We start from the raw sequence: 941,827 nt of genomic DNA on the forward strand, positions 1-941,827 counted from the left end.
AATTTGGGCAGTCTCAATTTAATTCCTTATGTGCATCTGTCCACAGCACAACTGCCCAATTTAGCATGAAATTGACTTCATTCAAAAATGCTATGGAAAATGTACGAGGTCATGGCAGGGTCCTCTTCAGAGCTTGGCTGTGCCTCATTGTTTGAGTAGGATAGAGTGAAGCTTTAGTCAGAATCTAGCTGAGCACCTCGAGTCTCATCGCCGAGAGCATGCAGAAAGCAAGCGCAGGCAGTGGAAGGAGCGTGTGGCAAACCAGACTCTCCACCCACCCTTTCCTTCAACGACTGTCTGCCCCACCTGTGACAGAGACTGTAATTCCCATATTGGACTTTCAGTCACCTAAGAACTCACTTTTGGAGTGGAAAGCAAGTCTTCCTTGATTTCAAGGGACTGCCTATGATGATGATGATGCTGCTGCTGAACCATACCTAGAACTGGAAGTGCTTGATTCATAAAAGAACAGCTGAAAAGAAAATTGCACGCTGGCAATGCCACTGAAGGAAAATGCTGCCATTTCATCAATCATACTACTACTATTAACTGAGTAAGCGGCTTACATTTCTCCAGGAGATATTGGCAGGAAGCAATACATACTGTACATGTCAGTTTCATCCAGGATCTCTGATTTTATAATTTCTTCAATTATATCTTCCAGTGTGATGATACCCAGAACTTCATAAAAAGGATCACCGTCTCCATCATTGTTGACTCTCTGTACTATTGCCAGGTGAGATTTACCTGAGGAGAAACAAACACAGAAAACTGGCTCCATCATATCATTTTACTATAGTAAACTAGCAATAAACATGGTGCCAAAGAAAGCTCATTCCCATAGTTCTAATAACATTCAGCTATGGGATTTATTGCATCTGCCTGTAATTCATTGGACAGCAGTGTTGTCACTGCTCCACATTAGTTATGGAGCAAGAATGCATCATCATCATTGACTAGCTTTTATCTGACCGCGTGCTTCCTTTGTGGGAGTTGAAATTCCTTTCAATAAAAAAAAACCTAATCACAACAGAAGCACTGCACCCGTTGAATAGTGCATTACATTCATACCCCCCTCCCTTTTCTCCTGAAGATATTGACCCTTGTTGGAGATATTGGCAGTTCTCCAATACCTCACCCACATGGCCATTCTTTATGCAACAGCCGAGGCAGCAAGTGCCCATAGACTGTGAAGGACATCACAGCTAAGGCCAATACTGTGCTCACCCGATGGTTACTAGTTACCAATCCAATCAGTGAAGGGAATCCTGCCCGATTTCGCCTCCTCGTCTAGCCCAGGCCAATTGTAGCACCCAAGTGCTGCCTCAGGTGAGAGATGCAAACTCAGGCAGATTGGGGATTCTTTCATTGCTAGGAAATTGGGTGAAATTCAGCCTTTACCAAAAGTTTCTCTAATTGTTGAGCGATATTGCTTCTATTTAAAAGTATGTTTGTCTACAAAGTGCTGTTTTTATAGCAACATCATCAGGCTAGTTTTTCCATGCATTGTCAATGGGCAGAAAATGTAGCCCATCATATATATAATATATATATCTGTAACTCTGGCTGTTAGAACGTCCACAGTTCTTAGTTCCTCCTGTAAAATTGTAAGGACTCCTGTTGTTGCTCCAGAGGAGCCACTATAACCTCCCTCAGCCTGTACTAACAAACAAAGTTAAACAATGTTTTCTTATAAGCAACAAGATGTAAGCAATGACAAAGTAGATTCACTGGTATGTTAATAGAGCTTTGCAAATATGACATAGTTGATGTTCAGGATTTTGTACAGTCATGAATGAGAATTGGTATATTCTGGATTAGCTGATTTTTGTGAAGTGTGGAGGCAGGGAAGCAGTTAGGAAAGCATTGGAAAACTAAAATCCTCAAGGCATAGATCAGGGTTTCAGCTGTAGTGGCAGGGAAGGGGTTGGATGATTAAGCAGACCATGTTCTGGAGTGGGAAGAATACATTCTTATCAAGAGGCTGGTTGTGGGGTTAAAATGTTTAGCTCAGAGTCAAACAGCCTGCTATGGTTTACATCAACAGATTTAGCCTGAAAAAACAGTTGGATAGGTTGATGGGAGTCGAAGCCAGAGGTACTAGTGGCTGGTGGAAGCTGAAAAGGATGACTTTAGTTTTGATTTCAACTCCTTCAGTACTTGGTGTCAGACAGGCAGTCGCAAAGTACATTAACAGTCTTCGAGCCAATGGAAGCAGAGAGATAGAAATGGTGTGGTTGGCATGCGTGTGCAAACTAACCCCATGTTTGTAGCGGATGCTGTCAGAGTTTGCATGTCACTAATAAACAGAAGAGCATAGTGGATATAGCCCTGGGGTACACCAGAAGTGACACGAGTGTGCAGGAGTTGTCCATTTAGGCAGCTGCTCCCTAACAAACACAGTGAAATAAAACCATGGGTCAAAACTTCCTCTTATGCTCTCTGGCACAAAGCAGGAAATTGTACACACGCAGAACACAACCTTTCACCCATTCATTTTATTGGATAGAAAGCCATAGGCCATGGGGCTCTTTACTGGGGGGAAAGCAAGGGGAAAATTTATCCTCATTTATTTTGGTTGCTTTGACAAAAAAGTAATTATGCTAGCTCCTGACCTGTCATTAATTTAGCCAGAACTATTGCTTATGTTCTGAGTTCACTGTGAAAGAACAAAAAAGACTTGCACCTTTCACGACCACCAGACGTCCTAAAGCGCTTTATAGCTAATTGGAAGTACTTAAAAAAAAACTATAGTCAGTGTCATAATGTAGGAAACAGCAATGTGATAATGACCAGATAATCTATTTTTTTGTGATTTTAATTGAGTGACAAATATTGACTGGGATACCGGGGAAGAACTCCCCCGTTCTTCCTTGAAATAGGGTCATGGGATTTTTTATGTCCACCTGAGCAGGCAGACTTAGTTTAACATCTCATCCAAAAGACGGCACCTCCGACAGTGCAGCACTCCTTCAGTACTGCACTGAAGTGTCTAACCTAGATTTTTGTGCTCAAGTCTCTGGAGTGGGACTTGAACCCACAACCTTTTAACTCAGAGGTGAGGGTGCTCCCAACTGAGCCACAGCTGACACCGAGGGCAGAGCTGCCGAGAATTGTATTAACATTTTGGGCCTCTAAGCCCCAGTGTGGATAAATTTCAGAAATTGTAAATTTAACTATATTTTATGCTTGCATTTATCTGGCATCTTATCAATTTGAAAAATATCAGTGCTTCAGACAAGGAATCTCAGTGCAGTGAATTTGGTTATGTAGAAAAAGCAGTTTAAAAAAAAAAGAGATATTATGTAGAAGGAATGGTGTTAAAATGTACCTAAAATGTAACAATTTCACAGGAGAAAAGTCACAGCAAACTATACTGATTAGTTATGCTGCATTGTCAGTGGCCTACACCAAGGGCAGCAGGTGCATGGGAACACAATCACCTCCAAGTCTTCCCTCCAAATCAAACAAGATGGTTACGGTGGCATACATGATACTTTCCTTTATTAGCTGAGGCATAGAATACAAGAGCAGGGAGGTTATGCTTGAACTGTATGAAACCGTAGTAAGGCCACTGCTACAGTACTGCATACAGTTCTGGTCACCATATTACAGAAAAGATGTAATTGCACTGGAGAGGGTACAGAGGAGATTTACGAGGATGTTGCTAGAGCTGGAGAATTTTAGCTATGAGGAAAGATTTGATAGGCTGGAGTTGTTTTCAACAGGGTAAGCTGAGGGAGACTCAAGTGAAGTGTATAAAATTATGAGGGACCTATATTGAGTGGATAAGACCTATTTCCCTTAGCAGAGGGGTTAATAACCAGGGGCATAGATTTAAAGTAACTGGTAGAAGGATTAGAGGGGAGTTGAGGAGAACTTTTTTCACCCAGAGGGTGGTGGGGGTCTGGAACTCATTGCCTGAAAGGGTGGTAGAGGCAGAAACCCTTATTGCATTTAAAAAGTACTTGGATATGCACTTGAAGTGCCGTAACCTACAGGCTACGGACCAAGAGCCATAAATTTTTATGATTTTACCATCCCGACTTGGAACTCCCTACCGAACTTCACTATGCGAGCACCTTCATCACATGGACTGCAATGGTTCAAGAAGGATCACCACCACCTTCTCAAGGGAGCAGCTGCCTAAATGGACAACTCCTGCACACTCGTGTCACTTCTGGTGTACCCCAGGGCTATATCCGCTATGCTCTCCTGTTTATTAGTGACATGCAAACTCTGACAGCATCCGCTACAAACATGGGGTTAGTTTGCACACGCATGCCAACCACACCATTTCTATCTCTCTGCTTCCATTGGCTCGAAGACTGTTAATGTACTTTGCGACTGCCTGTCTGACACCAAGTACTGAAGGAGTTGAAATCAAAACTAAAGTCATCCTTTTCAGCTTCCACCAGCCACTAGTACCTCTGGCTTCGACTCCCATCAACCTATCCAACTGTTTTTTCAGGCTAAATCTGTTGATGTAAACCATAGCAGGCTGAGCAATAAAATGCCGGCCCTGCCAGCAACGTCCATATTCTGAGACTGAGTTTAAAAAAAGTATAAAAATTTATATTACAACACTGCCTGGTGGAAGCAGCCCAAATTCGACAAGCTGCTCTATCACATAAACAAAACGGCTCAGTACTTCCAGTGGCATCGAGTGCCAACTCCAAGGATATGTTTCTACAGCACCACTAGTGACAAAAAAACCCGGAGACAGACGTTGCATTTTTTAATTTTGTTCTAATTGTCAATAGGGCAAACTCTCAGCCCACCCTTGTGCATACCGGGTTCTCAATGATGCCTACAATTTTTGCATTACAGGCCTTTACGGATCTTCTTGTAACATCGGGCAAAGTTTGCAGCCAGAAACTTCAAATCGTAATCATACCTTTTGGGTGTGCCTGTCCAGAAATTGCTGCACAAGAGCAGCTATTCCGCCTTTGCTGTCAATGTGCAGTGTATATCTTGCAAATCAAAAAACTACGACAATAATTACACCTGGGCTGAAACACTGATAAAGCAGTCATGAAAAAATTCTAGAGAGCATCTACCCACGTAAGCTACTCAGCACAGTATCACGAACATAATAAAATCAGCTCAAAAGTGTGGGAAAAACAGCCATCTCCTAATCCGACAATGAATTGTGCACTCAGCTCAGTAATGGATGCAAAGCATCTCCTCGAATCTATTGACATTATAAAGGAAACTAAAAATTGAGAGAAATTAAAGTAAGTCCAATTATTTTCTGCTGATATCAATATAGCTTCAGTGGGTGTATGTAAGATTAGTAAAGACAAACGTAAAAAGATTAGTAAAAACAAATGTAGGTCCCTTGCAGTCGGATTCAGGTGAATTTATAATGGGGATCAAAAGAAATGGCAGACCAATTGAACCAATACTTCGGTTCTGTCTTCACAAAGGAAGATATAAATAACCTTCCGAATGTACTAGGGGACAGTGGGTCTAGTGAGAATGAAGAACTGAAAGATATCCTTATTAGGCGGGAAATTGATGGGATTAAAGGCCGATAAATCCCCGGGTCCTGATAGTCTGCATCCCAGAGTACTTAAGGAAGTGGCCCTAGAAATAGTGGATACATTGGTGATCATTTTCCAACAATCTATCGACTCTGGATCAGTTCCTATGGACTGGAGGGTAACTAATATAATGGCACCTTAAAAAAGGAGGGAGAGAAAAAGCGGGTAATTATAGACCGGTTCGCCTGACATCAGTAGTGGGGAAAATGTTGGAATCAATCATTAAGGATGAAATAGCAGCCCATTTGGAAAGCAGTGACAGGATCGGACCGAGTCAGCATGGATTTATGAAAGGGAAATCATGCTTGACAAATCTTCTGGAATTTTTTGAGGATGTAACTAGTAGAGTGGACAAGGGAGAACCAGTGGATGTGGTGTATTTGGACTTTCAAAAGGCTTTTGACAAGGTCCCGCACAAGAGATTGGTGTACAAAATCAAAGCGCATGGTATTGGGGGTAATGTACTGACGTGGACAGAGAACTGGTTGGCAGGCAGGAAGCAGAGAGTCGGGATAAACGGTTTCTTTTCAGAATGGCAGGCAGTGACTAGTGGGGTGCCGCAAGGCTCAGTGCTGGGACCCCAGCTCTTTATAATATACATTAACGATTTGGATGAAGGAATAGAGTGTAATATCTCCAAGTTTGCGGATGACATTAAACTGGTGGCAGTGTGAGCTGTGAGGAGGAAGTTAGGAGGCTGCAGGGTGACTTGGACAGATTAGGTGAGTGGGCAAATGCATGGCAGATGCAGTATAATGTGGATAAATGTGACGTTATCCATTTTGGGGGCAAAAAGACGAAGGCAGAATATTATCTGAATGGCGGCAGACTAGAAAAAGGGGAGGTGCAACGAGACCTGGGTGTCATGGTTCATCAGTCACTGAAAGTGGGCACACAGATACAGCAGGCGGTAAAGGCGGCAAATGGTATGTTGGCCTTCATAGCTAGGGGATTTGTATATAGGAGCAGGGAGGTCTAACTGCAGATGTACAGGGCCTTAGTGAGGCCTCACCTGGAATATTGTGTTCAGTTTTGGTCTCCTAGTCTGAGGAAGGACATTCTTGCTATTGAGGGAGTGCAGCGAAGGTTCACCAGACTGATTCCAGGGATGGCTGGTGTCGAAATCTCGACTTCCGAAAAGAATGACTCCGACACTTTCAGCTCCAGCAGAAGTTTCTTTAATTTACTTGCTAGCAAGGGGCAGGTCACACTCAGTCAAGGGCTAAGTGAATACCTCCGAAATGGTACAGTTTCACAAGATATTTATACAGTAAAACCCAAGATATGGCCTCTCCCTGTGTATTGGCTCTGTCTCGCAGTCAGTGAATACAGATAAAGAGTTAATTACTACATCCTTGTCTTGACATGGTTTCCAGATATTTCCTTTTGTCAGGGTTATTAGTTGGCCAGCCGGCCATTACTCCATGAGAATGTGGTAATGAGCTATTATCTGTCTTGCATTGTGTCAGGATTGTTCAGTTTTCAAGTCAGTTATCTGTTTGCATCAAATGGATGAGGTCTCTACAAGAGATAATGGCTGGTGGTTTGAGTACTTCGAAAAGGGTGGGGTGGCATGGAACTTGTGTCGTAAAGACAATAGGAGAGCACCGGGGGGGGGGGGGGGGGGGGGTACTTGTCTCAGCATGACTTGTCTCCTAGCTGTCTGATGGCCATCAGCCATCTCAAACCAGGTTTAGCTGTTTATGCAAGCTGACTGCTTTTATGCAGAAAGTTCTGGAAGGACCAGGACTCCATTTTGTTATATATATATATATATATATATATATTGCAAAGGGCACACAAATACCGTATGGTATCAGCTTAGATAAAAATACATTTCCACATTCCCCCATTTTGTCCTTCACAAGGACAACTTAATCCAATTCTGATCTTGTACAGTCTCTCCATTTCCATACAAGAGCCTTCAGCAGTTGTTGCTACCATAACTCTAATCGTGGTCTCGGTAGGTAACATAGTTTCTCCCACCCTGGCACAGCAACACTTGACGACGACAAATAATAGATACAGTGTGAAGACTATCAGCAGGAATATGATCAAACCCTGTACCACAGATTTCCCTAGGGATCCCAACCATCCCGATGCCCAACCCCACAAGGTGATACCGTCCTGGCCAACTGTCTGTTTATACTCTATTACCTTTTTCCTGATGTATTCAGCTAGACTGCCGATTTCTTCTGATTTATCTGGGATATACGTACAGCATTCTCCACCTATTAATGCGCATGTCCCTCCTTCCTTGGCTAGGAGATAATCTAAGGCCATACGATTTTGGAGAGCCACTGTTCGAATAGCTACCATTTTATCATTTACCCCTTCAAAGGCTTGGGAAGTTGCGTTGGCTACTGATTCGACTAAGTTAGCCAGTTCCCGTAACTGCCATTCGGTTGATGCTATTCCATAGGGTGGCACCATTACCTTGAATATTCCGTTTAGCCATGTCAAATCCGGTTTAAATCTATGACTTCCATAGGCATCCCTTAGAGTCTTTATTGATCTGATAAAGGGTACCACATATCCTAAGTCCAGTTGGCTGGTAACCATGGGTAGGCTTTATGGCCACAAATAAAGTAGGTGCAATTATAGGACGTCAGCTCCTGGTCCTTTCGCGCCATCCATACTCGAGTGGTCTCACCTTTCCACCCTAATCAGTGGGATTAGTTGTGGCTTGCCATTTAGTCATTTGGGAACACTTGCTGCGTCCCATTTCTGGTCCTTTAGTCTCATTACTCACTAGGCATATTATACCTTCAGGATTTCCTATTCTGGGAGTAATGCTTAGGAAGGGAGGCTGACGGTTATTATCATAATTGGACTGGTACCATCCCTGGAAGGCTGTAAATTTATACCCTGCTGACCTCCATTCTGTTTGCTCTTTCGTGTCTGACACCTTGGTTAGGTTTGTCCTATTTTGCACTATCAACCATTCTACCATTTCTGATTCGTTAAAGGGGACAGACCTCAGGGGAATACCTCCTTCGGTGTGGACAGGTACATGGGAACATATCCAACAACTCGACAAGTTTCTTTCTTAAGCATACTTATGACTCAGTGCCATAAATACGTTTACTTGCAGTTCCCTTCGGTGGCGGGTCTGTACCCCCGGTGTAATCAATAATGCAAAGTAAAACCCTGTCAAGCCCAGCACCATCAGTCCCCATAGTCCATAAAGTTCCTTATTCAGTCTTCCTTTTTCTGTTCCTCTGGTTCCTTCTTCCCTTCCTCCTGGTCGGGTGCCCGTTTGCAATGGGATGCGTGGATCCATGTTGGTCTTTCCTTTACCTTGATTGCAGTATTGGTCGCCAGCAAGACCTGGTATGGTCCTTCGAATCTTGGCTGTAGACTGCTTTTTCTTTTAAAAATCTTGATGTAAACTAATTCCCCTGGCTCCAGGTTATGACACTTCCCTTCCGCTGGCTTGACTTGAGCTTCCTTTACCTGTGAATGAAAGCTGGAAATACATTTGGTTAGTGCAATACAATAATTCAACATATTTTCCTCCATTTTGTGGATGTCCATTTGTTTTGCAGTAAATGGTGCTTTAAAAGGTAGTCGTTGGGGACGTCCCATAACTATCTCATGCGGTGACAGGCCTGTTGTTCTGTTGGTTGCAGATCGCATTACCATCAAAGTTAAGGGCAGCAGTTCTGTCCATTTCAGTCCAGTGTCATTACATAATTTTGCCAGCTTATTTTTTAAGCATTCCATTATATCTTTCAACAAGTCCAGCTGATTGTGGATGATAACTGCAATGAAAACGTTGATTAATCTGCAAAGCTTTACACATTTCTCTTATAACAGTTCCCGTGAAATGTGACCCGTTATCACTAGAAAGCTTAGCAGGGATTCCGAAGCGCGGTACGATTTCCTTTAACAAACATTTAGCAACAGTAGTGGCATCGGCCTTTTTACATGGAAAGGCTTCAATCCATCTAGAGAACACATCTACAATAACTAATACATACTTGAATCCCATACACATAGGTAATTCAATAAAATCCATTTGTAAATGTACAAAAGGCCCCACTGGATTTGGGTGGGAGGCAGATTCTACTTTTTCCGTCTTACCCGGATTCATTGTCTGACAGGTAACACAATTTTCACAGATTTGTTTTGCAATTGCCGAAATACCTGGTGCATACTTAATTGCCAAAATATAATCTGCCAATCCCCCTTTGCCTGCATGTGTGAATGTATGAACACATCGGGCAATCCATGGAAGTAAGGATTTGGGTGCCACACGCAGCCGTCGTGGTGAACCCATATTCCTTCTGGATTTTTATAACATTGATCCTTCGTCCAGGTCACCACCTCCTCCGTACTGGCCTGTGTCTGAAAGGTCAGCATGTCATTAATAGTGGGTGGCGGGTCTGAGCAATTATAAGGTTCGGATTTGATAACAGTTCAACTTCATATTTAGTGGTTCTTGCGGAGGTTAGGTGTTGGGTGGCACATTTAGTAAGTAAAATCTCGACAGAGTGTGGGATGTACAAAATGGTCTGATGATTTAGAGTTATTGTCTGAGCCTGTCGCATAGCATAATAAGCTGCTGCCAGCGAAGGAAGACATCCTGGTAGTCCGCGTGCCACTGGGTCTAGTTGGGTACTGAAATACGCTACCGGTCGCTGCCTGTCCCCATGTAACTGAGTCAAAACAGATTGTGCAAAACCCGATTTTGTGATGCACAAATAAGTTGAATAGCTTAGTGTAATCTGGTAATCTGGTAATCCCAAGGCGGGTGCTGAAGTGAGGGACTGTTTAAGATTCTGGAAAGCATTCCGGGATACTTCATTCCAAATCCTTCATTAAGCATTGTGAGAATATGGTAGATTCATTCACAGCTCGTAGGTCTTGGACAAACTTCCATTTGTCACTATTGGGCTTCTGAACCGGAAGAATCGGTGTTACACGGACTTCTCATTTATGCTTATAGTGATTCACAGATCACAGAATGTAAAGTACTTGTTTTATAATTTTATTAAAAGGCTTCCAAACCCAAGATTTTTCCAATACACCCAAAATGTTGATCAAGGAGATCACCTGAAATATCTCAAAATCCCAATTCAACTATTGTACTGCCACTCTATCAAAAAAAACAAATCCTCTTACTGAGCTAGAAGCTTTCGCGTCAAGATTTTACACCAAGGACAATGAGAGTGTACTCCCCCAGCCTGCACCTCGAGAGACCCACAAAGGCTTTTTAAAAAAAAAGGCACTACAACTTCCCAAGGCATTACAACTTTTAACCACTGGGACCATGTCTCAACAAACCTATCCTTTGTGCATTTCCTAGCTCCGTAACTTCTCATCCGAATAAATCCACACCTGCGCTTCTAACTTAAAATGTCTTAAACTTCCCAAATACAGGACAACACTATGAAGGGTTAAAAAAACTTCACTTTGTTTGAAAAAGTGGGTGGAGCTAAAACAAACAGGCAGCTCCACAACCTTTCCAAACAGGTTTCCAGACACAAGAAAAAAACACAGAAGCACCCTCATTCAAAGACAAGACATTCACACACACTCATTCAAAGACAAGACATTCACAAAAGTCTCTCTCCATTCAGTAAAGCTTCTCTTTTTTTTTTGAATCCATAAGTCACTATCAGGTTCTCTTATGGCATTTAACGAAACGACAGGTAGCTATTTGTTCGCAGCACTCGGGTCTGGGATTGGGTGTCATTGATCATTATACGGGCAATTTGGTTGTTGGCCGAATTGCTTTTGATTCTGTGATCCAAATGGATCTTGAACAGAGAAATTAGTCTGAGGTCTAGCATGTACCTGGACTTGGGTCGCATACGGGTTGGGTCCTGGAGGGGGAGGGGGTGCTCTATTACCTGCCTGTTGAGTCCAATCATAATTTGGTTGTTGCTGTTTTGCCCGGCAATTTCTAGCCCAGTGTCCAATCTGACCACAATTGTAACAGGCATCATATTGTTCCCGCCCTGCATCTTCTCTCCCTCTTCCCCTGAAATTTCCTCCTCTGCCTCGCCCTCTTCCTCTACCCTGGGGGGGGCCGTAGGACGGTGTCACCGGGGTGGGTGTTGTTGGAGCTGCTTGTTCCACAAACACGGTGACCTTGCTTTTAGATTCTTTATTTCGCTCTTGTATGTCCTTTAACATAGATACAACCTTGGATAGCGATTCCTGTCGCCATCCGAGACAAACTAGTTTAAAGGGATCTCTGAGTTCGGGTTGTAGCCCGTTTACCACGGCGCAGATCATAGGAGCTTCTACCTCCTCTATTTTCATGCCTGAACATTGGTTCATGATCTCTCGCACTCTTTCTACATAATCCTCAACATCCTCCTCCTTTCTTTGTGTAGTTTCCATAATTTTGGACCAATTCGTTTTCCTTGGGAACACCGAATGTAAGGCTTCCCAACATCTTTCCCAGAACCCCTCTCCTGGCTTTGTGCTGAGATCTGCATCTGGAGCCTCTCGATGGGTTTTAAAATTTTTGAATTTTATCTCAAGTTCGGCAAATTTTGTGTCCTTTAACCATGCTTTCAGTAAGATTTGACCATCTAATATACTGGGTTCGTGGCACAAGATGATCACTTTTAACTGGTCTGTGGCCTTTTCAATATTGGTTTTAGGGTCTGCCAATCCTTCCACAATTATTCTTAACTCACTTGGTGACCATGGTCGATAAATAGGGACCGGAGCCCCCCCAGAGAGTGGACTGGGAAAAAGTCTTACTGGGTATGCAGATGATGATGGCTCCAGGGCACTGGGCCCTTGTCCACGGGTAAGACTTCGTGTGCCACCTGCAGGGCCGTCATGGTATTGATTCCCTTGTGACTGATTTATTTTTCCTGCAGCCGCACCTGCATTGTTGGGAGCGGGTGTTACCCCATTTCCCTGTGCTCTGGCCCGAGGATCGTCTCCTCCTTGTTGGCCTGGAGCACCCCCCGGGGGTGGAACATACGGCGGTGGTCGATGGCTGTAGGGAGTCCAATCATCGTCCCATTCCTCATCCTCATCTTTTTCCCAACCCTTAGGGGCACTTGGTGAGTGTGCCTTTGTCTCTTTAGCAACCATAACAGATGGATGTTTGCTATGTCGAGGGCGATTCACCTGCTTTACCCGTTCATCCCCCTTTCTCCCTCGAGTACACTGCTTGCTAACTCTTAGGCTCTTCTCGTGTCGTTCCTCAGCTTCCCTTTTCCAATCTCCAAACGCCGACCAATTCACTTTTTTCCCCCCTCTTCTACCTGGGTCTCTGTCTATAAGGCATTCTTCTAGACAGATTATTCTCTCTAAATTAAATGAACCATCGGGTGGAAATGGCCTGTTTTCACCCTTAGTCCATTTTACCCATTCTCTTCGGTGGTCAATTGAAGACTGACTACAATTCTGGAGCATAAAATGGGCTGGGGTCCCTTTTGGTGGTGGTTTACTTGCTCCAGTCCCCATTCTGGATGATTAAGATTTTCCACAGTTTCTGATCTCACAATCCTTTCGGCCAGCCGAATTCTCTACGCCCACTTCTCCTGGCCGTTACGTGGCCTGAAAAGGCTCTTAATTCGGGCTCAGTCTGGGTGTGTGAGATATGTTGGCATGAACCAACCGTAGTTGATCAATCAGTTACTGTTTCTTTTCTTAATCAATCCTTGTTTTTTTTTCCCGAATCACAATTTTCCCTAGTGACTCTTCCCGTTTCTCTAATGGCAATGTCGCACAAAGGTATTGCACACAACAGTATAACAAGGACAACTAGGACAAACAATATTCACGCGAGTACCCAAATCATAACCTTACACTCTATCTGAACAAATAATCAATTCTCAGTCTGCGTTATACGCCACTACAGACCGAGTCCTTAACTTATCCTAATAAAACTTATAAAACTGATAAAACTTATGGTTCCATACCCTAACTCTTATCACATAAGAACCTTCGATCGATTAGCGCTTTTTTTTCCTAATCTTATCACATAAGAACCTTCAGGAACCTTTTTCGATCGACTAGCGCTGTTTCTACCTTACCTACTGAAACCTTCCCCGGGCTGTTTCGAGATTTTTTTCAAAACCCGTTCTCTTCTGCTTGCGAGCTGAGAAAGAAGTGGTTATAAAAAATAACTTTAGCTTTTAAATGTCGAGTCTTGTAGATTGCAGTACCTCCCCTGTGGACAATAGATTACATATGCGATTCAACAGTGAAGAAACCTCTTGTGAGCAAAAGGTTCACCTTGTTTTGGCCACTGAAGCCTTTCACTGGAGTGGCACTATGCCTGTATCCGTTTTACTCACAGGACAGAGAGTATGCTTCTCGGTGGAACCTCCAAGAAGTAACTGTCAAAATCTCGACCTCAGAAAAGAATGACTCCGACACTTTCAGCTCCAGCAGAAGTTTTTTTAATTTACTTGCTAGCAAGGGGCAGGTCACACTCAGTCAATGGCTAAGTGAACACCTCCGAAATGGTACAGTTTCACAAGATATTTATACAGTAAAACCCAAGTTATGGCCTCTCCCTGTGTATTGGCTCTGTCTCGCAGTCAGTGAATACAAATAAAGAGTTAATTACTACATCCTTGTCCTGACATGGTTTCCAGATATTTCCTTTTGTCAGGGTTATTAGTTGGCCAGCCGGCCATTACTCCATGAGAGTGTGGTAATGAGCTATTACCTGTCTTGCATTGTGTCAGGATTGTTCAGTTTCCGAGTCAGTTATCTGTTTGCATCAAATGGATGAGGTCTCTACAAGAGATAATGGCTGGTGGTTTGAGTACTTCAAAAAGGGTGAGGTGGCATGGAACTTGTGTCGTATAGACAATAGGAGAGCACCATGGGGGGGGGGGGGTACTTGTCTCAGCATGACTTGTCTCCTAGCTGTCTGATGGCCATCAGCCATCTCAAACCAGGTTTAGCTGTTTATGCAAGCTGACTGCTTTTATGCAGAAAGTTCTGGAAGGACCAGGACTCCATTTTGTTATATATATATATTGCAAAGGGCACACAAATACCGTATGGTATCAGCTTAGATAAAAATACATTTCCACACTGGGCTGTCATATGAGGAGATACTGGATCAACTGGGCCTTTATTCACTGGAGTTTAGAAGGACGAGAGGGGATCTCATAGAAACATATAAGATTCTGATGGGACTGGACAGGTTAGATGTGGGAAGAATGTTCTCGATGTTGGGGGAAGTCCAGAACCAGGGGACATAATCTTAGGATAAGGGGTAGGCCATTTAGGACTGAAATGAGGAGAAACTTCTTCACTCAGAGTTGTTGACCTGTGGAATTCCCTGCCGCAGATAGTTGTCGATGCCAGTTCATTGGATATATTCAAGAGGGAAGTTAGATATGGCCCTTACGGTTAAGGGGATCAAGGGGTATGGAGAGAAAGCAGGAAGGAATGATCAGCCATGATCTTATTGAATGGCGGTGCAGGCTCAAAGGGTTGAATGGCCTACTCCTGCACCTATTTTCGTTGTTTCTATGTAAACAGACTGAAAGTCAGTGAAGTTTCCAGCCACCTCTGTAAATTGTTGCGATTTTTCTCATGCTTAGCTAATGTAAGTGTGTAGTTCTCTGTTCTTCGAATTATATTTTAGTAACATCACCAATTTGTCTCAATGCAGCTTCTGGGACTTGTGCACAAATCAACTAACTGTTTTGTTGGCCTCGAGAAGAGTCAATGTGCTTCAAAGTAATTAATTGCATTTCTGAGAGATGTGATAAGATGACATAAATGAAAGCCTCTCTTAGTAATCCACAGGTTGATATTTTGCTAAATTAAAGATTAATTTGCTGATATCCTTGTTGCATTTGTCTTGTCCACAATGGTCATCGGTTTCCTCTGAAGTTCTCCACATGCAAGTCCAGTATAGGTATCACTATTTTTGCTTTGGTGCAAACCAATAGCTGCAGTTTTTAGGTATAGCTCTCTCTAGCCCATTAAAAATATATAAATTTGTTATAAAAAAAGACTGTGGATACGAGTAAAGAATAAAAAGTAAACTACAGCATAAATGTTTAAAATCTTCAAAAAAGGACAGTGTGGTAGAACTTTTTCTTGAACACATCTAACTACAGGAAGACACTTTTTGGCCACATCACTTGCCTTCTGAAAAAGAACATCGAACAGTATTCCCCGGTTATTTGAAAAAATGGGGTTGTATCTACAGTTTGTTCAACTGGACATTAAAATAATTCTTTCAACTCACAGGCAAAGTGTATGGGTCAATGTATCTCATTTGCCAGCACTTTGACCCTTGATTGCAAAGTTATGGGTTCAAGAACCACACACCAATTGTTGAAGCTCATAATTTTAGACTGACACTCCAGTGCAATATTTAGGCAGTGATGCATCTTTGGAGGTGTCTTCCTTCAAAGGTTGTTTAACCAAGGCCCCAGCTGCTTGTGTGTCAGCTTTGGCTCAATGGCAGCAATTATAAGAATATAAGAAACATAAGAATTAGGAGGAGTATGCCACACGGTCCCTTGAGCCTGCTCTGCCATACAATAAGATCATGGCTGATACTCGACTTCAACTCCACTTTCCCACGCCTCTAATCAGGGATTCAAACCCCAGTGAAGAGAGCTGAACACAATCTAAACTAACAGCACTGATGGAGTGTTGCATTGTCAAAGGTGCCATCTCTTAAATGAGAGCTTAAATCAAGACTCTGTCTGCCCTCTCGGGTGGACAGCAGGGCAGTTCTCTCGGTGTCCTGGCGAACATGTATTCCTTCATCTACATGGCAAAAAACAGATCATTTATTTCATTGCTGCTTGTTGAACTTAGATGAGCGCAAACTGGCTGTTGCGTTTCCAAAAATGATAATGACTTCATTTCAAAAGTACTTCCTTGGTTATAAGTACTTCAGGTGAATGTTAAATAATCTTGGCACTATTCAAAGAGGAGTAGAGTTCTCCATTTCCAGTCTAGATCAACATTCCTGTCCCAATCTTGCAGATTGCCTACAGATTTTCTAACCCTGCAGTAAGATTTGAATTTTCAGCAAGTAATTATTCCATTAACTGAGCAGGCTCACATATATTCAAGTGCCATCCTATGCGGGTTACTTTGGATTCCGATAGGAACACCATCGACTTTTCGGTAAGGTAGGACTACGGGCAACATATTTACCCAAACTTAAAAATATTAGATTGTAAATATTTTGATGTTCTCTAGAAACGAAATTTTTGAATAGTTAGTATTCATTGACAAAGAAAAATGTGCACCAGATGTTATGTTATTATTCAGCCAATTACAAAGCTTATCAGAGCTTAGTTGAAATTATGGCATAACCAGGCCTTTTGAGTTTTATATTTTCCTGAACCTAGTTCAAAAATAAAATCTGGGCAAATCAGACAAGAAAAAAAAATTCCTTTTTGGTCAAAATGAAACAGCATTTTTATAGTCAGAAAACTTCAGAAGTTTAAATCTAATCAGTAAAATGTCTCCGGAAAGTAGAAAAGATTTTACAGTGTTAATATTTAGAACTGTCTTCACAAAGTATCATGCTCAAAGCACCTGACGTGCTGTACCATCACCCCTGAGCCTTCCTCCCCCACCCTTCCATGCCGGAGACTTCGGTCAGTAGTCTGTATGTGACACAGGTGATTGAAAGGGAGCTCGGTATCAATTCTGCCTGTTGGTATGGAGAGAAAATTAAGTGCTTCCCGCACAAGAGAGAAAACAGTTGTGGGCATCACACCAGAACACTAGATGGCAATGTTGACATTTCCAGGTTTTTATTATGTTTAACCTTCATTTTTGAATTCCGGGGTTAATTATCAGATTTAATTCTAAAATCACAACTGGTTATTTTTCTGCCCTCCTCTTCCGAAGTCATCAATTCATGCTACTGTATATTTACTGGTTGCCACCAACCCTCCAGACCTTGCACACAAGTGGCCAATCTTCAAACGTGAACCTCGGTCTTGTATGTTGACAAGCTATTCAGTTTATGGACAGCATCACAGATGAACCATATGCCATCATTTCACATTCTCCATCATCATCATAGGCAGTCCCTCGAAATCGAGGAAGACTTGCTTCCACTCAAAGTGAGTTCTTTGGTGACTGAACAGTCCAATACAGGAATTACTGTCTCTGTCACAGGTGGGATAGACAGTTGTTGAAGGAAAGGGTGGGTGGTGAGTCTGGTTTGCCGCACGCTCTTTCCGCTGCCTGCGCTTGTTTTGTGCATGCTCTTGGCGGCGAGACTCGAGGTGCTCAGCGCCCTCCCGGATGCTCTTCCTCTACTTGGGGCGGCTTTGGCCAGGGACTCCCAGGTGTCGGTGGGGATGTTGCATTTCAATAAGGAGGCTTTGAGGGTGTCCTTGAAAAGTTTCCTCTGCCCACTTGGGGCTCACTTGACCAAACAGATCAAGTCACTCGATAATGATCAGGAGCAGGAATCCTGGCTGATTTTCTCCTCTACACCTAACTGTAGCCCCCTTCCTAGCTGAGACAAGCTAACTCGGCACAGGGCTTTGCAGTGCCAAACTGGGCACTATACCATTGTGGGGGCCGAGGGCTCGCCATAACAGATCAGCCATGATCTTAATGAATGGCGGAGCAGGCTCGAGGGGCCTTATAACCTACTCCTGCTCCTATTTATGTTCTTATGACAATCGTAAAAGAATATTTACAACACATCACCAATACCTCAGTGTTTAATTTTAGACACAGCAGTACAGCACTGTATCTGCAGTAATTTACTCTGTGGTCATGTCGAATGTCAGGCCATCTGATAAATAGGATAAGTGATGCTTTGATTATTTTCAACACAGTTGGACTTCAATCTGCCGAACACAAAGGATCAAGAATGGGCATGTGCTGTCTAATATAAATCACTACATTGCTGGAGGCATTTGAGAACAACTGTCCTTGTTAGCTTTCAAGTGCATGCAGATGACAAGGTCTTATTTACGCCACTTCCTCCAGTTTTAAACATTGTTCTGACTATCATCAATTTAAAGGTGGGATGTGAAGAGTAGTCCTGAATACCAGGAGCAATAAACAGAATTAGTGAGATTCAGCTTTATATGTGCCACCTAAACCAAACCCTGCAATAAATGCCAATAGAAGCAGAATCCCAGCATGAATCCTATTTAGCAGCATAAATGTTCACAACCTCATGTAATCTTCTATGATGAAAACATCGGCATAAACATTGATCCTGAGGTCAACAATCCCAAATGGAAAAAGAGCACTTCACTCTACAGCAGTTCAGAAGAGACACTTGGCAAAAAGTTCCTGAGGAAACTAAGTTAGTGCAACTGTTAATGTTATTAAAAAACAACCTGGCTCTTGTGAAATGCAATACATGTATTATGGCTATAGTACATGGAGATTCTGTAGTGGATTGGGGACAGAGAAAACAAGCATTTTTAGGAACAGCCCATTATGCTCAAAAAGCCTGTCCCTTTTTGACATAACAACTCCATCATACTCCTTATGCCCTTCTCTTACCTAAAGCACTGCTAATTGTTTCTTAAGCCCATTTATACTGACTACTTCAACTATCTTCCCTGGCAACTTAGTACATCATGTACAGCACATCAACAGGCCATTCACAACTCTCTTATCCTTTTGGATTTAAAAATATTCCATGAATTTGCTTTTGCAGCTAATTAGGGATATTTCTCTTTTCCCCAACCAGCTACACATGCAGGAGTCAAGTCTGACCTACCCTTCAAGCTTTTGCTCATCGAGGCTGTGACCCAGGTTGGCTCCATGCTCCCAGAACTAATGCCAGCTTTATCCCCAAACCATCCCTCAGCTGCCCACAATTTCAGCTCTGGTCACCTCCACATCCTGCTTGGACCTGGGCGGCCAGGTTTGATATGTTTACCGTCGCCTCAGTTAGGTTGTGTTTGTTACGAAACTTGACAAGTATGCCAAGTAGAGAACAGCATTAAGTTTGGTCTTCTCTGAAACCCCTTTGGTCTAAAGGCAGACTCAAAGGCTGTCACACGCTGTCAAAATGGTACCCTTAGAGCAGCAGTGATATCATCAAGCTGTCAAAGCAGCCAATCACATTGAAGAATTCTCACAGACAGCAAACCAGGAAATAAAAAGCACTGATTCAATTCACTTTCAAAAAAGTTAGAGACCGAAATAAAGATTGGGACATACACCTTGGATTAAGGTAGAAGTTGAAATTTCATAAATAGACTTAAAAATTTTTTAAAGAATCTAGTCGTTTTCTATCATGGAGAAGTTTGACATTCCACAAACATAAAATTCATTTTTCAGGGCCAGAACGGGTGTTCAGCAGTCAATAAGATGTTAAAATCCCAGTTACACCTATTCCAACAAAGCTTAACAGCAATATTAGATCGGAAAAGCTTGTGTTTTCAGCAATTCAACTGATTTAATTGATTTTCAGCTCTGGAGGGGTTCCACAGCGCAGCTTGTGTTGGAGCAGTGAATGCCTAACCGCAACTTTAGGATTTCTGCGTTTAGCTGCACATGCGCTCAATCCTGAAGTTACGGTCAGTTTCAGAGGGATAATGACGGTGAACGTTGACAGTTCGCGTCATTACTACAGGTACTGCAAAATCCGGGTCAAAGAATACAGAATCTGAATTTTGAATCCTCAACCCTAGATTAAATATTACCATTTGTTCATGATGATTACTACAGGTTTGATTCTGTTTTTTAATCTTCATGAAAATTTTCAAACTCGCAGAGCTTTCTCACTGTCATCCATAAATGAAGACAAATAGTAACTTTTTTTTCAGACTTGTGTTTTACTAAATTAATTTCCAAAATATGCAATTTGATACAGTGTTGACAATGGGTAATCTAAAGCCAAAGATTGGCTCACTTTGCCCTATCCTGTCACTGAAATTAATTACAACCTTGCCAATGCTGGTTATTGGCTGCTTTTCTGTACTTGTCCCATGGGATAAATTAAGTTTGCACGGTAAGATCACCTGTTAAGCTGATGTTAACTGTTTGCACTCATTTCCAATCGACCTGAGCTCCCAGCTCAGGCTGGATTTCTGAATGTGTGCGCAATGCTTACCTTCCAACCATAAGGTAAAGGTGATTCAGTAGATCCTTTTGCACCAGTCTGATTGGCGTCCTAGTGGTGTTGTCAGCCAGGTTTCTGGAGATGATGGTTTAAAAAAAAAAAATTCTGTTTAAACTGCTTCCCCTCCTTACTATTTAATCTATTTTCTCTTTTCCATCTCCTCAACTTTCCCCTCCCGAGTTCTCCTTTGGGTTTATTTGCTGGTTGGTGTGGTAGGAAAATGTGGAGTTGCTGGTCTGCCGTTAACTCGGCATTATCCACAAATTACCATTACCATCCATTGCTAATTACTTTTTGGAGTTTGGAAGCGGCAAGGAGTGGAGGGAGGGACCGGCGAGGAGCGGAGGGAGGGGCCGGCGAGGTCAGGAGATTGGAATGGGCAAGGTCCGGAAGCGGAGAGAAGAGGACGGACGAGGCAGAGAGGAGCGGATAGGATGGAGCCCAGAGGTGGAGCAGCGTGGACAACACCAAGGGAAGGCGCAGCACGGGCCAATAGCGAGGTTGTGAGGCTCACACTGTGTACTTTGAATTCCACGTAGAGAGGTGTCCTGTGGGAAGGAGGAAGGAAGGACAGTAGGAGTATGTTTGAGTTTGTGTCTATGTATTAGCACAAGGTGGTCTCCAGTTGTCTTAGATCCCCTAGCCATTGGACCAAGAACTTGCTCCGTCAAGCACGTGTGGAACCTGGTGTGCGATGGCCACCCCATGTTAAAAGAATTCATGCACAGGCATCTTCCACCGTTTAAAATGAGTTCATCTGTCACCCGAGTACTCATTTTTAGTATGGAAGCAAGTCATCCTCGGCCCCGAGGGACTGTCTATAATGATGAAGAATCTTCTGCATCAGTGTACCAAAGGGGCAATGAAGTCAAGTGGCACAGGAAGGTTAATTGGTTTATTCTTCAGCTTTTTTCAGACAGAGACCAAATAAACTCCTTCAAAATTTGCATCTGAACTATTGTGGATGCTTGAACCACCAGTGTTAGTATGTATAGAGATTTAAAAAAAAAGAATTCCAAAAATGTTGGAAATCTGAAATAAAAAGTTGCTATAAAGCCACAGCAGGTCAGTAAGCATTTGAAAGAGAACACAAAATTACTGTCTGGGAAGTGAAGGAAGAGTGTAATCTGAAATATTAGCATGTCCATCTCTTTCCTACACTGACTGACTTGCTGTATATTTTCTGTTTACTAGTCAATCTCCCGTGGGGTTAAGAGCAGATGCAGCCTTCAGGTGAAGGAGGGATAATTGGACCAGGTCATGCAGACATAATACAAACCCCATCTTAAAGTCAATATACTCGCATCTTATTTTTGTAATTACATTATAAATTCCTGTCTACATATATAATGAAAAATGACTATGTAAACAGGTCATTCTGTAATTACACTGTCTGGTCAGTGGTGGCAAGCCATGCTGTAATGGAAATAGTTGACAAGAAGTGCATGCAAATGTACTATTTTTAATATATCGCTGGGTCACAGTGCACCAACACCTTAATTTAAAAATTCTGATCCTCATGTTCAAATCCCTACGTCTCTGCAACCTCCTTCAGTTCTTCAACCCTCCTCCAACTCTGGCCTCTTGTGCAACCCCCACTTCCTTCGCTGCATCGTTGGCGACCATGCTTTATGTCATCTCAGCCCCAAGATCTGGAATTCCTTCCCTAAACCTCTCCACCTCTCCTCCTTTAAGACGCTCCTTAAAATCTACCTCTTTGACTAAGCTTTTGATCACCTGTCCTAATGTGTTCTTCTTTGGCTCATTGTCAATTTTTGTCTGATTACACTCGTGAGGCGCCTTGTGACATTTAACTAAAAGACTTGGATTTATAAAGCGCCTGACCACCGGACCTCTCAAAGCGCTTTACAGCCAATGTCCTTTTGGTGTGTTGTCACTGTTGTAATGTGGGGAAAAGGTGCTATATAAATGCAAGTTGTTATATTACAGATACTTTACAGTTAGTATGAACTATTCTCCTAAATTTTATGAAAACAATTAACGGAGCATTGCAGCCCAACTTTAGAATTAACCGTCCGTTAAAAGGACTGCTTTGCTGACCCTACTTAATGGCACGGTATTGCTAATAACATTTAGTTCTGAATTTTGCTCATGTGACATTTGTTTATAAAATTCTAATGCTTATGATAAAACGAAAGTTAAGAAAATGTGCAGAACAAAATCTGTACTTTTGTTGAGTTCACATTTGTATGAGAAAATTAAGTTTGTACTCCTAATGGATTATGAAGACTCAAATTTTATAATTAATCCTCAAGCCCCTACAGCGCGTGCACTTTCTAACAGCTGTTGTATTGCTCAGCTGGATGCTTAGCAGCAGGTTGTTATTCAGAAAGTACAGATTTAAATAAAGAACTTCATACTGCAGTTAGAAAGGCTCTTAGCACCAATCATCTTAAACAACAACAACAACAACTTGTATTTATTACAGCCCCTTTAACTTAGTGAAATGTCCCAAGGCGTTCACAGGAGTATTATGAGATAAAAAAATTTACACTGAGCTGCATAAGTGGAAATTAGCGCAGGTGACCAAAAAGCTCGGTCAAAGAGATAGGTTTTAAGGAGCATCTTGAAAAAGGAAAGAGAGAGGCGGAGAGGTTTAGGCAGCAAGTTCCAGAGCTTGGGGTCTAGGCAACAGAAGGCACGGTCACCAATGGTTGAGCAATTATAATCAGGGATTCTCAAAAGGACAGAATTAGAGGAGCGCAGATATCTCGTGGGGTTGAGAGGCTGAAAGAGATTACAGAGATAGAGAGGGGCGAGGCCATGGAGGGATTTGTAAACAAGGATGAGAATTTTGAAATTGAGGCATTGCTTAACCAGGAGCCAATGTAGGTCAGCGAGCACAAGGGTGATGGGTGAGCGGGACTTTGTGCAAGTTAGGACACGGGCAGCTGAGTTAAAGTGAAGTGCACTTCCATCCTCCCTCCTTCCCCGCCGCCCTCCCGCCACCCTGATTGCAAAAAAGACATTATTAGAACATTCGGACTTTATGTGCAAGGGAATGCTGAAGGTATTTCATTAAATTTGGGTAAGTATAAACCCTCACTTCAGGATATCCATTTTGTCTGTTAGGATCATTTAGTTCATAAGTTTGCAAACATTCGCAATGGAAAACTTGCAAATTCATATTGCAGGAAATTTTTGCTATTAACATAGATTCAGCCATTAGAAAGTTAAACTAGTGATCCAGACCAATTTAGAGTCAAAAGAAAAACAGTGTCTGCTTACTGAATTAAAAACGAACCAAGGCAAAATTCTAAATTTTGAATAGCCCGGCTGCTTTGTCTCTAGTAACATGTTTGGTAAATGGAGGTTGAGTTTCTGCTTGTTTCCACTAGTAATATCAGTGGAATGCGGATGGAATCATCCGAACCAGCGCAAAAGATCAGGAATTTTAAAAGGTATGTGAGTTGCGCCTAAAACTACTTGCGCTCGTGTTTTCTGTAATCTTTTAGCTCGTTCAAGATTCAATTCATCCATAAAATTGGCCTCATCCCAAGGTCAAAATAGTGAGATTCCACCATTTGCCCTAGTTTGGGACGGCTCTTCAAATTGCACTCATTTTCTTAGATGCACAGGCACAGTTGAAAGGATTTTTCATTAAAAAATATTTAATTTACGGCTGAGTGAACATCAATGGTTCAGGATAGTTATTGTAAGTCATTTTCAGTGATTTTAAATCAGGTTGTTCACAGGTGGCGGACTGGACACCCTTATTAAAAATGCTTATTTCTTGTGATAAACCCATTTTTAGCTGTATTAATAAAACGGCACCAGGTTACAAATAGGAATAAAAAGGTCATTTTCAGGTTGGCAGACTAACTAGAGGTGTACCACAAGGATCAGTGCTTGGGCCTCAGCTATTCACAATCTATGTCAATGATTTGGATGAGGGGACCGTGGATGCTCAGTCATTGAGTATATTCAAGACAGAGATCGATAGATTTTGGGATATTAAGGGAATCAAGGGATACAGGGATAGTGCAGGAAAGTGGAGTTGAGGTAGAAGATCAGTCATGATCTTATTGAATGGCGGAGCAGGCTCGAGGGGCCAAATGGCCTGCTCCTATTTCTTATGGTCTTATTTTACCACTCTTAAATATATCAAGGAATACTTTTTAATGGAAAGGGTAAAAAAAACAATTACATTCTATCACGTTACCCAATTGAGCGGGTTCATGAAAGATTTTACATTTGTGATTATGCAAATTAATTTTAGTGGAAACTTGAAGCGTAACCTAAACAGCGCAATTTGGGTGCAATTTCCCAAAGCAGAACTCTACCCCATTATTCCAAACCTCTATCACTGAGTGAAGCATGGGGGATAATCAGAGTCCACCCAATCCATTTCTTCCCTACCTATCTGAAGCAAATCAAGTAAAACTTAAAGGCCTTAAATGAAATGAGTTCAATTAAATTCCTTTGGATGAGCCCGCAGCACAAGGTGTCCCATAATTTGTAGTGAATTTGACATTGTGACTCAGACACAGGGGTGACAGGTGTGAGATATGGCAATGCCACACAGCTGCTGAGGAGATAAAAAAAAAATCATCTCCAAAAAGTTCCGTTGTAAAAAGTACACTGAAATAGATAATGCTTGCACAGTTGATGAAAATCTGTTTATACAAGTTGTTATAATTTGGGCTTTTTCCCAATACATCTCTTATGAATTAAAAACTTGCAACCTCAAGCATGACCTGAATGGGATAGCATATACAAGACTAACAATTAATATTTTACTATGGTATGTGTACCAAAGGTTACATGGGCTGTCACACCACATTCTCTTGTACACTGTGATAAGGACTGTAAATGCAAGCTAAACTAATAAGCAAGTTTACTTATAAGGAAAATACTTACATGGATGCAAAATTCCAGCAAGAAATTAGCAGTACAGTACTTACTCAATTCATAAACCATTTCAAAACAGTCAAATATCTTGCAACTAGCAGTCTATTCCTGAATCTTTTAATTCTGTCTCTTATGAACAATTATGTGATGAAGCTCCATGTAGCCCCTCTTGCTTCCTCCACTCTAATAGCAATTACATTCCTGAGGGAAACCATTAGCTCTTAAACAAGATCTGCAATTTCCAGAGATTATGGTTCAACTTCCAAGAGCAAAGATGTTCTTGTTTAAAAGTAAGGCAATCAGAATATTAATCATTACCACTCAAGGTGTGACAGCAATCCCATGGCTATCTTTTGAATCATTCCTAACTTAACACACGGCCATACTAGCAACTATTCTTACTGTATGATCCACTTTTGAAATGTTAATGCATGATTCATAAAAGACTAGTCACAGGAACGTTGCCTGATTAGTTTCTGAATAAGCAGCGATACCAAACCAACGGCTGGCCACATCCATATCTCTGGATCGTTTTCTGCAGTGTTTTATTCCACTGACAATACGACAACATGGCCCAGACTTTGCAGTCAGCAGCGAAGGAACGCCGCTCGCCGTTCACTCCGCTTACAACTATCTACAGAGCTTTTGCGGGCTTTTGAGCGGCAACATGCTGTCATCAGTTATCTGACCCAGCGTGGTGCCCTCTATAGGGGAACTGTGGCATGTGAGAGCAGGGGAGGCAACAGCGTGTCTCCTCAACCACATTATAGAATCCTCACTGGGACACGCAGAGTCTAAACCAGGAAGAATAAATTAAAATATTTAATTCATTGTAACCATTCTAATGATCTATGAAATTGTGTACAGAAAGCGAAAGAAAGACAGGGAGGGAAAGAAAAAAAAATATTTAAATTTTTATAAAATCTCCAACAATAATTAAATTCTGAAGGAATGAGACTCCACGCTTGTAAAATTAAATTTTCAGGGTCGGAGATGTTGTTCGGCAGTAATTACAACTTATCACGCCATTAAGAATTCACTTACATCTGAATGCATCAGTCCGTACTTTTTCTGGTATGTTTAGTGGGTAACTAGTGAACAAGTACAGCAACTTCACATCCTTACATGGATTTCAATGATAAGTCTCTCTGCAAAGTACCGGTGGAGCGAAGCTTGTGGAGCAGCATGTCTGGAGCGCTGATAGCCTCACCATTATTCTTAACGCATAATCCGGGCCAATATATCTCAACTATAGCTAACTGGAGTAAATTTTAAAACAGATTGTTCTATGTAAAGTCATCCTATTAAAAAATTGCAGAGACAATTTTCCTTTCTCAGGCATAAAGCTCTCCGTCCATCACACAAGTAAATTGAATTTAATATTTTTGAACAAGAAAGTTCTTCTTTCAGGCCAGTTGGTTAAGATGGTGAGTAGCTGAGTTATACAGACCAGAAAGATCCCAACTGCAAATCCCCCTTCTGTGCTGAGTTAGTTGATCTCAGCCAGGTTGGTGGTCGGGGTGCTCCAATTGGCCTCAGTACTCCTCAGTTAGGAATTAGCAATTGCTGTCCAGTGACCCCCCCTGCTGGGAAGATTTGTAGATGTTGGGTGATAACAAGCTCATTCTGAGCTGTGAAACTCTCTGTAGGCCAATAGCCTGCCAACACACATTGCCCTGGTCTATATATAATGAACAACCAACTGGGTGAACTACTAAAGGAATCTGTTACGGACCCAGCAAGGAGTCAATTTCTTCAACAGAAAAGAAAGCAAGGGAAGGAAATTTGGGGAAAATGGAGAACAAAGATTATTCCTAAACTAGTTTCTAAATCCATGTATGGAGTACATTGAACTTCTAACAGTGCAATTACAAGTATAGATATTTCATCTCATTAACTTTCAGAAAATAAGTGCACTTGTGTTCTTTGAAGAAATACTATACGCCTCCCAAGTGGTTTATTTCATCTTCAGTTCTGAATGTACTGCACTTATCTCAAAATGCTTTCCCTCCTCTCCTATTTAACCATCACTAAATTAATTCCGAAGTATGTACAGAATTGTGATAATTAATCATGTTTTCCTGCACTGGCTGCAAGCCAAAATACTTAAAGGCCAACCATCATAGTATCTTACCCTGCTTTGCTGTAGGCATTCCATTTGATGATAAACATTTTCCTTTCCCAATCCTAAGGGAGTATTTGACCAGTTTTACAGTAATCTGGAAAACCATTTTGTTGCTTGGTACCACACCTTTAAACTATAAAGATACAATTTAAAATTATGATTAAGACACAGAGAGGCCCACACAGAAAAATGCAGTATGAGCATCTTTTGGAGAGCCTTAGGAAGATTTCATTTGTGCATTAAGTTGACCTGCAAATAGACAAAATGCAGCCTCCACACATAGCAAGGAAGCATTTTTTCTTTACTTCCTTACAGTCTATTTATTTGTTCAATCTTGACAGCATTCTCCAAATGAAGTGTAATCCAGGAAATGATACACAAGTTATCTAATGCAGTAGTGGGGAGAATGCTCACAGGTGTTTTATTGGCCTTTGTCAATGTACAAATCCAAAAAGAATACTCAACAGATGATACTTCATCCACAAGATTCATTTTGAGGAGGTAACTAAATTGATTGTCGAGGGCAATCCTGTGAATATAATTTAAATTTTTATTTTAAGAAGAGATTTGATAAACATCCACATATCCGAGGCTTAGAAGGATTAAGGGTTGCATAAATAATGGCTAATTGGATTGATAATTCACATAATAATTGAAAACATAAGATGCTCATAAATGGAAGAGCTCTCTTGGGGCCAAATGGAGTTCCATGGGATCTGTTCTGATATGTTTTTAACCGTGTTTACAAATGATGGATGAGCAAGTGCTCTATCCATCTTACAAAACCTGCTCATACCGCCTAGCTATCTCAGATAATGTGCGAGAAGCGGAGATGGCGTCCAGAGATCTAAACCAATGAAGTGAACAGGCTAAAGAATGGTGGATAGAATTTTAGATCAATATAATGTAAGGATCATGCTGGAACATAAGAAATAGCAAGAGAAGGCCATACAGCCCCTTGAGCCTGCTCTGCCATTTAATACGATCATGGCTGATCCGATCATGGACTCAGGTTCACTTCCCTGCCCGCTCTCCATAACCCCTTATTCCCTTATCATTTAAGAAATTGAATACATTTAAGACAGAAATAGACAATGTCCCAGCTTCCACAGCTCTGAGGCAGCGAATTCCACAGATGCACATCCTCAGAAGAAATTTTCCCTCATCTCAGTTTTAAATGGGCGACCCCTTATTCTAAGATCATGCCCTCTAGTTCTAGTCTCCCCTATCAGTGGAAACATCCTCTCTGCATCCACCTTGTCAAGCCCCCTCATAATCTTATACGTTTCGATAAGATCACCTCTCATTCTTCTGAATTCCAATGAGTAGAGGTCCAACCTACTCAACCTTTCCTCATAAGTCAACCCCATCATCTCTGGAATCAACCTTGTGAACCTTCTCTAAACTGCCTCCAAAGCAAGTATATCCTTTCGTAAATATGGAAACCAAAACTGCAAGCAGTATTCCAGGTGTGGCCTCACCAATACCCTGTACAACTGTAGCAAGACTTTCCTGCTTTTATACTCCAACCCCTTTGCAATAAAGACGAAGATTCCATTGGCCTTCCTGATCACTTGCTGTACCTGCATATTAACCTTTTGTGTTTCATGCACAAGTATCCCCAGGTCCCGCTGTACAGCAGCACTTTGCAATCTTTCTCCATTTAAATAATAACTTGCACTTTGATTTTTTTCTGCCAAAGTGCATGACCGCACACTTTCCAGCATTATACTCCATCTGCCAAATTTTTGCCCACTCACTTAGCCTGTCTCCTTTTGCAGATTTTGTGTGTCCTCCTCACACATTGCTTTTCCTCCCATCTTTGTATCTCGGCAAACTTGGCTATGTTACACTCCCTTCCTCCAAGTCATTAATATAGATTGTAAATAGTTGGGGTCCCAGCAGTGATCCCTGCGGCACCCCACTGGTTACTGATTGCCAACCTGAGAATGAACCATTTATCCCTACTCTCTGTTTTCTGTTAGTTAGCCAATCCTCTATCCATGGTAATATATTACTCCCAACCCTATGATCTTTTATCATGTGCAGTAACCTTTTATGTGGCACCTTGTCAAATGCCTTCTGTAAGTCCAAAACACTACATCCACTGGTCCCTCTTTATCCACCCTGTTCGTTACATCCTCAAAGAATTCTAGCAAATTTGTCAAACATGACTTCCCCTTCATAAATCCATGCTGACTCTGCCTGACCGAATTTTGCTTTTCCAAATGTCCTGCTACTGCTTCTTTAATAATGGACTCCAACATCTTCCCAACCACAGATGTTAGGCTAACTGGTCTATAGTTTCCTGCTTTTTGTCTGCCTCCTTTTTTTAAATAGGGGCATTACATTTGCAGTTTTCCAATCTGCTGGGACCTCCCCAGAATCTAGGGAATTTTGATAAATTACAACCAATGCATCCACTATGGACCAATGAAAGGATTTTTTTTTAGCAATGAGGGCAAAGGAAAAGAATTGGGAGAAATTACTGGCCTTTGATTAGACATACCTACTCAATGTGCAGCAGGTATCAACAACAGACATTCAAGCTTTGGGGGCAGTGTAGAGAAGAGCTATATAGCTGATTCCTAGTATCAGAGATTTGAGGAGAGATTGGAGAAACGTGGGCGCAGATTTGAAAGGAGATTTCCAGAGGTTATCTTATAGCAATGCATAATATAGTGAATAGTGTTAAAAAGTAAACCTGTAAAATTACTTTAAAGTAAGTTGCACAGGTAGAATAAGGGGGCACAAGGTTCAAATTAGAAAAGGCATTTTAGGAAAGAGTGGCCATTGCATGGAATGAATTTCCAGATTGGGTAGTGGACGTAAAAACCATGGAATCTTTACACAACTAATTGGATGCCGCAATAGGATATTCTAGGATAGTTTTGGATGGATGAACAAGATGGGCAAATTTGACATCCCTCATCCATAACTGTGATTTTGTGAAGTGTAACCAAGTACTGCACTGCATCTCGAGTATTCTGACATTAGGTTTTAGCACATTACTCTCACTTCACATAAATCGTTGGCGAGGCCACATTTGGATCAGTACATACAGTTTTGGGCACCCTACTTTCAAAAGACTATTAGAGAAGATTGAAAAGTGAGTGACAATGAAGATTCAGGTACTTAGCACTCTAAACTTCAGAGAAAGAAAGAGTTAAACATGCTTTCATTAAAGAGAAAACTGAGAGGATACATGATTCCGTTTTTTTAAATGATGGCAGGATTGGATAAAGCAAATTGATGTCGGTTAATAAGTTGGATGATGAATATAGAACTAAATGGTGTGCATAAAGTTAACATGGCTCAAGCAAGATAACATCAGAAGGAAATCTTCACCGCCCTGTTTCAGAATAGTAGATAAATACAAAAGTAAAAACAGTAAAAAGTTGTGCTAACTAATGGATTTATAAAAAAGCTGAAATATCTTGTTACATAAAGTTGCTGTATGGAAACGCAAATCAGTCCTACACCCCACCTCGAGACATGGAAATAGCATGCCAAAAATAACAATTTTTGCATATCCCCTCTTCTCTTGAAAGTGTTATCCCTGATAGCTATTATTAATATATAAGTTTTGACAAGTGAGCCTAATGTTGCCCTCACCCGATATTCACACACATGCATTTCCATCAGGAACCTTGTCTGACTTTCCTTTTCTTAACCAAAAAGGTACTGAAGCCCTGATATCACCCTTGTTGATAATAAAGTTCAACAGGGATCAAATCTGGGACTTTTAGAGTCTGTTTGGCTCAGTTACTCACTGGATAAACTGAGTCATTTACTTTAGCAATCTGATCCTGTGCATCAGAAACACTGTTACAACTGTATTTGTATTAATACAGACAGAGGCTGCAGTCCTATTTTGATGTGCCGAGGACAAGTTCAGAGTCAAACACTTGAACATTTGCCAAGGGTTAAAATAAACACATTCACACCCAACACCACGATTAAGAGATGTTTTGCTGTAGAAGCACTGTGAAGTCGGTTGAGCTCAACCTTATCTCCTCTCTCTCCTAACTTACATTATTTCACCATTTTTATACCTTTCTAACAATATTAATTTACATCATCTTGATGCACTTTACACTAGTTCTCTAGTCTTTATCAAGATCTTCTAAACATCGATCACCCAAGGCTAGCAGGCATTTAGGTTCTAGCAAAGCATAGAATGCACTACATTTCAGCTTTGCTACAGATAAACTAGTCTTGAGGCATACAGAAACAGTGATAGAGTTAAGCCTAAAAGTAAACCTTTGTAGCCTGACCTGGAAAGCAGGCTGCTTCTGACCTCTGTGCAGAGACTGCAAAGTTCTTGGAACATAGGAACAGGAGGAGGCCATTTAGCCCCTTGAGCCTGTTCCGCCATTCAATGAGATCATGGCTGATTTGTGAACTAATTCCATAGCTTTTGCCCCATATCTCCAAATACCTTTGGCTAACAAAAATCGATCAATCTCAGATTTAAAGTTAACTGATCTAGCATCAATTGCCGTTTGCAGAAGAGTTTTTCAAACTTTTATCACCCTTTGTGTGTAGAAGTGTTTCCTAGCTTCACTCCTGAAAGGCCTGGCTCTAATTTTTTAAGACTATGCCCCCTAGTCCTAGACTCCCCAACCAACGGAAATAGTTTCCCAGAGACCCTTAATATCTTGAAAACTTCAATCAAATAACCCCTTAACTGTCTAAATTCCAGGGAATATAACTCTAGTTTGTGTAATCTATCCTCATAACTTAACCCTTGGAGTCCATTCTGGCAAATCTATGCTGCACTCCCTCCAAGGCCAATATATCCTTCCTAAGGTGTGGTGCCCAGAACTGCTCACAGTACTCCAGGTGTGGACTAACCAGGGCTTTGTATAGCTGTCGCATAACTTCGACTTCCTTGAATTCTAGTCCTCTAGATATAAAGGCCAGCATTCCATTAGCCTTTTTAATTATTTTCTGTACCTGTCCATAACATTTTAATGATCTATGTACATGGACCCCCCCCCAAATCTCTTTGGACCTCCACTGTTTCTAGCATTTCACTATTTAGAAAGTACATTTTAGGGCCAAAGCGGATGATCTTGCGTCTACCTACATTGAAATCCTTTTGCCACAGTTTTGCCCATTCTCTTAATCTATCAATATTTCTTTGCCATTTTATGTTTCCATCTATACTGCTTACAACACCACATATTTTTATGTCATCAGGAAACTTTGATATGTGGTTTTCTTTCCCATCATCTAAGTCGTTAATAAATACGGTGAATAGTTGAGACCCCAACACAGATCCTTGTGGGACACCACTAGTCACATCCTGCCAATTAGCGTACCTGCCCATTATCCCTACTCTCTGCCTCCTGCTGCTCAGCCAATTTCCTAACCAGATCAATAATTTGCCTTCAATTCCACGAGCTTCAACTTTAGCTAACTGTCTCTCATGAGGGACTTTATCAAATGCCTTCCCAAAGTCCATATAAATAATATCCATAGACAGTCCCCTGTCCACTACTTTAGTCACCGCTTCAAAAAATGTAATCAGGTTCGTCAGGAATGACCTACCTTTCACAAATCCACGCTGGCTCTCTCTGCTCAGCTGATTATTCTCAGTGTTCTGTCACTCTCTGTATAGACTCTAGTAATTTCCCAACAACAGATGTTGGGCTAACCTTTACAGGCTTTTAAATTTTTTAGCTGTTTAACGATAGAGCTTAATACAAAATGGATTTCTTTACTGGTCCTGGATCTTGATTTCAAACAACACCACGAAACATAGAATGAACTACATTGTGCAGTTAATGTTATGTAACCTTGTGCACAGCAAGGTCTCACAAACAACAATGAGATGAATGACTAATTAATCTGTTTTTGGTGGTGTTGGTCAAGGGAAACATGTTGACATTGCTCTTCTTCAAAGAATGCCATGGGATCTCCAACGTCTATCTGTACAGGCAAATAAGGCCTCAATTTAACATCTCAGCTGAAGGAAGGACGATGTATAATGTAGGACTGGATAGGCATCCTGCACTTATGTTTGAGTTACCTTGGGCGGGGGTGCGGGGAGAGGCAGGCAGAAACTTTGTGGGACATTCCCCAAGAAATTAAATTGTTAGTATTCAGGATCTGATTTTATAAAGTATTCATACAATGATTAGGATCTTTTAGTGAATGCTAGGTCAATTGAAATGTTGAAGATGGGAGATTGCTAGATTTTTGTTGGGTAAGGGTATCAAGGGATATGGAACAAAGGCCGCTAAACAGAGTTGACGTATGGATCAGCCAAGATCTAATAGAATAGCAGAACAGACTCCAGGGGCTGAATGTCCTACACTTGTTCCTATATTCTTGTGTGCAATCTGTGTTCAGTGCCTCCCTAATTAGCAAAGTTCAGATCAGGAACAGAATGGAAGAATCAAACCCACAGTCTCCTGTCAGGTGACAGATAGTGCCAATATTCAGTTGCAGTCTGCTTTAATTTTGTCGATTTCTGCTGGCAGAAGACAGTATTTGCAATTTCACCACAAATTACGTAATACACAAAATTAAAGAAGAAAAATATTCTTGCTATTATTTCCATACTTCTTGCAAATTTAAAAAAAAATTTTGTTTGAATAGTACGAGTGTAGAACAATAGCACAATCAGGCAAAATCTGAGTCAATCACAGCAATTTCTGTTCCACATGATGAGTAAAAGAACTGTTATGCAACATAATTTATAGATGATTATACATAAAAGTCATTTAATTTATTTTAATAGAAGTGCATAAATAAAATAAATGCGTAACATCTGTTCCTTGGCCCCGGATTTGCATTAAAACAGTATAACAGCACCCACGATGGCAAATGCACAACTCAGTGTGGAACTAAGCCAAACAGACCAAAAAATTTCGAAAGCCAAAAACTCCGTTCCCTAACCATCAATTTCATCCTGGCCACTGTCTCAGGCTAAAGCAGACTGTTCCCAACCGCAGCATCCGATTTCATAGAATCAAAGTTTTACAACACAGAAGAGGGCCATTCTGCCCATTGTGTCTGTGCTGGGTTTGACCCTGCACTTCTAAACTTATATCCTCTTCATCACCAAGACCTCCTACTTTCAACTCCATAATAATCACTCATCTCCACCTCTGCCGCAGCTCATTTGCTGCTGAAACCCTCGCCCATGCTTTTGTTATCTCCAGACTCGATTATTACAATTCTCACCTGGCCGGGCTCCCAACTTCCACCCTCCATAAATTTAAGCTCGTTCAAAACTCTGCTGCCTGTATCTTAACTCGCACTAAGTCCATCACCCCTGTGCTCGCTGACCTACCTTGGCTTCCGGTCACCGGACACCTTGATGTTCAAATCCCTCCATGGCCTTGCCCATCCCTATGTCCATTACCTCCTCTAGCCCTACAGCAGGGAAAAATAGTAAAAAAAAAAAATTAAAAGCTCTTTACCTGAATGCACGTGGCATTCGTAACAAAATAGATGAGTTGATGGCACAAATAGATATAAATGGGTATGATCTGATAGCCATTACAGAGGTGTGGTTGCAAGGTGACCAGGGCTGGGAATTAATATTCAGGGGTACTTGACAATTTGGAAGGATAGACAGAAAGGAAAAGGAGGTGGGATAGCTCTGTTAATAAAGGATGAGATCAGTGCAGTATTGAGAAATGATACTGATTCAGAAGATCAAGATGTAGAATCAGTTTGGGTGGAGATAAGGAATAATAAGGGGAAGAAGTCACTGGTGGGCATAGTCTATCAGCCCCCTAACAGTAACACTGTTGTACGGAGTATAAATTAATAATGGAGACTTGTTAAAAAAAGGAACGGTAATAATCATGGCCGATTTTAATCTTCATATTGATTGGACAAACCAAATTGGCCAAGGTAGCCTTGAGGAAGAGTTCGAGTGTATCCGGGATAGTTTCCTTGAACAGTGTGTTGCGGAATAAACCAGGGAGCAGGCTATCAGATCTGATACTAATGAGACAGGATTAATAAATGAACTCCTAGTAAAGGATCCTCTAGGAAAAAGTGATCATAACATGGTTGAATTTCAAATTCAATTGGAGGGTGAGAAAGTTGGATCTCAAACCAGTGTCCTAAGCTTAAATAAAGGAGACTACAAGGTATCAAGGCAGAGTTGGCTAAAGTGGACAGGGAAAATAGATTAAAGTGTAAGAAGATTAATGAGCAGTGACAGACATTTAACGAGATATTTCATAACTCTCACCAAAAATATATTCCAATGAGAAGGAAAAACCATCCATGGCTAACTAAGGAAATAAAGGATGGTATCAAATTGAAAACAATGGCATACAAAGTGGCCACGATTAGTGAGAAGCCAGAGGTTTAGGAAACTTTTAAAAACCAGCAAAGAAAGACTAAAAAAATAATAGAGGGAAGATAGATTATGAAAGTAAACTAGCAAGAAATATGAAAACAGATAGTAAGAGTTTCTACAAGTATATAAAAAGGAAGAGTGACTAAAGTAAATATTGGTCCCTGAGAGGATGAGACTGGGGAATTAATAAGGGGAACAGGGAAATGGCAGAGACTTTGAACAAATATTTTGTATTGGTCTTCATGGTAGAAGTTACTAAAAACACCCCAATAATGGATAATCAAGGAGCTATAGGGAGGAAGGAACTTTAAAACAATCACGGTCACTAAAGAAGTAGTACTCCGTAAAATAATGGGATTAAAGGTGGACAAGTCCCCTGGACCTGATGGCTTGCATCCTAGGGTCTTAAAAGAAGTAGCTGCAGAGATAGTGGATGCATTGGTTGTAATCTATGAAAATTCCTTCGATTCTGGGGAGGTCCCAGCGGATTTGAAAACCACAAATCTAACACCTCTATTTAAAAAAGGAGGCAGACAAAAAGCAGGATACTATAGACCAGTTAGCCTAACATCGGTCGTTGGGAAAATGCTGGAGTCCATTATTAAGGATGCAGTGGCAGGACATTTGGAAAAGCATAATTTAGTCAAGCACAGTCAACATGGTTTTATGAAAGGGAAATCATGTTTGACAAACTTGCTGGAGTTCTGTGAGGATGTAACGAGTAGGGTGGATAAGGGGGAACCAGTGGATGTGGTGTATTTGGATTTCCAGAAGGCATTCGATAAGGTGCTACATAAAAGGTTACTGCATAAGATGAAAGTTCACGGGGTCGGGGGTAATATATTAGCATGGATAGAGGATTGGCTAACTAACAGAAAACAAAGAGTCGGGATAAATGGGTCATTTTCCGGTTGGCAAACAGTAAATAGTGGGGTGCCACAGGGATCTGTGCTGGGGCCTCAACTATTTACAATCTATATTAATGATTTGGATGAAGGGACCGAGTGTAATGTAACGAAGTTTGCTGATGATACAAAGATGGGTGGGAAAGCAAGTTGTGAGGACGCAAAAAATCTGCAAAGGTATATAGATAGGCTAAATGAGTGGGCAAAAAATTGGCAGATGGGATATAATGTGGGAAAGTGTGAGGTTATCCATGTGGCAGAAAAAATAAAAAAGTAAATTATTTAAATGGAAAAAAAATTCAAAATGCTGCAGTAGAGGGATCTGGGGGTCCTTGTGCATGAAACGCAAAAAGTTAGTATGCAGGTACAAGTAGTAATCAGGAAGGCAAATGAAATGTTGGCCTTTATTGCAAGGGGGATGGAGTATAAAAGCAGAGGGAGGTCCTGCTACAACTGTACAGGGTATTGGTGAGGCCACACCTAGAGTACTGCGTACAGTTTTGGTTTCATTTAAGGAGGGATATACTTGCATTGGAGGCAGTTCAGAGAAGGTTCACGGGGTTGATTCTTGAGATGAAGGGGTTGTCTTATGAAGAAGGGTTGAGCAGGTTGGGCCTGTACTCATTGGAGCTCAGAAGAATGAGAGGTGATCTTATTGAGACATACAAGATAATGAGGGGCTCGACAAGGTAGATGCAGAGAGGATGTTTCTACATGTCCTAATGGGTCCTTCTTTGGCGGAGTGTCAATTTTTGCCTGATTATAGTCCTGTGAAGCGCTTCACTACGCTAAATAAATGGCAGCTGTTGTTGTTCAATCTCTACCCTGTGCTATTAATTGAAGCAGTAGTGAGGGTATTATAGTTCATCTCTGCCCTAAAGAACCTCAATCGTCTTCTTCCCGTGGCCGAGGAGCTCCTCCCGGAGTCACAGTGCGGATTTCATCCCCTTCGGGGCACAACGGACATGATCTTTGCAGCGCGACAGCTACAGGAAAAATGCAGGGAACAGCGCCAGCCCTTATACATGGCCTTCTTCGACCTTACAAAGGCCTTTGACACTGTCATCCGTTTCGGATGCCCCCAAAAGTTCGTCACCATCCTCCGCCTGCTCCACGACGACATACAGGCCGTGATCCTTATCAACGGATCCATCACAGACCCAATCCATGTCCGGACCGGGGTCAAACAGGGCTGCGTCATCGCTCCAAACCTCTTCTCAATCTTTCTTGCCGCCATGCTCCACCTCACAGTCAACAAGCTCCCCACTGGAGTGGAACTAAACTACAGAACCAGTGGGAACCTGTTCAACCTGCGCCGTCTCCAGGCCAGATCCAAGACCACTCCAACCTCTGTCGTCGAGCTACAGTACTCGGACGACGCCTGCGTCTGCGCACATACAAAGGCTGCACTCCAGGACATATTCGATGTATTTACTGAGGCATACGAAAGCATGGGCCTTGTGCTAAACATCCGTAAGACAAAGGTTCTCCACCAGCCTGTCCTCGACCCCCAGTCATCAAGATCCACAGCACGGCCCTGGACACCGTGGACCACGTCCCATATCTCAGGAGCCTCCTATCAACAAGAGCAGGCATCGACGGAGAGATCAAACACTGCCTCCAGTGCACAAATGCAGCCTTCGGCAGCCTGAGGAAAAGAATGTTTGAAGACCAGGCCCTCAAAACTGCCACCAAGCTCATAGTCTACAGGGCTGCAGTAATATCTGCCCTCCTGTATGGCTCCGAGACATGGACCATGTACAGTAGACACCTCAAGTTGCTGAATAAATATCACCAATGATGTCTCCGCAATATCCTACAAATCCCCTGGGAGGACAGGCGCACCAACATCAGCGTCCTTATTTAGGCTAACATCTCCAGCATTGAAGCACTGACCACACGTGATCAGCTCCGCTGGGCAGTCCGCATGCCAGACACGAGACTCCCAAAGCAAATGCTCTACTCGGAGCTCCTTCATGGCAAACGATCAAAGGTGGGCAGCAGAATCGCTACAAGGACACCCTCAATGCCTCCCTGATAAAGTGCAACATCCCCACTGACACCTGGGAGTCCCCGGCCCAAGACCGCCCGAAGTGAAGGAAGTGCATCAGAGAGGGCGCTGAGCACCTCGAGTCGCAATGCCGAGAGCATGCAAAAATCAAGCACAGACAGCGGAAAGAGTCTGCGGCAAACCAGTCCCACCCACCCCTTCCCTTCCCTCAACGACTATCTGTCCCACCTGTGACAGAGTCTGTAGCTCTCGTATTGGACTGTTCAGCCACCAAAGAACTTATTTCAGGAGTGGAAGCAAGTCTTCCTCGATTCCGAGGGACTGCCTATGATGATGATGAAGAAGAAAAATAAAAATCAGCCAGAGTTCCCACTCGCAATCACTATTGGGATTGTTAAAAATGTCCATTTGTGGATATTGGGTGAGAATAGGATTCAGTTTGGCTCGGTTAGCCATTCCACACTGTCGAATAGCCTTCCCCACAAGCAAATGCATTCATACACACACAAACACATACACACACAGTCCTTATTGAAGGAGGGATATACTTGCACTGGAGGCAGTCCAGAGAAGGTTCACTAGGTTGATTCCCGAGATGTAGGGATTCACTTATTAAGAAAGGTTGAGCCTACAATCATTGCTTTAGAGGTGATCTTATGATACTGAGGGGGCTCAACAAGGTAGATGCAGAGAGGATGTTTCCCCTCGTGGGGAATCTAGAACTAGGGGGCATAGTTTCAGAATATGGGGTTGCCCATTTAGAACGGAGATGAGGAGGAAATTCTTCTGAGGGTGGTGAATCTTTGGAATTCGCTGCCCCAGAGAGATGTGGAGGCTTGGTCATTGAATGTATTTAAGGTGGAGATAGACAGTTTTTTGAGCAATAAGGAGTGAAGGGTTATGGGAAGCGGGCAGGGAAGTGGAGCTGAGCCCAAGATCAGATCAGCCATGAACTTATTAAATGGCGGAGCAGGCTCGAGGTGCCAAATGGCCTACTCCTGCTCCTATTTCTTATGTTCTTACACACACACACACACACACACAGTCTAGGGCCATACATGAGGAATGGCCATGTTCTGGAGGGCTTCTCATACTTGTGGAACCATATCTCAGCATAAGTGCCCTCAGAAGAGGAATGGAAAATAATTAAAAGCAAAAAGAGCTGAAAATGACTCAGAATTTAGAGACACACTTGATGCTAAGTTAATGAAAACAAAGACTGATCAACATCTCACTTTTAACTGAGAACAAAGTTAATTTTTCATTCTCCACGTGACTAAATCCACTAGTTGCAATATCTTAATACTACCTCTGCAAATTCTTCATTTATTAAGTTATGTGGTACACTGATACTGTGCAACAGGATTGTGACATATACACTTTGAGGGATGTGACTTTATTTATCTTTCAAAAGTACAGAACAAGCTTAGAACAACATAGAAAAGTCCTTGTTTTTGAAAATCGATGTGGCACTTTAATGGGACTGACTTAAATTTTTCATCTGTTTTTCAGTGAGAGGACATGAATAATGTATAGCCTTTAGTGCAGGCACTGGAATCACTCAAAGAATCAGCAGGCAGGCTGGATGAAACCAGGCTGTCTACTGTGCCCAGCTTCCTAGAAGCAATCACATCTGGACAATAACAACACTAAAGGTGGGTCAGTAGCGGGTGGACTCCCTGCCGGAGGAGCTCAGGCCTTTTGCCTGGAGCACGACCCATCTCCTCTATCTTGGAGTCGACCTTAGCCCAGACGAGGAAGCCTGGTCGGCGAACTGGCAGGAGCAGGAGGCTAAAGTCGCCGCTCGCCTAAGGCGCTGGACAGGACTGCTCCGCTCCGAGTGCTGTCTTACAGGGGTCGAGCGCTAGTCATAAACCAGCTGGTGGCTGCTATGCTGTGGTATCGGCTGGTCACTTTGACCCCTCCCCCTGCGTTTGTCGCCAAGATACAGAAGTTGTTGGTGGACTTCTTCTGGAACAACAGGAAGCACTGGGTCTCTGCTGCGATTTTGAGTCTCCCGCTTAGGGAGGGCGGTCAGGCGTTGGTGTGCGTCAGCACCCAGCTTGTGACTTTCCATCTTCAGACCCTGCAGAGATACTTCTACGTCGAGCCCCTCCTAGGTAGCATGCGCTGGCGACGTATTTCTTCCGCCAGCAGTACACCTCAATTATGACACGCAGCTCCTGTTTGAGAGCCTGGGGGGCATCAGGACCACTATGCAGCAGGGGCTGCCTGTCTTTTACCAGGAACTCATCAGGGTCTGGAACAGAGTCGTCACCAAGCACAGCTCTCCCCCGTCTGGAGTGGCGGCTGTCCTGCAGGAGCCGCTGCTCAGGAATCCGTAACTCCACAACCGCGGTTTTAGGTGGCAGACGGACCAGGGGGCTGTGGCTGGCGAGGTGACCAGGATCAGGAACCTGCTCGATGGTGGAGGAACGGGCTGGATGGCGCCAGACATGCTGGCATGGCGCCTAAACTGGGCCGGCATACGGCAAATGCCATTGAGTCGCTAAAAACAGCACTGGGCCCTGACTCAAGCACATGGGGAAATCCCGTCCGAACTGACCCCCGTCCGGACGGAATTCCTCATCGGCGCCAAGCCCCGAAACCTCCCTCAGGAGCCGCCGCCTCACAACTTGAGCCTCCTCGGGGAAATCCCCTCCGTGTCTTTCAGTTCTGCGCGGAGGGGTTACCTGTATGGGCTGCTCCTGCACACTCTCCACCTTGCTATCCTCGTCTGCTGTCAGGACACGCCATGGCGCACCATCTTACCATCCGGAGGAGGCAGGGGTCCCCAATGGAGTGCACTCTATGCAGGAGTCCTCCCTCTATTTATTGGGGACTTGGCCTGGAGGGTGTGGCACGGAGCAGTCCCGTGCAATAAGTTTTTAAGTCAGTTCACGGGCTCCCAGGCCGCCTGCAATTTCTGTGGTCTGGAAGAGTCCGTGTTCCATGTTTTTATCGAATGTGCATGGCTGCAGCCCCTGTTCCATTATTTGAAGGGGCTGCTCAAATTCTGGTTGCACTTCAGTCCCACACTCCTGATCTTTGGACACACTGTGCGGAGGAGAGCGGGCAGGTCAGAAGGCCTCCTCGTAGGACTGCTCCTGGGGATGCACAAGGAGGCTAGCAGCCGTTCCAGACAATGGGTGGTCGTTCAGCCCGATTGCCTCTCTTCCACGGTTACATCCGAGCCAGGGTGTCCCTGGAGATGAAGCACGCGGTGTCCACCGGTACGCTCGCAGCCTTCCACGAGAGGTGGGCGCCAGAGGGACTGGAGTGCATCATCACCCCTGGCAACCAAATTTTAATTTGATGATTTAAGTTTAAAGTTTAATTTGCCAGTTTGTGTTTTTCCCAGGAGGCACTTGTATAAATTTCTGTTTTTAGTGCCCTAAAAAAAAAACCCAAAAGGGGGCACTGGAAAAAAAATTATTTTGGAGTGTGACCCCACCTTGCAGGGGGCATTTGTTTAAAGTGCACAACTAAAATAGTTGAAGGTAAAGTATCCTGATGAGCCAATTTTGTGCATCTGTCATGTATGTCAAGTCAAGTATCTAGGTCATGACTCTCAGGCCTGCTTTCTGTTGAACCAATCGCCTTTCTTCTTCCTCATTGGTTAAATGTTTAACTTGCTATGTTTTTTCTGATTTCTAATTGGTTATATTCTGCCTTTGTTATCATTGCATAAAACCTTTCTCCCAGTCACATTCCACCAAAAATTATTCCATCCAATCATATTAGCAAAAAGAATTATCCTCGGTGCAGCTGCCGTGACAGGTCCCCACCCAACACCACATGTTCCTACAGCACCCCATAGGCCCTTTGAACACCCTGGATCATTTCCACCCATACTTCTTGACTGCCATCCAGGCAGCTGACTCCCCTATGCAAGTACCCTGATGAAGAATGAAAAACAAAATGCACATGCGGAAAGAGACCCACACAAGACTATTAGTGTAACTGCCACATTAGAAGTTAATCATTCAGGTCTGGGAGAAGAAACCTCGGTGGAAAGAGAGATCTGAACATGTGGGTAGTTCACATACTTCATCCATTTCCTTTGGAGCTGATGGAATCAATCCAGAACTCAGTCGTGTCGCTCACTAAAATTTCCAACTGTCCCATGCCCAAGTTGACGCCAACAGTAAATGTGGCAGACTTTAGGGAGAGTGGGAACTGGCTCTCGGCACTCTCTCCTCAGAAAGTAAAGAGGCGGCAGCAACAAGCAATAAATAATGAGAGAGCTGACAAAGAAAGATATAGTGAACGCAAGAGGGCACAAGGGAGAAATACTGAGGGGAAGAGAAGCTGAGGTCCATTTTAAATGTCAAATATTTTCCCATCTAAAATTTCATACAAAAAAGATGTAGTAAAGCTCTTATGGTTTGAAGGAAGATGCAGCTATTTTTTCCCCCCCTCAGGCATGGGCAACACCAACAAGACAGCAGTTAATTGCCCCTCAATAGTTATCTTGAATGCATCAAGAGTAAACCACATTGTATGGACAGGAGTCACGTGTGCCCAGACCAAGTAGGTAATAACATATTTATATAGCACATTTCATATAATAAAATGTCCCAAAGCGTTTCACAGGAATGTTATCAAAAATAAACAAAATTTGACACCCACCCATATAAGGAGAAATGAGGGCAGATGACCGAAAGCTTGGTTGAGGAGGTAGGTTTTAAAGAGCGTCTTAAAGGAGGAAAGAGAAGTGGAGAGGCGGAGAGATTTAGGGAGGGAGTTCCAGAGCTTGGGGCCTAGGCAGCTGAAGGCATGCCACCAATGGTGGAGCATCTAAGACCGGGGGTGTTCAAAAGGCTAGAATAGGCGGAAGTCTAGGGGGGGTTGTGGGGCTGGAAGAGATTACAGAGATAGGGAGAGGTGAGGCTATGGAGAAATTTGAAAACAAGGATGAGAATTTTAAAATCGAGACATTACTTAACTGGGAGCCAATGTAGGTCAGCGAGCACAGGGGAGATGGGCGAGTGGGACATGGTGCGAGTTAGCACACAGGCGGCAGAGTTTTGGATGACCTCAAGTTTATGGAGGGTAGAACCAGGGAGGCCAGCCAGGAGTGCTTTGGAATAGTCAAGTCAGTGAATGGAAGGACAGCAGCGAACTGGTCAGGTATTTTATGGCAGTCCAACAGCTTTCATGGTCATTTATTTTTGGTGCTAGGCTACAAATTTATTGAATTCAGTTTTATAACTTTCCATGATGGGATTTGAACGCTACCTCTGGGTTTCTAGTCTAGTTCACAGGACCCCCAAAAAATCATTATACCTTGCATTGAAACCACAAGGCAATAGACCCAGCTGAGACATCAGCCAAATTGCATTGCATAGTGCTATCTTTTCACCAGCCAGAGCAATTCTAATGAAATACACCTTTCAGGGGTGCATGTCCTGTGCACTGCGGAAAGTCCATGGTCCCAGCAGCTGGCACAATTGCTTCTGCTGGACTGGGCTGGGGAGGGAAATATATAAAAGCAAAATACTGTGGATGCTGGAATCTGAAATAATATATAGTCAGGGTTCTGGCTCCAGACTGCTATCCAGTGACACCTTAATGGAAAATCGGCTTGTGGAGTAAAGAGAGGACAGAATCAGACTCAGCTATGACATGGACATCCCACTGTCACTCATTTGCTACGCTCATCATCATCATAGGCAGTCTCTCGGAATCGAGGAAGATTTGCTTCCACTCTTAACTTGAGTTCTTAGGTGGCTGTACAGTCCAATACGAGAACCACAGTCTCTGTCACAGGTGCGGCAGATAGTCGTTGAGGGAAGGGGTGTGTGGGACAGGTTTGCCACACACTATGCTTGATTTCTGCATGCTCTCGATGACGAGACTCGAGGTGCTCAGAGAGCTCCCGGGTGCACTTCCTCCACTTAGGGAGGTCTTTGGCCAGGGACTCCCAGGTGTCGGTGGGGATGTTGCACGCTCAAATTTTTCGTAGCCAATCTTTCCAATTCTTTGCCAGATCACAAACGCCAGAGGTCACCTTGCACACATCAAGGATCACCCTGCGCTAATGCTCTTAGCCAAAAGGCCTAGAGCCCAAGCACCGTTCCTGGAAGTACTGCAATACCAGGTTCGTGCCATGGAGGTGGATGAATCAGCAACCCCACACACCTCCGTGGAGGTGGATGGGTCAAGCCACCCCATCCACCTCCTATTTCCAAAAAGCATAGGAGAACCACCTTCCTGATCCAGGGAGAACCACGTTGGGGTCATGGTTACTCCCCTGTCAGGTCAGTTACGCATGATCTTAGCCAAAAGGCCGAGACGCTCGTACCTGAAGAATGGTCACACAGGTGAGGCATCAGGGATTGGCCAGCATCTGCGGGACCTCACCCCAGAATGAATCAGCGATCTCAGTAGAGCAGGAGAAGCTGGTACATATTATTACTTTATTTAAATAAATTTGACAACAAAACTATGTATTAAAATAACACTACAATGATTTTGTAAACATTTTGAAAAATGGGGCTTTTAAAGCATTGCTCCATCAGAAGTAGGAACGTCACATTCTAATGAATGTTAATTCTACCATCTGTGCTGAGAAATTACATCTATTTATTTTGTGGCTCACTGATGATTCATTACAGATTAATGGAATGCGAAGTTAAATAGATGCAATATCAGCATAGCAAACAACTTTAGTTAACCATCTCTTCTGCTATAGTCAAATAACTCAAAAGCAGGAGGTGGTTTAGAAGTTTCTACAAAAACAGCACAATTTATCCAATGGATTAGTGCCAAAGCATAGCGTGTCTAGCACAGACACGATGGGCACAATGGCCTCCTTCTGTGCCATAAGATTCTATAGCTGGAAGACTTGCATTTATATTGCGCCTTTCGTGACCACCAGACGTCCTACGGTGCTTTACAGCCAATGAAGTACTTTTGGAGTGTAGTCACTGCTGTAATGTGGGAAACGCGACAGCCAATTTGCACACAGCTAGCTCCCACAAACAGCAATGTGATGATGACCAGATAATCTGTTTTTGTTATGTTGATTGAGGGATAAATATTCGCCAGGACACCGGGGATAACTCCTCTTCATAATAGTGCAACAGGATCTTTTACATCCACCTGAACGTGCAGACTTGATTTGACGTCTCATCTGAAAGACGGCACCGCTGACAGTGCAGCACTCCCTCAGCACTGCACTGGGAGTGTCAGCCTGGATTTGTGTGCTCAAATCCTTGGAGTGGGACTTAAAACCACAACCTTCTGACTCAGACAAGTGCGGTATCCACTGAACCACAGCTGACACTGTGATTCTAAGCAGTTTCAACCTTTTTTAAGATCAACCCAACATCTTTGTCTTTACTTTGTTGAATTTTAAGTAGAGAATATTGATGAGAATGCTCTATGGCATGAGGGAGCTGAATGAATGCACACTGTTAAACTGGCACAACTGTTACAGCATCAATTTGCCCAAGTTTCGGGCTGCGCCATTTTTGGACGCCCGTTTTTCGCACCACAAAGTGCGCCTAAAAAAAACTCACCTATTCTCCGGCTCCCTGCAGGTCCTCTGGAGCTGGGCGCGGCGCAGCACGAGCTGTGGGGGGGGCGGAGCCAGGTCCCTGCGCTGAAAACAGTGCCGGAACCTCTGCACATGCGCGCTACAGTGGGTGCGCATGTGCAGCAGCTCCAGGCGCCCAAAACTGCGGGAGGGGCCCGAAGCACGCAACCCCTAGCCCTGGCCGAATGGCCTCACTGGGGCTGCGTGGACAAGGCTCAACTTCCACCCGACCCGACTTGACTCCCGTTCCACGGACCCAACCCGACCCCCGCTCTCCCCACCCCGGCGACCCGACCTCCGCTCCCCCAACTCCGCCACCCCCCACCAGCGACCCGACCTCCGCGACTCTCTCACCCCCCCCCTCCACCGACCTCCGCGCTACTCTCTCCCCCCACCCACCGACCTCCATGTCTCTCTTCCCCACCCCGCGACTCTCTCCCCCCGCCCCCGATTCTCTCTCCCCTACTCCCCCACCCCGCGGCTCTCTCTCCCCTCCTCTCCCGCCCCCCCGGCTCTCTCTCCCCCTCCCGCGACTCTCTCTCCGCTCCTCCCCCACCCCGCGGCTCTCTCTCCCCTCCGCGACTCTCTCTCCCCTCCTCTCCCCCCCGCGACTCTCTCTCTCCTCCTCTCCCCCCCCCCGCGACTCTCTCTCCCCTCCTCCCCCCCCCTCCTCTCCCCCCGCGATTCTCTCTCCCCTCCTCCCCCCGCCGCGACTCTCTCTCCCCTCCGCCACCCTCCTCCACCCTCCCCCCTCCCACCCTCCTCACCCACCCCCACACCCCCCCCCCATCCCTCTCCACTCCCCTCGACCCCCTCCCCTCCCACCCCCTCCACTCCCGACCCTGCCCCCCTCCCCGACCCACTCCCCTCCGCTCCCCCCCGATCCTCTCCCCTCCCCTCACCTGACCCTCTACCATCCCCGCTCCCCCCCGACCACCTCCCCTCCCCACCCCTCACGTGACTCTCTCTCCCCTCCTTCCCCCCCCAGCGACTCTCTCTCCCCTCCTCGCGACTCTCTCTCCCCCCTCCTCCCCCCCCCCCCCCGTGATTCCCTCTCCCCTCCTCCTCCCCCACGACTCTCTCTCCCCTCCTCCCCCCCGCGACTCTCTCCCCCACTCCCCCCCCCGCGACTCTCTCTCCCCCCCCATGACCCTCCCCGCCCGACCCTCTCCCCTCCCCCCGACCCTCTCCCCAACCCCCTCCCCTCCCCTCCCCGCTCTCCCCCCCCGACCCTCTGCCCTCCCCGCTCCCCCCCGATCCTCTGCCCTCCCTGCTCCCCCCCCGATCCTCTGCCCTCCCTGCTCCCCCCCCGATCCTCTGCCCTCCCTGCTCCCCCCCCGATCCTCTGCCCTCCCTGCTCCCCCCCCGATCCTCTGCCCTCCCTGCTCCCCCCCCCGATCCTCTGCCCTCCCTGCTCTCCCCCCACCGATCCTCTGCCCTCCCTGCTCTCCCCCCCGATCCTCTGCCCTCCCTGCTCCCCCCCCGATCCTCTGCCCTCCCTGCTCCCCCCCCCGATCCTCTGCCCTCCCTGCTCCCCCCCCGATCCTCTGCCCTCCCTGCTCCCCCCCCGATCCTCTGCCCTCCCTGCTCCCCCCCCGATCCTCTGCCCTCCCTGCTCCCCCCCCCGATCCTCTGCCCTCCCTGCTCTCCCCCCACCGATCCTCTGCCCTCCCTGCTCTCCCCCCACCGATCCTCTGCCCTCCCTGCTCTCCCCCCACCGATCCTCTGCCCTCCCTGCTCTTCCCCCCCCGATCCTCTGCCCTCCCTGCTCTCCCCCCCCGATCCTCTGCCCTCCCTGCTCTCCCCCCCCCCCCCCCACCCGATCCTCTGCCCTCCCTGCTCTCCCCCCCCCGCCGATCCTCTGCCCTCCCCGCTCTCTCACCCCCCCTCTGATCCTCTGCCCTCCCCGCTCTCCCCCCCCCCCCCGCACCGATCCTCTGCCCTCCCTGCTCTCCACCCCCCGATCCTCTGCCCTCCCTCCCGCCGATCCTCTGCCCTCCCCGCTCTCCCCCCCCCCCGATCCTCTGCCCTCCACACTCCCCCCCCCCCCCCCCCCACCGATCCTCTGCCCTCCCTGCTCTCCACCCCCCGCTCCCCCCCCCCCCCGATCCTCTGCCCTCCCCGCTCCCTCCCCCCGATCCTCTGCCCTCCCCGCTCCCCCCCCCCCCCCCCGGATCCTCTGCCTTCCCCGCTCTCCCCCGCTGACCCTCTTCCCACCCCCCGCTCCTCTCCCTCTCCCCTCCCCCGACCCTCTCCCCTCCCTGTTCTCCCCACGACCCTCCCCTCCGACCCTCTTCCCCCCCCCTCTCTCTCTCCCCTCCCCTCTCTCCCCCCCGGACACTCTCCCCTCGCCCCCCCCTCCCCTCCGACCCTCTCCCTTCCCCAACCCTCTCTCCCCCCCCCCCCCCCCTCCCCGGACCCTCTCCCCTCCCGGACCCTCTCCCCTCCCCCACCTGGACCCTCTCTTTCCCCCCCCCGACCCGACTCTCTCCCCTCCGACCCTTCGCCTTTCCCCCTTCCCCTCCTCCCCTCCCCCCGACCCTTCGCCCTTCCCTTCTCCTCCCCCTCCTTCTCCTCCCCTTCCCACCTTCCTTCCCCCCTCCTCTTTCCCCTCCTCCTCCCCCCCCTCCACCCCACCCCCTCCCCCCTTTCCCTCCTCCTTCCCCCCCCCACCCCTCCCCCTCTTCCCTCCTCCTTCCCCCCCCCCACCCCTCCCCCCTTTCCCTCCTCCTTCCCCCCCCCCACCCGTCCCCCCTTTCCCTCCTCCCTTGTTGGTCTCCAAATCCTCCCTGCACTATAACACACGCTGCCAGCAATGTTCCCTGTAATTATTTTGGGGCCCACCCAGTCCCTTTAATGGGCTGCATGGCCCATTCAAAATACCATGCATGTATGGTTTTTCTATTTAAAAGCCAGCTGCACGGGACCTTCAGACAGCTGCGCCGCTTAAAGGGAACATTGGCTACCAGATCATATTGTGGAACCACTCCCACAGGAAACGATTCGGTGATACTATGTTCAGTTACTCCTCCCAGCCAAATTTCTCAATGAGGTTGACACTCAGCAGATAACTAAAATTTATTCCAGACACAAATGGTAAAATAAAGGCCCCAGGTTTCCACATGATTTGCTCCTGATTTTTAGGAGCAACTGGTGTAGAACGGAGTATCTTAGAAATCGGAATTCTCCACATTTAGTTTTCTGCAGTTCTAGTCAGGTAGAACAGTTTCACTTTGGAACAGAATTTTTTTTTCAAAAAGGGGCGTGTCCGGCCACTGACGCCTGATTTGAAAGTTTCCGCAGTGAAAACGTACTCCAAACTAACTTAGAATGGAGTAAGTGAAGATTTTTGTACGCTTGAAAAAACCTTGTCTACACTTTAAAAAAATCAGACGCAGGTTACAAATTAGGCGTCGGGAACGAGGTGGTGGGGGTGGGGGGGGAAAGGGAAGTCATTAAATTCTACAATCAATCCTTAGTTATACTTATACAAATATTATACAAATAAATCCAACCTGAATAAAAATTTATAAGCAAAGAAAAGATTAAATAAACTATGTTCCTACCTGTGTGAAAGTGCTTCAGGCAGGCCTTTCAGGCAGTGGTGTGGCGTCAGTGTCTCGACAGCAGGCAGCAAGCAGCCTTCAAGCTGAGCTGCGGTGCTTGAGGCAGGCCTTCATTCCCCGCGAAGATGCAGCACCCGGACGGACTTGAGGCCATTCGGCCATGGGATTGCAGCGGCGTCAGTGGCTGGCCGGGAGCCGAAGAATGAACACAGGACACACGCAGCTGCAGATTTAAAATTCTTTAGGCCGTTCGGCCACACTTATGGGGCGGCGTCAGTGGCTCGAAGGCAGCCGAAGAATCAGGAGCGGACGTGAGGCCATTCGGCCATGGGATTGCAGCGGCGTCAGTGGCTGGTCGGGAGCCGAAGAAAGAACAGCAGCAGCCTTTGAGCTGTGAGGGGGACTGACTGAGGCCATTTGGACAGGGAGAGGCAGCCACATCGACATCTTTATATTTAAATTTGCAGACTGGGTGCACCACATATTATGCAATGGTTTGCTTCCTCATGCAAGAAATTCTTTGTTCTTGGTGGAAGTTGATCCATTGCAAAGTTGAATTGGCACTTTTATTTCTCCAAACACACAGTCCTTAATTTGCAGGCACCGGTTCTGCAAGTTTAGCAGTGAAAAGATGAACTCACTGATTTCAGCAGGTGATTTATTCAGCAGTGCTGCTAAAAGCACTCCCTCATGCACACAGATATCAAGAAAATTAAAATACAAGCCGTTGCAGGGGTCCAAGAAACAAATCTTCACTTTTTCTGCAGCACTTTTAAAAATGGCTGAGTGCCAATGTTTACTTCAGACTGCGCGTGCGCGAATGCTCCAACGCGCACGCGCAGGGTTGCCGGCACCAAGAAGCCTCATTTCAATTGTACCTGCCCCCTCCTACTTACAAAATCGGCGCAAGTGGTAGGCTCCGCCCCCTGTGCGCCGCGCCAAGCAGACATCGAGCTCCTAGAATACCGCAGTTTTTTTCCGGCGCCGTTTTCGGCGCGAAAAACAGTCGCCCAGCTCTGAGGTGCGCCTTTTTCGCCGCGTGTGGAAACTTGGGGCCATAGATTCCAGTCCGCAAATCTCCACATAGTGAGCTCTGAACCACAGATACACAGCCAGCAAGATCAACCACTTCCTCACAGGGAAGGGAATGTAGTAATCAGACAGACTTTTCACATTTATCCCAACAGCAGGAGGCTCCTGTGGCCACTAGGATCGCAGTAACGCCAAATGGTGGACATATGAACATTTCGTAATACAGTACGGTCACTTCAACTGTGAGAAATAACTAAGGATTTATACATTGGCCATTAAAACTTGTGTTGTGTCTGCAGATAGCATTTTGAGATGTATAACTGCACAGTGAAGTACTGGAGGTTACATATACGTCCCCGGTGATGATAGTATAGAATCGGCCACCTGAGGAAGAGAGTGTTTGAAGACCAGGCCCTCAAAACTGTCACTAAGCTCATGGTCTACAGGGCCGTAGTAATACCCGCCCTCCTGTATGGCTCAGAGATGTGGACCATGTACAATAGACATCTCAAGTCGCTGGAGAAATACTACCAACGATGTGTCCTACAAATCCCCTAGGAGGACAGACGCATCAACATTAGCGTCCTCATTCAGGCCAACATCCCCAGCATTGAAGCACTGACCACACTTGATCAGCTCCGCTGGGCAGGCCACATAGTTCGCATGCTAGACACAAGACTCCCAAAGCAAGCGCTCTACTCGGAACTCGTCCACGGCAAACGAGTCAAAGGTGGGCAGCGGAAACGTTACAAGGACACCCTCAAAGTCTCCCTGATAAAGTGCGACATGCCCACTGACACCTGGGAGTCCCTGGCCAAAGACTGCCCTAAGTGGAGGAAGTGCATCCGGGAGGGCGCTGAGCTCCTCGAGTATTGTCGCCGAGAGCATGCAGAAATCAAGCGCAGGCAGCGAAAGGAGCGTGCAGCAAACCAGGCTCCCCGCCCACCCTTCCTTTCAACCACTGTCTGTCCCACCTGTGACAGAGACTGTAGTTCTCGTATTGGACTGTACAGCCATAAAGAACTCATGCTAAGAGTGGAAGCAAGTCTTCTTCGATTCCGAGGGACTGCCTTTGATGATGATGAGAATAATACAGCACAGAAGGAAGCCATTTGGGGCAGCGAGTCTGTGCCAGCTCTTACGAAGAGCAATTCAGTTAATCTCACTCCCCGCTCTTTCCTCATATCCCTGCAATTGTTTTCTCCTTCGTTATCTAATTCCCTTTTGAAGGCTACTATTGAATCTGTTTTCGCTACCCTATCAGGCAGTGCATTCCAAATCCTAACCACTCGTTGTACAGAAAGGTTTTTCCTCATGTCATCTCTGGTTCTTAGATCTGTGCCCTCTGGTTATCAACTCTTCAGCCATTGGAAACAGTTTCTCTGAATCCTTGAAGACTCCCAAGTCACCAGTGTGGCAACTTATCAGAAAATCTCAGGTGCTGCATTGCCCCTGATGTTCTGTCCACTGCAATTAATGGAGTGATTTTTCAGTAAGCTGCCAGATACATTTGAGATCCGTGTACAGTATTAGGAATTTCTGCCCTGTATATCTAGTTTAGACATATGTACTGTGTCAGGGCTGGCAGGAACAGAGCTTCTTCCTGCGAGCCTTGAAGTGTAGCAGTTGCTTACTCGGGTCAGTATGCTTTAATATTGTGCATTGTGCAATATTGTGCGATTATTATCGCTCAACCATTGGTGGCCATGCCTTCCGTTGCCACGGCCTCAAGCTCTGGAACTCCCTGCCTAAATCTCTCCGCCTCTCTACCTCTCTTTCCTCCTTCAAGACACTCCTTAAAACCTACCACTTTCATCTGCCCTTTCTCATGTGGCCCGGTGTCAATTTTTAAAATCTTATTAATATTTCTGTGAAGCACCTTGGGACGTTTCACTACGTAAAGGCACTATATAAATACAAGTTTTTGTTTGTTGTTCAGTTCCATTCGCAACTCCTCAGAAAATGAAGCAATCCATGTCCATTGATGGCACTCAGGCTTGGGCTGATAAATGCTAAGTAACATTCGCGCCACCCAAATGCCAGGCAATGACCATCTCCAACAAGCAAGAGTCTAACCACCTCCCCTTGATGTTCAATGGCATTACCATTACCGAATCCCCCACCATCAACATCCTGAGGGTCACCATTGACCAGAAACTTAACTGGACAAGCTACAAATACTGTGGCAACAAGAGCAGGTCAAAGGCTGGGTATTCTGCGGCGAGTGTCTCACCTCCTGATTCCCCAAAGCCTTTCCACCATCTACAAGGCATAAGTCAGGATTGTGATGGAATATTCTCCACTTGCCTGGATGAGTGCAGCTCCAACAACACTCAAGAAGCAAGACACCACCCAGGACAAAGCAGCCTGATTGGCACCCGATCTACCACCTTCAACATTCACTCCCTCCATCACCGGCACACCATGGCTGTAGTGCATACCATCTATAAGATGCACTGTAACTTGTCACAGCTTCTTCAGCAGCACCTCCCAAACCTGCTACCTCTACCACCTAGAACAAGGACAGCAGGCACATGGGAGCACCATCACCTGCAAGTTCCCCTCCAAATTACACACCATCCTGACTTGGAAATATATCACCGTTCCTTCATCGTTGTTGGGTCAAAATCCTGGAACTCCATTCTTAACAGCACTGTGGGAGCACCTTCACCACAAGGACTGCAGCGGTTCAAGGAGACAGCTCACCACCTTCTCGAGGGCAATTAGGGATGGACAATAAATGCTGGCCTTGCCAGTGACACCCACATCCCAGAATGAATTTTAAAACATGCGCATCTTGCATGAACTCTTATTTCATCATTTTAAATTAGTTCCAGAATTCCCACATTTGCTCAGTTTTGAATGAAGATGAAATGAGCCTTGACAATGCATCACAATTCGCAACCTAGGTGTCATATTTGACCATGAAAAGAGTTTCCAATCACATATCCACGACATAACTAAAACCGCCTTTTTCCATCTCTAACATTTCCTGCTTCCGCCCCTGCCTCAGCTCTTCTGCTGCTGAAACCCTCATTCATGCCTTTGTTACCTCTAGACTTGACTACTCCAACTCACTCCTGGCCGGCCTTCCACACTACGTAAACTTGAAGTCATCCAAAACTCAGCAGCCTGTGTACTAACCCGCACCAAGTCAAGATCACCCATCACCCCTGTACTTTCTGACCTACACTGGCTCCCAGTTAAACAATGCCTCGATTTCAAAATTCTCATCCTTGTTTACAAATCACTCCATAGACTTGTCCCTCCCTATCGCTGTAATCTTTTTCAGCCTCACAATTCCACAAGATGTCTGCGCTCCTCAAATTCTGGCTTCTTGAACATCCCTCTATGGGCACAAGTTTTGGCTAGAGTTGCTCCTATTTTTTTGGAGCAACTAGTTTAGTATGGAGTAACTTAGAAATTGCAATTCTCGGTATTTAGTTTGCTCCAATTCTAGTGAATTAGAATAGTTTCATTTTGGAAGTTTTTTCCAAAAGGGGGCATTACCAGCCACTTACGCCTGTTTTGCAAGTTTAGGCAGCGAATACTTACTCCAAACTAACTTAGAATGGAGTAAGTGTAGATTTTTGTATGCTCAGAAAAACCAAGCTTGCATTTTAGGAATTAGGCACAGGGAGCGAGAGATTGAGAGGGGCGGGGGGGGGGGGAGAGAAGGGAAGTTAGGGGATTTTACAAGCATTAAACACTTCACTTTTACCAATAAAGAGCCATCATCAATAATAATTAATAAATCAATAAAATCAAAAAATAAATAAATAAAAATCAATCAATAAATAAAAAATTTAAATTTCTACTGCAGCACCGGGAGCCCTCCAACAGCCTGCTGAAGAGCTGCTCGGGCGGGCCCCGCCGCCAACGAGGACTTCGAACGGGGCTCGCCGCCGCCGAGTTCGGGCGGGGCTCGCCTCCAGGAGATGCCGGGCGGGCCTGCCGCGGAAGAGGTAAGGGCAGTCAGGCCACTCGGCCCAGGATAGGGGCGACGTCCCTTCGGCCAGGGATAGGGTCGTCGCCCGGAGACAGGACGCGCTGGGAGGGCCCGGAGCTACTGCGCATGCGGGCAGCTGCCGGCACTCTTTTTGGCGCAGGGCTGTAGCTCCGCCTCCAGCAGCTCCTGCCGCGCCGCGCCGAGCTGGAAACGGGCCGACATATATCCGACAATCGCGAGCTAAGTATTTGCCGCAATTTCTGTTCCACAAATTAGGCGGGCCTCTCCGATGTGCACCGTTCTAGCAGGGTTCCGAAACTTGAGCCCATTATAACTGCTCAACCATTGGTGGATGTGCCTTCAACTGCCTGGGCCCTAAACTCGAACTCCCTCCTTAAACCTCTACGCCTCTCTACCTCTTTTTCCTCCTTCAAGAAGCTCGCTAAAACCTACCTCTTTAAACAAGTTTTTGATCATCTCTGCCTTAATTTCTTCTGTGGCTCAGTGTCAAATTTATCTGTTTGTCCGCAACATTGTTGTGAAGCACCTTGGGACGTTTTACTACGTTAAAGGCGCTGTATAAATAAGTTATTATTAATAACGGTAGCCTACATGTGTCATGTCATATTGTCTCACCTTTTATTTTTCCAGAATTCCAAAACATTAGATTCTATACACCCAAGCATAATAGTAGAAAACTCCAAATACACAATTCTAGCTCTGTAGCCATGTCTCTATATTTGAAAATTTAAGTTTCTGTATGAATCTGCATTATACTCAAGTCTCTTTGAAACGGTGGCCCAGCCTCAAGTTGCTCCAGGGAACTAGTATTTTATGATTATTGAAATGACTGCAGGAGGGAATACATCATTTCATTACCAAGACAGGTAAAAATAATGCAGTAATGGCATCACTGACATGTTAATGTCATTATGTCACTGCTACAAATTTGAATCTTTGAAGTAAAAACTAACAATGGTGCAATGTGTTGCCGATTTAGTGTCCTGTATTATACAACAATAGATAGATCCTTAATCGCAATGCTGCTATCATGAAAAAGCAACATGCGGAGACCACATATGTTCCATCGGGAAAAGGGAAGAACAAGAAGATGCCACTGAAATTGAACTAAATGCAAAAGCTAGAGCTGTAGCAGATACACTATTTGCTGAAAGAATAAGTTATCCTGAAAGCATTTAGCTGACTCTTTAAAAATAGGCCATTTCTACCTATTCCAGTAGTGTGGCCTTCCCCAAACTCACCAATATAGCAACAAAACGTCTTAAGGGAATAATAGGATACATTGGGGCCAAGTTTCGGCCTGAATTGCTCCTTTTTTTTGGAGCAACTGGTTTAGAATGGAGTATCTCAGAAATTGCAATTCTCAGCATTTAGTTTGCTCCAGTTCTAGTCAGTTAGAACAGTTTCAGTTTGGAACAGATTTTTTTTCCCCAAAAGGGGGCGTGTCCAGCCACTTACGCCCGTTTTGAAAGTTTAGGCAGTGAAAACAGTGTCCATTCTAAGTTAGTTTGGAGTAAGTGTAGATTTTTGTACGCTCAGAAAAACCTTGTCTACACTTGGAAAATCAGGCGTAGGGAATGGGGGCGGGGGGGGGGTTTAAAAGGGAAGTTTACAAACATCAAGCACTTCAATTTTACAAATAAAGAGCCATCATCAATAATAAATGATAAATACATCAATAAATCAACCAATAAAATAAAAAACAATTAATAAAAAATAAATTTAAAAAAAAATCAAATAAAAAACATTTTCTACTTACCGACTGCAGCACCGGGAGTCCTCCAACAGCGTGCTGAGACACCCCCGTGTGTCTCTGTCAGTGTCTCTATCTCTGTCTGTCAGTGTCTGTGTTTCTGACAGCGAGAGGAGGGGGAGGAGGGGGTGAAGAGGAGGAGAGAGGAGGAGGGGGGGTGAAGTATAATGTGGATAAATGTGAGGTTATCCACTTTGGTGATAAAAACAGAGAGACAGACTATTATCTGAATGGTGACAGATTAGGAAAAGGGGAGGTGCAAAGAGACCTGGGTGTCATGGTACATCAGTCATTGAAGGTTGGCATACAGGTGCAGCAGGCGGTTAAGAAAGCAAATGGCATGTTGGCCTTCATAGCAAGGGGATTTGAGTACAGGGGCAGGGAGGTGTTGCTACAGTTGTACAAGGCCTTGGTGAGGCCACACCTGGAGTATTGTGTACAGTTTTGGTCTCCTAACCTGAGGAAGGACATTCTTGCTATTGAGGGAGTGCAGCGAAGGTTCACCAGACTGATTCCCGGGATGGCGGGACTGACCTATCAAGAAAGACTGGATCAACTGGGCTTGTATTCACTGGAGTTCAGAAGAATGAGAGGGGACCTCATAGAAACATTTAAAATTCTGACGGGGTTAGACAGGTTAGATGCAGGAAGAATGTTCCCAATGTTGGGGAAGTCCAGAACCAGAGGTCACAGTCTAAGGATAAGGGGTAAGCCATTTAGGACCGAGATGCGGAGGAACTTCTTCACCCAGAGAGTAGTGAACCTGTGGAATTCTCTACCACAGAAAGTTGTTGAGGCCAATTCACTAAATATATTCAAAAAGAAGTTAGATGAGGTCCTTACTACTAGGGGGATCAAGGGGTATGGCGAGAAAGCAGGAATGGGGTACTGAAGTTGAATGTTCAGCCATGAACTCATTGAATGGCGGTGCAGGCTCGAAGGGCCGAATGGCCTACTCCTGCAACTATTTTCTATGTTTCTATGAGGAGGAGAGAGGAGGAGGGGGGGGGGGTGAAGAGGAGGAGAGAGGAGGAGGGGGGGGGGGTGAGGGAGTGGAGAACGGGGGGGGTGAGGGAGAGGTGGACGGGAGCGAGAAGTGAGGTGGACGGGAGCGAGAAGTGAGGTGGACGGGAGCGAGAAGTGAGGTGGACGGGAGCGAGAAGTGAGGTGGACGGGAGCGAGAAGTGAGGTGGACGGGAGCGAGAAGTGAGGTGGACGGGAGCGAGAAGTGAGGTGGACGGGAGCGAGAAGTGAGGTGGACGGGAGCGAGAAGTGAGGTGGACGGGAGCGAGAAGTGAGGTGGACGGGAGCGAGAAGTGAGGTGGACGGGAGCGAGAAGTGAGGTGGACGGGAGCGAGAAGTGAGGTGGACGGGAGCGAGAAGTGAGGTGGACGGGAGCGAGAAGTGAGGTGGACGGGAGCGAGAAGTGAGGTGGACGGGAGCGAGAAGTGAGGTGGACGGGAGCGAGAAGTGAGGTGGACGGGAGCGAGAAGTGAGGTGGACGGGAGCGAGAAGTGAGGTGGACGGGAGCGAGAAGTGAGGTGGACGGGAGCGAGAAGTGAGGTGGACGGGAGCGAGAAGTGAGGTGGGGGGGAGCGAGAAGTGAGGTGGGGGGGAGCGAGAAGTGAGGTGGACGGGAGCGAGAAGTGAGGTGGACGGGAGCGAGAAGTGAGGTGGACGGGGAGCGAGAAGTGAGGTGGGGGGGAGCGAGAAGTGAGGTGGGGGGGAGCGAGAAGTGAGGTGGGGGGGAGCGAGAAGTGAGGTGGGGGGGAGCGAGAAGTGAGGTGGGGGGGAGCGAGAAGTGAGGTGGGGGGGAGCGAGAAGTGAGGTGGGGGGGAGCGAGAAGTGAGGTGGGGGGGAGCGAGAAGTGAGGTGGGGGGGAGCGAGAAGTGAGGTGGGGGGGAGCGAGAAGTGAGGTGGGGGGGAGCGAGAAGTGAGGTGGGGGGAGCGAGAAGTGAGGTGGGGGGGAGCGAGAAGTGAGGTGGGGGGGAGCGAGAAGTGAGGTGGGGGGGAGCGAGAAGTGAGGTGGGGGGGAGCGAGAAGTGAGGTGGGGGGGAGCGAGAAGTGAGGTGGGGGGGAGCGAGAAGTGAGGTGGGGGGGAGCGAGAAGTGAGGTGGGGGGGAGCGAGAAGTGAGGTGGGGGGGAGCGAGAAGTGAGGTGGGGGGGAGCGAGAAGTGAGGTGGGGGGGAGCGAGAAGTGAGGTGGGGGGGAGCGAGAAGTGAGGTGGGGGGGAGCGAGAAGTGAGGTGGGGGGGAGCGAGAAGTGAGGTGGGGGGGAGCGAGAAGTGAGGTGGGGGGGAGCGAGAAGTGAGGTGGGGGGGAGCGAGAAGTGAGGTGGGGGGGAGCGAGAAGTGAGGTGGGGGGGAGCGAGAAGTGAGGTGGGGGGGAGCGAGAAGTGAGGTGGGGGGGAGCGAGAAGTGAGGTGGGGGGGAGCGAGAAGTGAGGTGGGGGGGAGCGAGAAGTGAGGTGGGGGGGAGCGAGAAGTGAGGTGGGGGGGAGCGAGAAGTGAGGTGGGGGGGAGCGAGAAGTGAGGTGGGGGGGAGCGAGAAGTGAGGTGGGGGGGAGCGAGAAGTGAGGTGGGGGGGAGCGAGAAGTGAGGTGGGGGGGAGCGAGAAGTGAGGTGGGGGGGAGCGAGAAGTGAGGTGGGGGGGAGCGAGAAGTGAGGTGGGGGGGAGCGAGAAGTGAGGTGGGGGGGAGCGAGAAGTGAGGTGGGGGGGAGCGAGAAGTGAGGTGGGGGGGAGCGAGAAGTGAGGTGGGGGGGAGCGAGAAGTGAGGTGGGGGGGAGCGAGAAGTGAGGTGGGGGGGAGCGAGAAGTGAGGTGGGGGGGAGCGAGAAGTGAGGTGGGGGGGAGCGAGAAGTGAGGTGGGGGGGAGCGAGAAGTGAGGTGGGGGGGAGCGAGAAGTGAGGTGGGGGGGAGCGAGAAGTGAGGTGGGGGGGAGCGAGAAGTGAGGTGGGGGGGAGCGAGAAGTGAGGTGGGGGGGAGCGAGAAGTGAGGTGGGGGGGAGCGAGAAGTGAGGTGGGGGGGAGCGAGAAGTGAGGTGGGGGGGAGCGAGAAGTGAGGTGGGGGGAGCGAGAAGTGAGGTGGGGGGAGCGAGAAGTGAGGTGGGGGGGAGCGAGAAGTGAGGTGGGGGGGAGCGAGAAGTGAGGTGGGGGGGAGCGAGAAGTGAGGTGGGGGGGAGCGAGAAGTGAGGTGGGGGGGAGCGAGAAGTGAGGTGGGGGGAGCGAGAAGTGAGGTGGGGGGGAGCGAGAAGTGAGGTGGGGGGGAGCGAGAAGTGAGGTGGGGGGGAGCGAGAAGTGAGGTGGGGGGGAGCGAGAAGTGAGGTGGGGGGAGCGAGAAGTGAGGTGGGGGGGGAGCGAGAAGTGAGGTGGGGGGAGCGAGAAGTGAGGTGGGGGGGAGCGAGAAGTGAGGTGGGGGGGAGCGAGAAGTGAGGTGGGGGGGAGCGAGAAGTGAGGTGGGGGGGAGCGAGAAGTGAGGTGGGGGGGGAGCGAGAAGTGAGGTGGGGGGGAGCGAGAAGTGAGGTGGGGGGGAGCGAGAAGTGAGGTGGGGGGGAGCGAGAAGTGAGGTGGGGGGAGCGAGAAGTGAGGTGGGGGGAGCGAGAAGTGAGGTGGGGGGGAGCGAGAAGTGAGGTGGGGGGAGCGAGAAGTGAGGTGGGGGGGAGCGAGAAGTGAGGTGGGGGGAGCGAGAAGTGAGGTGGGGGGGAGCGAGAAGTGAGGTGGGGGGGAGCGAGAAGTGAGGTGGGGGGGAGCGAGAAGTGAGGTGGGGGGGAGCGAGAAGTGAGGTGGGGGGGAGCGAGAAGTGAGGTGGGGGGAGCGAGAAGTGAGGTGGGGGGGAGCGAGAAGTGAGGTGGGGGGGAGCGAGAAGTGAGGTGGGGGGGAGCGAGAAGTGAGGTGGGGGGGAGCGAGAAGTGAGGTGGGGGGGAGCGAGAAGTGAGGTGGGGGGGAGCGAGAAGTGAGGTGGGGGGGAGCGAGAAGTGAGGTGGGGGGGAGCGAGAAGTGAGGTGGGGGGGAGCGAGAAGTGAGGTGGGGGGGAGCGAGAAGTGAGGTGGGGGGGAGCGAGAAGTGAGGTGGGGGGGAGCGAGAAGTGAGGTGGGGGGGAGCGAGAAGTGAGGTGGGGGGGAGCGAGAAGTGAGGTGGGGGGGAGCGAGAAGTGAGGTGGGGGGGAGCGAGAAGTGAGGTGGGGGGGAGCGAGAAGTGAGGTGGGGGGGAGCGAGAAGTGAGGTGGGGGGGAGCGAGAAGTGAGGTGGGGGGGAGCGAGAAGTGAGGTGGGGGGGAGCGAGAAGTGAGGTGGGGGGGAGCGAGAAGTGAGGTGGGGGGGAGCGAGAAGTGAGGTGGGGGGGAGCGAGAAGTGAGGTGGGGGGGAGCGAGAAGTGAGGTGGGGGGGAGCGAGAAGTGAGGTGGGGGGGAGCGAGAAGTGAGGTGGGGGGGAGCGAGAAGTGAGGTGGGGGGGAGCGAGAAGTGAGGTGGGGGGGAGCGAGAAGTGAGGTGGGGGGGAGCGAGAAGTGAGGTGGGGGGAGGAGCGAGAAGTGAGGTGGGGGGGGAGCGAGAAGTGAGGTGGGGGGGGGAGCGAGAAGTGAGGGGGGGGGAGCGAGAAGTGAGGGGGGGGGAGCGAGAAGTGAGGGGGGGGGGAGCGAGAAGTGAGGGGGGGAGCGAGAAGTGAGGGGGGGGAGCGAGAAGTGAGGGGGGGGAGCGAGAAGTGAGGGGGGGGAGCGAGAAATGAGGGGGGGGGGAAGAGAGAAGGGGGGGGGGGAAGAGAGAGAAGGGAGGGGGGGAGAGAGAAAGTTGGGGGGGGGAGAGAGAAGGGAGGGGGGGGGAGAGAGAGAAGGGAGGGGGGGGGAGAGAGAAGGGAGGGGGGGGGAGAGAGAAGGGAGGGGGGGGAAGAGAGAAGGGAGGGGGGGGGAAGAGAGAAGGGAGGGGGGGGGAAGAGAGAAGGGAGGGGGAAGAGGAGAGAGAGAAGGGGGGTTGAAGAGAGAGAGAGTGAGAGTGAGAGAGAGACAGAAGGGAGGGGGGGAAAGAGAGAGAGAGAGAGAGAGAGAGAGAGAGAGTGTGAGTGGGGGGGGGGAAGAGAGAGAGAGAGAGAGAGAGAGAGAGAGAGAGAGAGAGAGAAAGAAAGAAAGAAAGAAAGGAGAGGGAGGCTGAACGGGCCGGACCCAAGACTTCGGGCTTGGATTTACCGGATTGAAAGGTAGGTGGCGGTGGGTCCGGGTGGTCGGGAGCGCGAGGAGTGGGGGGGGGGGGCGGGGATCATGTCCGGGGGGGGGGGGGGAATCAAGTCGGGTCGGGTCGGGAGGATGCAGGAGCTGGGTGTGGGAGGCAGCCTTATCGACGCAGCCCCAGTGAGGCCATTCGGCTAGGGCTAGGGGCTGCGTGCTTCGGGCCCCTCCCACACAGTTTTGGGCACCTGGAGCTACTGCACATGCGCACCCACTGTAGCGCGCCTGTGCAGAGGTCCCGGAATTGTTTTCAGCGCAGGGACCTGGCTCCACCCGCCCCCCCCCCCCCCCCCCCACCCACCCCAGCTCGTGCTGCGCTGCGCCCAGCTCCAGAGGACCTGCAGGGAGCCGGAGAATAGGTACGTTTTTTTTAGGCACACTTTGTGGCGCTAAAAACGGGCGTCCAGGTTGGGGCTGCGCTGTTCTAAGCGCGACCTGAAACTTGGGTGCATTAGATCATCATTGAAATAACATGCCTCGCTGGTTAGATATGAATAGAGAATGCATGAATATGCTCTCGAAGAAACTAATCCTTTGGAATTTGCATTAAATTTCACATCTGGCATGCGCATTAACCAATCAAGATTAAGACTATATTGTAGCATTTGCTTGATTCTTACATCCGTTGCCTTCTATATAAAGATTTAAACAAGTCAATTCAATATAGTGTGCAATGTCTACAATAGCAGGTTAGATATGCTGATAAAAGGTTTAAATTTTAATCAATTTTAAATATGCATACAAAAATATACCGAGATAATAATGTAGAGCAGGATGTGATCTCACAACTAATCTAAAAGGAGGATTCAGGAGAAGCCATAAACCAGCAGAGTCAAGGTTTGAAATTACTGCTTTCTTTTTAGGTTCATTTATTTCCATATTCTGCCAAATCATAGAACAGCACAGAAGGAGGCCATTCGACCCATCAAGTCTGCACCAGCTCTTTCGAAGAGCACTCCAGTTAATCCCACTCCCCCCACTCTTTCCTTATATCCCTGCAATTTTTTCTCCTTCAAGCATTCATCCAATTCCCTTTTAAAGGCTACAATTGAATCTGTATCCATCACACCATCAGGAAGTGCATTCCAAATCCTAACCACTCGTTCCATTAAAAAGTTTTTCCTCATGTCGCCTCTGGTTCTTTTGCCAATCATCTTAAATCTGTGCCCTCTCGTTATCGACCCTTCAGCCAACGGAAACAGTTTCTCTTTATTTATTCCATCTAAGCCCTTCACGATTTTAAGCACCTCTATCAAATCTCCTCTTAGCCTTCTCTGCTCCAAGGAGAACAAAACGCCACTTCTCCAGTCTCTCCATGTAACTGTAATCCCTCATCCCTAGAACTATTCTAGCAAATCTCTTCTGTACCCTCTCCAAAGTCTTCACGTCCTGCCTAAAGTGCGGTGCCCAGAATTGAACACAACACTCCAGCTAGGGCCGAACTAGTGCTTCATATAGGTTTCGCATAACTTCCTGGCTTTTGTACTCTGCCTCTATTTATAAAGCCCAAATGTTATTTCAAAACTCATATACCCCATATACTTAAATTCTTGGTCTTTTACCCAAAAATGGTGAGGTAAGAAAGCTATTCAAACCTTTTAAGAATCGAAGTAAATTAGAGTATGGGGGATGAAAATTTCTTTCTCCACTTACAGCAACGGAATGATGGATAGAGTGTTTTCTGGGGGGTCAGAATGAGATTTTATTATTTATTTCCTTTTAAATATATTCTTGGGTCATCTAATGACATTACCAAAATAAAACAAAACCAATGTTTTTTTTTGATTTAGAGAACACAAAAATAATCTGCATATAAAAAAGTGACCTTATATGTTTTTAATTCAGTCGTGTGTTAGAAGACCTATTGTCTGTAGTTCCACACTAAATTCACATTCTCATTGCAGTGTGACTCCAACTCATACCAGAGACCTTGAAACTGTGGAATCCTTAGTCCGCCTCAGTCTTCCCTTCATCCTACAAATAACACTATTTTAAAATCCAAGGTCAGCCACCCATAACCACTACTTCACGATTTGCCTGGTCTTTTTCCTACTCTTTTCAAAGTTGGTAATGTCCTGCCTTATAGGCCCCGGCTTTTTACCCAGGATTCTCAGTAGAGGTGCAAGATGTTGAAGGTGGTGATGCCACGGTTAGTGGTTTTCAGTTAGTTCCAGAGAAAATGTATATATAGTGCACATCTTTTATGGAAAATAACAACCTTTATATTTGAATCATGGGACATTAATTCATCGGTGTGGTCCTCACCACAAATCCTGTTCCCTAGCTACCAACTCTATCCCTCTCCCTAGCATCTATCTGAGGCTGAACCAGACTGTACGCAACCTTGGTGCCATATTAGAACCTGAAATGAACTACCGACCACATATCCATGCCATAATCAAGGCCACCTATTTCCACCTCCATATCATCCAACTCCGTCCCTGCGTCAGCTCATCTGCTGCTGAAAACCTCATCCATGGCTTTGTTACCTCTCGACTTGACTATTCCAATGCACTACTGGCTGGCCTTCCACATTCTACCCTACATAAACTTGAGGTCATCTAAAACTCTGCTGCCTGTGTCCTAACTCGCACTAAGTTCCGTTCACCCATCACCCAGTGCTCGTTGACCTACATTAGCTCTCGGTTAAGCAACGCCTCGATTTTAAAATTCTCATCTTTATTTTCAAATCCCTCCATGACCTCGCCCCTTCTTACCTCTAATCTCCTCCAGCTCCACAACCCCCCCCCCCCCCCAACCCACAAGATATCTACGCTTCTCTAATTCTGGCCTTGAGCATCCCTGATTATAATCGTTCCATCACTAGTGGCTGTGCAGTCAGCAGCAAAGACCCTAAACCCTAAATCGCTTTGCTTCTCTACCTCTCTTTCCTCCTTTAATTAGTTCCTTAAAACCTACCTCTTTGTCTGCTCTAATTTCTCCTTATCTCGATGTCAAATTTTATTTGATAATGCTCCCGTGAAGCTCCTTGGGACATTTTATTACTTTAAAAGGCGCTACAAAAATACAAGTTGTTACTGTTGCAAAGCAGCAGTACATTCAATCAGAGCTTGCAGATACTGTTGAACTGAAACAATTTACATGAGAATACATCAATTCACCTTGACAATGATTTATAAGTGCGTGTTTTATTGTTTCCTTGCCTTGGTGTTCAGTATTACGGTTTCTCAGTTCTGTTTGAAATTGATAACCGATCCATTTTATGCTGTTGCATTTTCCAAGGAATATACTTTAGTGCAAGGCAATTTATAATAGTAAATCATAAAGAAAGACTTAACATTTATATAGCACCTTTCATGACCACCAAACGTCTTAAAACACTTTACAGCCAATTAAGTACTTTTTGAAGTGTTATTACGGTTGTAATGTGGGAAACGCGGCAACCAATTTGTGCACAAGCAAGCTCCCACAAACAGCAATGTGATAATGACCAGATAATCTGTTATTTGTTATGTTGATTGAATATTATGCTATATATATAGTAGCAGGAATAATGAATACCTGGGAATGTTTTCAAAATTGTAATTTAATATCGGAATTCACAAGTGATAAGCCTCGAGTTTTCTTCATGTCATTTTTGATACTGTCTAAACTCCTTCAATACACTGCAGCTTTGAAATCACGATGATGTTTTTTCATTACATATAGCATATATTTCACACGGTGCTTTATTCAATTTGTCGATGCTGACTTCCAGTATGCATCACTGAAGCTCAATGACATTCACACTGAAGGATTAATAACAGTTATCATTACTGCAAATTGCTGACAAATTCTATAACCAGTATGCATCATAATCGAGGATCTGGACATGTACATCTTGCTACATAGTGAGTAGACACTATAAAAGCACTATTTTAATTCCACTTTTTGCCATTTTCTACCAATTATGTCCCTCACATCCTCCTCCTCTCCCAAAGGCCTCTATTCCTTATTGGGATACAGACCATGCTGACCATGTCAGTCACCCTCAATCAAGTGGCCAGATGTGAACGTAAGCAGCATGGGTCAGCTATTGAGTTTTTCCTTCCCAATACAAGGATGTTGAAGCCAATAGTACAGTCCTTACAGCTGCTGCAGCAGAGATTAACTGATTCATCAGACAAGAACATGAACCCGGTCTTTGTTTGGTTTACCTACTGACTGTCTTAACTAGCTGAGCCATCAGGAGAGCTTACTGTGCAGATTTAACACCACAATTCATTTCCAGAAAATCTGCCTGAGCCTGTGGATAAAGTGTTATCAGTGGCAAACACAAGCAAGAAGCAAAGCATGATGATCCAAGTTGGTTTTTTAGACAGACAGACAGACTTGCATTTATATAGCGCCTTTCACGACCACTGGACATCTCAAAGCGCTTTACAGCCAATGAAGTATTTTTGGAGTGTAGTCACTGTTGTAATGTGGGAAACGTGGCCGCCAACTTGCGCACAGCAAACTCCAACAAACAGCAATGTGATAATAACCTGACAATTTGTTTTTGTTATGTTGATTGAGGGATAAATATTGGCCAGAACACTGGGGATAACTCCCCTTGCTCTCCTTCGAAATAGTAACACAGGATATTTTACATCCACCTGAGAGCGCAGACGGGGCCTGAGTTTAACATCTCATCCGAAAGACAGTACCTCCGACAGTGCAGCACTCCCTCAGCATTGCCCTGGGAGTGTCAGCCTAGATTTATGTGCTCGAGTCCCTGGAGTGGGACTTGAACCCACAACCTTCTGACTCAGAGGCGAGGGTGCTACACATTAGGCTAAAATGTCAGCTGTGGCTCAATGTGCACAAAGCTGATGCCAGGCTATCTAATGCAACACTTTCTTACTAACAAAATTTTCCAGTTCCACATTCATTGTTGGTCTTAATGATGACATTTTCCCAATGAATCATTCAAGTCAACACTAATTACCGCACTCACGCAAGGATCGCAATGCAAATTTCCAGTCACAAAGTCAACAACCTGAAAAATATGTTCAATGCCACCAAAGAGCATGTTCAGCACATGCACATAGACCCTGAAATGCCTCTAAAATAAAAGAAAAAGCTAAAGCCAAAGCAAAGCTCCTCAACTGACTTTTTTTCCATGTGCCAAGTTCATGCTTCTTCACCAAACTCCAAATTAGCACGCCATACAACAATGTAACCCCGCTGCCTACTGATTATACAGTCCTTTGCAGTACTCAAAGCTCTGAAGTTTTGAACTAATATTCAAAGACATGAGGAAAGAAAAGTTGCAGAATTTACTGTTAATTGATCAGGTTAGAATCCTCGCGCAAAACTCAGAAAATAAGACAAATTAAACATCAATGCGCGTACATATATACTGCACCCGTGAAATGAAGACGGTCCCATCAATGAGCCTTCAATCATAGAGGAAGCTCAATTTCCCTGTGCACTACACATATTGGTACATCATTGCTCCATGGGACCCAGCATAATGAACTAAGTTGCTTAAATGAAAATTTTTGAAGCAATAAACTTCTTCAAGATACAGGTACTCGTAAAGTTTTTCTATGTTAAGAATGGAGCAGGTTGGATTGCATGCTAAGAACAGTGCAATGTAAAAAAACACCCACTGTGTCAAGACTGCCCAGTCAAGTCTAAAGATTTAACAAGTATATGTATCGTACAATTCAAAATTTTTTTTCCTTTTAATTCACTCACAGTAAATGAAAGAAAGCTATTTTACAGCATCACTTTACAATATCCAGAACTGTGCATAATAATTTTAATAAACACAATACCTCACTGAAGGAATACAAGAAATTTATGGGATAGAATAAAGACCACATGGCCGAACAACCCACTCATTATTAGTTGATATCAACCTCAACTTCCTGCCTCCTCAACACTGGATGGAAAATTGGTGTTTTAAAAAAATGACATAAAAGAGAGTTTGGGAAATAAGAAGTTTTACTTGGAGAGGGTTCCTGCTGTTGTCCCAAGTTGAAACAAACAAGATTCTGAGGGGGCTGGACAGGGTAGAAGCAGAGAGGATGTTTCCCCTCGTGGGGGAATCTAGAACTAGGGGGCATCGTTTCAGAATAAGGGGTCGCCTATTTAAAACGGAAATGAGGAGGAGTTTCTTCTCTCAGAGGGTCGTGAATCTTTGGAATTCTCTACCCCAGAGAGCTGTGGAGGCTGGGTCATTGAATATATTTAAAGATGGAGATAAGACACATTTTTGAACAATAAGGGAGTCAAGGGTTATGGAGAGCAGGCAGGGAAGTGGAGTTGAGGCCTAGATCAGATAACCCAAATGGCCTACTCCTGCTCCTATATCTTATGTTCTTATTATGTCCTAAGTTTACTTTTTTTTTTGAATGGGATAGGTGGGGGGCAGAAGAACAATAGCAGGTTGTATCCATGAATTCTATAGATGTTTCAATGTTTGCATTTGTGCAAACTTCATTTTTGATCTACATAATGATTCTATGTTTGAACTGCTGTAATCAGCATTCATCATCATTGACGTAGTAAAGATTTGTACAGTGAAAGATATCAAACAGCTTGTACCATAAGTTATACTTGTGTTACACAGAAGCATTGAAACAGGAATAGGTCGTTCAACCCCTCGAGCCCGTTCTATCATTTAATTAGATCATGGCAAATGTATACTTCAACTTATTTACCAGTCTTTGTTCCATATCCCTTGATAATCTTGCCTGACAAAAAAAATATCAATCTCAGTCTTGAAAATTTCAATTCACCCAGATGTCCACTACCCTTTGTATGAAAATGTGCTTTCTGATTTCACTGGTAAATGGCCTAGCTCTTCAGAATGTGTCCTCTTGTTCTGGAGTCCCTCAGCAGAGGAAATAATTTGTTATCTGCCCGTAGTCATTTTAAATACCTCGGTTAGATAACCCCTCCATCTTCTAAACTCATGGGAATACCTGTACACTCTTTCCCACATTGAACTCCATCTGCCATAGTTTTGACCACTTAGTCTGTCTATGTCCCTTTGCAACCTCCTCCTTGCATCCACGTGGCTTGAGGAGTGGTGCAAGAGGGAGGGATTCAAATTCCTGGGACATTGGAACCGGTTCTGGGGGAGGTGGGACCAGTACAAACCGGATGGTCTGCACCTGGGCAGGACTGGAACCAATGTCCTAGGGGGAGTGTTTGCTAGTACTGTTGGGGAAGGGTTAAACTAATACGGCAGGGGGATGGGAACCAATGCAGGGAGACAGAGGGAAATAAAATGGGGGCAGAAGCAAAAGATAGAAAGGAGAATATAAAAGTGGAAGGCAGAGAAACCCAAGGCAAAAATCAAAAAGGGCCACATTACAGCAAAATTCTAAAGAGACAAAGAGTTTTAAAAAGACAAGCCTGAAGGCTCTGTGCCTCAATGCGAGGAGTATTCATAATGGGCCCAAGTTTCCACATGATAAAAAACGAGTGCCCCTCCGAGCTGGGTGCCCGTTTTTCGCACCTAAAACGGCGCCGGAAAAAAACCGAGCGATTATGGAGCGCTTTGCAGCTCCTTGTCTGCTTGGCGCGGCGCCCAGGGGGGCGGAGCCTACACTCGCGCCGATTTTGTAAGTGGGAGGGGGCGGGCACTATTTAAATTAGTTTTTTCCTGCTGGCAACGCTGCGCGTGCGCGTTGAGCGTTCGCGCATGCTCAGTGTGAAAAAAACATTGGCACTCGGCCATTTTTGTAGTTCTTTGTAGCTGTTTAGTTTTTGAACATTTTTTAATAAAAGTACATTGCCATCAGCACAGAGGCTTCTTGTAGCAGTGAGAAGGGTGCAGGAAGTCTCAGAAAGTTGAGGCAGCCGCTTCCCGACGACCTCCCCCTTTTGCCGTCAGGAAATGGCTCCTCAATTTCTGAGGCTTCCTGCAGCCTTCTCTCTTTCCCGCCAGCCGTCTGGAACGGCTCCATTCCCTTTCCCTCCCCCCCGCGTTCAGTCAGCTCCCTCCCTCCCGCCCATGTTCAGTTGGCTCCCTCCCTCCCCTCCCCTCCCCCCGCGATCGGTCAGCTCCCTCCTTCCCGCCCGCTTTCAGTCGGCTCCCTTCCCTCCACCCCCCCCCCCCCACCCCCCAAACGTTCGGTAGGCTCCCTCCCTCCCGCCCGCGTTCGGTCGGCTCCCTTCCCTTCCCTCCCCCCCTCCTCCCCCCCCCCCCCCGCGTTCGTCGGCTCCCTTCCCTCCCCCCTGCCCCCCCCAACGTTCGTCGGCTTCCTTCCCTTCCCTCCCCCCCCCCCCGCGTTCGTCGGCTCCCTTCCCTTCCCTCCCCCCCCCCGCGTTCGTTGGCTCCCTCCTCCCCCCCCTCGCCCGCGTTCGGTCGGCTCCCTCCTCCCCCGCCCGCCCGCGTTCGGTCGGCTCCCTCCCCCCCGGCCCGCGTTCGGTCGGCTCCCTCCTCCCCCCGCCCACGTTCGGTCGGCTCCCTCCTCCCCCCGCCCACGTTCGGTCGGCTCCCTCGTTTTGTGAGGCTTGCTGCACCATTCTTCCTGGCTGAAGCACTTTCACAGAGGTAGGAAGATGGTTTATTTAATCTTTTCTTTGCTTATAAATGTTTATTCAGGTTGGATTTATTTGTATAATATTTGTATAAGTATAAATAAGGATTGATTGTAGAATTTAATGAGTTCCCTTCCCCCCCCTCCCCCCACCTCGTTCTGGACACCTGATTTGTAATCTGCGCCTGATTTTTTAATGTGTAGAACAGGTTTTTTCAGTTCTACAAAAATCTTCACTTGCTCCATTCTACTTTAGTTTGGAGTACATTTTCACTGTGGAAACTTTCAAATCAGGTGTCAGTGGCCGGACACGCCCCCTTTTGAAGAAAAAATTCTGTTTCAAAGTAGAACTGTTCTACCTGACTAGAACTGCAGAAAAAAAAATGTGGAGAATTGCGAATTCTAAGATAGTCCGTTCTCCACCAGTTGCTCCTAAAAATCAGGCGCAAATCATGTGGAAACTTGGGCCCAATAAGGTGGATGAATTAACTGCGCAGGCAGCTATTAACGATTATGATATAATTGGGATTACGGAGACATGGCTCCAGGGTGACCAAGGCTGGGAACTCAACATCCAGGGGTATTCAACATTCAGGAAGGATAGACAGAAAGAAAAAGGAGGTGGGGTATCGGTGCTGGTTAAAGAGGAAATTAACGCAATAGTCAGAAAGGACATTAGCTTGGATGATGTGGAATTTGTATGGGTAGAGCTGCGGAATACCAAAGGGCAGAAAACACTAGTGGGAGTTGTGTACAGACCACCAAACAGTGGTAGTGAGGTTGGGGATGGCATCAAACAAGAAATTAGGGATGCGTGCAATAAAGGTACAGCAGTTATCATGGGCGACTTTAATCTACATATAGATTGGGTTAACCAAGTTGGCAGCAATGCTGTGGAGGAGGATTTCCTGCAGTGTATTAGGGATGGCTTTCTAGACCAATATGTCGAGGAACCAACTAGAGAGCTGGGTGCTGTGTAATGAGAGGGGACTAATTAGCAATCTTGTTGTGCGAGGCCCCTTGGGGAAGAGTGACCATAATATGGTAGAATTCTTTATTAAGATGGAGAGTGACAGTGTTAATTCAGAGACTAGGGTCCTGGAACTTAAGGAAAGGTATCTTCGATGGTATGAGACGTGAATTGGCTAGAATAGACTGGCGAATTATACTTAAAGGGTTGACGGTGGATAGGCAATGGCAAACATTTAAAGATCACATGGATGAACTTCAACAATTGTACACATCCCTGTCTGGAGTAAAAATAAAAAGGGGAAGGTGGCTCAACTGTGGCTAACAAGGGAAATTAGGGAGTGTTAAATCCAAGGAAGAGGCATATAAATTGGCGAGAAAAAGCAGCAAACTTGAGAACTGGGAGAAATTTAGAATTCAGCAGAGGAGGACAAGGGGTCTAATTAGGAGGGGCAAAATAAAGTATGAGACGAAGCTTGCATAAAAACTGACTGCAAAAACTTCTATAGATATGTGAAGAGAAAAAGATTAGTGAAGACCAACATAGGGTCCTTTGCAGACAGAATCAGGTGAATTTATAATGGGGAACAAAGATATAGCAGATCAATTGATCAAATACTTTGGATCTGTCTTCACTAAGGAAGACACAAATAACCTTCTGGAAATACTCGGGATTAGAGGGTCTTGCGAAAAGAAGGAACTGAAGAAAATCCTTTAGTCAGGAAATTGTGTTAGCAAAATTGATGGGATTGAAGGCCAATAAATCCCCGGGGCTTGATAGTCTGCATCCCAGAGTACTTAAGGAAGTGGCCCTAGAAATAGTAAATGTATTGGTGGTCATCTTCCGACATTCCATGGATTCTGGTTCAGTTCCTATAGATTGGAAAGTAGCTAATGTAACCCCACTTTTTAAAAAAGGAGGGAGAGAAAACAGGGAATTATAGACCGGTTAGCCTGAAATCGGTGGTGGGGAAAATGCTGGAATCAATTATTAAAGATGTAATAGCAGTGCATTTGGAAAGCAGAGACAGGATCGGCCCAAGTCAGCATGGATTTATGAAGGGGAAATCATGCTTGACAAATCTTAGAGTTTTTTGAGGATGTAACTAGTAGAGTGGATAAGGGAGAATCAATGGATGTGGTGTATTTGGACTTTCAAAAGGCTTTTGACAAGGTCACACACAAGAGATTAGCATGCAAAATTAAGGCACATAGTATTAGGGGTAATGTATTGAAGTGAATAGAGAACTGGCAGACAGGAAGCAAACAGTGGGAATAAACGGGTCCTTTTCAGAATGGCAGGCAGTGACTAGTGGGGTGCCGCAGGGTTCAGTGCTGGGACCCCAGCTTTTTACAATATACATTAATGATTTAGACGAAAGAATTGAATGTAATATCTCCAAGTTTGCAGATGACACTAAGCTGGGTGGCAGTGCGAGCTGTGAGGAGGATGCTAAGAGGTTGCAGGGGGGACTTGGACAGGTTAGGTGAATGGGCAAATGTATGGCAGATGCAGTATAATGTGGATAAATGTGAGATTATCCACTTTGGTTGCAAAAACAGAAAAGCAGATTATCTGAATGGTGACAGATTTGTAAAAGGGGAGGAGGTGCAACGAGACCTGGATGTCATGGTACATCAGTCATTGAAGGTAGACATGCAGGTGCAGCAGGCAGTAAAGAAAGCAAATGGCATGCTGGCCTTCATAGCTAGGGGATTTGAGTATAGGAGCAGGGAGGTCTTATTGCAGTTGTACAGGGCCTTGGTGAGACCCCACCTTGAGTATTGTATGCAGTTTTGGTCTCCTAATCTGAGGAAAGACGTGCTTGCTATTCAGGGATTGCAGCGAAGGTTCACCAGACTGATTCCTGGGATGGCAGGACTGACATATGAGGAAAGACTGGATCGGCTAGGCTTATTTAGAAAAAAAAGAGAGGGGATCTCATAGAAACTTATAAAATTCTGACGGGGCTGGACAGGTTAGATGCAGGAAGAATGTTCCCAATGTTGGGGAAGTCCAGAACCAGGGGTCACAGTTTAAAGATAAGGGGTAAGCCATATAGGACCGAAATGAGGAGAAACTTTTTCACCCAGAGAGTTGTAAACCTGTGGAATTCTCTGCCATAGAAGTTGTTGAGACCAGTTTCGTTGGACATATTCAAAAGGGATGTGGCCCTTACGGCTAAAGGGATATGGAGAGAAGGCAGGGGTGGGGTACTGAAGTTGCATGATCAGCCATGATCATATTAAATGGTGGTGTAGGCTCGAAGGGCCGAATGGCCTGCTCCTGCACCTATTTTCTATGTTTCTATATGGTTCTCTATTGTGTTATTTAGTCATTAATACAGGGAATAGTTGAGGCCCCAGCACAGATCCTCTTGGGACACCAATGGTCACTGGGAAAGGTCATCGACCTGAAACATTAACTCTGTTTCTCTCTCCACAGATGCTGCCTGACCTGCTGGAAGTGTTTTCTGTTTTTGTTATCACTGGTCACTTGCTTTCAATTCAAGTACATACCTGTTATGCCTACTCTCTGTCTTCTACTGTCTAACCAATCTCCTAACCAGGTCAATAATTTGCCTTCAATTCCATGAGCTTTCATTTTATCCTCTTATGTGGAACCTTAGGAATGCGTTCTGGAAGTCCATATAAAGTGCATCCATAGACATTGCCTTGCCTACTACATTAGGGGCAGCACGGGCCAGCCCACACTGTGCGCGCTTGGGCTCCAGTCGTCCTGGTTAACCCTTGACACTACATAAAAGCCTAGCTCTGTCGAGCATGTGCGGTGGCTAGTGTGCAACGGTCACCACACGTTAAAAAAAATTCACGCACAGGCATCTTCCACCCCCTCAATTGAAGTTCAGAACTGGAACATCGGGTCCTTCATCGAAACACCTGTGAACTCGTGGAAGCAAGTCATCCTCGTTCGAGGGACGGCCTATGATGATGATTAGTAACTTCCTCAAAAAAATTAATAGTTCACATGATCTACTCTTTACAAATCCATGTTGGCTCTCTCTAATCAGCTTAAATTTCCCCAAGTGCTCAGTCACTATGTCCTTAATTTATAGAATCCAATCACTTCCCCACAACAGATGGTAGACCAACAGGATTGCCCGATTTCTCTCTCACCTTTCTTAAATAATGGAGTTACATTTGTAATTTTACAATCTAAAAAAGGGACAATTCCTGAATCAAGAGTGCTTTGGAAGATTATGGTTAAACCATATGGAACTTCCTTACCTACTTACTTATCTTCTAGAGTTTATCCCTTTAGTTTTTACTCCAGCTCATCCAGCTTTTCGAATGACCATCTTTGATTCTGCTACCTTACATGTAGAAACATCCAAGTGGATGATCCATATCAGCCTCCTCCTAAGGTCCCCACCATCATGGAAGCCAGTCTTCAGCCAATTCGATTCAGTCCACTTGATATTGAGAAACGGCTGAGCACACTGGATACATGGGCCCAGACAACATCCTGGCTGTCATGCTGAAGACTTGTGCTCCAGAACTAGCTGCGCCTCTAGCCAAGTTGTTCTAGGGCAGTTACAACATGGATGTCTACCCGACAATGTGGAAAATTGCCCAGGTATATCCTATCTACAAAAAGCAAGATAAATCCAACCCGGCCAATTACCACCCCATCAATTATCAGCAAAGTGATGGATGGCGTCGTCAACAGTGTTATCAGGTGGCACTCACTCACCAATAACCTGCTCACCGATGCTCAGTTTAGGATCCACCAGGACCACTCAGCTCCAGACCACATTACAGCCTTGGTCCAAACATGCACAAAAGAGCTGAATTCCAGAGGTGAAGTGAGAATGACAGCCCTTGACATCAAGGCAGAATTTAACAGAGTGTGGCATCAAGGAGCCCGAGTAAAACTGAAGTCAATGGAAATCAGGGGGCAAACTCTCCACTTGCTGGAGTCATACCTAGCACAAAAGAAGATGGTTGTGGTGGTTAGAGGTCAATCATCACAGCCCCAGGACATCGCTGCAGGAGTTCCTCAGGGCAGTGACCTAGGCCCAACCACCTTCAGCTGCTTCATAGAAAGAAATATAGAAATTTACAGCGCAGGAGGCCGCCATTTCGGCCCATCGTGTCCACGCCGGCCGACAAAGAGCCGCACAGCCCTTGGTCATCAGCCCTAAAGGTTACATATAAACCTATGAACAATGACAGAAAGACAAAGAGCATCAAGCCCAACCAGTCTACCTCACACAACTGCGACATCCCTTATACTGAAACATTTTACACTCCACCCCAACCGGAGCTATGTGATCTCCTGGGAGAGGCAAAAACCAGATAAAAACCCAGGCCATTTTAGGGAGAAAAAAATCTGGGAAAATTCCTCTCCATCCCATCCAGGTGATCGAAACTAGTCCAGGAGATCACCCTGGCCGTATTCAATTCCCTGCAGCACTTACCATTATAGCTTGTGCAGAGCACGGAGTGCAGCAGCATAGAGTGGCATTTGTGAGTTTGGTAAGTGGGTGAGTTTTAAGGGTTATTCTCTTTAAACCAATTGGAGGCTGAAGTAAATTGTTAGTAGCAATTGCCAGTAGCTTCTCAGTAAGTAGCAGTTTAACTTAAAGGGGAAAAATTAAATAGTTGGGATTCTTTCAGGTTTAGGCAGAGAAAAACAAGGTAACTCTCCAGTAGAAGGCAATTAGCAGCTAGTTAAAACCAGTTCTATAAACGACTGACCAGTAGTGAGTCATCTGACCTAGATACAGTTTAAAAAGAGTAGCTCGTGCAGAGCACAGAGTTTGGGCAAGCGGAGGTGGCAGGTGCTGTTTTGTCATGTTTTTCCCACCAGTGCTGACACTAGAGCAGCTGATAAGGAGAGCAAGAGTAGGAGACAGAGGCCCAGAGACCAGCTGTAAACAAAGATAGAGGGGTGAGAAATCGAGAGGTGACATCAGAGTGCGGGGAGGAGCAGCATCAGCGGCAGTCCAGGATCAGCGCCTACAAAGTCCAGCGGCAGTCGGTGAGCGAGCAGTGCGGGGAGGAGGGACAAGAAATCAAAAAGTGACGTCACAGCCAAGCTGGTAAGTGGTTGGCTGATCGGCTGGTGAGTATAGCTCTTTGATTTTGTGTTCTAATAGATAAGAGGATAAATTACTAAATAGCTGTTTAGTGTGTGTAGTGGGAGTCAGTGTTTTTGCTGGGTAATTTAAGGGTAACTAGTGGGATGGCAGGGCAGCTCGTTCAAACGGAATGCAACATCTGTGCCATGTGGGAATTCCTGGATGCTTCCTGCAATGGGGATGACCACGTGCAGAAAGTGTCTCCAGCTCCTCCAACTCGAGCGCTGAGTCTTGGAGCTTGAGCGAGGACCGGAGGCACTGAGGAGCATCCGAGAGAACGAGAGGTACGTGGATAGCTCATTTCAGGCGTTGGTCACCCCACAGATTAAAAGGGTACAGGAGGATAGGGAATGGGTGACCGTCGCACACAAGAGTATGGCGAGGCAGGTAGTGCAGGAGTCCCCTGAGGCTATCCCGCTCTCCAACCGGTACTCTATTCTGACTACTGGTGAGGGTGGTGATGCCTCTGGGGAGTGCAGCCAGGGCCAAGTCCACAGCACTGTGGGTGGCTCAGCTGCACAGGGGGGAGGAAGAAGACAGGCAGGGCTATAATGATAGGAAATTCAATAGTTAGGGGAGCAGATAGGTGCTTCTGTGGCAGCAAATGTGACATCAGGATGGTGTGTTTCCTCCCTGGTGCAAGGGTCAATGATGTGACTGTAGGGTATTCTGGGGAGGGAAGGGGAACAGCCAGTGGTTGTGGTCCACATTGGTACCAATGACATAGATAGAAAGAGGGGTGAGGTCCTGAAAGCTGAGTTTAGGGAGCGAGGAGTAAGATTGAAAGCCAGAACCTCAAAGGTGGTAATCTTGGGATTACTGCAAGTGCCACGTACTAGTGAGGGTAGAAATAGGAAGGCTAGTCAGATAAATACGTGGCTGGGGCATTGGTGTAGGAGGGAGGGCTTTAGTTTCCTGAACAATTGGGACTGCTTCAGGGGTAGGTGAGATCTGTACAAGTCGGACAGGTTACACCTCAGAGACGGGACCAATGTTCTCGCAGGTGGTTTTGATAGTGCGGTTGGGAGGGCTTTAAACTAGCTTGGCAGGGAGATGGGAACCCAGGAGAGGGCTCTGAGCTAGTTAGAGTGGGTGAGAGCTCAGATGAACAGAACCCCAAGAAAGGATGCAAAAGGAAGGAGACAACAGAGCAGAGTAGCACTGGGGTAAGTGTAAACCACAAGGTGATAGGAAGGGACAATATGTATGAATATAAAGGGGCTGCAGGAGGGGTCAAAACTAAAAATCATGGTTTAAAAACTAGTATTAAAATACTTTACCTAAACGCACACAGCATTCGAAACAAAGTAAATGAGTTGACGGCACAAATCATTACAAATGGGTATGATTTGGTGGCCATTGCTGAAACGTGGTTGCAGGGTGGCCAAGACTGGGAATTAAACATACAAGGGTATCTGACAATTCGGAAAGACAGACAAGAAGGGAAAGGAGGTGGGGTAGCTCTGTTAATAAAGGATGATATCAGGGCAGTTGTGAGAGACGATATTGGCTCGAATGAACAAAATGTTGAATCATTGTGGGTGGAGATTAGAGATAGGAAGGGGAAAGTCATTGGTGGGCATAGTTTATAGGCCCCCAAATAATAACTTCACGGTGAAGCAGACAATAATCAAGGGAATAATGGAAGCATGTGACAAAGGAACGGCAGTAATCATGGGGGATTTTAACCTACATATCGATTGGTCAAATCAAATCGCACGGGGTAGCCTGGAGGAGGAATTCATAGAATGCATACAGGATTGTTTCTTAGAACAGTATGTTACAGAACCTACAAGGGAGCTAGCTATCTTAGATCTGGTCCTGTGTAATGAGACAGGAATAGTAAACTATCTCCTAGTAAAAGATCCTCTCGGAATGAGTGATCGCAGTATGGTTGAATTTGTAATACAGATTGAGGGTGAGGAAGTAGTGTCTCAAACGAGCATACTATTAAACAAAGGGGACTACAGTGGGATGAGGGCAGAGTTGGCTAAAGTAGACTGGGAACACAGACTAAACGGTGGCACAATTGAGGAACAGTGGAGGACTTTTAAGGAGCTTTTTCATAGTGCTCAACAAAAATATATTCCAGTGAAAAAGAAGGGCGGTAAGAGAAGGGATAACCAGCTGTGGATAACCAAGGAAATAAAGGAGAGTATCGAATTAAAAACCAATGCATATAAGGTGGCCAAGGTTAGTGGGAAACTAGAAGATTGGGAAAATTTTAAACTACAGCAAAGAATGACTAAGAAAGCAATAAAGAAAGGAAAGATAAGATTACGAAAATAAACTTGTGCAAAACATAAAAACAGAAAGTAAAAGTTTTTACCGATATAAAACGGAAAAGAGTGACTCAAGTAAATGTTGGTCCCTTAGATGATGAGAAGGGGGATTTAATAATGGGAAATGTGGAAATGGCTGAGACCTTAAACAATTATTTTGCTTCGGTCTTCACAGTGGAAGACACAAAAACCATGCCAAAAATTGCTGGTCACAGGAATGTGGGAAGGGAGAACCTTGAGATAATCACTATCAATAGGGGGGTAGTGCTGGACAGGCTAATGGATCTCAAGGTAGACAAGTCCCCTGGTCCTGATGAAATGCATCCCAGGCTATTAAAAGAGATGGCGGAAGTTATAGCAGATGCATTTGTTATAATCTACCAAAATTCTCTGGACTCTGGGGATTGGAAAGCAGCTAATGTAATGCCTCTGTTTAAAAAAAGGGGGCAGACAAAAGGCAGGTAACTATAGGCTGGTTAGTTTAACATCTGTCGTGGGGAAAATGCTTGAAGCTATCATTAAGGAAGAAATAGCGGGACATCTAGATAGGAATAGTGCAATCAAGCAGACGCAACATGGATTCATGAAGGGGAAATCATGTTTAACTATTTTACTGGAATTCTTTGAGGATATAAATGAGCATGGTGGATAGAGGTGTACCGATGGATGTGGTGTATTTAGATTTCCAAAGGGCATTCGATAAGGTGCCACACAAAAGGTTACTGCAGAAGATAAAGGTACGCGGAGTCAGAGGAAATGTATTAGCATGGATAGCGAATTGGCTAGCTAACAGAAAGCAGAGAGTCGGGATAATTGGGTCCTTTTTGGGTTGGAAATCGGTGGTTACTGGTGTGCCACAGGGATCGGTGCTGGGACCACAACTGTTTACAATATACATAGATGACCTGGAAGAGGGGACAGAGTGTAGTGTAACAAAATTTGCAGATGACACAAAGATTAGTGGGAAAGCAGGTTGTGTAGAGGACAGAGGCTGCAAAGAGATTTAGATAGGTTAAGCGAATGGGCTAAGGTTTGGAAAATGGAATACAATGTCGGAAAATGTGAGGTCATCCACCTTGGGAAAAAAAAAAACAGTAAAAGGGAATATTATTTGAATGGGGAGAAATTACAACATGCTGCGGTGCAGAGGGACCTGGGAGTCCTTGTGCATGAATCCCAAAAAGTTAGTTTGCAGGTACAGCAGGTAATCAGGAAGGCGAATGGAATGTTGGCCTTCATTGCGAGAGGGATGGAGTACAAAAGCAGGGAGGTCCTGCTGCAACTGTATAGAATATTGGTGAGGCCGCACCTGGAGTATTGCGTGCAGTTTTGGTCACCTTACTCAAGGAAGGATATACTAGCTTTGGAGGGGGTAGCGAGACGATTCACTAGGCTGATTCCGGAGATGAGGGGGTTACCTTATGATAGATTGAGTAGACTGGGTCTTTACTCATTGGAGTTCAGAAGGATGAGGGGTGATCTTATAGAAACATTTAAAATAATGAAAGGGATAGACAAGATAGAGGCAGAGAGGTTGTTTCCACTGGTCGGGAGGCTAGAACTAGGGGGCACAGCCTCAAAATACGGGGGAGCCAATTTAAAACCGAGTTGAGAAGGAATTTCTTCTCTGAGGGTTGTGAATCTGTGAAATTCTCTGCACAGGGGAGCAGTTGAGGCTAGCTCATTGAATGTATTTAAATCACAGATAGATAGATTTTTAACCAATAAGGGAATTAAGGGTTATGGGGAGCAGGCGGGTAAGTGGAGCTGAGTCCACGGCCAGATCAGCCATGATCTTGTTGAATGGCGGAGCAGGCTCGAGGGGCTAGATGGCCTACTCCTGTTCCTAATTCTTATGTTCTTATCTGCGCCGTCCAACAAAACGTTATCCAGTCTAATCCCAATTACCAGCTCTAGGTTCATAACCCTGCAGGTTACGGCACTTTAAGTGCCCACCAAACCATCTCTTAAGTGGCGAGGGTTTCTGCATCTCCCAATCATCCAGGCAGCGAGTTCCAGATCCCCACAACCCTCTGCGTAAAGAAGCCCCCGCCCCCCCCCTCAAATCCCCTCTTAACTTTCCACCAACCACCTTAACGCTATGCCCCCTCATAATAGACCCCTCCACCAATGGAAATAGGCCCTTACTATTCACTATGTCCAGGCCCCTCTATTTTGTACACCTCAATGAGGTCTCCTCTCAACCACCTCTGTTCTACTGAGAACAAACTCAGCCTATCCAATCTGTCCTCATAACTAAGATTCTCCATTCCAGGAAGCATCCTAGTAAATCTCCTCTGCAATCACATCCTTCCTATAATACAGCGACCAGAACTGCACACAGTACTCCAGCTGTGGCCTAACCAAAGTATTATACAATTTAAGCATAACCTCCCTGCTCTTATATTCTATGCCTCGGCCAATAAAGGAAAACATTTTGTATGCCTTCTTAACCACCTGACCACCTACTTTCAGGGATTTGTGGACAAGCACTCCAAGGTCCCTTTGTTCATCTACACTATTAAGTGGCCTACTGCTTAATGTGTATACCCTTTCCTTATTAGCCCTCCCAAAGTGCATCACCTCACACTTCTGAATTAAATTCCATTTGACACTGCTCTGCCCACCTGCCCAGTAGATTGATATCCTCCTGCAGCCTATGCCTTTCCTCTTCATTATCAACCACACAGCCAATTGTAGTGTCGCCTACAAACTTCTTAATCACACTCCCTGTGTTCAAATCTAAATCGTTGATATATACCACAAAAGGCAAGGGACCCAGTACTGAGCCCTGTGCAACCTCACTGGAAACATCCTTCCAGCCACAAAAATATTACCCTTTGCTTCCTACCTCCAAGCCAATTTTGGATCCAACTTGCCATTTTGCCCTGGATCCCATGGGCTTTAATCTTCTTGACCAGTCTACCACGTCATCATCATCATAGGCAGTCCCTCAGAATCGAGGGAGACTTGCTTTCACTCCTGAAGTGAGTTCTTTGGTGACTGAACAGTCCAATACGAGAGCCACAGACTCTGTCACAAGTAAGACAGATAGTCGTTGAGGAAAGGGGTGGGTGGGACTGGTTTGACGCATGCTCTTTCCGCTGCCTGCGCTCGACGTCGAGACTCGAGGTGCTCAGCGCCCTCTCGAATGCACGTCTTCCATTTAGGGTGGTCTTGGGCCAGGGACTCCCAGGTGTCAGAGTGCGACATCCCCACTATCAGGGAGGCTTTGAGGGTGTCCCTGTAGCGTTTCCACTGCCCACCTTTGGCTCGTTTGCCATGAAGGAGCACAAAGTAGAGCACTTGCTTTGGGAGTCTCGTGTCTGGCATGCGAACTATGTGGCCTGCCCAGCGGAGCTGATCGAGTGTGGTCAGTGCTTCAATGCTGTGGATGTTAGCCTGGATGAGGTTGCTGATGTTGGTGCGCCTGTCCTCCCAGGGGATTTGTAGGATCTTGCGGAGACATCATTGGTGATATTTTTTCAGCAACTTGGTGTCTGCTGTACATGGTCCATGTCTCTGAGCCATCCCGCGTGGGTGTATGGAGAGTCCTTCTCCGTTTCGGATGCCCCCAAAAGTTCGTCACCATCCTTCGCCTGCTCCACGACGACATGCAGGCCGTGATCCTTATCAACGGATCCATCACAGACTCAATCCACGTCCGGACCGGGGTCAAACAGGGCTGAGTCATCGCCCCAACCCTCTTAATCTTTCTTGCCGCCATGCTCCACCTCACAGTCAACAAGCTCCCCGCTTGAGTGGAACTGAACTAAACTACAGAACTAGTGGGAACCTGGTCAACCTGCACTGTCTCCAGGCCAGATCCAAGACCACCCCAACCTCTGTCGTCAAGCTACAGTATGCGGACAACACCTGCATCTGCGCACAGAGGCTGAACTCCAGAACATAGTCGACGTATTTACTGAGGCGTATGAAAGCATGGGCCTTACGCTAAACATCTGTAATACAAAGGTCCTCCACCAGCCTGTCCTCACCGCACAGCACTGTCCCCCAGTCATCAAGATCCACGGCGCAGCCCTGGACACAGTGGACCACTTCCCATATCTCAGGAGCCTCTTAACAATAGCAGGCATAGACGAGATCCAACACCACCTCCAGTGTGCCAGTGCAGCCTTCGGCCATCTGAGGAAAAGTGTGTTTGAAGCCCAGGCCCTCAAAACTGCCACCAAGCTCAAGATCTACAGGGCTGTAGTAATACCTGCCCTCCTGTGGGACCTTACTACCATGTGGGACCTTATCAAAAGCCTTGCTAAAGTCCATATATACTATATCGTACACACTGCTCTCACCAACCCTCTTAGTTACCTCCTCAAAAAATTCAATCAGGTTAGTCAAACACGATCGTCCCTTAGCAAATCCGTGCTGACTGTCCCTAATTAATCCTTGCCTTGCCAAATGTAGATTTATCTGGTCATTCAGGAATTTTTTCAATAATTTTCCCACCACTGAGGTTAGGCTGACAGGCCTGTAATTACTCGGCCTATTCCTTTCTCCCTTCTTAAACAAGTATACTACATTAGTAGTCCTCTAATCCTCCGACTTCCTCTTTTACTTCGCTCAACCTGGGATGTCTTTCATCTGGGCCTGGGGACTTATCTACTTTCAAAGCTGCTAAACTCCTTAATACTTCCCCTCTCACTATATTTATTTCATCCAGAATATCACACTTCTCCACGATAGCAGTATCTGCATTGCCCCTTTCCTTTGTGAAAAGATGCAAAGTATTCATTAAGACCCGCACCAACATCTTCCACTTCCACACAAAGATTACCCTCATGGTCTCTAATAGGCCCTACCCTTTCTTTAGTTACCCTCTTACTCTTAAGATGTTCTATAAATATGTTAAGAGTTTTCCTTAATTTTAATGGCCAAGAATTTCTCGTGCTCTCTCTTAGCATTCCTAATATCCTTTTAATTTTGCCTCTTAACTTTCTATATTCCACTAAAGATTCTATAGTATTTAGCCGTTGGTATACGACATAAGCATCCCTTTTTTTCTTAATCCTCCCCTATAAGTCCCTAGACATCCAGGGGGCTCGAATTATTTTTCCCAGCCTTTTTCTTTATGGGCACATGTATGGCCTGAGCTTTCCGGATCTCCTTCTTGAATGCCTCCCACTGTTCCGACACTAATTTACCCACAAGTAGCTGTTTCCAGTCCACTATGGTCAAATCACTCCTTAACTTAGTACAATGAGCTTTTCCCCAATTCGGAACTTTTATCAATCATAAGGTCAGAAGTGGGGATGTTCGCTGATGACTCTAGTGTTCAGTGCCATTCGAAACTCCTCAGATAATGGAGCACGCCATGCCCGCATGTGGCAAGATCTGGACGACATTCAGACTTGGGCTGATAAGTGGCAAGTAACATTTGCGCCACACAGGTGCCAGGCAATGACTATCTCCAACAAGCGAGATTCTAACCACTGCCCCTTGACATTCAATGGCATTAAAATCACCAAATCCCCCATCAACATCCTGGGGGGGGGGGGGGGGGGTCACCATTGACCAGAAACTTAGCTAGACCAGCCACAAACACTGACAACAAGAGGTCAGAGTGTCTCACCTCCTGACTTCCCAAAGCCTTTCCACCATCTACTAGGCACCCCTTAAACATACATTCACTCCATCACCGGCATACCATGGCTGCAGTGTGTACCAACTATAAGATGCACTGCAGCAACTAGTCAAGGCTTCTTCGGCAGCACCTCCCAAACTCACGACCACTACCACCTAGAAGGACAAGGGCAGCAAGTGCATGGGAACACCACCACCTTAACGTTACCCTCCAAGTCACACACCATCCTGACTTGGAAGTATATAACCATTCCTTCATCGTGTGGCTCAATGTGAGAGTACCTTCACCACACAGACTGCACACGAAAAAAAAAGTCAAGTCCGGAGGTTACAAAGGCACGGACAAGGGTTTCAGCAGATGAGCTGAGACGGGGCGGAGTCGGGTGATGTTACCGAGGTGGAAATCGGGGGTTTTGGTGATGGAGCAAATACGTGGTCAGAATCTCATCTCGGGGTCAAACATGACACCAAGGTTGTGAAATGCCTACTTCAGCCTCAGACAGTTGCTAGTACAATTTCAAATATCGAGCATGAGCACACTTGTTGGAACCCCGCGTGACAACATGTCCCATCCTCAGTCAAACTCTTCTCTGGGCACCAGCTGACTTGGAAACTCAGCTGTCAGTCATGTTACTGCAATAACATCTGAGGAATGTAGGCAAGTCAAACAAAGCCATTATTTCACACAGCAATGTAAAATTGACCCTGGACAGCAAACGCTGTATCTTTTAATTTCTAGTGGGTTTCTACAGTGGTGAACAAGCAAGTTTTTGCTGAATGTCCACAAAATCGACTTGGAATCTTATAGCACCAAAGGAGGCTTTTTGAAAGAGCAATCCAATTAGTCCCGCTCTTTCCCTGTAGCCCTGCAAATTGTTCCTTTTCAAGTATATATCCAATTCCAAAATAATAATCCAACAGGCTAAAACAACTGCCACGTTCAATAATCGTTTTGAAAGTGAAGCTACTCAAATTCTAAACTACTTCTAGATGTACAGCCTCACCTTTTTTAAATTCTTCCAGCACCGCATCCAGTTTTGCGTCATTGAACACGCAATGCAGTGGATAGTTGTAAAACTTGGTCATCGTTGCTAAAGGCATGTCGTCATCGGGGTCCACAAACGCCAGGTCTTTCACGTAAAGTATGTGAACAATGTTTGAGCGCTCGTTTTGATAAACAGGAATCCTCGTGTAGCCACTCCGCATGATATCCGACATCGTGCCGAAATCCAGTATGGCCTCGGAGTTCAACATAAAGCAATCGCTCAGAGGGGTCAGGACGTCCTCCACCGTCTTGGTCCGGAGCTCGAGGGCTCCCTCGATGATGTTGAGCTCCTCTTTCACTAGGTCGTTGTAGGGATCCGTCGCCCGGAGCATCTGGACCAGCTTCTCCCGGCTGTAGAAATTGCTGATCTGCTGGTGCAGGATCACGTCCAGGAGCTTGCTGATTGGGTAGGAGGCCGGGAAGGTGACGATCATGAAGAACTTGGTCACCCAGATGGTCTTAGAAGCCAGCGCCAGGCCGTGCCGCGAGCAGACGGCGTGCGGGATGATCTCGCCGACGAAGAAGATGCAGCCGGTGCAGACCAGGATGGTCAGCCAGGTGCTGTGGAAGATCTCGCACAGCCACACCGCCAGCGAGCAGTTCATCAGCACGTCGCCCAGTATCAGCGTGCAGAGCAGGTAGTTGCCGTGCTTGCGCACCGACTCGATGCGTTCAGAGTACTCCTTCTCCTTGGCCGTGCCGCTGTTCTGGATGACCCGCAGCTCCACCGGGTCGAGCGCCATCAGGCTGATGTTGAGGCCGCTGAAGAGCGAGGAGAGGCAGACGAAGAGGACGGTGATCAGCACCTGCAGGCGCAGGGATTTGCGCTGCTCTTGCTCCACCACGGCCAGCTGGAAGTCGGGCGTGCTGAAGTGAACCCAGTCGCGGGCCCACCGGCCGCCCACCCGCGCGCACAGCGAGTAGCGCTTCATCTTCTCGCCTTTCCTCAGGTACAGCGCCTCCAGCTCCACCAGGGCCGAGCGCTCGCTCAGCGTCGAACCCAGGACGGCGATGTCGGCGCTGGGCTGCTGACACAGCTCCTGCTGCCGGCGGCGGTGGTCGTGGTGACCGCGCCCCCCACCCGCCGTGTCCACCAGGCCGCCGCTCATCTCGATGAACGACAGGCCGCGGCTTGCTGGCCCTGCCGCCCCGCCGCCGTCTACTCCTCCGTCGCCAAGCAACCCGCTGCGCTGCAGCCCGCTGCCGTACAGTCGCAGCTTGAAGCGCGTCCCCTCCGCCACCTTCAGCAGGCCACCTTCCAGGTACACGCCGCCCGCCGACGTGCTGTCGGGCCGCATGCTCAGCAGCTCGGTGGTCGGCGGCGGCTGCCAAGCCGTCTGCCCCGCCGCCAACCCGCTCCACAGCCACAGGTAAACGGCCAACGATGGCCGGCTGTACGGCGCCGCCATATTGCTGAGGCGAGTGCGCCTGCGCGCTGGCTGGCGGGAGGGTGGGGCTCGCACTGAGTGCGCCAGCGCACTGCCTCTGGGCGGGTTGCTGACACCATGTGACCGACCCATTTCCCCCCAACTCCTCGTTTCACCAATCAACAACAACTTGTATTTACATAGTGCCTTTGACGTTGTGGAACATCCCAAGATGAATATTATGAGACTGAAAATTTGACAGCGAGCCGTATAAGCAGAAGTTAACGCAGGTGGTCAAAGAAGTAGGTTTTAAGGAGTGTATTGAAAGAGCAGTTTAAGCAGGGAGTTCCAGAGCTTGGGGCCTAGGCAACAGAAGGCACGGCCACTAATGGTTGAGTGATTATAATCCAGGATGCTCAGGAGGGCAGAATTAGAGGAGCGCAGACATCTTGGGGGCTTGAGGCTGGAGGAGATTACAAAGGTAGGAAGGGGGCGAGGCCATTGAGGGATTTGAAAATACAGATGAGAATTTTGAACCGAAGCGTTGCTTAAGCAGAAGCCAATGTAGGTCAGCGAGTACAGGGGTGATGGGTGAGCGCGACTTGGTGCGAATTAGGATCACCTTTATTTTTATGTAGGGTAGAATGTGGGAGGCCAGCCAGGAGTGCATTGGAATAGTTAAGTCTAGAGGTAACAAAGGCATGGATGAGTGCTTCAGCAGCAGATGAACCGAGGCAAGGACGGAGACGAGCAATGTTATGGAGGTGGAAATAGGCAGTCTTAGTTATGCTGCGGATATGTGGTTGAAAGCTCATTGCAGGGTCAAATATGACACCAAGGTTGTGAACAGTCTGGTTCAGCCGCAGACAGAAATTGGAGAGAGGGATGGAGTCAGTGGTTGGGGAACGGAGTTTGTGGCGGGAACCGAAAACAATGGCTTCGGTCTTCCCAAGATTCAATTGGAGAAAATCCTACAGGGAACAGATTTATTCTGCATGGGATGTGGGGAATCATTCTGCAAATATACTGCAAAAATAAATCTTAAAATTGATCTGTTGCATAATAGGTGCAAGCTTTGCTATTGTCCAAAGGTGTGTTTTTTTTCATTTAAAAAAAAACTAGAATGTAGGTGGTTAAACACATAGGACTAGAATGGAATGCTGCACTTGCAATAGTATATATAGAAAATAAATACTTGCATTTATATAGTGCCTTTCACCGGGCATCCCAAAGTGATAATGACTAGATCATTTGTTTTTTTTAGTGATGTTGATTGAGGAATAAATATTGTCCAGGACACCGGGGATAACTCTCCTACTCTTCTTTGAAATAGTGCCATGGGTTTTTTTTACGTCCACCTGAGCAAGCAGGTTTAACATCTCATCTGAGAAACGGCACCTTCGACAGTGCAGCCCTCCCTCAGCACTGCACTACTGTATAAGATAGGGATAGGTCCATTAAGGGATGAGCATGATAAATAGGGCCTCGGTTTAACGTCTCATCCAAAAGACGACCCCTCTGTACTCCCTCAGTACTGCACTGGAGTGTTAGCCTATGTTCTTGTGCTCAAGCATCTGGAGTGGAACTTGAACCCACAGCCTTCAGACTCAGGTGAGAGTGGTACCAATTGAGCCACGACTGACACTATTCTAAATGAGATATTTTAAATTTATCATACAGATTTAAAAAATGGTCATGCTTGCAAAACATAACCACTTGTTGCATATATTTATTCCTGTTATGTTATGCAACATAGTTATCTACTAAATAAAAGATGCTTGCTTTATAACTGCAAAAAGTAGACAATATGTACATATGCACACAACAATAACTTGCATTTGTATAGCACCTTTTAACTGAGAAAAAAATGACCCAGAGGCATAGTCAGAAATTAAATGGACACCAAGCCAAAGAGATGGTGGGAGCAGTGACCTAAAGCTTGCTCAGAGATGTGTTTTACAGAGCATCTTAAAAAGGAGAGGGAAATGGAAAGGTGGAGGGGCATAGGCAGAGAATTCCAGAGCATGGGATCTGAGCAGCTGAAGGCTGATCATGGGGTAAAGGGAAAGGGGGGATGTACAAAAAGGTAGAGCTAGTGGAACAGAATATGGTTGGAGGAAACTACAGAGATAGGGAGGGGCAAGACCATGGCAGGATTTAAACACCAGATAGTGAGAATTTTAAATTATTGGTGTTGGGGTACTGGGAGCCAATATAGATAGAAATTTACAGTGCAGAAGGAGGCCATTTCGGCCCAGTGTGTCTGTGCCGGATGTCAAAGAGCCACACGGCCCTCGGTCAGCAGTCCTGAAGGTTACATATAAACCAATGAACAATGAACAAAGGCGGAAAGGCAAAGAGCAACCAGTCCGTCCCACACAACTGGGACACCCCTTATACTGAAACAATCTGCACTCCACCCCAACCAGAGCCATGTGATCTCTTGGGAGAGGCAAAAACCAGATAAAATCCCAGGCCAATTTGGGGGGGGGGAAATCTGGAAAAATTCCTCTCCGACCCATCCAGGCGATCAAAACTAGTTCAGGAGATCACCCTGGCTGTATTCGATTTAGATCAACAAGGATAGGAGTAATCAGGACTTTATGAGTTAAGATATGGACAGCAGAGTTTTGGATGAGCTGAAGTTTATGAAGGGTATAAAATATGAGGCCAGCCAGAATGGCATTGAACTAGTAGAGTGTGGAAGTGACAAAGGCATACATAAGAGTTGGAGCAGCATATGTGCTGGAGTAAGGATGCTGATGGATGATGTTAGAGGTGGAATCAGATGTTCTTTGTGATGGAGAGTATATAGGATTGGAAGCTCAGCTCAATTCAGCAATATTTTCGATGAGCTTAAAAAGTTTTTGGAGAATGGAAGATAGGAGAGCCTTGAATAGTCGTGGTTTGGAAGTAACAAAAGTGTGGATGAGGGATTTCAGCAACAGATAAGCTGATGCAGGGGTGGAGACGGACGATGTTACATAGATGGAAGTAGGCAATCCTTGTGATGGAGAGGAATGTGGGGTCATGTCTTTGGAATTATGTCACCGAGGGGCAACATGTTCCTTGGGGAACTCCAGAGGTGACTGTGTGGGGGGTGGGAAGAGAAGACCATTGCAGGAGATTCTTTGGCTATGACTGGATAGGTAAGAGCAGAACCAGACAAGGGCAGTCCCACACTCAGCTGGTCACTGGAGGAAAGGCATTGAAGGAGGATGGCTTGGTAGACTGCATCAAAGGCTGTAGAGAGCAAGATGTATAAAGAGGGATAGTACATCACAGTTAGTCACATAGGGTGTCATTTATGACTTTAATTAGGGCCTACTAGTGTCAATGTGGCAACAGAATAGTGCAACCTGCTCACAGCAGTCTAAAGCAGGTACCTATGTGATACCTAAGGAAAGGCACATTTAGATTATTGAATAGAATAAGCTAGTTGGCATTATATAGAATTATAATAAGTAGTTGAGCTAGCATTCTGCAAGGTTAAGCTTAAAACACACTTCAGACAGACACACAGATGTACCAGGCAGGCTCTTCTGTACAGCAGGGGTGAGTGAGAGAAAGGAAAGTCGATTGCTGAATGGACTCCAGGGTGGCTAGAAAATAAATCCCTTTTGCAATAAAGATCGGAAGAGATAAGGGTTTAAAGGCTGCAGAGAATAGTAATGAGCTCTCGTGCATGGGGAACATCCACAGGCCAATAAACCTTTAAATGACATTAATTGACATGTGGACTGAATGATTGCGGCTTCACTTAACCACTGAACAAGCTGCGATATCAAAAGCATGTGCACTGAAGGTAATGAGATATTGGACCCAATAGTTAACCATATAGGTACAGGCTACATTGCTGTACTTTAGGAACTCTGTGTAGTCTGACCAGGACTACTGTGAGTGGTGGAGACAACTTGCCAGTCTTGATGAGTTCTTTGTCTCTGACTATTGCGCATCAATCTCATGGACACTGCGCGTAATGGGTTGTATTAGTGTGTTTCTAAATAAAAAGATATTAATCAGGCGTCTCTATATTTCCTGGTCCTTGAATCTGCATTGCGGTGAAGGATAGCGAGTATCTAAAAACCACATACATCTTCAGTGTAACTGCAGCATAATAATAGATTGATAAGTGCCTTGGAGTATCTTACAAAGATGATACTCAATCAAAAGTTCGCAAATTAACTTCAATATAGATATATGAGAGGTGGTACATTTTGGTATGAAGAAGGAGCAGGCTACGTACTCCTTGGAAAATGAGGTGGAGAAATTCGGCTACTTTGTGCCTACCGTTAACAACTGGGGGAGGGCGGTAACTGGTCGCTAAGGGGTTACTGACCGGGTCCGGCAAATTCACCGACGCCCGTGAACTTCCCTGGTGGTTTTGCGCTGGTGCCCTGTAGATCGTGATGTCATCCAGTGCGCAACATTAAAAAAACTTAAGAATAATAACCTTACCTCACATCTCTATTAAAACAAAAGGAAAATACCGTAGATGTTGGAAATCTGAAATAAAAACAAAAAATGCTGGAAAACGCTCAGGAAGTCAGGCAGCATCTGTGGGGAGAGAAACAGTTAACGTTTCAAGTTGATAACCTTTCATTAGAACTGGAGAATGTTCAGAGTGATTATTTGCAAGGGGTCTTCTGCATCCTTCCCACCGCCACCGGAACCACGCATGCGCACCCAACGGTGTGGCTGTGCATGCGCACAGGAGGTACCAAACTTGCATGTGCCTAGCCACAACTATGTTTTCCTCCCTGTGGAGAAGGTCAGGATCAGAGGTGTTAGAAAAAGGATCAGAGGGGGGAGGGGAGATGAACTAGGAGGGGGAGAGGAGAGGAGAGGGGATCGGAGGGTGGGGGGCGGGGGGAAGAGGAGAGGAGAGGAGTTAAGAGAGAGGAGAGAAAGAAAAGAAAGATTTGCAGTTATATAGCGTCTTTCACGACCACCGAATGTCCCAAAGCGCTTTACAGCCAATGAAGTACTTTTGGAGTGTAGTCACTGTTGCAATGTGGGAAATGCGGCAGCCAATTTGCACACAGCAAGCTCCCACAAACAGCAATGTGATAATGACCAGATAATCTTGATTGAGGGATAAATATTGGCCAGGACACTTGGGATAACTCCTCTGCTCTCCTTCAAAATAGTGCCATGGGATCTTTTAGAACCACCTGAGAAAGCAGAAAGGGTGTCGATTTAACGTGTCATCTGAAAGACAGCACCTCCGACAGTGCAGCACTGGAGTGTCAGCCTAGATTTATATGCTCAAGTCTCTGGAGTGGGACTTGAACCCACAACCAGAGGGGATCGGAGGGAGGAGAGGGGATCAGAAGGAGAGAGGAGAGGAACTCTGAGGGGGAAAGGAGAGGAACTCGGAGGGGTGGTGAAGGTCAGGAGCTCAGGGTGGGGGTTATTAGAATACGGAGGGAACAGTGGGGATGGGGGAAGAATGCGATCCAGGTCTAGGTGGGGTGGGTGGTAGGGGAATGAGAGCAAGAACGTGTTCCAGTTGGGAAGACGGATCATGTTCTCCCCCCTCTGTTCGATGTGGATCACTTTCTTCCAACCGGATAACTTAGTAAATCCCTTCTTACACACTGAGCAGGTGAAATGCCTTTCCCCAATGTGAACTCGCTGGTGTATCAGTAGGTTGGATGACTGAGTGAATCCCTTCCCACACACAGAGCAAGTGAACATCCTCTCCCTGGTGTGAACTCGCTGGTATGTCAGAAGGTAGGATACGCACATGCATCGCACGCACGCATCCCGCACACACCTCAAAGCAGTGTGGCACGGGAGGGGGCTCGCCAGAGGTCATCGAAGTGACTGACATCGAGGAGCGTATCTTGGCGTTGGTGGGTGACCATCCCTGTGCCACCACAGATGGTTGTGCCGATCCCGTGCTAGAGCATGGTAAGTTTATACGACTCTCCAGTCTGTGTTACGCTCATGTCATGCAAGGTCATGTAATGTGATGTCAAATGCATTTTAATGTACTGTCTCAGCCATTTAAGGTGTGGTGATGTAGCCATGGTAGTCCTTGAAATAAGACTGACACTGAAATGTTGTCTTGTACTTGCAGATGATGAATTGGAGAGCACCGACTTAGGCGCACCCCATCCAACTCTGGCTCGCAAAGACAATGTGCAACACCAACACCGTCCACCTCGATCTCATCAGGAGCTCGCCACAGTAGCTCCTTCCGCCCCCTCCACCCAACCCCCCCTCAACATCCTCCACAGGCCCCGCATCCAACTCCGCAACCCACAGAGACGAAGACCAGGAAAAAGAGCAGGGAGAAGGCCCAGAGTTTATTCCACTTGAGCTCGAGGAGGTGTCCATCCTATTGACATGTGTGCCACCTGTGCGGCCAACATTGGTATCTGGGTCCGAGTTTTTGGGCTTCGAATCGGAGGAAGCGGGACCAAGTGTTGTGAAGCATAGTATCCGTGCTGTTAAAGCCACCAAGCCACATCCACCCAGGTTGATGCAGCAAGGAGATGATGATGCAAGACGGGTGGAAGCAATGCAGGAAATAGATCAGCTGTCTAGGACGAGCATCGACCTAGGTCGAGACCTCTAGGCCATGGCTGGGATAGCTGCCAACATCGCCTCGTTTGCAGAGCAGCATACCAACAGTATGTCGCAGCTGATCACTGCGGTGCAGCGAACCGTCGAGTCTGTCGATGCCATGCGGCAATCGATGGTCTCGGGCTATGGCATGGAACCCTCCGATGCCATACCAGCCAGGCGGACAGAAAGAGAGGGTCCGGAGATGCTAGCATCTTCCATCTCAGCGCCTCCGTTCTCTCCCCGACGAACACGACAGCAGCGCTCCGGGTACACTGCTGCACCACATGCTGGTACCGATGTGGTGAGGGGCAGGGGTGCGGGTCGGCGTGGGGATGGGCAACCCATCAAGATGAGAATGGGGCTCACTTGGAGGGTGGTGGGGGGGGAGAAAGAGAGGTGATGGGAGTGGGTAGAGGGTTGGGTGTTGGTGATGTTTGTATATATTGTTCATGTTGGTCTTTAAGATGTTTCCTTTTGATGCTAAACATACTATTTTTTGAAATACTGTTGAATATTGTGCTTGACACGTTTGAATGTTCTGCCACTTTTGAATGTTGTACAATTTAATACAGATACATTTTTAACCACTCTTGGTCAGTGTCCAACTTTTAGATAATGAGGGATATGTGCTGAGAAACATACAAATGTCCTTTAAATGTAGTGCAGTGTGATAAATATTTTGCCTTATTTATGATGCAACTTTTTAATGGGTCCTGACATCACATCATTTAGCTAAGACAAGTAAGGGTTACCAATCCAGGACAGGTGGCTTTGAAGGACAGATAGTTCCAGAACTTGGAGGCCAGACATTATGGTTGGCATTTGAGTGTACAGTTTCTTAGGCAACAGAACGCCGAATCCCACCCCTATCATTACATGTTATTCAGTCAAATTGTAACACTCATGCATATATATGAATTTGCATCTTCTGTATTTGAGCAAATGTTCGTGTCCGGATCAGAGAAACTTACAGGATTTTATTATTGGCTATATACTTTCACATGAGCTCATTACCTCTGGAGACTCACAGGATATGACTAAATTTCTTCTGCATGCAGTTGTGTCAAGACCTTTATACCACAAGTCCATGGAGCCTTTACTGTAATTGGGAGCTCATGTCCACTTTCTACCCCACACAAGCCCTTCAACGGAGCATTTTAACTTCAGTGTATCATCTTTTTCTGCGGGTCAAATATTGCTGCAGCGATTTAAATCTGACCTGGGCTCTACTGCTCTGGACCGATTTGCGCCATTGTGTCTACTGTCCGTTCAAGATCCAGGTAATACCACCTTTTTCACAAGTCTTTCTGACGGGCGGTAACGGGATCTTACAGGATCCTAAGGACGAAACTTGCATTTTTGCCGATTTTTGCATGGGCGGGCAATATGGACAACTGCTGGGGGTACTTCTCTGATGAATTTCCTGCCGGGCGGTAGTTGGGCAGTAGGTCGGCGGTACCTGAGTTTTTTCCGCAAAACTGACATTTTTGAGCAGTAGCTCAGCGGCTGTGGGTGGTAGGTTGACCAAATTCGGGCCCAAAGTCTTTTATTTTATTAGCCAAGGACAACTATAATTATAGAACACTAGATAACAGAGGATCTTCACAAAGCTAACTACAGTTCTACTTTCTGTAGCCTGACAAGACTGGATCAAATTACACAATGCAGGGTTGTCTACAGTCGGCAGGATCAAATTACACATTCCAGACAAATTTTTGGGTGTGTCTTGTCCTCCAAAGGGACCAAGCAGAAATCTGGTCCAACTCACTGGTGTTGCAAATAAACACAGCTGAGAATTAACAGTTTTTAAGCAAGTACAGAGCCAGTGAAGAAGGACGGCATTGGGGCGGGGTGGGGGAGGGGTGGAGTGGCAGGAAGGAACAATGCGGAAGGTCTGTGATAGGGTGTAGGACAGGAGTGATTAAATCGCAAAAGGGATGAGGGTGCAAGGCAAAAGTGGGTGGTAACGGGACAAGTTTTAAAAAAAAAACTAAATCTGCCCTCTCAGTTGTACGTAAAAATCCCATGGCACTATTTCAAAGAAGAGCAGAGGAGTAATTTGCGGTGTCCTGATCGATATTTATCCCTCAGTCAACATAACATAAACAAGATTATCTGATCATTTTCACATTGCTATTTGTGGGAGCTTGCTGTGCGCATTTGGCTGCCGTGTTTCCCACATTAGAACAGTGACTACATCCCAAAAGTACTTCATTGGCTGTAAAGTGCTTTGAGACGTCCGGTGGTCATGAAAGGCGTTATATAAGTGCAAATCTTTCTTTAAAGGTGGGTCCAGGGGAGGTGTGAATAACAGAGGGGGAGAGAAAGATGTAAAAGCTAGCGGGTTGCCATGGTCTGGGAATGTGGCAGAAGGAATTCAGGTAGACCCCAAAAAGTGCGGACCACCCCGCTGGCCATAGGGGATCTCCCCCCCCCCCCCCCCCCCCCCAAACACCCCGCAGGTCTATCTGCCTTTCACTATCAATTTCATGATAACCAGAAAAGCACAGTTCATTCGTTTACAGGATATTCATACATTCCTAATTTGGAGCAAGCCTCAAGCATCCATCTTCAGGCTCACACTTCAGACGTGCCATCACTTTGCATGGGCTCCTGGCGCAGAACCAATTTCCCCCCTCCATATGTTCAATTCTGCAGTGGAATATTGACCATACAACCTTCTGAAATCAGAGGCAAGTGTCCTCCTAACTGAACCAAGGTGATAATGCAGACAAAATTACAGTTAGTGCAGTGGGAGCAGCCAGAAAATATGCAGTAAAACAGTAGCTGTGGAAAAAATCTATTATTCATTCCAGCGGGAGTGGAAGAAGTGATAATTAAAGCACAGGAGCTGGAGGAATTTGTTTTTATAGAGCAGTAATGTTCAGAAATAGCTCTTAAACCTTGAGAGCAGTAGGCTTTTGTTTTTTTTTATAGCCAGAAGCAGTAGGAAACCCATTTTATTTAGGATTACATAAAGAAATCAAAACAGACAGTGCGAGGCTTTTACGGTTACATCAGCAGTACAACATAGATCTTGCAGAGCTACGGACATTGGGCGGGCAAAGGATCAAGCTTGAATCAATATAGATTTCTGAAGACAATTAGAAGAAAATACAAACATTAAAATGGGAGAACAAAAATGCAGAATTGTATTGTTCAAACTGCAACCTTATTGTTTTACCACATTACTGTTGTTATGTCTTGAATAAAGAGTCAGACTAGATACTGCAAGCTCAAAGTAAGTGTGACCGTAGTCCTTTATTACAGATCTCGAAGAATGCCTCTCCAGCCTGTGAGGCCTCCTTATATACAGCCGCTTCCAAGGGATTGTGGGATCCCTTGGGACTCCAGAGAATAAGCCCTCTGGTGATTAGACATGGTAATTACAGGTTTACATACATAACAACACTCTCCCCCAAAGTCAATAGTGTAACTACAATGTGAGTCGATCTGAGGCCTTCCTTTCCCTGGTTGATCATCTCGGTGCAAATGCTGGTGTTGGTGAGTCGTTTGTTGGGCCTTTGCTGGGCTGCTGCGCAGCTGGCCTTGCTGGGCTGCTGGGGGTGATGGTTCTGCTTCATGGTCAACCGCTGGATCGGTTGCCACTTGTGTGTGTGTTGGGGGGTCGAAAAAGGTAGAGACTATTGTGGGTTGTTCTGGATAGTCCGTAAATCTGAGTTTGGTTTGGTCCAAGTGTTTTCTGCAGAGGAGTCCATTTGTGAGTTTGACCACACTCCTCTCTTTGGCCAAAACAGTGCCAGCAATCTTGGGACCTTGTCCATAGTTCAACACAAATACAGGATCATTTACTTCAATTTCTCGTGACACATTTACGTGATCATATGTGTTTCTGTTGAAGCCGCCTGCTCTCTACCTGTTCGTGTAGATCAGGGTGGACTAACGAGAGCCTTGCCCTTTTCATGAGCAGTTCAGCGGGAGGGACGCCGGTGAGCGAGTGGGGTCTTGTGCGGTAACTAAGCAGGACTCGGGATAAGCGAGTCTGCAGTGAGCCTTAAGTTACCCTTTTCAAGCTCTGCTTGATTGTTTGAACTGCTCGTTCTGCCTGACCATTGGACGCTGGCTTAAATGGGGCAGACGTGACATGTTTGACCCCATTGTGGGTCATGAATTCCTTGAATTCGGCACTGGTAAAGCACAGCCCATTGTCATTTGCACCAGGCAGGCCGTGCATGGCAAACATGGCCCGTAGGCTTTCAATGGTGGCAGCAACCATGTTTGCCGAGATTATCACACATTCAATCCACTTGAAGTACGCATCTACAACCAGTAAAAACATTTTTCCCAAGAATGAGCCTGCATAGTCGACATGAACCCTAGACCACGGTTTGGAGGGCCAAGACCATAAACTTAGTGGCGCCTCCCTGGGTGCATTGCTTAACTGGGAACATGTATTATATTTATGCACACAGGTCCCTAAGTCTGTATCGATACCAGGCCACCACACGTGGGATCTGGCTATCGCTTTCATTACAATGCCTGGGTGGGTACTGGGGAAATCACTACTGAAAGTGTCCCTGCCCTTTTTTGGCACAACCACCCGATTACCCAATAGTAGGCAGTCTGCCTGTATAGACATTTCATCTTTGCGCCGGTGGTATGGCTTTATTTCTTCCTGCATCTCTAACGGGACACTAGACCAACTCCTGTGGAGCACACTTTTTTTTACTAAGGACTGTAAGGGGTCCTGACTCATCCAGGTTCTAATCTGTTGGGCGGTAACAGGTGATTGCTCACTCTCGAATGCTTCAATTACCATAACTTGATTTGCAGGTTGTGCCATCTCCACCCCAGTGGTGGACAGTGGTAGCCTACTGAGAGCATCCGCATAGTTTTCTGTGCCTGGCCTGTGGCAGATGATGTAGTTGTATGCGGACAACGTGAGCGCCCATCTCTGGGTGCGGGCCGATGCATTCGTATTTATCCCTTTATTTTCAGAAAAGAGGGATATAAGCAGCTTATGGTCGGTTTCCAATTCAAATTTGAGCCCGAATAGACATTGATGCATTTTCTTTATCCCGTAAATACACGCTAATGCTTCTTTTTCGATCATACTGTAGGCCCTCTCGGCCTTAGATAGACTTCCGGATGCATAGGCAACCGATTGCAATTTCCAAATTCATTAGCTTGTTTCAATACACACCTGACCCCGTATGACAACACATCACATACTAGTACCAAACGTTTACATGGATCATACAACACAAGCAATTTGTTTGAACATAACAGCTTCCTAGCTTTCTCAAAGGTATTTTCTTGGCTTTTACCCCATAGCCATTCATTTCCTTTACGCAGTAAAGAGTGCGTGGGTTCTAACAATGTGTTAAGACCCGGTAAGAAGTTACCAAAGTAGTTCAGGAGTCCTAGAAATGGCTGCAGCTCCGTCACGTTCTGTGGTCGTGGTGCGTTTTTGATTGCCTCCGTCTTCGAATCGGTGGGCCTGATGCCGTCCACTGCAATTCTTCTCCCCAGGAACTCCACTTCAGACGCCAGAAAAACGCACTTCGAGTGTTTTAGCCTGAGCCCCACACGATTAAGTCGACTAAGAGCCAACTTCAGGTTCTGCAGGTGCTCGATGGTGTCCCGACCTGTAACCAAGATGTCATCCTGGAAGACCACCGTGCATGGGACCAACTTCAGCAAGCTTTCCATGTTCCTCTGGAATATCGCCGCGGCCGATTGAATCCCAAACGGGAATGTAAATGAAGAGACCTTTGTGCATGTTGATGCAGGTGAGGCCTTCCGAAGATTCCTCCAGCTCCTGCATCATGTAGGCCGAGGTCAAGTCCAGTTTCGTGAACATTTTCCTTCCTGCCAGCGTCACAAATAGGTCGTCTGCCTTTGGTAGCGGGTATTGATCCTGCAGTGAGAAACGATTGAGTTATTTTGTAATCACCACAGATTTTGATGGTGCCGTCTCCCTTGAGGACTGGAACAATCGGACTGGCCCACTCATTGAATTCGATTGGTGAAATGATGCCCTCTCGTTGTAGCCTGTCCAGCTCGATCTCCACGCTCTCTCATCATTTAAGATACCGCTCTCGCCTTGTGATGGATGGATCGCGCCCCCGCAATCAAATGGATCTGCACTTTTGCTCCTTGGAACTTCCCGATGCCTGGTTCAAACAGCGCGGGGAACTTGCTTAGTATCTGGGCACATGAGGTGTCATCGACGGACAAAAGCGCTCGGACATCATCCCAGTTCCAGCCTATCTTTCCCAGCCAGCTCCTGCCGAACAGCGTGGGACCATCGCCCGGTACCACCCAGAGTGGTAAATCGTGCACCGCTCCATCGTAGGAGACCTTTACGGTAACACTGCCAATTACGGTAATCGGTTCCTTGTGTACGTTCTAAGTTTGGTATGAATGGGAGTCAGGACTGGCCTTGAAGCCTTGTTGCACCACGACTTATCGAAAGTCTTTTTATTCATTATGGACTGTCTTGCGCCCGTGTCCAGCTCCATGGACACCAGGAGTCCATTTAATTCAACGTTCAGCATTATCGGGGGACACATTGTGGTAAATATGTGCACCCCATATACCTCTGCCTCCTCAGCCTGAGGCTCTGGTTCGTCATGATCCACCGTGGATCTGTCCTCCTCTGCAACATGTTGGTTTGCAGGGTTTGCAGCTGGTCTGCACATGCGTTGGAGCTGTCCCATTGTTCCACAGCCCTTGCAAGCGTATCCTTTGAAGCGGCATGAATGGAATTGATGACCACCCCTACAGCGCCAACAAGGTATTAATTGCCTTGTATTCACCACCCTTGATGGCGGGCTCTGAGTCATCTGCAGACGTGCAGCTACAGGCATCTAAGTCCTGCCATGTGCAGCACTAGTGTGCTGGGAAATTTGTTTGGTAATGTCACTGGTGGAGATAAATGCCTGGGCTATCACTATGGCTTTACTCAAGGTTTGGATCTCTACAGTCAAAAGTTTGCGAAATATTACTTCGTGGCCAATGCCAAGTACAAAGAAGTCCCTGAGCATATGCTCCAAGTGTCTTTCAAATTCGCAATGTCCTGCAAGGCGCTTTAGCTCGACGACATAGCTCGCCACTTCCTAGCCTTCAGACCTCTTGTACGTGTAGAACCGATAGCTCGCCATCAGAACGCTTTCCTTTGAGTTTAGATGCTCCCAGACTAGTGTGCACAACTCATCGTATGACTTGTCTATGGGTTTTGCTGGAACGAGCAGGTTTTTCATGAGGCCATACGTTGGTGCCCCACAAACGGTGAGGAGGATCACCCTGCGTTTGGCAGCGTTTCCTTCTCCTTCCAGTTCGTTGGCCATGAAATATTGGTCAAGTCGCTCCACGAAGGTTTCCCAATCATCTCCCTCCAAAAATGTCTTCAAGATGCCCTTGGTTCTCTGCATTGTTGCATTGAGGTTCGTCATCTGTATCTCGTCGTCAGTTATGTCTTGAATAAAGAGTCAGACTAGATACTGCAAGCTCAAAGTACGTGTGACAATAGTCCTTTATTACAGATCTCAGAGTTCTCCTCCAGCCTGTGAGGTCTCCTTATATACAGGACTCCAGGGGATAAGCCCTCTGGTGGTTAGACTTGGTAATTACAGGTTTACATACATAACAACCGTTATCTTTCTTCATTTGACTTATTTTTTTTAAATGTTTAAAAAAAATGTTTTGTTGCTTTTAATATTCTCTCTCACTCCCCTTGAAGGCAGTAACTCTAGACAGGGTATGGTTGCATGGGCACCTCTTACTTGGTGATGCCTGATGACCTTGCAATGGCGGTTGGTGTCCTTCTGGACAGGTGAGGCACGCCCACCTTGTTGCCATGGCAACCGGGCCTCTGCCCGGGTGTGACGCGAAGTGCTGCGCTTTCTGGTTGACAGCAATTATTCTAAAAGAATGCAAGGGTCAAAGGAGAGTGAGGTGGGGCCGGAGGTAGATGGGAGAGGAGGAAGACATTTTAATAAATACCTTGGCAACGCCGGCTCCTTTTTTCCAACTATGGCCCTAAAAAATGCCTAATGCCCAGGTCCAGGACCAGCCGCTATTAAGCCACTCAAAAGAACAGCTTATCAAGAATGTAACTCAACTCATCAGATGTTCTGATGACAACGCTTGCTGGAATTCACCAGGTAAAGAGAAAAATAATTATTCTAGTCAGCCTAGTCAAATCAATAGGAAACTTGTACACAATCTTATCTACTCAGAATTCTAAAGCCAGGCACTTAGAATCAGAGAATGGTTACAGCACAAAAGGAGGACATTCAGACCATCGAGCCTGTGCCGGCTCTCTACATCAGCACTTCAGCTAGTCCCACTCCCCGCCCTTTCCCCGTAGAATGATTTTCCTTCAGGTACTTATCCATCTCCCTTTTGAAAGCCGTGATTGAGTCGGCTTCCAGAATCCCTTCAGGCAGTGCACGCCAGCTCCTAACCATTCGCTGCCTAAAAAAGCTTTTTCTTATGTAGCCTTTGGTTCTTTTGCCAATCATAGAAACATAGAAAATAGGTGCAGGAGTAGGCCATTCGGCCCTTCGAGCCTACACCACCATTCGATAAGATCATGGCTGATCATTCCCTCAGTACCCCTTTCCTGCTTTCTCTCCATACCCCTTGATCCCTTTAGCCGTAAGGGCCATATCTAACTCCCTCTTGAAAATATCCAATGAACTGGCATCAACAACTGTCTACGGTAGGGAATTCCACAGGTTAACAACTCTCTGAGTGAAGAAATTTCTCCTCATCTCAGTTCTAAATGGCCTACCCCTTATCCTACGACTGTGTCCCCTGGTTCTGGACTTCCCCAACATCGGGAACAATCTACCCGCATCTAACCTGTCCCGTCCTGTCAGAATCTTGTATGTTTCTATGAGATCCCCTCTCATTCTTTTAAAGTCCAATGTATAAAGGCCCAGTTGATCCAGTCTCTCCTCATATCTCAGTCCAGCCACCCCAGGAATCAATCTGGTGAACCTTCGCTGCACTCCCTCAATAGGAAGAACATCCTTCCTCAGATTAGGAGACCAAAACTGTACACAATATTCCAGGTGAGGCCTCACTAAGGCCCTGTACAACTGCAGTAAGACCTCCCTGCTCCTATACTCAAATCCCCTAGCTATGAAGGCCAACATACCATTTGCCTTCTTTTCCGCCTGCTGTACCTGTATGCCAACTTTCAATGATTGATGAACCATGACACCCAGGTCTCATTGCACCTCCCCTTTTCCTAATCTGCCGCCATTCAGATAATATTCTGTCTTCGCATTTTTGCCCCCAAAGTGGATAACCTCACATTTATCCACATTATACTGCATCTGCCATACATTTTCCCACTCACCTAACCTGTCTAAGTCACCCTGCAGCCTCTTAGCATCCCCCTCACAGCTCACACCGCCACCCAGCTTAGTGTCATCTGCAAACTATTACACTCGATTCCTTCATCCATATCATTGATGTATATTGTAAAGAGCTGGGGTCCCAGCACTGAGCCCTGCAGCATTCCACTAGTCACTACGTGCCATTCTGAAAAGGACCCGTTTATCCTGACTCTCTGCTTCCTATCTGCCAACCAGTTCTCTATCCACGTCAGTATATTACCCCCAATACCATGTGCTTTGATTTTGCACACCAATCTCTTGTGTGGGACCTTGTCAAAAGCTTTTGAAAGTCCAAATATACCACATCCACTGGTTCTCGCTTGTCCACTCTATTAGTTACATCCTCAAAAAATTCCAGAAGATTTGTCAAGCATGATTTCCCCTTCATAAATCCATGCTGACTTGGACCGATCCTGTCACTGCTTTCCAAATGTGCTGCTATTTCATCCTTAATAATTGATTCCAACATTTTCCCCACCACTGATGTCAGGCTAACCGGTCTATAATTACCCGCTTTCTCTCCCTCCTTTTTTAAAAATGGTGTTACATTAGCTACCCTCCAGTCCATAGGAACTGATCCCGAGTCGATAGACTGTTGGAAAATGATCACAAATGCATCCACTATTTCTAGGGCCACTTCCTTAAGTACTCTGGGATGCAGACTATCAAGCCCCGAGGATTTATTGGCCTTCAATCTCATCAATTTCCCTAACACAATTTCCCGCCTAATAAGGATATCTTTCAGTTCCTCCTTCTCACTCGACCCTCGGTCCCCTAGTACTTCCAGAAGGTTATTTGTGTCTTCCTTCGTGAAGACAGAACCAAAGTATTTGTTCAATTGGTCTGCCATTTCTTTGTTCCCCATTATAAATTCACCTGAATCTGACTGCAAGGGAACTACGTTTGTCTTCACTACTCTTTTTCTCTTCACATATCTATAGAAGCTGTTGCAGTCAGTTTTTATGTTCCCGGCAAGCTTCTTCTCGTACTCTATTTTCCCCCTCTTAATTAAACCCTTTGTCCTCCTCTGCTGAATTCTAAATTTCTCCCAGTCCTCAGGTCTGCTGCTTTTTCTGGCCAATTTATATGCCTCTTCCTTGGATTTAACACTATCCTTAATTTCCCTTGTTAGCCACGGTTGAGCCACCTTCCCCGATTTATTTTTATTCCAGACAGGGATGTACAATTACTGAAGTTCATCCATGTGATCTTTACATGGTTGCCTTTGCCTATCCACCGTCAACCCTTTAAGTATCATTTGCCAGTCTATTCTAGCCAATTCACGCCTCAAACCATCGAAGTTACCTTTCCTTAAGTTCAGGGCCCTAGTTTCTGAATTAACTGTGTCATTCTCCATCCTAATAAAGAATTCTACCATATTATGGTCACTCTTCCCCAAGGGGTCTCGCACAACAAGATTGCTAATTAGTCCTTTCTCATTACACAACACCCAGTCTAGGATGTCCAGCTCCCTGGTTGGTTCATCAACATATTGGTCTAGAATACCATCCCTTATACACTCCAGGAAATCCTCCTCCATTGCATTGCTACCAGTTTGATTAGCCCGATCAATATGTAGATTAAAGTCACCAATGATAACTGCTGTACCTTTATTACATGCATCCCTAATTTCTTGTTTGATGCTGTCCCCAACCTTACTACTTGGTTCGCCTTAAATCTGCGTCTTCACTTGTCTCACCTGGTACTTTGTCCAAATAATCATTCCTCCTATGTGTCCAGACAGTAGACTCCCAAAATAAGCGCTCTACTCAGAGCTCCGACACGGCAAATGAGTCCCAGGTGGGCAGAGGAAACACTTCAAGGACATCCTCAAAGCCTCCTTGAAAAAGTGCAACATCCACACCGATACCTGGGAATCCCTGGTCCAGGAACACTCAAACTGGAGGAGCAGCGTCCGGGAAGGCACCGAACGCCATGAGTCTCTTTGCTGGGAACACATGGAAGCCAAGTGCAAACAGCGGAAGGAGCATACGACAACTCAAGCACCCCACCCACCCGTCCCTCCAACCACCCTCTGCCCCACTTGTGACAGAAATTGTAGATCCTGCATTGGACTCATTTTCACCTTAGAACTCATATTAGTGTAAAAGCAAGTCATCCTCGACTCCGAGGGACTGCCTAAGAAGAGAAGTGTCTAAACAGAGGGGTGATGGGCATATAGGGCGTTTATGTGGAGAGAGCAGACAAAGTAAATGCTAATAGAGAGTGAATCCCGGATTAACCTTGTTTTATTTTGTCTGGAAAGACAGACACTTTTTTGGCTTATGAACATTTGTTGATATTAAGACATCAATCTGTACGAAACCAACAGATATCTTTACATGGAAAACGCAGGAGAAAACTAAATTGAGAGAGTAGGAGAATTTTGTTTATGTGTAGATCACCTTCAAAGCTTGAAAAAAATCTTTGGGGTCTCTATATCTGCAGTATATCAATTTCCTGTTGCTGCAACTTCCACTGATGCTGGGGAGTCCCACAGGCATTCAGCCACTGTAGGGCAGCACTGTGAAATGCAAAGTAGGAATTTGCAGGAGCACTGCAATATCCAGCAAGTGGCGCTGCTGAAAACATTTTGATAAGGTTTGAGAGACAGAACAGGCACAAACAAAATAACACAGAACAGACCTCAATAACACAGGACAGACACCAATAACACATAACTGTTCCCAATAACACAGGACAGACCCCAATAACACATTACTGTTCTCCAAAACACGGCACAGACCCCAATCACATATATTACAGACTGCAAAAACACAAATTACAGACCCTAACACAAATTACAGACCCCAACAACACAGGATAGACCCTAACAACACAAATTACAGACCCCAAATACACAAATTACAGACCCCAATAACACAGGATAGACCCTAATAACACAAATTACAGACCCCAATAACACATTACAGACCCCAATAACACATTACAGACCTCATAATACATGACAGACACCAATAACACAGGACATACCCCAATAATAAGAAACAGACTCATATAACACTGGATAGACCCAAATTACTTAGGATTGAACCATGTAACAAAGGTAAGGTTAAGACCGAGAAATGGGCAGTCAGCCCATTAAAGCCATTCTTCCACGTAAAGGTATCCATGAAAGCATCCAGCCTCCTTGGAACATTCTTACCATTTTTGCCTCATTACACCACCTGGCAGATTGACCCAAACATTTAAAGTAAAATTGTTTTTCCTAACATCTGTTAGGAAAATCAATTTTACACTAATTTAAATGCTCATCCTCTAGTACAGCTTTTCCGGTTTATTTTGCAATAATATTCAGATTTACCATATCTAAACCATTGTTTAAATTTTTTTGCTGAGATTCTTAATTAACCTCCTTCCTTTATTCTAAACAGGATAACTTAAGCTTCTCTAATTCTTCTCCATAGCTCATCCTCTTTACACTCCGAGTCAGTATTGTTGATCTTCTCTGCACCCTTTGTAATGCTTGTACTTTTTTCGTGTGACCAGACATAATGCTCCAAATTAGATCCAACCGATACACTTTTTACTCTACTCTTCTGGTTATATATTCCCATATTCTGATAACTACTTAATTCCCTCACAACATCATCAACTATCATCCAGGTCTCCTATCTCCCTCCGACATTTCAGTCCCATTCATTGTGCACTTATAAAGCACATTATTATGACCAATACGCAATATTTTACATGGAAAATATACGATACTTTAGCAAACCGACCCAAGAATGCAAGGCAAAACCAGCTAATATAGAATAGATCCAATAACACTGGACAGACCTACTAATACAGGATAGTCCTAATTAACAGAGGGGAGTCCCAATAACCTTATAAGAAAAACTTAGATTTATATACCATAGACGGTCCCTCGAATGAGGATGGCTTGCTTCCACACCAAAAGGGATGAGTTCACAGATGTTTCAATGAAGGACCCGATATTCCAGTCCTGAACGCCAGGGATGGAAGATGCCTGTGCGTGGATTTTTTTAATGTGGATGACCATTGCACGTCAACCACCACACGGACTTGACAGAGCTAGGCCTTTATCCAGTGGCAAGGGTTAACCAGGACGACTGGAGACCTGCTCTGCTGCATGAACCTAGTGCGCACACATATCGCAGTGTGGGCTGCCCTGTACCCTCGTTTGCCACACCTCCGCCACGATATCTTGCCGCTCCTCCGCCACAAACATTCACCGCACCTCCGCCATGATTTCTTGCCGCTCATCCGCCCCAACCTTCCCGCTCCTCTGCTGTACCTGGGCCCCGCCGATGTTTCTGCCTATGCTCTAAACGGCGACCTGGGCCTTGATGATGTCACCCAGTCGCCCACCTGGAAATCGTCGCACACTTGGAACGACTCGCACTGGATGTTGTATTTAATCAGCTTCAGCTCTTTTATGCTCCCAGCCTGCTGTGGTGTCCTCTTGCAGATCGGAGTGGGCCACGATGTGAATTTATACACCACCTTTCATGATCACCGGACGTCTCAACGTTCTTTACAGCCAATTAAGTACTTTTGGAGTGCAGTCACTGTTGTAATATAGGAAACACTGGAGCCAATTTGCGTACAAACAAGCTCCCACAAACAGCAATGTGATAATGACCAGATAATCTGTTTGTTTTGTTGATTGAGAGATAAATATTGGCCAAGATACCAGGATAGTGCCATGGGATCTTTTACGACCACTTGAGAGGGCAGATGGGATCTTGGTTTAACGTCTCATCCGAAAGTGCTACCTCAGCATTGCACTGGAGTGTCAGCCTAGATTTTTTTGTACTCAAACCCACAACCTTCTGACTCAGAAGGCGAAAGTGCTACCCACTGAGCCACAGTTGACACTGTGAAAGCAAACAAAAAAACACATAGGTCGAAGACAAATAACAAACAGAAGACCCAAAACACAGGACATGACCAAATAACAAGAGATATACCTAAACACAACAGACCCCAAAAGGCAGGACTCAACAAAAACACAGGACTTGCCTAAATATTTTTTATTATTCGTTCCTGCAATATGGGCGTCGCTGGCAAGGCCAGCACTTATTGCCCATCCCTAATTGCCCTTGAGAAGGTGGTGGTGAGCCGGCCGTCATGAACAGCTGCAGTCCCGTGTGGGGAGTTCCAGGATTTTGATCCAGTCACGATGAAGGAACGGCGATATATTTCTAAGTCAGGATGGTGCGTGACTTGGAGACTGACTTGCAGTTGATGGTGCTGCCATGCGCTTGCTGCCCTTGTAAGACACAGCCAAAGCACAGCACATACCCAAATAAGAGACACATGACAGACCCAAAAACGCCAGACTGACCAGAAAGCAGAGAGCTTTCACGGTCATATCGCGGGAGTCTGAGAACGAGGTCCATGAAATAAGACGCAACCATTAATGTGTGATTAAATAATGAGCACCTCGTTACATCCAACACTTGGCAGAACAATTTGACAGATAATTGAGTTCGCCCAGTAAGGCGATCGGTTTAGTTTGTGTTGGAAACGAAATAAACAAAAAGAAAACACCAGTTCTGAAAACAAGGCGCTTTTTCTGTTCTTGCACAGGCGGCTAAACCTAACGAGGTTTGAATCGCAATACGATAGAAATTAAGCAGCAGCCGCCGAAACAGGAAACAAAAATAAAGAAACAATATTAGACTTATGTTCATCATTTATTAACTATTTTTGAGGACCGCAAGCCCGGTGATAGCTCGTTAGACAAAGTACCACCGATTGATCCATGAGCGTTGGTTTGGGTTCGCGCTGCCTGGATTGGCTTGGCAAAATCGATCCGTGAGGAAAAATACAATGAAAGGGGAACGGTGGTGGCAGGTCTGATCAGAAAGACAAGTTCAGGGTTTGGAGTGGGACCATTCCTCAGCCAAAAGCTAAAAGGGTCCTAGTGCTGTGGTCGACCTGATGTGCCACATTTCTCGTCTCTGCTCCTTTGATGCTGTGCCTCTTCTCTATGGGAGGAGTCTGGACTGTTGAATTCATGTATAAGGTGGCGCGGGGGTGGTGGGCAATGAATATGTTGGCTTTTAAACGGAGTCTGGCTTTGCCGACAAGAATGGGACGGTGCCTGGGGCTTGTAATCGGCGTTACAGTCTGGTAGAGGCTTATCTTAAAGGGAGGGGGCTGGGTGTGTGTGTGCTGGAAGAGGCTGGCGGAGAAGGGAGGCGTGGAGCTGCTAACCATGCCATCAAAACATTGTAAACCACATACACACACACACACACACACAGGGGCAAGATAAAGAAATAATTCACTCTGGCCACCGGCTTGAAAGTTCCCCTGCCGAGCATTGGGTCGATTTGATTTGATTTTTTTCTCTCTCTCTCTCCCTCTGCCTCCCTCTCTCAAACCACGATGCCCCCCCGTGCCTTGACTCTGAGTCTCCTTCACTGCAGCCTCCCTGGGATCTTGTACTTCTTCGCATCGCTCCCCATGCTCGCTCACCTCCCGGCCGGAGCTCACATCGGAGAGCGCAGTGCGGCGGCTGCGGGTCTCGGTCCAGCCAGGGGGCAGCCGAAGGAAATGAAAACACTCATCCTCTTGGATGTGAGCATCAGGAGCTCGATTCGGACCGTCAGCGAAAACTTTCTGTCCATCCAGCTCGACCCCGCTGTGGTGCACAATGGCTGGATCGATTTCCTAAGGTAAAATTTTATTTATTCTGAGAGCCAGGGTAGTTTTTGTTTGTGTGTGTCTGTGTGTTGAAATATTTTTTCTCTCGGGTTAATAATCTCCAACATGAAATTGACACGCTTTTTTTTCATTCGGGTTAATTTATTTTATTTACTTTCAAAAGCGCGCGGCATCGAATTGCCTGAAACTGATTGGAAATAGATTAGGATCAACTTTTAAAAAAAATTAACATTTCGCTTCTGTGCATTCGACGTGGCACATTTCATATCTAATCTAGGCTGATTAAAGGGCCATTTTTATGGTCCGGATTATTCAGAAAAACATTCAACTTTCATACTGTTGGGACAACAACTATAAACACATCTTCATATTTTAACCTGTGAAGCGATTTTTGGAGAGAAAAAAAAACGCGACTTAATTTCAAGAAACTGAAATGCCGTTAAATTCGATAAAGCGAAACCAGATTTTTTGTTTTTTAAAATCAGGAAATCGTTTATAAAGCGCCGGTTAGCACTCGCTGGAATTATACACCCAAAAAATATTTCGGATAGAATGAACAGGTTTTTACATAGGACATCGAAAAAAGAATCTCAGTTCGGCGAATCGACGGCAACATGTTCTATTTTTTTAAATTCAGAAATCAAATTATTCAAATAAAAAAGAGTAGCTGAATATTTGACGGGGGTGGGGGAATTGCCAGCGCTCAGATTTCCCACAAATCTGGCGAGCTGGTAAATAAAACCGCTCGTTTCTCTCGTGTCCCTTTCATGGGGTTTCGTTTTTTTTAAGGACTTAAAACAAATATATATATGTAAGATCGATTTCACACAATGATAGCGACCCACCTAAAACCTTGCTGTAAATACTGATCGAGACTAGGCAGGATTTGAAAGCAGCGGGGATCAAACCCTGGTGATAACACACGGTTTAAAACTTGGCTGTCTGTGGAATTCATTCGGTCCATGTAAGTTTAGAAGGTTGAGTGTGAAATCAATTTTGTTTATAAAAAAGGAGCCAAAATGTTTGTTTCTTGGAGCGAGAGTCCCATGTGTCCTATTTTACGTTCCTCATAATTTTAGATTCCTACTCCCAACTGGTCGCCCTCAGTGTTGTAACCAATATTCGGTTACTGTGCGTGTGTATGTATAACCGAGTTCAGTGTAACACTTAAAAGCAGAAACTCTTTCCCTCCCCCGTGCATTATTCTCACTAAATTTACCATTTTCACTATAGCGAGCACTCCTGAATTGGGGCGAAAAAAAATAGAACTCGTCCCTTGGAAAAAAAAATCCTCGATACAAACCCGATACATATCCGTTTATTCAAGTCTAATGGCTCAAGCTTGTCTTCCAATCTCGGCAGTCTCTGTATAAAGACTCGCATTTATCCAGAAACTACCCGCATCATCCCAAAGCGCTTTACGTACAATTGCTGTTCAAATGAATAACATTGCACGAATGCATTTAAGAGAAAGTGAGTTACTCTTAAACACGAAACTCTTTTGTAATGACACCCCCGCTTTATGTTTAATGTACGGCTCGCGCAAACAACGTGCCTTGATGTGAGATGCTTTACACACACAAGCTTAGGTTAAAAATTAAGTTTTACAAGGGTCCCTGAAAATGAAACGTGTCTGTGTGTGTGTGTGCTTTTCCACAGTTCCAAAAGGCTGGTAACGCTGGCGCGAGGGTTGGCTCCGGCCTTTCTGTGGTTCGGTGGGAAAAGGACGGATTTTCTACAGTTCCAGAATCACCGCAATCTAGCAAAGCACAGGGGAGAGCTGGGGCCAGATTACTACCTGAAAAACTACGAAGACGGTATTTGCATCTTTTTTAAAAAAACGCCTCTGATCCCTCGGCACTGCTGTCAGTGCAATCTCCTCCTGTCACCCGCCCCTTGCTAACACCACTAACACCAAATGTTGTTTCAATGCCGCTCGATGCAGAAAGTATAAATACACGTTTTATAATTTGTGCACTGGCATGTTAGACAAATAATGCATAAAAGGTACCGAAGAATGTTTAACATTAATTATATTTGAAGCACTTTATATCTGGCATTTTGTATCTGTATATAATATATGCACATACATATAATGAAACATATGCATATTATATACATGTACTCTCCCTATATATTCTTTCTACACACTATCTCTGTATATATTCTCTCTGCATCTTTACAAAAATTTCGGTTGACACTCCAGTGCTGAGGGAGCACTGCACTGTCTGAAGTGCTGTCTTTCGGATGAGAGTTAAACCGAGGCCCCGTCTGCTTTCTTAGGTGGAGGTTAAAGATCCCACGGCACTATTTTGAAGAAGAGCAGAGGAGTTTTCCCCATGTCCTGACCGATATTTAATCCTCAATCAATATAACAAAAATACCCAGATTATCTGGTAGTTATCACATTGCTGTTTGTGGGAGCTTGCTGTGCGCAAATTGGTTGCCACGTTCCCTACATTACAATAGTGACTACACTTCCAAAAACTACTTCATTGGCTGTAAAGTGCTTTGAGACGTCCTGTGGTCGTGAAAAACGCTACATAAATGTCTTTCTAGTACAACATATAAATTTGCCGCATTTCCTGCTGCATATGCCATGTGCAAATATCCGTTACATGTCAAGCTGTTTATAATGTAATAAACGTATATAATGATTGCAGGGATTGCCTATACAAATCGCAAATTGTTAATGTTATAGTTACAAAAGGCATGTTACCTGTCACACTTTGCGCATATTTCATAATATTTCATAAATCTACTAAACTTTTAAAAGGTCATCATCATAGGCAGACCCTCGGAATCGAGGAAGACTTGTTTCCACTCTTAAAATGAGTCCTTAGGGGGCTGAGAGGTGTCAGCTCATTATATCCCCGGCGTCTGGTTGGGAGATGGTGTCAAAATCGTGGTAAAATATCCCATGTGGTTCCCTGGATGGGATTTCTAATGTAAACGAATTTTTAATTTGAAGATTTTTTTTTAAAATCCTGTTAATTCTCTGTGTTGAGTGATCAGAGATTCAGTTTGGGGGAAGGGGGCGGTAAGGGGTGATAAGTGTCAGAACAGTCATTTCAAGCACACTCTGAGGATTTTGTTTCAAATTGCAGACATTGTCCGCAGTGACATCGCGCTGGACAAGCAGAAGGGCTGCAAAATCGCGCAGCACCCGGACATTATGCTGGAGTTACAGAGAGAGAAAGCGTCGCACATGCAGATGGTTCTGACCAAGGAGCAATTCTCCAACACCTACAACAACATCACAATAACAGGTAGGAAGAGCAGGCCCGGCCCGTGCTGGGACCTTTGGGGGCGGAGGTGGAGGTGTGGAGGTGTTTTTTGATTGAATAGAGTTCGGCTGAACGAGGGAGAGACTGACTTGAGGCAAGAGTGTTCGATTACTTCTCCCCGGAGCTCAGTGACCGCGCCATTCATTCTTTGGCAATTTTGTGCGGACATTTCGATTTCCGTGCTGAATGTCATTTCCGAATCCAGGTACTTTTGCATCTTACAAGAAACTTCTCATTGTAGACTTCAGTTTGCAAAGGAACGGGAAGTAAAAACGAGGATTTAAATATAAAAACATATTATTTGTAACAATTGCTACCAATTAAATAGCGTTCAATGCGGTGGTTTGCCAATGTCCGATTTGATTTCAATATTTCTTGCATTACTTTTAAAGAAACTCTGTGAAAAATGCAACGTATTAAACACGGATAAGAAGGAACGTTTTAAATTTAACAAATTAGCGTGTGCACAATGCATGTAATGTATCAGTTGCATGTAGTGTACCTCATAGAATCATAGAAATTTACAGCACGGAAGAGGGCCATTTCGGGTGTCCAGGCCCAGCCTAATCCCACTTTCCAGCTCTTGGTCAGTAGCCCTGTAAGTTACACTTTAAGTGCACATCTAAGTATCTTTTAAATCTGGTGAGGGTTCCTGCCTCTACCACCCTTTCAGGCAGTGAGTTCCAGACTCTCACCACCCTCTGGGTGAAGATATTTCCCCTCATATCTCCTCTAAACCTCCCCCCCATCACTTTAAATCTATACCCTCTGGTTATTGACCCCTCTGCCAAGGGAAACAGGTCCTTCCTATCCACTCTTTACAGGCCCCTCATAATTTTATACACCTCAATCAGGTCTGCCCTCAGCTTCCTCTGTTTCAAAGAAAACAGACCCAGCATCCCCAATCTTTCCTCATAGCCAAAATTCTCCAGTCCAGGCAATATTCTTGTAAATCTCCTCTGCACCCTTTCCAGTGCAATCACATCTTTCCTGTAACATAGAAACATAGAAAGTAGATGCAGGAGTAGGCCATTCGGCCCTTTGAGCCTGTACCACCATTCAATATGATCATGGCTGATCATGCAACTTCTGTGCCCCATTCCTGCTTTCTCTCCATACCCTCTGATCCCTTTAGCCATGAGGGCCACATCTAATTTTCTTTTGAATATATCTAATGAACTGGCCTCAACAACTTTCTGTGGTAAAGAATTCCGCAGGTTCACAATTCTCTGAGTGAAGAAGTTTCTCCTCATCTCGGTCCTAAATGGCTTACTCCTTAGACTGTGACCCCTGGTTCTGGACTTCCCCAACATCAGGAACATACTTCCTGCATCTAACCTGTCCAATCCCGTCAGAATTTTATATGTTTCAATGAGATCTCCTCTCATTCTTCTAAATTCCAGTGAATATAAGCCTAGTCGATCCAGTCTTTCTTCATATGTCAGTCCTGCCATCCCAGGAATCAGTCTGGTGAACCTTCGCTGCACTCCCTCAATAGCAAGAATGTCCTTCCTCAGATTAGGAGACCAAAACTGCACACAATACTCAAGGTGTGGTCTCACCAAGGCCCTGTACAATGGCAGTAAGATGTCCCTGCTCCTCTACTCAAATCCCCTCGCTATGAAGGCCAGCATGCCATTTGCTTTCTTTACTGCCTGCTGTACCTTCAATGACTGATGTACCATGACACTCAGATCTCGTTGCACCTCCCCTTTTACTAATCTGTCACCATTCAGATAATAATCTGCCTTCCAAAGTTTTTGCCACCAAAGTGGATAACCTCACACTTATCCACATTCTACTGCATCTGCTATGCATTTGCCCATTCACCTAACCTGTCCAAGTTTCCCTGCAGCCTCCTAGTATCCTCCTCGCAGCTCGCACTGCCACCCAGCTTAGTGTCATCTGCAAACTTGGAGATATTACATTCAATTCCTTCGTCTAAATCATTAATGTATATTGTAAATAGCTGGGGTCCCAGCACTGACCCTGCGGCACCCCACTAGTCACTGCCTGCCATTCTGAAAAGGACCCGTTTATTCCCACTCTTTGCTTCTTGTCTGCCAACCAGTTCTCTATCCACGTCAATACATTACCCCCAATACCATGTGCCTTAATTTTGCACACTAATCTCTTGTGTGGGACCTTGTCAAAAGCCTTTTGAAAGTCCAAATACACCACATCCATTGCCTGGTAACATGGTGATCAGAACTGCACACACAGTACTCCAGCTGTGTTTTATACTGTTCAAGCATAACCTCCCTGCTCTTGTATTCCATGCCTCGACTAATAAAGGCAATTATTCCATATGCCTTCTTAACCACCTTATCTACCTGGCCTACTACCTTCAGGGATCTGTGGACTTGTACTCCAAGGTCTCTTTTGTTCCTCTACACTTTTCAGTGTTGTACCATTTAATGGGGCCGAAATAGGTCGACATACCGCTGCATATTGCCCGTGGACCGCCAGCGTTCCGTCCAAAAGGGCGATTTTGGTCAGAAAACAGCTACATACTGCTGACATACCGTTCAGCGGAATATTCATCAATGACGGTGATGCACACCGTCCGCCCAAAAAGTGCGATTTTCATTGCATACCGCCGAAATACCACCGGAGCTGCATATCGTCCTGGAAAAGGTGGTTTTACCCGATGGTAAGTGGCCGGGAATGGGCGGAGTGCACAGAACCACCATTTTGGAAATCGGGAACTGTCAGCTAAAGCAGCAGCTCTGTATCTCTGAGGTGAAAAGTGATTTTAGAGTGCGATTATGATTGGAAAAGGTATATTTACTATTACTGAGCAAATTATTAAGATAGAAAGGCATTTTATTAATTTTTTTGATAAAAAAATATTGTGGAGATTTAAGAAGAATGGGGCCTGTGTTATCTCAGCCTGTATTGATGGAGGAACCAGATGTGAGGAGGTTTATTGAGCAGAGTTACAAGTCTCATGGAAGACGTCACAGAATGGTGAGGAGGAGGAGGCCTTATCCACAAAGGATCTTCAGGGAGAAGTGTTCATACTTGGACCTGATCGATCGAAGGCTGCGTTTCCGTAAAGAGGACATCACTGAGATTTGCCAGCTCATTAAGGCAGACCTGCAGTCCGGTTGCAGCAATATTACTGCACTCTTTGTCGAGATGAAGGTGACTGTGGCGCTTTCCTTTTATGCATGTGGGTCTTTTCAATCATCATATGTGCTATTTCTCAGTACGCTACTCATCAGTGCATTCAACAGGTAACCGAAGCACTGTATGCGCGCCGGACGCAATTTTTTAAATTCCCAATGACGAGGGAGGTTCAGAGTGACAGGACTTTGGGATTTGCACATATTGCCGGCTTCCCCAAGGTGCAGGGTGCTTTTGACTGTACTCATATTGTCCTGCGAGCACCATTACAGGAGGTGGAGGTGTATCGAAACCGGAAGGGATTTCACTCCCTCAACGTGCAGCTGGTATGCGACCATACACTGTGGATAATGGCAATGAATGCCTACTTTCCAGGGAGCATTCATGATGTGCATATCTTGCGGGAGAGCACTGTGTTTGGCCTGTTGAAGTCTGAGCCACAAGGTAAATGCTGGACACTGGGGGACAAAGGGTATGGCCTCGCCACCTGGCTCTTGACCCCCCTGTGGAACCCTCACACAGAACCTGAGCAACGGTACAATAAAAGCCATATAGCCACACGTAACATAATTGAAGGTGGCAAACCAGTCTGACCCACGCCTTCCCGCAACGGCTATCTGTCCACCTGTGACAGGGACTGTGGCTCTCTTATTGGATTATTCAGCCACCTAAGAACTCATTTTAAAAGTGGAAGCAAGACTTCCTCGATTCCGAGGGACTGCCTATGATGAATTGAACGACAATTGGAGTGCTGAAGCAGCGCTTTCAATGCTTGGACCAGTCAGGAGGCAGACTGCAATACTACCCTGAACAGGTTGCTAAGTTCACTGTGGTGTGCTGCATGTTGCATAATTTAGCAATCATGCGGGGACAGGAATTGCCACAGGGGACTGCAAGACCACCTGAGGAGAGAGTGCAGGAGACGGAGGAGGAAGAAGAGGACAATGCAGGAGGATGACGAGGAGCTTGCAGATGAACCCATGGCACCACCTCCAACGCCACAGCGGAGGGCATGCGGAGCGTATGCCACTGCAAAATTGTTACGTCAGTAGTTCATAAATGAATGCTTTGCTTGAATGTGGAGAGCTATATTTTGGGACCATCATGACTGTTACCCCAAAAGTTTGACACAGTTCAAGAAATTCAATTCAACCGTTTATCAAAAAAAATTAAATATATACAACAATTTCAAAACTTTATAAAAATTTACAACTGCTACAACTTTAATAAAAACTTTAACAAAACTTACAAAACTTTAATACCAAATTTAACAAACTTTTTATAACTTTAATAACAAATCCTTTCGTTTCCCCGTCTACGCCCTCTGCCCCTTCTGCGGCCGCATGGTACACCACCCTTGGGACTATTCCCCCCTTTCTTACTGCCACCCTTCCCTTTCCCAGTGCCCATGGGCACGGACCTCCCCAGGTTTATACCAAGCTGCCGTCCAGCACCGCACCCCAAGTGCCATTGCTGTCATTTGGGGGGTTGGGGGGCAGTAGTGAGACATTGCAGGTGCAATAACTGGGGCCTCAGGAGAAGCTCGCGATGTGGAAGGTGAGGCTTCTGAGCTGGGAGATGATGTCAGCTCCCCACCCTCAGATGCTGTCGACCTGACTACTATGGCACGTGGGGGTTCTGCGTCATACCCCGATCCTGTCGATTGCTGCATGGCTTCGACGCCGTCAGCGGTTCGCTCCATCGCGGCGATCATACGCAACCTTTCCTCCGATTGCCGCGTTGATAAAGCCGCGACGTTAGTGGCTATCGCAGTCATGGTTTTGAGCAGCTCTGGACCTATGTCGACGCTGGCCTGTGACAGACGCACCATGTCCTGGTACACGCCTACAGCAACCGACCTTTCCTGCACCAATCTCCATCACTGTGGCAAAGGCGCTGCAATACTGGGGGTGCCTTGCTGCGCACCAATTGGTCCGGCAGAATCAGAGGACCCATGGGGGATTCCCCTGAATCTAGACTCCGTGGTGGTGGAGGATGTTCCAGCTGTCCCACATGGAGCTGGTGCATCCTCCTCCGTCTCCACCACCAGCTCCACTCCACTGGCTGCTGGATCAGCTGCTCTTCCTATTCTTCTTCCTCTTCCTCGTCAGGAGAGGCCTGGGTGATGCCAGAGGTGGAGGCAATGGGTCTGTCGTCGGTGTCACTGTGGTTTGAATCATCGGAGTCTGGAAGTACAAGACAACATTTTAAAAAGCTTGGCAGCAGGGAAGGGGTGAGGGTTACATTAGTACATAGTACAGTGACATATCGCAGTCTTATTTAAATGTCCACCACTGCTGCAGTACTGCATTATATGTCGCAGACAGAATACATATATGCATTGCGTTACATGCCCCCGACATTGCAGTACATCCCATGAGGCCAACATTACAGTGCAATAAACTTACTTTACATTACATCAGGCCAACATTACAGTTACAGTTAGATTACATGACATGATAGGATCGCAACACAGACTGCATTTTATTCAACTTACCATCTTGTGTGAGTGGGTCAGCTCCAATGACGGTGATGGCACGGTTGCTATACCCAACCAGGGACAGGGCACAGATCTCAATATCTGTAAGCGGCTCCTGGGTTGTGGGGCAGCCCCCCCCTGCGACGCTGATCGTCGGATGCTATTGCAGATGTCTTCCTCTGCAGAAAGGAAAGTAAATCAAAGTATAAATCTTCAGTCCATTTAACATGGCACAGACACACACACACAAACACACACATTAAAAGAGCGCTGCGTTGATCCTCTTGTCATTGCCTGAAAAGCACGAATACATCGCCATAACCTTAAGATAAGTAACATCATCCGTGTGACATTGAACCTACATTTACATGGTACATAGCACATGGGGGGAGGGGGGGTGGCATAAATAAAAGCATTACTTACTCTTGCAACCCTCACCAGGTCGTTCCATCTCTTATGGCACCTTTCCCCAATGCGTACTATCGTACTTTTCGAGGACACAGCTTCCCCGATCTCGTCCCAAATTGGGTTGTATTCCTTTGGGAGGGGCTTTCCACGACCACCCTTGAGGTCGGAGTACCTCTCTGTGATGTACTCCAGAACTCCGTTTCATCGAAGGCAGGCGCCCTCAACCTCCCCTCCTTCTTGATATTCCTGTGCTTGGATGTTTTCTTTTACATTGGCATAATTTTTTTCTGGCTATTAAGTTTCCCTTCTTAAATATCTGTTCTTGTGATGAAATTATTAGTTGCTACCAATTTTTTTCCACTGGCCTTCGACTACCTTGCTGCTCCTTCTCATTCTCTCTCTCTCTCTCCTTCTCAACTCACTGCGCATACGTGAGTGACCCCTGACCCCCAAAATCCCAGGTAAAACGCTTGTGAAAAAAATTGGGAATTTTTTTTTTTTGCACATGCGCAATTCCGTCCATCGAACAGAGAGTCGATCGATCTTGATCGACTACTAAGATGCTTACCGCCCGATGCAGACTGCTGACATACTGCTGATATAATGCCAAAATGTTTTTCACCAATTTTGCCTTCTTCGGTCTCGGCGGTATCCCGGTGGTATGAAACGACATACCGCCGAGACATGGGCGGACCATCTGTATCGATCAAATTCGGGCCCAATGTGTATTCCCTTGCCTTGTTAGACTTCCCCAAATGCAATACCTCACACTTATCCAGATTGAATTCCATTTGCTACTGTTCTGCCCACCTGACCAGTATATTGATATCTTCCTGCAGTCCGCAGCTTTCTTCTTCATTATCAACCACATGACCAAGTTTAATGCCATCTGCAAATTTCTTAATCACACCCCCAACATTTAAGTCCAAGTTATTGATATATACCACAAAAAAGCAAGGGACCCAGCACTGAGCCCTGCGGAACCTGACTTCCAGTCACAAAAACACCCATCAACCATTACCCTTTACTTCCTGCCTCCGTACCTGTTGCATTTAGTGTACCAGTTGCATGCATTGTACTATTTGCATTTAGAGTACTAGTTACATGCAGTGTACTAGTCACATGTGGTGCACCAGTTGGGCTGACTGAGTGGGACAAAGCAACAGAGACTTTGTTCTGAAGTGACCCATCAGCTATTTTTCTTCCAATGATTTCACTTGTTGGCTGATTACAGTTTGTCAAAATGACTGGGAAATCTGCTACACTTTTGTATTAAATGCACCCAAGTACTGGGATTTCAAATTTCCAGAATGCACGGAACACATTTAAATAATTATGTTGGGCCGTATCAGAGAGTTAGTGGCCCAGAGATCCCAGTCGGCTGCTTCCCGCGGGCGATTAAGGGAAAAACTGAAAAAAGGTGCGCACCTACCTGTTCCTGCTGCGCCCACGTGAGTTCCCGATTCTGAGGCCTCCACTTACTGCGCGTCAGAGCGTGTGCACGTCAGGACGTGCGCAGGGCTGGAGCTGCAGTCACATGGCTCTGGGCAGCCAATTAAGGTATATTCTCATTCATAATAGTGGGAACTCCGTAAATTGGATTCCCATTATTATGAATGAGAAACCTCCCCCAAACACACAAAACTCTAATAAGAAATAGAAAAAATACATCACATAATTTTATTAATTTAAATTAAAGTTATTTATGTATTATAAAAAAGTTTTTAAAATTATGGTTTAAAACAAACTTACCGTAGTGGGGAGGGTTTTTAATAATAAAATGTGTTTTTATAATTTTATTTTAAAATGTTTTTGTGTATTTTAAAACTCTTACACCCGTAAAAGCTTTTATCAGGTGCAAGAGTTTTCAGGATATTTGCTGGGCAAGATATGGGTAAATACTGCAATCATCATCATCATAGGTGGTCCCTCGAATGAGGATGACTTGCTTCCACGAGAGTTCACAGATGTTTCAATGAAGGACCCGATGTTCCAGTCCTGAACTCCAGTTGAGGGGGTGGAAGATGCCTGTGCATGAATTTTTTTAATGTGTGGTGACCATTGCACATCAGCCACCACATGGGCTTTGACAGAGCTAGGCCTTTACCCAGTGACAAGGATTAACCAGGACAACTGGAGACCTACTCTGCTGCACGGATCTAGTGTGCACACATATCGCAGTGTGGGCAAGTCAGTGCTACCTCTGGGCTCTCGGCTCTTCTGGGCCTCGTACACTCATTCGCCGCAACTCTGCCACGATGTTCCAGGGCCTGGCGCTCCAGCTCTATTTATAGACCTGACCTGCGGTGGTGTTCTCACACAGGTCAGGGAGGCCCACGATGTTCCAAGGCCCGGCGCTCCAATCTTGCCCATGCAAATTTCCTCGCACCCGATATGCTCCAGCTTGACAGATCGGAAAAGCTGGTTTTCAGCGCATGCGCATTGTGCGCTGAAAACCGGCTTTTGCGATGCTTTCCCGGGTCCGTAGACACACCGTACAGACCCAGGAGGCAGGAATTTCTGGGCCATTGTTATTGAATGGAGTCTCATTCTGAAGTAAAAGCACTGCAAGATGTTATTCTCATGTAATGGTGAATATTCTTATAAAATTTACCCTCTGTCTCAAAATATCAAAGATCTGATCGTAATTAGTCTAGAAATTTTGCTTTAAATGCATAGTTGTCCTTCAGAATGGTATTTGTGAGCAATTCGTGGTTGGCAAATCTGGGTTATACTGCTGACTGCGGGATGCCCTGAGATCAGTGATGAAGGAGCCGTGCACACACATGTTTGGGGACAGGCACAGAGCTTTGCTACCAGGTGGCTAATTTGTAACATTGAGAAAAAGCAGGTGGGAGAGCAGCCCTGTGCTGTGATGAAAAAACATGGAGCAGTAAGCTTATAAAGTTCTCAGGAGGCCTAGGGGACCGATTTGGGCAGTTTTAAAATGCGGCTTTTTGCCACATCTGGTGTGAACTCAAACCGACGTGAGTCAGGGCTCTCAAACCACTTGGCTTTGCAGACTCGAGAACCAGATTGGGATCTGTCTATTCAGTTATATTTCCAATTGTGTACAAATGCACATCCTAAATCATTTGGCAAGAGCATGAAAGTAGCAGTATAACATTACTGTAATATTTGGATTATTGAAGCTTTACCATCCAGCTCCTACACAGACCTCTGTGTAAATCCTAGTACTATATTGTGAAGCAGGTGGCAGACTTAATAAAAATTGTATTTAAAGCATTGTTGAGCAAATATTCTCAACATGTACTATAACATGTGCACAACCACTTTATTTATGAAGATGCATGCCACAGTTTTTGTAATTATTTCTTAGACTATTAATTGAATTTGAAAATAAATGCCTTTGTATGCTCTTATCCCTCAATCAACATAACAAAAACAGATTATCTGGTAATTATCACATTGCTGTTTGTGGGAGTTTGCTGTGCACAACTTGGCTGCTGCGTTCCCCACATTACAACAGTGACTACACTCCAAAAGTACTTCATTGGCTTTAAAGCACTTTGAGACGTCCGGTGGTCATGAAAGGTGCTATATAAATGCAAGTCTTTCCTTCCTTCCTTCCTTCCTTCCTCCTTCCCTCCCTCCCATCCATCCATCCAATGCAGGCCTATGCAGTGGGTTAGCACATTGTCAGTTAAAATGAGCAGTGTAGGTTTAAATTGAGCCTAGGCTGATGGGATGAAAATATACTCTGGCCGCTGCCTGTAAGGTTCCCCCATGCAATAGAAATGGGCAGTATCACTCCAGTTCCTAGTAGGCATGGGCCCACAGCACAAAACATCCCCTAATTCAGCACTAAATTGGTAATATCACTCAGAATGGTCACAGGTTAGCTGGTGCGGGAATTTGAAACATGTTACTCTGGTGCAAAGGGCATCTACTTGATGTTGGGGTTGAAGTACAAAATTTGACAAAGCAGCCCGCTTGATTGGCATCCCATTCACTATCTTCTGAAGGGGCTTGACAGGGTAGATGCTGAGAGGATGTTTCCCTTCGTGGGGAAATCTAGAATTAGGGGGCATAGTTTCAGAATAAGCAGTTGCCCATTTAAAACGGAAATGAGGAGGAATTTCTTCTCTCAGAGGGTCGTGAATCTTTGGAATTCTCTACCCCAGAGAGCTGTGGAGGCTGGGTCATTGAATATATTTAAGGTGGAGATAGATAGTGTAAAGACTTTGGGGAGGAGTGATGTTATGTATGTAAGCATTGTAACTGTGTAAGACCTGCCACCAGAAGGCGTAACTGTTGGAGGCCCAAGGGTCACCTGCATACCTCGTGCAAGGGAATATAAAAGGTTGTCTGCCATGCTGCTTAGGCACTCTGGAGTTGTATTAAAGTGACTAAAGTCACATCAGTTTTAGCTCACGGTACTCAGTCTTGTGGAGTTCTTCCATACCTAACAATTGCCGATGAGTAACAGATTGCGAACTTTCATGCGGTCATGGCTGCTGTTGGTATTATAGAGAGATTTGTAGAGGGTGATGATTGGGAAGTCTTTGTTGAGCCTCTCGACCAGTACTTCGTGGTCAACGAGCTGGATGGGGACGGTAAAGCGATCAAGCGCAGGGCGATTCTCCTCACCGTGTGTGGGTCCACAATATACGGCCTCATCAAGAGTCTGCTAGCACCGGAGAAACCAGTGGAGAAGACATATACAGAGCTGTGTACGCTGGTTCGGAACCACCTCAAACTGATGGAGAGTGCCTTAATGGCCAGGTATCGCTTCTACACGCACCACTGCTCCGAGGGCCAGGACGTCGCGAGTTATGTCGCCAACCTGAGACGCCTTGCGGGAACTTGCGAATTTGCTGGATTTTGGGGGGAAATGCTGCGGGACTTTTTTGTGCTTGGCATCGGCCACGAGGTCATTCGTTGCAAGCTGCTGTCCGCCGAATCCCTAGTCCTGAGCAAGGCCATCACGATAGCCCATGCATTCATATACATGAGCGATAATACCAGACAGATACCTTCCCAGCATTGAAGCTCACTGGCAAGTAATGTGCATAAAATAACGTCGCTAGCAGGCAGAACTGCATATGGCAGGACCTACACGTCTGCAGCTGCAAGACCTAGGATGACTCAGAGTCCGCCATCAGGCGTGAATGCAAATCCATTAGCATCATGTTGGCGCTACAGGGATAATCATCGAGCCCATCAATGTCAATTCAAACACTACATGCACAAAGGCTGCGAAACAATGGGGCACCTCCAGCGAATGTGCAAGAGTGTTGCGACTCACCATGTGGCAGAGTCGGCAGAGGATGATCGATTCGGCGTGGATCACGCAGAACAAACGAGAGGCAACTCAACCCGAGGAAGAAGTCAATGGGTTGACACCTTCACCACCAAGAGCCCTCCTATCATGCTGAAAGTCAAATTGAACGGTATCCTGGTATCAATGGAGTTGGACATGGGGGCGAGTCAGTCAATTATGAGCCAGAAGGTTTTTGAGAAACTGTGGGGCAATAAGGCACAAAGGCCCAAACTGAGCCCGATTCAGAAAAAGCTATGCACCTACACCAAAGAGCTCATACCTGTCATTGGCAGTGCGGCAGTTAAAGTATTGTACGTTGGAGCTGTGCATGATTTATCACTGTGGATTTTACCAGGCGATGGCCCAACGCTATTCAGCAGAAGCTGCTTGGGAAAGATTTGTGGAACTGGGATGACATCAAAGCACTATCTTCAGTGGATGATGCCTCGTGCGCCCAAGTGCTGAGCAAGTTTCCGTCGCTATTTGAACCAGGCATTGGCAACTTCACAGACGCCAAGGTGCAGATCTATCTAGTTCCCGATGCAAGGCCCATTCATCACAAGGCTTGAGCGGTTCCATGTATGATAAGGGAGAAAGTCGAGATCGAACTGGACAGACTTCAACGAGAGGGAAACATATTGCCAGTCGAGTTCAACGAGTGGGCCAGTCCGATTGTTCCGGTGTTGAAAAGCGATAGCACGGTCAGAATCTGCGGAGACTACAAGGTAACGATCAACCGAGTCTCGTTACAAGACCAGTACCCGCTACCCAAGGCGGATGATCTGTTCGCAACGTTAGCGAGGGGGACGTCGTTCACCAAGTTGGACCTAACCTCCGCCTACATGACACAGGAGCTGGCTGAATCTTCGAAAAGATTGACGTGCATCAACATGCACAAAGGACTGTTTATATACCACAGGTGCTCTTTTGGGATTCGCTCGGCTGCTGCCATTTTCCAGAGGAACATGGAGAGTCTGCTGAAATTGGTTATGCGCACCGTTGTGTTTCAAGACAACATCCTGATCACCGGCCATGACACCACCGAACATCTACACAATCTGGAAAAAGTTCTAAGTCACCTAGACAGAGTGGGACTCAGGCTGAAACGCTCCAAGTGTGTTTTCCTGGCGCCAGAGGTCGAATTTTTGGGGCAAAAGATTGTGGCAGATGGCATCAGACCCACGGACTCAAAGACAGAGGCCATCAAGAATGCATCCAGACTTCAGAATGTGACAGAGCTGCGTTCGTTCCTGGGACTCCTCAACTATTTTGGTAACTTTCTACCTGGGCACTTTGCTGGAACCGTTGCACATGTTGCTACGTAAGGGTGACGACTGGGTTTGGGGTAAATCTCAAGAGACAGCCTTTGAGAAGGCCAGAAGCCTACTTTGTTCTAATAAGTTACTTGTACTGTATGACGCGTGTAAACGATTAATGTTAGCTTGTGATGCATCTTCGTACGGGGTCGGCTGTGTGTTACAGCAAACCAATGTATCGGGCAAACTTCAACCGGTTGCATACACGTCTAGAAGTCTGTCTAAGGCTGAAAGAGCCTACAGTATGGTCGAGAAAGAGGCGTTAGCATGTGTATATGGGGTTAAGAAAATGCACCAATACCTATTTGGACTTCGGTTTGAGCTTGAAACCGACCACAAACCGCTCATTTCGCTATTTTCAGAAAGCAAAGGTATAAACACCAATGCTTCGTCCCACATCCAAAGATGGGCACTAACATTGTCTGCCTATGACTATGTTATCTGCCATAGACCAGGCACGGAGAACTGTGCTGATGCCCTCAGTCAGCTACCATTGCTACTGGGGTGGAAATGGCGCAGCCCGCAGACTTGCTTCTGGTCATGGATGCTTTTGAGAGCAAGGGGGTCACCCGTCACTGCTCGCTAGATCAGGACCTGTACCAGCCAGGATCCTGTACTATCACTTGTAAAAAGTTGCGTCCTCAATGAGAGTTGGTCGGCCGTTCCCGGGAAACGCAAGATGAAATTAAGCCGTTTCACCAACGCAAAGATCAAATGTCCATCCAGTCGGAGTGTCTCTTATGGGGTAATCGCGCAGTTTTGCCAAAAAAAAGGCAGGGAAACGTTTATACACGACCTACACAATACCCACCCAGGCATAGTCATGATGAAGGCTATAGGCAGGTCGCATGTTTGGTGGCCCGGCATTGACTCGGACTTAGAGTCATGCGTACACCAGTGCAACATGTGCTCACAATTGAGCAATGCACCAAGGGAGGTTCCATTGAGTCTGTGGTCATGGCCCTCCAAACTGTGGTCCAGGATCCACGTAGATTTTGCTGGCCCCTTTCTCGGAAAGATGTTTTTAGTTGTAGTGGATGCTTACTCTAAATGGATTGAATGTTGTAATCATGTCATCCAGCACATCCACTGCCACCATTGAAAACCTCCGGGCTATGTTCGCCACCCATGGCTTGCCCAATGTCCTTGTCAGTGACAATGGACCGTGTTTCACCAGCTCAGAATTCAATGAGTTTATGACCCGCAATGGCATCAAGCATGTCAGGTCTGCCCTGTTTAAGCCCGCATCCAATGGTCAAGCGGAACGGACAGTCCAACTATCAAGCAGAGCCTGAAACGCGTGACGGAAGGCTGCTTGCAGACCCGCTTATCTCGGGTTCTGCTCAGCTACCGGACGCGACCATACTCACTGGGGTTCCCCCTGCAGAATTGTTAATGAAAAGAGCACTCAAAACCAGGCTCTCCCGAGTCCACCCGGATCTAAATGATCATGTGGAAACCTGGTGTCACTGGCAAAACATGTACCACGATCGCCGGCTGTATCACGTGACATTGATGTTAACGACCCTGTGTTTGTCCTTAATTACGGTCATGGTCCTAAATGGGTCACTGGCACTGTCTTGGCCAAGGAGGGGAATAGAGTGTTTATAGTCAAACTATTGAAATGGACAAATGTGCAGAAAGCATTTGGATCAGACCAAACTGCGGTTCACTGACAACCAGGAACAACCTGAAGAGGTCATAGAAACATAGAAACATAGAAAATAGGTGCAGGAGTAGGCCATTCGGCCCCTCGAGCCTGCACCGCCATTCAATGAGTTCATGGCTGAACATGCAACTTCAGTACCCCATTCCTGCTTTCTCGCCATACCCCTTGATCCCCCGAGTAGTAAGGACTACATCTAACTCCTTTTTGAATATATTTAGTGAATTGGCCTCAACAACTTTCTGTGGTAGAGAATTCCACAGGTTCACCACTCTCTGGCTGAAGAAGTTTCTCCTCATCTCGGTCCTAAATGGCTTACCCCTTATCCTTAGACTGTGACCCCTGGTTCTGGACTTCCCCAATATTGGGAACATTCTTCCTGCATCTAACCTGTCGAAACCCATCAGAATTTTAAACGTTTCTCTGAGATCCCCTCTCATTCTTCTGAACTCCAGTGAATACAAGCCCAATTGATCCAGTCTTTCTTGATATGTCAGTCCCGCCATCCCGGGAATCAGTCTGGTGAATCTTCGCTGCACTCCCTCAATAGCAAGAATGTCCTTCCTCAAGTTCGGAGACCAAAACTGTACACAATACTCCAGGTGTGACCTCACCAAGGCCCTGTACAACTGTAGTAACACCTCCCTGCCCCTGTACTCAAATCCCCTTGCTATGAAGGCCAACATGCCATTTGCTTTCTTAACCGCCTGCTGTACCTGCATGCCAACCTTCAATGTCTGATGTACCATGACACCCAGTTCTCGTTGCACCTCCCTTTTTCCTAATCTGTCACCATTCAGATAATAGTCTGTCTCTCTGTTTTTACCACCAAAGTGGATAACCTCACATTTATCCACATCATACTTCATCTGCCATGCATTTGCCCACTCACCTAACCTATCCAAGTCACTCTGCAGCCTCATAGCATCCTCCTCGCAGCTCACACTGCCACCCAACTTAGTGTCATCTGCAAATTTGGAGATACTACATTTAATCCCCTCGTCTAAATCATTAATGTACAATGTAAACAGCTGGGGCCCCAGCACAGAACCTTGCAGTACCCCACTAGTCACTGCCTGCCATTCTGAAAAGTACCCATTTACTCCTACTCTTTGCTTCCTGTCTGCCAACCAGTTATCAATCCACGTCAGCACACTACCCCCAATCCCATGTGCTTTAACTTTGCACATTAATCTCTTGTGTGGGACCTTGTCGAAAACCTCCTGAAAGTCCAAATACACCACATCAACTGGTTCTATCTTGTCCACTTTACTGGAAACATCCTCAAAAAATTCCAGAAGATTTGTCAAGCATGATTTCCCTTTCACAAGTCCATGCTGACTTGGACCTATCATGTCACCTCTTTCCAAATGCGCTGCTATGACATCCTTAATAATTGATTCCATCATTTTACCCACTACCGATGTCAGGCTGACCGGTCTATAATTCCCTGTTTTCTCTCTCCCTCCTTTTTTAAAAAGTGAGGTTACATTGGCTGCCCTCCACTCCATAGAAACTGATCTAGAGTCTATGGAATGTTGGAAAATGACTGTCAATGCATCCGCTATTTCCAAGGCCACCTCTTTAAGTACTCTGGGATGCAGACCATCAGGCCCTGGGGAATTATCGGCCTTCAATCCCAATAATTTCCCCAACACAATTTCCCGACAATAAGGATTTCCCTCAGTTCCTCCTTCTTACTAGACCCTCTGACCCCTTTTATATCTGGAAGGTTGTTTGTGTCCTCCTTAGTGAATACCGAACCAAGTACTTGTTCAATTGGTCTGCCATTTCTTTGTTCCCCATTATGACTTTCCCTGATTCTGACTGCAGGGGACCTACATTCGTCTTTACTAACCTTTTTCTCTTTACATATCTATAGAAGCTTTTGCAGTCCGTTTTAATGTTCCCTGCAAGCTTCCTCTCGTACTCTATTTTCCCTGCCCTAATCAAACCCTTTCTCCTCCTCTGCTGAGTTCTGAATTTCTCCCAGTCCCCGGGTTCGTTGCTATTTCTGGCCAATTTGTATCCCTGATTTCCCTTGATAGCCACGGTTGAGCCACCTTCCCTTTTTTATTTTTACGCCAGACAGGGATGTACAATTGTTGTAGTTCATCCATGCGGTCTCTAAATGTCTGCCATTACCCATCCACTGTCAACCCCTTAAGTATCATTCGCCAATCTATCCTAGCCAATTCACGCCTCATACCTTCAAAGTTACCCTTCTTTAAGTTCTGGACCATGGTCTCTGAATTAACTGTTTCATTCTCCATCCTAATGTAGAATTCCACCATATTATGGCCACTCTTCCCCAAGGGGCCTCGCACAACGAGATTGCTAATTAATCCTCTCTCATTACACAACACCCAGTCTAAGATGGCCTCCCCCCTAGTTGGTTCCTCGACATATTGGTCTAGAAAACCATCCCTTATACACTCCAGGAAATCCTCCTCCACCGTATTGCTTCCAGTTTGGTTAGCCCAATCTATATGCATATTAAAGTCACCCATGATAACTGCTGCACCTTTATTGCATGCACCCCTAATTTCCTGTTTGATGCCCTCCCCAACATCACTACTACTGTTTGGAGGTCTGTACACAACTCCCACTAACGTTTTTTGCCCTTTGGTGTTCTGCAGCTCTACCCATATAGATTCCACATCATCCAAGCTAATGTCCTTCCTAACTATTGCATTAATCTCCTCTTTAACCAGCAATGCTACCCCACCTCCTTTTCCTTTTATTCTATCCTTCCTGAATGTTGAATACCCTTGGATGTTGAGTTCCCAGCCCTGATCATCCTGGAGCCATGTCTCTGTAATCCCAATCACATCATCTCCGTTAACATCTATTTGCACAGTTAATTCATCCACCTTATTATGGATACTCCTTGCATTAAGACACAAAGCCTTCAGGCTTGTTTTTTTAACACCCTTTGTCCTTTTAGAATTATGATGCAGTGTGGCCTTTTTTGTTTCTTGCCTTTGTTTACTCGGCCTTCCACTATTGCTTTTTACCTTTCTACCATCTGTTTCTGACTCCATATTACTTTACCCTGTCTCGCTGCATAGGTTCCCATCCCCCTGCCATATTAGTTTCAACACTCCTGAACTGCATTAGCAAATGTTACCCCTAGGACATCTGTTCCAGTCCTGCCCAATTGCAGACTGTCCCTTTTGTACAGGTCCCACTTTCCCCCAGAACTGGTTCCAGTGTCCCAGGAATTTGAATCCCTCCCTCTTGCACCACTGCTCAAGCCACGTATTTATTCTAACTATCCTGCTCCCTCTACTCTGATTAGCACATGGCACTGGTAGCAAGTCATCACCATCATCGATCCACCAACACACACCCAACCAGTAATCGACCTCGCTGTCAATCAAGAGGATGAACCCACCATTCCTAACAGTCCTGTCAGACCAGCCACGCCGCAGTGCAGCAGTGGTCCGACCAACTCACCCATGCTAGAGTTTGAACTCAAACGATCAACCAGGGAGCGTAGGGCCCCAGATCACCTCAACTTGTAAATAATTTGTATCAAAGACTTTGGGGGGGAGTGATGTTATGTATGTAAACATTGTAACTGTGTAAGACTTGCCACCAGTGAGCGCAACTATTGGAAGCCCAAGGGTCACCTGCACACCTCGTGCAAGGGAGTATAAAAGGTTGTCTGCCATGCTGCTTAGGCACTCTGGAGTTGTATTAAAGAGACTAAGGTCACATCAGTTTTAGCTCATGGTACTGAGTCTTCTGGAGTTCTTCCGTACCTAACAGATAGATTTTTGAATGATAAGGGAGTCAAGGGTTATGGGGAGCAGGTGAGGAAGTGGAATTGAGGCCAAGATGAGATCAGCCATGATCTTATTGAATGGCGGAGCAGGCTCGAGGGGCCAAATGGACTACTCCTGCTCCTATTTCTTATGTTCTTATGTACCTTAAACATTCACTCCTTCCACCACTGGCACACTGTGGCTGCAGTCTGTACGATCTACAAAGTGCACTGCAGCAACTCGCCAAGGCATCTTCAGCAGCACCTCCGAAACCCACGACCTCTACCACCTAGAAGGACATGGGCACACCTGGAAATCCAGGAAGCACTGTGGGAGTTCCTTCACCACATGATCTGCAGCGGTTGAAGGCGGCAGCTCACCACCATCTTCTCGAGGGCAATTAGGGATGGGCAATAAATGCCGGCTGTGCCAGAAATGCCCACATCCCATGAGAGCAGTGGCAGTACTGCTTGATCCTGAACGTGCAGACTTCAAGCAACTGGCTGCAAGTTGAATGTAAATCTGCCAGGACACACCGAGATCAAATGGCCAGCTAGATTCATTCTTAATGCTATTAGGCCGTCAATCTTAGCAAGCCCTGGCAGTTTTACATTTAGCTTCTGGGAACCAACTGCACCAGCACAGGTCTCACAGAAAGTGAAAACAGATAACGCGATACAGTTAACCTGGAATTACTTGATGCTGAAATTCGGTGCTTGATTCTTTCATTCTCAACACTAACACTACGGAGAGTTAGACTGAACTCCTTTTGTGTGTGGATTTGTTACCAGGCGAGGTTATTTAAAGATAAATAGATTCAAGAGACAGCTAGATGCATTTCGAGAGGGAGAAGGATAGGGCAGAAGGTGGGTTTGAGATCTATCAAAAACATTTTTGGATCCAGCAGCCTTTTTTTCTGCTCCCAAAAGTTATTTATGTTCTTAATTAATAGCACATGATTATTACATTAAAATACGAGGAAAAAACATTTTGTTCTTATTTATCACTTGAAACCCGAAATGACAATGCATGCCACTTATGAGCTGACATAATTCAAACATAAACAACGCACATCATCAAAGGAATGTTCTGATCTTAAAGCCAACTCTTAATTAAGATGAGTGCATGGTGCTTCTTGTGGAGCGCTGAATGTTAATGAGTCTGTCAACATCAGAAACTGCGTGGGAGCCATGGAATAAAGCATTTGTCGCCTTATTTCTTTAAATTTGGGATTTAGGTTTTTTGGAAGAAAGCACCGATGCCACAGAATTTGATTACAGCGACCAGTGAGAGATGGCTAGCAGTCCCCCCAATAATTTTAATTTGCACCCTGCCAATTTGTGTTTAATTGTTATTCATCTGCCATGTGAGTATAAAAACATGTATCTGCATGAACAGCTTGATGCAATAAGTAGCACAGTTCTCAATTCACCTCCAGTTAGTCCAGAATTTTGGTGCTGCAGGTCACTTCAACCTGCCTGCCAGAGTGTGTCTCTTCTTAGCTTAGCAGACAGGTGGAATGCCTCTCCAAAGGAGGATAGATGGACTTCAGCTCCATCGGGCAGTAATAAAAAGAAAGAAAGAAAGGCTTGGATTTATATAGCGCCTTTCACAACCACCAGATGTCTCAAAGCGCTACGAAGTCCTTTTGAAGTGTAGTCACTGTTGTAATGTAAGGGGGAGCCAATTTAAAACCGAGTTGAGAAGGAATTTCTTCTCCCAGAGAGTTGTGAATCTGTGGAATTCTCTGCCCAAGGAAGCAGTTGAGGCTAGCTCATTGAATGTATTCAAATCACAGATAGATAGATTTTTAACCAATAAGGGAATTAAGGGTTATGGGGAGCAGGCAGGTAAGTGGAGCTGAGTCCACGGCCAGATCAGCCATGATCTTGTTGAATGGCGGAGCAGGCTCGAGGGGCTAGATGGACTGCTCCTGTTCCTAATTCTTATGTTCTTATGTTCTTATGAAATGCGGCAGCCAATTTGCGTCCAGCAAACTCCCACACACAACAATGTGATAATGGCCAGATAATCTATTTTCTTGATTGAGCGATAAATATTGACCAGGATAACTCCCCTGCTCTTCTTCGAAATAGTACCATGGGATCTTTTGCATCCACTTGAGAAAACAGATAGGGCCTTGGTTTAACGTCTCATCTGAAAGACAGCATCTCTGACAGTGCAGTGCTCACTCAGCACTGCACTGGAGTGTCAGCCTAGATCTTTTGTATTCAAGTCCCTGGAGTGGGACTTGAACCCACAACCTTCTGACTCAGAGGCAAGAGTGTGACCTACTGAGCCACAGCTGACACTCACAGTAATAATATAATGATACTCGGGCAATAAATAGAAGGGCAGCAAATTGCTCCTTGGGCCAGGCATAAAGGGGCTGCGTGATTGACTTAATATGATTGTACAAGGAAAAGCCGGGTAAAAATTTAAGGGAACTCCATTGCTCTCTTAACCTTCTTCAATTAGAAAAATAAAGATTATTCAACAGATAGATTGTGTCGACTGATTAAATTTCAGTTTCCATAAGATGTCTGTTGAAAAGGCACACTACATCATTAAATAATTTTAGTGTGTATGAAAGCTAGGCTGAGATCTCAATAATACCCAGACCTATGTCAGGTGTCAGGTACTAGAGCTCGTTGCAGTGTGGTGATCTTCCATCAGTCTCTCCGCAACTTAAGAACATGAGAAATAGGAGCAGGAGTAGGCCATTTGGCCCCTTGAGCCTGCTCCATCATTCAATAAGATCATGGCTGATCTGATCTTGGCCTCAACTCCACTTCCCTTCCCGCTCACCATAATCCTTGACTCACTTATCCTTCAAAAATCTATATATCTCCACCTTAAATATATTCAATGACCCAACCTCCACAGCTCTCTGAGGTAGAGAATTCCAAAGATTCACGACCCTCTGAGAGAAGAAATTCCTCCTCATTTCCGTTTTAAATGGGCGATTCCTTATTCTAAAACTATGCCCCCTAATTCTAGATTCCTCCACGAGGGGATGCATCCTCTCTGCATCTACCCTGTCAAGCCCCCTCAGAATCTTATACGTTTCAAGAAGATCACCTCTCATTCTTCTAAACTCCAATAGGCCCAACCTGCTCAGCCTTTCTTCATAAGACAACCCCTTCATCACAGCAATCAACCTCGTCAACCTTCTCTGAACTGCCTCCAATGCAAGTATATCCCTCCTTAAATAAGGAGACCAAAACTGCACGCAGTACTCCAGGTGTGGTCTCACCAATGCCCTTTGTAGTTGTAGCAAGACTTCCCTACTTTTATACTCCATTCTCCTTGCAATAAAGGCCAACATTCTATTTTCTTTCCTAATTACTTGCTGTACCTGCATGCTAACTTTTGTGTTTCATGTACAAGGATCTCCAGATCCCTCTCTACCTCAGCATTTTGTAATCTCTCCCCATTTAAAAAATAATTAGCTTTTTTATTTTTCCTACCAAAGTGGATAACCTTAGATTTTCCCATATTATACTCTATTTGCCAATTTTTTGTGCAGTAACTTAGCCTATCTATATCCTTTTGCAGATTATTTGTGTCCTCCTCACACCCATCTTTGTATCATCAGCAAATCTGGCTACATTACACTCGGTCCCTTCATCCAGGTCATTAATATAGATTGTAAATTGTTGTGCTCCCAGCACTGATCCCTGCGGCACCCCACTAGTTAACATTTGCCAATCTGAAAATGACCCTTTTATCCCAATGCTGTGCCCAGGTCTCTCTCACACAACCTTTTAAAAAATTCATTCCGGGATGTGGGCATCGCTGGCAAGGCCATCATTTATTGCCCATCCCTAATTGCCACCTTCTTGAACCGCTGCAGTCCATGTGGTGAAGGTGCTCCCACGTTGCTGTTAGGGAGGGAGTTCCAGGATTTTGACCCAGCAATGATGAAGGAATGGCGATTAAAGATGAAATAGCAGCGCACTTGGAAAGTGGTGACAGGATCGGTCCAAATCAGCATGGATTTATGAAAGGGAAATCATGCTTGACAAATCTTCTAGAATTTTTTGAGGATGTAACTAGTAGAGTGGACAAGGGAGAAACACTGGGTGTGGTGTATTTGGACTTTCAAAAGGCTTTTGACAAGGTCCCACGCAAGAGATTAGTGTGCAAAATTAAGGCACGTGGTATTGGGGGTAATGTATTGACGTGGATAGAGAACTGGTTGGCGGACAGGAAGCAGAGGGTCGGAATAAACGGGTCCTTTTCAGAATGGCAGGCAGTGACCAGTGGGATGCCGCAGGGCTCAGTGCTGGGACCCCAGCTATTTACAATATACATTAATGATTTAGATGAAGGAAATGAATGTAATATCTCCAAATTTGCAGATGACACTAATCTGGGTGGCGGTGTGAGCTGTGAGGAGGATGCTAAGAGGCTGCAGGGTGACTTGGATAGGTTAGGTGAGTGGGCAAATGCATGGCAGGTGCAGTATAATGTGAGGTTATCCACTTTGATGGCAAAAACAGGAAGACAGAATATTATCTGAATGGTGACAGATTAGGAAATGGGGAGGTGCAACGGGACCTGGGTGTCATGGTACAGTCATTGAAGTTTGGCATGCAGGTACAGCAGGTGGTGAAGAAGGCAAATGACATGTTGGCCTTCATAGCGAGAGGATTTGAGTATAGAAGCAGGGAGGTCTTACTGCAGTTGTACAGAGCATTGGTGAGGCCACACCTGGAATATTGTGTTCAGTTTTGGTCTCCTAATCTGAGGAAAGGCGTTCTTGCTATTGAGGGAGTACAGCGAAGGTTCACCAGATTGATTCCCAGGATGGCAGGACTGACATATAAGGAGAGATTGGATCAAGTGGACTTGTATCCACTGGAGTTTAGAAGAATGAGAGGGAATCTCATAGAAACATATAAAATTCTGACGGGATTGGACAGGTTAGAGGCAGGAAGAATGTTCCTGTTGTTGGAGAGTTTCAGAACCAGGGGTCTCAGTCTAAGAATAAGGGGTAAGCCATTTAGGACCGAGATGAGGAGAAACTTCTTCACTCAGTGAGTGGTTAACCTGTGGAATTCTCTACTGCAGAAAGTTGTTGAGGCCAGTTCGTTAGATATATTCAAAAGGGAGTTAGATATGGCCCTTACAGCCAAAGGGATCAAGGGGTATGGAGATAAAGCAGGAAAGGGGTACTGAGGTTGAATGATCAGCCATTATCTTATTGAATGGTGGTGCAGGCTCGAGGGGCCGAATGGCCTATTCCTGCACCTAATTTCTATGTTTCTATGTTTCTATATTTCCAAGTCAGGATGGTGTATAACTTGGAAGGGAACTTGCAGGTGATGGTGCTCCCATGCTGCCCTTAACCCTCTAGGTGGTAGAGGTCACGGGAAGAGATCGCAGGTTTGGAAGGTGCTGCCGAATAAGCAGTGGCGAGTTGATGCAGTGCATCTTGTAGATGGTACACACTGCAATCACGGTGCACCAGTGGTGGAGAGAGTGAATGTTTAAGGTGGTGGATGTGGTGCCAATGAAGCGGGCTGCTTTGTCCTGGATGTTGTCGAGCTTATTGAGTGTTGTTGGAACTGCACTCATCCAGGCAAGTGGAGAGTATTCTATCACACTCCTGACTTGTGCCTTATAAATGGTGGAAAGGCTTTGGGGAGTCAGGAGGTGAGACACTTGCCATAGAATACCCAGCCTCTGAGCCGCTCTTGTTGCCACAGTATTTATGTGGCTGGTCCAGTTAAGTTTATGGTCAATGGTGACCCACAGGATGTTTATGGTGGGGTAATTGGCGATGGTAATGCCATTGAATATCAAGGGGAGATGGTTAGACTCTCGCTTGTTGGAGATAGTCATTGCCCGGCATTTATGTGGCGCGAATGTAACTTGCCACTTATCAGCCCAAGCCTGAATGTCATCCAGGTCTTGCTGCAGGCGGGCATGGACTGCTTCATGTTTCCTTTTACTGGGTTGCCTCCTTGGCATGTAGCCTAAGCATTGCAGTGGCTGGACACCACCGCAGGTTGGGAGTATAAGAGCTGGAGTGTGGGCCCCTGCGACATCATGGGGCACCCCGACCTCCGCAGGTTGGGAGGATAACCGCTGGAGCATGCCACTACAACTTCCAGCGCGAGCCGCTCCAAGTGTGCGATGGCTTCAAGGTGGGCGACTGGGTGACGTCATCAAAAGCTGTTTGGAGTGTGGGCAGGAACATTGGCGGGGCCCAGGTACAGCGGAGGAGCGGGAAGGTCGAGACGGATGAGCGGCGAGAGATCGTGGCGGAGGTGCGGCGAATGATTGAAGTGGAGAAGCGTTGAGAGATTGAGGCAGCAATGCAGCCGATGATCATGGTGGAGGAGCGTTGAGGGATCGTGGCTAACATTCGACGAGTGATCGTGGCGGAGGTGCGGCAAATGTTTGGTGTGGAGGAGCGGTGAGAGATCATGGTGGTGGTGTGGCTAATGTTATGTGGCGGAGGAGCGGCGAGAGATCGTGGCGGATGTGCGTCAAATGTTGGTGGCGGAGGTGCGGCGAGAGATTGTGGCGGAGGTGCAACGAATGTTTGTGGCGGAGGAGCGGTGAGAGATCGTGGTGGAGGTGCGACAAATGAGGGTACGAGGCCCAGAAGAGCCGAGGACCCAGGGGCAGCACGGGCCAGCCCACACTATGATATGTGTGCACACTAGGACCGTGCAACAGAGCAGGTCTTCAGTCATCCTGGTTAACCCTTGCTACTGGATAAAGGCCTAGCTCTGTCAAGCCCATGTAGTGGGTGGTGTGCAACGGTCACCACACGTTAAAAAAATCCACGCACAGGCATGTTCCACCCCTGGAGATCAGGATTGGAATATCGGGTCCTTCATTGAAACATCTGCAAACTCATTCCTTTTCATGTGGAGGAAGTCATCCTCATTCGAGAGACCGTCTATGTTGATGATGATGGTGGCAGTGTCATTGCAGTTGCTGCATCCCTCTTCAGGGTGGGTATTGCTGCCTGCCTTTGGAGGCAAAGTGGCAGCGGCGGAAAGATTAAATGGCTACTGCTGCTGCTACTGGGCATCAAGTATTCTGTGGTGGGAAAACCATTGTCCTGTGGGCCGCCTGTCAGCTGATCACACCATGGCAGCATTGACAAGATCCACAGAGAGACTTCTTGTCCATCTATTTCACCACGTCACCCTGACTGGCTGAGGAAGCCAGGCAGTCAGCACCAGCAGTGGGGGATTTTAAACAGGGCGAAAGTGGGGGAGAGGGTGAGGACAAAAATTGAAATAACGCTACAGATACAGGTTGAGCGAAAATTCCGAATGTTCCTGTCATGTATGTAACCTTCATGTAATACACTACAATACTGTATATACTTGAGGAATGCACACCTTGACCACAGGGGGTGAACTTATGGGAGACACTCCTCACCTGGTTATCCAGGTATATAAAAAGGGAGGTCCCACACAGGATCAGCACTTCTTGGTCCTGTGAATAAAGTTTCAGGTCACAGAGTGACCTCGTCCATAGAATGTGCCTCATGTGGATTTGTGGCATTGTGTAAGGACTTTACAGTGACAACGTGAAACGGGAATCAACGACCCACGAGAATGGCCACCGGTAGCACAGAGGAACGGTACTGTGTTGGTGAGGACTGGGACGATTTCATTGAGAGGCTTCACCAGAGCTTTGTCACGAAGGACTGGCTGGGAGATGCAGCGGCCGACAAGCGAAGGGCTCATCTCCTGACCAGCTGTGGATCTAAGACTCACGCGCTCATGAAAGACCTGCTAGCACCCAAGATGCCGGCGGACAAAACCTTTGAAGAGCTCAGCAAGCTAATCAGTGAGCACCTCAAACCGGCGAGTAGCATACACATGGCCCGACACAGATTTTATACCCACCGACGTCGGAAAGGACAGAGCATACCGGACTTCGTTGCGGACCTCCGGCGCTTGGCCAGCCTCTGTAAGTTCACAGTCGCCTGCAGGGGGGAGACGCTAAGGGATTTCTTTATTGAGGGCATCGGTCATGCCGGGATTCTCAGAAAGTTAATCGAGAACAAGGATTTGACCTTGGAAGCGGCTGCGTTGCTTTCTCAGACTTTTATGGCGGGAGAGGAGGAAACCAAGATAATATACGTGTACAATTCTGACTCCAATGTGACGATGGATCAGGGGGTCAATATCATAAATGCGACTCAGAGCCCAGCAGGCAGGCAAGGGCAGTTCTACATACCCAGGCAGCAATAGACCCCAGAACAGGTTTCCAACACAGACAATGGCAGGCTGAACGGACATTTACACCATCCCAGTGGACAATGTGTTCTGGGATGGGGCCATTGACACCCACTAACAGGGTACTCAAGAGCAGTCAAAGGGACAATCAGCGAGGAATGCCTGGTCATAGCTCTTTTGTTCACAACAATGGGAATCTCAGTTCGTGCTAGAGGTGTGGGGGCAGACATGCTGCTAGGACTTGCAGGTTTCAACAGTTCGCCTGCAGAATTTGTAACCTCACTGGCCATTTAGCTAGAATGTGCAGGAAGCCTGCGACCAGGCTAATTTATGAGGCGGATGGATCAGAAGAGGGGTCTGCGAGGCAGGATGACGCGTGGGGCAAATCAATGGACGCTGAAGTTCAGCGGGTTCATGTAACAAACATTCACAGCTCATATACCAAAACGGCACCTATGATGATGAAGGTCCTATTAAACGGCATCCCGGTACGCATGGAACTGGACACGGGGGCCAGCCAGTCACTCATGAGCGTTCAACAATTCGAAAAGCTATGGCCACTCAAAGCCAGCAGACCCAAACTAGAATGCATTGAGACTCAATTACGGATGTACACCAAAGAAATCATTCCAGTGCTAGGCAGTGCAATGTTGGCTGTCACACACAATGGATCAGTGAACCGGCTACCGCTCTGGATTGTCCCGGGCAATGGTCCTGCACTGTTGGGGAGGAGCTGGTTAGTTGAGATGAACTGGAAATGGGGGGATGTGCACGCAGTGTCATCTGTGGAGCGAAGTTCATACTCACAGCTCCTACAGCAATTTGAGTCGCTATTCCAACCTGGCGTCGGGACGGTCAAAGGTACCAAAGTAGTGATTTGCATTACCCCGGACGCCAGACCAGTGCACCACAAAGCCAGAGCTGTGCCGTATGTGATGCGGGAGAAAATTGAAAGCGAATTGGACCATTTGCTGAGAGAGGGCCGTTGAATTCAGTGACTGGGCGAGCCCCATTGTTCCCGTCCTAAAAGCGGATGGCTCAGTCAGGATCTGTGGCAACTACAAGGCCACTATCAACCGGGTGTCCGTACAAGACCAATACCCGCTTCCGAGAGCGGAGGATCTTTTTGCCACGCTGGCAGGCGGCAAGCTGTTCATCAAGTTGGATCTCACTTCAGCCTACATGACCCAAGAACTGGCCGACGAATCCAAACTACTGACCACAATCACCACGCACAAGGGACTGTTTGTTTACAACAGGTGCCCGTTTGGCATTCGATCAGCATCCGCGATCTTTCAAAGAAACATGGAAAGCCTGCTTAAATCCATTACTGGAACGATCGTATTCCAGGACGATATCCTCATCACGGGTCGGGACACCGCGGAACACCTCCATAACCTGGAAGAGGTGCTACACCGACTGGACCGGGTAGGCCTGCGACACAAGAAACCTAAGTGTGTGTTTTTGCCTCCCAAAGTCGAGTTTCTGGGCAGGAGGGTTGCTGCAGACGGGATTCGGCCTACCGAATCCAAAACAGAGGCGATTCGGTGAGCGCCCAGGCCCTGCAACACATCGGAGTTGCGTTCATTTCTGGGACTCTTGAACTATTTCGGGAACTTTCTGCCGAACTTAAGCACATTGTTGGAGCCGCTACACGTGCTCCTGCATTAGGGTTGCGATTGGTTTTGGGGGGACTGTCAAGAACGGGCTTTCAATCGGGCACGTAACCAACTCTGTTCAAATAAGTTGTTGACCCTGTACAACCCCTGTAAGAAATTGGTTCTAACATGTGATGCATCGTCCTATGGGGTTGGGTGCGTGTTGTAGCAGTGCAATGTTGAGGGGCAACTCCAACCTGTGGCTTATGCCTCCAAGTCGCGCTCTCAAGCAGAACGTGGATATGGGATGGTTGAGAAGGAAGCACTCGCATGTGTCTATGGGGTGAAAAAAATGCACCAGTACCTTTTTGGCAGGAGGCTCGAATTAGAAACGGACCACAAGCCGTTAACATCCCTGTTGTCAGATAGCAAGGCTGTCAATGCCAATGCGTAAGCTCGCATACAGCGATGGGCTCTCACGCTGGCTGCGTATGACTACACCATCCGGCACCGGCTGGGCACTGCAAATTGCACTGACGTGCTCAGCAAGCTTCCACTGGCCACCACTGAGGGGGCAGCGGAGCAAAGCGCTGAGATGGTCATGGCTGTCGATGCCTTTGACAGTGCAGGCTCCCCCAGCACAGCCCGCCAGATCAAAATCTGGACCAACAGAGATCCCCTCCTATCTTTGATTAAGAAATGTGTCCTGACTGGGGATTGGGTGCCCGCACACGGAGCATTCCCTGAGGAGGTCAGACCATTTCACAGGCGGATGGATGAGCTCTCCATCCAAGTCGACTGCCTACTATGGGGCAGCCGAGTAGTCATGCCCCAGAGGGGCATGGAAGCTTTCATCAGGGAATTCCACAGCGAGCACCCAGGCATCGTGTTGATGAAGGCCATTGCCCGGTCACACGTTTGGTGGCCGGGAATTGATTCAGACCTGGAACACTGTGTTCGCAGGTGCACGACGTGTGCTCAGCTGGGAAATGCCCCCAGGGAGGCCCCGCTCAGCCCGTGGCCCTGGCCCACCAGGCCATGGTCATGTGTTCACGTAGACTACACGGGCCCGTTCATGGGGAAAATGTCTCTCATCGTGGTTGATGTGTACTTGAAATGGATCGAGTGCATCATTTTGAATTCGTGCACGACATCCACCACTGTGGAGAGTCTACGTGCGGTCTTTGCGACCCACGGTTTGCCGGACATTCTTGTTAGCGACAATGGCCCATGTTTTACGAGCTACGAATTCCGGGAGTTCATGTTGGGTAATGGCATCAACCATGTCAGGACAGCACTGTTCAAGCCGGCCTCCAATGGCCAGGCAGAACGTGCAGTCCAAATCATAAAACAAGCCATGCTCCGGATTCAAGGGCCCTCCCTTCAATGCCGCCTATCGCACCACCTGCTAGCCTATAGGTTCCGACCACACTCGCTCACGGGGGTCCCGCCCACGGAGCTCCTTATGAAACGTACACTCAAAACTCAGCTGTCTCTCATTCATCCTGTCTTGTCCGACATTGTTGAGGGCAAGCGCCAGTCCCAAAATGAGTACCATGACTGTAATTCAAGGGGGGATGTATAGAAATTGGTGACCCCGTATTTGTTCTCAATCACGCTTTGGGGCCCAAATGGCTTGAAGGTACTGTAATAGACAAAGAGGGGAATAGGGTCATCATGGTTAAACTTAACAATGGGTAGATATGCCGCAAGCATCTGGACCAAGTAAAAAAAGGTTCAGCATGGACACAGAGGAACTTGAGGAAGATCATGAGATGGTACTCACACCACCGCCAGTGAATGAGCAACAGTAACATTCAGCAGTATGCACAGTCCCTGCAGTTAGCCCGGACAGGCCGCAATCACCACAGGGGACAGACACGCAGGCCAAGGCTCAACAGCCAGAGCCCCAACTACGGCACTCCACGAGGGAGCGCAGACCACCCGAAAGACTTAACCTGTGATCCCAATAAGACGTTGGGGGGGGGGAGGTGATGTCAAGTATGTAACCATCATGTAACAATACTGCAATACTGTATATACTTGAGGAATGCACACCATGACCACCGGGGGTGAACTTGTGGGAGACACTCCTCACCTGGTCATCCAGGTATATAAAAAGGGAGGTCCCACACAGGATCAGCACTTCTTGGTCCTGTGAATAAAGATACAGGTCACAGAGTGACCTCGTCCATAGAAAGTACCTCGTGTGGATTTGTGGTATTGTGTAAGGACTTTACAGTTCCGGAATCCGGACACCAGGCCGATCCGTGGCGGGGTCATCTGGAAACCGGAAAATGTTCCGAAATCCGGACTCCCCCGCCTCGGCGGCTCGACCTCGCTCCGGTCCTTGGCGGCTCGATTTTGCCCCCGGCCTCAGCGGCCCGACCGCCCCGCCTCAACCTCGCCCCGGCCCTCAGCGGCTCGACCGCGCCCCGGCCTTCAGAGGCTCGACCTAGCCCCGCCTCAACCTCGCCCCGGTCCTCGGTGGCTCGATTTTGCCCCGGCCCTCAGCAGCGTGACCGCCCCGCCTCGACCTCGCCCCGGCCCGACCTCGCCCCGGCCCTCGGCGACCCAACCCACCTCCACGCCCCGATCTTGCCCCGCCCTCAGTGGCCTGACATCGCGCAGCCCCGACCTCGCCCTGGCCCTCAGTGGCCCGAGCTTGCCCCGGCCCTCAGCGGTCTGACCTCGCCTAGCCCCGACCTCGCCCCGGCCCTTGGCAGCCCGACCCACCCCCCCACCCCGACCTTGCACCGGCCATCAGCGGTCTGACCTCACCCAGCCCCGACCTCACCCTGGCACTTGGCGGCCCGACCCACCCCCACCACCCTGACCTTGCATGGCCCTCAGCGGTCTGACCTCGCCCAGCCCCGACCTCACCCCGGCCCTCGGCGGCCCAACCCACCCCTGCCCCGACCTCGCCCCAGCCCTCGGCGACCAGACCTCACCCCGGCCCGAGCTTGCCCCGGCCCTCGGCGGCCCAACCCACCCCTGCCCCGACCTTGCTCCGGCCCTCGGCGACCAGACCTCACCCCGGCCCGAGCTCGCCCTGATCTTCAGCGGCCTGACCTCGGCTCCCACCGCCGCGTTCCCCCCCCCCCCCCCACGTCAATGGGGCCGACCTCGCCCCCTTACCTCGGCTGCCTAACCCCACCTACCTCGGCCCAGGCAAAAATGTTCCAAAATCCGGAAATACCCGGAATCCGGAATGGCCTTGGTCCCAATGTTTCTGGATTTCAGACGCTCAACCTGTATACCAATGCTTGAATTCACTGGTCCAGTGGAAAAGATACTAAAACTTTCAAACTCCTATTGCTTTATCTTTCATGACAGTACACTATATCCGAGCTTGAAGTTACTGTATTTCATACACATGGGGAGATTACCAGTAACAGCTGTCCAACCCAGTATGAACTAAATATACTACTTTGCCAAATGAAAGAAGTTTGGCTCCCTTATAACTCAGTCCGCATTGAGACAATCTCTAAAGGAACAGATGGCTTGAAATGTGTGCTTCATTGACACTGCTCTGGGATGGTCCTTACTTTGTGGTTCTGCCCAAAGGAAATTGCCAGTTTCGCTCAGTTGGCAACACTCTTGCCTCTTCGTGACAAGTTTATGGGGTGAGGCTTCATTCCAGGACTTCAGCACATGATGTAAACCTGACTTCTCACCTTGGTGCTGAGGGAGTGTTGTATTGCTGTTGCGTTTTGGATGAGATGTTAAACAAAGACCTCCCTCTGCCTGTTCTGCTAGTTCAAGTGGTTGTAAAAGATCTCATGGCGCTATTTCAAGAAGAGCATGGCATTCTTCCCAATATCTTGGCCAACATGCCTCCCTCAACCAACACCTCCAAAAACCGATTAACTGGTGTTTAACATAATTTGGTGTTTGTGGGACCCAGCTGTCGTGAGGTGAAATCTGCTTTTATATTGTTCTTTTAATTCAGATCATGGGAGGCTAGTGCCCATGATGATCTAGCTCCTGCCGTCTATGCTGTTACGAGTGTCTATGCCACCGGTCTGCAGGGAATGGATTTAAAGAAAGAAAGACTTACATTTATATAGCGCCTTTCACGACCATCGGATGTCTCAAAGCGCTTTACAGCCAATGAAGTACTTTTGAAGTGTAGTCACTGTTGCGATGTAGGAAACGCGGCAGCCAATTTGCACACAGCAAGCTCCCACAAGCAGCAATGTGATAATGACCAAAAAATCTGTTTTTGTTATGCTGATTGAGTGATAAATATTGGCCCCAGGACACCGGGGATAACTCCCCTGCTCTTCTTCGAAATAGTGTCATGGGATCTTTTATGTCCACCTGAGAGAGCAGATGGGGCCTCGGTTTAATGTCTCATCCGAAAGACGGCACCGCCCTACAGTGCAGCGCTCTCTCAGCACTGCACTGAGACTGTCAGCCTAGATTTTTGTGCTCAAGTCCTTGGAGTGGGACTTGACACTTCTCACTCAGAGGCAAGTGTGCTACCCACTGAGCTACAGCTGACATTTAACAGAACAATCACAGGAAGCAGCTTTGTAGTTAGACTTTTGCCTCTTAAGTCAGAAGGTTCTGGATTCCAGCTCCACTTGAGGACTTGAGCACATTTTAAAAAAAACACTAAGCTAATATTTCAATATTAAGGAAATGCTGTATTATTGGAGATTTGATTGATATGCCCTGTCTTGTTGTTCAGCCAGTTAAAAATCCTGTAGCACTATTTGAGGAGAGTTCTTCTTCAAATAGAGTATTGGACCCTTCAACCTCAGCCACCTGAACAAGTAGGCTGGACCGGTCTAAAAGCTGAAAAGGCACTTTGCCTCCAAAGGCAGGGAGCGAGACTCACTCCTAAGAAGGGTTTCGGCAATTGAAATAGCACTGCCACTGCACGGTTCTCTTGGTGTCCCGGCCAAAGTTTCGATCTCCACCAAAAACAAATTGAGTGGTCATTCACCTCATAACCATTTGCTGGTTGTAATCAATTGTGGCTGCGTTTCAAAGTAGTTAATTGTATATGAGGTGCTTTGATGCTTAGTGGGTGTTTCTGAGAGACATTTTATAAATACAAGGCTTTCAAACTATTCATTCTGATTGTCTCAGATGATCATGAGCATGGCACAAAGCCTGCATCTAATGGATGAGGGCACTACTGAACAGGCAAAGACATTACTACAAGCTAGACAGTAATGTTGGACCGTATTTGTGAATAGTTAGGTGCAGTTGGGATTTATCCTGCTCTATCCAGTCTGCCATCACGATTTCCATCTCCGTAACATCGCCCATCTCTGCCCCTGCCTCAGCTCAGGGGTGGGGGAGCTGAGCCCAAGATCAGATCAGCCATGATCTTATTGAATGGCGGAGCAGGCTCGAGGGGCAAAATGACCTTCGCCTGCTCCTGTTTCTTATGTTTATTGCGGGTGAAACCCTCATCCATGCCTTTGTTATCTCTAGACTCGATTATTCCAATGCACTCCTGGCCAGCCTCTCATGTTCTACCCTACGTAAATTTGAGGTCATCCTGTTACATATGTAAACCTGTAAATATCTTGTGTAACCACCAGAGGGCTCATCCCCTGGATTCCCAAGGGATTCCACAATCCCTTGGGAGCACCTGTACTTAAGGAGATCTCACAGGCTGGAGAGGCACTCTGGAGACCTGCAATAAAAGACTAAGGTCACACTTTACTTTGAACTTACAGTATCTGCTCAGACCCTTTATTCATACATAACAACTGGCAACGAGATACAGATGACGAACCCAATGATGCAGAGGACAGTGAGCATCCTGGAGAAATTTTCAGAGGGAAATGATTGGGAAGTCTTCGTGGAGCGACTCGACCAATACTTCGTGGCCAACGAGCTGGAAGGAGAAGCAAACACTGCCAAACGAAGGGCGATTCTCCTCACCGTTTGCGGGGCACCAACATAAGACCTCATGAAAAATCTGCTTGCTCCAGCGAAACCCACAGAGAAATCGTACGATGATTTGTGCACACTGGTCCGGGAGCATCTGAACCCGAAGGAAAGCGTTCTGATGGTGAGGTACCGGTTCTACCCCTACAAAAGATCTGAAGGCCAGGAAGTGGCAAGCTATGTCGCCGAGCTAAGACACCTTGCAGGACATTGCGAATTTGAAGGACATTTGGAGCACATGCTCAGGGACTTCTTTGTACTTGGCATTGGCCATGAAGTGATACTTCGCAAATTTTTGACTGTAGAGACCCCAACCTTGAGTAAAGCCATAGCAATAGCCCAGGCGTTCATTGCCACTAGTGACAATACCAAGCAAATTTCTCAGCACACGAGTGCTGCTACAAGTACTGTGAACAAAGTGATGTTGTTTTCAAATCGCAATGTACAGGGCAGGCCTCACATGCCTGCAGCTGCACGTCCACAGATGTCTCAGAGTCCACCATCAAGGATGATGAATGCAAGGCCATTAACACCTTGTTGGCTCTGCAGGGATGATCATCATTTCCATTCATGCCACTTCAAAGGATACGTTTGTAAGGGCTGTGGAACAATGGGACAGCTCCAACGAGTGTGCAGGCGAGCTGCAAACCCTGTTAATCCTGCAAACCACCATGTTGCAGAGGAGGACAGATCCACGGTGGATCACGACGAACCAGAGCCCTAGACCGAGGAGACAGAGGCATGTGGGGTGTACACATTTACCACAAAGTGTCCCCCGATAATGCTGAAGGTTGAATTAAATGGACTCCCGGTCTCAATGGAGCTAGACATGGGCGCGAGCCAGTCCATTATGAGCAAAAAGACTTCCGATAAATTGTGGTGCAGGAAGGCCTCAAGGCCAGTCCTGACTCCCATTCGCACTAAATTGAGAACTTACACAAAGGAACTGATTCCCATAATTGGCAGTGCTACTGTAAAGGTCTCCTACGATGGAGCGGTGCACAAGCTACCATTCTGGGTGGTACCGGGCGATGGTCCCACGCTGCTCGGCAGGAACTGGCTGGGAAAGATACGCCTGAACTTGGACGACGTCCGAGCGCTCTCGTCCGTTGATAACACTTCCTGTGCCCAGGTCTTAAACAAGTTCCCCTCGCTGTTCGAACCAGGCATCGGGAAGTTCCAAGGAGCAAAAGTGCAGATCCACCTAATTCCGGGGGCGCGACCTACCCATCACAAGGCGAGAGCGGTACCGTACATGATGAGAGAGAGGGTGGAGATCGAGCTGGACCGGCTGCAACGAGAGGGCATCATTTCGCCGATCGAATTCAACGAGTGGGCCAGTCCGATTGTTCCAGTCCTCGGCACCATCAGAATCTGTGGTGATTACAAAGTAACTATCAATCGTTTCTCCCTGCAGGATCAATACCCACTACCAAAGGCAGACAACCTTTTTGTGACGCTGGTGGGAGGGAAAACATTCACGAAGCTGGACTTGACCTCGGCCTACATGACGCAGGAACTGGAGGAATCATCGAAGGGCCTCACCTGCATCAACATGCACAAAGGTCTCTTCATTTACAACAGATGCCCGTTTGGGATTCGATCAGCCGCGGCAATATTCCAGAGAAACATGGAAAGCTTACTGAAGTCGATCCTGTGCACCGTGGTCTTCCAGGACGATACCTTGGTTACAGGTCGGGACACAATCGAGCATCTGCAGAACCTGGAGGAGGTTCCTAGTCGGCTCAACCGCATGGAGCTCAGGGTAAAATGTTCGAAGTACGTTTTCCTGGCGCCTGAAGTGGAAAGTCCAGTTCCTTGAAGAACGCTCTGTCAGGTTTGGTAATCCCGCTGGGATGCCTGGTCTTGTTGCTTGAAGTGGTCATGATGGTAGATTTCTGGCCAGGGTGGTGGGTTCGGTCAATGCATCCAATGTTGGGCTGGTTGCCTGATTTGGCAATGTTATTGGGTTGCCTGGTCTAGTTATCGTGTCAGCATACTGACTGGGCTGCCTGTCTAGTCTGATGATCGTGTCAGTATGTGGACCCCGGCTGCCTGATCTGGTAATCGTGCCCGGATGCCGACTGGGCTGCCTCTCTGGGCTGCAGTAGTCTTGTTCAGGTTGCTGACTGGGCTACCTGGGTATGGTGCATGAATCATAGAATCATAGACTCGTCGCAATTTACAGCATGGAAGGAGGCCATTTTGGCCCATCGTGTGCGCGCCGGCCGACCAAGAGCTATCCAGCCTAATCCCACTTTCCAGCTCTTGGTCCATAGCTTTGCATGATCTGGTATTTTTGCCAGGATGTTGCGCGAGCTGCCTCGTTGGGAAGTCGCGTCAGCATCCTGGTTGATGATGTGGAAGCTGCGGTAATATGATTCTGGCTTCCACAGCTGCAAGATCATACGAGCGGTATGAAAATAAATTTTATTTTCCGTGGTTTCTGGGTCCACATGGGTGTAATAAATTGTAACGATCGCTCTTTGAACCCACATCCACAATTAATTTGCATTCATCCATTTAGGGAATTTCTATGACCTCCAAAGGCAGTTATTTGAGTGGAAGTTTTTTTTAAGTAAAGAATTGACAAGGGCAAAGGGTTAAGGGAATGAAAAGCATATGTCCGAAAGCATAAAGCTTTTATGTGCTATAATTTTCTTTCGGCAGTGTAATGAACTGGCAGGTTGTAATCATAAGAACATAAGAACATAAGAATTAGGAACAGGAGTAGGCCATCTAGCCCCTCGAGCCTGCTCCGCCATTCAACAAGATCATGGCTGATCTGGCCGTGGACTCAGCTCCACTTACCCACCCTCTCCCTGTAACCCTTAATTCCCTTATTGGTTAAAATCTATCTATCTGTGACTTGAATACATTCAATGAGCTAGCCTCAACTGCTTCCTAGGGCAGAGAATTCCACAGATGCACAACCCTCTGGGAGAAGAAATTCCTTCTCAACTCGGTTTTAAATTGGCTCCCCCGTATTTTGAGGCTGTGCCCCCTAGTTCTAGTCTCCCCAACCAATGGAAACAACCTCTCTGCCTCTATCTTGTCTATCCCTTTCATTATTTTAAATGTTTCTATAAGATCACCCCTCATCCTTTTGAACTCCAACGAGTAAAGACCCAGTCTACTCAATCTATCATCATAAGGTAACCCCCTCATCTCCGGAATCAGCCTAGTGAATCATCTCTGTACCCCCTCCAAAGCTAATATATCCTTCCTTAAATAAGGTGACCAAAACTGCACGCTGCACTCCAGGTGCGGCCTCACCAATACCCTATACAGTTGCAGCAGGACCTCCCTGCTTTTGTACTCCATCCCTCTCGCAATGAAGGCCAACATTCCATTCACCTTTCTGATTACCTGCTGCACCTGCAAACTAACTTTTTGGGATTCATGCACAAGGACCCCCAGGTCCCTCTGCGCCACAGCATGTTGTAATTTCTCCCCATTCAAATAATATTCCCTTTTACTGTTTTTTTTCCCAAGGTGGATGACCTCACACTTTCCGACATTGTATTCCATCTGCCAAACCTTAGCCCATTCGCTTAACCTATCTAAATCTCTTTGCAGCTTCTCTGTATCCTCTACACAACCTGCTTTCCCACTAATCTTTGTGTCATCTGCAAATTTTGTTACACTACACTCTGTCCCCTCTTCCAGGTCATCTATGTATATTGTAAACCCAATGGGGTTTGTAAACCCTATGTGGTCCCAGCACCGATCCCTGTGGCACCACTAACCACCGATTTCCAACCCGAAAAGGACCCATTTATCCCGACTCTCTGCTTTCTATTAGCCAGCCAATTCTCTATCCATGCTAATACATTTCCTCTGACTCTGCGTACCTTTATCTTCTGCAGTAACCTTTTGTGTGGCACCTTATCGAATGCCTTTTGGAAATCTAAATACACCACATCCATCGGTACACCTCTATCCACCATGCTCGTTATATCCTCAAAGAATTCCAGTAAATTAGTTAAACATGATTTCCCCTTCATGAATCCATGTTGTGTCTGCTTGATTGCACTATTCCTATCTAGATGTCCCGCTATTTCTTCCTTAATGATAGTTTCAAGCATTTTCCCCACTACAGATGTTAAACTAACCGGCCTATAGTTACCTGCCTTTTGTCTGCCCCCCTTTTTAAACAGAGGCGTTACATTAGCTGCTTTCCAATCCGCTGGTAGCTCTCCAGAGTCCAGAGAATTTTGGTAGATTATAACGAATGCATCTGCTATAACTTCCGCCATCTCTTTTAATACCCTGGGATGCATTTCATCAGGACCAGGGGACTTGTCTACCTTGAGTCCCATTAGCCTGTCCAGCACTACCCGCCTAGTGATAGTGATTATCTCAAGGTCCTCCCTTCCCACATTCCTGTGACCAGCAATTTTTGGCATGGTTTTTGTGTCTTCCACTGTGAAGACCGAAGCAAAATAATTGTTTAAGGTCTCAGCCATTTCCACATTTCCCATTATTAAATCGCCCTTCTCATCTTCTAAGGGACCAACATTTGCTTTAGTCACTCTTTTCCGTTTTATAAACCTGTAAAAGCTTTTACTATCTGTTTTTATGTTTTGCGCAAGTTTACTTTCGTAATCTATCTTTCCTTTCTTTATTGCTTTCTTAGTCATTCTTTGTTGTCGTTTAAAATTTTCCCAATCTTCTAGTTTCCCACTAACCTTGGCCACCTTATACGCATTGGTTTTTAATTTGATACTCTCCTTTATTTCCTTGGTTATCCACGGCTGGTTATCCCTTCTCTTACCGCCCTTCTTTTTCACTGGAATATATTTTTGTTGAGCACTATGAAAGAGCTCCTTAAAAGTCCTCCACTGTTCCTCAATTGTGCCACCATTTAGTCTGTGTTTCCAGTCTACTTTAGCCAACTCTGCCCTCATCCCACTGTAGTCCCCTTTGTTTAAGCATAGTACACTCGTTTGAGACACTACTTCCTCACCCTCAATCTGTGTTACAAATTCAACCATACTGTGATCACTCATTCCGAGAGGATCTTTTACTAGGAGATCGTTTATTATTCCTGTCTCATTACACAGGACCAGATCTAAGATAGCTTGCTCCCTTGTAGGTTCTGTAACATACTGTTCTAAGAAACAATCCCGTATGCATTCTATGAATTCCTCCTCAAGGCTACCCCGTGCAATTTGATTTGACCAATCGATATGTAGGTTAAAATCCCCCATGATTACTGCCGTTCCTTTTTCACATGCCTCCATTATTCCCTTGATTATTGCCCGCCCCACCGTGAAGTTATTATTTGGGGTAGCCTATAAACTACGCCCACCAGTGACTTTTTCCCCTCGCTATCTCTAATCTCCACCCACAATGATTCAACATTTTGTTCATTAGAGCCAATATCGTCTCTCACAACTGCCCTGATATCATCCTTTATTAACAGAGCTACCCCACCTCCTTTCCCTTCTTGTCTATCTTTCCGAATTGTCAGATACCCCTGTATGTTTAATTCCCAGTCTTGGCCACCCTGCAACCACGTTTCTGTAATGGCCACCAAATCATATCCATTTGTAATGATTTGTGCCGTCAACTTATTTACTTTATTTCGAATGCTGCGTGCGTTTAGGTAGAGTGTTTTAATACTAGTTTTTAACCCATGATTTTTAGTTTTGCAGCCCCTTTATATTCAGTGGCCCTTTTTGTTTTTTGCCTTGGGTTTCTCTGCCCTCCAATTTTACTTATCTCCTTTCTGTCTTTTGCTTTTGTCTCCTTTTTGTTTCCCTCTGTCTCCCTGCATTGGTTCCCATCCCCCTGCCATATTAGTTTAACTCCTCCCCAACAGCACTAGCAAACACTCCCCCTAGGACATTGGTTCCGGTCCTGCCTAGGTGCAGACCGTCCGGTTTGCACTGGTCCCACCTCCCCCAGAACCGGTTCCAATGCCCCAGGAATTTGAATCCCTCCCTGCTGCACCACTGCTCAAGCCACGTATTCATCTGAGCTATCCTGCGATTCCTACTCTGACTAGCACGTGGCACTGGTAGCAATCCTGAGATTACTACTTTTGAGGTCCTCCGTTTTAATTTAGCTCCTAGCTCCTTAAATTCGTCTCGTAGGACCTCATCCCTTTTTTTACCTATATCGTTGGTACCAATGTGCACCACGACAACTGGCTGTTCACCCTCCCTTTTCAGAATGTCCTAGGGTTAATCAAACAATATAATTATGATCCGGCAGAAAGGAAAGATTACGTTTACCAATAAATCACAAGATCAGTTGAGCCATATCACGGTCAAATGATAGAACATAAGACTCTACTGCCGAGGCCCATCGGATAACTCCCAAGTGACAGTGGTGAGAGATGATGCAGTGATCCTCATCAGCAGACATTGGGGCTGAAATTGGTCGATGTTCCGCCCGCATTCGCCGAGGTCTCACCGCAAACGTCGGTTTTCTGGGCAATTCCTCCGGAATCGCCCATCTGTCGTTGAGGTCCCGCCCAGCAGAAGATTGGTGGGGAAGGGTTCCGCCGACATCAGATTGTGCCGCCCGCCCATGCAGGATGTTGGAAAAGTGTCATTTTCATCAGTTATGCTGGCCTCCGGTCGACCTGCCGCCGCCAGAAGGACCACTCGGGAAAAGCAGGTCTGACCTGGATAGCAGTCGGCCAGCAGTGAGATCAGGTGGGAGGGAGAGAGGGAAAGGAGGATGGCAGTCGGCCAGCATGGAGAGCGGGTGGGAGGGAGGGCGAGGTGAACGTCAGTCGGCCAGCAGTGAGATCGGGAGGGAGGGGGGGGCGAGGTGAACGTCAGTCGGCCAGCATGGAGAGCGGGTGGGAGGGAGGGCGAGGTGAACGTCAGTTGGCCAGCAGTGAGATCGGGAGGGAGTGGGGGGCGAGGTGAACGTCAGTCGGCCAGCATGGAGAGCGGGTGGGAGGGAGGGCGAGGTGGACGTCAGTCGGCCAGCATGGAGAGCGGTTGGGAGGGGGGGCGAGGTGAACGTCAATCGGCCAGCATGGAGAGCGGGTGGGAGGCGGGGGGCAAGGTGAATGTCAGTCGGCCAGCAGTGAGATTGGGAGGGAGGGAGGGCGAGGTGAACGTCAGTCGGCCAGCAGTGAGATCGGGAGGGAGGGAGGGCGAGGTGAACGTCAGTCGGTCAGCAGTGAGATCGGGTGGGAATGAAGTCTGACCTGGATGATATTTGGCCAGCAGTGAGAGTGGGTCATCATAGGCGGTCCCTCGAAATGAGGATGACTTGCTTCCACGTCAAAAAAGGATGAGTTCACAGGTGTTTCGAATGTAGGACCCGAACTACAACCTCAAGGGTGGAAGAGGCCTGTGCATGGATTTTAACATGTGGTGGCCATTGCACACCAGCCACCACACGGGCTTGACAGAGCTAGGTCTTGGTACAGTGGCAAGGATTACCCAAGATGACTGGAGACCAGCTCTGCTGCACGGACCTAGTGCGCACACATATCACAGTGTGGGCTGGCCCGTGTTGCCCCTGGGCCCCTGGCCCCGAACTCACGCCTCCCCTGGGCCCCGATCACATCCCTCCACAGTCTCTCGCCGCTCCTTCGCCCCGACCTCGCCGCTCCTGCTGTGTCTGCCCATGCTCCAATCACCGCCCTGGGCCTTGATGACATCACTCTTCCCTGCCGTCGCTCTCCTGCACCAGCTCGCGCTGCTCCCTGGAGTAGTATGCCTCCATGCTGCTCCCAGGCCCCGACCACTGTACCATCCAGGTATTGTAAACATACCCATCCTTGATATTCATCCTCCTTTTCATCAAAAACTGTCCGCTTTTAAGAACTGTTCGCTCCCATCCTCTCTCACCTCTGATACATTTAAGAAGGAGCCGAGCCGCTGGCATTCCTTAGTTGCTTCAACACAAGGAGATCGGGTGGGAGGGAGGGCAAGGTGGACGGCAGTCGGGCAGCACGGAGAACTGGTGGGAGGGAATGCCGGAGGCCATCACATCACGGCAGCCGGGCGGATGCTGCACCATATCAGTGGACTGCTGGAAAAAAGTTAAGTGCATGTTGCATTATTTTATTGCTGATGGTGATGTTTAAATTGGATGTAGTAAAAGTGACTGAAATGTATCTAAGCTGATGGACACTTTTTTGTTGGACCTTGCTGAAAGTCCTTCATTGAAAAGCCCAATGGCGAAGGGAAAATTATTATGAGTAACTGAAAAGTGTTCAACATGTCACATTTTGTACGTCCAAGCTGATTCATTAATTGCATCACACAATGTACTGCAATGTAACTGATGACCATGTCATCTCAGGCATGGCACTCCTCCATGTTTGGCCTCGAAAAAATAGCGTCGATGTGCAATCCTTAAGGTCTGCCCTGCAAGTAGGTAAACTGAGAGTAATTGAATGGCAGGCTTCCTGCATTGGTGACCCTTCCTTGTCGTCTTGCGATGGCCTGATGACAGGACCCATTATACACTGCAGTCAGATGTGGATGGGAAGATATTCCTGATGAAGCAGATGATCTGAGGGACAGAAGTGTGTTTCTCGCAACGCACCACACATGACGTTAAAATGACACACGCACCAACAGAGGGTCAGCAATGTGAATGTATTTACAGGTGCACAATAACAAAGGTTATATAAGATTATTATATTTACATAAATTTACAGGAGCAACACCCACTCCTCTACCCGGCACCGCCACCTCTCTTCCTTCCCCTCCCCTTGCAGCGATGCCCGATGTTGTCTTCCTCCCCACGCCTGCACAACGGCGTGGCACTCCCCTGCCCATCACTGCCTGTGGTTGAGGAGGTTGTGCAGGAGGGCAGCAGGATGTCTGCAGACGTGTGCGTCTTGGTGAAAAGGTAGGGCACGGGACGGAAGGCGCCGGGATCTCCTGCCCCTCCGCATCTGCCTGCCTTGAGGGTAAGGGGTCGGGGGCTTGCACTATGTGTGCAAAAGCCATTTCTTGCCTCACGGCCTCAACGCTTTCCGTTGTGCATTCCAAAACTGTAATGAGCCGGTCCATCCTCTGATCATACTGCGAGGTGAAGGAGGCGATGCTGCCAGCTATCCCAGCCATGGTCTGCAGCATGTCGCGACCTATCTCCACCCTGGTGCTTGATAGCTGCACCATCTGGTTGAGTACAGAGAGCCATGATGTATCCGCAGGTGGTTGCTCGCTGCTTCTAGGCTCTGGTGCCTTGCTTCCCTTTGAGCCATGGCCTTTGCGATTGGTAGAGTTTGCAACTGTGGAGTCCATTGGAAATCCCAGGAAATCTGAGCCCGACGCCGAGGTTCTGCGGACACTTGGCTCACATGGCAGGTGGCTGATGTCAGCCGCTTCCGGCACCTCCAGGTCAAGGGGCAGAAAGATGGACCCTTCTCCCTCCTCTCCTGTTCTTCCTGGCCCTGGGTGGTGGAGGTGACAGCGGTGGAAATGGGTGATCTGGGGGTGGACAGGGGGGAGGGGGGCTGCAGGAAGGATCCGGTGTCTCCAGGTGTGGAAAATGTCAGGGTGGGAGATGCTGGGGTCTGACGGCTTCTGTGCTGTCCGATTCATCATCTGCAAGTGGAGGACAACATTTCAGTCTGTGGGGGAGGGGGGGGAGGTGGTGCGGTGGTGGTGGTCAAGCTGAGATGTGAGCCATTCCATCTCACATTATGCCAGCAAGGAGTTCTATCTCTACTTGTCCACACCAATAATGGGCGACAAAGTGTGTGTTCAACCGCGAGTGCCTTAATATTGCATGTACTTTCACGCCGTGAGCATCGCTAACACCAGAGATGAGTATAACCTTACCACGCGGTAGCACCGGATCTGTATCAAAGTCTGTGGTTGCACAGCGGCGGTCACCCACCAATGCCAATGCACGCTCCTCCAGTATGGTCAATTTGATCACCTCTGCTGGGCCCCTCCGGTCGCACTCAGGCTTGCTTGGTTGGCTGCTTGTTTTTTCTGCACAAAGAAATGTTGCAGCCTTTAGCCCCTTTGCTGATGCCTCCGCCTTTTCGAATGCTTTGGCGAGGTAGGTTAGTGCTGTGAATTTCCATTTCCATGACCTGCTCGCATCAAGAATTCTCAGGTTTGGTATAATGCTCAACCCTTGCCCCATCAACATGCCTCAGCCCCAACCTCAGATGAGCAACCCCCTACTTCACCAGTGTGACAATTTTCCCTGCTTGCTACACCAGCTGCCATCTTGTGGCCTCTCTGAGTAAGATCGGCAATTGACACAAAGGTAGGGCTACTGACCAGTCTTCTTCTTCTTAGGCAGTCCCCCGGAGTCGAGGATGACTTGTTTCTACACTAATATGAGTTCTAAGATGATTAATGAGCCCAATGCGGGATCTACAGTCTCTGTCACTGGTGGGGCAGACGGTGGTTGGAGGGACGGGTGGGTGAGGTGCTTGGGTTGTCGTGCGCTCCTTCTGCTGTTTGTGCTTGGCTTCCGCATGCTCCCGGCGAAGAGACTCGAGGAGTTCGGTGCCTTCTCTTGGGCCAGGGATTCCCAAGAGTCGGTGGGGATGTTACATTTTTTCTAGGAGGATTTGAGGGTTCCTTGAAGTGTTTTCTCTGCCCTCCTGGAACTCACTGACTAGTAGGAACTGGGTTATGACTGACTGAAGTCATGTTGTGCAGGATCCATACAGCAAACAGACAGAGGAATCTTTTCATCCCATCAGACACCAAGTTAAGTGGCACAGTAAGTAGTGTGGATGGGATCAGAAAGTTGCGAAAGAACATTGATAGATCAAGTGAGTGGGAAAAATTGTGGCAGATGAAGTTTAACATGTGGAAAAAGACAAGGTAATGCACCTTGGACCTAAGAAAGATCTTTTTTAAATGGTGAGAAGATAGGAACTGTGGAGAAGCAGCGAGATTCAGTTATTCGTGGACAGGTCCAAAAAAATAATGAAAAATGTTAAGGGAATGTTAGCCTTCATCTCAAGGGGGCTGGAATACAAAGGGGTGAAGTTACGCTACAATTGTATAAAGCTTTGGTTAGACCGTATCTGGAGCACTATGTTCAGTTCCAGGCACCGCACCTCAGGAAAGATATATTGGCCTTGGAGGGGGTCCAGCACAGATTCACCAGAGCGTTGGGGCTAAAAGGGGTTGTAAAGTATGCACCTGTGAGTATGCTCACAGGTTTATAGAGCTGTTGTTGACTTTCAGCCGTGGCTCAGTGGGTAGTACACTTGCCTCTTAGTCAGCAGGTTGTGGGTTCAAGTCCCACTCCAGGGACTTGAGCGCAAAAAAGATCGAGGCTGACACTCCCAGTGCAGTGCTGAGGGAGTGCTGTACTGTCAGAGGTGCTGTCTTTCGGATGAGACGTTAAACCGAGGCCCCGTCTGCTCTCTCAGGTAAAAGATCCTGTGGCACTATTTCGAAGAAGAGCAGGGGGGTTATCCTTGGTGTCCTGACCAATATTTATCCCTCAATCAACATAACAACAAAAAAACAGATTATCTGGTCATTATCACATTGCTATTTGTGGGAGCTTGCTAATCGTAAATTGGCTGCTGTGTTTCCCACACTCCAAAAGTATTTCACTGGCTGTAAAGCGCTTTGAGTTGTCCGGTGGTTGTCAAAGGTGCGACGTAAATCCAAGTCTTGACTCAGTAGTCGTGGCTGAGTGGTTAAGACGATGGACTAGAAATCCATTGGGGTTTCCCCGCACAGATTCAAATCATACCGAAATGTGGTTAAGATAAGAAATGGGAGCAGCAATAGACTCGTTAAACACTAAAGCTCCTGTTTATGAGCTTGGGGGGCATCAGGACCGCCGTCCAGGAGCTGCCTGTCTTTTACAAGGAACTCACCAGGGTCTGGAACAAAGTCTTCACCAAACGCAGCTCTCCACCGGCTGGAGTGGCGGCTGTCCTGCAGGAGCCACTGCTCGGGAATCCGTACCTCCACGACCGTGGTTTTAGGTGGCAGTCGGACGAGAGGGCTGTGGCTGGTGAGGTGACCAGGGTCAGGGATCTGCTCGATGGCGGAGGAACGGGCTGGATGGCGCCAGACATGCTGGCGCGGCGCCTAAATTCGGCCGACGTCCGCCGCGCGGCCGATGCCATCGAGTCGCTAAAAACAGCTCTGGGCCCTGACTCCGTTAGGTGTGTCGAGGAGGCTCAAGCATGTGGGGAGATCCCGTCCGAGCTGACCCCCGTCCGGACGGAATTCCTCATCGGCGCCAAACCCCGGAACCTCCCTCGGGAGCCGGCGCCTCACAACTTGAGCCGCCTCGGGGAAATCCCTTCCGTGCCTTTCAGTTCTGCGCGGAGGGGTTTCCTGTACGGGCTGCTCCTGCACGCTCTCAACTTTGCCATCCTCGCTTGCCGTCCGGAGGAGGTGGGGGTCCCCGATGGAGTGCACTCTACGCGGGAGTCCTCCCATTATTTATCGGGGACTTGGCCTGGAGGGTGGTGCATGGAGCAGTCCTGTGCAACAAATTTTTAAGCCGGTTGACGGGCTCCCAGGCCGCTTGCAATTTCTGCGGTCTGGAAGAGTCCGTGTTCCACGTTTTTACTGAATGTGTGAGGTTGCAGCCCCCGTTCCACTATTTAAAGGGGCTGCTCCTGAAATTCTGGTTGCACTTCAGTCCCACACTCCTGATCTTCGGGCACCCTGTGCGGAGGGGAGCGGGTAGGTCTGAGGGCCTCCTCGTAGGACTGCTCCTGGGCACGGCCAAGGGTGCCATCAGCCGGTCCAGGCAGCGGGCGGTCGAGGGGGTCGTTCAGCCTGACTGCCTGCCTCTCTTCTGCGCCTACATCCGGGCCAGGGTGTCCTTAGAGATGGAGCACGCGATGTCCACCGGTACGCTCGCGGCCTTCCGCGAGAGGTGGGCGCCGGAGGGACTGGAGTGCATCATCACCCCTGGCAACCAAATTTTAATTTGATTTTATTTCTTTTAAAGTTTAATTTGTTTTAATTGCCGGGTTTTGGTGTCCCCCTCCCCTTTTATTGGGGGCACTTGTAAATTATATGATTTTAATGCCCAAAAAAAAATCACAAAAGGAAAAAAAAACACAAAAAAAAACAAGGAAAAAAAAAAAGAGGGCCGGTATAAGTGTCTGGAGTGTCCCCCAGATCCGGGGGCACTCGATCTAATGTTTGTTTTGTACTCCCTAAAAGAGTTATAGAGCTGTTGAATTGGGAGCGCCTTAGCCAGTCACGTGATGCTCACAAGACTCAATAAAACCCCAGCCAGTTGGGTTCGGGGGATCCACAATGAGGCAGGTGGTTGTGAGCCCGGTGGATGAACTGGTAGTGTGTAGTGTAATTGTTAAACCTTTTGCTAATAAACCAACTAGTTCTTATAGCAATTTGTTGCTATGAATTCTTAAGCAACGAACCTGTTATATATTTAACCCCTTAGAACCTGCATCACACCTGAGCACCAGGTGGGCTACCTCTTGGAGTCCCAAGGGATCCTAGCATCCCTTGGGAGCACAGTATATAAGCAGGCCACCCACGAGGTACCTGCACTCTGGAACCTTAATAAAGGAGCTAAGGTCACACTTGCTCATTACACACAGTACTCAGTCTGACTATTTATTATGAGTGTAACAGAACCCATGAGGCAAATACATTTCAAAAACATTACAGGGGTCAATTATGAAGACAGGTTGCATAGACTGGGCCTGTATTCCCTCGAGTGCTGAAGAGTAAGGGGTGATCTAATCGAGGTGTTTAAAATGATTAACGGAATTGATGGGGCAGATAGAGAGAAACTATTTCCTCTGGGGGTGGGGTGTGGGAGCGGGGGGCGGTGGGGGGAGGCGGCGGCGGGGGGGAGTCCAGAACTATGGGGCATAACCTTAAAATTAAAAGGAGACCATTCAGTGGTGATGTCTGGAAGCACTTCTTCACACAAAGGGCAGAGGAAATCTCGAACTCTCTCCCCAAAAAAGCTGTTTGAGGTTGGGGGATCAATTGTAAATTTCAAAACTGAGATGGATAGCTCTTTGTTAGGCAGGGGTATTAAGGGATATGGAACCAAGGCGGGTAGATGGAGTTAGGTCACAGATCCACCATGATCTAACTGGGACAGGCTTGATGGACCAGATGGTCTTTACCTGTCTGTCATCTTTTGTATGTTCGTATGTTCATATGTAATGGTGGAACAGCCTTGAAGGCTGAATGGCCTTCTCTTGTTCCGATGTTCTAATCTGGAAGGGATTTGAACCCGAGTCCTGACAGTGAAAGGCCATTGGCCAACTCGCTCTGCTGCCCAGTGCCCCTAAGTACAGCCTGTGATATTTCTGTGTTGTAATGTATGCACCTGTGAGGATGCTCACAGGTGTTTCTGTAGTGTTGTGATAATCACGTTCGCCTAACGTGCGAAAGGTCCCCAGTTCGAATCCAGTGAAAACATTTAGCGGTTTCTGTAGTGTAGTGGTTATCACGTTCGCCTCACACGCGAAAGGTCCCTGGTTCGAGCCCGAGCGGAAGCATTTACAACAAAATAGTTTTGGAGCTGCTGCTGCCGCCTGTAATTTCTGCGGTCTAGCGGAGTCCGTGTTCCATGTATATATTGAATGTGTGAAGTTGCAGGCCGTCTTCCAATATTTGAAGGGGCTGCTCCTCAAATTCTGGTTGCACTTCAGCCCCACACTCCTGATCTTTGGGCACCCTGTGCGGAGGGGAGCGGGCAGGTCCGAAGGCCTCCTCGTAGGACTGCTCCTGGGCATGGCCAAGGTGGCCATCAACCGGTCCAGGCAGCGGGCGGTCGAGGGGGTCGTTCAGCCCAACTGCCCGCTTCTCTTCCGCGGTTACATCCGAGCCAGGGTGTCCCTGGAGATGGAGCATGCGGTGTCCACCGGTACGCTCGCGGCCTTCCGCGAGAGGTGGGCACCGGAGAGACTGGAGTGCATCATCACCCCTGGCAACCAAATTTTGATTTAATTTAAGTTACTGCCAAAATTTAGTTTGTTTATTGTGTCGGGTTTAGTGCCCCCCTCTTTTAGCCAGGGGGCACTTGTATATTTGCAGGGGGCACTGGAATGAAAATTTCTAAAGTATGACCCCCCTTTAATCAGGGGGCACTTGATTGGTTGCAACAAAATAGTTGTAGAACAGTTGCCTCCCAGGCCGCCTGCAATTTCTGCGGTCTGGAGGAGCCCGTGTTCCATGTGTATGTACAGTGTGTGAGGTTGCAACCCCTCTTCCATTATTTGAAGGGGCTGCTCCTCGATTTTTGGCTGCACTTCAGTCGCACGCTCCTGATCTTTGGACATCCTGTGCGGAGGGGAGCAGGCAGGTCGCAAGGCCTCCTCATAAGACTGCTCCTGGGCCTGGCAGCGGGCGGTCGATGGGGTCGTTCAGCCCGACTGGCCGCCTATCTTCCGCGGTTACATCCGAGCCAGAGTGTCCCTGGATATGGAGCACGCAGTGTCCACCGGTACGCTCGCGGCCTTCCGCGAGAGGTGGGTGCCGGAGGGACGAGAGTGCATCATTTCAACAGGGAACAACATTTTAATTTAATTAGAGGTTCTCTTTAATATTTACTTGTTAATCTGTGGATTTTGGTGCCCTTAAAAAAGGGGGCACTTGATTTAAAAGTTTTACCAAAATAGTTGTAGAGCTGTTGCATTGTGAGTGGCTTAGCTGGTCACTTGATGTTCACAAGACTCAATAAAACCCCAGCCAGTTGAGTATAGGTCATCCCCAATGAGGTATGCAGTGAGTGATGAACTGGTAATGTGTAGTGTGATTGTTAAACCGTTATTAATAAACCAACTAGTTCTTAATAGCAATGTGTTGCTATGAATTCTTAAGCAAAGAACCCATGAAGCAAAGATATTACACCAGTACCACACAGTAACATGAAAATACACTTAAAAAGTCTACAAATGTTGTAAGTCTAAAATAAAAACAGGAAAAGCAGAGCAAGTCGGTCACCTACGGAAAGAGAAAGAGAGGTTAATGTTTCAGGTGGGGACCTTTTCCTCAAGCATTCTGATAAAACTTGTTATAGGCTCACACACAATGAGAGACCACTTGAGCAATGTGGTGATCATAAAACTATAGCCCAGCACGAGTCACCACTATTAATGGAAAAGGGAGAAACATACGAACAATGACGGACAGGTAAAGACCATCTAATCCATCGAGCCTGTCCCAACAATTGCGATACCTTGTGTATCCCAACATATACTCTCCACCCCGCCCGAAAGCATGTGATCTCCTGTGAGAGGCAAAAAACCCATAAAAAACCCAGGCCAATTTCGGGAAAAGAATCTGGGAAATTCCTCTCCGACCCATCTAGAGGCGATCAAAACTAGTCCAGGACATCACTCTGGCCAATAAATTCCCTACAGTACCTACCTTTTGTAAGAGGTGATCTCCGCCGCAGCCAGAAACAAGTCCAGCTTTCGCTTAAAGGAACTCAGTGAGTCTGCATCCACCACATGAGAGGGCAGCTTGTTCCAGAGGTCTACTATTCTCTGGGAAAAGAACCATCTCCTGACGTCTAACCTAGATCTAGCCCTGTACAACTTAAATTTGTGACCCCCGGTGCTGCCTAACCTATTTAATTGAAACATGAAAAAGAATGCAACCGATGCTTTCATCCTTGATATAAATTCTTCCCAACTGTAAGGGGGTGGTCCCGGGGTCAGGTTTACCTCTGACCAACTTGAGCGGTTCGAATCGCTCCCACTCCCTTGGGTTCTAGACTCTGGATTTATTTGGGGGATGTGATAAAATGCAAAGGACAACTGGTTTGGTGCAAAAGAACTTTGATTTTATTAAAGACAAGAAAATACAATGCCAGACTTACAGTTACTCGAATAAGGAACAATACAAAAAAGATACAATGTCAAACTTATAATCACTCTAATAAAGAACCATATATTACACATTCAAAGGGGGTTACAGTAAAAATTACACCTCCCACCTCCCAATACCTAATTCTATCTAGGTTAGACTCCAGGGCAGGCAGGGACTATGCTTACCAATCCTTTCTGGTCAGTTAGCGGTAGTTCGCTATTTTGGGGTTCGTTGAAATCTGTAGGTTCTGCTTGTCGTACCCCGAACATCGGAGAAGACTTCTAGCTGCGCAATCTTCAGTTGGGTCGAGTCTGCTGATGCGGTAAGGCACGTTTTGGATCTATGGGATAAGTACACGGTTTTCATCGTTAGAAATAGGTTCAAAGTCTCTTTAGGTAATGTTTTCACCTGTTGGTAGTCAGGCCTTAGATTGTAGAGTGGAAACTTTCGATTCTTCGGTTTCTTCCAGTTGGAGTTTTGTTTTGAGTTTGGTCGATCGCAGTGGTCTTTCGTTAGCACCACGTTGGCTGTGATCGGTTGTTGCCGCGATGGTGATGTTCTTCCTTCCTTCAGGACTTCGAGGCTGGAGAAATTAGTTTACAACTGTTACGTTGGTTTCTCTCCTTGTCTTGATGGCATACTCGCAGTATAGCACCTGGTGTAGTATGGCATACCCTCTGTTGAAACAGGGGGCCAGTTATACGGTTTGAGTTGTTCTAATCTTAGCGCCAAATCAATTCAGAATTCTTTGTTTAAATTTTGCGGGCTTGACTCTTCTTTGTAATATTTTGGTGGGCTCGTTAAAAGTTAATATGTTTTGGGTGGGTTGATGTTCGAAAACTGTTTCCTGATGGAAATATTAGCTTGGTAATCCTTTTGTGGGTTGATGTTCGAAAACTGTTTCCTGATGGAAATATTAGCTTGGTAATCCTTTTGTGCTTAGTTTTTCGCATACAGGCTGGATTGGGCCTCTTTGTGATGTATGTGCTGAAACCATTTTCCAGATTCATGTTGATGGTTAGCTATCTCTGGGTTATTTGTTGTAATGTTAATGTCTCTTGTGGAGAAGGATTCTTGAATACCCATTTCTCCAGACAAGTTAACTTAGTCCCAACACCCAGACAATCCTAATAATCAAGTGGGCTTCTGTTAGTTCTTTAGGCCCGCCCACAGCCTTGAATTTGTCTTTTAAAAGTCCAACATTCGATTAAAGTTCGTAGTTTCTTCCATAAGCACGTTAGGATTTCTAACTTTCCGGTAGATAGTCCCAAATTAAATTTCCTTTCGAATGAACCCAAACACTGGGGGGGGGGGGGGGGGCGGGGTCTTGTGAATTTTGCATCCTTTCAGTCCCCCCTGTTGACATTCCACACTGTTGATTGACAATCAAGGTAAGCAAAATTCCTGCTCCCGAGAGTCAACCTTCCCTGCATCTATACTAGCTAAACATCAACGTGCATCCCCCGTTGAAATGCAATGCAATTTACAGGCGAATACAATCACTACAATTCACTTACAGCATAGAGGGGGTACGATGCCCCTCTTTTACTCGGGTTTCACAGTAAAATAACGGTATACAGTCAAACACAACTTTAAGTAAAGTAAAATAAAAGCACATAGTCAAACACATTCTCAAGTAACATAAAGGTCCATAGTCCAACATATTTTGAATAATATTCTTACAACACTCGACATTTGCGGTTGACAGCAGGTAAAACCAAACACAAATTAAACATGGTAGTATGGTGTCAGCCCTCCCTGCGCGATTCCCAAGTTCGGCCAAGGAGCGTACAGCATCCTTTGATGCCTGACCTGATGGCCTCTGCGTTTCACTCAGCAAGTGAGACACCATAAATAAAGAATAATCGCGAGTTGACAGATAACTAAAGTGTGGGAAGCGATTCGGATCCAGACCGGGACTTCTATATTTCTGAAAAGGTTCCACCAAGGCGGAATTGTGATCTCGAGAATTTTTTTCCCGATCTCAATGGTTTTCTGTTCTAGAGTGTATAACTGATTTTGTGAGATAATTACAGCCTTTAGCAGAGTGGTAAGATGTTCGGATAGAGGGGGAATTGCATAGCCAAAATGTACAACATAATCCTGCAGGTTTGTAATGTTTTCCTTCACAGTGAGGTGGACAGTGGAGGGCTCAGGAATGGGGACAATCCGTTCCTGGGCCACTTGAACTGATGCCTCAAGTTTGAAGCAATAACTGCTGTCACTCACCGGACACCAGAAGTGTCCATGTTGGTAGTGGGACACACTGGTGGTGACACAATATGTCCCACCCCCTATGTATGCTACCCGTGGAGGGACATGGTCTTGTGCCATTACCTCCATGGTGCAATTAATAGGCTGTGTGCCAGCAGCTTTAAGCTTTAAACCTGCACTGTGACTTTGAATGGGCACTCAAGTACTGGGGACACAGTATTATGTGTGCACCCCGGCTCCGGCACCCGGAGAGGTCAGTACCCATAACAGCGTGCTCCCACTTTATGACATAGGGTGGGACCGCTGCGAAACGAATGTGTGCACCTCCCTGAATAACTCCAATGTTCTGCATCCGGTATACCAGTGCGGGTCGGGCTGTCCCACCCATGACCGGCATCCTTAGTATGATTCCCATAATGGTGTGGTTCGATTTCCCACAGTCTACTGGGACAGGGTAGGCTTCAGAGGCTAGGCGGAGCTGGCACGGGCTTAGTGAATTGCTGTACGGGTGGAAGGCTGCGAGGTGCTTGTTCCTGATCCAGGAGGGGACTAAACCTTGTTTTAAATCCTCGCCCAACAACCATGCCCCATACAATACACACACCTCATTCTGTGCAGCCTGGTCAGAAGCGTTTCTATCCTCCCATATGAGTGCATTCACTGCCTGTGCATGTTTTTCCAGCTCAGCCACTATTTCTTTTAAATGGACAGTCATAGCCTGGTCCTCGTGTAGTTCTGAACCTACTACTGTGTTCTCTTGTTTCAGGATTTTTCTCAATTGGTTCTTTAAACCGTTGATCTGTGTTTGTAGTGCTATGTCATCTAGGCTATTTATGACAGAGGATCCTGTATTGTAGGCAGTGAAAACGTCGTTTATGATTCCCCTTCTTAATCTCCCCGAACCCATGGTGTCCCTAGCGTTTAGGGTGTATAGGTCTGCTTTGTCTACATTTCCAAAGACTATCTCATAAAATTTCTTGAACATGTCTCTAAGTAGGGCCTGGTATTGCAGCTGTTTCCTTCGGGCACCCTGCAGGTAGGTGTACCTCGGTAAAGTTTAAAATTACTGAAGCTACTGCCTAATGTACCCCCTGGTATAACACCTTTTCGGTCGGTACCAATACTAATCCGTTCTCAGGTCCCTTAGAATAGGACCCCTTTCTATTACTGTGCGTATTGGCGGGGTTGAGGGCAGGGGTTTCTTAATGTGTGCTCTTAGTTTAGTGGCGTTAATTGGGAGTGGGGAGTGTGGAACTGCACACCCGTGTAGGCTAGAGTCCCACCCCATCCCTTCCCCTTCATCTTGCCATTGCCTGGCGAAGGCAATCAATATGTCTGCGGGACAAATACTCTCTGATCCCCACATGCAAACATAAATTCCTTGTTCGGAGTCCCACCATTTGTCCCAACACACTTTCACTCCCCCCCCGTGTCCCCGTGATGGTGCGGTACCTATCATTACCGAATCTTTCCCAGTCCGATTCCTGGTCCCATGCGTTCTTGCTGAGTTTTCTGAGCCACCACCTTCTTCCCAGGGGAATGTTTCCTTTTCAAGTCAAACATACACGTTTTCCCTCTGTAACACTGACACGGGCAGCGATGATCCGTAATCAGGGGCATGGAACTGAGGCCTCCCCGTAGGTAAACCCTTCCTGGCTGGAGTAGCAGGTAGAATTAGATCCCAGCCACCCTGGCCATCTTCCCTCGTGCGCTTAAACGACGAGTTCTTCCATGCCTGGGGTGCCACCCCCGGTGGTTACGATCGGTGCTCTTCCTCCTGAACTCCTGTAAATGAGGGATTTTTCCATGCTCCTCGGTTGCCGCTGCTCATCCTTATCAGGGCAAGCAGGAACAGGATCCTTTCCATACTGTTCTCTTTCCTGTAGGGGCACATAAAACAGATAGTCTAGCCCTGAGAAAGCTCTCTGGTTTGACAAAGGTGACCGAGTTCCAATTTGGGCTCATAGTCTTTAATTGACTGGCTGTCTTATTCAGTTGCTTGTGGACTAATGTCTGCTGCTAACTTTTATCTCAGCCATTTTACTCTTATCTTACCGGTGCTTCCCTTAATACCGGTAGATTTCTGTTACTCTCGGGTATTACCCGGCCTGTGCCTCTTTTAACAGCTGCATGGGTAGATTCTTTTCCTTACCCTAGTTACTTAATACATATATACTTATCATAACACATAATCTTATACTACTCTAAATTATTCACTAAACATACTTAAATTCATATCGTACTATATATGTACATCTGCCACCCGTCTCCGGGTGGCCAGGTTAATTCCTGCCTTCTTTGTTTCTTCTTCTTCCGCTGGGTGTCCAGCGAGGTTGGTAATAGGTCGGCCTGCACCGCCGGACCCAGAATGTCCTGACCGGTGGTGGGTTTGAGTCCCACACTATCGGGGGAATGTCCCCTCCAGTGCTGCAGCACACCGCTCCTTTGGGGGTGGCTGCCTGGTTTGTTTCTTCTCTTGGGGGTTCTGCCTTGTTGAGGGCTACGGCTGGGGACTCCCACTTGGTGGCTGGTCCACCGCTATCTCTTCTGAGGGTCCCTCGTTGCCCGAGGTAACCGGCTGGGTGTCCCTGCTTGCGGGCTGGTCCCTTTCCCGGGGCTGAACCATTCAAATTGGAGCGCTGGTGACCACGGTGTCTTTGGCCATGGTGTGCGGGGATGCGTCCGAGTCCCAAATGATTGGCTCCTCCAATAACACTGTCCATCGCCCCTCTAGGTACAGTCTGTGGGTCTGCCACGTCCCCTGTGGGATTTCAACTGTCGGGAGCTGCTAGCTGTGGGTCCCTGTCTTTAGTATGGTTTATAGTTTTTGGCTGTCCCTTACGTTTTGCTGCTGCCCCTGGGTTGAAAAGTTTGCACTGATTTATGTGGAACCACTTTGTTCGGCGGGGCAATTTTATGGCATAGACCATGGGGCTTGTCTTGTTGACAATGTGATACGGTCCCATGTACAGTCCCTCAAAGACACCTATTCTAGCATAGTTCCTCACCATAGCCTGGTCCCCTATCTCCCGTTCATGGTGTTTGCGGGGCTCTAGCAGCAGTTGGTTGCTCCGATGCTGTTTTCCCATGTTGTTGGCAGCCTGTCAGTGAATCTGTTTAAGGTATTCAAACAGATTCCTGACAAAGCTGTCCTGGTTCACTTCCCTAAGCTGACCTTCCGTGAGTACTGGGGCTAACACATGGGTGGGGGTCCGCATGGCTCTGCCGGTCATGAGCTCGTACGGGGAGTACCCCGTTTCCTTTGACTGGCTAGCCTGGATCCCCATGAGGACCAGTGGTAGGACCTCTGCCCACCCTTTGGGTGAGTCCCCTGTCTCTTTGCGCAGCCTTTCTTTGATGGTGCGGTTTAAATGCTCCACAGGCCCGGATGACTGCGGGTTGTGGGAGACATGCCATTTTCCTTTGATGCTGAGTACCTTAAGGGTCTCCTGCATCACCTGCCCGGTGAAGTGACTCCCCTGGTTGGACTCCACGTATTGTGGTAGTCCCCAGCGGGAGAACGTCCTCCTTTGGCTTCATGGTGCACACCGTCCCTTTTCCCTGTTTTCCCGGGATAACCATCACCTCACTCTCCTGTCCTGTACAGACTGACCCCCCAAAGACAGTGGTTTCTTAAATCCACTAGGATCCCGTGGCCTAGGATGAAGTCAGCCCCCAGGATCCCTCTCCCTTCCTGCTCCCACTTTATCAGGACACAAGTCCACTTAGTGTGGAGTGTACCCAAATGAATGGAGAGCAGAATGGAGAATGACCAAGTCTGTTCAGTGCCTGTGAAACCCACCAAGCTGTAGGGGATCCTGTTAGATAGAGGTGAGGCGGTGGGGTTAGCTGCATAGACAAGGGTGCTTGAAGCACCGGTGTCCAGCAGGTAAGTCCCTTTCACCTTTTCCACTTGCATCTGAACGGTCGATCTCCCCAATGCATCATACTCGAGGGCACACAGGTGGATAGGCTGTGCCTGTCCTAGTCACGGTTTTGGTTGGGAGGGGGCAGATGGGATTTCGGTGCCGATGGTGGTGGCTACCTTCCCAGGACCATCTAACATGGTTCGGAGTATCGAATGAGTGGGGAGGGACTGGCTTATCTGTCTCGGCCCTTTTGGCCGGGGCTGGAGAACTCTTTCCTGCGCTACTTTTCCAGGGATTTCTACAATCCTTTCTTCAGTGCCCACTTTTTCCGCACCCGAAGCAGGTACGTTTTGTATCGGAGGGGTTGCCCCCCTCGTGGCGCCATTCCCTCTTATCTTGGCTAGGTCGGATCTCGTGAACCCTTCCCTTTTGTGGGTGCTCTTCCGTCCCTCTGCCGTTCCGGTAAGCTAGGGTCAGTTGCTTGACCACTCCCTGTTCGGTGGCTTGGGGATCTCTTGGGTCGAACCAGGCCTCAGCCTTGGTTCTTATTCGGGGTAAACTGTTAGCTACTAGGCGTTGCAGCCAGTGTGCTAACTCATCCGGGCTTAAGTGATCTCTGTCTATGTCCCCACTACAGGCGTTTTGGTACACAGGCCACAGTCGATCTGCGAACACCTGTGGGGTTTCCCCTGCGAGCTGCACCGTTTTCTCCACTCTGGAGAAGGGACTCTCGTCATTGCAGCCCATGGCTTCTAAAATGTCTTTCTGGACGGCAGCAAGTGTTTTCCGTCCCCTTTTGCTCTCAGTAGAGAGGGACTGGTATAGCTTGCTGTCCAGGGATAGGAGAAGCATCTTTGCCATTTCTGCATCATCGCACCCATTAATATCCCCTGCATATTCCACCTCCATAAAGTGAACTGAGGGGTCTCCCTTTGTAGTTAGCTTTCCCAGGTGGCTTATCATAGCCCTGAGCTGTTGGGGAGTGTGGGGGACCACAAACTGACTTTCCAGGGGCCCTGGACCCCAGGCAAGGGTGGGCGGGCCAAGCTTCTGTTGCCGGACCAGGCACATTGGCCCTGGTTCTGGCTCTCCCTGTTCTGGCTCGCCTACCTCTCCTCCCTGCTACCAAGCCGAGCTGAACCTCGGTGCCACAGGTGGTGGTGGTTCACTATCCCTGTCTGCCCCGCAACTGATTTGCCCCTCCTGCTGCTGAACCGGTGTGGTCACCGGTACCACAGGTGGTGGCCGGGTAGTTTCCTCCTTCTCTTCCAGGTTTACCTTAGGCGTACCCGGGCTTATTAGGCATACCATGCCTTTTGCCTTGAACAGAGCAATGTTTAAACTTTTTAATTTGTTGCTGGCAGGGACCGTGGTCTCCCGATTCAAACCCATTAGTGCTAGCTACTTTATACGCTGCCTGCACATCTTTTAATCTTTCCTGGAGCTCTTTTACTTGTAGGGTGAGGTGAGTGCTTTCCTCCCTCAGTGACTTTTCATTGCTTTTGGCCTCGGTAACCTGACATTGAAAATAGTCCTGACTGTTTTTAAACCTTTCCATTATCTGGGTCCTTTCCTGTTTTAGCCTACGGAGTTCTCCCCATAATCTTTCTTCTGACATAACCCTTTCCTGATAGTTCTCTGCGCATTCCCATAACTCTGCCTGTACTGTCTCATTGGTTTTATCTAGGAGTTGGACCTGTCGTTGTAGACAGACCAAATTGTCTTCTATACTGCTTCTTTGTGATCCTTGGTTGCTGTCCATTGGGCTGCAGCATCAGCTGGACGCTCAGCATGCAATAGACTAAGCACCAATTCTTGTGTGACATTCATTTTCTTATACACATCGGAGGAAATTCTGTCTTCCATCTTGGTTCTTTGCCCCAAACCAGCACTCTCTGCATCACACCCCTTGTACAATGCCGCGGTCGCCATTTTGTAAGGGGGTTATCCCGGGGTCAGGTTCACCTCTGTCCAACTTGAGCGGTTCGAATCGCTCCCACTCCCTAGGGTTCTAGACTCTGGATTTATTTGGGGGATGTGATAAAGTGCAAAGGACATCTGGTTTGGTGCAAAAGAACTTTGATTTTATTAAAGACAAAAAAATACAATGCCAGACTTACAGTTACTCTCATAAGGAACAATACAAGAAAGATACAATGTCAAACTTATAATCACTCTAATAAAGAACCATACATTACACATTCAAAGGGGGTTACAGTAAAAATTACACCTCCCACCTCCCAATACCTAATTCTATCTAGGTTAGACTCCAGGGCAGGCAGGGACTATGCTTACCAATCCTTTCTGGTCAGTTAGCAGTAGTTCACGATTTCAGGGTTTGTTGAAATCTGTAGGTTCTGCTTGCCATACCCCGAACATCGGAGAGCAATCTTCAGTTGGGTTGAGTCCACTGATGCGGTAAGGCACATTTTGGATCTATGGGGTAAGTACCCGGTTTTCTTCGTTGGAAATAGGTTCAAAGTCTCTTTAGGTAATGTTTTCACCTGTTGGTAGTCAGGTCTTAGATTGTAGAGTGGAAACTTTCGATTCTTCGGTTTCTTCCAGTTGAAGTTTTTTGAGTTTGGTCGATCGCGGTGGTTTTTCATTAGTACCACATTGGCTGTGATCGGTTGTTGCCGCGATGGTGATGTTCTTCCTTCCTTCAGGACTTCAGGACTTCGAGGCTGGAGAAATTAGTTTACAACTGTTACATTGGTTTCTCTCCTTGTCTTGATGGCATACTCGCAGTATAGCACCTGGTGTAGTATGGCATACCCTCTGTTGAAACAGGGGACCAGTTATACGGTTTGAGTTGTTCTAATCTTTGCACCAAATCAGTTCAGAATTCTTTGTGCAAATTTCGCGGGCTTGGCTCTTCTTTGTAATAATTTGGCGGGCTCGTTAAAAGTTAGAAGGTAGATAGTCCCAAATTAAATTTCCTTTCGAATGAGCCCAAACACTGGGGGGGTTCTTGTGAATTTTGCATCCTTTCACAACTGGTGTTCTTGAAAATTAATATTATTATTTTAAATTAAGGCCTTTTGAATTTCATAGCTTTTACATAACAAGCAGGGGGATGAAACAGAAAATTCAATTATATTAGAAAAGAATACCAAGCTACAAATCAAATTTCTCCACTATAATAATTGTTGTGCATGGTGAAAGAGCCAGACTGAACACAGTGAGCTCAAAGTAAAGTGTGACCTTAGTCTTTTATTACAGGTCTCCAGAGTGCCTCTCCAACCTATGAAACCTCCTTAAATACCTGTGCTCCCAAGGGATTATGGGATCCCTTGGGGCTCCAGGGGATGAGCCCTCTGGTGGCTGTCCAGAGTAAATACAAGTTTACATATATAACAACACTCCCCCCCACCCACCCCCAAAGTCAATAGTGTAACTATTTACAATGTGAGTTGATCTGGGGCCCTTCTTGCCCTGGTTGATGGTCTCGGTGTGAAAGCTGGTGTTGTTGAATCATTTGTTGGGCCCTCGCTGGGTTCCTGTGCAGCTGGTCTTGCCTGATGCTTTGGGCCCTGCTGGGCTGCTGTGGATGATGGGTTCTGCTTCATGGTCAACCGTGGTGCCGGTTGCCAATTGGTGTGTATGTTGGGGGATCAAAAAAGCTAGGGTCCAAGGTGGGTTGCTCAGGATAGTCCGTGAATCTGAGTTTGATTTGGTCCAAGTGTTACCGGTGAATGAGTCCATTTGAAAGTTTGACCCAAAACACCCTGCTCCCCTCTTTGACCACGACAGTGCCGGGAAGCCACTTGGGACCTTGTCCATAATTTAATACAAATACAGGATCATTGATTTCAATCTCGCGTGACACATTTGTGCTGTCATGGTATGCACTTTGTTGAAGCCGGCTGCTCTCTACCTGTTCATGGAGAGCAGGTTGAACTAACGAGAGCCTTGTCTTAAGTGCTCTTTTCATGAGCAGTTCAGCAGGTGGGATTCCAGTGAGTGAGTGGGGTCTCATGTGGTAGCGAAGCAGGACTCGGGATAGGCGAGTCTGCAGTGAGCCTTCAGTTACCCTCTTCAAGCCTTGCTTGATGGTTTGCACTGCTCTCTCTGCATGACCATTGGACGCTGGTTTAAACGGGGCAGATGTGACATGTTTGATCCCGTTCCCGGTCATGAATTCTTTGAACTCAGCACTGGTAAAACATGGCCCATTGTCGCTCACCAGGACATTGGGTCGGCTGTGTGTGGCAAACATGGCCCGCTGGCTTTCAGTAGTGGCAGCGGACGTGCTAGCCGACATTATCTCACATTCAATCCACTTGGAGTACGTGTCTACAACCACAAGGAACATTTTACCCAAGAACGGGCCTTCATAGTCGACCTGTACCCTAGACTACGGTTTGGAGGGCCAAGACCATAAACTTAGCAGCGCCTCCTTGAGAACATTGCTTAACTGCGAGCATGTATTACATCTGTGAACGTAGGACACTAAGTCCGCATCGATACCGGGCCACCACATGTGGGATGTGGCTATCGCTTTCATCATTACGTTGCCTGGGTGGGTACTGTGTTGGTCCTTGAAAAAGGTGTTTCTGCCCTTTTTGGGGGCCATTACTCGATTGCCCCACAGAAGGCAGTCTGCCTGTATAGACATTTCAGCTTTGCGCCGCTGGAACGGCTTTGTCTCTTCCTGCATTTCCACTGGGACACTGGACCAGCTCCCGTGAAGCACACAGCTTTTGACTAGAGATAATAAGAGGTCCTGGCTTGTCCAGGTTTTGATCTGCCGGGCAGTGATGGGTGATTGCTCACTCTCAAATGCTTCCATAACCATGGCTAGATCTGCGGGCTGCACCATTTCCAACCCTGTAGTGGGCAATGGCAGTCTACTGAGAGCATCGGCGCAGTTTTTTGTGCCTGGCCTGTGGCGGATAACATAGTTGTATGCGGCCAACGTGTGCGCCCATCTCTAGATGCGGGCTGATACGTTAGTATTTAGCCCTTTACTCTCGGAGAACAGGGATATAAATGGCTTATGGTCAGTTTCTAATTCGAATTTTAGCCCAAACAGGTATTGATGCATTTTCTTTACCCCATAGACACACGCTAACGCTTCTTTCTCAATCATGCTGTAGGCTCTCTCAGCCTTAGACAGACTCCTGGATGCATAAGCAACCAGTTGCAGTTTCCTAAAATCATTAGTTGGTTGCAATACACACCCGAAGCCATATGACGACACATCGCATGCTAAGTACCAAACGCTTACATGGATCATACAACACCAGCAATTTGTTTAAGTATAGCAATTTTCTCGCTTTTACAAAGGCATTTTCTTGGCTTTTGCCCCAAACCCATTCACCCCCTTTTCGTAGTAAGACATGCAGTGGTTCTACCAGTGTGCTGAATCCCGGTAAGAAGTTGCCAAATTAGTTCAGGAGTCCCAGAAACGACCGCAGCTCCGTCATGTTCTGTGGCCTTGGTGCGTTCTCGATTGCCTCCATCTTCGCGTTGGTGGGCCTGATGCTGTCCGCCGCATTCCTCCTTCCCAGGAACTCCACTTCAGGTGCCAGGAAAATGCACTTCGAGCGTTTTAACCTGAGCCCCATGCAGTTGAGTCGACCAAGAACCTCTTCCAGGTTCTGCAAATGCTCGACTGTGTTCTGACCTGTGACCAAGATGTCATCCTGGAAGACCACGGTGTGTGGGACCGACTTCAGTAAGCTTTCCATGTTTCTCTGGAATATCGCCGCCGCTGATCGGATTCCAAACGGGCATCTGTTATAAACAAAAACCCCTTTGTGCGTGTTGATGCAGGTGAGGGCCTTCGATGATTCCTCCTGCGTTATGTAGGCTGGAGTCAGATCCAGCTTCGTGAACGTCTTTCCTCCTGCCAACATTGCGAAGAGGTCGTCGGCCTTTGTAGTGGATATTGGTCCTGCAGGGAGAAATGATTGATAGTTCCTTTGTAATCGCCACAGATTCTGATGGTGGCGTCTCCCTTGAGGACTGGGAAGATAGGACTAGCCCACTTGTTGAACTCGATCGGGGAAATGATGCCCTCTCTTTGCAGCCGGTCTAGCTCGATCTCTACCCTTTCTCTCATCATGTACTGTACTGCTCTCACCTTGTGATGGATGGGTCGCGCCCCCGGAATTAGGTGGATCTGCATTTTTGCTCCTTGGAATTTCCTGATGCCTGGTTCTAACAGCGAAGGAAATTTGTTTAAGACCTGGGCACATGAAGTGTCATCAGCAGGCGATAGCGCTCGGATGTCGTCCCAGTTCCAGCGTATCTTTCCCAGCCAATTCCTGCTAAGCAGTGTGGGACCATCGCCCGGTACCACCCAGAGTGGTAGCTTGTGCACCGCTCCATCGTAGGAGACCTTTATGGTAGCACTGCCAATTACTACGAATCAGTTCTTTCGTGTAAGTTCTTAGTTTCATGCGGACTGGAATTAAGACTGGCCTTGAGGCCTTGTTGCACCACAACCTTTCGAAAGTCTTTTTGCCCATGATGGACAACTTCATTGACACCGGGAGTCCATTTAGTTCAACATTCAGCATTATCGGGGGACAATTCGTGGTGAATGTGTGCACCCGATGTACCTCTGCCTCCTTGATCTGAGGCTCTGGTTCGTCGTGATCCTCAGTGGATCTGTCCTCCTCTGCAACATGGTGGTTTTCAGGTTTAACAGGCTTTGCAGCTCACCTGCACACTCGTTGTTGGTGTCCCATTTTTCCACAGCCCTTGCAAACGTTCTCTTTGAATCGGCATGAATGGATCACCCCCACAGCGCCAACAAGGTGTTAATGGCCTTGCATTCATCACCCTTGATGGTGGACTCTGAGACATCTGCGGACATGTAGCTGCATGTATGTGTGACTTGCCCTGTACGTTACGACTCGAAAACAACATCACTTTGTTCACAGTACTTGTAACAGCACTTATGTGCTGAGAGATTTGCTTCGTGTTGTCACTGGTGGCAATGAACGCCTGGGCTATCGCTGTGGCCTTACTCAAGGTTGGGGTCTCTATAGTCAAAGGTTTGCGAAGTATGGTTACGTGGCCAATGCCAAGTACGAAAAAGTCTCTGAGCATGTGCTCCAAATGTCCTTCAAATTCGCAATGTCCTGTAAGGCATCCATCAGAACACTTTCCTTCGGGTTCAAATGCTCTCGGACCACTGTGCACAAATCGTCGTACAATTTCTCTGTGGGTTTCGCTGGAGTGAGCAGATTCTTCATGAGGCCATACGTTGGTGCCCCACAGACGGTGAGGAGGATCGCCCTTCGTTTGGCAGCGCTGTCTTCCCCATCTAGCTCGTTGGCCATGAAGTATTGGTCAAGTCGCTCCACAAAAGTTTCCCAATCATCTCCCTCAGAGAATTTCTCCAGGGTGCCCACTGTTCTTTGCATCTTTGGGCTCGCTATCTGTATCTCGTCGCCAGTTGTTGTGTATGGAGAAAGAGTCAGACTGAACACTGTGAGCTCAACCTAAAGTGTGACCGTAGTCTTTTATTGCAGGTCTCCAGAGTGCCTCTCCAACCTGTGTAGACTCCTTAAATACCTGTGCTCCCAAGGGATTATGGGATCAGTTGGGACTCCAGGGGATGAGCCCTCTGGTGGCTGTACAGAGTAAATACAAGTTTACATATATAACAATAACTATCACTATTTATGACTTAATCTCTCAGATTCTTGAACTATAGGGGCGTCAAGGGTTATGGGGAACAGGCAGGAAAGTGGAGTTGAGGCCAAGATCAGATCAGCCATGATATTGAATGGCGGAGCAGGCTCGAGAGGCTGTATGGCCTACTTCTGCTCCTATTTCTTATATTCTGATATCTGCTAAATTGGGTGTAACGCGCATTATTATTACCTGTAATCACCAATTCTGATCAGCCAACAAGACTTGCTATCATCTGATTGCTGACTCCCCAACGTGAGGAAGTAATCCTATTTTCCCTATCAAAACACGTCATAATAAAAAAAAAAATCTCCCCATAGCCATCTCTGCTCCAGTGGAAATAATCCCATTATTTCAAGTCTGTCCTCGTATCTTTGACAAGGTGTCAGCCTTTGCTCAGTGGGTAGCACTCTTGCCTTTGAGTACGATGGTTGTGTGCTCACACCCCACTCCAGAGACTTGAGCACTTAAACTAGCCTGAGGGAGTACTGCACTATCAGACGAGTTGTCTCTTAGATGTGATATTGAACCGAGGCCCCATCCACCTCTCAGCTGGACATAAAAGATCGAAGAAGAGCAAAGGAGTTCTCATCATCATCATAGGCGGTCCCTCCAAATCGAGGACAACTTGCTTCCACTCTAAAAGTAAGTTCTTAGGTGACTGAATAGTCCAATATGGGAATTACAGTCTCTGTCACAGGTGGGACAGACAGTGGTTGAAGGAAAGGGTGGGTGGGGAGTCTGGTTTGCCGTACGCTCCTTCCGCTGCCTGCACTTGTTTTCTGCATGCCCCCGGCGACGAAACTCGAGGTGCTCAGCGCCCTCTGTTAACAAAAAGCCCGGACAACCCCTGCTACACATTATGCTGGGTGTAATGCATGCAACTGTGAGTATGCTCACAGGTTTGTGGAGCTGTTGAACTGAAATAGTTTTAGAGCTGTTGAGTTGTGAGTGGCTTAGCCACTCACGAGATGTTTACATAACTCCATAAAACCCCAGCCAGTTGGGTTCAGGGAATCCACAATGAGGCAGGTGATTGTGAGCCTAGTGGATGAACTGGTAATTTGTAGTGTGATTGTTAAACCTTTGTTAATAAACCGATAGTTCTTAATAGCAATGTGTTGCTATGAATTCTTAAGCAAAGAACCCATGAAGCAAACACATTACACAGAGATTATCTGAGTATATGCGTTTGCGAAATAAAGGGACTGCCGAGACTGTAGAGTGAGTGAGACATAATGGATATAGAAACATAGAAACATAGAAATCTACAGTGCAGAAGGAGGTGATTCGGCCATCGTATCCGCGCCGGCCAATAAAGAGCCACACGGCCCTCGGTCAACAGCCCTGAAGGTTACATATAAATCTATAAACAATGAACAGTGGCGGAAAGGTAAAGAGCATCCGGCCCAACCAGTCCACCCTACACAACCGCGACACCCCCTGCACCGCAACATTTTACACTCCATCCCAACCAGAGTCTCCTAGGAGAGGCAAAAAAACAGGTAAAAAACCCCAGGGCAATTGGGGAAAAAAAACAGGGATAATTCCTCTCCGATCCATCCAGGCGATTGAACCTAGTCCAGGAGATCATCCTGGCTGTATTCGATTCCCTGCAGTACTTACCATCGTATCTGCGCCAGCCAACAAGAGGTTATCCAGTCTAATGCCACTTACCAGCTCTAAATTCGTAATCCTGCAGGTTATGGCACTTCAAGTGCCTATCCAAGCACCTTTTAAATGTGGTGAGGGTTTCTGCATCCAACATCCTTCCAGGCAGTGAGTTCCAGATCCCCACAACTCTCTGCGTGAAGAAGCCTCCCCTCAAATCCCCTCTAAACATTCCACTAACCACCTTAAAACTATGCCCCCTCGTAATTGACCCCTCCAGCAAGGAAAATAGGCCCTTGCTATCCAGGTTCCTCAAAATTTTATACACCTCAATGAGGTCTCCGCTCAGCCTCTTCTGTTCCAATGAGAACAAACCCAGCCTATCCAATCTGTCCTCATAGCTAAGATTCTCCATTCCAGGCAGCATCGTAGTGAATCTCCTCTGCACCCTCTCCAGTGCAATCACATCCTTCCTATAAAATGGCAACCAGAACTGCACGCAGTACTCCAGCTGTGGCCTAACCAGAGTATTATACAATTTAAGCATAACCTCCCTGCTCTTGTATTCTATGCTTCGGCCAATAAAGGCAAGCATTCTGTATGCCGCCTTAACCACCTTATCCACCTGGCCTGCTACTTACGGGGATCTGTGGACAAGCACTTCAAGTTCCAATTGTTCATCTACACTTTTAATTGGTCTATCATTTAATGTGTCCTTAATGTTTCCTTATCAGCCCTTCCCAAGTGCATTACCTCACACTTCTCCGAATTAAATTCCATTTGCCTCTGTTCTGCCCACCTAACCAGTAGATTGATATCCTCCTGCAGTCCATGACTTTCCTCTTCATCAACCACACAGCCAATTTTAGTGTCATCTGCAAACTTCTTAATCATACTCCCTATATTCAAATCTGGATCATTTGATGTATACCACAAAAAGCAAGGGACCCAGTATTGAGCCCCGCGGAACCCCACTGGAAACATCCTTCCAGTCACAAAAACATCCATCAACCATTACTCTTTGCTTCCTACCTCTAAGCCAATTTTGGATCCAACTTGCCACTTTGCCCTGGATCCTATGAGCTTTAAACGTCGTGACCAGTCTACCATGTGGGACTTTATCAAAAGCCTTGCTAAAGTCCATATACACTACATTGTACGCACTACCCTCATCGACCCTCCTGGTTACCTCCTCGAAAAATTCAATCAGGTTCGTCAAACACGATCTTCCCTTAACAAATCTATGCGGGAGTGATTATGACACGGCAATTTTGCCTCCGTTTTTTGATGAATACTGTTGGTCTATAAACCTGTCGAGCGTTTCTCTCACTGTTTATGTCATCTGCTGAGGCAGAAATTCCTGTTTACAGAATGCCCATGAGGTTATTGTTCTTAAAGAATGACCCAGCTGGAGTTAATATCAGCGATAACAGCAGACACATTGAACCTGCAATGATTTTTATGTTAGCTGGGTCTGAACAGTTTTAAAAGTAAGGTCAAGAACAGATATTTTATGAAGATCCTGTTTTGATCATGCCAAAACTGTGCCTGATTTAATGGGGCCTTTACACTGCACAGCTGCTTCAGGCAGATGCGGTTCTGCAGGCTACTGGGAGACGTCAGGATCTACCCAGCTCTTATTGCGGGCACGGGTGCCAGCAGAGGAGGAGACTGTTGTTTAGAAGTCCCGAAATCCAACTTTATTTCTGGCTGCAGGCCTTCCCCACTGCCTGAGGGCTGTCGCTGGGTTAAAAATGGCAGCCTGAGCCAAGCTTATGGTAGCGAATGGCCGACTAGGCCAACATCCCCAGCATTGAAGCATTGACCACACCGCTGGGCAGGCCACATAGTTCGCATGCCAGACACGAGACTCCCAAAGCAAGCGCTCTACTCGGAAATCCTTCATGGCAAAAGATCCAAAGGTGGGCAGCGGAAACATTACAAGGACACCCTCAAAACCTCCCTGATAAAGTGCAACATCCCCACTGACACCTGGGAATCCATGGCCAAAGACCGCCCTAAGTGGAGGAAGTACATCTGGGAGGGCGCTGGGCACCTCGAGTCTTGTCGCCGAGAGCATGCAGAAATCAAGCGCAGGCAGCGGAAAGGGCATGCAGCAAACCAGTCCCACCCACCCCTTCCCTCAGCAACTATCTGTCCCACCTGTGACAGAGACTGTTCAGCCATCTAAGAACTCAGTTTAAGAGTAGAAGCAAGTCTTCCTCGATTCTGAGGGACTGCCTATGATGAGGCCTGGACTAATCGTCCAGAGAACGCGAGTTCAAATCCCGCTGTGAAAATTTAAATTCGGTTCAGGGCTGCGAGTCTTTGGAATCTTGTTGTGCGAGGTCCCTTGGGGAAGAGTGACCATAATATGGTAGAATTCTTTATTAAGATGGAGAATGACACAGTTAATTCAGAGACTAGGGTACTGAACTTGGGGAAAGGTAACTTCGATGGTATGAGACGTGAATTAGCTAGAATAGACTGGCGAGTGATACTTAAAGGGTTGACGGTGGATAGGCAATGGCAAACATTTAAAGATCACATAGATGAACTTCAACAATTGTACATCCCTGTCTAAAGTAAAAATAAAAAGGGGAAGGTGGCTCAACCGTGGCTAACAAGGGAAATTAGGGATAGTGTTAAATCCAAGGAAGGGGCATATAAATTGGCTAGAAAAAGCAGCAAACCTGAGGACTGGGAGAATTTTGTAATACAGCAGAGGAGGACCAAGGGTTTAATTAGGGGGGGGAAATAGAGTTATGAGAGTAAGTTTGCTGGGAACATAAAAACTGACTGCAAAAGCTTCTATAGATATGTGAAGAGAAAAAGATTTGTGAAAACAAACGTAGTTCCCTTGCAGTCAGATTCAGATGAATTTATAATGGGGAACAAAGAAATGGCGGACCAGTTAAACAAATACTTTGGTTCTGTTTTCACAAAGGAAGACACAAATAACCTTCCGGAAATGCTAGGGGACCGAGGGTCTAGTGAGAAGGAGGAACTGAAGGATATCCTTATTAGGCGGGAAATTGTGTTAGGGAAATTGATGGGATTGAAGGCCAATAAATCCCCGGGACCTTATAGTTTGCATCCCAGAGTACTTAAGGAAGTGGCCATAGAAAGAGTGGATGCATTGGTGATCATTTTCCAACAGTCTATCGACTCTGGATCAGTTCCTATGGACTGGAAGGTAGCTAATGTAACACCACTTTTTAAAAAAGGAGGGAGAGAGAAAACGGATAATTATAGACCGGTTAGTCTGACATCAGTAGTGCGGAAAATGTTGGAATCAATTATTAAAGATGAAATAGCAGCGCATTTGGAAAGCTGTGACAGGATCGGTTCAATTCAGCATGGATTTGTGAAAGGGAAATCATGCTTGACAAATCTTCTGGTGGTGTATTTGGACTTTCAAAAGGCTTTTGACAAGGTCCCACACAAGAGATTGGTGTGCAAAATCAAAGCACATGGTATTGGGGGTAATGTACTGACGTGGATAGAGATCTGGTTGGCAGACAGGCAGCAGAGAGTCGGGATAAATAGGTCCTTTTCAGAATGGCAGGCAGTGACTGGTGGAGGGCTCAGCGCTGGGACTCCAGCTATTTACAATATACAATATACATTATGATTTAGATGAAGGAATTGAATGTAATATCTGCAAGTTTGCATGTGATACCCTAAACTGGGTGGCGGTGTGAGCTGTGAGGAGGACGCTAAAAGGCTGCAGGTGACTTGGACAGGTTAGGTGAGTGGGCAAATGCATGGCAGATGCAGTATAATGTAGATACATGTGAGGTTATCCATTTTTTGGGGGCAAAAACACAAAGGCAGAATAGTATCTGAATGGCGGCTGATTAGGAAAGGGGGAGGTGCAACGAGACCTGGGTGTCATGGTCCATCAGTCATTGAAAGTTGGCATGCAGGTACAGCAGGCGGTGAAGAAGGCAAATGGTATGTGGCCTTCATAGCTAGGGGATTTGAGCATAGGAGCAGGGAGGTCTTACTGCAGTTGTACAGGGCATCGGTGAGGCCTCATCTGGAATATTGTGTTCAGTTGTGGTCTCCTATTCTGAGGAAGGACGTTCTTGCTATTGAGGGAGTGCAGCGCAGGTTCACCAGACTGATTCCCGGGATGGTGGGACTGACATAGGAGAGGCTGGATCAACTGGGCCTTTATACACTGGAGTTTAGAAGGATGAGAGAGGATCTCATAGAAACTTACAAGATTCTGATGGGACTGGACAGGCTAGATGCGGGACGAATGTTCCCGATGATGGTGAAGTCCAGAACCAGGGGACACAGTCTTAGGATAAAGGGTAGGCCATTTTGGACTGAGATGAGGAGAAAGTTCTTCACTCAGAGAGTTGTTAACCTGTGGAATTCCCTACCGCAGAGAGTTGTTGATGCCAGTTCATTGGATATATTCAAGAGGGAGATAGATATGGCCCTTACGGCTAAAGGGATCAAGGGGTATGGAGAGAAAGCAGGAAAGGGGTACTGAGGGAATGATCAGCCATGATCTTATTGAATGGTGGTGCAGGCTCGAAGGGCTGAATGGCCTACTCCTGCACCTATTTTCTATGTTTCTATGTTTCTATGAATTCTCTACCCCAAAAGGTCCCTGGATGCTGAAGCATTGAGTATATTCAAGGCTGAGATACGCAGGTTTTTGGACTCTAGAGGAATCAAGGGCTATGGGGAAAATGGAGTTGAGGTCAAAGATCAGCCATGATCTCATTGAATGGCGGAGTAGGCTCGAGGGGCCGTAGCGCCTACTCCTGCTCCTAATTCTTATGTTCTGATGTTTACTAATAAAATCTGGAATTAAATAGCTGGTAAAAGTGACAATGAAGTAGGTGAATTGTCATTTCGGGAAGAAAACCTACCGTCTTTACCTGGCCTGGGCTTTATGTGACTTCAGACTCACACTAATGTGGTTGACTCTTAACTGCCCTCTGAAGTGTCCGAGTAAACCAATCAGTTGTATCAAACTGCACATAAACTGCAGCGGTTCAAGAAGATAAGAAAGACTTGCATTTCTATGGCGCCTTTCACGACTGCCAGATGTCTCAAAGCTCTTTACATCGAAACATAGAAAATAGGTGCAGGAGCAGGCCATTCGGCCCTTCGAGCCAGCACCGCTATTCAATATGATCATGGCTGATCATGCAACCTCAGTACCCCACCCCTGCCGTCTCTCCATACGCACTGATCCCTTTAGCTGTAAGGGCCACATCTAACTCCCTTTTGAATATGTCCAATGAACTGGACTCAACAACTTTCTGTGGCAGAGAATTCCACAGGTTCACAACTCTCTGGGTGAAAAAGATGCTCCTCATCTCGGTCCTCTCTGGCTTACCCCTTATCTTTAGATTGTGACCTCTGGTTCTGGACTTCCCCAACATCGGGAACATTCTTCCTGCATCTAATCTGTCCAGTCCCGTCAGAACTTTATAAGTTTCTATAAGATCCCCTCTCATTCTTCTAAATTCCAGTGAGTATAAGCCTAGCCAATCCAGTCTTTCCTCATATGTCAGTCCTGCCATCCCAGGAATCAGTCTGGTGAACCTTCACTGCACTCCCTCAATAGCAAGCACGTCCTTCCTCAGATTAGGAGACCAAAACTGCACACAGTACTCAAGGTATGGTCTCACCAAGGCCCTGTACAACTGCATTAAGACCTCCCTGCTCCTATACTCAAATCCCCTCGCTATGAAGGCCAGCATGCCATTTGCTTTCTTTACCGCCTGTTGTACCTGCATGCCTACCTTCAATGACTGATGTACCATGACACCCAGGCCTTGTTGCACCTCCCGTTTTACTAATCTGTCACCATTCAGATAATAATCTGCCTTCCTGTTTTTGTCACCAAAGTGGATAACCTCACATTTATCCACATTATACTGCATCTGCCATACATTTGCCCATTCACCTAACCTATCCAAGTCCCCCTGCAGCCTCTTAGCATCCTCCTTGCAGCTCGCACTGCCACCCAGCTTCGTGTAATCTGCACACTTAGAGATATTCCATTCAATTCCTTCATCTAAATCATTAATGTTTATTTTAAATAGCTGGGGTCCCAGCACTGAACCCTGCGGCACCCCACTAGTCACTGCCTGCCATTCTGAAAAGGACCCGTTTATTCCCACTCTTTGCTTCCTGTCTGCCAACCAGTTCTCTATCCACGTCAATACATTTATAGCCAATGGAATACTTTTTGCAGTGTAGTCACTGTTGTAATGTAGGAAACGCATTAGCCAATTTGCGCATAAGTAAGTTCCCACAAACAGCAATCTGATCGTGAGCAGATAATCTTTTTTTTTGTTATGTTGATCGAGGGTTAATTATTGGCCCAGGATAACTTCCCTGCTCTTCTTTGAAATAATGCCTGTAGGGATCTTTTACGTGCACCTGAGAGCGCAAACGGGGCCTCGGTTTAATGTTTAATCCGAAAGATGGCACCTCCGACAGTGCAGCGCTCCCTTAGCACTGCACTGGAGAAGACACAACATCACCGTTTCAAGGTAACTAGGGATGTGCAATATTTGCCACATCCTGAGCATGTATAATCAAAAAATACATTTGTTGTGATGATGCTGCTGCTGTCAGAGAGGCAAGCTATTGCAAAACTCTTGACATTGATTTCCGTTCCCCCAAAAGCAGTTCCCTGCCTCATTTTACATTACAGTGCATTTGAGTTGAGATTTATTGTAAGTAGTATAAAAATTCAAATAAATCAGCCTTGTCTTAATTGTGGACAGATTCTATTGTGTTGGCAGTGTGACAAAAATGAAGCATTATTGTCCATAGTCTATTATTTTATTGCTTTTCTTGGGTTACGGTGCACACAATTAAAATTAAGTAACTATCATAGAATTTTGCATACACACTGGTAGCATTTCCTCTTCACCACATGGGCAGTAATCTGGCAGGGTGGTTCAGCCATCCGTTGTACAATCTTTCCGATTTTCATTACATTGGAATCAAATGGAATGAAAATTGTCATGTTCTGTGAAGGGCAGATGATTATAAAGGAGCAGTGCTCGAGTGCTGGGGCGGGGGGGGGGGGGGGGGCGTTATAAAGGAGCAGTGCCCGAGAGGGCGACAGAGTGATGTGGGGGATTTATAAAGGAGCAGTGCCTGAGAGGGGGACAGAGCGGGGCTTGGGGGGGCAGGGGAAGTATAAAGGAGCAGTGCCCGAGAGCGGGGACAGAGCAGCAGCAGCGGCGAGGGGGAAAACACACAAGGCGTGTCGTCACAAGATAGCTGGTAACTGGTTGTTAAAGGTCACGTCATTTTTCTTTGCTATTCAGGTTCGGGGCCGGTAAGTATCACTGTTTTTTTGCCTGTTTGTCTTGTAGTCTTTAACTAAGGGCCGAGGGGTATACTAAAAACTTCAGTTAATTAATCTAGTAAATAGAGTCACGGCAGGGCAGCTCAGTCCCATGGAGTGCACATCCTGTGCCATGTGGGAAGTCCTGGACGCTTCTCAAGGCCTGGGTGACCATGTGTGTGGGAAGTGTCGCCAGCTACGGCAGCTCGAGATCCGCGTTTCAGAACTTGAGCGGCAGCTGGAGTCACTGCAGGGCATTCACGAGGCTGGGAAGTTCGTGGATAGCTTGTTTCTAGAGGTGGTGATCCCGCAGCATAAGAGTGTGCAGGCAGAGAGGGAATGGGTGACCGCCAGACAGAAGAGGAGGACCAGGCAGGTAGTGCAGGAGTCCCCTGGGTGCATCTCATCTCCAACCCATATACTGTTCTGAGTACTGGTGGTTCCTCTGGGGAGTGCAGCCAAAGCCAAGTCCAGGCACCACGGGTGGCTCAACTGAACCGGGGGAGGAAGAAGAGCGAAAGAGCAATAGTGGTAGGGGATTCGATAGGGGAGTAGACAGGCGTTTCTGCAGCCGCAGATATGACTCCAGGATTGTATGTTGCCTCACTGGTGCCAGGGTCAAGGATGTCACCGAGCGGCTGTAAGACATTCTGAGGGGGGAGGGTGAACAGCCAGAGGTCATGGTCCATATCAGTACCAATAACAGAGACAACCTCAACTCCGAGGGACTGCCTGAGAAGAAGAAGAAAGGGGGATGAGGTCCTGCAGGCAGATTTTAGGGAGCTAGGAGAGAGATTAAAAAGCAGTACCACAAAGGTAACAATACCTCAAAGGTAGTCGTCCCCCTTCTCCCGGTGCCACGTGCTAGTGAGTACAGAAATAGAAGGATAGAGCAGATGAATATGTGATTGAAAAGATGGTGCAGAAGGGAGGGCTTTAGATTCTTGAGACATTGGGAGCATTTCTGGGGAAGGTGTGACCTGTACAAACTGGACGGGTTGCACCTCAACAGAGCTGGGACCAATATCTTCGCAGGGGTGTTTGCTAGTGCTGTTGGGGAGGTTTTTAACTGGCAGAGGGATGGGAACCTGAGAGTATATTCAGAAGGGGAGGGGCGAAGCAAAGCTGGAATTGTAAAGCAGAAAATTAGAAAGTGAATTTGGAAGGCAGAGAAAGCAAAAGCTAGAAAATAGACAACAAGGGAGTTTGGCTAAATGGTATTTACCTCAATGCAAGAAGTCTAAGGAATAAGGCAGATGAACTGATAGCACAGATAGACACTTGGGAGTATGATATTATAGCTATTACTGATACATGGCTGAAAGAAGGGCAGGTATGGCAGCTCAACATTCCTGGTTACAGTGTTTTCAGACGAGATAGAGAGATGGGTAAAAAAGAAGGGGGAGGGGGTCGCAGTTTTGATTAAAGAAACAATTACACCTGTGAGGAGGGATGATATGTTTGAAGGATCATCAAATGAGGTCATATGGGTTGAATTTAAGAACAAAAATAGGGCGATTACATTGCTGGGAGTGTACTATTCACCCCTAAACAGTCAGCGGGAGATAGAAGAGCAAATATGTAAGCTAATTTCTGAGAAGTGCAAAAACTATAGGGTAGTAATAGTAGGGGATTTGAATTACTCTACTATTAATTGGAATAGAATTAGTGTGAAAGGTATAGAGGGTGCAGAATTCCTAAAATGCATTCAGGAGAACTTTTTTAGCCAGTATGTATCAAGCCCAACAAGGGAGGGGACGGTTCTGGACTTAGTTTTAGGGAATGAAGCTGGGCAGGTGGAAGGGGTATAAGTGGGAGAGCATTTTGGTGCTAGTGATCATAATTCAGTTAGATTTAGGGTAGTTATGGAAAAGGACAAAGATAGACCAGGAATAAAAGTTCTCAATTGGGGAAAGCCAATTTTACTAAGCTGAGATGTGATTTAGCCAAAGTGGACTGGAAACAGCTACTTAAAGATAAATCAGTGTCAGAGCAGTGGGAGGCATTCAAGGGAGAGATATTGATGGTTCAGAGCAAGAATGTTTCCTTAAAGAATAATAAATCTAGAGCCCCCTGGATGTCAAGGGGCATACAGGGTAGCATAAAGAAAAAAAGGGAGACTTATGACAGATACTGAGAGCTCAGTAGTGCAGATACCCAAGAGGAGTATAGAAAGTGCAGGGGTAAAATTAAAAAGGAATTAGGAAAGCAAAGAGATACTATGAAAAAATGTTGGCAAGTACAATGATGGAAAACCCAAAGAGGTTTGAAAATACATTAAGAGCATGAGGATAACAAAAGAAAGAGTAGGGCCTATTAGAGACCATAAAGGTAATGTGTGTGTGGAGGGGGAGACGTGTGTATGGTTCTTAATGAATACTATTTTCACAAAAGAGAGGGGCGATGCAGACATTGCAATCAGGAAGGAGGAGTGTGAAATATTAGATGAAATAAACATAGTGAGAGAGGAAGTATTAAGGGGGTTTGCAGCTTTGAAAGTGGATACATCCACAGGCCCAGATGAAATGTATCCCAGGCTGTTTAGATAAGCAAAAGAGGGAATAGCAGACCATTATTTTCCAATCTTCTCTGGCTACAGATGTGATACCAGAGGACTGGAGGACTGCTAACATTGTACTTTTGTTTAAAAAAGGAGAAAGGGATAGACAGAGTAATTACAGGAGTCAGCCTAACCTCAATGGCGGGAAAATTATTGGAAAAAATTCTGAGGGACAGGTTAAATCTTCATTTACAAAGACATGGCTTAATCAAGAACAGTCAGCATGGATTTGTTACGGGAAGGTCGTGTCCGACTAACTTGATTGAATTTTTTGTGGAGGGGTGCTGTTGCAGCTGCGTTCGTCTGGGCGGGTGGTGAGTTATTCCAACACGCTCCCTGAGCCTTGCAGATAGTTTGCGATCATTGCAGATAGCAGCGGCGAAGCATTGAGGGATGTCAGGGGAGACGAGTCATTACTGGCAGTAAATTGGCCAGACTGTGAATGGGTCGTGCCTGCTGCCATGTTCGACGTCCCGATTAATGCTCTTGGCATTCGGCGCACTCTATCGTAAAATCCACTCCAAAGGGACGGCAGCACACTTCACAAATCTAATTTCAGCCAATGTTGCAGCTGGAGTATTACAATTGACTTCAGCGCCTCAAGGCTAGAAAAGAGGGGGGGGGGTGGGAATCTTGCGTCTGATCGCTATCCACTGACCCCGGCTGGTAAGTGCAAAGCTGCTGCCTCTGTTCAGTGTTTGCTGTGGTTTTTTTTAATGAGATTAAATTGCTAGAATAAATGATTAAATGGACTGTGGCACAAAGAGAAGCAATTTGCCTGTGTTTGTCTGGAGCTCTGAGCAGCCTTGATCCAAGATCTTGATCGGTACTTGACAAACTAGTTAAACGTTTATGAGGATTAAGCTGCAGTGATGTTTTGTCAAGCAAGCAGAGATTAGATTTAACAGATTCCACTGTATTACAGTCTATGATCCTGCTCCATGATACTTTTTTTCTTTAAACAAATGAATCTTTCGGAGAAGCAGCTCCCATGATGCCTCGGTTGGTAAGTGCACTGCCCAGTGTGGAACTGACTCACACAGTCCCTGGTCTGTGCTGACTGAGCTCAACGTAGCCAGCTCAGCATTAAGGACATTGCAGGGGTCGAAATTTGGTCCTGCCATTTTTGACGCGGTGACACCAGCAGAGTGCTTAAGCCTCCTTGATAAAAATGCAACATCTCCACCAGCACCTGGGAGCCCCTGGCCATAGACCCCCCTAAGTGGAAGAAGTGCATCCGGGAGGATGCTGCGCACCTCGAGTATCGTCGCTGAGAGCTTGCAGAATAAAAACGCAGGCAGTAGAAGGAGCGTGCGGCGAACCAGACTCCCCACCCACCCTTTCCTTCAACCACTGTCTGTCCCACCTGTGACAGAGACTGTAATTCCTGTATTGGACTGTTCAGTCACCTAAGAACTCACTTTTAGAGTGGAAGCAAGTCTTCCTCGATTTCGAGGGACTGCCTTTGATGATGGTAATGCTGATTTTAACGGCCGACGGTAGGTGCCGCCTCAAACTGTGCAAAATTCAGTTTTACCGCCCAAAGATGAGAGAGCAGCGCTAAAAGTGGCGTTGCACACGCACCCTCGAGGGGCAACGGGGCGGCATCTCAGGAGGCCGACCGAATTTCCCCACGGTCGGCTGCCGGCATACGTGTCAAAAAAAATGAAAAACAAGAAGTTTCCAATTTTCCATTGCTTTCCCTCACCCAGACTTCCCCACTGGTCCCATTAATCATTATCATTATCATAGGGGGTCCCTCGAACGAGGATGACTTGCTTCCACAAGAGTTCACAGATGTTTCAATGAGGGACCCGATATTCCAGTCCTGAGCTTCATTTGAAGGGGTGGAAGATGCCTGTGCGTGGATTTTTTTAACGTGTTGTGACCATTGCACACCAGCCACCACATGGTCTTGACAGAGCTAGGCCTTTATCCAGTGGTAAGGGTTAACCAAGACGACTGGAGACCTGCTCTGCTGCACAGACCTAGTGCACACACATATCGCAGTGTGGGCTGGCCCTTGCTGTCCCTGGGCCCTCGCCTCTTCTGGGGGCATACCTTCATTTGCCGCACCTCCGCCATGATCTCTCGCCGCTCCTCCTAAATACCTAAATGCTAAATCCCCGATGTCCCACCACCTTTCCCAGGCTGTACAGATGCCTGCTGGTAAGGACACCGTACTCACCTAATATTGCAGCTGCAGCGCCAAGGGGACGATGCACGTTCCGTGACGTCACCACCAAACTAAATTTACAGTCAGCCCAGGAACCCAGTCGCCACCCCTCTCCGGCGGCAACAGGTGGCATTAAAAAAAACAAATTTCGACCCCTTATATATTGCCACTGCTTTACTGTAGATCGCGGGAGAATGGCATCCACGTACTGGCTCCCCGCATTTAAAAAGAAACAAAAGCACTTGCATTGATGTAGTGCTTTTCACAACCTCAGGACGCCCCTAGAGCACTTTGCAACCAACTTTAAAGTAGGGTCGCTGTTGTGATGTAAAGAAGCGCAGCAGCCTCTTTGCGCACAGCAAGCTCCCACAAGCAGCAAAGACTGGGCATCCACAGCCCTCTGAGTATATTCAGGACTGAGATCGATAGATTTTTTTTTGACTCTAAGGGAATCAAAGGATATGGGGATCGGGCGGGAAAGTGGAGTTGAGGTAGAAGATCAGTCATGATCTTATTGAATGGCGGAGCAGGCTCGAGGGACCGAATCGCCGACGCCTGCGCCTATTTCTTATGTCCTTACGACACTGCTGCAAACAACACGGGAGAAATCATAGGGGTTTTGAACAATATTAGCCTAGAAATCCCGGTCGGCTGCTTCCCGCGAGCGATTGGCTACAAAAGGAAAAAATGATGCGCACTTACCTGAACCTGCTGCGCCCACGCGAGTTCCCGGTCCTGAGGCCTCCACTGACTGCGCATCGCAGCGCATGCACGTCGGGACATGCGCAGGGCTGGAGTTGCAGTCACATGGCTCTGGGCAGCCAATCCAGGTCAAGTATATTCTTATTCCTAATAATGGGATCTCCGTAAGTTGGAGTTCCCATTATTATGATTGAGAAACCTCCCAAACACCCAAAACACTAATAAAAAATATAAAAAATACACCACATATTTAACATTAATTTAAATTAAAATTATTTATGTCTAATATTTAACATTAATTTAAATTAAAATTATTTATGTCTAATATAAAAAAATACTTTCCCAATTTTTTAAAAGGTTTTTTTGATTACAGTTTAAAATAAACTTACCGTAGTGGGGAGGGTTTTTAAACAATAAAATGTGTTTTTTAAATTTTATTATGTTTTTATGTGTTTTAAAACTCTTACGTCTGTAAAAGTAGGCTATGCGGCTGCTTTTATCAGGCGCAAGAGTTTTCAGGACATTTGCTGGGCAAGATATGGGAAAATACCGCAATCTTGCCCTTGCAAATGTCCTCACTCCCGAGATACGGAGGATCTGTCAAGCCAGAAACTTGACAGATTGGAACAGCCGTTTTTCAGCACATGCGCATTGTGCGCTGAAAACCGGCTTTTGCGATACTTTCCCGGATCCGTATACACTCCGTGAGGACCCTGGGGAGGCCGGGATTTCTGGGCCATTGTGTTTTTTTCATTTTCTTTGAACATGTTTATAAAAATATTGAAGATGGGGGAAAAAAAGGCTGTTTCATTCTCAGTCAAAATGAACTGTTCGCTTTATAATTGGAATGGGACGGCAGGATAAACCAATGGTGGGAGTGTCGGGGGGTGCTGGGGTGGTTTGTGGCTGGAGGTCATGTATCCAGGGATACACCCAACCAGAGTTAACACCCCTTCATTCACTTCATTCATTCAATCTTTGTGAAAGTGGTTGGTTGATCTGAACTTATGATCTCTGCCTGCAAGTTCTACCATGTTTTGGGCAACAAATAACATTGGGACCACCGATTTCTGGGAAAGATCTCGTGCACAATTGCCGGATTGGCAGCCGCCCAGCTAAAACAGTCGTTAGGCCCCTTCATTAATCAGGGTCCCTACGCCCGTTTTAGAACACCTCTCGCAAATTCCTTTTAAACCAGGCAGAGCCACGCACCATGCAAGCTCCGCTTCATTTTTACGGATTTTCAGCAGTCGAGCCAGTGGTTCTTGAAGTGACCGTTGGAGGCCGCTGACAGAATGGTAAGCTATCGTGTTTTTCTGTACTTATGTTAATGTGGAGTCAGGCAGAGGAGCCATGCCTCTCCAGGCTGCACTGTAGTACTGCTGGCCGCTGTCAGTCCAGGCTCGCCCTTCTCCACATCGCCTCCCCTCACTCCAGGGCATCCTATTGTCATCCATAGCCGGTTTAATGCGGGTGAGGCCCCGAGGCCCAATTTCCAACGAGCCTCAATCAGACCTCTCAATGCACAGCCTCCCACCCGCACACTCTCTGATCATCATTATCATAGGCGGTCCCTCGAACGAGAATGACTTGCTTCTACATGGGTTCACAGATGTTTCAATGAAGGACCCGATATTCCAGTCCTGAACTCCAATTGAAGGGGTGGAAGATGCCTGTGCGTGGATTTTTTTAATGTGTGGTGACCGTTGCACACCAGCCACCACACGGGCTTGACAGAGCGAGGCCTTTATCCAGTGGCAAGGGTTAACCAGGACGACTGGAGACCTGCTCTGCTGCACGGACCTAGTGCGCACACATATTGCAGTGTGGGCTGGCCCGTGCTGCCCCTGGGCCCTGGGCTCATCTGGGCCCCGTACCCTCATTTGCCGCTCTCTGATACCCAGTAGTTACAGGACGTGCCGAGGGGATTTACGCAACCGGGAAAACGCCAACCAACTTGAAATGTTCACTTTGCACCTCGTTCTGCTTTGATTTGATTGGTTCTCACCCCCAGGGGTCCAGTGACCAGCCTTCTGGCAAGCATGACACTCATCTGCGGTCAACTATACGGCGAGCCTCAGCCTGATGTCATGGGCTATTCGCTACCTTCACATCGGGTTTCTGGTGCTATTCCAATTTCTCAACCAGCCTGTTTTAGTGATGTTGGTCGAGGGGTAAATGTTGGCCAGGACACCGGGCTCGGCTTGCACTAGTGCCATGGGACCTTATACACTCACCTGGGAGAGCAGGCGGGGCCTCGGTTTTAACATCACCTTTGACAGTGCAGCATTCCCTCAGTCCTGCACTAAAATGTCAGCCTAGATCTTGCGCTAAAGCCCTGGAGTGGGGCCTGAACCCACAACCTTTTGACTCAGAGGCAACAGTGCTACTTGCATTGGAGGCTATTCAGAGAAGGTTCACTAGGTTGATTCCGGAGCTGAGGGGGTTGACTTATGAAGATAGATTGAGTAGGTTGGGCCTATACACATTGGAGTTCAGAAGAATGAGAGATGATCTTATTGAAACATATAAGATAATGAGGGGGCTCGACAAGGTAGATGCAGAGAGAATATTTCCACTCATAGGGGAAACTAAAACTAGGGGCATAGTCTCAGAATGAGAGGCTGCTCATTTAAAACTGAGATGAGGAATTTCTTCTCTCAGAGGTTTGTAAATCTGTGGAATTCTCTGCCCAGAGAGCTGTGGAGGCTGGTTCACTGAATATACTTAAGGCGGAGACAGATAGATTTTTGAGCGATAAGGGAGTAAAGGATTATGGGGAGCAGGCAGGGAAGTGGAGCTGAGTCCATGATCAGATCAGCCACGATCTTATTGAATGGCGGAGCAGGCTCGAGGGGCCAAATGACCTACTCCTGCTCCTATTTCTTATGTTCTTACCCAATGAGCCAAGGCTGACACCATTTTAAACATACGGGGATAGACACAGCTGGGCGGGCAAATGGTACTATTGGATTGGCTGCAAGTCACATACCCCACCCATTGAAGTCAATGGAAGGGAAAATCTGCCGAGGTGTTTAACAGCAAGACAATCCTCGATCACCAGTTTTCTGCCCGACAGTGTAAGTTACAATCTATCCCCATAAGTTTAAAAATGTTAACTCAAGTGTTTAAAACACATTTCCTGATGACATAATCATAGGAATATAAGAAATAGGAGCAGGAGTAGGCCATTTGGCCCCTCGAGCCTGCTCCGCCATTCAGTAAGATCATGGCTGATCTGATCATGGACTCCACTTTTCTGCCTGCTCCCCATAACCCTTGACTCCCCTGTAGTTCAAAAACCTGTCTATCTCCGCCTTGAATATATTTAACGACCCAGCCTCCACAGCTCTCTGGAGTAGAGAATCCCACAGATTCTGAGGGAAGAAATTCCTCCTCCTCTTCGTCTTAAATCATAGACCCAGATTGCTCCTGCGTCTAAATTTCTCCCACTAGGATCAGGGTTTTGGATTTAGCAATGTTGACCCAGAGAACTGGATTTAAAGAAAGAAAGATTTGCATTTATATAGCGCCTTTCATGACCACCGGACGTCTCAAAGCGCTTTACAACCAATTAAGTACCAATTAAGGAGTGTAGTCACTGTTGTAATGTGGGGAACACAGCAGCCAATTTGCACACAGCAAGCTCCCACAAACAGCAATATGATAATGACCAGATAATCTGTTTTTCTTATGTTGATTGAGGGATAAATATTGGCACCAGGGCACCGGGGATAACTCCCTGGCTCTTCTTCGAAATAGTGCCACGGGATCTTTTACGTCCACCTGAGCGGGGCAGACGGAGCCTCGGTTTAACATCTATTCAAAAGTCAGTACCTCTGACAGTGCAGCATTCCCTCAGCACTGCACTGGAGTGTCAGTCTAGATTTTTGTGCTCAAGTCCCTGGAGTGGGACTCACACCCACAATCTTCTGACTTAGATGCAAGAGTACTACTCACTGAGCCACAGCTGACATTATTTAGCAATGTTAACCCAGGAAGATGGATTATAGCAATGTAAACAATCACACCCATAGTAAACCCCATTGTGAACATGAAATGAGCCATGGATAAACTATAATTTATTTTATGTGGAACGAGGCAAGATTAGACATCTAATTGCATGCTATTAAGTAAATTACTGAGGTGTACCATTGTAAATGCAGGAAGCTGGTTTTATCAGTGTAAACCCAGAGAACTTTTTCCATTTTCCTTTCCAGCTTTTGATTGGCATCCATTATTTTGCAAGGCACTGTGACCTGCACTATTGAAATATAAATTGTTAAACACTCGGGGGATAAAGTTCAACCAAAATGTAGACGCAAGTAAACAGCGGGGCAAGGGCAGTAGGAAGCAAGAACTGACTTTACCTACATTTTGGTGCCAATCAGAGTGTTGCTCCTTTGCTGATCTGTGCAGTCAAAGGCCAGCCCATAAAAATAATCTGTACCGTGGACCATCAAAGCCTTGATAAGAGCCAGTCGTGAACCATTCTGGCATATGTACTTGGGGGAAATAAATATAAAGATCGCGGCCATTATTATGAGTTGGTTTTGCAATCATCATAGGCAGTCCCTCGGAGTCGAGGAAGACTTGCTTCCACTCTAAAAATGTGTTCTTAGGTGGCTGAACAGTCCAATACAAGAACCACAATCCCTGTGAACTGTGGGACAGACGGTTGTTGAGGGAAAGGGTGGGACAGGTCTGCCGCACGCTCTTTCCGCTGCCTGCGCTTGATTTCTGCGTGCTCTCAGCAATGAGACTCGAGGTGCTCAGCGTCCTCTCGGATGCACTTCCTCCAATAAGGACAGTCTTTGGCCAGGGACTCCCAGGTGTCGGTGGGGATGTTGCACTTCATCAAGGAGGCTTTGAGGGTGTCCTCTGCCCACCTTTGGCTCGTTTGCCGTGAAGGAGTTCCGAGTAGAGCGCTTGCTTTGGGAGTCCCGTGTCAAGCATGCAAACAATGTGGCCCGCCCAACGGAGCTGATCGAGTGTGGTCAGTGCTTCGATGCTAGGTATGTTGGCCTGGTCGAGGACGCTAATGTTGATGCATCTGTCCTCCCAGGGAATTTGCAAGATCTTTCAGAGACATCATTGGTGGTATTTCTCCAGCGACTTGAGGTGTCTACTGTATATGTTTTGCAAAGAAAGATGACGAATATTAAATAGTGGCAGATTTAGGGGTGATGTAGCTGTACCCCCCACCATTAACCAAGGTCTCTAAATTGTCAGACCACTTGTCCGACATCCAGTTCTGGCTGAGCCGAAATTTTCTCGAATTGAATATTGGGAAGACCGAAGCCATTGTTTCCAGTCCATGCCATAAACTCCGTTCCCTAGCCACCGACTCCATCCCTCTACCCAACTTCTGTCTGAGGCTGAACCAGGTTGTTTGCAACCTTGGTGTCATATTTGACCTTGAAATGGGCTTTCGACTACATATCCGCAACATAACTAAAACCGCCTATTTCCACCTCCGTAACATCGCCGTCTCCACCCTTGCCTCAGCTTATCCACTGCTGAAGCACTCATCCATGCCTATGTTACGTCTAGACTTGACTGCTGGCTGGCCTTCCACATTCTACCCTATGTAAACTAGAGGTGATCCAAAACTCGGTTGTCCGTGTCCTAACTCGTACCAAGTCCCGCTCACCCATCATGCCTGTGCTCGCTGACCTACTTTGGCTTCTAGTTAAGCAACGCATTTGATTTCAAAATTTTCATCCTTGTTTTCAAATCTCTCCATGGTCTCTCCCCTCCCTATCTCTTTAATCTCCTCCAGCCCCACAATCCTCCCTCCCCTCCCAAGATGTCTGCACTCCTCTAATTCTGCCCTTCTGAACATCCCTGATTATAATCGCCATTGGTGGCCATGCCTTCTGTTGCCTCGGCCCCAAGCTCTGGAACTCCTTGCCTAAACCTCTGTCTCTCTACCTCTCTTTCCTCTTTCAGACACTCCTTAAAACCTACCTCTTTGACCAAACTTTTGGTCACCTGCGCTAATTTTTACTTATGCAGCTCGGTGTCAAATTTTTATCGCATAATACTCCTGTGAAGCGCCTTGGGACGTTTCACTACGTTAAAGGCGCTATATAAGTACAAGTTGTTGTTGTTGTTAATCTCGCAGCCCCAACTCAATTGAACTCCTGATGGCTGCCCAATCGGATACCTCCTCAAGCCTTCACCCAATTTTCAGTGTAAAGCTGGTGCAACATTGAGCGAACCCCATCTTATCCTCTGTTGGTAAGCCCAATATGACTCCTACTGACCCAACTGTATTTCTGCTGGCAGACTTGATTCAGCTTCCCCATTGGATACCCAATGCAATTCCTGCTGGCAGCCCAGAACCTGAGTCCGAGATTGATCAAGATTGTTCACTGGATTGATCCCTGCAATGAGAGGGTTGTCCTATGAAGAGAGATTGAGTAGATTGAGCCGATACTCTCTGGAGTTTAGAAGAACGAGAGTTGAGTGCACTGAAACATAAGATTCTGAGGGGGATTGACAGGGTAGATGCTGAGCGGTCGAGTCCTCTGGCTGGTGAGTCTAGGGGGCCGAAATTCAGGGTCCGGATAAGGCCCGTTTCCGCCATTTTGCGGCGGCCATGTGGTGGAATCGAGTGACTGCCGCGGTGCAGTCCATTGGCCGTCCCGACCCAAATTCAGCTCGGGGATTTTTCGGCCTGTCCACACTTCCGCCCTGCTGCCGCTAACCGCCGCAAGTGCGCACCGCCTCTCTCCCTCGCCTGAATAGTACTGCGCCCCAAATTTAGTGGAAAAAAATCATTCCCCCACCGCGCGGTGCCCCCGACAGCTTTCTCTGTCGGTGCACCTTGTCCTCACTGTGTGCAGCCCGTCAGCGCGGCGGCCCTTCAAGTGACCCACTGCCGCGGCCACCATGTCTTTATTTTTGCCGGCTGACTTCCCAATCGGCTGGCAAAATAATGTCCACGGGTTCGGCCGGGCCGCCAACAGGCAGCCTGGCACCCCCTCTTGGGTACCGGGCTGCTGACCCGGCTGAAACCCTCCCTGGTGGCCCAGTGGCCGAAGATAAAAAATGCCCGATTATCTCCACTTTAATAGAGGGGAGAGACTGTGGTGATGCACACGTGCTGCGCTGCTGAGTGACAGTGGCGGAGTCTCGATCCCGCCCCAACTTCCACCCCCCAGCCTCACTTACCGACTTCCGGTCCAACGCCAAAAAAACTACAAAGTCCCGAAAATTGACGGAAAGGCAGCCTCAACAATCTCGGCAAAGCAAAAGGTAGGTGCGCCAACTTTCTGGCAGCCCTGAATTTCGGCCCCTCGAGTAGGGGGCACAGTCTGGGGATAAGGGGTTGGCCATTTAGGACTGAGATGAGGAAGAATTTCTTCACTCAGAGGGTTGTGAATCTTTGGAATTCTCTACCCCAGAGAGCTGTGGATGCCGAGTTATTAAGTATATTCAAGGCTGATAGCGATAGATTTTTGGTCTCTGGGGGAATCAAGGGATATGGAGATTGGGCGGGAAAGTGGAGTTGAGGTCGATGATCTTATGAATGGCGGAGCAGGCTCAAGGGGGCTACTCCTAGTTCTTATGTCCGGCTGGTAAAGCCAATGCAACCTGACTCCTGATGGCAGACCCAACTCAGCTTCCATTGACTTGACCTAATTTCCTTTGCACCTCGATCCAACTCCCATTGGCAGAACTGATTGCAACTCTTGTTGGAAGCTGTGAAGTAACTCGACCTGCTGTGGCACACCAACCTAATGCCCACTGGCAGCCTTGCCACCACTTCCAATGCCACGTCACGTTCGTAAATGAATGAATTCGCAGCTGACACATTAACCGGATGTTTACTGATTTGAGGATGTATTTTCCTTATTTCGCTCCTGTAATGTATGCACCTGTGAGTATGCTCAAAGATTGGGAGAGCTGTGGAGTTGTGAGTGTTCGGGCGGGCCCTGTCGCGGAGGAGGTGTTCAGGTGGGCCCTGTCACAGAGGAGGTGTTCGGGTGGGCACCGTCGATGAGGTCGTCGGGCGGGGTCCTGTCGCGGAGATGTTCAGGTGGGCCCCGCCATGGTGGAGCTGCTCGGGCGGGCCCTGTCACAGAGGAGGTGTTCAGGCGGGCCAGCGAGGAGGCCTCCAGGTAAGGGCAACAGTGGCGAGCGAGGCGAGGGTCGGTGAGGCGAAGCCCAAGGTCGGGCAGGGCGGGACCCCGAGATCGACGGGTCCGGATTCTGGAACATTTTACGGATTCTGGACGACCCTGCCACTGATCAGTCCGGAGTCTGGAGTCCAGATTGCGGAACATTTCATATTCCGGAACTTGGATTTTCGACGCTGCACCTGTACTTGTAACAGACACAATGCATGAAATCATGCACAGCTGATATCCAACAGCTCCCATGATGTGCCTGCTGCCACGATATGCCTTGTTATTCAGGATGTTGGCGGCAATTCTGGGCTTGTAGAGGAACCTCAATTGATGACATAATTAATAATTTACTATGCGCCTTATGTGCAATGGATCAGTAGAACCATTGGAATGAACACCCCACAAATCTACAAGAACAAATACAGAAGTCCCGCATTGAGGACAGCTGGTGATTTTTGGCAGAGACTGCCCTGCATTAGATATAGCTTCTCTTCTAACTCCCTCACAGCAGGTAAATATGCCTTGCTATTTCTGCCCGTGTGACCAACTTTTTCTCCGAACTTTTTATTCAAGTTTAAAAGAAGAGTAGAATCTCACGAAAAGAAACTATGAAATGAGAAGTTCAGGTGATAATGAGATGAACGAGGGTGAGGCTGAGGAGGAATCAAGGATGGGATCAAAACTGGATGAATAAAGTTCACAACATGCAAAGCCAACCAGTCATATTCAGCGAGGGTGGTGAAGCAACCAATTGGGGCAGATTTTCTGCACCTGGCGTGAGCAATCGCCTGGGGTGGAGTGCAGAGAAGAAAGTTGGGGTTGTGGGGGTGGGGGTGCGGGGTTGGGAGTGGCGGGGTGGGTGGGGGGGTTCGCAGGTCCGGGACACAACAGCCTGATTTTCCGTCCATTTAAATTAATAAATGGGAAGGCTGCATGCATGACCAGTGTGAGATGCTCCCCCTGCCCGATTTCCCCCTCTGCGCACTGCCCAGTACTTTCTTTAAGTTGCGTGCCATCACAGGCAAATCTGTCTTGTTGCGACTTGCTTGAGTGTACTGAACTACTACAACAACAACAACTTGGATTTATATGGCGACGTAGTAAAACATCTCAAGGCGCTTTGCAGGAGCGTAATCAGACAAAAAATTGACACTGAGCCAAAGGCAGAGACAGCAGGACAGGCCACCAAACGTTTGATCAAAGAAATAGGTTAAGCAGCACCTCGATTTAAAAATTCTCAGCCTTGTTTTCAAACACCCCATGGCCTCACCCCTCCCTATCTCTGTAATCTCTCCCCCACCGCCCCCCAAGATGACTGCGCTCCTCGAATTCTGTCCTCCTGAGCACCCTCGATTATAATCGCTCAACCATTGGTGGCCATGCATTCTGTTGCCTCGGCCCCAAGATCTGGAATTCCCTGCCCAAACCTCTCCACCTCTCTTTCCTCCTTCAAGACGCTCCTTAAACCTACCTCTTTGACCAACCTTTTGGTCATCTGCGCTAATTTCTACTTATGCGGCTCGGTGTCAAATTTTTATCGCATAATACTCCTGTGAAGCGCCTTGGGACGTTTCACTATGTTAATAGGCGCTATATAAATACAAGTTGTTGCTGTTGTTGTTAAATGAGCATCTTAAAGGAGGAGAGAGAGGTGGAGAGATTTAAGGCATCAGAGGGTGGGGGGGGCGCGTGCAGAGTTAACAATTCCCCCCATCTCCTGGTGCGTTATGAACTTTAGACACATATCCCACATTTGAGGGCCGTGTTGTTTGCAAAGATTATTTTTTTTTCATTTAATTTCCTTTTTACCATCTGAGCTGGCCTCCGAATGAATGGTTTACACTTTGGATGTCACTAGTAGCTGGTCCCTGTAATGGATTCCTATGTAGCGCGGGCTCTGGTTAAAGGATTACCTAGAAAGAACTTAAAAAATACCAGATGGAGATACATCTGTCTGCAATCCCTCGAAGTCAGGCAATATCTGCGGAGAAGTGGGCCAAGCTGGCATGGCAGCTTTTGCAAAATGGAGCAGTGCCTGTCATAAGAACATAAGAAATAGGAGCAGGAGTAGGCTATACGGCCCCTCGAGCTGCTCCGCCATTTAATACGATTGTGGCTGATCTGATCATGGACTCAGGTCCACTTCCTTGCCCACTCCCCAGAACCCCTTATCCCCTTATTAGTTAAGAAACTGTCTATTTCTGACTTAAATTTATTCAATGTCCCAGCTTCCACAGCTCTCTGAGGCAGCGAATTCTACAGATTTACAACCCTCTGAGAGAAAACATTTCTCAGCTCTATTTTAAATGGGCAGCCCCTTATTCTAAGATTATGCCCTCTAGTTCTAGTCTCCCCCATCAGTGGAAACATCTTTCTCTGCATCCACCTTGTCAAGCCCCCTCATAATCTTATACGTTTCAATAAGATCACCTCTCATTCTTCTGAATTACAATGAGTAGAGGCCCAACCTACTCAACCTTTCCTCATAAGTCAACCCCCTCATCCCCGGAATCATGATGATCAAGTTGCCACTTGTCCACTTCAGAACCACTTGTCAGGCTAACGGTCGTTGCCACACGAGACACAAGCCGAGTGAGTGCGCCATAAGGAAAACAGTTCGAATGTCATGCCCGGCAACCAGCCCGTTTGACTGCACTCGTATTCAATAATTTGATATTTTTTCACCCTCTGAGGGAGGTTAGAAGCTGGTTAAGCATTGACCGTAGCTCAAAATCAAACTAGAAGCTGGATGTCACTGGAAATCTAGTACAAAGAAAGCTTTTATGTTCAGAATAATTCCACAAGACTGTATATCTTAAGCTCAAACTGTTGTGACTTTGGTCTCTTTAATGTAACTCCAGAGTGAGGTAGCAGCATGGTAGACTGCCTTTTATACTTGCTTGCCCGGGGTGTGCTGGTGACCCTTGGGTCTCCAACAGGTGCGCCTCCTGGTGGCAAGTCTTACACACTAGTAAGGTTTACATACATAACATCACTCCCCCCAAGGTCTTAGATACAAGTTATTTACAAGTTGAGGCTATCCGGGGCTCTACGTTCCCGGGTTGATCGCTTGAGTTGAAGTCCTGGCATGGGTGAGTTGGACGGATCATTGCTGCCCTGCAGCGCAGCTGGTCTGATCAGACTGTCGAGCATGGTGGGTTCATCCTCGTGGTTGACAGCAAGGTCAGTTGTTGGTTGGGTGTGTGTTGGTGGATCAATGATGGTGATGTCCTCTTCAAATTGTTCTTGGTTGTCAGTGAATCACAGTTTGGTCTGATCCAAATGCTTTCTGCACGTTTGTCCATTCAAAAGTTTGACAACAAACACTCTATTCCCCTCCTTGGCTAAAACAATGCCAGCAGCCATTTGGGACCATGACCGTAATTAAGAACAAACACCAGGTCATTAACCTCAATGTCACGCGATACAGCCGCGCGATCGTGGTACACGTTATGCCAGTGACACCGGGTTTCTACATGATCATTGAGATCCGGATGGACTAAGGAGAGCCTGGTTTTGAGTGCTCCCTTCATTAACAAATCTGCAGGGGGAACACCAGCAAGCGAGTAAGGTTGTGTCCGGTGGCTGAGCAGAACCCGAGATAACCAGGTCTGCAGGGAACCGTCCGTCACGCATTTCAAACTCTGCTTGATAGTTTGGACTGCCCATTCCGCTTGACCATTGGAGGCGGGCTTAAACGGGGCAGACCTGACATGCTTGATGCCATTGCGGGTCATGAACTCGTTGAATTCTGAGCTGGTGAAACATGGTCCGTTGTCACTAACAAGGATGACAGGGAAACCATGGATGGCGAACATGGCCCAGAGGCTTTCAATAATGGCAGTGGACGTACATGATGACATTATTATACATTCAATCCATTTAGAGTAAGCGTCCACTGCTACTAGGAACATCTTTCCCAGAAAGGAGCCAGCGAAGTCTACGTGGACCCTGGACCACGGTTTGGAGGGCCATGACCACAGACTCAATGGGGCCTCCCTTGGTGCATTGCTCAACTGTGAGCAAGTGTTACATTGGTGTACGCATGACTCCAATTTTGAGTCAATGCCGGGTCACCAAAGGTGCGACCTGGCAATAGCCTTCATCATGACTATGCCTGGGTGGTTACTGTGTAGGTCGTGTATAAACGTTTCCCTGCCTTTTTTTGGCAAAACCAAGCGATTCCCCCATAGCAGACAATCCGAATGGATGGACATTTCATCCTTGCGTCAGTAAAATGGCTTAAATTCGTCTTGCATTTCCCCGGGAACAGCCGACCAGTTCCCCTTAAGGACGCAGCTTTTTACTAGTGATAGCACAAGGTCTTAGCTGGTCCAGGTCCTGATCTGGCGAGCCGTGATGGATGACCCCTCGCTCTCAAAAACATCCATTACAAGAAGCAAGTCTACGGGTTGCGCCATTTCCACCCCGGTGGTGGGCAATGGTAGCCAACTGAGGGCATCAGCACAGTGCCTGGTCTGTGTCGGATTACACAGTCTTACGCATGCTAATGCTTCTTTCTCAACCATAATGTCGGCTCTTTCAGCCTTAGATAAATTTCTGGATGCATATGCAACCAGTTGCAGTTTGCCTGACACATTGGCTTGCTGTAAAACACAATCGACCCCGTACGAAGATGCATCACGAGCTAGTACTAAACGTTTAAATGGGTCATACAATACAAGTAATTTGTTAGAACATAGCAGGTTTCTGGCCTTATTAAAGGCTGTCTCTTGAGATTTTCCCCAAACCCAGTCGTCACCCATGCGTAGCAATAAATGCAAAGGTTCCAGCAAAGTGCTCAACCCCAGTAAGAAAGTTACCAAAATAGTTGAGGAGTCTCAGGAACGAATGCAGCTCCATCACATTCTGTGGTCTGGGTGCATTCTTGATGACCTCCATCTTGGAGTCCGTGGGTCTGATGCCGTCTGCCGCAATCTTTCTCCCCAGAAATTTGACCTCTGGCGCCAGAAAAACACATTTGGAGCGTTTCAACCTGAGTCCCACTCTGTCCAGTCGCTTTAGAACCTCCTCCAGGTTGTGCAAGTGTTCGGTGGTGTTGCGACCAGTGATCAGGCTGTCGTCTTGAAACACCATGGTGTGTGGAACCGATTTCAGCAGACTCTCCATGTTCCTCTGGAAGATGGCTGCAGACGAGCAAATCCCAAAAGGGTATCTGTGGTATATGAACAGTCCTTTGTGCGTGTTGATGCACGTCAATTTTTTCGAAGGTTCAGCCAACTCCTGTGTCATGTAAGCAGAGGTTAGATCCAGCTTGGTGAACGACTTCCTCCCTGCTAGCGCTGCGAACAAGTCATCCGCTTTGGGTAGTGGGGACTGGTCCTGTAACAAAACTCGATTGATCGTTACCTTGTAGTCCCCGCAGAATCTGACCGTCCCATCGCTTTTCAACACCGGAACAATTGGACTGGCCCATTCATTGAACTCGACTGGCGATATGATTCCCTCTCGTTGAAGTCTGTCCAGCTCGATCTCGACTTTCTCTCGCATCATATATGGAACCGCTCGGGCCTTGTGATGAATGGGTTGTGCATCAGGGACTAGATGGATCTGCACTTTGGCCTGTGAAGTTGCCAATGCCTGACTCAAATAACGAGGCATCATCCACCAAAGACAGTGCTTTGATGTCGTCCTAGTTCCATCGGATCTTTCCTAGCCAACTTCTGCCGAACAGCGTTGGGCCATCGCCTGGTACAGTCCACATTGATAAATCATGCATAGCTCCATCGTATAATACCGTCACTGCCGCACTGCGAATGACTGGTATGAGCTCTTTGGTGTAAGTGCGCAGCTTTGTGTGAATCGGGCTAAGTTTTGGCCTTTGTGCCTTGTTGCCCCAAAGTTTCTCAAAAGCCTTCTGACTCATAATTGACTGACTCGCCCCGTGTCCATTTCCATGGAGACTGGAATGCTGTTTAATTTGACTTGGAACATTATAGGAGGGCTTTTGGTGGTGAAGGTGTGTACCCCATACATTTCATCTTCAGCCTCGGGTTGAGTTGCCTCTCTTAGTCGTTCAGCGTGATCCGCGACGGATCGGTCATCTTCTGCCGACTCTGCCACGTGGTGAGTTGCAGTACGTTTGCACATTCGCTGGAGATGCCCCATTGTTCCACAGCCCTTGAACATGTAGTGCTTGAATCGACATTAATGGGCCCGATGATTACCCCCGCAGCGTCAACATTGTGTTAATGATGTTAATGGATTCACATTCACGCCCCACAGCGGACTGTGAGTCATCCTAGGTCTGGCCTCTGCAGGTGTGTAAGCCGTGCCATGTACAGTTTTGCCTGCTGAAAACGTTATTTTATGCACAGTACTTGCCGGTGAGCTTCGATGCTGCAAAGATATCTGTTTGGTGTTATCATTCGTGAACATGAAAGCCTGGGCTATCATGATGACCTTGCTCAGATCTAGGGATTCGGCAGGCAGCCGTTTGCGAAGGATGACCTCGTGGCCGAATCCAAGCACAAAAAAGTCCCACAACATTTCCCCCAAAAATCCAGCAAATTCACACGGTCCCACAAGGCGTCTTAGGTCGGCGACATAGCTCGCCACGTCTTGGCCCTCGGAGCGATGGTGCATATAAAAGCGATACCTGGCCATTAAGATGCTCTCCTTCGGCTTGAGGTGTTCCCGAACCAGCGTGCGCAACTCTGCATATGCCTTGTCCATAGGTTTCATTGGTGCTAGCAGATTTTTGATGAGGCCATATGTCGTGGACCTACAAACGATGAGGAGAATCGCCCTGTGCTTGATCGCGTTACTGTCCTTATCCAGCTCATTGGCCACGAAGTACTGGTCAAGACGCTCAACGAAGGCTTCCCAAGCATCACCCTCAACAAACCTCACAGAATACCAATGGCAGCCATAACCACGTGAAAGTTCGTGATCTGTTACTCGTCGCCAATTGTTATGTTCATAATAACTCAACAAGACTGCATACTGTAAGCTCAAACTGTTGTGACCTTGGTCTCTTTAATGTAGCTCCAAAGTGAGGAAGCAGCATGGTCGACTGCCTTTTAGACCTGCTTGCCCGGGGTGTGCAGGTGACCCTTGGGCCTCCAACAGGTGTGCCCCCTGATGGCAAGTCTTACACACTAGTAAGGTTTACATACATAACAAAAGCAGAACGCGCGGCGATAGCTATCTGTTGCCAGAATCACAGCTGGTTAAACATCTGAATACACAGCTTCAGTGCCGGAATGCAAAAAGAGAGAAAGACTTGCATTTCAATAGCGACTTTCATGGCCACCGGACATCTTAAAGCACTTTACAGCCAAGTAGTCACTGTTGTAATGTGGCAGCCAACTTGCGCACAGCAAGCTTCCACAAACAGCAATGTGATAATGACCAGATAATTTGTTTTTGTTATGTTGATTGAGATATAAATATTGGCCAGGAAACCAGGGATAACTCCCCTGCTCTTCTTCAAAATAATGTCACGGGATCTTTTACATACACCTGAGAGAGAGCAGATGCAGCGTCGGTTTAACGTCTCATCTGAAAGATGTTAGCTCCGACAGTGCAGCGCTCCCCTGAAGTGTCAGCCTAGATTTATGTGCTCAAGTCCCTGGAGTGGGTATTGAACCCTTTACCTTCTGACTCAAGAGGTGTGTGTGCTACCCACTGAGCCACAGCTGACACCTGAATGCAAACAGAGACCAGACAAAAGCAGGAGTAGGAATACAAGAAAGCATGGAATGAGGAACTTCGACTTCTCTCAATAAACCATGTACCATCTTCAAAGCACTGACTACACTTGATCAGCTCTGCTGGGCAGGCCACATAGTTTGCATGCCAGACACGAAACTCCCAAGTGCTCTACTCGGAACTCCTTCACAGCAAACGAGCCAAAGGTGGGCAGCGGAAATGTTACAGGGACATCCTCAAAGCCTCCCTGATAAAGTGCAACATTCCCCACTGACACCTGGCCAAAGACCGCCCTAAGTGGAGGAAGTGCATCCGGGAGGGCACTGAGCACCTCGAGCCCCATCGCCGAGAGCGTGCAGAAATCAAGCGCAGGCAGCGAAAAGAGTGTGCGGCAAACCAGTCCCACCCACCCCTTCCCTCAACGACTATCTGCCCCACCTGTGGTTCTCGTATTGGACTGTACAGCCACCTAAGAACTAATGTTAAGAGTGGAAGCAAGTCTTCCTTGATTCCGAGGGACTATGATGATGATGATGATGACCACATAACGTACTCTGCCCGACCCATTTATTCTGAGGAGTTAGAACATAAGAACATAAGAATTAGGAACAGGAGTAGGCCATCTAGCCCCTAGAGCCTGCTCCACTATTCAACAAGATCATGGCTGATCTGGCCGTGGACTCAGCTCCACTTACCCGCCCGCTCCCCGTAACCCTTAATTCCCTTATTGGTTAAAAATCTATCTATCTGTGATTTGAATACATTCAATGAGTTAGCCTCAACTGCTTCCTTGGGCAGAGAATTCCACAGATTCACAACCCTCTGGGAGAAGAAATTCCTTCTCAACTCGGTTTTAAATTGGCTCCCCCGTATTTTGAGGCTGTGCCCCCTAGTTCTAGTCTCCCCGAACAGTGGAAACAATCTCTCTGCCTCTATCTTGTCTATCCCTTTCATTATTTTAAATGTTTCTATAAGATCACCCCTCATCCTTTTGAACTCCAACGAGTAAAGACCCAGTCTACTCAATCTATCATCATAAGGTAACCCCCTCATCTCCGGAATCAGCCTAGTGAATCGTCTCTGCACCCCTTCCAAAGCTAGTATATCCTTCCTTAAGTAAAGTGACCAAAACTGCACGCAGTACTCCAGATGCGGCCTCACCAATACTCTATACAGTTGCAGCAGGACCTCCCTGCTTTTGTATTCCATCCCTCTCGCAATGAAGGCCAACATTCCATTCGCCTTCCTGATTATCTGCTGCACCTGCAAACTAACTTTTTGGGATTCATGCACAAGGACCCCCAGGTCCCTCTGCACCGCAGCATGTTGCAATTTCTCCCCATTCAAATAATATTCCCTTTTACTGTTTTTTTCCCCAAGTTGGATGACCTCACATTTTCCGACATTGTATTCCATCTGCCAAACCTTAGCCCATTCGCTTAACCTATCTAAATCTCTTTGCAGCCTCTCTGTGTCCTCAACACAACCCGCTTTCCCACTAATCTTAGTGTCATCTGCAAATTTTGTTACACTACACTCTGTCCCCTCTTCCAGGTTATCTATGTATAGTGTAAACAGTTGTGGTCCCAGCACCGATCCCTGTGGCACACCACTAACCACCGATTTCCAACCCGAAAAGGACCCATTTATCCCGACTCTCTGCTTTCTGTTAGCCAGCCAATTCTCTATCCATGCTAATATACTTCCTCTGATTCCGCGTACCTTTATCTTCTGCAGTAACCTTTTGTGTGGCACCTTATCGAATGCCTTTTGGAAATCTAAATACACCACATCCATCGGTACACCTCTATCCACCATGCTCGTTATATCCTCAAAGAATTCCAGTAAATTAGTTAAACATGATTTCCCCTTCATGAATCCATGTTGCGTCTGTTTGATTGCACTATTCCTATCTAGATGTCCCGCTATTTCTTCCTTAATGATAGCTTCAAGCATTTTCCCCACTACAGATGTTAAACTAACCGGCCTGTAGTTACCTGCCTTTTGTCTGCCCCCTTTTTTAAACAGAGGCATTACATTAGCTGCTTTCCAATCCGCTGGTACCTCCCCAGAGTCCAGAGAATTTTGGTAGATTATAACGAATGCATCGGCTGTAACTTCCGCCATCTCTTTTAATACCCTGGGATGCATTTCATCCGGACCAGGGGACTTGTCTACCTTGAGTCCCATTAGCCTGTCCAGCACTACCCCCTAGTGATAGTGATTATCTCAAGGTCCTCCCTTCCCACATTCCCATGACCAGCAATTTTTGGCATGGTTTTTGTGTCTTCCACTGTGAAGACCGAAGCAAAATAATTGTTTAAGGTCTCAGCCATTTCCACATTTCCCATTATTAAATCCCCCTTCTCATCTTCTAAGGGACCAACATTTACTTTAGTTAACGGAGATGGAGCAAGTTAAAACGTTACGGTGCAATGGCGTACTGGGGACAGGGTGCTGACTAAGATAGCAGATTAACAAATGGCAAGGCGTGTCCAGTAATGGAATAGGACTGAAAGTAGATTAAAGGACAATTTTTATTTTCAGTCTCAGCTGTGACTCAGTGGGAGCTTACTGTGCGTAAATTGGCTGCCGTGTTTCCCACATTACAACAATGACTATACTTCAAAAGAACTTTGTTGGCTGTAAAGCGCTTTGAGACATCCGATGGTCATGAAATGCAAGTCTTTCTAACAAGGAGGTAAATCTAATGCAAAAGCAAAGTACTCTGGATGCAGGAAATCTGAAACAGAAACAGTGAATGCTGGAAATACTCAGTGGGTCAGGCAGCATCTGTGGAGAGAGAAACAGAGTTAACATTTCAGGTCGATGACCCTTCGTCAGGACTAGTGAAGAGGTTCTTCATACAAAGAGTAGCCAACATTAAACAATGTTTTCTGACATTTTCAATGCTAAATTATAACAAGAGACCATTAGGTACCACACAGCTAGCTGTGAAACACCAGAAAACATTTGCAAATAAGTCGATTTTTTTGTGAAGCGCTGTAATGTTTTCTGAAAGGGAAATGGTTCTGAAACCAAATGTAGCTCCCAACCCCACCTACTATCTCCTTTCAACTTCTAGTTATTCTTTGATCTCCATTCATCTTCATGTAACCTTCAAGTCAACATAATATAATATGAAAAGTCAAAGAGAAATGAGAAGGTAATAGTGCAGGGTAGCGATAGGGGTAATGATAACCAGAGTGTGACAGGAAGGGACAGAGCGTATAAACATAAGTGTGCATCAAAAAGTGGGGTCGGGGTAAGGAAAGCTGGTAAAAAGACAAAATTAAAAGCTCTTTATCTGAATGCACGCAGCATTCTTAACAAGATAGATGAGTTGGTAGCACAAATAGAAATAAATGGGTATGATCTGATAGCCATTACGGAGATGTGGTTCCAAGGTGACCAAGGCTAGGAACTGAATAGTCAGGGGTATTTGCCATTTCGGAAGGATAGGCAGAAAGGAAAAGGAGGTGGGGTAGCTCTGTTAATAAAGGATGATATTAGTGCAGTAGTAAGAAATTATATTTGCTCAGAAGATCCAGATGTAGAATCAGTTTGGGTGGAATGTAAGAAATAATAAGGGAAAGCGGTCATTGGTGGGAGTGGCCTATAGGCCCCCTAACAGTAACTGCACTGTAGGACAGAGTATAAATAAAGAAATAATGGTTGCTTGTAAGAAAGTGATGGCAATAACCATGGGCAATTTTAATCAGATTGATTGGACAAATCAGGTAGCCTTGAGAAAGAGTTCATAAGTATTTGGGATGGTTTCTTAGAACAAGATGTTGTGGAACCAACTAGGGAGCAGACTATTTTAGATCTGGTAATGTATAATGAGACTGAATTAATTAATGATCTCACAGTAAAGGATCCTCTTGGGAAGAGTGATCATAGCATGGTAGAATTTCAAATTCAGTTTGAGGGTGAGAAAACTAGGTCTCAAACTAGTGTCCTGAACTTGAATAAAGGTAATTACAAAGGTCTGAAGGCAGAGTTGGCTAAAGTGGACTGGGAAAATAGATTTAACGGTAAGACAGTCGATAAGCAGTGATAAACATTTAAGAAGATATTTCATAACTTTCAGCAAAGATCTATTCCAGTGAGAAAGAAAGACTCTACGAGAAGGATGAGTGATCCTTGGCTAACTAAGGAAGTAAAGGATGGTATCAAATTGAAAACAAAGGCATACAATGTTGTGAAGAATAGTGGAAGGCCAGAGGATTAGGAAATTTTTAGAAACCAGCAAAGGATGACTAAAAAAATAATAATGAGAGAGAAGATAGTTTATGAGAGTAAACTAGCAAGAAATATATAAACAGACAGTAACATCTTCTACAGGCATATACAAAGGAAGAGAGTAGCTAAAGTAAACGTTGGTCCCTTAGAGGATGAGACTGGGGAATTAATAATGGGAAACAGGAAAATGGCAGAGACTATGAACAAATAATTTGTATCAGTCTTCATGGTCGAAGACACTAAAAGCATCCCAATAATTGATAATCACGGGGCTATTGGGAGGGGGATCTTAAAACAATCACCATCACTAGAGAAAAAGTACTAGGCAAACTAATGGGACTAAAGGTGGACAAGCCCCCTGGACCTGATGGCCTGCATTCTAGGGTCTTAAAAGAAGTGGCTGCAGAGATACTGGATGCATTGATTGTAATCTACCAAAATTCACTGGATTCTGGAGGTGTCCCAGTGGATTGGAAAACCACAAATGTAACACCACTATTTAAGAAAGGATGGAGACAGAAAACAGGAAACTATAGACCAGTTAGCCTAACATCTGTCATTGGGAAAATGCTGGAGTCCATTATTAAGGAAGTAGTGGCAGGATATTTATAAAATCATAATACAGTCAAGCAGAGTCAGCATGTTTTTATGAGAGGGAAATCATGTTTGACAAATTTGCTGGAGTTCTTTGAGGATGTAACGAGCAGGGAGGATAAAAGAGAACCAGTAGATGTCGGGTATTTGAATTTCCAGAAGGCATTCGATAAGGTGCTACGTAAAAGGTTACTGCACACGATGAGAGCTCACGGGGTTGGGGGTAATATATTAACATGAATAGAGGATTGGCTAACCAACAGAAAACAGAGAGTCAGGATATATGGGTCATTTTCAGGTTGGCAAATAGTAACTAGTGGGGTGCCATAGGGATCAGTGTGGGGCCTCAACTATTTACAATTTATATTGATAACTTCGATGAGGGGACCGAGTGTAACGTAGCCAAATTTGCTAATGATACAAAGATAGGTGGGAAAGCAAGTTGTGAGGAGGACGCAAAGAATCTGCAAAGGCATCAGGATAGGTTAAGTGGGTGGGCAAAAATTTGGCAGATGGAGTATAATGTGGAAAAATGTGAGGTTATCCACTTTGGTAGGAAAAATAAAACAGCTAATTATTATTTAACTAGCGAGAGATTACAAAATGCTGCAGTACAGAGGGATCTGGGGCTCCTTGTACATGAAACACAAAATCATCATCATCATAGGCGGTCCCTCGAAGCGAGGATGACTTGCTTCCACGCCAAAAAAAGGACGAGTTCACAGGTGTTTCAATGAAGGACTTGAACTACATCCTGAAGGTGGAAGATGCCTGTGCGTGCACTTTTTTAATGTGGGGTGGCCGTTGCACACCTGCCACCACACGGGCTTGACAGAGCTAGGTCTTGGTCCAGTGGCAAGGGTTACCCAAGACAACTGGAGTCCAGCTCTGCTGCAAGGTCCTAGTGCGCACACGTATCGCAGTTTGGGCTGGTCCGTGCTGCCTCTGGGCCCCTGGCCCCGAACTCGCGCCTCCCCTGGGCCCCGATCACGTCCCTTCACGGTCTCTCGCAGCTCCTTCGCCCCGACCTCGCTGCCCCTGCTGTATCTTCCCATGCTCCAATCACCGACCTGGATCTTGATGACGTCACTCTTCACAGCCGTCGCCCTCCTACACCAGCTCGCGCTGTACCTTGCAGTGGCCTCCACACTGCCCATGGCCACCGTTCGCCGCTCCTTTTATGGCCCCGACCTGCCGCTGATGTTCCCTCACAGGTCGGGGCCTCCATTGCTGTGCATACATCGGCTGCTGTGTTTCCTACATTACAGCAGTGACTGCACTTTAAAAGTACTTCATTGGCTGTAAAGCGCTTTGGAGCGTCTTGAGGTCATGAAAGGCGCTATGGAAATGCGAGTTCTATATTTTTCAGAGAGATTTAAGGCAATAGCGCAGCGTACTAGGATGCAGCTTGCTTTAACCTTGCTCAATAGCTTGGTGGATATAGAGACCACCGGTTGTGGTACAGAGCTCGGCAGATCAGGAGGGTCTCAGATTCAGCCTGTGCCTGAAAATATTAGCATGCAGGTACAGCAAGTAATTAGGAAGACGAATGGAATGTTGGCCTTTATTGCAAGGGGGATGGAGTATAAAAGTAGGGAAGTCCTGCTACAACTGTACAGGGTGTTGGTGAGACCACACCTGACCACAGTTTTGGTCTCCTTATTGAAGGAGGGATATCCTTGCATTGGAGGAAGTTCAGAGAAGGGTCACGAGGTTGATTCCTGAGATGAAGGGGTTGTCTTATGAAGAAAGGTTGAGCAGGTTGGGCCTATACACATTGGAGTTTAGAAGAATGAGAAGTGATCTTATTGAAACGTATAAGATTCTGAGGGGGCTTGAGAGGGTAGATGCAGAGAGGATGTTTCCCCACGTGGGGGAATCTAGAAATAGGGGGCATAGTTTCAAAATAAGGGGTCACCCATTTAAAATGGAAATGAGGAGGAATTTCTTCTCTCAGAGGGTCGTGACTCTTTGGCATTCTCTACCCCAGTCATTGAATATATTTAAGGTGAATATAGACAGATTTTTGAATGAAGGGAGTGAAGGGTTATGGGGAGCAGGCAGGGAAGTGGAGTTGAGGCCAAGATCAGATTAGCTATGATCTTATTGAATGGCGGAGCAGGCTTGAGGGGCCTCCTCCTGATCCTATTTCTTATGTCATGTTAAAACATTAATTTCTCCTTTGACAATGTGGTCCAACATCAAGGTGGGATAAAACTTGTCAATGGATGAAGTAATATCGAAGTGGAAATCAAAAAAATTTTTACCATTGACTGGAGTGGACTTAAATTTGATCTAAATATTATCATTAGGCCCAATGGTTAACCTACATTCAGACTGAGGCAGATTGATTGTTTTTCGGGATTATGTTGTAGCTTTTCCACCATTATCAACAACACCAACAATTTGCATTTATAAAGTGCTTGTAATATAGTAAAACGTCCCAAGGTGCTTCATAGGAGCGTTATCAAACAAAATTTGACACTGAAGCACATAAGGAAATATTAGCACAAGTGACCAAATGCTTGGTCAAGCATTACATAGGATTACACAGGATATACGGCACAGAAACAGGTCATTCGGCCCAGTCAGTCCATACCGGCGTTTATGCTCCACTCAAGCCTCCTCCCGTCTTTCCTCATCTAAATTAATCTGCATAACCCTCTATTCCCTTCTCCCTCATATGTTTGACTAGCCTCCTCTTAAATGCATCTATACTATTCGCTTCAACCACTCCCTGTGGTAGCGAGTTCCACATTCTCACCACTCTTTGGGTAAAGAGGTTTCTCCTGAATTCCTTGTTGGATTATTTGGTGATTATCTTATATTGATGGTCTCTAGTTATGTTCTTCTCCACAAGTGGAAACATTCTCTCTTATCCACTCTATCAAAACCTTTCATAATTTTAAAGACCTCTCAGCCTTCATTTTTCAAGAGAAAAGAGACCCAGCTTGTTTATCCTTTCCCGATATGTATACCCTCGCATTTCTGGTATCATCCTTGTAAATCTTCTCTGCACCCTCTCCAGTTCCTCTATATCCTTTTTATAATACAGGTGCAGCGTTCAAAACCCGGAGTTCCGGAATCCGTAAAATGTTCTGGAATCCGGATCCTGCCGACATCGAGGAACTGCCGCCACACCACCGCTTGCCACTGCCCGACCTCGGGCCTCACCACATACCGCCACTCGCCGCCACTGCCGGACCTCGGGCCTCACCTTGCCGCCACTGCCCGACCGCGAGGCCTCCTCGCCGGCCTGCCCGAACACCTCCACGACGGCCGGGCCCCCCCCCGAACACCTCCACGACGGCCGGGCCCCCCCCGAACACCTCCACGACGGCCGGGCCCCCCCCAAACACCTCCACAGCGGCCGGGCCCCCCCCAAACACCTCCACGGCGGCGGAGTCCCACCCAAACACCTCCACGACAGCCGGGCCCTGCCCAAACAACTTCACGACGGCCGGGACCCGCCTGCAAAACTCCATGACGGCTGGACCCGCCCGAACAACTCCACGGCGGCCAGGCCCCCCCCGAACACCTCCCCGGCAGCGGAGTCCCACCCGAACACCTCCACGGCGGCCGGGCCCCGCCCGAACAACTCCACAGCGGCTGGGCCCCGCCCGAACACCTCCCCGGCAGCGGAGTCCCACCCGAACACCTCCACGGCGGCCGGGCCCCGCCCGAACAACTCCACAGCGGCTGGGCCCCGCCCGAACAACTCCACGACAGCTGGGCCCTCCCCGAACAACTCCACGACGGACGGGCCCCGCCCGAGCAACTGCACGACGGCTGGGCCCCCACCGAACACCTCCACGGCGGCTGGGCCCCACCCGAACAACTCCACAGCGGCTGGGCCCCGCCCGAACAACTCCACGACAGCTGGGCCCTGCCCGAACAACTCCATGACGGACGGGCCCCGCCCGAACAACTCCACGACGGCTGGGCCCCCACCGAACACCTCCACAGCAGCGGAGTCCCACCCGAACACCTCCACGACAGCCGTGCCCTGCCCGAACAACTCCACAGCGGCCGGGCCCCGCCCGAACAACTCCACGACGGCCAGACCCCGCCTGAACAACTCCACAACGGCCGGGACCCGCCCGAACAACTCCACAATGGCCGGGACCCACCCGAACAATTGCACGCCGGCCAGGCCCCGCCCGAATAACTTCATGGCGGCGAGCCCCCGCGTGAACAACTCCACGACGGCCGGGCCCCGCCCGAACACTTGCATGGCGGTGGAGCCCTGCTCGACAACCTCATCGCCCGGCAACCCGAACAGCTCTTTGGCGAGCACCGCCCCCCCCGCGCTTCTGACATTCCGAAATCCAGAAATATCCGAACATGGTCTTGGGTGTTTCCGGATTCGTGATGTCAGAAAGATGTTCCAAATTCCGGCAAAACGCAAAATCCGGAACGGCTTCGGTCCCGAGGGTTTCAGATTTGGGACGCTGCACCTGTATGGCGACCAGAACGGTACACTATTCTAAGGGTGGTCTAACCACAGTTCATTACAGGATTAGCATAACTTCCCTACTTTTCCATTCTATACCTCTAGAAATAAACCCTAGTGCTTGGTTTGCATCTTTTATGGCCTTGCTAACCAGTGTCTTAGGGCCTAGACATCTGAAGGCTCGGTCACCAGTGGTGGAACGATGAAAGTCGGGGATACGGAAGTGGCCAGAATTGGAGGAGCACAGAGATCTCGGAGAGCTGTGGGGCTGGGGGAGGTGACAGAGATAGGGAGGGCCGAGACCATGGAGGGATTTGAAAACACGGATGAGAATTAAAAAATGTCTCAGGATATTAGCTGCAAGCACTTCATCGCCCATTGGCACTACAACACAAATCGCAAATGTAATTAAAAGAACAAACACTCGCACTTACCTTCGAAGTACTTTACCTTCCTCTGCGCCACTGGCTATGCCGGACCGCTCCGATTTCCCAGGCCGTCATTGCAGGCGCACTACCAGGCGGACAGATTGGGCAAAAGTCCAAACTCCTGCCGGTGTCGCAACCAGAGACATTGCACACCCGGCGCAGCTCTTCATGGCGGTGCTGCTCAGCGCCACCGCAAAACCCGACCGGAGGATCGCGGCTGCTGGAGACCTTATCGCCACCTTTCACACCGCTCCAGGGCGAAATCCCGAGCGCAAAGGACGGGAAAATCCAGCCCAAATTTGAAAAAAAAGACTTGCATTTAGATAGCGCCTTTCACGACCGGATGTTCCAAAGTGCTTTATAGTTAATTTAGTACTTTTGAAAGTGTAGTCACTGTTGTAATGTAAACAACACAACAGCCAATTTGCGCACAGCAAGCTCCCACAAACAGCAATGTGATACTGACCAGATAAGGTGTTTTAGTGATGTTGATTGAGGGATAAATAATGGCCCCAGGACACTGGGATAACTCCCCCTGCTCTTCTTCAGATTAGTGCCGTGGGATCTTTTACGTCTACCTGAGAGAGCAGACGGGGCCTCGGTTTAACGTCCGTCTCATCCAAAAGACAGCACCTCCGACAGCGCAGCACTCCCTCAGTTTTGCACTGGAAGTGTCAGCCTAGATTTTTATGGATCACATTCTGACTCAGAGGTGAGGATGCTACCCACTGAGCCACAGCTGACACCCAGGTGAAGGCCCATAGTGCAGGACACCACCAAGAGGACAGGATAAGTTAAGAAGAATAAGAGTAAAAATGTCTTACTGCATTATATAGGGCCCTGGTGAGACTGCACCTGGAATATTGTGTACAGTTTTGGTCTCCTTACCTAAGGAAAGATATACTTGGCATAGAGTGAGGTTCACCAGATTGATTCCTGGATGGGTGGATTGTCCTATGAGGAGAGATTGAGTAGATTCTTCTCTCCTTCTTCGGCAGTCTTCCGGAGTCGAGGATGACTTACTTCCACAGTAAAATTTATTCTCAGGTGACTGATGAGACCAATGTGTGACTTACAGTTTCTGTCACAGGTGGTGCAGATGGTGGTTGAAGGGGCGGGTGGGTGGGGTGCTTGGTTTGTCGTACACTCCTTCTGTTGTTTGTGCTGGGCTTCCGTGTATTTCCATTGAAGGACCCGATGTTCCAGTCCTGAACTCCAATTGAGGGGGTGAAAGATGCCTGTGCGTGGATTTTTTTTAACGTGTGGTTGCACATCAGCCACCACACGGGCTCGACAGAGCTAGGCCTTTATCCACTGGCAAGGGTTAACCAGGACGACTGGAGACCTGCTCTGCTGCACGGAACATCGTGGGTCACCCTGACCTGCTTGAGGTCAGTCAAGTGGAGCAAGTGTCAGTAAGTGAACAGTTAGGGAACAGTGATCATCGTATCATAAGGTTTAAATTAGCTATGCAAAAGGACAGGGAGAAATCTAGAGTAAAAATACTTAGTTGGAGGAAGGCAAATATCAGTGAGATGAGAATGGATCTGGTCCAGATAAATTGGAATCAAAGATTGGCAGGCAAAACTGTAATGGAACAATGGGCTGCCTTTAAAGCGGAAATAGTTTGGGTACAGTTGAGGTACATTCCCACTGGGGGAAAGGTAGGGCAACTAAAGTCAGAGCTCCCTGGATGACAAAAGAGATAGAGAATAAGACGAAGCAGAAAAATCACGCATATGACAGATGTCAGGTTAAGAATACATCTGGGAATCAGGCTAAATATAGAAAGTACAGAGGAGAAGTGAAAAAGAAAATGAGTAGGGCAAAGAGAGGGTATGAGGATAGAATGGCAGCTAACCTAAAAGTTAATCCAAAAGTCTTCAATAGGCAGATAAATAGTAGGTGGGTAGTAAGAGGAGGGGGGGGGGGCGCAATTAGGGACCAAAAAGGAGAGCTACGCATGGAGGCAAAGGGTATGGCTGAGGCACTAAATGAGTACTTTGCATCTGTCTTCACCAAGGAAGAAGATGCTGCCATAGACAAAGTAAAGGTGGAAGTAGAGGAGATACTGGATGGGATAGGAATTGATAAAGAGGATGTACTAGAAAGGCTGGCTGTACTTGAAGTAGATAAGTCACCAGGACTAGATAGGATGCATCCTAGGATGCTGAGGGAAGTGAAGGAAGAAATTGCAGAGACATTGGCCATAATCTTCCAATCCTCCTTAGAAACGGGGGTGGTGCCAGAGGACTGGAGAATTGCAAATATTACACCCTTGTTCAAAGAAGGGTGTAAAGATAAGCTATAGGCTGGTCAGTTTAACCTCGGTAGTGGGGAAGCTTTTAGAAACAATAATCAGGGACAACATTAACAGTCACTTGGACAAGTGTGGATTAATTAAGGAAAGCCAGCACAGATTTGTTAAAGGCAAATTGTGTTTAACTAACTTGATCTAGTTTTTTGATGAGGTAACAGAGAGGGTTGATGAGCGCATTGCAGTTGACGTGATGTACATGAATTTGTAAAAAGGTGTTCGACAAAATGCCACATAATAGGCTTGCTAGCAAAGTTGAAGCCCATGGAATAAAAGGGACAGTGGCAGCATGGCTACAAAATTGGCTAAATGACAGGAAACAGAGAGTAGTGATGAACGGTTGTTTTTTGAACTGGAGGAAGGTATACAGTGGTGTTCCCCATGTGTCAGTACTGGGACCACTGATTTTCTTGATATATATTAATGACTTGGATGTGGGTTTACAGGACACAATTCCAAAATTTGCAGATGACACAAAACTTGGAAGTATAGTGAACAGTGAGGAGGATAGTGACAGACTTCAAGAGGACATAGACAGGCTGGTGGAATGGGCAGACACATGGCAAATGAAATTTAACGCAGAAAAGTGTGAAGTGATACATTTTGGTAGAAAGAATGAGGAGAGGAAATATAAACTAAAGGGTACAATTCTAAAGGGGGTGCAGGAACAGAGAGACCTGGGGGTATATGTGCACAAATTGTTGAAGGTGGCAGGACAGGTTGAGAAAGCAGTTAAAAAAGCTTATGGGATGCTGGGCTTCATGAATAGAGGTATAGAGTACAAAAGTGTGGAAATTATAATCAACCTGTAGAAAACACTGGTTCGGCCTCAACTGGAGTATTGTGTCCAATTCTGGGCACTGCACTTTAGGAAGGATGTGAAGGCCACAGAGAGGGTACAGAAAAGATTTATGAGAATGATTCCGGGATGAGGGACTTCAGTTACGTGGATAGACTGGAGAAGCTGGGGTTGTTCTGCTTGGAGCAGAGAAGATTGAGAGGAGATTTGATCGAGATGTCCAAAATCATGAGGGGTCTGGAGAGAGAAGGTAGAGAAACTGTTCCCATTGGTAGAAGGGTCGAGAACCAGAGGACACAGAATCAACACGATTGGCAAAAGAACCAAAGGCGACAAAAGAAAAAACATTTTTACGCAGCAAGTGGTTAGGATCTGGAATGTACTGCCTGAGAGGGTGATGGAGGCAGAGCCAATCACGGCTTTCAAACGGGAGTTGAATAAGTATCTGAAATTTTTTTTATTGCAGGGCTCCGGGGAAAGGGCGGGCGAGTGAGACTAGCTGAAGTGCTCTTGCAGAGAGTTGGCACGAGCTCGACAGGCCAAATGGTCTTCTTCCGTGCTGTAACCATTCTATGATTCTTTGATCTCAAACGATCTAAGGGGGAAACAGCGATTTACTTGTACTTCTTTCAATTTAATATCCAGTATTGGCTGCTCACGATGTGGTCTCCTCTACATTGGGGAGACCAAGTGCAGATTGGGTGACCGCTTTGCAGAACACCTCCGTTCAGTCCATAAGTGTGACCTCAAGCTTCCGGTTGCCTGTCATTTTCATTCTCCGCTCCACTCCCACTCTGATCTCTCCATCCTCAGCCTCCTACACTGTTCCAATGAAACTCAACGCAAGCTCGATAAACAGCACCTCAACTTTCGTTTCGGCACTTTACAGCCTTCTGGACTCAACATTGAGTTCAACAATTTCAGACCATAATCTCTGCCCATATTTTACTCCCTTTCCTCCTTTTTTAAACCCCGCCCGCCCCCTGCCCCACCCCCCCCCCCCCCACCCCTGCCGGTCCTGGCAGCTTCAGGTAGGTACTGGGAAACAATTTTAAAATTGATGACAGATCCCTTCCAAAGCCAATCATTGATCTTTTCCTAATCTGATAGCTGAACTCATCCAAAACTGTATCAAAATTAAGTGCCTGAACCCACAACACTCTGAGGGCATATGGGGTGTGATCCCAGTGTAAGTGCTGAGATTGTATCCCATGGAAAGTCAAAGCCTCAACATTTGTCAGCCAGTGGCTCAGTGGGTAGCATTCTTGTCTTTGAGTCAGAAGGTTGTGGGTTCAAGTCCCACTCCAGGGACTTGAGCACAAAAATCTAGGCTGCCACTTCCAGTGCAATGCTGAGGAAGTGCTGCACCATCGTAGGTTCGTCTTTTGAATGAGATGATATGTCCTTACTATACAGTATAAATGCACACGAGGCCCATACTTGAGAGAAGGTCACTCTGTGACCAGTTACCTTTATTACCAAGACCTCAAGTGATGAAGGTGGGTGGAGCTTCCCCTTTTATACCTGAAAGTCCAGGTTAGGAGTGTCTCCCACAAGTTCACCCCCTTGTGGTCAATGTTCTCAAGGGGTACAACTTAGGTCAGCTTATACATGGGTTACAATGATAGTTGAATACATGACATGAGACATTTAAACCTCTCATATGGACGTAAAAGATCCCCTGGCATTATTTCAAAGATGAGCATGGGAGTTCTCCCCTGGCCAATATTTAGTCCTCAACCAACAGCACTAAAACAGATTATCTGGTCATTATCACATTGCTGTTTGTGGGAACTTGCTGTGTGCAAATTGGCTGCCGTGTTTCCTACATTACAACAGTGACTACACTTCAAAAGTACTTCATTGGCTGTAAAGCACTTTGGGATGTCCTGAGATCGTGAAAGGCGCTATATAAATGCAAGTCTTTCTTTCTGTCTTTAATGCCTGGAGGGGCGTTCTTTACCCATAACTGCACATGACTATCTCTGGAAGAATTCAAATTGGAGCCAAGTGGCATGAATGATTATGGCCTGCCTGGAACCAATATTGTATAAATACATTCTCAGTCTACAAATTCCCAAGATCACCATGACTAATTGCAAAACTTTTCAGGGATTATCTGCTATCTTGGAATCCATATTGGCACGGAGCTTGCACTGAATAGACTTTATTTAAATAGTAGTCAGTTACTTGCCAGAAAATGTGTTAAGTTATGGAATACGCTTTCTCAGTCACGACACACAGAAGTGTACACTCTGTGCGGTTCTGGTCTCCGTACTGCAAGATGGATATTCAGGCCCTGAAGAAAGTGCAGAAAAGTTTTACAAGGATGTTACCTGAATTCAGAGGATGCCAAAATCAGGAAAGATTGAGCAAGCTGGGGCTAATTTCTCTGGAAAGCAGAAGACTGAGAGGAGACCTGATCTTACAAATTATGAAGGGGTTTGATAGGGTGGATGTGGAGAAACTGTTTCCACTTGTGGGTGAGTCCAGAACAAGGGGACATAAATATAAAATAGTCACCAACAGATCAAGTAAAGAATTTAGGTGGAATTTCTTGACACGGGCAGTGACGAGTGTGTGCAGCTTGGAGTGGTTGAAGCAGATAGCAATGATGCTCTTATGGAGAGGCTTTTTAAAAAATATGTTCAAAGGATGTGGGCGTCGCAGGCAAGGCCAACATTTATTGCCCATCCCTAGTTGCCCTTGAGAAGGAGGTGGTGAGCCACCTTCTTGAACCACTGCAGTCTGTGAGGTGAAGGTACTCCCGCAGTGCTGACTTTGTCGCAGCGGTTTGGTACAACCGAGTGGCTCGCTAGGCCATTTCAGAGGGCAGATAAGAAACAACCACATTATTGTGGGTCTGGAGTCACATATAAAGAAAGACTTGAAAGATTTGGATTTATATAGCGCCTTTCACGACCACTGGATGTCTCAAATCACTTTACAGCCAATGAAATACTTTTAGAGTGTAGTCACTGTTGTAATGTAGGAAACGCGACAGCCAATTTGCGCACAGCAAGCTCCCACAAACAGCGACGTGATAATGACCAGATAATCTGGGTTTTTTTTGTTATGTTGATTGAGGGATAAATATTGGCCAGACCGGGTAAGGACAGCAGGTTTCCTTCCCTAAAGGACATTCGTGAACCAGATGGGTTTTTACAACAATCTGGTAGTTTCATGGTCACCATTACTGATACCAGCTTTTTAATTCCAGATCTATTTAATTAACTGAATTTAAATATTGCTGATACATAAGAACACAAGAAATAGGAGCAGGAGTCAGCAAGCCTGCTCCGCCATTTAATAATATCATGGCTGATCTGATCTTGGGCTCAGCTCCACTTCCCTGCCTGCTTCTCATAACCTTTGACTCCCTTATCGTTCAAAAATCTATCTCCACCTGAAATATATTTAATCACCCAGCCTCCACAGCTCACTGGGACAGAGAATTCCACAGATTTACGACTCTCTGAGAGAAGAAATTTCTCCTTAACTCAGTTCTAAATGGGCAGCCCATTATTCTGAAACTATGCTCCCTAGTTCTAGATTCCCCTATGAGTGGAAACATCCTCTCTGCATCTACCCTGTCGAGCCCTCTTATAATCTTATACGTTTCAATAAGATCACCTCTCATTCTTCTAAACTCCAATGAGTATAGGCCCAACTAACGTGCAGGAGAAGAGAATAGAATGATATGAAGACAGGGAGTGGAGAGGTAAATAGAATGTGAGGATGCTTGTGTTGAGTATAAACACTGGCATAGACCAGTAGGGCCGAATGGCCTATTTCTGTACTGTAGAATCTATATAATTCTCATCATCATAGGCAGCACCTCGAAATCGAGGAAGAATTGCTTCCACTCTAAAAGTGAGTTCTTAGGTGACTGAACAGTCCAATACGGGAATTATAGGGCCCAAGTTTCGGGCCGCGCCTAAAACGGCGCAGCCCGGACCTGGATGCCCGTTTTTCGCGCCACAAAGTGCGCCGAAAAAAAACTCACCTATTCTCCGGCTCCCTGCAGGCCCTCTGGAGCTGGGCGCGGCGCAGCACGAGTTGTGGGGGGGGCGGAGCCAGGTCCCTGCGCTGAAAACAGTGGCGGGACCTCTGCACATGCGCGCTGCAGTGGGTGCGCATGTGCAGTAGCTCCAGGCGCCCAAAACTGTGGAAGGGGCCCGAAGCACGGAGCCCCTAGCCCTGGCCGAGTGGCCTCACTGGGGCTGCGTGGATAAGGCTCACCTCCCACCCGACCGGACGCGACTTGACTTGACTCCCGCTCCCCTGATCGGACGCGACCCCCGCTCTCCCCACTCTGCCCCGGCGACCCGACCTCCGCTCCCTCACCCCGGTGACCCGACCTCTGCTCCCCCCCCCCCCCGGCGACTCGACCCCCCCCCCCCCCCCGACCTCCGCTTTCTCCCCCCCCGACGACTCGACCTCCGCTTCTCCCCCCCGCCCCCCCAGCGACTCGACCTCCGCGACTCTCTTTCCTCCCCCCCCCGACACCGCGAATCTCTCCCCCCCTGCCGGCCTCCGCGACTCTCTTCCCCACACCCCCCCCCCGGACCGCCGCGACTCTCTTACCCACACACCCCCCCCCCCGACCTCCGCGACTCTCTTCCCCCCCCCGACCTCCTCGACTCTCTTCCCCCCCGGACCTCCGCGACTCTCTTCCCCACTCCTCCCCCCGACCTCCGTGACATTCCTCCCCCCCGACCTCCGCGACTCTCTCACCCCCCCACCTCCGCGACCCCCTCCGATCTCCCAAACCACCCCTGATCTCTGCGTCTCCCCAATCTCCGCGATCCCCCCGATCTCCGCGACCCCCCCGATCTCTGCGACCCCCCCTCCCCCCGATCTCAGCGACCCCCCTCCCCTCCGATCTCAGTGGCCCCCCCGATCTCCGCGGCCCCCCCTCCCCCCGATCTCCGCGACCCCCCCGACCCGGGACCCAAAACCCTCCCTCCCCTCCCCTCTCCCTCTCCCTCCTCTCCCCCCCTCCCCCTCTCCCTCCCTTCCCCTCCCCTCTCCCTCCCCTCCCCCCCTCTCCTCCCCCCCTTCTCCTCCCCCCTTCTCCTCCTCCTCCTTCCTTCCCTCCTCCTTCCTCCCGCTCACCCCTTCTCCCCCTACCCCCCTTCTTCCCCTCTTCCCCCACCCCCCTTCTCCCCCTCACCCCCCCAACCCCCCCTCCGCCAACCCCCCCACCCCCCTTCTCCCCCTCTCCCCCACCCCCTTCTCCCCCTCTCCACCCCCCTTCTCTCCCCCCAACCCCTCTCTCCCCCACCCCCCTCTCCCCCCATCCACCTTCTCCCCCTCTCCCCCTCTCCCCCCCACCCCCCTCTTCTCCCCCACCCCCCTTCTCCCCCTCTCCCCCACCCCCTTCTCCCCCTCTCCACCCCCCTTCTCTCCCCCCACCCCCTTCTCCCCCTCTCTCCCCCACCCCCCCTTCTCCCCCTCTCCCCCCCACCCTCCTTCTCCCCCTCTCCACCCCCCTTCTCCCCCTCTCCACCCGCCTTCTCTCCCCCCCACCCCCGTTCTCCCCTTCTCCCCCCACCCCATTCTCCCCCCACCCTCTTCTCCCCCTCTCCCCCCCACCCCCCTTCTCCCCCCCCACCCTTTTCTCCCCCTCTCCCCCCCTACCCCCCTTCTTCCCCTCTCCCCCCACCCCCCTGCTCCCCCCCAACCCCCCCCTCCCCCAACCCCCCTATCCCCTTCTCCCCCTCTCCCCCCACCCCTCTTCTCCCCTCTCCCCCCACTCCCCTTCTCCCCCTCTCCCCCTGAACCCCCTCTCTCCCCCACCCCCCTCTCCCCCATCCACCTTCTCCCCCTCTCCCCCTTCTCCCCCTTCTCCCCCTCTCCCCCCCACCCGCTTCTCCCCCCCACCCCCCTCTCCTTCCCCACCCCCTTCTCCCCCTCTCACCCCCAGCCCCTTCTCCCCCTCTTCCCCCCCACTTCTCCCCCTCTCCCCCCACCCCCTTCTCCCCCTCTCCACCCCCTTCTCTCCCCCCACCCCCCTTCTCCCCCTCTCCCCCCACCCCCTTCTCCCCCTCTCTCCCCCACCCCCCCTTCTCCCCCTCTCCCCCCCATCCCCCTTCTCCCCCTCTCCACCCCCCTTCTCCCCCTCTCCACCCGCCTTCTCTCCCCCCCACCCCCGTTCTCCCCTTCTCCCCCCACCCCATTCTCCCCCCACCCTCTTCTCCCCCTCTCCCCCCCACCCCCCTTCTCCCCCCCCACCCTTTTCTCCCCCTCTCCCCCCCTACCCCCCTTCTTCCCCTCTCCCCCCACCCCCCTGCTCCCCCCTGCTCCCCCCCCCTCCCCCAACCCCCCTATCCCCTTCTCCCCCTCTCCCCCCAACCCCTCTTCTCCCCTCTCCCCCCACTCCCCTTCTCCCCCTCTCCCCCTGAACCCCCTCTCTCCCCCACCCCCCTCTCCCCCATCCACCTTCTCCCCCTCTCCCCCTTCTCCCCCTCTCCCCCCCACCCGCTTCTCCCCCCCACCCCCCTCTCCTTCCCCACCCCCTTCTCCCCCTCTCACCCCCAGCCCCTTCTCCCCCTCTTCCCCCCCACTTCTCCCCCTCTCCCCCCACCCCCTTCTCCCCCTCTCCACCCCCTTCTCTCCCCCCACCCCCCTTCTCCCCCTCTCCCCCCACCCCCTTCTCCCCCTCTCTCCCCCACCCCCCCTTCTCCCCCTCTCCCCCCCATCCCCCTTCTCCCCCTCTCCACCCCCCTTCTCCCCCTCTCCACCCGCCTTCTCTCCCCCCACCCCCGTTCTCCCCTTCTCCCCCCACCCCCTTCTCTCCCCCCCACCTCCCCTCCCCTCGCTGTCAGGAACACTGACACTGACAGACAGAGAGTGAGAGACACACACACACAGACAGACTGAGAGATAGAGACTCTGACAGAGACACACTGGGGGGGGGCGTCCCAACACGCTGTTGGAGGATTCCCGGTGCTGCAGTCGCTTAGTAGAAAATGTTTTATTTATTGATTTTTAAATTTTTTAAATTTTTTATTAATATTTTTTGATTGATTTATTGGTTGATTTATTGATGTATTTATCATTTATTATTGATGATGGCTCTTTATTTGTAAAACTGAAGTGTTTAATGTTTGTAAACTTCCCTTTAAACCCCCCCCCCACCCCCATTCCCTACGCCTGATTTGTAACCTACGCCTGATTTTCTAAGTGAAGGCAAAGTTTTTCTGAGCGTACAAAAATCTACACTTACTCCATTCTAAGTTAGTTTGGAGTATGTTTTCACTGCCTAAACCTTCAAAACGGGCGTAAGTGGCCAGACACGCCCCTTTTGAAAAAAAAATCTGTTCCAAACTGAAACTGTTCGACACTGACTAGAACTGAAGCAAACTAAATGCCGAGAATTGCAATTTCTAAGATACTCCATTCTAAACCAGTTGCTCCAAAAAAACAGGAGCAACTCAGGCCAAAACTTGGCCCCATAGTCTCTGTCACAGGTGGCACAGATAGTTGTTGAAGGAAAGGGTGGGTGGGACAGGTTTGCCGCATGCTCTTTCCGCTGCCTGTGCTTGCTTTCTGCATGCTCTTGGCGACGAGACTCAAGGTGCTCAGCGCCCTCCCGGATGCTCTTCCTCCACTTAGGACAGTCTTTGGCCAGGGACTCCCAGGTGTCAGTGGGGATGTTGCATTTTATCAAGGAGGCTTTGAGGGTGTCCTTGAAATGTTTCCTCTGCCCACCTGGGGCTCGCTTGCCGTGTAGGAGTTCCGAGTAGAGCGCTTGCTTTGGGAGTCTTGTGTCAGGCATGCGAATAGTGTGGCCCGCCCAACGGAGCTGGTCGAGTGTAGTCGGTGCTTCGATGCTGGGGATGTTGGCCTGATCGAGGACACTAACATTGGTGCATCTGTCCTCCCAGGGGATTTGCTGTTTGTGGGAGCTTGCTTGTGCGCAAATTCTATGTAACACAAGAAAGCAGTAGAATTCACCCTCATGTATTATTTGCTACATGGAGAAACCCATATATTAGGTCATACCTCAATCCTCCTGACAACACAATTTATACCACACTATAGTTTGGGAACTGAAGTCATATTGTTTACAAGACTATTTATAAAATATTGTGGAATTGTATTCAGTTAGTATTAAACTATATCAGTGCATGTAAAAGGCAAATGTACTTGTAATACGAGAGTGTTTAGATCTTGGATGCAGTGCTTGTGGATTGAATTTCAAACATTAGGAGCTTGCTGATTTATGGTGTTGTGGTGATGATGGGGCCTGTTATGACCCAGTGTATGTGCTGCTCATTGGGAAACAGCTGCTTCCCCCAGTCTTATTATTACAGCCACATAAGTCAGATCTGAGTGTAAATTACATCCTCTCTGGGAGCCGCAGAAACCCATGAGGATAACACAGCCCCCAAACCCTTCACACAGCTCCTCGAGAACCACTTACAGATCCCTCACTAAACTATTAACGCTATTCCCAAATGGATCACAGATCCCTTCCAGAGCTAATCGCAGATCTTTTTTCCTAACTCATTCAAAAAACGTCATTTCTTCACTGTTCCTTTGTGTTGTGCTCATTAAGTAGAGGGATGTTTGTGCTGGAGAAATGGAACATGTTGTATTTGCAGGCAGTCCATGCCAGCAACAAATGCTCCCAGGTGAGGTTGCAGTTCATTTTGATAAACATTCACAGAACCACGCACAGGTTTCTTTCAGAAACTGAACTCGGAACTCACTGTAACAGGGCTGCACGCCGTCCAAACAGGGCTGGATAGGCGAGCTGTCAAGTGAAATTCTTTTTTAAAACCCAGAAAATTGCCAGAAACACTCAGCAGCATCTGTGGCGAGAGAAGCAGAGTTAACGTTTCAGGTCGGTGACCATTCATCAGAAATTATTCATTGTTCCCAACATGGAATTGATAAAGAAATTGCAAGATTTGAAGAAAAATGGACTTTGTGCCTCTGGGTAGACTACTATTGGGTCCCAGTGCATCTGTGCTTGGTGGTGTTGGCCAGCTCACTGGGCCAACTTGCTTGTCTTCAAATATTGCCATAGGATCCTTCACATCTACCTGAACAGGCAGATAGGGCTTTAGTTTAGCACCTCATCTAAAGGACAATACCTCCAGTAACGTATCACCCCATCATCACTGCACAGATAAAGAAAAGAAAGACTTGCATTTATATAGTGCCTTTCATGACCACCGGACGTCTCAAAGCACTTTACTGCCAATGAAGTACTTTTGGAGTGCAGTCATTGTTGCAATGTAGGAAACACAGCAGCCAACTTGCGCACAGCAAGCTCCCACAAACAGCAATGTGATAATGACCAGATAATCTGTTTTTGTCATGTTGCTTGAGGGATAAATATTGGCCAGGACACCAGGGATAACTCTCCTGCTCTTCTTCGGAATACTGCCGTGGGATCTTTTGTATCCACTTTAGAGAGCATACGTCTCATCCGAATGACGGCACCTCAGACAGTGCAGCACTCCCTCAGCACTGCACTGGAGCGTCAGCCTAGATTTATGGGCTCAAGTTCCTGGAGTGGGACTTCAACCCACAGCTTACCGACTCAAAGGCAAGTGTGCTATCCACTGAGCCACAGCTGACATAGGAGTGGAACCTCAATCCCCCAACCATCTGAAACAGAAGTAAGAGGATACCAACTGAGCCAAGCTAACCATGTAATGCAAGTTATGCTTCCTTGGCAGCACAGATGTAAATTTTACTGTTCAAATGAGCTATCCTTTACTAAAAAATTCAATGGTCCCACGGTGCACTATTGTGGAAGATTGTTCATGGAGAATGATGACATGGTACGATTAATAGAATCATAGAATCATAGAAATTTACAGCAAAGAAGGAGGCCATTAGGCCCATCGTATCTATGCTGGCTGACAAAGAGCTATCCAGCCTTGGGAGGACAGACACACCAACATTTGCAACCTCGATCAGGCCAACATCCCCAGCATTGAAGCACTGACCACACTCGACCAGCTCCGTTGGGCCGGCCACATTGTTCGCATGCTTGACACAAGACTCCCAAAGCAAGCGCTTTACTCGGAACTCCTACACGGAAAGCGAACCCCAGCTGGGCAGAGGAAACGTTTCAAGGACACCCTCAAAGCCTCCTTGAAAAAAGTGCAACATCCCCATCGGCACCTGGGAGTCCTTGGCTAAAGACCACCCTAAGTGGAGGAAGATCATCCGGGAGGGTGCTGAGCATCTCGAGTCTCGTTGCCGAGAGCATGCAGAAAACAAGCGCAGGTAGCGGAAGGAGCATACGGCAAACCAGACTCCCCACCCACCCCTTCCTTCAACGACTGTCTGTCCCACCTGTGACAGAGACTGTAATTCCCATATTGGACTGTTCAGTCGCCTAAGAACTCACTTTTAGAGTGGAAGCAAGTCTTCCTTGATTTCGAGGGACTGTCTATGATGATCCAGCCTAATCCCACTTTCCAGCTCTCGGTCTGTAGCCCTGTAGGTTACGGCACTTCAACTGCACATCCAGGTACTTTTTAAATGCTAAATGAGGGTTTCTGCCTCTACCACCCTTTCAGGCAATGGGTTCTAGACCCTCCGGATGAAAACATTTCTCCTCAAATCCACTCTAAACCTACCAATTACTTTAAATCTATTCCCCCTAGTTGTTGACTTCCTTCTGTTAAGGGAAATTAGTCTTTCCTTTCCACTCTATCTGGGCCCCTCATAATTTTATATACCTCAATTAGGTCTCCCCTCAGCCTCCTCTGTTCCAAAGAAAACCCCAGCCTGTCCAATCTTTCCTCATAATAATGGAACATCACCTGGATGTTGCTGATCATGTCGGGCGTTAACATTTAAATTTTTAGCACAATAACTTTAAAAATGAAGAAACGTTATTGGACAAGATGGTCCCAGTCCATCTCGGACTAGGCTTCAAATCAACCCAGACTAATTGGACGAAAGACTCCTCTGTCCGCTCAACGTGAGGAGGAACCGACATAAAATAGGTCTGAGCCACACAGGACCTGGCTCCCAGTTTCTATGAGCCCCGAACTATTCCTAATTGGGCACTAATTGACCATTTGAGAAAGTAACAGGATGGTTGATGGGAAAACTGGAAATAAATGACACACTGATGCTCTTTTGAGTGTAAAAAGAAAGAGAGTAAGACTTGCATTTATATAGCGCCTTTCATGGACACAAAGCGCTTTACAGCCAATGAAGTAGTTTTGGAGTGTAGACACTGTTGTAATATGGGAGGGAGACCTACTGTTGGAGCAGAATGGAGGGATCTGTAGTCTGCCACACACCTGACAGGAGACTGCCCGACACTGACATTTGATGCCCAATAGAACTCGTGTTCCATTTTCCAGCATTGACGTCTCTCACAAACTTAATCCTGAGAAAGATTTTGGAAAAATTTTGTATTACATGTGCAGCATCCCAAATCCGGAGCCCTTGGGACCGAGGCCGTTCCGGATTTTGCATTTTGCCGGATTTTGGAACATCTATCAGACGTCACGAATTCGGAAACACCCGAGCCCAGGTTTGGGTATTTCCGGATTTTGGAACGTCAGAAAGGGGGGAGGGGGGGCTGTTCATCGATGAACTGTTCGGGTCGCCGGGTGGGGCCCCGCTGCTGTGGAGTTGTATGCGCGGGCCCCGCCTGTAAAGTCCTGATACTGCAGTACAGACTTACACGAGGCACATCTTGAAGTCAAGGTCACTCAGGACCTGCACCTTAATTTTGCAGCTCTGGAATGCCTCACTTGCCTGAGACCTGCCTTTATATACCTGTGTGGGACAGGTGTGCAGTGTCTCCTGCAAGTGCATCCCTGGTGGTAAGGTATGCTTGTGGTTACAGGTCATATCTAGTTACAGTCATGTATAGCATGGTAAGATACAGTTATATATAGTGGTGTGAGATAAATGACATCACCCTCCCCCAAGGTCTTATTGTCTTTATAGATTCAGTCTCTCAGATGGTCTACGCTCTCGCGTGGAGCATCTTAGTTGTGATTCAGTTGTTTGCCTTGGTGCCTGTTTTTCTTTCGGTGTGATTGCTGGTATCTCGCCTGGGCTGTCTGTTTCATTCAGTATGATTGCTGGTATCTCGCCTGGGCTGTCTGTTGAGACTGCCCTTTCCTCAGGTTGTTCCCTCTGTCTGTCCACCAGGTGTGGTGTGAGTTCCACATTGTAGTCTGCCTCTGGTTCTGCAGTGTTGTTGGTGAATCTACTTTTTACTTGGTTTACATGCCTCCGGCAGGTTCGGCCATTGTCCATTTGTACAACCAGTAGCCTGTTTCCTTCCTTGCCTGTTACTGTCCCTGCAAGCCATTTGGGACCCCTGCCATAGTTTAGCACAAACACTTTGTCCCCTATGTCATTCCACTTCCCCCTTGAATTTCGGTCATGGTACTCAGTTAGGTTCCGGCGCTTTGCCTCAACAATTTCATGCATGTCTGGGCGGATTAATGAGAGCCTAGTCTTTAAGGTCCATTTCATCAATAGTTGCGCGGGGGGAACCCCAGTCAACGAATGCGGACGAGATCTGTATACCAGCAGCAGTCGCGACAGGCGGCTCTGCAGCGTGGGACCTTGGATTTTAAGCATGCCTTATTTAATGATGTGCACTGCTTGCTCCGCCTGGCCATTGGAGGCCGGCTTGAACGGTGCCGTCTTAACGTGATTTATGCCGTGGTCAACTATGAAATCTTGGAATTCTGCGCTGGTGAAGCACGACCATTATCACTGACCAATATGTCAGGAATTCCGTGCGTTGCAAACATGGTTCTAAGGCTCTCCACAGTGGTGGAGGTGGTGCTCGAGTTTAAAATGGTGCATTCGATCCACTTTGAAAATGCATCGACGACTACGAGGAACATTTTGCGCATGAATGGGCCCGCATAGTCTACGTGCACCCGCGACCATGGTTTGGTGGGCCAGGGGCTCAGGGGGGCCTCGCTGGGGGCATTGCTGAGTTGGGCACAAATGGTGCACCGTTGGATGCAGAGCTCCAAGTCCGCGTCAATGCCAGGCCACCAGACGTGGGATCTGGCTATGGTCTTCATGAGAACGATCCCCGGGTGCTCGTGGTGGAGCTCCCGGACAAACACCTCTCTGCCTCGCAAAGGCATGACTACTCGGCTGCCCCACATCAGGCAGTCTGCCTGTAGTGATAGTTCATGCATGCACCAATGGAAAGGTTTGATCTCCTCGGGGCAGGCATCGCGAGCCTCTGCCCAGTCATCAGTTAAAACACATCTTTTGACTAAGGATAACGTGGAGTCGCTGGTCATCCAGGCTCTGATTTGGCGAGCTGTCATGGGTGAACCTGTGGATTCAAAGGCATTGATTGCCATGACCATCTCACAGTCCTGTTCGTCGGACCCTTCCGTGGTCGCCAGGGGTAGCCTGCTAAGCGTGTCGGCACAGCTGTCTGTGCCTGGTCTGTGCCTTATTGTGTAGTCGTAAGACGCCAGCATGAGTGCCCACTGTTGAATGCGCGCCGAGGCGTTGCCGTTTATTGCCTTGCTCTCGGATAGCAGGGACATGAGGGGTTTGTGGTCGGTCTCTAATGCGAACTTGGCCCCGAAAAGGTATTGATGCATCTTTTTGACACCGTACACGCACTCGAGCGCCTCCTCCACCATACCGTACCTGTGCTCCGCCCGCGAAAGTGACCTGGAGGCATAAGCAATGGGTTGTAATTTACCCGCACCATTGACATGCTGTAAAACGCACCCGACCCCGTACGCTGACACATCACATGTAAGAACTAGCTTTTTACCTGGGTCAAAAAAAGTCAAAACACTGTTGGAACATAGAAGGTTGCGTGCCTTATTGAAGACGTGTTCTTGGGCATCCCCTCAAAACCAATCACACCCCTTTCTGAGTAGCACGTGGAGAGGCTCCAGCAAGGTGCTCAAGTTCTGCATAAAGTTCCCAAAGTAATTGAGTAGCCCGAGAAAGGCGCGCAGTTCCGACATATTCCGGGGCCTGGGTGCCAGACGACTTGCTTCGGTTTTGGATTCTGTTGGGCGGATTCCATCAGCGGCAATTCTTCTGCCCAAAAATTCAACCTCGGGTGCGAGAAACAGACACTTAGATTTCTTAACTCTTCGGCCTACCCGATCCAATCGCTTTAGTACTTCCTCCAAATTGCGGAGATGGGAGTCGGTGTCCCTGCCCGTGATGAGTATGTCGTCTTGAAACACAACCGTCCCCGGGATGGACTTGAGCAGACTCTCCATGTTGCGCTGGAATATAGCAGCTGCCGACCTGATGCCGAATGGGCATCGATTGTACATGAAAAGGCCTCGATGTGTGTTGATGGTGGTGAGTAGCTTAGACTCTTCGGTCAGTTCTTGCGTCATATACGCATATGTGAGATCTAGTTTCGAGAAAAGTTTTCCTCCAGCCAATGTGGCAAATAGGTCCTCCGCTCTGGGCAGCAGGTATTGGTCCTATAGGGAGACTCTGTTTATGATAGATTTGTAATCCCCACAGATTCGTACGGATCCATCAGGCTTCATGACGGGGACGATGGGACTTGCCCAGTCGCTAAATTCCACAGGTGATATAATGCCTTCCCGCAGAAGCCGGTCCAGTTCATGTTCTTTTCCCTCTTCACATAAGGCACAGCTCTAGCCTTGTGATGGACCGGTCTAGCATCCTGTGTGATTTAGATTTTAACTTTAGCCCCTTTGAAGGTGCCCACACCTGGCTGAAAGAGATGTTCAAATCGACTTAGAACTGTTGAGCAGGAGGTCCGTTCCTCTGACGACATGGCGTGAACATCATCCCATTTCCAATTTAGTTTTGCCAGCCAGCTTCTCCCCAACAGTGTTGGGAGATCTCTGGGGACAATCCACAGGGGAAGTCGGTTCACCGTCCCTTTGTGTGTGACTGAGAGCATGGCGCTACCAAGGACTGGGACGATTTCTTTGGTATAGGTCCTTAGTTTGGTGTCGATCATTGTGAGTTTTGGTCTGTTGCTTTTGTGCGGCCACAGCTGTTCAAATTGTTGGACGCTCATGAGAGATTGACTAGCTCCCGTGTCCAGTTCCATGTTGACAGGTATCCCATTGAGTAGGACCCTCATCATTATTGGAGGCGTCTTGCTGTGATAACATTGAACATTGACCGTGTTGACCCGCTGTACATCGGCGTCCCGGGCACTGTCCCCACCATCGTCTGGTCCGCTGTCCGACTCTTCCGATTCGTATACCAGCCGAGCTGCTGATTTTCTGCACATGCGGGCCAGATGCCCTGTATAGTTGCAGTTTCTACAAACGGCATGCTGAAATCGACACCCCCTTGATGAGTGCCTTCCCCCACATCTCCAGCTCAGACCGCTTCCATTGTTTCCAAAGGATGAGTAGCGTCTGGCTGATCTCTCCTGAGCTTCTCTCAGTTTGTAGTTGATTGCACGCATCGTGGGTTGATGAGGTGTGAACGGCCGTTCATGTGGCCCTTGATGGCTTCTGGCGCCACTGCCTGCTGTTGAGGGCCTGCTCTCCTGCCTTTGTCTGTGTGTGCGGGTAGCGGCTTGTTTCACGCTGTGAACCCCTTGTTCCGATGTTTCGTTAGTTGTCGTACCCGCAGTGTAGATCAACCTCGTTTCTTCTTCTCCTGCCAAGAATGTCTGTGCAACCAGTGCTGCTGCCTCTAGGGTCAAGTTCTTGGTCTCTATGAGCTTTCGGAATACGCCTGCGTGGCCTATTCCTTCAATAAAAGTCTCTCAGTACTTCTCTCCTAAGTTCATCAGAGAACTCACATAAACTAGCCAGCTTCCGAAGTTCTGCCACAAAGTTGGATATCCTCTGGCCCACACAGCGTCTGTAGTTGTAGAACCTGTGTCTGTCCATGTGTAGGCTGCTTGCTGGCTTCAGGTGGTCTCTCACCAGTGTGCTCAACTCTTCAAACGACTTGCTTGCTGGTTTCTCGGGTGCCAGCAGGTACTTCATTAAGGCGTATGTTTTCGAGCCACAGCTTGTCAAGAGATGGGCTCTTCTCTTGTCTGCCTTATTGTCGCCCAACCAGTCTTTGGTTACAAAGCTTTGCTGGAGCCTTTCTATAAAGTCCTCCCAATTATCTCCAGCATTATATTTCTCATCTGAGCCGTTGGTAGCCATTCTGTGGATTCTGTGATCCCGTAACTCGTCGCCACTGTAAAGTCCTGTCCCTGCAGTACAGACTTACACGAGGCACATCTTGAAGTCAAGGTCACTCAGGACCTGCACCTTTATTTCATTGCTCTCGAATGCCTCACTTGCCTGAGACCTGCCTTTATATACGTGTGTGGAACAGGTGTGCAGTGTCCCCTGCAAGTGCACCCCTGGTGGTAAGATATGTTTGTGGTTACAGGTCATTTCGAGTTACAGTCATGTATAGCATGGTAAGATACAGTTATATACAGTGGTGTGAGATACATGACACCGCCGAAGAGGAGACGTTCGCGCAGGGTACCGCCGCCGAGGACCTGATCGGGTAGGGCCCCGCCGCCGTGGAGGAGTCCTTTGTCTGGCCCGAGGTAGGTGGGATCGGGCAGCGGAGGTAAAGGGGAGTGAGGGGGGCCGGGGCGAAGTCAGGCTGGGGCGAGGTCAGGCCGCGCGAATTTGGGCCAGGCCGAAGTCGTAGCGAAGTTGGGGCGGGCGAAGTCGTAGCGAAGTTGGGGCGGGCGAAGTCGGGCCGGGGCGAAATCGGTTCGCCGAGGTCGGGGGAGTCTGGATATCGGAACATTTTCCGGTTCCCGGACGACCCCGCCACGGATCGGCCTGGTGTCCGGATTCCGGAACATTGTGGATTCCGGAACTCCGGATTTTGGAGGCCGAACCTGTACAAGCTTAATTCAAAAGAGGTGTCTGATTATAAGAAAGACAAAAATGAACACTTTCCCAAACCAGGAAATGAAGTTGGTAAACTTCCTGGATACAGCTCTGAGAAAAAAGCCAAAATGATGTCTTCACTGTCAACATGACGTTGATAATAGTAGTTTTTAAATGATTTATTGATAGCTCAAGTTCGTAATCTAGCAATTTGCGGGTAATGTATGCTCTGGTGAGCAGTTTTGAATCAAGGACAAACTTGTTGGCAAGTGTTGGAAAAAAGATAACCAAATCGGAAATTTCTCAAACCTGGAGTGTACATGAAGCAACTCAGCCAGTGACGTCTACCTCAAAACAAATGTCATGATTAATTTAGTGATTAAGGAACATAGGAACAGGAGTAGACCATTGAGGCCCTTGAGCCTGTTCCGCCATTCAATGAGATCATGGCTGATCTGCGACCTAACTCCATATACCCGCCTTTGGCCCATATCCCTTAATGCCTTTGGTTAACAAAAATCTATCAATCTCCAATTTAAAATTAACAATTGAACTAGCATCAATTGCCGTTGCGGAAGAGAGTTCCAAATTTCTACCACCCTTTGTGTGCAGAAGTGGTTCCTAATTTTGCTCTAATTTTTAGACTATGTTTCCTAATTTTACTCCTGAAAGGTCTGGCTCTAATTTTTAGACTGTGCCCCGATCCTGGACTCCCCAACCAGCGGAAATAGTTTCTCTCTAGCTACTCTATCTGTGTCCCTTAATATCTTGAAAACTTCAATCAGATTACCCCTTAACCTTCTAAATTCCAGGGAATACAACCCTAATTTACAAGGTATTGAACCTAAGAATTAGGAACAGGAGTAGGCCATCTAGCCCCTCGAGCATGCTCCGCCACTCAACAAGATCATGGCTGATCTGGCTGTGGACTCAGCTCCACTTACCCGCCCGCTCCCCATAACCCTTAATTCCCTTATTGGTTAAAAATCTATCTATTTGTGATTTGAATACATTCAATGAGCTAGCCTCAACTGCTTCCCTGGGCAGAGAATTCCACAGATTCACAACCCTCTGGGAGAAGAAATTCCTTCTCAACTCGGTTTTAAATTGTCTCCCCCGTATTTTGAGGCTGTGCCCCCTAGTTCTAGTCTCCCCGACCAGTGGAAACAACCTCTCTGCCTCTATCTTGTTTATCCCTTTCATTATTTTAAATGTTTCTATAAGATCACCCTCATCCTTTTGAACTCCAACGAGTAAAGACCCAGTCTACTCAATCTATCATCATAAGGTAACCCCCTCATCTCCGGAATCAGTCTAGTGAATCGTCTCTGTACCCCCTCCAAAGCTAGTATATCCTTCCTTAAGTAAGGTGACCAAAACGGCACGCAGTACTCCAGGTGCGGCCTCACCAATACCCTATACAGTTGCAGCAGGACCTCCCTGCTTTTGTACTCCATCCCTCTCGCAATGAAGGCCAACATTCCATTCACCTTCCTGATTACCTGCTGCACCTGCAAACTAACATTTTGGGATTCATGCACAAGGACCCCCAGGTCCCTCTGCACCGCAGCATGTTGTAATTTCTCCCCATTCAAATAATATTCCCTTTTACTGTTTTTTTTTCCAAGGTGGATGACTTCACATTTTCCGACATTGTATTCCATCTGCCAAACCTTAGCCCATTCGCTTAACCTATCTAAATCTCTTTGCAACCTCTCAGTGTCCTCTACACAACCCGCTTTCTCACTAATCTTTGTGTCATCTGCAAATTTGGTTACACTACACACTGTCCCCTCTTCCAGGTTATCTATGCATATTGTAAACAGTTGTGGTCCCAGCACCGATCCCTGTGGCACACCACTAACCACCAATTTCCAACCTGAAAAGGACCCATTTATCCCAACTCTCTGCTTTCTGTTAGCCAGCCAATTATCTATCCATGCTAATACATTTCCTCTGACTCCGCGAACCTTTATCTTCTGCAGTAACCTTTTGTGTGGCACCTTATCGAATGCCTTTTGGAAATCTAAATACACCACATCCATCGGTACACCTCTATCCACCATGCTCGTTATATCCTCAAAGAATTCCAGTAAATTAGTTAAACATGATTTCCCCTTCATGAATCTATGTTGCGTCTGCTTGATTGCGCTATTCCTATCTAGATGTCCGCTATTTCTTCCTTAATGATAGCTTCAAGCATTTTCCCCACTACAGATGTTAAACTAACCGGCCTATAGTTAACTGCCTTTTGTCTGCCCCCTTTTTTAAACAGAGGCGTTACATTAGCTGCTTTCCAATCCAATGGTACCTCCCCAGAGTCCAGAGAATTTTGGTAGATTATAACGAATGCATCTGCTATAACTTCCGCCATCTCTTTTAATACCCTGGGATGCATTTCATCAGGACCAGGGGACTTGTCTACCTTGAGATCCATTAGCCTGTCCAGCGCTACCGCCCTAGTGATAGTGATTGTCTCAAGGTCCTCCCTTCCCACATTCCCGTGACCAGGTAAGGCCAAACCTGGAGTACTGCGTACAGTTTTGGTCTCCGTATTTAAGGAAGGATATACAGGTGCAGTGTCCCGAATCCAGAACCCTCGGGACCAAGGCTGTTCCGGATTTTGCATTTTGCCGGATTTTGGAACGTCTTTCTGACGTCACGAATCCAGAAACACCCAAGCCCAGGTTCGGGTATTTTCAGATTTCAGAACGTCAGAAAGGAGGAGGGGAGTGGGGGTGCTCGCCGATGAGTTGTTCGGATCGCTGAGTGGGACCTCGCCACCGTGGAAGTGTTCGGGCGGGGCCACGCCGCGTGGAGGTGTTCGCGCGGGGCCCCGTCGCCGTGGGTGTGTTCGGGCAGGGCCTCGCCGCCGTGGAGTTGCTCGTGCAGGGCCCCACCGAAGAGGAGGTGTTCGCGCGGGCCCCGCCAAAGAGGAGATGTTTGTGCGGGCCCCGCTGCCGAGGACCTGATTGGGCAGGACCCCGCCGCTCTGGAGAAGTTCCTTGTCTGGCCCGAGGTAGGTGGGGTCGGGCAGCTGAGGTAAAGGGAAAGGAGGGGGGCCGAGGCGAAGTCGGACCGTGCGAAGTTGGGGCGGGCGAAGTTGGGGCAGGCGGAGTCGGGCCAGGGTGAAATCGGTTCACCGAGGCGGGGGGAATCTGGATATCGGAACATTTTCCAGTTTCCGGACGACCCCGCCAAGGATCGGCCCGGTGTCTGGATTCCGGAACATTCTGGATTCCAGAACTCCGGATTTTGGAAGGCGAACCTGTACTTGTATTGGAGGCTATTCAGAGCAGGTTCACTAGGTTGATTCCGGAGACGAGGGGGTTGACTTATGAGGATAGGTTGAGTAGATTGGGCTTATACACATTGGAGTTCAGAAGAATGAGAGATGATCTTATTGAAACTTATAAGATAATGAGGGGGCACGACAAAATGGATGCAGGGAGGATATTTCCACTCATAGGGGAAACTAAAACTAGGGGCATAGTCTCAGAATAAGGGGCCGCCCATTTAAAACTGAGATGAGGAGAAATTTCTTCTCAGAGGGTTGTAAATCTATGAACTTCTCTGCCCCAGAGAGATGTGGAGGCTGGGTCATTGAATATATTTAAGGTGAAGATCGACAGATTTTTGAGTGATAAGGGAGTAAAGGGTTATGGGGAGCGGGCAGGGAAGTAGAGCTGAGTCCATGATCAGATGAGCCATGATCTTATTGAATAGCAGAGCAGGCTCGAGGGACTGAATGGCCGACTCCTGCTCCTAGTTCTTACGTACTTTTGTACTTAATTTGTGTAATCGCTCATCGTAACTTAAGTTCCAGGATTCTTGTAAAACACCATGTAAAAAAAAGGCAGCCATTTTGCTGTGACTATTGCTGATGACTATATGTTTAGAATTTATCGCAAATATTAGTAATCTGTCTGATCTCAAAAAAATATGTTTACCCAAAGAGCGATACAAATGTGGAATGTGCTACAAAAAGTGGTTGAGGCAAATAGCACAGATGCATTTAAGAGGAAGCTAGATAATTAAATGAGGGGGAAGGGAATAGAAGGGTATGCTGATAGGGTGAGATGGAGAGAGATGGGAGGAGGCTCATGTGGAGCCTAGACGCCGCATAGACCTGCTGGGCTGAATGGTTAGTTTCTGTGCTGTCGACTCAATGTAACTCGATGTGACTGAATACCATAAAGCTGCAGGAATGAGGAACTTCAGTTGCATGGATAGACTGGAGAAGCTGGGCTTGTTCCCCTTAGAGCAGAGAAGATTGAAAGGAGATTTAATAGAGGTGTTCAAAATCATGAGGGGTCTGGACAGAATAGGGAGAGAGAAACTGTTCCCGTTGGCAGAAGGGTCGAGAACCAGAGGACACAGGTTTAAGGTGATTGGCAGAAGAACCAAAGAAGACATGAGGAAAAACTTTTTTACGCAGTAAGTGGTTAGGATCTGGAATGCACTGCCTGAAAGGGTGGTGGAGACTGATTCAATCACGGCTTTCAAAAGGGAGTTGGATAAGTCCTTGAAAGAAAAAAAAATTTCAGGGCTACAGGGAAAGGGCAAGGGAGTGGGACTAGCTGAAGTCCTCTTGCAGAGAGCCGGCACGGGCTCGATGGGCCGAATGGCCTTCTTCCGTGCTGTAACCATTCTGTGATTCTATAATAAAATTCTATCAGGCCAGATAATCTAGTAATCCAGTCCTCAAATCGTCCCTATCTCTGTAATCTCCTCCAACCCCACAACCCTCCCGAGTTGTCTGCGCTCTTCTAATTCTGCCCTCCTGAGCATCCCTGATTATAATCGCTCAACCATTGGTGGCCTTGCCTTCTGTTGCCTAGACCCCAAGCTCTGGAACTCCCTGCTGAAACCTCTCCGCCTCTCCTTCCTCCTTCAAGACACTCCTTAAAACCTACCTCTTTGACCAAGCTTTTGGTCACCTGCGCTTATATCTACTTATGCAGCTCAGTGTCAAATTTTTATCGCATTATGCTCCTGTGAAGCGCCTTGGGATGTTTCACTACGTTAAAGGCTATATAAATACAGGTTGTTGTTGTAAATCCTCAAACCTGGCTCCTGGGTGACTCAGTTTATAAATGCATTGTTTGGTGTGACGCTGGCCCTATCCATGCTGAGCCAACTGATTCAGCCATGGCGTCAGCTGGATGTGGGTCAGGCTTCAGTTGGCCTCGGGGAGGAACCAGCCTTCCTCCTGATTGTTACCACATGCCGGAAAGTGTGCGTGAGTGGATTTTGGGTGGCTCGGGAATCAGGCTTGGGCCTGCTGATACTCACTGCCTTGATTCAGACGTTAAGAAGGGCCGCCTTGAAGAGCTACCCGAGCCCAGGTAGCCTCCGATGGAGGAGCTGTACCCCCAGCACTAGCCACAGCAGAGAGTCGGAGAAAATTATTAAAATTTATATTAAAAATAAACAACAGCAGCGACATTGATCAGAAGCTGAACTTTGAGCCTAGTCCACACTTAAGAGCGGGGTCCTTTAAGAAGCTAAAGTTCAACATGAAAGAGTATTTTAAGTTCTTAGAGAGGTGGATAGAATTGCAGAACAGTTGGATTCCTGTAAGGAACTTCAAACTTTATTTTTTTCACTCTCTAAGTGATCGCACCTTTCTGTCACCTCATAAATCTGGGCCTGGCTGTCTTCTGAAAATATTTTAGCCTCCGCATGTAAAGCTTCCAAATCTCAAGGCGAAGAATCATGAAACATGTGCCCTTCAAATTAATTGGCGAGCTTAGGATTTTTTCAATCTTATTTCCCTTCACCTTCCCGTCAAAGGTTGATGACAGGAAATTCTGTGCTGATGTCCTGCAGGGGATTCACCATCGCAATGTCTTACATGTGGGGGGAAAGTGCTTTCACCTGTGAGATAGTGTGTGGGAAAAATCGCTGCCGAACTGTGTGTAGCCAGCACTGATATGAGTCCGGAATTTCCTCAGTTTTCCCATCTCATCTCGTGCAAATGTGGCACCAAAATCCAATTGGAAAGCTTCATTCAGGGAAAGAAAACAAATACCTTTCTCTACAGCCTTTGTACTAAAAAGCAAATAAACTTGCATTTACACAGTGCTTGATCAGGTCCCTCAGAAGGATCCCAAAGCGCTGACGAAAGACAGAAGGAAAGAAAATAGAAAGAAAAAAGGAAGGACAGAAAGATGGAAAGTAATAAAGAAATAAAGGAGGAAATAAATAAATCATCATCATCATCATAGGCAGTCCCTCGAAATCGAGGAAGACTTGCTTCCCACTCTAAAAGTGAGTTCTCAGGTGACTGAACAGTCCAATACAGGAATTACAGTCTCTGTCACAGGTGGGACAGACAGTGGTTGGAGGAAAGGGTGGGCGGGGAGCCTGGTTTTCCGCGCGCTCCTTCCGCTGCCTGCGCTTGTTTTCTACATGCTCTCGGCAACGAGACTCGAGGTGCTCAGCGCCCTCCCGGATGCTCTTCTTCCACTTAGGGCGGTCTTTGGCCAGGGGCTCCTAGGTGTCAGTGGGGATGTTGCACTTTATCAAGGAGGCTTTGAGGGTGTCCTTGAAATGTTTCCTCTGCCCACCTGGGGCTCACCTGCCATTTAGGAGCTCTGAGTACAGCGCTTGCTTTGGGGGTCTTGTGTCGGGCATGCGGACAGTGTGCCCGCCCAGCAGAACTGGCCGAGTGTGGTCAGTGCTTCAATGATGGGGATGTTGGCAAATAAGGAAACAAAGAAGGAAGCAAAGAAAGAAAGAATGAACATAAGAAACAGGAGCAGGAGTAGCCCATTTGGCCCCTTGAGCCTGCACCGCCATTCAATAAGATCATGGCTGATCCGATCCTGGCCTTAACTCCATTTCTTTGCCCACTCCCCATAACCCTTGTCTCCCTTATCGTTCAGAACAAACTTGCATTTATATAGCACCTTTCACAACCTCAGGACATCCCAAAGTGCTTCACAACCAGTGGAGCACTTTTGAAATGTAATCCCTATTGTAATGTAGGGAAACTTTGGAATGCAACAAGGCAAATGCTACAACCATGTTGCGCACAGTTCGCACAAACAGCAGTGAGATAAATGACCAAGTAATCCAATTTTGGTGGTGTTGGTCGAGGGAGGCATGTTGGTCAGGGCACTGGGAGAACTCTCAGCTTTTCCTCAAAGAGTGCCTTGGAATCTTTATTGCTCACCTGAACAGGAAGATGGGAACTCAATTTAATGTCCCATATAAAAGATGGAACCTCCGATAATGTAGCACTCCCTCAGCACTGCGCTAGTCCCACATAGCAACAGTGACTACACTCCAAAAGTACATCATTAGCTGTAAAGCGCTTTGTGACATCCGGTGGTCGTGAAAGGCGCTATATAAATCATGTCTTTCTTTCTTTAGAGTGTCAACTTAAATTACTTATTCATGTTCTGGAGTGGAATTTGAACACACAGCTTTCTGACTCCGAGACAAGCAAAGCTGATTTATATATCGGTTACCATTACAGCATAATGAATAATAAGAAAGACGGTCTCGCCACCCTCTGTTACCTCACCAAAGTGCCTATACTTTATGGGTGAACCTAGTCAGTAAGTGTTGTATAAGGCCAGATCCAGGTTGGATGTCAGGAGGTGGTTCTTTTCCCAGAGATTAGTGGACCTCTGGAACAGGCTGCCGTCTCGTGCGGTGGATGCCGATTCTTTTTTCAAATATTCATATCTGGGATGTGGGCATCACCAGCATTTATTGTCCATCGCTAATTGGTCTCAAGGCAGTGGTGGTAAGTCATCTTCTTGAATACAACTGTGTCTTATTAGACCATTTCAGCCCCTCAAATCTCGCACCAAGCTCATGGTCTACAGGGCTGCAGTGATACCCACTCTCCTGTATGGCTCAGAGACGAGGACCATATACGGTAGAAACCTCAAATCGCTGGAGAAATACCACCAACGATGTTTCCGCAAGATCCTGCAAATCCCCTTGGAGGACAGACGCACCAATGTCAGTGTTCTCAATCAGGCCAACATCCCCAGCATTGAAGCACTGACCCACCCTTTCCTTCAATGACTCTCTGTCCCACCTGTGACAGAGACTGTAATTACCATATTGGACTGTTCAGTCACCTAAGAATTCACTTTTAGAGTGGAAGCAAGTCATCCTAGATCTCGAGGGACTGCCTATGATGATGATGATCAGAATGCAGCTAAGAGTCAACCACATTGCTGTGGGTCTGGAATCACATATAGGCCAGACCGGGTAAGGACAGCATATTTCCCTCCCAAAAGGACATCAGGGAACCAGATATGTTTTTACGGTAATTCCATGGTCACCATTACTAGCTTTTTTAAATTTCAGATTTATTTACTTGAATTTAAATTACCCAGCTGCCATGGTGTGATTTGGACACATGTCACCAGATCATTAGTCCAGGCCTCTGGATTACTAGTCCAGTAACATAACCACTATGCTACCGTATCCTGAATTCCTTCAGTTGCGAGCTGTTTTTTGTTTCTGGCTGGGGCATAGATCATCTCATACAGAAGGTAGGTACTGCAGGGAATTCAGGGCCAGAGTGATCTCCCGGATTAGTCTTGATCACCTAGATGGGCCAGAGACGAATTTCCCAGATTTTTCCCCCCAAATTGGCCTTGGGGTTTTTTATCTTTTTTTATCTCTTCCAGAAGATCACATAGTTTCGAGTGGGGTGGAGACTGTATATATTGTGATACACAGGGTATTGTAATTGTGTGGGAGAGGCTCGATGCATCAAAGGGACCTGAGCATTATTGTTCGTATGTTGGCAGCATATTCAACCACAGGGTATGATGGAAGGTAATATCACAGCCAAGCTCAACCAAAACCCATACACGGGTACTTTCCAGCAGGAGTCATTTAATAAGAATCAGGAACGGCAAACCTCACTCATTTCAATCTCACTGAGCAAGGAATGCTGAGTCCAATTCTCAAACCTCTACTGATATACCAACTGAGAGAAAGAAAGAAAGAAATACTTGCATTTATATAGTGCCATTCATGACCACCGGATGTCTCAAAGTGCATTATAGCCAATTAAGTACTTTTTGGAGTGTAGTCACTGTTGTAATGTATTTGCTTCATGGGTTCTTTGCTTAAGAATTCATATCTACACATTGCTATTAAGAACTAGTTGCTTTATTAGCAAAAGGTTTAACAATCACACTATACATTACCAGTTCATCCACCAGGCTCACAATCATCTATCTCATCGTGAATCTCCCAAACCCAACTGGCTGGGGTTTTATTGAGTCTCGTGAGCATCACGTGACTGGCTAAGCCACTCCCAACTCAACAGCTCTACAAACCTATGAGCATGCTCACCAGTGCTTACATTACAGTGGGAAATGTTGTAATGAGAGCATCTAACTCCGCACAAGCCAGGCATTGAACCTGGGACTTTCTTAGTCTGTACGACAAAATGCCACACTGGGTAGAGCCTTTACCAAGTGAATCATCAGGGGAACGTCTTAATTAAAATTAATGGGAAGAGATGGATGATATTGCTTGGGTAAAAGGGATTAGTTCCTCCTATTTCTGAATCCAGTGTCAGGTATAACATGAGTTTGAAGCTTTGTCTGCTCTGCCCCAACTGCAGCAGAACAAGCATCAGTGTATCAGATGGGTTTTTCTCTTTCCTAATCCAGCTGCGCTTGGCATCTCTCCATGTGAGACTGTGATCTTGTTTTTTGGGGGGATAGTATCTAATGCCCGTCTGTAGTTGTCCTGAGCGTATTAAGAGTCAACCACAGCGAGCAGGATTGCAATCATGTGAAGAACATGAGTGAGCCAGTTGGGTTTCGGCAACAAACCAGCAGCTTTCATGGTTATTTTCTGCTGCCAGCCCATAAATTCCGTGACTTATTGAAATCAGATTCACAACTTGTATTGAACTCGCAACCACTGGATTACTTGTCCAGTACCATAATAACTCATCATCATCATCATCATAGGCGGCCCCTTGTATCGAGGATGACTTGCTTCCAAGCCAAAAACGGAGTTCACAGGTGTTTCAATGAAGTACCTAATATTCCAGATCCCGAACTACATGTCGAAGGGTGGAAGATGCCTGTGCGTGGATTTTTTTAATGAGTGGTGGCCATTACACACCAGCCACCACACGGGCTTGACAGAGCTGGTCCAGTGGCAAGGGCGCCTGGAGACCTGCTCTGCTGCACGGACCTAGTGCGCACACATATCGCAGCGTGGACTGGCTCGTGCTGCCCCGGGGCCCTCCCCTCTTCTGGGCCCCGAACTCATGCCTCTCCTGGGCCCTGATCACATCCCTCTACGAACTCTCACTGCTCCACCGCCCCGCCCTCGCAGCTTCAGCTGTACCTGCCCGTGCTCCAATCAACGACCTGGATTTGGGTGATGTCAAATCCAGTCGCTCTTTTCACAGCCGTCGCCCTCCTGCAGCAGCACGCGCTGCTCCCTGCGGTGGCATGCCATCACATGCTGCTCCCTCTAATGGCCCCGGCCTGCTGATGATCTTGCAGGCCGGGACCGCGCTGATTTCCGGGTCGGGCCGCTGCACACGTTGCTCCCTAAGCAACTGCAGGTTACCGGCATGATTTGTGCCATGGACATGTGGCCACCAGAAACTAAGTTGGCACGGCCCGAAACCACTTTATTAAGATCTTTCCAGCTATAGGAACAAAGAGAATGTCAACAAAACATTTGGGGTTGGAAATCCGGTCGCGCCTCTGTTGCAGCGTTAATTCGGGCAGAGTGGTAAATTTTGCTGCGGCAAATGGATTGTGTCTGCTGTTGCAAGATTCAACAGCTGGGCCCGGAGTTCGGAGCAGAGCACTAAGGTTAAGGCATTGCTTAACTCGTTTAGGGCGCTAGGCCAGCTGAGCAAGTGAAAATCCCGAGCGAAACAACTAACCTGGGAGGCCTCGGGGGAAAATAAACCTGAAAAAAGAACACCAGAAACATTCCCCAATACATAACTCACTCCTGCATAACATAAATCACAAAAAAAAAATCAATCACATTTACCTGAGGTCGACATTACTTAGCTCACTGTGGCCGCTACTGTTCGGACCGCCCGCTTTCACAGGCATTCCCACCAGAGGGCGCTACAGAGCGGTACGGTTGGGCAACAACCAAAAATCGAGCCGGTGTCACAACCGGGGGCATTGCACACCAGCTCGCCTCTCCCGGGCGGTAATGCTCTGCACATCTGTGAAACTGGCACAGAATGTCCCAGCGGGTCGCTGGTAGCTGGCCGCCCGGAAGTGCTTACCGCCGCCATTGCCGCCCCTCCGGCAGCCCTTGGACATTTCAAGCAGTTCACGCACAAAGAAAAATCTCAAAGCGCATTACAAGTTTTCTTTTATTCATTCTTGGGCACCGCTGGCAAGGCCGTCATTTATTGCCCATCTCTAATTGCCCTGAGCAGGTGGTGGCACAACTTAGCGGCTTCCTATTCCACCTCAGGAGCATAGGAGCAGGAGTGTGCCATTCAGCCCCTCGAACCTGTTCCGCCATTCTGTTAGATCAATGCTGTTCTGCACCTCAACTCCATTTACCCGCTTTTGCTCCATATCCCTTGATTCCCACACCGAGCAAAACTTTATCGATCCCAGTCTTGAAAGCTCCAATTGTCCCAACATCCACAGCCTTTTGGGGGAGTGAGTTCCACATGTCTACTACCCTTTGTGTGGAAAGGTACTTCCTGATATCAGATCCAGATTTAAGATTGTGCCCCCTCGTTCTGGATTCTCCCCCCGCACCCCCCACCCCCATACAGCTTCCATGTATCTACTCGATTAAATCCCTTTATAATTTCAAACTCCTCCATTAGATCACCTCTCGACCATCTTAACTCAAGGGTTTACAAGCCAAGTTGATGCAAGCTGCCCTCATAATTTAACCCATTAAGTCCCGGTATCATTTTGGTAAAACTGCGCTGCACCCTTTCCAAGGCCAGTATATCCTTCCTGAGGTGCGGTGCCCCATTAATGGAATTGACAGGGTAGATGCTGAGCAGTTGCTTTCCCTGGCTCCAGTGTCTAGAACTAGGCGGCATTGTCTCAGGATAAGGACAGTGATGAGAAGGAATTTCTTCACTCAGGGGGTTGTGAATGATTGGAATTATCTGCCCCAGAGGCCTGTGGATGCTGAGTCTTTGAATATATTCATGGCTGAGATAGATAGATTTTTGGCGTCAAGGGATATGGGGATCGGGCAGGAAAGTGGAGTTGAGGTCGATGATCAGCTATGATCTTACTGAATGACGGAGCAGGCTCGGGGGCCGCATGGCCTACTCCTGCTCCTATTTCTTATGTTCTTATGAACCAGAAATAGGGACAGCTATTTTACAATTTAGCACTAACGATGCAGAGTTTTGTGGGAATGGAGTGCATATCAGGTATACTGGGGCGGGGGGGTGGAGATCAGCGTGCCAATTCACAGCTTGTGCCTGTTTAATTTTAATGGGGGAAATTCTTGCAAGCAGCAAGTTGGGCGAATGAACTGCTGTTGGCAAAGCTCTGCACTGAGAGTCCAAATTGTAGTGTTTACTCTGTGGAGAAAGGAAAACAGAATTAAAAAAAATCTAAATTGTTTAAAAACCTGCTGTTTTATTTTTTCCACAACAACCCCGAGGACAGTTTAATGTGCAGAAGGGAGCACAGAAGTGTAACACTGATACTTGGAGGAGTGAGCTCGTGGGTAAATGTCCCAGTCTTGGTGGTACCGAGCGGTACAGACCCAGAAAAAGTCCACGGTGCCGATCCCAGCCGCAGCAACAAGAGGACTGTGACAAGCATCATCATCATAGGCGGTCCCTCGGAATCAAGGAAGACTTGCTTCCACTTTTAAAATGAGTCCTTAGGTGGCTGAACAGTCCAATATGAGAACCACAGTCCCTGTCACAGGTGGGACAGATAGTCATTGAGGGAAAGGGTGGGTGGGACTGGTTTCCCGCACGCTCTTTCCGCTGCCTGCGCTCGATTTCTGCATGCTCTCGGTGATGAGACTCGAGGTGCTCAGCATCCTCCTGGATGCACTTCCTCCACTTAGGGCGGTCTTTGGCCAGAGTCTCCCAGGTGTCAGTGGGGATGTTGCACTTTATCAGGGAGACTTTGAGGGTATATCCTTGTAACGTTTCCTCTGCCCATCTTTGGCTCGTTTGCCGTGAAGGAGTTCCAAGTAGAGTGCTTGCTTTGGGGAGTCTCGTGTCTGGCATGCGGACAATGTGACCCGCCCAGTGGTCAGTGCTTCAATGCTGTGACAAGCATGGCTACGATAACATAATGGTCAAGTTGCAGACGAGGGCGCTGGGGAAAGCTGTCAGTGGCACCAACTGGCGACAGTGCCGCTCCTGCAGGGAAATTTCCACCGGGGGTCGGTAAGGGGGTCGCTGCCAGTCGGTGTGGGGTCATGTGTGGTTGGCGCGTGTCCGACAAGGCAGCAGCACGGGCGGCGAGGAAACCCATTCCCACCGCTCCCGGCCCGGGGGCAATGTAGGACGAGTCAGCTCATCCGTCTGACCCCAGTCGGTGAGGCCTCTTAGTGACGGCAATGGAGCTTAAGGAGGGCGGCAATTTAGTCCCTCTGGACTCATACGAACATAAGAATTAGAAGCAGGAGTAGGCCATATGGTCTCTTGAGTCTGCTCCGCCGTTCAATAAGATCATGTCTGATCTTCGATCTCAACTCCACTTTCCCACCTGATCCCATCCCTTAATTCCTCTGGAGTTCAAAAATCTATCGATCTCAGCCTTGAATACACTCAAGGACTCAGCATCCACAGCACTTTGGGGGAGAGAATTCCAAAGATTCACAGCACTCTGAGTGAAGAAATTCCTCCTCATCTCAGTCTATGGCCAACCCTTTATCCTGAGACTGTGATCCAGAGATATGAGTTCGAATCCCACCACGGCAACTGGGGAATTTATGTTCAGTTAATTAAATAAATCTGGAATAAAAAGGTAGAATCAGTAATGGTGACCATGAAACTACTTAATTGTTGTACTAACCCATCTGGTTCACTAATGCCCTTTAGGGAAGGAAATCTGCCATCCTTACCAGGTCTGGCCTATATGTGACTCCAGACCTTCTCTACTGCCCTCTGAAATGGCTGAGCGAAACACTCAGATGTTACAAGAAGGTGGCTCACCACATGCCCTCTCGAGGGCAGTTAGGGATCGGCAATAAATGCTGCCCTCGCCGGCAACGCCAATCCAGTGAATTTTTAAAAATCTTGCGGTAGCGACGCAATGGCTTCTTCTCATATGTGATCGAAGGAATGAACTCATCATCATAGGCAGTCCCTCGAAATCGAGGAAGATTGCTTCCACGCTAAAAGTGAGTTCTCAGGTGACTGTACAGTCTAATACGGGAATTACAGTCTCTGTCACAGGTGGGACAGACAGTGGTTAAAGGAAAGGGTGGGTGGGGAGTCTGGTTTGCCGCACGCTCCTTCCGCTGCCTGCGCTTATTTTCTGTGTGTTCTCGGCGATGAGACTCGAGGTGCTCAACTCCTTCTCGGATGCTCTTCCTCCACTTAGGGTGGTCTTTGGCCAGGGATTCCCAGGTGTCAGTGGGGATGTTGCACTGTACCAAGGCAGCTTTGAGGGTGTCCTTGAAATGTTTCCTCTGCTCACCTGGGGCTCGCTTGCCCTGTAGGAGTTCTGAGTAGAACGCTTGCTTTGGGAGTCTTGTGTCAGGCATGCATACAATGTGGCCCGCCCAACAGAGCTGGTCGAGCATGGTGAGTGGTTCGATGCTGGGGAATGTTGGTCTGATCGAGAACACTGATGTTGGTGCGTCTGTCCTTCTAGGGGATTTGCAGGATCTTGCGGAGGCAGATGGTATTTCTCCAGTGATTTGAGGTGTCTAGTGTGTATGGTCCATGTCTCTGAGCCATACAGGAGGGCGGGTATCACTACAGCCCTCTAGACTATAAGCTTGCTTGACCAGGCCAACATCCCCAGCATTGAAACACTGATCACACTTGATCAGCTCCACTGGGCAGGCCACATCGTTCGCATGCCAGACACGAGACTCCCAAAGCAAGTGCTCTACTCGGAACTCCTTCACGGCAAACGAGCCAAAGGTGGGCAGAGGAACCGTTACAGGGATACCCTCAAAGCCTCCCTGGAAAAGTGCAACATCCCCACAGACCCCTGGGAGTCTCTGGCCAAAGATCGCCCCAAGTGGAGGAAGTGCATCCGGGAGGGCGCTGAGCAGCTCAAGTCTCATCGCCGAGAGCGTGCAGAAATCAAGATCAGGCAGCGGAAAAAGCGTGCGGCAAACCTGTCCCACCCACTCTTTCCCTCAACGACAATCTGTCCCACCTGTGACAGGGACGGTGGTTCTCGGATTGGACTGTTCAGCCACCTAAGGACTCATTTTAAGAGTGGAAGCAAGTCTTCCTCGATTCCGAGGGACTGCCTATGATGATGATGGTGTTAGATTTGAGGGCCTGATCTTCGAACACTCCCTTCTTCAGGTGACTGAAGGCTGCGCTGGCGCACTGGAGGCGATCGAAGGAACGAACTACTGATTCCATGGATGTCTTTCTAAGGTTGTTTGTTTATGAACAGAGCTCCGTAACAAAACTCCTAACTTTAGTACAGGGTCCAGGTGGTGAGCCCTCCCGCCCCCAACCTAATGTTGCACAAGTAATGGAGCAGGCTTCAACACAATGAATGAGAAAAGGCAGAGACTGACTTCTAAATAGCATTGACATTAAGCAGACGTACATTTAAATGGAATGGACTGTATTACCTGACTTGGGAACAAGAACATCAGGTCTGCATTGTTCAATTTCAGACTGCAAGGGAATTCAGCAAGCTGGCTACTCACCAGATCATCTTGATTGTGACTCGGGAAGGCAAGGACGCAGGCTGTTTTAAATTTTCTCAGTCCATCTGACATCATTTCACTTTCATCATCGCAGCTGCAGTCCAGGCAGGTAGAATGTAACTGGCATGTGTCCCAGGGACAGGTGTACAGCTGTACAAAAGCCCTGGTTAGACTGCATCTGGAGCACTGCGTGCAGTTCTGCCCGCTGCACTTCAGGAAGGATATATTTTTCTTGGAGGGGGGCGCAGCACAGATTTGCCAGAATGATACCGGGGGGGCTAAAAGAGTTCAAATATGAGGACGGGGTTGCATATACTAGGTTTGTATCTGTGTGAGTAGAGAAGATTAAGGAGTGATCTAATAGAGTTGTTTAAAAGATTTGCTGCGTTAGATAGAGAGAAATTATTTCCTCTGATGTCCAGAACAAGGGTGCATAACCTTAAATTAACACATTTCTCACATTACAACAGTCATCGTAGGCAGTCCCTCGAAATCGAGGAAGACTTGCTTCCACTCTAAAAGTGAGTTCTTAGGTGACTGAATGAACAGTCCTCAACCGTCTTCTCCCTGTGGCCGAGGAGCTCCTCCCGGAGTCACAATGTGGATTTCGTCCACTACGGGGTACAATGGACATGATCTTTACGGCGCAACAACTGCAAAAAAAATGCAGGGAACTGCACCAACCCTTGTACATGGCCTTCTTTGACCTTACAAAGGCCTTTGACATTGTCAACCGGGAGGGACTATGGAGTGTCCTCCTCCGTTTCGGCTGTCCCCAAAAGTTTGTCACCATCCTCTGCCTACTCCATGACGACATACAACAGTGACTACACTCCAAAAGTACTTCATTGGCTGTAAAGCGCTTTGAGACGTCCGGTGGTCGTGAAAGGTGCTATATAAATCCGAGTCCAAGTCTTTCTTTAAAATTAGGGCTAGGCCATTCGGGGTAATGTCAGGAAGCACTTCTTCACCAAAGGGTAGTGAAAATCGAGAACCCTCTCCCCCGAAAAGCTGTCGAGGCTGGGGGGTTCAATTGAAAATGTAAAAACTGAGATTGCTAGATTTTTGTTCGCCGAGGTTATTAAGGGATATGGAATCAAGGCGGGTAGATGGAGTTGAGATACACATTAGCCATAATCTAAATGAATGGTGGCACAGGCTCGAAGGGCCGAATAGCGCCTGTTCCTATCGAGATCGCTAAATTATTCTCCCCCTTCTTCACTGAAACTGATAGCCCACAAACTTGAAAAACAAGCTGTGCTCAGGATGGGGCCGACACTGGCAAAGCCAGCATTTATCGTCCCATCCCGCAGTGTCCCGAGGAGGTGGCTCTGGGCTTCCTCCTTGTATTCCCGCAGTCCTCGCGACTCAACGCAATGGTGCCTCAGAGAGGACTCCAGGATTTTGACCCTGCCGCCAACTCTTCCATCTTCCATTAAACGGATTCCACCTTCCGAAATGCCGCTTTTGGGAAAAGTGGTCCAAAAGTTTCTCAGTGAAAATATTCTGCTCAAGGAGGAAAGAGAGAAACAAAAAAAACCTTAGATTAATATAGCGCCTTTCACGACCACCGGACGTCTCAAAGCGCTTTAGGGCCAATGAAGTTCTTTTTGGAGTGTAGTCACTGTTGACATCATCATTATCATAGGCAGTCCCTCGGAATCAAGGAAGACTTGCTTCCATTCTTAAAATGAGTCCTTTGGTGGCTGAACAGTCCAATACCAGAACCACAGTCTCTGTCACAGGTAGGACAGATAGTTGTTGAGGGAAGGGTTGAATGGGACAGGTTTGCCGCACGCTCTTTGCGCTGCGTGCGCTTGATTTCTGCGTGCTCTCGGCGATGAGACTCGAGGTGATCAGCGCCCTCCCGGATGCACTTCCTCCACTTAGGGCGGTCTTTGGCCAGGGACTCCCAGGTGTCGGTGGGGATGTTGCACTTTATCAGGGAGGCTTTGAGGGTGTCCTTGTAACCCTCCGCTGCCCACTTTTGGCTCGTTTGCCGTGAAGGAGTCCCAAGTAGAGTCACTGTTGTAATGTGGGAACCACGGCAGCCAACTGGCACACAGCATGCTCCCACAAACAGCAATGTGATAATGACCAGCTAATCTGTTTTTTAGTTATGTTGATTGAGGGATAAATATTGGCCCCAGGACACCAGGGATAACTCCCCTGCTCTTCTACAAAATAGTGCCGCGGGATCTTTTATGCCACCTGAGAGAGCAGACGGGGCCTCGGTTTAACGTCTCATTCGAAAGACGGCAACTCCGACAGAGCAGTGTTCCCTCAGCACTGCACTGGGAGTGTCAGCCTAGATTTATGTCCTCAAGTTCCTGGAGGAGGCAGCTGTGAAGTGAATCTGCACCGAAAGAAAGGGGTGGAGGGGGGGCGGTGGGTGGGGAGTTGTTTCTTGGTAAACGACCTTGTACAAGATGTATTTTTGTCAATGCCCGTTTTCTTTTGAGTGCACTGACTCAAAGCTTGCTCAGCACTGCCAAGCTAACAATGTGGACCTTCCTGACATACCAAGACAATCTCAAATTTTAACTGCATAAAATGATCTGGTCTGCCAACATAGTTGAGCTTGATCCGGTCTTCACTTAACATCCAAGGCACATGTGTTTTCCAGTGGAGGAGTGCGGGGGGGGGCGTCGCTGGGTAGCAATCAGGGGCAGGAACTGTGGCTGATTATAACGCTGCTAACTAGTGTCCCTGCAGCTGCCCCAAGGCTGAGATCAACCAGCATAGGGGGCCTGCGCTATTAATTAATTCTGGAGTTGCACTTGGGTATCGGGAAGCCGAACAACATGCTGCTTCAGCAACGTGCTAACAGTTCAGTTGCAACACAAGCCGAGAAGGTTGAGAGACGTCCGTGCTGGGAACACATTTTGGTCGTCAGTTCCTGGGTCCGCTTTGGCACACATGGGTCAGATGCAGGCTAAGCCTCCTTTTGCTTGGTTCCCAATGCGCCTTATCCTCCATGGAGCACCGCAGACATTTCTCTTTCACACTCGGCAGCCATCTTAGTGGTGACTGAGTGATTTTCCTGTGGAGATATGAGGTGTGAGAATTCCTGCCTCTGTGAATGGCTTGAGGGGTACAGTTAATAAGGAGCTGCTTGGAATGTTGTACAGTAAACTGACTAATGGAGCACAATCCCCCAAAGTTGCTGGTGGCTGAACAAATTAGTTCTTTTTGTGGATCAAACATCGAGATGCCGAGAGAAAATGCTGTTTATTGGAACAGATATTTTAATGACTTTAAGCTCTATTTTTGTTCCAACTAAAGCGATTTAATCACAACCTCATAACTTTCTGGCAGTCTAGCATATTAATAACTTTTAGCGATTGAAATCTGAGTGAACCTATCAACAAGTTCCTCACTGATAAATCCCGAAACGGCAAACCAGCTTGTAGAAGATGTTAGCAAGTTTGCAATGGTGCCTCCGCTGATTAGCACAATGGAGAATGCAAAGAATTTATGCCAAAAAGCCATGAGGGAAGTTCTTAGTGATCATCAGTCAGCCAAACATTAAATGGCCGCTTCTCGGGGAGCCTTGCCCAGTTAGTCGCGCATGCCAGATAATCACAAGCACACTACCCACAATTTTCAATCCATTTAATACCATGTATATAGAGCCCCTTGTCAACTGCAGTGTCAGCTGTGGCTCAGTGGGTAGCACCCTTTCCTCTGCATCAGAAGTTTGTGGGTTCAAGTCCCACTCCAGGGACTTGAGCCTAGAAATCTAGGCAGACACTCCCAGTGCAGTGCTGAGCGAACACTGCACTATTGGAGTTGCCGTCTGTCAGATGAGATGTTAAATCGAGACCCTGTCTGCTCTCTCAGGTGGACATAAAAGATCCCATGGCACTATTTCAAAGAGCAGGGGAGTTATCCCTGGTGTCCTGGCCAACATTTATCCCTCAATCAACATAACAAAAATAGATTATCTGGTCATTACCACATTGCTGTTTGTGGGAGCTTGCTGTGCGCAGATTGGCTGCTGCATTTCCCACATTACAACAGTGACTACATTTCAAAAGTACTTGATTGGCTGTAAAATGATTTGAGACGTCCGGTGGTCGTGAAAGGCACTGTATAAATCCAAGTCTTTTTTGAGTATCAGTTTTCATTTATTTTTAAAATTTGTTCCTGGGATGTGGGCATCGCTGGCAAGGCCAGCATTTATTACCCATCCCTGGTTGCCATTGAGAAGGTAGTGGTGAGCCGCTTTCTTGAACCACTGCAGACCATGTGGTGAAGGTGCTCCCACAATGCCACTGGGGAGGATGTTCCAGGATTTTCACCCAGCAACAATGAAGGAACAGCGATATATTTCCAAATTAGGGTTGTGTGTGACTTGGAGAGGAACCTGGAGGTGATGGTGATTCCATGTGCCTGCTGCCCTTGTCCTTTTAGGTGGTGGAGGTCACGGGTTTGGGAGGTGCTGCCTTTGAGCGGTTGTGCAGGTGGCACATGTCAGATACCAGCGGTTTGAGTAATAGCACCCACTGACTGACATTAGCCACACATATCTTGAGCATCACAGAGGCAAATAAATAGAGACCTATGAGTTTGTGTTGGGTAAACCCAACATGGTTTCTGTTCATGCAAGATTTCGAGTGGGATTCATTTCTTCTAGAAACATAGAAAAACATAGAAACATAGAAAATAGATGCAGGAGTAGGCCATTCGGCCCTTCGAGCCTGCACCGCCATTCAATAAGATCATGGCTGATCATTCCCTCAGTACCCCTTTCCTGCTTTCTCTCCATACCCATTGATCCCCTTAGCAGTAAGGGCCATATCTAAACTCCCTCTTGAATATATCCAATGAACTGGTATCAACAACTCTCTGCGGCAGGGAATTCCACAGGTTAACAACTCTCTGAGTGAAGAAGTTTCTCCTCATCTCAGTCCTAAATGGCTTACCCCTTATCCTAAGACTATGTCTCCTGGTTCTGGACTTCCCCAACATCGGGAACATCTGTCCCGCATCTAACCTGTCCAGTCCCATCAGAATTTTATACGTTTCTATGAGATCCCCTCTCATCCTCCTAAACTCCAGTGAATAAAGGCCCAGTTGATCCAGTCTCTCCTCATATGACAGTCCAGCCATCCCTGGAATCAGTTTGATGAACCTTCGCTGCACTCCCTCAATAGCAAGAACGTCCTTCCTCAGATTAGGAGACCAAAACTGTACACAATATTCCAGGTGAGGCCTCACTAAGGCCCTGTACAACTGCAGTAAAACCTCCCTGCTCCTATACTCAAATCCCTTAGCTATGAAGGCCAACATACCATTTGCCTTCTTCACCGCCTGCTGTATCTGCATGCCCACTTTCAGTGACTGATGAACCATGACACCCAGGTCTCGGTGCACCTCCCCTTTTCCTAATCTGCCACCATCCAGATAATATTCTGCCTTCGTGTTTTTGCCCCCAAAATGGATAACCTAACATTTATCCACATTATACTGCATCTGCCATGCATTTGCCCACTCACCTAACCTGTCCAAGTCACCCTGCAGCCTCTTAGCATCCTCCTTACAGCTCACACTGCCACCCAGTTTAGTGTCATCAGCAAACTTGGAGATATTACACTCAATTCCTTCATCTAAATTGTTAATGTATATTGTAAAGAGCTTGGGTCCCAGCACTGAGCCCTGCGGCACTCCACTAGTCACTGCCTGCCATTCTGAAAAGGACCCGTTTATCCCGACTCTCTGCTTCCTGTCTGCCAACCAGTTCTCTATCCACGTCAGTACATTACCCCCAATACCATGCCCTTTGATTTTGCACACCAATCTCTTGTGCGGGACCTCGTCAAAAGCCTTTTGAAAGTCCAAATTCATCACATCCACTGGTTCTCTCTTGTCCACTCTGCTAGTTCCACCCTCAAAAAATTGCATAAGATTCGTCAAGCATGATTTCCCTTTCATAAATCCATGCTGACCTGGACCGATCCTGTCACTGCTTTCCAAATGCGCTGCTATTTCATCCTTAATGATTGATTCCAACATTTTCCCCACTACTGATGTCAGGCTAACCGGTCTATAATTACCCGTTTTCTCTCCCTCCTTTTTTAAAAATGGTGTTACATTAGCTACCCTCCAGTCCATAGGAACTGATCCAGAGTCAATAGAATGTTGGAAAAGGATCACCAATGCATCCACTATTTCTAGGGCTACTTCCTTAAGCACTCTGGGATGCAGACTATCAGGCCCCGGGGATTTATCGGCCTTCAATCCCATCAATTTCGCTAACACAATTTCCTGCCTAATAAGGATATCCTTTAGTACCTCCTTCTCACTAGACCTACTGTCCCCTAGAACAATCGGAATGTTATTTGTGTCTTCCTTTGTGAAGACAGAACCAAAGTATTTGTTCAATTGGTCTGCCATTTCTTTATTCCACATTTTAAATTCACCTTAATCCGACTGCAAGGGGCCTACGTTTGTCTTCACTAATCTTTTTCTCTTCACATATTTATAGAAGCTTTTGCGGTCAGTTTTTATGTTCCCTGCAAGCTTCCTCTCATACTCTATTTTCCCCCTCCTAATTAAACCCTTAGTCTTCCTCTGTTGAATTCTGAATGTCTCCCAGCCCTCAGGTTTGTTGTTTTTTCTAGCCAAATTATATGCCTCTTCCTTGGCTTTAACACTATCCTTAATTTCCCTTGTTAGCCACGGTTGAGCCACCTTCCCCGTTTTATTTTTACTTCACACAGGGATGTACAATTGCTGAAGTTCATGCATGTGATCTTTAAATGTTTGCCATTGCTTATCCACCATCAATCCTTTAAGTATCATTTGCCAGTCTATTCTAGCCAATTCACGCCTCATAAAGGTACAGCAGGCGGTTAAGAAAGCAAATGGCATGTTGGCCTTCATAGCGAGGAGATTTGAGTGCAGGGGCAGGGAGGTGTTACTACAGGGCCTTGGTGAGGCCACACCTGGAGTATTGTGTACAGTTTTGTTCTCCTAACTTGAGGAAGGACATTCTTGCTATTGAGGGAGTGCAGACTGATTCCCGGGATGGCGGGACTGACATATCAAGAAAGACTGGATCAACTGGGCTTGTATTCACTGGAGTTCAGAAGAATGAGAGGGGATCTCATAGAAACGTTTAAAATTCTGACGGGTTTAGACAGGTTAGATGCAGGAAGAATGTTCCCAATGTTGGGGAAGTCCAGAACCAGGGGTCACAGTCTAAGGATAAGGGGTAAGCCATTTAGGACCGAGACGAGGAGAAACTTCTTCACCCAGAGAGTGGTGAACCTGTGGAATTCTCTACCACAGAAAGTTGTTGAGGCCAATTCACTAAACATATTCAAAAAGGAGTTCGATGTAGTCCTTACTACTAGGGTGATCAAGGGGTATGGCGAGAAAGCAGGAATGGGGTACTAAAGTTGCATGTTCAGCCATGAACTCATTGAATGCAGGCTCGAAGGGCCGAATAGCCTACTCCTGAATCTATTTTCTATGTTTCTTTGTTTCATACCGTCGAAGTTACCTTTCCTTAAGTTCAGGACCTTAGTTTCCGAATTAACTGTGTCACTCTCCATCTTAATAAAGAATTCTACCATATTATGGTCACTCTTCCCCAAGGGTCTTCGCACAACAAGATTGCTAATTAGTCCCTTCTCATTACACATCACCCAGTCTGGAATGGCCAGCTTTTTAGTTGGTTCCTCAACATATTGGTCTTGAAAACCATCCCTAATACACTCCAGGAAATCCTCCTCCACCGCATTGCTACCAGTTTGGTTCGCCCAATCAATATGTAGATTAAAGTCGCCCATGATAACTGCTGTACCTTTATTGCACACATCCCTTATTTCTTGTTTGATGCTGTCCCCAACCTCACTAATACTGTTTGGTGGTCTGTACACAACTCCCACTAGCGTTTTCTGCCCTTTGGAATTCCGCAGCTCCACCTATACCGATTCCACATCATCCAGGCTAATGTCCCTCCTTACTATTGCATTAATTTCCTCTTTAACCAGCAACGCCACCCCGCCTCCTTTTCCTTTCTGTCTATCCTTCCTAAATGCTGAATACCCATGGATGTTGAGTTTCCAGCCTTGGTCACCCTGGAGCCATGTCTCCGTGATGCTAATGACAGCATACCTGTTAACTGCTATCTGCGCAGTTAATTTGTCCACCTTATTCCAAATACTCCTCGCATTGAGGCACAGAGCCGTCAGGCTTGTCTTTCTAATACACTTTGCCCCTTTAGAATTTTGGTGTAATGTGGCCCTTTTTGTTTTTTGTCTTGGGTTTCTCTGCCCTCCACTTTTACTATTCTGCTTTCTATCTTTTGCTTCTGACTCCATTATATTTCCCTCTGTCTCCCTGCATTGGTTCCCATCCCCCTGCCATATTAGTTTAACTCCTCCCCAACAGCACTAGCAAACACTCCCCCTAGGACATTGGTTCCAGTGCAGACCGTCCGGTTTGTACTGATCCTACCTCCCCCAGAACCGGTTCCAATGTCCCAGGAATTTCAATCCCTCCCTTCTGCACCACTGCTCAAGCCACGTATTCATCTGAGCTATCCTGCGATTCCTACTCTGACTAGCACGTGGCACCAGTAGCAATCCTGAGATTACTACCTTTGAGGTCCTACTTTTTAATTTAACTCCTAGCTCCTTAAATTCATCTCGTTGGACCTCATCTCATTTTTTACTATATCGTTGGTACCTATATGTACTACGACAACTGGCTGTTCACCCTCCCTTTTCAGAATGTCCTGCACCCGCTCCGAGACATTCTTGACCCTTGCACCAGGGAGGCAACATACCATCCTGGAGTCTCGGTTGCGGCTGCAGAAACGCATAGAATCATATAAATTTACGGCCAAAGGAGGCCATTCGGCCCATCGTGTCTGCGCTGGCTGACAAAGAGCTATTCAGCCTAATCCCACTTTCCAGCTCTAGGTCCATAACTCTGTAGGTTATGGCACTTCAAGTGCACATCCAAATACTTTTTAAATGCGATGAGGGTTTCTACCTCTACCACCCTTTCAGGCAGTGAATACCAGAACCCCGCCATCCTGTGGGTGAAAATCGTTCTCCTCAATTCCCCTCTAATCTTCTACCATTTACTTTAAATCTGTGCCCTCTGGTTGTTGACCCCTCTGCTAAGGGGAATAGGTCTTTTCTATCCGCTCTAGCATGTCCCCTCATAATTTTATACACCTCAATTAGGTCTCCTCTCAGCCTCCTCTCGTCCATAGAAAACAAACACCAGCTGATCCAATCTTTCCTCACAGCTAAAGTTCTGCAGTCCTGGCACCATCCTGGTAAATCTCCTTTGCACCCTCTCCAGTACGATCACATTTTTCCTGTAATGTGGTGACATTTAGATACTGTTTCACTTAGTTTCAGGTGCTCTGGATGAAATAGCGAATGGACATGAATTTAGAGACTTGCATGGAGGGCACAGAGTGAGGTCTCATTGTGAAGGTTTAAGCATCTCGATCATTTTGCATGTTGCCAGTTAGAGGCTGGAAGTTGAGGTTGACCTGAAAGTTTCAAGAAAGTCAGCCAGCAATGGATTATTTTCTTTCCGAATTTTGAGCTCCGATATTTAAAATGAACATAGATCAAATATCAAAATAGATACCAATTGCTACTGATCAAGATAAAGAATCACCACTTGTGGCATATTTTAATCGATTTGCCTGTGTGAAGCCACAATTTGTATACCGTGGTTAGACAACATGTTGGTAGTGGCCACCATTTCCTCGCCATCCTGTCAACACTGATCAGGATTGATTTCCACTCCTTCAGTTCCTCATGTCTCTATTACTGATGGATTCTTGCCTAACGAGATCACGGGTCAGTGTTTACATACCCTGTGCCATCACTAATGGGTGCTTGGCCAGAGAGTTTCGCTGTATCACCACTGAATGGTGCCTACCCAACCATTCCTCACTGCGTATCAGTTGTGGCTCAGTGGATAGCACCATCGCCTCTGAGTCAAGAAGGTTGTGGGTTCAAGTCCCATTCCAGAGACTGGAGCGCATAAATCTAGGACAGGTGCCATCTTTCAGATGAGACGTTAAACCAAGACCCGTCTGCTCTCTCATGTGGATGTAAAAGATCCCATGGCACTATTTTGAAGAAGTGCAGGGGAGTTATTTTTGGTGTCCTGGCCAATATTTATCAATCAATATAACAAAAACAGATTATCTGGGTCATTATCACATTGCTGTTTGTGGGAGCTTGCTGTGCACAAATTGGCTGCTGCGTTTCCCACATTACAACAGTGACTACCCTCCAAAAATACTTCATTGGCTGTAAAGTGCTTTGGAGGATGTCAAATAGTCGTGAAAAAGCGCTATATAAATGTAAGTCTATTTTTTCTTTGACCTCAAATCATCTTTAGTCTGTTGTTTTAGTTTATCTTCATTGCATGGATGCTTTCTGACTTCTGAGTAGATGCATTTTAAGAGGCTGTGTGGAATTGCTGGCCTGCACTAATTTCTACCATGAGATAATCTTCTCCATTGTGGCTATTCTGCAGAACATAACATTTGCTACAGAATAGGAACACTTCCGAAAAAACAATGCAGTGTATGAAGCAGTTTGTGACATATGCGGAGAGAAATTCACTATCGCCTGCTTGGGACGATAAAGTTTGAAAAGTGAGCACAATTTCAAACTTTAAAAAGATTTGCCGTTTGTGCTCAATTGCTAAATCAAGCGCTGCACTTGTTTCTTGGAGTGCAATCGGCAGCAGGAGGAGACTTCAGTAACGCTGCACACTGGGCTGTGCCGTGCTGTTGTATTTAAAGGCTCCTTCCCTTCCTTAAAGGGAAGGGCCACCGCTGCAGGCCCTGCAAAATAAAAAGTATCCACCTGGACCACCACGGCAGCTGCGATCCCGCGCGATCATCAAGCAGCGTGCCCGGCTGATTGATCGCGGGCAGGAACTCGACACAGGGGGGAATCTAGAAGAAAAAAGTTACGTTTTTGTTAACTTACCTCGGCCACCGCGCCTTTAAGCATCGCCCCCGAAGCGCCCGACCTCCCGATGGACACCTCCTGCAGCTGCCGGTGTTTTCACCCGGCGATACTACGGCGGGGTGGGGGGACGGAAGTCAAGTTCGGGTCCAGGACGCTTATGCATGGTCTCTGGGCGAGGTAGATCAGGGTGCAATGCTGCAGCACCGCCGCAAAACTCCCGGCGAATATGGCGGGAGTCGATGTCATCGCCGCGCCCGGTCGCAAAGCTATTTGCCGGGAGGGGTGGGGGGGGGGGCGGAGGGGGGGGCAGGGTCATGAATGGGAGGCGCAAAAACACTCAATTTTGCCCCCTTGGTATCATATTGAGGCTTTCTTCCACATAAATCCAAGGCTTTCTTCCTTTAACAGCACTATCTGCCAGGCCGTTTGCCACTGAGTATTCACTATACTCTTATCGGTAAGCGCACACCTATCAGTGACAGTTTGTGTCCTTGCAGTTACTTTCCCCTTTACCCTGTTCACAAGACGCCCACCTCGCTCAGCTGAGAAAGCTGGCCATTCCAATCCTTTCAGACTTCTTCACATCCCTTCTGCAGAGAAAAAAAGAAACAAGATTAAAAAATATTTGGCCCTACGCCTGGTCAAGATGAAAGCGCTTCGGGATAATTCGCTATGTTGGAACACACTCAGTAGATCTTCACTTTATGTTTATTACAAATGGCATTGAACTTCAGAAACAGAAAAATAGGAGGGGGCAATGACTTGAAGTTTTCCACTCGAGTCTTGTAAACCAACCACTATCTCTCCCGGCCTCATATTGAACATTGAAGTCGTGCATTTCTTTCTCTGCTTCCAGAGTGCATCAAATTAAGTTACAACAATAATAGAACTCACATGGCGATGTTATCAGCAGACTTGTACTGAAGTGATTTTCCTTCTAACAGCCTGGTGTTTACCATTAAAAAAACATGAGGTATTACGTCACTGCATGAAAACACAGGATTAGCAACTAGCAGCAACACAGTGCACAGGCTGCCACGTTAGTCAATGGGAAGGCACAAAAGAGAGCTGGAATCGCGGCTTTGGCTGACTACCTGCTACTTGCAAGTAATTTAGTTGGATTTTACCGTGTCGGACCTCTCTTTAATAAGAAGAAGAAAGAATGAAAGACTTGCATTTATGTAACGCCTTTCACGACCACCGGATGTCTCAAAGCACTTTACAGCCAATGAAGTACTTCTGGAGCGTAGTCACTGTTGTAATGTGGGAAGCGCGGCAGCCAATTAGCGCACAGCAAACTTCCACAAACAGTAACGTGATAACGACCAGATAATCTGTTTTTTTGTTACGTTGATTGAGGGATGAATATTGGCCCCGGCACACCGGGATAACTCCCTTGCTCCTCTTTGAAATAGTGCCACGGAATCCTTTACGTCCACCTGAGAGAGCAGACGGGGCCTCGGTTTAACGTCTCATCGCAAAAACAGCACCTCCGACAGTGCAGTGTTCCCTCAGCACTATACTGGGAGTGTCAGCCTAGATTTTTGTGCTCAAATCCCTGGAGTGAGACTAGAACCCACAACTTTCTGACTCAAAGCGAGAAGTTTAGTTGGATTTTACCATGTCGTACCTCTCTTTAATATTCCAATAAAAATGTGGGTCAGTTTACATGGTCACTTTGGAATGATTGACACACAGGCAGTTGACACCACACAGCGTGGAAGTTAGGCTGGGAGTAGGGATTGGTAGCTGTTTTTTTTAGATTAGATTTCAGTGGTCCGTCCTCACACAAAGGGACTGATCTTGATCCCTGGGAGCTAGGGTGCATCGCACGCCTCTCCGTCCCCCCTCCACCACACCCACGATTCCACCTTCATACCTTACCTATCTCTGTAATCTCCTCCAGCCCCACTACCCCCCGAGATGTCAGCACTCCTCTAATTTTGCCATCCTGATTATAATCGCTCAACCATTGGTGGCCGAGCCTTCTGTTGCCTGGGCCCCAAGCTCTGGAACTCCCTGCCTAAACCTCTCCGCCTCTCTTTCCTCCTTCAAGACGCTCCTTAAAACATACCTCTTTGACCACCTGCCCTAATTTCTACTTTTGCGGCTCGGTGTCAAATTTTTTATCTCATTGTGCTCCTTTGAAGCGTCTTGGGACATTTCATTATGTTAAAGGCGCTATATTGTTATTGTAAGGTCAGACCACCACAGTAAACAGACACAGTGGAATGAAAGTTACTAATGGCAAAAATGGCCGAGGAATGTTATTATGACATTCCTCAGTCTTCTATTTGATCAGACTTTAGCCTATTTATTTTAAATGGAATAATGCCTCTGTTAAAATAGAAAACAGAGGAATTACAGTTTTGGTCTCCTTACCCAAGGAAGGATATACTTGCCATAGAGGGAGTGCAACGAAGATTCACCAGACTGATTCCTCGGATGGGTGGATTGTCCTATGAGGAGAGATCGAGTAGCCTAGGCCTATATTCTCTTGAGTTTAGAAGAATGAGAGGTGATCTCATTGAAACATACAAAATTCTTACAGAGCTTGACAGGGTAGATGCAGGGAGGATGTTTCCCCAGGCTGGGGTGTCGAGAACAGGGGTCACAGTCTCAGAATACGGGGTCAGCTATTTAGGACTGAGATGAGGCAGAAGTTTCTTCTCTCTGAGGGTGGTGAATCTTTGGAATTCTCTACCCCCGAGAGCTGTGGAGGCTCAGTCGTTGAGTATATTCAAGATGGAGATCGCTAGATTTTTGGACTCTGGTGGACTCAAGGGATATGGAGATCGGGCGGGAAAGTTGAGGTCAAAGATCAGCCATGGTCTTATTGAATGGCGGAGCATGCTCGAGGGGCCGAATGGCCTACTCCTGCTCCTACTTCTTATGTTTTTATGAATGTTGTATGTACATTAAACTATTGTTACAAATGATCATTTATAACCTAAACTTGTGTTAAGGCAGTGCCGTATCATGTCCCCATGATGCCTTAATGTGCTTCAGATTCAGTGAATGATTTTTGAAGTGAGGTCACTGTTGTTATGCAGGCAAACATGGCAGCCAATTGCACAGAGCAAGATCCCATAACCAGCCATTCAGATAAATTAGCAGTTGACCTTTTTATTGTCGACTTTGACGTGAGAAATATCGGCCAGGATAACGCAGTGATGCCAAGCTCTTCTTTGTATAGTGTCTTGGGATCATTTATATCCACCTGAACAGCTGACGCCCAGGCCCATTGGTTAGGTTTTCATCCGGAAAGACAGCAGCGTTGACAAGACAGCATTCCATCAGTATTGCAGTGAAGTATCAGCCTAGATTATGTGCTCAACCCCTGGAGTGGGCCTTGAACCCATTAGTCTTCTACCTAAGGCAAGAATGTCAGCATTTCTTTTTAAATTCATTCACGGGATGTGGGTATCGCTGGCAAGGCCAGCATTTATTGCCCATCCTTAATTTCTGTTGAGAAGATGGTGGCGAGCCGCCTTATTTAACCGCTGTAGTCCGTGTGGTGAAGGTACTCCCACAGTGCTGTTAGGGAGGGAGTTCCAGGAATTTGACCCAGCAATGGTGAAGGAACGGTCGATATATTTCTAAGTCAGAATGGTGTGTGACTTGGAGGGGAACTTGGAGGTGATGGTGTTCCCATGCACCTGCTGCCCTTGTCCTTCAAGGTGGTAGAGGTCGCAGATTTTGGAGGCGCTGTTGAAGAAGCCTTAGTGAGTTGCTGCAGTGCATCTTGTAGATGGTACACACTGTAGCCACAGCGAGTGAATGTTGAAGATAGTGGATGGGGTGCCGATCAAGCGGGCTGCTTTGTCCTGGATGGTGTCGAGCTTCTTGAGTGCTGTTGGAGCTGCACTCATCCAGGCACGTGGAGAGTATTCCACTACACTCCTGACTTGTGCTTTGCAGATGGTGGAAAGGCTTTTCAAGTCAGGAGATGAGTCACTCGCCGCAGAATATCCAGCCTCTGACTTGCTCTTGTAGCCACAGAATTTTAGTGGCTGGTCAGATAAGCATCTGAGGCAAACTAACACTAGAGACACAAAATGATAGGCAGTGATCTCCCCTATGCCGGAACACCAGAAAAAATGGGCTGTACTAAGCACTAGATCGATATGGATCAGACTACACTTGGTCACGAAGGATGCAGACACACAGGTTTTCGTTCCTCTATTTGTAGTGAAATTGTAAACCAGCATATAAATACACATCATTTTCAAATGATGCCGGTAATATCCATTACCTTTTGTGGAAGAAAGGATGGAAGTAGGGGCAGCTATTTGCTTTTATGATTTTAAGATAAATAATAAACAACAGAAATATTCCTTCTGAGCGAACCAGCAGGTTGACAGGAATGGACACATATTATCCATAGATTGGCAGGGATAATGCATATTATCCATAGATTGGCAGGGTGGGTGCACATTATCAATAGATTGGCAGGGACAATGCATATTATCAATAGATTGGCAGGGTGGTTGCACATTTTCAATAGATATGACAGGGTGGGTGCACATTATCAATAGATTGGCAGGGATATTCATGTCCCTGCCTCCCCTCCCACATCACCACACAGACGTATGTTACCAGAGGACTAGCAGAGGTCAGATTCTTTCCCCCCCACCTCCCCAAACTACCAAAGCAAACAGGGGCATTGCCCATACTAGACTGGAAGAATTGACACGCACCCAAATGCAAGTTAAAACATTAGATCAGCAGGGATAAGGTCCTGAGTCCCTCACTAGACCACCAAGGCAACTGGATGCATAATCACGAATATAAAGCCAGGGGTAAAATGTCTTCAGTAGATCCCGATGAATCAAACCCCTCTCCCAGCCACAACTTGAGGGTTAGGTAGTGTTTCAAAGGTCAGTTTTTTGGAGCTGCAGTTACACTCCATTATTGGCCTGACTGATACTGGTAGCTGTAGGCTGTAAAGCGTAACTAACAACTGCTCAATGGGAACAGTAGCATAGTGATTACGTTACTGGACTAGTAATCCAGAGACCTGGACTAATGATCCGGAGACGCGAGTTCAAATCCCACCATGGCAGCTGGGAGGTTAAATTCAGTTAATTAAATATATCTGGAATGATAAAAGCTAATAAAAGTCAGTAATGGTGACCATGAAACTACCGGATTGTCGTAAAAACCCATCTGGTTCACTAATGTCCTTTAGGGAAGGAAACCTGCCGCCCTCACCCAGTCTGGGCCACAGCAATGTGGTTGACTCTTAATTGCCCTCTGAAATGGCCTAGCAAGCCACTCGGTTGTACCAAACCGCTACGACAAACTTACTGTGGGAGTACCTTCACCGCACGGACTGCAGCAGTTCAAGAGGGCGGCTCTTCTCGAATGTAATTAGGGATGGGCAATAAATGCTGGCCTTGCCAGCGATGCCCACTTCCAATGAATTAAAAAAATACTGTGGGCCACACCTGTTGTGAATTGCACTATGCTGACGAGGAGAGAGCTCTGTGCTTCTGAGTTTACAACCCCCTCCCCAGCTCAGCTTCACTCTCCCAGCTGCTTTAAAAAAAAGTTAGCAAAGTGCGTGCAGGGTATCTACTTTCTCTTATACAACATTACAAAAAGACGCTGCAGTAAGTTTATAAATAAGTGCCCAGTGAGACCCAACAGGCTGTCTGGATTCTTTTTAAACGCAGTTTCATATTATTGAGATTGGACGTAAGTAATGATGTCCCTCTGTCCTTCATTACCATCCGCTTTCCTCTAGATGTGGGAAAAGGGAATAAAGGAATTTGGGGAATGGCGGGTAAATGTAATTACGGACTACTTGCTCGCATGGAGAATAAACACTGGCATGGACTAGTTGGGCCGAAAGCAATGTTCCCTCTAAATTTTCTAATGCTAAATTTTGCGCATGTGCGAAACTGTGCATAGGCCACACAAGCCCCTTAAAAGAGTCACGCACCCAAAAAATAAATTAGGGGGAATATTGACCGAAAGGCCTGTTTATATGTTGTAACTTCTATGTATATGTATTTCTATGTATTTCTCCTCCTCTCATACCCCTTCATTGCCATCCATTCACCCCGCCACCGACCTTCTCCACTTCGTCAACTGTGTCAGCCGTGGCTCACTGGGTAGCACACTCGTCTCGGAGTCAGAAAGTTGTGGGTTCACGTCCAATTCCAGGGATTTAAGGACAAAAAAAATCTAGGGTGGCACTCCAGTGCAGTGTTGAGCGAGTGCTGCACTATCGGAGGTGCTGTCTTTTGGATCAGACGTTAAAACAAGGGCCCGTCTGCTCCCTCAGGTGGACGTAAAAGATCCCATAGCACTATTTCGAAGAAGAGCAGCGGAGTTATCCCCGATGATCAGTCCAATATTTATCTCTCAATCAACATTAAAAAAAAATCAGATTAACTGGTCATTATCACACAGCAGTTTGTGGGAGCTTGCTGTGTGCAAATTGGCTGCTGTGTTTCCCACATTACGACAGTGACTACACTCCAAAAGTACTTCATTGGCTGTAAAGTGTTTTGAGGCGCTGGTGGTCATGAAAGGCACTATATACATGCAAGTCTTTCTTTCATTTTCTTTTGCTACCATTCACTTTTCCCCTTCTCATTCCCCGTCATTGCTGTACAATCCCCCCTCCTTTCCAAGTCCTGCTTTTACCTCACTTTAGCCATTAATAGACTGGAGCCGGCCCCTATTCCAATCACTGCTTTTCCTAAAGGAATGCTCAAAATAGGTGATAATACCGGAATTTTAAAAGTGCATTAGGTAATTTAGCACATTTAGGCAATTTAGTACGAGCTTGTTAAGTGTTTGTATAGGGGCAGCACTGATTAGAAGAGAATTTAATTTATTGACAACCCTTTATGTATTAACATTTGAAAGAGAACTGAAAAGAAATCAGGATGAAATGAATGTGTAATCCAGTAATTAATTAAGTGCCGATAACACTCAGTCTATATCCTGTTTAACTCTTCTATCAGTAAATGTAGAATGTAAACAGGCCAGCAGTTTACATCCTGCAAACTTCCAGTAAAGTTCAAGATGTCATGGGATGGAGTCCTGTTTTTCAAAACAAAGCCCATTTTGATAAAGAACTGTACAAAATTGTTCAGAACTTCAACACTCATTTACAAGAATCCTTGAGTGAACTCGGGGAGGGCAAAGAGTGTCAGCATGAACTCTGGCAGGGGTGGGGGTGGAGGGGGGGGCACGGGGAGGGTAAAAAAGAGTTGAAACAGGGAGAGAGAACAAGGGGAATGCCAGCTTTTACTGGGTTGGAAGGGTAAAAAGTGTAATATATATATATATTTTATATATAGCTCCACACACAACAATAAAGAGAGAACAGGTCACCTGACAGGTTCCTGAAGTTATCAGCCATCTTAAAGCCTGTGTGTTTGTGAGGTCATACAGAAGATGTAACATTGGCGATGAAGGATAGGATTTCTGGATAACCTAGCAGAAATTTTTGATGGTGGATGATTCAGCCAACTGACAGAGAGACTTTGTGGGATCCTTTGTTTTGATTAACAGCTAAAAATCCAAGGTAAATTACAAGCACACTTGTCTGAACTGCCAGCGTCCCGATGGTCGCGCCTATGGGAATAATAGGGTGCTTGGGTGAGTTTTAACCTGACCATGAGACTTCCGGAACGTACGAGGAGCGGCTAGAAATGTTTTTCACTGCAAATAGTATCATCGAAGACCCCAATGATGAAAACCGTAAACCAGGTTCTAGAGGGTAATGTCCCCAATACATTGCCAAATGTAGAAGATTTGTTCAAAACACTGACAGGTGGTCAGATCTTCTCAAAGTTGGATCTACAAATGAACTAGATGAGGAGTCCAAGTCATGCTTGACTATAAATACTCATCTAGGCCTATATCAATTTAATAGGCTACCATTTGGAGTGTCTTCCACCCCTACCATATATCAAGGGATGATTAACCAGATTTCGCAAGGCATTGAAGGGGTAGTATGTTATTTAGATGACATACTCATTTCAGCCACAAACAGGCAAATTCATAATAACATATTGAATGAAGTCCTCAAATGGCTAGAGAAGCACAGAGTACGAGTGACTGCTTGCAAGTGGTTTTGGTTTCCATATTTACGAAAGGATATACTTGCTTTGGAGGCAGTTCAGAGCAGGTTCACTAGGTTGATTCCGGGGATGAGGAGGTTGACTTATGAGGAAAGGTTGAGTAGATTGGGCCTCTACTCATTGGAATTCAGAAGAATGAGAGGTGATCTTATCGAAACGTATAAGATTATGAGGGGGCTTGACAAGGTGGATGCAGAGAGGATGTTTCCACTGATGGGGGAGACTAGAACTAGAGGGCATGATCTTAGAATAAGGGGCCACCCATTTAAAACAGAGATGAGGAGAAATTGCTTCTCTCAGAGGGTTGTAAATCTGTGGAATTCGCTGCCTCAGAGAGCGTTGGAAGCTGGGACATTGAATACATTTAAGACAGAAATAGACAGTTTCTTAAACGATAAGGGGATAAGGGGTTATGGGGAGCGGGCAGGGAAGTGGAGCTGAGTCCATGGTCAGATCAGCCATGATCTTATTGAATGGCAGAGCAGGCTCGAGGGGCCATATGGCCTACTCCTGTTCCTATTTCTTATGTTCTTATGAGTTGTGTTGCTGCTTCCAGTTCAAGAATACCTTGCGCTTGCGGCTTATTAGCTCCTGGATCTCCTGGTCGTTCTCATCGAACCAGTCTTGGTGTTTCCTGGTCGAGGGACCGAGTGTTTCTTCACAGGTGCTAATTATGGAGGCCTTAAGGGCAGACCAGGCACCGTGAGCACCCTGTCTCTGGATCACTGGGAGTCATCAGGTTGTTAATGAGGCGCTGGCTGAATAGGGCTTTCTTAGCAGGGTCTTTTGAGCGCTCTGCCATTGATTTTCCTGTGGCCTTGTTTCTGTTTTCGGGCTACACTGATGGAAATGACAGTTAGGCTGTGGTCCCTCCAGCAGTCGTCGGCTCCTGTCATGGCGTGGGTGATGCGTCCTTGCGGTCCCTCGTTCGGATGATGACATAGTCTAGCAGGTGCCAGTACTTGGAGCGAGGGTGTTGCCAGGAGGCCTTGTACTTGTCTCTCCGACAGAGCCGGGTTATGATAAGGCCATGTTCTAAGCATTTCGTCAGGAGGAGGGTGCCGTTGGAGTTGGCTTTCCCTACCCCCTCTCTGCCGATCACATCTCCTCAGAGGTCTGTGTTCCTTCCAACTCTGACGCTAAAGTTGCCAAGGAGGATCAGCTTGTCACCTGTTGGGACTCGGGACAGGGATTGTTCGAGGCTGGAGTAGAATTCCTCCTTGGTCTCGTCTGTAGCTTCCAGTGTTGGCGCGTATGCGCTGAAAACCGTAGCACACTGGTATCGGGCTAGGGTGAGCTGAAGAGTCATGAGGCATTCATTTATACCGTAGGGGGTAATCTCTGAGATGCCCAACTAGCTCATTTTTTATGGCGAAGCAAACTCCATGGAGGCGGCATTCTGCTTCTGGTTTCCTTTGCCAGAAGAAGGTGTAACCATCACCTTGTTCCTTGAGCTGGCCTTCCCTTGCCCGCCGGGTCTCTCTTAGGGCAGCGATGTCAATGTCGAAGCGTCTTAGTTCCCCGGCAACGATTGCAGTATGACGTTCCAGTCTGTCGCTGTTGGGGCTGTCCATGAGGGTCCTGACATTGTTCTATTTTTCATACATTGATGAACTGACAGTCACAGCTGAAGAAATTGATAGAGCAATGAAACATGACCAAGTTATGTCAAAGGTGTATGATTATATCGCAAATGGCTGGCCAAACCAGGTATCAGAGAAAGATATTCATCCATTTTTCATTCATAGGAATGAATTATCAGTCGATAAAGATTGTATCATGTGGGATGAAGAGTGGTTATACCAAATACATTCAGGTCCAAATTATTAGGAGATCTTCATGACCAGCATCTGGGAATGTGCTTGACCAAGAGTTTTACACGCATTTACTTATGGTGGCCAGGTCTCGATAAAGATACAGAGCACATCATTAGTCATCATCATCATTATCATCGGCAGTCCCTTGGAATCGAGGAAGACTTGCTTCCACTCTTAAAGTGAATCCTTTGGTGGCTGAACAGTCCAATGCGAGAGCCACAGACCCTGTCACAGGTGGGACAGACATTTGTCGGGGGAAGGGGAGGGTGGGACTGATTTGCCGCACGCTCCTTCCGCTGCCTGCGCCTGACCTCTGCACCCTCGCAGCATTGAGATTCGAAGAGCTCAACGCCCTCCCGGATGCACTTTCTCCCCTTGGGTGGTCTTCGACCAGGGACTCCCAGGTGTCAGTGGTGATGTCGCACTTTACCAGGGAGGCTTTGAGGGTGCCCTTGTAACGTTTCCGCTGACTACCTTTGGCTTGTTTGCTGTGATGGAGCTCCGCATAGAGCAATTGCTTAGGGAGCCCAGCAAAGGCCTTTGACACTGTCAACCATGAGGGCTTATGGAGTACCCTCCTCTGTTTTGGATGCCCCCAAAAGTTTGTCAACATCCTTCGCCTGCTCCACGACGACATGCAGGCCGTGATCCTTACTAGCGGTTCCATTACAGACCCAATCCACGTCCGGATTGGGGTCAAACAGGGCTGCGTCATCGCTCCAACCCTCTTCCCAATCTTCCTCGCTGCCATGCTCCACCTCAAGGTCAACAAGCTCCCCGCTGGAGTGGAACTAAACTACCTCATTAGTCAGTGTACTACATGTCAATCGGTAAGCAAGAAACTACCATCAGTACCATGGAAATGGCCTCCCAGGTTGTGGCAAAGGTTACATATCGATTTTGCTGAACTAGAAGGACAGCAATTATTCATTGTGATTGATAGCCATTCGAAGTGGGCCGAGGTGTTTCCAATGCGGAAAATAACAACAGGTAAAACATTAGACATTTTGCGAAGATTATTTTCTTCAGTTGGTCTCCCAGAAGAAATTGTTTCTGATAATGGACCACAATTTTGTTCAGAAGAATTTGCACAGTTCACGAGCAAAAATGGTGTTCCACCGTACCACCCTGCTTCAAATGGTGCAGCAGAGCGCACAGTACAAATTGTAAAACATGCCCTCATCAAACAGATGTTGGATCCAAATCCAAAGAAACGACAGTTGTCATTGGACCACAAATTGGCTAATTTTCTAATTACGTATCGTAATACTCCTTATACAACTACTGGTAGAACACCAGCAGAGTTGTTTCTCAAACAACAACCAGATTCTCATTGTTAAAACCAAACTTGGCACAGTCTGTAGAAGAGAACCAAGACAGAAAGAGAATCATGATAGAGGTAGAGTAAAAGAGAGGTGTGAAATTAAATCAGAAGGTGAGAGTGAAGAACCATCACCATAAATGGTTAAAGTGGTTACCAGGAAGTGTGGTGAAGATATGTGGTCCTCACACATGTTTGATCATGGACAGATTAGTTTGTTCACATTGATCATATTTTACAAACAGATGTGGAAGGAGTTGAAGGTTGGAATGATTCGATTATTTCGGACTCATCAGGTAGTTTTGATACAAGTAAAGTACCAGTAGCATATCCTGCATCAAATGTACTGGAAACAAGTCCAAGAGAAAGTCAGAATTTAAGTCTGATTTCGAGTCAGGCAGACAAACAGTCTGAAGTTGCAGAGAGTTGAAATGTAAATCAAGGGCATCCCTTGGAGGAAAACGTTCCTCAGGATCAGCCTAGAATAAGTCTAAGTTCGACACCGTGCTTGGAAGGTTCTGTTCGAGAGCGAAGGTATCCTCTTCGAAACAGAAAACAAGTGGTGATGCTTGATTTGTAAATATGGCAAAATAAGTCCATATCCTTTGTTATGTATAACCATGCAAGTTATGTATTATGATTGTTGTTATAATTACTTCTTCATTAAGGAGGGAGAAGTGTAATATATTTGGCTCCACGCAGTGGACTACTGTGGTAATGCAGCCACTGCTGTTTACAACAATAAAGAGGGAACAGGTCACCTGATAGGTTCCTGAAGTTATCAGCTATCTTAGAACCTGTGTGTTTGTGCGGTCGTGCAGAAGATATAACTGCTGGGTTAAATTGATGAGGGAAAGTGAGAGGAAGGTCACTATGAACTGGGAGAGTTGGAGAAGAGCGTGAGCCAGGATCAGAAAACATATCCCGTCCAATTTTCAATTTCCATTGAAAGAAATAAAAAAGAAAGATTTGTATTTACATAGGATCTTTCACAAGCATAGCACTTTACAACCAGTCTAAGAAACTGTTGTAATGTAGAAAACGCGGCAGCCAATTTGCACACAGCAAGCTCCCACAAATGTCAGGCAATCTCCGACAAGAGAGAGCGTAACCACCTTTACTTGATATTCAACGGCATTACTATTGCCGTGTTCCCCCACCATAAACATCCTGGGAGTCACCATTGACCAGCAACTGAACTGGACCAACCACATAAATGCCATGGCTGCTAGCAGGTCAGAGGCTGGCTATTCTGCAGTGAGTGACTCTCTATAACCTACAATAGAAGTCAAGAGTGAGATAAAATATTCTCCACTTGCCTGGATGGATGCAGCTCCATCAACACTCAAGAAGCTCGACACCATCCAGGACAAAGCAGCCCGCTTGATCGGCACCCCATCAACTGGCTGAAACATTGGCATACGTGGCTACAGTGTGCACAATCTATAGCATGCACTGCAACAACTTGCCAAGGCTTCTTCAGTAGCATCTCCCAAACCCGGGACCTCCACCATCATTCCCTCCAAGTTCCACCATCTTTAACCATAACCATAAAATGAGTTATTTTATGTTTTAAAATGTTTTGATCCCAATAACAGGAGATAATTTATTATTTGGAGAGAAGAGTTGCTGGAAGTGCATTAGTAATTGCAGGGAGTCCCTAGGAATGTGTCAATATTTGCAGTGGATCCCCATTTGAAAACCACTGCCTTATGTCTGTCGGCTGTTGTAAGGACTGGATTGAGCATAAAAGTGACATCCTCAACAGTTGACATGCCTATTGACACTATACTGTGCGAGCTCAACTCTGAGGTCACGTGGTAACCTCTGGAATTATTCCCCAGCAAGAATCACTGCCTATAGGAAAGAAAGCTTGGAAAAATACTTCTGATATTCCTCAACAGAATTACATAGAAATTACAGCACAGAAACAGGCCATTTGGCCCAATAGGTCCATGCCGGTGTTTATGCTCCACATGAGGTTCCTCCCACCCTACTTCATCTCACCATATCCTTCTATTCCTTTCTCCCTCATGTGTTTATCTAGCTTCTCCTTAAAGGCACCTTAACTATTCCTTGTGGTAAAGAAATTCTTCCTGAATCCATTATTGGATTTAAGTGACTAGCTCATATTTATGAACAATTGGAAACATCTTCTCTACCTCTACTCTGTCAAAACCCTTCATAATTTTAAAGACCTCTGTTAGGTCACCCTTCAGCCTTTTCTTTTGACTACACTCCAAAATGTACTTCATTGGCTGTAAAGCGCTTTGAGATGTCCGGTGGTCATGAAAGGCACTATATGAGTGCAGCACCAAGCTCAAGGTCTACAGAGCAGTAATGATTCCTGCCCTCCTTTATGCTTCAGAGACATGGACAAGGTACAGTCGGCACCACAAAGCACTGGAGAAGTACCACCAACACCAATTGGCAGGATATGTGCACCAACATCCGTGTTCTCTCTCAGGCCAACATCCCCAGCATCAAAGCATTGACCACGCTCGACCGGCTCCGATGAACAGGCCACATTGTCCGCATGCCTGATACTAGACTCCCGAAACAAGCGCTTTACTCAGAGCTCCGGCACGGCAAGCGAGCCTCAGGAGGGCAAACGCTTCAAGGACACCCTCAAAGCCTCCTTGAAAAAAATGTAACTTCGCTACTGACTCTTGGGAATCCCTGGCCCAAGACCGCTCAAAGTGGAAAAGAAGCATTCGGGAAGATGCCGAACACTTTGAGTTTCTTCCTTGGGAGCACGCAGAAGCCAAGTACAAACAGCAGAAGGAGTGTACGACAGCCCAAGCACCCCACCCACCCGTCCCTCCAACCACCGTCTGCCCCACTTGTGACAGAGACTGTAGATCCCGCATTGGCCTCATCAGCACCCTTAGAACTCATATTAGTGTGGAAGCAAGTCATCCTCGACTCCGGGGGACTGCCTAAGAAGAAGCAGATGATATAAATGCAAGTCTTTCTTTGCGGCCTGTTTAATCTTTCCTAATAGTTATGACCTCTCAGCTCTGGTATTATCCTTGTAAATCTTTTTTGTACCTTCTCCCTTGCCCCTAGATCTTTTTCAATAGCTTACAAACACCGATGTAGTACTAAATATATAACATGCTGCAGGATCAAGGTGGGGGAGGGGACACAGTTGGTTACCTCCTCCCGCTCTATAAATGGCACAGCAACAAAGCTTCGACTTGAAGGGTTATGGGAACTGGCTACACGTTGTATTTATAATTAGATTTTCCCCTCATTATAACGAGCTGCACAGCTGTAATTGCTTGGGTACTTACTCGGATGTGTGAATTGCCGGCACTGTTTATAGGATGTTGCGCCAACACATACATAGAATGACCTGGGGTGGCGGTCGGGGTGGGGTGGGGGGAGGGGGGGGTTGGTGGGAGGTGGGGAAGGCAAAAGTAAATAACAAATTGGTGTGGGCGACAGCTATCCAGCTGCCTGCAGAGAAGCGGCGGAAACTCAAGAGAGCGGATTAAAGTGAAGAGCCAGTGAGATTTTCACTGGTTGTACAGCCTCCTGTTAAAATGGAGGTAATTAATCTGGAATCCAAGAAAGCAACAACAGCTTGCATTGATACGGCTCTTTTAACACAGTAAAACCATAGAATCATAGAATGATTTACAGCACAGAAGAAAGCCATTCGTCCTGTCGGGCTTGTGCTGGCTCTCTGCAAGAAAATGTCCCAAGACGCTTCACAGGAGCGATTATCAAGCAAAATTTGACACTGAGCCACATAAGGAGATATTAGGCTGGGTGGTCAAAAGCTTGGCCAAAGAGGAGCGTCTTAAAGGAGGAGAGAGAGATAGAGAGGCGGAGAGGTTTAGGGAGGGAATTCCAGAGCTCAGGGCCCAGGCAGCTGAAGGCACGGCTGCCAATGGTGAAGTGATTCAAATTATGGATGTGCAAGAGGCCAGAATTGGAGGAGCGCAGCGAATTTGGAGGGTTGCAGGGTTGGAGGAGATTACAGAGATAGGGCGAGAACGAGGCCATGGAGGGATTTGAAAAGAAGGATGAGGGTTTTAAAATCGAGGAGTTGCCAGACTGGCAGCCAATGTAGGTCAGTGATGGGCTGATGGGTTTGCGGGACTTGATGTGAGTTAGGATGCAGGCAAGAGCTATAAAAATAGCAGAGATCACTGATTTCTTCAGCAGTGCATCACATATTAGAGAAGTGGAGAACAGAGAGTTTGTGTTTTATGACAAACATCATGAGCACAATGTTTTTGGCAAGCAGTGACATGGAATGGGTTAATGCCATGATGGTAGGGTAGAAATTCCTGCCAGCGACAGTGCTTGTGCCAGTGGGAACTGGGTGAGCGAGTGCTGGAGCATGGGCCTAGAAATCCCGGTCGAGGTCTTCTCTCGGGTGAACGACTGAAAAAGGGAAAAAAGATGCGCACCTACCTGTTCCTGCTGCGCCCACGAGAGATCCCGTTCCTGAGGCCTCCACTGACTGCGCGTCGGAGTGTGTGCACGTCAGGACGTGTGCTGGGCTGGAGCTGCATTCAAATGGCTCTGGGCAGCCAATCAAGGTACAGTATTTTCTCATTCATAATAATGGGAACTCCGTAAGTAGGAGTTCCCATTATTATGATTGAGAAACACCCCCCAAACACCAAAACACTAATAAAAAATAGAAAAAATACACTACATATTTAAGATTAATTTAAATTAAAGTTATTAATGTCAAAAAATAGATATTTTTCCGATTTTTAAACAAGTTTTTTTAGTTATGGTTTAAAATAAACTTACCTTAGTGGGGAGGGTTTTTAACAATAAAATGTGTTTTTTAAATTTTATTTTGTTATGTTTTTGTATGTTTTAAAACTCTTACGCCTGTAAAAGTAGGCTAGCGTCTGCTTTTATCAGGCGCAAGAGTTTTCAGGACATCCGCTGGGCAGGATATGGGCAATTACCGCAATCTTGCCCATGCAAATGTCCTGGCTGTGGGGATACGGAGTATCTGTCAAGCTGGAGCTTGACAGATCGGAAAAGCCAGTTTTCAGCGCATGCGCATTGGACGCTGAAAACTGGCTTTTGCGATGCCTTCCCAAGTCCGTACACACTCCGTATGGACCCGGGGAAGCCGCGATTTCTATTTCACACCATGTGTGAGAGTTTCTGGTACCTCACTTGCTTTAAGCTACATGCATAATTATCAGCCCAGTTGTACACTGGTGATGTGGTCTCACACATCCCGAGCTTCATTCGGTATCCAAATTATATTCAGATCATGGCACAAAGAGGCAGCTTGAATTCCCGCCCAGTGCCTAAACTCGCTCACTTAAAATGAACGTTATAGACCAACAACGTTATTGTCAGTCGGTCAATTGCTTTCCCTGACGCAAGATTTCACGCACGAGGACAAGGACGAACAAACTGGAAATGACAAAAAGAAAGAACTTGCATTTATATAGCCCCTTTCATGATCATCGGACATCTCAAAGTGCTTTACAGCCGATGAAGTACTTTTGGATGTAGTCACTGTTGTAATGTAGGGAAACGTGGCAGCCAACATGTGCACAGCAAACTCCCACAAACAGCATTGTGATAATGACCCAGATAATCTGTTTTTTTTATTTTGTTGATTGAAGGATAAATATTGTCCAGGACACCAGGGATAACTCCCCTACTCTTAGAATAGTGCCATGGGATATTTTACGCCCACCTGAGGGAGCAAACGGGGCCTCGGTTTAACATCTCATCCAAAAGACAACACCTCCGACAGTGCAGCACTCCCTCAGCACTGCACTGCAATGTCAGCCTAAATTTACATGTGCAAGTCTGTAGAGTGGGACTTGAACCTACAACCTTCTGACTCAGAGGCGAGTGTGCTACCCACTGAGCCACGGCTGACACTACTGAGCCCAAATGGAACACTCTCCTCCATACACATGCCCACTTTCCTGCAAGGAAAATGTTTTATTTCTAATCTTTAACCTTGTTCGAGGCTTGTATCGAATGTGCAGAACTCCAGAACCTGCACCCATCACCATTATTTAACCAATACCCTCTCAGGATCACGCGCAGTGGTGTGTGGTGTGAGGTCCAGGGGAGCGTGAGAGAGAAATGTAATTGAAAAGTGAAGACGGGGGAGGCGGAGAGGAGGAAGGAAGATAATACATAGATGATGTTCCATTATCTTCAGTATAAAATACATTGAAAGGGATAGTGTCTAGCTTTGATTTATAATAGAGATTAAATCAAGTCTGGTAGACCACAAAGAACACACATCCTGCTTCTCTCAGCTGCAACAGGAAGAACCATCTTGCAAAGTCCCACGTAAGACAGAAACAGCCTGTTAAATATGTGGAGCATGGTTTGCACAGAGAGCAGAACTGGGTACCTCATTTGAAAATATAATTTAATGATTACAGGGTAGGTTTACTACAAAATAGTTCTGTCCATATTGATTTGGCTTTGCTCCATCTAGTCAAAATGTATTCCAGACGCACTGGTGTAACCCACCTGGTACCTTTTCTGTCTCACAGTATGAGGCTATGTTCTCCTCTTGCAAAGTAAAGGTTTGGAAACACATGTCCAGTCTGGCGCGTGTCTAGCTATTGTAAAAATTAAACTCTCAATAGATCATCATAGGCAGTCCCTCAGAATCAAGGCAGACTTGCTTCCACTCTTAAAATGAGTCCTTAGGTGGCTAAACATTCCAAAACGAGAACCACAGTCCCTGTCACAGGTGGGACAGATAGTTATTGAGGGTAGGGGAGGGTGGGACTGGTTTGCCGCCCGCTCTTTCCGCTGCTGCGCTTGATTTCTGCATGCTCTCGGCGACGAGACTCAAGGTGCTCAGTGCCCTCCCGGACATTGAAGCCCATAAATGGGGTTAAGTATCATTGAAACTTTTTGTCACTAAATCATTGATTGTTTAGTCATGAGACCATTGTTGAAGTATTGAGAGCTCCTTTTATATTACATTGCAATGGGAGATAGCCCGAGAATCATAAGCATACCAAAAACTGGTATTTGGAACCACTGGTATTTGGCGGACTATCCCTCCAAATGGTCAGATCGTGATCCTGATGCGCAGAGGGAGTGCGTGCTCTCCAGGATTACAATGATGTCCTTTTGGTACTAGGACTTGGCTCTGAATCCAGGCAAAATTGATCGACGAAAGTTTCCTCTCTCTGTTGGCTCCAATGAGTGGGCTGGTCTCAATTCAGCTTCTAGTCCATAGCACAAATAAAAAGAGCAGTCACCCATTCAAGCTTTATCTTCTGCCACTTCTGCCCGATTTACTTCAATTGTCCTCAATGGCGGACTCTACTTTTCAGACCGACCTCCCTCAATGAAGATCTTCAATATTGTTTGCTATCTCGGTACAAGCTAATGCATTTTTAAAGGGCAAGTTGCACGATTAAATTCATGAGTGGACTGGTATCACAGCTAGAGCTGGATTTTCAGTCGTCCAATGCCTCAGTAAGCGGCCAGAGGGGGCGTTAATGCAAGCATTAGAGCTTAGCGTCTGGGTGTGCTGCTTTTAGCACCCTGACGGAAAATTCATTAGAGGCTCACAGGGGGCGCAAACCACTAGTGCCTAGCTGCTGACGATCACTCCACTCAGGACGTATTCCTAGTGCAACGCCCACGCTTGTGCCCCGGTCACTAAATTCGGTGCGTGCGCCTCATTGAGCGCCCACCAATAACAACGTCTGGAAAAACAGTGGGTACAGGCTTGCAGAGTCGTTAACTGGTGGCGACTTAAAGGGATGAGGAAGCACTTCCCTCGGAGGTCACAGTCAGTGCAACGTTTACACACAGCACAGTGCGTGAGCCTCCGAGTTTACATCGGCAGCTAGACATAACAATGCAGCTTGAGAAAAAGTGATTTTGAAAACTTTAATGGGTGCATTACTATGGCGTGCCTTTAAGGCTCGGCTTTACCCGGGATCTGACTCGGAATTCCGCGCATGCACAATGGGTCTGCAAAATATACCGACCAAACTTTCGTTACCGACCCGCCCAGCTCTGGTGTGCAACGGCTGATTTAGGGCCCCTGTCAGCTCTTTGAATGATTCTGACGAATTTCTGGGCAGGAGGCGCAAACTTTTTCAAGGCGCTAAAAGTACCACTCCGCCTGGATTAACGCCACAACAGAGGCGCGACCAAATTGCTCCCCCCTCGAGTACTGCATGCAGTTCTTGTCACCACATTATAGGAAAGATGTGATTGCATTAGAGAGGGTGCAGAGTAGATTTACGAGGATGTTGCCTGGACTGGAGAATTTTGGCTATGAGGAAAGATTGGATATGCTGGGTTTGTTTTCTTTGGAACAGAGGAAGCTGAGGGGAGACCTAACTGAGTGTATGAAATTATGAGGGGCCTAGATAGAGAGGATAGGAAGGACCTATTCCCCTTAGCAGAGGGGTCAACAACCAGGCAGCATAGGTTTAAAGTAAGTGATAGGAGGTTTAGAAGAGATTTGAGGAGGAATTGTTTCACGCAGAGAGTGGTGGGGGTCTGGAACTCACTGCCTGAAAGAGTGGTAGAGACAGAACTCTCATAGTATTTAAAAAGTACTTGGATATGCACTTGAGCTGTCGTAACCTACAGGGCTACGGACCAAGAGCTGGAAAGTGGAATTAGGCTGGATAGCTCTTTGTCAGCCGGCGCGGATACGATGGGCCAAATGGACTCCTTCTGTGCTGTAAATTTCTATGATTCTGTGATATAAGGTTCTGAGGGGGATTGACAGGATAGATGCTGAGAGGTTGATTCCCCTGGCTGGAGAGTCTAGAACTAGGGGGCACAGTCTCAGAATAAGGGGTCAGCCTTTTAAGACTGAGATGAAGAGGAATTTCTTCACTCAGGATTGTGAATCTTTGGAATTCTCTGCCCCAGAGGGCTGTGGATGCTCAGTCGTTGAGTATATTCAAGGCTGAGATCGATAGATTTTTGATCTTTAGGGAATAGGGCGGGAAAGGGGATGGGATTGAAGATCAGCCATGAACTTATTAAATGCTGGAACCGGCTCGAGGGTCCTACTCCTGCTCCTAATTCTTATGTTCTTATGTAAATGCAGCAGGCCCATCCAAAGTTACTGTCTAAACTGATGCATTGAAAGGGAAGCTAGATAAGAGCACGAGGGAGAGAGGAATAGTCGGATATGCTGATAGGGTGAGATGAAGTGGGCAGGAGGAGTCTCAGGCTCAGCTTAAACATCAGCATAGACCAGTTGGGCCGAATGGCCTGTTTCTCTGCTGTACTTTTTATGAAAGGAAAATCGGACGGTATGGATTACGGGTAACTGATTTCCTACTGTCCGTTTTCCACCACTTCTGAAGGTTAAAATCAGCCCCATGGATCCTTGAAGGTGGGAGTGCAGGTAGTGCAGGTTAAATTGCCTTTTCTCATTCTATACTTCTGTATGTCCCCTAATATGGACTCTACTCATTCATTTAATCTCTTGAGGGAAAGTTTTGCATAAACAACCTTGGTTCCCAAAGATGACAAATCAAATCAGCAGAATACTGGTCCAGCTCCGCCCCTCCCCAGCACCATAGGAACAACCACATCGTCTAAACATGTCCCTAAAACCCCAAACTCATCCTATCAGCATTATATGTCTCATAAGAACATAAGAGCATAAGAAATAGGAGCAGGAGTAGGTCGCCTGGCCCCTCAAGCCTGCTCCGCCATTCAATAAGATCATGGCTGATCTGATCATGGACTCGGCTCCACTTCCCTGCGCTCCCCATAACCCTTTATTCCCTATCACTCAAAAATCTGTCTATCTCCGCATTAAATATATTCAATGACCCAGCCTTCACAGCTCTCTGGGGCAGAGATTTCCATAGATTTACAGTGTAGCTACTGCCGGGGGTTCCTAAAGACTACGCCCACCAGTGACTTTTTCCCTTTATTATCCTTATCTCCACCCAAACTGATCTTGACCTTCTGAACCAATATCATTTCGCACATATCTCATCCTTTATTAACAGTGCTACCCCACCTCCTTTTCCTTTCTGTCTGTCCTTACGAATTGTCAAATACCCCTGAATATTTAGTTCCCAGTTCTGGTCACCTTGCAACCACGTCTCTGTAATGGCTATCAGATCATACCCATTTATATCTATTTGTGCCGTCAACTCATCTATTTTGTTATGAATGCTACGTGCATTCAGATAAAGAGCTTTTAAATTTGTTTTTTTACCAATTTTTCCTGCTTTGACCCAACTTTCTGATCCACCTTTATGTTTATACATTATGGGGTATTTGACAATTCGGAAGGACAGTCAGAAAGGAAAAGGAGGTGGGGTAGCTACACTGTTGGACGGAGTCTCCCGTCCTTGATTCCATCAACATCCCCTGCTGCCACCTCAGATTGATTCAGGAGGTGTGGAATGTCAGCAAGAAGCGCAACCCCGAGCTTGACTCCACTCCCTCCCTGTCCGCTCTGTTACCTGGACCCTTTTTTCCATTCATGTAATACTTACCGCTGAGCATGCTCACAGGTTTGTAGAGCTGTTGCACTGAAAGTGGCTTAGCCAGTCACGTGATGTTCACAAGACTCAATAAAACCCCAGCCAGTTGGGTCTAGGTCATCCCCGATGAGGTATGCATCATTGACATCAACATAGCCCCAAAGCAGAGGGGGCAGCAGAAGCAGTGTCGCAAAAAAGTCAATGGCGGGGCACTTAAAGACCCAGCTAAGAGAGCCCTATACAGGTAGCACCTCACAGCTAACCTGGCGAGTCTTGATGACTCCGAGACGCAGAATACCCACAGCGCTTGGTCTGACCTCCAAGCCTCCATAACCAGTGCCTGCAAAGAGATGCTCGGTCACTCAACCAGGAAACACCAAGACTGGTTTGATGAGAATGATCAGGAGATCAAAGAGCTAATAGATCGCAAGTGCAGGGCATTTCTGAGCCTTAAACAACAACCCAACTCCGGAGCAGCAAAGCAGCATTACAGATGGTTCAAGGCTGCGGTCCAACAAAAAACCCAGGACTTAAAGAACAGGTGGTAAATGGAGAAAGCACAGGAGATACAGCAGCTGGCCGACAGCTATGATGTGCGAGGATTCTTCATCGCAGTCAAGGCCACCTACGGGCCAAGCACCTAAGGCCCCACCCCACTGCTGGCCAAGAACGGGGAAACACCCATCAAGGACACCGAGGCAGTCAGGGCCCGCTGGAAGGAGCACTTCGAAGATTTCCTCAATCGAGACTCTGCCTTTGACTTGAGTGTACTCAACTCCATCCGACAGCATGCTACCCACCACCCGCCATCGCGTAGGTCGTCCCGGCCCCGGAGATTTAGCGCCCACAATCGGAGCAGTTTCGGCCCCATAAGCTCCTGATTAAGTTAAGAAAGATGCTGTGTTGCATGATCTTAGCGTACATTCATACTCCACAATTTTCACTTGGCTGTACAGTGGAGACTACTTTGCACCTACGCTAAGCTAGGAGCTTAAATCGGGTGTCAAGCACCCCAAACTGACTTGAAGCAATAACAATTTACATTTATATAGCGGCTGTAGCGTAGTAAAACATCCCAAGGTGCTTCCCAGAAGCCGAATCAGACAAGATTTGAAATCCAGCCAAAGAAGGAGACATTAGGGCAGGTGACCAAAATCTTGAACAAAGAGATTCGTTTTAAGGCGCTCCTTAAAGGAGGAGAGGTGGAGGGATGGAGAGGGTTAGGGAGGGAATTTAACGTGGAGGGGGACTGCCTCCTCCAGGGAATCTCTCTCAGCTTCAATCCGGTGTCAGGTCAGATCCTGATTCTGGACTATATAATGTATTTACGCTGTAATGGCAGAGTTGCTGTGAACCCAAACTCTCCCGCACTGACTCTAAAGTTAGAGTCTGAATGCAGCCTGAGATGGGCCGAACCATTTTCCTCATACATATCTATTTTGTAATAAATCAACATGGTGAAATCACACTAATATTAGTACACAGACACCTAAAGCAAGTGTCTACTATTTTAACAGAAGAATTCATTCATTTAAAATGAACACATGGCTGGTCTGATCATGGACTCAGCTCCACTTCCCCACCCGCTCCCCATAACTCCATATCCCCTATCGCTCAAGAAACTGTCTATTTCTGTCTTAAATTTATTCAATGTCCCAGTTTCCACAGCTCTCCGAGGCAGCAAATTCCACAGATTTACAACCCTCTGAGAGAAGAAACTCCTCCTCATCTCTGTTTTAAATGGGCGGCCCCTTATTCTAAGATCATGCCCTCTAGTTCTAGTCTCCCCCATCAGTGGAAACATCCTCTCTGCATCCACCTTGTCAAGACCCTCATAATCTTATAAGATCACCTCTCATTCTTCTGAACTCCAAAGAGTAGAGACCCAACCTACTCAACCTTTCCTCATTAGTCAACCTCCTCATCCCCGGAATCAACCTAGTGAACCTTCTCTGAACTGCCTCCAAAGCAAGTATATCCTTTCGTAAATATGGAAGCCAAAACTGCACGCAGTATTCCAGGGGTGGCCTCACCAATACCTTGTATAGCTGTAGCAAGAGTTCCCTACTTTTATACTCCATCACTTAGGTGGCTCGCTGTCAAATTTTATCTGCTAACATTCCTGTGAAGCACCTTGGGACATTTTGCTTTGTTAAAGGTACTATATAAATGCACGTTGTTGTTGTTGTACAGATGGAGTTGTGTGACTGGAGCAGAAGTCAACGTAAGCCTACGCAATGGGGGACAAGACTGACACTTGTACTAAACTTGATGCTCACTTCTCGTCCAGAGTGAGCCTTTGGATTACTGGTAGCTTTCCTGCCCCTGGGTCAGAAGCTTGTGGGTTCAAGTCTCACTCCAGAGGCTTGAGCACAAAAATTTAGCCTGACATTCCAGTGCAGTGCTGAGGGAGCGCTACACTGTCGGAGGTGCTGTCTTTTGAATGAGACGTTAAACCGAGGTCCCGTCTACTCTCTCTGGTGGACATAGAAGATCCCATGGCACTTTATTGAAGAAGAGCAGGGGAGTGATCCTCGGTGCCCTGACCAATATTTTATTTGGTCATTATCACATTGCTGTTTGTGGGAGCTTGCTGTGTGCAAATTGGCTGCCACGTTTCCTACATTGCAACAGTGACTTCACTCCAAAAAGTCCTTCATTGGCTGTGAAGCTCTTTGAGACGTCCAGTTTCTGTTAAATTAGACAAAAGAATATTTAGTATCCCTACGCTGATATTCGAAAAGACCCTAATTTCATGCATTAGAGCAATTGCAGAGCATTTAAATACCACAACAACCTGTGGGAAAAAGTCTTCATGAAAATCATTTCTCATCAAGGTAAAGCATGGCATCATTTGGACAGGAACTGACAAAAATGATACATGGTTTAACTTAAACAACATTAAGGTTTGCTAAGCATTTGTACACGAAGGTTGATTTTCTTTAGAAAGAAAGGATGCACCATAAATGGGGCTGCTTGATAGCAGTGCATACGTCAAGTGCCCGGCTTCAGAAAGTGGTGGGACTTTGTCTTCACCTCCTGAATCGTCATGTGCAGACCTCTTAAATTCAACTGAGCCATGAGGGAGGAGGACAACTTTGGGACTTAGCACTTCACTGTAGGGAGGGGAGCGTGGGGAATCGGAGGGGGACTGGGTGCGGCATTGCCAGAAGTCTTGGGGCAGCTTGATTGCCAACCTCCACGTCAGCCGTAGGCAGCGCTCACGCCTTTGAGTCAGAAGGTTGTGGGTTCACATCCCACTCCAGAGACTTGAGCCCAAAGATCTAGGCTGATACTCCAGTGCAGTGCTGAGGGAGTGCTGCACTGTCGGAGGTGCTGTCTTTCAGATGAGACGTTAAAGCAGGTGGACGTAAAAGATCCCATAGGATTATTTCGAAGAAGAGCAGGGAATTTCCCCCTGGTGTCCCAGGCCAATATTAATCCCAATATTATCTGATGAATACCACATTACAGTCTGTGGGAGCCTGCTGTGCGCAAATTGCCGTTTCCCACATTACAACAGTGGCGACACTTCAGAAAGCATTTCATTGGCTGTAAAGTGTTTTGGGACATCCTGAGGTCATGAAAGGTGCTGTATAAATGTAAGGGGCCGAAATTGCCCTCAGCGGGATATTGGGGAGAGTGGCGGGAGTCAGAGGGACGAGCCGGAAATTTGTCTCTTTAACTCTGACGCCGCCTCCCAGTGCTTTGTGGTGGTGTTCAAGGCGGTGCAGGGGCAGGCTCGGTCAGGCACAGGGCCGTTAAGGGCGGTCGCTCTTCCCAGCCAATGGCTGCCCACCACGCATAGCTGTAGTGGGCAGCGGCCAGCGGCAGCCGCGCTCCCCCGCGGGGCAATTTCTCCCGCGAGGCGGTAAGAGGTCGGTGCGTCGGGCAGGGCGGAAACCCAGGGCGCGGCGGAAACCTGTTCCCGCCGCCCCCGACCCGGGGGCAATTGCGGATGCGTCGACCCTGTGCCCTGCCCCTAAGCAATAACTGGCCTTAAAGATGGGGGCAATTTCCCCCCTCAGTCTTTTTCTTTATCATACCCACCTTTTCCACAGACTACATTACGAGTTACTCAAGCTTTACTAAACCTAATCAATTTAAACTCTTGCTAGCAAGTTCTACATAATTACATTAAATCTCCCAAGGGAAAAACTAAAGAACAGCTTGCTAACAAGACTATAAGAGAGAGGAGCGCAAGAAAAGACCACTCGGCCCATCAATTCCATTCCATCCAGATCCATGCATGATTATTTTCTCACAGGTTCCTTCCCACCACCGCCTCTTGTTTTTGCAGGTAAAAGACCATCAGACTCAACAACACTCACCCTATCCATTAGGCACTGCAACGCATTCTCCATCCTCCCAAGCACGAGTAGTACTGAAGAGGCGATATTGGGCGAGAAATTGATGTCCTTACCGTGACCTGGTAGTTGCAGAGATGAGTGAAAAAGTGGCGGCTGCCGCTCTAGTGCCAGCTGGAGGCGGCCCCGATGGAGGTTGCCATATTGGTCACCCCAGCGGTAACCGGCACCATCCTGAAAAGAAAATGGTGGCCCGTTCGATGAGAGGGCTGCCGTTGTCGGGCCGACCCAAGAGTCGGCCGACATATTAAAATGGCGGCCTGGGGCACTAAAAGCCTCCTTTAATGGGCACCCCTGCGCGGATGCCTGTTATTTTCACTGGGCAGTTACCTCCATTAATGGCGCAGACTAAGGAATTTCGTACAAATGCATCCGTGCACTGATACCACACGGCATAACTTCATTCCACAAAAAAACTCAGCTAAAATGAACTTTAATTGTTGTCGGAAAAGAATTTGAAAACAGACTATAAATTATTCCCCTTACTATTAAGTATTGTTCTTTACTATTGCAGTTCAGCTAGAGCTTCTTTCACTACAAAAATCAGAAAATGCTTGAAACACTCAGCGGGCCAGGCAGCATTTGTGGAGAGAGAAACAGAGTTAACGTTTCAACTCGTTGACCCTCCGTCAGAACTGGAAAAAGTTAGAGATGTAACAGATTTTTAAGCAGGGAAAGGGAGGGGGGAGGAAAGAACAAGAGGGAAGGTCTGTGATAGGGTGGACGGCAGGAGAGATTAGAAAGACAAAAGGGATGATAGTGCATGTTTTTATTTCAGATTCCAGCATCCGCAGTATATTGCTTTGGTATTATTCTTTTAAGTTCGTTGAGCTGGGCTACACTGCCCTGTTTGCACTGTGGAGCATCACCAGCGAACCCTTCGAAACTTGCACCTAGGGTAAATGCGGAATAACTGGGTCGCAAGGTCGATACACTCAACAATGGTGCAAAAGCAATCATGTAACTTAATCAAATCGGGGGTGAATAAACCCATGGGAACTGGCAAGGCGTTTCTGATTGAGGAAATGTAAGAATTTGGGTCCGCGCACTTGCGAAGCGTTGCTCTGAGGTGATCGACATCTTACTTTGACGCGTCGCAAAATACAAAAAAAGAGCAAAGCCAAAAAAAATGAGTGTTTCACTCCGGGAACCTCAAGATGTCAGAAGACGCAGTCTGCAGCAAAGGAGAAGCTGTTTACATACCATGCCTGCCCTAATTATGTAGTATTAAGTTGTCAACCAGCTAAACTCCTTTGGGCGGCTGCCATCTCTTTTGTTTTTGGTCGCTGTGTGTTGTGTGCCCGCAGCCCGCTCTGAGCTAGTGTTGTGAGGCAAAGCCTTAGAAAGCCTGTAATCGGCACAATTACCAGGTATGTAAGGCCAATTTATTTTGTGTGTGTGTCATGTTCGGGCGGGAGATTGTGCGCCGGAAAATGATTTCCTCAGCCTATGCTAGGTTTTGCAGCAGATGAAATCAAAGACCAGGGAAGTGGCAATTTAACATCCAACCCAAAAGCCTGATTTTGGTATTAATTTTATACCCCTTGCCAAAGTGGGGGGGGGGGGGGGGCGGGGGGGCAATAAATTGATGTTAGGGATTCGTCATAGCTAGAAAGTGTTTTGTTCCCTCCATAGCTAATATCTAACATTTTTAAATCGTGTATCACACCAAATGCACAAACACACCTGGTTCAAGCCTCAGGCCTAAAGAAAAATGGTTCAAAGTGTATAATTAAAGCAATAATTTAAAAAGTCAAAATTGTATTATTCAGAGGAGCCGAGGATTGAATCAGCATAAGTGCCACAATTGTTTTGGCGGAAGAATTACTACTTTTTGAATCCGAATTAGTAAAAATTGTTCACCGATAATGAGGTTGCATAGTTCCTTCCTGGTATACTCCTTTAAGTACTCAGGTAGGCCAGACCTAAAGGGATAGCGTCACTTTTATAAGGTATTTGCGAGTGATTTTGCAAGGTTGACTGACCGAGGAATGTCTTCGCTGCATCACCAATGATGTTGTCGCGAAAAATTGTTTCATTTTACTGGACGATTAAGTTGAAAAAAGTTAATGAAAAATGAAAAGGAAAAATGCATTCAAGATTCAAACAGTAGGTGCTGTGCCATGATTACAATAACAAATTTTCCCCAGTGAGCATTATTTTTTAACGTACTGAGGCCCGAGATGAAAATCTATAGTCCAGCATGCCACCCAAGGACGAAAATATTACATTATGTTGTGTATCTGTAAAGCATGCACTCCCATGTTCCGCTACCAGGGAGCGCATCCCCTGAAGTCCCAAGGGATCCCAGAATCCCTTGGGAGCACTGTATATAAGCCGGCCCCTAAGGCCTGTTACTCACTCTGGAGTGTCTTAATAAAGACCGAGGTCACTGTTACTTTAACCTCCCTGTGTGCAGTCTCATCTGTGTTAGGAACACAACAACTGGCGACGAGTACACGAATCCAACGCAAAGATGTAGCAAACTGTGGACATCCTGGAGAAGTTCTCGGAGGGTGAGGACTGGAAAGCCTATGTCGAACGGTTAGACCAGTACTTTATAGCCAACGAGCTGGACGGAGAAGGAAGCGCTGCAAAAAGGAGAGCGGTCCTCCTCACGGTCTGCGGGTCACCGACCTACAGCTTCATGAAGAATCTTCTGGCTCCAGTGAAACCCACAGATAAGTCGTATGAGGAGCTCTGTACCCTGGATCAGGAGCATCTTAACCCGAGGGAGAGAGTGCTGATGGCGAGGTATTGGTTCTATACGTACCAGTGATTTGAAGGTCAGGATGTGGCGAGCTAAGTCGCCGAGCTAAGGCGACTTGCAGGACAATGTGAGTTTGATGGCTACCTGGAGCAAATGCTCAGAGATTTTTTTGTATTGGGCATTGGCCACGAGACCATCCTATGAAAACTTTTGACTGTAGGGACACCGACCCTCAGTAAGGCCATTGCGATAGCACAGGCGTTTATGTCCACCAGTGATAACACCAAACAAATCTCTCAGCACACAAGTGCTAACAATGTTCATAAATTAAGTGGAACTGTGTTTGCGAGCAGAAATGTACAGGGCAGAAACCACGAGTCTGCAACTGCCAGCAGGCCTCAGGTGACCCAGATGACTCAGAGTCCGCAACAAAGGATGAATGCAAGGCAATTCACACCTTGTTGGCGTTGTGGAGGCTTCCATTCAGCCTATTCATGCCGCTTCAAAGGGTATGTTTGCAAGAGCTGTTGAACAATGGGGCACATCCAACGAGCTTGCAGACAAGCTGCAAGCTCTGCAAACCCTGTTAACCACCACGTGGCAGAGGAAGATCGCTCCATGGTGGACCAAAGCAATTTCAAGCCTCAGAGAGAGGAGGCAGATGCTGACGTACACGGGGTGCACACATTTTCGGTGAAATGTCCACCTATAATGCTAAATGTAAAATTGAATGGCTTACCCGTAGCCATGGAACTGGACACTGGTGCTAGCCAATCCATCATGAGTAAAAAGATGTTTGAGAGACCGTGGTGCAACAAGGCATTCAGACCAGCCCTGAGCCCCATCCACACAAAACTGAGAATGTACACCAAAGAGCTTATCACTGTCCTGGGCAGAGCCATGGTCAAGGTCACCTACGAGGGCACAGTGCACGAACTGCTACTCTGGATTGTCCCGGGCGATGGCCCCACACTGCTTGGAAGGAGCTGGCTGGGCAAAACCTGCTGGAACTGGGATGACATCCGAGCACTATCACATGTCGATGAGGCCTCATGTACCAGGTCCTTAACAAATTTCCTTCCTTTTTGAGCCAGGCATTGGAAACTTTTCCGGGGCGAAGGTGCGGATCCACTTGGTCCCAGAGACACGACCCATTCACCACAAGGCGTGAGCGGTACTTCACATGATGAGGGAGAGAGTGGAAATTGAGCTGGACAGGCTGCAACGCGAGGGCATCATCTCCCCAGTGGAATTCAGCAAGTGGGCCAGCCTGATTGTTCCAGTACTCAAAAGTGATGGCACGGTCAGGATTTGCAGCGATTATAAAGTAACTATTAATCGTTTCTCGCTACAGGACCAATACCCGCTACCAAAGGCAGACGACCTATTTGCGACGCTGGCAGGAGGCAAGACGTTCACCAAGCTGGACCTGACTTCGGCCTACATGATGCAGGAGCTGGAGGAGTCTTTGAAGTGCCTCACCTGCATCAACACGCACAAGGGACTGTTCATCTACAATAGATGCCCGTTTGGAATTCGGTCGGCTGCAGCGATCTTCCAGAGAAACATGAAGAGCCTACTCAAGTCGGTAACACGCACAGTGGTTTTTCAGGACAACATATTGGTCACGGTTTGGGACACTGTCAAGCACCTACAAAACCTGGAGGAGGTCCTCCAGCGACTGGATCGCGTAGGGCTGCGGCTGAAGAGGTCGAAAAGCGTCTTGATGGCAACAGAAGTGCAGTTTTTGGGGAGAAAGATCGCGGCGGACGGCATTCGGTCCACAGATGCTAAGACAGAGGTTATCATGAACACGCCCAGGCTACAGAACGTCATGGAGCTGCGGTTGTTCCTGGGACTCCTCAACTACTTTGGTAACTTCCTACTGGGGTTTAGCACCCTCGTAGAGCCTCTCCATGTGTTATTGCGTAAAGGTGAGAATTGGGTATGGGGAAAAAAACAATTAGTTGCTTTTGAGAAAGCCAGAAACATTTTATGCTCCAACAAGCTGCTTGTATTGTATAACCCGTGTAAAAGACTCGTGCTAGCATGTGATGTGTCATCGTACGGAGTCGGATGTGTATTACAACAAGATAACGCTGCGGGGAAGTTGCAGCCTATGCCTCCAGGAGCTTGTCTAAGGCTGAGAGGGCCGACAACATGATTGAGAAAGAGGCATTAGCGTGTGTGTTCGGGGTAAAGAAAATGCATCAGTACCTGTTTGGCCTTAAATTTGAGCTGGAAACCGATCACAAGCCCCTCATATCCCTGTTCACTGAAAACAAGGGGATAAGTACTAATGCCTCAGCCCGCATACAAAGGTGGGCACTCGTGCTATCAGCGTATAACTATACCATCCGCCACAGGCCAGGCACCGAGAACTGTGCGGATGCTCTCAGTTGGCTACCATTGCCCACCACGGGGGTGGAAATGGCGCAGCCTGCAAAATTGTTGAAGGTGGCGCAGCCTGCAGACTTCTTGATGGTTATGGAAGCGTTTGAAAATGATAAATCACCTGTCACGGCCTGCCAGATTAGGACTTGAACCAGCTAAGATCCTCTGCTGTCCCGATTAAAAAACTCTGTACTGCATGGGAGCTGGGCCAGCATCCCCGTTGAAATGCAAGAGCTAATCAAGCCGTTCCAGCGGCGAAAGGACGAGCTGTCCATTTAAGCAGACTGCCTGTTGTGGGGTAACTGCGTAGTGCTACCCAAAAAGGGCAGGGAGACGTTCATCTTGGATCTCCACAGCACACACCTGGGTATAGTAATGATGAAAGCGATAGCCAGATCCCACGTGTGGTGGCCCGGTATCAACTCTGACTTAGAGTCCTGTGTACAGTAATACAGCGTGTGTGCTCAGTTGAGCAACGCGTCCAGGGAGGCACCACTAAGTTTGTGGTCCTGGCCCTCCAGGCCATGGCCAAGGATCCATGTCGACTATGCGGGCCCGTGTCTCGGTAAAATGTTCCTGGTGGTGGTGGATGCTTTTTCAAAATGGATTGAATGTGAAATAATGTCGGGAAGCACCGTCACCCCCACCATTGAAAGCCTGAGGGCCATGTTTGCCACCCACGGTCTGCCTGACATACCGATCAGTGACAACGGGCCATGTTTTACCAGTGCCGAATTTAAAGAATTCGTGACTTGCAATGGGATCAAATATGTCACCTGGGCCCCGTTTAAACCAGCCTCCAATGGGCAGGCAGAGCGGGCAGTACAACCAATAAACTGAGCCTCAAACGAGTCATAGAAGGCTCACTCGAAACCCGCCTGTCCCAAGTACTGCTCAGCTACCGCACGAGACCCTACTCGCTCACAGGGGTGCCCCCGGCTGAGCTACTCATGAAAAGGACACTTAAAACCAGACTCTCGCTGGTTCACCCCAACCTGCATGATCAAGTAGAGAGCAGGTGGCAGCAACAAAATGTAAACGATGGTCGCGCCACTGTGTCACGGGAAATTGATCTGAGCGACCCTGTGTATGTGCTAAACTATGGACATAGTCCCAAGTGGATCGTGGGCATGGTGATAGCTAAAGAAGGGAATAGGGTGTTTGTAGTCAAACTAGACAATGGACAAATTTGCAGAAAGCACCTGGACCAAACAAGGCTGCGGTTCACAGACTGCCCTGAACAACCCACAGCAGACACCACCTTTTTCGAGCTCACAACACACACCCAAAGGGTCAACGACACCACGCCAGACCTGGAAATCAAACCCATCATGCCCGGGCCCAGCAAGGCCAGGCTCACCCAGCACCCTGCAGGGCCAAGAACACGTCAGCCCAGCGAGGGCACAGCCAACACACCAGAACAGACATTTGTACCGAGGCGGTCCACCAGGGAAAGAAAGGCTCCCAACCGCCTCACCTTGTAAATAGTTTTCACTTTGGCTTTGGGGGAGAGTGATGTTGTGTATCTGTAAAGCATGCACTCCCATGTTCCGCCACCAGGGAGTGCATCCCCTGAAGTCCCAAGTGATCCCAGCATTTCTTGGGAGCACTGTATATAAGCCGAACCCCAAGGCCTGTTACTTACTCTGGAGTGTCTTAATAAAGACTGAGGTCACTGTTACTTTAACCTCCCTGTGTGCAGTCTCATCTGTGTTAGGAACACAACACATTACATGATATTTTCAGCACAGAAACAAGTCATTTGGCCCAACCTGCCTGGATGAGTGCAGCTTCAACAACACTCAAGAAGCTTGACACCATGCAGGACAAAGCAGCCTGCTTGATTGGCAGCCCATCCACCACCTTAAACATTCACTCCCTCCACCATCGGTGCATTGTGGCTGCAGTGTGTACCATCTACAAGATGCACTGCAGCAACCCCCCAGTGCTTCTTCGGCAGCACCTCCCAAACCCGCGACCTCTACCACCTAGAAGGACAAGTGCAGCGGGCGCATGGGAACATCATCACCTGCGAGTTCCCCCTCCAAGTCGCACACCATCCTGACTTGGAAATATATCGGTCGTTCCTTCATCGTTGCTGGATCACAATCCTGGAACTCCCTCCCTAACAGCACTGTGGAAGCACCTTCACCACTCGGACTGCAGCGGTTCAAGACGGCAGCTCACTACCATCTTCACAAGGGCAATTAGGGATGGGCAATAAATGCCGGCCTTGCCAACGATGTCCACATCCAAGGAACGCATAAAATAAAAACTGGTCTGAGCCGGTGTTTATGCTCCACACGAGCCTTCTCCCACTTTATTTCATTCCACCCTATCAGCATAACCTTCTATTCCTTTCTCCCTCATGCACTTATCTCGCTTCCCCTTAAATGCATCTATACTATTCGCCTTAACCACTCCCTGTGGCCACTCTCACCACTCTCTGGGTAAAGATGTTACTCGAGTTCCGTATTGGATTTATTAGTGACTGTCTTATATTAATGTCCCCTAATTTTGGACCCGCCCCACAAGTGGAGACATCTTCTCTACGTCTACTCTATCAAACCCCTTCATAATCTTAAATATAGGGAGGGAAGATGAGTTTACTCAAGAAGTGGTGGTCTGTTGACAATGAATATGGAGTTTTGTTCTGATGGTTCTGAGCCCATTCCTTCCGCCACTTCCCATTGATTGTGCACTTTCTATTCGCTTACATGTTAACTCTTAAAAACAGCAGCTTGACGCCCCATCCCTCCGGGTGGCAGAGTGGCAAGAGTCGGATCTGGGGCTGCGCTGCCCTCTTGCACCTCCTAGTGGCTTGCTCCAAAATAACACGACCGGATGCTTTGACAGCAGCTCGCATCCTCAGATCATGTGAGTCTGCTGCAGCAGGAAAGGCCATTTTGCTCAATGAGCCAATCTCTCATTGACTGGTCAAGATCCCATCTACCCACCTTCTCACATTATCTCTCAAACCTTTCTGACTCCAAATGCTTTTGGAGACAGAAAGGTTTGAGAGATAATGTGAGAAGGTGGGTAGATGGGATCTTGATCAGTATATATATGATTCCATTGGCTCTCCCCGGTGACTTATTCCACAACTCTGTTACTCTATGAGTAAAACTTTACAGCTGACCTCTTACTTCTAACTTACTGGGGACGGAATTGGGTGCCTTTGCGCCTCCTGTTAGCGACCCCCCTAACGATACGTAAATGGCTTTGCGACCGGGCACGGCGATAACATTGACTCCCGCCATATTCGGCAGGAGTTTTGCAGTGGTGCTGCAGCATTGCGCCCCGATCTCCTTCGCCCCGGAGATCGTGACGTCATCGGCGTGCTCATGGTCCTAGAAACGCCCCGGACCCGAACTTGCTGCAGGAGGCATTGATCGGGAGGGCGCGGGCACTTCGGAGGGGGCAATGATTAAAGGCGAGGTGGTCCAGGTAAGTACAAGAAAAACTCACCTTTTTTTCTTCTTGTTTTTTTCCATGGGTTCCTGCCCCGCGATCTGCTTGGGTGCCGGGCTGATTGCGCAGGATCGCGGCTGCCTTGGTGGTCCAAGTGGGTACTTCTATTTTTCAAAGCACACAGCGATGGCCCTTCCCTTTAAGGAAGGGAAGGAGCCTTTGAACGCGGCAACGCAGCACGACAGTGTGCAGCGTTACTGAAGTCTCCGTTCCGCCTGCTGCCGAGTGCTTGCTTTGCCCCGCTTCCTTCTCGGAGCGCAAACACCAAACTTTTAAAACGTTTGAAATCATTAGCGCCTGCCGCTGACTTTTCAAACTTAAAAAAATTAGCCCCCCTCAAACGGGGCGATAGTAAATTTCTCCCCCACTAATTTGGAACTTGCGTCTCCAACATTTGAACCCTTTATCCAAATGAGCAATTTTCCCAGATCAACTTCATAATCTAGAAATCTTCAATGAGGATCTCTTCAAAGAGAACACGGCAAACTTCTTTAACTTTTTTTCACAGGTCGGATTCCTGATACTTGGAATCGTATTGCTTTGTGACACCTTTTTGTCACATTAATACCATTTCTAGTGCCTCTTGTGAGGGATTGGTGCGGGGTGCACATATACACAGGAGAATGGGGGGAATCTTACAAAGATGGGGGGGGGCCGTGTGGGTTCGAAAAAATGACTAAAATTTGCCTCACTTTACTAAGTAATATTCTATTGTCCTTTTTCAGACTCAATTATTAAGGGAAGTTACACTTATACAGATATTGTTCTATATTATGTTACTATTTTCTCAGCCTTTCTCATGTTCAGAATTTGTTTTCCAGAATATCTTTTTAAATTTTCATTCCAGAATGTGGGTATTGCTGGCAAGGCCAGCATTTATTGCCCATCCCTAACTACCCTTGCGAAGTTGGTGGTGAGCCACCTTCTTGAACCATTGCAGTCCCGTGTGGTGAAGGTACTCTCACAGTGCTGTTAGGCAGGGAGTTCCAGGACCTTGACCCAGCGACAATGAAGGAATGGCGATATATTTCCAAGTCAGGATAGTTTGTGTGATTTGGAGGGGAACGTGGAGGTGGTGGTGTTCCCATGCGCCTGCTGCCCTTGTCCTTCTCGGTGGTAGAGGTCGCGGGTTTGGGAGGTGCTGCCGAAGAAGCCTTGGCAAGTTGCTGCAGTGCATCTTGTAGATGGTGCACACTGCAGCCACGGTACACCAGTGGTGGAGGGAGTGAATGTTTATGGTGGTGGATGGGATGCCAATCAAGCGGGCAGCTTTGTCCTGGATGGTGTCTGTAATATATATATAGCTCCACCCAGTGAACCACTGTGGTAATGCAGCCATTGCTGTTTGCAACAATAAAGAGGGAACAGGTCACCTGACAGGTTCCTGAAGTTATCAGCAATCTTAGAGCCTGTGTGTTTGTGAGGTCGTACAGAAGTTATAACATTGGCGACGAAGGATAGGATTTCTGGATAACCTAGCTGAAATTTTTGTTGGTGGATGATTCAGCCAACTGACAGAGAGATTTTGAGAGCTTCTTTGTTGCCTTCCCCAGCACAAGTTACACCCAATAGGGAAGAAGTGTTCTATTTTTCATGCGTTGATGAACTGCCAGTCACAGCTGAAGAGATTGGTAGAGCAACCAAACGTGACCCAGTTATGTCAAAGGTGTATGATTACATCGCAAATGGCTATCCAAACCAGGTATCAGAGAAAGATATTCATCCATTCTTCATTCGTAGGAATGAATTATCAGTCGATAAAGATTGTAACATGTGGGGTGCAAGAGTGGTTATCCCAAATAAATTCAGGTCCAAATTATTAATAGATCTTCATGACCAGCACCTGGGAATGTGCTTGACCAAGAGTTTTACATGCAGTTACTTATGATGGCCAGGTCTAGCTAAAGATATAGAGTATATTATTAATCAGTGTACTACATGTCAATCGTTAAGCAAGAAACCACCATGGAAATGGCTTTCCAGGGTGTAGCAACGGTTACATATCAATTTTGCTGAGCTAGAAGGACAGCAATTATTCATTGTTCAATGTGATTGTTAGCCATTAGAAGTGGGTCGAGGTGTTTCCAATGTGGAAAATAACAACAAGTAAAACATTAGACATTTTGCGAAGATTATTTTCTTCATTTGGCCTCCCAGCGTTCCAGATGGGGTGGATGTTACGTAGAGCAATCTGCCGCACGCGTTTGGTCCTCCATTAACTTGAGGGGCTTGGAAATAACCAGAATAACTGGAGACAAGTTGGATTTCAGTTTAGCTGGAATGCTACTGTGCCTGTGTCCCACACTACACACACCGCACTATGTCAGCACCATCTTTTATGCCATTGGATAAATCTAGCCATCCCCAATGCAGCATCTGCAGATATTTCTCCACCCTTGTCACAGTGGACATCTTCTTGGAAGTGCATTTAGTCTGGAACTTAACCAGTCATATTCATACTGCTTTAGCTTATGTCTGGTATTGGAAGAGGGGTTAATGGATGTTGAGATGTCACGATTATACATTTAAATCTTTTAGTGTGTTCTTGTTTGTTGCATTCAACCATGTGGAATGATTTCAGCATTACAGAATGGAAAATCAATGGTGCTCAGAATATGACCCACCTCCCCTTCACCTGTGCTCCTCAGACAGAAAGCTCGTTGTTCAATGAGCCCTTGCCCCTCGACTCTCAACTTGCACTGGTGTGGAACACAGATTGAACTAGAATTCAGTACTTCCAAACAGCAAGTGAAAAGGCCCATTAAAGTGGAAATATTTGATCAAACTATTTGGTCCATAATATTCAGGTACATCAGATATAAGGGCAAATTTTAATGATTGGAAAATCTGGATGGCTATGAATCATTTGGCTGACCTTCATCCTCAGTTCTATGATCCGTGGCCCTGGCGAGAAAGATTACACATTTAGAGCCATGTCCTGCAAAATTAGATGCAGAGAAACAATTTGGAACATAAGAAATTCCTGTTCAAATTCCTGGGACATTGGAATTGGGGGAGGTGGGACCAGTATAAACCGGACGGTCTGCACCTGGGCAGGACTGGAACCAATGTCCTAGGGGGAGTGTTTGCTAGTGCTATTGGGGAGGGTTTAAACTAATATGGCTGGGGGATGGGAACCTATGCAGGGAGATAGAAGGAAGTAAAATGGGGGCAGAAGCAAAAGGAGATAAGGAAAAGTAGAGGGCAGAGAAATCAAAGGCAAAAATCAAAAAGGGCCACATTACAACATAATTCTAAAAGGACAAAGAGTATCAAAAGAAAAGCCTGAAGGCTGTGTGTCTCAATGCGAGGAGCATTCGTAATAAGGTGAATGAATTAACTGCGCGGATAGCTGTTAACAGATATGATGTAATTGGGATTACTGAGACATGGCTCCAGGGTGACCAAGGGTGAGAACTCAACATCCAGGGGTATTCAATATTCAGGAAGGATACACAGAAAGGAAAAGGAGGTGGGGTAGCGTTGCTGGTTAAAGAGGAGATTAACGCAATAGTAAGGAAGGACAGGAGCTTGGTTGATGTGGAATCTGTATGGGTAGAACTGCAGAACACTAAAGGACAGAAAACGCTAGTGGGAGTTGTGTACAGACCACCAAACAGTAGTAGTGAGGTTGGGGATGGCATCAAACAGGAAATTAGGGATGCCTGCAATAAGGGTACAGCAGTTATCATGGGTGACTTTAATCTACATATAGATTGGACAAACCAAACTGGTAGCAATACAGTGGAGGAGGATTTCCTGGAATGTATAAGGGATGGTTTTCTAGACCAATATGTCGAGGAACCAACTAGAGAGCTGGCCATTCTAGGCTGGGTATTGTGTAATGAGAGAAGATTAATTAGCAATCTTGTTGTGCGAGGCCCCTTGGGGAAGAGTGACCATAATATGATAGAATTCTTCATTCAGAGGGAGAGTGACACAGTTAATTCAGAGATTGGGTCCTGAACCTGGGGAAAGGTAACTTCGATGGTATGAGACGTGAATTGGCTAGGATAGACTGGCGAATTATACTCAAAGGGTTGACGGTGGATAGGCAATGGCAGACATTTAAAGATCACATGGATGAACTTCAATAATTGTACATCCCTGTCTGGTGTAAAAATAAAACGGGGAATGTGGCTCAGCCGTGGCTAACAAGGGAAATTAGGGATAGTGTTAAATCCAAGGAAGAGGCATAAAAAATGGCCAGAAAAAGCAGCAAATCTGAGGACTGGGAGAAATTTAGAATTCAGCAGAGGAGGACAACGGGTTTAATTAGGAGGGGGAAAATAGAGTATGAGAGTAAGCTTGCAGGGAACATGAAAAACTGACTGCAAAAGCTTCTATAGATATGTGAAGAGAAAAAAATTAGTGAAGACAAATGTAGGTCCCTTGCAGTCAGAATCAGGTGAATTTATAATGTGGAACAAAGAAATGGCAGACCAATTGAACAAATACTTTGGTTCTGTCTTCACTAAGGAAGACACAAATAACCTTCCGGAAATACTAGGGGACCGAGGGTCTAGCGAGAAGGAAGAACTGAAGGAAATCCTTATTTGTCAGGAAATTGTGTTCGGAAAATTGATGGGATTGAAAGCCGATAAATCCCCAGGGCCTGATAGTCTGCATCCCATAGTACTTAAGGAAGTGGCCCGAGAAATAGTGGATGCATTGGTGGTCATTTTCCAACATTCCATAGACTCTGGATCAGTTCCTATGGATTGGAGGGTAGCTAATGTAATCCCATTTTTTAAAAAAGGAGGGAGAGAGAAAACAGGGAATTATAGACCGGTTAGCCTGACATCGGTAGTGGGGAAAATGTTGGAATCAATTATTAAAGATGTAATAGCAGCACATTTGGAAAGCAGTGACAGGATCAGTCCAGCTCAGTGTGGATTTATGAAAGGGAAATTATGCTTAACAAATCTTCTAGAATTTTTTGAGGATGTAACTAGTAGAGTGGACAAGGGAGAACCAGTGGATGTGGTGTATTTGGACTTTCAAAAGGCTTTTGACAAAGTCCCACACAAGAGATTAGTGTGCAAAATTAAAGCACATGGTATTGGGGTAATGTATTGACATGGATAGAGAACTGGTTGGCAGACAGGAAGCAAAGAGTAGGAATAAACGGGTCCTTTTCAGAATGGCAGGCAGTGACTAGTGGGGTACCGCAAGGTTCAGTGCTGGGACCCCAGCTATTTACAATATACATTAATGATTTAGACAAAGGAATTGAGTGTAATATCTCCAAGTTTGCAGATGACACTCAGCTGGGTGGCAGTGTGAGCTGTGAGGAGAATGCTATGAGACTGCAGGGTGACTTGGACAGGTTAGGTGAGTGGGCAAATGCATGGCAGATGCAGTATAATGTGGATAAATGTGAGGTTATTCACTTTGGTGGCAAAAACAGGAAGGCAGAATATTATCTGAATGGCGACAGATTAGGAAAAGGGGAGGTGCAATGAGACCTGGATGACATGGTACATCAGTCATTAAAAGTTGGCATGCAGGTACAGCAGGCGGTGAAGAAGACAAATGGCATATTGGCCTTCATAGCGAGAGGATTTGAGTATAGGAGCAGGGAGGTCTTACTGCAGTTGTACAGTGTCTTGGTGACGCCACACCTTGAATATTTTGTGCAGTTTTGGTCTCCTAATCTGAGGAAGGATATTCTTGCTATTGAGGGAGTGCAGCGAAGGTTCACCAGACTGATTCCCGGGATGGCAGGACTGACATATGAAGAAAGACTGGATCGACTAGGCTTATATTCACTGGAATTTAGAAGAATGAGAGATGATCTCATTGAAATTTATAAAATTCTGACAGGATTGGACAGGTTAGATGCAGGAAGAATGCTCCCGAGGTTGTGGAAGTCCAGAACCAGGAGTCACAGTCTAAGGATAAGGGGTAGGCCATTTAGGACCAAGATGAGGAGAAACTTCTTCACTCAGAGAATTGTGAACCTGTGGAATTCTCTACCGCAGAGAGTTGTTGAGGCCAGTTCTTTAGATATATTCAAAAGGGAGTTAGATGTGGCCCTTACGGCTAAAGGGATCAAGGGGTATGGAGAGAAAGCAGGAATGGGGTACTGAAGTTGCATGATCAACCATGATCATATTGGATGGTGGTGCAGGCTCAAAGGGCTGAATGGCCTACTCCTGCACCTATTTTCTATGTTTCTAAGTTTCTAAATAGGAGCAGGAGTAGGCCATTCGGCCCCTCGAGCCTGCTCTGCCATTCAATGAGATCATGGCTGATCTTTTAGCTCAACTCCACTTTCCCGCACTATCCCCATAATCCCTTGATTCCCTTAATATCCAAAATTTATCAAACTCTGTCTTGAATATACTCAACGACTGAGCATTCATAGCCTTCTGGGGTAGAGAATTCCAAAGATTCACCACCCTCTGAGTGAAGAAATTTCTCCTCATCTCGGTCCTAAATGGCCGACCCCTTATTCGGAGACTGTGACCCCTGATTCTAAACTCCCCAACCAGAGGAAACTGCTCCCTGCATCTACCCTGTCAAGCCCTGTAAGATTTATGTATGTTTCAATGAGATCACCTCTGATTCTTCTACATTCTAGAGAATACAGGCCTAGTCTACTCAATTTTTCTTCCGAGGACAACCCCCCCTCCATGCCAGGTATCAGTCTGGTGAACCTTTGTTGCACTCCCTCGATGACAAGTATATCCTTCTTTAGGTAAGGAGACCAAAACTGTACACAACACTCCAGGTCCGGTCTCACCAGGGCCCTATATAATTGCAGTAAGACAAAGTTACTCTTATACTCAAATCCTTTTGTAATAAAGGCCAACATACCATTTGCTTTCTTAATTGCTTGCTGTCATCATCATAGGCAGTCCCTCGGAATCGAGGAAGACTTGCTTCCACTCTAAAAATGAGTCCTTAGGTGGCTGTACAGTCCAATATGAGAACCACAGTCTCTGTCACAGGTGGGACAGATAGTCGTTGAGGGAAGGGGTGGGTGGGATTGGTTTGCCGCACGCTCTTTCTGCTGCCTGTGCTTGATTTCTGCATGCTCTCGGCAATGAGACTCGAGGTGCTCAGTGCCCTCCTGGATACACTTCCTCCACTTAGGGCGGTCTTTGGCTAGGGATCCCAGGTGTCAGTCGGGATGTTGCACTTTATCAGGGAGGCTTTGAGGGTGTCCTTGTAACGTTTCCTCTGCCCACCTTTGGCTCGTTTACCGTGAAGGAGTTCCAAGTAGAACGCTTGCTTTGGACGTCTCATGTCTGGCATGCGAACAATGTGGCCTGCCCAGCGGAGCTGATCAAGTGTGGTCAGTGCTTAAATGCTGGGGATGTTAGCCTGGTCGAGGATGCTAATGTTGTTGCGTCTGTCCTCCCAGGGGATTTGTAGGATCTTGCGGAGATATCGTTGGTGGTATTTCTCCCGCGACTTGAGGTGTCTATTGTACATGATCCATGTCTCTGAGCCATACAGGAGGGCGGGTATTACTACAGCCCTGTAGACCATGAGCTTGGTGGCAGTTTTGAGAGCCTGGTCTTCAAACACTCTTTTCCTACATGCTAATATGTCTGTTGCAGCATGAACTTAGCCTGGTCCACTTTTAGCTGAGGTTTTTTGAGCTGGCTCTTTCTGGAACTTAGCCTACAACCACACCCTCCCCCGCCCCCACCCCCCCCCCGCAGTACAATACCAGCATCCCTTTAAGCAGTGTTACACATTAGCCAAGCGCCATAATTCAAAACAGCATTTTGCTTGGCGATCACTCTCAGAAATGCTACAATACATGCCACCTACACATGGACCCACTCACAGGGCGATCCTGAATTCAGTTACACTGTGGTGAGATGTTTTCAAGTCGACATCGGCTGTTCATTTACGGGAAAGGAAAACATACCCGACAGTTCGAATCGTTTTGGTCGATAGGGAGCTTTCACTGGCTGTTTGGAAGATGCGTTAGTCCTGCTCCTAATAAGTCTTCTGTTTACGAGTAAGACAGGAAGAGGGAATGCGCTCAGTGCCCACGCGGTGCATTCCCCACAGCGAAGTTGGCTGTTGAGGGAGGCCCAGAGGCACATAGGGTAGCGGGTCCACCAATTGCCACAGGTTGGGCCACAAACAAACCCCATCCCGTACCAACGTTTGAAAATGACAGGCAGGAAAAAAACAGCTGGTCCAACAAGTCTGCCCCACGCTCATGATGGCTGGAGCATCACGACCAGACACTCCCTCTCCCCTGTCCCACAAACACACACACACACACTCCACAGCCTTGTAACCTCATAGGAGGCACTGAAGGAAAAGAAGCACTGAAAAATTCCTCTCTGACCCCCTCTAAGGTGATCAAAGCCAATCCAGGAGATCACATGGACCGTGAATTAGGCTGGATTTTCGACTTTTAGGATTTCGGAGTGTTGATGATGGCAGGGCGGTCCTGATACCGCCTGGAAACAGTTTGCGCCTCAGTCAGCAAAATTGGGCTGCTGGGCCCTGAGTGTGGGGCGGAGCGCTAAGGGAGGCGTTGCACACCGCTCTTAGAGCGCTCGGCCGGCTGAGCATGGGAAAATCCCAAGCTAAAGAGCCGGCCTGGGAGCGCCCTGAGAGAGGCCTGGGGAGAAGAAAAAAAAAACTGAAAAAACCCACCAAAAACATTCCCAATACACAGCCCATGGCACCACAACATAAATTGCAAAAAAAATAAAAGAAAAAACAATCACCCGTACCCGAGATCGACATTACTTACCTCACTGCAGCCGCTACAGCTCGGACCAGCCACTTTTATGGGCGGTCCGCCCAAATTGAGCTGGTGTCGCAACCAGGGGCGTTGCACACCGGCTCGCCTCTCCTGGGCAGTAATGCTCTGCTCCCCGCCCCCCCGCCAAAACCAGCCCCGAAAACCCCGGCAGGGCTCTGGAAGTTGGCCGCCCCCCCGGAAGAGCTCACCGTCGCCATTGCCGTCCCTCCAGGGCGAAAAGAAAGACAGAGAGCATTGGAAAATTCAGCTCATTATCTGTTAATCTACTTACCTTCTACACGATGCAATTTCTGCCAAAGCCAAAACTGGCCTGGATCCCTTTTGATGGCAGAGTCAGCCCCCACCGCACCAGCCGGCAATGCATTCCAGAGGCTCCCGACTCTCTGGGAGAAGAACCACCTCACAACCAGCTTATTACTGTTTTTGTGCAGTTTAAATGCAGTTTCCCCAGTCATTCCCAATCTGCCAAACTGAGATAATGGACGGAATTTTCAGAGGTAAGAATGGGTGGGTTGGAGGCGAGGGGGATGGGGGATGTGAAAGTTCAAAAAATGTGAACCCCAACCCTAACCTGCCTCCAACCGGCTGTAATGTATTTGCTTCATGGATTCTTTGCTTAAGAATTCATAGCAACACATTGCTGTTAAGAACTAGTTGGTTTATTCGCAAAAGATGTAACAATCACACTACACATTACAAGTTCATCCACCAGGCTCACAACCACCTGCCTCATCGTGGACCCCCTGAACCCAACTGGCTGGGGTTTTATTGAGTTTTGTGAACATCACGTGTCTGGCTAAGCCACTTCCAACTCAACAATGCTGCAAACCTGTGAGCATACTCACAGGTGGGTACATTACACCGCCCACTTTCACCTTTAACTCAGGAGGGATGGGGAGTGGGCGCAAAACATAAAAACAGATAGTAAAAGCTTTTACCAATATATACAACGGAAAAGAGTGACTAAAGTAAAAGTTGGTCCCTTAGAAGATGAGAAGGGGGATTTAATAATGGGAAATGTGGAAATGGCTGAGACCTTAAACAATTATTTTGCTTCAGTCTTCACAGTGGAAGACACAAAAACCATGCCAAAAATTGCTGGTCACGGGAATGTGGGCTTAAAAGAGATGGCGGAAGTTATAGCAGATGCATTCGTTCTAATCTGCCAAAATTCTCTGGACTCTGGAGAGGTACCAGCGGATTGGAAAGCAGTTAATGTAACGCCTCTGTTTAAAAAAGGGGGCAGACAAAAGGCAGGTAACTATAGGCCGGTTAGTTTAACATCTGTAGTGGGGAAAATGCTAGCGGGACATCTAGATAGGAATAGTGCAATCAAGCAGACGCAACATATTCATGAAGGGGAAATCATGTTTAACTAATTTACTGGAATTCTTTGAGGATATAACGAGCATGGTGGACAGAGGTGTACCGATGGATGTGATGTATTTAGATTTCCAAAAGGCATTCGATAAGGTGCCACACAAAAGGTTACTGCAGAAGATAAAGGTACGCGGAGTCAGAGGAAATGTATTAGCATGGATAGAGAATTGGCTAGCTAACAGAAAGCAGAGAGTCGGGATAAATGGGTCCTTTTTGGGTTGGAAATTGGTGGTTAGTGGTCGGTGTTGGGACCACAACTGTTTACAATATACATAGATGACCTGGAAGAGGGGACAGAGTGTAATGTATCAAAATTTGCAGATGACACAAAGATTAGTGGGAAAGCGGGTTGTGTAGAGGTTACAGAGAGGCTGCAAAGAGATTTAGATAGGTTAAGCGAATGGGCTAAGGTTTGGCAGATGGAATACAATGTCGAAAAATGTGAGGTCATCCTCCTTGGAAAAAAAAAACAGTAAAAGGGAATATTATTTGAATGGGGAGAAATTACAACATGCTGCGGTGCAGAGGGACCTGGGGGTCCTTGTGCATGAATCCCAAAAAGTTCATTTGCAGTTGCAGCAAGTAATCAGGAAGGCAAATGGAATGTTGGCCTTCATTGCGAGAGGGATGGAGTACAAAAGCAGGGAGGTCCTGCTGCAACTGTATAGGGTATTAGTGAGGCCGCACCTGGAGTACTGCATGCAGTTTTGGTCACCTTTCTTAAGGAAGGATATACTAGCTTTGGAGGGAGTACAGAGACGATTCACTGGGCTGATTCCGGAGATGAGGGGGTTACCTTATGATGATAGATTGAGTAGACTGGGTCTTTACTCGTTGGAGTTCAGAAGGATGAGGGGTGATCTTATAGAAACATTTAAAATAATGAAAGGGATAGACAAGATAGAGGCAGAGAGGTTGTTTCCACTGGTCGGGGAGACTAGAACTAAGGGGCACAGCCTGAAAATACTGGGGAGTCTATTTAAAACCGAGTTGAGAAGGAATTTCTTCTCCCAGAGGGTTGTGAATCTGTGGAATTCTCTGCCCAAGGAAGCAGTTGAGGCTAGCTCATTGAATGTATTCAAATCACAGATAGATAGATTTTTAACCAATAAGGGAATTAAGGGTACGGGGAGCAGGCGGGTAAGTGGAGCTGAGTCCACGGCCAGATCAGCCATGATCTTGTTGAATGGCGGAGCAGGCTCGAGGAACTAGATGGCCTACTCCTGTTCCTAATTCTTATGTTCTATGTTCAAAAAATGTGAACCCCGACCCTAACCTGCCTCCAACCGGCTGCAATGTATTTGCTTCATGGGTTCTTTGCTTAAGAATTCATAGCAACCTATTGCTATTAAGAACTAGTTGGTTTATTAGCAAAAGATGTAACAATCACACTACACATTACCAGTTCATCCACCAGCCTCATCGTGGGCCCCCTGACCCCAACTGGCTGGGGTTTTATTGAGTCTTGTGAACATCATGTGACTGGCTAAGCCACTCCCAACTCAACAGCATTACAAACCTGTAAGCATACTCACAGGTGGGTACATTATTACACCGCTCCCTTTCACCTTTAACTCAGGAGGGACGGGGAGTGGGTTGCCAACCCGCTGCCAGGAGGCAGGGATCGACGCCACCTTCCTCCCCCCCCCACCCCGCCCCCACCTCCCAACCTGGACCCAGCACCTACCTTGTCCTGTGGCCTCCTGTCCGCATTCCTCGCACGACTGGAAGCCAGCCTGTCAATCAATCTCTCCTGATGTCACCCGCACAAAACTCCACACTGTGTCGGGAAACCCGAACATCCAGGTTTCCCGTCGTCACTCTGGTCTGCTCCTCCCTACACCCCCCCCCCCCCCCAGCCCCTCCCTCCGCACTGTGAGAGTCGGACCTGGCAAAATCCAGCCCAATCTATCTGTAGGCATGCAATCCAGCCCTTTCCCACTACTCTCCAGAAGTACTTCATTGGCTGTAAAGCGCTTTGAGACGTCCGGTGGTCATGAAAGATGCTGTCTAAAATGCAAGTCTTTCTTTCGTTCTTTTCACTGATTTACAACACTCGATCAGGTCACCTCTTAAGTCTGCACTGCTTTGGAGTAAATAGGCCCAGCTCTTTAAGTTGATCTGAGTAGCAAAGGTTGTTTAAGCCAGGAATCATTCTCGTTGCTCTCCCCTTGAACCTTTTCCAAGTCCATTATATCACCCACCATGTGAGGGGACCAAGACTGGGCACAGTGCTCCAGATGTGATTGTGACTGCCGTTGGTTTAGTGTTTGATCTCTATTTAGATGAAGACTATTATAACGTGTGGTGGCCGTTGCACACCAGCCACCACACGGGCTCAATCGACAATGACAACAATTTAGAACAAGACAGCGCAATTTTTTTGGAAGACCGTCATTTGTCATTTGCATTCCATTTTCTCCACAGAGGCAACTACAAGTATAACATTACATTGGTCTTTTTCTAAATTTATGTCGGCCAGAAGTGTTACCAAGCACTGCAGGCATCTAGAGTCTGTTTACATCAAGTGGAGAATAACATGCCCCTGAGTCCTTGCGGCTTCGCCCTGCTCTTGTTACATCACTTATATCAATATTGTTTACCCTTGCCCGTAATCCAACCCTGTATGGGCCCCACTCTTGACTTGGGCCCCGGGCAATAGCCCCATCCGCCCCCTGCCCCCCGCCCTTAATCCGTCCCTGGGTGAGGATGGTATCACACTGGATGCAATAGAGTGGCTCACGTCAAGGTTCACACTTGAAGAATATCCACCTGGGTGAGATGCCAGAGGGCTGCCTTGCACCCATTGGGGTCACGAGGTTTTAGGAGGGAATGGGAGAAAGTTGCAGCAAACAATGAACCCGTTAGTATTGTTGGTTCCCATTCAGCACACCCTCTACTCCTCGTGTGAGATTACACTTGGCCGCCTGCGAGGGCAGCAAGTGATTTCAGGTAAGTGACGGGATCCTCAACACGCTTTTAAGACTTAAATGCCTGGATATGAAATTCCACCTTTGCCCAAGTTTTCCCATGTGAAGATCTGCAGCCAACATTTGAACTTGGCCTTCACATCTGTTGACCCTTCCAGATATGGTTCGGTTGATAAATCTAATTATTTCCCTCATTACCCTTAAACTATGAAAGGCCAACATCTTGGATTTCAGCAGCAGACACACAATTATTGACTATTGTCTTGAAAGATTAAAAATGCAATTTCCTCTGTTTAGAGAAAAGAAGTTTCTTACCATGAAGCCGCAGCAGCATGCAAAATAAATACAAATGTAACGTATCCAGCGCTAGAACCATGGTAGGCACCTTAAAGATATGTGTACTAATTGATGCATCAGATGCCCTCAGAACCTTCGTCTCTTGTCCCCCACTAAGCTCCAAATAAAAAACTACATGCCTTCGGTAGCACTCTTGCCTCTGAGTCAGAAGGTTGTGAGTTCAAATCCCACTCCAGAGACTTGAGCACAAAAATCTAGGCTGACACTCCCAGTGCAGTGCTGAGGCAGCGTTGCACTGTCGGAGGTGCCATCTTTCAGATGAGAGGTTAAACCGAGGCCCCGTCTGCTCTCTCAGGTGGACGTAAAAGATCCCATGGCACCATTTTGAAGAAGAACGGAGGAGTTACCCCGGTGTCCCGATCAATATTTATCCCTCGATCAACATAACAAGAACAGATAATCTGGTCATTATCACATTGCTGTTTGTGGGAGTTTGCGTAAATTGGTTGCTGTGTTTTCTACATTACAACAGTGACTACACTTCAAACAATAGTTCATTGGCTGTGAAGCACTTTGGGATGACTGAGAATCGCGAAATGCGCTATATAAATGCAAGTCTTTCTTTCCTTGCTGTATTCAAATCAAGACTCATTGTACCTTTCCAACTCTAACTCAGTGGGGGTAATTTAGACTTTGGGTGATAGTGTAAAACAGGCGACAAATACATTGCTTCCGATTTTCATTTTCATTTGTGTCAAATCGGGACAGAAGTGTAACAGAAAGGTGAATTGATATTGCTGTTCTTACACTGTCACCCAATGTCAAAATGACCTCATTCGTCCTTAGGACCTCCTAACTAATGAATTCATTACCGCCCTCAGTCTTCCTCTTGCACTTTAAAACGGAAACCCTTTGCAGCCATGCCCTGCACTACAGCCCATAGCCCTTTATCCAGATTTCTCAATAATAAAACACGTTACTCAGGAAGCCCCGAGCTGTTCACCTGGACTGTCCGAACTCATGGCCTGCAATTAGCCAAAGCAATCAGTCTCGGCAGGTCGTGGGTGTGAGATTTTCAGTTACCAGTCAGCTGTGCACCCAAAGTATCACCTCACGCCATGGCTGGAACTGCCCAGCCCTGCGAGCGCGGGTTTGGAGGCGGACCCGCTGTCAAAATGACCCTAATTGACGGCGGGTCAGGATCCCGCTCTGAACCCGCCTCCATGTGAGTTTCTGACCTGTCAGGTCTGCGTGCAGATCGCAGACCCGATAGCAAGCTGCGGGCCAGTTAATTAAGGTCGTTAACAGGTAGTTGAATGTTACTTAAGAGGATTAAAAGCAGGCACTTACAATTTTACCAACCTTTTGACGTGTTTTTCCGTGCCTCGGAGAACACACCAGGTAAGTGGAGTTGGGTTCTCAGTGACTCTCCATTGCTTTGGCAAGTTGACAGCTGCAGAAGTGGTATAAAAGCTACCATTTCACAGCTGTTCACTGTACTCACAGGCGAGAGACTGTAGAGGGATGTGATCGGGGCCCAGGAGAGGCGTGAGTTTGGGACCAGGTGCCATGGAGCAGCACAGGCCAGCCCACACTGTGATATGTGCGCGCACTAGGTCCATGCAGCAGAGCAGGTCTCCAGTCGTCTTCGACAATCCTTGTCACTGGACCAAGACCTAGCTCTGTCAAGCCCGTGTGGTGGCTGGTGTGCAACGGCCACCACATGTTAAAAAAAATCCACGCACAGGCATCTTCCACCCTTCAGGATGTAGTTCGGGACCTGGAATATTAGGTCCTTCATTGAAACATCTGTGAACTCATCCTTTTTTTTGGCATGGAAGCAAGTCATCCTCGTTTCGAGGGACTGCCTACGATGATGATGGTTCACTTTCCAATGTCAGAAGCTGAAGCCTTCAGGATTTGGAAGAAACTTTTGAGCTGTATGCGGGTTGGGAGTGTCTGCAGAGAACTCTCTATTCACTGTCACCTCCTTAGAACAACCTCTCTCACCAGCGACAGATTGCTTCTTCCACCCTTGAGGATGTAGTTCGGGTCCTTCATTGAAACACCTGTAAACTCATCCTTTTTTGGCGTGGAAGCAAGTCATCCTCGTTTTGAGGGACCGCCTATGATGATGAGTTTCAAAAGGTAAGGATTTAAAAAAATGAAAGCATTGTTGTTTGCTGTTTGTACAGGATTTCGTCAAGGTATCGGTTTGATTGTTTGGAAATATAATAAAATATAAAATGAGTGTTGCCATAGTATCAATGAGAAGATAACCTGAGATGTAGACCTGACCTGACCTTGACCTGATGAATACTAAATATAGTGCCCTGTGACTTAGCTCACTAATGTTATTTGTTGCAGGATATGAATGGGAGTAGGGGGCCCATGGCCGGGGTACTGCCTGGGGCCCGAGGCACCCTTAATCCGCCCCTGTCCTCACCTGACGTGCACCTTCCGGTTGGGGTCAATAAGGATGAACCCTGACTAATTTTGATCTTCTCTCATCTCATCGAAGCCCTGGCAAGTTGCAATGCCCGGGCTGAGATGTGTTGACTATGAATGTACTTAAAATCAATAAAATGTAAAGCTCTCAGTATTGGGCAAATACTTGGAATACAAATCGTGGTCAAAAAGAGTAAGACCCGATTGCAAATTAATTTAACAGCTGAGGCATATTGGAAAGAATTTGCATTTATATAGCATCTTATCACATCTCTGAGGAAATCCCAAAGCTTTTCGGATCTAACCAATTAGGTTGGACTATAGCAATAGGCCAATGCGGCAGCCATTTTACAAACTCCCAAGATCCACAAACAACGATGAGATGATTGACCAGTTAATCTGTTTTGGTGGTGTCTTTTGAGGGAGAAATGTTGGCTGGGGCTTCAGGAGAATTCCCTGGTCTTTAATATACACTAGAACCACCAGAACAGGCCTAAAAGGACCTTGGTTGAACATTCCACCCCAAAGGACAGCACCTCCGACAAAGCAGCAACTCCCTCAGTTCTGCACTGCCGAGGTTATTTGCTCAGGTCCTGCAGTGGTGCTTGAAAGCAAAACCCTTCCAGGGCAGGCTCGATGTTCCACGACACCACTCACTGGGGGCCGAAATTCAGGTTTCGGATAAAGCCCGTTACCACCGTATTGCAGCGGAATCGAATGGCTGCCACATTGCAGTCGATTGGCCGCCACCATCCAAATTTACCTCAGGGATTTTTCGGGCGGTCCCCACTTCCACCCTGCTGCTGCTCACTGCTGCAAGCGCGTCCTCAAAGCACGCACCGCTGCTATCCCGTACCTCCATCCCACTCCGTGCGAAATCTACCTGAAAAAATCCATGATCCGACGTGCGGTGCCCCCGACAGCTTTATCTGTCAGCGCACCTTGCTTTGTGTGTGTGAGTCACGGCAGCGTGGTGGCCCACCAAGGGGATGGCGTACTGCCGCGGCCGCCATGTTTTTTTTTTTCGCTGGCTGACTTCCGGATCGGTCGGTCAGTTATTGCCTTGGGTTTGGCCAGGCCACCAAAGGGAAGCCTTATACCCCCCCCTCTTGGGTGTCAGGCCGCTGGCCCAGCCGAAACCCTCCCTGGTGGCCCCGTGGCCGAACCTAAAGAATCGCTGCTTCTCTCCCCTTCAAATGAGAGGAGAGACGTGATGATGCACACGCGCACTGACGTCACCACCGCTCTACCTGCTGAGTGACAGCGGCGGAGACACCGTCCCACCCCCACTTCCGCCCCTCACCAACACTTAACGCCGCACTTCCTCCCCCATCATGGCCGACTTCTGGACTGCTCCAAAAATATTGCCAAAGAGGTGAAAATGGACCCGACGGTAAAAACATGTAGAAAAAGGGAGGTGCACTAGCTCTCTGGCAGGCCTAAATTTCAGCCCAATTGACTGTCGGGAGTATGAGTACATCAATGGGCAGTTTGTAGTGAGGCCTATTAACCAAAATGAGCTGAAACTGGAAATTGGCTCTCGTTTGAGCTAACATGTCATTGGGTTGCAAATTCAGTACCAGACCCTGATACAAGAGACATTTTATGTGATGATGTCAGTGAGCATCATATAAAAACTTTCACTATGCATTGCGGTATTAGTGAATTAGGTTTTTTGTTCAAAAAGAATCCTGAGGCATGGGTGGATGATTTTCCATTATACCAATATACAGATCATCATCATCATCATAGGCAGTCCCTCGAAATCGAGAAAGACTTGCTTCCACTCTAAAAGTGAGTTCTCAGGTGACTGTACAATCCAATATGGGAATTACAGTCTCTGTCACAGATGGGACAGACTGAGGTTGAAGGAAGGGTGGGAGGGGAGTCTGGTTTTCCGCACGCTCCTTCTGCTGCCTGCGCTTGTTTTCTGCATGCTCTCGGCGTCGAGACGCGAGGTGCTCAGCGCCCTCCCGGATGCTCTTCCTCCACTTAGGGTGGTCTTGGGCCAGGGATTCCCAGGTGTCAGTGGGGATATTGCTCTTTATCAAGGAGGCTTTGAGGGTGTCCTTGAAATGTTTCCTCTGCCCACCTGGGGCTCGCTTGCCATGTAGGAATTCCAATAGAGCGCTTGTTTTGGGAATCTCGTGTCGGGCATGGGGACGATGTGGCCCGCCCAACGGAGCTGGTCGAGTGTGGTCAGTGCTTCGATGCTGGGGATGTTGGCCTGAGTGAGAACACTGACGTCGGTGCGTCTATCCTCCCATTGAATTTGCAGGATCTTGCGGAGCCAACGCTGGTGGTATTTCTCCAGCGACTTGAGATGTCTACTGTGTATGGTCCATGTCTCTGAGCCATATAGGATGGCAGGTATCACTACTGCTCTGTAGACCATAAGCTTGGTGCCAGATTTGAGGTCCTGGTCTTCAAACACTCTCTTCCTCAGGCGACCGAAGGCTGCGCTGGCAAACTGGAGGCGGTGTTGGACCTCTCACTCTCAACAAGTTCCCCGCTGGAGTGGAACTAAACTGTAGAATCAATGGGAACCTGTTTAACCTACGTTGCCTCCAGGCTAGATCCAAGGTCGTCCCATCCTCTGTCATCGAACTACAGTAAGTGGACGACGCTTGCTTCTGCGCACATTCAGAGGCCGAACTCCAAACCATCGTCAATATCTTTACCGAGGCGTGCGAAAACATGGGCCTTCAACTGAACATCCATAAGACAAAGGTCTTCCACCACCCTGACCCCGCCATACAGCATTGCCTCCTGGACATCAAAATCCACGGCACGGCCTTGGACAATGTGGAACATTTTTCATACCTCGGGAGCCAACTGTCAGCAAGGGCAGACATCGATGACAAGGTCCATACACTGATAGCGCCAGGATGTACCCCTCACGGAAGGCCAGGTTTACATGCTGCCTGTCACATTTGTAAAATTTTACTGAGTCTGCCATTACTGTTAGGCTTGACAGGGTAGATACAGAGAGGATGTTTCCCCTAGTGGGGGAATCTAGCCCATTTAAAACAGAAATGAGGAGGAATTTCTTCTCTCAAAGGGTCGTGAATCTTTGGAATTCTCTACCCCAAAGAGCTGTGGAGGCTGGGTCATTGAATATATTTAACGTGAAGTTAGACAGATTTTTGAATGATAGGGGAGTCAAGGGTTATGGGGTGCGGGCAGGGAAGTGGAGTTGAGGCCAAGATCAGATCAGCCATGATCTTATTAAATGGCGGAGCAGGATCGAGGGGCCACATGGCCTACTCCTGCTCCTTATGTTCTTATGTTACATCAAATGTGCTATTTATTTCTCTATCCCAGCTTCTTTTTAAAGGGCACATTCTTTGACAAACTGCGGTTTGGCAAAGATTTGGTTACTTATGGAGGGGTGAGCAACAGTGCATCGTCCTGTCGCATTGTACAGATGTTCTAGATCAACACAGCTGGCATAATGTGTTTGCTAAACATTTTCCCATTAAGATAAGGGGGCTCCTTTAGGAGGTAAAAGCATAAACCAACTTGCTTGTAAAAATCAATAATTGAGGGTATCACACGCACAGAAGGTGCTGTTGTACTACAGGTATTTGGACTGAGACTGGTGCTTGCTCCGGAGAGAGGCTAACTAGGAGCTTGGTCTTATACTGCGGGGCTCCACGTCACTCTCTGGCTTGTTACAGCGGAGGTCTGCGCTCAGTGCAAAAACTTCAATATGATTTTGATGAATCCCAATCCAGGCTGTTTAGCACTCCTGTTAAGGGATGCGGCCTTGTGTGTAAGCATTGGAAGGGGAGTGATGTGAATGAGTCCACCAGTCAATGCCTAAGACGCAGGGTAGATAGGTCCATCAAGGATATGAGAAATTACTCTACTGTTACAACCTGTTTGCTTCCCTCCTCCCCTGAAGGTATGAACTCTTGCTGTGCTTTGGCTCCCACTGGCACTGCCCGTGGATCAATCAAATACCCTGTAATATATTTGCTTCATGGATCCTTTGCTTAGGAATTCATAGCAACACGTTGCTATTAAGAACTAGTTGGTTTATTGGCAAAAGGTTTAACAATCACACTACACATTACCAGTTCATTTACCAGGCTCACAACCACCTGCCTCATCGTGGATCCCCCTGAAGCCAACTGGCTGGGGTTTTATTGAGTCTTGTGAACATCACGTGACTGGCTAAGCCACTCACAATGCAACAGCTCTACAACTATTTTGTTGCAAACAAAACAAACATTAAATCAAGTACCCCTGATTAAAGGGGTGGACACTCCAAACAGTTTTCAAGTGCCCTTTTTTTTTGTTTTTTTTGCGTTTTTTTTGTGTGGTTTTTTTGTGTGTTTTTTTTTTGGCCACTAAAACCCCAAATTATACAAGTGCCCCCTGGCTAAAATGGGAGGGGGACACTAAAACCCGGCACATTAAACAAATTAAACTTTAAAACATATAAAATCAAATTAAAATTTGGTTGCCGGGGGTGATGATGCACTCCAGTCCCTCCGGTGCCCACCTCTCGCGGAAGGACGCGAGCGTACCGGTGGACACCGCGTGCTCCATCTCCAGGGACACCCTGGCTCGGATGTAACCGCGGAAGAGAGGCAGGCAGTCGGGCTGAACGACCTCCTCGTCCGCCCGCTGCCTGGACCGACTGATCAACAGCTCTACAACTCTTTTGTGTTTTTTAAGGCAAACGTGTAACGAATTCGCGTGTCATCCTTGTGCAGGAGCCATCAAGCAAACTCTACTCTGTAACGCTCATTGGTTTATGTGCAACGACCAGCGGAGCACAAACCTGTGGGCATCCTCACAGCTGCATATATTACATACACCATCTGTGAGGTTAAGCAGTTAGTTCTTAAATCCATATTTAAGAAAGGATATACTTGCTTTGGAGGCAGTTCAGAGAAGGTTCACTCGGTTGATTCCAGTGATGAGGGGGTTGACTTATGAGGAAAGGTTGAGTAGGTTGGGCCTCTACTCATTGGAATTCTGAAGAATGAGAGGTGATCTTATCGAAATGTATAAGATTATGAGGGGGCTTGACAAGGTGGATGCAGAGAGGATGTTTCCACTGATAAGAGGAGACTATAACTAGGGGGTATAATCTTAGAATAAGGGGCTGCCCATTTAAAACTGAGGAGAAATTTCTTCTCTCAGAGGGTTGTAAATCTGTGGAATTCTCTGCCTCAGAGAGCTGTGGAAGGTGGGTCATTGAATATATTTAAGACAGCAATAGACAGTTTCTTAACCGATAAGGGATTACGGGGTTATGGGGAGCGGGCAGGGAAGTGGACCTGAGTCCATGATCAGATCAGCCATGACCGTATTAAATGGTGGAGCCGGCTCGAGGGGCCGTATGTCCTACTCCAGCACCTACTTCTTATGTTTTTATGTAGTGCTGACAGACTGATTGAGTATGAAGGGTTTGACAGCCAAGTCTGAATGCATCCTCGCCAGTCCGCCACCCACATGCATTTTCCAGCACATTTATGCCCTGCCAAGCCCAGGGCGTTGATGCCATTTATGACGCCACAATTCCGGTGACCCGGCTGAGAACTGCTAACTCAGCACCGGATGGGGAATCAAACACCCCGAACCCAGGACCTCCGGCACCCAGCAGGACAAGGGCAGCAGACACGTGGGAACACCATCACCTCCCTGTTTTCCTCTAATTCACACACCACCCCGACTTGGACATATATCGCTGTTCCTTCATCGAAGCTGGGTTAAAATCCTGGAAACTCCCCTGAACTAATAGCACTGTGGGAATACCTTCACCACATGGACTGCAGCAGTTCAAGAACAAGGACACCACCACGTTCTTGAGGGCAACTAGAGATGGGCAATAAATGCCAGCCTTGCCAGCCACGCCCACATCCCACGAATTAATTTTTAAAAAGTAAACCCAAAGATTGGGTACAATCTCCGCTCACTAGATGGACGACAAGTAGATGGATTTTATTTGTGAAACAGCCTGTCAGTAAACAGGGGTATTCGCCCTTGTCCTACCCCTCCACCACCCACCCCCCCCCCCCCCATCCATTATACTGACAGAGTTTGGATGTATCATCATAGGCAGTCCCTCGGAATCGAGGAAGACTTGCTTCCAATCTTAAAATGAGTCCTTAAGTGGCTGAACAGTCCAATGTGAGAACCACAGTCCCTCATAGGTGGGACAGATAGTCGTTGAGGGAAAGGGTGGGTGGGACAGGTTTGCTGCACGCTCTTTCTGCTGCCCGCACTTGATTTCTGCATGCTCTCGGTGATGAGACTCAAGGTGCTCAGCGCCCTCCCCGATGCACTTCCTCCACTTATGACGGTTTTTGGCCAGGGACTCCCAGGTGTCAGTGGGGATGTTGCACTCTTTCAGGGAGGCTTTGAGGGTATACCCACCATTAGACTACCAGTGAGTGGATATTTTCCCACTGCACTGGCCAGGATTAGGGCATAGAAAAAAAGAAAGACTTGCATTTATATAGCGCCTTTCACAGCCACCGGACGTCTCAAAGCACTTTACAGCCAATGAAGTACGTTTTGAAGTGTACTCACAGTTGGAATGTAGGAAACGCAGCAGCCAATTTGCGCACAGCAAGCTCCCACAAATAGCAACATGATAATGACCAGATAATCTATTTTAGTGATGTTGATTGGGGGATAAATATTGGCCAGAACACCGAGGATAACTCCCCTGCTCTTCTTTGAAATAGTACCCTGGGATCTTTTACTTCCACCCGAGACAGCAGATGGGGCCTCGGTTTAACGTCCAAAAGACAGCACCTCTGACAGTGCAGTATTCCCTCAGCACTGGAGTGTCAGCCTAGATTTATGTGCTCAGGACCCCGGCGTGGGATTATGAACCCACAACCTTCGGACTCAGAGGCGAAGGTGCTAGCCACTGAACCACGGCTGACACCAGAATGGCCGTGTTTGGATGTTTGTGCACCTTTAGGCTGACAGGGATTGGATGTTTGCCCACCATTAGACTGGCCGTGATTGGATGTTTGCCCACCATTAGACGGGCCATGATTGGATGTTTGCCCACCATTAGATTGGCCATGGTTGGATGGTTGCCCACCATTAGACTGACCGTGATTGGATGTTTGCCTACCATTAGACTGGCCGTGATTGGATAGTTGCTCACCATTAGACTGGCCATGATTGGATGTTTGCCCACCATTAGATTGGCCGTGATTGGATGTTAGCCCACCATTAGGCTGACAGGGATTGGATGTTTGCCCACCATTAGCTTGGCTATGATTGGATGTTAGCCCACCATTAGATTGGCTGTGATTAGATGGTTTCCCACCGTTATACTGGATGGGATTGGATGTTAGCCCACCATTAGACTGGCAATTAGACTAGCAAGGATTGGATGTTTTCTCAATAGGCAACAACAACAACAACTTGTATTTATATAGCGCCTTTAACGTAGTGAAATGTCCCAAGGCACTTCACAGGAATATTATGCGATAAAAATTTGACACCAAGTCGCATAAGTAGTGCAGGTGAACAAAAGCTTGTCAAAGAGGTAAGTTTTAAAGAGCATCTTGAAGGAGGAAAGAGAGGCGGAACGGTTTAGGCAGGGAATTCCAGAGCTTCGGGCCTAGACAGCAGAAGGCACGGCCACCAATGGTTGAGCGATTATAATCAGGGATGATCAGGAGGGCAGGATCAGAGGAGCACAGGCATCTCGGGGGGGGTTGTGAGGCTGGAGGAGATTACAGAGATAGGGAGGGACGAGGGCCATGGAGGGATTTAAAAACAAGAATGAGAATTTTGAAATCGAGGCGTGGCTTAACTGGGAGCCAATGTAGGTCAGCAAGCACAAGAGTGATGGGTGAGCGAGACTCGGTGCGAGTTAGGACACGGGAAGCCGAGTTTTAGATCACCTCTAGTTTACCTTGGAATGTGGGAGGCCAGCCATGTTGGAATAGTCAAGTCTGCTAGGAATTTGGCAGAACAAATGCAACCAGTACAAACCTCTACAAATAAATGGATACAAAGAACTGGCACCAATGTAAAGAGGAAATATAGTTACTGTTTCTCGACCTGAAACTCTGTTTCTCGCTCCACAGATGCTGCCTGACCTGCTGAGTATTTCCAGCATTTCTGTTTTTATTTCCAGCATCCGCAGTATTTTGCTTTGCAAAAGAGGAAATATGTTAGCTACCTTTAGGGATGTCACTGTTACCTGTCGCACTGGCATAGGACCATTGGTGGAGCAACAGAAAATGATTTTTTTGAAGAGGCAATCCTATTTGGTTTTTATTCATACATAATTTTTTTTCTGAATATTCAGATTTGGTTAGAGATTATTGATATGTCGTCGATCCCTAATTCCTTGTGCTGATTTGTCCTGAAATCATTGCAGGAGGTCTATGAAAGACAAAACAATTCAATGCTCATCAATAAATGTTCTCTGTGGATGTTGAATTAGTTTAAATATTTGTAGTCATTAAGATGGTTGATATCAGTGTAAGAGAATGCTACACTATGCACTTTTTCCTTCCAGTATCAGCATCAAACACTCCTCAGGCATCTGGGGTCAGTTTAGGAGTAAGTCTACCAAGCAGAGTGTTATGTATGCATGTTAAATTCATGTACTGTAACACGAGACCACTGTGTGTACCTTCACCCTGTATACACTATACCTGTACCACCAGAGGGTGCTGCTACTGGAGACCTAAGGGTCACCTGTACACTGCAGGTAACCAAGTATAAAAGGGAGCTCATCTCTTGGTGTCCTCACTCTAGGAGCTGCAATAAAGGACTAAGGTCACTACAGTTCAAGTACTATACCCTTACCTCGTGTAGTCATTATTAGAGTGCTTGCATATACTACAACTGGCGATGAGGTTACGAATTTCCATACACAGTATGTCTAACCTAAGCAACTTCCAACAGTTCACTGATGGGGAAGATTGGGATGCCTTTGTGGAAAGGCTAGACATTTTTTCATCGCGAACGACCTGGCTGGGGACTCACCGATCTCGCTGGTGAACAAGCACAGAGCCATCCTGCTCAGCAGTTGTCGGCCCACTATCCATGGCCTCATCAGGGACCTGCTAACACCAGCGTAAGATGACAACCAAAACCTATGTGGAACTCGTAACTTTAATACAAGAACAACTTAAACCTAAAGAGAGCATCCTCACAGCCAGACACCGGTTCTCCACCAACTGGCGGCCCGAAGGCCAAGAAATTGCGAAATACGCTGCAGATCTGAGAAGATTGGCTGCACCGTGTGATTTCGGCAACCACCTCACCGAAGCACTAAGGGACATCTTCGTTATTGGAATCGGCCACGAGGGACTCCTCCACAAGCTGCTCTCTGCAGACACTACAGTCATCCTGCAAAAGGCAATCAAAGTGAGCCAGGCATTCATGATTCCAAGCGGATGATGATTCACACCCAGGACTCTAACCCGATGAGTACAGTGAACCGAATGGCGACTTTCAGAGGCAAGACTGCTGCCCAAGTCCCACAACCCTGAGTCCGCCACATGGGGCTAACCGGCTAGGCCCATGCTGGCGCTGCGGAGGAAACCACAGGGCCCACCAGTGCTGATACAAAGACTATACCTGCAAAGGCTGCAACACTAAAGGTCACCTTCAGCGAATGTGTAGAAAAAATTTTACTCACTGAGTCGCTGAAGAGTTGGCCGATCATCTGGGCTCCAGCGCTGATGAAAATGAAGCTGCTCAGCCCCTGGAAGAGGAGTACGGAATATATACCTGCTCCACCAAGAGTTCCCCGTGGAAAATGGAAGTAGAAATCAACGGGGTTCCAGTCTCGATGGAGATCGACACAGGGGCGAGCCAGTCGTTGATGAATCAGAAGGCCTTTGAGAGACTCTGGGACAATCCCGCCAAACGACCCAAAATGTCCCCAATCCAGGCAAAGCTACTCACCTACACAAAAGGCACCATCTCAGTCGTTGGCAGCGTGGAGGTCCAGGTATCCCATGGCGGCGCGATGCACAAGCTTCCCCTGTGGATCGTTGCCGGTGATGGTCCAACGCTGCTGGGAAGAAGTTGGATGAAGCAAGTCCAAATCTGTCAGAGCACCGAAGGCCTCTGGGCCCCGGTGATCGACATCCTACGCGGCCCCAAACTTGGATCCATCGCAGCACCTGAAAATCCTACCATCCAACTCGACTGCGTGGCGACGACACAGAGTGCACAACTCAACGGCGAGATGATACAATCTGACCGACCAGACCTCACCTTCCGGGCTCCAGTGGCAGGACTCCGAGGGAAGAAGTTTGGCGCAGAAGGTAGATTCCTGGCGTCCGTGGCAGAACCTGCGGAGAAGAAGATCACCGCAGCCTACCTCGTGGAGAGAGAGAAGATGGCACCCGCACCACGAGGTGAAGCATCTGGAATCAAGGTGGCCACGACCAGATCACGAGGGGCAGCGTTGAGGGAGCAACACGTGTCACCGAGCGGCGAACCGGATTGGGGTAAAGATTGCAAGGCTCTCTTAAAGGAGACCGGCAACCCTGTACAATTAAAGGGACAGTTCCATTCTTGGCAGAGCGATGCCGGTGATATTAAAGATAAAAGTGTAAATAATGAATGCAGCTATATAAATGTACTGTTGAATGGGAATGCCGGCAATGCTAATGGGAGAAATGTAACAAATAGTTCAAAAGATGATGTAAGTGACAAGGTTGCACTGTTGAACAGTGATGCCAGTAATGCTAATGGGACAAATATAATCTTTGTAAGTGACAAACGTGAAAGTGTAAAGAAGTATAACAATGTCGAAGTAGCTAGTTGTGATCGGAGCCAATGTATCATGTATGCTAATAATAGAATGAGAAATGATACCAGGTTCTACATGTATAATGACAATGCCGTGGGAAACACCCAGGTCCAGCAGGCTACCTGATCATGTAGCCTGCGCTTCCGGGACCAATGCGGTGCCCCAGGAAGGGTTCGCACACACCTAATGGGAGCATACCCACTGCAGGGACAGTGGTCAATGGGCAGCATAGCCACCACCACTGGCAACCTGCCCCAGATCGGCCCTACCCCCTCCCCCACCACCCGGCCACCAGGGCCAGCACTGGGAGCAAGAGGCCAGTACCCTTTAGCTTTCCCGGCGGAACCTGGAATGACCAGACTTCCACCACCAATGGAGAAAAAGGAGGCCACACCACCCTGTGGCCCTGCCCACCACTAAACGCCACCACCTACCCATTCTACAATGTATGTACCTTACCAATAACAACACCACTGCGGAATCCTCCAACAGTGACACCCACATGGTCCGTGTGTGGGGGGGGGGGGGAAATGGATGTGTGCAGCCACGAGCACAGGGATCACACACGGCACCCACACGTCACCACAACCTCTCACCATCCACTACTGATCGCCTCCCCATGTCATGGCAATAAGGACTTGGAAAAGGTTAAGGGGGGAGTGTTGTTATGTATGCATGTACTGTAACACTAGACCCTGAATGTACCTGCACCCTGTATACACTATACCTGTACCACCAGAGGGTGCTGCTGCTGGAGACCTAAGGGTCACCTGTACACTGCAGGTAACCAAGTATAAAAGGGAGCTCACCTCTTGGTGTCCTCACTCTAGGAGCTGCAATAAAGGACTAAGGTCACTATAGTTCAAGTACTATACCCTTACCTCGTGGAGTCATTATTAGAGTTCTTGCATATACTACACAGAGCAGGTTAGATGCTGAGTAAAGCTATCTCCATACTGTGCCAAGATATAAAAGAAAGGCCTGACTTTATATAACAGCTTTCACCACCACCGGATGTCTCAAAGCACTTTTTACAGCCAATGAAGGTCTTTTTGGAGTGGAGTCACTGTTGCAATGTGGGAAATGCAGCAACCAATTTGCACACAGCAAGCTCCCACAAACTGAAATGTGATAATGATCAGATAATCAGCACTGCACTGGGGTGTCAGCCTAGATTTTTTTGTGCTTAAGTCCTTGGATTGAGACTTGAACCCACAACCTTCTGACTCAGAAGCAAGGGTGCTGCTGACTGAGTGTGCTACCCACTGAGACACAGCACAGGTTGGATCCAGAGCAAAGCTTCCATTAACACTAATCCTAGAGAATCGCATGCAATGGGCAACAGCACTGTCTATCACAGACAAGGCCAGTCCACTGCAGCCATTTATAAGCAAACTTATCTTGTGAATGAAATTTTCTGCACTTTCTTGTGGTAAAAATAAATGCACAATGTATTTTGAGAATTTCCACATTTGTCCCATAAAATATGGGGCCATCATTATAGATGGGAGCACTACGCTCCTCACTCTCATGACTATATTGTTAGATTACATCGGCCTCTTTAACTGTTTTTTCTCTGCCAATATATGATATTCTGTCTTTAAAGAAGGAATCTGTAAAGTACCAGTTACCCAAAATGAGACACAACTCTGCCTTTATGGGGAGATCAGTTTTGCAGACTTAAGCTCTCCATCAGATGAGTTCCTCTTCAGCCATGAGGAGTGCTGTTGACCAAAGGGCAAGATGTGTTCTTTTATGCAGTTCTGCTCCTCTCCTTCTCCCCCTCCTTTCTCCTCTGCTACTTCTCCACCATCCACCAGTCGACTCTTGTGCTGAGTTGAGCGCTGGATTAAACACGCAGGGGTGGGAGGTGAGCACTCGATTGGCTATGCCACTGAGCTACTGGCCAGGGTCCAGGAATTAGTTCTGCTTTAACGTGAGAGCAGAGTTCTCGCTTGAACCTCTCCATGTGTAGATATGCTCACAATGATTTTGCATTGTTCACCATCTCAGTGGTTGGTGCTATCATTTTACAATCGGGGCTTAGTGTTATATTTTTCCCGGGTTCTGCTATCTATTACATACATATTATGTACATATTTCCTGTCATATGAGAATCACACTTTCTGCGACACACTGCAGTGTCAGTCTTGCTGTGTCACACTTTGCATAGTCTAATTATACGCAAGTTATTTTCAGTCAATCGCTTAGGCATGGGAATGTTGGTCAGGACATCAGGAGAACTCCCCTGGCCCTTCTTAGAATAGTGCCATGGGATATTTTACCTGATTGGGCAGCGACTGAGGGAGCGCTGCATTGATGGCAGGTTGTCCTTTGGATGAGACATTCAACCAAGGCCCAATTTTCCTGTACATGAGGAGCGCAGACATCTCGGGGGGGTTTGTGGGGCTGGAGGAGATTACAGAGATAAGGAGGGGCGACATGGAGGCTTCTGTTGCCTCGGCCCCAAGTTCTGGAACTCTCTGCCTAAACCTCTCCATCTCTCCTTCCTCCCTCAAGCTGCTCCTTAAAACCTACCTCTTTGACCAAGCTTTTGTTCACCTGCGCTAATTTCTACTTATGCGTCAAATTTTTATCGCATAATACTCCTGTGAAGCGCCTTGGGACATTTCACTACGTTAAAGGTGCTATATAAATACAAGTTGTTGTTGTTGTGGTGGTTCAGGTAGATATTAAAGAACCTGTGACATCTCCGACAATGCAGCACTACCTTATTTAAGGAGGGATATACTTGCACTGGAGGCAGTTCAGCGAAGGTTCACGAGGTTGATTCCTGAGATAAAGAGGTTGTCATATGAAGAAAGGTTGAGCAGATTGGGCCTATACTCATTGGAGTTTAGAAGACTTAGAGGTGACTTAATGCAATGTATAAGATTCTGAGGGGACTTGACAAGGTAGATGCAGAGAGGATGTTTCCCCTTGTGGGGGAATCTAGAACTAGGGAGCATGGTTTCAGAATAAGGGGTCGCCCATTTAAAATGGAACTGAGGAGGAACTTCTTCTCAGTGGGTCGGGAATCTTTGGAATTCTCTACCTCAGAGAGCTGTGGGGTCTGGGTCATTGAATATAGTTAAGACGGAGATAGACAGAATTTTGAAAGATAAGGGAGTGAAAGATTATGGGAAGCTCGTGGGGAAGTGGAGTTGAGGCCAGGATCAGATCAGCCATGATCTTATTGAATGGCGGAGCAGGCTCGAAGGGCCGAAGGGCCTACTCCTGCTCCTATTTATTATGTTTCTTCTGTTTATGTTTACGTCAGTACTGCACTGAAGCCTCAGTCTGAATTATGTGCTCAGTCTGTAGTGGGATTTAACCCACAAACTTCCACCTCACAGGAGTTGAGGCAGAGACAGGCATAAGGTGCATTGTAGCAGATTAAAGTTAATTATTCACTTTTATCCACTGCGTACATACACAGAAGCAGGCACTGAGACAAACACAAACTACACTGTATCATTGTTTGGTTAATGGCCTCTTTGGCACTGGCGTTAGCCGTGACTCAATTGGTAGCATTCTTGCTTAGCCAGAAGGTTCTGGTTTCAAGCCCCACTCCAGATTCTTGAGCAATTAATCCACACTGACACTTCCATTGCAGTGCTGAGGGAGCGCTGCACTGTCAGAGGTGCTGTCTTTCGGATGAGATGTTAAACCAGGATGTCTGCCCCCTCAGGTGGACGTTAAAGATCCCGTGGCACTTTTTAAGAAGAGGAGGGGATTTCTCCTCAGTGTCCTGGCCAATATTTATCCCTGAACCAATATCACTAAAACAGATGGGGGGCTGAAATTGCCCACCGTCCGAATCGAGTCGCACCTACCGCTCTTGAAGTGATCCGTCTGCCATGGGCCTTGTCAAAAGGGGCACTATCGGCCCCATGATCATGTCATTTGTTTTATTGCTGTTTGTGGGAGCTTGCTGTGTGTAAATTGGCTGCTGCGTTTCCCTACATTACTGCAGTGACCGCACTTCAAAGGTGCTTCATTGGCTGTAAAGCGCTTGGAGATATCCTGAGGTCAGGAAGGGCACGATGGGAATGTAAGTTCTTTCTTGCTGTGTGCGCACTGAGACAGACCCCCTGGTACTGCACCAGTTGGGGAGTGGAGTTGTTCCATGTTGCCCCGTGCATGCGTCGGCACCAGTTCTGAAAGCTCTCGGGCAATCGTTACCTTGGTAATCCTAAAATCATCTCCAATTAAATTTTGTAAGTTGACTAATCATGCAGTACCAGCTGTGTTTGGCTCCTCTGTAGCAACCGGTGTGCAGAGCCTGCAGCTCTGAGTCCACCCAAACTTGGCTTTAACTCCTTCCGCGCAAAATGTCTTTCGCCCTGTGCCTAGATTCTATTCGCAGTATGGGCTGGCCCGTGCTGCCCCTGGGCCCTCGCCTCTTCTGAGCCCCAAACTCACGCCTCTCCTGGGCCCCGGTCACTTCCCTCTGCAAACCCTTGCCGCTCCTTCGCCCCTCCTGCTGTGCCTGCCCGCACTGCAATCAGCGAACTGGCTTCGCAGTCGTCGCCCTCCTGCAGCAGCACGCGCTGCTCCCTGCAGTGGTAGGCTACCGCACGCTGCTCCCTCAAATGGCCCCGGCCTGCTGATGATCTTGCACTAGCTAGGTCTGTGCAGCAGAGCAGGTCTCCAATCATCTTGGTTAATCCTTGCCACTGGACCAAGACCTAGCTCTGTCAAGCCCGTGTGGTGGCTGGTGTGCAACGGCCACCACACATTAAAAAAATCCACGCACAGGCATCTTCCACCCTTCAAGATTTAATTCGGGACCTGGAATTTTAGGTCTTCATTGTGAAACACCGGTGAACTTTTTGACGTGGAACCATGTCATCCTCGATTCGAGGTTCTGCCTCTGATCTAGGATGAGATTCTGTTATACACTAACGGCAAAATCCATTTCGAAAAGTCTCAAACGGTGTATCCTTAAAGGATTGAGGACAGCGAGGTTTTTTAAATTAGTTCCTGGGATGTGGACGTCGCTGGCAAGGCTGGCATTTATTGCCCATCCGTAATGGCCCTCGAGAAGGTGGTGGTGAGCAGCCGCCATGAAATGCTCCAGCACCTTTGCCGTGACGGTTTTGGTACAACTGAGTGGCTTGCTTGACCATTTCAGAGTGCAGAGGATTAAGCATATTGGGCCCGAATTCGCAGCCCCTACGGGCGCGTACGAGGTGTGCACATGCTGGTAGGGGCCCCACAAGTCCCGGGTTTAGGCCTGTGAAATGCAAGCACTCAAACCCGGAACTTGCGATCTGTCAAGAATCCGCTTGACAGATCGCACGCATTCGGAGGAAAAGGGCCTCTGTGGGCTGAGAATTGGCCAATTTGCCAAACTTCTGCCCACCGAATGCCCTTGAAATTCTTATGCCTGCTAAGGCCTGCATTTACCAGCGTAAAAGTTTTTAAATATAGAAAAAGAAAATGTTATCACTCATTTATATATTAAAAACCCTGTCCATTAAGGTAAGTTTATTGTTTAGCCCTGTTAATTCAAAAAAATAAATTTTTGTATAAAAGATTTAATTAAATTGCTTTTTAATTAATTTTAAATATGTAATGCATTTTTAAAAACTTATTTAATGTGTTTGTGTGTTTTTGTGGGTATTCCCATTCATACTTATGGCAGCTCTGTGGAAACGGAACTCACCATAAGTATGAATGGGAATTCTCCTACTTGGATTGGTTGGGCCGGCCCATGTGATCGCAGGGATGTGTACGAAGCCCACACGTTCCAGGGATATGTGGGCCTCTATGCTGGCCTACGCATAGAGCCACAGAACCACAAGACTCCGAACCTCTGGGACCATCAGGTACTCTCTGTTATGTATGCAATAAAGGTACAAACTGAGTACTGTTTAACTGAACAAGGTACACCCTTGGCTCTGCTTTATTACGGCCAAAATGCACGACTCACAAAATGGCTGGTCTTTTATACCTGAGCAGCACCATGTGCGTGCTACTAAGTGGCCTCCAACAATGACACCATCTGGTGGCTACAAACAGCATGTACATACATGACAATACCCTCCTCTGAGATCTTATCACAGTCTTTCACAGATTGAGACGGTCCGGTGCTTTACGCTCCCGGGTTGATCGTCTCAGTTCGATTCCGGCCTTGGGTGAATGTTCGGAGTCTGTTGTGGCTGGTGGCTGGATGGCTGACTTGTTGGAGCTGACAGTGGCCATGTCAGGAATTGCAAGTCCATTTTTATTGAACAAGTCCGTGATGGAAATTCCGGGTTCACTGATGACCCTTGAGTTCACTGAAGGCTGCTGGTAGGTTGGTTGGTCGTCGACGGTTTCTTCGTCCGACTGCTCTGGCTCGTCTGTGTGCCCCAGCTTTGTTTGATCCATGTGTTTCCTGCAAGTTTGCCCATTCTTGAGCTTAATAATGAATACTCTGTTGCCCTCCTTGGCCATGACCATACCAGCGATCCATTTGGGACCCTGACCATAATGAAACACATTTACAAGATCATTCACAGAAATCTCGCGTGACACAGTTGCGCAATCATGGTACCCTTGTTGACTCTGTCTTCTGTATTCAACATGATTACTTAAATCCGGGTGTACAAGAGATAACTTGGTCTTAAAACTTTTTTTCATCATGAGTTCAGCAGGTGAGACCCCTGTGAGTGTGTAGGGTCTTGTCCTGTAACTCAGCAATATGCAGGACAAGCGGGTCTGCAGTGACCCTTGGGTTACTCTCCTCATGCTTTGCTTGATAATTTGTACTGCACATTCTGCTTGCCCGTTGTACGCAGGCTTGAACAGTGCTGACCTTACATGTTTTATGCCGTTGAGTTTTACAAACTCCTGAAACTCCTGATTGGTGAAGCACGACCCATTGTCGCTCACCACTATGTCAGCAGACCATGTGTCGCACACATGACATTGAGATTCTCTATGGTTGCCGTAGACGTACTGGATGACATGATAAGGCATTCTATCCACTTCGAATAAGCGTCCACCACCACTAACAACATCTTGCCGAGGAAGGGACCTGCAAAATCTACATGGATCCTGGACCAAGATTTGGATGGCCATGACCACAGACTCAGCGGCGATTCCGCTGGTGCTTTGCTGAGCTTCATGCAGGTATTACACTGATGCATGCATGCTTCCAGCTCAGAATCAATTCCTGGCCACCATATGTGGGACCTGGTGATGGCCTTCATCATCACTATACCAGGATCACTATACAGATACACCGTTTTGAGTACTGTTGAGGGGGATGACTCATCAGGGGAGGGCAGCAGCAGCCAAGTTCACGGCACCATGGCTGGCTCTGCTGCACAGGAGGGCAGGAAAAAGAGTGGCAGAGCGATAGTGATAGGGGATTCGATTGTAAGGGGAATAGATAGGCCTTTCTGTGGCCGCAACCGAGACTCCCTGGTGCAAGGGTCAAGGATGTCTCGGAGCAGGTGCAGGACATTCTGAAAAGGGAGGGTGAACAGCCAGTTGTCGTGGTGCACATTGGGACCAACAATATAGGTAAAAAAAGGGATGAGGTCCTACAAGACGAATTTAAGGAGCTAGGAGCTAAATTAAAACGGAGGACCTCAAAAGTAGTAATCTCAGAATTGCTACCAGTGCCACGTGCTAGTCAGAGTAGGAATCACAGGATAGCTCAGATGAATACGTGGCTTGAGCAGTGGTGCAGCAGGGAGGGATTCAAATTCCTGGGGCATTGGAACCGGTTCTGCGGGAGGTGGGACCAGTACAAACCGGACGGTCTGCACCTAGGCAGGACCGGAACCAATGTCCTAGGGGGAGTGTTTGCTAGTGCTGTTGGGGAGGAGTTAAACTTAAATGGCAGGGGGATGGGAACCAATGCAGGGAGACAGAGGGAAACAAAAAAGGAGACAAAAGCAAAAGACAGAAAGGAGATGAGTAAAAGTGGAGGCAGAGAAACCCAAGGCAAAAAACAAAAAGGGCCACTGAATATAAAGGGGCTGCAGGAGGGGTCAAAACTAAAAATCATGGGTTAAAAACTAGTATTAAAACACTACCTAAACGCACGCAGCATTCGAAATAAAGTAAATGAGTTAACGGCACAAATCATTACAAATGGGTATGATTTGGTGGCCATTACAGAAACGTGGTTGCAGGGTGGCCAAGACTGGGAATTAAACATACAGGGGTATCTGACGATTCGGAAAGATAGACAAGAAGGGAAAGGAGGTGGGGTAGCTCTGTTAATAAAAGATGATATCAGGGCAGTTGTGAGAGATGATATTGGCTCTAATAAACAAAATGTTGAATCATTGTGGGTGGAGATTAGAGATAGTAAGGGGAAAAAGTCACTGGTGGGCGTAGTTTATAGGCCCCCAAATAATAACTTCATGGTGGGGCGGGCAATAATCAAGGGAATAATGGAGGCATGTGAAAAAGGAACGGCAGTAATCATGGGGGATTTTAACCTACATATCGATTGGTCAAATCAAATTGCACGGGGTAGCCTTGAGGAGGAATTCATAGAATGTATACGGGATTGTTTCTTAGAACAGTATGTTACAGAACCTACAAGGGAGCAAGCTATCTTAGATCTGGTCCTGTGTAATGAGACAGGAATAATAAACGATCTCTTCGTAAAAGATCCTCTCGGAATGAGTGATCACAGTATGGTTGAATTTGTAATACAGATTGAGGGTGAGAAAGTAGTGTCTCAAACGAGCATACTATGCTTAAACAAAGGGGACTACAGTGGGATGAGGGCAGAATTGGCTAAAGTAGACTGGAAACACAGACTAAACGGTGGCACAATTGAGGAACAGTGGAGGACTTTTAAGAAGCTTTTTCATAGTGCTCAAAAATATATTCCAGTGAAAAAGAAGGGCGGTAAGAGAAGGGATAACCAGCCGTGGATAACCAAGGAAATAAAGGAGAGTATCAAATTAAAAACCAATGCGTATAAGGTGGCCAAGGTTAGTGGGAAACTAGAAGATTGGGAAAATTTTAAACGACAACAAAGAATGACTAAGAAAGCAATAAAGGAAAGATAGATTACGAAGGTAAACTTGCGCAAAACATAAAAACGGATATTAAAAGCTTTTAATCGATATATAAAATGGAAAAGAGTGACTAAAGTAAATGTTAGTCCCTTAGAAGATGAGAAGGGGGATTTAATAATGGGAAATGTGGAAATGGCTGAGACCTTAAACAATTATTTTGCTTCGGTCTTCACAGTGGAAGACAAAAAAACCATGCCAAAAATTGCTGGTCACAGGAATGTGGGAAGGGAGGACCTTGAGACAATCACTATCACTAGGGAGGTAGTGCTGGACAGGCTAATGGGACTCAAGGTAGACAAGTCCCCTGGTCCTGATGAAGTGCATCCCAGGGTATTAAAAGAGATGGCGGAAGTTATAGCAGATGCATTCGTTATAATCTACCAAAATTCTCTGGACTCTGGGGACATACCAGTGGATTGAAAAGCAGCTAATGTAACGCCTCTGTTTAAAAAAGGGGGCAGACAAAAGGCAGGTAACTGCAGGCCAGTTAGTTTAACATCTGTAGTGGGGAAAATGCTTGAAACTATTAAGGAAGAAATAGCGGGACATCTAGATAGGAATAGTGCAATCAAGCAGACGCAGCATGGATTCATAAAGGGGAAATCATATTTAACTAATTTACTGGAATTCTTTGAGGATATAACGAGCATGGTGGATAGAGGTGTACCGATGGATGTGGTGTATTTAGATTTTCAAAAGGCATTCGATAAGGTGCCACACAAAAGGTTACTGCAGAAGATAAAGGTACGCAGAGTCAGAGGAAATGTATTAGCATGGATAGAGAATTGGCTGGCTAACAGAAAGCAGAGAGTCGGGATAAATGGGTCCTTTTTGGGTTGGAAATCGGTGGTTAGTGGTGTGCCACAGGGATCGGTGCTGGTACCACAACTGTTTACAATATACATAGATGACCTGGAAGAGGGGACAGAGTGTAGTATAACAAAATTTGCAGATGACAAAGATTAGTGGGAAAACGGGTTGTGTAGAGGACACAGAAAGGCTGCAAAGAGATTTAGATAGGTTAAGCGAATGGGCTAAGGTTTGGCAGATGGAATACAATGTCGGAAAGTGTGAGGTCATCCACCTTGGGAAAAAAAAAAACAGTAAAAGGGAATATTATTTGAATGGGGAGAAATTACAACATGCTGCGGTGCAGAGGGACCTGGGGGTCCTTGTGCATGAATCCCAAAAAGTTAGTTTGCAGGTGCAGCAGGTAATCAGGAAGGCGAATGGAATGTTGGCCTTCATTGCGAGAGGGATGGAATACAAATGCAGGGAGGTCCTTCTGCAACTGTATAGGGTATTGGCGAGGCCGCACCTGGAGTACTGCGTGCAGTTTTTGTCACCTTACTTAAGGAAGGATATACTAGCTTTGGAGGGTGTACAGAGACGATTCACTAGGCTGATTCTGGAGATGAGGGGGTTACCTTATGATAGATTGAGTATACTGGGTCTTTACTCATTGGAGTTCAGAAGGATGAGGGGTGATCTTACAGAAACATTTAAAATAATGAAAGGGATAGACAAGATAGAGACAGAGAGGTTGTTTCCACTGGTCGGGTAGACTAGAACTAGGGGGCACAGCCTCAAAATACGGGGGAGCCAATTTAAAACCGAGTTGAGAAGGAATTTCTTCTCCCAGAGGGTTGTGAATCTGTGGAATACTCTGCCCAAGGAAGCAGTTGAGGCTAGCTCATTGAATGTATTCAAGTCACAGATAGATAGATTTTTAACCAATAAGGGAATTAAGGGTTATGGGGAGCGGGCGGGTAAGTGGAGCTGAGTCCACTGCCAAATCAGCCATGATCTTGTTGAATGGCGGAGCAGGCTCGAGGGGCTAGATGGCCTACTCCTGTTCCTAATTCTTATGTTCTTATGTTATGTTCTTGTGTGCTGTGTAACTCACGCACGAACTTCTCTCTTCCTTTCTTGGGCATTACAACACGATTGCCCCACAATATGCAATCTGCTTGAATAGACAGTTCATCCTTGCGACGAATGTACGGTTTGGCCTCCTCGCACATTTGCTTAGGTATGGCAGACCAATCCCCTTTGAGGATACAACCCTTCACCACCGATAATATTGGGTCCTGGCTGGTCCAGGTCTTAACTTGTTGAGCCGTGATAGGAGTACCTTCACTCTCAAAAGCATGATTAACATTAAATCTGCCGGTTGTGGCGTTTCCACCTCCGTTGTGGGCAACGGCAACCGGCTCAAAGCATCGGCACAATTCTCTGCGTTCTATAGGCTGACGTCAAGTCCAGTTTTGTGAACAACTTCCTTCCGGCTAGCGTCGCAAACAAATCAGCCTTTGGTAATGGGTTTCGAAACCCTGTTGATTGTAGCCTTGTAGTCTCCAAAGATTCTGACTGTGCCATCACTTTTGAGCACAGGAACAATGGGGCTGGCCCATTCATTAAATTCAACCGGTGATATATATTGTGTTCCTAACATAGATGAGACTGCACACAGGGAGGTTAAAGTAACAGTGACCTCAGTCTATATTAAGACACTCCAGAGTGAGGAACAGGCCTTAGGGGCCGGCCTATATACAGTGCTCCCAAGGGATGCTGGGATCCACATCATCACGCTCCCCCAAAGTCAAAGTGAAAACTATTTACAAGGTGAGGTGATCGGGAGCCTTTCTTTCCCTGGTGGACCACCTCGGTACAAATGTCTGTTCTGATGTGTTGCCTGTGCCCTTGCTGGGCTGGCGTGTTGTTGGCCCTGCAGGGCTGCTGGGTGAGCCTGGCCTTGCTGGGCTGTTGGGCATGATGGGTTCAATTTCCTGGTCCGGGGTGGTGTCGTTGATCCTTTGGGTGTGTGTTGTGGGCTCGAAAAAGGTAGTGTCTGCTGTGGGTTGTTCAGGGCAGTCTGTGAATCGCAGCCTTATTTGGTCCAGGTGCTTTCTGCAAATTTGTCCATTGTCTAGATTGACTACAAACACCCTACTCCCTTCTTTAGCTATCACCGTGCCCGCGATCCACTTGGAACCATGTCCATAGTTTAGCACATACACAGGGTCATTCAGATCAATATCCCGTGACACAGTGGCGCGACCATTGTTTACATTTTGTTGCTGCCGCCTGCTCTCTACCTGATCATGCAGGTTGCGGTGGACAGCGAGAGTCTGGTTTTAAGTGTCCTTTTCATGAGTAGCTCAGCCGGGTGCACCCCTGTGAGCGAGTGGGGTCTCGTGCGGTAGCGGAGCAGACTCGGGACAGGCGGGTTTGGAGTGAGCCTTCTGTGACTCGTTTAAGGCTCTGTTCACCCCCTGTCGTCAAGGTGTGTATTGCTTAAGTATATACAGAATTACAGTGGTGTTACATAGAGGTTACATACATGACATCACCCCCCCCCCCCCAAAGTATTATTGGGATCATAGATTAAGTCTTTCAGGTGGTCTACGCTCCCTCGTGGAGTGCCGCAGTTGGGGTTCTGGTTGTTGAGCCATGGCGTGTGTGTCTGTCACCTGTGGTGATTCTGGCCTGTCCAGGCTGACCACCGGACTGTGCATGCTGCTGAATGTTCTTGTTGCTCGTTCACTGGCAGTGGTGTGAGCACCATCTCATGCTCTTCCTCGAGTTCCTCAGTGTCTATGCTGAACCTTTTTTTTTTTTTACTTGGTCCAGATGCTTATGGTATATCTGCCCATTGTTAAGTTGAACCACGATGACCCTGTTCCCCTCTTTGTCTATTACAGTACCCTCAAGCCATTTGGGCCCCACGGTGTGATTGAGGACGAATACCGGGTCATTTATTTGTATACATCTCCCCCTTGAATTACGGTCATGGTACTCGTTTTGGGACTGGCGCTTGCCCTCAACTTTGTCGGTCAGGACTGGGTGAATGAGGGACAACCAAGTTTTGACTGTTCGTTTCATATGTAGCTCAGTGGGCGGGACCCCCGTGAGCGAGTGCGGTCGGGACCTATAGGCTAGCAGGTGGTGCGATAGGCGGCATTGAAGGGAGGGCCCTTGAATCCTGAGCATTCCTTGTTTAATGATTTGGACCGCACGTTCCGCCTGACCATTGGAGGCCGGCTTGAACGGTGCTGTCCTGACATGGTTAATGCATTACCCGACATGAACTCCCGGAATTCGTAGCTCATGAAACATGGGCCATTATCGCTAACAAGGATGTCCGGCAAGCCATGGGTTGCAAAGACCGCACGTAGACTCTCCACATTGGTGGATGTCGTGCACGAATTCAAAATGATGCACTCAATCCATTTCGAGTACGCATTTACCACAATGAGAAATATTTTTCTCATGAACGGGCCCGCGTAGTCTACATGAATGCGTGACCATGGCCTGGTGGGCCAGGGCCACGGGCTGAGCGGGGCCTCCCTGGGGGCATTACCCAGTTGGGCACACGTCGTGCACCTGCGAACAGTGTTCCAGGTCTGAATCAATTCCCGGCCACCAAACATGTGACCGGGCAATGGCCTTCATCAGAACGATGCCTGGATGCTCACTGTGGAGTTCCCTGATGAATGCCTCCCTGCCCCTCTGGGGCATTACTACCCAAGCTGCCCCACAGTAGGCAGTCAGCTTGGATGGAGAGCTCATCCATGCGCCTGTGAAACGGTCTGACCTCCTCAGGGTATGCTCCGTGTGCGGGCGCCCAATCCCCAGTCAGGACACATTTCTTAATCAGAAATAGGAGGGGATCTCTGTTTGTCCAAATTTTGATCTTGCGAGCTGCGATGGGGGAGCCTGCGCTGTCAAAGGCATCAACGGCCATGACCATCTCAGCGCTTTGCTCCGCTGCCCCCTCAGTGGTGGCCAGTGGAAGCCTGCTGAGCGCGTCAGCGCAATTTTCTGTGCCAGGCCGGTGCCGGATGGAGTAGTCATAAGCAGCCAGCGTGAGAGCCTATTGCTGTATGTGGGCTGACGCGTTGGCATTGACAGCCTTGCTGTCTGACAACAGGGATGTTAACGGCTTGTGGTCCATTTCTAATTCGAACCTCCTGCCAAAAAGGTACTGATGCATTTTTTTTACACCATAGACACACGAGTGCCTCCTTCTCAACCATCCCATATTCCCGTTCTGCTTGAGAGCGCGACCTGGAAGCATAAGCCACAGGTTGTAGTTGGCCCTCAGCATTACTCTGCTGCAACACGCACCCAACCCCATAGGACGATGCATCACATGTCAGAAACAATTTTTTACAGGGGTCGTATAGGGTCAATAACTTATTTGAACAAAGTAGGTTCCGCGCCCGATTGAAAGCCCGTTCTTGACAGTCCCCCCAAAACCAATCACAACCCTTACGCAGGAGCACGTGAAGCGGCTCCAACAACGTGCTTAAGTTCGGCAGAAAGTTCCCGAAATAGTTCAAGAGTTCCAGAAATGAACGCAACTCCTATGTGTTACCGGGCCTGGGCGCTCGTCGAATCGCCTCTGTTTTGGATTCGGTGGGCCGAATCCTATCTGCAGCAACCCTCCTGCCCAGGAACTCAACTTCAGGAGCCAAAAACACATATTTAGACTTCTTGAGTCTCAGGTCTACCCAGTCCAGTCGGCATAGCACCTCCTCCAGGCTGTGGAGATGTTCCTCTGTGTCACGACCCATGATGAGGATGTCGTCCTGAAGTACGATTGTTCCAGGAATGGATTTGAGCAGGCTTTCCAGGTTTCTTTGAAAAATCGCGGCCGCTGATCTAATGCCAAACGGGCACCTGTTGTAAACAAACAGTCCATTGTACATAGTGATGGTGGTCAGTAGTTTAGATTCGTCGGCCAGTTCTTGGGTCATGTAGGCTGAAGTGAGATCCAACTTGGTAAACAGCTTGCCGCCTGCCAGCATGGCGAAAAGATCCTTCGCTCTCGGGAGTGGGTATTGGTCTTGTAGGGACACCCGATTGATCGTGGCCTTGTAATCGCCACAGATCCTGACAGAACCATCCGCTTTTAGGACGGGAACGATGGAGCTCATCCGGTCGCTGAATTCAACGGGCGAGATGATGCCCTCTCTCAGCAAACGGTCCAATTCGCTCTCAATTTTCTTCCGCATTACATACGGCACCACTCTGGCTTTGTGGTGCACTGGTCTGGCGTCCAGGCTTATGCGTATCACTACTTTGGTACCTTTGAATGTCCCGACGCCAGGTTGGAATAGTGACTCAAATTGTTGTAGGACTTGTGAACACGAACTTCACTCCACAGATGACATTGCATGCACATCCCCCCATTTCCAGTTCATCTCAGCTAACCAGCTCCTTCCCAACAATGCGGGACCATTGCCCGGGACAATCCAGAGCAGCAGCCGGTTCACTGATCCATTGTGTGTGACTGCCAACATTGCACTGCCTAGTACTGGAATGATTTCTTTGGTATACGTCCGTAGTTGTGTCTCAATGCATTCTAGTTTGGATCTACTCGCTTTGAGTGGCCATAGCTTTTCGAATTGTTGAACGCTCATGAGTGACTGACTGGCCCCCGTGTCCAGCTACAGGGATACCATTTAATAAAACCTTCATCATCATTGGTGGTGTTTTGGGATATGAGCTGTGAATGTTTGCCACATGAACTCGCTGAACTTCAACGTCCATTGATTTGCCCCAAGAGTCATCCTGCATCACAGACCCCCCTTCTGGTCCATCTGTCTAGTAAATTAGCCTGGTTACAAGCTTCCTGCACATTCGAGCTAAATGGCCACTGAGGTTGCAATTTCTGCAGAAAAATTGTTGAAACCTGCAAATCCTGGCAGAGTGTTTGCCCCCTACATCTCCAGCATGAGCTGAGATTCCCATTGATGTGAACAAAGGAGCTATGACCCGGCATTCCTCGCTGATCGAACATGTGTATAAAACCTATATCTCGAGCTGATGATGCCATTGTCTGGCTTGAGGTACTCCCGTACCAATGTACACAACTCCTTGTATGTTTTCTCTGTTGGATCACTAGGCATGAGTAGATTCTTTATCAGACTGTAGATCTTTGAACCGCACACAGTGAGGAACACGGCCCAGAGCCGAACTGCATCGTCGAACCCCTTCATTTTGTTGGCCACGAAATACTGGTTCAAACGGCTCACAAAGTCTTCACAATCTTCTCCCTCCACGAATCGCTATAAAAATCCAATCGTGCTTATTTTGCAAACAAAGATTCTTGTAATCTTGTCTGCAAATTTTATATATGTAATAAAGGTACAAACTGAGTACTGTTTAACTGAACAAGGTACACCATTGGCTCTGCTTTATTACGGTCCAAAGTGCACGACTCACAAAATGGCTGGCCTTTTATACCCGAGCAACACTGGGCCATTATCCTTTTACCTATGGGAGCAGAGATCAAATCCCGCCTACACGGATGGGAATGACGGGTATTATTTTCTGCTGGCCTACTGTGTGAGATGTCGGTTTGGCTGAGTTAGCAGCACTCTCCCCTCCAATCTCCCCCAGCCCCACAACCCTCCGAGGTATCTGCGCTCCTAATTCTTCCCTCTTAGGCATCCCCGATTTTAATCACTCCACCATGAGCGACCGTGCCTTCATTTGCCTCGTCCCTAAGCTCTGGAACTCCCTGCCTAAACCTCTCTACCTCTCTACTCTCTACCTCTCCTCGCTCCTTAAAACCTACCTCCTTTCTGTCCTAATATCTCCTTTTGCGGCTCGGTGTCAAATTTTGTTTCATAACGCTCCTGTGACGCACCTTGGGACATAAGAACATAAGAAATAGGAACAGGAGTAGGCCATTTGGCCCCTCGAGCCTGCTCCGCCATTTAATAAGTTCATGGCTGATCTGATCATGGACTCAGCTCCACTTCACTGCTCGCTCCCCATAACCCTTGACTCCCCTATTGTTCAAAAATGTGTCTATCTCCACCTTAAATATATTCAATGACCCAGCCTCCACAGCTCTCTGGGGCAAAGAATTCCATAAATTTATAACCCTCTGAGAGAAAAAAATTCTCCTCATCTCAGATTTAAATGGGAGGCCCCTTATTCTGAGACTATGTCCCCTAGTTTTAGTTTCCCCTATGAGTGGAAATATCCTCTCTGCATCCATCTTGTCGAGCTCCCTCATTATCTTATATGTTTCGATAAGATCACCTCTCATTCTTCTGAACTCCAATTTGTATAGGCTCAACCTACTCAACCTATCCTCATAAGTCAACCACCTCATTGAAACATAGAAACATAGAAAATAGGTGCAGGAATAGGCCATTCTTCTAGCCTGCACCGCCATTCAATGAGTTCATGGCTGAACATGCAACTTCAGTACCCCATTCCTGCTTTCTCGCCATACCCCTTGATCCCCCTAGTAGTAAGAACGTCATCTAACTCCTTCTTGAATATATTTAATGAATTGGCCTCAACAACTTTCTGTGGTAGAGAATTCCACAGGTTCACCACTCTCTGGGTGAAGAAGTTTCTCCTCATCTCGGTCCTAAATGGTGCCATGAACTTGGCTGCTGCTGCTGCAGGGGGATGACCACAGGGGACCCCTGCACTACCTTCCTTGCACTACTCTTCCTGCTGGTCTTCCATTCCCCAGCTGGCTGTGGACCCTTCTCCTGCGGTCAGACCAACTCGCTACACATGCTACTCACGTCATTCTCGGCATCGTGGATGCTCCAGAGTGAATCCACCCTCAGCTCCAATTCCACAACGCAGTCCGTCAGGAGCTGGAGGCGGATACACTTCCCGCAGATGTAGTCGTCAGGAACACTGGAGTCGTCCCCGAGTTCCCACATGGTACAGGAGGAGCATATCACGTGACCAAGCTCTCCTGCCATGACTTAACCCTTAGATACACTTAAATTGGTGACAACACTGTTACAGGTTACTTACTGATATAAAAAAGAAAAAGAAAAACTACTTTCCAATCACCAGCCAATCACTTACCCCTTTGGCTCATCTCCGGAATCAACCTAGTGAACCTTCTCCGATGCAAGTATATCCTTCCTTAAATACGGAGACCAAAACTATATGCAGTACTCTTGGTTTTACTACGTCAAAGCTGCTGTATAAATGCAAGTTGTTGAATGAAAAGGCTGTGCGTTCAAGCCCAGGACTCCACCATGTAAACTACACTGATTTCCTTTTTGCAATAGTGAGTGTCTTGTTTGTGAGGCATACTCAGTGACAGCTTCTTTTAACAAACAATCCAGGTGAAACAGCTTGCCGTGGTAATTAATTAGTGGAATAAATGTTCAGTGTGGTCATTGATTAGTAGAATTGTAGTTAATATGGTCACTGGTTAGTGTAATCATTGCCAGTATAGTCACTGGCCACTGGAATCATCTGTCAGTGTGAACTGTTTAGTGGAACATAAGAACATAAGAAATAGAAGCAGGAGTTGACCATTTGCCCCCTTGAACCTTCTCCGCCATTCAATAAGATCACGGATGATCTTCTACCTCAGCACTTTCCCGCCCGATCTCCATATCCCTTGATTCCCCTCGAGTCTAAAAATCTTATCGATCTCAGCCTTGAATATACTCAAAGATTCAGCATCCACAGCCCTCTGGGGTAGAGAATTGCAAAGATTCACAACCCTCGTGAGTGAAGAAATTCTTCCTCATCTCAGTCTTAAATGGCTGACCCCCTTACCCTGAGACTGTGACCCCTGGTTCTAGATACTCCAGCCAGGTGGGGTAAACAACTTCTCAGCATCTACCCTGTCAATCCCCACAGAATGTTTCAATTAGATCACCCCCATTCTTCTAAACTGCAGAGAGTATAGACCCAAACTACTCAGCCATCTTGTAGTGTGGCCATTGGTTAGTAGAATCAACTCTCAATGGGTGTTTTTTTAAAGCAACAGTTATTTCTTTATATATCATCATCATCATAGGCATTCCGTTGTATCGAAGATGACTTGCTTCCAAGCCAAAAAGGGATGAGTTCACAGATGTTTCAATGAAGGACCTAATATTCCAGGTCCCGAACTATATGTTGAAGGGTGGAAGATGCCTGTGCGTGGATTTTTTTACCGTGTGGTGGCTGTTGCATACCAGCCACCACACAGGCTTGACAGAGCCAGGTCTTGATCCAGTGGCAAAGATTAACCAAGACGACTGGAGAACAGCTCTGCTGCACGGACCCAGTGCGCACACATATCTCAGTGTGGGCTGGCCCGTGCTGCGCCCGGGCCCTCACCTCTTCTGGGCCCCAGACTCACACCTCTCCTGGGCCCCGGTCACTCCCCTCTACAAACTCTTGCCACATCTTCGCCCCTCTGCTGTGCCTGCCCACACTGCAATCAGCGACCTGACTTCGCAGCCGTCGCCTTCCTGCAGCAGCATGCGCTGCTCCCTGCAGTGGCCCCGGCCTGCTGATGGCCTTGCAGGCTGGGACCGTGCCGATTTCTGGGCCTGTGTGATCATTCCTGATGAGTCTAGGTCAGTAGGATGAACAACCATCAGAAAATACATGGGACTTTTTTCAGCGTAAAATCTCAGGGGATCTTCATGTGGCTGATAGATTTATTGCTGATTTCATATCAGTTTTACCCCATTCCCCCATTATCAAGTGTGGTTTGCCTCTTGTGTGGGTGCAAGGGAGGGATTTGGTGCAGTTAACATCCCGAGGCAGATTTTTGACAAATTCAGGTGTGAGTCCCCGTGAGAGTGTGAGAGCCACATCAGCAACCACTGTCTTTTCAAAATGCCATCGTCTTGTGGGAGCGGCTGGAGTTTTGTCCTCTGGAGACCAGGATTCCAGCTGTGTGTTTACACTATTGCGGTTTCAGTAATTGACGCTGACATTTACATGGTATTTTTGCATCTGTGTCGCTGGGACTGGGGCCGTCTCACAAACAAGGGGATTAACCCCGAGAAGCTGCCCAGATAAGTATTCTTGAGCAAATAAGCATGTTTCATATCACAAAGTACCTTGGCTCATAAATCCCCAAATCATTCATCTGCATTGTGTTCAGAGTCTATTTGTTTGTTACAGCTCACTAGACAGGCATTAGGACCTGCGGGAGCTATTCACAGTTGCTGTAAACCTGCTGGTTCATGCTGTTTTGGGACACCATTTTGGGAGTTGCTACAATCAGCATCATAGGCAGTCCCTCGAAATCGAGGAAGACTTGCTTCCATTCTAAAAGTGAGTTCTTAGGTGACTAAACAGTCCAATGCAGGCAATTACAGTCTCTGTCACAGGTGGGACAGACAGTGGTTGAAGGAAAGAGTGGGTGGGGAGCCTGGTTTGCCGCACGCTCCTTCCACTACCTGCGCATTTTCTGCATGCTCTTGGTGACAAGAGTCGAGGTGCTCAGTGCCCTCCCAGATGCTCTTCCTCCACTTAGAGCGGTCTTTGACCACGGATTCCCAGGTGTCGGTGGAGATGTTGCACTTTTATCAAGGAGGCTTTGATAACTTTGCTCACTAGGCGGCATTAGGATCTTGCGGGAATTATTCACAGTTGCTGTAAACGTGCTGGTTTATGCTGGTTTTGGGACACCATTTTTGGAGTTGCTATAAAGGACACAGTTAGTTGCACTTCTCCTATTTCAGTTAGTCTGTTTATTTACGTACATAATAGTCTGCGTTCGTAACAATGCAGATACCTCCTGATCAGACGACATACGATAGAACAGGAGCAGCACCAAATCAAAGGCATTGCCAGATGAGAGCCAAACCAACTGTAGCGCCAGAGCCGTGCCAAGTCAGCCACAGTTACACTACCACAGCACGAAACCAGCCACAATGGCTATGTCGCTGGGCCAGACCAACCACAAGCCAAATGTAGAAGCTTACAGCACTGAAGCAAAGCTGTTTAGCCCTTCATAACTGAAGGGCTAAACGGCTTTGGGATTGCTTTAACAGCTCTGTGTTAAAGCAATCCCAAACTAATCGCATTTCACTGCTCTCCTCATAGCCTTGTATCTTCCCTGATTTTAACTGCTCCATCATTGGCGGTCGTGCCTTCAGCTGCCTGGGCCCGAAGCTCTGGAATTCCTTCCCTCAACCTCACCGCCTCTCCACCTCTTTCTGCTCCTTTAAGAGGCTGCTTAAAACCGACCTCTTTGACCAAGCTGTTGGTCATCTGCCCTAATATCTCCTTATGTGGCTCGGTGTCAAATTTTGTTTGATAACGCTCCTGTGGTCCGCCTTGGGATGTTTTACTACGTTAAAGGTGCTATATAAATGCAAGTTGTTGTTGTTGTATCTTGCTCTGCTCCATAGCTTCATAGAGACATCACCAGAGTGCCAGAGCATTGCCAAACCATAGTGACATCATGGCAGTTCAATGTCATCATGGTGACATCGTGACAATGTCATGACATCCACAATGACAACATGAGCGTATCAGGACATCCACGGTGACATCATGACAGTCCCAGAGCAGTGTCAAATCAACCATAATGATATAACTCTTCCAAGGGAAGGGGAAATGATGGTGTCTTACCCCACCACCCCCCAACCCCACCATCTCACATCCCCAGTGCTGTTAAAACCAGCTGCATCTCTCCAAACTCGACAGTATGTAGAACACGCACAGGCTCTTTTTCCCCACGAACTGAAATCCAATTCTTGGAAGCAGGGCATGAGCATGATCTCCATGCTAAAAATACTGGGGGGGGAAAAATTGATGAATTTAATCTCCGACTTTCCACTCGCTCCCGGGCTCTTTCAGCCAGGTACGGTAGCATAGTGGTTCTGTTACTGGACCAGTAATCCAAAAGCCTGGACTAATGATCCGGGAAACGTGAGTTCAAATCCCACCCTGGCAGCTGAGGAATTTAAATTCAGTTAATTAAATAAATCTGGAATTTAAAGAAAAAACTAGTATTAGTAATGGTGACCATGAAACTACCGGATTGTCATAAAAAACCAACTGCTTCACTAATGTCCTTTAGGGGAAGGAAATCTGCTGCCCTCATCCGGTCTGGCCTATATGTGACTCCAGACCCACAGCAATGTGGTTGACTCTGAAATGGCTTAGCAAGCCGCTCATTTGTACCAAACCGCTATGACAAAGTCAGCACTGTGGGAGTACCTTCTCCTTCTTAGGCAGTCCCTCGGAGTCGAGGAAGACTTGCCTCCACACTAACATGGGTTCTCAGGTGACTGATGAGACCAATGCGGGACCTACAGTCTCTGTCACAGGTGGGGCAGACGGTGGTTGGAGGGACGGGTGGGTGGGGTGCTTGGGTTCTCGTGCGCTGCTTGCGCTTGGCTTTTGTGTGCTCCCGGCGAAGAGACTCGGAAGTGTTCAACACCTTCTCCTCCACTTTGAGCGGTCTTGGGCCAGGGATTCTCAGGTGTCGGTGGGAATTTTGCACTTTTTCAAGGAGGCTTTTGAGGGTGTCCTTGAAGCGTTTCCTCTGCCCAGCTGTCGGAGCTCTGAGTAGAGCGCTTGCTTTGGAAGTCTAGCTTCGAAGTACCCAGTACCTTCACCACACGGACTGCAGTGGTTTAAATAGGCGGCTCACCACCACCTTCTCAAGGGCAGTTAGGGATGGGCAATAAATGCCGGCCTTGCCAGCGACGCCCACATCCCGTAAACGAATAAATTTTTTAAAAAAGCTCTGGTCGTCATTACTGCCTGATGAGGCATGAGAACGTACAGGGGCACAGAGTAGGTGTTGTGAGAGGGAAAGTGCTAGGAGCTCAGGGCTGGAACCATTCAGCCTGGCCATACCTGGGTTTTTTCTTTAAAGCTGTCTACAGCTATTGTCACCAGGGAGCTGCGCGGTGAACCCTCGGCCAACTGATTCCCATCACTTCGCCGTTTGACCTTTTCCCTGCGGATATAGCGGGAGCCAATATTTGAGAAGGGGAATGGGGACAGATTCCATCTGAGGGGAATTGGAGCCCTCCTGGGTCAGCATGTCACAGTCCCACAGCTCATCATCATCATAGGCAGTCCCTCGAAATCGAGGAAGACTTGCTTCCACTCTTAAAATGAGTCCTTAGGTGGCTGAACAGTACAATACGAGAACCACAGTCCCTGTCACAGGTGGGACAGATAGTCGTTGAGGGTAAGAGAGGGTGGGACAGGTTTCCCGCAGCTCTTTCCGCTGCCTGCGCTTGATTTCTGCATGCTCTTGGCGATGAGACTCGAGGTGCTCAGCACCCTCCCGGATGCACTTCCTCCACTTAGGGCGGTCTATGGCCAGAGACTCCCAGATGTCAGTGGGGATGTTGCACTTTATCAGGGAGGCTTTGAGGGTGTCCTTGTAATGTTTCCCCTGCCCACCTGGTGCTCGCTTGCATGAAGGAGTTCTGAGTAGAGCGCTTGCTTTGGGAATCTCGTGTCTGGCATGCGAACAATGTGGCCAGCCCAGCGGAGCTGATCGAGTGTGGTCAGTGCTTCGATGCTGGGGATGTTGGCCTGGTCGAGGATGCTAATGTTGGTGCGTCTGTCCTCCCAGTGGATTTGTAGGATCTTACGGAGACATCGTTGGTGGTATTTCTCCAGCGACTTGAGGTGTCTACTATACATGGTCTATATCTCTGAGCCATACAGGAGACCATGAGCTTGGTGGCAGATTTGAGGGCCTGGTCTTCAAACTAATGAACTAGTGACCCACGTCTCTTTGATTGTTGCACTGCTTTCCAGGGTGGGCTCTGAAAATCCAGCAAACTGGAAGATAAGCAATGGAGCCTCTTAAATGAAACTCACAGCAAATCCCAGAGCCCTCCCTGTGTGTGGGGATCAACGAGCTCCCAGGCAGCTGTGTTGGGACGTGACAATCCTAAACACAACAGAGTTGAAACTTTCACCATTCCCAAGCTAAATATTCTATATCGGGGCAGTTGTGACCTTTCTGAAGATGTCCCCATGATGATTATTTTCCGGTATGAAAGCAGCGTTTTGCACTTTAGTTGCCCTCATGTGCCCTGTGCTCTGTAAATTTCAGAGCAGAAATAGCCAGCCGAGCTTGTTGAAAGAAAGAAGTGGGTGTTATATTGCAGAATTGCTTCCATAGTGTACAGGGGGCAGACACCAGGCAATCAGGACTGTGCGTACGCAAGCAGTTCATCCGAAAGCCACGGATCATGACCTTTCCTTCTGGGCACTAGAGAACTGACCTCCTGAATTCCCACTATAACAGGGACTTGAACGCAATCATAATTTGACAGCATGCACTCCAGGTGGCCAAGGCTTCACACCGGAAGCGCATGTTCGCAAAATCCATCCTCCTGGACTTTCTGTAATAGTTTGCAGCGCTTAGATAGAGGTCAGCCTATGAGAACACCCCATTGTTGACCTGTATGGGTGAGGAACCAACATCTCCATGTTCCCCACCACGTCACACACCATCCTGACTTGGAAGTATATCGGCCGTTCCTTCATCGTCGCTGGGTCAAGATCCTGGAACTCCCTCCCTAACAGCACTGTGGGAGCTCCTTCACCACGCGGACTGCAGTGGTTCAAGAAGGCGGCTCACCACCACCTTCTCAAGGGGCAATTAGAGATGGGCAATAAATGCCGGCCGCGCCAGCGACGCCCACATCCCATGCACGAATATTTAAAAAAAGCTAAGCACCCAGCGCTCCCAGTGACTACCCATGTTGCATCGAACCAGAAAGTCCATTGTCAAAGGCAGGGAGAATGTATCTACATAGGATTACATTGGATATACAGCACAGAAACAGGCCATTCGGCCCAACCAGTCCATGCCGGCGTTTATGCACCACTCGAGCCTCCCCCCGTCTTTCCTCATCTAAATCTATCAGCATAACCCTCTCTTCCCTCCTCCCTCATATACTTGTCGAGCCTCCCCTTAAATGCATCTATACTATTCGCTTCAACCACTCCCTGTGGTAGCGAGTTCCACATTCTCACCGCTCTCTGGGTAAAGAAATTTCTTCTGAATTCCCCATTGGATTTCTTGGTGACTATCTTACATTGATGGCCTCTATTTATGCTCTTCTCCACAAATGGAAATATTCTCTTTGTATCCACTCTATCAAAATCTTTCATGGTTTTAAAGACCTCTATTAGGTCACCCCTCAGCCTTCTCTTTTCAAGAGAAAAGAGTCCCAGCCTGTTCATCCTTTCCTGATAAGTATACCCTCGTATTTCTGGTATCATTCTTGTAAATCTGCAAGAATAGTGCTCAGTACAGATATGGCTCTATGCGTACATAAGGACATAAGAAATAGGAGCAGGAGTAGGCCATTCGGCCCCTGAAGCCTGATCCACCATTCAATAAGATCATGGCTGATCCTCTACCTCAACTCCACCTGCCTGCACTATCCCCATATCCCTTGCTTCCCTTAATATCCAAAAATCTATCGATCTCCATCTTGAATATGCTCATGTCCCAGCGCTCTATCTGTACAGATCCATCGACCACAGCAACTGGAACTCTGCGGGACGTTTAATATCTCCTTCGAAACACAAAGATTGAGCTTACCTTTCACTGATACCTCCTTAGGGGATCTTGTGCTGAATGAACGTGCGTGTGGATTGTTAGCCATTCAGTGCATAGTACCAGGAAAACAAACTCTCGCGGATGAGCGGCGAGAGTTTGTGGCGTGGGTGCTGCAAGTGATCGTGGCATAGGAGCGGTGAGAGATCGTGGCGGAGGTGAGGCGAATATTTGGCGGAGGAACGGTGAAAGATCGTGGCGGAGATGAAGTGAATGAGGGTACGGGGCCCAGAAGAGCCGAGGGCCCAGGGACAGCACGGGCCAGCCCACACTGCGATATGTGTGCGCACTAGGTCCATGCAGCAGAGCAGGCCTCCAGTCATCCTGGTTAACCCTTGCCACTGGATAAAGGCCTAGTTCTGTCAAGCCTGTGTGGTGGCTGGTGTGCAACGGTCACCACTTGTTAAAAAAATCCACGCACAGGCATCTTCTATCTAATTCAATTGGAATTCAGGACTGGAATATTGGGTCCTCCATTGAAACATCTGTGAACCCATGTGGAAGCAAGTCATCCTCGTTCAAGGAACTGCCTATGATGATGAGTACCAGGAATACAGGGACTTGCATTTATACAGTGCATCATCACATCCTCAGGATATCCCAAAGCATCTTATGCCAATGAATTACTTTTAAAGTGTAGCCATGTAGGCAGTTTGCTCACAGCAAGATTCTACAAACAGCAGTCAGATCATTGACCAGCTAATCTGTTGGTTGAGGGATTAATGTTGGGCAGGACATTTGGAGAACTCTGGTGAACTTATCTCCAAATAGAGCAAGGGAATTGTCTATGTCTATCCTGAGCAGGTGGACGGGGCCTCAATTTCACATCTCATTTGAAAGACAACACTTCTGACAGTGTAGCACTCTCTCAGTACTCTTTGCCTGGATTACATACTCAAGTCTCTGGAGGGCAGCTTGAACCCATGACCTTCGAACTCAAAGGTGAGAACGCAGCATTTGAGGCACAACCGACCCCTAAATGTCTTAATGCCTAAAACTGGGATCTCGCAAGATGACAGGAGATTAAAGTTGCTATTAAGTGTCAGCCATGGCTCAGTGGGTAGCATTCTCCCTCTGAGCCTCTGAGTCAGAAGGTTGTGGGTTCAAGTCCCACTCCAGAGACTTGAGCACAAAAAATCTAGGCTGACACTCCAGTGCAGTGCTGAGGGAGTGCTGCCCTGTTGGAGGTGTCGTCTTTCGGATGAAACGTTAAACTAAGGTCTGCTCTCTGCTCTTTCTGGTGGATGTAAAAGATCCCATGGCACTATTTCAAAGAAGAGCAGGGGAGTTATCCCCAGTGTCCTGGCCAATATTTATCCCTCAATCAACATCACTAAAAACTGATTATCTGATCATTATCACATTGCTGTGTGTGGGAGCTTGCTGGTGTGCAAATTGGCTGCCGCGTTTCCTACATTACAACAGTGACTACACTCCAAAAGTACTTCATTGGATTTAAAGCGCTTTGAGACATCCCGTGGTCGTGAAAGGCATTATGTAAATCCAAGTCTTTCTTCTTTCTTCCTTCTTTCTATATATCAACCCCTGCTCCTGGATTGAATATGTGACGACCTCTGCATGGTGATACAGTTCCAGCAAAACAAAATATATGAAAGGAGATTATTAAAGGGGCAGGACTGTCAAATTAAAAGAACTTCTCTGTCTCTTTGCCAGACCACACATTTTCCTCCAGTCACTAATGTGGGTGTAAACGGAGGAAGCAGTTTGAAGGAGTAATTATTATTATTTAAGTTTATAAGTTTCCTTTTATTATGGTTTAATTCTTTATTAGTTGTGCTCCTCTAAAAAGAACATTGTCCCAGAGCACAACAAAGAGGAGCAATGCAATGCCCCTTTAAAGGGGAGTTTTTCAAGCCTGCTCAGCTCACATCCCTTCAGTCACTGAAAGTAAAATATTAAATGTGGTTTAAGGCGCAGGAGACAGTCATTGTGACAAAAAGTCTTACCCTTTTCAATGGATCTTAACACCCCCTGCCCACCTTTTCACTCATTGGAGTTTAGAAGAATGAGAGGCGATCTTATTGAAATGTGTAAGATACTGAAGGGGCTCGACAGGGTAGATGCAGAGAGGATGTTTCCCCTCGTGGGGGAATCTAGAACTAGGGGGCATAGTTTGAAAATAAGGGGTCGCCCATTTAAAATGGTAATGAGGAGGAATTTCTTCTCTCAGTGGGTCGTGAATCTTTGGAATTCTCTACCTCAGAGAGCTGTGGAGGCTGGATCATTGAATATATTTAAGGTGGAAATAGACAGATTTTTGAACGATGGGGAGTCAAGGATTATGGGGAGCGGGCAGGGAAGTGGAGTTGAGGCCAAGATCAGATCAGCCATGATCTTATTGAATGGTGGAGCAGGCTCGAGGGGCCGAATGGCCTACTCCTGCTCCTATTTCTTATGTTCTTATGTTCATTACTTCTCACCCAGAAAGGCAGTTTGTGCCATGACCCTACACCAATGAAGAACTGGAGTGAGGTTGTCCCACGCCCGTTTTATGTTGGACCCTTGGCAACGAGAGGAGATTTCCATCCTATCTATTGGGGCTGCAATTAACCCCAGGCCACAGAAGTGTAAGGACAGCAGGGAGTACATTTTTTGCTATCGATGATAAACTCTTGCTGGTTAGGAGCAGTGAATGTTACGCTAGCTCAGTAGTAGCACTCTGGCCTTTTAGTAAGAAGGTCATGGGTTCAAGCCCCAATCCAGAGACTTGAGCGCATAATCCAGTACTGTGGGAGTGCCATCTTTCGGATGAGATATTAAACCAAGGCCTTGTCTGCCCTCTCAGGTAGACCTAAAAATCCCATGGCACCATTGGAAGAAGAGCTGGGGAGTTCTCCCAGTGTCCTGCCCAATATTTATCCCTCAACCAACATCACTAAAAACAGACTATCTGGTCATTATCACATTGGTGTTTGTGGGAGCTTGCTGTGTGAAAATTGGCTGCCACATTTCCTACATTACAAAATTGATAACACTTCAAAAGTAAATCATTGGTTGTAAAGCGCTTTGAACATAAGAACATGAGAAATAGGAGCAGGAGTAGGCCATTCGGCCCCTCGAACCTGCTCCACCATTCAATAAGATCATGGTTGATCTTCTATCTCAGCTTCACTTTCCCGCCCGATCTCCATATCCCTTGATTCCTTTAGCATCCAAAAATCTAGCAATCTTTGGGGTATCCTGAGGTTGTGAAAGACACTATAGAAATGCAAGTAATGTCTCTCTCTCTTTCCTGTCAGATCTTACGGGATTTTTCACAATGGCTGTAACCAAGCTGTTGGCCCCCTCAGGACCCAGCAATAGAAACTCATCAAAGTGGGGCAGGGTGATACATTTTGCAAGTCAGTGGCCCTTAAAAGGGTGCTGAAAAAAAAATTGAAGAACTTAAAGACTGCATACGAAGTCAAAAATTATTTCATCCTTAGGGCTGTAAGAGGTGTCATGTATTGCTTAAGAATTATTATGCTTAAGAATTCATATCAACACATTGCTATTAAGAACTAGTTCGTTTATTAACTAGTTGGAGTATTATAAGACAAAAACTTTGGCACTGAGCTGCATAAGTGAAAATTAGCGCAGGTGACCAAAAGCTTGATCGAAGAGGTAAGTTTTAAGGAGCGTCTTGAAGAAGAAAGGAGAGGTAGAGAGGCGGAGGGTTTTAGGCAGGAAGTTCCAGAGCTTGGGGCCTAGGCAACAGAAGGCACGGCCACCAATGGTTGAGTGATTATAATCAGAGATGCTCAAGAGGGCAGAATTAGTGGAGCGCAGACATCTCGGGGATTTGTGGGGCTGGAGGAGATTACAGAAATAGGGAGGGGCGAGGCCATGGTGGGTTTCTGAAAATAAGGATGAGAGTTTTGAAATCAAGGCGTTGTTTAATTGGAAGCCAATGTAGGTCAGCGAGCACAGGGGTGATGGGTGAGCGGGACTTGGTGCGTGTTAGGACACGGGCAGCTGAGTTTTGGATCGCCTCTAGTTTACGTAGGATAGAATGTGGGAGGCCAGCCAGGAGTGCGTTGGAATAGTCACGTCTAGAGGTAACAAAGGCATGGATGGTACACTTCAAAGAAGCTGCCAACATACGACTACTGGGTGCATAGCCCAAGAATGAGTACCATCGAGCGTAGCCTTACAGCTTGCTTCCACTGCTGGACCATGCCAAGCCCTCAGCCAACACTACCGCTGTTCCATTGCATGTCATTCATGCTCAAACTCCGGCACTGCACACGTTCTGCAGTACAGCAGGACCTGGAGGTACTTGTGCATGAAACACAAAAGGTCAGAATTCAGGTACAGCAAGTGATCAGGAAGGCCAATAGAATCTTGGCCTTTATTGCAAAGGGGGATAGGGTATAAAAGCAGAGAAGTCTTGCTACAGTTATACAGGGTATTGGTGAGGCCACACCTGGAATACTGTGTACAGTTTTGGTTTCCATTTTTAAGAAAAGATATACTTGCTTTGTAGGCAGTTCAGAGAAGGTTCACCAGGTTGATTCTGGAGATGAGAGGGTTGACTTATAAGGAAAGGTTGAGTAGGTTGGGTCTCTACTCATTGGAATTCAGAAGAATGAGAGGTGATCTTATCGAAACGTATAAGATTATGAGGGGGCTCGACAAGGTGGATACAGAGAAAATGTTTCCACTGATGGGGAAGACGAGAACTAGGGGACATAATCTTAGAATAAGGGGTCGCCCATTTAAAACTGAGACGTGGAGAAATTTCTTCTCTCATGGGGTTGTAAATCTGTGGAATTTGCTGCCTCAGAGAGCTGTGGAAGCTGGGTCATTGAATAAGTTTAAGACAGTGATAGACAGTTTCTTAACTGATAAAGGAATAAGGGGTTATGTGGAGCGGGCAGGGAAGTGGACCTAAGTTCATGATCGGATCAGCCATGATCGTATTAAATGGCGGAGCAGGCTCGAGGGGCCGTATGGCCTACTCCTGCTCCTATTTCTTATGTTCTTATGTTCACACAGCACTTTCAGCTGGCTCTGTACTGACCCGAAACCTATGGATCCATCTTCTTATGGTCATAGCCAGACTGGCATGACAGAGCCTGTAGATAATGTTTTTAAAATATTTGTTCCTGGGATGTGGGTGTCGCTGGCAAGGTCGGCATTTATTGCTCATCCCTAATTGCCCTTGAGAAGGTGGTGGTGAGCTGCCGTCTTGAACCGCTGCAGTCCTTGTGGTCAAGGTGGTACTTGGGAGGGAGTTCCAGGATTTTTACGATGAAGGAACAGTGATAAGATTTATGGAATAAGAGTGATTGTGTGTACTCCAGATCTGGTGCCTTTTATTTCCCTCCCATTACCTCTTTTATCGTGTACCGCTTCAACCACGAAATACTACATTTGTGGTGCCCCAAAACCAATTCGTATAATTAATTTCAGCTTGACTTGCCACACTTAGTTGCCTTTTTAATCCCTGAGCTTCTGTGAATGTTCGTTCTATAAAATTTCCCTTTTTTCCTGTTTTGCTCACTTCTAGTTAAAGCTTCCATTACAGTTGTGCTTCTGGTGACTTAGTAGCCAATCTATCAGCTGTGGCTCAGTGGGTAGCACTCTTGTTTCTGAGTCAGAAGGTTATGAGTTCAAGTCCGAAAGATTTGAGAGCAAAAATCTAGGCTGACACTTCAGTGCAATATTGAGGAAATACTGCACTATTTGAGGTGCTGTCCTTCAGCAGTGATGTTAAATGGACTCTCAGCCCTCTCAGGTGGTTGTAAAAGATCCCATGGCACGATTTCAAAGAGGAGTTCTCCCTCGCATTATCCCTTACTCAATATCATTGAAACAGATTAGCTGTGTACAAATTTGCTTCTGTGTTTCCTATATTACCATAATGATTGTACTTCAAAAGTATTTAATTAACTGTAAAGCTCTGATGTCCTGAGGTTGTGAAAGCTGCTATATCTTTCTTTTTTAGATTCCACATAAACCTTGCCTATTGTTAAGATAAATGAAAATGAAAAAAACATCATTATAAAACCAACCAAAAATAATGATAAAACTAAAAATGTACTGCAAAATTGGACAAAAAAGACTCAGAGCCATTAATAACTCCACCATTCATCCAGCTGTTCGACAGGAGCACTCAGTCCAATCCCATTTTTAGTAGATGGGAAAGTGTGCTTGACATCATTTAAATAATAGACTTCAGGAAGACATAGGCAAGCTGGTGGAATGGGCGGACATGTGACAGATGAAATTTAAGGCAGAAGAGTGTGAAGTAATGCACTTTGGTAGAAAGAATGAGAGGACATATAAACTAAATGGTACAATCCTAAAGGGAGCGCATGAACAGAGAGACCTAGCGGTATATGTGCACAAATCGTTAAAGGTGGCAGAGCAGGTTGAGAAAGCAGTTAAAAAAGCTTACGGGATCCTGGGCTTCACAAATAGAGGCATAGAGTACAAAAATGTGGAAATTATGATGAACCTGTATAAAACACTGATTCGGCCCCAACTGGAGTATTGTGTCCAATTCTGAGCACCACATGATAAGAAGGATGTGAAGACCTGAGAGAAGGTGCAGAAAAGATTTAAGAGAATGATTCCAGGAATAAGGGACTTCAGTTACATTGATAGAACTTAGAGAGCATAGAAGATTGAGATGAGATCTGATAGAGGTGTTCAAAATCATGAGGTGTCTGGACAGGGTAGATAGAGAGAAACTATTCTATTGGCGGAAGGGTCAAGAACCAGAGGACACAGATTTAAGGTGATTAGCAAAAGAATCAAAGGCGACATGAGGAAGTGGTTATGATCTGGAATGCACTGCCTGAAAGGGTGGTGGAAGCAAACTCAGTTTTATCTTTCAAAGGGGAATTGGATAAATATCTGAAGGTAAAAAAAATTGCAGGGCTACAGGGAAAGGACGGGGGAGTGGGACTAGCTGGGAGTCGACACGGGCTCAACGGGCTGAATGGCCTTCTGTGCTGTAACCATTCCATGATTCTATTATTCTATGATTAATATTTGAATGAAGCTGTGACTCTTTGTTGTCATGACCACGTTGGCCGATCTTGGTTTGATTTCCAGTCCCTAAGTGTCTTTTCTACGCTGGCACCATCGGCCTAATGGACCAGGGAATTTACCCTGGTGTACTAACCCAATACGTCCCCTTCTTCCTTTACTCCCCTATATTAAATCAAAATGTTAGTGGAATTGATTTTGCAAATCCTATTTCCATCAATGTTATCTGTTATCTAATCAGTTGAGTCCAGTCTATGTAAGTGCCATGGAAGCTCTTTTTTGGGGGGGTGAGGGTAACTATTCTATTATTGTGAACACATTTTTCCAAATAAACTGGTTTTGCTCTACAGTGTACTTTACATGTTGGGGTTGAATTTCCGCAGGGTTCTCCCAATCGTCCATCGTAACTTTGGTAGAGGGTCCGCAGAAACTCTGTTGAAACGGCATAAATGCCGCTCAGGCATTTGATGGAAGTTTTCAAGATATTAAGGTGCACAGATCGGGTAGATAGAGAGAAACTATTTCCACTGGTTGGGGAGTCACAGACTAGGGGACAGAGTCTAAAAATTAGAGCCAGACCTTTTAGGAGTGAAGTTAGGAAACATCATCATCATAGACAGTCCCTCGAAACGAGGATGACTTGCTTCCACACCAAAAAGCTATGAGTTTACAGGTGTTTCAATGAAGGACCTAATATTCTGGATCCCAAACTACATCTTGAAGGGTGGAAGGTGCCTGGGTGTGGATTTTTTTAATGTGTGGTGGCCGTTGCACACCAGCCACCACAACACTTCTACACACAAAGCATGGTAGAAGTTTGGAACTCTCTTCCGCAAACGGCAATTGATGCTAGATCAATTGTTAATTTAAAATCTGAAATTGATAGATTTTTGTTAACCAACTATATTAGGGAAATGGGGCAAAGGCGGGCATATATACAGAGGTCGCAGATCAGCCATGGTCTCATTGAATGGCAGATCAGGCTCTAGGGGCCTCCTGTTCCTATGTTCTTTGGGGTTCCCGCGGGACCTTCCGCCAAAGTTGCGGTGGAACGATTGGGAACCTCCTCCCACCCCCCACCCACCCAGCGGAAATTTGCACTGCCGGTCGGCTATTTTCTCTGAGGTTTACGGACAGATTTCAACTGTAGCTCGTTTTTACCCAGCCAGGTCTCTAGACAAACTGTACAACTTTGCCGAGTGTTCCGGCTTGCACCTGATCTTCGGCTTGAACGCCCTGCTGCGGAATCCGGACAACTCCTGGAACGGTTCCAGCGGCCTGAGTCTCCTCAAGTACTGCGCCGGCAAGAAATATAACATATCCTGGGAGCTTGGAAACGGTAAGTGAGCATTGCCATCCAGTCAGTGAGGTCTATTTCCACCCCCCCCCTCACATTCCCCGAACCTGCCTGAGCATGTTGATCAGTGTCATTAGCACCATGTGACATCAAGTGTGACAGAATTGCCTTGGGATGTTTCACTACGTTAAAGGCTCTATATAAAAACAAGTTGTTGTTGTTGTAAATAACTTGCATTAATATAACATCTTTCACAAAGCCCCAAAGCACTTTACAGTCAATGAAGTACTTTTTGAAGTGCAGTCACTGTTGTAATGTAGGAAAAGCGGCAGCCAATTTGCGCACAGCAAGCTCCCACAAACAGCAATGTGATAATGACCAGATAATCTGTTTTAGTGATGTTGATTGAGGGATAAATATTGGCTGGGACACATGGAATCACAGAATGGTTACAGCACAGAAGGAGGCCATTCGGCCTGTTGAGCCCGTGCCGGCTCTCTGCAAGAGCACCTCAGCTCGTCTCACTCACCCCGCCCTTTCCCCGTAGCCCTACAAATATTTTTCTTCAGGCACTTATTTAATTCCCTTTTGAAAGCCACGATTGAATCTGCCGCCTCCACCTGTAGTCAGGGTGTTGACTGACAAAGTTAAATTGGACACTCGGGGTATTTTAACTCCACTATCAGGCCTGCCAATTTTGCAGTAGTCAGTTTTGGTATGAATTCCTATGCCTCCCAGCATATAATGCATTCCTATAGCTTAATGCGACTTTTTCCATTTATTGGCTGGTAGTCACGGTGTTGACATGTCTGTTGATGGCTTGTTTATGAGTCTTGAAAGACAAGTAAAGGAAGCCTTTACATGTGCCTCAGGAGAAAACTCTTAACCAAAGCAAACCATTCAGTAATAAATGACTGACTAAGATGTATGAGGCTGGATAAAACGCTGGGAAATGCTCCAGAACTCCAGAGATCAGCAGTAACTTCAATGAGAACCAGCCACAAGAACAATCGAATCAGTCACATCTAAAATTGAGAATGTGTTGGTTGAGAGACACCAATCTAAGTGCTTCCAAAACGGGGCACGATTGCCAATATTTATAACCAGCCTCCAGCCACCTGAAAAGAGACAGAGAGGTCAACATATCGTCGACTGACCAACAGGCTGGGCAGCAAACTGGGACGGAAGCCAGTTTTTCATCACAAACTTAATCCCCACCCCGGTTCCAGAATCAACTTGTTTTGTTTCTATGATCTACCCACCGAGTCCCGAGCCGGGTCAATACAATATATGGTAATGAAGGCCAGTGACATGGCAGCCCTGGGTCTCCTGGTTTTTGCACTCGCAATGCACTAAGAGTAAGTTAGAATGGTTAAAGAATCATAGAATGGCTACAGCACAGAAAGAGGCCATTCGGCCCGTCGAGCCCATGCAGGCTCTCTGCAGGAGCCCCTCAGCCAGTGCCACTCCCTCCGCCCTTTCCCCATAGCCTTTGCAAATCATTTTCCTTCCTCTTTAGCCACGTATTACAAAAAAAAAGGACATAGAGGCACTGGAGAAGGGGCAGGAAAGATTTACAAGGATGATACCAGAACTGAGAGGTTATAACTACCAGGAAAGACTGAACGGCTGGGGCCTTTCCGCTAGAAAAGGGAAGGCCGAGGGGTGAACTGATCGAGGTCTTTAAGATTGTGAAGGGGTTTGATAGAGTAGACGTAGAGAAGATGTTTCCACTTGTGGGGATTCCAAAATTAGGGGCCATAAATATAAGGTCGACACTCATAAATCCAATGGGGAATACAGGAGAAACCTCTTTAACCTGAGAAGAATCTTTGCTTATAAGAGCTTATATACAGCTCTGTGGAACCGTTCACAGCAGTCTCGGGAAATATCCTATTTCCCGTATGTCCAGTCCACACCTGCTTTTATAATCCCTAATAGTGCAGTTTTAGCTATTTATGCCTCATCCATGCCTTTGTTACCTCCAGATTTGACTACTCCAACGCACTTCTGGCTGGCCACCCACATTCTATCCTAGGTAAACTTGATGTGATCCAAAATTCGGCAGCCCATGTCCTAACTCGCACCAAGTCCCACTCACCCATCACCCCTATGCTTGCTGACCTACATTGGCTACCGGTTAAGCAACGCCTCCATTTCAAAACTCTCATCCTTGTTTTCAAATCACTCCATGGCCCTTGCCCCTCCCTATCTCTGTAATCTCCTCCAGCCCCACAACCCCCCTCACCCCGAGATGTCTGCGCTCCTCTGATTCTGCCCTCTTGAGCATCCCTGATTATAATCGTTTAACCACTGGTGGCAGTGCCTTCAGCTGCCTAGGCCCCAAGCTCTGGAATTCCCTGCCTAAACCTCTCTGCCTCTCTACCTCTCTTTTCTCCTTCAAGACGCTCCTTAAAACCTATCTCTTTGACCAAGCTTTTGATCATCCGCCCTAATTTCTCCTTATGTGGCTCGGTGTCAAATTTTTTGTCTCATAATACTCCTGTGAAGCGCCTTGGGACATTTTACTACGTTAAAGGTGCTATATAAATGCAAGTCATCATTATTATTATTCTAGAAAACGAGACAAGTTCTAGTTAAGGTACCCCACTCTGGTTGGATGTATTTCTGGAGGTTTCATTATATGACGTGCCACCTCCCACGCTCCTGCCAAATAAGCAAAAGTGTTCAAAGACAATGAGAAAAAAAACATAATTTTTTTAATGCCCTGATGATTTTACTCCCGGCTGTTGCTGGTGGCCGTGTCCTGGAGATCGATCTTCAATTCCTAGGGACTCCAGTAGAATCCTGGAGGGTTGGTCACCCAAGCTTTTGCTGCTAAAGTCACTGGCTGGAGATCCTCTGTGTCTCTGCGTGAAAGTGCAGTACATGCTGTAAGGTATTCGCTTAGTGTAAGGAGGAAGCTAAGAGGCTGCAGGGCAACTTGGATAGGTTAGGTGAGTGGGCAAATGCATAGCAGATGCACTATAATGTGGATAAGTGTGAGGTTATCCTCTTTGGGGGCAAAAACAGGAAGGCAGATTATTATCTGAATGGTGACAGATTAGTAAAAGGGGAGGTGCAACGAGACCTGGGTGTCATGGTACATCAGTCATTGAAAGTAGGCATGCAGGTACAGCAGGCGGTGAAGAAAGCAAATGGCATGCTGGCCTTCATAGCGAGAGGATTTGAGTATAGGAGCAGGGAGGTCTTGCTGCAGTTGTACATGGCCTTGGTGAGACCACACCTTGAGTATTGTGTGCAGTTTTGGTCTCCTAATCTGAGGAAGGACATTCTTGCTATTGAGGGAGTGCAGCTCAGGTTCAGCAGACTGATTCTCGGGATGGCAGGCCTGACATATGAAGAAAGACTGGATCGACTCGGCTTATATTCACTGGAATTTAGAAGAATGAGAGGGGATCTCATAGAAGCATATAAAATTCTGACGGGATTGGACAGGTTAGATGTAGGAAGAATGTTCTCGATGTTGGGGAAGTCCAGAATCAGGGGTCACAGTCTAAGGATAAGGGGTAAGCCATCTCGGACCAAGATGAGGAGAAACTTTTTCACCCAGAGAGTGGTGAACCTGTGGAATTCTCTAGCACAGAAAGTTGTTGAGTCCAGTTCGTTGGATATATTCAAAAGGGAGTTAGATGTGGCCCTTACGGCTAAAGGGATCAGGGGGTATGGAGAGAAGGCAGGAGTGGGGTACTGAAGTGCATGATCAGCCATGATCATATTGAATGGTGGTGCAGGCTCGAAGGGTCGAATGGCCTGCTCCTGCACCTATTTTATATGTTTCTATGTATGCTTCATGGGTTCTTTGCTTAAGAATTCATAGCCACACATTGCCATTAAGAACTAGTTGGTTTATTAGCAAAGGCTTAACAATCACATTTCACATTACCAGTTCATCCACCAGGCTCACAACCACCTGCCTCATCGTGGATCCCCCGAACCCAACTGGCTGGGGTTTTATTGAGTCTTGTGAACATCATGTGACTGGCTAAGTCACTTCCAACTGAACAGCTCTGCAATTATTTTGGTAGAACGTTTATACAAGTGCCCCCTTTGTAAGGGCACAAAAACCAACAAATTAACTGACAAACATTACAGGGAACCTTGACAATCAAATTAAATTAAAATTTTATTTCCTGTTGAAATGATACATTCCAGTCCCTCTGGTGCCCATCTCTCATGGAAAGCGTACCGGTGGACACCGCGTGCTCCATCTCCAGGGACACCGTGGTGCCAATGTAGCCATGGAAGAGAGGCAGGTAGTCGGGTTGAATGATCCCCTCCTTGTAGGACACCAGGAGCAGTCCTACAAGGAGACCCTCCGACCTGCCCGCTCCCCTCCGCACCAGGTGCCCAAAGATTCGGAGCGTGGTACTGAAGTGCAGCCAAAAATCGAATAAAAATTCAAATAATGGAAGAGGGGCTGCAACCTCACACATTGCACATACATGTGGAACACGGACTCCACCAGACCGCAGAAATTGCCGACGGCCTTGGAGTCCATCAACCGACTTAAAACGTATTGCACGGGACTGCCCCTTGCAACACCCTCCAGGCCAACTCCCCAATAAATAAAATAGAGAGCACTCCATTGGGGACCCCCGCCTCCTCCATCGATAGCAAGATGGTGCGCCATGGCATATCCGGACGGAAGACGAAGATGGCAACGTGGAGAGTGTGCAAGAGCAGCCCTTACAGGAATCCCCTTCGCAAAGCATGGAGGGGATTTCCCGGAGGAGGCTCAAGTTGTGAGGCGCCGGCACCCGAGGGAGGTTTTGGGGCTTGGCGCCGATGAGGAATCCCGTCCGGATGGGGGTCAGTTCGGATGGGATCGGACCCACGTGCTTGAGCCTCCTCGACACACCTAATGGAGTCAGGGCCCAGAGCCGTTTTTAGCGACTCGATGGCATTGGCCGTGCGCCGGACATCGGCCCAGGACAGGCTGCTCCTTCTCCATCGAGCAGGTCCCTGACCCTGGTCACCTTGCCAAACACAGGCCTCTCGTCCGCCTGCCACCTAAAACCGCGCTCGTGGAGGTACGGTTTCCTGAGCAGTGGCTCCCGAAGGACAGCCACCACTCGATCAACAGCTCTACAAACCTGTGAGCATACTCACAGGTGCGTAATTTGAAATCTCACAATTGGGGCCATTATGATTCACCATCACAGTGGAAAAAGCTTCAAGAGGCTACAGGAGAAAATATAAAAATACAGAGAAACAAATGATGGAAATAGACTGGACCATTGCAGAGCTCAGTGACAACAGCATAATGCTGCCTTGGCCTGGTTGTTATAGGCTAGTGCTTGCAGGGTTGATACGAATTATAAGAACATTTGACTTAGGAGCAGGAGTAGGCCATACAGCCCCTCGAGTCTGATCTGCCATTCAATAAGATCATGGCTGATCATCGACCTCAACTCCACTTTTCCACGCGATCTCCATATCCCTTTATTCCCCTAGACTCCAAATATCTATCTCAGCCTTGAATATACTCAGAGACTCAGCATCCACACCCTCTGGGGCAGAGAATTCCAAAGATTCACCACCCTCTGAGTGACGAAATTCCTCCTCATCTCAGTCCTAAATGGTCGACCCCTTATCCTGAGACTGTGCCCCCTAGTTCTAGACTCTCCAGCCAGAGGAAACAACCTCTCAGCATCTACCCTGTCAATCCCCTTCAGAATCTTGTATGTTTCAATGAGATCACCTCTCATTCTTCTCAACTCCAGAGAGTATAGGCCCATTCCTGTTGACCCACACAGGCAAACATGGATATTTGATCAAAGCGGAGCAGTCTGTTATTTTGATTTTATGCCCCGATGTTCAAGTGACATCAAGTTTAATGGCAAACTCGTGATCGTTCTGGTTTAATGCTCCACCAACTGGTGAGACATTACATCTGTTGTGGGTCTCAGTTAGACTTGACAGAGTGACATAGCAGACTAGACTGACGGAGACATCACATCGCGAACCCTCCCAGGCCTCTCTGAAAGGTCATCGCTGAACGGGGATTAAAAAAACACTCACTGGGTTAACAATGACTAATGCTCAGGACGAAGCAAAGCATTTTGAAGAGGGATTATTTTATTTATGCTCCGATCGTGAGGCATCAGTGGAAAATGGAAGGTTCCTGGGAGTTTGAGTTGCATCAGCTCCTGGAAAACTACAAACTTCCTTCAGTGTGGTCCGTTCATTCCAACATACTGAGCTTTGCTGTGCAAGAGAGTCTAAATAAATGAAGACCTTTAGACTGTGTACTCCTGACGCTCTTTCTGTTACTCGGCAAAACCAGTTGTGCGAACACTGAAAGAAAGAAAAGAAAGACTTACATTTATATAGCGCCTTTCACGAGCACCGAACGTCCCAAAGTGCTTTACAGCCAATGAAGGACTTTTGGAGTGTAGTCACTGTTGTAATGTAGGAAACGCGGCAGCCAATTTGTGCACAGCAAGCTTCCACAAACTGCAACGTGATAATGACCAGATAATTTATTTTTTGTTATGTTGATTGAGGGATAAAAATTGCCCCCAGGACACCGGGGATAACGCCCCTGCTTTTCTTTGAAATAGTGCCTTGGGATCTTTTCCATCCACCTGAGAGAGCAGACGATGCCTCCATTTAACGTCTCATCCAAAAGACAGCACCTCCGACAGTGCAGCACTCCCTCAGCACTGCACTGGAGTGTCAGCATGGATTTATGTGCTCAAGTCCCTGGAGCGGGACTTGAACCTACGACCACTGAGGCTGTGTACAACTCTTAAGGAAACACTGCTTGGAACCTAAGCACTATCATAGGAACATAGGAATAGGAGGAGGCCATTCAGCCTCTCGAGCCTGTTCCACCATTCAATGAGATCACGGCTGAACTGTATCCTAACTCCCATCTACCCGCCCATCAGGGCAGACACACATCATTTTGCTAGTTGCAATTACATTTTCGGCAATCAAAATGTGTTCGATCATCTTTGGAATATATTTGCATTTAAATAGTGAGTGCAGATAACTGTCATCGAGCAGAAATTATTCAGATGGAGTACAGAGCTCAGCAACATGATTCAATTAATGTCACTCGAGTAGTCAACACAGAGTTCTTGAAGGATGCTTTTGCACATTTAGCTTTTTCTCCCAGCAGCGAACATTGACAACCCGAATCCCTTTACGTCATGGCAGAAAGTTTTTGGTTGTCGGTCATTTTTTTAAATGCAATATGTGACATTCGACATCAGGTATATTCCTGGTACGCACAAACCCGAGGTGGGGGGATGCAGGGGGATGGAGAGGGGTGGAATCGCCATGGTATTCTACAATTAGAGTTAGAAAGGAGAAAGGAGCTCTCATTGCTCTTGTGGTAAGATTGGCATCAGATTAAATCGATTTCAAATCTCAAATTGGTTTTATTTTACCACAGCAGGCTTTATATCCAAATATTAAGAGAGAGAAACAAGGATTGTTCTTAATATCCTGTTTACTTTTATCTTGGGAGATTTTGGGGTGTATTTTTCTGCTATCGCTAATGTATAGGACCACATTGATGCAACATATAGAGGAAAATTGGGTGGGAAGGAGTGCAGGCACATAAGGGAGCCCGTTTGATTTTCTGTCCATTGAACAGAGAATCAGGCACATTCTTTTTCCCAACCTGCGATCCTCCCTTTCTGGTTTTCCTTGCTGCACTGTGCCATGGTGATCTAATACACCCAGGGAAAGCAGTCCCTCTCTCACCTTGTTCTAACCTTCACAATACTGGTGATTCCCCCCCCACCACCACCCCCTCCCGCCCATCACCATTCTCGCCCCCTCCTCCTCCTGACCGTGTCAGCTGTGGCTCAGTGGGTAGCACCCTCGCCTGAGTCAGAAGGTTGTGGGTTCAAGTGCCACTGCAGGGACTTGAGCACATAAATTTAAGCTGACGCTCCAGTGCACTACTGAGGGAGCGCTGCACTGTCGGAGTTGCTGTCTTTCGGATGAGATGTTAAACCCGAGGCTCCGTCTGCCCTCTCAGGTGTAAAATATCCCACGGCACTATTTCGAAGAAGAGCAGGGGAGTTATCCCCGGTGTCCCAGCCAATATTTATCCCTCAATCAACATAACGAAAACAGATTACCTGGTCATTATCACATTGCTGTTTGTAGGAGCTAGCTGTGCACAAATTGGCTGCCGCGTTTCCCACATTACAACAGTGACTACACTCAAAAAAAAAGTACTTCAATGGCTGTAAAGCGCTTTGAGACATTTGGTGGTCGTGAACGGCGCTATATAAATGCAAGTCTTTCTCTCTTTCTCTATCACCCGCCACAGTTTTGTTTCAGACCATTGATTAGTTTCTTTGTGGACAGGATTTTTTACTGCTTGTTGCGACTGGTACAGTCATATATTGGCGTCATCGGATTATAAAGTGAATCCTGGAAACACTGCGACAGTCACGCATAAAATTTAACCTCAAGTTTCATGAGTTTTTGATAAGCTTCGAGGACAGATTGAGGAGTCTTTCTACAGTAAAAGAAAAGTTATGAAGAATCCTTCCTTCATGACAATCAAATGATCATTATTTAGCCTACAGTGTTAAAGATCTGCTCATATAGACAGTTAGCCATGCAGGTGTAGGCTGAGGGAATCCAGCCTGTTGCATACATATAGACTTGAGATGATCAAACATTCCATGAGGCACAATGGGAGTGGTTGTCAGTGGTAGTGTAAAATGGGTCATAGCGAATCGACAGCCCATTTTAAACTCTGCTAATTGATATTCCACCGATTTCAACGTTGTAAACTGGGTGGCCGATTCACTTTTACCATTTTCATAGAATCATAGAATGGTTATAGCACAGAGGGAGGCCATTTGGCCCGTCGAACCCATGCCGGCTCTCTGCAAGAGCACTTCAACTACTCCCACGCCCCCCCGCCCATTCCCCGTAGCCCTGCAAAATAATTTTCCTTCAGGTACTTATCCAACTCCCTTTTGAAAGCCACGATTGAGTCTGCCTCCACCACCCTCTCAGGCCGTGCATTCCAGATCCTAACCACTCGCTGCGTAAAAATGTTTTTCCTCATGTCGCCTTTGGTTCTTTAACCAATCACTTTAAATCTGTGCCCTCTGGTTCTTGACCCTTCCGCCAATGGGAACAGTTTCTCTACTCTGTCCAGACCCCTCATGATTTTGAACACCTCCATCAAACCTCCTCTCAACCTTCCCTGCTCCAAGGAGAACAACCCCAACTTCTCCAGTCTATCCAAGTAACTGAAGTCCCTCATCCCTGGAACCATAAATCTCGTAAATCTTTTACGTTCTAGCAAAGACCGATTTTACCAACAATGGTTCCTGTGCCGGTGGTGCATGAGCGATTGCTGACTGGAAGGATTCGATGTAACTATTTGAACTGCACTTTTTTTGACAGACATGCGACAAGCCCCTCCCCGTCAAGCTTTGCCCCACTCCCCCCAGCCCGAATCTTTCCATCCACGTCATGCCGAGAAGCAGGACCTGAGGTTCCGACTCTCCCCCCGCCCCGGTGGGCTTAGGGAGGCGTGGGGGAGAGAGTGAGAGAGGCTGGGGGAGAGAGAGAGAGAGGCTGGGGGAGAGCGAGAGGGAGGCTGAGGGAGAGAGAGAGGCTGGGGGGAGAGAATGAGAGAGGCTGGGGGGAGAGAGTGAGAGGCTGAGGGGGAGAGAGAGGCTGGGCAGATAGAGAGAGAGAGGCTGGGAGAGAGAGAGAGAGAGGCTGGGGAGAGAGAGAGGCTGGGGAGAGAGCGAGAGAGAGAGAGGCTGGGGAGAGAGAGTGAGAGAGGCTGGTGAGAGTGAGGGAGGCTAGGGGAGAGTGAGAGAGGCTGGAGGAGAGCGAGAGGCTGGGGGAGAGTGAGCGAGAGGTTGGGGAGAGAGAGAGAGAGACTGGGGGAGAGTGAGAGAGACTGGGGGAGAGAGAGAGGCTGGGGAGGGAGAGGCTGGGGGAGAGTGAGAGAGGCTGGGGGTGAGGGGAGAGTGAGAGAGGCTGGGGGGAGAGTGAGAGAGGCTGGGGGGAGAGTGAGAGGCTGGGGGAGAGAGAGAGAAAGAGGCTGGGAGGAGAGTGAGAGAGGCTGGGGGAGAGTGAGAGAGGCTGGAGGGAGAGAGTGAGATAGGCTGAGGGAGAGAGTGAGAGAGGCTGGGGGAGAGTGAGAGAGGCTGGGGGAGAGTGAGAGAGGCTGGGGGAGAGTGAGAGAGGCTGGGGGGAGAGAGAGAGGCTGGAGGAGAGAGAGAGGCTGGGGGGAGAGTGAGCAAGGCTTGGGGAGAGAGAGAAGCCGGGGAAGAGAGAGACTGGGGGGTGGGGGGAGAGTGAGAGAGGCTGGGGGTAGAGAGAGAAGCTGGGGAGAGAGAGAGAGGCTGGAGAGAGAAAGAGAGAGACACGAGTTGGGGCGGAGAGACACAGGTGGGAGGAGGTCGAAGGGAGAGAGGGAACTCAGGGAAGACGGATCACGTTCTTGCAACCCCCTACAAGGGACATCGTTGGAGTGGATGATATCCAGAAGTCACGACATTGTCACTATTCACTTCATACCCAATAAACCTGTTAACAATCCGCACACATTGCCCCATCTATGGTGGGGGGGAAGGATGTACTTGGACTGGGGTAAGGCACTTTGCCTGGGGGAGGGATGTAGTTGGACTGGGGTAAGGCACTTTGGCTGGGGGAGGAATGTACTTGAACTGGGGTAAGACACTTTGGCGGGCCCTTGCTGTCTTATGGGGAACTCTGTCCTCTGTCGCTTCAGGAAGTCAAAGTGGATCGAGTTACAATTTGAAAAGCCAGTGAGACCTTGGGATGGGCGATTCCAGTTACACCTTCAAGCGAAACTTCAGGGTGTGGCTTATCTTCCAAAGGGACCAATCATAGACAAAGGACGGAGCATTGCAGCCATTTTGGCAGCACAGATAAGCACGTCCGGACAAATTTAGACCAGGGTTGAAGAGTATAGACATGGAGTGGATTCATAATCTAGTTCTTCTTGATCCAAATTTGGTGATTCAGAAGTGCTTGCGCAGAACTTTCCCTCGGGAGATTAAATGAATCGGGTAATGTGCGCGTTAGGATAGATTGTCATCGGCCAATAGAATGGGCGAGCTAGATGGGCCATATGCCCTTTTCCTGTTCACTGCTTTCTTCTGCCCCATTCCTCTAAAGGAAGTTCTCCCTTTTCACTCAGAAGGTATTGATTTTCAGGCTCTGTTCATGCTACAGCTATGGTGTGGGCAGGAAGCGGTTTTGCTGAATCCGGATACATGGCCGAGCTCCTCCAGGCTGTCTCACTCCACTTCACTTAGGAGTCTTTACACTCCTGATTTACACAGCAGGTTTATGATTGGTTTAAAGTGGTTTTGGCTTCATACGGACATTAAGCTCACGGAGTGCGAGTCATTGAATCATTGCAAATTAAACAAATATAACTTGAGGAATGCGCAAAATAAACAGAATAGCAACACTAAGTAAACTGAAAACATACTCAGACAAGTAGAAATTCAAGAAAAATACGACCAACAATTAAATATCCACATATCAAAGTTCCCCATACATGCTCCATCCAATTACAGTATAAAATCACCAGGTCCAGGAATCTCTTTCATCACTTCTCTATAACACTACACTTCTCAATTCTTCCCTTACCTTTTCAAAATCTCTAATCTGCAGCTTTTCCAAAGCTCACTTATTCCTAGGAGTGATTCCAAGACTTGATCGTGAGTTTAAAAAAAATAATTCACGGGATGTGGGCGTCGCTGGCAAGGCCGGCATTTATTGCCCATCCCTAACTGCACTTGAGAAGGTGGTGGTGAGCCCCCTTCTTGAACCACAGAGGGGCAGGTAAGAATCAAGCACATTGCTATGGGTCTGGAGTCACGTATAGGCCAGACCGGGTAAGGAAGGCATGTTTCCTTCCCTAAAGGAAAGTGAACCAGCTGGGTTTTTACGACAATCCAGTAGTCACCACTACTGATACTAGCTTTTTATTTAATTTACTGAATTTAAATTCCCCCAGCTGCCATGGTGGGATTTGAACACATAATTTCCCGAATTATTCGTTCAGGGGGCTGAAATTGCCCATCGCCGGAAACGAGGTGTGCCTACAGGTTTCGATGTGTTCTGGCCGCCCCAGTGCACGGGCGGCCTAATCGTCGAAATTCAGCACTTCAGGGATTTTATTGGGAGCGGGGCAGAAGTGGGGGTGGGGCGGAGTGAGCAACTCTGCAAGGCATCAGCGCCGCGCTGATGACCACCTCGCGCTGGCACGTCACATGGTCCCTCCCCTTCGGTTAAAGGGGAGGGCCGCTGTGAGCTCTGTAGCTACTTTACTGGCAAAAACTGGGCCACCAGGGAGGGTTTCGGCCGGGCCAGCAGCCTGGCACCCACGAGGGGGCTGCCAGGCTGCCTGTTGGTGGCTCGGCCAAACCCGGTGTGCATAATTGTCGGCGCAACCTGGCAGTCGGCCGGCGGGAAAAAAATAACATGGTGGCCATGGCAGTGCGCCCTCCCCTTTAAGGGCGGCCGTGCCGCCCAGCCATAGAGAGTGTACTGACTGTCGGGGTCACCGATCGGCGGCGGGGCCACTCCCGCGGGGCAATACCGGGAAAGGGGCAATTTCCCGAGGGGGACCCGCCAGATGGTAAGGGTTCGGCGCGCACACGCCATAGCAAGGAAATGGGTGGAGCAATCCCGGACACCGCTCCAAAACTTAGGCAATTTCCAAAAAGGCGGCCCCTCTGCGGAGACTTGGCGGCCATTCCGCGCCGCCCCATGGCCGCCTATTCCAGGCAGCCAGAGGCCTTATCGGAAGGGGCAATTTTGGCCCCCAAGCCTCAGTATTACTAGTCCAGTAACAATACCACTATGCTACCGCAACCGTTTAGTGACTATTAAAACGAGGGGCCACTAACTCTATCTAAAATTAGATAATGAAATCTAATTTTGCAACAAGCTATTCCATCAAAAGAGAGACTTCTTACTAGTGACTGGGCATGAACATCACAGAGTGATCATCCATTAGGGTTAAAATAAGAGACAAAACTCTGCGGACACAGGACCCGAATGTAAAGAATTTTTTATTTATTCATTCATGGGATGTGTGTGGCTTTGGCAAAACCGACATTTATTGCCCATCCCTAATTGCCCTTGAGAATATGGTGGTGAGCTGCCTTCTTGAACTGCTACAGTCCCGTGTGGTGAAGGTGCTCCCACAGTACTGTTAGGGAGGGAGTTCCAGGATTTTGACCCAGAGACAATGAAGGAACAACTGATAAAGGGATAGTGAAAAGCAAGAATGTGTGCCTGATTGTCCCCCATTTCCCAGCCCAGGGGCTTTGAGCTGGGTAAAGTGCCCCTACTTCTTAAAACACTCTCCGAAATTACACATTAGTATCCAAGAAAAAAAGAAAAAAGAAAAAAAAATTGCATTTATATATCGCCTTTCACAGTCTCAGGAAGTTCCAAAGTGTTTCAGAGGCAATGAAGTACTTTTGGAGTGTAGTCATTGTTGTAATGTAGGAAACGCGGCAGCCAATTTGTGCACAGCAAGCTCCCACAAACAACAACGTGATAATGACCAGATAATCTGTTTCTGTGATGTGGATTGACGGATAAATATTGGACCAGGAGCCCGGGAGAACTCCCCCGCTCTTCTTTGAAATAGTGCCGTGGGATTTTACACGTTCACCTGAACGATCAGACGGGACCCCGGCTTAACATCTTATCCGAAAGACGGCACCTCCGACAGTGCAGCACTGACTCAAAAGCAGCATCTCAATCTGCAAATCAAAGTGACCTAGATCATGTTTCATGAAGAGATCATGGTGGTTTAATCTCAAGCAAAATAAGCAGTTGTAGAATTTCAGTCTGCAAATCATTGCTCCGTTACGTGTTTACACAGTGTAGTGATATATTTATACTGCGAGCATTTACCATGCCCAACTGTGACAGCAGCATGAAAAATGCCCGGGCCTGTTATTTTAAGCAGCGTTTCACAGAAAAATGTTCCCGCTCAGCAGAAAGCTCTCAGCACGGCTCGTTTTGCATGAACTTTTTGCTTTTAAATAGTTTACGCTCGTTGTGGTACCTCTGACATGCACGGAATTAATGAGCCAGGCGTTTTAATCCCTGCAAGTACCCCAGTTCCATGCCTGTCAGGTTTTCTCAAAATATTTTTTACCTCTTTATTACTCGAAATATTACATAGAAACATAGAAAATAGGAGCAGTAGTAGGCCATTCGGCTCTTCGAGCCTGCACCGCCATTCAATATGATCATGGCTGATCTTTTATCTCAACTTCATATTCCCGCTTTTCCCCATACAGCTTGATGCTTTTTGTGTCTGGAAATCTATCTATCCCCCTCTTAAATATATTCAGTGTCTTGGCCTCCACAGCCTTCTGTGGTAGAGAATTCCACAGGTTCACCACCCTCTGAGTGAAAAATTTTCTCCTCATCTCGGTCCTAAATTTCCTACCCCATCTCCTGAGACTGTGACCCCTTGTTCTAGACTTCCCAGCCAGGGGAAACATCCTCCCCGCATCCAGTCTATCCAACCCCGTCAGAATTTTATACGTTTCAATGAGACCCCCTTTTATTCTTCTAAACTCAAGTGAATACAGGCCTCGTCGACCCAATCTCTCCTAATACCTGACAGTCCTGCCATCCCAGGAATCAGTCTGGTGAACCTTCGCTGCACTCCCTCTATGGCAAGTATATCCTTTCTTAGTTAAGGAGACCAAAACTGTACACAATAGTCCATTCTGTTTATATCCGCCTCGCTCTGAAAACGAATGAATTCAAACGAAAAAAGAAAGACGTGATATTGTTGGATTAGTTCTTTGCAGGAACGCTCAGCTTTGCTTGTTCCCTTCCCCTACCTGTTGCCCCCGCGCCCCCCGCCCCCACTCCTGACACACCCCAGCTCCATCTCATCACTATCTTTTGGTGCAGTGTATCATCACAAACATTGACCAATAGGAAGCATTCTTGCTGACGAACTGAGTGTCTCAAAGACAGGGGCGCCCGAGTTTATTGTTTCCGTGGTGCCTCACATGCAACATCAGAAGCCACGTATAAAGTTTAAATCCATGTGCCACCAATTTGCATATATATCTCCAATTGCTGATACCAACAGATCTTGGGGTCCTGTTTTTGGATGTATAATAAGAACATAAGAAATAGGAGCGGGAGTAGGCAATTTGACCCCACGAGCCTGCTCCGCCATTCAATAAGATGAAGGCTGATCTGATCTTGGTCTCAGCTCCACTTCCCTGCCCGCTCCCTGTAACCCTTCACTCCCTTATCGTTCATAAATCTGGCTAACTCCACCTTAAATATATTCAATGACCCAGCCTCCACAGCTCTCTGGGGCTGAGAATTCATGACCCTCTGAGAGAAGAAATTCCTTCTCATTTCTGTTTTAAATGGGCGACCCCTTATTCTGACATTATCCCCCTAGTTCTAGATTCCTCCATGAGGGGAAACATCCTCTCTGCATCTATCCTGTCAAGCCCCCTCAGAATCTTATATGTTTTGATAAAATCACCTCTCAGTCTTCTAAACCCCAAACAGTATAGGCCTAGCCTGCTCAACCTTTCTTTATATAACAACCCCTTCATCTCAGGTATCTGTAATGTATTTGCTTTGTGGTTTCTTTGCTTCAGAATTCATAGCAACATCTTGCTATTAAGAACTAGTTGGTTTATTAACAACGGTTCTAACAATCACACTACACGTTACCAGTTCATCCACTAGGCTCACAGCTACATATAGAAGAATGAGAGGTGATCTTATCGAAACATATAAGATTATGAGGGGGCTTGACAAGGTGGATGCAGAGAGGATGTTTCCACTGATAGGGGAGACTAGAACTAGGGGGCATAATCTTAGAATAACAGGCCGCCCATTTAAAACTGAGATGAGGAGAAATTTCTTCTCTCAGAGGGTTGTGAATCTGTGGAATTCGCTGCCTCAGAGAGCTGTGGAAGCTGGGACATTGAATACATTTAAGACAGAAATAGACAGTTTCTTAACCGATAAGGGAATAAGGGGTTATGGGGAGCGGACAGGGAAGTGGACCTGAGTCCATGATCGGATCAGCCATGATCGTATTAAATGGCGGAGCTCACACATGAGGCATTGAAGAATCCCCAGCATCCACCGACCTCATTCCCAAATACAAGCCACCCCCATTGGGAAAGGGGCAGAAGAAATGGAAAACTCAGAGAACATAAGAACATAAGAATTAGGACCAGGAGTAGGACCTACGGCCCCTCGAGCCTGCTCTGCTATTTAATAAGATCATGGCTGATCATCGATCTCAACTCCACTATTTCACCCGATTTCCATATCACTTTATTCCCCATGACTCCTAGGGGCCGAAATTCAGGTGCACCAGAAAGCTGGTTTTGGAATGGTACTCACTGCTGGAAATCCTGGTACACGAAGTAGATTTTTTCAAAGCCCTACAGGAAATGGATCATAGTGGGGGTGGGCCTTCAATTCCAAACCAGGCTGACTGGCTGAAAATGAGTCGGTGGGGCCGTCCGCCGCTGTCAATCAATGTGGTGACATCACAGCACGTGTGTGTCACCACGCTCTCTCCTCGCTGGTAAAGGGGAGACATTCGATCATTTTTTAACTTTGATCACTGGGCCACCAGGAAGAATTTCTGTCGGGCCATCAGCCTGGCACCCAAGAGGGGGTGGGCAGCCTGGCCGAACCCGGGAGCAGTATTTTGCTGGCCGATTGGCGGGGGATCGATGGATTCAGGTGAAAATTGATGGCTAAGTATTTTTTTATTGCTCAACGTTGGCCGTGCAGCAACTTGGTGGGATGGGGTCCAGGCCAAAAAATCCTCAACCTAAATTTAGGTCGAGTCGGCCTGTTGACCCCAGAACGGTGGCCATTCAATTTTTAGGAATGGCCGCTGCAAACGGACAATAACGGGTCTCTTTGAGACCCTGAATTTCAGCCCCCAAAAATCTATCGATCTCAGCCTTGAATATATTCAGAGACTCAGCATCCACAGCTCTTTGGGGCAGAGAATTCCAAAGATTCACAACTCTCTGAGTGAAGAAATTCCTTCTCATCTCTGTCTTAAATGGCCTACCCCTTATCCTGAGACTGTGCCCCCTCGTTCTAGACACTCCAGCCAGGGGAAACAACCTCTCAGCATTTACCCTGTCAATCCCCTTCAGAATCTTGTACGTTTCAACATCAACCACATCGTGTTCCTCTTAATTTAACAACTGGTTGTCCAAACTGTCTAGCTCTTTATCTGGGGAGCTCACTTAATGGGAGGTGTATGTAAAATGCGCTGTCATATAAAAATAATAATTTAGAAATATGCAGTTTTATATTTACAGTACTAAGATAGTTTAGGATTGTTTAAAGAGCTCACAAGTGTGATGTTTACATTGGCCAGACTGCAGAATTTAGTGAATAATGAGGTGTTAGATCAGTATCAAATTACATTGAATGATGTTGAGGAACAGTGATGGAGAGCAAGACAGTAATAGCCATTTACTTAAAGGGGTAACAGATCTCACTAAATGGTACTTTTCAAACTGAATTTTGAACTTTACAGTTCAGATACTCAGTGTCAGTATCAGGCAAGCCTAGGTTAAGTATAGCACAGATTATAGATGCAGTGCTGCACTGCCGGAGGTGCTGTCTTTTGGATGAGACGTTAAACCGAGGTCCTGTCTGCCCTCTCAGGTGGACGTAAAAGATCCCATGGCACTATTTCAAAGAAGAGCAGAGGATTTCTCCCTGGTGTCCTAGGCCAATATTTATCTGGTTATCAGATTATCTGGTCATTCTCACATTGCTGTTAGTGGGAGCTTGCTGTGCGCAAATTGGCTGCCACGTTTCCCACATTGCAACAGTGACTACACTTCAAAAAGTATTTCATTGACTGTAAAGCGCTTTGGGACATCCAATGGCCATTGATTGAGGGATAAATATTGACCAGGACACTGGTGAGAACTCCCCTGTACTTCTTTGAATAAGTGGCATGGAATCTTTTACGTCCACCCGAGAGGGCAGACGGGGCTTCGGTTTAATTTCTCATCCAAAAGAAGGCACCTCCGAGAATACAACCCACTGAGCCACTGGCTGATACCTTGTGCACGTGAACCCTTTGTTCTCTTTGTTCATTCACAGCCTTTCGCTTCTTTTCATTGAGTGTATATCCTGCTTCCTTGTGTACATATGATCACATTGTTACTCCTCCAAAAGCATGCTACATCACACTTATCCACACTCGTGTCAAACTGGGGGCAACTAAGGATGGACAATGAAAGCAGGCCTTTCTAGTGATGTCCAATCCCGAGAGTGAATTGAAAAAAGGTGGATATACAGGAACCCATTGAATTGTTTGAAGAGAAAGGGGGTTCTCCCGGTATCCTGATCAACATTCATCCCTCAAACATTGCCATTAACAACAGATGAAGTGGTCATTTATCCCATTTACCGTTTATGGGACTTAGGTAAGAACATAAGAAACAGGAGCAGGATTGGCCATACTGCCCCTCGAGCCTGCTCCGCCATTTAATAAGATCATGGCTGATCTGATCTTGGCCTCAATTCCACTTTCCTGCCTGTTCCCCATAACCCTTAACTCTCCTATCATTCAAGAATCTGTCCATCTCAGTCCTGAATATATTCAACGACTGAGATTCCACGGGTAAAAAATTCCAAAGATTCTGAGAGAAGAAATTCCTCCTCATCTCCGTCTTAAATGGACGACCCCTTATTCTGAAACTATGGCCCTTTGTTCTAGAATCCCCTACGAGGGGAACCATCCTCTTAGCATCTATGTTTTCGAGCCCCCTGAGAATCTTATATGTTTCAATAAGATCACCTCTTATTCTTCAGTGAGTATAGGCCCAACCTGCTCAACTTATCTTCATAAGTCAACCCCCTCATCCCAGGAATCAACCCAGTGAACCGTCTCTGAACCGCCTCCAATGCAAGTATATCCTTCCTTAAATAAGGAGACCAAAACTGTATCAGTACTTCAGGTGTGATCTCACTAATGCCCTGTGCTGCGTGCAAATTGCCCCATAACAGTGACTGCACTCGTTTAGTAATTGACTGGCAGTGTGGAGCTTCAGGTCGTCCTGACCATGTGAGAGGCACTTTATAAATGCCAGTTCTTTCTTTCTCAGAGGATCTTTCATGCAGTGTTGCAGTAAAAAATTATACAGGAGCTGGCACACACAGCACGGAAAAATAGAGGGTGCCTCACGCAGTGTTAATGAAGATGATAAAGGAGATGTCACAACCAGTATGGATTTGTACTGGAGAGTGTGGTGTAGAGATGCAGAACAATGTGTGCTCTTTGATGTAGCTCTGGGGAGCGTAGACCCCAGTACTTTAAAAGATTTTTTTAAATGAATCATTGAGCTCGACATAAATGTGTTCTGCAATCCTTCAAACCACTTTTCCTGATTTGTTGCGACATTAAACATATTTTTTGATCATGTTGTACCAGCCATTTGAATGGCAAATTAGGCATAACAACAACAACTTGTATTTATATAGCGCCTTTAACGTGGTGAAACATCCCAAGGTGCTTCATAAGAAGTATTATGAGACATAAAATTTGACACCAAGCCGCATTAGAAATTAGCGCAGTTGACCAAAAGCTTAGTCAAAGAGGTAGGTTTTAAGGAGCGCCTTGAAGGAGGAAAGAGAGGTAGAGAGGCGAAGAGGTTTAGGGACGGAGTTCCAGAGCTTGGGGCCCAGGCAACAGACGGCATGGCCACCAATGGTTGATCGATTATAATCAGGGATGTTCAGGAGGGCAGAATTAGAGGAGCGCAGACATCTCACGGTGGGGCGGCGGGGGTTTGTGGGGCCGGAGGAGATTACAGAGATAGGGAGGGGCAAGGCCATGGAGAGATTTGAAAATAAAGGAGGAGAATTTTGACATTGAGGTGTTGCTTAACCAGGAGCCGATGTAGGTCAGCGAGCACGGGGTGATGGGTGAGCGGGACTTAGTGCGAGTTAGGACATGGGCTGCCGAGTTTTGGATCACCTCTAGTTTACGTAGGGTAGAATGTGGGAGGCCAGCCAGGAGTGCGTGGAATAGTCAAGTCTAGAGGTAGTAAAGGGACGGATGAGAGTTTCAGCAGCGGATGAGCTGAGGCAGGGGCGGAGACGGGTGATGCTAACCTCCACCAGAGCAAGTTCACCAGATGCATGCTGTAAATAAGAAAGGGGAAGTTGATGGCTTATTATAGCAGACACTTGACTTGATCGCCGGGCGTGAGCAGTTTTTCACAAACCCATTTCCCCGCAATATTTTCGCAGAGCCCAACAGCTACCGAACAATGGTGGGACGGACGATTAACGGGAGCCAGCTGGGAAAGGACTACATCCAGCTCAAGAACTTGCTCCAGTCTGTCCGCTTCTACACGAAGGCCAGCCTGTACGGGCCCAACATTGGCAGACCGCGTAGGAATGCTGCTGCACTGCTGGATGGGTAAGTTATCAGCGAAGCTGTGCGCAAGGGAGTCAGCCACAGCTGTGGGCAATTTACTCCATCGCGCAATGACTCCGAAGTTTGCTCCAAAATGATAGGCTAATCCTGCACTTAAGTCATCATCATCATAGGCGGTCCCTCGAACGAGGATGACTTGCTTCCACAAGAGTTGACAGATGTTTCAATGAAGGACTCGATGTTCCAGTCTTGAACTCCAATTGAGGGGGTGGAAGATGCGCGTGCATTGATTTTTTTAACTTGTGATGACCGTTGCACTTCAACCACCACACGGGCTCGACAGAGCTAGGCCTTGTGCAGTAACCAAAGGATTGACTAACTAACAGAAAACAGAGAGTCGGGACAAATGGTTCATTCTCTGGTTGGCAACCAGTAACTAGTGGGGTGCCGCAGGGATCAGTGCTGTGACCCCAACTATTTACAATCTATATTAACGACTTGGAAGAAGGGACTGAGTGTAATGTAGCCAAGTTTGCTGATGATACAAAGATGGGAGGAAAAGCAATGTGTGAGGAGGATACAAAAAATCTGCAAAAGGACATAGACAAGCTAAGTGAGTGGGCAAAAATTTGGCAGATGGAGTATAATATTGGAAAGTGTGAGGTCATGCACTTTGGCAGGAAAAAAAAATCAATGAGCAAGTTATTATTTAAATGGAGAAAGATTGCAAAGTGCTGCAGTACAGCAGGACCTTGGGGTACCTGTGCATGAAACGCAAAAGGATCGTATGCAGATACAGCAAATGATCAGGAAGGCCAATGGTATCTTGGCCTTTATTGCAAAGGGGATATAATAGCAGTGAAGTCTTATTACAGCTATCTAAGGTATTTGTGAGGCCACACCTGGAATACTGCATGCAGTTTTATTTTCCATATTTACGAAAGGAGACTATGAAGGTATGAGGGCAGAGTTGGCTAAAGTGTACTGGGAAAACAGATGGAAGTGTATGGTTGATGAACAGTGGTGTATGTTTAAAGAGATATTTCACAACTCTCAAGAAAAATATATTCCAGTAAGGAGGAAAGGGTGCAAGAGAAAAGAAAGCCATCCGTGGCTAAGTAAAGAAATAAAGGACGGTATCTGATTAAAAACAAGGGCATACAAAGTGGCCAAAACTAGTGGGAGGACAGAAGATTGGGAAGCTTTTAAAAGCCAGCAAAGAATGACTAAAAAACTGATTAAGAAAGGGAAGATAGACTACGAAAGTAAACTAGCACAAAATATAAAAACAGATAGCAGGAGTTTCTATAGGTATATAAAAAGAAAAAGAGTGGCTAAAGTAAATGTTGGTCCCTTAGAGGACGAGACCGGGGAATTAGTAATGGGGTTCATGGAGATGACAGAAACTCTAAACAAATATTTTGTATCAGTTTTTACGGTCGAGGACACTAACAATATTCCAACAGTAAATAGTCAAGAGGCTATAGGGGGGAGGAACTTAACACAATCACAATCACTAAGGAGGTGGTACTCAGTAAGATAATGGGACAAAAGGCAGATAAATCCCCTGGACCTGATGGCTTGCATCCTAGGGTCTTAAGAGAAGTAGTGCAGGGATTGTGGATGCATTGGTTGTAATTTACCAAAATTCCCTGGTCTCTGGAGAGGTCCCAGCAGATTGGAAAACTGCAAATGTAATGCCCCTATTCAAAAAAGGAGGCAGACAAAAAGCAGGAAACTATAGACCAGTTAGCCTAGCATTTGTGGTTGGGAAAATGTTGGAGTCATTATTAAAGAAGCAGTAACAGGACATTTGGAAAAGCAAAATTTGGTCAGGCAGAGTCAGCATGGATTTATGAAGGGGAAGTCATGTTTGACAAATTTGCTGGAATTCTTTGAGCACGTAACGAAGGGGGTGCATAAAGGGGAACCAGTGGATGTGGTGTATTTGGACTTCCAGAAAGTATTTGACAAGGTGCCACATAAAAGGTTACTGCACAAGATAAAAGTTCACGGGGTTGGGGGTAATATATTAGCATGGATAGAAGATTGGCTAACAAACAGAAAACAGAGAGTCGGGATAAATGGTTCATTCTCAGGTTGGCAATCAGTAACGAGTGGGGTGCCACAGGGATCAGTGCTGGGACCCCAAATATTAACTTGGAAACATAGAAACATAGAAAATAGGTGCAGGAGTAGACCATTCGGCCCTTCAAGCCTGCACCACCATTCAATAAGATCATGGATGATCATTCACCTCAGTACCCCTTTCCTGCTTTCTCTCCATACCCCTTGATCCCTTTAGCTGTAAGGGCAATATCTAACTCCCTCTTGAATATATCCAATGAACTGGCATTTACAATCTATATTAACGACTTGGAAGAAGGGACTGAGTGTAACGTAGCCAAGTTTGCTGATGAGACAAAGATGGGAGGAAAAGCAATGAGTGAGGAGGGCATAAAAAATCTGCAAAAGGACATAGACAGGCTAAGTGAGTGGGCAAAAATTTGGCAGATGGAGTATAATGTTGGAAAGTGTGAGGTCATGCATTTTGCCAGAAAAAAATCAAAGAGCAAGTTATTATTTAAATGGAGAAAGATTACAAAGTGCTGCAGTACAGCGGGACCTGGGGGTACTTGTGCATGAAACACAAAAGAATAGTATGCAGGTACAGCAAGTGATTAGGAAGGCCAATGGAATCTTGGCTTTTATTGCAAAGGGGATGGAGTATAAAAGCAGAGAAGTCTTGTTACAGCTGTACAGAGTATTGGTGAGGCCACACCTGGAATACTACGTGCAGTTTTGGTTTCCATATTTACGAAAGGATATGCTTGCTTTGGAGGCAGTTCAGAGAAGGTGCACTAGGTTGATTCCGGGGATGAGGGGGTTGACTTATGAGGAAAGGTTGAGTAGGTTGGGCCTCTACTCATTGGAATTCAGACGAATGAAAGGTGATCTTATCGAAACGTATAAGATTATGAGGGGGCTTGATAAGATGGATGCAGAGAGGATGTTTCCACTGGTGGGGGAGACTAAAACTAGAGGGCATGATCTTAGAATAAGGGGCCGCCCATTTAGAACTGAGATGAGGAGAAATTTCTTCTCTCAGAGGGTTGTGAATCTGTGGAATTCACTGCCTCAGAGAGCTGTGGAAGGTGGGACATTAAATAAATTTAAGACAGAAATAAACAGTCTCTTAAACGATAAGGGGATAAGGGGTTATGGGGAGGGGAAGTGGAGTTGAGTCCATGATCAAAAAGGAGTTAGATGTAGTCCTTACTACTAGGGGAATCAAGGGGTATGGCAAGAAAGCAGGAATGGGGTACTGAGGTTGCATGTTCAGCCATGAACTCATTGAATGGCGGTGCAGGCTCGAAAGGCCGAATGGCCTACTCCTGCACCTATTTTCTATGTTTCTATGTTTCTATCAGATGAGCCATTATCTTATTGAATGGTGGAGCATGCTCGAGGGGCCGTATGGCCTACTCCTGTTCCTATTTCTTATGTTTATCCAGTGGCAAGGGTTAAACCAGGATGACTGGAGACCTTTTCTGCTGCACGGACCTAGTGCGCACACATATCGCAGTGTGGGCTGGCCCGTGCTGCCCGTGGGCCCTCGGCTCTTCTGGGCCCCGTACCCTCATTCGCTGCCCCTTTGCCCACGATGTTCCAGGGCCCGGCGCTCCAGCTCCATTTAGAGCCCCGACCTGCAGTGGTGTTCTCACACAGGTTGGGGCGGCCCACGATTGTTTTAACTAGCTGGCTATTTTGATGGTGTCATGAGGAGAATGCGATAACTGGTTACAGCCTGAAGATTTCTGCCTACTTTATACTAATATGATAAACTCAATGCACTTAAGTAGAAGGCTAACGACAAAGCAAAAGTTACATGATTTCAGCTAATTTTCCAACAAGGTCCAGGTGGTCCATGGATCTGGCTCCGGCTCCTGAGCAGAGACACAGCTTACCTACAGCTAAAGCTCCGCCCTCCCCAAGACAACAGTCAAATGAAAGAGAAAAAATTAGTCAAAATGATTTGCCCTACTGCCGCCCCACCCCCCCATCTTTAATATCTCACATTAGAACACTGACTACACTCCAAAGGTACTTCATTGGCTGTAAAGTGCTTTGTGACGTCCTGTGGCCATAAAAGGCGCTATATAAATGCAAGTCTTTCTTTTTAAATGGGCACCGCCATCGTGGAATAGAATTCAACGTTTAGGAAAGCAGAAGATGTGACGGTGTAAATCGCACGGAGCCTGGTCACTGCTGTACTGCTGTTTGATCCCATCCTGGCCAGAACTTCACATGGCTCTTTCCCCCAAGCTGCAACCACAAACCCTGCCCCTTTAACGTCCAAGTGTAAGCGGAGGCATATCAACTTAGCTTGCATTGACTTTATCAGATTAGTATAACGTAGGCAGAAATCTTCAGGCAGTAACCAGTTATCGCATTCTCCCCACGGCACCCTCAAACTAGCCAGCTAGTTAAAACAAATAAAAACAACCACCCACTGACTCAAATTCCTTTTCCCACAAAGGGACGTCAGCAGAATTAGAATATTGAGGAAACAATACATACACCCAGCATTTATGTTCAAGTTAAAGACAGATTCTCCCCCTCATCCAGTTCTCCCCTCCCCGGCCCCCAAAGATGCTGTCATGTGGTTGTATCGGCCACCCCAAGGTACCTTGCCCAGCCAGCCATTCTTCATCTGTGAGGCCAGACTGGCTATTTGACCACAGAGGCCATAGTAGCTGAGTACATTTGTAAGGGGTTACTATCTTTATGGGGGATTTTAAAATGGTACTCTCTTCACGGAAGCGTGTTAAAGGTATATTATCGTCATGGCGGCAGGGCGGGGGGGGGAATATTAAAGGGATACATCTTCATGAGGGATATTAAAGGAGTATTATCTTCATGGGGGGAGGGGCTTTAAAGAAAGAAGACAGACTTGGATTTACATAGCGCCTTTCATGATCACCGGACATCTCAAAGCGCTTTACAGCCAATGAAGTAGCTTTACAGCCAATGAAGTACTTTTGGAGTGTAGTCATTGTTGTAGTGTGGGAAATGCGGCAGCCAATTTGCGCACAGCAAGCTCCCACAGACAGCAATGTGATAATGACCCCATAATCTGTTTTTTTTTGTTATGTTGATTGAGGAATAGATATTGGCCTCAGGACACCGGGGATAACTCCCCTATAAAAGAGATACATCTTCATGCACAAAGTCTTTGACAACCTATTCTTCAATTCTTTACAAACTGGTGATGCAAAGGCATAAACCACATTGAAAGACGTCATTGCCTCTTGCCTGTGAGGGGAGATTTCCTGAGTTGTCACTGCTGGTAAGGTAACTCACTGCCTGCCAGCCCACATCAGAGGATGACACGATTTTCCAATATACATTGGCAGCAGGCGTCGGAACATCTGCCCTCTGATGGCATCTTCTACTTCTTAGACATTCCCTCGGTCCCGAGGATGACTTGCCTCCACACCAATATGAGTTCTCAGGTGACTGATGAGTCCAATGCGGGACCTACAGTCTCTGTCACAGGTGGGGAGACGGATGGGCGGGGTCCTTGGGTTGTCGTGTGCTCCTTCCGCTATTTGTGCTTGGCTTCCGCGTGCTCCCGGCGAAGAGACTCGAAGTGTTCGGCACCTTCCAGGATGCTTCTCCTCCACTTTGAGCGGTCTTGGGCCAGGGATTCCCACGTGCTGGTGGGGATGTTGCATTTTTTCAAGGAGGCTTTGAGGGTATTCTTGAAGCGATTTCTCTGCCCTCCTGGGGGCTTGCCTGCTGTAACGTAGCTCGGAGTGGAGTGCTTGTTTCGGGAGTCCAGCATCGGGCACGTGGACGTGCATCAAGGTGAAGATGGCGGCTCATCTCGCTCGCCAATCGGCAGGATTTGCCGCACACTGCCCCCTGGGGAAAGTGGCCCTTTAACTGCCCAATGACTGGAAAAAAAAGTTTCCAGTCTCTTTAAAGGCTGCTGTTCAACAGGAAATATTTGACAATTACCAGTAACTGGTAACTATCACCTTCGAAAGGCCGTGTGTGCTGAGGGATTTCTTATTTACGACCATGAAATTCCTGTTTGTAACCAGCCACAGAGGTTGGAATATTGATGATGGCCTCACAAACACAGAGCAGTTGGAATCTTTGTATGCAGGATGTTTGAGAGAGGGGATAGCCTTCAGCTCAAACCTTTCCCTACCAAAAGTGTCCTTTTCAAATCTCAGAGATCCTATCCTGCACTCTTGAGTCGGAAGGTTAAGGGTTGAAATCCCACTCCAGGGACTTGAGCATATAAATCCAAGCTGACACTCTCAGTGCAGTGCTGAGGGAGCACTACACTGTCGGAGGTGCTGTCTTTTGGATGAGACGGTAAATCGAGGCCCCGTCTGCCCTCTCAGGTAGACATAAAAGATCCCATGGCCACTATTTCGAAGAAGAGCAAGGGAATTACCCCGGTGTCCTGGGTCAATATTTATCCCTCAATCAACATAACAAAAACAGATTATCTGGTCATTATAACATTGCTGTTTGTGGGAGCTTGCTGTGCGCAAATTGGCTGCTGCGTTTCCCACATTACAAACGTGACTGCATTCCAAAAGTACTTCATTGGCTGTAATCGCTTTGAGACATCCGTCGGTTGTGTAAGGCACTATATAAATGCAAGTCTTTCTTTCTAATATTGTACTTGATTGTACAGATTCATTGTGCAACAGGGAGAGCAAGTGATAGGGCGGGGCTATGTTCCATTTCTGGAGTCCTCCTGACTTTCCAAGATGGTAGTCAGTTGTATGCGACCCCCAGCCTCCAAGGGGCGCTAGTTGCCACCCAGTTGCCCCATCCTCGTTCCGTGCTGAAACCCTCGCAGTCTCCACTTTGCACTGCTCAAACCGGTACTTGAGTAGAGGGTACTAGTCGCCAGTGCTGAACACTGCCTTGCTCAGATTTCCATCCCTTTTCCTCCCATACTACAGTGTCAGCTGTGTCTCAGAGGGTAGCACGCTTGCATCTGAGTCAGAAGGTTGTGGGTTCAAGTCCCACTCCAGGGACTTGAGCACATAAATCTTGGCTGACACTCCCAGTGCAGTGCTGAGCGAGTGCTCCACTGTCAGAGGTGCCATCTTTCGGATGAGACGTTAAACTGTCTGCTCTCGAAGGTGGATGTAAAAGATCCTATGGCACTATTTCTGCCCAATATTTATCCCTCAATCAACATGACAAAAACAGATTATCTGGTCATTATCCCATCACCTTAGGAAGGATATATTGGCCTTGGAGTGAATGCAGCGTAGGTTTACCAGATTGATGCCCGGACTTCAAGGGTTAAGTTACGAGGAGAGATTACACAAATTAGGGTTGTATTCCCCAGAATTTAGAAGGTTAAGTGTTGATCTGATCATGGTTTTCAAGATATTATGGGAACAGATAAGATAGATAGAGAGAAGCAGTTTCTGCTGGTTGGGGATTCTAGGACGAGGGGGCATAGTCTAAGAAAATTAGAGCAAAATTAGTAAACACTTCTACACACAAAGGGTGATAGAAATTTGGAACTGTCTTCCGCAAACGGCAGTTGATGCTAGATTAATTGTTAATTTTAAATCTGAAATTGATAGATTTTTATTAACCAAAGGTATTAAGGGATATGGGGCAAAGGCGGGTATGTGGAATTAGGTCGCAGATCAGCCATGATCTCATTGAATGGCGGAGCAGGCTCAAGGGCTCAGTGGTCTACTCCTCTTCCTGTGTTCCTATGTTCCTGCTCCACAGTTTACAACCATGGTGTCCATGGGGTACTGCAAAATTATAGGCTTGTACTGAGACTCATAAAAGAAAGAAAGACTTGCATTTATTTAGCACCTTTCACAACCACCGGACGTTTCAAAGCACTTTACAGCCATTGAAGTATTTTTTGAAGTGTAGTCACTGTTGTAATGTGGGAAACGTGACAGCCAATTTGCACACAGCAAGCTCCCACAAACAGCAATGTGATAAAGACCAGATAATCTGTTTCTTGTTATGTTGATTGAGGGATAAATGTTAGCCCAGGACACAAGGGATAACTCCCCTGCTCTTCTTCAAAATAGTGCCACGGGATCTTTTACGTCCACCTGAGAGAGTAGACGGGGCCTCCATTTCACGTCTCATCGCAAAGACGGCACCTCCGACAGTGCAGCACTCCCTCAGTATTGTACTGGAGTGTCGGCCTAGATTTATGTGCTCAAGTCCCTGGAGCGGGGTAACAAAAATAAAGCTATTATTAGTTTTGAACTAAATGCTCACAGAGTGGTGTAATGGTTTATTTTGTCTTGCTCCGCTATCGACCTCTTTGTGCACTAATTCTTCGCCAGGTAGGTCTATTGCACTGGTAAACATGTGGGGACAGATGCAGTGCAGCAACCTGTCACTTGGAACCCTAGCTCTGTAATCTCCTCCAGCCCCAAACCCCCCGGTATGTCTGCACTCCTGTAATTCTGCCCTCTTGAGCATCCCTGATTATAATAGCTCAACCATTGTGGCTGTGCCTTCCATTGCCTAGGACCCAAGCTCTGGAATTTCCTGCCTAAACCTCTCCACCCCTCTACCTCTCTTTCCTCCTTCAAGACGCTCCTTAAAACTCACCTCTGTGACCATCACCTGCCCTAATTTCTCCTTATGTGGTTCGGTGTCAAGTTTTTAATCTCATAATACTCCTGTGAAGCGCCTTGGGTCATTTCACTATGTTAAAGGCTCTATATAAAGAAAGAAAGACTTGCATTTATCTAGCACCTTTCACAACCACCGGACATCTCAAAGCACTTTACAGCCAATGAAGTACTTTTGGAGTGTAGTCACTGTTGTAATGTGGGAAACACAACAGCCAATTTGCACACAGCAAGCTCCCATAAACAGCAATGTGATAATGACCAGATAATCTGTTTTTTGACGTTGATTGAGGGATAAATATTGGCCAGGATACCGGGGATAACTTCCCTACTCCTCTTCAAAATAGTGTCACGGGATCGTTTAAGTCCACCTGAGAGAGCAGGCCTCGGTTTAACGTCGCATCCGAAAGACGGCACCTCTGACAGTGCAGCACTCCCTCAGTACTGGACTGAGAGTGTCAGCCTAGATCTTTTGGGCTCAAATCCCTGGAGTGGGACTTGAAACCACGATCTTCTGACTCAGAGGTGAGTGTGCTGCCCACTAAGCCACGGCTGACACAGCCTGATGAAGGAAACCTTGAAGAATGCCATTGAATATCTTTAGTATGAGAGATAAAGAAGTTGTTGTTGTTGTTTAAAGCCACGAGGCAAACCAGAGATCGCTCAGACCCACGCTCAGACCTGCTGCAAGCCCGTGCTCAGAATAAGGGGTCGTCCATTTAAAACGGAGATGAGGAGGAATTTCTTCTCTTGGAGGGTCGTGAATCTTTGGAATTCTCTACCCCAGAGAGCTGTGGAGGCTGAGTCATTGAATATAAATAAGGCAGAGATAGACGGATTTTTGGATGCGAAGGGTTATGGGGAGCGGGCAGGGAAGTGTAGCTGAGTCCATGATCAGATCATCCATGATCTTATTGAATGGTGGAGCAGGCTCGAGGGGCCAAATGGCTGACTCCTGCTCCAATTTCTTATGTGTTATGTTCACAATAACTCCACAAGACTGTACACTGTAAGCTCAAACTGTTGTGACCTTGTCTCTTTAATGTAACTCCAGAGTGAGGAAGCAACATGGTAGACTGCCTTTTATACTTGCTGCCCGGGGTGTGCAGGTGAACCCTTGGGTCTCCAACAGGTACGCCCCCGGGTGGCAAGTCTTACACACCAGTAAAGTTTACATACATAACATCACTCCCCCAAAGTCTTAGATACAAGTTATTTACAAGTTGAGGCGATTTGGGGCTCTACATTCCCAGGTCGATCGCCTGAGTTGAAGTCCTGGCATGGGTGAGTTGGTCAGATCATTGCTGCCCTGCAGCGCGGCTGGTCTGATCGGACTGTCGGGCATGGTGGGTTCATCCTCGTGGTTGACAGTGAGGTCGGTTACTGGCTGGGTCTGTGTTGGTGGATCAATGATGGTAATGTCCTCTTGGTTGTCAGTGAATTGCAGTTTGGTCTGATCCAAATGCGTTCTGCACGTTTGTCCATTCAGAAGTTTGAGAACAAACACTCTATTCCCTTCCTTGGCTAAAACAGTGCCAGCAACCCATTTGGGACCATGACCGTAATTAAGAACAAACACAGGGTCATTAACCTCAATGTCACGCGATACAGCCACGCAATCGTGGTACACGTTACGCCGGTGACACCGGGTTTCTACATGATCATTGAGATCCAGGTGGACTAAGGAGAGCCTGGTTTTGAGTGCTCTTTTCATTAACAATTCTGCAGGGGGAACACCAGTAAGCGCGTGGGGTCGCGTCGGTAGCTGAGCAGAACCCGAGATAACCGGGTCTGCAGGGAACCGTCCGTCACGCGTTTCAAACTCTGCCCATTCCGCTTGACCATTGGATGCAGTCTTAAACGGGGCAGACCTGACATGCTTGATGCCATTGCGGGTCAGGAACTCATTGAATTCCGAGCTGGTGAATCATGGTTCATTGTCACTAACAATGACGTCAGGCAAATCATGGGTGGCGAACATGGCCCGGAGGCTTTCAATGGTGGCAGTGGACATACATGATAACATTATTATACATTCAATCCATTTAGAGTAAGCGTCCACTGCTACTAGGAACATCTTTCCTAGAAAGGGGCCAGCGAAATCTACGTGGACCCTGGACCACGGTTTGGAGGGCCTCCCTTGGTGTATTGCTCAACTGTGAGCAAGTGTTACATTGGTGTACGCATGACTCCAATTCCGAGTCAATGCTGGGCCACCAAACGTGCGACCTGGCCTTCATCATGACTATGCCTGATTGGGTACTGTGTAGATCGTATATAAATGTTTCCCTGCCTTTTTTTGGCAAAACCAAGCGATTCCCCCACAGGAGACAATCCGAATGGATGGACATTTCATCCTTGCATCGGTAAAATGGCTTAATTTCGCCTTGCATTTCTCTGGGAACAGCCGACCAGCTCCCATTATGGAGGGTCCTGGCTGGTCCAGGTCCTGATCTGGCGAGCCGTGACGGGTGATCCCTCGCTCTCAAAAACATCCATTACAAGAAGCAAGTCTGCGGGTTGCGCCATTTCCACCCCAGTGGTGGACAATGATAGCTGACTGAGGGCATCAGCACAGTTCTCAGTGCCTGGTCTGTGGCGGATTACATAGTCATACGCAGATAATGTCAGTGCCCATCTTTGGATGCAGGACGAAGCATTGGTGTTAATACCTTTGCTTTTTGAGAAAAGCGAAATGAGCAGTTTGTGGTTGGTTTTGAGCTCAAACCGGAGTCCAAATCGGTATTGGTGCATTTTCTTAACCCCGTATAGGCATGCTAATGCTTCTTTCTCAACCATACTGTAGGCTCTTTCGCCTTAGATAAACTTCTGGACGCATATGCAACCGATTGCAGTTTGCCTGACGCAACCGACCCCGTATGAAGATGCATCACAAGCTAGTACTAAACGTTTAAACGGGTCATACAATACAAGTAACTTGTTAGAACATAGCAGGTTTCTGGCCTTATTAAAGGCTGTCTCTTGAGATTTACCCCAATCCCAGTCATCACCCTTGCGTAGTAATAAATGCAAAGATTCCAGCAAAGTGCTCAACCCCGGTAGAAAGTTACCAAAATAGTTGAGGAGTCCCAGGAACGAACGCAGCTCCGTCACATTCTGTGGTCTGGGTGCATTCTTGATGGCCTCCGTCTTGGAGTCTGTGGGTCTGATGCCGTCTGCCGCAATCTTTCTCCCCAGAAATTCGACCTCTGGCGCCAGGAAAACGGACGGAGCGTTTCAGCCTGAGTCCCACTCTGTCCAGTCGCTTTAGAACCTCTTCCAGGTTGTGCAAGTGTTCGGTGGTGTTGCGATCAGTGATCAGGATGTCGTCTTGAAACACCACGGTGCGCGGAACCGATTTCAGCAGACTCTCCATGTTCCTCTGGAAGATGGCCGCAGCCGAGCGGATCCCAAAAGGGGCATCTTGGTATATGATGCAAGTCAATTTTTTCGGAGGTTGAGCCAGCTGCTGTGTCATGTAAGCAGAGGTTAGATCCAGCTTGGTGAACGACTTCCCCCCTGCTAGCATTGCGAACAGGTCATCCACTTTGGATAGTGGGTACTTATCTTGTAACGAAACTCGGTTGATCGTTACCTTGTGATCCCCGCAGATTGGGACCGTCCCATTGCTTTTCAACTCTGGAACAATTGGACTGGCCCACTCGTTGAACTCGACTAGCGATATGATTCCCTCTCGTTGAAATCTGTCCAGCTCGATTTCGACTTTCATGCTTGACAAATCTTCTCGAATTTTTTGAGGATGTAACTAGTAGAGTGGACAAGGGAGAACCAGTGGATGTGGTGTATTTGGACTTTCAAAAGGCTTTTGACAAGCTCCCACACAAGAGATTAGTGTGCAAAATTAAAGCACATGGTATTGAGGGTAATATATTGACGTGGATAGAGAACTGGTTGGCGGACAAGGAAGCAGAGAGTAGGGATAAACGGGTCCTTCTCAGAATGGCAGGCAGTGACTAGTGGGGTGCCGCTGGGCTCAGTGTTGGGACCCCAGCTATTTACAATATACATCAATGATTTAGATGAAGGAATTGAGTCTAATATCTCCTTTTGCAGAAGACACTAAGCTGGGTGGTGGTGTGAGCTGTGAGGAGGATGCTAAGAGGCTGCAGGGTGACTTGGACAGGTTAGGTGAGTGGGCAAATGCAGTATAATGTGGATAAATGTGAGGTTATCCACTTTGGTGACAAAAACATGAAGGCAGAATATTATCTGAATGGTGGCAGATTAGGAAAAGGGGAGGTGCAACGAGACCTGGATGTCATGGTACATCAGTTATTGAAAGCTGGCATGCAGGTACCGCAGGCGGTGAGGAAGGCAAATGGCATGTTGGCCTTCGTAGCTAGGGGATTTGAGTACAGGAGCGGGGAGATCTTAATGCAGTTGTACAGGGCCTTGGTGAGGTCTCACCTGGAATATTGGGCCCAAGTTTCCACACGCGCCTAGAACAGCGCAGTCCCGACCTGGACACCCGTTTTTCGCGCCACAAAGTGCGCCTAAAAAAATCCTCTGTATTCTCCACCTCCCTGCAGGTCCTCTGACCCTCGGCGCAGCGCAGCACGAGCTGTAGGGGGGGCGGAGCTAGGTCCCAGTGCCGGGACCTCTGCACATGCGCGCTACAGTGGGCACGCAAGTACAGTAGCTCCAGGCGCCGAACTGTGTGGGAGGGACCCGAAGCACGCAGCCCCTAGCCCTGGCCGAATGGCCTCACTGGGGCTGCGTGAATAAGGCTCCTCCCACGGCCAGCTCGTGCTTCCCCCCCCCCGACCAGACCCGACACCCGCTCCCCCCGCCCCCCCTGCCTCCGGACCAGACCCGACACCCGCTCCCCGCCCCCCCCTGCCTCCGGACCAGACCTTACACCCGCTCCCCCCCCCGCCCCCGACTGGACTCGACCCGACCTGCGCTCCTGTTCCCGCTCCCCGCCTCCCCGACTGGACCCGACCCGACCCGAGCTCCTGTTCCCGTTCCCCGCCCCCCCAACTGGATCCGACCCGACCCGCGCTCCTGTTCCCACTCCGCAACCCCCCCCCCCGACTGGACCCGACCCGACCTGCGCTCCTGTTCCCGCTCCCCGCCCCCCCAACTGGATCCGACCCGACCCGCGCTCCTGTTCCCACTCCGCAACCCCCCCCCCCGACTGGACCCGACCCGACCTGCGCTCCTGTTCCCGCTCCCCGCCCCCCCGACTGGACCCGACCCGACCCGCGCTCCTGTTCCCGCTCCCCGCCCCCCCGACTGGACCCGACCCGACACGCGCTCCCGCCCCCCGACCCGACCCCCCCCCCCACTGGACCCGACCCGACCCCCCCCACTGGACCCGACCCGACCCGACTCCCGCTCCCGGACTGGATCTGACCTGACCTCCCCCCCTCCCTCTCCCTCCCTCCCTCCCTCTCCCTCCCCCCCTCTCTCCCTCCCTCCCCCCCTCTCTCTCCCTCCCCCCCCTCTCTCTCCCTCCCCCCCTTCTCTCTCCCTCCCCCCCTCTCTCTCCCTCCCTTCCCCCCCCCCCCCCTCCGACCCAACGCCACCTACCTGTAAATCTGGTGCTGGGGACGGGCCCTGCCCGAAGTCTCGGGCCGGCCCGTTCAGCCTTCGGTCCCGAAAGGCCTGCCTGAAGCATTTTCACACAGGTAGGAAGATGGTTTATTTAATCTTTTCTTTGCTTATAAATGTTTATTCAGGTTGGATTTATTTGTATAATATTTGTATAAGTATAAATAAGGATTTATTGTAGAATTTAATGACTTCCCTTCCCCCCCCCTCCCCCCCCACCTCGTTCTGGACGCCTAATTTGTAACCTGCGCCTGATTTTTTAATGTGTAGAACAGGTTTTTTCAGTTCTACAAAAATCTTCACTTGCTCCATTCTACTTTAGTTTGCAGTACGTTTTCACTGTGGAAACTTTCAAATCGGGCGTCAGTCGCCGGACACGCCCCCTTTTGAAGAAAAAATTCTGTTCCAAAGTAGAACTGTTCTACCTGACTAGAACTGCAGAAAAAAAAATGTGGAGAATTGCGATTTCTAAGATAGTCCGTTCTCCACCAGTTGCTCCTAAAAATCAGGTGCAAATCATGTGGAAACTTGGGCCCATTGTGTTCAGTTTTGGTCTCCTAATCTGAGGAAGGACGTTCTTGCTATTGAGGGAATGCAGCGAAGGTTCACCAAACTGATTCCCGGGATGGCGGGACTGACATATGAGGAGAGACTGGATTGACTGGGCCTATATTCACTGGAGTTTAGAAGAATGAGAGTGGATCTCATAGAAACATATAAAATTCTGATGGGATTGGACAGGTTAGATGCAGGAAGAACGTTCCCGATGTTGGGAATGTTCAGAACCAGGGGTCACAGTCTAAGGATAAGGGGTAAGCCATTTAGGACCGAGATGAGGAGAAACTTCTTCACTCAGAGAGCTGTTAACCCCTGGAATTCTCTACCGCAGAGAGTCATTGATGCCAGTTCATTAGCTATATTCAAGAGTTAGTTAGGTATGGCCCTGACGGCTAAAGGGATCAAGGGGTATGGAGAGAAAGCAGGAAAGGGGTACTGAGATGAATGATCAGCCATGATCTTATTGAATGGTGGTGCAGGCTCGAAGGGCCGAATGGCCTACTGCTGCCCTATTTTCTATGTTTCTATGTTTCTCTTGCATCATATATGGAACCGCTCGGGCCTTGTGATAAATGGGCCGTGCATCAGGGACTAGATGGATCTGCATTTTGGCACCTGTGAAGTTGCCGATGCCTGGCTCAAATAATGACGGGAATTTGTTTAGCACTTGGGCGCACGAGGCGTCATCCACTGAAGACAGTGCTTTGATGTCGTCCCAGTTCCGTCGGATCTTTCCTAGCTAGCTTCTGCCGACCATGTTGGGCCATCGCCTGGTACAATCCATAGTGATAAATCATGCACAGTTCCATCGTACGATACCTTCACTGCCGCACTGCCAATGACTGGTATGAGCTCTTTGGTGTAAGTGCACAGCTTTGTGTGAATCGGGCTTAGTTTTGGCCTTTGTGCCCTGTTGCTCCACAGTTTCTCAAAAGCCTTCTGGCTCATAATTGACTGACTCGCCCCCGTGTCCAATTCCATGGAAACTAGAATGCCGTTTATTTTGAATTTCAACATTATCGGAAGGCTTTTGGTGGTGAAGGTGTGTACCCCATACACTTCCTCTTCAGCCTCGGGTTGAGTTGCCTCTCTTACTCGTTCAGTGTGATCTGCGCCGGATTGGTCATCCTCTGCTGACTCTGCCACATGGTGAGTCGCAGTACATTCGCTGGAGGTGTCCCATTGTTCCACAGCCCTTGCACACGCAGTGCTTGAATCGACATTGATAGGTCCGATGATTACCCCCGCAGCGCCAACATGGTGTTAATGGATTTGCATTCACGCCCCACAGCGGACTCTTGAGTCATCCTAGGTCTGGCCTCTGCAGGCGTGTAGGCCCTGCCATGTACAGTTCTGCCTGCTGAAGGCGTTATTTTATGCACAGTACTTGCCGTTGAGCTTCGATGCTGCAAAGGTATCTGTTTAGTGTTATCGTTTGTGGACATGAAAGCCTGGACTATCATGATTGCCGAATCCCTAGATCTGAGTAAGGCCGACAGCAATTGGGGAGAATGACCTCGTGGCTGATTCCAAGCACGAAAAAGTCCCGCAACATTTGTCCCAAAAATCCAGCAAAATGCACGGTCCCGCAAAGCGTCTTAGGTCGGCGACATAGCTCGCCACATCCTGGCCCTCGGAGCGATGGTGCGTATAAAAGCGATAACTGGCTATTAAGCTGCTCTCCTCCGGCTTGAGGTGTTCCTAAACCTGCGTGCACAACTCTGCATATGTCCTGTCCGTTGGTTTCGTCAGTGGTAGCAGATTTTTGACGAGGCCATATATCGTGGACCCACAAACGGTGAGGAGAATCGCCCTGCACTTGACCACGGTATCTTCCATACCCAGCTCGTTGGCCACGAAGTACTGGTCAAGACGCTCGACGAAGGCTTCCCAATCATCACCCTCAACAAATCTCTCAAGAATACCAACGGCAGCCATAACCGCATGAAAGTTTGTGATCTGTTACTCGTCGCCAATTGTTATGTTCAGATTAACTCCACAGGACTGTATACTGTAAGCTCAAACTGTTGTGACCTTGGTCTCTTTAATGTAACTCCAGAGTGAGGAAGCAGCATGATAGACTGCCTTTTATACCTGCTTGCCTGGGGTGTGTAGGTGACCCTTGGGTCTCCAACAGGTGCGCCCCCTGATGGTAAGTCTTACACACTAGTAAAGTTTACATACATAACATTATGTTCTTATGTTCTCCATGCAACTGCTCAGAGCTGATGAAGGGGTTAATCGCAGCTGTTGATGACTCGACATAGCCACAGGCTTCGATAAATTTATTTTCAATAAATGGGGCTTTTTGCGAAACCAAAGTCCTTGATCCTCGCTTTAATGAAAACCATTAACACAAAAAACTTTTAACATCAGCCCTCTCCTTAAGTCTTAATTTAAAACAAAACACTTTCCTGTTTTTGTTTTTTCTCGGCTTACATTTTTTGCAAACCAAAATTAAAATATAGCAAAGCGTGTTTCCTCCCTGCATCTCCAATTTAAATATTGCATTCGCTGGATGAAGAAAACCTTGAAAAATTCCGTTGAATTTCTCCAGAATGAGATAGTCGGTGAGCAAACTGTTAAATTAGCACTGATTATACCCTGCAGCAAAAAGAAAGAAAGACTTGCATTTCTACAGCGCCTTTCACGACCACTGGATGTCTCAAAGCTCTTTACAGCCAATGAAGTACTTTTGGAGTGTAGTCACTGTTGTAATATGGGAAACGCGGCAGACAACTTACGCACAGCAAGCTCCCACAAAAAGCAATGTGATAATGACCAGATAATCTGTTTTTGTTATGTTGAGTGAGGGATAAATATTGGTAATAACTCCCCTGCACTTCTTCAAAATAGTTGCATGGGATCTTTTACGTCCACCTGAGAGAGCAGACGGGGGTCTCGGTTTAACGTCTCATCCGAAAGACAGCACCTCCAACAATGCAGCACTCCCTCAGCACTGCACTGGGAGTGTCAGCTGAGATTTATGTGCTCATTGATTTGAACCCACAACCTTCTGACTCAGAGGCGAGTGTATTACCCACTGAGCCACAGCTGACACAGTAAAAGGATAATCCAGATTGCCCAATGGCGTATTTTGGCAAATACACCATCTGGTGTGGTACTGAGTCACCCAGACAAGGAAGATCCCAGATACGATCGTCCCGTCTGTGCTGGGTTGGCTAGACCTGTTCCCTTTAGCAGAGGGGTCAATAACCAGGGGGCAAAGATTTAAAGTAATTGTTAGGAGGTTTAGAGGGAATTTGAGGAGAATTTTTTTCACCCAGAGGGTGTCTGGAATTCACTGCCTGAAAGGGTGATAGAGGCAGAAACCCTCACAGAATTTAAAAAGTACTTGGATGGGCATCATCATCATCATCATCATAATCATAGGCAGTCCCTCGGAATCGAGGAAGACTTGCTTCCACTCTTAAAATGAGTTCTTAGGTAGCTGTACAGTCCAATACGAGAGCCACAGTCCCTGTCACAGGTGGGATAGATAGTCGTTGAGGGAAGGGGTGGGTGGGACTGGTTTGCCGCACGCTTTTTCCGCTGCCTGCGCTTGATTTCTGCATGCTCTCGGCGATGAGACTCGGCGATGGGCAATTGAAGTGCCATAACCTACAGGGCTACAGACCAAGAGCTGGAAAGTGGGATTAGGCTAGATAGCTCTTTGTTAGCCAGCATGGATACGAAGAGCTGAATGGCCTCCTGTTCTGTAAAATTTCTAAGATTCTATGATTATTGGGGCAAGACTGCCCTCAGCAACCCTGGACTGGGGAGAGAGACATAACTATCAGCCCCTCAGTTGTGCTCCAGTGAAGATGTTGGGTGAGGAGAGGATTGGACTACCATAGCTGAATAGCCTGCAGACTCCCGCTGGCCTCCTGGGCGAAGTACTGGAGAGGTGTGGCACCCATGGAACTGTACCTAAGCATAAATCAGTACCTAAGAGAGAGAACAGTGAAGTTAATTGGATGGGAGAGATAATATTTTGTGGGCAGCATTGTCAGGATATAGTAAGATTTGCATTTATACCAGCCTTTTGCAACCTCAGGTCTTTGAAGTGTAGTCACTGTTGTAATGTGGGAAACGCAGCACCCAATTTGCGCACAGCAAGCTTCCATAAACAGCAATGTGATAATGACCAGATAATCTGTTTTTGTTATGTTGATTGAGGGATAAATGTTGGCCAGGACACCGGGGATAACTCCGCTGCTCTTCTTCGAAATACTGCCATCTTTTTACTTCCACCTGAGAGAACAGACGGGGCCTTGGTTTAATGTCTCATCCGAAAGACTTGAGAGAGCAGACTGCACCGCCGACAGTGCAGCTCTGCCTCAGTACTGCACTGGAGTGTCAGCCTAGATTTTTGCACTCAAGGTTCTGACTCAAGGGACGAGAGCGCTACCCACTGAGCCACGGCTGATGTAGGGTGCAACTCTCCATAGTCCTAAGATGTAGTTTTCTCCTCTCTTCAGTAGTGTCTAACCACCATTTTGCCAATCCCATCGGCGGGAATCTTTGTCAATTTCAGCCCCGGATACAATTTAGTTATGCGGTTAGGTGAGAAGCTGTTAGATTCTTATTGTGGTTGAGGAGCACTGTGGATATACAAGAAAGCAGTTTTGCATTACACAGCGCAGTACAGACACTGTGACCATGGGCATTGAAAGCAATGCAGCCAATTTACAAGTCCTTCTCCGGTATGATGTCATCATCATATCACAGGCAGTCCCTCGAAATTGAGGGACTTGCTTCCACTCCAAAAGTGAGTTCTCAGGTGACTGAACAGTCCAATACGGGAATTACAGGGTCTCTGTCACAGGTGGGACAGATAGTGATTGAAGGAAAGGGTGAGTGGGAAGTCTGATTTGCCACAAGCTCCTTCCGCTGTCTGCGCTTGATTTCTGCATGCTCTCGGCGATGAGACTTGAGGTTCTCAGTGCCCTCCCGGATGCACCTACTCCACTTAGGGCAGTCTTTGGCCAGGGACTCCCAGGTGTCGGTCGGGATGTTGCATTTTATCAAGGAGGCTTTGAGGGTATCCTTGAAACGTTTCCTCTGCCCACCTTGGGCTCGCTTGCCGTGTAGGAGTTCGGAATAGAGCACTGTAATGTATGCACCTGTGAGTATGCTGTCACAGAGCTGTTGAGTTGCGAGTGGTTTAACCAATCACATGATATTCACAAGGCTCAATAAAACCCCAGCAGTTGGGTTCGGGGAATCCACGATGAGGCAGGTGGTGGTGAGCCTGGTGGATGAACTGAAAATGTGTAGTGTGATTGTTAAACCTTTTGCTAATAAACCAACTAATTCTCAATAGCAATGTGTTGCTATGAATTCTTAGGCAAAGAACCCATGAAGCAAATACATTACAACCGGGATCAGTGATTTCAAACTCAATTTAAGCAGAAAGCTTCTAAAAAAAGACTTTTGAAGCTCCATTCAGTCAAGCAGCCATGGCCCTTCCAAGTAATCTTTCAGTCCTGCTTAAAGAAGTTGCAGCCCTGTCTTCGGCCTACACTCAATAGACATTGGCCCGTCATCTAGATTTCTATGTGTGAAAAAAGTAGGTATTACATTGCGTCAGAAACTAGATAATTGACCCATAATAACTACAGTGTAATACTGACAACACAAGTGATTAGAAAACAGCAACTGTAAATGAATCAGAAAGCCAAGATCTATAGAGTTTGGGATGAAACGTGTATTATAAGAGCCAATGTTTAGGAGTGCCTCTATCTACAATACTGCCCCTGCCTCCTGCCCACCACCACCACCAGCCTACATTCACAGAGAAAGGAAAGGAACATATATTCAGCCCATCATCATAGGCAGTACCTCGTGTCGAGGATGACTTGCTTCCATGCCAAAAAGGGATGAGTTCACAGGTGTTTCAATGAAGGACCTAATATTCCAGGTCCCGAACTACATGTTGAAGGGTGGAAGATGCCTGTGTGGATTTTTTTAAAGTATGGTGGCCGTTGCACACCAGCCACCACACGGGTTTGACAGAGCTAAGTCTTGGTCCAGTGACAAGGATTAACCAAGATGACTTGAGATCTGCTCTGCTGCACGGACCTAGTGTGCACACATATCACAGTGTGGGCTGGCCCATGTTGCCCCTGGATCCTCGCCTCTTCTAGACTTCCTATCCTACTGAATAATAGTAAATCCATTCAAACTCCTTGAACCATGTCCCCAGCATAAGGGGACTGCAAAAGATAGATTGCCTACTTTGTAGGATCTTCCCAATTTTTCATATTATTCGCATCTTCCGCAATGGTCTCCCCAGAACAAACCGAAGTTGGCAGAAGATATATTCACCCACCAGTGTTCTGACAGGCCAGGCCAGGGCCCGCCCATCTCAAGAGAGGCAAGAACATTGGTGGAAATGTAGGATATACTATGTATACTTTGGAGGATTGCAGTACTGGAGAATATGGAAGGTTCAGAGTCATCGTGTACCAGAGTCCTGTTTGATAGCAATATAGTCCACTGCATAGTCACCAGAAAACAATTCTCCGAGACACATGATTCTGCAACATGTTGCAAACTGCTCCAACTGACGCCGCATGAGGCACAAGACCAACTTGTTCGTGGTTTTTATTAGCACATGGGAACCAATTGAAGTTGTTGTCTGAAAGCAATAAAACTTGAAAGATCTTGTCAGAGCAGCAGGAGGTCAGAGGCAGAGCAGTGGCAATACTGCTGTCAGGACATGCTCTGGTTACAATAAGATAGACAGGCAAGAAAGAAAGACTTGCATTTATATTGTGCCTTTCATGACCACAGGATCTGTCTCAGCGCTTTACAGCCAATGAAGTACTTTTGGAATGTAGTCACTGTTGTAATGTGGGAAACGCGGCAGCCAATTTATGCAAAGCAAGTTCCCACACACAGCAATGTGATAATGACCAGGTAAACTGTTTTTGTTATGCTGATTGAGGAATAAATATTGGCCAGGACACCGGGGAGAACGCCCCTGCTCTTTTTCGAAATAGTACCAAGGGATCTTTTACGTCCACCTGAGAGAGCAGACGGGGCCTCCGTTTAATGTCTCATCCAAAAGACAGCACCTACAACAGTGCAACAATCCCTCAGCACTGCACTGGGAGTGTTTTTGTGCTCAAGTTGCTGGATTGGGACTTGAACCCACAACCTCCTAATTTAGATGCAAGGGTGCTGCCCACCGAGCCACAGATGCTACGCGTGGAAGAAACCTAACGCAATCCAACTGAGCTGGACAACAGAGGAGAGGCATTGGTGGAGATGAGGACCGAAGGTGGTGAACCTGTGGAATTCTCTACCACAGAAGGCTGTGGAGGCCAAGTCACTGAATATATTTAAGAGGGAGATAGATAGATTTCTAGAAACAAAATGCACTAAGGGGTATGAGGAAAAAGCGGGGGTATGGTGTTGAGTTGGAGGATTAGCCATGATCATATTGATCATATTCAATGGCGGTGCAGTCGAAGGGCCGAATGGCCTACTACTGCTCCTATTTTCTATGTTTCTATGTGGAGGATGGTGTGGGCGTCTGTGTCAAAGGATCGAGGAGGATATGGAGAAATAAGGCACTACAGTCTCAATCACAGACATTATCAGTTGTGACTTTGGTTAGGGTTTACTGTGAGCATTGCCACAGGAGATGTGCTAGTGTATTTTGTTTTATTTGTTCACAGGACGTTACTGATATAGCCAGCATTTCTTGCCCATCCCTAATTGCCCTTGAGTGCCTCGCTGGGCCATTTCAGAAAGGCGGTTAAGAGTGAACCACATTGCTGTGGGGTCTGGAGTCACATATAGGCCAGACCAGGTAAGGGCAGTAGATTTCCTTCCCCTAAAGGACATTAGTGAACCAGGTGGGTTTTACAACAATCCGGTAGTTTCATGGGGTTCAATTTTGCCCAACCCTTTTTTCAGCGCACTTACCTTAAGTGCGCCGACTTTGCGCACTGGAAACGGCGCCGGAAAAAAGTTGCCCCATCCTGGCCGCTCTTCCGAGTCCCCGGAGTCCCAGCGTGGCATGCATTGTGCAGTGGGGGGGCAGAGCAACAGGCCAGCGCAAAAAGCACTGCTGGCAGCTGCGCGCATGCGCAGTGAAGTCTGCGTGCATGCTCCTGCCTTCCCAACATGTCTTGTGGGTTGTGAGCAGGACCCGATGCTCGCCGTACTCTATCCCCGGCCGAGTGGCTCCCCGCACCGGCCGGCTGGCCCACTGACTTCCCGGGCCGAGGTAGGACTTCAGTTTTATTTTTTTTATTTATTGATGGTTGTGCTTGAGAGTTTTGATTGGGAGGGGGTGGTGGGGGGGGGGCCGGGGGGAGAAAGAGGAGAGTTTTTGGGGTGGGGAGGTAGGGAGAAAGAGTGTTTTTTGGGGGGGGGGAACTTTACAAAATACATAAAGGTAGGATTTCTATTTTTTATTTGTTCTTGATTGATTGCTTATTACTTTTTGTGGTTTGTTTAGTGCTTTGTAAGTCTTGGTGTAGGTCCTCCGCTTCCTTCTATTTTTTATTTGTTATTGAATGCTTATTTTTGTGCTTTGTTTAGTGCTTTGTAAATCTTGGTGCTTTAAATGTACTAACCTGTGCCGATTTCTTAACTGCCTGCAAGGTTTTTCAGAGCTGGCCACATACGCTGACCTAAGTCGATTTGGGGTAAGTTTCAGCTGACCAAAGTGGCATAAATGGCCAAAACTGGCGTAAGTGTCTGGGAACACCCACTTTGAAAAAAAAACTGAACTAAAAAAAATCGTACCTAAGTGACTTACTCTGGAGCACATTTTTTGTGGAAAATGGCATTTTTTTACTTACGCCAGAAAAAACAACTTACTCCAAAAAAATTGATGCAAGTCATGGCCAAAATTGGGCCCTAGGTCCCCATTATTGATAAGAGCTTTTTATTCCAGATATATTTAACTAACTGAATTTAAATTCCCCAGCTGCCATGGTCAAGGTCTCTGGATTACTTGTACAGTAACATTACCACTATGCTACCGTTCCCTTAAGTTAAGTGAAAGAAGAGTTAACTGGTTGGGTGAAAATAAATAGTTTAATGGTCTTGCAGTTGATACAGTAACTTAGAATACAATGGGGGTTTGCTCCTAACAGTCTCCCTCCCCATGCTTGTCTTTTCCATTCATCCTGCTGTTCCTCGGGTAATTATTTCTGCTGTTGCAACTCAAATGGCTTCTAACACTGCTGCAGAAAACCTGGTTGGAATTGGGCTTTTAGTGCTGGCGACATGAAGAGTCTCCAATACTGGCAGACTAGTTAACTTCAGTGCAATCTGCTCCTAATAACTGGCTAAATTGGAAAATTTAAGCTCGCGAGTGATAATTGTTTGCCGGTGTATTAAACCCTTATTGGGAAATAAAGACTGACTCACTGATATTACTACAGTTGAAATTATACCACAGGTGCTGTACTTGAACCGATATCCGAGGAGCTTGGTACTTAGCCAGTGGACCAGAGTTATACCGTTGGCCGCGCCTGCCACTGAGCTCAGTGACAAACGGAGTTCTGCCCACGCATGCTTAGAAATGTGTACTTTTGAAAGCTGTCAAAATATGGGTATGCCTGAACTATAGTTATACTGCAGCTGCTCTGGAGTCCAAGTAAGTAGCACTCTCGCCTCTGCGTCAGAAGATTGTAGGGTCAAGGTCCACTTCAGAGACTTGAGCACAAAATCTAGGCTGACACTCCCAGTGCAGTGCTGAGGGAGTGCTACACTTTTGGAGGTGCTTCTTAAAACGAGTTCCCGTCTGCCCGCTCTGGTGGATGTAAAAGATCCCATGACACTACTTCGAAGAAGAGCAGATGAGTATCAGAAGGTCCAAAGGCGACATGAGGAAAAATGTTTTTCACAGCAAGAGATTAGGATCTGGAATGCATTGCCTGAAAGGGTGGTGGAGGCAGACTCAATTGTGTCTTTCAAAAGGGGAATTAGATAAGTACCCGAAAGAAAAAAAATTGCAGGGCTACGGGGAAAGGGCGCAGGAGTGGGTCTAGCTGAAGTGCTCTTGAAGGGAGCCAGCAAGGGCTCGACAGGCCGAATGGCCTCCTACTGTGCTGTAACCATTCAGTGATTCTATGTGTCCCAGCCAATATTTATCCCTCAATCAACATCACTAAAACAAATTATCTGGTCATTATCACATTGCTGTTTGTGGGAGCTTGCTGTGTGCAAATTGGCTGCCGCTTTTCCTACATTATAACAGTGACTGCATTTCAAAAAGTACTTCATTGATTGTAATGCGCTTTGGGACATCGTCTGGTTGTGAAAGGTGCTATATTAATGCAAGTTATTTACAACAACAATAATTGGTTTTTATATAGCGCCTTTAATGTAGTAAAACATCCCAAGGCGCTTCACAGGAGTATTATGAGACAAAACAATTTGACACCGAGCCACATAAGGAGAAATTAGGGCCGGTGACCAAAAGCTTGGTCAAAGAGGTAAGTTTTAAGAAGCGTCTTGAAGGAGGAAAGAGAAGTAGAGAGGCGGAGAGGTTTAGGGAGGGAGTTCCAGAGCTTGGGGCCCAGGCAACAGAAAGCACGGCCACCAATGGTGGAGTGATTATAACCAGGGATGCTCAAGAGGGCAGAATTTCTTATGAAGAGGTGGTGTGCTAACACTTTGTTTAGTGTGCTCAGGAGTCAGGGGCTGACCCGAACCCGAGTTATGACACTGCTTTTACATCAATGCACAGCCAGGCTGCTTTTCACTGGTGCAAAAAGTGGTAGCACAGTTTTAGCCTTCCGACTGCCTAAAGTGGCATTTTCCGACCAGCGCTAAGTATTTGCTGGACGGGAAATTTCTTGGAGCCGCTCCCGCTCTGCCGGTGTAACTTGGGTGGGGGGAACGGAGACTCTGTTTACACATGTAACTGGGGCTTTGAGTGAAGTTCCCATAGCAGGTGAGGCTCTGAGGAAATTCTGGGTCTGAGCTCCTCATAGAAACGTTTAAAATTCTGACGGGTTTAGACAGGTTAGATGCAGAAAGAATGTTCCCAATGTTGGGGAAGTCCAGAACCAGGGGTCACAGTCTGAGGATAAGGGGTAAGCCATTTAGGACCGAGATGAGGAGAAACTTCTTCACCCAGAGAGTGGTGAACCTGTGGAATTCTCTACCACAGAAAGTAGTTGAGGCCAATTCACTAAATATATTCAAAAGGGAGTTAGATGAAGTCCTTACTACTCGGGGGATCAAGGGTTATGGCGAGAAAGCAGGAAGGGGGTACTGAAGTTTCATGTTCAGCCATGAACTCATTGAATGGCGGTGCAGGCTAGAAGGGCTGAATGGCCTGCTCCTGCACCTATTTTCTATGTTTCTATGTTTCTATGTTTCTATGAAAGATCTGTACTGATTGTTTTCCAGCAGCTCTGTGACCAACCAGAATCGCAATTTTATTACCAGGACTGCAATTGTCCCCTGCGTGTGTCCCCCCTCACCCCCCCCCCGCGCTGCAACACCCCCTCCAATTAATATCCAAATCCCCAGGGAGAGCTGAATAACAGCACGCTAACCCTCCGAGATTGTCCTTGAGTCTCCAGGTAACGTTCGATCCGTCTCCCAGACACTGCTGGGAACAAATCCGGGAGAAAAGTCACAGGGGCATCAAAAGATCATTTTCTTTGAACGCTTTTGTTCATTAGTTCTAAAAAATATTGGAAATGGTGGGAGGTGGTGGGGAGGATAGAAGGCTGTTTGAAAGGGTAGAGCGAGTGGAGGTGAGAAGTCGTGCGATGAAACCTCCAGCAATGGGGCCTGTGCGCGGTGAATATTTGCGTTAAGGTGACAGGATTTGATTCGGTTGGGTGGGGCGAAGGGGGAGGCAGTGGGGGGGGGGGGGGCGAAATCAGGCTGGATGCAAAGGAACCTGGCACCAGCATTTCAGCTAGCCCCACCATCTTACCTTAATTATACATTAAACACCCTCAGATCTCTTATGCTGATTTTCAAAAATATTACACGAGGATGTCCAATGTGATGCAGATGTATTCTGGCAAACACACACAGCTTTCGCCAAGAAATATTTGGCTTTAATCACGATTACACTTTGATATTAAAGGCGGAAGCACCTGCGTGAGCATTTGTGTTTCCATTTTAAATCCTCTCGCTTCTTCCCCTCCGCCTCATTTTCTCCTGTTCGGTCCTGCAGGTGAGTGACTCATGCTGGGGCTCAGTTCCCGGCGACTTTCAGTGGCCTTCAGAAACCCTGGGCAAGTGTCAGTTCTTCGCACTAGCATGGCCAAGTGTGTGGGTGGGTGGGGCTGGCAGGGGCCTTCAGGGCCAGTCCCAGTTCTGTCACCAACCCAACATCCCATGCGCACGCACTTTCTAGCAGGATCACTGAATAGCAATCAGGAATGGGAACCACCGCGACTATTTTATCTATCCCGGGAAAGCAGAAAAGAAAAACTTGGATTCCTATAACGCCTTTCACGACCACCAGACGTCGCAAAGCTCTTCACAGCCAATGAAGTACGTTTTGGAATGTAATCACTGTTGTAATGTGGGAAACGCGGCAGCCAATTTGCGCACTGCAAGCTCGCAATGTGTTAATGACCAGATAATCTGTTTTTGTGATGTTGATTGAGGGATAAATACTGGGGATAACTCCGTTGCTCTTCTTTGAAATAGTGCCATGGGATCTTTTACGTCAACTTGAGAGAGCAGACATCTGTTTAACATCTCATCCGAAAGACAGCACCTCCGACAGTGTAGCATTCCCTCAGCACTGCACTGGAGTGTCAGCCTAGATTTTTGCATTCAAGTCCCTGGGGTGGGAGTTGAACCCACAACCTTATGACCTAAGACAGATGGTAGGCAAGGCGCTAGTGCGTGCTTTTGGAGGCCACCTGGGGTACCTGAAAAGTCACCCAACCTTGCGACGTATTGGAACTATTTCAGGCACCCTCAGCATCGGGAAATTGGTGCTATTGGCCCACGCTTTGGGCCTGAAAAGTAATCGCAGAGGGGCTTCAATATCCATCGTCTTGTTTTCCAGCCTGCTACATCATCATAGGCGGTCCCTTGAGCAAGGATGTCCTGCTTCCACGAGAGTTCACAGATGTTTCTATTGTGTTCCAAACACAGATGAGACTTTGCACAGGGAGGTTAAAGTAACAGTGACCTCAGTCTTTATTAAGACACTCCAGAGTGAGAAACAGGCCTTAGGGGCCTGCTTATATACAGTGCTCCCAGGGGATGCGCTCCCTGGTGGCAGAACATGGGAGTGCATGCTTTACAGATACACAACATCACTCCCCCGCCAAAGTCAAAGTGAAAACTATTTACACGGTGAGGCGGTCGGGAGCCTTTCTTTCCCTGGTGGACCGCCTCGGTACAAATGTCTGTTTTGGTGTGTTGGCTGTGCACTCGCTGGGCTGGCGTGTTGTTTGGCCCTGCTGGGTGGGCCTGGCCTTGCTGGGCTGTTGGGCGTGATGGGTTCGATTTCCTGGTCCGGGGTGATGTCGTTGATCCTTTGAGTGTGTGTTGTGGGCTCGAAAAAGGTAGTGTCTGCTGTGGGTTGTTCAGGGCAGTCTGTGAACCGCAGCCTCGTTTGGTCCAGGTGCTTTCTGCAAATTTGTCCATTGTCTAGTTTGACTACATACACCCTACTCCATTCTTTAGCTATCACTGTGCCCGCGATCCACTTGGGACCATGTCCATAGTTTAGCACATACACAGGGTCATTCAGATCAATTTCCCGTGACACAGTGGCGTGACCATCGTTTACATTTTGTTGCTGCCGCCTGCTCTCTACCTGACCATGCAGGTTGGGGTGAACCAGCGAGAGTCTGGTTTTAAGTGTCCTTTTCATGAGTAGCTCAGCCGAGGGCACCACTGTGAGCGAGTGGGGTCTCGTGCGGTAGCTGAACAGTACTCGGGACAGGCGGGTTTGGAGTGAGCCTTCTGTGACTCGTTTAAGGCTCTGTTTGATTGTTTGTACTGCCCGCTCTGCCTTCCATTGGAGGCTGGTTTAAACGGGACCAAGGTGACATGTTTGATCCCATGGCGGGCCATGAATTCTTTAAATTCGGCACTGGCGAAACATGGCCCGTTGTCACTGACCAGTCTGTCAGGCAGGCCATGGGTGGCAAACATGGCCCTCAGGCTTTCAATGGTGGCGGTGGCGGTGCTTCCTGACATTATTTCACATTTAATCCATTTTGAAAAAGCATCCACCACCATCAGGAACATTTTACCGAGAAATGGGCCCGCATAGTCGACATAGATCCTTGACCATGGTCTGGAGGGCCAGGACCACAAACTTAGTGGTGCCTCTCTGAGCGCATTGCTCAACTGAGCACACACGCTGCATTGCCGTACACAGGACACTAATTCAGAGTCGATTCTGGCCATCGCTTTCATCATTACTGTACCCGGGTGTGTGCTGTAGAGATCCGAGATGAACTTCTCCCTGCCCTTTTTGGGTAGCACTACGCGGTTACCCCACAACAGGCAGTCTGCCTGAATGGACAGCTCGTCCTTTCACCGCTGGCCTGATTAGCTCTTGCATTTCAACGGGGATGCTGGCCCAGCTCCCATGCAGCACACAGATTTTTACTAGGGACAGCAGAGGATCTTGGCTGGTCCAAGTCCTAATCTGGCGGGCCGTGACAGGTGATTTATCATTTTCAAACGCTTCCATGACTAACAACAAGTCTGCGGGCTGCGCCACCATCAACATGTTTGCAGGCTGCACATTTCCACCCCCGTGGTGGGCAATGGTAGCCGACTGAGAGCATCCGGACAGTTCTCGGTGCCTGGCCTGTGGCGGATGGTATAGTTATACGCTGATAGCGCGAGTGCCCGCCTTTGTCTGCTGTCTGAGGCATTAGTATTTATCTCCTTGTTTTCAGCGAACAGGGATATGAGGGGCTTGTGATCGGTTTTCAGCTCAAATTTGAGGCCAAACAGGTACTGATGCATTTTCTTTACCCCGAACACACACGCTAATGCCTCTTTCTCAATCATGCTGTCGGTCCTCTCAGCTTTCAACAAGCTCCTGGAGGCTTAGGCGACAGGTTGCAACTTCCCCGCAACGTTAGCTTGTTGTAATACACACCCGACTCCGTACGACGACGCATCACATGCTAGCACAAGTCTTTTACATGGGTTATACAATACAAGCAGCTTGTTGGAGCATAAAATGTTTCTGGCTTTCTCAAAAGCAATTACTTGTTTTTTTTCCCATACCCAGTTCTCACCTTTACGCAATAACACATGTAGGGGCTCTAAGAGGGTGCTTAACCCCGGTAGTAGGAAGTTACCAAAATAGTTGAGGAGTCCCAGGAACAACCGCAGCTCCGTGATATTCTGTGGCCTGGGCGCGTTCCTGAAAGCCTCTGTCTTGGCGTCTGTGGGTCGAATGCCGTCCGCCGCGATCTTTCTCCCCAAAAACTCCACTTCTGTTGCCATGAAGACGCATTTCGACCTCTTCAGCCGCAGCCCTACGCAATCCAGTCGCTGGACGACTTCCTCCAGGTTTTGTAGGTGCTCAACGGTATCCCGACCCATGACCAATATGTCGTCCTGAAAAACCACCGTGCGTGGTATCGACTTGAGTAAGCTCTCCATGTTTCTCTGGAAGATCGCTGCAGCTGACCGAATTCCAAACGGGCATCTGTTGTAGATGAACAGTCCCTTGTGCGTGTTGATGCAGGTGAGGCCCTTCGAAGACTCCTCCAGCTCCTGCGTCATGTAGGCCGAAGTCAGGTCGAGCTTGGTGAACGTCTTGCCTCCTGCCAGCATCGCAAATAGGTCATCTGCCTTAGGTAGCGGGTATTGATCCTGTAGCGAGAAACGATTAATAGTTACTTTATAATCGCTGCAAATCCTGACCGTGCCATCACTTTTGAGTACTGGAACAATTGGGCTGGCCCACTCGCTGAATTCCACTGGGGAGATGATGCCCTCGCGTTGCAGCCTGTCCAGCTCGATTTCCACTCTCTCCCTCATCATGTGAGGTACCGCTCGCGCCTTGTGGTGAATGGGTTGTGCCTCTGGGACCAAGTGGAGCCGCACCTTTGCCCTGGAAAAGTTTCCAATGCCTGGCTCAAAAAGGGAAGGAAATTTGTTAAGAACCTGGGTACATGAGGCCTCATCGACATGTGATAGCGCTCGGATGTCATCCCAGTTCCAGTGGATTTTGCCCAGCCAGCTCCTTCCAAGCAGTGTGGGGCCATCGCCCGGGACAATCCAGAGTGGCAGTTCATGCACCATGCCCTCGTAGGTGACCTTGACCAGGACAGTGATGAGCTCTTTGGTATACGTTCTCAGCTTCCTGTGGATGGGCTCAAGGCTAGACTGAGTGCCTTGTTGCACCACAGTCTCTCAAACATCTTTTTACTCATGATGGATTGGCTAGCGCCAGTGTCCAGTTCCATGGCTACGGGTAAGCCATTCAATTTTACATTTAGCATTATAGGTGCACATTTCGTCGAAAATGTGTGCATCCCATGTACTTCAGCATCTGAGGCTCGAAATTGCTTTGATCCACCATGGACCGATCTTCTTCTGCCACGTGGTGGTTAGCAGGTTTTGCAGAGCTTACAGTTCGTCTGCAAGCTCATTGGAGGTTCACCATTGTTTCACAGCTCTTGCAAACATACCCTTTGAAGCGGCATGAATAGGCTGAATGGAAGCCTCCACAATCCCAATAAGGTGTGAATTGCCTTGCATTCATCCTTTGTTGCGGACTCTGGGTCATCTGAGCCTGCTGGCAGTTGCAGACTCGTGGTTTCTGCCCTGTACATTTCTGCTCATAAACACAGTTCCAGTTATTTTATGAACATTGCTAGCACTTGTGTGCTGAGACATTTGTTTGGTGTTATCACTGGTGGACATAAACGCGTGTGCTATCGCAATGGCCTTACTGAGTGTCGGTGTCTCTACAGTCAAAAGTTTTCGTGGGATGGCCTTGTGGCCAATGCCCAGTACAAAAAAGTCTCTGAGCATTTGCTCCAGGTAGCCATCAAACTCGCATTGTCCTGCAGTCGACATAGCTCGGCGACGTAGCTCGCCACTTCCTGCTGGCACGTGTAGAACCGATACCTCGCTATCAGCACGCTCTCCCTCGGGTTAAGATGCACCCGAACCAATATATACAGCTCCTCATATGACTTACTGTGGGTTTCACCAGAGCCAGAAGATTCTTCATGAGGCTGTAGGTCGGTGCCCCGCAGACCGTGAGGAGGACCGCTCTCCTTTTTGCAGCACTTCCTTCTCCGTCCAGCTCGTTGGCTACAAAGTACTGGTCGAGTCATTCGACATAGGCTTCCCAGTCCTCACCCTCCGAGAACTTCTCCAGGATGCCCACAGTTTGCTGCATCTTTGCGTTGGATTCGTATACTCGTCGCCAGTTGTTGTGTCCCTAACAGAGATAAGACTGCACACAGGGAGGTTAAAGTAACAGTGACTTCAGTCTTTATTAAGTGAGGAACAGGCCTTAGGGGCCGGCTTATATACAGTGCTCTCAGGGGATACACTCCCTGGTGGCGGAACATGGGAGTGCATGCTTTACAAATACACAACAGTTTCAATGAAGGACCTGATGTTCCAGTCCTGAACTCCAGTTGAGGGGGTGGAAGATGTCTGTGCGTGAATTTTTTTAACGTGTGATGACCTTTGTACACCAGCCACCACAAGGGCTTGACAGAGCTCGGCCTTTATCCAGTGGCAAGGATTAACCAGGACGACTGGAGACCTGCTCTGCTGCACGGACCTAGTGCGCACACATATTGCAGTGTGGGCTGGCCCATGATGCCCCTAGGCCCTCGGCTCTTGGAGCCTGTGAACACGGCCCACAGGGAACTGCAGTCCAGCCTGGGAAGAGCGAGACTTGGCCTTGGCCCATGCTCCATTACAACAGCACTTCAAAAGTACTTCATTGGCTGTAAATTGCTTTGGGGCCATCGGAGGTCATGAAAGGCGCTACCTCAATGCAAATCTCTCTTTTCTTCCTTTCGCCATCTTTCCTGATCATTGCATCTTCTCTGTTCTTGTAACATCCTTGTAGATCATCCCCATTGCTTCAATATCCTTTTGTAGTATGGAGATCATGTATTATGGAGATCAGAGCTACGCACAGTACTTTAACTGTGGTCGAACCAGGATAAATGCAACCTGCCTGCTTTTGTATTCTATTCCTTGAGAAATGAACCCCAGTAATTTGCACCCTTTATGGTCTTATCAACTCCTGTTGCTGCTTTTAATGATTTATCTATCTGTATTCCCAGATCTCTTTGCACTTGTACCCAATTTAGTTTTTTCCCTTCCAAGGAATAAGGGGCTTCCTCCTCCCGAAATGCACCACCTCACACTTCGTTGTATTGATTCTATTTGCCATTTGTCCGCCTACTTTGGGGCTAGAGTTTGTGTGGGGCCTGATTGGGGCGATAACTTTTGCGGGAGCGCAAAAGTGTCGCCGGCGCTGCCCAATTCCGGCGGACGTGATCTTCCGGTTTAGCGCCCCAGGCGGGAAGCAGAGCGCTAAATCAGGCGCGACTACTTTCCCTTGGAGCGCTAAAGGGAGCGAGAGGAGCGATAGCAGCAGAGCCCTGCACAATGTCTCGTGCAGCACTGCCGGAATCACAGGCTCATTCCCTCCCTTACAGGACAAGGACCAATGCTGAGGTAGTTTGAAGGTAAGCCCGGGAATGTTGGGAAACGGGACCTGTGATCTGCGAAGAGCAGCCCCAAGCACTGTGAGAAAGCAGGGCTGTTCAAGCGCACCGTGGGAAACATTCAAAAAGCTGCTCGGAGGGCTCAAGATACCATCTTGGCCTACCTGCCCACCAATGCCTTTAAGTACATAAGAAATAGGAGCAGGAGTAGGCCATTTGGCCCCTCGAGCCTGCGCCACCATTTAATAAGATAATGGCTGATCTGATCTTGGGCTCAGCTCTACTTCCCTGCCGGCTCCCCATAACCCTTCACTCCCTTATCGTTCAAACACCTGTCTATCTCCACCTTAAATATATTCGAAGACCCAGCCTCCACAGCTCTCTGAGGCAGAGAATTCCACAGATTTACAATGCTCTGAGAGAAGAAATTCCTCCTCATCTCCGTTTTGAATGTGCGGCCCCTTATTCTGAAACTATGTCCCCAGTTCTAGATTCCCCCACGAGGGGTAGCATCTTCTTAACATCTACCCTGTCAAGTCCCCTCAGAATATTATACATTTCAATAAGATCACCTCTCATTCTTTTAAACTCCAATGAGTATAGGCCTAACCTGCTCAACCTTTCTTGATAAGTCAACCCCTTCATCTCAGGAATCAACCTAGTGAACCTTCTCTGGACTGCCTCCAATGCAAGTGTATCCTTCCTTAAACTCCAGGTGTGGCCTCACCAACGCCCTGTACAACTGTAGCAGAACTTCTCTGCTTTTATACTCCATAGCCGCTCCCCAGTTGGCCGGCCGAGCTCACAGCGCCTCCTGCAGTTGCCGTTGTTGACGCCCGGTGATGTTGCATGAGGGTGGCGGTGGGGAGGGGGCGGAAGGGAATTTAGAATCCGGGGCGGTAAAGGGATGCTGCGCACCGGATGGTGTTACGGTTTAGCGATGTGCTAACTTGCGAGGGCAGTGCACGGGCGTTGATACATTCCCTACGCCGGTCGGAAGCCGTTAGCACCAGTTATCGCCCCCCGGGGATGCTAACGGGTGACGCAAAGGAGCCCAATTTCTCTCCCTTTATGCCCTTCTGTATTTTGTTGCAGCCCTCCACATTATTAGGTATACCTACCCCCGCCCGACCAACGTGCAGCAAATTTTGAAGGTGGTGCTTGTTGGTGTCATGTTTGCCTTAATTTCAATATCTGGTAGAATTATATTGGGGTGTTCACTGCCAGTGGGGAGCTTCATCCATGGGGAGCACACATCGGGAAATAACGGGCACCATCTCCATTATTTTCCATCCATTACGAGTGAAACTCATGAAAATCAAGTCTCTGGTTTCCCCGCTATGCGCTACCACTGGGCAAGGCTACACTGTGGGGGCGAGAGTTCAGAAGGTCCGCCCATTTTATTTGGCCACATTTTGGGCCCCTGGACAATGAAAACAGAATCAACCTGATCTCAGTCCATTGTGCACTGGCGAGGATCTAATCTTGTGCATTCAACCCAAGTTCCTGTCTGCAGGATATTAATTAAATCATCAACACATTTAAAATGAAATAGCTCGGAGGAGAAATTAATCCCTCCACTCAACTGAAAAAGCTGATAACACAAACAGGCTCGAAACCATAGCATCTTTTTCCAGCATTTTTACTGGGTGAGAACAGGAGTGCACCTTTACTGTCAAAAGGTATCTATGCTTACAAAAAGCTTACATTTGATTTAGCTGCTCAGTTCTTGGTGTCCAGCAGCAACCGAGAGTTTGTATTCCCTTCTCTTCTGTGATTTAGTGTCAGTAACACGCCCTTGTTCGAAAAGGGTACGGTGGTATCATCATAGGCAGCCCCACGTAACGAGGATGATTTGCTTCCACGCCAAAAAAGGATGAGTTTACAGGTGTTTCAATGAGGGACCTGATATTCCAGATCCCGAACTACATGCTGAAGGGTGGAAGATGCCTGTGCTTGGATTTTTTTAATATGTGGTGGCCGTTGCACACCAGCCACCACAGAGGCTTGACAGAGCTAGGTCTTGGTCTAGTGGCGAGAGTTAAACAAGACGACTGGAGACCAGCTCTGCTGCACGGACCTAGTCCGCACAAATATCGCAGTGTGGGCTGGCCCGTGCTGCCCCTGGGCCCTCGCCTCTTCTGCCCCCGAACTCGCACCTCCCCTGGGCCCCGATCACGTTGCTCCATGATCTCTCGCCGCTCCTTCGCTCCGACCTCGTCGCTCCTGCTGCACCTGCCCACGCTCCAATCACCGACCTGGACCTTGGTGCCCCGGTGGTATAGTGGTTATCTTAGTGGACGAGTAATCCAGGGACCATGGGCTGGATTTTCGGTTGCCTGACGCCTCAGTTAGTGGCCAGAGGGGGTGTTAATGGGAGCGTAAGAGGTTACTGACCGGGAGCGCAGCATTTAGCGCCCCGACCGAAAATTCATTAGAGGCTCACCGGGGGCACAAATCGCTAGTGCCTGGCTGCTGATGGTCGTTCCGATCATGATGTATTCCTGGTGCAACGCCCACACTTGCCGGTAAATTCGGTGTGTGCACCTCATTTAGCGCCCGCCAAGAACAACGTTTGGAAAATCAGCCGGTACAGGCTTGCAGAGTCGTTAACTGGTGGCTACTGAAAGGGATGAGGAAGCGCTTCCCTCGGAGGTCACAGTCAGTGCAACGTTTACACACAGCACGTTGTGTGAGCCTCCGAGTTTGCAGTGGCAGACAGAAATAAGAGTTCAGCTTGAGAAAAAGTGATTTTGAAAACTTTAATGGGTGCATTGCTATGCCGCGCCTTTAAGACTCGGCTTTTCCCGGGATCTGAATCGGAGTTCGGCTAATAACTCGGTTAAATTTAGCACCGATACTTTCGTTATCGCCACCCCCCCCCCACCCCAGCTCTGGTGTGCAACGGCTGATTTATCGCCCCTGTAGCTCTGCGACCGATCCTGATTTCTGGGCGGAAGGCGCAAACTTTTTCAAGGCACTTAAATTACTGCTCCGCTTGGGTTACCGCCTCAACTGAGGCGCGGCCAAATTTCTCCCCCCTTGAGTGCAAATCACACCGTGATAGTTTGCGATTTGATTTCTGTTTACAAAATTTGGAAATATATAGCCAGTATCAGTAAACGTGACATGAAGCTGTTGGATTGTTGTAAAAATCCAACAGGTCGACGAATGTCCCTTAGTGGAAGGTAATCTGCCATCCTTGCCTAGTCAGGCCTAATATGTGACCCCAGTCCCACAGCAACGTTCCCTCTCCGTCACGCAGTAACGGGAAAGGTTCCATGCAGGCCGCTCACCTGCCGCTTCATTGTAAATACCGCGCATGCGCAGGCATTTAAAGGGATCGCGCTCTGAAAGAAACAGTTCCGCGCAAAACAAAACACAGCTTACGGGGAACATTGTTCCCACACCAAAGTGATTAGGTCTTAACTGCCCTCTGACGTGGCCTCAGTTGTATTAATCTGCTGCCCAGCAGTTTAAGAACATGGCTTGCCACCACCTTCTCAGGGCAACTAATAAATATCAGCCTTGTCAGTGACGCCCACATCCCGAGAATGAATAAGAGTTTAAAAAAATATATATACTGTTGATGACTTAATGTCATGATATTGCACGAAAAAGGAATGTAATTCTCCAATAATCTCAATGAGGCAATGCAAATTGGGTTGTAAATCTTTGGAATTCTCTGCCTCAAAGAGCTGTGAAAGCTGGGTCATTGAATATATTTAAGACAGAGATAGACAATTTCTTAACCGATAAAGGGATAAGGGGTTATGGGGAGCGGGCAGGGAAGTAGACCTGAATCCATGATCGGATCAGCCATGATCGTATTGAATGGCGGAGCAGGCTCGAGGGGCCGTATGGCCTACTCCTGCTCCTATTTCTTACGTTCTTATGTTCTTAAAGTAAAGATTTAGTTGCTCAAAAATTGTTGTCGAATAATTTTAATTCAGCAACATTTGAATGACAAGGATCAGGTTGCAGTGCTTATTAAATCTCAGCATTGTTGTATAACCGCTAGAACATAAAACAAAAGAAAGGTAAAAGGGGTATCACGGATCGATCGCTAATCCGAGGCTTGTTCGCCATTCAGCAATATCTGAAGGTAACAGATAGAGCCCCATCCGGTTAATCTGTCTTGCATCAATTGAACTTCTAGTGCCTCTCGGAACAGCTCCAGTTAACCTATCTGGCTTTGTAAGCCTTTACTGACAGACCCAGCTGTTACGAGGCAAGCCCAAGTCATTCATCATATTAGCGGCTCTGTAATTAGCGGAACAAATGCGGTCGTATGTTATCCCTGCCTGACCGTTGGTCAGGGCCATAGATCATGCTGTTGACACTGTCTGTGCTGCCTGCAGGGAACGCGAGAGTATCAAAGCGCTGCCATGGCTGATAGCTTTATTAGTTTGCAGGTCTGCCGCACATTCCTCCTTGCTGGTTGCTTTGTGTAACAATGTTGAGAAGAGAAGCGGCATGTGCGGAGCGACACTGGGGCGTGCTCCTGGTACTTTTGATTGCGGCCTTCAGGTCTCGGGGCTTGAGACGACACATTTATTGCAGTGTTCTTACACAGAAACATAGAAATTTACAGCACAGAAGGAGGCCATTTCGGCCCATCGTGTCCGTGCCGGCCGACAAAGAGCTGCACAGCCCTCGGTCAGCAGCCCTGAAGGTTACATATAAACCTATGAACAATGACGGAAAGGCAAAGAGCACCAAGCCCAACCAGTCTACCTCACACAACTGCGACATCCCTTATACTGAAACATTCTACACTCCACCCCAAACGAAGCCATGTGATCTCCTGGGAGAGGCAAAAACCAGATAAAAACCCAGGCCAATTTAGGGAGAAAAAAATCTGGGAAAATTCCTCTCCGACCCATCCACGTGATCAAAACTAGCCCAGGAGATCACCCTGGCCGTATTCGGTTCCCTGCAGTACTTACCATTATATCTGCACCAGCCAACAAAAGGTCTGGATCAGTTCCTATGGACTGGAGGGTAGCTAATGTAACACCATTTTTAAAAAAAGGAGGGAGAGAGAAAACGGGGAATTATAGACTGTTAGCCTGACATCAGTAGTGGGGAAAATGTTGGAATCAATTATTAAAGATGAAAGAGCAACGCATTTGGAAAGCAGTGACAGGATCGGTCCAAGTCAGCATGGATTTATGAAAGGAAAATTATGCTTAACAAATCTTCTAGAATTTTTTGAGGATGTAACTAGTAGCATGGACAAGGGAGAACCAGTGGATGTGGTGTATTTGGACTTTCAAAAGGCTTTTGACAAGGTCCCACACAAGAGATTAGTGTGCAAAATTAAAGCACATGGTATTGGAGGTAATATATTGACGTGGATAGAGAACTGCTTGGCAGACAGAAAGCAGAGAGTCGGGATAAACAGGTCCTTTTCAGAATAGCAGGCAGTGACTAGTGGGGTGCTGCAGGGCTCAGTGCTGGGACCCCAGCTATTTACAATATACATCAATGATTTAGATGAAGGAATTGAGTGTAATATCTCCAAGTTTGCAGATGACACTAAACTGGGTGGTGGTGTGAGCTGTGAGGAGGATGCTAAAAGGCTGCAGGGAGACTTGGACAGGTTAGGTGAATGGGCAAATGCATGGCAGATGCAGTATAATGTGGATAAATGTGAGGTTATCCACTTTGGTGGCAAAAACGTGAAGACAGAATATTATCTGAATGGCGGCAGATTAGGAAAAGGGGAGGTGCAACGAGACCTGGGTGTCATGGTACATCAGTCATTGAAGGTTGGTGTTGTGTTCCTAACACAGATGAGACTGCACACAGGGAGGTTAAAGTAACAGTGACCTCAGTCTTTATTAAGACACTCCAGAGTGAGGAACAGGCCTTAGGGGCCGGCTTATATACAGTACTCCCAAGGGATGCTGGGAACCCTTGGGACTTCAGGGGATGCGCTCCCTGGTGGCGGAACATGGGAGTGCATGCTTTACAGATACACAACATCACTCCCCCTCAAAGTCAAAGTGAAAACTATTTACAAGGTGAGGCGATCGGGAGCCTTTCTTTCCCTGGTGGACCACCTCGGTACAAATGTCTGTTCTGATGTGTTGCCTGTGCCCTCGCTGGGCTGGCGTGTTGTTGGCCCTGCAGGGCTGCTGGGTGAGCCTGGCCTTGCTGGGCTGTTGGACGTGATGGGTTCAATTTCCTGGTCCGGGGTGGTGTCGTTGATCCTTTGGGTGTGTGTTGTGGGCTCGAAAAAGGTGGTGTCTGCTGTGTGTTGTTCAGGGCAGTCTGTGAACCGCAGCCTCGTTTGGTCCAGGTGCTTTCTGCAAATTTGTCCATTGTCTAGTTTGACTACAAACACCCTACTCCCTTCTTTAGCTATCACCGTGACCGCGATCCACTTGGGACCATGTTCATAGTTTAGCACATACACAGGGTCATTCAGATCAATTTCCCGTGACACAGTGGCGCGACCATCGTTTACATTTTGTTGCTGCCGCCTGCTCTCTACCTGATCATGCAGGTTGGAGTCAACCAGCGAGAGTCTGGTTTTAAGTGTCCTTTTCATGAGTAGCTCAAGGGCACCCCTGTGAGCGAGTGGGGTCTCGTGCGGTAGCTGAGCAGTACTCGGGACAGGCGGGTTTGGAGTGAGCCTTCTGTGATCCGTTTGAGGCTCTGTTTGATTGTTTGTACTGCCTGCTCTGCCTGCCCATTGGAGGCTGGTTTAAACAGGGCCGAGGTGACATGTTTGATCCCATTGCGGGTCATGAATTCTTTAAATTCAGCACTGGTGAAACATGGCCCGTTCTCACTGACTAGTATGTCAGGCAGGCCGTGGGTGGCAAACATGGCCCTCAGGCTTTCAATGGTGGCGGTGGCGGTGCTTCCCGACATTATTTCACGTCCCGTCCATTTTGAAAAAGCATCCACCATCACCAGGAACATTTTACCGAGAAATGGGCCCGCATAGTCAACATGGATCCTCGACCATGGTCTGGCGGGCCAGGACCAGAAACTTAGTGGTGCCTCTCTGGGCGCGTTGCTCAACTGAGCACACATGCTGCATTGCCTTACAGAGGACTCTAAGTCAGAGTTGATACCAAACCACCACACGTGGGATATGGCTATCGCTTTCATCATTACTGTACCCTTTGTGTGTTGTGGAGATCCGAGATATCCCTGCCCTTTTTTGGTAGCACTACGCGGTTACCCCACAACAGGCAGTCTGCCTGAATGGACAGCTCATCCTTTCGCCGCTGGAACGGCTTGGTTAGCTCTTGCATTTCAACGGGGATGCTGGCCCAGTTCCCATGCAGGACACAGTTTTTTTACTAGTGACAGCAGAGGATCTTGGCTGGTCGAAGTCCTAATCTGGCGGGCCGTGGCAGGTGATTTATCATTTTCAAACACTTCCATGACCATCAACAAGTCTGTGGGCTGCGCCACCATCAACAAGTTTGCAGGCTGCGCCATTTTCACCCCTGTGGTGGGCAATGGTAGCCGATTGAGAGCATTCGCACAGTTCTCGGTGCCTGGCCTGTGGCGGATCGTATAGTTATACACTGATAGCGCGAGTGCCCACCTTTGTATGCGAGCTGAGGCATTAGTATTTATCCCCTTGTTTTCAGCGAACAGGGATATGAGGGGCTTGTGATCGGTTTCCAGCACAAATTTGAGGCCAAACAGGTACTGATGCATTTTGTTTGCCCCGAACACACACGCTAATGCCTCTTTCTCAAACATGCTGTAGGCCCTCTCGGCCTTCGACAAGCTCCTGGAGGCATAGGCGACAGGTTGCAACTTCCCCGCAACGTTAGCTTGTTGTGATACGCACCCGACTCCGTACGATGACGCATCACATGCTAGCACAAGTCTTTTACACGGGTTATACAATACAAGCAGCTTGTTGGAGCATAAAATGTTTCTGGCTTTCTCAAAAGCAATTACTTGTTTTTTTTTCCCCATACCCAATTCTCACCTTTACGCAATAACACATGTAGGGGCTCTAAGATGGTGCTTAACCCCGGTAGTAGGAAGTTACCAAAATAGTTGAGGAGTCCCAGGAACAACAGTAGCTCCGTGACGTTCTGTGGCCTGGGCACGTTCCTGAAAGCTTCTGTCTCAGCTTCTGTGGGCCGAGTGCCATCCGCCACGATCTTTCTCCCCAAAAACTCCACTTCTGTTGCCATGAAGACGCATTTCGACCTCTTCAGCCGCAGCCCTACGCGATCCAGTCGCTGGAGGACCTCCTCCAGGTTTTATAGGTGCTCGACGGTATCCCGACCAGTGACCAATATGTCGTCCTGAAAAACCACCGTGTGTGGTATCGAATTGAGTAAGCTCTCCATGTTTCTCTGGAAGATCGCTGCAGCTGACCGAATTCCAAACGGGGATCTGTTGTAGATGAACAGTCCCTTGTGCGTGTTGATGCAGGTGAGGGCCTTCGAAGACTCCTCCAGCTCCTGCGTCATGTAGGCCGAAGTCAGGTTGAGCTTGGTGAACATCTTGCCTCCTGCCAGCGTCGCAAATAGGTCGTCTGGCTTAAGTACCGGGTATTGATCCTGTAACGAGAAACGATTAATAGTTACTTTATAATCGCCGCAAATCCTGACCGTGCCATCACTTTTGAGTACTGGAACAATCGGGCTGGCTCACTCGCTGAATTCCACTGGGGAGATGATGCCTCGCGTTGCAGCCTGTCCAGCTCGATTTCCACTCTCTCCCTCATCATGTGAGGTACTGCTTGCGCCTTGTGGTGAATGGGTCGTACCTCTGGGACCAAGTGGATCCGCACCTTCGCCCCAGAAACGTTTTCCAATGCCTGGCTCAGAAAGGGAAGGAAATTTGTTCAGAACCTGGGTACATGAGGCCTCATCGACATGTGATAGCGCTCGGATGTCATCCCAGTTCCAACGGATTTTGCCCAGCCAGCTCCTTCCAAGCAGTGTGGGGCCATTGCCCGGGACAATCCAGAGTGGCAGTTCATGCACCGTGCCCTCGTAGGTGACCTTGACCATGGCGCTGCCCAGGACAGTGATGAGCTCTTTGGTGTACATTCTCAGTTTCGTGTGGATGGGGCTCAAGGCTGGTCTGAGTGCCTTGTTGCACCACAGTCTCTCAAACATCTTTTTACTCATGATGGATTGGCTATCTCATTGAATGGTGGTTCAGGTTCGAAGGGCCGAATGGCCAACCCCTGCACCTATTTTCTATGTTTCTATCCCAATTACCAGCTCGAGGTCCGTAACCCTGCAGGTTACGGGACTTTAAGTGCCCATCCAACCATCTCTTAAAAGTGGTGAGGGTTTCTGCATCCACCACTCTTCCATTCACCTCCTTATCGGGCGTGCGTAGATATTGCGTAGCAGTTAAAGCCGCAGCATGCAACAGTCACCTCCTTTGCCATTTTCACATCCAGCTGTAATAACGGGCCAGAAATTGCGGTCGGAGGTTTCCTGCGGGCAGACGCCTCTGATTGGAATTTTCTTTTTAACAAGTATAGCTGGGGGTCCCGGAGGAACGAACACTTGTGTTCCAAGGCTCAACTGCACAGCCAAGTGTAGGGGCCACTTATTGCAGGAGCGTATGTGCATTCTGGGATCACGTGGGCCTAGACCACCAATCACAATGTAGTATTCTCATTCATGGTAATGGGAGTTCCGAGCTCCCAGCTCATAAGAACATAAGAAATAGGAGCAGGAGTTGACCATTTGGCCCCTCGAGCCTGCTCTGCCATTCAGTAAGATCATGGCTGATCTGATGCTGTCCTCAACTCCACTTCCCTGCCCACTCCCCATAACCCTTATCATTCAAAACTCTGTCTCTCTCCACCTTAAATATATTCAATAACCCAGCCTCCATAGCTCTCTGGGGCAGAGAATTCCATAGATTCATGACCCTCCTATTACTATCAATGAGAATACTCTTAACATCAAATAAAGCACCAACATAAATTTTAAAAAGCACTTCACTTTTTTTAAATTAATAGAAATTGCATTAATTAAATGTTTTAGAGAAAAATTTATTTTTCAAAATTCTTAAAAAAATGTTTTAATAGTTTTAAAAATAAACTTACCTTCATAGACAGGGTTTTTTAATATAAAAATAAGTAATAAAGATTATTTTTTTCTATCTATTAAAACTCCAACGCTGGTAAAAGCAGGTCTTACCAGGCGTAAGAGTTTTAAGGGCATTCGCTGGGCAAAGTTTGGCAAATAGCCCAAATCTCAGCCCGCGAAGGCCCTTCTTTCGGGGAGTCATGCGATCCGTCAAAAGACTGCACTGTCTTTCACATCAGACGTTAAACCGAGGCCCCGCCTGCTCTCTCGGGTGGTCATAAAAGATCCCACGGTACTATTTCGAAGAAGAGCAGAGGAGTTCTCCTCGGTGTCCTGGGCCAATATTTATCCCTCAATCAACATAACAAAAACAGATTATCTGGTCATTATCACATTGCTGTTTGTGGGAGCTTGCTGTGTGCAAGTTGGCTGCCACATTTCCCATATTACAACAGTGACTACACTTCAAAAGTCATCATCATCATAGGCAGTCCCTTGGAATCGAGGAAGACTTGCTTCCACTCTTAACATGAGTTCTTAGGTGGCTGAACAGTCCAATACGAGAACCACAGTCTCTGTCACAGGTGGGCAGATAGTCGTTGAGGGAAGGGGTGGGTAGGACTGGTTTGCCGCACCCTCTTTCCGCTGCGTGCGCTTGATTTCTGCATGCTCTCTGTGCCGAGACTCGAGGTGCTCAGCGCCCTTCCAGATCCGCTTCCTCCACTTAGGGCGGTCTTTGGTGAGGGTCTCCCAGCTGTCAGTGGGGATGTTGCACTTTATCAGGAAGGCTTTGAGGGCGTCCTTGTAACGTTTCCGCTGCCCACCTTTGGCTCGTTTGCCGTGAAGGAGTTCCGAGTAGAGCGCTTTCTTTGGGAATCTCGTGTTTGGCATGCAAACTATATGGCCTGCCCAGCGGAGCTGATCAAGTGTGGTCAGTGCTTCAATGCTGGGGATGTTAGCCTGGACAAGGACGCTGATGTTGGTGTGTCTGTCCTCCCAGGGAATTTGTAGGATGTTTCAGAAACATCGTTGGTGATATTTCTCCAGCGACTTGAGGTGTCTACTGTTATGTATTTAACCCTTGGCAACCTGTATCACACCACCACCAGAGGGCCTACCTGTTGGAGTCCCAAGGGATCCCAGCATCCCTTGGGAGCACTGTAGATAAACAGGCCACCCACACGGTATCTGCACTCTGGAGTCTAATTAAAGGAGCTAAGGTCACACTTACTCATTGCTTACAGTACTCAGTTTCATCCTTTATTATGAGCATAATAATTGGCGACGAGGTAACAAACAACTGCGCGAAAATACAAAGAACAGTTGGTATCCTGGAGAAGTTCTAAGAAGGGGACAATTGGGAGGCCTTCGTGGAGAGACTCAACCAATACTTCGTGGCCAACGAGCTGGAAGGGGATGAGAACCATGCCAAATGAAGGGCGCTCCTCCTTACCGTCTGTGGGGCAACAACCTATGGCCTGATGAAGAATCTTCTAGCTCCGGTAAAATCAACAGCCAAATCCTATGAAGAATTGTGTATGCTGGTCCGGGAGCACCTAAATCCTAAGGAAAGCATTTTGATAGCGAGGTATCGGTTCTACACGTGTCATCGGTCGGAGGGCCAGGAAGTGGCGAGCAGCGTCGCCGAACTAAAGTGCCTTGCAGGACCTTGCGAATTTGATGGATTCCTGGAACAAATGCTGAGAAACCTTTCTGTGCTTGGCATTGGCCATGAGGTAATCCTTCGCAAACTATTGACTGTTGAAACACCGAATCTGAGCAAAGTCATAACGATAGTCCAGGCATTTATGTCCACCAGCAATAACACCAAACAAATTTTGCAACATAAAGAGGTTTCGGCCAGTACTGTGCACAAAGTAATGTCATTTTCGAGCAGGAATATACATGGCAGAATGTACACGACCTCAGATGATCCAGAGTCCACCATAAATTGTTAACACCTTGTTGGCATTGTGGAGGTGATCATCGGGCCCATCAATGCCGCTTCAAGCACTATGCGCGCAACGGCTGCAGAACAATGGGACACCTCCAGCGAATGTGCAGGCGAGCTGCAAACCCCGCAAGCCACCACGTTGCAGAGGAAGATCGATCCATAGTGGATCAGGCTGAACTAGAGACTCGAACCGAGGAGGCAGAAGTGTACGGGGTACACACCTTCACCATGAAATATCCACCAATAATGTTAAAAGTTGAACTGAATGGAATTCCAGTCTCCATGGAACTGGACATGGGTGCGAGTCAGTCCATAATGAGCAAAAAGGCCTTTGACAGGCTGTGATGCAACAAGGCACACAGGCCCAAGCTCAGCCCCATTCAAATCAAGCTAAGAACTTACACAAAAGAACTGATCCCTGTAATTGGCAGCGCCAAAGTCAAGGTCTCCTATGATGGGGCACTGCACGAACTCCCACTATGGATCGTGCCAGGGGATGGCCCCACACTGTTCGGCAGAAGCTAACTAGGAAAAATCTGCTGGAACTGGGACGACATTGAGCACTTTCATCCGTCGACGACACCTCATGTGCCCAGGTTCTGAGCAGATTTCCATCGATGTTCAGGCATTGGAAGTTTCTCGGGGGGCGAAAGTGCAGATCCACTTGGTTCGTGGTACACGACCCATCCACAACAAGGCACGGACGGTACCGTATATGATGCGAGAGAAAGTGGAAATTGAGCTGGACAGGCTGCAGCGAGAAGGCATCATCACGCCGGTTGAATTTAATGAGTGGACCAGTCCGATTGTCCCGGTACTCAAAGGTGACGGCACGGTCAGAATTTGCGGGGACTATAAAGTAACGATTAACCGTTTTTCGCTACAAGGCCAGTACCCACTACCCAAAGCAGACGACCTATTTGCGACCCTGGCTGGAGGAAACACGTTCACCAAGTTGGACCTGACCTCGGCCTACATGACGCAGGAGCTGGTGGAATCTTCAAAAGGCCTCACCTGCATCAACACGCACAAAGGTCTGTTCATCTATAACAGATGCCCATTTGGGATTCGGTCAGCCGCAGCAATTTTCCAACGGAACATGGAGAGCCTGCTAAAGTCGGTTCCACGCACCGTGGTTTTCCAGGTGACATACTGGTCACAGGTCGGGACACCATCGAACACTTGAAGAATCTGGAAGAGGTTCTAAGTCAGCTAGATCACGTGGGACTCAGGTTGAAAGGCTCGAAGTGTGTTTTCCTGGCGCTAGAGGTCGAGTTCTTGGGAAGAAGAATTGCTGCAGATGGCATCAGACCCACCGACGCCAAGACGGAGGCCATCAAGAACGCGCCGAGACCACAGAATGTTACGGAGCTGCGGTCATTCCTGGAACTACTCAACTATTTTTGTAATTTCCTACCCGGGTTCAGCACCTTGCTAAAACCCCTACATGTGCTACTCTGCAAGGGTGACGACTGGGTATGGGGGAATTCACAAGAGGTTGCCTTTGAGAAAGCCAGAAATCTGTTATGCTCAAACAAACTGCTTGTTCTGTATAACCCATGTAAACGATTAGTGCTAGCTTGCAATGCATCGTCATATGGGGTAGGGTGTGTGTTACAACAGGCTAACGATTCGGGGATGTTGCAACCGGTTGCTTATACGTCCAGGAGTCTGTCCAAGGCCGAAAGGGCCTACAGCATGATTGAAAAGGAAGCTCTTGCACGCGTTTACGGGGTGTAAAAAATGCACCAGTATTTGCTTGGTCTCAAGTTTGAGCTTGAAACTGACCATAAGTCGCTCATATCGCTATTCTTAGAGAGCAAAGGGATTAACACCAATGCCTCTGCTCGCATTCAAAGATGGGTGCTCACGCTGTTGGCATACAACTATGTAATTGGCCACAGATCGGGCACAGAGAACTGCGCTGATGCTTTCAGTCAGCTACCATTGCCCACCACCGGGGTGGAATTGGCACAGCCTGCAGACTTGTTCATGGTGATGGATGCATTCGAAAACGAAAAGTCACCTTTTACGGCCCGCCAGATCAGGACCTGGACCAGCCAGGATCCTTTACTGTCCCTGGTAAAAAACTGTGTCCTCCATGGGAGCTGGTCCAGCGTCCCAGCAGAGATGAAGGAAGAGATTAAGCCATTCCACAGGCGCAAAGACGAATGTCCTTACAGGCGACTGTCTTTTGTGGGGTAATCGTGTTACAACAGGCTAACGAATCGGGGATGTTGCAACCAGTCGCTTATACGTCTAGGAGTCTGTCCAAGGCCGAAAGGGCCTACAGCATAGTGCTCAACAAAAATATATTCCAGTGAAAAAGAAGGGCGGTAAGAGAAGGGATAACCAGCCGTGGATAACCAAGGAAATAAAGGAGAGTATCAAATTAAAAACCAATGCGTATAAGGTGGCCAAGGTTAGTGGGAAAATAGAAGATTGGGAAAATTTTAAACGACAGCAAAGAATGACTAAGAAAGCAATAAAGAAAGGAAAGATAGATTACGAAGGTAAACTTGCGCAAAACATAAAAACAGAAAGTAAAAGCTTTTACAGATATATAAAACGGAAAAGAGTGACTAAAGTAAATGTTGGTCCCTTAGAAGATGAGAAGGGGGATTTAATAATGGGAAATGTGGAAATGGCTGAGACCTTAAACAATTATTTTGCTTCGGTCTTCACAGTGGAAGACACAAAAACCATGCCAAAAATTGCTGGTCACAGGAATGTGGGAAGGGAGGACCTTGAGACAATCACTATCACTAAGAGGGTAGTGCTGGACAGGCTAATGGGACTCAAGGTAGACAAGTCCCCTGGTCCTGATGAAATGCATCCCAGGGTATTAAAAGAGATGGCGGAAGTTATAGCAGATGCATTCGTTATAATCTACCAAAATTCTCTGGACTCTGGGGAGGTACCAGCGGATTGGAAAGCAGCTAATGTAACGCCTCTGTTTAAAAAAGGGGGCAGACAAAAGGTAACTATAGGCCGGTTAGTTTAACATCTGTAGTGGGGAAAATGCTTGAAACTATCATTAAGGAAGAAATAGCGGGACATCTAGATAGGAATAGTGCAATCAAGCAGACGCAGCATGGATTCATGAAGGAGAAATCATGTTTAACTAATTTACTGGAATTCTTTGAGGATATAACGAGCATGGTGGATAGAGGTGTACCGATGGATGTGGTGTATTTAGATTTCCAAAAGGCATTCGATAAGGTGCCACACAAAAGATTACTGCAGAAGATAAAGGTACGCGGAGTCAGAGGAAATGTATTAGCATGGATAGAGAATTGGCTGGCTAACAGAAAGCAGAGAGTCGGGATAAATGGGTCCTTTTCGGGTTGGAAATTAGTGGTTAGTGGTGTGCCACAGGGATTGGTGCTGGGACCACAACTGTTTACAATATACATAGATGACCTGGAAGAGGGGACAGAGTGTAATGTAACAAAATTTGAGGATGACACAAAGATTAGTGGGAAAGCAGTTGTGTAGAGGAGACAGAGAGGCTGCAAAGAGATTTAGGTAGGTTAAGCGAATGGGCTAAGGTTTGGCAGATGGAATACAATGTCGGAAAGTGTGAGGTCATCCACCTTGGAAAAAAAACAGTAAAAGGGAATATTATTTGAATGGGGAGAAATTACAACATGCTGCGGTGCAGAGGGGCCTGGGGGTCCTTGTGCATGAATCCCAAAAAGTTTGTTTGCAGGTGCAGCAGGTAATCAGGCAGGCGAATGGAATGTTGGCCTTCATTGCGAGAGGGATGGAGTACAAAAGCAGGGAGGTCCTTCTGCAACTGTATAGGGTATTGGTGAGGCCGCACCTGGAGTACTGCGTGCAGTTTTGGTCACCTTACTTAAGGAAGGATATACTAGCTTTGGAGGGGGTACAGAGATGATTCACTAGGCTGATTCCGGAGATGAGGGGGTTACCTTATGATGATAGATTGAGTATACTGGGTCTTTACTCATTGGAGTTCAGAAGGATGAGGGGTGATCTTATGGAAACATTTAAAATAATGAAAGGTATAGACAAGATAGAGGCAGAGAGGTTGTTTCCACTGGTCGGGGAGACTAGAACTAGGGGGCACAGCCTCAAAATACGGGCGAGCCAATTTAAAACCGAGTTGAGAAGGAATTTCTTCTCCCAGAGGGTTGTGAATCTGTGGAATTCTCTGCCCAAGGAAGCAGTTGAGGCTAGCTCATTGAATGTATTCAAGTCGCAGATAGATAGATTTTTAACCAGTAAGGGAATTAAGGATTATGGGGAGCGGGCGGGTAAGTGGAGCTGAGTCCACGGCCAGATCAGCCATGATCTTGTTGAATGGCGGAGCAGGCTCGAGGGGCTAGATGGCCTACTCCTGTTCCTATTTCTTATGTTCTTATGTTCTTATGTCTTGCCCAAGAAAGGCAGAGAAACGTAAATACGTGACCTACACAGCACCCACCCAGGCATTGTAATTATGAAAGCTATAGCCAGATCCCATGTGTGGTGGCCCAGCATCGACTCCGATTTAGATTCATGCGTGTGCCAGTGCAACACTTGCTCTCAACTGAGCAATGCACCCGGAGAGGCACCGCTAAGTTTGTGGTCGTGGCCCTCCAAACCGTGGTCTAGGATCCATGTTAACTATGTGGTCCCATTTCTGGGAAAAATGTTCTTGGTTGTTGTGGATGCTTATTCAAAATGGATTTAATGTGTAATAATGTATGTAAGCACGTCCACCGCCACCATCGAAAGCCTATGAGCCATGTTTGCGACTCACAGCCTGCCTGATGTCCTTGTCAGTGACAATGGGCCGTGTTTCACCAGTGCTGAATTCAAGCAATTCATGACCTGCAATGGGATCAAGCACGTCACATCTGCCCCGTTCAAGCCCGCATCCAACGACCAAGCAGAACGGGCAGTTCAAACCATCAAGCAAAGCTTGAAACATGTGTCAAAAGGTTCCCCCAGCTGAGCTACTTATGAAAAGGGCACTCAAAACAAGGCTCTCTCTTGTCCACCCTGATCTCCATGATCACGTCGAGGGCAGGCGGCATCAACAACGCATGTACCATGTTCGCGCAAACTTGTCACACGATATTGAGGTCAATGATCCTGTGTTTGTACTCAATTATGGACATGGTCCCAAATGGCTTGCTGTCATGGTCATAGCCAAAGAAGGGAGTAAGGTGTTTCAGGTCAAATTGGCCAATGGACTAACGTGCAGAAAGCATTTGGACCAAACCAAGTTGCGGTTCACTAACAGCTATGAGCAACCCGAAGAGAACGCCACTAACTTCGACCCTCCAACACACACACAAGTGGCAACTGACATCACGGTTGACCATGAAGCCAAACTCACCATCTGCAGCAGCTCGGCAAGGCCGGCTGCCCAGCAGCCCAGTGAAGAACCAACCAACTCATCCACACCTGCATTTGTACTAAGACGATTGACAAGGGAGCGAAAAGCCCCAGATCGTCTCACCCTGTAAATAAATGTACTATTGACTTTATGAGGGAGTGATGTTATGTACTTAACCTTGGCAACCTGTATCACACCACCACCAGAGGGCCCACCTATTGGAGTCCCAAGGGATCCCAGCATCCCTTGGGAGCACTATATAAACAGGCCATCCACGCGGTACCTGCACTCTGGAGTCTAATTAAAGGAGTTAAGGTCACACTTACTCATTGCTTACAGTACTCAGTTTCATCCTTTATTATGAGCATAATATCTACTGTACACGGTCTATGTTTCTGAGCCATACAGGAGGGCGGGTATTACTACAACCCTGTAGACCATGAGCTTGATGGCAGTTTTGTGGGCCTGGTCTTCAAACACTCTTTTCCTCAGGCGGCCGAAGGCTGCACTGGCGCACTGGAGGCGGTTACTCCAAAAGTACTTCACTAGCTGTAAAGCGTTTTGAGACGTCCAGTGGTCGTGAAAGGTGCTATATAAATGCAAGTCTTTTTTTCTTTTAATAATATGTGCAGGGTTTACAACATGCTGTTTAGTCACCGAAGCCTCTCATTATTCAATCTTTTTTACAGATTTATGAAGACAGCGGGGACAATCGTCAACGCAGTAACATGGCAACAGTAGGTATTTAACCTTTGTTAACACTTCAGTGATTGCCACTCAGCTTATTGTGATCAGCACCTTACTGAATCCTGACCTTTCACAACCTAGGCATCAATTTTCTTCAGTTTATAATTAATGTAAAATCTCTGGTGGGAATAAAATACTCGTAGATTCAGTCAGAAAAGCCTCTCCCAGATTGCGGTTATTCTGTCCTCTGTGTAATATCTTTCTTATTCTTGTGCGTGGGGTTGTCGGGAGGGTTGAGTTTTTGTGCTACTCGAGCTGGAGTGACGTCAGTGTGGTGGACAGGCGTATTTTCGGGCACCTAGAGTTAGCATCAGGCACTCCTGGTTTGGGTATAAATGAGCTGCAGAATAAATCTCCCTCTTTGCTTCAATGCAACATTGAGAGAGCGCTGTGTTGGAGTTGCCGTCTTGTGGATGAGATGCTAAACGCAAGCCCAGCTTTGCTGTTTCAGTGTGTTCAAATGGTTGTTAAAGGACCCGACTGCATTCTTTGAAGACGATTAGGGAGCTTTTCCAGTGTCCTCGACAAAAATCCTTCCTCAACTAACTAATTAGTCATTCAACTCATTGATGTTTGTTGGCCATTACTGTGCACAAAATGGCTGCCACGTTTGCCTACATATTGTGAGTATCATGAGCCTACAGATCACTTCAAAAGTAATCCATTATCCATGAAATTTTAAATGCATTCCCTCAACCGCTGGGAGCACTCAACCAACTCCGATGGGCGGGCCACATTGTCCGCATGCCCGACACGAGACCCCCAAAGCAAGCGCTCTACTCGGAACTCCTACAAGGCAAGCGAGCCCCAGGTGCGCAGAGGAAACGTTTCAAAGGACATCCTCAAAGCCTCATTGATAAAGTACAACATCCTCACTGACACCTGGGCGTCCCTGGCCAAAGACCGCCCAAAGTGAAGGAAGAGCATCCAGAAGGGCGTTGAGCACCTCGAGTCTCGTCGCCGAGGGCATGCAGAAAACAACCGCAGGCAGTGGAAGGAGCGTGCGGCAAACAAGGCTTCCCACCCACCGTTTCCTTCAACCACTGTCTGTCCCACCTGTGACAGAGACTGTAATTCCCATATTCAGTCACCTGAGAACTCACTTTTAGAGTGGAAGCAAGTCTTCCTCGATTTCGAGGGACTGCCTATGATAATGATGGGAATAGTAGTATAGTGGTTATGTTATTGGACTAGTAAATCCAGAGGTCTGGACTAATGATCCAGAGACATGTTCATAATCCCATCACGGCAGCTGGGGAATTTAAATTCAGTGAATTAAATATACCGGGAATAAAAAACTAGTGTCAGTCATAATGACCATGTAGCTACCAGATTGTCGTAAAAAATCCACCCGGTTCACGAATGTCCTTTAGGGAAGGAAATCTGCCGACTTTACCCGGTCTGGCCGAAACGTGACTCTAGAGCCACAGCAGCATGGTTGACTCTTCAATGCCAGCCACTCGGTTGTATAGGGATGGGCAGTAAATGCTGGGCTTGCCAGCCATGCCCACATCCCATGAATATTAAAAAACAAATGTGCCTGAACGACAAACTGTCTTAGTATGGCAGTTCCATGCCCCACACCAATCACCCTTGTCAAGAGCAGGCGTGTGCCTCGTTGTTCAAAAAGGAGTTAGATGAAGTCCTTACTACTAGGGGGATCAAGGGGTATGGTGAGAAAGCAGGAATGGGGTACTGAAGTTGCATGTTCAGCCATGAACTCATTGAATGGCGGTGCAGGCTAGAAGGGCCGAATGGCCTACTCCTGCACCTATTTTCTATGTTTCGATGTTTCTATGTTGTCTTTCAGCCATCTCCAGCAAAAGGATACAACATGATTATTCATGCATTTGGTGTTTTTATTTATTTATTTGTTGACGGGATGTGGGCGCCGCCAGCAAGGCCAGCATTTATTGCCTATCCCTAATTGCCCTTGTGAAGGTGGTGGTGAGCCGTCTTCTTGAACCACTGCAGTCCCCATGCACTGATACTTCTTTGTAGCAGTTTGGTGCGACGGAGTGTCTCGCTGGGCCATTTCAGGGGGCAGTTAAGAGTCAACCACATTGCTGTGGGTCTGGAGTCACATATAGGCCAGATCAGGTAAGGGCAGCCGATTTCCTTCCCTAAAGGACATCAGTGAAGCAGATGGGTTTTTTCAACAATTCGGTAGTTTTACGGAGCTAGATTCTCGGCATCATTGTCGGTGATTTTCTCGGCGGTACAGCTGTTTTTCTGCCCGGCGAAAGTTTCCACTTAAGTTTCTTCATGGTGTCGCCCACATCTGAAGATGCCCGCCGGGACCAAACTGCCGACAATGAGTGTGCGACGCCCATTTTTTCACCAGGCAATTAGTTTTAATTACTTTAAGCATAAAAATAGAAATTCTCGCCAGCGTTACTCACCGAACGTTAGCGGTTCCTCTCAGCGGGCAATCGGGCATCGAGGGGCATTAGGAAAAGTCTAGCCCATGGTCACCATGACTGTTAATGGCTTTTTAAAAAAATTCCAGATTTATTGAATAAATTGAATTTAAATCTCCCAGTTGCCATGGGACCTGGTTGCGTCGAGAATTGACTGACATGTGTTTGCCTGCATGACAACACTGACGGGATTGCTTATTGTGTGTGACATCCTGCAGACATTTTCAGAAGCTATGAAAATACAAGTTCTTTCTTTATATGGCTCAGTACCACAGCCCATTGTGCAGTTACCCCACTGAGCCACTGGGGACAGCCCGATCAGTTTTTGGGATTGTTGACCATTTACCCGAGGAGGGACAGTGGAGGTTTGTCAAGACAGACCAGTGAGCATTCCCACATCATATGTGGGTGACGGTGAGGGTCCCTTGTGCCTGCTAAGGGTCTGTTTCATTCTTTTCTTCAAGACTATATGGTCCTGAATCATCATAGGCAGTCCCTCAAAATCGAGGAAGACTTGCTTCCACTCTAAAAGTGAGTTGTCAGGTGACTGAACAGTCCAATACGGGAATTACAGTCTCTGTCACAGGTGGGACAGACAGTGGTTGAAGGAAAGGGTGGGTGGGACAGGTTTGCCACACACTCTTTATGCTACCTGCGCTTGTTTACTGCATGCTCTCAGCGACGAGACTTGAGGTGCTCAGCGCCCTCCCGGATGCTCTTCCTCCACTTAGGGCAGTCTTTGGCCAGGGATTCCCAGGTGTCAGTGGGGATGTTGCACTTTATGAAGGAGGCTTTGATGGTGTCCTTGAAACATTTCCTCTGCCCACCTGGGGCTCGTTTGCTGTGTAGGGGTTCCAAGTAGAGGGCTTGCTTTGGGAGTCTTGTGTCAGGCATGCGGACGATGTGGCCTGCCCAACGGAGCTGGTCGAGTGTGGTCAGTGCTTCAATGCTGAGGATGTTGGCCTGATCGAGAACACTGACGTTGGTGCGTCTGTCCTCTCAGGGGATTTGCAGGATCTTGCTGACTATATGGTCCTGAATAGTGTGGAGGTGAGACACACTGCCTGCTGTATCTCAGCATCTACATGGGCACTTGTGCTTTCACATACCTTGGCTAGCCTAGTGAGATCATTAAAATGTTTCCAGGACTGAATAGTTGTTGGTGGGATTGTTGAGTTGACACTGAACACCAGTGCCACCTGTTTCCAGATTCATTCTACATCCCTTTTCGGATATAAAGACGAGAGTCAGCAGAGAGGAGTTATGAGCGCAGAGGATGGAAGGACGAAAATGATACTCAGTTTGTTCTTGGCCTGGTCTGCCTCGCTTCAGTGGGTAGCACACTCACCTCTGAGTCAGAAGGTTGTAGGTTCAAGTCTAACTCCAGGGAGTAGAGCACAAAAATCTAGGCTGACACTCCAGCTGTCTTTTGGATGAGGCGTTAAATCAAGACCCTGTCTGTTCTCTCAGGTGGATGTAAAAGATCCCATGGTACTATTTTGAAGAAGCGCAGGGGAATTCTCCACTGTGTCCAAGTCAATATTTATCCCACAATGAACATCACTAAAAAACAGATTATCTGCTCATTATCACGTCGCTGTTGGTGGGAGCTTGCTGTGCACAAATTGGCTGCCGCCTTTACTGCGTTACAACAGTGGCTACACCTCAAAAGTACTTAATTGACTGTAAAGTGCTTTGGGACGACCTGAGGTCATGAAAGGTGCTATATAAATGCAAGTCTTTCTTTATGAGCATCAGTCACCATTGATGGCTGTTGATGTCGAACAAATTCATTATTTTTATTACATGATGTGCTGAATAGTGAGCCAAGTGTCTGCTTTGTGATTTATTTCGCATGCCTCAAAATTAACAATATTCATGTTGCTGCTGCTTGTGGTTACAGTTTTCACGCTGATGAAATAAAAATTATTTTCTTTTACAGCATTAGTACAGCTTGGCTTCCTGTGGGACAGTCACAATATTTGTTTTAAACCTCACCCAAAGTTAATATTTGTTTAATGTTATCAGTTGGGAGAGAAAGATGCACTCGGTGCCAAAAGAGAAAGGTCAATCAAACTTGTTTTTCCTTTGAATTTAATAAGTTTCAGTTATTAATACGAGAAAATCATTGATCATGTTCCAAAGGAATCCTGTTTGCAATTAAATGTAAAATAAAAACCATTATTAATGTAATAATTATGTGCAGCACCATATTGTAGTGCACTTAGATATATGTTTCATCATGCAGTTAGTCAGACAATAATAATTCATTTGTAGTGAATACTACCATGTGGCCGATACTTTCACCTGGGAAGAATTAGATACTGCCAACAACAACTTGAATTTACATAGCGCCTTTAATGTAGTAAGCATCCCAAGGCTTCCTACATTACAACAATGATTACACTCCAAAATTACTTAATTGGCTGTAAAGCGTTTTGCGACATTCGGTGGTCGTGAAAGGTGCTATATAAATGCAAGTCTTTCTTTCTTTTCAAGGCGTTTCATATGAGTGTTATCAAGCACAATTTGTCACCGAGCCACATAAGGAGAAATTAGGGCAGGTAACCAAAAGCTTGGTCGAAGAGATAGGTTTTAAGGAGCGTCTTAAAGGAGGAAAGAGAGGTAGTGAAGCAGAGAGGTTTAGGGAGGGAATTCCAGAGCTTGGGGCCCAGGAAGCTGAAGGCACGGCCGCCAATGGCGGAGCGATGAAAAATGGGGATGCTCAAGAATTGGAGGAGCGCAGAGATCTCGGAGGGTTGGAGGAGGTTACAGAGATCAGGAAGGGGCGAGGGGCCATGGAGGGACTTGAAAAGAAGGATGAGAATTTTAAAATGGAGGCGTTGCTGGCCCAAGAGTCAGTATAGGTGAATGAGCACAAGGGGTGATGATTGAACAGGACTTGGCACGAGTAGGGATACGGGCTGCAGAGGATGCGGCACTGGGAGCTGGAGGAGTGACGAGTGGGAGTTGGATGTGCGCCTTCCCAGCAGAAGCTGAGGAGAAGGTTACCCTTCACAGCGGGGTCGGGAGACGCAGAACTCGGGTGGTCTTCGAAAAGAGGGATGTTTGAGGAACATCACATCTATGTGTCTGCTCTGCGATTGATCTCTGAGGATGTGACTCTTGGGTCTACACTGCTCATTTGTGGCAAAATTAGGGAGGCTTTTTCTTCAAGTGTCAGCTGTGGCTCAGTGGACAGCACATTTGCTTCTGAGTCAGAAGATTGTGGGTTCAAGTCCCACTCCAGGGACTTGAGCAAAAATAAATCCAGGCTGACACTCCAGTGCAGTGTTGAGAGAGTGCCGCACTGTCGGAGCTGCCGTCTTTCGGATGAGACATTAAACCGAGGCCCCATCTGCCCTGTCAGGTGGACATAAAAGATCCCATGGCACTATTTTGAAGAAGAGCAGGGGAGTTATCCCCGGTGTCCTGGGCCAATATTTATACCTCAATCAACATAACAAAAAAACAGATTATCTGGTTATTATCACATTGTTGTTTGTGAGAATTTGCTGTGTACAAATTGGCTGTGGCGTTTCCTACATTACAACAGTGAATACCCTCCAAAAGTACTCGATTGGCTGTAAAGCGCTTTGGGTCCGGTGGTTGTGAAAGGCACTGTATAAATGCAAGTCTTTCTTTTTTCTTTTATTGCAGACATGAGTAGAGAATACGGCAGCTATACTAGAATATGCAATAGACCCCCACCCAAAAGTTGGCTAGGTACCACCCCTCCACCCCTGTGAAGCCTGTATATTCTTTGGGGAGAGAGGGAATCATCATCATCATCATAGGCAGTTCCTCGAAGCGAGGATGACTTGCTTCCACGCCAAAAAGGGATGAGTTCACAGGTGTTTCGATGAAGGACCTAATATTCCAGATCCCGAACTACATCGTGAGGGTGGAAGATGCCTGTGCTTGGATTTTTTTAACGTGTGGTGGCCGTTGCACATCAGCCACCACACAGGCTTGACAGAGCTAGGCCTTTATCCAGTGGCAAGGGTTAACCAGGACAACTGCAGACCAGCTCTGCTGCATGGACCTAGTGCACACACATATCCCAGTGTGGGCTGGCCCGTGCTACCCCTGGACCCTTGTCTCTTCTGGACCCCATACCCTCATTCGCCGCACCTCTGCCATGATCTCTCGCCGCTCCTCCGCATCAAACATTCGCTGCACCTCCACCACGATCCCTCACCGCTCCTCTGCCACAAAAACACTCGCCGCTCCTCCGCCACAAAAATACTCGCCGCACCTCTGCTACGATCTCCCACCGCACCTCCGCACCAAACATTCGCCGCACCTCCGCCACGATCCTTCACCGCTCCTCCACCACACAAACACTCGCCGCACCTCCGCCACAATCTCCCGCCGCGCCTCCGCACCAAACATTCGTCGAACCTCCGCCACGATCACCCACCAAATCTCAGCCACGATCCCTCATTGCTCCTCCACCTCGATCACTCGTCGGCCTCACACCACCAGAACCAAGTCCAAGGCTGTATAAGCAGAATGCCCCAAAAAGCTGCTGTTTAAAGCTGTTCTCGGCTGCAGCAAAGCCTATTCAAATTCCCCACCTTCTTTCGGCTCAGAAACTCTGCACTTGCGCAGGTCTCAGCTGCTCCTGACAGCGGCGTTACCTTATTTCCTTCCTTCTAACTTGAGGGACTTCAGTTATGTGGGTAGACTGGAGAAGCTGGGGTTGTTCTCCCTGGAGCAGAGAAGAGTGATAGTGGTGTTCAAAATCATGAGGGGTCTGGACATTGGCGGAAGGGTCGAGAACCAGAGGATGCAGATTTAAGGTGATTGGCAGAAGAACCATGAAGGAAAACTTTTTTACACAATGAATGGTTAGGATCTGGAATGCACTGCCTGAAGGGGTGGTGGACTCAGATTCAATCGTGGCTTTCAAAAGGGAGTTGGACAAGTACCTGAAGGAAAAAGATTTGCAGGGCTACAGGGAAAGGGCAGGGGGAGTGGGACTGGCTGAGGGGCTCCTACAGAGAGCCGGCATGGGCTCGACGGGCCGAATGGCCTCTTTCTGTGCAGTAGCCATTCTATGATTCTATAACCATTCTAACTTACTCAGTGCATTGCGAGTGCAAAAAGCAGGAGGCCCAGGGCTGCCATGCCACTGGCCCTCATTACCATATAGTGTAATGACCCGGCTCGGGACTCGGTGGGCAGATCGCAGAAACAAAATGTTGTGTCCTTAGATGTTCTAATAATGACTCCACGAGGCAATGTGCTGTACTTGAACTGTAATGACCTTAGTCCTTTATTAGTTAACTCCACAGTGAGGATCACACCTGGTGGTCTGCCTTTTATACTAGGCCAGGCACACCTGTACAGGTAACCTACCAGTGTCCCACTGCTGTGCCCTCTGGTGGCACAACTTGATATAGTACCAACAGTGGCCATGTAGGATACATGACACAAAACAAGTTGATTCTGGAACCGGGTTGGGGATTAAGTTTGTGGTGGAAAACTGGCTTCCGTCCCAATTTGCTGCCCAGCCTGTTGATCGGTCGACGATATGTTGATCTCTCTGTCTCTTTTCAGGTGGCTGGAGGCTGGTTGTAGAACTTTCAATGGTGTCCAGTTTTGGAGGCACTTAAGGCTGGATATTCTGCCCCTGGTTGCCCCTGTTTTTGCCCCGGAGGGGTGGCAATGGCGGCGGTGAGCTCTTCCGGGCGGGTGGCCAGCTTCCAGTGCCCCGCTGGGGTTTTCGGGGCCGGTTTTGGCGGGGGGCACAGAGCATGACCGCCCGGGAGAGGCAGGCCGGTGTGCAATGCCCCTGGTTGTGACATTGGCTTGATTTTTGCCTCCCACCCGACCCATAGCGCTGTGTAACGCCCCCTGGTGCTGTAGCGGCTGCAGTGAGGTAAGTAATGTCCACCTCCGGTACGTGTGATTGCTTTTTATTTTATTTATTTTGCGATTTATGAAGTGGTGGCGTGAGTTAGTTTTTGGAAATGTTTTTATTTCCGTTTTTTTTTCTCCCCAGCCCTCTCTCAGAGTGCTCCCAGGCCAGTTCGGGATTTTCCCATGCTCAGCCGGCCTAGCGCCCTAAGAGAGGTGTACAACGCCTCCCTTAGCACTCTGCCCCACACTCCGGGCCCAGCTGTCCAATTTTTCTGACTGAGGCGCAAACTGTTTCCAGGTGGTATCAGGACCACCCACCACCATTAACCCCCCCCAAAATCTTAAAAGCCGAAAATCCAGCCCTTAGATTGGTGTCTCTCAACCAACACATTCTCAATTTTAGATATGACTGATTCGGTTGGTCTTGTGGCTGGTTCTCGTTGAAGTTACTGCTGACCTCCGGAGTTCTGGAGCATTTCCCAGCGTTATATCCAGCCTCATACATCCTAGTCAGTCACTTATTACTGAATGGTTTGCTTTGGTTAAGAGTTTTCACTCGAGGCACATGTAAAGGTTTCCTTTACTTATCTTTCACGACTCATAAACAAGCCATCAACAGCCAATAGATGGAAAAAGTCGCATTAAGCTATAGGAATGCAGTATATGCTGGGAGGCATAGGAATTCATACCAAAACTGACTACTGCAAAATTGACAGGCCTGATAGTGGAGTTAAAATACCCCAAGTGTAGTTGCCAACTGTCCAATAGAACTGTGTTTTTGACAACTTGTCAGCACTAGTCTTTCTAAACTTTATGAAGAATTCTAGTGTTTGTGTCTTAGTGCCAACTTGATGTTGGCATCAATCGTGAGACGATGATGCTCTTGCCAATCTCCTGACAGCTAAATTAGGAGGTGCAGTTAATACAGAGTAGGATTGTGACAAAATACAGGAAGATGTTAATAAACTTGCAGAATGGGCATGTAATTGCAAAATAAACTTCAATATAGATAAGTGTGAGGTGATACATTTTGGTAGGAAAAATAAGGAGGTCACTTACCCTTGCAAAATAAGTGTCTAAATGGGGTAGAGGAACAGAGGGATCTGGGGGCACAGATTCATAAATCACTAAAAGTAGCAACACAGGTTAATAAGGCCATAAAGAGGCAAATCAGGCACTGGGGTTTATGTCTAGAGAGATAGAATTGAAAAGCAGAGAAGTTATGTTAAACTTGTATAGAACTGTGGTTAAACCTGTTCTAGTCTCTATATTATAAAACAGATATTGAGGCACTGGAGATGGTACTAAAAAGATTTACAACGATGATAGCAGAACAGTGGGATGATACCTGCCAGAAATGTATGAGCAGGCAGGGGCTCTTTGCTCTAGAAAAGAGAAGACTGAGGGGTGACATGATAGAGGTCTTCAAAATTATTGAAGGACTTGATAGGGTAGACGTACAGAAGATGTGTCCGTTTCTGGGTGAGACCAGAACTAGGGGCCATAAATATAAGATTAGTCACTAATAAATCCAATAGGGAATTCAGGAGAAACTTCCTTACCCAGAGAGTGGTGAGAATGTGGAGCTCGCTACCACAGGGAGTGGTTGAGGCGAATAGTATAGACGCATTTAAGAGGAAGCTAGATAAGCACATGATGGAGAAAGGAATAGAAGGATATGTTGATAGGGTTAGATAAAGAAGGGGGGGTGGAGGCTTGTTTGGAGCATAAACACTAGCATGGGCCGAATGGCCTGTTTCTGTGCTGTAAATAAAGAAAGACTTGCATTTATATAGTGCCGTTCATGACCAGCAGACATCTCAAAATGCTTTACATCCAATGAAGTACTTTTGGAGTGTAGTCACTGTTGTAATGTGGGAAACATAGCAGCCAATTTGCACACAGCAAGCTCCCACAAACAGCAACGTGATAATGACCAGATAATCTGTTTTTTTGTTATGTTGATTGAGGGATAAATATTGGCCATGGGATCTTTTACATCCACCTGAGAGAGAAAACGTTGGTTTAATATCTCATCCGAAAGATACACCTCTGATAGTGCTGTACTCCCTCAGCACTGCACTGGGAGTGTCAGCCTAGATTTGTTTTGTACTCAAGTCCCTGGAGTGGGACTTAAAACCACAACCTTCTGATTCAGAGGCAAGAGTGCTACTCACTGAGCCACAGCTGACACTTTGTAATATTTTGTAATAGTCTGTGGTGGTGGTGCCTGTAATGTATTTGTTTCATGAAATCTTTGCTTAAGTATTCATAGCAACACATTGCTATTAAGAACTAGTTGGTTTATTAACGAAGGTTGAACAATCACACTTCACATTACCAGTTCATCCACTAGGCTCCCAACCGCATACCTCATATTGGATGACCTGGACTCAACTGACTGGGGTTTTATTGAGTCTTGTGAACATCACCTGACTGACTAAGCCACTCACAATGCAACAGCTCCACAACTATTTTGTTATATCTGTAAAACAAATGTAAATCAAATGCCCCCTTATTATAGGGGCACTAAAACTGACAATTTAAACAAATTAAACTTTAAACTTTAAACGGTCAAATTAAAATTTGGTTGCCGGCGGTGATGATGCACTCCAGTCCCTCCGGCGCCCACCTCTCGCGGAAGGCCGCGAGTGTACCGGTGGACACCGCGTGCTCCATCTCCAGGGACGCCCTGGCTCAGATGTAACCACGGAAGAGAGGCAGGCAATCGGGCTGAATGCCCCCCTCGACTGCCTGGATTGGCTGATGGCCCCCTTGGCCAGGCCCAGGAACAGTCCTACGAGGAGGCCTTCCGACCTGCCTGCTCCCCTCCGCACAGGGTGCCCAAAGATCAGGAGTGTGGGACTGAAGCAACAGCTCCACAAACCTGTGAGCATTCTCACAGGTGCATACATTACATTGCCTACCACAGATTTAAATCTTGCAGAATTTCTGTATCTTATATCATTCCTTTTTTGAACCGATTAGCCGTTGAAAGCATTGAAGACAAGGAATAAATTGCATTTATATAGCTCGTTATGATGACTCTCAGAAATATCCCAAGGTGCTTTGAGTGCAAGGATTACTTTAAGATAGTCACTGTTATAAGCTGAATGTGGGGGGCATTTTACGCACAGCAAACCACCATGAAATGATTGACCAGTTAACTGCAACTATGTGTAGTTGTATTTGCTTCACGGGTTCTTTACTTAAGAATTCACAGCTACGCCTTTGCCGTAAAGCACTAGCTGGTTTATTAGTGAAGAACCTGAACTGAATTAACTGGGGTTTTATTGAGTCTTGTGAACATCACGTGACTGGCTAAGCCACTCAGTGCTCCACCAGCCTGTGAACATGCTCGCAGGTGCATACATTACACTATGCACAGAAATATACTCCATTGAACTATCTCTACAACTTTGTAATCTCCGGAGGTACAATTCTAATGCTTGCAGCTCTTTGTTGGACCATTTCTAAAAGCATTCAAGCAGTGATTTTGCCTGGTGAATGCCTGGCACATTTGGTATAAATTTTAAGAAGTTTAGCCGATTTCTTCGAAGATCCTTGGAAGCAAAGATCTGGCACTCTGAACGCATGAAGGTTCCAATGTCCATTCTTCAGGAGTCAGAGTATTGGATTAGCCCAATCAACAATTTGATGACATAGTTACATGCTGCTTCTTGGGCTGGATTTTAGGCTTTTCGGTTTTTGGGGCGAAAATGGAGGCGGGGCGAGATAGTTACCGGCCGGGAATAGTTTGCGCTTTGGTAAGGAAGTTTGGGCATCTGGGCCCTACGTCAGGCACAGCACAAAGGGAGGCATTGTATACCTCTCGCGGGCACTAGCATGGGAAACTCACGAGCTAAAGTGCCGGGCCGTGTGCGCTCCGAGAGAGGCCCGGGGGGCGGGGGAGAAACCGTAAAAAACCCCACAGAAACATTCCTAAATATTGCCCACAGCACCACAACACAAATCGGCAAAACAATTATCAGAACAAACACTCGCACATACCTTCGGAGTATTTACCTTCCTCTGCACCGCCGGCTATGCCGGACCGCTCTGGTTTCCCAGGCGGTCATTGCGGGCGGATGTATCGGGCAAGAGTCCAAACTTCTGCCGGTGTCGCAACCAGAGGCTTTGCACATCCGGCGCAGCTATTCCCGGCAGTGCTGCTCAGCGCCACCACAAAACCCGACCGGAGGATCGCGGCGGGGCGCTGGAGACCTCACCGCCGCCTTTCACCCCGCTCCGGGGCAAAGCCCCGAGCGCAAAGGACGGGAAAATCCAGCCAAGTCTTTAACATGCTCAGATAAGAAACGAGGTTAAATTCATAATTCACGTGCTTGCAGCAGGGAAGCCACATTGGGAGAGCAATTGAGTTGGACATACAGCTTCAAATTTGGACTCCAATTCTCTGTCCCATGCTTCCTTTGAGCGCACCTCAAATATTAACCATTCACTCCCGCCACCACCGGCGCATTGTGGCTGCAGTGTGTACCATCTACAAGGTGCACTGCAGCAACTCGCCAAGGCTTCTTCAGTAGCACCTCCCAAACCCACGACCTCTACCACCTAGAAGGACAAGGGCAGCAGGCGCATGGGAACATCACCACCTCCAAGTTCCCCTCCGAGTCACACACCGCCTGACTTGGAAATATATTAGCCTTTCCTTCATCGCCGCTGGATTAAAATTGTGGAACTTCCTCCCTAACAGCACTGTGGGAGCACCTTCACCACACGGACTGCAGCGGTTCAAGAAGGCGGCTCACCACTACCTTCTCAAAGGCAATTAGACATGGGCAATAAATGCTGGCCTTGCCAGCGATGCCCACATGCCAAGAACGAATAAAAAAACCTCCCCGTGGAAAGGCTGAATTTACAGTGTAATGCAGTGAACAAAGAAGGAACTTGCATTTATATATAAGAACATAAGAATTAGGAGGAGGAGTAGGCATTCGGCCCCTCGAGCCTGCTCCGCCATTCAATAAGATCAACGGCGTTCACCTCTTGTGGACATCCCAAAGTACTTATTAACCAGTGAGGTTTTTTGAAGTGCAGTCACTGTTGGCAAACACGACAACCAATTTGAACCTAGGAAGGACCCACAAATGGCCAATTATACAAATGATCAGTTAGTCTATTTTGGTGATGTTGGTTGAGGGATAAATGCTAGCCAGGACACTGGGAGAACCCCTTTTTGAATGGTGCCATGAGATCTTTTACATCCAGCTGAACAGGCAACTGACTTAACACCTCCTCGGAAGATTAATAACAATATTAAATCATTCAGTTAATACTTACAAAATGTGCTGGCAACATCTTGTAGCTGAGCATCAAAAGTAGATCAATCATCATAGATTTATTACATATAATTAGGCTGCTTAAAGGTTCAGTAAATTCCTATTACTCAAACTGATTGGTTTTGTTTCTTTTCTGTTCTTTTAGTCAACATTAATATTACAGCAATAAAACCACTCGAAATGAGGAGCAGATTTGGTGTCACATCTGGGCCCCAAGTTTTGCCATGATTTGCTCCTGATTTTTAGGAGCAACTGGTGTAGAACGGAGTATCTTAGAAATCGGAATTCTCGCCATTTAGTTTGCTCCAGTTCTAGTCAGTTAGAACAGTTTCACTTTGGAACAGAATTTTTTTTCAAAAGGGGGCGTGTCCAGCCACTTACGCCTGTTTTCAAAGTTTCGTCAGTGAAAACTTACTCCAAACTAACTTAGAATGGAGTAAGTGAAGATTTTTGTACGCTCGAAAAAACCTTGTCTACACTTTAGAAAATCAGGCGTAGGTTACAAATCAGGCGTAGGGAATGGTGGTGGGGAGGGGGGGGGGGTTTAAAGGGAAGTTTACAAACATTAAACACTTCAGTTTTACAAATAAAGAGCCATCATCAATAAATCAATCAAAAAAATTAATAAGAAATAATTTTTTTTTAAAATCAATAAATAAAACATTATCTACTTACCGACTGCAGCACCGGGAACCCTCCAACAGCGTGCTGGGATGCCCCCCCCAGTGTGTCTCTGTCAGTGTCTCTATCTCTCTGTCTGTTTGTCTGTGTGTGTCTCTCATTCTCTGTCTGTCAGTGTCTGTGTTTCTGACAGCGAGGGGAGGGGGAGGAGGGGGGTAAAGGGAGAGAGGGGGGGAACAGAGGGAGGGAAGGGGGAGGGATGGGGGAGAAGGGGGAGGGGGAACGGGGGAGGAGAAAAAGGGGGGGAAAGAAAAATGGGGGGAAAGGAGAGGGGGGGGAAAGGAGATGGGGGAGGGAAGGAGATGGGGTGAGGGGGGGGGGAAGGAGAAGGGGAGGGAGGCTGAACGGGCCGGGACCGTCCCCAGCACCAGATTTACAGGTAGGTGGCGTTGGGTCAGGACGGGGGGAGTGCGGGTCGGGAGAGCGGGTCAGGGTCGGGGGGGGGTGGTGGGAGGGAGGTCGGTTCGGTTTGGGTCGGGGGGAGGGAGGGAGAGGGAGGTCAGGTCGGGGGGAGGGAGGTCAGGTCGGGTCCAGTCGGTGGGGGGGGGGGGGGGAAGCAGGAGTCGGGTCGGTGTCGGGTCCGGTCCGGAGGCGGGGGGCGGGGGTGGGGGGGGAGTCGGGTCGGTGTTGGGTCCGGTCCGGAGGCGGGGGGCGGGAAGCGGGAGTCGAGTCGGGTCGGGAGGAAGCAGGAGCTGGCCCTGGGAGGAGCCTTATTCACGCAGCCCCCCAGTGAGGCCATTCGGCCAGGGCTAGGGGCTGCGTGTTTCGGCCCCTCCCACACAGTTTTGGGCGCCTGGAGCTACTGCACATGCGCGCCCACTGTAGCGCGCATGTGCAGAGGTCCCGGCACTGTTTTCAGCGCAGGGACCTGGCTCCGCCCCCTACAGCTCATGTTGCGCTGCGCCGAGCTGCAAACGACCTGCAGGGAGCTGGAGAATCTGGAAGTTTTTTTTAGGCGCACTTTGTGGCGCGAAAAACGGGCTTCCAGGTCGGGACTGCGCCGTTCTCGGCGCGGCTCGAAACTTGGGCCCCTAGTGTTAGTTTGGCTCAGTGCGTAGTGTTATGTCTTCAGATGCTCTAACAATGACTCCACGAGACAGTGTGTTGTGCTTGAACTGTAGTGACCTTAGTCCATTTAATGTAACTCCAGAGTGAGGATCACACATGGTGGCCTGCCTTTTATGCTAGGCCTGGCACACCTGTACAGGTACCCTTCAAGTGTCTCACTGCAGTGCCCTCTGGTGGCACACTTTGTAACAGTACAAGCAGTAGCCATGTAGGATACATGACATCACTCTCCCCCAAGCCTTTAGTGCAAATCGCCTTTGCATTGACTGTGCTCTGGGCTTAGCTCTATCTGGTTGACTCTTGGCAGGTCGTTTCCACCTTGGGTGAGTAGGTGGTGTTTTGTTGGCAGTAGAGTTGCTGGTGGTTCCTGTTTGTGTGTCCATGACCACTCCATTCTCTCCTCCCACCCCCCCCCCCCCCAACGCCCCCATACAGATTGTGCCGTTGGCTCATTACATTCATATACATTCAAGTCCAAAAAAAACATTTTTGCATTTACAGTATTGCATTCGTGGTACAAGCTTGGAATGTTCTTGGAGTCAGTGCTGGGGTCAGCACCGGTGCGTGAGGACAAACTAATGCCAGAACTGTTGGATGGTGTCCAGGTAGTCTGGTGGCGGCGCGGTGCCCAGCGCGGAATCCGGTTGGCTCAAGTTGCCTGCTCTCAGGGCTATTGCCGTTGCTTCTAGCTTTGGGCAGGTTCACAGATGCCTGTCTTCTCCTTACGCCCCAGGTCGCTACTGCTCCCTGAGGGGCAGTCGTCTAGCAGTGCACAGGGAACTGCTGACTCGTTTGCCTGAGCGTTATTTGGTTTGGGATCCTGGATGGTCCCAGTCCCTTTGTTCCAGGGTGTTGCCTTGGTGGCGATGGGGTCTGGGGGCTGCGCCTTAGCGCAGTTTGCTCTTTCAGGCTCGTGACGGTTGGAGCCATCGGGTGCCTGAAAGGTGGAGCCGATCGGGAGCAGGGTATTGATACCGTTGACATTGCCCTCCTGAGATCGCTTGCTCTGCAGCTTGTATATATTAGCTGCTTGTGGCCACACTCCGTGGTGAATCACTCTGGTCCCAGGAACGCAGGCTACAGCATTGGGTAGCGCGCTGGATCTGTATGCTCCCAGCTGAAATTCTCCATCGCACAACATTTCATTACTTAGTGTACATAACCTGTAGCTTCGATCGCAATCGCGCGACTTTTCTTTGCTTATTGCATGCACACAACTCTGATCATCAATTACACATTTTACATTAACTCACAGTTGCTGTTACATTGATAGAGAGTGTGGAACTGTCCCTTTAAGTGTGGTGAGTTGCAGGCCTTCTTTAAGAGAGCCTTGCTATCTTTACCCCAATCCTCTTCTTTGTTTGGTAGCACGTGTTGCTCCATCAGCGCTGCACCTCGTGGTCCAGCCGGCGCCATCTTTTTCTTCAGCGCCTCACCTCGTGATTTGGGCGGCATCTTTTTTTTAATCCATGATGTTGACTGCTGTGATCCTCTCATCCCCGGGTTCCTCCACCGAAGCTGGGAAGTCGCCTCTGGGTCCGATTCTCTTTCTCCGGATTCCTGCCACTGGAGCCTGGAAGTTGCGTTCGGGTCATCTCAGCTGACCATCTCCACACAGTAGTGCTGAGTGGTCTGTGCCTCGGGTGCTGTGTTGGCCTGCTCTCTGGTGCCGGATCCAACCTCAGGTGGGGGCTTGCTTTGCCTCTGAGCGCAGGGGACGTCGATCGCTGGAGGGATGAAATCTTCCCAGCTCCAATGGATCTTCTCCATCCACCTTCTTCTAAGTAGCGTTGGTCCATCACCTGCATCAATCCACAGAGGTAACTTGTGCACCGAGCCATCATGGCGTACCTTTACATCCGCACTACCAACGATCAGGATAAGTTCATTGGTGTAGGTGCGCAGCTTTGCCTGAACCGGGACCAACTTGGGTCGTTCAGCCTGATTGTCCCATAGCCTCTCAAAGGCTTCTTGATTCAGTACTGACTGACTCGCCCCCGTATCCACTTCCATGAAGACTGGAACGCCATTTATCTCGACTTCCATCCTCAATGGAGAACATTCGGTGGTGCAAGTAAACATGCCATATACCTCATCGTAGGGCTGAGCTGCCTCTCTATCGCTTCATAATCCACGCTGGATTCATGGTCATCTGCAGACTCTTCATCAACACACTGAGCCATAATTCTTTTACACTTTCGCTGGAGGTGACCCTTTGTGCTGCAGCCTTTACACACATAGTTTTTAAAACGGCACTGGTGAGCCCTGTGATTCCCTCTGCAGCGCCAGCATGGAGCTACTCAGTTAGCCCCCCTCGGCGGACTCTGAGTTAAGGGACTCGGGGGCCTGTTCTCTCTCCCCTGAGAAGATTCACGTTCTACAGTCCAGCCTCTAAAAGGCGCCACTCTGTGCACAGTACTTGCCGGGTTTGAGTCCTGAGGATGAATCATCCGCCTGGAGCCGCAGGTCGAGGTCATGAATGCCTGGCTCACGGAGATGGCCTTCTGCAGTGTGACTGTGGTATCTGCAGACAGTAGCTTATGAAGAAGGCCCTCATGGCCGATTCCAATGACAAAGATATCCCGCAGCGCTTCGGTGAGGTGGTCGCCGAAATCATACGGTGCTGCCAGCCTCCTGAGGTCTGCAGCATATTTCGCGATTTCCTGGCCTTCGGGCCGTCAGTGTGTATAAAATCGGTGTCTGGCTGTGAGGATATTCTCTTTGGGCTTGAGTTGCTCTTGGATCAGCGTTACAAGCTCCTCATACGTCTTGGTCATTGTCTCCGCTGGTGCCAGCAAGTCCCTGACGAGGCCATAGACTGTGGGCCCACAACTGGTTAGCAGGATAGCTCTGCACTTATCAGCCAGTGTGGCCAGATTGTCGCCTGCCAGGTCGTTTGCTGTGAAGAAATGGTCGAGTCTCTGCACAAAGGCTTCCCAATCATCACCATCGGCGAACTGCTGCAACGTACCAAAGTTAGCCATTTTCGCGTGAAGGTCTGTGATCTCGTCGCCAATTGTTATGTCTTCAGATGCTCTAATAATGACTCCACAAGACAGTGTGTTGTGCTTGAACTGTAGAGACCTTAGTCCATTTAATGTAACTCCAGAGTGAGGATCACACCTGGTGGCCTGCCTTTTATACTAGGCCTGGCACACCTGTACAGGTAACCTGCAAGTCTCCCACTGCGGTGCCCTCTGGTGGCACACCTTGTAATAGTACAAGCAGTAACCATGTAGGATACATGACAGGTAGCACTCTTGACTTGGAGTCAGAAGATCTTGCCCCACTATGCAGCTGAACATGTAATCTAAGCCAACACTTTAGTGCAGTACTGTCGGAGTGCTGCATTGTCAGAGGCACCATTAAACCAGGGTCACATCAGGTCTGTTCAGATGGATGTAAACAATCTCGTGGCACAATTCAAAGAAGCTCTCCTGGGGTGCTGGTCAACATTTCTCCCTCTACCAACACCATCTGAACCAGATTATCTGATCATTTATCTCATTGCTGTTTGTAGGCGCTCGCTGTGTGCAAATTGGCTGCTGTGTTTTCCTATCTTCTTTTGTTAGGCAGTCCCTCAGAGTCGAGGATGACTTGCTTCCACAGTAACATCAGTTCTCAGGTGACTGATAAGTTCAATGCAAGACCTACAGTCTGTGTCACAGGTGGGGCAGATGGTGGTTGGAGGAACGGGTGAGTGGGGTGCTTGGGTTGTCGTGCACTCCTTCCGCTCTTTGCGCTTGGTTTCCGCATGCTCCCGGTGATGAGACTCGACGTGTTCAGTGCTTTCTCCGAATGCTTTTCCTCCACTTTGGGCCAGGGATACCCAGGTGTCGGTGGGGATGATGCACTTTTTCAAGGAGCCTTTGAGGGTCCTTGAAGCATTTCCTCTGCCCACCTGGGACTTGTTCGCCGTGTTGGAGCTCTAAGCAGAGCGCTTGTTTTGGGAGTCTAGTATTAGGCATGCGGACGATGTGGCCCGTCCATTGGAGCTGATCGAGCGTGGTCAGTGCTTCGATGCTGGGGATGTTGGCCTGAGCGAGAACACTGACGTTGGTGCACCTATCCTGCCAATAGATTTTCAGGATCATGTGGAGGCAGTGTTGGTGGTACTTCTCCAGTGCTTTGAGGCGCTTGCTGTACATTGTCCATGTCTCTTAAGCATATAGCAAGGCGGATATCAGTACTGCTCTGTAGACCATGAGCTTGGTGCCGCGTTTGAGATCCTGGTCTTCAAACACTATCTTCCTCAGCCGACCGAAAGCTGCGCTGGCGGTGTTGGACTTCACCATCGACGTCTGCCCTTGTTGACAGTAGACTCCCGAGGTATGGAACATGGTCCACATTGTTCAAGGCCTTGTTGTAGATTTTGATCATTGGGACGTGGGCAGGTTGGTAGAGGACCTTTGTCTTACGGATGTTTAGTATAAGGCCCATGCTCTCGTCTGCTCCGGTGAAGGTGTTGACGATGACTTGGAGTTCGACCTCCGAGTGTGTGCAAATGCAAGCATCGTCTGCGTACTGTAATTCAATGACAGAGGATGGGAAGACCTTGGATCTGGACTGGAGGCAGCGCACGTTGAATAGATTCTCGTAATGTCCTGTAATTTAGCTCCACTCCAGCAGGGAGCTTATTGAGGGTGAGATGGAGCATTGCAGCAAGGAAGATCGAGAATAGCGTTGGAGCAATGACACACCCTTGCTTGACCCCGGTCCAAACGTGAATTGGATCTGTGGTGGATCCGTTGGTCAGGATTACGGCTTGCATGTCCTCATGGAGCAGGCGGAGGATGGTGACATACTTTTGAGGGCAGCCGGATTTGAGAAGGACGTTCCATAATCCCTCACAGTTAACAGTGTCGAAGGCCTTTGTGAGTTCAAAGAGGTGCTGCTCCTTGCATTTCTCTTGGATTTGCCGCGTAGTGAAGATCATGTCCATTGTGCCCCTTAGTGGGCAGAATCCGCATTGCGACTCTGGGAGGAACTCTTCAGCCATTGGGAGAAGGCGATTGAGGAGGACTCTTGCGATGACTTTTCCTGTGGCAGACAGCAGGGAGATTCCTGTGTAATTACTGCAATTGGACTTGTCACCTTTCTTGAAGATGGTTACGATTACGGTGTCTCTCAGATCCCCTGGCATGCTCTCCTCTTTCCAAATAAGAGATGAGTTAATGGATTTGCGTCAATAATGCTTCTCCGCCATGCTTTAGTGCTTCGGCGGGGATTCCATCTGCTCCTGAGGCCTTGTTGTTCTTCGGTTGTCGGATGGCCTTTTCAACCTCGTGCTGGGGTGGGGTTGTGCTGAGATGGTGGCGGGTAGCATGCTGTGGAATGGAGTTGAGGACACTCACTTCGAAGACGGAGTCTCGGTTAAGGAGATCCTCGAAGTGCTCCTTCCAGCAGGCACTGACTGCCTCTCTGATGAGCACCTCTCCGTTCTTGGCCCGCAGTGGGGGTAAGTCCTTGAGTGCTTGGGCCGTAGGTCGTTTTGACTACGCTAAAGAATCCACGCACATCGTGGTTGTCGGCTAATTTGCTGGATCTCCTGCGCTTTCTCCACCCACCATCTGTTCTTTAGGTTGTGAGTTTTTTGTTAGACCTCGGTGTTCAGCTGCTTTCTTGCTCTTGAGTTGTGTTGCTGTTTCCAGTTCAAGAATGCTTTACGCTTGCGGCTTATTAGGTTCTGGATCTCTTGATCATTCTCGTCGGACCAGTCTTGATGTTTCCTGGTCAAATGACCGAGCGTCTCTTCACAGGTGCTAATTATGGAGGCCTTAAGGACAAACCAGGCACTGTGGACACTCTGCGTCTCTGGATCACTGGGAGTCATCAGGTTGGTTGTGAGGCACTGGCTGAATAGGGCTTTCTTAGCTGGATCTTAACTGATAAGGGAATAAGGGGTTATGGGGAGCGGGCAGGGAAGTGGAGCTGAGTCCATGATCGGATCAGCCATGATCCTATCGAATGGCTGAGCAGGCTCGAAGGGCCGCATGGCCTACTCCTGCTCCTGTTTCTTATGTCCTTATGTCTCTGAGTGCTCCAGCGTTGATTTTCCTGCGGCAGTGTTTCTGTTGCCGTCGCTGTTTTAGGGCTACACTGATGGAAATGACAGAGCGGATTAGGCGGTGGTCCGTCCAGCAGTCGTCGGCTCCTGTCATGGTGTGGGTGATGCGCACGTCCTTGCGGTCCCTCACTCGGACGATGACATAGTCTAGCAGGTGCCAGTGCTTAGACTGAGGGTGTTGCTAGGAGGTCTTGTACTTGTCTCTCTGACAGAACAAGGCCATGTTCTAAGCATTTCGTCAGGAGGAGAGTGCCATTGGAGTTGGCTTTCCCTACCCGCTCTCTGCCGATCACACCTCCTCAGAGGTCTGTGTCCCCTCCAACTCTGACACTAAAGTCGCCAAGGAGGATTAGTTTGTCACCCATTGGGACTCGGGACAGGGATTGTTCGAGGCTGGTCTCGTCTGTAGCTTCCAGTGTTGGGGCATACGCACTGAAGGCTGTAGCACACTGATTCCGGGCTAGGGTGAGCCAAAGGGTCATGAGGCGTTCGTTTATTCCACTAATTTTATATGGCAAAGCCAGCCTCATGGAGATCACGTTCTGCTTCTGGTTTACCTTTCCAGAAGAAGGTGTAGCCACCACCTTGTTCCTTGAGCTGGCCTTCCCCTGCCCGCCGAGTTTTGCTTAGGGCGATGATGTCAATCTCAAAGCGCCCGAGTTAGAAACATAGAAACATAGAAATTAGGTGCAGGAGTAGTCCATTCGGCCCTTCGAGCCACCATTCAATAAGATCATGGCTGATCATTCAAACTCAGTACACCTTTCCTGCTTTCTCTCCATACCCCTTGATCCCTTTAGCCTAAGGGCAATATCTAACTCCCTTTTGAATATATCTAACAAACTGGTCTCAACAACTTTCTGTGGTAGAGAATTCCAGGTTAACAACTCTCCGAGTGAAGAAGTTTCTCCTCATCTCGGTCCTAAATGGCTTACCCCTTATCCTTAGACTGTGACCCCTGGTTCTGGACTTCCCCAACATCAGGAACATTCTTCCTGCATCTAACCTGTTCAATCCCGTCAGAATTTTCTATGAGATCCCCTCTCATTCTTCTAAACTCCATTGAATACAAGGCCAGTCGATCCAGTCTCTCCTCATATGTCAATCCTGCCATCCCGGGAATCAGTCTGGTGAACCTTCGCTGCACTCCCTCAATAGCAAGAACGTCCTTCCTCAGATTAGGAGACCAAAACTGAACACAATATTCCAGGTGTGGCCTCACAAGGCCCTGTACAACTGCAGTAAGACCTCCCTGCTCCTATACTCAAATCCTCTTGCTATGAAGGCCAACATGCCATTTGCCTTCTTCACCACCTGCTGTACCTGCATGCCAACCTTCAATGACTGATGTACCATGACACCCAGGTCTCGTTGCACCTTCTCTTTTCCTAATCTGTCACCATTCAGATAATATTCTGCCTTCCTGTTTTTGCCACCAAAGTGAATAACCTCACATTTATCCACATTATACTGCATCTGCCATGCATTTGCCCACTCACCTAACTTGTCCAAGTCACCCTGCAGCCTCTTAGCATCCTCTTCACAGCTCATACCACCACCCAGCTTAGTGTCATCTGCAAATTTGGAGATATTATATTCCCGGGCAACGATAGCGTTGGGGTTGCCCATGAATGTCCTGACGTTCCAGGTCTCAAACTTCATTTTAAAGGGTGGAAGATGCCTGTGCGTAAATTGTTTTAAAGTGGGGTGGCCATTGCATACCAGCTACCACACGGGCTTGACAGAACAAGGTCTTGGTCCAGTGGCAAGGGAATCCCAGACGACTGGAGACCAGGCTCTGCAGCTTAGGCCTAGCACACACGCACACACACACACACACACACACACACACATATTCTCCTACTGTCCTCCCTCCTCCCCACAGGTCCTCTCTCCCTGGATTTCATAGGATGCAGTGTCGGCCTCCCGACCTCACTGTTGGTCTGTGCTGCATCTTCCCTGGGCCCCGACCCCGCTACCAGTCCACGCTGAGCCACTTCTGGGCCCGCCCTCGCTCCTGGGCCACGACCTCGCTGCTGGGTCCCGCCCTCGCTGTTGGGTCCCGACCCCGCTCCTGGGCCCCGACCCCGCTCCTGGGCCCCGAACCCGTTCCTGGGCCCTGACCTCGCTCCTGGGCCTCAACCTTGCTCCTGGGCCTCTCGCTTCTGGGCCCCGACCTCACTCCTGGGTCCTGACCTCGCTGCTGGGTCGCGACCTCTCTCCTGGATCCCGACCTCGCTCCTGATCACAAACTCGTTCCTGGGTCCCAACCTCGTTCCTGGGACCCGACCCCGCTGCTGGGTCCCGACCTCGCTCCTGGGTCCCGACCTCGTTCCTGGGTCCCGACTCCGCTCCTGGGTCCCGACCCCGCTCCTGGGTCCCGACCTCGCTCCTGGGTCCCGACCTCATTCCTGGGTCCCGACCCCGCTCCTGGGTCCCGACCCCGCTCCTGGGTTCCGACCTCATTCCTGGGCCCCGACCTCGCTTCTGGTTCCCGACCTCGTTCCTGGGCCCCGACCTCGCTCCTGGGCCCCTCGCCCCTGGGCCCCGACCTCGCTCCTGGGCCCCTCGCCCCTGGGCCCTGACCTCGCTCCTGGGCCCCTCGCCCCTGGGCCCCGACCTCACTCCTGGGCCTCGCGCTCCTGTGTCCCGACCTCGTTCCTGGTTTCCTCGTTCCTGGGCCTCGGGCTCCTGGGCCCCGACCTCGCTCCTGGGCCTCAACCTTGCTCCTGGGCCCCGACATCGCTCCTGGGTCGTGACCTCGCTGCTGGTCTGCGACCTCTCTCCTGGGTCCCGACCTCGCTCCTGGGTCCTCGCTCCTGGGCCCCGTCCTCGCTCCTGGGCCCCTCGCTTCTGGGCCCTGACCTCGCTCCTGGGTTCCTCGCTCCTGGGCCCCACGCTCCTGGACCCCGACCTCGCTCCTGGGCCTCGCGCTCCTGTGTCCCGATCTCGCTCCGGGGTCCCGACCTCGTTCCTGGGTCCCGACCCCGCTCCTGGATCCCGACCACACTCCTGGGCCCCGACCTCGCTCCTGGGTCCCGACCTCACTGCTGGGTCGCGACCTCGTTCCTGGGCCCCGACCTCGCTCCTGGTCCCAACCTCGTTCCTGGGTCCCGACCTCGTTCCTGGGTCCCGACCTCGTTCCTGGGTCCCGACCTCGCTGCTGGGCCTCTCGCTCCTGGGCCTCTCGCTCCTGGGCCCTGACCTCGCTCCTGGGTCCTGACCTCGCTGCTGGGCCGCGACCTCTCTCCTGGACCCCGACCTCGTTCCTGGGTCCCAACCTCGTTCCTGGGTCCCGACCTCGCTGCTCGGTCCCGACCTTGCTGCTGGGTCCCGACCCCGCTCCTGGATCCCGACCACGCTCCTGGGCCCCGACCTCGTTCCTGGACCCCGACCTCGCTCCTGGGTCCCTCGCACCTGGGTCCCTCGCTCCTGGGCACTTGCTCCTGTGTCCCGACCTCGTTCCTGGGTCCCTCGTTCCTGGGCCTCGCGCTCCTGGGTCCCGACCTCGTTCCTGGGTCCCTCGCTCCTGGGCCTCGCGCTCCTTGGTCCCGACCTCGCTGCTGGGTCCGACCTCGCTGCTGGGTCCCGACCTCGCTGCTGGGTCCCGACCTCGCTGCTGGGCCCCGACCTCGCTCCTGGGCCCCGACCTCGCTCCTGGGCCCCGACCCCGCTCCTGGGCCCCGACCTCCCTCTGGGTCCCAACCCCGCTCCTGGGCTCCGACCACACTCCTGGATCCCGACCTCGCTGCTGGGTACCAACCCCGCTTCTGGGTCCCGACCTCGCACCTGGGTCCCGACCTCGCTGCTGGGTCCTGACCTCACTCCTGGGTCCCGACTCCGCTCCTAAGTCTCGACCTCGCTCCTGGGTCCTCGTTCCTGGGCCCCGACCTCGCTCCTGGGCCCCTCGCTCCTGGACCCCGACCTCGCTCCTGGGTTCCTCGCTCCTGGACCCCTCGCTCCTGGACCCCGACCTCGCTCCTGGGCCTCGCGCTCCTGTGTCCCGACCTCGCTCCTGGGTCCCTCGCTCCTGGGCCCCTCGCTTCCGGGCCCCGACCTCGCTCCTGGGCCCCTCGCTCCTGGACCCCGACCTCGCTCCTGGGTCCCGACCTCGTTCCTGGGTCCCGACCCCGCTCCTGGGTCCCGACCACGCTCCTGGGCCCCGACCTCGTTCCTGGACCCCGACCTCGCTCCTGAGTCCCTTGCTCCTGGGCCCCTCGCTCCTGGGCCCCAACCTCGCTCCTGGGTCCCTCGCTCCTGGGTCCCTCGCTCCTGGGCCCCTCGCTCCTGGGTCCCGACCTCGTTCCTGCGTCCCTCGCTCCTGGGCCTCGCGCTCCTGGGTCCCGACCTCGCTGCTGGGTCCGACCTCGATGCTGGGTTCCGACCCCGCTGCTGGGTCCCCACCAAGCTGCTGGGTCCCCACCTCGCTGCTGGGCCCCGACCTCGCTCCTGGGCCCCGACCTCGCTCCTGGGTCCCGACCTCGTTCCTCGGCCCCGACCTCGTTCCTGGGCCCCGACCCCGCTCCTGGGCTCCGACCCCGCTCCTGGGCCCCGACCTCGCTCCTGGGCCCCGACCTCGCTCCTGGGTCTCTCGCTCCTGGGCCTCTCGCTCCTGGGTCCCGACCTCGTTCCTGGGCCCCGACCTCGTTCCTGGGTCCCGACCTCATTCCTGGGTCCCGACCCCGCTCCTGGGTCCTGACCTCATTCCTGGGTCCCGACCCCGCTCCTGGGTCCCGACCTCGCTCCTGGGTCCCGACCTCATTCCTGGGTCCCGACCCCGCTCCTGGGTCCCGACCCCGCTTCTGGGTCCCGACCTCGTTCCTGGGCCCCGACCTCGCTCCTGGGCCCCTCGCCCCTGGGCCCCGACCTCGCTCATGGGCCCCTCGCCCCTGGGCCCTGACCTCGCTCCTGGGCCCCTCGCCCCTGGGCCCCGACCTCACTCCTGGGCCTCGCGCTCCTGTGTCCCTACCTCGTTCCTGGTTTCCTCGTTCCTGGGCCTCGGGCTCCTGGGCCCCGACCTCGCTCCTGGGCCTCAACCTTGCTCCTGGGCCCCGACATCGCTCCTGGGTCGTGACCTCGCTTCTGGTCCGCGACCTCTCTCCTGTGTCCCGACCTCGCTCCTGGGTCCTCGCTCCTGGGCCCCGTCCTCGCTCCTGGGCCCCTCGCTTCTGGGCCCTGACCTCGCTCCTGGGTTCCTCGCTCCTGGGCCCCTCGCTCCTGGACCCCGACCTCGCTCCTGGGCCTCGCGCTCCTGTGTCCCGACCTCGCTCCGGGGTCCCGACCTCGTTCCTGGGTCCCGACCCCGCTCCTGGATCCCGACCACACTCCTGGGCCCCGACCTCGCTCCTGGGTCCCGACCTCACTGCTGGGTCGCGACCTCGTTCCTGGGCCCCGACCTCGCTCCTGGTCCCAACCTCGTTCCTGGGTCCCGACCTCGTTCCTGGGTCCCGACCTCGTTCCTGGGTCCCGACCTCGCTGCTGGGCCTCTCGCTCCTGGGCCTCTCGCTCCTGGGCCCTGACCTCGCTCCTGGGTCCTGGCCTCGCTGCTGGGCCGCGACCTCTCTCCTGGACCCCGACCTCGTTCCTGGGTCCCAACCTCGTTCCTGGGTCCCGACCTCGCTGCTCGGTCCCGACCTTGCTGCTGGGTCCCGACCCCGCTCCTGGATCCCGACCACGCTCCTGGGCCCCGACCTCGTTCCTGGACCCCGACCTCGCTCCTGGGTCCCTCGCTCCTGGGCCTCGCGCTCCTGGGTCCCGACCTCGTTCCTGGGTCCCTCGCTCCTGGGCCTCGCGCTGCTGGGTCCGACCTCGCTGCTGGGTCCCGACCTCGCTGCTAGGTCCGACCTCGCTGCTGGGTCCCGACCTCGCTGCTGGGTCCGACCTCGCTGCTGGGTCCGACCTCGCTGCTGGGCCCCGACCTCGCTCCTGGGCCCCGACCTCGCTCCTGGGCCCCGACCTCGCTCCTGGGCCCCGACCCCGCTCCTGGGCCCCGACCTCCCTCTGGGTCCCTCGCTCCTGGGCTCCGACCACACTCCTGGATCCCGACCTCGCTGCTGGGTACCAACCCCGCTTCTGGGTCCCGACCTCGCACCTGGGTCCCGACCTCGCTGCTGGGTCCTGACCTTTCTCCTGGGTCCCGACTCCGCTCCTAAGTCTCGACCTCGCTCCTGGGTCCTCGTTCCTGGGCCCTGACCTCGTTCCTGGGCCCCTCGCTCCTGGGCCCCGACCTCGCTCCTGGGCCCCTCGCTCCTGGACCCCGACCTCGCTCCTGGGTTCCTCGCTCCTGGGCCCCTCGCTCCTGGACCCCGACCTCGCTCCTGGGCCACGCGCTCCTGTGTCCCGACCTCGCTCCTGGGTCCCTCGCTCCTGGGCCCCTCGCTTCCGGGCCCCGACCTCGCTCCTGGGCCCCTCGCTCCTGGACCCCGACCTCGCTCCTGGGTCCCGACCTCGTTCCTGGGTCCCGACCCCGCTCCTGGGTCCCGACCACGCTCCTGGGCCCCGACCTCGTTCCTGGACCCCGACCTCGCTCCTGAGTCCCTCGCTCCTGGGCCCCTCGCTCCTGGGCCCCAACCTCGCTCCTGGGTCCCTCGCTCCTGGGTCCCTCGCTCCTGGGCCCCTCGCTCCTGGGTCCCGACCTCGTTCCTGCGTCCCTCGCTCCTGGGCCTCGCGCTCCTGGGTCCCGACCTCGCTGCTGGGTCCGACCTCGCTGCTGGGTTCCGACCCCGCTGCTGGGTCCCCACCAAGCTGCTGGGTCCCCACCTCGCTGCTGGGCCCCGACCTCGCTCCTGGGCCCCGACCTCGCTCCTGGGTCCCGACCTCGTTCCTGGGCCCCGACCTCGTTCCTGGGCCCCGACCCCGCTCCTGGGCTCCGACCCCGCTCCTGGGCCCCGACCTCGCTCCTGGGCCCCGACCTCGCTCCTGGGTCTCTCGCTCCTGGGCCTCTCGCTCCTGGGTCCCGACCTCGTTCCTGGGCCCCGACCTCGTTCCTGGGCCCCGACACCGCTCCTGGGCTCCGACCCCGCTCCTGGGCCCCGACCTCGCTCCTGGGCCCCGACCTCCCTCTGGGTCCCAACCCTGCTCCTGGGCCCCGACCACACTCCTGGATTCCGACCTCGCTGCTGGGTACCAATACCGCTTCTGGGTCCTGACCGCGCACCTGGGTCCCGACCCCGCTCCTGGGTCCCAACCCCGTTCCTGGATCCCGACCCCACTCCTGGGTCCCGACCCCACTCCTGGGTCCCGACCCCGCTCCTGGGTCCCGACCTCGCTCCTGGACCCCGACCCCACTCCTGGGTACCGACCCCGCTCCTGTGCCCCGACCTCGCTCCTGGGTCCCGACCTCGTTCCTGGATTCCGACCCCGTTCCTGGATCCCGACCCCGCTCCTGGGTCCCTCGCTCCTGTGCCCCTCGCTACTGGGCCCCGACCTCACTTCTGGGCCTCGCGCTCCTGTGTCCCGACCTCGCTCCTGGGTCTCTCGCTCCTGGGCCCCTCGCTCCTGGGTCCCTCGCTCCTGGGCCCCTCGCTTCTGGGCGCCGACCTCGCTCCTGGGTCCCTCGCTCCTGGGCCCCTCGCTTCTGGGCCTCGACCCCGCTCCTGGGTCCCGACCACGCTCCTGGGCCCCGACCTCGCTCCTGGGTCCCGACCTCGCTCCTGGGTCCCGACCTCGTTCCTGGATCCCGACCCCGTTCCTGGATCCCGACCCGGCTCCTGGGTCCCGACCCCGCTCCTGGGTCCCTCGCTCCTGTGCCCCTCGCTACTGGGCCCCGACCTCACTTCTGGGCCTCGCGCTCCTGTGTCCCGACCTCGCTCCTGGGTCCCTCGCTCCTGGGCCCCTCGCTCCTGGGTCCCTTGCTCCTGGGCCCCTCGCTTCTGGGCGCCGACCTCGCTCCTGGGTCCCTCGCTCCTGGGCCCCTCGCTTCTGGGCCCTGACCCTGCTCCTGGGTCCCGACCACGCTCCTGGGCCCCGACCTCGCTCCTGGGTCCCGACCTCGCTCCTGGGCCTCAACCTCGCTCCTGGGTTCCTCGCTCCTGGGCCCCTCGCTCCTGGACCCCGACCTCGCTCCTGGGCCTCGCGCTCCTGTGTCCCGACCTCGCTCCTGGGTCCCTCGCTCCTGGGCCCCTCGCTTCCGGGCCCCGACCTCGCTCCTGGGCCCCTCGCTCCTGGACCCCGACCTCGCTCCTGGGTCCCGACCTCGTTCCTGGGTCCCGACCCCGCTCCTGGGTCCCGACCACGCTCCTGGGCCCCGACCTCGTTCCTGGACCCCGACCTCGCTCCTGAGTCCCTCGCTCCTGGGCCCCTCGCTCCTGGGCCCCAACCTCGCTCCTGGGTCCCTCGCTCCTGGGTCCCTCGCTCCTGGGCCCCTCGCTCCTGGGTCCCGACCTCGTTCCTGCGTCCCTCGCTCCTGGGCCTCGCGCTCCTGGGTCCCGACCTCGCTGCTGGGTCCGACCTCGCTGCTGGGTTCCGACCCCGCTGCTGGGTCCCCACCAAGCTGCTGGGTCCCCACCTCGCTGCTGGGCCCCGACCTCGCTCCTGGGCCCCGACCTCGCTCCTGGGTCCCGACCTCGTTCCTGGGCCCCGACCTCGTTCCTGGGCCCCGACCCCGCTCCTGGGCTCCGACCCCGCTCCTGGGCCCCGACCTCGCTCCTGGGCCCCGACCTCGCTCCTGGGTCTCTCGCTCCTGGGCCTCTCGCTCCTGGGTCCCGACCTCGTTCCTGGGCCCCGACCTCGTTCCTGGGCCCCGACACCGCTCCTGGGCTCCGACCCCGCTCCTGGGCCCCGACCTCGCTCCTGGGCCCCGACCTCCCTCTGGGTCCCAACCCTGCTCCTGGGCCCCGACCACACTCCTGGATTCCGACCTCGCTGCTGGGTACCAATACCGCTTCTGGGTCCTGACCGCGCACCTGGGTCCCGACCCCGCTCCTGGGTCCCAACCCCGTTCCTGGATCCCGACCCCACTCCTGGGTCCCGACCCCACTCCTGGGTCCCGACCCCGCTCCTGGGTCCCGACCTCGCTCCTGGACCCCGACCCCACTCCTGGGTACCGACCCCGCTCCTGTGCCCCGACCTCGCTCCTGGGTCCCGACCTCGTTCCTGGATTCCGACCCCGTTCCTGGATCCCGACCCCGCTCCTGGGTCCCTCGCTCCTGTGCCCCTCGCTACTGGGCCCCGACCTCACTTCTGGGCCTCGCGCTCCTGTGTCCCGACCTCGCTCCTGGGTCTCTCGCTCCTGGGCCCCTCGCTCCTGGGTCCCTCGCTCCTGGGCCCCTCGCTTCTGGGCGCCGACCTCGCTCCTGGGTCCCTCGCTCCTGGGCCCCTCGCTTCTGGGCCTCGACCCCGCTCCTGGGTCCCGACCACGCTCCTGGGCCCCGACCTCGCTCCTGGGTCCCGACCTCGCTCCTGGGTCCCGACCTCGTTCCTGGATCCCGACCCCGTTCCTGGATCCCGACCCGGCTCCTGGGTCCCGACCCCGCTCCTGGGTCCCTCGCTCCTGTGCCCCTCGCTACTGGGCCCCGACCTCACTTCTGGGCCTCGCGCTCCTGTGTCCCGACCTCGCTCCTGGGTCCCTCGCTCCTGGGCCCCTCGCTCCTGGGTCCCTTGCTCCTGGGCCCCTCGCTTCTGGGCGCCGACCTCGCTCCTGGGTCCCTCGCTCCTGGGCCCCTCGCTTCTGGGCCCTGACCCTGCTCCTGGGTCCCGACCACGCTCCTGGGCCCCGACCTCGCTCCTGGGTCCCGACCTCGCTCCTGGGCCTCAACCTTGCTCCTGGGTCCCTCGCTCCTGGGCCCCAACCTCGCTCCTGGGCCTCTCGCTCCAGGGCCTCTCGCTCCTGGGCCCCGACCTCGCTCCTGGGCCCCGACCTCGCTCCTGGGTCCTGACCTCGCTGCTGGGTCGCGACCTCGCTACTGGGCCCCGACCTCACTTCTGGGCCTCGTGCTCCTGTGTCCCGACCTCGCTCCTGGGTCCCTCGCTCCTGGGCCCCTCGCTCCTGGGTCCCTCGCTCCTGGGTCCCTCGCTTCTGGGCGCCGACCTCGCTCCTGGGTCCCTCGCTCCTGGGCCCCTCGCTTCTGGGCCCCGACCTCGCACCTGGGTCCCGACCTCGCTGCTGGGTCCTGACCTCGCTCCTGGGTCCCGACTCCGCTCCTAAGTCCCGACCTCGTTCCTGGGTCCTCGCTCCTGGGCCCCGACCTCGTTCCTGGGCCCCTCGCTCCTGGGCCCCGACCTCGCTCCTGGGCCCTTCGCTCCTGGACCCCGACCTCGCTCCTGCGTTCCTCGCTCCTGGGTCCCTCGTTCCTGGACCCCGACCTCGCTCCTGGGCCCCTCGCTTCTGGGCGCCGACCTCGCTCCTGGGTCCCTCGCTTCTGGGCCCCTCGCTTCTGGGCCTCGACCCCGCTCCTGGGTCCCGACCACGCTCCTGTCCCCGACCTCGCTCCTGGGTCCCGACCTCGCTCCTGGGTCCCGACCTCGTTCCTGGATCCCGACCCCGTTCCTGGATCCCGACCCGGCTCCTGGGTCCCGACCCCGCTCCTGGGTCCCTCGCTCCTGTGCCCCTCGCTACTGGGCCCCGACCTCACTTCTGGGCCTCGCGCTCCTGTGTCCCGACCTCGCTCCTGGGTCCCTCGCTCCTGGGCCCCTCGCTCCTGGGTCCCTTGCTCCTGGGCCCCTCGCTTCTGGGCGCCGACCTCGCTCCTGGGTCCCTCGCTCCTGGGCCCCTCGCTTCTGGGCCCTGACCCTGCTCCTGGGTCCCGACCACGCTCCTGGGCCCCGACCTCGCTCCTGGGTCCCGACCTCGCTCCTGGGCCTCAACCTTGCTCCTGGGTCCCTCGCTCCTGGGCCCCAACCTCGCTCCTGGGCCTCTCGCTCCAGGGCCTCTCGCTCCTGGGCCCCGACCTCGCTCCTGGGTCCTGACCTCGCTGCTGGGTCGCGACCTCGCTACTGGGCCCCGACCTCACTTCTGGGCCTCGCGCTCCTGTGTCCCGACCTCGCTCCTGGGTCCCTCGCTCCTGGGCCCCTCGCTCCTGGGTCCCTCGCTCCTGGGTCCCTCGCTTCTGGGCGCCGACCTCGCTCCTGGGTCCCTCGCTCCTGGGCCCCTCGCTTCTGGGCCCCGACCTCGCACCTGGGTCCCGACCTCGCTGCTGGGTCCTGACCTCGCTCCTGGGTCCCGACTCCGCTCCTAAGTCCCGACCTCGTTCCTGGGTCCTCGCTCCTGGGCCCCGACCTCGTTCCTGGGCCCCTCGCTCCTGGGCCCCGACCTCGCTCCTGGGCCCTTCGCTCCTGGACCCGGACCTCGCTCCTGGGTTCCTCGCTCCTGGGCCCCTCGTTCCTGGACCCCGACCTCGCTCCTGGGCCTCGCGCTCCTGTGTCCCGACCTCGCTCCTGGGTCCCTCGCTCCTGGGCCCCTCGCTTCTGGACCCCGTCCTCGCTCCTGGGTTCCTCGCTCCTGGGCCCCTCGCTCCTGGACCCCGACCTCGCTCCTGGGTCCCGACCTCGGTCCTGGGTCCTGACCTCGCTCCTGGGCCCCGACCTCGTTCCTGGGCCCCGACCTCGTTCCTGGGCCCCTCGCTCCTGGGCCCCGACCTCGCTCCTGGGCCCTTCGCTCCTGGACCCCGACCTCGCTCCTGCGTTCCTCGCTCCTGGGTCCCTCGTTCCTGGACCCCGACCTCGCTCCTGGGCCTCGCGCTCCTGTGTCCCGACCTCGCTCCTGGGTCCCTCGCTCCTGGGCCCCTCGCTTCTGGGCCCCGACCTCACTCCTGGGTTCCTCGCTCCTGGGCCCCTCGCTCCTGGACCCCGACCTCGCTTCTGGGTCCCGACCTCGGTCCTGGGTCCTGACCTCGCTCCTGGGTCCCGACCCCGCTCATGGGTCCCGACCTCGCTCCTGGGTCCCGACCCCGCTCCTGGTTCCCGACTCCGTTCCTGGATCCCGACCTCGCTCCTGGGTCCCTCGCTCCTGTGCCCCTCGCTACTGGGCCCCGACCTCACTTCTGGGCCTCGCTCTCCTGTGTCCCGACCTCGTTCCTGGATCCCTCGCTCCTGGGCCCCTCGCTTCTGGACCCCGTCCTCGCTCCTGGGTTCCTCGCTCCTGGGCCCCTCGCTCCTGGACCCCGACCTCGCTCCTGGGTCCCGACCTCGGTCCTGGGTCCTGACCTCGCTCCTGGGCCCCGACCTCGTTCCTGGGCCCCGACCTCGTTCCTGGGCCCCTCGCTCCTGGGCCCCGACCTCGCTCCTGGGCCCTTCGCTCCTGGACCCCGACCTCGCTCCTGCGTTCCTCGCTCCTGGGTCCCTCGTTCCTGGACCCCGACCTCGCTCCTGGGCCTCGCGCTCCTGTGTCCCGACCTCGCTCCTGGGTCCCTCGCTCCTAGGCCCCTCGCTTCTGGGCCCCGACCTCGCTCCTGGGTTCCTCGCTCCTGGGCCCCTCGCTCCTGGACCCCGACCTCGCTTCTGGGTCCCGACCTCGGTCCTGGGTCCTGACCTCGCTCCTGGGTCCCGACCCCGCTCCTGGGTCCCGACCTCGCTCCTGGGTCCCGACCCCGCTCCTGGTTCCCGACTCCGTTCCTGGATCCCGACCTCGCTCCTGGGTCCCTCGCTGCTGGGCCCCTCGCTCCTGGGTCCCTCGCTCCTGGGCCCCTCGCTCCTGGGTCCCGACCTCGTTCCTGGATCCAGACCTCGCTCCTGGGTCCCGACCTCGCTGCTGGCTCCCGACCTCGCTCCTGGGTCCCGACACCGCTCCTGGGTCCCTCGCTCCTGGGCGCCGACCTCCTGGGTCCCTCGCTCCTGGGTCCCGACCCCGCTCCTGGGTCCCGACCTCGCTCCTGGGTCCCGACCTCGCTGCTGGGTCCCGACCTCGCTCCTGGGTCCCGACCTCGCTCCTGGGTCCCGACCCCGTTCCTGGATCCCGACCCCGCTGCTGGGTCCCGACCCCGCTCCTGGGTCCCGACCCCGCTCCTGGGTCCCGACCTCGCTCCTGGATCCCGACCTCGCTCCTGGGCCCCGACCACACTCCTGGATCCCGACCTCGCTGCTGGGCCTCAACCTTGCTCCTGGGTCCCTCGCTCCTGGGCGTCAACCTTGCTCCTAGGCCTCTCGCTCCTGGGCCTCTCGCTCCTGGGCCCCGACCTCGGTCCTGGGTCCTGACCTCGCTGCTGGGTCGCGACCTCTCTCCTGGGACCCGACCTCGCTCCTGGTCCCCACCTCGTTCCTGGGTCCCAACCTCGTTCCTGGGTCCCGACCTCGCTGCTGGGTCCCGACCTCGCTCCTGGGTCCCGACCCCGCTCCTGGGTCCCGACCTCGTTCCTGGATCCAGACCTCGCTCCTGGGTCCCGACCTCGCTGCTGGGTCCCGACCTCACTCCTGGGCCCGACCCCGCTCCTGGGTCCCGACCTCGCTCCTGGGTCCCGACCCCGCTCCTGGGTCCCGACCCCGTTCCTGGATCCCGACCTCGCTCCTGGGTCCCGACCCCGCTCCTGGGTCCCGACCTCGCTCCTGGGTCACTCGCTCCTGTGCCCCTCGCTACTGTGCCCCGACCTCACTTCTGGGCCTCGCGCTCCTGTGTCCCGACCTCGCTCCTGGGCCCCTCGCTTCTGGGCCCTGACCTCGCTCCTGGGTTCCTCGCTCCTGGGCCCCTCGCTCCTGGACCCCGACCTCGCTCCTGGGTCCCGACCTCGCTCCTGGGTCCCGACCCCGCTCCTGTCCCCCGACCCCGCTCCTGGGTCCCGACCATGCTCCTGGGCCCCGACCTCGCTCCTGGGTCCCGACCTCGATCCTGGGCCTCAACCTTGCTCCTGGGTCCCTCGCTCCTGGGCGTCAACCTTGCTCCTAGGCCTCTCGCTCCTGGGCCTCTCGCTCCTGGGCCCCGACCTCGCTCCTGGGTCCTGACCTCGCTGCTGGGTCGCGACCTCTCTCCTGGGACCCGACCTCGCTCCTGGTCCGCACCTCGTTCCTGGGTCCCAACCTCGTTCCTGGGTCCCGACCTCGCTGCTGGGTCCCGACCTCGCTCCTGGGTCCCGACCCCGCTCCTGGGTCCCGACCTCGCTCCTGGGTCCCGACCCCGCTCCTGGGTCCCGACCCCGTTCCTGGATCCCGACCTCGCTCCTGGGTCCCTCGCTCCTGTGCCCCTCGCTACTGGGCCCCGACCTCACTTCTGGGCCTCGCGCTCCTGTGTCCCGACCTCGCTCCTGGGTCCCTCGCTCCTGGGCCCCTCGCTCCTGGGTCCCTCGCTCCTGGGTCCCGACCCCGCTCCTGGGTCCCGACCTCGTTCCTGGAGCCCGACCTCGCTCCTGGGTCCCGACCTCGCTCCTGGGTCCCGACCTCGCTCCTGGGTCCCGACCTCGCTCCTGGGTCCCGACTCCGCTCCTGGATCCCGACCCCGCTGCTGGGTCCCGACCCCGCTCCTGGGTCCCGACCCCGCTCCTGGGTCCCGACCTCGCTCCTGGGCCCCGACCACACTCCTGGATCCCGACCTCGCTGCTGGGCCTCAACCTTGCTCCTGGGTCCCTCGCTCCTGGGCGTCAACCTTGCTCCTAGGCCTCCCGCTCCTGGGCCTCTCGCTCCTGGGCCCCGACCTCGCTCCTGGGTCCTGACCTCGCTGCTGGGTCGCGACCTCTCTCCTGGGACCCGACCTCGCTCCTGGTCCCCACCTCGTTCCTGGGTCCCAACCTCGTTCCTGGGTCCCGACCTCGCTGCTGGGTCCCGACCTCGCTCCTGGGTCCCGACCCCGCTCCTGGGTCCCGACCTCGTTCCTGGATCCAGACCTCGCTCCTGGGTCCCGACCTCGCTGCTGGGTCCCGACCTCGCTCCTGGGTCCCGACCCCGCTCCTGGGTCCCGACCTCGCTCCTGGGTCCCGACCCCGCTCCTGGGTCCCGACCCCGTTCCTGGATCCCAACCTCGCTCCTGGGTCCCTCGCTCCTGGGCCTCAACCTTGCTCCTAGGCCTCTCGCTCCTGGGCCTCTCGCTCCTGGGCCCCGAACTCGCTCCTGGGTCCCGACCTCGCTCCTGGATCCTGACCTCGCTGCTGGGTCGCGATCTCTCTCCTGGGACCCGACCTCGCTCCTGGTCCCCACCTCGTTCCTGGGTCCCAACCTCGTTCCTGGATCCCGACCTCGCTCCTGGGCCCCGACCTCGCTCCTGGGCCCCGACCTCGCTCCTGGGTCCCGACCCCGCTCCTGGGTCCCGACCTCGCTCCTGGGTCCCGACCTCGCTGCTGGGTCCGACCTCGCTGCTGGGTCCGACCTCGCTGCTGGGCCCCGACCTCGCTCCTGGGCCCCGACCTCGCTCCTGGGCCCCGACCCCGCTCCTGGGCCCCGACCTCCCTCTGGGTCCCTCGCTCCTGGGCTCCGACCACACTCCTGGATCCCGACCTCGCTGCTGGGTACCAACCCCGCTTCTGGGTCCCGACCTCGCACCTGGGTCCCGACCTCGCTGCTGGGTCCTGACCTCGCTCCTGGGTCCCGACTCCGCTCCTAAGTCTCGACCTCGCTCTTGGGTCCTCGTTCCTGGGCCCTGACCTCGTTCCTGGGCCCCTCGCTCCTGGGCCCCGACCTCGCTCCTGGGCCCCTCGCTCCTGGACCCCGACCTCGCTCCTGGGTTCCTCGCTCCTGGGCCCCTCGCTCCTGGACCCCGACCTCGCTCCTGGGCCTCGCGCTCCTGTGTCCCGACCTCGCTCCTGGGTCCCTCGCTCCTGGGCCCCTCGCTTCCGGGCCCCGACCTCGCTCCTGGGCCCCTCGCTCCTGGACCCCGACCTCGCTCCTGGGTCCCGACCTCGTTCCTGGGTCCCGACCCCGCTCCTGGGTCCCGACCACGCTCCTGGGCCCCGACCTTGTTCCTGGACCCCGACCTCGCTCCTGAGTCCCTCGCTCCTGGGCCCCTCGCTCCTGGGCCCCAACCTCGCTCCTGGGTCCCTCGCTCCTGGGTCCCTCGCTCCTGGGCCCCTCGCTCCTGGGTCCCGACCTCGTTCCTGCGTCCCTCGCTCCTGGGCCTCGCGCTCCTGGGTCCCGACCTCGCTGCTGGGTCCGACCTCGCTGCTGGGTTCCGACCCCGCTGCTGGGTCCCCACCAAGCTGCTGGGTCCCCACCTCGCTGCTGGGCCCCGACCTCGCTCCTGGGCCCCGACCTCGCTCCTGGGTCCCGACCTCGTTCCTGGGCCCCGACCTCGTTCCTGGGCCCCGACCCCGCTCCTGGGCTCCGACCCCGCTCCTGGGCCCCGACCTCGCTCCTGGGCCCCGACCTCGCTCCTGGGTCTCTCGCTCCTGGGCCTCTCGCTCCTGGGTCCCGACCTCGTTCCTGGGCCCCGACCTCGTTCCTGGGCCCCGACCCCGCTCCTGGGCTCCGACCCCGCTCCTGGGCCCCGACCTCGCTCCTGGGCCCCGACCTCGCTCCTGGGTCTCTCGCTCCTGGGCCTCTCGCTCCTGGGCCCCGACCTCCCTCTGGGTCCCAACCCTGCTCCTGGGCCCCGACCACACTCCTGGATTCCGACCTCGCTGCTGGGTACCAATACCGCTTCTGGGTCCTGACCGCGCACCTGGGTCCCGACCCCGCTCCTGGGTCCCAACCCCGTTCCTGGATCCCGACCCCACTCCTGGGTCCCGACCCCACTCCTGGGTCCCGACCCCGCTCCTGGGTCCCGACCTCGCTCCTGGACCCCGACCCCACTCCTGGGTACCGACCCCGCTCCTGTGCCCCGACCTCGCTCCTGGGTCCCGACCTCGTTCCTGGATTCCGACCCCGTTCCTGGATCCCGACCCCGCTCCTGGGTCCCTCGCTCCTGTGCCCGTCGCTACTGGGCCCCGACCTCACTTCTGGGCCTCGCGCTCCTGTGTCCCGACCTCGCTCCTGGGTCTCTCGCTCCTGGGCCCCTCGCTCCTGGGTCCCTCGCTCCTGGGCCCCTCGCTTCTGGGCGCCGACCTCGCTCCTGGGTCCCTCGCTCCTGGGCCCCTCGCTTCTGGGCCTCGACCCCGCTCCTGGGTCCCGACCACGCTCCTGGGCCCCGACCTCGCTCCTGGGTCCCGACCTCGCTCCTGGGTCCCGACCTCGTTCCTGGATCCCGACCCCGTTCCTGGATCCCGACCCGGCTCCTGGGTCCCGGCCCCGCTCCTGGGTCCCTCGCTCCTGTGCCCCTCGCTACTGGGCCCCGACCTCACTTCTGGGCCTCGCGCTCCTGTGTCCCGACCTCGCTCCTGGGTCCCTCGCTCCTGGGCCCCTCGCTCCTGGGTCCCTTGCTCCTGGGCCCCTCGCTTCTGGGCGCCGACCTCGCTCCTGGGTCCCTCGCTCCTGGGCCCCTCGCTTCTGGGCCCTGACCCTGCTCCTGGGTCCCGACCACGCTCCTGGGCCCCGACCTCGCTCCTGGGTCCCGACCTCGCTCCTGGGCCTCAACCTTGCTCCTGGGTCCCTCGCTCCTGGGCCCCAACCTCGCTCCTGGGCCTCTCGCTCCAGGGCCTCTCGCTCCTGGGCCCCGACCTCGCTCCTGGGTCCTGACCTCGCTGCTGGGTCGCGACCTCGCTACTGGGCCCCGACCTCACTTCTGGGCCTCGCGCTCCTGTGTCCCGACCTCGCTCCTGGGTCCCTCGCTCCTGGGCCCCTCGCTCCTGGGTCCCTCGCTCCTGGGTCCCTCGCTTCTGGGCGCCGACCTCGCTCCTGGGTCCCTCGCTCCTGGGCCCCTCGCTTCTGGGCCCCGACCTCGCACCTGGGTCCCGACCTCGCTGCTGGGTCCTGACCTCGCTCCTGGGTCCCGACTCCGCTCCTAAGTCCCGACCTCGTTCCTGGGTCCTCGCTCCTGGGCCCCGACCTCGTTCCTGGGCCCCTCGCTCCTGGGCCCCGACCTCGCTCCTGGGCCCTTCGCTCCTGGGCCCGGACCTCGCTCCTGGGTTCCTCGCTCCTGGGCCCCTCGTTCCTGGACCCCGACCTCGCTCCTGGTCCTCGCGCTCCTGTGTCCCGACCTCGCTCCTGGGTCCCTCGCTCCTGGGCCCCTCGCTTCTGGACCCCGTCCTCGCTCCTGGGTTCCTCGCTCCTGGGCCCCTCGCTCCTGGACCCCGACCTCGCTCCTGGGTCCCGACCTCGGTCCTGGGTCCTGACCTCGCTCCTGGGCCCCGACCTCGTTCCTGGGCCCCAACCTCGTTCCTGGGCCCCTCGCTCCTGGGCCCCGACCTCGCTCCTGGGCCCTTCGCTCCTGGACCCCGACCTCGCTCCTGCGTTCCTCGCTCCTGGGTCCCTCGTTCCTGGACCCCGACCTCGCTCCTGGGCCTCGCGCTCCTGTGTCCCGACCTCGCTCCTGGGTCCCTCGCTCCTGGGCCCCTCGCTTCTGGGCCCCGACCTCGCTCCTGGGTTCCTCGCTCCTGGGCCCCTCGCTCCTGGACCCCGACCTCGCTTCTGGGTCCCGACCTCGGTCCTGGGTCCTGACCTCGCTCCTGGGTCCCGACCCCGCTCCTGGGTCCCGACCTCGCTCCTGGGTCCCGACCCCGCTCCTGGTTCCCGGCTCCGTTCCTGGATGCCGACCTCGCTCCTGGGTCCCTCGCTCCTGTGCCCCTCGCTACTGGGCCCCGACCTCACTTCTGGGCCTCGCTCTCCTGTGTCCCGACCTCGTTCCTGGATCCCTCGCTCCTGGGCCCCTCGCTTCTGGACCCCGTCCTCGCTCCTGGGTTCCTCGCTCCTGGGCCCCTCGCTCCTGGACCCCGACCTCGCTCCTGGGTCCCGACCTCGGTCCTGGGTCCTGACCTCGCTCCTGGGCCCCGACCTCGTTCCTGGGCCCCGACCTCGTTCCTGGGCCCCTCGCTCCTGGGCCCCGACCTCGCTCCTGGGCCCTTCGCTCCTGGACCCCGACCTCGCTCCTGCGTTCCTCGCTCCTGGGTCCCTCGTTCCTGGACCCCGACCTCGCTCCTGGGCCTCGCGCTCCTGTGTCCCGACCTCGCTCCTGGGTCCCTCGCTCCTAGGCCCCTCGCTTCTGGGCCCCGACCTCGCTCCTGGGTTCCTCGCTCCTGGGCCCCTCGCTCCTGGACCCCGACCTCGCTTCTGGGTCCCGACCTCGGTCCTGGGTCCTGACCTCGCTCCTGGGTCCCGACCCCGCTCCTGGGTCCCGACCTCGCTCCTGGGTCCCGACCCCGCTCCTGGTTCCCGACTCCGTTCCTGGATCCCGACCTCGCTCCTGGGTCCCTCGCTGCTGGGCCCCTCGCTCCTGGGTCCCTCGCTCCTGGGCCCCTCGCTCCTGGGTCCCGACCTCGTTCCTGGATCCAGACCTCGCTCCTGGGTCCCGACCTCGCTGCTGGCTCCCGACCTCGCTCCTGGGTCCCGACCCCGCTCCTGGGTCCCTCGCTCCTGGGCCCCGACCTCCTGGGTCCCTCGCTCCTGGGTCCCGACCCCGCTCCTGGGTCCCGACCTCGCTCCTGGGTCCTGACCTCGCTGCTGGGTCCCGACCTCGCTCCTGGGTCCCGACCTCGCTCCTGGTTCCCGACCTCGCTCCTGGGTCCCGACCCCGCTCCTGGGTCCCGACCCCGTTCCTGGATCCCGACCCCGCTGCTGGGTCCCGACCCCGCTCCTGGGTCCCGACCCCGCTCCTGGGTCCCGACCTCGCTCCTGGATCCCGACCTCGCTCCTGGGCCCCGACCACACTCCTGGATCCCGACCTCGCTGCTGGGCCTCAACCTTGCTCCTGGGTCCCTCGCTCCTGGGCGTCAACCTTGCTCCTAGGCCTCTCGCTCCTGGGCCTCTCGCTCCTGGGCCCCGACCTCGGTCCTGGGTCCTGACCTCGCTGCTGGGTCGCGACCTCTCTCCTGGGACCCGACCTCGCTCCTGGTCCCCACCTCGTTCCTGGGTCCCAACCTCGTTCCTGGGTCCCGACCTCGCTGCTGGGTCCCGACCTCGCTCCTGGGTCCCGACCTCGTTCCTGGATCCAGACCTCGCTCCTGGGTCCCGACCTCGCTGCTGGGTCCCGACCTCACTCCTGGGTCCCGACCCCGCTCCTGGGTCCCGACCTCGCTCCTGGGTCCCGACCCCGCTCCTGGGTCCCGACCCCGTTCCTGGATCCCGACCTCGCTCCTGGGTCCCAACCCCGCTCCTGGGTCCCGACCTCGCTCCTGGGTCACTCGCTCCTGTGCCCCTCGCTACTGTGCCCCGACCTCACTTCTGGGCCTCGCGCTCCTGTGTCCCGACCTCGCTCCTGGGCCTCTCGCTTCTGGGCCCTGACCTCGCTCCTGGGTTCCTCGCTCCTGGGCCCCTCGCTCCTGGACCCCGACCTCGCTCCTGGGTCCCGACCTCGCTCCTGGGTACCGACCCCGCTCCTGTGCCCCGACCCCGCTCCTGGGTCCCGACCATGCTCCTGGGCCCCGACCTCGCTCCTGGGTCCCGACCTCGATCCTGGGCCTCAACCTTGCTCCTGGGTCCCTCGCTCCTGGGCGTCAACCTTGCTCCTAGGCCTCTCGCTCCTGGGCCTCTCGCTCCTGGGCCCCGACCTCGCTCCTGGGTCCTGACCTCGCTGCTGGGTCGCGACCTCTCTCCTGGGACCCGACCTCGCTCCTGGTCCGCACCTCGTTCCTGGGTCCCAACCTCGTTCCTGGGTCCCGACCTCGCTGCTAGGTCCCGACCTCGCTCCTGGGTCCCGACCTCGCTCCTGGGTCCCGACCCCGCTCCTGGGTCCCGACCCCGTTCCTGGATCCCGACCTCGCTCCTGGGTCCCTCGCTCCTGTGCCCCTCGCTACTGGGCCCCGACCTCACTTCTGGGCCTCGCGCTCCTGTGTCCCGACCTCGCTCCTGGGTCCCTCGCTCCTGGGCCCCTCGCTCCTGGGTCCCTCGCTCCTGGGTCCCGACCCCGCTCCTGGGTCCCGACCTCGTTCCTGGAGCCCGACCTCGCTCCTGGGTCCCGACCTCGCTCCTGGGTCCCGACCTCGCTCCTGGGTCCCGACCTCGCTCCTGGGTCCCGACCCCGCTCCTGGATCCCGACCCCGCTGCTGGGTCCCGACCCCGCTCCTGGGTCCCGACCCCGCTCCTGGGTCCCGACCTCGCTCCTGGGCCCCGACCACACTCCTGGATCCCGACCTCGCTGCTGGGCCTCAACCTTGCTCCTGGGTCCCTCGCTCCTGGGCGTCAACCTTGCTCCTAGGCCTCCCGCTCCTGGGCCTCTCGCTCCTGGGCCCCGACCTCGCTCCTGGGTCCTGACCTCGCTGCTGGGTCGCGACCTCTCTCCTGGGACCCGACCTCGCTCCTGGTCCCCACCTCGTTCCTGGGTCCCAACCTCGTTCCTGGGTCCCGACCTCGCTGCTGGGTCCCGACCTCGCTCCTGGGTCCCGACCCCGCTCCTGGGTCCCGACCTCGTTCCTGGATCCAGACCTCGCTCCTGGGTCCCGACCTCGCTGCTGGGTCCCGACCTCGCTCCTGGGTCCCGACCCCGCTCCTGGGTCCCGACCTCGCTCCTGGGTCCCGACCCCGCTCCTGGGTCCCGACCCCGTTCCTGGATCCCAACCTCGCTCCTGGGTCCCTCGCTCCTGGGCCTCAACCTTGCTCCTAGGCCTCTCGCTCCTGGGCCTCTCGCTCCTGGGCCCCGAATCGCTCCTGGGTCCCGACCTCGCTCCTGGATCCTGACCTCGCTGCTGGGTCGCGATCTCTCTCCTGGGACCCGACCTCGCTCCTGGTCCCCACCTCGTTCCTGGGTCCCAACCTCGTTCCTGGATCCCGACCTCGCTCCTGGGCCCCGACCTCGCTCCTGGGCCCGACCTCGCTCCTGGGTCCCGACCCCGCTCCTGGGTCCCGACCTCGCTCCTGGGTCCCGACCTCGCTCCTGGACCCCGACCCCGTTACTGGATCCCGACCCCGCTCCTGGGTCCCGACCCCGCTCCTGTGTCCCGACCTCGCTCCTGGGTCCCTCGCTCCTGTGCCCCTCGCTACTGGGTCCCGACCTCGCTCCTGGGCCCCTCGGTCCAGGGTCCCGACCTCGCTTCTGGGTCCCGACCCCGTTCCTGGGCCTCGCGCTCCTGGGTCCCGACCTCGTTTCTGGGTCCTTCGCTCCTGGGTCCCTCGCTGCTGGTTCTCGACCTTGCTCCTGTGTCCCGACCTCGCTCCTGGGTCCCGACCTCGTTCCTGGATCCTGACCCCGCTCCTGGGCCCCGACCTTGTTCCTGGGCCCCGAGCTCGTTGCTGGGTCCCGACCCCGCTCCTGGGCCCCGACCCCGCTCCTCGCTTCTGGGCCCCGACCTCGCTCCTGGGCCCCGACCCCCGCTCCTGGGTCCCGACCTCGTTCCTGGGCCCCGACCCCGCACCTGGGTCCCGACCTCGTTCCTGGCCCCGACCTCTGCCAGTGTCTATGCTCCACACGAGCCTCCTCCCAGCGCTGCTCATCTAACCCTATCAGCATAACCTTCGAGACTTTTAAACCTTTATTTGCTGAATTTATTCCCTGAAAATTAATGTTTGAATCTAAGAGCAAGAAGGTGAATAAATATTAGGTTGGTAAAGATGCAATAGGTTTGATTGGGTAGGGGAAAAAAGTAAAATTAAAGTTAAAAAGTGAAACCGGAGAATGGAAAAGAACCGAGTCAACACAGTGAGCAAAATTAAGGGCGTGACTGAAGGGGCTGTAACCGAGGTGAGGCGAGACTTTCTGCGCCCGCTGTGGAAGTCCCGCCTCGGTCGGGAAATTGCAGTCACCACCCCTCACAGGAAGTGGAATGCAATGTTGCGTGCTCCACTTCCTTTTGGGGCGGGTTCGGGGCGATGTGCAGGGGGGGTTTGGGGGCACAGTGCAGGGGGATTTGCGGGGGGCGATGTGTGGGGGCGTTCGGGGGCGATGTGCGGGGGGGTGGTTCAGGGTAATGTGCGGGGGGGTTCGGGGGTGTGTGCGGGGGGGGGGGGGGTTGGTGTTTGGGGCCGATGTGCGGGGGGGTTTGGGGAGATGTGTGGGCAGGTTCTGGGAGATTCGGGTGATGTGAGGGGGCGGGTTCAGGGGGGATGTGCGGGGGGGTTTGGGGGCAATGTCCGGGGCGGTTCGGGGGCGATGTGCAGGGGGTTTCTGGGGGCGGGTTCAGGGGGGATGTGCGGGGGGGTTTGGGGGCAATGTCCGGGGCGGTTCGAGGGCGATGTGCAGGGGGTTTCTGGGGTGATGTACGGGGGTGGGGGGCGATTTGCGGGGGGTTCGGTGGCAATATGCGGGGGCGGGGGTGGGTTCGGGGCAATGTGTTGGGGGGGGTCGTGGGAGGAAGTGTGGGGGGGTTCGGGGCGATGTGCGGGGGGTGTTGGGGATGATGTGAGGGGGGTTTTGGGGCGGTGAACGGGGGGGTGTTCGGGGGTGATGTGTGGGGGGGTGGTTTGGGGCAGTGTGTGTGGGGGGGTTTGGGGGCGATATGCAGGGTGTTTCGGGAAGGTGTGCGGGTGGGGGGGGTGTGGTTTGGGCGTGATGTGCGGGGGGGTGGTTTGGGGGGGGGGGTCTTCGGGGCGATGTGCGGGGAAGCATTCGGGGGTGATGTGTCGGGGGGTGGTTCGGGGCAGTGTGTGTGGGGGTGTTTGGGGGCGATATGCAGGGGGTTTCGGGAAGGTGTGCGGGTGGGGGGGGGGGTTCGGGGCGGTGTGTGGGGGGGGCCGTTCAGGGGCGCTACCCAGGTGGGTTCTCTGCATAGCACTGACGCGTTTCACCGTCCCTCCCCTTCCGTTAAAGGGGAGGGATGCTGCGAGCTCTGACGCCCCTTTGAAGGCCTCCACTGAGCCACCAGGGCTAAGGGGCGCCGTGGCCGCAGCCCGGCACCGAGATGGAATGCCGGGCTTCACGATCGCAGCCTGGACCCCGCGAAAGGAGCGGTGAACGGCCCGACCGGTGGGGGGGGAGGGGTGTCGGCGGGAAATAAAAGATGGTGGCATGTGGCGCAGCACATCTCCCCTTTCAGTGTCACCCCGCGATGGGTCACAGGCCCTGATCATGCAAGGCTGGCTCAGGCAATGCCCACTGCGGCCTCACGGGGTGCTGGCCATTTTCCGCCGTGGGACAGAAAGGGGTGGTCGTGTGCGCTGATGACATCATCGCCAAAGGCGCAGCGGCCCAGGGTGCTACTGTTTTTGCGCCCCCGCTGACTCCCGCATAATTCCAATGAGAACCAGTAGACCCCCGGAGGCGCGGAACTAGGGACGTTTTATTTACGTTTAAAATTGTGTATTTAGTGTACATTTGTAGTTCAATAGGGTTAATGTGAAAAGACTCAAAGAAAGAATTTGCATTTATATAGCACCTTTCATATCTTCAGGATGTCCCAAAACTCTTCACAACCAATTATGGTTAATGTAGCAATATAAGAAAACAGGGCGACCCGACCTGGCTGGAGACACCAGCAACACCGGGGATAAGAGGAGCAACCCACCGCAGGGAGCAGCGCGAGCCCATACAAAAGGGTGACGTCGCCGGAAACCAGGTAGCTGATTGGCTGCGTATTTTGGAGAGTGGTCAAGGACCAGGAATGAGGTCAGGAGGAGCAAAGTCGAGGCCCAGGAGTGAGGGACCCAGGAGCGAGAGGCCCAGAGCGAGGTCGGGATCCAGCAGCGAGGTCGGGACCCAGAAGCGAGGTCGGGACCCAGGAACGAGGGACCCAGGAGCGAGAGGCCCAGCAGCGAGGTCGGGGCCCAGGAGTGAGGGAACCAGGAGCGAGAGGCCCAGGAGCGAGGTCGGGGCCCAGGAGCGAGGGGCCCAGGAGTGAAGGACCCAGGAGCGAGGTCTGGACCCAGGAGCGAGGTCGGGACCCAGCAGCGAGGGACCCAGGAGCGATGTCGGGACCCAGGAGCGATGTGGGACCCAGGAGCGAGGCCGGGACCCAGGAATGAGGTCGGTGCCCAGGAGCAACGGACCCAGGAGCGAGGACGGGGCCCAGCAGCGAGGTCGGGGCCCAGGAGCGAGGTCGGGGCCCAGGAGCGAGGGACCCAGGAACGAGGTCAGAGCCTAGGAGCGAGAGGCCCAGGAGCGAGGTCAGGGCCTGTTTCTGTGCTGTGCACTCTATGAAATCTGTGTGAAAACTGGTGTCAAATTATTGTTGTAAGGCCCCTGGATCTTGAGTACCTTTGGAAGGGTTTAATTTGCCCACAGCATTGGAAGTGTCAATCCTTCCTTTAGCATCTCACTAAACATCAACAATCTATTGGTAGCATGTCATGATTCAGCATTCAATAGAATTGGTCTCATCGAGCTGTGGATCTCAAGTGTTAAAAAGAAAGAAAGAAAGATTTGGATTTATATAGTGCCTTTCATGACCACCGGATGTCTTAAATGCCTTACAGTCAATGAAGTACTTTTGGAGTGTACTCACTGTTGTAATGTAGGAATTGCGGCAGCCAATTTGCACACAGCAAGCTCCTACTAACAGCAGTGGGATAATGACCAGATAATCTGTTTTTGTTATTGTTATGTATATAACTATGTAATACTTGCCACCAGAGGGCACGACTGTTGGAGTCCTAATGGTCCCCAGCACACACATGCAGGGCCAGTATAAAAGGTTGTCTGCCATGTTGTTTAGGCACCCTGGAGTTGTAATAAAGAAGATTAAGGTCACACGAACTTTAGCTCACAGTACTCAGTCTCATGGAGTTCTTCTATACACAACAATTGGCGACGAGTAACAGAATACGAACCTTAACGCAACCATGGCTGCCGTTGGAATATTAGAGAGATTTGTAGAGGCTAATGATTGGGAAGCCTTCGTCGAGCATCTCGACCAGTACTTGGTGGCCAACGAGCTGAAGGGAGACACTAACGCGGCCAAGCGCAGGGCGGTTCTCCTCACCGTCTGTGGGCCTAAAATATACGGCCTCATCAAGAATCTGCTCGCACCGACAAAACCAACGGAGAAGGAAAATACAGAGTTGTGCACACTGGTTCGGGACCACCTCAAGCCGAGGGAGAGTATCCTCATGGCCAGGTATCGTTTTTACACGCACCATCGCTCCGAGGGCCAGGACGTGGCGGATTATGTCGCCGACCTGAGACGCCTCGTGGGACCTTGCGATTTTGGAGCTGCGTTGGGGCAAATGCTGCGGGACTTTTTCGTGCTGGGCATCAGCCACGAGGTCATTCTTCGAAAGCTGCTGGCTGCCGAAACCCTAGACCTGACCAGGGCCACGGACGATAACACGGAACAGATATCTTCCCAACATCAAAGCTCACCGGCAAGTACTGTGCATAAAATGCTAGCAGGCCGAAATGCATATGGCAGGGCCTATACGTCTGCGCTGCAAGACCTGTGATGACTCAGAGTCCGCCATCGGGGGTGAATGTGAATCCATTAGCACTGTGTTGGAGCTGCGGAGGTAATCATCAGACCCATCAATGTTGATTCAAGCACTACGTATGCAAAGGCTGTGCAACGATGGGGCACCTCCAGCAAATGTGCAAACGTGCTGCGACATACCACATGGCAGAGGATGATCGATCCGGTGTGGATCACGCAGCACAGGCAACTCAACCCAAGGAAGAAGTGTATGGGGTACATACCTTCACCACCAAGAGCCCTCCTATAATGCTGAAAGGCAAATTAAATGGAGTTCCAGTATCCATGGAGGTGGACACGGGTGCGAGTCAGTCAATAATGAGCCAGAAGGCTTTCGAGAAACTGGGGCAATAAAGCACAAAGGCCCAAACTGAGCCCGATTAATGCAAAGCTGCATACCTACACCAAAGAGCTCATACCAGTCATTGGAAGTGCGGCAGTGAAGGTATCGTATGATGGAGTTGTGCATGACCTATCATTGTGGATTGTTCCAGGCAATGGCCCAACGCTGTTTGGCAGAAGCTGGCTAGAAAAGATTAGATGGAATAGGAACGACATCAAAGCACTATCGTCAGTGGATGACGCCTCATGTGCTCAAGTGCTGAGCAAATTTCCCTCGCTATTCGAACCAGGCATCGGCAACTTCACAGGCGCCATGGTACAGATCCATCTAGGCCCCGATGCACGGCCCATCCATCACAAGGCTCGGACGGTTCTGTACATGATGAGGGAGAAAGTCGAGATCGAACTGGACAGACTCCAACACGAAGGAATCATATCGCCAGTCGAGTTCAACGACTGGGCCAGTCCAATTGTTCCTGTGTTGAAAAGCGATGGCACGGTCAGAATCTGCGGAGACTACAAGGTAACGATTAACCGAGTCTCACTACAGGACCAGTACCCACTGCCCAAGGCGGATGACCTGTTCGCAACGTTAGCGAGGGGAAAGTCATTCATCAAGTTGGACCTAACCTCTGCCTATATGACATAGGTGCTGGCTGAATCTTCGAAAAGACTGACGTGTATCAACACACACAAAGGGCTGTTAAAATACCACAGGTGCCCTTTCGGGATTTGCTCAGCTGATTTCCAAAGAAACATTTTCCAGACAAACATGGAGAGTTTGCTGAAATCTGTTCCGTGCACCGTTGTGTTTCAAGACGACATCCTGATCACTAGTTGTGACACCATCGAACATCTACACAACTTGGAAGAGGTTTAAGTTGCCTAGCCAGAGTGGGACTCAGGCTGAAATGTTCCAAGTGTGATTTCCTGGCGCCAGAAGTCGAATTTTTGGGGAGAAAGATTGCAGCAGACGGCATCAGGCCCATGGACTCAAAGACAGAGTCCATCAAGAATGCATAGAAATATAGAAACATAGAAAATAGGTGCAGGAGTAGGCCATTCGACCCTTCGAGCCTGCACCGCCATTCAATAAGATCATGGCTGATCATTCCCTCTGTACCTCTTTCCTGCTTTCTCTCCATACCCCTTGATCCCCTTAGCCGTAAGGGCCATATCTAACTCCCTCTTGGACCTATCTAATGAACTGGCATCAACAACTCTCTGTGGCAGGGAATTCCATAGGTTAACAACTCTCGGAGTGAAGAAGTTTTTCCTCATCTCAGTCCTAAATGGCCTACCCCTTATCCTTAGACTGTGTCCCCTGGTTCTGGACTTCCCCAACATCGGGAACATTCTTCCCGCAACTAACCTGTCCAATCCTGTCAGAATGTTATATGTTTCTATGAGATCCCCTCTCATCCTTCTAAACTCCAGTAAATAAAGGCCCAGTTGATCCAGTCTCTGCTCATATGACAGTCCAGCCATCCTGGAATCAGTCTGGTGAACCTTCGCTGCACTCCCTCAATAGCAAGAACGTCCTTCCTCAGATTAGGAGACCAAAACTGTACACAATATTCCAGTTGAGGCCTCACAACTGCAGTAAGACCTCCCTGCTCCTGTATTCAAATCTCCTAGCTATGAAGGCCAACATACCATTTGCCTTCTTCACCGCCTGCTGTACCTGCATGCCCACTTTCAGTGACTGATGAACCATGACACCCAGGTCTTGTTGCACCTCCCCTTTTCCTAATCTGCCACCATTCAGATAATATTCTGCCTTCGTGTTTTTGTCCTCAAAGTGGATAACCTCACATTTATTCACATTATACTGCATCTGCCATGTATTTGCCCGCTCACCTAACCTGTCCAAGTCACCCTGTAGCCTCTTAGCGTCCTCCTCACAGCTCCCACCGCCACCCAGTTTAGTGTCATCTGCAAACTTGGAGATATTATACTCAATTCCATCATCTAAATCATTAATATATACTGTAAAGAGCTGGGTCCCAGCACTGAACCCTGCGGCACTCCACTAGTCACTGCCTGCAATTCTGAAAAGGACCCGTTTATCCCAACTCTCTGCTTCTTACCTGCCAACCAGTTCTCTATCCACGTCAGTACATTATCCCCAATACCATGTGCTTTGATTTTGCACACCAATCTCTTGTGTGGGACCTTGTCAAAAGCCTTTTGAAAGTCCAAATACACCACATCCACTGGTTCTCCCTTGTCCACTCTACTAGTTACATCCTCAAAAAATTACAGATTTGTCAAGCATGATTTCCCTTTCATAAATCCATGCTGACTTGGACCAATCTTGTCACTGCTTTCCAAATGTGCTGCTATTTCATCCTTAATGATTGATTCCAACATTTTCTCCACTACTGACGTCAGGCTAACCGGTCTATAATTACCCGTTTTCTCTCCCTCTCCTTTTTTAAAAAGTGGTGTTACATTAGCTACTCCTCCAGTCCATAGGAACTGACCCAGAGTCGATAGACTGCTGGAAAATTATCCCCAATGCATCCACTATTTCTAGGGCCACTTCCTTAAGTACTCTGGGATGCAGACTATCAGGCCCTAGGGATTTATCGGCCTTCAATCCCGTCAATTTCCCTAACACAATTTCCCACCTAATAAGGATATCCTTTGATAATGCGGATTCTTTTTCCCTCAATCTGTTTCAGCGAATACACTGACACACGAACACCTTGCTGCCTTTTCTGTAAAAGACCTTTATTGAAGATTCTCCGGCCGGGACTTGTCAAGACAAAGGAACACTCTCAATCAGAGCCTGTTTACCTTCCTTTTGGACAAGCCCCTTTTCAGCGCGGCACAACAACAGTTATACATTTTCAAAACAGAACACATTTGATTAGCACTTGGTCTATCCAATCCCTTTCTGCCTCCGCCCCCCCCCCCCCCACCCCGAGTACGTCCAATGGCAGGCAAGAAAGTCTCCCAATTAGAGCTGGTGTCAGGGTCAGGTTAGTTATAGCTTCGCTACACTGTCTTCCCTTATCAGTAAAGAACCCAATTAGTTTCCCTTCCTCCTTATCGGTAAAAGCTATTACTTTTCCCTTCCTATCTAGGATTGCTTTCTTTCTTTGTGCCGCCTTGCGTCTTTCTCATGAACCGTGTTTAACCTCAACCTCAACTCTTGGTAACCCCTTTTTTTTCTGTCGATTCTGCAATTGTCTGCATCTTGTCATTTCTTTAGCTATTTTCCCATGATTCCCTATCTCCATCCTTTTGCCACATTCTCTATCCATCTACACACATTCTCATTCCCCCCTTTTATCATTCCATGATAACCCTGATGACTATTCCAGGAGTATCGCATTCAGCCGTTTGCACTCTCTTTCCTGATCCTCCTTGTTGTCTGTGAGTCCGCCTCGAGCCTCTTCACAAGATCTTATCAGTGTCTGTTTAGGTTCTCACATCGTATCCTGTCGGAATATTATTGAATTGATAACTTCTGGAGCCTTGGTACAAGGCCGAAGAGAGGCCTTTTACCTCCTTATGGGCCAGTGCAGGAACCAGCACTTTAACCCTTGTCCCGCTGGTACCCCTAATGCCAAATTTCTCTTACAATTCCCCCCTTTTGGCCCTTGGCTATACGCCAAGCTGGCCATATTCCCCAATAACTATCTCCCTGTAGGCAAGTTCCAGATAGGTTCGTTCACCTGGGTGGCCATCTCCCAAGTTTCGGGACCTCCTGAAACCTTCCCACAGAGTTATATAAGATAAGTCCTTCCTGTAGGACTGTGTAAACTTTCAGCCCTTATGGCCTTAATCATAGTGCGTGCCCTGACTTATCGTTTGGCCTGTTTAATTCGTGCACATATTAATCCCATCATGACCATCAGAACCAGACCCTGTATTACTACAAGTACATGTGATATTATTCTTATCCATGGGTGAATTTTAATATTAAGTCCAATGTCTCACAGCTTTGAGTACCAGGGCTGATCAGCCAGCATTGCGTTAGTGTCTCTCTGTAAGTTGTCTATTTCTTCCATCAGCCGGACATACTGTCGTCTTTGATTCTGGATTCCTTGCACCAAACGTAATTGTTCCTCATTTAGTTCCGGTATCTGTTTGCCTTGCGGTTCCCATACCGCCTCTTCGTACCCTTCTCGGAGGGTATCCGTGATTGTTCCGTGGATTATTTCTGTTGTCTCGGGATATATGTGGTATCCATTTACATCTATTTTTCCCATGGGCCTGAAACACAAGTTAGGGTTGGTGATGACACAGGGGGTGACTCCTCCCCTGGTCTTAATCGTCGGGTTGGCTGCTCCTGTGCTCCATTCCCTTGTGGAGCAGTGATTGTTTCGGAATCGTGTTTGAGAGGAGTGATATTCAGCATGCATCCGTTTGTTTGGTGGAATCTGCAATCATCATTCGTCATTCGTGGCGTACTTCGACATAAAACCACTTTGGAGGATCCGTTGTGCCAGGTTCTGGTATAAACTTATAGTTTAATTCTCACAGAAGCTAGGAAAAATGATATCCATTAGGTTTAGGATAAGTAGTCGCTGACGCACCCCAAATTATATCCTTTCTTTAGATTCTTTTATTACTAGCTCCCCTTTTTAGGTTGTATTCCCTCTTGGTTTGCGCTGCGCATGATCAATACCGGCTTCTCCGTGTTATAACCGTGTCACGCTTCAGGACATACACCTTATATTCCAGAGACCTCCCTTGGCCTTTATTTTATCCCACTGGCCAGTTTCCCTAAACATCCTGGGGTCCCACCCCCTTTTTGCTCCATTCTGTTCCCACCCTTCTGTTTCTTGCGGGTGGATTTGGCTGCTTGTTTGCATCTTCGTCTGCCCAGGCATGAGCTTCTAGAACTGAAATTCCATCCAGTTGGATTTCTGCGCCCTTCCCCTTTTGGTCCTATGAACTTGCTCCTGTCCTCGGAATCTACTGGCGCCCATGGCATCGGCAGCCTGCTGCATTACAACCTTACTTAATACACTATACATAGCCATGCGTTAAAATAAGTTCTGTCCTTGCTCCAGTCCTTGGCTGCTGGGTTGCATATTTCGGCAGTCAAATTAAACAAAGCTAGTTCATGTAGTTGTGTCTTTTCTGCGCGTGCTATATCTCTCGTAGTCCATCTGTATTATCCAGGGCTTACGTGGGCCTTAAGGTTCCCAGTTTCCTGAGTCTCCAGAGTCGAAGTAGCCGCTGCGGTCCCACCTCGGTGAGTGTTTTATCTGCAAATTTTAAACAGATAGCCTGGTCGTCACCAGGTGTTAGGTTCTGGTCTACTCATCTTTTAAAGTTAGGTTGGGTTTGTAGACTACACTTACCCACCGTGGGGTACATTTGCTCTATTGCCATAGGTGATGGTGCTATGGCTGCGCACTGCACTATCCGTCTGGCCCCGTTTTAAAAAAAATCTCTTCCAGCTTATTTATCTTAGCTTTTAACTCTTGAATTTGTTTTGTTTGAGTATCTTTCTTTTATTTGTATCAGGCGAGTATTATTACATAGGCTAGTTCTGTTTTTATTTTTATTCTGACTATCGCACCATTTCCTCTGTTAGGTGAGTCTTTTTTATTCTATTAAGAAATCCAAGTTAATAATGTCCAGTATAAAACAGCTGTCAATGGAAAGGGTTAACACCTTTACAGGTTTGTAAGAAAGCCTGATGTCATTACGTGACTTCACGTAATCATCCGAAAAATTCTTTTTTTTTTAAGTCTTTGTGCCTTCAAAACTTGCTTAGAAATTAGGAATCTGTTAAAATAGCAGAAATCATTAGTAAAGCCATCATAATAAAAGTCTTCTCATCAGGGAAGACGGCATTTTAGAGTAAACTCCAATGTTTTCTTAACTTCTAATTGCCAAAGATTTTTTTTTGATTGATTTAAAACGAGACCACACATTTTTAATAGCTATTTTGTTTACTGAAATCCAATTTTCACACACGCTGTGTACATTCTAACATTTCGTTTTATTTTACGGTCCTGTTCACTGGGCAAATCTTGTGTTTTATTTCTCTCTCGGCACAAAATCTAAACATCTGTGCCAGTTCCATTTTCTATAAGAATTTTAAAATTCAGTAAGATTCTCTAATTCCCACTTTTTTTTTCTGTGGTGAGTTCGCATAGCTTAGATCTTTTCTCCTTGTTATCTTCAAACCCCTCCTGCTTGTTTAGACTGTTCGGGACTTTTCTTGATAAACAACGTCCATTTTGGAAATCTTTTCAAACTGCAGTGAAACTTTCTCATAATTTAAAATCATTATCAATGTAGAGTGTCTTTTACCTCTTCCAATTTTTTTTTTCCAATTAAACCAATATCTTTTTCACAGCCGGTATCAACTAGTATTTAGTAAGTTATGTCTTTTTCCATCACAAACACATTTTTTTCAGCACTTATTTAGTACGTTACATCTTTTTTCAAACCTTTTAGTTTTATCCACCTCAGTATTTTGCTGTGCCTTCTCTTAATATCTCAAAATCCCAATTCAAATTTTGTAATTTCAATCTTTATTTAAAACTTTTTTTTTGAGCTAGAAGCTTTTTTTAAAAGGCATTCTTTATCTCATTCCTAGACTAAATTTATGTCTTTCAACCCAATGTAATCAATCGTTGCATGTATCCTTTCGACAAGTAAGTGAGTGTGTCAAATAAATTCTTTTTTTTTCAACCACCGGGACCATGTATTTTTTATCTTTTACTCAACAAACCTATCCTTTGTGCATTTCCTAGCTCCGTAACTTATCATCCGAATAAATCCACACCTGCGTTCCTAACTTAAAATGTCTTAAAACTTCCCACATACAGGACAACACTACAAAGGGTTGAAAAAACTTTCACTCTGTTTGGAGAAGTGGGTGGAGCTAAAATAAACAAACAGCTGCTCCACTCTTCCAAACAGACTTTTAAAACATGAAAACATAAAAATTCGTTCCGCAGTCAAAAAATCACACAACTACTCTCATTCAAAAACAGACATTCACAAAAATCTCTCTTCATTCAACAAAGCTTATTAATTAATTTTTTTTCTTTGGCCAGCTCTATTTTTGGATCCATGATTGCCCATTCCCGCATCGCCCCGCGGTAAAGAAATATTTTATCCTTACACAATTCCTTTTATCCTTACACAATTCCTCGCGTCGCCCGCGATTTAGTTCTACACAATTCCTCGCGTCGCCCCGCGATTTAGTTTTACACAATTTCCCTTTTCTTCCGCGTCGCCCTGCGGTTTTCCTATTCGCGTCGCCGCGCGATAGTCTATTTCCCTATCCCTCTGCGTCACCCCGCGGTTTTCCTATTCGCGTCGCCACGCGATTTGCGTTGCCGCACGATATTTAAGTCCAATCAGCGCCTAGACGGACTAAGTGATATACAAAGTCGACGTCGTACCTGACTTGGACACTTATTTCCAAAGTTAAAAGGTATTCGCCAGATTGACCTGGATCTCGTTCAGACGCTACCTGAGAACCAGCGAGTGGCAAAACTTTCTTCAGACTTTTGGGACTGGAGCAAACCGAAGTGGTATTTAAAAAGTACTCACTCCAGTGGCCACTTTCCTCCTGTCTCGTCCGAGGCTTGTTCGGCTCTTAATTCGCAAGCTTTCGGCAGCCGTCCGTTGAGATCCCACTTCTGACAGCAAATGATAATACGGATTCTTTTTCCCTCAATCTGTTTCAGCGAATACACTGACACACGAACACCTTGCTGCCTTTTCTGTAAAAGACCTTTATTGAAGATTCTCCGGCCGGGACTTGTCAAGACAAAGGAACACTCTCAATCAGAGCCTGTTTACCTTCCTCTTGGACAAGCCCCTTTTCAGCGCGACACAACAACAGTCATACATTTTCAAAACAGAACACATTTGATTAGCACTTGGTCTATCCAATCCCTTTCTGCCTCCCCCCCACCCCCCCGAGTACGTCCAATGGCAGGCAAGAAAGTCTCCCAATTAGAGCTGGTGTCAGGGTCAGGTTAGTTATAGCTTCGCTACACTGTCTTCCCTTATCAGTAAAGAACCCAATTAGTTTCCCTTCCTCCTTATCAGTAAAAGCTATTACTTTTCCCTTCCTATCTAGGATTGCTTTTTTTCTTTGTGCCGCTTTGCATCTTTCTCATGACCCGTGTTTAACCTCAACCTCAACTCTTGGTAACCCCTTTTTTTCTGTCGATTCTGCAGTTGTCTGCATCTTGACATTTCTTTAGCTATTTTCCCATGATTCCCTATCTCCATCCTTTTGCCACATTCTCTATCCATCTACACACATTCTCACCTTCAGTTCCTCCTTCTCACTAGACCCTCGGTCCCCTAGTACATCCAGAAGGTTATTTATGTCTTCCTTTGTGAAAACAGAACCGAAGTACTTGTTCAATTTGTCTGCCATTTCTTTGCTCCCCATTATAAATTCACCCGAATCCAACTGCAAGGGACCTACATTTGTCTTCACTAATCTTTTTCTCTTCACATATCTATAGAAGCTTTTGCAGTCAGTTTTTACGTTTCTGCCAAGCTTCCTCTCGTACTCTATTTTCCCCCTCTTAAATAAACCCTTTGTCCTCCTCTACTGAATTCTAAATTTCTCCCAGTCCTCAGGTTTGCTGCTTTTTCTGGCGAATTTGTATGCCTCTTCCTTGGATTTAACACTATCCTTAATTTCCCTTGTTAGCCACGGTTGAGCCACCTTCCCCGTTTTATTTTTACTCCATACAGGGATGTACAATTGTTGAAGTTCATCCATATGATCGTTAAGGTTTGCCATTGCCTATCCACCGTCAACCCTTTAAATATCATTTGCCAGTCTAATCTAGCCAATTCGCGCCTCATACCGTCAAAGTTACCTTTCCTTAAGTTCAGGACCCTAGTTTCTGAATTAACTTTGTCATTCTCCATCTTAATAAAGAATTCTACCATATTATGGTCACTCTTCCCCAAAAGGCCTCACACAACAAGATTACTAATTAGTCCCTTCTCATTACACATCAAACAGTCAAGGATGGCCAGCTCTCTGGTTGGTTCCGCGTCATATTGGTCTAGAAAACCATCCCTAATACACTCCAAGAAATCCTCCTCCACCACATTGCTACCAGTTCGGTTAGCCCAATCAATATGTAGATTAAAGTCGCCCATGATTACTGCTGTACCTTTATTGCACACATCCCTTATTTCTTGTTTGATGCTGTCCCCAACCTCACTACTACTATTCGGTGGCCTGTACACAACTCCCACTAGCGTTTTCTTCCCTTCAGTATTCCGTAGCTCCACCCATACCGATTCCACATCATCCAAGCTAATGTCCTTACTTACAATTGCATTAATTTCCTCTTTAATCAGCAATGCCACCCCACCTCCTTTTCCTTTCTGTCCATCCTTCCCAAATGCTGAATACCCTTGGATGTTGAGTTCCCAGCCTTGGTCACCCTGGAGCCATGTTTCCATGATGGCAATCACATCGTATCTGTTAACTGTTATCTGCGCAGTTAATTCGTCCACCTTATTCCGAATACTCATCGCATTGAGGCATAGAGCCTTCAGGCTTGTCTTTTTAACACACTTTGACACATTAGAATTTTGCTGTAAAGTGGCCCTTTTTGTTTTTTGCCTTCGGTTTCACTGCCCTCCACTTTTACTATTCTCCTTTCTGTCTTTTGCTTCTGTCTCCATTTTATTTCCCTCTGTCTCCCTGCATAGGTTCCCATCCCCCTGCCATATTAGTTTAAATCCTCCCAAACAGCACTAGCAAACACTCCCCCGAGGACATTGGTTCCGGTTCTGCCCAGGTGCAGACCGTCCGGTTTGTACTGGTCCCACCTCCCCCAGAACCGGTTCCAATGTCCCAGGAATTTGAATCCCTCCCTTCTGCACCACTGCTCAAGCCACGTATTCATCTGAGCTGTCCTGTGATTCCTACTCTGACTAGCACGTGGCACTGGTAGCAATCCTGAGATTACTACTTTTGAGGTCCTACTTTTTAATTTAACTCCGAGCTCCCTAAATTCGTCTCGTAGGACCTCATCCTGTTTTTTACCTATATCGTTGGTACCCATCTGTACCACAACAACTGGCTGTTCACCCTCCCTTTTTAGAATGTCCTGCACCCGCTCCGAGACATCCTTGACCCTTGCACCAGGGAGGCAACATACCATCCTGGAGTCTCGGTTGCGGCCGCAGAAACGTCCATCTATTCCCCTTACAATTGAATCCCCTATCACTATCGCTCTCCCACTCTTTTTCCTGCCCTCCTGTGCAGCAGAGCCACCCACGGTGCCATGGACTTGGCTGCTGCTGCTCTCCCCTGATGAGTCATCCCCCTCAACAGTACCCAAAGCAGTGTATCTGTTTTGCAGGTGGATGACCGCAGGGGACCCCTGCACTACCTTCCTTGCACTGCTCTTCCTGTTGGTTTTCCATTCCTTATCTGGCTGTGTACCCTTTTCCTTTGTTAAGACCAACTCGCTAAACGTGCTATTCATGTCATTCTCAGCATCGTGGATGCTCCAGAGTGAATCCACCTGCAGCTCCAGTGCTGCAATGAGGTCCGTCAGGAGCTGGAGGCGGATACACTTCCCGCGCACGTAGTCGTCAGGGACACCGGAAGCGTCCCTGACTTCCCACATAGTACAGGAGGAGCATAACATGTGTCCGAGCTCTCCTACCATGACTTAACCCTTAGATAAACTTAAATTGGCAACAACAATGCTAAAGATTACTTACTGATAAAGAAAGAAAAAGAAAAACTACTCACCAATCACCAGCCAATCACTTACCACCTTGGCTGTGTCATCACCTTTCGATTTCTTTCTACTTTTTTGCCTCCCTGCTGCAGCTGCACAAGCTGGGCCTTTGTAGGCCACTGCCGCACTGACCCCGGAACTCCCGCCTCTCCTCGACTCTCCGACGCTGCTCGACTCTGGGCCTTTTGTAGGCCGCTGCCACTCCGACCCCGGAATTCCCGCCTCTCCTCCACTCTCCGATGCCTCACCGACTCTGGGCCTTTGTAGGCCGCTGCTGCTCCGACCCCGGAACTCCCGCCTCTCCTCCACTCTCCGACGCTGCTCGACTCTGAGCCTTTTGTAGGCCGCTGCCGCTCCGACCCCGGAACTCCCGCCTTTCCTCGACTCTCCGATGCCTCACCGACTCTGAGCCTTTGTAGGCCGCTGCCGCTCCGACCCCGGAACTCCCGCCTCTCCTCTACTCTCCGATGCCTCATCGACTCAGGGCCTTTTGTAGGCCGCTGCCGCTCCGACCCCGGAACTCCCGCCTTTCCTCGACTCTCCGACGCCTCATCGACTCTGGGCCTTTTGTAGGCCGCTGCCGCTCCGACCCCGGAACTCCCGCCTTTCCTCGACTCTCCGACGCCTCATCGACTCTGGCCGTTTTGTAGGCCGCTGCCGCTCCGACCCCGGAACTCCCGCCTTTCCTCGACTCTCCGACGCCTCATCGACTCCGGGCGTTTTGTAGGCCGCTGCCGCTCCGACCCCGGAACTCCCGCCTTTCCTCGACTCTCCTACACCTCATCGACTCTGGGCCTTTTGTAGGCCGCTGCCGCTCCGATCCCGGAACTCCCGCCTCTCCTCACACCCAGACCACAGAATGTGACGGAGCTGCGTTCGTTCCTGGGACTCCTCAACTATTTCGGTAACTTTCTATCCGGGTTGAGCACGTTGTTAGAGCCTTTGCACATGTTGCTACGTAAGGGTGATGACTGGGTTTGGGGCAAATCTCAAGACACAGCCTTTGAGAAGGCCAGGAACCTGCTATATTCAAATAAATTACCTGTACACTATGACCCATGTAAACGTTTAGTGCTAGCTTGTGACGCCTCATCGTATGGGGTCAGCTGTGTGTTACAGCAAGCCAATGTATCAGGCAACCTCCAACCGATTGCATACAGGTCTAGAGGTCTGTCTAATGCTGAGAGAGCCTATAGTATGGTCGAGAAAGAGGCATTAGCATGTGTATATGGGGTTACGAAAATGCACCAATACCTATTTGGACTCTGGTTTGAGCTTGAAACTGACCACAAGCCGCTCATTTCGCTGTTTTCAGAGAGCAAAGGTATAAATGCTGTTATGTCTTGAATAAAGAGTCAGACTAGATACTGCGAGCTCAAAGTAAGGTGTGACCATAGTCCTTTATTACAGATCTCAGAGTGCCTCTCCAACTTGTGAGGCCTCCTTATATACAGGTGCTCCCAAGGGATTGTGGGATCCCTTGGGACTCCAGGGGATAAGCCCTCTGGTGGTTAGACATAGCATTTACAGGTTTACATACATAACAACACTCCCCCCCACCCCCGCCCCCCCCCTCTCAAAGTCAATAGTGTAACTACTTACAAGGTGAGTCGATCTGGGGCCTTCCTTTCCCTGGTTGATAGTCTCCGTGCAAATGCTCGTTTTGGTGAGTTGTTTGTTGGGCACTTGCTGGGCTGCTGGGGGTGGTGAGTCCTGCTGGGCTGCTGCGGGTGATGGGTTCTGCTTCGTTGTCAACCGCTGAGTCGGTTGCCACTTGTGTGTGTGTGTTCGAGGGTTGAAAAAGGTGGAGTCTATTGTAGGCTGTTCTGGATAGTCCGTAAATCTGAGTTTGGTTGAGTCCAAGTGTTTCCTGCAGGTGAGTCCATTTGAGAGTTTGGCCACAAACACCCTACATCCCTCTTTGGCCAGAACAGTGCCAGGAAGCCACTTGGGACCTTATCCATAGTTCAACACAAATACAGGATCATTTATCTCAATTTCGCTTGATACATTTGCGCGATCCTGATATGTATTCTGTTGAAGCCGCCTGCTCTCTACCTGTTCGTATAGATCAGGGTGGTCGAACGAGAGCCTTGTCTTAAGTGCTCTTTTCATGAGCAGTTCAGTGGGAGGGACCCCAGTGAGCGACTGGGGTCTTGTGCGGTAACTCGGGTTAAGCGAGTCTACAGTGAGCCTTCAGTTACCCTTTTCAAGCTCTGCTTGATTGTTTGAATTGCTCGTTCTGCCTGACCATTGGACACTGGTTTAAACGGGGCAGATGTGACATGTTTGATCCCATTGAGGGTCATGAACTCTTTGAACTTGGTACTTGTAAAGCACGGACCATTGTCACTTACAAGGACATCAGACAGGCCGTGCATGGCAAACATGGCCCATAGGCTTTCAATGGTGGCAGCGGACGTGCTTGCCGACATTATCACACATTCAATCCATTTGGAGTATGCATCTACAATCACTTAGAACATTTTTCCTAAGAATGGGCCTGCATAGTTGACATGGACCCTGGACCACGGTTTGGAGGGCCAGGACCATAAACTTAGTGGCGCCTCCCTGGGTGCATTGCTTAACTGTGAACATGTATTACATTTATGCACGCAGGACTCTAAGTCTGCATCGATACCGGGCCACCACGCGTGGGATCTGGCTATCACTTTCATCATTACGATGCCTGGGTGGGTGCTGTAGAGATCGCTAATGAAAGTGTCCCTGCCCTTTTTTGTCACCACTACCTGATTACCCCATAGGAGGCAATCAGCCTGCATTGACATTTCATTTTGCGCCGCTGGTACGGCTTTATTTCTTCCAGCATCTCTAACGGGACACGAGACCAACTCCCGTGGAGCACACAGTTTTTTACTAAGGACAGTAAGGGGTCCTGGCTCATCCAGGTTCTAATCTGTCGGGCGGTAACAGGTGATTGCTCACTCTCAAATGCTTCCATTACCGTGACTAAACCTGTGGGCTGTGCCATCTCCACCCCTGTAGTGGGCAATGGCAGCCTACTGAGAGCATCGGCAGTTTTCTGTGCCTGGCCTGTGGCGGATGGCGTAGTTGTATGCAGACAACGTGAGCGCCCATCTCTGGATGCGGGCCGATGCATTCGTATTTATCCCCTTGATTTCAGAAAAGAGGGATATAAGTGGCTTATGGTCGGTTTCCAATTCAAATTTGAGCCCAAACGGATATTGATGCATTTTCTTTATCCCATAAACATACGCAACGCTTCCTTTTCGATCATACTGTAGGCCCTCTCGGCCTTAGACAGACTTCTGGATGCATAAGCAATCGGTTGCAATTTCCCAAACTCATTAGCTTGTTGCAATACACACCCGACCCCATACGACGACGCATCACATGCGAGTACCAAATGCTTATATGGATCATACAACACAAGTAATTTGTTTGAACATAACAGCTTCCGAGCTTTCTCAAAGTCATTTTCTTGGCTTTTACCCCATAACCATTCATCACCCTTACGCAGTAATGAGTGCAGGGGTTCTAACAATGTGCTAAGACCCGGTAAGTAGTTACCAAAATAGTTCAGGAGTCCTAGAAACGACTGCAGCTCCGTCACGTTCTGTGGTCTTGGTGCATCTTTGAATCGGTGGGCCTGATGCCGTCCACCGCGATTCTTCTCTCCAGGAACTCCACTTCAGGCACCAGGAAAACGCACTTCAAGCATTTTAGCCTGAGCCCCACACGATTAAGCCGACTAAGAATCTCCTCCAGGTTTTGCAGGTACTCGGCGGTGTCCGGACTTGTAACCAAGATGTCGTCCTGGAAGACCACGGTGCGCGGGAGCGACTTCAGCAAACTTTCCATGTTCCTCTGAAATATCGCCGCGGTCGATCGAATCCCAAACGGGCATCTGCATAAGAACATAAGAACATAAGAATTAGGAACAGGAGTAGGCCATCTAGCCCCTTGAGCCTGCTCCGCCATTCAACAAGATCATGGCTGATCTGGCCGTGGACTCAGCTCCATTTACCCGCCTGCTCCCCGTAACCCTTAATTCCGTTATTGGTTAAAAATCTATCTATCTGTGACTTGAATACATTCAATGAGCTAGCCTCAACTGCTTCCTTGGGCAGAGAATTCCACAGATTCACAACCCTCTGGGAGAAGAAATTCCTTCTCAACTCGGTTTTAAATTGGCTCCCCCGTATTTTGAGGCTGTGCCCCCTAGTTCTAGTCTCCCCGACCAGTGGAAACAACCTCTCTGCCTCTATCTTGTCTATCCCTTTCATTATTTTAAATGTTTCTATAAGATCACCCTTCATCCTTCTGAACTCCAATAAGTAAAGACCCAGTCTACTCAATCTATCATCATAAGGTAACCCCCTCATCTCCGGAATCAGCCGAGTGAATCGTCTCTGTACCCCCTCCAAAGCTAGTATATCCTTCCTTAAGTAAGGTGACCAAAACTGCACGCAGTACTCCAGGTGCGGCCTCACCAATACCTTATACAGTTGCAGCAGGACCTCCCTGCTTTTGTACTCCATCCCTCTCGCAATGAAGGCCAACGTTCCATTCGCCTTCCTGATTACCTGCTGCACCTGCAAACTAACTTTTTGGGATTCATGCACAAGGACCCCCAGGTCCCTCTGCACCGCAGCATGTTGTAATTTCTCCCCATTCAAATAATATTCCCTTTGACTGTTTTTTTTCCCAAGGTGGCTGACCTCACACTTTCCGACATTGTATTCCATCTGCCAAACCTTAGCCCATTTGCTTAACCTATCTAAATCTCTTTGCAGCCTCTCTGTGACCTCTACACACTAATCTTTGTGTCATCTGCAAATTTTGATACATTACACTCTGTCCCCTCTTCCAGGTCATCTATGTATATTGTAAACAGTTGTGGTCCCAGCACCGATCCCTGTGGCACACCACTAACCACCGATTTCCAACCCGAAAAGAACCCATTTATCCCGACTCTCTGCTTTCTGTTAGCCAGCCAATTCTCTATCCATGCTAATATATTTCCTCTGACTCCGCATACCTTTATCTTCTGCAGTAATCTTTTGTGTGGCACCTTATCGAATGCCTTTTGGAAATCTAAATACACCACATCCATCGGCACACCTCTATCCATGGTCGTTATATCCTCAAAGAATTCTAGTAAATTAGTTAAACATGATTTCCCCTTCATGAATCCATGCTGCGTCTGCTTGATTGCACTATTCCTATCTAGATGTCCCGCTATTTCTTCCTTAATGATAGCTTCAAGCATTTTCCCCACTACAGATGTTAAACTAACCGGCCTATAGTTACCTGCCTTTTGTCTGCCCCCTTTTTTAAACAGAGGCGTTACATTAGCTGCTTTCCAATCCGCTGGTACCTCCCCAGAGTCCAGAGAATTTGGGTAGATTATAACGAATGCATTTGCTATAACTTCCGCCATCTCTTTTAATACCCTGGGATGCACTTCATCAGGACCAGGGGACTTGTCTACCTTGAGTCCCATTAGCCTGTCCAGCACTACCCGCCTAGTGATAGTGATTGTCTCAAGGTCCTCCCTTCCCACATTCCTGTGAGCAGCAATTTTTGGCATGGTTTTTGTGTCTTCCACTGTGAAGACCAAAGCAAAATAATTGTTTAAGGTCTCAGCCATTTCCACATTTCCCATTATTAAATCCCCCTTCTCATCTTCTAAGGGACTAACATTTACTTTAGTCACTCTTTTCCGTTTTATATATCTGTAAAAGCTTTTACTTTCTGTTTTTATGTTTTGCGCAAGTTTACCTTCGTAATCTATCTTTCCTTTCTTTATTGCTTTCTTAGTCATTCTTTGCTGTTGTTTAAAATTTTCCCAATCTTCTAGTTTCCCACTAACCTTGGCCACCTTATACGCATTGGTTTTTAATTTGATACTCTCCTTTATTTCCTTGGTTATCCACGGCTGGTTATCCCTTCTTTTACCACCCTTCTTTTTCACTGGAATATATTTTTGTTGAGCACTATGAAAGAGCTCTTTAAAAGTCCTCCACTATTCCTCAATTGTGCCACCGTTTAGTCTGTGTTTCCAGTCTACTTTAGCCAACTCTGCCTTCATCCCACTGTAGTCCCCTTTGTTTAAGCATAGCACGCTCGTTTGAGACACTACTTCCTCACCCTCAATCTGTATTACAAATTCAACCATACTGTGATCACTCATTCCAAGAGGATCTTTTACTAAGAGATCGTTTATTATTCCTGTCTCATTATATAGGACCAGATCTAAGATAGCTTGCTCCCTTGTAGGTTCTGTAACATACTGTTCTAAGAAACAATCCCGTATGCATTCTATGAATTCCTCCTCAAGGCTACCCCGTGCGATTTGATTTGACCAATCGATATGTAGGTTTAAATCCCCCATGATTACTGCCATTCCTTTTTCACATGCCTCCATTATTCCCTTGATTATTGCCCGCCCCACCGTGAAGTTATTATTTGGGGGCCTATAAACTACGCCCACCAGTGACTTTTTCCCCGTACTATCTCTAATCTCCACCCACAATGATTCAACATTTTGTTCATTAGAGCCAATATTGTCTCTCACAACTGCCCTGATATCATCCTTTATAAACAGAGCTACCCCACCTCCTTTCCCTTCTTGTCTATCTTTCCGAATTGTCTGATACCCCTGTATGTTTAATTCCCAGTTTTGGCCACCCTGCAACCAAGTTTCTGTCATGGCCACCAAATCATACCCATTTGTAATGATTTGTGCCGTCAACTCATTTACTTTATTTCGAATGCTGCGTGCGTTTAGGTAGAGTGTTTTAATACTAGTTTTTAAACCATGATTTTTAGTTTTGACCCCTCCTGCAGCCCCTTTATATTCAGTGGCCCTTTTTGTTTTTTGCCTTGGGTTTCTCTGCCCTCCACTTTTACTCATCTCCTTTCTGTCTTTTGCTTTTGTCTCCTTTTTGTTTCCCTCTGTCTCCCTGCATTGGTTCCCATCCCCCTGCCATATTAGTTTAACTCCTTCCCAACAGCACTAGCAAACACATTGGTTCCAGTCCTGCCCAGGTGCAGACCGTCCGGTTTGTACTGGTCCCACCTCCCCCAGAACCGATTCCAATGCTCCAGGAATTTGAATCCCTCCCTGCTGCACCACTGCTCAAGCCACGTATTCATCTGAGCTATCCTGCGATTCCTATTCTGTTGTAAATGAAGAGACCTTTGTGCTTGTTGATGCAGGTGAGGCCATTCGATGACTCCTCCAGCTCCTGCGTCATATAGGCCGAGGTCAAGTCCAGCTTCGTGAACGTTTTCCCTCTCACCAGCGTCGCAAATAAGTCATCTGCCTTCGGTAGCGGGTATTGTTCCTGCAGTGAGAAACGATTGATAGTTACTTTGTAATCACCACAGATTCTGATGGTGCCATCTCCCTTAAGGACTAGAACAATCGGTCTGGCCCACTTATTGAATTCGATCGGCGAAATGATGCCCTCTCGTTGCAGCCTGTCCAGCTCGATCTCCACCCTCTCTCTCATCATGTAAGGTACCGCTCTCGCCTTGTGATGGATGGGTCGCGCCCCCGGAATCAAATGGATCTGCACTTTTGCTCCTTGGAACTTCCCGATGCCTGGTTCGAACAGTGAGGGGAACTTGTTTAGGACCTGGGCACATGAGGTGCCGTCGACGGACGAAAGCGCTCGGATGTCGTCCCAATTCCAGCTTATCTTTCCTAGCCAGCTCCTGCCGAACAGCGTGGGGCCATCGCCTGGTACCACCCAGAGTGGTAACTCGTGCACCGCTCCATCGTCGGAGACCTTCACGGTAGCACTGCCGATTATGGGAATTAGTTCCTTTGTGTACGTTCTCAGTTTAGTATGAATGGGAGTCAGGACTGGCCTTGAGACCTTGCTGCACCACAATTTATCGAAAATCGTTTTGCTCATTATGGACTGGCTTGTGCCCGTGTCCAGCTCCATGGACACCGGGAATCCATTTAATTCAACCTTCAGCTTTATCGGGGGACACTTTGAAGTAAATGTGTGCACCCCATATACCTCTGCCTCCTCAGTCTGAGGCTCTGTGCTCGCTGATTTACATTAGCCCCCGGTTAAGCAACGCCTCGATCCACTGTGGATCTGTTCTCTTCTGCAAAATGGTGGTTTGCAGGATTCGCAGCATTTGCAGCTTGCCTGCACATATATTGGAGGTGTCCCATTGTTCCACAGCCCTTGCAAATATATCCTTTGAAGTGGCATGAATTGAAACGATGATCACCCCCGCAGCGCCAACAAGATGTTAATGGCCTTGTATTCACCACCCTTGATGGTGGACTCTGAGTCATCTGCGGACGTGCAGCTGCAGGCGTGTAAGTTTCGATTCAAAAACAATGTTACTTTGTTCACAGTGCTTGCAGCAGCACTCGTGTGCTGAGAAATGTGTTTGGTATTGTCACTGGTGGCGATAAACGCCTGGGCTATCGCTATGACTTTACTCAGGGTTGGGGTCTCTACAGCCAAAAGTTTTGTGAAGTATTACTTCATGGCCAATGCCAAGTACAAAGTAGTCCCTGAGCATGTGCTCCAAGTGTCCTTCAAATTCGCAAGGCGCCTTAGCTCGCGACGTAGCTCGCCACTTCCTGGCCTTCAGACCTCTTGTACGTGTGGAACCGATACCTCGCCATCAGAACGCTTTCCTTCGGGTTTAGATGCTCTCGGACCAGTGTGCACAACTCATTATACGACTTGTCTGTGGGTTTGGCTGGAGCGAGCAGATTTTTCATGAGGCCATACGTTGGTGCCCCGCAATCGGTGAGGAGAATCGCCCTTCATTTGACAGCATACCCTTCTCTTTTCAGCTCATTGGCCACAAAGTATTGGTCAAGTCGCTCCACGAAGTTTTCCCAATCATCTCCCTCAGAGAATTTCTCCAGGATGCCCACAGTTCTCTGCATTGTTGCATTGGGGTTCGTCATCTGTATCTCGTCGCCAGTTGTGATGTCTTGAATAAAGAGTCAGATTAGATACTGCAAGCTCAAAGTAAGGTGTGACCGTAGTCCTTTATTACAGATCTCAGAGTGCCTCTCCAGCCTGTGAGGCCTCCTTATATACAGGTGCTCCCAAGCGATTGTGGAATCTCTTGGGACTCCAGGGGATAAGCCCTCTGGTGGTTAGACATGGTATTTACAGGTTTACATACATAACAAATACCAATGCTTCGTCCCACATCCAAAGATGGGCACTAACATTATCTGCTTATGACTATGTTATCTGCCACAGACCAGGCACTGAAAACTGTGCCGATGCTCTCAGCCAGCTACCATTACCCACCACTGGGATTGAAATGACACAGCCACAGACTTGCTACTGGTCATGGATGCTTTTGAGAGCGAGGGGTCACCCGTCACAGCTCGCCAGATCAGGACCTGGACCAGCCAGGACCCTGTGCTATCATTAGTAAAGAGTTGCATCCTAAATGGGAACTGGTCGGCCGTTCCCAGTGAAATGCAAGATGAAATTAAGCCGTTTCACTGACGCAAAGATGAAATGTCCATCCAGTCGGATTGTCTCTTATGGGGTAATCACGTGGTTTTGCCAAAAAAAGGCAGGGGAACGTTTATACGCGACCTACACAGTACCCACCCAGGCATTGTCATGATGAAGGCAATTGCCAGGTCGCATGTTTGGTGGCCCGGCATTGACTCGGACTTGGAGTCATGCGTGCATCAGTGCAACTCTTTCTCGCAACTGAACAATGCACCAAGGAAGGCTCCACTGAGTCTGTGGTCGTGGCCCTCCAAACCGTGGTCCAGGATCCACGTAGATTTTGCCGGCCCCTTTCTAGGAAAGATGTTTTTAGTAGTTGTGGACACTTACTCCAAATGGATTGAATGCGTGATCATGTCATCCAGCACGTCCACAGCCACCATTGACCGGACCATGTTCACCACTAATGGCTTGCCTGACGTCCTTGTCAGCGACAATGGACCGTGTTTAACCAGCTCGGAATTCAACTAATTTATGACCCACAATGGCATCAAGCATGTCAGGTCTGCTTCGTTTAAGCCCACGTCTAATGGTCAAGCAGAGCGGGCAGTCCAAACAATCAAGCAGAGCATGAAACACGTGACGGCTCCCTGCAGACCCGCTTGTCTCGCATTCTGCTCAGTTACCCGACGCGACCCACTGGCTCGAACCCCCGGCAGAATTGTTAATGAAGAGAGCCCTCAAAACTAGGCTCTCCCTAGTTCACCCGGATCTTAATGATCACGTGGAAACCCGGCGACACCGGCAGAACGTGTACCACGATCGCGCAGCTGTTTCATGTGACATTGATGTTAACAACCCTGTGTTTGTCCTGAATTACGGTCATGGTCCCAAGTGGGTTGCTGGCACTGTTTTGGCCAAGGAAGGGGATAGGGTGTTTATAATCAAACTGTTAAATGGCCAAACATGCAGAAAGCATTTAGATCAGACCAAATTGTGATTTACTGACAACCAGGAACGGCTTGAAGAGGACATCACCATCGACGATCCACCAAAACACACCCAACCAGCAATCAACCTCGCTGTCAATCACGAGGATGAACCCACCGTTCCTGACAGTCCGGTCAGACCAGCCGCGGTGCAGTGCAATGGTGCGGCCAACTCACACACACCAGGGTTTAAACTTAGATGATTAACCAGGGAGCGAAGGGCTCCGGATCGCCTCAACTTGTAAACAACTTGTACCGAGGACTTTGGGGGGGAGTGATGTTACATATGTAACTATGTAATACTTGCCACCAGAGGGTGCAACTGTTGGAGACCTAATGGTCATCTGCACACACGTGCAGGGCCAGTATAAAAGGTTGGCTGCCATGTTGTTTAGGCACTCTGGAGTTATAATAAAGAAGACTAAGGTCACACTAAGTTTAGCTCACAGTACTCAGCCTCGTGGAGTTCTTCTATACACAACAGTTATGTTGATTGAGAGATAAATATTGGCCAGGACATGGGGAATAACTCCCCTGCTCTAATTCAAAATAGTGCCATGGGGTCTTTTACATCCACCTGAAAGAGCAGACAGGGCCTCAATTTAACATTTCATCTGAAAGATGTCACCTCCGACAGTGCAGTACTGCACCAGAATGTTAGCCTGGATTTATGTGCTCAAGTTCCTGGAGTGGGACTTGAACCCACAACCTTCTGACCCAGAATTGAGGGTGCTACCCACTGAGCCCCGGCCAACACAGTTCAAAACTGTATTTAATTGAAGTAAGAAAAGAAACATAACAAATGTTTTAATTCTCCCCATGTCTTCTTCTCGATACCCAATAGCCAAGAGAAAATGGTCAGAATTGCGCAGAAGAAACACACTGCGTTTAGAATTCAACAAGAAGGTTCAATCCACTAGTTTTAAGTGTAACCACTGATGGATTCAGTTCTATAAGAAACAGAGACTTGTATTTATTTAGCGCTTTTCACGACCTCAGGACATACCATGGCACTTACAGCCAATGAAGTACCTGTACTTTTGAATTGTTGTAAAGTGGGAAATGCGGCAACCAATTTGTGCACAGCAAGCTCCCACAAACAGCAATGAAATAAATGACCAGATCATCTGTTTTTTAGCTGTCGGTTGAGAGATAAATATTGGCCAGGACATCAGGAGAACTCCCCTGCTTTTCTTTGAAATGGTGCCGCGGAATCTTTTACATCCACATGAGACGGAGCCTTGGTTTAACGTCTCATCCAAAAGACGGCACCTCCGACATTGCAGCGCTCCCTCAGCACTGCACTGGGAGTGTTAGCCTAGATTTTTGTGCTCAAGTCCCTGGAGTGGGGCTCGAACCCACAACCTTTTGGCTCAGAGGCGAGAGTGCCACCCACTGTAGCACAGAGAGTGTTCAATTGATACACTTTTCAATTCCTGTCAAAAGAATTGTTAACGGAAATGAAATACAAAGCTAAATGTAGTAGTCATGTAGCATGACCTTTACTATACTTTCAGTGGTCTACAGCTCCTTCGGTATTTGTGTAACTATGCAAAGAGTATTGACTGTAGCATGCATTTGGTTATGACAATCTTTATACATGGCTCCCAAAATAGAACAACAACAACTTGTATTTATATAGCACCTTTAACGTAGTGAAATGTCCCAAGGCTTTTCACAGGAGTATTTTGAGATTTTAAAAAATTGACACCGAGCCACATAAGTAGAAATTAGCGCAGGTGACCAAACGCTTGGTCAAAGAGGTAGGTTTTAAGGTGCGTCTTGAAGGATGAAAGGGAGGTAGAGAGGTGGAGAGGTTTAGGGAGGGAGTTCCAGAGCTTGGGGCCGAGACAACAAAAGGCACGGCCATCAATGGTTGAGTGATTATAATCAGGGATGCTCAAGAGGGCAGAATTAGAGGAGCACAGACATCTCAGGTGGTTGTGGGGCTGGAGGAAATTACAGAGAAAGGGAGGGATGAGCCCTGGAGGGATTTGAAAACAAGAATGAGAATTTTGAAATCGAGGCGTTGCTTAACCGGGGGCTAATGTAAATCAGCGAGCACAGAGGGTGATGGGCGAGCGGGACTTGGAGCGAAGTAAAAGTCATCAGAAATGTGATGGTTTTGCCAAGCATTTAACTATTACAAAGGGAAAGTGAGATATGGTGTGGCACATGAATTCTGCACTTGGCTGTTGTAGGATGACTTAATGGCCAACTACCACAATTTTGCTTTAAAAAATCTGGGGAGGCAGTGAAAATGTTATGTTTCTGAGCAGATCTGATGGATGGCCAGTCACTCACCCTACTAATGTGTTCTGCTGTGTGTCTGTTGCAGTTACTACATTGATAATCAAATGGCGAAAGTGGCTGACTTTATGAAAACTCGTCTCCTGGACACACTCTCAGATCAAATTGCCAAAGTACACCGGGTGAGTGTCCTCATTTCTGCTGGTTAACTTAGACATGGAGTAGAACATCAGAACAATGAATCCGGGTGACATAAGAAACATAACATAAGAAATAGGAGTAGGAGTCAGCCATTCGGCCCCTCGAGCCTGCTCCGCCATTCAATAAGATCATGGCTGATCTTCGAGATCAACTCCACTTTCCTGCACTGTCCCCATATCCCTTGATTCACTTAATATCCAAAAATCCATCAATCTCGGTGTTGAATATTCTCAACGACTGAGCCTCCACAGCCCTCTGGGGTAGAGAATTCCAAAGATTCACAACCCTCTGAGTGAAGAAATGTCTCCTCATCTCAGTCCTAAATGGCCAACCTCCTATTCTGAGACTGTGACCCCTGTTCTAGAATCCCAAGTCGGGGGAAACATCCTCCTTGTATCTACTCTGTCAAGCCCAGTAAGAATTTTGTATGAGATTATCGCTCATTCTTCTAAACTCGAGGGGATATAGGCCTAGTCTACTCAATCTCTCTCGTAGGACAATCCCCCCGTCCCAAGAATCAGTCTGGTGAACCTTCCTCTATGGCATTGCAGCCTCCTGAGCTGAAGATGTGTGTGGGGCCAAGGCCGAGGCCCCATGAATTTATGACACTGATTGTCAGGACTCCACATCCAAGCCATGTTGCAGATTCTTGCCCAGACTTAATACAACCAGGAGAGTTAGAAAAGTGTTGTGTCATTTATATTTTTCTACCAGTCAAAAGTTCTTCAATCAAATTAAATTTGCTGTAATAAAAATAGAAAATGCTGGAAATCTCAGCAGGGCGAGCAGTATTGGTGGAGAGAGAAATAGAGTTAACCTTTCGGGTCTGTGACCCTTCATCAGAACTGGAAAAGTTCGAGATGTAACTGATTCTTAAGGAAGTGCAGGGGGCAGTGAAAGGGGGAGGGGGAGGAAAGAACAAAAGGGAAGTTCTGTGATAGGGTGGAAGGCAGGAGAGATTAGAGAGATAAAAGGGATGATGAGCAAAAATTGTGTTGATTTCTCCACTTTTGTTTTTACTTTTAATAATCTTGAGTTGCTGTTTGAGTCTAAGTCACACAGTCTGGTGGTGTTTATTGATGCATAATCCAAAAATTAAGAGAACACAAGAGGCCTCATGTCGTTCAGTGAGTTGATCACTGCAGCAATGTCCAATTCAATGTTCAGAGGGTGCAAGGACTTACCGGACTGCACCGTGGTGCGGAGCATGGTGGAGCCCTCAATAAAAAAGATGAATACTTGCATTTCTATAGCACCTTTTATGACCTCCGGGCATCCCAAAGCGCTTTACAGCCAATGAAGTATTTTTTAAAGTGTAGTCACTGTTGCAATTTGGGAAATGCGGCAGCAAATGTGCGCACAGCAAGCTCCCACAAACAGCAATGTGATAATGACCAGATAATCTGTTTTTGTTAGGTTGATCGAGGGATAAGTATTGGCCAAGACACCGGGGATAACTCCCCTTACTCTTCTTCGAAATAGTGCCGTGGGATCTTTTACGTCCACTTGAGAGAACAGACGGGGGCCTCGGTTTAACGTCTCATCTGAAAGATGGCACCTCTGACAGTGCAGCACTCCCTCAGCACTGCACTGGGAGTGTCAGCCTAAATTTTTGTGCTCAAATCTCTGGAGTCATAGAAACATAGAAAATGGGTGCAGGAGTAGGCCATTCGGCCCTTCGAGCCTGCACCACCATTCAGTATGATCATGGCTGATCATGCAACTTCAGTACCCCGTTCCTGCTTTCTCTCCATACCCCTTGATCTCTTTAGCCGTAAGGGCCACATCTAACTCCCTTTTGAATATATCAAACGAACTGGCCTCAACAACTTTCTGTGGTAGAGAATTCCACAGGTTCACAATTCTCTGAGTGAAGAAGTTTCTCCTCATCTGGGTCCTAAATGGCTTACCCCTTATCCTTAGACTGTGACCCCTGGTTCTGGACTTCCCCAACATCGGGAACATTCTTCCTGCATCTAACCTGTCCGATCCCATCAGAATTTTATATGTTTCAATGAGATTCCCTCTCATTCTTCTAAATTCCAGTGAATATAAGCCTAGTCGATCCAATCTTTCTTCATATGTCAGTCCTGCCATCCCGGGAATCAGTCTGGTGAACCTTCGCTGCACTCCCTCAATAGCAAGAACGTCCTTCCTCAGATTAGGAGACCAAAACTGTACACAATATTCAAAGTGTGGCCTCACCAAGACACTGCACAACTGCAGTAAGACCTCCCTGCCCCTGTACTCAAATCCACTCGCTATGAAGGCCAACATGCCATTTGCCTTCTTCACCGCCTGCTGTACCTGCATGCCAACTTTCAATGACTGATGTACCATGACACCCAAGTCTCGTTGCACCTCCCCTTTTACTAATCTGTCACCATTCAGATAATATTCTGCCTTCCTGTTTTTGCCACCAAAGTGGATAACCTCACATTTATCCACATTATACTGCATCTGCCATGCATTTGCCCACTCACCTAACCTGTCCAAGTCACCCTGAAGCCTCTTAGCATCCTCCTCACAGCTCTCGCTATGAAGGCCAACATGCCATTTGCCTTCTTCACTGCCTGCTGTCTAAAATGTGACTGTGGTGAACCATAATTGACAACTTCATCCCCTTGATACTAGTGATCAGCCTGAAGCTTTGCTCTTTTCCCTCGTGATGTCCTTACCCTTTCAGTTGTACCGCAGTCCAGTAATTCACACTTTAGCTGCAATCCCGTATTATGGCAGTGTCTTATGTAAGATGGAAAAGCGCTTGTAATAACGGAAAGGAAGGCTTCGCGAGAGCGACAGTCTCCCCCAACACCCTGTATACAGCTCTGTGCTATTCAGGGTATTCAGTGATCGGGACCCAGGGGAGACACGAGTTCGGGGCCAAGGACCAGGGGCAGCACGGGCCAGCCCACACTGCTATATGTGTGCGCACTAGGTCCGTGCAGCAGAGCTGGTCTCCAGTCGTCTTGGGTAATCCTTGCCACTGGACCAAGACCTAGCTCTGTCAAGCCCGTGTGGTGGCTGGTGTGCAACGGCCATCACACATTAAAAAAATCCACGCACAAGCATCTTCCACCCTTCAGGATGTAGTTCGGGTCCATCATTGAAACACCTATGAACTCATCCTTTTTTGGCATGGAAGCAAGTCATCCTCGTTTCGAGGGACCGCCTATGATTGATTCAGGGTAAATTATTTTGTGTATTTCGGAATCACGCTCTATAATATTATAGTGAATGGAAACAGTTCGACAGGCTGTAGTTTATCTGCTGGTGGCTACAATTGCTGAAAAATTGTCTGCATCGCCCTCTACTGGTCAGTGGGGGATGCCATTTCCTTGTAACTCAATTCATGCTGCGGTGCTCATCAGGAAGACAAGTCCCCCACTAATTCCCCCAACCTTTCCTATTGGGAAGCAGCATGCTTCAACTCCGCATTCACCCCTAATAGTAAGGTCCGTGACCGTTTAAAACCTAATAATTAATCGCATGCAGCTGCAGTTTATTTTGACATTGCTTTTTTCTTCTCTTTGCCCTGATATGTAAATATCTAAATGCAACAACAACAACTTGTATTTATATAGCGCATTTAACATGCTAAAACATCCCAAGGCGCTTCACAGGAGCGTTATCAAACAAAATTTAACGCCGAGCCACATAAGGGGATATTAAGGCAGAAGCTTGATCAAAGAGGTAGGTTTTAAGGGGCGTCCTAAAGGAGGAAAGAGGTAGAGAGGCGGAGAGGTTTAGGGAGGGAGCTCCAGAGCTTAGGGCCTCGACAGCTGAAGGCATGGCCGCCAATGGTGGAGCGATTAAAATCAGGGATGCGCAAGAGGCCAGACTAGGAGGAGCCCAGACATCTCGGGGGCTTGTGGGGCTGGAGGGGTGACGATGTCATGGAGAATTTTAAAATCGAGGCGTTGCTTAACCAGGAGCCAATGTAGGTCAGTGAGTAGAGGGATAATGGGTGAGTGGGCGTTTTGGCAGACTTACGAATGACCTTAAGTTTATGGAGAATGGAAGATGGAAGGCCAGCCAGGAGGACGTTGGGATAGTCAAGTCTAAAGATAACAAAGGCATGGATGAGGGTTTCGGCAGCAGATGAGCTGAGACAAGGGCAGAGATGGGCGATGTTACGGAGGTGGAAACAGGCGATCTTAGTTATACCGTGGATATGTGGCCGGGAGCTCATCTTGAGGTCAAATATGACACCAAGGTTACGAACAGTCTAGTTCAGCCTCAGTCAGTTACCAGGGAGAGGGATGGAGTCGGTGGCTAGGGAACGGAGTTTGTGGTGGGGATCGAAAACAATGGCTTTGGTCTTCCGAATATTTAGTTGGAAGAAATTTCTGCTCATCCAGTCCTGGTTGTTGGGACAAGCAGTCTGATAATTTGGAGATCATGGAGGGGTCGAGAGAGGTGGTGGTGAGGTAGAACTGGATGTCGTCAGCGTACATGTGAAAACTGACATTGAGTTTTCAAATGATGTCGCCGAGGGGCAGCATGTAGATGAGAAATAGGAGGGGGCCAAGGATAGATCCTTGCGGGTCACCAGAGGCAACGATGCGGGAGCGGGAAGATAAGCCATTGAAGGTGATTCTCTGGCTATGACTCGATAGATAAGAGTGGAACCAGGTGAGTGCAGTCCCACCCAGCTGGACAACATTGGAGAGGCGTTGGAGGAGGTTGGTGTGGTCAACTATGTTAAAGGCAGCAGACAGGTCAAGAAGGATGAGGAGGAACCGTTTACCACTGTCACAGTCACATAGGATGCAACGTGTGGTTTTGACAAGAGCTGTTTCGGTACTGTGGCAGGGCAGAAACTTGATTGGAGAGTTTCAAACATGGGGAAAGATGTTTGGGAGGCGACAACACATTCAAGAACTATCAAATTGCACGGTGCAGATGTCACAAGGGTAGAGTATGGAGGGCAGTAGTGAGGTTAGAACTGAGGCACATTGTTGAAACAGAGTTGTGGAATCTTTACTCTGGTAATGTATTTGCTTAATGGGTTATTTGCTTAAGAATTCATAGCAACATATTGCTATTAAGGACTCGTTGGTTTATTCGCAAAAGTTTAACAATCACACTATATATCTACCAGGCTCACAACCACCTGCCTTATCGTGTTCCTAACACAGATGAGACTGCACACAGGGAGGTTAAAGTAACAGTGACCTCAGTCTTTATTAAGACACTCCAGAGTGAGGAACAGGCCTTAGGGGCCAGCTTATATACAGTGCTCCCAAGGGATGCTGGGATCCCTTGGGACTTCAGGGGATGAGCTCCCTGGTGGCGGAACATGGGAGTGCATGCTTTACAGATGCACAACATCACTCCCCCGCAAAGTCACAGTGAAAACTATTTACAAGGTGAGGGGGTCGGGAGCCTTTCTTTCCCTGGTGGACCGCCTCGGTACAAATGTCTGTTCTGGTGTGTTGGCTGTACCCTCGCTGGGCAGGCGTGTTGTTGGCCCTGCAGGGCTGCTAGGTGAGCCTGGCCTTGCTGGGCTGTTGGGCGTGATGGGTTTGATTTCCTGGTCCGGCATGGTGTCATTGATCCTTTGGATGTGTGTTGTGGCTCGAAAAAGGTGGTGTCTGCTGTGGGTTGTTCAGGGCAGCCTGTGAACCGCATCCTCATTTGGTCCAGGTGCTTTCTACAAATTTGTCCATTGTCTAGTTTGACTACAAACACCCTACTCCCTTCTTTAGCTATCACCGTGCCCACGATCCACTTGGGACCATGTCCATAGTTTAGAACATACACAGGGCCATTCTGATCAATTTCCCGTGACACAGTGGCGCGACCATCGTTTACATTTTGTTGCTGCCGCCTGCTCTCTACCTGATCATGCAGGTTGGGGTGAACCAGTGAGAGTCTGGTTTTAAGTGTCCTTTTCATGAGTAGCACAGTCGGGGCTACCCCTGTGAGCAAGGGGGGTCTCGTGCGGTAGCTGAGCAGTACTCGGGACAGGCTTGGAGTGAGCCTTCTGTGACTCGTTTAAGGCTCTGTTTGATTGTTTGTACTGCCCGCTCTGCCTGCCCATTGGAGGCTGGTTTAAACGGGGTCCAGGTGACATGTTTGATCCCATTGCGGGTCAAGAATTCTTAAATTTGGCACTGGTGAAACATGGTCCGTTGTCACTGACCAGTATGTCAGGCAGGCCGTGGGTGGCAAACATGGCCCTCAAGCTTTCAATGATGGCAGTGGTGGTGCTTCCCGATATTATTTCACATTCAATCCATTTTGAAAAAGCATCCACCACCATCAGGAACATTTTACCGAGAAACGGGCCCGCATAGTCGACATGGATCCTTGACCATGGTCTGGAGGGCCAGGACCACAAACTTAGTGGTGCCTCTCTGGGCTCATTGCTCAACTGAGCACACGCTGCATTGCCGTACACAGGACTCTAAGTCAGAGTCGATACCAGGCCACCACACGTGAGATCTGGCTATCGCTTTCATCATTACTATACCCGGGTGTGTGCTGTGGAGAACCGAGATGAACGTCTCCCTGCCCTTTTTGGGTAGCACTACGTGGTTACCCCACAACAGGCAGTCTGCCTGAATGGACAGTTCGTCCTTTCGCCACTGCAACGGCTTGATTAGCTCTTGCATTTCAACAGGGATGCTGGCCCAGCTCCCATCAGTACACAGTTTTTTACTAGGGACAGCCGAGGATCTTGGCTGGTCCAAGTCCTAATCTGGCGGGCCGTGACAGGTGATTTATCATTTTCAAACGCTTCCATGACCATCAATAAGTCTGCGGGCTGCGCCACCATCAACAAGTTTGCAGGCTGCGCCATTTCCACCCCCATGGTGGGCAATGGTAGCCAACTGAGAGCATCCGCACAGTTCTCGGTGCCTGGCCTGTGGTGGATGGTATAGTTATACGCTGATAGCGCGAGTGCCCACCTTTGTATGCGGGCTGAGGCATTAGTATTTATCCCCTTGTTTTCAGCGAACAGGGATATGAGGGGCTTGTGATCGGTTTCCAGATCAAATTTGAGGCCAAACAGGTACTGATGTATTTTCTTTACCCTGAACACACACGCTAATGCCTCTTTCTCAATCATGTTGTAGGCCCTCTCGGCCTTAGACAAGCTCCTGGAAGCATAGGCGACAGGTTGCAACTTCCCCGCAACGTTAGCTTGTTGTAATACACACTCGACTCCGTACGACGACGCATAACATGCTAGCACAAGTCTTTTACATGGGTTATACAATACAAGCAGCTTATTGGAGCATAAAATGTTTCTGGCTTTCTCAAAAGCAATTACTTGTTTTTTTCCCCATACCCAGTTCCCACCTTTAAGCAATAACACATGTAGGGGCTCGAAGAGGGTGCTTAACCCCGGTAGGAAGTTATCAAAATAGTTGAGGAGTCCGAGGAACGACCGCAGCTCCGTGACGTTCTGTGGCCTGGGCGCATTCCTGATAGCCTCTGTCTTGGCGTCTGTGGGCCGAATGTCATCTGCCGCGATCTTTCTCCCCAAAAACTCCACTTCTGTTGCCATGAAGACGCATTTCGACCTCTTCAGCCGCAGCCTACGTAATCCAGGTCGAACTTGGTGAACGTCTTGCCTCCTGCCACTGTCGTGAATAGGTCGTCTGCCTTAGGTAGCGGGTATTGGTCCTGTAGCGAGAAACGATTAATAGTTACTTTATAATCGCCGCAAATCCTGACCGTGCCATCACTTTTGAATTTCTTCACTCAAGGGTGGTGAATCTTTGGAATTCTCTACCCCAGAGGGCTGTAGAGGCTCAGTCGTTGAGTATATTAAAGACAGAGATCGATAGATTTTTGGATATTAAGGGAGTCAAGGGTTATGGGGACAGTGCAGGAAAATGGAGTTGAGGCCATGATCAGATCAGCCATGATCTTATTGAATGGTGAAGCAGGCTCGAGGGGCCGAATGGCCTACTCCTGCTCCTAATTTTTATGCTCTTATGCAAGGAACTCACGTTTGGGTGGCAGCAGCATAGCCTTGGTCCAAGGAGGCTACATAAATGCAAGGCTTTCTTCATTGGTGCAGGCCAAGGTTTAATAGAAATTGGGGAGTTTTAAAAACAGGTTTACACTGCCTTAGACTTTGGTGGAATGGCTTTGATCGAATTTTTATTTAGAAAACAGTCACCGCAGGATATCTGATGTCATAGAAGTGTCCTGCTGTGGCTGAGAATGTAGTGTTAAGAGAAACAGTCAAAACAGGTTGATCTGTGGCTGGCTTAAGGTGGCAATGTTTAATGTTGAACGCTATGTACTGCCTGCACAATGGCTCATGTGACTTAGCACTTGAATCCCAGTAAAACAACACAAACAGTGTCTCAGGTCTCAGTTCCCCATTGTCGAACTGCCTGTCATTTGGACAGACTCGCCTCTGGATGTGTAGGCTTCTGGTTTTTCTCGGCTGGGCTACTAAACAAAGCAACTCTAATGTATGCACCTGTGAGTATGCACACAGGTTTGTAGAGCTGTTGGGTGCCCTCAAAAAAAAAACAAGGGGGCACTTGAAACGTTTTTGGAGTGTGCCTCCCCCTTTAATTAGGGGGCACTTGATTACTGATTACAACTTAAAATAGTTGTAGAGCTGTTGGGCATGACCAAGGTGACCATCAACTGGTCCAGGCAGCAGGCGGTCGAGGGGGTCATTCAGCCCAACTCCCTGCCTCTCTTCCATGGTTACATCCGAGCCAGGGTGTTCCTGGAGATGGAGCACGCGGTGTCCACTGGTACGCTCGCGGCCTTCTGCGAAAGGCACCGGAGGGACTGGAGTGCATCATCACCCCCGGCAACCAAATTTTAATTTGATTTAATTTGATTCGATTTGACAAAGTTTCCCTTTATGTTCAATTGTTAATTTGTGTTTTTGGTGCCCTCAAAAAAACAAGGGGGCACTTGAATGAAATTTTCTACCAAAATAGTTGTAGAGCTGTTGCCCGGTGCGGAGGGGAGCAGGCAGGTCGGACGGCCTCCTCGTGGGACTGCTCCTGGGCCTGGCCAAGGTGGCCATTAACCGGTCCAGGCAGCGAGCAATCGAGGAGATCGTTCTGCCCGACTGCCTGCCTCTCTTCCGTGGCTACGTTCGCGTTAGGGAGTCCCTGGAAATGGAGCACGCGGTGTCCACCAGTACGCTCGCAGGACTGGAGTGCATCATCACCCCCGGCAACCAAATTTTAATTTGATCTGCTAAATTCCCTTAAAGTTTTATTGTTAATTTGTGGGTTCTCGTGTTCCTTTGCACATTGGAGTTCAGAAGAATGAGAGGTGATCTTATTGAAACTTATAAGATAATGAGGGGGCTCAACAAGGTGGATGCAGAGAGGATATTTCCACTCATAGGGGATACTAAAACCGGGGCATAGTCTCAGAATAAGGAGCCGCCCATTTAAAACAGAGATGAGGAGAAATTTTTTTCTCTCGGAGGGTTGTAAATCTGTGGAATTCTCTGCCCCAGAGTGCTGTGGAGGCTGGGTCATTGAATATATTTAAGGTGGAGATAGACAGATTTTTGAGCGATAAGAGAGTAAAGGGTGATGAGGAGCGGGCAGGGAAGTGGAGCTGAGTCCATGATCAGATCAGCCATGATCTTATTAAATGGCGGAGCAGGCTCGAGGGGCCAAATGGCCTGCTCCTGCTCCTATTTCTTCTGTTCTTATGTTTAATAAGAGGGCACTTGGCTTTATCTGTTAATTTAAAATAATTGTAGAGCTGTTGCATTGTAAGTGGCTTAGCCAGTCACGTGATGTTCCCAAGACTCATTAAAACCCCAGTCGGTTGGGTGTAGGTCATCCACGATGAAGTATGCAGTTGTGAGCCTAGTGGATGAACTGGTAATGTGTAGTGTGATTGTTAAACCTTTGTTAATAAACCAACTAGTTCATAATAGCAATGTGCTGCTATGTATTCTTAAGCAAAGAACCCATGAAACAAATACATTACAGCAACCAAAACAGTAACCCCATACTTGGGTGGCGGTGGATCGGAGCTTTGTTTTAATTGCGAAACCTCGATGATGGGCCAAGGGCCATGGTTTCAGAACACCACCAAGGAGAAAGGATGAGGTAAATCTGCAGCTTGCTAGGGAAGCTTTGCCTTCCACATCGCTGGACTATCGCTTCGCCTGTTTCACATCGCTGGACTATCGCTTCGCCTGTTTCACATCGCTGGACTATCGCTGAGCCGAAAGCCGCCATCCAAAAAATGGGCGATGTTCCAACGATCATGAAGGCTGACACATCACCAAGGCTGGAACATTGCCCATTTTCGGGGCGATAGCCAGCAAAGTGGAAAGTCTAGCCTTAAGAGTCTGTGATTCAGGCGCAAGATAGGGAAGGAGTCCCACAGTTTCGAAGTCCGAGGAATGACTGCGGAAGAAAGGAAAATGGATATGGCTTCAGGTGCCCTGTTCGAAATGGTGTTGACAGAAGCTGGTGCAGGGAGCGAGGTGGGGGGGGTGGGCGGTGGGGGGTCAGGGATGGAGGGGGGTGAAATCAGCCAGATATCTATTCCGCTCCTGATCACTATCCAGTGACCCCTGCTGAAAATTCACTGGTGTGAACATCAGGTGAGGACTGCATCAGGCTCAGTTGTGACCAACACACATTCCCAGGCCAAAGAGTCAAAACATTCAGGACACGGAAGGGAGGAAAAACTGGCAGCAATAAAATCAAGTGTCCATTTTATAGTTGCTGAATGTTTGTGATTGCACTGTAGTGCTCCATCAGATGGAGTTTCTCAGGGCCTGTGTTCTGGCCTCCCTTACTGTTTACACTAATGATACAGAGCAAGGTGCAAGATACTTGTGGTGTATGTAGCACACAAATCACTGACTCCACATGGTCTGGTGTAAATCTAACTGCTGTGATCTTCGTCCTTTATTGTTCAGCTCCAGAGTGCCTCTCAGGTGTGGTGGTCAGCCTTATATAGCCCTTGTTGCAGGTACTACCAGGTTTACCACCACAGCGCCCTCTGTGGTGTGGCATAGTGCTTACATTACATTTACAGTACTGGGACGATACACACATCATTACATAACATCACCTTCCCCCCCCACCAGGACGCAGGACAACGATACACACATCATTACAAAACATCACACTTGTCCAACGAAAGGCAGGTAGGCATAGACAGTGCGCTAGTATGGTACATATTATCTGGTACATTAACTAGTTATTGACTGGTAACGGATCCTTGATTTCCTTGTTAGCCGTTATCATTAATTGTACTTCATCCATTATTTTACACAAATACAGTGGCCATTCAGCATTAAAAAATTAATTCTTATTATAAATTCACTATCTCACATTAACATAGCTCATTTTGGACTCGCTCTGCCTTACAGAAGTCCTTTGTGGGGACCACCTCTTGGTAAGGCCCTTTTAAGACTCCCGGGTGCATTTCCTTTTTAAGGCGCCATCTTTGATGCAGGAGGATTCCATGAGGCGTCTCCTTGGGCGCCGCCATCTTTGATGCTCTGCTGCTCCGATACGATGCCGCCGCCATCTTCTTCTCCGCCGCTCCGGATGCTCTCTGCCGTCGCAGCCTCCGCTCCCCTCCGCTGCAACCTGACTTGCCGCCTCTCCTGCGGCCGTCGTGGCCTCTCCAGCGGCCGGACTTGCCGCCTCCCCCGCGGCCTCCGTAGCCGCCTCCCCTGTGGCCGCCGACCCCCAGCTGCTGTCGCCGCCCGACGCTAACAGCTCCTCGGCGGGGCTCTTCCGAACCGCCGGCCGTCCTGGATCCCTCGCGCCCCGCCGGCTCACTCCCCCACCACGAGGCCCCTCTGTGCAGGGCTGCTTGCCTGTGGGGGCTGGGGCTGCAGGGTCTCTGTGTGAGGTCCGGGGCTGGGGCTTGCCTGTGGGGGCTAAGGCTGCAGGATCTCTGTGTGAGATCCGGGGCTGGGGCTTGCTCTGCTTGCCTGTGGGTGGATTGAGGCTGCAGCTCCAGCTCGGCCGGGGAGCAGCAGCCTGTGGAGTGGTGAAGTCTTCCCAGCTCCCACGGACCGTCCCCATCCAACTCTGGCCGAAGAGTGTCGGCCCATCGCCCGCAACGACCCACAAAGGTAAACCGTGTGTCTCGTCCCCGTGGGATACCTGCACCATCGCTCTGCCAAGAACAGGTATCAGTTTCCCTGGTGTAGGTACGCAGCTTCGCCATGACCGGGACCAGCTTGGGTCGTGCAGCTGGGTTAATCCACAGTTTATCAAAAGTTCTCCGACTCATCAACGACGGACCCGAGCCTGTGTCCACTTCCATACTCACTGGGACTCCGTTGATTTTTACTTCCCTTATCACTGGGGGCGAATCGTCAGTACACGTATACAGTCCAAACACCTCATCATCTTCTGGCTGCTCCTCGCTAAACAGTGGATCATCCCCCATCTCCTCAGCCACATGGTGAGTCTGATTTCTTTTACACATACGCTGAAGGTGGCCTTTAACGTGGCAGGTATTGCACGTGTACTCCGCAAACCTGCACCGGTGAGCCCCATGGCTTCCTCCACAACGCCAGCATGGTGCTGCTTGATTGGCCCCCCTCAGCGGACTCTGAGTTCCAGGATCCCGAGGTCCGTGCTCTCTGCCCCGGGCAGAGCCACGTTCTGCAGTTTTGTCCGTGGTGGGCGCTATCCTGTGGACAGTGCCTGCCGGGTTCGAGACTGTGTGGATTATTTGCTTGGTGCTGCAAGTCGAGGTCATATATGCCTGGCTGATGGCGATGGCCTTTGTCAGAGTGACTGTGGGTTCCGTGGCCAGCAGCTTGTGAAGGAGGCTCTCGTGGCCAATCCCCATAACGAAAACGTCCCACAAAGCTTCGTCAAGGTGTGCGCTAAAATCACACGGCGCCGCGAGTCTCCTGAGGTCTGCAGCATATTTGGTGACATCCTGGCCCTCGGGTCTGCAGGGATGGTAAAATTTGTATCTGGCTGTGAGGATGCTCTCCTTCGGTTTCAACTGGTCACGAAGGAGTTCAGTCAGCTCCTCGTATGACTTGTCCCTGGCGCTCCCAGGTGCCAGCAAATCCCTGACGAGACAGTAAACCTCATCTCCACAACTGGAGAGCAATATCGCCTTACGCTTCTCTCTCATTGCGTATGTGTTCTCCGTCAGGTCGTTTGCTGTGAAGTAGTACTCAAGCCTTTCCGTAAAGACCTCCCAATCATTGCCCACGGTAAAATCCTTTAGCGAGCCCAGAGTAGCCATGGTTGCGTGGAGTTCGTCCGCTTCCTCGTTGCCAATGTGGTGTATGTAGCACACAAATCACTGACTCCACACGGTCCAGTGTAAGTCTAACTGCTGTGACCTTCGTCCTTTATTGTTCAGCTCCAGAGTGCCTCTCAGGTGTGGTGGTCAGCCTTATATAGCCCTTGTTGCAGGTACTACCAGGTTTGCCCTCTATGGTGTGGCATAGTGCTTACATTACATTTACGGTACTGGGACGATACACACATCATTACATAACAATACTTCTGGTCCCATAAAAGCAGTGACCTTTGGGCTCCTGGCAGCTGACTGTCTCAGGCTTGGCAGCAAACACACCATCGCTTGCCCACTCCCTGGGCCGCTATACCCTGCAGCCAAATTACTAATCTGACTGGCTCCACAGTGGCTGTCAATTGTACTCACCTGCTTGGCTCAGGCTCGGACGCTGCACTGCACTGAAACCATCCCGGCCAGCAGTTAGAGTTTAATCATTACCCGGGAGACCAGCAAATGGAAATATCAATAGATAGGCCACAAGAACAGGAGTAGGCCGTTCAGCCCCTCGAATCTGTTGTTCCATTAAAGCAGATCATGGCTGATTTGTACCTCAGCTGATCTACCTGCCTTTGATCTACAGATACCTTGATTATCGATCGCGATCTTGAAAGCTCCATTGTCCCAGCGTCCATAGCCTGTTGAAGGGGGATGGGGAGCAAGTTCTGGATTTCTACTACCCTTTGTTCACACAAACAAACCCACCCACATACACATACACACACAGACACACCCAAACACACACACACACACCCACCCACCCACATACACACATGCACACACACACACACATAGACCCAAGCGCACACACACACACACACACACACAGACACACCCAAACACACACACACACAGACCACCCAAACACGCACAGATACCCACACACCTACACACACAGACCCACCCAAACATGCACACACACACACCCACATACACACACACACAGACACACACACACACACACACACACACAGCACAGACCCACCCAAACACGCACTCACACATACACCCCCCCCCAAACACACACACACATAGATTGCCCTGTGTACACACATATACTTTATTTGAATGAAATTGAAGAAGGTTCAATGAAGAGTAATGAATGTAATTCAAAACGCAAGTTAAAGGAACAAATTCTGATTAGAAAACAAAGATTGCGAGGTCACATATTGCAGGTTTCTCTAGATGCCAGCCGCCATGGTTAATGTAGATGTAAGTTGTTTTGCTTTGTCTTCATCATGGCGGGACCAGAGGACACGGGTACAACATTGGCAAGCTTTCAGCAAAGCGAAAGATTGGATCAAATATCTGTCTTTACAGAATAGCAATGGCGTGGAATACAGCATCATGATAGGCAGCACACAGCTGTCCGGTTACGAAAGGCTGGAAGGATAAGAATAGATGGAGATGATGAAACAGTCTGTGACACATTGCCTCTCCTCCTGCTCAAAATACACCAATGTCACAGTGTGGAATGCCACACGTCAGGGTCAGGAAGTGTTGGGTTGATGCACCGCAGCTTTTCACTTGGTTCCGTTAAAGTGGCAGCACAGCATTGCCATTCCCTTTTCGGAACAATTACCCATGTTTATTTGGTTCCCCGGAGAGTCTAGCAACTAGAGAGAGTCCAAGTACAAATTCCAAATGGCCGACTGGAAGCACGAAGTTCAATGGGCCAAGTGACCCCCTTCTCTTTCCACACTTTTCCTCTTGTATGACTGCAGACACACAGCAACACATTAATGAAAAGCATGCACATGATTTCAATCTGGACTCTGGCAGTTCAGACAAGTTGAATTTGTAGCTGTTAATCAAAACAGAGAAGCTTTCAAAGTCTCTCTGTCAGTTGGCTGAATCCTCCACCAACAAAAATTGCATCTTTTTTTTCCTGATTATCCCATGCTTGTCGTCATAGTTATATCTTCAGTACAACTCACAAACACACACATAGAAACATAAAAACATAGAAAATAGGTGCAGGAGTAGGCTATTCGGCCCTTCGAGCCTGCACCACCATTCAATAAGATCATGGCTGATCATTCCCTCAGTACCCCTTTCCTGCTTTCTCTCCATATCCCCTGATCCCTTTAACCGCAAGGGCCATATCTAACTCCTTCTTGAATATATCCAATGAACTGGCATCAACAATTCTCTGCGGAAGGGAATTCCACAGGTTAACAACTCTCTGAGTGAAGAAGTTTCTCCTCATCTCAGTCCTAAATGGCTTACCCCTTATCCTAAGACTGTGTCCCCTGGTTCTGGACTTCCCCATCATCGGGAACATTCTTCCCGCATCTAACCTGTCCAGTCCTGTCAGAATCTTGTAAGTTTCTATGAGATCTCCTCTCATCCTTCCAAACTCCAGTGTATAAAGGCCCGGTTGATCCAGTCTCTCCTCAGATGTCAGTCCCGCCATCTTAGGAATCAGTCTGGTGAACCTTCGCTGCACTCCCGCAATAGCAAGAACGTCCTTCCTCAGATTAGGAGACCAAAACTGAACACAATATTCCAGGTGAGGCCTCACCAAGGCCCTGTACAACTGCAGTAAGACCTCCCTGCTCCTATACTCAAATTCCCTAGCCATGAAGGCCAACATACCATTTGCCTTCTTCACCGCCTGCTGTACCTGCATGCCAACTTTCAATGACTGATGACACCCAGGTCTCGTTGCACCTTCCCCTTTCCTAATCTGCCGCCATTCAGATAATATTCTGCCTTCGTGTTTTTGCCCCCAAAGTGGATAACCTCACATTTATCCACATTATACTGCATCTGCCATGCATTTACCCACTCACCTAACTTGTCCAAGTCACCCTGCAGCTTAGTGTCGTCTGCAAACTTGGAGATATTACACGCAATTCTTCATCTAAATCATTAATGTATCTTGTAAAGAGCTGGGGTCCCAGCACTGAGCCCTGCGGTACTCCACTAGCCACTGCCTGCCATTCTGAAAAGGACCCGTTTATCCCAACTCTGCTTCCTGTCTGCCAACCAGTTCTCTATCCACGTCAGTACATTACCCCCAATACCATGTGCTTTGATTTTGCACACCAATCTCTTGTGCGGGACCTTGTCAAAAGCCTTTTGAAAGTCCAAATACACCACATCCACTGGTTCTCCCTTGTCCACTCTACTAGTTACATTCTCAAAAAATTCCAGAAGATTTGTCAAGCATGATTTCCCTTTCATAAATCCATGCTGACTTGGACCGATCCTGTCACTGCTTTCCAAATGCGCTGCTATATCATCCTTAATAATTGATTCCAACATTTTCCCCACTACTAATGTCAGGCTAACCAATCTATAATTACCCATTTTCTCTCTCCCTCCTTTTCTAAACAGTGGTGTTACATTAGCTACCCTCCAGTCCATAGGAACTGATCTAGAGTCGATAGACTGTTGGAAAATGATCACCAATACATCCACTATTTCTATGACCACTTCCTTAAGTACTCTGGGATGCAGACTATCAGACTGCGGGGATTTATCGGCCTTCAATCCCATCATTTTCCCTAACACAATTTCCCGCTTTATAAGGATATCCTTCAGTTTCTCCTTCTCACTAGACCCTCGATCCCCTATATTTCCGGAAGGTTATTTGTGTCTTCCTTCGTGAAAACAGAACCAGAGTATTTGTTCAACTGGTCTGCCATTTCTTTATTCCCCATTATAAATTCACCTGAATCTGACTGTAAGAGACCTACGTTTGTTTTCACTAATCTTTTTCTTTTCACATATTTATAGAAGCTTTTGCAGTCAGTTTTTATGTTCCCAGCAAGCTTCCTCTCATACTCTATTTTCCCCCTCCTAATTAACCCCTTTGTCCTCCTCTGCTGTGTTACAAAATTCTCACCGTCCTCAGGTTTGCTGCTTTTTCTGGCCAATTTATATGCCCCTTCCTTGGATTTAATACTATTCTTAATTTCCCTTGTTAGCCACGGTTGAGCCACCTTCCCCGTTTTATTTTTACTCCAGACAGGGATATACAATTGTTGAAGTTCATCCATGTGATCTTTAAATGTTTGCCATTGCCTATCCACCGTCAACCCTTTGAGTATCACTTGCCAGTCTATTCTAGCCAAGTCACGTCTCATATCATCGAAGTTACCTTTCCTTAAGTTCAGGACCCTAGTCTTTGAATTAACTGTGTCACTCTCCATCTTAATAAAGAATTCTACCATATTATGGTCACTCTTCCCCAAGGGGCCTCGCACAACAAGATTGTTAATTAGTCCTTTCTCATTACACATCACCCAGTCTAAGATGGCCAGCCCTCTAGTTGGTTCCTCGATATATTGGTCGAGAAAACCATCCCTAATACACAAGCCTTAAGATGGCAGAATACTCCGGAACTCTAGTCAGGTGACCTGTTTTCTCTTTATTTGTATACAGCACTGGCTGCAGTGCCACAGTAGTCAACAGGTGGAGCTATATATATTACAGTTTCACATTGAATTAAATATTCCAACTTACACTTCCTGGTTTCCACCCTGCTCGCCCCAGTAAGGATTGTTCAATTGGTTGAAGAGACCAATTGCTTCAATTGCTTGCCCTGCCCCTGTTCACAGAAGTCCCAGCACCCCTGTAGAGAGCACCGTGCTGTAATGGACTTCAATTTGCCGTAAATTGCCACACTAAAGCCCACGAAAAGTCTGTGGACAGCTGTAAGCGTAATGAACGCCGATCGTCATTCCTTCGCTAATGACCGCAAAATCCAGACCAGAGAGTCCACACCTTCCAATTTTAACAAGATTAACTGCAAACACCATTTAAGAACATAAGAATTAGGAACAGGAGTAGGCCATCTAGCCCCTCGAGCCTGCTCCATCATTCAACAAGATCATGGCTGATCTGGCCGTGGACTCAGCTCCACTTACCCGCCCGCTCCCCGTAACCCTTAATTCCCTTATTGGTTAAAAATCTATCTATCTGTGATTTGAATACATTCAATGAGCTAGCCTCAACTGCTTCCTTGGGCAGAGAATTCCACAGATTCACAACCCTCTGGGAGAAGAAATTCCTTCTCAACTCGGTTTTAAATTGGCTCCCCTGTATTTTGAGGCTGTGCCCCCTAGTTCTAGTCTCCCCGACCAGTGGAAACAACCTCTCTGCCTCTATCTTGTCTATCCCTTTCATTATTTTAAATGTTTCTATCAGATCACCCCTCATCCTTCTGAACTCCAACGAGTAAAGACCCAGTCTACTCAATCTATCATCATAAGGTAACCCCCTCATCTCCGGAATCAGCCCAGTGAATCATCTCTGTACCCCCTCCAAAGCTAGTATATCCTTCCTTAAGTATGGTGACCAAAACCACATGCAGTACTCCAGGTGAGGCCTCACCAATACCCTATACAGTTGCAGAAGGACCTCCCTGCTTTTGTACTCCATCTCTCTCGCAATGAAGGCCAACATTCCATTTGCCTTCCTGATTACCTGTTGCACCTGCAAACTAACTTTTTGGGAAGAGTTTCATGCACAAGGACCCCCAGGTCCCGCTGCACTGCAGCATGTTGTAATTTCTCCCCATTCAAATAATATTCCCTTTTACTGTTTTTTTTCCCAAGGTGGCTGACCTCACACTTTCCGACATTGTATTCCATCTGCCAAACCTTAGCCCATTTGCTTAACCTATCTAAATCTCTTTGCAGCCTCTCTGTGTCCTCTACACAACCCGCTTTCCCACTAATCTTTGTGTCATCTGCAAATTTTGTTACACTACTCTCTGTCCCCTCTTCCAGGTCATCTATGTATATTGTAAACAGTTGTGGTCCCAGCACCGATCCCTGTGGCACACCACTAACCACCGATTTCCAACCTGAAAAGGACCCATTTATCCCAACTCTCTGCTTTCTGTTAGCCAGCCAATTCTCTATACATGCTAATACATTTTCACTGACGCTGTGTACCTTTATCTTCTGCAGTAACCTTTTGTGTGGCACCTTATCGAATGCCTTTTGGAAATCTAAATACACCACATCCATCGGTACTCCTCTATCCACCATGCTCGTTATATCCTCAAAGAATTCCAGTAAATTAGTTAAACGTGATTTCCCCTTCATGAATCCATGCTGCGTCTGCTTGATTGCACTATTCCTATCTAGATGTCCCGCTATTTCTTCCTTAATGATAGTTTCAAGCATTTTCCCCACTACAGATGTTAAACTAACCGGCCTATAGTTACCTGCCTTTTGCCTGCCCCCTTTTTTAAACAGAGGCGTTACATTAGTTGCTTTCCAATCCGCTGGTACCTCCCCAAAGTCCAGAGAATTTTGGTAGATTATAACGAATGCATCTGCTATAACTTCCGCCATCTCTTTTAATACCCTGGGATACATTTCAATGCTACAATGAAAGACAAGGATATGTGAAATAAGGGAGAGTTTCCATAGGGCGTGTTATCAAACTGTACAGCAATCTATAGATGTAGAATAGATCATAAACTATGAGTTCATAGACTGGGTGCTTTATAAAGTCCCCCTTCCTGAAGATTTGTAGTTTTGTAAAATAAAACTGTAGTGTATTTCCTTCATGGGTTCTTTTCTTAAGAATTCATAGCAACACATTGCTATTGAGAACTAGTTGGTTTATTAGCAAAAGGTTTAACAATCACACTACACATTACCAGTTCATCCACCAGTTGATTTCGGAGATGAGGGGATTGATTTATGAAGATAGGTTGAGTAGGTTGGACCTATACACATTGGAGTTCAGAAAAATGAGAGGTGGTCTTATCGAAACATATGAGATAATGAGGGGGCTTGACAAGGTGGATGCAGAGAGGATGTTTCCACTGATAGGGGAGACTAGAACTAGGGGGCATAATCTTAGAATAAATGGCCGCCCAATTAAAACTGAGGTGAGGAGGAACTTCTTCTCTCAGAGGGTTGTAAATCTATGAAATTCTCTGCCCCAGAGAACTGTGGAGGCTGGGTCATTGAATATATTTTAGGTGGAGATAGACAGACTTTTGAGCGATCAAGGAATAAAGGGTTACGGGGAGCGGGCAAGGAAGTGGAGCTGAGTCCCTAATCAGATCAGCCATGATCTTATTGAATGGTGGAGCTGGTTTGAGGGGCCAGGTGGCCTACTCCTGTTCCTCTTTCTTATGTTCTTATGCTCACAACCATCTGCCTCATCGTGAATACCCTGAACCCAACTGGCTGGGGTTTTATTTAGTCTTGTGAACATCACGCAACTGACTAAGCCACTCATAACTCCACAGCTCTAGAAACCTGTGAGCATACTCACAGGTGCACACATTACAAAAACAACTACGATTCTAATTTATGCTTGAATATTATATTTTTTAGAATACATAATTACTAGTGGAACGAAGGGGGTGAAATTCCCCTGCTGTGCACCTGTCATTAGCGCCTCCGGGGGGCGCTAACGGGTGTGAAAGTATTTTGCGTGTGGGAACGGGTGCCGTACTGCCCCCACAAAATTGCGCGGGAGTTAGGGGAGGCGCGAAACCAGTAGTGCCGCTGGTAGCGCCCACATTGCTGCGCCTCTGGCGATGACGTCATCGTTGTGTGCAGCGACCCCCTTTCACCCCGCGGCAGAAATTGGGCAGCGCCCCTTGAGGCTGCCGAGGGTGATGTCAGCATCGTGGGTCGTGAATCAGGCCACACTCCGCTCGCGGGCCGAAATTTAACGGGGAGGAGCGCGCCGCCCTCGGAGTCTGTTTTCGCGGGGTTCCTTGCCGTGATCGTGCAGCCCAGCAGTCCGTTTCGGTGCTGGGCTGTGGCCACGGCACCCAGCATCCCCGGTGGCCCAGTGGAGGCCTATCAAAAACCCTGCAGAGCTCGCAGCGTGTCCTCCCCTTTAACGGAAGGGGGAGGGGTCCATGGAACGCGTCAGCGCTACGTGGAGAGGCCTGACGCTCCGACGTTCGCCCGATAGCGCCCCTGAGCATGCCCCGAGAGGAAGTGGAGCAGCCGACATTGCGCTCACTTCCTGTCAGGGGCGGTGGCCCCAATTTAGGTCGTGGGGCAGGACTTCAGCGCCAGGCGCAGAATGTCCGGCCTCGGAAATGTTACCGCCCCCCCCATACGAGGTGAAATGCAATATCGGCTCCTAAGAGTTAGACTGAGTTACCGTGGAACCATAGAACATCAAAGGCATTGGAGGACTTTTTATGATTGTAACACAGTGTGACAGGGGTTTTCCCAAACAGACGCGACTGCTGCCAACGACCCAGAAGTCGTTGCGCGTGCGCAGTTCCAGTGGTTTTTTTGTTTGTTGTCGCCGCACTTCCCAAAATGAGGACTAAAGATGCGGATAAAAAAAATCTTGTTCAGTTGTAGTTTAAATCACCTGACTTTTACTAAGTATAAGAGTCCTTTTACTGAGTGAAAACACTCCAAATATTTATTAATAAAGTGGAATGACAAGAGCGAGGACATGACGGCTATCTGATTGAGCGGTTCCCATGACATTCTAAAGCGCAAGGTCAATGATTCAGCTGTCGAGATCCCCAAGATTGAGCTCGAGCCTTCAAACCACTGCAGCACACCCATCAGCTTACATGCCGGCAGCCCTCCCTGCTATCGCTCACAGCGAGCCGGAGTCACTATTTTATAACAATCGACATTATCGCCAAATATGTAGGGGAAACTGTCATAGGAACATACAAGCTAGGAGCAGGAGTAGGCCATACGGCCCCTCGAGCCTGCTCCGCCATTCAATATAATCGTGGCTGATCTTCTACCTCAACTCCACTTTCCCGCCCGAACCCCATAATCCCTTGCCCCCCAGCACTGCCCCCCAGTCATCAAGATCCACGGTGCGGCCCTGGACAACGTGGACCACTTCCTTTTTCTCGGGAGCCTCCTATCAACAAGAGCAGGCATTGACGACAAGATCCAACACCGCCTCCAGTGCACCAATGCAGCCTTCGGCCTCCTGAGGAAAAGAGTGTTTGAAGACCAGGCCCTCAAAACTACCACCAAACTCATGATCTACAGGGCTGTAGTAATACCCGCCCTCCTGTATGGCTCAGAGACATGGACCATGTACACTAGACACCTCAAGTCGCTGGAGCAATACCACCAACGATGTCTCCACAAGATCCTACAAATCCCCTGGGAGGACAGACGCACCAACATTAGCGTCCTCGACCAGGCTAACATCCCCAGCATTGAAGCACTGACCACACTTGATCAGCTCCGCTGGGAAGACCACATAGTTCACATGCCAGACAAGAGACTCCCAAAGCAAGTGCTCTACTCGGAACTCCTTCTCGGCAAACGAGCCAAAGGTGGGCAGCAGAAACATTACAAGGACACCCTCAAAGCCTCCCTGATAAAGCGCGACATCCCCACTGACATCAGGGAGTCCCTGGCCAAAGTCCGCCCAAGTGGAGGAAGTGCATCCGGGAGGGCGCTGAGCACCTCGAATCTCATCGCCGAGAGCATGCGGAAATCAAGCGCAGGCAGCGGAAAGAGCGTGCGGCAAACCAGTCCCACCCACTCTTCCCTCAACGACTATCTGTCCCACCTGTGACAGAGTCTGTGGTTCTCGTTTGAACTGTTCAACCACCAAAGAACTCACTTCAGGAGTGGAAGCAAGTCTTCCTTGATTCCGAGTGACTGCCTATGATGATGACCACCACCGAGAGGAAGTGGAGCACAATGTCCCCATATTTTATTGATTTATGAGGAAAGGTTGAGGAGTTTGGGTCTCTGCTCATTGGAATTCAGAAGAATGAAAGGTAATCTTATCGAAACATGTAAGATTATGAGGGGGCTTGACAAGGTGGATGCAGAGAGGATGTTTCCATTGAAGGGGGAGACTAGAACTAGAGGGCATAATCTTCGAATAAGGGGCCGCCCATTTAAAACGGAGATGAGGAAGAATTTCTTCTCTCAGAGGGTTGTGGATCTGTGGAATTCGCTGCCTCACTGTGGAAGCTGGGTCATTGAATAAATTTAAGACAGAAATGGACAGTTTCTTAACTGATAAGGGAATAAGGGGTTACGGGGAGCAGGCAGGGAAGTGGACCTGAGTCCATGATCAGATCAGCCATGATCGTATTAAATGGTGGAGCAGGCTCAAGGTGCCGTATGGTCTATTCCTGCTATTTCTTATGTTCTTATTCCTTGTTTCTCCTAGAGTCCGAAAATCTACCGATCTCAGCCTTGAATATACTCAAGGACTGAGCATCCATAACCCTCTGGGGCAGAGAATTCCACAGATTCACAACCCTCTGTGAATAAATTCCTCCTCATCTCGGTCTTAAATCTCCGACCCCTTACCCTGAGACTGTGCCCCCTAGTTCTAGACTCTCCAGCCAGGGGAAACAACCTTTCGGCATCTACCCTGTCAATCCCCATCAGAATCTTATACGTTTCAAGGCGATCACCTCTCATTCTTCTAAACTCCAGAGAGAATCTCTCCTCACAGGACAACACTCTCATCCCAGGAAGTAAGCGTGACACTGACAGGAAGTGTGCTCTGTCATTATCATAGGCAGTCCCTCGAATCGAGGATGACTTGGTCCACGTCAAAAAGCTCACAGGTATTTCAATGAAGGACCTAAAATTCCAGGTCCCGAACTACATTCTGAAGGGTGGAAGATGCCTGTGCGTGGATTTTTTTAACGTGTGGTGGCCGTTGCACACCAGCTGCCTCACGGGCTTGACAGAGCCAGGTCTTGGTCCAGTGGCAAGGATTACCCAAGACGACTGGAGACCAGCTCTGCTGCACGGACCTAGTGCGCACACATATCGCGGTGTGGGCTGGAACGTGCTCTCGCCTCTCCTGGGCCCCGATCACATCTCTCTACATTCTCTTTCCGCTCCTTCGCCCCGACCTTGCCGCTCCTGCAGTACTGCCCATGCTCCAATCACTAACCTGGATCTTGGTGACGTCCCTCTTCGCTGCCTGCTCTGCTGCTCCAGCACGTGCTGCTCCCTGAAGTGGTGTGCCGCCACGCTGCTCCTTCCGCTCCCCGGCCTGCTCCGATGGACTGAGCGGCCCGTAAAGTGTGCACTGTGCACTTCAACTGCCAGTAATCTCCCTACCACAGAAGCATTACAATGTTCCAACTGAAGGATTAATGATTGTGAGGTTGTTGTATATTTATGGAGAAATGATTTGCAATGGATGGCTCGGAAGATTGATGGCCAGTATTATGACAGCATGGCTCATGCAACAATTATAACAACAACGACATGTATCTGTATAGCGCCTTTAACTTAGTAAAACGCCCCAAGACGCTTCGCAGCAGTATTGTAAGACAAAACATTTGTCACCGAGCCACATAATCAGAAATTAGAGCAGATGACCAAAAGCTTGGTCAAAGAGGTAAGTTTTAAGGAGCATCTTGAAGGAAGAAAGAGAGGTAGAGAGCTGGGGAGGTTTAAGGAGGGAGTTCCAGAGCATGGGGCCCAGGCAACAGAAGGCAAGGCCACCAATGAGCGATTATAATCAGGGATTCTCAGGGGGGCAGAATTAGAAGAGCGCAGATAAAAATCGGGAGGTTATGGGCTGAAGGAGATTACAGAGATAGGGAGAGATTAGGGCCATGGAGGGATTTGAAAAGAAGGATGAGAATTATGAAATCAGGCGCTGCTTAACCGGGAGCCAATCTAGGTCAGCGAGCACAGGGGTGATGGGTGAGTGGGACTTGGTGCGAGTTAGGACATGGGCAGCTGAGTTTTGGATGACCTCAAGTTTACGTAGGATAGAATGCAGAGGCCAACCAGAAGTGCGTTGGAATAGTCAAGTCTAGAGGTAGCAGAGGCATGGATGAGAACTCCATTATTGGATCTGAACGCCCCATTTTGATCCTACACCTTATGTTTTCTTTTATTACATCAAAAACTATTTCCAAATATTTCACTGTTAACAGGTAGTGAACTCACACGCACCGGGGAAGAAGGTGTGGCTCGGAGGGGTAGGCCCAGCCTGGACTGGAGGGACGACCAACCTATCCGATACCTACGCTGCGGGATTCCTGTAAGTATCTTCTTGCCGCATTTAAAGGCTCTGGCCAGCGACTGTTGTGTGTCGGCACAGCTTACCCAACTATCGTAACATCAGCACGCCAAAGATGAGAAAACTAAATACTGCGGATGCTGTAAGTCTAAAATAAAAACAGAAAATTGCTGGAAATACTCAGCAGGTCAGTGGAGAGAAAAACAGAGTTAATGTTTCAGGTCGATGACCCTTCATCAGAATTGGAAAAAGTTAGAGATGTAACAGATTTTTACACAAGTGCCTTCCACCCTATCACGGACCTTCCCTTTTGTTTTTTCTTCCCCTCCCCTCTTTCCCTGCCTCTGCACTTGCATAAAATCTTCTTGTTTAAAATCTCTAACCTTATCCAGTTCTGATGAAAGGTCATCGACCTGAAACGTTAACTCTGTCTCTCTCTCTCTCCGCAAATGCGGCCTGACCTGCTGAGTGTTTCCAACATTTTCTGTTTTTACTCCAAAGAATAGGTTGTTCCATGTGATAGGCAGTAGATATGTAAGAAATAATGTAATCTGAGTGCATAGGCAAATCCAAACTAAAATTCATCCCCCCCCCCATCTAAAACAAAATCCAACAAGGATCCTCTTGGAATGAGTGATCATTGCATGATTGAATTTCAAATTCAGATGGAGGGTGAGAAATTTGGATCTCTAACCAGCGTACTAAGCTTAAATAAAGGAGATTATGAAGGTATGAGGGCTGAGTTGGCTAAAGTGGACTGGGAAAATAGATTAAAGTGTAGGACGGTTGATGAACAGTCGTATACATTTAAGGAGATATTTCACAACTCTCAAGAAAAATATATTCCAGTGAGGAGGAAAGGGTGTAAGAGAAAAGATAGCCATCCGTGGCTAACTAAAGAAATAAAGGACAGTATCCAATTAAAAACAAGGGCATACAAAGTGGCCAAAACTAGTGGGAGGACAGAAAACTGGGAAACTTTTAAAAGCCAGCAAAGAACGACTGAACAAATGATTAAAAAAGGGAAGATACACTATGAAAGTAAACTAGTGCAAAATATAAAAACAGACAGCAAGAGTTTCTATAGGTATATAAAAAGGAAAAAAGGTGGCTAAAGTAAATGTTGGTCCCTTAGAGGACAAGACCGGGGAATTAGTAATGAGGAACATGGAGATGGCAGAAACTCTGAACAAATATTTTGTATCAGTCTTTACGGTAGAGAACACTAACAATATTCCGACAAAGGATAGTCTAGGGGCTATAGCGGGGGAGGAACACAATTACAATCACTAAGGAGGTGGTACTCAGTGAGATAATGGGACTAAAGGCAGATAAATCCCCTGGACCTGATGGCTTGCATCCTAGGATCTTAAGAGAAGTAGCGGCAGGGATTGTGGATGCATTGGTTGTAATTTACCAAAATTCCCTGGATTCTGGGGAGGTCCCAGCAGATTGGAAAACTGCAAATGTAACGCCGCTATTTAAAAAAGGAGGCAGACAAAAAACAGGAAACTATAGACCAGTTAGCCTAACATCTGTGGTTGGGAAAATGTTGGAGTCCACCATTAAAGAAGCAGTAGCAGAACATTTGGAAAAGCAAAATTCGGTCACGAAGAGTCAGCATGGATTTATGAAGGGAAAGTCATGTTTGACAAATTTGATGGAGTTCTATGAGGATGTAATGAACAGGGTGATAAAGGGGAATCAGTGGATGTGATGTATTTGGACTTCCAGAAGGCATTTGACAAGGTGCCACATAAAAGGTTACTGCACAAGATAAAAGTTCACGGGGTTGGGGGTAATATATTAGCATGGGAAATTAGGGGTGCATGCAATAAAGGTGCAGCAGTTATCATGGGTGACTTTAATATGCATATAGATTGGGCTAACCAAACTGGAGGCAATACGGTGGAGGAGGATTTCCTGGAGTGCATAAGGGATGGTTTTCTAGACCAATATGTCGAGGAACCAACTAGGGGGGAGGCCATCTTAGACTGGGTGTTGTGTAATGAGAGAGGATTAATTAGCACTCTCGTTGTGCGAGGCCCCTTGGGGAAGAGTGACCATAATATGGTGGAATTCTACATTAGGATGGAGAAGGAAACAGTTAATTCAGAGACCATGGTCCAGAACTTAAAGAAGGGTAACTTTGAAGGTATGAGGCCTGAATTGGCTAGGATAGATTGGCGAATGATACTTAATGGGTTGATTGTGGATGGGCAATGGCAGACATTTAGAGACCGCATGGATGAACTACAACAATTGTACATCCCTGTCTGGCGTAAAAATAAAAAAGGGAAGGTGGCTCAACCGTGGCTATCAAGGGAAATCAGGGATAGTATTAAAGCCAAGGAAGTGGCATACAAATTGGCCAGAAACAGCAGTGAACCTGGGGACTGGGAGAAATTTAGAACTCAGCAGAGGAGGACAAAGGGTTTGATTAGGGCAGGGAAAATAGAGTACAAGAGGAAGCTTGCAGGGAACATTAAGACGGACTGCAAAAGTTTCTATAGATATGTAAAGAGAAAAAGGTTAGTAAAGACAAACGTAGGTCCCCTGCAGTCAGAATCAGGGGAAGTCATAACGGGGAACAAAGAAATGGCAGACCAATTGAACAAGTACTTTGGTTCGGTATTCACTAAGGAGGACACAAACAATCTTCCAGATATAAAAGGAGTCAGAGGGTCTAGTAAGAAGGAGGAACTGAGGGAAATCCTTATTAGTCAGGAAATTGTGTTGGGGAAATTGATGGGATTGAAGGCCGATAAATCCCCAGGGCCTGATGGACTGCATCCCAGAGTACTTAAGGAGGTGGCCTTGGAAATAGCGGATGCATTGACAGTCATTTTCCAACATTCCATAGACTCTGGATCAGTTCCTATGGAGTGGAGGGCAGCCAATGTAACCCCACTTTTTAAAAAAGAAGGGAGAGAGAAAACAAGGAATTATAGACCGGTCAGCCTGACATCAGTAGTGGGTAAAATGATGGAATCAATTATTAAGGATGTCATAGCAGCGCATTTGGAAAGAGGTGACATGATAGGTCCAAGTCAGCATGGATTTGTGAAAGGGAAATCATGCTTGACAAATCTTCTAGAATTTTTTGAGGATGTTTCCAGTAGAGTGGACAAGGGAGAACCAGTTGATGTGGTATATTTGAACTTTCAGAAGGCTTTCGACAAGGTCCCACACAAGAGATTAATGTGCAAAGTTAAAGCACATGGGATTGAGGGTAGTGTGCTGACATGGATTGAGAACTGGTTGTCAGACAGGAAGCAAAGAATAGGAGTAAATGGGTATTTTTCAGAATGGCAGGCAGTGACTAGTGGGGTACTGCAAGGTTTTGTGCTGGGGCCCCAGCTGTTTACATTGTCCATTAATGATTTAGACGAGGGGATTAAATGTAGCATCTCCAAATTTGCGGATGACACTAAGTTGGGTGGCAGTGTGAGCTGCGAGGAGGATGCTATGAGGCTGCAGAGTGACTTGGATAGGTTAGGTGAGTGGGCAAATGCATGGCAGATGAAGTATAATGTGGATAAATGTGAGGTTATCCACTTTGGTGGTAAAAACAGAGAGACAGACTATTATCTGAATGGTGACAGATTAGGAAAAGGGAGGTGCAACGAGACCTGGGTGTCATGGTACATCAGTCATTGAAGGTTGGCATGCAGGTACAGCAGGCGGTTAAGAAAGCAAATGGCATGTTGGCCTTCATAGCGAGGGGATTTGAGTACAGGGGCAGGGAGGTGTTGCTACAGTTGTACAGGGCCTTGGTGAGGCCATACCTGGAGTATTGTGTACAGTTTTGGTCTCCTAACCTGAGGAAGGACATTCTTGCTATTGAGGGAGTGCAGCGAAGGTTCACCAGACTGATTCCCAGGATGGTGGGATTGACATATCAAGAAAGACTGGATCAACTGGGCTTGTATGCACTGGAGTTCAAAAGAATGAGAGGGGATCTCATAGAAACGTTTAAAATTCTGACTGGTTTAGACAGGCTAGATGCAGGAAGAATGTTCCCAATGTTGGGGTAGTCTAGAACCAGGGGTCACAATCTAAGGATAAGGGGTAAGCCATTTAGGACCGAGATGAGGAGAAACTTCTTCACCCAGAGAGTGGTGAACCTGTGGAATTCTCTTCCACAGAAAGTTGTTGAGGCCAATTCACTAAATATATTCAAAAAGGAGTTAGATGTAATCCTTACTACTAGGGGGATCAAGGGGTATGGCGAGAAAGCAGGAATGGGGTACTGAAGTTGCATGTTCAGCCATGAACTCATTGTTTGGCGGTGCAGGCTCGAAGGGCCGAATGGCCTACTCCTGCACCTATTTTCTATATTTCTATGTTTCTATGGATAGAGGATTGGCTAATTAACAGAGAAGAGAGTCAGGATAAATGGTTCATGGTTCATTCTCTGGTTGGCAACCAGTAACTAGTGGGGTGCCGCAGGGATCAGTGCTGGGACCCCAACTATTTACAATCTATATTAACGACTTGGAAGAAGGGACTGAGTGTAACGTAGCCAAGTTTGCTGGCGATACAAAGATGGGAGGAAAAGCAATGTGTGAGGAGGACACAAAAAATCTGCAAAAGGACAAAGACAGGCTAAGTGAGTGGGCAAAAATTTGGCAGATGGAGTATAATGTTGGAAAGTGTGAGGTCATGCACTTTGGGAGAAAAAAATGAAAGAGCAAGTTATTATTTAAATGGAGAAAGATTGCAAAGTGCTGCAGTACAGCGGGACCTGGGGATACTTGTGCATGAAACACAAAAGGATAGTATGCAGGTACAGCAAGTGATCAGGAAGACCAATGGTATCTTGGTCTTTATTGTAAAGGGGATGGAGTATAAAAACAGGGAAGTCTTACTACAGCTATATAAGTTATTGGTGAGGCCACATCTGGAATACTGCGTGCAGTTAAGGTTTCCATATTTATGAAAGGATATACTTGCTTTGGAGGCAGTTCAGAGAAGGGTCACTTAGTTGATTCCGGGAATGAGGGGGTTGACTTGTGAGGAAAGATTGAGTAGGTTGGGCCTCTACTCTTTGGAATTCAGAAGAATGAGAGCTGATCTTATCGAGATGTATAAGATTATGAGGGGGCTTGACAAGGTGGATGCAGAGAAGATGTTTCCACTGTTGGGGGAGACTAAAATTAGGGGGCATGATCGTAGAATAATGGGCCACCCATTTAAAATTGAGATGAGGAGAAATTTCTTCTCTCAGAGAGTTGTAAATCTGTGGAATTCGCTACCTCAGAGAGCTGTGGAAGCTGGGACATTGAATAAATTTAAGACAGAAATAGACAGTTTCTTAAACGATAAGGGGTTATGGGGATTGGACGGGGAGGTGGAGCTGAGTCCATGATCAAATCAGCCAGGATCTTATTGAATGGCGGAGCAAGCTTGAGAGGCTGGATGGCCTACTCCTGTTCCTATTTCTTATGTTCTTATATTACTTTAAGATCGACATAGAATTGCATAGTATTTACAGCACAGAAACAGGTCATTCAGTCCAACGGGTCCATGCCGGTGTTTATGCTCTACACGAGCCTCCTCCCACCCTATTTCATCTCACCTATCAGCATAATCGTCTATTTCTTTCTCCCTCATATATTTATCAAGCTTCCCCTTAAATGTATCTATGATATTCGCCTCAACCACTCCCTGTGGTAGCGGGTACAACATTCTCACCACTCTGAAGGAACCGCTAAGTTAAGGGATTGAAATTTCCTCAGGCCACCTCACGCTCCGCCACCATAACTATACCGGAACACTGGTTTCGCGTATAAGGTACGTTTCCACCATTGCGTCTGCTGGAGAGGCCCCTGACGAGGTTCCTGGCGAAGGGGGTCAGAGGGTATGGCGACGATGCCAACACCAGCGATGGATAAATCCGAAGCACGTGGTGTTGGGGTAAAAACAAGACTTCTCTTCCTCAAGGTGGACTCCCTGATATAAGAACCCGCCCATCCGTATAGCAAACACGGAATCACTCAAACGAAACCTCGGTTAACTGGTTTTTATTCAAGCATGCAGGGGAAGGGTTCCGATGAACACTTCTTAGAACAAAGGTTTACAATTACAGTTGGACATTTTTCGAGGTGTGCGACCCTCCTACAAAACCACCGATTGGCCGAATGCTCAGACTGGCTCAGAGTGGTTCTTCCCCGCCTGTCCATCTACCATCACATGTCACCCTTCTGGAATCTGTTATTGAGTGGTGTCAACTTTGCCTCAGTTCCTCATTGACCTTGCTTCCCAGGGTTTGCTATCTTTGTAGACTGTTGACTCTCCACTGCCCTTGGTGGATGTGTTATTCAGTACTGAGTGTATGTTTTCATCTTCTGTGCTAAGGGATTGTTGGCTATTATGATTGCTCAGAACCTCCTAATACTGATAAGCCCTACAATTCAGTTCGGGTATTGGTTTTCCTCCCCTTACATGTGCCAAACCTGACGCCAGTTAAAGAAACGACTCTTTCAAAAACCGTTATGCTGAATGGAAGCCCACTCCGATAGAAACATAGAAACATAGAAAATAGGTGCAGGAGTAGGCCATTCGGCCCTTCGAGCCTGCACCACCATTCAATAAGATCATGGCTGATCATTCACCACAGTACCCCTTTCCTGCTTTCCCTCCATACCCCTTGATCCCTTTAGCCTTAACGGCCATATTTAACTCCCTCTTGAATATATCCAATGAACTTGCATCAACAACTCTCTGCGGCAGGGAATTCAACAGGTAAACAACTCTCTGAGTGAAGAAGTTTCTCCTCATCTCAGTCCTAAATGGCTTAACCCTTATCCTTAGACTATGTCCCCTGGTTCTGGACTTCCCCAACATCAGGAACATTCTTCCTGCATCTAACCTGTCCAGTCCCGTCAGAATTTTATATGTTTCTATGAGATCCCCTCTCATCCTTCTAAACTCCAGTGAATACAGGCCCAGTCGATCCAGTCTCTCCTCATATGTCAGTCCTGCCATCCCGGGAATCAGTCTGGTGAACCTTCGCTGTACTCCCTCAATAGCAAGAACATCCTTCCTCAGATTAGGAGACCAAAACTGAACACAATATTCCAGGTGAAGCCTCACTAAGGCCCTGTACAACTGCAGTAAGACATCCCTGTTCCTATACTCAGATCCCCTAGCTACGAAGGCCAACAACAAGGCCTTATTCACCACCTGCTGTACCTGCATAAGGGAATTAAGGGTTACGGGGAGCGGGCGGGCAAGTGGAGCTGTGTCCATGGCCAGATCAGCCATGATCTTATTGAATGGCGGAGCTGGCTTATGTTCTTATGCATGCCACATTTCAATGAGTGATGTACCATGACACCCAGGTCTCGCTGCACCTCCCCTTTTCCTAATCTGCCGCCATTCAGATAATATTCTGCCTTCCTGTTTTTGCCATTAAAGTGGATAACCTCACATTTATCCACGCTATACTGCATCTGCCATGTATTTGCCCACTCACCTAACCTGTCCAAGTCACCCTGCAACCTTTTAGCGTCCTCCTCACAGCTCACCGCACCACCCAGCTTAGTGTCATCTGCAAACTTGGAAATATTACACTCAATTCCCTCATCCAAATCATTAATGTATATTGTAAAGAGCTGGGGTCCAAGCACTGAGCCCTGTGGTACCCGACTAGTCACTGCCTGCCATTCTGAAAATAACCCTTTTATCCCGATCTCTGCTTCCTGTCGCCAACCAGTTCTTTATCCATGTCAGTACATTAACCCCAATACCATGTGCTTTAATTTCGCACACCAATCTCTTGTGTGGGACCTTGTCAAAAGCCTTTTGAAATCCAAATACACCACATCCACTGGTTCTCCCTTGTCCACTCTACCTGTTACATCCTCAAAAAATTCCAGAATATTTGTCAAGCAGGATTTCCCTTTCATAAATCCATGCTGACTTGGACTGATCCTGTCACTGCTTTCCAAATGTGCTGCTATTTCATCTTTAATAATTGATTCCAACATTTTCCCCACGACTGATGTCAGGCTAACCGGTCTATAATTCCCCGTTTTCTCTCTCCCTCCTTTCTTAAAAGTGGTGTTACATTAGCTACCCTCCAGTCCATAGGAACCGATCCAGAGTCGATAGACTGTTAGAAAATGATCACCAATGCATCCACTATTTCTAGGGCTTCCTCCTTAAGTACTCTGGGATGCAGACTATCAGGCCCCGGGGATTTATCGGCCTTCAATCCCATCAATTTCCCTAACACAATTTCCCACCTAATAAGGATTTCCTTCGGTTCCTCCTTCTCACTAGACCCTCGGTTCCCTAGTATTTCCGGAAGGTTATTTGTGTCTTCCTTCCTGAAGACAGAACCAAAGTATTTGTTTAACTGTTCCGCCATTTCTTTGTTCCCCATTATGAATCCACCTGATTCTGACTGCAAGGAACCTATATTAGTCTTAAGTAATCTTTTTCTCTTCACATGTCTATAGAGGCTTTTGCAGTCAATTTTTATGTTCCCAGCAAGCTTCCTCTCATACTCTATTTTTCCCCTCCTAATTAAACTCTTTGTCCTCCTCTGCTGTATTACAAAATTCTCCAAGTCCTCAGGTTTGCTGCTTTTTCTGGCCAATTTATATGCCTCTTCCTTGGATTTAACACTATCCTTAAATTCCCTTGTTAGCCACAGTTGAGTCACCTTCCCCGTTTTATTTTTACTCCAGACAGGGATGTACAATTGTTGAAGTTCATCCATGTGATCTTTAAATGTTTGCCATTGCCTATCCACCGTCAATCCTTTAAGTATCATTCGTCAGTCTATTCTAGCCAATTCACATCTCATACCATCGAAGTTACCTTTCTTTAAGTTCAGGATCCTAGTCTCTGAATTAACTGTGTCACTCTCCATCGTAATAAAAAATTCTACCATATTATGGCCAGTCTTCCCCAAGGGGCCTCGCACAACAAGATTACTAATTAGTCCTTTCTCATTACACATCACCCAGTCTAGGATGGCCAGCTCTCTAGTTGGTTCCTCGACATACTGGTCGAGAAAACCATCCCTAATAAACTCCAGGAAATCCTCCTCCACCGCATTGCTATCAGTTTGGATAGCTCAATCAATATGTAGATTAAAGTCGTCCATGATAACTGCTGTACCTTTATTGCATACACCCCTAATTTCTTGTTTGATGCTGTCCCCAACCTCACTACTACTGTTTGGTGGTCTGTACACAACTCCCATTGGCGTTTTCTGCCCTTTGGTATTCCGTAGCTCCACCCATACTGATTCCACATCATCCAAGCTAATGTCCTTCCTTACGATTGCATTAATTTCCTCTTTAACCAGCAACGATGGGTTCACTGGAAGGATTTTAAAAACAGAAAATGCTGGAAATCTCAGCGGGTCAAGCAGCATCTGTGGAGAGAGAATCTGAATTAACGTTTCAGGTCGATGACCCTTCGTCAGAACTGGCGAATGTTCGAAATGAACAGATTCTTAAGGAGCACTGAAAGGGGGAGGGGAGGAAAGAACAAAAGGGAAAGTCTGTGATAGGATGGAAGACAGGAGAAATTTGAGAGACAAAAAGGATGATGGGCCGACTTGAGATGGTAATGGCAGAAGTTAGAAAAAGATGAATGGTGGAATAATTACCAGCTGCCATGGGAAACAGAGAGAAAAAAATTACATAAGATCAGGTGGAGGCGGGGGGATAGGGTTGGTTAGGCAAAGATTGACAATTTGAATGTTGACAAACATTCACTATAAGCCCACTGAATCGCACAGCTACCTGGACTACACTTCCTCCCATCCCACATCCTGTAAGGACTCCATTCCATTCCCCCAGTTTCTCCGTCTATGTCGCATCTGCTCTGATGACGGCACCTTCCACACTAGTGCCTCTGACATGTCTTCCTTTTTCCTCAACAGAGGATTCCCCTCCGCCGTGGTTAACATGGGCCTCGACCGTGTCCGTTCTCTTTCGCACACCTCTGCTTTCACCCCTTCCCCTCCCTCTCAGAACCACGACAGGGTTCCCCTTGTCCTCTCCTTTCACCCTGCCAGCCTCCATGTTCAACAGATCATCCTCCGCCATTCCCACCACCAATCACATCTTTCCCTCCCCTGCCTGCTCAGTATTCCGAAGGGACCGCTCCCTCCGCAACAGCCTTGTCCATTCCGCAGTCACCCCCAGCACCCCCTCCCCTTCCCACAGCACCTTCCCGTGTAAGCAACACCTTCCCTTTTACCTCCTCCCTTCCCACTGTGCATGGCTCCAAATACTCCTTCCAGGTGAAACAACGATTTACTTGTACTTCTTTCAATTTAGTATACTGTATTCGCTGCTCACGATGTGATCTCCTCTCAATGGGGAGACCAAGTGTAGATTGGGTGGCCGCTTTGCGGAACACGTCCGTTCAGTTCGTAAGCGTGACCCCGAGCTTCCGGTCGCCTCTTACTTTAATTCTCCGCTTTGCTCCCACTTTGACCTCTCCGTCCTCGGCCTCTTACACTGTTCCAATGAAGTTCAACGCCAGCTCGAGGAACAGCACCTCATCGTTTGTTTAGGCACTTTACAGATTCAACATCGAGTTCAACAATTTCAGATCATAACCTCTGCCCATATTTTGCTCCCTTTTCTCCTTATTTTTTTTAATGGATCATGCTAGTTTTTTATTCCAGATTAATTTAATTAACTGAATTTAAATTCCCCCAGCTGCCGTGGTGGGATTTGAACTCATGTCTCCGGATCATTAGTTCAGAACTCAGGATTAGTAGTCCAGTAAACATGACTCTTAACTGCCCTCTGAAATCACCTAGCAAAAGCCACTCAGTTGTATTCAAGCAGAAGGCAGCTCACCACCAACCTCTCGAGGGCAATTAGGGATGCGGTAATAAATGCTGGCCTTCCCGTGAATGTATTAAAAAATTGTTGTTCCTTCCTATCTAGTGAGCACTGCTGGAAAGTATGTCTCAAAGTCCGTGCCCCTTTAACACCACCAGCATGCCGCTGTTCAAAGTGCTCATCAGTACTCTTTGTTTGTGACTGTGGCATTCAAGAAGTGGGACACATGGTAATTAAAAGGAGCAAGGGAAGGAGGTATGGATAGAATATCTGTGGTTTGATTTCTGCGTGACAATGCAATTTGATTACAAGCCTTGTCCAGTGATTGAGCCGAATGCTCAGCTCATCAATTTAATAAAAAAATTTATGTTTTTTTCTCACACACTCTCACTTCCTCAGAAATAAAATCATTAGAAAGTCCTGAGCAAGAAATGGCAATCCAACTAATGATGGATTTCCCCTCTCCTCGCCATCTATTGATCTACAAAAGGGTACGCTGAGCACCCTGACCTCCCCGAAATTAAAATCAAACAGTGCTTCGATACCTTGGTAACCCTCACTCCCGCTTCACAACAGGTGCTGACGCAGTTGATCGCTGTAATGTATGCACCTGCGAGGATGCTCACAGGTTTGTAGGACTGTTGCCATATCATGGCGCACCATTTTGCCATTCGGAGGAGACGGAGGTCCTCAATGGAGTGTTCTCTACGCGGCAGTCCCGTGCAATAGGTTTTTAAGTCGGTTCACGGACTCCCAGGCCGCCTGTAATTTCTGCGGTCTAGAGAAGTCTGTGTACCCTGTTTATTTTGACTGTGCGAGGTTGCAGCCTCTCTTTCAATATTTGAGGGGACTGCTCCTCAAATTCTGGTTGCATTTCAGTCCCATGCTCCTGATCTTTGGGCACCCTGTACAGAGGGGAGTGGGCAGGTCGGAAGGCCTCCTTGTAGGATTGCTCCTGGGCATGGCCAATGTGGCCATCAACCGGTCCAGGCAGCGGGCGGTCAATGGCCGTCGTTCAGCCCGACCACCCGCCTCTCTTCCATGGTTACATCCGAGCCAGAGTGTCCCTGGAGATGGAGCACGCAGTGTCCACCAGTACGCTCGCGGCCTTCCGCAAGAGGTGGGCGCCTGAGGGAATGGAGTGCATCATCACCCCCGGCAACTACATTTTAATTTGATTTAAGTTATGCCAAAAAGTTAATTTCTTTATTTGTCGGTTTTAGACCCCACCCCCCCCCACCCCCGTTAATAAGGGGGCATTTGATTTATGGTTATACAAAATAGTTTTAGGCCTGTTGAATTGGGAGTGGCTTAGCCAATCACGTGACATTCTCAAGACTCAATAAAACCCCAGCCAGTTGGGTTCGGGAGATCCACAATAAGGTAGGTGGCTTTGGTTCTTCTGCCATTCCCCTTAAATCTGTGTCCTCTGCTTCTCGAACCTTTTGCCAATGGGAACAGTTTCTTTTTATCTACTCTGTCCAGACCCCTTATGATTTTGAACAGCTCGATCAAATCTCTCAACCTTCTCTGCTCCAAGGAGAACAACCCCAGCTTCTCCAGTCTATCCACATATCTTAAGCCCCTCATCCCTGGAATCATTCTCGTATGAACTGGTAATGTGTAGTGTGATTGTTAAGCCTTTTGCCATAAACCAACTAATTCTTAATAGCAATGTGTTGTTATGAATTCTTAAGCAAAGAACCCACGATGCAAATACATTACAACTGTGAATCAACTTCCTTCATATGCCCACAATCCTGTCGGGAAAACTTTGCCCCTAATCTCTAACCTTGCTTCAGGCTTGTCAATGTTCTACTCCTTCCCATGTAGCCCTGTGCTGATTCACCAGGTTAAATAGCTCCCTTACTTCATCATGAAGCTATCAGATTGTGGCAAAAATCCAACTGGTTCACCAATAAAGAAAGAAAGACTTGCATTTCTATAGCACCTTTCATGACCACCGGATGTCCCAAAGCTCTTTACAGCCACAGAATTACTTTTGGAGTGTAGTCACTGTTGTAATGTGGGAAACACGGCAGCCAATGTGCGCACAGCAAGCTCCCACAAACAGCAATGGGATAATGACCAGATAATCTATTTTTATGTTGATTGAGGGATAAATATTAGCCAGGACACCAGGCCCCTGCTCTTCTTCAAAATAGTGCCGTGGGATCTTTTACGTCCACTTGAGAGAACAGACGGGGGCCTCAGTTTAACATCTCATCCAAAAGCCAGCACCTTCGACAGTGTAGCACACCCTCAGCACTGCACTGGAAGTGTCAGCCTAGGTTTTTGTGCCCAAGTACCTGGAGTGTGACTGGAACCTACAAACTTCTGACTCAGAAGCAAGTGTGCTACCCATTGAGCCACAGCTGACACTTTGTCCTATAGGGAAAGAAACCTACTATCCTGAGCCTATATCTGACTCCAGTTTCACACCAACGTATTTGACTCTTAACTTCCCTCTGGAGTGGCCAAGTAAGCCACTCAGTTTTATCAAACCGCCCATCGCCTCAAGAAGTCCCTCCCAGCACCACCTCCTTATGGAAAGATGAGAGCCAATCAGTGCACCCGACGCCCACATCCCGAGAATTCATTTTTTTAAATCCTCATTTATACCATGTAAATACCTGTATCAAGTCCCTCTGCTCTTCTTTTCCCTGACAAAAGTAAATTTAGTCGTTTGAGCCCATGCAAATAGTTCACCATATATCTTGAGGTTGAAGGTTTCTCTAAATTCCATACATGATAATTAGCCATTTGCTAATCATTGTGTCAGCCAGTGGCTCAGTGGGTAGCACTCTTGTCTCTGAGTCAGAAGGTTGTGGGTTTGAGTCCCACTTCAGGGACTTGAGCACATAAATCTAGGCTGACACTCCAGTGCAGTGCTGAGGGAGCTTTGCACTGTCAGAGGAGCTGCCTTTTGGGTGAGACTTTAAACCGAGGCCCCGTCTGCCCTCTCAGGTGGATGTAAAAAAGTTATTCCCGGTGTCCTGGCCAATATTTATCCCTCAACCAACATCACTAAAACAGATTATCTGGTCATTATCACATTGCTGTTTGTGGGAGCTTGCTCTGCACAGATTGGCTGCTGTGTTTCCGACATTGCGACAATGACTACACTCCAAAAAAAGTACTTCATTGGCTGTAAAGTGCTTTTGGACATCTGATGGATGTGAAAGGCGTTATATAAATCACAATCACAAAGGAGGTGGTACTCAGTAAGATAATGGGACTAAAGGCAGATAAATCCCCTGGACCTGATGGCTTGCATCCTAGGTCTTAAGAGAGATAGTGGCAGGGATTGTGGATGCATTGGTTGTAATTCTGGGGAGGTCCCAGCAGATTGGAAAACTGCAAATGTAACGCCCCTATTTAAAAAAGGAGGCAGACAAAAAACAGGAAACTATAGACCAGTTAGCCTAACATCTGTGGTTGGGAAAATGTTGGAGTCCATTATTAAAGAAGCAATAGCAGGACATTTGGAAAAGCAAAATTCGATCAGGCAGAGTCAGCATGGATTTATGAAGGGGAAGTCATGTTTGACAAATTTCCTGGAGTTCTTTGAGGATGTAACGAACAGGATGGATAAAGGGGAACCAGTGGATGTGATGTATTTGGACTTCCAGAAGGCATTTGACAAGATGTCACATAAAAGGTTACTGCACAAGATAAAGGTTCACAGGGCTGGGAGTAATATATTAGCATGGATAGAGGATTGGCTAACTAACAAAGAGTCTGGATAAATGGTTCATTCTCTGGTTGGCAACCGGTAACTAGTGGGGTGCCGCAGGGATCAGTGCTTATTTACAATCTATTTACAATCTATATTAATGACTTGGAAGAAGGGACTCAATGTAACGTAGTTAAGTTTGCTGACAACACAAGGATGGGAGGAAAAGCAATGAGTGAGGAGGACACAAAAAATCTGTAAAAGAACATAGACAGGCTAAGTGAGTGGACAAAAATTTGGCAGATGGAATATAATGTTGGAAAGTGTGAGGTCATGCACTTCGCAGAAAAAAATTAAAGAGCAAGTTATTATTTAAATGGAGAAAGATTGCAAAGTGCTGCAGTACAGCGGGACCTGGGGTACTTGTGCATGAAACACAAAAGGATAGTATGCAGGTACAGCAAGTGATCAGGAAGGTAAATGGTATCTTGACCTTTATTGCAAAGGGGATGGAGTATAAAAGCAGGGAAGTCTTACTACAGCTATATAAGTTATTGGTGAGGCCACACCTGGGATGCTGCGTGCAGTTTTGGTTTCCATATTTATGAAATTATATATTTGCTTTGGAGACAGTTCAGAGAAGGTTCACTAGGTTGATTCCGGGGATGAGGGGGCTGACTTATGAGGAAAGGTTGAGTAGTTTGGGCCTCTACTCATTGGCATTCAAAAGAATGAGAGGTGATCTTATCAAGACGTATAAGATTATGAGGGGGCTTGACAGGGTGGATGCAGAGAGGATGTTTCTACTGATGGGGGAGACTAGAACTAGAGGGCACGATCTTAGAATAAGGGGCCGCCCATTTAAAACAGAGATGAGGAGAAATTTCTTCTCTCAGAGGGTTGTAAATCTGTGGAATTCGCTGCCTCAGAGAGCTGTGGAAGCTGGGACATTGAATAAATTTAAGACAGAAATAGACGGTTTCTTAATCGATAAGGGGATGAAGGGTTATGTGGAGTAGGCAGGGAAGTGGAGCTGAGTCCATAATCAGATTAGCCATGATCTTATTGAATGGCAGAGCAGGCTCGAGAGGCCATATAGCCTACTCCTGTTCTGATTTCTTATGTAAATGCAAGTTGTTATGTCTATAATGTACTTATGAATGACTCCACAAGGCAATGTGTTGTACTCAAACTGTAGTGACTTTGGTCCTTTATTCCAAACTCCAGAGTGCTGGTGTGTAGTCTTTTATACAGGGCCCTGCCACCAGGGCAGGAAACCCCCGGACTCCACCAGTTGCACCATCTAATGGTGCCAGCATGTATGTACACAGTGTAAACCTTATTGATAGTACATCAGGTAAACCAGTCTCCATCTTATGTAATCACACAGTGACTACACATAGAGTACATGCATAGTCTGCATATACAACATCACTCTCCCCCAAGTCCTTTGTGCCAATTACCTTTGTACTATGTGCTCTGGTTTAGCTCTCCCCAGACTTAAGTGCCAATAGCCCTTGCACCTTGGCTGTACTTTGCTTTGGCTCTCTCCCTGTTAACCCCCAAGTCCTTTTGCCACAATGTTGGATAGCGGTTATCAGATTGGATGGTTTGATGATGCGGTGGAGGTTCCAGTGGGTTCTGGGTGTGATCCATGTGTGTGTCCATGGCTACATACATCCATTTCCCCCCCCCCCCCACCACAGCGAGATCATGCAGCTGGCCCGTTACATTAACATGCAAGATCAGACACAGTGCAAGTACAAAGAAAGGAAGAAAAAAAACAGTTTGTATAGTGACACCTTGGTTCAATGACTTATATTCATTACGTTTTACGGTCGTGCGCCAGGATTGGGTAGATTGCATTTATGGTCAGTACTGAGGTAGCAGTACAGGTATACGAGGACGCTAGTTCCAGAGCAACTGGACGGGGTCCTAGTCGTCTGATAACGGCGCTGCGCCCCCTGCTAGCGGGGTGGGCTTGGTTCGCTCAGCTAGCCAGGACTCAGGGCCTTTGCCGTTGCCTAGTGGTGAGCAGAGCCACAGATGTGTGTGGCCTCCCTGTCCTCCTTTGAGGGCTGCAGAGTCTTCTGCCTGCTCTCTCACGGTGTTGGGAACCTGGCTGTTCCAGGTCCCGTTTGGCGAACTTGTTGGTTCTGACCTTTCACTCCCGGACATGGCCGAGGTAGTGACTGGGTCTGGGGGCTGCACCGTCTCCACCCGGGGGGTGGGCAACGGCAGCCGACTGCGCGTATTGGTGCTTCGTTTCCAGGTCCTTGGCGAATAGTGCCATCAGATACCTGCAGCATGGGATAGACCTGGGGCAGGGTGTCAGGATCAACGCCTTTACCCTCCCGAATTTGCTCACTTGCTACTCTTGGGGACACTCTATTCCCGACATTTCGCAACAACATTTTGTTTTTTACATTGGGACTGGTACCGCCATCTCGCAACAACATTTTGTTTTTTACATTAGGACTGGTACCGACAGTTTGCAACAACATCTTGTTCACAATCTTAATCAGTTCGTTACATTGATTGCCATGCATACAATGTCTCTTTAAGTTCAGTTGGTTGCAGGTCTCCTTTAAGAGAACCTGGTGGCTTTACCCCAATCAGATCCTTTGTTGGACACCACATGTTGGTCCCTCAGCGTTGCACCTCGTGATATTGCCGCGGCCATCTTTTTTTTCGGCCATGCTGCACCTCGCTGCAGCAGGAATGCCACCTTGCCTCGGTCCTCGAGGTCGACTGCCTTGATCCTTCTCTCCCGCGATTCTGCCACAAACGCTGGAAGGGTACCTGTGAATTCGATCTTCCTCCCCAGGAGTCTTGCCACTGGAGCCGGGAAGGCATTTTTAGATCATTCCGGTCGGATCATTGCCCCGCAGTCATGATGGATAGTCTGTGCCTCAGGTGCTGCGCTGGTCTGTTCTCTGGTGCCTGGCCCAAACAAAGGTGAGGTTTTGTTCTGCCTCTGAGCACGGGGGACATCGATTGCTGGAGTGAAGAGATCTTCCCATTTCCACTGGATCTTACCCATCCACCTTCTTCCGAGTAGCGTTGGACCATCACCTGCAACAATCCACAGAGGTAACTTGTGCACCACGCCATTATGGATTACATTTACATCCGCACTACCAAGGACTGGGATCGGCTCCTTGGTGTAAGTGCACAACTTTTCCTGTACTGGAACCAGCTCGGGTCGTTTTTCGTTCCATTGCCTCTTGAAGGCATCCTGGCTCATCACTGACTGACCCGCTCCCGTGTCCACTTCCATGAAGACAGGAACGCCATTTATCTCGACTTCCATCTTCATTGGAGGGCAATCAGTGGTGCAGATATACACTCCATATACTTCTTCTTGGGGTTGAGCTGCCTCTCTGGCCAAATCATCATACTCCCCGCTGGATTCAAAGTCATCTACCGACTCCTCTGCTCGACGGTGAGTCGTATTTCTTTTACACATGTGCTGGAGGTGGCCCTTCATGTTACAGGCTTTGCATACATACTCAGCAAACCGACACTGGTGAGCCCTATGATTTCCTCCACAACGCCAGCATGGTGCTACTCGATGAGCACCCCTCGACGGACTTTGAGTTCTGGAACCCTGAGGTCTATGCTCTCTGCCCTGGCAGATCCACGTTCTACAGTCTTGCCTGTGAAAGGCACCATTCTGTGTACAGTACTTGCCGGGTTTGATTTGCTTGATGCTGCAGGTCGAGGTCATGAACGCCTGAGTGATGCCAATGGCTTTCTGCAGGTTGACTGTGGTGTCGGCAGATAATAGCTTTTGAAGGAGGCTCTCGTGGCCAATTCCTATAACGAAGATGTCTCGCAATGCTTCGTTGTGGTGCGTGCCAAAATCACACGGTGCCACAAGTCTCTTGAGGTCGGTAGCATAATTTACAATCTCCTGGTCCTCAGGTCTGTGGTGAGTGTAGATTCTGTGCCTGGCCGTGAGCATGCTCTCTTTTGGTTTAAGTTGTTCGCTAATTAGTTCAGTCAGCTCATTGTATGTCTTATCCTCTGCCTTCGTGGGCCCCAGCAAGTCCCTGATGAGGCGGTAGACCCCGGGCCCACACCTGGTCAGCAGTATAGCCTTGAGCTTCTCCGCCAATGTGTCCGTCTCCCCTGCCAGGTCGTTTGCCACAAAATATTGCTTGAGCCTTTCCGTGAAGGCATCCCAATCATCACCCTCTACAAAGACTTTTAGTATGCTAAAGGTAGCCATGATCGCGTGAAAGTCCTTATTCTCGTCGGCAGTTGTTATGTCTATAATGTACTTATGAATGACTCCACGAGGCAATGTGTTGTACTCAAACTGTAGTGACCATGGTCCTTTATTCCAAACTCCAGAGTGCTGTACAAGCATGGTATGCAGCCTTTTATACAGAGCCCTGCCACCAGGGCAGGAAACCCCCCCGGTCTCCACCAGTTGCACCCTCTAGTGGTGCCAGCATGTATGTACATGGTGTAAACCTTATTGATAGTACATCAGGTAAACCAGTCTCCATCGTATGCAATCACACAGTGACTACACAGAGAGTACATCCATAGTCTGCACATATGACACAAGTCTTTCTTTCTTCATTGACATTATGTTCGCGTTTTGCAGTGTATATTCGGAGTAGACGGGGGCTGGAAACAGATGTCTAGATTTACAGGGTGTTTCAAGGCTATGTTCTGCTTCATAAAAAGCTTCTTGATGTTTGTAGCTGATGGCTGGAATTGCTTGGTGCAGCTTTGCTGTGCAAATACACGTCGAGCCTGAGCCAAGCAGCTGACCATCTTTAGTTCCAGAATTGGCGAGGCAGCCACTTTGGTGTCAGTCAAATGTATAGTTGAGATCCAAAATATTTTCCTATCTGTGTGGTCCGGGTTCGGAGATTAAAGGGGCTGTGCTTCCTAGGTGGGACTTGTTAATGAAAAAAAGGATTGTAATTCCATCACTATCAGCTTACGTTTTCAGATCCATTCCCCTGAAGGAGGGAGTGATTATAACACCGGCTTTAATCTAATACAACCGGTGGAGGGGATGATTTTACACTCCATTAAAGTCAACTGTGTAAGGCGTGGCTCGGTGGGTGGCACACTCACCTTGCTGAGTCAAAAGGTTGTGGGTTCAAGTCCCACGCCAGGAATTTGAGCACATAAATCTAGGCTAACACTCCCAGTGCAGTGCTGAGGGAGTGCTGCACTGTCGGAGGTGACTCCAGACCCACAGCAATGTGGTTGACTCTTAACTTCCCTCTGGTCTAGCAAACCACTACAAAGAAGTATCATGGACTGCAGCAGTTCAAGAAGGCGGCTCACCACTGCCTCAAAGGCAGTTAGGGATGGGCAATAAATGCTGGCCTTGCCAGTGACACCCACACCCTGTGAACAAATTTTAAAAAGTCAAGCACGTTGCTTTAAGTCTGGAGTCACATATAGGCCAGACTGGGTAAGGACAGCAGATTTCCTTCCCTAAAGGGCATTAATGAACCAGATTGTTTTTTTAATGACAGTCCATTCGTTTTATGGTAACCACTACTAATAGTAACTTTTTATTCCTTCCAGATTTATCTAACTAACTGAATTTAAATTCATGGACAGGATTTGAACACATGTACACCGGATCATTAGTCCTGGCCTCTGTTTTACTAGTTCAGTAACATAACCACCCTGCTACCGTACTCTATAGGAACAGGAGGAGGCCATTCAGCCCTCGATCCTGTTCTGCAATTCAGTTAGATCATGGCTGATCTGTATCTTAACTCCATCTACCCACCTTGGTTCCATGATCCTTAACTCCCTTGCCTAGCGTCAATTGCAAGCAACAGCGGGAGCCCCGGACAAATAACCCTGAATGCCATGGCACCGAGTCCGTGATAACACCCCTGTTGCCATGCCGACTGAGGTCTGCTAACTCATCACAGATGGGCGTTCGAACCTGAAACCTTCCTCTCTGCACAACACAAGCAGTTTATTTGATTATCCAGAAGGCCACTGGAACTTCTTCAACCTGCTTTAACTTTAATCAAAACATTAAAAAAAATCAAATTTCAGTTCACACACATGGATGTGGCCAACACTGGCATGGCCACATTTATTGCCCAACTCTCTATGCCCTGTGAAGGTGGCAGTGAGCTGTCTTTTTGAAATAAGCAGTAATTTTTGCTGGTGTGGGACTGGAGTCAGGCATGGGCTCCCTTCCTCGAAGGGCACGCAATGTCCCAGTTTGGCTTCGATCACAGTCCAGAGCTTTCCTGGTCATTTTGTTAAGAAAAAAATACTTGCATTTATATAGCACCTTTCACAGCCGCTGAACGTCCCAAAGTGCTTTACAGCCGATGAAGTACTTTTGGAGCGTAGTCATTGCTGTAATGTGGGAAACGCAGTAGCCAATTTGCGCACAGCAAGCTCCCACAAACAGCAATGTGATAATGACCAGCTAATCTGTTTTTTTGTTGTGTTGATTGAGGGATAAATATTTGCCCAAGACACCGGGGATAATTCCCCTACTCTTCTTCAAAATAGGATCTTTTACATCCAGCTGAGAGAGCAGACAGGGCTCCAGTTTAATGTCTCATTAGAAATATGGCACCTCCAACATCATCATCATCATCATCATCATAGGCAGTCCCTCAAAATCCACTCTAAAAGTGAGTTCTTAGGTGACTGTACAGTCCAATAGAGGAATTATAGTTTCTGTCACAGGTGGGACAGACAGTCTTTGAAGGAAAGGGTGCGTGGGGAGTCTGGTTTGACGCACGCTCCTTCCACTGTTTGCGCTTGCTTTCTGTGACGAGACTTGAGGTGCTCAGCACCCTCCTGGATGTTTTTTCCTCCACTTGGGGTAGTCTTTGCTCACTCAACACTGCGCTGCAAGTGTGAGCCTAGATTGTCATGCTATAAAAGTTTCTGGAGGCAGACTTGAACCCACAACCTTCTGACTAAGAAGCTAAAGTGCTGCCCACTGAGCCACAGTTGACACATGCAACAAATCAGATTATTGAACTCAATATAGTGGGATTTGAACTCACAATCTCTCGGGTTAATCAGTCCTGCACATTGAGTACTGCACCACTGTATCCCATTTACTCTTCCACTCTGGTCACCCATTTTCCCACATATCAGAGGAAATAATAGCAGACGATTCAAGCACTTACTCTATTATGCAATTAAGTGGCTTCTGAATTCAAGTGGAAAACATTGGATAGATATTTCTGCAGATTGCTCCACTATCCAATACAACCAGGGTTATTTTCCGAAGCTGTTTATTTGTTGTGGCTGCTGGACCTGTAAAGTGAGACTCTTTGTCACAGTGTTGCGCACAGCCACAGACACACGTGGGCTGACTTTCTCTGCTTCTGTCCCTACAGGTGGTTAAATACGCTGGGAATGTCAGCCAAACAGGGGATAGATGTCGTGATCCGGAATTCGTTCTTTGACCACGGATTTAATCACCTCGTGGATCAGAACTTCAACCCGCTACCAGTAAGCTCAACGATATCTTCAATTCTTACCGCTTCAGTCATTAGACAGGATATAATTACACTGGAGAGGATGCAGAGGAGATTTACAGGGATGTGGCCTGCACTGGAGAATTTTAGCTATGGGGAATGATTGGATAGGCTGAGGTTGTTTTCTTTGGAACAGAGGAGGCTGAGGGGAGACATTGTTGAGGTGTGTGAAATGTTGAGGGGCTTGGATAGAGTTGATAGGAAGGACCTATTTCCCTTAGCAGAGAGGTCAACAACCAGGGGGAATAGATTTAAAATGATTGGCAGGAGGTTTAGAGGGGCGTTGAGGGGAATTTGTTTTTTGCCCAGTTGGTGGTGGGGGTCTGGAACTCAATGCCTGAAAGGGTGGTAAAGGCAGAAACCCTTTCTACATTTAAAAAGTACCTGGATGTACACAAAGTGCCGTAACCTACAGGGCTACAGACCAAGAGCTGGAAAGTGGGATTAGGCTGGGTAGCTCTTTGTCGGCCGGCGCGGACATGATGGGCCAAAATGGCCTCCTTTGTGCTGTAAATTTCTATAATTCAACTGATTACGTTGGAACAGAACAGCTGAAGAGTGGGATTGCCAGCGACACGGGCAGCTTTCACAGCCGAGCTGGATCCTGTCCTTGCCCAACACATTGCCGACAACCCTCCCCCCGCCCTACTCTCCTCCTCCCAAAATCCTGCGGGTAATTGTAGCATCTCTATCACTAACCTAGCCTACATAAATTATCTCAGCACGTGCCATGGATCAATCCTGCTCTACACGGCTTACTGCCATGTTGAGTAGTGTCATCATCATAGGCAGTCCCTCGAAACGAGGATGACTTGCTTCCACGCCAAAAAAGGATGAGTTCACAAGTGTTTCAATGAAGGACCTAATATTCCAGGTCCTGAACTACATCCTGAAGGGTGGAAGATGCCTGTGCGTGGATTTTTTTAATGTGTGGTGGCCGTTGCACACCAGCCACCACGCGGGCTTGACAGAGCCAGATCTTGGTCCAGTGGCAAGGGTTATCCAAGTCCTGTACTTTCCTACTGAGGCACCACATCGCTCTCTGTGCAAAATTCCCTAGTGCTGACAGCTCTCACCTGGGTGAGCATGGGCGTGACGAATGTAACCAATCAGAGGAAGAGGCTAAATAATGTGCTGTCAGGGTAGCACATATAGCTACCAAATCTCCCGTTCAAGAGAGTACCCGGGCAAGGCTCACATCCTTGATTTCCAACAGAGCAAATAGAAAACCAGGAACCAGGTGCTTTACAACTGGGAGGGAAAAGGATATATATGGTTCACATTGACAATTCACCTCCAATTGAATTTGAATCCAGCCCAGTGCCATACAGCAGAGTTCTACATGAAGTGTATTAGAAAGAAAGAAGGACCTGCATTTATATAGCACCTTTCACGACCTCACGATGTCCCAAAGTGCTTTACAACCAATGAAGTGCTTTTGAAGTGTAGTCACTGTTGTAATGTGGGAAACGCAGCAGCCAATTTGTGCACAGCAAGCTCCCACAAACAGCAATCTGATAATGATCAGATAATCTGTTTTAGTGATGTTGGTTGAGGTATAAATATTATCCAGGACACCGGGGATAACTCCCCTGCTCTTCTTCGAAATAGTGCCACGGGATCTTTTATGTCCACCTCAAAAAGCAGATACAGATGGGGCTGAAAGATGGCACCTCCGACAGTCCAGCACTCCCTGAGTACTGCACTGGGAATGTCAGCACAGCTTATATGCTCAAGTATCTGGAGTGGGACTTAAACCCACAACTTTTTGGCCCAGAGGTGAGAGTGCTACCCACTGAGCCACATCTGACAAAGTCAGATGCACTTGGCACTTTTCTAAGGGTGCGTTGTGGCAGAGCAGAAGGAGTTTTAACACTTACTGATGCTCCAACTAACCTGGTCTACCTGATGGTCATCATCGTCATCATAGGCAGTCCCTCGGAATCGAGGAAGACTTGGTTCCACTCTAAAAATGAGTCCTTAGGTGGCTGAACAGTCCAATACGAGAACCACAGTCCCTGTCACAGGTGGGACAGATAGTCGTTGAGGGTAAGGGAGGGTGGGACTGGTTTGCCGCACGCTCTTTCCGTTGCCTGCGCTTGATTTCTGTATGCTCTCGACGATGACCCTGGGTGTCCAAACATTATGACAGCTCTCACTTATTAAAGCACAAAAAATGAAAAGGAAAAACCTGTCAGTTATATATTAAATGGAAAGTAACCTATGAAATCTAATACTATTTAGTATTATTAATTTAACAGCCGCAGCACGATGTAGCTTAAAAAACTCAGCAGAATTTGAATTCTTCCATCTTTAAAACTTGTTAAGAGTGATGAAAACGAAGCAGCAATCTTTCAAGTCTCCTCATAAATGTCAATTCCAAATTCAATCAGTCAAATATCAAGTAGAGGGGAGGTGTCTGGTCATAATTATTGTAAAGATGATGGTTTCCTTTCCCAGGAATTTGACACATGACCTCACATCCCCAAGTGAAATTTAGAATTACATTTGCTGCGTAGGGGTGGGAGGATTGGAGGGGTGGGGTGGGGGAGAGAAGGAATGGAGCGAGAATTATCATCATTTAACCTATTCCATAAAGAGGCACCCTATCTGCAAATCCCACGGCATCTTTGCCAGGGTGAAGAAGTCCACAGTTTGGTCAATCTAAATTTCCCTTATATAGTGCCTGGCACAACTTCAGGATATCCGAAAGCGCTTTACAGCCAATGAAGTAGTTACAGTGTAGTCATTGCTATCATTTGGGAAAAGCAGCAGCCAATTTGCACGTTAACATTAGTGAATTAATGAACAGATAATCTTTTTTTGTGATATTGGTTGAGGGATAAATATTGACCAAGGACACCGGGGATCTTTTACATCCATCTGAGAGAGCAGACAGAGTCTCGGTTTAACGTCTCATTTGAAAGTCAGCATCAGCTGTGGCTCAGTGGGTAGCACTCTTGCCTCTCTTAATCAGAAGGTTGTGGGTTCAATCCCACTCCAAGGACTTGAACACAAAAAAATCTAGGCTGACACTCCAGTGCAGTGCTGGTGGAGTGCTGCACTGTTGGAAATGCTGTCTTTCAGATGAGATGTTAAACTGAGGCCCTATCTGCCCTCTCAAGTGAATGTAAAAGATCCCATGGCACTATTTCGAAGAAGAGCAGGGGAGTTATTGCTGGTGTCCTGGCCAATATTTATCCCTCAGTCAACATAACAAAAAAACAGATTATCTGATCATTATCACATTGCTGTTTGTGGGAGCTTGCTGTGCACAAGTTGGCTGCTGCACTTCCCACATTACAACAATGACTGCACTCTAAAAGCATTTAATTGGCTGTAAAGCGATCTGAGACGCCCGGTGGTCGTGAAAGGCGCTATATAAATCTAAGTCTTTCTTTCTTTTAACTGCGGCTGTGCAGCACTCCCTGAGCACTGCCTAGATTTTATGCTCGAGTCCCTGGAGTGGGACTTGGACTCACAACCTTCTGAATTAGAAAGAATTTGTAGGTCTGCATCATAAGCACAGGGCATGTGTTTAGATTTTGCTGCCGAGGGGGCGTGAAACATTCCGAGTTTTTTTTTCCTCCAGAATATTGCCTCAGGGGAAAAAATAGCAATTTTAAACTTGAAACCTTTTCTGCTACTTTTATTAAAGAGTTTCATGCCTGCTAATCGAGTCTCCATACATGAGGTTTAGAGCTAGCTCTATTGATGTCTTCATTTTATAGTCAGTCATGTCTTCAGAAGTTAGTCCCTGCAGTACAGTCAACAGCTCTTTCATGTTTATTGGCTCATAAAGTTTCACCTGGAAATTTAATAGTGCGTCTTGGCAGAGCTACCCATCCAACAGGGAAAACCACACCCCTTTCATTCCTCAACATGCATCTCGGATCGAGAAGAGGCCATTGAGTCCATCCAGCCCTGGTCCTGTCTCGTTCGCAATAGGGTTTTATTCAGTGACCTATGTGGGGGATTCTCACTCACCGGGAGCACGAGACAAAAAATCAGCAGCATAGTGTTGAGCTTATCTTCATTTTCCTTCTCTTTTTCATGGCAAAGCCACATCGCTCTCTTCTTGCTCATCCTTTTAGTGAGCCTCAGCGGGGTCAATATTTACCACGCACAGCGCCTGGTCTATCCCATTAATCACTAACTCTGTACATCAAGAAGTTATTCCTTAACTTGCGACTTCTCCAGTTTATGATCTGTGAAAGAAAGACTGAAGAACATAAGAAATAGGAGCAGGAGTAGGCCATACGGCCCCTCGAGCCTGCTCCGCAATTCAATAAGATCATGGCTGATCCAATCATGGACTCAGCTCCACTTCCCCTCCTGCTCCCCATAACCCCTTATCCCCTTATCATTTAAGAAACTGTCTATTTCTGTCTTAAATTTATTCAATCGCCCAGCTTCTATAGCTCTCTGAGGCAGCGAATTCCACAGATTTACAACACTCTGAGAGAAGAAATTTCTCCTCATCTCAGTTTTAAATGGGCGGCCCCTTATTCTAAGGTCATGCCCCCTAGTTCTAGTCTCCCCCATCAGTGGAAACATCCTCTCTGCATCCACCTTGTCAAGCTCCCTCATAATCTTATACGTTTCGATAAGATCACCTCTCATTCTTCTGAATTCCAATGAGTAGAGGCCCAACATACTCACCCTTTCCTCATAAGTCAACCCCTCATGTCCGGAATTTATATAGTGCCTTTTGTGACCACTGGACGTCTCAAAGCGCTTTACAGCTGTGAAGTACTTTTGGAGTGTAGTCACTATTGTAATGTGGGGAAAGTGGCAGTCAATTTGCGCACAAGCAATCTCCCACAAACAGCAACATGACAATGACCAGATAATCGTTTTTTTTGATTGAGGGATAGACATTGGCCAGGACACCGGGGATAACTCCCCTGCTCTTCTTCAAAATAGTGCCAGGGGATCTTTTATGTCCATCTGCAACAGCAGATAGGGCCTCGGTATAACGCCTCATCCGAAAGACAGCACCTCCGACAGCGCAGCACTCCCTCAGCACTGCACTTCGAGTGTCAGCCTGGATTTATGTGTTCAAGTTCCCTGGAGTGGGATTTGAACCCACAACCTTCTGACTCAGAGGCGAGTGTGTTGCGCACTGAGCCACAGCTGACAGGAAGAGAGAAGAGAAAATTCCTCCACCAGCAGAAAATGGAACAGCGTCCGTGTTTCTTCGTAGTGACCTGCTAACGAATAACAGGAATATGAAGCTTTGAAACACGTAGTTTCATTCATTCCTGTTCTTGCTAAAAGAGAATGTTAACCCCCTCCCCCGCTCTTTCGTACTCCTATCCCACTTCACAGAATGCTGCCTTATCACATTATTGATTCCCTTCATTATCTTTTTTAAAGGATCATATTCCACCAGTTAACCTTTTCTTCCCGATGGGAATAAATCTGTAATAGATCCATACTGTTGCAATTTCCGCACTACTATATCCAAAAGTGTAGCAGTCCCTCACTGGAATATTCTGACTTCTCTGAACTTTCAGCTCTGCGATTAACTTAAACAAAATACCCCAAAAAGAGTCCTCTTTGCATCACCTGCTTCGCTGCATGTGTCGTAATATAACCTCTGATTATAAAATGCACTCTGAAATAGAAAGAAAGACTTGCATTTATATAGCACCGCTCACAACCACTAGATGTCTCAAAGCGTTTTACAGCCAATGAAACACTTTTTGGAGTGTAGTCACTGTTGTAATGTAGGAAACACAGCAGCCAACTAACGCACAACAAGCTCCAACAAACAGCAATGTGATAATGACCAGATAATCTGTTTTTTTGTTATGTTGATTGAGGGATAAATATTGGCCAGGACACCAGGGATAACTCCCCTGCTCTTCTTCGAAATAGTGCCGAGGGATCTTTTATGTCCACCTGAGAGGGCAGACGGGACCTCGGTTTAACATCTCATCCAAAAGATGGCACAGCAGCCGCTCCCTCAGCACCGCACTGGCGTGTTAACCTTGAGGGGCGTAAGGCCCAATTCCTCTGTGTCAGGGGCGGGACCTCCCGTGCCGGGCGATACAAGTCCCGGCCCCACGAAGGTTTGAGTCCCTAATCGGGACGCGGGGCAGTTTCGCCCCCCCCCCTCCATGATCCTAAATTCATGGATTTGTTTGAGGACAAAGGAAAGTGGAGGTAATTCTAGGCAGAAGGTTTGTGTGTGTTCCCACTGATGTGTGTATGTATTGGCTTGATCTCTTCGAGCTCAGCGCTCTCGTAGCATTTTTCCCGTGGGAGCTATCAGGAAGATGAAAGAGGTGCTATTTTATGATTCGGAATGTAAAACTGTATCACAGAGCTGCAATCTGAAACATTATCTGCATGTCACTCGGCCTCACAGACCTTGTTGCCAGAACAGCGCATGTGGGCTTTGCTTTGTATGCTCATACAGCTCCTGACAGACATGGAACCTGAGAGCTCAACAACAGCCGCAGCCTTAGCCCTTCTTTACTCTTTGCGGGGGCTTTGCTACAAGCTATTGACTGGGGATTCACATGCAAACGCATTTTTAAACTTGCTGGGACTGAAACGTATCTAAAAATAAAATACCGTAAGGTGTTCTCCAGTAAATAATTTTAATTGAAAACAGTTAAAATAACCTGTTAATACTGCAGACCCTGTATCATCAATCCATTATACCAAGCTGATCATAGAATCTTAGAAAATTATGACGCAGAAGAAGGCCAATCGCCCCATCGTGCCGTGGCGGACGAAAAAGAGCTACCCAGCCTTATCCCACCTTCCATTACTAGGTCAGTAGCCCTGTAGGTTACGGCACTTCAAGTGCACATCCAAGTACCTTTTGAATGTGATAAGGGTTTCTGCCTCTACCACCCTTTCAAGCAGTGTGTTCCAGACCCCCACCACCCTCTGAGTGAAGAAATGTTTCCTCATCTCCCCTCTAATCCTTCCACCAATTACTTTAAATGTGTGCCCCCTGGTTATTGACCCCTCTGCTAAGGGAAATAGGTCCTTCCTATCCACTCTATCTTGGCCCCTCATAGGCCCAGAAATCCTGCTTTCTCCTTCCCGCGGGCATTCGACTAGATTTTAGAGAAAAAATGCACACCTATCTGAAGCTGCTGCGCCCGCTTGAGATCCCGGTCCACAGGCCTCCTCTTCCTGCACGTCGCAGTGCGTGCTCGTAGGGACGTGCATAAGCTGGAGCTGGAGTCACATGGCTCTGGGCAGCCATTCAAGGTAAAGTATTTTCTCATTCATAATAATGGGAACTCTGTAAGTTGGAGATCCCATTATTATGAATGAGAAACCCCCACCAACACCCAAAACACTAAAAAAAATAGAAAATATACACTACACATTTAAGATTCATTTAAATTAAAGTTATTAATGTCTTATAAAAAAATATATATTTTCCCAATTTTTAAAAAAAGGTTTTTTAATTATGCCTTAAAATAAATTTACCATAGTGGGGAGGGTTTTAACAATAAAATATGTTTTCATAACTTTATTTTAATGTATTTTTGTGTGTTTTAAAACACGCGCCTGTAAAAGTAGGCTATGCGCCTGCTTTTATCAGGCGCAAGACTTTTGAGGACATTTGCTGGGCAAGATATGGGTAAATACCGCAATCTTGCCCAAGCAAATGTCCTCGCTCCCGATCTGGCTACGATCTGTCAAGCTCCAGCTTGACAGATCGGAAAAGCCGGTTTTCAGCGCATGCGCATTGCGCACTGAATTTCTACCCCATAATTTTATACACCTTAATTAAATCTCCCCTCATCCTCCTCTGTTCCAAGGAAAACAGCCCCAGCCTATCCAATCTTTCCTCATAGCCAAAGTTTTCCAGTCCTGGCAACGTCCTCGTAAATCTCTGTACCCTCTCTAGTGCGATCACATCCTTCCTGTAATGTGGTGACCCGAACTGCACGCAGTACTCCAGCTGTGGCCTAACTCGTGTTGTAGTTACAAGACGGTCACTAATGTGAGTTACAAGATGGTCCTTTCACATCTGGATTGAGTGGCAGAATCTAACCCGGATGGAAGGAAAGAAAATTATCATCCCACTGCCGACTATGAGGGCCCTAAAAGAGGGAAGCTTGTTTAGTCTCAACCCAGTTCCCAGTGCTGGCATTCGGTCAATACTGGGAGCCCCAGAATGACTGCATGAGAAAGAAAACGTTATCGGTGATGTGGAAAGTGATGCTTTTTTGAAGTTAAAGTTAAGCCACATTATTAGGGCACAGTCGAGCAGGCCTGAAAATGACAGTGGGTGCCCAACACAGCAAGTGTTTTATTCCAAAGTTTCAATTGTGGCTCAGTGGGTAGCAGATTCAAGTCCCACTCCAGAGACTTGAGCACATAAATCTAGGCTGACGCTCCAGTGCAGTGCTGAGGGAACGCTGCACTGTCGGAGGTGCCGTCTTTTGGATAAGATGTTAAACTGAAGCCCTGTCTGCTCTCTCAGGTGAACATAAAAGATCCCACGGCACTATTTCGAAGAAGCGCAGGGGAGTTATCCCCGGTGTCCTGGTCAATATTTATCTCTCAATCAACATAACAACATAACAAAACAGATTATCTGACCATTATCGGATTGCTGTTTGTTGGAGCTTGTTGTGCGTTAGTTGGCTGCTGTGTTTCCTACATTACAACAATGTTCCCATTAATAGTACTGAGAACTCATAGATACGCAAGTCTCAGTGCTATTAATGGGAACCTGTGAAATACTTACCTGATTGGCTGAGCAGTCACACGTGTCTGCATCTTCTGCATCGGAACCCTCTGGGCAGGGGCACGCTTCGCAGCACGGGAGGAGAAGGTCTCCCCACTGGAATCCAGAGCGCCTCCTAGACCACCAGGTACTTTCGTAAAAAATCTCCAGCGAGGAGGCAATTGCTCGCGGGAAGACCCCCAGAAGAATTTCTGGGCCAATATTCCTTGGCCACTGTCTGCACTTTCAAATGGCGTCACTAATGCAACACCATAAGGGTAAATGGCAACAATATTTGAAGGAAATTGTTACTGTCGGACGAGAGAAGAAGTACCTTTATAAAATTTGTTCATGGTTGGCAAGGCCAGCATTTATTGTGAAGGACTTTCAGTATGAAGGACTCACTTGGAACCACAGCAATTCCTGCAGAGGGTTTGACTGCACAGGCAGCATCCATTCCATAGCTTACTCAGGTAACCATCTTCCTGTGTAACCTGGTTAAAGACCATCAGCTGCTTCACAGCCTGTTTTGTCCTCACCTGATGTCTGCACCTGTACTCTGCGAGATTGTGGGCAGGTGGTGGTCACTGCATGGTATTTCATTTAGAGGATTATGAATATAACAATACCTAGTTTAAAGCAATATCAGAAATGAGCATAATTTCCCCCCCTTCCCCATCTCCTCTTACGCAGTGCCTCGGAGTCGAGGATGACTTGCTTCCACACTAACATGAGTTCTAAGGTGGCTGATGAGTCCAATGCGGGACCCACTGTCTCTGTCACAGGTGGGGCAGGTGGTGGTTGAAGGGACGGGTGGGTGAGGTGCTTGGGTTGTCATGCGCTCCTTCCGCTGTTTGTACTTGACTTCCACGTGCTCCCGACAGAGAGAGTCGAAGTGTTCGGCGCTTTCCCGAATGCTTCTTCACCACTTTGAGCAGTCTTGGGCCAGGGATTCCCAAGAGTCGGTGGGAATGTTACACTTTTTCAGGGAGGCTTTGAGGGTGTCCTTGAAGAGTTTCCCCTTCCCCACCCATACTGACAGACACAGGCATGCAGATGCACAAGGATGCACAGTAGTGGATATGTAAGAAGGTGTCCCAGCAAAAGTAGTTCATACTGTTAATTAATGTCCCTTGTGTTAATTAATATTCCCTTATGTATTAATTAATGTCCCTTCTGTATTAATTAATATTCCATTCTGTTAATTTATGTCCCTTGTTTTAATTAATATTCCTTTATGTATTAATTAATGCCCCTTCTGTGTTAATTAATATTCCATTCTGTGTTAATTAATTTCCCTTCTGTGTTAATTAATATTCCATTCTGTGTTAATTCATTTCCCTTCCGTATTAATTAATGTCCCTTTTTTAAAAAAGGAACTGAATAACTATCTGGCTGGAACAGAGACTGAAAGCTATAGGCTCACACAGTCAGAATGACGAAATACTCAATGGCCCGCTGTGGTGGTATAATTTCAGTTCAGCAGAGTGTAAAAGGGCCGCTGGCAGTTTGGCAACCATCGATGGCAGCGGAAAGAATGATTGGCCGGCAGGTGGCAGGGAGGCTGATCTGCTAGTGCCCATTCTGTGCCCCCTACCAAAGCGGATTTTGCCTCAAGTGGCTCCATTGGGACCGTGGGCACGGCAAGAACGCTGCCCACCAAATGAAGCTGGCCGAGGTCAAGGAAGTCGCACTCCAACATTGGATCGAAATCCCGCAACTTTCACTCAATGAACCTTCAGCGTCAAAGGGGAAATTTCATGGAATCCTTGGAAGTTTAACCAGTCATTCCTCGCTCAACACAGGTTCATTGTGGAAAGTCTCATCATCATCATCACAGGCAGTCCCTCGGAATCGAGGAAGACTTGCTTCCACTCTTAAAATGAGTTCTTAGGTGGCTGAACAGTCCAATACGAGAACCACAATCCCTGTCAAAGATGGGACAGATAGTCATTGAGGGAAGGGGTGGGTGGGGACTGGTTTGCCGCACGCTCCTTCCGCTGCCTGCGCTTGGTTTCTGCATACTCTCGGCGATGAGACTCGAGGCGCTCAGCGCACTCCCAGATGCACTTCCTCCACTTAGGGTGGTCTTTGGGCGAGGGACTCCCAGGTGTCGGTGGGGATGTTGCACTTTATCAGGGAGGCTTTGAGGGTGTCCTTGTAACGTTTCCTCTGCCCACCTTTGGCTCGTTTGCCGTGAAGGGGCTCCAAGTAGAGCGCTTGCTTTGGGAGTCTCGTGTCTAAAGTCTAAAGGAATCTAAAGGACTGGGGAATTGATCTTTTTTGGGAGGAACAATCTTGATGACAGCTGCAGTAAACTAGAGCCCACTCTTCCTCACTTCTGATGTACCACAAGCAAAACTGTTAATTACATGAAACAAGATTTTGAAATATGGAGCCACAAACCCATATTAAAGTATTTAAAGAGTTACTTAATTACACAGAGAAACACACACCGCTGACTCGTGGCATCCTGAGGAAGCTGTTCGGAGATTAGAGAAACCGCTGTGAATCTGCATTTAATGCATTTTTCCCAAGCGTTGCTGTTGAAAACAGAGATACCGTGTTAGATTGTGTCTGTGAGGAAGTCTCCCATCATCATCATCATAGGCGATCCCTCGAACGAGGATGACTTGCTTCCACATGAGTTCACAGATGTTTCAATGAAGGACCCGAGGTTCCAGTCCTGAACTCCAATAAGGAAGTCTAGATTAGTGGTGTATGGCTGGCACGGGGTAGAAACCACACAGGAAGCTCAAGCCCACCAAGCAACTAATGTGAGGTCTACCCCACTGGATGCACACCCATTCTGAAAGAGCTCCTTCCTCTCGCCCCCCCCAGCCCCCGCCCCCCTTCCTCTCCTCACATTTTTGTTAAATGATTATTTAATGCAAAAAGATTGAGGTAAATTTTTTTTTAATTGGAAATGTCTAGCTGAAGGACCAGGGGGCCATAGTTCAGGACACCGCCAAGGTTGAAAGGAATAGGGACAGAGGTTTGGTTAAGTTAAGTGGGCCTCTTCCAAGATTTTTAAAAGCCTGATGATTACAGGGGAAAAGGAAGTCTGAGGGAGACGAGGAGTTCTGCAGGCATGCGATCCTGAGAGAGATAAAGTTAAAGCAACAATTTCCAATGCACATACCTGTGGTTACCACTGACACACACCTGAGCCTGCACTAGGAGTTAGATTATTGGTTCGTAGAGATCACGTTGAGGCTTCAATCCAGGGTAAAGGAGCCCAGTTCTAGAACAAAGTTACAAATCAGTGGTACACCACGACCTCCCTACCAATAAAAAGATTCGATTTATATAGCGCCTTTCAAGATCACCGGATGCCTCAAAGTACTTTACAGCCAATGAAGTACTTTTGAAGTGTAGTCACTGTTGTGGGAAATGGGGGAGCCAATATGCGCACAGCAAGCTCCCACAAACAGCAATGTGATAATGACCACATCATCGTTTCTTTTTGTTATGTTGATTGAGGGAAAAATATTGGCTGGGACACTGGGGATAACTCCCCTGCTCTTCTTCAAAATAGTGCCAATGGTCCTAATAAGTGTTGTAGCGTGTTCTGAGCTGGAATGTGGTCCAGAGAGTCAGTTAAAATACACAGGTCAACCACCAGTTCGTGGTTCCTACCTTCATTGCAACTGTATTCCCCTTCTAGTTTATCAATGCCACTACAGCCACGCTATTCTGATCTTTCCTCTCTTATTCCTTTTAAACTCCAAATACACCAATGTATATAGACTTTTATGGCACACAAGGAGGCCAGATACATTCCAGGTCATAACAATGTGCTGCGCATCTCCTCATCTCCCCTCTGGTTCTTTTACCAATTTCGGACTTTCTCCTCCCCTCTGCACCCTCCCACTCTTGGGGCCCAAGTTTCCGCCCTCTGGAAAAACAGTGCATCTCCATAAGGTGCGCTGACATTCTGGAAGAAAAAGGGCGCTGAAAACTTACCATGTGATTCCCCGGTCTCCTCAGGACGTCTTCGGCCTCGGCGTGGCGCAGCACAAGGGGTCGGGGGCGGAGCCAGGTCCCGGCGCTGAACACTGTGCCGGGGCCTCTGCACATGCGCGCTAGAGTATGCGCGCATGTGCAGTAGCTCCAGGCTCCCGAGGCTGCGTGGGAGGGGCCCAGCCCTAGCCCTGGCCAAATGGGCTCACCGGGCAAAGCCCGGGACTCGGCCCTCCCTCCCGTTCAGCTCCCTCCCGTTCAGCCTTCCCCACCCTCCCTTCCCCCTCTTCTCCACAACCCCCCCCCTTCTCCCCCTCTTCTTCCCCCCACCTCCCCTCCCTCCCCGTCGTTAACAGGACCCGCCTGCCCAAAGTGTCATCGGTGGCCCGGCCCGGCCAACCTCCCCCCCCATCTCCCATTCAGCCTTGGCCCCCCCCCCTCTTCTCCCCCCCTTCTCCCCCCCCCTCCCTCCCTCCTGTTCAGCCTCTCCCCCCCTCCCTCTTCACCCCTCTCTCCCCCCTCCTCTCCCCCCCTTCTCTCTTCCCCCTCCTCTCTCCCCCCTCCTCTCTCCCCCCCTCCTCTCTCCCCCTCCTCTCTCCCCCCTCCTCTCTCTTCCTCCCTCCCTCCCCCCTTCTCTCCCTCCTCTCTCTCCCTCCCTCCCTCCCCCCTCCTCTCTCTCCCTCATTCCCCCCTCCTCTCCCTCCCTCTCTCCCCCTCACCCCCCTCTCTCCCCCCACCCCTCGCTGTCAGAAACACAGAGACACTGACAGAGACAGAGACAGAGACACTGGGGGGGCCCTGTCCAAGCACGCTGTTGGAGGGCTCCTGGTGCTGCAGTAGGTAGAAATAATTTTTTATTTATTGATTGATTTTTTATCATTTTTTTAATATATTTTTTTTTTGATTGATTTATTGGTTGATTTATTGATTTATTTATCATTTATTATTGATGATGGCCCTTTATTTGTAAAAGTGAAGTGTTTAATGCTTGTAAACCCCCCTTCATCCCCCCGCCCCCCCATCTTTCATTCCCTAAGCCTGATTTCTAAGTGTTGGCAAGGTTTTTCTGAGCGTACAAAAATCTACACTTACTCCATTCTAAGTTAGTTTGAAGTAAGTTTTCGCTGCCTAAACTTGCAAAACAGGCGTAAGTGGCTGGACACAACCCCTTTTGAAAAAAAAATCTGTTCTAAAATGAAACTATTCTAACTGACTAGAGCTGGAGCAAATTAAATGCCTAGAATTGCAATTTTTAAGATGCTTCATTCTAAACTAGTTGCTCCAAAAAAATAGGAGCAACTCAGGCTAAAACTTGAGCCCCATAATTCAAGACTTACTGCATCATCTCCTCCCGTAACTCACTCCCAGAGCCTTGAAAGTGTGGAATGCCTTGCCTCACCTGCCTGACTTTCCTCCTAGACTCATGGTTAGCATCACCTCCACCACCTCATTTATCTCCTTCTATTCTTCAACTTTGGTAAAGTTCTACACGATCGATTTGTGCATGAAACACAAAAGGATAGTATGCAGGTACAGCAAGTGATCAGGAAGGCCAATGGAAAGGGGATGGAGTATAAAAGCAGGGAAGTCTTGCTACAGCTATACAGGGTATTGGTGAGGCCACACCTGGAATACTGCGTGCAGTTTTGGTTTCCATATTTACGAAAGAATATACTTGCTTTGGAGGCAGTTCAGAGAAGGTTCACTAGGTTGATTCCGGTGATGAGGGGGTTGACTTATGAGGAAAGGTTGAGGAGGTTGGGCCTCTACTCATTGGAATTCAGAAGAATGAGAGGTAATCTTATCGAAACGTATAAGATTATGAGGGGACTTGACAAGGTGGATGCAGAGAGGATGTTTCCACTGATAGGGGAGACTAGAACTAGAGGGCATAATCTTAGAATAAGGGGCCGCCCATTTAAAACTGAGATGAGGAGGAATTTCTTCACTCAGAGGGTTGTAAATCTGTGTAATTTGCTGCCTCAGAGAGTTGTGGAAGCTGGGCCATTGAATAATAAGACAGAGATAGACAGTTTCTTAACCAATAAGGGATTAAGGGGCTATGGGGAGCGGGTAGGGAAGTGGACCTGAGTCCATGATCGGATCAGCCATGATCGTATTAAATGGTGGAGCAGGCTCGAGGGGTCGTATGGCCTAATCTGCTCCTATTTCTTATGTTCTAATGTTCTTATCGACCTTGGCCATTCGCTTCAGTTATGAACACACGAAATCGCCAAACAGGAATATGCCATCTGATCTATCAAAATTGCACCACACACTGTTTGGTGGCCTTGTGCAGGAAACACAGAAAGTTAGCCTGCAGGCACAGCAAGCAGTTAGAAAGCTAAATGCCACGTTGGCCTTTATTGGAACGGGTTTGGAGTACAAGAATAAGGAAGTCTTACTACAATTGTACAGGGCTTTGGTGAGACCACACCTGGAGGACCACACACAGTTTTGGTCTCCTTATTTTTTTATTCACATCGCACACAGTTTTGGTCTCCTTATTTTTTTATTCATTGGATGTGGGTGTCGCTGGCAAGGCCATCTCTAATTGCCCTTGAGAAGGTGATGGTGAGCTGCCTTCTTGAGCTGCTGCAGTCCGTGAAGGTTTTCCTAGTGGTTTGATACAACCGAGTGGCCACTTCAAAGAGTCAACCACATTGCTGTGCGTCTGGAGTCACATGTATGCCAGTTTGGCTAAGGGCAGCAGATTTCCTTCCCTAAAGGGCATTAGTGAACCAGATGGGTTTTTATGGCACTCCAGTAGTTTAGTGGTCACCATTACTGATACTAGCTTTTTAAATTCCAGTTTTACTTAATTATCTGAATGTAAATGCCACAGCTGTTGATTTGAACTCACGTCTCTGGATCATTAGTCCAGTAACATAATCGCTATGTCACCATTCCATTATCTGAGGAAGGACATACTTGCCTTAGAGACAGTGCACAAAGGTTCAGTAGATCGATCCCTGGAATGAGAGAATTGACCTATGAGGAGGGATTGAGTAGATTGGGCTTATACGCTCTGGAGTTTAGAAGAATGAGAGGCGATCTCATTGAAACATGCAAAATTCTGAGAGGGATTGACAGTGTAGATGCTGAGAGGTTGTATCCCCTGGCTGGAGTGTCTAGAACTAGGGGGCACAGTCTCAGGATAAGGGGTCGGCCATTTAAAGCTGAGATGAGGAGGAATTTCTTCACTCAAAGCGTTGTGAATCTCTGGAATTCTCTACCCCAGAGGGCTGTGGTTGCTGAGTCGTTGAATATATTTAAGGCTGAGGTAGATAGATTTTTGGAGGCTAGGGGAATCAAGGGATATGGAGATCGGGCAGGAAAGTGGTGTTGAGGTCGAAGATCAGCCATGATCTTATTCAGTGGCGGAGCAGGCTCAGGGGGGCCATATGGCCGAGTCTTGCTCCTAATTCTTATGTTCTTACGATGGCCGGGACATCATGGCATTACAAATTCAGCTTAAAACATGCTGGTGCATTCATTTTAACCACAGCAAACATGAACTTAAATTCACTGCCAGTAGATCATAGGAATTTAAAAAATACAGAAGAGAAGGAGGAAGGCTGAGGCAGACTGTTGCTGATGAGTCTATCATTGCATGTTCTTAAACGCAATAAACAAAGTCTAATGAAGGGTTTAGGATTTAATTGGTGTGGGGGAGGGGAAATAAAGTTGAGACAGGGGAGAAAAAATACACATGATTGCTACAATATTATAACAAAGCAAAAACCATTGAAAATGCTGGAAGCACTCAGCGGGTCAGGCAACATCTGTGGAGACAGAAACAGAATTAACGTTTCAGGCCAATGATCTTTTGTCAGAAAAAAAAAATTCACTCGGTTTCTTTCCTTGTAACATAAACCTGCAATACCTGTTTTATGCCGATTCCTGATCATAATCTGATTAATTACAGTCAACTCCAGCGAATGGGTGAAAATTTTAATTCGCTTCCCTGAGCGATGGCATTGTCCTCCCGTGTACACTGTACATAGGCCTCTGTAGCAGCACCGTACTCTGGCTCATCTCAGTACCTTTACTGAAATTGTGAGTGGAGAAGAGGATATGTAGAGTTGCATCTGGGAAGGCGCCGAACATTTCGAGTGTCTTCGCCGGGAGCACGCAGAAGCCAAGCGCAAACAGCAGAAGGGACGGACGCACGACAACCCAAGCACCCCACCCACCTGTCTCTCCAACCACTGTCTGCCCCACCTGTGACAAAGACTGTAGGTCCCGCATTGGACTCATCAGTCATCTGAGAACTCATATTAGTGTGGAAGCAAGTCATCCTGACTCCGAGGGACTGCCTAAGAAGATGTAGAGTTGCTGTAGCTCTTGTGTGTCGTTCTCTGAAGAACAACACTTCATCCTGGATGGGGTGGGCATTGGCAATTCATTCATCGTGGGTGGGACAGGGAACGACTTGTTCCATCATGGGTGGGACAGAGAGTGACAATTCTTCCATCGTGGGTGGTGTTACGTATGCAACCCTATGTAACCTGTATCACACCGCCACCAGAGGGCATACCTGTTGGAGTCCCAAGGGATCCTAGAATCCTTTGGGAGCACTGTATATAAGCCTGCCTCCCATGCTGTACTCTGGAGTTTGAATAAAGGAGCTAAGGTCACACTTACTCATGTCTACAGTACTCAGTTACATTACTTTATTATGAACATAACAGGTGGGACAGGGCGTGACAATTTATCCATCTTGCCACTGAATAAGGGACACCAGAAATCATTGTGAAGGGCCTCTCTCCTAACCCAAAGTAAGTGCTTGACTGGCCCAAGTGCGTGCCATAGACACCGTAGAGGAGGAAGTTGTGGACATTACCTTCAGTCAAAGAGGCTACAATCCAGTGAAGAGAGAGAAGAAAAATATTGAGGGAAAAAGAGGATTGAAGAAGCAACATTAGCAAAATCATGTCCATAGGTCAACATTGAGATAAGCAGAACATCCTTCAGAGCCGGAGAGACACAATTCAATCAGTCAGCAGAAATAACGGAACAGTCGTTTTACTGTGGAAGTGCCACACTTATCCAGAGAATTAGAGGGAAGGTTAAAGGGTTAAATTGTTCAAGGGACAGAAAGACCTGCTCCACAGCTTCAGAAATGTAGTTAAACAAAAGACAAAAGAGGATAGTCAGAAGTGTAATGTACTGCATAGCAGATGCACTCCCAGGAAAAGAAAGGGCTTAAATTTGACCTTTGAAGGGAACGTTAGAAAAATAACTAGTTGTTAAATTATTTTAAATTAATCTAATCAAAAACACTTCCAGATGGGAAAGATCAGATTTGATAGTATAATTAAGTGTAATGTGTTTAAATTGGAGAGCTCAACTCCGACCACACTGAAATGGCTCCATTCTCATGCCATGCAGATGATTAAACAGAACTCGTTACGGTTTTCACAGTAAGAGAGAACATAAGAACATAAGAAATAGTAGCAGGAGTAGGCCATTTGGCCCCTTGAGCCTGCTCCGCCATTCAATAAGATCATGGCTGATCTGATCATGGACTCCATTAACCTTCACTCCCTTATCATTCAAAATCTCTCGATCTCCACTTAAATATATTCAATGATCCAGCCTCCACAGCTCTCTGGGGTAAAGAACTCCTAAGATTCACGACCCTCTGAGAGAAGAAATTCCTTCTCATTTCCGTTTTAAACGGATGACCTCTTATTCTGAAACTATGCCCCCTAGTTCTAGATTCCCCCACGAGGGGAAACATCCTCTCTGCATCTACCCTGTCCAGCCCCCTCAGAATCTTATACGTTTCAATAAGATCACCTCTCATTCTTCTAAATTCCAATGAGTACAGGCACAACCTGCTCAATCTTTCTTCAGAAGAAAACCCCTTCATCTCAGGAATCAACCTTGATGGTTTTATCATGTTGAGCTCCCGATGTAGAACTTCACCTACTGAAGCGCACATTGTGAATTCCGTCCATCATTCTCGGCCCATTCAATTTGGGGGTCATTCTGTGAATTGGGTTTTTGCGCAAAACTCAGGTGAATTGTCACGCGAGCATGTGGCCAACTCCATCCATGTCCACCAGGCAAAAACGGTTTGTAAAAGGTTTCACCGCCGCAAGGAGGAAAGGGAATTACAAGCAGCAGTCCCGTCAGAGAACGTCTGTGTAATGTATGTAGCACTCAAATCACTGACTCCACACAGTATGGTGTTGTAGTAACTGCTGAGACCTTGGTCCTTTATTATGTAACTCCAGAGTGCCTCTCAGGTGTCTCCCACCACAGTGCTCTTTGTGGCACACCATTGTAACTACATTTAATGTACATGGACAATACATAACATCTCACTCCCCCCCCCCCAGTTCCAAAAGCAAATTGCCGGTAACCTCGGCCTGGTTCGTCCTGGTTGATTTGTGAGTGTGAGTCCATGACCATCCACTTCCCTCTTCCCCCCCATGTAGAGATTATGCTTGCGATCCGGTGCAAGCATGTGGTATTTGCAGTCCTTACATGGGTGGTACAAGTACACAAACGTAATCTCCAGTAGAAAACAGGTACACATGGACAGTACATTTGTATGCGTTGAAGAGTTATATCAAAAGGTTGCAGGTACACTGAACAGTTATTAAATCTCAACTCCACTGGGTGAGGTGTGGTGGTGGCATACTGCCCCCTTTTGCCCCAGGTAATGGGCTGCGCTGAGACAGGGTATGGCAACTGGTGCGTTGCCTCTGGTTGCCTCTGTTCTCAGAAAATAGTTGCCTTTTACGGCTTGTCTGTAGCCGCTGAACAATTGCATAAATCACATAAAATCAGAAATCGCATTAATCCATTAGTCATGTTAGTCACAGATCCATTAACCCTTTTAACTGTGCATTGTGATATTAACTCTTTTCACCAATCATCTCAATTATTTTAATCACAGTAATCATTTTAGCATCAAAATATTAACTCTTGTCATAAATCACATCATCATACAAATCACAGTAATCATTTTGACTCACTCTTGCCCTTACAAAAGTCTCTTTGTGGGGACCGCCAACGGTGTAAGGCCCCTTTAAGACTCTTGGGTATATTTCCCTTTTAAGACTCCATTTTGATTTTTCTATGAGGTTTCTACTGGGCGCCGCCATTTTAGGGCTCTGCTGGTGCCTGCCTGCCTCTCTCTGCAGAAATCTGCTGCCACAAGGCTTGCCTCCATCTTGAACTTGCTGTGCTGCTGCCTGCTCTCCCTCTCTCTCTCCCTGCAAACAGCTGGCAACCAAAACGAGTACTCCGGCCAAGGGTGGAGTGAAGAAGCCTCATCGCTACAGACCCGGCACCGTGGCTCTGAGGGAGATCCGCCTCTACCAGAAATCCACCGAGCTGCTGAATGCTCTCCCTCTCTCTTCTCCAGCTCGGTCGGTGCTGCTGCTGGTTCCAGCGCCTCTTTCTCACTCTCAGACTTTGCAGGGGAGAGTCGACAGCCGCCGCTACTCTGCCCAACCCCACACACACTTCCTTCGCTGCCATCTGATCCGAAGATGGAGGCCTGCTCTGCCTGTGAACACGGGGAACAACGGTCTGTGGAGGAATGATGTCTTCCCAGCTCCCACGGACCTTCCCCATCCATCTCCTGCCGAGTAGTGTCGGCCCATCACCTGCAGTGATCCACAAAGGTGAACCGTGCGCCTCGCCACTGTGAGATACCTGCACATCCGCTCTGCCAAGAACAGGTATCAGTTCCCTGGTGTAGGGCGCAGCTTCGCCGTGACCGGGACCAGCTTGGGTCGTGCAGCTGGGTTGATCCACAGTTTATCAAAAGTTTCCTGACTCATCAGCAACTGACCCGACCCCGTGTCCACTTCCATACTCACTGAGACTCCGTTAATCTTGACTTCCATAATCACTGGGGCCGAATCGTCGGTACACGTATACAGTCCAAACGCATCATCTTCTTCTACCTGGGGCTGGGATGCCTGTCGAGCCAAACCGCAATGCTCCTCGCTGGATAGCAGATCATCTATCATCTCCTCAGCCACACGGTGAGTCGTGTTTCTTTTGCACATACGCTGAAGATGGCCTTTCGTGTGGCAGGTATTACACATATACTCCGCAAACCTGCACCGGTGAGCCCCATGGCTTCCTCTGCAGCGCCAGCATGGTGTTACTCGATTAGCCCCCCTTGGCGGACTCTGAGTTCCAGCACCCTGAGGTCCGTGCTCTCTACCCTGGGCAGAGCCACGTTCTGCAGTTTTGTCCTTAACGGGCACTTTCCTGTGAATTGTACCTGCCGGGTTCGAGACCGTGTGGATCATCTGCTTGGTGCTGCAAGTCGAGGTCATAAATGCCCGGCTGATGTTGATGGCTTTCTGCAGGCTAGCTGTAGGTTCAGTAGATAGCAGCTTGTGAAGGAGACCCTCATGTCTAATCCCCATAATAAATTCGTCTTACAACGCCTCGTCAAGGTGTGTGCCAAAATTGCACGACGCCGCAATTCTCCTGATGTCCACAGCATATTTTGTGACATCCTGGCCCTCAGGTCTGCAGTGGTGGTAGAATTTGTGCCTGGCCGCGAGGATGCTCTCCTTCGGTTTAAGTTGGTTACGAATGAGTTCAATCAGCTCCTCATATGACTTGTCCTTGGTGCTTGCGGGTGCCAGCAAATTCCTGACGAGACGGTAAACCTCCTCGCCACAACTGGACAGCAATATCGCCTTACGCTTCTCTATCAATACGTTCGTGTCCCCTATCAGGTCGTTTTCTATAAAATAGTACTCGAGCCTTTCCGTAAAGCCTCATTAAACTCTGTGAAATCCTTTAGCGTGCCCAAAGTAGCCATGGTTGCGTGAAGAGCTCGTCCGTATCCTCATCGACAATTTGTAATGTATGTAGCACTCAAATCACTGACTCCACACAGTCTGGTGTTGTAGTAACTGCTGTGACCTTGGTCCTTTATTGTGTAACTCCAGAGTGCCCTTCAGGTGTGGTGGGCAGCCTTTTATATTCTGTCTCGCAGGTACTTTCGGGTCTCCCACCACAGTGCCCCTTGTGGTGCACCATTGTAACTATACATTTAATGTACATGGACAATACATAACAGTCTGTAATGGGGAAAATCTGGAGTCTGGTGGATGCAGAGAGGATGTTTCCACTGATAGGGGAGACTAGAACTAGGGGCATAATAGAATAAGGGGCTGCCCATTTAAAACTGAGATGAGGAGAAATTTCTTCTCTCAGAGGGTTGTAAATCTGTGGAATTCTCTGCCCCAGAGAGTTGTGGAAGCTGGGTCATTGAATAAATTTAAGACAGAGATCGACAGTTTCTTAAATGATAAGAGGATAAGGGGTTATGGGGAGCGGGTAGGGAAGTGGAGCTGAGTCCATGATCAGATCAGCTATGATCGTATTAAATGGCGGAGCAGGCGCGAGGGACCGTATGACCTACTCCTGCTCCTATTTCTTATGTTCGATGGTCATTCCGCTGACTGCTGCTCAATTAAGCGGTTCGACTTGAGCAGGAAGTTAGGGGGTTAAATTTCCGCAGAAGAGCCACGGAAACCACGGAGAGATCAGTGTGAGCACCGTGTGTGCCATTTCCCCAGAATTTCCGCCACTGCATTGATTCAGCCCCCTGAGACCTGGCACTGTGTATGGCTGTACCGGGCGAATGGATTTTACCTGGTGCAACGATCAGACAGCTACATCACCTCCCAGTGTAAAATCAATACTATCGCCTTTCAGTGAAAAATCAGTACCATCTTATTCTGTCCTACATGCTGCGAAACGTACCTCGGCCTCTACTGACCAGTCGAGCCTCCCACCATGGCTCACACAATGTTATCATCACATTGCGGCACCAATGGGATATACAGTCGGTAATGTCGGTCAACTCGAACGTCGACGAAGTTGAAATGGCGCCAGGCGGGTTTCGGAGTGATCTCGGGCCAGTAAGTGGACTCAGCCTAAACTTAACCCCTCCCACTCACCATCATCACCGTATAAAGGACAATTAAAATCGAAGCCAGTGTTCCTATCAATGGGACAAAAGTATATGCTAACAAACTGGTTCTTTGTATTCTTTGCTAAACAGTATAAAATCCCTCTGGCCTCTTACTCTCTCTAGATCTTTTCATTGCGAACTGCCGGCGTGACATCGGCCGTCTCAATTTCTCCGCGTCCCTTACTCACTCCAACCTACCTCCCTCTGAACTTGCAGCACTCCACTCGCTCAGATCCAACCTCAACATTGTCATTAAACCTGCTGTTGTTTGGCGAACCGACCTCTACCTTGAGGCGGCTGAATGGCAACTCTCTGACACCTTCTCCTACCTCCCCCTGTACCATGATCCCACTACCGAACATCAAACCATCATTTCCCAGACCGTCACTGACCTCATCTCCTCTGGAGATCTTCCCTCCACAGTCCCCAACTTCATAGTTCTCCAACACTGCACAACCCGCTTCTACCTCCTTCCCAAGATCAACAAACACGACTGCGTCGATAGACACATCGTTTCAGTCCGTCCTTGCCCCACGGAACTGATTTCTTCCTATCTCGACTCTTAGTTGTTTATCCCCTTGGCCAGTCTCTTCCCACCTACATCTGCGATTCCTCCGACGCCCTCCGTCACTTTAACAGTTTCCAGTTTCCCGGCCCCAACCATCTCCTTTTCACCGTGGACGTCCAATCCCTCTACACTTCCATCCCCCACCAGGATGGCCTGAGGGTGCTCCACCACTTCCTCGAGCAGAGGCCCAACCAGTCCCCATCCACCACCACCCTACTCTGCCTGGCTGAACTTGTTCTCACTTTGAACAACTTCTCCTTTAACTCCACTCACTTCCTCCAAATTAAAGTTGTTGCTATGGGAACCCACATGGGTCCTAACTGTGCCTGCCTTTTCGTGGGATATGTGGAACATTCTTTGTTCCAGTCCCACTCGGGTCCCCTCCCTCACCTCTTTTTCCGGTACATCGATGACTGTTTCGGTGCTGTTTCCTGCTCTTGACCAGAACTTTGCACCCTTCCCTTACCTTCACATGGTCCATCTCCGACTCTTCCCTTCCCTTCCTTGACTTCTCGGTCTCCATTTCTGGGGATAGATGGTCGAAAACATTCACTATAAGCCCACTGACTCCCACAGCTCCATGGACTACACTTCCTCCCACTCCGCTTCCTGTAAAGGTTCTATTCCATTCTCCCAGTTTTTTCGTTTCCATCACATCTGTTCTGACGACGCCACCTTTCACACTAGTGCTTCCGATATATCTTCCTTTTTCCTCAACAAAGGATTCCCCTCTGCCGTGGTTGACATGGCCCTCGACCGTGTCTGTTCTATTTTGCACCTCTGCTCTCACCCCTTCCCCTCCCTCTCAGAACCATGACAGGGTTCCCCTTGTCCTCACCTTTCACCCCACCAGCCTCCACATCCTCCGCCATTTCCGCCATCTCCAGCGTGATCCCACCACCAAACACTTCTTCCCCTCCCCTCCCCTCTCAGCATTCCGAAGGGACGGCTCCCTCCGCGACACCTTGGTCCATTCCGCAGTTGCCCCCAGCACCCCCTCCCCTTCCCACAGCACCTTCCCTTTTACCTCCTCCCTTCCCATTGTCCAGGGCCCCAAGCATTCCTTCCAGGTGAAACAGCGATTTACTTGTACTTCTCTCAATTTAGTATACTTATTTGCTGCTCACGATGTGGTCTCCTCTACATGGGGGAGACCAAACGCAGATTGGGTGACCGCTTTACAAAACACCTCCGTTCAGTCCATAAGCGTGACCCCAAGCTTCCGGTCGCCTGTCAATTTTATTCTCCGCTGCACTCTACTTCCTTGGCCTCTTGTACTGTTCTAATGAAGCTCAACATAAGCTCGAGGAACAGCACCTCATCGTTTAGGTACTTTATAGCCTTCTGGACTCAACATTGAGTTCAACAATTTCAGACCATAACCCCTGCCCCTATTTTTCTTTCTTTTTTTCAGTTTTTTTCTCCCTTTCCCACGGCAGCTGTTGATGATTTTGCCATCTCGATTTACACCCTATCTAGACTCATCTTTTGTTTCTTAATTTGTCCCATTACCATCTCCTTTTGCTTTGCACTGTCATCCCTTTTGTCCCTTGATCTCTCCTGCCTTCCACCCTATCACAGACATTCCCTTTTGTTCTTTCTTTCCCTCCTCCCCCTTTCCCTGCCCCTACATTTGCTTAAAAACCTCTTACATCTCTAACCATTTCCAATTCTGACGAAGGGGTCATCAACCTGAAACGTTAACTTTGTTTCTGTCCCACAGATGCTGCCCGACCCGCTGAGTGTTTCCAGCATTTTCTGTTTTTATTTCAGATTCCAGCAACCATAGTACAGATATTTTGCTTTTGTATAAAATGTGCAGCACATGTCGTTAAACGGCAGTGCATGGTAGCCGTTATCTCCCGGTATCTGCAAACACTTCAAGACTGAGACTTGCTTCCATGAAGGGATTTTTAAAAGTCCGACTTAAATACTGCCACATGCGCGATTCCGTGGGAATCTCCGCCTGAGTGTAAACCGTGAGAGAACAGACTTAATTAGATCTTTCTCTCATTACCGAGCGATCAGCTCTGCGGTAATCTTGAGTTCAAAGAAAACCAAAACAATATATAGACCCGATAAGGAAACATAGCTGTGCTTCAGTGAAGGGTTTAAATCAAGAGAATGTTTGAAAATCAGTGGGTCAGGAGAGTAAATAACTGCTTACTTGCAATTACATTTTCCGAGATCATCTATTGGATTAGAATGACCACCACAAACGGCGGCAGTAATGAGTCATCATGTCAGCTCACTAGGCATTGCCGGGATCCAGGTTAAGTAGGAAGCAGACCGTGAGGTACTTGTTTTCTGTTAGTGGAATGGAAATTTTGTGCTTATCTTAGTAAGCCTGACTGGTGTGAAATGTCACCAGTCATCCTGCCGTATTGCAGGCCACACTGAATAAAGCTACATTTGCATTGTACTGTTGAAGTGAAAGAAAGACATGCATTTCTATAGCGCCTTTCATGACCAGCGGACGGCCCAAAGTGCTTTACAGCCAATGAAGTGCTTTTTGAAACGCGCAGTCACTGTTGTAATGTGGGAAACCACGGCAGCCAATTTGCGCACAGCAAGCTCCCACAACCAGCAATGTGATAACGACCAGATAATCTGTTTTACTGATGTTGGTTGAGGAATATATACTGACCAGGACACCGGGAAGAACTCCCCTGCTCGTCCTCGAAATAGTGCCGCGGGATCTTTTACGTCCACCTGAGAGAGCAGACGGGCCTCGGTTTAACGCCTCATCCGAAAGACGGCACCTCCAACAGTGCAGCGTTCCCTCAGCACTGCACTGGAGTGACAGCCGAGATTTTTGTGCTTAAGTGAAGGCATTATTTAGATGTCTTAAATTGTTTTATGGACTTGGGGGCTAGTTTGAATGTTGTTCTCATTAAGATAAGGAAAATCGGTGCTCGGAAACGTTCCACTTTTTAAATCCAGTGTCCGCATGAGCACTTCCAGGTCAGGTCATCATCATAGGCAGTCCCGCGGAAACGAGGAAGACTTGCTTCCACTCTTAACATGAGTTCTTAGGTGTCTGAACAGTCCAATATGAGAACCACAGTCTCTGTCACAGGTGGGACAGATAGTCGTTGAGGGAAAGTGGGGGGGCGGGGAGTCTGGTTTGCCGCATGCTCCTTCCGCTGCCTGCGCTTGATTTCTGCATGCTCTCGGTGACGAGACTCAAGGTGCTCAGCACCCTCCCAGATGCACTTCCTCCACTTAGGGCGGTCATTGGCCAGGGACTCCCAGGTGTCAGTCGGGATGTTGCACTTTATCAGGGAGGCTTTGAGGGTGTCCTTGTAACATTTCCGCTGCTCACCTTTGGCTCGTTTGCCGTGAAGGAGTTCTGAGTAGAGCGCTTGCTTTGGGAGTCTCGTGTCCGGCATGCGAACAATGTGGCCTGCCCAGCGGAGCTGATCAAGTGTGGTCAGTGCTTCAATGCTGGGGATGTTGGCCTGGTCGAGGACACTAATGTTGGTGCGTCTGTCCTCCCAGGGGATTTGGAGGATCTTGCGGAGACATCGTTGGTGTAGTAATACCCGCCCTCCTGTATGGCTCCAGGTCAGGTATAACATGTATAAGTGCATAGTAAAGCTTCCCTTTACTCTAACCCAAAAACACACTATGAGCTCAGTGGAACATTTCAAATAATCAGTGATTATTCGAGTGCTCTCCTGGCTGGTCTCCCACCTTGCACCCTCCATAAACATGAGCTCATCAAAACGCTGCTGCCCGTGTCCTAACTCGCACCAAGTCCTGCTCACCTATCACCCCTGTGCTCGGTGACCTACACTGTCTGCCTGTCCAGCAACGCCTCAATTTAAAAATTCTCATCCCTGTTTTCAAATCCCTCCATGATTTGTAACCTCCTCCAGCCCCACAACCCTCCAAGATCTCTGTGCTCCTCCAATTCTGGCCCTTTGCGCATCCCCGGTTTTCACCGCTCTACCATTTGCAGATGGGCCTTCAGTTGCCTGGGCCCTGAGCTCTGGGATTCCCTCCCTGCAGCTCTCCACCTCTCTACCTCTCTCTCCCCTTTTTTAAGGCGCTCCTTAAAACCTATCTCTTTTACCAAGCTTTTGATCATCTGCCCATATTTCTCCTTATGTGGCTCAGTGTCAAATTTTGTTTGATAGCGCTCCTGTACAGCACTTTGGGACGAGTTGGCAATGGTGACTGACACCTTGGTTTTTTGGAATTTTGAGCTACTTGCATTCCCTCAGGGAACCAATTGGAGAGAATTCAACACAGAGCATTATCTGTTGCGGGGAGTGATCTTAATCAGTAGAATGGCCTTTGTTCATTCCACCTAATTATCTGATGGTGCTCCTGGGTTTGGTCTCATAGGTTTAGGCTCAAACAACAGCACCTATACCTCCCTGAAATGTTTACTGTAAATGCAATAACAACAACAACTTGTATTTATATAGCGCCTTTAACGTAGTGAAACGTCCCACTTTACAGGAGTATTATGAGATAAAAAATTTGACACCGACCCGCATAAGTAGAAATTAATGCAAGTGACCAAAAGCTTTTAAGGAGCGTTTTGAAGGAGGAAAGAGAGGTAGAGAGATGGAGAGGTTTAGGCAGTGAGTTCCAGAGCTTGGGGCCCAGGCAACAGAAGGTATGGCCACCAATGGTTGAGCGATTATAATCAGGGATGCTCAGGAGGGCAGAATTAGAGGAGCGCAGACATCTCGGGGAGGGTTGTGGGGCTGGAGGAGATTACAGAGATAGGGAGGGGCGAGGCCATGAAGGGATTTGAAAATAAGGATAGTATAAAGAGGTACATTATTTGGCCTGCAGTCAATACTGAATTACTGCTCTGTGTGCAGAACCGGGAAGTTCTAAAAAAAAAGTGTGTGTGTGGGGTGGCTCAATTTAATACCTTTCAAATTTCCACTGTAGTCGAAAACCAGAAAGAATTGGCACAGCAGAAAATTATTGGCATGGTTTTACATCTGACAAGTAAATAAAACGTGGAAACACTGAAGAGGGACAGACCCTCACTGGGACTGTTGTGCAGAATGTACCTGCAGCCAGAAGCTTGATTTTTAAGAAAGACAACATTATGTCATGTCTAGCCAGAGTGACCTTAGTTAGACACCTTAAGGTTGTGTCACAACCTGTCCCAGCCACGCTATGTCAATCATTAGATATCGGGCTGAAGAAACCACTTGTGGAGGAGTCTTGAGTCTGGTTAATTTTTTCCAGCGTCGATACCAGCTCCAAAGCAGTGGGATGTAAAAGGCAGAGGCGTTCCCAACCTTAAAAAGGTTTTAAACAGCTTATAGAATCGGGCATGCAACCTGGAAACAAGGCTGGAATGGTGAACAACGAAAGAGGAAGAGAGAAGGGGGTGGGGAGAGAGAGGGAGATTGGGACAGAGAGAAAGGGGGATAGGGTGATTAGAAAAAACTCTGGATATTAGAAAATTCCCCCTTTGGTGATCAAAACTAGTCCAAGAGATCACTCTGACCCTGATAATTCTATACAATACCTACCTTTTGTACAAGGTGATCTCCGCCCCAGACAGAAACAGGTCCTGTTCTCGCTTGAAGGAATTCAGCAAATCAGCATTCACCACACGAGCTGTCAAACTGTTCAACAGGTCCACTATTCTCAAGGAAAAGGACCATACCTCCTAACATTGAACTTATTTCTAGCCTGACATAACTTGAAATTGTGACCCCGGTCCTCCCTAACTTATTTAGTGAAAGCAATCCATTCCCTTCATCATCGTATAAACTTCGATCAAATCTACGCTTCTCTAAAGTCTAGAGACCTATCTCTTGCAGCCTATCTTAGTGACTAAGGGCCCGATATTGGTGGCCTTACCGCCCATTGCCGCCGACTGCCGCCAAGGTATGCTGCTGTTTTCCTCTCCTCGGCATTTTCCACTTGGGCTGGAGCGGGCAGGAGGGGATACCGCCGGGAACCGCCCGCTGATGTCCTTTGGCGGCCAAGTCATGTAAGTGGCCTCCCGCCCGCCGAGATGCCAAATTTGTACGGGCGGGACTCAGCGCCAGCAGGGGGAAGGACCACTGCAGGTCTAACCCCGATGGTAAGTATGAAGACCTGCAAGAAAAGGTTAGTGAATGTCTTTAAAAAAAACATTTTACAGCGACTTACCTGGATGGGGTCCCCCTGAAGGTGTTCTGGTGTTTTTTTTTTTGGCAATGTTTTTTTACTTTTCAGAGTTCCACCCTCCCTGGGCCCGACTCCATTCTCGGCGGCACTTGAGCCGGCAAGCTCATTTGCCGCCGAGATTGAGAGCTCCCGTCCACTGCCGCTCAGATTGACGGCGTAAGCTGTTATTTTGCCGCTGGTCGGTACCACCATCTCTTTTAGAGCAATCTTTCAGGCAAAGTACCGCCCGGTCTCTTCACGACCATCCTTTGGGTGGCAAATGGGCGGGCCTCGCAGCTCATGAAAACTGGGGCCTAAGTAACTGAGATGTTTTCAACCAGGAATGAACCTAGTGGCTCTCCTTTGCACCCTTTCCAAAGCCTCAGTATCATCCACCAAACGAGGAGACCAAAACTGGTACTGAATGCAAAGAGATATAAGTTCCAATTTCCAAGGACGTTCTTTCCGCCCCCCCCCCACTCACCCATTATGTTTGAGCGATAAGGACATCAAGGGTTATGGGGGAGCGGGCAGGGAAGTGGAGTTGAGGCCAGGATCAGATCAGCCATGATCTTATTGAATGGCGGAGCAGGCTCGAGGGGCCAAATGGCCTACTCCTGCTCCTATTTTGTTGTGTATGCAATAACTGTTAGACTGAGTATTGTTTAAATCCAAGAGGTATGACCTTGGCTCTGCTTTATTAAGGCCAAAAGTGACTAATATACAAAATGGCTGGCTTTTTATACTTGGGCTGCACACCCGTGCGTGCAGCCCAATGGCCTCCAACAGTGACGCCATCTGATGGCTAGTGATCCCAAAAGTACATACATGACAATAATACCCTCTGAGATATTAACACAGTCTTTTACAAATTGAGACGGTCCAGTGTTTTACACTCCCGGGTTGGCCGTCTCAGTTCAACTCCAGCCTTGGCTGAGTGTTCAGAATCTGTTGTGACTGGTGGCTGGGTGGCTGACCTGGTGGGAGTGGCAATGGCCATGTCAGGAGCATCAGTGCAACACTTGCATGCAACTCAGCAAAGCACCAGCAGAATCGCCGCTGAGTCTGTGGTCGTGGCCGTGCAAACCATGGTCCAGGATCCACATAGACTTTGCAGGTCCCTTCCTGGGGAAGATGTTTTTAGTTGTGGTGGATGCATATTCGAAGTAGATAGAGTGTATAATCATGTCATCCAGCACATCCACAGCTACCATTGAGAATCTCAGTGTCATGTTCGCGACACATGGTCTGCCTGACATCGTTGTTAGCGACATTGGATCAGTCACAACAGATTCCATTTTCATTGAACATGTCAGTGATTGAAAGTCCCGATTCACTGATGACCACTGAGTCCTCTGATGACTAGGGATAGGTTGGTTGGTTGTCGATTGTCTCTTCCTCCGACTGTTCCGGTTCGTCTGTGTGCTGTAGCTTTGTCTGATCCATGTTTCCTGCATGTTTGCCCATTTTGAGCTTGACAATAAATACTCTGTTTCCCTCCTTGGCCATGACAGTACCAGCGATCCACTTGGAACCCTGACATATACAGGATCATTTACAGAAATATTGCGTGACACAGCTGCGCGATCGTGATACCCTTCTATATTCAACATGATTATTCAAGTCAGGGTGTATAAGAGATAGCTTGGTCTTAAGACCTCTGTTCATCATTAGTTCAGCAGGCGAGACCCCGGTAAGCGTGTGTGGTCTTGTCCTGTAACTAAGCAATATGTATGACGGGCGGGTCTGCAGGGACTCTTGGGTTACTCACTTCATACTCTGCTTTATGATTTGGACAGCACGTTCTGCTTGCGCATTGGATGCAGGTTTGAATGGTGCTGACCTTACATGTTTGATGGATGCATTGTGTTTCATGAACTCTTGAAACACCTGACTGGTGAAACACGATCCAATGTCGCTAACTACGATGTCAGGCAGACCATGTGTCGCGAACATGACACTGAGATTCTCAATGGTAGCTGTGGATGTGCTGGATGACATGATTATACACTCTATCCACTTCGAATATGCATCCACCACAACTAAAAACATCTTCTCCAGGAAGGGACCTGCAAAGTCTATGTGGATCCTGGACCATGGTTTGGGCGGCCACGACCACAGACTCAGCGGCGATTCCGCTGGTGCTTTGCTGAGTTGCATGCAAGTGTTGCACTGATGCACACATGATTCCAGCTCAGAGTCAATTCCCGGCCACCATACATGAGACCTGACGATGGCTTTCATCATTACAATGCCGGGATGTGTGCTATGTAGCTCATGTGCAAATTTCTCTCTCCCTTTCTTGGGCATAACAACACGATTGCCCCACAGTATACAATCCGACTGAATAGACAGTTTGTCTCTGCGACGAATGTAAGGTTCGGTCTCCTTGCACATTTGCTTGGGTATGGCAAACCAATCACCTTTGAGGATGGAACTTTTCACCACCAATAAAATCGGGTCCTGGCTGGTCCAGGTCTTAACTTGTTGAGCCGTGACAGGGGTTCCTTCACTCTCAAAAGCATCCATAACTAACAATAGGTCCGCCGGTTGTGGCATTTCCACCTCCGGTGTGGGCAACGGCAAACGGCTGAAAGCATCGGCACAATTCTTGGTGTCAGGTCTATGGTGAATAACATAATCATAAGCGGATAATGTCAGTGCCCATCTCTGGATGCAGGATGAAGCATTGGTATTGATACCTTTGCTTTTAGAGAACAGTGAAATGAGCGGCTTGTGATCTGTCTCCAGTTCAAACCGAAGACCAAACAGGTACTGATGCATCTTTTTAACCCCATACACACAGGATAGTGCTTCTTTGTCTACCATGCTGTAGGCTCTTTCTGTTTTAGACAAACTTTTTGAAGCATACACAATTGGTTGAAGTTTACCCGACTCATTAGCGTGTTGGAGTACGTAACCAATTCCACATGACGAAGCATCACAGGCTAATACTAAACGTTTACATGGGTCATAATGTACCAGCAGCTTGTTAGAGCAAAGCAGATTAGTGGCTTTCTCAAAAGCTCTGTCTTGAGACGCACCCCACAGCCAGTTGTCGCCTTTTCTTAGCAGCATGTGCAGTGGTTCTAATAAGGTGCTCAATTTAGGTCAGAAATTACTGAAGTAGTTGAGTAGAACCAAGAACGAATGCAGCTCCATCACATTCTGCGGCTTGGGTGCATTCTTGAGGCCTTGGTTTTCGCGTCCATGCGCCTGATGCCATCAGCAGCAATTTTCCTCCCCAGGAATTCGACCTCTGGTGCCATGAGGACGCACTTTAAGTGTTTCAGTCTGAGTCCCACTTTGTCCAGATGATGTAGAACCTCTTTCGGGTTGTTCAGATGTTCCTCAGAGTTACAACCTGTGATCAGGATGTCATCTTGGAATATGACGGTTCTGGGAACAGACTTCAGTAGACTTTCCATGTTCCTCTGAAATATTGCTGCAGCCGAGCGAATTCCAAAAGGGCATCTGTGCTAAATAAACAGTCCTTTATGCGTGTAAATGCACGTAAGTCTCTTCGACGTCTCGACCAGCTCCTGTGTCATGTAGGCCAACGTCAAGTCCAGTTTGGTGAACGATTTCCCCCCCGGCTAGCATTGCAAACAAGTCATCAGCCTTTGGTAATGGGTACTGATCCTGTTTCAAAACCCTGTTGATCGTAGCCTTGTAGTCTCCACAGATTCTGACTGTGCCATCACTTTTCAGCACTGGAACAATGGGGCTGGCCCATTCATTAAATTCAACCGGTGATATGATCCCTTCATGCTAGAGTCTGTCCAGTTTGATTTCGACCTTCTCCCTCATCATATACGGAACTGCCTGAACTTTATGATGGACGGGTCTTGCATCCGAGTCCACGTGGATCTGCACCTTGGCTCCCGTGAATTTGCCGATACCTGGTTCGAACAGTGAAGGAAACTTGTTCAGTACTTGGGCACATGTATCTTTCTCCGACGTTGATGTTGTTCCAATCGCATCTGATTTTTTCAAGCCAGTTCCTGCCGAACAGCGTTGGGCCATTGTCTGGGACAATCCATAGTGGTAACTCGTGAACCGCACCATCATACGACACTTTAATTGTGGCACTGCCAATCACCGTTATGAGTTCTTTGGTGTACATGCGCAACTTGACATTGACTGGACTCAGCCTGGGCCTCACAGCCTTAGTATTCCACAGCTTGTCGAATGCCCTCTGGCTCATTATTGATTGACTCGCCCCCGTGTCCAGTTCCATCGATACCGGCACCCCATTAAATTTCACGTTGATCATTATTGGTTTGCTCTTAGTTAGGAACGAGTACAGTCCATACACTTCCTCCTCTGGTATCTCGGATTGCGTATCCGGATCCCCGCTGGTCTGACCATCATCCTCCACGTGGTGTGTTGCAGCACACTTGCTCATCTGCGGACACTTGCACTGGAGATGCCCCACTCTCAGACAGCCTTTGCAACTATATTGCTTAAATCGGCACTGCTGGTGCCGGTGATTTCCCCCACAACGCCAACATGGAGAAATCGGATGCATTCCTGCTGGCGGACTTTGGCCAGCCGCAGGTTTCACGAACGCAGTCGGGTAGGCCTTGTCATGTTCCGCTCTGCTGAACGCCGAATCAATCATATTTACAGTACTTGCCGAGTTTCAATTTTTCACTGATATCTGCTTTAGACTTCTATCCATCATCAAGCATGACTGAGCGATCGTGATGGCCCTGTTCAACTCCAACATCTCCACCGCCAGTAGTTTATGCAGGATCACTTCGTGGTGATGCCGATTACAAAGAAGTCCCGCAGCATGTCTGCCAACACAGCCCCGAACTTACACGGTCCCGCTAGATGTCTCAGGTTGGCAACGAATTCCGCCACATTTTGGCCCTCTGAGCGAACGTGTGTGTAAAATCTGTATCTCGAGATGATGATGCCTTCGTCTGGCTTAAGGTGGTCCTGTATCAGTGTACACAATTCTTCATACGACTTCTCTGTTCGACTCACAGGCAGGAGTAGATTCTTTATCAGACCATAAATTTTTGGACTGCAAACCGTGAGGAACATTGCCTGGCACCGATCTGTGTCACCGATCTCCTCCATTTTGTTGGCCACGAAGAACTGGCTCAAACGGCTCACAAAGTCTGCCCAATCTTCTCCTTCCACAAATCGCTACAACAATCCAATTGTGCTCATTTTTGCATGCAAAGGTTTTTGTTACCTCGTCGCCAAATGTTGTGTATGCAATACTGTTAGACTGAGTACTGTTTAACTCCAAGAGGTATGACCTTGGCTTTGCTTTATTAAGACCCAAAGTGCCTAAATACAAAATGGCTGGCCTTTTATACTTGGGCTGCACACCCATGCGTGCAGCCCAATGGCCTCCAACAGTGATGCCATCTGGTTGCTAGTGATCCCAAAAGTACATAGAGACATATTTTGTATGTTCTCACCTCTGCACTCCCAGCCCCCTGTAATTTTTTTTAACGTATTTTATTTCTTCCTGTCTATGGGGCTCCTCACAGAACTTCCCAACGAATAGGGCAGACAGCTGATCTGCTCCCAGACCACCAAAGCCACTCTCGAGCCGACCGCGAGGAGGTGAGCAGGAGCAGCCTGGCCGACTCACCCGCCGACTTTATTTTCTTCCCTATTAAAAATAACCATGCGGCATTTTGTACAGAATAGGGGTGAAAGTCTGTTTTTATAAAGAACTCCTGCCCAAGGGTGGCTTAGATTGCAACACAAATGAAGCTGTGGGCAATCACAGGCCGCACACATTCCTTTGATCAACGTTTGGTGAGAATTTCTAATATTTATTCTGGTATTTCTGACGTCACTGACTGACTGACCGTGCACAGATTGTTTTAAGACAATTTCCTTACACGGGAATTAAACCTTCCCATGGTTTGCTACTGTTTTAAGGACATGGGACAGGGGTCCCTCTGGTCCCCAAGTGCAGTGACATTGCAAATGAGTCTGTGAAGAATTCCTTTATTCCGCTATTTCTGGCAAAATTGTGAATGCATTTTTCAAATGGAAGAGTTGAAAGGTGATATAGAAGGTTCATATGTTAATTTTTCACTGCATTTATGTAATTGTCTAACTGATGATGACAACAAAAAAATTGCAAGTTCCAGAAGGGTGCAGTACCTCTCTAACAATCCGTCTTTCGAATGAGATGTTAAACCGAGGCCCCGTCTGCTCACTCAGGTGGACGTAAAAGATCCCACGGCACTATTACGAAGAAGAGCAGGGGAGTTATCCCCGGTGTGGGCCAATATTTATCCCTCAATCAATATACAAAAACAGATTATCTGGTCATTATCACATTGCTGTTTGTGGGAGTTTGCTGTGCGTAAATTGGCTGCCGCGTTTCCCACATTACAACAGTGACTACACTCCAAAAGTACTTCATTGGCTGTAAAGCACTTTGGGATGTTCGGTGGTCATGAAGGGCGCGATATAAATGCAAATCTTTCTTTCTCATGGACAAACTGATCTTGTTCCATGGCAGTTCTCGGGAGTTCTATCCTCCCTGTGGCCAAATGTTTAAAATAAAGATTTCAGTCATATATTATGACTCAGAAACAAATCCTAATATCACAGTATACTCAGATGTCAAGAGTAGGCTTGTTGCCATAATATTAACCTCATGCTAATAAAGTATTATTTTCAACAAATTTTTGAAACTTTTACTTCTAACCTGTTTCCATCCTCCTGTTTTACATTGTAGCTATGCTTAAATCAAGTTCTGATTGGCTAAAAACCAGGCTATACTTTAGACCAATCAGGAGACTGGACACTGTTGTTTGACATGGCCATGTTACTGAAGTGACCACATCAAACCGTTACCGTGAAATTATACCAACATTTAGAGACCATGGGGAAGAAATTGGGTGTATGTGTGCCTCCTGTTAGCATCCCTGAGGGGCGGTAATGGGGTGCAAATGACTTTGCGACTGGGCGCAACGCCCGGAGACCATGACGTCATCGCTCTGTTAGCGCCCCTGCCCCTAAATTGGGTTTCGCCCCCCCAAAGCAGCGCCGGGCAATGACAGCGACAGCTTCAGGGGGACACGGACCCGGCGGCCGGCCGTTACCAGGCTGAAGGTTAAAGGGGAGGCGACCGGCCGCTACCAGGGCGAAGGTCAAAAGGAAGGTGGCCGGCTGCTGCTGTGAAAAAAAATCTGCCCCTTCTCTTGCTGCTTCGGTCATGGTTTGTTCGCAGGGTCAGTGCCGCGATCGCTCTGCTTGAGTGCCGGGCTAATCGGCACCCCCGCTCCCTGGTGGTCCAGGTCCTGTGTTCCTCATATGCAGAGTGCGCAGCTCGGGCCCTGCCCTCTAATTCAGGGAAGAGCACCTCGTACATGGAAGGGCTACGTGGCCCAGTATGTAGCGCTGCTGAGCCGTGCGCCCCACTCCCACCCCAGGAAGGAAGTGGAACGCTAAGCGCTCCACTTCTTTCCCGGGGGTGGTAACCCGAATTTAGCGAGCGGGGCGGGACTTCCGTGCCTGGCGCAAAATGTCCTGTCTCCCAGATGCCGCCGTCCCCAAACGGAACGATAATGAATTTCTAGCTCCCATCATCATAGGCAGTTCCTCGAAATCAAGGAAGACTTGCTTCCACTCTAAAAGTGAGTTCTCAGGTGACTGAACAATCCAATATGGGAATTACAGTCTCTGTCACAGGTGGGACAGACAGTGGTTGAAGGAAAGGGTGGGTGGTGTGCCAGCTGTGAAGATCTGAGTGTCACCAGAGCAAGTTTTTTCACTGGTAGCGCTCAAAGGGTTGAATAATTTCAATGGATGGGCGGAACGAAAGCAAACAATAAGATAGATCCTTGAGGGATTCCAAAGGTAGCTGTGTGGGAGGTGGGAGGAGAAGCCATTGCCGGAGATCCTCTGGCTGTGATCAGATAGGTAAGAGTGGAACCAAATAAGGGCAAATCCACTGAGCTGGACAACAGAGGAGGATAAGAATATAAGAAATAGGAGCGGGAGTAGGCCATACGGCCCCTCGAGCCTGCTCCGCCATTTAATACGATCATGGCTGATCCGATCATGGACTCAGGTCCACTTCCCTGCCCGCTCCCCATAACCCTTTATTCCCTTATCGTTTAAGAAACTGTCTATTTCTGTCTTAAATTTATTCAATGTCCCAGCTTCCACAGCTCTCTGAGGCAGCGAATTCCACAGATTTACAACCCTCTGAGAGAAGAAATTTCTCCTCATCTCAGTCTTAAATGGGCGACCCCTTATTCTAAGATCATGCCCTCTAGTTCTACTCACCCCTATCAGTGGAAACATTCTCTCTGCATCCACCTTGTCAAGCCCCCTCATAATCTTATACATTTCGATAAGATCACCTCTCATTCTTCTGAATTCCAATGAGTAGAGGCCCAACCTACTCAACCTTTCCTCATAAGTCAACCCCCTCATCTCCGGAATCAACCTAGCAAACCTTCTTTGAACTGCCTCCAAAGCAAGTATATCCTTTTGTAAATATGGAAACCAAAACTGCACGCAGTATTCCAGGTGTGGCCTCACCAATACGCTGTATAACTGTAGCAAGACTTCCTTGTTTTTATACTCCATCCCCTTTGCAATAAAGGCCAAGATTCCATTGGATGGGGTGGTCCAACATGTCAAAGGCTGCAGAGAGAGCAAGGAGGGATAATGCACCATATTGTCACTGAGGGTGTGACTTGTGACTTTGCCTAGGGCCGTTTCAGTTTGGTGGCACCGACAGAAACCTGAACGGAGAGATTCTAACATGGAGTAGCAAGAAAGATGGGCATGAATTTAGGATGTGACAATATGATGACAAACTTTGGAGATGAAAGGGCGTTTGGCGATGGGATGGCAGTTTGCAAAGATAGTGGAGTCGAGCTTGGATTTTTGAGGAGTATGATAATTACAGTGGTTTTGAAAGTGAAAGGGACAGTACAACAACAACAACTTATTTATATAGCGCCTAACGTAGTAAAACGTCCCAAGCCGTTTCAAGAAGTGTTTTAAGACAAAACAAATAAATTTGACACCGAGCCACATAAGAAGAAATTACAGCAGATGACCAAAAGTCTGGTCAAAGAAGTAGGTTTTAAGAAGCGTCTTAAAGAAGGAAAGAGTGGTAGGGAGGGAGTTCCAGAGCTTGGGGCCAAGGCAGCTGAAGGCACTGCCACCAATGGTTGAGCAGTTATAATCAGGTATACTCAAGAGGGCAGAATTTGAGGAGCGCAGACATCTCGGGGGATATGAGGAGGTTTCAGAGATAGGGAGGGGTGAGGCCATGGAGGGACTTGTAAACAAGGATGAACATTTTGAAATCGAGGCATTGCTTAACCGGGAGCCAATATAGGTCAGTGAGCACAGGGGTGATGGGTGAGCTGTACTTGGTGTGAGTTAAGACACGGGCTGCCGAGTTTTGGATGACCTCAAGTTTACGTAAGGTAGAAAGTGGGAGGCCAGCCAGGTGAGCGATGGAGTAGTCAAGTTTAGAGGTAATATGGATGAGGGTTTCAGCAGCAGATGAGCTGAGGCAGGGGTGGAGACGGGCGATGCTACGGAGGTGGAAATTTGGGGTTTTAGTAATGCCGCGGGTATGTGGCTGGTAGCTCATTTCAGGGTCAAATATGACACCTAGGTTGCGAACAGTCTGGTTCAGCCTCCGACAGATGCTAGGGAGAGGGATGGAGTCGATGGCTAGGGAGCGCAGTTTGTGGCGGGGACCAAAGACAATGGCTTCGGTCTTCCCAATATTTAATTTACCCAAGGAGAGGGAGCCATTTGTAATCTCACCTAGCGTGGGGACCAAGATGGGAAGTGGAAAGGTAAGCAGGTTAGTGAGAATGAGGTCAAGGGAGCAAGCGGTGAGTCTCATGGACAACGCGAGCTTGGAAAGAATATAAGAGAAAGAAGTGAAACCAGAAAGAAGATGTAGGTTCAGGGCTCGGGCGAAGGGCTTGAACCATGGCCTTCTTTTCTGACCCAGAGGCAAGACTGCTACCAAACGAGCCTTGACTTAAGTTTCTGTTATGTTAAAATTTACAATTTAGTGATCAAATTTATTGCTCGTGGCAGGTATTTTCCTTAATTTCCCAATAAAAATTCAAGATGTGAGAATGCGAAGTTGCGTTTTGCACACAGCTGAGGGAAAAGGGGGGCATCACTGTGTCTTTGGGTAGATTGAACACAGTAAGTTCAGTCACTGTGGTACCTGCTGTAGCAATGACTAGACTCCATTGTTTGAATAAAGTGCTTGATCAGATTCTCACAGCATGACATGGTTGGAAAATAAAATCCATCTTGTGTCTACACTTGAATCATTGCCTGGGTCGGCTCCATGAGATAATATTGGCAGAAGAACCAACGCAGATGAATAGTGCTCTCATTTACATGAAGTAAATGCATGGCCTTATGCTTTGGCCAAAGCTCTGTTGCTTGGGCCTTTGCCCTGCACATGGTTCAGTTTGGATTTCTTTACTCATGACTGCAAGGTATGCACCTCTGTCATAAACCAAGTTCATACATCAACTGTCAGACAGAGGGAGACTAATTACAAGGTGCTGTGCCATTCATTTTGCCAAACATGTGTCAGTACTAAGCCAATATTATGAATACCTAAGCATCTTGGTTGATAATGATCTATTTTCCTTCTCCTGTAACCACTGCAGTCATTGACAAGGGAGTCAAGGGTTATGGGGAACGGGCAGGAAAGTGGAGATGAGGCCAAGATCAGATCAGCCATGATTTTGAATGGTGGAGCAGGCTTGAGCGGCCAAATGGCCGACTCCTGCTCCTATTGTTGTGGCGATGGTGAACCCACGATGGTGTTAGGTAGGGAATTCCACCATTTTGACCGGTGACAATGAACCAGTAGGTCCAACCTTTCCGCCCATTGTCAGAAGGATTCGAGCACATGGGCATGTATCAATGAAAAGGTTTAAGTAGAGAGACAGAGTTAACGTTCTGACAAAGGGTCACAGACCTGAAACATTAACTCTGTTTCTCTCCACAGATGCTGTCTGACCCGCTGAGATTCCCAGCATTTTCTGTTTTTATTTCAGATTCCAGCATCCGCAGCGTTTTACTTTTATACAAGGTTTAAAAACTCTCGGTTCAATTTCTAAAATGTTAAAATAAGTTTGGAATTTTCAACACCCTTTCCTATGCTCTTTCTAATTAAAAATCCAGGGGGGAAAATCTGGAAAACCCTTACCATTGAGTCACAGAACAAGGAAAAGAAAGGTTTCCGCTGTATACTATTGATAGAAAAAGCACAAACATGTGTATAAATAAAGGGGGTGAAGTTCGTGCTGCCTGCTAATTATAATGATTCTAGAGCATAGGCTGTGCGCTCAGCAAGGACCCCAAGTTCTCGATGTTCGCACGAGGCTTGCTTTACTTAAAGCTAGCCTGCTCCTCTTAAAGGCTGTCTGCACCGCTTAAAGATGAGCTGCCTTCCGCTGATTAAAAATGTTAAAAGTGCTTCAGCACCAACCCTAACATTACACGCTGATTGACATTACAATCTGACTAATTTACCATATTTGCAGCAAACACAGGCAATGGCAGCACTGCCATCCTGCCCAAAATGCAAATCTTCTCCAAAACCAGCACAAATGGTAGCTTCAGCTTATGAGGACATGTTTCTTCACACTCTAAGGTAGCTGTGGTCGGCCTGTCTATCCACCATACTTTCTCTTCTCATCATTGCATGCAGCAAATATCATCTTGAAAAAAGTATAAAATCAGGACATTGTCCACTCACCCCCGCCAATGGTTTTCCCCCCACTACAAGGCACTATCGAAGCTCCTACATGCTGATAGTTACAGTAATTCATTGGATTATATCAGAAGATGACTGTGATAAATTTCAGGTGTGCCTTTGATATTCTCTTTGATTCAGTGTCACTGGTTATTCCTGTAAGTGGTCCCCATGTCTTACGTTCAGGAGTGCGCCCATATTGCTCAATATCTAGTCATAGGATAATGTAACCCGGGAGATGTAACAATAGTAGCCTCTTTTAACCTAAAGTCAATATCGTGTCTTTTGCATATGCCCTCATGTGCTTTCGTCAATCTGTCAGTAGGTGCACTGAAAGTACTTTAAATGAGTTGAAGCCAGATATGAATTATTACATATATTATACAGCACAAAAACAGGCTATTCGGCACAACTAGTCTGTCCTGATGTTTATATTCCACACGAGTCTCCTCCCATTCCATCTACTGCATCTCAGTCTGCCAGCGTATCTTTCTATTCCCTTTTCTCTCATGTACTCATTTAGTTTCCTTTTGAAAGCACCTGAGCTATTTGTCTCAACCACATTCTATGGTAGCGAGTTCCGCATTCTAACCACCCTCTGTGTTAAGAAATTTCTCCTTATTTTCCTATTGGATTTATTAGTAACTATCTTGTATTTATGGCCCCTAGTTTTGGATGCTCACACAAGTGGAAACATTCTCCCCACCTACTCTGTCCAACCCATTCATAATTTTAAAGACCTCGATCAGGTCACCTCTAAGTCTGCTCTTTTCTAAAGAAAAAAGCCCCAACCTGTTGAATTTTTTCCCATAGCTGTAGTCTCTCAGTTCTGATACCATCCTTGTATCTTATTTGCACTTTCTCCAGTGCTTCTATATCCTTTTTATAGTGTGGAGACCAGCACCGTGCACAGTTCTCTCAGTTCAGCCTAACCAGGGTGCTATACAACTTTAACATAACTTCACTACTTTTGAATTCGGCACCCCCTAGAAATAAATCCCAGTGCTTTGTTAGCATTTTTAATTGCTTTGCTGACTGGCATTGCTGCTTTTAATGATTTGTTCACTTGTATCCCTGGATCCTTTTGCTCTTCTACCCATTCAGTTTCTTATTTTCTAAGGTGCAGGTGATGTTTCTATTTTTCCTACCAAAGTGCATCACCTCACATTTATCAATATTACAGTTAATTTGCCATTTAACTGCCCAGTTTACAAGATTTCTAATGTCTTCTTGTATTATGTTGCATTCTTCCTCAGCATTAGCTATGTCCCCAGTTTGTTATTGTAATGTATGCACCTATGAGTATGCTCACAAGTTTGTAGAGCTGCTGACTCTACATGGGAGTCCTCCCTCTATTTATTGGGGACTTGGCCTGGAGAGTGTTGCACAGAGCAGTCCTGTGCAATAAGTTTTTAAGTCGGTTCACGGGCTCCCAGGCTGCCTGTAATTTCTGCGGTCTAGGGGAGTCCGTGTTCCATGTGTATGTTGAGTGTTGATATCAGTAGTGGGTAAAATGTTGGAATCAATTATTAAGGATGAAATAACAGCACATTTGGAAAGTAGTGACAGGATCGGTCCAAGTCAGCATGGATTTATGAAGGGGAAATCATGCTTGACAAATCTTCTGGAATTTTTTGAGCATGTAACTAGTAGAGTGGACAAGGGAAACCAGTGGATGTGGTGTATTTGGACTTTGAAAAGGCTTTTGACAAGGTCCCACACAAGAGATTGATGTGAAAAATCAAAGCACATGGTATTGGCGGTAATATACTGACGTGGATAGAGAACTGGTTGGCAGACAGGAAGCAGAGAGTCGGAATAAACGGGTCCTTTTCAGAATGGCAGGCAGTGACTAGTGGAGTGCCGCAGGGCTCAGTGCTGGGACCCCAGATCTTTACAATATACATCAATGATTTGGATGAAGGAATTGAGTGTAATATCTCCAAGTTTGCAGTTGACACTAAGCTGGGTGGTGGTGTGAGCTGCGAGGAGGATGCCAAGAGGCTGCAGGGTGACTTGGACAGGTTAGGTGAGTGGGCAAATGCATGGCAGATGCAGTATAATGTAGATAAATATGAGGTTATCCACTTTGGGGGCAAAAACAGGAAGACAGAATATTATCTGAATGGCGGCAAATTAGGAAAAGGGGAGGTGCAACGAGACCTGGGTGTCATGGTTCATCAGTCATTGAAAGTTGGCATTCAGGTACAGCAGGCGGTGAAGAAGGCAAATGGTATGTTGGCCTTCATAGCTAGGGGATTCGAGTATAGGAGCAGGGAGGTCTTACTGCAGTTGTACAGGGCCTTGGTGAGGCCTCACCTGGAATATTGTGTTCAGTTTTGGTCTCCTAATCTGAGGAAGGACATTCTTGCTATTGAGGGAGTGCAACGAAGGTTCACCACACTGATTCCCGGGATGACAGGACTGACATATGAGGAGAGACGAGATCAACTGGGCCTTTATACATTGGAGTTTAGAAGGATGAGAGGGGATCTCATAGAAACATATAAGATTCTGACGGGAAGGGGCAGGTTAGATGCGGGTAGAATGTTTCTGATGTTGGGGAAGTCCAGAACCAGGGAACATAGTCTTAGGATAAGGGGTAGGCCATTTAGGACTGAGATGAGGAGAAACTTCTTCACTCAGATTTGTTAACATCTGGAATTCCCTGCCGCAGAGAGTTGTTGATGCCAGTTCATTGGATATGTTCAAGAGGGAGTTGGATATGGCCCTTACGGCTAAGGGGATCAAGGGGTATGGAGAGAAAGCAGGAAAGGGGTACTGAGGTAAATGATCAGCCATGATTTTATTGAATGGTGGTGCAGGCTCGAAGGGCCGAATGGCCTACTCCTGCACCTATTTTCTATGTTTCTATGGAGGTTGCAGCCCCTCTTCCAATATTTGAAGAGGCTGCTCCTCAAATTCTGGTTGCATTTCAGTCCCACACTCCTGATCTTTAGTCACCCTGTGCGGAGGGGAGCGGGCAGGTCGGACGGCCTCCTGGGCATTGCCAAGTGGGTCATCAACCAGTCCAGGCAGCGGGTAGTTGAGGGGGTCTTTCAGCCCGACTGCCTGCCTCTCTTCCACGGTTACATCCGAGCCAGGGCGTCCCTGGAGATGGAGCACGTGGTGTCCACCGGTACGCTTGCGGCCTTCCACGAGAAGTGGGCGCCGGAGGGACTGGAGTGCATCATCACCCCCGGCAACCAAATTTTGATTTGAATTAAGTTTACTGACAAAAGTTTAATTTATTTAAGTTTTTCGGTTTTAGTGCCCCCCCCACCCCACCTTTTAGCCAGGGAGCACGATTTAATGTTTAATTGGTTCACAGATACAACAAAATAGTTGTAGAGCTGTTGAGTTGGGAGTGGCTTAGCCAGTCACGTGATGTTCACAAGACTCAATAAAACCCCAGCCAGTTGGGCTCAGGGGATCCACAATGAAGCAGGTGGTTGTGAGACTGGTGGATGAACTGGTAATGTGTAATGTGATTGTTAAACCTTTGCTAATAAACCAACTAGTTCTTAATAGCAATGTGTTGCAATGAATTCTTAAGCAAAGAACCCATGAAGCAAATACACTACAGGTATCATCTGTAAATTTTGATATGGAGTTACTGTTAAGTAATTGTTTACAGACAGCAAGTGAACATACTGAGTGACAGTTACAATCAAAATCCACTTGCACCATTTAACATGAAACCCCTCCTAGTGACTAAGAAAAATAATTAACCTAATTGCTTTTCCCTGGATTAGTGGGGTGACTAATATTTGCCTTTGGTTAGTCTAGCATTGAAACAGACCAAGGAATACATGGGTTTGGTTGGGACGAGTCTTACAATAAAGACTAATGTTTCTTGCATTACAACAGTGACCACACTTCAAAAGTACCTCATTGGCTGTAAAGCGCTTTGGGATGTCCTGAGATCATAAAAGGCGCTATAGAAAAGTAAGTTCTTTCCTTCTTTAAACTGCCTCGAACGTGATGTCTTTCCTGTCAGCAAATCATCCTAATCACGAATATAGGGTAATAAATACAGAAAATGATGGAAGCACTCAGCATGCCAGGCAGCGTCTGTGGAGAGAGAAACAGAGTTAACTTTTCAGGTCGATGACTCTTCATCAGAACTGGAAAATATTAGAGATGTAACAGGTTTTTGAGCAAGTGTTGGGGCAGGGAAAGGGTGAGGGGAGAAAAGAACAAAATGGAAGGTCTGTGATCGGCAGAAGAGATTAAGATGGGCTGATGGTGCAAGGCAAAAGGAAATGATAATGGGACAATTTAAGAAACAAAAGGTGAGTTTAGGTAGGGTGTAAATGGAGATGGCAGAATCTTCTACAGCTGCTTTGGGAAAGAGAGAATTATCAGAAAAAAAGGTGGCAGAGATTACGCTCTGAAGTTGTTGAACTCGATGTTGAGTCCAGAAGGCTGAACGAAAGATGAGGTGCTGTTCCTCGAGCTTACGTTGAGCTTCACTGGAACAGTGTAAGAGGCCGAGGATGGAGATATCAGAGTGGGAGTGGAGCAGGGAATTAAAGTGACAGGCGACCGGAAGCTCAGGGTCACGCCTACGGACTGAATGGAGGTGTTCCGCAAAGCGGTCACCCAATCTGCGTCTGGCCTCCCCAATATAGGGGAGATCACATCGTGAGCAGCGAATACAGTATACTAAATTGAAAGAAGTACATGTACATGAATATGGGGCTTTCTCTCCTTTTCATTACTTTTGATCGCATGAAGTGAATGGGCTGTCCATCCAACATCTTCCCCATTCAGTGGTTCACCAGCCTGTCAATAAAACTGGCTACATTCCCCTCACAAGACTGAATTCTTGGCAGACACCCCATGTTAAGCTCAAACATTAATAGGTGTGGGTGTTGGTAGAAAACCTCAAATGAGATGGTAGGTTAAGTACTGTCCCTGGTTGTTGTGCAAACACATCTTCAATGTCTGGCTTATTAATATATAAACTCCTCCGTCTCAGTAGCTGCAATATATATGGCTGTAAGGAGAATTTGAAACCTGTGTGAACACACTTTAATTTAAGACACACCATTCAAAAATAACTTATTTTGAAATCCCATGGAAAAACAGACCAGAAATCCCAAAGCATAATAATGACCAATCATTTCACCTCAAATTTGACATTAATATTTAAAGTAATTATAAAAATACAGGAAATTGTACGGCAATGGGTGGCGTTTTACAAATGCCATGATGGCATGATACTGAAGGGACACTAAACAACAACAACAAATTGTATTTATATAGCACCTTTAATGTAGTGAAATGTCCCAAGGCGCTTCACAGGAGTATTATGAGATAAAAAAGTTTGACACCGAGTCACATAAGTAGAAATTAGCGAGGTGACCAAAAGCTTGGTCAAAGAGGTAGGTTTTAAAGAGCGTCTTGAAGGAGAAAAGAGAGGTGGAGAGGCAGAGAGGTTTAGGCAGAGAATTCCAGAGCTTGGGGCCTAGGCAACAGAAGGCACGGCCACCAATGGTTGAGCGATTATAATCAGGGATGCTCAAGAGAGCAGAATTAGAGGAGCACAGACATCTCGGGGGGGGTTGTGAGGCTGGAGGAGATTACAGAGATAAGGAGGGGTGAGGCCATGGAGGGATTTGAAAATAAGGATGAGTGTTTTGAAATCAGGAAAATAAATGTGCTACCACTACTGGCCTAAATGTGACTTCAGTTCTACATTACATGGTTGAGTCTTAATGCCTTATGAAGTGATTAGAAAGCCACTTAGTTGTAAAAACAATCGCTGCTCAAGAAGGAGGTCCATTGCCTCCTTCATAGGGCAACTTGGGATGGGCAATAAATGTGGCCCTACCAGCATCACCCTCATCCTAAGAACAAAAAAGGCACTTTACTTGTGTTCACCTGCTGTCCTTTTCTCATCCTTCATTTCTCTTCCCTATTTTTCTTTTTTGGAATATTGAACTTTTCTGTTTAAAGTAATTGAAAATACTTTAAAACTCTTTCCTGTCCACCTTTTTTCTTCCTGGTTCCATTCTTCGGGATGGGGCTACATTAAGTAAAGTAAGCTCAACATAAGCTCGAGGAACAGTACCTCATCTTTCGTTTAGGCACTTTACAACCTTCTGCACTCAACATCGAGTTCAACAATTTCAGACTGAACCTTTGCCCCTATTTTTTCACTTGGCAGCTGTTGATGATTCTGCCATTCCCATTCACACCCTATCTAGACTCATCTTTTGTTTCTTTACTTGTCCCATTACCATCTCCTTTTGCTTTGCACCATCATCCCTTTTGTCTCTCTAATCTCTCCTGCCTTCCACCCTATCACAGACCTTCCCTTTTGTTCTTTCCTCCCCTTCCCCCTTTCCTTCCCTCTGCACCTGTTTAAAACCTGCTACACCTCTCACCCTTTTCTCGTTCTCACGAAAGGGGCATCGACCTGAAATGTTAACTCTGTTTCTCTCTGCACAGAGGCTGCCTGACCTGCTGAGTGTCTCCAGCATTTTCTGTTTCTACTTCAAATTTCCAGCATCCGTAGTGTCTTGCTTTTGTTGAAGTAAAGCGCTTAAACCTGGTTCCGGAGGCAGTTTTATTAGCCATTCAAATCGTGATGATTGACATGAGTTGCACCATAGTTGCGGCCAAGTCAATTCCTGTGCGTCAAATCTAGCGGTGGGTCCGTGGAGGAAAAGAGCACATCTGGACAAGTAAACTAATCCACGGTATTGCAAGAGTTAACAGTAAGCAATACAGCAGATCGTTAAAATGAGCCAAAGTAAGAGAAGTCCTGCAGAGCAAACTATGCTGTAATTCGGGAGCCAGATTTGATGAAAGAGGAATGCCTACCCGTCCAAGCATTTTGCATAGTGAGGAATGTGCCGCAAAACCACATCTTAAGTGTTTAATTAACACCCTATTTTTACACATATCCAGCTGAGATATGGGCCTGGAAATCCTGGCTGGCTGCTTCCCGCGGGCGATCGGCTACAAAAGGGAGAAAAGATGCGCCCTTATCTGAACCTGCTGCGCCCACGCGAGTTCCCAGTCCTGAGGCCTCCACTGAATGCGTGTCACAGCGCGTGCACGTCAGGACATGCACAGAGCTGGACCTGCAGTCACATGGCTCTGGCAGCCAATCCAGGTCAAGTATTTTTTCATTCATAATAATGGGAACTTCGTAAGCAGGAGTTCCCATTATTATGATTGAGAAGCCCACCCCCCAAACACCCAAAACATGAATAAAAAGTAGAAAAAATACACCACATATTTAACATTAATTTAAATTAAAGTTATTTATGTCTTATAAAAAAGAAATATTTTCCCGATTCTTAAAGTTTTTTAACTTATGGTTTAAAATAAACTTACCATAGTAGGGAGGGTTTTTAACAATAAAATGTGTTTTTTAAATTTTATTTTATTATGTTTTTGTGTGTTTTAAAACTCTTCTCTTGTAAAAGTAGCTATGCACCTGCTTTTATCAGGCGCAAGAGTTTTGAGGACATTTGCTGGGCAAGATATGGGTAAATACCGCAATCTTGCCTTTGCGAATGCCCTTGCTCCTGACATGTGGATGATCTGTCAAGCCAGAAACTTGACAGATCAGAAAAGCTGTTTTTCAGCGCATGCACATTGCGCGCTGAAAACCGGCTTTTGCGATGCCTTCCTGGGTCCGTACACACTCCGTACGGACCCAGACAGGCCGAGATTTCTGGGCCATGATGCTAATTAGACGCAACCCCTGAAAGATGCTTATAGTTTCAGTGGTGCGAGAGGCTGTATGTGTGGGGATTGCGAGAGCTTTAAAATAATGGCCCAGAATTTGCGGTCGGAGGCTTCCCATGGACGGATGTCTCCGACTGCAAACATTCCGACAAAAGTACCTGGTGGTCCCGGAGTTTTGGAGACTTCTGGTCCTGGGCCTCTAGATGAAGGCCTGCGTAGAGGCCCACGTATCCCAGCAGCGTATGCGCTTCATATGCATCACTGGGATCACATGGGCCAGACTATTATCATCATCATCATAGGCAGTCCCTCGGAATCGAGCAAGACTTGCTTCCACTCTTAAAATGAGTTCTTAGGTGGCTGAACAGTCCAATACGGGAACCACAGACCCTGTCACAGATTGGACAGATAGTCGTTGAGGGAAAGGATGGTTGGGACAGGTTTGCCGCACGCTCTTTCCGCTGCCTGCGCTTGATTTCTGCATGCACTCGGCGCTGAGACTCAAGGTGCTCAGCGCCCTCCCGGATGCACTTCCTCCACTTAGGGCGGTCTTTGGCCAGGGACTCCCAGGTGTCAGTGGGGATGTTGCACTTTTTCAGGGAGACTTTGAGGGTGTCTCTGTAACGTTTCCTCTGCCCACCTTTGGCTCGTTTGCCGTGAAGGAGTTCCGAGTAGAGCGCTTGCTTTGGGAATCTCGTGTTTGGCATGTGAATGATGTGGCCTGCCCAGCAGAGCTGATCAAGTGTGGTCAGTGCTTCCAATGCTGGGGATGTTGACCTGTTGGAGGATGCGAATGTTGGTGCGTCTGTCCGCCCAGGGGATTTGTAGGATCTTGCGAGACATCGTTGGTAGTATTTCTCCAACGACTTGAGGTGTCTACTGTACATGGTCCATGTCTCTGAGCCATACAGGAGGGCAGGTATTACTACAGCCCTGTAGGTCACGTGCTTGGTGGCAGTTTTGAGGCCCTGGTCTTCAAACATTCTTTTCCTCAGGTGGCCGAAGACTGCACTGGCACACTGGAGGTGGTGTTGAATCTCGTCGTCAATGTCTGCTCTTGTTGATAAGAAGCTCCCGAAGTATGGGAAATGGTCCACATTGTTCACATGGGCCGGCCCAACCTATCAGTGCAGAGGTAATATTCATAAGTATGAATGGGAATGCCCCCAAAAACACACAAGCACTGAAGATAAATTAAAGACAACATCACATACTTAAAATGAATCAAAACAGAAATGAATGAATTACTTAAAACAAAACTTTCATTTTTTGAAAAATAAATGTACATATTTTAAAGGGTCTAAAAATATACTTATCTTATTTAATAGGATTTTAAATGTTTAAATTATTGAAAAAATGTATTATTCTGTGTTTTAAAAGTCTTACGCTGTTAAAAGTAGGCCGTACGCCTGCTTTTATCAGTCGTATTAGCCCAATTCTCCACCCGTGGAGGCCCTTTACTTTCTTGACAGATCTCAAGTTCCAGGTTTAAGAGCATGTGCTTTGCATGCCTAAACTTGTGGGGACCCCACTGGCGCATGCGCACCTTGTACCCGCCCATGGGGAGCGTGAATTCAGGCCCAATAGTTAAGTGAGTGAGCAAGTTTATAACACCATTGACTTGATCATTTTTAGCTTTCCTATGCTAGTGTACCTCTTTTGAAAGAGCACATTATATGCTTTGATAAGAACATAAGAATTATGAGCAGGAGTCAGCCATTTGGTCGCTCGAGCCTGCTCTGCCATTCATGGTTGATCTTCTACCTCAACTCCACTTTCCTGCACTGTCCCCATTTCCCTTGATTCCCTTAATATTCAAAAATCTATCGATCTCTGGCTTGAATATACTCAACGACTGAGCATCCTCAGCCCTCTGGGGTAGAAAATTCCAAAGAGTCACCACCCTCCAAGTAAAGAAATTTCTCCTCATCTCAGCCAGAAGATCACCTGCAATGGCTTCTCATCCCACTCCCGCATCGTTGCCTCTGATGTCCCCCAAGGATCTATCCTTGGCCCCCTCCTATTTCTCATCTATATGCTGCCCCTTGGCGACATTGTCTGAAAACAGAGCGTCAGTTTCCACATGTACGCTGATAACACCCAGCTCTACCTCACCACCACTTCTCTCGACCCCTCCATGGTCTCTAAATTGTCAGATTGCTTGTCCGACATCCAGTACTGGATGAGCAGAGATGTTCTCCAATTAAATACTGGGAAGACCGAAGCCATTGTCTTTGGTCCCCACCACAAACTGCGTTCCCTAGCCACCAACTCCATCCCTCTCCCTAGCATCTGTCTGAGGCTAAACGAGACTGTTCGCAATCTATATGTCATATTTGACCCTGAAATGAGCTGCCGGCAACATATCCGCGGCATAACTAAGGCCGCCTATTTCCACCTCCGTAGCATCGCCCGTCTCCGCCCCTGCCTCAGCTCATCTGCTGCTGAAGTCCTCATCCATGCCTTTGTTATCTCTAGACTTGACTACTCCAACTCACTCTAGGCTAGCCTCCCACATTCTACCCTATGTAAACTAGAGGTGATTCAAAATGGACAGCCCATGTCCTAACTCGCACCAAGTCCCACTCACCCATCACCCCCTGTGCTCGCTGACCCTACATTGGTTTCTGGTTAAGCAACGCCTCGATTTCAAAATTCTCATCCTTATTTATAAAGCCCTCCATGGCCTCGCCTCTCACTATCTCTGTAATTTCCTCCAGCCCCATAACCTCCTGAGATATCCACGCTCCTCAAATTCTGCCCTTTTGAGAATCCCTGATTAAAACTGCTCAACCATTGATGGCCGTGCCTTCAGCTGCCTAGGCCCTAAGTTCTGGAACTCCCTCCATAAACCTCTCTGCCTCTCTACCTTTCTTTCCTCCTTCAAGACGCTCCTTAAAACCTACCTCTTTGACCAAGCTTTTGGTCATCTGCCGTAATTTCTTCTTATGTGGCTCGGTGTCAAATTTATTTGTTTTGTCTTAAAACACTCCTGTGAAGCAACTTGGGACATTTTACTACGTTAAAGGCGCTATATAAATACAAGTTGTTGTTGTTGTTGTTGTCCTAAATGGCCAACCCTTATTCTGGGACTGTGACCTCTGGTTCTAGACTCCCCAGCCCGGGAAAACGTCCTCCCTGCTTCTACCCTGTCAAGTCCTGTAAGAATTGTGTATGTTTCAATAAGATCACCTCTCATTCTTCTAAACTCTAGAGAATATAGGTAGAGTCTAGTCAATCTCTCCTCATAGGACAATCTCCGCATCCCAGGAATCAGTCTGGTGAACCTTCATTGCACTCTCTTTGTGGCACTCCCTCTATCCCTCTTAGGTAAGGAGAAGCAGGGGCCATCCATCACTGCCTTAATCGCAACATTACCCTCATTTATCTTTGGGGCGCTGGACGTTTCTGCCCCGCCGGTGTGCTCGCCCCATCAACCCTCCTTTCCGCCCCACATGGGGAAATTGACCTCAGCCACCGCTCAGTGCCCCCGACAGCTTTCCCTGGCGTGAAGCTGTTTGTGGCTGGGCAGCGCGTGTCTGCCCTTAAAGGGGAGGGCGTCCTGCCGTGGCCGCCATTTTATTTTCATTATCGGCCTGACAGTGGCAACCGTGGGTTCGACCAGGCTGCCAACAGGCAGCCCCGGCACCCCCTCTTGGGTGCCGGACCGCTGGTCTGGCCGAAACCCTCCCTGGTGGCCCAGCGCGGCGCTGATGCCACCGACTGATGTCTGCCGCGAACAATGCCAGCAAGAGTAAAAACATTTAAAGAGCTCAATTTCGCTCCACTGTCCGCCCCATGGATTGGGACAGAGAAAAATCTTACAAAATGGGGTAGTGTCACCCCTTTCAGTCGTGGGGACAATTTCGGCCCCCAAAACTGTACACAATAGGTGTGGTCTCGCCAGGACTGTTTCTTTCCTTTTCCTATTTTATTTGAATTAGGCCTGGGTAAGATTTGCTGTTAAATAACATAACTTCAAATCGACCAAACACCTGTCACGAGCATGAACAATGCCATAATGTCCCCTGCCCTTCCAGATCCCCCTCCAAGATGCCTCCAGCTCGCTATCTTCCTTCCTCCTTTCAAAAGCCTGTTAAATTTTTACAATTTATTCAGATATTTCTTTGATTTGCAGTGCTAAAGACCATCCTCATAACTCAACACAGTGTCTGGCATTGCAGTATTGTCCAGGGCTTCAAACAGAAATTCTAGTTACTACAGTAGATTATTGAATGGACTCCGTTCTCCTAGTCTTTAGATAGTGGAAGAATACACATTCTGTCAGCCCCTACAACTTAGCCCATAAGTAACAATTCACTACAAGTAAAGGTTAAACAATAGCATTAAGCTGAAGGGGTGACCTAATAGAGGGCTTCAAAATTCTAAAAGGTTTTGATAGAGTGGATACAGAGAGAATGTTTCCACTTGTGGGGAAGAGCAAAACTAGACTAAGTTAGTCACCAAGAAATCCAATAGGGAATTCAGGAGAAATTTTACCCAAAGTGCGGTGAGAATGTGGATCCCGCTACCACAGGGAGTGGTTGAAGCGAATAGTATAGATGCATTTAAGGGGAGGCTGGACAAGCATATGAGGGAGAAAGGAATAGAGGGTTACGCTGACAGATTTAGATGAAGAAAGACAGGAGGAGGCTCGAGTGGAGCATAAACGCCGCCATGGACTGGTTGGGCCGAATGGCCTGTTTCTGTGCCGCATATCCAATGGAATCTTATGTAAAAGCCAATACAGTAGATTTCATTTGGTTGCAGATATTTAACGTATGCCTCCTCAAATGCTAAATTAACAAAAGACATGACATTTCACAAACTCACTTAATAATACTAAAGCTTGACAAATTCCATAACATAAAATTTATGTGAGCTTTCACCTAACCACTGAGCCATTAATTATTCATTTCCACCTCAATGAACCCAGACAAACTGAGGAACTAAAGAAAGAAAGACTTGCATTTATATAGCACCTTTCACGACCACCAGGCATCTCAAAGCGCTTTACAGCCAATGAAGTACTTTTTGAAGTGTACTCACTGTTGTAATGTGGCAAACGCAGCAGCCAATTTGCGCACAAGCAAGCTCCCACAAACAGCAATGTGATAATGACCAGATAATCTGTTTTTTGTTATTTGATTGAGGGATAAATATTGGTCGGGACACCGGGGAGAACTCCCCTGCTCTTCTTCGAAATAGTACATCCACCTGAGAGAGCAGACGGGGCCTCGGTTTAACGTCTCATCCGAAACTAGTCAATTCATCCTTCGGAATCAGTGCTTCTGACTACCGAGCGCTCCGCCAAACATCAGTGCCCTTCCGCTCAGAACGCTGCCTCCAGTCATTCTGCCAGATTCAATGGATGGCAGCAGAGCTGGTCTCCAGTCGTCTCGGATAACTCTTGCCACTGGACCAAGACCTAGCTCTGTCAAGCCCGTGTGGTGGCTGGTGTGCAACGGCCACCACACGTTAAAAAAATCCATGTACAGGCATCTTCCACCCTTCAGGATGTAGTTCGGGATCTGGAATATTAGGTCCATCATTGAAACACCTGTGAACTTATTGTTTTTTGCGTGGAAGCAAGTCATCCTCGTTTCGAGGGACTGCCTATGATGATGATAAGTTATTATGGCATTCTGGTGAGATCAACACTAACGCCTTCGCACGAAACAGTATTTAACAAATCATGGCATGTAGATAGAGCTGTCTTGCCAGTGGGATGGGTGAGGGGAAGGAACCAAAATACAGAATAGTCTGCTTTGGCCCTTTTTAATGGTTGACCACATGCCACTGCCTGCAGTCAGTGGGCCTGCATAACTCATCTTCTACCACACCAACAGAATGTGTATTCTACCTCAACACCCAGGCACAAAGCCAATTTCAAATGACTGATCTGATCTCAAGGATATTCAAAATAAAGAGGCTTTACGATTTGGACTGCTGTTCATCACGGCCACCTCGATAAATTCCTTACAGTGCCTTCATCCATCCCCCTCCCCTCCATTTCGGTTTTCATTCCCGTCAGTCCAGCCTCCAGGGACACCAGCCAAGCATTCACCAAGTTAAAAAAGATAACTCGTCAACCAGGTCTGGTCCCGAATGGCTTCAATGTGGCTCAGTGTCAGCTCCTACAGAATATTTTCTCTGTAGGTCGGGTGAGATGGACAGCTCCTCTAGCAGGAGAGCCAGTGCTTGTGAAGAAAAGGCAAGCATTAGCAATGATGGAGGAACTGGTGCTAGTTTCTGACCAATAAAGATGTAAGTGCTGCTCTGCAAGCTTATAAAAAAAAATGGCTATCTCATTAGGGTTTACTCATTTCTTGATTGAAGCGTGGGTGAGATGCTCCACTTCCATATATTGGGCCGAAAATTGCGGCCTCTCTGGATGCATATGATGTGCGCATGCACCTGAAGAGGTCTCGCAAATGGAGGGGGTGTGGAGTATAATTAAAAACTTGGGGCTGCACAACCATCATCATCATCATCATAGGCAGTCCCTCGGAATCGAGGAAGACTTGCTTCCACTCTTAAAATGAGTTCTTAGGTGGCTGTACAGTCCAATACGGGAATTACAGTCTCTGTCACAGGTGGGACAGACAGTCATTGGAGGAAGGGGTGGGTGGAACTGGTTTGCCACACGCTCCTTCCGCTGCCTGCGCTTGCTTTCTGCATGCTCTCGGCGACGAGACGCGAGGTGCTCAGCGCCCTCCCGGATGTTCTTCTTCCACTTCAGTCGGTCTCTGGCCAGGGACTCCCAGGTGTCGGTGGGGATGTTGCACTTTATCAGGGAGGGTGTCCTTGAAATGTTTCCTCTGCCCACCTGGGCTCGTTGGTTTGTGAATGCGTGGTGTCTGTTGACACGCTGAGCGTGTTATTGTGTGTCACTGTCACATCGTAACAATCCTTTCTTCATCTTCTTCACCCACCGGCAATGGGCATTTGACTTCAGTTTTAAGAATCTAAAAAAAAACACACCTCCCTTTTCTTGACTTCTGCACAGGACTATTGGCTTTCCCTCCTCTACAAACGGTTGGTGGGCACCAAAGTTCTCACAGTTCAGGTGGCAGGCCTGCAGCGGAAACCTCGGCCCGGGCGAGTTATACGGGACAAGTTGAGGATCTACGCCCATTGCACACATATCCGCAAGTGAGTCTCCTTTGTAGTGTCTTTGCTCGACATTAGTATTTTTTTTTAAAACACGCGTCCACACCCGATGCCTTTCAACTGCCAAGTAAGAATATTATCAAAGGAACAGAGGGCACGCCAAAGACCAGGACAAAGGGCTACTGCCCGGGACGGAGTGCTGGATTACACCGAGGACTAAGTAAGTCTATGCCGCTGCTGACATCTGGAGATCTCGGTTTTACATCACCCTCCTAGTTAAATGAGCACTGCCATCAAAGGGCATCAGAGCATTTTCTTTTTATCTTGTCAAAGAGACAGAAGCCGCCATTGTTCCAGCTTTGCCGCAGGTAATTTTCCGACAGATAAGTGTCCCCGAACTTTCATCAGTGACATGAATGAGTACATCAGATGATAAGTGATGCACATTACAACTAATGGCTGTTCCTTCTGATGATGTACTTGGTTTCTCTCTCTGCCATGGTTGACATTGTCCTCTTCCTTGAGTATTGTATATCTGTATTGAATCATTCTGTTTGAAAGATTAGAAATTACAGGTCAAGAGAAAAAAAAACGCTCCCTTTTCTCAGCTGCAATCCAATTAATCAAAAATTAATAATGTATAACATTTGTTTAGCACCCTTAGGCCTCACAAATCCCTCTTTTGTTTTGTTGGGGGGGGTGGGTGGGTGGTGAGGGACAGAGCATTGTCGAGAGATTGGCTAGTTGGTTCTCTAAATTCGAGGCTGGTATACAATGCTTATAATTGAGATTAGGGATAGCTGGCATGTTGGCATGGGAGCTAAACTTTCTACAGAGTTTCATTAAGGAACAGCTAGATTTAAAAAAATTGGTTCATGGGATGTTTTTATCTGGTTTTTGCCTCTCCCAGGAGATCACATGGCTGCGGTTGACGTGTAGTCTAGAATGTTTCGGTGTCCATGCGGTGGATGCTCTTTACCTGTCCTCCATTGTTCATTGCTCATAGGTTTATATGTAACCTTCAGGGTTGCTGATCGAGGGCCATGTGGCTCTCTGTCGGCCGGCACAGACACGATGGGCCGAAATGGCCTCCGTCAGCGCTGTAAATTTCTATGTTTCTATGTGGGCGTCGCTGACAAGCCCATCTCTAATTGCCCTTGAGAAGGTGATGATGAGTCACCTTCTTGAACCGCAGAGGAGCAATCAGCCACTTTGCTGTGGGTCTGGAGTCACATATAGGCCACACCAGGTAAGGAGCGTCAAGTTTTCTTCCCTAAAGGACATTAGTGAACCAGGTGGGTTTTTATGACAATCCGGTAGTTTCATGGTCACCATTTTATTTACTCCCGATATATTCACTTAACTGAATTTAAATTCCCCAACTGCCACAGTGGGATTTCTGGATCATTAGCTAAGGCCTCTGGGTTACTAGTCCAGTAACATAACCACTATGCTACCATACCCAGTAAATAAAATAAATGGATTTCCACCTCACAGAGCTGTTTTCATGAAGAGATTTCTTGTGAGGCGAGTCCAGTGCGACAAGATGTTGATGTATTTACAAGCTGCGGCCTTGGACTGGTAGGGCGTGGGTTCATGCCCAGAGTCACATAACCCCCTTTATAATGGAGATTCTAATCTTGAGTTATACCTTCAAATGGATGCACAGAACATAGGGAGAGAGGAAAGGAGAGAGGAGGAGAAAAACCATCCAAGGAAGTCACCACAAGTTTCTCCCATCCCTTGTGATCAGTTCAACAACAACGTAGGGAGGGGCTTGAGAATTAGTCACTTTCCTAGCCTTGCAAAGAAGGAACAGAAGAACATAAAAGAACAAGAAATAAGAGCAGGAGTAGGCCATTCGGCCCTTCGAGCCTCCTCCGCCGTTCAATAAGATCATGGCTGATCTGCTCTTGGCCTCTCAACTCCACTTCCCTGCCCGCTCCCCATAACCCTTGCCTCCATTATCGTTCAAAAATTTGTCTATCTCCACCTTAAATATATTCAATGTCCAGCCTACTCAGCTCTCTGGGGTAGAGAATTCCAAAGATTTCCGACCATCTAAGAGAAGAAATTCCTCCTCATCTCCGACTTGCAGTCAGAATCAGGTGAATTTATAATGGGGAACAAAGAAATGGCAGATCAATTAAACAAATACTTTGATTCTATCTTCACTAAGGAAGACACAAATAACCTTCTGGAAATACTAGGGGACCGAGGGTCTAGCGAGAAGGAGGAACTGAAGGAAATCCTTATTAGTGAGGAAATTGTGTTAGGGAAATTGATGGGACTGAAGGCCGATAAATCCCCAGGGCCTGATAGTCTGCATCCCAGAGTACTTAAGGAAGTGGCCCTAGAAATAGTGGATGCATTGGTGGTCATTTTCCAACATTCTATAGACTCTGGATCAGTTCCTATGGTTTGGAGAGTAGGGAATTATAGACCGCTTAGCCTGACATCGGTAGTGGGGAAAATGTTGGAATCAATTATTAAAGACGTAATAGCAGCGCATTTAGAAAGCAGTGACAGGATCGGTCAAAGTCAGCATGGATTTATGAAAGGGAAATCATGCTTAACAAATCTTCTAGAATTTTTTGAGGATGTAACTAGTAGAGTGGACAAGGGAGAACCAGTGAATGTGGTGTATTTGGACTTTCAAAAGGCTTTTGACAAGGTACCACACAAGAGATTGGTGTGCAAAATTAAAGCACATGGTATTGGAGGCAACGTATTGACGTGGATAGAGAACTGTTGGCAGACAGGAAGCAAAGAGTAGGAATAAATGGATCTTTTTCAGAATGACAGGCAGTGACTAGTGGAGTGCCGCAGGGCTCAGTGCTGGGCCCCCAGCTATTTACAATATACATTAATGATTTTGACGAAGGAATTGAGTGTAATATCTCCAAGTTTGCAGATGACACTTAGCAGGATGCTAAGAGGCTGCAGAGTGACTTGGACAGGCTAGTTGAGTGGGCAATTGCATGGCAGATGCAGTATAATGCAGATAAATGTGAGGTTATCCACTTTGGTGGCAAAAACATGGAAGCTGGAATATTATCTGAATGGTGACAGATTAGGAAAAGGGGAGGTGCAACGAGACCTGGGTGTCATGGTACATCAATCATTGAAAGTTGGCATGCGGTGAAGAAGGAAAATGGCATGTTGGCCTTCATAGTGAGAGGATTTGAGTATAGGAGCAAGGAGGTCTTACTACAGTTGTACAGGGCCTTGGTGAGGCCACATCTTGAGTATTGTGTGCAGTTTTGGTCTCCTAATCTGAGGAAGGACATTCTTGCTATTGAGGGAGTGCAGCGAAGGTTCACCAGACTGATTCCCGGGATGGCAGGACTGACATATGAAGAAAGACTGGATCGACTAGGCTTATATTCACTTGAATTTAGAAGAATGAGAGGGGATCTCATAGAAACATATAAAATTCTGACGGGATTGGACAGGTTAGATGCAGGAAGAATGTTCCCGATGTTAGAGAAGCCCAGAACCAGGGGTCACAGTCTAAGGATAAGGGGTAAGCCATTTAGGACCGAGATGAGGAGAAACCTCTTCACTCAGAGAATTGTGAACCTGTGGAATTCTCTACCACAGATAATTGTTGAGTCCAGTTCATCGGATATATTCAAGAGGGAGTTAGATGTGGCCCTTTCAGCTAAAGGGATCAAAGGATATGGAGAAAAAGCAGGAATGGGGTACTGAAGTTGCATGATCAGCCATGATCATATTGGTGGTGCAGGCTTGAAGGGCCGAATGGCCTACTCCTGCACCTATTTTCTATGTTTCTATGTTAATTGGGCAACCCATTATTCTGAAGCTATGCCCCCTAATTCTATGATAAATGTATGCAGCTGCATAATGGAAGAAGCTTTGTTTGCAGATAAAACTTAATCCTTCAAGAAGTGGGGAAGTGGTTTCTTTTAAAAAAAAACTATTTGTTGCATAAGAACTATAGACACTTGTTAGTAATGAATGCGTGATTTTAAAATTCTGGGCCACAGGCTGGAAGTTAATAAGATATTTATTACAGGTTGTGATTGCAAAACATCAACATTTGGTGACTAATCTCAAGACATATTCTTTATATTAGTCGCAAGTTTCAGAGTATCAATGAGAGATGGTCATTTGCCTCTGCCATTTCCACATCCTGAATTGGCTGTCGTAAGCAGACTCCCAAGCATAGGATGAGACCAGCATTCAGTTAGCACCTCATCATTGCCAGTATTGTCTCAAAGCATTCCACGTACAACAAGTTACTGTTGTTCTAGGCAAATGTGGCAGCCATTTTATCTCCAACATTGCGATGGGAGAAATGTTGGCCTGGAAGAACCCCAAAATATTCTTCAAGGGAAGGGGGCGTGGGGCTGTAAAACAATGGAGCAATTGTCCAGTCAGCTTCCACATAACTCATTCCAGGACATGGGAGAGGCCATGGCGGGATATGTCTAGCTTGTCAGCTGTGGCTCAGTGGGTAGCACTCTCCTGAGTCAGAAGGTTGTGGGTTCAAGTCCCACTCCAGGGACTTGAGCACAAAAATCTAGGCTGACACTCCCAGTGCAGTGCTGAGGGAACGCTGCACTGTCGGAGGTGCTGTCTTTCGGATGAGATATTAAACCGAGGCCCCGTCTGCTCTCTCAGGTGGACGTAAAAGATCCCACGGCACTATTTCGAAGAAGAGCAGCAGAGTTATCCCCTGGTCTTCTGGCCAATATTTATCCCTCAATCAACATAACAAAAACAGATTATCTGGTGATTATCACATTGCTGTTTGTGGGAGCTTACTGTGTGCAAATTGGCTGCCGCGTTTCCCACATTACAACAGTGATACACTCCAAAAGTACTTAATTGGCTGTAAAGCACTTTGAGATGTCCGGTGATCGTGAAAGGCGCTATATATTAATCCAAATCTTTCTTTCCCTGCACTTTCAGCTATGGAGAGTGTGTAATGTGAAAATTAGGAAAGCATTGGGGAGGATGAATGACACAAGTGAAACAAAATAAGGGAATCGCACCTCAGCAAAAACGATTGGAAACAGGCTGAGCAATTATGTAAACACATATCAAACAGAAAATAAAAAAGAGGGTTGCTTGTGCTGCAATAGCATGCAATACATTATAGCGTGAAAGCCCTGGCATCCCTCACATGCCAAGGGTAGCCTGAGGCCTCTCGACGTCTGGCAATGTTCAGTAGTAATTGCCTGTACCACTCAACACCTTGTTGGAAATGGCTACTGTTAAAAATAATAAATATGGGGCTCTATATATCATCTCGGCATTAGAAGGACCAGCCAACGAAAGTTTAAAAAAAAATAAGTGTTCACATTTGTGATCACACGCTGGCTATTGAGTGCTGCTTTAATCCGTTATGTGCGCTGGAGTTAAGAACATACAAACAGAAGGGGACAAGAAAAGGCCAGTCAGCTCATCCCCCCCACTCGAAAAGAATGAACTTGCCGTTACATGGCGCCTTTCACATCCTCAGGATGTCCCAAAGCCCTTCACAGCCACTGGAGTCGGTTTAATTTCAGTTCAGAGTTAAATTTAAGTTCAGAGAAGGTTCACTAGGTTGATTCCAGAGATGAAGGGGTTGACTTATGAGGAAAGGTTGAGTAGGATTGGAATTCAGAAGAATGAGAGGTGATCTTATCGAAACGTATAAGATTATGAGGGGGCTTGACAAGGTGGATGCAGAGAGGATGTTTCCACTGATGGGGGAGACTAGAACTAGGGGGCATAATCTTAGACTAAGGGGCCGCCCATTTAAAACTGAGATGAGGAGAAATTGCTTCTCTCAGAGGGTTGTAAATCTGTGGAATTTGCTGACTCAGAGAGCTGTGGAAGCTGGGTCATTGAATAAATTTAAGACAGAAATAGACAGTTTCTTAAAAGTATGGGAATAAGGGGTTATGGGGAGCGGGCAGGGAAGTGGACCTAAGTCCATGATCGGATCAGCCATGGTCATTTTAAATGGCGGAGCAGGCTCAAGGGGCCGTATGGCCTACTCCTGCTCCTATTTCTTATGTTCTTATGTTCTTATAAATTGTGGGCGAATGCAGCGGCCAATTTCCACACAGCGAGTTCCCATAAGATGTGACACTATGAGGTTGCATAAAATCGACAACACAGGAACAGGCCATTTGGCCCGATGGATCTGTGCTGGTATTTATACTCCACACAAGCCTCTTCCTGTTTTGCATCCATATCCCTCTATCCCTTCTTCCTCTGTATGCATCAAGCCCTCCCCCTTAAATGCATCAAATGTCTTCCCTTCCAAGGAATATACGTGTCTCCTTATTCCTCCTACCAAACTAAACCACCTCAAATTGAATTTCATTTGCCATTTATCCATCCACTTAGCAAGCCTTTTTATGTGTTCCTGTATTTCAGTGCAGCCCTCCATATTATTAGCCACACCCCATAATTTACAGCCATCTGCAAATTGTGACTCACCTCCAATATTTGAGTCCAGCTCACTGATGTATATGGTAAACAACGGTGGTCCCAGCATGGACTCCTGCAGGACTCCTATAGACAGTTAGCCAAATATCTGTCATTGGGAAAATGCTGGAGTCCATTATTAAGGAAGCAGTAGCAGAACATTTGGAAAAGCATGATTCAATCAAGCAGAATCAGCATGGTTTTATGAAAGAGAAAACATGTTTGACAAATTTGCTGGAATTCTTTGAGGATGTAACAAGTAGGGTGGATAAGGGCGTACCAGTGGATGTGGTGTATTTGGATTTCCAGAAGGCATTCGATAAGGTGCCACATAAGAGGTTACTGCACAAGATAAAAGCTCACGGGGTTGGGGTTAATATATTAACATGGATAGAGGATTGGTTAACTTACAGAAACAAAGAGTCGGGATAAATGTATCATTTTCCGGTTGGCAAACAGTGACTAGTGGGGTGCCGCAGAGATCGGTGCTGGGGCCTCAACTATTTACAATCTATATTAATGACTTGGATGAAGGGACCGAGTGTAATGTAACCAAGTTTGCTGATGATACAAAGATGAGTGGGAAAGCAAATTGTGAGGAGGACACAAAAAATCTGCAAAGGGATATAGACAGGTTAAGTGAGTGGGCAAAAATTTGGCAAATAGAGTATATTGTGGGAAAATGTGAGGTTATCCACTTTGGCAGAAATAATAGAAAAGCAAATTATAATTTAAATGGAGAAAAATTGCAAAGTGCTGCAGTACAGAGAGACCTGGGGGTCCTTATACATGAAACACAAAAAGTTAGTATGCAGGTACAGCAAGTAATCAGGAAGGCAAATGGAATGTTGGCCTTTTATTGCAAAGGGGATAGAGTATAAAAGCAGAGAAAACCTGCTACAACTGTACAGGGTATTGGTGAGGCCACACCTGGAGTACTATGTACAGTTTTGGTCTCCGTATTTAAGAAAGGATATACTTGCATTGGAGGCTGTTCAGACAAGGTTCACTAGGTTGATTCCAGAGATGAGTGAGTTGACTTATGAGGATAGGTTGAGTAGGTCGGGCCTATACACATTGGAGTTCAGAAGAATGAGAGGTGATTTTATTGAAACTTATAAGATAATGAGGGGGCTCGACAAGGTGGATGCAGAGAGGATATTTCCACTCATAGGGGAAACTAAAACTAGCGGACATAGTCTTAGAATAAGGGGCCACCCATTTAAAACTGAAATGAGAAGAAATTTCTTCTCTCAGAGGATTGTAAATCTATGGAATTCTCTGCCTGAGAGAGCTGTGGAGGCTGGGTCATTGAATATATTTAAGATGGAGATAGACAGATTTTTGAGCGATAAGGGAGTAATGGGTTATGGGGAGCAGGCAGGGAAGTGGAGCTGAGTCCATGATCAGATCAGCCATTATCTTATTGAATGGCGGAGCAGGCTCGAGGGGCCAAATGGCCTACTCCTGCTCCTATTTCTTATGTCCTTAGGACACCATTTCATACTATCTACCAGTCTAAAAAATGTCCTTTAGCTCATACCTTCTGCTTTGTGGTCATTCTGCTACCTGGCCCCTAATTCCACATGCCCTGACCATTGTCTTTGATGTGGCACCTTAGCGAAGGCTCTCTAAAAGTCCATGTATGCCACATCCACTGCATTGTCCTTGTCTACTCTTTCCGTTACTTCTTCAGAGGTTGGTTTCAGTATCCAGGCCATTTCATAAATCTATTTAAGGGATCTTCTTCAAGCCGAATGAATCCAAGATTCCGACTTAGCTTTAACAAAGACGGTTTTTGTTGTGGTGATAAACTTGTGGCAGGTTTGCCAGAAAATGTGCTGCTTTGCACGGAAAGTTTTCCACTCACCGATCCAGAGGCATTTCAAACATTCACGCCACAACCGGCCGCAAATTGAAAAAACGTACACTCCTGCGATCATCAAGTGCGAGGTGTTACTGTGTAAAATTTTATACAATCCCATCATGAGCTTGTGCATCCTTAGACAAGAGATTGATAATGTCTGAGAGAAGAGGTCATTCAATGAGACACATGAATAACTGGAGCAAGTGTTCCGCTTGGATCTGGAATTTTAGATGCATAAAGCTTTTCTTTGTTTGGGAATTGTGGAGATGATTCGGCTTTTCAATCCCTTGCCATTTCATAACTTTACAGTACAAAGGTTCAATTCCCTCCAAGGTATCCAAGTAATCTGTGCTGTTAGGCCCAAGTCAAAACGGAGAATTAAGATCAAACAAATGTTTATGTGCATATATAAAATGCTCAAGTGCATCCTCCAAAATTTCTGACCAGCTCTGCCAAGACCTCAGTAAAGCTCACTTACAAGAAAGATTCTCATTTTAATCAAATGCGGTACTCCCGCGGACTATCCCAAAGAGAGGCAAAAAGTAGTCTTACAATTCTGATCTCAAACAGAAGACGCAACACTCAGCCTCATCGATAACAACAACTACAACAACTTGTATTTACTTAGCGCCTTTAATGTAGTGAAACGTCCCAAGGAGTATGATGAGACAGAAAATTGACATCGAGCCCCATAAGGAGAAATTAGGGCAGGTGACCAAAAGCTTGGTCAAAGAGGTAGGTTTTAAGAAGCGCCTTGAAGGAGGAAAGAGAGGTAGAGAGGCGGAGAGGTTTAGGCAGGGAATTCCAGAGCATAGGGCCCAGGCAACAGAAGGCACAGCCACCAATGGCTGAGCAATTATAATCAGGGATGCTCAAGAGGGTAGATTTAGAGGAGCGCAGAAATCTCGGGGGGGTTGTAGGGCTGGAGGAGATTACAGAGATAGGGAGGGGCGAGGCCATGGAGGGATTTGAATACAAGGATGAGAGTTTTGAAATCGATGTGTAGCTTAATCAGAAGCCAATGTCATCATCATAGGCAATCCCTTGAAATCGAGGAAGGCTTGCTTCCACTCCAAAAACGAGTTCTCAGGTGACTGTACAGTCTAATACGGGAATTACAGTCTCTGTCACAGGCGGGACAGACAGTCGTTGAAGGAAAGGGTGGGTGGGGAGTCTGGTTTGCGACACGCTTCTTCCGCTGCCTGCGCTTGATTTCTGCATGCTCTCAGTGTCGAGACTCGAGGTGCTCAGCGCCCTCCCGGATGCTCTTCCTTCACTTAGGGCGGTCTTTGGCCAGGGACTGCCAGGTGTCGGTAGGGATGTTGCACTTTATCAAGGAGGCTTTGACAGTGTCCTTGAAACGTTTCCTCTGCCCACCTGGGGCTCGCTTGCCGTGTAGGAGTTCCGAGTAGAGCACTTGCTTTGGGAGTCTTGTGTCGGGCATGCGAACAATGTGGCCCGTCCAATGGAGCTGGTCGAGTGTGGTCAGTGCTTTGATGCTGGGGATGTTGGCCTGATCGAGGTCAGCAAGCACAGGACTGATGGGTGAGTGGGACTTGGTATGAGTGAGGACACAGGCAGCCGAGTTTTGGACCACCTCTAGTTTACATAGCATAGAATGTGGGAGGCTGGCCAAGAGTGCTTTGGAATAGTCAAGTCAAGAGGTAACAAAGGCATGAATGAGGGCTTCAGCATCCATGCAATTACGTTCCACAGACTCCTGCTCCTGCCACATCCACCATTCCACTAGAATCAGCTATAGTGTGCCCTCTCCCAGAAATAAACAAAATCATGTACACGCACCTGGGTTACAGTAGCTTAGTGGTTCTGTTACTGGACTAGTGTCAGCTGTGGCTCAGTGGGCAGCACTCTCACCTCTGAATCAGAAGGTTGTGGGTTCATAGCCCCACTCCAGAGTCTCGGCTGACACTCCAGTGCAGTGCTGAGGGAGCGCTGCACTGTTGGAGGTGCGCTCTATCAGATCAGACATTAAACCGAGGCCTCATCTGCTCTCTCAGGTTGGCGTAAAAGATCTCAGGGCACTATTTCGAAGAAGAACAGGGGAGTTATCCCTGATGTCCTGACCAATATTTATCCCTCAAACCAGCATCACAAAAAAACCCAAATTATCTGGTTATTATCATATTGTTGTGATTTGCCGCAATTTGGCTGTCGCGCTTCCTAAATTACAACAGTGACTACACTTCAAAAGTATTTCATTGGCTGTAAAGCACTTTGGGACGTCTTGAGGTCGTGAAAGATGCTATATAAATGCAAGTCTTTTTAGTAATCCAGACAACGCGAGTTAAAATCTCACGATCGCAGTTTGAGAATTTGAATTCAGTTGAAAAGAATCTGGAGATAAAAAGCTTGTAGAAGTGACCAGGCAGCTGTCGAGATTGTCGTTAAAAACCCAGCTATTTCACCAAATCCTTTAGGGAAAGAAACCTGCCGCCCTGATCCGCTCTGGCCTTTATATGACTCCAGTCACACACCAACGCGGTAGATTCTTAACTGCCTTCTGAAGCGGCCTAGCAACCCTCTCAGTTGTTTCAGCACCTTCTCAGGGCAACTAGGGATGGGCAATAAATGCCAGCCTTGCCAGCGACGCCCACATCCCAAGAATGAAATAAACCTTCCAAATTCAATCATTTTGAAAACTGTGCGACGAGTCCAATTAGATTCCCTCCATTTAATGGGAGCTATTCCTGGGATGGCAGGACTGTCGTATGAGGAGAGATTGGGTCGACTAGGCCTGTATTCACTAAAGTTTAGAAGAATGAGAGGGGATCTCATTGAAACGCATAAAATTCTGACTGGGTTGGACAGACTGGATACGGGGAGGATGTTGCCCCTGGCTGGGAAGTCGAGAACAAGGGGTCAAAGCCTCAGGATACGGGGGAGGAAATTTAGAACCGAGATGAGGAGAAACTTTTGAACTCAGAGGGTGGTGAACCTGTGGAATTCTCTACCACAGAAGGCCAAAACACTGAATATATTTAAGAGGGAGATAGATAGATTTCTCAAAACAAAAGGCATCAAGGGATATGGGAAAAAGCAGAAATATGGTGTTGAGATAGAGGATCAGCCATGATCATATTGAATGGCAGTGCAGACTCGAAGGGCCAAATGGCCTACTAATGCTCTTATTTTCTATTTTTCTATGTTTCGACACATAGATAGCTGTCAGTGAAACAGCACCATGACTGATCACTCACAGGTTTCACAATGTGGAGAACATACAACGGCAACTTGCATTTATATAGCGCCTTTAATGTAGTGAAACGTCCCAAAGGGGAGAGCGTTCGGCATTCACAAACATCAGTCCACTGGGCCACCGGGGAGGGTTTCAGCCGGGCCAGTGGCCTGGCACCCAAGAGGGGAGGGGTGTGTGCCAGGCTACCTGTTGGTGGCCCGGCCGAACCCGGGGCAATAATTGGTCGGGAAGTCGGCCAGCAAAAATAACAACATGGCGGCCGAGGCAGTGGGCCCCACCCTTGAAGGGCCGCCGTGCTGCCATGCCACACACACACAGGAGAGGGTGCACCGACAGGTAAAGCTGTCGGGGGCACCGTGCAGCGGCTCGTGGATTTTTTTCACTAAATTTGGAGCGGAGTGTTTTGGAGGTGCAGGAGATCGGCGGTGCGCGCTTTGATGACGCGCTTGCGGCGGTCGACGGTAGCGGGGCGGAATTGGGGACAGGCCGAAAAATACCCGAGCTGAATTTGTGTCGGGGCGGCCAATGGACTGCAACGCGGAGGCCACTCGATTCCGCCGAATGGCCGCCGCCAAACGGCGGTAATGGGCCTTATACAGACCCTGAATTTCAGCCTCAAAGGATATAGAGGCACTGGAGAGAGTGCGAAGAAGATTTACAAGGATGATACCAGAAATGCCTATCAGGAAAGGATGAACAGGCTGGGTCTCTTTTCTCATGATAAGAGAAGGCTGAGGGGTGACTTAATAGAGGTCTTTAAAATTATGAAAAGGTTTGATAAGAGTGGACTCAGAGAAAATATTTCCACTTGTGGGGAAGAGCATAACTAGAGGCAATCAAAATAATTAGCCACCAAGAAATCCAATAGGGAATTCAGAAGAAATTTCTTTACCCAGAGACTGGTAAGAATGTGGAACTTGCTACCACAGGGAGTGGTTGAATGCATTTAAGAGGAGGCTAGATAAGCATATGAGGGAGAAGGGAACAGAGGGTTATGCTGATAGATTTAGATGAGAAAAGACGGGAGGAGGCTCGAGTGGAGCATAAACGCCGGCATGGACTGGTTGGGCCGTATCGCCTGTTTCTATGCCGTATATCCTATGTAATCCCATGTAAATTACAGCCCCACACATTCGTGGGGGATTTGTAAAGGCCAAATGCCCCTTCGAGAAGTCTCACTATAAGGATTCCAATGATTTAAACAAAAGCAAAACATTGCAGATGCTGGAAATCTAATCGCAAGAAATATGAACAGAAAATGCTGAGAAATATACTCAGTGGGTCAGTCAGCATCCGTGGAGCAAGTAACAGAGTTAACGTTTCAGGTCGATGACCTTTGTCTGTTTTAAGTAATTATTAGTTGACTTTTGATTTTTTTTTTAAAGCGTGTTTTGTTCACAAATATTCCAAATTTGCTACAAAACATGAGTGAATGACTTGATGCTGCTGTGTATTGGACTGGCTATACCATTGCCACCTAGTGTTCAGACCGGGTTCCACAGCCATAACCCTCCGCATTGATGAGTTGCTCCAAAGTAGCAGAGAAACTCTGAAAACTGTCTGGGTGCAAGGACAAAGCCTAAGTATCCCCCACAAATATTATGAGATGGGTTATATTCCTCCCTTTCCCCTCCCATCTCATAACTCCCCTGCTGTCTCTTCGACTCTTCATACTATAGTCGAACCTCCAAAAGGAAAAACTCTGGATTGAAATAGTGGTAAAGGAACGGGTGAGCGGGGGGGAGAGTGGTCTTATCAGGCCATATAAGGTATAAAAAGGAAGAGAAAAGGTTAATCCTGAACACTATTTCAAGATAGACCATGACTACAGGACAAAAGCGCCCAGGTACAAAGACAAGTTGGTGACTGATGTTGGGAAGCACGAAGCCATGATTACCTGGAATGGTTTTCCAAGTATGGGAATGGAGGCAAAATCTCTGAAGTCATTCAAGAGGCAGTTATGTGCTGTGATGGGGAGAAAATAGGATTCTACGGAAGGATGGGATAGATAAAAGAAAAAAGAAAGACCTGCATTTATATAGCGTCTTTCACAACTACCGGAAGTCTCAAAGTGCTTTACAGCCAATGGAGTATTTTTGGACTGTAGTCACTGTTGTAATGTAGGAAGATAGGCCGAATGGCTTCCGTCATCTGTGATCGGCACCAATGGGATATTTTTGCTCTGTGATAAACAAAAATACCTTGAGAACAACTTGAGCCATATAGGAGGAAGCATTTTGCGATGACTAATTCTATTGTCTCGCTCCTTTTCAGCCACAATTACCTGCGAGGATCCATTACCATTTACATCATCAATCTCCATAGATCAAGAAAGAAAATAAAACTGGCTGGAACACTGAGGGACAAGACAGTTCACCAGTACCTGTTCCAACCTTACGGAGCTCAAGGATTGCAAGCAAAGTAGGTACAAGCACATTACCAACAACTGGATACAGGCCGGGCTCTGAGCTATGTTGATTAATGAATTAAGGGGCCAAAATTGGCCCTTTTTATAGCCACGTTAGCGCCCCCGGGCGCAATAAAGTTTTCGCCCGTGGGAGGGGGGTGATTGCGTCCTCCTGGAAATTGCCCGGAGGTTTAGTGGGGGGGGGGGCGATGTACCGGTAATGCCGCACCTCGCAATTTGTGCCCCCGGGCCGCGCACGTCCGTGATGACGCCATCGCCGTGCACGCTGAACCCTCACCACCCAACGCTGACCCCTTTGCGTTCGCGGGTGTAAATTGCCCCTGTGGAGCACGGACATCCGGCACCGGGGCGCCTCTTACGGAGAGGCCTTTTGCGTCACGGGACTCCATGTTATTTTTGTCGGCCGACTTTTCTGTCGGCCCGACAATGGCGGCCCTCACATCAACTGGGCCGCCATCGTGCAGCCCTGACATTCCGTCACAGGTGCCATGCCAATGGCCTAGTCGATCGCCTCCCCCTAGTGGCCCAGTGGCAGCCACCAAAGGGCCTGCAGAGTGCGCAGTGACCCTCCAAATGAAGGGGTGGGGCGTTATAGCACTTCAGCGCCGTGCGGAGCAGCCGCCTAGCGCTGGTCTGCTCCGCACGGCAGTGGCCTCCTGAGCGTGCTGCTGAGTGCAGCGCCGCACTCCCACCACGGGAGCGCCCCGCCAAGGACATAGAGTACCGGAGACAGCACTCCGCAATCTAGCAGGGGCGCATGTGCCCATTTCCGCGTCAGGGGCTGGACTTCCGGGCCGGGCAGCAAAAGTGCCGGCCCAGAACTTTACCGCCCCCAATCGGGTCACAGTGCAATTTGGGCCCCTTAAGTCTTTGTTACAAGTCTTGGTTGGTACTTGTCCAATAAACAACTTGCATTTGTATAACGCCTTTAATGTAGAGAATATTCCAAGATGCTTCACAGAGAGAAACAAAAAAAAGGTAAAAAGAAATGATAGAACAAATGAGCTGTGGTGCGATGTTAGGCGGGGTGACCGAAAGGGTCGATGAAAAGATGGGTTTTGAAGAACGTCATTGGGAGAAGTGGAGGAGTTCAGGAATGAAGTTCAAAGAGTGCGGACAAGGTGACTTGAGTCTCTGTGACCACTGGTAGACGAAGGGAGTAGTGGGGTGGGGGGGGAGCCAGAATCGGAGGACTGAAAGGTGTGTGAAAGGCTTGAGGGGGTTGCAAAGGTGGGGAATTGGGTGAGGCCACAGAGGGCTTTGAAACATAGAAACATAGAAAATAGGTGCAGGAGTAGGCCATTCGGCCCTTTGAGCCTGCACCACCATTCAATAAGATCATGGCTGATCATCACCTCAGTACCCCTTTCCTGCTTTCTCTCCATACCCCTTGATCCCTTTGGCCGTAAAGGCCATGTCTAACTCCCTCTTGAATATATCCAACGAACTGGCCTCAACAACTCTCTGCGGTAGAGAATTCCACCGGTTAACAACTCTGAGTGAAGAAGTTTCTCCTCATCTCAGTCCCTTACCCCTTATCCTTAGACTGTGTCCCCTGGTTCTGGACTTCCTCAACATCGGGAACATTCTTCTTGCATATAATCTGTCCAGTCCCGTCAGTATTTTATGTGTTTCTATGAGATCCCCTCTCATTCTTCTAAACTCCAGTGAATTGGACAATGTGGGGAACCAGGGGCTGCAGGGAACCGGACTGATGGTGGGTGGCTGGGGCCGGGGCAGAGCGCTCGGCCGACGGGCGGGGAGGGTGCGATCTCTCAGCGAATAACTGAGTGATTGAGAAAGTTCCACAGCTGGAAGGAAACAGGGATTGTGGACTGAGGAACAACAGCAGGTGAACCAGCACAGGATTGAGAGAGCACCAACCAGGGAGCCCCTTCCGGTTGAAAGCGCTGCAATAGATTGACTGGGGAGAGAGAGCAAAATACTTCACCCCCAGAATAAATATAATCTTTCCTCCACCTGAAACACAAGGGACAGTGCAGGCAGCCCCTTCTCACACACATGAACAGTGGAAACACAGCCTGACAGTGAGGATGTGAAGAGTGTCACAAAGTGCATCTATTGCAGGCAGCAGGACAGAAAGTAGACATTTCAAATTTGGTAATTTTGTTTCGGTGCGTTGATTTCTCCAGAACCATGTTGAAGGTTATCGAGAGATACATTGTCGCTCCCTCAGATACATCAGGATCCGGGCTCTGTGACATTCTGTTGACTGCGCAGGCATTTAACTCGGTTCCAATAGACTGAGAACAATTGTTGTGTCGCCCAGGTACCTGTGGTTATAATCGAGAAAGCGATTCAGAATTTTACAGGTAGTCCTATGGGAGTGGAAGATATAAACCTCGACTATACCAATCGGGTGATTCCATTCATGGACCAGTGCTGGGTTTGAGTTGTGTCTGGATTCTGATAACTTTCTATAGAACCGCCCTACACACCTGATGTGGGAAATCTGAGTGCCGCTGTACTGCAGTGAGGTCAGACAAGGACACTGTTTCCTCTCTCCAGATACTTTACTTTATTATAAACTTATACATTCATTACAACTTGATTTTATATTTTCTCCATCAGTTGTCCATATCATAACTAATACTTCTCTGGTATTATTATTCTCAAAGCAAAATACTTCATTGAGCCAGTATAAATGTGATATTTCTTCCACCCGGAACACAAGGAAAAGTGCAGGCAGCTCCTTCTCGCACACAATAAGAACATTATCACTCACAGAGCGCAGAGACACAGAACTGGCCTCAATCCTGTAATCACAGGTGGCAGAAGCTGTCAGTCCAACAGTGATCCAAAGTGGCTGAGTTACATTGTGAATCTTACAGCCGCATGGAGCGGTAGGATCAAATGCTGTTTCACCATTGAAACAACTCATTGGATATATTCAAGAGGGAGTTAGATATGGCCCTTATGGCTAAGGGGATCAAGGAATATGGAGAGAAAGCAGGAAAGGGGTACTGAGGGAATGATCAGCCATGATCTTATTGAATGGTGGTGCAGGCTCGAAGGGCCGAATGGCCTACTCCTGCACCTATTTTCTATGTTTCTATACAGGCCCAGTCGATCAAGTCTCTCCTCATATGTCAGTCCTGCCATCCCGGGAATCAGTCTGACGAACCTTCGCTGCACTCCCTCAATAGCAAGAACGTCCTTCCTCAGATTAGGAGACCAAAACTGAACACAATATTCCAGGTGAAGCCTCACCAACGCCCTGTACAACTGCAGTAAGACCTCCCTGCTCCTATACTCAAATCCCCTGGCTATGAAGGCCAACATGCCATTTGCTTTCTTCACCGCCTGCTGTACCTGCATGCCAACTTTCAATGACTGATGTACCATGACACCCAGGTCTCGTTGCACCTCCCCTTTTCCTAATCTGCCGCCATTCAGATAATATTCTGCCTTTGTGTTTTTGCCACCAAAGTGGATAACCTCACATTTATCCACATTATACTGCATCTGCCATGCATTTGCCCACTCACCTAACCTGTCCAAGTCACCCTGCAGCCTCTTGGCATCCTCCTCGCAGCTCACACCACCACCCAGCTTAGTGTCATCTGCAAACTTGGAGATATTACATTTAATTCCTTCATCTAAATCATTGATGTATATTGTAAATAGCTGGGGTCCCAACACTGAGCCCTGTGGCACCCCACTAGTCACCGCCTGCCATTTTGAAAAGGACCCATTTATCCCGACTCTCTGCTTCCTGTCTGCCAACCAGTTCTCTATCCACGTCAATACATTACCCCCAATACCATGTGCTTTAATTTTGCACACTAATCTCTTGTGTGGGACCTTGTCAAAAGCCTTTTGAAAGTCCAAATACACCACGTCCACTGGTTCTCCCCTGTCCACTCTACTAGTTACATCCTCAAAGAATTCTAGAAGATTTGTCAAGCATGATTTCCCTTTCATAAATCCATGCTGACTTGGACCGATCCTGTCACTGCTTTCCAAATGCGCTGCTATTTCATCTTTAATAATTGATTCCAACATTTTCCCCACCACTGATGTCAGGCTAACCAGTCTATAATTCCCCGTTTTCGCTCTTCCTCCTTTCTTAAAAAGCGGTGTTACATTAGCTACCCTCCAGTCCATAGGAACTGATCCAGAGTCGATAGACTGCTGGAAAATGATCACCAATGCATCCACTATTTGTAGGGCCACTTCCTTAAGTACTCTGGGATGCAGACTGTCAGGCCCTGGGGATTTATCGGACTTCAATCCCATCAATTTCCCTAACACAATTTCCTGACTAATAAAGATTTCCTTCAGTTCCTCCTTCTCACTAGACCCTCTGTCCCTTAGTATTTTCAGAAGGTTATTTGTGTCTTCCCTCGTAAAGACAGAAGCAAAGTATTTGTTCAATTGGTCTGCCATTTTTTTGTTCCCCATTATAAATTCACCTGAATCTGACTGCAAGGGACCTACGTTTGTCTTCACTAATCTTTTTCTCTTCACATATCTATAGAAGCTTTTGCAATCAGTTTTTATGTTCCCAGCAAGCTTCCTCTCATACTCTATTTCCCCCCTCCTAACTAAACCCTTTGTCCTCCTCTGCTGAATTCTAAATTTCTCCCAGTCCTCAGGTTTGCTGCTTTTTCTGGCCAATTTATATGCCTCTTGGATTTAACACTATCCCTAATTTCCCTTGTTAGCCACGGTTGAGCCACCGTCCCCGTTTTATTTTTACTCCAGACCGGATGTACGATTGTTGAAGTTCATCCATGTGATCTTTAAATATTTGCTATTGCCTAACCACCATCAACCCTTTAAGTATCATTCTCCAGTCAATTCTAGCCAAGGTAAGGATGAGAATTTTAAATTCAATGCATTGGGGCAATAGGTAGCTAGTGCAATGAGGACAAGGGTAATGAGTTAGCATGACATTAAGGCCTCCTGCTGACCCGGAGATGGGCAGCAGGAGGCCTTAAAGTCGATTTAAACACAATGGGCTTCATTTTGACTTCGTGTGATAGTGTAAAACGGGTGATAGCGAATCAATATGACATGAACGTAAAGAAAATCGGGAGAGGTGTAAAATGGGCTGCTGATTCGCTAGTACCCGGCAAAATTACACTCAATCGCACTTAGGCGTAGGGAGGGGAATGAAGAGTTAGTCCCACCTCCCCCTGCCCCCCACCCCCCGCCTCCCGAAAAAAGATATTTTGACATGGGTTATGTTCCTCTCTTCCTCCTCCCACTCCAATTCCCATAACTCATCTGACGTCTCCTCAATATCTTATACTATAGCTCTGCAACCAACCACCAAAATATATATATATATAAAAAAACACTGACATGGTATAAATTCAGTAGATTTTAAAAAATGCAGCAAACACGATCTCCTGCTGATAATGTTTTGAATTATTGAGTAATTCAAATTAAGCAACACCAATAACAAAGGAGAGAAAGAAAGAAAGAAAGATGGGAAGAAAGAAAGACATTGCATTTATATAGCTCCTTTCACGGCCACCGGACATCTCAAAGCACTTTGCAACCAATGAAGTAATTTTGAAGTGCAGTACTGTTGTAATGTAGGAAACGCAGCAGCCAATTTGCGCACATCAAGTTCCCACAAACACCAATGTGATAATGACCAGGTAATGTTTTTTTGTTATGTTGATTGTGGGTTAAATATTGGGCAGGATACCGGGGATAACTCCCCTGCTTTTCTTCCAAATAGTTCCAAGGGATTTTTTCCGTCCACCTGAGAGAGCAGACGGGGTCCCGGTTTAACGCCTCATCTGAGAAACAGCACCTCCGACAGTGCAGCACTCCCTCAGTACTGCACTGGAGTGTCAGCCTGGATTTTTGTGCTCAAGTCCCTGGAGTGACCCTTGAACCCACAACCTTCTGATTCAGAGGCGAGAGTACTACCCACTGAGCCACAGCTGACTCAGCTGAGAGAAAGAATGTAGTGCAAAAATAATTCAAATTAAGTGATTTTGATCTTTAAAAATTTGTTCTTGAGATGTGGGCAACACTAGCAAGGGTGAGATTTATTGCCCATCCCGAGTTACCCTGAGAAGGTGGTGGTGAGCCGCCTCTTTGAACCACTGCCGCTGGCCCCTGTGTTGATGGTGCTCAAACAATGCTGTTAGCTTGGGAATTCTATGATATTGACCCAGCGACAGTGAAGAAAACGGTGATATATGTCCAAGTCAGGATGGTGTGTGACTTGGGAACTTGCAGGTGTAATGCATGCACCTGTGAGTATTCTCACAGGTTTGTAGAGCTGTTGCATCCGGACATGCCATGGTGCATCATCTTGCCATCCGGAGGAGGCGGGGGTCCCCAATGGAGTGCTCTCTACATGGGAGTCCTCCCTTTATTTATTGGGAACTTGGCCTGGATGGTGTTGCGCGGAGCAGTCCCGTGTAATCGGTTTTTAAGTCGGCTCACGGACTCCCAAGCCGCCTGCAATTTTTGCGTTCTGGAGGAGTCCGTGTTCCATGTATATCTTGAATGTGGGAGGTTGCAGCCCCTATTCCATTATTTGAAGGGGCTGCTCCTCAAATTCTGGTTGCACTTCAGTCCCACGCTCCTGATCTTTGGGCACCCTGTGCGGGCAGGTCGGAAGGCCTCCTCGTAGGACTGCTCCTGGCCATGGCCAAGGTGGCCATCAACCGGCCCAGGCAGCGGGCGGTCGAGGGAGTCGTTCAGCCTGACTGCCTGCCTCTCTTCCGCGGGTAAATTCGAGCCAGGGTGTCCCTGGAGATAGAGCACGCGGTGTCCACCGGTACGCTCGTGGCCTTCCGCAAGAGGTGGGCACCGGAGGGACTGGAGTGCAACATCACCCCCGGCACCAAATTTTAATTTGATTTAAGTTTTACAGTAAAAAGTTAATTTGTTTAAATGTCAGTTTTAGTGCCCTCCCTTTAATCAGGGGGCACTTGATTATTGTTGCTACAAAAATAGTTGTAGAGCTGTTGAGTTGGGAGTGGCTTAGCCAGTCACGTGATGTTCACAAGACTCAATTAAACCCCATCCAGTTGGGTTCAGGGGATCCACGATGAGGCAGGTGGTTGTGAGCCTGGTGGATGAACTGCTAATGTGTAGTATGATTGTTGAAACTTTTGCTAATAAATCAGCTAGTTCTTAATAGCAATGTGTTGCTATGATTTCTTAAGCAAATACATTACAGGAGGTGCTGGCCCTCCCATGATAGTGCTGATCTTGTCCTTTGCGGAGTGGCCAAGGTCTCGGACTGGGAGGTGCTGGCAACATAAGCTTGGTGAGTTGCTGCAGTGCATCCTGTAAATCGTACATACAGGAGTCACAGTGGTGGAGGAGGTGGATATTGAGTTCATTGGAAAGGGATCCTGATTAAGCAGTCTGCTTTGTCCTGAATGATCAAGGTGAAACCCCTTGATGCATGTCATCATCATAGGCAGCCCCTCGAAATCGAGGAAGACTTGCTTCCACTCTAAAAGTAAGTTCTCAGGTGACTGTACAGTCCAATACAGGAATTACAGTCTCTGTCACAGGTGGGGTAGACAGTCGTTGAAGGAAAGGGGGGTGGGGAGTCTGGTTTGCCGCATGCACCTTCCGCTGCCTGCGTTTATTTTCTGCAGGCTCTCGGCGACAAGACTCGAGGTGCTCAGCACCCTCCCGGATGCTCTTCCTCCATTTAGGGCGGTCTTTGGCCAGGGACTCCCAGGTGTTGGTGGGGATGTTGCATTTTATCAAGGTTGTTTTGAGGGTGTCCTTGAAACGTTTCCTCTGCCCACCTGGGGCTCGCTTGCCGTGTAGGAATTCCGAGTAGAGTGCTTGCTTTGGGAGTCTTGTGTCAGACATGCGAACATTGTGGTCCGCTCAACAGAGCTGGTCAAGTGTGGTCAGTGCTTCGATGCTGGGGATGTTGGCTTGATCGAGAACACTGACGTTGGTGCATCTGTCCTGCCAATGGATTTGCAGTATCTTGCGGATCCATCATTGGTGGTGTTTCTCCAGCGATTTGAGGTGTCTACTGTATATGGTTCACGTCTCTGAGCCAAACAGTAGTAGTGATGTTGGGGAGGGCATCAAACAGGAAATTAGGGATGCATGCAATAAAGGTGCAGCAGTTATCATGGGTGACTTTAATATGCATATAGATTTGGCTAACCAAACTGGAAGCAATACGGTGGAGGAGGATTTCCTGAAGTACATAAGGGATGGTTTTCTAGACCAATATATCGAGGAACCAATTAGGGGGGTGGCCATCTTAGACTGGGTGTTGTGTAATGAGAGAGGATTAATTAGCAATCTCGTTGTGCGAGGCCCCTTGGGGAAGAGTGATCATAATATGGTTGAATTCTACATTAGGCTGGAGAAGGACACAGTTAATTCAGAGACCATGGTCCAGAACTTAAAGAAGGGTAACTTTGAAGGCATGAGGCGTGAATTGGCTAGGATAGATTGGCGCATGATACTTAAGGGGTTGACAGTGGATGGGCAATGGCAGACATTTAGAGACCGCATGGATGAACTACAACAATTGTACATCCCTATCTGGCGTAAAAATAAAAAAGGGAAGGTGGCTCAACTGTGGCTATCAAGGGAAATCAGGGATAGTATTAAAGCCAAGGAAGTGGCATACAAATTGGCCAGAAATAGCAGCGAACCCGGGGACTGGGAGAAATTTAAAACTCAGCAGAGGAGGACAAAGGGTTAGATTAGGGCAGGGAAAATAGAGTACGAGAGGAAGCTTGCAGGAAACATTAAAATGGACTGCAAAAGCTTCTATAGATATGTAAAGAGAAAAAGGTTAGTAAAGACAAACGTAGGTCCCCTGCAGTCAGAATCAGGGGAAGTCATAACTGGGAACAAAGAAATGGCAGACCAATTGAACAAGTACTTGGTTTGGTATTAAAAGGAGGGCACAAACAACCTTCCGGATATAAAAGGGGTCAGAGGGTCTAGTAAGAAGGAGGAACTGAGGGAAATCCTTATTAGTCGGGAAATTGTGTTGGGGAAATTGATGGGATTGAAGGCCGATAAATCCCCAGGGCCTGATGGTCTTCATCCCAGAGTACTTAAGGAGGTGACCTTGGAAGTAGCGGATGCATTGACAGTCATTTTCCAACATGCCATAGACTCTGGATCAGTTCCTATGGAGTGGAGGATAGCCAATGTAACTCCACTTTTTAAAAAAGGAGGGAGAGAGAAAACACGGAATTATAGGCCGGTCAGCCTGACATCGGTAGTGGGTAAAATGATGGAATCAATTATTAAGGATGTCATAGCAGCGCATTTGGAAAGAGGTGACATGATAGGTCCAAGTCAGCATGGATTTGTGAAAGGGAAATCATGCTTGACAAATCTTCTGGAATTTTTTGCAGATGTTTCCAGTAGAGTGGACAAGGGAGAACCAGTTGATGTGGTGTATTTGGACTTTCAAAAGGCTTTCGACAAGGTCCCACACAAGAGATTAATGTGCAAAGTTAAAGCACCATGGGATTGGGGGTAGTGTGCTGACGTGGATTGAGAACTGGTTGGCAGACAGGAAGCAAAGAGTAGGAGTAAATGACAGGCAGTGACTAGTGGGTACGGCAAGGTTCTGTGCTAACGCCCCAGCTGTTTACATTGTACATTAATGATTTAGACGAGGGGATTAAATGTAGTATCTACAAATTTGCGGATGACACTAGGTTGGGTGGCAGTGTGAGCTGCGAGGAGGATGCTATGAGGCCTGCAGAGTGACTTGGATAGGTTAGATAAGTGGACAAATGCATGGCAGATGAAGTATAATGTGGATAAATGTGAGGTTATCCACTTTGGTTGTAAAAACAGAGAGACAGACTATTATCTGAATGGTGACAGATTAGGAAAAGGGGAGGTGCAACGAGACCTAGGTGTCATGGTACATCAGTCATTGAAGGTTGGCATGCAGGTACAGCAGGCGGTTAAGAAAGCAAATGGCATGTTGGCCTTCATAGCGAGGGGATTTGAGTACGGGGCAGGGAGGTGTTACTACAGTTGTATAGGCCCTGGTGAGGCCACACCTGGAGTATTGTGTACAGTTTTGGTCTCCTAACTTGAGGAAGGACATTCTTGCTATTGAGGGAGTGCAGCGAAGGTTCACCAGACTGATTCCCGGGATGGCAGGACTGACATATCAAGAAAGACTGGATCAACTGGACTTGTATTCACTGGAGTTCAGAAGAATAAGAGGGGATCTCATAGAAACATTTAAAATTCTGATAGGTTTAGACAGGTTAGATGCAGGAAGAATGTTCCCAATGTTGGGGAAGTCCAGAACCAGGGGTCACAGTCTAAGGATAAGGGGTAAGCGATTTAGGACCGAGATGAGGAGAAACTTCTTCACCCAGAGAGTGGTGAACCTGTGGAATTCTCTACCACAGAAAGTTGTTGAGGCCAATTCACTAAATATATTCAAAAAGGAGTTAGATGTAGTCCTTACTACTAGGGGGATCAAGGGGTATGGCGAGAAAGCAGGAATGGGGTACTGAAGTTGCATGTTCAGCCATGAACTCATTGAATGGTGGTGCAGGCTCGAAGGGCCGAATGGCCTACTCCTACACCTATTTTCTATGTTTCTATACAGGATGACGGGAATCACTACTGCTCTGTAGACCATGAAGATTTGAGGACCTGATCTTCGAACACTCTCCTCCTCAGGCGGCCGAAGGCTGCGCTGGCACACTGGAGGCGGTGTTGAACCTCATCCTCGCTGTCTGCCCTTGCTGATAGTAGGCCGAAAGTGGTCCACGTTGTGCAGGGTGTAAGCGGTTTTTGATCCTACCCCAGTGGCTCGATGGATGGTTCGAATCGCCCCCGCCTTACGAAAATTCTATACCCGGGGATTATTATTCAGAGTGTAAATGGAATAAGTCACGGACAGGAATGCTTCGGTGAAAAATCGTACTTATATTTATTTAGTCTAACACATAACTGGCTAAAACATGCATTACTAAACGAAAATCACTGTCTCTGTGGAGAATAAGATCCAGGTTACAAACAACATACATACAGTACAAAACTGAGGACCGGTAACATGCAGTAATTCACTTGTTGCTATGGTGGATTCTAACTCCACCCGTACCAATGAATTACCCAGTCACAGCCCCGTGTCCTGGCTAAACCAAACGAAGCTTCCTCCCCAGAATAGCCCCGAAAAACTTCACTTCTGAGAAAACCCTGAACCCTTACACCTCACCCAGCTCGATATCTGGTTACCGGCTTGGGACACTCGCGGCCATGCTCACCATCACACGCAGTCGGTCTCGATCGCTCAGCTCAGCTGTGGGACGTCACTGCCTGGAGACCGTACCCTGTGAGGAGTATGCGGTTCTCTGTCTCAGCGGCTTCGTCCTCTGGTACTGCTTCTTATTACGTTGAGAGTGAGAGGGAGAAGGGGTGGGTAGCGAAATGGTGGAAAAGAGTCTATCTTTATAGGAGTCTTGCTACGCCTATCTTTCCCGCCAATCTTTAAAACCCTTTTATTTCTAAGCACTCCGATGCTTAGCCAGTGATGGGCCATCATCAGACCCATGTGTATTGGACTAAGGGCCCTGAGTCTGGGACATACATCGGTCTTTGAGTTGGGAAAAAAAAACTGGCTCCTCTTTGGCTGGCCAGGCTAGTAGGTTCATTGTTCTGCTTCTCTTCTGAGATGGAGATGAGAAGTGCTTTTGCATATGGTCCCCTTCCTTTAGCTAGGACTGGCGGGCAAACCCGTACATTCTGGATGACTGACAGTTCTTTTGTCACAGCCAACTGCCATGCGGTCTCTCTGCACAGGGTGATCCCATCACAGGGAAAAATATCCGCAGAAAAATCCCATAAAGTCCAAGAAATATTCTTGACAGAGTCCATTCTTTAAACAGAGACTTTGCGATCTCTTCAAGGGCCGCGCCATAAGAAACAATTGGCTGCTGAATGGGACTGTAGATTGCTTGTGGATGAATGGACTGAGATGGGCCAAATCCACAGTTATCTTGTGCCACTTCCCAATTTATAATGTCTCTGGCAAGCCCCCTGACTGTGGTGTTCTGTGGCCCTGACTGAGGGTCACTAAGGTGATTTGGAGATGCTCGTGGATGACTTGCAAGATCTAGGACAGGGGAAGGAAGGAAGGAAGGAAGGATTTTACAGCCAATGAAGTACTTTTCGAGTGTACTCACTGTTGTAATGTGGGAAACGTGGCAGCCAATTTGCGCACAGCAAGCTCCCACAAACAGTAATTGATAATGACCAGCTAATCTGTTTCTTTTGTTATGTTGATTGAGGGATAAATACCCCCAGTACACCAGGGATAACTACCCTGCTCTTCTTCGAAATAGTGCCATCTGAGAGAGCAGACGGGGCCTCGGTTTAACATTTCATCCAAAAGACGGCACCTCCGACAGTGCAGCACTCCATCAGCGCTGCACTGGGAGTGTCAGGATTGGCAGCATGCCAGTTCTGAGGTTCACCTGGTGCTAATTGAAAAACTTTGTAGGTTTTAGTGATCAGCGCCTGCTCATCATGCGATATAGAAAGACATTTAAAAAAAAATAAAAGCAGAGGTCTTCGGTGTGCAGAATTCTCAAACTGTAACGTGGACAGCCCACTCGATCCAGTGGAACAGGAAGCAGCTGCCCTGGCTGTTCACTATGAGGTCCTCCTGTAGGCCAGGCGAGTAACTGCAACATCAAGACATTGCAAAACTCTAGTGTTTGTGGAAAAGGCTATAATTCCGGATGGTTTCCAAGAAAACAGAGACGTGGCCTCTAATTCTTGAAGGAAGGGAGGGAGGGATTGGGGGGCATGGGGCTGGGGGCGGTTGGAAAGTAACAAGTTTAATTGTTTCCTCTTGGCCAAAGCCAGACAAAAACAATTGTTCATTTTCCTGCCAGGAGGCGTTGACAACAGCAAACATAGACCAGAAACGGAGATTCCCACGTGCAGGCCAAGCCAGACGCTGTGGTAAAGCCTTGTTTACCTAACTGAGATGTAGCTACTACAGACAATGTTTGGGACAATATTTTTCCCAAATTTGGAAAGAAAATATTGTTTCGTAGTGAAAGGAGTTGCACAAGGGCACCATTTGAGATATATCTCCCTCCATCTCTCCTACGCAAATCATTTCAGAGCAGAATCATATTCCCCCTACCTCACAAATATCCAAACAATTAATAAGAGATTATTCAAGGTGGAGATACACAGATTTTTGAATGCTAAGGGTATCAAGGGTTATGGGGAGCGGGCAGGGAAGTGGAGCTGAATCCATGATCAGATCAGCCATGATCTTATTGAATGGCGGAGCAGGCTCGAGGGGCCAAATGGCCGACTCCTGCTCTTACTTCTTATGTATCTTTAACAAATATAAGGGCTGACAAATTATAAGACAGCTAATTTTGATGCAATTTTTGGAAATGAATTTCCATGAGCAGCCTCAGAAAGACTTGCATTTATATAGCACCTTTCACAACCTCTGGATGACTTAAAGCGCCTCACAGCTAATGAATTACTTTGGAAGTGTAGTCGCTCTTGTAACATAGGAAACGCGGGAGCCAATGTATGTACAGAAAGGTCTCATAAACAGCGAGGTAAATGACTGCATAATCTGTTTTCAGTGGTGTTGCTTGAAGGGTAAGTGTTGGCCAAAACTCCCCTGCTCTTCTACGTAAGAGTGCCGTGGGATCACTTACATCCACCTGAGAAGGTAGAGGGGGGCCTCGGTTGAATGTCTCCTCCAAAAAACAGTACTTCTGACTGTACAGCACTCCCTCAGCACTGCACTGAAGTGTTAGCCTATATTTTACACTCAAGTCTCTGGAGTGGGGTTTGCACGCACAACCTTCTGACTTAGAGGCACAAAAAAACAGACAGTAATAACAAGACACGGTGTACAACAACAACTTGTATTTACATAGCGTCTTTAACGTTACTTCGCAGGAGTATTATGAGACAAAGAATTTGACACTGAGCCGCATAAGGAGAAATTAGGGCAGGTGACCAAAAGCTTGGTCAAAGAGGTAGCAAAGGAGGAAGAGAGGTAGAGAGGCGGAGAGGTTTAGGCAGGGAATTCCAGAGCTTGGGGCCCAGGCAACAGAAGGCACGGCCACCAATGGTTGAGCGATTATAATCAGGTATCAGGTATGCTCAAGAGGGCAGAATTAGAGGAGCGCAGACATCTCGGGAGGAGGGGGGGGTTTATAGGGCTGGAGGAGATTACAGAGATAAGGAGGGGCGAAGCCATGGAGGGAATTAAAAACAAGGATGATAATTTTGAAATCGAGGAGTTGCTTAACCGGGAACCAGTGTAGGTCAGCGAGTACAGGGGTGATGGGTGATTGGGACTTGGTGTGAGTTAGGACACGGACTGACGATTTTGAATCACCTCAAGTTTACATAGGGTAGAACGTGGGAGGCCGGTCAGGAGTGCTTTGGAATAGTCAAGTCTAGAAATAACAAAGGCATGGATGAGGGCTTCAGCAGTGGATGCGCTGAAGCAAGGGCAGAGACAAACCTTCAATGGACAGACAATATGGTAAAGCAATTTTCTTGGCTAATACAATGCTGGGATATATAGGCAGAACGGCAGTGTACAAGTCCAAGGAGGTTATGCTGGGGCTGTAAAATGCGCGGGTCAATCTTCATTTGGAATATTGGGTCCCAATTTTGAAGCGGTGCCATGGAAGAGATATACCTGCATAGAAAAGGGTACAAAAAAGAAGAGGGCAACTGTGCACAGTGTAGGGGAAAGAATTGAAGGAAAGGAGAAAAGAACTACATCAAACGTGTTTTTCTACAGTGACGTGCTAGACTGTGAAGCAGCTGGAATAAGCAGGCCAGATGAGTTGGGTAGCTCTGGGTAGTGAATTGGAGCCCCAGGGGGCTTTGTGCAGCTCACTGCCAAAATCCCAACAGACCAAGGCGGCTCAAAACTTGACAGGTTGATTAAAAGTATGTTTTCCACGCTTACCAGATAATTCCCTACCACAGATCTGAAAGCCTTTGAAGAAACATGCCTGAGCTTCAGAGCAGACCACAAGTGCAGCCGTCAGATTCGAGATGTATAGTTTCATGTAAATTATTAACTTTGAAAGACTTGCCCCCATTTGACTTTCCCCACCACATATCCTCTTTGACCAGCAGAATGGGCGGCCGCGACCTATTTCCTGGTCTCTTGCCGATGCCATTCTATTGCCTCCTCATTCATTCATTCATTCATAGGCAGTCCCTCGAAATCAAAGAAGATTTCCTTCCACTCTAAAAGTGAGTTCTCAGCTGACTGTACAGTCCAATACGGGAATTACAGTCTCTGTCACAGGTGGGATAGACAGTCGTTGAAGGAAAGGGTGGGTGGGACAGGTTTGCCGCACGCTCCTTCCGCTGCCTGCGCTTGTTTTCTGCATGCTCTCAGCGACGAGACTCAAGGTGCTCAGCGCCCTCCCGGATGCTCTTCCTCCACTTAGGGTGTTCTCTGGCCAGGGACTCCCAGGTGTCGGTGGGGATGTTGCACTTTATCAAGGAGGCTTTGAGGGTGTCCTTGAAACGTTTCCTCTATCTACCTGGGGCTCGCTTGCCGTGTAGGAGTTCCGAGTAGAGCACTTGCTTTGGGAGTCTTGTGTCAGGCATGCGGACAATGTGGCCCACCCAACGGAGCTGGTCGAGTGTGGTCAGTGCTTCGATGCTGGAGATGTTGGCCTGATCGAGAACACTGACGTTGGTGCATCTGTCCTCCCAGGGAATAAAACAGGATCTTGCGGAGACATCGTTAGTGGTATTTCTCCAGCGATTTGAGGTGTCAACTGTATATGGTGCACGTCTCTGAGCCACATAGGAGGGCGGGTATCACTACAGCCCTGTAGACCATGAGCTTGGAGCCAGATTTGAGGGCCTGATCTTCGAACACTTGCTTCCTCAGATGGCCGAAGGCTGCGCTGGCGCACTGGAGGCAGTGTTGAATCTCGTCATCGATGTCTCCTTTTGCTGATAATAGGTTCCCAAGGTATGGAAAGTGGCCCACTTTCAGTAGGCCATGATGACTAAATCTCCGTGAGATCCCGATCTGTGGGGGCGCAGGTGGGTCCAGATAATCAGCTAGTATCGATAAACCTTACTAAGAGATAGAGAGAGAAGGAGAGAAGACAGAGTGACAGAGAGAGACCACAGGATGGACAGAGTGGGAGAAACACATACAGGATGAGAGACAGCATGTGTGTGAGAGAGGGACAGACGGCAGAGGTAGAGAAAGAGTGCGCATTAGAGAGAGAGACACAGAAAGAGAGAGACAGAGAGAAAGCGAGAGAATGGTGTATACAGGTACAACATCCCGAATCCGGCTGTCCGAAAACTGTAATTGTCGGAAAAACTGACAATTTTGAGGCAGCCAACATGGCGAGAGACAAGGAAACCGGTAAAAAAAAACACGCAGCACCGGGGGGCGGTGAGAATCGGCGGGTGGCGAGGATTGGAGGAGCGATGGGAATCGGCGGGCGGCGAGGGCGGAGTATCGGCGGCCGGTAAGGAGCGCCAACAGCGAGGTCCGAAATCCGGCAAAATCCGAAATCCGGCACGATCCCGGTGCCGGATTTCAGACATTGCACCTGTATAACATTTTGGAGAACTTCAAAATGAAAAGTATTTGAAAAAGGCAGTTTCTTCACTCAGAAGTGAATACAGGCTCATTACTGTCGGAGAGTGATGTTTACACATTGTCCTGCACTCAGAATGTAGAAGAACCGAACAATCCGCAAAATCCTCTCGTCAACAGCCACTAAACTCTAATTGACCTCGGGCTTGTGTTTATTTGCAGCAAGTACGTCTTATGGCCTCAAAGGATGTCTTAAACACAGCTCAGTTTTAACAGCAGATAACACATGTTGCGTTACCTGGTGTAAACCTTCAGTCCTGATAACAAATAGCATGTCGTCCAAATTGAGCAACGCCATGGGAGCTCTGCTCTTTGTATATTAAAAAAAATTTAAAACAGCTATGTTCGTGATTCAGACAAGCAAACAAATACAATTATTTTATTACATTTCCCACTGAACAGACAGCACTTTGCGTGTTGAACTGGCATTCTAATTCTGCCCTCTTGAGCATCCCTGATTATAATCGCTCAACCGTTGTTGGCCATGCCTTCTTGTTGCCTACTGTCAAAATCAATGTGAACATGGTCCCTTTAAGGAAACTGGCAGATGAGGCGTCCTCAAATGATGTCATCAAACCCACTTCCTTCAATTGGCTCGAGAAATGCGCTGGGTGGGCTTAACAAGCCCAATCAGGGGAAATTCATTGCTACACAGCAGGCTGGAGCCAGCACCGATGCAAATGTAGTGGATGGCAAGTGCACTTGAGATGACAGAAGCGATCTGCCAATGGTGAGAGGTTGTTCCAATGAGGTGACACTTGATAGAGAGATCACTCCAAACACTTGCAACCTGCATAAAGCTCAATGTGCCTTCTGTAATGTTTGCACCTGTGAGGATGCCCACAGGCTTGTAGAGCTGTTGCCCAATGGAAAGAGTTGTAGAGCTGTTGCCCTTTCAGATCCGCACGGAGGGGATTCCTGTACGGGCTGCTCTTGCATACTCTCCACATTGCCATCTTCGTCTGCCATCTGGACACGCCATGGCTCACCATCTTACCATCCGGAGAAGGCGGAGTTCCCCGATGGATTGAGCAGTCGCGTGCAACAACTTTTTAAGCCGGTTCACGGACTCCCAGGCCGCCTGCAATTTCTGCGGTCTGGAAGAGTCCGTGTTCCACGTTTTTATTGAATGTGCAAGGTTGCAGCCCCTGTTCCAATATTTAAAGGGGCTGCTCCTGAAATTCTGGCTGCACTTCAGTCCCACACTCCTGATCTTTGGGCACCCTGTGCGGAGGGGAGCGGGTAGGTCCGAGGGCCTCCTCATAGGACTGCTCCTGGGCATGGCCAAGGGTGCCATCAGCCGGTCCAGGCAGCGGGCAGTCGAGGGGGTCATTCAGCCTGACTGCCTGCCTCTCTTCCGCGCGTACATCCGCGCCAGGGTGTCCTTAGAGATGGAGCACGCGGTGTCCACCGGTACGCTCGCGGCCTTCCACGAGAGGTGGGCGCCAGAGGGACTGGAGTGCATCATCACCCCCGGCAACCAAATTTTAATTTGATTTTATGTTTTAAAGTTTAATTTGTTTTAATTGCCGGTGTTTTTTGTGTCCCCCTCCCCTTTTATAGGGGGTACTTGGAGAAAAAATAAATTGATTTTAGTTCCCAAAAAAAACCCCAAAAAAACAAAAGAAAAACAAAAAAAAAACAAAAAAGGGCCTTGAAAATGTTAGGCGTGTCCCCCAGATCGGGCGGCACGATGTAATGTTAGTTTTTCTCCCAAAAGAGTTGTAGAGCTGTTGCCCAATGGAAAGAGTTGTAGAGCTGTTGCCCTTTCAGATCCGCACGGAGGGGATTCCTGTACGGGCTGCTCTTGCATACTCTCCACATTGCCATCCTCGTCTGCCGTCCGGACACGCCATGGCTCACCATCTTACCGTCCGGAGAAGGTGGGGGTCCCCAATGGAGTGCTCTCTACGCGGGAGTCCTCCCACTGTTTATTGGGGACATGGCCTGGAGGATGGTGTACGGAGCAGTCCCGTGCAATAAGTTTTTAAGTCGGTTCAGGCTGCCTGCAATTTCTGCGGTCTGGAAGAGTCCGTGTTCCACGTTTTTATGGAGTGTGCGAGGTTGCAGCCCCTGTTCTATTATTTAAAGGAGCTGCTCCTCAATTTCTGGTTGCACTCCAGTCCCACTCTCCTGATCTTTGGGCACCCTGTGCGGAGGGGAGCGGGTAGGTCCGAGGGCCTCCACGTAGGACTGCTCCTGGGCACGGCCAAGGGTGTCATCAGCCGGTCCAGGCAGCGGGCGGTCGAGGGGATCGTTCAGCCTGACTGCCTGCCTGCCTCTCTTCCGCGCCTACATCCGGGCCAGGGTGTCCTTAGAGATGGAGCACGTGGTGTCCACCGGTACGCTCGCAGCCTTCCGCGAGAGGTGGGCACCAGAGGGACTGGAGTGCATCGTTACACCCGGCAACCAAATTTTAATTTGATTTTATTTGTTTTAAAGTTTAATTTGTTTTAATTGCCGGGTTCTTAGTGTCCCCCTCCCCTTTTATAGAGGGCACTTGTAAAATATATGATTTTAATGCCCCCCCAAATTTTTTTAAAAACACAAAAAAAACAACATCAAAAAACATTTAGTAGAAAAAGGGGCAGTTAAGTGTCTAGAGTGTCCCCCAGATCGGGGGGCACTTGATCTAATGTCTATTTTGTTCCCCCCCAAAAGAGTTGTAGAGCTGTTGCCCAATGGAAAGAGTTGTAGAGCTGTTGCCCTTTCAGATCCGCACGGAGGGGATTCCTGTACGGGCTGCTCTTGCATACTCTCCACATTGCCATCCTCGTCTGCCGTCCGGACACGCCATGGCTCACCATCTTACCGTCCGGAGGAGGCGGGGGTCCCCAATGGAGTGCTCTCTACGCGGGAGTCCTCCCACTGTTTATTGGGGACTTGGCCTGGAAGATGGTGTACGGAGCAGTCCCGGGCAATAAGTTTTTAAGTCGGTTCATGGGCTCCCAGGCCGCCTGCAATTTCTGCGGTCTGGAAGAGTCCGTGTTCCACGTTTTTATTGAATGCACAAGGTTGCAGCCCCTGATCCATTATTTGAAGGGGCTGCTCCTCAATTTCTGGCTGCACTTCAGTCCCACACTCCTGATCTTTGGGCACCCTGTGCGGAGGGGAGCGGGTAGGTCCGAAGGCCTCCCCGTAGGACTGCTCCTGGGCACGGCCAAGGATGCCATCAGCTGGTCCAGGCAGCGGGCGGTCGAGGGGGTCGTTCAGCCCGACTGCCTGCCTCTTTTCCGTGGTTACGTTCTTGGAGATGGAGCACGCGGTGTCCACCGGTACGCTCGCGGCCTTGCGAGAGGTGGGCGCCGGAGGGACTGGAGTGCATCATCATCCCCGGCAACCAAATTTTAATTTGATTTTATATGTTTTAAAGTTTAATTTGTTTCATTGCCGGGTTTTAGTGTCCCCATCCCTTTTTTTGGGTGGCACTTGTATAATTTATGGTTTTAGTGTCCAAAAAAAACCACAAAAAAACACAAAAAACCTCCAAAAAAGTCAAAAAAGGGCCTTGATTAGTGTTTGGAGTGTCCCCCAGATCAGGGGGCACTTGATTTAACTGTTCAAAAAGAGTTGTAGAGCTACTGCTCTTTCAGATCTGCGCAGAGGGGTTTCCTGTACAGGCTGCTCTTGCACACTCTCCACGTTGCCATCCTCGCCTGCCGTCCGGACACGCCATGGCGCACCATCTTGTCATCCGGAGGAGGCAGGGGTCCCCAATGGAGTGCTCTCTATGCGGGAGTCCTCCCACTGTTTATTGCGGACTTGGCCTGGAGGGTGCTGTACGGAGCAGTCCCGTGCAATAAGTTTTTAAGTCGTTTCACGGGCTCCCAGGCCGCCTGCAATTTCTGCGGTCTGGGAGAGTCCGTGTTCCACGTTTTTATTCAATGAGCGAGGTTGCAGCCCCTCATCCAATATTTAAAGGGGCTGCTCCTCAAATTCTGGTTGCACCTCAGTCCCACACTCCTGATCTTTGGGCACCCTGTGCGGAGGGGAGCGGGCAGGTCAGAAGGCCTCCTCGTAGGATTGCTCCTGGGCATGGCCAAGGGGGCCATCAGCCGGTCCAGGCAGCAGGCGGTCGAGGGGGTCGTTCAGCCTGACTGCCTGCCTCTCTTCCGCGGTTACATCCGAACCAGGGTGTCCCTGGAGATGGAGCACGCTGTGCCCACCAGTACGCTCGCGGCCTTCCGCGAGAGGTGAGCGCCGAAGGTATTGGAGTGCATTATCACCCCTGGCAACCAAATTTTAATTTGAACTACGTCAAAAGTTTAATTTGTTTAAGTTTGTCGGTTTTAGTGCCCCCCACCTTTTAGCCGGGGGCACTTGTATAATTTGTGTTTTGATGCCCTCAGGAAAAAAAAACAGGGGGCACCTGAAAAGGTTTTGAAGTGTGACCCCCCTTTAATCTGGGGCACTTGATTGTTTTCTACAAAAATAGTTGTAGAGCTGTTGCCTTTTCAGATCCGCGTGGAGGGGACTCTTGTATGGGCTGCTCTTGCACACTCGCCACATTGCCATCCTCGTCTGCCATCCGGACACGCCATGACGCACCATCTTGTCATCCGGAGGAGGCGGGGGTCCCCAATGGAGTGCTCTCTATGCGGGAGTCCTCCCCTTATTTATTGGGGACTTGGCCTGGAAGGTGTTGCATGGAGCAGTCTCGTGCAATAAGTTTTTAAGTTGGTTCATGGATGCCGAGGCTGCCTGTAATTTCTGCGGTCTAGAGGAGTCCGTGTTCCATGTTTATGTTGAGTATGCAAGGTTGCAGCCCCTCTTCCATTATTTGAAGGGGCTGCTCCTCAAATTCTGGTTGCATTTCAGTCCCACACTCCTGATCTTTGGGCACCCTGTGCGGAGGGGAGCGGGCAGGTTGGAAGGCCTCCTTGTAGGACTGCTCCTGGGCCTGGCCAAGGGGGCCATCAGCCGGTCCAGGCAGCGGGCGGTCGAGGGAGCCGTTCAGCCCGACTGCCTGCTTCTCTTCCACGGTTACATCCGAGCCAGGATATCCCTGGAGATGGAGCACGCGGTGTCCACCGGTACGCTTGCGGCCTTCCGCGAGGGTTGGGCATTGGAGGGACGGGAGTGCATCATCACCCCAGGAAACTGAATTTTAACTTAATTTGGTAAAGTTCCCATGTTAATTTGACATTTTTGCATTCTAGTGCCATTACAAAAAGGGAGTACTTGATTTAAAGTTCTTACAAAATAGTTGTAGAGCTATTGCACTGTGAGTAGTTTAGCCAGTCACGTGATGTTCACACAACTCAATAAAACCCCAGTCAGTTGGGTCTAGGTCATCCACGATGAGGTATGCAGTTGTGAGCCTGGTGGATGAACTGGCAATGCGTAGTGTGATTTTTAAACCTTCGTCAATAAACCAACTAGTTCTTTATAGTAATGTGTTGCTATGAATTCTTAAACAAAGAACCCATGAAGCAAATACATTACACCTTCCAAATGCAGTAAGCAACAGCTATTGATGTTGGAAAGTGAATAGTTGAGAGATGGGAGCTTTTATAGCACAATTGCACTGTCAAGTAAAGAAAGGAATTCACGGCCAACCATGCCCGATGTCCTTACCTGACGTGATCCTCGAGCAGCGTAAAGCTCGTGGACAACCTGGCAAAATGGGGAGTTCAGCTCAAAATTCTTTTTATTAGGCTCTTAACAGGGTCATAATGACCTAAATTGCCTCCCCTGCCGCTGCGTGTCGGGTCTGTTCAGCGCTGACAGACCCGACATCTAGGAAAGTAGTGTGGCAGCGGTTTGACAGCGGGGTCCTGACAATTGTGTTAAATTTAACAGCTGACCCGCCAACCCATCCCAGACTCTGGGCACCGGCAACATTTCAGCCATTGTCTCATTACTGGTCATCCACTTCGACAGGACAGCAATCGTTCCCCAGACCCTTCAAACGTCTTGTTCGAGTGCTCAGCCTTACGTCAGGGAGGTGCGGGGGTGGGAGTGGGGGAGCTAGATTGTCCCCTTATGACTAAAGTGAAAATTGCTCCCCAGCTGGCCTCTTGACGACCTTCTCTCTCAAACGCTCCCCACTGATTCACTTTTCCCCGTCTCTGAACTTCTCTTACTGCTGATCTCTTGCTATATTTTCATCCCTTTGTCCATTCTCGCCTTCCTTCAATATTCTCTGGCCTGATCCCTGCACTTCTGGCATCAAACTGGAACTCCTGCTTATTTTTAACTTGTCTCACAACTGATTAGTTCGACGGTTTACATTGTGCTCTCTTCCCGCTCTGTTCTTTTTGCGCTCCGACGCTCACCAGAGCTGTTCCCATTTGAGCCTGCTTCGCCATTCAATAAGATCATGGCTGATCTGATCTTGGCTTCAACTCTACGTCCCTGCCCGCTCCCCATAACGTTTGACTCCCCTATATTTCTCAAATCTGTCTATCTCCGCCTTAAGTATATTCAATGTCCCAGCCTCCACAACTCTCTAGGGCAGAGAATTCCAAAGATTCACCACCCTCTGAGAGAAGAAATTCTTCCTCATCTTTGTCTTTATTGGACGACCCGTTATTCTGAAACTATGCCCCGAGTTCTAGATTCCCCCACAAGGGGAAACATCCTCTCTGCATCTACCCTGTCAAGCCCCCTCAGAATCTTATACGTTTCAATAAGATCACCACTCATTTTTCTAAACTCATAAGAACATAAGAAATAGGAGCAGGACGATCATGGTCCACTTCCCTGCCCACTCCCCATAACCGCTTATCAGTTAAGAAACTGTCGAGGGTGGACCCTTATTCTAAGATTATGCCTCCTAGTTCTAGTCTCCCCTATCAGTGGAAACATCCTCTTTGCATCCACCTTGTCGAGCCCCCTCATTACCTTATACGTTTCGATAAGATCACCTCTCATTCTTTTGAATGCCAATGAGTAGAGGCCCAACCTGCTCAACCTTTTCCTCATAAGACAACCCCTTTGTTATGTATGTAACCCTATGCAACCAGCATTCTACCGCCACCAGAGGGCATATCTGTTGGAGTCCCAAGGGATCCCAGCATCTTTTGGGAGCACTGTATATAAGCAGGCCTCCCATGCTGTACTGACACTCTGGAGTTAGAATAAAGAAACTAAGATCACACTTACTCACGTCTACAGTACTCAATCACATTACTTTATTCTGGACATAGCACCCTTCATCTCAGGAATCAACCTCGTGAACCTTCTCTGAACTGCCTCCAATGCAAATATACTCCTCTTTAAATAAGGAAAGCAAAACTGTAAATTCTTATTGCTTAAAGCATTGACTGTACTGTGACTTGTGTTGGAAGTATATCGCCATTTCTCCATCGTCGCTGGGTCAAAATCCTGGAACTCCCTCCCTAACAGTATTGTGGGAGTACCTTCACCACATGGACTGCAGCAGGTCAAGAAGGCGGCTCACCATCACCTTCTCAAGGGCAATTAGGGATGGGCAATAAATGCTGGCCTTGCCAGCAACACCCACATCCCATGAATGAATTAAAAATAACTTCCACATCCCGATCTTAAGCACTCTTGGAACACAGTGTCCCAGTTTAACTGGTTTACTGAAGTGTGAGGGCGTAATCATCATCATCATCATAGGCAGTCCCTCGAAATCAAAGAAGACTTGCTTCCATTCTAAAAGTGAGTTCTCGGGTGACTATGCAGTCGAATACGGGAATTACAGTCTCTGTCACAGGTGGGACAGACAGTCATTGGAGGAAAGGGTGGGTGGGGAGTCTGATTTGCCACACGCTCCTTCGGCTGCCTGCGCTTGGTTTCTGCATGCTCTCGGCGACGAGACTCAAGGTGCGCAGCACCCTCCCGAATGCTCTTCCTCCACTTAGGGCAGTCTTGGACCAGGGTCTCCCAAGTGCCGGTGGGGATGTTGCACTTTACCAAGGAGGTTTTGAGGGTGTCCTTGAAAAGATTCCTCTGCCTACCTGGGGCTTGCTTACCGTGTAGGGAAAATAGCAACACAGGAACAAGAGTAGGCCATTCAGCCCCTCGAGCCTGTTACACCATTATTGATTCTTCTCAATGGATAGATAATTTAAACATTAACCATCACAAACAAATAAATAATTGAGATTTACAGCAGTCTGCTGCCACCCGATGGTCTGTTTCCTTTTGACATCTGACCATAACAGAAATTCCATCTTGTCCAAATCTCACGTTGTTATCAATGCTTTTAAACAACAGGCAATCTGAAGGCTTCAGCCATCAGACACAATGATTTAGACTTCATTTACTGGAGAATTTTGCTATGAGGAAAGATTGGATAGGCTGGGTTTGTTTTCTTTGGAACAGAGGAGGCTGAGGGGAGACCTTATTGAGGTGTATAAAATTATGAGGGGCCTAGATAGAGTGGATAGGACGGACCTATTTCCCTTAGCAGAGGGGTCAACAACCAGGGAGCACAGATTTAAAGTAAGTGGTAAGAGGATTAGAGGGGATTTGAGGGGAAATATTTTCACCCAGAGGGTAGTGGGGGTCTGGAACTCACTGCCTGAAAGGGTGGTAGAGGCAGAAACCCTCATCACATTTAAAAAGTACTTGGATGTGCACTTGAAGTCACATAACCTACAAGGCTACGGATCAAGAGCTGAAAAGTGGGATTAGGCTAGATAGCTCTTTGTCGGCTGGCACGGACACGATGGGTCGAAATGGCCTCCCTCCGTGCTGTAAATTTCTATGATTCTGTGATTCATCTATATTTCCCAGTTAGCAAACATTGACATTTCAAAGGCAGAAGTGAGCAGCCATCTACGAAACTTGGTCTAGTTAGTTTTGGATTACTGAAGGTCACAGCAAAGGTCAGTCATCTATCATTGAAACTGTGGTTGTCTCTAGACAGTTTAGTGCACTGGATAAAAGCCAAAGGCGACATGAGGAAAATCCTTTTTACGCAGTGAGTGGTTGGGACCTGGAATGCACTGCCTGAAACTGTGGTGGAGGCAGATTCAATCAGGGCTTTCAAAAGAAAGTTGGACAAGTACCTGAAGGGAAAAAAATTGCAAAGTTATGGGGAAAGGGCGAGGGACTGGGATTGGCTTAAGTGCTCTTGCAGAGAGCCGGCCCGGGCTCAACGGGCCAGATGACCTCCATCTGTGCTGTAACCATTCTATGATTTTGTAAAAGAAACCCCTTTTAAAAAACACAGCTAATCTGAAGCCGATCTTGAACATTCACATTACCCTGTCTATACAGTCATAAATAAAGGATGTCACCTTGCAAAGCTCTGCTTCCATTACACTAACAATGTAACATCACGAACCAGATTCCAGCAGTCATCCATATTAGCCAATGATCCCATGGACCAATCGGTCTGTTAGAAATTAAATTCACCCATTCACAACTGCCTTTATAAAACACTGGTTCGGCCTCAACTGGAGTATTGCGTCCAATTCTGGGTACCGCACTTTAGGCAGGATGTGGAGGTCTTAGAGAGTGTGCAGAAAAGTTTTACAAGGATAGCTCCAGGGTTGAGGGACTTCAGTTAGGTGGATAGACTGGAGAAGCTGGGGTTGTTCTCCTTAGAGCAGAGGAGATTTGATAGAGGTGTTCAAAATCTTGAGATGAGGGTTGTGACAATAGATAGAGAGAAACTTTTCCCATTGGCTGAAGGGTTGAAAACCAAAGGACACAGATTTAAGGTCATTGGCAAAAGGTCCAAAGGCAACATGAAGAAAAACCTTTTTACGCAGCGAGTGGTTAGGATCTGGAATGCACTGCTTGAAAGGGTGGTGGAGGCTGATTCAATCGTGGCTTTCAAAAGGGAATCAGATAAGTACCTGAAGGAAAAAAAATTCAGGGCTGCGAGGAAAGGTCGGGGGAGTGCGACTAGCTGAAATGCTCTTGCAGAGAGCCGGCATGGGCTCGAGGGGCTGAATGGGCTGTAATGATTCTATGATAGATCCCTCTTTCCTGCTTGCTCAGCTCCTGCACCTCCCCAGCTGACTGCTGTGCTCCCTGGCATGGCCTCTGCTTGCTGCGCTCCCAAACTGACCTTGAGTGCTCCCACTCTGCTTCCCCTTCTCTGCCTCTCTGGCCCACCTCAAATGACCCAGACCCAGGTCTGTTTCCTTCCCTTCCACCAATACCCAGCCAGCTACTTCCTGCCTTCCACTGAGGCCCACCACAAATACTCCAAATCCCCCAGCATCACTTGTTCCCCCCCCCCGCTCCAGCTGCTCGACCCAGCACTTAGGGCAACGGCTCCCTGTCCAGGACGTCCTGGCCCTGCCTGCAGCAGCCAGTTCCTCATCTCCAATAACAATTGGCATTTACAGAGTGCCTTGATTGTAGTAGAACATCCCAAGGATATACACATTGTCAAGGTACACCAGCATTTTAACGCACCGTGTAAGAAAGCGCCAATCCTCAGGTTTAAACCCACGGCTGTCCATCCTCATCATCATCATAGGCAGTCCCTCGGAATCGAGGAAGACTTGCTTCCACTCTTAAAATGAGTCCTTAGGTGGCTGAACAGTCCTATACGAGAACCATAGTCCCTGCCACAGGTGGGACAGACAGTCATTGAGGGAAAGGGTGGGTGGGACAGGTTTTCTGCACGCTCTTTCCGCTGCCTGCGCTTGATTCCTGCATGCTCTCGGTGATGAGACTTGAGGTGCTCAGCACCCTCCCGGATGCATTTCCTCTACTTAGAGTGGTCTTTGGCCAGGGACTCCCAGGTGTCAGTGGGGATGTTGCACTTTTTCAGGGAGGCTTTGAGGGTGTCCCTGTAACATTTCCTCTGCCCATCTTTGGCTCGTTTGCTGTGAAGGAATTCCGAGTAGAGCGCTTGCTTTGGGAGTCTCGTGTCTGGCATGCGGACAATGTGGCCTGCCCAGCGGAGCTGGTCGAGTGTGGTCAGTGCTTCAATGCTGGGGCTGTTGGCCTGATCGTGGACGCTAATATTGGTGCGTCTTTCCTCCCAAGGGATTTGTAGGATCTTGCGGAGACATCGTTGGTGGTATTTCTCCAGCGACTTGAGGAGAATGCGTCATTAGGAAGATGATTTCTCTCATGCGGATAGGAGGTGGGGAGGCAGAGCAAAGCAGAAGGTATCAGCAGGGCTGCTGCCATAGACACAGTGGAAGAACTGTTCTCTCAGCTGGGGTAACAATACACTTCGCAGCAAGATCTGACAAAAGAAAAGTTCTGTAAAGTGCCAGTCTTGGCTCAGTGGTAGCACTCGTGCCTCTTAGTAAGAAGGTTTGGGTTCATGAGTTCAAAGCCCACTACAGCAGCTGGGGAATTTAAATTCAGTTAAAAGAAAGCCTTGCATTTATACAGCTCCTTTCATGGACATCTCAAAGCGCTTTACAGCCAATTAAGTACTTTTGGAGTGTATTCACTGTTGTAATGTAGGAAACGCGACAGCCAATTTGCGCACTGCAAGCTCCCACAAACAGCAATGTGATAATGACCAGATAATCTGTTTTTTTGTTATGTTGATTGAGGGATAAATATTGGCCAGGACATCGGGGATAACTCCCCTGCTCTTCTTCGAAATAGTGCCCTGGGATCGTTTACGCCCACCTGAGAGAGCAGGCGGGCCCGGTTTAATATCTCATCCGAAAGACGGCACCTCTGACAGTGCAGCGCTGCTCATGTGTTTATCTAGCTTCCCCCTAAAGGTATTTGTACTTTTACCCTTAACCACTCCCTGTGATAGCGAGTTCCACATTGCCACCACTCTAAGTAAAGAAGTTTCTCCTGGCTTTAACGGCTCAGGGAAACAGCTCATAATTTGATCCGTCATTTCTCCCACAGATTTCCTGTGGATCAGATGATCCAAAGCCGATCAATAAGAGGTCCCCCCCCCCCACCCCCGCCTGCCCAGAACACAAATGGCCTGGATTTGTGCCTGACTTGTTCTCTGGTTACTTTGAATATTTCATTTTTTATTTAAAGACACATGGTTTCACATTGTCTTGAGAGGCTTAAATAAATCTCAGCTCTAACTGTGAATGTGATTAACTTTAAACAATTCAGCAGATTGTTATTCATGGCAAATAACAAAGAATAATGTTATCTTTCTAACAGCTGTTTTCACTTATCTTCAAATATTAAGAATTTTGTGCAGAAATCCAGGGCAACAGTTATGGGTTTACTAGCTGTATGAACAATCCTTAGAGAGCTTCATCAGAGCAGGTTCTGCTATATCCCTGCCTTCTTTAGCCCCTCTTCTCTCTCTCAGCAATGGGGTCCTTTTCGCCTTCACTGCTGCAGGGGCGGGGGCATCACTTTAACTGTAAAACGGGTGATGTCTGATCGCTCATGATTTTTGCTTTACAACAATGACTACACTCCAAAAGTCCTTCATTAGCTGTAAAGCGCTTTTAGACGTCTGGTGGTCATGAAAGATGCAATGTAAATCCAAGTCTTTTGTTTTCTTCCTGGTGCTTAACAGGCGGGTGACCAGATATCGCCCATTTTACACTCTTTGCAATAGTTGAGGTTGTCGCTCCGTTGAGGGGTAAAGTGCTGGCGAGGATCGGCACCTGTTCGAGACCAGCCAGATCTCCATCCCCGACGGTTTCAATGGGCGTTGTGGTGATAATGACTCCCACCGGGGTTGGTGTTGACCTTAAGGAGGCCAATCAGCATGGCGCGCTGGCCAGCTTCCCTCCGCCCTTCCTCTCCTCCTCCACCTTCTCTCGCACCCACCGCCACCCCCCGCCCCAACTCCACCCTCCCTCCCCTCCTCCACCTTCTCTCCCACGTCCCACTGCGCCCTCCCTCCCCTCCTCCACCTTCTCTCCCACGCCCCACTCCACCCTCCCTCCTCTCCTCCACCTTCTCTCCCACGCCCCACTGCGCCCTCCCTCCCCTCCTCCACCTTCTCTCCCACGCCCCACTGCGCCCTCCCTCCCCTCCTCCACCTTCTCTCCCACGCCCCACTCCGCCCTCCCTCCTCTCCTCCACCTTCTCTCCCACGCCCCACTGCGCCCTCCCTCCCCTCCTCCACCTTCTCTCCCACGCCCCACTGCGCCCTCCCTCCCCTCCTCCACCTTCTCTCCCACGCCCCACTGCGCCCTCCCTCCCCTCCTCCACCTTCTCTCCCACGCCCCACTGCGCCCTCCCTCCCCTCCTCCACCTTCTCTCCCACGCCCCACTCCACCCTCCCTCCTCTCCTCCACCTTCTCTCCCACGCCCCACTGCGCCCTCCCTCCCCTCCTCCACCTTCTCTCCCACGCCCCACTGCGCCCTTCCTCCCCTCCTCCACCTTCTCTCCTACACCCCCCCCACCTCCGCCCTCCCTCTCATCCTCCACCTTCTCTCCCACGCCCCACTGCACCCTCCCTCCTCTCCTCCACCTTCTCTCCCACGCCCCCCCCCCACCTCCGCCCTCCCTCTCATCCTCCACCTTCTCTCCCACCCCCCCCCCGCAAATCCGTCCTCCCTTTCCTCCTCCACCTTCTCTCCCCCGCCCCCCCCCTACCTCCACCCTCCCTCCCTCCCCTCCTCCACCCCTCTTCCAACTTCTCTCCCCCCCTCCCTGCAGTGGTATGCTGCCGCACACTGTTCCCTCTAATGGCCCCAGCTTGCTGATGGTCTTGCAGGCCGGGACAGCACGGATTTCCAGGCCGGGCTGCTGCACGCTGCTCCCTCTGGTGGCTCCCTTTAATGGCAAGAGTTCGTAGAGGGATGTGATCGGGGCCCAGGAGAGGCGAAAGTTCAGGGCCCAGAAGAGGCGAGGGCCCAGGGGCAGCACGGACCAGCCCACACTGTGATATGTGTGCACACTAGGTCCGTGCAGCAGAGCTGCTCTCCAGTTGTCTTGGTTAATCCTTGCCACTGGACCAAGACCTAGCTCTGTCAAGCCCATGTGGTGGCTGGTGTGCAACGGCCACCACACGTTAAAAAAATCTACGCACAGGCACCTTCCACCCTTCAGGATGTAGTTCGGGATCTGGAATATCATTGAAACACCTGTGAACTCATCCGTTTTTCAGTGTGGAAGCAAGTCATCCTCGTTTTGAGGGACTGCCTATAATGATGATTTAGAATTGTTTCACCATGTTGTCTGGACAGTGAAAGTACTCTATCACACTCTGTTGGTTGACACAGGAGTTTACAAACAAGGTCAGAACAGAAACCAGTGCACTCCAGTGCACCTTTCAATGCTCTTGTCCTCATATGCCAGTTGGCAGAATACTGAAGAGTTGTGGGCCACATATATCTAGTGCAGTGCTGAGGGAGTGCTGCACTGTCAGAGATGCCGTCCTTTGGATGAGACATTAAACCAAGGCCCCGTCTCTCAGGTAGGTGTAACAGATCCCCCGGCACTGTTACGATTAAGAGCGGAGGTGTTCTGCCCGGTGTCCTGGCTGATATTTATCATGCAACCAGTATCACAAAGAAATAGATTATCTCATCAGTTATCTCAATGCTGTTTGTGGGAGCTTGTTATGCGCAAATTGGCTGCCATATCTCCTACATCACAACAGTAACTACATTCAAAAAGTACTTAAAGTGCTTTGGGACATCCTGAGGTCACGAAAGGTACTCTATATTTACAACGATGATACCAGAACATAGAAAATAGATGCAGGAGTAGGCCATTCGGCTCTTCGAGCCTGCACCACCATTCAATAAGATCATGGTTGATCATTCACCTCAGAAACATAGAAAATAGGTGCAGGAGTCGGCCATTCGGCCCATCAAACCTGCACCACCATTCAATAAGATCATGGCTGATCATTCCCTCAGTATCTCTTTCCTGCTTTCTCTCCATACCCCTTGATCCCCTTAGCCGTAAGGGCCATATCTAACTCCCTCTTGAATATATCCAATGAACTGGCATCAACAACTCTCTGCGGCAGGGAATTCCACAGGTTAACAACTCTCTGAGTGAAGAAGTTTCTCCTCATCTCAGTCCTAAATGGCCTACCCCTTATCCTAAGACTGTGTCCCCTGGTTCTGGACTTCGCCAACATCGGGAACATTCTGCCCGCATCTAACCTGTCCAGTCCCGTCAGAATCTTATATGTTTCTATGGGATCCCCTCTCATCCTTCTAAACTCCAATGTATAAAGACACAGTCGATCCAGTCTTTCTTCATATGTCAGTCCTGCCATCCTGGGAATCAGTCTGGTGAACCTTCGCTGCACTCACTCAACAGCAAGAATGCCCTTCCTCAGATTAGGAGACCAAAACTGAACACAATATTCTAGGTGAGGCTTCACCAAGGCTCTGTACAACTGCAGTAAGACCTCCCTGCTCCTATACTCAAATCTCCTAGCTATGAAGGCCAACATGCCATTTGCCGCCTTCACCGCCTGCTGTACCTGCATGCCAACTTTCAATGACTGATGAACCATGACACCCAGGTCTCGTTGCACCTCCCCTTTTCCTAATCTGCCGCCAGTCAGATAATATTCTGCCTTCATGTTTTTGCCACCACATTTGCCATCACATTTATCCACATTATACTGCATCTGCCATGCATTTGCCCACTCACCTAACCTGTCCAAGTCACCCTGCAGTCTCTTAGCATCTTCCTCACAGCTCACACTGCCACCCAGCTTAGTGTCATCTGCAAACTTGGAGATATTACACTCAATTCCTTCATCTAAATCATTGATTTATATTGTAAATAACTGGGGTTCCAGCTCTGAGCCCTGCGGCACCCCATTAGTCACTGCCTGCCATTCTGAAAAGGACCCGTTTATCCCGACTTTCTGCCTGCCAACCAGTTCTCTATCTACATCAATACATTACCCCCAGTACCATGTGCTTTAACTTTGCACACTAATCTCTTGTGTGGGACCTTGTCAAAAGCTTTTTGAAAGTCCAACTACACCACATCCACTGGTTCTCCCTTGTCCACTCTACTGGTTACATCCTCAAAAAATTCAAGAAGATTTGTCAAGCATGATTTCCCTTTCATAAATCCATGCTGGTTTGGACTTTAATAATTGATTCCAACATTTTCCACACTACCGATATCAGGCTAACCGGTCTATAATTCCCCATTTTCTCTCTGCCTCCTTTTTTAAAAAGTGGTGTTTCATTAGCTACCCTCCAGTCCATAGGAACTGATCCAGAGTCGATAGACTGTTGGAAAATGATCACCAATGCATTCACTATTTCTAGAGCCACTTCCTTAAGTACTCTGGGATGCAGACTATCAGGCCCTAGGGATTTATCGGCCTTCAATCCCATCAATTTCCCTAACACAATTTCCTGACTAATAAGGATTTCCTTCAGTTCCTCCTTCTCGCCTGACCCTCTGTCTCCTAGTATTTCCGGAAGGTTGTTTGTGTTTTCCTTAGTGAAGACCGAACCAAAGTATTTGTTCAATTGGTCTGCCATTTCTTTGTTCCCCATTATAAATTTACCTGATTCTGACTGCAAGGTGTCTTCACTAATCTTTTTTTCTTCACATATTTATAGAAGTTTTTGCAGTCAGTTTTTATGTTCTCAGCAAGCTTCCTCTCTATTTTTCCCCTCCTAATTAAACCCTTTGTCCTCCTCTGCTGAATTCTAAATTTCTCCCAGTTCTCAGGTTTGCTGCTTTTTCTGACCAATTTATATGCCTCTTCCTTGGATTTAACACTATCCCTAATTTCCCTTGTTAGCCACAGTTGAGCCACCTTCCCCGTTTTATTTTGACTCCAGACAGGGATGTACTGAGAGGTTATACCTATCAGGAAAAATTGAACAGGCTGGGTCTCTTTTCTCTAGAATATAGAAGATGGAGAGATGACCTGATAGAGGTCTTTAAGATTATGAAAGGGTGCGATAGGGTAGAGGTAGAGAAGATGTTTCCACTTGTCGGGGAGACCAAAACTAGCAGTCATAAATACAAGATAGTCGATAATAAATCCAATGGGGAATTCAGGAGATACGTGTTTACCCAGAGAGTGGTGAGAATGTGGAACTCGCTACCACAAGGAGTAGTTGAGATGAATAGCATTGATGATTTAAAGGGAAGTTGGATAAGTACATGGGGGAGAAAAGAATAAGTTATGCTGACAGGGTGAGATCAAGAGGGGTGGGAGGAGGTTCGAGTGGAGCATAAACACCGGCACGGACCTGTTGGGCCAAATGGCCTGTTACTGTGCTGTACATTCTATGTAATTCCAAGTAACAAATGCAAGTCTTTCTTTCTATAAAGAACACCCTACTCAATGAATCCACATAAAAGCCACTCCTGCCAAGTTGACTTACAGACTTCACTGAAAATTTATTTTTGTGCGATTAAAAGTGTTCAAAAGCACTTGCCCGTGATGCTTCATAGGCAGTCCCTCGAAATCAAGGAAGACTTGCTTCCACTCTAAAAATGAGTTCTCAGGTGACTGTACAGTCCAATATGGGAATTACAGTCTCTGTCACAGGTGGGACAGACAGTGGTTGAAGGAAGGGGTGGGTGGGGAGTCTGGTTTGCCGCACGCTCCTTCCGCTGCCTGCTTATTTTCTGCATGCTCTCGGCGATGAGACTCGAGGTGCTCAGCTAACGGCGGGAATTAGCTCAGGGAATTCTCCCCATTGACCAACGTACCTTCAATGGAAGATCAGCGGGAAGCCCGTTCACATGAATGATCCAGGATTTCCATCGATCTTACGATTGAGAGACCCCGCCCCCTTCCCCATTCCCATGGAAATTGCCAGCGTAAATGTTTGACTTGGACATTGCTGTTTGGATTTTCTGCTCATCTTCAAATGCTGACCACAAAAGGTGAATCACTGGGCTTTCCCCGGACACTGCTTGTAGGCCACACTTTGGACACCTCTGGACCAGGGGATCAGCAAAACCCTTCCTTGCTCATGTCCCAGGAGTTTTAAGATAATGAGGGGGCTTGACAAGGTGGATGCAGAGAGGATATTTCCACTCATAGGGGAAACTAAAACTAGGGTACATAGTCTCAGAATAAGGTGCCGCCCATTTAAAACTGAGATGAGGAGGAATTTCTTCTCTCAGTGGGTTGTAAATCTGTGGAATTCTCTGCCCCAGAGAGCTGTGGAGACTGGGTCATTGAATATATTTAAGGCGGAGATAGACTGACTTTTGAGCGATAAGGGAATAAAGGGTTATGGGGAGCGGGCAGGGAAGTGAAACTGAGCCTATGATCAGATCGGCCATGATCGTATTAAATGGTGGAGCAGGCTCGAGGGGCCAGGTGGCTGACTCCTGCTCCTATTTCTTATGTTCATATGTTCCAAGGGCCAACAAGTAGGGTTGCCAACCAGGGCCGGATTCAGGGCCTGATGGTGCCTGGGGCAAACTGATCCAAATGGGCCGATAGTTATGTTTGTTCATGTTTATTACATTACGCATATGATTCTGATTCTGAGTATGAAAACAGAGGCCAGTATATTCAACAATGAAAGCATATATTCTGTATCAAGTAGGTATATATTCTGGTTCTCCAGAATGATGTTTCTATAATGGTGTTTAAACAGAATCAATGTCATATTGAATCCATCTGCGCACCCAAAAGTTGAATGCCCGGCACCTCTCCACCCTGCCCACCCCCACCCTCCCCCCCACCCCTCCTTCCACCCTGTCACCCCTCCTTCCGCATCAGTACCTGACACATCCAAACTGCTGACTGCAGTATAAATGCAATCTTCTACTGTTCCGGTCCCAAAGGAGCAGAGTAGAGCATAACAAGGCGGGGGGCGGGGGGAACTTGAAACTTGCTGTCCCTCCTGTGGAGAAGAGTGGAAATCTTATTGATCATTGCTAAATTTACCAAACTGTTTTGTCCTTGTAAAGAAAGACTTGCATTTCTGTGGCGCCTTTCATCACCTCAGGTCATCTCAAAGCGCTTTATAGGCAATTAAATACTTTTGAGGTGTAGTCACTGCTGTAATGTGAGGAAACGCGGCATCCAATTTGCGCGCAGCAAGCTCCCAAAAACAGCAATGTGATAATGACCAGATAATCTGTTTCTGTGCTGTTGATTGAGGGATAAATATTGGCCAGAGCACTGGGGATAACTCCCCTGCTTCTCTTCGAAATAATGCCATGGAATCTTTTACTTGCACCTGAGAGAGCAGACGGGGCCTCGGTTTAATGTCTCATCTGAAAAGCGGCACCTCCTACAGTGCAGCACTCCCTCAGCACAGCACTGGAGTGTCAGCCTAGATTTTTCTTGTGCTCGAATCCCTGGAGTGGGACTTGAACCCACAACCTTCTGACTCAGAAAAAATTTGTAGGTCTGCATCATAAACATAGTTGTGTAGCATGGAGCAGACCACCAGGAATTGAGCTACCTGTTCAGGGTGGTATTGGAGCTCGCCTCCTGAGTGGTCCAGGCATCTAAAGCGCTGCTTCAGCACTCCAATGGTTTTCTCCACAACATTGCGAGTTGCTCTGTGGCTCTCGTTGTATCGCCTCTTGGCTTCGATATGGGTGTCACGCAGGGAGGTCATCAACCAGGTGGCGAGGCCATATCTTTTGTCACCAAGCATCCAGCATTGACCTTGTTATGTTCAGAATAAATCCACAGGACTATATCGTAAGCTCAAACTGTTGTGACCTTGATCTCTTTATTTCAGACTCTAGAGTGAGGAAGCAGCATAGTGAGTCACCTTTTATACCTGCTTGCCCCCTGGTGGCAAGTTTTACATTTGGGTAAGGTCTACATACATACATAACATCACTCCCCCCCAAAGTCTTATTATGCAAGTTATTTGCAAGTTGAGGCGATCTGGCGCCCTGCGCCCCCGGGTCGATCGCCTGGGTTGAAGTCTTGACATGGTGGGTTCGTCCTCGTGGTTGACGGCGAAGTTGATTGTGTTGGTGGGTCGCTGGGAGCCAGGTCCTTACAGTGTGGCTCCTGGTAATCTGTCGTTCGCCGTTTGGTCTCGTCCCACTGCTTTACTCGTTAGCCCGGTACATGGTTTCATAATCAAACACTCCGTTTTCATCACATACACTCCATTCCCCCCCCCCACCTTGGCTAATGCGGTGCTAGCGGCCCGACTGGGGCCCTGAACATGGTCTGTATCAATTATTCTGATGTCACGTGGAGGGGCCGTGCACTTATGCTGCACTCTCTGCTGATGGCCTGCGGAAGGCTCGGTTCTGAGTGATTCAGTCTGGTGATTGTGTAACACCCAGGATAGCCGGGTCTGTAGGGAGTCTAACGTGACACTCGTGGTGCTGGGTTTAGTGATTTGGGCGCTGACCCTGAGGTCTGGCAAGCCCAGGATGGCCGCAATGGCCTTGAGACTTTCGGTAGTGTCGGGAGGCCTAGTGGTCCCTGTGGACATCGGGCCGTAGTATGGGGGCCCCGGACCACCGACTGCGTGTAGCCACCCTGCCTTGCTTTGCAATGTTGTGATGGGTCTATCGTCTTTTTGGCGGATAGGTTGTCACATCCCGTCTAGCAGTTCACCTTTGGCAGGCGGTAACGTGGGATCCTGGCTGGTCCAGGTCCTGAGCTGGGGGGGCCATTACAGTTGACCCCTCGCTTTCTAGCACTTCCACAACCGCGAGTGGGTCTGCAGGCTGCGCCGTTTCCACCCCGGGGGTGGGCAACAGTAGCCAACTGAGAGCATGGGTGCCGTTCTCAGTGCCTGGCCCGTGGCAGATCATGTTACAGTGCACAGACAGTGTTGGACATTCTCGAGACAACGCATCGATAATGGTGCCTCTGCTCTCCCAAACTCGTGGGATCAGCTTGTCTGACTCGAGCACATATTGGGACACTATTTGGTACGTCTCTTTAGTCCCGTGAACACAGGTTGCTGCTCTGTTTAACTTATTTGATACATGTTCAATCGTTTGGGGTTCGCCCGCTACTTTGGCTTGCTGCACAACACTCCCAACCCCGTGCGGTAACATCTCACTTGCTACGAATGCTTTGTTAGATCCATATACAACTGATTGGGGTTCGCCCACTGCTTTGGCTTGCCGTACAACACACCCGACCCCATGTGATAACACATTACTTGTTACAAGTACTTTGTCAGATACATATACGACCGGTTGGTGTTCGCCTGCTACTTTGGCTTGTTGTAAGATACCCCCAACCCCATACAATGGTACATAATTGGTCGCAAAAGACCGATCGCACAGGTTACATGGTGCACCACAATTTATTTGAGGGTGGTGGTTCCTGGCCTTCGCCGCTGCCACCCCTTTACCTTTGCCCCAAACCCAGTCGTCTTCCTTGCTGGGCGACACATTCCTCCGTTCTGTTGCGGCGACCTTCCTTGGTCTGGACGCTCTCTCGTCCTGTGGTCTGGATGCACTCTCGTCCCATGGTCTGGATGTACCTTCGTCATGTAGTCTGGACGCCTTCTCGTGCTGTGGTCTGGATGCCCTCTCGTCCGTGTCCATGATGCCGACTGCCGTGATCTTCCTCCCCAGGTATTTTGCCTCTTGCGTCGGGAAGACGCATTAGGATAATTTCGGCCAGAGTCCCACTCCGCATGGTCGACCTGGAGCCTCTTCCATCGTCGCGAAGGGGTCGTCGGCTTCGGGTGGTAGGTACCGCGCCTGTATCTCTGCTCGCTTCAACTTTACCTCCTCCTAGTTGTGATGAGCGGCCTGTGCCTCGGAGATCTGCAAATGGATCTGCACTTCAATGCCGGTTTAGCTGGAAGAGGGGGTTTGCTTGGTCTTTGGGAAAGAGAGGCCTCGTTCGCCGGAGAAGGTACGCAGAGGTCTTCCCAGTTCCATCGAATCTTCCCCATCCACCTCCTGCCAAGCAGTGTTGGCCCATCACCTGAAACAATACACAGTGGTAATTCGTGCACTGCTCCCTCATGGAGTACACTTATGTCTGCACTACCAATAACTGGTATCAGTTCCTTGGTGTAGGTGCGCAGCTTTGCCTGAATCGGGATCAGCTCGGGTCGCTTGGCTTCGTCGCTCCACAGCCTCTCGAAAGCTTTCTGGCTCATGACTGATTGACTCGCCCCCGTGTCTAGTTCCATGGAGACTGGAGTGCCGTTAAGTTCAACTTTTATCATTATCGGAGGGCTTTTGGTGGTGGTGTGTATCCCATATAATTCCTCTTCATCCTCGGGTTCAGTTATCTCTTCTGCTCGTTCATCGTGATCCTCGCTGGATCGGTCGTCCTCTCCTGACTCTGCCACGTGGTGAGTCAGAGATCATTTGCACATTCGCTGGAGGTGCCCCATTTGTTCCACAGCCCTTGCACACATAGGGCTTGAATCGACATTGATGAGCTCTATGGCTGCCCCCGCAGTGCCAACGTGGTGCTAATTGATACGCATTCACGCCCCACGGAGGACTATGAGTCACTCTGGGCCTAGGTCTGGCCTCTGCAACCATGTGGGCCCTGCCCTGTGCCGTTCTGCCTGCTGCAAACATTATTTTGTGCACGGAGCTTGCCGGTGAGCTTCGATTCTGTGAAGATATCTGCTTTGTGTTAACGCTCGTGTATTTGATGGTCCTTGCTCAGATCTAGGGATTCTACAGACAGCAGTTTATGAAGGATGACCTCGTGGCCAATTCCAAGCACGAGAAAGACCCGCAACATTTCCCCAAGGATCCTGCAAAGTCGCACTGCCCCGCACTGTCTTAGGTCGGCGACAAAACTCGCCACGCTCTGGCCCTCGGAGCGACAGTGTGTGTAAAAGCAGTACCTGGCCATCAGGATGCTCTCCTTTAGCTTGAGATGTTCCTTAGGCAGCTTAAACAGCTCTGCGTAAGATTTGTCCGTTATTTTGACCGGTGCCAGCAAGTTCTATTGGGAGGCCATATACTGATGACCCACATACGGTGAGGAGAATCGCTCTGCGCTTGGCCTCAGTCTCAGACTTGTCCAATTCGTTGGCCACAAAGTACTGGTCAAGTCGCTCAACGAAGACTTCCCAATCATCACCCTCAACAAATCTCTCAAGAATACCAACGGCAGCCATTACTGTGTGAAAGTTTGTGATCCATTACTCATCGCCAATTTGTTATGTTCAGAATAAATCCACAGGACTATATCGCAAGCTCAAACTGTTGTGACCTTGGTCTCTTTATTTCAGACTCTAGAGTGAGGAAGCAGCATAGTGAGTCACCTTTTATACCTGCTTGCCCCCGGGTGCACAGGTGACCCTAGGTCTCCCACAGGCGTGCCCCCTGGTGGCAAGTCTTACATTTGAGTAAGGTCTACATACATACATAACAGACCTTGTGGCTCATTGTTAAATAAGTCAGATGCAGTGCTCTCATGCAGGATGTGAGCATCATGGATGCTGCCCGAAAATTGAGCATTCACAGTCAGTATAATTTGCTGGTGGTCGACATCCAGTTGGACATTCAGGGAATGGAATCCCTTGCGGTTCCTGAAAACCTCAGCATCCTGAAAAGGTGCCCGCATCGCGATGTGCATACAGTCTATTGCTCCCTGCACCTTGGAGAAGTCTGCAATTCTGGAGAGTCCTAGAGCGCTCTCACTCTGTGCCTCCCTGGTCATAGGGAAGCTGATCAAGTCCCTCCTGCATGCTTACAGGGCTTCAGTAACCTGTCAAATGCAGCAATGTGTGGCATGCTGAGAAAGTCTGCAAATGTCTCCTGTGGCCTGAAAACAACCCGAGACGTAGAACGATAGTGCCACGGTGACTTTGACCTCGACGGACAGTGCAGTTCTGATGGTGCTGGCAGGCTGCAGATCTGCCCTTATCAGCTGGCATACCTCAGTGATAACCTCTTTGTGGAAGCGCAGTCTCCTAAGGCAGGTGGTATCGGGCAAGTCAAGGTAAGAATGTACTTGCGGGGGATGTAACGTCTGTTCCTCCTCATCTGTCTGTCACGTCTTACATTGTGCATAGAATACAGTGGAGCGTTCCTTCGGCGATGTCGAGTCAGCTGCATGTATTTGGTCACCAAGAGAGGGTGAGAAAGGACAGGCCCCATTGCAGTAGCTCTCTGTTTTCCACCGATTGGTCACAAACAAGGAATGTCCCGATGAAGACACCTCTTCAATTCCAATCGGTCACAGTATGGTCAAGATGTTTTTACAGATGTTCACATCAACTCCAACGACCTGCAGAGTACATCCGAACTCCCCCGAGGTTGAAGCACAGCACCTTTTAAAGGATGCGACATGTGATCTAGAACATGGCATCCACAACGCTGTGATTCGTCCCGGTTAGTTCCACTTTTTCTGGGCCTTTTTTTGGGCAAGCGATATTGTGGGCGATATGTGTGCGAGGTGGTGAAATTGACGCTGGGCGATCTCATGGCCATTAGTTTCGGTAAATATGCTCTTTACGACAAAAAAAGGTGGGCGGGCGTTAATATTGAATCTCGGCGTTAAATCCGTGCGGAAAGTAACGCTGGGCAATATTATGGGCGTTGAATTTGCCCGTTCTGCTGATTCCGCCCCCAAAAAGTGGGCGGGTGGTAATATTTTTTCCCGGCGTTAAGCACATGGGGAAAGTAACGCTTGCCGATAAGTTTCCGAAAAATGGGCGTCAGTTTCCATTTTGTGCCAAAATGGGCGCTATATGGGCGTTATACGTCATTTCAGCGATAAAATGGACGTTAAGTGGGCGTTAAGCATGCAAAAAAAGAGGAGGTTCTAGCCCGATGTGTTTAGATTTTGTTGCCAAGGTGGTGTGAAACATTACAGGGGTTTTTTTTCCTACTGAGCCACATCTAATGCTAACTTTCAAATGAGACGGTAAACCGAGACCCTTTCTGCTCTCTGCTCTCTCAGGTAAACGCACCTCCGACAGTGCACCGCTCCCTCAGCACTGCACTGGAGCGTCAGCCTGGATTTTGTGCTCGAGTCTCTGGAGTGGTACTTGAACCCACAACCTCCTGACTCAGTGCTACCCACTCATCATCCTAGGCAGTCCCTCGAAATTGAGGAAGACTTGCTTCCACTCCAAAAGTGAGTTCTCAGGTGACTGAACAGTCCAATACGGGAATTACAGTCTCTATCACAGGTAGGACAGACAGTCGTTGGAGGAAAGGATGGGTGGGGAGTCTGGTTTGCCGCGCGCTCCTTCCGCTGCCTGCACTTGCTTTCTGCACGCTGTAGGCGACGAAACTCGAGGTGCTCAGCACCCTCCCGGATGCTCTTCCTCCACTTAGGGCGGTCTTTGGCCAGGGACTCCCAGGTGTCGGTGGGGATGTTGCAATTTATCAAGGAGGCTTTGAGGGTGTCCTTGAAATGTTTTCTTTGCCCACCCGGGGCTCGTTTGCCGTGTGGGAGTTCCGATAGAATGCTTGCTTTGGGAGTCTTGTGTTGCGCATGCGGACAATGTGGCCCGCCCAATGGAGCTGGTCGAATGTGGTCAGTGCTTCGATGCCGGGGATGTTGGCCTGATCGAGAACACTTTGTGCGTCTGTCCTCGCAGGGATTTGCAGGATCTTGCAGAGACATCATTGGTGGTATTTCTCCAGCGATTTGAGGTGTCTGCTGTATATGGTCCACGTCTCTGAGCCAGACAGGAGAGCGGGTATGAGCCACGTCTGGCGTCATACTACTAGATGTTGCGACAGCATCATGCAGGTGTCATGACATAATAGAGCCAGCTGTCCTCGTGTCCATTCAGACCCCTGGACGTTGACTCGGAGGTGCAATCACGAATCCCTTCTCCAAACCTGAAGCAAACACACAAGCCTTTCACTCCCAGTTCACATGGCATGTGACTGCTCCAATCACAGCCCTGGCTTATAAACCGAGACCTTTCGTGCAAAATGAGCTAGTGTTAACAGAAAGTTATTGAAGCTCTTCATATCTCTTAACAACTGATGAACTGATTATTTAATAGCTTTTCCTTAGTCCTAAGTAAATAAAAGTGACAAGACTCGCTCTTAAATTATCACCACATGGCCTTGTGTGCCCCTCCAAACCTCAGCACAACATGCGAGACTCATAATAAAAAGTGCAATTCTTCCACTGTCAGTAAATAACTTGATCAAACACATAGCCAGCTGTCATACAACGATTGCCAAACATTACATGCAATGTCTCTGCACCATGCCAAGTTAACTCCTTTTTATAATAAGTAATGCCAAAGTCTGCTTGTGCCCACTGACAGAGAAGGAGCATTGTTGACTGAAAAGCTCCATGATCTTACCATTCATACATCCTCTCAACAACAACTTACATTTATATAGCGCCTTTAATGTAGCAAAAGGTCCCAAGGCGCTTCACAGGAGCATTATCAAACAAAATTTGACACGAGTCACATAAAGAGCAGTAATGCATGCACCTGTGAGTATGCTCACAGGTTGGTTGAGCTGGTGAATTGGGAGTGGCTTAGCCAGTCACGTGATATTCACAACGCAATAAAACCCCAACCAGTTGAGTTCGGGGGATCCACGATGAGGCAGGTGGTTGTGAGACTGGTGGATAAACTGGTAATGTGTAGTATGATTGTTAAACCTTTTGCTAACAAGCCAACTAGTTCTTAATAGCAATGTGTTGCTATGAATTCTTAAGCAAAGAACCCATGAAACAAATACATTGCAAGAACTGTCTCAGGATAAGGGGTCGGCCACTTAAGACTGAGCTGAGGAGAAAGGACATAAGAAATAGGAGCAGGAGTAGGCCACCCTCGAGCCTGCTCCGCCATTTAATATCATGGCTGATCTGATCATGGACTCAGTTCCATTTCCTTGCCCGCTCCCCATAACCGTTTATTCCCTTATCGCTCAAAAATCTGTCTATTTCCGCCTTAAATATATTCAATGACCCAACCTCCACAGCTCTCTGGGGCAGAGAATTCCAAAGATTGACAATCCTCTGAGAGAAGAAATTCCTCATCTCAGTTTTAAATGGGTGGCCCCTTATTCTGAGACTATGTCCCCTAGTTTTAGTTTCCCCTACGAGTGGAAATATGCTCTCTGCATCCACCTTGTCGAGCCCCCTTATATCTTATATGTTTCAGAGTGATGTGAATCTTTGGAATTCTCTTCCCCAGAGGGCTGTGGATGCTGAGTCATTGAATATATTCAAGACAGAGCTCAATAGATTTTTGAACACCAAAGGAATCAAGGGATATGGGATCGGGCAGGAAAGTGGATTTGAGGTAGAAGATCAGCCATGATCTTATTGAATGGCGGATTGGGCTCAATGGGCCAGGAGGCCTACTCCTGCTCCTATTTCTTGTGTTCGCATGGCAGGGATTGGCTTACTTGGCATCCTGGCTGGTTGAGAGGAGATTTGATAGAGGTGTTCAAAATCAGGAGAGGTCCAGATGGAGTGGATAAGAGAGAAACTGATCACATTGGTGGAAGGGTCGAGAACCGGAGGACACAGATTTAAGGTGATTGGCAAAAGAACCAAAGGCGACATGAGGAAGAACTTTTTTACACAGCGAGTGGTTAGGATCTGGAACGCGCTGTCTGAAAGGAATGGAGGAGGGAGACTCAATCGTGGCTTTCAAAAGGGAATTGGATAAGTACCTTAAGGAAAAGAATTTACAGGGCATTGGGGAAAGGACGGGGAATGGGATTAGCTAAAGGGCTCTTGCAGAGAGCCGGCACGGGCTCAACGAGCCAAATGGCCTCCTTCTGTGCTGTAATCATTCTATGATTCTGTTAGGAAAGATAACCAGAGGCTGCTGACTGGACTATTCACATCCTTGGTGTCCTAGCTGACTGCAAGCTGAATTGCTGAACACATGTCGCCTCCATCAGAAAGACTGCCTATTTCTGTCTCCAACCCTACCTCAGCCCTTCTGCTGCTGAAACTTTCATCCGTGCCTTTCTCAAATCCAGACTCACTGACCTACAGTGGCTCCCGGTCCACCAGCACCTCCAAATGTAATATTTTTCATCCTCGTGTTCAAATCTCTTCATGTTTACGCTTCTCCCTATCTCTGTAACCTCCTCGAGCATTACAACTCCCTCTCCCCTGAACTCTCTATTCCTCTGACTGATCTATTGTGCATCCCCATAACCTTTTGCCCCATCTTTCGTGGCTGCCCCTTTGGCCTGCTTGGCACCACTCTATGGAACACGTTTCTCTCCTCCTTTAAAACCCCCCTCAAAGCCCATCTCTTTGATCAAGCTTTTGGTCAGCCCTTCTAATATTGCCTTCTTTGGCTTAGCGCCCATTTTTTCCTTATACCTCTGTGAACATGAAGCATAGGAACAGGAATAGGCCATTCAGCCTCTCGAGCTTTCCCTTTCCCTGAAGCCCTGCAAAATTATTTTCCTTCATGTACTTATCCAATTCCCTTTTGAAAGCCCTGATTGAATCTGCCTCCACCACCCTTTCAGGCAGTGCATTCCAGATCCTAACCACTCGCTGCGTAAGTGTTTTTCCTCATGTCGCCTTTGGTTGTTTTGCCAATAATCTTAAATCTGTGTCCTCCGATGGGCACAAGAAACAAATTGATTCTGAATAAACTTCTTTTTAAAACCTATTGAGCTAAACTTAGAATCACCATCATCTGTTGAGTTGGGAATGGCTTAGCCAGTCACGTGATACACACAAGATTCAGTAAAACCCCAGCCAGTTGGGGGATCCACAATGAGGTATGCAGTTGTGAGCCTGGTGGATGAACTGGTAATATGTGGTGTGATTGTTAAACCTTTTTCTAATAAACCAACTAGTTCTTAATAGCAATGGCCTGGAAATCCCGGCCTCCCCGGGTCCATACGGAGTGTGTACGGACCCGGGAAGGCATCGCAAAAGCCGATTTTCAATGCACAATGCACATGCGCTGAAAACCGGCTTTTCCGATCTGTCAAGCTGGACCCTGACAGATCCTCCGTATCTCTGGAGCAAGGACATTTGCAAGGGCAAGATTGCGGGATTTACCCATATCTTACCAAGCAAATGTCCGCAAAACTCTTGCGCCTGATAAAAGTAGGCGCATAGCCTACTTTTACAGGCGTAAGAGTTTTAAAACATACAAAAATATAATAAAATTAAATGAAAAAAACACATTTTATTGTTGAAAACCCTGCCCACTAAGGTAAGTTTATTTTTAACCCTAATTAAATCGGAAAAATATTTTTTTTTCTAAGGCATTTATTAACTTTAATTTCAATTAATTTTAAATTTGTTGAGGTGTTTTTTTAATTTTTTATTATGGTGTTTAGTGTGTTGGGGTTTTTTTTCTCATTAATAACAATGAGAACTCGCAGATACGGAGTTCCCATTGCTATTAATGAGAATGCTGTGGAATATTGTACCTGATTGGCTGAGCAGTCACACGTGACTGCACCTTCTGCGTGGGAACCTGGAGGACGGGAGCGCCCTCCGCAGCGCGGGAAGAGAAGGCCTCCCCACCGGAATCCCACACTCCTCCCGGACCACCAGGTACTTTTGTAGAAATGTTTCAAGTCAGAGACGTTTGTCCACGGGAAGTCTCCGACCGCAATTTCTGGGCCAATGTGTTGCTATGAGTGCTTAAGCAAAGAACCCATGAAGCAAATACATTACAGCCGGCATTCATTGCCCATTCCTAGTTGCCCTGAGAAGGTGGTGGTGGGCCGCCCTCTTGAACCGGAGAGTGCTTCAATACAACTGAGTGGCTTCAGAGTTAACCACGTTAGTGCGGGACTGGGATCACCTATCGGCCAGACTGGGTCAGGACTTCAGTTGGGTTTTTGTCGACAATCTGGCCGCTTCCTGGTCATTTTTACTGACAGCAGTTTTTAAAATTTAAAACCGAGTGCAAATTCTTAAACTGCCACGATGGGAAATCACGTTCCGTGGATTATTAGTCCGAGCCTCTAGATTACCAGTCTAGGAGCACAACCGCTACACCCCCATGCACACTGTGACGCAACGTGATCAGTAGAGAATCACAATCAATATAGCTCTGCTACAACAGTCTTTGCAGGAAAAAAAAATAGCTGAGGTACTCTCTGTACCGTGTGTGACGGCTTTTGAGGTGTTATGACTACATTTGCTCTCTGTATATTTACCTATCTTCTCGTTCTCGTTTATTTATTTTCTCTCCTGGAACTGGCCCTCAATGTTTTGACTCTGCTGGCTGTCTCCCTTATTGTTTTTACATGCCCGCTGGCTTGGTTTCTCCGCAGTTTGCTCATACCCTGAGCCCGTGTGTATTTCTCTGCCGCCGTGCCTGTTCTTTAAAAATATGTTATTTATTTTTCAACGTTGTACACGGCCACACAACGTTCCATTCAACAGACAGCCTGACAATCACCGAAACACAGGGGCCAAGGTCAATTGAATGGCAGTTGAGTCTAAAGCGGGGGGGTGGGGGGGGGGGTTAATTTGAGGCGAGGCTACCAGCACGGAGTTTGGTTAAACTGGATCAATCGTCACAGAGTCAACCCACTGATTTATCCGCAATCTCCAAACCGCGCTCAGAAATTGGAAAAGCTCCGTGCCAGGTGTCCTGTCTCGCAAAGTTTCCCCATGCGGTTTGGGAAGGCCCTAACAGATAGTGCGTCCACTAATATCCTGTCCGTAGGTTGTGTTCATGGCCCTATTGACGTGTTTGTAAGTGTGCCTCTGCTCTGTTTACAAGTTACGTGCTAAGGTGTTCCAGTGCCCTACTGACAGACATGGGCCATGTATAGGCGACACCTCAAGTCGCTGGAGAAATACCACCAACGATGTCTCCGAAAGATCCTGCAAATCCCCTGGGAGGACAGGCGCACCAATGTTAGCGTCCTCGACCAGGCCAAAATCCCCAGCATTGCAGCACTGACCACACTTGATCAGCTCCGCTGGGCAGGCCACATAATTCGCATGCCTAACACGAGACTCCAAAAGCAAGCGCTCTACTCGGAACTCCTTCAAGGCAAACGAGCCAAAGGTGGGCAGAGGAAACATTTCAAGGATACCCTCAAAGCCTCCCTGATAAAGTGCAACATCCCCTGGGGGTCCCTGGCCAAAGACCACCCTAAGTGGAGGAAAGTATGTGGGAGGGCGCTGAGCACCTCGATTCTCATCGCCGAGAGTGTGCAGAAATCAAGCACAGGGAGTGGAAAGAGCGTGCGGCAAACCAGTCCCACCCTCCCTTTCCCTCAACGACTGTCTGTCCCACCTGTGACAGGGACTGTGTTTCTCGTATTGGACTGTTCAGTCACCTAAGATCTCATTTTTAGAGTGGAAGCAAGTCTTCCTCGATTCCAAGGGACTGCCTATGATGATGATGACAGACTATGTGCGTACCAGCGCCCTAGACCACAAGATTGGTTCATGTGGAGAAAGTTGGTTTCAGCTCATCCTTTAAGAATGCACAACCCCATCATCTTCTCACGACAGCATCTGGCTGCCTCTTAAATTGGTCCAATCTTCTGACCTGAACCATTCTTCTTGCCAACCCATTCCAGCTATTTATTATCCTCCATGGCAGCTACATGTCTTAGTTCTCCTGGCACTGCGTGGGTATATCCATCTAACCTGAAAGTGTTAGCCCTGGATCAGTGGGCAGCACTCTTGCTCTCTGAGTCTGAAGGTTGTGGGTTCAAATCCCACCCCAGAGACTTGATCATCAAATCTAGGACTGACGCTCCAATGCAGCACTGAGGGAAACGCTGCACTGTTGGAGGTGCCGTCTTTCAGATGAGATGTTGAACTGAGGCACCGTCTCCCCTCAGGTAGATGTAAAAGATCCCACAGCATTATTTTGAAGATTCTCCCCGGCAACCTGGCCCAATATTTATCCCTCAACCAGCGTCACTAAAAAATAATTAAACATAGATTGTCTGGTCATTATCACATTGCTGGTTGTGGGAGCTTGCTGTGCACAAATTAGCTGCTGCATTTCCTACATTACTACACAGCTCTGGTGTGCGACAGCTGATTTATCGCCCCTGTCATTTCTTCGACCAATTCTGGCGAATTTCTGGACGGGAGGCGCGAACTTTTTCAAGGCGCTAAAAGTATCGCTCCGTCTGGATTAACGCCGCAACAGAGGCGCGGCCGAATTTCGTGTGACTACACTCAAAAGTACTTCATTGCCTGTAAAGTGCTTTGGAGCATCCTGAAGTTGTGAAGGATGCTGTATAAATACAAGTCTATCTTTCTCTGCAGCCGCATGCGCAATATCTTTTGCAGCGGCAGCAGCTTGTAGCAGCCTGCGTGGGACCACCTTTGCCCACCACCCTATCAGGCAGCGCATTCCAAATCCTAACCACTCGTTGCGTAAAAATGTTTTTCCTCATGTCGCCTCTGGGTCTTTTGCCAATCGCCTTAACTCTGTGCCCTCTCGTTACCGACCCTTCTGCCATTGGAAACAGTTTCTGTTTATTTACTCCATCTAAATCCCTCATGCTTTGAGACACCTCTATCAAATGTCCTCTTGGCCTTCTCTACTCCAAGGAGAACAACCGCAGCTTCTCCTGTCTATCCACGTTAACTGTAATCCCTCATCCCTGGAGCCATTCTAGTAAATCTCTTCTCTATCCTCTCCCAAGCCTTCACGTCCTTCCTAAAGTGCGGTGCCCAGAATTGGACACAATACTCCAGCTGGGGCCTAACTAGCATAACTTCCTGGCTTTTGTACTCTATGGGAAGATATTCAGCCGCGCCTCTGTTGCAGCGTTAATCCAGGCGGAGCGGTGCTTTTAGCGCCTTGAAAAAGTTCGTGCCTCTTGGCCAGAAATTCGTCAGAATCGGTCGAAGAGTTGACAGGGGGGCTAAATCAGTCGTTGCACACCAGACCTGGCGGGGGGGGGGGGGGGGGCATAACGAAAGTTTGGTCGGTAGATTTTGCAGACCCATTGCGCATGTGCGCAATTCCGAGTCAGATCCCGCGGAAAAGCCGAGTCTTAAAGGCGCGGCATAGTAATGCACCCATTAAAGTTTTCAAAATCACATGTTTTCAACCTGTACTGTTAGGTCTATCTGCAGCTGCAAACTCGGAGGCTCACGCACCGCGCTCTGTGTAAACGTTGCACTGACTGTGACCTCCGAGGGAAAAGCTTCCTCATCCCTTTAAGTAGCCACCAGTTAACGACTCTGCAAGCCTGTACCGGCTGTTTTTCCAGACGTTGTTATTGGCGGGGGCTAAATGAGGCGCACGCACCGAATTTACTGACCGGGGCGTAAGTGTGGGAGGTGCACCAGGAATACGTCCTGATCGAAGAAATCGTCAGCAGCCGGGCGCTAGCGGTTTGCGCCCCCGGTGAGCCTCTAATGAATTTTCGGTCAGGCACTAAACGCTGCGCTCCCATTAATGCCACCTCCAGCCGCTAACTGCGGTGTTAGACAACCGAAAATCCAGCCCATTGTCTCTACTTATAAAGCCTAGGATCTTAAATGCTTTATTAACTGCTTTGTTAAGCTGTCCTGCCACCTATAAAGATTTATGCTCAAGCACCCCCAGGTCTCTCTCTTCTTGCACCCCCTTTAAAATTGTATCATTTGGCTTGTATTGTCTATCCTCATTTTTCCAACAAAATGGATCACCTCATACTTCTCTGCGTTGAATTTCATCTGCCATTTGTCTGCCCATTCCACCAGCCTTCTTGAAGTCTATCACTATCCTCTTCACTATTTACTGCACTGCCAAGTTTCGTGTCATCTGCAAATTTTGAAATTGTGTCCTGTACCCCCAAGTCTAAGTCATTAATGTTGATCAAAAACAGCATTGGTCCCAGTACTGAACCTTGGGGAACACCACATAAGAACATAAGAAATAGGAGCAGGAGTAGGCCACCTGGCCCCTCGAGCCTGCTCCGCCATTCAGTAAGATCATGGCTGATCTGATCATGGACTCAGCTCCACTTCCCCGCGCTCCCCATAATCCTTTACTCCCTTATTGCTCAAAAATTTATCTACCTCGCCTTAAATATATTCAATGACCCAGCCTCCACAGCTCTTTGGGGCAGAGAATTCCACAGATTTACAACACTCTGAGAAAGAAATTCCTCCTCATCTCAGTTTTAAATGGGCGGCCCCTTATTCTAAAACTATGTCCCCTTGTTTTAGTTTCCCCTATGAGTGGAAATATCCTCTCTGCATCCACCTTGTCAAGCCCCCTCATTATCTTATAAGTTTCAATAAGATCACCTCTCATTCTTCTGAACTCCAATGTGTACAGGCCCAACCTACTCAATAAGTCGACCCCCTCATTTCCGGAATCAACCGAGTGAACCTTCTCTGAACCTTCCTCCAGCCTTTCCAGTACTTCCACTTTAATTATTTTTATCTCATCCAGTATCCCCACAACCTCCTTTACCGTAGCTTTGGAAAAGTCCCCTTCCTTGGTAAACACTGATGCAAAGTATTCATTTGGTACCTCAGCCATGCCTTCTACCTCCACCAACAGTTCTCCATATGGTCCCTAATCGGCCCCACCTCTCCTCTGACAACCATTTTACTTTCAATATGCTTCTCGAAGATCTTTGGTTTACCTTTTATGTTAGCTGCCAATCTATTCTCATCCTGTCTATTTGCCCCTCTTACTTTTTTAATTTCTCCTCTGTAGCTTTTATATTTAGCCTGATTCTCCCTTGTATTATCAAGCTGACATCTGTCATATGTCCCTGTAAGAAATTGTGAATTGGAAGAAATAACTTGAGACCAAAAAGTCTCTTCAGACTGGTGTTAGAATTGAAGAGTCATTCCGCGGTACAATAGCTAAAGTGACTTGAACAGCGTGAGCATAAATAACTGATAACGGGAAGCTCCAAACATCTGAGGGGCAAAAATGGCATGTCTGACTCCAACCTTGGGAGGGTAAATGTGAAAAGGAGGGTTTCGCCCAAGAGTTGAGACAAAAAACTCGACATATTGGTTAAATGGTCCTGCCCATATCCTACATCTGACCCACCCCTAAAAAGAGAATAAAAGAAAGACCTAGAGGATGTTTCAGGGCAGACGGTGAAGATAAGAACTGTTCGTGCCATCAGCCGTCTGTCCGATCGGGACTAGTACCAGCTTCTTGTCATGGTCGCATGTCTACTGTGTCTATCCTGATTATGTGTTGTGTTTGACTATATTTGAACTACTGCTCTCTGAAATAAAATGACTTATGACTCCTAAGACCCGTTGGGTGTCTGTATGTGACCTGTGATCCTAGTCTTACACCCCCTTTTTCTGCTCCACCCTATACTCTAACTCCTTCGTCATTCCGGGAGCTCTGGTTGCCCTCACTTCCCACTTGTAGAAATGTACCTATCATCATCATCATCATCATAGGCAGTCCCTCGGAATCGAGGAAGACTTGCTTCCACACTTAGAATGAGTCCTTAGGTGGCTGAACAGTCCAATATGAGAGCCACAGTCCCTGCCACAGGTGGGACAGATAGTCGTTGAGGGAAAGGGTGGGTGGGGAGTCTCGTTTGCCGCACGCTCTTTCCGCTACCTGCGCTTGTTTTCTGCATGCTCTCAGCAATGAGACTCGAGGCGCTCAGCGCCCTCCCGGATGCACTTCTTCCACTTAGGGCGGTCTTTGGCCAGGGACTCCCAGGTGTCGGTGGGGATGTTGCACTTTATCAGGGAGGCTTTGAGGGTGTCCTTGTAACGTTTCCTCTGCCCACCTTTCGCTCATTTAGGTGAAGGAGTTCTAAGTAGAGCGCTTGCTTTGGGAGTCTCGTGTCTGGCATGCAAACTGTGTGGCCTGCCCAGCGGAGCTGATCAAGTGTCGTCAGTGCTTCAATGCTAAGGATGTTGGCCTGGTCGAGGACGCTAATGTGGTGCGTCTGTCCTCCCAGGGGATTTGTAGGATCTTGCAGAGGCATCGTTGGTGATATTTCTCCAGCAACTTGAGGTGTCTACTGTACATGGTCCATCTCTCTGAGCCATACAGGAGGGCGGCTATTACTACAGCCCTGTAGACCATGAGCTTGGTGGTAGATTTGAGGGCCTGGTCTTCGAACACTTAGGCAGCCGAAGGCTGTGCTGACGCACTGGAGGTGATGTTGAATCTCCTCATCAATGTACCTATATACCTTGCAGGAATACAAGCAAGGTTCTTCTAACTGTGGTCTTGCTTTGTCCTAGGTCCGTTCAACTGAATGGTCGGCCACTAGCGATGATCGACGACGGAACATTTCCTGAACTAAAACCAAGAACTCTACGGGCCGGAAGAATCGTGGTCGTCCCGCCGCTGTCCATCGGATTCTACGTGGTGAAGAACGCCAATGCCCCCTCTTGCAAGTTCCGGTAGCCATGCTGACCAGCGACTGAGAACCTGCCACCTTGTCCTAAGCAATATTACAACCACAAAAAAATTAACAGCTGACTATTTCCATTCCTGCCTGAACCTCTTCTGAAACCAGGGCCTGAAAAGCCCCTGAAGTGTCAAAATGTGATGTCCCTCTCTCCCGCCCCCGCCCCCCCCACTCCCATCTTTTCTCAGATATTAAGAGTTTGTTCTGTAGGCTGTTCACGGATTAACTAACCATCTCAAACACTACAGCAATTCCTTTGTTGCAATGGTCTTCAACGAATGACTTTTTTTTTAAAAAGCAGAATCATCCAAGGAACAGGCTTCATAACCACAGCATGTCCACTGTTCAGATGGCGCATTAGACTCTGGATTATACACTGACAATGTCTCAGTCACCTTCTGTACAAAAGAGTTATTTTTCTAGTCAAATACTGTAAATCAGGCCCAAAGCTCCACGGCAACCTCTTCAAAACGTCCAATTAGTTGGTTTTATATTGCCAGCCTGGTCTGTGTAAGTGGAATAAATGTGTTTCCTTGGTTGTTAACCAGCCTCCACCAGCTTTCCCGATGTCTTAATGGGTCAGAGCACCACCTCTGTGTGTAACTGAGCCATCCAGCCCAGGAGGAACCTGGGACCAATCGATGGTGCACGCAGAGTTAGTTGATCATCACTGGACCGCTGGTGGGGTGTTACTACAACTGGACCTCAGTGCCCCTGGATTAGGGAGGTGGGGTGGCGGGGGGGTTAGGGGGCGGGGGTGGGGGTGGGGGGTGGTGTGGCTGGGGTGGTGGGCGGGAAGAAGGAAATCAGCCAGAATTCTCATATCCATTGACCACTGCTGGAAAGTGTATGCATGTTTTAATTATGGTCGACGACTGATTCTGACACGACCGTGATCTCATTCATGGCTGAATAACCGTCTGAGCTCACACGAGTGTGGAGACTTCGATGAGCGAACAGAGGGTTGTCACCTCCCTGGGTAGACAGCACCGTTAGAAAAAGAGGGGCGTGAACTGGAGGAAATGAGAAACTCCGTCAAACAGTGTGCTTCTTTCATTCATAAACTCCATTTTGGACTGAAGGCAATTTGTGACACGGAATTTATAATTGTTACATTGAGCACGGGCACAAATTCTATCCAATTATCCAATAGATTTTCTTTTTGTCTTTTAGATATCATAGAATGATACAGTACAGAGGGAGGCCATTGTGCCCATCGTGCCTGTGCCAGCTCTTTAAAAGATCAATCCAATTTAGCCCCACTCTCCCTGCTCTTTCCCCATAGCCCGTGCAATTTATTTTCCCACATCCAATTCCCATATCCAATGTAGAACAACTATCGAGAATGTCATCCACATTCTTCCCATGTATCGGTCCATCCTAGTGATTCACACGGAGATAAGCTTCACGTATGGTCGGAGATTGTTACACATTGAACCATCCCACCCCTAAGGCAGAATTCCAATAAGTTGCTAATTAATTTTTGTCAATCACCAGTTATCCAGTCAGCATCAGTTCTGAGGGGAAAAAAATAATAATTTCAGTCAAGCTTATGCCTCTTCTCTTTGGAAGGAATTCCCTAATACCATGTCCGGGAGATACTTATCACCGGCGGCCGGGGGGATATGGTGAATTTAGAAGCTGTATATAAAATTAATTTGTGGAACGAGTGCACGCTAACCACAAAGGGTCTGTGGCAGAGCCTCTAGGAGATGCAAATGGTCTGGGAGAGGCCTGAATGTAGGCCAAAACAAGAGCTGGAAGGGCTGGAGGCCCTGCGCTCACTCCTTCCTGACGTTGATAACTTATTTGCCGTTCATCAATCCTTACCTGAACCTCAGGGCCGTTTTTAACCCGAAACTCCGAGTATTACGGACCGTTCCAAACAATGAGTGAGTGAAAACAGAAAATGCTGGACATCTCAATGGGTCAGGCAGCATCTGTGGAGAGAGAGAAACAGAGTTAGCATTTCAGGTTGATGACCCTTCGTCAGAACTGGCGAACGTTCGAAATGAACAGATTCTTAAGGAGCACTGAGAGGGGGGGAGGGGAGGAAAGAACAAAAGGGAAGGTCGGTGATAGGGTGGAAGACAGGAGCGATTAGAGAGCCAAAAGGGATGCTGGGCCGACTTGAGACACCAAAGGGTCAATTGGAAACCCCAATAGCCCCTTCGGTAAGGAAAGCTGATTGACTGGAAACAAAAATTGATGTATATAACTGATAATGCACTTGGGATCAGGATGAAGTGCTTGAATTTTGCCTCCTCCCAATCCTTATGAATCCACACTTGGTTCCCCAGTTACATCATTTCCCAGGTACCTGCAAGTGCCAATCCATTGGTCCCACAACTTTGCCCTGTCCTTTTTTAATTCCTTTGTATTTTAACGGTATCCAGTAGTGACATACAGCTAATCACTTAAAATAATGTAATGTTAAAATGTCCTACTATGTAATTAGCAGTACCAGAAACAGAAGATATTAACAACACTTAATATATTTGATGTCTTGCTTATAAAAGTATTTACTAAGATGTTCATATCTCTTTGAAAGATGAAGAAGCGTCTCAACGTTATAACTCATATACTCGCCTTATCCAGGATTTATTTTTAGCACTACACCATATAGCATGTCCTCCAGCAACTGAATACTTTCCTGGCAATTTTTTTTTGTCTGAAAGGAGCTGAAGTTCTATTAAATTATGCAAATAATTTTTTTAATAAACACTAAACATTAAACCTTTTGAGTGTTGAATTATCCTTGTATTTTGCAGTGTGCTTTGGAGAGAAAGCCTCACGATCGGAGGTTTCTCATCAGAGTCAAACAAACAGATTCTGCTTCAGAAGCCTCTTCCACAAGCTCATTGAATGGCCAATCCTGCTTTATCTATCTTCATCAGCACCTCTCAATTCCGTGACCTCTACCACCTAGAAAGAAAGAAAGAAAGACTTACATGTATATAGCGCCTTTCACGACCACCGGACGTCTCAAAGCACTTTACAGCCAATGAAATACTTTTGGAGTGTAATCATTGTTGTAATGTAAGAAACATGGCAGCCAATTTACCCACAGCAAACTCCCACAAACAACAATGTGATAATGCCCAGATAACCTGTTTTTGTTATGTTGATTGAGGAATAAATATTGGCCAGGACACCGGGGATAACTCCCCTGCTTTTCTTCGAAACAGTGCAATGAGATCTTTGTTACGTCCACCTGAGAGGACAGACGGGGCCTCAGTTTAATGTCTCATCCTAAAGACAGGACCTCCAACAGTGCAGCGCTCCCTCAGCACTGCACTGGAGTGACAGACTAGATTTATGTGCTGAAGTCTCTGGAGTGGAACTTGAACCCACAACCTTCTGACTCAGATGCGAGTGTACTACCTATCATATATGTATACTCTGTGTATATACTACGCTGGTATCACTAGAGGGTGCAACTGTGGGAGGCCCAGGCAGGAGCTGTATAAAAGACTGGTCACCATGCGGTGAAGGCACTCTGCAGTTACAATAAAGAGACTTAAGATCACAGCAGTTCAAGCACAGCACTAGGCCTCGTGGAGTTATTCTACAGATAAGTAGAGACATTAACTAGCGATGAGTACAGATCATGGACTTACATGCAGAGATGGCTGCCGTTGGTAGTTTAGAAAAGTTTACAGAGGGTGAAGCCTTTAGTCATGTTTTGCTGGCCAGGTATTGCATCTACACACACCGCCGCACCGAGGGCCAGGATTTAGCGGAATATGTCGCAAACCTACGAAGGCTTGCGGAACCGTGCGAATTTGGTGAACTCAACAATGTGTTGAGGGACGTTTTCGCGACAGGATGGGATGGGATCACCACCTTAAGCCAGGCGTTCACGACCTCAACGTTGAGATTCTCCCAGAATCAAAACTCACTGGCAAGTACTGTGCAGAAAATAACTGTTGATCAAGGAATTAGTCCGACTCAGAGTCTGCCAAGGAGTGTAAATATGAATCGTTTAACATGCTGGCGTTGCAGGGGTAACCATCGGGTCTGTCTGTGTCCATTCAGACACTGTGTGCAAAGGCTGCGGCCAAAAGGGCCACCCACAGCGAATGTGCAGAAGAACTGCGACTCAAAACGTGGCAGAGGAGTCGGCAGGATCTAGCAAGGATCATAAAGTACAAGCTAGAGAGGCGACTCAGCCCAAGGAAGCAGTGCACGGGGTGCACAACTTCACTACCAAAAGTACCCACATGATGATGAAAGTCAAGATAAATGGCATTCCTGTTTCCATGGAGTTGGACACGGGGGCGAGTCAGTCACATGAGCCAGAAGGCATTTGAGAGGCTGTGGGGCAACATAGAACAAAGACCCAAGCTGAGCCCAATTCAGACAAAGCTGCGCACTTACACCAAGTAACTGATCCCAGTTATTGGCAGTGCGAACGTAAAAGTATCCTATGATGGAGAGATATACGAATTGCCACTGTGGGTTGTACCAGGCGACTGGCCAACGCTGCTTGGCAGAAGCTGGATGGGGAAGATTCGGTGGAACTGGGAAGACGTCAAAGCACTATCTTCAGTGGACGATGCTTCCTGTCCTCAAGTGCTGAGCAAGTTCCCATCCTTATTTGAACCAGGCATCGGCAACTTCACAGGCGCCAAAATGCAGATCCACTTGGTCCCCGAGGCATGGCCTGTTCATCACAAGGCTCGAGCGGTCCCTTACATGATGAGGGAGAAAGTGGAGATTGAATTGGACAGACTTCAATGCAAGGCAATCATATCACCAGTCGAATTCAACGAGTGGGCCAGCCCGATTGTTCCGGTACTAAAGAGTGATGGCACAGTCAGAATCTGCGGCGACTACAAGGTAATGGTCAACCGAGTTTCATTACAGGACCAGTACCCACTACCCAAAGCCGATGATCCCTTTGCGACATTAACAGGGGGAAAGGTGTTCACTAAGCTGGATCTAACCTCCGCTTACATGACCCAGGAGCTGGCTGAGTCGTCGAAAAACTTAACGTGCATTAACACACACAAGAGACTGTTTTTGTATCACAGGTGCCCGTTTGGGATCCGCTCAGCTGCAGCCATCTTCCAAAGGAACACAAAGGATAACATCCTAATCACTGATCGCAACACCACCGAACACCTGCACAACCTGCAAGAGGTTTTAAGTCGACTAAACAGTGTCGGACTCCGGCAGAAACGATCCAAGTGTGTCTTCCTGGCGCCAGAGGTAGAATTCCTGGGGAGGCAGACGGCATCAGGCCCGAAGACAGAGGCCATCAAGAATGCACCCAGACCACAACATTTAATGGAGCTGCGCTTGTTCCTGGGACTCCTCAACTATTTCGGTAACTTTCTTCCAGAGTTGAGCACCTTGCTCGAACCATTGCACAAATTGCTACGCAAGGGAGATGACTGAGTTTGGGGTCAAAATCAAGAAGCCGCTTTCAAAAAGACCAGAAACTTGCTGTGTTTGAACAAGTTGCTTGTATTGTATGACCCAGGTAAACGTCTAGTTTTAGCATGTGACGTGTCGTCGTACGGTATCAGGTGTGTTTTACAGCAAGCAAATGTAGCTGGCAAACTCCAACCGGTTGCATATACGTCTAGAAGTCTATCCATGGCCAAAAGAGCCTACAATATGGTCGAGAAGTAGGCTTTGGTCTGTACCTATGGGGTAAAAAAAATGCACCAGTATTTGTTCGGACTCAGGTTCAAGTTAGAAACCAACCACAAGCCCCTAATCTCACTGTTTTCGGAAAGCAAAGGCATAAACACCAATGTTTCATCGTGAATCCAAAGATGGGCACTAACACTGTCGGCCTACGATTATACGATCCGCCACAGGCCAGGCACTGAGAACTGCGCCGATGCCCTCAGCCGGCTACCGTTGCCCACAACCGGGGTGGAAATGGCGCAGCCCGCAGACCTGTGCCTGGTCATGGACATCTTCGAAAGCAAAGGGCCCGCCAGATCAGGACCTGGACCAACCAGGACCCTGTGCTATCTCTTGTAAAAAGTTACATCCTCAATGGGGGCTGGTCAGTGGTCCCAAGAGAAATGCAAGACGAGATAAAGCTGTTTCAGTGTCGTAAAGATGAAATGTCCATCCAATCAGATTGATTCTTATGGGGCTACTGCGTCATCCTGCCAAAAAAAGGCAGGGCGACCTTCATACGCGACCTACATAGTGCCCACCCAGGCATAGTCATGATGAAGGCTATCACCAGGTCCCACATCTGGTGGCCCGGCATTGCCTCGGACTTGGAGTCGTGCATGCGTCAGTGTAACACTTGCTCACAATTGAGCAATGTCCCCAGGGAGGCTCCCACTTAGTCTGTGGTCCTGGCCCTCAAAACCATGGTCCAGGATCCACGTAGATTATGTGGGCCCCTTTCTAGGAAAAATGTTCTTCGTTGTAGTGGACGCCTACTCTAAGTGGATCGAATGTGTAATAATGGCATCCAGCATGTCCACTGCCACCATTGAAAGCCTCAGGGCCATGTTCGCCACCCATGGCTTGCCCGACATTCTGTTTCCGCAGCTTGGAATTCAATGAATTCATGACCCGCAATGTCAGGTCTGCACCTTTCAAGCCCGCATCCAATGGCCAAGCGGAGCGGGCAGTCCAAACCATAAAGCAGAGCTTGAAACGCATCATGAAAGGCTTCTTACAAACCTTCCTATCCCGGGTGCTGATCAATTACAGGACATGACCCCACTCGCTTACCGGGGTCCCCCCTGCAGAGTTACTGATGAAATGTACACTCAAAACCAGACTCTCCTTAGTCCACCCTGACCTCAACGACCGGGCATTATCGGCAAAACATGTACCATGATCGCGCGGCTGTATCACACAACATCACTATCAACGACTCGGTGTTTGTGCTGAGTCGTGGTCATGGACCCAAATGTTTTAGCCAAGGAGAGGAATAGAGTGTTTGTTATCAAACGGCTTAACGGACAAACGTGCAGAAAGCATTTCGACCTACCGGGAGAGAACCTTACCTTCAGTGATCCACCTACACACACCCAATCAGCAACCGACCTAGCTGCCAACCACAAGGATGATCCCACCATCTCCAACAGTCCAGTCAGACCAACAGCGCTGCAGTGGCCCGACCAACTCACCCATGCCAGAAATGACACTCAGACAATCAACCAGGGAGCGCAGAGTTCCGGATCGCCTCAACCTGTAACTAATTCGCATCAAAAACTTTTGGGGGGGGGGGGGCGGAATGTTGTCATATATGTATACTCTGTGTATATACTATGCTGGTATCACTAGAGGGTGCAACTGTGGGAGGCCCAGGCATGAGCTGTATAAAAGGCTGGTCACCATGCGGTGAAGACACTCTGCAGTTACAATAAAGGGACTAAGATCACAGCAATTCAAGCACAGCACTAGGCCTCGTGGAGTTATTCTACAGATAAGTAGAGACATATAACTACCCACTGAGCCACAGGGCTGCAGGCGCATGGGAGTCACATCACCCCTAAGTTCCCCTTCGAGCCGCACACCATCCTGACTTGGAAATTTATCGCCTTTCCTTCATCGTCGCTGCATCAAATCCTGGAACTCCCTCCCTAAAATCAACCGATAAAGGAGTAGGAGTACCTTCACCACACAGACTGCAGCGGTTCAAGAAGGCGGCTCGCCACCACCTTCTCGAGGGCAATTAGGGATAGAAACATAGAAATTTACAGTGCAGAAGGAGGCCATTTCGACCCATCGTGTCCACGCCGGCCGACAAACAGCCGCACGGCCCTCGGTCCTCAGGATGGGCAATAAATAAACGTTGGCCTTGCCAGTGATACCTGCATCCCATGAACATAAAAAGTCACAGTCCTCCCATCAAGAAATCCAAACCATTTCTTAGTTGGCCCCAAGGTTTTGGCCTCCATCACTTCGATGTGTGAAGAAAGGCTAAGATCAGTCCAAATTTTATTTTTGTCAGTTTGACTCTGTGGCTGCTTATTATACTATTTTTTGGGGCACATATATCAGAGAGCTGAAATTCCGAGTGGGTCCCAGGTAGATCTGGGGTAGATCACCTGCCTGGGGAACAGAGAATAGGATGGAACCAGGTTGCACCTGGATTCCGTCCTGTGTTTTTGCTTCAACCATTTTCTGATGGACAAGTCATGGGTGGAGTTTCTGCTCAACTAACTGCCCTTCCCCCCACCTCCCCTCCCCCATGGCAAGGGGAAGTGTCTGGGGGATTTACATGGTTACCCCATGCTTTATGCTCTTGAAAGTGTTCAGCAGAGCTCAAGTCAACTGAGACCTGGTGAGGAGCCAGGAAAGACTCCGGGCTAAGCTTACCAGTGGCAAAGCAATGGATCCCATAAGGGATCAATTGTCCTTAATCTGCCAGAGTTAGGGAGTTGAAGATCTTTCAGTGCCAGTTTCTCTTCAACCCAGTAAGGGCTTTGAGGCACCCGAATGGAGCAGTGGGGTGCCATTACACCTTCTGGCAGCAGACATCAGCTTGGGCACCTCCGATAAAGAAAGACTTGCATTTATATAGTGCCTTTCACAACCACCAGGCGTCTCACACCGCTTCACAGCCAATTAAATACTTTTGGAGTGCAGTCACTGTTGTAATGTGGGAAACGTGGCAGCCAATTTACGCACAGCAAGCTCCCACAAACAGCAATGTGATAATGACCAGATAATCTGTTTTAGTGATGTTGATTGAGGAATAAATATTGGCCCCTTGTCGAAACAATGCCACGGGATCTTTTACATCCACCTAAAAGAGCAGACAAGGCCTTGGTTTAACATCTCATCAGAAAGTCGGCAACTCCGACAGTGCAGCGCTCCCTCAGCACTGCATTGGGAGTGTCAGTCTGGATTTATGAGCTCAGGTGTCTGGAGTGGGACTTGAACCCACAACCTCCTGACTCACAGAGGCGAGTGTGCTACGCACTGAGCCACAGCTGACACTGTCACCAGGGTGCCTGCGCTGAAGGTGCTAATAATCTCATCCCTGCAGTTTGGGCTGGAGTTGGCGCCTCCTTCAATTTAGGCAGCGGTGGGTTCTGACCCGCCTCAATTGCACCAGCGGAATGGATCCACTGGAATTTCGGCCTTTGTATGTTCCTCCCCTGGCTGTCATCATTGTACACACTATGGGGCCAATTTTCCACATGGCCGATTTTTGGCGCAGTTGTAGAGGTACATCCGATTTTTTAGTGGCCCGACTGCACCAAAAGGAAAGTTCCAAGTTTCGATGGAATCAACTTCCATTTTGGAGCGGCGCAGATTGTCTTTAAGCTCTGTGGGTGGAGCTTAAGATCTGCGCCGAAAAACTGAGGTTGCCAGGGTAACGAGGGACGCTGAATTTATCCTGTAGTGCCATTACTGATTTCCGCGCCCCCCACCCCCCCCATCCAAGAACTTCTATTTTCATAACAGGTGGTAGCATTTTAATTTTTAAAAATTGATTTTTCTCTTTGTAAACTCAACTGTGACCCCGTGATCCCCCCCACAATCCCTATGCCGTTGCTATCCTCGACCGAAAGGCCCCGCACGCCCCTCCCCCCACCGCCCCTGGTGCCGGCCACAGAAATCCCAGGCCAAAAGGCCCCCCGCCCCCTCCGCCCCGTGTCGTGTCTTTATCTCCTCTAAAACAATAGATTACTCTCCGTGCCGTTTTTGAAAAAAATCCCAGTTGGCCAAACTCGCTTAAATAGCCAGAAATGGCACTGCGGTGACGTCAAAAAATCGGGAATTTTAAAAATCGGGCATAAGTGGTTTAGGATGGCGCAGAAACTTTGGCAAAACTTGCAGATTTTAGTCTGCTCCAAGAAAAACAGCTTTGGCCAAAAAAAACGGCGCAGAATGGTGGCGAAAATTCAGCCCATACTAGGTCTAACCTGACAACTATTACTAATCAAAAAAAAAACAAAGCACTCGACACTGACCATTAGCCAGAGAACGAAAGAACCTAAGAATTAGGAGTAGGAGTAGGCCATTCGGCCCCTCGAGCCTGCTCCGCCATTCAATAAGATCATGGCTGATCTTCTACCTCAACTCCACTTTCCTGCAGTATCCCCATATCTCTTGAATCCCTTAATATACAAAAATCTATCGATCTCTTTCTTGAAATATACTCAACGACTGAGCTACCACAGCACTCTGGGGTAGAGAATTCCAAAGATTCACCACCCTCTGAGTGAAGAAGTTTCTCCTCATCTCGGTCCTAAATGGCCGACGCCTTATCCTGAGACTGTGATCCCTGGTTCTAGACCCCCCAGCCAGGGGAAACATCCTCTCAGCATCTACCCTGTCAAGCCCTCTAAGAATTTTGTATGTTTCAATGAAATCACCTCTTCTAAACTCTGGAGCATATAGGCCTAGTCTACTCAAACTCTTCTCATAGCACAATCCCCCCCCCCCCCCATCCCAGGAACCAATCTGGTGAACCTTCGTTGCACTCCCTCTATGGCAAGTATCTCCTTCCTGTCAAGCGCTGTAAGAATTTTGTATGTTTCAATTGTGCACTTGTCCTTATGCAAATGATCTTGGGGGGTTTTGCCCAGGAGTTGGGATCATGCAATCACCCCAAAACGTGGACCGCCAACAAGCAGGTGTGACAAGAAATTCTTTCCCCATCCTTGCGATTCCACATCTAATGACATAATCTTTATGTTTTTGAAAATCACTCTATGCTCCTTAGCACCATAGCCCAGGGAGCCTCTCCGAGCTCCGGTCTCGCTGTCTTGGATATCACACAGCTGAATTTTTCAATTTTGTGACCCTCCAAGCTCCAAATGTTCCAGCTGATGTGGTTTTCTTCCTCTGTGCTTTGAAATTCAGACCCAGTTCACCCTCTCTGTGTCAGCCATGGCTCAGTGGGTAGCACTCTTGCCTCTGAGTTAAAAGGGTTCAAGTCCCACTCCAGGAACTTAAGCACAAAGTTCTGACACTCTCGTGCAGTACTGAGGGAGTGAAGCATTGTGGGAGCTGGGATTGAATATTCGAGCCACAGATTGAAGATTGCAAAACTTTATATCCAATCAAATTGTCAATCTTGAAAATAGGGCAAAAGAACAGAAAGTGCTGGAAATACTCAGCAGGCCAGGAAGCCCCTGTGGAGAGAGAAACAGAGTTAATGTTTCAAAATAAGACTCTCTGCCTCTGTATTCATCGCCAAACTATACATCTCCTAGACTTGAGTTACCATGTCACCCACAGCACCAACGTCAGTGTTCTCGATCAGGCCAACATCCCCAGCATCGAAGCACTGACCGCACTCGACCAGCATCGTTGGGCAGGCCACATCGTTCGCATGCCCAACACAAGACTCCCAAAGCAAGCGCTCTACTCAGAACTCCTATATGGCAAGTGAGCCCCAGGTGGCCAGAGGAAACATTTCAAGGACACTCTCAAAGCCTCCTTGCCTCCCACCGACACCTGGGACTCCTGGCCAAAGACCACCCTAAGTGGAGGAAGAGCATCCAGGAGGGCGCTGAGCACCTCGAGTCTCATCGCCGAGAGTACGCAGAAAACAAGCGCAGGCAGCGGAAGGAGCGTGCAGCAAACCAGGCTCCCCACCAACCTTTCTGTTATGTATGTAAACTTTACTAGTGTGTAAGACTTGCCACGAGCGGCCACACCTGTTGGAGACCGAAGGGTCATCTGCACACCCCGGGTAAGCAGGTATAAAAGACAGTCTACCATGCTGCTTCCTCACTCTGGAGTTACATTAAATAGACCAAGGTCACAATAGTTTGAGCTTACAGTATAGAGTCTTGTGGAGTTATTCTGAACATAACAATTGGCGACGAGTAACAGATCATGAACTTTCACGTGGTTATGGCTGCCATTGGTATTCTTGAGAGATTTGTTGAGGGTGATGATTAGGAAGCCTTCGTTGAGCATCTTGACCAGTACTTCGTGGCCAACAAGCTGAATACGGAAGATACCGCGGTCAAGCGCATTGCGATTCTCCTCACCGTTTGTGGGTCCACGGTATATGGCCTCGTCAAAAATCTGCTAGCACCGATGAAACCAACGGAGAAGACATATGCAGAGTTGTGCACGCTGGTTCGGGAACACCTCAAGCCGAAGGAGAGCATCTTAATGGCCAGGTATCACTTTTATACGCACCATCGCTCTGAGGTCCAGAACGTGGCGAGCTGTGTCGCCGACCTAAGACATCTTGCGGGAACGTGTGAATTTGCTGGATTTTTGGGAGAAATGTTGCAGGACTTTTTCGTGATTGAAATCGGCCACGAGGTCATTCTTCGCAAACTGCTGTCTGCTGAATCCCTAGATCTGAGCAACGCCATCACGATAGCCCAGGCTTTCATGTCCACGAATGATAACACTAAGTAATATCTTTGCAGCATCGAAGCTCACCGGCAAGTACTGTGCATAAAATAATGCCTTCAGCAGGCAGAACAGTACATGGCAGGGCCTACATGCCTGCAGAGGCCAGACCTAGGATGACTCAGAGTCCACTTGGGGCATGAATGCGAATCCATTAACACCATGTTAGCGCTGCGAGGGTAATCATAGAGCCCAGCAATGTGGATTCAAGCACTACGTGTACAAGGGCTGTGGAACAATGAGGCACCTCCAGCGAATGTGCAAACGTACTGCGACTCACCTCGTGGAAGAGTCGGCAGAAGATGACCGATACGGCGCGGATCATGCTGAACGAGTAAGAGAGGCAACTCAACCCGAGGCTGAAGAGGAAGTGTATGGGGTACACACCTTCACCACCAAAAGCCCTCCGATAATGTTCAAAGTCAAATTAAACGGCATTCCAATTTCCATGGAATTGGACACGGGGGCGAGTCAGTCAATTATGAGCCAGAAGGCTTTTGAGAAACTGTGGGGCAACAAGGCACAAAGGCCAAAACTAAGTGCGATTCACACAAAGCTGCGCACTTACGCCAAAGAGCTCATACCAGTCATTGGCAATGCGGCAGTGAAGGTATCGTACGATGGAACTGTGCATGATGCCTTCAGTTGGCTACCATTGCCCACCACCGGGGTGGAAATAGCGCAACCTGCAGACTTGCTTCTTGTAATGGATGTTTTTGAGAGCGAGGGATCATGCATCACAGCTCGCCAGATCAGGACCTGGACTAGCCAGGACCCTGTGCTATCACTAGTAAAAAGCTGCATCCTCAATGGGAGCTGGTCGGCTGTTCCTGGGGAAATACAAGACAAAATTGAGTCATTTTACCAACGCTAGGATAAATGGTCCATCCACTCGGATTGTCTCCTATGGGGGAATCACATGGTTTTGCCAAAAAAAGGCAGGGAAACATTTATACGCGACCTACACAGTACCCACCCAGGCATAGTCCTGATGAAGGCTATCGCCAGGTCGCATGTTTGGTGGCCCGGCATTGACTCGGAATTGGAATCGTGCGTACACCAATGTAACACTTGCTCACAGTTGAGCAATGCACCAAGGGAGGCCCCACTGAGTCTGTGGTCATGGCCCTCCAAACCGTGGTCCAGGGTCCACGTAGATTTCGCTGGCCTCTTTCTAGGAAAGATGTTCGTAGTAGCAGTGGACGCTTACTCTAAATGGATTGAATGTATAATAAGTTCATCATGTACGTCCACTGCCACCATTGAAAGCCTCCGGGCCATGTTCACCACCCATTGTTTGCCCGACGTCCTTGTTAGTGACAATGGACCATGTTTTACCAGCTCGGAATTCAACAAGTTCATGACCCGCAATGGCATCAAGCATGTCAGGTCTGCCCTGTTTAAGCCCGCATCCAATGGTCAAGCGGAATGGGCAGCCCAAGTTATCAAGCAGAGCTTGAAACATATGACGGACGGTTCCCTGCAGATCCGGTTTTCTCGGATTCTGCTCAGCTACCAGACGCGACCCCATGCGCTTATTGGTGTTCCCCCGGCAGAATTGTTAATGAAGGGAGCACTCAAAACCAGGCTTTCCTTAGTCCACCCGGATCTGAATGATCATGTAGAAACCTGGCATCATTGGCATAACGTGTACCTCGATCGTGCTGTATCACGTGACATTGAGGTTAATGACCCTGTGTTTGTTCTTAATTACGGTCATGGTCCCAAATGGATTGCTGCCACTGTTTTAACCAAGGAAGGGGAATAGAGTGTCTGTTGTCAAACTTTTGAATGGACAAACGTGCAGAAAGCATTTGGATCAGACCAAACTGCGATTCACTGACAACCAAGAACAGTTTGAAGAGGATATTACCATCATTGATCCACCAACACACACCCAATCAGCAACCGACCGCGCTGTCAACCACGAGGATGAACCCACCATGCCCGACAGTCCGATCAGACCAGCCGCGCGCAGTGCAGCAATGATCCGACCGACTCACCTATGCCAGGACTTCAACTCAGGCGATCGACCCGGGAACGTAGAGCCCCGGATCACCTCAACTTGTAAATAACTTGTATCTAAGACTTTGGGGGGGGGGAGGGGGGAGTGATGTTATGTATGTAAGCTTTACTAGTGTGTAAGACTTGCCACCAAGGGTCGCACCTGTTGCAGACCCAAGGGTCACCTGCACACTCCGGGCAAGCAGATATAAAAGGCAGTCTATCATGCTGCTTCCTCACTCTGGAGTTACATTAAAGAGACCATGGTCACAACAGTTTGAGCTTACAGTATACAGTCTTGTGGAGTTATTCTAAACATAACATTTTCCTTCAACCACTGTCTGTCCCACCTGTGACAGAGACTGTAATTCCTGTATTTGACTGTACAGTCACCTGAGAACTCACTTTTAGAGTGGAAGCAAGTCTTCCTTGATTTCGAGCGACTGCCTATGATGATGATGACAGTTTTACACGAACAAGAGCAAACACATTGGTCTGGATAGTAACAGGGGTAGGTTACAGTGGAAGGGGATGGAGTTTCGGATGGGATACTCAGAAGTGGTCAGGCTTGAGATCTAAAACTTTTAATCTCTGACCCGAACCCCAACCCGCACGTTTTTGGGTGTTAAAATCCAGCCCATTCTATTAAAGGAAAACTTTGGGCCTAACAATACCTGCTCATTCCTGGTTGAATATTCACAGTCGAAGAGGGCTTAGCCCTTTTTTTTGTTTTTAATGTAAAGCCAAGCTTGGCGCGTTAACAAAAACATGCTCAGCCAGGAACAGATGCGGTCAGCGGAGGTCATCCAAGCGGACCAAACGCAGGCCTGGGATGGCAGGACTGTCGTATGAGGAGAGATTGGGTCGACTAGGCCTGTATTCACTAGAGTTTAGAAGAATGAGAGGGGATCTCATTGAAACGTATAAAACTCTGACTGGGTTGGATAGACTGGATGCCGGGAGGATGTTTCCCCTGGCTGAGAAGTCTAGAACAAGGGGTCACAGTATCAGGATACGGGGGAGGAAATTTAGGACCGAGATGAGGAGAAATTTCTTCACTCAGAGGGTGGTGAACCTGTGGAATTCTCTACCACAGAAGGCTGTGAAGGCCAAGTCACTGAATATATTTAAGAGGGAGATAGATAGATTTCTAGAAATAAAAGACATCAAGGGGTCTGGGGGAAAAGCGGGAATATGGTGTTGAGATAGAGGATCAGCCATGATCATATTGAATGGCGGTGCAGACTCAAATGGCCTACTACTGCTCCTATTTTCTATGTTTCTGTGTTTCTATGAACTAGGATCGGTGACCTTTCCGTTCACCCACAGCATTCGAGGGAGCTTGCTCTTCGTCTTAACTTGTTCTCATCGCAGGTCCCAGGGGCTGCTGTGGATCTGTTTTTTTGTCGGGAGAACCTCTCGCTTTAATCTGCCTTTAGGCCGTGAGCAATCAGCTGGCATCCAGGAGGAAGATAAACGAGAGCCTGTCCTGTAAACACCTGGCCGGGGAAGAAGCTGAAGGACCCGGGGCCTAGACATCAAACAGGAGGTTGCCATGGAGACTGGCTGGGAGCACGGTCATGGCCGTCTGCACCTGGCTTCCGCTGGACGGGTGTATTCGTTGAAGGCTGTAAGCTGAGGTTTAAAAGCTAACTATTTCTTACCACCGCTCTTCGCACCAGTAATAACAACAACAACTTGTGCGTTTATATAGCGTCTTCAACGTAGTAAAACGTCCCAAGGCGCTTCACAGGAGTGTTTTAAGACGAAACAAATAGATTTGACACCGAGTCAGGTAAGACATTAGGGCGGATGACCAAAAGTTGGCTAAAGAGGTCAGTTTTAAGGAGCGTCTTATAGGAGGAAAGAGAGGTGGAGAGGTTTAGGCAGGGAGTTCCAGAGCTTGGAGTCGAGGCAACTGAAGGCACGGCCACCAATGGTTGAGCGATTATAATCAGGGATGCTCAAGAGGGCAGAATTAGAGGAGCGCAGACGTCTTGGGTGGAGTTGTGGGGCTGGAGGAGATGCAGGGTTACGGACCGAGAGCTGGTAATTGGGATTAGACTGGATAACCTCTTGTTGGCTGGTGCAGATACGATGATAAGTACTGCAGGGAATCGAATACGGCCAGGGTGATCCCCTGGACTAGTTTTGATTGCTTGGATGGGTCGGAGAGGAATTTTCCCAGATTTTTTTTTTCCCCAATTGGCCTGGGTTTTTATCTGGTTTGTGCCTCTCCCAGGAGATCACATGGCTCCGGTTGGGGTGGAGTGTAGAATGTTTCAGTGTAAGGGGTGTCGCAGTTGTGTGAGGCGGACTGGTTGGGCTGGGTGCTCTTTACCTGTCCGCCATTGTTCATTGTTCATAGGTTTATATGTAACCTTCAGAGCTGCTGACCGAGGACCGTGCGGCTCTTTGTCGGCCGGCGCGGACACGTTGGGCCGAAATGGCCTCCTTCTGCGCTGTAAATTTCTGTTTCTATGCTATTTGCCTTGGGTAGATAGAGAAAATCTATTTCTTCTGGTTGGGGAGTCTGAGATTAGGGGAAATGGTCTAAAAATTAAGACTTTAACCTTTCAGGAGTGAAATCAGGACACACTTCTCCACACAAAGGGCGATAGAAGTTTGGAACTCTCTTCCACAAATGACAATCAAATGTTAATTTTAAATGAGATTTGATGGATTTTTGTTAACCAAAGGTATTAAGGGATATGAGGCAAAGGCGGGTATATGGGGCTAGATTTTCCAATTTTTTGCATGCTTAACGGCCAATTAACTTCCATTTTACCGCTGAAATGACATATAACACACATATATCGCTCATTTAGCCACAAAATGGAAACTGACAGGCATTTTTCAGAAAAATATCGCCGAGCATTACTTTCCCCATGTGCCGGGAAAAATTAATACCGTCCGCCCACTTTTTTGGGGTGGAATCAACAGAATGGGTGAAATCAATGGCCATAATATCGCCCAGCATTATTTTCCGCACGGAATTAACACCGAGATTCAATAATACCGCCCGGCCACGTTTTTTTATCGTAAAGATCATATTTGCCGAAACTAGTGGCCATGAGATCGCCCAGCATCACTTTCACCACCTCGCACACATATCGCCCACAATATCGCTCGCCCAAAAAACCACCCAGAAAAAGTGGAACTAACCGGAACTAATCACAGCGTTATGGGTGCTATGTTCTAGATCACATGTCGTATCCTTTAAAAGGCTGCTGTGCTTCAACCTCAAGGGAGTTCGGGTGTACTCTGGAGGTCGTTGGAGTTGCTGTGAACATCTGTACAAACATCTTGACCATACTGTGACTGATTGGAATTTAATAGGTGTCTTCTTCGGGACATTCAGTGTTTGTGATCAATTGGTGGAAATCAGAGAGCTATTGCAATGGGGCCTGTCCTTTCTCACCCTCTCTTGATGACCAATTACATGCTGCAGACTCCAGATGGGCGAAGGTATGCTCCACAGCATTATGTGCCCAATGTAAGACGTGCCAGATTGATGAGGAGGACCGGACATTACACCCTCCGCAAGTACAGGGAGAAGCAGTCTTACCTCGACTTGCCCGACACCACCTGCTTTCGGAGATTGCGCTTCCACAAAGAGGTTATCACTGAGGTATGCCAGCTCATAAGGGGAGATCTGCAGCCTGCCAGCACCATCAGTACTGCACTGTCCGCCAAGGTCAAAGTCACCACGCACTGTCGTTCTACGCGTCAGGCCACAGCTGGCGACATTTGCGGACTGTCTCAGCATGCCACACATTGCAGCATTAGACAGATCACTGAAGCCCTGTACGCACACAGGAGGGACTTGATCAGTTTTCCTATGACCAGGGAGGCACAGAGTGAGAGGGCTCTAGGATTCTCCAGAATTGCAAACTTCCCCAAGGTGCAGGGAGCAATAGACTGTATGCATATTGCGATGCGTGCACCTTTTCAAGATGCTGAGGTTTTCAGGAACTGCAAGGGATTCCACTCCCTGAATGTCCAACTGGTTGTCGACCACCAGCAAATTATACTGGCAGTGAATGCTCAATTTCCGGGCAGCATCCATGATGCTCACATCCTGCGTGAGAGCACTATATCTGACTTGTTTAACAATCAGCCACAAGGTCAATGCCACAACAGCCAAACAAGCACACACCACAGCCACGCACGCCTTCAGTCCCTCTCACTCCCCCTCTCTCTCTCTCCTCTTCTGCGCATGTCATGATGACCCTTGACCTGAATCGCAGGAATCGAGCGTTGCCATGCCGTTGCTAAGGACGGAGACACTTTATGGTAGAAGGTCAGCGAGATTTAATGCTACCGCCCATTTGATATCGCTCGCAGTAACGCCCATTTTCAAAAATGGAGACTAAATGCTTTGAGAATAGGTGAGAAGTCAGCGATCTGAAAACCGATTTTTATCACCCATGCCAGAAATAACGTCCATTTTTGGGCGATATGCACAAAAGTGTAAAATCTAGCCCATGGGGTTAGGTCACAGATCAGCCACAATCTCATTGAATGGCGGAAGAGGCTTGAAGGGCTGAACGGCCTCCTCCTGCTCCTATGTTCCTAGGCCTGACTGCCAGTAATTCAAAGCCCGAAACTGTCCTCACCTGACAGGAAATGTTGGCTAAGGCACAGCGGTCAGTCGGCATCTGAAGGAGAAAAAGCAAGGGAAATGTTTCAGGTGAAGCCCTTCATCAGAACTTTGTGAAGCTATCCATCTCTTTCAGACACTGCCCGACTGCCACGCATGCCCAGCATTTTCTATATTGGTCCCAATGGGAGTTAACAGGTTCCAACCATGAGAAGGAGCAGGAACAATGATTGATTTTCCCATCTCTGGCCCAGGATGGGGCCAGTTGTGGTATTTTACTGCCACAGCAGAGGCTAGAGATTGTACCTGGAGACTTACAAAGTATTTACAGCACGGAAACAGGCCATTCACCCCTGTAATGTATTTGCTTCATGGGTTCTTTGTTTAAGAATTCAGAGCAACACGTTGCAAGCAAGAACTAATTGCTTTATTAACAAAGGTTTAACAATCACACTACACCTTACCAGTTCTTCCACTAGGCTCACAACTGCATACCTCATCGTGGATGACCTAGACCCAACTGACTGGGGTTTCATTGAGTCTGTGAACATCACATGACTGGCTAAGCCACTCACGATGCAACAGCTCTATAACTATTTTAAAGCAACTTTAAACCAAGTACCCCCTTTTGGCAAGGGCACTAGAACCCACAAATTTCCAAATAAAACTTTAACGGAAACTTAGATCCAATTAAAATTTGGTTCCCAGGGTGATGATGCACTCCAGTCTTTCCGGTGCCCATCTCTGGAGGAAGGCCACGAGCGTACCGGTGGACACCGCATGCTCCATCTCCAGGAACATCCTGGCTCGAACCTAGCTGCGGAAGAGAGGCAGGCAGTCGGGCTGAACGACCTCCTCGACCGCCCGCTGCCTGGAATGGTTAATGGCCACCTTGGTCAGGCCCAGGAGCAATCCGACGAGGACACCCTCTGACCTGCCCACTCCCCTCCGCACAGGGTGCCCAAAGATCAGGAGCGTGGGACTGAAGTGCAGCCAGAAATCGAGGAGCAGCCCCTTCAAATAATGGAAGAGGGACTGCAACCTCACACACTCCACATAAACATGGAATATGGACTCCTCCAGACCGCAGAAATTGCAGGCGGCCTGGGAGTCCTTGAACCGACTTTAAAACTTATTGCATCATCATCATAGGCAGTCCTTCGAAATCGAGGAACATGAGGACATAAGAACATAAGAAATAGGAACAGGAGTAGGCCATATGGCCCCTCGAGTCTGCTCCGCCATTCAATAAGATCATGGCAGATCTGATCATGGATTCAGCTCCACTTCCCAGCCCACTCCCCATAACCCCTTATCCCCTTATCGCTCAAGAAACTGTCTATTTCTGTCTTAAATTTCATCAATGTCCTAGCTTCCATAGCTCCCCAAGGCAGCAAATTCCACAGATTTACAACTCTCTGAGAGAAGAAATTCCACCTCAGCTCTGTATTAAATGGGCAGCCCCTTATTCTAAGATCATGCCCTCTAGTTCCAGTCTCCCCCATCAGTGGAAACATCCTGTCTGCATCCACCTTAGGCCCAACCTACTCAACCTTTCGTCATAAGTCAACCCCCTCATCCCCGGATTCAACCTAGTGAACCTTCTCTGAACTGCCTCCAAAGCAAGTATATCCTTTCGTAAATATGGAAACCAAAACTGCCGCAGTATTCCAGGTGTGGACTCACCAATATCTTGTGTAGCTGTAGCAAGACTGCCCTGCTTTTATACTCCATCCCCTTTGCAATAAAAGCCAAGATACCATTGGCCTTCCTGATCACTTGCTGTGCCTGCGTACTATCCTTTTGTGTTTTATGCACAGGCACTCCCAGGTCCCACTGCACTGCGGCACTTTGCAATCTTTCTCCATTTAAATAATAACTTGCTCTTTGATTTTTTCTGCCAAGCTGCATGACTTCACACTTTCCAACATTATACTCCATCTGCCAAATTTTTGCCCACTAACTTAGCCTGTCTATGTCCTTTTGCAGATTTTTTGTGTCCTCCTCACACATTGCTTTTCCTCCCAAATTTGTGTCGTCAGCAAACTTGGCTACTGTTGTGTATCTGTAAAGCATGCACTCCCATGTTCCGCCACCAGGGAGTGCATCGCCTGAAGTCCCAAGGGATCCCAGCGTCCCTTGGGAGCACTGTATATAAACCGGCCCCTAAGGCCTGTTCCTCACTCTGGAGTGTCTTAATAAAGACTGAGGCCACTGTTACTTTAACCTCCCTGTGTGCAGTCTCAACTGTGTTGGGAACATAATAACTGGTGACGCATATATGAATCCAACGCAAAGATGCAGCAAACTGTGGGCATCCTGGAGAAGTTCTCGGAGGGTGAGGACTGGGAAGCCTATGTCGAACAGCTAGACCAGTACTTTGTAGCCAATGAGCTGGACAGAGAAGGAAACGCTGCAAAAAGGAGAGCGGTCCTCCTCACGGTCTGCGGGGCACCGACCTACAGCCTCATGAAGAATCTTCTGGCTCCGGTGAAACCCACAGATAAGTCGTATGAGAAGCTGTGTACACTGGTTCAGGAGCATCTTAACCCGAGGGAGAGCGTGCTGATGGCGAGGTATCGGTTCTACACGTGCCAGCGATCTGAAGGTCAGGAAGTGGTGAGCTACGTCGCCAAGCAAAGGCGACTTGCAGGACAATGTGAGTTTGATGGTTACCTGGAGCAGATGCTCAGAGATTTTTTGTACTGGGCATTGGCCACAAGACCATCCTACGGAAACTTTTGACTGTAAAGACACCGACACGCAGTAAGGCCATTGTGATAGCACAGGCGTTTATGTTCACCAGTGATAACACCAAACAAATCTCTCAGCACACAAGTGCCAGCAATGTTCATAAATTAACTGAAGCTGTGTTTGCGAGCAGAAATGCACAGGGCAGAAACCACGAGTCTGCAACTGCCAGCAGGCGTCAGGTGACCCAGATGACTCAGAGTCTGCAACAAAGGATGAATGCAAGGCAATTCATACCTTGTTGGGATTGTGGAGGCTTCCATTCAGCCTATTCATGCCGCTTCAAAGGGTATGTTTGGAAGAGCTGTGGAACAATGGGGCACCTCCAACGAGCTTGCAGATGAGCTGCAAGATCTGCAAAACCTGCTAACCACCACGTGGCAGAGGAAGATCGGTCCATGGTGGATCAAAGCGATTTCAAGCCTCGGAGAGAGGAGGCAGATGCTGAAGTACATGGGGTGCACACATTTTCGACAAAATGTGCACCTATAATGCTAAATATAAAATTGAATGGCTTACCCGTAGCCAGGAACTGGACACTGGCGTTAGCCAATCCATCATGAGTAAAAAGATGTTTGAGAGACTGTGGTGCAACAAGGCACTCAAACCAGCCCTGAGCCCCATCCACACGAAACTGAGAACGTACACCAAAGAGCTCATCACTGTCCTGGGCAGCGCCATGGTCAAGGTCACCTACGAGGGCACAGTGCATGAACTGCCACTCTGGATTGTCCTGGGCAATGGCCCCACACTGCTTGGAAGGAGCTGGCTGGGCAAAATCCACTGGAACTGGGATGACATCTGAGCGCTATCACATGTCGATGAAGCCTCATGTACCAGGTCCTTAACAAATTTCCTTCCCTTTTTGAGCCAGGCATTGGAAACTTTTCCGGAGCAGATCCAATTAGTCCCAGAGGCACGACCCATTCACCACAAGGCGCGAGCGGTACCTCACATGATGAGGGAGAGAGTGGAAATCGAACTGGACAGGCTGCAATGCGAGGGCATCATCTCCCCAGTGGAATTCAGCGAGTGGGCCAGCCCGATTGTTCCAGTACTCAAAAGTGATGGCACGGTCAGGATTTGCGGCGATTATAAAGTAACTATTAATTGTTTCTTGCTACAGGACCATTACCCGCTACCTAAGGCAGATGACCTATTCGCGACGGTGGCAGGAGGCAAGACGTTCACCAAGTTCGACCTGACTTCGGCCTACATGACGCAGGAGCTGGAGCAGTCATCGAAGGGCCTCATCTGCATCAACACGCACAAGGGACTGTTCATCTACAACAGATTGGAATTCGGTCGGCTGCAGCAATCTTCCAGAGAAACATGGAGAGCCTACTCAAGTCGGTACCACGCACAGTGGTTTTTCAGGACGACATATTGGTCATGGATCGGGACACCGTAGAACACCTGAAAAACCTGGAGGAGGTCCTCCAGCGACTGGATCGCGTAGGGCTGCGGCTGAAGAAGTCGAAATGCATCTTCATGGCAACAGAAGTGGAGATTTTGGGTAGAAAGATCGCGGCGGACGGCATTCGGCCCACAGATGCCAAGACAGAGGCGATCAGGAACGTGCCCAGGCCACAGAATGTCACGGAGCTGCGGTCATTTCTGGGACTCCTCAACTATTTTGGTAACTTCCTACCACGGTTAAGCACCCTCTTAGAGCCCCTACATGTGCTATTGCGTAAAGGTGAGAACTGGGCATGGGGAAAAAAACCAAGTAATTGCTTTTGCGAAAGCCAGAAACATTTTATGCTCCAACAAGCTGCTTGTATTGTATAACCCATGTAAAAGACTTGTGCTAGTATGTGATGCGTCGTCGTATGGAGTCGGGTGTGTATTACAACAAGCTAACGTTGCGGGGAAGTTGCAACCTGTCGCCTATGCATCCAGGAGCTTGTCTAAGGCTGAGAGGGCCGACAGCATGATTGAGAAAGAGGCATTAGCGTGTGTGTTTGGGGTAAAGAAAATGCATCAGTACCTGTTTGGCCTCAAATTTGAGCTGGAAACCGATCACAAGCCCCTCATATCCCTGTTCGCTGAAAACAAGGGGATAAATACTAATGCCTCAGCCCGCATACAAAGGTGGGCACTCGCGCTATCAGCGTATAACTATACCATCCGCCACAGGCCAGGCACCGAGAACTGTGCGGAATCTCTCAGTCGGCTACCATTGCCCACCACGGGGGTGGAAATGGCGCAGCCTGCAAACTTGTTGATGGTGGCGCAGCCCGCAGACTTGTTGATGGTCATGGAAGGGTTTGAAAATGATAAATCACCTGTCACGGCCCACCAGATTAGGACTTGGACCAGCCACGATCCTCTGCTGTCCCTAGTAAAAAACTGTTTACTGCATGGGAACTGGGCCAGCATCCCTGTTGAAATGCAAGAGCTAATCAAGCCGTTACAGCGGCGAAAGGACGAGCTGTCCATTCAGGCAGACTGCCTGTTGTGGGGTAACCGCGTAGTGCTTCCCAAAGAGGGCAGGGAGACGTTCATCTCGGATCTCCACAGCACACAGCCAGGTATAGTAATGATGAAAGCGATAGCCAGATTCCACGTGTGGTGGCCCGGTATCAACTCTGACTTAGAGTCCTGTGTACGGCAATGCCGCGTATGTGCTCAGTTGAGCAATGCACCCAGAGAGGCACCACTAAGTTTGTGGTCCTGGCCCTCCAGACCATGGTCGAGGATCCATGTCGACTATATGGGCCCGTTTCTCGGTAAAATGTTCCTGGTGGTGATGGATGCTTTTTCAAAATGGATTGAATGTGAAATAATGTCGGGAAGCACTGCCACTGCCACCATTGAAAGCCTGAGAGCCATGTTTGCCACCCACGGCCTGCCTGACAGACTGGTCAGTGACAACGGGCCATGTTTCATCAGTGCCGAATTTAAAGAATTCATGACCCGCAATGGGATCAAACATGTCACCTGGGTCCCGTTTAAACTAGCCTCCAATGGGCAGGCAGAGTGGGCAGTACAAGCAATCAAACAGAGCCTTAAACGAGTCACAGAAGGCTCACTCCAAACCCACCTGTCCCGAGTACTGCTCAGCTACCGCACGAGACCCCACTCGCTCACAGGGGTGCCCCCAGCTGAGCTACTCATGTAAAGGACACTTAAAACCAGACTCTTGCTGGTTCACCCCAACCTGCATCATCAGGTAGAGAGCAGGCGGCAGCAACAAAATGTAAACGATGGTCGCACCACTGTGTCATGGGAAATTGATCTGAATGACCGTGTGTATGTGCTAAACTATGGACATGGTCCCAAGTGGATCGTGGGCACGGTGATAGCTAAAGAAGGGAGTAGGCTGTTTGTAGTCAAACTAGACAATGGACAACTTTGCAGAAAGCACCTGGACCAAACGAGGCTGCGGTTCACAGACTGCCCTGAACAACCCACAGCAGACACCACCTTTTTCGAGCCCACAACACACACCCAAAGAATCAACGACACCACCCCGGATCAGGAAATTGAACCCATCACGCCCAACAGCCCAGCAAGGCCAGGCTCACCCTGCAGGGCCAGCAACACGCCAGCCCAGCGAGGGCACAGCCAACACACCAGAGCAGATATTTGTACCGAGGCGGTCCACCAGGGAAAGAAAGACTCCCGACCGCCTCACCTTGTAAATAGTTTTCACTTTGACTTTGGGGGGGTAGTGATGTTGTGTATCTGTAAAGCATGCACTCCCATGTTCCACCACCAGGGAGCACATCCCCTGAAGTCCCAAGGTATCCCAGCATTCCTTGGGAGCACTGTATATAAGCCAGCCCCTAAGGCCTGTTCCTCACTCTGGAGTGTCTTAATAAAGTCTGATGTCACTGTTACTTTAACCTCCCTGTGTGCAGTCTCAACTGTGTTAGGAACACAATAGGTACGTTACACTCAGTCCCTTCTTCCAAGTCGTTAATATAGATTATAAATAGTTGGCGTCCCAGTACTGATCCCTGCGGCACCCCACTAGTTACTGGTTGCCAACCAGAGAATGATTCATTTATCGCAACTCTCTGTTTTCTGTTAGTTAGCCAATCCTCTATCCATGCTAATATATTACCCCCAACCCTATGAACTTTTATCTTGTGCAGTAACCTTTTATGTGGCACCTTGTCAAATGCCTTCTGGAAGTCCAAATACACCACATCCACTGGTTCCCCTTTATCGTTACATCCTTGCTACCACTCTAAAAATGAGTTCTGAGGTGACTATACAGTCCAATACGGGAATTACAGTCTCTGTCACAGGTGGAGCAGACAGTGGTTGAAGGAAAGGGTGGGTGGGGAGTCTGGTTTACGGCATGCTCCTTCCACTGCCTGCGCTTGTTTTTTGCATGCTCTCGGCAACAAGACTCGAGGTGCTCAGCGCCCTCCCGGATGCTCTTCCTCCACTTAGGGCGGTCTTGGGCCAAGGATTCCCAGGTGTCGGTGGGGATGTTGCACTTTATCGGGGTGTCCTTTGAGGGTGTCCTTGAAACGCTTCCTCAGCCACTTGGGGATCGCCTGCCGTGTAGGAGTTCCGAGTAGAGCGCTTGCTTTAGGAGTCTTGTGTCGGGCAAGAATCTCCCTGTTGTCGGCCACTGGTAAGGTCATCGCTCGAATCCTGCTCAACCATCTTCTCCCTGTGGCTGAGGAACTCCTCCTGGAGTCACAATGTGGATTCCGTCCACTAAGGACATGATCTTCATGGCACAAGAACTGCAAGAGAAACGCAGGGAACAGCGCCAACCCTTGTACGTGACTTTCTTTGACCTCACAAAGTCCTTTGACACTGTTAACCATGAGGGATTATGGAGCCTCCTCCTCCACTTCAGCTGCCCCCAAAAGTTTGTCACCATCCTCTGCCTGCTCCATGATGACATGCAAGCTGTGATCCTGACGAATGGATCCACGACAGACCCAATCCACGTCCGAACCGGAGTCAAGCAGGGCTGTGTCATTGTGCCAACCCTCTTCTCGAACTTCCTCACTTGCAATGCTCCATCTCATGCTCAACAAGCTCCCCGCTGGAGTGGAACTAAACTGTAGAACCAGTGGGAATCTGTTGAACCTTCGTCACCTCCAGGCTAGATCCAAACTTACATGGGACTGGCAACAGCTCTATGGGCCCAAGTTTCGGGCCGCGTCTAAAACGGCGCAGCCCGGACCTGGACGCCCATTTTTCGCGCCACAAAGTGCGCCTAAAAAAAACTTACCTATTCTCCGGCTTCCTGCAGGCCCTCTGGAGCTGGGCGCGGAGCAGCACATGTTGTGGGGGGACGGAGCCAGGACCGTGCGCTGAAAACAGTGCCAGGACCTTTGCACATGCGCGCTACAGTGGGCGCGCATGTGCAGTAGCTCCAGGCGCCCAAAACTGTGGGAGGGGCCTGAAGCACGCAGCCCCGAGCCCTGGCCGAATGGCCTCACTGGGGCTGCGTGAATAAGGCTCCTCCCACCCGACCAGACGCGACTCGACCTCTGCTTCCCCCCGCCCCACCCCACCCCCCCCGGCGACCCGACCTCCGCTCCGCCCACCGACCCGACCCGACCTCCGCCCCCCCCCCCCCCCCCGGACCCGACCCGACCCGACCTCCGCTCCCCCCCTCCAACCCAACCCGACCACCGCTCCCCCCTCGACCCGACGCGACCTCCGAGACCCCCCCCCCCAGACTTCCACGACTCTCCCCTCCCCGGACCTCTGCGACTCTACCCCTCCTCCCTCCCCGCACCTCCGCGACCCTTCCCCCCCCAGACCTCCGCGACCCTTCCCCACCCCCCCCCCCCGGACCTTCGCAACCCTTCTCCACCCCTCCCCCGGACCTCCGCGACCCTTCCCCACTTACCCCCCGGACCTCCGCAACCCTTCCCCAGCCTCCCCCGGACCTCCGCGATCCCTCACTTACCTGTAAATCCAGCCCGAAGTCTTGGGCCCAGCCGTTCAGCCCCCTTCTCGCCCTTCCTTCCTCCCTTCCTTCCCTCCCTCCATCCTCTCTCCCTTCTCCCCCCCTCCATCCCTCCCTCCATCCTCTCTCCCTTCTCCCCATCTCTTCCCCCCTCCTCTCCCCCCTTCTCCTCCTCTCCCCTCCCCCTCACCCCTCCCCTCCACCTCCCCCCTCCTCCTCACCCCCACCCCCTCCTCCTCCCCCCCCACCCCCCCTCCTCCTCCTCCCCACCCCCCTCCTCTGCCCCCACCCCCCCTCCTCCCCCCCACCCCATCTCCTCCCCCCCACCTCCCCTCCTCCTCCCCACCCCCCACACCTCCCCCCAACCCCCCTCCACCCACCCCCCCTCCTCCCCCTCCCCCCCCACCTCCCCCTCCTCCTCACCCCCACCCTCTCCTCCTCCCCCCCCACCCCCCCCTCCTCCTCCTCCCCACCCCCCTCCTCCGCCCCCACCCCATCTCCTCCCCCCCACCTCCCCTCCTCCTCCCCACCCCCCACACCTCCCCCCAACCCCCCTCCACCCCACCTCCCCTCCTCCCCCTCCCCCTCCACCTCCCTTCACCCCCCCACCTCCTCCTCTCCCCTACACGTATTCTCCCCCTCCCCTCCCCCCCACCCCCCTTCTCCCCCTCCCCCTTCTCCCCCTCCCACCCCCCTTCTCCCCCTCCCCTCGCTGTCAGAAACACAGACACTGACAGAGAGTGAGAGACACACACACAGACAGAGAGATAGAGACACTGACAGAGACACACTGGGGGGGCCGTCCCAGCACGCTGTTGGAGGACTCCCGGTGCTGCAGTCGGTAAGTAGAAAATGTTTTATTTATTGATTTTTTTTAAAAATTTCATTTTTTATTAATTTTTTTTGATTGATTTATTGGTTGATTTATTGATGTATTTATCATTTATTATTGATGATGGCTCTTTATTTGTAAAACTGAAGTGTTTAATGTTTGTAAACTTCTCTTTAAATCCCCCCCCCATTCCCTACGCCTAATTTATAAACTACGCCTGATTTTCTGAAGTGTAGACAAGGTTTTTTCGAACGTACCAAAAATCTTCACTTACTCCATTCTAAGTTAGTTTGGAGTAAGTTTTCACTACCTAAACTTTGAAACAGGTGTAAGTGGCCGGACACGCCCCCTTTTGATAAAAAAAATTCTGTTCCAAACTGAAACTAATCTAACTGACTGGAACTGGAGCAAACTAAATGCCGAGAATTCAAATTTCTTAGATACTCCATTCTAAACCAGTTGCTCCAAAAGATCAGGAGCAACTCAGGCTGAAACTTGGCCCCTATAAACCTGTGAGCACACTCACAGGCCCAGCACATCCATGCTGGTGTTTTCGACTCCCTCATTTACTTATCTAGCTTCCCATCAAAAGTATCTATACTATTCGCCTCTACTACTCCCTGTGGTAACGAGTTCCACATTCTAACCACTCTCTTGGTAAAGGAGTTTCTCCTTAATTCCCTATTGGATTTATTAGTGATTAGAGATGGCTCCTAACCATCCTACTGTGTCAGTACCCCAACAGCCCGCTTGTCACTGACCCATGGAGGACCCTCTCGGATGGCTCTGTCTCAAATCCTACACGCAACCCCGAACATACTGAAAGCCTGGTTGATTCTGCAAAGTTTCGCAGCAAACTCACTGTTTGGGGTAAGCGCATCGATTTTGAGAATAGCAAAGAGTCTGAACTCTGAACAAAATGCTTCTGTTCAGGTACTGAAGAGATAAACATTTCAATCATTAACGCAGCTTAAAATGAGTCTGCAGCCCCTTGCTCACACATCAAAAGTGCTGGACTGAAGGAGCCACTGTTATTACCGAACTGGAAAATCCTGCCACCCTCTGGTTAATGGGTCTGTAAAAATACTTTCACTGATGCACAGTAAAAACTTAAACAGACAACTTTTTCTGGAAAGAGTCATTTAAATGGAACAACTTTAAAAGGTTTGGCTATAGCTATCTCATTTATGATTATTCTGCATAACAAAGTATAAAAAAATCTTTGGAGACAGCAGAAACGACTTGATCCCAGATTGCTTTTTTGGACTTGTTTATTTTGGACACTGAAGGTCAGCATCACACATTCCCAGTTCAGGTCATCATCATAGGCAGTCCCTCGAAACGAGCATGACTTGCTTCCACGCCAAAAAAGGATGAGTTCAGAGGTTTTTCAATGAAGGACCTGACATTCAAGGTCCCGAACTACATCCTGAAGGGTGGAAGATGCCTGTGCATGGGATTTTTTAACGTGTGGATTTACACACCAGCCACCACACGGGCTTGACAGAGCTAGGTCTTGGTCCAGTGGCAAGGGTTAACCAAGACGACTTGAGACCTGTTCTGCTGCACGGACCTAGTGCGCACACATATCGCATTTCAGGTACAGCACAGTTAGATGCAGAGTAAAGCTCTCTCTGCTCCAGACCAAAAACATGACTCAGACCCAGCCTCAGAAGAGCCCCGCCTTCTGTAACAGTAAGACTTTTTTCGATTTCCCACACAAGCCATCTTGTGACGTCTATGGGAATTCCAATGTAAAATAAAAGAAAGACTTGCATTTATATAGCGTCTTTCACATCCTTAGGGCGTCCCAAAGCTTTTACAGCCAATGAAGTACTTTTTGAAATGTAGTCACTGTTGTTATGTAGGAAACGCGGCAGAAGAGCTGAATTCCAGAGGTGAGGTGAGAGTGACTGACATCACGGCATCATTTGAGAGCCCGAGTAAAATTGAAGTCAATGGGAATCAGGGGGCAAACTCTCCACTACCTGAAGTCATACCTAGCACAAAGGAAGATGGTTGTGGTGGTTAGAGGTCAATCATCCCAGCCCCAGGACATCGTTGCAGGAGTTCCTCAGGACAGTGTCCTAGGCCCAACAATCATCAGCTGCTTCATCAATGACCTTCCCTCCATCATAAGGTCAGAAGTGGGGATTATCGCTGATGACTGCACAGTGTTCAGTGCCATTCGCAATTTCTCAAATAATGAAGGAGTCCATGCGCGCATGCTGCAAGACCTGGACGACATTCAGGCTTGGGCTGATAAGTGGCAAGTAACATTCACACCACACGAGTGCCAGGCAATGACTACCTCCAACAAGCGAGAGTCTAACCGCTGTCTCTTGACATTCAACGGTATTACCATCGCTGAATCCCCCACCATCAATATCCTGGGGGTCACCATTGACCAGAAACTTAACTGAAACAGCCACATAAATAATGTGGCCACAAGAACAGGTCAGAGGCTGGGTATTCTGCGGCGAGTGTCTCACCTCCTGACTCCTCAAAGTCTTTCCACCACAAGTCAGGAGTGTGATGGAATACTCTCCACTTGCCTGGATGAGTGCAGCTCCAACAACACTCAAGAAGCTCAACACCATCCAGGACAAAGCAGCCCGCTTGATTGGCACCCCATCCACCACCTTAAATATTCACTCCCTCCACCACTGGTGCACCGTGTCTGCAGTGTGTACCATCTACAAGATGCACTAAAGCAACTCGCCAAGACTTCTTCGGCAACACCTCCCAAACCGGCGACCTCTACCACCTAGAAGGACAAGGGCAGCAGGCGTATGGGAACACCACCACCTGCAAGTTCCCCTCCAAGTCACACACTATCCTGACTTGGAAGTATATCGCCCGTTCATTCATCGTCACTGGGTCAAAGTCCTGGAACTCCCTCCCTAACAGCACTGTGGGAGTACCTTCACCACATGGACTGTAGTGGTTCAGAAAGAAGGCGGCTCACCACCACCTTCTCAATGGTAACTAGCGATAGACAATGGGAGGAAAATTGCGGTTGGAGGCTTCCTGCGGGCGACGCCTCCAACCAAAATTTTTTTAATGAAAATACCCGGTGGTCCCGGAGGAACGTAGACTTGCACTCAGAGGCCTAGTTTCGCGGGCAGCATATGGGAACATGTCTTCCAGGAGCGTATGCGTATCCCAGGATCTCGTGGGCCTGCACCACCAATCAAAATGTAGTATTCTCAATCATAGTAATGGGAGCTCCCAGCTCCCAGCTCCCAATACTTTCAGTGAGAATACCCCTAAAATCAAATAAAACACACACATAAATTTAAAAGAACACTTCACTTTTTAAAAATTAATAGAAATTACATTTCAGAGAAAAATTTATTTTTTGAATTAAAAAAAATGTTTTAATAGTGTTAAAAATAAACGTACCTTCATAGAAAGGGTTTTTAATATAAAAATAAATAATAACATTTAATTTTTCTATGTTTTAAAACTCTTATATTGCTAAAAGTAAGCTACACACCTGTTTGACCAGGCATAAAGGGTTTGAAGGACATTCGCTGGGCATGAGCTGGTCAAGGAGTCCAAATCTCCAAAAAGACATTTTGACAGATCGCAAAAGCCGGTTCTTAGCGCATGTGCATCGCGCGCAGAGAACCAGCATTTGTGAGGCCTCTTTGGGTGCGTACGCACATCGTATGCACCTGGTGAGGACACAATTTCTGGGCCAATAAATGCCAACCTTGCCAGTGATGCCCACATCCCGAGAGTAAAAAAAAAGTTCTGATCCTCAAAAGTAAATGAAGCAAAACTCCATTTATGTTCTATTTTAAAGAAATAACTTGCATTTAAATAGTGCCTAGTCACGTCCTCAGTGACATGGACCATATAGAGTAGACACCTCAAATCGTTGGAGGAATGCCACCAAAGATGTCTCTGCAAGATCCTGCAAATCCCCTGGGAGGACAGACACACCAACGTTAGCATCCTCAATCAGGCCAACATCCCCAGCATCGAAGCACTGACCACACTCGACCAGCTCCATTGGGCGGGCCACATTGTTCACATGCCTGACTCTCAAACCAAGTGCTCTACTCGGAACTCCTACACGGCAAGCGAGTCCAAGGTTGGCAGAGGAAACATGTCAAGGACACCCTCAAAGCCTACCTGATAAAATGCAACATCCCCACCGACACCTGGGAGTCCCTGACCAAAGACCGCCCTAAGTGGAGGAAGTGCATCCAGGAGGGCGCTGAGCACCTCGAGTCTCATCGCCGAGAGCATGGAGAAAACAAACGCAGGCATCGAAAGGAGCGTGTGGCAAACCAGGCTCCCCACCCACCCTTTCCTTCCCACCTGTGACAGAGACTGTAATTCCCGTACTGGACTATGCAGTCACCTGAGAACTCACGTTTAAAGTGGAAGCAAGTCTTCCTCGATTTCGAGGGACTGCCTGTTAAGTATGCAATAAAGGATCAAACTGAGTACTGTTTAACTAAGCAAGGTACAACCTTGGCTCTGCTTTATTTAGGCCCAAAGTGCCTAACTCTCAAAATGGCTGGCTGTTATACCTGAGCAGCACCATGTGCGTGCTGCCCAGTGGCCTCCAACAATGACACCATCTGGTGGCTACAAACAGAATGTACATACATGACAATACTCCCCTCTGAGATCTTATCACAGTCTTTCACAGATTGAGACGGTCCGGTGCTTTGCGCTCCCGGGTTGACCGTCTCAGTTCGATTCCGGCCTTGGGTAAGTGTGCGGGGTCTGTTGTAGCTGATGGCTGGATGACTGACTTGTTGGGGGTGGCAGTGGCCATGTCAGGAATTGCAAGTCCATTTTTATTGAACAAGTCCGTGATGGAAATTCCGGGTTCACCGATGACCCTTGAGTCCTCTGAAGGCTGCTGGTAGGTTGGTTGGTCGTCGACGGTTTCTTCGTCCGACTGTTCTGGCTCGTCTGTGTGCCTCAGCTTTGTCTGATCCATGTGTTTCCTGCAAGTTTGCCCATTCTTGAGCTTAATAACAAATACTCTGTTGCCCTCCTTGGCCATGACTGTACCAGCGATCCATTTGGGACCCTGACCATAGTTCAACACAAATACAGGATCATTCACAGAAATCTTGCATGACACAGTTGCGCGATCGTGGTACCCCTGTTGACTTTGTATTATGGATTCAACATGGTTATCTAAATCGGGTGTATCAGAGAGAGCTTGGTCTTAAGACCGCTTTCCATCATGAGTTCAGCAGGCGAGACCCCTGTGAGTGTGTGGGATCTTGTCCTGTAACTCAGCAGTATGCAGGACAAGCGGTCTGCAGTGACCCTTGGGTTACTCTCCTCATGCTTTGTTTGATCATTTGCACTGCACGTTCAGCTTGGATGCAGGCTTGAACGGTGCTGACCTTATATGTTTTATGCCATTAAGTTTCACAAAGTCCTGAAACTCCTGACTGGTGAAGCATGACCCATTGTCATTCACCACTATGTCAGGCAGACCATGTGTCACGAACATGACATTGAGATTCTCTATGGTTGCCGTGGACGTGTTGGATGACATGATTATGCATTCTATCCACTTTGAATAAGCGTCCACCACTACTAAAAACATCTTGCCCAGGAAGGGACCTGAAAAATCTACATGGATCCTGGACCAAAGTTTGGATGGCCACGACTACAGACTCAGCGGCAATTCCGCTGGTGCTTTGCTGAACTACATGCAGGTGTTGCACTGATGCATGTATGCTTCCAGCTCAGTATCAATTCCTGGCCACCATACATTGGACCTGGCAATGGCCTTCATCATCATATACCAGGATGTGTGCTGTGTAACTCATGCATGAACTTCTCTCTTCCTTTCTTGGGCATTACAATGTGATTGCCCCACAATATGCAATCTGCTTGAATAGACAGCTTGTCCTTGCGACGAATGTACGATTTGGCTTCCTTGAACATTTGCTTAGGTGTGGCAGACCAATCCCCATTGAGGATGCAACCCTTTACCACTGATAAAATCGGGTTCTGGCTGGTCCAGGTCTAACTTGTTGTGACAGGGGAACCTTCACTCTCAAAAGCATCCATGATTAACATTAAATCTGCCGGTTGTGACATTTCCACCTCCGGTGTGGGCAACAGCAACCAGCTCAAAGCATCGGCACAATTCTCTGTGCCAGGTCTGTGGTGAATGACATAATCGTAGGCACATAATGTTAGCGCCCATCTTTGGATACGGGATGAAGCATTGGTATTGATATCTTTGCTCTTGGAAAACAATGAAATGAGCGGCTTGTGATCAGTCTCTAATTTGAACCTCAGACCAAATAGGTATTGATGCATCTTTTTAACACCGTACATTCATGCTAAAGCTTCTTTTTCTACCATGCTGTAGGTTCTTTCCGCTTTAGACAAACTTTTGAATGCATACGTGACAGGTTGAAGTTTCCCCGACTCATTGGCTTGTTGGAGTGCAGAACCAATTCCATATAACGATGCGTCACAGTCCAAAACTAAATGTTTATGTGGGTCATAATGTACTAGCAGCTTGTTTGAGCAAAGCAAATTGGTGGCTTCCTCGAAAGCTCTGTCTTGCGATGCGCCCCACAACCAATTGTCACCTTTTCTCAATAGCATGTGCAGTGGCTCTAGTAAAGTGCTCAATTTAGATAGGAATTTACCAAAGTAGTTGAGTAGACCCAGGAACGAATGCAGCTCCATCACATTCTGCGGCTTGGGTGCATTCTTGGTTTTCCTGTCAGTAGGTCTGATGCCATCAGCGGCAATTTTCCTCCCAAGGAATTCGACCTCCGGTGCCATGAAACATAGAGAAACATAGAAACATAGAAAATAGGTGCAGGAGTAGGCCATTCGACCCTTTGAGCCTGCACCGCCATTCAATGAGTTCATGGCTGAACATGCAACTTCAGTACCCCATTCCTGCTTTCTCGCCATACCCTTTGATTCCCCCTAGTAGTAAGGACTACATCTAACTCCTTTTTGAATATATTTAGTGAATTGGCCTCAACAACTTCGAGTGTTTCAGTCTGAATCCCACTCTATCCAAACATAGTAGAACCTCTTCCAGGTTGTTCAGATTTTCCTTGGAGTCACAATCGGTGATCAGGATGTCACCTTAGAACACAATGGTTCTGGGAACAGACTTCAGTAGACTTTCCATAAAAATTGCTGCAGCCGAGCGAATTCTGAAAGGGCACCTGTGGTAAATAAACAGTCCTTTGTGCGTGTTAATGCACGTAAGTCTCTTCGACATCTCGACCAACTCCTGTGTCATACATGCCCAAAGTCCAGTTTTGTGAGCGACTTCCCTCCAGCGAGCATCGCAAACAAGTCATCAGCCTTTGGTAACAGGTACTGATCTTGTTTCGAAACCCTGTTGATCGTAGCCTTGTAGTCTTCACAGATTCTGACTGTGCCATCACTTTTCAGCACAGGAACAATGGCGCTGGCCCATTCAAAAAATTTGACAGGTGATATGATCCCTTCACGCTGGAGTCTGTCGAGTTCAATTTCAACCTTCTCCCTCATCATGTACAGCACTGCCCGAGCTTTATGATGGACAGATCTTGCATCTGAGTCCACGTGATCTGCACCTTGACTCCCATGAAGTTGCCGATACCCGGTTTGAACAGCAAGGGGAACTTGCTCAATACTTGGGCACATGTATCTTCCTCCGATGACAACGCCTTTATGTCATCCCAGTCGCATCTGATTTTCTCCAACCAGCTCCTGTCGAGCAGCGTTGGGCCATTGCCTGGAACAATCCACAGCGGTAACTCGTGAACCGCACCGTTATATGACACATTCATTTGTGCACTGCCAATCACCTTTATCAGTTCTTTGGTGTACAGGGCTCAGCCTGGGCCTCACAGTCTTAGTATCCTTAGTATTATAAAATGCCCTCTCGTTCATGATCAATTGACTCGCCCTCATGTCCAGTTCCATCGATACCGGTATCCCGTTAAACTTCACATTAATCAAAATTGGTTTACTCTTGGTTATGAAGGAGTACAGTCCATACACTTCCTCTTCTGGCATCTCGGATTGCGTATCCGGCTCCGCCCTAGTCTGACTCTCATCCTCCACGTGGTGTGTCGCAGCACGCTTGCTCATCTGCGGACACTTGCGCTGGAGATGCCCTACTCTCAGACAGGCCTTTGCAACTATATTGCTTAAATCGGCACTGCTGGTGCTGATGATTTCCCCCACAATGCCAACACGGAAAAGTCGGATACATTCCCGCTGGCGGATTTTGGGCAGCCACAGGTTTTGCGAACACCGCCGGATAGGCCCTGCCGTGTGCTAAAATGCCGAATCAATCACATTTACAGTACTTGCCGAGGTTCGGTTCTTCACCGCTATTTGCTTTAGACTCCTGTCCGTCGTCATACATGATTTAGCGATCTGGATGGCCCTTTTTAAATCCAACTCCTCCACCGCCAGAAGTTTGCACAGGATCACCTCGTGGTTGATACCGATAACAAAGAAGTCCCTCAGCATGTCTGCCAACAACGTCCCGAACTTGCACGGTCCCGCTAGACGTCTCAGGTCGGCAACGAATTCCGCCGCGCTCTGGCCCTCCGATCGAACATGTGTATAAAACCTGTACCCTGAGATGATGATGCCGTCGTCTGGCTTAAGGTGCTCCCGTACCAATGTATACAACTCCTCATACGTTTTCTCTGTTGGATCACTAGGCATGAGTAGATTCTTTATCAGACCGTAGATCTTTGAACCCACACACAGTGCGGAACATGGCCCGGCGCCGGTCTGCATCGTCGTTTGTTGGCCACAAAGTACTGGTTCAAACAGCTCACAAAGTCTGCCCAATCTTCTCCTTCCACCAATTGCTCTAAAAATCCAATCATGCTCATTTTGCAAACAAATGTTCTTGTATTCTCATCGCCAAATATTATGTATACAATAAAGGTTCAAACTGAGTACTGTTTAACTAAGCAAGGTACAGCTTTATTTAGGCCCAAAGTGCCCGACTCTCAAAATGGCTGGCCTTTTATACCTGAGCAGCACCAGAGATCAGTGCTGGGACCACAACTGTTTACAATATACATAGATGACCTGGAAGAGGGGACAGAGTGTAGTGTAACAAAATTTGCACATGACACAAAGATTAGTGGGAAAGCGGGTTGTGTAGAGGACACAGAAAGGCTGCAAAGAGATTTAGATAGGTTAAGCGAATGGGCTAAGGTTTGGCAGATGGAATACAATGTCGGAAAGTGTGAGGTCATCCACCTTGGGAAAAAAAACAGTAAAAGAGAATATTATTTGAATGGGGAGAAATTACAACATGCTGCGGTGCAGAGGGACCTGGGGGTCCTTGTGCATGAATCCCAAAAAGTTAGTTTGCAGGTGCAGCAGGTAATCAGGAAGGCGAATGGAATGTTAGCCTTCATTGCGAGAGGGATGGAGTACAAAAGCAGGGAGGTCCTTCTGCAACTGTATAGGGTATTGGTGAGGCCGCACCTGGAGTACTGCGTGCAGTTTTGGTCACCTTACTTAAGGAAGGATTATACTAGCTTTGGAGGGGTTACAGAGACGATTCACGAGGTTGATTCCGGAGATGAGGGGGTTACCTTATGAGTAGACTGGGTCTTTACTCATTGGAGTTCAGAAGGATGAGGGGGGATCTTATAGAAACATTTAAAATAATGAAAGGGATAGACAAGATAGAGGCAGAGGGGTTGTTTCTACTGGTCGGGGAGACTAGAACTAGGGGGCACAGCCTCAAAATACAGGGGAGACAATTTAAAACCGAGTTGAGAAGGAATTTCTTCTCCCAGAGGGTTGTGAATCTGTGGAATTCTCTGCCCAAGGAAACAGTTGAGGCTAGCTCATTGAATGTATTCAAGTCACAGATAGATAGATTTTTAACCAATAAGGGAATTAAGGGTTACGGGGAGCGGGCGCGTAAGTGGAGCTGAGTCCATGGCCAGATCAGCCATGATCTTGTTAAATGGCCGAGCAGGCTTGAGGGGCTAGATGGCCTACTCCTGTTCCTAATTCTCATGTGCGTGCTGCTCAGTGGCCTCCAACAATGACGCCATCTGATGGCTACAAACAGAACGTACATACATGACACTGCCTATGATGGATGATGTACCAAAGCAATTTCCAAACATTGGATTACTTTGTCTCTGTTGATAGCCAGGCAATGTGGCAGCCAATTTGTGCACAGCAAGGTCCCACAAACAGCAAATGAATGAATGACCAGGGCTATGGGAAAAGAGCAGGGGAAGGGAGTTAATTGGATAGCTCTACCAAAGAGCAGGCACAATAGGCCGAATGGCTTCCTTCTGTGCTACAACGTTCAATGGTTCTATGGCCAGTTAATCTATTTTTGATGGTGTTGGTGGAGGGAGGAATGTTGGCTAGGACGTTGGAGCAACTCCCTGCTCTTCTTATAATGCCATGAGATCTTTTACATCCAGCTGAACAGGCAGATGGGGCCTCAATTTAACGTCTTAACCAAATGGTTTTAGACATCCTTTACTAATTGGCTTCATTACTACAACCTCCTCGGTATAAGAGGCATTATTGGAACAAAATACAACTGGAGATCTCCGGCATGGTGGGAACGATCATTTCTTGACGTGCCATTAGGTTGCCACTGTCGCCCATGTTTGCCTTCTGATAATTGCTGATGTGCTTTGACTAGCCCCAGAGAAACCAAGGGCTCTATACCCAGAAATGCCAGTCAATTACGTGGCATGGTGCTTAGATTTAAGTCATTAGCATTGCTAGAGCCTACATTGGAACATTTTCCATGCGAAAGGAACATTTTAGGAAACATCACTGTTTAAGAGTCACAACGGATCTCCCTCCCAATCACACCAACATTGCCATCTTGAAACACAAGACAATACAGACAAAAGAAAGACTTGCATTTATGTAGCGCCTTTCACGACCACCGGACGTCTCAAAGCGCTTTACAGCCAATGAAGTACTTTTTGAAGTGTATTCGCTGTTGTAATGTGGGAAATGCGGTGGCCAATTTGCGCACGGCTGTTTAATGACGGTTTGATGGTCAGCATGTGGTCAGCAAAGCTAAAAGTGCTTTTAGATCAATAATGGGGCAAATAACTGAACCACAGAGGGGCACTGCCAACAGGACATCATTCTGCCAGTCACAAAAAGATTGTGTCTTGTGTGATGTTAAATGCACCACATTCTGTAATATATGTGAGCGCATTGAAGTCTCCCGACCTAAGTCCTTGCACGCTTACACCTACATCCTTCCACAAATCCAGACCTGTGACTACAGGATCTGAACAGTGTAGTAGCAGCCAATTAACACCATAGCCTGCAGTTTCGGTTGCCTATCTGAATCAGAGTTCAGCACATGTGCAATGGGTCTGCAAAATTTACCGAGTAAGCCTCCGTTATCACCCCCCCAGCTCTGGTGTGCAATGGCTGATTTATCATCATCATCAAAGGCAGTCCCTCAAAATCGAGGAAGACTTGCTTCCACTCTAAAAGTGAGTTCTCAGGTGACTGTACAGTCCAATATGGGAATTACAGTCTCTGTCACAGGTGGGACAGACAGTGGTTGAAAGGGTGGGTGGGGAGTTTGGTTTGCCGCACGCTCCTTCCGCTGCCTGCGCTTGATTTCTGCATGCTCTCGGCGATGAGACTCGAGGTGCTCAGCGCCCTCCCGGATGCTCTTCCTCCACTTTGGGAAGTCTTTGGCCAGGGACTCCCAGTGTCGGTGGGGATGTTGCATTTTATCAGGGAAGCTTTGAGGGTGTCCTTGAAGTACCCCTGCGATTCTGACAAATTCCTGGGCGGGAAGCGCAAACTATTTCAAGGCACTAAAAGTACTGCTCTGCCTGGATTAACGCCACAACAGAGGCGTGACTCAATTTCTCCCGCTATGTGTTCCACTTGCAGGAGAAGACAGCGCACAATGCCAGGGCATGCCAGGGTACTGGGGCACTGCCAACATCCAACATTGAACAGCACACGAAGAGGAAGCAATGGCAATCACTGGCCTCAACGCTGGCCTGCCCATTGGGAATGGAGATGTAGAAGCCTCTGACCTTCAGTAGGCATCTGAGCTCGTAATGTCCTCATTACAGATCCTCTAAGTAGCTGATGGCAATAGAAGGCTGCTCTCCTTCAGAAGCAGCAAGTTCGGACACAGTGCAGAAGATTGATGAAGAGCAAGACCATATCGTGTCCTCTCCCTCTGGCGACCACCTACCCAACTCATCGTCCACCCTCTCCCTTGCACTCAGCTGCCCAGAGATACCCACTCAGGGTGGCGAGGGGGGGGTGGGGGGATGGCGGGTGACAGATAATGTGGATGAGTAATTGACCCACAGTGAGACATGGAGCACAAGGTTGGAGATGTGAAATCAGATGAGTTGAGCAGAGGCGTAAGGCATAGAATTACATCAGATATACAGCACAGAAACAGGCCATTCAGCCCAACCAGTCCATGCTGGCGTTTATGCTCCACTCGAGCCTCCTCCCATTTTTCCTCATCTAATTCTATCGGCATAACGCTCTATTCTCTTCTCCCTTATATGCTTATCTAGCTTCCCCTTAAATGCATCGATACTATTCGCTTCAACCACTCCCTGTGGTAGCGAGTTCCACATTTACTCAACTCTCTGGGTAAAGAAGTTGCCTCTGAATTCCCTATTGGATATCTTGATGACTACCTTATATTGATGGCCTCTAGTTTTGCTCTTCCCCACAAGCGGAATCACTTTCTCTGTGTCTCCTCTATCAAAATCTTTCATAGTTTCAAAGACCTCTATTAGACCTCTCGAGATGTATTAGCGGCTGGCTGCAGAGCAAGTGGATGATGGTCTTTGGGGGCCCAGCCATCAAACAAAGATGCAAGCAGAGCATCAGACACATACCAAGGTTCTGCCTCTCCAAAGCTGTGCTGCAAATGTCTGGGCTAGCAATCGAGTCCACTGTCCTGCTATGTGCCAACATCCACTGTTTAAATATACTCAGGTTGCGTGCTTTTGTGCAAGTGTGAGTAAAGGTACTCGGGATTTATGTGAGTGTGTTCAAAATACGAAGATTGTGTGTGTGTGTGTGTGTGTGTGTGTGAGCGTGTGCTTTTCTGTCATCTTTGAAATCACAAGGTGAGCATATAATTAATAACAGAAGGAATATTCGTTAGGTTTCACGCCAACATTATATCAGCGAAGCTGGAGACACAGTCGAGAAGAATGACCAACAACATCCTCGAGTCCGGATACAGATGGTGCTGGCATCTCATACTTGCACTGTTGAAAAGCAGAGAATCAATTGTCTTGTCAAAGCAATAACATATGGATTTCCTGACACAAAACATTGGTGAGCTGTTGGATTCCTAAACTATGCAGAACGTTTCACTACATCCTATTCCATCACACACGTCTGCGAAATGTTGCCTTTTACAACAGAATTACATGGAAAAGAAGACTTGCATTTCTATAGCGCCTTTTGTTATATATGTGGACTTGTATTTACTCTGTACAGCCACCAGAGGGCTCTTCCCCTGGAGTCCCAAGGGATCCCATAATCCCTTGGGAGCACAGGTATTTATGGAGGCTTCACAGGTTGGAGAGGCACTCTGGAGACCTGTAATAAAAAACTACGGTCACACTTTACTTTGAGCTCACAGTGTTCAGTCTGACTCTTTCTCCATACACAACAACTGGCGACGAGATACAGATAGCGAACCCAAAGATGCAGAGAACTGTGGACATCCTGGAGAAATTCTTGGAGGAAAATGATTGGGAAACCTTCATGCAGCGACTCGACCAATACGTCGTGGCCAACGAGCTAGATGGGGAAGAGAACGCTGCCAAACGAAGGGCGATCCTCCTCACTGTCTGTGGGACACCAACGTATGGCCTCATGAAGAATCTGTTCACTCCAACGAAACCCATGGAGAAATCGTACGACGATTTGTGCACACTGGTCCGAGAGCATTTGAACCCGAAGGAAAGCGTTCTGATGGCGAGGTACCGGCTCTATACCTACAAAAGGTCTGAAGGCCAGGAAGTTATGTCGCTGAGCTAAGTCGCCTTGCAGCACATTGTGAATTTGAAGGACATTTGGAGCACATGCTCAGAGACTTTTTCGTACTTGACATTGGCCAAGAAACCATACTTCGCAAACTTTTGACTGTAGAGACCCCAACCTTGAATAAGGCCATAGCGATAGCCCAGGCGTTCATTGCCACCAGTGACAATACGAAGCAAATCTCTCAGCACACGAGTGCTGCTACAAGTACTGTGAACAAAGTGATGTTGTTTTCAAATCATAATGTACAGGGCAGGTCACACATACCTGCAGCTACACGTCCGCAGATGTCTCAGAGCCCACCATCAAGGGTGATGAATGCAAGGCCATTAACACTTTGGTGGCGCTGCGGGGGTGATCATGATTTCCATTCATGCAGATTCAAAGATTATGTTTGCAAGGGCTGTGGAACAATGGGACACCTCTAACGAGTGTGCAGGCAAGCTGCAAAGCTTGTTAAACCTTCAAACCATCATGTTGCAGAGGAGGACAGATCCACGGAGGATCATGGCGAACTACAGCCTCGAATCGACGAGGCAGAGGTACATGGGGTGCACACATTCACCATGAATTGTCCCCCGATAATGCTGAATGTTAAACTAAATGGACTCCCAGTGTCAATGGAGCTGGACACAGGCATGAGCCAGTCCACCATGGGCAAAAAGACTTTCGAAAGGTTGTGGTGCAACAAGGCATCAAGGCCAGTCTTAACTCCAGTTCGCACGAAACTAAGAACTTACACAAAAGAACTGATTCTTGCAATCGGCAGTGCTACCGTAAAGGTCTCCTACGATGGAGCGGTGAACAAGCTATCACCCTGGGTGGTACCGGGCGATGGTCCCACGCTGCTCAGCAGGAGCTGGCTGGGAAAGATTCGCTGGAACTGGGACGACGTCCGAGCGCTATCACCCGTTGGACGACACTTCGTGTGCCCAGGTCTTCAACAAATTTCCTTCACTGTTCGAACCAGACATCGGGAAATTCCAAGGAGCAAAAGTGCAGGTCCACCTAATTCCGAGGGCGCGACCCATCTATCACAAGGCGAGAGCAGTACCGTACATGATGAGAGAAAGGGTAGAGATCGGGCTAGACCGGCTGCAAAGAGAGGGCATCATTTCACCAATCGAGGGAGATGGCACTGTCAGAATCTGTGGCGATTGCAAAGTAACTATCAATCGTTTCTCCCTGCAGGACCAATACCCACTACCAAAGACCAACGACCTCTTCACAATGCTGGCAGGAGGAAAGACTTTCACGAAGCTGGATCTGACTTCAGCCTACATGATGCAGGAACTGGAGGAATCATCGAGGCCCTCACCTGCATCAACACGCACAAAGGTCTTTTTGTTTATAACAGATGCCTGTTTGGAATCCGATTTGCAGCGGCGATATTCCAGAGAAACATGGAAAATTTACTGAAGTCGATCCCGCCCACCGTGGTCTTCCAGGATGACATCTTGGTCACAGGTCAGAACACAGTCGAACACCTGCATAACCTGGAGGAGGTTCTTAGTTGATTCAACCGCGTGGGGCTCAGGTTAAAACACTCGAAGTGCGTTTTCCTGGCGCCTGAAGTGGAGTTCTGGGAAGGAAGATTGCAGCGGACAGCATCAGGCCCACCAACGCGAAGACAGAGGCAATCGAGAACGCACCGAGGCCACAGAACGTGACGGAGCTGCGGTCGTTTCTGGGACTCTTGAACTACTTTGGTAACTTCTTACCGGGTCTCAGCACATTGTTAGAACCACTATATGACTTACTACGAAAAGGGGGCGAATGGGTTTGGGGCAAAAGCCAAGAAAATGCCTTTGTAAAAGTGAGAAAATTGTTATGCTCAAACAAATTGCTTGTGTTGTATGATCCATGTAAGCGTTTGGTACCAGCATGTGATACGTCATCATACGGCGTTGGGTGTGTATTGCAACAAGTGAATGATTTCGGGAAACTGCAATCGGTTGCTTATGCATCCAGAAGTCTGTCTAAGGCTGAGAGAGCCTACAGCATGATTGAAAAAAAAGTGTTAGCGTGTGTCTATGGGGTACAAAAAATGCATCAATACCTGTTTGGGCTAAAATTCGAATTGGAAACTGAGCATAAGCCACTTATATCCCTGTTTTCCGAGAGTAAAGGGATAAATACAAACGCATCGGCCCGCATCCAGAGATGGGCGCTCACGTTGTCCGCATACAACTACGCCATCCGCCACAGGCCAGGCACAGAAAACTGCGCCGATGCTCTCAGTAGGCTGCCATTGCACACCACGGGGGTGGAAATGGCGCAGCCCACAGATCTAGCCATGATTATGGAAGCATTTGAGAGCCATCACCCCTCACTGCCCGGCTGATCAAAACCTGGACAAGCCAGGACCCCTTATTATCTCTAGTCAAAAGCTATGTGTTTCACGGGAGCTGGTCCAGTGTCCCAGTGGAAATGCAGGAAGAGGTAAAGCCGTACCAGCGGCGCAAAGATACAGGCAGACTGCCTTCTGTGGGGCAATCGAGTAGTGGTCCCCAAGAAGGGCAGAGACATCTTGATCAATGACCTCCACAGTACCCACCCAGGCATCGTAATGATGAAAGCGATAGCAAGATCCCACGTGTGGTGGCCTGGTATCGATGCGGACTTAAGAGTCCTGCATTCACAGATGTAATACATGCTCGCAGTTAAGCAATGTACCCAGGGAGGCGCCGCTAAGTTTATGGTCTTGGCCCTCCAAACCATGGTCGAGGGTACACGTCGACTAAGCAGGCCCGTTCTTGGGTAAAATGTTCCTTGTGGTTGTAGATGCGTACTCCAAGTGGATTGAATGTGAGATAATGTCGGCTAGCACGTTCGCTGCCATTACTGAAAGCCTGCGGGCCACGTTTGCCACTCACGGCTTACCCGATGTCCTGGTCTTGGTGAGCGACAACGGGCCATGTTTTACCAGTGCTGAGTTCAAAGAATTCATGACCCGTAACGGGAGCAAACATGTCACATCTGCCCCGTTTAAACCAGCGTCCAATGGTCAGCCAGAGAGAGCAGTGCAAACCATCAAGCAAGGCTTGAAGAGGGTAACTGAAGGCTCACTGCAGACTCGCCTATCCCGAGTCCTGCTGAGCTACCGCACGAGACCCCACTCACTCACTGGGATCTCACCTGCTGAACTGCTCATGAAAAGAGCACTTAAGACAAGGCTCTCGTTAGTTCACCCTGATCTACATGAACAGGTAGAGAGCAGGCGGCTTCAACAAAGTGCATACCATGATAGCGCAAATGTGTCACGTGAGATTAAAATCAATGATCCTGTATTTACATTAAATTATGGACAAGGTCCCAAGTGGCTTCTTGGCACTGTCGTGGTCAAAGAGGGGAGCAGGGTGTTTTGGGCCAAACTTTCAAATGGACTCATTCACCCGAAACACTTGGACCAAATCAAACTCAGATTCACGGACTATCCTGAGCAACCCACCTTGGACCCTACCTTTTTTGATCCCCCAACATACACACCAGTGGCAACCGGCACCACGGTTGACCACGAAGCAGAACCCATCATCCACAGCAGCCCAGTAGGGCCCAATACACCAGGCAGCCCAGCAAGGCCAACTGCATAGCAGCCCAGCGAGGGCCCAACAAATAATTCGACAACACCAGCTTTCACACCGAGACAATCAACCAGGGCAAGAAGGGCCTCAGATCGACTCACATTGTAAATAGTTACACTATTGATTTTGGGGGGTAATATTGTTATATATGTGGACTTGTATTTATTCTGTACAGCCACCAGAGGGCTCTTCCCCTGGAGTCCCAAGGGATCCCATAATCCCTTGGGAGCACAGGTATTTAAGGAGGCTTCACAGGTTGGAGAGGCACTCTGGAGATCTGCAATAAAAGACTACGGTCACACTTTACTTTGAGCTCACAGTGTTCAGTCTGACTCTTTCTCCATACACAACACCTTTCATGGCCTCAGGATGTCTCAACGCACTTTACAGCCAATGAAGTGCTTTTGAAATGAAGTCAACTGTTGTGGTCATCATCATAGGCAGTCCCTCGGAATCGAGGAAGACTTGCTTCCACTCTTAAAATGAATGCTTAGGTGGCTGTACAGTCCAATACGAGAATCACAGTCTCTGTCACAGGTGGAACAAATAGTCTTTGAGGGAAAGGGAGGATGGGACTGGTTTGCTGCATGCTCTTTCCGCTGCCTGCGCTTGATTTCTGCATGCTCTCAGCGATGAGACTCGAGATGCTCAGCGCCCTCCCAGATGCACTTCCTCCACTTAGGGCGGTCTTTGGCCAGGGGCTCCCAGGTGTCAGTGGGGATGTTGCACTTTATCTGGAAGGCTTTGAGGGTGTCCCTGTAACATTTCCTCTGTCCACCTTTGGCTCGTTTGCCGTGAAGGAGTTCCGAGTAGAGCGCTTGCTTTGAGAGTCTTGTGTCTGACATGCGAACAATGTGGCCTACCCAGCGGAGCTGATCAAGTGTGGTCAGTGCTTCAATGCTGGGGATGTTGGCCTGGTCAAGGATGCTAATGTTGGTGTGTCTATCCTCCCAGGGGATTTGTAGGATCTTGCGGAGACATCGTTGGTGGTATTTCTCCAGCGATTTGAGGTGTCTACTGTACATGGTCCATGTCTCTGAACCATAAAGGAGTGTGGGTATTACTACAGCCCTGTAGACCATGAGCTTGGTGGTAGATTTGAGGGCCTGGTCTTCAAACACTCTTTTCCTCAGGCAACCAAAGTCACTGTTGTGATGTGGTAAACACAGCAGCCAATTTGTACACTTCTTCTTTTTAGGCAGTCCCCCTGAGTCGAGGATGACTTGCTTCCACACTAACATGAGTTCTGAAGTGATTGATGAGATCAATGCAGGATCTACAGTCTTTGTCACAGTTGGGGCAGACGGTGGTTGAAGGGATGGGTGGGTGGGGTGCTTGGTTTGTCGTGTGCTCCTTCCACTGTTTACGCTTGGCTTCCACGTGCTCCCGGCGAAGAGACTCGAAATGTTCGGCGCCTTCTCGGATGCTTCTCCTCCACTTTGAGCGGTCTTGGGCCAGGAATCCCCAAGAGTCAGGGGGGATTTTTTTCAAGGGGGCTTTGAGAGTGTCCTTGAAGCATTTTCTCTGCCCTCCTGGGAGTCGCTTGCCTTGACATAATTCGGAGTAGAGTGCCTGTTTCGGGCATGTAGACAGTGTGGCCCGTCCATCGGAGCTGATCGAGCGTGGTCAGTGCCTCGATGCTGGGGATGTTGTCCTGAGAGAGAATGCTGACGTTGGTGCGTCTATCCTGCCAATGAATTGGAGGCAGCGTTGGTGGTACTTCTCCATTGGTGGTACTTCTCCAGTGCTTTGAGGTGCCTACTGTACATAGTCACACAAACAGCAATGAGATAATGAAAATGGCCAGATAATCTGTTTTGGTGATGTTGCTTGAGGGATAAATATTAGCCAGAGCAATTCCATTTCTCTTCTTCAAATAGTGCCATGGGATCTTATACATCGACCTGAGAGAGAAGATGGGACTCTTGGTTTAACATCACATCTTGTTGGCCTTTATTGCAAGAGGATTTGAGTATAAGAGTAAAGACATCTTATGCAAATTATAGGGCCCTGGTGAAACCACACCTGGAGAATTGTGCACAGTTTTGGTCCCCTTACCTAAGGAAGAATATACTTGCCATAGAGGGAGTGCAATGAAGGTTCACCAGCCTGATTCCTGGGATGGGGAGATTGTCCTATGAGGACAGATTGAGTAGACTAGGCCTACATTCTCTAGAGTTTAGGTGATTTCATTGAAGCATACAGGGCTTGACAGGGTGGATGCAGGGAGGCTGTTTCCTCTGGCTGAGGTCAGAGTCTCAGAATAAGGGGTCAGCCATTTAGGACTGAGATGAGGAGAAATTTCTTCACTCAGAGGGTGGTGAACCTTTGGAATTCTCTATCCCAGAGGGTTGTGGTGGCGTTGAGTATATTCAAGACAGAAGTCGATAGATTTTTGAATAGTAAAGTAATATGGGGACATTTCAGGAAAGTAGAATTGAGGTAGAAGATTAGCCATGATCTCATTGAATGGCGGAGCAGGCTCAAGGGGCCGAATGGCCTACTCCTGCTCCTAGTTCTTATGTTCCAAATGTTGCGTTCTTATGGTACTCGGATTCATTGCTCTTGTGCTGATATTCCATGTCTAAGTTAACCAGCAGCAACAAAAAATCTCGATAGGTTTTTGGACTCGAGGGATATGGGGATAGTGCAGGAAAATGGAGTTGAGATCAAAGATTAGCCATCATCTTATTGAATGATGGAGCAGGCTCGAGGGGCCGAATGGCCTGCTCCTGCTACCATTTCCTTATGTTCTTATCTGAAAGATAACACCTCCAACAGTGCAGCATGTCTTTAGCACTGCACTGCAGTGTCATCCTATAATATGTGCTCAAGTTACTGAAGTGGGACATGAACTCATGGCCTTCTGACCCTGAGGTGAGAGTGCTACCCGCAGAGCCACGGCTGAGCCTGTGAGGGGGGGTTGTAGAGAGAGAGAGACAAGTCCTTTCCTTCTTTAACTTTGCACAGCTACATCTTCAGGGCCGCCAGAAGCCAAGGGCCATGCTGTTCCATGGAATATTCGATTATAGGGCCTTGTACTGCGATCCCACTCCTAGGCAGGCACTTAGCCACCTCTTTTGAAGAAGTTAATCAGCCGAGTATTTTACCTTCTTTTGTTGTTAATCGCTTCCATATATCCACTAATCAGTGAATAACAAATATCTTCTCATCTTGTGGGCTTTGCCCGAGGCTGGTTTAATTTTCAACCTGTTCTAGTTCTGTGGCCAAGCCCAAGTTAATCAGCCGGCTTAAATCTCTGCCTCCCAGCATTTGGAGCACCGGGGATCACGACTCGCAACAATTTGCTTTTTTCCCAGTGAAAATAAATTCAGCTCTGTCTGTCAAGTAACTAAGAAATAAACTATTTTGTCTGTGGGGCGAGGCGGCTGGAGTGGTGAGGGTGTCGCGTTACTCCGTGCGCCTCTGGTAGAAACTAGGAACTACATCCGTGTCAAGTTCCTTCTTACCCAGGGGCGCAATGCGTGTTTCCTGCTTCGGCACACGTTCGATGTTTGCGAACATGCAGATTGCACTGGCCGGGGTCAGATCTCCATTTACTATCAATCGGCAGATGGACAAAATCTCTCGACGCAAGGAGTCAGCTTTCCATCGGGATACTGTCAATGGGACCCACTCGCTAGCAGGACCTTAAAGACCAGCAATAAAAGGCAGTCCCTCGAAATCGAGGAAGACTTGCTTCCACTCTAAAAGTGAGTTCTCAGGTGACTGAGCAGTCCAATACGGGAATTACAGTCTCTGTCACAGGTGGGACAGACAGTGGTTGAAGGAAAGGGTGGGTGGGGAGTCTGGTTTGCTGCACGCTCCTTCCGCTGCCTGCACTTGCTTTCTGCATGCTCTCAGCGACAAGACTCGGGGTGCTCAGTGCCCTCCCGGATGCTCTTCCTCCACTTAGGGCGGTCTTTGGCCAGGGATTCTCAGGTGCCGGTGGGAATGTTGCACTTTATCAGGGAGGCCTTGAGGGTGTCCTTGAAATGTTTCCTCTGCCCACCTCGGGCTCGCTTGCCGTGTAGGAATTCCAAGTAGAGCGCTTGCTTTAGGGGTCTTGTGTCGGGCATGAGGATGATGTGGCCCGCCCAACGGAGCTGGTCGAGTGTGGTCAGTGCTTCAATGCTGGGGATGTTGGACTGACCAAGAACACTGACGTTGGTGCGTCTATCCCCCCAGGGAATTTGCAGGATCTTACGAAGACATCGTTGGTGGTATTTCGCCAGTGATTTGAGGAGTCTACTGTATATGGTCCACGTCTCTGAGCCATACATGAGGGCGGGTATCACTACAGCTCTGTAGACCATAAGCTTGGTGCCAGATTTGAGGCTTTGATCGAATACGAGAAGGGGGCAGGGCGGCCTTAAATAATGTCCTCTCACCTCTGGGAGCTGTGTTTGAATCCAATCGACCATGCTGGGGTCGACCAGATTGAAATTGCACCGTGTAATATTTCTACTCAAACAATATTAAAACGATAAGTAATTCCTATATTGGTTCTTTTGGTTTAAATAGGTTAACACTTCAAAAGTACTGCTTTAGCTATGAAACGCATTGGGACATCCTTAGGTCATGAAAGGTGCGCTAGAAATTCAAGTTCTTTCATTCTTATGTTAAAATAGAGGAAACAGGAATTTAATTCTTATGTTAAAATAGAGGAAACAGGAATTTCAAACAAACGCATTAACAGGTTCATTCCTATTACCTGTTGGCTCCCAAGTGTCAACTGTGGCTCAGTGGGTAGCACTCTCCTGAGTCAGAAGGTTGTAGGTTCAAATCCCACCCCAGGGACATGAGCACAAAAATCTAGGCTGACACTCTAATGCAGTGCTGAGGGGGTGCTGCACTGTTGGAGGTGTCGTCTTTCAGATGAGACGTTAAACCGAGGCCCCTTCTGCTCTCACAGGTGGTTGTAAAAGATCCCATGACACTATATTGAACAAAAGCAGGGGAGTTATCCCTGGTGTCCTGGCCAATATTTATCCCTCAATCAACATAACAAAAACAGATTATCTGGTCATTATCACATTGCTGTTTGTGGGAGCTTGCTGTGTGCATGTTGGCTGCCATGTTTCCCACATTACAACAGTGACTACACTCCAAAAGTACTTCAGTGGCTGTAAAGCACTTTGAGACGTCCGGTGGTCATGAAAGGCGCTGTTTAAATGCATGTCTTTCTTTTCTATCTCTGTGTCTCCACCAGCCCCACAACCCTCCGTGATATCTGCGCTCCTCTAATTCTGCCCTGTTGAACATCTCCACGTTTGATCGCTCCACCATTGGTAGCCGTGCCTTCAACTGCTGAGGTCCTAAGCTCTGGAACTCCCTCCCTAAGGCTCTCCGCCTCTCTTACCTCCTTTAAGATGCTCCACTACAAAGCTGCCTTTTTGAGTAAGCTTTTGGTCATTTGCCCTGATATCACCTGATGTGACTCGGTGTCAAATTTTAATTTATGGCCCTCCTGTGAAGCGTCCTGGGACGTTTTACTACATTAAAATTGGGATTAGATTGGATAACCACTTGTTGGTCGGTGCAGATACGATGATGGTAAGTACTGCAGGGAATCGAATACAGCCAAGGTGGTCTCCTGGATTAGTTTTGATCACCTGGGTGGGTCGGAGAGGAATTTTCCCAGATTTTTTTCCCCCAAATTGACCTGGGTTTTTATCTAGTTTTTGCCTCTCTGTGTATTGAAATTTCTCCTCATCTGCCCTCTGTTTTTTTTGCCAATTATTTTAAACCTATGACCTCTGGCTACCGACCCATTTGCCGGAGGAAACAGTTTCTCCCTACTTGCTCTATCAAAACCCTTCATTATTTTGAACAGCTCTGTTAGGTCTCCCGTAACCTTCTCTGTTCTAAATCACATGGCTCCGGTTGGGGTGGAGTGTAGAATGTTTCAGTGTAAGGGGTGTTGCAGTTGTGTGGGGCGGACTGGTTGGGCTGGGTGCTCTTTACCTTTCCGCCATTGTACATTGTTCATAGGTTTATCTGTAACTTTCAGAGCTGCTGACCGAGGGCCATGCCGCTTTTTGTCGGCTGGCGCAGACACGATGGGCCGAAATGGCCTCCTTCTGCGCTGTAAATTTCTATGTTTCCATCATTCTATGTTAAAGGCGCTGTAGAAATGCAAGTTGTTGGCATTGTACAAAATGTTAATCAGAAGAAGGGACCGTAAAGGCTTTTTAAAAGCACTGATACATTGACCAGAGCCAGCGCACAAGTGCCCTTTGCATTTGCTTTTCACAAGCAGTTCAGGACAATGAATGGCAAAGGCTTCAGGACGTGATCTACAGGGCTGTAGTAATACCCGCTTTCCTGTATGGCTCAGAGACATGGACCATGTACAGTAGACACCTCAAGTCGCTGGAGAAATACCACCAACGATGTCTCCGCAAGATCCTACAAATCCCCTGCGAGGACAGATGCACCAACATTAGCGTCTTTGACCAGGCCAACATCCCCAGCATTGAAGCACTGACCACACTTGATCAGCTCCGCTGGGCAGGCCACATTGTTTGCATGTAAGACACGAGGCTCCCAAAGCAAGGGAACTCCTTCATGGCAAGCGACTCAAAGGTGGGCAGAGGAAACGTTTCAAGGACACCCTCAAAGCCTTCCTGATAAAGTGCAACATCTCCACCAACATCTGGGAGTCCCTGGCCAAAGACCACCCTAAGTGGAGGAAGTGCATCCGGGAGGGCGCTGAGCACCTCATGTCTCATCGCCGAGAGCGTGCAGAAACCAAGCGCAGGCAGCGTAAAGAGCGTGCGGCAAACCAGTCCCACCCACCCTTTCCCTCAACGACTATCTGTCCCACCTGTGTCAGGGACTGTGGTTCTCGTATTGGACTGTTCAGCCACTAAGGACTCACTTTTAGAGTGGAAGCAAATCTTCCTCCATTCCAAGGGACTGTCTATGATGATGGTGTGGCACCAAGGTTCTCGGAAGCGAGATTTGCTTTTCGTTCGTATTGCTGCCTGCTTGTTGTTTACTGTCCTGCGGCCTAATTCCATTCAAACCACATGAAGCTGGCAACGCATTTCAACATGCTCAAGGAACATTTCTCCATCATTTAACGGCCATGCAATCATGTCTAATGGCTTGTTTTTAAAGTTCCATTCCTGTGTCTTTAACTATATTCATTAGAGTATGGGGTGTGCATTTTGTTTCCTAACCCACTGCCAAAAAATGCCTTTAAGGAGTTAGATTTTCCATCAATTGTCTCTGAATGGTTGGGAAATCTTGCCATCCCTACATTATAGCACCAATCAAGATGCCAATATTTGTCATTGCACAGTTATCATCACACATTTTTGGCTGGAGTGTCCAAAGTTTTATTTTTCACTTCCCACTCCAGGGACTTGAGCACAAAATCTAGGCTGACACTCCCAGTGCAGTGCTGAGGGAGCGCTGCACTGTCGGAGGTGCTGTCTTTCGGATAAGATGTTAAACCGAGGTCCCAGCTGCTCTCTCTCAGGTGGACGTAAATGATCCCGCAGCATTATTTCAAAGAAGAGCAGGGGAGTTATCCCCGGTGTCCTGGGACCAATATTTATTCCTCAATCAACATCACTAAAAACAGATTATCTGGACATTATCACATTGCTGTTTGTAGGAGCTTGCTGTGCGCAAAATGGCTGCCGCGTTTCCAAAATGACAACAGTGACTGCACTCCAAAAGTACTTTGTTGGCTGTAAAGCGCTTTGGGATGTCCGGTGGTCGTCAAGGACTCAGGGGGAAAAATTCTGTTGAGCCCAGTCTGGGGGCGATAACATCCAGGAGGCGGGACATTGTGTGCCAGGCATGGAAGTCCCGCCCCCTTGCTAACCTCGGGTTTCCGCCCTCCGGAAGGAAGTGGAATGTAAAATAACGCGATCCACCTCCTTTTATGGGACATTAGTGAGGCGGACGCATCGGGAGCGGGGCGCAGCTCTATGCACTGGGCCGCGTAGCACTGCCGGGAAGGAGGGGCTCATCCCTTTAATTAAAGGGACGGGCCCAAGCTGCATAGTCTGCAGTATAAAAATGGGCCTCCCTGGAGCACCGGGGACGCAAACGGGGACGCAAAGGACCCAAATTTCTAGGCCCGATTTTCTTTTTTCATGTAAGGGCGGTAAGAGAAGGGATAACCAGCCGTGGATAACCAAGGAAATAAAGGAGAGTATCAAATTAAAAACCAATGCGTATAAGGTGGCCAAGGTTAGTGGGAAACTAGAAGATTGGGAAAATTTTAAACGACAGCAAAGAATGACTAAGAAAGCAAGAAAGAAAGGAAAGATAGATTACGAAGGTAAACTTGCGCAAAACATAAAAACAGATAGTAAAAGCTTTTATAGATATATAAAACGGAAAAGAGTGACTAAAGTAAATGTTGGTCCCTTAGAAGATGAGAAGGGGGATTTAATAATGGGAAATGTGGAAATGGCTGAGACCTTAAACAATTATTTTGCTTTGGTCTTCACAGTGGAAGACACAAAAACCATGTCAAAAATTGCTGGTCACAGGAATGTGGGAAGGGAGGACCTTGAGATAATCACTATCACTAGGGGTGTAGTGCTGGACAGGCTAATGGGACTCAAGGTAGACATGTCCCCTGGTCCTGATGAAATGCATCCCAGGGTATTAAAAGAGATGGCGGAAGTTATAGCAGATGCATTCGTTATAATCTACCAAAATTCTCTGGACTCTGGGGAGGTACCAGCGGATTGGAAAGCATCTAATGTAATGCCTCTGTTTAAAAAAGGGGGCAGACAAAAGGCAGGTAACTATAGGCCGGTTAGTTTAACATCTGCAGTGGGGAAAATGCTTGAAGCTATCATTAAGGAAGAAATAGCGGGACATCTAGATAGGAATAGTGCAATCAAGCAGACGCAACATGGATTCATGAAGGGGAAATCATGTTTAACTAATTTACTGGAATTCTTTGAGGATATAACGAGCATGGTGGATAGAGGTGTTCCGATGGATGTGGTGTATTTAGATTTTCAAAAGGCATTCGATAAGGTGCCACACAAAAGGTTGCTGCAGAAGATAAAGGTACGCGGAGTCAGAGGAAATGTATTAGCATGGATCGACAATTGGCTGGCTAACAGAAAGCAGAGAGTCGGGATAAATGGGTCCTTTTCGGGTTGGAAATTGGTGGTTAGTGGTGTGCCACAGGGATCGGTGCTGGGACCACAACTGTTTACAATATACATCGATGACCTGGAAGAGGGGACAAAGTGTAGTGTAACAAAATTTGCAGATGACACAAAGATTAGTGGGAAAGCGGGTTGTGTAGAGGACACAGAAAGGCTGCAAAGAGATTTAGATAGGTTAAGCGAATGGGCTAAGGTTTGGCAGATGGAATACAATGTTGGAAAGTGTGAGGTCATCCACCTTGGGAAAAAAAACAGTAAAAGGGAATATTATTTGAATGGGGAGAAATTACAACATGCTGCGGTGCAGAGGGACCTGGGGGTCCTTGTGCATGAATCCCAAAAAGTTAGTTTACAGGTACAGCAGGTAATCAGGAAGGCGAATGGAATGTTGGCCTTCATTGCGAGAGGGATGGAGTACAAAAGCAGGGAGGTCCTTCTGCAACTGTATAGAGTATTGGTGAGGCCGCAACTGGAGTACTGAGTGCAGTTTTGGTCACCTTACTTAAGGAAGGATATACTAGCTTTGGAGGGGGTACAGAGACGATTCACTCGGCTGATTCCGGAGATGAGGGGGTTACCTTATGATGATAGATTGAGTAGACTGGGCCTTTACTCGTTGGAGTTCAGAAGGTTGAGGGGTGATCTTAGAGAAACATTTAAAATAATGAAAGGGATAGACAAGATAGAGGCAGAGAGGTTGTTTCCACTGGTCGGGGAGACTAGAACTAGGGGGCACAGCCTCAAAATACGGGGGAGCCAATTTAATACCGAGTTGAGAAGGAATTTCTTCTCCCAGAGGGTTGTGAATCGGTGGAATTCTCTGCCCAAGGAAGCAGTTGAGGCTAGCTCGTTGAATGTATTCAAGTCACAGATAGATAGATTTTTAACCAATAAGGGAATTAAAGGTTACGGGGAGCGGGCGGGTAAGTGGAGCTGAGTCCACGGCCAGATCAGCCATGATCTTGTTAAATGGCAGAGCAGGCTCGAGGGGCTAGATGGCCTACTCCTGTTCCTAATTCTTATGTTCTTATATGTAAATAAGACAGTTAGGCTCGAAAGGGGAATAAAGGGATATGGGAATTGGGTGTGTACATGGGATTAGGACTGCTGCTCGATGGGGAGCATAAACACCAACACGGACTGCTTGGGTCGAATGGCCTGTTTCCGTGCTGTAATTTCTATAATCCTATGTTAGAACGGTCCTTTCAGCCTTTCAGCCAGTCCAAAACCAATTGGCGTTACCTTGCTGCACCAGCACCTCCACTTCTACATCCGAAAACCATGACCTGTGCTGGACCTTCTCTTGCCCTACTGCTCCACAGTGTTGCTTCTCTATGTTCCCCACAGAAAATCAACCTCCCCTTTAAACCATGGGCCCCTAAGAAAATTTGGTAGTGCCTGATTTCGCACCTCCGAATCACTTATCACTATCGCGTATCACGAACGAGGGGCGATCAGGAAACTGGAACATATCCCCCCCCCAAGCTCGCCAGGCATTCATGACTCTCACGCTGCCCCCCACACCCCCCCACCCAACCTGCTCAGAACTTAAACCACCCCTCCATGCTCATTCCACCCTCTCATGGATTCTACACAACCCATCTCACCTCCGGAGCGAAGGTCAGGCAAAGGGTTATACCTCGCCTGGAACAGAGAGGGGGTTCAACGAGCTCTCTTGATGTCCTGGCTAATGTCCCTCACAGTCAGGGGCGGATTAACCGTGGGGTGGATTAACCACTGGGCGGATTAACCAGTGGGCGGATTAACCACGGGGCGGATTAACAGTGGGGCAGATTAACCGTGGGGCGGATTAACATTGGGGCAGATTAACCACAGGGCAAATTAACCACTGGGCGGATTAACGGTGGGGCAGATTAACCGTGGGGCGGGTTAACCACGGGGCGGATTGTCCATGGGGTGGATGGGGCTGCAGCCCCAGGTCCACCAAATAAATGAAGGAAAAAAAATTATGGCCTCCTAAATGGGCTGAATAGAATAGACAATACGAGAGGGAAAACAAGACTGAGGAAAATATTGGTTATTGGCCTAATGTGTACATACCTATTTTTGCAGAGACAAGATCTTTACTATTTATCTGTGTTATTATTTAACTGTGTTATTATATAATATATTTAACATCTATAATATATGTTAATATATTATATTATATTAATATATTATATATTATATATTAACAGGCTATGTATAAGAATCTAGTATTGCGACGTTACCATCATTATCATCATCATAGGCAGTCCCTCGGAATCGAGAAAGACTTGCTTCCACTCTAAAAATGAGTCCTTAGGTGGCTGAACAGTCCAATATGAGAACCACAGTCCCTGTCACAGGTGGGACAGATAGTCGTTGAGGGAAGGGGTGGGTGGGACAGGTTTGCCGCACGCTCTTTCCGCTGCCTGCGCTTGATTTCTGCATGCTCCCGGCGATGAGACTCGAGGTGCTCAGCGCCCTCCCAGATGCACTTCCTCCACTTAGGGCGGTCTTTTGCGACGTTACCAGAACAAGAATATATATCTACTTGATACAGAATGTATGCTTTCATTGTTGAATGTACTGGCCTATGTTTTCATACTCAGAATTAGAATCAGATACATAATGTAATGAACATGAACAAACATAACTGTCGGCCCATTTGGATCAGTTTGCCCCAGGCTCATCAGGCCCTTAATCCGGCCTTGCTCACTGGGTGATATCATATTCACCGCCCATTATACACCATGCTCAATATTCTCTTCCATTGACTTCAATCAAGCGAGGTGTAGAATGGGCGGCTAGAATTATAGAATCATGGGATATTGCAGCACAGAAGGAGGCCATTCGGCCCATCGAGTCTGCGTTGTCTCTTTCAAAAAATAATCAAGTCAGTCCCACTTCCCCCACTCTTTCCCCATATCCCTGCAATTTTTTATCCTTCAAGTATTTATCCAGTTCCCTTTTCAAGGCTACTATTGAATCTGTATCCACCACCCTATCACGCAGCGCATTCCAAATCCGAACCACTCGTTGCGTAAAAAGGTTTTTCCTCATGTCGCCTCTGGTTCTTTTGCCAATCACCTTAATCTGTGATTATCGACCCTTCCCCTTTATTTACTCTGTCTGAACCCTTCATGATTTTAAACACCTTGATCAAATCTCCTCTTAGCGCTCTCTGCTCTCAGGAGAATAACCCCCACATCTTCAGTCTCTCCACATAACTCTAATCCCTCATCCCTGGAACTATTCGAGTAAATCTCTCTGTGGGCTCTACAAAGCCTTTACGCCCTTCTGAAAGTGAGGTGCCTAAAATTGGACACAATACTATAGCTGGGGTCGAACAAATGTTTCATATAGGTTCAGCATAACTTCCTGGCTTTTGTACTCTAAGCCTCTATTTATAAAGCTCAGGATCCCACATGCCTTATTAACAGCTTTGAACATAAGAACATAAGAATTGGGAGTAGGAGTAGGTCATTCAGCCCTTCCAGCCTGCTGGCGTCGCTGGCAAGGCCAGCATTTATTACACATTCCTAATTGCTCTTGAGAAGGTGGTGGTGAGCTGCCTTCTTGAACCGCTGCAGTATGTGTGGTAAAGGTGCTCCCACAGTGCTACTAAGGAGGGCGTTCCACGATTTTGACCCAGCAGCAATGAAGGAATGGCCAATATATTTCCAAGTCAGGATGGTGTGTAACTTGGAGGGGAACTTGTTGGTGATGGTGTTCCCATGAGCCTGCCGACCTTGTCCTTCTAGGTGGTAGAGGTCGCAAGTTTGGGAGGTGCTACCGAAGAAACCTTGGCGAGTTGCTGCAGTATACCTTGTAGATGGTACACACTGCAGCCACGGTTCGCCGGTGGTGGAGGGTGTATGTTGAAGGCAGTGGATGGGGTGCCAATCAAGCGGGCTGCTTTGTCCTGGATGGTGCCGAGTCTCTTGAGTGTTGTTGGAGCTGCACTCATCCAGGCAAGTGGAGAGTATTCCATCACACTCCTGACGTACCTTGTAGATGGTGGAAAGGCTTTGGGAAGTCAGGAGGTGAGATACTCGCCACAGAATACCCAGCCTCTGACCTACTTTTGTGGCCACAGTATTTATGTGGTTGGTCCAGTTAAGTTTCTGGTCAATGGTGACCCTCAGGATGTTGATGGTGGTGGATTCAGCGATAGTAATGCCATTAAATATCAAGGGACGGTGGTTAGACTCTCGCTTGTTGGAGATGGTCATTGCCTGGCATTTGTGTGGTGCGAATGTTACTTGCCACTTTTCAGCCCCAAGCCTGAATGTCATCCAGGTCTTGCAGCATGCGGGCATGGACTGCTCCATTTTCTGAGAAGTGGAACTGAACACTATGCAGTCATCAGCGAACATCCCCAATTCTGACCTTATGATGGAAGGATGGTCATTGATGAAGCAACTGAAGATGTTTGGGCCTAGGACACTGCCCTGAGGAGCTTCTGCAGCGATGTCCTGGGGCTGAGATGATTGACCTCCAACCACCACAACCATCTTCCTTTGTGTCAGGTATGACTCCAGCCAGTGGAGATTTTCCACCTGAGTCCCATTGACTTCAATTTTACAAGGTTCTTTGATGCCACACTCTGTCAAATGCTGCATTGATGTCCTCACCTCACCTGAGCTCTTTTGTCCATGTTTACCCTCATCTCAGTCCTTAATAACCTGTCCTGCCACCAGGGTGCGGGCAGGGAAGTGGAAGGGAAGTGGACCTGAGTCCATGATCGGATCAGCCATGATCGTATTAAATGGCGGAGCAGGCTCGAGGGGCTGTATGGCCTATTCCAATTTCTTATGTTCTTATGTTCAAAGATTTGTGCACAAACACCCACAGGCCTCTCTGTTCTTGCACCTCGAGTTGGACATCGCCCGGTTTAAACTTAACCCCAGGGACTGGGAAGCTGCGTAGGACATGGTACTTGGAGCTTGGAAGGACCAAGAGAGGAAACTAAGGAGGCTCACTGTGGTATGTTGTGGAAACAGTCCACACCAAGAGACAGAATTTCAGTCATTCATTCCGCTCATCAACTTACTGTTCAAAAACATTCAACATAAGGGTTGCTGTGTGTTCCCGTGTGCTGACTGTATGGTCGGGGGAATGCCAAGTTCCTGCCTTCACTTCAAATCAAGTGCTTCCAAATGGCCAAAACTGGATGCCTAACTCTAATAAGACCTTCCTGAAACAAGCTGCACCATGTCAGAGTCTTCCTCTGCTGTGTGCAATCTAATCATTAAAAAAATAAATGACTGGGCCCCATTGTTCCAATTTCTATAAATCCGGCAAATGCTGCCCGCTCCTTTCCAACAGGCAGACAGAAGACATTGCTGTCATGTTCCATTCAATCACATTGCAGTTTTAAAACAGAAACAAGTCCCTTTATTAGAGGGTGATTTTATTTTTGCATGCAAAGTGGGTGCACACTGCCCTATGAGCAATGCAGTAGCCAGCTATGATGACCTTGCAATAAACCTTGTTACCTCTTGACTTGAGTACTCCAACGCACTCCTGGCTGGCCTCCCACAAAACTCGGCAGCCCGTGTCCTAACTCGCACCAAGTCCCGCTCACACATCGCCCCTGTGCTCGCTGACCTACATTGGCTCCCGGTTAAGCAAAGCCTCGATTTCGAAATTCTTATCTTTGTTTACAAATCCCCCCATGGCCTCGCCCCTCCCTATCTCTGTAACCTCTTTCAGTCTCACAACTCCCCAAGATATCTGCCCTCCTCAAATTCTGCCCTTTAACCTCCCTGATTATAATCGGTCAACCATCGGTGGCCGTGCCTTCAGCTGCCTGGGCCCTAAGCACTGGAATTCCCTCCCTAAACCTCTCCCACCTCTATACCTCTCTTTCCTCCTTTAAGACGCTTCTTAAAACCTACCTCTTTGACCAAGCTTTTGGTCTTCTGCTGTAATTTCTTCTTATATGGCTCGGTGTCAAATGCAATCGTTTTGTCGTATAACGCTGCTGTGAAGCATCTTGGGACATTTTACTACGTTAAAAGTTGTTGTTGTTGCAATCAGCAATATTAAAAATAATTTATTCTAAATTCATACAAATTCAGTATAAGTCCTTTTAGTAACAACCCAAGCCCCAACTAGTTGGTTGATTCAATGCCATGCGAGTCCGGAAGCTGCTGATTTAATATCTGGTTTGTAGAGCAGTAGTTGGGGCAACAATTGACGACAACAACCCCCGCACCCCCAAGCTTAACAAGTTACTGCTAGTCACTCCTGAGGGCAGGAGCGGGTGTGGCTGTGAGGCCCTTCACAGTCATATCATCATCATCATCGGCGGTTAGCGAGGATGACTTGCTTCCACAAGAGTTCACAGATGTTTCAATGAAGGACCCGATGTTCCAGTCCTGAACTCCAACTGAGGGGGTGGAAGATGCCTGTGCATGGATTTTTTTAATGTGTGGTGACTGTTGCACATCAGCCACCACACGGGCTCGACAGAGCTAGGCCTTTATCCAATGGCAAGGGTTGAACCAGGATGACCAGAGACCTGCTCTGCTGCACGGACCTAGTGCGCACACATCTCACAGTGTGGGCTGGCCCCTGCTGCCCCTGGGCCCTCGCCTCTTCTGGGCCCCGTACCCTCATTCGCTGCACCTCCGCCAAGATGTTCCAGGGCCCAGCGCTCCAGCTACATTTATAGCCCCGACCTGCGGTGGTGTTCTCACACAGGTTGGTCACATAGCGTGACACTCACTGTCTGAGGTCACCCATGAAGAACAGCCAGTTGACGCACTATCAGGGGGATAGTAAGTGGGGGTGGTCCTGGGGGTCAGGTTCACCTCTGACCAACTTGAGCGGTTCGAATCGCTCCCACTCCCTTGGGTTCTAGACTCTGGATTTATTTGGGGGATGTGATAAAGTGCAAAGAACAACTGGTCTGCTGCAAAAGAACTTTGACTTTATTAAAGACAAGAAAATACAATGTCAAACTTATAATCACTCTAATAAAGAACAATATATTGCACATTCAAAGCGGGGGTACAGTAAAATTACACCTCCCACCTTCCGATACCTAATCCTAGCTAGGTTAGACTCCACGGCAGGCAGGGACTATGCTTACCAATTCTTTCTGGTCAGTTAGCAGTAGTTCGCGATTTTGGGGTTCATTGGATTCTGTAGGTTCTGCTTGCCGTACCCCAAACATCGGAGAAGACTTCTTACTGCGCAATCTTCAGTTGGCTTGAGTCCGTTGATGCGGTAAGGCGCGTTTTGGATCTATGGGGTAAGTACCTGGTTTTCTTCGTTAGAGATAGGTTCAAAGTCTCTCTAGGTAATGTCTTCACCTGTTGGTAGTCAGGCCTTAGATTGTAGAGTGGGAACTTTTCGATTCTTTGGTTTCTTCACGTTGGAGTTTTGTTTCGAGTTTGGTCGATCGCGGTGGTTTTTCGTTGGGACCACATTGCTGCTGCAATGGTGATGTTCTTCCTTCCTTCAGAACTTCAGGACTTCAAGGCTGGAGAAGTTAGTTTACAACTGTCGAGTTGGTTTCTCTCCCTGCCTTGATGGCATAGTCGTAGTATAGCACGAGCAATATGGCACACTCTGTGTCTCCTGAGGTAGTAGCAACCTTGTAGCTACCTAGCAACCTAACCTCTGTTAAAAACAGGGGCCAGTTATACGGTTTGAGCTGTTCTAATCTTCGCGCCAAATCAGTTCAGAATTCTTTGTTTAAATTTGGTGGGCTTGACTTCTCTTTGTAATATTTTGGCGGGCTCGTTAAAAGTTAATATGTCTTGGGTGTGTTGCATTTCTAAATCTATTTCCTGATGGAAATATTAGCGTGCTAATCGCAATGTTTTTTGTGCTTGGTTTTTCACATACAGGCTGTAGTGGGCCCTTCTTATTCATGTGGAAGAAGGCTTTTCTCAGTTTGGTTTGCTGGCTGGCCATCTCTGAATTATTGTTGTACTGTAACTGTCTCCTGTGGAGAAGGGTTTTCGAATGTCCATTCCTCCAGACAAGTTAACTTAGTCTCAATACCCAGACAATCCCAATAAACAAGTGGGCTTCCTTAGTTCTTTAGGCCCGCCCACAGGCCTGAATTTGTCTTTTAAAATCCAAAAGTCGATTAAAGTTCGTAGTTTCTTCCATAAGCACTTTAGGATTTCAAATTTTTTGGTAGATAATCCCAAATTAAATTATCTTTCGAATGAGCCCAAACACTGGAGGGGGGGGGGGGGGGAGGGGGGGAGGCGGTTCTCGTGAATTTTGCATCCAACAGTTCCCTCATGTTGACACTCCACATTCTTGAGTCTCAATTTGTAAGGGTGAGTGGTCCCAGGGGTCAGGTTCACCTCTGACCAACTTGAGCAGTTTGAATCGCTCCCACTCCCTTGGGTTCTAGACTCTGGATTTATTTGGGGGATGTGATAAAGTGCAAAGGACAACTGGTCTGCTGCAAAAGAACTTTGACTTTATTGAAGACAAGAAAATACAATGTCAAACTTATAATCACTCTAATAAAAAACAATACATTGCACATTCAAAGGGGGGTACAGTAAAATTACACCTCCCACCTTCCGATACCTAATCCTAACTAGGTTAGACTCCAGGGCTGGCAGGGACTATGCTTACCAATTTTTTATGGTCAGTTGGTGGTAGTTCACGATTTTGGGGTTCGTTGGATTCTATAGGTTCTGCTTGTCATACCCCGAATGTTGGAGAAGACTTCTTACTGTGCAATCTTCAGTTGGGTTGAGTCCGCTGATGCGGTAAGGTGCGTTTTGGATCTATGGGGTAAGTACCCGGTTTTCTTCGTTAGACATAGATTCAAGGTCTCGCTAGGTAATGTCTTCACCTGTTGGTAGTCAGGCCTTAGATTGTAGAGTGGAAACTTTTCGATTCTTCGGTTTCTTCCCGTTGGAGTTTTGTTTCGAGTTTGGTCGATCGCGGTGGTTTTTTGTTGGGACCACGTTGGCTGTGGTCAGTTGCTGCCGCGATGGTGATGTTCTTCCTTCCTTCAGAACTTCAGGACTTTGAGGCTGGAGAAGTTAGTTTACAACTGTCGCGTTGGTTTCTCTCCCTGTCTTGATGACATAGTTGTAGTTTAGCACGAGCAATATGGCATACTCTGTGTCTCCTGAGGTAGTAGCAACCTTGTAGCTACCTAGCAACCTAACCTCTGTTAAAAACAGGGGCCAGTTATACGGTTTGAGCTGTTCTAATCTTCGCGCCAAATCAGTTCAGAATTCTTTGTTTAAATTTGGCGGGCTTGACTTCTCTTTGTAATATTTTGGCGGGCTCGTTAAAAGTTGATATGTCTTGGGTGTGTTGCATTTCTAAATCTATTTCCTGATGGAAATATTTGCTTGCTAATTGCAATGTTCTTTGTTCTTGGTTTTTCGCAAAGAGGCTGTAGTGGGCCCTTTGTTCTTATTCATGTTGAAGATGGCTTTTCTTAGTTTGGTTTGATGACTGGCCATCTCTGAATTATTGCTATACTGTAACTGTCTCCTGTGGAGAAGGGTTTTTAAATGTCCATTCCTCCAGACAAGTTAACTTAGTCTCAACATCCAATTCCAATAATCAAGTGGGCTTCCTTAGTTCTTTAGGCCCGCCCACAGACTCGAATTTGTCTTTTCAAATCCAAAATTCGATTAAAGTTCGTAGTTTCTTCCATAAGCACTTTAGGATTTTAAACTTTTCGGTAGATAGTCCCAAATTAAATTTCCTTTCGAATGAGGCCAAACACTCGGGGAGGTTCTTGTGAATTTTGCATCCTTCAGTCTCCCCTGTTGATACTCCACACTGTTGATTGACAATCAAGGTAAGCAAAATTCCTGCTCCCAAAAGTCAACCTTCCCTGCATTTATACTAGCTAAACATTAACGTGCATTCCCCGTTGAAATGCAATGCAATTTACAGGCGAATACAATCACTACAATGCCCCTCCTTTACTCGGTTTTCACAGTAAAATAACGACATGTAGTCAAACACAATTTAAATAAAGTAAAATAAAAGCACATTGTCAAACACATTCTCAAGTAACATAAAGGTCCATAATCAAATACCTTTTAAGTTCAGTAAAAATAGAGGTCCATAGTCTAACACATTTTAAGTAACACTCTTACAACACTCGATATTTTGTGGTTGACAGCAGGTAAAACCAAACACAAATTAAACATGGTAGTATGGTGTCACCCCTCCCTGCGCGATTCCCAAGTTCGGCCAAGGAGCGTACAGCATCCTTTGGTGCCTGACCTGACGGCCTCTGCGTTTCACTCGGCAAGTGAGACACCATAAGTAAAGAATAATCGCGAGTTGACAGATAACTAAAGTGTGGGAAGCGATTTGGATCCAGACTGGGACCTCTATATTTCTGAAAAGGACCCACCAAGGCGGAATGGTGATCTCGAGAATCTTTTTCCCGATCTCAATGGTTTTCTGTTCTAGAGTATAGAAGTGTTTCTGTGAGATAATTACGGCTTTTAGCAGAGCGGTAAGATGTTCGGGTAGAGGGGGAATTGCATAGCCAAAATGTACAACATAATCCTGCAGGTTTGTAATGTTTTCCTTCACAGTGAGGTGGACAGTGGAGGGTTCAGGAATGGGGACAATCCATTCCTGGGCCACTTGAACTGATGCCTCAGGTTTGAAGCAAAAGCTGCTGTCACTCACCGGATACCAGACGTGTCCATGTTGGTAGTGGGGCGCACTGGTGGTGACACAATATGTCCCAGCCCCTATGTATGCTACCCGTGGAGGGACATGGACTTGTGCCATTACCTCCATGGTGCAGTTAATAGGCTGTGTGCCAGCGGCTTTAAACCCGCACTGTGACTTTGAATCGGCACTCAAGTACTGAGGACACGTGTGCACCCCGGCTCCAGCACACGGAGAGGTCAGTACCCCTTACAGCGTGCTCCCACTTTATGACATAGGGTGGGACCACTGCGAAACGAATGTGTGCACCTCCCTGAATAACTCCAATGTTCTCCACCCGGTATACCGGTGCGGGTTGGACTGTCCCACCCATGACCGGCATCCTTAGTACGATTCCCATAATGGTGTGGTTAGATTTCCCACAGTCTACTGGGACAGGGTAGGCTTCAGAGGCTAGGTGGAGCTGGCACGGGCTTAGTGAATTGCTGTACGGGTGGAGGGCTGCGAGGTGCTTGTTCCTGATCCAAGAGGGGACTACACCTTGTTTTAATCCTCCAGGTTGTGGCCCTCGCCCAACAACCATGCCCCATACAGTACGCACACCTCGTTCTGTGCAGCCTGGTCCGAAGCATTTCTATCCTCCCGTATAAGTGCATGTTTTTCCAGCTCAGCCACTATTTCTTTTAAATGGGCAGTCATAGCCTGGTCCTCGTGTAGTTCTGAACCTACTACTGTGTTCTCTTGTTTCAGGATTTTTCTCAATTGGTTCTTTAAACCGTTTATCTGTGTTTGTAGTGCTATGTCATCTAGGCTATTTATGACAGAGGATGCTGTATTGTAGGTAGTGAAAACGTCATTTATGATTCCCCTTCTAGGTCTCCCCGAGCCCATGGTGTCCCGAGTGTTTAGGGTGTATAGGTCTGCTTTGTCTATATTTATAAGTCTAACATAAAATTTCTTGAACATGTCTCTAAGTAGGGCCTGGTATAGCAGCTCTGTTTCCTTCAGGCACCATGCAGGCAGGTGTACCTCGGTAAGGTTTAAAATTACTGAAGCTACTGCATAATGTACCCCCTGGTATAACACCTTTTCAGTCGGTACCAATACTAATCCATTCCCAGGTCCCCTGGTGGTGGTAGGACCCCTTTCTATTACTGTGTGTATTGGTGGGGTTGTGGGTAGGGGTTTCTTAATGTGTGCTCTTAGTTTGGTGGCGTTAATTGGGAGTGGGGAGTGTGGAACTGTACACCCGTGTCGGCTAGAATCCCACCCCATCCCTTCCCCTTCATCCTGCCATTGCCTGGCGAAGGCAATCAATATGCCTGCGGGACAAATACTCTCTGATCCCCACATGCAAACATAAATTCCTTGTTCGGATTCCCACCATTTGTCCCAACACACTTTCACTCCTCCCGTGTCCCCGTGATGGTGCGGTACGTATCATTACCGAGTCTTTCCCAGTCCGATTCCTGGTCCCATGCGTCCTTGCTGAGTTTTCTGAGCCACCACCATCTTCCCAGGGGAATGTTTCCTTTGCAAGTCAAACATACACGTTTTCCCTCTGTAACACTGACTCGGGCAGCGATGATCCGTATCCGGGGGTATGGAAGTGAGGCCTCCCCATAGGTAAATCCTTCCTGGCTGGAGTAGCGGGTAGAATTAGATCCCAGCCACCTTGGCCATCTTCCCTCGTGGACGTAAACGGTGAGTTCTTCCAATCTCGGGGGCCACCCCCGGCGGTTACGATCGGTGCTCTCCCTCCTGAACACCCGTAGATGAGGGATTCTTCCACGTCTCCTCGGTCGCTGCTGCTCATCCTTATCAGGGCGAGCAGGAACAGGATCCTTCTCATGCTGCTCTCTTTTCTGTAGAGGCACATAAAACAGATTGTCTAGCCCTGAGAAAGCTCTCTGGCTTGACAAAGGTGACCGAGTTCCAATTTGGGCTCATAGTCTTTAATTGACTGGCTGTCTTATTCAGTTCCTTGTGGACTGATTGTCTGCTTCTAATTTCTATCTCACAGCCGCTTTACTTATTATCTCACCGGTGCTTCCTTAATAGCCATACCGGTAGATTCTTCTTATTCCTGGGTATTACCCGGCCTGTGCCTCTTTTAATAGCTGCACAGGTAGATTATTTTTCCTTACCCCAGTAACTAATACATATATACTTATCATTACATGGATAATCTTACACTACTCTAAATTACTCGCTAAACATTCTTAAATTCATATCGTGCTATATATATACATCTGCCACCCATCTCCGGGTGGCCAGGTTAATTCCTGCCTTCTTTCTTCTTCTTCCGCTGGGTGTCCAGCGAGGTCGGTAATAGGTCAGTCTGCACCGCCGGACCCGGAGTGTCCTGACCGGACGTGGGCTTAAGTCACACACTATCGGGGGAATGTCCTCTCCGGTGCTGCAGCACACCACTCCTTTTGGGGTGGCTGCCTGGTTCGTTTCTTCCCCTGGGGGTACTGCCTGGTTGAGGGCTACGGGCTGGGCACTAACACTTGGTGGCTGGTCCACCGCTATCTTTTCTGAGGGTTCCTCATTGCCCGAGGCTACCGGCTGGGTGTCCCTGAATCGCGGGCTGGTCTCTGACCTTAGGTACTCTTTTGCGGCTGGTCCCTTTCCCGGGGCTGAACCATTCAAATTGGGGCACTGGTGACCACGGTGTCTTTGGCCTTCTTAAGTCTCTGGCTGCTGGAGATGCGTCCGGGTCCCAAATGATTGGGGGGACAGCTCCTCCAGTAACACAGTCCACCGCCCCTCTAGGGGTGCAGTCTGTGGGTCTGCCACGTCCCACTGTGGGATTCCATAGTCGGGGGCTGTTGGCTGGGGGTCCCTGTCTTTAGTACGCTTTACAAGTTTTGGCTGTCCCTTACGTTTAGCTGCTGCCACCGGGTTGAAAAGTTTGCACTGGTTTATGTGGAACCACTCTGTACGGCGGGGCAATTTTATGGCATAGACCATGAGGCTTGCCTTGTCGACAATGTGGTACGGTCCCATGTACAGTGCCTCAAAGACCCCTACTCTAGCATAGTTCCTTACCATGACCTGGTCCCCTATCTCCCAGTCGTGATGCTTGCGGGGCTCTAGCAGCAGTCGGTTGCTCCGATGCTGTTTTCCCATGTTGTTAGCAGCCTGCCAGTGAATCTGTTTGAGGTGTTCAAACAGATTCCTGACAAAGCTGTCCCGGTTCGCTTCCCTAAGTTGACCTTCCGTGAGTACCAGGGTTAACACATGGGTGGGGGTTTGCATGGCTCTGCCGAATCATGAGCTCGTACGGGGAGTACCCCGTGCTCTTTGACTGGCTGGCCCGGATCCCCATGAGGACCAGTGGTAGGACCTCTACCCCTTGGTTGAGTCCCCTGTCTCTTTGCGCAGCCTTTCTGTCATGTATTTCACTATCTTGCAATGACGATAAGTATGTAACTGTAACTCATGCATACTGTACCTGTACCCTTGTAATGCACACCCTGACCACAGGGAGTGAGCTCCTCACCTGGGCTTCCAGGTATAAAAGGGGAGGTCCCACCCAGGATCAGCACTCCTTAGTCCTGGGAATAAAGTGAAGGTCACAGAGTGACCGTGTCTGATATATCCATGCCTCATGTGAGTTTGTAACAAGGTGCAGAGACACAACATCTGGCGACGAGGAACGGGAATCACTGAAGCACGAGGATGGCCACCGGCAGCACAGAGGAATGCTACTGTGTGGGTGAAGACTGGGACGACTTTGTGGAAAGACTCCAGCAGAGCTTTGTCACAAAGGACTGGCTGGAAGAGGCAGCAGCTGACTAGCGGAGGGCACATCTACTGACAAGCTGTGGTCCACAGACGTATGCGCTAATGAAAGACTTGCTCGCACCCCAAAAGCCAGCGGACAAGTCCTTCGAAGAGCTCAGCCAGCTGATCAGTGAGCATCTCAAGCCGGCAAGTAGCGTACACATGGCCCGGCACCGGTTCTACTCTCACCGGCATCGGAAGGGTCAAAACGTCTCGGACTTCGTGGCGGAACTGTGGCGTTTGGCCAGTCTCTGTAAGTTCTCCGATGCCTGCAGGGGGGAGATGTTAAGGGGCTTTATCATCGAGGGCATTAATCATGCCGGCATTTTCAGGAAGCTCATAAAGACTAAGGATTTGACTTTAGAAGGGGCGGCATTGATAGCTTAGACCTTTATGGAAGGGGAAGAGGAGACCAAGCTAATCTACGCACATAGCCCTGGTTTTAAAGTTGCATTGAACCAGGGAATCAATGTTCTAAAAATGACACAGAACCCCAAAGGCAGGCAAGGGCAATTCAACACTGTCCAGGCAGGCAGGCAAGGGCAATTCGACACCACCCAGGTAGCAACAAGCTCCTGGCAACAGAGACAATGGAAAGGGGATCGACAATTCATGCCATCACGAGGAACAATGCATCCTGTGATGGGACAATTAACATCCCCCATCAGAGTGCTTAGAAACAGCCAAAAGGGCCATCAGAGAGGAATGCCTGGGAATAGTCCTTTTGTTAACAGCAATCTCAGCTCATGTTGGAGATGTGGGAGCAGACACACTGCAAAAATCTGCAGGTTCCAACTTTACACCTGTAGGATTTGTAATGTCAAGGGACACCTGGCCAGGATGTGCAAAAAGGCAGTAGCGAGGCTAGTCTGCGAGACAGAGGAACCAGACGAGGGGTCTGCAATGCAGGATGAGGCCGGGGGAACAACCATGGATACTGAAGTTCAGAGAGTTCATGTGGCTGACACCCACAGCTCATACACCAAAACGCCACCCATGATGATGAAAGTCTTACTGAATGGCATCCCGGTGCACATGGAGCTGGATACCGGAGCTAGCCAGTCACTCATGAGCGCCCAACAATTTGAGAGACTATGGCCACATAGAGCTAGCAGGCCCAAATTGGAACGCATTGAGACGCAGCTACGTACATACACCAAAGAGATCATCCCAGTGCTGGGCAGTGCAAACTTGGTGGTAACGCATAATGGATCACAGAACCGGCTGCCACTCTGGATTGTTCCGGGAAATGGCCCCGCGCTCTTGGGGAGGAGTTGGCTAGCTAAGATGAATTGGAAATGGGGGGATGTGCACACCATTTCATCCGTGGAGCGAAGTTCATGCTCGCAGGTATTGCAAAAATTCGAGTCACTCTTTCAACCCAGTGTCGGAACGTTCAAGGGCACCAAAGTAGTGATACACATCACTCCGGACACCAGACCACAAAGCCAGAGCGGTGCCGTACGTGATGCGTGAAAAAATTGAAAGTGAACTGGACAGGCTGCTCAGAGAGGGCATAATTTCGCCCGTTGAATTCAGTGTCTGGGCAAGTCCCATTGTTCCCGTCCTCAAAGCAGATGGCTCGGTCAGGATTTGTGGCGACTACAAAGCCACCATCAACCAAGTGTCGCTGCAAGACCAATATCCGCTCCCGAGAGCGGAGGACCTTTTTGCCACGCTGGCAGATGGTAAGCTGTTCACGAAGCTGGACCTCACTTCGGCCTACATGACTCAGGAACTGGCTGAAGAATCCAAGTTTTTGACCACAATCACAACACACAAAGGATCATTTGTTTACAATAGGTGCCCGTTTGGCATTTGTTCGGCAGCGTCTATCTTTCAGCGAAACATGGAAAGCTTGCTCAAGTCCATCCCTGGAACGATCGTGTTATAAGAACATAAGAACATAAGAATTAGGAACAGGAGTAGGCCATCTAGCCCCTCGAGCCTGCTCCGCCATTCAACAAGATCATGGCTGATCTGGCCGTGGACTCAGCTCCACTTACCCGCCCGCTCCCCATAACCCTTAATTCCCTTATTGGTTAAAAATCTGTCTATCTGTGATTTGAATACATTCAATGAGCTAGCCTCAACTGCTTCCTTGGGCAGAGAATTCCACAGATTCACAACCCTCTGGGAGAAGAAATCGGTTTTAAATTGGCTCCCCCGTATTTTGAGGCTGTGCCCCCTAGTTCTAGTCTCCCCGACCAGTGGAAACAACCTCTCTGCCTCTATCTTGTCTATCCCTTTCATTATTTTAAATGTTTCTATAAGATCACCCCTCATCCTTCTGAACTCCAACGAGTAAAGACCCAGTCTACTCAATCTATCATCATAAGGTAACCCCCTCATCTCCGGAATCAGCCAAGTGAATCATCTCTGTACCCCCTCCAAAGCTAGTATATCCTTCCTTAAGTATGTTGACCAAAACTGCACGCAGTACTCCAGGTGCGGCCTCACCAATACCCTGTACAGTTGCAGCAGGTGCTCCCTGCTTTTGTACTCCATCCCTCTCGCAATGAAGGCCAACATCCCATTCGCCTTCCTGATTACCTGCTGTACCTGTAAACTAACTTTTTGGGATTCATGCACAAGGACCCCCAGGTCCCTCTGCACCGCAGCACGTTGTAATTTCTCCCCATTCAAATAATATTCCCTTTTACTGTTTTTTTTTCCAAGGTGGATGACCTCACATTTTCCGACATTGTATTCCATCTGCCAAACCTTAGCCCATTCGCTTAACCTATCTAAATTTCTTTGCAGCCTCTCTGTGTCCTCTACACAACCCGCTTTCCCACTAATCTTTGTGTCATCTGCAAATTTTGTTACACTGCACTCTGTCCCCTCCTCCAGGTCATCTATGTATATTGTAAACAGTTGTGGTCCCAGCACCAATCCCTGTGGCACACCACTAACCACCGATTTCCAACCCGAAAAGGACCCATTTATCCCGACTCTCTGCTTTCTGTTAGCCAGCCAATTCTCGATCCATGCAAATACATTTTCTCTGACTCTTCTGCAGTAACCTTTTGTGTGGCACCTTATCGAATGCCTTTTGGAAATCTAAATACACCACATCCATCGGTACACCTCTATCCACCATGCTCGTTATATCCTCAAAGAATTCCAGTAAATTAGCTAAACATGATTTCCCCTTCATGAATCCATGTTGCGTCTGCTTGATTGCACTATTCCCATCTAGATGTCCCGCTATTTCTTCCTTAATGATAGCTTCAAGCATTTTCCCCACTACTGATGTTAAACTAACCGGCCTATAGTTACCTGCCTTTTGTCTGCCCCCCTTTTTTAAACAGAGGCGTTACATTAGCTGCTTTCCAATCCGCTGGTACCTCCCCAGAGTCCAGAGAATTTTGATAGATTATAACGAATGCATCTGCTATAACTTCCGCCATCTCTTTTAATACCCTGGGACGCATTTCATCAGGACCAGGGGACTTGTCTACCTTGAGTCCCATTAGCCTGTCCAGCACTACCCCCGTAGTGATAGTGATTATCTCAAGGTCCTTCCTTCCCACATTCCCGTGACCAGTAATTTTTGGCATGGCTTTTGTGCCTTCCACTGTGAAGACCGAAGCAAAATAATTGTTTAAGGTTTCAGCCATTTCCACATTTCCCATTATTAAATCCCCCTTTTCATCTTCTAAGGGATCAACATTTACTTTAGTCACTCTTTTCCGTTTTATATATCGATAAAAGCTTTTACTATCCGTTTTTATGTTTTGCGCAAGTTTACTTTCGTAATCTATTTTTCCTTTCTTTCTTGCTTTCTTAGTCATTCTTTGCTGTCATTTAAAATTTTCCCAATCTTCTAGTTTCCCACTAACCTTGGCCACCTTATACACATTGGTTTTTAATTTGATACTCTCCTTTATTTCCTTGGTTATCCACGGCTGGTTATCCCTTCTCTTACCGCCCTTCTTTTTCACTGGAATATATTTTTGTTGAGCATTATGAAAGAGCTCCTTAAAAGTCCTCCACTATTCCTCAATTGTGCCACCGTTTAGTCTGTGTTCCCAGTCTACTTTAGCCAACTCTGCCCTCATCCCACTGTAGTCCCCTTTGTTTAAGCATAGTATGCTCGTTTGAGACACTACTTCCTCACCCTCAATCTGTATTACAAATTCAACCATACTGTGATCACTCATTCCGAGAGGATCTTTTACTAGGAGATCATTTATTATTCCTGTCTCATTACACAGGACCAGATCTAAGATAGCTTGCTCTCTTGTAGGTTCAGTAAAATACTGTTCTAAGAAACAATCCCGTATGCATTCTATGAATTCCTCCTCAAGGCTACCCTGTACGATTTGATTCGACCAATCGATATGTAGGTTAAAATCCCCCATGACTACTGCCGTTCCTTTTTCACACGCCTCCATTATTCCCTTGATTATTGTCCGCCCCACCGTGAAGTTCTTATTTGGGGGCCTATAAACTACGCCCACCAGTGACTTTTTCCCCTTACTATCTCTAATCTCCACCCACAATGATTCAACATTTTGTTCATTAGAGCCAATATTGTCTCTCACAACTGCCCTGATATCATCCTTTATTAACAGAGCTACCCCACCTCCTTTCCCTTCTTGTCTATCTTTCCGAATGGTCAGATACCCCTGTATATTTAATTCCCAGTCTTGGCCACCCTGCAACCACGTTTCTGTATTGGCCACCAAAACATACCCATTTGTAATGATTTGTGCCGACAACTCATTTACGTTATTTCGAATGCTGCGTGCGTTTAGGTAGAGTGTTTTAATACTAGTTTTTAAACCATGATTTTTAGTTTTGACCCCTCCTGCAGCCCCTTTATATTCATACATATTATCCCTTCCTATCACCTTGTGGTTTACACTTACCCCAGTGCTACTCTGCTCTGTTGCCTCCTGCCTTTTGCATTCTTTCTTGGGGTCCTGTTCATCTGAGCTCTCACCCACTCTAACTAGCTCAGAGCCCTCTCCTGGGCTCAGAATACTCCTCGCATTGAGGCACAGAGCTTTCAGGCTTGCCTTTTTATTACACTTTGACCCTTTAGAATTTTGCTATACAGTGGCCCTTTTTGTTTTTTGCCTTGGGTTTCTCTGCCCTCCACTTTTACTCATCTCCTTTCTGTCTTTTGCTTCTGTCTCCATTTTGTTTCCCTCTGTCTCCCTGCATTGGTTCCCATCCCTCTGCCATATTAGTTTAACTCCTCCCCAACAGCACTAGCAAACACTCCCCCTCGGACATTGGTTCCGGACCTGCCTAGTTGCATACCGTCCGGTTTGTACTGGTCCCACCTCCCCCAGAACTGGTTCCAATGCCCCAGGAATTTGAATCCCTCTCTGCTGCATCACTGCTCAAGCCACGTATTCATCTGAGCTATCCTGCGATTCCTACTCTGACTAGCACGTGGCACTGGTAGCAATCCCGAGATTACTACTTTTGAGACGACATCCTTATAACGGGTCGAGACACTGAGGAACACCTCCGCAACCTGGAGGAGGTGCTACGCCGATTGGAACGGGTAGGCCTGCATCTGAAAAAGACCAAGTTCATGTTTCTGGCCCCAGAGGTCGAGTTCCTGGGGAAGAGGGTTGCAGCAGACGGGATCCGGCCCACTGAATCAAAAACTGAGGCGATTCAGAGTGTTTTAATACTAGTTTTTAAACCATGATTTTTAGTTTTGACCCCTCCTGCAGCCCCTTTATATTCATACATATTGTCCCTTCCTATCACCTTGTGGAGTGGAGGGTAGCCAATGTAACCCCACTTTTTAAAAAAGGAGGGAGAGAGAAAACAGGGAATTATAGACCGGTCAGCCTGACATCGGTAGTGGGTAAAATGATGGAATCAATTGTTAAGGATGTCATAGCAGTGCACTTGGAAAGAGGTAATATGATAGGTCCAAGTTAGCATGGATTTGTGAAAGGGAAATCATGCTTGACAAATCTTCTGGAATTTTTTGAGGATGTTTCCAGTAGAGTGGACAAGGGAGAACCAGTTGATGTGGTATATTTGGACTTTCAGAAGGCTTTCGACAAGGTCCCACACAAGAGATTAATGTGCAAAGTTAAAGCACATGGGATTGGGGGTAGTGTGCTGACATGGATTGAGAACTGGTTGTCAGACAGGAAGCAAAGAGTAGGAGTAAATGGGGACTTTTCAGAATGGCAGGCAGTGACTAGTGGGGTACCGCAAGGTTCTGTGCTGGGGCCCCAGCTGTTTACACTGTACATTAATGATTTAGACGAGGGGATTAAATGTAGTATCTCCAAATTTGCGGATGACATTAAGTTGGGTGGCAGTGTGAGCTGCGAGGAGGATGCTATGAGGCTGCAGAGCGACTTGGATAGGTTAGGTGAGTGGGCAAATGCATGGCAGATGAAGTATAATGTGGATAAATGTGAGGTTATCCACTTTGGTGGTAAAAACAGAGAGACAGACTATTATCTGAATGGTGACAGATTAGGAAAAGGGGAGGTGCAAAGAGACCTGGGTGTCATGGTACATCAGTCATTGAAGGTTGCAGGTACAGCAGGCGGTTAAGAAAGCAAATGGCATGTTGGCCTTCATAGCGAGGGGATTTGAGTACAGGGGCAGGGAGGTGTTGCTACAATTGTACAGGGCCTTGGTGAGGCCACACCTGGAGTATTGTGTACAGTTTTGGTCTCCTAACCTGAGGAAGGACATTCTTGCTATTGAGGGAGTGCAGCGAAGGTTCACCAGACTGATTCCCGGGATGGCGGGACTGACCTATCAAGAAAGACTGGATCAACTGGGCTTGTATTCACTGGAGTTCAGAAGAATGAGAGGGGACCTCATAGAAACGTTTAAAATTCTGACGGGGTTAGACAGGTTAGATGCAGGAAGAATGTTCCCAATGTTGGGTAAGTCCAGAACCAGGGGACACAGTCTAAGGATAAGGGGGAAGCCATTTAGGACCGAGATGAGGAGGAATTTCTTCACCCAGAGAGTGGTGAACCTGTGGAATTCTCTACCACAGAAAGTTGTTGAGGCCAATTCACTAAATATATTCAAAAAGGAGTTAGATGAAGTCCTTACTACTAGGGGAATCAAGGGGTATGGTGAGAAAGCAGGAATGGGGTACTGAAGTTGCATGTTCAGCCATAAACTCATTGAATGGCGGTGCAGGCTCGAAGGGCCGAATGGCCTACTTCTGCACCTATTTTCTATGTTTCTATGTTTCTATGATTCACCGGGCGCCCAGGCCCGGCAACACGTCAGAGTTGCAATCATTCCTGGGACTGTTGAACTATTTTGGGAACTTCCTGTCAAACTTAAGCACATTGTTGGAGCTGTTACACATGCTCCTCCGTAAAGGATATGAATGGTCTTGGGGGGATTGTCAAGAACGGGCTTTCAATAAGGCGAGGAACCTGCTGTGTTCCAAAAAACTGTTGACTTTGTATGACCCCTGTAAAAAATTGGTTTTAACATACGATGCATCATCCTACGGGGTTGGGTGTATTTTGCAGCAGGGTAACGATGACGGCCGACTCCAACCGGTGGCTTACGCCTCCAGGTCGCTCTCCCAGGCAGAGCGTGGATACGGCATGGTCTAGAAGGAGGCACTCGCGTGTGTGTACGGTGTGAAAAAGATGCACCAGTACCTTTTCAGTAGACGGTTCGAGCTAGAGACGGACCACAAGCCGTTAACATTCCTGTTGTCCGACAGCAAGGCTGTCAACGCTAACGCGTCAGCTCGCATACAGCGATGGCCCCTCACGCTGGCTGCGTATGACTACACCATACGGCACCGGCCAGGCACCGAAAATTGCGTTGGCGCACTCAGCAGGCTCCCACTGGCCACCACCGTGGGGGCGTCGGAGCAGAGCACCGAGATGGTCATGGCCGTTGAGGCTTTTGACACTGTGGGCTCCCCCATCGCAGCCCGCCAGATCAAACTCTGGACCAACAGGGACCCCCTGCTATCCATGATAAAGAAATGTGTCCTGACTGGGGACTGGGTGCCCGGAGACAGGGATTGCCCCGAGGAAGTCAGGCCGATTCAGAGACGGATGAACTCTCCGTCCAAGCCGACTGCCTGTTATGGGGCAGCCGGGTGGTCATGCCCCAGAAAGGAAGGGAAGCGTTCATCAGGGAACTCCACAGCATCGTGTTAATGAAGGCCATTGCCCGGTCACACGTGTGGTGGCCGGTGATTGACTCAGACCTGGAACACTGGGTTCGCAGGTGCACGACGTGTGCCCAGCTGGGCAATGCCCCCAGGGAGGCCCCACTCAGCCCGTGACCCTGGCCTACCACGCCATGGTCACGTATTCACATGGACTATGCAAGCCCGTTCATGGGGAAAATGTTCCTGATCATTGTCGATGCATACTCGAAGTGGATCGAGTGCATCATATTGAACTTGTGCACGACATCCATCACTGTGGAGAGTCTGCGTAAGGTTTTCGCGACCGACGGTTTGCTGGACATCCTGGTCAGCGATAATGGCCCGTGTTTTACCAGCCATGAATTCCAGGAGTTTATGTCGGGCAATGGGATCAAGCACGTCCGGACAGCGCTGTTCAAGCCGGCCTCCAATGGCCAGGCGGAACGGGCGGTCCAAGTCATAAAGCAGGGCATGCTACGCATCCAAGGACCCTCCCTTCAGTACCGCCTATCGCGCCTCCTGCTGGCCTACAGGCCCCGGCCGCACTCGCTCACGGGAGTCCCACCAGCGGAACTCCTCATGAAACGCACGCTCAAGACACGGCTGTCCCTTATTCACCCAGCCCTGGCAGACATTGTTGAGGGCAAGCGCCAGTCCCAAACCGAGCTCCATGATCGAGGCTCAAGGGGGAGGTGTATAAAAATAGATGACCCGGTATTTGTTCTTAACCATGCTTTGGGACCCAAATGGCTTGAGAGTACCGTAATTGGCAAAGAAGGAAACAGGATCATGGTGGTCAGACTAAACAATGGACAGATATGCCGCTAACACTTGGACCAAGTAAAGACAAGGTTCAGTGCAGACACGGAGGAACTGGAAGAAGAACATGATGAGATAGCACCCACACCACTGCCAGCGTACGAGCAACAAAGACAGCCCGCAGCATGCACAGTCCCTGCGGCCAGCCCGGACAGGCCGGAATCACCTCAAGTGACAGAGACGCGTGCCGAGGCTCAGCCAACAGAGCCACAACTGCGGCGCTCCACGAGAGAGTGTCGACCACCAGATAGACTTAACTTCTGAAACTAAAAGACCTAAGGGGGGAGGTGATGTCATGTATTTCACCATCTTGCAATGACGATAAGTATGTAACTGTAACTCATGCATACTGTACCTGTACCCTTGTGATGCACACCCTGACCACAGGGAGTGAGCTCCTCACCTGGGCTTCCAGGTATAAAAGTGGAGGTCCCACTGAGGATTAGCACTCCTTAGTCCTGGGAATAAAGTGAAGGTCACAGAGTCTGATATATCCATGCCTCGTGTGAGTTTGTAACAAGGTGCAGAGACACAACACTTTCTTTGATGGTGCGGTTTAAACGCTCCACAGGCCTGGATGACTGCAGGTTGTGGGCGACATGCCATTTTCCTTTGATGCTGAGCACCTTAAAGGTCTCCTGCATCACCTGCCAGTGAAATGACTCCCTTGGTCGGACTCCACGTATTGTGGTAGTCCCCATCGAGAGAACACCTCTCTGACCAGGCTCCTAGCTGTTCCCAGGGCAGTGGCTGTTTGGCATGGGAAGGCTTCCACCCACTTGGTGAGTATGTCCACCAATACTAGGCAGTACTTGTAACCTCCCTGGTCAGTGAGTAGGGGCCCGATGTAGTCGATTAGGATAGACTGCCTGGGTCCCTCTACCCTCCTGATATGTCCCATAGACACCTTTCTTTTCTGGGGGTCGGGGTTGTTGGCCGTGCACACCAGACAGCTAGCACAGAACTCGCGGACGTCTTCCCTGAGTCCTGGCCACCACCCTGCCTGTTCCACTCGTTGCCAAGTGGTCTCAGATACGGGGTGTCCTGCTCCTGGACCCTCGTGGGCCAGCTGGAGGAATTCTCTCCGGTGTTGTTGCGGTACTACCCATTGCTCCCCCCTGAACAGCATGCCTTCTTTAATGGCAATTGCTGTGGTGCCATACGGGCCATCTATCCTTTCCCCTTAGCTAGCGTGTTCAGGACAGTTTTGAGGACGGGGTCTTGGGTCTGAACCGTTTTTAGGCCCTGGGGCAAAGCTATCCCGCCTTCCCTGCTGTCCTCATCCTGCCCCTGCCTGCTGCAATGGGTCCTAGGTTGTACGGATCCCAGAGCTTGCCCATGTGGGCCCCTTGCTTGGCTAAAATGTCAGCCTGCTGGTTTCCCTTGCTACAGGGTTCTGTGGTGGAATGTGCCTTCACTTTATGTATATAGATATTCCCTTCCTCCCCTACGACTTTAATGATATTTTCCAGTAGGGGCTTAATTGCCAGAAGTCTCCCGTCTGCGGATGTGTATCCACGGCGGGACCAAATAGCCAGGTACTCCGTACACGAATTGCATGTGAACATACTGTCCGAGCAAATAGTGTATGGGGTAGGGAATTCTTCAGGGTGTGTGACTACGTACACCACCACAGACAGTTCAGTGTGCTGGGCGCTCATAGTACTGGGGAGTTTAATCGCCAGGGCAATGCCTGACTCGGGGCCATAAACTCCGCAGCCTGTGAGTCGTTCACCTGCAGATACTGTGCTTGAACCGTCCACATAGATCTCTCGGCCTGTGGGGTGTAACCCAGCCCGAAAGCCTATGTTAATTTCCCATACCCCTTCTATGGAACACCGGTGAGCTGCCCCTGGATAAATCATGTTGGCTGCGAGTCTTGGCTCGCAGAGACTCTTTACCCTTAGGTCCATTTGAGAGAGGAGCAGGGTCCAGCGAGCAATGCAGGCACTGCTCACTGTCCCGTCCTTGATTCTCCCATCCAGGAGCATTTGGGTGGGTATATGGTGGGTAAGGAGTGTGATAGGGGACCCCCCTGTGAAGATCAGTGATCTTTTCACAGCCCATTGAGTGGCTAGGAGGTGCTGCTCACAGTTGGAGTATCCCTTCTCCACGTCCGTGAGTATCCTGGAAGAGTAGCCCACTGGTCACAGCCGGCCGTGCCACTCTTGGAGCAGTACTGCGCTCAGGCTCCCCACTGGCTGCTACCTCCAGGAAAACTCTTTACCCCCATTGATGGCCCCTAGAGCTGGCGCGGTCTGCAGGTCTTTCTTGAGTTGGATAAATGCTGCCTCGCAACCTTTGTCCCATTCCCACTCCACTCCCTTGTGTAGGAGTCGGAGCAGAGGGGCTGCGGTGGCTGCATAATCCTCAATGAAATCTCTGCAGTATCCGGTTAGCCCTAGAAAAGATCTTACTCCTGTTACTGTGTTGGGGCAGGTAACTTCTGCACTGCTTCCCTTCTAGCTTTGTCAATGGCTCTTTCCCCAGCGCACACAGCCAGTCCCAGGAATTTTACTTCCTTCAGGCCGACCTATGCCTTCTTGGGGTTTACTTTAAATCCTTCTTCTTTCAGCAGCTCCAGCAGTTCAGCCAGCAGTGGGCCATGCTCCTCCCTCTCATCAGTGAACAGGAGCAGGTCATCCACATACTGTACGAGCTGTTGGGGTCTGCTGAAGCTCTTTAAACAGTTGGCCATACACTTATGGAAAATACTGGGGCTGTTGTGGAAGCCTTGAGGGAGACAGTTCCAAGTGTATTGCTGTCCTTTAAAGGTAAAAGCAAACTTGGACTGATCTTCCCTTCTTAAAAGTATGGACCAGAACCCGTTGGAAATATCCAGCACCGTGAAGGTGGTCGCAGAGGCTGGAATACTTCCAGTGAGGTCGGCGACAGCAGCAACAGTGGGTGCACAGGCGGGGATGTTACAGTTGAGTACCCGATAGTCCACCGTGGCTCTCCAGGAGTTGTCCGGTTTCTTAACTGGCCACAATGGAGAGTTCACATGGGTAGCTATTGGTCTCAATACCCCCTGTTTAACCAAAGAACCCAAGGCTGTCTCCATGTCTGCCTCCCTGGGGAAGTTGTACTGTTTCTGTGGTCAGCTCATGGGGTCCCAATCTATGCTAACCTCGACCCCATTTCCATTTGTGAGTGGCAAAAGCAGCAAGGTTTTTCCTCACATATTCTTGGTATTCTATCAGAATGTTACTGACCAGTGATTCAAGGTTGTAACCCTCCTTTGGCTTCATGATGCACACCGTCCCTTTTCCCTGTTTTCCCGGGATAACCATCACCTCACTCTCCTGTCCCATACGGACTGACCCCCAAAGACAGTGGTTTCTTAAATCCACTAGGATCCCGTGGCCTAGGATGAAGTCAGCCCCCAGGATCCCTCTCCCTTCCTGTTCCCACTTCATCAGGACACGTCCACTTAGTGTGGCGTGTACCTAAATGAATGGAGAGCGGAACGGAGAATGAGCCAGTCTGTTCAGTGCCTGTGAAACCCACCAAGCTGTAGGGGACCCCGTTAGACAGAGGTGAGGCGGTGGGGTGAGCTGCATAGACAAGGGTGCTTGAGGCACCGGTGTCCAGCAGGTAAGTCCCTTTCACCTTTTCTACTTCCATCTGTACGGTCGGTCTCCCCCACGCATCATACTCGAGGGCACACAGGTGGACAGGCTGTGCCTGTCCTAGTCACGGTTTTGGTTGGGAGGGGGCAGATGGGATTTCGGTACCGGTGGTGGTGGCTACCTTCCCAGGGCCATCTAACATGGCTCAGAGTGCGGTTAGGAAAGTATCGAATGAGTGGGGAGGGATTGGCTTATCTGTCTCGGTCTTTTTGGCTGGGGCTGGAGAACACTTTCCTGCGCTACTCTTCCAAGGATTTCTACAATCCTTTCTCGTGCCCACTTTTTCCGCACCCGAAGCAGGTACGTTTTGTATCGGAGGGGTTACCCCCTCGTGGCGCCATTCCCTCTTATCTTGGCTAGGTCGGATTTCATGGACCCTTCCCTTTTGTTGGAACTCTTCTGTCCCTCTGCCGTTTCTGTAAGCTAGGGTGAGTTGCCTAAGCACTCTCTGTTGGGGATCTCTTAGGTCGAACCAGGCCTCAGCCTTGGTTCTTATTCGGGGTAAACTGTTAGCTACTAGGCTTTGCAGCCAGTGTGCTAATTCGTCCGGGCTTAAGTGATCTCTGTCTATGTCCCCACTACAGGCGTTTTGGTACACAGGCCACAGTCGGTCTGCGAAAGGCTGTGGGGTTTCCCCTGCGAGCTGCACCGTTTTCTCCACTCTGGAGAAGGGACTCTCGTCATTGCAGCCCATGGCTTCTAAAATGTCTTTCTGGACGGCAGCAAGTGTCCTCCATCCCCTTTTGCTCTCAGTAGAGAGGGACTGGTACAGGTTGCTGTCCAGGGATAGGAGGAGCATCTTTGCCATTTCTGCATCATCGCACCCATTAATATCCTCTGCATATTCCACCTCCATAAAGTGAACCGAGGGGTCTCCCTTTGGAGTTAGCTTTCCCAGATGGCTTATCATAGCCCTGAGCTGTTGGGGAGTGTGGGGGACCACAAACTGACTTTCCAGGGGCCCTGGACCCCCGGCAAGGGTGGGCGGGCCAAACCTCTGTTGCCGGACCGGGCAAAATTGGCCCTGGTTCTAGCTCTCCCTGTTCTGGCTCGCCTACCTCTCCTCCCTGCTGCCAAGCCGAGCTGAAACTCGGTGCCACAAGTGGTGGTGGTTCACTATCCCTGTCCGCCCCGCAACTGATTTGCCCCTCCTGCTGCTGAACCGGTGTAGTCACCGGTACCACAGGTGGTGGCCGGGTAGTTTCCTCCTTCTCTTCCAGGTTTACCTGGGGCGTACACGGGCTTATTAGGCATACCATGCCTTTTGCCTTGGACAGAGCAAGGTTTAAACTTTTAATTTGTTGCTGGCAGGGACCGTGGTCTTCCAATTCAAACCCATTAGTGCTAGCTACTTTATACACTGTCTGCACATCTTTTAATCTTTCTTGGAGCTCTTTTACTTGTAGGGTGAGGTGAGTGCTTTCCTCCCTCAGTGACTTTTCACTACTTTTGGCCTCGGTAACCTGACATTGAAAATAGTCCTGACTGTTTTTAAACCTTTCCATTATCTTGGTTCTTTCCTGTTTAGCTTACAGAGTTCTCCCCATAATCTTTCTTCTGACATAACCCTTTTCTGATAGTTCTCTGAGCATTCCCATAACTCTGCCTGTCTCATTGGTTTTATCTAGGAGTTGGACCTGTCTCTGTAGACAGACCAACCAAATTGCCTTCTCTACTGCTTCTTTGTGATCCTTGCTTGCTGTCCACTGGGCTGCAGCATCAGCTGGTCACTCAGCGCACAACAGACCAAGCAGCCGTTCTTTAGTGACATTGACCTTCTTATCGACATAGGAGGAAATCCTCTCTTCCAACTTGGTTCTTTGCCCCAAACCAGCACTCTCCGCATCACACCCCTTGTACAAGAGTCCTGCCGTGGTCGCCATTTTGTAAGGGGCTTGGTCCCAGGGGTCAGGTTCACCTCTGACCAACTTGAGTGGTTCGAATCGCTCCCACTCCCTCGGGTTCTGGACTCTGGATTTATTTGGGGGATGTGATAAAGTGCAAAGGACAACTGGTTTGCTGCAAAAGAACTTTGACTTTATTAAAGACAAGAAAATACAATGTCAAACTTATAATCACTCTAATAAAGAATAATACATTGCATATTCAAAGGGAGGTTCAGTAAAATTACACCTCCCACCTTTCACTACCTAATCCTAGCTAGGTTAGACTCCACAGCAGACAGGGACCATGCTTACCAATCCTTTCTGGTCAGTTAGCGGCAGTTCATGATTTCGAGGTTCATTGGATTCTGTAGGTTCTGCTTGCCGTACCCTGAACGTCGGATAAGACTTCTTACTGTGCAATCTTCAGTTGGGTTGAGTCCGCTGATGCGGTAAGGTGCATTTTGGATCTATGGGGTAAGTACCCGGTTTTCTTCATTAGACATAGATTCAAGGTCTCGCTAGGTAATATCTTAACCTGTTGGTAGTCAGGCCTTAGATTGTAGAGTGGAAACTTTTCAATTCTTCGGTTTCTTCCCGTTGGAGTTTTGTTTCGAGTTTGGTCGATCGCGGTGGTTTTTCGTTGGGACCACGTTGGCTGTGGTCAGTTGCTGCCGCGATGGTGATGTTCTTCCTTCCTTCAGAACTTCAGGATTTCGAGGCTGGAGAAGTTAGTTTACAACTGTCGCGTTGGTTTCTCTCCCTGTCTTGATGGCATAGTCGTAGTAGAGCACGAGCAATATGGCATACCCTCTGTCTCCTGAGGTAGTAGCAACCTTGTAGCTACCTAGCAACCTAACCTCTGTTAAAAACAGGGGCCAGTTATACTGTTTGAGCTGTTCTAATCTTCACGCCAAATCAGTTCAGAATTCTTTGTTTAAATTTGGCGGGCTTGACTTCTCTTTGTAATATTTTGGCGGGCTCGTTAAAAGTTAATATGTCTTGGGTGGGTTGCATTTCTAAATCTATTTCCTGATGGAAATATTAGCTTGCTAATTGCAATGTTCTTTGTGCTTGGTTTTTCGCATACAGGCTGTAGTGGGCCCTTTGTTCTTATTTATGTTGAAGATGGCTTTTCTCAGTTTGGTTTGATGGCTGGCCATCTCTGAATTATTGCTATACTGTAACTGTCTCCTGTGGAGAAGGGTTTTCGAATGTCCATTCCTCCAGACAAGTTAACTTAGTCTCAATACCCAGACAATTCCAATAATCAAGTGGGCTTCCTTAGTTCTTTAGGCCCGCCCACAGGCTTGAATTTGTCTTTTAAAATCCAAAATTCGATTAAAGTTCGTCGTTCCTTCTATAAGCACTTTAGGATTTCAAACTTTTCGGTAGATAGGCCCAAATTAAATTTCCTTTCGAATGAGCCCAAACACTCGGGGGGGGGGGGGGGGGGGGGTTCTTGTGAATTTTGCATCCTTCAGGACGCCACCTCTGGGGGAACCCATTCTCGGTGAAGGTCAGCACCTTCAGAAGAGGAACGCAGATAAAATGGCCCAAACAGAAAAAAAAACGGAATTCACTTGTGAAGCAGCTGGTGCCACAGCTATCGGTGGAGATGATACATTTACTGAAGAAAGGACAGACCTTTCAGGAGAGATGCTTCCATGATAAAAACAGAAAATGCTGGAGACACTCAGCAGGACAGGTAGCATCTGTGGAGAGCGAGAGACTGGGTTAGTGTTTCAGATTGATGACCCTTCATCAGAACTAGAAAAAGTTAGAGATGTAATAGGTTTTTAAGCACGTGCAAGGGGTAGGGAAAGGGGGGAGGGGAGGAAAGAACGAAAGGGAAGGTCTGTGAGAGGGTGGAAGACAGGAGTGATAGAGACATAAGGGATGATGGTGTTCCAATGAAGCTCAACGTAAGCTCGAGGAACAACACCTCATCTTTCATTTAGGCACTTTACAGCCTTCTGGACTCAACGTCGAGTTCAACAATTTCAAACCATAAACTCTGCCCCTATTTTTTTCCTGTTTGTTTCTCTCTTTTCCACGGCAGCTGTTGACGATTCTGCCATCTCTATTTACACCCTATCTAGACTCATCTTTTGTTTCTTTACTTGTCCCATTACCATCTCCTTTTGCCTCGCAAAAGGCTCGAGTTACTAAATAGTCTATTCCTCTTCCTATGTACTAAAACCTGAAAATAAAAGTTATAATTTTAAAATAAATCTCATTAGCTCTTCATATCAATCATTAAACTAATGTTTATCAAGAAGTAACCCTCATTGCTATAAACCTACGGTAATTTTACATTATATAGAAATAAAGATCTTGCATTTGTACAGCACCTTTCTCAACCTCAGGACATCCCAAAGTGCTTCACAGCCATAGATACTATACTTTTTAAGTTGAGGCATAAATATTGGCAAGGACTGCCCTGCTCTTCATCAAAACAGTACCATGAGATATTTTACATCCACCCGAGAGAGCAGACAGGGCCTCAGTTTAACATTTCATCCGAAAAACAGCAGCTCTGAGTGCAGCACTCCCTCAGCACTGCACTAGACTGTCAGCCTAGATGCTAGTATGGAATCATAGAATAGTACAGCACAGAAGGAAGCCATTCGGCCCATCGAGTCTGCGTCGGCTCTTTTGAAGAGCAATCCAGTTAGTCCCACTCCCCCGCTCTTTCCCCATATCCCTGCAATTGTTTTCTCCTTCTTTATCCAATTCCCTTTTGAAGGCTACTATTGAATCTGTTTTCACTGCCTCATTCCACATCCCAACCACTCGTTGTGTAGAAAGGTTTTACATCATATCACCTCTGGTTCTTAGATCTGTGCCCTCTGGTTATCAATTCTTCAGCCATTGAAAACAAGTTTCTCTGAATCCTTGAAGGCTCCCAAGTCAACAGTGTGGCAACTTATCGGAAAATCACAGGTGCTGCATTGCCCCTGATGTTCTGTAAACTGCAATTAACGGACTGAAAATCACGCGATTTTTCAGTAAGGTGCCGGATACGTTTGAAATCCATGTATAGTATTGGGAATTTTTGTCCTGTATATCTGTATCAGGTGTGTTCAAGTCTCAGGAGTGGGACCATCATCATCAGAGGCAATCCCTCGAAATCGAGGAAGATTTGCTTCCACTCTAAAAGTGAGTTCTCAGGTGTCTGTACAGTCCAATACGGGACTACAGACTCTGTCACAGGTGGAACAGACAGTGGTTGAGGAGTCTGGTTTGCCGCATGCTCCTTCCATTGCCTGTTCTTGCTGTCTGCATGCTCTCGGTGATGACACTCAAGGTGCTCAGTGGCCTCCTGGATGCACTTCCTCCACTTAGGGCGGTCTTTGGCCAGGGACTCCCAGGTGTCAGTGGGAATTTTGCACTTTATCAAGGAGGCTTTGAGGGTGTCCTTGTAACGTTTCCTCTGCCCACCTGGGACTCGTTTGCCGTGCAGGAGTTCCGAGTAGAGCGTTTGCTTTGGGAGTCCTGTGTCAGGCATGCGGACAATGTGGCCTGCCCAATGGTGCTGGTCGAGTGTGGTCAGTGCTTCGGTGCTGGGGATGTTGGCCTGATCGAGGACACTGACGTTGGTGCATCTGTCCTTCCAGAGGATTCAACCGAGCCACAGCTGACACCTATACATAGTAATGCAAGGTGCTTCAGTGACCTAGTTATCTTTGCTGAGTGTTAGTTGGTTTTGTTACCCTGGCAGGGGCATCAAATCATCCGAAACAGCTCAACTGATAATGTGACGAACACTGAAAATGAACGCGTCAGCCTGGCAGCACCTTCAGCATGGGGTCAGAAGGTCATGGGGATTAAGCGCCATATCAGGAGTTTGAGCTCATAAAGCAGCATCGTTTTCAGGGAGTGCTGCGTTGTTGGGGGTGCTGCCCCTTTGAATTACCCCGAAAATCTGCCTGCAGTTTCCAGTGATCCAGATAGATGTTAAAGATCCCATCGCACTATTTGAAGAAGAGCAGGCAGCTCTCCCAGTTCCTGGTCAATGCGTTACCCTCAGGCAAAATAGAACAACAATAAACTAAACGATCATTCATTTTATCGCTGTTTGTGGGATCTTGAAGGGCTAGACTTTCCACACTTCACATCGCCCATATATCACCAAAACAGCCGGCTATCGCCCATTTTGAGCAAAAAGTGGAAACTCAGGCTGGAACATCACCGGAAAATTAAGCCCCCAAGTTTCGGCACACATCACCGAACTGATTGCTGAGGTGATCGCCCGCACATCGCCGAGTGGAACTTTTGCCGGGCTGATCGCTCACCGAGAACATCGCTGGATAATAGTTGCTTTTCCCGGGCCTTCTTCACCGAACTGGGCACTACGGACACCATTTTAAATTTCAGAGGAAGGGAGGAGGCAGCAAAAAAACTGCTAAGACATTGTGAGCTATTTAAGGGTCTTTTACAGATAGATCCACTCACATTTATACTTATATTTAATTGTACTAATAATAGCTTAGTAGATTAAGCATTTTTTTTTACTAAAAAGTGCATTTATAGCAAGTGAAAATAATTATTGATAGTGACGGGGCCTATGCTTTCTCTGCCATTACTCATAACTGGTCACACGCTGGTTTCTGAAAGGATCAAGCGAAGAGGTGGCAGAGTAATGTGGCGACAGAGGAGACAGAGGAGGCGAGCGTACAAGGAAAAGCAATCTTACCTCAACTTGTCTGAAAACACGTGTCTTCGGAGGCTGCGCTTCTGGAAAGAGGTCATCGATGAGATTTGTCAACTCATCAAGGGGGATCTGCAGCCTTCCAGCACCATCAGAATCGCACTGTCTGTTGAGGTGAAGGTTACTGCAGCCCTAGCCTTCTACGCTTCGGGATCTTTTCAGGCTTCAGTGGCGACATCTGTCATATCTCTCAGCACGCCACACACTGCTATATTCGGCAGGTGACTGAAGCCCTTTACGCTCGCAGGATGGACTTTATAAACTTCCCTATGACCAGGGAGGCACAGACCGGGAGAACTTTGGGTTTCTCGGGAATAGCAAACTTCCCCAAGGTGCAGGGAGCAATAGACTGCACGCACATCGCCCTGAAAGCCCCTTTACAGAACGCGGAGGTGTTTCGTAACAGAAAGAGATTCCATTCCCTGAATGTGCAGCTTGTTGTCGACCACAACCAAATTATTATGACAGTAAATGCTACATTTCCTGGCAGCATGCATGATGCGCACATCCCGCATGAGAATACTATCCCTGACCTGTTTGGCAATCAGCCAGAAGGTCACGGTTGGATGCTGGGGGATAAGCGATATGGCCTTGCCAGCTGGCTGATGACCCCACTGCGTAATCCCGTCACTGAAGCCGAGAAACGTTACAACAAAAGCCACATAGCTACACGCAACATCGTCGAAAAGACAATTGGAGTCCTAAAGCAGCGCTTCAATGCCTGGACCACTCTGGTGGCAGCCTACAGTAGCACCCTGACCAGGTCACTGAGTTTATTGTGGTGTGTTGCATGCTGCATAACCTAGCAATAAGGAGAGGACAACAAATGCCAGATGGGGCTGCAGGTCCACCTCCAGAAGGAGGGAAGACGGAAGAGCCAGATGGCGAGGAGCAAGAAGAGGATGAGGAGGAGGAAGAGGCTGGTGAGGACCTCAGGGAGGACAATCAGCCTGGCGATGAAGCCATGGTCCCACCAAGGCGCCCACCCCCCCACCCCCCCGCCAGAAGACCAATACCCCGTGGGAGTTACGCGGCTGCAAACTGTTGCGTCAGCAGCTCATAAATGAATGCTTTGCATGAACTTACATTGTGGACAGTCACATTTACAGTTACAGTTACGGTTAAATAAAAGTCGCATTTGCGTTGAGTTACGTTTTAGCCTTGCCTGCACTGGCCTGGCCTGTCCATTGTTGTACAACATTTGCATTAATGCTTAACTTAACCAAACTTATGTTAGTATAAGAGAATGCACAACAATTGTTAAATTCAGTAAAAACTTTTATTGCAAATAAAGAATTTTTTATCAACGCCCCCCTCCCCCCACCTATCGCGACCGTCTCCAAGCATATGGAGATCAAACCCTCCAACTGATCGTCCGAGGGATGCAATTGCTGACCTCGCTGACCCAGCCTCCGTGGGATCGGCGTGTGCAATATATTGCACCTTGGCGTTGCCAGCTGCACGCCGCTTGGTCCCGGTGCCTCTTCAGTCTCAAATGAGATGACCGCAGGTTCATCCCCCTCAACATTTGTCTGCTGCTGCTGCTGGTGCTGCTCCTCCTCCTCCTCTTCCTCCTCAGGCTCAGTGGTGGTGGTGGTGGTGTCATGCTCCTCCTCCGCCTCCTCCTCCTCCTGTTCACCAGGTGCTGGTTGCACCTCGACCACCATCTCAGGAGACCTTAAAAGCACATTTGAAGCTTATTACAGAGCTTATAGAACATAACGGTGCACATTAACAAGAGACGTTACATAGCAATACGTTTCACTACCCCAGAAAGTTGTAGCGGCTACATCCCCTGCTTCGTATACACAAAGGCTGCATGCATGACATGACATGACATGATATCATTCGTATATTGCATATTGCATTATAATTACAGGACATTACATTACTTTTTAATACTGTTTGACACATTACTCACGAGATGCATAGCTGGGCTCTGCCAGACCGCGGGTGGTGGCCGAATGGCTTTCATGGCCCACCAGCGCGGGTGCACGCTCCTCCAGGTCGGTCAAAGGTTGAAGCGAGCAGAGCCCCCCCCACCCCCCATGCACCTATACTCAGAGCGGTTGTTAGACCTCTTCTTCTGCAAACAAGAAAAGAGCATAGCATAAGCTAATTGACTAAGTAGTATCATGGAGTCACAGCAGTTTAAAACGTTACATGCTACAGCGTGACAAATATACATCTCTCTATACTGCAGCAGCCAGAGAGACTTCCATCCCATCAAATGTAATGGCGTGGATAGAGAACTGGTTGGCAGACAGGAAGCAGAGAGTCGGGATAAACGGGTCCTTTTCAGAATGGCAGGCAGTGACTAGTGGAGTGCCACAGGGCTCAGTGCTGGGACCCCAGCTCTTTACAATGTACATTAACGATTTAGATGAAGGAATAGAGTGTAATGTCTCCAAGTTTGCGGATGACACTAAACTGTGTGGCGGTGTGAGTTGTGAGGAGGACGCTAAGAGGCTGCAGGGTGACTTGGACAGGTTAGGTGAATGGGCAAATGCGTGGCAGATGCAGTATAATGTGGATAAATGTGAGGTTATCCATTTTGGGGGCAAAAACACGAAGACAGAATATTATCTGAATGACGGCAGATTAGGAAAAGGGGAGGTGCAACGAGACCTGGGTGTCATGGTTCATCAGTCACTGAAAGTGGGCATGCAGGTACAGCAGGCGGTAAAGAAGGCAAATGGTATGTTGGCCTTCATAGCTAGGGGATTTGAGTATAGGAGCAAGGAGGTCTTAATGCAGTTGTACAGGGCCTTAGTGAGGCCTCACCTGGAATATTGTGTTCAGTTTTGGTCTCCTAGTCTGAGGAAGGACATTCTTGCTATTGAGGGAGTACAGCGAAGGTTCACCAGACTGATTCCAGGGATGGCTGGACTGTCATATGAGGAGGGACTGGATCGATTGGGCTTTTATTCACTGAAGTTTAGAAGGATGAGAGGGGATCACATAGAAATGTATTCTGACGGGACTGGACAGGTTAGATGCGGGAAGAATGTTCCCGATGTTGGGGAAGTCCAGAACCAGGGGACATAGTCTTAGGATAAGGGGTAGTCCATTTAGGACTAAGATGAGGAGAAGCTTCTTCACTCAGAGAGTTGTTAACCTGTGGAATTCCCTACCGCAGAGAGTTGATGAGGCCAGTTCATTGGATATATTCAAGAGGGAGTTAGATATGGCCATTACGGCTAAAGGGATCAAGGGGTATGGAGAGAAAGCAGGAAAGGGGTACTGAAGGAATAATCAGCCATGATCTTATTGAATGGTGGTGCAGGCTCGAAGGGTCGAATGGCCTACTCCTGCACCTATTGTCTATGTTTCTATGTTTCTATGTAAACACTTCCAGGGTATGTACAACACAGGGTTAGATACAGAGTAAAGCTCCCTCTGCACTGTCCCATCAAACATTTCCAGAGCAGGTACAACATGGGTTCAATACAGATTAACGCTCCCTCTACACTGTCCCATCAAACACTCCCAGGACTGGTACATCACAAGTTACATACAGATTAAAGCTCCCTCTACACTGTCCCATCAAACACTCCCAGGACAGCTGCAGCACGGGTTAGATACAGAGTAAAGCTCCCTCTACATAGTCCCAGGTTCAGAGCCCTGTCCGGATCTTAACATGGAGTTTATGTAATACATGTATGAATAACAAACTTAAATTCAATCCAGGAGATTCATTATTATAATTACAAGTTGCATCAGTACAATATAAAATGCACCTTACTCTTGCTGCAGCTACCAAGCTGTTCCAGTATTTCTGGCACTGGTCCGACCCCCTCACCTCATGGGATGCGGAGGACACCACGACCGCGATCTCCGCCCAAATTTTCCGATACACACGGGGTGGGGGTTTCCCGTGAGCACCATGAATCAATTGGCCCCACCGGGACTGCACCTCATCGATGAGGGCCTCATTAGCTTCATTGCTGAAAGGTTTCGCTCCCTCTCAGCATCATGATGCATTTCAGACATTTTTAACTATATTATAACGTATAAATATTGAAACGTATTTCAAATATCTGTAAACCACTGTAAACCTCTGTAAAACTCTGTAAAACTCTCTTTCTCTTCTCTCCTCCAATTCACTGCCTTCTCGGTATCTCTCCTCGCTCTCTCTCTCTCTGCCCTTCCCTGTGCCTTCTGCGCATGTGTGAATGACCCCTGACCTCCCAAAACGTGGGAAAACCAGTCACCAAGGGAAAGAAAAGTCGCATGTGCAGTAGGCCGTTGCTAGGGAAGCTTTTGGCTTCCACATCGCTGGCCATTCGCTGGGCGCATGTCACATCGCCGACCTTTCGCATTGCCCATTTCACTTTGCTGGCCTATATCCAAGTGGAAAATCGCGATCCAAAAAAATGGGCGATGTTCCAATGATCGGTAAGGCTGAGAAATCGACCATCGCTGGAACAGCGCCCATTTTTTGGCCGATAGCCAGCAAAGTGGAAAGTCTAGCCCTTGCTGTCTGAATAATATCTGCTCCGCTTACCTACTACGCAGCAGTCACTATGCTTCACTATATAAGGACATAATAAGAATATTAGAAATAGGAGCAGGTGTAGGCCATACAGCCCCTCGAGCCTGCTCCACCATTCAATAAGGTCATGGCTGATCTGATCTTGGCCTCAACTCCACTTTCCTGCCCACTCCACATAACCCTGCACTCCCCTATAGTTCAAGAATCTGTCTATCTTCACCTTAAATACATTCAATGACCCAGCCTCCACAGCTCTCTGGGGTAGAGAATTCCAAAGATTCACGACCCTCTGAGAGAAAAAATTCTTCTTCATCTCTGTTTTAAATAGTCAACCCCTTATTCTGAAACTATGCCCCCTAGTTCTAGATTCCCCCATGAGGGGAAACATCCTCTCTACATCTACCCTGTAAAACCCCCTCAGAATCTTATATGTTTCACTAAGATCACCGCTCATTCTTTTAACCTCCAATGAGTACAGGCCCAACCTGCTCAAACTTTCTTCATAAGACAACCCCTTCATCTCAGGAATCAACCTCGTGAACCTTCTCCGAACTGCCCCCAATGCAAGTATACCCCTCCTTAAATAAGGAGACCAACACTGTACGCAGTACTCCAAGTGTGGTCTCACCAATTGGCCCAATCATCAACTGACTTTTGCGGAAGAGAGTTCCAAACTTCTACCACCCTTTGCGTGTAGAAGTGTTTCCTAACTTCACACCTGAAAGATTAGATTTTTTTCTGTACCTGTCAATGACATTTTAATAAATTATGTACATGGACCCCCAAATCTCCTTGGACCTCCACTGTTTCTAGCTTTTCACCATTTAGAAAGTACTCTGATCCACCCTTTCTCAGTCCAAAGTGTATGATTCCTCTATGAAGTCCTTCCTTTGAAAGGTTTTTAGGCTATGCCCCCTAGTCCAAGACTCCCCAACTAGCGGAAATAGTTTCTCTCTATCTACACTATCAGTTCCCCTTAATATCCTGAAAACTTCGATCAGATCACCCCTTAACTGTGTAAATTCCAGGAAACAGAACCCTAGTTTGTGTAATTTCTCCTCGTAATACCAGGTGTCATTCTGGTAAATCTATGCTGCACTCCCTCCAAAGCCAATATATCCTTCCTAAGGTGTGGTGCCCAGAACTGCTCACAGTACTCCAGGTGTGGGCTAACCAGGGCTTTGTATAGCTGCAGGATAACTTCTACCCTTGTATTCCAGTCCGCTAGATATAAAGGTCAGAATTCCGTTAGCTTTTTTGATTATTTTCTGTACCTGTCCATGACAGTTTAATGATCTATGTACCTGGACCTCCAGGTCTCTTTTGACCTCCGCTGTTTCTAGCTTTTCACCATTTAGAAATCACCCTGATCTATCCTTTCTCCAACAACAACAACTTGTATTTATCATCTACTTCTCATCTATATGCTGCCCCTTGGTGACATCATCCGAAAACATAGCGGCAGTTTCCACATCTACGCTGATGACACCCAGCGCTACCTCTTCACCACTTCTCTCGACCCCTCCGCGGTCTCTAAATTGTCAGACTACTTGTCCGACATCCAGTACTGGATGAGCAGAAATTTTCTCCAATTGAACATTGGGAAGACCGAAGCCATTGTCTTTGGTCCCCGTCGCAAACTGCGTTGCCTAACCACCAATCCCATCCCTCTCCCTAGCATCTGTCTGAGGCTGAACCAGACTTTGGATCCAAAGTGGATGATTCTTCTCTTAAATTCTTCTTCTGAAAAGAAGAAGGGCAAAATAAATCAATGTTAAAATTAATCATAATTCTTTACAACAATTTTGACTTTTAAAAAGGGATCCTGGCAGGGAAGTTTCAGTTCTAACATCGCGACCTGTTTTAAGTCAGGGCTCTGGGAAGGAATCAATCTGTCAGTGCTTTTCTACAAACCTTTGTTTTCCCAAGAGTTCCCTGTAAGAATTACACGCGATCCCAACTCCTCCGATGCAGCTGCCATTGATTTCACATCCCAATTGTTCTCCATTGCTGGCACAAGCAGATCTTTGATTCACAACATACTGAGCAAGTTCTTTACTGTCTGGTAGCTCTTTGGTGCATAGCAAGTGCATGAGAGTTACATCGACCTTACACCATTCGGCCCAACTGGTCTGTGCTGCTGTTAATGCCCCATCCGAGAATTAAAAGGATAGTCAAAAGAGGGTTTTTTTTAATATTCATTCACAGGATGTGGGGGGTTGCTGGCCGGCATTTATTGCCCATCCCTAATTGCCCTCGAGAAGGTGGTGGTGAGCCCATTCTGGAACCGCTGCAGTCCGCGTGGTGCTTTTTGTAGTGGTTTTATTGCCACCGAGTGTCTCGCTGGGCCATTTCAGACGGGCATTTAAGAGTCAACCACATTCTCTGGGTCTGGAGTCACATATAGGCCCAGACTGGGTAAGGCCGGCAGATTTCCTTCCCTAAAGGACATTCGTGAACCAGATGGGTTTTTACGACAATCCGGTAGTTTCATGGTCTCCATTACTTGTTATGTATGTAAACTTGTATATACCTTGTACAGCCACCAGAAGGCTCATCCCCTGGAGTCCCAAGGGATCCCATAATCCCTTGGGAGCACAGGTACTTAAGGAGGCCTCACAGGCTGGAGAGGTACTCTGGAGACCTGCAATAAAAGATTAAGGTCATACTTTGAGCTCACAATATCCAGTCAGACTCTTTATTCATATATAGCAACTGGCGATGAGATACAGATGACGAACCTAACAATGCAGAGAACAGTGGACATCCTGGAGAAATTCTCAGAGGGAGATGATTGGGAAACCTTCGTGGAGCGACTCGACCAATATGTCGTGACCAACGAGCTGGAAGGAGAAGCGAATGCTGCCAAACGAAGGACGATTCTCCTCACTGTCTGCGGGGCACCAACATATGGCCTCATGAAAAATCTGCTTGCTCCAGCGAAACCCACAGAGAAATCATATGATGATTTGTGCACACTGGTCTGGGAGCATCTGAACCCGAAGGAAAGCGTTCTGATGGCAAGGTACCGGTTCTACACCTACAAAAGGTCTGAAGGCCAGGAAGTGGCGAGTTATATCGCCGAGCTAAGACGCCTTGCGAATTCGAAGGACATTTGGGGCACATGCTCAGAGACTTTTTCGTACTTGGCGTTGGTCATGAAGTGATACTTCGCAAACTTTTGACTGTAGAGACCCCAACCTTGAGTAAGGCTATAGCGATAGCCCAGGCGTTCATTGCAACCAGTGACAATACTAAGCAAATCTTTCAGCACACGAGTGCTGCTACAAGTATTGTGAACAAAGTGATGTTGTTTTCAAATCGCAACGTACAGGGCAGGCCCCACATGCCTGCAGCTGCACATCTGCAGATGTCTCAGAGACCATCATCAAGGGTGATGAATGCAAGGCCATTAACACCTTGTTGGCGCCGAGAGGGTGATCATCGTTTCCATTCATGCCGGTTCAAAGGATACGTTTGGAAGGGTTGTGGAACAATGGGACACCTCCAACATATGTGCAGGCGAGCTGCAAACCCTGTTAATCCTGCAAACCACCATGTTGCAGGGGAGGACAGATCCATGGCGGATCATGACGAACCAGAGCCTCAGACCGAGGAGGCAGAGGTATATAGGGTACACACATTTACCACAAAGTGTCCCCCGATTTTGCTGAAGGTTGAATTAAATGGACTCCCGGTTTCAATGGAGCTGGACATGGGCACGAGCCAGTCCATTATGAGCAAAAAGACTTCCGAAAATTTGTGGTGCAGCAAGGCCTCAAGGCCAGTCTTGACTCCCATTCACACGAAACTGAGAACTTACACAAAGGAACTGATTCCCGTAATCGGCAGTGCTACTGTAATACGATGGAACGGTGCACAAGCTACCACTCTGGGTGGTACTGGGCGATGGTCCCACGCTGCTCGGCAGGAGCTGGCTGGGAAAGATATGCTAGAACGGAGACGATGTCCGAGCGCTCTCATCAGCTGATGACACTTCGTGTGCCCAGGTCTTAAACAAGTTTCCTTTGCTGTTCAAACCAGGCATTGGGAAGTTCCAAGGAGCAAAAGTGCAGATCCACCTATTTCTGGGGGCGCGACCCATCCATCACAAGGCGAGAGCAGTACCGTATTTGATGAGAGAAAGGATAGAGATCGAGCTGGACAGGCTGCAAAGAGAGGACATCATCTCGCCGATCGAATTCAATGAGTGGGCCAGTCCGATTGTTCCAGTCCTCAAGGGAGACGGCACTGTCAGAATCTGTGGTGATTACAAAGTAACTATCAATCGTTTCTCCCTGTAGGATCAATACCCACTACCAAAGGCTGACGATCTTTTTGCTATGCTGGCAGGAGGAAAGACATTCATGAAGCTGGACATGACCTTGGCCTACATGTCACAGGAACTGGAGGAATCATCGTAGGGCCTCACCTGCATCAACATGCACAAAGGTCTCTTCATTTATAACAGATGCCTGCTTGAAATTTGATCAGCCGCGGCAATATTCCAGAGAAACATGGAAAGCTTACTGAAGTTGGTCCCGCTCATGGTGGTCTTCCAGGACGACATCTTGGTTACAGGTCGGGACACAGTCGAGTATCTGCAGAATCTGGAGGAGGTTCTTAGTCGACTCAACCGCGTGGGGCTCAGGTTGAAATGCTCGAAGTGCGTTTTCCTGGCGCCTGAAGTGGAGTTCCTGGGGAGAAGAATAGCGGCAGATGGCATCAGGCCCACCGATTCGAAGACGGATGCAATCGAGAACACACCAAGGCCACAGAACGTGACGAAGCTGTGGTTGTTTTTAGGACTCCTGAACTACTTTGGTAACTTCTTACCGGGTCTCAGCACACTGTTAGAACCACTGCATGCCTTACTGAGTAAAGGAGATGAATGGGTATGGGGCAAAAGCCAAGAAAATGCCTTTGTAAAATCTAGAAAATTGTTATGCTCAAACAAATTGCTTGTGTTGTATGATCCATGTAAGCGTTTGGTACTATTGGTGATGTGTCGTTGTACAGCGTCAGGTGTATATTGCAACAAGCTAGTGAATCCGGGAAATTGCAACCGATTGCTTATGCATCCAGAAGTCTGTCTAAGGCTGAGAGAGCCGACAGCATGATTGAAAAAGAAGCTATAGCGTGTGTCTATGGGGTAAAGAAAATGCATCAGTATCTGTTTGGGCTAAAATTTGAATTGGAAACGGACCATAAGCCACTAATATCCCTGTTTTCCGAGAGTAAGGGGATAAATACAAATGCATCGGCCTGCATCCAGAGGTGGGCGCTCACGTTGTCCGCATACAACTACGCCATCTGCCACAGGCCAGGCACAGAAAACTGTGCCGATGCTCTCAGTAGGCTGCCATTGCCCACCACGGGGGTGGAAATGGCGCAGCCCGCAGATTTAGTCATGGTTATGGAAGCATTCGAGAGTGAGCAATTCACCCATCATAGCCCTACAGATTAGAACCTGGATGAGCCAGGACCCCTTACTGTCCCTAGTAAAAAATTGTGTGCTTCCCGGGAGCTGGTCCAGTGTCCCAGTGGAAATGCAGGAAGAGATAAAACCGTACCAGTGGCGCAAAGATTGAAATGTCTATACAGGCAGACTGCCTTCTGTGGGGCAATTGGGTAGTGGTCCCCAAGAAGGGCAGAGACACTTTCATCAGTGACCTCCACAGTACCCACCCAGGCATCGTAATGATGAAAGCAATAGCCAGTTCCCACATGTGGTATCGATGCGGACTTAGAGTCCTGCGTGCACAGATGTAACCCATGCTCGCAGTTAAGCAATGCACCCAGGGAGGCGCCACTAACATTATGGTCTTGGCCCTCCAAACCGTGGTCCAGGGTCCATGTCGACTATGCAGGCCCGTTTTTGGGTAAAATGTTCCATGTGGTTGTAGATGCATACTCCAAATGGATTGAATGTGAGATAATGTCGGCAAGCATTTCCACTGCCACCACTGAAAGCCTGCGGGCCATGTTTGCCATGCAGGGACTACCTGATGTCCTTGTGAGCGGCAACGGGCCATGTTTTATCAGTGCCGAGTTCAAAGAGTTCATGACCCGTAACGGGATCAAACATGTTACATCTGACCCATTCAAACCAGCGTCCAATGGTCAGGCAGAGAGAGCAGTGCAAACTATCAAGCAGGGCTTGAAGAGGGTAACTGAAGGCTCACTGCAGACTCGCCTATCCTGAGTTCTGCTTAGCTACCGCACAAGACCCCACTCGCTCACGGGGATTCCACCTGCTGAACTGCTCATGAAAAAGGCACCTAAGACAAGGCTCTCGTTAGTTCACCCTGATCTACATGATCTACATGGCTTCAACAAAGTACATATCATGATAGCACAAATGTGTCACACGACATTGAAATCAATGATCCTGTATTTGTATTGAATTATGGACAAGGTCCCAAGTGGCTTCCCGGCACTATTGTGGCCAAAGAGGGGAGCAGGGTGTTTCAGGTCAAACTTTCAAATGGATTAATTCACCGGAAATGCTTGGACCAAATCAAACTCAGATTCACGGACTATTCTGAGCAACCCACTTTGGACCCTACCTTCTACCCAACATACACACCAGTGGCAACCGACACTGTGCAGCCCAGCAAGGCCAGCTGCACAGCAGCCCAGCGAGGGTCCAACAAACGATTCACCAAAACCAGCATTTGCACCAAGATGATCAACCAGGGAACGAAAGGCCCCAGATTGATTCACCTTGCAAATAGTTATACTGTTGACTTTGGGGGGGGGGGGGTGTTGTTATATATGTAAACTCGTATGTACCTTGTACAGCCACAGAAGGCTCATCCCCTGGAGTCCCAAGGCATCCCACAATCCCTTGGGAGAACAGGTACTTAAGGGGGCATCACAGGCTGGAGAGGCACTCTGGAGATCTGCAATAAAATACTGTCACATTTTACTTTGAGCTCATAGTATCCAGTCAGACTCTTTATTCATATATAACATTACTGATAGTAGTTTTTTATTCCACATTATTTAATTAACTGAATTTAAATTCCCCAGTTGCCATTAGTCAAGGCCGCTTAGACCATGGGCCGATGCCTGTTTTCTTGCCTAGATTTTTAGTTCCGTAGTCTCCATGTGGGAGTACCTAGAACCATGCTAAATATGTTAAACATATGCATCTGAAGAAAAAACCAAATGTTCCCAAGACTGAAAATTGAGTGTTATTGAGAAATGGCTAAAAACAAAGAAAAGGGGCTCAACAAGGTGGATGCAGCGAGGATATTTCCACTCATAGGGGAAACTAAAACTAGGGGACATAGTCTTAGAATAAGGGTCGCCCATTTAAAACGGAGATGAGGAGAAATTTCTTCTCTCAGAGGGTTGTAAATCTGCGGAATTCTCTTTCCCAGAGAGCTGTGGAGGCTGGGTCATTGAATATATTTGAGGTGGAGACAGATTTTTGAGCGATAAGGGAATAAAGGGTTATGGGGGGAGGGCAGGGAAGTGGAGCTGAGTCCATGATCAGATCAGCCATGATCTTATTGAATGGCGGAGCAGGCTCAAGGGGCAAAATGGCCCACTCCTGCTCCTATTTCTTATGTTCCTATGTTCTTAAAAACATAAAAATGGTTGCTATGGGCTTTCTTTTCCCTCGCAACGGTGACATATCAGTGCTCCTGCTAAATTTTAAGCATGGATAGTATAAGAATTGGTAAAAAGAAGTATCATCCAGGACATCTGAGGTCTGGATGCATCATATGGTGCAGTGATACATAAATCTAAGTTTTGCTTTCATATCTGTTGCTAAGAAAGAAATCTACCATAGCAATCATTTATTTCATGCACACTTATTGACATTTCAGACGAACACCCGCACTCATTTGTCAACCATATAATCATAATAATAATAAAAATGATAATATTGATAGGAGATCTGAAAAACAAAATAGATCTGAATAAAAGTCAGAGGCTGAAAAGGAATGCATATCTGTGAATCGTCATCAGAATCATATCTGTTTCCTCAGCCCTGGAAGTCTCGGGCAAAGATGCAGCATTCTCACAACCTACACACTAGCAGATGTCGGAACGAGGTAGCTTGTTGAGAAGACAAGAGCACTTTCCTTGTACACACTGGGGGCTGGAAATTTCCCAACCTTGTGACGGGTTTTCCGGTGATATTTCGCCGATTTGGGCGGAAAGCGGAACGGCGGGTAATTCCCCGAAGTCTTGCGCCGACGGTTTTGAAATACCGCTGGGGAGCGGAGCGCCGGCGTGAAAGACTGCAAAAAGCGGTTCTCCCGATATTTGGCCCGCAGATGGGAGAGAAAAAAATAACGGCGAGGAAAAACCTGTCAGAGCAGCCTTTGGAACGGCTGTAGGTATGAAACCCTGCAAAAAAGGTAAGTTAAATTCTATTGCAGCGATTCGCTAGAAAAGGGTCTTGTGAATGTTTTGTAATTTTTTAACTTTTTTGTTTTTTGGAAAAAAATAATTTGTGTTTTCGTCCCCTCCCCAGGCCCAACTCTCAGCGGTATCGGCCTCGGAGAAAAGTTGCAGAACATTCGGGGTTTGCGACGCGAAACTTCGTGCAATGTCGATTTTTCCCGCCAGGCATATTTTTTTCCAAATGTTCGACTCAGAATCATAGCGAAGTCATAGCTTTTTTTTTCCACAAAAAAAAATGCTGTGAGCCAAAACCGAATTTCTAGCCCGCTGTGCAAGCTCCATTGCACATGCTGGTGCTGGAGGAAGTGTCATCCAGCCTGTGACAAGTACGTCATCTTCAAGTTTCCACCCATGGTCCTTTGGAGATGGGATTTTTGGCATTGTTCTCAAGACATCCCTTGTGAATTGCAGACTGGTAATTGGCATGCTGCAAAATCCCCTGGGAGGATAGACTCACCAGTGTCAGTGTTCTCGATCAGGCCAACATCCCCAGCATCGAAGCACTGACCACACTCGACCAGCTCCGCTGGGCGGGCCACATCGTCCGCATGCCTGACACGAGACTCCCAACGCAAGCGCTCTACTCGGAACTCCTACACGGCAAGTGAGCCCCAGGTGGGCAGAGAAAACGTTTCAAGGACACCCTCAAAGCCTCCTTGATAAAGTGCAACATCCCCACCGGCACCTGAGAATCCCTGGCCAAAGATCGCCCTAAGTGGAGGAAGAGCATCCGGGAGGGCGCTGAGCACCTCGAGTCATGTCGCTGAGAGCATGCAGAAATCAAGCGCAGGCAGCGGAAGGAGCATGCGACAAACCAGACTCCCCACCCACCCTTTCCTTCAATCACTGCCCCACCTGTGACAGAGGCTGTAATTCCTGTATTGGACTGTACAGTCACCTGAGAACTCACTTTTAGACTGGAAACAAGTCTTCCTTAAATCCAAGGAACTGCCTATGATGATGATGCTTGTACAGTGAATCTTTATTTGGTGGCAAGCACTTCTCTGCATAACTTCCGGTGTTGAACATTTGACATCTGGCCTGGTTCACATCTCTACATCCACTCTGCCCGTAGAGTTCACAAGTGTAAGCCTCTAGTTCCTCACAAAGGGACTGTGAAATAGCAAACAAGGTCCCTAACTTCTCACATGTCGAAGTGCTCTATGCTGGGATCAGGACTTTTGCTGATTTCACCTTCCGCATTCCATACAGAGCATTCACTGAATCACATCCTGAAAACCAGTGAAACCCTGTGAGAGCAGCACGTACATCGTTCCCAAAGTGATCAAAGATGCGCTGAACATCTATTGTACGTGTGTTGTTTTCTCTTCCTGTGCGAAGGTAGAGCGTGGCATCAATGTCCTTGCAAGACACCACGCACAGTACAAAGACATCAGTGTCAGGACTGTTTATGATGACATGCTCACTGGAACTGGCAGCAAATGCGCTGTGAAATAGTAGTCGTGTGTGGGCTTCTTCCTGGTTGGAGAACAGTGCTGGGATTGGTACCACCTCCAGATCTGTTTTGCTGTCATTCTGACGTATAGCATGATACTCACTTCTGTGTCCAACAAAGAGCGTGAGATCATCAATAATCTCCTTTGCAGACTTGCACCATCTTTCGTAGAGAAACTGGAGAAGATTTTCCTTGTTGTCATTACAAGACAGAAATGTGAAATTTTCTGGTCAGGAGAGAAGATTTTGGTGAATTGCCTTCCTCCAACTGACCTCCGTCCCCTTTCACCACTTTTGATGGTGTTGGTCTTGTACCTGTTAGGAACAAAGTGCATCACTCTGGACTTATCCATCTTTGCTTGTCTCACAAGAACTTTCAGTATTCGTCAGCAAACTGTCCAAATGTTGATTGTGGTTTCATGACTTGAATCAATGCCATAGCATCCCCACCCATGTTCAACCATTTGGGATCCCATTAATGGTAATGGGTGGGTTGACTGACCCCTCAAGAAATTGTAAGCGCTTGGCTTTGTTTGTCTTGATGAGGGATCCATCATGATTAGCTAAAGGCAAGGGCAATGGTCCTAACGTATGAACCAGCATCTCCTCAACGTCCATTTTTCTCACTGTTCCAACAACTATTGGTCTGGCAAATAAGTTCCGATCTCCTTTCAGAGCAATCTCAAGAAGATGAAACTGAAGATTTTCCTGAGTCCTTTGATAGTCTTCAGTTTCATCTTCTTGACAGGATCATGAAAGCTGACATCTTGGTTTTGTAGTCTCTTCTGACGAAAAGTCATGAATGCTGGTTCTCCCTTTTCCTTGGCCTCTGTAAGTTCTTTGACTACAGGTGCTAATGCAACTTGGCCTGATGTAATGTGATACAACTGATCTGTCTCCGAGGAAGGGTCAAAAGTGCGATATATTCTTACTTTATCACTAAGAAGCAAACTACACACAAGATGGCTCCATACCAGACACTGTCATCATGTGATTTTGCCACATGACCCTTTTATTATTTACATCAGTAATCCACTAGGTGGAGCAATAGTCCACTAGGGGGAGCTTTATTACAAAAAGAATTGACCATATTAGAAACATAGAAACATAGGAAATAGGTGCAGAAGTAGGCCATTCGGTCCTTCGAGCCTGCAGCACCATTCAATAAGATCATGGCTGATCATTCATCTCAGTACCTCTTTCCTGCTTTCTCTCCATATCCCTTGATCCCTTTAGCCATAAGGGCCATATCTAACTCCCTCTTGAATATATCCAATGAACTGGCATCAACAACTCTCTGCGGCAGGGAATTCCACAGGTTAACAACTCTCTGAGTGAAGAAGTTTCTCCTCATCTCAGTCCTAAATGGCTTACCCTTTATCCTTAGACTGTGTCCCCTGGTTCTGGACTACCCCAACGTCGGGAATATTCTTCCTGCATCTAACCTGTCCCATTCCGTCAGAGTTTTATATGTTTCTATGAGATGCCCTCTCATCCTTCTAAACTCCAGTGAATACAGGCCAAGTTGATCCAGCCTCTCCTCATATGTCAGTCCTGCCATCCTGGGAATCAGTCTGGTGAATCTTCGCTGCACTCCCTCATCATTCTGAATGATGTCCATGATATTCCTCACATCCTTTTTGTAGTGTATGTAGGCATCTTTAGTCATGACTCCACGAGGCAGGGTATGATACGTAAACTGTATAGACCTGTAGTCCTTTATTTGCAGCTCCTGAGTGAGGACAACAAGCTGTGAGTTCCTTTTTATATTGGGTTACCTGCAGTGTGCAGGTAGCCCTTAGGTCTCCAGCAGCAGCACCCTCTGGTGTACAGATAAGGTGTGTACAGTGCAAGGGTACATTCAGTGTTGCGTAACAGTGTTTCAGACATCACACAAAAAACAGGCATGCATACACAACACGCTCCCTTCTTGTCCTGTCCAAGCCAACGCGCGATCTTGTTGACGTTCTATGACCAACTATCTCTTGATGTTCTCTGCTTATAATAGCCTCTCATCTGTGACAAGGGTCCATCTTTGTACAACTCCCTTGTTGACAGTAAATCCTGTCAAACCTCCCTTCGTCTTGGAGTTGCAGTTTGCCGTCTGTTGTATAACTTGATCGCATGCAGTCTGAGAGAAGCCATGTTGCTGCTGTCTCTGGGCTTGTAGCTCTGCATTGATATCGGGATGACTCTCTTTCAAGCTGCACATCGCGAGCCAATATGCTGAAAGATACCTGGAATAGTTGACCCGGACATGCGAGAAGGACCATGGCATCATGGAGCGAACACTTGACACATGAAGACCCCAGCTGGCTACTCTGGTTGCTCTGATAAACAGCAGCAATTTTTCAACCATACTGATGTAACTGCTCCAGAACTGAAATGTTAGGCTGTTTTTGTTGTTACTGATGAGTGTCTGGAATCTCTCAGAGTTGAGGATGTCATCGAAATCATCATTGAGGAAGGCAGTCTGAAGATCAAGTGCAAGACTGTAAGCAAGGTCTTGCTCCTCCTCTGATAGATCCGTGCAAGCCGGCCATCTCAACCTCTGTGGAGCTTCACACACTGTCTTGTGAGTTCTCACACTCGGGAAAAATGTTATCCAGCTCGAGTCCGAAGAAGAAATTATGTTGTCTTTGGCTGCCACAACTACGTGCAAGCAGCATGCCATTGCTTGGGTACATGCAGTCACCGGCTCTAATCGATCTGGTACAGAGATCGTGATTGGCTCATTTCGCGGCACTGACAAATTCAGCAGTTGTGATTGGTCATTTAAGTAACTCGCAATTACATCATCACTCTGGGTTTTGACGAGATTTCTGCCTGTTTTCTTTTGAAAGCTTTCTGCGAAGTGCTCACTTTTTGAAGGTGGGAGCATTGATTTATTTTTGTGATTGGTGCTCCCTAAACAAATACTGGTGCGAATATGAAGTACTTGCACAGAGGGGACTACGGAAAAGCAATGTTTTGAGACTCTGCCCACGGTCTATCTGGATTGCTGGTCCAGTAACAGAAGCACTATGCCACCGTTCCCTCGGAATCACGTGGCGATTGAGGCAGCCACCATGTGTTAGTGAGTGAGAGAACATTGTGGAAATGTTATAGGCATTTCACCTGTTTGTACGGAGGGAGATGACAGTGGGATGACTAGAGGTAGGTATTCATAAGAACATAAGAATTAGGAACAGGAGTAGGCCATCTAGCCCCTCAAGCCTGCTCCGCCATTCAACAAGATCATGGCTGATCTGGCCGTGGACTCAGCTCCACTTACCCGCCCGCTCCCCGTAATTCTCTTATTGGTTAAAAATCTATCTATCTGTGACTTGAATACATTCAATGAGCCAGCCTCAACTGCTTCCTTGGGCAGAGATTCACAACCCTCTGGGAGAAGAAATTCCTTCTCAACTCGGTTTTAAATTGTCTCCCCCGTATTTTGAGGCTGTGCCCCCTAGTTCTAGTCTCCCCGACCAGTGGAAACAACCTCTCTGCCTCTGTCTTGTCTATCCCTTTCATTATTTTAAATGTTTCTATAAGATCACCCCTCATCCTACTGAACTCCAACGAGTAAAGACCCAGTCTACTCAATCTATCATCATAAGGTAACCCTCTCATCTCCGGAATCAGCCCAGTGAATCGTCTCTGTACCCCCTCCAAAGCTAGTATATCCTTCCTTAAGTTAGGTGACCAAAACTGCACGCAGTACTCCAGGTGCGGCCTTACCAATACCCTATACAGTTCAAATGACAGCTGTACTTACTGCACCATTGTCGCCTGTCAGCCTCCTTCACACAACCCCAACACTTTCTTGAATTGCAAAGGCTTCCACTCGATTAATGTGTAACTGTGATCGTCATGGAGGTTTCTTGCTACTAGCCTGGAAGCTGCCCATGGTGCCAATTCTCTACACCCGCCCCCCACCCCACATTCCCCTCCACTCTTTAGCCCCACCTTGCGGGCAAGAGGCTGGAATCTTGGGGACGAAGCGATCTGGCTGCACCCTCTACGTCTTACTTCAAAATTCTCATCCTTATTTTCAAATCCCTCCATGGCCTCACCCCTCCCGATCTCTGTAATCTCCTCCAGCCCCACAACTCCCTCCGAGATGTTTGCGCTTCTCTAATTCTGCCCTCCTGAGCATCCCTGATTATAATCGCTCAATCATCGGTGGCCGTGCCTTCTGTTTCCTGGGCCCCAAGCTCTGGAATTCCCTCCCTAAACCTCTCCGCCTCTCTACCTCTCTTTCCTCCTTCAAGACGCTCATTAAAACCTACCTCATTGACCAAGCTTATGGTCACCTGCGCTAATTTCTAATTATGCAGCTTGGTGGCAAATTTTTTATCACATAATGCTCCTGTGAAGCGCCTTGGGATGTTTCGCTATGCTAAAGGTGCTATTTAAATACAAGTTGTTGTTGTTGTTGATGTTGTTGTCAGCAATGTCGTCTCCCTCATCAGGTTGGAGATGCATGCTTGGCTCACGTACCAATGCTTAATGGCTGAGCTGTGCTTCCATAAGAACCATGGATCAACCGGCGCCCTCTATCAAACAGGCCTTCGGAATCCTCGAGCAACGCTTCCGCTGTCTGGGCAGCTCTGATGGCTTCCTACAATGCAGGCTGCAAAGAGTGTCCTGTCTGTTGTGGGCGAGTGGATTGGAGGGTTGTGAATCTGTGGAATCTGCTGCCTCAGAGAGCTGTGGAAGCTGGGTCATTGAGTAGATTTAAGACAGAGATAGACAGTTTCTCATTCGATAAGGGAATAAGGAGTTATGGAGAGCGGGCAGGGAAGTGGACCTGAGTCCATGATCGGATCAGCCATGATCGTATTAAATAGCGGAGCAGGCTCGAGAGGCCGTATGGCCTACTCCTGCTCTTATTTCTTATGTTCTTATAATTCGGGTCGCTGATTGGAGCATGGGCAGGTACAGCAGGAGCGGCGAGGGCGGGGCGAAGGAGTGGCGAGAAATTGTAGAGTGACGTGATCAGGGCCCAGGAGAGGCATGAGTTCGGGGCCCAGAAGAGCCGAGGGCCCAGGGACAGCACCCACACACAGGCATCTTCCACCCTTCAAAATGCATGCAATTCGGGAATCTGGAATATCAGGGCCCTCATTGTAACACCTGTGAACTCATCCCTTTTTGGTGTGGAAGCAAGTCATCCTCGATACGAGGGACCATCTAAGAAGAAGGAAGGTTTGCTATGCTGCATAACTTTGCTCTACAAGAGGAACAACTCAAGGTGCCATATTGGACGAGGACCTGCAGCCTGATGGGGAAAACGACATTGCTGACAACAACAACAACAACTTATATTTATATAGTGCCTTTAACGTGGAGAAACATCCCAAGGCGCCTCACAGGAGAATTATGCGATAAAAAATTTGACACTGAACCGCATAAGTAGAAATTAGTGCAGGTGACCAAAGCTTGGTCAAAGAAGTATGTTTTAAGGAGCGTCATGAAGGACAAAAGAGAGGTAGAGAGGCGGAGAGGTTTAGACAGGGAGTTCAAGAGATTGGGGCCTATGCAACAGAAGGCATAGCCACCAATGGTTGAGTGATTATAATCAGGGATGCTGAAGAGGGCAGAATTAGAGGAGCGCAGACATCTCGGGGGGCTGTGGGGTTGGAGGAGATTACAGAGATAGGGCGGGGTGAGGCCATGGAGGGATTTGAAAATAAGGATAAGAATTTTGAAGTAAGATGTCGAGTGTGCAGCCAGATCTCTTCGGCAGAGCACTTTCGCTAAACAGTCCCCACTGCCCTGCACTAAGACTCAGGTCCAACCATTGTCCCAGCCCTTCTACCCTCGGATAAATTGCATGCGCCCAAAGACCACCATTGATATTCATGTTAACTAACATTTCGAGTCACCAACAACTGCAGAAACACTCGGCAAACAAAGGATTTGACAATAACCCTGATTCACAAAGTAACCAATAGATTCTTTACTGCCCGTTGCCTCTTTATTCCGAATACTTCTGCAAAACGGACAAGCGAGACACCAGGGTAACATACGCTGCCGCCATGTGTTAGTGACCTCGTAAACATAGCAACAACATCATCATCATAGGCAGCCCCTCTAAATCGAGGAAGACTTGCTTCCATTCTAAAATCAGGTGACTGTACAGTCCAATACAGGAATTACAGTCTCTGTCACAGGTGGGACAGACAGTGGTTCAAGGAAAGGGTGGGTGGGGAGTCTGGTTTGCCGCACGCTCCTTCCGCTGCCTGTGTTTGTTTTCTGCATGCTCTCTGTTGTGTCTGTAAGCACTCTAGTAATGACTCCACGAGGTAAAGTATTGCACTTGAACTGTGGTGACCTTAGTCCATTTATTGCAGCTCCTGAATGAGGTTACAGTAAGGTGAGCTCCCTTTTATACTTGGTTACCTGCGGTGTGCAGGTGACCTCTAGGTCTCCACCAGTTGCATCCTCTGGTGGTACAGGCATATTGTATACAGTGTAAAGATACATTCAATGGTCTTATGTAACTGTACATTGAGTATACAGGGTATATACATACACATCACTCCCCCCTAAGTCTTGTGCCACTGGCCTTTGCATTGTGTGCTCTGGCCCTCGACTTGAGTGCCCAAAGCCCTTGCACTTTGTCTGTGCTTGGGAATGGCTCTCTCCCTGTGGACCCCCAAGTCCTTATTGCCACGACATTGGGAAATGGACAGCAGTGGACGGTTGAAGGCTGAAGTGGGGGTTTGAGTGGGTTCTGGGTGTGAGACTCGAGGTGCTCAGCGCCCTCCCGGATGCTGTTCCGCCACTTAGGGTGGTCTTTGGCTAGGGACTCTCAGGTGTCGGTGGGGATGTTGCACTTTATCAAGGAGGCTTTGAGGGTGTCCTTGAAACATTTCCTCTGCCCACCTGCGGATCGCTTGGCGTGTAGGAGCTCCGAGTAGAGCGCTTGCTTTGGGGGTCTTGTGTCTGGTATGCGAACAATGTGGCCCGCCCAACGGAGCTGGTCGAGTGTGGTCAGTGCTTCGATGTTGAGGATGTTGGCCTGATCAAGGACACTAATGTTGGTGCGTCTGTCCTCCCAGGTGCTTTGCAGGATCTTACGGAGTGCACCCTGGGAGGACAGAATCCTTGTGTTAATGGCCTTGTAAACATAGGAACAACAACAACTTGTATTTAATAGTACCTTTAATGTAGTAAAACGTCCAAAGGCGCTTCACAGGACTGTTATGAAACAAAATTTGACACCGAGACACATAGGGAGAATTTAGGGCAGGTGATCAAAAGCTTGGTCAAAGAGGTAGGTATTAAGGAGCATCTCAAAGAAGGAAAGACAGGTGGAGAGGTGGAGAGGTGTAGGGAGGGAAGGTTCCTCATGTTTGCTATTTCTACCAACATTTTAAAGGCTTTCTTATTGAACTTGTTGAAGGTTCACTACAACTAAAGATGACAGGAAATCTTCCCCTACATTTATAAGAACATAAGAACATAAGAAATAGGAGCAGGAGTAGGCCATTTGGCCCCTCAAGCCTGCTCCGTCATTCAATAAGATCATGGCTGATCTAATCCTGGCCTCAACTCTACTTGCTGCCCGCTCCCCATAACCCTTTACTCTCTTATCTTTCAAAATTCTGTCTATCTCCACCTTAAATATATTCAATGACCCAATCTCCACAGCTCTCTCAGGTAGAGAATTTCAAAGATTCACTACCCTTTGAGAGAAGAAATTCCTCCTCATTTCTGTTTTGAATGACCGACCCCTTATTCTGAAACCATGCCCCCTAGTTCTAGACTACCCCACGAGGGAAAACATCCTCTCTGCATCTACCCTGTCGAGCCCCCTCAGAATCTTCTACGTTTCAATAAGATCACCTCACATTCTTCTAAACTCCAATGAGTATAGGCCCAACCCGCTCAACTTTTCTTCATACAACAACTGCTTCATCTCAGGAATCAACCTAGTGTACCTTCTCTGAACTGCCTCCAATGCAGTATATCCTTCCTTAAATAAGGAGAGCAAAATTGTACGCAGCACTCCAGGTGATGTTGCTAATGTATAGCAACAGGAGGAAACCAAACCCTAGCCTGTCTCTACAAACGTCAAAGTGGCACTGCTTGACTAATGTCCATGTGGGACATTGGCCTAAGTCCCAACATCCTGTGCTCATGATTTTTAACACTCTGAGCACCACCCTCCCTTGGACATTCCCTCACTCCTTCAGTTGGCCAAGAGAAGTTTCTGCATCAATATTCACTGATCTCCCCAAAGGCTCAGCTCCAGAACATTCACCCATCTCCACATTTCCAAGATTCAACTCAGGCCAGTTATTCACATCCTGCTGACCTGCTCTCGTCATCAATAGTTGCTGGTGGTGTCGTGTTGCTGATGTGTGGATGTACATTAGACACCTCAAATCGCTGGAGAAATACCACCAGCGCTGCCGCCACAAGATCCTGCAAATCCCCTGGGAGGACAGACGCACCAATGTCAGTGTTCTCGATCAGGCCAACATCCCAGCATTGAAGCACTGACCACATTCGACCAGCTCTGTTGGGCAGGCCACGTTATCCACATACCGGCACAAGACTCCCAAAGCAAGCACTCTACTCAGAACTCCTACATGGCAAGCAAGCCCCAGGTGGGCAGAGGAAATGTTTCAAGGACACTCTCAAAGCCTCCTTGATTAAGTGCAACATCCCCACCAACACCTGGGAGTCCCTGACCAAAGACTGCCCTAAGAGCATCCGGGAGAGCGCTGAGCACCTCGAGTCTCGTCGCTGAGAACATGCAGAAAACAAGCGCAGGCAGCGGAAGGAGCGTGTGGCAAACCAGTCCCACCCACTCTTTCCTTCAACCACTGTCTGTCCCACCTGTGACAGAGACTGTAATTCCCATATTGGACTGTACAGTCATCTGAGAACTCTTAGAGTGGAAGCAAGTCTTCCTCGATTTCGAGGGACTGCCTATGGTGATGATGGGATGAAAATTTGTGCCTTCATCAGTGGATTATTTCATCATCTCAATCTGTACATGAACACTCTGCACACAGAAGATTTCATAATATCACTGATTCAAAAGGTAATCAATATGATCTTTACTGCTGCTGCCTCTTTATTGCAAATACTTCAGAAAAACGGATAAGCGAGACACCAGGGTAACATACGCTACTGCCTTGTGTTAGTGGCCTCGTAAACATAGCAACAACATCATCATCTCGATGTCTAGAACTCGCAGCGCTGTTTCAAGGCAGATATTTATCAGGTTGCTTTACATATTGACATTGAGGCACTGGAAAGGATGCAGAAGAGGGCCACTAGACTAATTCCAAGTCTAAAGCATCTTACTTATCAAGATAGACTAAAAGAGTTGGGACTCTATACCTTAGAGCAGCGCAGACTGAGAAGTGATATGATTGAGGTTCCAGCTGACAATTTATTTCAATTAAATAGGTTAGGCAGGACCCGGGGGCACAAATTTAAGTTGTATAGGGGTAGATAAAGGTTAGACGTCAGGAGGTGGTTCTTTCCCCAGAGAATAGTAGACCTCTGGAACAAGCTGCCGTTTCATGTGGTGGATGCAGACTCACTGAGTTCCTTCAAGCGGAGATCACCTCCTACAGAAGGTCGGTACTGCAGGGAATTCAAAGGCCAGAGTGATCTCCTGGACTAGTTTCGATCGCCTAGATGGGTCAGAGAGGAATTTCCCAGATATTTTTTTTCCCAAATTGGCCTGGGTTTTTTAATCTGTTTTTTTGCCTCTCCCGAGAGATCACGGTTTCGGGTGGGGTGGAGTGTAAATGTTGTGATACACAAGGTATGGCAATTGTGTGGGACAGGCTCGATGGACCAAATGGTCTTTACCTGTCCGTCATTGTCCGTATATTCGAATGTTCGTACACCAAATCCCCCTCCAATTTTCACTCTCTCTGCTCCTGAAGGTGGAGCCCCCTGTTGGGATATGGCACCATGACAGCAACCCTCCAGTACCATTCTCACCTGTGAGTCCGAACTGTTAATTAGACGATTGGTCGTGGGAGGACACCACACTGGGGCCAGACTGTACCTTCGGACACGTACAGTTTCAACACAACTCAGGGGCAGAAACCCGCGCTGGATTTTCTTTTCACCTCCTGAGTCCAGAAACAGTGAGTCCAATGGTAGGCCCCCCAAAAGCTTCCACCAGCTAACTCCCCACAGACTCCATTGCATGAAAAGTGTCCTTATTCCAGAGACCATTGGGCTAGACTTTGCCATTCTTATCTGTTTATGGCCCCTAAAATGACAATTTTATTTTTGAATGAATTTAAGAAAGGTAGAAAAGAAAGAAAGAAAAGAAAAAAAGATATGAAAGAATGATAGAAAAGAAAGAAAGGAAGAAAGAAAGAAAGAAAGAAAGAAAGAAAGAAAGAAAGAAAGAAAGAAAGAAAGAAAGAAAGAAAGAAAAGAAAGAAAGAATTGCATTTCATAGCACCTTTCACGACCACCGGACGTCCCAAAGCGCTTTACAGCCAATGAAGTAGTTTTTGAAGTGTAGTCATGCGGCAGGATATTGGTGCACAGCAAGCTCCCACAAACAGGACTGTGATCAAGACCAGATCATCTATCTTTAGTGATGTATGCTAAGGAATTGTACATTGAATAGCAAAAGCATCAAAATACGAATCTAGGAAAAAGTCGGAGAGTAAAAAACCAGCTGACCCATTCAAGTCATGTTGGAAGTAAACATCGTGACTCTCACTGCTTCCCACCCACTGGCCATAGCAAGGAATTGGAGGAGCGCAGCGACCTCGGAGGGCTGTAGGGCTGGAGGAGGTCACAGAGATATTACCCTCTGGGGAAGCTCATCGCAGTATTCCCAGTGCAAGATACACTGCCGCAGCCCGCAAAGAGTTAAGCAGACGGTGCGATATAATTGATCTGCCTGGTTTTGTTTAAGGAAACGTTAGGGTTTTGCATTAGAGAATTTGATATGTGTACATTAACCTTCCAGAGCATGTGATATTTTTGCACTTTTTCCAAAAAGGCATGACAAAGTCAGAGTTGGTTAGATTTACTGGGAGAATACTGTGATAGCCCTTGGAATTTTTGCGTGCTATACAAACAAATCCTAAGACGCAGCTGAAATGAATCATTAGCCTAATTCACCAGATACACTGCAATTTCAGGAAGGGGCTCGAACTTCTCATCAGGGAGAAGTTGAACCCTACACTTGTTTGTTTTTTCTTTACTGATTTGTCCGTCCATTTTTTTTCTGTAACACTTTCTTCACATGTCTCCTCTGATGAAATAAGACTCTAAACAGTGCTTTGAGAGCTTGTGGTGGGGCGGGGGGGCGAGGGCGAAGGGGGGGGGTGGTGGGGGGGAAGTGAAAAAGCCTGTCATCTGATATAGTATGTTGCATATAAAGGTATCGCATTCACTGCAACTGAACTTCGGTTATTTTGGTTGATGTGACACTGCTGATTAAAATCACTTAATTTTTTTTGGATTTTTAAAACATAAAAATAATCGTATTAACATTTTTACTGAACTCAACGCAGATGTGAAGGGGTTGTCGGCTGTGGCTGCAGATCCCCGATCGCAGGTTGGGACTTTCCTAGGGTGGGGGGGGGGGGGCGGGCGGCGGTGCAGCGGGGGACGGGGGGAGGGGGTGTTTAGGGCGGCTGGGGGCATCCAGCTCGAGTCTAAAAATCGTGATGTCAGTGAAAGACTTTCACCGTGGCACTCGCTCCCGTACTGTGCGCACCTGTGAACATGCTCACAGGTTTGTAGAGCTGTTGCATTCAGCCCGACTGCCTGCCTCTCTTCCGTGGTTACATCTGAGCCAGGGTGTCCCTGGAGATGGAGCACGCGGTGTCCACCGGTACGCTCGCGGCCTTTTGTAGAAGTTCCGAGTAGAGCGCTTGCTTTGGGAGTCTTGTGTCAGGCATGCGAACAATGTGGCCCGCCCAACGGAGCTGGTCGAGTGTGGTCAGTGCTCCGATACTGGGGATGTTGGCCTGATCGAGAACACTGACGTTGGTGCGTCTATCCTCCCAGTGGATTTGCAGGATCTTGCGGAGACATCGTTGGTAGTATTTCTCCAGTGATTTGAGGTGTCTACTGTATATAGTCCACATCTCTGAGCCATACAGGAGGGCGGGTATCACTACAGCCCTGTAGAGCATAAGCTTGGTGCCAGATTTGAGGGTCTGATCTTCGAACACTCTTTTCCTCAGGCAGCCGAAGGCTGTGCTGGTGCACTGGAGGCGGTGTTGAACCTCGTCGTCGATGTCTGCCCTTGCTGATAATAGGCTCCCGAGGTATGGAAAGTGGTCCACGTGTGGTTAACTGTTCAAAGAAGAGCTGGGGAGTTCTCCCCGGTGTCCTGGCCCATATTTATCCCTCAACCAACACCACTAAAAGCAGATTATCTGGTCATTATCACATTGTGCCAGGGCTATACGCTCCTGTGGGAGCTTGCTGTACACAAATTGGCTGCCACATTTCTGACATTACAACAGTGGCTACACTTCAAAAAGTACATTGTTGGCCATAATGCTCTTTGGGATGGCCAGAGGCTGTGAAAGGCATGTTATAAATGCAAATTCTTTCTGCTTAAGTTTTGCACATTGTCCTCAATACCCCTGGGCGAATTATATTTAACCAAATTGATTGAATTTTCTGATGAGGTGACAGAGAGGGTTGATGAGGGCAATGCGGTTGACGTGGAGTACATGGGCTTCCAAAAGGCGTTTGATAACGTGCCACATTATAGGCTTGCCAGCAAAGTTGAAGCCCATGGAATAAAAGGGACAGAGATAGCATGGATACGAAATTAGCTAAATGACAGGAAACAGTGAGTAATAGTGAATGGTTGTTTTTCGGACTGGAGGCAGGTATACAGTGGTGTTCCCCAGGGGTCGGTACTAGGACCACTGCTTTTCTTGATATATATTAATGACTTGGACTTGGGTGTACAGGGCACAATTTCAACATTTGCAGATGACACAAAGCTTGGAAGTATAGTGAACAGTGAGGAGGATAGTGATAGACTTCAAGAGGACAGACTAGTGGAATGGGCGGACACATGGCAGATGAAATTTAACCCAGAAAAGTGCAAGGTGATACATTTTGGTAGGAAGAATGAGGAGAGGCAATATAAACTAAAGGGTACAATGCTAAAGGGGGTGCATGAACAGAGAGACCTAGGGGTATGTGTGCACAAATCATTGAAGGTGGCAGGGCAGGTTGATAAAGTGATCAAAAAAGCATACAGAATCCTGGGCTTTATAAATAGAGGCACTACAAAAGCAAGGATGTTCTGATGAACCTTTATAAAACATGGGTCGACCTCAACTGGAGTACCGGGTCTCCCACTTTAGGGAGAATGTGAAGGGGATGTTCTCCTTAGAGCAGAAAAGGTTAAGAGGAGATTTGATCGAGGTGTTCAAAATCATGAGGGGTCTAGGCAGAGTAGAGAGAGAGAAACTGTTCCCAGTGGTGGAAGGGTCGAGAACCAGAGGATACAGATTTAAGGTGTTTGGCAGAAGAACCAAAGGCTACATGAGGAAAAATGTTCTTACATAGCGAGCGGTTAGGATCTGGAATGCACTGCCTGAGAGGGTGGTGGAGGCAGACTCAATTGTGGCTTTCAAAAGGGAATTGGATAAGTACCTGAAGGAAAAAAAATGCAGGGCTACGGGGAAAGGGTGAGGGAGTGGGACTGACTAAAGTGCTCTTGCAGAGAGCGGCATGGGCTCGAAGGGCCAAAAATGGCCTCCTACTGTGCTATAACCATTCCATGATTCTATGATTCTGGAAATCACTGCATACAAATATTTATGTGACATTTCATTAATTTAACTGAAAGATTAAAACAACAGATAGTGGAAGTTATGTTACAGCTGTATAAAGATCTGGTCAGACCCCTTCTGGAGCACTGGAGCAGTTCTGGGCACCACACTCTCAGGAAGGATATATTGGCGGGGAAGCAATAGCGGAATGATACCGGGACGAAAAGATTTAAATTATGAGGGTTGGTTGCATAGGCAAGGTTTGTGTACCCTTAAATAGCGAAGATTAAGGGGTGATCTAATTGAGTTGTTTAAGATGGTTGAAGGATTTGATATGGTAGATAGGGAGGAACTATTTCCTCTGGTGGGGGAGTCAAAAATAAGTGGGCACAACATTAAAATTAGAGCTAGACCCTTCAGGGGTGATGACAGGAAGCACTTCTTCACACAAAAGGTAGTGGAAATCTGGAACTCTCTCCCCCCCAAAAGCCGCTGAGCTCTAGGTCAATTGAAAATTAAAGAACGATAGATTTTTGTTGGGCAAGGTTATTAAGGGCTGGAGTTAAGATACGGATCGACTGTGAGCTAATTGAATGGCAGAACAGAGGACGCAGACAAACCTAGAGCTCCCTGGATGACAAATCGGCAGACACATGGCAGATACAGTTTAATGCATCATCATCATAGGCAGTTCCTCAGAATTGAGGAAGACTTGCTTCCACTCTTAAAATGAGGCCTTAGGCTGAACAGTCCAATATGAGAACCACAGTCCCTGTCATAGGTGGGACAGATAGTCGTTGAGGGAAAGGGTGGGTGGGATAGGTTTGCCGCACGCTCTTTCCGTTGCCTGCGCTTGCTTTCTGCATGCTCTCAGCGATAAAACTCGAGGTGCTCAGTGCCCTCCCGGATGCACTTCCTCCACTTAGGGCGGTCTGGGCGGTAGGGGAGATTCTGGGCGGCAAATGGAATCCTGGAGGAAGTTACGCCAAGGCTGGAGTCGGGCCCAGGGAGGGAGGAACGCACAAAAATAATGTTCAAAAAATAAAAAACAAAAAATCACAAAACCTTCAGAGGACCCTACTGTCCTCTACCGCATCAGTGTGTAATGCCCATTTTTGCCGCCGGGCGCTTTTGTCCTTTTTTGACCAAAGTTCTGCCCAAAGAACCATCAGGATCGTAGCGATCTTTAACACAAAAGACGTTAAAAAAAAATCTCACTTACCTTTTCTTGCAGGTCTTCATGACCGACCGTCCAGGTAAAAGCTGCTCCTACACGGCGGTCGTTTCTCCTGCAGGGGCAGAGGGCCACTCGGATGAATCTCGGGTGGGAGCGGGCGGGAGGACTTTTTGCAACGTTGCAGCCGGCGTGCACCGAAGGACGCTCCCCAGCAGTCCTTCCAAACCGCCGGCGTGAGTGCCTCACCAATCTGCCACGGAGGGGAGAGCGCCGAAAAAATGGGGAGACCGCCAAGAAAACTCGGCGGCAGCTGGCGGTAGCACCATCAATTTCGACCCCTGATTGTATTGTGTACAATTCTGGGCATCACACTCTAGGAAGGATGTCAGGGCCTTGGAGAGGGTACAGAGGAGGTTTATCAGCGATGAGGGACTTCAGTTATGTGGATAGACTGGAGAAGCTGGGATTGTTCTTCGAAACATAGAAATATAGATACATAGAAATTTACAGCGCAGAAAGAGGCCATTTCGGCCCATCGTGTCCGCGCCAGCCAACAAAGAGCCGCACGGCCCTCGGTCAGCAGCCCTGAAGGTTACTTATAAACCTATGAACAATGAACAATGGCGGAAAAGCAAAGAGCACCCAGCCCAACCCGTCCGCCCCACACAACAGCGACACCCCTTACACCGCAACATTCTACACTCCACCCCAACCGGAGCCATGTGATTAGAGCAGAGAAGGTTACGGGAGACCTAACAGAGCTGTTCAAAATAATGAAGGGTTTTGATAGAGCAAGTAGGGAGAAACTGTTTCCTCCGGCAAATGGGTCGGTAGCCAGAGGTCATAGGTTTAAAATAATTGGCAAAAGAACCAGAGGGCAGAAGAGGAGAAATTTCAATACACAGAGGGCTGTTAAGATCTGGAACGCACTGCTTGGGGGAATCAGATTCCGCAGGAACTTTCAAAAGGCAAATCAGACATTTAGTGGAAGAGGACTAAGTTGCAGGGTTATGGGGAAAAATCCAGGGTGTAGGATTAAATTGGAAAACTCTTTCAAAGAGCCGGCACAGACACGACGGGCTAAATGACCTCCTTCTGTGCTGTAAAATTTCTATGATTCTGAAAAGCTCGAGGGGCTGAATGGCCTACTCCTGCTCTTATGCTCCTAATATTATACAAATGCAATAAGCATTTAATTTCTAAGCTTCTAGGTATTAATGAACAAGCATTGTAATACGGTCCAGGTAAAGCAAATTATCTTCAAAGACTATAGCGGATGCTTCCCAACACCTAGGACACCCCGTGCTCTGGGATGGCCATATTGATGCTGCTAAATGAATGTGTTCCACATACTACATCTCCGACCAACATGTTGACAATAACTGGCAGTATTTGGGACAGAGCAGTAACTGGCAACATTTAGCAAAGAGTAAAAGTGGAAGTCCAAAGAGATTTGGGGGGTCCATGTACATAGATCATAACTGTCATGAGCAGGTGCAGAAAATAATCAAAAAAGGCTATGCTGTGCTTTATATCTAGCGGACTGGAATACAAGGGGGTAGAAGTTATGCTGCATCTATACAAAGCCCTGGTTAGACAACACCTGGAGTACTGTGAGCAGTTCTGGGCACCACACCTTAGGAAGGATATATTGGCCTTGGAGGGAGTGCAGTGTAAATTTACAAGAATGATACCTGGACTCCAAGGGTTACATTATGAGGAGAGATTACACAAACTAGGGTTGTGTATTCCATGGAATTTACAAGGTTATGGGGTGATTTGGTCGAAGCTCTCAAGATATTAAAGAGAACTGATAGGGTAGATAGAGAGAAACTATTCCCACTGGTTGGGAAGTCTAGGACTAGGGGACATAGTCTAAAAATTAGAGCCAGGCCTTTCAGGGGTGAAATTAGGAATCACTTCTACACACAGAGTTGGGAACTCTCTTCCGCAAACGGCAATTGAACACGAGATCAATTGTTCATTTTAAAGCTGAGATTGATGATTTTTGTTAACCAAAGGTATTAAGGGATGTGAGCCGAAGGCGGGTATATGGAGTTAGGTCGCAGATCAGCCATGTTCTCATTGAATGGCAGAACAGGCTCGAGGGGCCAAATGGCCTCCTCCTGTTCCTATGTTCCTATGTAATTGGCAACCTTAGGGACAGAGGAGTAGTATGAGGAAAAACATTCTCTTTCGATATCGATATCTGCAATCGATATGGTTAAATCAGAACACAAGAAAAACATTTTACTATTAGAATGTAAAACTTAATGCAATATGAGATTTATCTTCCAAAATAAAAGGCCGTGGGAAAGGAGCAAGTATCGCTTGGGCTTGGCCCTTCTAACTCTTTTACCATCAGTTGGAGGTCTAGATCGTCCTATTCTGGTCAAAGATGGGTATGGTGTGTATGGGCTCGAATTTGATGAAAGCCTCCTCCCGCCCAAATACTGCCCAAAGGACCGCTGATGGCCGCCGAGGTACCTGACGGTACTCTGAGTGGGGTTTTCATCAAAAAGGTCCCTTAAAGGTCGGCGGACGGCAAATGAGGGACTTACGCCGCCAATCTGGGTGGCAGCGAGCAGGAGCTCTCATTCTCGGCGGCAAAAGCTCTTGCTGCCCAAAGTGCCGCTGAGGATTGAGTCAGGCCCATGGAGGGTCGAAGACCTGCAAAGAAATAGCATTAAAAAAAAGAAAAAACGATCAGAAGACCTTCAGGGGACCCCACCTAGGTAAGTCCCTATAAAGAAAAAAAGTAAAAAATGTTTACTCACCTTTTTTTTCAGCTCTTCAGACCCACCGTCGGGGAGAGACCAGCCTCCTCGTAGCGGTCCACCACCGTTCTGGCGCCAACTCCCGCCCGCATGGATATGGCATCTCAGCGGGCGGGAGTCCACTTACGCCACTCGGCCGTCCGCTGACGTCAGCGGGTGGTTCCCGGCGGTCCTCCCCTCCCGCCCGCTCCAGCCCAAATGGAAAGTGGTACTGGGTGGAATCCAAAGAGGAATGTCAGCGGCAGTGGGCGGCGTGTCCATCAAATTCGGACCCTATATACTGGGAACAGTAGCATAATGGTTATGTTACTGGACTAGTAATCCAGAGACCTGGAGTAATAATCTGGAGACATGAGTTCAAATCCCACCACGGCAGCTGTGGAATTCAGTTAATAAATAAATCTGGAATAAAAAGCTAGTATCAGTAATGGTGACCATGAAACTATCAGATTGTCGTAAAAACCCATCTGGTCCACTAATGTCCTTTAGGGCAGGAAATCTGCCGTCCTTACCTGGTCTGGTCTATATGTGACTCCAGATCCACATCAATGTGGCTGACTCTTTGAAATGGCCTAGCAAGCCGCTCAGTTGTAGGCTTGGAAAATGTTCACCTCGTGGACTGCAACAGTTCAAGAAGGCGGCTCACCATCACCCTCTCAAGAGCAATTAGGGATGGCCAATAAATGTTGGTCTTTCCAGAGACACCCACATCCCATGAATAAAAAAAGATATATATAGACATGTGGATTAATTCTGTTTAATGAATAATCTGCACAAACCTGAACCAATCTGTCAGATGGTCCAGAGGCACAAGACATGCTGCATTAACTCCAAGCACAGTGGACATGTGCAGAATGGCAGCAAGGCACCTGCAAAACTTTCCCTGATAACAGTTGTCCAGAGAAGCCTAAGTGAGGACTGGTTGAGGTTCAGCACAATGGCCCTATTTGTGTGCTCGACTGTGTGGAGGCATGCAGGAAGCATAGACCTCACTGTACAGATTGAACTCACAGGGTCATTTTATTCCTGAAACATTATCAATTCATTAGGCGTGCTGAGTGAGGGTTGATAACAAATCACAACACCTCATCCATGCGAATAAGCTTTGTGTATTTTGCCTGCTCAAGACAAGGATGCCAATGGTCATACAATTGGGACACTAAGTAGGATGCTTCAGCTAAGGGTGGATATATATGCAGTTATAGCAAGAAAACCTATGGAGAGCTTCCAGTCACTTTTGCCAATGAAGGAAGTTTCACCAATATGCTGCCAGCCAAGCAATACATAGAAAAATACGTGCAGGAGTAGGCCATTCGACCCTTCGAGCCTGCACCACCATTCAATATGATCATGGCTGATCATGCAACTTCAGTACCCCATTCCTGCTTTTTCTCCATATCCCTTGATCCCTTTAGTTGATTAGGGGATAAATATTGGCCAGGATACCGGGGATAATTCCCCTGCTTTTCTTCGAAATAGTGCTATGGGATCTTTTACGTCCACTTGAGAGAGCAGACTGGGTCTCAGTTTATCGTCTCATCCGAAAGATGGCACCTCTAACAGTGCAGTGTTCCATCAGCACTATATGTATCAGCCTAGATTTTTTTTGTGCTCCAGTCCCTGGAGTGGGACTTGAACCCACAACCTTCTGACTCAGAAGCGAGAGTGCTGCCCACTAATGGTGGACAATAGAATGTCATTCAACTGTGCTAATTTCTAGACTTTAGCCTTCGAGATACTGGAGGTCTCTATCTCTACTCTAACATAGTCCACTGGAAACTAATATTGAATGTGTTACTGGGCCAAAACTTTGAACTCTGTTGAACTTGAGTGTTTGACTGAATTGGGCCTTGACAACGTTCTAAACTGGCTTTGAGTTGAGCTTGGATTTCTCGTCAATTTGTAGATCCCTCTATACTTCAGTAGACCAACAAAAAAAGGAAAGCACCTAACTGAGCCACACTTGCATATAAGCGGCAGGTTTAAAGTTCAGTGGCTGGAGGTTGGTTTATCCGAAGGCAAAGAATCCAAGTTGAGGTCCACCTCTCTCAACATCATTTGCTTAGGACCTCACGAGTTGCACTGAGCTCTCTACTAACCATACACTCCTCTAGAATCTTATGTGTGGACTGGTGACCCGCCTCGTGTCTTTGCCAATATAGCTTTGCACCAGCCAACGGGAATGGTCACAGAGAGTGGCAGGTGCCTCCCATTCGGGAGAGAGTTGTGAGGCTTAAAGGTAAAGTTAATTCTTGTCTGAAGTAAAGAGGGCCTTCCGTGTTGTGCTGGCTTCTACTAGGAGTCTCTGGGGATGAAATTGGACTGGGTTAGTAGCGTGAAACAGTCCCATAGCGATTCAGCAAGACTTGCATTTATATAGCGCCTTTCACGGCCTCAGGATGTCCCAAAACACTTTACAGCCAATTACAACAACAACTTATATTTAAATAGCAGCTTTAACGTAATGAAACATCCAAAGGCGCTTCCTTCATATGAGGTAAAAAATTTAACACCAAGCCGCAGAAGTAGAAATTAGTGCCAGTGACCAAAAGCTTGGGCAAAGGGGGATGTTTTAATTAGATACGATTTGAAATGCAGTCACTGTTGTAATGTAGGAAATGTGGCAGCCAATTTGCGCACAGCAAGCTCCCACAAACAGCAATGTGATAATGGCCAGGTAATCTGTTTTCATGATGCGGTTGAGGGATAAATATTGGCCCAGGACACACAGGGTCTTCTTTGAAATAGTGCCGCAGGAACTTTCACGTCAACCTGAGAGAACTGATGGGGCCTCAGTTTAATGTCTCATTTGAAAGATGGCTCCTCCAATAGTGTCAGCTTGATTTTGTGCTCAAGTCTCTGGAGTGGGACTTGAACTCACAACCTTCTGACTCTGAGACAGGAGTGTGATGCCCACTGAGTCACAGCTGACACCAGCTGTAAATCAAATTTGTATTTATTTATTTCAATGAAAAAGGAATTCGGAGGCGGTGTCAATGCAGGCTGCCGATTTGTTATGAGCCTGTTTTGTGGTACTGGTATAGACCAGTTTGACCACCGCTATTCCAATGATAATCTAGCTGTTGTAGCTACCCTCCACCACCTGTTGATCTCCTGTTTGAAGGAATGCCAAGTTGCCTGCCCGAGAAAACAAATAAAGCTGTATGACTAATGTCACAGGTATATAAAAAGGAAGCAAGTAGCTAAATTAAACGTTGGTCCCTTAGAGGATAAGGCTGGGGATTTAATAATGGGAAACAGAAAAATATTGGAGACTTTGAACAAATATTTTGTATCGGTCTTCATGGTAGAAGACACTAAAAGCATCCCAATAATTGATAATCAAAGAGCTATTGGAGTGGGGGGGGACTTAAAACAATCACTATCACTCGAGAAAAAGTACTAGGCAAACTAATGGGATTAATGGTGGACAAGTCTCCTGGATCTGATGGCCTGCATCCTAGTCTTAAAAGAATTGGCTGCAAAGATAGTGGATTCATTGGTTGTAATCTACCAAAATTCCCTGAATTCTGGAGAGGTCCCAGCGGACTGCAGAACCGCAAATGTAACGCCCCTATTTAAAAAAGGAGGGAGACAGAAAGCAGGAAACTATAGACCAGTTAGACGAACATCTGTCATTGGGAAAATGCTGGAGTCCATCATTAAGGAAGTAGTAACAGGACATTTAGAAAATCATAATGCAGTCAAGCAGAGTCAGCATGATTTTATGAAAGGGAAATCATGTTTGTCAAATTTGCTGAAGTTCTCTGAGAATGTAACAAACAGGATGGATAAATCATCATCATCATAGGCGGTCCCTCGAATCGAGGATGATTTTCTTCCACGCCAAAAAGTTCACAGGTGTTTTAATGAAGCACCTAATATTCCAGGTCCCGAACTACATCCTGAAGGGCGGAAGATGCCTGTGCGTGGATTTTTTTAACGTGTGGTGACCGTTGCACACCAACCATCACACGGGCTTGACAGAGCTAGGTCTTGGTCCAGTGGCAAGGATTAACCAGGACGACTGGAGACCAGCTCTGCTGCACGGACCTAGCGCGCTAGAACTATATAACTGCTTAAAGTGCTCTGCAGATTCACCACAATGACACCAGGGCTAAATGGGTAAAATTATGAGGACAGGTTGCTCAGACTAGGCTTGTATTCCCTTGAGTATAGAAGGGGTGATCGAATTGAGGTGTTCAAGATGATTAAAGGAGATAATTGAGAAACTATTTCCTCTGGTGCGGGGGGAATCCAGAACAAGTGGGCAGAAGCTTAAAATTAGAGCCAGGCCATTCAGGGGTGATGTCAGGAAGCACTTCCTCGCACAATGGGTAGTGGAAAACTGGAACTCTCTCCCCCCAAAAAGCTGTTGAGGCTGGGGGTCAATTGAACGTTTCAAAACTAAGATAGATAGATTATCTTTTCTGCTTCTTGCTGTAGAAATGTGATTCTGTACAGCGAGTCACGGCTGACACTTCCCTCTTTTTGTGCGGCTGCAAAGCTCGCGAGTGAAATGGGTCTGGGCAGTCTCGGTCTAATTCCTTCTGGGAACAGGTCCACAGCAGGAAAATGCTGCACAGCTTGATGCCATAAACACTGGATTGTCTGTCTCACTCAGAGAGGGGGAAAGGTTGGAGTGTAAAGTAGAAATTTTACTATACATGCAATGGGTAATTCTCAGTGTCCGCCATGGCTCAGTAGGTAGCGCCCTTGCCTCTGAGTCAGAAGGTTGTAGGTTCAAGTCCCATTCCAGGGACTTGAGCACAATAATCTAGGCTGTCACCCCAGTGCAGTGCTGAGGGCGTGCTGCACTGTCAGAGGTGCCGTCTAGCAAATGAGATGTTAAATCAAGGCCTATCTGTGCTCAGGTGGAAGCAAAAGATCCCATGGCACTATTTCGATGATGAGCAAGGGTGTCCTGACCAGTATTTATCCCTCAATCAACATAACAAAAACAGATGGATAAAGGGGAACCAGTGGCTGTCGAGTATTTGGATTTCCAGAAAGCATTCGATAAGGTGCCACAGAAAAGGCTACTGCATAAAATAAGTGCTCACGGGGTTGGAGGTAATATATTAGCGTGGATAGAGGTTTGGCTAATTAACAGAAAGTAGAGTGTCGGGATAAATGGTTTATTTTCAGGTTGGCATACTATAACTAGTGGGGTGCCACAGGGGATCAGTGATGGGGCCTCAACTATTTACAATTTATATTAATGACTTGGATGAAAGGACCAAGTGTAATGTAGCCAAATTTGTTGATGATACAAAGATAGGTGGGAAAGCCAATTGTGAGGAGGATGCAAAGAATCTACAAAGGGATATAGAGTGAGGTGAGTGGGCAAAGATTTGGCAGATGGAGTATAATGTGGGAAAATGTGAGGTTATCCACTTTGGTAGGGAAAATAAAAAGCAAATTATTATTTAAATGAGGAGAGATTATAAAATGCGGTGGTACAGAGGGATCTGGGGGTCCTTGTAGATGAAAGGCGAAATGTTAGCATGCAGGTACAGCAAGTAATTAAGAAGACAAATGGAATGTTGGCTTTTATTGCAAGCGGGATAGAGTATAAAAGTAGGGAAGTCCTGCTACAACTGTACACGGTATTGGTGAGACCACATCTGGAGTATTATGTACAGTTTTGGTTTCTTTATTTAAGGAAGGATATACTTGCACTGGAGGCAGTTCAGAGAAGGTTCACGAGGTTGATTTCTGAGATGAAGGGAATGTCATATGAAGAAAGGTTGAACAGATTGGGCCTATATTGGAGTGTAGAAGAATGAGGTGTGATCTTATTAAAACATATAAGATTCTGAGGAGGCTTGACAGGGCAGATGCAGAGAGGATTTTTTCTCTCATGGGGGACTCTAGAACTAGGGGCCATAGTTTCAGAATAAGGGGTTGCCCATTTAAAACGAAAATGAGGAGGAATTTCTTCTCTGAGAGGGTCGTGAATCTTTGGAATTCTCTACCCCAGAGAGCTGTAAAGACTGGGTCATTGAATATATTTAAGACGGAGATAGACAGATCTTTGAGAGATAAGGGAATAAAGGGTTTTGGGGAGCGGGCAGGGAAGTGGAGCTGAGTCCATGATCAGATCAGCCATGATCTTATTGAATGGAGAAGCAGGCTCAGGGGGCCAAATGGCCGACTCCTGCTCCTATTTCTTATGTTCTTATGTCACAATAATTCCCAATGGCCGTACGCGACAGATATAGACCCAGCTTCTTTTAAAGCTCTCAGAAGGTCTCAAACTCAAAATCAACCCCTATCTCTGAGAGCCGGTTCCACATCTTCCCGATTCTGTGGAGGATTTTTTCTCCCCCAATCTATAAGCATTCAGCACCAACCCTCTCCATTCCCAGACATAGGAGATGGTGCCATGGTGAGAAATAGCATGAGGAGCTGATATGGAAAATATTAAACCAACTGGCAATTGGTAATGTTGTTCCTCATTCAGCTGACTGACCAGCTACTCCCTTGTAAAATGAATAGATACACATAACGCCACAGTATTCCTTTTTGCTGTGTCATTCCCATTGTGTAGAATCCAATTCTTGGCATAGCATCTCCTATTTTAATTCATTCTTTGCTAGGGCCTCAAGACTGTTGAATTCATTACTTCTCTTCCTTCCACAAGAGTCAGTCTTTAAACTCCAAGCTGTCACTAAACCTCTGGGGATAATTTTGACTTTGTGCAATAGTGAAAACAGGTGATCGCGAATTGCCAGCCCATTTTACATCTCTCCCGATTTTTATTTCCATGTATGTTATGTGTGTAAACCTTACTAGTGTGTAAATCTTGCTACCAGGGGGCGCATCTATTGGAGACCCAAGGGTCATCTTCGCACCCCGGGCAAGCAGGTATAAAAGGCAGTCAACCATGCTGCTTCCTCACTCTGGAGTTACCCTAAAGAGACCAAGATCACAACAGTTTGAGCTTACAGTATACAGTCTTGTGGAGTTATTCTGAACATAACGTAGAAACATAGAAACATACAAACATAGAAAATAGGTGCAGGAATAGGCCTTCGAGCCTGCAACGCCATTCAATATGATTATGGCTGATCATGCAACTTCAGTACCCCATTCCTGCTTTCTCTCCATACCCCTTGATCCCTTTAGCTGTAAGGGCCACATTTAACTCCCTTTTGAATATATCTAATGAACTGGCCTCAACAACTTTCTGTGGTAGAGAATTCCACAGGTTCACAATTCTCTGAGTGAAGAAGTTTCTCCTCATCTCGGTCCTAAATGGCTTATCCCTTATCCTTAGACTGTGACCCCTGGTTTTGGACTTCCCCAAATCGGGAACATTCTTCCTGCATCTAACCTGTCCAATCCCGTCAGAATTTTATATGTTTCTATGAGATCCCCTCTCATTCTTTTAAATTCCAGTGAATATAAGCCTAGTCGATCCAGTCTTTCTTCATATGTCAGTCCTGTCATCCCGGGAATCAGTCTGGTGAACCTTCGCTGAACTCCCTCAATAGCAAGAATGTCCTTCCTCAGATTAGGAGACCAAAACTGAACACAATATTCAAGATGTGGCCTCACCAAGGCCCTGTACAACTGCAGTAAGACCTCCCTGCTCCTGTACACAAATTCTCTCGCTATGAAGGCTAACATGCCATTTTTCTTATTCACCACCTGCTGTACCTGCATTGACTGATGTACCATGACATCCAGGTCTCATTGCACCTCCCATTTTCCTAATCTGTCACGATTCAGGTAATATTCTGCCTTCCTGTTTTTGCCACCAAAGTGGATAACCTCACACTTATCTACGTTATACTGCATCTGCCATGCATTTGCCCTCTCACCTAACCTGTCCAAGTCACCCTGCAGCCTCTTAGCATCCTCCTCACAGCTCACACTGCCACCCAGCTTAGTGTCATTGCAAACTTGAAGATATTACATTCAATTCCTTCGTCTAAATCATTAATGTATAATGTAAATAGTTGGTGTCCCAGCACTCAACCTTGTGGTACCCCAGTAGTCACTGCCTGCCATTCTGAAAAGGACCCGTTTATTCCTACTCTTTGCTTTCTGTCTGCCAACCAGTTCTCTATCCACGTCAATACATTACCCCCAATACCATGTGCTTTAAGTTTGCACTCTAATCTCTTGTGTGGGACCTTGTCAAAAGCCTTTTGAAAGTTACAAACACCACATCCACTGGTTCTCTCTTGTCCACTCTACTAGTTACATCATCAAAAAATTCTAGAAGATTTGTCAAGCACGATTTCCCTTTCATAAATCCATGCTGACTTGGACTGATTCTGTCACTGCTTTCCAAATGCGCTGCTATTACATCTTTAATAATTGATTCCAACATTTTCCCCACTACTGATGTCAAAAAGGGCCACATTACAACATAGTCCTAAAAGGACAAAGAGTGTTACAAAAACAAGCCTGAAGGCTGTATGTCTCAAAACGAGGAGTGTTCGTAATAAAGTAGATGAATTAACTGCGCAGATAGCTGTTAACGGATATGATGTAATTAGGATTACAGAGACATGGCTCCAGGGGAACCAAGACTGGGAACTCAACATCCAGGGGTATTCAATATTCAGGACGGATAGACAGAAAGGAAAAGGAGGTGGGGTAGCGTTGCTGGTTAAAGAGGAGATTAACACAATAGTAAGGAAGGACATTAACTTGGATGATGTGGAATCTGTATGGGTAGAGCTGGGTAGACCAAAGGGCAGAAAATGCTAGTGGGAGTTGGCAACGAGTAACAGATCATGAACTTTCATGTGGTTATGGCTGCCATTGGTATTCTTGAGAGATTTGTTGAGGGTGATAATTGGGAAGCCTTCGTTGAGCGTCTTGACCAGTACTTCGTGGCCAACGAGCTGGATAAGGACAGTAATGCGATCAAGCACAGGGCGATTCTCCTTACCCTTTGTGGGTCCACGACAAATGGCCTCATCAAAAATCTGCTAGCGCTGACGAAACTAACGGAGAAGATATATGCAGAGTTGTGCACGCTGGTTCGGGAACACCTCAAGCCGAAGGAGAGCATCTTAATGGCCAGGTATCGCTTTTATACGCACCATCGCTCCGAGGGCCAGGATGTGGCGAGCTGTGTCGCCGACCTAAGATGCCTTGCGGGATCGTGCGAAATGGTGGATTTTTGGGGCAAATGTTGCGGGACTTTTTCATGCTTGGAATCGGCCACGAAGTCATTCTTCGCAAAATGCTGTCTGCCGAATCCCTAGATCTGAGCAATGCCATCATGATAGCCCAGGCTTTCATGTCCACGAACGATAACACTAAACAGATATCTTTGCATTATTGAAGCTCACTGGCAAGTACTGTGCATAAACTAACGCCTTCAGCAGGCAGAACTGTACATGGCAGGGCCTACACGCCTGCAGAGGCCAGACCTAGGATGACTCAGAGTCCGCTGTGAGGCATGAATGCGAATCCATTAACACCATGTTGGCGCTGCGGGGGTAATCATTGGGCCCATCAATGTCGATTCAAGCACTATGTGTGTAAGGGCTGTGGAACAATGCAAGGATGAAATGTCCATCCATTCGGATTGTCTCCTATGGGGGAATCGCGTGGTTTTGCCAAAAAAAGGCAGGGAAACATTTATACGCGACCTACACAGTACCCACCCAGGCATAGTCATGATGAAGGCTATCACCAGGTCGCACGTTTGGTGGCCCGGCATTGACTCGGAATTGGAGTCATGCGTACATCAATGTAATACTTGCTCACAATTGAGCAATGCACCAAGGGAGGCCCCACTGAGTCTGTGGTCATGGCCCTCCAAACCGTGGTCCAGGATCCATGTAGATTTCGCTGGCCCCTTTCTGGGAAAGATGTTTCTAGTAGCAGTGGACGCTTACTTTAAATGGATTGAATGCATAATAATGTCATCATGTACGTCCACTGCCACCATTGAAAGCCTCCGGGCCATGTTCGCCACCCATTGTTTGCCCGACGTCCTTGTTAGTGACAATGGACCATGTTTCACCAGCTCGGAATTCAACGAGTTCATGACCCGCAATGGCATCAAGCATGTCAGGTCTGCTCCGTTTAAGCCCGTATCCAATGGTCAAGTGGAACGAGCAGTCCAAGGTATCAAGCAGAGTTTGAAACGTGTGATGGACGGTTCCCTGCAGACCCGTTTATCTCGGGTTCTGCTCAGTTACCGGACGCGACCCCACTCGCTTACTGGTGTTCCCCCTGCAGATTTGTTAATGAAGAGAGCACTCAAAACCAGGCTCTCCTTAGTCCACCTGGATCTGAATGATCATGTAGGAACCCGGTGTCACCGGCATAACGTGTACCACGATCGCGCGGCTGTATCGCGTGACATTGAGGTTAATGACCCTGTGTTTGTACTTAATTACGATCATGGTCCCTGGCATTGCTGGCATTGTTTTAGCCAAGGAGGAGAATAGAGTGTTTGTTGTCAAACTTTAGAAAGGGGAAGTGTACAGAAAGCATTTGGATCAGACCAAACTGCGATTCACTGACAACCAAGAACAATTTGAAGAGGACATTGCCATCAATGATCCACCAACACACACCCAGCCAGCAACCTACCTCGCTGCCAACCACGAGGATGAACCCACCATGCCCGATAGTCCGATCAGACCAGCCGCACTGCAGTGCAGCAATGATCTGACTAACTCACCCATACCAGGACTTCAACTCAGGCGATCAACCTGGGAACGTAGAGCCCCGGATCGCCTCAACTTGTAAATATCTTGTATCTAAGACTTTGGTCGGGGGAGGGGAGTGATGTTATGTATGTAAACATTACCAATGTGTAAGACTTGCCACCAGGGGACGCATCTGTTGGAGACCCAAGGGTCACCTACACACCCCGGGCAAGCAGGTATAAAAGGCAGTCTACCATGCTGCTTCCTCACTCTGGAGTTACATTAAAGAGACCAAGGTCACTGCAGTTTGAGCTTACAGTATACAGTCTTGTGGAGTTATTCTGAACATAACAATGGACATCAGTGGAGCGATGTAATGGGCGTTGGTGAGACCACACCTGGAGGATTGCGTACAGTTTTGCTCTTTATTGAAAGAGGGATATATTTGCATTGGAGGCAGTTCAGAGAAGGTTCACAAGGTTGATACCTGAGATGAAGGGGTTGTCATATGAGGAAAGGTTGAGCAGGTTGGGACTGTACTCATTGGAGTTTAGAAGAATGAGAGGTGATCTTATTGAAACATACAAGACACTGAGGGAGCTTGACAGGGTAGATGTTTCCCCTCGTGGAAGAATCTAGAACTAGGGAGCATAGTTTCAGAATAAGGGGTTGCCCATTTAAAACGGAGATGAGGAGGAATTTCTTCTCTCAGAGAGTCGTGAATCTGTGGAATTCTCTACCCCAGAGAGCTATGGACGCTGGGTCATTGAATATATTTAACGTGGAAAAAGACAGATTTTTGAAGGATATGAGAGTCAAGGGTTATGGGGAGCGGTCAGAGAAGTGGAATTGAGGCCAAGGTCAGATCAACCATGATCTTATTGAATGACGGAGCAGGCTCGAGGGGCCAAATGACCTACTCCTGTTCCTATTTCTTATGTTCTTCTGTAAAACAGGCTTTCCGATTCACTATCACCTGTTTTGCACTATCGCACAAAGTCAAAATTACTCCCAGTATCTCTTGATTTATCCAATTTTCTCTCCTCCTCTTTTTAACCTTAGGTTATATCCTGCAATCTAGACCTCCTGGTTTCTCCTCCAAATCACACACTGCCCTGACTTGGAAATATATCGGCCATTCCTTCATCGTCGCCAGGTCAAAATGCTGGAACTCCCTCCCTCACAGCACTGTGGGAGCACCTTCACCACACGGACTGCAGCGGTTCAAGAAAGCGGCTCACCACCACCTTCTCGAGGGCAATTAGGGATGGGCAATAAATGCTGGCCTTACCAGCGATGCCCACAGCCCAGGAACAAATTTTTAGAAAGTAGATGAGATAGCTTCTAATAGCTGACTGATGCTTTATCAACAACCTTATGTAAAGCGAAGGTTTTTGCTACAATCAGTGTGTCTTAATTCACCTGTAACATAATCAAATGGAATCTTAAAATTAGGCATGAGACGTTTGAATGGTTTATGTAACTAGTAGAACATTAATGTATGGCTCAGAGACATGGACCCTGTACAGTAGACACCTCAAGTCGCTAGAGAAATATCACCAACGATGTCTCCGTTAGATCCTACAAATCCCCTGGGAGAACAGACGCACCAACGTTAGCGTCCTCAGTCAGGCCAATATCCCCAGCCTTGAAGCACTGACCACACTTGATCAGCTCCGCTGGGCAGGCCATATCGTCTGCATGTCAGACACGAGACTCCCAAAGCAAGCGCTCTACTCGGAACTCCTTCACAGCAAGCGAGCCAAAGGTGGGCAGAGGAAATGTTACAAGGACACCCTCAAAGCCTCCCTGATAAAGTGCAACATTCCCACTGACACCTGGAGTCCCTGGCCAAAGACCACCCCAGGTGGAGGAAGTGCATCTGGGAGGGCGCTGAGCACCTCGAGTCTCATCACCGAGAGCGTGCAGAAAACAAGCGCAGACAGCGGAAAAAACGTGCGGCAAACCAGTCCCACTCACACCTTTCCTCAACGACTATCTGTCCCACCTGTGACAGGGACTGTGGCTCTCGTATTGGACTGTTCAGTCACTGAAGGACTCATTTTAAAAAGTGGAAGCAAGTCTTCCTCGATTCCGAGGGACTGCCTATGATGATGATGATGATGATGATGTTTCCCCTGGCTGGAGAGCCTAGAACTAGGGGGCACAGTCTCAGGATAAGGGGTCTGCCATTTAGGACCGAGATGAGGAGCGATTTCTTCACTCAGATGGTTGTGAATTTTTGGAATTCTCTACCCTGGGGGGCTGTGGTTGCTGAATCGTTGAGTATATTCAAGGCTGTGGGGATCGGGCAGGAAAGTGGAGTTGAGATTGAAGATCAGCCATGATCTTATTGAATGGTGGAGCGGGTTCGAGGGGCTGAATGGCCGACTCCTGCTCCTAATACTTATTTTCTTATGTTCTGATCATGTGACTGCAGAGGAGTTTTGCGGATTTTATTATAGAAGACTTCAGCTAACAGCTGGGATAGTGAATCAGGAAACATTTTCTTAGAACGTAACAGGGGAAATGGCATATTGTAAAACAATTTACCACAGAAATAAATACTTCAATTCTTTTAGTAATTTTGTCTTAAAACTTATATTTACATTAGAATGTATTTAATATTGAAATCTACCTCAAAATCTTTACATCACCGCTGCTGTGCCCAACTGTAAGCCTAAGTGTGGAGGCTTGTATTGGGACTAAAAGAAAGAAAGACTTGCATTTAGATAGCGTCTTTCACAACTACAGGATGTCCCAAAGCGCTTCATAGCCAATGAAATACTTTTGAGGTGCAGTCAATATTGTAATGTGGGAAATGCAGCAGTCAATTTGCGCACGGCAAGCTCCCTCAGACAGCAATGTGATACAGGTTGAACCTCCCGTATCCGGCACCCTCGGGACCTGTCCTGTGCCGGATAAGGGATTTTTGCCGGACGAGGGGAGGTCACGTGTTCTACCGTCTGTCACAACTGCCAGCCCCCAGCCAGCCAGCCCCGATACAGATATCCCCGACCCCCCACTGCAACCCCAACCCCGCCCACGATCTTCAAGTCTCATTCAAAGTAATGAAGAGGTCTTTCCTTTTTGCCGAGGGCAGCGGGGAGGGGAGAGGAGGAGCGGCCTACCCGAGGACACGGCCTGACCCCGGCCCGACCCCGGAGGGAGCACTGACGACAGTGGGGAGGGGAGCGGAGGGGTGGCCGGACCGAGGACACAGCCCTCCGGCCCGACCCCCGAGGGAGCACTGAGGGCAGCAGGGAGCGGAGGGGACAAGTGGCCTGACTCCGGCCCGACCCCCGCCAGGGTGCGGGAGGCAGGCCGATGGGACTCAGTGTGCAATCCGTATACTGAGCCGGGATCGCTTTAAGAACAAAGCCTGTGGTTGCAGGAGCTCCTGGCATCGGGGAGAAAGATAGCGGCCAAGCTCGGCAAAGCGAAAAATTAGCCGGGGGGGTTTAAACATTTTTTTTAAATAACTTATCAAGCCTTTATTTATAATTGAATTCAAAAATATAATTATTAGTAGTACAGGTTGAACCTTTCTCCTCCCCCCCCACCCCCGCCCCAAATACCCATCCTCAAGGCCACCTCGGCAATCAGTGCCTTCAGAATCAAACTGAGGATAGAGTCTCTGTTTTCAGGAGAGCAGATAATTTGGTGAGTACCAAAAAAAATGTATCTGCGCATGCGCCCCCTGGTGGCCGGGAATAGAAACATAGAAACATAGAAAATAGGTGCAGGAGTAGGCCATTCGGCCCTTCTAGCCTGCACCGCCATTCAATGAGTTCATGGCTGAACATTCAACTTCAGTACCCCATTCCTGCTTTCTCGCCATACCCCTTGATCCCCCTAGCAGTAAGGACCTCATCTAACTCCTTTTTGAATATATTTAGTGAATTGGCCTCAACAACTTTCTGTGGTAGAGAATTCCACAGGTTCACCACTCTCTGGGTGAAGAAGTTCCTCCGCATCTCGGTCCTAAATGGCTTACCCCTTATCCTTAGACTGTGACCCCTGGTTCTGGACTTCCCCAACATTGGGAACATTCTTCCTGCATCTAACCTGTCTAACCCCGTCAGAATTTTATATGTTTCTATGAGGTCCCCTCTCATTCTTCTGAACTCCAGTGAATACAAGCCCAGTTGATCCAGTCTTTCTTGATAGGTCAGTCCCGCCATCCCGGGAATCAGTCTGGTGAACCTTCGCTGCACTCCCTCAATAGCAAGAATGTCCTTCCTCAGGTTAGGAGACCAAAACTGTACACAATACTCCAGGTGTGGCCTCACCAATGCCCTGTACAACTGTAGCAACACCTCCCTGCCCCTGTACTCAAATCCCCTTGCTATGAAGGCCAACATGCCATTTGCTTTCTTAACCGCCTGCTGCACCTGCATGCCAACCTTCAATGACTGATGTACCATGACACCCAGGTCTCTTTGCACCTCCCCTTTTCCTAATCTGTCACCATTCAGATAATAGTCTGTCTCTCTGTTTTTACCACCAAAGTGGATAACCTCACATTTATCCACATTATACTTCATCTGCCATGCATTTGCCCACTCACCTAACCTATCCAAGTCGCTCTGCAGCCTCACAGCATCCTCCTCGCAGCTCACACTGCCACCCAACTTAGTGTCATCCGCAAATTTGGAGATACTACATTTAATCCCCTCATCTAAATCATTAATGTACAGTGTAAACAGCTGGGGCCCCAGCACAGAACCTTGCGGTACCCCACTAGTCACTGCCTGCCATTCTGAAAAGTACCCATTTACTCCTACTCTTTGCTTCCTGTCTGACAACCAGTTCTCAATCCATGTCAGTACACTACCCCCAATCCCATGTGCTCTAACTTTGCACATCAATCTCTTGTGTGGGACCTTGTCGAACGCCTTCTGAAAGTCCAAATATACCACATCAACTGGTTCTCCCTTATCCACTCTACTGGAAACATCCTCAAAAAATTCCAGAAGATTTGTCAAGCATGATTTCCCTTTCACAAATCCATGCTGACTTGGACCTATCATGTCACCTCTTTCCAAATGCACTGCTATGACATCCTTAATAATTGATTCCATCATTTTACCCACTACCGATGTCAGGCTGACCGGTCTATAATTCCCTGTTTTCTCTCTCCCTCCTTTTTTAAAAAGTGGGGTTACATTGGCTACCCTCCACTCCATAGGAACTGATCCAGAGTCAATGGAATGTTGGAAAATGACTGTCAACGCATCCACTATTTCCAAGGCCACCTCCTTAAGTACTCTGGGATGCAGTCCATCAGGCCCTGGGGATTTATCGGCCTTCAATCCCATCAATTTCCCCAACACAATTTCCCGGCTAATAAGGATTTCCCTCAGTTCCTCCTCCTTACTAGACCCCCCGACCCCTTTTATAACCGGAAGGTTGTTCGTGTCCTCCTTCGTGAATACCGAACCAAAGTACTTGTTCAATTGGTCCGCCATTTCTTTGTTCCCCGTTATGACTTCCCCTGATTCTGACTGCAGGGGACCTACATTTGTCTTTACTAACCTTTTTCTCTTTACATATCTATAGAAACTTTTGCAATCCGTCTTAATGTTCCCTGCAAGCTTCTTCTCGTACTCCATTTTCCCTGCCCTAATCAAACCCTTTGTCCTCCTCTGCTGAGTTCTAAATTTCTCCCAGTCCCCAGGTTCGCTGCTATTTCTGGCCAATTTGTATGCCACTTCCTTGGCTTTAATACTATCCCTGATTTCCCTTGATAGCCACGGTTGAGCCACCTTCCCTTTTTTATTTCTATGCCAGACAGGAATGTACAATTGTTGTAGTTCATCCATGCGGTCTCTAAATGTCTGCCATTGCCCATCCACAGTCAACCCCTTAAGTATCATTCGCCAATCCATCTCAGCCAATTCACGCCTCATACCTTCAAAGTTAGCCTTCTTTAAGTTCTGGACCATGGTCTCTGAATTAACTGTTTCATTCTCCATCCTAATGCAGAATTCCACCATATTATGGTCACTCTTCCCCAAGGGGCCTCGCACAACGAGATTGCTAATTAATCCTTTCTCATTACATAACACCCAGTCTAAGATGGCCTCCCCCCTAGTTGGTTCCTCGACATATTGGTCTAAAAAACCATCCCTTATGCACTCCAGAAAATCCTCCTCCACCGTATTGCTTCCAGTTTGGTTAACCCAATCTATGTGCATATTAAAGTCACCCATTATAACTGCTGCACCTTTATTGCACGCACCCCTAATTTCCGGTTTGATGCCCTCCCCAACATCACTACTACTGTTTGGAGGTCTGTACACAACTCCCACTAACGTTTTTTGCCCTTTGGTGTTCTGCAGCTCTACCCATATAGATTCCACATCATCCAAGCTAATGTCCTTCCTAACTATTGCCTTAATCTCCTCCTTAACCAGCAATGCTACCCCACCTCCTTTTCCTTTTATTCTATCCTTCCTGAATGTTGAATACCCCTGGATGTTGAGTTCCCAGCCCTGCTCATCCTGGAGCCACGTCTCCGTAATCCCAATCACATCATATTTGTTAACATCTATTTGCACAGTTAATTCATCCACCTTATTGCGGATACTCCTTGCATTAAGACACAAAGCCTTTAGGCTTGTTTTTTTAACACCCTCTGTCCTTTTAGAATTTTGCTGTACAATGGCCCTTTTTGTTCTTTGCCTTGGGTTTCTCTGCCCTCCACTTTTCCTCATCTCCTTTCTGTCTTTTGTTTTTGCCTCCTTTTTGTTTCCCTCTATCTCCCTGCATAGTGCCAGACAAGGGGTGGTGCCAGATAAGAGAGTCCCGAATAAGAGAGGTTCAACCTGTAATGACCAGAAAATCTGTTTTTTTGTTATGTTGATTGAGGAATAAATATTGGCTCCAGGACGCCGAGGATAACTCCCCTGCTCTTCTTCGAAATAGTGCCACGGGATCTTTTATGTCCATCTGAGAGAGCAAATGGGGCCTCGGTTTAACGTCTCATCGGAAACAGTGTAGCATCCCCTCAGCAGTGCACTGGAGCGTCAACCTGGATTTTTCTGCTCAAGTCTCTGGAGTGGGACTATACATGGAGCAGATGATGCAGGAAAATAATGAATGGGAGGAAGAGAGGAGTGGTTTTCTCCAACAATTATCATCAATTCTAGCTGGCTGGTACCCTGTATGTATTTACATCAGGGAAAATTTGACTTGAAAACAAAATCATTTACTTTAATAAAAAACATCAGAATTTGCACTGCAGCTGTTTGCAAAGTCTGCTTTGGATGGTGGGAGTCACAGTCTGATTAGATGCAAAAGCAGAGCAGAGAAAGATCTTTCTCTATCATGCAGAGGCCTTCCAGAAGCCGTCTGCACCTTCCCAACATCAGCACTCCTTGCACACTTAAACAGCTTTACAATTGTCTTCCAGCAACCCAGTTTTCACACAAACTCTGCAAGGGAGATATGATCCAACCTACCTGAACTTAGATGTATCTCTTTAAATAGCACTGGTGAGGGTTTCCTTGTGCTGCCGCTGTCAGCATCGAGGCAAACCGAGGCTCAGCCTGTCATGTGACACAGCACTGCACTCATGTCAGTCTGATGCTTCTCACATTCACATACACACCCTGACACACACACACTCACCCTGACACTCACACACACACCTACACCCTGACACTCACACACACACCCTGACACTCACATACACACCCTGACACACACACACACTCACCCTGACACTCACACACACACCCTGACACTCACATACACACCCTGACACACACACACACTCACCCTGACACTCACATACACACCCTGACAATCACACACACACCTACACCCTGACACTCACACACACACCCTGACACTCACACACACACCCTTACACACACACACACACTCACCCTGACACTCACACACACACCCTGACACTCACATACACACCCTGACACACACACACACTCACCCTGACACTCACACACACACCTACACCCTGACACTCACACACACACCCTGACACTCACACACACACCCTGACACTCACATACACACCCTGACACACACACACACTCACCCTGACACTCACACACACACCCTGACACTCATACACACACCCTGACACACACACACACACACACCCACACCCTGACACTCACACACACACCATGATACACACACCCTGACACACACACCCACACCCTGACACACACACCCACACCCTGACACTCACACACACCCTGACACACACACATACCCACACACCCACAACCTGACACTCACACACACACCCTGACACTCACACACACACCCACGCATACACACCCTGACACTCACACACACACCCTGACACACACACACACACCCACACATACACAGCCTGACACTCACACACACACCCTGACACTCACACACACACCCACACATACACACCCTGACACTCACACACACACCCACACATACACACCCTGACACTCACACACACACCCTGACACTCACACACACACCCACACATACACACCCTGACACTCACACACACACCCTGACACTCACACACACATCCGCACATACACACCCTGACACTCACACACACACCCACACATACACACCCTGACACTCACACACACACCCTGACACTCACACACACACCCTGACACACACAATCACACACCCACACCCTGACACTCACACACACACCCTGACACACACACCCTGACACTCATACACACACCCTGACACACACACACACACACCCACACACCCACACCCTGACACTCACACACACACCATGATACACACACCCTAACACACACACCCACACCCTGACACACACACCCACACCCTGACACTCACACACACCCTGACACACACACATACCCACACACCCACAACCTGACACTCACACACACACCCTGACACTCACACACACACCCACGCATACACACCCTGACACTCACACACACACCCTGACACTCACACACACACCCTGACACACACACACACACCCACACATACACACCCTGACACTCACACACACCCTGACACACACACACACCCATACATATACCCACACATACACACCCTGACACACACACACACACCTACAGATACACACCCTGACACTCACACACACACACCCTGACACACAAACACACCCACACATACACACCCTGACACTCACACACACACCGTGACACTCACACACACACACACCCTGACACACACACATACACACCCTGACACTCACACACACACCGTGACACTCACACACACACACACCCTGACACACACACATACACACCCTGACACTCACACGCACACCCTAACACTCACACACACACACACACACTCACACACACACACATCCTGACACTCACACACACACACACCCTGACACTCACACACACCCTGCCACTCACACACACACCCTGCCACTCACACACACACCCTGACACTCACACACACACTCTGACACTCACATACACACCCTGACACACACATCCTGACACTCACACACACATCCTGACACACACAATCACACACCCACACACCCACACCCTGACACTCACACACACACCCTGACACACAAACCCTGACACTCACACACACACCCTGACACACACAATCACACATCCACACACCCACACCCTGACACTCACACACACACCCTGACACACACACCCTGACACTCACACACACACCCTGACACACACACACACACACATACATACACACCCTGACACTCACACACACACCCACACATACACACCCTGACACTCACACACACACCCTGACACTCACAAACACACCCTGACACTCACACACACACCCTAACACACACACCCTGACACTCACACACACATCCTGACACACACAATCACACACCCACACACCCACACCCTGACACTCACACACACACCCTGACACACACACCCTGACACTCACACACACACCCTGACACACACAATCACACATCCACACACCCACACCCTGACACTCACACACACACCCTGACACACACACCCTGACACTCACACACACACCCTGACACACACACACACACACACACATACACACCCTGACACTCACACACACACCCACACATACACACCCTGACACTCACACACACACCCTGACACTCACAAACACACCCACACATACACACCCTGACACTCACACACACACCTTGACACTCACACACACCCTGCCACTCACACACACGCACCCTGACACACACACACCCACACATACACACCCTGACACTCACACACACCCTGACACACACACACACCAATACATATACCCACACATACACACCCTGACACACACACACACACACACACCTACAGATACACACCCTGACACTCACACAGACACACACCCTGACACACACACACACCCACACATACACACCCTGACACTCACACACACCCTGCCACTCACACACACACCCTGACACACACACACACCCATACATATACCCACACATACACACCCTGACACACACACACACCCACACATACACACCCTGACACTCACACACACCCTGACACTCACACACACCCTGACACTCACACACACACCCTGACACACACACACACCCACACATACACACCCTGACACTCACACACACCCTGACACTCACACACACACCCTGACACACACACACACCCATACATATACCCACACATACACACCCTGACACACACACACACCCACACATACACACCCTGACACTCACACACACCCTGACACTCACATGCACACCCTGACACTCACACACACACACACACACACACACACACACACATCCTGACACTCACACACACACACACCCTGACACTCACACACACCCTGCCACTCACACACACACCCTGACACTCACACACACAAACACACACTCACACACACCCTGCCACTCACACACACGCACCCTGACACTCACACAGACACACACACACCAACACCAACACACACACACCCTGACACACACACACACACACACCCAAACACCAACACACACACACACACACACCAATACCAACACACACCCACCCACACACTCACATGCACACACCCTGACACACACACACTCCAACACCAACACACACACACACACACACACACACACAACAGGGTCCATAGTCTGCGAAGAGTCCAGCCTGGCCTGTTGGTCCAAGTTGCCTAGTCCCCAGGCCGTGTGATCGTGCTCCAGCAGGTTGGCTCCACATGACGTGGAGAAGGGGCCTGGCCCGGGATCTGCTCTTCATCACTCTACTGCTGTCAAGAGTCCAAAACACGGATGAAACAAAATAAAAGAGCGGAAAGAAGAGAAATGAAAAAAAAAAGGAATATTAGATGAATTAACTCACATACCGCGAGTGGTAAATTGCTGTGCCTATGGGGAAAACAACTTTTAACTTATTAAGCTCTCCCCATGTGTTTTGTCTCAAAGGACATGGCAGCAGGTTTGTGTTTAGCCAAGGAAACATGCCACGAATATTTTGGCAAGATGTAATTCCTCACAAATATAGTGCACAGCTTGCAAAGGCCCACATTATTGCAGCTTAATGGCCGGCGTTCATAACAACATGACCTTTTCATCGGCAACAATAAAAAGGGGGGAAAAGATGTCGGATCCTGGTGCCTTTCTCAACTAACAAGAACAAAGGAAAAACGAGCAGCCAATGCTAATGGGATAAAAACGTGCCAAAATGGCAATCCGCTGATCTCATTAGGATGATTTACAACCACAGTGCCTGCGTCAATGCAATCTTAAACAGGATCAACCAGGTAACTCAGGCACTAATGCAAAAGCAAAATACTGCGGATGCTGTGAATGTGGAATAAAGACAGAACATGCTGGAAATCTCAGCAGGTCAGGCAGCATCTGTGGAGAGAAACAGAGTTAACATTTCAGGTCGATGACCTTTGTGGAGCGAAAGCAAAGTTAACATTTCGGGTCGATGACCCTTCTGAACAAGTCATCGGTCTCTCCCGCCTGTAATGTGTGCACCTATGAGTATGCTCACAGGCTGGTAAAGCTGTTGAGTCTGGAGGAGTCCATGTTCACATCTATGTTGAATGTATGAGGTTGCAGCCCCTCTTCCAATATTTAAAGGGCTGCTCCTCAAATTCTGGTTGCACTTCAGTCCCACGCTCCTGATCTTTGGACACCCTGTGCGGAGGGGAGCGGGCAGGTCGGAAGGCCTCCTCACAGGACTGTTCTTGGGCCCTGGCCAAGGTGGCCATCAACCGGTCCAGGCAGCGGGCAGTCGAGGGGGTCGTTCAGCCTGACTGCCTGCCTCTCTTCCGTGGTTACATCCGAGCCAGGGTGTCCCTGGAGCTGGAGCATGCGGTGTCCACCGGTACGCTCGCGGCCTCCGCGAGAGGTGGGCGCCGGAGGGACTGGAGTGCATCATCACCCCCGGCAACCACATTTTTATTTGACCATTTATTGTTAAAAAGTTTTATTGGTTAATTTGTCAGTTTTAGTGCCCCTTTAATAAGGGGGTACTTGATTATTGTTTCACACAAAATAGTTGCAGTGCTGTTGAGCTGGGAGTGCATTAGCAAGTCATGTGATGTTCACAAGACTCAATAAAACCCCAGCCAGTTGGGTTTGGTGGATCCACGAATGAGGCAGGTAGTTGTGAGCCTGGTGGGTGAACTGATAATGTGGAGTGTGATTGTTAAACATTTTGCTAATAAACGAACTAGTTCTTAATAGCAATGTGTTGCTATGAATTCTTAAGCAAAGAACCCATGAAGCAAATGCATTACCTCCGCCTACATTCCTCAAGTCAATAATCAGGATAATTCCCAAATGGATGAGATGATTTAAAGATAGATGGGCCGAAACAAGGGATCAATACACACATGTTGTAAAAAGAAACTTTTTCCACAAACAGAATCTAGCTAAACTAGCCTGAGCAAGGGATGTTGCAATGAGTAAGATGTTTCTCCCAGATCTCTAGAGTTGTAGGTTCAAGACCCGATGCACATCCAATAAATCTCTCTTCTCAGTTCAGCAACCATACCACAGTCCAATGAGCAGCAACTGTGAAGCACACTTCCCATTGGACAATCCAATAAACAACTATGAAACACACTTCCCATTAGACAATCCAATAAGCAACTATGAAACACACTTCCCATTGGACAATCCAATAAGCAACTATAAAACACATTTCCCATTGGACAATCCAATAAGCAACTATGAAACACACTTCCCATTGGACAATCCATCAAGCCGTACCTCAAATCGGAGTTCACAAAAGAGTACACAGATAATCATGGATCATGCTGTACAGCAAGTAATCAGGAAGGCAACTGGAATGTTGGCCTTTATTGCAAGGTGGATAGAGTATAAGAACATAAGAACATAAGAAATAGGAGCAGGAGTAGACCATAAGGCCCCTCGAGCCTCCTCCGCCATTTAATACGAACATGGCTGATCCGATCATGGACTCAGGTCCACTTCCCTGCCCGCTCTCCATAACCCCTTATTCCATTATCATTTAAGAAACTGTCTATTTCTGTCTTAAATTTATTCAATGTCCCAGCTTCCACAGCTCTTCAAGGCAACGAATTCCACAGATCCACAACCCTCTGAGAGAAGAAATTTCTCCTCATCTCAGTTTTAAATGGGCGGCCCTTATTCTAAGATTATGCCCTCTAGATCTAGTCTCCACTATCAGTGGAAACATCCTCTCTGCATCCATCTTGTCAAGCCCCCTCATAATCTTATATGTTTCGATACAAGTATAAAAGTAGGGAAGTCCTGCTACAAATGTACAGGGTGTTGGCAAGACCACACCTGGAGTACTGCGTACAATTTTGTGCTCCCTATTTAAGGAGGGATATACTTGCATTGAAGGCTGTTCAGAGAAGGTTCACTGGGTTGATTCCTGAGATGAAGGGGTTGTCTTATGAAGAAAGGTTGAGCAGGTTGGGCCTGTACTCATTGGAGTTTAGAAGACTGAGAGGTGATTTTATTGAAACATATAAGATTATGAGGGGGCTCGACAGGGTAGATGCAGAGAGGATGTTTCCCCTCGTGGGGGAATCTAGAACTAGGGGGCTTAGTTTCAGAATAAAGGGTCGCACATTTATTGATGAGGAGGAATTTCTTCTCTCAGAGGGTCATGAATCTGTGGAATTCTCTACCCCAGAGAGCTGTGGAGGCTGGGTCATTGAATATATTTAAGGTGGAGGTAGACAGATTTTTGGAAGATAAGGGAGTCAAGGGTTATGGGGAGCGGGCAGGGAAGTGGAGTTGAGGCCTACATCAAATCAGCCATGATCTTATTAAATGGTGGAGCAGGCTTGAGGGGCCACATGGCCTAATCCTGCTCCTATTTCATATATTCCTATGAATGGGCAAAGATTAAAAATGAATTGCGGTCCCAATCCTTTAATCATGATCTTCCAAAACACTCTTGATTCACGAATTGTCTCCTTGGATTGGAAAGTTGCTCACGTCACTCCATTATTTAAGAAGGGTGATAGAGAGAAACCAGGAAATGATAGACCTATTAGTCTAACATCTGTTGTAGGGTAGTTACAAGAATATGTTATTAGGGACAGGATGACTGAGCAGTTGGAAACAGAGAGAACCAGCATGGATTTGTAACGAGTAAGTCATGTCTACCTAATCTAGTTGAATTTTTGGAGGAGGTCACTAACGTGCTAGATACAGGAGTTTCAGTGAATGTTATTTATGTGGACCGCCAGAAGTCATTCGATAAGGTTCCATACAAATGCCTGTGAACAAAAGTGAGAGCTCGTGGAATAAGAGGCGTGGTTGGGAATCAGTTAGGAGGTAGGAGACGGAGAATAAGGATAATGGGTATGTACTCGATTTGGTGGGATGTGACCAGTGATGTACACCAAGGAACCACCCTCAAAGCCTCCTTGATAAAATGTGGCATCCCCAGCGACACCTGGGAGTCCCTGGCCAAAGCCCGCCCTAAGTGGAGGAAGAGCATCCGGGAGGGCGCTGAGCACCTCGAGTCTCATCGCCGAGAGCATGCAGAAACCAAGCGCAAGCAGCGGAAGGAGCATGCGGCAAATCAGGCTCCCCACCCATCCTTTCCTTCAACCACTGTCTGCTCCACCTGTGACAGAGACTGTAATTCCCATATTAGACTGTTCAGTCACCTGAGAACTCACTTTTAGAGTGGAAGCAAGTCTTCCTCGATTTCGAGGGACTGCCTATGATGATGATGTACTAGGGCCTTAGCATTTCACTCGATTTATAAATGACTTCGATGGAAGAATAGAGACCTGAGTATCTAAGTTTGCTGACGGCACTAGGTTAGGTGGCACAGTAAGTAACGTAGATGTGAGTGGAAAGGTTACAATGGGCCATCGATAGACTGAGTGAGTGGGCAAAGCAGCGGCAGATGGAGTTCAATGCGGGGAAGTGCGAGGTCATCCACTTTGTTCCGAAGGAAGATAGATCAGAGTATTGTCTAAATGGCGAGGATCTCGGAACTGTGGAAGAGCAGAGGTCCATGTACAGAAATCACTAACAGTTGGTGGACAGGTGCCACAAATAATTAAAAAGGCTAATGGAATGTTGGCCTTCGTCTCAAGAGGGCTGGAATATAAAGGGGTGGAAGTTATGCTACAGTTGTATAAAGCTTTGGTTAGACCGTATCTGGAGCAACTTCGTTCAGTTCTGGGCACCACACCTCAGGAACGATTTATTGGCCTTGAAGGGAGTCCAGTGCAGTTTCACCAGAATGAAAGCGGGGCTAAAAGGGTTAAAATATGAGGACAGGTTGCATAGACTGGACTTGTATTCCCCGGCGTATAGAAGATAGAAAATACCGTGGCAACAAGCGCAGGTCAGAGGCTGGGTAATCAGCAGCGAGTGTCTCGCCTCCTGACTCCCCAAAGCTTTTCACCATCTACAAGGCGCAAGTCAGGAGTGTGATGGAATACTCTCCACTTGCCTGGATGAGTACAGCTCCAACAACGCTCAAGAAGCATGACATCATCCAGGACAAAGCAGCCCGCTTGATTGGCCCCCCATCCACCACCTTCAACATTCACTCCCTCCACCACCGGCGCACCGTGGCTGCAGTGTGTACCATCTACAAGATGCACTGCAGCAACTCGCCATGGCTTCTTCGGCTGCACCTCCCAAACCCGCGACCTCTACCGCCTAGAAGAACAAGGGCAGCAGGCGCATGGGAGCACCATCACCTGCAAGTTCCCCTCCAAGTTACACACTATCCTGACATGGAACTATATCGGCTGTTTCTTCATTGTTGTTGGGTCAAAATCTTGGAACTCCCTCCCTAACAGCACTGTGGGAGCACCTTGACCACACGGACTGCAGCGGTTCAAGAAGGGATGGACAATAAATGCTGGCCTCGCCAACAATGTCCACAACCTGAAACAAATTTTTAAAAATTAAGGGATAATCTAATTGAAGTATTTAAGATGATTCAATAGGGCAGATGGACATAGACTATATACAGCAGACAACTCAAAACGCTTGAGAAGTACCACCAGCGCTGCCTCCGCAAGATCCTGAAAATCCGTTGGCAGGATAGATGCACCAACGTTAGTATTCTCACTCAGGCAACATCCCCAGCATCAAAGCACTGACCATGCTCGATCAGCTCCGTTGGGTGGGCCACATCGTCCGCATGCCCGACATGAGACTCCCAAAGCAAGCGCTCTACGCGGCAAGCGAGCCCCAGGTGGGCAGAGGAAACACTTCAATTACACCCTCAAAGCCTCCTTGATAAAGTACAACATCCCCACTGGCACCTGGGAATCCCTGGTCCAAGACCGTCCAAAGTGGAGGAAGAGCATCCGGGAGGGTGCTGAGCACCTCGAGTCTCGTCGCCGAGAGCATGCAGACAGCGGAAGGAGAGTGCGGCAAACTAGGCTCCACACCCAGCCTTTCTTTCAACCATTGTCTGCCCGACCTGTGACAGAGACTCTAGGTCCCGCATTGGACTGTACAGTCACCCGAGAACTCATTTTTAGTGTGGAAGCAAGTCTTCCTCGACTCCGGGGCAGATAGAGAGCTGGGAGGGGGAAAAGAAAGATCTCAGGAAGGCATGTGAGGTCAGGACGGTGATATCCTGTACATTTGAATGGAACAGTGACTCGTGGTCACTTTGGGTAGGGTATTGGGGGAACTAGAACCCGGTTGTAATATATATAGCTCCACCCAGTGGCCTACTGTGGCATTGCAGCCATTGCTGTTTACAACAATAAAGAGGGAACAGGTCACCTGACGGGCTTCCTGAAGTTATCAGCCATCTTAAAGCCTGTGTGTTTGTGATGTTGTACCGAAAACATAACACCGGTCAAGAGATAACTCCTTCACCAGAGCAGGGCCAACCATTATATATTCAAAAAAGTACAGGAACGTTTCCAACATGGCTATGGTTGGGGTGGAGTGTAGAATGTTTCAGTATAAGGGGTGTCGCAGTTGTGTGAGGTGGACTGGTTGGGCTGGGTGCTCTTTACCTTTCCGTCATTGTTCATAGGTTTATATGTAACCTTCAGGGCTGCTGACCGAGGGCCGTGTGGCTCTTTGTCGGCCGGCACGGATACGCTGGGCCGAAATGGCCTCCTTCTGCGCTGTAAATGTCTATGTTTCTATGTTTCTATGTGTGAGAGTTACCTGCCCTGAATGCAGTAATGACCTGGACTGGTTACAGAGCACAGTGCCGTGTGTAGAATGTTGTGTGGGCTCTGACAGCCAGAAGATGCATACTGTGCGTGCGGTGACTCAGTCAGGCTGCCTGAATGAACTCCGTTCACAGCACGTAAAACTGGTGCCATTTAACAGCACCACTTTTATTTTCCCACCGAACCAGATGTCGATGCAGCCTCAGGGTCAATAACAAGCTTCTTCTTGGAGGTGTGATACTGTGAACACATGCACACGTGCACCCAATCACACACAGATGGACACACGCACACAGGCACAGAGACGCACAGGCACACACTTACCCAGGCTCACACACACGGGCACACATGTACTCCTGGTACAGAGGTACACATACACGCGTGTGCAGATACTCACAAATAAACACACACATATACATGTGCCAACTGTGGCTCAGTGGGTAGCACCCTTGCCTCGGAGTCAGAAGGTTGTAGGTTCAAGTCCCACTCCAGAGACTTGAGCACATAAATCTAGGCTGACATTCCAGTGCAGTGCTGAGGGAGTGCAGCACTGTTGGAGGTGCTGTTTTTTGGATGAGACATTAAACCGAGACCCAGTCTGCTCTTTCAGCCGGACATAAAAGATCACACGGCACTATTTTGAAGAAGAGCAGGGGAGTTATCCCCGTGCACTGGCCAATATTTATCCCTCAATCAACATAACTGTTATGTATGTAATAACTCGATAGACTGAATACTGTAAACTAGCACAGGTACAAACCTGGCTCTGCTTTATTAGGGCCCAAAGTGATTACATTACATGATGGCTTGCCTTTTATACCTGGGCCGCACACCCATGCGTACAGTCCAATGACCTCCGACAGTGGCGCCACCTGGTGGCTAGTAACCCCAAGCATACATACATGACAATATCCCCCTTTAAGATATTAGTAACAGTCTTTTTACAAATTGAGATGGTCCAGGGCTTCCCGCTCCCGAGTTGATCGTCTCAGTTCAATCCAGCCTTGGGCGAGTGATCTGAGTCTGTTATGACAGGGGTCTGGATAGCCGATCTGATGGGAGTGGCAATGACCATTTCAGGGATTGAAAGTCCAGATTCATTGATGACAGCGGAGCCCTCTGATGACTGAGGGTAGGTTGATTGGTCACTGATTGTATCTTCCTCAGACTGTTCCGATTCATCCGTGTGCTGCAGCATTATCTGATCAACATGTTTCCTGCATGTTAGCCCATTCTTGAGCTTGACGATAAACACTCTTTGACTGTAACAGTACCAGCGATCCACTTGGGGCTTTGACCATAATTTAGTACATACACAGGATCGTTAACAGAAATGTCGCGTGACACAGCAGCGAGATCATGATATCATTGCTGACTTTGACATCTGTATTCAACATGATCATTCAAGTCAGGAGAGCTTGGTCTTGAGACCTCTCTTCATCAATAGTTCAGCAGGGGGGACCCCGGTAAGCATGTGGGGTCTTGTCCTGTAACTAAGTAATATGCATAACAAGCAAGTCTGCAGTGATCCTTGAGTTACACGTTTCATACTCTGCTTGATGGTTTGGACAGCACGCTCTGCTTGACCATTAGATGCGGGTTTGAATGGTGCTGACCTCATATGTTTGATACCATTGAGTTTCATGAACTCTTGAAACTCCAGACTCGTGAAGCAAGGTCTGTTGTCGCTTACAACGATGTCGGGCAATCCATGAGTGGCAAACATGACACAAAGGCTCTCAATGGTAGCTGTGGATGCACTGGATGACATGATTATACACTCTATCCACTTGGAATATGCATCCACCACAACTAAAAACATCTTTCCCAGGAAGGGACCTGCAAAGTCGATGTGGATCCTGGACCATAGTTTAGATGGCCACGGCCAAAGACTCAGTGGCGATTCTGCTCGTGCTTTACTTAGCTGCATGCAAGTGTTGCACTAATGCACACATGATTCCAGATCAGAGTCAATTCTAGGCCACCATACATGAGACCTGGCAATGGCTTTCATCATGACAATACCGGGATGAGTGATATGTAGAAGTAAACTTTTAGAAGCATACGCAACAGGTTGTAGTTTACCCGACTCATTAGCTTGTTGGAGCACGCAACCAATTCCGTATGACGAAGCATCACAGGCCAATACTAGACGCTTACACGGATCATAATGTACCAGCAGCTTGTTAGAGTAAAACAGGTTAGTAGCTTTCTCAAAAGCTCTAACTTGAGATGCACCCCAAACCCAGTTGTCGCCTTCTCTTAGCAGCGTGTGTAGTGGTTCTAATGAAGTGCTCAATCTAGGGAGGAAATTACTGAAGTAGTTGAGTAGACCAAGGAATGAACACAGCTCCGCCACATTCTGAGGCTTGGGTGCATTTTTGATGGCCTTGGTTTTTGAGTCCGTAGGCCTGATGCCATCAGCAGCAATTTTCCTCCCCAGGCATTCGACTTCCGGTGCCATGAAGACGCACTTCGAGCGTTTCAGCCTGAGTCCCACTTTGCCCAGACGATGTAGAACCTCTTCCAGGTTGTTCAGATGTTCGGCGGTGTCACAACCTGTGACCAGGATGTCATCTTGGAACACAACGGTTCTAGGGACGGACTTCAGTAGACTCTCCATGTTCCTCAGAAATATGGCTGAAGCCGAGCAAATTCGGAAAGGACACCTGTTGTAGATAAACAGTCCTTTATGAGTGTTGATGCATGTAAGTTTCTTCGACGTCTCGACCAGCTCCTGTGTTATGTAGGCTGACGTCAGTTTAGTGAACGACTTCCCCCCGGCTAGCGTTGCAAACAGGTCATCAGCCTTCTGTAACGGGTATTGATCCTGTTTCGAAACTCGGTTGATCTTAACCTTGTAGTCTCCACAAATTCTGACAGTGCCATCACTCTTCAACACAGGAACAATGGGGCTGGCCCATTCGTTAAATTCGACCGGTGATATGACCCCTTCACGCTGGAGTCTGTCCTGTTCGATTTGACCTTTTCCCTCATCATGTACGGAACCGCCCGAGATTTATGATGGATGGGTCTTGCATCTGAGTCCACGTGGATCTGCACCTTGACTCCCATGAAATTGTTGATGCCTGGTTCAAACAGTGAGAAGAACTTGCTCAGCATTTGAGCACATGGAGTATCATCCTCTGACGACAACGCTTTGATATCGGTCCAATTCCAATTTTTCTAGCCAATTCCTGCCGAACAGCATTGGACCATTGCCTGGAACAATCCATAACGGTAAATCATGAACCGCACCATCATACGACACCTTGACTACTGCACTGCCAATCACCGTTATGAGTTCTTTAGTGTACATATGTAACTTGGCAACTGGACTCAGCTTAGGCCTCACAGCCTTAGTATCCCACAGCTTATCGAATGTCCTCTGGCTCATTATTGATTGACTCGCACCCGTGTCCAATTCTATCGGTACCGGCACACCATTAAGTTTCACATTAATCATTATCGGTTGGCTCTTTGTTAGCAACGAATACAGTCCATACACTTCCTCCTCTGGTATCTCAGATTGCATACTGGTCATCATCTTCCACGTGGTGTGTCGCAGCACGCTTGCTCAGTTGCGGACACATGCGCTGGAGATGCCACAGTCTCGAACAGCCTTTACAAATGTACCGACACTGATGAGGCCAATGATTGCCCCCACAACGCCAACACGGTGGAATCGGATTCACTCCTGTTGGTGGACTTTGGGAAGCCACAGGTTTTGCATATGCAGTCGAGTAGGCCCTGCCATATGCAGCTCTGCCAAACAACAATACAATCTTGTTTACAGTACATGCGGAGTTCTGATTTTTAATGATATCTGCTTTAAGTTTTTGTCCGTCGTCATGCATGCCTGCAATAGTGATGGCCTTGCTCAAATCCAGCGTCTCCACCGCCAGTAGCTTACGCAGGATCACCTCATGGTTGATGCCGATTACAAAGAAATCCCGCAGCATGTCTCCCAACTTTTTCGACAGCATCTCCCAAACCCACGACCTCTACCACCTGGAAGGGCAAGGGCAGCAGGTGCATGAGAACACCACCGCCTCCAAGTTCCCCTCCAAGTCACACACATCCTGACTTGGAAATATGTCGCCGTACTTTCATGGTCGATGGGTCAAAATCCTAGAACTCTCTCCCTAACAGCACTGTGGTGGCAGACCTGTCTATTATCAGTAATTATAATTTGAAAATAAAGTTATCGTTAGAATTCTGTAGAATGGTCACGTAAAACCACAGCCTAAATGCACTGTGAACATCTGCACAGAATGTACCAATGGTGATACTGCCCCTCTCCCCCTGTCCAGGTGCAGTTTCTTCACCGCGCAACTGCTCCTATTTCTTATTAAATGTTCTTATTAAGTGTTTCCTAACTTCACTCCAGTAAGGCCTGGCTCTAATTTTTAGACTGTGGCCCCAATTCATGGTTGCAGGCAGCTGACAAAGGGTTGCACTTGTGGCTAAACAGCTTGAAACATATAATTTGTTAAGTGGGATATCAATCTATCGATTGCAGTCTTAATTGAATTAACTGAAAAATAGGGTAATAGATGCCTGGCAGTGAGTCAGACAAGGGCAATGATTCATTGTCTGAAAGGATTTACGAATAACAGTTGAATCCCAAGAGGCGTCAAGAGTTCATTATTATTTGTAGTGATTCTTTTTCTACTTAGCCAGGTATCTGTATTTACCACCTGAGCCTCTAAGCCAGAGCACTGAGAATTCTGCCCATTGGGTTTCTATGTTCCCGATACGTAATGCACTGTCTCATAGGGATACACCCCAATTATCTAGCGTAAGCGCAGGTTGGCAGTGCTAAGGCTTAGGGAATCCCCACCCTTCCCCAAATGTGCGTGGGGTTGGAAGGGGGGGATGGGATGGGGAGGGGTGTTGCTGCTGTATTTACCAATACAGATCATCATCGTCATTATAGGCAGTCCCTCGAAACGAGGATGACTTGCTTCCACGCCAAAAAAGGATGAGTTCACATGTGTTTCAATGAAGGACCTAATATTGCAGGTCTTGAACTACATAATGTAGGGTAGAAGATGCCTGTGCGTGGATTTTTTTAACGTGTGGTGGCCATCAGCCACCACACGGGCTTGACAGAGCTAGGTCTTGGTCCAGTGGCAAGGATTAACCAAGACGACTGGAGACCTGCTCTGCTGCACGGGCCTAGTGCGCACACATATCGCAGTGCAGAACGCTGATAAGCTCTCCACCGCTTATCCAGTTAGAACTAGCCGACCTCATTGTCATCATAGGCAGTCCCTCGAAATCGAGGAAGACTTGCTTCCACTCCAAAAGTGAGTTCTCAGGTGACTGTACAGTCCAATACGGGAATTACAGACTCTGTCACAGGTGGGACAGACAGTGGTTGAAGGAAAGGGTGGGTGGGGAGTCTGGTTTGCCACACGCTCCTTCCGCTGCCTGCGCTTGATTTCTGCATGCTCTCGGCAACGAGACTCGAGGTGCTCAGCACCCTTCTGAATGCTCTTCCTCCACTTAGGGTGGTCTTTGGCCAGGGACTCCCAGGTGTCGGTGGGGATGTTGCATTTTATCAAGGAGGCTTTGAGGGTGTCCTTGAAATGTTTCCTCTGCCCACCTGGGGCTCGCTTGCCGTGTAGGAGTTCCGAGTAGAGCACTTGCTTTAGGAGTCTTGTGTCGAGCATACGGACGATGTAGCCCGCCCAACGGAGCTGGTCAATCGTGGTCAGTGCTTCGATGCTGGGGATGTTGGCCTGAGCGAGAACATTGACGTTGTTGGGCCTACCTGTTGGGCTGCTGACACGGAGTTGTGTGAAGCTGAACGAGGTAGGGACTTACACCTCCGGATACTGTTTGTCAACCAAGCTGGCTGGTCAGTCCCGGAACTACTGAGGAACTAGCTGGCTCGGGTATCGGATGACCCAGTCTGCCCCAGAGTGTTCGAACCATCTCAACCCTGAAAAGACCCCACTTCTCCCTGCCCCAGGGGAGATAGTATCCTATAAGGCCCACGGTACTGAGCGTTAAAACATTTCTTACTGTTGTTACGTGGCAGGGATGGCAGAGAGAATGTGATTGAGGGGATTTTATTTTGAATTGATAAGTCCATGTGAAAGGCAGAACCCCACCAAGTTTGAAAAGAAGACAAAATTTGTTTTTTATTCATTCATGGGATGTGAGCATCACTGGCAAGGCCAACATTTATTGCCCATCCCTAATTGCCCATTGAATACAAATGAGTGGCTTGCTGGGCCATTTCAGAGGGCAGTTAAGAGTCAACCACATTGCTGTGAATCTAGAGTCACATACAGACCAGACCGGGTAAGGACGGCAGATTTCCTTCCCTAAAGGACATTAGTGAATGGGTTTTTATGACAGTCCGGTAGTTTCACGGTCACCATTACAATTACTAGTTTTTTTTTATTCCAGATTTATTTAATTAACTGAATTTAAATTCCCCAGCTGCCGTGGTGGGATTTTAACTCATGCCTCTGGATCATTAGTCCAGACCTCTGGATTACTAGTCCAGTAACATTACCAATACACCACCGTTCCCCCACGATTAGGGGGTTCAAAACTCGGTTTCCCATGTCATAACTCATACCAAATCCTGTTCACTCATCGCCCCTGTGCTCTCTGACCTACATTGGCTCCCGGTTAAACAATGCCTCAATTTCAAAATTCTCCTCCTTGTTTTCAAATCCCTCCATGGCCTCATCCCTCCCTATCTTTGTAATCTCCTCCAGCCCCACAACCCCCTGAGATGTCTGCGCTCCTCTAATTCTGCCCTCTTGAGCGTCCCTGATTATAATCGCTCAACCATTGGTGGCCGTGCCTTCTGTTGCCTCGGCCCCAAGCTCTGGAATTCCCTGCCTTAACCTCTCCGCCTCTCTACCTCTCTTTCCTCCTTCAAGACGCTCCTTAATTGCTACCTCTTTGACCAAGCTTTTGGTCATTTGCCCTAATTTCTCCTTATGTAGCTCGGTATCAAATATTTTATCTCATAATACTCCTGTGAAGCACCTTGGGACATTTCACTTAGTTAAAGGCGCTATATAAATACGTTGTTTTTGTTGTTGTTGATGCCAGGCTTAAATTTTAAATCTTCTCTATTGTACGAGGAAGGGAACGGTGGGGCAGGAATAATAAACTACATCTTATGTAGTCTGAGGTGATAACTTGGGGGCTACAGTGCCACTGTAAAGGGAGTGTGAGTCAGAGTCAAAGGGTTAATCTATGAGGACAGGTTGCATAGACTTGTATTCCCTCGAGAATAGAAGATTAATGGATGACCGAATCGAGGTTTTAAGATGATTAAGGGAGTTGATCGGGTAGATAAAGTATTGCCTCTGGTGGGGGGAGTCCAGAACAAGGGGGCCCAACCTTAAAATCAAGAGCTAGTCCGTTTAGGAGTGATTTGTCATGAAGCACTTCTTCACACAAAGGACGGTAGAAATGTGGAACTCTCTCCCCCAAAAGCTGTTGAGGTTGGGTGGGGGGGAGGGGGGCGGGGGGGAGGGAGGGGTTAATTGAAAATTTCAAAACTATAGATTTTTGTTAGGTAAGGGGATTAGGGATATGGAACCAAGGCGGGTAGATGGAGTTAAGTTACGGATTGACCATGATCTAATTAACTGGTGGAGCAGGTTCGAGAGGCTGAGTGGCCTCCTCCTGTTCCTATGTCATTCTACCATGTGAACTGCCGGCATTATTGGAGTTGACAGCAGCAGCTCGGTTAAGTGACTTTAATAGTGCGCACTTCACAGGAGTATTATGCACTAAAAATTTGACACCGAGCCGCATAAGTAGAAATTAGTGCAGGTGACCAAAAGCTTGGTCAAAGAGGTAGGTTTTAAGGAGCGTCTTGAAGGAGGAAAGAGAGGTAGAGAGATGGAGAGGTTTAAGGAGGGAGTTCCAGAGCTTGGGGCCCAGGCAACAGAACGCATGGCCACAAATGGTTGAGCGATTATAATCAGGAATGCTCAAGAGGGCAGAATTAGAGGAGTGCAGACATCTCGGGAGGTTGTGGGGCTGGAGGAAATTACAGAGATAGGGATGGGCAAGGCCATGAGGGATTTGGAAAATATGGATGAGAATTTTGAAATCGAGGCGTTGTTTAACCGGAAGCCAATGTAGGTTCGAAGAATGAGAGGTGATCTCATTGAAGCACATAAGATTCTGAAGGGGATTGACAGGGTAGATGCTGAGAGGTTGTTTCCCCTGACTGGGGTGTCTAGGAATAGGGGGCACAGTCTCAGGATAAGGAGTTGGTTATTTAAGACAGAGATGAGGAGAAATTTCTTCACTGAGAGGGTTGTGAGTCTTTGGAATTCTCTGCCCCAAAGGGCTGTGGATACGGAATCATTGAATATATTCAAGGCTGAGATAGATAGATTTTTGGACTCTTGGGGAATCGAGGGATATGGAGATCGGGCGGGAAAGTGGAGATGAGGTCAAGGATCAGCCATGTCTTATTGAATGGCGGAGCAGGCTCGGGGGAGCCGTATGGCCTAATCCTGTTCCTAATTGTTATGTTCTTATGCTCTAATCCAACCAGCCAAGATAAAACACTCTAAAACTTTGCAACTCCATTTGCACTAGAGTTGTCAATCCTCCAGGATTGCTGTGGAGTCTCCAGGAATTAAAGATAAATCTCCCGGACACCACTGTGAGCAACCCAAGATAAAAAGTAATGGGCACATTCAAAAATGTATGTGTTTTTGCTCATTTTTTAAAACAATTTTTAATTTTTTTTTCTTTATTAGTTATAAATTAATATTGGAGATGATGGTAAAAAGATTGTTTGAGTGGGTGAGGCTGTTGGAGGGAATGGTGTGGGGGGGAAGCGGTCAGGCGAAGAAACCTCCAGGAATATGTTTATTTGGAGTTGGCGACAATAATTTGGACATTCCTGTTCTGGGAAAAACTTCGCAACTGCCTCGACTGATTGCTTCGGGAGTTCTGGCATCGAGCTGCTGGGTTACACGGAGTAGAGGGAAGGGACAGTAAGACAGACTTGGATTTATCCTTTCGCTCTGAAATGTCTCACAGCGCTTCATGTACAATGAGTGGCTTTTATGTGCTAATGACTGCTAAAAGAAAGTCTTGCATTTATGTAGCGCCTTTCATGACCACTGAACATCCCAAAGTGCTTTACAACCAGTGAAGTACTTTTGGAGCGTAGTCACCGTTGTAATGTAGGAAACGCGGCAGCCAATTTGCGCACAGCAAGCTCCTACAAACAGCATAATCTTATTTTTGTTATGTTGATTGAGGGATAAATATTAATAAATAACTCCCTACTCTTCTTTGAAATAGTACCATGGGGTTTTTACATACAACTGAGAGGGCAATGTGATAATGACCAGATCATCTGATTTAGAAATATCGATTGAAGGATAAATATTGGCCAGGACGCTGGGGATAACTCCCCTGCTCTTCTTCAAAATAGTGCCATGGGATTTGTTTTGTTCACCTGAGAGGGTCAGATGGGGTTTCGGTTTAACTTCTCTTTCGAAGGACGGCATCTCCAACAGTGCAGCACTCCCTCAGCACTGTACTGGAGTGTCAGCTTAGATTTTTGTGCTCAAGTCCCTGGAGTGAGTTCCACAACCTTCTGACTCAGAGACGAGAGTGCTACCCACTGAGCCACGGTTGTTATCTAAGCAAAATCAGATGCCATTTTTCACACATAAAGGTCCCACAAAGAGCAACGAGGTGAATCACTAACTACTCTAATTTTAGTGGTATTCGCTGAGGGGTGGAATGGTCATAGAATCATAGAATCATAGAAATTTACAGCACGGAAGGAGGCCATTTCGGCCCAGTGTGTCCGCTCCGGCTGACCAAGAGCTATCCAGCCTAATCCCACTTTCCAGCTCTTGGTCCGTAGCCCTGTAGCTTATGGCACTTCAAGTGCACATCTAAGTACTTTTTAAATGCGGTGAGGGTTTCTGCCTTTACCACCCTTTCAGGCAGTGAGTTCCAGACTCCCATCACCCTCGGGGTGAAGAAACTTCCCCTCAAATCCCCTCTAAACATTTTACCAATTACTTTAAATCTGTGCCCCCTGCTTGTTGACCCCTCCGTTAAGGGAAATAGATCCTTCCTATCCACTCTATCTAGGCCCCTCATAATTTTATACACCTCAATAAGGTCTCCCCTCAGCCTCCTCTGTTCCAAGGAAAACAACCCCAGCCTATCATATCTTTCCTCATAGCTAAAATTCTCCAGTCCTGGCAACATCCTCGTAAATCTCCTCTGTACCCTCTGTAGTGCAATCACATCCTGTAATGCGGTGACCAGAACAGCACGCAGTACTCCAGCTGTGGCCTAACTAGTGTTTTATACTATTCAAGCATAACCTCCTTGCTCTTGTATTTGTTGGCCAGAACATCCTAAGAATGGCTGATTGGGTAAGGTATCGAAGGGCTCCCAGTCTCCATGGTAACATGCTGCGGCAACTTTGGGAGGTGGAGTGGAGAAAATTGGTGTGGGGGAGGAGGGTGCAGGAGGAGGAACAAGGTACGCTTTGGGCTGCCGTGTGATTGGCTCCATTAGTACTAATTATGGGCCATGGCTCAAAATCTGGCCCAAGTAAAGGCAGCCATAATTAATGGCATTGAATGTAAATTACACGTTACAAAAAAAACTGCCCACACCATTCATTTCTGATTAACGTTGGCGCAGACACTGGGGTCGAAATTCCATTTGCAACGGAGAGATACGGCTAAGGACTTACCGTCGGCGGCAACCGGGTGCCTCAGCTCATGGTAAATTTAGTTGACATCTTTGAGCAGGCCACGGCTGCAAAATTAGGTAGGAGCGGAGCCCTCACCGACAGGCGTTTGTACCGAGTGTGTGGTCAGTGCTTCGATGCTGGGGATGTTGGCCTGATCGAGAACACTGACGTTGGTGCGTGTGTCCTCCCAGGGCTGAGCACCTCGAGTCTCGTCGCCGAGAGCATGCAGAAAACAAGTGCAGGCAGCAGAAGGAGCGTGCGGCAAACCAGGCTCCCCACCCACCCTTTCCTTCAACCATTGTCTGCCCTACCTGTGACAGAGACTGTAATTCCCATATTGGACTGTTCAGTCACCTGAGAACTCACTTTTAGAGTGGAAGCAAGTCTTCCTTGATTTCGAGGTACTGCCTATGATGATGATGGTACCGACTGGAAAAGCTGTCGATACAGCCCCGGGTATCCCGGGTATCCCGGGCTGTATTGTCCAGAGATCAAGGTATGTTGTTAACTTTCATTTTTTTCCAGCATTTATGTATTAACGGTGGGGAAGAATGGGGGTGGGTCAGAGAATTTTACGGAAACTTTTTTCTCTTCAGTTTTTTCAATTCGCGTGCAGGCAGCCGACGGTTGGGAAATTCGGTCGGCCTCCTGAGCTCCTGCCCTGTTGGCGCCCGACAGTGAGCGTGCCTCTTTCAGCATTGCTCTCTCACCTTTTGGGTGGTAAAACTGAATTTGGCAGTTTGAGGCGGTGATTACCACCTGCAAAAAACGGTGGTAGCAAATTTCGAGCCCACTGTATTTTAATTTTAAGGATTAAAACAGTTGTTCTAACAGTATGTAGTCATTATCAGATTGAAGCAGGGTAGCAGGCGTCTCACGAGAAGCGTTCTTGTTGCGGGGGGGGGGGGGTTGGGGGGTCGGGGGGGGAGCAAGACGTATCTAAACTGAGTGGCAGAATTCGAGAGCAGCTGCTTTGTGACTAACAGCACTTCCATTGAGTCAAACCTGTCATCACTTGCACGCCGTTAATCAGACAACATCTGGCTCTAATTTTAACCTCTTCGAGCCACAGAAGTCTGTCTCAATTTTAGTTTCGGTAAAGCCATCTTCTCCTTCCTACCTGCAACACTGGGACCCTTTTGGAGCTCGGAGCAAGTTTCTGTAAGATGAAGAGCCCACCACTCCTGCAGCCAAAGCCAGGAGGAGGCCGTGAGCAGGTCCTTCTGCCGAGGGGGAGGTCACATTCCTGAGATGCAGCCAATGTTTATCTATGGAGGGGGGGGGGGGGTTAGATGCAGTTAAGGTGGCCCGAGTTTGACTCCCCACTCGTGACTCTGCCGTTCGCCCGTGGGGCGTTGGTTTTCCAGCCGTGGCTGGGTCAACCTGGAGAGCGAGAAGGGAAATTGGCCGCAGGACGTCCGACTTCTGACAGTTGCCTGGTGGTCGGCTGAGAAAGATGTCGTATCGATTGCACTCATTCAGACGTCTGCCGGCTGGATTTTCACGACAGACGGAGACAATGGGGAATGTTGAAAGGCCAGATCTTGAGGGTTGAAGATGGTGGTGGGGAGGGGGATGAAGGGGGGATGAATAACATTTGTGCAAATTCATAATTGTCCCAAAACAAGCTTTTGATCCAAGAAGCAGGCTTGTATTGCATGCCGCTGAGGGCTTCACCCCTGACCAGTCCTGAAATTCAAGTCACCATCAGTCTCTAGTCCCTTTTGTGATATATTCCTCATGTCACAAACACACACATACACAAGATGGCGCGACAGGAACTTGTCATGTGACCTTGTCACATGATCTTTTTATTGCATTTACATGAGTAGTTGCAGTACCACAGTAGTCCACTAGGTGGAACTGCGTTCAAAAGAGGGAAGGGGAGGGGGGGAAGAAAGAGCGGAATGCTATCAATCTGAAGTGCTTGTTCCCTCCTATAAGCAATTGTGCAGTGCACCTCCTCCCCGTAGAGAGATTCTCACCTGGGAAGCTTGGGGAGACCTTGAAGATCTCTGTTCAGACAACATATCCAACAGCTACTTGTCCAAGTGGCTGCTGTTGAACGTACATTTTCTTTTAATTTATTCGTTCATGGGATGTGAGCGTCGCTGGCAAGGCCAGGCATTTGTTGCCATTCCCTGATTATCCTTGAGAAGATGGTGGTGAGCCGTCACCTTGAATCGCTGCAGTCTGTGTGCTGAAGGTTCTCCCACTGTGCTGACTTTTGGTACAACTGAGTGACTCACTAGGCCATTTCAGAGGGCAGTTAAGGGGTTAGAAACATAGAAACATAGAAAATAGGTGCAGGAGTAGGCCATTCGGCCCTTCGAGCCTGCACCGCCATTCAATGAGTTCATGGCTGAACATGCAACTTCAGTACTCCATTCCTGCTTTCTCGCCATACCCCTTGATCCCCCTAGTAGTAAGGACTACATCTAACTCCTTTTTGAATATATTTAGTGAATTGGCCTCAACAACTTCCTGTGGTAGAGAATTCCACAGGTTCACCACTCTCTGGGTGAAGAAGTTTCTCCTCATCTCGGTCCTAAATGGCTTACCCCTTATCCTTAGACTGTGACCCCTGGTTCTGGACTTCCCCAACATTGGGAACATTCTTCCTACATCTAACCTGTCTAAACCCATCAGAATTTTAAACGTTTCTATGTTTAAACATTAACTACATTGCTGTGGGTCTGGAGTCACCTATAAGCCCAGACTGGGTAAGGACGGCAGGTTTCCTTCCCTAAATGACATAAGTAAACCAGGTGGGGTTTTTTCTGACAATTCTGTAGTTTCATGGTCACCATTAAAGTGAGAGGATATTTCCACTCATAGGGGAAACTAAAACTAGGGGACATAGTCTCAGAATAAGGGGCCGCCCATTTAAAACTGAGATGAGGAGGAATTTCTTCTCTTAGAGGGTTGTAAATCTATGAAATTCTCTGCCCCAGAGAGCTGTGGAGGCTGGGTCATTGAATATATTTAAGGCGGAGATAGACGACTTTTGAGCAATAAGGGAGTCAAGGGATTATGGGGAGCGGGCAGGGAAGTGGAGCTGAGTCCATGATCAGATCAGCCATGATCTTATTGAATGGCGGAGCAGGCTCGAGGGGCCAAATGGCCTACTCCTGCTCCTATTTCTTACGTTCTTATGTTCTTATTACTGACACCAGCTTTCTAATTCCAGATTTATGTAATTAACTTAATTTAAAATTCCCCCAGTGGTCGTGGTGGGATTTGAACTCACGTCTCTGGATCATTAGTCTAGGCCTCTGGATTACTAGAGGCATAGCATTACATAACCACTATGCTGACGTACCCCAGGCAGCACTTTAAGGAGCACATTATCACGTCTCTCAGGAACATCCCAAAGCGTTTCACATCCTCGTGCTGCAGGTTGGTAAGGACATAACAAAAGAGTTCAAAGCATTGGGGTTCATTCCTAAAGAGGTAGAAAACTTATGCTAAACTTGTATAGAACTCTGGTTAGACCACGCTTGGAGTACAGTGCACAATTCTGCTCACCATATTATAAAAAGGATACAGAGGCACTGGAGAAAGTGCAAAAAAGGATTCATTAGAACAATACCAGAACTGAGAGGTTAAATCTATCAGGAAAGATTAAACAGGATTGGGTTCTTTTTTGTAGAAAAGAAAAACATGCATTTATAAAGCGCCTTTCACGACCACCGGACGACTCTAAGCGCTTTACAGCCAATGAAGTAATTTTGGAGTGTAGTCACTGTTGTACTGTGGGAAACGTGGCCGCCAATTTGCGCACAGCAAGCTCCCATAGACAGCAATGTGATAATGACCAGATAATCTGTTGTTGGTATGTTGATTGAGGGATAAATATTGGCCAGGACACCAGGGATAACTCCCCTGCTCTTCTTCGAAATGGTGTTGTGGGATCTTTTATATCCACTTGAGAGAGCAGACGGGGCCTCGGTTTGACGTCTCATCTGAAAGATGGCACCTCCGACAGTGCAGTGCTCCCTCAGCCCTGCACTGGAATGTCAGCCTTGATTCATGTGCTCAAATCCCTGGGGTGGGCCTTGGACCCACGACCTTCTGACCCAGAGGTGAGGGTTGCTGCCCACTGAGCCACGGCTGACACTAAGAGAAAGGAAAGGTTGAGGGGTGACCTGATAGAGGTCTTTAAGATTATGAAATGAAATTGATAGAGTAGACATAGAGGAAATGGTTCCACTTGTGGGGGAGTCCAAAACTAGGGCCCATAAATATGAGGTAATCAGTAATAAATCCAATAGGGAATTCAGGGGAAACTTCTTTACCCAGAGAGCAGTGAGAATGTGGAACATGCCACCACAGGGAGAGGTTGAGGTGACGAGCATAGATGCATTTAATGGGAAGCTGGGTAAACACATGAGGGAGGAAGGAATAGAAGGATATGTTGATGAGGTTAGATGAAAAGGGTTGGGAGGAGGCTCGTATGGAGCATAAACACCGACACGGACCTGTTGGATTAAATGACCTGTGCTGTAAATACTATGCGATTCTTTAAGTGTTTTGTTCTTTTTTGAAGTATTAGTCAGTCCCAACTCCCACCCCCCTGATCCTATCTTTCATTCTACATACAATGATAGAACAGAAGGTCTGCCCATGCTACTACAGTTTGAATCACTCACGCCTGAGTCAGAAGGTTGTGGGTTCAAGTCCCACTCCAGAAACTTGAGTACCAAAATCTAGGATGACATTCTGGTGCGGTACTGAGGGAGTGCTGCACCGTCGGAGATGCCGTATTTCGGATGAGACGTTAAACCAAGGCCCCGTCTGCTCTGGTGGACATAAAAGATACCATGGCACTATTTCGAAGAACAGCAGGTGCCCTGGCCAATATTTGTCCCTTAACCAAAGTCACTAAAACAGATTTACACATGGCTGTCTGTGGGAGCTTGATGTGTGCAAATTGGCTGCTGCCTTTCCTATATTGCCACGGTGACTACACTTCGAAAAGTATTTCATTGGCTATACAGTGCTTTGGGACATCCGGTGGTCGTGAAAAGCGCTATATAAATGTAAGTCTTTCTTTTTTCACTTATTTAAGCCAATGGAACTTTGGACTCAATCTTCAGTTGGGTGACTATGTATAGCTTCCTGTCTAACCAACCCCGCTCGAAATTCCAACTCTGCTGCTGCAATTCATCATTATAGGCAGTCCCTTGGAATTGAGGAAGACTTGCTTCCACTCTAAAAATGAGTCCTTAGGTGGCTGAACAGACCAATACGAGAACCACAGTCCCTGCCACAGGTGGGACAGATAGTCGTTGAGGGAAAGGGTGGGTGGGACTGGTTTGCCGCATGCTCTTTCCGCTGCCTGCTGCAATTATGCAGGGTCTGGAACTCACTGCCTGAAAGAGTGGTAGAGGCAGAAACCCTCACTGTTATGTATGTCAATATTACCAATGTGTAAGACTTGCCACCAGGGGACGCACCTGTGGGAGACCCAAGGGTCACCTGCACATCCTGGGCAAGCACATCCTGGGCAGTCTACCATGCTGCTTCACCATGCTGGAGTTACAATAAAGAGATCAAAATTACAAAAGTTTGAGCTTAAGATATACAGTCTTGTGGAGTTATTCCAAACATAACAATTGGCGACGAGTAACAAATCACGAATTTTCATGCGGTTATGGCTGCCATTGGTATTCTTGAGAGATTTGTTGAGGGTGATGATTGGGAAGCTTTTATTGAACGTCTTGACCAGTACTTCGTGGCCAACGAGCTGGAGAATGAAGAAACCGTGGTCAAGTGCAGGGCGATTCTCCTCACCGTTTGCGGGTCCACAATATATGGCCTCATCAAACATCTGCTAGCACCGATGAAACCAACAGAGAAGACATATGAAGAGCTGTGCATGCTGGTTTGGGAACACCTCAAGCCGAAGGAGAGCATCTTGACGGCCAGGTATCGCTTTTACACACACCACCGCTCCGAGGGCCAGGACATGGCGAGTTATGTCACTGCCCTAAGACGCCTTGCGGGACCGTGTGTATTTGCTGGATTTTTGGGGGAAGTGTTGCGGGACGTTTTCGTGCTTGGAATCGGCCATGAGGTCATTCTTCGCAAACTGCTGTCTGCCGAATCCCTAGGTCTGAGCCATCATGATAGTCCAGGCTTTTATGTCCATGAACAAGAACACTAAACAGATATCATTGCAGCATTGAAACTCACCGGCAAGTACTGTGCATAAAATAACGCCTTCAGCAGGCAGAACTGTACATGGCAGGGCCTACACGCCCGCAGAGGCCAGACCTAGGATGACTCAGAGTCCGTCGTGGGGCGTGAATGCGAATCCATTACCACCATGTTGGCGCTGCGGGGGTAATCATCGAGCCCATCAATGTCGATTCAAGCACTACATGTGCAAGGGCTGTGGAACAATGGGGCACCTCCAGCGAATGTGCAGACGTGCTGCGACTCACCACGAGGCAGAGTCGGCAGAAGATGACCGATTTGGTGCGGGTCACGCTGAACGAGTAAGAGAGGCAACTCAACCCGAGGCTGAAGAGGAAGTGTATGGGTACACACCTTCATCACCAAAAGCCCTCCGATAATGTTAAAAGTCAAATTAAACGGCATTCCAGTTTCCATGAAATTGGACACGGTGGTGAGTCAGTCAATTATGAGCCAGAAGGCTTTTGAGAAACTGTGGGGTAACAAGGCACAAAGGCCAAAACTAAGTCCGATCCACACCAAGCTGCGCACTTACACCAAAGAGCTCATACCACTCATTGGCAGTGCGGCAGTGAAGCTATCATACGATGGAGCTGTACATGATTTACCACTATGGATTGTACCAGGCGATGGCCCAATGCTGTTCGACAGAAGCTAGCTAGGAATGATCCGATGGAACTGGGACGACATCAAAGCACTGTCTTCAGAGGATGATGCCTCATGCGCCCAAGTGCTAAACAAATTCCTGTCATTATTCGAGTCAGGCATCAGCAACTTCACAGGCGCAGATCCATCTAGTCCCTGATGCATGACCCGTTCATCACAAGGCCCGAGCGGTTCCATACGTGATGCGAGAAAAAGTTGAGATCGAACTGGACAGACTTCAACAAGAGAGGATCATATCGCCAGTCAAGTTCAACGAGTGGGCCAGTCCAATTGTTCCAGTGTTGAAAAGTGACGGGACGGTCAGAATCTGCAGGGATACAAGGTAACGATCAACTGAGTCTCGTTACAGGACCAGTACCCACTACCCAAAGCGGATGACCTGTTTGCAACGCTGGCAGGGGGGAAGTCGTTCACCAAGCTGGATCTAACCTCTGTTTATATAACACAGGAGCTGGCTGAACCTCCAAAAAAATTGACATGCATCAACACGCACAGGGGACTGTTCATATACCACAGATGCCCCTTTGGGATTCGCTCGGCTGTGGCCATCTTTCAGAGGAACATGGAGAGTCTGCTGAAATCGGTTCCGGGCACTGTGGTGTTTCAAGACGACATCTTGATCACCGGCCGCAACATCACTGAAGACTTGCACAACCTGGAAGAAATTCTCAAGCGACTGGACAGAGTGGGACTCAGGCTGAAATGCTCCAAGTGTATTTTCCTGGCGCCAGAGATCGAATTTCTGGGGAGAAAGATTGCGGCGGATGGCATCAGACCCACGGATTCCAAGACGGAGGCCATCAAGAATGCACCCGGACCACAGAATGTGACGGAGCTGCGTTCATTCCTAGGACTCCTCAACTATTTTGGTAACTTTCTACTGGGGTTGAGTACTTTGCTGGCACCATTGCATTTATTGCTACGCAAAGGTGATGACTGGGTTTGGGGTAAATCTCAGAAACCTGCTATGTTCTAACAAGTTACTTGTATTGTATGACCCGTGTAAACGTTTAGTACTAGCTTATGATGCATCTTCGTACGGGGTTGGTTGTGTGTTACAGCAAATTAATGGGTCAGGCAAACTGCAACCGGTTGCGTATGCGTCCAGAAGCTTATCTAAGACTGAAAGAGCCTACAGTATGGTCGAGAAAGAAGTATTAGCATGAGTATACGGAATTAAGAAAATGCACCAATACCTATTTGGACTCCGGTTTGAGGTCGAAACCGACCACAAGTGCACATTTCATTGTTCTCAGAAAGCAAAGGTATTAATACCAATGCCTCGTCCCGCATCCAAAGATGGGCACTAATGTTATCTGTGTATGATTATGTAATCCGCCACAGACCAGGCACTGAGAACTGTGCAGAGGCCCTCAGTCGGCTACCATTGCCCACCACCACCGGGGCGGAAATAGCACAACCCGCAGACTTGCTTCTTCTAATGGATGCTTTTGAGAGCGAGGGGTCATCTGTCACGGCTCGCCAGATCAGGACCTGGACTAGCCAGGACCCTGTGCTATCACCAATAAAAAGCTGCATCCTCAATGAGAGCTGGTCGACGGTTCCAGAGGAATGCAAGACGAAATTATGCCGTTCCACAAACGCAAGGATAAAATGTCCATCCATTCGGACTGTCTCCTATGGAGGAATCATGTAATTTTGCCAAAAAAAGGCAGGGAAACATTTATACGCGACCTACACAGTACCCACCCAGGCATAGTCATGATGAAGGCTATCGCCAGGTCGCACCTTTGGTGGCCCGGCATTGACTCGGAATTGGAGTCATGCGTACACCAATGTAACACTTGCTCACAGTTGAGCAATGCACCAAGGGAGGCCCCACTGAGTCTGTGGTCATGGCCCTCCAAACCGTGGTCCAGGTTCCACGTAGATTTTGCTGGCCCCTTTCTAGGAAAGATGTTCCTAGTAGCAGTGGACACTTACTCTAAATGGATTGAATGTATAATAATGTCGTCATGTACGTCCACTGCCACTATTGAAAGCCTCCGGGCCATGTTCGCCACCCATGGTTTGCCTGACGTCCTTGTTAGTGACAATGGACCATGTTTCACCAGCTCAGAATTCAACGAGTTCATAATGCACAATGGCCTCAAGCATGTCAGGTCTGCGCCGTTTAAGCCCGCATCCAATGGTCAAGCAGAATGGGCAGTCCAAACCATCAAGCAGAGCTTGAAACGCGTGATGGATAGTTCCCTGCAGACCCGGTTATCTCGGATTCTGCTCAGCTACCGCACGCAACCCCACTCGCTTACAGGGGTTCCCTGTGAAGAATTGCTAATGAAGAGCGCACTCAAAACCAGGCTCTCCTCAGTGCACCCAGATCTCAATGATCATGTAGAAACCCGGCGTCACCGGCATAACATGTACCATGGGTGTCATGGTACATCAGTCATTGAAAGTTGGCATGCAGGTACAGCAGGCGGTGAAGAAGGCAAATGGCATGTTGGCCTTCATAGCTAGAGGATTTGAGTATAGGAGCAGGGAGGTCTTACTGCAGTTGTACAGAGCCTTGGTGAGGTCTCACCTGGAATATTGTGTTCAGTTTTGATCTCCTAATCTGAGGAAGGACATTCTTGCTATTGAGGGAGTACAGTGAAGGTTCACCAGATTGGTTCCCGGGATGGCAGGACTGAGATATGAAGAGAGACTGGATCAACTGGGCTTGTATCCACTGGAGTTTAGAAGAATGAGAGGGATCTCACAGAAACATATAAAATTCTGTCAGGATTGGACAGGTTAGAGGAGGAAGAATGTTCCCATTGGTGGGGAGTTCCAGAACCAGGGGTCACAGTCAAAGAATAAGGGGTAAGCTATTCAGGACCGAGATGAGGAGAAACTTCTTCACTCAGAGAGTGGTTAATCTGTGGAATTTTCTACCGCAGAAAGTTGTTGAGGCCAGTTTGTTAGATATATTCAAAAGGGAGTTAGATATGGCCCTTACAGCTAAAGGGATCAAGGGGTATGGAGAGAAAGCAGGAAAGGGGTACTGAGGTTGAATGATCAGCCATGATCTTATTGAATGGCGGTGCAGGCTCGAAGGGCCAAATGGCCTGCTCCTGCACCTAATTTCTATGTTTCTATGTTTCTGTGATCGCGCAGCTGTATCACGTGACATTGAGGTTAATGACCCTGTGTTTGTTCTTAATTATGGTCATGGTCCCAAATGGGTTGCTGGCACCGTGTTAGCCAAGGAGAGGAATAGAGTATTTGTTGTCAAACTTTTGAATGGACTAATGTGCAGAAATCATAGAAACATAGAAACATAGAAACATAGAAAATAGGTGCAGGAGTAGGCCATTCGGCCCTTCTAGCCTGCACCGCCATTCAATGAGTTCATGGCTGAACATGCAACTTCAGTACCCCATTCCTGCTTTCTCACCATACCCCTTGATTCCCCTAGTAGTAAGGACTTCATCTAACTCCTTTTTGAATATATTTAGTGAATTGGCCTCAACAACTTTCTGTGGTAGAGAATTCCACAGGTTCACCACTCTCTGGGTGAAGAAATTCCTCCTCATCTCAGTCCTAAATGGCTTCCCCCTTATCCTTAGACTGTGTCCCCTGGTTCTGGACTTCCCCAACATTGGGAACATTCTTCCTGCATCTAACCTGTCTAACCCCGTCAGAATTTTAAACGTTTCTATGAGGTCCCCTCTCATTCTTCTGAACTCCAGTGAATACAAGCCCAGTTGATCCAGTCTTTCTTGATAGGTCAGTCCCGCCATCCCGGGAATCAGTCTGGTGAACCTTCGCTGCACTCCCTCAATAGCAAGAATGTCCTTCCTCAGGTTAGGAGACCAAAACTGTACACAATACTCCAGGTGTGGCCTCACCAAGGCCCTGTACAATTGTAGCAACACCTCCCTGCCCTTGTACTCAAATCCCCTCGCTATGAAGGCCAACATGCCATTTGCTTTCTTAACCGCCTGCTGTACCTGCATGCCAACCTTCAATGAGTGATGTACCAGGTCTCGTTGCACCTCTCCTTTTCCTAATCTGTCACCATTCAGATAATAGTCTGTCTCTCTGTTTTTACCACCAAAGTGGATAACCTCACATTTATCCACATTATACTTCATCTGCCATGCATTTGCCCACTCACCTAACCTATCCAAGTCGCTCTGCAGCCTCATAGAATCCTCCTTGCAGCTCACACTGCCACCCAACTTAGTGTCATCCGCAAATTTGGAGATACTACATTTAATCCCCTCGTCTAAATCATTAATGTACAGTGTAAACAGCTGGGGCCCCAGCACAGAACCTTGCGGTACCCCACTAGTCACTGCCTGCCATTCTGAAAAGTCCCCATTTACTCCTACTCTTTGCTTCCTGTCTGACAACCAGTTCTCAATCCATGTCAGCACACTACCCCCAATCCCATGTGCTTTAACTTTGCACATTAATCTCTTGTGTGGGACCTTGTCGAAAGCCTTCTGAAAGTCCAAATATACCACATCGACTGGTTCTCCCTTGTCCACTCTATTGGAAACATCCTCAAAAAATTCCAGAAGATTTGTCAAGCATGATTTCCCTTTCACAAATCCATGCTGACTTGGACCTATCATATTACCTCTTTCCAAATGCACTGCGATCACATCCTTAATAATTGATTTCATCATTTTACCCACTACCGATGTCAGGCTGACCGGTCTGTAATTCCCTGTTTTCTCTCTCCCTCCTTTTTTAAAAAGTGGGGTTACATTGGCTACCCTCCACTCCATAGGAACTGATCCAGAGTCAATGGAATGTTGGAAAATGACTGTCAATGCATCCACTATTTCCAAGGCCACCTCCTTAAGTACTCTGGGATGCAGTCCATCAGGCCCTGGGGATTTATCGGCCTTCAATCCCATCAATTTCCCCAACACAATTTCCCGACTAATAAGGATTTCCCTCAGTTCCTCCTCCTTACTAGACCCTCCGACCCCTTTTATATCCGGAAGGTTGTTTGTGTCCTCCTCAGTGAATACCGAACCAAAGTACTTGTTCAATTGGTCCGCCATTTCTTTGTTCCCCGTTATGACTTCCCCTGATTCTGACTGCAGGGGACCTACGTTTGTCTTTACTTGGATCAGACCAAACTGCGGTTCACTGACAACCAAGAATAGTTTGAAGAGGACATTACCATCAATGATCCACCCAAACACACCCAACCAGCAATCGACCTCGCGGTCAACCACGAGGATAAACCCACCATGCCCGACAATCCGATCAGACCCACCACACCGCAGTGCAGCAATGATCCGATCGAGTCACCCATGCCAGGACTTAATTCAGGTGATCAACCCGGGAACGCAGAGCCCTGAATCACCTCAACTTGTAAATAACTTGTATCTAAGACTTTGGAGGGGGAATGATGTTATGTATGTCAACATTACAATGTGTAAGATTTGCCACTAGGGGGTGCACCTGTGAGAGACCAAGGGTCACCTGCACACCCTGGGCAAGCAGGTATAAAAGGCAGTCTACCATGCTGCTTCCTCACTCTGGAGTCACATTAAAGAGACCAAGGTCACAACAGTTTGAGCTTAAGATATACAATCTTATGGAGTTATTCTGAACATAACACTCACCACATTTAAAAAGTACTTGGATGTGCACTTGAAGTGCTGTAACCCACAGGGCCACTGACCTAGAGCTGGAAAGTGGGATTAGGCTGGATGGCTCTTTGTCGGTCGACACGGACACGATGGGCCGAAATGGCCTCCTTCCCTGATGTTAATTTCTATGATTCTATGCTTGTCGCCTCATTTTTTATATTCTTTTCTAATATTTTCCCAATATTAGATAGAAAAAGAAAGATTAAGGTACAAGGATCATTTGTAGTGTTTCATGAAAGATATAAAGTAAGTTTATAGTTTTGTGCATGGGATTGGTGAATGATTTTGACCTTTCACCCTCAATTGAGAGATAATGAAACTTGAGCACATTATTTGAAGCAATATCGCCAAATTATCCAGCTTTTGACGGTGCTTTAGTCTACAGCCAGTACAACACCCATGACTTCTATCCCAGTTCACAGTATTTTTAATCTCTTGCGAAGAAAAAAAACTTCTTCACTTCAGTCTGGTAAATATTTTGTTTCGGTAAATCGTGACAGGTACTGATGGAGAGGCCGCGCGGCAGCAAAAATGTTCCGTGGTGGGGTGGAGGGGAAATGGAAAAACTGTCACTGCCCGTCGTAAACCTGTTGAAATCACCCGTGGCTGTCAGAGCCGGCTGTTGTGGAGTGAGACTGACAGTTCGTAAAGCCCAGGCTGGCTCTGACCATCTGGACCTCCCAGTGAGCGCAGGACACAGGGTGGCAAGTGGTCTGCAAGAGGAGGAGAAATTCATCTGAAATATATATATATTGTGTAAAAAAAAAACTTTGATTAAAGGCAAATAAATAATTCACTTGGGTTTCGGAGGTCCCCGTCTGCCCTCTCAGGTGGGCGTAAAGGATCCTGCTCCACAATTTCGAAGAAAAGCAGGGGGAGCTCTCATAGAAACATAGAAACATAGAAAATAGGAGCAGTAGTAGGCCATTCGGCCCTTCGAGTCTGCATCGCCATTCCATATGATCATGGCTGGTCTTCTATCTCAACACCATATTCCTGCTTTTTCCCCATACCCCTTGATGCCTTTTGTTTCTAGAAATCTATCTATCTCCCTCTTAAATATATTCAGTGACTTGGCCTCCACAGCCTTCTGTGGTAGAGAATTCCACAGGCTCACCTCCCTCTGAGTGTTCTCACCAATATTTATCTCTCAACCAACATCACTAAAAACAGATGATCTGGTCATTATCACATTGCTGTTTGTGGGAACTTGCTGTGGGAGCTTGCTGTGCGCAAATTGACTGTCGCATTTCCCACATTACAACAGTGACTTCTTCTTCTTAGGAGATCCCTCGGAGTCAAGAATGACTTGCTTCCACACTAATATTATGAGTTCTAAGGTGACTGATGAGACTAATGCTGGATCTACAGTCTCTGTCACAGATGGTGCTTGGAGGGATGGGTGGGTAGTGGTTTGTCGTGCGCTCCTTTCGATGTTTGTGCTTGGCTTCCGCGTGCTTCCGGCGAAGATACTTGATGTGTTCGGCGCCTTCTCGCATGCTTCTCCTCCACTTTGAGCGGTCTTAGGCCAGGGATTCCCAAGTGTCAGTGGGGATGTTGCACTTTTTCAAGGAGGCTTTGATGGTGTTCTTGAAGCATTTTCTCTGCCCTCCTGGGGCTCGCTTGCCGTGACAGAGCTCGGAATAGTTTAGGGAGTCTTGTGCCAGACATGTGGACAATGTGGCCCGTCCATCGGAGCTGATAGTGATTACACTTCAATAGCCCTTCAATGCTGTAAACGTTTTGAGACGTCCGGAGATCGTGATAGGCGCTGTATAAATGCAAGTCCTTTTTCTTTTTCATAGTTCCGGCAGTAGCTGCCCAGGGACTGTCTGTCTGCGAGCTTTTAAATGCATTGACAAAATTTGAAATCAGACGTCTTGCTAAAGAAGGTAAATATCATTTTTCCACAATTGTGACTGATGATGAGCAGCTCCTTGGACAGACAGTTTGTCAAGTCACCTCGTCCCCACCCCACAATGGAACGTTTTGCCTTTGTACGCATTCTCTATCTAGTACCTATCAAGATTTATCTTGTCTTGACCAATAATGGCAAGCTTTCTTGAAAAAGAGATAACTTTGACCTAATATTTGCACTATAGGGCAGATGGGGTTCACTCTCGTCCTTTCAAATAGGGGCACCATAAGTTCTTCAGCAAGAAGGGCATTGTACCATATTGGGGTGCATGTGCCATTTGAATTCAGCATGCTCGTCACCATGGGTAACCATGATTTCTTGGACCTTGCTCCATTCCTGTATGAAGTCCTGGGGAGATTTTGCAGAAATTGGCCACAGGTATTTTCTTTCTATTAGTTGAGGTTGTGGGTTCGAGTCATATTGGCTGCCACGTTTCCCACATTACAAAAGTGACTACACTCCAAAAGTATTTCATTGGCTGTAAAGCACTTTGAGATATCTGGTGGTCGTGAAAGGCACTATGTAAATGCAAGTCTTTCTTTTCTAGTGGATAGAGTAGGCACTGATGGACCTAATGGTCTTTTATCATACACACTCTTCCTCTACTCTGAATCCTTACTGTGTTGAAATTAAGACTAATTGCACAGTGACCAACTCTAATTAATTTTCTCCCGGGGCTTCGGAAATGTGGATTCTCTCACCTCCGGTCTTCCTATTTTTCCCACCCTAGGCAGCCTTTTAAATCCAAAGCAAAGAATCATAGAAGCTTACAGCACTGAAGGAGGCCATTCAGCCCATCGTGCCTGTGCCGGCTCTTTGAAAGAGCTATCCATAAGAATATAAGAACATAAGAAATAGGAGCAGGAGTAGGCTATACGGCCACTCTAGCCTGCTCCGCCATTCAATAAGATCATGGATGATCATTGACCTCAACTCCACTTTCCCACCCGATCTCCATATACCTTGATTCCCCCTAGACTCCAAAAATCTATCGATCTCAACCTTGAATATATTCAAAGACTCAGCATCCACAGCCCTCTGGGGCAGAGAATTCCAAAGATTCACAACCCTCTGAGTGAAGAAATTCCTCATCATCTCTGTCTTAAATGGCCTACCCCTTATCCTGAGACTGTTCCCCCTAGTTCTCGACTCTCCAGCCAGGGGAAAACAACCTCTCAGCATCTAACCTGTCAATTCCCTTCAGAATCTTGTATGTTTCTGTTATGTATGTTAACTGGGTTTTACCTGCCACCGGAGGGCGTGACTGTCGGAGTCCTAATGGTCACTGGCAGACACGCGCAAACCGTGTACATAATGTTGGCAGCCATGTTGAATCCTCACTTTGAGAATAAATAAACTGGAGTAAGGTCATGCCTGAACTAGCTCACTGTACTTAGCCTCATGGAGTTATTCGATACTTAACAATTGGCGATGAGTTAAAAATAAGAACTTTCACGCAACCATGTCTGTTGGAATTTTGGAGAGATTCGTGGAAGGGGAAGACTGGGAGGATTTCACTGATCGCCTCCACCAGTACTTCGTAGCCAATGGATTGGAAGGAACCAATAACGTCATTAAGCGCAGGGCGGTTCTCCTCACTGATGGTGGGTCAAAAATTTATGGCCTTATCAAGAATCTACTCTCACCGACTCGACCAACAGAAAAGACTTACGATGAATTGTGTACACTGGTTCAGAACCACTTTAAACCAAAGGAAAACATCATCATGGCGAGGTATCATTTCTATATGCACAATCGCACTGAGGGCCAGGACGTGGTGGAATTTGTCACCGACCTGAGACGTCTCGCTGGGCCGTGCAACTTCGGAGCTACATTGGAGGAAATGCTGCGGGACTTTTTCGTGCATGGCATTGGCCACAAGGTCATCCTTCGAAAGCTGCTGGCTGCTGAATCTCGAGACCTGAGCAGGGCCATCGCGATCGCCCAGGCATGCATGTTCACGGACAAAAACTTGAAACAGATATATTCCCAGCATCGAAACTCACCAGCAAGTGCATAAAATAATATCATCGGCAGGCAGAGCTGCACATGGCAAGGCCTACTCATCCGCGTTCGTACGACCTGTAACTGCTCAAAGTCCACCATCAGGGGTGAATCAAATCTCGCCTTGTTGGCGTTGCGGGGGCTATCATCGGGCCCATCAATGCCGATTCAAGCAATACATGTGCAAAGGCTGTGCAACAATGGGGCACCTTCAGCGAATGTGTCTGCAACCGAGCAAGTGTGCTGCTACACACCACGTGGCTGAGGATGATCGATCCAGCGTGAATTCAGCGGCACAGGCAACTCAAGCCAAGGTACAGGACGAAGAAGTGTATGGGGTACATTCTTTTACCAAAAGTCCTCCGATAATGCTGGAAGTTAAATTAAATGGGGTTCCAGTATCCATGGAATTGGACACGGGTGCGAGTCAGTCAATAATGAGCCAGGGGGCTTTCGAAAAGCTGTGGGACACTAAGACAAAAATACCCAAACTGAGCCCAATCAATGCATAGCTGCGTACCTACACCAAAGAGCTCATACCAGTCATTGGCAGCACGGCAATAAAGATATTGTACGATGGAGCTGTGCATGATTTATCGTTGTAGATCATTCCAGGCAATGGCCTAACGCTGTTCGACAGGAGTTGGCTTGAGAAAATTAAATGGAACTGGAACGATATTAAAGCCTTATCATCAGTGGATGATGCTTTGTGTGCTCAAGTGCTGAGCAAGTTTCCCTCGTTGTTTGAACCAGGCATCGGCAACTTCACGGGAGCCAAGGTGCAGATCCACCTAGACCCGGATGCAAGACCCGAGCATCACTTTTTAAAAAAGGAAGGAGAGAGAAAACAGGGAATTATAGACCGGTCAGCCTGACATCGGTAGTGGGTAAAATAATGGAATCAATTATTAAGAATGTCATAGCAGCGCATTTGGAAAGAGGTGACATGATAGGTCCAAGTCAGCATGGATTTGTGAAAGGGAAATCATGCTTGACAAATCTTCTGGAATTTTTTGAGGATGTTTCCAGTAGAGTGGACAAGGGAGAACCAGTTGATGTGGTATATTTGGACTTTCAGAAGGCTTTCGCCAAGGTCCCACACAAGAGATTAATGTGCAAAGTTAAAGCACATGGGATTGGGGGTAGTGTGCTGACATGGATTGAGAACTGGTTGTCAGACAGGAAGCAGAGAGTAGGAGTAAATGGGTACTTTTCAGAATGGCAGGCAGTGACTAGTGGGGTACCGCAAGGTTCTGTGCTGGGGCCCCAGCTGTTTACATTGTACATTAATGATTTGGACGAGGGGATTAAATGTAGTATCTCCAAATTTGCGGATGACACTAAGTTGGGTGGCAGTGTGAGCTGCGAGGAGGATGCTATGATGCTGCAGAGTGACTTGGATAGGTTAGGTGAGTGGGCAAATGCATGGCACATGAAGTATAATGTAGATAAATGTGAGGTTATCCACTTTGGTGGTAAAAACAGAGAGACAGACTATTATCTGAATGGTGACAGATTAGGAAAAGGGGAGGTGCAACGAGACCTGGGTGTCATGGTACATCACTCATTGAAGGTTGGCATGCAGGTACAGCAGGCGGTTAAGAAAGCAAATGGCATGTTGGCCTTCATAGCAAGGGGATTTGAGTACAGGGACAGGGAGTATTGCTACAGTTGTACAGGGCCTTGGTGAGGCCACACCTGGAGTATTGTGTACAGTTTTGGTCTCCTAACTTGAGGAAGGACATTCTTGCTATTGAGGGAGTGCAGCAAAGGTTCACGAGACTGATTCCTGGGATGGTGGGACTGACATATCAAGAAAGACTGGATCAACTGGGCTTGTATTCACTGGAGCTCAGAAGAATGAGAGGGGATCTCATAGAAACGTTTAAAATTCTGACGGGTTTCGACAGGTTAGATGCAGGAAGAATGTTCCCAATGTTGGGGAAGTCTAGAACCAGGGGTCACAGTCTAAGGATAAGGGGTAAGCCATTTAGGACTGAGATGAGGAGAAACTTCTTTACTTAGAGAGTGGTGAACCTGAGGAATTCTCTACCACAGAAAGTTGTTGAGGCCAATTCACTAAATATATTCAAAAAGGAGTTAGATGTAGCCCTGACTACTAGGGGGATCAAGGGGTATGGCGAGAAAGCAGGAATGGGGTGCTGAGGTTGCATGTTCAGCCATGAACTCATTGAATGGCGGTGCAGGCTCGAAGGGCCGAATGGCCTACTCCTGCACCTATTTTCTATGTTTCTATGTTTCTATCACAAGGCTTGGCCGGTTCCGTACATAATGAGGGAGAAAGTCGAGATCGAACTGGACAGACTTCAATGAGAAGGAATCATATCACCAGTCGAGTTCAGTGAATGGGCCAGTCCAATTGTCCCAGTGTTGAAAAGTGATGGCACGGTCAGGATCTGCGGTGACTACAAAGTAACGATCAACCGAGTCTCATTACAGGATCAGTACCCGTTACCCAAGGTTGACGACCTGTTTGCAATGCTAGCGGGGGGAAATCGTTCACCAAATTGGACCTGACCGCTGTTTACATGACACAGGAGCTGATCGAATCGTCGAAACAACTGATGTGCATCAACACGCACAAAGGACTGTTTATATACCACAGATGCCCTTTCGGAATTCGCTCAGCGGCAGCCATATTTCAGAGAAACATGGAGAGTTTGCTGAAGTCCGTCCCGAAAACCATCGTGTTCCAAGATGACATCCTGATCACTGGTCGCGATGCCACCGAACACCTGCACAACTTGGAAGAGGTTCTACATCGTCTGGACAGAATGGGACTCAGGCTAAAATGCACCAAGTGCATTTTCATGGCACCAGAAGCCGAATTCCTGGGGAGAAAGATTGCAGCAAACGGCATCAGGCCTACGGAGTCTAAGACAGAGGCCATCAAGAATGCACCCAGAACCCAGAGTGTGACAGAGCTATGTTTGTTCCTGGGTCTTCTCAACTATTTCGATAACTTTCTACCTAGTTTGAGCACATTGCTAGAGCCCTTGCACATGTTGCTGAGAAGGGTAACAACTGGGTTTGGGGCAAATCTCAAGACAGGGCCTTTGAGAAGGCCAGGAACCTGCTATAAATTACTGGTACACATGACCCATGTAAGTGGTTAGTGCTGGCCTGCGACGCCTCATCATATGGGGTCGGTTGTGTGCTCTAGCAAGCCAATGTATCAGGCAAACTTCAACCAGTTGCAGACGCGTCCAGAAGTCTGTCTGAGGCTGAAAGAGCCTATAGCATGGTAGAGAAAGAGGCTTTAGCATGTGTCTATAGGGTTAGGAAAATGCACCAATACCTGTTTGGGCTTCGGTTTGAGCTTGAAACAGACGACAAGCCACTCATTTCATTGTTTTCTGAGAGCAAAATTGTAAGCACTAATGCCTCGTCCCGCATCCAAAGATGGGCACTGACATTATCCGCTTATGATTATGTCACCCGCCACAGACCAGGCACTGAAAACTGTGCTGATGCGCTTAGCCAGCTACCATTGCCCACAACCGGGATGGAAATGCCGCAGCCCGCAGACTTGCTGCTGGTCATGGATGCCTTTGAGAGCGAGGGGTCACCCATCACGGCTCGCCAAATTAGGACCTGGACCAGCCAGGATGCTGTACTGTCAAGCGTAAAAAGGTATGTCCTAAATGGAAATTGGTCTGCCATTCCCAGGGAAATGCAGGATGAAATTAAGTCTTATAGCCGCCGCAAAGATGAATTGTCTATTCAGTCTGATTGTCTGTTATGGGGTAATTATGTTGTTATGGCAAAAAAAGGCAGGGAAACTTTTGTGCGAGATTTACATAGTACCCGCCCAGGCATTGTCATGATGAAGGCCATTGTCAGGTCTCACGTTTGGTGGCCCGGCATTGACTCAGACTTGGAGTCATGCGTGCATCAGTGCAACACTTGCATGCAACCGAGTAACACACCTGTGGAGGCCCCGCTGAGTCTGTGGTCATGGCCATCCAAACCATGGTCAAGGATCCACATAGACTTTGCCGGCCCCTTTTTCGGCAAAATGTTTTTAGTGGTAGTGGACGCTTACTCCAAATGGATTGAATGCGTAATCATGTCATCCAGCACGTCCTCAGCCACTATTGAAAGCCTCCAGGCCAAGTTTGCCACCCATGGCCTGCCCGACATCCTTGTCAGCGACAACGGACCACGTTTCACCAGTACGGAGTTCCACGAGTTTATGACCCGTAATGGCAGCAAGCATGTCAGGTCTGCCCCTTTCAAACCCGCTTCTAACGGTCAAGCGGAGCGGGCTTTCCAAACCATTAAGCAAAGCCTAAAATGTGTAACTCACGGCTCCCTACAGACCCGCTTGTCCCGCATTCTGCTCAGTTACCGGGCGAGACACCACTCGCTCATCGGGGTCCCTCCTGCCAAGCAGTTAATGAAGAGAGGCGTCAAAACCAGGTTCTCCCTTGTACACCTGGATCTCAATGATCACATCGAAACCAGAAGGCAACAGCAGCAATGGTACCACGATCGCGCGGCCGTATCATGTGACATTGCTGTTCATGACCCTGTGTTTGCCCTGAATTATGGTCATGGTTCAAAGTGGGTTGCTGGCACGGTTTTGGCCAAGGAGAGGAACAGGGTGTTTGTAGTCAAAACTGTTAAATGGCCAAATGTGCAAGAGGCACATTGACCAAACCAAACTGCGATTCAAAGACAAACCAGAACAAATTGAAGATGACATCATCATCGGCCAACCAATACACATCCAACCATCATTTGATCATTCACGAAGACAAACCTACCATCCCCAACAGTCCTGTCAGACCGACTGCTCCGCAATGCAGCAATGCTCCTACTAACTCACCCAAGCTTGGGTTCGAACTGAGAAGATCAACCAGGGAGCGGAAGGCCCCGGATCATCTCAACTTGTAAATACAACCTGTACCAAGGACTTTTGGGGGGAATGAGGTTATGCATGTTAACTGGGTTTTACCTGCCGGAGGGCGCGACTGTCAGAGTCCGAATGGTCACTGGCAGACACGTGCAAGCCGTGTATATAATGTTGGCAGCCATGTCGAATCCTCACTTTGAGAATAAATAAACTGGAGTAAGGTCATGCCTGAACTAGCTCACCGTACTCAGCCTCGAGTTCTTCACTACTTAACAGTTATAATGAGATCACCTCTCATTGTTCTAATCTCCAGAGAGTATAGGCCCATTCTACACAATCTCTCATCACAAGAAAGCCCTCTCATCCCAGGAATCAATCTAGTGAACCTGCGTTGTACTGCCTCTAATTAGTCCCAGTCCCCTGCCCTTTCCCCATAGCCCTGTGAATTTTTACTTTTCAGGTCTATATCCAATTATCTTTTGAAAGTTACTATTGAATCTGTTTCCACCACCCTTTCAGGCAGTGCATTCCAGATCAGAACACGCTGTGTAAAAAAACATTCCCCTCATCTCTCCCCTGGTTCTTTTGCCAATTATCTGAAATCAGTGTGCTCTGGTTATCAACCCTCCTGCCTCTGGAAACAGTTTTTCTCTATCCACTCTATCAAAACCTTTCAACATTTTGAACACCTCTATTAAATCTCCTCTCTCATCTAAGGAGAACAACCCCAGCTTCTCTAGTCTCTTCACATAACTGAAGTCCCTCATCCCTGGTGCCAATCTGGTAAATCTCCTCTGCACCCTCCCCAAATCCTTGACATCCCTCCTGTATGGCTCAGAGACATGGATCATATACAGTAGACATCTCAAATCACTGGAGAAATACCACCAATGATTTCTCCGCAAGATCCTGCAAATCCCCTGGGAGGACAGACGCACCAACGTCAGTGTTCTCATTCAGGTCAACATTCCCAGCATCGAAGCACTGACCACACTCAATCAGCTCCGCTGGGCAGGCCACATTGTCCGCATGCCCGACACAAGACTTCCAAAGCAAGCGCTCTACTCGGAACTCCTACACGGCAAGCGAGCCCCAGGTGGGCAGAGAAAACGTTTCAAGGACACCTTCAAAGCTTCCTTGATAAAATGCAACATCCCCACCGACACCTGGGAGTCCCTGGCCCAAAGACCGCCCTAAGTGGAGGAAGAGCATCCGGGAGGGCACTGAGCACCTCAAGTCTCGTCTCCGAGAGCATACAGAAAGCAAGCTCAGGCAGCGGAAGGAGCGTGCAGCAAACCAGGCTCCCCGCCCACCCTTTCCTTCAATCACTGTCTGCCCCACCTGTGACAGAGTCTGTAATTCCTGCATTGGACTGTACAGTCACCTGAGAACTCACTTTTAGAGTGGAAGCAAGTCTTCCTCGATTTCAAGAGACTGCCTATGATAGTGCGGTGCCCAGAATTGGACACAATACTCCAGCTAAGCCCATAACAGCTTGCCGTCACCTGATTACTACTTCCTGATTTCCATCGTCTTCTTGCACTATGACAGGGCACATTTGATTTCTGATGTCTAGTTAAGGAGCATCCTTAATGTCAGCAACCGGACCCTGAAAGTGTGCATCTAGACATCACTTTGTTGTTATGTATTGAGTCATTCTGAATGACGTAACTTAGAACAGTGCTGCACCCAAATCAGGGCAACAATAACAACAACAACTTGTATTTATATAGCGCCTTTAATGTAGTGAAACGTCCCAAGGCGCTTCACAGGAGTATTATGAGATAAATCAATTTGATCCCGAGCCGCAGAAATAGAAATTAGTGCAGGTGAAAAAAAAGCTTGGTCAAAGAGGTAGGTTTTAAGGAGTGTCTTGAAGGAGGAAAAAGAGGTAGAGAGGCGGAGAGGTTTCGGCAGGGAGTTCCAGAGCTTGGGGCCTCGGCAACAGAAGACATGGCCACCAATGGTTGAGCGATTATAATCAGGGATGTTAAAGAGGGCAGAATTAGAGGAGCGCAGACATCTCAGAGGGGGGAGAGGGGGGTTGTGAGGCTGGAGGAGATTACAGAGATAGGGAGGGGTGAGGCTATGGAGGGATTTGAAAACAAGGATGAGAATTTTGAAATCGAAGCGTTGCTTAACCGGAAGCCAATGTACGTCAGCGAGCACAGCGGGTGATGTGTGAGTGGGACTTGGTGCGAGTTAGGACACGGGCTGACGAGTTTTGGATCACCTCTAGTTTACGTAGGGTAGAATGTGGGAGGCCAGCCAGGAGTGCGTTGGAATAGTCAAGTCTAGAGATAACAAAGGCATGGATGAGGGTTTCAGCAGAGGATGAGCTGGGGCATGTTCCTTCCACATCTAATCTTCACTCCCTAAAGGTTGTTGCTGTTGATGTTTTCCTTAGCCAGTGAGTATTACATGAAAATGTATCTGTAATATCTTTCTTTCCTTCATCCGTTCTTTCAATCTCTTTCCTTGTCTCTATTTTCCATCACTTTCTCTTTCTTTCTCTTTTTTTCCTTTTCTGTATAGAGAAGGAAAATAGAGTAATGGAAAGAGAGCGAAAGAAAGAAGAGGAGAAGTGGTGAAATAAATAAAGAGAATGAAAATGGAGAGAAAGAAAAAAGGAGAAGTAGAAGGATAGAGAGGGCAAGTGAGAGAGAAGGAAGGAGAAAGGACAGTAAGAGAGGCAAGTGAGAGAGGAGAAAGGAGAAAGGACAGGAAGAGAGGGCAAATGAGAGAGGAGGAAAGAGAAAGGACAGGAAGAGAGGAAAAAAGAGAAAGGAAAGAATGTGAGAAGGTAAGATAGAAAAAGAGAGAGAGGGGAAGAAAGAGGAGAGAAAGACAGAGATGGGGAAAATGAATAGAAAGGAAGGAAGAAACGAGTGGAAATAGAAAGAAAAGAGGAGCAGAGAGAGAGCGAGGAAGAGAAAGAGATATGTCATGTATATAACCACAATGTAACACCACTGTATTACTGTATATACTCACGCTAGATGCACACCTTGACCACAAGGGGTGAACTTGTGGGAGACACTCCTTACTTGATCACACAGGTATAAAAAAGGTGGTCCCACGCAGGGAGTCCTGTGAATAAAGAGTCAAGGTCACTTGTCCCTAGAATATGCCTCGTGTGGTTTCATACTGTAGAGTAAGGACTTTACATTGGCGACGAGAAACGGGAATTCACGACCCACGAGAATGGCCACCAGTAGCACAGAGGAACGGTACTGTGTTGGGGAAGACTGGGACGATTTTGTCGAGAGGCTTCAGCAAAGCTTCGTTATGAAAGAATGGCTGGGGGATGCAGCGGCCGACAAGCGAAGGGCTCAACTTTTGACCAGCTGTGGACCAAAGACTTACGCGCTCATGAAGGACTTACTCGCACCCGAAAAGCCGGCGGACAAAACCTTTGAAGAACTTAGCAAATTGATCGGGGAGCACCTCAAATGGCGAGTAGCATACATATGGCCCGACATAGATTCTACACCGACCGTCGTCGTGAAAGACAGAGCATACTGGACTTCATAGTGGACCTCCGGTGTTTGGCCAGCCTCTGTAAGTTCACAGACACCTGCGGGGGGGAGATGCTAAGGGACTTCTTTATCGAGGGCATCAGTCATGCGGGAATTTTCTGCAAATTAATTGAGACCAAGGATTTGATCTTGGAAGCGGCGGCGTTGATAGCTCAAACTTTCATGGCGGGGAGGAAGAGACGAAAATAATATACGCGCGCAATTCTGCCTCTAACGCGCCAATGGATCAGGGAGTCAACATCATCAATGCGACTCAGAGCCTCACAGGCAGGCAGGGGCAGTCCGACACTCCCCAGGCAGCAATAGACCCCAGAGTAGGACTTCAACAGAGACAATGGCAGGCTGAACGGACATTCACGCCATCACAGTGGACAATGCGGCCCAGGATGGGACCATTGACACCCACCAATTGGGTACTTAAGAGCAGTCAAAGGGACAGTCAGCGCGGAATGCCTGGCCATAGTCTCTTTGTTCCCAACAATGGAAACTTTAACTCATGCTGGAGGTGTGGGGGAAAACACTCAGCTCGATCTTGCAGATTTCAACAATTTATCTGCAGGAACTGCAATCTAAGTGGCCACTTAGCTCGAATGTGCAGGAAGTCTACAACCAGACTAATATATGAGGCGGATGGACCAGAAGAGGGTTCTTTGAGGCAGGATGACTTTTGGGGCAAATCGATGGACGCCAAGGTTCAGCGGGTCTATGTGGTGAATATTCACAGTTCATACACCAAAACGCCACCAATGATGATGAGGGTTTTATTAAACGGTATCGCAGTACGCATGGAGCTGGACACTGAGGTCAGCCAGTCACTCATGGGCGTTCAGCAATTTGAGAAGCTATGGCCACTTAAAGCCAGTAGACCCAAATTAGCACGTATTGAGACACAATTACGGACTTACACTAAAGAAATCATTCCAGTGCTAGGCAGTGCAATGTTGGCTGTCACACACAATGGGTTAGTGAATCGGCTGCCGCTCTGGATTGTCCCAGGCAATGATCCCACACTGTTGGGGAGGAGCTGGTTAGCCGAGATGAACTGGAAATGAGGGGATGTTCATGCAATGTCATCTGTGGAGCAAAGTTCGTGCTCACAAGACCTTCAACAATTTGATTCACTATTCCAACCTGGCGTCGGGACTTTCAAAGGCACTAAAGTAGTGATACTCATTACCCCGGACGCCAGGCCAGTGCACCACAAAGCCAGAGTGGTGCCGTATGTGATGTGGGAAAAGATCGAGAGCGAATTGGGCCGGCTGTTGAGAGAGGGCATCATCTCGCCTGTTGAATTCAGCGACTGAGCGAGCCCCATCGTTCCTGTCCTAAAAGCAGATGGCTCTGTCAGGATCTGTGGCGACTACAAGGCCACCATCAATCATAGTATTGATCACTACAAGATCAATACCCGCTCCCGAGAGCGGAGGACCTCTTCGCCACGCTGGCAGGCGGCAAGCTGTTCACCAAGTTGGACCTCACTTCAGCCTATATGACCCAGGAACTGGCCGACGAATCTAAACGACTGACCACCATCACCATGCACAAGGGACTGTTTGTTTATAACAGGTGCCCGTTTGGCATTCAATCAGCGGCTGCGATTTTTCAACGAAACATGGAAAGCCTGCTTAAGTCCATTCCTGGAACGATCATATTCCAGGATGACATCCTCATCACAGGTCGAGACACCGAGGAACACCTCCACAACCTGGAGGAGGTGCTACGCCGACTGGACCGGGTAGGCCTGCGACTCAAGAAGTCTAAATATGTGTTCTTAGCTCCTGAGGTTGAGTTTCTGGGCAGGAGGGTTGCTGCAGATGGGATTTGGCCCACCGAATCCAAAACAGAGGCGATTCGACGAGCACCCAGGCCCTGCAATGCATCGGAGTTGCGTTCATTCCTGGGACTGTTGAACTATTTCGGGAACTTTCTGCCGAACTTGAGCACGTTATTGGAGCCGCTACATGTGCTCCTGCATAAGGGTTGCGATTGGTTTTGGGGGGACTGTCAGGAACGGGCTTTTGATCGGGCACGAAACCTACTTTGCTCAAACAAGTTGTTGACCCTGTATGACCCCTGTAAAAAATTGCTTCTGACATGTGATGCATCGTCCTATGGGGTTGGGTGCATGTTGCAGCAGGGCAATGCTGAGGGTCAAATACAACCTGTGGCTTATGCCTCCAGGTCGCTCTCTCAAGCAGAACGGGGATATGGGATGTTCGAGAAGGAAGCGCTTGCATGTGTCTATGGTGTAAAAAAAATGCATCAGTACCTCTTTGATAGGAAGTTTGAATTAGAGACGGACCACAAGCCATTAACATCCCTGTTGTCAGACAGCAAGGCTATCAATGCCAACGCATCAGCTCGCATAGAGCGATGGGCTCTCACGCTGGCTGCTTATGACTACTCCATCCGGCACTGGCCCGGCACTGAAAATTGCGCTGACGCGCTCAGCAGGCTTCCACTGGCCACCACTGAGGGGGCAGCGGAGCAAAGCGCTGAGATGGTCATGGCTGTCGATGCCTTTGACAGCGCAGGCTCCCCCATCACAGCCCGCCAGATCAAAATCTGGACCAACAGAGATCCCCTCCTATCCCTGATTAAGAAATGTGTCCTGACTGGGGATTGGGCGCCCGCACACGGAACATGCCCTGAGGAGGTCAGACCGTTCCACAGATGGATGGATGAGCTCTCCATCCAAGCCAACTGCCTACTATGGGGCAGCCGGGTAGTTATGCCCCAGAAGGGCAGGGAGGCATTCATCAGGGAACTCCACAGCGAGCACCCAGGCATTGTGCTGATGAAGGCCATTGCACGTTTGGTGGCCTGGAATTGATTCAGACCTGGAACACTGTGTTTGCAGGTGCACAACATGTGCCCAGCTGGGTAATGCCCCCAGGGAGGCCCCACTCAGCCCGTAGCTCTGGCCCACCAGGCCATGGTCACGCATTCATGTTGACTACGCGGGCCTGTTCATGGGTAAGATGTTCCTTATTGTGGTAGATGCATACTCGAAATGGATCGAGTGCATCATGCTGAATTCATGCACATCATCCACCACCGTGGAAAGCCTATCTGCGATCTTTGCAACCCATGGCTTGCCGGACATCCTGGTTAGTGATAATGGCCCATGTTTCACAAGCTACGACTTCCGAGAGTTTATGAAGGGGAATGGCATCAACCACGTCAGGACTGCACCGTTCAAGCCAGCCTCCAATGTCCAAATCATTAAGCAAGGTATGCTCAGGATTCAAGGACCCTCCCTACAATGCCGCCTATCGCGTCTCCTGCTGGCCTATAGATCCCAACTGCACTCACTCACAGGGGTCCAGCCTGCAGAGCTACTAATGAAACGGACACTCAAAACTCGGTTGTCCCTCATTCACCCAGTCCTGACCGACATAGTTGAGGGCAAGCGCAAGTCACAAAATGAGTACCATGACCATAATTCGAAGGGGAGATGTATAGAAATAAATGATCCTGTATTCATCCTCAATCACGCCATGGGGCCCAAATGGCTTGAGGGCACTGTCATTGACAAAGAGGGGAATAGGGTCATCGTGGTAAAACTCAACAATGGTCAGATATGCCGTAACCATCTGGACCAAGTAAAAAAAAGGTTCAGCACCGACACGGAGGAACCTGAAGAAGACCATGAGATGGAGCTCACAACATCGCCAGTGAATGAGCAACAAGAGCAATCAGAAGAATGCACAGTCCCTGCGGTCAGCCCGGACAGGCCGGAATCACCACAGGTGACAGACACTCACGTCAGTGTCCAACAACCAGAGCCCCAACTGCGGCGCTCCACGAGGGAGCGTAGACCACCTGAAAGACTAAACCTATGATCCCAATAAGACTTTGGGGGTGGAGGTGATGTCATGTATGTAACCACAATGTAACACCACTGTATTACTGTATACACTCATGCTAGATACACACCTTGACCACAAGGGGTGAACTTGTGGGAGACACTCCTCACCTGATCACACAGGTATAAAAAGCGAGGTCCCATGCAGGGTCATCGTCTTCGGAGTCCTGTGAATAAAGAGTCAAGGTCACAGAGTGACCTTGTCCCCAGAATGTGCCTCGTGTGGTTTCATACTGTAGAGTAAGGACTTTACAAGATAAATATTGCATCTGCAGTATTTTGCTTTTGCAATCCTTGGTGTGTGTGGGCACAGCAGAGAGGTCTGTGTGGCACATTGCTCTTTAATCTCAGGGACCTGAGCGTGCTGTAATAAAATTATTATAATGCTGTGTCTGCCCCCACTGATGTGCAAACAATTCCATTTGTCTGCAGGCATCCCTGCTTTGAACTGCATGCCATGGCAGAGTGCTAAGCTGCATTTATAGCTTAATACTTGCACTCGAACTAACCCATGGGCAAACTCGACATGTCTGCATTCTTACTGAAGCCACGAGCCAAACAATCGAGCATTAAAGAAACAAACCCAGGGCTTTCCTGATCCTGCAGTTGCAGAACTTTCAGCACTCCGGTAACTGCCCAACTCTGTTCCCAAACTTCCCCGTCTGGGAGCCTCGTCCATCAGCCCACACACTTTTACAACAACAACTTGCAGCTAGATACAGCTCCTTTAATGCAATAAAATATCCAACAAGGCCCTTCACAGTTGTGTTATCAAACACAATTTGACACCGAGCCACAAAAGGAGATTTTAGGACAGGTGATCAAAAGCTTGGTCAAAGAGGCAGGTTTTAAAGGAAAGAAAGATTTGGATTTCTGTAGCGTCTCTCACGAACACGGGACGACTCAAAGAGCTTTACACCCAATGAAGTTCTTTTGGAGTGTTGTCACTTTTATAATGTAGGAAACGCGGCAGCCAATTTGCGCACAAGCAATCTCCCACAAACAGCGATGTGATAATGACTGGATAATCTGTTAATAAGAACATAAGAACATAAGAAATAGGAGCAGGAGTAGGCCATACAGCCCCTCGAGACTGCTCCGCCATTTAATACAATCATGGCTGATCTGATCATGGACTCAGGTCCACTTCCCTGCCCGCTCCCCATAACCCCTTATCCCCTTATCGGTTAAGAAACTGTCTATTTCGGTCTTAAAATGTATTTAATGTTCCAGCTTCCACAACTCTCTGAGGCAACGAATTCCACAGATTTACAACCCTCTGAGAGAAGATATTTCATCTCATCTCAGTTTTAAAGGGGCGGCCCCTTATTCTAAGATCATGCCCTCTAGTTCTAGTATCCCCCATCAGTGAAAACATCCTCTCTGCATCCACTTTATCAAGCCCCCTCATAATCTTATACGTTTCGATAAGATCACCTCTCATTCTTCTGAATTCCAATGAGTAGAGGCCCAACCTACTCAACCTTTCCTCATTAAGTCAACCCCCTCATCTCCGGAATCAACCTAGTGAACCTTCTCTGAACTGCCTTCAAAGCAAGTATATTCTTTCGTAAATATGGAAACCAAAACCGCACACAGTATTCCAGATGTGGACTCACCAATACCCTGTATAACTGTAGGGGTGTATTTAAGGAGGAGATGGAGTCAAAGTATTTTAGGGAGGGAATTCCAGAGTTTAGGACCTCGGCAGCTGAAGGCACGGCCACCGATGGTGTAGCGACGAAAATCGGGGGATGCTTAAGAGACCCGAATTGAATCGGATGCAAGAAGGAGTTTGCCTTCTGGCATATGATTTTTTTCTGACCTGCAATCTCCAACTTTCTTTGTCTCTGTCTGTTTTATCACTACTGCTCGTATCAGCTGTGGCTCAGTGATAACGCACTCACTTCAAGTCAGAAGGTTGTGGGTTCAAGCCACTTCAGAGACCTGTGCACAAACAAATCTAGGCTGACACTTCAATACATCATCATCATCATCATAGGCAGTCCCTCGAAATCAAGGAAGACTTGCTTCCACTCTAAAAGTGAGTTCTCAGGTGACTGTACAGTCCAATACAGGAATTACAGTCTCTGTCACAGGCTTGCTTTCTGCATGCTCTCGACGCCGAGACTTGAGATGCTTAGCGCCCTCCTGGATGCTCTTCCTCCATTTAGGGCGGTGTTGGGCTAGGGATTCCCAGATGTCGGTGGAGATGTTGCATTTTATCAAGGAGGGTGTCCTTGAAACGTTTCCTCTGCCCACCTGGGGCTCGCTTGCCATGTAGGAGTTCCGAGTAGAGCACTTGCTTTGGGAGTTTCGTGTCGGGCATGCGAACAATGTGGCTGCCCAGTGGAGCTGGTCGAGTGTGGTCAGTGCTTCGATGCTGGGGATGTTGGGTCTGATGTTGGCACTTCAATACAGTGCTGAGGGAGCTCCGCACCATCGGAGGTGCCGTCTCTCAGATGAGACGTTAAACCGAGGCTCTGTCAAGTGGATATGAAAGATCACATTGGCATCTACTTGAAAAAGAGCAGAAGAGTTCTCTCGGGAGAGGGCCGGATTGAATCTGAACAGCGCGGGGAACGTGAGCATTGCGGGAGAGGCTCGGAGCGAGTTTCAACAGCGTCAGTGGAGCATTGCGAGTCATCAAAATTTCCAAGACAGAGGTCAATAGATGTTTGAGTGGAAGTGGGCTCAATGCTGTGGAACAGCAGGGGCATTTGAGGGTACAGGTTCCGAGGACATTAAAGGAAGATTGATAAGGCTGCATAAAAGGCTATGGAAATTCCAGGTTTTACCAGATAAGGTACATAATATAATAGCCAAGGGCTAATGATGAACCTGTATAAAACTTTAATCAGTTACAGTGCAGATTCACTCGGATGCTGCCTGGTATGAGGAAATATAAATGCACAGAAAGACTTGAAAAATTGGGGCTTTTTTTGTCAGAGTAACACAGATTGTGGAGTGATCAGACAGAAGTGCTTAAAATTATGTGCGGATGGGGCAGAGTAGAAAGAAGCAGACAGTTTTCATTAGTCGAAGGGTCTAAAATGAGAAGCCACAGATAAAGAAAGACTTGCATCTATATAGCGCCTTTCACGACTATCGGACGTCCCAAAACGCTTGACAGCCAATGAAGTACTGTTGAAGAGTAGTCACTGTTGTAATGTGGGAAACACAGCAGCCAATATGCGCACAACAAGCTCCCGCAAACAACAATGTGATAATGACCAGATAATCTGTTTAAGTGATGTTGATTGAGGGATAAATATTGGCCCAGGACACCGGGGATAATTCCACTGACCTTCTTCAAAATAGTGCCATGGGATCTTTTACGTCCAACTGAGAGAGCAGACAGGGTCTCGTTTTAAAGTCTCATCCGAAAGACAGCACCTCTGACAATGCAGCGCTCCCTCAGCACTGCACTGGGAGTGTCAGCCTGGACTTTTGCACTTAACATTAGATACAAGATGAATTGTGAGAGATTTTGAACAGAGAGCTGGAGAAATTTCTTCACACAGACTGTTATGAGGCTGAGGAATTCACTACCAGTGTTACTAATTGAGGCAGAAACTACGTCAACATTCAGGAGTAGATTGGCTAGGGAGAAGAAGGAAAAGGGGGTAAAGGGAAAGTGGGAATGGTGCGGGTAAATATAATTAGGACATTTTTGTCGCATAGAGGGCAATGGACTGGTTGGGCGTGGTTCTGCGTTGTACATGCTTCGTGAGCCATATTGAGCGGATCAGGCTGCAGTTCTGGACTGTGTAAGAGCAGGGAGCTGCCTGGATTTTACAGGAACAGCAGAGAGTGGAGCAACACGACAGATCCGCAGTGCCAGAGTGAAGAGCTGTGAGGACCAGCTCGCTGAACTTGGGCTCGTTAGCCTTGAAAGGAGAGATGGCGGAAAGGGCCTCACGCTTCAGTCAGGATAGTAAACCTGAACGGAATACTTTTGTATACACTTGGGGGTAGAGTTTACGCTCGGTTGCACTGCATTTTTTTTCCGGTGTAATTTGCCCGAAATCGGTGTAACCCGCGCAAAAGATGGCAAACTTTAAATGCAAATTAAGTTCAGCGCAGATCGAGTTTCCGTGATCCTTTGCGCTAGTTTAAAAAAAATCATCGTTCTCGGTGCCGGCCCCGCCCACAAACTGGCCACGCCCCCAGATGAATTAATCACCATTGGTAGTTTCCGCTAATTGTGTTCGTTTGTGGGCCCTTCGAGGAGGCTCTCAAAATTAAGCTGCTTCTCAAGGGCACAAGGACACCAATAGGCAAGCTTTAAGAGCTTTTGAATTAAACATTTTTTAATTTACTAAGAAACTGACCCGATCTAACCAGCACATGGTTCTGTATATTGTTTTTTTAAGTCATTTCCGGTTGAAAATCGGGTTACTGACAGATGGCGGATTGACACTGTGATTAAAACTGCTGATTTTCTTTTGTGATAAACCCATTTCCACTGTAGTAATCAAACTTTATCAAGTTACCACTCTTAAATATATCCAGGAATATTTTTTGAAGCAAAAATTCCATTCTAAAATGCCACCCGATTGCGCTGGTTCGGGACAGATTTTGTGTTCAATGATATGCAAATGAGTTTGTGGAAACTCAAGAGAGAAAAAAAAACTCTACACCTTAGAAAAACAGGACTGTGAAGCATAGGGAACTGAACCTGTAATGTATGCACCTGTGAGCATGCTCACAGGTTTGTTGCGCTGTTGCGAGGTTGACGGGACTGGCTCTGCAAGGGCCGGGCGTGGAGGTCGTCCTCTCGGCTTACGCCGATGACGTGCTCCTCATGGTCGAGGATCCCGTTGACCTGTGGAGGATGAGTGAGTGCCAGAAGATTTACTCAGCCGCATCCTCCACCAGGATCAACTGGGAGAAATGTTCCGGACTCCCGGTGGGTCAGTGGCGGGTGGACTCCCTGCCGGAGGAGCTCAGGCCTTTTGCCTGGAGCACGACCCATCTCCTTTATCTGGGAGTCTACCTTAGCCCCGACGAAGAAACCTGGCCGGTGAACTGGCAAGAGCTGGAGGCCATGGTCGCCGCTCGCCTAGGGCGCTGGACAGGACTGCTCCGAGTGCTGTCCTACAGGGGTCGAGCACAAGTCATAAACCAGCTGGTGGCCGCTATGCTGTGGTACCGGCTGGTCACTTTGACCCCTCCCCCTGTGTTTGTCGCCAAGATACAAAAGAAGCTGGTGGACTTCTTCTGGAACAACAGGAAGCACTGGGTCTCTGCCGCGGTCTTGAGTCTCCCGCTTAAGGAGGGTGGTCAGTCGTTGGTGTATGTCAGCACCCAGCTTGCGACTTTCCGTCTTCAGACCCTGCAGAGATACCTTTACCTCCTGGGTGGCGTGCGCTGGCGACGTATTTCTTCCGCCAGCAGTACAGCCTCAACTACGACATGCAGCTCCTGTTTGTGAGCCTGGGGGGGCGTCAGGACCGCCATGCGGGGGGGCGTCAGGACCGCCATGCGGGGGCTGCCTGTCTTTTATCAGGAACTCACCAGGGTCTGGAACAAAGTCTCCACCAAGCGCAGCTCTCCACCGTCTGGAATGGCGGCTGTCCTGCAGGAGCCGCTGCTCAGGAATCCGTACCTCCATGACCGAGGTTTTAGGTGGCAGGCGGACGAAAGGGCTGTGGCTGGCGAGGTGACCAGGGTCAGGGACCTGCTCGATGGCGGAGGAGCGGGCTGGATGGCGCCAGACGTGCTGGCACAGCGCCTAAACTGGGCCGACGTCCGGCGCGCGGCCAATGCCATCGAGTCGCTAAAAACAGCTCTGGGCCCTGACTCCGTTAGGTGTGTCGAGGAGGTTCAAGCACGTGGGGAGATCACGTCCGAACTGACCCCCGTCCGGATGGAATTCCTCATCAGCGCCAAGCCCCAAAACCTCCCTCGGGAGCCAATGCCTCACAACTTGAGCTGTCTTGGGGAAATGCCCTCCGTGCCTTTCAATTCTGAGCGGAGGGGTTTCCTCTACGGGCTGCTCCTGCACAGTCTTCACCTTGCCATCCCCGTCTGCCGTCCGGACACGCCATGGCGTACCATCTTGTCATCTGGAGGAGGCGGGGGTCCCTGATGGAGTGCATTCTACGCAGGAGTCCTCCCCCTATTTATTGGGGACTTGGCCTGGAGGGTCGTGCAATAAATTGTTAAGTCGGTTCATGGGCTCCCAGGCCGCCTGCAATTTCTGCGGTCTGGAAGAGTCCGTGTTCCATGTTTTTATGGAATGTGCGAGGTTGCAGCCTCTATTCCATTATTTGAAGGGGCTGCTCCTCAAATTCTGGTTGCACTTCAGTCCCACCCTCCTGATCTTTGGGCACCCTGTGTGGAGGGGAGCGGGTAGGTCCGAGGGCCTCCTCGTAGGACTGCTCCTGGGCACGGCCAAGGGGGCCATCAGCCGGTCCTGGCAGCGGGCGGTCGAGGGGGTCGTTCAGCCCGACTGCCTGCCTCTCTTCCGCGGTTACATCCGAGCCAGGGTGTCCCTAGAGATGGAGCACGCGGTGTCCACTGGTACGCTCGCAGCCTTCCGCGAGAGGTGGGCGGCCAGAGGGACTGGAGTGCATCATCACCCCCGGCAACCAAATTTTAATTTGATTTTATATGTTTTAAAGTTTAATTTGTTTTATTGCTGGGTTTTAGGGGGCCCTTTTAGACAGGGGGCACTTGTAAAATTTGTGTTTTTTAGTGCCCTAAAAAAAAACACCAAAAAAAATGTTTTAAAGGGCACTTGAAAAGTGTTTGAAATGTCCCCCACACCGCCCCCCACCACCCCACCCCTTTTAATCAGGGGACACTTGATTTAATGATTATTTTTGTTTTCTACAAAAAGAGTTGTTGAGCTGTTGCACTGTGAGTGGCTTAGCCAGTCACATGATGTTTACAAGACTCAATAAAACCCCGGTTCATTGAGCTCAGGCTCCTCAGGATGAGGTGGGTTATTGTGAGCCTGATGTACAAACTGATAGGGATCAGTTTCATTGTTAAACCTTTGCTAATAAACCAGCTAGTTCTTACAGCTAACGTGCAGCTATGAATTCTTAAGCAAAGAACCCATGAAGCAAATAGAACCCATTTAAGAATGACAACGTATTTACAGCACAGAAACAGGCCATTCGCCCAACAGGTCTGTGCTGGTGTTTATGCTCCACTCGAGCCTCCTCCCTCCCCTCTTCATCTCACCCTATCAAGATATTCCTTTTTCCCTCATGTGTTTATCTAGCTTCCCCTTAAATGCATCCATGCTATTCACCTCAACCACTCCCTGTGGTAGCGAGTTCCACATTCTCACCACTCCCTGGATAAAGAAGTTTCTCCTGAATTCCCTTATTGGATTTATTAGTGACTTTCTTATATTTATGAACCCTAGTTTTGGATTCCCACACAAGTGGAAACATTTTCACTGCATCTACGCTTTTATAATTATAAAGGCCTCTATCAGGTCACCCTTCAGCCTTCTCTTTCCGAGTGAAAGGAGCCTCAGCCCATTCAGTCCTTCCTGACAGTTATGGCCTCTCAGTTCTGGTAGCAGATGCTATAATGGGAAGATGATAGGCTGGGATTGAAATGGGCGAAGGGTCTTTTTCAAACAAACCGGTGTTGTAAACTTGTGTGACCTCCATATATTTGTGCAAAGTTTCACATCTGATCAACATTATGTACAGGAATCCATAGCAGCTCAGAAACATCGTAAAAAATAATCATTAGTACATTTATAGAAAGAAAAGTGACATTCAAGAAGCAGTGAAACTCATGCTGTATAAAAATAATCTATAATGTGCCAGAGTGTATACTGGCAATAGCCGGCAATTTGAATCCATAATTTAGCATGGAGACCTGGCTTGGCAGTAACTGCATGTGAGAAATTACACGAAACACTTACTTGGATCCTGAGATTTATAAGTCATCCACTGAAAGACAACCGCACAATTTTATTCCAAGTAAAAATAAAAACTTGCATTTCTATAGCGCCTTTCACGACCTCAGGATGTCCCAAAGCGCTTTACAGCCAATGCGGTACTTTTTTGGAGTGTAGTCACTGTTGTAGTGTGGGAAACACGGCAACCAAATGCAACAACAAGCTCCAACAAACAGCAATGTAATAATGACCAGATAATCTGTTTTAGTGGATTATAATTGAGGGATAAATATTGGCCCCAGGACACCGGGGATAACTCCCCTGCTCTTCTTCAAAATAGTGCCATGGGATCTTTTACATCCACTTGAGGAAGTAGATTGGGCCTTGGTTTAATGTCTCATCCGAAAGACGGCACCTCCGACAGTGCAACACCCTCTCAACACTTGCACTGGAGTGTCGGCCTAGATTTTTGTGCTCAAGTCCCCGGAGTGGGACTTGAACCTACAACCTTCTGACTCAGAAGCAAGAGTGCTACCCACTGAGCCACGGCTGACACAATTAAGTATTTAATATATTTATTGTACACACCCAAATTGAACAATTCAGGTCGGTAACCAGAGGACACGGATATATAATCATTGGAGAAAAGAACGAGGAGGGAGATGAGGAGAAATTTGTTTACGCAGCGAGTTGTTGTGATCTGGAATGCACTGTCTGAAAGGGCGGTGAAACAGATTCAATAGTAACTTTCAAAAGGGAATCGGATAAATAGTTCAAAAGAAAAAATTTGCATGGCCACGGGGAAAGAGACACAAGTTAAGGTTGTGCGTTCTCTAGAAGTTAGAAGGTTAAGGTGATCTGATCGAAGTTTTCAGGATATTAAGGGGAACAGATAGGATAAATAGAGAGAAACTATTTCCGCTAGTTGGGGATTCTAGGACTAGGGGGCATAGTCTAAAAATTAAAGCCAGACCTATCAAGTTAGGAAACACTTCTACACACAAAGGACGGTAGAAAGTTTGGAACTCTCTTCCGCAAATGGCAATTGATGCTGGGCCAATTGTTAATTTTAAATCGGAGATTGATAGATTTCTGTTAACCAAAGGTATTAAGGGATGTGGGCCAAAGGCGGGTATATGGAATTAGGATGCAGATCCGCCATGATCTCATTGAATGGCGGAGCAGGCTCGAGAGGCTGAGTGTCCTCCTCCTGTTCCTACCTTCCTATGATGCTATACATTTTAGTGGGGATGGTTTAAGTTAATATTTTTTGGAAGCTATCCTGATGCTAGAGTGTGTAAACACAGGCCCCCACTGTGGGACTGAGCCCTAGAAACCAGGAGGTCACTGCTGCAATTCCCAACTGCACCCAGAGTTAAATTACAGGGGAAATTAGCGATGCTTAGGTTGATATTATTTGCAGCTCTATAAACTCTCGGCCAGTCCCCTGGGGAATGAAAAACGGCAACTGTGTTTCCAACATTCAAAAAGATAGCAAGGCACAAACGTGGCCCGCTGGTCTAAAATGCATCATGGGAAAAATATGCAACGGCATTCTATAGGAGTCAGCGAAGGGACCTACAAAGAGTGCAGGTATCAGAGGGAGCGGTCAGCATGAATGGATCAGGCCCTGCAAGCCTACTGGGGTTCTTTGAAGGGCTACCTGTGCTCATAGAAGGAGATTCTAAGCTCACCTAGATTTTCAAAAGGCCTTTGACAAAGTTGCTCACATGAGGCTGGTACGGAAGCTTAAGGTTCATGCAATTATCTCGATGGGTTGAGAATTGGTTTGGCAATAGAGTAAAATTCTCTGCCCGGCAAAAGGCAAGCAGGGACGATTCACAGGGACCAATCCTGGGGCCCACATTAGAGTACGTATGAATGATGTGGAACAGGGGTGTCTGTGGTGCTGTTTCTCAATGTGTTGATGAGGCAAATTGCTCTGGCTAACTTGATGTTTTGCAATGCACTTTATCATGTCCGATCTCCAATATTTTTATAATTAATCATAGAATCATAGAATAGGTAGGAGGCCATTCAGCCCATCGAGTCTGGGAGAGCCCTTTCGAAGAGCAATCCAGTTAGTCCCACTCCCCCTCGCTCATTTCCCATATCACTGCAATTTTTTCTCCGTCAAGTATTTGTTCAATTCCCTTTTGAAGGCTACTATTGAATCTGTATCCACCACCCTATCATATTCATATAGAGCATTTCACGATCTCCCAAAGTGCTCTGCAGCCAATGAAGTACCTTTTGAAGTGCAGTCACTGTTGTAATATAGGAAACGTGGGCCACCCTGACCTGTGAGAGGACACCACCGCAGGCCGGGAGTATAAAGAGCTGGAGCATGCTACTGCAGTTTCCAGCATGAGTCGTCCCAAGTGTGTAACGACTTTCAGGTGGGCAACTGGGTGACATCATTAAAACCCAGATCACCGGTTAGAGCGTGAGCTGGAACATCAGTGGGGCCCAGGCACAGCAGAGGAGCGGGAAGGTCATAGCGGAGGTGCGGCAAATGAGGGTGCGGGGCACAGAAGAGGCAAGGGCCCTGGGGCAGCACGGGCCAGTCCACACTGCGATTTGTGTGCGCTCTAGGTCCATGCAGCAGAGCAGGTCTCCACTCATCCTGGTTAACCCTTGCCACTGGATAAAGGCCTAGCTCTGTCAAGCCCGTGTGGTGTGCAACGGTGACCACACGTTAAAAAAATTCATGCACAGGCATCTTCCACCCCTGGAGTTCAGGACTGGAACAGTGGGTCCTCCATTGAAACATCTATGAACTCATCCCTTCTGGTGTGGAAGCAAGTCATCCTCATTCGAGGGACCGCCTATGATAATGATAGGAAACGCAGCAGCGAATTTGCGCACAGCAAGCTTCCACAATTAACAATGTTATATTTGACCGAATAATCTGTTTTAGTGATGTTGGTTGAGGGATAAATATTGGCCCAGGACACCGAGGAGAACTTCCCAGCTCTTCTTCAAAATAGTGCCATGGGATCTTTTACATCCACCTGAGAGGGCAGACGGGGGCTTCGGTTTAATGTCTCATCCGAAAGACAACATCTCTGACAGTGCAGCACGCCATCTACAATCTGTACATAACGCTCCTGTGACGCACCTTGGGTCATAAGAACATAAGAATTAGGAGCAGGAATAGGCCATTTGGCCCCTCGAGCCTGCTCTGCCATTCAATAAGATCATGGCTGATCTGATCATGGACTCAGTTCCACTTCCCTGCCCACTCCCCATAACCCTTTACTCCCTTATCATTCAAGAATCTGTCTATCTCCACCTTAAATATATTCAATGACCCAGTCTCCACAGCTCTCTGGGGCAGAGAATTCCACAGATTTACAACCCTATGAGAGAAGAAATTCCTCCTCATCTCAGTTCTAAATGGGCTACCCTTTAATCTGAAACTGTGCCCCCTAGTTCTAGATTCTCCCATGAGGGGAAACATCCTCACTGCATCAGACAGTGGTGTCTGCAATGGTTGGAATCCTTAAGCAAAGAATGACTACTTGTGGGGGGGGGGGGGGGCACCTGATAGTGGGTAGCTTGGGACCTGTGGATCTGTATCAGAGCAACAATCAGGGTGTTCAGCAGAGGGAGGGAGGGAGCAGGGAGAGCGGAGAGAGGTGCAGATTCACCATGCATCCTTCAACAGTTACTTTCTGCCCCTGACGACCACAATTAGCTTGATACAGGCATCAACAGTGCAATGGAATTGGAGCAACCAACCCTCTAGTTCATCTACTGTTGACCTCATTACTCATCAAAATATGGAAAGGATTTCCAGGGATCTGAGCCCTCACTTGTGGCCTAGTTTGTGATACTGCACATTAGAAATGTTTATAGGCAATCTGTTCAACAGATGTTATGTCACAGGCTGTAATGGGGGTGTTCTGCAGACGTAAGTGGTGGGGAATTAAAGAGTCAACGGGATAATCTGTTTCTCATTTCATTCGGCAATTGCAACAAAATAAATAAAGTGCCTTAATGGAAGCCTCCCATGGTGAACGCAATGTTTCCTCGCTCGCATCGCCGCGCCCAAACCATGCTGGGAGGTGAGCAGCTCAGGGTGGGACAGAGTGACCTCGGCAACAACTGCAACTATGGCCAAACAACAACAACAACTTGTATTTACATAGCGCCTTTAATGTAGTGAAACGTCCCAAGGCGCTTCACAGGAGCATTATGAGATTTTAAAAAATTAACACCGAGCCATATAAGGAGAAATTAGGGCAGGTGACCGAAAGCTTGGTCAAAGAGGTAGGCTCGTCTTGAAGGAGGAAAGAGAGGTAGAGAGGCGGAGAGGTATAGGCAGGGAGTTCCAGAGCTTGGGGCCTAGGCAAAAGAAGGCACGGCCACCAATGGTTGGGCGATTAATAACAAGGAGGTTCAAGAGGGCAGAATAGGAGGAGCGCAGACATCTCGGGGAGTTGTGGGGCTGGAGGAGATTGCAGAGATAGGGAGGGGTGAAGCCATGGAGGGATTTGAAAATAAGAATGAGAAAATAGGGCTGTGATAGGGCGTGCGTGTGCCCTTGCGCTCACCCTCCATTGGATAAATCCTTGGGCAGTGCAAGCATATTTAGTCGAAAGTCTCCTCTTTACAGTACATAGTACTTGCAGCACAGAAACACAGAAACATAGAAAATAGGTGCAGGAGTAGGCCACTCAGCCCCTCGAGCCTGCACCACCATTCAATAAGATCATGGCTGATCATTCACCTCGGTACCCCTTTCCTGCTTTTTCTCCATACCCCTTGATCCCTTTAGCTGTAAGGGCCATATCTAACTCCTCTTGAATATACCTAACGAACTGGCATCAACAACTCTCTGCGGTAGAGAATTCCACAGGTTCACAGGTCCAACAGGTCCATGCTGATGTTTATGCTCCACACCAGCCTTCTCCGACCCCTACTTCATCCCACCCCCATCCGCACACCATTCTATTCCTTTCTCCCTCATGTGTTTATCCAGCTTCCCCTTAAATGCATCGATACTATTCACCTCAATTGGTCCTTGTGGTGACGAGTTCAAAAACCTCCCCAAAACCTGGCACTCAAGACAATTGGTACATCAGCCAGGCCCCTCTGGAAAAGGGTTCTTGTAAACAGCCTACTGTGCAACAGCTCCTGCAAATCTGGGAAGCTTTAGCAAATAATTGCTTTATTTTCTTCCCAGCCACACTCCTCTGTTTTGGAGATATTATGAAGCTCGCCCTTCTGTTTGTGCCGTTGTGTGGAGAGAATTCAATAGCCTCTTATAATTAAAAACATGTCATTGCTTTTCAAACAATACAAATTTCTGAATCTTATTCATAAAACAGTGATCTTATCTGCTTTCCGCAAATGCCATAGACTAAAACCGGATCTATTTTTAAATCTTAGAAATCGTACTGCTGGGCAGGATTCAAGGAAAGGAACGCACGACAAATCAAATGTGGAGGCTGGATCAGTGAATGTATTTAAAGTGGAAATAGACCGATTTTTGAATGATAAGGGAGTAAAGGGTTATGGGGAGCGGCAGGGAAATGGAGCTGAGTCCATGATCAGATCAGCCATGATCTTATTGAACAGTGGAGCAGGCTCGAGGGACCAAATGGCCTACTCCTGCTCCTATTTCTTATGTTCTTATGTTCTTATGAAACATTCTGTCATCTGACAGACAATCTTTGGCCACTTCTAGCCTACAACCTCTCTCTCAGTCTGCCTCCATCACAACCTTTCTTCTCTCTCTCTCTCTCTCTCTCTCCCATGTTAACTATAACATGTTAGTCCCTGATCCTCCCTTTTCAAACACCTACAGGCTTATAAAACCCAAGCTTGCCATCACCAAATTTCTATTTTCTGCCTTATTTACTCTTCTCTCCCTCTCCTTTCAGACAGCAAGTAATCAGGAAAGCAAATGGAATGTTGGCCTTTATTGTAAGGGGGATGGAGTCACCATAGGTAATCCCTCAAAGCGAGGATGACTTGCTTCCACGCCAAAAAGGAATGAGTTGACAGCTGTTTCAATGAAGGACCTAATGTTCCAGATCTCGAACTACATCTTGGAGGGTGGAAGATGCCTGTGCTTGGGTTTTTTTAACGTGTGGTGGCCGTTGCACACCAGCTAGGTCTTGGACCAGTGGCAAGGATCACCGAAGATGACTGGAGACCAGCTCTGTTGCACAGACCAACCGCGCACACATATCGCAGTGTGGGCTGGCTCGTGCTGCCCCTGGGCCCTCGCCTCTTCTGGGCCCCCGACTCACGCCTCTCCTGGGCCCCAGTGACTTTCTTCTACAAACTCTTGCCGCTCCTTCGACCCTCCTGCTGTGCCTGCCCGCACTGCAATCAGCGAGTATAAAAGTAGGGAAGTTCTGCTCCAACTGTACAGGGCATTGGTAAGACCACACCTGGAGTACTGCGTACAGTTTTGGTTTCCTTGTTTAAGGAGGGATATACTTGCATTGGAGGCAGTTCAGAGAAGGTTCACGAGGTTGATTCTTGAGATGAAGGGGTTGTCTTATGAAGAAAGGTTGAGCAGGTTGGGGCTGTACTTATTAGAGTTTAGAAGAATGAGAGGTGACCTTATCAAAATTCTGAAGGGGCTCGACAGGGTAGATGCAGAGAGGATGTTTCCCCTCGTGGGGGCATCTAGAACGAGGGGGCATAGTTTCAGAATAAGGGGTCACCCATTTAAAACGGAAATTAGAAAGAATTTATTCTCTCAGAGAGTCGTGAATCTTTGGAATTCTCTATGCCAGAGAACTGTGGAGGCTGGGTCATTGAATGTATTTATGGTGGAGATAGACAGATTTTTGAACAATAAGGGAGTCAAGGGTTATGGGGAGCGGGCAGGGAAGTGGAGTTGAGTCCATGATCAGATCAGCCATGATCTTATTGATTGGCGGAGCAGGCTCGAGGGACCAAATGGCCAACTCCTGCTCCTATTTCTTATGTTCTTATGACTCAGTGCCATCTCGCACCTTGGGCTCTGGGCTTCTGCCTTGGGCTTCTCAATATTCGAGCAACTAAAAAAACTCCAGTGTGGCAAAAGTACAAAAATATACAATAATTAGCACCTGAAGCAATTGCAGTGTCGATATGGCAATAATCATCTGACACGCTTCTGTGATCCTCCCAAATCCTGTGGACAGCCATCAGGTTTTACAATGCAACTCGTTTCCAACAGTAGCTTTGCTTAAGAACCACGCGTTAGAATGAACAAATTGCTCCAATTCCATAAGGCATTCTAGAATATATTTGACCTGAGCTGGTGCCCCCGTTAATTGCACGGCCCCGCCCGCTAACCGCCATTTACCGCAAGCATGTAATGTAGAATCACAGGAGGCCGAAATTTGGATGGACTCATTCTGTCAGTGCAGGCGCGGCACAATGAACCAATGCCCCTCCCCCCACATTACAGGAAAGATGTGATTGCACTAGAGAGGGTACAGAGGAGATTTACGAGGATGTTGCCAGGACTGAAGAATTTTAGCGATGAGGAAAGATTGGATAGGCTGGGGTTGTTTGCTTTGGAACAGAGGAGGCTGAGGGGAGACCAAATTGAGGTGTATAATTATCAGGTGCCTGGATAGAGTAGATAGGCCAGACCTATTCCCCTTAGCAGAGGGGTCAACGACCAGGGGGCATAGATTTAAAGTAAGTGGTAGGAGGTTTAGAGGGGATTTGAGGGGAAATTTCTTCACTCCGAGGGTGGTGGGGGCTGGAACTCACTGCCTGAAAGGGTGATAGAGGCAGAAACCCTCACCGCATTTAAAAAGTACTTGCAGATGTACTTGAAGTGCCGTAACCTATAGGGCTACGGACCAAGAGCTGGAAAGTGGGATTAGGCTGGGTAGCTCTTGGTCGGCCGAGGTGGACACGATGGGCCGAAATGGCCTCCTTCCCTGCTATAAATTTCTATGATTCTGTGATTCTCTGAAAAGATGCCCCAAGTTGCGGGGACAGGGGGACAGGGTCATTCACATGTTCAGGGCAGGTGGCTGGTGCCTGTCAGAGTGCGTCAGAGCTATCTTCCTGGGCTGAAGAGAAACCAGCACTGAACTATCTCCAGCTCCAATTGAAGTGTGACTCTGGATCCATTGCCTTGTTTCTGGCTAGATCTGAGCTCTTTCTTGGGGACGCAGCCTGGTAACTGCCTTTTGCCTGAAAGAGGAATTTTGCAATGGTGGCCAACTCCTGCTGTCTAGAACTCATGTAAAGACTCACACAATACTCAAGTTCCTTTGTTTAGTGAATTGCAAAGGGATATCTTTTCCCTCAGACAAACACTCTGATGTTGTGAACCTGGAATAATTGGGGGGGTGCACGCACTCGGTCACCTTGGGCCACGCTGAAGCTTGCGATCTAAGACCCGCCGTCGGTTTTGAACAGGCTGCAAGCGCAGGAAAAGCGAGCCCACTGTGAACTTGGCCTGTGGTGCACTTGGCTGTGGATCTGGCAGGGAAGCAGTTCTTAAAGGGCCGCAGTTCACCCTCAAAGGAGGAAGCTGCTGTTGCTGTTGTTGTTGTCGGTGGCTGTTCTCCTTCTTGACAGCAGAGCGGAAGGAGCAGCATGGCGGCATACCACTCCAGGGAGCAGCATGTGCTGGAGCAGGATAGCGACGGCAGCAAAGCGGGCGATTGGATTGGATGTCACCAAGATCCAGGTCGCTGATTGGAGCGCGGGCAGGTACAGCAGGAGCGGCGAAGTCAGTGTGAAGAAGCGGCGAGAGATTGTAGAGGGACACGATCGAAGCCCAGGTGAGGCGTGAGTTAGGAGCTCAGAAGAGTTGAGGGCCCAGGGGCAGCACGGGCCAGCCCACACCATGACATGTGTGCGCACTAGGTCCGTGCAGCAGAGCTGGTCTCCAGTCGTCCTGGTTAACCCTTGCCACTGGACCAAGACCTAGCTCTGTCAAGCCCGTGTGGTGGCTGGTGTACAACAGCTACCACAAGTTAAGAAAATCCATGCACAGGCATCTTTCACCCTTCAAGATGTAGTTCGGGACCTGGAATATTAGGAATATTAGGATCTGGAATATTAGGTCTTGTGAACACCTGTGAACCTTTTGGTGTGGAAGCAAGTTATCCTCGACTTGAGGGATTGCCTAAGATGATGATCTTGACATGGTGAGTTGGAGGCCGTGCGGGCAGACGCTACTCCAAGACTGGCTCTGCCGCAGCTGAAGGCCAGCCTCCAGTACAAGCACGGGTGCGAACTGCATGAAGGGAGTTGGCCAAGTGAGCTAAGGAAGGCCCCCGCACTCCCATACCTGGCTGCAAATGAGGGAGAAATGTGCCTCATCAGGTCCACGCCAAAGGTGAGTGTGCTTCTCACTCGTGTCTCCGTGGGGCACAGCAAGCGAGACACAAACCATCCCTCTGGGAGTTGCATCTAACCAGCACAGCGCACTTTTCCTGAACATAAGAACATATGAAATAGGAGCCATTTGGCCCTCAAGCCTGCTCCGCCATTCAATAAGATCATGGCCGATCAGATCCTGGCCGCAACTCCACTTCCCCGCCCGCTCCCCATAATCCTTCACTCCCTTATCGTTCAAAAATCTATCTCCACCTTAAATATATTCAATGACCCAGTCTCCACAGCTCTCTGGGGCAGAGAATGTCACGCCCCACTGAGAGAAGAAATTCCTCCTCATGTCCATTTTAAATGGGCGACCCCTTATTCTGAAACTATGTTCCTTGGTTCTAGATTCCCGCACAAGGGGAAACATCCTCTCTGCATCTACCCTGTCAAGCCCCCTCAGGATCTTATACATTTCAATAAGATCACCTCACATTCTTCTAAACTCCAATGAGTATAGGCCCAACCTGCTCAACCATAAGACAACCCCTTCATCTCAGAAATCAACATAGTGAACTTTCTCTGAACTGCCTCCAATGCAAGCATATCCTTCCTTAAATAAGGAAACTAAAACTGTATGCAGTACTCCGGGTGTGGTCTCACCAATGCCCTGTACAGTTGTAGCAGGATTTCCTTACTTTTATACTCTATCCCCCTTGCAATAAAGGCCAACATTCCATTTGCCTTCCTGATTACTTGCTGTACCTGCATACTAACTCTTTGTGTTTTATGTACGAGGACCCCAGGTCCCTCTGTACTGCAGCACTTTGTAATCTCTCTCCATTTAAATAATAAAATTTGCTTTTTTATTTTTCCTATCAAAGTGGATAACCTCACACTTTCCCACATTATACTATATTTGCCAAGTGTTTGCCCACTCACTTGTGTCTATATCCCTTTAGCAGATTCTTTGTGTTCTCCTCACAACTTGCTTTCACACCAGGTGAAGAGAGCAGCACAAGAGCAACAAACTGATGCTGAGAGGACAGTCCCTGAGGGACTTCCAGCTTTGTCAGTCGCTGCCAAGGATAGGCTGCGTCTCCCACCAGCCACCTACCCCGTGCTTCTTCTCCATCAACTCCACCACCAAGCTCATGGTCTACAGGGCTGTAGTAATACCCGCCCTCCTGTATGGCTCAGAGACATGGACCATGTACAGTAGACACCTCAAGTCGCTGGAGAAATACCACCAACGATGCCTCCGCAAGATCCTACAAATTACCTGGGAGGACTGACACACCAATGTTAGCGTCCTCGACCAGGCCGACATTCCCAGCGTTGAAGCACTGACCACACTTGATCAGCTCTGCTGGGCAGGCCACATTGCTCGCATGCCAGATACGAGGCTCCCAAAGCAAGCGCTCTACTCGGAACTCCTTCACGGCAAGCGAGCCCCAGGTGGGCAGAGGAAATATTACAAGGACACCCTCAAAGTCTCCCTGATAAAGTGCAACAACCCCACTGACACCTGGGAGTCCCTGGCCAAAGATCGCCCAAAGTGGAGGAAGTGCATCCGAGAGGGCACTGAGCACCTTGAGTCTCATCGCCGACAGCGTGCAGAAATCAAGCGCAGGCAGCGGAAAGAGCGTGCGGCAAACCTGTCCCACCCTCCCTTACCTTGAACGACTGTCCCACCTGTGACAGGGACTGTGGTTCTCGTATTGGACTGTTCACCCACCTAAGGACTCATTTTTGGCGTGGAAGTAAGTCTTCCTCGATTCCGAGGGACTGCCTATGATGATGATGATGACCCCGTGCTTCTTCTCCATCAAATACTGTCAGCATTATGGAATGCTGCCCATTGAAGGCAATGTGGCTGCTCCCGACATAGGATTACTTAGAATTTCCAGCACAGAAACAGGCCATTCGGCCCAACGGGTCCGTGCCAGTGTTTATGCTCCACACCAGCCTCCTCCATATCAACCTATCAGCATATTCTCCCTCGTGCAACTATATAGCCTCCCCTTAAATGCATCTGTGATATTCGTCTCAACTACTCCTTGTGGCAGCGAGTTCCACACTCTCACCACTCTCTGGGTAAAGGAAGTTTCTCCCGAATTCCCTACTGGATTTATTAGTGACTACCTTATATTTATGGCCCCTAGTTTTTGTCTCCCCCACACGTGGAAACATCTTCTCTACGTCTACCCTTGCAAACCCTTTTATAATTTTAAAGACCTCAATCAGGTCACCTAGATAAAGGCCACTGGTGTGCATGATGGTCTTTCCCGATAAGAAGCCTGCTTTATCGGGGAGCTCCCAGAACATCCATTGGATGCACATTTACTGGGCAAGGCTCACGATGTAGGCAGAGTCTTGCAAGAAGATGCACATTTCAGTAATGGAGCAATTACCATTGGATTTTTATTTAATTAAACAAGGTCATGCATGCCGTTAAATGCTCCTGCATTATTTCTGCCCAAAGTTGCCCATTGGAGAGTGCTATGGGTGAGAATGTCAGCCATGGCTCAGTGGGTAGCACACTCGCCTCTGAGTCAGAAGGTTGTGGGTTCAAGTCCCACTCCAGTGACATGAGCACATAAGTTTAGGCCAACACTCCCAGTGTAATGCTGAGGGAATGCTGTGCTGTCTTTTGGATGAGACGTTAAACCGAGGCCCCGTCTGCCCTCTCAGGTGGACGTAAAAGATTCATGGACACTATTTTGAAGAAGAGCAGGAGAGTTATCTCCAGTGTCCTAGGGCCAATATTTATTTCTCAATCAACATAACAAAAAAAACAGATTATCTGGTCATTATCACATTGCTGTTTGTGGGAGCTTGCTGTGCACAAATTGGCTGCTGCGTTTCCCACATTACAACAGTGAGTACACTCCAAAAGCACTTCATTGAGACGTCTGGTGGTCGTGAAAGGCGCTATATAAATGCAAGTATTTCCTTCTTTCTTCATTGTTGGAGGTGCCTTACCTTGGAATGAGATGTTGAGCCAAGTTGCCCTTCTGCCTGTTCAGGTGGAAGAGGAAGATCAAATGGCTCAGAAGAGCAGAGAGCAGCAACCAGCCCAATATTGCCTCCTCAACCAACACCAAAAAGGAGGGAGGTGATATGGTGGAGGGTGAAAGGAGGGAGGTGACATCATCCGAAAACACGGTGTCAATTTCCACATGTATGCTGATGACACCCAGCTCTACCTCCCTACCACTTCTTTCAACCCCCTCCACGGTCTCTAAATTGTCAGACTGCTTGTCCAACATCCAGTTCTGGATGAGCAGACATTTTCTCCAATTGATATCGGGAAGACCAAAGCTATTGTTTTCGGTCCCCGTCACAAACTCTGTTCCCTCGCCACTGACTACATCCCTCTCCCCAACTTCTGTCGGAGGCTGAACCAGACTGTTCGCTATCTTGGTGTCATATTTGACCCTGAAATGAGCTTTCGACCACATATCCGCAACATAACTAAGTCCATCTATTTCTACTTCCAGAACATCGCCCGTCTCCGCCCTTGCCTCAGCTCATCCACTGCTGAAGCCCTCATCCATGCCTTTGTTACCTCTACACTTGACTATTCCAACACACTCCTGGCTGGCCTCCCACATTCTACCCTACGTAAAGTAGAGGTGATCCAAAACTCGGCTGCCCATGTCCTAACTCGCACCAAGTCCCACTCATCCATCACCCTCTGTGCTCGCTGACCTACATTGGCTTCTGGTTAAGCAATGCCTCGATTTCAAAATCCTCATCCTGGTTTTCAAATCCCTCCATGGCCCTCTCCCCTCCCTATCTCTGTAATCTCCTCCAGCCCCACAACCCCCCGAGATGTCTGCGCTCCTCTAATTCTGCCCTCTTGAGCATCTCTGATTATAATCGCTCAACCATTGGTGGCCGTGCCTTCTGTTGCCTGGGCCCCAGGCTCTGGAACTCCCTGCCTAAACCTCTCCGCCTCGCTACCTCTCTTTCCTCCTTCAAGACGATCCTTAAAACCTACCTCTTTGACCAAGCTTTTGGTCACCTGCGCTAATTTCTCCTTATGTGGCTCGGCGCCAAAATTTTTAAATCTCATAATACTCCTGTGACGCGCCTTGGGATGGTTCATTACGATAAAGGCGCTATATAAATACAAGTTGTTGTTGTTGATGCGGTGAAAGTGTTAATGGAGGGCGTTCCGGACAGCAGGGGCTTGGAAACACGAGCGATCACAGATGACATAGCGGAGAATAATCAATGACGAGGAGAGGAGAGATCACTGAAGTAAGGGATTAGAAGGTGATGACCTTGGAATGGAGTCGGTGGAGACAGGACCGCCAGCGGGGCTGGGCATTGTCTGCGTGCTCGATACAAGACTCCCGAAACAAGCGCTCTGCTCGGAGCTTCGACGCGGCAAGCGAGCTCCAGGAGGGCAGACAACAAAATGCTTCAAGGACATCCTCAAAGCCTCCTTGAAAAAAATGTTACATCCCCACCGACTCTTAGGAATCCCTGGCCCAAAAATCGCTCAAAGTGGAGGAGGAACATCCGGGACAGCACCGAACACCTCGAGTCTCTTCGCCGGGAGCACGTGGAAGCCAAGCGCAAACAGCGGAAGGAGCGCACGACAAACCAAGCACCCCACCCACCCGTCCCTCCAACCACCGTCTGTGACAGAGACTGTAGGTCCCACATTGGTCTCAGCAGTCACCTTAGAACTCATATTAGTGTGGAAGCAAGTCATCCTCGACTCTGGGGGACTGCCTAAGAAGAAGAAGGCAGCGGCCGGTGGTGATACGAGTGTGGGGGTGGCACGGAAGTCGGATGGCGGTGGAAACAAAGAGAGATTAACGCAGTCTGTGGGCACTTTCTAAAACCCAAGCAGAGAGCTGCAATACAGCCCAGTGTACACCGAACACTTGCCTTTTTACCCAATGCCAAGCACATCTGTTTCCTATTTTTTCACAAGCCACCTGCATAACTATTGTGTTATTTCAAGAAATCTGAATTACATTAATCTTGAATATTCAGACCTTTCTACACAATATTTAATCTGCACCACATAATGCAATTCACTATTAAATTTCCTGTGATGTGCCCGACAGATGTTTGATGCTGCAGTTGTCATTCTGCTCGTTGATGGAAAGAAACTCAGGAGCGCCATCTTGTGTATTTCAGCCATATTGCAGCTTTGCGCCCCATTTCTTCCAAAATAAATAAAGACTTGGATTTACGTCGCACCTTTGACAACCACCGGACAACTCAAAGCGCTTTACAGCCAGTGAAATACTTTTGGAATGTGGGAAACACAGCAGCCAATTTACGATTAGCAAGCTCCCACAAACAGCAATGTGATAATGACCAGATAATCTGTTTTTTTGTTGATTGGGGGATAAATATTGGCCAGGACACCAGGGATAACTCCCCTGCTCTTCTTCGAAATAGTGCCATGGGATCTTTTACATCCACCTGAGAGGGCAGACAGGGCCTCGGTTTAACGTCTCATCCGAAAGACGGCATCTCCGACAGTACAGCGCTCCCTCAGCACTGCACTGGGAGTGTCAGCCTAGATTTTTTTGCGCTCAATCCCTGGAGTGGGACTATGAACCCACAACCTGCTGACTAAGAGGCGAGTGTACTACCCACTGAGCCATGGCTGAAAGTACTGAAAGAGGACCTTCTCTCCTGACCTGAGAACATTAACTCCTTGCTGGGGTAAGGTTCCACACAGGCATTGGGCGCAGATTTGTACTTTACTCAGGTCACAGTAGCGAATGCCAGCGGTTTATTTGCCTTGGAGGGAATGCAGTGTAGGTTTACCTGAACGATACCCGGACTCCAGAGGTTAAATAACAAGGAGCGGCTAAACAAATTAGGCTTGTGTATTCCCTGGAATTTAGAAGGTTAAAAAGTGATTTGATGGAAGTTTTCAAGATATTAAGGGGAACAGATAGGGTAGATAGAGAGAAACTATTTCCGCTGGTTGGGGAGTCTAGGACGAGGGGGCATAGTCTAAAAATTAGAGCCCGACCTTTCAGGAGTGAAGTTAGGAAACACTTCTACACAAAAAGAAGTTTGGAACTCTCTTCCACAAACGGCAATTGATGCTGGGTCAATTGTTAATTTGAAATATGAGATTGATAGCTTTTTGTTAACCAAAGGTTTTAAGAGATATGGGCCAACGGCTGGTCTATGAAGTTAAGTTGCAGATCAGCGGAACAGGCTCGAGGGGCTCAATGGCCTCCTCCTGTTCCAATGTTCCTATTAGACAGCAGTAGGCAGTCACGGCCGAGATTAATCCTGTACTGACAAGTCGGTTACATGTGCACACACCCAGCCACTGGGTCGAGGAATCGGGGCCAGGGATCCTAACTGACTTCCCCCCGTCTCTAGTCAGGGGTGCTAAGGCCAATGGGAGATCTTCTACCATTGTCTGAACTGAGATCAGTTAAGTCAGCAAAGACTGGAGTGAAAACAGGAACCTTTCTGGTCCTCTAAAGATTTGCATTTATATAAATAATGATAAATAATAATAATAACTTTTATTTATATAATGCCTTTAACATAGTAAAACATTCCGAGGCGCTTCAAAGGAGTGTTACAAGAAAAAACAGAAACATTTGACACCGAGCCACAAAAGAAGAAATTAAGGCAGTTCTTGGTCAAAGAGCTAGGTTTTAAGGAGCGTCTTAAAGGAGGAAAGAGAGACAGAGAGGTTTAGGCAGGGAGTTCCAGAGCTTAGGGTCCAAACAGCTGAAGACACGGCCACCGATGGTTGAGCATTTATATAGCACCTTTCATGACCTCAGGACATCCTTTACAGCCAATTAAGTACTTAAGAAGTGTTGTAATGTGGGAAACACGGCAGCCAATCTGCACACAGCAAGCTCCCACAAACAGCAACGTGATAATGACCAGATCATTTGTTTTTATTGATGTTGATTCAGGTATAAATATTAGCCAGGACACTGGGGAGAACTCCCCTGCTCTTCTCAGAATTGGGTCAAGGGATCCACCCGAGAGGGCAGACGGGGCCTCGATTTAACGTCTCATCCGAAAGACGGCACCTCCAACAGTGCAGTTCTCCCTCAGCACTGCACTGGGAGTGTCAGCCTAGATTTTGTGCTCAAATTCCTGGAGCAGGGACTTGAACTCACAACCTCACTGACACCTGGGAGTGCTGCCCACTGAGCCATGGCTGACAGCTTACGGTTTTATGTATGGTTCTGAGTACTCACTCAATAAGCCTGCTGAGCTACCAGGGGAGAAAGCTGACTTTGTTTTTAATGACTGATGTGTTAAGTTGGACTACTCTGCCTCCTCTTTCCCACCTTCATTTCGTACAACACTCGCAGTGTGTTCTCTCCATCAGATGCAACACACTCACAACTCAGACTGTCCCTACAAAAACCCAGAAGATCTGCAGTGCGCAACCAGGAGTGCATCATCATCATAGGCAGTCCCTCGGAATCGAGGAAGACTTGCTTCTACTTTTAAAACAAGATCTTAGGTGGCTGAACAGTCCAATACGAGAACCACAGTCCCTGGGACAGATAGTCATTGAGGGAAAGGGTGGGTGGGACAGGTTTGCCACATGCTCTTTCCGCTGCCTGCGCTTGGTTTCTGCATGCTCTCGGCGATGAGACTCGAGGTGCTCAGCGCCCTCCCGGATACACTTCCTCCACTTAGGGCGGTCTTTGGCCAGGGACTCCCAGGTGTCAGTGAGGATGTTGCACTTTAACAGGGAGGCTTTGAGGGTGTCCTTGTCATGTTTCCTCTGCCCACCTTTGGCTCATTTGCCATGAAGGAGTTCTGAGTAGAGCCCTTTCTTTGTGAGTCTCGTGTCTGGCATGCGAACAATGTGTCCTGCCCAGCAGAGCTGATCAAGTGTGGTCAGTGCTTCAATGCTGGGGATGTTGGCCTGGTCAAGTTCGCTAATGTTGGTGCGTCTGTCCTCCCAGGGGATTTGTAGGACCTTGTGGAGACATCGTTGGTGGTATTTCTCCAGCGACTTGAGGTGTCTATTGTACATGGTCCATGTCTCTGAGCCATACAGGAGGGTGTGTATTACTATAGCCCTGTAGACCATGAGCTTGGTGGTAGATTTGAGGGCCTGGTCTTCGAACACTCTTTTCCTCAGGCGGCCGAAGGCTGCACTGGCGCACTGGAGGCGGTGTTGAATCTCATCAACTACAGTCAGCAGCAAGCTCCCAGGTTCAGAAGCTGATCCGTGATTGATGAGCTGATCTCAGCCTGGGCAGCTGTTGGGCAACTACAGTTGAGTTCAGTGCTTGTTAATAAAACACAAGGCAGAAATGGCTCGTGGCAGACCACGTTAAATGGACAGGGTACCCTGTATCACAGAGATACCCTGGCTGGGTGGAGCTAGAAGGAAGGCTTAGCATCTGAGCAGTAGTTGGTTTAAAAGCAACAGCTCAGAAATATTATTTCTCAATTAATATCAATCAAAAGAGATAATTTATTGAAAATTATTTCGTGCTACCTTATTTATAATATTCTCAAAGGCAAATACAGATTTTGGATGCCCCTTTTTTAAACAAGTCAGAGCATAACTTTAGGTATACCTCACATTAACAAGGTAACTCTTTAAACAACAACAAATTATATTTATATAGCACCTTTAATGTAGTTTAACATCCCAAGGTGCTTCACAGGAGTATTATGAGATGAAACATTTGGTACCGAGCCGCATAATTAGAAATTAGCGGCAAAAGCTTGGTCAGAGGTAGGTTTTAAGGAGCGTTTTGAAGGAGGAAAGAGGTAGAGAGGTTTGGGCAGGGAGTTCCAGAGCTTGGGGCCCAGGCAACAGAAGGCACGGCCACCAATGGCTGAGCGATTATAATCAGGGATAGCACTGTAGATCTTAAATAATCCAGAGCTACATTTGATAAAGAAATGAGAGTTCACACCCAAGATGGACGAAAGTTACCAGACAATAACCAGGACCTTTAGTTTTGACAAAAGCAAAACACAGCGGGCATTGGAAATATGAAATAAAAGTGGAAAATGCTGGAAGCACTCAACGGGTCGGGCAGCATCTGTGGCGAGAGAGAAACAGAGTTAACGTTTCAGGTCGGTGACCCTTCGTCAGAACCTTTAGTTTGGTTTGTAAGCTTGCCCAAGGAACCAGCTGGATCTCAATTGCAGAAATCTGCGGCTTGTGACTAATCACGAGAAAGTCAGGGAGAATAATAGTGTTGGACATTTAACCAATTTTCCAAACCGAAAGCATCTCAGCACACAAATGAATCCCATACAAACAAAACAAACTGAAATACTGTGTTACCTTTTAGAGGCTGCTGATATTACTGCTTGAGTGCACAGCTAACCTCATGCAAACTCCCATCCCGTGATTAGGCTGCAGGATTTCTATTTGATGTTTTGCTCTCATTTCAAAATGTAACTTTAGTGAAGTGGAGACGGAATAAAATGCCCGGCGCACTTAAACCCTTCGGATGATTGATTGGGATTTTCAGTGTGCATCTAATTGAGTGATTAAACAGACTTGCCTAGATCGTGATTGCAACCTCCTCCCCTATCATTACCATCCCGTAAATCTCCTGTTGTCAGTGTACAACACACCACATGCTTCGGATGTTTTGTGGCAGAGGAACGGTGAGAGATCGTGGCGGAGGTGTGACAAATGAGGGTACAGGGCCCAGAAGAGCAGAGGGCCCGGGGGCAGCACGGGCCAGCCCACACTGCGATATGTGTGCGCACTAGGTCCGTGCAACAGGGCAGGCCTCCAGCTGTCCTGGTTAGCCCTTGCCACTAGATAAAGGCCTAGCTCTGTCGAGCCCATGTGGTAGCTAATGTGCAACAGTCATCACACGTTAAAAAATTTCACGCACAGGCATCTTCCACCCTTCAATTGAAGTTCAGGACTGGAATATCGGGTCCTTCAATGAAACATCTGCAAACTCATCCCTTTTGGTGTGGAAGCAAGTCATCCTCGTTCGAGGAACTGCCTATGATGATGATGATGATGATGGCATGCTTTGGAACAACAAAGGCATAAACAAGAGATTGCCATTTGTCAGAAAATATGTGCAAGAGCTCAGAGAATTCAGGGAGGGTGGTGAGAATCATCATCATCATAGACAGTCCCTCGAAATCGAGGAAGACTTGCTTCCACTCCAAATGTGAGCTCTCAGGTGACTGTACAGTCCAATATGGGAATTACAGTCTCTGTCACAAGTGGGACAGACAGTGGTTGGAGGAAAGGGTGGGTGGGGAGTCTGGTTTGCCGCACGCTCCTTCCGCTGCCTGCGCTTGATTTCTGCATGCTCTCGGCGACGAGAATCGAGGTGCTCAGCGTCCTCCCGGATGTTCTTCCTCCACTTAGGGCGGTCTTTGGCCAGGGATTCCCAGGTGTCGGTGGGGATGTTGCACTTTATCAAGGAGGCTTTGAGCATGTCCTTGAAACGTTTCCTCTGCCCACCTGGGGCTCACTTGCCGTGTAAGAGTTCCGAGTGGAACGCTTGCTTTGGGAGTCTTGTGTTGGGCATGTGAACAATTATGGAACTTGCTGCCACAGAGAGTGGTTGAGGTGAATAGCATCGATGCATTTAAGGAGAAGCTAGAACAATGTGTGAGGGAGAAAGGAATAGAAGGATATGTTGATGGGGTTAGAGGAAGAGGAGTGTGAGGAGGCCGATGTGGAACATAAAAATACCAACATAGACCAGTTGGGCCGAATGGCCTGTTTCTGCACTGTAAAATGATATGTAATTCTATACACAATCTGATGGGTTTCATCAGCGTCTGCTGTGACTTAGAAGTCGGACAAGAAGTTCCTAATCGTATAGAGTGTTACAACAACTTCCTGTACAGGACATCATAATATAATTGGTGGTATTACAAAGTAAGGAAATGATGTTGACTTTGTATTCGTTAAGCCACAGTTGGAGTGTTGTGTGCAGTTCCATGGACAGAGTCCTGGGCAGTAATGATTCACTAGATTATACCAGCAATCAGACATTAGAGTTATGAAGAAAGGCTTGAAATACTGGGGCTTTTCTTCACTGAAGCAGAGTTCAAGGGGCAGAGGGGAATAAAAATAGAGATTTTCTAAATTGTTAAAGGGTTTTGAGAGGGTAAATGGGGTTTTCAGTGGTTGCTAAGTCAGTAACAAGGGAGCATCGATTCAGTTATCACTAGAAGAACAAAAGTGACAAAAATGCCACGTGGAGGGTTATTGAAATGTTTTACCATAAACAACTATTGGAGCAGAGACCTGGGCCCCTTTTTATAGCCCCGTTAACGCCTCTGGGTGGCACTAACTGGGCACAATGGCATTTTCGCCCGGGGGAAGGGGTGTTACCGCCTCCCGGGAAATTGCTCCAGGGGTGCGAGGGCACACATCGACCCTCCACCACTCCGCGCCGACCCCTTTAATGCCCCACAGGGGAAATTGCCCCGTGGCTCGCGAGGCTGGTGGACATCCGCTGTCGGGTCGCCTCTTAAAGGGGAGGCCTTTCGCGCCCTGGGCCACCATCTTTATTTGTTGGCCGACTCTGGGGTCAGCCAGTCAATGGCGGCCCCATCGTGTAGCCCAGTGTTCCGTCTTGGATGCCGGGCTGCTTGCCCAGTCGATCGTGCCCCCTGGTGGCCCAGTGGCGAGCATCAAAGGGCCTGCAGTGTACACAGCGGCCCTCCCCTTTAATGGAAGGGAGAGGGGCGTTGTAGCCCATCAGCGCCAAGTGGACCATCCACGTAGCGCTGGAATCAGCGCCGTGCTGCTGTCCCGGGAGCGCCCATCAAAGGCAACGGAGTGCCAGAGACAGCGCTCGGCTTCCTTTGATCGGGACCAGATCGGGGGCGGGGCTCCCGGGGCCGGCGATAAACGTTCCGGCCCCAGCAGGTTACTGCCCCCAATCGGGGTGAGGGGACAATTTCGCCCCACCCCTGTTTTAAACAATCTTCTGTTGTTCATTTGAGCAGCAATGAATTGAGTCTTAATGGTTATAATCACTTTATTTTTTCTACTTTATCTTGAAAACAATCTAAAAGCCGAATATTATTTCTTCGGAGTATAACGCAATTTACAAGCGGGAGTTTTGAACTTGCACTCACTTGTGTAGGTTTCTCTCTCCTCAAACGTAGCACAAAAGTTTTTTTTATACAATTTCTCCTTATCAGACACGAACTGGCATTGCCTTATCTGGTCGGCTCCCGCCACTGCACCATCCTCCAGCCGATTCTTACGCACACAAGTGTACATTTCTCGCACACCGAAGTCCTTTTGTATAGGTTGCACTGGTATGTAGTGGAACCTTTATAGTATGACACGTACCAATGAGACCGTAACATAATTTAACAAGGAATTGGATAAGTATTTGAAAAGGAATAATATGAAAGGATGTGGCGAAGGGCGAAGAGAAATAGGATAAGAGTAGACGAGCTCCTGTTGAAGAGCTAGCATAGTGGCGATGGGCTGAATGGCCTTCTTCTATGCTGTCATTTCCACAATTTGATCATAGACAGGTTCTCCCAACATTTTTTTGAAAGTGTGATAATTAAAACATTTGAATTGTTCAAAGCAGAAAAGGGCTCCCTATGCTCCGGCAGCCTGCTTCTTCTCTAGGTTCAGTGACCGTAGCATGGACGCAAGGCTTGTGTGGAGGACTTTGTGATTGTCCAGGTGCCAACATGCCTCCAGAAAGTGCAACAAGGGGAAGTGAAAAGGTCTGGTCTCTCCGAGCTTGCAGTGAATTCCATTCATACACGACTGCCCGCCGTGATCAAAAGCAGGCCAGTCTTGCACGGCCCGTGCGCAACACTGTGAACCTTTCCTGAAATTTGTTATCCGCATCAAAAGGACAAAGCAGTTCGAGTGTGGATTTTCCGTCTGCCTACGCATTAAAAAAAACCTAACAACAAACTACCGTTGTGACCTGACTGTTACACTACAAAATATATTTCAGGCTGTGCAAACTTAGTATAGTACTCAAATAAAAAGAAAGTCTTGCATTTATATAGCACCTTTCACAACCTCGGACCATCCCAAAGCACTTTATAGCCAATGAAGTATAGTCACAATGGAGTGTAGTCACAATGGAGTGTAGTCACTGTTGTACTGTCAGAAACACGCCAACTAATTTGTGCACAGCAAGCTCCCACAAACAGCAATATGATAATGACCCAGATAATCTGTTTCTTGTTATGTGGATTGAGGGATAAATATTGGCCCCAGGAATAACTCCCCTGTTCTTCTTTGAAATAGGGGCATGGGATCTTTTACGTCCACAAGAGAGGGCAGATGGGGCCCTTGGTTTAACATCTCATGCGAAAGACCAGCAGAGCAGCACTGCCTAGATTTTATTTTGTGCTCAAGTTCCTGGAGTGGGACTTGAACCCACGACCTTCTGACTCAGAAGCGCGTGTGCTGCCCACTGAGCCACCGCTGATGAGCACGCTGACGATCATACTAACGAGCTCGCTCCCTTCCCGGCTTTGTAATTTTTTTTTTAAAAACCCGCTCCCATGGCAGCAGTCACAACCTTCATATTTAGCCATTTGGCCTTTCATCCTCAATGTAATTACTTCTGTAGTAGGTAAAGCATTGCAATCAGCCCGTGATATTTGGGGATGCACTAAATTTACAATGTCAATGGTCATCTGTCTTTGGTACAATAAGCTAAATAGTCTATCATTTCATACACGATATCATATATCGTACAAACCAGTTATCATTTGCTCTTTAAGTCATCTGTTAGTGTCAGCTGTGGTTCAGTGGGTAGCACTCTTGCCTCTGAGTCAGAAGGTTGTGGGTTCAAGTCCCGCTCCTGGGACTTGAGCACAAAAATATAGGCTGACACTCCAGTGCGGTACTGAAGGAGTTGCTGCACTGTCGGAAGTGCTGTCTTTCGGGTGAGCCATTAAACCGAGGTCCCATCTACTCTCTCAGGTAGATGTAAAAGATCTCATAGCACTATTTCAAAGAGTAGGGGCATTATCCCCAGTGTCTTGGCCATTATTTATCCCTCAATCCACATCACAAAATCAGATGATCTGGTCATTATCACATTACTGTTTGTGGGAGCTTGCTGTGCGTAAATTGGCTGCCGCATTTCCTACATTACAACAGTGACTACACTCCAAAAGTACTTAATTGGCTGTAAAGTGCTTGGGATGTCCGGTGGTTGTGAAAAGCACTATACAAATGTAAGTCTTTTTTTACATAAGAACGTAAGAAATAGGGATAGGAGTAGACCATACAGCCCCTTGAGCCTGCTCCACCATTCAATAAGATCATGGCTGATCTGATCATGGACTCAGTTCCACTTTCCCGCCCGCTCTCCATAACCCCTTATTTCCTTATCGTTTAAGAAACTGTTTATTTCTGTCTTAAATTTATTCAATGTCCCAGCTTCCACAGCTCTCTGAGGCAGCGAATTCCACAGATTTACAACCCTCTGAGAGAAGAAATTTCTTCTCATCTCAGTTTTAAATGGGCGGCCCCTTATTCTAAGATTATGCCCCCTAGTTCTAGTCTCCCCTATCAGTGGAAACATCCTCTCTGCATCCACCTTGTCAAACCTCCTCATAATCTTATACGTTTCGATAAGATCACCTCTCATTCTTCTGAATTCCAATGAGTAGAGGCCCAACCTACTCAACCTTTCCTCATAAGTCAACCCCCTCATCCCCAGAATCAACCTAGTGAACCTTCTCTGAACTGCCTCCAAAGCAAATATATATTTTCATAAATATGGAAACCAAAACTGTATGCAGTATTCCAGGTGTGTCCTCACCAATACCTTATATAGCTGTAGCAAGACTTCCTTGCTTTTATACTCCATCCCCTTTGCAATAAAGGCCAAGATACCATTGGCCTTCCTGATTACTTGCTGTACCTGCATACATTAATATAGATTGTAAATAGTTGGGATCCCAGCACTGATCCCTGCGGCACCCCACTAGTTGCTGGTTACCAACCAGAGAATTAACCATTTATCCCTACTCTCTGTTTTCTGTTCGTTAGCCAATCCTCTATCCATGCTAATATATTACCCCCAACCCCGTGAATTTTTATCTTGTGCAGTAACCTTTTACAATGAACTAAATAGTCTGACATTTCATACAAGATTTTATAACCATATATCGCACAAAACCAGTTATTATTTTCTCCTTAATTCAGATATCGGAACCAATCAGGATGCTGTATTCCATAAAACTGAATGTCATAATCAACCTCATTACCCTTTCGCCCATTTAACACTGCATGATTGTTGCCAACATATATCAAATGGTCAGATTGCAATGTGTTCTTAGCTTACGTTCTTCTCTTTTGATTATAACAGTCAAGCTAACGTACAATACTTGGAAAAGCCAACAACTTTAAAAAGCTGGCACAGCCCCAAATAACCCGACGAATAACAACACACAACTGGAAAACAGCCCTGAATAAAACCCGAGGACCAAGGCTAATGGTTGAAGGCCACTGGGAAATGTAATTTATTTTAATTAGACTTCAAGGTTTTTATTAGTGTTTTGGGATTACATTCCGCCATTCAGCTTGTTTTCTATGCAAACCGAAACCCAATGGCTTCATGTATGACATGAAAAGAGGTATTACAGTCTAACAGGAACCTCTCATGCCTTAAGCACGTCCAATATTTCATCAGGTGCATTAAAGGGAAAAGAACACAAAAGTGCAATTTGTTACAGTGAGCAATTTAGAAGCTTTTGAAAGGGGGAAGTGAGCTCTGATAGTTCAAAATATATTTCCTGGACAGGAAATTTTGACTTTTGAGACTTGAGGTGCATTTTCCAGATTTGGGTGCATTTGCCAGCATTTTGAAGTGTAATTCAGAAGTTGAAGCAAATATTAATTTATCCTGGAATGGTTTTATATATACATAGCTATACATCACAAGGTTTCTATTAAGAATTAAATGCAAATGTTTTTCTGCCGTTACTGATGTTGGGAAGTCAGATAGATGGGTTGTGTCTTTCCCCCACTCCAAATCCCCAAATCCCCAAATCCCACTCCGCACCAAGGGGTACGAATAGAAAGGCATGGTTATGGCAGGTGCACTGCACTCTGGTTGTTTAACTTGGATTGTGAGCGCAGAACATGAGGATACAAGTGTGAAATTAACAAGCCTCAAGTGGGACGAAAGATTAGCAAAATGTTGCTTTCGCCCGCAATAGTGGATTTCCAACAAAAACGGCCATTGCCATTGATGATTAACTCTTTCAAATCAAGATTGGATAAAAATTTAGTTATGAAAGAGTTATAGGGCAACTCTGCCAGAATTAATCAAATATTCCGCAGAACACAATGGCCTGGGAATTTAATAAGATCATGGCTGATCTGATCTTGGGCTCAGCTCCACTTCCCTGCCCGCTCCCCATAACCCTTCACTCCTTTATCGTTCAAAAATCTGTCTATCTCCACCTTAAATATATTCAATGACCCAGCCTCCACAGCTCTCTGGGGCAGAGAATTCCACAGATTTACAACCCTCTGAAAGAAGAAATTCCTCCTCATCTCAGTTTTAAATGGGCGGCCCCTTATTCTGAAACTATGCCCCTTGTTCTAGATTCCCCCACGAGGGGAAACATCCTCTCTGCATTTACAATGTTGAGCCCCCTCAATATCTTATATTTTTCAATAAGATCACCTCTCATTCATCTAAACTCCAAGGAGTATAGGACGAAAATGTAGATTGCAATTAGGGACTGAGAGAAGAAACTATCACACAACGACTATGCAGAGTTCCAGCAACAGACAGCAAGAGTTGTGCACTGTAATAAAACTATAAACTTCACCAATATAATTCATTTTGTTTTTTGCTGGGGAATCCGTAACAAGTCAAAACAATGTTGTTGAACTGTATTCGCCTTAAGCACGTCCAATATTTCATCAGGTGCATTAGATCAGTTGCCTCATGGCAAAATATATTTCTTTCCAAAGAAATTGTGCCCACCTTGAAGACATGCATAACAAACAGTTTCCTAATCCACAGTAATCAGAACAGGAGCAGTGTTGATATTTAGAAAGTGACTAGTAGCTTATAAAATGAGGTAATTTTAAGATTAAAAGACAGGTGAAGAGATTAGTTCATAACCTCGGGGTGAGGGATTCACTGGTGTAATTATGCTGGTCCTGCATGTCTTGATATACTAATTGTGGGCTGGCTTGACAGACTTAAAGAAATCAGCAACAATGTCACAAGATTATAGGTTTTGCATTTCATGCTAAATATAGATTAGTGACAGGATTTTTTAAATTATTAAAAAATACAGTTTGCACCTGAATTTAGCATTGTCACTGATATTGAAAAAAATCAGCACTACAATTAAGAGTAATGCCCCTGACAAAAAAAATCTAAAGGCAATAGACAGTTAATCTGCATCAATCAATCTCCAGGCCACATAAAGTTCACATCGAGCCTTTGCTGTGACTTGCCTCAATGTTCCCTTGCAGCTGTCTCTGTCCTTGGAAAGAAATAAAGCAAATCCCTTTGAAGATCTGTATTGCAAACAGTTATATATAAAAAGCCTTGCATTTATATAGTGACTTTCAGCGAGTTTAGGGCGTCCCAAAGCACTTTACAGAAAATGAAGTATTTTTTGAAGCGCAGTCACTGTTGTAATGTGGGAAAAGCAGCAGCCAATGTGCGCACAGCAAGCTCCCACAAACAGCAATGTGATAATGACCGGATAATCTGTTTTAGTGATGTTGATTGAGGGCCAAAGACTGCCATAAGTGGAGGAAGAGTCTCCAGGAGGGCACTGAGCACCTCGAGTCTCGTCGCTGAGAGCATGCAGAAACCAAGTGCAGGCAGCGGAAGGAGCGTGCGGCAAACCAGACTCCCCACCCATCCTTTCCTCCAACCTGTGACAGAGACTGTAATTCCCGTATTGGACTGTTCAGTCACCTGAGAACTCACTTTTAGAGTGGAAGCAAATCTTCTTCGATTTCGAGGGACTGCCTATGATGAAATATTGGCCAGGACACCGGGGATAACTCCCCTGCTCTTATTCAGGATCGTACAGGGAGATCTTTTACATCCAACTAAGAGAGCAGACGGAGCCTCTGTTTAATGTCTCATCAACAATGAATGAAAACCACCATGACTGGGCCAATCAATTATGCCAATAAATTACTTTATTGATTTCTACAGGATACACAATAGGGATGAAAGAATATTACATAGGTTAAGTTATAGCCTGGTGAAGGATTTCATAGAATCACAGAAGGAGACCATTTGGCCCATCGTGCTTGTGCCAGTACATTTAATTTGTTTAATAAAATTTTTAAAACTCGATTAACAGAACCTGCATCTCCTTTGTTAACCAAATCTTTCCCTGGTGCAATGTCTTCATCTCATCAATGCAAATTTATTCCATTTACATCACAAATGTATGTTTCATTTGGGCGAAGAAATCAAAGTGATATACCTCAAGGGTTGGTGCGATTAGTTTTGGGTTGCTGTTGCTGGTACCGATATAAAGGGTCAAATGGCCCCCTCTTGTTCTGTGAGTCTGCATGGCTCCAATCTTTCTTTTCACAATAGATGGTATGATATATTTTTTCATCATCATCATAGGCAGTCCCTCGGAATCGAGGAAGACTTGCTTCCACTCTTAAAATGAGTCCTTAGGTGGCTGAACAGTCCAATACGAGAACCACGGTCCCTGTCACAGGTGGGACAGATAGTCGTTGAGGGAAAGGGTGGGTGGGACATTTTTGCCGCATGCTCTTTCCGCTGCCTGCGCTTGATTTCTGCATACTCTCGGCGATGAACTCGAGGTGCTCAGCACCCTCCTGGATGCACTTCCTCCACTTAGGGCAGTCTTTGGCCAGGGACTCCCAGGAGTTAGTGTGGATATTGCTCTTTATCAGGGAGGCTTTGAGGGTGTCCTTGTAACGTTTCCTCTGCCCACCTTTGAGTCGCTTGCCATGAAGGAGTTACGAATAGAGCGCTTGCTTTGGGAGTCTCGTGTCTGGCATGCGAACAATGTGGCCTGCCCAGCGGAGCTGATCAAGTGTGGTCAGTGCTTCAATGCTGGGGATGTTGGCCTGGTCGAGGACGCTAATGTTGGTGCGTCTGTCCTTCCAGGGGATTTGTAGGATCTTGCAGAGGTATCGTTGGTGATATTTCTCCAGTGACTTGAGGTGTCTACTGTACATGGTCCATGTCTCTGAGCCATACAGGAGGGCAGATATTACTACAGCCCTGTAGACCATGAGCTTGGTGGCTGTTTTGAGGGTCTGGTCTTCAAACACTCTTTTCCTCAGGCGTCACAAACACACACAATCTACACGCTGGTTCCACAGGAACTTGTCATCATGTGACTTTATTGTTATACATCAGTAGTTGCATTACCACAGTAGTCCACCAGGTGGAGCTACAAGAACATAAGAAATAGGAGCAGGAATAGGCCATTTGGCCCATCGAGCCTGCTCCGCCATTCAATAAGATCATGGCTGATCTGATCATGAACTCAGTTCCATTTCTCTGCCCACTCCCCATAACCCTTTACTCCCTTAACGCTCAAAAATCTGTCTATCTCCGCCTTAAATATATTCAGTGACTCAGCCGCCACCGCTCTCTGGGGCAGAGAATTCCATAGGTTTACAACCCTCTGAGAGGAAATTCCTCCTCATCTCAGTTTTAAATGGGAGGCCCCTTATTCTGAAACTATGTCCCCTAGTTTTAGTTTCCCCGATGAGTGAAAATATCCTCTCTGCATCCATCTTGTTGAGCCCCCTCATTATCTTATATGTATCGATAAGATCACCTCTCATTCTTCTGAACTCCAATGTGTATAGGCCCAACCTACTCAACCTATCTTCATAAGTCAACCCCCTCATCTCCGGAATCAACCTAGTGAACCTTCTCTGAACAGCCTCCAATGCAAGTATATCCTTCCTTAAATACGGAGACCAAAACTGTATGCAATACTCCAGGTGTGGCCTCACCAATACCCTGTACAGTTGTAGCAGGACTTCTCTGCTTTTATACTCTATCCCCCTTGAAATAAAGGCCAATATTCCATTTGCCTTCCTGATTACAGATGGCAGCACAATGAGCAGGCCCCATCGAATTTCAGCTACCATGATGCATTGAGGGGAAAGCTTGATAAACACATGAGGGAGAAAGGAATGGAAGGATATGCCGATGGGGTTAGCTGAAGAAGGGTGGGAGGAGCCTCATGTGGAGCATAAAAATACCAGCTTGGACCTGTTGGGCCGAATGGCCAGTTTCTGTGCTGTAAATATTGCATAGGATTACATAGGATATACAGCACAGAAACAGGCCATTCAGCCCAACCAATTCATGCCGCTTTTTATGCTCCACAAGCCTATGACCCCAAATTCAGAGGCTTTATAGTTTTAAAGACTTTTAATGGGTCACCCCTCAGCCTTCTCTTTTAATACTGTAACATCATTTCCTCTTTGCAATCCCCAGAATGGTCACACATTCCTTTGCTTAATAAAACATAGTAACAAATTTCAGTTTTAAAACAAGGTCTCCTTATAAATAAGCTAGTTGCAAGAAAGATTAAACTGGTCTCCGATAAAATGAAAAATGCGATTGAACATGCCAGTTCCTTTTTGCGGAGACTCAATTTCCTTTTTTTTTTAAAAAAAGTACCAACTGCGAAATGTTTACATGCCTTATTCAGAAATTTAAATCATAAAAATTACACAAATTCCTCGTTATTTGTGGGTTTGACATATTGACAATTCATGGGCTAGATTTTCCACTTTTGGGCTTATCGCCCAAAAATGGGCGTTATTTCCGGCGTGGGCAGTAAAAAATGGTTTTCAGATCGCCGGCTTCTCGCCCATTCTCAAACCACCTAGTCTACATTTTTTGAAAATGGGCGTTACTGCGAGCGATCTGAAATGGGCGTTAGTGTTAAATTTTTTTTCACCTTCTGCCATAAAATATCGCTGTCCTTAGCAATGGCATGGCAATGCTCGATTCCCGCTATTCAGCAGGTCAAGGGTCATCATGACATGCGCAGGAGAGGAGACAGAGAGAGAGGGAGCACAGAGGGACTGAAGGCGTGTGTGGCTGTGGTATTTGCTTGTCTGGCTGTTGTGGGAGGCACAAGGGAGATTCACCAGCAGCAAAAATACCTACTAAGCACCAAGAACATAGTTGGCACTGAGTTTTTGTCCAACAAATAAGATATAACATGGAAGAGATGATGGAGGCTCTGGAGCTGATAGCCAAAAACACTGGTGGCAGAGGGCTCCTAGTGGTCCCAGAGTGCGGCACTGCACCCCAAGGTGCCGCACTCACATTGCCAACGACACGTGAGCCAGGAGCAACATCTTGCTTCTGGCTCGGAGCGCATTCCCACCTCGGGACCGTCCTCTCCCGTATCTGTCCAAGCAGCGTTTCGGCCATCATTTCCCTCTGCCCCCCACCAATGAAGCATCGCCTGAGGAGTTCCTCGGCCAGGGGGCTTGGAGTCAGGAGGGAAAGGGGAAGGGGTAGAGGTGGGAAGGAGAAGGGGGGGAGGGAGGGTTGGTTTTTACAGAAATTCTGATGATTTCAGACAAATGTTCAGTGTTAATGTTTTTTATTTAACAAAACCTTGTTGTGCATTGGCTCAGATAGCTGCATCATTACACGCTGGTGATTCCTTAACATCAAAGGGTATAATGACACTTAACTTCAATCAACTTAAACTTTAACTGTCACCAAGGTGATGCCCACCATTGATGTATCACCTGCACACCCAGCAGTATGTCAGCCTTGTAAATAACACCAACGTTCTTTCAGGCAAAGCGATCATTGATGAGCTCCTGATGTAAGGCTCTTGCAGCTATCATGCCACCACGGGCCCTTTCATGCGGTCTACAAGGGGGCGGGGGCATGGCTTCAGCATCAGCCTGATTGTCTGGGCTGATGTCAGCGTCCGCCTCCTCGTCCTCCTCTTCCTCGCTCTGGTTAGGTGGACTGTCAGACTCATCAGGCAATTCTTGTCCCCTCCTGATATCCAAGTTGTGCAGCATGGAGCACACCACCAGGAATTGAGCTACCTGCTCAGGGTGGTATTGGAGGTCACCTCCTGAGTGGTCCAGGCATCTAAAGCGCTGCTTCAGCACTCCAATGGTTTTCTCCACGATATTGCAAGTTGCTCTGTAGCTCTCATTGTATCACCTCTCGGCTACGGTGTGGGTGTCACGCAGGGGGGTCATTAGCCAGATGGCGAGGCCATATCCTTTGTCACCAAGCATCCAACATTGACCTTGTGGCTGATTGTTAAACAAGTCAGAGACAGTGCTCTCACGCAGGATGTGAGCATCATGGATGCTGCCTTGAAATTGAGCATTCACTGCCAGTATAATTTGCTGGTGGTCGACAACCAGCTGGACATTCAGGGAGTGGAATCCCTTGCGGTTCCTGAAAACCTCAGCATTCTGAAAAGGTGCCCGCACACGATGTGCGTGCAGTCTATTGCTTCCTGCACCTTGGGGAAGTTTGCAATTCTGGAGAATCCTAGAGTCCTCACACTCTGTGCCTCCCTGGTCATAGGGAAGCTGATCAAGTCCCACCTGCATGCGTACAGGGCTTCAGTGACCTGTCTAATGCAGCGATGTGTGGCATGCTGAGAAAGTCCGCAAATGTCGCCAGCTGTGGCCTGAAAAGAACCCAAGGTGTAGAACGACAGTGCCGCGGTGACTTTGAACTCGACAGACAGTGCAGCACTGATGGTGCTGGCAGGCTGCAGATCTCCCCTTCTCAGTTGGCATACCTCAGTGATACCTCTTTGTGGAAACACAGTCTCCGAAGGCAGGTGGTGTCGGGCAAGTCAAGGTAAGACTGCTTCTCCCTGTACTTGCGGGGGGTGTAACATCTGGTCCTCCTCATCAGTCTGGCACATCCTACATTGGGCACATAATGCTGTGGAGCGTACCTTCAGCGATCTCGAGTCAGCTGCATGTAATTGGTCATCAAGAGAGGGTGAGAAATATCTCTCTGATTTTCACCGATTGGTACAAACAATGATTGTCCCGACGAAGACACCTATTAAATTCCAATCGGTCACAGTATGGTCAAGATGTTTGTAGAGATATTCACATCACCTCCAACGACCTCCAGAGTACATCCTAACTCCGCCGAGGTTGAAGCACAGCAGCCTTTTAAAGGATGCGACATGTGATGTAGAACATGGCGTCCACAACGCTGTGATTAGTTCCGGTTCGTTCCACTTTTTCTGGGCGTTTTTTGGGGCGAGCGATATTGTGGGCGATATGTGTGCGAGGTGGTGAAAGTGACGCTGGGCGATCTCATGACCGCTAGTTTCGGTAAATATGTTTTTTATGACAAAAAAAGTGGGTGGGTCGGATTATTGAATCTCGGCGTTAAATCAGTGCGGAAATTAACACTGGCCGATATTATGGGCATTGATTTTGCCCATTCTGATGATTCTGCCCCAAAAAAGTGGGCGGGTGATATTATTTTTTACCAGCGTTAAGCACATGGGGAAAGTAACGATCGGCGATAAGTTTCCGAAAAATGGGCGTCAGTTTCCATTTTGTGGCTAAATGGGCGATTTCTGGGCGTTATATGTCATTTCAGCGATAAAATGGCCGTTAATTGGGCGTTAAGCATGCAAAAAAAAGTGCAGGTTCTAGCCCCATGTGTTATTCCTACATTGATGGAATGAACAGTGAGCTCAATCCAATTGCATTTCTAAGGCTAGCATGAACCAGCTGCCCACTAAACAAGTGGCTGAGTAGGGAGCACCCTCGCCTCTGAGTGAGAAGGTTGTGGGTTCAAGTCCCACTCCAGAGACTTGAGCACATAAATGTAGGCTGGCACTCCCAGTGCAGTGCTGAGAGGGTGCTGTCTTCCGGATGAGATATTAAACCGAGGCCCTGTCTGCTCTCTCAGGTGGATCAAAAAGATCCCACGGCACTATTTCGAAGAAGAGCAGGGGAGTTCTCCCTGGTGTTCTGGTCAATATTTATCCCTCAATCAACATCACTAAAAAACAATTATCTGGTCATTATCGCATTGCTGTTTATGCACAAATTGGCTGCCGCATTTCCTACATTACAAGAATATGTCTTTGGTGGTTGTGAGAGGCGCTATATAAATGCAAGTCTTTCTTTTCTTAAGGCTTACACTGCAACATTGGCCTTCTATCAGGCTGGCTGGATGAGAGTGTCAATAACATAAGAAATAGGAGCAGGAGTAGGCCATTTGGCCCCTCAAGGCTGCTCCGCCCTTTAATAAGATTCATGGCTGAACTGATCACGGACTCAGCTCCACTTCCCTGCCCACTCCCCATAACCCTTTATTCCCTTATCGCTCAAAAATCTGTCTATCTCCACCTTAAATATATTCAATGACCCAGCCTCCACAGCTCTCTGGGGTAGAGAATGCCATAGATTTACAACACTCTGAAAGAAGAAATTCCTCCTCATCTCAGTTTTAAATGGGCGGCCCCTTATTCTGAAACTATGTCCCCTAGTTTTAGTTTCCCCTATGAGTGGAAATATCCTCTCTGCATCCACCTCATCGAGCCCCCTCATTATCTTATATGTTTCGATAAGATCACCTCTCATTCTTCTGAACTCCAATGAGTAGAGGCCCAACCTATCTTCATAAGTCAACCCCCTCATCTCCGGAATCAACCTAGTGAACCTTCTCTGAACAGCCTCCAATGCAAGTGTATCCTTCCTTAAATACGGAAACCAAAACTATATGCAGTATTCCAGGTGTGACCTCACCAATACCCTGTATAGTTGTAGCAGGACTTCACTGTTTTTATACTCTATCCACCTTGCAATAAAGGCCAGCATTCCATTTGCCTTCCTGATTACTTTCTGTACCTGCATACTAACTTTTTGTGTTTCATGCACAAGGACCCCCAGGTCACTCTGTACTGCAGCACTTTGCAAGTTTTCTCCATTTAAATTATAATTTGTTTTTCTATTTTTTCTGCCAAAGTGGATAACCTCACATTTTCCCACATTATACTTCATCTGCCAAATTTTTGCCCACTCACTTAGCCTGTCTATATCCGTTTGCAGATTTGTTGTGTCCTCCTCACACATTGCTTTCCGACCCATCTTTGTATCATCAGCAAACTTGGTTATATTACACTCGGTCCCTTCATCCAAGTCATTAATATAGATTGTAAATAGTTGAGGCCCCAGCGGCACCCAACTAGTTACTGATTGCCAACCGGAAAATGACCCATTTATCCCAACTCTCTGTTTTCTGTTAGTTAGCCAATCCTCTATCCATGCTAATATATTACCCCCAACCCCATGAACTTTTATCATAAACCTTTTTTTGTGGCACCTTATCAAATGCCTTCTGGAAATCCAAATACACCACATCCACTGGTTACCCCTTATCCACCCTGCTCATTACATCCTCAAAGAACTCCAACAATTTTTCAAACATGATTTCCCTTTCATAAAACCATGCTGACTCTGCTTGATTGAATTATGCTTTTCCAAATGGCCTGCTACTGCTTCCTTAATAATGGACTCCAGCATTTTTCCAATGACAGATGTTCATCTAACTGGTCTATAGTTTCCTGCTTTCTGTCTGCTTCCTTTTTTAAATAGGGGCGTTACATTTGCGGTATTCCAATCCGTTGGGATCTCCCCAGGATCCAGGGAATTTTGGTAGATTAAAGCCAATGCATCCACTATCTCTGCAGCCACTTCTTTTAAGACCCTAGGATGTAATCCATCAGGTCCAGGGGACTTGTCCACCTTTAGTCCCGTTATTTTACCCAGTTCTACTTCTTTAGTGAAAGTGATTGTATTTAGTTCCTCCCTCCCTATAGCCCCTTGATTATCTATTATTGGGATGTTTTTAGTATCTTCTACCATGAAGATGATACAAAATATTTGTTCACCATCTCTGCCAGTTCCCTGTTCTCCATTATTAATTCCCCAATCTCATCCTCTTGGGGACCAACATTTATTTTAGCCACTTTTTTCCGTTTTATGTACCTGTAGAAACCCTTACTATCTGTTTTTATATTTCGTGCTAGTTTACTTTCATAATCTATCTTCCCTCTGTTATTTATTTTGGTCGTTCTCTACTGGCTTTTAAAAGTTTCCCAATCCTCCGGCCTCCCACTAGTCTTGGCCGTATTGTGTGCCCATGTTTTCAATTTCCAAAACAGAAAGCAGAAATACGGCGGAAATCATGGAGCTGACACCAAAAATGCTGGAAACACTCAGCAGGTCAGGTACATCTGTAGAGAGAGAAAAAGAGAGTTAATGTTTCAGGTATTGAACCCTTCCTCAGAACTGGGAGACATTAAAGACACAACGGCACAACGGCACTTAGAAAAAAGACAGAACAAAGGAAAGGAGGGAAATAAAAACACACAACAGCCACACACAGAGGAAAATAAATAGAATGAAATGCTTAGGTGGTGAACAGGAGATAGTTAAATAGCAGAAGCAATATACATGAGACAAAGGAGGCACAATTAGAGAAATAAAAGGTATGTACACCACACAGAGTGTGTGAACAGCTTAAGGCAATAGGTAAGCAGATTGGGGGGCACGGAAACTGGCAAACTCAAAGTGACCCGGGGTCTGGTGGAAGGAAGGAACTTGTGAAGACCAAGCGTGCAGTCCAGCCTGCTGAGGGGGAGGTGGCTGGGGTGGGAGGTTCAGACACTCTCCAACCCAAGCACCAGCCTGGTCCCCTTTGCCTGGATATTCTACTTTTCACCACCGAATATAGGAACCCGGAAAGCAATTAAGACACAACTTCAATAATTTGGTATCTATACCTGACCAAGATCTTTCAATGCAAGTCAAACCTCTCCCTCCTCCTTTAAGACGCTCCTTAAAACCTACTGTAATGTATGCACCTGTGAGTATGCTCATAGGTTTGTGGAGTTGTTGAGTTGGGAGTGGCTTAGCCAGTCACGTGATGTTCACAAGCCTCAATAAAACCCCGGCTAGTTGGGGTCGGGGGATCCACGATGAGGCAGGTGGTTGTGAACCTGGTGGATGAACTGATAATGTGTAGTGTGATTGTTCAACCTTTTGCTAATAAACCAACTAGTTCTTGATAGCAATGTGTTGCTATGAATTCTTAAGCAAAGAACCCATGAAGCAAATACATTACACCGACCTCTTTGACCAACTGTCCCAATATGTGGTTTGGTATTTTGTCTGATAACATTTCTGTGAAGCACCTTGGGATGTTTTACTAGGTTAAAGGCGCTGTATAAATGCACGTTGTTGATGGATGTCGGCTCAGGAGTTCGGTTTTCACTGTTGCTGAAAATGTTGCTGACAAGATCTCAACTACAGGGCTTGAGGACGATCACACACATTGTGAACTCTCTTTATTGACATTGGGTGTGGTTGCACCTCCCAGTGCAAAACAGACTTCGATTTGGCATATTTTTCTGTAGATTGGCACTGGACTCTCCATTCATTTAACTTTCTCCCAAGCAGCAGGAGAAATTGAAGCCCACTCCAAGTCATCTGGAGTACTGGGTGCAGTTCTGGTCTCCTTATTTAAGGAGAGATATACTTGCATTGAAGGCAGTTCAGAGAAGGTTCACGAGGTTGATTCCTGAGATGTAGGGAGTGTCTTATGATGAAAGGTTGAGCAGGTTGGACCTATACTTGTCATGTATTTAACCATCTTGCAATGACATAGTCATGTAACTGCAACTCATGTACACTGTACCTGTACCCAGGAAATTCACACCCTGACCACGGGGGGTGAACTTGCGGGAGACATTCCTCACCTGGGCTTCCAGGTATAAAAGGGGAGGTCCCACCCAGGGTCAGCAGTCCTTGGTCCTGGGAATAAAGGTGAAGGTCACGGAGTGACAGTGTCTGATATATCTATGCCTCGTGTGAGTTTGTAGTAAAGTGCAGGGACACTACATTTGGTGACGAGAAACGGGAATCACCGAACCACGAGGGTGGCCACCGGTGGCACAGAGGAACGTTACTGTGTGGGTGAGGACTGGGACAACTTTGTGGAAAGACTCCAGCAGAGCTTTGTCACAAAGGACTGGCTGGAAGAGACAGCGGCTGACAAGCGGAGGGCGCATCTACTGACCAGCTGCGGACCACAGACGTATGCGCTGATGAAAGACTTGCTCGCACCCGAAAAGTCGGCGGACAAGTCCTTTGAAGAGCTCAGCCAGCTGATCAGTGAGCATCTCAAGCCAGCGAGTAGCGTACAGATGGCCCGGCACCGGTTCTACTCTCACCGGCGTCGAGAGGAACAAAATGTCTTGGACTTCGTGGCGGAACTGCGGCGCTTGGCCAGTCTCTGTAAGTTCTCCGATGCCTGCAGGGAGCAGATGTTAAGGGACTTTTTCATCCAGGGCATTAATCATGCCGGAATTTTCAGGAAGCTCATAAAGACTAAGGACGTGACTTTAGAAGAGGTGGCATTGATCGCTCAGACCTTTATAGCAGGGGAAGAGGAGATCAAGCTAATTTACGCGCGCAGCCCTGGTCCAAACGTGGCGACGGACCAGGGAGTTAACACGGATCCCGCAGGCAGGCATAGGCATTTCGAAACCGCCCAGGCAGCAACAGGCTCTAGGGTGGGCCCGCAACAAGGACAATGGAAAGGGGATCGGCAATTCACGTCATCTTGAGGAACAATGCGTCCCGCGATGGGACCATTAAAACCCACCATCAGGGTGCTTAGAAACAGCCAAATGGGCAATCAGAGAGGAATGCCTGGTAATAGTCCTTTTGTTAACAGCAATCTCAATCTCAGCTCATGCTGGAGGTGCGGGGGGTAGACACACTGCGAGAAGCTGCAGGTTCCAGCAATATACCTGTAGGATTTGTAATGTCAGTGGACACTTGGCCAGCATGTGCAAAAAGGCAATAGCAAAGCTAATCTGCGAGACAGAGGAACCAGACGAGGGGTCTGCAATGCAGGATGAGGCCTGGGGAACAACCATGGATGCTGAAGTTCAGCGGGTTCATGTGGCTGACGTCCACAGCTCATACACTAAAACGCCACCCATGATGATGAAAGTCTTACTGAATGGCATCCCAGTGCACATGGAGCTGGATACGGGAGCTAGCCAGTCACTCATGAGCGCCCAACAATTTGAGAGACTATGGCCACACAGAGCTAGCAGGCCCAAGCTGGAACGCTTTGAGACGCAGCTACAGACGTACACCAAAGAGATCATCCCAGTGCTGGGCAGTGCAAACTTGGTGGTAACACATAATGGATTACAGAACCGGCTGCCACTCTGGATCGTTCTGGGAAATGGCCCCGCGCTTTTGGGGAGGAGTTGGCTCGGTGAGATGAATTGGAAATGGGGGGATGTGCACGCCATTTCATCCGTGGAGCGAAGTTCATGCTCACAGGTCCTGCAAAAATTCGGGTCACTGTTTCAACCTGGTGTCGGAACGTTCAAGGGCACCAAAGTAGTGATACACATCACTCCGGATGCCAGACCAGTGCACCACAAAGCCAGAGCAGTGCCGTATGTGATGCGTGAAAAAATTAAATGTGAACTGGACAGGCTGCTCAGAGAGGGCATAATTTCGTCCGTTGAATTCAGCGACTGTGCAAGTCCCATCGTTCCGGTCCTCAAAGCAGATGGTTTGGTTAGGATTTGTGGCGACTACAAAGCCACCATCAACCAAGTATCACTGCAAGACCAATACCCACTCCCGAGAGTGGAGAAACTTTTTGCCACGCTGGCAGGTGGCAAGCTGTTCACTAAGTTGGACCTCACTTCGACCTACATGACTCAGGAACTGGCTGAAGAATCCAAGCTTCTGACCACCATCACGACGCACAAGGGGCTATTCGTCTACAACAGGTGTCCGTTTGGCATTCGTTCGGCAGCAGCCATCTTTCAGATAAACATGGAAAGCTTGCTCAAATCCATTCCTGGAATGATCGTATTCCAAGACAACATTCTCATAACAGGTCAAGACACCGAAGAACACCTCCACAACCTGGAGGAGGTGCTACACCGATTGGATCGAGTAGGCTTGCGGCTGAAAAAGGCCAAGTTTGTGTTTTTGGCCCCAGAGGTCGAGTTTTTGGGCAGGAGGGTTGCCGCAGACGGGATCCGGCTCACTGAATCAAAAACGGAGGCGATCCGCTGGACGCCCAGGCCCGGCAACACGTCGGAGTTGCGATCATTCCTGGGACTTTTGAACTATTTTGGGAACTTTCTGCCGAACTTAAGCACATTGTTGGAGCCGTTACACATGCTCCTGCATAAAGGTTGTGATTGGTTTTGGGGGGACTGTCAAGAACGGGCTTTCAATAAGGCAAGGAACCTGCTGTGTTCCAACAAACTGTTGACTTTGTATGACCCTTGTAAAAAACGTTTTAACATGCGATGCGTCATCCTACGGGGTTGGGTGTGTGTTGCAGCAGGGTAACGATGACGGCCGACTCCAACCGGTGGCTTACGCCTCCTGGTCGCTCTCCCAGGCAGGGCGTGGATACGGCATGGTCGAGAAGGAAGCACTCGCATGTGTTTACGGTGGGAAAAAGATGCACCAGTAGCTTTTTGGTAGACAGTTCGAGCTAGAGACGGATCACAAGCCATTAACATCCTTGTTGTCCGACAGCAAGGCTGTCAACGCCAACGCGTCAGCTCGCATACAGCGATGGGCCCTCACGCTGGCTGCGTATGACTACACCATACGGCACCGGCAAGGCACCGAAAATTGCGTTGACGCACTCAGCAGGCTCCCACTGGCCAACAGCGAGGGGGCGTCGGAGCAGAGCGCAGAGATGGTCATGGCCATTGAGGCTTTTGACACTGCGGGCTCCCCCATCACAGCCTGCCAGATCAAATTCTGGACCAACAGGGATCCCCTCCTATCCATGATAAAGAAATGTGTCCTGACTGGGGATTGGGCGCCCGTATACAGGGCGTGCTCCGAGGAAGTCAGACCGTTTCAGAGATGGATGGCTGAGCTCTCCATCCAAGCCGACTGCCTGCTATAGGGCAGCCGGGTAGTCATGCCCCAGAAAGGAAGGGAAGCGTTCATCCGGGAACTCCACAGCGAGCACCCTGGCATCGTGTTAATGAAGGCCTTTGCCCGGTCACATGTATGGTGGCTGGGGATTGACTTAGACCTGGAACACTGGGTTCACAGGTGCACGACGTGTACCCTCCTGGGCAATGCCCCCAGGGAGGCCCCACTCAATCCGTGGCCCTGGCCCACCAGACCATGGTCACGTATTCACGTAGACTATGCAGGCCCATTCATGGGGAAAATGTTCCTAATCGTTGTTGATGCATATTTGAAGTGGATCGAGTGCATCATATTGAACTCGTGCATGACATCCATCACCGTGGAGAGTCTGCGTACGGTTTTCGTGACCCATGGATTGCCGGACATCCTGGTCCCGTGTTTCACCAGCCATGAATTCCAGGAGTTTATGTCGGGCAATGGAATCAAGCACATCCGGACAGCGCTGTTCAAGCCGGCAGGCAATGGCCAGGCAGAAAGGGCGGTCCAAGTCATAAAGCAGGGCATGCTACGCATCCAATGACCCTCCCTTCAGTACCACCTATCGCGCCTCCTGCTGGCATACAGGTCCTGCCCGCACTCGCTCACGGGAGTCCCGCCAGCGGAGCTCCTCATGAAACGCACGCTCAAGACGCGGCTGTCCATCATTCACCCAGCCCTGGCAGACATTGTTGAGGGCAAGCGCCAGTCCCAAACCGAGCTCCATGATCGAAACTCAAGGGGGAGGTGTATAGAAATAGATGACCCGATATTTGTTCTTAACCATGCTTTGGGACCAAGCTTGAGAGCACCGTAATTGGCAAAGAAGGAAATAGAATCATGGTGGTCTGACGAAACAATGGGCAGATATGCCACAAACACTTGGACCAAGTAAAGAAAAGGTTCAGCATAGACACAGAGGAACCTGAAGAAGAGCATGATGAGATAGCACCCACACCATTGCCTGCGTACGAGCAACAAAGACAGCCCGCAGCATGCACAGTCCCTGCGGCCAGCCCGGACAGGCCGGAATCACCTCAAGTGACAGAGACGCGTGCCGAGGCTCAGCCACCAGAGTCACAACTGCGGCGCTCCACGAGAGAGCATCGACCACCTGACAGACTTAACCTCTGAAACAAAAAGACTTAAGGGGGAGGTGATGTCATGTATTTAATCATCTTGCAATGACAGTCATGTAACTGTAACTCATGTACACTGTACCTGTACCCTGGAAATGCACACCCTGACCACAGGGGGTGAACTTGTGGGAGACACTCCTCAGCTGGATTTCCAGGTATAAAAGGGGAGGTTCCACCCAGGGTCAGCACTCTTTGGTCCTGGGAATAAAGGTGAAGGCCACAGAGTGACCATGTCTGATATATCTATGCCTCGTGTGAGTTTGTAGTAAGGTGCAGGGACACTACAATAGTCATTGGAGGTTAGAAGAGAGGTGATCTTATTGAAATGTATAAGATTCTGAGGAAGCTTGACAGGATAGATGCAGAGAGGGTGTTTCCCCTCGTGGGAGAATCTAGAACTAGAGGGCATAGTTTCAGAATAAGGAGTCGCTCATTTAAAAAGGAGATGAGGAGGAATTTTGTCTCTCAGAGAGTCGTGAATCTTTGAAGCAGTGCAGGCTGGGTCACTGAATATATTTAAGGTGGAGATAAGACAGATTTTTGAGCGATAAGGGAGTCAAGGGTTATGGGGAGTGGGCAGGGAAGTGGAGTTCAGGCCAAGATCAGATCAGTCTTGATCTCATTGAATGGCGGAGCAGGCTTGAGGGGCCAAATAGCCTACTCCTGCTCCTATTTCTTATGTTCTGATCTATGACAGTCAGGCCAGGAAACAATTCCCTGCAGCTGTACTAGAATTTAAAGTCAGGAGTTGGCCCTGAGAATCAAATAATCTCCAAACATCCAGATTGGATCGGGTTTTTAAAAAACAAGCCAATTAGGAAGCATGTTGGCAAACCGACTTTCTTGGAGTGAATCTGTACCCAGTGTGATTGACAGCAACAGCAGGGGAACATTAAAGAAAAATCATATGGGTTTCAGTAGAATCCTAAAAAAACCCCCATTCTTCTAAATGTTCCAGTGGCGTGATTTACCTTATGCACAGTAAATAGAGTATTATGTGGCACATTTAGTTTGATTTGGACTAAAGCAGGCGAAACGCATGTCAACATTTGAGCCCCCCCCCCTCCGTTCAACCAATAAGAAAATATTCCAACCGCGACTGAACAGAGCTCACAGACAAAAGGCAGAAAAAGATACGCTTTCTTCTCACGATGTGGATGATACTGGCGAGGCTGCCCTTTGAGGGCAAGGAGTCAGCAAATAGCTCGAGGCTGGAGTCACGTATCGGCCAGCCTGGGTTAGGACATTGGGCAGCCAGTTGGGTATTTAACAACAATTTGTTGTTGTCTGGTGCCAATGTGCAGATTTATTTTAATTTCACAATATGCCATGGCGTGAGTTGAAGTCATGGCTTGTTACTCCAATACCATTAGTACGAAAGCACCTCTCCGGAGCAGTTTTCAATACAGCTGCAACATCCCAAATCCGGACTTCCAAAAACTGGAATTGTCCGAAAACCGGAATTGTCCAAAAACCGGACATTTCGGCGAGCGGCAAATCAGCGGTCGGTGAGGTCCAAATTCCAGCAAAACCCAAAATCGGTCACAAGGATTCTGGATTTCAGACGTTGTACCTGTACTGGTTTAAACATCCACAAACATTCTCGCTACATTAGACAAACAATAACAACAACTTGAATTTATGTAGCATCTTTAATGCAGCAAAACATCCCAAGGCGCTTCACAGGAGGGTTTTAAATCATAATTTGACACCGAGTCACATTAGGCAGATGACCAAAAGCTTGGTTTTAAGCAGCATCCTAGAGGAGGAGAGAGAGGTAGGGAGGCGGAGAGGTTTAGGGAGGATATTCAAGAGCTTGGGGCCTTGTAGCTGAAGGCACGGCCGCCAATGGTTGAGTGTTTAACATCAGGGATGCTCAAGAGGCCAGAATTAGAGGAGCACAGAGATCTCGGGAGGGTTGTGTGGCTGGAGGAGATTACAGAGGTAGGGAGGGGGCAAGAGCCATAGAGGGATATGAAAACAATTATACTGCAGCAGGCAGATGAAGACAAAACAGTAACAGGATTAATTTCTGTCCAATTGATTATCCGTGAACATTGATACAACTCAATGGTTCATATCTGATTATACAGGCAGGTTTATCGATTACCATTTTGGTTAAGTGTCAGCTGTGGCTCAGTGGGCAGTGCACTCGACTCTGAGTGAGTAGTTTGTGGGTTCAAGTCCCACTCCAGGAACTTGAACAGGGAAGTTATCTCTGGTGTCCTGGGGCCAATATTTATCCCTCAATCAACATAACAAAAAACAGATTATCTGGTCATTATCACATTGCTGTTTGTGGGAGCTTGCTGTGTGCTAATTGGCTGCTGCCTTTCCCACATTACAACAGTGACTACACTCCAAAAGTACTTCATTAGCTGTAAAGAACTTTGGGATGTCCTGCGGTTGTGAAAGGCGCTATAGAAATGCAAGCAAATTTCCCGTTAAGCTACAAGTCTTTCTCTTTCTTTTAATGCTCACCACCCGAGACAGCAGCACCTGGTTTCCTTTGCTGCTACACCTTGGCTCTGCTGTTGATAGCAACGTATATGGGATGTGAGAGAGTAAAATCAGAGTCACTAACGTAGAAGAAAACACCAGCTTAAAAGACGTAATCGGAACAGTTGATCCAGTCAATTATTTTATTGTCAAGTATATAACTCTTATTATTCAATATTACATCAATGTTCGCAAGTTATTCTGTGCTATATGAAATGTATCTATTGCACTGTATAGTACCAGCCTAGCACAGCAAGACAGTTACAGATTTAAGTTGGTTAGTAATTAAACATTTGTAATATATTATGAGTTATTGCCCAAGCCCTTCATAACAGCTGAAATAAAAACTTATTACGCAGTTAACTTGGTGATTTAACAAAGGTTAGGCGGGAATCTAATTTTTAAAAAAGAGTAAAAAACCCATAAATTAAGTTCAGCAGCATTCCAAAAATTAGATACCAAAAAAATCAGGACTAAACAGAACAGGTCTAACAAACAAACACAAGACGGGATTGCAAAAGGTCCACAGCTTGGATTAAAATTACCGAGCGCTCATAAACTGAAAGCACAAACCCTTCATACAAATGAAGCTCCGAACTGCCTGCCGTGATTTGTTATTTGTTTCTGAGGCAAATTTAAAGACTACGACTAATTTAAGAACTTGTCCTCTTTACAAGTCCCATGCCTTCGGCTTAAAGTAGCGCATCAGCTCTCCCGGTTTATAAGAGCTCCCACGTGGAGATCTGCTGCCTGCATTTCAGTACAGCAGATGCTCTCTGTCGACGTCAGGCATGGAGATCCTTGGATTAAGTACCACACACACACGTGGTGTTTTTATTATTGAATTTTTATTCTTGAAAATTGCCAGGGAGAGTCCATGGTACAGAGTGCAGGACACCGCCAAGAATTGAAGAGAAAGTAAATCAAGTAGTGTTGATTATAAGGGTGTCAGCTAACATTGGAGAGGCAACGGTTGATTGGGAATGGGCTAATGTGGTGCCCACATTCAGAGGGTGACAAAACAGACACAGGCCAATAGTCTCACTGCTGGTAAAATAATGGAATTGATTACCCGTAGCAAACTTGAAATCATTTTATTTGTTCTTGGGCAGGAGGTGACACTAGTGAGGCAGCACTTATTGCCAGCTGTGGCTCAGTGGGTAGCATACTTGCCTTTCAAGACAGAAGGTTGTGGGTTCAAGTCCCACTCCAGGAACTTGAGCACAAAAGTCTAGGCTGACACTGCAGTGCTGAGGGAGTGCTGCACTGTTTGAGGTGCCACCTCTTGGAGGAGACATCCTGTCTGCTCTCTCAGGTGGAAATAAAAGATCCAGCGGCACTATTTCGACAAAGAGCGGTGTCCTGGCCAATATTTATCCCTCAATCAACATAATAAAAGCAGATTATCTGGTCATTATCACATCGCTGTTTGTGGGAACTTGCTGTGTGCAAATTGGCTGCCGTGTTTCTTACATTACAGCAGTGACTACACTTCAAAAAGTATTTCATTGACTATAACGTGCTTTGGGACGTTACGAGGTTGCGCAATATCAATGCAAGTCAGTCTTTCTTTTTGAACATCCCTAGGTTCCCTGAGTGCATTGCGAGTCACCCATGCAGGATGGAACTGGAATCACATGTTGGTGAGAATGGGCAAGGTCAGCAAGTTCCCGTCGCTGAAGAACCAGTGTTTTTTTTAATAATCTGCAGCTTTCCTGGTACTAGCCCACAAATTACCAAATTGTTTTTGTATTCATGGTAAGACTTGATCTCATAACCTCTGGATCACTAGTCCAGTACCATAAACACTAAGAAAACATACATAGGAACATCAGAAATAGCAGCAGGAGTAGGCCATTTGACCCCTCGAGCCTGCTCCGCCATTCAATAAGATCATGGCCTCAACTCCATCATCATCATCACAGGCAGTCCCTCGAAATGAGGATGACTTGCTCACACACCAAAAAGGGATGAGTTCACAGGTGTTTCAATGAAGGAGCTAATATTCCAGATCCGAAACTACATCTTAGACACATAGAAAATAGGTGCAGGAGTAGGCCATTCAGCCCTTCAAGCCTGCGCCACCATTCAATAAGGTCATGGCTGATCATTCACCTCAGTACCCCTTTCCTGCTTTCTCTCCATACCCCTTGATCACTTTAGCCGTAAGGGCCATATCTAACTCCCTCTTGAATATATCCAACGAACTGGCATCAACAACTCTCTGCAGTAGAGAATTCCACAGGTTAACAACTCTCTGAGTGAAGAAGTTTCTCCTCATCACAGTCCAAAATGGCTTACTCCTTATCCCCTTATCCTTAGACTGTGTCCCCTGGTTCTAAACTTCCCCAATATTGGGAACATTCTTCATGCATCTAACCTGTTCAGTCCCGTCAGAATTTTATATGTTTCTATGAAATCCCCTCTCATCCTTCTAAACTCCAGTGTATAAAGGCTCAGTTGATCCAGTCTCTCCTCATATGTCAGTCCTGCCATCCCGGGAATCAGTCTGGTGAACCTTCGCTGCACTCCCGTAATAGCAAGAACGTCCTTCCTCAGATTAGGAGATCAAAATTGAACACAATATTCCAGGTGAGGCCTTACCAAGGCCCTGTACAACTGAAGTAAGACCTCCCTGCTCCTATATTCAATCCCCTAGCTATGAAGGCCAACACACCATTTGCCTTCTTCACCACCTGCTGTACCTGCATGCCAACTTTCAATGATTGATGTCCCATGACACCCAGGTCTCATTGCATCTCCCCTTTTCCTAATCTGCCGCCATTCAGATAATATTCTGCCTTCGTGTTTTTGCCACCAAAGTGGATAACCTCACATTTATCCACATTATACTGCATCTGCCATGCATTTGCCCACTCACCTAACCTGTCCAAGTCACCCTGCAGCCTCTTAGCATCCTCCTCACAGCTCACACCACCACCATGCTTAGTGTCATCTGCAAATTTGGAGATATTACACTCAATTCCTTCATCTAAATCATTGATGTATATTGTAAGTAGCTGGGGCCCCAGCACTGAGCCCTGCGGCACCCCACTAATCACTGCCTGCCATTCTGAACAGGACCCATTTATCCCGACTCTCTGCTTCCTGTCTGCCAACCAGTTCTCTATCCACGTCAGTACATTACCCCCCAATACCATGCGCTTTAATTTTGCACACCAATCTCATGTGTGTGACCTTGTCAAAAGCCTTTTGAAAGTCCAAATACACCACATCCACTGGTTCTCCCTTGTCCACTCTACTAGTTACATCTTCAAAAAATTCTAGAAGATTCGTCAAGCATGATTTCCCTTTCATAAATCCATGCTGACTTGGACCGATCCTGTCACTGCTTTCCAACTGCTCTGCTAGTTCATCTTTAATAATTGATTCGAACATTTTCCCCACTACTGGTGTCAGACTAACCGGTCTATAATTATCCGTTTTCTCTCTCCCTCCTTTTTTAAAAAGTGGTATTACATTAGCTACCCTCCAGTCCATAGGAACTGATCCAGAGTCGATAGATTGTTGGAAAATGACCGCCAATGCATCCACTATTTCCAGGGCCACTTCCTTAAGTACTCTGGGATGCAGACCATCAGGCCCTGGGGATTTATTGGCCTTCAATCCCATCAATTTCCCTAACAAATTTCCCGACGAATAACGATTTCCTTCAGTTCCTCCTTCTCACTAGACCGTCGGTCCCCTAGTATTTCCGGAAGGTTATTTGTGTCTTCCTTTGTGAAGACAGAACCAAAGTATTTGTTCAACAGGTCTGCCATTTCTTTGTTCCCCATTATAAATTCACCTGATTCTGACTGCAAGGGACCTACGTTTGTGTTCACAAATCTTTTTCTCTTCACATATCTATAGAAGCTTTTACAGTCAGTTTTTATGTTTCCAGCAAGCTTCCTCTCATACTCTATTTCCCCCCTCATAATTAAACCCTTTGTCCTCCTCTGCTATATTATAAATTTCTCCCAGTCCTCAGGTTTGCTGCTTTTCCTGGCCAATTTCTATGCTTCTTCCTTGGATTTAACACTATCCTTAATTTCCCTTGTTAGCCATGGTTGAGCCATCTTCCCCGTTTTATTTTTACTCCAGACAGGGATGTACAATTGTTGAAGTTCATCCATGTGATTTTTAAATGTTTGTCATTGCCTATCCACCGTCAACCCTTTAAGTATCATTCACCAGTCTATTCTAGCCAATTCACGACTCGTACCATCGAAGTTACCTTTCCTTAAGTTCAGGACCTAGTCTCTGAATTAACTCTGTCACTCTCCACCTTAATGGAGAATTCTACCATATTATGGTCACTCTTCCCCAAGGGGCCTCGCACAACAAGATTACTAATTAGTCCTTTCTCATTACACATCACCAAGTCTAAGATGGCCAGCCCTCGAGCTGGTTCCTCGACATAGTGGTCTAGAATATACTCCCTAATACACTCCAGGAAATCCTCCTACACCGTATTGCTACCAGTTTGGTTAGCCCAATCTATATGTAGATTAAAGTCGCCCATGATAACTGCTGTATCTTTATTGCACGCATCCCTAATTTCTTGTTTGATGCTGTCCCCAAACTTATTACGACGTTTGGTGGTCTGTACACAACACCCACGAGCATTTTCTGCCCTTTGGTATTCCGCAGCTCCACCCATACAGATTCCACATCATCCAAGTTAATGTCCTTCCTTACTATTGCATTAATTTCCTCTTTAACCAGCAACGCTACCCCACCTCCTTTTCCTTTCTCTCTATCCTCCCTGAATGTTGAATACCCCTGGATGTTGAGTTCCTAGCCTTGGTCACTCTGGAGCCATGTCTCCGTGATGCCAATTATATCGTATTCATTAATTGCTGCCTGCGCAGTTAATTCGTCCACCTTATTACGAATACTCCTCGCATTGAGGCACAGAGCTTTCGTGCTTGCTTTTTCAACACACTTTGCCCCTTTAGAATTTTGCTGTAATGTGGCACTTTTTGATTTTTGCCTTGGGTTTCTCTGCCCTCCACTTTTACTTTTCTTCTTTCTATCTTTTGCTTCTGGCCCCATTCTACTTCCCTCTGTCTCCCTGCATAGGTTCCCATCCCCCTGCCATATTAATTTAACCCCTCCCCAACAGCACTAGCAAACACTCCACCTAGGACATTGGTTCCTGTCCTGTCCTGCCCAGGTGCAGACCGTCCGGTTTGTACTGGTCCCACCTCCCCCAGAACCGATTCCAATGTCCCAGGAATTTTAATCCCTCCCTTCTGCACCAGCCCTCAAGCCTCGTATTCATCTGAGCTACCCTGCAATTCCTACTCTGACTAGCACGTGGCACTGGTAGCAATCCTGAGATTACTATCTTTGAGGTCCTACTTTTTAATTTAACTCCTAGCTCTCTAAATTCAGCTTGTAGGACCTCATCCCGTTTTTTACCTATATCGTTGGTACCTATATGCACCACAACAGCTGGCTGTTCACCCTCTCCCTCCACAATGTCCTGCAGCCGCTTCAAGACATCCTTGACCCTTGCACCAGGGACGCAACATACCGTTCTGGAGTCTCGATTGCGGCCGCAGAAATGTCTATCTGTTCCCCTTACAATTGAATCCCCTATCACTATAGCTCTCCCACTCTTTTTCCTGCCCTCCTGTGCAGCAGAGCCACCCATGGTGCCATGAACTTGGCTGCTGCTGCCCTTCCCTGATGAGTCATCCCCCCCCGCAACAGTACTCAAAACGGTGTATCTGTTTTGGACGGGGATGACCGCAGGGGACCCCTGCACTACCTTCCTTCCACTGCTCTTCCTACTAAGTCACCCATTCCCTATCTGGCTGTGTAACCTTTAGCTGCGGTGTGTCCAACTCACTAAACGTGCTATTCATGACATCCTCAGAATTGCGGATGATCCAGAGTGAATCCATGCGCAGCTCCAGTGCTGCAATGCGGTCTGCCAGGAGCTGCAGCAGGATACACTTCCTGCACATATAGTCGTCAGGGACACTGGAAGCGTCCCTGAGTTCCCACATAGCACAGGAGGAGCATGACACGTGTCCGAGATTTCCTGCCATGACTTAACCCTTAGATTAACTTAATTTAATTTGGCAACAATGATAAAGGTTACCTACTGATAAAGGAAAAGAAAAAGAAGAAAAACTACTCACCAATCACGTACTCCCTTGGCTGTGACATCACCCTTCGATTTCTTTCTACTTCTTCTTTGTCTTCTCATTCTGCACCAGCTGGCCTCCTCCTCGATGCTGCTGCTCCCTGACTGATGGGCCTTTTACAGGCCTCCCTCCGATCTCCCGCGCCTCCGCCTCGATGCTGCTGTTTCCCGACCGATGGGCCTTTTACAGGCCTCCCTCCGATCTCCCGCGCCTCCGCCTCGATGCTGCTGCTCCCCGACCGATGGGCCTTTTACAGGCCTCCCACCGATCTCCCGCGCCTCTGCCTCGATGCTGCCGTTCCCCGACTGATTGGCCTTTTATAGTCCTCCTTCTGATCTCCCACACCTCCTCCTCCGACGGGTAGAAGAGTAGAAGGGTGGAAGATGCCTGTGCATGGATTTTTTTAACGTGTGGTGGCCGTTGCACACCAGCCACCACACGGGCTTGACGGAGCTAGATCTCCACTCAACTCTACTTCGCTGCCCGCTCCCCATAACTATTAACTCCCTTATCGTTCAAAAATCTGTCTATCTCCACCTTAAATATATTCAATGACCTAGCCTCCATAGCTCTCTGGGGAGCTGTGGAGAATTCCAATGATTCACGACCCTCAGAGAAGAAATTCCTCCTCATTTCTTATTCTGAAACTATGCCCCTAGTTCTCGACTCCACCATGAGGGGAAACATCCTCTCTACATCTACCTTGTCAAGCACGCTCAGAATTTTATACGTTTCAATAAGATCACCTCTCAGTCTACTAACCTCCAATGAGTACAGGCCCAACCTGCTCAACCTTTCTTCATAAGACAACCCCTTCATCTCAGGAATCAACCTTGTGAACCTTCTCTGTACCACAATAACTGAGTCAATAGCAGTCAGCATGAATTGAGGAGGGGAAAGATCCTACCTAATAATCCAACTGAACTGTGGTAAATCCCATAATTGGAAGTCAAGTTACACCATGTAGCTTTGATTAAGCTCCATATTTTTTTTAATTATTCGTTCCTGGGATGTGGGCATCGCTGGCAAGGCCAGAATTTATTGCCCATCATTAATTACCCTTGAGAAGGTGGTGGTGAGCCGCCTTCTTAAACCCCTGCAGGCCCGTGTGGTGAACGTACTCCCACAGTGCTGTTAGGGAGGGAGTTCCAGGATTTTGACTCAGCGACAATGAAGGAGCGGCAATATACTTCCAAGTCAGGATTGTTATGTATGCAACACCTTGTAACCAGCATTCTCTCGCCACCAGAGGGCGCATCTGTTGGAGTCCCAAGGGATCCCAGCATCCTTTGGGAGCACTGCATATAAGCAGGCCTCCCATGCTGTGGCAGCACTCTGGAATCAGAATAAAGAGACTAAGGTCACACTTATTCAAGTCTACAGTACTCAGTCACATTGCTTTATTTGAGACATAACAACTGGCGACGAGTAATAGATAACGAACCATCATGCGAAAATGCAGAGAACTTTTGGTATCCTGGAGAAATTCTCAGAAGGTGACGATTGGGAAGCCTTTGTGGAATGACTTGACCAATACTTCATGGCCACCGAGCTGGAAGGGAATGAGAACGCTGCTAAAAGAAGGGCGATCCTCCTCACCATCTACGGGGCAACAACCTATGGCCTCATGAAGAATCTTCTTGCTCCGGTGAAACCAACAAACAAATCGTATGAAGAACTGTGTATGCTGGACGGAGCACCTAAATTCAAAGGAGAGCGTTCTGATGGCAAGGTATCGATTTTATACTTGTCAACGGTCTGAAGACCAGGAAGTGCCGAGCTATGTCGCCGAACTAAGGCGCCTTGCAGGACATTGCGAATTCGGTGGATTTCTGGAGCAAATGCTAAGAGACTTTTTTGTGCTTGGCATTGGCCAGGAGGTTATCCTTCAACAACTATTGACTGTTGAAACACTGAACCTGAACAAAGATAGCCCAGGCATTTATGTCCACCAGCGACAACACCAAACAAACTTTGCAGCATAAAGATGCATTGGCAAGTACTGTACACAAAGTAACGTCGTTTTCTGGCAGGAATGCATATAGCAGAACGTACACGCCTGCAGCTGCACAACCTCAGATGACTCAGAGTCCGCCATCAAGTGTGAATGCGAAGCAATTAACACCTTGTTGCCGCTGCGGAGGTGATCATCGAGCCCATCAATGCCACTTCAAACACTATGCGTGCAAAGGCTGTGGAACAATGGGATACCTCCAGCGAATGTGCAGACGAGCTGCAAACTCTGCAAACCACCACGTTGCAGAGGAAGACTGGTCCATGGCAGATCAAACCGAACTAGAGAGTCGAACCGAGGAGGCAGAAGTGTACGGGGTACACACCTTCACCACGAAATGTCCACCGATCATATTAAAAGTTGAACTGAACGGAATTCCAGTATCCATGGAATTGGACATGGGTGCGAGTCAGTCTATCATGAGCAAAAAGGCCTTCGAGAGGCTGTGGTGCAACAAGGCACAAAGGCCCAAGCTGAGCCCTATTCATACCAAGTTGAGAACTTACACGAAAGAGCCGATCCCTGTAATTGGCAGTGCAGCAGTAAAAGTCTCCTATGATGGAGCGGTGCATGAACTACCACTATGAATTGTACCAGGAGATGGCCCCACACTGTTCGGCAGGAGCTGACTGGGAAAAATCCGCTGGAACTGGGACGACATCCGAGCGCTTTCATCCGTCGACGACGCCTCATGCGTCCAGGTTTTGAGCAAGTTCCCGTCGTTGTTTGAGCCAGGCATCGGAAATTTCTCTGGGGCGAACTTGGTTCCCGGCACACGACCCATCCATTACAAGGCACGTGCGGTGTCATATATGATGCAAGAGAAAGTGGAGATCGAGCTGGACAGGCTGCAACGAGAGGCATCATCGCACCGGTGGAGTTTAACGAGTGGGCCAGTCCAATTGTTCCGGTTCTTAAGGGCGATGGCATGGTCAGAATTTGTGGGGACTATAAAGTAACGATTAACCGTTTTTTGCTGCAGGACCAGTACCCGCTACCCAAGGCAGACGACCTATTTGCGACGCTGGCAGGAGGGAAGATGTTCACCAAGTTGGACCTGACCTCGGCCTACATGACGCAGGAGCTGGCGGAATCTTCGAAAGGCCTCACCTGCATCAACACGCACAAAGGTCTGTTCATCTACAATAGATGCCCGTTTGGGATTGGCTCGGCCGCGGCTATTTTTCAAAGGAACATGGAGAGTCTGCTAAAGTCGGTTCCGCACACCGTGGTTTTCCAGGACAACATATTGATCACAGGTCGGGACACCATCGAACATTTGCAGAACCTGGAAGAGGTTCTAAGTTGGCTAGATTGTGTGGGGCTCAGGTTGAAATGCTCGAAGTTTGTTTTCCTGGCACCAGAGGTCGAGTTCTTAGGAAGAAGAATCACGGCAGACGGCATCAGACCCACCGACGCCAAGATGGAGGCCATCAAGAATGCGCCGAGACCGAGAACGTGACGGAGCTGTGGTCGTTCCTGGGATTCCTCAATTATTTTGGTAATTTCCTACCCGGGTTAAGCACCTTGCTAGAACCCCTACATATGTTGCTACGCAAGGGAGATGACTGGGTATGGGGGAAATCACAAGAGACTGCTTTTGAGAAAGCCAGAAATATGTTATGTTCCAACAAACTGCTTGTTCTGTATGACCCATGTAAACGTTTAGTGCTAGCTTGCGATGTGTCTTCATACGGGGTCGGGTGTGTGTTACAACAAGCAAACGAATCGGCAACATTCCAACCGGTCGCTTATGCGTCCAGGAGTTTGTCCAAGGCCGAAAGGACCTACAGCATGATTGCAAAACAAACTCTGGCATGCGTTCACTGGGTGAAAAAAATGCAGCAGTATCTGTTTGGCCTTAAGTTCGAGTTAAAAACTGACCATAAGACGCTCATATCACTATTCTCCGAGAGCAAAGGTATTAATACCAATGCCGCTGCTCGCATCCAAAGATGGGCGCTCACGCTGTCTGCATATAACTATGTAATTCGCCACAGGCCAGGCACAGAGAACTACACTGATGCTCTCAGTCGGCTACCATTGCCCACCACCGGGGTGGAAATGGTACAACCTGCAGACTTGCTCTTGGTGATGGATGCATTTGAAAACAAAAAGTCACCCATTACAGCCTGCCAGATCAGGACTTGGACCAGCCAGGATCCTTTACTGTCCCTTGTAAAAAAACTGTTTCCGCCATGGGAGCTGGTCCAGCGTCCCAGCGGCGATGCATGAAGAGATCAAGCCATTCCAGCGACGCAAAGATGAAATGTCCATACAAGCGGACTGTCTTTTGTGGGGTAATCACGTGGTTTTGCCTAAGAAAGGCAGGGAAACTTTCATACACGACCTACACAGTACCCAGCCAGACATAGTAATTATGAAAGCTATAGCTAGATCCCATGTGTGGTGGCCCAGCATCGACTCAGATTTGGAGTCTTGCGTGCACCAATGCAACACTTGCTCTCAACTGAGCAATGCACCCAGGGAGGCACCGCTAAGTTTGTGGTCATGGCCCTCCAAACCGTGGTCTAGGATCCACGTTGACTTCGCTGGCCCGTTTCTAGGCAAAATGTTCTTGGTTGTTGTGGATGCTTATTCAAAATGGATTGAGTGTATAATAATGTCTATAAGCACGTCCAACTGCCACCATCGAAAGCCTACGAGCCATGTTTGCCATGCACGGCCTGCCTGATGTCCTTGTCAGCGACAATGGGCCATGCTTCACCAGCGCTGAATTCAAGCAATTTATGACCCACAATGGGATCAAGCCCACATCTAACGGCCAGGCAGAACGGGCAGTCCAAACCATCAAGCAAAGCTTGAAACGCGTGTCGGAAGGCCCCCTGCAGACCCACCTGTCCCAAGTCCTGCTCAGCTACCGCACAAGACCCCACTCGCTCACCGGGGTTTCCCCTGCTGAACTGCTGATGAAAAGGGTACTCAAAACAAGGCTCTCTCTAGTCCACCCTGATCGCCATGATCATGTCGAAGGCAGGCGGCATCAACAAAGCATGTACCATGATCGCGCAAATTTGTCACGCGATATTGAAATCAATGACCCTGTATATGTACTCAACTATGGACATGGTCCTAAATGGCTTCCTGGCACTGTTGTAGCCAAAGAAGGGAGTAGGGTGTTTGAGGTCAAACTTGCAAATGGACTAACTTGCAGAAAGCATTTGGACCAAACCAAACTGCAATTCACAGGCAGCCACGGGCAACCTGAAGGGGACACCACCGACTTCGATCCTCTGATAGACACACAAGGTTGACATCAAGGTTGACCACGAAGCTGAACTCATCATCCCTAGCAGACCAGCAAGGCCAGCTGCGCAGCAGCCCAGCGAAGGCCCAACCAACTCACCTGCAGCTGTGTTTGTACCGAGACAATCGACTAGGGAGCGGAAAGCCCCAGATCGTCTCACCCTGTAAATAAGTGTACTATTGACTTTGTTGGGGGCAGGGGGAGTGATGTTATGTATGCAACACCTTGAAACCAGCATTCTACTGCCGCCAGAGGGTGCATCTGTTGGAGTCCCAAGGGATCCCAGCATCCCTTGGGAGCACTGCATATAAGCAGGCCTCCCATGCGGTGCCAGCACTCTGGAGTCAGAATAAAGAAACTAAGGTCATACTTACTCAAGTCTACAGTACTCAGTCACATTGCTTTATTTGAGGCATAACAAGGATGATGCGTAACTTGGAGGTGGTGGTGTTCCCTGCGCCTGCTGCCCTTGTATATAAAAGGCCATCAATTAAATTCAAAGCTGTGGGGATTCAGGGTAAACCCCCGGGGATGGATTAGAAAGTGGTTGAATGGTAGGAATCAGTGAGTACTCATTGGAGGAGATACGTCAGAGATGGGTACGGTGGGGGGGCGGTGGTGGAAGGCAGTACTCCATGCAACACCTTAGGACTCGGTGCTGGGACATTTAATATAAAGTGGTCAAATTTGCAGGTGATACCAAACTAAAAGGGGCAATGAAATCAGAAAGGGAAGCTCAGAAATTACAGAATGAGTTCGGCAAGATATGTTAGTGGGCAGAACGAGTGCTACACATAGGAGGAAAAAATGGACAATATGCATACTTCATGAAATAGCCAAGAATAAAGCTGCAAGGCACCTAGGTATCTAAGTGGATTGAATGTTAAACGTGTCCCCATGAATGCAGCCATAATAGTCAGCCATAATGCAGCCAATAAGTCAGAGGAGGTAAAGATCAAGCATTAAAGTGCTCAGCTCAGATCAGGCCTACACCTTGAATACTGTATCCAGTTCTGGTCACCAAGAAACAAGAGAGATATTCCAGCATTGGAGGCAGCGCAGGAAAGAGCCATGAGGTGGATTCCTGGGATCAGGGTTCTGAGTTACGAAGAAAGACTGGAGCAATTTGGACTTTAGAGCCCAGAAAGGAGAAGCCTTGGAAGTGATATAGAGGTGCGTAATTGAATACTATATAGAGGTGAATAGACTCTCTGGAGTTTAGAAGAATGAGAGGTGATCTCATTGAAACACACAAGATTCTGAGTGAAAATGAGAAGGTAGATGCTGAGGTTGTTTTCCCTGACTGGAGAGTTTAGAACCAGGGGGCATAGTCTCTGGATAAGGGGTCGGCCATTTAAGACTGAGATGTGGAAGAATTTCTTCACTCAGAGGGATGCGAATCTTTGGAATTCTCTATTCCAAAGGGGATACTGAATCGTTGAGTATATTCAAGGCTGAGATCGATAGATTGTTGGACTCTGGGGAATCGAGGGATATGGGGATCGAGTGGGAAAGTGAGTTGAGGTCGAAGATCAGCCATGATCTTATTGAATGGCAGGGCAGGCTCAAAGAGCAGTATGGCCTACTCCTGCTCCTAATTCTTATGGCCTTATGTAAGATTGTTAAAGGAATAGAGGAACATAGGAACAGGAGTAGGCCATTCAGCACCTCGAGCCTGTTCTGCCATTCAATGAGATCATGGCTGATCTCCGACCTTAGCCCATATCCCTTGATTGCACTGTCCCTTTAAGGGGCTGTGTGGTCCGTGCAAAATACCACACATGCGCGGTTTTCCCCTTTGAAAAGCCGGTGAGCTGTCTGCGCGGGTGGTCCAGAGCGTTGCAAGAACGCGCAGCTTAAAGAAAGAAAGACTAGCATGCATTTATATAGCGCCTTTTATGACCACTGGGTGTCTCAAGGCACTTCAGAGCCAATTAAGTACTTTTGGAGTGTAATCACTGTTGTAAATGTGGGAAACGCGGCAACCAATTTTGCGCAGCAAGCTCCCACAAACAGCAATGTGATAATGACCAGATAATTAATTTCTGTTATGTTGATTGAGGGTAGAGCTATCCAACTAATTCTCACCGCCCTCCCCCCGCTCCTTTGCAACAGCCCTGCAATTTTTTTCCCAAATATTTTTCCAATTCTCTTTTGAAAGCCACCACTGAATCTGCTCCCACCGCCCACCCTAGGCAATGCACTCCAGACCACAACATCTAACCGCACAAAAAACATGTGCCGCCTCCGGTTCCCCCGCCAACCACTGCAAATCTGCGTCCTCCGGCTTCCGACCTGCCACTGGAAACAGCCACTCCCCACCCACTATCAAAACCATGCATGATTCTGACCACCACCACCAAATCTCCTCCCAACCCTCACCGCTCCAAGGAGAACCACCTCAGTCTCTCCACGAAACTTTCTCTTGGCTAATTCTTGGCTCCCAAAGCCAGCAGAAAAGGTCAGTTACATCCCACTGCAACACAACTCACAAAGCATATCAACTTCATATGAAGTCAGTGAGTAATTTTACAAAGTTGCTCAGAAATTAGGTTGCAGACATAACACTGAATATTCATCTTTGCATCTTTAATTGATACACTAAAATTGAAATAAGCCAGCTGGCTTTTATCAGTATCGAACTTGACAAAAGTAGCTCATAGGATCACAACCAATGTTTTCCTCCAAAAGAAGTTCAGTCAAAAGTATTTTATTTGATCAGCACTGACTTCTATTTCAAACATATATTTTCACATATTTACATAGAGTAACTACAGCACAGAAACAGACCATTCGGCCCATCTGGTCCATGCCAGCTTTACAGCTCCATGTGCGCCTTACAAACATGAATACTGATTTACTGCCTAAAGGACTTTCAGTACTAGAAAATAAGAGTGTTTCTTTCTTTTTATATAGTGCCTTTCACGACCACTGGATAATGACCAGATAATCTATATTTTTGTTATGTTGATTGAGGGAGAAATATTGGCCAGGACACCGGGGATAACTCCCCTGCTCTTCTTCGAAATAGTGCCATGGGATATTTTATGTCAACCGGAGAGAGAGCAGAGGGAGCCTCGGTTTAACTTCTCACCCGAAAGATGTATTAGAGGTCACAATGCTATCTTCAGTTTGCCAAAGTAAATAATTAGTTTTGGATTTTACACATCCAACTGCCAAAGAGATTCTTGGAGGTCGGAACGGAGCAGGACGGGAGCAGCGAGGCCCATAAAAGAGGCCCCAGCAGTCGGAGGACGGAGCACAGCAGGTCGGGAGCAGCGAGGCCCATAAAAGGGGGCCCAGCAGTTGGAGGAGCGGCATAGGTCGGAGCGGAGCAAGTCGGGAGCAGCAAGGCCCATAAAAGGGGGCCCAGCAGTCGGAGAAGCCAGCTGGTGCAAGGGCAGAAGGTAAACAAAGAAGTGAAAAGAAATCGAAGTGTGACAACACAGCCAAGCGGGTAAGTGATTGGCTGGTGGATTAGTGAGTAGTTAATCTTTTTGTTTTCTTATCAATAAGAAACCTTTGGCGTTGTTACCAATTAGGTTAATTTAAGGATTAAGTCATGGCAAGAGAGCCCAGACCAGTGTCATAGAAACAAAGAAAATAGGTGCAGGAGTAGGGCATTCAGCCCTTCGAGCCAGCACCACCATTCAATATGGTCATGGCTGATCATGCAACTTCAGTACCCCATTCCTTTAATGGTGTATTTAATAAGTCATGCTCCTCCTGTGCTATGTCGGAAGTCAGGGATTCTTCCAGTGTCTCTGAGAATTACATGTGCAGGAAGTGTATCCAGCTGCAGCTCCTGACAGACTGCATTGCGGCACTGGAGCTGCGCATGGATTCACTCTGGATCATCTGCAATGCTGAGGATGTCGTGAATAGCACGTTTAGTGAGTTGGACACACCGCAGCTAAAGGTTACACAGCCAGATAGGGAATGGGTGACTAGTAGGAAGAGCAGTGGAAGGAAGGTAGTGCAGGGGTCCCCTGCGATCATCCCCGTCCAAAACAGATGCACCGTTTTGAGTACTGTTGGGGGTGGGGGGGGGGGGGGATGACTCATCAGGGAAGGGCAGCAGCAGCCAAGTCCATGGCACCAGGGCTGGCTCTGCTGCATAGGAGGGCAGGAAAAAGAGTGGGAGAGCTATAGTGATAGGGGATTCTATTGTAAGGGGAATAGATAGGCGTTTCTGCGGCCGCAAACTATACTCCAGAATGGTATATTGCCTCCCTGGTGCAAGGGTCAAGGATGCCTCGGAGCGGCTGCAGTGCATTCTGGAGGTGGAGGGTGAACAGCCAACTGTCATGGTACATATAGGTACCAACGATATAGGTAAAAAATGGGATGAGGTCCTGCAAGCTGAATTTAGGCAGCTAGGAGTTAAATTAAAAAGTAGGACCTCAAAGGTAGTAAACTCAGGATTGCTACTAGTGCCACGTGCTAGTCAGAGTAGGAATTGCCGGATAGCTCAGATGAATACGTGGCTTGAGGAATGGTGCAAGGGGGAGGGATTCAAATTCCTCGGACATTGGAACCGGTTCTGGGGGAGGTGGGACCAGTATAAACCGGATGGTCTGCACCTGGGCAGAACCGGAACCGATGTCCTAGGTGGAATGTTTGCTAGTGCTGTTGGGGAGGATTTAAACTAAAATGGCAGGGGGATGGGAATCTATGCAGGGAGGCAGAAGGAAGTAAAAAGAGGGCAGAAGCAAAAGGTAGGAAGGAGAAAAGCAAGAGTGGAGGGCAGAGAAATCAAGGGCAAAAATCAAAAAGGGCCACATTACAACATAATTCTAAAAGGACAAAGAGTGTTAAAAAAAACAAGCCTGAAGGCTCTGAGTCTCAATGCGAGGAGCATTCGTAATAAGATGGATGAATTGACTGCGCAGATAGCTGTTAACGGATATGATGTAATTGGGATTATGGAGACATGGCTCCAAGGTAACCAAGGCTGGGAACTCAACATCCAGGGGTATTCAATATTCAGGAAGGACAGAAAGGAAGGAAAAGGAGGTGGGGTAGCGCTGCTGGTTAAAGATGAGATTAACGCAATCGTAAAGAAGGACATTAACGTGGATGATGTGGAATCTATATGGGTAGAGCTGCGAAACTCCAAAGGGCAGAAAACATTAGTGGGAGTTGTGTACAGACCACCAAATAGTAGTAGGAAGGTTGGGGATGGCATCAAACAGGAAATTAGGAACGCATGCAATAAGGGTACAACAGTTATCATGGGTGACTTTAATCTACATATTGATTGGGCTAACCAAACTGGTAGCAATACTGTGGAGGAGGATTTCCTGGCGTGTTTAAGGGATGGTTTTCTAGACCAATATGTCGAGGAACCAACTAGAGAGCAGGCCATCCTAGACTGGGTCTTGTGTAACGAGAGAGGATTATTTAGCAATCTGGTCGTGCGGGACCCCTTGGGGAAGAGTGACCATAATATGGTAGAATTCTTCATTAAGATGAAGAGTGACACAGTTAATTCAGAGACTAGGGTCCTGAACTTCAAGAAAGGAAACTTCAACGGTATGAGACGTGAATTGGCTAGAATGGACTGGAGAATGATACTTAAAGGGTTGATGGTGAATAGGCAATGGCAGCCATTTAAATATCACATGGATGAACTACAACAATTGTACATCCCTGTGTGGCGTAAGAATACAAAAAAGGAAAGATGGCTCAACCGTGGCTAACAAGGGAAATTAGGGAAAGTGTTAAATCCAAGGAAGAGGCATATAAATTGGCCAGAAAAAACAGCAAACCTGAGGACTGGGAGAAATTTAGAATTCAGCAGAGGAAGTCAAAGGGTTTAATTAGGAGGGGGAAAATAGAGTAAGCTTGCAGGGAACATAAAAACTGACTGCAAAAGCTTCTATAGATATGCGAAGAGAAAAAGATTAGTGAACACAAATGTAGGTCCCTTGCAGTCAGAATCAGGTGAATTCATAATGGGGAACAAGGAAATGGCAGACCAATTGAACAAATACTTTGGTTCTGTCTTCACTAAGGAAGACACGAATAACCTCCTGAAAATACTAGGGGACCGAGGGTCTAGCGAGAAGAGGGAACTGAGGGAAATTCTTATTAGTCAGGAAATGGTGTTAGGGAAATTGAAGGGACTGATAGTCTGCATCCCAGAGTACTTATGGAAGTGGCCCTAGAAATAGTAGATGCATTGGTGGTCATTTTCCAACATTCCATGGACTCTGGTTCAGTTCCTATGGATTGGAAGGTAGCTAATGTAACCACACTTTTTAAAAAAAGGAGGGAGAGAGAAAACAGGGAATTATAGACTGGTTAGCCTGACATCAGTGATGGGAAAAATGCTGAAATCAATTATTGAAGATGTAATAGCAGCGCATTTGGAAAGCAGTGACAGGATCGATCCAAGTCAGCATGGATTTATGAAAGGGAAATCATGCTTGACAAATCTTCTAGAGTTTTTTGAGGATGTAACTAGTAGAGTGGATAAGGGAGAACCAGTGGATGTGGTGTATTTGGGCTTTCAAAAGGCTTTTGACAAGGTCTCACACAAGAGATTAGTGTGCAAAATTAAGGCACATGGTATGGGGAGTAATGTATTGACGTGGATAGAGAACTGGTTGGCAGACAGGAAGCAAAGAGTGGAAATAAATGGGTCCTTTTCAGAATGGCAGGCAGTGACTAATGGAGTGCCACAGGGCTCAGTGCTGGGGCTCCAGCTATTTACAATATACATTAATGATTTAGACGAAGGAATTAAGTGGAATATCTCCAAGTTTGCAGATGACACTAAGCTGTGGCAATGCGAGCAGCGAGGAGGATGTTAGGAGGCTGCAGTGGGACTTGGACAGGTTAGGTGAATGGGCAAATGCATGGCAGATGAGTAGAATGTGGATAAGTGTGAGGTTATCCACTTTGGTGGCAAAAACAGGAAGGCAGATTATTATCCTAATGGTGACAGATTAGTAAAAGGGGAGGTGCAATGAGACCTGGGTTTCATGGTACATCAGTCATTGAAGGTAGGCATGCAAGGACAGCCGGCAGTAAAGAAAGCAAATGGCATGCTGGCCTTCATAGCGAGGAGATTTGAGTATAGGAGCAGAGAGGTCTTACTGCAGCTGTACAGGGCCTTGGTGAGACCACACCTTGAGTATTGTGTGCAGTTTTGGTCTCCTAATCTGAGGAAGGACATTGTTGCTATTGAGGGAGTGCAGCGAAGGTTCACCAGACTGATTCCTGGGATGGCAGGACTGACATATGAAGAAAGACTGGATCGACTAGGCTTATATTCACTGGAATTTAGAAGAATGAGAGGGGATCTCATAGAAACATATAAAATTCTGACGGGATTGGACAGGTTTGATGCAGGAAGAATGTTCCCGATATTGGGGAAGTCCAGAACCAGGGGTCACAGTCTAAGGAAAAGGTGTAAGCCATTTAGGACCGAGATGAGGTGAAACTTCTTCACTCAGAGAATTGTGAACCTGTGGAATTCTCTACCACAGAAAGTTGTTGAGGCCAGTTCGTTAGATATATTCAAAAGGGAGTTAAATGTGGCCCTTACGGCTAAAAGGATCAAGGGGTATGGAGAGAAAGCAGGAATGGAGTACTGAAGTTGCATGATCAGCCATGATCATATTGGAATGGTGGTGCAGGCTCGAAGGGCCGAATGGCCTACTCCTGCACCTATTTTCTATGTTTCTTACCAAGGACTGCCAACGGCCCTACACAATGCTATCGCGGTATTCAAGTGCTTTTTAAAGTTATGTGTGTGATGTGTAAATACCCAATGTCCACTCTAAGCTATCGTCGTGCAGTCGTGCAGCAATGGGAAAGGTCCTGAGCCGGCCACTCACCTCTATAAACACCACGCATGTGCGGAGATTTAAAGGGACCGCGCATTAAAAGAAACAGACCACACAGAACAAAGTGCAGCTTATAGGGAACATTGCCAGAGACCCCTGCCCCAACTTCCAAAAAAGACAAGGACCCACTACCCAGAAAAGTACCATCAGTGCAGAAAACACTTCTATGAGTATACAGCGATAGAAATAGTGCACTTGTAAAACAAAAAAAAACAAAATACAAATTCTGGTATGTCCATCCCAGACAGAGAGAAATGTGATAACCATGGCGATTCACAAGATCCACAGATCTAAATCAGTGTGGTGCCGGAATACAAGTGCAAGTATACACGGCCCACGTTCATTTTCCTTTATCCCCAATGTAATTTATTCGTTTACTTTTCTTTTCTCATTTTTACACAGTCCATTTTATTATTTACTGTAATCAACATTCTATTGTTCCCAGCTGGAAATCAAAGGGAGCACAGAGCGGAAAAAGGACTAGATCACTGTACCGTTGATTCATGAGCCTGCACTCTCATTGAGCACAAATCACTGCTGGGGGCAGCTGAATGTAACCTTACTCTTTCTATTTAACACATATTTAAAAGCACTGAGAATTTCTGCTTATGAATTAATGGATTAGAATGGAGGGATGAATGCTTTAAGCGTTTAATGTTTGTAACATTACTAGTTGACCTCCTGTAGCATTGCTCATGAATTGGAATGGATTGAATTGGTGCAACTCCTCCTCCTACTGGTGGGCAGCATTCACAACAACTACAGCGCTATATTGCACAGATTTAAACTACTCTACAGCAGCAACAACTTCCATTTATATAGCGCCTATAACACAGTCCCGAGGTGCTTCACAGGACCGTTTTCAAACAAAATTTGACACTGAGCCACAAACAGAGATATTAGGACAGGCTTGGTCAAAGAGGTAGGTTTTAAGGAGCATCCAAAAAGGAGGTAGAGAGGCGGAGAGATTTAGGAAGGGAATTCCAGAACAGCTGAAGGCACGGCCGCCAATGACAGAGCAGATTAAAATCAGGGATGTGCAAGAGGCCAGAAGTGGAGGAACACAGAGATCTCAGAGGGCTGTAGGAAGTTACGGAGATAAGGAGGGGTCGAGGCCAGAGTTTGAAATTTGAATGGGGGATAGTCACATAATGCGAATTGTGTGTGTAAAATCAATCCCAATCACTTGTTGCACTGTGGGTCTCCAGCCATGATTGACAGGCCAATCATCACCATTCTAGCAGAGAAACATAGAAACATAGAAAATAGATGCAGGAGTAGGCCATTCGGCCCTTCGAGCCTGCACCGCCATTCAATGGGTTCATGGCTGAACATGCAACTTCAGTACCCCATTCCTGCTTTCTCGCCATACCCCTTGATCTCCCTAGTAGTAAGGACTACATCTAACTCCTTTTTGAATATATTTAGTGAATGGGCCTCAACAACTTTCTGTTGTAGAGAATTCCACAGGTTCACCACTCTCTGGGTGAAGAAGTTTCTCCTCATCTCGGTCCTAAGTGGCTTACCCCTTAGCCTTAGACTGTGACTGGACTTCCCCAACATTGGGAACATTCTTCCTGCATCTAACCTGTCTAAACCCGTCAGAATTTTAAATGTTTCTATGAGATCCCCTCTCAGTCTTCTAAATTCCAGTGAATATAAGCCTAGTCGATCCAGTCTTTCTTCATATGTCAGTCCTGCCATCCCGGGAATGAGTCTGGTGAACCTTCGCTGCACTCCCTCAATAGCAAGAACGTCCTTCCTCAAGTTAGGAGACCAAAACTGTACACAATACTCCAGGTGTGGCCTCACCAAGGCCCTGTACAACTGTAGTAACACCTCCCTGCCCCTGTACTCAAATCCCCTCGCTATGAAGGCCAACATGCCATTTGCTTTCTTAACCGCCTGTACCTGCATGCCAACCTTCAATGACTGATGTACCATGTCACCCAGATCTTGTTGCACCTCCCCTTTTCCTAATCTGTCACCATTCAGATAATAGTCCGTCTCTCTGTTTTTACCACCAAAGTGGATAACCTCACATTTATCCACATTATACTTCATCTGCCATGCATTTGCCCGCTCACCTAACCTATCCAAGTCACCCTGCAGCCTCATAGCATCCTCCTTGCAGCTCACACTGCCACCCAACTTAGTGCCATCCGCAAATTTGGAGATACTACATTTAATCCCCTCGTCTAAATCATTAATGTACAATGTAAACAGCTGGGGCCCCAGCACAGAACCTTGCGGTACCCCACTAGTCACTGCCTGCCATTCTGAAAAGTACGCATTTACTCCTACTCTTTGCTTTCTGCCTGCCAACCAGTTCTCAATCCACGTCAGCACACTACCCCCAATCCCATGTGCTTTAACTTTGCACACTAATCTCTTGTGTGGGACCTTGTCGAAAACCTTCTGAAAGTCCAAATCAACTGGTTCTCCCTTGTCCACTCTACTGGAAACATCTGCAAAAAATTCCAGAAGATTTGTCAAGCATGATTTCCCTTTCACAAATCCATGCTGACTTGGACCTATCATGTCACCATTTTCCAAATGCGCTGCTATGACATCCTTAATAATTGATTCCACCATTTTACCCACTACCAATGTCAGGCTGACCGGTCTATAATTCCCTGTTTTCTCTCCCACCTTTTTTAAAAAGTGGGGTTACATTGGCTACCCTCCACTCGATAGGAACTGATCCAGAGTCTATGGAATGTTGGAAAATGACTGTCAATGCATCCGCTATTTCCAAGGCCACCTCCTTAAGTACTCTGCGATGCAGACCATCAGGCCCTGGGGATTTATCGGCCTTCAATTCCATCAATTTCCCCAACACAATTTCCCGACTAATAAGGATTTCCCTCAGTTCCTCCTTCTTACTGGACCGTCTGACCTCTTTTATATCCGGAAGGTTGTTTGTGTCCTCCTTAGTGAATACCGAACCAAAGTACTTGTTCAGTTGGTCTACCATTTCTTTGTTCACAGTTATGACTTCCTCTGATTCTGACTGCAGAGGACCTACGTTTGTCTTTACTAACCTTTTTCTCTTTACATATCCATAGAAGCTTTTGCAGTCCATTTTAATGTTCCCTGCAAGCTTCCTCTCGTACTCTACTTTCCCTGCCCCAATCAAACCCTTTGTCCTCCTCTGCTGAGTTCTAAATTTCTCCCAGTTCCCGGGTTCGTTGCTATTTCTGGCCAATTTGTATGCCACTTCCTTGGCTTTAATACTATTTGTGATTTCCCTTGATAGCCACGGTTGAGCCACCTTCCCTTTTTTATTTTTACGCCAGACAGGGATGTACAATTGTTGTAGTTCATCCATGCGATCTCTAAATGTCTGCCATTCCCCATCCACTGTCAACCCCTTAAGTATCATTCACCAATCTATCCTAGCCAAGTCACGCCTCATACCTTCAAAGTTACCCTTCTTTAAGTTCTGGACCATGGTCTCTGAATTAACTGTTTCATTCTCCACCCTAATGTAGAATTCCACCATATTATGGTTACTCTTCCCCAAAGGGCCTCGCACAACGAGATTGTTACTTAATCCTCTCTCATTACACAACACCCAGTCTAAGATGGCTTCCCCCCTAGTTGGTTCCTCGACATATTGGTCTAGAAAACCATCCCTTATGCACGCCAGAAAATCCTCCTCCACCGTATTGCTTCCAGTTTGGTTGGCCCAATCTATATGCATATTAAAGTCACCCATGATAACTGCTGCACCTTTATTGCATGCACCCCTAATTTCCTGTTTGATGCCCTCCGCAACATCACCACTACTGTTTGGAGGTCTGTACACAACTCCCACTAGCGTTTTCTGCCCCATGGTACTCCGTAGCTCCACCCATACCGATTCCACATCATCCAAGCTAATGTCTTTCCTAACAATTGCATTAATTTCCTCTTTAACCAGCAATGCCACCCCGCCTCCTTTTCCTTTCTGTCTATCCTTCCTAAATGTTGAATACCCTTGGATGTTGAGTTCCCAGCCTTGGTCACCCTGGAACCATGTCTCCGTGATGCCAACCACATCGTATCCATTAACTGCTATCTGCACAGTTAATTCGTCCACCTTATTCCGAATAATCCTCACATTGAGGCACAGAGCCTTCAGGCTTGCCTTTTTAACACACTTAGACCCTTTAGAATTTTGCTGCAAAGTGGCCCTTTTTGTTTTTTTGCCTTGGGTTTCTCTGCCCTCCACTTTTACTCATCTCCTTTCTGTCTTTTGCTTCTGTCTCCATTTTGTTTCCCTCTGTCTCCCTGCATTGGTTCCCATCCCCCTTCCATATTAGTTTAACTCCTCCCCAACAGCATTAGCAAACACTCCTCCTAGGACATTGGTTCCGGTCCTGCCTAGGTGCAGACCGTCCGATTTGTACTGGTCCCACCTCCCCCAGAACCGGTTCCAATGCCCCAGGAATTTGAATCCCTCCCTGCTGCACCACTGCTCAAGCCACGTATTCATCTGAGCTATCCTGCGATTCCTACTCTGACTAGCACGTAGCACTGGTAGCAATCCCGAGATTACTACTTTTGAGGTCCTACTTTTTAATTTAGCTCCTAGCTCCTTAAATTCATCTCGTAGGACCTCATCCCGTTTTTTTTTAACCTATATCATTGGTACCAATGTGCACCACGACAACTGGTTGTTCACCCTCCCTTTTCAGAATGTCTTGCACCCACTTCGAGACATCCTTGACCCTTGCACCAGGGAGGCAACATACCATCCTGGAGTCTCGGTTGCAGCCGCAAAAACGCCTATCTATTCCCCTTACAATTGAATCCCCTATCACTATCGCTCTCCCACTCTTTTTCCTGCCCTCCTGTGCAACAGAGCCAGCCACGGTGCCATGAACTGCTGCTGCTGCTCCCCCCTGATGAGTCATCCCCCTCAACAGTACTCAAAGCGGTGTATCTGTTTTGCAGGGGGATGACCGCAGGGGATCCCTGCACTACCTTCCTTGCACTGCTCTTCCTGTTGGTCTTCCATTCCCTATCTCGCTGTGGACCCTTTACCTGCGGTAAGACCAACTCACTAAACGTGCTACTCACGTCATTCTCAGCATCGTGGATGCTCCAGAGTGAATCTACCCGCAGCTCCAGTGCCGCAATGCGGCCCGTCAGGAGCTGGAGGCAGATACACTTCCCGCACACGTAGTCGTCAGGGACACCGGAGGCGTCCCTGATTTCCCACATAGTACAGGAGGAGCATAACACGTGTCCGAGCTCTCCTGCCATGACTTAACTCTTAGATTAACTTAAATTGGTAACAATGCTAAAAGTTACTCGCTGATATAGGAGAGAAAAAAGAAAACCTACTTACCAATCACCAGCCAATCACTTACCCCCTTGGCTGTGACGTCACCGTTCTATTTATTTCTACTTCTTTTTGCCTTTTCCCTGTAGCTGCACAAGCTGGGCCTTTATAGGCCTCTCACCGACCCCAGACTCACACCTCAGCGACGCACCTCCCGACGCCTCACCGACCCCGGATTCATGCCTCTCCAACGCAATTATCTTTAATAATTGATTCAAACATTTTCCCCACTACTGATGTCAGGCTAACTCCCCGTTTTCTCTCTGCCTCCTTTTTTAAAAAGAGGTGTTACATTAGCTATACCTCCAGTCCATAGGAACTGATCCAGAGTTGATAGACTGTTGGAAAATGATCACCAATGCATCCACTATTTCTAGGGCCACTTCCTTAAGTACTCTGGGATGCAAACTATCAGGCCCTGGGGATTTATCGGCCTTCAATCTCATCAATTTCCTTAACACAATTTCCTGACTAAAAGATTTCCTTCAGTTGCTCCTTCTTGCTAGACCCTCGCTCCCCTAGAATAGGTGTCTTCCTTCGTGAAGACAGAACCAAAGTTTCATAATTTCGTGCAACAAAAGAACTGCATTTTATTTTGGTCCGCCATTTCTTTGTTCCCCATTATAAATTCACCTGATTTTGACTGCAAGGGACCTACGTTTGTCTTCACTAATCTTTTTCTCTTCACATATCTATAGAAGCAATTGCAGTCAGTTTTTATGTTCCCAGCAAGCTTCCTCTCATACTCTATTTTCCCCCTCCTGCTTAAAACCTTTGTCCTCCTCTGCTGAATTCTAAATTTCTCCCAGACCTCAGGTTTGCTGCTTTTTCTGGCCAATTTATATGCCTCTTCCTTGGATTTAACACTATCCCTAATTTCCCTGGTTAGCCACGGTTGAGCCACCTTCCCTGTTTTGTTTTTACTCCAGACAGGGATGTACAACTGTTGAAGTTCATCCATGTTGAGGGAGTGCAGCGAAGGTTCACCAGACTGATTCCCAGGATGGCAGGACTGACATATGAGGAAAGACTGGATCGACTGAGCCTGTATTCACTGGAGTTTAGAAAGATGAAAGGGGATCTAGAAACATAAAATTCTGACGGGACTGGATAGGTTAGATGCAGGAAGAATGTTCCCGATGTTGGGGAAGTCCAGAACCAGGGGACTTAGTCGAAGGATAAGGGATGTCATTTAGGACTGAGATGAGGAGAAACTTCTTCACTCAGAGTGCTGTTAACCTGTGGAATTCCCTACCACAGAGAGTTGTTGAATATATCCAATGAACTGGCATCAAGAGGGAGTTAGATGTGGCCCTTACGGCTAAAGGGATCAAGGGGTATGGAGAGAAAGCAGGAAAGGGGTACTGAGGTGAATGATCAGCCATGATCTTATTGAATGGTGGTGCAAGCTCAAAGGGCCGAATGGCCTACTCCTCCACCTATTTTCTATGTGATCGTTAAATGTTTGCCATTGCCTATCCACCGTCAACCCTTTAAGTATGATTTGCCAGTCTATTCTCGCCAATTCACATCTCATACCATCGAAGTTACCTTTCCTTAAGTTCAAGACCTTAGTCTCTAAATTAATTGTCACTCTCCATCTTAATAAAGAATTCTACCATATTATGGTCACTCTTCCCCAAGAGGCCTCGCACAAGATTGCTAATTAGCCCTTTCTCATTGCACATCGCTCAGTCTAGGATGGCCAGCCCTCTAGTTGGTTCCTCAACATATTGGTCTAGAAAACCATCCCCAATACACTCCAGGAAATCCTGTATTGCTACCAGTTTGGTTAGCCCAATCTATATGTAGATTAAAGTCGCCCATGATAACTGCTGTACCTTTATTGCATGCATCCCTAATTTCTTGTTTGATGCTGTCCCCAACCTCACTCCTGCTGTTTGGTGGTCTGTACACAACTCCCACTAGCGTTTTCTGCCCTTTGGCATTCTGCAGCTCCACCCATATAGATTCCACATCATCCAAGCTAATGTCCTTCCTTACTATTGTGTTAATTTCCTCTTTAACCAGCAACGCTACCCCACCTCCTTTTCCTTTCTGTCTATCCTTCCTGAATGTTGAATACCCCTGGATGTTGAGTTCCCAGTCTTGGTCACCCTGGAGCCATGTCTCCGTAATCCCAATTATATCATATTCGTTAATAACTGCTTGCGTAGTTATAACCATTATCTGCTATGCATTCCAGTCCCTGCAGTCGGGGAAGGCTTCAAGCCTCCGTGGCCATCCTGGCGCAGACAAGACCGCGGAAGAGAGGCAGGTAGTCAGAGTGACCTGGACCTGTAAATGGGGACGTCGCCCAGACCCATGAGCAAACACATGAGGAAGCCCTTTGACTTGCCGACCAGTCAGAAGGGTAGGTCTGTGATGGGATGGAAGGCAGGAGTGATTAAATGACAAAAGGAATGATTATATGAAGCTTAACGTAAGGTCAAGGAACAGCACCTCATCTTTCAATTAGGCACCTTACAGCCTTCTGGCCTCAACATCAAGTTCAACAATTTCAGACCATATCCTCTGCTCCTATTTTTTTTAGATGGCAGCTCTTGATGGTTGTGACATTCCCAATTTACACCTTCTCTTGACCCAGTTTCTTTACTTGTCCCATTACCATCTCCTTTTGCTTTGTACAATCATACCTTTTGTCATTTAATCACTCCTGCCTTCCACCCTTTCACAGACCTTCCCTTTTATTCTTTCCTCCCCTCCCCCATTTCCTTGCCCTTACTTAAAACCGGTTACATCTCGAACTTTTTCCAGCTCTGACGAAGGGTCATCAACAAGAAACATTAACTGTTTCTCTCTGCTGTTGCCTGACCTGCTGAGTATTCCCAGCATTTTCTGTTTTTATTCACCACTACTCTTTGCTTTTTGACTCTTAGCCAATTTCATATCCACGCAGCCACTGGCCTTTTAGTCCCATAGGTTTTAATTTTGCTAACATGTCTATTATGTGATACTTTATAAAACGTCTTTTGAAAAGTCCATATACTCATCAACCGCACTACCCACATCAATTCTCTCCATTACTTCAAAGAACTCAAATCAAGTATAGTCAAATATGATTTGTCTTTAACAAATGTGTTGGCAGTGCATTAATAAATCCAATAGGGAATTCAGGAGAAACTTCTTTACCCAGAGAGTGGTTAAAATGTGGAACTCGCTACCACAGGGAGTAATTGAGGCAAATAGCATGGATGCATTTAAAGGGAAGCAAGAAAAACACAAGGGAGAAGGGAATAATAGATTATGCAGCTCGGGTTGGGGGGGGGGGGGGGGGGATTGGGGATAGGAGGCTCGTGTGGAACATAAACATTGGCATAGACCAGTTGGGCCGAATGGCCTGTTTCTGTCCTATACATTCTATGTAACCTTTATAGAATCTCCTATTCATCTATTTTTATCTTATTCAATTTCTCTACTACCTCCTTCTTTACTCTTAAACATTGGCAGCATTCTCTTCTTTAGTGAAGGCAAATGCAAAATGCTCATTTAGTACCTCAGCCATGCTCTCTGCCTCTACAAGATCATTTCCTTTTTGATCAATAGGCTGCCTGCAGAGCACTCAGTGAAATGTTTTGTGTCGCCTATGCTCGCTGTATTGGCAACAAAAAGAAAAAGGTCTGTCAGAAACTTTTCGTACAGATTACTTTGAATTAGTGATTGTGGTATAGATATTGGTGCTACTTTGCTTCCAGTCAAGTACAAGAAGTTCCCTCGAACCTGAAATGTCTGCATGAATGACAGTGCTTGCAGCTTACTGAAATGGCTAACAAATACAAAGCACATGTTTTGAAGCTCTTTAGTCTTAACTGAACTTAATAGTTAACACTACAATTGCCATGAAGGCCAACATAACAGCTATTTTGCAGACAGTTTAATCTGTTTATTTGGCTGTTGGTTGAGGGAAACATTGGTCATGGCACCAGTAGAACTAATCTTCAATTAGTGCCACCACAACAGGAAATGGGGAACTCAAATTAACATATCACCCAAACATCAGCACCTCAGAAAGTACATTACTCCCTCAGTACTGCACTGAGATGTTAGTCTCGATTATATGCTCAAATCTTGGGATGGTGGCTGAAACCACAACCTTGCAATTCAGAAGTGGAAGTGCTGCCAACTAAGCCAAAGTGAGAATTAATATGTTTAAATAGGGATGGCAACAGTGAAAGGTGGTGGGTAGACAACACTGTGCTCATTTTGGAGAGAAGAATGGGAATGGATTTTACTTTTTACTCCAAAAGTAAATATGATTCAATGTAACCTTATGCTTGGGTTTCTTGTTTAGCATCATTATTTTTTGGTAACCTGGAGGTTTGAGTGTTAAATATTGGTTTTAACACCCAATATGGATTGGAGAATACTGTGAATTGAATACTGCAAAGTTAATTGTGAAGATTATTGCTAAATCTGAATCGTTTTTTGATGTAATAATTTGTAATTTTTGCACCAAACTCTAAACCAACTGTAATCTAGCTATATGTCACTAAGCAGAATAAAATTAAATGAAATGGTCAATTTTATTGAGAGCTTTGCAGACACGCCAACTGGACTGGTAAAGTACTATGCTGCTATGGCTCATTGTGCCAAAACCAAATCTCAAAACAACTACGCAGGGACCTAATTTCCACATCTTGTCCTTTCACGTCATTCAGCGATGATTTCAGTAAACTACAGTAAAAGAGCTCCCTGTTTGTGAAGTACTTAAATACTCAACTAAAAAAAAAACTACCATTAACTTGTTTAACCTGGAAAGATTTTGGAGTTCGCCTGCTAGTTTAAAAAATAATATCAGCTTATGTAATAAACTTTTATTAGAACTGGCACTTTTGAGTTACATAATATGTCAAACTCTGGGTTAACCTCCCAGAGGTCAACACACCAGCCACTTAAAGAACATATACTGTTTCTACGAATTGTCAGTATTAATTTTCATTGTACTAGCATATAAATACAATTATAATTAAATATTGCTCAAGTGCATTTTACTAGCATATAATACAATTATAATTAAATATTGCTCAAGTGCATTGTACTAGCATATAATACAATTATAATTAAATATTGCTCAAGTTACACCATCTCCGAGGGCCTGGGGTTTGAATCCAGTACAGAATGATGAGATGAA

At 47.9% G+C, this 941,827-nt stretch overlaps 2 protein-coding genes, 1 long non-coding RNA gene and 2 other non-coding genes across 6 annotated transcripts in view; 3 read left to right on the forward strand and 2 right to left on the reverse strand.

Moving 5' to 3' along the window:
- Window positions 1–86,786, reverse strand: part of LOC139260195 (metal transporter CNNM1-like) — a 151,631-nt gene extending 64,845 nt beyond the window's left edge. For both annotated transcript variants that reach the window (XM_070876469.1, XM_070876468.1), the window contains exons 1-2: window positions 85,337–86,786; window positions 604–747 (exon numbers count right to left, since the gene is read on the reverse strand). In XM_070876469.1, the coding sequence (XP_070732570.1) occupies window positions 604–747; window positions 85,337–86,786 (1,594 nt within the window). The remainder of the gene's footprint in view (window positions 1–603; window positions 748–85,336) is intronic.
- LOC139260638 (U2 spliceosomal RNA) lies at window positions 44,927–45,123 on the reverse strand. Its single transcript, XR_011592824.1, has one exon. It is a non-coding gene; the product is annotated as a U2 spliceosomal RNA (small nuclear RNA).
- Window positions 86,787–86,884: 98 nt separating the features above from the next.
- On the forward strand, window positions 86,885–93,645 carry LOC139260197 (uncharacterized). Its single transcript, XR_011592733.1, has 3 exons — window positions 86,885–87,046; window positions 88,009–88,355; window positions 92,830–93,645. It is a non-coding gene; the product is annotated as an uncharacterized lncRNA (long non-coding RNA).
- A 7,408-nt stretch (window positions 93,646–101,053) lies between these two features.
- On the forward strand, window positions 101,054–671,873 carry hpse2 (heparanase 2). The gene is made up of 13 exons (XM_070873950.1): window positions 101,054–101,118; window positions 109,117–109,365; window positions 111,014–111,171; window positions 112,476–112,623; window positions 358,315–358,484; window positions 378,768–378,939; window positions 430,376–430,423; window positions 501,893–501,986; window positions 527,120–527,226; window positions 549,072–549,186; window positions 605,036–605,181; window positions 618,945–619,091; window positions 671,533–671,873. Exons 1-13 carry the CDS (start codon window positions 101,054–101,056, stop codon window positions 671,696–671,698), a joined length of 1,785 nt encoding a protein of 594 aa, XP_070730051.1. The 3' UTR covers window positions 671,699–671,873.
- trnav-cac (transfer RNA valine (anticodon CAC)) lies at window positions 160,779–160,851 on the forward strand. The gene has a single exon. It is a non-coding gene; the product is annotated as a tRNA-Val (tRNA).
- Window positions 671,874–941,827: the final 269,954 nt, after the last annotated feature.

This window comes from Pristiophorus japonicus, chromosome 3, assembly GCF_044704955.1.
Source record: "Pristiophorus japonicus isolate sPriJap1 chromosome 3, sPriJap1.hap1, whole genome shotgun sequence".
Taxonomy (NCBI): Eukaryota; Metazoa; Chordata; class Chondrichthyes; family Pristiophoridae; genus Pristiophorus; species Pristiophorus japonicus.

Excerpts from the sequence above, each read along its gene's own strand:
- hpse2 (XM_070873950.1), top strand. The coding sequence starts at position 101,054 with ATGGGCACCTCTTACTTGGTGATGCCTGATGACCTTGCAATGGCGGTT. Across the intron at positions 109,366-111,013 it reads GGCTGGATCGATTTCCTAAG|TTCCAAAAGGCTGGTAACGC; the intron begins GTAAAATTTTAT and ends GCTTTTCCACAG. Across the intron at positions 527,227-549,071 it reads ACCTACGCTGCGGGATTCCT|GTGGTTAAATACGCTGGGAA; the intron begins GTAAGTATCTTC and ends CTGTCCCTACAG.